At 38.1% G+C, this 1,133,654-nt stretch overlaps 9 protein-coding genes, 1 long non-coding RNA gene and 5 pseudogenes across 58 annotated transcripts; 6 read left to right on the top strand and 9 right to left on the bottom strand.

Moving 5' to 3' along the window:
• Nucleotides 1–59,278: 59,278 nt before the first annotated feature.
• On the bottom strand, nt 59,279–209,632 carry ERBIN (erbb2 interacting protein). 16 transcript variants are annotated; one of them, XM_021939393.2, is made up of 27 exons: nt 209,137–209,632; nt 150,296–150,343; nt 145,685–145,882; nt 143,675–143,792; nt 127,045–127,123; nt 125,541–125,630; nt 124,456–124,539; nt 117,598–117,661; nt 115,316–115,390; nt 114,544–114,688; nt 113,431–113,503; nt 113,003–113,132; nt 112,564–112,679; nt 110,678–110,747; nt 94,693–94,792; nt 89,973–90,094; nt 88,857–89,030; nt 86,703–86,888; nt 84,513–84,627; nt 82,692–82,875; nt 78,742–80,284; nt 70,816–70,959; nt 67,649–67,768; nt 64,722–64,928; nt 63,384–63,476; nt 62,837–62,911; nt 59,279–61,380 (listed from the first exon to the last, which is right to left on the bottom strand). In XM_021939393.2, the coding sequence occupies exons 3-27, from the start codon at nt 145,871–145,873 to the stop codon at nt 61,273–61,275; spliced, it is 4,404 nt and encodes a 1,467-aa protein (XP_021795085.1). In that variant the 5' UTR covers nt 145,874–145,882; nt 150,296–150,343; nt 209,137–209,632; the 3' UTR covers nt 59,279–61,272. The 16 variants fall into 16 exon arrangements, with proteins under 16 accessions (XP_021795085.1, XP_021795088.1, XP_021795089.1 ...); XM_021939396.2 differs by having other exon boundaries at nt 88,869–89,030; XM_021939397.2 differs by having other exon boundaries at nt 124,456–124,512.
• Nucleotides 153,709–158,511, bottom strand: LOC103885142 (annotated as a pseudogene).
• LOC100999436 lies at nt 176,794–182,591 on the bottom strand (annotated as a pseudogene). Its single transcript, XR_648048.4, has one exon. The product of XR_648048.4 is annotated as a U6 snRNA-associated Sm-like protein LSm8 pseudogene (transcript).
• A 105,062-nt stretch (nt 209,633–314,694) lies between the features above and the next one.
• Nucleotides 314,695–414,195, bottom strand: NLN (neurolysin). 7 transcript variants are annotated; one of them, XM_017959593.3, is made up of 14 exons: nt 413,982–414,178; nt 386,968–387,140; nt 380,870–381,129; nt 376,626–376,774; nt 363,422–363,529; nt 360,348–360,450; nt 359,197–359,357; nt 354,399–354,534; nt 351,498–351,864; nt 347,291–347,492; nt 329,940–330,126; nt 329,478–329,606; nt 327,257–327,393; nt 314,695–316,610 (listed from the first exon to the last, which is right to left on the bottom strand). In XM_017959593.3, exons 3-14 carry the CDS (start codon nt 381,099–381,101, stop codon nt 316,476–316,478), a joined length of 2,046 nt encoding a protein of 681 aa, XP_017815082.2. In that variant the 5' UTR covers nt 381,102–381,129; nt 386,968–387,140; nt 413,982–414,178; the 3' UTR covers nt 314,695–316,475. The 7 variants fall into 7 exon arrangements, 6 of the variants coding, with proteins under 6 accessions (XP_017815082.2, XP_017815084.2, XP_009206780.2 ...); XM_017959595.3 differs by lacking the exons at nt 386,968–387,140; nt 413,982–414,178 and adding exons at nt 387,175–387,184; nt 413,692–413,920; XM_009208516.3 differs by lacking the exon at nt 413,982–414,178 and adding an exon at nt 388,841–388,889.
• Nucleotides 414,196–414,246: 51 nt separating this feature from the next.
• On the top strand, nt 414,247–474,061 carry SGTB (small glutamine rich tetratricopeptide repeat containing beta). 3 transcript variants are annotated; one of them, XM_003899742.5, is made up of 11 exons: nt 414,247–414,455; nt 415,563–415,684; nt 424,903–425,006; nt 429,995–430,064; nt 434,536–434,635; nt 453,239–453,343; nt 459,220–459,358; nt 459,458–459,520; nt 467,747–467,784; nt 468,031–468,114; nt 469,653–474,061. In XM_003899742.5, exons 2-11 carry the CDS (start codon nt 415,585–415,587, stop codon nt 469,762–469,764), a joined length of 915 nt encoding a protein of 304 aa, XP_003899791.1. In that variant the 5' UTR covers nt 414,247–414,455; nt 415,563–415,584; the 3' UTR covers nt 469,765–474,061. The 3 variants fall into 3 exon arrangements, with proteins under 3 accessions (XP_003899791.1, XP_009206779.1, XP_009206777.1); XM_009208515.3 differs by having other exon boundaries at nt 459,220–459,346; nt 469,653–471,283; XM_009208513.4 differs by lacking the exon at nt 414,247–414,455 and adding an exon at nt 414,631–415,123 and having other exon boundaries at nt 469,653–471,283.
• TRAPPC13 (trafficking protein particle complex 13) lies at nt 473,869–515,261 on the bottom strand. Of its 7 annotated transcripts, none has more exons than XM_003899740.5 (13): nt 514,897–515,261; nt 504,584–504,652; nt 503,914–504,013; nt 502,180–502,264; nt 493,109–493,236; nt 489,150–489,222; nt 487,523–487,567; nt 484,430–484,447; nt 481,613–481,746; nt 479,246–479,444; nt 477,996–478,096; nt 475,771–475,921; nt 473,869–475,468 (listed from the first exon to the last, which is right to left on the bottom strand). In XM_003899740.5, the coding sequence occupies exons 1-13, from the start codon at nt 514,940–514,942 to the stop codon at nt 475,361–475,363; spliced, it is 1,257 nt and encodes a 418-aa protein (XP_003899789.1). In that variant the 5' UTR covers nt 514,943–515,261; the 3' UTR covers nt 473,869–475,360. The 7 variants fall into 7 exon arrangements, with proteins under 7 accessions (XP_003899789.1, XP_009206760.1, XP_003899788.1 ...); XM_009208496.3 differs by having other exon boundaries at nt 475,771–475,918; nt 514,897–515,017; XM_009208498.4 differs by lacking the exon at nt 514,897–515,261 and adding an exon at nt 513,779–514,882 and having other exon boundaries at nt 473,924–475,468.
• Nucleotides 508,872–515,069, bottom strand: SHLD3 (shieldin complex subunit 3). Its single transcript, XM_031666738.1, has 2 exons — nt 514,897–515,069; nt 508,872–510,511 (listed from the first exon to the last, which is right to left on the bottom strand). The coding sequence occupies exon 2, from the start codon at nt 510,388–510,390 to the stop codon at nt 509,638–509,640; it is 753 nt and encodes a 250-aa protein (XP_031522598.1). The 5' UTR covers nt 510,391–510,511; nt 514,897–515,069; the 3' UTR covers nt 508,872–509,637.
• A 25-nt stretch (nt 515,262–515,286) lies between the features above and the next one.
• Nucleotides 515,287–549,960, top strand: TRIM23 (tripartite motif containing 23). The gene is made up of 11 exons (XM_003899738.4): nt 515,287–515,796; nt 521,760–521,922; nt 525,781–525,902; nt 528,148–528,426; nt 528,979–529,161; nt 530,552–530,767; nt 534,978–535,112; nt 542,830–542,959; nt 543,482–543,592; nt 545,058–545,182; nt 547,670–549,960. Exons 1-11 carry the CDS (start codon nt 515,716–515,718, stop codon nt 547,847–547,849), a joined length of 1,725 nt encoding a protein of 574 aa, XP_003899787.1. The 5' UTR covers nt 515,287–515,715; the 3' UTR covers nt 547,850–549,960.
• LOC116275060 lies at nt 535,263–535,363 on the top strand (annotated as a pseudogene).
• A 122-nt stretch (nt 549,961–550,082) lies between the features above and the next one.
• Nucleotides 550,083–550,231, bottom strand: LOC116275189 (annotated as a pseudogene).
• Nucleotides 550,232–552,066: 1,835 nt separating this feature from the next.
• PPWD1 (peptidylprolyl isomerase domain and WD repeat containing 1) lies at nt 552,067–576,592 on the bottom strand. 6 transcript variants are annotated; one of them, XM_009208501.2, is made up of 12 exons: nt 576,330–576,538; nt 576,010–576,058; nt 571,965–572,067; nt 569,838–569,938; nt 569,573–569,693; nt 567,036–567,483; nt 562,693–562,883; nt 560,246–560,435; nt 556,697–556,878; nt 554,542–554,623; nt 553,465–553,647; nt 552,067–552,368 (listed from the first exon to the last, which is right to left on the bottom strand). In XM_009208501.2, the coding sequence occupies exons 1-12, from the start codon at nt 576,396–576,398 to the stop codon at nt 552,225–552,227; spliced, it is 1,863 nt and encodes a 620-aa protein (XP_009206765.1). In that variant the 5' UTR covers nt 576,399–576,538; the 3' UTR covers nt 552,067–552,224. The 6 variants fall into 6 exon arrangements, with proteins under 6 accessions (XP_009206765.1, XP_003899783.1, XP_021795847.1 ...); XM_003899734.3 differs by lacking the exon at nt 576,010–576,058 and having other exon boundaries at nt 576,330–576,592; XM_017959587.3 differs by lacking the exons at nt 576,010–576,058; nt 576,330–576,538 and adding an exon at nt 573,549–574,042 and having other exon boundaries at nt 552,070–552,368.
• A 51-nt stretch (nt 576,593–576,643) lies between these two features.
• On the top strand, nt 576,644–674,142 carry CENPK (centromere protein K). Of its 7 annotated transcripts, XR_002522926.2 has the most exons (12): nt 576,661–576,738; nt 578,253–578,354; nt 584,872–585,021; nt 587,273–587,329; nt 588,178–588,250; nt 602,832–602,878; nt 616,940–617,022; nt 617,122–617,220; nt 617,555–617,681; nt 621,805–621,858; nt 641,047–641,120; nt 673,932–674,142. XR_002522926.2 is itself a non-coding variant. In XM_017959589.3 (11 exons), exons 3-11 carry the CDS (start codon nt 584,911–584,913, stop codon nt 624,872–624,874), a joined length of 810 nt encoding a protein of 269 aa, XP_017815078.1. In that variant the 5' UTR covers nt 576,661–576,738; nt 578,253–578,320; nt 584,872–584,910; the 3' UTR covers nt 624,875–625,590. The 7 variants fall into 7 exon arrangements, 6 of the variants coding, with proteins under 6 accessions (XP_003899786.1, XP_017815078.1, XP_017815077.1 ...); XM_017959589.3 differs by lacking the exons at nt 641,047–641,120; nt 673,932–674,142 and adding an exon at nt 624,716–625,590 and having other exon boundaries at nt 578,253–578,320; XM_017959588.3 differs by lacking the exons at nt 641,047–641,120; nt 673,932–674,142 and adding an exon at nt 624,716–625,590.
• Nucleotides 665,097–998,446, top strand: ADAMTS6 (ADAM metallopeptidase with thrombospondin type 1 motif 6). Of its 7 annotated transcripts, none has more exons than XM_017959582.3 (25): nt 665,097–666,452; nt 673,932–674,306; nt 676,745–677,109; nt 687,520–687,688; nt 694,671–694,882; nt 695,376–695,459; nt 695,973–696,118; nt 820,121–820,164; nt 824,738–824,843; nt 852,056–852,202; nt 860,781–860,922; nt 878,693–878,800; nt 889,526–889,671; nt 892,130–892,193; nt 910,901–911,003; nt 926,256–926,389; nt 927,431–927,554; nt 928,078–928,158; nt 936,997–937,160; nt 937,557–937,695; nt 955,059–955,188; nt 963,761–963,965; nt 979,222–979,398; nt 982,797–982,953; nt 995,230–998,446. In XM_017959582.3, the coding sequence occupies exons 2-25, from the start codon at nt 674,210–674,212 to the stop codon at nt 995,337–995,339; spliced, it is 3,354 nt and encodes a 1,117-aa protein (XP_017815071.2). In that variant the 5' UTR covers nt 665,097–666,452; nt 673,932–674,209; the 3' UTR covers nt 995,340–998,446. The 7 variants fall into 7 exon arrangements, 5 of the variants coding, with proteins under 5 accessions (XP_017815071.2, XP_021795845.2, XP_031522594.1 ...); XR_004183963.1 differs by lacking the exon at nt 665,097–666,452 and adding an exon at nt 938,363–938,451 and having other exon boundaries at nt 674,171–674,306; XR_004183962.1 differs by lacking the exon at nt 665,097–666,452 and adding an exon at nt 991,282–991,376 and having other exon boundaries at nt 674,171–674,306; nt 995,230–995,332.
• A 68,721-nt stretch (nt 998,447–1,067,167) lies between these two features.
• On the top strand, nt 1,067,168–1,067,983 carry LOC101022560 (annotated as a pseudogene). The gene has a single exon (XR_648045.4). The product of XR_648045.4 is annotated as a peptidyl-prolyl cis-trans isomerase A pseudogene (transcript).
• A 51,160-nt stretch (nt 1,067,984–1,119,143) lies between these two features.
• Nucleotides 1,119,144–1,122,984, bottom strand: LOC116274904. Its single transcript, XR_004183720.1, has 3 exons — nt 1,122,653–1,122,984; nt 1,121,707–1,121,800; nt 1,119,144–1,119,246 (listed from the first exon to the last, which is right to left on the bottom strand). It is a non-coding gene; the product is annotated as an uncharacterized LOC116274904 (long non-coding RNA).
• Nucleotides 1,122,985–1,133,654: the final 10,670 nt, after the last annotated feature.

Below are 1,133,654 nucleotides of genomic sequence, written 5' to 3'. Positions count from 1 at the left end.
TTATGTACCCAGTAGTCATTCAGGAGCAGGTTGTTCAGTTTCCATGTAGTGGAGCAGTTTTGATTGAGTTTCTTAGTCCTGAGTTCTAGTTTGATTGCACTGTGGTCTGAGAGACAGTTTGTTATAATTTCTGTTCTTGTACATTTGCTGAGGAGTGCTTTACTTCCAATTATGTGGTCAATTTTGGAGTAAGTACGATGTGGTGCTGAGAAGAATGTATATTCTGTTGACTTGGGGTGGAGAGTTCTATAGATGTCTATTAGGTCTGCTTGCTGCAGAGATGAGTTCAATTCCTGGATATCCTTGTTAACTTTCTGTCTCGTTGATCTGTCTAATGTTGACAGTGGAGTGTTGAAGTCTCCCATTATTATTGTATGGGAGTCTAAATCTCTTTGTAAGTCTCTAAGGACTTGCTTTATGAATCTGGGTGCTCCTGTATTGGGTGCATATATATTTAGGATAGTTAGCTCTTCCTGTTGAATTGATCCTTTTACCATTATGTAATGGCCTTCTTTGTCTCTTTTGATCTTTGATGGTTTAAAGTCTGTTTTATCAGAGACTAGTATTGCAACCCCTGCTTTTTTTTTGTTCTCCATTTGCTTGGTAAATCTTCCTCCATCCCTTTATTTTGAGCCTATGTATGTCTCTGCATGTGAGATGGGTCTCCTGAATACAGCAGACTGATGGGTCTTGACTCTTTATCCAGTTTGCCAGTCTGTGTCTTTTAATTGGAGCATTTAGTCCATTTACATTTAAGGTTAATATTGTTATGTGTGAACTTGATCCTGCCATTATGATATTAACTGGTTATTTTGCTCGTTAGTTGATGCAGTTTCTTCCTAGCCTAAATGGTCTTTACATTCTGGCATGGTTTTGCAATGGCTGGTACCAGTTGTTCCTTTCCATGTTTAGTGCTTCCTTCAGGGTCTCTTGTAAGGCAGGCCTAGTGGTGACAAAATCTCTAAGCATTTGCTTATCTGTAAAGGACTTTATTTCTCCTTCACTTATGAAACTTAGTTTGGCTGGATATGAAATTCTGGGTTGAAAATTCTTTTCTTTAAGAATATTAAATATTGGCCCCCACTCTCTTCTGGCTTGTAGAGTTTCTGCCGAGAGATCTGCTGTTAGTCTGATGGGCTTCCCTTTGTGGGTGACCCGACCTTTCTCTCTGGCTGCCCTTAAGATTTTTTCCTTCATTTCAACTTTGGTGAATCTGGCAGTTATGTGTCTTGGAGTTGCTCTTCTCGAGGAGTATCTTTGTGGTATTCTCTGTATTTCCTGGATTTGAATGTTGGCCTGCCCTACTAGGTTGGGGAAGTTCTCCTGGATGATATCCTGAAGAGTGTTTTCCAACTTGGTTCCATTTTCCCCCTCACTTTCAGGCACCCCAATCAGACGTAGATTTGGTCTTTTCTTGCAGGCTTTGTTCATTTCTTTTTCTTCTTTTTTCTTTTGGTTTCTCTTCTTGCTTCATTTCGTTCATTTGATCCTCAATCGCTGGTACTCTTTCTTCCAGTTGATCGAGTCGGTTACTGAAGCTTGTGCATTTGTCACGTATTTCTCGTGTCATGGTTTTCATCTCTTTCATTTCGTTTATGACCTTCTCTGCATTAATTACTCTAGCCATCAATTCTTCCACTTTTTTTTCAAGATTTTTAGTTTCTTTGCGCTGGGTACGTAATTCCTCCTTTAGCTCTGAGAAGTTTGATGGACTGAAGCCTTCTTCTCTCATCTCGTCAAAGTCATTCTCCGTCAAGCTTTGATCCGTTGCTGGCGATGAGCTGCGCTCCTTTGCCGGGGGAGATGCGCTCTTATTTTTTGAATTTCCAGCTTTTCTGCCCTGCTTTTTCCCCATCTTTGTGGTTTTATCTGCCTCTGGTCTTTGATGATGATGGTGACATACTGATGGGGTTTTGGTGTAGGTGTCCTTCCTGTTTGATAGTTTTCCTTCTAACAGTCAGGATCCTCAGCTCCAGGTCTGTTGGAGATGGCTTGAGGTCCGCTCCAGACCCTGTTTGCCTGGGTGTCAGCAGCAGAGGCTGCAGAAGATAGAATATTGCTGAACAGCGAGTGTACCTGTCTGATTCTTGCTTTGGAGTCTTCCTCTCAGGGGAGTACTCCACCCTGTGAGGTGTGGGGTATCAGACTGCCCCTAGTGGGGGATGTCTCCCAGTTAGGCTACTCAGGGGTCAGGGACCCACTTGAGCAGGCAGTCTGTCCCTTCTCAGATCTCAACCTCCGTGTTGGGAGATCCACTGCTCTCTTCAAAACTGTCAGACAGAGTCGTTTGCGTCTGCAGAGGTTTCTGCTGCTTTTGTGGTTGTTTACTGTGCCCTGTCCCCAGAGGTGGACTCTACAGAGACAGGCAGGTTTCCTTGAGCTGCTGTTAGCTCCACCCAGTTCGAGCTTCCCAGCGGCTTTGTTTACCTACTTAAGCCTCAGCAATGGCAGGCACCCCTCCCCCAGCCTCGCTGCTGCCTTGCTGTTAGATTGCAGACTGCTGTGCTAGCAATGAGGGAGGCTCTGTGGGTGTGGGACCCTCCCAGTCAGGTGTGGGATATAATCTCCTGGTGTGCCTGTTTGCTTACAGCGCAGTATTTGGGTGGGAGTTACCCGATTTTCCAGGTGTTGTGTGTCTCAGTTCCCCTGGCTAGAAAAAGGGATTCCCTTTCCCCTTGTGCTTCCCAGGTGAGGTGATGCCTCGCCCTGCTTCAGCTCTCGCTGGTCGGGCTGCAGCAGCTGACCAGCACCAATTGTCCGGCACTCCCTAGTGAGATGAATGCAGTACCTCAGTTGAAAATGCAGAAATCACCGGTCTTCTGTGTCGCTCGTGCTGGGAGTTGGAGACTGCAGCTGTTCCTATTTGGCCATCTTGCTCCGCCCCCCCTTTTTTTTTTTTGAGACGGAGTCTCACTCTGTCGCCTAGGCTAGAGTGCAGTGGCAGCTCACTGCAAGCTCCGCCTCCCAGGTTTACGCCATTCTCCTGCCTCAGCCTCCGGAGTAACTGGGACTACAGGCGCCTGCCACCACGCCCGGCTAGTTTTTTTGTATTTTTTTTAGTAGAGACGGGGTTTCACCGTGTTAGCCAGGATGGTCTCGATCTCCTGACCTCGTGATCCACCCGTCTCAGCCTCCCAAAGTGCTATAGTGTTGCTAAGGATGAGTCTGTTATCAGCATTCACAGCATTATCAGCGACCAGATTTTTCTCTATACAGGATTTTAGAATTCACTAAAAGGCATCTGAAGTTTTTTTTGTTTTGTTTTGTTTTGTTTTGGTTGGGGTGGGTGAGGGAGAGAAGAGGAAAGGCTTTTAAGTACAAACTATTTAATAATTTAATAGTTATAGAAGTATTCAGATTTTATATTTTATATTTATATTTCTTCTTGGGCCAGTATTGCTAAGTTGTATATGTGTATGTGTTTTAGGAATTTGAACATTTATTAAGGTTTGAAAATTTGTTGGCATAGAGTTGTTCTTAATATCCCTTTATGATATATTTAACGTTTAAAAGATCTACAATGGTGTCCCCTTTTTTGTGTCCAATATTGTAACTCTTCTCTTTTTCCCATGATCAGTCTCACAAAGAATGTTATAATTTGATTAGTTTTTCAAAATTTTTTTGTATTTGATGCTTCTCTATCTTAAATTTCCTTTCTCCTCTTTCTTTGGGTTTAATTTGCCTTTCTTTTTCTACTTTCTTCAGATGGATGCTTAAATTGATTTTTAGTTCTTTTTCTCCTCAATTATGTGAATTTCTTTTTTTTTTTTGAGATGGAGTCTCACTCTGTTGCCCAGGCTGGAGTGCAGTGGTGTGATCTCAGCTCACCGCAACCTCCACCTCCCAGGTTCCAGGTTCCAGCCATTCTCCTGCTTTAGCCTCTCGAGTAGCTGGGATTACAGGCATGTGCCACCATGCCCGGCTTTTTTATATATATATCTATATATATCTATATATATATCTAGTAGAGATGTGGTTTCACCATGTTGGCCAGGCTGGTCTTGAACTCCTGACCTCAGGTGATCTGCTTGTCTTGACCTCCCAAAGTGCTGGGATTACAGGCGTGAGCCAAGTGCTGGGATACAGACAAGACCCATCATGCCCAGCCTCAATTATGTGAATTCTTTTTTTTTTTTTTTTTTGAGACAGAATTTCACTCTTGTAGCCCAGGCTAGAGTGCAGTGGCATGATCTCAGCTCACTGCAACCTCCGCCTCCCAGGTTCAAGTGATTCTCCTGCCTCAGCCTCCCAGGTGGCTGGTATTATGGGCGCTCACCACCACGCCCAGCTGATCTTTGTATTTTTAGTAGAGATGGGGTTTCACCATGTTGGTCAGGCTGGTCTCAAACTCCTGACCTCAGGTGATCCACCCACCTCGGCCTCCCAAAGTGCTGGGATTACAGGTATGAGCCACCACACCTGGCCATGAATTCTTATAACAACCTCTCAGAACAAGATATAAAATATATTCAGCATCCCAAAAAGCTACCTTATGTCTCTTCTACTTAATAATTCCCCAAAGGTAACCATAATTTTTACCTCTATCACCACAGATTAGTTTGGCCTCTTCTAGCTATTCATATAAAGGAAGTCATGCTGTTTTATGCTTAATATTGTGTTTTTGAGATCGATGCATTTTGTTGTGTTATAGGATAGATATATATCTAACTTTGAAAGAAACTACCGAAGAATTTTCCATTTGGTTGTACCATGTCATATCCAACAAACAATATTTGAGAACATTCACGGGCAAACAAGAAAGTCCTAGATGGAAAAGTTTTTATTTTTCTTGGGTAAATGCTTAGGAGCAGAATTTCTGGATCACATGGTTAATTCTTTAATTTTATGAGAGTCAAATTCGGAAGGTGGACATGTGAGTGTGGCAGTGTTTCTCTATCTCTCTGCTGCTTCTATTAACAAGCTGGTTATGGAGGCACAGAGTTGTTTGTTGTTTCCCTTTTCTTTTTTCTTTCTTTTCCTTCTCTTTCCCTTTCCCTTCTTTCCCTTTAACTTCCCTTTCTTTTCTTCCTTTCCTCCTTTCCTTTCCTTCTTTCTTTCTTTCCTTCCTTCCTTCCTTCCTTCCTTCCTTCCTTCCTTCCTTCCTCTCTCTCTCCCTCTCCCTTCCCTTCCCTTCCCTTCCCTTCCCTTCCCTTCCCTTCCCTTCCCTGCCCTGCCCTGCCCTGCCCTGCCCTGCCCTGCCCTGCCCTGCCCTTCCCTTCCCTTCCTCTGAGGTGGGGTCATGCTACGTTGCCCAGACCACTCTTGAACTCTTTGCCTCAAGCAATCCTCCTGCCTCAACCTCCCAAAGGGCTGGGATTACAGGTGTGAGCCACCGCTCCCTGCCCATTGTTTGTTTTTGTAGCTGCATAAAACACCCCAAGGAACATGCTCCAAAGGTGTTGAGAAGAGGGACACAGGGTATTCATTTTTTTAAATGTAGATGGAGCAGGTGTAGCATGGCTCCATAAACGTTCTAGCAGCAGATTCCTGGTCCCTGGATTGTAGTTATGGTATTATAGTTTGTTCCTGGAGGCGGTAGGTTTTGTGGCAGTTCCAATGCCTAGAATACAGATAAGGTGGTGAATTTCTAGAGCCAAGAGCTGCAGGGGCAGCTTTCAGATCCAACAGCTCATTACCAGTTGTGTTAGAGACAGCACTTCCCCAAGTAGGCTAGTTTTGTTAGATTGTTTTGAGAGTCATTCCAGGGAGGTGTACCTTACAGCCTGATCCTCCAGCCCTTACAGAGATTTATAAGTGCTAAGGTCCCTGTACTGAATTCCTTTCTGCTGAAAATAATTACAACAGTTTCTAGTATCTGATAGATATATTAACTATATACTGAACATAAATAAAGTGACATAGAATGTCTAAAATAATAACGTTGGCTAAAGAAAAGCAGAGGTCATGATCTTTGTATTGGTTAAGGCTGAATGCAGAGCAAGAAGCAATAACAATGAAATAGAATTATTATATACCTCAAATATATAAAATCAGACTTGTTCAAAATTATAATGGAAATTACAAACTACAAGTTTACTTGGCACCTAATGAGATTCTTTTAGTGGGGAAGTTGTTGACCCAAATACCTTTGAAAATCTGAAGCACTGGGTTTGCCCTCAATCTTTGAATAGAAAATAAACAATTAATGTTAAAATATATTAAATTGTGTTTACTATAATTTTTTTTTTGAGATGGAGTTTTGCTCTTGTTGCCCAGGCTGGAATGCAATGGCGTGATCTCAGCTCACAGCAACCTCCACCTTCCGGGTTCAAGTGATTCTCCTGCCTCAGCCTCCCAAGTAGCTGGGATTACAGGCATGTGCCACCATGTCCGGCTAATTTTGTATTTTTAGTAGAGATGGGGTTTTTCCATGTTGGTCAGATTGGTCTCAAACTCCCGGCCTCAGGTGTGTTTACCACAAATTTTAAGTTAAACCTATACTTGTTCTTTATTTGGCATCCAAAATTTAAGTTTCTAAATGATTTTACAAAAAAAAAAAAAAAAAAAAAAAAAAAGCACTGAGAGCTTTCCTGTAATATTCAGAGGTTTGTGCCAATAAGTATTTTCCAAGGACTACTGACCTGCCCTTGGAGTTACGTAGATCCGTTATAGGTAGCCACATTTGTTAGTATGCTTGTTTAGTGAATTGTTTTGTTCACATACAGTTCTAAGTTTGTTGGCTTGAAGTTTTTTATATCTTTATTATTGTTATTTTATTTGATGGAGTTTTGCTCTTGTTGCCCAGGCTGGAGTGCAATGGTGTGATCTCAGCTCACTGCAACCTCTGCCTCCTGGGTTCAAGCAGTTCTCCTGCCTCAGCCTCCCAAGCTGCTGGGATTATAGGTGCCTGCCACCACGCCCAGCTAATTTTTGGTTTTTTTAGTAGAGACGGGGGGTTTCGCTATGTTGGCCAGGCTGGTCTCAAACTCCTGACCTCAGGTGATCCACCTGCCTCAGCCTCTCACAGTGCTGGGATTACAGGCGCGAACCACAGCACCTGGCTCAAAGTTGTTTATATCTTTATAATGCTTTAGGTATTTCTAAGATCTGTAATGATGTTCCATCTTTCATTTCTAATATTTTGCCTTCTGTCTTTTTTCCATAATCAATCTCACCAAATCCAAGAACTTAAAAAAAAGGAAAAAAACAAGTAAAATGAAATGATAGCTACTCACATTGTAGTCAAATTACTGAAAAAGAATGATAGAAAAAGTAAAAGCAGAGACAAAAGACATCTTACACACAAAGGAACACTAACAAGAATAATGGCTGATTTCTCATCAAAATTAATGCAAATCAGAGAGAATGGGGGATATTATAGTATTGAAAGAAGAACAAATGACAACCCAGAATCTCATATCCTATAAAAATGATTATAAAATGAAGGTAAAATAAGACATTTTTATAGAAATGAAAGCTGAAGAAATTGTAGCCAGCAGACCTCATTCTTTAAAATACTTCCCTGAAGTATAGAATTCCATTCATACTGCTACTTTTTGGCTTCCATTTTGGCTGCTGAAAGTCAGCTGTCAGTCTGCTTATTACTTGCTTAATGATAACCTGTTGTGAGATTTTTTCTGGCTGCTTTTAATATCTTCCCTTTTATTTTTGTGTTCTAAAATTTTATTATTATTATTTTTCCTGCTTGCATTTCATTTGGTTTCTGAATCTGTAGATTTGTGTCCATACAGTTTACTTCCCTGAGTGCCCCTCCTCACTTTGGTTTTGGCCTGGGAGTTGAGTCCTTCTTTGCCAATTCATAGATGCATTTAGAATTTTTTTTAACTTTTATTTATTTATTTTTGAGACAGAGTCTCACTCCGTTGCCCAGGCTGCAGTTCAGTGGCACGATCTCAGCTTACTGCAACCTCCACCTCCTGGGTTCAAGCAATTCTCCTGCCTCAACCTCCCGAGTAGTTGGAACTACAGGTGCCCACCACCACACCCAGCTAATTTTTGTATTTGTAGTAGAGATGGGGTTTCACCATGTCGGCCAGGCTGATCTCAAACTCCTGACCTCAAGTGATACACCTGTCTTGGCCTCCCAAAGTGTTGGGATTACAGGCATGAACCACCATGCCTGGCCATAAATAATATTTTATCCAGAATTTTTTTTGGCGACAGGGTCTTGCTCTGTTGCCCAGGCTGGAGTATAGTGGTGCAGTCATGGTTCACTGTAGCCTCAGCCTCCTGGGCCCAAGCTATCCTCCCACCTCAGCCTCCTGAATAGCTGGGATTACAGGCACTTGCCATCATACCAAGCTATTTTTAATTTTTTTGTAAGACAGTGTTTCAATATGTTGCCCAAGTTGGTCTCTTAACTCCTGGACTCAAGTGATCCTCCCCACTCACCCTCCCTAAGTGTTGGGATTATAGGCATGAGCCACCATGCCTGGCTCAGAATTTTTTTCATTATGAAAGTTTGACCAGGGACCTAATCTATTGCATTAACCCAGGTAGAGGTCTTCTTTGGATATTTAATTTCAGCAACCATATTTTAGATATCTTAAGATGATTTTTTGTTTTCTGTTCTTTTTATTATAGCATATCATTCTTTCTTTTCTTTCTTTCTTTCTTTTTTTTTTTTTTTTTTTTTTTTTTTTTTTTTTTTTGAGACAGAGTCTCACTCTGTTGCCAGGCTGCAGTACAGTGGTACAATCTTGACTCACTGCAACCGCTGCCTCCCAGTTCAAGCGATTCTCCTGCCTTAGCCTCCTGAGTAGCTGGGACTACAGGCACACGCCACCACACCCAGCTAATTTTTGTATTTTTAGTAGAGATGGGGTTTCATCATGTTGGCCAGGCTGGTCTCAATCTCTTGACCTCGAGATCCACCTGCCTCGGCCTCCCAAAGTTCTGGGATTACAGGTGTGAGCCACCGTGCCCGGCCACATATCATTCTTTTATGGAAGCACATCTTCAAATAACTTAGAATTGTTAATTTATTTTCCTTTTATTGTCTCCTTTTTATCTTTTCTTTCAGGGCGCTGGCATATATCTTGTAATTCTTTGTTGTCAATTTGTGTATGTGAATGAAAGACTAATGACTATTGTGATTTTCCTCAGGTGCTATGTAAGTAGGCCTGTTTCTTCACGGCTGTTTGCCCAGCTTAGAAAGTCAGCCTGGAGTTGTTGACCTACAGACAGACAGCATCACCTACAGACCTACAGACAGCATCACCTACAGACCTACAGACAGCATCACCCTGTAAGTTTTACTACTGTGAAAAAGCCGTGAGGCTGAATGCTAGAATGAAAAAACCTTTATGCCTAGAATAAATATGGAGCTACTGGCACTTGTGGCCCAAGAAGGGAATGGGGGTGAGATCAATTATTCAAGTAGAGACCTTCAGTTAATTTGGACCATCATGAGATGGTCTGATAATGTGTTGTTGCCATGGTAATCCGGCTCAGTACTCCAGGCGCAAACATTTGGTGTGTGTGCATGGCTAAGGAACCAATGGAGTGAAGCTGCCATCTGTGAGATTATAACTGAGTGCCTCTAGGTCAAAATCCTGCCTAGGTGAAACAATAGTATTTTCACTGACAAGATGAGGCAGGGAGTTGTGTCCCGAAGGAATCTCATTCCTGATACTAAGTGCCTGGCTGCAGCAGCTGGACATGACCTGTTACATAGACAGTGCCAGACGGGAAGTTTGATTGGGACAGTACAACTATAAAACAGTAATGGAGGTGTCCTAAGGCAAGCTCAGGGAGGAGGGAAGACAGAAGCTTCCTTTGTTTGTATCATGAAAGAGCATTGGATTTTGTCAGATGCTTTTTTTCTGAATCAGTCGAGGTAATCATGTGGATCTTTCCCTTTATTCTGTTAATTCAGTGTATTCCATTGATTAATTTGTGTATGTTGGCATTTATTAACCTGTTTTCCATCTCTATAGCTTCGCCTTCTCCAGAATATCACATAAATGAAATCATCTAGTATATAGCATTTTGAGACTGGCATTTTAAGTCTGATATAATGCTTTTGAGATTCACCCTTGTGTTCCTGGGGTAAATGTCACTGGGTCATGGTGTCAGATCTTTTTATTATGATGCTGGACTCAATTTGCTAATATTTTGTTTAGGATTTTTGCATCTACATTTATAATGATATGGGTCTATAGTTTTCTTATCTAACTGTTCTGTTCTCTATTTTTGAAAGAGTTTGAGAAGAATTAGTGTTAACTCTTCTTTAATCATTTGATAGGATTCATCAGTGAAGCTATCTGGTCCTTGGCTATTTTTCTTGCACATTTTTTGATTACTGATTCAATGTTTATTTGTTATAAGTCAAGATTTTCTAGTGACTTTTTTGTGTTAACTTTGTATCCTGCAACATTGCTATTATATAATCACTTATTAGTATCAGGAGGTTTTCTGTTGATTCTTTGGGATTTTCCATGTAGACAGTCATGTAACCTATGAACAAAGACATATATTCTTGCTTTCTTCCTTTTCAATCTGTGTACCTATTCTTTTTCTTGTATTATTGCATTAGTATGACTTCTAGTGGTGAGAGGGAGGAACATCTTTGCCTTGTTCTTTTTTTTTTTTTTTTTTTTTTTTTTTGAGACAATGTCTCCCTCTGCCACCCAGGCTGGAGTGCCTTGGTGCAATCTTGACTCACTGCAATCTCCGCCTCCTGGGTTCAAGTGATTCTCCTATCTCAGCTTCCCGAGTAGCTGGGATTACAGGCGTGTACCACCATGCCTGGCTAGTTTTTGTATTTTTAGTAGAGAAAAGGTTTTGCCATGTTGGCCAGGCTGGTCTGGAACTCCTGACCTCAAGTGATCCTCCTGCTTTGGCCTCCCAATGTGCTGGGATTACAGGCATGAGCTGGTGCTCCTGGCCTTTTACCTTGTTCTTGATCTTAGCAGAAAGGCATCTAATTTCTCATGATTAAGTATGATATTAGGTGTAGGTCTTTTATAGATGTTCTTTTAAAAAAATTTGTAGTGGAAAATTTCACACCTATACAAAGTAAACAGAATAGTATAATTATCCTCCATGTACTTATTACCCAGCTTCAACTGTTATCTACATATTGCTATTCTTGTTTCAGCTATATCTCCATTCATTTTCCTATCCAGCACTCAACTTGTGACTTTTCTAAAATTGTAATTTATTTTTATTTTACATAAGATGAAAATCACTTTTTGGTGTACAGATCTATGAGTTTTGACAAATGGAGAAAATGGAGTCATGTAACCGCACCCCAACCAACACACAAACCAAACCAGTTCCATGACCCAAAAAATCCTCTCATACTGCTCCTTTGTAATCAAGACCCCCCCACTCCCCAGTTCTTGGCATGCATTAATCTGTTTTCCATCTCTATAGTTTCACCTTCTCCAGAAGATCATATCAATTAAATTATCCGGTAGGTAGCATTTGAGACTGGCTTTTTAAATCTGGTATAATGCTTTCGAGGTTCACCTATATTATTGTGGGTAACAAGAGTTTCTTTTGTGTCCGGGCGGGGTGGCTCATGCCTGTAATTCCAACATTTTGAGAGCCCGAGGCAGGCGATCACTTGAGGTCAGGAGTTCCAGACCAGCCTGGTCAACATGGTGAAACCCCTACTCTACTAAAAATATAAAAATTAGCCGGCTGTCGTGGCACACTCATGTAATTCCAGCTACTTGGGAGGCTGAAGCATGAGAACTGTTTGAACCCAGGAGGCAGCGGTTGCAGTGAGCTGAGAGTGTGCCACTGCACTCCAGCCTGGGTGATGGAGTGAGACTCTGTCTCAAAAAAGTAAAAAAAAAAAAAAAAAAAAAAAAGTTTTTTATTTCTGAGTATTCCTTTGTATGAATGTACTAGTTTGTTTATCCAACAGTTGAAGACTATTTGAGTTGTTTCCTATACTGTTATAAGTAAAGCCACTATAAACGTTTGCATACAGGGTTTTGTGTGAACGTAAGTTTTCATTTCTCTTACATTGATTTTCTTTTTTAATTTTAATTTTTAAGAGATGGGCTCTTGCACTGTCACCCATGTTGGAGTACAATGGTGCAATCATGGCTCACCGCAGCCTCAACTTCCTGGAATCCAGTGACCCTCCCATCTCAGCCTCCCAAGTAGCTAGGACTACAGACAAGTGCCGCCATGCCCAGATAATTTTTATTTTTTCTGTAGAGGGATCTCACTATATTGCCCAGGCTAGTCTTGAACTCCTGGCCTCAAGGAATCCTCCTGCTTTCACCTCCCAAAATGCTGGAATTACAAATGTGAGCCACTGCACCCAGCTTACATTGATCGATTTTCAAATGCTGAAATAGTCTTGCATTTCTGACATAACTTTCACTTGACTATCTTGTATAATCCTTTTTATATATTGTTGAATTTTTTCCTTAAGAATTGGGAATGTTTATCTGGTTCTTTGTATGTCAAATAATTTTAGATTACATCCTGGGTATTTTGAACATTATGTTGTGATTTGTGAAAGTGTTAAATCTGGAGTGTGTGTGTGTGAAGTTTGGACTGCAAGTTATCTCTCACTTTCTATGAGTTTTGAGTCCAATGAGTTCAGTTTTCAGAGCCTTTGCTCTGCTGCACTGAATTTGTCCCATGCTTGTCCCACTCAGGGGTTAGGCTGGGACTCAGGCGTTCTTTTGTTGTTGTTGCTGCTGTTGCTTTTAAATCACAGTTCAGGTTTTTGGGGGTTTTTTTGGGGGTTTTTTTTTTGAGACGGAGTCTCGCTCTGTCACCCAGGCTGGAGTGCAGTGGCCGGATCTCAGCTCACTGCAAGCTTCGCCTCCCGGGTTTACGCCATTCTCCTGCCTCAGCCTCCCGAGTAGCTGGGACTACAGGCGTCCGCCACCTCGCCCGGCTAGTTTTTTGCATTTTTTTTTTAGTAGAGATGCGGTTTCACCGTGTTAGCCAGGATGGTCTCGATCTCCTGACCCCGTGATCCGCCCGTCTCGGCCTCCCAAATTGCTGGGATTACAGGCGTGAACCACCACGCCCGGTCCACAGTTCAGGTTTTAAAGCCTTTGCTATCCCGCTTTGCATCAGTCTTGCTAGTGCATAACTCAGGAGTGGGGCCTGAGACTTGTGATTTCAGTCACAGAATTAAAGGGTCCCCTTCTCCAGCTCTTTCCTCTCCATGTTTTCCTCCACACTCTCCAGTCCCCAGAGCTCCACTTTTCTGGTCCTCTGGCTAGAAAGATGGGTTTCTCCTGGGGTTGTAGCTGTCTACACTGCCACGCAGACCTACATGACTAGAACCACCCTCAAAGTAATGAGAAAAAATGATTCCCTTCACACTTTTTGGACTCAGGATTCCCTTTCTCAGGTTTACCAGTTTCTCTGGTCATAAAGATGAGTTTTCCCTTGGAGTTTTAAGCCCCTGCACCTTCACCACCTCAGTGCAGCTCTGTGACTGGGGCCACCCTTGGCACAAAACTGAGAGAAGTAACAGGAAAAACAAAAACAAAAAAACAGCAATTGCCACACTCTCTCCAGCTTGCAGGGGTCCTGTTTTCCTTCCTCTGGACAGAATAACAGGGTTTCCCTCAGAGTTCTTGCTGCTTATGCTTGTTTCACATCAATCTGCCTTCAGGTTAAAGCTGGAAGATGGGAGTCAAGGAGGCAGGAATTGTGGGACTCATTTCTGTACAGGCCGTTCTTCAAATTTTGGCTACCCTCTTGTACTGCCTGGTGTTGCTAACTTTCCACAGAGCTTCTTTGTGTATTTCTCTCACTTTTCCTTCTTCTTCTTCCTCTCACTTTTTCTTCTTCTTCTTCTTCTTCCTCTCTTCTTCTTCTTCTTCTTCTCCTTCTCCTTCTTCTTCTCCTTCTCCTTCTTCTCCTTCTTCTCCTTCTTCTCCCCCTCCTTCCCCTCCTTCCCTTCTTCTCCTTCTTCTCCTCCTCCCTTCTCCTCCTCCTCCTCCTCCTCCCTTCTCCTCCCTTCTCCTCCCTTCTCCTTCTCTTTTTTTTTGAGGCGGATGTTATCTCCCTCTCTTACCTACCTACTGTCAGCACTCTTCATTTTACCTGTCCTTATCTGTCTTTAATTTTTATATTTATACTGAGATCTTCCGATGAGTATCTTCAGCCCAGACCCTGACCTTAGATGCTTTTTGTGTTTTGTTCAGTTTTTAGTTGTAATCTGCAATACAGACAGTCTGTAAACAGCTTACTCCATCTAAGCAATCATTCATTTGATTTTTTTTTTTTTTTTTTGAGACAGTCTTGCTCCATCACCCAGGCTGGAGTACAGTGTCATGATCTCGGCTCACTACAACCTCTGCCTCCTGGGTTCAAGCAATTCTCCTGCCTCAGGCTCCCAAGTAGCTGGTAATACAGGTGTGCACCACTAATTAGTGCCAGCCAATTTTTGTATTTTTGGTAGAGATGGGGTTTCACCATGTTGGTCAGGCTGGTCTCAAACTCCTGACCTCAGGTGATCCGCCTGCCTTGGCCTCTCAAAGTGCTAGGATTACAGGTGTGAGCTACCACACCTAGCCTCGTGTGATATTTTTATTCCACTTAATACTCAAGACAGAAATATTTCTTCTTAGTTTCTCTGGTCCTGTGGGCCAAGTTTTTCTAGTCCAGGAAGACAAGCATTTTGAAGCACTAGGCTCTCTACCAGGACATGGTTCTAGTTCCCTCGAATCCCATGGCTAGGGCCACATCTCCTGCCTGGTGAGGTTGTGGAATCCCCCACTTGTCATTCTCAGGATCCTACAATTATTCACCACCATGGAGAGCCATGGTATTTGGCTACCCATAGCAGATTCCTCTGTCTTCATTTCTGTAAGATTTGTGTTCCTCATTCCTTTCTTCGTCTTTGACTATTCATTTGGGATCACTTTCTGTTTGAAAAAATCATTTAATTTTTTTTTTTTTTTTGGGTCTCCTGATAGTGATTTTTTTTAAATTTTTGTTTGTTTGAAAATCTTTCTTCAAGTTATTTCTACTGACTATATGATCCTGTATTGACAATAATTTTCTTACAGCTCACTGAAACTATTATTCAACCGTCATAGCTTTCACTGTTTTGGTTGACACATCAGCTATATATTGAACTACAGCTTCTGTGAAGAGGTAACTTTTTCCTAGCTGATTTTAAGATTTTTATCTCCGTTTTCAGTTTTCTGCAGTTTCACTATAATGTGTTTAGCTGTGGATTTCTTTTTACCTATGCTCCCTGGAATTTGTTGGTTTCCTGAATCTGGATATTGGAGTCTTACTTTAGTTGTGAAAACTCCCAGCCATTATCTACTCAAATAGTGTACATACCTTATTTTCTTACTGGTTTTCTGTTCATCCTTTTGTTTCTGACACCTGTTGATTACTATTGCTTTCTTTGAGGTGGACTGTGTACTTATCATTTTAAAGTTTTTGTTGTTGTTTGTTTTTTAGGCAGAGTCTCACTCAGACGCCCAGGCTGGAGTGCAGTGGTACAATGTCGGCTCCCTGCAACCTCTGCCTCCAGGATTCAAGCAATTATCTGCCTCAGCCTCCCGAGTGGCTGAGATTACAGGTGCCCACCACCACGCCCGGCTAATTTTTGTATTTTTAGTAGAGATGGGGTTTCACCATCTTGGCCAGGCTGGTCTTGAACTCCTGACCTCGTGATCCACCCACCTCGGCCTCCCAAAGTGCTGGGATGACAGGCGTGAACCACTGCGCCTCGTTTAAAGTTTTTTATATAGAATTTCTAAGTGCTTGTAGCAGGAGGTTTTCAACTTTGACTTAGTTTGCAATCTTTCTAGAATTGGACCCCATTCACTTACCACTCACTACCATTGAACTTCAGCTCTCACTATATACAAAATGAGCTCTCAATTTCCCACTCTGATAGCTCTTTTTCAAATATGATCAGACATGGCCATACTGCAGGATTTAACACTGTGATTATTCTTTTTTTTTTTTTTTTTTTGAAATTTTCTCCTCTTGTTAAGTCAGAGAAACCACTCTTATATAATTCTTGTATCTCACTTTTCTTCTTCCTTTTCTTGCGGGTTGGGGGGGGAGGTTTGAGGGGGCATCTCCCTCTCTTGCCTACCTAATGTTGACACTCTTTTCATTTTACCTACCCTTATCTGTCTTTAATTTTGACATTTATACTGAGATCTTCCAATCAGTATCTTCAATCCAGACCCCTGCCCTAAGTATATCTAACTGCTTCCTGGTCATCTCCCCTTGGATGTCTCATAAGATGTTCAAACTCAAAATGTCCAAAGGTGATCCATAATTATTCATGATCCCTATATCAAACCTGCTGCTCTTTTGCCCTTGTCAGCCTCTTCAGTTATATGCATCCCTCAAACCCTCACCTGCCATGCTTGCTATGCTCTAGCCTTGTTGGCTGCATTTAGTTCCTCTGAGGTGCCATACTATTATTACATTTTTTGCAGAATGACTTTTAAACTACACAAATGAATAAATGTCATTCACAGTTCATTGTCCCTGACTCATTCCTATGAGTCAATCAACAGTTGGCACTTACTGCTACACACAAAAGGAAAAGATTGATGGCCCCTATTCTTTCACTCCTGAATCCTGGCTAGAAGGCTATGTGGGGTCTGACAATTCTTTTGCAAGGGATATGGCTTTCAGGAGTTACAATGTTATTGGTGCCTTCTGGACTCCAACTTGGCCCCTCAGCCTAATCTCTCCCATCTCGGCAATAACTGGAGGAATGAGGTTGGACCTTAGGGCACCAGCCTACCAAGATGAACACAGTTCCAGCTGCAGCCACCCAGTGTGTGACTCCTACCCCACTTTCTGCTCATCAACTCTCTCCCCCAAAGTTGATGTATAAGAAATAGAGTAGTACCTCTCATACATATGTTTCCTCATATAACATGTAGGGAAATGAGGGGTCTTATTACTCATTAATTTAACTACTTTATGTAGGGAGACAAGTTTAATAAACAAAAACTTTCTTCTAACTGGCTTATGATTACCAGGAGATATTTATATTTTGATTCATGATACATATTTGGCAGGAATGTAATTTTACCCCCAAACATTATTATAGCCTTAGCTTTTAAGAGTAGAAAAATATTTATAAAGAGATTTGCACCAGGTGTAGTGGCTCATGCCTGTAATCCCAGTACTTTGGGAGGCCGAGGCAGGTGGATCACCTGAGGTCAGGAGTTCGATACCAGCCTGATGACAACATGGTGAAACCCCATCCCTACTAAAAATACAAAAATTAGCTGGGTGTGGTGGCATGTGCCTGTAATCCCAGCTACTCAGGAGGCTGAGGCAGGAGAATCGCTTGAATCCTGGAGGCAGAAGTTGCAGTGAGCCGAGATCACGCCATTGCACTCCAGCCTGGGGTGACAGAACAAGACTCTGTCTCAAAAAAAAAAAAAGAAAAAGAAAAAGAAATTTTCGCATTCAGGCTAATGCTTGCTTTATTTTTTCCTTCTAAAATTCCTGGGTTAGATAATCACAAAACAGAACTTTAATAAATAACTTCCATAGCTTTTTTTGCCTTGTTTTTACAATACTGTTTCCTTAATCTGGATGCTATATTAGTTTGCTATGGCTGCTGTAATAAAGTACCACAAACTAAGCAGCTTAAACAACAGAAACTTACGATCTCACAGTTCTGGAGGCTAGAAGCCTGAGAGCAAGGTATTAGCAGGGCGGTACTCCCTCTGAAGGCACGAAGAAAAGATCTGTTCCAGGCCTCACTCCTACCTTCTGGTAGTTCCTTGGCTTGTGACAGGATCCACAAGATCTTCAAATCCTCAGATGGTGCTGTCTCTGTCTCTCTCTCTCTCTCTCTCTCTCTCTCTCTCTCTCTGTCTGTCTCTCTCTGTGTGTGTGTGTGTGTGTGTGTGTGTGTGTGTGTGTGTGTTTTGGGGGGGGGAGTGGCTGTGTGTGTGTCCAAAGTTTCCCTTTTTATAAGGACACCAGTCATATTGGATATGGGACCAACCTAACTCCAGTATGACCTCATCTTAACTAAGTATATCTACAATGACCCTATTTCCAAATATGGTACCCATCTTGGGTTACTAGAGGTTAGTACTTCAAATGTGAATGTAGGGGGGTGGGGCATAGTTCAGTCCACAACAAATGTCTTCCTTCATTTGTTCACCTAGTGATTCCCGCTCTCCCTAGTTGTCTAGTAGTTAGGAAAGGAAAAAAAAAGAAAATGCCTGTCCATTTTTCATGGTTCATGGCACCCTCTGAGATCTCCCAGAAATCACCAATGATTCCTTCCTTTGTGGCCACATTGGGCCCTGTCCTACCTCCATTGCATTTATTTACACACTCACCTTTCTTCCCTATTAGGGTATAAATTGCTTGTGGGAAAGGGCCTGTTTGCTTATTTTTGTATCCCTAGCATCCAGCAGACGGCACAGCACATAATTAATGATGAATAAATATTTGTAGATTTGGGTATAGGTCAATTTGAATATAGAAAAAAAAAATAAGCTAACTCCCAAGCACTTGTTTCAAAAAAGAAGAGTACAGGGAACTTGTTTAAATAGGCTCAGCATTTGAGATAATCCTGCTATTCTTCAACACAAATAAAATCTTGCAGGCCTAGATCTTTATCTTCCAATATAGTTGCCACATGGGGCTATTTAAATTCAAACTCATTAACATGAAATATAATTAAAAATTCAATTCCTCAGTTGCATCAGCCATATTTCAATGTTCAATAACCACATGCAGCTATTAGCTACTGCACTGCACAGCACAGAGAACGTACCCATCATTTCAGTAAGTCCTATTGGATTGTGCTAGTCTAGATAGTAAACATTTGAGGAGACAATCAAAGATATAATTCAAGTTAACAATATTAATTAATAATATTACTTAATCCTTTCGTATAAGTAGATACCACATTTGGTATTGGCAAGAAACAAAAAACAAAGTTAACTCTGATATTCAGGAACTCCCCATTTATTACTTCACTAAATTTGTTTAAAAATATTTTGCTACAGAAAGTTTGTTACAGTTGAGAAATCATCTACAAAAGTTAGAAAAGCTCAGAAAATGTCTTAGCAATGATACCTCAGGAAGTGGTTGTCACTGTCTCTCTCATTATTGGATTATCAAATAAACAACTTAAAAATGAAAATAGACTCCAGATACCCCAGACACTCGTGAAAGTTATGGCTATCATGCACACATGCTGATCACTGTGTTAGATATAGAGTAGGGCCATGTTCCCATCTAACCCACAGGTTCCTAATCTGAGTCTTCTTAGAATCAAACAGTTTTAGTATTGAGCTGTGGGAAGTACAATTAAATCAAACTAAATTACATTTCTTTTAGTTTAGAAACTGCCTTAGCAACGTTTTTCCTACAAACAATTGGGTCAGATAGGACCTAGAATCTAGTGGAAGTCAAGGGAAAAGCAACTTTCCAGTGACTTATGGCAAAACCCCCCTCAGGCTTACTGTTAGACCATAAGAAACCAAAGATCACCTTATGTGTCACAGAAGGTGTTTGTGCAAGCATTCAAGACGATCAAGTCGAATTTCAGAATGGACATATTCACTTACAGACTAAACATATTGGATAAATGAAATCATTTAGTATAAAAAATAACTGTCTTTCATGCACAGTACATTCGAAGACATATTTATAGAAATATTTCAATCCTTTTCAAAATAACTACTTCAGAAATCATATTTGGTTTTGAATTATACACAATTCCTGCTTTCAGACTTCTCCGCTAGTTGCTGGTGGCCAAATATTTTCTATTATATTTGTCTAGAAAGACAATGGTTACAAAAAGTTTTTATAACCTTCCATAACCTATTACTCCAGCCTTCACATAAATTTTCTGTGGTGGCAATCAGAGTATATATATTTTTATAAATTGTCTTTTCCATTTACCTTATGTTTATCATAAGCATTTTTTAATGTTGCCTTCCTACCTTCCTAGTTATCACTTTTACAATGTATACAATAAACAAAGTACTGTACTGGGTTCTTTTAATTAAGTATTCTCATATTATTGCATATTTGCATTGCTATCAGTTCTTTGTTTTTATATATAGTATCACCACAAACACTAAAAAACTTTCTAAGACTCAGTAACATCAAGAATCCTATTTTTGTCGTGATGACAATGAATTAAAAAATCAATATTCTAACGTGTGCCCTCTTTTATATTTAGCAGAATTTAAAACAAACTAGACAATATAGACTTTTTTAAACTGTTCAGAATGAAATATCTTAATTATCTTCTACTGTTACAGAAGGCTTCTATTTCTAGATTTTCAGGGTGATGGGAAATTTAGTAGATTTTTGTTGCTGACCAAAATAAAAGATGCCCAGAGACTATTAATTACAAATAAATGAACATTTGATTTTTCCTGTTATAGCAAACCTGTGGAATTCTTCCCTCTTTTTAAATGTTTCAACACAAATTGGCATTTGCCCATTTATTTTATATATTTTACCTATATATAATATATTTTAGCAATACATTTTATAATAAATGCTTGATAAATAAAAACCTTTAGCTTATTGGTAGGTTTCCTTTAAAATGAAAAGATTATGTACAACTGTATACCTTTTCTAGCACAGTAGCAAGAAGGTTTTCAAAAATATTTAGGTAAAAAAACTGCTGTTCTATACCCTAACACATGTATACAGTTACCTGGTGTATCCATAAATATTAATAATACTTGAAAAACTTAACCTGTTAAATCCAGTTCATTTAAAAACCATAAATAGGATACATTTAAAAACCATAAATAGGATAATTAAAGTAGACATGTTCTTGCCTTTGTTCCTAAAGATAATGAACATGCCATTGACTTGTGAAGAAACTGAGGATAGACAGCAGATGGGATTTTTGGCAAACATTAGGCAAGTGTGACTGCTGGCAGCAGGAACTGGCTAATGCTCTGGCAAACAGTGCTGATAATACCTCAGTCAATTAAAGAAGTGCTGTCCAGGATTTGCCAGTCAGAAGATATCTTAACTACTTTTTCCTAAAGCCAAGAGCAGCCCCTCTATAACCTCCTATGAGGCCAAGCAGCCAATTTAGGATTCACTTTTGACAGTCTGCTGATGTCAGTTTTCCAGTGAATGTACATTCATGCCTAGAAATATTGCTAACATAGAACGCTACTGTTTTGTTTGAGAGTATATTACAATCTGAACAGCATACATATAATTTATTCATTGACCCACAAATATCTATTGAACTCCGGTGTTGAGTACTTTAATGTTTTTATTTGTATTTTTTGAGACGGAGTCTTGCTCTGTCACCAGGCTGGAGTGCAGTGGCGTGATCTCGGCTCACTGCAACCTCCGCCTCCCGGGTTCCACTGATTCTCCTGTCTCAGCCTGCCAAGTAGCTGGGACTACAGGCACACACCACTATGCCCAGCTAATTTTTGTATTTTTAGTAGAGATGGGGTTTCACCGTGTTAGCCAGGATGGTCTCAATCTCTTGACCTCGTGATCCGCCCACCTCGGTCTCCCAAAGTGCTGGGATTACAGGCATGAGCTCCTGTGCCCAGCTATTTTAATATATACATACCACATCTTCTGTTTTCTAAGTTGATTATGCTGCAAGTCAGCATGAGGCTTCCTATGAATGCCATAGCTCTTCTTCCTGCACATCTCTTCAAGGCCTTTTTCACTTTTTATACTCTCTCTTGCAGAGTAAAAGCCAAAGTTGTCCTTACAAAGGCCTAAGAGACCCTTTGCAAACAAACTTCCCTTATATATCGACACCATGACTTCTTTTCTCTCTATGTGTGTGTATGGGGTAGGAAGGTGAGATGTAAAATTCCATTGCAAGCTAGGCGTGGTGGCTTATGCCTGAAGTCCCAGCACTTTGAGAGGCTGAGCAGACGGACGGATCACCTGAGGTCAGGAGTTCAAGACCAGCCTGCCCAACATGGTGAAACCACAGCTCTACTAAAAATACAAAAATTAGCCAGGCGTGGTGGTGTGTGCCTGTAGTCCCAGCTACTCAGGAGGCTGAGGCAGGAGAATTGCTTAAACCAGGTAGGTGGAGGTTGCAGTGAGCTGAGATTGCACCACTGCACTCCAGCCTGGGTGACAGAGCGAGATTCCATCTTTAAAAAAAAAAAAAAAAATCCATTGCAGAAAAGCAAACAGTCCTTTTCACAGTGCTGACTACCTATTATATACTTCATACACCAGAGTGGATATAAAAGCCTCTTCCTTCAAGAGTTTCCCATAGTTCTTGAAAGGAAACTAACATACATGACAGTATGAGAATAAATAAGTTATTAATTTTAAATAACAAGGAATGGGAAAGTTCAAAGTTCAGAAATGGCATCATGAGGACTATCTTTTCATATCCAGTTATCATCATGACAACAATAAACTGAAGGCCTCCAAATCTTTATCTCTATCCCACTCCTTTCTCCTGAGTGCCAGGTGGGCATTTCTAAGTGCTCCAAATCAAGCAAGAGCAACACATAAATCATTATTCTTGATTTCAATTAGTACCACCACCTCAACTCCAGACACAACCTTGGAAGTCACCCCTAAGTCATCTTCAACACTATCTGAATTTTATTTGCCTGACACTTTCTAGGTATGCCTTACCTAGGAAGAGATCCCCTTCTCTCAACTCTCATTACCAGTACCTTAGCTGGAGCCAATATCATTTCTATACTGGGTTGTTAACAACAGTATTCTAACTATGTCACTAACTCTAAGCTTTGTACTCCAGTCACTGCCACACCAATTGATTTACATAGGGCAGATCAATCTTTCTATAATTCGGATCATTTCTGCCACCCACTATTATCCTCAGAATAAAACTCTGCATGACAGCAATGGTCCTCCTTGTAACACACCCTTTCCAGATGGCATTCTGGATACTGTTAGGTCTGATGGAAGGGAAGGGGGTGCTCTTCTAGCTACCAAATCTGTCAAAGTCTATGTCAGTCAAGGGTGTCTAATCTGAGGGAGTAAAGTGGGGTCTGAGAGGGATTTTGGAAATGTGGTTCTGGGTACAAAGCCAAGGTCAGGGTTTCAGGCTTTCAGTTAGGCTCTGCACTATCCCTGTTGGGTAGTTTTGGAGGAGTCAAGGGGAATGGAAGTAGATACTAAATCATGGCTAGTTGTATTCATTTTCTATTACTATGACTATAAATTTAGCATCTTAACACACACATATTATCTCACAGTTTCTGTGGATCAGAAGTCTAGGCATGGCTAGACTGCTCAAGGTCCCACCTGCTGCAGTCAAGATATTGGCTGGGCCACATTCTCATCTGGAGTTTGAGGTCCTCTTCCAAGTTCATTCCAGTTGTTTGCAGAATTCAATTCCTTGCAGTTGTACAGCTAAGGCCCTCAGCTCCTAGAGACTGTCCCTCTCCACAAGTGGTTCACAAGATGGCTGTTTGCTTCTTCAAGGTCAACAGGAGAACATCTCTCTTATTTCAAGTCTTTCTTTCAGAGAAGGCCTGGACTCACTCATTCTTTCTGTCTTACGTGGTCTCTCTCTCTTTAGCTTCTTCAGCTTTTTCCATTTTATTATTCTTTCTTCTCTGGTACTAGCTGTAAAAATGTATCACAAAAGGGGAGTTTTTCTTCCTTTTTTTTTTTTTTTTGTAAGTTGTTGAATGATTACTGTCATCCAGTATCCTATCAACTAGGTACTATTACCATCCCTATTTCATATATGGGGAAATGAGGCACAGAAATATTCAAGAACTTGCCTAAGTTCACACAGCCAGTACTAGCTAAAGGGTGGATCTGGAATCCAAGACAGTTCGGGAGGAGACAATTAGGTAGTCTATGTCTGCTCACAAGGACCCTAAATGAAAAAGAATACAGAAGAAGGAGTAGCTGGAGACAGAAGTAGACTTTCTCTGCAGAGACAGGTATGTGGGTGTCAGGAGACAGGGCATTGAGAGTAATGTCAACCTGAAATGTAACTAAATCCCACTTGAGTCTGCCATCCAAACGGTGTCTACATCATAGAGATAATGAGATCAGATCTACTGTAAGGGTCTTGTTAAAATGAAGGGCCTATGAGTGTCTTTATCCCTTTGGAATGAAAGAGGGATAGAATGGAGGACAAAATTCACTGTACTTTCTAGTGACCCAGATGAAAAACAGAAGGCATATATATCATATTTGTGGATTGCAAAAAGTTAGAATAGCAGCTTCGTCAACTTGCAGAATAAGAATTTAGAAAGATATCATTAGGTAGGAATGATAAACTCCAGCTTACAAAGTGAAACTCAATAGTAACAAATGTTTAAGACTCTGCCTTTAGGTTTGACTTTCTTTAAAAAAAAAATTGTGGTAAAAAACACCTAACATTAAATTCACTGTCTTAACCATTTTTAAGTGTACAGTTTACTAGTGCTAAGTACATTCACATTGTTGTTGTGCCACAAATCTCTAGAACTTTTTCATCTTGCAACACTGAAACTAAATCCACTAAAAACTAATTCCCCTTCCACCCCAGCCCCCCAGGCCTTGGTAACACTTTTCAACTTTATGTTTCTATTATTTTGACTACTTTAGATACTTAAAATGACTGGAATCATACAGTATTTATCCTTTTGTGACTGTCTTATTTCACTTAGCATGATGTCTTCAAGGTTCATCCATTGTTGTAACATGTTCCAGGATTTCCTTATATTTTAAAGCTGAATAATATTCCATTGTACATACATACCACATTTCATTTATTTATTTATCTGTCCATGGACACATTTGGGTTGCTTCTACCTCTTAGCTATTGTGAATAATGCTGTGATGAATATTGATGTACAAATATTTCTAAGAGATCCCACTTTGAATTCCTTTGGATATATACCAAGAAGTGGGATTGCTGGATCATATGGTAATTTTTACATTCCTACCAACAGTACACGAGGGTCCCAACTTCTCTGCATCCTCTCCAACACTTGTTATTTTCTGTTCTTTTGATAGTGGCCATCCAGATGGGTGTGGGGTGGTACCTTATTATGGTTTAGATTTGCATTTCCCCAATGATTGATGTTGAGCGTATTTTCATGTGTTTATTTTCACTTGTATGTATTCTTTGGAGAAACATCTATTCAAGTTCTTTGCCCATTTTTAATTGGGTTATTTGATTTTTTTTCTAAGAGTCAAGGTCTCATTCTGTCACCCAGCTGGAGTGCAATGGTATTATAGCTCACTGTAGCCTTGAATGCCTGGACTCAAGCAATCCTCCCACCTCAGCCTCTGAAGGAGCTGGAAATGTAGGCATGCATGACCATGCACTACTTACTTATACTATGTTGGCCAGGCTGGTCTTGAACTCCTGGCCTCCAGCAATCCTCCTGCCTTGGCCTCACAGAATGCTGGGATTACAGGTGTGAGCCACTGCGCCTGGCCTAATTGGTTATTTGTCATAATGTTATTGGGTTATAGAAGTTCCTTATATATTCTGTATATTAACGCCTTATCAGGTATATGATTTGCAATTATTTTCTCCCATCCCATAAGTTGCCCATTTTATTGATTATTCCCTGTGACCACAGAAGTTTTTAAGTTGATGTAATTGGTTTTTTTTTTGTTAAGAGATGGGGGTCTTACCGTGTTGCCTAGGCTGGTAGGCTGGTCTCAAACTCCTGAGCTCAAATGATGCTCCCGCCTCCGCCTCCCAAACTGCTGGGATTACATAGTGGGTCACTATGCCCAGCCATATTTATCTATTGTTGATCTTGTTGCCTGGGCTTTTGGTGTCATATCCAAGAAATCATTGCCAAATCCAATGTCTTGAAGCTTTTCCCCTATGTTTTTTTCTAGGACTATTAGAGTTTAAACCTTTCATTCATTTTAACTTTTGTATATGGTGTAAGGAAATGGTGCAACTTCATTCTTTTGCATGTGGATATTCAGGTTTCCCAACACATTTGTTAAAGAGAATGTCCATTTTCCGTTGTGTAGTATTGGCACTCTTGTAAAAAATCATTTGGCCAAATATAGAATGGTTTATTTCTGGGCTCTCTATTCTGTTCTATTGGTCTATATATTTGTCTTCATTGATTTATTCTTATCTTCAGCAACCCCACATCTTATTTATCCTTGCTTTGTATTATGTTTTGAAATCAGGAAGTGTGAGTCCTGCAATTTTGTTCTTCTTTTTTAAGACTGTTTTGGTTATTTAAGGTCCCTTAAGATTGCATATAAAATTTAGGATGGTTTGTTCTATTTCTGCAAATAAATGTCATTGAGATTTTGATACGGATTGTATTGAAGCTGTAGATCCCTTGGACAGTGTGGACATTTAATATTAAGTCTTCCAAACCATGAGCACAGATGTCTTTCCTTTTGTATCTTTTTTTCCTTTTTTTTTCTAGGCAACGATTTGTGCTTTTCAGTGTACAAGTTTTCTCCACATTGGCCAAGTTTATTTCTAAGTATTTTATTGTTTATCATGCTATAATACATAGTATTGTTTTCTTAATTACCTTTACAGATTGTTCATTGGTAGTGGATAGAAATGCAACTGGTTTTTGTGTGTTGATTTTGTAAACTGCAACTCTGCTGAAATCGTTTATTAGTAGCAACAGTTTGTGTGTGTGTGTGCACACGCGCATGTGCACACATGCACACACACATATCTGTGTAATCATTAGGGTATTCTACACCTAAGATCATGTCATCTGCTAACAGAGTTAATTTTACTTCTTGTTTTCCAAGTTGGATGCTTTTTTTTTTTTTTTTTTTCTTTTTGTCTAATTGCTTTGGCTAGAACTTCCGGTAATATGTTGAATAGTAGTGGCAACAGTGGTTATTCTTGCCTTGTTCCTGATCTTAGAGGAAAAGCTTTCAGTCTTTTATTGTTGAGTATGATGTTAGCTATGGGATTTTCAAATATGGCTTTTATTATATTCAGGTAGTTTCCTTCAATTCTTAGTTATTGAGTGTTTTTATCATAAAAAGATGTCAAATGCTTTTTCTGCATTGATTACAATAATCATGTGGTTTTTGTTTTTAATATCATTAAGGTGGTATATTATTTTATTTTTTTCTTTTTTTTATTATACTTTAAGTTCTAGGGTACATGTGCACAACGTGCAGGTTTGTTACATATGTATACATGTGCTGTGTTGGTTAGCTGCACCCATTAGCTCATCATTTACATTAAGTATTTCTCCTAATGCTATCCCTCTCCCATCCCCCTACCCCATGACAGGCCCCCGTGTGTTATGTTCCCTACCCTGTGTCCAAGTGTTCTCATTGTTCAATTCCCACCTATGAGTGAGAACATGTGGTGTTTGGTTTTCTGTCCTTGCGATAGTTTGCTCAGAATGATGGGTTTCCAGCTTCAACCATGTCGCTACAAAAGACATGAACTCATCCTTTTTTGTGACTGCAGGGTATACCATGGTGTATATGGGCCACATTTTCTTAATCCAGTCTATCATTGATGGACATTTGCGTTGGTTCCAAGTCTTTGCTATTGTGAATAGTGCTGCAATAAATACACATGTGCATGTGTCTTTATAGCAGCATGCTTTATAATCCTTTGGGTATATACCCAGTAATGGGATCACTGGGTCAAATGGTATTTCTAGTTCTAGATCCTTGAGGAATTGCCATACTGTTTTCCACAATGGTTGAACTAGTTTACAGTCCTACCAACAGTGTAAAAGTGTTCCTATTTCTCCACATCCTCTCCAACACCTGTTATTTCCTGACTTTTTAATGATTGCCATTCTAACTGGTGTGAGATGATATCTCATTGAAGTTTTGATTTGCATTTCTCTGATGACCAGTAATGATGAGCATTTTTTCATGTGTCTGTTGGCTGCATAAATGTCTTCTTTTGAAAAGTGTCCGTTCATATCCTTTGCCCACTTTCTGATAGGGTTGTTTGATTTTTTCTTGTAAATTTCTTTAAGTTCTTTGTAGATTCTGGATATCAGTCATTTGTCAGATGGGTGGATTGTAAAATTTTTCTCCCAATCTGTAGGTTGCCTGTTCACTCTGATGGTAGTTTCTTTTGCTGTGCAGAGGTTCTTTAGTTTAATTAGATCCCATTTGTCTATTTTGGCTTTTGTTACCATTGCTTTTGGTGTTTTAGTCATGAAGACCTTGCCCATGCCTATGTCCTGAATGGTATTGCCTAGGTTTTCTTCTAGGGTTTTTATGGTTTTAAATCTAACATTTAAGTCTTTAATCCATGTTGAATTAACTTTTGTATAAGGTGTAAGGAAGGGATCCAGTTTCAGCTTTCTACATATGGCTAGCCAGTTTTCCCAGCACCATTTATTAAATAGGGAATCCTTTCCCCATTTCTTGTTTTTGTCAGGTTTGTCAAAGATCAGATGGTTGTAGATGTGTGGTGTTATTTCTGAGGCCTCTGTTCTGTTTCATTGGTCTATATCTCTGTTTTGGTACCAGTACCATGCTGTTTTGGTTACTGCCGCCTTGTAGTATAGTCTGTAATATAGTTTGAAGTCAGGTAGCATGATGCCTCCAGCTTTGTTCTTTTTGCTTAGGATTGTCTTGGAAATGTGGGCTCTTTTTTGTTTCCATATGAACTTCAAAGTAGTTTTTTCCAATTCTGTGAAGAAAGTCATTGATAGCTTGATGGGGATGGCATTGAATCTATAAATTACCTTGGGCAGTATGGCCATTTTCATGATATTGATTCTTCCTATCCATGAGCATGGAATGTTCTTCCATTTGTTTGTGTCCTCTTTTATTTCATTGAGCAGTGGTTTGTAGTTCTCCTTGTAAAGGTCCTTCACATCCCTTGTAAGTTGGATTCCTAGGTATGTTATTCTTTTTGTAGCAATTGTGAATGGGAGTTCACTCATGATTTGGCTCTCTGTTTGTTATTTGTGTATAAGAATGCTTGTGATTTTTGCACATTGATTTTGTATCCTGAGACTTTGCTGAAGTTGCTTATCAGCTTAAGGAGACTTTGGGCTGAGACAATGGGGTTTTCTAAATATACAATCATGTCATTTGCAAATAGGGACAATTTGACTTCCTCTTTTCCTAATTTAATACCCTTTATTTCTTTCTCTTACCTGATTTCCCTGGCCAGAACTTCCAACACTATGTTGAATAGGAGTGGTGAGAGAGGGCATCCCTGTCTTGTGCCAGTTTTCAAAGGGAATGCTTCCAGTTTTTCTCCATTCAGTATGATACTGGCTGTGGGTTTGTCATAAATAGCTCTTATTATTTTGAGATACGTTCCATCAATACCTAGTTTATTGGGAGTTTTTAGCATGAAGGGCTGTAGAATTTTGTCAAAGACCTTGTCTGTATCTATTGAGATAATCATGTGGTTTTTGTCATTGGTTCTGTTTATGTGGTGGATTACGTTTATTGATTTGCATTTGTTGAATCAGCCTTGCATCCCAGGGATGAAGCCAACTTGATCTTCGTGGATAAGCTTTTTGATGTGCTGCTGGATTTGGTTTGCCAGTATTTTATTGAGGACTTTTGCATCATTTTTCATCAGGGATATTGGTCTAAAATTCTCTTTTTTTATTGTGTCTCCACCAGGCTTTGGTATCAGGATGATGCTGGCCTCATATAATGAGTTAGGGAGGGTTACTTCTTTTTCTAGTGATTGGAATAGTTTCAGAAGGAATGATACCAGCTCCTCTTTGTACTTCTGGTAGAATTTGGCTGTGAATCCATCTGGTTCCAGACGTTTTTTGGTTGGTAGGCTATTAATTATTGCCTCAATTTCAGAGCCTGTTATTGGTCTATTCAGCAATTCAACTTCTTCCTCGTTTAGTCTTGGGAGGGTGTATGCGTACAGGAATTTATCCATTTCTTCTAGGTTTTCTCGTTTATTTGCATACAGGTGTTTATAGTATTCTCTGATGGTAGTTTGTATTTCTGTGGGACCGAGGGTGATATCCCCTTTATCATTTTTAATTGCGTCTATTTGATTCTTCTCTCTTTGCTTCTTTATTAGTCTTGTTAATGTTCTATCAATTTTGTTTATCTTTTCAAAAAACCAGCTCCTGGATTCACTGATTTTTTTGAAGGATTTTTTTTGTGTCTCTATCTCCTTCAGTTCTGCTCTGATCTTAGTCATTTCTTGTCTTCTGCTAGCTTTTCAATTTGTTTGCTCTTGCTTCTCTAGTTCTTTTAATTGTGATGTTAGGGTGTCGATTTTAGATCTTTCCTGCTTTCTCTTGTGGGCATTTAGTGCTATAAATTTCCCTCTACACACTGCTTTAAATGTGTCCCAGAGATTCTGGTACATTATATCTTTGTTCTCATTGGTTTCAAAGAACATCTTTATTTCTGCCTTCATTATTTACCCAGTAGTCATTCAGGAGCAGGTTGTTCAGTTTCCATGTAGTTGTGTGGTTTTGAGTGAGATTCTTAATCCTGAGTTCTAATTTGATTGCACCGTGGTCTGAGAGACAGTTTGTTATGATTTCTGTTCTTTTACATTTGCTGAGGAGTGCTTTACTTCCAACTATGTGGTCAATTTTGGAATAAGTGCAATGTGGTGCTGAGAAGAATGTGTATTCTGTTGATTTGGGGCGGACAGTTATGTAAATGTCTGTTAGGTCTGCTTGGTGCAGAGCTGAGTTCAAGTCCTGGATATCCTGTTAACCTTCTGTCTCTTTGATCTGTCTAATATTGACAGTGGAGTGTTAAAGTCTCCCATTATTATTGTGTAGGAGTCTAAGTCTCCTTTTAGGTCTCTAAGGACTTGCTTTATGAATCTGATTGCTCCTGTATTGATTGCATATATATTTAGGATAGTTAGTTCTTCCTGTTGAATTGATCCCTTTACCATTTAATAATGGCCTTCTTTGTCTCTTTTGATCTTTGCTGGTTTAAAGTTTGTTTTATCAGAGACTAGGATTGCAACCCCTGCTTTTTTTTTGCCTTCCATTTGCTTGGTAGATCTTCCTCCATCCCTTTATTTGGGACTATGTGTGTCTGCTTGTGAGATGGCTCTCCTGAATACAGCACACTGATGGGTCTTGACTATCCAATTCTCCAGTCTGTATCTTTTATTATTATTATTATACTTTAAGTTCTAGGGTACATGTGCACAATGTGCAGTTTTGTTACATATGTATACATGTGCCATGTTGGTGCACCCATCAACTCGTCAGTGCCCTTCAACTCATCATTTACATCCGGTATAACTCCCAATGCCATCCCTCCCCCCTCCCCACTCCCTACAATAGGCCCCAGTGGGTGATGTTCCCCTTCCTGTGTCCAAGTGATTTCAATGTTCAATTCCCACCTATGAGTGAGAACATGCAGTGTTTGGTTTTCTGTTCTTGCAATAGTTTGCTGAGAATGATGGTTTCCAGCTGCATCCATGTCCCTACAAAGGACACGAACTCATCCTTTTTTGTGGCTGCATAGTATTCCATGGTGTATATGTGCCACATTTTCTTAATCCAGTCTGTCACTGATGGACATTTGGGTTGATTCCAAGTCTTTGCTATTGTGATTAGTGCCACAATAAACATACGTGTGCACGTGTCTTTATAGCAGCATGATTTATAATCCTTTGGGTATATACCCAGTAATGGGATGGCTGGGTCATATGGTATTTCTAGTTGTAGATCTTTGAGGAATTGCCATACTGTTTTCCACAATGGTTGAACTAGTTTACAATCTCACCAACAGTGTAAAAGTGTTCCTATTTCTCCACATCCTCTCCAGCACCTGTTTCCTGACTTTTTAATGATTGCCATTCTAACTGGTGTGAGATGCTATCTCAGTGTGGTTTTGATTCGCATTTATCTGATGGCGAGGGATGATGAGCATTTTTTCATGTGTCTGTTGGCTGTATGAATGTCTTCTTTTGAGAAATGCCTGTTCATATCCTTTGCCCACTTTTTGATGGGGTTGTTTGCTTTTTTCTTGTAAATTTGTTTCAGTCTGTATCTTTTAATTGGGGCATTTAGCCCACTTATATTTAAGGTTAATATTGTTATGTGTGAATCTGATCCTGTCATTATGATGTTAGCTGGTTATTTTGCCCATTAGTTGAGGCAGTTTCTTCCTAGCATTGATGGTCTTTACAATTTGGCATGTTTTTGCAGTGGCTTGTACCAGTTGTTCCTTTCCATGTTTAGGGCTTCCTTCAAGAGCTCTTGTAAGGCAGGCCTGGTGGTAACAAAATCTCTCAGCATTTGCTTGTCTGCAAAGGATTTTATTTCTCCTTCACTTATGAAGCTTAGTTTGACTGGGTATGAAATTCTGGGTTGAACATTCTTTTCTTTAAGAAGTTGAATATTGGCCCCACTCTCTTCTGGCTTGTAGGGTTTCTTTTGAGAGATCTGCTGCTAGTCTGATGAGCTTCCCTTTGTGGTTAACCGAACCTTTCTTTCTGGTTGCCCTTAGCCTTTTTTCCTTCATTTCAACCTTGGTGCATCTGACGATTATGTGTCTTGGTGTTGTTCTTCTCAAGGAGTATCTTTGTGGTGTTCTCTGTATTTCCTGAATTTGAATGTTGGCCTGCCTTGCTAGGTTGGGGAAGTTCTCCTGGATAATATCCTGAAGAGTGTTTTCCAGCTTGGTTCCATTCTCCCCGTCACTTTCAGGTACACCAATCAAATGTAGATTTGGTCTTTTCACATAGTACCATATTTCTTGGAGGCTTTGTTTGTTTCTTTTTACTCTTTATTCTCTAAACTTCTCTTCTCACTTCATTTCATTAATTTGATCTTCAATCAATGATACCCTTTCTTCCATTTGATCAAATTGGCTACTGAAGCTTGTACATGCGTCACGTAGTTCTTGTGCCATGGTTTTCAGCTCTATCAGGTCATTTAAGGTCTTCTCTACACTGTTTATTCTAGTTAGCCATTCCCCTAATCTTTTTTCAAGGTTTTTAGCTTCCTTGCAATGGGTTCAAACATCCTCCTTTAGCTTGGAGAAGTTTGTTATTACTGACTCTCTGAAGCCTACTTCTGTCAACTCATCAAAATCATTCTCCATCCTGCTTTGTTCTGTTGCTAGCAAGGAGCTGCAATCCTCTGGAGGAGAAGGAGTGCTCTGGTTTTTAGAATTTTCAGCTTTTCTGCTCTCGTTGCTCCCCATCTTTGTGGTTTTATCTACCTTTGGTCTTTGATGCTGGTGACCTACAGATGGGGTTTTGGTGTGGATGTCCTTTCTGTTGATGTTGATGCTATTCCTTTCTGTTTGTTAATTTTCCCTCTAACAGTCAGGTCCCTCAGTTGCAGGTCTGTTGGAGTTTGCTGGAGGTCCACTTCAGACCCCGTTTGCCTGGGTATCACCAGCGAAGTCTGCAGAACAGCAAATATTGCAGCACAGCAAATATTGCTGCCTGATCCTTCCTCTGGAAGGTTCATCTCAGAGGGGCACCCGGCTGTATGAGGTGTCAGTTGGCCCCTACTGGGAGGTGTCTCCAAGTTAGGCTACATGGGGGTCAGGGACCCACTTGAAAGGGCAGTCTGTCTGTTCTCAGAGCTCAAACACCGTGCTGGGAGAACCACTGCTCTCTTCAGAGCTGTCAGACAGGGACGTTTAAATCTGCAGAAACTTCTGCTGCCTTTTGTTCCACTATGCCCTGCCCCCAGAGGTGGAATCTACAGAGGCAGGCAGGCCTCACTGAGCTGTGGTGGGCTCCACCCAGTTCCAGCTTCCCAGCTGCTTTGTTTACCTACTCAAGCCTCAGCAATGGTGGATGTCCCTCCCCCAGCCAGGCTTGCTGCCTCGCAGTTTGGTCTCGGATTAGCAGTGAGCAAGTCTCTGTGGGCATGGAGCTGCTGAGCAAGGCGCAGGATATAATCTCCTGGTGTGCCATTTGCTAAGAGACCTTTGGAAAAGCACAGCGTTTAGGTGGCAGTGCCCTGATTGAAAGTACAGTCTGTCATAGCTTCCCTCAACTAGGAAAGGGAAATCCCCTGACCCCTTGCTCTTCCCAGGTGAGGTGATGCCTCGCCCTGCTTCAGCTCGCTCTCCGTGGGCTGCACCCACTTCTTGACCAGTCCCAATGAGATGAACCAGATACCTCAGTTGGAAATGCAGAAATCACCCGTCTTCTGCATTGGTCATGCTGGGAGCTGCAGACCAGAGCTGTTCCTATTTGGCCATCTTGGAACGGAAGCCTTTTTTTCTTTTTTTTAGATGGAGTTTCACTCTTGTAACCCAAGCTGGAGTGTAGTGGCACAATCTCGGCTCACTGCAACCTCCACCTCCTGGGTTCAAGTGATTCTCCTGTCTCAGCCTCCCGACTATCTGGGACTACAGGCATGTGCCACCACGCCTGGCTAATTTTTGTATTTTTAGTAGAGACAGGGTTTTACTATGTTGGCCAGGCTGGTCTTGAACTCCTGACCCGTGATCCACCTGCCTTGGCCTCCCAAAGTGCTGGGATTACAGGCGTGAGCCACCATGCCCGGCCCTGATTTATTTTCATATGTTAAACCATCCTTGAATTCCAGATATAAATACCACTTGTTCATAGTTTATAATCCTTTTAATGTCCTGTTGAATTTGGCTTGTTAGTATTTGTTTAGTATTTTTGCACCAAGGATATTGGTGTGTGTTTTCTTTGTCTTGTCTGGTTTTGGTATTAGGGTAATGTTGATCTCATAGACTGTGTTTGGAAGTATTTCTTACTCTTCAATTCTTTGGAAGAGTTTGAGGGAAGAGTTTGGTATTAATTCTTCCTTAAATGCTTGGTGGAATTCTGCAGTGAAACCAAGTGATCCTTGGCTCTCCTCTATTGGGAAATTTTTGATTACTAATTTAATTTCCTTACTAGTTAGATCTGTTCATATTTTTATTTCTTCATGATTAGTCTTAGAAGGTTGTTTATTTCTAGGAACTTATCCATTTCTTCTAGAATATCCCATCTGCTGGCATACAATTCTTTCATGGTAGTCTCATAACCCTTTTTGTTTCTGTGATATCAGTTGTAATAACCCCTCTTTCATTACTAATTTCAACTATTTAAGTCTTCTTTTTTCCTTACTTAGTTTAGTTCAGAGTTGGTCAATTTTGTTGATTTAAAAATCAACTCTTAATTTGTTTTTTTCTGTTCTCTATTTTGTTTATCTCTGTTCTAATCTTCATTATTTCTTTCCTTCTGCTAACATTGGGTTTATTCTTCTTTTTCTAGTTCTTAAGGTGTAAGATGAAGTTGCTGATTTGAGGTCTGTTTTCTTTCTTTCTTTCTGGTCTTCTTTCTTTCTTTCTTTTTTTCTTTCTTTCTTTTTGGTCTGTTTTCTTTCTCTTTCTTTCTGGTTTTCTCTCTCTCTCTCTCTCTCTCTCTCTCTCTCTCTTTCTTTCTTTCTTGTTTTGGTATTAGGGTGATAACGGCTTCATAGAATGAATTAGGGAGGGTTCCTTCTTTCTCTATCTTGTGGAATAGTGTTAAAATGATTGGTACTAATTCTTTGAATGTCTGGTAGAATTCTGCTGTGAATCCGTCTGGTCCTGGACTTTTTTTTTTGTTGGTAATCTTTAAATTACTGCTTCAATCTCGCTGCTTGTTATTGGTCTGTTCAGGGTATCTAATTCTTTCTGATTTAATCTAGAAAGGTTGTATTTTTCCAGGAGGTTATCCATCTCTTCTAGGTTTTCTAGTTTATGTGCATAAAGGTGTTCATTGTAGCCTCGAATGATATTTTGTATTTCAGTGGTGTCAGTTGTAATATCTCCTGTTTTGTTTCTCAGTGAGATTACTTGAATTTTCTCTCTTCTTTTCTTGGTTAATGTTGCTAATGGTCTATCAATTTTTTTTTTTTTTTTTTTTAGACAGAGTCTCACTCTGTTGCCCAGGCTGGAGTGCACTGGCATAATCTTGGCTCACTGCAAGCTCCACCTCCTGGGTTCATGCCATTCTCCTGCCTCAGCCTACCGAGTAGCTGGGACTACAGGTGCCCGCCACCACCACGCCCAGCTAATTTTTTGTGTTTTTAGTAGAGATGGGATTTCACCATGTTAGCCAGGATGGTCTCGATCTCCTGACCTCGTGATCTGACAACCTCGGCCTCCCAAAGTGCTGGGATTACAGGTGTGAGCCACCGTGCCGGGCGTGGTCTATCAATTTCATCTATCTTTTCAAAGAACCAGCTTTTTGTTTTATTTATCTTTTGTATTTTTTTGTTTCTTTGTTTCAATTTCATTTAGTTCTGCTCTGATCTTGGTTATTTCCTTTCTTCTACTGGGTTTGGGTTTGGTTTGTTCTTGTTTCTCTAGTTCCTTGAGGTGTGACCTTAGGTTGTCTGTTTGTGCTCTTTCAGACTTTTTGATGTAGGCATTTAGGGCTATAAACTTTCCTCTTAGTACTGCCTTAGCTGTATCCCAGAGGTTTTGATAGGTTGTGTCGTTATTGTCATTGAGTTCAAAGAATTTTTATTCTTTGAAGATGGAAATTTTAAAATTCTTTGAACTCAATGACAATAGTGACACAACCTATCAAAATCTCTGGGATACAGCTAAGGCAGTGATAAGAGATTTCCATCTTGATTTTGTTTTTGAGCCAATGCTCATTCAAGAGCAGGTTATTTAATTTCCACGTATTTGCAAGGTTTTGAAGGTTCCTTTTGGAGTTGATTTCCAGTTTTATTCTACTGTGGTCAGTGCCTGATATAATTTCAATTTTCTTAAATTTATCAAGGCCCATTTTATGGCCTATCTTACGCTCTATCTTGGAGAAAGTTCCATGCACTGTTCAATAGAATGTATATTCTGTGGTTGTTGGATGAAATGTTCTGTATATATCTGTTAAGTCCACTTGTTTGAGGGTATTGTTTAAATCCACTGTTTGTTGACTTTCTGTCTTGATTGTGTGTCTAGTGCTATCAGTGGAGTATTGAAGTCCCCCACTATTATGGTGTTGCTGTCTATCTCATTTCTTAGGTCTATTAGTAATTGTTTTATAAATTTGGGAGTGTTAGGTGCATATATGTTTAGGATTATGATATTTTCCTGTTGGACAAGGCCTTTTCCCATTATATAATGTCCCTCTTTGTCTCTTTTACCTGCTGTTGCTTTTAAGTTTGTTTTGTCTGATATAGGAATAGCTAACCCTGCTTGTTTTTGGTGTCCATTTGCATGAAATGCCATTGCATTCATCATGCTGTTTAGTTTTGTTTTTTAACTTGTATTTTTGTTTTATAGGTCCTGTGTGATTTATGCTTTAAGGAGATTCTGTTTTGATGTATTTCCAGGATTTGTTTCAAGATTTAGAGCTGCTTTTAGCAGTTCTTGTAGTGGTGGCTTGGTAATGGCGAACTCGCTCAGCATTTGTCTGTAAATGAGTGTATCTTTCCTTCATATATGATGCTTAATTTTGCTGGATACAAAATTCTTGGCTGATAATTATTTTGTTAGAGGAGGTTGAAGATAGGGCCCCAATCCCTTCTAGCTTGTAGGGTTTCTGGTGATAAATCTGCTGTTAATCTGACAGGTTTTCCTTTGTAGGTTACCTGGTGCTTCTCTCTCACATCTCTTAAGATTTTTTCCTTTGTCTTAACTTTGGATAACCTGATGACAATGTGCTTAGGTGAAGATCTTTTTGCGATGAATTTCCCAGGTATTCTTTGTGCTTCTTGTATTTGCATGTCTAGGTCTGTAGCAAGGCCAGGGAAGTTTTCCTTGATTATTCCCCCAAATATGTTTTCCAGGTTTTTAGAATTGCCTTCTTCCTCAGGAACACCAATTATTCTTAATATAATCCCAGACTTCTTGGATTAACATAATCCCAGACTTCTTGGAGGCTTTGTTCATATTTTCTTATTGTCTTTTCTTTGTCTTTGTTCGATTGGGTTAATTCAAAGACCTTGTCTTCAAGTTCTGAATTTCTTTTTTCTACTTGTACTTGTTCAATTCTATTGCTGAGATTTTCCAGAGCATTTCACATTTCTAAAAGTCTGTCCACAGTTTCCTGAATTTTTGATTGTTTTTTCTTTAACCTATTTATTTTGCTGAATATTTTTCCTTTCACTTCTTTTTTTTTTTTTTTTTTTTTTTTTTTTTTTTTTTTAAGACGGAATCTCACTCTGTCACCAGGCTGGAGTGCAGTGGCATGACCTCAGATCACTGTGATCTCTACTTCCCGGGCTCAAGTGATTCCCCTGCCTCAGCCTCCCAAGTAGCTGGGACTAGAGGCATGCACCACCACACCCAGCTAATTTTTTTGTATTTTAGTAGAGATGGGGTTTCACCATGTTGGCCAGGATGGTCTCAATCTCCTACCTCATGATCTGCCCGCCTTGGCCTCCCAAAGTGCTGGGATTACGGACGTGAGCCACCGCACCCAGCCTCTCCCTTCACTTCTTGTATCATTTTTGGATTTCCTTGCATTGGCTTTGCCATTCTCTGGTCCCTCCCCGAATAGCTTAATAACTAACCTCCTGAATTCTTTTTTAGGTAAATCAGGGATTTCTTCCTGGTTTGGATCCATTGCTGCTAAATTAGTATAATTTTGGGGGGGTGTTGATGAGTCTTGTTTTGTCATATTACCAGGGTTGGTCTTCTGGTTCCTCCTCATTTGGGTAGGCTCTGTCAGAGGGAAGGTCTAGGGCTGAAGGCTGTTGGTCAGGTTACTTTGTCCCACAGGGTGTTCCCTTGATGTTGTACTCTCCCCCTTTTCCTGTGAAAGTGGCTTCCTGTAAGCCAAACTGCAGTGACTGTTGTCTCTCTCTGGGTCTAGCCACCCAGCAAGTCTACCTGGCTCCAGGCTGGTACTGGGGGTTGTCCGCACAGAGCCCTGTGATGTGAACCATCTATGGGTCTCTCAGTCACGGATACCAGTGCCTGTTCCAGTGGAGGTGGCAGAGGGTGCAATGGACTCCATGAGGATCCTTAGTTCTATGGCTTAATGCTCTGTTTTTGTGCTGGTTGGCCTCCTGCCAGGAGGTGGTGCTTTCCAGAAAGCATCAGCCATAGTAGTGTGGAGAGGGGCCAACAGTGGGTGGGGCCCTAGAACACCAAAGATTATATGTCCTTTGTCTTCCACTACCAGGGTGGGTAGGGAAGGACCATCAGGTGGGGGCGGGGCTAGGCATGTCTGAGCTCAGGCTCTCCTTGGGTGGGTCTTGCTGCAGCTGCTGTGGGGGATGTGGATGAGATTCCCAGGTCACTGGAGTTGTGTAACTAGGAGGATGATGGCTGCCTCTGCAGAGTCATGCAGGTTGTCAGGGAAGTGGAGGAAAGCTGGCAATCACAGGCCTCATCCAGCTCCCACACAAACTGAAGGGCGAATCTCACTCCCACTTTGCCCCCAGCAACAGCTCCGAGTCTGTTTCCACACGGAGGGGGAATCAGGCTTGAAAACTTGTCTGAGGCTTTCTGCCTCCCAGCTGCAAAAGAAAAGGGCTTTAATTCTTTCCCCTCCCAACCACCCCAGGTGAAGTCCGCAAGCTGGATTCAGGTCCTCCCCTGAGTTCTGGCCGGGAAGCTTCTCGCCCAGTTCAAACTGTAACAAAGTTCAGCTAGGGAAGTCCTTCTCCCCATGGAGTTTTACCCCCTGCTCTTCTGGCCTCCCTCCTGATGGATCCCTGCAGTGCCAGGCAGGAATTAGCTGCTTGGGGATACAGCAAGCTCTCAGGGCCTCCCTGCTGCCTCCTCCAACCCTGAATTTCGCTTGACTCAGCCCTCTAACTTGACTCCACTCCAGGTAAAATTGGGAACTTCTCCTGAAAGCTGACCTACAGTTTCTCCAGTTGGGGGGGGTGTTCGGGAGAGGAGGGTCTCCCTTTCCCACTTCTGTGGTTGGGGCACTCACAGCATTTGGGGTGTCTCCTATGTCCTGCAGGTGCAGTCTGCTTCCTTCAGAAGGTCTGTGGGTCCTCTTGGGATTGCTGGTTTGTTCTTGTAGTCAATCTGGAGCTAAAATTCACAGTGCAAGTCTCCGCATGCTGTTCTGTCCAGAGCTGCAGTCTAGTCCTGCCTCCCATCTGCCATGATCCTTCCCCTTCCTCTCCCCTAATTTCTGTCAACGTTTGCTACCTATATTTGGGAACTATAATCTTAGATGCATATGTTTATAATAATAAGTATAATTTATAATCAACAATATAATAAAGCTGTAATAAAATTATAAATGTAGTCATTTATACTTTTTTCTAGTGAATTCACACTTTTATCATTATATAATGTTCTTCTTTGTCTCTTTTGACAGTTTTTATCTTAAAGTCTATTTTAAGTCTTAAGGTTTAAGTATGGTTCTCATTTGGTTCTTATTTACATAGCATATCTTTTTTTACCCTTTCACTTTTAGCCTGTATGTGCCCATAGATTTAAAATGAGTCTCTTGTAGACAGAAAATAGTTGGATCTTGGTTTTTTAATATCCATTCAGCCAATTTATGTCTTTTAATTAATGTGTTTAATCCATTTACATTTAAAGTAATTGCTGATAGGGAAGAACTTACTATTGCCATTTTGTAAACTGTTTTCGGTGTGTCTTGTAGTTTTTTTGTCCCACCTTTCTTCCCTTGCTGCTTTCTTTTGTGTTTCATTGAGTGTTTTTGTAGGGACATGTTTTCATTCCCTTCTCATTTCCCTTTGTGCCTTATGCTATAAATGTTTTCTTTGTGGTTACCATTGCAATTACATAAAACATTTTAAAGTTATAACAATCTATTTTAAACTAAAAACAGCTTAACTTCAGCCATGTATTAAAACTCTACTCCTTTACATCTCTACCCTCCCCACTTAACATTGTTAATGATATAAATTACCTTTTTATATTGCATATTCATGAACATAATTTTATAATTACTTTTTATGCTTTTGGTTTTTAAATTCTTTACCACATTTGAAAGTGATTTACATGCCTACATTGTAATACTGTAGGATTCTATATTTATCTAAATATTTACCTTTACCAGTGAGTTCAATATTTTCATATGGTTTTGTGTTGCTGTTTATTACCCTTTTGCTTAACCTTGAAGAATTCCCTTCAGCATTTCTTATAGGATAGGTTAAGTGGTGATAAACTCCTTCAGGTTTTGTTTATCTAGGAAAAATCTTAATTTCTTCTTTATTTTTTGAAGAATAGTTTTGCCAGATATGGTATTTTTGGATGGCAGCTTTTTCCCCCCACTATTTTAAATATACTACCCCACTCCCTTCTAACCTGTAACTGCTGATACACTAATAGTTGCTACTTTCAAGATTTTCTCTTTGTCTGTGACTTTTGATTATGACACGTCTCAGCGTATGTCTCTTTAGATTTATCTTAGTTGGAGTTATCTGAGCTCCTGAATTTGCATATCTATTCTGCTCCTCAGAGGTGGGTAGGTTTTGGCCTTTATTTCTTCAAATAAGTTCTCTGCCCCCTTTTTCTCTTTCTTCTTCTGCATGATGGAGAATATGCTAACACCAATGAATTCCATTAGTCTGGGACCATTGTTGCAATTCATTTGCTGTGAATTTACTTCCTTGATTAAAAGCAATGCTGTATGGAGTATCGTGAAATTGGACAAGGCATTCTGCAAGTTCACACACAGTAGCTTTGGTAGAAGCATTGTGCATAGGGGAGATAAATCCATATCCACATGGTTTATTCCAGCAAGAATAAAGTACTGCCACTTCCATAATGGAAGTAGTCCATTACAATCAACCTGTCACCAGGTAGCTGGCTAAACACTTCACTACTGGTACCATAATCTTTATTAGTTTTCTATTGCTGCTAATAACAAATTGCCACAAATTTAATTGCTTAAAACAACATAAGTTTAGTGTCTTACCTTGGTCAAAAGTCTAGCACAGGTCTCACTGGGCTAAAATTATGGTACTGGCAGGGTTGCATTTCTTCTGGAGGCTTTATAGGCGAATCCATGTCCTTACCTTTTCCAGCTTCCAGAGGCCACACACATCCTTTGACTCATGGCCCATTCCTCTATCTTCAAGTTGACTCAGATCCTTCTCATGCCAACATCTCTTTGGTTCTCTCTTCTGCCTCCTTCTTCCACTTATTAATGACCCTTTTTATTACACTGGGCTTTTCCCAATAGTCCATGAAAATCTCCGTATCTTAAAGTCATCTGATTAGCAACCTTAATTCCATCTGCAACCTTAATTCCTCTTGGGTGTGTAACCTAACATATTCAAAATTTCAGGAGATTAGGACATGTACATCTTTAGGGGGTGGTCATTACTCTGCCTATGACACTATTGCATTCAATATGTCATCTTATTTAGGGTGTTTCATGTGTGTATACTACTGAGATTGAGTTATTTTCTTTTTTGTTATTATAGTTAAATTTGAGAACCAGTGTTATTTTAGCTTGGCAAAATGAGCCAATTAGACTTCCATTCTTTTATATGTTTTGGGATTTGGGATTATTTATATAACTTGGGAATAATCTGCTTCTTAGAATTATTGAATTTTTGAAATTTCAGTAAACTCACCCATTAAATCAACTGGACCTGGTGTCTTTTTTTAAAAGGCTAAATATCTGACTCTGTTTTCAATTTCTTTTATAGTCTCTTAGGATTTCTTCTTCTTTCTGAGGTAATTTTGGTAATTAGTTTTTTTTAAGAAATCATGCTGTTTGTTTCAAATTTAGTATATAAAGAGCGACATAGTACACAGTTCTGTGTTGTCATTTCAAACGTATTTTTTCTTCTCCTTCCTCCATCTACTTCACTTGGTCATGGTTGCTATAAGTTTGCTTAGTTTATAGTCTGTTAGAAACCAATTTTTATTCTTTATCATTGACTAATTTTACTGGATATTTTTCCTGGTTTAATAATTTCTGATTTTACCTTTAATAATCCCTTCATTGTGCTTATTTAACCTTTATAAAACTTCACAAGTTAAAATTATATTTTGTTTCTAACATATATTGCTTTCTTAGAAATTCATTTAAAGCTATTAATTTTCCTTTGGGTCTCTTTTTACATAGGTTTTGATCTGAAGCATTCTCAGTATAAGTCACTTACACATTTTTTTCTTTCTTTTTTTTTTTTTTTTGAGATGGAGTCTTGCTCTGTCCCGCAGGCTGGAGTGCAGCGGCTCAATCTCTGCTCGCTGCAGCCTCTGCCTCCCAGGTTCCAGTGATTCTCCTGCCTCAGCCTCCCAAGTAGTTGGGACTACAAGCATGCACCACTGGGTCCAGCTAATTGTTGTATTTTTAGTAGAGACGGGGTTTCACCATGCTAGCCAGGCTGGTCTCGAACTCCTGACCTCAGGCAATCTACCCACCTTGGCCTCCCAAAGTGTTGGGAGTACAGGCATGCGCCACCATGGCTGGCCTAAAATTTTTTTCTAATTAAATTTTTATTTCCACAACAACAACAACAGCAGGTGCTAATAGTTATTGAGTCAGAAATCAGGCCAAAACTTTAGGCATGCATTATTTAATTTAATCCTCAAAGCAATTTTGAGGCAGAGTCTATTACTATCCCTACATTAAAGATGAGGAAAGTATAAATCATGTAATCTCTGCATGACTTATTCTAGATCACAGAGCTAAAAAATAATTTTATTTGAATTCAGAAAGTATATGATTTCAGAACTTACAAACTTAACCACTTTATTATATTGTAGACAGCTATTTATAAAGGTGTTTGAGAATGTCTAGATAGATGGATTCTTTTATTTTTTTCTTGCTTATTTCTAATTTTACTGCATGTTGTGTATGCTTTCTAAATTGAAAGTTCTTTTGTGTTTTACTACAGGATCATTTTTTGTGGTAAATATTCCATATTTGAAATCAACTAATGTTCTTCAGTTTCATTGAGTATAATATCCACCTCCTCTTCTCTCTCGGTAGACAGATAATACATACATATGTTTTTAAGGTGTTTTTAAGGATCAAACTTGTAAACTGTGCTATTGAAATGCTTGCATTTTGTCTCTTTGACAGGTCTGTTTCTGAGAGAAGCATATTAAAGTCTCTTACTATGATAAATTTGTCAAATTATTCTTCTATTTTTGTTATTTCTTATAAAGGAACTACAGGATTTTTATAATTATATGATAACTAATTATAAAATTTTTATAACTACATGATAAGAAGTAACAGGAATTTTATAGTTACAGGATAAAAGAGAGGACCAAGAAAACTAAAAAAATAAAATTTTCTTTTCTTTTTTTTTTTTTTTTATAGAGACGAGTATGCACTATGTTGCCCATGCTGGTCTCCAACTCCTGGGCTCAAGTGATCATCCCACCTTGGCTTCCCAAAGTGTTAGAATTACAGGTGTGGACCACCATGCCCAGCCAAAAATGAACATTTTAATAATGCATTATCTTTTGTAATTCTCACTAAGACTCTGATTAAATATTACTAGCTCCATGATTGTGATATTTACTTTAAAATCTAAATAATACAGAGATATAAAGAGCAAATCTGATAGTGCGCCATCACACCTTTCCCCCTCAAATATTTCCTGAGAAATATTATCAACATATCCTTCCAAATCTCTTTATTTTCCTCTTTTCCCAAGTTTTTAAAATTTAAAATCATTGGCCAGGTGCAGTGGCTCATGCCTGTAATCTCAGCACTTTGGGAGGCCAAGGCGGGCAGATCACCTGAGGTCAGGAGTTCGAGACCAGCCTGATCAATATGATGAAACCTTGTCACTATTAGAAATACAAAAATTAGCTGGACATGGTGGCATGCACCTGTAATCCCAGCTACTCAGGAGGCTGAGACAGGAGAATCGCCTGAACCCGGGAGGCCCTCGGAGGTTTCAGTGAGCCAAGACTGTGTCATTGCACTCCAGCCTGGGCAACAGGAGCGAAACTCCATCTAAAAAAAAAAAAAAAATTAAAATCATTGTTATACTTTTCAATTATGAAAATGTGCATGTGTAATGTAAGTTCATACAATCAATTATTGATTGATTCAGCTTCACTATTATAAACAATGCTGCAAAACAATCTCTATTGTTTATAGACATCTACATGTTATAGCTTTGGCTATATTGGGCTGTTGGATAATAATTTCCACATATAGATTTATAGAAGTTGAACTATAGTCCTTTTTCACTATATATAAAGCCTATTAATTCTTTTCTTTGAATTACAAATCTCTACCCAATTGGCCTCTTCTTATGTCTCCAATCTCAATTTGCTTCCTTTCCCTCATTCTTACTTCTGGCCTTTGTACCAACTCTTCTCTCAGTTTAGAATGCTCTTTCCCTTGATTCTCACAAGATTGATTCTTCCTTGTAACTTAGATCCCAACTTAAATGTCACCTCCTCGGAGAAACATTTCCTGGCCACCAAATCTAAAGTGGTTCTCGGCCATGCACGGTGGCTCATACCTGTAATCCCAGCACTTTGGGAGGCCAAGGCAGTGGATCACCTGAGGTCAGGAGTTCGAGACTAGCCTCTCCAACATGGTGAAACCCCGTCTCTACTAAAAAATACAAAATTAGCCAGCTGTGGTGGCACACACCTGTAGTCCCAGCTACTCAGCAGGCTGAAACAGGAGAATCACTTGAACCTGGGAGGGGGAGGCTGCAGTGAGCCGATATCCCACCACTGTACTCCAGCCTGAGCAGGACAGAGTGAAACTTCATCTCAAAAAAAAAAAAAAAAAGTGGTTCTCTAGTTGTACTCTATTACTATACAATGCCTTTTATCAGTAAGTCAGTAAGAACTCTCTCTGTATTTTTTTAAAGCTTCATATTTGAGCTCTATTTGGTGTACTACTAACGTTAATATAAAACTTTTTTATTCAACATTTACCAGGTATATCTTTTGACATCTTTTAATTTTCAATCTTCTTGTGCCATTTTAAACATGTATCACTTATAAACAAGATATATAAAGATCCAAGCTAAGAGATTAATTAAACCTTTCTCAATTATTGTGATTACTGACACTTAGAAGTATTTGAACAATTTCAAGTATTGGAAGAAAAATGACAGAATTTTCTAAAATTAAAAATGAGAAATCAGGGCCAGGTGCAGTGGCTCACACCTGTAATTCTGGTACTTTGGGAGGCTGAGGCAGGAGGATTGCTTGAGCCCAGGAGTTAAAGAGCAGGCTCAGCTCTTGGTGAGACCCTCTCTCTTAAAAAAAAAAAAAAAAAAAAATTAGCTGGGCATGGTGGCGTGCACCTGTAGTCCCAGCTACTTGGGCAGCTGAAGCTGGAGGATCACTGGAGCCCAGGCAGTAGAGGCTGCAGTGAGCCATGTTCATGCCACTACACTCCCTCTGGGCAACAGAGGGAGGCCCAGTTTCAAAAAATAAAAGGAATTCAGATTGAAAATGCACAAATTTTTAAAAGCACAAGATAAAAAAGAAAAACCCCATTCCTAGTCATATTATAGAAAGACTGAATTCAATCAAATAAAAAATTTTAATAACATGAAATGTAAATAAGTAATTATAAAAGCTTACAGAAATATCTGTTACATATAAAGGAACGAAGAATCTGAATCAGATTCTTATCAGATATCTCAAAAGTAACACTTTGATAAAAAAGATAATGAAGACTCCAAACAATAGGATGACACCAATAATATAACAGTAAACTCAACCATGCCCCCTAAGGTCCTAGACCCAACCAGCTAAACAAATCCCATAAACTGCTAGGATTTACCTTTGAAAGCCAGGTGATTTTCTTCTTAAGATCCTGCTGACCTTTTCACTTGGTTTGAGATATTAATATGAGTAGAGCAAGTTGTATTAGCAATTGCCCGCACTGCTCTGGCCTGCAACGTGGAAGTCTAGGACAATTCTATCACCCATAATAACCCTGGCCATTGAGTTGAAGCTGACCTGAGTATTTCCAGGGTCAAGGTGATGTCATTGAAAATGTCAGCTAAATTCAAGAAGAAATATTATCTTTTCTAATTGAATAACTCTAATTGGGGATAACTGCCTGCATCAGCTGCACATATGTAATGAGTCAGTCATCCCATCAGGAAGTTCTCTTGAATATCCAATATTCGCAGTTTGAAGAGATAATTGCAATCACTTGAGGGATACATGATCTACTGGTGATGTTTCCGTAAACATTTGCAGGTCTCTCATTACCACCCCTAAAGTGCAAGTCACATTGTTTTCAGGAAGAAGGCAAGTTAATTGTCCAAGTGGCACTTACATATCAGTTGAGGGGCACAGATTGACAATGCCTCCAATGTGGCTTCCTGGCTGGCTTATGCAATGAAAGAGTCCCAGATCAGTTTAGATAAATAAGTCTACTCCTTATTTTGGAGGAGTTGCCTTAGGGTAGTGAATCCGATTTATCCTGTTTGTGTAAGCCACCAACTGGATGACATCTATTCACTCCACGGAATGACTGAATGACCATTGTGAGAATGGAGGTGGGAAGTAACATCTGAAATATACCGTTACTATTTGACAAATGAGCATGTTGGACCCTTCCCACGTTGCTAGGTCATTGAGTCCCTATATAGGAATAATCTGGTACAGGCAAAAGAGTCACAAGGTCTCCATAGGTCAGTCATTCCCCAGTAGCAAGCTAATAGCTGCTTTTCAAAAGAGGTGTTCCCCGCAACAGGAGATGACAAGTTCAAAACCTCGGGGGCAGCCTCCCATTGCAAGAAACTCCAACTGGCAAAATCTTCAGTCATTGAGACTTATTGTTCAAAAATGTCATTAGGATTTGGGGGTCTTTAGGTAGAGAGGTTGCCACAGATGGCTTCATAGCAATCACAGAACCACTTACTGGTTTGTGGGACAGTCTATATAAAGGACAAAGTGTAATGCTCAAGTAAGGCACATACGGTCTCTAATATTAGACTCCACAGAGACCAATAAGGTGCTAGGCCTGTGTTTCTGTGGTGGGATGCTAAGGAGACAACAGCTCTTCCTTCACTTCCAGGAAGACTGAGCATTATTAATGTGCCACATAGTCCCGAAACACTTAGTAGGCAGGCTCCTGAATTTTTTCAGTGTTTATCAGCCCATCCCTTCTGATGGAGGTGCTATAATTCTGCCTTCATGGCCATTAACACCAAGGCATCTGACTTTTCAACCAACATGATATCTTCTATACAGTGAAAGCCTACTGGAAGAAAGTGAGCAACCATTAAGTCACCATTCAGGTGACTTGTTTCAATCCTACCTTTGCTGCTCAGCCTCTAAACATTCACTAACAGGTAAGATGGTAGGGGATCCTTCTACCACCTTCTTCCAACCAGCTGGGTGAGATCACATGCTAGAAAATTTTCTCATTTCCTCTTACCTGCACCACTGGAACCCTTTCCTTTCTTTTCCAGAAAGTCAGGTCTCTGTCAGCATCCCATTTTTATCACCAAAAACTGTCAAGAACTGTGAAGAGTCTGGGAGTTTACCTTACTTGCAAGCCAATAGTTTAGACTGCCATAATATCATTAATACTGGTAAAAGACAACAGACCCTTCAGTCTGAGATAAAAGACTGTATTACTGACAGTATAGCAGGTATCATGTGTTTCATATATATGTTGGTTCCTCTCCCCCAACCCCAGGACCCATGGGAGTGACACAGAGCAGCCCAAGTTGATGGTGCATATGCAGTGGGTTTGCATCAAAGCTGAAGAACTCCAAGGTTAGGAAATCTGAAGCTTGTATAATGGGCTACAAGCAAACCAAGCTAACCTTTGCCCCAAAGGAAAACATTATCCTTATTATATTGAACAGTAAACAAACCTGCCCTCTGCTTCAGAGAGAGTCACTATCTCTATCTTACAAGATATCTTACAAAGATTTTGGAAAAGACAGTTCAGATCAAAGGTAACCAGTGCCTCACAAGATGTGCAGAAAAAAAGAAACTCAGGGACAGTCATCTTCCAACAATAAGTTCCATGAACACAAACACAAAATTATTTACCAAAATATTAACCAAATCTAGCAACATATAAGATGGGCAATATGTCATTACCTCATAGGAATTAACCCAATAATGCAAGATTATCCTTCAAAAATTAATCAATGGAATTTAACATATTAACACATGAACAAAGAAAACTCTATGATTGTCTCAATGAACACAGATAAAGCATTTAACAAATATCAACATCGATCTATGGTAAAAGTCTTAACAATCTAAGACTAGAAAGGAACTTCTACAATCTGATCAGAGGCATCTATCAAAAACAATAAAACAAAAAACCAGCAGCTAACATAATATTAAAAGACTGAATTCTTTCTTTTTAAAATCAGGAAAAGGCAAGTATGTTCTCATCACTTCTATTCAACATCGGACTAAATAGTTCAGCCAATGCAGTAAGGCAAGAAACATAAATGCATATATTTAGGATGAAAAATGGAAGAAATATGATAGTCTGTGTAAAAACTAGAACTGATACATTTAGTTAAGTTGCAAGATACAAGGTTAATATAAAGTCTCCAACTTGATGGTTCAACTTAATGATTTTCTGACTTTACAATGGTGTGAAAATAACAAATATTCAGTAAAAACTGTACTTTAGTACATTATTAAATAACCTACATGAAATATTCAACACTTTGTTATAAAATAGGCTTTGTGTTAGGTAATTTTACCCAATTGTAGGCTAATGTAAGTATTCTGAGCACATTTAAGGTAAGCTAGCCTAAGCTATGATGTTCAGAAGGTTAGGTATATTAAGGCATTTTCCACTTATGATGGGTCTATTGAGATATAACCCCTATTGTAAGTCAAGATGCATCTGTATATAAAATCAGTTGTATTTCTACAGTTAGCAGTGAACAATCAGAAATTAAATTTTAAGAAACCATACCATTTGTAATAGCATCAAAATATGAACTACTTAGGGACACATTTATTAAAACATATGAGATCTGTACACCAAAATCTACAAAATATTACTGAGAGAAATAAAAGAGACCTCAAGTAATATCATGCTTTTGGATTGGAAAACCAGTATCATTAAGAAGTTAATGCTCCCCAAATTGATCAACAGATTCAATGTAATCCCAAGTAAAATCCAATTAAGCTTTATGTGTTGTAATTAATAAACTCATTCTAAAATGTATTCAGAAATGTAAAGGTCTTGGAATCACCAAAACAATTTTGAAAAAATAGAAAAATTTGGGAAGAATTACTCTACGTAATTTCAAGACTTACTGTAAATCTCAGTAATCAGGACAGGGTGGCACTGGCATAAAGATAGGCATACAGATCTATGAAACAGCATAAAGAATTCAGCTATGTACCTGTACGTACAAGGCCAATTTATTTGACAAAGCATCATGGCAATTCAATAGGGAAAGAACAATGTTTTAAATAAACAGTACTGGAACCAAAAAAATGAACCTCAACTTACATCTCATTCTATATATCAAAGTCAAGTACACTAAAAGTGATGACAAGGGCTTGGGGCTAGGTTCAGTTAGCTTTCTTTCTTTTTTTCTTTCTTTCTTCCTTTTTTTAAAGACAGAGTCTTACTCTGTTGCCCAGGCTGGAGTTCAGTGGCACAATTTTGACTCACTGCCTCCCAGGTTCAAGCGATTCTCATGCCTCAGCCTCCCAAGTAGCTGAGATTACAGGTATGCACCACCACACCTAGCTAATTTTTATATTTTTAGTAGAGGTGGAGTTCCACCCTGTTGCCCAGGCTGGTCTCAAACTCTGAGCTTCAAGTGATTCACCTGCCTTGACCTCCCACAGAGCTGGGATTACAGACATGAGCCAGTGCACCTGGCCTCTTGCTAAAAGCCTATCTGAAGTCACTGCCTTTTAATTGAAATATTTAGACCATTTACATTTAATACAACTTTTGATATGGTTAAGCTTAAATCTACCATCTTACTCTTTGTTATCCCTTTGTCCCTATTGTCCCTGTCTTCACTTTTTCCTCTCTATATGCCTTCTTTTGGATTATTTTATGATTTCATTTATCTCCTTTGTTACATTATTAGCTACAACTCTTTGTATTTTGTTATTTTAGTGGGGTTTTTTTGTGGTTTACAGTATGTATGTTTAACTTATCACAGTTTACCTTTGAATGATATACTACTTCACATATAAGAACCTTATAATATACTTACATCTCTCCCCTCCTAACCTTTGTATTATTGTTGTTATTTTACATGTACATATATTATAGATCCCACCCTACAATGATTGTTACTTTAGTTCTAACAGGTAAGATTTGAAGATATTTAAATAATGAAAAATTTTAAAAATATTTACCCATGTAATTACCAATTCTGGTGCTCTTCATTCCTTTGTGTCAATCCAGATTTCAATTTAGTATCATTTTCTTTCTGCCTAAAGTACTTCCTTTAACATTTCTTATAATGTGAGCTTGATGGTGATAAATTCTTTAAGTTTTTATATGTTATAAAAACTTTTTTTTCTCTTAATTATTTCAAAGATAGTCTTTGGTACATACAGAATTCTAAGCTGACAGTTTTTTTCTTTCATTAGTTTAAAGGTGTTAGTCTATTGTCTTCTCACTTGCGTTCTTTCAGACAAGAAATCTGCTATTACCTTTGTAATATATTGAAGACATTTAAATAATAAAAATTTTTTTAAATGTTTACCCATGTAATTACCAATTCTGGTGCTCTTCATTACTTTATGTAAGTCCAGAGTTCAATCTAATATCATTTTCTTTCTGCGTGAAGTACTTCCTTTAATATTTCTCATAGTGTGAGCTTGATGGTGATAAATTCTTCAAGTTTTTATATGTCATAATTTTTTTTCTCTTTAGTTTTTCAAAGATAGTATTTGGTACATACAGAATTCTAGGTTGACAGTTTTCTTCTTTCATTAGTTTAAGGGTGTTAGTCTATTGTCTTCTCACTTGCATTCTTTTAGGCAAAAAGTGTGCCATTACCTTTGTCTTTATTCTTCTGTGCATGTCCTTTTTCCTCTGGCTACTTTTAAGGTTTTCAGCTTATCACTGGTTTTGAGTAATTTGATTATAATATTCTTTGGTATAGTTTCCTACATGTTTCTTGTGCTTAGAGTTTGTTGAGTTTGTTGGGCCTTTGGGTTTTTAATTTTTATCAAATTTGGAAAATAATCAGTTATTATTTTTCTTTCTGACCCCTCTTCTCTCCTTCAGAAAGTGTAATTACACATATATTAGTGAAATTCACCCATAATTTATAGTTATTGTTCATTTTTTAAATTCTCTAAAAATCTGAGCTTCATTTTGGAGTTCCTACTATTTTGTCTTCAAATTTAGTAATATTTTGTTCTCCAGTGTGTGATCTGCTGTTAATCTTATTCATTGTATTACATACCTCACACATTTCTAGTGTAGAATTCACTTCTACAAGTGTAGTTTTCATTTCTAAAAATTTAATTTGCATTTAAACATCTTTTATGTCTCTTAACTTTATGATTATCTGGAATATAGTTATAACCATATTGCCATTATATGAATTCTAACATATGTGTCAGCTTTGAGGTCAGTTTTGATTTATTTATCTCATTATGGGTCATATTTTTCTGCTTCTTTGCATATTTGGTAATTTTTTGTTGGATGACAGATACAGTGAATTTTATGTTGTGGGTGCTGGGTATTATTGTATGCCTATGAGTTTCTTGAGATTCATTCTGGTTTACAGTTATATTACAAGGAAACAGTATAATCCTTCCAGGTCTTGCTTTTAAGATGTATTAGGTGGGTTATTTATCTAGGGTTAATTTATTCCCCACCACTGATGCGGGATCATTTTGTATACCCTACCCTATCTTGTGAATCATGAGGTTTTCCAATCTTGCAGATAGGAATAGGTATTATTACCCATTGTGTGTGGGTACAGGGCACTGTTAACTGCAAGTGCAGGTTACTGTTAACTTCTAATCCTTTCAGGTAGTTCTTTCCCCAGCCTTGGGCACTTTTCTCACACACATGTGCTGCAGTACTTGGGTGAATTTACAAAGGCAACTCTATGCAGTTCTTTGGGGTTCTCTGTGTGCAGCCCTGTTTTCTCCATTATTCTGCCTTGTGAACTGTACCTTTGTTGGTTTCTCTGAACTCTTAGCTCCACTTCCTCAACATAAGGAGTGTGCCAAGCTCTGTGGGGTTTTGCCTTCCTGCTCCATGGCCTGGAAATTCTACCAAGGTAGTAATCTGGGGATAATCATAGTGCTCACCTTTTTTTTTCTCCATCCTTCAGGGGCCATGGTCCTTCATTTCTTGATGTCCAGTATTTTGAAAATCATTGCTTCAAATATTTTGTGTGCTTTTATTCATTTCGGGAGTTAGGGCAAATCCATCATGGCCAGGAAATAAATGCCAAAAAAACTTACTCTGAAATATATATGGAAAAAGCAGGAGCAAAGAAGGAAGACTCATCCTATAAGATGGTGATTCTCTGTTATCCTTAAACCATAAGCATCAGCATTACCTGAGAACTTGCTAGACATGTAAATTCTTGGGTTCCAACTCAGACTTAATTAAAAGCCATGTGGGTGGGGCCCCATACGCCCTCTAATTGACTCTGATATATACTGAAGATTGAGAATCACTGCTAATAAGATATTAAGATAGATACAAAGTTTTAGTTATAAAAATAACATGGTACATAAAAGCAAATATAGAAAAATGTTAATAGAAGAATGTGGATGATGACTGGTCATTATAAAACTTAAAACTTTGCTGAAACAGAAAATACAACACAGAGGCATGGACAGAAAAATAGACCAAAGAACATAATGGGGAGCTCAGAAACAGTCCTGCGGTATACATAGGTATGCAACTGTATTGATATACAGTAAAGTTTGCATCAGATTAATAGGAAAAAGTAGCCATCAGAAGAGAAAACTTGGAGCTGGATCACTACCTTCCATCATATTTAGTGGTAGACTCAAGATGAAAGATCGAAATGTTAAGTAAATCTAAGTAATTAATAGAAGTAAATGTGGGAGAAAACCTTTGTGACTCAGGAATGAAGAAAACTTTCTTAAGAACGATGAAGCGTAAATGATGGATCTGTCCTTATCCATGTTAATCTTTTTTTTTTTAAACAAACAAACAAGAGATACCATAAACAAAGAGAAAGAGAAACAGGCCATGGACTGGGAGAAGATATTTGGAATGTTTCAAATGACGAGTGTAATAACTGAAATAGACAATAAACTGGCCAGGCGCGGTGGCTCATGCCTGTACTCCCAGCACTTTGGAAGGCCAAGGCAGGTGGATCACCTGAGGTCAGGAGTTCAAGACCAGCCTGGCCAACATGGTGAAACCCCATCTCTACTAAAAATACAAAAATTAGTTGGGAGTGGTGGTGAGTGCCTGTAAGCCTAGCTAGTTGGGAGGTTGAGGCAGGAGAATTGCTTGAACCCGAGAGGTGGAGGTCGCAGTGATCTAAGATCGCACCACTGTACTCCAGCCTGGGTGACAGAGTGAGACTCCATCTCAAAACAAAAAAAGGAAGGAAAGAAAGAAAAGAAAATAGACAAAACAAAAACAAAACAAAACAAAAAAAAACTGCTACCAATTAGTCTTTACAGAAAATGGGGAAAAAAGGAGATGAATGGGCAAAAAGAATAGGAAATTTACAGAATGTTAAACCTTAATAGCTGGGTAGTTGTCAAACACCCCAGTAATCAGAAAAATTGAATTCAAACCAATACCAAAATAAAATGTTACATCCACCAAATATGCCAAAGTTAGAAAGTCACATAACATTGTTTACAAATATGTGAGGAAATGAGAATCTTCACATCTAGCTAGCGAGAATATAAACTAGTACAGATTTTTATGAATGTAATTTAGCAGAATTTACCGAAATTAAATAGCCCTGTGACTTAGCAACTATATTCCTAGGTGTATATGCTAGAGAAATTTTTGCACAGGTCCATAACATGACATGAATTAGGATACTCACCACTACATTTTCTATGGCAGCAGTGAAGTGGAGAAATTAGCAGTATCACAGGTGTCCATCACTAGAAAAATAGGTAAGATGCAATAGAGTCAAACTGTATGTATTTATATAAACAAAACAAACATAACACTAAATATTTATTGTTTCTGTAGTTATTATTCACCCAAGAATTCCAACTTAGATTTTTCTATACGCACTTAAAATTAACCAATCTGTAGTTTCTTTTAGAAAAAGTTATTTATGGCCGAGTGCAGCGGCTCACGCCTGTAATCCCAACACTTTGGGGGGCCAAGGCAGGCAGATCACCTGAGGTCAGGAGTTGAAGACCAGCCTGACCAATATGGAGAAATCCTGTCTCTACTAAAAATAACAAAATAATGCATGCCTGTAATCCCATCTACTCAGGAGGCTAAAGTAGGAGAATTGCTTGAACCCTGGAGGTGGAGGTTGCATTGAACCAAGAATCGCACCATTGCACTTCAGCCTGGGCAACGAGAACAAAACTCTGTATCAAAAAAAAAAAAAAAAAAAGAAATTCATTTGTTTGACTGGGCATAGTGGCTCACATCTGTAATCTCAGCACTTTGGGAGAAAAGTGAGAGGATTGTTTGAGGCTAGGAGTTCGAAACCAACCTGGGCAATACAGTGATACTATAAAAATAAATTTTTAAGTTGGATTCTTGTCTCACCTGTAGAAACCATCTAGTATTTTACTTCCATTCTTATTTTACTATCACTTCTAATTGCACTTATTTCTGTTCCACGACATGTGGTTTTGGTCAATATTATTTCTTAGATCCCAAATCTACTTTTAAGATTTATTTTTCATTTCATTGGAGTATTCCCTGGTACTTCTTATAGGGAGGTAAATTTTGAGCCCCTGAATTTCTGAAAATATCATTATTTTGCCCTCCAACTTGAATAACTTTTAAATTTTGGATGTATTGCTTTACTGTCTTCTTGTAACCAAATCGCTGGTGAAAATTCCAATGTCAATCTCATCCTGTTCACTTTGTAATCATTTCCTTTACATTTTGGAACCTTTTAAAGAGATGTTTTTTATTTTTTTAATTTTTTTGAGGCAGAGCCTCACTTTGTTGCCTAGGCTGGACTGTAGTGGCACAATTGTCGGCTCACTGCAACCTCCGACTCCTGGCCCAAGTGATCCTCCCATCTTACCCTCCCAAGTAGCTGGGACTACAGATGCGCATCACCACACCTAGCTGATTTTTGTATTTTTTCTAGAAACAGAGTTTCACCCTGTTGCCCAGGCTGGGCTTTTAACTCCTGGACTCAAGAGATCAGCCCACTTTGGCCTCCCAAAATGTGGGATTACAGGTGTGAGCCACCATGCCTTGCCAATGATGTTCTTTACACCTACTCTAAAATTTCATGAAGATGTATCTAGAAGTGTATGTTTATAGTTTTGCTTGGTACTAACTGGACTCATTCAGTCTGAGAACCTATGCTGTGCTTCATTCAGCTCTAGGAAAGCTTATTTTTTCCCCTTCATTGTTTCCTTTGAAGAAGGATTCATGTTGGAACATGAGGACTCCTCTTCCATGTCTCTTTTCACATTATTTCTTAGTTCATTTGCATTACTTTCTATGCAATCTAAACCTAAAGAGCTTTTTAATTTGCTCTATAGATGTCTCCTTTCTACTCTCCAGCCCAACTGTTGAATTTACTTTTGACGGTTCTATTTTACATTATAAACATCTAAATCCTTTCATTAACAGCTTGTTTTCTAAACTCAATATCCTTTATACCTCAGAAGATATCATTTTACATATTGATTTCTTTAGACGTTGGTACTTATGTTTGTTGACTCTCATGGTGTTACTATCTGCACTAATGGTGGGCAAAAGGAAGAACATGCCAATGGTCAGATCATGCTAGCTCAATAGGGCTATACTGGTTTTCCTTCTTAATCTAAGTACCCGCACTCTTTGCTCCTGCTTTGAACCAGATGTCCTTTCTGCACACAGCTTGGCATATAAAAGGTGGTTGAACTAAACCAATTACTTATGATGCACTATCACCACCATTCTTGGTCCTTTATATTGTCTTCTGAGGCATCTGAAGCAAAATCCACATCTCATGGTAGAATCCTCTGGCTCTAGCCCTTCAAAGAATTTCTCAAAAATTATGGATCCAGTGTACTCCCTTCTTTACAAAACTGGCAAGATTATTACATAACACTTTTGCCTATCATAGTATTAATCTTTGCTGTCCCTTGTAGGTATGTGGACAGGATGAGATTGAAGCATGCTCCATTTTGCTACTTTGAATAATTTATCTGCGAATAATTCCTCCTGTTCTTGGGAGAATGAATGTTCCTTTGAGGGATGCTGCAGTGAGGGATGATCCAAATATGAGATGTTTAGTATGCATTCTGGACAGGCATTAGTTCTCAGTGTATTAGGTTCTTCCTTTCATGAAGATGAGGAAACTTAAAATCATCCATCCTAAAATCCATGCTCTCTGCTCATGCTTTAATTATTTAAGAATTTGTATTAGTTTTTCTTTTCTGACAAGGAAAAGTTTGAAAGAGCAACTGAAAGATCCTTCTAAAGCTATACCTTGGAGGAACACAATTAATTTGATTAGGTTTAAGGAAAGTCAGTATTTATAGGTTTGTTTTCTGAAAAATAAGCTTTATTGAATCCCTTGAGGGGAAAAGCATAATTTTATAGCTTAGGTTTCTTCCTTCCCCAGTGATATGTTTCTCAAATTTTATCCTGAAATAAAATTGTGGGCCGATTGAGAAGCTAGATGGGCAGATGCATGGCAGATCACCATTGTCCCTGGTTGTTACATTAGAAAAGAAAGTTGTAACAGAAGATTCTTTTTGTCAGCCTCTTTCCTAAAGATTCTATAGAAAGGTTCAGGAGTATTTTGATTGTTCTCTACAATAAAACCTAGGTTGTTCTCTTAAAAAAAAATTTCAGGTGTTTTCTCTAAACATTCTCTAACATTTTAGGCTTTCTCAGCTTAGGATGAGCTTCTCAGGTGGTTGGACATTAGGACTGTGTATTATAGCTGACCACAAATTCTAATCTTGAAAAACTGCTTCATGAGACTGTAGAAGATAGCATTCTCTTAAGAACTTTCCAAAACTAAATGACTACTTACTATCCCCTGGGCTTATGAATTCTGTAAAGAATTAGCAGCTTTAGGTAGAATATGGCCAACTTTTTCTGAAGGTTCTTATTTAGAAACAAAGGAATACCTGAAGGTCTGAGTTGGCTGCCTGTCTAGATTACTTTTTGTTTTTTTTAAAAGAGGCATCTTGTTCACTTGTTCATCAATTAATGCTCTTGATGAATCATAATTTTTATTTCGATGTCTATTTCATAAGAAATCTATTCACTGAACATTAAAACAGAAGGCTGTATTAACAAAAAAGGCAACAGACTGAGTGAAAAAAATACCCTTCCAAACAGATTTCACGTGTCAATCTCCATCAGAGAAACATTTCCCATCTTAACGGCTCCCTTTAGAAGTAAATAATAATAATTTGAGATAAACTACACTTCTTCCACACCCAGATATACAGGTTTTTAATGCTCAAAAAAATTGTGTATTTTTCATGAGAATTTCTCTAACCCTGAATTTTGTAAATAAACCAGTTTAAACATCATTAGTTTATCGATCCTCTATGTGTTACCTCATCTAGATATATACAAAAATTTGGAATGGATAAATGTTGGTTGATAGAAATATTACATAGCTGCTAATGGGATTTTTTAAGTACAGCAAATTAATACTTAAAAGTGTAGTTCTGCTTATGGCAAGTTTTGTGTTTAAAATAATTAAGTATATATACATCTTCACATCCAGGCCAAAGAGGTCAGAAGAATATTTACAAAATAAATATGTAGGGAATTTTAGAATTTCATTGATTCAGATGAAGTGATGATTCCTTAATTAGCATAAAGCTTTAGATTGTGTCAACTATTGTATACTGTGTAAATTACTCTGATCAGCATAATTTTTTACTGGTTTGAGTAAGAAATTTTAACCACTAAAAGACAGTTGTGGTTTTGATGAATTGCTATATACTACTTATTAAAATAAAGTTAGTTATGGGTATAGGCCTTAACTACAATTTACTCAACAATATATAAACTAAAAATGTCTTCTCCATTTCCTCAAAAAATTTATTCTTTTATTCAAATTTTGAAACTTAAGTTATTACTACAGCAAACTTCTAATTAAAAGTCCTTGTCATTTAATTTTAGTTTTCCAATACTTTCAAAGAAAACTTGGTATAATACTCCTCTTGGTTAAGTTTCTTACTCAACTTTGTGTTGCAAGAATACTATAAAATTTTAATTAACTACAGTAGAATAAAATACCAGTGCATATAACATCTGTTGCATTTATAATACTTCAATGTAATGTGCAGACAATGAAGTTAAGGTTTGCTAAACATCCATTGTTCTGTGGGGCTTAATTCCTTTTCCAAAATTATAATCTATATATGTGGCTCAAGGTAAAGTAGTTGAAAACTTCACAATTATTAAATATTTCTGATTAAAAGTAGAATGTGACTGTGAAAATCTGAAATCAATAAAAGAAATGTTAACTATTTTAGAATGCCAAAATTAATATTTAAAAACAAACTAAGAATAAAGGGAACACCGAGACTTGTCTTAAAGAAGCTGTTTGTCATTCTTTTTTTTTTTTTTTTAGATTACAACACACATACAGTAAGTGAATTTTATCAAAATACAGCACATTTCTTATACTATATCCATAAAAATCAATTCCTATGTAAATAGTACTGAAAATCAACTAAAATGAGTTAAAATTTACAAAGAGTTGTTAAAGGGTTTCAATCAAAATTATTAAAACTATACAGTACAATAACCAATTGATAACATCTTGAAAGAAGTGCAATATTTGAGTTCACATATTTTTAAAAGTGCTGCCTACTTTGACTAGCAAGAATGGAAAGTGAGTCCAACTCACTTTTGCAAATATAATGTGGCTTGGTGTTTTAAGCTAGTCTTATAAAAGTCTTAATTAAAATCAAGGTTGATAAACAAAGCATAACAGATTAAAAATTCCCAAATTGCATTTCTTAGTAAATAAAAATGAAGTGCAATAACCAAATATTGCTCTAATGAAAAGTTCCAGACTAGCCTCAACTAAACCGTTATTGGTCTTCTATGGCACTTTTTTCTGGTCCAAATAACCATGCATTAATCCTTACCATTACTTGTTACTCAAATTTTATTTGATTACATACAACAAAAACAAATAAAATTAATAGTCTGGATAAACAAAATTAATAAATCTCTATCATCACATATTTGTTACAGTAACTAGGAACAAAGAAAGGCAGTTGGTGGTAAAACACTATTACATTGATACACGTAGAAACCCTTTAAAGACTCTGAAGTGTTGAGTTCACATTTAATGTTAACCTGTAGAAACAGCCCTTTATTTGAACACCTTTACACAATGGCAGGCCTCAAGGACCCATCCCTTTGCTCTACAACTCTCCACAGCAATTCTCTATCACTGTGCCAGTTTCACAAACTTGCTTTGGTTTCCTAGCTCCATGCGTACTGTTTCCTTTTACTTTACCAAGGCAATGCAAGGCCAAACAAAAATCAAGAGGCTTTCCTAAACCTTCTTACATTTTGTGTTACAGGCAACACAATCTTAAAACTGGCCATTTTTGTTTCATTTGCTGCTTAAAATAAAAATTATAAATTAGATTTAAATGGAGCGCTGATTATAAAACAGATTGCAAGTACCACCATTTGCAAAAAAAAATAAAAAAAAATAAAAAAAATTGGGATTTCCATAACACAGAGAATGCATGGACATGCAACCACAGTAGAGTTAAAAATTTCCTGTGACTAAAAAATTAAAAACTGAATCACCAGTAGCAAATGTGTAGTCAATGGCTATGACAAGAACAGATCCTGCCGAGCTCATAAAATGCAATTATTGTCTTTTTTGCTTTATAAAAAAGACATTACCTATTTTATTGCATTATTCTCTTAATAAAAACATACTACCACATAGTACCCCCCATCCCCATTCTTTGCTTCCAGATTTTTATAGAAAATAACTGTTTTAATCTGGCCTTGGAAAGTGAACCCACCAGCACCACCTTCACCTACTCACTCTTCAATTCAATATGCACATAGCAAAAGCCAACACTTCAAATCTCTTGCCCACAACAAAAAAAAAGTAGTTTCAGGAGAAAAACATTAATACCAGTTGAATAAAAATAAGGGCATAAAAGCTATGAGAGAGATAGCTCTGCCATCTGTCTCTGGGCTAAAATCAAGGCTAACTATTGCCTTGCACACAGTTCAGTCATGTATATGAAATCCAAAAATAAACCTACAATCTATACAAAAACAACACAGGTTTGTTTTTGTAGCCTTGATTGCTATGTTTAAAAACCTAACAAGTTTTATATGGTATGAATTCAACAGTCTCCTTTATATTCTGTACAGTGGTTCTTTCCCTCTAACCACAAGTTCCATTACTTCATTAATGTACAAATTTGAACATAATTTTTTGAGTTCTTCTTTATATATAAAAATAGTCAAAATATTAATTTCCCCTGCAAGTATCTTCCAATAAATCTTGCTGTCTTCCCCCCTTTTTTTGTCCACAGTGCTTATGAGGAAACTTCTCGTACAATGATGAGTTCAACTGTATTCTGGAAAGTTTTTAGCAAGGACACTGCTTGTCCATGTTCAATATTTATAAAACTGTAGCCATTAGCCTGGAAGAAAGAGGAAAAATGCTTTTAGGAAAAACATTTTATAGTAATTTATTCGCATTTCTGCCAAGTAGTTCACAAACCTGTAAGAAAATAAGAATCACTTTGGCAACTTAGAATAACATATAGATTCACAGGCCCTACCCAAACCAAGGAATAAAGTCTCTGAAGATGGGGTCTAGAAATGTGTGTTTTGTCCAACTTTTCAGACAATTCTCATGTAGCAGTTCAATGTTAGGAATCACTAAGAAATAATGTCAGACATGGTGCTGTATAATGCTAATGTGCGTCTGAGGTGACCAAACTGTAGCACAGCAAGGGGCAAGGGCTAGCCTTCCGATTGTCTTGAAGCCATCACATCAAGACCACCATATTTCTTACAATTAAGGTTAATATTTACTGAGGTTCTACTGTGTACCAAACATACAATTCTAAGTGTGTAATATGAATTAGATCCTTTGAGTCTCATAATGCTCAAAAAAGATTCTTTCACCATCTTATTTTAGAGAAGAGAAAGCCCAGGCATGGAGAGGTAAAGTAACTTGCTCGGTCACAAATTGAAACTACAGATTCCCAAATGGTTCAGGAAAATAAACGCGTATAACTGTATGAGGGTATGAGTGAGTGTGACTCTCTCTCTCTCTGTGTGTGTGTGTGTGTGTGTGTGTATAGACGGAGGGAGAAAAGCAGAAGAAAGAGGAGAATAAACGCTAAAGACAATGTAGCAAATTATGAACAACTGGTGACCAAATGATGTAATACTGGTGTTTATTGTACTATTTTTGTGGCTTTTCTCTAAGCTTGAAATTATTTAAATTTTTTTTAAAAATTAATTTTATTTTTAAAAAGTGTTGGAACCAGAATTTAAACTCAGGAAGTCTGGTTTTCAGAATCTGTACTTTCAGCTACTAGATATTAATGTCTCTCTCTTTTTTTTTTTCTTGGTTTGAGGGTTATTTTTTAGTTCTTTAGTTCTCAACTAAGAACAGTGATGGTAGGGGTAGAAAATGAGAGCTAGACTTGTGTCCTAGGCTTGTCTTCTTCTAAGACTGCAAGTGTTTACGTAAAATGAGTAGCTGAAAGAACAAAGAAAAGGAAGGGAAAAATGAGTTTCTCAGATTTAAAAATTTTCTTCTCCATTTCTGAAAGGCCAATAGCCCACATCCAAGAAGTAGTACTCTAATCCCCCTCAAATTAGTAAAAATTAACATTCCTGAGCTTAAACAAAATCCTATGATGTATCAAACTTTTTTTTTTTTTGAGACTGAGTCTCGCTCTGTCGCCCAGGTTGGAGTGCAGTGGCGTGATCTCAGGTCACCGCAAGCTCCGCCTCCCGGGTTCATGCCATTCTCCTGCCTCAGCCTCCCACGATTTTCAAAGTTGAAGTGAAAACATTTTAAACTATGAAAACATTAGAGTGTTATAAAATGAAAAACAAATAAAGATTTATTTTAATTACCTGAATAATTTTATCACCTGGCTGCAGTAATTTTGATGCTGGTCCTTCAGGCTGTACCCTTGTTACAAATATACCCTTTAATAACAAAAAAATAATTGTTTATTTAACTAAAAACAGTATGTATAAATAACAGAGTACCAAGGAGCAACTTCTCCTCCACACCATGCAAATATTTCAATCATGGTACAAGTTTTCTCCCTGACTTCTCTGAGTAATACTGTAACAAACTAGCTATTTTTACCTCTAGTAATTCTGACTTCAGTGATTTCTCTTGAGAGTAATAAAATTGCTTTTATAGATGTGTGAAAAAGCAGTAAGAAAATTAAAGATCACTTGATAATATCACAAACATTCATAGTTTTTGGTTAAATTGTTTTAACTTGAACTGATCAAATTACAAAACAAAAAGGTAAGCAATAGAGTGGGGAATCAAGGTGATGTCTACCTAGATTTACATAAACATCTACTAGATTTTCACTTACATATAAGTATTGAATCAGCAAATAAAACTTTATAGGTGTTTCAAGAATATACAAAGAAAACTTACATCATCATCAGGTCTGAATGGGTTTCCTCTACCCCCGACACCACCTGATATGCTAAATCCAAGTTCTGGATCCTTTTCAACCCTCACTCGAATCTGAGTTAATATGAAAATAAAGGAAACTTACTATTTCAGAAAAAGTTATAATGCCACAACATCTATATTTAAATACTGATGGGCTAAGTCCAAGCAAACATAAACATAAGAATTCATCAAAAATAAACATTTGGTCAGATGAAGTGAAATACAACATAGAATATTATGTTAATGAGTTAGTGAGTTAAAGGCAGAGCTGAGATTATATAAAGCATAGCTCCTAATTTTATTGCTTGTCTTATAAGGATAAGGAATCAATTAAAATTGACCCTGTTTTACTTTTTAGACATCATAGATTTTAATGCCATAGTATATAAACACAAAACATGTATATTATTATCAGTTTCCACTTGTGGGACATCTAAATTACACAGCATCTCTGTTTAGCGGCTTGTTTCATAAGATATCTAAATGATCCACTGGTGGTTTTGTGATACTAACTCTTCATTTACTGAATCTGTTTAAAGGCTTCAAAGGAGGTAGGATTTTAAAATATGACCAATTGATAGTTTTTATAACCAAGCTATAGAAAAAGATGCAAGAATTAAAACTTGTGTTATAAAACACTCCCTTTCACCACACAACCAAAATGAATAAAGCATTTGTTCTCTACCTTTCTAATATTGATCATTTTATTAATAACTATCAAGACATAAGAAATGTGTAGCTTGCTGACTTTTTAAGTAATTTTTAAGATTAAATACTCAAAGTAGTTTGAAGTCTGTAGTCAAATTTCAAAATCTAAGGAGTTAAGATTTTAAGTGTCACAGAACAATTTCAGCTTAATGGTCTCCTATTTATATTCTTTTTTTTTTTTTTTTTTTTTTGAGACGGAGTCTGGCTCTGTCGCCCAGGCTGGAGTGCAGTGGCCGGATCTCAGCTCACTGCAAGCTCCGCCTCCTGGGTTCACGCCATTCTCCCGCCTCAGCCTCCCGAGTAGCTGGGACCACAGGCGCCCGCCACCTCAAGGAATGTCTGACTACTGGAGTATCAACCAGTTGTGGAAAAGCAACTGTACCAGAATAAATAAATCATGCCCAAAATACTAAATCCTATGTTGTATGATCACAAAGTCAAATAAAAATCACCAAGTTTAATACCTTATAAACATAACATAAAAATAAAACTTTAAATAGTAACAACTATGTTAACATTCTATATGGATTTACTGCTAATAATTAAGTAACCTATAAAAATACATAAAAAGCTTAGTCCCATATTTCAAATAGTCTTGATTATTCTTACCTCTTGTTTTGCCAGTTCATGGCCTTGTCTAGGAGAACAATGGGGCTGTGTATATGGAGGCTGGTGGGCCACTTTCAGCATCAAGTAATCAATTAGTTGTTCTCTAGAGGGATGCCTTGCCACAGATGCCTGAGGGGGGTGATGTATTTGACTATAATTTGCCTGAGGCCTGAGAGGCTGGCCCATCTGTCCATTACTCAAAGGCATCTAAGAAAAACATGAAGTATCTTAAAATGACCAATAATAATGTCTTATTTCAAATATTTGGATTTCTTCTTGGAGCATTACAAAAGCACTAGAGTTTCACATTCCAATTAAGTCAAACAATACCATGCCACTTACTATTTTTCTATTAATTTTAAACCTTAAAAGAAATAAGCTATTAATGTCTTAATTCTAAAGTTTCCCGAGTGCTTGTTACATTCACTTTTTTAAGCTTTCAAATGGAAGTACATCATATCTATATTTTAAATTACTTGCTTTTTTGGGAGCTATATTTGTATTTTCTTAGATGTATCTGTATTATAGTAACCAAATGTTAAAATGGCACATAGTATACCAAAATTTTAAAATTTAAGCATCTATGAGATGCGTATCTTTTCCCATACTAAATCAAACACACATACACAAAAGGTACATTTGCTGATGTTTTTCTTCAGAAAAAAACTAATTTTGTGGTAAAATTCTTTCCAAATTTAAATATATTTTTCTACTTTTATTCCTTCTTTCCCAGAATTAACAAGTCAATTCAGCTATCTATGTAGAAAACTGATTTATTCCTTGTATGTTAGCAACTTTTACAATCTCTTAATATTAATTTCAGACTGTTAGCCACAAAAATTAAATGTTGACATTCTACCCTATTCATAAAGCAAAAAGCAAAAAAAAAACAAAAACAAAAACAAAAAAATAGAAATTATTAGTTTGTTGTTGTTAGAGAACTATCTTTGTTTTAATGTCTCTCATTTTTAGAGAATAAACCTGACTTAAAATCACCTTTGTAGAAATGTGGCTAATAGCTTATTCTGTTAGCATGAGTAATCTATCTTAAGGCGGGGTGCAGTAGCTCATGCCTATAATCCCAGCACTTTGGGAGGCCTACACAGGAGGACTGCTTCAGGCCAGGAGTTCAAGATCAGCCTGGGAAAACAGCAAGACCCTATCTCTTAAAAAAAAAAAAAAAAAAAAAATTGGCTGGGCATGGTGGTGCACACCTGTAGTCCCAGCTTCTTGGGAGGCTCAAGTAGGAGGATCATTTGAGCCCAGTAGTTTAAGGCTGCAGTGAGCTATGATTATGCCCCTGCACCCCAGCCTGGGTGACAGAGCAAGACTCCATCTCTATACACACACAAAAAAGGTTACAGTCATATTACAAATATTTGCATATAAAAAGATTTTTGTGTAGAAAAATATGGTTAAGCTATTAACTTATAATTTCCTTGTTGGTTAGTAACAGAAAGAAAATCTCATCGACAAGAAAATTACGGGAAAACTCTGAGGGAAATAGTTGAGGTCCAGTTCCCTAAATTAACCCAAAGTAGAAAAGTTTGGAGAAAGATATGGCAACAGTTTCAAAACTACATGCTTTTCTTGGTGAACCTTGCTGAAAGATATAAAGTAGTTTAGCTTTGGTAAAGATTTGTACTTTTTAAAAAAGGCATTCTATTTCACTGTTAAACTGCGTTGTACTTGAGAACTCAGTTAAATTCTGAAGTCTGGGAACACACATGGGTATTCTGTGACAGGACACAAGGATGTTACTGACAAATCTTATACTGGTTGGAGAGAAGGAAAATGAAGTGCTATATTAGCCCAACATTTTTAGGGGAAAAAAAACCTGTTTATTACTTGATCACTATAGATTTAATGCAACTGATTTGCCCATGAGTAATTAACTGGTTCTGCTGTTGCTTTATTACTCACATACGATTCTGCAGATAGCCCATGATTTTCTCTACGTTTATACCATTTATTCCTACATGTAAATTCAGTATCTTTCTCCTGGGTAAAATCCAGGTGATAATTACTACTGACCTTAAGACTCCCTGACACCAGATATTTGGTCTTGCCTACATCAGTGTTAAACATACACATGGAATGTATTAAGCTACAATTAGCAGATGGCTCAGGAAATTAAAAAGTATTAAAACAAACTCAGTAACCCTAAACCACAAAATATATGTAATGAGAAAAAACTGGGTGACAAAGCTCAGTTAAAAGAAAAGAGGGTTAGAAACTTATGAACTTATATATTAGATGAACTTAAGTATTAGATGACTGGGTAGCTACTACTCTGAAGGGCAACATAAAAGTTTTATGTCATAAATAACTATGCTTCATAATTATATCTGGTCATACTAGAGGGATGGAATCAGTTAAGAAAATAAGGAAAAATAGCTGAGGGAGGATAGTAAAAAATTATCCACCTGGCACTGGCCATACATAGATAATTGCAACAAAAGTACTAAAAACTCAACCATCATCTATTCTGTCATATACAAAAATCTTTCAAGATGATTTCTAATTACATTTGAGGTAATTACATTTGACTTTGGTAACAGTAAAAGATCCTAGAATGAAGAATTTAACACAAGTTCATCTTCAATTCTCCAAATAGTTTTACTATCAGGAATACCAAAAAGGCCCTGATTCAAATGATAAAACAAATAGGTGTTACTATATAAGAGAAATCTAAATGCAAAAATAAAACAATTTCTCCAGGGTGGAAAAATCATGGAATGAATTGAGAAATAGTAGATAGGGTCAAATCCTATTTTGTATTTCTGATATTTTTAAAATCCTTACTAATAAAGGGGGGAAAGCCCTCAAAAAAGTATTTTCATCTAAAGCAAATATAATATCTAGTCCAAAAGCTGCAAAATATAGAAAGCTCACAGATACTGCATTTTGTTTTCCCAAGCACCCACTTTCATCAAGCTGTCTGGAGGAACATCTTTGTGACTAAGTGTGGCTGATGAGTAGCTCTGCTGTCCTGAAATCAATATACCATCTTGACAAGAATCTCCTGAACTGGATGTTTGGGTATGCTTCAAATGAGAAGGAAATAAAAAGTAAACAAATAATGTTCTTTAAGATGTGAAACCAAGGGGATGACACTTGAAAGACGATTAGGAAAAAGTATTGCCAAATAGTGCAAAGATGAAGACCCAAATCAAACACTGCCATCATTATTGCCATCAATTAGTATCTTTCACGTCTTCCAAAGGTACAGAGCAAGATGTTTTTGTATGTATGAAAAGCTTATATGAAAATATAATCTATTTATGTACAATACACACATGTAGAAGATGAATTCTGCATGTTATTTTCCTTTTAGTTTTACTTACAGCAATACCTAGCTTTTAAGACCTTTGAACAAATATAATTATTAATCAAAGTTCAGAGTCTCAAATTTTAAGACCAACTAAAACATACTCACGTTGAGCACTATAAAAAGATTTTTGGTAAAAATAAATAAATAACTGCTGTTCTTCTAATAGAACAGTCCCCATGGGATTTTTCTTCCCCTAAATTTTAATAAGCAGAACCAATACACTTATAGTCTTATAAAACTTACTTTATTGGGATAAGACTGGGGTGTGAAATGAATATAAAATTTGCTGTAGCTTAATTCTGCCACACTGAGTTCAACAGTTTCAAAAGTACTGATTTGGAGAAATGCTATTAAACCCAATTAACTGGTTAATATTATTCCTGTATTATAGTTTACCAAGCCGATAGCTTTAGGGGAAAAATAGACTCAATCTCATTATCCCTGAATATATATATACACACACGTATCTCTCTCTACATATACATATATATATATACACACACACACCTCTCTATCTCTCTCTTTTTGGAGATAGAGTCTCACTTTGCCACCCAGGCTGTACTGTAGTAGTGTGATCATGGCTCACTACAGGGGGGTGGGGCAGGGCAGAGACAGGGTCTCCCTACATTGCCCTGGCTGGTGTCAAATTCCTGGGCTCAAGTGATCCTCTAGCCTCAGTATCCCAAAGTGCTGGGATTACAGGTGTGAGCCACTGCACAGAGCCCCTGAATATTTCTTATTATAAATATGCCAGGAAGCAAGACACATATGTTTTTCACTTCAATTTTAGTTCTAAGCACATCCCTATATATGTTTTAGAAAACAAAACAGATTGCGATAAATAGCACTATTGTTACGTTCAAAACAGCTTATGGCTAGCAACATAGAAATGCAGACTACATCATCATATTGAAAAATTAATCTAAAATCTACTTTGTTATGACATACTACAGCACACATGTAAAGTTAAGGATTTCGAATTTAATCTTAGAAATTATATCTGCAACAGATCTATCATGTGCAGTTAGTTCAAACCATGGCTTAGAATTTTTAGACATGATCTAATTTTGTGTATTTACGCAATGAATACTTTATTTTCCTTCTCCCTTTCTGATATGTGCTTTTAGAATACATAATAATGAATTTAGCTCTCAGCTTGAAATTTTAACTGAGGTGTGAATGTATAACTATGTTTACCTTTTAAAAGAACAAGGATACCATGAATGTAAAAGTCAATGGATTCAAAGGCTCCAAATTGAAAAAAAAACAAGCACAAAATGTTACTATAAAAGAATCTGGAAAATACAATTGCTCCAGGTGACTATAAATGGCAAAGATTACCCCTGAGTTAATAAAAGCCACCGATCTTTACCCCCATGGACTCTTGGAATGAGAGACTGATAGTTATCACCCTTCTCTCTTATCTTTTAAATTGAGAGGTTCCTGGCTGGGCACAGTGGATCACGCCTGTAATCCCAGCACTTTGTGAGGCTGAGGCAGGCAGCTCATCTGAGGTAAGGAGTTCAAGACCCCTGGCCAACATAGTGAAACCCCGTCTCTGATAAAAATGCAAAAATTAGCCAGGTGTGGTGGCGGGCACCTGTAATCCCAGCTACTTGGAAGGATGAGGCAGGAGACTCGCTTGAACTCGGGAGGCAGAGGTTGCAGTGAGCTGAGATCACGCCATTGCACTTCAGCCTGGGCGACAAGAACAAAACTCCGCCTCAAAATAAATAAATAAATATGTAGGTAAGTAAGTAAACAAACTTGGGAGGTTTCAACATGACTACTGCCACTCAACAGCATAGGAATCACATGGTGGCAGGTGACAGAGGACAGTGTTTAAGTCTAGGTCAGGTACAGCCAGAGCCAAGAGAATCCAGGAGATTGCTCCTAATCTGTAACACCAGAGGAGAGTCAGGGATATATTAAAATAGGGGATACCATCGCTCAGGTAGAAGTAAAGGACCCAGAAGTAAGCAAATACTTCACATGGAAACAATGGGGAGGGGATAAAATAGGGTTATTAGAGAGAAAACAGTCTTTTCGGGATTGAAGGAGAGGGGCAGAAGGAAATATTTTAGAGGCCAAGCTACTACTTCAAGTTGTTATGCGAAAAAAATCTTAAAACAGGGCCACCCAGAGTTCTTCTTTCTCTTTCTCTGTGTTTTTATCCCCCAGACTTAATTTTGGTTAAAATGATAAACCTTTCTTCTTCACTACTAAGGAAATGTTTAGTAAAATGTGAGTAAGAAAGGATTTGTATTTTGTCTTTTCACTGATACTTATCACAATTTCTCCAGTCTCACAGCTAATCATGCTCAGTGAATTATGATTAACTTTAGTTCAGGGTAGTGCTTTCTCTCAGTCAATTCTCAATCACTGGAGTTAAAATTATTCTTCCTTGTAACAGGTCTATGGATTACATATAGCATAGCCTTAAAATCTTTAGTTAGGAACAGAAAAGTTTAATATTAAGAGAAAAAATACTATAAAGAATAGTTTTTAAAAACTCTCAGTTATTCCTATTGTACACTGCTTTTTGCTTACTACATCATTAGTTTATGACCAAAGAAACTCAAGAGATAATGACTGTATCAGCTTTGAAGAAAGGTTTAGAACTAAGCCATGGAAGAACTCAGAGGAAATCAAGGCTTCTAGCCCAGAGTAAACATTTTTTTCCTGGAAACATTAAAACACTTAAAATTTGGGGTTTTCTCTTCTACAAACTAAAAGTATTGGTCTAGTGTAGGTACTCACTCGAAAAATGTGCCCACCAGAACCTCTTCCATCTGCAACACTCAAGGCAAGACTGCCTTGGCTGCTATGCAAATCCCTAGAGCTGCCATAGTGAAAACTGCTTACAGCAGTAAAATTGGAATTAAAGGACCTTGACAGCATGCTCTGAATAAAGAGGGGATAGATTTAACAGAGATTAGTGTAGCATGCAAAATCCACGAGACATGTTATATATGCAGACTTATTTTCAAGTAACCCCAAAACCAGAGAAGTATCATGCAACACTAATTTTCAGAGTCACTGAAAGAAATTGGAACCATTTACCATGTATTTACATGACAACATATACATATACACAAATTACATGTAAATACAACCATTCGCATGTTTAAGCAAAGGAAGTACAGACATATAACTGCTTTTAGAATGCTATTTCCTTTACTCCTAACACATCTTTTATGTCAGAAAATAGGAACTGACGCCATATGCAGATCTATGTGTATCTAAAGTCATACACAGAACAGAAATTAATTTATCTATATAAAGATAAATTTTACCAACACCCAATAATTCTAAGTCAAATGAATTTTTAGAGATCTACTTCATTTTATGCAAATTCTAATGTATTAAATAAACAGTGTTTAAATATACATAACACAAAATATATTTGCAAAAAATACCATTTCAATTTTTTTTTATTTTTTTAAGAGGTAGACTCCCAGTCTGGAGTACCATAGCATGCTCCTGGCTCACGGCAACCTCAAACTCCTGGGCTCAAATGATATTGCCTCCTGAGCAGACAGAACTACAGGTCCTCAACACCACACCTGACTAGTTGTTATTATTATTTTTTTTGCAGAGACAAGGTCTCACAACATTTGACCAGGGTGGTCTCAAACTCCTTCCTTCAAACAATCCTTTTGCCTCAGCCTCCTAAACTGCTGGGATTACAGGTGTGAGCCACTGTGCCCAACCACATTTCAATTTCTAAATGTTTAGATGTTTAGAAAAATATCTTGCATTACAGAACAGTTTTAACATACACAAACTTATGATATACCCTTTTTATTTTTTAAAGAGACAAGAGTCTTGCTATGTTACCCAGGCTGGCTTCAAATTCCTGGGCTCAAGCCATCCTCCTGCCTCAGGCTCCTGAGTAGCTGGGACCACAGGTGTGCACCACCGTGCCTGGCTAATTTTTTTTTATTTTTAATGGAGACAGGGTCTCACCATATTGCCCAGGCTGGCAAATATAACTTTTAAAATGCTCCTGCTGCTCTAAAATTACAACAAGAAGAAAACGAGAAAATGTGTGGCAAATTTTCCCCATTCAAATAAACTCGTATTAAAGATCACTGTATTTTAGGAGTTAGTGGTGGCCTTTGCTGCCTAAATTTAAAGAGCCATTGATGGAATCCTCTCACAAACTGAGTTCATATGAATACCTAATTGCTAATCCCAGAACTGCCTGAAGATGTACCTCAATAAACGCACTGCCTGATTCCCGCTGTTCCACTTGTTTATGAACTGCTGTTCTTTCATGTGAGTACCTTTAGTCATGTCCCTGATGAGGGCTTAACAGTCTAACTGGGGAAACCACATTTTGAGCATGGCTTATTATTAATACAGAAATATCATAACAAGCATTTCTGTATTACTCTTAGCAAATATATTCCTTCTCAAAATTTGAAGTTGACATCTGATGCCAAGAAACAATACAAGATTCCAGAAAGAAAAGGATCCATAAAATTACCATGTACACTTCCAGTTATTCTGTGAATTCTAACATAAAAGCTAAACTTATAGCCCAGACCTGCATCTTCCCAAACCATTTCACCAAGGATAAGATTTAGCAGAAGCAATTCGGAGGTTTCATAAACATTTGACTGGAATAAAAAAATAAATCATTCATACATACATAAATAACAGACACACACACATTTGCTGTGCAGAGAGCTTTAATGTGTTATTGACTCAAGTGGCCTGATTAACCCTTTACACAGATCTTGCAGCAAAGCCTTCTCTGTCATCTCTAAACACATGAGCTTACTGTAAATATTTTACTGACGAATAAAGCTGAAGCTCAAAACAGGTCTGGTTTTAAATTCAGGTTTGTGCAGACATCCACATAAAACCGCTTCCTGTCACAACACATTGTGCAGTGCTCAATTAAATGCTAGGCATAATGTCCCAGGCAATGTTGTTCATTACATGCTGATAGTTGTATAATAACAAGTGAACCTAACACTTACCATGCTGTGTTAATCATATTATGGTTTGGAATGCTTAATATCTGAGTTCTCATAAGGAATGTTAGTAAATGCTGATAGTAACCATTCACCTTTGAAATATAAAGTTCTTATTCCTTTTCAAATTTTGCTTATTAGTTTAATTAAGTAAATTTTGAAATTTTTAAGGTGACATCTACTACTTTACATCTTTGGATTCGAGGTAGGTTTTTTTGTTTGTTTTTTTGTTTTGTTTTGTTTTTGGCAGTGGGAGGTAAGAGGGGTGACTATTAAAAGGTTTAAAAACTAATTAAGTTTCAATAGATTATCTGTTATTACTAACTCTCGGCTGAGTAAAGTAGCAAATTTTAATTTGGGAACTGACCTCATGAGGTAGGCCAGACATTGTGAAAGCCACTAGGGAAACATTTTTACATGTCTACTTTGCCATTAGAATTAAGATGGTGGGTGTAGGGGAGTGAATGGAGATCCTCCATCATCTTCTACCACTTTGAATCAATGCTTTGAAGTCTGGAGTCTAAATCCTGCTGCTATTAAAGTAGTTAATTAGTAATATATTTATGTAGCACTTTCAATCTGCTTCTAATGCCCATACATTCTGATTACACCATCTAATGAATAAGAGCATGAATGTAGCATAAAGTAGTTTCTATAAATAAAACAGGGACAATTTTCAAAATTATAAGATTTTAGAATGTTTTGAACATATGAAAAGAAAGCATCCCCACAATGAGACTTGCAGAGTATTGAGTAATTTGCCAGTGAAAATTAACTCTTTATTTCTGCAAGTCTCACAACTACTTTGTGATTTCAGTACTTTAGGTTATATAATGTTAGATATGGTTCTTTCGAGTTGTCTGAGAGTGGTTTAACGTGATTCTACCACCATTCTCCTAAAAATAATTTTATTCAGTAAAATAATCCTAAAGTACTATATCTGCTCAGGAAGTAACAGTGGCTTCACCTTATTTATTGTGTCAACTTGAAATGTTTCTGACCAGCTTTTAAAGTTGTTCCCCCTCCTTCACATAACATATATATCATCCTGGGAAAATTAATTAATCTGCACCTAAATTTCCTTACTGAAAAATGGGATAACGAATAAATGGATGCCGGTTCACATACAAAGCAAAACACACACACACACACACACACACACACACACACACACACACACAGGTCAAAATTAATCTGAAAATCTCTGAAATCACTCAGAATGTACAGTTTTATTTATAGACCCTATATAGTAAAGTTGAAAACCACTTACCTAGGTTAAAGGAAGAACAAAGGTAAAATCTAGGTACAAATGTTTGGTTATTCAAATTCAGTATCTTCAAAACCAACTAAGTTATTTTTTTGCCAAACTTTTATATTATACCACAATGCTTTAAAGACTTCATTTCCCTAACTACCAGAACGTTAAAAAAAAAAAAAAAAACTGATTTGGCAGGGCATGGTGGCTCACATCTGTAATCCCAGCACTTCGAGAGGCTGAAGTGAGAGGACTGCTTATCTGAGAGGCTGAAGCAAGAGGATTGCTTGAGGTCTGGAGTTTGAGACCAGCCTGGGCAACACAGCGAGACCCTGTCTCTATTTTTTAAAATTAATTAATTAATTAAGGTTGATAACCAAATATCCCAAATCAGAAACCCTGGCTACCTCTTCAATCTTTTTTCTCAATTCCTAAAACTAAGTAATTTTGACCCGTGTTTTTCAGACTCATCACCACGAGAGCCAAAATCCCAGATCAACTCTCTCTCATTTGGCTGTTTAATTATTGAAACTGTTTCCTAAGCTACTTCTTATCAATTCATCCTGAACACTTTTGCCTAAGATGTCCTAAAGTACTCTATCTACTCAGGAAATAACAGTGGCTCTCTCTTGTTTATTGTGTCAACTTGAAATTCTTCTGATGGGCTTTTAAAGTTGTTTCTCTCCACTACGTAACACATACCATCCTGGGAAAATTACCTAACTATTCTGTGCCTAAATTTCCTTATGGTAAAATGAGATAATAAAAATATCACACAGGACTCATGTGAAAATTGAGAAACATTTGTACAGCAAGGTAACTGTACAGTGATAGTAGTTTCTGGCACTTTGTAAGTACTAAATAAACTTTATATATTATGACTTTCTAATATCCATACTTTATTATCAAATGTTCTCAAAATAAATCCTTAATTCAACCAGGTTGAACTCCTTGTCTCTCTCTGCTTTCAGAATTCCTTCTTCATATATAGTTTTTACCTTAATCTATTAAACTTAATCCTATTTATCAAAATTGTAAGTTTTTCAAAAAGCACTATTTCTTGAATAATCCCATCTTCTGCGATTACTCTTGCATTTATCATTACCATTTTATCTTTCAAAATGAAAACATTTTAGAAATGTATCAAAAAGTCCCCAAATCTCACTGACAGATAATTACTAGCAGTACATTAACACATTTCATCTTTTGAACCAGTTATTTCCTAAACAATGAAATAATCTTCTGAACTATATTTTCTGAAGAAGAGATGACTAATAATGAAATCATGAAGGAAATACCAAATTTCTATTGAAATTTCTATTTTTGTTAGTTTTACGTATGTATGTACGTATGTAAGTGTGTGAATGAATACAAATGTCTCTATTGACATTTTATTGGTATTGTTTCTGACAGGTAAGTATATATAACAGAAATATTATTCAAGATCATCATCCTTGATAAATAGGTATTTAAAACAAATTTTTGGAAGCTAAACATACAGAGACTATCTTCACTTTCTAAAAAGGCCTTAATCTTTGATATAATAAATCTGTTTATATTTTAAAATTACGAACTACATTTAAATTTTTAAGAAAAATAATTTTACCATCATAAAATAACCTATTGCACAGTATTTTGTTGTTTTAAAAAATAACTTTAATCAGCTGATAATTTCTTTATATTTAAAAGATGGTGATGATGAGGATGAAGATAATAGCAATAAACACTTATTTAGCACTTAAGTTATATATGCCAGGTACCATTCTAAGTGCTTTGCATGTATTCACCCATTTAATTTTTAAGCAATCCTGGTAGTTCCTTTTATTGCACCTAATATACACATCAACCAAGGTAAGGAAAGTCAAAGTTACTTGTCCAAGTAGCTAACTGAGCAGCAGAGCTAGGATTCTGAACTGTTAAGACTAAAATGTCTCTCTAAATGCTTTAAAAAAATTTTTTTTAAAGTAATTCTTTAAAAATTTAAATTCTTTTAAAAATGTGGTTTATAAAACATGAATCCATTTAAGATAAAACTTTCACATATGTTAGATAAAAACAGTCTCACGTGTGAATACTTTTTAAGAACTGAAACAGGCAAACACAGCATACATTTAAGAAAGACATGGAGTCAGGCATGGTGGCTCATGCCTGTAATCCCAGCACTTTGGGAGGCCAAGGCGAGCGGATCACCTGAGGTCAGGAGTTCGAGACCAGCCTGACCAACATGGAGAAACCCTGTCTCTACTAAAAATACAAAATTAGCTGGGCGTGGTGGCACATGCCTGTAATCCCAGCTACTAGGGAGGCTGAGGCAGGAGATTCGCTTGAACCTGGAAGGTGGAGGTTGCAGTGAGCCGAGATGGTGCCACTGCACTCCAGCCTGGGCAACAAGAGCAAAACTCCGTCAAGGAAAGGAAAGGGAAAGGGAAAGGGAGACATGGAGAATAAAATACCCTAAAAGAAATGCAGTAGAGCTATGGTAATGGCAGGATATGTACTTTGGTATTTGCTAGAAATGCTTCCCAACTGATGAGCTAGAAGATACTACAGTGTAGTCAACCAGTGGTCCAAAAGGCAGGAGTCTGGGCAAGCATATGATGAGAGAAGCACCCCATGTAACTTCAAAGTATGATATCCTTGAAAATGGGAGTCATCAGCTGCAGATTTGTGTTCACAGTTTGCCCTGTTTCTTTTCTTACAAGGCTTCTCTTTAGTTTCAATCAACTAATTCACACCTCTAAATAACTAGTGGAAACAACTAGGAAACTGGTGTCATATACTCTTCAAGAACCTGTACCGTGAATTTCAAAATATGTAAATATTTTAAGCAATTAAAAAAAAGCAGAGTGGCACACTGAACAATGAGATAGTTACTACTTGCTTCTTATGTACTAAAATCCAGGTATATCTCTGTCAGACAGGAGTAGGAGAACAGCCATATAAGATGTAAACTACACAGAACAGAAAAACCAAACTCATCTCATCTTCCAAATCTCCCAATCCTCCTCTGTGTCCAGTAATAGCTAAAGACATTGCCAACAACCAGTTATTCAAGGCACAATCTCAAGCTTTATCCCTTTTCCTTTCTGATTGATTACAGGAATATTCAATCAGAAGTAAACTCTTGTTAAAAGTCTATTTCAGAACTCTCTCTTGAACTCGTTTGTCTTGACTGCACTGATAACACTTCACATTTCATTTCTTATCTAGATTACTAAATGGCATCACAACTCAATCTCTTTGACTACAGCCTCTTCCCCTAAAATCTAGTTTCACAATGTCACCAGAAATTTATTTATAAAACACACCTATGTTACTCTTATGTTACTCTTCTGCTTAAGACATTTCCAAGTGCCTTAGAAAAAGCACAAAAGTTCAAATAGCCTCAACAGTGTGTACAGAGTTACTAGATGAAATAAAATGGATAGATGAGAATGAAGTAGCCTAATGCTTTACCTATTTAAAGTTTATATAAAGTTGAGGACTGCACTAAAAAGAACAATTATAGGCTGAGATTTCATGTAAACTGATAAGAGGTACTAATCATATATTTTAGGCATTTCTGAAAATTTTACTTAAGGAATTTTAAAAAATGGCTAATTGAAGTTGTATGTTCACCTGTTTTTAAGAACACATTTATATTTAATAAAGAAAGAAAGATAATGCTTGCGTAAAATCTAGTGAGTAAACATAAAGTCAAATCTTAAAGAAAGATCATGTCTTGTACACTTGGGCCACATGACTATGGTACTCATACTGGTTTTACAAGGATATATATTTACATTTTTAACTCCTTTCAAAAGACGAACATCTACACATAAAATTATAAATTGAACATGAGCATCAGTTATTTAAGCAACTACTGCTAAGCCACACTAGAGCCACAGAAACACTTAACTGAGTTTAAGTAGGTCAGAAATGCAGAAATTCAGAAAAGTTAAGAATAAACGCCATGCCAGAAGCCATCTGTGTCAGTGACAATGTTAGTTCATATACTGTGGACTGGGGAAAAAATATTAGATGAAATATTTACATATGCAATACATTTTTTGTTATTCTGTTAACTATATAGTAAACTTTTTTATATTTAATCAACAATTATTAATAGCAAAGTTCAGAAAATGCTAAACAGAGATACATGTATTATTTTTAGTATATGTGCACAATCTCAAAGAGACAGACACATAAACATATAAAATTAATATTTTTGTTAGAAACAGTGGGGAGTAAAGGAGAGGATAGAAACACACATTATCATCCCAATTGTCCTGGCTGAGTTTAAATTTGGAACTCTATTCCCAGTACCAGAGAAAAACACCTAGAATATAAAGAGATAATCAGTAATTCAGAGACTCTTGTTTCATCTTGTTTAGAAAACAAAGAGTGTCAATTAAGGAAAATAATTAAGTTCATAAAGAAAAGAATGAAAAACTCACGTTCAATTACCTTTTCTAACTTTTTGGCTTCAATATGTCGAAGTACTTGTTCTCTCCAGTCATGAGGAACTTTACTTTTTCCTGGAGGATCTAATAAAGAATGCTCAGAACCAACCCTTGCATTTGGTCTTTTTGAAGGACTAGTCCGTGAATAATTGAAATCACTAACTGACATAGTTCTCTCTGGTATTTCATTAACAGAGGGTCGAGCACTCTGAGGTCTTGATGCATTTGGACCATCTATGCTGTATGTTCGTGCAGAAAGAGGTCTCTGTGATCCTGGCATCATTTGAGGAGTTCTTCCCACTGAGTGGAACTCTCTGTATGATAAATAATCTCCTTCAGGAATCTGGGCCCGCCTGGTAGAACCTGGATCACCAAGATTTACAGAGGCTGTGGAGGACACACTACTTTGTCGCTGAATTGTACTTCGAGTTACTGCAGGAGTAAGTCGGTCGTTTGGTGAGATGGCCCACATTTCCCCATGTCTCGCTGGGCCAAGTCTCTGATGTAAATGGTATGCAGTATTAGCTCGAACATTGTTATGGTTAGAGAAATTCAGATTGGCAGAATGTTTAGCATAACTTTGATTTTCTGTGCTCTCTGATCTAGGAAGGCGCTGAGGAGGAAAACTGGCATGATCTATTTGGGGATTTTGTTTGGAGTGCCACAAGGTGTCTTTGACTGCAGCACTGCTACTGTATTGGATATTATACTGTGGAGGACCATATATTTGAGGTGTAGATTGTGGGCCACTTGTGGGACCTCTTATTATATTTGGTTCTTCGGGATTATGATTTGAATCGAACTTGAAAATTGCCTTTGTTCCTGATATTAAATCAGAAGATGAAGAAGAACCAGTAAATACCTGCAATGGTTGATCATACAACAGTGTGGCAGACTTGCTCCTGACTATATTTTTTCCATCGACAGTAGATGTGATTTTAACGGTTGTACTTGGTTGCTGAGGTCCATTATCACTAAGAATATCATAGATTTTTAGCCCTCCAATCTCCATATTAGTTATGCTATGAGATTTCACAACAGATCCAACTGGACCACTTTTCTGAGGGGAGAGATCTTCAGTGCTTTTGGAAATACCTAAGTCAACAGAACAATCACTGTCATGTGGTTCAGTCCTATTAGGAGACTGTGAAGTTTCCTCAGAATGTCCATTTACCTTATTTACAGATTCCAAATTAGGATACTTGTTTCCATTTTCCAAGTGCTCAGTTTCCTCTTTAGAATTAATGCTTAAAAAGCTTGTTCCAAGCATGATATCCTGTGGTTTTGATCTTTCCATCTCTGGTTGAAACGTATCATTAGTTATAAGCTTATTAAGATTCATATTGATGTGATCTAATTTGTGAGTGTCATCAGCTGTGGCTGTTGAGTCAACACTTTTCTCAATTAGAACTAATCGCTCTTCGATATTCAAATCATATTCAGGTAAGTTAAAATCTTTTTTATCATGAGCTTTGAACTTTTCCTCTGTTGAATTGTTTAAAATATCTCCATTTTGTAAAAGGCTGTTAAAATTTTCATCTTCTTGCCTAAAATAAAGATAATTTTATGAAAAACATAATAAAGCCAAACTTTCTTAGTAACAGGGAACATTAATAAATAAATTGCGTAGGTAGACAAGTTAAAAAACTTAATAAATTAAGTCAAAGACAAAAGGCATTTATTATCAAGTATGTAATTTAGAAATATTATCTTAATAGAGCTTTATATTCAGTTGCAGACAAGTAATACAATTAAGTTATAGATAAAACCAAGATTAATTTTCATCAATATGCTCAATCTAATTTGTCACAAAATTCAAAGGGCTGAACTATGAATAAAATTAGAATTTTTAATCTGCTGCATCTTTTCATGAATATGCTAAAAAAACAAAATGCTTGAAGGAGGGCAAATATATGGAAAGAAAACTAGTAACATGAATAGTGGAGTAAAGCGCACAGGACATTTTTACAGTTAATTTTGAAGCCTTACATTATTAACCAAATTAACCACAGTTAACGAAGTACACAGTTGTTATTACATTCAAATATACAGGTAAGAAAACTGTACAAAGCAAAGAACTGAATAATTGTCCAAAGTTTTATATCAAATATGTAAAAGGCATAAAAAGATACATGAAGTCTAATCACTCTTCTAAGTAGCTAGCTGTATTTGGCAAATACTTTTCAAAGTGTCACTCCAAAATTATAGAAAATATTTTATTTTTACCTGGTGGTATAAAGTATTTGTGTCCTCTTGAATACATATTCAAGTTATGTTTCCACAAAAATCCCCTAATACTGGGTCTTCCCATTACAAAAAAGAAAACTTTCATTACTAGAAACACAGCACAAAAAGGTGTTGCTGTATTCCTTGCTTAGGCTTTATTCATTATATTAAAAGCAGGATTTAGAAAATATACCACTTTCCCAACAATAAAAAAAATTTTATTATTCAACAAATTAATACGATAATATCTAGGAGGTTATAAAAATTAGTATTTTAAACAGTGGCTCATAGCTCAAATTCAAAGAATAGAAATAAATGATTGATTGTAATTACACAATACCTTAACTCATTTTCAGGCATAAAATTCACGTCCCTTTTCCAACAATACACATTAATATACAAATTTTACTTAAATACGCCTGAAATTTAAGAACAACTCTAAATGACTGTTAAAAATATCCATACATTAAGCTTTTGGTTTAGTAGTAACCCCAAGTAACCCTATTTTTTTTTTTTTTTTTTGAGACAGGGTCTCAATTCTGTCACCCATGCTGGAGTGCAGTAGCCTGATCATGACTTGCTGCAGCCTAAACCTCCCAGGCTACAGAACCTCCCACCTTGGCCTCCTGAGTAGCTGGGACTACAGGCATGTGCCAACATACCTGGCTAATTTTTTTGTAGAGACATGGTTTCACCATGTTGCCCAAGCTGGTCTTGAACTCCTGGACACAAGCAATCTATAGTCTTAGTCTCAAAAATTGCTGGGATTACAGGTATTCTACCACATCCAGCCAACCCCAATCTCTTTTTTTTTTTTTTTGAGACACGGTCTAGCTCTGTCACCCAAGCTGGAGTGTGGTGGTGTGATCACAGCTCACTGCAACTTCCGCCTCCTAGGCTCAAGTGATCCTTCTAACTCAGCCTCCCAGGTACCTGGGACTACAGGCACATGCCACCACACATGGCCAACTTTTGTACTTTTTTTGGTAGAGATGGGGTTTCACCATGTTGCCCAGGCTGGTCTTGAACTCCTGGACTCAAGCTATCCACCTGCTTCAGCCTCCCGAAGTGTACAGGTTTAAGCCACCACATCCAGCCCATCTTTCTAACAAACAGAGTTTAGCTGATAGAATAACACTATGGTAGAATGGCAGGGCCTTACTCTGATAACCAAATTTATTTTTTTCTTTTCAAACCCACTGCCAACATTATAAACAACCAATTTCTCAAGAGCCTAAATAATAAAATGTGTTTTAGACTTCAGCTAAATTCCAGGCTATACAAATTAACATTTATCTCTCTCAGTGAGTGTGTCCTCCAAAATTAAGCCTAAGCCAAATATACACCACCAGTCAAGAGTATTTGAATGAATCCTTTAATGGCAGCCCCCAAAATGATTCTGCATTTCTAACTATAAAAATACTCCTTTCAATTTATATTACCTCAAATATGTTTATGTTGCCATATCTAAAAATATATAAATATTCAACTTTTTAACCAGGATATTGAGAATCTAGTCTATTCTTCCCCATTTGAAAATCTAATTTAAGATGGAAATGTATAAAAACTAAATAGAAAATCAGCAATAGAAATGGGGAAAGAAAACATATTGCTGGAACCACTTCTATAGTATTTATTTATTAAACCCTATATGTTTATATATTCGTTATCTGCCTTACTACTTCTATTTATTGTATAAATGAAAAACTGTAAAAGATGTTCACACACCTGATTTTGGAATTAGTATCAATATGAGTTTGTTTCACTGGAGAGCAGAGTGAGGTGTCCTGACTACTATCAGTATTAAGAGAAACTGAATCAGACATCCGAGATGGAGAAGAACAATTGCTGTTATTCTGATTGCTATTGTGTGTAACTTCATCTGATAAAGAATCTGTTTCCTTTGTATCATCTGAAACAAAACAAATTTAGTATCAATGATAAATTCCCCAAGAATTGTGTGAAATGTTTTTCAGTGATGACATATGGCAATTATACCGTCCTGGTTCTTAAGAAAATCGGAAGCACCCCAGAAATTCAGTCCTAATACAAAGACTAAATTTTTAGATGGTGATATAATTTTTTAAAAAGTAACCAATGTTGGGGTTACTAAGAATTTGATTTAGTTACTGACAAGGTGATATTATTATGTACTGCTTTCTAGGGTCAGTTAATTTCAGTGAATATGCTTTTCACCCATTTACAATTGGAAAAACTGATGATGGAAATATAATTTACAACCTTTTTGAACTTATCTGGGCAAGAAATTATTTCATACATATATGGAATTTTTTCCCCGTCCACTCTAATAAAAATAAGCAATTCAGTCAATCTACAAACATATAATTACCAAACAAATCAAGGAATTTTCAAAGGTCAGCTCTTCCTTAATGTTTTTAAAACGTTTCATAGACTTGTTTATGAATGGTAAACTCTCAATATGTGAGGTGGTTGTGTGTGTAGCAATTATATGAACAGAAACAGACAAGTGTTCATATTCCATAATGGGTAGTATAAAAAGTAGTATTTTTTCAATGTAGTGCTAAAAAGGTTGTTTTTTTAACTAACTCAATTCTAGCCAAATCATGGAAATAGTGTATATAGACATATCCATAGAAGATTATATGAATTAAGGATATCTTTGATGTTCTGAGATCTTAGGAGCACAGCTCAAGTAGTCCGGATTGTATTTACAGTTAACAGTAGCAAATGGGACTCTAAGTTTGATCTCAGTGTGTTTAGGTTTTGAGCTCTTAACTTAACCGTTAAAATAGATGGTTGTTAGGTTCTTTCTTAGATACATTCCACTTCCTCCTCATCATGGGGGCTATTGTGACAATTAGATAATAACACGTAAAATATTTAGCACAGTAACTAAGCAATTAGTGCTCAACAAATTTTAGGTATCACTACTACAAGTATTATGAACCCAAGCTATCCAAGGGCCACCTTGATAATAAGTATCATTGATGCCATAAAGACAAACGGTTAAACATTTGAGGATGATGATGTAAAGATACTCAGGTGCTGGAGCGGAGGGGTGAGGGAAGGGATAGATACCCTTCAAGATCTCTAAGAGTCTAAGATTGTCTTATATGAAAGAATGGCTGGCAGAGGTTGGACAGCGTGTAAAAAATGTTTTGCAATAGAATGAATAAAATAAGGTACTGTGCTGAAAGATATATTATCTAGCCTATTTGATGCAAAATTGTTCATTAGCCTCATTGTATGTCAAATCAGATATGTACACATGGATAAAATTAACTCAAGGCTCACACAGCAGGTAAGTGGCAGATATGAAATTACAATCCAGGCTTATGTGTCGGTAAAGTCCATCCTTTATAAGTAAATTTGCATGAGGAGAAAGAAAAGACTATCAAGGCCTTTCACTAAAAATGAGAGGGAAAGAGAACCTTTCAGAAAGCCAACCTTAAAAATTTGTTTCTAAAATGTTTCAAATAACATAATATTGAATGAAATTTATTCCAAAAAAATTTATAAATTTATTGAGGCAATTTCTACTCTTAGTACTTTCCTTCAACATCTAACCTTTTTTGTTATTACTAAGTGCTACAACTTTTGGCTGGTTAATAGAGGTTTCAATTAACGGTGGTCGCATCTCCGCCATTTTCATCTCTTCATCAGAAGAAAGTTCTTCAGATTCCTAGTAAAAAGCGGGGAGGGGGATAAAAATTAAATTTTTGTTTCTTCAAATAAATATTAAGTCATAAGACTTTAAAGGGAAAACAAATATTATAAACATATATTAAACCTTTTCAAGATATTGCAATAAAACACAACTAGTCCTTCCAAGCCTGTTTGTACAATTTGCACCTCTATCCTTTTCATGGCATCATTATCCTAATCAAACATTAGGATACTGCTCCCTCTATTCCCTTTTTTATACTGAGATATTCACGTGCTGCATCTGCTATAATATTCTCACAACTATAATAACTTTCAACCACATATAGCTCTATGAATTAGAGTAACACTCTATTAAAAGCCTTTAGTGGCTCCTCAAGACAACAGAACATTAAGTCCAGACTTCTTAGCTTGGCTTTTCAGAGCCCTGTAATCAGGGCCCTATCTACTCTACCGATCTTATTTCATAATATTGCCTCTGACTCATTCAGTAACGTAAAATGTTATTTTCCATGTGTTCCAAATGCCATTCTTTTGCTCTCATAATTCCTTCCCCTTTTATTCCATTCTCCTGTATCTGTGAATTAAAATCTTCCAAAACACAGGTGAAATGCCCCCTTCTCAAGGCAGCCATAAATCTTCCTTCTAAATTTTTGCAACACTTAGTACTTTTTTAACACACTTAGCACAGTGTATCCTTAATTATATGCACTCGCATTCATTTAAATCCCTATATCCACTTATCCATTCTGCCACCTTACCTCCAAACACAGTGCCTTACACATAAAAATTACACTAAATGAGTCATAAGTTCACTGTAACAAACCTAATAATTTTTTCACAGCCTATGTTACATTAGCTTCAGTACATACCATAGTGTATTGAGTGATATTAACCATCCTTTTTTTAAAAAAAAAATTATTCCTGTTGTAAATGACAGCTCACGGATAACCAGGAAAAGAGATGGTGTGCTTGAATGCACTTTGAAATTTTAGGGATGAAGATGTCTTAAATAGCCACTTGTAGCTAGTATACACTGCAGTGAACAATGCAGCTATAAATCAGAAACACTTCAGATATTCATATTAAAAAGTTACAGCTTCACTATTTTACATTACCATTAGCAGCGTATGAAGGGAATATAAAATGGTGCAATCATTTTTTATTCATGAAAATATATATCCACACAAAAACCTGTACACAAAAATTCACTGCAGACTTACTCATTACAGCCAAGAAGTGGAAATAACTCAAATGTCCATTAATTGAAGAATGGATAAACAAAGGGTGGATATACACAATGTAATATTATTCAGTCATAAAAATGGATGCTGTGTTGATATATGCTATAACATAGATAAACAAACACATTATGCTAAGTGAAACAAACCAGGCACAAAAGACCACATATTGTGTGATTCCACTTAAATGAAATGTCAAGAATAGGCAAATTTATAGCGGCATATAAAGTAGATTTTTGGTTGCCTAGCGCTGAAGGGGATAAAGAGTGAGGAGTAACAGGTAAGGAGTAGGGGATTTCTTTCTGGGGTGAGAAACATGTTCTAAAAGTGATTGTAGTAATGGCTGCACAATTTGGTAAATATACTAAAAGCCACTGAATTGAATACTTTAAATGAGTGATTTGTATGGTATGTGAGTTGTATCTCACATAAAGCTGTTTAAAAAAAAAGGTTCCAGGTCTTATTGATCCACTAGAAGAAACTCCACATCTAAAACTGTCTCAGACATTCAACCAAAAAACCTTTCACATTCAAGGATAAATGCATAAATAAGTTAAATAACTGGGTATGCTTATAGTAGTCTTTTCATTTTTAAGCTACAGAAATAAAAGCAATTATGTATTTTACAGTAGCCTCGACTACCTATAATCTAATTCACATAAACATCTGAATACAAAGGGCATAATAATTTGTAAGTTTAAAGTGACAAATGAGTGATATTTTTGCAGATATGAAATTTCTCAATGATGAATGCATTAATATACTTTCTACAATCAATATCAGGTCTTTAGCAACAATAAAATATTAAATTGAAAGTTCTTATGATTGCTCCAAAATAATCATAAAATCATACCTCAAAAACATCATCATGGTTAACAATATGCTTCAAGTCCTCAGAGGCTTTCATATTTGCAGTCACTGGTAAACTCCCAGGACTAATGTCAGCTTCAGGTTCATTGATCTTCTGTATAGAGTTTCCTATCATATATTTTTCTCTTTCATCAACTTTGCTTTTTACTGTAGTAGTACTTTCTGAGGTCTAAGTAAAAGAAAATATAAAGAGTTCATATTCTTTTAAGTTTTATATGTATTTTAAAGGTTCAGATAAAAATTTGTAAGCAATTTGCCAACTTCCAATTCTGGGACTAATCTCAAACACGAAAACTTTAAACATAGAAACCTGTGACAGTCACAGATAAAATGCTCATTTTAGGATCACGTGGCCCCCAAAGATCCATGAGCCACATTAAAATTTAAAAGTGAGCCAAGGTTACTTTCCTCTTAGAAACTGCAAGGCTTGTAAGTGTGGACAACTGAGTCACTTAGCTCAGCATACTCAACTCCGGATGGTTAAAATTGTTTTCTGCTCATTGTGGACTGAATAGTAACTCTAATGACATGTAAAACTTTTGTTTCTGTGATACAATAATGTGTGTGTGGCAAAGTCCTAAAGGAATATACCATTTAGGAATTTGTGAAAGTTTCTGAAACATCCCAAGGAAATGAATGCCAACTGTCTGTCATTGCAATTACATTTAAAATGAGAATGGGGCAAAATGGATCAATATTACTGGGGGAAAAAAATTTCCATCGTAATAATTTTTCTGGCATTCATTATGTTCTTTGTTCAGACAATGATTTTTTTAAAAGTTACGCTGACGCTACACTGCCAATTGGACATTCTATAGCCAGAGACTGGTAATGACAGTAATTATGGACTTCACTGATTATTACAGTTTCCCAGTTCAGGTAGCTGAGAACAAAACCTTAAACTGGCAAGTGCAGTCATGTGGCACTTTACAACAGTGGTATGTTCGGAGAAATTTGTTAGGTGATTTTTTTTACTCTGTGAACATCATAGAGTGTACTTACACAAACCTAGATGGTACAGCTTACTACACAAATAGGTTATACGTTATATAGCCTATGGCCCCGAGGCTACAAACCTGTATAACATGTTACTGTACTGAACACTATAGGCAATTCTGACACAATAGAAAGTATGTGTGTATGCAAACATATCTGAATATAGAAAAGTTGTGTTATGATGTCATTAGGCAATAGGAGTGCTTCAGCTCCATTGTATGTTTTTTCTTTTTTTGAGACAGTGTCTCGCTCTGTCACCCATGCTGGAGTGCTGTGGCATGATCACAGCTCACTGCAGCCTTGAATTCCTAGGCTCAAGGGATCCTCTCACCTCAAGTCTCCCAAGTAGCTAGGACTACAGGAGCATGCCACCATGCCCAGTTAATTTTTAAATTTTTTGTAGAGACAGGTTGTCTTGCTATGTTGCCCACGCTGGTCTTGAACTCCTGGCCTCCAGTGATCCTCCTGCCTAAGCCTCCCAAATAGCTAGGACAACAGGCACACATCACCAAGCACAGCATTTTTTTTTTTAACTTTCTGTAGAAACAGTCTCACCATGTTCATCAGGCTGGTCTCAAACTCCTGGGTGTAAGCGACCATCCCACCTCAAGTCTCCCAAAGTGCTGGGATTACAGGGGTGAGCCCCCATGGCCAGCCATCTCCCTTATATTCTTATTTTTTGTTTTTGAGACAGAGTGTTGCTCTGTTACTCAGGCTGGAGCACAGTGGTGTGATCTCAGCTCACTGCAACCCCTGCCTCATGGTTCAAGCGATTCTCCTGCCTCAGCCTCCTAAGTAGCTGGGATTACAGGTGCCCACCACCACGTCCAGCTAATTTTTGTACTTTTAGTTGAGATGGGGTTTTACCATGTTGGCCCAGGCTGGTCTCAAACTCCTGACCTCAAGTGATCTGCCTGCCTTGGCGTCCCAAAGTGCTGGGATTACAGGCGTGAGCCACTGCGTCCAGCCCCTTATACTCTTACAGGACCACCATCGTACGTATGTGAGCATGTTGGCTGAAATACCATTCTGTGGTGCATAACTGAACATTTAGAGTACGTGAAAAGGGTCACTATATCAACTGCCATTTAAAAATAAGAACTTGAAATAGGCTTTGGTTAATCCTTTTGAATTTTCTAACCTTCACACCCACATCTTTATTTGTATCTTGTTGGTCTTCATGTGGTTTCAAATCTCTTCCAGAGTCTTCATTGGTCTCTTCATCTTTTAATCTATGTACAATGGTTTGAACGGTTTTGACCATATTCTTAAGCTCATCTGGATATGGTGTTGGATATCTTTTTAAATTTCCCTCCTAGAGAAATAAAATAAGTGAAATATGAAGTACAAATATTTCTAATGTCAATCTCAAACAAAATTTAACCTACAATCCATCTGAATTACATTAGATATTAAGCTCATAGAGATAACTGTGAAGACAGATGATAGACTTTGAAGGCATTTTAGGCTTAATAAAAATATGGTTTTATAACAAAATAGTAAGACTTCACAGTAAATTTCAATGTTTTAAAAGTTTTATCAGACTCAAATATTTCCATTTAGAGACATACAGTATGAATATTGCCAAAAATTGTGCCACTTAGCTTTGAAACAGATACACATTTTTCAGCTAGATACTCATCTACGTATATATAAAATTCAGATATTCATCTATTTATGTCTCACATACCAAGAGCCATATTTTTCCAAGGTCAGCCTGTCATTTTCTGAGATTCAGCTAAGCTTGTATAAGGGGCAAATAATTACATTCATAAGTAACTCAAAAATATGTATTTACTACTCCTATCACTGTGATATGTTTTCAATTCCATAAAGAAACAAAATGTTCATAACAAAGAGTTCTTTATCTCTAAGATGTATAAAAATGAATCATTAAAGAAAGGGAAAGTGGAGAAAATCATCATTACAAATATGGTGGGGGGAAGTCAGCTAAACTGAAGTTAAACATAAAGGGCACTAATTTGAAATAAAGTGTTAGTCCACTTCTCTAGCCTATAATAACGTTTTCCTCTTATAGTTATATATACTATGAAATTTAGTTTTAAATCACACAGTTTTATATTGTTCCCACATTCTTTCATGTCTGAATATTTGGAATCAATAACACTTCAAGTAACTTGAGGACAAGGAATAAATCTAATACTTTTTTATATCCCCAAACATCATAGTATATATAGTACCAACTTAAATATCAGCAGACTTGTTTCAAATTTTAAAGAATAAAGAACAGACTCACCCTGGGAGGTGCCTCCCTTTCATCTTTGTCTTCATCACATTCAAATGCAACTTGAGCCCGCTGTTTCCTCTGTTCCTCCCACAATGAAGGGTTAAAACTTTCATTATCTGATATAAACATAACTAGAGAAAAGTAAAAAACAAACAAAAACCTACTATATTTTACTGTAATTATGGAAAACTATCACTTGCTCATAATTTCTGTACGAGTTACGTTCATTACAATAAGTCTAAAATAGTTAAGAATGGTCAATGCAAGAAATTAGAAATCCTAATGCATAGGCTGATTCTTGATAATGTCAATGTAAGATTTCTTTATAATGTCAATCACATATCCTTTCTTCCCTGAAGCTGATTCGTCTTGTATTTTTACCAGAAGGGTTCCTGAAGAGAATCTACCAATGAAAACACCACAGATATATGGTTTTGGGCAGTGCTCTAAAAGGTGCTATGGTAGAAATGCAATTTCAACACTGTATTAAACATTATACATAACATGGATTATATACTAAGTAAAGTTCTTACAATATATTTTCTATAACAAAATGTAAAAAAATGGAAATTTTAAGGTAAACCCAACACTTGTATATTCTATCAGATATATAGGGTGAACATCCCTAATCCAAAAAATCCAAAATGCAAAAAACTCTAATGAGCATTTCCTTTGAGCATTGTGTCAGCACTCCAAAACGTTTGGATTTTGGCACAGTTTGAATTTTGGGTTAGAGAGGTTCAACTGATATGAATTCTGCAAATATTCCAAAGTCAAAAAAAAATCAAAACCTGAAACACTTCTGGTCTCAAGCATTTTGGATAAGAGATACTCAACCTGTAACATCAAAAGCAAAGATTTAACAACTCTCAGTTTTTTGTTATTATTAGGCATCTAAAAAATACATAAGGCTTAAAAATTAATTCATTCAGCTATTATATATCATTCCATAGAAGTTGTGCAATACAAAATAAAATCACAATTTTTTTGCCCATTAAAAGAAAATGATTATCCCCTACTCAAAACAGAGATTATGAGTATCCAAAATGAGCTTTAAAGAACCCCAGAAACTCCTGGAATACCCAAATATGGTCAATTAGAATATTTCCACAAAAATAACATAATACAAAAACTTCTAATTATCATTTTTATTAAGCCTTTATTTGGGGCTTGCTTAACCTTTTAAAATCTCATATCCAAACTAAGGATGTCATGAAACCAAGTCTTACCAATGGGAATGAAATTCTTTAATTTAGCCTCTTCTTTGTTTTCATTACTCCATTCAAGATTTTTTTTTCCTTATAATTGCTTTTTTTAATTGCTTAACACATACTCAATGAAGTAATGTATTTGTTTTCGTTCAAAACAAATGTGGAATGTGATTCAAATTCCTATTGACATACTTTTGTGGTATCATTGGAAAGGCAAGGACAGCCCAGCAGTTTCCAACAAAGTCTATTTTTTAACTCATATAATTCCCTCTCCCTTGTAATTTCAATCACCAGCTTGGCCCAGAGATTCCAATTAGTGTTAGATTATGTCTAAAGCAATTTTACACCAGAACTTATTCAGAAGCCCAAGGTAAGTTAACTTTTACCATGCTTCTCATTCTTGTCAAATTCTGGTCACTCACACTTTCTACTCTTTTTTATAAATCTCACATCTTTGAAGATTCAGGACATCAGATAGTATCACTTTCTATCCATTCTAGAGGCTACTCAAACTGATCACCCAGGTATAGACTTACTGAGGACTCTAGTATTTTGGCTACAGATTTTTCTCTCCACCTAAGACCTGCTAATATCCTGAATGATGTCAATATGGGATGATAAGCCCACCACCTCAACACTACAACTTTATATTCCTTGATGTCCTCAATCCCAATGTCCCTATGCATATCAGCTAAATGATTCACAACCACAGTCATACTCAGGACTTTTCCACCTCTTTGACCACGATGCCTGTTCTTCCAAATCACTCAATTCCTTATTACTGCTGGTAAACTTTCAGTTCCTTAACTACCTTTCTTTTGCTCCTTGTAAAATCACTCTAGGTTTTACTTCCTTCTCTATTAAGCTTAGATTTTATGATACATTAATTACTACGACTTCCCTGAAATGCCCTTACCCCAACTTCCAGAGGCAACTTCCACTTCATTGTAAAAAGAAATGCAATAAAAATCCTCAGACTCATATTTCCACTAATATCCTGCTTTCTTAGCTACAAATGTATTGTTACAAGAAGGCATACTTCCTTTTCTCTCTGATTTAAGACTGATTCCTCTACCTAGGCCCAAGATCTCACCCCTACTCTTGCACATTTATTCATCACTATCTACCTTTAGAATCTTTCTTTTTTCCTTCTTCTTTTTTTAAATCTTCCCACCTTCAGAATCTTGAAGGCAAGAATTTTTGCCTTTACTTAGCTCTAGCACAATACCTGTCACAAAGGTGGGATGAAAAACAGAATTAATTGTGAACAGTGTCTACTTCTCTCAAATTGGTATAAAACCCAAACACAAATACGTAATATTTTTTGACTCATCTATTTCTTGGAGGCACTAGGATAAAGACAAAAGCCTTTCTTATAGTTGAAAGGAAATTCATTCACCTTGTTTAGTACTCTGTGTATAATATCCATGAGACACTTTAGGTGACAAATGAACTCTAAGAGGACCCAGAATATCATAATTGATACTGTATTTCAAACTTTTCTATTAGAAACTCTTCAAACAAATCTCAAAATCAAAAATTAGTAGTGGCAAGATTTTGCTACTTCTATTCTTCCTATCAGAAATAAATGTTTTACCTGAATTGTGATCTCTTTTCAAATTAAACAGGAAGGGAATAAATTACAATAGAATAGAAAAAGAAGGCAAGGTAGATTTGAATCATTAAAGTAGAAATCAGTATGAGAAGAAATCAAGGCACGAATATACCTATGATTCTGACAGTTTAGAGGCAGAATGAGTAAACTTTTTCTATAAAGGGTCAGATAAATATTTTAAGCTTTGGGAGAGGCAACTAATGATAACAGCATCTATTTTGGAAGATTGTAAAGATGAGAAGTTATGGATATATAAAGTGCTTAGCATCGTGTCTGACTCAAATTGGCTATTATTTTTACATTGCTATAGCAGGTTTAGCTTTGAATTACTGAAATGGAATAAAAACTTATTTAACTTATATTCCAGAACTAGTGCTAAACTATTAGCAAACTCTTTACTTTCTATAGGATAATTATTTCTTGCTCTCTGCCAGAAGCAATAAAAGACTTGCTTTGATAAGTTATTATTTCATGGGTATAATCTGATGACTTGTATTTATATGTAGCAAAACCTGTTCAGCTTTCTAATCCAATTAGAAGATTTGTGAGATAACTAACATAAAGAGCTTCATTCACTGGAGGTTCTACAGTTAAAGCTTTGAGAATAGGTTTACAAAGAATCTCTCTTCTATGTATTTAAATTCACCCATAATCTCCAAATTTAGCAATACAATAAAATATGGAAGTATGTTTCCATAACAAAATATAGTATACTTAATATTAAGCTGTCAATAGTGATCACTGTTTTATGTGAACAATAATTTCATGAATTAGAAATTAAGTTAAAAATAGAAATTCAAACTCTGCTTATGCTGTAAGCAGTGCCATGTGGGGAATTACAATAAATACTCGAATGCATCAGTAGCTAAGTTTTTTTGTTTTATTCACTAAAACTTATGTCTCAATTTCTTACTTTTCTTTGTCTCTGAAGATGATTTCTGGAAAATAGGAAGTAAGGGTAAGCATCCCCTAAATAATGTTATAATCAGCTATGCAATATACTAGATAATTGTTCTTTTACATGAGAGGACAGAATACTAGCATAAGTATCCCTTATCTGAAATGCTTGGTTCCAGAGTGTTTTGTAGTGAACAAATGTGGATGTGCTCCAAAAGAACTATTATCATCATTTCAAGATAAGGAAACTGAAGTTCAATAATCTATTTAACTTGCCTGTGGTATAGTTTATAAATTAAGACTGATGATTGAAATGACTGATTTACATTTTTTCTTCAGTGTTTCTATGTATTAAGAATTAATTTATAAATAATTTCAAACGACAGGTATTTTCACTGGTGTCAGAAAGAAGATACATAAAAATTACAGTTACTTTAAGTGTAATATAATAAACATACACACACACACGCAGAGAGTAAAACATATACTAGAAACAATTTGCTCGTTAGTCTAAAAGGTTGTCGCACCATAATCTATAAAAAACATCTGTGCCCAGTAGTAAAAGGTATATTCCCCCTTGTCAGGCAAAATAAAAGAATTTAAGAGTAGCATTTATAGTCAGAGTTCAACAGATTATGCTGATCCAGTGTAGATCCAAGTGTAATATTAAGTTCACGAGTGAAGAAAATATTTCCTGGTTTAATAATTCTTATCACATAACACTTAACATTTATTCCTAGCATACAGCTAAATGTTTTTAAGTTACCAATTTTAACACTGTGGTTTAATTTAAAGGAATCATTTAAGGAAGCATATGCTACACTTATACCTCTAAATTCAACCCCTGAAATCGTGCCCTATTTTTCCATTATTTTGAAATGAACTTTTTTGGTCAATTCTCTAAAGTCCCATCAAACTAGTAAAAGTCTTCGAGACTTAAAGTTCACTTCACACCTTTTAAATTAGTATGTGTTTTTAACAAGAAAATAGATTATGAAATTCCTACCATCCTCAGTCCTTGGCTGTTGAGGGAACATGTAGTTGGTAAGCACCATTTTCTGGGTCTCTGAATCAGTTTCTTTTTGAAGAGGTATCAGGGGTTTGGACTAGAGAAGGAAAATAAATGCTTAATTTTCAATAACCCTAAAGCAAATACATATTCAGCAATTCCTCTGCATAAGTACATACCACTTTTTCTATAAAATATCAATGTGTAGGTTACAAACAAATCTAACTATATACAATAATACTTTAGGCATTGATTTGAAACCATATTAAAATCTAACAAATAAAATTTAGTTTTTAGTATAAAGTAAGTAAATCAAGTTAATGAAATATCAAGGTTTAAAAGATTTCATATACTAAGTTTACCCACAGTCCATTACTTATTTACACAGTGATATATTTAATAAAGTTATAAAATAAGACTTTCCATTGTATATTATTTTGCCCTCTCTAGTATTCCCCTTCACTAAAATGCTTTTGGAAAAAATTACTTGGAAGGGTTAGTCTGGTTATCTAAATGTTTATTCTAGTTAGCAGCTGAAAAGAGAAAGATGAAAACAATTCATCACTGAGGAAAAGAGAATGATGATTCTCTTTATGAAAATCATTGTTTTCATCATGAAAACAATGATGAAAAGAGAATGATGAAAAAAAGCTTCTCTTTCTTCCTCTTGTGCACTCGTGTATCCCATCTACAGTAATGACACCAGTAAGTCACTCAGTGGTGGAGCCCCCCAGGAAATTTGGACCTTCTTTTTTCTTATGATTTTTTCCTTAACTAGTTAACAAATGTTATCCATCTATTTTTTAATATAATTAATTCTTTTTGCTATTCACCTAAAATCCTACCAATAAAAGCCTTGGCTGACTCCAGATGGACAGAGAACTACGCAATTCTCCCCTCACATGCGACCCTATTACTTAATTCTTTGCACCTACTCCTGTGAAAACCTTCCAGCTAGTTAATTCCATCCTGTAATCTTACTCCCATTCAAACATTCCCCTCTGCTCCTCAGCAAACAAAAACTGCCCTACATTTCAAATTCCTGGACAATTTCCTTGACCCTCAGATAATGGAAATGGTAGCTCTACTCCCTTCTCAAAGACAGTGCTTCCCTCAGGCCTCAAATATAGGGGTTAATTTATTCTCTCCTACCTCATCCGCCCCAAGTCAGGAGGTGAGGGTAGCACTTACAATGCTGTGACATCATTCCTCCCCTATCCTCAGATTTAAATTCCTGTTCCTTTGAGGCATTTATAACCCGTACCTTCCATAGTCAATCTACTGGCCTCTTGGTGGTACTCATCTATTCTTGGCTCTTTTACACCAAATTTTTCCAAAGTCATGGGTAATTCAACATATACAAAACACAGATGACATTTCCATACTTTTGGTTTCTCAGCAGATGAACAATGTGTGAGAAGAAAAAATAAGTCCCCTTAGATGAGCATTTTAAAATTATCTGGAAGGCTTTTAAAAACTTATCGCCCTGAAAATCTTCTAAAACTGTTATAATTGTTGCGTAACTCTGTGACTATACTAAAGATCACTGAATTGTATCCTTTAAAAGGGGTTCATTGTATGGTACATGAATTACATGTCAACAAAGATGTAATAAGAAACCTAGTCCCCTGTTATTTATGAGGCACAGAGACAGAAAAAGGAATTGAGAACAGTGTATCTGGCCTCTCAGTTCCCTGAGCACCCAACTTCAGAGATCTTTAATCCGATTTCATTTCAGATATTCTATTCCTATGCCACAATTCCTAAAATATCACCTGTAAATATTCTTCTCTGAAATATAAAAATGACTCATTCAATGAATATTTACTAAGAGCCTTTTATATTGCAAAGCACTATGACAGGCTCTGTGTACAGAGTGGTGAGCAAAGCATGTTATCTTTACTGACTTTGTAGAGTTTATGAGAGGAAGAATACAGGTAACAAAATAGGCAACTGCAATTGTAATTTCAAGTGTAATTACAGAGTAGACAGGGTACAGTATGCAGGGAGAACATATAGGAGGAGAAATTCACTTCCCATTATCTTGAATAATTAGCAAAGCATTCCTGAAAGAAAGTCTAAGGTGAGGATAAGACGGTAAGAAGCCAGGTAAGAAAGAGAAGGAAGAATGTTCCAAGAAAGCAGGACTGATTTGGAGAAATGAGAATGAATGTGTACGAGATAGAGACAAAGCCACAAGACGAGCAGGCTCTTGAGGCATATAATATAAAGAAAAAAGAAACAATGAAAAGGTTTTTAAGTAGGTTAGTGCTGGGATCAGATTAAAGAATCACTCAAATTACAATGTGGTTCAGAATGGGTAATAAGGGATTGGAACTGGGAGCAACACTGGAGGCAGAGACCTATTAGGAAGTTAGCTCAACACTGTCAGCACTGTTCGAAAGAACTGTAAGATAAGACAAAAATGAGAACCACAGATTATTTATAATTTTCTTTTTCTTTTCCTTTTTTTTTTTTTTTAAAGAGAATCTTGCTCTGTCACCCAGGCTGGAGTGCAGTGGCATGATCATAGCTCACTGTAACCTAGAACTTCTGGGCTGAAGCAATCTTCCTGCCTCAGCCTCCCAAGCAGCTGGTACTACAGGTATGTGCCACCATGACTGGCTATATATACATATCTTTTAAGAGATGGGGTCTTGTTACATCACCCAGGCAGGTCTCAAACTCCTGGCCTCAAGTAAGCCTCCTGCCTTGACTTCTCAAAGTGCTAGGATTACAGATGTGAGCCACCACGCCCAGTCTGATCACTTTAGAATCCTTTAGTAGCCACATATTTTAAAATGGCAAAAAAAGATGAAATTTTGATAATGCATTTAACTTTACATATTCAAAATATCATTTTAACATATAATCAAAAAAATTATGAACATGATCATATATATTCTCTGTTAATACTAAGGCTACAGACACCAGTGTGTATCTTACACTCACACCAAATCTCAATTTGGACCAGTCCCTTGACACTAGTGGCTATGGTACTGGACAGTGCAAGTCTTAAGTGAAAGATGATGGTGAACAGTATTTAAGGGAGTGGCAGTAGGGATAAAGCAAAATACACAAACACTTGAAGATGTTTAAGATTCAATAGGGCTTGTCTATGAACTGGACTGAAGTACAGGGAAAAACAGTAGTTAAGGGTTGTATTTCCAGGCCTCTGCCTCCATCAAGTATTATTTACCAAGCTAAAGAAGCTGGGGGGTGTGGGGGAAATATATTTGGGGCAGAAGATGGGGCAGAAGATGGTATACTCAATTTTGGGCTTATTGAATTTGAGACATTTAGGTGGCAATGTTAAGCAGGAATTGAGCTATATGAATGTGAAGCTCTGGCACAAGAACTGGGCTGCAGATACTGTTAGGAATAATGAGGATACAGATAGCAATTTCAAGACAAAGTATGGAGAAATTAAAGCAGAGCCTAGGGTAACCATGAGGAGCACAAACATGTAAGACACAGGCAGAACAAATATGTCTGAAAAGGAGACTGAGGAGCAGTCAGGCAAAAGGACAACCAGCAGAGTATGGTAACACAGACATCATGCAGCCCTCCCACTCCGCTGCTCTCACAGTACTTGCTGATCACCCTCAGCAAGACTACTAATACCCTGACCTTTTAACATTCTTCCCACCCTTTACTCCGTCTTTGACTACCCTTTTGTACCACACTGTATCTTAAACCACTTTCTTGCCACAAACCAAGATCTCCTCACTGCATTATTCTTTTCTTGCACCTGTCTTGGCAAAACTACAGCCCAAAATCCTTCCAGTTGTGTGCTTTCTCTATATTACATTGCTGAGCAAATTAGTATCACCACAAACTTGTGGAGTGATTATTAATTTGTACTCATATTAGTGTACTGATACTAATAATACTTCAACCAGGCTCTACATGCTACCTGAAAATCCTTCTATGTTTCCTAAATTATACTCTGAAAATATCTTCCCTAAAAAACAAACAAACAAACAAAAAACAAGGATTCAAGAACAGCTACGAGGTTGTGCAGGGTGGCTCACGCCTGTAATCTCAGCACTTTGGGAGGCCGAGGTGGATGGATCACGTGAAATCAGGAGTTTGAGAACAGCCTGGCCAACATGGTGAAACCCCGTCTCTACTAAAAATACAAAAAGCTAGGTGTGGTGGCAGGCCTGTAGTCCCAACTACTCAAGAGGCTGAGGCAGGAGAATTGCCTGGACCCGGGAGGAGGAGGTTGCAGTGAGCCAAGATGGAGCCACTGCAACCCAGCCTGGGAGACAGAGTGAGATACTGTCTCAAAAAAAAAAAAAAAAAAAAAAAAGGACAGCTCTGAGTATGGAAAATTCTATATTCTAAGAGTATTATAACGTACACTATTTCCTCTCCTCCCTTTCACAAACATCACACCCAACTCCCTCCAACAGGCTGAGAATTCCTGTCATAGCTTTTCTATCGTTTTCTACCCATTATCCAACTGCTTCTCTTTTTTTTTTTTGAGACAGAGTCTTGCTCTGTCACCCAGGCTGGAGTGTGGAGTGCAGTGGAGTGATCTCGGCTCACTGCAACGTCCACCTCCCGGGTTCAATCAATTCTCCTGTCTCAGCCTCCTGAGTAGCTGAGACTACAGGCACATGCCACCATGCCCAGCTAATTTTTGTATTTTTAGTAGAGACGGGGTTTCACCATATTGATCAGGCTGGTCTTGAACTCCCGATCTCAGGTGATCCAACCGCCTAGGCCTCCCAAAGTATTGGGATTACAGGCATGAGCCACCGCACTTGGCCCTCATATTCTTAATCTTACTCGTCACATAGCTTCTTTCCAACAACCTGTAAACATGTTCTCCAATATTAAAGGATCCCTGCACTTTTCCTGCTGCTAGCTACCAATTTCTTTACGTTCCATTCCATTTTCTTCTCATCCAACCTTCTTAAAGAGTAATCGGAACTGGGTAGAGCTCACAGCAGCTCAAGGAGTCCTGCCTGTCTCTGTAGACTCCACCTCTGGGGACAGGGCACAGCTAAACAACAACAACAACAACAAAGCAGCTGAAACCTCTGCAGACGCAAACGACTCTGTCTGACAGCTTTGAAGAGAGCAGTGGATCTCCCAACACGGAGGCTGAGATCTGAGAACGAACAGACTGCCTGCTCAAGTGGGTCCCTGACCCCTGAGTAGCCTAACTGGGAGACATCCCCCACTAGGGGCAGACCGACACCCCACACCTCACACGGTGGAGTACACCCCTAAGAGGAAGCTTCCAAAGCAAGAATCAGACAGGTACACTCGCTGTTCAGCAATATTCTATCTTCTGCAGCCTCTGCTGCTGATACCCAGGCAAACAGGGTCTGGAGTGGACCTCAAGCAATCTCCAACAGACCTACAGCTGAGGGTCCTGACTGTTAGAAGGAAAACTAACAAACAGGAAGGACACCCACACCAAAACCCCATCAGTACGTCACCATCATCAAAGACCAGAGGCAGATAAAACCACAAAGATGGGGAAAAAGCAGGGCAGCAAAGCTGGAAATTCAAAAAATAAGAGCACATCGCCCCCTGCAAAGGAACGCAGCTCATCGCCAGCAATGGATCAAAGTTGGACGGAGAATGACTTTGACCAGATGAGAGAAGGCGGCTCCAGTCCATCAAACTTCTCAGAGCTAAAGGAGAAATTACGTACCCAGTGCAAAGAAACTAAAAATCTTGAAAAAAGAGTGGAAGAATTGATAACTAGAATAATTAATGCAGAGAAGGCCATAAACGAACTGACAGAGATGAAAACCATGACACAAGAAATACGTGATAAATGCACAAGCTTCAGTAACCGACTCGATCAACTGGAAGAAAGAGTATCAGCGATTGAGGATCAAATGAATGAAATGAAGCGAGAAGAGAAATCTAAAGAAAAAAGAAGAAAAAGAAATGAACACAGCCTGCAAGAAGTATGGGATTATGTAAAAAGACCAAATCTACATCTGATTAGGGTGCCTGAAAGTGAGGAAGAAAATGGAACCAACTTGGAAAACACTCTTCAGGATATCATCCAGGAGAACTTCCCCAACCTACTAGGGCAGGCCAACGTTCAAATTCAGGAAATACAGAGAACGCCACAAAGATACTCCTCGAGAAGAGCAACTCCAAGACACATAACTGCCAGATTCACCAAAGTTGAAATGAAGGAAAAAATCTTAAGGGCAGCCAGAGAGAATGGTCGGGTTACCCACAAAGGGAAGCCCATCAGACTAATAGCAGATCTCTCGGCAGAAACTCTACAAGCCAGAAGAGAGTGGGGGCCAATATTCAACATTCTTAAAGAAAAGAATTTTCAACCCAGAATTTCATATACAGCCAAACTAAGTTTCATAAGTGAAGGAGAAATAAAATCCTTTACAGATAAGTAAATGCTTAGAGATTTTGTCACCACCAGGCCTGACTTACAAGAGACCCTGAAGGAAGCACTAAACATGGAAAGGAACAACTGGTACCAGCCATTGCAAAAACATGCCAAAATGTAAAGATCATCGAGGCTAGGAAGAAACTGCATCAACTAAAGAGCAAAATAACCAGTTAATATCATAATGGCAGGATCAAGTTCTCACATAACAATATTAAATTTAAACGTAAATGGACTAAATGCTCCAATTAAAAGACACAGACTGGCAAACTGGATAAAGAGTCAAGACCCATCAGTTTCCTGTATTCAGGAGACCCATCTCACATGCAGAGACATACATAGGCTCAAAATAAAGGAATGGAGGAAGATCTACCAAGCAAATGGAGAACAAAAAAAAGCAGGGGTTGCACTACTAGTCTCTGATAAAACAGACTTTAAACCAGCAAAGATCAAAAGAGACAAAGAAGGCCATTACATAATGGTAAAGGGATCAATTCAACAGGAAGAGCTAACTATCCTAGATATATATGCACCCAATACAGGAGCACCCAGATTCATAAAGCAAGTCCTTAGAGACTTACAAAGAGACTTAGACTCCCATACAATAATAATGGGAGACTTCAACACCCCGCTGTCAACATTAGACAGACCAACGAGACAGAAAGTCAACAAGGATATCCAGGAATTGAACTCCTCTCTGCAGCAAGCAGACCTAATAGACATCTACAGAACTCTCCACCCCAAATCAACAGAATATACATTCTTCTCAGCACCACATCACACTTATTCCAAAATTGACCATAATTGGAAGTAAAACACTCCTCAGCAAATGTACAAGAACAGAAATTATAACAAACTGTCTCTCAGACCACAGTGCAATCAAACTAGAACTCAGGACTAAGAAACTCAATCAAAACCGCTCAACTACATGGAAACTGAATAACCTGCTCCTGAATGACTACTGGGTACATAATGAAATGAAGGCAGAAATAAAGATGCTCTTTGAAACCAATGAGAACAGAGATACAACATACCAAAATCTCTAGGACACATTTAAAGCAGTGTGTAGCGGGAAATTTATAGCACTAAATGCACACAAGAGAAAGCTGGAAAGATCTAAAATTGACACTCTAACATCACAATTAAAAGAACTAGAGAAGCAAGAACAAACACATTCAAAAGCTAGCAGAAGGCAAGAAATAACTAAGATCAGAGCAGAACTGAAGGAGATAGAGACACAAAAAACCCTCCAAAAATCAATGAATCCAGGAGTTGGTTTTTTGAAAAGATCAACAAAATTGATAGACCGCTAGCAAGACTAACAAAGAAGAGAAGAGAGAAGAATGAAATAGACGCAATAAAAAATGATAAAGGGGATATCACCACCGACCCCACAGAAATACAAACTACCATCAGAGAATACTATAAACACCTCTACGCAAATAAATTAGAAAATCTAGAAGAAATGGATAATTTCCTGGACACTTACACTCTCCCAAGACTAAACTAGGAAGAAGCTGAATTCCTGAATAGACCAATACCAGGCTCTGAAATTGAGGCAATAATAAATAGCCTACCAACCAAAAAAAGTCCAGGACCAGATGGATTCACAGCTGAATTCTACCAGAGGTACAAGGAGGAGCTGGTACCATTCCTTCTGAAACTATTCCAATCAATAGAAAAAGAGGGAATCCTCCCTAACTCATTTTATGAGGCCAACATCATCCTGATACCAAAGCCTGGTGGAGACACAACAAAAAAAGAGAATTTTAGACCAATATCCTTGATGAACATCGATGCAAAAATCCTCAATAAAATACTGGCAAACCGGATCCAGCAGCACATCAAAAAGCTTATCCACCATGATCAAGTGGGCTTCATCCCTGGGATGCAAAGCTGGTTCAACATACGCAAATCAATAAACATAATCCAGCATATAAACAGAACCAAAGACAAAAACCGCATGATTATCTCAATAGATGCAGAAAAGGCCTTTGACAAAATTCAACAGCCCTTCATGCTAAAAATGCTCAATAAATTCAGTATTGATGGAACGTATCTCAAAATAATAAGAGCTATTTATGACAAACCCACAGCCAATATCATACTGAATGGGTAAAAACTGGAAAAATTCCCTTTGAAAACTGGCACAAGACAGGGATGCCCTCTCTCACCACTCCTATTCAACATAGTGTTGGAAGTTCTGGCTAGGGCAGTCAGGCAAGAGAAAGAAATAAAGGGTATTCAGTTAGGAAAAGAAGAAGTCAAATTGTCCCTGTTTGCAGATGACATGATTGTATATTTAGAAAACCCCACTGTCTCAGCCCAAAATCTCCTTAAGCCGATAAGAAACTTCAGCAAAGTCTCAGGATACAAAATCATTGTGCAAAAATCACAAGCATTCTTATACACCAGTAACAGACAAACAGAGAGCCAAATCATGAATGAACTTCCATTCACAATTGCTTCAAAGAGAATAAAATACCTAGGAATCCAACTTACAAGGGATGTACAAAGGACCTCTTCAAGGAGAACTACAAACCACTGCTCAGTGAAATAAAAGAAGACACAAACAAATGGAAGAACATACCATGCTCATGGATAGGAAGAATCAATATTGTGAAAATGGCCATACTGCCCAAGGTAATTTATAGATTCAATGCCATCCCCATTAAGCTACCAATGAGTTTCTTCACAGAATTGGAAAAAACTGCTTTAAAGTTCATATGGAACCAAAAAAGAGCCCGCATCTCCAAGACAATCCTAAGTCAAAAGAACAAAGCTGGAGGCATCACGCTACCTGACTTCAAACTATACTACAAGGCTACAGTAACCAAAACAGCATGGTACTGGTACCAAAACAGAGATATAGACCAACGGCAGAGAACAGAGTCCTCAGAAATAATACCACACATCTACAGCCATCTGATCTTTGACAAACCTGAGAGAAACAAGAAATGGGGAAAGGATTCCCTATTTAATAAATGGTGCTGGGAAAATTGGCTAGCCATAAGTAGAAAGCTGAAACTGGATCCTTTCCTTACTCCTTATACGAAAATTAATTCAAGATGGATTAGAGACTTAAATGTTAGACTTAATACCATAAAAACCCTAGAAGAAAACCTAGGTAATACCATTCAGGACATAAGCATGGGCAAGGACTTCATGTCTAAAACACCAAAAGCAACGGCAACAAAAGCCAAAATTGACAACTGTGATCTCATTAAACTAAAGAGCTTCTGCACAGCAAAAGAAACTACCATCAGAGTGAACAGGCAACCTACAGAATGAGAGAAAATTTTTGCAATCTACTCATCTGACAAAGGGCTAATATCCAGAACCTACAAAGAACTCAAACAAATTTACAAGAAAAGAACAAACAACCCCATCAAAAAGTGGGCAAAAGATATGAACAGACATTTCTCAAAAGAAGAGATTCATACAGCCAACAGACACATGAAAAAATGCTCGTCATTACTGGCCATCAGAGAAATGCAAATTAAAACCACAATGAGATAGCATCTCACACCAGTTAGAATGGCAATCATTAAAAAGTCAGGAAACAACAGGTGCTGGAGAGGATGTGGAGAAATAGGAACACTTTTACACTGTTGGTGGGACTGTAAACTAGTTCAACCATTATGGAAAACAGTATGGCGATTCCTCAAGGATCTAGAACTAGAAGTACCATACGACCCAGCCATCCCATTACTGGGTATATACCCAAAGGATTATAAATCATGCTGCTATAAAGACACATGCACACATATGTTTACTGCGGCACTATTCACAATAGCAAAGACTTGGAATCAACCCAAATGTCCATCAGTGACAGACTGGATTAAGAAAATGTGGCACATATACACCATGGAATACTATGCAGCCATAAAAAAGGATGAGTTTGTGTCCTTTGTAGGGACATGGATGCAGCTGGAAACCATCATTCTCAGCAAACTATCGCAAGAACAGAAAACCAAACACCACATGTTCTCATTCATAGGTGGGAACTGAGCAATGAGATCACTTGGACTTGGGAAGCGGAACATCACACACTGGGGCCTATCATGGGGAGGAGGGAGGGGTGAGGGATTGCATTGGATACCTGATGTAAATGACGAGTTGATGGGTGCTGACGAGTTGATGGGTGCAGCACACCAACATGGCACAAGTATACATATGTAACAAACCTGCTCGTTATGCACATGTACCTTAGAACTGAAGGTATAATAATAATAATAATAAATTTTTTTTAAAAAAAGAGTAATCAACATTATGTGATTCCATTTCATCATCTATTTATTCCTTAAACTTCTTCAATCTGGGTTTTGACATATACCTCTATAATTACTTTAGCTAATTGCCACATATAATGGATATTTTTCAGATTTAATCTGAACTGACTTCTCAACAGCATTTATCTTATTAACAATAACTTATTAACTTCTTTCTTCAGGCCAGTTTCTTCACTCTTAATTGAGACCATCATCATTCAGTTCTCCTTCTACTTCTATGGCTACTCTCTTTAAGCCTCTTAGTCTACTGCCATTCAAATGTTGGTTTTCCTCAGGATTCATCCATCACTAACATTTTAAAAGTTTTTTTAATATAATTTTATATAATTCCTTTTGAGAAACAACAAAAGCTATGAAACCATTCCCTAGAAAAAGTTAATTAAGATCATAGGCTGAACACCAATGTGTATTTCTTCTTGTGCCACAAATCTTTTTAAATAAAGTGAATACATTTTTACAAATAAGCACAAAGAATAAACCTATAATAGTACTGAAAAAAGAAAATGAGGACTTCAGGAGCAATTTTGAGAAATTTCTGAAGGTTAGAAATTTTTAAATAGAGAAACCAAGAGCACAGAAACCATACAGAAGAAAATGAAGTCAGGTTCATGGTCACCAGCGTGTTCTATACATAGCTACTTGGATATACCAAAGGTACTTCTAAATCAACATGTTTAACTAGAACTTAACATCGTCCCATAAACATATTTCTTCATTTGTGGTTAGTTTTCCTGGGTGTGGCAGCATTATCCACCTAGTCACTGAAGTCAAATCTCTGGCCCTCATCTTTGCTTTTACTCTCTTTTCACATACATGCATTCTTCATGCTCTATTGATGCAACCTTTTAAATTATTCCTCAAAAATACCTGCTCTTCCCTCAGCTCTGTTTCATTACTTTAGTTCAAGGCAACATATTCTGTTGCCCAGAGTATGACAATGTCCTCCAACTCAGTCTCCCCTGCCTTCATGCTTGGCACTAACCCCTGATGAATCCATCTTCCACCATGCAGGCAAAAAGGCCTTTCTAAAACATCAATGAGATCAGACTATTTGCCTGTTCAACATTACACTGGTTCCCGTATTATCCTATATGTGTCATAAAAATCACTTCTTTTATACTGATGGCAGATATGAATAATTGATCATGACTAGAACGATCGAATGTCCATTTTGCCTGAGACAGACACAATTTACACATGTTGTTCTCATGTATTTATCAATGGAGCCCCTTTCACTCCCCCAAAAGTGTCCTATTAGGGACAATAAATTACACAGCCACCCAAATCACAGCAATTTTCCACTAGCTTGAATTTAAGTCAGAATCTGCAACACAATTTTTCAGGAAGCCACTCATAATTGATAAGAGAACAAGATTTTTAAAAATCTTATTTGCCATCCTTGAGATATAATACAAGTTTCTCTGCATGGCATACAAGATCCTCCACCAACTGATCTCTATCTGCCTTTGTAGCCTCGTTTTCTACCTTTTCCTTCTCACTGTTATACTCTTGTCACAATGACCTGCTTGTAGAGTTATGGAATACACTACGCTGCTTTGCACCTAAATGCTTATGCTCATGATATTCTTCCAAACCAGAACACTGTTCTCTTTTTTTTCTTTAAATCCCACACCTAGTTGGTCATGGTGGTGCAGGTCTATAATCCCAGATACTCAGAAGGCTGGGGTGGGAAGATCACTTGAGCCTGGAAGTTTGAGATCAGACTCGGCAACACATGAAAACCCAATCTTAAGGAGGAAAAAATAGACAAAAAATCCTATTCCTCTTTTTTATTTAAAAAAGCTTTATCTTACAGATAGAATCTTGCTCTGTTGCCCATGCTGGAGTACAGTGGCAGGCTCACAGCTCACTGTAACCTTGAACTCCTGGGCTCAAAGGATCCTCCAGCCTCAGCCTCCTGAGTAGCTTGGACTTGTACAGGCATGTGCTACCCCACCTGGCTAATGTTTTAATTTTTTTGCAGAGATGGGATGTTGCTATGTTGCCCAGGTTGGTCTCAAACTCCTGGCTTCAAAAGATTCTCCCACCTCAGCCTCCCAAAGCTCTGGGATTAGAGGTGTGAATCACCATACCCAGCCCCATTCCTCTTTTGAGAGATAATTCAGGCATTGCAGGCATTTCCTCCTCTTCAGAAATTCGCCTTTACATCCCTCGGTTATCTTCCCCATCTTTGATCCTAAAGCTTAGTCCTATTAAGTCTCTTAACCACATTGTATTAAAGTAACTTTCTAAATATTGTTCTTCCCACCTTAAACTGCCTGGCACAAAGCAGTTGTTCAATAAATGGTTCTTGAGAATCACAAAATGGATGAGGGAATTAATAAATAATTGTTCTGCTCACGCCTTCAGCAACTCATGAAAATTATATTACTGCATGTACTGTTCTACATACCAGAGCAATTTATTTTCATAAACATTAAATAGTAGAACAGTTTATTTTTATAATTCACAACCAAACCTCTGTATACCTTCTCCTCTACATGTCATTCTTTCACAGCAAAATTATTGCTTCATATGGTAAGGGTAAGGGAAATTTTCTAGCCATACCTGATTTGTTTTACTCAATATTCTGTCAAACTTTGAAGAACAAAGACTCCTACATATAATTTTTGTTTTAAATCAATTGGAGAAGTGTAAATAGAATGAAAGAACACTGTAAATATGAAGAAACTGTAGCAGATACTTGGTTAATTTCATTAAAATGAATCATCTGGTATAATTTGCTAGCATTAATTTATCCACAAAAGTGCTACTGCAGGCCAGGCACGGTGGTTAACACCTGTAGTCCCAGCACTGTGGGAGGCTGAGGCAGGGGGATGGCTTGAGTCCAGGAGTTCGAGACTAGTCTGGGCAATATCATGAGATCTTGTCACTACTAAAAACGTTTAAAAAAAAAAATTTAGCTGGGCGTGGTGATATGCACTTGTGGTCCCCCAGCTACTTGGGATGCTGAGGCAGGAGGACTGCTTGACCCCAGGAGTTGAAGATTCCACTGAATCTTAATTATACCAGTGTACTCTAGCCTAGATGACAGAGCAAGACCCCGCCTCAAAAAAAAAAAAAAAAAAGTGCTACTCTACTTAGAATTAGTCTAAGAGTTCCTCAAGATCAGGAGGTACATCTCATTCATTGTGAAGTTAGTAAATGGCATAAGATGGGGTCCAGCAAATGTTTTCTGAATCTAGTCGTAAAATTTCAAATCAAGTTTAAACATATACTATTCAATTACGAGAAATCAGTTCCACATATAATAGATACAGTAATTGCCTGTGTTAAAAAGCTCCAATAAGGCCGGGCATGGTGGCTCACACCTGTAATCCCAGCACTTTGGGAGGCTGAGGTGGGCGGATTACCTGAGGTCAAGAGTTTGAGACCAGCCTGGCCAACATGGTGAAACCCCGTCTCTACTAAAAAAATACAAAAATTAGCCAGGCATGGTGGCACACGCCTGTAATCCCAGCTACTCTGGAGGCTGAGGCAGGAGAATTGCTTGAGCCCGGGGGACAGAGGTTGTAGTGAGCCAACATCATGCCACTGCACTCCAGCCTGGGTGACAGAGCAAGACTCTGTCAAAAAACAAAAACAAACAAACAAACAAAAACCTCTAATAACGGCAATGTATCATCATTTTAATATTCTCTCTAAATTTGCAAAGCAGGTAAATAATACAGTCTTATTCATAACCATAGATTAACATAAATTTAAGGCTTTTGGGATAACAGTAAGGGCTAGGTAAGAAACGGGCCCCAAGGCAGGGTGTGGTGGCTCACGCCTGTAATCCCAGCACTTTTGGGAGGCTGAGGCGGGCGGATCATGAGGTCAAGAGATTGAGACCATCCTGGCCAACATGGTGAAACCCCATCTCTACTAAAAATACAAAAATTAGCTGGGAGTGGTGGCACATGCCTGTAGTCCCAGCTACTCAGGAGGCCGAGGCAGGAGAATTGCTTGAACCCGGGAGGTGGAGGGTGCAGTGAGCTGAGATCACGCCACTGCACTCCAGCCTGGCAGCAGAGAGAGACTCTGTCTCAAAAACAAAAAAAAAAAAAAAAAAGAAAAGTACAGCATGGAACAAGACAGAACAGAACAGAGAAGGATACCCAGTTAAAAAGTTATGAAGAATCCTTGTGGGTTTCTTTACTGTATTAACACCTCAGGGCGGTTAATATAATCCAGAATTAGAATACAATATAGTTTCCCAAGAAAATTTGGCTGCAGAGTTCATAAGTATCATATGAGACCAGTGTATCCAACACTGGGAAAATAGAGCTTTAAATAAATTATTATAAAGTATTGCTCAACATTAAATAACAAGCATTAATTTTTTAATTAAGAAGATCAGTAAATTGTATATTCTATTTTGTTATAACAACTTACAAGGAATCCTTACACACTGTTGGTGGGAATATATTATGGAGGTTCCTCAAAATATTAAAAATGGAACTATCATACAATCCAGCAATCTCATTACTGGATATATATTCAAAAGAAATAAAATCAGTATGTTGAAGAGATGTCTGCACTCCCATGTTCACTGCAGCAGAATTCACAATAGCAAATCAGCCTAAGTGCCCATGAACGGATGAATGAAAAAAGAAAATGTAGTGTGTGTACACAAATACACATACAATCACAATGGAATACTATTCAGGAAATCCTGTCACTTGCAACAACATGGATGAACATTATGAGGACATTATGTTAAGTGAAATAAGCAGGAACAAGAAGATAAATGTCACACATTTTCACTTATATGAGGAATCTAAAAAAGATAAACTCAAAGAAACTAAGAGTAAAATGGTGGGTTTCGGAGCTGGCAGGGGTGGGCTGGAGCATGGATTGGGATATACTGGTCAAACGGTACAAAAGTCAAGTTAGGAGGAATAAGTTCAAGAGCTCTACTGTACAACGTGGTGACTACAGTTAATAACACTGTTATAGTCTTGAAATTACCAAGTAGACTTTAAGTGTTCTCACTATAAAATATGACAAGTGTATGAGATAATGCTATTAAAGTCAGAGTTTGAGTCTGACTTCCTAATCTCTCAATATTTTCACAGATTTAGGAGAAATCAGGCAAGTCCAACAGAATTCATTACTTATAAATCGATACCTATTTTATAAAAAGTCATGTCCTTCTAAATAGAGATTTTTCTTATATAAAAGATACATTTACACGTGTACCACTGTATAGCTGCTCTTAAATGACCCTATGTATCACAGTGCAAAACTATATAACACAAATAGGAACTCCATTAACTTATAAAATCAGAATGCCCACCTGATTATCTGAGAGCCACATAGCTGTCAATTGCTGTAGCTTTGTAAAGCTAAAGGGCAAATTCTTTAATCTGTAGGAAAAAATACAAACAAAAATTAAACTTTAAAATTTGAGAAGATTTAAAATGAATGAGGGCTCAAAGGTTTTCTGAAAAATGCTATATAGTTGCACATGAAAATAGGAGAAAAAAATCTAGAAAAGTCCCATATAATTATTTGTACAGGACATAAGACAAAATATCTAGTCTTACAAGAATTCGTTTCAAAAATATTAATTCTTCAATTGAATCAATTCACCTGGCAAGAAAATGGACAACAGAATAACCTTTAAAAATAACAGTTAATTGTCCCTGCCTTAGAAAAAAGAACACATTAAGGAATGTCTCATAAAACTGCTTTGGTTTATTTGTACTCAGAACAAACTGTTATAGGAAGCACTCTTAGTGATAGTTTGATATAAAAACTGCACTGCTCTCTATTTGTGAGCCAGCAGTTATGTAATCTAGAAGAGTATCCTAAGATGATAATGAGTAAAAACAAAGTGCAGTCATTCATCAGTATCTGTGGAAGACTGGTTCCAGGATCTCCCTCAGACACCAAAATCTGCAGATGCTCAATCCCTTATATAAAATTGTATAGTATTTGCATATAACCTATGTACATCCCCCCCATATATTTTAAATCATTTCTAGAGTACTTATAATACCTATTAGAATACAAATGCTATGTAAACAGTTGGTATACCGTACTGTTTAGGGAATAACAATGGGAATGTTGGTACACGTTCAGTTCTGACACAATTTTCTTCCAAATATTTTCGATCTGAAGTTGTTTGAATCCACACTTGCAGAATCAACTATAAATACCCATTAGAATACTAAACGAAAATATCCTATTTAAGAGGGAATTATCCACTTCAGCCTTGCTATCTTATGCCTAACTAGTCTTCCATGGCTTTCTTTCAAGGTAATTTGCACAACCTACTGTGAGTTGTAGGAATTAAAGGGTGAAACACTGACTTAAGAAAGCAGTGGTTCTTTTAAATAAAACAGAAGTTAGAATAACATAATTAGTCAAAAAATTGAGTTTAAATTAAAGCTCTACCTTATAAGCTATGTGAGTCACCTTAAATCTGAGTCTTAAAACCCTCCTACATAAAATGGGAATACTATTATACTATTTCATAGAGCTGTTTTGAAGACTTCACAAGACACTATGAAAGCAAAAAGTGAAAACACTCTACAAATGCAGTTGAATCATCATTAGTATGTTTACCTCAGGAAAAAGTATGGACATTCTGTTTTTAACTTAAACATTGTTCCAATTTACAACCCTAGTGATCAATTTGCTCTGCATCTGTCCAGAAAAATATTAGCAACAGACTAGATACATTCCAAAGTTGTTTTGTTAAATAGCAATATTAAGGTGAAGATGTGACTTTAGAAATAAAAGGTAACTGTAAGGAGAGAATAAGGAATATATAGCTAAGTCAACCCACAATGAACAGTAACAACCACCGTATGATAAATTAACATCAGAAAAATTAGACCACTCCTTGTATTTAAAGAAAAAACAAAAATACACACTTAAGACCTCATTTAATGTTACTGATAAGTTCCTGGAAACCACAGCTTTTGCAAAACTGTGTATGGCAGGTCCTCAAATAATGTCATTTTCTTAAAACACTGATGAACGAAAGAAGTGATTTCATTATATGTTGTTTCACTGAAAGTCACACTTTCCAAGAGCCTATCAGTAACACTGAGGACTTACTATGTATATTTAAAGAGAAACAAGCACTAGTTATTCTATTATATATCATATGAAACTTAATTTCATCTAACCAACATCTCCTATAAACCAACTGATGAATATAGTATCACAAACCTATTGTCACTTAAATTAATGACTTTTAATTTTTGCATATCACCCATTTCCTCTGGAAGTGTCTCAAGTTTATTGGAATGGAGAAACAGCACAGTTACATTTTTCCAGCTTCCAATCTGAAAGAGAAATATAAACTGAGGATCAAAAAATTTGGCCTACAGGTTGATCAACACATAAAAACATCATTTTTGAAAGTTATGAAATATACTCCATATTTATAAAAAAAATAATGATTAGACTTTCTAATTATTAACTTTTATGTACATAAAGCATTTAGGAACCTCTTCTAAATCAACATAGCTAATTATTATTCAGAAAATAAATAACTTGATAAACTATTTTAGAAAGAAAATAAATGAAGCCACACTAAATAGCTATAATGAAGATAATCAGAAAAAAATGAAAAGACAAAAATCTAGATAAATCTAAAATACATTACCTCTGGGGGCAACTGTTGTAAGTAATTATGATCAGCAGCAAAAGTTCTTATGTTAGTAAGCTGCCCAATAGATGAAGGCAAAGCTTCAACTTCATTGAAACTACAATCCAGTTCTTCTACTGATATTAACCTTTAATTTAAAAAAGGAAATATATATTATTTTTTAAAGGTTTCCTATATATAATCCAAAATTTCAGAACATACAAACATTTGAACTCAACTTTGAAAACCTAGTGAAACCATTTCACAAAGCTAAACTTCACCAATAATAAGCAGGTCTGACTATCAAACACACACTCAACCTGTATACTAATTACTTAAATGTTTACAAAATCTTTAGGTCATTTATGCAAATATCTGAAAATATGTATGGCATGCTGAACTGAAAGTAAAATCTTTGAGGGTGTATACATTCACAAAAAACTTACCCTCCTATAGAGTCTGGCAGATACATTAACTGGTTTTCATCTATTTTTAGAGTTGTTATATTCTTCAACGAACCTGAGGGAAGAAACAACATACAATTTTTCAGCTTAAAAAAGAAGCAAGTCCACCAACAGTCATTGTGAGACATATTACATCTGACAAGAATTAGAAACAACTTTCCTAATAAACTTATCTAAAAGAGATACCACTCCCAATCCCAACATTCTATTCCCTTATCCTGTACTTTCAATCTTCATCCACATCACTATTTAACACAGTGTACATCTGTTTATTAACTCCCACTAAAATATAAGCTTTACTGATAGTAGCAACTTTTTCTCTTCCTTGTTCACTGTTGTAGATATGCTTCTAAAAACAATGTCATGGCACAGAAAAAACAGACAATACAAACTTGTTGAATTAACAGACTAAAGAAATGGCAGTATGAAGGTAGTTCATAACAGGTGTATAACAAACTATTCCATATATCCTAATACTAAAACAGTAAAACATTTTTTAAGTTTAAGAAGTGTTGACTAAATAACAGTAGAATAGTAACGAACTTACACAAATGTAGTTTAGCTAAAACCACCATGTGATTTAACTGAGAAAGATACAAAAATATTTTTGGTTTTTATATTAAAACATCAAAAAGATGTCAAGATTGAAGTTTTGGGTCCTTTCATCAAAATAATTCAATTCCATTGACATATCATTGAACAAGCAACAACACAGACTCAATTATAGATCTCTCATAATCTGTTCAACTGATCTGTTTTCTTGTCTGTCCATAATGAAACAGGAATGAAAAAAGTTACCAAAATAAAAGCTATGACAACAAAAGCTAACAGTTAAGCCAAATTTGGATAAATTAACTTATTTCAAAGAATTTAAATATATTAGAAATAAAAATGAGATTTCCTTAGAGTAAATAAAAAACAGTAATATCAACAAAGGAGCAAACTGTACGACTGATCATACCAGGAAAAATTCAAATAAAATCTGTTCCTGTGGTAATGCAGTATAATTACCTCATAACAAGTGAAATTTGAGATTATGTGGAAGGCTTGCATTTATTTTGATAAAAATTGCATGAATTTGAAAGCAATACAAACCTATAGTCTCAGGCAGCTGCTGAAGTGAATTGCTTGATAATAGGAGGTCTTGAAGGTTTTCACATGCTGAAATTCCTTCTTCAACCATTTCAATATTATTTTTAGAAACATCCAAATATGTAAGCTGTTTCAAACTACCAATAAACTGTAAGTAAAAAAAAAAATCTAATGACTCTATTAAGATTAGTAATTTGTAAAAAGTTTAAGCAATGAACTTGACACCAAGTTTTAATTCAAAATTAAATGTTAATACAAGAAAGAAGACTCTCAGGTAGTTTTTAAAATGCCATTAGAAATGTATTCAGTAATAAAGCTAAGACGTTCTACTAATCGTAGCATAGCAGAAGTGACAAAGAACATATTCTTTGGGAAGTCAGTTGTCGATTACCTCCTAAGGAGATAGCATATATGGGGATTCTTGTGGTTTTTTCATGGGAGTAAACAATTTGTCAGTTGTTAAAACAGAAAGCTCAGGAAAATATCCGAGTTTACCAATTCCTTGGGTAAAGCAAATAGGGACATAAGTTCAAGTGATACCACTGGAAAGGACACACTCAACAGTATTAAAAGGAGACTTACAAATGTTTATTATGAGAATTCTTAGATTATAATCAAGAACGTGCTCATGGAAAAAAATGTAATTTGCTTCTGTTTAATAAAGAATAATCCAATTTCTTTTTATTAATTAAAAGTAATTATAAAAGATATAATTCACAAAACTGCAAAGGAGAGCCAGAAATAAGTGATGCCATTTAAATTTTCATATACATACCCCTGGAATAAAAGTCAGTCTATTAGCATCCATCCAAAACTCTTTCAATCCACTTAGTTGCTCAAGTACTTCAGGCTGTTGGGATTAGGGTAGGGGATAGCAGTAATTCAATTAATTTATATGAATGTCTTTATCTGGCAAAAGAAGCCCTGGGAATTTCTAATAACCTTTAGTTTCAAATCATTAAATAAAAAGAGCCAGGAGAAGGAAAAAAAAAAAAAAAAAGAAGAGCCAGGATGTGAGCCTTTCCACTGCATTATACGGACTACAGTAAAATTATTAATGGAGAAATCGAAGAGACATTCCATAGAAGTAGATTACAAAAAACACATTTAAGCTTTGGATTACACAATAGGGTCAAGTTTTTATATAATTAGTAAAGAAATAAAAAATAGGACTCACTGCTTAGAAGTATAAAATAACAACATGCACTCATTCATTATCAGTAAGAAGATACAGCCTTTTAGAAAATAGAAAAATTACAAATGTTCCCTGGTGACATTCATTAAGAGGGAGATAAAAGACAACATGCAGGCCGGGCGCGGTGGCTCAAGCCTGTAATCCCAGCACTTTGGGAGGCCGAGACGGGCGGATCACGAGGTCAGGAGATCGAGACCATCCTGGCTAACACGGTGACACCCCGTCTCTACTAAAAATTACAAAAAACTAGCCGGGCGAGGTGGCGGGTGCCTGTAGTCCCAGCTACTCGGGAGGCTGAGGCAGGAGAATGGCGTAAACCCGGGAGGCGGAGCTTGCAGTGAGCCGAGATCCGGCCACTGCACTCCAGCCTGGGCGACAAGAGCAAGACTCCGTTTCAAAAAAAAAAAAAAAAAAGACAACATGCATCCTAAATGTCCATAGTCAGGGAAAGGTACATAGACAAAGTCATAACCACATGATACAAATATACTGTAATTTAAACCTCTAGTAAAAACTTCTAATTACATGGTGGAAAATTCTTTATAATATGGTGTTGAGGACATCAAAATTAATCCAAGTGTTGTGGCAGACCTTCATATCCATGCAAAATTTGCTCCTGGGCATTGTCCCTTCAAAGCTGCCCTCTTCAAAGTTATTTCTATCACCTCACAAAGCCACGTGCAATCAACGATCATGTGATGGCACAGAGTACCATCATATCTAATAACCATAGTTAACAGTCATACATAAAAGGCATGTCAACCAGATTTACTGTTAACCTATAAATATAGATAAGAATCCTAGATGTAACTTGGATTAAAAGAAATTTCCTTTTGTGCATTCTTGTAATAATTCTACTGTAAGTTTTAAAAAGTGTATAATGTTAGAAGACCAAAATGGTACAAAAACTAATGATGATTTTGAAACCCTGTTGGATTCTTAAACTGAACAAATGAGAATTTTGAAATAGTCAATATGCAAACAGATTAATTCATACAGAACAAATACTGAGAAAGGACATAATAGATAAATAATTTGGGAAGCACAGCATGTATTTTAGAGAATGAGGTACTCCAAACTACCATGTTCCTCCTCAAACCTCAGCTGAAATTTATAATATTAATACAATAGCCACAGGGCAATACTATAGCAAACAGTTTTAAGAAATTCCTATGCTTAAAACCATCATTTGTGAGCTACCACAATTTTAAACAACAAACTTGTAAACTAATTTAAAAGCAATAATGATACTCAGCTGGATATGTTCCTCTTCAAAAAAAAAAAAAATCTAGCTTATTTTCTGAGTTCTTTTGGAAAACTCACTAGAGACAAAAGCTACTTAAACACTACTCCTTTCCTTTTGGATTCAGCATCATAGTGCACTTGGCATACAAAGTACAAACAAAAAGGTTCTCATTACTACTTCAAAAATAACAGTTGTTTCACTCAATGATTTTCCCCTTAGCTATTAAGTAACATAGAGAAGTATCTTATTACTGAATAAATTCACAAGCCATACCCCATGGAGCTATCTCTGATTCAGAACTACTTTTACCTGCTGCATTCCAGACTGATGTTTCTCACTTATAATCACTCAAATTTTCTGCTTCCTATGCTAAAAATTGTTTAGGTATCTCTTCCATGGACTTCTCATTGCTTTTACATTTTATGCTCATCTGTCTGGTTAATTTTTCTATCTGTCTGGAAAGTTCTGGCTACGAACTTCCATATCTTATAACTAAAAAAAAAAAAAAAAAAAAGGCAAACCTTTATCCAATTTTTAAAAGAAATACATTAATTTTCACATTTTGTTCTTCATCAAATATAAGAACTTAGGGAAAGTGAGACTGATGAGAACTTACCACTTCCGTGAATTCGTTACTTCCCAAATCCAGTCTTTCCAGCTGGGTCAGTCTGTTCATGGTTCTGTTCATAATGGAGTAATGAAAAATTAACTACAAAAATATCAATTACATGGAAGCTTTCAAAACATAGTCTAAAACATTCTTATGGAATATGTAATTATTTATAGGCTTTCTATGTTGACAAAATAAAAATATTAATTTTCTAAAAAATTTTAAAAGTTAGATTTCTAGATAAAATAGATGATCAGTTATTATCTTACTTTGTCTTCTCATTGGTCTTTTCATTTCTATTTTTATTTTTTTTTTTTTTTTTTTGAGACGGAGTCTCGCTCTGCCGCCCAGGCTGGAGTGCAGTGGCCGGATCTCAGCTCACTGCAAGCTCCGCCTCCCGGGTTCACGCCATTCTCCTGCCTCAGCCTCCCGAGTAGCTGGGACTACAGGCGCCCGCCACCGCGCCCGGCTAGTTTTTTTGTATATTTTAGTAGAGACGGGGTTTCACCGTGTTAGCCAGGACGGTCTCGATCTCCTGACCTCGTGATCCGCCCGTCTCGGCCTCCCAAAGTGCTGGGATTACAGGCTTGAGCCACCGCGCCCGGCCTACATTTCTATTTTTAAGAAGCAACTGCAACAAATTTAAACCCACAAGCCAGAATACGAATAATGAGTTTCTATTTTTTCACATAATAAATTTTCATATAGTACAAGTCAGCTAATAAATTTTGGCAGATGCCTAGTAATTACTACCATAATTACAAAAATTCTTTTTCAAAACTGCTCATATATTTGTAAGACTTTAAGATAACTGTAACTCTGAAAATTAATATTCAAAATGCTAACAGTACATGTATTATTACTCCCCACATGTTCAAATTAAATCTAATACAATTCAAAATAAAGTTATATTATATGAATCACAAATTAGTAGTTGACATTTATTTTAAATAAAAGCAATAATACACCATTCTTAACTTCCAACTTAACATCAACACTTCACTGAAACTACAGGAACTTGAAAGATGTACAAACCAGTTTTGTAATGAAATAAACTATGTTGCACTTTTATCCTTTATCTCTCCTTTTACAAAGGTACCTTTTGAAACTAATTCAAACAAATATTTATGCTCTTAAGTTGCTATTTTTGTATAACCTCTATTATTTAATATAGAGATGCTACCAGTTACCCAGATAAGAAATTCTGTATTAAGGATTTTGTAGGATATGACAAAATGAGAGCAAAATATAGTTACAATCACAATATCAGTATATTACATTACTGTTAATACTTTGAAAATGAGTATCATTTAAAATCCACAGGCGCTTCAAATTATGGCACGAAAAACAAACTATTCCTATCTTTTCTGGAATTTTAACAAAAATAAGTGGTAAGTTAAAATAAAACTCAGTTGCAACATTTCTCCATCTTTTTAGTTAAAAAATATAAGAACAAACACCATCATTGTAATGAAACTGTCATTGGTCTACATTAGAAGCGAATTTTCCCTTTACATTTTAAATATGCCATTCTGTCATCAACCCTTCAATTCATCTCATAATGCCAATTTTTATAAAACTGCTTTCACTTAGATTTACTAAGTGCCTATTCTCAGGTACTATAATTCTACTTCCTTACTCATATCTTTCCCCAGAAAACCTGTAAGTTCTAGCTTCCTTCATAACAAGCGAAAGGTTGTTTCCAGGATCTTTCTCCAGATGTATAAAGTCACATGCTATGATAGTAATTTCCTATATTCAAATAACTATACCAGGTGGAGATTTGCAAAAAGTAAAGAGGATTGTGAGGAGAAAGAGAAGACTGAAAGAACAAAACATAATCTTACATTTCTTGCTTCAGTATTGTTATGACAAGATAACAGAAAATTCACATGCAACTATTGAGCACATAATGTCAATGGCGTAACAGTTTTAGAATAGGGTACAAAAATGAAAAGCAGTGCATTGGAAAAATTCAATTACAGATGATGGCCTGGAAAAGTTAAATTTTAAAACAATTTTAGGAAAATGTGAGTGATACAGATATGTAATAGAAAAGAAAATATATTGTCATGTCAAAAAGTGTCTCAATCTCAACTCTCTGTAGTTAATAATGACAACTGTGGCTATACTCAAACACTTTAGAAATCTCAGAAGTAAAACTGCATCCTAGATTAAGATCTAGCCGCCTATCTCAAGGAGAAAACATAAACAATATTCCTCAGATTTTCTCCCATCTGTTTCTAAAACTCATCTGTATTGAACTCATTTTACTTTCTCCTCTCCTCAAAGGAAAAGTAAAACATCTTTTGTGTTCTTGGTACTAGTTCTCTCCAATATTCTTTAGGTAGCATTAAATTTCACTTAACTATATATCTAAAACAACAGCTCTTTCCATTGCTCTAATCTTTGATATAGTCATATAACCTAAATGCACATTACTTTGTAATATTTACAACTATATCCTCTTGTTTGTGAGGTCCCAAAAGTTATAATCACGCAAAAACAATTAGGAAAGAGAAAGAAAGAGCATCCAAATTGGAAAATAAGAAGTCAAAATTAGCCTTGTTCACAGACAACATGATCTTATACCTAGAAAAATCTAATGACTCCATCAAAAAACTGTTAGAACTGATAAACAAATTAAGTAAAGTTGAAGGATACAAAATCAACATGTGAAAATCAGGAGGATTTACATATGCCAACAGCAAACAATCTGAAAAATCAAGAAAGCATTCCCATTTATAGTAGTTACAAAAAATATAAAATACCAGCCAGGTGCAGTGGCTCACGCCTGTAATCCCAGCACTTTGGGAGGCCTAGGCAGGCGCATCACGAGGTCAGGAGATAGAGACCATCCTGGCTAACATGGTGAAACCCTGTCTCTACTAAAAACACAAAAATTAGCCGGGTGTGGTGGTGGGCGCCTGTAGCCCCAACTACTCAGGAGACTGAGGCAGGAGAACGGCGTGAATTTGGGAGATAGAGTTTGCACTGAGCCAAGATTATGCCACTGCACTCCAGCCTGGGCGACAGAGCGAGATTCCATCTCAAAAATATATTTATATATATGTGTGTGTGTGTGTGTGTGTGTGTGTGTATATGTATGTGTATATAGTTATATATGTGTATGTGTATATATATATATATATATATACACACTTAAGAATCAGTCTAAAGACATGAAAGATCTATACAAGAAAAACTGTAAAACTCTGACGTAAGAAATTAAAGAGGACACAAAAAAATGGAAAGATACTCCATGCTCATGGATTAGGATAGTTAAAACGACAATACTACCCAAAGCAATGTACAGATTCAATGTCATCCCCATCAAAACACTGACATTCTTAACAGAAATATTTTTAAAATCCTAAAATGTATACAGAACCACAACAAAAGATTCCAAATAACCACAGTGATGCTGAGCAAAAAGAACAAAGTTGAAGGTATCACACTACTAGACTTCAAAATGTACTACAAAGCCATAGTAATCAAAACAGCATAGTACATAGGCACATAGACCAACGGAAAGGAATTGAGAACCGAGATATAAATCCATGCATTTACAGCCAACTCATCCTAGGAAAAGGTGCCAAGAAGATAAAATGGGGAAAAGACAGTTTCTTCAATAATTGATGCTGGGAAACTGGGTAACTATATGCAGAAAAATAAAACTAGACCTCTATCTCTCACCATACACACAAAGTAACTCACAATGGGTCAAAGACTTAAATCTGAGACCTGAAACTATGAAACTACCAGAAGAAAACACTGGAGAATGTTAATTCCCAATATCAGTATCAAGGATACTGGTTTGGGCAATGATTTTTTTGTGCAAGACCTCAAAAGCACAGGCAATCAAAGCAACAAAAATAGACAAATGGGATTACAGCAAGCGAAAAAACCGCACAGCAAAGGAAACTATCAACAAAATGAACAAACCACAGAATGGGAGAAATATTTGCAAAGTATCCATCTGACAGGAATTAATAATTAGAATACATAAGAAGCTTCAACAAATCAATAGCAAAAAAAAAAAAAATTATATTGTAAAATACACCAAAGATCTGAATAGACATTTCTCAAAAGAAGACATACAAATGACAAACAGGTATATGAAAAAATGATCATCACTAATCAGAGAAAACTACAATGAGATATCATCTTGCCCTACTTAAAATGGCTTACATTAAAAAGATAGGCAATAACAGACGCTAGCAGGGATGTGGACAAAGAGGAATCTCTGAACACTGTTGGTGGGAATATAAATTAACACAGCCACTATGGAGAACAGTACAGAAGTTCCTAAAAAAAAAATTAAAAATGGAACCATCCCACAATCCAGCAATTCCACTATTGGGTATATATACAAAAGAAACGAAATCAGTATACTGAAGGGTTATCTGAACTGCTATGTCTATGGCAGCACTATTCGCAATAGCCAAAATATGGAATCAATTTAAGTAACCATCAACAGATGAATGGATAAAGAAAATATGGTACATGTACAAGATGGAATATTATTCAGCCATAAAAGAGGCTGCCTACAGTAACATGGGTTGATCAGGAGGCCATTACATTAAGTGAAATAAGCCAAGCATGTACTCACTCATATGTGCGAGCTAAAAAAAGTAGATCCCAGGCCGGGTGTGGGGGCTCACGCCTGTAATCCCAGCACTGTGGGAAGCTGAAGAGGGCAGGTCATTTGAGGCCAGGAGTTCAAGACCAGTCTGACCAACATAGCAAAACCCCGTCTCTACTAAAAATACAAAAAATTAGCCAGATGTGGTAGTACATGCTTGTAGTCCCAGCCACTCTGGAGGCTGAGGAACAAGAATCACTTTAACTCGGGAGGCGGAGGGCGCAGTGAACTGAGATCATACCACTGCACTCAAGCCTGGTCGACAGAGACTGACTCCGTCTCAAAAAAAAAACAAAACAAAAAATGAAAAACAGATCTCATGAAGATAAGAGTAGAATGGTGATTACCAGAGGCTGAGGAGCGCAGTGGGGAGGAAGGAATGAAGGGGAAAGAATATAAATGTATTTATTACCACTGAACTGTACACATAAAAATGGTAAAGATAGTAAATTTTAAACATATTTTACCTCAGTAAAAATGTATTTATAAGGCTACAATCATATCTTAAAAGGAGAAAAGAATATCTGCAAATTCACTGAGAGTCTAATTTGAATCTCTAAAAGGTGTTAAAATCAGTTAATTACCTATGATATCACATAGTAATTGCAGGCTTAGCTATTACAGTAGACAATTTACATCTTGTTATTCAAATCTCTTAGAAACCAGTCACGTTTTTAGCTAAGGAATTATCAATGAGAGTGTCAAATCTGCAATATATATATATATTTTTGAATTTTAATATGGATTATAATTTGACTTTAACTTATACTCACAATCATCACTATAAACATTCATCCCTGCATAAAACAATTACTCAAAACATTGTCTTTTGGAATAAAAAATAAGACACAGTCTCTGTCCTCACAGATAATCATGGGAAACCAAGGGGAAAGATATACATGCACATACATGCATGTTATATGCTGGTCAGGGAAGAAGAGAGTGACATACAATAAAAATAGATCGAGCAAATACTGTTAACAGATATAAATATGTTAACATTATCCAGCAAATACTGTAACAGATATAAATATGTCATAGAAGCTGAGTAAACAGAACATCTCCTGGGGTAACTGGAGATGTTTTCCTTCTCAAGAGGTGAGAAGTTTGTTGTTTGTTTTGAGACAGGGTCTCACTCTGTTCTTATGCAGTGGTGCAATCATTGCACACTACAAGTGCAAATTCCTAGACTCAAGAGATCCTCACTCCTCAGCCTCCAGAGTAGCTGGGACTATAGTTACATGCTACCGTGCCCAGCTAATTTTTTAATTTTCTGTAGAGATGGGGGTCTTGCTTTGTGGCCCAGGCTGGGTGGGCAAATCTTGATGATCCAATTTCAACATGAGTTGACAGATTTTTTCCATAAAGGGCCAGAGAGTAAATATTTTAGGTCCTGTACACCTAAAAAAGTTTAGAGCCTACAGTGATAGAGCAGTGACAACCACTCTAACACCAACAACAGATGCATACAGTAGTGACAACTACTTTATCACTGTAAAGCAAAAGCAGTCACAGACAATACGTACATGAATGCATGTGGTTGTGTTCCAATGAAACTTTTGTTTACAAAACCTGACAGTGGACTAGATTTAATCACAGACTGCAGCTTGCCAACCCTTAAAATGTAACACTATAGCAACGCATTCATAGTGTTTTAAGATATTTGGTCAACGAATGGCCACAGACTACAGTGCATTTTGAGTTTGTAGACCTGTTTCTTTTATAATTAAATCTTTTTATTTGCTCCTGGATTGCCATTTCTTGTTGTTAGCTTACCATTAGGGAACCAATCATCCCATTTCTAATTTACAACACACTAGAAAGCCAGAAAATCAAGTTCTACTGTTACCAGGCTTCACGTGAAGATCCTATGGATCTTTCTAATGAGCAATATGTGTATGAACTTTAGTAGACAAATCTGGGATTTCTACTCAGTATTGAGGTGGGCTTTACATACTTATTATTTTGACTTTTACGTCACACACAAGACTGCATTTCAGAGAGCTATAAATCATTACCAACACAGTACCACGTTAAACACCAACAACAGACACATACATTTCAATATTTTAACACCACTAATTAAAATATGATGACCACACAGTCAAGATTTACAAATAATTTACACCACATTTTAGGTAATAAAAATTTACATTTTTAAAGACTTAATCATTAAAAATTATAAATTAAGTTTTTTAAAGAACAGCACCTTTACTTACTTAGGCAACATTTTTAACTGGTTTTCTCTAAGCTCTAATATTTGGAGTTTAGTTAATCTGCAATACAAAAAACAAATCACGTATCTAGGACAAAGACAATGAATTTAATAAATTAATGTTACATTCTAATGTTTTAAAGGAAGCAATATAATTGTGTAATTACTATATGCAAAGTAATATATTAGAAATTACAGAATACAACATAAAATACAAAGGAAGAAAAGACTATTTTTGCTCCTCAAAATTATGGTCAGAGGAAAAGGGTTAGCACTTCTACACATTTTCAAAGTGACAAAGTGATTATCCCCAAGAATCAATCCTCTGGAATTTCATACCTTTTAGCAAAAATGCTCACAAATATTGTTAACTCTTGGTAGATTCAAAAACAATAATGCAACTCTAAAGTGCTGCCCTGAGAAGAAATAAAGAAACAAAACGAGGAGGAGAAATCCTCTGGCACTTCATTGATGTACATTCCACTAAAACTAGAGAGAAAATGAACAGACTAAGTGATGCAAATGCCAGATACAGAAGAGGAATCTGACAAGAACATCAATGATTTTTACATAAAAGATGGCTACAAAATTAACATTTAGTTGACTAGCATTTTCTCTAGTAGTTAAACTCAGTAATAACTTCATATCTATTATTCATTCATCTGTTTAAAAAATTACTCAGAGATTTGAGGGTGGCAGGGAGATGATGAGGTCACCCCCAGAAACAGATTCCCTTTTCTCAAGAATTTTGATTACAGCAGGGAAGACAGATAAATCAATTATTAGATCATTTTAGAATGCTAAGAATACAGCTTTCAGTATCTCAAGCATACAGAAATTACCCCCATTGAAACGTTGTTTTGGCCACCTAAAAAAACATTTTCTTTTTCCTTCAAACTCTCACTGATTATTGTTTACTAGGAAAAATTAATTCAAAGCCACCAAAGAGACTATTAAAGTCACAATGCTTGGGAATAATTTAAAAAGAGCCTATGAAACTGTAATTAGTAGTACTACCAAAGCAGCTTATAGTTTTGTAAACTTTATAAGAGCTAATAATAAAAGGTTTTAGAAGAAGCCATAATTTACCTGCCAAAATTAGCTGGCAAGAACTCAAGAAAAGCATCATTCAGATACAACTGGGTTAGGTTTAACAGCTGAGAAAATCCATCCGGAAGCCTACATAAAATACCAGAATTTAAATTAAGTTCATGTAAGAAATTCAGTCTTTTACTAAAATCTAAGACTCTCATATTTTTCCAACAGACAGAAAACAGTCACTTCTTTACTTTTATAAGAGCCCCTTCAAAGATTTGCCTTTTATAATAACCTACTTGTTTCAATGTATCTTCATCACATTGTAAACAGAAAATGAGGCAATATTTGTTTTAATAATGTAAAATCTGAACAAAACACTCATCTATGAACGAGCCACAATACATAAAAATGTATTTAGGGTACAACTCTGAAATCAGCAGGCACTCTTGAAATCTGTCTTATCTACTCTCAATCAAAAGGACTATCAAAAGGACTAGATAAGAATTTCTAAACCTTGGCAGAGAAATTTTGGGCTGAATTTTGTTGTACCTAGGCTGTCCTGTGCACTGTAGAATGTTTAGCTACAACACTGATCCCTACAAACTAGATGCCAATAGCGTGCATGCACGCACACACATACCCCACTATGAAAACCAAAAATGTGTCCAGAAACTGCCAAAAGTCTCCTGGGGCACAACAGCCCCCAGCTGAGAACCACTGGTTGAGATTACTTTCAATTTCAATATTTGGCTCCTGAACAATTTTAAGACTATATGATTTTATAATAAGCAAACGAAAAGAAATAACATTTAAAGCTAAATGACGTTAGGGCCATGTAACAATCTACATGTGTTAGCTTTACTTCTATTTTTTGTTGATTATGAAACAAGTAAAGATCTAGAATTTGATGCTAGAGCAATATTTTCAAATGAAGAGACTATGCATAATCTTTACATGTTGGTTCTGGATTGCTATGCTTCTTTCATCTTTTGCTTCACCGTTCCATTTTTGCAAAATTTAACAGCCTTGGTGCCAGGAAAACTTTCTGTTTACAGTCATCACTGTCATAAGTGGACATTCACAATCTCTGATACACTGCAACCAATCATATATTGTTGTTGTTGTTGTAGTTATTGTTTTGTTTATGTTTCCTGTTGTTTTGCCTTCTATTAAAATTGTGAAGAAACTTTTGGTTTCCTTTACTGTTTTCAAAAGTTTGAAGGTACCACATACCTGATTTGAAGGCCAAGACACTCTTCTAGGGTGTAAATAACACAGAGTGAGGGAATGTGGATTCTACTCTCATTTCTGACATTATCTGTGAGACTTGGAGCAAAACACTCTCACTATCTTTTTGGAATCACAATTTTATGGTAGTAGTATATGGGGTTAGAGAGATTATTTAAAAGATTCCTTTTAAACTCTAAAATTGAAATTTTTTGTATAGACTTAAGACTGATAAAAAATTTTTGTTAAAATATGTACAATAATATCTACTACTGTTTCATAATTGTTTTATTCACAAAAGTAATTTATAATTCACCTAAGAACTTACTTGGAAATAGGGTTTACACTGGCCTCCACAACTGTCAAAACTTTACAATTTTTTATATTTTCTGGAAACTCCTGTATGCCTAGAAAACAAACAAAGATCAAATTAAAAGATTACAAAGGCCAAAAATAACACTAACAATAATACATACCTTCCAGATTCTAAAGTAATATACCAATTAACAAGTAGATGAACTGACAACATCAATGTGAACTAAACAATGACCTCCACAACAATTTCTTTATCTTTCCTCCTCGTTTTATTTGCCTCTTTATAACTGCTAATTACATACTGCTAAAAAACTGATTTTTACCTTTCTTTCTTTCTTCTGAAAATTAGTGCCTTCTCCATGTGATGTTAAGGACCTAAACTGTAGAACATTTAACATTCTTTCTGTTTCTCTCATTTTTTTTAAAAAAAGGACTCTTTTTTATCATTTTTATTTGTTTTTAAGAGGGAGTCTTTATCTGTTGCCCAGGCTGGAGTGCAGTGGGGCGAACTAGGCTCAGTGCAACTTCTGCCTCCTGGGTTCAAGCAATTCTCCTGCCTCAGTCTCCTGAATAGCTGAGATTACAGGCACCCACCACCATGCCCAGCTAATTTTTGTATTTTAGTAGAGACGGAGTTTCACCATGTTGGTCAGACCAGTCTCAAACTCCTGACCTCAGGTGACCCACAAACCTCGATCTCCCCAAGTGCTGGGATTACAGGCATGAGCCACCCCACAGGCCAAGAATTGTTTTTTAAATGCTGGGCTCTTGATTGAGCTGGTTCCTAACATACATAAGCAAAACTGAAAATAAAGCTGCAGATAGAAGAGGAAGACAATCTACATCAGATATGCCAGTGGATATATTGCCTGAAGGCAGCACTGTCCACCGTAAGATAATGACACACTTTCTCTTTCCTGCACCTATCCTATTTTTCCTAACTATATTTATATTCCCCTTTTCTCAACCTTTTCCCTTCACATAACCCAGTGTCATGCCAAAAATATTAACTGCTTTAAAATGCAGTGATTTCTTAATACTATGATAGATATATTCAATAGATCTATTAGACATTTCAGCTTTGGAGTATCCTAGACGAATGCTTTTCAAGCCAAAAGAGGTAAAGGATCATGGTTTTTAAATTTTCCAATCTGTTGTGGACCAATACATTTACAAAACACTGTACAACTGGAATAATATCAAACTGCAGTGAAAGATTCTGAGCATTTCCTCATTCCCTGACATTATCACAGCCAAAATAAAGTAATAAATAATTTGTGGACTACCATTGGTCCACAGATCAACTTTAAAAAGCACTGTTCTAATCTAAATTAAAGGAATGCTAATTAATAACATTTAAGACATTCCAAAAATGAATTTTACATAGTCTGTGTTTGTAAGATCCATTGCTCCATTAACATGATATGATTAACAGGAATGTCATTAGAGAACCATTTCAGACCCTTTCGACTTCATCACTACATGATTTTAAGTAAACAAGTTTACCACAATATCATATATAGAATGTCAGGTGATGAAAAATGAATGATGCAAAACCACCAAATAGGAAATGACACAGTAGTAACTGTTTCAGTCAAAACTCATCAATGGATGCTAAAAATTGTGGGTAAAAGTATGATGAAAAACAGGGTATTAATAGAGACTCAAAAGATTATTTCCACACGACACTTAGCAATTAAAAGGGAAAATTCACTTCACAGTAGAGAAATCTGACAAGCACCACCTTAACCTTCAAAATTGCTTGAAAGTTGGCATTATCAGTTATCATCATCATAATGTGGCAACTAATCTGAGATGTACTGAGAAACAATATCATATCACTTTGGACATACACTTGCCAAAAACACACAACCTGAATTTAATCATAAGCAAGCACCAAACTAATCCAAATTAAGTAAATTCTGTCAAATAAATGGCCAATAACTTTCAAAACTATCAAGGTCAAAAAAAGACAAAGGAAGACTAAGGACCCATGAGACCTAACAAATAAATGTAATATGTGAAAGTAGCAAGTGTTTGTGAGGATGTCAAGAAACTGGGAACTACACACATTGCTGGTAAGAATGCAAACTGATATACCCACTATGGAAAACAGTTTGGTAGTTGCTCGAAATGCTAAACACAGAATTTTTAACTGGCACTTTTTTTGACTACTAATTCAATTTAATGTTGCATTCCCTGGCCTTTTCAGTTTTCTACTTCTTACACTGATTTTGGTAATTTATTTTTCACTTAATCTAAGTTTTAAAATTTAGTAGCTTTGTATCATTCATTCTTCCCCTGTTGAGTGGAAAAAAAGTCATTTTTAATAAAAAGACGATAAAATAGGAATGTGGGAGATTTTTTTTTGGAGATAGGAGACAGGGAAATTTTCTTACTGGTAAAACAAACTTGGCAATCCTATTCCAAGCCTCCAAATTAATACTCATTTACAAGACATTCTTTTTACTTAGAATGCTCTTCCTCCCAGCAAAACCAGTAGGATCTTCTGAAAGCCTATCCTGATCTCTAAACTCAATGAAATTTAACTCTCTAAAAAGTTCAATTATGCATTTTATGGCATTTTTACAATTGTTTACTTTGTACTAGTTGTGTATTCTTTGTATTACTGCTAGGTTTTATTTCGATTGACTCAATTCTCCACTTTAAGTACATGTTACTATTTAGTACATTGTATCTTTGTACAACAAATGCTTGCTGAATTTCACTTACCTACCATCTTTTCTCTCATTCATTTACATACAAAATACTTAACATTATTGCGTTTTTCCTTAGGAGTGAAATCTTTATTAGTTCTTCGACGAACAATTGTCTTTAAGAGATCACTCCACTGAGGATGCATTAAAATGATGCTCCTAATATATTACAAGAGCATCCCTTTGCTGAACTGACTAAATATTTTTTAAATGAAAGGGCAGTGTCTGCTGCTGCAGAGCCTAAGGAGAGCATGTAGCGGTCCCTGGTGGCAGTGGGGCTAGAATTCTAGGGTACATGTGGTGCTCAGGGACCAATGTGGAGTTACAGAGGAAGCAGAGGCAGTTTTGAATTACTATGAAAAAGTTGCACTGAAAATTTCTGTATTTTTTTAAAGTCATTCTGTGGAAATGTTTGCATTTCTCTTGGGTAAATATCTAAGACTGGAACTGCTGAGTTAATTATGTGTCTACTGATGTGGCGGATTACACTGATTTTCAAGTAATGACCCAACCTTGAATACATGGAATGGATTTGGTTGTGGTGCACAATTCTTAATATTTTTTAAAAGTAAAACATTCCATGTTTGGGTGGAGCAAGAAAACATTCTATAAAGTTCTCACTGGCATTCAAACTCATTTTAAAATTTAGCTAAATAACTCAACTTTATTGGTTGTTATTAAAATCTATAAAGTATTTTGAAATAACCAAGTAAAAGATATTATTTCTAGGAGTTATAGTATTTTTAGTACATGACAAAGTCTATCTAAAGAGAAAAAGACCTAAGACTATATAATACGTTCTACTGATCTAAAATATCATATGGAGAATAATTTCAAGTTTTAAATTATAAATATTGTGTTTAATTCCTATAAAAATGTATTTATTAGTTTAATATTATTTAGTGGAAATTAATACTTGGATCATCTCCCACAAATACAAATGAATACTTCATATTTATTTATTCATTTATTTGAGATGGAGTCTCACACTGTTGCCCAGGCTGGAGTGCAGTGGCACAATCTCAGCTCACTGCAAGCTCCGCCTCCTGTGTTCACACCATCCTCCTGCCTTAGCCTCCCAAGAAGCTGGGACTACAGGCATCCGCCACCATGTCCAGCTAATTTTTTGTATTTTTTAGTAGAGACAGGGTTTTACCATGTTAGCCAGGATGGTCTCAATCTCCTGACCTCGTGATCCACCCGCCTTGGCCTCCCAAAGTGTTGGGATTACAGGCGTGAGCCACCATGACCAGCCCTGAATACTTCATACTTTTTATATTTTAAAGTACTTTATTTCATAGCATGTGGTTTATAAAAAGTACTCCACAAATGCCTGTGAAATTACAAAATCTAAATTATTATTGGCTTTCAGATACATAGTAGTAATTTTGCCCTAAGCAAATAGTTTTGAAACACTGGTTTTCTACTTTTGAAAATTGCTAGCAATGTGTTTAGTCTGACTTCAATTCCTACCATATACATTTGTAGGTTCTAAATCTGTATCTCTAGTTCCCAACTCCCTCCTTAACCGCTGCTAAGAATTTTCAAATGCCCATTAGATTTTGTTCACAAGCCTCAAACTCAACCTATCCCAAGCTGAAATTACCTATCTTCAAAGTTATTCAGCAAATATTAGTATCAGACACTATGCTATATACCACAGATATTTAAGGCATAGTCCTTTTTCATGAGAAGCTAAAATGCAGTAAGGAAAAGAAACATTTTCACTTGACTAGCTTCTCCCCCCTACATTAGTAGTGCTCCTTCTCAGTAGCTTTTGTATCTTCTCTTCCGCCAGATCTGTTAAACGTTGGGGTCCAACCAGGGCTCATTCTTTAGCCGCCTTTTTATTGACAGTCATGCCCTTGGCAAATGCATCTAATCTCAGGCTTTAAATATCCATATGGTGACAACTCCCAAATATTTATCTCTAGCACAGTTTTTCTCTTGACTAAACTCCAGACCCCTATGAACAACTAGAACTCAAAAAAACTGAGCTCCTGATTTGTTCTATTAAAAATTACAACTCTCACAGATTTCCACATCTCAGCTGATGGCAACTGTCCTTCCAAGGGCATGACCAAAATCACTGACGGCATCCTTGACTCTTCTCTCACATCTCACATCCCATCCATCATGAACTGCTGTCAATTCCACCTTCAAGCATATCCAGGGGCTGTCCTCATCTCACTATGTCTATCACTATCACCTCAGATGACTGAAACAGCATTTGAACTGGTTGTTTGTCACCCATATGCTCACAGTCCCTGTCTATATATATAGCCAGATTAAACTTACACACAAGTCATATCATGCTCTGAATTATCTATTCAAAACTTTCTAAGCGACTCTATTTTACTGACAGTAAATGTCAAAGTGCATACAAATGCCTCCGAGGCCCTTCATTAGCAGCTCCTTCAAATCGCCACCTCCCTGGTTTCTATTCCTATTGCACTCCCATCTTGCTCACACTGTTTTAGTTACCCAGGGAACAGTCCTCACACATGCTGTAGACACTCGCACCTTACAAAATAGCTTCTCAAACATCCTTACCTTAGTTATTCACATGGCTTCTTCAAGTTCTTGCTCAAGGCCTACCCTCAACAACTGTGTTACCTACTCTCCAAAGATGGCTCATTTTATCCTTTCAGATAAAGTATACAGGGACAGGGCACAGTGGCTCACGCATGTAATACCAGCACTTTGGAAGGCTGAGGTGGGCAGATCATTTGAGATCAGGATTTTGAGGCCAGCCTGGCCAACATGGAGAAAACCCGTGCAAATTAAAAATACCAAAACAAATTAAGCCGGATGTGGTGGCCTGCACCTGTAGTTTCAGCTACTCAGGAGGCTGAGGCACGAGAATCGCTTGAACCTCGGAAGTGGAGACTGCAGTGCGCTGAGATTGCACCACTGTACTCCAGCCTGGGCGTTGGAGATTCTGTCTCAACTCACACATACATACATACACACGCACGCACACACAACTGAATTTTATCACAATTTACTTCTTAATTCTCTAACAGCGCCAACTATCTGTTCTTTTCTAATTACTGTGACTTCAATAAATAATGCTGCTTCTTTGACGTATACTTTTTTAGTAAGAAAATTCTGCCGGCCAGGCATGGTGGCTCACACCTGCATTCCCACCACTTTGGGAGGCCAAGGTATTGGGAGTATTGTTTGAGGCTAAAGAGTTCAAGACCAGCCTGGGCAACATGGCAAAACCCCATCTCTACAACAACAACAACAACAACAACAAAAATTAAAAATAGCCAAGCATGGTGGTGCACACCTGCGGTCCCTGCTACTCAGGACGATGAGGGGGAAGGCTCCCTTGAGCCCAGGAATTCAGGATGCAGTGAGCTATGATCATGCCACTGTACTCCAGCCTGGGCAACAAACAGAGTGAGATGCTGCCTCTTAAAAAAAAAAAAAGACTGCTGCTCAAATGTAAAATGAAGCTCTAGATTAGATATCATAAAACACAATTGTCTTCTCCAAATCACTCTCACTTAGTTACAGAGGAACTCTCTCTCTTAACTTCCGAGAATGAGAAAATCCCTCCTGACGCCTAGGAGCTGGCCTGGTACTATCACTAGTTCTTGGTCTTAATACAAACAAGCCCTGGCATTCAGATGGAGGCCTCAGTGTTCTCCTGCTGAATAAAACTATTTCACAGAACATCAATATCACATCAAGTCATTCTGTAACCATGATATATCAAGACAAAAACAAATTTATAATCATGTCTGAAAAAAGACAAAACATGATATTGTCCAAGCCAAAATATACCATACAGCACCTTTTCCCAGACAGTGACTGATTACAGCTTTAGTTGTACTCTAATCAACTTCCCTATAGAAAACATTAAGACACCCAATTGAAGACTGCGAAGAAGGCATCAAGCCCAGACGGCGGTGGAAAGGCTGGAGGACACACCTAAACATGTGGAATCCCAATGCCGGGCAGCCAGGGCCAAATCCATATACCCCCAACATCGGGTGCCCTGGAGGTTCCAATCCTGCCCACCCACCAACTATTAACCCACTCTTTCCCCCAGGCCCTGTCCTCCTCCCCTAGGAGCACCCCAGAGCAATCCAGCTTTCCCCCCAGGCGACAAGCATTCCTCCTCCTCTTCCAGCAATGATTCTGACTGAATACAGGCCCTGGACCCTTCCCTTAAGTCTCACTAGTTCTGCTCTCCCATCAAGCTTCAGATGCCATGTTGTACTGGGGAAAAGTAGCCCTTGTGCTTCCCACCCCCTACCTCCACCTGAGCCTCACCCTGCTGTTAGAGGAAATGGGAAGAGGATTGCCATGGCCTGGCCATCTTGTTTCTGCTTGGATAGATCACATAGCTAATGAATTAGGCAAGGGAGCTATTTTTTGAAGATGATGAACTAAATGATGAAGACAAGTTTGAGATCTGTAAAATGTAATTTTTTACTTCCTGTGATTGGGGAGGTTTGTGGAAATTTAATTATGATGAAAAACCTCTATCTTTTTTGTAATGTTGGCATAGTTGAGGAATTTAGTGGCAAATACATTCCCCAGCAGGCCTTTTGTTGATTGCACTAACTGCAAGGTTGCTGGGAAGTAGAGTCTGCTTGGTCGATGAGCTTTGACTGCCGTTTTGGAACATTACCTCTCCTCCTTAGCCCAATATGCTGTCTCAGGTCCTATTCAAATAAAGTTACTTCTCCTAGTAAAAAAAAAAAAAAAAAAAAAAAAAATACCCAATCATAGAATTATTACCCCACTTCTTGGCAGCATCCCATCCAGGGCAAACCATTATTTTCTGAAACCTTCCCAATATCACCAAACAAAAGCCCAAATCCTGTATTTTTTTTTACACCTTCTGCAACCCTCATGAATCCCAATAATATGAGTTTTTGCTCACTATGAAGTAATAAACCCAAACTGTTCAACTGCAAGTGAGTCCCTGGTGGTCTGTGACACGCAGATGTCAACATCCCACTGTCCCAACTTTAAATTAAAGTTGTTTAATTTAAGTCAATAGGAGTCCCTTACTGTTCCTGCACTCTAAAGGCAATGATTACCATACTACAGAATAAAACACTCGAGTTCTGGTCAAAACTAACCGGAAATTGCAAACTCAAATGATAGTTTCCAGAGGATAACAGATGTATGATTTGGACCAGATATAACACAATGAATAATAATGCCTATGCTATGGTAGGCCACAAATGAGTGCACACTCTAGTTAACAGTCTCCATTTATCAAAAGTCTTGGCAGTGGCCAGAAATCACCAGTCTAAACATGGACAGTGTAAAACATGATTTTCTTTCTTTCATTATCTTAAATAAAGTGATTTATTAAAACAGCTGAGCTCAAGCATCAACTACAAGGCAGAATGGCAATTTTGGAAATTTAAAACACAAGAGCAAAATACCATAACTTCCCCATCAATCTGTAATATTCTCTTAATTTAACTTCTTTTAGCTTAATGTGAAAAGGCTTTTCCACTAATTTGTCCCCAATCATCGGATTTTCTCAAGTTAAAAGAAGCTTTCTGCTTTGACCACAAACTTTCAATTCACTCTTCCTGGGCTTTTTAATTCAACTAAAGAGAAATTCCTTGGTTAACCTTGCTAGTATTGCCATATTAGACAGAAAGATCTGAGCTACTCTTTCTGGTTTCTCTGCCTTGTAATCCCTGGCATTTTATTCAGTATGTTCATACAAGACAATTAATAGCTACACGTTTTTCTTTTATCTCCCCTCCCCACCAGCTTTCCCCATCCACCACTTTGACAGAATGTTTTAACCACATCATCCCAGTCTTCCCTACAAGAAAAGTCATTTGAATGCAACAGCAGATCATTTCTCTAATACTGGTTGCTATTTGCATCGGCTGGGATAGCACCTGAGAGAACTTTTTATAACTTTAAAAAGTGTACACGCACATGTATGTTTATTGCAGCACTATTTACAATAGCAAAAACTTAGAACCTACTCAAATGCCCATCAATGACAGACTGGATAAAGAAAATGTGGCACATAATACACCACAGAATACTATGCAGCCATAAAAAAGAAGGGGTTCATGTCCTTTGCCAGGACATGGATAAAGCTGGAAACCATCATCCTCACCAAACTAACACAGGAACAGAAAATCAAACACTGCATGTTCTTGCTCCTAAGTGGGAGGTGAACAATGAGAACACATGGACGCAGGGAGGTGAACATCACACACTGGGGCCTGATGCGGAGTGAAGGGAAAGCAGAGGGATAGCATTAGGACAAATATCTAATGCATGTGAAGCTTAAAACCTAGATGACAGGTTGATAGGCGCAGCAAACCACCATCACATGTGTATGTCTATGTAACCTGCACGTTCAGCACATGTATCCCAGAACTTAAAGTAAAATTAAATTAAATTAAAAGCATACAGTAAACACAACTCGAGAAAAGAAAAAGAGCAAATTAAGACTCAGAACAAATTAACATTCCAGTTTTATCACAGACTGTAAAAGAAAAAACTGAATTTGTTGATAAATACAAATATTAAATCCCTTAAAATTACGTATTTCCTAGACTGATCCATTTCATGTGTTTAACAAGCTTACAGATGAACTAACAAATTTAGATTAAGTCCCCAGTGTAACAACCAGATCAAGCAGAGAAGCAAAGAACAGGGGCCATTTCTTTTTATTCCTAAACCACGCTAACTTAACAAATGAAAAACACTGATAAGAACTACATAAAAAATCAGAAACTGGTCGGGCGTGGTGGCTTACGCCTGTAATCCCAGCACTTTGGGAGGCTGAGGTGGGCAGATCACGAGGTCAGGAGATCGAGACCATTCTAACACAGTGAAACCTTGTCTCTAATAAAAATACAAAAAATTAGCCGCGCATGGTGGTGGGCATCTGTAAGTCCCAGCTACTGGGGAGGCCGAAGCAGGAGAATGGCGTGAACCTGGGAGGCGGGGCTTGCAGTGAGCCAAGACTGCACCACTGCACTCCAGCCTGTGCGACAGAGCAAGATTCCGTCTCAAAAAAAAAAAAAAAAACCAGAAACTATGACAGCCTGAAAGTCAGAATCCTAAAAGCAAGTGCTTTTAAAGAAATACAGTTTGATGATAGGATGAATAACAAAGTATGCCACAAGTTTCCTGCCTCCTTCCAAACAGTGCACAACAGCTAATGAATCTGAAAACTGTACCTAGCATATTATGATAAACTTAAATATTAGACTGAAATGACATAAAAACCTTAAAGGGGAAAACACTAGAGCTTAAATATAAGTAAAACAGTAATAGCTTAAATTGTATTATTACATTTTAATAATTTCAAAATGTTACACTTGTTTAAATGTACTAACCTTTCTTTTAGGCAGTCTATTACCAAATCAAAAATGCAACAAAATTTGAATTTCTCACATCCAGCCACATCAACCTAATATGCATGCTAATATGCAACCTAATATGTGTGCTTTATTAATTTTCTTTTCAACACACTAGAGCTATACAAAAGCATACATATTAGGGTTGAATACTACAGGCTGATTAATATTAGCTCTCTAAAAGTAAAATGGGTTAAACATACCACTTACGACGAATATAAGATAAGGAATTAAAATAACTAGAATTTTTACTTGGCAAGGTAATTTCTGACACTATGATAGTCTCTTGTCTCCTTTCAGCTAGCCTTGTTATGAACAATGAAGTGAAGTTTCACTTAGACATCAAGACTAAAAGGAGAGAAAATACAAGTAACAAGTAAAATGTAAGGGCCGGGCACGGTGGCTCAAGCCTGTAATCCCAGCACTTTGGGAGGCTGAGACGGGCAGATCACGGGGTCAGGAGATCGAGACCATCCTGGCTAACATAGTGAAACACCATCTCTACTAAAAATACAAAAAAATTCACCAAGGGTGGTGGCACGTGCCTGTAATACCAGCTACTTGGGAGGCTGAGGCAGGAGAATGGCGTGAACCCGGTAGACAGAGCTTGCAGTGAGCTGAGATCCGGCCACTGCACTCCAGCCTAGGCAACAGAGCGAGACTCTGTCTCAAAAAAAAAAAAACAAGTAAAATGCAAAAAACTGATTCTGCAAGTTAAATAATAGATGTGGCCCTTTCTATGTGAGGAATCATATAAAAATAACAGACCAATTTAATTTTTAGTCAAATAAACTAAGTCTTATTGGCAACAATAAGTAATAAGTAATGTCATTCCTCCTCGAGGTAGAACACTTAAGTACTTATCCTAAATCTTTTGATCACATAAAGATTATCTCCAATGCCTCAAAAACACTCACAGGTTGAAATAATTGTTTAAAAGTTTTCAGTATAGTAGAAGCAACAACAAAATGCTAAACTAGAAAGGTAAAAGAGCTACTCTGCAGTCTAATAGGTTGCCATAAGTCTACGACATGTAATTCTTTAAATAGTTATACAAAAGCCTAGGATATTAATTTAATGATGCTGTAGGGTTAGAACATAGCCATAATTCCACTATTCTCATTTTAGAGTAATAAACATGAGGTTAATCCATTTTCATGAAGCACATATGCAAGTATTTTCATTACTGAGCCAAGCAATATTTCTATATCATAAAGAACGCTAGCAAAGTTTACCCAATACATACAATTCCAAATGCGTAAGATTTTAAATCAATACCCAAATCGAGTCCCTTTCCTTATACCTTAACAACTCCCATTTAAAAAGACCAGAAAGATACTCCTTTATGATGAAAAGGTAGATGTGATGACTTCTAAAGTGACAATAATTCTAGAATTCTGTAATACTCTGGATTAATTTATCTGTCAACATATGTAGAGATACTCCTTTAGGATGAAAAGGTAGACATGATGACAACTAAAGTGACAATAATCCTAGAATTCTATAATACTCTGGATTATCTGTCAACATCCGTAGAGATCTGATGGTAATCCAGTTCATTTACTTTGGAATGTATCAGGCACCACCAGGCACTATACTAAGTACTAGGGATGGAAACACAAATTTCACACTGCCCTCAAGGAAAAGTCTGAAATGGCAGACATTTAGCCTGAATAAAATAATGAGGGGAAAAGTCACACAAATCAAAAGCCAACTGATCTAAACTCTTCAAAAATGGAAACTTTCATGAAAATCATCAGCAAACTGTTCCTGATTTAAAAGCACCAGAGACACAACAACTATAGGCTTTACATGATCTTTAACTTGAGAGGAGGGATATGGAGAAGGGGCCTAAAGAGTTTAAAAGAGCATTATTAGGCAACAGGGGAAATATGATGTTAAATTTCTCGAGAGTGATGATGATGATGTGGTTATTCTGATTCCCCTGTTCTTAGGGGATGTATATTCAAACATTTAGGAGTGAAGACAAGATGCCTCCAACTTAAATTTAAATAAGCTTAGCAAAAAGACTTTTGCTGTTTTTATTTATTTATTTATTTATTTATTTATTTATTGAGACAGAGTCTCACTCTTGTCCCCCAGGCTGGAGTGCAATGGCAAGATCTCGGCTCACTGCCACCTCTGCCTCCCAAGCTCAAGCAATTCTCCTGCCTCAGACTCCCGAGTAGCTGGGATCATAGGTGTCTGCCATCACGCCTGGCTAATTTTTTGCATTTTTAGTAGAGACGGGGTTTCACCACATTCACCAGGCTGGTCACAAACTTCTGACCTCAGGTGATCTGCTCACCCTGGCCTCCCAAAATGCTGGGATTACAGGGGTGAGCCACTGCGCACAGCCAAAAAGATATTTTATATAAGCAATGATACGCATATATCTTTTTCCTGAACATATTTAAATTCATATACATGAAAAAGAGAAGTAAGACAAAAGTAACAAAATGCTAACAACTGGTGAAGCCATGCACGTTCTTTTAGCTTTTACATAGGTTTCTTATTTGAGCACAATTTTTTTTTTTTTTTTGAAACAGGGTCTTGCTCTATTTTCCAGGCTGGAGTGCCATGGCATGATTACAGCTTACCACAGTCTTGACTTCCCAGGCTCAAACAATCCTCCCACAACAGCCTGAAGTAGTCGGAACCACAGGCACATGCCACCATGCGCAGCTAAGTTGATGATTTTTGGTAGAAACAAGGTTTTGCTATGTTGCCCAGGCTGGTCTCAAACTCCTGAGCTCAAGAGATCCTTCCACCTTGACCTCCCAAAGTGCTGGGATTACAGATGTGAGCCACTGGGCCTGGCCAAAAATTTTTAAGATAGCTAGATAAAAAGCAGGACACCACTATGAATGAATCCAATCTAAATAAAAATTAAACAATAAATTTATTAAAAATACAAATAGCCCTAAAGTTAAACAGCTCAATAACAAAAGGTAAAATAAAATACAGTACTATCTTTAAAGGTAAAGTTTATTAGTTATTGTGAACTGAAGGTCAGTACAGCACTAACCACTATAACCTTCACTTTAACCTAGAATGAATATAATAAATAAATCCTTAAAACAGATTTTATTCCTTAAAACAGAAGTCCTGATTTTATCATAATCCTATAAAACATACATTTTGATGACCTGCAACTAAAATAAATAGAATTTAATAAGTGGAGACATATATATATATATATATATATATATTTTTTTTTTTTTGGAGAGTCTTGCTGTGTCGCCCAAGCTAGAGTACAGTAGCACAATCTTGGCTCACTGTAACCTCCGCCTCCTGGGGTTCAAGTGATTCTCATGCCTCAGTCTCCAACTAGCTAGGACTACAGGCACACGCCACCACAACTGGCTAATTTTTGCATTTTTGGTAGAGACAGGGTTTCACCATGTTGGCTAGGCTGGTCTTGAACTCCTGACCTCCAGTGATCTGCCCGCCTCAGCCTCCCAAAGCACTGAGATTACAAGTGTGAGCCAACATAACTTTGTGTGTGTGTGTGTGTGTGTGTAGACAGACCCCTGGTTAATTAGCTTGCCAAAGTTAACTGTTAATTATGAAAACAGGATGACTTCTAATAAGCCCTAAATGCTTCATAGTAAGTCCTAAAATTTAGGAAAACTTACAGGAGAAGGATTACTTCTGGATACTCATATCATTAGGACAAAGCTAAAAGCTGTGGAATATGATTACTACAAAACTGCTGGCACTGTTGCACTAACTTGGTGGGACTTGTTTATAAACTTTATTTCCCCAATTCGTATTAAGAAGTATTATATGACAGTATTTAGTGTTTGTGAAAGTCCTGTATTTGGTCAGACCATTTAAAATTTATCCTCGGGTGATTCTTTTTTGTAATTATAAAAGAAACACACGCTCATTCTAAAAATTTCAAGGGCTGATTTTTCTCTCCTTCTGAGGTAATAAGGACTTAACATTTTAGAATATATCTTCCATACTTAGTATCAAACTAAACATACTAAATAAGATACTTGGCCTTGTTAATAATTTCAACATATATATAAATGTGATATATCATATTAACAAAATGAAGGAAAAAAAGCTCTCAAAGGATGCAGAAAAAGCATTTGACAAAATTCAATGTCCTTTCATAATAAACTCTCAACAAATCAGGTATAGACGGAAAGCACCTCAACACAATAAAGGCCATATGTGACAAATCCACAGCTCACATCATACTTAACAACGAAAAGTTAAAAGCTTTTCCTCTAAGATCTGGGACAAGGTAAGGATGCCTATTCCTGCCACTTCTTTTCAACGTTGTACTTAAGTCCTACCCAGAGAAAGAAATAAAAGGATTCCAAATTAGAATAGGAGAAACTGAAATGTCCCTATCTGCAGACAACATAACCTGATATATAGAAAACCCTAAAGACTCCAACCAAAATACTGGTAGAATTCAGTAAACTTGCAGGATACAAAAATCAACATACAAAAATCAGTAGCATTTTTATATACTAACAAACTATATGAAAAGGTTATTAAGAAAACAATCCCATTTATAATAGCTACCAAAAAAATAAAATACTTAGGAATAAATTTAACAAAATAGGTAAATGACACACACACTGAAAACTACAGAACATTCGATGAAAAAAATTGAAGCAGCACAATAAATGGAAAGAAATCTTGTGTTCAATGGACTTGAAAATTAATATTGTTAAAATGTCCATACTACCCAAAGTGGTCTACAGATTCAACCCAATCCCTACCAAAATTCCAATGACATTTTTCATAGACAAAGAAAAAAACAATCCTACGATTCATATGGAGCCACAAAAGACTGAATACCCAAAGCAACGGTGAACAAAAAGAACTAAACTGCAGGCATCACACCTGACTTCAAAATATGCTACAAAGCAACCAAAATCAAAGCAGCATGGTAATGACATGAATACAGACAGACCAATGGAATGAAATAGACAGTCCAAAAATAAATCCATGTATTTTGTCAATTATTTTTTGACAAGGGTGCCAAGAACACATACATAATGGGTAAAGGACAGTCTCTTCAATAAATAAAGGACAATGTTGGGACAACTGGACATCCACATGTGGAATGAAATTATACTCTTATCTTACACAGTATAAAAAATCAACTCAAAATGGATTAAAGACTTAACTGTAACACCTGAAAGTATTAAAAAAAAAAACCACTAGAAAAAAATATAGGAGAAAAGCTCCATGACATTCCAGAGCCTGGCAATGGGTTAAACAATTTTAATATCACCCCAAAAGCACAGGCATAAAAAGCAAAAACAGACAAATGGGATCACACCACACAGAACAGCTCCTGTACAGCCAAAGAAACAACAGAGTGAAGAAACAGCCTATGGAGTGGGAGAAAATGTTTGCAAGCTATACATCTGAGAAGGGGTTAGTATTTAAAATATGTAAGAAACTGAAAAACCTCAATAACAAGAAAACAAGTAATCTGACTTAAAAATCAGCAAATGACCTGAATAGATGGTTTTCAACAAAAGACATACAAATGACCAACAGGTAAATGAAAAATGTTCAACATCATTAATCACCAGGGAAATGCAGATTAAATCTACAGTGAGATACGACCTCACACTTGTTAGAATGAGTAAAAAGACCAAAGATAAGTGCTGATGAGGAAGTTGAGAAAAGGGAATGCTAGCACACTGTTGGTGGGGATGTAAATTAGTATAGCCACTATGGAAAACAGTATGGAGGGTTCTCAAAAAATTAGAACTACCACAAGATCCAGCAATCCCACTACTGGATATGTATCAAAGTGAATGAAATCAGTATGCTGAAGAAATATTTAGACTCCTATGTTCATTACAGCCCTATTCACAATAGCCAAGACAGGGAATCAACCTAAGTGTCCATCAATGGATGAATGAATAAAGAAAATATGATATACACAATGGAATACTATTCAGCCTTTAAAAAGAAGAAAATCCTGTTAATTTGCAGTAACATGGATAAACCTGGAGGACATTATGTTAAGTAAAACAAGCCAGGAACAGAAAAAAAAAAAATACCACATAAGCTCACTTACATATGGCATCTTGCAGAGGCAGAGGCAGAGTAGCATGGTGGTTACCAGGGGCTGGGGATGGGGAAGCAGGGATGGAGGATTGGAATATGTTGTTCAAAGGATATAAAATTTCAGTTTGACAGGAGAAATAAGTACAAGAGATCTATCCTGCAACATGATGACCACAATTAAAAATGTAAAAACAAACCAAAAAAACCCCTTACATTTATTCTCCACGTGCTTTAAGCTATGACAGATTTTATGTATACATATTAAACAAATTCTAAGCCAAGGCTATAACATTTAATTTTACTGTATTTGATACAAAACAGGTGGCAAAACTTGTAAAGTGGGGCAACTATCTTTACATAAAATATTCTTAGATGAAGTTCATATTAATATATTAGATTTAACTTATTTTTATATTCTTATTTTTGAAAACTCAATAGAAATCTTAGTAATGAAACATGTTCCCAAGTGCAAAAAATTATGGGCAAAAAAACCCCTTACCATTCTTGCTGACATCCAGTTCCCTGAGATTAATAAGGTTTGCAATGGATGCTGGTAACGTTGTTAAATCATTGTCTGGCAAACTCAGTTTGTGTAAAGACTGACAGTTAAAAAGTTGCTATTGAAAAAAGGGAGGAAAGAATGTCACTTATATATATCTTTAACTATTTCATGAACTTTTATACATATAAATAATATCAGCCATATTAAAACTGAATGAGTTTTAACTTATACTAATACCAGGAAAGATGTCTCCTTGTTCTCGTTACGCTATTATAGATATGAATACAACTGAACCATTCACATTAATTTATATCTTCATACTTCTACCTTAAGCAAAATGCACTTAGTGAGAGTAAGTATATAGCTGTATTCTCTGTTGAGTTAGTACAAAAAATAAGTGGCTATTAAATGTGATCAACTCTGGAGCTTGTCTTTCAAGCAATCTTATTCCAAAATGAAAGTCCTATTTAAGAAGAATATTCTTCTAAAAATGTAAAAGTGTTAGGTATGATAAGATATAAATGATTCAGTTATTTGCACTGTTGTAGCAAGACTTTCCCTTTCCAACAAAATCCCTAAACCAAGACTCTACTGGTGGTGATCAGAGGAGGAGACAAATTTTGGTCTTCCATATTCTCTAGAACTAGCTACGGAAGATAAACTGCCTGCTGAAGAACAACATATAAAGAAGAACAGTGAATTACCCTACCACAACCTAGGTTTCTAGTTCATAAATATGTGACCAACAACCTTTAATTTTTATCCACAGCCATATAAAGATTTCTCTGTAAGATAACCCCTAGGATAGCAGTGGCTTTCAAAATGTTCTTACTGACCACCAGAAAAAAACCTGTTGCGTACCATCATCCAGTATGTATATACATACAAATCTAAAATATTTTCATGAAACAATGGCTATATACAACACACTCTATTCTCTATTTTTTATAATTAAGGCTGCAAGAGTAGATATAAGATGTTCATTAAATTTGAATTTCAGATAAATAATTTTTTAGCACAAGTATATCCCACAATTATATGGAACACACTTACACTAACAAATTATTCCTTGTTTATTTGAAAATTCTAATTTAATTGTCCTATATTTCCTAATTCTCACAGTCCAAATTTATGGTTCTTTTTTCAAAATGCTACCCATACATACTAAATTGATTTTATGAGCTACCAATGGGTCTCTACATAGTTTTAAAAACACTGCTGTTTAGGTGGCAAAATTATAGCAATTTAATTGGTATAGGATAATAAGAGAAGAAATTGATATAGGATAATAAGGGACTGGGATTTAAGAAGAAAAAGTACACTGAAAAAAGTTTGGTGAAAAAAAACAAGGTGATAACTTGAGAAGGTGTTTCATGGCAACAAACTTTCTCCTTTCAGTTGTTACTAGACTTCAGAAATTTAAGTCCTCCAAAACCTTTTCAAACAAATTATAAATGGAGGAAAACAGTAACTGTATGAACCCAAAAAAAGCTGTTTAACAATAAAATTATGATATGGTAAAAGGACAATTACCCTCAATTATAACAATGCACATTAACGTCTTACGAAAAGTCGAAAAAGACAGCATTAATTTCAATTATTGGTCTAGTCAAATCTACTGACTCCAGAAATTATTTAGTCTCATTATTTACCTTAATGGCTACAATGCAACTAAAATTAAATACAAAATTTTATGTTATCTGCACAAGTATAAAAGCAATTAACTTGAAGAAATACAAGTTTAAAAATCGACTTTTAAAAATGTGAATTGTGCGGCATACTCTAAGATACAATTAAACCAAAAAATTCAAACACCACACAAACATATTGGCAACTTTATACAATATTAGGAATATCATATTTCTAGGTATAAAATAAGATACAATTAAACCAAAAAATTCAAACACCACACAAACATATTGGCAACTTTACAGCAATATTAGGAATATCATATTTCTAGGTATAAAAATAACCAAAGGTAATTCTTGAAGGAAAGTATTAGCATACCTTTGGAAGCTCTTCAATCTGATTAGCATCTAAATAGAGCTCCTCCAAGGTTTTTTCAAAAGTAAAAATCTCTTTCGGAACTTGTTCTAAGCTGCAGTGAGAATAATCAAGAGTAGTGACAGTCTCCTCTTCCCCTCGTAGACAGCGACATGGTACCAACCGCACAAACAAACTTCGTTTTGTAGTCATTTTTAGACACTGCAATATTCGAATAAAAAGAAATTAAAAACATACATATTACAATGGTTTTTCAGAACAAATCATTCCCATTTATCACAATTCATATGTCACAGATAAACACTTCTCCCGCCACTATACAAGCACAATGGAACCCATTTAACATTGCTTTAATACCCACATTTATAGCTACTGGATTTCAAATTAAACTCAAGCTCTATAGTACTTCACAAAACAATCCATGAAGTAGCCATTTACATGCTTCTTCAAAAACTGTGCTTTGAGGCCGGGCGCAGTGGCTCACGCCTGTAATCCCAGCACTTGGGAAAGCTGAGGCAGGCAGAACACAGGTCAGAAGATCGAGACCATCCCGGCTAACACGGTGAAACCCCATCTCTACTAAAAATACAAAAAATTAGCTGGGCAAGGTGGTGGGCGCCTGTAGTCCCAGCTACTCGGGAGGTTGAGGCAGGAGAATGGCGTGAACCCAGGAGGTGGACCTTGTAGTAAGCTAAGATCATGCTACTGTACTCCAGCCTGGGCAACAGAGCGAGACTCCGTCTCAAAAAAACAAACAAACAAAACTGTGCTTTGAGTCTGCTTCTTACTTCTCAACAAAAAAAACTCTAATAAGACAAAGATTTTTTATTTAATTTTACTTAATTTCTGACTCTAAGAGTTCTACGTGTCTTCATTAAGGACTTGATTAAGTGCAGTTCTGAGTAGGAAGTGGGACAAAGATATTTTCAGGTCTTCTTAAACAGCCATCAGGGATCAATCACCCTATAACCTTCCCATGAAAAGTCAAAGTTTCCACATGAAAATTCCCACCTAGGCCGGGCGCGGTGGCTCAAGCCTGTAATCCCAGCACTTTGGGAGGCCGAGACGGGCGGATCACGGGGTCAGGAGATCGAGACCATCCTGGCTAACACAGTGAAACCCCGTCTCTACTAAAAAATACAAAAAACTAGCTGGGCGAGGTGGCGGGCGCCTGTAGTCCCAGATACTCGGGAGGCTGAGGCAGGAGAATGGCGTGAACCCAGGAGGCAGAGCTTGCAGTGAGCTGAGATCCGGCCACTGCACTCCAGCCTAGGCAAGAGAGCCAGACTCCGCCTCAAAAAAAAAAAAAAAAAGAAAAAGAAAAAAGAAAATTCCCACCTACTCCAAGTATATTTTGTTTAAATTAAATATGGGCCCTATAGTTTTTCTAAAGAACTTACATGTCTGAAATGTGTTTAAGGTTACACACTGGTGCAAAACTTGCTTAAATAAATAACAGATTTCAAATTAATTGAGGGAAAAGGCCAATTCTGAATTAGTGAACATTCTCAGGGCCAACTTTATTAAGTACACAATGTATATACATAGGTTAATTCTAACTATGCTAAGATTATATTAGCAAAGTAAGATTATATTTGCACAAGTAATAAAGCAATTAACTTGAAGAAATAAAAGTTTAAAAATCAACTTTAAAAAATTTGAATTGTGCGGCATACTCTAAGATAAAATTAAACCAAAAAATTCAAACACCACACAAATATACTGGCAACTTTATAGCAATATTAGGAGTAAATAAAATAAATAAAAATGATAATTAGTGTTATCAATTCTTTCTATGTAAAACAATCTATTCTTGCTGTAGTCAGAAGATTCCACTATTAGATTACCTCTAACCAGGACCAAGACTAGGTTAAGGCCAGTGAGGTCTCAGGCACAAAATATAAGGAGGTATCAAAAAATTCAGTAATCAAGATAAATACAGTATCTTAATATAATGTTTTAAAAATACAGATTACTGAAAAAGAATCCATGCATAAACAAAATGTCCAATGTTAAAACAAAAACGGGATCTGGTATTAGCGATTTTTCCTTTTGCCTCAAGCTGTAACAGGGATCTGCAAGGCACTGCTTCTAATTCGTCTGCTTCATATTATACGGTATTTTAAAAGTGACAAAGAGTAAGATATGTATTTCCCTTGCAATCTTTTTAAAAAATTGGCTATTCTAGGCCGGGCCACCGCAGTGGCTCACACGTGTAATCCTAACACTTTGGGAGACCAAGGCAGGCGGATCACTTGAGGTCAGGAGTTTGAAACCAGCCTGGCCAACATGGCGAAACCCCATCTTTACACAAAAAAATTAGCCGGGCGTGGTGGCACATGCCTGTAATCCCAGCTAGGGAGGCTTAGGCAGGATAACTGCTTGAACCCGGGAGGCGGAGGCTGCAGTGAGCCGAGATGGTGCCACTGCACTCCAGCGCAAGCAACCTGAACTCCGCCCATAAAAAATTTTTTTTTAAACTATACTTAATCACTCTATACCAGGCACTGTGCTAAGTTCTTTAGATAAACTATATGCAGACTCTCATTTCATTGTCACTACAACTTTCTTTTTTTTTTTTTTTTTTGAGGCCAGTCTGCTCTGTCGTAGGCTGGAGTGCAGTGGCGGATCTCAGCTCACTGGCTCCTCCCGGGTTCCGCGTCATTCTCCTGCCTCAGCCTCCTGAGTAGCTGGGATTACAGGAGCCTGCCACCACGTCCGGCTAATTTTTTTTGTATTTTTAGTAGACGGGGTTTCACCGCGTTAGCCAGGAGAGTCTCAATCTCCTGACCTCGTAATCCGCCTGTCTTGGCCTCCCAAAGTGCTGGGATTATAAGCGTGAGCCACCGCGCCCAGCCTACTTACTCAATCACTCCATACCAGGCACTGTGCTAAGTTCTTTAGATAAACTATATGCAGACTCTCATTTCATCGTCACTACAACTTTCTAAGATATGTACTGTTATCTGCATTTTTCCATGAAAAAATTGAGTCTGTGCTCTTCCATACCATAATAATACATACTTGAAAGAAGGTGCTTTTTTTTTTTTTTCTTTTTTTTTTTGAGACGGAGTCTCACTCTGTCGCCCAGGCTGGAGTGCAGTAGCTGGATCTCAGCTCACTGCAAGCTCCCAAGTATCAGTAAATCTTCGCTACATACTCCTCCTTCAGAATTTAAAAACAGAAACTAAGATGTCAAACATTAAATGTTTCCATCTAAAATCTTTGTCAACAAATAAATATCCATAAAAGTTTACTACTTAGTAACAATCTGTTTATATTAAGGCATATTTTATCAATAAGAATAAACAGTTCATCTAATAAGAAGATTTTAATTGCCAGAAGAGAATTTAGATTTTTACCTATGTACTTGAGATCATTTAAAAAATTCCAAAAATGAATACAAAATTTCTTGTTCTAAACATTTTAATACAACTGATACTGAGTTAGGAGGACACTTAAGAATGGGAAAGAATTCTATCTGCTAGGTCCAGTATGGTAGCCACTAGACACATGTGGCTATTTAAACTTACTATTAAAAGCTAAATCAAATAAAATTTAAAATTCAGTTTATTAGTCACACGTTTAAATGCTTAATGGCCACTGGACCATACTGGGTCCAAATATATAAAGATAACATATAAAGATGTAGGGCACTTGAGGTATAAGGCAACTTATAGGGTCAAGTAATTGTTAATGGAGATATAACAATTTCCAAGTTTTTTTCTGTAGAGCTAATCATGTTGCAGACAGACAAACAGAAATTGTAGAACTTCTCTGAAAGGAGAACTAACTCAGAAAAGGAAGATTAGATGTTGGGGTCTAGGAAGCTAAATAGAGCTTACGTCTCAAAGGAAAACTTTCTGTGAATAGAGACTACAAAGAGAGCAATTTAGACCTCAGATGAAATTCAGTGGGCCTGGTGCCAATATAAAAATGAGTGCCAAATCTAGATAGGCCTGCAAGTGCAAGTGGTATAGACTAAGAACTGCTGACTGATAAGAAAGGTTGAAAACCTTAATTCTTGAGGGCAGAGGAGGAAAGTAACCTATGAAAGAGAAGTAAATCAGTAACAGTACCCAGAGACTGATTCTCCTTTACAGAATAACACAAGGAAGTAATCCAAAAGGAAGAAAGCCTAGCCTGATTGGAACTGAATTGATCAACATGGGAACTGCTAATTAGAATTTCAGGTATGTCATAAGGAAGAGCCACTTTATAAATCAGAAGTAATACTGTATATATAAGAATCTTCTAATCACAATGGAGAAGAAAGTGTCGACCTAGAAAAATAAGCTTTTTTTTTTTTTTTGGCAACAGGGTCACACTCTGTCACCCAGACTGGAGTGCAGTGGTGTGATCTTGGCTCACTGCAGCCTCGATCTCCCAGGCTCAAGCGATCCTCCCACCTCAGCCTCCCAAGGGTACTACCATGCCACCAGCCACCACACCCAGCTAATTTTTGTAATTTCTACAGAGATGGGGGTTTCGCCATGTTGCCCAGGCTGGTCTCAAACTCCTGCACTGACCTCCCAAAAGTGCTGAGATTAGAGGCGTGTGCCACTGTAACTGGCTGCTGAAAACTTTCTACCAAAAGAAATTGAAGTTACTTACCACCGGGTTGAATTTATCTCCCTGATGTTTCTTAATTGAGCCAACATTCTATGGAAAGCAAAAAAAAAAAAAAAAAAAAATTAACAATAAAAATGGATCCTTATGACTTTAAGGAACATCTCTTTTAATACCTCATTTATATAAAAGTTAAATTAAACTTCTCAAAAATTAACCTCTGTAAACTGAAAATAGTTAAGACCAAATAGTCACACCAAAATATTAGCCTCTTAAAAACACACACACAAGTGTATGCACATACATACACATATTTACTAGCTTCAAATAAATGACTAGCTTTTTTTTTTTAAGAGACTGGGTCTCACTCTGTCACCTAGGCTGGAGCCCAGTGACACAAACATGGCTCACTGCAGCTTCAAACTCCTGGGCTCAATCCATCCTCCCACCTCAGCCTCCTGAGTAGCTAGGACTACAGGTATACACCACCATACCCAGCTAATTTTAAAATTATTTTTAGAGACAGAGTCTCACTATGTTGACCATGCTGGTCTTGAACTCCTGGCCTTAAGCAATTCTTCCACCTCAGTCTCCCAAAGTGCTGGGATTACAAACGTGAGACACTGCACCCAGCCAAATGGCTATCTTTACAGTGGATAGTCTTCATACATTTATAAACTATTGAGAGGCCTCATTATATAAATAAATACTCTTTCACCTACCACTAAAATGCCATTAATTTGAACTTACTGGGAAATAATTTTCCAAGCAAATAAACTCGGCCAATTATATCTTAGTAATTTTTCATAGTTCTATGTGGCAGGCACTGTTAACTGTTCATGGATTTATTTCCCCTTCTAATTTTTTTTTTTTTTTTTTTTTTGAGACGTATCACTCTGTTGCCCCGGATGGAATACAGTGGTGCAATCTCAGCTCACTGCAACATCTGCTTCCTGGGTTCAAGCAACTCTCCTGCCTCAGCCTGCCGAGTAGCTGGGATTACAGGTGTGCGCCACAGCTGGCTAACTCTTTTTTTAGTATAGACGGGGTTTTGCCACGTTGGCCAGGCTGGTCTCAAACTCCTGACCTCAAGTGATCCACCTGCCTTGGCCTCCCAAAGTGCTGGGGTTACAGGCGTGAGCCACCATGCCTGGACTTTCTTTTTTTTTTGAGACAGGATCTTGTTCTGTCACCCAGGCTAGAATGCAGTGGCACAATCATGGCTCACTTCAGTGTCGACCTCCTGGGCTCAAAGGATCCTCCTGCCTTAGACTCTTGAGTGGGTGGGACTACAAGCATCCACCACCACAGCCAGGTACCCTTTTTTTCTTTTCTTTTTTTCTTTTGTGTGTGTGTGTGTGTGTGTAGAGACAGAGTCTAACTATGTTGCCCAGGCTGGTCTCAAACTCCTGGCTCAAGCAATCCTTCCACCCACCTCAGCCTCCCAAAGTGCTGGGTTTACAGGTGTGATCTGGCCTTCCTTTCAAGACTCTAGATTATTCAGGGCAGTAAGGGGCCCAGCTCAATTACCACTTTTGAGCTTTCCATGCCTGGAGGGGTCACCAAGAAATGGGTAACACAGTGAAAATCAAAGGCTTATATTCTGAAGTCTGCTTTGGTGGTGAAATGCGGGTTCATTCTGGAAAAACATTTGCTTTCCTGATAAATCGGAGCAAATATGTCTGACACCACCACTCTCCCATTTTTCTAGCCTTGTATGTGTTCACAGTATCTAGTGCTGTAACAACCATCCTATTACCATAAGTCAACAAGCATGAGGATTAATAAATAACTAGCCAATAAATAAGACTGATAGAGGAAAAAAACAAAACAAGCTGGAGTTTCAAATAGCACTGCTGAGCAGCTGAATTAATGCTAACTATTCTCTATTTCTGGATTTCTTGGTATGTGGGAAAACTAATTCCCTTATTTGCTTAAATTATTGCTATGTTTTCTGTACTTGCAGCCAACACATTCCAAAGTGAGACAGCTTAATAAATAATAATCTTAATAAAAAGTGCATACATCATAAATCATCTTTTTCTTAAAAACTCAAGAGTGATATCCATTTATGTGTTTCAGAATTTCAGAATTGCCCTAAATACATCAAACTATTTGTCGCTATGCCAAATGGTATAGGACTAACGTGTTTAACGTGTGTGTTTAACGTTCTCTAAGAATTCTACATATACTGCATGCCACAAAAAATAACAACAGCAACGACGAAGCTGTACAGCAAGCAAAGTTTGCCACCAAGTCTTCTGTCACTCATACATACTCCCAGATATGACAGTCTGGTGGAATGGAGTTGCCAGTAAACTGAAATGGAATAAGACCATGGTAGGAGCAGGGCAGAGAGAAGAGAGATGCTTGTATTCAAAAACTTTAGTTTGAAATACTTGAAAGATATCTGAGTAGGACATTGAGTAAGCAGCTAGATACAGGCATTCAGAGATGTGGGAAGAGATCCAAGCTGTGGATATAAATTTGAAAGTCATCTGCTTATAGATGATATTTAAAGCAATGAAATTAGATGAGATCATCAAGGGCATGAGGGCAGACAGAAAAGAGAATAGGTTCAATGGTTGAGCCCCAAAACATTATAGACCAGCAAAGGACACTGAAGAGAAGCAGTCAAGTGAAGCAAAAGAGACACTCTACTCCGACAGAAAAAGTGTGATATTCTAAAAGCCAGGTGGAAAAAAAAAAATGTTTCAAGGAGGAAGATGTTATCACCTCTGTTAATAAGGACTTAGAATGGCCATTGTGTATTAATGTGAAAGTCATCGATTATCTTGACAAAATCACCTCTAGTTGGTGGGGCAAAACACTACTTGGAAGGGATTCAAGAAAGAGCAGAAGAACTAGAACAGACAACTCAGGTAGTTTTGCTATATAAAACATTAGAAAAATAAAGTAGTCGCCAGACCCGAATATGAATGAAGAGCTACAACAGTAGATTTGTAGGCAGATAGATAGAAATAATCTAGTAGAGAAAAAGAGGAGCTCATTGATAATTTTCATAAGCAGGATTTGGGCAACCATTCATAGACTGCCCTAGTAAACTCTGCCACCAATTTAAAAAGCTGCTCATGAGGAAGAAAAACAAATCTTGGCTGTAACTGCAACTAGCTACTTAATATTCACTCATTGTTTTTGAAAAATACAGATACTATACCCTCTCCCTAGAGATTCTGATTTACTAAATTAGGTACAGTATAAAACTCAAAATTCTTTGTCTTAAACAAAATGTTGGGCCGGGTGTGGTGGCTCATGCCTGTAATCCCAGCACTTCGGGAAGCTGAGGCAGGTGGATCACGAAGTCAGGAGATTGAAACCAGCCTGGCCAACATGGTGAAACCCCATCTCTACTAAAAATACAAAAATTAACTGGGTGTGGTGGTACACACCTGTAATCCCAGCTACTCAGGAAGCTGAGGCGAGAGAATTGCTTGAACCCGGGAGGCGGAGGCTGGAATGAGCCAAGGTCGCGCCACTGTACTACAGCCTGGGCAACAGAGACTCCATCTCAAAACAACAACAACAACAAAATGTCATGTGATTCCTTTTTCCAACACAGTTTCAACAATAATCAATGCATGGTCAATCTTATTTCATTTATACCATAGCCACTATCATTTAGCCTTCCCCATCCTCTGCTTGAGATTATTTTGACAAAAGTCTCAGTTTGAGAATTACTATAAAAATTGAAAAGTAAAATCACTATAAAGATTTTTTTTTTTTAATACAGCACATTTTCTGTTTACCTAAAGAGATCACAAGATATACCTGGCTATGTATTTTTTTTTTTCGGTGAGCAATAAAGTTTAATTAACCAGTACTGCGAGGTCACCTTCATGAATTAGCATCCTGCTCTGGGCTGAAGGATGGAACAAGCAGAAGCAGAGGCCAAACCCATCCCTCCATGCTCCCCATTGTGCAGATGGACTCGCTGAGGCTCCAGCACACACTGCTTGCTCAGCACTTCATCTATTTCAGGCCAAAGTGTCAGCAGAACTGATACCCACAGGGCATCCAAGTCCACATCCAGACCCAGTTCCCTCTGTGGCCATCTCTTAAACCAAGCCACTGACTGCTGATGGTGAGTTTCCAATCATGGGCTGCACTGAGGGTGCCAGAGGCCTGGCTGGGTATGCAGCCTAGTGGGTATGGAGTGAAGGAGATTTGGGAGTGGCATCTAGAATATCAGCATGAGGGGCAGAGAGGAGAAAGAGAACCCATGGCTTGCAGCCAGCAGGGGAAACGGGCCCAGTGCACAGACGGAGCCCCTAGTGAAGCCCATCCAGGCCAAGCGCCCTCAGTACAGATCTGAGTGGAACAGGACAAGACTGATAAGTAAAGAAAATGAGAGAAGCTGAGCAGGCAGGGGCCCCACTGCCTCCTGCCTGCAAGGAGGCCATGCTGGATGTGCAAACGGAATAGCAGGTACACAAAGATCCTCACTGAGGGGGCCCGAAGAGACATGAGGCCAGAGGAGTCAGGGCAAGCAGGGCCAGCCACTCCCAATGTCAGTCATTCCTTGCTGGCCAATATGTTAGGACCAGCTGCTCCATGGAAACGATCTGGTCCACTATTTCCCAGAAACTGGAATTTGCTGCTTGGTACCTCCTCCTGGGGTAGAGCTGCCACACGGGGAGCAGTTGGGAGAAGAGCAGCTGGCTGGGGGACAAGTGGCTCCGGGGTGTGCACTGGCATCAGCCGCATGTGCACCGTGATGCTGGGTTCATATGTGCTGCCCTGGGAGCTCAAGCCCCCGGGCCATTCTCTGTTCAGGGGACTGAGTCGTATAACCACGGTCACCCAGGTCCTCCCCTCGTCATCCTCATAGATGCCAGGCCTCCAGATCCAGAGAGTTAGGGGGGCGCCCTGAGATGCAGAGAAGCTTCGGAGGCCATGGCAAGGCTGCACTCCGGGGTCGCCTTGAGGCGCACGTGTATACTCAACTGGATTTAAGAGCAATCTTATGTGGTGCAATATTTCATTTAGTAAAAATGTAAAACAAAGCCTCCTCAGGCATTCCCACACCTATCAGATGATATTTAGTGGTTGTGTAAGATCATTTAATCATAGTTATCACAATGTTGCTAATCTGTATTTGGTATATTTGTGCTTAGTTCCAAGTCATTTTATGAACATTATTAACCCCTTACTGATAAGTACATAAACAATTAAAATAATAATATGAAAAAGAATAAAGATAGAAGGTAGAAGAGTAAAAAAAAGTTTTTAAACTACTTAAGTAATGAAAAAATTATAAACGCCGTGTAAGAGTAATTCTGAAGGACAACAGTCAAAAACTAAATATATATAAAATGTGATACGCCTATAACATATACAAGAAACAAAGAAAAGATGCTGATGGCTAGATCATACTTATAACTAGAAGATCAACATCAGTGTCTGGTCCCATTAGCCTAATTCTAATCAAGAAGAAAGCTGGGTGTTTTTTCAATATGAACAGTGTTAAAATTTAACAGTGTTAAAATCAAACTATGGTTAACCTAAACATGTCTGAAAATGTATTACTGTGCAATTAAATGGTAGACATACACACTGAATTACCAGGGAATCCGTACATTTGCAAAATTTTCCATTTTTATATTTTTAGATACAATTTACACAATGAACACATTCTAAGAGTATAGATGGTAGAGAGATACAATCATATAACCAGCAGGAATCAAGACATGTTAACATTTCCATCACCCTAAAAGGTTCACACTTGCCCCTTCCCAGTCAACACCTGACCAAGGCAGCCTGTCCTGAATAAAAGTACATTTGTGTACAAGTGTTAATAAGAACACAGGCTTCTGTTCTCATGGGTAAAGATATGCGAATGAAACTGCTGGGTCATAGTCTGTAAGCAATTTAATTCTATTCAAAACTATTGTCTTACAAAGTGGTTTTATTATTTAACACTCCCAGAAAAGAGAATTACAATTACATTCTCAGCAACACTTGGTATTTTCAGTCTTCCTTAATTTTGCATTTTTCTAATTACAAATGGCATTGAGAAGCCTTATCTGTATCTAGATCTCATTTTGATGAGACAGATCAACAAGTCTCATACTTTAATGGAATAATGCTTTCGGAGAAGAGAGATCAAATTTTGTATATGAGAGGAAGGCAAATTATTGTGATCAAGAGTACACTGTGTTGAAAGAAAATTCTCCATAAACATTTCACATTCCTGCATGTTCTCGGTCCTCTGAGTAATGTTATTTACATAAGGTGTTTGTATAGAGACATTCTAGGATAGTAACACTAAGCAAGATTCAGAGAGTCCACCTTCCCCTCTCCAGAAAAGACTTGCTTACACTCCAGAGGAGAGGATGGACAGGTTACCAGTGGTCCTAAATAAGATCAGGTTTTCTATTTTGGGGTTCTTCTCCTATAACGCACACTACTGCATGAGCAGGTACTATAGGACTCTCAGTATGTCACCCTGTGAAGAACTGACACAAGACATTGCTCTAGTTACTGCTTTTGTGGTAATAATCTCTCTGTCTCTAATCTGAAGGTATTCTGTTTTCTGGCAGGCTTAACTTTTTAGCTTATAAATAGGGTAAAATCTCAGACTTCACTATTTCTGACTTAACCACTGTAGACTGAAAAACACGGCCAGAATGTTTTACACCACCTAAAATAATGAGATAGAATCTATTTCCCCAACCCCATGAATTTGGGCAGGCCTTGTGACTTGTTTACATCAACTCAATGCAGCATAAGTTTTGTTAGGCAAGTGACAGTCCCTATGCCTCATGATTTGCAAAGTCCACCTTTACCTTCTTTGAATGTTGCCCTGAGAATACAATGCCACAAAGAAGCCTGAGATAAAAGACCACATGCTGATTCACATAATTCAGAGAAACAGTCAACTGCTGTTGTTTTAAGCCACCAAGTGGTGGAGAGATTCTTAACACAGAAACAGATACCTAAAACAATTGGTTTTGGTTGTTTAAAAATAACAAACAAAAGTTTTAAATAGTTATTTCCTTTTTATCCTTCTAACAGCTATAGAATCTGTACCATAAGCACCCCTCCATTTTCTATATCAGTAATCTGCGGATTTTTTTATTCCCCTCAGTCAATCTTGCTACAGGTTTATCTACTGGATTATCTTTTCAAAGAGGAAATGTTATATTTTGTTCATTTTCTTAGAGTATGCTTTCTATTTCATTGATTTCTGCTTTCTTCTCTATATTTTCTGCCTTTCACTTATTCTGAATTTCTTTTTCTGTCCTTAGAATAAAACTTTCTAATCCTTATTTCTTCATTAAACTTTAAAGATACAAATTATCCAAGTACTACTTTAATAATTTAAGCACACATTTAATAATTTTGATGTTGTCTTTTGCTGAATATATTTAATGTCCTTTCTAATTTTCCATCTGATTTATTATTTTACTGATGGGTTATTCAAAACTGACTTCCTTAATTTCAAAATATTTGGTAATCTACCAAACCTCACTTTGTTACTGATTTCTATGTAATTCCAATGCAGTCAACAGAACAGTACTATCATTTCAAGTCTTTGAAATATGTTGAGACTTTCGATGGTCCCACATAATTCTTAGTGAGAGGTTCCATGTGTACATGAATGTCACATACTACATCTCTTGGGTATAATGTTCTATAAATGTCAATTAGATAAAATTGGTTGACAGTTGTGTTCAAATCTTCTATAGCCTTACCAATTTATGGCTTTCTTTTTCTGTAAGTTATCGAAAAGTATAGGCATCTCTTAACTACAGTTGTAAATTTGTCTATTCTTTTATTTTTATTTCATGTATGTTGGAGGTCCACTATACCGTGAATAGATATTTAGGGCTCATACCTCCTTGGTGAATGGATCCTTCTAACATTATGAGGTTTTTTTCCCTGTTAGTAATCCTTGTCTTTTAATATTTTGCCTGATGTCACGATAGTCCTATAGGAGCTTTCTCTTGATTAGTGTTAATGTGGTATATATTTTCCATCCATTACTTTTAACTAAACGTCTTTACATTTCAAGTACCCATTTGTAGGAAGCATAATGTTGGGTCTTTTTAGAAATCAAATTTGACAATTTCTATGTTTTAATGGTGGGCTTAGATCTTTCATATTTTATGTAATTATTGCCACAACAGAACTTAAAACTATCACATTATGATTTCTTTTTTTTTTTGAGACGGAGTCTTGCTCTGTCACCCAGGCTGGAGTGCAGTGGCACGATCTCAGCTCACTGTAACCTCCACCTCCCAGGTTCACGCGATTCTTCTGCCTCAGCCTCCCGAGTAGCTTGGACTACAGGCGCCCGACACCGTGCCCAACACCAGGTAGTTTTTGTACTTTTAGTAGAGACAGGGTTTCCCCATGTTGGCCAGGCTGGTCTCAAACTCCTGACCTCAAGTGATCCCCACCGCCTTGGCCTCCCAAAGCACTGGGATTACAGGTGTGAGCCACCACACCCAGCCTCATATTTATTTTCTATTCGTTCTTTGTTCATCTTTTCTTACCTTCTAATAAAGTTTTCCTTTTATTACATTTTATCTCCTTTTATGGACTTTTAGCTATCCTACATTTTTGGTTGCTCTAGAAATTACAATATGCATTCTTCATTCAATATAGCCCATTTTCAAATGATATACCATTTCACATATAATCTAAGTACTATAAAAGAGTATGCGTATATTTACTTCCATCTTTTGTGCTGTCTTATATTTTACTGACACATACTATAAATTCTACAATACATTGTTATTTTTGGCTTTGTGCTATCCACTGTCATTTATATAAATTTAAAAACTAGAAAATAAACTTTCGTATTTATTCACATTTACCATTTCCTTCCGTCTTTATTTCTTATCATAGATCTGCTATTAAGGCTATTTGATCAATTTTTTAAATTTAAGATATTCTATTTTTCAGTTCCAGAATATGCATTTGGTTTTTTGGCATTTCCATTACTCACCTGAAATACTCAATCCCCCATATATTATCCTGCCAATTGCCTTAATGTTCTTTTCTCCTAATTCCAATAACTGGGTCATCTATAAGCCTATACAATCACCCTTTTCCATGTCTTTGTATATTTCATATATTTTATAATATTCTAGACACTATAAGGTAATAGTCAGAAATTCAGTATAATTTTATTCATTTGGTTTTGGGGCTTTTTTTCAGACAGGGTCTCAGTCACCCAGGCTGGAGTGCACTGGCACAATCTCAGCTCACTGTAGCCTCAACCTCCCAGGGTTCAAGTAATCCCCAATCTCAGTCTCCCAAATAGCTGGGACTATAGGCATGTACCACCACCACAGTCAGCAATTTTTTATTTTTTGTGGAGACAGGGTCCTACTATGTTGCCCAGGCTGGTATTGAACTCCTGGGCTAAAGCAATCCTCCTGCTTCCACCTCTCAAAGTGCTAGGGTTACAGGCATAAGCCACTACGCCCCACTATAATATTGTTTTAAGTGTTATTTCCCAGGGAGTGTAAGGTCCTTCTACTTCTCCCAGGATAAAGGTTGGAAATTCAGATTTCTAGTAGAGTCCATTTGAGCTGGGACTGGCAGCAGCTTTAATTAGACTGAATTCATCTGTAATAAGCCCAAATCCCAACCTCCCCATCACTGACCCAAAGTCACCTTTTCGATCTTGTCAAATCTGAGGTAGTAGAAGTTTGGGTTGCAGTTCCAAATATTTTTTCTTTCAGTTTACCTTTAGATTCAAGTCCAACAGGGCCCCAAATTCCAAGCACTCTTTGAATTTGCAGGACTACATGATTTCTCTATGCTTTCAATCCTCTCCTATCCTGCGACTTCTTGGCAAAATGTAACGGGAAGACAGAACCAAAGTATCATGCTTAATTATTTGATTTTTGTCTTTGAGGCTCTGTCAGAGTCCCACATCTCCCTTAAAGCCCCCACTGTCATTCAAGGATCCTAATTCTCGAATGCCTTTATCCTATAACTTCAATGTCTCTCCATATTATCCACCTATACTGATACCAGACACTTGCCCCCAGGCAGGCAAACCGCCACATTCACCTACACAGAACTCTTGTTAACTCTGAAATTCAGATCACTAAGGCTTCTTTGAGTCCACCAATTTTTGTTAGCCCTATTTTATAAGTGTAGGTCAAGGTAGAAGAATCTGTGGAATTCTCTTCCATCTCAGTGTAGCAGGACTGACATAACTTAGGAAACAAGAAAGCCTCAATTTTTTTTTCAACAGAAAAACTCGCTCATTCCACAATTAGACATATGACTACAAATGCAAACATCTCAGACAGAATTAACTATGAAAAGCTGACATAAGACCATTCTATAATCTGAAGGAAGAAGTGGGAGAGAACAAGGAAAGAAAACAGCTCAATATGGCTCATAACAATACTTGGAAAAGGTGAAACTGCATAAAATAAAGACTGGAAGTCTGCGGGTAAATTTCACCTGTTCCTAGCATAGAGTTGACTTGGCTATTTTCAACAATAGGTCAACAAAAGGTGTGCAAAAAGACATTTGTGACAATACGGATTACAAATATGTATATTCACAAAGCTGTTGCTTAATATGACAGGGAAATTAAATCATGGCATTGTTTCAAACCTAGAAATAGCTTTCTTGTCTAATCTTTCTTTTTTTGTGTGAGACAGTCTCATTCTGTCACCCAGGCTGGAGTACAGTGGCGCGATCTCAGCTCACTGCAACCTCTGCCTCCCGGGTTCAAGCAATTATCATGCTTCAGCCTCCACAGTAGCTGGGATTACAAGTGTACGCCACTACACATAGTTAATTTTTGTAATTTTAGTAGAGATGGGGTTTCACCATGTTGGCCAGGATGCTGGCCTCAAGTGATTCAAGCACCTCAGCTTCCCAAAGTGCTGGGATTATAGGTGTGAGCTACTGTGCCCAGCCTCTCATACAGTCTTGACTAGATTCTAAACTCTTCCCCATAAGATGCAATCCTGTAGCAGGATTAATTTCCCCACATGTATTTTATCACTTCTCTTCACTTCCTCATGTTTATGTCTACACCAGAGTAATTCCCAATCACCTTTGTTTCTCCTAGTAATTTGTAATAACTTCTTTTCCTCCATGAATTCATTATGCATGACTTAGGGAGCCCTAAATGGAAACAGAAAAAGGCAGTCAAATTCACTAGAAAGAACCCTAATTATGATGGGGAATATTAAGTCTATCCTTACAAAGAGAAACAGTCTAAAATACTCTAAACTGATTGTGACCACACACAGCAATATGCTATACCAAGCAGGTGTATTTTTTCTCTCATCTTAAAAAGAATCTCTCCTGAAACCACATCTCTCTCTACAGCTACCAACCCATTACTCTGCTGTCTTTTACAGAAAAATTCCTCAAACAAGTTGTCCACATGCAGTGACTTCAATTATTCTATCAAGTGTTCCTATATCCACTCCAATGACACTTTTGTCCCTATCGTTTCAAGAAAAACTGTTCTTAAAACATCTAAAGTCAATAGACAATCTGGCCAGGCACAGTGGCTCACACCTGTAATCCCAGCACTTTGGGAGGCGCCACGGCAGGCGGATCACTTGAAGCCAGGAGTTCGCGACCAGCCTGGCCAACATGGTGAAAGCCCATTTCTACTAAAAATGCAAAAATTAGCCAGGTATGGTGCAGGGCACCTGTAATTCCAGCTATTCAGGAGGCTGAGGCAAGAGAATCGCTTGAATCTGGGAGGCAGAGGTTGCAGTGAGCTGAGATTGTGCCACTGCACTACAGCCTGGGTGACAGAGTGAGACTCCATTGCGAAAAATAAAAAAATAAAAAAATACAGCTGGATGTGGTGGCTCACGCCTGTAATCCCAGCACTTTGGAAGGTCGAGGCAGGCAGATCACTTGAGGTCAGGAGTTCGAGACCAGCCTGGCCAACATAGTGAAATCCTGTCTCTACTAATAACACAAAAATCAGCTGGGCATCGTGGCACATGCCTGCAATCCCAGCTACTCGAGAGGCTGAGGCAGAAGAATCACTTGAACCCAGGAGGCAAAGGTTGCAGTGGGCCAAGATCCCGCCACTGCAATCCAGCCTGGGCGACAGAGCGAGACTCTGCCTCAAAAATAAACAAACAAATAAATAAATAAAATAAATTCAATAGACAATCTAAATTCATTTCTCCCCCTTGCTTTCTTAGCAGCATCGCTTCCCCTTACTTTCCAAGTTTTCTTCATTTAGCTTCCAACACACCACACATTCTCCTAGTTTTGTTTCTATACCACTGGTCAAACCTCAGTCTCCTTTGCTAGTTGCTCCTCTTTATGCCAACCTCTTAACTCATTCCTAACGATACAAAGAACACAGATCTTGGCCTTCTTTTCTATATATACTCACACATTTGGTGCTCATCCAGTCTCAATTCCTGAACTTTTATCTACCTTTTAAATACTAAGTACTCTAATGATTGCTATCTTAGTTTGGGTTCTCCCAAAGGCAATGACTGAGGTAAGAACCTGAGTAAAAGTAGTTTGTCTAGAGAATGACCTACGGGAACAGGAAGAGTAAGACAGGGATGGAAGAAAAGCCAATATAAGGAATAGTATACTATCAATGTCATCCCTAAAGATAACAGGGGATCAATCTACTTAAACCTCCCAAGAAGCATATAGATGGTCTCTCAAAATTCTCTCCAGATAGAATGAGACGTGACCTTTTATCCATCCAGTATGATACAGGAACAGCACTGCCTCTATAGGCATCACCTCTGCCTCACTACCAATCTATGCTTACTTTCTAATCTTTTTGGCCTCCCACAGAAAAGAAATCACTGGGGCCAAAAAATGAAGAGTGTGTTTGCAGCAGGAAGCTCAGCCTGAGGAGAGTCTAAGCTTTCATAGTATTATTTCCTGCAGGAGGGGTTAAAAATCAGAGGTGAGCCAAGAGAACTGTGATGCAGGACACCAGAAATGCCTGCTTTACTGAAGCCTGGACCACTCTCCTAAACCTCAGACTTGTATATCCAACTCCCCATCCAATGTCTCCATTCAGTGAAGGGATTTAAAGAAAAAAGCAGGAATTAATTATTTAGAAAAGAGAAACAGTAAAAATGACTAAATCCATCAGCTAGTTCTGTTTTTGGTAGAAGCAGACAAACATAAAGAACAGACAATTTCCCAGCAGATCTAAAGAAATAAAACATACGAGTAGGAATCAGAATGGTAATTTAACAATACAGATAAGTATTTTTAGGCAAGGTGCAGGTGGGAGGATCATTTGGGGCCCATAGTTAAGAGACCCGCCTGCACAACATAGTGAGCTCTTGTCTCTACAAAAAAATTACAAAATTAGCTGGGCATGGTGACACATGCCTATAGCCCCAGCTGCTCAGGAGGATAGCATGAGTCCAGGATTTTGAGGCTATCAGGCTACAGTAAGCTATGATTATGCCACTGCACTCCAGCCTGGGTGACAGGGCGAGGCCCTGCCTCAAAAACAAACAAACAAAAAAGTATTTTAAAAAATAAAAAATTACTAAGCTCAGTGACGTGCTTTACAATACATGACTTTATATAAAAATATAAATTATAAGAATTTTCTCAAGAAATAGAAAATCACAGATGAAATTAAGGGTGAAATTTGTCAAAATTACTACTGTAAAGGACAACATGAACCCAGTGCTTGCTTGCAAACTTTCAGGAGGTGAAATTTGCAAGGTTCAGGGTTCACAACAAAGAAGGAAGATTCAATATAACTGTGATACCAACACCTCTCAAAGTCAGTATAAAGCAACCATTTAGTTGCTTCTGTATAATTTAGGATTTTCTGAAGTATTCTTGAATCTAACATTTAGATCTAACATTAGAATTTAACATTTAGATTCAAGAACAAAAATGTTATATTTAGATTAAAGAATACTTCAAAAAATCCTAACTTATACGAAAGCAACTCAAATGCAACAGTAATAGTAAAACATGACTAAGGAGAATTGATTCTAGGAATGCCAAGACGATTTTTCTCTACGTGAGAACAATCTACTGACAATACCTCATCATACAATGAGACAAAAGGGGGAATACCAAAAGGTAATAAATCTAAATAAAAGTCAACATCTATTCTTGACAAAATTCTTAGTATATTAGAAACAGTGTATTTCCTCAATGGGAAACTAACCATCAGTGTCCAGAATAAAACACTAGAGATATTCCTATTAAAATAAAAAATATGAGTATTACCAATAAAGTACAAAGACAAACCACAGAATGGGAGAAAATATCTGTAAATCATATATCTGATAATGAACTTTTAGCTAGAATAGATAAAGAACTCTTAAAACTAAACAAAAAGACAAAAAACAAAACTTTAAAAAGGGCAAAGGATTTGAACAGGCATTTCTCCTAAAGATAAAACAAATGCCACAAAAAGCCCATAAAGATGCTAATATTACTAGTCATTTGGGTAATACAAATCAAAACCACAATGATATTACCATTTTATACTCACTAGGATGGCTGTAATCGAGACAGGCAATAACATACTGGGAGGATGTGGAGAAACTGGAATTTCAAAGACAGCTGATGGGAATACAAAATGGTGTGGTCACTTTGAAAAATAGGCTGGCAGTCCCTCCGAAAAGTTAAACACAATTATCATATGATACAACAATTTCACTCCTAGGTATCCAAAAGAACTGAAAACACATGTTCTTGGAAAAATTTGTAACTAATGTTCATAACAGCGTTATTCAGTGACCAAAAAGTAAAAACAACTCAAATGTCCATCAGCCAATGAATAAACAAAATGTCATCTATCCCTACAGTGGAGTATTATTCAGCTATAAAAAGGATGAAGTACTGATACATGATACAACATGTATGAACTTTGGAAACATTATGCTATGTTAAACCAGACACAAAAGGCCACATGTTGTATGATTTGATTTTTATCAAATATCAGGAATACTCAAGTCGACAGAGGCAAAGTAGATTAGTGGTTGCCATGATCTGGGGACAGACAAGAATGAGGAGTGAGTGCCAAGGAGTATGGGTTTTGTTTTGGTTTGGTTTGAAGCCCCGATGAAATGTTTTGGAATTAGATAGTGATAATGGGTACACAACTTGTAAAAATACTAAAAACTATTGAACTGTATACTTTAAAAGGGTAAATTGTATGTGAATTATACCTCAATTTAAAAATATATTTAAAAGAAAAATATTAGGACATCAGTTAATGTCACTTTTATGCATTTTCTTTTCTTTGAGACACTGCCTCTCTCCTCTGTCACCTAAGCTGAGGGGCAATGGCACAATCAACCTCTTAGGCTCAAAGCGATCCTCCCACCTTGGCCTCTCAAGTAGCTGGGACTACATGTGTGCACCACCACATCTGGGTAATTTTTTTAGTTTTTATTTGGTAGAGACGGAGTGTCGCTATGTTGCCCAGGCTGGTCTCAAACTCCTTGGCCTCAAGCAATCCCCCAGCCTTACCCTCCCAAAGTGCTGGAATTACAGGCATAAGTCACCATGCCTGGCCTCAGCCCACTTTTATGTATTAGCACCATAGATTCCAAACTGATTCCCTAATTCTATTTAGTCAGCACCTATTTTTTTTCCTTAAAATCATTTATTTTACTATCTCCCTTTCCACTTTAAAAACCTAAAATACATTACTTAATCCCCAAACCTCCTTAATCTACTCCCAATTTGCCTTTATACAACTTTACTACTGAATCAAATCCTTTGTTCAGGTGAGGCCTTTTGCCTTACTATGACTCCTCATTCCACCTACCCAATTCAATATACTAATTACTTCTTTGGTTCTTCAAGTGGTATTTTAAGAGAAACTCACTATAAATAAAATGTTTTTATGCAGTGTGTCTACTGCCCTAGAAACTAAACCAGACCTGTTGAAAAGCATGACCTGATTTGAGAATCTTAGATGTGAGTGCCACAGTGCATGAAATTCCACCATTAGTTATTTCTTCTGGTCCCTCCTCATACATCCTTTAGTAAAATGCAAACAAATCTGGAAGAGACAAGTTCCTAATTTCTTAAGGTGAATTTCTTTGTAAGTTTATTCTTTCCCCTAAACTGAACAGAAATAAAAGAACCAAAAAGAAACAGAAAAAAAGGTAGGAATTGGCAAAACAATGAGAGGTCAGGTTGAAGTTCTCATTTTCCTTGGGGTTAATTTAGGCTGGGAATGATTAGGAACATCAAAAACCTTCCAAAGAAAGCTAGATCACTCTCAACACCTTATTACAGCAGGATTTTCAAAGGTTAATTATTACCACTTATAAGCAAAGCTTTAAAATACCACCACTTGATGAAAATCTTATCTTTAAAAAGTTTCACTTTCAGTAGCATTCAGATTTATTTTAGGAATAAAATCCATAATCCTGTAAAACTATCCCAAACATCCCTTAGGGCTGAAGATTTATTTTGTAAGTGAAATAGTACAACAGATATGGAGAGGAAAAGAAGAAAAACAAAAATTTAAGCTTCTACTTAACCAAACATAATTTTAAGTAACAAATATTCTTTAAATTTTTCTGTAGAACTATGGGGTGCTTAGTGCCAAGTTCATTCACATACATGGCACTCCAAAACCCTCTAAAGTATTTTATGCATGTTGAAATATAATCAAAGGTCACAGGACAAATAAGAAGTCTTAGATGCAAAGTTTAATAGCATTTGCATAACATCAGTGGTTCTCAATGAGTGTGAGGACACCTCAGCAGGTCCACAAATGTCAAAGCCCCACATTATAGTAAGTCCACTATCAATATTCCTATTGAGAAAACACATATACATACAGATTTTTGTTTTTGCTGCAATAAAACTCCATGGCCCAAGGGTGAGAGCCAATCTAATAATTCAGTGCTAAGAGTTTGGCAATACTAAGATGGACAATAAATACCCACAAAAAATGACATAGCAGACCCCCTTGGAATAGCCCCCCAATTCACAATGACTCCTCCTTTCTCTGAGAAAAGGTTACCACAAATCCATAAAGCACCTTTGTACAAATTTTAAAACTGCAGCCCTTATAGGTATACAGCTTGGCAAGCAGCATGTGGAATAAGCAACCTGCACTATAATATAGAAGCCCTGTTGTGAGGGCTATTCTCCCATTTGAAAGGGGTGGCCCTCTAACATCTATTTTGGTACCAGGTAACACTGCCCTCCTAGATGGAGCAGACTGGAAAGGGGACGGGCACCTGACTCAAGCCAGTCAATCATTTCTCTCTCCCCAGGATATGTAAGTGGGACGGAAAGACAGCAAGTCTATCTCTGCATTTAACGGAACTGTAACATCTGAAGCCATAATCTATGGAGCTGCTGCCTTCTACCATATGGACACAGAAACAGAATGCTCATCTGAAAAGAGAAAAATATAAAAGAGTGATGGTTCTGGATTCCTGATGGCCTTCCAGTTACTTGTTCTAATTCCTTTCTGAGACTAACTGCATTCTAGCCCTTGAGTATCCATAAGAAACTATTACATCCTTATTATCTTATTTTTACTGGTTTCGGTTACTTTCATGCAATGGGTCTTATTAATATACTTTACTTATACCAAAGCTTTTGAGCTGAAATCTGAAAGTTCAAGTAAGTGAAAATTCAAATATAAATATGATTCTCAATTATTTTGCAAATCAGTCTGTCTCTGTCTTTCTACCCACACTCAAAGACTCAATACCCATTCTTCTAAAAACGGAACTTTGTGTTCCAAAGTTAGGAAATCTAAACCTGAAAACCTGATGTAACACAGGCTTTGAACACTGAAAAAAAAAAAAAAGCATGCACAAACAAGATAAATCTGCAACTGTCACAGTCACTTCTAGACAACTGACTGCCTTTTTCATTACACCTCAACCAATTTAGATTTATCATCAAAAAGACTAGACTTCATGGGCACAAAAAGGTCAAACCTAAACACTTTGGTAGCAATTCTGGACTAAAATAACAAATGGAATCAGTAAAATTAATGCTGAATGACCATATTTGGCTTTCTGATGCTAAATACAACAAATACAAATATGACAAATACGTCAGAAAGAAAACAAACATTTGCTGAGTTACTACTAGGTGCTGAACACTGAAGATACAAAGATAAATGGTCCCGGCCTCAAGGAGTTTCCAATTTTAGATAAAACATGATAGCCACCCAGCCCAGTGGCTCACACCTGTAATCCCAGCTGAGGCAGGAGTTGAGACCAGGAGTTCAAGACCAGCCTGGGCAACACAACACCACCCTGTCTCTAAAAATAAAAATAAAATTAGCCAGGCATGGTGGTGTATGTCTGTAGCCCCAGTTACTTAGGAAGCTGAGGCAGGAGAATTGCTTGACAAGCCCAGGAGTTTAAGGCCACGATGAGCTATGATTGCACGACTGTACTCAACTCTGAGCAAAAGAGCAAGAACACGTCTTAAAAAGAATATTAAAAAGTTACAAATGTGGGGGAAAGGAGACCAAATAGTCTGGTGGTAAGGGAAACAGACTAATAGGACAGAATAAAATAGAATATATAAACCAAAGTGTAGAATATCTGTACATACAGAAAAAAAGTAGTTAGTGTTGCCAGCGGACAAACTTAGGTAGGATAGACTTTGAAATATATAGGAATGACGTTAGTTAGCAGGGGGCCAGAACTTAAAAGCTTTAAATACCATACTAAGTAATATAAACTTTGACGGGTAAGCAGCAGTTTTTAAGACTTAAGGCAAAGGAGGGACATAGTCTAATTTAAGATTTAGATAGATCACTCGGTTAGCAATGCAGAACTAAAAACAATCCTGATACTATTTAGCCAATAATATAACTTACAAAATATGAGGTGAATGTCCCTATACCATCTCTTTCACTGTTTGGTTTAATAAATAAAAGTCATTAATACTTTAACAGTGTAGTCTTCATACTTCACCAGATTATGTAATTTGATGTAGACAATTAAAATGTCATGCATTCTTCTGTTGCTGATTCAATTACTTTGGGGCAAGGTAAGAAAAGTGAAACCACTCAATATATGAGAACCCGGTCTTTAAAAACAGGAACATCTGAAGTTTATCATGCTTAATATTTAAAAACAATTAATAGTAATTCCCTAAACAAAAATGGCAAAACAACTATATGTGATTATTGAAAAATAACAATATATGGCCACCTTGGAACAAATAGAACTGAAAAGCTAGGATATTTGAACAATTTAGGAGGCAGTATCTGAAACTACTGTTCCTAGAAAGCTATGTTTATATGTGGTTTTTGTTTTTGCTCCCTGGGGAAGCAGGGAATGGTTTAAAAGTGACACAAAATCAAGCTGTGTCAATGCAACTAGTTAAAACCTGCATATTTCAACACTTGACAATATAATTTTAATAGAAGGAATTCCCAGATAACAAAAAGCCTACCAATAAATCACTGAAAATTCAAGAAACAATATAGCTGAACATAAAAGTAGCTGGCTTTGGAAAAATACTGTTTTACATTTGAGTCCAGATTCCACCATTTACCATTCTGTAATCCTGAACACATTAACTCTTCAATCTCAGATTCTTTATGTCAAAAAACAAAGGGCATAAAAACTACATTTTCGTTAGCTGTTCTAAGAAATCCAAATGTCCAACACAAAGCCATATTGAGTGGCTTTTCTTGTGCTACGTTTCCCAAAAGTAACTGAATCAGCAACAGAAAACATAATTATACATAAGTTGAATAAATAATAGTTTTTCCTTTCTATTGAGGATACATAAGAGTAATTTGTTTCTTTGAAAATATTTTATTTATACTATTCATCCTCACAGGTACTTTTTGTGTTTGCCTCTTTACCTGTTTTATTGGGTGTGGGGTGACCATGGCTGGCTGGCATGCTTGTTCTCACATAAGCATTTTTTTTCTTTTTGCTTTATCCTCCGAAAGTTGCCACATTAGCATTTTTTAATTGACATATATCACAGTAGCTTAAGGTCGATACTAACTCTCATTCACTTATATGCCCTTAAACACTGTACTGCATTATTTTTACTATAAGAAGGGAAGAGACCACTCAATCATATTTCCCTTCTCATTTGAAACAAATATTTAGGAAAAGAAAGTAGTTGCATCATTCATATATTTATTTATGAATTGAGCTATATAATTTCTCCAAACTAAATTTTAAAATAAAAGTAATAGGCCGGGCGCAGTGGCTCATGCCTGTAATCCCAACACTTTGGGAGGTCGAGGCAGGTGGATCACCTGAGGTCAGGATTTTTGAGACCAGCCTTACCAACACAGGGAACCCTGTCTCTACTAAAAATACAAAAATTAGTAGGGCATGATGGCAGGCGCCTGTAGTCCCAGCTACTCAGGAGGCTGAGACAGGAGAACTGCTTGAACCCGGGAGGCAGAGGTTGCAGTGAGCTGAGATTGGGCCACTGCACTCCAGCCTGGGCAATGAAGCGAGACATCGTCTCAAATAAATAAATAAATAAAATTAAAATTAAATAAAAGTAATAATGCAAGTAATTCTGCCTATCTTCTTTACTCAATAAATGTAGGTCTTGTAATGAGTTTGACAGTGATGTCAATTTTCTTTTCCACAGAGCTTCTCAAAGTCTGATAACTGCACTTTGCTAAATGTTACTCTAGTACTTAATTATATTTTCCATACAAGAGAGGCACTGAACACAAGCCAAATATATCCTATTTGATATTCAGTGGAAGAAACAGTGACTTTTTCTTGAACCTATAGAAAATCCTCACCATGCCGGACAAAGATGTATAACGGTCTCCCCATCATGATACCTTCCATTTACACTGACTTTAGAACTTAATCCCTAACCAACAAGATGCCACTATTTTGCAGAATGAGGTCTGTGGTAGGCATAACATTTTCCACAAATTCTTTTACACTTCTCCCCTCAAGAGGTGAAATCTTCTTCCCCAACACTGGAATAAGAGCTGGTCTTAGTGACGTGCTTCTTAAAAACAAAATACAACAGAAGTGATGCTATATGACATCCAAGGCTAGGATAAAAAGGCTAATACAGTTGCCACTTAGGCTTTTGCCCTTTTCCTTTCATCCACTTGCCCTCTGAAACCAGCCACTTGCTGTAAGGAAACTCAAGTCTTACTGAGAAGCCACATGCAGGTGCTCTGGCTCATGGCCCCTGGCAACCATCTAACTGCAACCACATAAGAACTTGAGCAAGAACCAACTAGCTAAGCCAAGATAAGCCCTAGACCCATGATAGGTAATAATGATGACTCTTCTCGGTTTATAATATCACTAAGTTTCAGATGGTTTATTTCACAATAAATAATCGGTATAAGGTCTGATTAACCAAAAGCACCTTTGTTGGAAGAAACAATCATGCACTGCTTGACAGAATATGTTCTAAGAAATGCACTGTTTGGCAATTTCATCATTGTACAAACACCACAGAGTCTACTTACGGAAACCCAGATGGTATAACCTACTACACATCTAGGCTATATGGTGTAGCCTATTGCCACTAGACTAAGAACATGTACCACATGCTGATGTAGTGAATATAGCAGGCAACTATGATACAATGGTAAGTATTTGTGTATTTAAACGTACCTAAACATAGAAAAGGTACAGCAAAAATATGGTATAAAAGATTACAAAAAAAAAAAAACTAGTACACCTATCATAAATGGAGCTTGCAGGGCTGGAAACTGCTCTGGGTCAGTAGTGAGTGAATGTGAAGGTCTAGGACATTAATGTACACTACTGCAGACTTTATAAACACTTAAACTACGTAAATTTATTTAAAAATTTTTTTCTTTAATAATAAACCTTAGATTATAACTTTATAAACTTTTTCTTTTTAAAAAAATCTTAACTTTTGTAATAACACGGTGTAAAACACAAACACACTGTACAGCTAACCAGAATATTTTTTCTTTTTCTTAAGAGATGGAATCTCACTATGCTATCCAGGCTGGACTCAAACTCCTGGGCTCAAGCCTCCTAAGTAGTTGGGACTACCAGGCACACACTACCACACCCAGCTCCTATATCCTTATAAGTTTTTTTCTTTCTATTAAAAAAAATTTTTTTTTAACTTTTTAAACTTTCTTGTTAAAAACGAAAACACAAACACACACATTAGCCTAGGCCTACCCAGGGTCAGGATCATTACTATCCGTCTTCCACCTCCATATCTTGTCCCACTGGAAGGTCTTCAGGGACAACAACACAACTGGAACTGTCATCTCCTATGATAACAATGCCTTCTTCTGGAATACTTCCTGAAGGACCTGTCATGGGATGATTTATAGTTACCTTTTTTTTTTTTTTTTTTGACACAGAGTTTCACTCTTGCTGCCCAGGCTAGAGTGCAATGGTGCGATCTTGGCTCACCGCAGCCTCTGCTTCCCGGATTCAAGCGATTCTCCTGCCTTAGTCTCCCAAATAGCTCGGATTACAGGCATGCGCCACCATGTCCAGTTAATTTAGTATTTTTAGTAGAGATGGTGTTTCTCCATGTTGGTCAGGCTGGTCTCCATCTCCCGACCTCAGGTGATCCGCCCGCCTCGGCCTCCCAAAGTGCTAGGATTATAGGCGTGAGCTACCATGGCCGGCCTACCTTTTTATATGGAGGAGCACACTCTAAGATAATAAAAGGTATCATACAGTAAATACATAAACCAGTAACAACTGTTTACTGTCATTGTGAAGTACTGTGTACTGCACATAACTGTACTATACTTTTATACAACTGGCAGTGCAGAAAGTTTGTTTACACAAACATCAACACAAACCCATGAGTCATGTAATATACTATAAAATAAGTATATACCAGCTATACCACTAAGGAATATTTTTCAGCTCCACTATAATGTTATGAAACCAATATTGTTTATATAGTCTATTACTGACCAAAATGTCATTGTGTGGCACATGACTATATATTAAACAATTTTACAGAAAATGTTCAACTCGAACGTAATTTCAGATGAGAACATATACAGAAAAAGCCTAACATACCTTGTTATAGTAGAGGTTAACTGCATCGTCATTTTATTTGCATGTGATGATGCTTCAAGGGACACTATTTGATCCCATGGATTTATCAAGAGGATACAAGCATGAATATATACAAGATATATGGGCTTAATGAGCTTACATTCCAAGAAGGAAAAAACAATAGTAAATGATAAGAAAAATTCAGACTGTGTTAAGTGCCATGAACTAAAAACATATTAAGGGGAGAAGAATCAGAGGAAGAACAATTTCAGACAGAGTGAACAAGAGAAATCTCACTGAAGGTTAAATCTGATAAGAACTGGGCCAGGTGCAGTGGTTCACACCTGTAACCCCAGCACTTCAGGAGGCTGAGATGGGCAAATCACTTGAACTTAGAAGTTCAAGACTAGCCTGGCCAACATGGTGAAACCCACCTTCTACTAAAAGCACAAAACTTAGCCAGGCATGGTGGCACATGCCTGTAGTCCCAGCTACTTGAGAGGCTGAGGCAGGAGAATCACTTGAACGCAGGAGGCAAAGGGTGCAGTGAGCCAAGATTGCCCACTGTACTCCAGCTTGGGCAAAAGAGTGAGACTCCACCTCAAAAAAAAAAAAAAACAAACAAACAAATCTGGTAAGAACAGCCTGTCACAGATCGGGAGAAAAGCAATCCAACCAAAGGAGAAGGTATAAATGCCTGGACGTGGCAACAAACACCAGCGTGACCACAGCATAATGAACACAGAAAGAATCATGTAAGATGACATCACAGAACCCAACCAGACCAAGTACCCACCTTATAAATCATAATAAGCAGTTTACATTTTATTGTAATCACAATGAGAATTCATTAGAGGGTTTTAAACAAGAAGAGTAATATCTAATTTAAGTTTTTAAAAGATTGTTCTGGCCAGGCACAGGGGCTCACGCCTGTAATCCCAGCATTTTGGGAGGCCAAGGCGGAAGGATCACTCAAGGTCAAGAGTTCAAAACCAGACTGGCCAACATAGTGAAAACCCATCTCTACTTAAAAAAAAAAAAAAAAAAAAAAAAAAAAAACTATATATATATACACACACACACACACACACACATTAGCTGGGCGTGGTGGCCTGCGCCTGTAGTCCCAGCTACTTGGGAAGCTGAGGCAGAATTGCTTGAACCTGGAAGGCAGAGGTTGCAGTCAGCGGAGACTGTACCACTGCACTCTAGTCTGGGTGACAGGGTGAGACTCCATCTCAAAAAAAAAAAAAAGATTGCTCTGGCTGCTATATTGAGAAAGTGCTATAGAGAGGCAATATTAGTGCAAATGTCTACAGTACCTGAAAATCAATGCTTCTGCATAGGATAAGTGCCCTACAAACCTTGGCTATCATTATTATTGCTGTCATCATACACAACCCACGTTGTTGCACGTATATAGTTTTCCTTCCTCTGACAAAGTATATATTCCTGGAGGATAGAACTTCAGTAATCTTATATAAATGAGTATATCAGAATTAGAGATTTTACCAAACTACACTGTGTGTCCTCCAACCAGCAGGATTCTGCCCCAAAAGGCCTGGGACATAGTCAAGGCATGTACATGTTATGGGCTCCCCAGGGGATTCCAATATTGTGCCTTAAAACCACTAGTCAGCGCCATTCCTCTTCTACATCATCCTCTGATACAACGCAAAATCAATGTTTAACAGATTTCTAGAATTAATGACACACATGTTCAATTACGAAGTAGCTGCTTTGAAGCAAATGTAGTAAGAGGTTCACTACTGCTTAGTTAGTTATATTTCAGGCCTCAAACAACCAGAGGTATTAACCTTCACCGAAATCCATCTAATATTAGAGTTTCATGGAACCCGACTTTCAACTTGAAAGAAAATACTCACACTGGCCAGGCGCAGTGGCTCACACCTGTAATCCCAACACTATGGGAGGCCGAGGCAGGCGGATCACAAGGTCAGGAGACTGAGACCATCCTGGCTAACACGGTGAAACCAAGTCTCTACTAAAAATACAAAAAATTAGACAGGCGTGGTGGCGGGCACCTGTAGTCCCAGCTACTTAGGAGGCTGAGGCAGGAGAATGGCTTTTGTATTTAATACTCCGTGAGGCAGAGCTTGCAGTGAGCTGAGATCCCACCACTGCACTCCAGCCTGGGCCACAGAGCGAGACTCCATCTCAAAAAAAAAAAAAAGAAAGAAAAGAAAAGAAAAGAGAAAATAATCACACCAAAAATGCAAATCACTTATAAAAAAATAAAATTTGTCTATATTAAAATTTCACTACCAAAACAACTTAGCAGTGGTAAAGTAACATGGTAAAGTAGTAAAGTATACAACTTAGCATTGGTAAAGTAACAGCACATTCTCATTTATTTTCCCTAAGAATTTCATGTAAAGTAGTTTTTTTTGTTTCTTTTTGAGATCGAGTTTCCCTCTTGTCACCCAGGCTGGAGTGCAATGGCACCATCTCGGCTCACTGCAACCTCCACCTCCCGGGTTCAAGCGATTCTCCTGCCTCAGTCTCCCGAGTAGCTGGGATTACAGGTGCCTGCCACCATGTCCAGCTAATTTTTTCGTATTTTTAGTAGAGACGGGGTTTCACCGTGTTGGCCGGGCTGTCACGTAAAGTTTTTAAAGCTCAAAAGCAAACTCTAGATATAGCTGACAGAGTGATAACTTGAGAATTCCATTTGTTTGGTTGTATCCTACTCAAAGTTGCCAATTTAATATTATTCAGTTAATAGTTTCCAAATAATAACAACCAACGCATACAGGAAACTACTTTAGAAAGGAACAAAAGAATAAAAAACTAATTTATTCACCTTTATTTGGATGGATCTATGAGAATTATTGCTATGCAATAAAAAGCAATTCTAAAGTAGTTATTTTAACTAATTCCATCAAAAATTTATCTTTTAAAAAGTAATCAATCACATGATGAAACTTCTATGAATAATGGAATTATGACCTGATACTCAAATGAGACAAATGTATATTTTGTTGTTTTAAAAAATTAATCTCGGGACAGACAGATCATCTGGAAAACAAAAAAACCTTTAACTGGAAAAGATAATATCCTATGAACAACCACTGTAAGAATTACAAATCAGACGCATTAGACTAAATTAAACAATCCTAATTTTCAAAGTTTTAAATTTTAGAACCATTCTTAATTAGTATTACTAAACCAAACTGTTCATTGATTAACAATATCAGATTTAAAGGCTTTAATTAGAAGTGCATAGTTACACAGAGAATATTACAGTCATGGAAAAATAATTTTGCCAGTTCGAGTATTACTTGTTTACCTTTCTAACCTCACGATGAACCATATGTTTGAAGAAAATTGTGGGCCCTGATGAAAATTACTAAAAAAGGGGGAAAATAATTTAAGATACTTAACTCCTCAGTATTAAATATAAAAGCAGGAATATGAAACACCTTCATTTATGAAATGTCTAAATATAAATATACCATCACTTAACACAATATATTATAGTAAAAAGCTATGGAGGTTTAGGCAGAACCACTGTGTACAAATTCATTGTTTCTTCTCTCACACTGCATAAGTCCTATTATTTGGTTTTAGTTATTCCACACCCAAATTACACACACACACACACACACACACACACATATCTATAAACCTGTATTTTAAACTATGAAGCCTTACGGATGGATTCTGACATTTTTCTAGTAGCTCAATAGCCAATTTCTCCAATTTTCCAATAAAATTTCATAGTGGCAATTTAAGAAGAAAACAAGAAATGCTGAATCAAACACATTTTATATACATTTTGGGACACAAGTCAGGAAGGAAATCACTGACCTATAGAACTTTTGCATTCAAATGTAGAAACACTCACTCTTGATTCTCTTTATTCAGATATCATCTTTAATATACATTATACATTTACAAACAACAATTGCTCTTCCATCCACATAGCTTTAAAAAATGTGACATAGTCAAGCACTTTAGTAATTACTCTAACAGGCATTTCTTTCAGATATTAACTTAAAATATATACAACTTATAAGAAATCTTACTTGGTTTTACAACTCTCTGGTAAAACGTCAGACAACTAGCTTTCTGCAGCACCAAAAAGACACAGTACTATGTAAGGCACCTCATTAGTGACTCATCTGTATGCTCCCATGATACCAGCACAGGAATCATCTCAGTCAAATTGACCACTTACTCTCAAAACCAAAAAGTACCCTCCCCACCAAAGATACCTAAAATTCATCATCACACATTCTCTACCTCAAATGCAAAAGAACTAGACTACAGAATAAGAGAACTGACAAAAAAAAAGTTATCAATAGTCACACTTAATATTATAAAATAAAGCTGGAATTTCCTAATGGAAATAAGCCTGGATGCTCTTTATTAGACTCCCAAGCCCCTCAAAAACAGCATTTTCACTAACTTTAACTGCTAGCTAATGTTAACTTACAAGTCCATGGATCAACCCCAAATTAAAAACTCCTGCTCTTAATAATTACAACTAATACATTTACATTGGCAATAGAGATCTACAGTCCCTTATTCAAACTCTTCAGGCCAGTAGATGTGCTTCAGAACTGAGAATCTGGAAAATACTGCTGCAGAGAAGTATAATTTATAAATATTAACTCTCATGGGAAAATGATATAAACAAACACCAATATTAGCCTCACATCGCAGTTCAGTGTAAGTCATATTTTATCAACCAAATGAATTAGGGAAAAAAGTTCATGCCCAGGGGTGAGGCTACAGTATCAGAACACTTGCTTGTGCATAACTAAGGTGACCTGCCCTCTTCAAGCAGCCCTTTTAACTGGGAGCAAAGCGAAGACAGCAAAAAAAGAGAAAAGTTCAATTTTCAGGAATTTCTGAATTTCAGAATTGCACAGAAGGAATTGTGGACCTAAAATTGGGATGTTTTAAGAAGGTTTTTATCAAATGTTTAAAATGTTTCCCTATTAATGGAAATTAAACACATATGGATGGGAAGGTTTAGGTAATTGAGACTGTCAGTAGTTGTCAAAAGAGTCGTTTTGAAAATACATGAGAACACTTTCATTGTCACAATGAATGGACTTGCCAAAGGCCAGTGATGGTTAATATCCTGTACCAACTTTTAAATGTCCTCCAGCCTTGAAGCTGAAAAAAATTTTACAATTATCTAAGCCTAGAACCTAACTGTACACATATAAAGACAAAGGGATGGAGTTTTTTTACACAGTAGTTTAATAGACTGTAAATTAAGGGAAGATTAAACTTGTTTGAAATTTTCCCAAGTGTTGTCTCTCCACTTGAAAAAATCTTGTCAAGGATAAGCAGTATCTTTTTTTTTTTTTTCCACAAGGATGTAAATATTTTTCTGTTTTCTTCTCATCACAAAGATACACACTTTGGCCTATACATGAGTTGATCAGAAATTTTGTGGACTAGCCTGGATATCTAAACACTACTTACAACATTGTTTCTATCAATTATTTAAAAAACTAAGTTGATGTCTTCTGAAATCAGGTTTATGGATAATGAATCACGGAAAATTGCTGACAATAATAGCTAGCACTACTTCAATATAAACTTAATTTACTCACATTTATAAACACTAATATTACAATTCTTAAAAATTAAAAATTGAAGACTACATGGAATCAATTTTTTTCACATAATATACTGTCTGTAAAATTCAACATTAATGTGTTCGTATTACTTTCATACCTAATCAATTGGGCATCAAGAGACTTTACCAATTATCTCTGTCAATTCTACCACTGCTAGTAATTCTTAATACTCAAGTTGGAATTTTGGGCCAATCTATTAAAACCTTGTTAGCATTTTTGTTTTCTCAAGCAAACACGTTTTTACCTACCCACACCTCTCAGTGCTAGAGAGCAACTTTTAGAAGCACTAGCAAACCACCACCAGTGGAATCGGATAAACGCCGGTGATTCAGATAACTCCAGGAAAGATTTACCCTCCTGTGATTTTCCTAAATATCAGGCAAAGAAAACACATATATCCTATACTACTAATGTTATTTGAATGCTTGGTTTACATAGCACACTAATTTCTCTTTTCCACTAGTTTCCATAAATACTAAAGTATCAAAAAGTACTACTTTTGGCTAAAAGTTTTCAAAACAACCTTTATATTTTCACACTATTTAATTAAAAAAAGAAACCAAGCTACCAAACTTATATTCAGGCAAAAAAAAAAAAAAGAGTTTTTCTTTCCCCAATAAAATGTAGAAATATTTTAATTTACATATTACAATGAATCAATAACGAGTCAAAATCCAGTTACACATTCATAAAAATTCCATATATCATCCTCAGAATAATCAGTTTCTGTACAAAGATTTACAGGTGTCCAAGTATGTAGTTTTTCCTCAGTGTGCTAGAGAATTTAAAGGCTCTGTTCGAATATTCCCCAAATCAAGCACAGAATCTGTTTCTTCATCAATTTCTCCAATGACTGCAACGTTGTCACCTCTTACAATGTATAATCCCAGTACCACTTGCTTTACCCCTTGTGAAGAGCTGAATACTCGCTCATGGCTTTCATCCAAAATCAAATTAATGGTCTGGTCAAAACCTTTCAGTGTTCCCACAATCATTCTCCCATCAGATGTAATAACGGCAACAGTTCGGTCGACGTAGTTCTCCAAGGCGGAGGTCATGCTGCTCCGCCCGGCAGTTCGGGGTAACGCAGGGGTGCCGGCGACAAGCAGAACTGAAAGGGCGCGCCAGAACCCGGCAGCGGTTCGCGCCTGCGGGCCGCAGCAAATATCGTGAGAGTTACTGCTTACAGCAATGCCTCTCTTAATTATAATTTGGTTGCCAATCTGCATGAGTAGCAGTTGCATTCATGATGAGCCTACATCCAAGGACAAAAGCATCATTCTCAACTCTGGCTGCACATGAGAACTATCTATGCCCAGGCCAACACCCTTAACCAATTAAATTAGAATCTCTAGAAGGCAGGACATAGGCATCAGTATTTTTGCTCTGTTTCATTGTTTGTTTTTGAGGTAAAGTTTATGTATAGTGAAATGCAGAGGTCTTAAGTCTACAACTCTATTGGAGTAACAAACACCCCAATCAAGATACAGGACATTTCCCCTACTCAGAAAGTACCCTCCTGCCCTACATCCAGTCAGTGCCCCCACTTTCCATAAGCAATCATTCCTCATATTTCTAATGCTATAGCTTCATTTCTGAACTTCATATAAACATAATCCATCACATAGTGTGTACTCTTCTGTACCTGACTTCTTTCACTAAACACACTGTTTCAGAGATTCATTCATATTCATTTCATCAAGAAAAAAGTACTTCATTCTTTTTGACTGCAGAGTAGTATTCCAGTATATGAACACACTGCAATTTGTTTATCTGTTCCTTCTGTTGACCAACAGCGGAGTTGTTTTAATTTGTGGACTATTAAAGCTGTTATAAATCTCCCTATACATTTTGGGGACATGTTTTCACCTCTCTCGAGCAAATACCTAGGAGTGGAACTGGTGCAGCTGTATGTTTAATTTTAAAAGAAACAGGCATCAACTTTTTTTTACGGTTCCAGGTAACTCCAATGCAAAAAGCCTTTATGTTTTCTAATGTGGTCATGGCAAAGTATTCTAACATTTTTGTCTGTCCCATGTTTTCTTTTCCAGTCAAGAAAAAATTATGTTGCATTTTCTTTTTAAATCCTTTGTATGGGTTGGAAGATTATACTACCTATGAATTTCACTTGAAACAGAAAAAAGGGGCATTTAAATATATACGCTGTATAAAAGGGGGCACAGAGTCATAAGAGTCATATGATTTGAGAACCAGATGAATTTGACTGAATCTGTCACCAGAAAAATAAAAATTTATGTATAATTCCAATGTCGTATTCCATTTGTATTTGAGAACTATGAAGTCCATCCTCAGAATACTTACAAGTCCACAGACCAACCCCAAATTAAAATCTCCTGCTCTTACATTAAATTCTATGAGTCTTGACTTCACTGTGTGTAAGATGACCAAAGATAGAAATCATAAAATATATTAAACTACATAAAACATATGACAAAGGACACTATCAATTGTGTTATTAAAAGTTATGAAATTAAAGAATCTAAATATTAAGACTTCTTCTAAATCAATAAGAAAAAGATGGCCTCCACAGAAAAACGAAAAAAAGGGCAATAAACACATGACTCCTAAAATGAAATAAAACCAGCCAGAATATTTAAGATGCTCACCTCATTAGATGAATTTTTAAGTGATCAAATTACCATTATTTCCATCAGATTGACAATTAAAAAAAAAAAAAACTCGTAACACCACGTGTTAGCTAGCATTATATAGACACATCTATTATCACACTCTTAGTGGAGGCATACAATAGTATAAATGTCCTTGATGACAATTTGACAACATGTATACATAAAGTTAATGTCTATACGCAATGTCTACTTTTAAAAATTTCTCCTTAGAAAGTACAGATGCTCCTTGACTTATGATGGGAGTTACATACCGATAAAATAATTTCAACTTATAATAGGTTTAAGTAAAAAATGCATTTAATACACGTAACCTACCAAACATCATAGCTTACTCTAGCCTACTTTAAGCACGCTCAGAACACTTACATTAGCTGCAGTTGGGCAGAATCACTAAACACAAAGTCTATTTTATAAGAAAGTGTTGAACATATCATGTACTCTACTGAATACTGTATTGAAAATGAAAAACTGAATGGTTGTATTGGTACTCAAAGTAGGATTTCCATTGAACATGTATTGCTTCACACCACCATAAAGTCAAAAAATCCTAAACTGAACCATCCAAAATTGGGGACAATCTGTACTAAAAAATCAACTAGACATATGTACCAGAGTTTCACAAAAAGGGTTAAATTATAATAGCAAAAAATAATGGGAGAGGGTGCTAAATAAATATACCTTAGTAGTGGTTGGTTAAATATAGTCTGACTCATCCAAGCAACTACATTCTAAGCTGCTTGTAATATTATTACCATACACAAAGAGCAGCATGGTTATACTACCTTGAAGAAGGCCAGGCATGATGGCTCACACTTGTAATCCCAGCACTTTTCAAAATCCCCGTTTTAGGTGTATTCTGAAGATCACTGGTGATATGACAATGTCATTTCCAAGTGGAATTATTAAAGTCTTCACCAGAAATTCAACTCCAGCTATGTTGTGCTTCAGGGTGAAAAAATATCAGCAGACTAGAGCAGATTTTTCCAAATGCACAACTTGTGTTCAGGTTTATACACCTTTTGTTTTGAAGGTTGAAATTTCTTTTTAAGAAATTTTTTCCTGCCAGGGGCAGTGGCTCACCCCTGTAATCTCAACACTTTGGGAGTCTGAGGCAGGTGGATCACTGGAGCCTAGGAATTCGAAACCAGCTAGGCAACATGGCTAAACACCACCTGTACCAAAAAAAAAAAAAGTACAAAAATTAGCTGGGCGTGGTGGCACGTGTCTGTAGTCCCAGGCTGAGGTGGGAGAATCGCTTGAGCCTGGGAGGCAAAGGTTGCAGTGAGCTGAGATTGCGCCACCACTGCACTCCAGTTTGGTGACAGAGCGAGACTCCATCTCAAAAAAAAAAAAAAAAAATTATCTTAAATGCTGTATGATTATTAATCACCCCAGTTCAGTGAAAAGATAAGTAAATGAATGCATGCATGCATGCTATATGGGCATTTAAAAAACATCACCACTACCACCACACACACACACACACACACACACCCAAAGGGCCTTCATTTCTGATCCCCAACTACCACAGGATTCAATAATGTAGTAGACACTCTACCACAGAAGGCACTCCTAATATCTAACAACAGCCACATTCTAACATAACATTAGACAAATGTGAACTCTTCTTGCTATACAGTGGTCTCCCCTTGTTAGGGGGTGAATACATTCCAGATCCCTCAGAATACACCTGAAACCACAGATAGTGTTGAACTCTATATATACCATGTATTGTTGCTCTAATAACTGAAACAGCTACTACTAAGTGACTAATGGGCGGGTATCATATATGGATATGCTAAACAAAGGGATAATTCACATCTTGCCCTGGATGGTGCAAGATGGCACAAGATTTCATCACTCTACTCAGAACAGCATGCAATTTCAAACTTATGAATTATTTCTGGAATTTTCCATTTAATATTTTTGGACTGTAGTTGACTGCGGGTAACTGAAATTGCAGAAGGCAAAGCGTCATGTAAGGGAAAACCATTGTAGTTGTCACTGAATTCTAACAACTTACTGACCTGAAGTTACCTCTTGTCCGATAGCCAAAATCACCTGGGATATGAGAAAATTTTCTCAAAGAAACACATATATCAATCTATATTCTGATGTTTTTTTTTTTTTCTCGGTTTTGTTTTGTTTTTTTTGAGATGGAGTCTGTCGCCCAGGCTGGAGTGCAATGGCACAATCTTGGCTCACTACAACCTCTGCCTCCCAGATTCAAGTGATTCTCCTGCCTCGGCCTCCCAAGTGGCTGGGATTATAGGCATCCACCACTGTGCCCAGTTAATTTTTCTATTTTTAGTAAAAATGGGGTTTCACCATGTTGGCCAGGCTGATCTTGAACTCCTGACCTCAAGTGATCCACCCACCTCGGCCTCCCAAAGGGCTGGGATTACAGGTATGAGCCATCATCCCTGGTCCCCCAGAGTTGATTTTCTTTTCAAGAAGCAGATTACAACAATTGAGAAGCAATGCCAAAAGCTAAAAAATTCAATGTTGCTAATTCAGCACATACTTTGTAGACACAAAAATTCCTAAATATTCTCAGTGGCCCCCATATTTGCTACACAATTGGTTGGCATTTTTTTTAAATCCGAACCATTTTAAAACATTTTTTAACATAAAAGTCCTAAGAATATATGGTGCACTTTTTGTTTTGTTTTGTTTTTATAAGACGGAATCTCACTCTGTTACCCAAGCTATAGTGCAAGAGGGGCAATTTCAGCTCACTGCAACCTCTGCCTCCCGAGTTCAAGCGATTCTCCTGCCTCAGCCTCCTGAGTAGCTGGGATTACAGGCGCCCACCACCATGCCTGGCTAATTATTGTATTTTTAGTAGAGAAGGGGTTTCACCATGTTGCCCAGGCTGGTCTCAAACTCCTGACCTCAAGTGATCCCCCCACCTCAGCCTCCCAAAGTGCTGAGATTACAGGTGTTAGCCACTGCACCTGGCCCACAATGCGTATTTTTTTTTCAGTTCTGAAAACCCTCATTCTTTGAGCAAAGATATTCCTGCTAAAACTGTTTCACATTCAATTATTAAACTTTTGTGGGACATGCCAACCTCAATAAATAATCACATTTGTAGTATATTTATCAAGATAAGTGCTATATATTCATAAAAGCAAATTAACACAAAAAAGAAACAGTATGAAGTAGTATTTACAGGACTATGAAAAAAATCAAACTAAAATGTTACAATGTTTATCATTTTCATTAAATTGAATCCTCAAATGTGATGTACTCAGGTCCATATGTAACCAAAACTGGACTGGCAAGATTAAGTCTGACATGTAACAAAGGGCTCCCTCACTTTCTAATACAGTATAGTACTCTCATCTGTTACTCTCATCTCTTGTACAACATACTTTCCCAAGAGTCAATGCACAGACTAAAATGACTAATTTTCACCAATTCCTACATGTTTTTCAAGCACAGGACACAACCTCTGCAACAGGAGTTGCAGCTCAGCTTTTCCTCCTCCTCCTCTCCGCCACAGATTATTTTCAAAATTTATTGAAAATAATCGAGAACAATCTGAGGTGAGAGTAGAACAATCCGGGGGCGGGAGGGTAGATTACATGCACTTTTAATATATCATCTCAATCAAAGACAAGCTGATTCCCTCCACACATCATTATTACCCAACTGTCAGTCAGCAAACTAAACCCAACTTGCAGCTACTGTGTTCTTTGGTCACCACAGTTTTAAAAGGAGTAGCTGGTAGGGAAGTAAAGAGTGTAGGGAAACCAACATTCTGAAATCAGTAAGTTTTACATTTTAAAAAAGAATCCAGGTCTATAATGTCTGGAGGGGGGGGGGTCTAATTTCATGTACAGGCACAAAAGAATGTCGAATTAATGTTCTACAATCCCCCACAGACTAAACATTCCTAGCTTATATGCAATATGAGACGTGTTGGCTTTTGAATGTGCCACCTCTGCTTTATAGCAAAGGACTGACAACCAAAAACTATTCCCAGATAATCCATGTCTTAATATCAGTAAGCTTCTAGTTTCAAAACAACTGGAAAGAAAAAATTCACTTGGGTGGCTGAGTAAAGTAGAACTATCAAGAAAAGCTTAGGAAATAACTGAAATCAAATCTCCCCACAATGTTTGTATTATATTTTTTTTTAAAGCATAATAAATCCCAGTTGAATTTTCCCAAGGTAGAGTATTGTGACTTGGATGACCATTGTAGTTTTCAAGAAACAGAAACGTAGCAACATGAATCCCTTAGACCTAAACAACAGTGGCTCCAGCCCTGGATTCCTTGAGTTACGGGGTACCACTCCAGCTATACAACCCTCCCCATGAAGCAAGGAGTCTATTGCGCCAAGAGGACTTGTCTAACTGGAGCACATGTTTCATCCCCTAACGCTACATCATTCTATGGGTATGCAGGAACCTAGCCCAGACAGCCCTCAACAAGCTTCCAAAGCCTCTTTCACCAGATCAGCCCTCCAGAAAGAAAACTATACCAACTAGACTCTTGTATCCTTAGGCTTTAAGGCTACCAAGAGGCAACTGTATGCAGAGGGTGTGAACAGAGTTGAACATGTTGCTTGCGATGTCTATATAGGTCTGCCCAAATACTCAATTGTGGTAACAAGCAGTGAAGAAGGGAGAAGCAGAGAGGGCTGTGGACCAGAAGCCAGACAGTAACTTTCTACCACCACAGTTTGACACGAGGAACTCCAAAGAGTTTGAAAACACTAAATTCTAACCTGGCCTCCCAGGGTCTTATTATGGTATACTTATGAAGGAAGGAGGACGAAACTTTTTTTTTTTTTGGCAAGTTCTTTCTTAAGATTGATTTATAACTTTTAAATCAGACATACAGTATATGAGACTTCATTTGTACTCTTGTTCCTAGACCCACAAAAGCTAAGGGCAAGCATGTCTGAAAGGCTTATTTCTCTGAATCACCTCAATCTAAATAAAGCACTTAGATAAGATCCTTTAAGATAATAGTATTCACTAAACTGTAAACCACAAGTTCTATGAGTTTCAAATTAAGATAAATTAATACACAAGGTATCTGTAAAGTCAAGAAGCATAAAAAAATTTAAAGTATGCTAGCTACATATTCATATAACATGCTCATTATGTTTTTCTTCTATTTCCATATACCTTTTCAGGGAAAGTATCTCTAAGTTTAAAGCAGTAAGTCCAATTGTTAATCTAGGAAAAAAAAAAAAGCAAAACAAATACACAAGCCAGGAGCAGTGGCGCCAACCCATGGTCTCATTATAGTCCCAGCTACTTGGCAGGCTGAGGTGGTAAGATTACTTAGGGCCAGGAGTTTGAAGCTGCAATGCACCATGATCATGCCTATGAATAGCCACTGAACTTGTGCCTGGGAAACATAGTGAGAGCCCCTCTCTTTAAAAACTAAAAATAAAAATTACAATACAGTATTTAACCTGTTATTCCAGGCTTTGTGGACTCTCTGTAGTGTATCTATTGTGCTTCCCCCCGCCCAGATTAATAGAATATACTGCTTCAAATTCAGCACCAGTGAAGGGGTCTGGAAGGGAGGGGGGGGAAGCTAATGATTCTTTCTGTGAAAATATAACAGATATAAAAACAAAGAGTATCCTGTGTTTTCTGACTTTTCAGGTATATTGTACAACTACACTTAGGGCCATCTGTCTGGGAGTCATCCCACAGAACATGAGTCCTAATGTCTGAAATGTATTTACATCCTATTGGGAAAATCACACAAGTAGAAAATCTATAAATGCAGATTCAAGCTTGCAAAGGTAAATCCATGATGACATGTAGTCCAAAACTTGCGACAGTTCCAAGAGAAAGACAGGAAAATTAACACCATAAGGCACTTAACAGCATACATGTGTCAAACACAAATGAATCAGTCTTGATACAACCTCCAATTAAATTTCAGCAAAACATCACTTTTTATATGAATTTGGTATTAATGAAAATTTAAATGTTATAGTTTATATATAATTAACTTGTGCTGTTATAATTGTACACAGTCTAAAACAAGGATTTTATACATAGCTTTATGAATGGAGATATTTAAGTACCATTATTTTGAAAATTCAACATTGAGGTGGTATTCCTTGATTTTTTGTTTTTCATTTAATTGAGGTCAAAAGTTTACAGAAGTTATAAAAGTTTAGGGAAAATTAAAATAGTTATGGTGACTAAGCCTACTGAATTACCACTCATTGCAAGGGTCTCTGCAGAGGACCTAAAAATACACAGTATTTCTAACTTCAAAATTACAGAAGTTATTTAACTGAACGTATCAAGGCCTCACGCCAGATTTATCTCATTCAACTGAAATTCTTTATCTTAATATTATTTTTTCATTCACATAACAAATACTTATTGAGCACTTATTATGTGCCAGATACTGCTCAAGGTTGTGAGGTAGAGAACAAAGCTAAAATTCCTACCCTCATGAAACTTATTTCTAATGCAAGAGAGAGATACGCAATAGTCTAACTAGTCTAAATAACTAAATAAGGTAAACTGCCGGAGAGGGAAAAAGATGTGAAAAATACTTAAGAGGTCAGCAGTCTTTAGAATTAGCATATTCCTCATCATACCAATTTTATGTTCACTTGAAAAATTCACTAATGGGGTTAAACTGAGGGCTTCCACTGGCGTGTCACCAGCATTTAGTCTCTATATAAAATCCAGCTACAGTCAAGCACACACTTGATTGGTAATCAGTACCTTCACAAAATCTACCTTCTAATGTAACAGCACAGCAAGAATCGGGATCCAGAACCATCTTACAGATCAAATGAATTTCAAAAGTGTAAAGTGACTGTATTTCATTGCCCCTTTTTACTATTCTTTAATGGCTTAAGTTTTTACATGAACTAGATATAAGCCCTCTTACTATGCCATATTCTCTTTCATATGTCAATGACATACTCCTTAAAAGACAACTGATCTTACAGGAAAAAAAATTACATATGAATGCTAAAATTACTAGTCAAACCTTTAGGGAGAAATAGTATTAAAATATCTCCCCGAAAATATCTATGTGGTGGTTTAAACATGCCTGCAAATTATTTGGTACTTCTCTCTCAGGAAGGCAGAGTTTAGTTCCCCTCACCCTAAGGGTGAGCTGGGCTTCTAACAGATACATTACGGAAAGGTAAAAATAGTAACAGTGGAGAAACCTGGCAGACACCACCTTACCCAAGTGATCAAAGTTCAAATCACCAGTAATAAATAATGTTAATATCATATACTCTTCTTGATATGGTAAGAAGAGCACTTCCCTTGTGTGATATTCTTCCTAAAAATCCACAATCTAGCATAATCAAGAAAAAAGAAAAACCCAAACTTAGGAACATTCTACAAAATATCCAACCAGTACTCTTCAAAAATCAAAGTCATGAAAAACCAGGAAACACTAAGAAATTGTCAGATTGGAGGAAACTGAAGACCTGAGGCCGGGCGTGGTGGCTCACGCCTGTAATCCCAGCACTTTGGGAGGCCAAGGCGGGCGGATCACAAGGTCAGGAGATCAAGACCATCCTGGCTAACATGGTGAAACCCTGTCTCTACTAAACATACAAAAAATTAGCCAGGCGTGGTGGCAAACGCCTGTAGTCCCAGCTACTCGAGAGGTTGAGGCAGGAGAATAGCCTGAATCTGGAAGGTAGAGGGTGCAGTGAGCTGAGATCGCGCCACTGCACTCCAGCCTGGGTGACAGAACAAAACTCCATCTCAGGGGAGGGGGGGAAACACCTGAAAACTGGGCTGGGCAGACATTTTAAGTTCCTGCATATTTTAGTGGCTCATGCCTGTAATCCCAACACCTTGGGAGACCTAGGCAGGAGGATCATTTGAGGCCAGGAGTTTGAGACTAGCCTGAGCAAGATAGCAAAACCCTGTCTCCACAAAAACAAAAATTAAAAAAATAAAAAACATAAAACTAAATACAACATGGTCTCTTACACTGGATCCCAAAATAGCAAGAGGACATTTGTGGAAAACTTGATGAAATTCAATAAAACTCTGTAGTTTAATTAATAGTATTTTATCAAGGTTAATTTCTTAGTTTTGATAAATGTACCATGTCTATATAAGATGTTGATACATAAGAATCCTCCGGACTATTTAGCAGTTCTTCTAGAAACATATAATCACTTCAAAATAAACTTTTTCTAAAGGACAACTAATCCAGGTATTTAACTTATTGTGAAAAAGGAATGGCTGAACATTAGCTGGAGGAATTATGTCTGACAGCGGCACTCATATCCCAACATTCAACCATTTAGTGTCAAACAACACTTCACCTCCTTCAATGACCAGAAAGTGGGGTTTTCTGCTTGTTGTTTAGCTAGTACAGTCAAACAAAGTGAGACACTACTCTGCTCGACATTAAATATTTCCTGGAACTAGGACTGAGACTCAGTATTTTTTTTACAGCACAGATGTGACTGGTAACTATTAGAAAGCCTGAAAATCTCCTCATATTCTTTGGTGTTTCAGGGGTCTTCAAAGCACTTGCATTAAGTGCCAGGAATAGATCTATACCTGACTCCTGAATAAACTATAAACTTCATAATAATAGCAAGTAGCCCTTGTGGAGAAGAAAGGGACTTCTACATAAATATAAATTATTTCTCAACTTTCTTAATATGATACTAAACATACCATTTCCTCAACTGATTTTGCATCAAGAAGCAAAACATGGCCAGGCACGGTGGCTCACACCTGTAATCCTAGAGCTCTGGGAGGTCAAGGCAGATGGATCACCTGAGGTCAGGAGTTGGAGACCAGCCTCGCCAACATGGTGAAACCCCATCTCTACCAAAAATACAAAAATTAACCTGGCATGGTGGAAAATGCCTCTAATCACAGCTACTTGAGAGGCTGAGGCAGGAGAATTGCTTGAACCTGGGAGGTGGAGGTCGCAGTGAGCTGAAATGGGGCCAGTGAACTCCAGCCTAAGTGACAGAACAAGACTCCGTCTCAAAAAAAAAAAAAAGCAAAAACAGAATTCCAGTATGTCATCCTCTCAGTAGGAAGTAAAGTCCTGAAATTGTCTGTTACTCAGGTAGCAAAAATCAAAATTAGAATGATGATGTTTAGAGGGGTAAGCAATACTGTTTCCATAAATGGCTATGTCTATGTTATCTTTAGGTCAAGTTAGAAACAAAAAAATCTACCCTTGTAAACTTCATTAGCCTATCTTCACATATAATTTATCTTCTCTGAGTGTTTTGTATATTTTACCCTTCTCTTTTTATTTAAATAGAAAAAAAATCAGCTGGACGCAGTTGCTCACACCTTTAAAGTCCAGCACTTTGGGACGCTGAGGCAGGAGAATCATTTGAACTCAGGAGTTCGAGACCTGCCTGGGCAACATAGTGAGACCTTGTCTCCACTTAAAAAAAAAAAATTAGCCAGTCACTGTAGCCCGCACTTGTAGTCCCAGCTACTCGGGAGGCTGAGGCAGGAAGATTGCTTGAGCCTGGGATACCCAGGCTGCAGTGATCAACCCACTGCATTCCAGCCTCGGACACAGAGCAACATCCTGTCTTTAAAAAAAAAAAAAAAAAAAAAACTCACGAAAAAGACCTTGACAGCTATAGAATATGTGCTGTAAAATCGTTCTCAACAACACTGCCCATTCATTACTCAATAGCTCTTACATAAACAATGCGCACTTTAGAAATTATTTAAGTTTTTTTTTTTTTTGAGACAGAGTTTCACTCTTGTTGCCCAGGCTGGAGTGGAATGGCGTGATTATGGTTCACTGCAACCTTCACCTCCGAGGTTCAAGTGATTCTTCTGCCTCAGCCTCCTGAGTAGCTGGGATTATAGGCGCCTGCCACCATGCCTGGCTAATTTTTGTATTTTTAGTAGAGACGAGGTTTTGCCATGTTGGCCAGGTTGGTTTCAAACTCCTGACCTCACATGATCCACCCGCCTCGGCCTCCCAAAATGCTGGAATTACAGGCGTGAGCCACCACACCCAGTTTATTTAAGATTTAATGCAAGAAAAATATTTGTCTTTTCTGGAGAATTTGTGACATATTTCTTCATTTAGGGTAATGAAAACTCTGGCTCCCAGGAAGCTTAGCTAAATTTGATGTTTTATCACAGCAACTTAATTACTTAAAAGTGATACATTTCTTCACTTCTTTCCTTGGATCTGATTTTCTACTTCTATTAACTATGTGTTTACATCCTATTAAGTGTCACCTCAAATCTCATCTGTAAGGAGAAATGTTAAAAATAATAATGAAATTGAACATACAGGGATCCTATTTTAAATGATTCTACTGAAAATACAAAAATTATCCAGGCATGTGGTGGCATGTGCCTGTAGTCCCAGCTACTCAGGAGTCGGAGGCAGGAGAATCGCTTGAACCAGGAAGGTGGAGGTTGCAGTGAGCCAAGATGGCGCCACTGCACTCCAGCCTGGATAACAGAGACGCCATCTCAAAAAACATGGATCACAGACGGAAATGCAAAACTATAAAACTTTCAGAAAAATGCGTAAGGGAAACTTTTCAGGATACAAAAATAGCCAAAAAGTTCTGGACTTCACAACAGAAGCACAATCCATAAAAGAATAATAAATGGGATTTCATCAAAATTTAAAAACTTTTGTTCTGCAAAAGATGATGTCAGAATTAAAAGACAAGGTATGGAATGGGAGAAAATACCTGCAAACTATATATCCAACAAAGGATCCATATAAAGAACTCTCAAAATTCATTACAAACAAACAAAAAAAAATCCAGTTAGAAAATGGGCAAAACATACGAAGAGAATATACAGATGTTGAATAGCACAGGAAAAGATGTTCAACATATTAGCCATTAGGAAAAGGCTACCATGAAATACCATATATTCCTTCTCTATAAGAATAGTTTTTAAAACAGTCAAAACAAAACAAAAAAACAACCAATTGCTGGCTAGGATGTGGAAAAACTAGATCCCTCATACACTGCTGGCGGAAATGCAAAATAGTACAGCCACTGTGGAAAACACTCTGGCAGTTTGTATCCCATACAACGCAGCAATCATACTCATACTTTTATCCCAGTGAAAACTGGGATGTTCACAAAAACCTCTACATGAATATTCACAGCAGCTTTGTTTCTAATAGACAAAAATTGACAACAATCCAGATGACCTTCAACATGAAATTATTCAACAAATTGGTAGTACACGGATGCCATGGAGTACTACTCAATAAAAATGAACAAATTATAGCTATAAGCAACAACTCTGGAATCTTCCAAGTAAAAAGCCAGTCCCAAAAGTCACACACTATATGATTCCATTCACTCCTTCATTTATTCATTCATTTATGAAACTGAGTCTTGCTCTGTCACCCAGGCTGGAGTGCAGTGGTGTAATCTCAGCTCACTGCAGCCTCGACTTCCTGGGATCAAGCAATATCCCCATCTTAGCCTCCTGAGTAGCTGAGACTGTGGGCACACACCACCACACCCACCTGATTTTTGTATTTTTGTAGAGACAATGTTTCACCATGTTGCCCAGGCTGGTCTTGAACTCTTGAGCTCAAGTGATCTGCCCGTCTCAGCCTCCCAAAGTGCTGGGATTACAGGCATGAGCTACCATGCCCAGCCTGATTCAATTTATATAACATTTTTGAAAAGACAAAATGCAAGGGGTAAAGGGAATATAGGAGGGAGATGGGTGTAGTAGCAAAAACAAACAAACAAACAAACAAAAAGGTGATCCTTGGGATGATGGAACTATTCTGTATCTGACTACCAAAATTCCAATATCCTGGTTGTGAAATTATACTATAATTCTGTAAGATATTACCACTGGGGGTAACTGGATAAAAGAGACAAAAGACCTCACTGTAGTAGTTCTTAAAACTGTATGTGAATTTATAGTTATCTCAAAATAAAAACTTAATTTCAATGAGAAATCTGAAGTGAAACATATTTATAAACTGGTAGTAGAGAGATCTGAATTTTAACTTTATTTTTATTTTAAAACGAAAATTAGCTAAGGCAACTAAAATATCCAATAACAATTAGAAAACTACATAAAACAGTTTCTATATTTAAGTTTTAAACTGAATGGCTAAGCAGTTTTTAAATTATAAATCCAAAGACACTTTTTGAGAGAGGAGAAAAAGGGTGCAGTGTTTGAAATATGGCAGGCAACATGGACCCAAAACAAATTACCAGCACCATAAAGGAGCTCCTAGATCTCCATCAGGCTCATCCTGGATGAAGAAATTTATGTGAAAATGAGAAATGGCCAAGAACTTAAAAGCAGATTACAGGCATGTGATGAACATTTAAATGACGTTGGAAGAAACTGTGACTACTATAGAAACTGATGAAGAAACAGATAAAGAGATATATAAATCAATGAATATTCCAACATTCTTTGTCCATGGAGATGGTGTTATAGTAGTTGCCTTCCACTGACAGCCAGCTGAAACAAGGAATTTATCCTGTATAAAAAATACAAGACTTGGTACAATGGCCTATTTAAATGTGTAAGACATTCAAAAGAGAAACCTGCATACATTTTGAAATAAATGATTCCAGGATTCTTCCACTTCTGAACTGAGAAGATCTGCAGATAACTCACAACTTCCTAAGCTAAGAGGTATTTTTATTTTTCTCCAACTATTCCAATAAATGTGATCAAGATACCGAATTTTTTCAGTTCATTTGCTCCACCGATCTTACAATTTCTTTTTTTCTTTAAATTTGATGTTTGCTTTTTGATTTAAAAAAAAAAAAAACTATCAAGAGAGTAAAAATAAAACCCATAGAATGGGAGAAAATATTTGCAAATCATGTATCTAATAACAGACTAGTATTGAAAATTCAACAACTAAAAAACAACCCAATTCAAAAACAATGAAAGAATTTGAATAGTCATTTGCCCAAAGATATACAAATAGCCAACAAGGACATATGAAGATACTCAACATCTCTAATCATCAAGGAAATGCTAATCAAAACCATAATGAGGCCAGGTGCAGTGGATCACACCTGTAATCCCAAGACTCTGGGAGGCCAAGGTGGATCACATGAGCCCAAGAGTTCGAGACCAGCCTGGCAAACATTGTGAAACTCCATCTCTACTAAAAATACAAAAATTAGCACGGTGGTACATGCCTATAGTCCCAGCTACTTGGGAGGCTGAGGTGGGTGGATTGCTTGAGCGTGGGAGGAAGAGGAGATTGCAGTGAGCCGAGACTGCACCACTGCACTCCGGCCTGGGTGATAGAGCAAACTCTGCCTCAAAAAAAGAAAAGCAAAAACCAACAACCACCATGATGAGATACCACCTCACACCCATTAGGACTGTTATTATCCAGGAAACAAAATAGCAAATGTTGGTGAGGATGTAGAGAAACTGGAACTCTTGTATACTTTTGGTGGAAATATACAATAGTATAGCCACTGTGGAAAACAATATGGTGGTTCCTAAAAATATATATATATATATATACACACACACACACACACACACACAGATACACTAAACATAGAATTACCTTATGAGCCAGCAATTCCGCTTCTGTGTATATATCCAAAAGAAGTGAAAGCTAGGTCTCAAGGAGATATTTATCGACCCATGTTCATACAGCATTATTCACAATGGCTAAAATGTGGCATTCACCCAAGTGTCTACCCACAGATGAATGGATAAGCAAAATGTGGTATATACATACAATGGAGTATTATTTGACCTTAGGAAGGAAATTCTGACATATGCTAAAACACAGATGAACCTTGAGGACATTATGCTAAGTGATTTACGAGGTACTTAGAGTAGTCAAAATAATAGACACAGAAAGTTAAATGGTAGCTGCCAGGGGCTAGGAGGCTTTGGGAGTTATTATTTAATGTGTATAGAGTTAAAGTTTTGCAAAATGAAAAGAGTTCTGGAGATGAATAGTGGTGAAGGGTATACAATATGAATGTACTTAATACCAGTGAAAAATTCACTTAAAAATGGTTAAGATATCTTATTTATATTGTATCGCAATAAAAAAGCTCAGAAGAAAAATATATAAATCCAAAGAAGGGAAATTTTAAACATTGCGGGGAAGCTTTAGTGGAAATAATGGTACTTAAGTTGGACTTGCTGGATGAATAGGATGTATAGAAAGAGGCCAACTAAGAGCTGTAGAACAATGACTTTAAAAAAGTAATGATGGGAGACCTTCTACTTTCATTTAAATCATTTCTCAGAATAAAAACACACCTACATTCAAATTTCAGTTTTCCAGAAATTGTGAACATGGATTACCAAATGTTGATAAACATTTTTAAAGAAGTGATAACTTTAAAAATCTGCTTCCAAAAATTCAATATGGGTAATTTCAACAACAGTAATACATTATTCCCACATATGTTGTCAGTAAAAAAGTAATCTGATCTCAGGTAATGCAAGTGCCTGATTAGAGTATTCCCAATTCCTCTTTCTCATCCCTTCTAACATTCCTGTCATTCATTTCACTCATCCATAAGCTATAATCACTGAACAGATTGTTGCCATTATCAGCAACAATCATGTATACATTTATCAAAACCCACAGAATGTACAACACAAAGAGTGAAGCCTAATATAAACAATGGACTTTAGCTAATAATAATGTATCACTACTGGCTCATCAATTCTAACAAATATACTGCATGAATGCAAGATGTTAGTAATAGGGGAAATGGAGAAGGAGGAGGGTATGGGAATTTTTTACACTTCTTAATTTTTCTGTAAACCTGAAACTACTCAAAAAACGTAAAGTCTATTTTTTTTTTTTTTTTTTTTTTGAGACAGAGTCTCGCTCTGTCACCCAGGCTGGAGTGCAGTGGCGTGACCTCAGCTCGCTGAAGCCTCCGCCTCCTGAGTTCAAGCCTCCCGAGTAGGCAGGATTACAGGCATGCGCAATCACACCCGGCTAATTTTTGTATTTTTAGTAGACACAGGGTTTCACCACCTTGGCCAAGCTGGTCTCGAACTCCTGACCTCAAGTGATTCGCCTGCCTCAGCCTCCCAAAGTGCTGGCATTACACGCATGAGCCACCACACCCAGCCTTAAGTCTATTTTTTAAAAACTTGAGATCAGGAAGAATTACACACTACTCTAAGGATAAATCTTTCTCTGCAACTTCTTGGCTCAAATATTGATGTAAACTTTTTTTGTAAATTAAGCTGTATCCAGTTATTTCTAAACTAAAAAATAATTATCTGTAACAAACTGGTGTCCCCCAAAAAGAGGGTGGAAAAACAGGTCTATCAACCCAGAATTTCCTCACTTACATGAGCCCAAAATTCTTTTTTTCTCTAACACCTATTAAAAATCTTTGGGAAATAGTATTACTCTAAAGAAACTGTATTCTTCAGAACATACCTAGGAAAATGCTGGTATAACAAAAAAAGAAAAAAAGAAAAACCCCAACAGAGTCAGGAAATTTGGATTTGTTTTTCTAATCTGAGTTATGTCATTAATAAGCTAAATTACCTCCATATTTCACTTCTCCAACTGGTCTAACAGCTTCCTATTGTACTAATTAAAAAGAAAAAAAAAAGAGACGGTACTCCAGTCTAGTCATAATGCAGTGATACAGTGAGTATGAGGAAAACATCAGTATTCTGGGGAGCACACCTATCATTTACACAAAATTATCTGTTAAATATATTACAAGAAAGAGGGCCGGATGTGGTGGCTCACGCCTATAATCCCAGCACTTTGGGAGGCCCAGGTGGACGCACCACGAGGTCAGGAGATCAAGACCACCCTGGCTAACACAGTGAAACCCCATCTCTACTAAAAATACGAAAAATCAGCCGGACGTGGCAGCAGGCGCCTGTGCCCCAGCTACTCGGGAGGCTGAGGCAGGAGAATGGCTTGAACCCAGGAGGCGGAGCTTGCAGTGAGCAGAGATCGTGCCACTGCACTCCAGCCTGGGCAACAGAGAGACACTCTGTCTCAAAAAATATATCTTACAAGAAGGGGTAAGGTTAAGGTCAATGAAACACATGGGACAAAAATAAACCTTTGGGTATAAGTAGTGACAAAGATCCTTTTCCTTGTCACACATTTACATGTTTATCATACATGTAAATTATATAGAGGTTACTATAATAATCAAATAAAGGCCCAAAATAACTGTCATTTAATGATATACATAATTACAGTCATCCCTCAGTATCTATGGGGGATTAGTTTCAGAACCCTCACATATACCAAAATCTGAGGATGCTCCAAGTATCCCTCACATAAAATGGCGTTGTATTTGTATATAAACTATGCACATATATACCTTAAATCATTTCTCCCATATACCTTAAATCATCTCTAAATTACTTATAATGCCTGAAACAATATAAATGCTATATAAATAATTGCTATATTGTTGTTTATTTGTATTATTCTTTATTGGTTTTTGTTTGTTAGTTTTGGAGATGGAGTCTCACCTTGTTGCCCAGGCTGGAGTGCCGTGATGTAGTCTCAGTTCACTGCAACCTCTGCCCCCCAGGTTCAAGTGATTCTTCTGCCTCAGCCTCCCAAGTAGCTAGGGACTACTATTAGCCACCACACCCGGCTAATTTTTGTATTTTTAGTAGAGATGGGGATTCACCATATTGGCCAGGCTGGTCTCAAGCACCTGACCTCGTGATCTACCCGCCTCAGCCTCTCCAAACGCCAGGATTACAGGCGTGAGCCACCATGCCCAGCTATTGTATTTTTTTAATTGATTTTCTTCTCAAATTATTTTCAGTTCATGATTGGTTGAATTCATGAGTACAAAATCCGTACATATGTAACCTATGGATAAAGTGGGCCAGCTATGTTACTGTACATCACACTAAATACTAAGCAGTTCAAAGAAAATGTTTATAATTAGTATTAATTTCTTAGAGATAAATAAACTAGTTCAGGAACAACAAGGTTCAAAAGGCCGTTCTCATATGACTGATGACACCTTCAAGGGGCAGAAGAAGAGTAAAAGGGAGCAATTTCCACTTAAAGAATCAGTTCTGGGCGGGCGCGGAGGCTCACGCCTGTAATCCCAGCACTTTGGGAGGCCGAGGCGGGAAGATTACAAGGTCAGGAGTTCGACATCAGCCTGGCCAATATGGTGAAACTCCGTCTCTACTAAAAATACAAAAACTAGCCAGGCATGATGGTGTGCACCTATAGTACCAGCTACTTGGGAGGCTGAGGCAGAAGAATCGCTTGAACCCAGGAGGCGGAGGTTGCAATAAGCCCAGATCGTACCACTGCACTCTAGCCTGGGCAACAAAGCAAGACTCCATCTCAAAAAAAAAAAAAAACAGAATCAGTCCTAGCCAGCGCAACAGTGAGACCACATCCTGTGATCGCACCACTGACTCCAGCCTGAGTGACAGAGCAAGACCTGTCTCAAAAAAAAAAAAAAAAGATGTATTCCTGCTCATGAATCTATCAGTATACACCCAGAAAATACAAGCATATCAACTAAAATACTAAAAGCAATTTTTCAAAAGTCATCACTAGAGTACAGTAGATAATAAATATGAAACTCAACTGCTTCCTTTAAATAACCAGATAATACAATTGATGAAATAGCCTCATAAAAACAGAAGCTCTTTCCCTCCCTCCAAAATGTTTTTAGAAATAAATATAACAAAAATATAAGTTTCTTAAAAATAACAAATATGCGTATCAACAAGAAACACAGATATGACAAGATGAAAATCATAAATGCCACTAAAGGGCATCAAACATCAAATAAATGGGAAATCTATCTTCCTAGAAAGAGATATGCTATTGCAAAGTTATCAATTATCTTCTAAATTAGTCTACAAATGCAGACCCTCTCAATCAACATACCACCAAGAATTATTTTTAGAAGTTGACAAAAATGATTCATGTCCACTTGGAAAATTCCTTTAGAAGTAGAGTAACAAAGCAGCACTTCCAGGTATTAAATATACAATGAAGGGGAGGGAGGTCAAAATAGCATAGTATCATAAAAAACACAACAAATAAAAAAAGAAAATCCTGACATAGTATAAATATATTTGGGGATTTACTACTGATAAAGGCAGCTTTTTAGAGGTAAAATGATTATATATGAAAACCACAGCTGGGCGCAGCGGCTCACACCTGTAATCCTAGTACTTTGGGAGATTCGAGGTGGAAGGACCACTCAAGCCCAGGAGCTGGAGACCAATCCTGGCAACATAGTAAGAAGACCTCTATTTCTATAAAAAATAGAAAAATTAGCTGGGCGTGGTGGCATATGCCTGTACTCTTAGCTACTCAGGAGGCTGACGTGAAAGGATTGACTGAGGCCAGGAGCTCAAAGCTGCAGTGCAGTGATCATGCCACTGCACTGCATGGGCTGTGACAGAGCGAGACCCTTCTCCAAAAAAGAATAAAAAAGAAAAACACAACTGCGTCAAAATCACTGCACTCATACTGAAATTGAGCAATTATCTCCACAAATAACTTGTCCAATGTAAATAATAAAAATACTGGATTTCTTCCATCCCCCTTTCACAGTTGCCTCAAGAATTACTAAGGAATGAAACATTTCACCTAAATGTACTTTATCACGGAATTAAAACTTGCCCTTTTACAGTCTGGAATTTTATCCCTTTAGAAATACTTCAGAAATTAATTGAACTGCAGAGACTTCTGGCTCAAAATGTTTGAACAAATGTTTACCTTAACTTCCTCACATACATAACATATGGAAACAAAACTAGTTCTCACTGTTAGAGATAAGTTACAAGTATGGAAAGGAAGGGGAATAAAAAAACAAGAGTGAACCTTGTGGTTCATTAGAATTGCATAATAGAAATATGCAGATGCTCCTCGATTTACAATGGATTTACATTTGGACAAACCCATTATTTAAGTCAAAAGTATCATAGGCTGAAAATGCACTTAGTACCCCAATAAAACTCCTGGTAAAGTCAAAGTAGTATAAATCAGGGACCATTGTATATATTTATAGATATACAAATAAAAATAGATGTAAATATGTGTAAGTACATAAAAATATTTCCTAGCTTTACATATGAAGAGGGCCTGAGAGTAGCAATACCCGAAGAGCAACAATGAACACAAGCCCCCAGATCTTGGCTTCTAAGTACCATTTTCCACTAAAAACAATCAGGAAAAGTAGAAGATATGTTAGAACATCTAATTGTGCTAAAAGAAAAAAAAAAAAAAAAAGCAGTGCTCAAAAAAGGAAGAGATATCAAAAACAAAAAAGAAAATAAGCCAGGGGATTCTCATTGGCCAATCAAGAACAATTTGAGCACCAAAATAAATAATAATGGATTGTGTCCTTGTGAAGATAAACCTAGGTACATGCAAATAAGTGAATTCAAAATATGACAAAACAAAATATTTACATAGTTTCAAAGCACCTACCACAAAATATTAATTAATTACAAACAGGGAATGAATACCTTAAAAAGGGCAAGTCTGGCAGCCACAACTTTAATCACATAAAGTGAATACCATAACAGGACAAACTGAAATTGCCTGCCACCTGATAAGATGTAATAAGAAGAATGCAGCATCACTTTTATGATAGCCCTGCCGAAGATCTAATCATAAAAATCTAATCAAAGATCTAATCATGAAAAATATCGCACAAATGAAAATTGAGGGGTATTCTACAGAATAACTAGACCTGTTATCTTCAGATCTTCAAAAGTGCCAAGGCCTTGAAAGAAAAGAGAAAGAAATTATTCCAGATTGAAGGAGAATGAAGAGATGACAACAAAATGTAACACATGATTCTAAATTGGAATAGTTTGCTGTAAAAAACATTATTAGGATAATTAATGAGGTTCAGATGTTAGTAATATATTCATGTTAACTTTCTGATTTTGATAGTAATTATGTCATTATATGCAAGAGGATGTCCTTGTTTGTAAGAAATAAACATTAAAATATTTAGGGGTGACGGGCTGGGTGCGGTGGCTCACACCTGTGATCCCAGCACTTTGGGAGGCTGAGGCAGGGGGATCATGAGGTCAAGAGATCAAGACCATCCCAGCTAACACAGTGAAACCCCGTTTCTACTAAAAATACAAAAACTCAGCCAGGCATGGTGGCAGGCGCCTATAGTCCCAGCTACTCGGGAGGCTGAGGCAGAAGAATGGTGTGAACCTAGGAGGCGGAGCTTGCAGTGAGCCAAGATGGCACCACTGCACTCCAGTCTGGGTGACAGAGTAAGACTCTGTGTCAAAAAAAAAAAAAAAAAAATGTAGGGGTGATGACAGGGCATCGTGTTAGCAACTTAGTCAAATGGTTCAGGTGAAAAAAAAGTTCAAACTTTTCCATATGTTGGTCATTGTTTCAGAAATTAAAATTTAATTTAAAAATATCTACAGCAGTGCTGAAAACCTGGGAAGGGTATACCTACAGATAAGAACAGAAAAGAATTTATAAAGAATACAAAGTAGATTGGGGTCGGGGAAATAACAAAATGCAATATACTTGAGGAACCAGATACCCAAAACAAGAAAGTGGCATCTCCAAAAAAGATGAGTTTTCTTAGCAAGAAGGATTAAGACAAGTATATACTAAGCAGTCAGCCAGAGAGTAAAACCATAGTAGAACACTGTGTAGCTAAAGCCTCTAGTACAGCTCTATGTACGTAGGAGGTGTGACACTTGGACAGCCTGAGTATGAAAAAAGAAGACTGCCTCCTGAGGAACAGTACGCACCTGTACCAAAAAGTCAAGCTATCCACATACCTTCAAAGAGAAACTCATTAAATATTTCTCCCTTTCCTCTTCTAAGCAATCACCAAAGCCAGAAGAAGGATTCATTGGGCTGGGAACATACATTTAAATAACCAATACAGTGGAGCCTAGGTCATCAAATAAAACTTTGACTACCATGAAAATCTAGTATTGGAAGAAAACACAAAAAGCATGACAGATACACCAAAAGCACAGTAAGATCAAATTTTCTGTACTATTAGTAGAATAAACAAAAGACAATGTTAAAAGAACATCTCAGAGATTAAAGGTTACATGTAGACCAAAAATAAAGCTAAAAAAACAAAACTGGGCCAGGTGCAGTGGTTCATGCCTATAATCCCAGCACTTTGGGAGACCAAGGAGGGAGGACTGCTTGAGACCAGGAGTTCAAGACCAGCCTGAGCAACAAAGCAAGAACCCATCTCCACAATAAAATAAAAACATTAGCTGGACATAGCGGTGCATGCCTGTAGTCTCGGCTGAAGGTGAGGTGACAGGATAGCTTGAGCCCAGGAGTTCAAGGCTGCAGTGAGCCGTGAGTATGCCACTGCACTCCACCCTGGGCAACACAGTGAGATCCTGTCTCAAAAAAATAAAAATAAAAATCAACTTCTATGAATAACAAGAATTCTTAGAAACTCTATTCCAAAAACAAGTAACAAAATAACTGAAAACAAATGAAAATCAAGTAAGTGGGCTAAAAGATCAAGCTTCAACACTCTCCCAGAATCCAATACGAACAGACAAGAAAAAAATTAATTAATGAAAGTTCTATAAATCCCAACTTCCACCTAAGTTCTTGAAGTGCAGTTCGTAGGCCCTGGAAGTCCACAGTCTCTAGAAGTCCCTGAGACACTTTCAAGGAATCTTCCAGGTCAAAACTGTGTTTATAATAATATTGAGATGACATTTTTCCCTTTTCCATTGTATTTACATTTTACACTGATGTTGCAAAACCAATGGTGGATAAAACAGCTAACACCTTTACAAGAATAAAGGCAATGCCTTCAAGCTGCACTAGCACCACTACATATTCCCAGGTTTATTTTTTATTTATTTATTTTTTTTTTTTGAGACACAGTCTTGGCTCTGCCGCCAGGCTGGAGTGCAGAGGCGTGATCTCAGCTCACTGCAACCTCTGCCTCCCGAGCTGAAGCAGTTCTCCTGCCCCCGCCTCCTGAGTAGCTGAGATTACAGGCGCCCGCCACCATGCCCGGCTAATTTTTTGTATTTTAGTAGAGACAGGGTTTCACCATGTTGTCCATGGTCTCGATCTCTTAACCTCATAATCTGCCCACCTCCCCCTCCCAATGTGCTGGGATTACAGGCGTAAGCCACCGTGCCCGGCCATTCCCAGGTTTATTTCTAAATGCCACTTATATCTTTAATAAAGATATTTTGTTTCTGTATGCTACTGTATAATGAAATATGTCAACATTTCTTAAATATGTTTAACTCAATGAACCCATATTTTCCAAATGATCAAATGCACACTGTTACAAAATCATGAATGGGTAAAAGGTTTATCCAAAGTACAAGATAAACTAATGGATTTTAAGGTAACAACAAGAAATAAAAAATTCACCGACATGGTCTCAGATTCAACACTGCCACAAACCTTTAAAAAAGTTACTGGTTACCAAATTTTGACATAACTACTTGTCAAATTTTGGTCTCAAAGAGTATCTACAATTATCTAAAAAGAGTATGAAAATATTCCTCCCTTAGGCTGGGGAGGCCGAGGCGGGTAGATCACCTGAGGTCAGGAGTTCAAGACCAGTCTGACCAATATGGAGAAACCGCGTCTCTACCAAAAACACAAAATTAGCCGGGTGTGGAGGCCCATGCCTGTAATCCCAGCTACTCAGGAGGCGGAGGCAAGAGAATCGCTTGAACCCGGGAGGTGGAGGCTGCGGTGAGCAGAGATTGCATCACTGCACTCCAGCCTGGGTAACAACAGCAAACTCCCTCACAAAAAAAAAAAAAAAAGAGAAAATCTTCCTCCCTTTTCCAACCAAATACCTGTATAAGACTGGATTTTGTTCATACACTTCAACCAAAAGAACATATTGTAACAGATGGAGTGAAGAAGCAGATTTGAGAATCGAGCTGTTTTCTATTAAGCCAAACATAAGAGACTTGCAAAAATATAAAACATTGCCACTCTTTTTGCTAAATATTTTAGAGAACAATTATATTTTTATTAAAACAATGTTACATTAACGTGCAATAGCTTAGTATTTTCAAATAAATTATTTTTTTTTAATTTCTGTTTTGAGTCAAACCAAAAAGTTTGAGAACAGCTGCCTTAGGGCTATTACTATTTCTTGTAATTATGCCATATTACAACAGAGTGAACCCTCCTACAGACAAATGAAATGTACAAGGCACTTAGCCTCAAAGTAAGTTGTCCCAGATTACTTTCTAAGTTATTCAGTCGTCTTTCCATTTTTCTATTGCTTCACTGTAACATCACAGGTCATAACTTCACAATGCTGTAAATGTACCTTTCTCACCCCTTCTGGGACACCAAAGAACCAAAAACAGCTCATTATGTACATAAGTAAATGGGCTCTGAATAATAATGGCCCTAAAAGTGAAGTCCCCAGACTCTGTTATACCTGTTTTGATTAAGGAGGTAAGTTTTTACTTTCTAGTTTTTCTACTACATTCAATATGCTTTTAAAGCTATAATAACCTCCAGATAAGTAGAGTCTTATTAAGTGAATTTTTATATATTCTTCTTTTCTATTGTCTTCCACACTATCACTGAAAACCTGGGAAGGACTTCATTCGATGGTATCTGAAACAAAATTTGAAGTGACAAAAATAGAGTGATAGAGTACCACTGTGCTTATTTCATGAAATCAAAGAAAGATAATTTCACATTTTTAGGGATTCTGCGACAGAAAAGACATCTAACTTGAAAGGTAGGACAGAGAGGAAAGTACAGAGAAGAAGGAACAGAGAAATAAATCTGTATGTTTTAAGAGGCCAAAAGTATAATAAAACAAGAAGATAGAGAGGATTACAAAGTCTTAATACATAAGAAGAAATAACAACCTGGTATTATCTTAACAGTTAATTTTGAGAACACTAAAGAGAAAATGGAAAACTGAGAAAACAAAGTATAAAACAAAGCAATGGCCAGGCAAGGTGGCTCATGCCTGTAATTCCAGCACTTTGGGAGGCCGAGACGGGCGGATCACGAGGTCAGGAGCTCGAGACCATCCTGGCTAACACGGTGAAACTCCATCTCTACTAAAAATATAAAAAATTAGCTGGGCATGGTGGTGGGCGCCTGTAGTCACAGCTACTCGGGAGGCTGAGGCAGGAGAATGGCGTGAACACGGGGAAGGCGGAGCTTGCAGTGAGCCAAAAACTTACCACTGCACTCCAGCCTGGGCAAAAGAGCAAAAGTATGTCTCAAAAAAACAAAACAAAACAAACAAACGCACGCAATATACTGATGAATATAAAGTTAAAATACTGGCATGTACACTTAGTTGAAATGCAAGGGGGATATTCAGAATTAAATGGGCTGTTAAAATAAGATCCTATAAATTTTTTCTACTGTATGTTTTGAACAGTTTTTTGAGGTGATAAACATAGACTAACACAGTTTGAAAAAGGGGGAAATGGCAAAATATAATTAAGAACGACCAGTTGAACACAGAAAAAATAGGCTAGGTAAATGAAGCTAACTATAAATATAGGAAGCTAAGGAATCAGAAGAGAAAGCTGAATAGTAGCTAGGTTTCTTTTTTACAATTAGGAAACCTAAGAAGAGGCAGCTAAAAGGTGTATCTGAAAAATGGGAGTTATCCATAAACCGGGCTCAGTGGCTCACGCCTCTAATCCCAGCACTTCAGGAGGCCGAGGTGGGCGGATCACCTGAGGTCGGGAGTTTGAGACCAGCCTGGCCAACATGACAAAACATGTCTCTACTAAAAATACAAAAATTAGCTAGGCGCAATGGCGCGCACCTGTAATACCAGCTACTCGAGAGGCAGAGGCAGGAGAATCCCTGGAACCTGGGAGGTGGAGGTTGTGGAGAGTCAAGATTGTGCCACTGCACTCCAGCCTGGGCGGCAGAGCGAGACTCTCGAAGAAAAAAAAAAAAAGGAAAGGAAAAGACAACGACATCTTTAGAGGTTTACAATAGAGATGTATTCCCAGAAAAAGAAAACGCAAGCAAGCATGTAACAGATTCGAGAAATGAATGAGCAAGGCAAAGTGTCAAAATGCAGGCAGCCAAGTAGGGTTTATAAGGAGAATCTGGATAAGCAGCAATTACGAAAAAAAAAAAAAAAAAAGAAATTGCTACCCAGCATCACTAAAATTCTGCATAATCCCAAATACTCTGTAAGTAGTGCCATAATCTATTTCCAAAACAAAAGCAGCTTAAAGTCTAAATCATATTATCCATAAGCAATTATTTCAAATAAGTAATTTTGAAATACATACCTATTTTCTGAAACTTTTAAGCGTATTTCTTAGAGGGTACTATTTACTACTAATAGTTCAATACCAACAATGTCTAAAATAATCAATTTTAGAGATTTACCAACGATATATGTGAAATGTATCCATAGTTATCACTTCATTAAGAGCATACAACAAAAATTTGGTTTCCATGTTTGTACCTCTATAAGTTTTTTATACATAAAGTTTACAAGAGTTTGATCTCAAATGGCAAGGAGACTTCACAACAGTACTACTTGAATCAGTCGAAGTCCTGAAAATTCATGATTACCTTTAATAAACAGAGCCTTTAAGTGTGCATTTTGTGCAACATACACTTTGGAAGTACTATTTGCCAATTTAATCTTAGAAAATCCACACCATACTAAGAAGAATATCCAAATTTTGAAGCCATTTAAAAATATTTTAACTGATGACTGTTCTTTTAACCTCTTTTCAAACCTTTGTCACAGTTTAAACAAGGCTTCGAAAATACTTACAGTTTGACAGTAGTATAAAACCTAAAATTTAAGTTAATTCAGTGATAAACTAACAGAATTCCAAGAAAACTACAAGTACTTTATGCCTTGTTGAGGAGAAAAAAAGAAACACAAAGGTCAACACCTCACTTTATAAAATGTGTTGTCTGCATCGAAAAAAAAATCAAGGACTAAATCTAAAATTAGAGGTTTAAAGTCATTTTCAAGTGCTACAATACTGTTTTTATACAAAATTTACTAATAAATAACCATCTTCATAAAGCGATAATTCTCTATAAAGGACTTGCTCTATTAAGGTTTTGTTGCTTTTAAAGCCAAGTATAAGCCATATAAGGAAACTGAAGTTCAATGCCATTTATTTTGTTCAGTTCTTTCAGACGCCCAAGAATAAACTCTTTTGCAGCCTAATGATACGTTCCAAAATCATAAAGTATACGAGTTATGCACTTTAAATTCTTTGATAAAGCTAGTTTGACTTAACAGGAATTACTCGATGGTTCATAAATCTTAACAACAATGAAAAAAATAATCTCCTGAGACCATGCCCTGGGGAGGAAAAAAAAAAATCAAAACTACTGTAATTAATAAAAGACTGCCTTTGGAGATGTACTTAATGAAGCTGAAGTAGCAAAGAACAAATTGTGAAATAATTTGATCCTGATCTTTAAAACCTATTTTTTCTCTTTGAACTAAAGAAAATCAACTCTCTCTTCGGGTTTCCGGTCATTACGTGAGACAGTACAGGCGATCTAAACATCAATATATATTCAGGATATACCTACCAACAGGTTACCAAATTTATTCAATATATATTCAGAACTACAGTATTGTATTTCACCTCCCTGCACCAAAAAGCTAAACAGAAAAAGACTAAAACACCACTGAAAAAAGCTTTGGGTTTGCTGCTATCAAAACTAGTCCCCATTGGTTCAGAAGTGTTCATAGCTCTGACTGGTGGAATGTCTGCCATGCTTCATGAATCCTGCCCCCACAGATGTAGGCAGAACCTATCACTATTTATGCAGAACCGACCAAAAACATTTGGGCCAACACAAAAATGTAAATACCATACTACTCAAAAAGCACAGCTTTTTATCACAATCACTGTGATTCCCTTGAAAATCGTTTCAAGCGTTTTACTTCCCTTCCCATATAGTCTGTTCTGAACTGCACAGAAGTCCTATCAAACGTCTTACAGGTTGTTGTTATTGTTGTTTAATTATGTCTCTCTCTTTATTATTAGTCCTTACTCCTTTTTTCTTCGTAATGGATCAGTTACAAGAAAAGTCTAGTCGATACTTGCTTTCAATTAATTAAATAAGTTATACAGCGCTAAACGTCTGAAAAAAAACAATTACACACAACTAAAGAAATATATTACCCTGAAAAACAACTAAGAATGGCAAGACTTTTTGGTTTCTAAAATCTAACTAAATATACTGATCAGAGTTGGAAATAAAACAATAAAAACCTCTATATACGATTAACGCAAGCGCCAATATAATCGGTAGGAGTATAAACAAACGCGGCAGCCATCTCAATAACAGCAAATCACTCGCTGCAGCGACCAAACTTTCTTCTCAAACAGAAGGTGCCAGGCTGAGCAACTTAATATACACTCTATACGTTCCAGAAAGCCAAAACTTCTGGCCCCTGTGAACAAAGGCACTCCTTCTTCGGATTGCTGAAAACTTTTTGTCCCACCGCATTCTTACAACCTCTTCCAAAAAATCCAAAGTCCAGATGGTGGGGCGGGGAGGGGGGAGAGGGGAGACAGGGGGGTTGCAGTTCGATTATTTAGCCTCTCAATTATTATCCGCTTCGATATGAAAAGAGGAGGATTTAGGGTAACTTGGAGAAAAGTGAAAAACACTAAAAGATCATCTCTTTTCCAAGTCACAAAGTCCCATGAACTTTGTGACTCAGAGACACTTTTCGTGAAAATTACCTTTCGGCGGGACAGCGTCTCAGGGCAGCTTTTTCAAGGCTTCGCTTGACATAATTTCCTTGCCTTCATTAGTCACTTTGGATCCAGCTGAATTTCTCTCTCGGGTGAGAGCGGATGTGGACTGGCCTCCCGCAGAAGAGTAGGTGGCTTTGGTGGGGGTTGGGGTGCGGGCTGGCTTCCTGGTCTCTAGTTTTGCAGGAGTTTCCCAGCCCCAACTAGGATCTCCGCCGAAAAAAAAAAAAAAACTTTTCACTCGTGACACTGCCCGGAATTGCAGTGCGAAACTCACTTCCTGCCTTGGCGAGAAGCAGAATCCAGCTCCGTCCAGGGGAACCCGGAAAACCAGCTCAACGCGCACCGGGGAGGGGGAGGGGAAGGGACAGCCGCCGGGAGCCTCGGGCTCCGGGCAACCGGCGCGCCCCGCACACCGGACGGCAACGGCACCCGGCCGGCGGGGGCGAGGACGCTGCCCGGGCGCTCGGCGAGCCTCGGCTGCGCTAGGCCGCCACCGCTTCCTCTCTGCCGCCCCCAGAGCCGGGCGGCAGGGTTATTGTCTCGATAGAGCTTGCCGCGCCCTTCGTCCGCGACGCCGCTGCCGCCGCCACCCGGAGCCGGAGCGGAGGAGTCGGGCAGGCTCAATGGCAGCCCCCTGCCCGGGCCGTCCGTCGGGCCGTCCGTCCTTCCGTCCGTCCCTCCCCGCTTTCCCTACTCGCCCTCGAACCCTCTTCTCCCTCTCCCGTTTTCCCGCCGCCGTCCCTCCGCTGCCCTGCTCGTTCTCCTTCCCCAGCGGCGGTGGCTCTCCGAGACGCGCAGGGGGCGGGAGCAGGCGGCAGCTCTGTCTCCTCACGAGCTTGCGGGGCCGCGGCAGGGGCCGAGGCTGCGTCCCGCGCCGCCGCGCCACATTCACTCGGGCGAGAGACCGCGAGGGGAGGGAGGATGGAGGGAGCGGAGAGAAAGGAGGAGGAATGGGGCAGGGGCGGAGGGGAGTTACTGCCTCACAAGCCGCGGCGGCAACAGCGCCACCGCCCCGACCGCGACGGGTGAAGAGGCTGCGCGCCGCCGCTCCGCGGCGGGGGCGGGGGCGGGGCGGTCTCCCGCCGGCTTCGCCCCAACCGCCAACAGCCGGGCAGGAGGCCGGCGCGGGCCAGTCAGCGCGCGGGGGCGGTGCGGGCCGACGTCGGCGGCGGGGGGCGGTGGGCCGGGGGCTGTGGGAGGGGCAGCCGGCGGCCGTGGGTTCCCGTGAAAGGCGAGCCGTGAGGCCCACTCTGGCCCAGGCTACCCGAGGCCTGTCTCCTGCCCGCTCCCCGACCCCGCACTCCCCCACTTCTGAGCCCCCCAAGGTGGGGAACGCTGGCGACGCCGACCCTGCTGTCTGCTAGCGGCCCCGCGCCCAGCCAGGGAGATAGCCCACAGGCCTCCGCCGCCCTGGCCGATGGAGTTTCTTTGTACGACAGTAATCGGTGCACAGGGGTTGTTGGAGTCCAGCCCTGATTTGAAGGCAGCAGGTATCTCTTGCAGCTGCAGCACTCCACCTTCCTCTAATGGCACGCTCAGGTCGCAGGAAACCACAGCGGCAGCGCGGCGCAGCTTCCCACGCCCGCCCTTCGAGCTTGTTCCCCAACGGCGCAGCTCAGCCTCCTCCAAGTCCCAGCCTGACACCGGCGGGGAGACAAAGCTGGCGCTGGGAGGGGAAAAAGGGCCCGCGAAATGGCCTCAAGATCGTGCCTTTGTTAGAGGAAACATGGGTACGCTCCGATGCGACGCAGGCTTCCAACCCCAGCGGTTTGGTGGTGGTGCAGTCGTTGAATTGCGCTGGCCCTAATAATTCAGCCTGGCAGGGTTTGCGTTTATTGCGGAGAGAGACTCTTAAGCATTCTGTCAACACATATGGCAAATAGAAAGCCTCAACCATAACATTGTACAGTTTTTGCAGTTCTTGCTTTAAATATGTTCACAGAAAAGACGGCCTTGTTTTACCCAGAGAAGGAGCGTATTGCGGAGCAAACCATTCGCCACCCCCATTCTCTGCTGTACTTAACTGTGTACAGTGATGATAATTAGCCTGTGGGTCCCTGAAGTCCCTGGTTCAGTTCTTCCGTCTGTATTCCAGAGATAATTATTTATTACCAAGTTTGAATAAAGAGCCATATCCCCTACAGACCTTTTTTTTTTTTTTTTTTTTTTTTTGGCTTGCCAATGGAAAAAGTTCGTAAATTCCACCAAGTAATTATTTATCAAAATGAGTTGACATTAGTTACAAACACTTGAAATAACGCCGAAGATATTCAAGTTATTTTGTTCAGATTGGGAGCATTTTTAACTACTTGAAGAACTGCTGGAATTAACACAGGTATTAGGTTATTTAGCATAGAGCAGAAGTTGAAGATTTACAGGTAGTACTGAAGTGTTCAGATATATTCAGTGCTGAATTAGAGGTAAGAGTATTCGCTGGAAGCTAGGAAATGACAGCAGCTATGCCAGTGTTACCAAGCTGGATATCTATTTTATGTGAAAATGAATCTTAACCATTGCATAAAAAGCTAAAGTTAACATATTGTACAAGCTATTTGTAATCATCGCTAGGAAGATTTCTTGCTCCATTTTCAAAAACCGCTTTGTGTCTGATCAGAACTCAGTGGCATAGCTCTGAACTGAAAGGGTCACTCTCCTAAGGCATCCCAGGATGGAATATCTCCTATACTAGTGGAAAACCAGCTAGATTCTGGGATTCCAGTGTTGCCTCTAATTTCAGGTTGATTCAAGACCCCTTTAAATGTGATGCCATAGATTCGAGTAAACCTAACCCTCCTCTGAAAACTTAAACAACTGATCAGGCCACTGCTTTAGGCTAAGACTTGCCCTGGTCCTAACGTTTTTAAAATTTAAACTCATACTCAGGACCAAGCTGGCAGACTACCATCTACGCTAGAAAAGTACCTATAACTAAAAACCCTCCAACTCACCTGAAATTCTGCCATTAGAGTTTTATCCCTTTAAGCAGTTTTTTCCTCTAGCACAAAACCATAATCCTGGGAAAAGTAATATTTTAAGCCTTGTTAGTCATTTACACCTAATTCATCAGATTTTTTCCCTAAAACAGCTTTTGCTGGAAGGGAAAAATAGAGATAACATGTGCTGAGGCTGAGTTGGTAGGAGAGGGAAATGTAGTCTCATTCCTTGGAGCGATATATAGAGAATAGAGGATTACTGATGGCTAAATAAGTCCTGCTTACTCATACTGTGAGAATGAGCCCCCTAATACACTGGCCTTAAGAAGATGGAATCTGGCTGGTTGCAGTGGCTCACACCTGTAATCCCAGCACTTTGGAGGCTGAGGCGGGAGGATTGCTTGAGCCGGGAGGTTCAAGATCAGCCTGGACAACATGGCGAGACCTTGTCTCTACAAAAAAAAAAAAAAAAAGAGGATGGAATCCAGGATACACTTGTCGATATGGTTGACCTTTGAATAATATGGAATTTAGGGGCACCGGCCAACTATGTGAGCATATAACTTTTGACTCTTCCAAAACTGAACAACTGCTAATAAGCCCACTACTGACCAGAAGCCTAACTGATAACATAAAACAGTTGATAAACACATTTCTTGTATCTTATATGTATTATTTACTGTCTTCTTACTGTAAGTAGAGAAATAAATGTTATTAAGAAAATCATAAGGAAGAGAAACTACATTCACAGTAATGTCAATACCATAAGTTTACATTGTCTCTTTACAAGATGAATTGTCTGAAATAGCAGACCTCAGTCTATGGTACATATCAAGCAGTTCAACTTTTTCTTGTACTGTCATGACTTTGCTTCATGGGAACACTTCCAGCATCACCAGTGGCACTTCGTATGGAAGCCATAGTGTTATTAAAGTTTTGCAGTATTGCACTAAACATGATGGAAAATATGTGAGAACCATGAGAGATAACTTTTTACTGCAATATGCAATTTACTGGAGAGATGAACTGCTCACTCAGAGATGATTAGCATTACACAGCTTAAAGCAAATACTGGCAACACTTAAGTTTGCTACAATAGCACCAAGAGGTGGCTACGAAATTATTATAGCAGTACAGTTTGTATGACAGTTAATTTTATGCAGTTATGATTTAATACTGTATCTTTACATTTGTTTACATTTCTCCCCGCTACAAATAGCACCATGTTTGGTCTGTAAGTGTGTGCCTACATTTTGATAAATTTTAACTTTTTATGATAGGTTTGTTTATATTTTATGGTAGTAAATGATAAAAATAGACTAGTGTCTACATATATTTATGCATTCGTGACATACATAACTTTAAAAAAATTCAGTGTTTCTAGGCTACACAGTTTGCAAGTTTTTCAAATTGTTGCAAATCTTCAAAAAAAAGTCCAATGTATTTATTTTAAAAATTTGCGTTGAACCATGCAGTCAACCCTGTGAGGTCAAAGGTCAACTGTAGTAATTTATTTTGTCAAATATTTCTTTGATAATCTATACAGTATTTTCTCTGGAATTTTGCATCTGTGCGCATATGGAAGGGTGAAATGGCAGGTATATAATCAGAGTATTCAGCAATCACAAACAACAATTCATCTTTGTTATTAATCACTGAGTACTTTTGTTTCATATAAGCAGCACACACAGATAGAGTCAAATCTTCCATTTATTCTAGAAGGTACTCTCATTCCACGCTTTACAGATTAGTTTCCTTTGAAAATCCTCCCGCAGGACGTTACACTAAGATGGACTTAACTTTTCAGTTATGATTAAAGAAAAAATAAAACCCCACCTTAAACAAGGCTGCCTGTGATTCTGCAACAATTAACTGAATTCCAAGACCACCTTAGAGAGTAAGTTAACTAATGTTTATTGATAGTATAGCTTCAAGTTCCCTGTTGTGATTCTCTGAATGATTCTCTGTGAAAGGCAGAAAATCTTTTCTTTGGGATTCCCCTTCCCAATGGCTGGGCTCAGAAAAGGAATTACTGTCTGCTAGAGATAAGCCATTTCAACTGAAGGAAAGCCTTAAGGCCTTAAGCATTCCAGGGAATGTACATAGCATTCATAGGGGGAAAAAGCTGCTTTAAGAGAGAGCCCATCCACTGTTTTAAAAAGGATACCCCATCACTTCCCCATACCAGCCAAGCACCTGCATAAGAGCATTGAGGAGACAAAAATAGAGGACAAGGACAAATTTGGGATGATAATTCTTCTTTTCTCCTTTACCAGACCCCTAGTAAAGAACTGGTTACCTTAAACAGTTTTTAGTAGAGTAGTGTTTGAGAAAAATGAATCTTCAGGCTAGAATAGGGTTAGATTTTAATGAAGTCTAGAAGCATTGGATCAGTTACGTCAAAATGCACTATAACGTGTATTTTTAATAGGCATTTGACTTCTCCCTTTTTACTTCCACCTTAGTGTCTTGATAGAGAGGCCAGGAGGTTAGGGTGGCAAGTCTGCAGGAAAGAAGTTCTTTGGCTCAAAAGAGGCTGTACATGCAAGAACCAATATTATGGATTCTGTAATACTTTGAGAATGGAATCACCTCTCCCATAACGTGTTTCGACATTTCAAGCATATTTTTTAAAAATATTTTATGCATTGCATGGAAAGTCTGCCTTTATTTGTGAAAAGCTTTTGGAAAACTTTTGATGTTTTTTTCCCTCTTGTATATACTTAATAATCTTTTTTTCTATGCTATATATTTTGTAAATTATCAAAGTTGAATTTCTTTCAGATGTATTATGAAGTTTTTTAATGTGGGGAGAGAAATAAATAATGCATTGTGATGATTTGGGTGGCTTCTGAAACAAGACTGCTTGAATTAGAAACTTGGCTACTTGAGTGACCTTGGGCAAGTTCCTGAATATCTATAAACATAAACTTGAGCTTCCTCTTCTCTAGAAAGGGGATTATAATGCTACCTTACAGATTATTAGGAAAACTAAATGGGACAATGCTCATAAAGTATTTAACGCAGTATCACAGTGCTTGGCAGACTCAAAAGTATTAGCTATCACTAGTACTACACTGTAGTACTAGGTGGCACGCGCCTGTAGTCCCAGTTACTTGGGAGACTGAGGCAGGAGAATCTCTTGAACCCGGGAGGCGAGGGTTGCAGTGAGCCGAGATCACGCCACTGCACTCCAGCCTGGTGACAGAGTGAGACTTTGTCTGAAATAAATAAATAGTAAGAGTAAATTCTCTCTGTATTGTCGAAAACTACTGTATCATAAGCAGACTATTCGACAAATCTCACCTACATCTGATTTAATCAGTATTGGAAAATGGTATTTTTCCATTGAATTTTCTAAAATAATTCTGAATATACTTTGGCACACATACTTTATTCCCTTGGGATGAAATTTATTTTTCTTGGAAGTGACTATAAATGCTGTCAATTTCCTTCAAAAATGCTGATCTAAATTATAACATATTTTTAAGTATTTCCTCTCCCTTCTGTTTTTCTCTAGCTTCAGATCTATTATTTTAGTTTTCTTAGCATTTTTCCCAGGCTAGAGTGTAGTGTCATGATCATAGCTCACTGTAGTCTCACACTCCTGGGCTCAAGTGATTCTCCCACCTTAGCCTCCCAAAGTGCTGGGATTACAGGTGTGAGCCACCATGCCTGGCTCTCGTTTCCTTAGTTTTTAATTACTTTCAATCCTCTTGTTCTTTTAGGTTTACTCTAAGATGAATGGTTCTCTAAGATGGATGGTTTTTCAATTCTAATTTACTTTCAATTCTTTTGTTCTTCTAGTTTTTCTCTAAGATGGATGGTTCTTTCTACCTCTTGAAATTCCCTCTGAGGCTTTTTGTTTTCTTATACAAAACTGTATATAGTATATCTGTCGTATTTCCTGGTATGTAGCATACCAAGCTATTAATAGAAATACTTTTTATTCTTGATATTTTATTTCATTTACCTATATCTGACCACTCTACCTTGTAGATAACTGATATTTCTATTTTGTCTTCTGTAGTAATTAAACCTAACCAATACATTTTTTCTCATCAATATTATCATCTTTAAGAAAAGCATGGGTGGCTGGGCGCGATGGCTCATGCCTGTAATCCTAGCACTTTGGAAGGCCAAAGGCGGGTGAATCACCTCGAGGTTGGGAGTTCAAGACCAGCCTGACCAACATGGAGAAACCCTATCTCTACTAAAAATACAAAATTAGCTGGGAGTGGTGGCGGGCACCTGTAATCCCAGCTACTCAGGAGGCTGAGGCAGGAGAATTGCTTGAACCCGGGAGGCGGAGGTTGTGGTGAGCCGAGATTGCACCACTGTACTCCAGTCTGAGCAACAAGATTGAAATTCTGTCTCAAAAAAAGGAAGGAATGAAGGAAGGAAAGAAGGAAGGGAGGAGGGAGGGAGGGAGGGAGGGGAGAAGGAAAGAAAGAGAGAAAAGTATGGGCACTGACATTAGCATTTACTGGCTGGTGACTTTGGATAAATCATTTAATCTCTTTGTGTAATGCTTCATGATTTATAAAATAGAATAAGTCCTCTAATCTTTATCATAGGATTATTGTGGGCACCAAACGAGATGATGAACATGAAAGCACACTATCAACACTACACAAATAAAAGCTATCCTTTTTTTCTTGTATCAAGAGGACTACAATTCATTATCATCAATAAAATATAATAAGCCATATTAAATGTCCATTGGCTTAGTTGCTCCATAATATACATGTTTTAGATTACATATTAAATGCAGTATCTATTCTCTATAAAGCCTATGCTATAACCTGTAAGAGAAAACAAGCATAAACTCACCAAATTTTATACAAAAATTTATTATTAATCCAGATGCCAAAAATTCAGAAATTTTGATAATTCTGACACTAGCTAGATTTTACACTATGAAAATGTCAGTAGGCAAATGAGAAATGTTCGTTTCAGGGAGAATGATTAGCCTACTTAAAGAAAATAAGCTTTTAAAACTCTAGAATCTGAGAATGTTCAGTAGTGGATGAATAAGCAGGAAGAAACCTCAGAGGTCATCTTGTTTCTACTTCAAGTGCATTTTATAGCTGAGCGAACACAGGTTTGAAGACTTGCCCAAAGTCACTCTACTGGTTAGTGGCAAAACCATAATTAGAACTCCGTTCTCTCTCACCTCAGTATATGTTCAACCATGCCACATTGTTACCACATAGCAATCCAAACACGGAGCAACCCAGAAGCCACCAAAGAAAAAGTTTGACAGAACTATGTTTAAAACTTCTGTTGGCAAAAGACACCAAACAAAGTTAAAACATTAGAAACAATGTAAGAAACAATTTAATATCCATATATACAAAGAGCTCTTGTAAGTCTGGAAGAAAATAACAATCCAGTTGAACTATTTACAAAATCCAATTAAACTATTTACAAAAGACATTTTGAAAGTTTACAAAAAACATACATAAAGAGCCAATCAATATTTGAAAACGTATAGGGGCTTTAAAAACCTAGGTGAGGAATAACCCCATTTGAAATGAAATGATAATGAAACTCTAGCCAGCTTCAGCTGTTATTATTGTATTTGGGGTGGTGATTGTTTTTCAGTTCTCTCAAGCAAAAAGAACTCCACTGGACTATAATTAAAGGGTGCTCCCATGACCTGAACAGAAAGGGAAGTGAACTAATCTGATGATCGTGGGCTGGAATTAAACCGGTTTAAACACGGTCCCTGAAACTAGACAAGAGTCTTTCTGGTGCCACTCTCCATGAATGTCAGTAGGGAAGTTCATGGAACTTTTTGAGGAAGCACCATCTCAAAAGGGTCAGACCTGGGCATATCCTAGTGAACCCCTCCTTGAGCATATTCCTCTAGGCAGACCACCAGTCTTCTGGGTGTGTATCTGCCATAGTTTGCCCAAATTCCAATAATTATATACTTTCCCCAATTCCAATAATTGTGTACTTTGGAAACCATGAATTTTTAAATAAGGACTGAACAGTGTGAGATGGCAGCAAATTGTTCTGGCAAATCAAAAGTGCTGTTTGTGTAATGGATTTAAGGCCGTGAAGGGAATTAACTCTCAAATTCTCCCAGGTTAAGTGGATTAAGGTTCTATTTGGACTAAAGAATACTGTGGAAGGATCTAAGGAGGCTAGTGCAGGAATAGCTGCAGGAGTCAGGGAGAGAGAGAGGAAGAAAATCTTCTCTTTCTGCCTCCATTTATGATATTGACTTTATCCACTCTTCACACTTCCTTGAATTTCTTCCTGTCAGCTATTATAAAGACAAGTAATAGAGAAAAAATACGGGCTCAGGTAGAAGAAGGGAAAAAATTAGGCTCAACATAATCTTTTTTTTTTTTTTTTTCTAGGTGGAGACCCACTCTGTCGCCCAGGCTGGACTGTAGTGGCCCAGTCGCAGCTTACTGCAACCTCCAACTCCCAGGTTACAGTGATTCTCTTGACTCAGCCTCCCAAGCAGCTGGGATTACAGGCGCCCGCCCCACCATGCCCAGCTAATTTTTTTGTATTTTTATTACAGACAGGGTTTTGCAATGTTGGCCAGGCTGGTCTCGAACTCCTGACCTCAGGTTATGTGCTCACCTCAGCTTCCCAAAGTGCTGGGATTACAGGCATGAGCCACCACATCCAGCAACATAAATTTTTAAAAGACTAAAACAGGCTGGGCAAGGTGGCTCAGGCCTGTAATCCCAGCACTCTGGGAGGCCGAGATAGGTGGATCACTGAAGGTCAGGAGTTCAAGACCAGCATGATCAACATGGTGAAAGCCCGTCACTAGTTAAAATATAAAAATTAGCTGATGTGTTAGCCTAGCATGGTGGCAGGCACCTGTAATCTCAGCTACTTGGGAGGCTGAGGCAGGAGAATCACTTGAACCTGGGAGGCAGAGATTGCAGTGAGCAGAGATCATGCCACTGCACTCCAGCCTGGGCAACAGAACAAAACTCCATCTCAAAAAATAAATCAATAAAAATTTTTTTAAAAAAAGGATTAAAACAGACCTAAAACTAGGAATTGAAATAACATCTTTTTAAAAGATTGAAATGTTTGTAGAAAACAAGATGAGAGAGAGATGTGAGAGTTAAAATTGTGAAAAAGAGCAAGTAGAGGAAAAAAAGATTTAGGGTTAAATTTTCATGAAAGCCAGAACATAAAATGGATTTCAATATAATGTATACGTAAGAAAAATTTTAGATAAATATTTTTAAATGAATGGCATTAACATTAAAAGATGTATGGATTTAAAACTTTTAAATCTATAACATAAAAAATAATAAAACAGTAACAAGTTCTGAATTAATTAAAAAGAAAGAAAACTGCTAGAGGCCATTCAGTTCCTGAGTGAGTCTGATTTCCCCTGGAAAGAGGATCCTGCAGCACCAGGAGCCTCCTGGGTAGAGAATTAATGAAACAGAAGGCCATTCTGAAGCTGCCCTGGGACCCTGAAGCTCATGGTTCCCAAGTGTCCTTCTCAGTTACCTGTGCAAGCAAGCATCTGATGCCTGAGAGCCCAAGCCTCTACAGCTGATCCAACCAACACAGTTCAGCGTCTGTAAACTTCTCCCAAGCCTTCCATTCCCTCCTCCTCTTCAATACATTCCTATCAGAATAATAAATTAGGATGCTGGTTAATAGATAACCTGCCTGTACAAGACTATGTAGCTAGGAAGTTGCAGAGCTGGAATATGAACCCAGCAACCTGAAAGACCAGAGCATAAACACCAACCATAAACTATATGTAAACCTGTAACTATGTTTAATGCCTGAAACAGCAGATTTCTCACACCATGTATAAGCCAACATTTTCACTTTTAATCACTGGGGTTTGCTTTTTTTAAAAATCCACAATCTTCTGTCAAATAAAAACAAAAAGTTTTAATTTCAACTTGAAATACTTCCTGTTTTTTCATCTTCCTCTTCTTCTGCTCCTTTCAAACAAAAGCTGATACCTTTCTTCTATTATTTCCTCTCCATAGGGGCAATATGTATGTGCTATAGAAAAAAAAAGCATTTACAAAGTATACAAAGGAGGACAAATAATTCCACTGAATACCAACAGCTAAAAATAAGACCTTGATTATGCTGTTATTGAAGTGCCTGAGTATAACTATATAGACTGGGTGATTTCAAGGCCTTTGCTCCAGAACATAATACTCATTTTTGAGTAGCAGCAATACGTGATTATGCTAGATCCATAACTAGAGTCACGTCTTTTTTTGTGAGATTGAGTGGAAAATGAGCCACTCTAGTTTGGTTCTGCAGTATCTTACCTTGTGGTAAAAACATGTGTTTTTTGTTAACTTTATTTATAATCATACCATCTTATTTTACCAAAAAACAATTGTATTGGGATCTTGCTGGTAACCATTCTTTATATGTGTGTAATGGAATATAACAAAAACAGAGTGAACATAGCTCACTCAGCGCTGATTTTCAATACTGATATACTAAGTGGTCTCTAAGATCTTGGTATTCTTCCCTTTTCCTTTAATGTAAATAGGACTTATTGATGCTTCTCAGGCACGAGTGGAGAAGATAGTATAAAAATCATTCCCAACAGAAGTTTCCATTCACAGATTCTACCTTTTACTTTCTCACACCACCTCATTTCAAGTCTTTTGTGTTTAAAAGTATGTAATAGCTCTAAAAGAAAGTATTATGTGTTTCATCTGTTGCCCCAGAAGAAGTGAAAAACCAGACTATTAACCTGCTGTGTAATCCCAGCACGGACCACAACGCCTTTCAGTGGGAAGTCAGGCTCTGCCAAGAGCAGGGAGGATTGCAGTTTAAACATTGCAGGGTCAAGTTCAACATTTGTTCGATTCGCAGAACTCCCACTGACATCAATGTGAGTTTTGTGCAGAGTAGAACTTCTTCCTCAGTTAAGTGATTTCTGTAATGCCTTCTATTTTTCCAGAACATATTCCACAAAGAATGTAATAAAGTATATGTAGTACTTCTCTTTTTTTCAGGCCTATTATTAATTTTCATAAAATTCCATTTAAAAAAGCAATTTTCTTACAGAACATGATTTAGAAGGTCATTTTGCAGAGAATGTGAAGAGACTTTCATATAGTTCTAGAGTCATCTGTTTGCAATTTTTGAGATTTTTTTGGTATGTGTGATATAAAAAGCACAGTTGAATTCAGTCAACAGCCTTTGAACCTGTGAAATTTTGTGCCCTATGATACATGATAATTGACTGATTGGGTACACAGAGTTCTTGAGCTTCTTAGATCAAGATACGTGGAGCTAGATATCAATTCCACAAATATTCTGAGGTAAATAAAAGTCACTAAATAGGAAAAGTAAAAGCACTGAAATTTATGTAATTGTTGGCAACGTGTATTAGTGAAGAGTTAGAACACTATGTTGTAATTTTATTAGGTAATGTAGTAGCATCAATTACAATTGATGAGTATTTTAATAAATAAACACACATAATTTATAATTACCCATTGTTTATGTGACTTGTAATTTTAAGGGAACTTCTACTTTAGTATAATATTAGATTTTCTTTCTTTGAATAGCTATAGGTATTATCTAACATTTCTGTCAGTTTGGGAAATTACACACTAATTTATATTACAAAATGAATTACTGTGTCTAACACCATAACTTAAAGTCATTTTTGACATTTCAGACTTAACAGAAAATCTGAGGTTACTTATAAGCCAAAGGAATACCCTAGATTCAAAAATCTGGTGTACGTTTTGCTTAATCTTCAGAAATATTTTTAAACAGACTGGATTCTAACCATCATTAGTATTCTTTGAAAAGCTTTGGCATGACACATTGATGCTTCACATAAGGGAGATTCTCCTTTTTTTCTGTTGCTCAGGAGAGTTTTTCAAAAGGCAATCTGTGGCAAAAGAAAGCTGATAGAAAGTAAAAATAGAGGCTGAGGAAGGAGGATCGCTTGAGGACAGGAGTTCAACACCAGCATAGTCAACATAGCAAGATCCTATCTCTACAAAAAATTTTTTAAAAATTAGCCAGGTATGGCAGCATGCACCTGTAATCTCAGTTACTCTGGAGCCTGAGGTGGGAAGATTGCTTTAGCCCAGGAGTTCAAGGTTCAAGTAAGCCATGATCGCACCACTGCACTCCCATTTGAGTGACAGAGTAAGACCCTATCTCAGAAAAAAAAACAGAAAAATGGCACTTTTCTGGTCTACCCACTCTCTGTTATCACTAAACATCAGCCAACTGCAACATTTTATACTGAATTTTAGTTTTCTAGAGGTCCATTCTTCTTTCAAACTGTAACTCCGTCAAGTCTTTCAGAAAATCATGAGATCACACAAACTACTATTTATTAATAGTGTGCTCAATCAGTAAAAACTTCTGAGGAATTTAAACAAGTGTCAGCTATCATCAATATTTACAGAGTGTCTATTATGGACCAAGTACTAGGCTGGGCGTTTCACATGTGATAAGTCATAAAGTAACTTAAAAGATATCAAGTTATGATGTTTTAGATAAATCCATGTGGTATATGCAATTCTAAGAGGAATTGTTTGTTCCATGGGCCTGGGAATCAGGAAAGTCCCTACTTGTAAGTAACCATGATATGTAGACTGTCCATTCTTTTGTGGCCTTTTGAGTTGGGTACTGTTGTGAGGTTTTTAAGGATGCTATGGCTGGCAGTTTAAAAATCTGTCCACAAATTCTTTGACATTAGTCTCACCGAGAGGTGCAATCTGTGAACCCTCTCCTTGAAAATGGGCTGGTTTTTTATCCTGTTTCAACCAATAGAGTACAGAGGAAATAATATTGTGTGACTTCCCAGGTGAGGGCATAAAAGGCAATACAGCCTCCACCTTGTTCACTGGAATACTTGCTCTCAAAGACATCAGCTGCTAAGTGAGCATTCTGACTGCCCTGAGGGTGCCATGTATGGGGAAGGCCAAACTAGCCCACATGGAAAGACCACTTGGAGAGGCCCTGTAATTACATACAGGAAATGAGAGACAAAGAGAGAGAGCTGCCTGGCCAGCCTCCAGCTGCCCCACCCTCCCTTCCCCCCAATTGTTCAGCTCCAGCCATAAGATGTATATTATATAGTTTGGCCATATAAATCACATAAATGTTTTATATGTAAAATACAATTTTGTTTATTTACTGATTTAGAAACAGGATTTCCCTCTGTTGCCGAGGCTGGAGTGCAGTGATGTGATCATGGCGTACTGCAGTCTCCACCATCTTATAATATATCTCTGACTACATAGATATATATGTAATACGATATATGTATGTAATTACATATATATGTAATATGTATATAATATATACAACTATATAATAACATAAATAATAATTAGATAATAAAATCTCATTTCATTCCTTCTTCCACTATCCTGTTCCCTCTTTCTATTAGTTTTGTTTTGTGTTATATTTTTTAAAGATTTTCATTCGTTTATGTTCATTTTGAGACACCATGAAGGATGACAATTAGGCTTTAGGCCAAATTGCTACAGTAATTTTTAGGAACATGACAGTTGTAGATTGAGGAAGAATTAGTCTTCCGATGAAATGGTATTCATGAAAACAGGTCATTTGGGTTTTTATCCCCTCACTGCTTCCTCATCAAAGTCTTTTTAAAATGGAGAAGTAGTTCTCTGCCTCTCTTCCTCATGGTTATTTACCTACCACATCTACTAAAATGTGCTTATCTAGTTAAAAGATTTTTTAAATGGTTAGAAAGTAGAATTCATGATAGGATTTCATTTTACATATATAGATGTTTGCAAGAGGAAAACTAGTGACAGCTATATCACAAAAATTTTTTTCCAGGGCACTGGGATAGTTTATTCAAGTCAGTATTTCATATCAATTTAGGTTTGTGAGGTTGACAAGCTTTCCCTGAGTTGGTCAAGGCCTAATAAATTTGGTATGATATCTCTGGTTTCAGCTCCACACCTCCAATCTCATTCTTTTTTTTTTTTTTCCACAAGACTTTATTTATTTTTATTTCCATAGGTTTTGGGGGAACAGGTGGTGTTTGGTTGCATGAATAAGTTTTTTAATAGTGATTTCCGAGATTTTCATGCACCCATCACTGGAGCAGTATACACTGTCCCCTACTGTAGTCTCTTATCCCTCCCTCTCCTCTCACCCTTTCCCCCTAGTCCCCAATGTCCATTGTATCATTCTTATGCCTTTGCATCTCATAGCTTAGCTCCCACATATCACAAAATATTGAAGCTACTTATTTGTGGAGAGTGAAATTTAAAGTGATTTCACTTTCATTTGTTTTTATCTCTATTTTCTCATTTTCTATGTGATAATATACTCAAATAATGCTACAAAGGTAGTTTTCTTTCCTTTACATAAAAAGATAAAATATTATTTTAAAATGACCACTCAAATGTGGAATTGCTGTTTCATGGGTGTAGTTTCTGTTCGGGATGATGAAAAAGTTCTAGAAATGCATAGTGATTGTTTCACAACCTTGTCAATGTACTTAATGCCACTGAATTGTACAATTTATAATAGTTAAAATAATGTGTTTTATGCATATTATACCACAATTTAAAAACTACATAAAGGAGTTAAAAATATTACTACAGATGGGCTGGGTACGGTGGCTCACGCCTATAATCCCAGCACTTTGGGAGGCCAAGGCGGGTGGATCACTAGGTCGGGAGATCAAGACCATCCTAGCTAACACGGTGAAACCCCGTCTCTACTAAAAATACAAAAAACTAGCCGGGCAAGGTGGCGGGCGCCGGTAGTCCCAGCTACTCGGGAGGCTGAGGCAGAATGGCGTGAACCCGGGAGGCGGATCTTGCAGTGAGCCGAGATTGCGCCACTGAACTCCAGTCTGGGCGACAGAGCGAGACTCCGTCTCAAAATAAAATAAAATAAAATAAAATAAAATATTATATATATATATATATACACAGATGATCCCTAGAATTAAATGAAACTTCTTGTGGACCATGATCTTGCTATACTTTACTTATGTTCTTTAGACTAGTATCCAAAACATTATTACTTGCTTGGTGTATAACAGTAAAAAATATAAATTAATATTTATTGAAAGGCTAAGTTTTTCTTTTTTCTTTTTTCTCCCACAAGCCTACGAAGTTGATGCTTTTCTTTTCTTTTTTCTTTTTATTTCTTTTTGTTTGAGACAGGTTCTCACTTTGTCTCCCAGGCTGGAGTGCAGTGGTATGATCTCTGCCCACTGCAACCTCCGCCTCCTGAGTTCAAGCAATTCTCCCGCCTCAGCCTCCCAAGTAGCTAAGACTACAAGCAGCCCCACCAGGCCCGGCTAATTTTTGTATTTTTTCTAGAGATGGAGTTTCGCCATGTTGCCCAGGCTGTTCTCATACTCTTGGGCTCAAGTGACCCTCCTGCCTTGGCCTCCCAAAGTGCTGGGATTATAAGCGTGTGCTACCATCCCTGACCTCATTTTTTTAAATATATGTATTTTTTCACATAGAGGGGCTGAGTTTTTAAACATAAAATGTGTATACATTTTACACACAATAAGTCATTTAATAGTCCCCAAAGTCTATGAGATAAATACCATTATTATCTCCATTTTGAATATGAAGAAACTGAGGCTAAGAAAGTTTAAGGCCCCTCAGCTGTGAAGTGTCAAAACCAGGGTCTGATTTAAGGTCTATTTGACATCAAATCACTGCTCTTCACCTCCTTGTCACAGCAATTTGACTACACCAGCTCTATACAGTGTTGTCATATAGAAACTTGTTACACAGCATCCCCATGGTTATAAAAAATTCTTTCCTAACTTTCCAGCTATGAGTTTACTTAAGAAGTCTGCCATGTTTACTTTTAAACTTTTGTGTTTCCACTGTATTTTAAAAACTGATTAGGCCAGGCACAGTGGCTTACACCTGTAATCCCTGCACTTTGGGAGCCCAAGGCGGGCAGATCACGAGGTCAAGAGATTGAGACCATCCTGGCCAACATACTGAAACCTCGTCTCTACTAAAAATATGTAAATTAGCTAGGTGTGGTGGCGCACGCCTATAATCCCAGCTACTCAGGAGGCTGAGGCAGGAGAATCACTTGAACCCGGGAGGTGGAGGTTGCAGTGAGTTGAGATCGTGCCACTGCACTCCAACCTGGCAACAGAGTGAGACTCCATCAAAAACAAACAAACAAAAAAAACAAAAAAACCTGATTAACAGAGTTTTCACGGAAATCATTCACATGATTATTATTCTTATTAACTTTATCATCATGCTAAAAATGATCATTATGGTACATTTACTTTGGTTAGAGACAAAGTCAACAAGAAGATGCAACTTAACATGCATTTTGAACACATTTTTCTGAAGCAAGGTTAGCAGCTTTTTGGAAATGATGTAGAAAGGAATCACCCAATTACCTTTCTAAATCCATCGATTCAGAGTCTATAGGGTCCAAGGAGAGAACCAAAGTTTGGTCCTGAGTTTAGAAAACAGAGTTGGCTCACACATTCTTTTTCCAATTTGGAAGCTTAAATTTTATCCTTTGCTAGCATACTGGAAGGGCAGCACATTAATTAGTTCTACAACCCACCCCTTACTTCTTCCTCATACTCCAAAGTTCTTAGGAGTGAGTGCTGGTTAAGGGTTGGTAGAATTTATACCCACTAGGATCTTCTGGCATGGCTCAGAGTTCCTGCAAGGAACCTAGAATGAGTTCACTCCCTTAGATGCTATTATGAGTTTCAATTTTGAACCAGACCTGTGACTCACTCTTAGATGAGCAATTAATAGGAACACGTTTCTTTGAGACCCTTGGACTGATCCTTTGGATACTGAAGGCTCAAGTTTGGGATGCAGTAAGCTACGTAGAGTTTGAAGTTCAGATGAGCAATGAAATGAAACCGTGTACAGGAAGCCTGCTGATAACTTTGCACTGCATTGACTTAATTTCCCCAAATAAAATATAATAATGAATTCATTTAAAATAAGCAATTTTGAGAGCTGTCAACACAAATGGAAATTTGGGAGCTTTGCAAACTCACTACTGAAAGAAATGTGAAAAACAATTAAAATTATCAATATTAACCATGCTTTTAGTGTGAGGATGAAAAAGTAAACTTCATGCCAAGAATTTGTTCAGCCATGCAGAACTGAAGTCTGAGCATGCAAGTGACTCAATCAGAATCAAAGGAGGATAATGAAATAGGCCTTTGAAACATATAAAGAACATACAAAAATTGGATAAACATGCAGAATTTTAAAAAAAAAAAACCCACAGGCTTGACCCTCATAGAGTCCAAAATATTTGACACTGAGAATATCTTCCAGAATCCTTGTTAAGCCCCTATAAGAAGTTCTTTACATGAATTTCTACTGCCCATAAATGTGCCTCAGCCATTGAACAAATGATCAGCATTAAACTTTCTTATTTGGAGTCAGGCACGGTGGCTCATACCTATAATCTCATCACTTTGTGAGGCTGAGGCAGGAGGATTGCTGGAGTCCAAGGGTTCGAGTCTACAGTGAGCTATGATGGTGCCACTGCATTCCAGCCTGAATGAGACCCTGTCTCTTAAAAAAAAATAAATAAATAAAAAATAAAAAAGTCTTTTGAAAAGAAGACATTTTTACACCCTAATTCAAAGGCTACAAAGTTAAATAACCATTGAAAGGCATGCACAAGAAATAATAAATATGTATTAAATGTCCATTACCCTTGTTCATGAGGGAAGCTGTGAAATAGAGAATCCAAAACAAAGGTTAACCTCCAAATCACTCGTACTTCAATTTGAAGTGTATTTGTTAATTGTAAATTGTTTCTCTATTTTATCTTTACTTAGGTGAGGGCTTCTCAACTTCAACACTATTGACATTTTAGACTGGGTAAGTCTTTGCTGTAGGGGCTGTTTTGTGCATTGTAGGATGTTACTAGCATCCCTGGCTTCTACCAATAGATAACAAAAGCACCCCATATTTGTGGCAACCAAACATGTTTACAGACATTGCCAAGTGTCCCCTTTGGAGCCAAAATACCTCCCAGTTGGAAACCACTGATTTACACCGATATAAAGATTAGTTCACCTTTTCTGCTGGGCACACACCAGCTGGACAATAGGGAAAGTGATCTAGGAGAGAATAAGATGAAGCCGGCCCAAGACAAAGAAAATTTATTGAAGATAACCTGCAGTGTGGATAATCAACAAGTAATTCATGGGAATTAAATATATGGTTGGGAGCATCTTATTAGAGTCAATTGGTAGACAGTGAATGATTGAGGTTGATATAAATACCGGACATAGTTATAATCACCTTCCGGCTGCCCGACTCTGGCTGCTGAAGATCAAATCAAGTATTCCTTTTATAGAACTGCATGACTTGATACACATTGTGCAATTGAGAGCTTGCTTGTTTTTCAGTCATTGACAGCTGGTCTAGCAGAAAGGCTGCCAGACACTTGGGTCATGCAACCAATCTCAAAATGCATATTGGGCCTGAGAAGATATGGAAGTGATGACTAAGGATTTTAAGAAAGAAGAAGTAATCATTTCTAACTTAAATGTAAATTTGACGGTGTTTCTGCCATTTAGGGAAAATGTGTTTTAGCCCCCTTTATGTATTTGTGTATATTTTATGGACAAAAATTTTATTTTTATGAGAAAGTCTGAAGTTATGACAACAGGGTGGTTCATGAATTGGTACTCCGAAGACCACTACTGCAAAATAAAGGCTAAATCTCATGCCCCCTTCCAGTCACTACCTCCCCCTTCCCCGCTAGACCAACTTCTAACAGTATAAACTTTTGCCTGTTTTTGTACTTTATATAAGTGGAATACTATGTGTATTTTTATGTCTGTCTTCTTTCACTTGACATTGTTTTGTGAGATTCATCCAGATTGTTGTGATTTGCTGCTTTTCATTGCTAGCTGTTATTCCAATGAGTTCATATACCACAATTAATGTCTCTACTGTTGGGTTATTTTCAGTTTTAGATATTAAAAATTGTTATTTTCTGAAAAAAATAGGCTAAAAAGTTACATTCATCAGGAAAACATGTATGTCGACTGTGTTTTTTTGTGTGTGTGTTTTTCTATTAATCATACTGACTGGGTCCTGAGCTGTTTTGTTTTCCCAATGTGAGACATTTAATAAAAAAAGGTATACAGATGTGCCCATGGACTGGAAAATAGTTTACTTGGTTGTATTTATTTATTTATTTTTATTTTGAGACAGAGTCTCACTCCCTGCCCAGGCTGGAGTGAAGTGGAGTGATCTCGGCTCACCACAACCTCTGCCTCCCGGGTTCAAGCGATTCTCCTGCTTCAGCCTCCCTTATTCTCCTGAGTACCTGGGATTACAGGCATGTGCCACCATGCCTGACTAATTTTTGTACTTTTAAGTAGAGACAGGATTCCATCACATTGGCCAGGCTGGTCTCAAACTCCTGACCTCAAGTGATCCACCCGCCTCAGCCTCCCAGAGTGCTGGGGTTACAGGCATGAGCCACCATGCCCGGCCTACTCAGTTGTATTTATATCAGGTTCAACAATCATACTCTCTGCATTTCGTGTGTGTGTGTGTGTGTGTGTGTGTGGAGGTGGAGTTTCATTCTTGTTGCCCAGGCTAGAGTGCAGTGGCATGATCTTGGCTCACTGCAACCTCCATCTCCCAGGTTCAAGCGATTCTCATGGCTCAGCCTCCCAAGTAGCTGGGATTACAGGCACCTGCCACCACGCCCAGCTAATTTTTGTATTTTTAGTAGAGACAAGCTTTCACCATGTTGGCCAGACTGGTCTTGAACTTCTGACCTCAGGTGATCTGACTTCCTCAGCCTCCCAAAGTGCTGGGATTACAGGCATGAGCCACCATGCCCGGCCTCTGCATTTTCATTAATAGATTTCTATCTACTCACTCACTTAGAGAAAAAGCTACAGTTAAGAGATGTGTCCAGGGGCTGATCCTTGAATTCTGTTTGTAAAACAATTTTATTAGTGAACTTAAGACCCCAGAGAAGGCATTTACTGCATATCTAACACACTGCCTGGCACTTAGAAGGCATGTATTTGTTGAATGAATGAGTAAATAAGTTGATAGATGGAAAAATGACTATTGGGGCAAAATCAATACGATTAATTTTTTTTAATGTTATTTAAGCAAATAATGTTAAAAGGAGTTTCCCAAATGCAGACAGCCAAAAGATGAATGAGCTGAGTTATAATCTCAGACTAACTCCAAAGCATTTAACCTCTAAACTAGGTGGAATACTCAGAAAAGAAACGCTAATGGGTAAATGTAAATTCCTGCCCTAAAGAGGCAAAAATAAGTTTCACAAGTGCAGAATTGTGTATTGTTAATGGCCTCTGCTCATATAAAAGAGACCTCATGGCTTTGGTTGACCACAATGTCAGCTGAGCCCACAGTGTGATACACCATTAAAAAAGTGAATTCTGTCTGAAGCTACATTAATCAACATATTAAAGCAGTAAAAGTCTTTTTCAACCCAGCTCAGCACCTTTTACTTTTATCTCCTTGACCAATGTCTGGGACAGGATGTTGTAAAAATATTCAGTTCCTTGTCCTCGTGTTTTACTATCACTGGAAATATGCAGGTTTCACTTTGTACAGAAAAGTAACCAAGAACAGATGAAGACTTTTCCCTTTTTTTTTTTTTTTTTTTTTTTTTTGAGATAGACTCTCACTCTGCTGCCCAGGCTGGAGTGCAGTGGCGCAATCTCAGCTCACTGCGACCTCCACCTTCTGGGTTCAAGAGATTGTCATGCCTCACACCTGAATAACTGGGATTACAGATGGGCATCACCACACCTGGCTGATGTTTATATTTTTAGTGCAGACAGGGTCTTGCCATGTTGGCCAGGCTGGTCTTAAACTCCTGGCCTCATATGCTCTGCCTTGGCCTCCCAAATTTCTGGGATTACATGTGTGGGTCACTGCACCCGGCCAAGACTTTCCAATTGCAATCATTCTTGATTACCAATTCTTTGTTTCAGGTACGATTCCTGCCCTCTGTTCCCCTTATTTGGCATTTTGGATTGTCCCTTACTTCTGGCCTATCCTTACTTGGTGTGTTAGTCAGGGTTCTCCAGAGAGACTGAAGAAATAGGATAGATAGATAGATAGATAGAAAGAAAGATAGATAGATAATAGATAGACAGATAAATAGACAGACAGACAGATGATAGAGAATTTACTAGGGTAATGGTTCACACAATTATAGAGGCCAAGAAGTCCCACAAGCCATCTGCAAACTGGAGACCATGGGATGCTGCTAGAATGGCTCTGTCCTAGTCTGAAAGCCTCAGAACCAGGGAAGCCAAGCTCCAAGAACCTGGGGGGCTCAGGGGAAGTGGTGCTTGTGTAAGTTTTGAAGTCCAAAGGCTGGGAAGTCTGGAGTTCTGATGTCCAAGGGCAAGAGAGGAAGAGTGTATCCCAGCTCTCACAGATAGATCAATACAGTCGCCTTTTCACTGTTTCTGTGCTCTCAGGGGTCCCCGCTAATTCAGTGGTACCCACCCACATTGAGGGCAGATGTTCCTCACTTCCTCCACTCAGACTCACATGCTGATCTTCTCTGGAAACACCCTCACAGACACACCCAAAAATGATGCTTTACCAAGTTTCCAGGTATTCCTGAATTCAGTCAAATTGACACCTAAAATTAATTATCACACTTGGGAAATGGCTACCGTCATTGCTTTGTGCTCAAGAGACCCAAGCCAGCAATGTCCACTCAATCTTAGTTTACTCTCTGATAGAACATTTTGTTTGGTTATGGGAATCTTATTGAGACAGACATTGTTAAGCTAAGGGCAGCCAAGACGATGAAATACCTAGAAATTGTACCGTATGTACACATTTGATCTTAGCTAAAAGACTGAGAAAGACTATGTTACACAAGGAAAAGCTGGTGAAACTACAGGAGTTTAACCTGGACAAGAAAAGGCAATGATGTGTAGTTGGTACAACTGTATTATTCTGTACGTGAACAGCTGTTCTGCAGAAAAGGTAATAGTCTTAATCTCATTTTATAAGTAGGAAATATAAATGAGTGAAAGCTTTAGGGGGCCTTTTTGGGTCTGGTGGGAGGGAGAACCTAGCCATAAAAAAGTATCTGTATTAGTAATGTTGCAACTCAATTCAAACCAGTTTACAGATTGAAGAGAATGTATTGTCTTTTGAAACTGAAAGATTCAAAGGGATGACTGGCTTCAGATTTGGAGGAAAAATGGGGTAATATACAGCAAGGATAAGGAATTCATAACATTCTCGAGTTATCCCAAATTATCTCCAAAGGTTGGAGAGTTTTAGGGTTAATCTCTTAGGAGAGGTTGGTTTTTAAAATATTTTGAGGAATAGAATGGACATGATTTTCAGGGAAACAATAAAAAATTGTTCTAGGCCATACAGCTGGGATTGAGAAAAGAGAATAATGGGCATAGTAAGAGGTTCTCTGTTTAACTAGACTAGAACAAGAAATATGCAGAAGAATGAATCAGAAATTTGAGATAATGGCAGAACCATTGATGACTGAGTCTCATTCAGGCTCTTATGGTATTTACAAAACACATTAGGTCATGTACTCCTATAAGTTCTTAAATGTTTATTTAAATTTAAAATGAGATCTGCTTATCTGGAAAAGAATTATTACATTATTTATAAAAATGAATTGACATGGTATTAGAATATCGCATATCTTTGGATAATTTACTGTCTATGACAATAGTTATAAACTTGACATTTGTAAAGAAAATATCAAAGTAGGATATGAAGTATCAAGATACAATACTTTAACGTATGATTCTGTATTCACGATATATCTTTGGAAGAAGACACAAGAAATTGGTATTAATTGCCTCTAGGAAGGAGACCTAAATGGCAGGAGTTGGGATGTAACATGGTTTGGATCTATGTTCCCACCCAAATTTCATATTCAGTTGTAATTCTCAGTGTTGGAGGTGGGGCCTGGTGGGGGGTGATTTGATCATGGGGGCAGTTTTCTCATGAATAGTTTAGCACCATCCACTTGGTGCTGTTCCTGTGATAGTTCTCAAAAGATACTGGTTGTTTAAAAGCGTGTAGCACCTCCCCACTCTGTCTTCCTTCTGCTCCAGCCATGTGACGTGCTTTGCACCCCCTTTGCCTTCTGCCATGATTGGAAGCTTCCTGAGGCCTCCCCAGAAGCAGAAGCCACAATGCTTCCTGTACAGCCTGCAGAACTGTAAGCCAATTAAACCTCTTTTCTTTAAAAATCACCCAGGCTCAGGTATTTCTTTATAGCAGTGCAAGAACAGACTTATACTGGGTATGAGGGAGAATTTTCATTTCAAACCTTTTGGTACTGTTTGGGATTTTATATCATATGTATTTTGTATTCAGCATTAGCTAAATAATTAATAAAAATATTAAGCTTGTATTCCTGTTTGGGTCAATATCAAAGTTTGAAAGACTCTGTGCCTTTTTCCATTGATCTGACTGTTGCTTTAATTCCTCTCATTTTCTACATAATTTGGATCTTTTTTTAACATCATTGACCAAAATAGCTAATTGATCTACTGTGTTGTTTGAAGACAAGATCTTAAGCCAGATATGTCTTCTTTTCCTTGCTATTGGTGATTGTGGCACCTTGATAGGAAAATTCCTGAGGCAGAAATGGTGAGAAGTAATTTAAATGATAACCTCTCCAATATGTTCGATTTTCTCCATTCCTGCTGCTACTAATTTGACCTGGGACATTAATATGCTGTCTCCTGGCTACCTTCACAGCCTCCTTAATGACCTCTCTCTTTAGTCCTATTTCCCTTTAATTCTTTCTCCACATTGTGGCCGGCAATCTAATCATGTCTCTCCCACTTAAAACCTTTGGATAGTTCTTCACTGGACTCAGGGAAAAGCCTAGACTCCTTTATACACTTGCAAGTCCTTTCAGGATGTGGCTCCTGCCTCCTCATCTTCTCTTGCCACCCTCTCCTTCTGTGCTCCAGTTTTTCCATTCTTGGAACTCACCATGCCGTCTCTTGTTCCTGGAACAGTCTGCTACCCCGGTTTTGCCTGGCTAACTCCTAATCATCCTTGAATTCACTTAGATATCATATTCCCTGGAAATCCCTGCAGTCTTCAAAATCTGAGTTTTAAAAACCCTCTTCTGTGCTTCCAAAGCACCCTGTGCTTCCTTTCATTGTCTGCTACTTCTCTGCATTATACTTTACTTCCCTGATTCCTACACAAGACTCTCAGCTCCATGAAGACAGGGACCTTATCTATGTGCTCAGTTATATCACCAGAACTTAGCACCGGCTCTGGAATGGGTAACCACTTAAATCAATTAGAGATATACTCTGGAAAAAGAACTATGCTTTCTTTTGTGGTGAAAAATAGGATTGTCACATTGGGTAATGGCGGAACCATGGAAAACAAGAATCTTATCAGCTTAATTTATTAAATTGTGTTAATATAGTTTTGTTCGTGAATATTGTTCTTTGCTGAATTCCTGGAAGGAAGGCATTAGAATGTTTCCTTTGGGTTGAGAGTATATTTATGTCCAGGACACACATTAAAAGGGCTTGCTCTGATGTTAGAATATTTCATAGCATATAAGTATACCTGGACATCTAATGTCATCGGATGAGGCCTTTAAATTTTCTTGAAAGTCATCTTTTACTCGCCACCGCTCTTTCTCTTTCTTATAGTTCCTACCTCTGCAGAAAATACTTCTAAATAACCTCTTTCCAGCTTATAATATTTTATCCTAATATAAACACATTGCTTTACCTCTGAATAAAATGATAAGAACTTTAATTTTTAGAAAATTATACATTGTAGTTCCACAATTCTCAGATGCCATTTTTTTCCTTTTCAGGGAAAAAACAAATATGAAACTAAATGTGTCAGTGCAGTGGCTCACACCTGTCATCTCAGCACTTTGGGAGGCTGAGGCTGGTGGATCATATGAGGTCAGGAGTTCGAGACCAGCCTGGCCACCATGGCGAAACCCTGTCTCTACTAAAAATACAAAAATTAGCTGGGCGTGGTGGTGCATGCCTGTAATCCCAGCTACTCGGGAGACTGAGGCAGGAGAATCGGGGGGCAGAGGTTGCAGTGAGCTGAGATGGGACCACTGCACTCCAGCCTGGGCAACAGAGTGAAACTCTGTCTCAAAAAAAGAAAAAGAAATTAAATGTGTCAAGACCCCAAATTAGGTAACAACAGAAGAAGAAGAAGAGAAGGAAGAAGAAGGAGAAGAAGAAGAAGGAGGAGGAGAAGGAGGAGGAGGAGGAGGAGAAGGAGGAGGAGGAGGAGGAGGAAGAAGGAGGAGGAGAAGGAGGAAAAGAAAAGAAGCCAACAATTGTAAGGCTCAGTGCAATTTCCAATACATTATAATATGAAAGAATGTGTGTCTTAAATACACACATATGCACACACTTATATTTGGAGAACAAATGTCAGGAAATACAGCGAAATATTAAGGTTTGTGTGATGTGGGATTATGATTAATTTTTCCTTTATTCTTCATATTTTCTATAATGTTTCTTCAAGGAGAGGATCTGTATTTTGGCATCATCAAGAAAAATTAATAAACTCTAAAAATAGGCATGACATATTTAACATGTATTTTGCTTCTCTTCCATATTCTTGAGGTCCCTGAGTTCTCAGTTTATGAAATGAGTTAACACACTCTTGGCTTAACTTGGGGCTACATGCCCTATTCATTTGATCCAAGTATTAATGGCTTCACTTCTTTCCGCCCCCCCCCCCACAGAAATGCTGTTCTTCCTTCTGGATGCAATTCCATGAAAAGCTTTTGCAGTCCTCAGCTCATTATTCCTTGTGTGGCTGCGAATTTCGGTCTTCATTGACACTTGCATGCTTTAGGACGTTCAGAAAATGAGTTAGGGCCTCTGACATACCAATAAATACGGGACATTACAGAAATCAGTTTCCGAGAGTTGCAGGCAATATTAGATTTTGTGACTATTGGATTAAATTAGTTACTAATGGATAAAGTGCATACCAGGTGTTCCGTAAAGACTCCTTCTCGTCCTCATGATCCCTGAGAAAAGAACAAAGCAGTTCAAGAACTTTTTTAAAAAATTTTTTTCCTTTCTTCTGCTTGCAGCTTTTCTTTTTTCTTTTCTTTTCTTTTCTTCTCTTCTCTTTGCTTCTCTTTTCTTTTCTTCTCTTCTCTTCTTATTTCTTGACATGGAGTCTTGTTCTGTTGCCTAGGCCGGAACACAGTCGTGCAATCTCACTGCAACCTCCTCCTCCTAGGTTCAAGTGATCCTCCCACCTCAGCCTCCCATGTAGCTGGGACCACAAGTGCCCACCACCATGCCTGGCTAATTTTTGTATCTTTTTGTAGAAACAGGGTTTCACCACATTGCCCAGGCTGGTCTTGAACTCCTAGGCTCAAGCAATCCATACGACTTGGCCTCCCAAAGTGCTAGGATTACAGGCGTGAGCCACCACATCTGACTGCCTGTAGCATTTCTTTCTTTCTTTCTTTCTTTCTTTTTTTTTTTTTTTGAGACAAGAGTTTCATTCTGTTGCCCAGGCTGGAGTGCAGTGGTGCCATCTCAGCTCACCACAACTTCTGCCCACCTGATTCTCCTGCCTCAGCCTCCTGAGTAGCTGGGATTACAGGCATGTGCCGCCACGCCTGGCTGATTTTTGTATTTTTAGTAGAGACGGGGTTTTACATGTTGGCCAGGGTGGTCTCGACCTCCTGACCTCAGGTGATCCACCTACTTCAGCCTCCAAAAGTGCTGGGATTATAGGCGTGAACCACGGCACCCAGCCTGCCTATAGCATTTCCTATCCAAACAAAAAGTTTAGCTCTTTTGTGAATCCTCTTCCTTTGTAAAAATTTAAAGGAGTGTAGCTTGGAAAATGGCACTTCCCATGCTATAAAGCTAATTTCATGTCTTGACAGTTAGCCTGAAAGCTGCTACACTGGTTCACAGGGACAGGACAGAGGCATTACCTTGGAGAAATAACCAGTGCAATCAGCAATTATGCATCTCAAAGCACTCTTTAGAAAGCTCTTCAGGTAGAAGAATCATGGGAAAAAACATGAGCTCCCTCAAGTAGTGGTGTAGCCCCACACCACCCTGCCAAAAATGTTCTTAGCTACCCATACCTTGTTCATTCAAACTTTTGAGCCCTCTTGGGCACTCTGAATTCTGATAGCAATAATGATATATGGCTTCAGTGCTGTCCTTTGTCTTTTTGACAGCATATTTCTAGTCTACTTTTGCTATTCTTATTGAAGAAATCAATTCCTTTTTTAAAAAAAAAAAAAAATGAATTGATTGTCTTTTCCAACATGCCGCATGTCAGTTGTATCCACTCCCACAGCTCCAGTTATCATTTCTATGCCAGTGGCTCCCAGTTTTACATCTTTTGCCCAATCCCCTGTTCTGAACCTTAGATGAACAACTGTAAGCTAAATATCTCAATTTGGATGTACAGAAGCATCTCATGTGCTACATATTCAAAACTTACTTTCCCCCCATATTCTCCTCTCAATTTCCTAGCTAGAGGAAGGCCTCACTGTCTACCTACTTTCCCAAGCCAACAACCTGTCATCTTTGGACCTATCCCCGTTCATCATCCCCTCCATCCAAATGCCAAGTCTTATTGATTATACTTCCTAAACATATTTCAAATCCTCTCTCTCTATCACCACTGCTACTAACAGTCCAGGTCACTATCATTTCTTGCCTCAATTACTCCAAAAGGCTTCTTAATCACCTCCTTGACTTCAGTCTTTGTCCTTGGAGATCCAAGCTACAGATTGCAGTTGGAGTGATTATTCTAAATCACCAACTTAATCATGTCACTCTGCTACTACCAAATTTTCAGGATTAAGTCCAAATTTCTCAACATGGTTTTATAAGACTTTCATGATTTGGTCCCTACTTGTTTTAACTCCCTTTCTCTCCCCCTTCCCCAAACCTTGCTATAGCCACAGTGAGCTGCTTTCTGTGTGTTCTAGTGTTTCACAGTCTTTGCATATACTAGACACCACTTGGAACACTCTGGCTTCTCTGCATCACCTGATACTGCTTATCAACTACACTCAGTTTCAGATCTCAGTGTAGATGCCACATGCCCTGGAAAGCTTCTCAGCATGAGTCCTGCCCTTGGCTGAGTAAGGCACCCCCTCTACACTCCCATAGCACCCCCTACTTACTCTTGTCAGAGTATATTGCACACTGTTTTCTAATTTTTTATTTACCTGTATGTCCCCCCTTACTAGATTGTTAACTCCCTAAGGACATACAGTGTCTCATTTACTTTTAACTCTCATGTAAAATGACCCTGTAAAGGTCTTGTAATGATCCTAGTAAAGTCTTGGAATCAGTAAGCTCTCAATGACCATTGGTTGAACTAATGAATGAAGTTGTAGAAGTGATAGGTTCCCTGGCTGCCAGAACACTTACAAATGAAGCTCAAGTTACTCTAATTGTTTGGATTAGCAAGTAAATCTTCAGGTCTAGGCCAGATTGGTGGAAATCAGGACTCCTACTTTTGATGGAGGGCCTGGCCTGGACAGTAGACTCCACAGCCAGCTATTTCCTTACGAGTGTGAGTCATGTAAATTGTAAAAAGCCCTTAATTCCTATTTTTTTTTTTTTGGAGATGAAGTCTAGCTCTGTCACCCAGGCTGGAGTGCAGTGGCACAATCTTGGCTCACCGCAACCTCTGCCTCCTGGGTTCAGATGATTCTCATGCCTCAGGCTTCCCAAGTAGCTGGGACTACAGACATGTGCCACCGCACCTGGATAATTTTTGTACTTTTAGTAGAGATGAGATTTCACCATTTTGGCCAGGGTGGTCTCAAACTCCTGACCTTAGGTGATCCCCCTGCCTTGGCCTCCCAAAGTGCTAGGATTACAGGAGTGAGGCAGTGTGCCCAACCCCTAATCCCTAATTCTAATAGAAGTAACTTCATCTTCCAAGTTGAGTTATATATTAGGCAAAGTGAATTTTCTATCTTTTCTTCCTTTATGCATTCATCTAGGGATTAGATGATCTCAACCTTAGATCCCAGAAAAATAGATAGGCACAAGAAGATAGATTAGTGCTAGAGAGTAATGCAGGGACAGAGCTTTCGAAAGAATGGGTTGCATAGTTGGAATACTTTTATGGTAATATACAGAAACAAAGGTGAACATGAGACAATGCCTCTGCTGTGTAGAAGGGAAGCATCAGACAACAAGCAAGCAAATAAATCAACAAGATAAAATCAGAAGGTAATAAATACTATGATGTCAAAACAAGGTGATGTGATAGAGGGTGGGGGTGGGGAAGTAGCTGCTTATCATAGGGGGTCAGGGAAGGCCTCTTTGAAGATTTGAGCTGAGATCTGAATGAGGAAAAGGAGACAGGCATGTGAAGAAATGTTTAAAAAAAAAAAAAGCCAGGAATGGTAGCTCACACCTGTAATCCCAGCACTTTGGGAGGCCGAGGCAGGCGGATCACTTAAGACCAGCCTAGACAACGTGATGAAACCCCGTTTCTACAATCAATACAAAAAGATTAGCAAGGTATGGTGGGGTGTGCCTGTAGTCTCAGCCACCCGGGGGCCTGAGGCAGGAGAATCTCTTGAGCCCCAGAGGTCGAGGCTGTAGCCAGCCATGATCACACCACTGCATTCCAGCCTGGCGACAGAGCAAGACCCTGTCTCCAAAAATAATTAAATAAATAAGAAAGAGAGAAAGAATAATCCCACTGGAAGGGAAGAATAGCAAGCGCAAAGAAAAAATTTACAAGTTTGAAGAACAGCAAAAAGAGTGGTGCGAACAAGGGGAGCGTAGTTGCATGTTATGGAGAAAGGGAGGGGTGCCTACATGTTTACACTCTGGGGAGTTGGGGCTTAACAATCAGTGCACTGGGAAGCCTTTGGAGGGTTCTGAGCAAGTAATTGACTTTATCTAAATATCCTTGAATTTATAGACTGAGCAGGTAGAGGGTAAAGTGGGGAAAAGAGAATTTTTTTAACCTTTCCTACTTAAACTAAAACTGCATATTTGTGCTTTCCAGCGTTTTTGTACTCAGAATAAATTGCTGACCTGTTAAAACACATTGATTATACATTTTATTTCCTAATAAATTGTAGTTCTTCCTAAATTGAAGAACTTAGAAACATCACTGCCATTCGTGGTTCTAGGTAAAGAACGAACACTTCTTGCACATTGTAATTTTTTTAGTGTCCCTACCCAATAGGAGATTAGAAAGTAATTTTGTTTAAGATCTAAAATTAAAGCAGTCACTAATTTTAACCTATTCTGCTCCCATGTGGTTATCACAATTAAAATCAGAACTTCTAACAGTCACATCCAACCAGAAGTCAGTTTTAAACCTTTCATTCTAGACCTTTAAGTGAATAGCTGAAATCTTGCATATCTTCTCTGTTTAATTGCAATTCACACAGCCTTTCTAGTGAAACTGTGAGGTTTAAAGGTGAATTGAATCTGAGTGTAATTAAAAAATTATTTGGACAGTGTTCCTTGCTGGAAATATTATCTATGTAGATATTACACTATGTAGTGTTTGTTAATTATTATAAAGCTGGGTTTATTATCTATAATTTAGAAACTTTATGTGGTTCTCTGTCAAAATAAAAATGTAATATACTGTAGTACTGAAAAAATATTGCTTTTCCTGAGGAGGTCAAAGCATTTCACTGATGTTTTCTCTTTAGTCCTCACCATTTCCCCAAGGTAAGTAGATGGAAAGTGTTATGCACATTTAATAGTTGGGGAACAAGGCCAAGAGAAATGAATGAACATGCCCAAGGACATATAATACGTCAGTGGCAGGGAAGGGATGAATCTCAGGTCTTCTCATTCTCAGAGATCTGGCATTTTATAATGTTGGGCAGGTACCAAACCAGTTCTTGTTTGGCTTGGTACCTTTGAGTCTTCATGTAAACAGTTACAATGAACTAATAAGACATCTGTTCAAGGTCATATCTCTGTTTGCTGTTTACATTGGCAATGATTCTTAACTATTATTTTTAAATGAAGGTGTTTGAGGGGTTTAAACAGTGCAGTGAGATTAAAACATTCCATCTCATGTATTGCATGTGGTTGCCTGTCTAGGAACTTCTACGTCAATAGAAACTTTATTATTTTGCTAAAGATTAGACTTACTGCCTGCTGTTTAAGAAATTAGAACCATAGGCTTGGAACAGTGGCTTATGCCTGTAATCCCAGCACTTTGACATGCTGAAATGAGGAGGATCACTTGAGGCCAAGAGTTCAAGACCAGCGTGGGCAACATGGTGAGACTGTTTCTACAAAAAAAATTTTTTTAATTAGTCAGGTGTGGCAGCATGCACCTGTGGTCCAGCTACTTGTGAGGCTGAGGCAGGAGGATAGCTTGAGCCCAGGACGCCAACGCTGCAGCGAGCCATAGTCATCCCACTGTACTCCACCCTGGGTGACAGAGCAAGAGCCTGTCTCAAAAAAGAAAACCCAGGAATTAGAAACAGGCTGGGTACAGTGGCTCACACCTGTAATCCCAGCACTTTGGCAGGCCAGATTTTACCAAACACATTTCATATGCAGGCAGGAGGATCACTTGAGGCCAGGAGTTTGAGACCAACCTGGGCAACATAGCAAGACCCCATCTCTACAAAAAAATACAAAATTCAACCAGGCATGATGGCATTCACCTATAGACCCAGCTACTTGGGAGGCTGAGGTGAAAGGATCCCTTAAGCTAGGAGGTGGAGGTTGCAGTGAGCTGTGATTGCACCACTGTACTCCAGCCTGAGTGACAGGGTGAGACTCTGTCTCAAAAAAAAAAAAAAGGAAAAAAATACACACACACACACACACACACACTTCATTGTATCATTTTCCTATTGAATGCTTTTTCTTCATAATAGGATATTTGAAACCTGTAGGCTCCTGTAAAAAGTTATAGTTGTTTAAGCTTTGGTTCTTGGGTTGTAGAGTGCTTAATGTCCTACCATATTAGTATATGTTCTTGCTTTTTTGCCTTCTCTTCTCACTCTTATGCCTGAATTGTTATTATAAACAATTCCAAACACACGCAGGCATACCAAGAATGTTCCAATAAACCTCTATATACCTATCACCCTGATGGTAATTACATGCAATTATAATTACATAATTATGAAGATTTTACAAAACATGTTTCATTTGTCCCTCTTTTTGCATTTGCCAAACTTTAAAAAAAAAAAAATCCTGGACATCAGGTAATCTCATCTTGTATACTTGACCTATGTCTATAAAAATAAGAACTTTTAACTCATAGTCATAATGCCATTATCCCCCGCCCCAAAATTTAACAATGTCTTTATATCATCTAAAATTCACGCCTGGCTGGGTACAGTGGCTCACGCTTATAATCCCAGCACTTTGGGAGGCTGAGGCAGGAGAATTGCTTGAGGCCAGGATTTCAAGACCAACCTGGGCAACATGACAAGACCCCATTTCTACAAAAAAAAAAAAAAAAAAAAAAAAAAAAAAAAATTCGTTTTAATTTGCCAGGCATTGGCGTGCCTATAATCCTAGCCAGTGGGAGACTGAGGCAGGAGGGTTCCTTGAGCCCAGGTGTTGGAGATTATAGTGAACTATGATCCCATCACTGCAATCCAGCCTGGGTGGCAGAGTGAGACCCTTTCTCTAAAAAATAAAATGAAACAAAATCCATTCCTTAATAAAATTCCTCAGATCGTTTTTAGAAAAACAGTATTTTCATAGTTGGGGTATTCAAATAGGAAACCAAAGGTGGCATTTGGTTACCATGTCACTCTGGCACTCTGGCACAGTTCTCTCCGTTTTTCATCTCATACCCTGCTGTTGACTAGTTGTAGAAACCAGGTAAGTTGCCCTGAAGAATGTCCCAGATTTTGAAATTATCTGTTTGCTTCTTTACGGTATCACTTGTTTCTTTATTTCTCATATTTTCTATGAATGGAAGTTAGCTCTAGAGACTTGATTAGGTTCAAGTTAAACCATTTTTTAAATTGTTATTGCAAGAACACTTCATAGGAGGTGCTTGTGAGCTTCCTGTTACCTCATATGTAAAGGCCCAGAGTGTCTGGTTGTTCCACTCTTAGTGATGCTAACATTGATCAGAGGGTTAGTGTAGTGACAGCTTGATCCCTCCATTGTAATGTTTCCCACCAGACTTTCAACTAAGGGTATCGGTCATTCATTATCTTTTCTTGAATCACTTATTTCAGAGGTCTCAAATCATTATTTTCTAATCTTTTTATTCCTTCTGCATTTATTAGCTGGAATGCTTCTGTGAAGAGAAACTTTCCTTATCAACTAAGCCTAGTTGGTTTAAGAGAGAATAAATGCCTAATTATTTCTTTTTATTTGACAAGGAATTGATATCCTAGTTACACCCGTGGTATCAAATGAAGAAGGTTTCAATCAGTTGCATTCATGATTCTTCTTGAGACTCAAATTCCTGCTGACTTCTTACTTCTATCAACGATATGTAATGCAAGACTCTAACACAGGTTGAGTATTTGCTACACATTGATTTTTGAGGAAAGCACATGGTCTCTTCTCTCTTGTATCTCCTCATCTGAACTGAATCTTTTCTTCTGTTTCCTTTAGCTTTACTCCTTAGTGGGTATGAACAAGATATAGAACCAAAGAGGTGGAAAAAGAGAATAAAAGGCCATGTGGTTCATTGTCTGAAACCAAGCATTGTGGGAGAAAAAAAATTAAACACTTATTTCAAAGGAACCAAAAAATACTTCTACATTATCCCCAGCCTTGAAGACAAGGAACAAACCACAAAAAGTTCCTTATGTCTTTGTTCACGGCATGTAACACTGAGCTTTTTCAGACTTTTACCTTAATAATTCTATAATTAATTGGTGAGGGTAGCAAAAATGGGGATGAGTTAATGACCAGGACTTCTTGCCAAATCTTTCATGTTTCACATCAGAACAAGATCACTAAGGAGAAATATTCTTATAAACCCAAATGCCAAGGTGGCTTATGCTTTTGGAAACCCTATGAGCTCACAAGGTTTATAGGATCCTAACATTAACAGGGAGCATGGTCCTGCTAATGCAGCCACCACAGGCCTAATTGGTTGGATAACTTCTAATAACAACCCTTTATTTAACAACAATATATTTTTATTGTAGTTGTCAGAAATAATTTCATTCTTTACTCATGCACAAAATGAGTTTGGGATATCAGCTTTCAGCAATAAAATGTGTAGCAACATTTTAATATTTCTTAATGTTATAGAGAATACAAGCATCATTACTACAAAATGAGAGCGGTTTTCCAAAGTCTTGTTTCCTTTGTGGAAAGTAAAAAGGTAAAGTTAATCTACAATTTAAAAAAAAATTGGCATGTTGCCCAGGCTGGTCTCAAACTTCTGGGCTCAAGTGATCCTCCCACCTTGGCCTCCCAAAGTGCTGGGATTACAAGCATTAGCCACCATGCCTGACCTATAATATTTTTTGAATGGTCCAAAAATTCATGTGGAAAATAATAGCTCAGAATAAGAAGGTTTTGCCTCCCATTGACCTTCCTGTAATGGATACTGACCCCTCAAGGTGTAAATTTTTCTCTGCCCTGCCAAGTTACATATTCTAAAAATAAAGTTTTACAATACAGCCTGATATTCTTCAGAGACAAACAATAATAGGGATAGAGGTTTTAGAATATTTGAAGACAAAATGGAAGTAATAAATTACTAACATTTTATAGAGAACAGGTTTAAATGGTTTCTTTTTCTAAAAACAAATGAAAAGAATCTTAACACTCAATTCTGCTACCAAGTTAGTGGTGGTCTTTGTGGGGAAAAGTCACCCAAAAGTTACACTGGGAAACTCAGAATAATGAGTACCCAGAGACTAAGGTGGAATAATTGGTGTTGGGTGTCTTGACAGTATTTCTCATTGAGTAGCATATGTATTTGTGTATGGATGTATGAAAGTGGGCATGAAGTATGAAGATCTTTGTATCACACAGTAATACCCACCAGAGACAATCGACCATGAAAGAGGTACTAAAAAGCCAAATAAACAAAAATGACTTGGCTGGCTGATGTCAATCAGACTATGTTATTGGCCACCCAGTGCTGGCATGATGGTCACATGAACAGAGCCTTGTGGAAAGATGGAGGCTGTGCATTAGCCCGGTTACATGGGCTACCACTTACCAAATCTGCCCTATCTAGTGCCGTTGCCAGATGTCCAACATGGCAGTAACAGAAACCAATGTTGCGCCACCACTGCAACACCATCCCCAAGAGACCAAACAGCTACTTGATAAGAAGTTGAATAGAGTGGGCCTCTTCCACTCAATTTTTTCGGACAGTAATAGATAAATATTTTGGTTATATGTTAGCTTTTCCTGCTTACAGAGCCTCTGCCAGCACCACCAAGAGCCTATGGAGCATTTGATCCTCAACTGAATTACACATAATATCCATCTGACGAGAAGACCCTTTTTTTTTTTCTTGAGACGGAGTCTTGGTCTGTCGCCCATGCTGGAGTACAGTGGTGTGATCTCCGCTCACTGCAACCCCTACCTCCCAGATTCAAGCAATTTTCCTGCCTCAGCCTCCTGAGTAGCTGAGATTGCAGGTGCTGCCACCACACCCAGCTAATTTTTTTGGATTTTTAGTAGAGGCAGGGTTTCACCATGTTGGTCAGGCTGGTCTTGAGCTCCTGACCTCGTGATCCACCCACCTCGGCCTCCCAAAGTGCTGGGATTACAGGCGTGAGCCACCGTGCCCGGCCCAGAACACATCCCCTTTTTACAGCAAAGGAGATGTGACAGTGGGCCCAAGACCTTGGGATTTCCCTGGTCTTTATCACATACCGAACCAACCCGAAGCTACTAGCCAGATAGATAATTGGAATGGTTTGCTGAAAACATGCTTAAGCACCAGTTCAAAGCCAATACTTTGTAAGGATGGGGCATTATCCTCCAGGGTACAGTGTCCCAGTAGGAAGAATCATGAGACTGAGAACCAAGGGGCAGAAGCAGGAATGATCCTACTTACTATCACTCCCAATGAACCATCTGGGGACTTTATGCTGCTCATCTGCATTGCATTAGGCTCTGCAGGGTTAGAGATTCTGATCCCCACAGGAAGAACACTGCCTTCAGGAAACACAGTAAGAGTCCTGTTGAACCATAAGCAGGTTGTCCTTGAGCACTTCGAGCTCCTTGCATTGAGGGACCAGCAGACGAGAGGAGTCACTCTCTAGGCAAAGATAATTGACTGATTATCAGAAAGGGGCTGGGCTGCTAGTACACAATAGGACATGGAGGACTATGTTGTGCAACTCAGGTAATCTACTTGGGTATCCTTGTTACATCCTTGCCAAAAGGTGATGGAAATAGACAAAGGAAGTGCCCCTTGCCTGAGAAGGACATGGAGACCATGGGCCCATTCCCTCTAGGAATGAGAATCTGGGTCATGCCACCAGGTAAGCCACCAAAACCAGTAGAGATGTTAGCTGAGGGCCCAAGGATTTTAGAATGGTTAAGAGAAGAGATAAAGTGAGTACCAGTTGCAGCCCCAAGACCAGTCACAGCAGCAGGTGTAGTTTGTTCCACCAACCTTCCCCTTCTAGGGAAGAGGGCCCCTTTCATACATGAAGCAATGAATCCAAGTGCCACATGGGGTAGTCTATGCTGAACATGGAGATGATCTGCCCAGAACCCCCTGTGAGGAAAGATTTGCTGTCTCAGCTGCTGGGAATGCAACTGACGGACAGCCTTCAACTGTCAGTTCTTGTAGAAATTGTCTCAGCTGCAGAAATCCCCCCTACCAAGGTTACATCCCTCTGGAGGTAGTCCTTATCCAATGACTGGAGTGAGAGTACAAAGGTCTGGCTATTTTGGCTCACTGTGGGATAACCCTGAGGAGGCATTTCAGCTCCAGAGCTCCCCTTAGAACTGGTTGAAGCTGCCAGGCTGGCATTACAGCTTGACTTCTCCCTCCGCCTGATTCTTCCTTCTCTTCTTTCCTAATAAATATCCCAAACACTAAGCTGTGTTTTGGAGTCTGCCTCCCAGGGCACCCAAAACGCAACTAGAGAATCCTGTTTCCCAGAGTTTCCCTCATCTGCCAATTTCTTCGGTTAGTGACGCCCATGTGAGGTCTATAGGTTGCGTTGTGCAGAGCTGGCGCCTCACCTATCTGAGCCACCACAACTCTGCATTTATTCCTTTCATTACAGCACTCACCACATCACATTGAATTGTCATCTATGTTATTGTTAGTCTTTTCCTCTGAATGATTCGTCTCATTCAGGAAACCAGGGACCCTTTCCTCACCAACCTTTGTGTTCCCAGCACCTACTGCCTATTCAGTGCTTAAACGATATTGTTGAATAGTAATGAGTGATGGGAGAAGCTTTAGCCTTAAACGAGGCTTTTTATTTGACTTATGGAAGTTCTAAGCCTTTGTATAAAAAAGTGAAGATCTTTATTAGATTATTTGCTAAATTTGGCTCTGCATCAAAAACAGTCATACTGATCGCATCAGAATTTATTTTCCCTTTGTGTTTGGGTATGAATCAAGTGGTAAGTGGCTACCAGCAGCAAAGGATTTTCCAAGCAGGAGTGAAGGGTGAATATCCTGCAAGTCAGTCCTTCCTGGTGACATAGCGGTTGTCATTTACTAAGAAGTTGCTGTGCTCCAGGCATAATGCTCAGCCCATGAGTCAGAGAGAGAGAGAGAGAGAGAGAAGACCATCCTACCCTAGGAAGGCTAATCTAATGAGGAAGACAGGTAAGTAATAACTTGCATGTAGATGAACCATGTTCTTCCTCAAACATCTGTGACAGCATCAGTACCCGGATGAGAGTGAAATGTGAAGCAGCAAGGATTCTTTGAAATGAGATAATAAAAGCCAACAATAACCTGACTTTCACTGGACACACACACACACACACACACACACACATATTATGTAGGCCAAGTGCATTGGCCAGTTTACCCCTGAGTTCCCCTTCCTCAGGCAGTGTAGGAAGGAGCAATCTTGCGTTTCCCCTAGTGGTAAGGGTGCCACGAAAGTAGTGGCACAGAACATAGTCCCAGGCCAGAGTGCTGGGTACATGGGTGGAACTTTATTTCCTGAAATTTGGGAGTGGAGTGGGCAAGTCTGGAGCCCTAAAGGAAAGGAGGAATTACAGGGGTAAGATTAGGGACTGACAAGACTTGCCACGCCAAAGCGACACACCACATGGGAGGCCTGGGTTCCGTCCCTAACCTGTTTAAAAAAAAAAAAAAAAAAAAAAAAAAAGGCCCGCAATGGTAGCTCATGCCTGTAATTTTAGCATTTTGGGAAGCTGAGGCCAGTGGATCACTTGAGGTCAGGGTTCAAGACCAGCCTGGTCAACAGGGTAAAACCCTGTCTCTGCTAAAAATACAAAAATTTTTAGCCAGGCATGGTCATGCGCACCTGTAATCCCAGCTACTCAGGAGGCTGAGACATGAGAATAGCTTGAACCCAAGAAGGCGGAAGTTGCAGTGAGCTGAGATTGTGCCACTGCACTCCAGTCTGGGTGACAAAGCAAGACTCCATCTCAAAAAAAAAAAAAAAAAAAAAAGAGAAAGAAAGAAAGACTTGGCCACAAAAGCAAAGCCAGAGTCCTTTCCTGCCTGGAAGGACCAGAAGCAGCAATGATTTTGCTGAACACCATGGAGCGAATAGCCCTGGATCTGTGACTCTCCTGGTCTAAGAATGAGCTCTGTGCTGGGATTCAACTACAGGTAAGGATTGTTGTGTGACCCTGTTTTATAAAAGGAGCCAGAGCAATCCATTAGAACTACCACCTGAGGCCATAGAAACCAAGGGAAACCAGCTGTCATCAAGGAAGTAGCCCGAAGCCTTAAACTAGTTTTCATTTTTTTTTTTTTAATTTTTAAATTGAAACATAGTAATTTTACATATTTGTGGGGTATACGTGGTATTTTGATACATACATACGATGTGTAATGATCAAATCAAGGTAGGTAGTATATTTATCACTTCAAACATTTGTCATTTCTTTGTGTTGGGAACATTTCAAATCTTCTCTTCTAGCTATTTTGGAATATATGATATACTGTTGTTAACTATAGTCACTCCACTGTGCTATCAAATACTTACTCCTTTTATCTAACTATATTTTTGCACCCATTAACTAACTTTTCTTCATCTCCTACCACCTGCCCCACCCTTTCCAGTCTCTAGTAACCATCATTCTACTCTCTACCACCATGAGATCAGCTTCTTACTTCCACATATAAGTGAGTACATATTTGTCTTCCTGCGCTTGGCTTACTTCACTTAACATAATGATCTCCAGTTCCATTCAGGTACATTTGCATCATATTTTAATCTAATGTTCCACAAAGAGGTAAGAGGCACTAAAAACAAATCTAATACTGAATCTTCTCAGGATATAAGACCTTGTCTATTACCTGCATGACTTTCAACTTTGTGATAAATATAACATGTCACTGGCATAGTGACACATAATGGAATGGCAGGATGGAGTCTCTCATGGCAATCAGTAGATTCATGAATATAAGCATGGCTTGTCTAAGATCAGACATAGATGCTATTGTAATCAGAAAGACAGAGTGGCTCTCCATGCAGTCATTTAAGGATAACATTAACCATTTTATCATGCAAAGACAACAATGCAGTCATAAACAACAGCTGCATCTGAGAATACATTGTAGTCATCAGAGACCAGCATCAAACTGGGCAATCAAATGGAAGTCCAGTAATTAATTAAGTTTGGAGGATCTTTCCAAGCTAGCTACTGGTCCTATTCGCCAATGCCATTTATTAGAAGTATTTTGTTTTTCAGTCAGGACTAAAGCATATATTGATCAAGGTGAAAATGCTACTCCCAGGGACAGGAAGGACGCTGGATTCACCTTCCAGAAACACCTCTTCTAGTATGCTCCTCCTCTGCTTGAAACCATTCGTGGTTATTCTCTCTGATGTAGCAAATGTGCATCACTTTAATTGGCTTTCAAGGCAATCCATTATCTGGCCTCATTCTATGTAGTAAAAATTCTGTCTACTTGCATGGATCCTACTCTGGCCACTCTGGAAAGCTTTTACTGTGCTGTTCCACTTATCTATATCACCCTCTCAGATTCCTTCCCACCTCTTCAAACTCCAGAGCCCATTCTAGACTCCCCGTTCACAGATATGCAACTGTCCTTGATCCAATCAACCTTCGGTGAGCTCATGTGCAGTCCCTCAGTACTTAGCTTCCTCAGACAATTTTCTCATTTTATAGGAATGCTCTTCTCTTTTTTTTGTTGCTGTTTGAAGTTTTTAGTCTTTTCTAGTACCTTCGAAGCCCCAATATCTCTCCATCTTGATGACATCCTCATCCCTCCACCCAAGAAGAACTGCCACTATGAATTTGGTGTGAGAGTTTCTCTAGATTGTATACCCAAGAGTGGAAATTTACATTGTAAGCTATATGCATCTTCAACTTTTTTTTTTTAAGAGATGGGGTCTCGCTACATTGCCCAAGCTGGACTCAACTCCTGGGTTCAGGTAGTCCTCCCACTTCAGCTCCTTGGTGCATACCACCTTGCCTGGCTTATATTTTACACTTTACCAGGCAATTCCAAACTATTTTATAATGTGCTTATATCAATTTATATTCCTACCAGCAGGAGATGTGTTGCAAGGAGCACTCCCCCAGGGAAGTAGACTCTGAGACAGAGATTAGCATACAGAAGGTTTATTAGGGAGTGCTCTTGGGGTCAACAGTTGTGAAGGGACAGGGAATGAAGCAGGACTGGGCTGTGAGACAAGTTGGACTGTGATGCAATCTCAAGGAAAGCCTCAGCTCACCCCACAAAGAGCTCTGAAGCTGAGATAGCCCTCTATAGTTGTCCCTATTTAGGATGAAGAGGAGGCTAGGTCCCATGTGACCAGTCATTGGATGCAGGCTGCTCCCAGGGAGGGTGCATACCTTGGGCAAGACAATTCTCTTCAGCTGATTCCATAATGTTTCTAGGCTTTTCAGTCTGTTCCACTGGTCTATTTGTTTATCCTTCTACCAATAACACAGTATCATATACCTTTGTTGTAGCTACGGATCAATTTTTTGAGAATTGGTATTTATAAAATATTGAGTCTACCTATCTATGAAGATGGTTTATCTCTCTAGATATTGAAGTCTCCTTTAATGTCATTCAGTAAAGTTTATAATAATCTCCATACACGTCTTGCACATGTTTTATTAGATTTATTCCCAGGTACTTTACACTTCGTGTTGCTGTTATAACTGGTATTTTCCAACAGCTTGTTGCAAATTTTAGAAATACAATGAATCTTTATTTTTAATCCAACCATCTTACTAAATTCTTACATTAATTCTAATTTTTTTAATAAATTATTTTCAGTTTGCCAATGATCATAGTATCTATTTCATATTAACAAATGGACAACAACGTGCTTGTATAATGATTCACCACAATACAAAGATGTCTAAAAACAAAACTATTTTCTTCCTCCCCATCACATTCCAGATTCCATGTCTTCACATTTACTTCATGTTTGCTATTATTAATAGCCTTCCACACTTTTCTCCTTGTTCATTTAGTATATATATAAATATGCAAAGTGTTGGTTTGTTGCTTTACCAGAACAAGACTAGACTAAACACATGATTCTGCAACCTGCTTTTTTTACTTGCTTATTATCATGACGTTCCCTAACTCTATCTTTTCTCTAGTATCTTTATATGTTTTACATAAATGAACTCATATCATACATGCTGGTTAGTTTTTTTGGTTGGTCAGTTTGAGTGCCTCACTCTTAAAAAAGAGACAAACAAAACAAAAACCAAAAAGGCCAGGCATGGTGGCTCACACTTGTAATCCCAGCACTTTGGGAGGCTGAGGTGGGAGGATCACTTGAGGCTAAGAGTTCAAGACCAGCCTGATCAACATAGTGAGACCCTATCTCTACTTAAAAACAACAACAACTGGATAACCAGGAGACTAAAGATGAAGGCTTTGACCCTCCTTCAAAAGATTGCTGAGTTACTTACATTTATAAGTTTAAATAAAATAGGTAAGGTATCTATTATCTTTTCTTAATGATTCACACTTTGACATTTTTGACTAAAGAACAAGGTGTTGACCCTACTGAAGACAGAGTTAAAATTAGACACACAGTGCTGAGGAACCAAGTCTGTTAACCTATAAAGTAGTATATGGACACACAAACCAAAAAAGAAGCAGCTATGCTCAGCAAAATATTTGTTAGGCCTCCAAAGATAAAATAACAATCTGACTTTCTTTATCCTAGAGTAATGTACTGTATCAGGTAACTCCAGTTGTTTCAATGGCACTGTGCCAGCACACACAGATCATGCCTGTCCGGTGGGATTAAGTGAGAACAGAAACTGTTCCAATCAGCCTGCCAATAATGTTACTGAGATTTTAAAACTATAACTAGTGGTGATTTTAAACTAGAAAAACGTGAGGAACTAAACATATCGAGACTTGGTCATTCTTGCTATGATTGTTGCAGTAGAGCACTCTATTTCTATGGCTGCATATAAAGTCCCATATGTCAAAACTCTAGAACACATGGAGTCTTCTACTGAAGTATGGTGTGTTATCTGCCAAAAATATATTAAATAAACCAAACTCATCTGGTGTTTTCTGTAAATACTTCACTATACTTGTCCAGCATCTTGTAAGTGTCAACTGTGTTTATGAAAATAGAATTCTGAAAATGACTTATCCTATATTCTGTAATTTCACCAAAGAAAGAGCATATTGTTTTATTTGAATATTTTAGGGCAGCAATGTTTTAGTATTATAATTTCCTGTTGATACAGGCATACCTTGGAGATATTGCAGGTTCAGTTTCAGACCGCTGCAATAAAGCAAATATCACAAAAAAAGTAAGTCACATGAATTTTTTTGCTTCTCAGCCCATATAAAAGTTGTGTTTACACCATAATCTTTATTTATTTATTTATTTATTTGGGATGAAGTCTCATTCTGTTGCTCAGGCTGGAGTACAGTGGTGCAGTCTCAGCCCACTGCAAACTCCGCCTCCTGGGCTCAAGTGATTCTCCTGCCTCAGCCTCCCGAGTAGCTGGGATTACAGGTGCCTGCCACCATGCCTGGCTAATTTTTGTGTTTTTAGTAGAGATGGGGTTTCACCAAGTTGGCCAGGCCGGTCTCGAACTCTTGACCTCAAATAATCTGTTCACCTCAGCCTTCCAAAGTATTGGGATTACAGGCATGAGCCACCACACCTAGCCTAGACTGTAATCTATTAAGTGTTCAATAGCATTATGTCTAAAATAACTGTACATACCTTAACTAAATAATACCTTCTTGCTTAAAAATGACAGCAATCATCTGTGCCTTCAGTGAGTCATAATCTTTGTGCTGGTAGAGTGTCATGACTCACTGTTGATGGCTGCTAACTGATCAGAGTGATTGGTGGTTGCTAAATACTGGGATGGCTGTGAAAAATTCTTGAAATAAGACAACAATGAAGTCTGCTGCATTGATGGATTCTTTCTTTCACAAAAGATTTCTCTGTAGCATACAATATTGTTTGATAGCATTTTACCAATAGTAGACCTTTTTTTCAAAATTGGAGTCAATCTTTTCAAAGCCTACCACTGCTTTATAACTAAGTTTATATAATGTTCTAAATTTCTTTGTGGTCATTTCCACCATGTTCACAACATCTTCACCAGGAGTGGATTTTATCTCAAGAAGCAACTTTCAGGCTGGGCGCCATGGTTCACGCCTGTAATCCTAGCACTTTGGGAAGCCGAGGCAGGTGGGAAGCCAAGGCAGGTAGATCACGAGGTCAGGAGATCAAGACCATCCTGGCTAATACCGTGAAACCCCATCTCTACTAAAAATATAAAAAGAATAAAAAAATTAGCCGGGCGTGGTGGCACGCTCCTGTAGTCCCATCTACTTGGGAGGCTGAGGCAGGAGAATCGCTCGAACCTGGGAGGCGGAGGTTACAGTGAGCCGAGATTGCGCCACTGCATTCCAGCCTGGGTGACAGAGCGAGACTCTGTCTCAAAAAAAAAGCCACTTTCTTTGCTTATCCATAAGAAGCAACTCCTCATCTCTTCAAATGTTATTAAGATTGCTGCAATTCAGTCACATCTTCAGGGTCCACTTCTAATTCTAGTTCTCACCGTGAGAACTAGAATTACTGGACTTGGTGGCTCAATTCCATCACTTTGGGAGGCCAAGGTGGGTGGATCACCTGAGGTTAGGAGTTCGAGACTAGCCTAGCCAACATTTAGTAGAGACAGTTAGGGGAAACACTGTCTCTACTAAAAATACAAAAAATTAGCCAGATCTGGTGGCGTATGCCTGTAATCTCAGCTACTCGGGAGGCTGAGGCAAGAGAATTGCTTGAACCAGGGGGTAGAGGTTACAGTGAGCCAAGATCGTGCCACTGCACTCTGGCCTGGGTGACAGAGTGAGACTCTGTCTCAAAAAAATAAAAATAAAATAATAATAATAATTCCAGTTATCTTGCTGTTTCTACCATATCTGCAATTATTTCTTCCACTGAAATCTTGAACCCCTCAAAATCATCCATGAGGGTTGGAATCAACTTTTTCCAAACTCCTGTTAATGTCGATATTTTGATCCTCTCCCATGAATCATGCATGTTCTTAGTGGCATTTGGAATGGTGAATCTTTTCCAGAAGATTTTCAATGTACTTTGCCCAGATGCATCAGAGAAATTACTATCTTTGGCAACAATATCCTTATAAAATGTATTTCTTATATAATAAGACTTGAAAGTTGAAATTACTCCTTGATCCACAGGCTGCAGAATGACCGTTGTGTTAGCAGGCACGAAAACAACATTAATCCCCTTGAACATCTCCATCAGAGCTCTTGGGTGTCCAGTGCATTGTGAAGGAGCAGTAATATTTGAAAAAAGTCTTTTTATTTGTAGCAGTAGATCTCAACAATGGGCTTAAACAATTCAGTAAACCATGCTGAAAACAAGTGTGCTGTCATCCACAGCATTGTTCCATTTACACAGCATAGAGCAGATTTACCATAATTCTTAAGGGCCCTAGAATTTTCAGAATGGTAAATGAACATTGGTTTCAACTTCAAGTCACCAGCTGCATTAGGCCCTAACAGGGGAGTCAGCCTGTCATGTGAAACTTTGAATCCAGGCATTGACTTCTCTCTAGTTATGAAAGTTTTGAATGGTATCTTCTTCCAATGGAAGGTTGTTTCATCTACATGGAAAACCTGTCATTTAGTGTGGCCACCTTCATAGATGAGTTTAGTTAGGTCTTCTGGATAACTTATTGTAGCTTCTATATTAGCATTTGCTATTTCACCTTGCACTTTTATGTTATGGAGACAGTTTCTTTCCTTAAATCTCATGAACCAACCTCTGCTGGCTTCCAACTTTTCTTCTACAGCTTTCTCACCTCTCTCAGCCTTCATAGTAAGAGAGTTAGGGTCTTGCCCTGGATTAGGCTTTGGCTTAAGGGAATGTTGTGGCTGGTTTCATCTTCTTTCCAGGCCACTAAAACTTTCTCCGTATCAATAACAAGCCTACTTTGCTTTCTTATTATTTGTGTATTCACTGGAATAGTACTTTTAATATCCTTCAACAGCTTTTCCTTTGCATTCACAACTTGGCTAACTGCATGCTACAAGAGGCCTAGCTTTAGGCCTAATGCAGCTTTTGGCATGCCTTCCTCATGAAGCTTAATCATTTTTAGCTTTTGATATAAAGTGAGATACACACAACTTTTCCTTTCACCTGAACACTTAGAAGCCATGGTAGGTGGTTATTAGTGACCTTATTTCCATACTGTTGTGTCTCAGTGAATAGGAGGCCTAAGGAAAGCTGAGAGATGGAGGAAAGCCAGTTGGTAAAGCAGTAAGAACACACAAAACATTTAGTGATTAAGTTCACCATCTTATACGGGTGCAGTTCATGGCACACAAAAACAATTACAATAGTAGCATTAAAGATAACTGATCACATAATCCTAGTGCTTTAGGAGGCCAAGGTGCGATGATTACTTGAGGGCAGGAGTTCAACACCAGTGTGGCAACACAGCAAGGCCTCATCTCTACAAAAAAAGAAGAGGAAGAAGAAGAAAGAGAAGGAGAAGAAAAGGAAGAAGGCGGTGGTGGCTGGGTGTGATGGGTTGAACCTGTGGTCCATCCCAGCACTTTGCAAGGCTGAGGCAGGAAGATCATTTGAGCCCAGGAGTTCAAGACCAGCCTGACTCTATCTCTATAAAAAATTTAAAAATAGCCAGGCATGGTGGTGCACCTGTGGTCCTAGCTACCTGGGATGGTCAGGTGGGAGGATCACTTGATCCCAGAATATCGAGGCTGCGGTGAGCTGTGTTTGTGCCACTGCATTTCAACCTGGGTGACAGAGTGAGACCCTACCTCTATTTAAAAAAAAAAAAATCTTTTATCACAGATCATCATTACAGATACAGCAATAATGAAAATGTTTGAAATGTTGTGAGAATTACAAAACTAGGACAGAGACAGGAAGTGAGCACATGCCATTGGAAAAATGGTGCCAATAGTCTTGCTTGAAGTCGGGTTGCCACATTCAACTTGTAAAAAATGCAGTATCTGCACAAGTGTAATAAAGTGAAGCACAATAAAATGAGGTATGCCTGTATTTTATTCTTGGCACTGTGAAGTTATAATATTGTCCAAACTAAGTGATTTGTTATTTTTTAAAGTTAGTATTGGCTAGGTGCAGTAGCTCACGCCTGTAATCTCAGCACTTTGGGAGGCCAAGGTGGATCACTTGAGGTCAGGAGTTCGAGACCAGCCTGGTCAACATGGTGAAACCCCGTCTCTACTAAAAATACAAAATTTAGCGGGTCGTGGTGGTGCACGCCTGTAGTCCCAGTTACTTGGGAGGGTGAGGCAGGAGAATTGCTTGAACCCAGGAGGTAGAGGCTGCAGTGAGCCTGCAGAGAACCAAGATAGGACCAGTTGTACTCCAGTCTGGGCAACACAGGAAGACTCCATCTCAAAAAATTAAATTAAATTAAATTAAGTTACTAGTATATAGATTTAATAACCTTCGTTACCATCAGCAACAAATATTAGTGTGTATCACATAGAAGGTTCTACTGCACAGAGTTTGAAGAAGGATACTAGAGTACATGGCATGCAGTTTCTGGTATCCAGAGATTGAGTGTCTATGGAGATAAGATGTGAATGATTTAAAAAACATAATGGTAATACTAGTTTTTTTGAACCATGAATTACCATATTCTGGTATTGTCCTAAGTGCTTTTCATAGTTATCTCATTAAATCCTCACAATAACCTAATGTGATAGGTAGTATGTCTCCATTTCCTAAATGAGAAAACTAAACAGGACCTTGAACTTCACTGTGAGGATTCATTCCTCTGTTTGATAATATTCATTTCTTGAGTATCAGATATTATGTAATACAGTAATTCAAGGGAGGGAGAGCTCTACTTGATAGCACTCAATCTGAGCCTTCATAGCTTGGTTGGATTTTAGCGAATGGGGAGGAAGAGTGAGGGCATTTCAGGCAAAGGAAAGGATGCTCCCAAAGATCAAACATGAAGGCAAATTTGGTAGGAACAGTTGGGCTCAAGTGAGTATAAATAGGAGAGATGAAAGTGAAATTCAATTCTACCAACAAGCATGTCTAAATGACTGGCAAAAAGTAGTTAAGGGACAAATCATTGAGCACTTTAAATATAAAGCTAAGAAATTTAGACTTTATTCTATAGAAAGTGGTGGGATAAAAATAATTTAACATGTTTGCATTGTGTAAATTATAATAGTAACACATGTACATTTAAAAAATTCAAATAATACGTAAGTGTAGAAAGAATGAGGCAAAGCTTTCCCCTCCTATCATGGTATAATTTTACTCCTCAGATGCAATCAGTTAATAGTTTGGGTACAATTTTCCAACCTTTTTTTTTTTTTTTTGAGATGGGTGTCTCACTTTGTCACCCAAGCTGGAGTGCAAGTGGCTCATTGCAGGCTCACTGCAGCCTCTGCCTCCAGGCTCCAGCAATCCTCCTACCTCAGCCTCCTGAGTAGCTGGGACCACAGGTGTGCACCCACACCAGGCTAATTTTTTGTATTTTTGGTAGAAATGGGGTTTCACCATGTTGGCCAGGCTGGTCTCAAACTGCTGAGCTCAAGCGATCCTCCTGCCTTGGTCTCCCAAAGTGCTGGAATTATAGGCATGAGCCACCACACCTAGCCCCAGACTTTCAAAATTTGTAAAAATATAGATCTTCTTTTTTAAAAAACATAAGTGGAATTATACTAGGCATGCTTTTTGGTAACCTGTATTTTTCTTTAATTCAGTAATGGGTTGTGAACACTTTTGCATGTCAATACATACTATTAAGACTTTTGAACAAGCCTCAAGCATTTCAAAAACTTGGATGCACTGAAATGAAAAAAAAACCTAGAAAATATATATTACTAATAACATAACCAAAGTTGCTATCAATATCTTCGTATGAATACCTTTGCACACTTGCCAATTACTTCTTTAGACTAAATTCTTGAAGGTAGAATTGCTGGATATATATGTATTAAAATTTGAGATATGCTTTCAATTTGCTCTCTGGAAAATTGCATCAATTTTTGCTCTTAAAGAAGGTATTCAAATGCTTTCTGCTCTGTATTTTCACCAATATCAGATCTGACTAACAAAGAAGTTTTCTGAGCAAGGATGTAACAAGATCATAGCTTTGGTACATCAGGTAGCTGGCCTATTCTAGATCATTGTTTTTAATGCATGATTCATTGTCTATTTAAAGTCTTAAAGCCAACAACTGGGCAATCAGACACTAAGGAAATGAAGATTTCTAATATATTAGGAAGAGTGACTAAACACAGAATAAATCTCACCTGGCAGGAAACCAAGTTTCTTGCTTTAAGTCAGTGGCTCTCAAACCTTGGCACACATTGAAAATAAATAAATAGCAAAGATAAAAAACAAACAAAAAAAACCTTGGTGCACATTGAAATTGTCTAGGGAGCTTTAAAAACTATCAATGCCTGGGTCTCACCCACAAAATTCTCATTTAGTTGGTCTGTGGTGTGTCCTAAGTATTGAGATTTTTTTAAGCCCCTTAGATGATTCTAATATGAACCACAATTGAGAATTTCTGCTTTAGATGTTAATTTTTAAATGTCCTGAACTTCATGCTCACCTGTCTCATAAAGATGCCTGATGTAGTTTCTTTTTCCTAAGGTCTTAAAAGAAGAATGAGAGTTGAAAGTGTGTATGGATTCCACATTTGTTGGGGGAGATTTCACTAGATTCAAATCAGGCACTGTATAGTTATACTCTGAAGGAATAGATATTTCTTTTTTTGGCAAAGACCCTGGATTGTTTTCCAGGATTTTAGTTCATTTCTATACCATGAGCCCAAAGACTAAGGAACACAAATATTCACAGGCTTCAGTTAGATGTTATGTTAGGCCTTAGGTGAATTAAATAAAGTCCTGGTAAATCCGCAGAAAACAAACAAAATAAACAAACATGGTTCTTGGTACATTCGCTGAAAGATGAAATGTACAAGTTAGAACAATTCTGGCCTGGCTGACATACAGAGAAGGCAAGATTTACACAGGGCAACATTGGTAGAATAATGAATTACCTAGTCCAATGGAGAACTGTTCTTCACGTATTTTGACTGCATGAGGTCTAGTTTCTCCCATCTTGTTAGTGTACAATCCTCAAACATATTCATTGTGATTAATGACATTGGAAGGAAAATCCCATCATGTTTTGAGGGATGAATTTCCCCTACTCTGCTGATTGGGAAAATGACCTTAGACCTCATTTCCCACAGTCCTTAGAATATTTTGGTACTCCCTGTCAACCTATCATTGCCAAACAACAGCTGACACTTCAAAGTGAACTTCTGACCTTCAGAGATGAAAATTACTCTCTTGCCATTGGTATTTGGAGTTTCACCTTTGCCTGGGTTGGTAACCAAGGCTGTGAGGGCTGCCATTTTCTAAGTATGATGAGGAGCAGGTTGCTGATCATTGGCAACAGAGCATCAGGTCTGGGGTTCATTCTCTGATACTTCATTGGAAACAGGATGGCTCTACTCAGTTGTGTACTGGTGAATAGGCTCTCAGGGCAGATTGGGTGGTTGGATGGGTGGGGGATACATGTAGGAAGGAAGGGGAAATGGAGGGCCTGATTTGCAACATTTGCCATTTTCTAAGGTATAAATACCCCCATCATGCCTGATTTCAAGTTACCAAAGTTTAACATTAGCACATATAATATAATTATAACATATAATTCTCATAAAAATATTCTCTCGATAGATAGATAGATAGATAGATAGATAGATAGATAGATACATAGATACATAGATAGATACATAGATAGATAGATCACAGTGATCTATATATCACTATAACTTCAAATTCGTGGGCTCAAGGCATCCTCCCACCTCAGCCTCCAGAATAGCTAAGACTACAGACTACAGGCACATGCCATCAGACCAGACTAATTAAAAATTTATATATATACACACACACACACACACACACACATATATATATATATATATATATAGAGAGAAGAGAGAGAGAGAGAGGCGGGGTCTTACTATATTACCCAGGCTGGTATTGTCTTCCTGGCCTCAAGCAATCCTCCTGCCTCAGCCTTCAAAAATGTTGGGATTAAAAATTTTTAAATGTTTAGTAATCAATTCTCCACAGCATGTAGGAGCTGGCTCCATCAAACTACTGGGTTTGTCTCATTAAGAATCAACAATCTTGGTTTTCTGGTGGGCAATTATAAATTGACAGCCAAGATATTCTATAATGATATAAAAGTTGAGGTCATTTTGTGTCTCAAAATTAAGCCTAAACAAGCAGCAGCGCTCCTCTTACCCCTAGACCACAAGTTTCTTAGTACCTACTTTCAAAGACTCTAAGGGTCTAATAATGGAAAAACTCAGCTTTTAGTGCTTCAAAAAGGTTTATTTATAAAAATCTACAGTTTAAAATTAAGCAAAATAGTTATTTTGGACCAGGACTTACAAGGTTTGGATGTGTCCCCACCCAAATCTCATCTTGAATTGTAGCTCTCATAATTCCCACACGTTGTGAGAGGGGCCTGGTGGGAGATCATTGAATCATGGGGGCGATTTACCCCATACTGTTCTCATGGTAGTGAATAAGTCTCACAAGATCTGATGATTTTATAAGGGGATTTCCCCTTTTGCTTGGCTCTCATTCTCTCTTGTCCGCTGCCATGAAAGACGTGCCTTTCAGGCCAGGCGCGGTGGCTCACGCCTATAATCCCAGCACTTTGGGAGGCCGAGGTGGGTGGATCACGAGGTCAGGAGATTGAGACCATCCTGGCTAACACGGTGAAATCCTATCTCTTAAAAAAAAAAAAATACAAAAATTGGCCTGTGCGACCGAGCAAGACTCCGTCTAAAAAAAAAAAAAAAAATGTGCCTTTCGCCTTCTGCCATGATTGTGAGGCCTCCCCAGCCACGTGGAACGGTGAGTCCTTTAAACCTCTTTTTCTTTACAAATTGCCCAGTCTTGGGTATGTCTTTATCAGCAGCATGAAAATGGACTAATACAAGGACCATGGAATACATTGAAATTTAAAAGATGTTTACTTAATCTAATAGCCAAATCAACTTATCCCCAGGAATGGTTGCCTACTTGATGGTGCTCCTCTTTTCTCATAAAGTTCAAATATTCTTTTAGGAGTGAGCAGCTATTTCAGGTCTTATTTTATTTGAAGCAAATGTGAGTTGTAATCTTTTTGAAAGAAAGGGCTTCTGCTTTCTCTGCAAGATTTTATGTCCATCAAGTGTACGGCTCCTAGAAGAGAAGGGAACACTGGCTAGCCTGGCTCCTACTTCAAAAAGGAACAAGATCCACCTCTCCCTAGAAAATTAAACACATATTTCGAGGAGTAGTCATTTTTATTTAGCACTGTTCCCTTAAAAATGTCAGAAATGTGTGAGTAAAACACGTTAGTAAATTACTATTTGAGCTGGATGAGGTGGCTCCTGACTGTAATTCCAGCACTTTGGGAGGCAGAGGTGGGTGGATCACCTGAGGTCAGGAGTTCTAAACCAGCCTGATGGACATGGAAATCCTCATCTCTATTGAAAATATGAAAATTAGGCTGGGTGTAGTGGCTCATGCCTGTAATCCCAGCACTTTGGGAGGCTGAGGCGGGCAGATCATGAGGTCAGGAGATCAAGACCATCCTGGCCAACATGGTGAAAATCCTTCTCTATTAAGATACAAAAAAAAAAATTAGCCGGGTGTCGTGGCTCGTGCCCATAGTCCCAGCTACTCAGGAGGCTGAGGCAGCAGAATCGCTTGAACCCAGGAGGCGAAGGTTGCAGTAAGCCAGGATCGCACCACTGCACTCCAGTCTGGTGACAGAGTGAGACTCCCTCTCAAAACAAAAACAAAAACAAAAATTAGCTGGGCGTGGTGGTGCACACCTGCAGTCCCAGCTACTTGGGAGGCTGAAGCACAAGGATTGCTTGAACCCAGGAGGTGGAGGTTGCAGTGAGCCAAGATTGCACCACTGCGCTCCAGCCTGGGTGACAGTGAGACTCTGTCTCATAAAAAAACAAAAAAAAAATTACTATTTGAAATAATCACCTCTATGGGCTTCCCATACCAAAATGTCATTAAGAAAACTGCTTATTATAAAAAAAAATAATAACTTGCATTTTTATAGTAGAAAGGTTAAGAGTAATCTGAGTTTGAATAGATGTTTATTTGCACATTTAATGTGCAATGTGACTTTAAGCAAGTTATGTAACATCTCTAAGACTTAGGATCCTCATTTGTAAAATGGACATAAAAATAGCAACTGCTTAATGGAGCTGTTGTGAGAATTAAATGAGGCAATATAAATATAGCAGTTAGCATAGGCTTAGCATTTAGTTGGTACATGACAGGTAAATAAATTATTTTTAGATTGGTTTTTTTTTTTAATTTTTTGAGATGGAATTTCACTCTCGTTGCCCAGGCTGGAGTGCAATGGTGCAACTTCGGTTCACCACAACCTCCACCTTCCGGGTTCAAGCGATTCCCCTGCCTCAGCCTCCCGAGTAGCTGGGACTACAGGCATGCACCACCACACCCAGCTAATTTTGTATTTTTAGTAGAGATGGGGTTTCTCCATGTTGGTCAGGCTGGTCTCGAACTCCCAACCTCAGGTGATCGGCCCACCTTGGCATCCCAAAGTGCTGGGATCACAGGCGTGAGCCACTGTGCCCGGCCAGATTGTTATTCTTTTGACCCTTTACAAAGTTCTTTAATCAACTCAACCTCACATAATATTTTATTATTATGATGAGAAGTACACAAGATAAATATTATTATATATTATAGCCCTTTTAAAGATAAGGAAATTTTCAACCTCACATAATATTTTATTATTATGATTGGAAGTACACAAGATAAGTATTATAATAGCCCTTTTAAAGATAAGCCACCATGCCTGGCTAATTTTGTGTTTTTAGTAGAGATGGGGTTTCTCGATGTTGGTCAGGCTGGTCTTGAACTCCTGACCTCAGGTGATCCGCCCGCCTTGGCCTCCCAAAGTGCTAAGAGTACAGGCATGAGCCACTGTGCTGGCCTGTTAAACACTTTGTATCCCTTTCCATCCTCAGAATCACTCTCTGAGGTAGGCATTATATTCTGTTTATGGATAGTAATATAGTCATAGCTAATATTTATGGTCATTTTGTTTGCATCAAACATTGTGCCATGTATTTTACATGCATTATCTCATTTTAATCAGTTCAACAACCTTCTGAGATAGGGAGCCACTATTATTATCCCAGTTTGCTGATGGAGAGAATATATAGGCAAATTTGCCATTAGAATTGAAGAACAGGAAACTTTTTATTATACCTTGTTTTATTCTGCTTAATTATGTAATTTAAAGGTCCTGTGAGGATTATTTTGTCAGAGCCAGTCCTATTAAAAATAATCATTGAAGTCGAGATTGGGAAAAAAAGAGTTGTCAGGGCAAAACTATGCTTAAAGTATGTGTGCACATTCCTTTTTTTTTTTTTTTCCAGACAGCGTCTTACTCTGTCACCCAGGCTGGAGTGCAGTGGTGCAATCAAGGCTCACTGCAACCTCTGTCCTCCAGGCTCAAGCCATCCTCTCACCACAGGCATGTGCCACCATGCCTGGCTAATTTTTGTATTTTTTGTAAGGACCAGTGTGTTTGGTTAATACCATCAACTTCATTGGACTGAAGGATATGAAATTGATTCTGGATTTGTCTGTGAGGGTATTGCCAGAAGACATTAACGTTTGAGTCAGTGGGCTGGGGAAGGCAGACCCATCCTTAATCTGGGGGGCACAATCTAATCAGCTGCCAGCGAATATAAAGCAGGCAGAAAAACGTGAAAAAGAAAAATGGGCCTAGCCTCCGAGCCTATATCTTTCCCCTGTGCTGGATGCTTCCTGCCCTTGAACATCAGACTCCAAGTTCTTCAGTTTTAGGACTTGTACTGGCTTTCCGTGCTCCTCAGCTTGCAGACAGCCTATTGTGGGACCTTGTGATCATGTAAGTTAATACTTAATAAACTCATATATATAATATATTAATTATATATTATATATAATTATAATAAATATATAATAAACTCACATATATATATAAAAAATATTATATATATCCTATTAGTTCTGTCCCTCTAAGAGAACCCTGACTAATACAATCGGGTTTCTCCATGTTGCCCAGGCTGTTCTTGAACGCCTGAGCTCAACTGATCTGCTTGCCTTGGGCTTCCAAAGTGCTGGGATTACAGGCGTGAGCCATGGCACAGGCCTGTTTGCACATTCCTTTGATCTCACACACTCACCCAGCTTGTAGAATAAGAAGACATGCCGTGAAAAACGTGATTTTGGGGGAGTCATTGTATTAGCCAGGTACTGTCCAGTTTGAGTAAAAATAAATTCGGTTTGGCAACTGCACAGTAAAGAATAAACTATTCTTAACACTTAGTGACACATCATAGGTTTTCCAAAGATAAAAACGGTGATAGGGTCAAAGAAGTATGTTGTTTCAGGACATATGTTGCTATTAATAAAACATTCTCTCTGCAGGAAGTATACACAGACAGCTCACAAAAACAGGAAAGTCACTCAGGAACCTGGTTTAAAACTCCTGGTCTGAACTCATGAAATTGCCCTGAAGTCATAGGGAGTAAATACCACAAATTAGAAGTCAAAGGAAGAGCATAGTTTTTTTCATACGTTAACGGGTACAATTCTGTACTTTCAATCCTGTGAAGACAGATCTAGAGAGACTTATTAATAGAACTTTTTACACCAATCCCTTCATTTTGCGGATAAAGGAACCGAGAGCAAAGTTGGATACATCTAGTGTTTTTGCCTGCTCAAATGCATTTCCCCTTCTGGTAACAACCCATCCCATGGAATTTTGGGAGGTGTACTCTTTCCTGACTCATCGTCTTTTTAGTGTAGAGAGGGGTGATCTCACCTCCAGCTTCAGGGGTGGGCATGGATCAGGCATGGACAAAGAGGGTCACGCTAACACACTCACTGACAGGTATGCGGGAGATCTGAATTGATTGAGTACAGAAGGAAAAGTAAATCCAAGACCACACAGTTAATGTCAAAGCTAGGACTATAGCCTGAGTCTCCCACCTCTAAGCCCAGTGATTTTTTTCATGCTACCATGCCACAAAACATACATAAGTTAAAAAAAATGTTCTTAGTAATTTAAAAGGTAGCTGTATTTCAGTGCTACTAAACCATACTGTCTCAGGTCTGCAGGACTTCCTGTTTGTATGTTAGGTACCTGGAACATAAACCCACATTTCCTTCTATGTCCTTAAAGAGAGTAATGATTTCTAGCAGGGTAGAGAGCACAATGATCATTTACTTTATATTCAATGTTCCTCTAAGTCCGGTTACAAAAATTATCTTATGCCACCTGGATGCCACTATTCATTTTAGACAATTAATGATTACACTATGACTTGTAACCATTTCAAAAGGAGGCGGGGAAAAAGTGGGAAAGAGTATAGTATTCCATAATGCTCAGAGAGGTACTACTGGAGTGACTGGATTATAGGTAATTTCCTCTCATTCCTTTATTTTCCTGGTTTCAGGATAATATAATACTTCAAAAGTAAATAAGCTGATACTTTTGTAGCAATCTGATTATTCAAAGACCAATTAACTATGCTTCAAATTATTCAACCCCTTTACTACTCTCTCATAACTCCCTCCTGTTTCTGTTTTGGCTGTTCATTGTCCCCTTAATTCTGTCTAGGAGAAAAAGTTGTGAGACTCAAACCAGACGATATTCTGTCTATTACAGGGCTTAATTTTCATAAGAGTACCTGTGAGAAGGTGTGGCTGGATCAGGGCCACTGACCAGGGTGCCCAGGAAGACTGCAAACACCCAGGAAAGTAGTCAGCAATAAAGAGGGACAGTTTAAGAATTACCCATATCGATTTTTAATTAACCGTAGTAACATGCCCTTTTATGACTTCAGGAAGTGGGAGTTGGCAGTACTGTACTTAAAATTATATTTGGGTGTCACACCAGACCTCAAACACAAAATGTCTAAACTGAATCCTGTATCTTTCCCTTGCTGAAACAATTACACACTCCATCCCCATCTCTATGCATGACTTCCATCACCAACTCAGCCAGAAATGTGGAACTTATCCCCAACTCTTCCTCACTGGCTATACTTAAAAATCTTCAAGTCCCTCTTCTGTCTTCTTCCCCATTCTCATGGTTGCTACCTCATCAATTGCTGTCTGGACTAATGTAATTAGTAGTTTCTCAGTCACCAGCCCCCTCCTTCCTTCAGTCCTTCACAATGATCTTTCAGATAATTGGCAAATCCATTTTCAGAGTGAAGGAGAGAAAGGACTCAAGGATCACTCCAAGGTTTCTGAACAAAGCAGCTGAGTGACTAATGATGCCATTATCTGTGATATGGAACAATGGAAAAAGAGGTCCTAGAAGAAGACAACAAACTCAGTTTTGGACACGTTGAGTTTGAAGTGCATGTAGTGTACACATCTATCCTATAATAAAACTTACCAAATGATAAAGTAATGATCATTTGATTTGGGAGTCTCTTTCTGTTCTTAGATTGTAAGTGTTTTAAAGGTACAAATCAATCTCGATTATATATTCAGCACTTTTCGCAGTGCCTGGCACAATAAATGTTTGTTAAGTTGCAATCCTTTCTAAATTAATACATGTAGGAGCTTAAATTGGTATGTATTATATGATTTTCAGGCTGGGGGTGGTGGCTTATGCCTGCAATCCCAGCACTTTGGGAGGCTGAGCTGGGAGGATTGCTTGAGCCCAGAGGTTCAAGACCAGACTGGGCAACATAGCAAGACTCCATCTCTAAAAAAAGAAAAAATTAACCCTGTGTGGTGGTGTGCACCTGTAGTCCTAGCAACACAGGAGGCTGAGGTGGGAGGATCTCTTGAACTCGGGAGGTCCAGGCTGCAGTGAACCATGATTGTGCCACAGGACTCCAGCCTAGGCAACAGAGTGAGACCCTGTCTCAAAAATAAAATGAAATAATTTTCGTTAAAAAAAAATCGTAACTCATATCACAGACCAAGGGCTAATTCCCTTAATATATAAATAATTATTATAAAATAAGAAAAAATAATCAAAGAAAAATACACAAACAATATAAACAGTTTACAGGTCAGGAAATAAAAATAAATCTTTACATATGGAAAGACCTTCCTTATATTAAGGGAGATTTAAGATTTAAGGGTACAATGAGATACCATTTTCCACCTAAGACTAGCAAGAATTAAAATGTCTACAAACTCATTGTGTTGGTGAAAGTGGGGGAAAACAGGCATTCTTATATAATTAAGGCAAATTTTTAAATGCCCAAAGTTGTTTTCATCCTAGAGATATATTCTTAGATGTGCAAGTTATCATACTATGCAGTCATTTAATGCAGGGGTCCCCAACCTCTGGGCCATGAACTGGTACAGGTCCATGGCCTGTTAGGAACCAGGCTCCACAGCAGGAGGTGAGTAGCAGGTGAGCCAGCATTACCGCCTGAACTCCGAATTCTGTCAGATGAGAGGCAGCAATAAACTCTCATAGGAGCACAGACCCCTTTGTGAACTGCACATGTGAGGAATCAAGGTTGTGTATTCCTTATGAGAATCTAATGCCTGATGATCTGAGGTACAACAGTTTCATCCCAAAACCATCCCACCAGCCCCCAACCTCTGTGGAAAAACTGTCTTTCACAAAACCAGTGCCTTGTGCCAAAAAGTTTGGGGGCCACTGCTTTAATGGAATGAAGCAGTTCACTGTTACTAATATAGACTAATCTCAAAGATAAATTGTTGAGCAAGATGGCCGAATAGGAACAGCTCCAGCCTCCAGCTCCCAGCATGAGTGACACAGAAGACGGTTGATTTCTGCATTTTCAACTGAGGCACCGGGTTCATCTCACTGGGGAGTGCCAGACAATTGGTGATGGTCAGCTGGTGCAGCCCGACCAATGAGAGCTGAAGCAGGGCAAGGCATTGCCTCACCTGAGAAGCACAAGGGGGAAGGGAATCCCTTTTCCTAGCCAAGGGAAACTGAGACACACAACACCTGGAAAATTGGGTAACTCCTACCCTAATACTGCACTTTACCAAGGGTCTTAGCAAATGGCACACCAGGAGATTATATCCCACACCTGGCCCGGAGGGTCCCATGCCCACAGAGCCTCCCTCATTGCTAGCACAGCAGTCTGAGATCTAACTGCAAGGCAGCAGTGAGGCTGGGGGAGCGGCACCCACCATTGCTGAGGCTTAAGTAGGTAAACAAAGCCACCTGGAAACTCAAACTGGGTGGAGCCTACCTCAACTCAAAGAGGCCTGCCTGCCTCTGTAGACCCCACCTCTGGAGACAGGGTATAGCTCAACAAAAAACAGCAGAAACCTCTGCAGATGTAAATGACCCTGTCTGACAGCTTTGAAGAGACCAGTGGGTCTCCCAGCATGGAGGCTGAGATCTGAGAGTGGACAGACTGCATGCTCAAGTGGGTCCCTGACCCTTGAGTAACCTAACTGGGAGACATACCCCATAGGTGCAGACTGACACCTCACACCTCACATGGCTGGGCACACCTCTGAAACGAAGTTTCCAGAGCAAGAATCAGACAGCAACACTCGCTGTTCAGCAATATTCTATCTTCTGCAGCCTCTGCTGCTGATACCCAGGCAAACAGGGTCTGGAGTGGACCTCAAGCAAACTCCAACAGACCTGCAGCTGAGGGTCCTGACTGTTAGAAGGAAAACTAACAAACAGAAAGGACACCCACACCAAAACCCCATCAGTACATCACCATCATCAAAGACCAAAGGCAGATAAAACCACAAAGATGGGGAAAAAGCAGGGCAGAAAAGCTGGAAATTCAAAAAATCAGAGCGCATCTCCCCCTCCAAAGGAATGCAGCTCATTGCCAGCAACGAATCAGAGCTGGATGGAGAATGACTTTGATGAGTTGAAAGAAGAAGGCTTTGGTCGATCAAACTTCTCAGAGCTAAAGGAGGAACTATGTACCCAGTGCAAAGAAACTAAAAATCTTGAAAAAAAAAATGGAAGAATGGACAACTAGAATAATCAATGCAGAGAAGGCCATAAATGAACTGGCAGAGATAAAAACCATGACACGAGAATTACGGGACAATTGCACAAGCTTCATTAACCAACTCGATCAACTGGAAGAAAGAGTATCAATGACTGAAGAGCAATTTAATGAACTGAAACGAGAAAAGAAGTCTAGAGAAAAAAGAGGAAAAAGAAATAAACAAAGCCTCCAAGAAATATGGGATTATGTGAAAAGACCAAATCTACGTCTGATTGGTGTGTCTGAAAGTAAGGGGGAAATGGAACCAAGTTGGAAAACGCTCTTCAGGATATCATCCAGGAGAACTTCCCCAACCTACTAGGGCAGGCCAACATTCAAATTCAGGAAATACAGAGAACGCCACAAAGATACTCCTCGAGAAGAGCAACTCCAAGACACATAAGTTGTCAGATTCACCAAAGTTGAAATGAAGGAAAAAATGTTAAGGGCAGCCAGAGAGAAAGGTTGGGTTACCCACAAAGGGAAGCCCATCAGACTAACAGCAGATTCTCAGCAGAAACTCTACAAGCCAGAAGAGAGTGGGGCCCAATATTCAACATTCTTAAAGAAAAGAATTTTCAACCCAGAATTTCATATCCAGCCAAACTAAGTTTCATCAGTGAAGGAGAAATAAAATCCTTACAGACAAGCAAATGCTTAGAGATTTTATCACCATCAGGCCTGCCCTACAAGAGACCCTGAAGGAAGCACTAAACATGGAAAGGAACAATCGGTACCAGCCATTACAAAAACATGCCAAAATGTAAAGACCATCAATGCTAGGAAGAAACTGCATCAACTAACGAGCAAAATAACCAGCTAATATCACAATGACAGGATCAAGTTCACACATAACAATATTAACCTTAAATGTAAATGGACTAAATGCTCCAATTAAAAGACACAGACTGGCAAACTGGATAAAGAGTCAAGACCCATCAGTTTGCTGTATTCAGGAGACCCATCTCACATGCAGAGACACACATAGGCTCAAAATAAAGGAATGGAGGAAGATCTACCAAGCAAATGGAAAACAAAAAAAGCAGAGGTTGCAATCCTAGTCTCTGATTAAACAGACTTTAAACCATCAAAGATCAAAAGAGACAAAGAAGGCCATTACATAATGGTAAAGGGATCAATTCAACAGGAAGCGCTAACTATCCTAAATATATATGCACCCAATATAGGAGCACCCAGATTCATAAAGCAAGTCCTTAGAGAATTACAAAGAGACTTAGACTCCCACTCCCATACAATAATAATGGGAGACTTCAACATCCCACTGTCAACATTAGACAGATCAACGAGACAGGAAGTTAACAAGCCTATCCAGGAATTGAACTCAACTCTGCACCAAGTGGACCTAATAGACATCTACAGAACTCTCCACCCCAAATCAACAGAATATACATTCTTCTCAGCACCCACATCACACTTATTCCAAAATTGATACATGGTTGGAAGTAAAGCACTCCTCAGCAAATGTACAGAACAGAAATTATAACAAACTGTCTCTCAGACCACAGTGCAATCAAATAGAACTCAGGACTAAAGAAACTCCAATCAAAACAGCTCAGCTACATGGAAACTGAACAACCTGCTCTGAATGACTACTGGGTACATACTTGAAATGAAGGCAGAAATAAAGATATTCTTTAGAGGCCAATGAGAACAAAGATACAACATACTAGAATCTTTGGGACACATTTAAAGCAGTGTGTAGAGGGAAATTTATAGCACTAAATGCCACCAGAGAAAGCTGGAAAGATCTAAAATTGATACCCTAACATCACAATTAAAAGAACTAGAGAAGCAAGAGCAGAAACACATTCAAAAGCCAGCAAGAGGCAAGAAATAACTAAGATCAGAGCAAGAACTGAAGGACATAGAGAAACAAAAAACCCTATAAAAATCAATGAATGCAGGAGCTGGGTTTTGAAAAGATCAACAAAATTGATAGATCGCTAGCAAGACTAATAAAGAAGAAAGAGAAAGATCAAATAGATGCAATAAAAGTGATAAGGGGATATCGCATCAACCCCACAAATACAAACTACCATCAGAATACTATAAACACCTCTATGCAAATAAACTAGAAACCTAGAATAAATGGATAATTTCCTGGACATACACTCCCAAGACTAAACCAGGAAGAAGTTGAGATCCCTGAATAGACTAATAGCAGGAAGCTCTGAGAATTGAGGCAATAATTAATAGCCTACCAACCAAAAAGCCTAGAACCAGACGGATTCACAGCTGAATTCTACCAGAGGTACAAGAGGAGCTGGTACCATTCCTTTCCTGAAACTATTCAATCAATGAAGGGGAATGCTCACGAACAGGGGGCTAGCATCATCCTGATACCAAAGCCTGGCAGAACACCACAAAAATTTTTAGACCAGTATCCTGATGAACATCGATTAAAATCCTCAATAAAATACTGGCAAACCAAATCCAGCAGCACATCAAAAAGCTTATCCACCATGATCTAGTAGGCTTCATCCCTGGGATGCAAGGCTACAGTTCAACATATGCAAATCAATAGCGTAATCAGCATATAAACAGAACCAAAGACAAAAATGCATGATTATCAATATTAGATGCAGAAAGAGGCCTTTGACAAATTCAACAGCCCTTCATGCTAAAAACTCTCAATAAATTACAGAGTATTGATGGAATGTATCTCAAAATATGAGCTATTTATGACAAACCCAGCCAATATCATGTACTGAATGGGCAAAAACTGGAAACATTCCCTTTGAAAACTGGCACAAGACAGGGATACCCCTCTCTCCACCCTCCTAATATTCAGCATAGTGTTGGAAGTTCTGGCTAGGAGCAATCAGGCAAAGAGAAAAGAAATAAAGGAATTATTCAGTTAGGAAAAGAAGAAGTCAAATTGTCCCTGTTTGCAGATGACTTGATTGTATATTTAAACCCACTGTCTCAGCCCAAAATCTCTTTAAGCTGATAAGCAACTTCAGCAAGTCTCAGGATACAAAATCAATGTGCAAAAATCACAAACATTCTTATACACCAGTAACAGACAAACAGAGAGCAAATCATGAATGAACTCCCATTCACAATAGCTTCAAAGAATAAAATACCTAGGAATCCAACTTACAAGGGATGTAAAGGACCTCTTTAAGAGAACTACAAACCACTGCTCAGTGAGAAATAAAGGACACAAATAAATGGAAAGAACATACCATGCTCATGGATGGGAATCAATATTGTGAAAGCCATACTACTTAAGGTAATTTATAGATTCAATGCCATCCCATTAAGCTACCAATGACTTTCTTCACAGAATTGGAAAAACTGCTTTACAAAGTTCATATGGAACCAAAAAAAAGAGCCTGCATTGCCAAGACAATCCCTAAGTCAAAGAGAACAAAGCTGGAGCATCCATTACCCTGACTTTAAACTATACTACAAGGCTACAGTAACTCAAAACAGCATGGTACACAAGGTACCGCAAACAGAGATGTAGACCAATGGAACCGAACAGAGCCCTCAGAAATAATACCACACATCCTGGTGGACATCTGATCTTTGACAAACCACAACCAAAACAAGAAATGGAAAGAAAGGATTCCCTATTTAATAAATTGGTGCTAGGAAAATTATTTGTATAAGTAGAAAGCTGAAACTGGGATCCTTTCCCTTACTCCTTATATGAAAATTAATTCAAGATGGATTAAATTTAAATGTTAGACCCTAATACCACTTAAAACCCTAGAGAAAATCTAGGTAATGCCATTCAGGACATAGGCATGGGCAAGACTTCATGTCTAGCACCAAAGCAATGGCAACAAAAGCCAAAATTGACAAATGTGATCTAATTAAACTAAAAGAGCTTCTGCACAGCAAAGAAACTACCATCAGGTGAACAGGGAAACCTACAGAATGGGAGAAAATTTTTGTTAGCAAATGCGACCCAGGGGCTGTGTCCGGGAGACCTTGCAGGGGCTCAAGCAAATTTACAAGAAAAAAACAAACAACCCCATCAAAAAGTGGGCAAAGGATATGAACAGACATTTCTCAAAAGAAGACATGCATACAGCCAACAGACACATGAAAAAATGGTCATCATCACTCGCCATCAGATAAATGCAAATCAAAACCACAATGAGATACCATTTCACACCAGTTAGAATGGTAATCATTAAAAAGTCAGGAAACAACAGGTGCTGGAGAGGATGTGGAGAAATAGGAACACTTTTACACTGTTTGTGGGATTGTAAACAAGTTCAACCATTGTGGAAAACAGTATGGCAATTCCTCAAGGATCTACAACTAGAAATACCATATGACCCAGCCATCCCATTACTGGGTATATACCCAAAGGATTATAAATCATGCTGCTATAAAGACACATGCACACGTGTGTTTATTGTGGCACTATTCACAATAGGAAAGACTTGGAATCAACCCAAATGTCCATCAGTGACAGACTGGATTAAGAAAATGTGGCACATATACACCATGGAATACTATGCAGCCATCAAAAAGGATGAGTTCGTGTCCTTTGTAGGGACATGGATGCAGCTGGAAACCATCATTCTCAGCAAACTATTGCAAGAACAGAAAACCAAACACTGCATGTTCTCACTCATATGTGGGAATTGAACATTGAGATCACTTGGACACAGGAAGGTGAACATCACACACCGGGGCCTATTGTTGGGAAGGGGAGGGGGGAGGGATTGCATTGGGAGTTATACCTGATGTAAATGACAAGTTGATGGGTGCTGACGAGTTGATGGGTGCAGCACACCAACATGGCACATGTATACATATGTAACAAACCTGCACGTTGTGCACATGTACCCTAGAACTTAAAGTATAATAAAAATAAATAAATAAATAAAGTAAAATAAAATTTGAAAAAAAGATATATTGTTTAGTGAAAGAAGTAAGGTGCAGAGGAGTTTGGATTGTGTAGTAGCTTTGGTGTAAAACACAAGACTATACATCATATACTTCTATATACAAAGTAGGTTTCTGTAAGAAACTGGTAATATGGTTTCCTCTGGAGAAGAGAACTGTAGAACTAGAATGTAGATAAGAGAGAGACTTTTCACTGTACTCTCTTTTGTGCCTTCTGAATTTTGTGCCATGCAAATATGCTAAGAATTTTACCAAAAGTAAAAGTATGTCTATTCTATGACCCAGCAATTCCACCCCTTGGTATATACCCATGAGAAATGAGTGCATGTGTCCACCAACAGACATGTACGAGAATGGCTGTAACAACTTTTCTGATCATACTAAAAAAACTGAAAAGCCCCTAAATGTCCATCCACAGGAGAATAGATACATAAATTGAAGTATATTTATTTAATGGAATACCATACAGTAATAAAAAAGAAAAAAATGATGACACAACTGAACAGGAAAAGAATGTTGAGTTACAGAAGCCAAAACACAAGAGTAAATACTGGGTGGTTCTATTTATTTCAAGTTTAAAAACAGGCAAAACTTATAAATGGTGATAGAAGTCAGAATAGTGGTAACTATTCTGGCAAGAGTAGGCTAGAAGTGTGGGGCAGGAGGATATTGACTGGGAAGGGATAAGAGAAATTGTGGGATTGCTGGGAGTGTTCTGTGTCTTGAGCTGGTGGTGGTTGAATGGGAATATACCTATGTTAAAAAAAACTGAGCTGTACACTAAAGCTCACTAAATACAGTAAATGTATTTTGCTATATGTTATACTTCAATAAAGACATTTTTAAGGCATGAAAAGTACATCTTACCGATTTGAAAAAGTAGATAAAATACTATTAAAAAATTTACCTAAATATCAAGTGACTTCTCCCTTTACATTGATAAAAGTCAATGTGGCTGGGTGTGGTGACTCACACCTGTAATCCCAGCATTTTAGGAGGCTGAGGCAGGTGGATCACTTTAGGTTCAGAGTTTGAGACCAACGTGACCAACATGGTGAAATGCTGTCTCTACTAAAACTACAAAAAATTAGCCGGGCATGGTGGCAGGCACCTGTAATCCCAGCTACTTGGGAGGCTGAGGCAGGAGAATCGTTTGAACCCGGCAGGCCCAGGTTGCAGTGAGCCAAGATCACACCACTGCACTCAAGCAACAACAGCAAACCTCAAAAAAAAAAAAAAAAAAAAAAAAAAAAGGTCAAGGCAACTGTCATACTAAGAACCAATAAGAAAAAACAATAGGGAAACTACTAGGGATTTCTTTAAAATAAAGAGAGAGAAAAGTAAAGCAACTATTGATTGTAACAATAAAATTCTGATTAAACCAATTATAAAAAACAAAAGAAAAGAATTATCTATCATGACCTTAAGTTCTCAAAGACTGTAACATAATGCTTCAGCCCACCAGGGGCTAAAAGTGTTCTTTCATAAATTCGTTAAACAGCTTTTAGAAATGTAAGCGTATAAGAGAAAGCTTTGACTGACATTTTTTCAGGGGATGCCATAGTAACCAAGAGAGAGTTCAGTTTGTTGAAAAGTGGCAGTTAGACTTGGAAGGGACAAGGGCAATGTGGAGTAATAGGGTTTATCTGGTCCACAGAGAAGTAGAACAATCGTGATCTTTGTAGAGAAAAGGTCAGAAGAACCAGGTAGTCAGGAAGAAGAGAGAGACTCAAGAAAGAGACAAAGCTGTAGACACCCAGAATGTTTATAAGTGAACAAAAAAAGATATGTGAGACTATAAAATAAATTGCTTTAGGATACATCAGGAAAGCTCAAGAATGAGAGGAGGGAGGGGGATAGTTACCCAAAGTGAAAGCAACAGGTTCTGCTTTTTAGACTTTTCAGTTCAGGAAGATGCCAAAGGCAGGTATTGGGGTCAGCCATCTAAACTGAAGGATTTCAACTTCTAGTTTATTAGGAGTTTTTTTTCCCCCTTAGTAAGTTACTTTTTCTGATTAAAAAGTAATTGAAGCTTATTGTAGAACATTTGGAAAATGAAGAAGAATTTTAAGGAGAAATAAAATCACTCAGAGATGAACACTGTAACATTTTGGAACAGTACAATTTATTGTTTCCTTCCTTCCCTCCTTTTTTTTTTTTTTTTTTTTTTTTTTGGCAGAGTCTTGCTTTGTCACCCAGGCTGGAGTGCAGTGGCATGATCTCAGCTCACTGCAATCTCAACCTCCTGGGCTCAAGTGATCCTCCCACCTCAGCCTCCTGAGTAGCTGGGACCACAGGTATGCGCCACCACGCCTGGCTCATTTTTGTAGTTTTTGTAGAGTTGGGGTTTCGTCATGTTGCCCAGGCTGGTATAGGGCAATTTCCAATAAACAGAGAGCAGCAAAACGTCAAGTCAGTCAAAGGCTCCCTTGCCTTGGGAACCCAAATATTTATTCTTGGAGATTCGTCATTTTATTTTATCACTGCATTTTTCTACTAGAAGTTCCATGAAGGCAGAACATTTTGTCTGTGTTGTTCATTGCTATATCCCCAGTGACTAGCACATAAGTGGCATTCCAGGAATGTTTGTTAAATTACCTTTTTTTTTTTTTTTTCACATTTACTTAGGAAGATTAGCTGCTATTTTTTATTTTTTCCCTTCCATAATTAAAACATTTTAAATCATTTTCACCATCCATTTCATGACTTTTCTTACTTACCAGATCAATCTCATCATTAAGATAGATAGATAGTAGACCTATCTATTGAAGTTAGGAAAATGTCAAATGTAAACTAAAGCTTTGTGGTTTATATAAGTGTCCCCATTGTATTTCTTCTATGAGGCCTTTTCATGCACTATCCCTGAAAACTCACAAAAACAATTCCTTCCATTCTTTATGTTAATCTATTGCTCATATAATTTATCAAAAACAACTCAAGGCCTGATGTGGTGGCTCATGCCTGTAATCTCAGTGGTTTGGGAGGCTGAGGCAGGAGGATCATTTGAGACCAGGTGTTTCCAAACCAGCCTGGGCAACATAGTCAGATCCTTATCTCTGCCAGATAAAAAACAAAGCAAACAAACAAAAAGCTTAGCTGGGCATGGTGGCATGCACCTGTAGTCCTAGCTACTGAGGGAGGATCTCTTGAGCCCAAGAGTTCGAGGCTGCAGTGAGCTATGATTATACTTCTGCAATCAATCTAGCCTGAGGACAGCATGAGATCCCATCTCTATTAAAAATAATAATAACTTGAAAATCAATTTAACATCTAGGGCATTAAAACTCATTTTTTAAAGGAAAAATAGGATTTCTTTTTAAAATTTATGTTGGGATACTATATTTTTTCTCTCCAAATCAGGAGTGAGACCTCTGGGCTCACTGCAGCCTCCACCTCCTGGGATCAAGCAATCATCCCACCTCAGCCTCCTGAGTAGCTGGGACTACAGACACATGTCACCACACCCAGCTAATTTTTTTGTTTGTTTGTTTTTTAGATGGAATCTCACTCTGTCACCCAGGCTGGAGTGCAGTGGCGCAATCTCGGCTCATTGCAAGCTCTGCCTCCCAGGTTTACGCCATTCTCCTGCCTCAGCCCCCCGAGTAGCTGGGACTACAGGCGCGCACCACCACGCCCGACTAATTTTTTGTATTTTTAGTAGAGATGGGGTTTCACCGTGTTAGCCAGGATGGTCTCGATCTCCTGACCTCCTGATCCACCCATCTTGGTCTCCCAAAGTGCTGGGATTACAGGCATGAGTCACCGCGCCCGGCCAACACCCAGCTAATTTTTAAACTTTTTATAGAGACAGGCTCTCCCTGTGTTGCCTGGGCTGGTCTAAAAACTCCTGGGCTCAAGGGATTCACCTGCCTTGGCCTCCCAAAGTTTTGGGATTACAGGTGTGAGCTACTGCATCCAGCCAGGACTTGCCTTTGAATAGTGAAACATGATCAAGGAGATTCCATGATGTTTAGAAGTCTATGAAGGAAGTTAAGAATATTAAATATCTTGCAGTAAAAATTTTCAAGGAGAGCAGATGAAATTACTCAAGCTTGAAATAGAGCCAGAACTCTGCAGTCAACAGTTTCACTGCTGGAACTAAAATAGGACCCTTGAAATCCTTCAGAATCAGAGGTAGCCAGGATCCTTCAAACACCCCAAGCCAACAAGGCCTCAGGACACATAGTTATTTGTGGGGTGGGGGGTAACAAAAGAATCACACAACTAAGCAAAGAGGGGTTTTATTTGTTCACATAACTGGGAAGTCTGGAGGTAGACCTAAGCTAGGCATGGCTGGGTTCATATCAGGGTTCTCTCCCAACATCTACACGATCAAATCTCAGGAGAGACTGATTGGTACTGCTTGGAGCATCTACCTATTTGCTGGAGCAATAATACTAATCAGAGAATAAGTGATTTGAATTGGCAAGGCCTGGGCCACATGTCCATCCATATGAGTAGAAAGTGGGATCAGCCTCACTCAAAATAAGTGAGGTGGATTTTCCATGAGAAAGAGGGGTTCTGTCAGCCCCTGGAATGGGAAAGGGTATAGTGACAATGTCAAGCCCTGTGCCCCTGGAAAACAGCAAGGATCAGGACACCACCTCCCTCCAACTTTTTTGTTTTGTTTTGTTTTGTTTTGTTTTGTTTTGAGACAGAGTCTTGCTCTGTTGCCCAGGCTGGAGTGCAGTGATGTGATCTCAGCTCACTGCAACCACCATCTCCCAGGTTCAAGGGATTCTCCTCCCTCAGCCTCCCAAGTAGCTAGGACTACAGGTGCGCACCATCACACTGGCTAATTTCTGTATTTTTAGTAGAGATGGGATTTCACCATGTTGTCCAGGCTGGTTCAAACTTCTGACCTCAAGTGATCCTCCTGCCTCTGCCTCCCAGAGTGCTGGGATTACAGGCATGAGCCACCACGCCCAGCCTCCCTCCAACCTTTGTGTTTCAGGAAATGGCTTACAGCAAAGAATTGCCCTTCCCCGTATGACTTAGAGACTTGTGGTGACCCCCTTGTCTAACTGTGACAAATCCATATAGAGATCCTCTAATTTCCCATTCTTTGCCTCATAAATATTAGCGGACCTGTTTGTTTCCACAGGCCAATCTGGACAAAATGCCTGCTAACTGGGCTAAACTTTAGTCAGGCCTCTATCATTCTTCTAAGTCCCTGAACTTGGCCCACCCTTAAACATTAGAGCTAGGAACAAGCCCTCCTTAATGGCCCCTACTGAGACTAGCATACCCGGCAGGGGGAACTGTTCCCTGACGCACTGCAGGATAACCTGCTCATCCCGGTAGCCCTTACCTGCTTCCTTCCAGCCTGCTTTCCTCCTCCCTGTAAAAGAAAAGCCCTTTTCTGCCTGTCCTTGGAGATGCTTGCAGATTTTACAGTTGACCATCAGAGCATTCTCTCTATTATAATAGTCCTCTTCCTCTTACTTCAATAACCTTTTTGAGAAAAGTCTCACTTTACCTCTGTCCAGATTTGCTATTTGACCCTGGCCAGAGGAAACGATAGATGTCTACCACAACACACTATTATCCAGTTGGATGGGGCTTGAGGGGATGAAAATTAATGACACCCTCCCTCTCGCTCTCAGTTTTGAGTCAGTTGAGACATAGAAGCAGGGAATCTGGGAGTTCAAAATGTCAGCCTTAAAAAGGAAGGAAGTTCTGACACCATGCTACAACATGGATGAGCCTTGAAGACATCATGCTAAGTGAAATGAGCCAGTCACAAAAAGGGCAAACTCTGCATGGTTCCACTTCTAGGAGGTATCTAGAGTAGTGAAAATCATAGACACAGAAAATAGAATGGTGGTTGCCAAGGGCTGGAAGGAGGAGAAAATGATGAATTGTTGATTAATGGATATGGAGTTTCAGTTTTGCAAGAGGAAAAAGTTTTGGAGATTGGTAGAGATTGGTTAATGCGACTATAATTAACACTACTGAATTGTACACTTAAAATGGTAAGATGATAAATTTTATGTCATCTATTTTTTTTAAACCACAATAAAAAATTATTTTAAAAGAAATTAGTTCACAGCTAATAAAGCTGGTTGGAGAATGTGGCATAGTCTGTGGCCAACTGGGCTTACTAATACTCACTTCCCTGAATTAAAATAAACCTTTTCAAACTTCAGTCCTTTTTGCAGGGCAGGGCTTACTCTAGGAAGCTTATCGCCTGGTAAGTCCTTAAGGTCCGGCCACTCAGAGAGAAAGAGGGGCTGAGTCACACATTTAGCAGTTCTTTCCCTCAATCTTGCTAAAGAAGGTGCTTTTTCCTGAGGAGACAGTGAGACAAGGGAAGAAGCCCGAGCATCCCAAGCTGTCACTCGTGGGGAGCAGACAGAGAGCTGAAGGGATAAGCATTCACCTCTAACCAGTATGTAGAAAGAAAAGCAGGTGCCTGTAATCCCAGCACTTTGAGAGGTTCAGGCAGGTGGATCGCTCAAGCCTAGCAGTTTGAGACCAGCCTGGCCAACATGGGGAAACCCTGTCTCTACTGAAAATACAAAAATTAGCCAGGCATGGTGGTGCGTGCCTCTAATCCCAGCTACTCCGGAGGCTGAGGCACCAGAATTGCTTGAACCTGGGAAGTGGAAGTTGCAGTGAGCCAAGATTGCGCCACTGCAATGCAGCCTGGGCAACAGAGCAAGATTCTGTCTCAAAAGAAAGAAAAAGAAAAGAGGAAGGAAGGAAGGAAGGAAGGCACATTAGGGCTAGGTGCTCATGCCTGTGATCCCAGTGCTTTGGGAGGCCAAGGCAGGAGGACTTGAGGCCAGGAATCCCAGACCAGCCTGGACAACATAGTGAGAACTCATCTCTACCCAAACAACATAAAACAAAATTAGCCAGGTGTGGTGGTGAGAGCTTGTAGTACTAGCTACTAGGGAGGCTGAGGCAGGAGGATGGCTTGAGCCCAGGAGGTCAAGGCTACAGTGAGCTATGATAGTGCCACTGCACTCTGGCCAGATGGGTGAAAGAGCAAGACCCTGTCTCTAAATAAATAAATAAAAAGAAAGAAGATATTAAAATATAAATTTGAAAGGAATTTTATTCACAGTATCACTAGGATAATAGGATGTAAAGTGATCTTTTTTCTAAATTAAACAAATATTGTTTTATTTCGTTTTTAAGCAAATTAAACAATTAAACAATTAAAATTGTTTAATTATTGTTATGCCTTTTAAACATATAATTTTGCTAACATTGGAAGTACCACACTTATAATAATTTGATACATATAATTTATTAAGTGGCTAAAAGGGAAAAATAAAGAGAATTATTAATGTACAGTTAATATTTTATAATTATGCTAATTATTTTCTGGCTTTTTCTCATGTAAGGTTCATTAATATCATCAGTGAAGCTGAACAGTTTCAAAATGCTTTTAATTGATATTAATGCCAAAACAAAAGGATAATTTTCCATCATAAACATTTATCTGATCAACATGTTTTCATTTGAAAAAGAAATACATTCCCCTCAAGCACAAAAACTGTAAGATCAGATACAAGTAGATTAGATATATTTGACTGCATGCACATTTTTTAAAAAATATGTAATTTAACTCACTATAGTGCTAAGGACCTCCCTAGAGATGATGGATGTGCTTCCAACATCTCTATGGAGAAGGTAGTGTAGATTTCATTTTGCTAGTTTATCAGATGAGAATAAAAGAAATGTATTTGCTAAATTATGTGCTTCAGACCATACAACTAAGGAGTGAAATAGCTGAATATAAAGCTCCAGTCTCTTTTCTCTGTGCTTTTCAAAGAGCATGTGTTTAATTATATGCTTTTCTGCTGGGCACGAAAGCTCACACCTGTAATCCCAGCCCTTTGGGAGGCGGAGGCAGGCGCATCAGCTGAGGTCAGGGGTTTGAGATCAGCCTGGCCAACATGGTGAAACGCTGTCACTACTAAAAATACAAAAATTAGTTGAGCGTGGTGACATACCCCTGTAATCCCAGCTGCCTGGGAGGCTGAGACAGGAGGATGGCTTGAACCCAGGAGAGGGAGGTTGCAGTGAGCCAAGATCGCACCATTGCACTCCAGCCTGGGCAACAGAGTGAGACTCTGTCTCGAGAAAAAAAAAGAAAAGCTTTTCTCTCTCATTTAATGAAAATGAAAGGTTATCTTTGAAGGTTGCAGTTATTCACAAACAGATTTTAAAGAGGAAAATTTACTCATATTGTGTGTAGATTATACTTCAATTAAAATTTTTTTTTCAATATAAAACAAAGTTGGAGAAAATTTTCTCTGTGAGAACTTCAGGCAAATGAATGAGTACATTCAGAGCAGGCTGCAGTATGACACTTTGGACAGCACAGTTAGGTAAGAAGATACTTTGCATCTTTAAAAAAGGGGTCACATGGATACTGCTATGTCAAAATTGTATATCCTCTATCAGCCGAAAGCACATTTGGCTTGAATAATTTCTACATCCTCAGAGACATTCATTCTCTAAGGAATCAATCCATTTAGGAAATTATGTCCTAGAACTTGTACTAAAAAATGAAGAGGGCTTATCTATCACACTTGTTCTGAGAGGAAAATGGTGTGCTTTAGATAAAACATTACAGTGACCAAAATACCTCCCATCTGTCAACTTTATATTCCTCTCATTCAGTTTCACATCATGCACTTGGGTAGGACTCATAGGAGAAAAGCAGACAAGAACCTATTTTTACTGTTGTTGAAAGCATGCCAATTTGGCAAGGGTGTGGAGCAGTGGGCACTCTCATGCACAGTAGGGATATAAATTGGTTCAGTCTTTCTGGAAGGTAATTTGGCAATAGACAGGATGTCAAAATTTTAAATATGCATATCCTTTGGCCCAGAAATTAAATTTCTGGGAATTCATCCCAGTGAACAAATTGGACAAACATGCAAAGATATACATAAAAGGCCTTCATGAAGTATTGTTTCCAATAATGATAAATTGGAAATCACCTAAATCTCTATCACTAGGGGACTGATTAAATACATGATGGTAGATCTGTTCAGTGGAGTATTTTGCAGTGCATTACAACGATCATGTGGCCGGGCGTGGTGGCTCAGGCCTGTAATCCCAGCACTTTGAGACGCTGAGGCAGGCAGATCACCTGAGGTCAGGAGTTCGAGACCAGTCTGGCCAACATGGAGAAACCCCGTCTCTACTAAAAATACAAAATTAGCCGGGCATGGTGGTGCATGCCTGTAATCCCAGCTACTCAGGAGGCTGAGGCAGGAGAATTGCTTGAACCCGGGAGGTGGAGGTTGTGGTGAGTCGAGGTCACGCCATTGCACTCCAGCCTGGGCAACAAGAGCAAAACTCTGTCTCAAAAAAACCAAACAAACCAAAACAAAACCATCATGTACACTTGTGTTTATTGCTAAGAAAAGGTTACAAAATAGCATCTGGATTATGAAAAGTTTTCTACATGCATAGGAAGAAGCCTGGAAGGATACATAACACAACATGATCATCTCCGGGTTGCAGGGTTTCAAATGATTTTTACTTCCTTAATCCTTTTATGTTTGTTAAAACTGTCCCATCAGCATGTCTATGCTATCCCTAGTTTAATCATAAAATATATGTCATAGTAGTCGGCTTGGGCTGCCATAACAAAATACCACAGATTGGGTGGCTTAAGCAACAGAAATGTTTTTCTCCCATTCCTGGAGGCTGAAAAGTCCAAGCTCAAGTCCAATCAGCTGGTTTTGTTCTTGGTGAGGACCTTCTTCCTGGCTTGCAGATGGCCTCTTTTTCACTGTGTCCTTACATGTTAGAGACAGAGAGAGAGACAGAGAGAGAGAGAGAGAGAGAGAGAGCGCGCCTTGTATCTCTGCCTGTTCTGCTTTTTTTTTTTTTTTAGACAGGGTCTCACTCTGTTGCCCAGGCTGGAGTACAGTGGCGTGATCGTAGCTCACCGCAACCTCCATCTCCTGGGTTCAAGTGAGCCTCCAGTTTCAGCCTCCTGAGTAGCTGCCACTATAGGCACACACCACGACACCAGGCTAAATTTTATTTTTTATAGAGACAGGATCTCACTTTGTGGCCCAGGCTGGTCTTGAACTCCCGGCCTCAAGTGATCCTCTCACCTTGGCCTCTGAAAGTGTTGGGATTACATGTGTGAGCTGCTGTACCCAGGCTCTGCCTTTTCTTCTTCTTCTTTTTTTTTTTTTTTTTTTAAGATAGTCTTGCTCTGTTGCCCAGGCTGGAGTGCAGTGGTGTGATCTTGGCTCACTGCAACCTTCACCTCTTGGTTCAAGCAATTCTCCTGCCTCAGGCTCCCGAGTAGCTGGGACTGCAGATGCCCACCACCACACTTGGCTAGTTTTTGTATTTTTTAAATAGAGGCAGAGTTTCACCATGTTGGCCAGGCAGGTCTCAAACTCCTGACCTCAAGTGATCTGCCCACCTTGGCCTCCCAAAGTGCTGGGATTACAGGTGTGAGCCACTGTGCCCGGCCACTCTACCTCTTCTTATAAGGGCATCAGTTCTATAGGATTAGGGCCTAACCCTTATGATGTCATTTAACCTTTATCACCTTCTCATAGGCTCTATGTCCAAATATAGTCACACTGGGCATTAAGTCTTGAACATATGAATTTTGTCGATGACATGTCTTCTGGCTTGAAAAACAACTAAGACGTGTGTTAGGCCCTTCTTCCATTGCTATAGGGAAATAGAATATGGTGACTCTCTGCTGTAATCACAGGACTTTACAGGGCCAGGATTGCTTGAGGCCAGGCATTTGAGAACAACCTGGGCAACATAGCAAAAACCCATCTCTACAAAAAGTTTAAAAATTATCTGGGCATGGTGGCTCACAACTGGTAGCTCACACCTACCCAGATAGTCCCAGCTACTTGGGAGGCCAAAGCAAGAAGATTGCTTGAGCCCAGGAAATCAAGTCTGCAGTGAGCTATGATCAAGCCATTACACTCTAGCCTGGGTAGCAGAGTGAAGAACTTGTCTTGAAAGAAAGAAAAGGAAAGAAAAGAAAGAGAAAGAGAAAGAAGAAAGAAAAAGAGAAGGAAAGAAAGAGAGAGAGAAAGAAAGAAAGAGAGAGAAGGAAGGAAGGAAGGAAGGAAGGAAGGAAGGAAGGGAGGGAGGGAGGGAGGGAAAGAGAAAGACCTGAGGCTGTACAATTTATAGAGAAAAGATATTTAATTGGCTCATAATTCTGCAGGCTGTACAGGAAGCATAGCAGCATCTGCTTCTTGAGAGGTCTCGGGAAGCTTCCAATCATGGTAGAAGACAAAGAGCAAGCAGGCACATGACATGGCGGGAATAGGAGTAAGCACAAGAGTAGGGGCCATGCCACACACTTTTAACCAACCAGATCTCAGAGCAAGAGATCATTTATCACCAAAGAGGACGGCCCAAGTCATTCATGAGATATCTGCCCCCATGATCCAAATACCTCCCACCAGGCCCCACCTCCAACATTGGGGGTTATCATTCAGCATGAGATTTGGTGGGAATATACATTCAAGCTACATCAACATGCCAACTTGACCAATTGTTTTTAGGAGAAAATATTTGCAAGTCATATATCTGATAAGAGATTAGCATCTAGAATATAGAAAGAACTCCTATAACACAACCACCAAAGAAACCAAACAATCCAATTTAAAAATTGGTGATTTAGGGTGGCTTCCAAGGTGGCCGAATAGGAATAACTCTGGTCTACAGCTCCCAGCGAGATCAATACAGAAGACAGATGATTTCTGCATTTCCAACTGAGGTACCTGGTTCATTTCATTGGGACTGGTTGGATAGTGGGTGCAGCCCACGGAGGGTGAGCCGAAGCAGGGCGGGGCATCACCTCACCCAAGAAGTGCAAGGGGTCAGGGGATTTCCCTTTCCTAGCCAAGGGAAACTGTGAGTGACTGTGCCTGGAGGAATGGTATACTCCAGCCCAAATACTGTGCTTTTCCCATGGTCTTTGCAACTGGCAGTCCAGGAGATTCCCTCCTGTGCCTAGCTCGGTGGGTCCCATGCCCATGGAGCCTTGCTCACTGCTAGTGCAGCAGTCTGAGATCGACCTGGGACATTGGAGCTTGGTAGGGGGGTGGGGAGGTCTGCCATTGCTGAGGCTTGAGTAGGTGGTTCTATGCTCACAGTGTAAACAAAGTGGTGGGGAAGCTTGAACTGGGCGGAGCCGCCACAGCTCAGCAAGGCCTACTGCCTGTCTAGATTCCACCTCTGGGGACAGGGCATATCTGAACAAAAGGCAGCAGACAGCTTCTGCAGACTTAAACAGCCCTGCCTGACAGCTCTGAAGAGGGCAGCGGTTCTCCCAGCACAACGTTTGAGCTCTGATAACAGACAGCCTCCTCAAGTGGGTCCCTGACCCCCATATAGCCTGACTGGGAGACACCTCCTAGTAGGGGCTGACAGACACCTGATAGAGGCAGGGGCCCCTCTGGGATGAAGCTTCCAGAGGAAGGATCAGGCAGCAATATTTGCTGTTCTGCAGCCTCTGCTGGTGATACCCAGACAAACAGGGTCTGTAGTGGACCTCCAGCAAACTCCAACAGACCTGCAGCTGGGGGGCCTGTCTGTTAGAAGGAAAACTAAGAAACAGAAAGGAATAGCATCAACATCAACAAAAAAGATATCCACACCAAAACCCTTAGGTCAACATAGATAAAACTACAAAGACGGGGAGAAACCAGACTAGAAAGGCTGAAAATTCCAAAAACCAGAATCCTCTTCTCCTCCAAAGGAACACAACTCCTCGCCAGCAAGGGAACAAAACTCGACAGAGAATAACTTTGATTAGTCGACAGAAGTAGGCTTCTGAAGGTCAGTAATAACAAACTTCTCTGAGCTGAAGGAATGTGTTCTAACCCATCGCAAGGAAGCTAAAAACCTTGAAAAAAGGTTAGATGAATGTCTAACTAGAATAACCAGTGTAGAGAAGAGGTTAAATGACCTGATGGAGCTAAAAATCACAGTACAAGAACTTCATGAAGCATGCACAAGCTTCAGTAGCCGAACTGATCAAGCGGAAAAAAGGATATGAGTGACTGAAGAACAAATTAATGAAATAAAGCAGGAAGACAAGATCAGAGAAAAAAGAGTGAAAAGAAATGAACAAAGCCTCCAAAAATATGGGACTATGTGAAAAGACCAAATCTACATTTGATTGGTGTACCTGAAAGTGACGGGGAGAATGGAATCAAGCTAGAAAACACTCTTCAGCATATTATCCAGGAGAACTTCCCCAACCTACCAAGGCAGGCCAACATTCAAATTCAGGAAATACAGAGAACACCACAAAGATACTCCTTGAGAAGAGCAACCCCAAGACACATAAATTGTCAGATTCACCAAAGTTGAAATGAAGGAAAAAATGTTAAGGGCAGCCAGAGAGAAAGGTTGGGTTACCCACAAAGGGAAGCCCATCAGACTAACAGCAGATCTCTCGGCAGAAACTCTACAAGCCAGAAGAGAGTGGGGGCCAATATTCAACATTCTGAAAGAAAAGAATTTTCAACCCAGAATTTCATATCTAGCCAAAAGAAGCTTCACAAGTGGCGAAGAAATAAAATCCTTTACAGACAAGCAAATGCTGAGAGATTTTGTCACCACCAGGCCTGCCTTACAAGAGCTCCTGAAGGAAGCACTAAACATGGGAAAGAACAACCAGTACCAGCCACTGCAAAAACACGCCAAATTGTAAAGATTATTGATGTTATGAAGAAACTGCATCAATTAACAGGCGAAATAACCAGCTAGCATCATAATGACAGGATTAAATTCACACATAACAATATTAATCTTAAATGTAAATGGGCTAAATGCCCCAATTAAAAGATACAGACTGGCAAATTGGATAAAGAGTCAAGACCCATCAGTTTGCTGTATTCAGGAGACCCATCTCACATGCAGAGACACACATAGGCTCAAAATAAAGAAAAGAGAGAAGAATCAAATAGATGCAATAAAAAATGATAAAGGGGATATCACCACTGACCCCACAGAAATACAAACTACCATCAGAGAATACTATAAACACCTCTATGCAAATAAACTAGAAAATCTAGAAGAAATGGATAAATGTCGACTGGTGGATGGATAAAGAAAATATGGTGACCAGGAGCAGTGGTTCACGCCTGTAATCCTAACACTTTGGGAGGCTGAGGTGGGAGGATCACCTGAGGTCAGGAGTTCGAGACCAGCCTGACCAACATGGAGAAACCCTGTCTCTACTAAAAATACAAAATTAGCCGGGTGTGGAGGCACATGCCTGTAATCCCAGCTACTTGGGAGGCTGAGGCAGAAGAATTGCTCGAACCCAGGAGCGGGAGGTTGTGGTGAGCAAAGATTGCGCCATTGCACTCTAGCCTGGGCAACAAGAGTGAAACTCTGCCTCAAAAACAAAAGAAAGAAAATGTGATGTGTGTGTGTGTGTGTGTGTGTGTGTGTGTGTGTGGAATATTACTCAGCCTTAAAAAGGAAGGGAATTCTTAACACATACTATAACACAGATGAACCTTGAGGCTAAGTAAATTAAGCTAGACACAAAGCACACATGCTGTATGATTCCACGTACATAACATATCTAGGGTAGTCAAATTGATAGTTACAGAAAGTAGAATTGTGGTTGCCACAGGCTGGGTGGGAGGGCAAAATGAGTTGTTGTGTAATGGGTACAGAGTTTCAGTTTTGCAAGAAGAGTTCTGGAGATAGATAGTGGTGATGATTGCACAACAATGTGAATGTGTTTAATGTGTGGAACTGTGTTTAAAAGTGCTTAAAGTGACAAATTTTATGTTATGTTATTATCTTATCTCAATTTACAAAAACAACTGTTAGGCTGGGCATGGTGGCTGTAATCCCAGCACTTTGGGAGGCCAAGGAAGGAGGATTACTTGAGTCCAGGAGTTCAAGACCAGCCTGGGCAACATGGCAAAACCCTGTCTCTAAAAAATACAAAAATTAGCCAGTTAGCTGGGTGTGGTGGCATGTGCCTGTAGTCCCAGCTACTCAGGAGGCAGGGAGGATCACTTGAGCCCAGGAGGCCGAGATTGCAGTGAGCTGAGATTGTGCCATCGCATGCAAGCCTGGGCGACAGAGTGAGACCCTGTTTCCATAAAAATAAAAATAAAATAAAAAACAATTGTTTTCTGTATAGAGGTATTTATTCATTTTGTTTTGTTTTGTTTTTAAGAGACAATCTGTCTCCCAGGCTGAAGTGCAGTGGCAGAATCATAGCTCACCATGCCCGGCTAATTTTTTTTTTTTTTTTTTTTTTTTTTTGAGAGACAGAGTCTTGCTGTCTTGCCCAGACTGGTCTCAAACTCCTGGGCTCAAGCAATCCTCTCACTTTAGCCTCCCAAAACACTGGGATTGTCAGAGGTGTTTGAACCAGAGCAACTCCATCTTGAAAAGGGGCTGGGTAAAATGAGGCTGAGACCCATTGGGCTGCATTTGCAGACAGTTAAGGCACTCTAAGCCACAGGATGAGATAGGAGGTTGGCACAAAATACAGGTCATAAAGACCTTGCTGATAAAACAAGTTGCAGTAAAGAATCTAGCCAAAACCCACCGAAACCAAGATGGTGATGAGAGTGGCCTCTGGTTGTTCTCACTGCTACACTCCTGCCAGCACCATGACAGTTTACAAATGCCATGGCAACATCAGGAAGATACCTATGTGGTCTAAAAGGGGAGTCATGAATAATCCACCCCTTTTTTAGCATATCATCAAAAAATAACCATAAAAATGGGCAACCAGTAGCCCTCAGGGCTGCTCTGTCTATGGAGTAGCCATTCTTTATTCCTTTACCTTCTTAATAAACTTGCTTTCATTTTACTCTACGGACTGGCCCCAAATTCTTTCTTGTGTAAGATCCAAGAACCCTCTCTTGGGGTCTGGATCGGAACCCCTTTCGATAACAGGATTACAGGCATGAGCCACCATGCCTGGCCCTATTTCTATTATGACTAAGGAAGGTCTAACTTGTCAGAAAACTATCTAAAGCCTTTAAAAGACAGAAAACTTAGATTCATTTCAATTTGTATTCTCTTGCCCCTGGTCTGGCCTACATTGGGAGGTATTAGTGGCATCAATCCGAATTTATAGGAATTAATTTCTATCCTCTCAGTTCCCTTCAATCCAATTAGGTTTATTTACATATGACCCTTATTTCTCCAGATTGCACCAGATCCTTATAGACATGGAGAGATTTATCTTCATCAGGTACTGGGCTAGAGGAGGGTCACTATTCCTGTGACTCTAGTCTGCACCACTCTCTCAGGCATGCTCAATAACTTCAGCTCATGGTCACAAAAGGAACATGTCCCCTTCTCTTCAATCTGATGGTAAGTTTCTGTCCTTTTTGGGTACTCTCTCCTCAGAGTTGGAGCAGCTTTCATCTCTCCTAATGGGAGAACTTTATTCTCAGTCCCCAAATCCCTTTTGCTGTTTGCAGTGACAAGGCAAAACTAAGGTGGACAGATGGTGCTGGGGTGAGCATGAAGTGGTACTGACAAGAGTGCCAGGTCACAACAGACCTGGACAGGATGGGCTTCTGCCTGGGCTCCATTAGACCCAGGCATCTCAGCAGCTGCCTGATTCTCTGTCTGACTCTGACAGCATCCAGAACTTAGAAGTCTGCCCTATATCATCGTCCCTTCCACCACCATTAGAAAAATAAAACAACATGAAACGCTGTTCCAGTTCCTTTTCACTATTCAAAGCCTAATTCTGCTTAAACTTACTTTCAACTGGGCATGGTGGCTCACGCCTGTAATCCCAGCACTTCGAGAGGCCAAGATGGGAAGATTACTGCAGCTCAGGAGTTCAGGATCAGTCTGGGAAACATGAGATGCTGTCTGTACAAAACTTGGAAGATAAAAAAAACCAGGTGTCATGGTGTTGTGGTCCATGCCTGTGGTCCCAACTACTTGGGGGGCTGAGGTGGGAGGATCTCTTGGGACTGGGAGGTGGAGACTACAGTGAGCCAATTACACCACTGCACTCCAGCTTGTGCAACAGAGCAAGACCTGTTTCAAAAAAAAAAAAAAACATTTCTGGAAAGAGAAAATGAGTGAGCTCTTCCTGCCATTATATGCAGTGGGCCTTCATGTTGTACTGGCCATATTTTTACCGATTGGCCCACTGCCACTGCCTATGGAGCTTAGGAGAACCTCATGCAAACAGGACTTCTGATTGCCTGCCCTTATCTCCTCCTTCCTTGGGTGAATGGGCATCTCAACAGCACTTTGATTCTCAAGGCTCATGGGACTTCAGTGGCAAAAGGGACTTTGAAAAAACAGTCCAGTTCCTTCCAGTTTTGGATGAAGTTCAAGGATGTTAAGTGATCTGGCCAAGAATACAACCATTGCCTGTAGAAATCTCCACCATTAAGTCTAGGAGTAATGAGGATTTCTCCCTTTTTGTAGTTGACTTTCAATCAGTGCCTTAGGTATTTTCATCAGGGGAGAAGTGAGGAGATAAAAGGAATCCCCGACTGGTCATTCTTGGTAATTGTTCACAACTTGGATCTAAGTTTTTGTGGTGAAGGAAGTTGAATTCATGACTAAAATAAATAATTTTTTAAAAACTCTGTATCTGCTCAACAGTCTCCTATTCTCATGGATATGTAAGAGTACACAGGGCCGGTTGCAGTGGCTCACACTTGTAATCCCAGCACTTTGGGAGGCTGAGGCGGGCGGATCACGAGATCAGGAGATGGAGACCATCCTGGCTAACACGGTGAAACCCCGTCTCTACTAAAAATACAAAAAATTAGCCAGGCAAGGTGGCGGGCGTCTGTAGTCCCAGCTACTCAGGAGGCTGAGGCAGGAGAACGGCGTAAACTCGGGAGGCGGAGCTTGCAGTGAGCCGAGATGGCACCACTGCACTCCAGCCTGGGCGACAGAGCGAGACTCTGTCTAAAAAAAAAAAGAGTAGACAGAATTTAACATATACTGCAATTGCCTGCAGAGACAGAATCATTAAGAACTATAGATAACATAGCAACACAGCTAGTTGAAAGTGAATTTGATTTCTGAAACTTCAGTCACAAAGTTAGGAATGTACCACGAAAACACATGCGGAATATTTTCACGCTCAGCTTTGGAAAACTGAGTTCTACTCATTTTTGGAAAAGGCCATATGTTCCATGGCTGGGTCACTCATGGTTAGTTGGAATAGATCGTTCTAGCAATCCTCCATGGCTTATGCAATGATTAGGAAGCAGGATGCTCTGTTGGTAGGTGCATGGAATTGGTGAGATGGGAATGGCTTAAGAGCTGCCCATCAAGGTTGGACAGTAAGATGGACCTGGCTGCCAAGGACGACTCCAGAAGCCTCATCAACTGGGACAGGCAGAGCCACCCTTGAAGTGTCTAAATGACACACATTTCAATTCCAGAAATGGTAACCACTGGGTTTCCAATAAATTAGGCTGGGCACAGTAGTAGGAAAGTCAGATTGTACTTATCACTCAGGACTCAGGCTAAAGGGTGAAATATGAGGCGAGTGTTGGAGAGATAGGGCTGGGCTTAAGTCTGGCATAAGTTGGGTGTAGAGATCAATACAAAGCCCACTCCATCAGAGGCAGGGAGAGGGAAGAGAAGGTAACATATCCAGGGCTCCAGGGTTTGTCCCCGCAGACACTCTACCTAGTTAACAATGTGAATACTTGGGGACTAATTAGCCCCAGGGGTTATCATCAAGACACTAATAGTTGGAAGAAGTCATGTTTGTTCAGCACTCCTGGGTGCTTTTCATATCACACACAGAAACATACACACACACACACACACACACACACAGAGAGAGAGAGAGAGAGAGAGAGAAAGAGAGAGGAAAGAGCTTTATTGTGAGGAACTGGTTTCTGTGATTATGGCGGCAAGGTAGGCAAGTCTGATGTGTGCAGGGCAGGCCATCAGAACGGCAGGCTAGAAACTCTCAGGCAGAGGCAGACACTTCGGTCCACAGACATAATTTCTTTTTTCCTTAGGGAAACCTCAATTCTACTCTTACAGACTTTCAATGAACTGGATTTATCCTACCCAGATTATCCAGGATAATCCCCTTTCCTTAAAGTTAGCTGGCTGTAGATATTTATCACATGTGCAAAATACCTTCACAATAACATCTTTGGTTGTAACACAGTGTTTGGTTGAATGGCTAGGTACCATATAGCCTAGAAAAGTTGACAAATAGAACTCTCAATCACATTATCATCGAGTATCAGTTAAGCATATGATTTCAGATTTGGAATCCAAGCCTCAGAGAGGTAATGACTCTTGTCCTAGGAAACACACAGGGTTTATTTGCCTTGTACTTTGAAAATGGGAGAAAGACATAGCCAAAAATGTATTGCCTGTCCCAGAGATGTATAAATCTGAGAATAATCTGAAAATAGTGAGACTGAGTCCTCTGGTGAAAAACTCAGTGGGGACAGTTGTGGAAACGAGGAAGGGCAGAGGTTAGGGGAGGGAGCATAACCTCATACAAAGATGACAGGCTTAGGAATCAGACACACCAGGGTTTGAATTATAACTTTGCCACTTTGCAAATGCTGGGACCTTAGACAAATTGCTGAAGTGTTAAAAAAAATATCTTTATTGAGCAATGACTTACATGTAATATAATGCATTCATTTAAGTGTATATGTCAATGTATTTTAACAACTTCATATGCTTGTGTAATTATACACATAATAAAGATACAAACAAGTTCCTTGTAGCCCTTCCCACTCAATTCTCCCCCCTTATTAGCCCAAGGCAATCACTGGCTGGCTTTCCATCACTATATATTAATTTATTCATTTTAAATTAATATTCTTCAGGCCCTTACTATGTGTCAGGCACAGTTCTGGATACTGGGATACAGCAGTGAATAAAACAGACAAAAATACCTGCCATTATGTACCAGGAAACAGAAAAGAAATGTATATAAGTGAAATATGTGGTAGGTCAAATGGTGATAAGTTTGATAACAAAAATAGTGGGAAGTGATTGGGGAGAATCAGACAGGCGGTGGGGCACCTGTTGCTGTTTTGAATAGAATAGTTAGAGATCACCTCACTGGTGAGGTGCTATTTGAGCAAGGGCCTCATGGAAGTTGGGGGTGTGAGCAATGTAATATTAGTGAAACAATGTTCCAGATAGAGAAAACAGCAGGTACAATAAACCCATGATGGGTGCTGCTGGAATGCTGGAAACCCTGCAAATAATCCAGTGTGGCTGGAGTGAAGAAACAGAGATGGAAAGAAGAAAAAGGTAAGAAGAGGCAAAGGGTCCAGATAGGACTAAAGCCTTATAGTCCACTGGAAAACTCTGACTTTTAATCCAAGCATAATAGGGAGTCATTGCGGCAATTTGAGAAGAATAGCGATATCATTTGACATGTTTAAAAAGATCTCTCTGGCTGCTGTGTTGGGAATTGACTGTGGGGGCCAAGTGTAGAATTAACATAAAGTGCCTACTACATAATAAATTTTTAATAAATTTCAGTTATTTGGAGGCTGATAGAGTTTGAATATACGTCCCTACCAAATCTCCTGTTAATTCAACATGAGATTATAATTCATAATCTCCAATGTTGGAGGTAGTGCATGGTGGGAGGTGTTTGGGTCACGGGAGCAGATTCCTCATGGCTTGGTGCTGTCTTTGTAATATTAATTTCTCACAAGAATTGGTTAAGTCTGTGGCATCTCCCTGCACCCCACTCTCTCTGTTGCTCCTGCTCCTGCCATGTGAGACGCCCACTCCCTATTCTCCTTCTACTATGATTGTAAGCTTCTTGAGGCCTCCCCCAAAGCAGATGCTGGTGCTATGCTTCCCGTACATTCTGCAAAACTGTGAGCCAATTAAATCTCTTTTCTTTCTAAATTACCCGGCCTCAGATATATCTTTATAGCAATGCAAGAATGGCCTAATACAGAAAATTGGTACAGAGGGGTGGATCATTACTATAAAGATACCTGAAAAATGAGGAAGCAGCTTTGGAACTCAGTCATGGGCACAGGTTGGAAGAGCTCAGGTGGAGAGCTCAGAAGAAGACAGGAAGATGAGGAAAAGTTTGGAACTTCTTTAAGACTGGCTAAATGGTTGTGACCAAAATGCTGATAGAGATATGGATAGTGAAGGCCAGGCTAACAAGGTCTCAGATGGAAATGAGGATCTTATTGGGAACTGGAGGAAAGGTCACCCTTGTTATGCCTTAGTAATGAACTTGGCTGTATTGTTCCATGCCCTTAAGATCTGTGGAAGTGGCCGGGCACGGTGGCTCAAGCCTGTAATCCCAGCACTTTGGGAGGCCGAGACGGGCGGATCACGAGGTCAGGAGATCGAGACCATCCTGGCTAACACGGTGAAACCCCATCTCTACTAAAAAATACAAAAAAAACTAGCCGGGCGAGGTGGCGGGCGCCTGTAGTCCCAGCTACTCGGGAGGCTGAGGCAGGAGAATGGTAAAAACCTACAGGAGGCGGAGCTTGCAGTGAGCTGAGATCCAGGCACCACTCCGGCCTGGGTGACAGAGCGAGACTCCAGATCTCAAAAATCTGTGGAAGTTTGAACCCAGAGGTGATGACCTAGCCTATGTAGCCCAGAATAAATTTCTAAGCAACAAAGAAGCGATTCAAGATCTGACCTGGTTGTTTCAACAACCTATGCTCAGAATGCAGAACAAAAGAAAGCGACAAACTTAGATTTAAATAGGAAGCAGGTATAAAAGCGGAAAGAATTTGGCTAATACATGTGGCAAAGAAAGAAAAAGCTTTTTTAGGAGACAATTCAAGTAGGCTGTGCAGCAAGCACTTACTAGAGATAGTTGCATAACTGAAAAGGAGCCAAGTGCTGCTAAGCAAGAGAATGGGGAAAAGGCCTCAAAGGCATTTGAAAGATTTCTGAGGCAGCCCCTCCCATCACAGGCCCTGAAACCTAGAGGACTGAATGGTTTGTGAGTCAGGCCCAGGGCCCTGCTGCCCTGTGCAGCCTCAGAACATTACTCCCACATTGCAGCTGTTCTGGCTCCAGCCTTGGCTCAAAGGGCCTCCGATAAAGGGCCTCCGATACAGCTTGAGCCACTGCTTCAGAGGGTGCAAGTCATAAACTTTGGCGACTTCCACTTGGTGGTAAGACTGCAGGTGCACGGAGTGCAAGAGTGAAGGAGACTTGGCAGCCTCCACCTAGATTTCTGAGGATGTAGAAAAAGCCTGGGTGCCCAGGTAGAAGCCTGCTGCATGGGTGGAGACCTCACAGAGAACCTCTAGTAGAGCAGTGTGGGGGGGAAAATGTGGGGTTGGAGGCTCCACACAGAATTGCCACTGGGGCACTGCTAATGGAACTGTGGGCAGGGGGCCACCATCCTCCAGATCCCAGAATGGTAGATCCACAGGAAGCTTGTACCCTGAACCTGGAAAAGCTGCAGACACTCAACTCCAACCTGTGAGATCAGCCACAGCAGTTGAATTGGGCAAAGCCACAGGGGTGGATCTGCCCAAAGCCTTGGGAGACCACTCCTTGCACCAGTGTGTCCTGGAGAGACAGGTAGTCAAAGGAGATTATTTTGAAACTTTAAGATTTATTGACTGCCCTACTGGGTTTCAGATTTGCATGGGGCCTGTAGCCTCTTTCTTTTGGCCAATTTTTCCCTTTTGGAATGGAAACGTTTACCCAATACCTATACTCCCATTGTATCCTGGAAGTAAATAACTTGTTTTTGATTTTACAGCTTCATAGGTGGAAGGGACTTGCCTTGTCTCAGATGAGACTTTTTAGACTTTGGACTTTTTAGTTAACACTGGAATGATTTAAGACTTTTGGAGACTGTTGGGAAGGCATGATTGTATTTTGCAATGTGAGAAGTAAATGAGATTTGAGGGGATAAGGATAGAATGATATAGTTGGAATATGTGTCCCTCTTAAATCTCATGTTGAATTGTAATCCCCAATGTTGGAGGAAAGACCTGTTGGGAGGTTTAGATCATGGGAGTGGATTTCTCATGAATGGCTTAGCACCATCCCCATGGTGCAGTCTTTGTGATAGTGAGTAAGCTCTCCCAAGATCTGGTCATTTAAAAGTGTGTGGCACCTCCCCCTGACTCTATTTCTTGCTCCTGCTTTTACCATGTGATGTCCCTGCTCCCTCTTCAACTTCCACCATGAGTAAAAGCTTCCTGAGCTTCCCCAGAAGCTGAGCAGATGCTGGCACCACGCTTGTAAGCCTGCAGAACCATAAGCCAATTAAACTCCTTTTCTTTATAAATTACTCAGCCTCAGGTGTTTCTTTATAGCAATGGCAAGAATGGCCTAAGACAGTGGGTATTGATTCCTTAGTACAAATGAGGCTGTGTGACTTTCCTCTTGTTTCATTTGTTTGTGTATAGCTCAAATGCAGATTCATTCATCACTTAACAAGTATTTATGGAGCATGACTATACTAGGTGCTGGAGAATATAAGCTGACTTATAAAATATATGACTGCTGCAAATTCATAGAAACAGGAAGTAGAATGATGGTTACCAGGGCCTGGAGGGAGGAGGGAAAGGGGATTGTTTGGTCAGTATACAGTTTCAGTTTTGCAAGATGAAAAAGTTCTATTAATCTACTGAGTAACTATGTGAATATACTTAGCACTACTGAACTACACACTAAAAAATTATTAAGATGGTCAATTTTGTTATGAGTTTTTACCACGATCAGAAACTTTTAAAAAGAGGCTGGGTGTGTGGCTTATGTCTATAATCCCAGCACTCTCAGAGGCCAAGGCAGGAGGATCTTTTGAGCCCAGGAGTTCGAGACCAGCCTAGGCAGAGACTCTCTCTCTCTCAATCTCTCTCTCTCTTCTTTTTACCCTTTTTTTTTTTTTTTTTTGAGACGAAGTCTCACTCTGTCACCCAGACTGGAGTGCAATGGCATGATCTTGGCTTACTGCAACCTCCATCTCCCAGGTTCAAGGGATTCTCCAGCCTCAGCCTTCTGAGTAGCTGGGATTAAAGGGGCCCACCACCACGTCCAGCTAATTTTTGTATTTTTTTTTATTTTTAGTAGGGATGGGGTTTTACCATGTTGGCCAGGCTGGTCTCAAACTCCTGACCTCAGGTGATCCGCCAGCCTCAACCTCCCAAAGTGCTGGGATTACAGGCATGAGCCACCATGCCTGGCCCTTTTTTACTTTTATTTTAGGTTCAGGGGTATATGTGTAGGTTTGTTATATAGGTAAACTGAGTGTCATGGGGTTTGGTGTACAGACAATTTTGTCACCTGGGTAATAGGCATAGTACTGATAGGTATTTTTTCTGATCCTTTCCCTCCTCCCAGCCTCCATCCTCAAGTAGGCCCCAGTGTCTGTTGTTCCCCTCCTAGTAACCCTATGTTCTCATTGTTTAGCTCCCAGTTGTAAGTGAGAACATGCAGTATTTGGTTTTCTGTTCTTGTGTTGGTTTGCTTAGGATAATGTCCTCCAGCTCCATCTATGTTGCTGCAAAGGGCACAATTGTGTCCTTATATGGCTGCATAGTATTTCATGGTGTATATGTACCACATTTTCTTTATCCAGTTTACTGTTGATGGACATTTAGGTTGATTCCATGGGAGAACCTGTCTGTACAAAATAAGAAAAAATTAGCCAGGCATCGTGGTGCATGCATATAATCCCAGCTACTCAGGAGGCTGTGAGGATCACTTGAGCCCAGGAGTTTGAGATTGTAGTGAGCCATGATCACATCACTGTATTTTAGCCTGGGGATGGAGTGAGACCCTGTCTCAAAAAAAATTTTTTTTTTTTTTTTTTTTTTAAGAAAAAAGGCAGCTGTTAGGGAGAAAAATAAACAAGAGAAATTGGGTAGAGTAAGTAACTATGATATAAAAAATCATAGCAATGTGTTACGTGACTAAAGGGCTACTTTAAATTAAAAAAAATTAAGAGCATTTAAAAAGATACTATGATGTTATTTAAGTAAATATGTATTTAAGTATCTGCTGCCTAACTAGACCCTACCCACTTACAAGCAATATAACAAACAATAATGAAAAATCTGGCTTCTTTTATCCCCTAGGATGTGGCATCAACTATAATTTTAAAAATAATGCCAGTTTTTCCTTTAGTCCGACTAAAAATAGACATGTATATAGTACATATGGAAATAACTTATGTATGCATAAGTGTGTATATATATATACACACACATATACACCATAAGTGCACATATATACTTGTGTGTATATGTGTGTGTACATATGTGTACCTGCCTTATTAAACAGAAAGGCCTGGTTGCTTATCCAGCATACATGTAATAAGATGGAATTTGGGGTGACTTTCATTTCATCTTCATACTTTTCTGTGTTTGAACTTTTTAAATAATAAAAATGTGTTTATGGCCATAATACCTTGAGCATACCCAATCTTGTCTAAATAATAAAAATGTGACATTTTTCCTTAAGCAATAAAGCTATTTTAAAAATAAAAAATGCAATAGAACAAGAATACAGTTCTGCAGCACCAGTTGATAAGTGTGAAGTTCTTAGAACATCCCTGAAACATAGTCAGTGCTAGGTTGAACTGTTATTATTCTGCTGGTAACTATGTTGCAGGTCCTGCTGTGAGTACCTCACATGTACTGTCTCCCTTAATTTTTATGACAACCCTCTTTACAAATGTAGACACTGACACAGAGGATATTCTAAAGATCAGTTTTTAGGTAAGAAGACCCTATTTTGTGGACATTTTTTAACCCCTTTAACATAATGGCTATTCAAAAGGCCTTAGGGCCCTTATATAAAAAATAATTGCTGAAAATAGCCTCAACAGATACTATAAATATATAACTGCTTTATATGATTTAAAATAATGATCTATAAGTGCTCATAAGGTCACTGGAAGTATCAATTTAAAATAAATGAGTTAAATACATTCTAAGACATACAATTTATATAGTAAATTAAAATTTGTATCTGGCAGGCACAATGGCTCATGCCTGTAATCCCAGCACTTTGTAAGGCCAAGGCAGGATTGCTTGAGCTCAGGAGTTCAAGGCTGTGGTCAACTTTTACTTTGTCACTGTACTCCAGCCTGGGCAACAGAGCAAGACCCTGTCTCAGCCAGGAGTGGTGGCTGATGCCTGTAAGCCCAGCACTTTCAGAGGCCAAGGTGGGCGGATCACCTGAGGTCAGGAGTTCGAGACCAGCCTGGTCATGGTGAAACCCCATCTCCACTAAAAATACAAAAATTAGCTGTGCGTGGTGGCAGGCCCCTGTAATCCTAGCTACACAGAAAGCTGAGGCAGGAGAATCGCTTGAACCCAGGAGGTGGAGGTTGCAGTGAGCTAAGATCGTGCCATCGCACTCCAGCCTGCGAGACAAGAGCGAGACTTCGTCTCAAAACAAAACAAAGCAAAACAACAACAAAAAAACAAAACAAACAAAAAAGACCAGAGCAAGACCCTGTCTCTAAAAAAATAAAAATGAAAAAGAAAGACATAAAATTGGTACCTAAGACTTAGTAGCAAAATTATTAATAATAGTAACAGCTTGTCCTTGAATAGCAATTTATAGTTTACAAAGCACATTCAAATGCATTGAATCATTTTGCTTTCCAAAACCACTGAGGGAACTAGCAAGGCAGAAATTAATATCCCTGCCGACAACTGCAGAAGCTGAATCATGTATGCGTGTATCAGTTAGAATGTCTTTGGCCACAGGCAACAAAAATCTATCTTAACTGGTTTAAACAATACAGAAAGATATTGGCTCACTTGTGTGAACCTTCAGAGGTGAGGTGGTCTTCAGGGCTGACATACCTAGCTGCGCTGACTGTTTCTCTGCAATTCTCTTGGCTCTACCCTTCATCAAGGGTTGGCTTAGTCTTCAGCCTTGTAGTTAAATGGCTGTTGCAATTCTGGGTCTCAAATCTGTACACAATAATGCCAGAGGAAGAGACTGTTTCTTTCTGTAGCTTTTTTGTGAAAACTAGGAAACTTTCCTCAAAAGTCCTTAGCAAACTTCTCCTCACCTATCACTGGCCTCGATTAATTCACATACCTATTCCTGAATCAATTATTGGCAAGAGGCATGAAATTATCCTTAGATGACTCAGGATACTTAATGAAAATAAAGGCTCTTGACCAGGCGAGGTGGCTCACGTCTATAATCCCAGCATTTTGGGAGGCCAAGGCGAGTGGATCACTTGAGGTCAGTAGTCTGAGATCAGCCTGGCCAACATGGTGAAGCCCCATCTCTACCAAAAAATACAAAAATTAGCTGGGCATGGTGGTGCCCACTTGCAGTTCCAGCTGCTCAGGAGACTGAGGCAGGAGAATAGCTTGAACCTGGGAGGCGGAGGTTGTAGTGAGCGGAGATTGTGCCACTGCACTCCAGCCTGGGTAACAGAGCGAGATTTTCTTTTCAAAAAAAAAAAAAAAAAATTAAAAAAAAAAAGAAAGAAAATTAAGGCTCTGTTAGGAAGGAGGAAAAAGGGAATGATAATGAATGGTAATGAATGCTGATTGAACACTACAACGTGGGAAGGAGCAGTCAGAGTCTAACCCAACTCTTGAGACTAAGCCCAGGGATCTCCCTCTGCTCCAGGCACTGATGTCCAAAGCAAGGAAAGGTGGTTCAGAATAACCAAGATGGCAGGAGGCAGGCCACCTAACTTCTATGCTTCTTGTATAATGACTTCAATTATTTTAGGTTTTCAGCAGATCAGGATGCTCATTTTTGGGTTTTATGGGGGGCATCCAAGGGGTGATCTTTAGAAACAACTCTATGTGGGAATCTCATATGCCTGGATTTTGCATGATAGAAGTTAGATGGATTTCTGGCTAAAAAAAAAAATGTGCTTCGAAAGACACGTTCTGACAAATCACTCAGAAGCATTTTTAAAGAAATGATTAAAGAAATCAATAAAAAAAAGCTTAAAGAAATCTTTAACATAGTGACTTTTTTGTTGTGTTTTGTTTTGTTTTTGGATGAAGTATTGCTGTGTTGCCCAGGCTGGAGTGTGGTGGTGCAATGTAGACTCACTGCAACCTCTGCCTTCTAGGTTCCAGCTATTCTCGTGCTCAGCCTCGAATAGCTGGGATTACAGGCACCCACTACCACACGTGGCTAAGTTTTGGACTTTTAGTAGACATGGGGTTTCACCATGTTGGCCAGGCTGGTCTAGAACTCCTGACCTCAAGTGTTCTGCCTGCCTCGGCCTCCCAGAACTGCTGGGATTACAGGCCTGAGCCACTGCACCTGGCCTTGCATTGGGTTTTTAAATAAAAACATTTATTGTAGTTGTAGTTTCAGTTCCCTGTATATCTCTTCTGAATCCTATTCTCCTTTCTCCCTCATCAGAGGAAGCCTTGAATTTATTATCCATTTTCATGTGGATGTTTTTATACTAGCATGTATAGCTCCACCAAAGATACATCATTATTTTGAATATATATATATTACATATATATATTTTTAACTTATATAAAGGGTAATCTGAATGAACCCTTCTGCAATGGCATTGTAACACTGCTCTTGAGTTGTATCTACATTGACACATGGAGCTCTAGTTCCCTCATCCTAATTACAATGCAGCCCCCATTGTTCAAATAAACATTATCCACACTTCTGCTGATAGATGCTTTGGTGGTTTTCAATGCTTTGCCATTGTAAACAAAGCTACTGTGAACATTGTAGTAGATACCTCATGGTGTCCATGTAGAAGTTTGTTTGGCGGTCCATATCTTGGAGTGGAACTACTGGGTGTACTCATCTTCAGCCTTAGTAGCTAGATTGCTGCCAGTCACATGGGTGTGAAGCAGAATCACATTGCTGGTTTCAGAAATATTATAATTTCTTTTATCTCTTTTTATTTCCTTTTCCTATGCATTTGAAACTCTCTAGTCTGTTGAGCTTATCCCATTTTAGTGTATTGAAATTTTTTTTTTCTTTCTTTTATCATTGAAAATCATAGTGGCTATAATGAATCTCTTCATCTTGGTATGTTAGCCTGTTTTTTAAAAAGTTTATTATGTTTTGGACATGAAGAAAAGACAAGATAAAAGGAAATAAATACATATATACAGATACTAGTCATTTTCTCTCCAATTTGTTATTTGAGACAAGGTAATTTTTTTCTTGGTAATTTCTTGCTGATTTGAGAGTATATAATAGAATTTATGCATTTCATATGGGGAAGGGAAGGCATCCCCTTTTCTTCTCATTGTAGAAACCCCAGGATCATAATATTTAAGAACAGCATTGATAACCAATTAGTGTAATTAGTATTTGGCAACCCTGTTTAGTAGAATCCTTGGACTTGCACCTGGAGTGCAGAGATGGCACTACTGAATGATGCCACTTTTGCATCTTAAAGTGCTACTCTATTTTTATAGAATGTCTACCTGTGAGATTCAGCTGCACTTGGATATGCTTACAGCAAGCTCCCTGAAGAATTTCTCTGTGTTTGGGGATAGAAGCTACATCAGTAAATCAAAATTTGCCCCTATTGACCTAGGAAATACAAAGACAACACAGTAAACAAATGTGATCATATTTCCATTTCGGTTGAGGACTAGAGGAACATTTAATCCCAAGCAGAGAGAGAGAGAGCGGCAGGAGGAAGTAAAATGCATACTGACTGAGTTTGTACTGTTTTCTCTTGTGGTTTGCTTTGTAAAATCCAGATGGGAAAGGAATAAGCATTTCTTTCTTTTGTTTTCCCCGGTGTTATCTTTTAAGTGTCTTAGCATCAAAAGAAACGCTTAGTTTGAAAGTATATTTTCTTTGCTTAAGAATGTGGTGTGAGAATGTGTATAAAAGGATGGAGGAAGAGAGTGAGAATTGTGAAAACAAATATTCAAGATAAAAATGATAAAAATCATGATAAAAATGATTATTTCCAAGATTTAAGCCAGAACCAATTCACTGGGGAGAGTTACTTATATTGTATGGTTTCTAGAGGGTTGAGCCAAACAATTTGTCCTTCTGTGGTTTTTGTTTTGTCTTTTTGTTTTTGAGACAGGATCTCACTCACTCGCTAAGCCTGGAGAGCAGTGGTGCCATCATTGCTCACTGCAGCCTCTACCTCCCAGGCTCAAGTGGCTGGGACTACAGGCATGCACCACCATGCCCAGCTAATTTTTGTATATTATGCAGAGACAGGGGTTTCAGCATGTTGCCCGGGCTGGTCTCAAACTCCTGAGCTCAAGCGATTGGCCCACTTCAGCCTATGAAAATGCTGGGATTACAGGCGTGAGTCGCCAAGCCCTGCCTGTCCTTTTGATTATTGATTGGGCTGTTTAGAAATGTTAGAAACTGTTGTCAAGTCTGTCAAACAGCTCCTATTACTTCTTCCTTTAGGAACTCAAGATAACAGCCAGATTTTTCTGACAGGCACAATAAAGGTCAACTTCGGTAATGTTGCATTAAAATATGACTACGAAAGTTTTTATACATACGAGGTAATAAGGTAGTTTTAAGGAGTTTTCTTTGAACTGATGCCTTTTATTTTATTTTATTTTTTTGAGACAGGATCTCACTGTCATTGCTCAGGCTGGAGTGCAGTGGTACAATCTTGCCTTATTGTAGCCTTGACCTCCAAAGCCCAGGTGATCCTCCCAACTCAGCCTCCCAAGTAGCTGGGACTACAGGCACGTGCCACCACACTTGGCTAATTCTCATATTTTTAGTAGAGCTGAGGTTTCACCATATTGCCTAGGCTGGTCTTGAACTCCTGGGCAGAAGTGATCCACCTACCTCAGCCTCCCAAAGAGCTAGGATTACAGGTGTGAGCTGCCACACCTGGCCATGAACTCGTATCTTTTATTATTCATGGTTAACAAGTCCTGAAAATCCTTTGGAGGAGGTGAGACAGTCTCTTACAGTACTTTTGAAAAGTAAAACTCCTAGTCACCTTGAATTACAAAACAATTGTTTGCTAATCAAGCCCTGAAACTGGACACCTTCTTCTCTTGAATATTAGCACCCCTCTTAGATTCCAGCAATTGCCCTTGTTCAAGCCAGCACTTGCCAGCAATCAAGTTCTTGGCTCTCTGTCGTAACACTTCTTCCCTCTCAGTGTTCACCTTCTGATAGACACATCTGCACTTCAGCCACCACACCAACCTGTCATTGCCATCTCAAATATCATAAAACCTCAATGTTCCTTAAGTGGCTCTTCTGTCTCACCCTCTTCTGGCTACTAGAACTGCATCTGCCACCAGATCATTGACTTTAACCTGGGAAAGAGTCACTGGGTTCAGGATGAGAGAAAGTGTATCCTGGGCACATGATCCACTTTCTAATGTAATGACTTCATTTCTATTATCCCAAAGGAATGCAGCAGGCGTTCTGACATTTTGTCTACTGGCACCAGAGAAAACAGTGTGTTGCTGTACTAATGCTCCAGCTGAATTCTGATAGGGTATTAAGAAACTTACTAGGTAGAGAGAGGAATTAATCAGGTTTTTGTATGCCTTAACACAAATACGCACCACCCTTATAAAACAAGTTCACTTTAACTGGCTTTTCCCCCACCTCCCCAATAACTTGAACTTCAGAAGATAAAAGTCAACTGGATAGCAATTTGGCTTTCCTGGAACAAGTTCATAATTATACTTATAATTTGGTCAATGAGTTTTGAAAGATGCCAAATCTTCCGTAGAGCTCTTCTGGATTCTGCAGACATTCATTCATTCATTCATTCATTCATTCATTCATTCATTTTTTGAGACAAGGCTTCACTCTGTCACCCAGGCTGGAGCGCAGTGGTGCAATTACTCACAGCTCACTGCAGGCTTGACTTCCCAGGCTCAAAGTATCCTCCCACCTTAGCCTCCTGAGTAGCTGGAACCACAGGTGTATGCCACCACAGCAGGCTAATTTTAAAAATTTTTTTGCAGGGAAGGGGTCTCACTATGTTGCCCAGGCTGGTCTCAAACTCCTGGGCTCAAGCCATCCCCTCACCTCAGCCTCCCAATTTGCTGGGATTACAGACTTGAGCCACCATTCCTGGCCTCCACTTTTTTTTTTTTAAAGAGACAATGTCTCACTCTGTCACCCAGGCTGGAGTGCAGTGGTACAATCATAGCTCATTACAGCCTCTGATTCCTGGGATCAAGCTATCCCCCTGCCGCAGCCTTCTGAAGAGCTAGGACTATAGGAATGTACCACCATGTCTAGCTTGCACAGCCATTTTAAAAAGGCATTTACTCTTCCTGCAATATTTATCTTAGAAAAAAATTAAAAGGCATTTACTCGTAGAAGTGGTTGTATATAGTCTACTCTTACCCTAATCCTTCCAAACCTCTCATTTAGCCTGCAGGCATTAGGACACTGACTGTAATTTAAAACTAGGGTGCTTCACAGAAAAGCCTCCAATCTCTCATTCCCAAATTAAAAAGCACCTAGATTTGTTGTCCATGGCCTCACTAACTATGTTTTTTGCCTCAGACTTCTGTTGTGTTCCTGCTGGGATTTGGAGAGATTTGCCCAGAATCTTCAATGTATTTAATTGGACTTTGGGGAGAAAGGAAGGGTGGGCAGGAGAGGAAGAGATGCTTCACATGGCTGGGTAGACCATGGGATGTAGCTTATCTACTAAAAAATTAGTGACATGAAAATAACGAAACAGGAGGATGGAGCTCTGTGAATTTACAGTTTCTTAAGCTATTATTTCCTTGCCCTCTTCTAAGGTGGAATTAGGAAGGCAAATGCAATGTTAGGACACCTTCCCAAATGACTTCAGAAAAACTTCCCTATCAGGACCCCCCAATGGAGGAAATATACTGGGGTCTATAAGGGCTTGATAGATGAAGTGTGAGAAATTGTTCTCCTGCCACCTGATCTCAGTTGGAAATTCACTGGCTATCTCTCTGACTGAACAAAACAGAGGATAATAGCCTCTGGCTGAAGATTTTATAATTGAAGCTGAGACAGAGTGGGCCATGTGCATGTTTAGAACAGTGATTGCATTGTGAATTACAACAGAAGTCCCACTTGTCAGTCACACAAATGTTGAAGACCATAGAAAGGCATCTGATTTGGAACAGGGAGGACAAAATGGATCTTTCGGTTTTCCCCACTTTGCCCCAAATACAAAGGGACTGATGACTGCTTTGTTCCGGAATAAAGTCTTACATTCCTTTTAAGACCTATCCATCCAATCATTAAAAGAGAAAGAAAATTCCTGTCTGGAATCACTGCTATACTTTCTCTCATCAAATGTATTATCTCATCAAAAATTTAGATAATTACATGAATAAGTAAAATACAAGAAAATAAAATATGTAGGTCTGAGAGACAAAAACAGGGATTTCTGAGAAGCAGATGATTATTTAAAGAAACAGAAGGAAATGGAGTGTAAGTTTAAAGTCCAGCCCCAGTCTTTGTTTGAACCTTGGAGCCCCGGGGTTTCTTTAGTCTTTCATTGATATGTTTAATCAGTTTCTATCCCTACATAAAGAAGTCATAGATAATAGGCAGTAAGAGGTTGAAGTGCTAGGGTGCTTTTCTTTCGGCTCTTACTGGTGGTAATGGAAATTATTAACACTGATGGGGCCGTGCACAGTGGCTCACACCAGTAATCCCAGCACTTTGGGAGGCTGAGGCGGGAGAATCGCTTGAGCCCAGGAATTCCAGATCAGCCTGGGCAACATGGGAAGATCTCATCTCAAAAAAAGTTGCTGGGAACAGAAAGTAAGAAATCTTGACTAATTCTGGACCATCTCTAAACAACTCAGTGATTATTTTAACAATCTGTTTTCTAGATTTATAGGATGTACCAATGCCTCTTGGCTATCTAATAAGTATCAGCTCAAAAGGGGTCCCATATCATTCTTCTAATGGCTATCAATTTACAACCACTTGCACAAAAAATGGCAAAAGTGAACATTTTCATCTCTTGTTTATAAGCCCTTAAACCACCAGCTCTAAGAAACTCCTGGATATACCAGATACAGAACACCATTTAGTCCCACTCCTGAAATGCTGAAAAGAGAAAAGCAATCATTTTGTTAAAAATAGAAGCCTGTGGGCCGGGCGCGGTGGCTCACGCCTGTAATCCCAGCACTTTGAGAGGCCGAGGCGGGCGGATTACGAGGTCAGGAGAGCGAGACCATCCTGGCTAACACGATGAAACCCCGTCTCTACTAAAAATACAAAAAAATAGCTGGGCGGCTGTAGGCCCAGCTACTCGGGAGGCTGAGGCAGGAGGATGGCGTGAACCCAGGAGGCGGAGCTTGCAGTGAGCGGAGACCGCGCCACTGCATTCCAGCCTGGGTGACCGAGCGAGACTCTGTCTCAAAAAAAAAAAAAAAAAAAAAAAAAAAAAAAAAAGAAAAAAACCAAAGAACAAAGAACAAAAACCAAAAAAGATAGAAGCCTGTGGTGGCAGGTGGCGTGGTAACTATGTAAAATTTTGTGGCACAACAGTCAAATTGTATAGTGGAGTCAATCAATCAGGGTTGAGGGGAAGACACAGAAAAGCTTTGGATACATGCTTTTCTATTATAGTTTATCCCAATAAATTATGAACTTCTTTGCCTTCTCTACTCCACTGTGAGCAGCTCCGGTTCTGGGGTGGCTTTTTGTATCCTCATTGCCAAGCACAGTGCTTGACACATAACGGGCAGGTTAGAGTCTTTGAAATGAATTCAAAAACAAACATCTGAAAGCATATTTTTAAAGACAGTTCTTAATTTGTTCTGATTAAAGCTAAGGACTCTATCCGTAGAAAAAATGCATGTATCCATGCACACGAACATATCTCATATAATTTCAGGGCAATCATGGGACATCTGCTTGCTCTGCCCTTTTCATAGACCCCCCAAGAAAACCAGAGATTCCAGATTAACAAATTCCTAGGTTTCAATACATAATCATAGGGAGAAGCTGAGAAAGCTTTAGAAATGTTCTCCATTGCCAATTTTTTTTTTTTTTTCAAAAAACATGTTTCTTTCATCTACCTCATGCAGAAACTCTCAGCACACTAAGGAAAAGGACTCTCATGTAGAAATCTGCCCCCCCGCAGGTGTAGAAATAACTTATCCGTATAGTTTAGGTTTATTTACAAATTAGGCATTTTGCAGTTATCATAGAAAAAGGCATCTTTGTAACAAAAGATAATTTTAAAGAAGGTATATTTATTTAACACACATGTATGAACTATTCATTAGCAATCCAGGACTGTGGAGGACAGGGGACAGAAACAAGCCTCGAAGAGATCACAATATGCTGGAGTGCATGCATGACACCCTGGGTATCTGAATCAGATGTTTGCCTGTGTGTGTGTGATGAAGACAGTAGTGAGTGGAATGGACAGAAAGTAAATGTAAATTCTGTAAGGGAAGAAAATGAACTTTTACTCATTCTATAACAGTCTTTTGCTTTATTATGGTCATATACAACTGTTAGTCTCCCATCCTCAGTTCCCAGATACCCACCAGAAAACTGGTAATTAACCTCTGGATAAACTTTCAGTGATTACAGATGAGGAGCGAGGCAACCTTAAGCCATAAACAATATTCCTGCAGTATGGCGGAGCCACAATCATCTGAATGTCAGTTTTCAGAGCCAGTCGGTGAACGTTTCATCTGAGGGATGTTTTCCCGACGATCATCTTATCATTATCACATCTTAAAAGCTGGAGAAGCCCTCAAAGCCGATTTGGCACAAATGTCAACTCAAGGGAGGAATGCCCTCTGTAACACTCCTGGCAGCTACAGGCTTTTCACAGCAGCAGAATGTATTTTTAGCCAACAAAAATTATTAGAAACAGCTTCCTCATGCTGAACTAAATCCTCCTCATATTTTCCAACCATTTCTCTAATGGAATTTAATTGTTTCCATTTGATTTCTGAAGCAGTACAGAATTAGCCTATTCTCTCTCCCATTTCCTTCAAGAATTTGAAAACAATTATCATCTGTATTTCTGAATTATCTCCAGACTGAACTTCCCTAATTCTTTTTTATATTTCTTTTGAGAAGTATTTTCAAATTTATCATCATCTTGTTCCTGCCCTGCAAACACTGTAATACTTGGCCGAAGTCTGCTTAAAATGTGATACCTAGAAAGGAACACAATATTCTAACAGTGATTGATCTTACACTGGAGTTCAGGGGGATTATTCTTTTGATCTGGGCACATACTTCTATCAACACACTCTTAAAAAGCCTTAGTTCTGGCCGGGCGCGGTGGCTCAAGCCTGTAATCCCAGCACTTTGGGAGGCCGAGACGGGTGGATCACGAGGTCAGAAGATCGAGACCATCCTGGCGAACACGGTGAAACCCCGTCTCTACTAAAAAATACAAAAAAAAAAAAAACTAGCCGGGCGAGATGGCGGGCGCCTGTAGTCCCAGTTACTTGGGAGGCTGAGGCAGGAGAATGGCCTAAACCCGGGAGGCGGAGCTTGCAGTGAGCTGAGATCCGGCCACTGCACTCCAGCCCGGGCGACAGAGCGAGACTCCGTCTCAAAAAAAAAAAAAAAAAAAAAAAAAAAAGCCTTAGTTCTCACCTCCCGTCCCCCTCCCCAGGTGTGCTGTCCTATGAGCTGACATCGGAATTTGGCCAAATCAAACTGCCAACTCTTTTTTCCTGAATACTATCAAGTCAGTCTTCCCCTTCTTTTACCTAGGTAATGGAATGTGTCTAATTTCATTTTGAGCTTGTCTCCACATTGAAATAATTTTAAATTTTTTTTTTTTTTTTTACTTGCAGAGACAAGAGTTTCACTTTGTTGCCCAGGCTGCTGGAGTGAAGTGGCACAATGTCAGCTGCGGCCTCCAATGGCCTCCCCTGGGTTCAAAGCCCGTTCTTCTGCCTCAGCCTCCCGAGTAGCTGGGACTACAGACATGCACCACAACACCTGGCTAATTTTTGTATTTTTTAGTAGAGATGGGGTTTTGCCATGTTGGCCAAGCTGGTCTTGAACTCCTGACCTCAGGTGATCCACCCACCTTGGCCTCCCAAAGTGCTGGGATTACAGGCGTGAGCCACCTCGCCCGGCCAAAATAGTTTTAAATATTAATAACATCATCATACTTAATAATTCCAGCCCTATTATCTGTAAATTTGATACTTTTATGGTTTTTTTCATTTTTAGCCAAATGACTTGAAATTACCCCCAGTTTAACATTAATCATTATGCACTATCTCAGACTGTTTCAATAGCTAGGAATCCATCTGGATAACTATTATCCAGTCACATTCTCCATCTTAGCCACAAAGATATCAACAGCAATGTGTGTCTTGCTGGACTCAATGAACAAACTATTTCTAGCCAGTTTCTCTCATAACAAATGCTAGAGACATTTTATCATGGGAGTACAATTGAGGCGAGCCTCTGGGGTCTATGAAGTATGCAGCTAGTACAGGTTCCAGCTCATGTGAGCCGAACAAGGGAGCCTATTTCCTGTTCACCCCTTCCCCTTGTATGTACATCATGGACTAGATGTGTTGAACCTGTATTTTCCCGGGAAAGGGAACTACAAGGTGAATTCAACCAAATAAAAACTCAAGAATCACTCATGGTGTGGTGTGGGGGTGTGTGCATGGTTGTGCACATTACCTCAATTTTTCAAATTTTGTTTTGTTACAGACTTATAGCATTATTGTTTGTTGAAAAAGGCTATTTTGGTCTAATATTTACATCTTGTAACCTTTACCTTTTGCCTTGATACAGTTGATACTAGATAATCACTTAGGTGGATCTGTTTCCAGTAGGAAATTTCTCTATTAAAGGTGACTCAAAAATTAAACTTTTTGGACGTTGACTGTTTTTCAAAGAACTGAAGGTGTATCTGTCTTTTCTTTTCTTGTATTTTACTTTTTTTTAAGACAGGGTCTCTGTCACCCAGGCTGGAGTGCAGTGACATGATTATGGCTCATGGCTGCCTTGACCTTCTTGGGCTCAAGCAATCCTCCCACCTCAGCCTTCCAAGTAGCTGGGACTACAGGCATGTGCCACCATCCCTAGCTAATTTTTTTAGTTTTTGTAGAGACAGGGTCTATGTTGCTCAGCCTGGTCTCAAACTCTTGAGCGCAAAGGATCCTCCTGCCTCAACCTTCCAAAGTGTTAGGATTACAGGTGTGAGCCCCCACATTCGTTGCTGTCTTGCTTTTATTCTCACCACACATTTATAAGAGAAGGCATGTTCAATTTCAATGGGCTATCCAATTTCAGATGGGAGACATCTAACTGTAATGTGTTGATTTGAGGGAAGCAGCTTTGGTCACTGTATCTATTCAAATAAAATGGATTTTCTCTTTTAACATTCTTTGGGTGTTCAGTTAACTATGTTTAAACCCTATTTGAGGACTCGGTATTCGTTATGGACTGAATGTTTGTGCCCCATTCCCTACATTGAAGCCCTAACAGCCAATGTGATGGGGTTAGGGGATGGGGCCTTTGTGGGAGGTGACCGGATAAAGTCATGAGGATGGAACTCTCATGATGGGATTCCTGCTCTTGTAAAACAAAGACACTCTAGGGCTTGCTCCCTGCCACTGCTGCCTGCAGAAGTTTCTGAACCTTTATGTTCCACATCTGCCTCCTCTCTTCCCATGGCTCTCTACAGAGCCATTTGTAACATGTCGACCTGACACTTTTGGGGATGTGGTCAGTAAAAGAGGAAGAGGGGCCTCACCGTGAACCAAATTTACCAGCATGTGGATTGTGGGACTTCCCAGCTTCCAGAACTGTAAGAAATGTCTGCTTTTGAAGCCACCCAATCTATATTTTGTTATAGCAACCTGAAGTAAGATGGTATTTTAATGTAAATTTTAATGCAATTTCCTTGGCGCATGGAAAGTTCCACCTGTGTATGATAGAAAATGAATAAATGGTAAATGCAAACAAACTGGCCTAGTGGGGAGGCAGGATCTCCACAGACCTATAATTCATACATAAAGGCTAAAGGTAAAATGGTAAAGTAGAAAAGTGAGTCACTGCCTATTACTTAAGGCATTTACAAGTACAATGATCATATCAGTAATTTTTCTTTGAAGAGCTATTTCCTCAATTTTGGTGTCTTCCACAATGCAATTTTCATCCGAAGAGCTACAGATATCCACCTCTCACCTCATTAGCTTTAGAAAGGCAAGACCTTGGCATAAGTAGCTCAGGTGATAACTCTTCAAGGCAATTTTTAGTTGTTTAGGTAACATGCAACATTTATACTAGAGGGGGACAAAGTCTATATCACGTGGCATAATGTCAAGACATTTCTCTTCTCTGCAGCATCGTAAAACTAAACCTTTAGGATCATGCCTACTATCCATTAGCATAAGATGTTTCAGATTTTATCCTTCACAACACAACAGTGCCTGTAAAAAAAAAAAAACAGAAAAACCAAAAGAGGCCTAAATCCCCTGGATCAATTACCTGGAGAGACCTTATTATATGTGGCTCAGTCCATAAATCTAAAGTGTACATTTGTCTAATTACAATTTCCATAGTTATCCACCATTTCAAGTATGTCAGTGATATTCTCTGCTCTGAGCTGGAAAAAAAGAACAACTAGACGGAGGGCCACATTAAAAAAAACAAAGTAAGTCCTTTCTTTTGAATCACACTAGAGAATTTTTAAAAGTAAGTCCTTTCTTTTGAATTATGCTTGAGAATTTTTTGAGTATTAATTTTTCTGAGACTTAATCTGGCTCTGTTGTCCAGGCTGGAGTACAATGGCATGATCTCAGCTTGCTACAACCTCTGCCTCCCGGGTTCAAGCTATTTTCCTGCCTCAGCCTCCCGAGTAGCTGGGACTACAGGCACCAGACGTCATACCCAGCTTTTTGTATTTTTGTGGAGACGGGGTTTCACCATGTTGGCCAGGCTGGTCTTGAACTTCTGACCTCAGGTGATCCGCCTGCCTTGGCCTCCCAAGGTGCTGGGATTACAGGTGTGAGCCACCGCGCCCGGGCTGAGTTTTAATTTTGTGACTGTTCTTTGGTAGATTTTAAATATTAGAGGTAGGCCCTAAATAAAAAGAACACTATGGTGCTTTTGCTCTCATGTATTTCGGTTTTAATGTTAAAGTATGAAAGAAATATGAATTCATTCTCATGGATAATAATATAACTTTGTGTGCAGCCTTTCCACACCAATTTAGTTTTTCTGTGTGAAATAAGATTTCAAATGGTAAAGTTGCTGTTAAGGAGACACAATGGAAAAAGCTGAAGAGTTTTTTTTTGTCTGATACTGGAAAACAGAAAAGTCTTGGGGAGGGGGAAGATGTGAGAAAACTACTATAGGGTGCAAAGACCACAAAAACAGTTTTGGGGACTAGACGGGGGTGACACTGAGTGAGTGTGGGGAAGAGAAGGGCTGGGCAAATTATCTCAGAATAGAGGGTAGTAGGATTTCAGGTGGATGTTTAAGGTATTTGCTTGGCAGATATAATCTAGGAATCTCCTAGCTCTTGCATTTCCTGCTGTCTGTAATTTTGTTATGTAGTATAATAATTTTTTATTTAGCACAAAGTTCACTTGGACTAGAGAATCGAAAGGTGCTAATTTTGTCTCTGGCTAGCAAAGTCATACCTGAGGTATGCACTGGAAAACAACTGGAAGACCTAGGCAGGGTACATTCAAAGTTTTTTTTTTTTTTTTTTTTTTTTAAATTTTATTATCCTGTCTTGGTTTCCTTTATTGAATAGATTCCTACAGGAAAAATACTGTGAGTTTACTGTCTACTGCAGAATTGGAATTTAGACTCACGATAAAGAGAGTTAAAGATAGATCCAAAGGTTCACTTAAAATAAAAATCACCTGACGGAACAGGCTACTGAAGAGTCTCTTCCCTGTGGTTAAGTTTCATCATACACATAAGGCTTTGGAGCAGCTGTCCTAAAATGCTTCTGTCCAAAACCCATTCCTGTTCTGGAGGTTCTGAACCCTTTATGTTCCACATCCACCTCCTCTCTCTTCCCATGGCTCTCTACAGAGCCATTTGTGACATGTCTACCTGACACTTTTGGGGATGTAGTAAGCAAAAGAGGCAAAGTCCCTAACACTTATCAGAAACACGAAAAGAGAAAAATGTGCTTGGACTTGCTTTAGTATTCTAATTGGCACACATGCCAAAAGACTAATGATCTTGTATGCTGAAGTGGAAATGAGCCTCTCATACAAGCTACGAAATCCTCTAATACAAGATACAAAAACTTATACATTAGACCAGTCTAATTGAAACATAAGTTTTTGATACTCTTGACTGCACTTCAGACGGAAAAGACAAAACTCAAATGGAGGAACGTAATTTAAGTATGGCAGAAAGTTGGGAATCACGCGGCCTGATATACAAAAAATGCATCACTGAGGCATATTCCCCTGGCCTTGAGGTATGCAGGCAAAGGAGAGGTCACACCTTCTTGGGAGACAAAGGATCAAAGTTGACACAGAGCTCCAAGAAAATATTTACCAGAAGAATGTGATGATTCATTTATCAGTCCAGAAATCCCAAGTACAAAACTTCAAGATACAAGAAAGATCAAATTATATCATGTATATGATTCAATTTTAAAATTCTTAGCCCTCTTATATCATATTATCTAGATTATAATAGTAAAAAATCAAGTTACATTCATATGAAACTTTCATAAAAAGAAATCAAATCCAGTTTTATGAAATTTTATAGTACAATTACTTTCTAGTGGGTCTTTTCTTAGGTCACAGTATTTATAATTCCATTTACATCTTTATAATTTTTAAAATTAGAAAACAAAAGGATGTCAATAGAAATCTAAATTTTCACTTGTAAAACTCCCTTCAGTTTCCAGGCCAGTAACACACGGTGATGTTGACTTGTTCTCCAGACATGGACGGCTACCAAGGATCCCCAGTTCACGAAGCATGCAGGCCTCGACTCATTAGGAACGCTTTTTGGTTTGGCTCACGTTTCAAGAAATTGTGGAGCATGTCCATGCCGTCCAGAGATCCCCCAGGTTTCAGGATTAGGTTTCTGTATTTCATTCCGACCTAATAAAACAAAACATCATACCTAATAATTCATGGTTATAGCAATTTTCCAAATCTCTAGATGTAAAAGAGGAAAGGGTAGGGGTGAAGGAAAAAGGACTTTAGCCTTACTCTGTCTAGATGTTTTCTCTTGCTCACAAACAGCTCTGTAGTATTTATTTATTTTGGTAGCTAAGAGGTTTGGAGCTTAAAACTTCAGGTCTTCTACACTGTCCTTTATTATGGTCTTGTCTCCTTAGATTCTAGGCAGTGAGCTGACAACATGAACAAACAAACAAAATATAGCCAAATGGAATATACGGCAGGTTCCTATTTGCTGTGCTATCTCTTGTAAATTCAAAAGGGTTAGAAAGCAAGTGTTCAAGAAGGCTACAAACAACCTTCTGGGTACCCAGAAACAGGAGCATGGCTACTGTCACATGGTTTCTGCTGCTTTTATGATGGGCTCATTCAAAACAACAACAGAACCCTCCTCCTTATGGATGAGAGAAGGAGGGTCGCACATGTCCCGCAGGGGAGGGCCAGACATTTTGGTGGGTGCGATGCTGGGAATGAGGACCCTTTAGAAAGCTTTATTTGGGGATGGAGGTCTGGAATTTTAAAACATCACAGTTCCTCTACTTTTATTTACATAAACACAGGAGCAGAGAGAGTGAAAGAAAATAGTTGTTATTCAGTATCAGCATTGTTCAATATTTTCACTTCCCTTTCAGTGTCCTTTTAAGGAAGCAAGGCAAGACAATTCAATGAAGCATAATTCCAAATATACACATAACAAACAATTCACAGAGCAACACTTACATTTATATCCATTATATCACTTGATCAACAGGACTTAGTACAAGAAGAGCTAGAGAATTTCCAGCTCTGTCTTATAACAAGATTTTGATTGGTACAACCATCAGAGGTAAATTTAGTCAAACTGTTAAGGAAAATAAAACATGGATGAAATCTACCAAGTTAGACACAAAACGATTATGTCCTAGGGCCATAAGAATACAAACTTTTGGGGTTACATTTGGCTATAAATAGAAATCATTTGCAGCTTATTAATCATCTACAGGCTAACATGTAACTTCACAGTCTGGACTCTAATCAGGAGTAAATAACTAGTCAAAGTTACCTTCTCAGAAACTCTAGGGCTGCACTGTCCAACAGAAACATAATATGAAGCACATATGTAACTTTAAACTTTCTTTTTTTTTTTTTTTTTTTTTTTTGACAGAGACGGAGTCTCGCGCTGTCGCCCAGGCTGGAGTGCAGTGGCCGGATCTCAGCTCACTGCAAGCTCCGCCTCCCGGGTTCACGCCATTCTCCGGCCTCAGCCTCCCGAGTAGCTGGGACTACAGGCGCTGCCACCTCGCCCGGCTATTTTTTGTATTTCTTAGTAGAGACGGGGTTTCACCGTGTTAGCCAGGATGGTCTCGATCTCCTGACCTCGTGATCCGCCCATCTCGGCCTCCCAAAGTGCTGGGATTACAGGCTTGAGCCACCGCGCCCGGCCTAAACTTTCTACTAACCACATTTTTTTAAGTTAAAGAAACAAATAGGTAAAATTAATGTTACTATTTTACTTAAACCACTATATCCACAATAGTATCATTTCAACATGTGTCAATATCCATATTATGGAGACTTGTTGCTGTTGTTGTAAGGGCTCAAAATCCAGGGTGTTTTCTACACTTACGGTGCATCTCAATTCAGTTCTTCGGTTGTACTTAACCTCATTTCAAGTGCTCAACAGCCACACGTGGCTACCACACTGGACAGGTCTAGTGCCCAGACCATAAAATAGTCTTTAGGAGGGCTTGTTACACAGTGTTCTAGTTTGATATTAAAAAGGTACACAGCAGTCTTGTTGCCTTATTTCCAAGTTTTAAAGCCATTTTCTTAGGAGAAGGCGTTCAGTCACTGATATCGAACTTCCCAAAACTGATGACCAGGGCTTGAAGCTAGATTCAATTAGCTCCCTTCCCTTTCCGCCCCCGGGCCCTGGCCCCTGGCCCCTGCCCCTGCCTCTGCCTCTGCCTTTTCTTTTCTTTTTTTTTTTTTTTGAGACAGAGTCTCATTCTGTTGTCCAGGCTGGAGTGCAGTGGCACAGTTTCGGGTTACTGCAACATCTGCCTCCCAGGGTCAAGCGATTCTTATGCCTCAGCCTCCCGAGTAACTGAGATTACAGGAGTGCACCACCATACCCGGCTAATTTTTTTGTATTTTTAGTAAATATGGGGTTTTGCGATGTTGGCCAGGCTGGTCTCTAACTTCTGGCCTCAAGTGACCTGCCTGCCTCGGCCTCCCGAAGTGCTGGGATTATAGGTGTGAGCCACTGCGCCCAGCCTTCAATCAGCTTTCGGGAAAACAAACAGACAAACAAACAAAAACACGTCATGTCTTGCCTGTTCTGCAGCAATTCATTACTGCTACAGCAGCAATCTTGAATCTAAAATGTGAGTGATGGCTGTGCTTGTCATGGCCGTTAACTGAGCTAAGAAGGAGCATATCATGGCTTATGAGCCCAACCACGATTTACCTCCCTTCCCTTCCTTTCTTTGCTCACCACGCCTAAATCTGACTAGTGTTAACTGAGTGGCTGGAGCTAGAAAGACTGTGTGCCCTGGGTAGAGCAGCAAAGGAAGAACGCAGACAATGGGAGTTAAATTTTTCTGCAGAATTACAAAAATATTTTAAACATTTTATTATGAAAAACTTAAAATACATACTAATAGTAGAGACAACAGTATAAGGAGCTCTCATGAACCTATCACCCAATCTCAATCATCAGTATTTCATCTGCAGAAATTCTTCAAGCTCAAGATCTATGTAGCATGTGTCTTTCATTTCTTAAAAAGACATATGCATTTGACAAGTATAGAAACATTAAGGAAAATCGAAACGAAAGTTTTAAAAAATCACTCCAAATGTGAACATCTGACAAAGTATTTTCAATTTGTGCAGAGAACTGTAATTTTAGGTAGTAAAGGAGGCATTTGAGGAGTTCCATGGTGTTGTAAAGAGACAGCTCATGAATGGTAAAATCATTTCAGAGCAGGGCACTGTTTTGTCTCACAATATGTGGCTCAGTACAGCTCAAATCTTCCTCTGCCTATGGCTCCAAACAAGTTGATTCAATTTCCTGAATTACAGAGCAATGGTCTTTTAATAGTTTCATTTCCTTTGCAATGAAGTTTTGAGAAGAGTTTAAGAGTCATTTTGGTAACAGGATCTTCCTTTACTTAAGAAAAAAACCAGTTAAGTGAATGTGTGTGTTTTGGGGGGTACCAGGCTCTTTGTGTGAGAGAACATGGTCTGGGAGACATATGCCACAGGTGAAGGGAGTCTTTGCCCTGAGTTGTTCTGTTAATACTTTGTTTATAAAGAAACTGTAACTGTAAGGAAATCAAGAAGAGAAGCTCTAAGACAACTGCTAAAATTTTTCATGTTAGAAACATCCTTCAGGAAGATCTGCATACTGTAAAAACCAGAGCTTTCCTATGAAGGAAAACCAGTGTCATCCACCTCTGTGGCTTTTTTAATCCTAGAAGATTAGCATGTATCTTTTGGCAACTATGCAAGTCTTCTCTAACAGTGATGATTTCTGAAGCAAGATCAGGAACTCCAGAGTCAGGCCCAGGTTTGAATCTTGGCTCAATCTTTAGCTATGTGACCTGGGGCCTTGATTTCCTCATCTGTCAAATGGGAATATGCCTATCTTACTCAGTTTCTGGGCAGTTAGAGGAGGTGATTTCAGTATTCTGTTTGCTCCCTGCATAATATCTGGCATATAGCGGTAATCAATAAACCTCTCCTCCTCCCATCTCCTTTCCTCCTTCCCTCTCCTCTCTTTCCTTTCCCACTGACCCAGCTCAGTGATGTATATACAGTTCAGGGAAACAAATGCATTCCTGGTGTGGCGTTTCCTCAAAATTAGTTCTGTCACCTAATAAAGCTAAGAAAGGCATAAGGAACTTCATTTCCACTATTAATAAGAAATAGAATGCATAATTCAGTAGAAATACTAAGTGGGAGCGATAAGGCATTCAGGCACTCATTGTATCCAATAACATGCACCCTTTCAGGTAATATCTTAATAGCAATAATAATTACCTAAATGAAGGATGTCCATCATTTATCAGCAATGAGAATATATAAATGGGAAACAGATGGGGTCACCTGCTATCTTGGGCATCTCTGCAGCAGCACATGCAGGCTCTCACTAACTTTCCACCCCTCCTCCATCCTTCCCAGCATGGATGACTCTGGGGAGTGCAGTCAGAGCTGTCTCCTTCCTACACTGAGTGACAGTCATCAGGGCAGAGAGTGACCAGCCAAGGACGGGTGATGACGATCAGGCACCTGACAAGCTCACCAGCCTGCTTTAAAGCTGGACTTTGAACCTTCTCCTTCCATAGCCCGTAACTCCCTCCCAAGAGCACACCGTTTGTTTTCTGTGAGGGTGGGGAGATCTTGAATGGACAAAAATTAAAAAAGGAACTGCTTTGACAACAAAGGAGGGAGAGAACAAAACTGGTGCTGATAGAGAGAGAGACAAGAATAGTAGTAGGAATTGCTGTCTGATTAGAAGAGGCCTTCTGGAAACCTTACTGATTGGTGAGGATAGAAAGGTAAACCTTTACAGGGAGGGAGCAGATCCAAAGGAAAAACACCCTGGGTAGGAGTATGTATGGCGGGTAGAGAAGTGGAAGCGGATGGGGAAAACCATCAGTCAGGTCCAAAGAGGCACAAATATATAAAACAGTAATTAAATTAAAATAAATAGTTGTAAAGCAGAGAAGGGAACCCAATGCTGAATAAAATAGTTCCTTTTACAAGAGTATTCTGATCTATCAGAGAAGATAAAGAAATAGACAATTAACCAGGCAGATTATTGGGATGCTAAGAGCAAACAAAGAAGGGCTGTAAGAGCACAAAGGAAGAAAAACTGCTTCCAGCTGCTTGGGATTCAAGATTTAGAAGGCCTGGCCTTGTAAATATTCAAGAAGTAGGCTGGAAATCAATTCGAATTCCTTCCTTTGTCCCTCAAGTCAGGCAAAACCTGAGGCTACCAGAAAAGGTTCAGTTATAAGAAAAATCAACTGTTAGGTGGTACATCAGGAGAGCTGAGACAGAGAAAAGAATTAAAGCCATTTGTAAAAACCTTCTGGAGAGGACATTCTCTTTTCATATTCTCTTTTAGCAACACGTTACAGGAAGAATTGGGCCTAGGATTCTGTTTCAAGCACTGGGATCCTTAGCTTTGTATTATAGATTCTCTATCAAGTGATTCTTTGTCATGTTTAACCAAGACTCTTCATGTTTCTGTGGCTATTATTGTATGTAAGATGTAGCTCCTTCTTTATGGCATTACAAACTGAAATAGTTACACTTACTCTCTTGACTTTCTCAGTATTTCTTTCAGAAGTGATACTTGTTCGTATTTCTCCTCCTCTGATGGAAGAAACAAAGCTTAGCAATTTCTCCAAATGCAAAAGAGGAGGAAGATAATAGTAGCTTAACAATATAATTGCCTTTGAATTCACAATGTCTATTACCTCTTAGAAAATTTTCCCACAGTGAAGTTGCCTTATAAAAAGAAATGGCCTTAGTTAAAATGCCCCCATTCTTTCAACCTATGATTAGCTGCTGGATTCTGAATTCACATTTGGTGACCTTAAAGACCTTCGAGAGAGCTTCCTGGAAAAGCGTTAATCCCAAGCAGTTCCACTCCATAATTATTTAAGAGAACAGTCAGAAAAGTGAAAAGTATGTCTGACAATGAGACAACTTCATGTTCACTGAGAAAAAAGTACTTTAGGTAATATATAACAAAGCAATTAAACAGTTAAGATGTGATGTCTATTTACTATGAAGAATAACATTTTAAAAACTATAGATAAAACCAGAGGTAGCAAAGTTTTAGGCTATTATAGGTAAGCACTCAGTTAGAGCCCTCAAAACAGAATGAAAACTACACCCTAATATATTCTACTGCTACTTTCTATAGTTCTACTTGCCAAGATCTGAAATGGCCCCCAGAGCAGACCCTGGAGTTTGCAGGATGGCAGCAGGTTACAGAGAGAAGGCCTGGACACAGTCCTCTCTATTGCATAACCAATAACGTCAACAATATGTGGTTTCTCAGCTCCCAGCCTCTCTAGTGCGTGGGGACTAACAATAGCAGGCACTGATGCTTTGAAGGGCCATCCCGCTATCTTCTCAAAGTGACCCACACACACATTAGGCAGGGTGAGACAACAAAGTCTGCAGGATATATTTTGATTGCTCTGATTCCCATGACTTCAGATCAATGAAGTATTCCTTTATACCATTAAAAATTAATATTTTTATCCTGTCTATGTGTCTGAAGCAACCACTCACTGACATGTGAAACTAAAGCAAATGCACAGAGTCTCGAACGACTCCAGGTAATGCCATCTTTCTCAGTGTTGGCTAATAACACTCTGTGGTTATGGCACAAAATAAGTAATGTATGGTGTACTGGTCTGAAGAAGTATTTTTCTGTTTCTTTTTTTAACTTTTAAGTTCAGGGGTATGAGTGCAGGTTTGTTACACAGGTAAACTTGTGTCATGGGGGTTTGTTGTACAGGTTATTTCATTATCCAGGTATTAAAGCTAGTACCAATTAGTTATTTTTCCTGATCTTCTCCTCCCTCCCATCCTTCACCCTCCAAAAGGCCACAGTGTGTGCTGTTCTCCTCTATGTGTCTATGTGTTCACATCATTTAGCTCCCACTTGTAAGTGAGAACATGCGGTATGCGGTTTTTGATTCCTGTGTTAGTTTGCTAAGGGTAATGGCCTCCAGCTCCATCCATGTCCCTAGAGAGGACATGATCTTGTTCTTTTTTTTTTAGATGGAGTTTCGCTGTTGTTGTGCAGGCTGGAGTGCAATGGTGCAATCTTGGCTCACTGCAACCTCTACCTTCTGGCTTCAGATCTTGTTCTTTTTCATGGCTGCAAGGTATTCCGTGATGTATATTGCTTTTGTGGGGGGAGTTCTTCTTCCTCTTTTCTTTTTAAAACAAATAGTTGCTCTAAAATAACACTCGCCTCACAAAATACAAGTACTCAGTTACTAAAAATTAATGCTTTGGGATAACAAAAGAATTTCTTCTTGTCTTCATCACACATAGCTATAATAACGGTCTGTTTTTTGTAGACTAGGATTGTTGTCCCAAAGCATTAATTCTAACAACTGAGTAGCTTCGCCGTTTTTAAGGCAAAGATCAACCCCCAAAATATCTTACTAAAGAACACCCCTCCCACCAACAAAAAACCCCAAATAGTACATTGTATGAGGGAATAAAATGGCTGCTTAAGAACCATCTTCCAGTATCTGCAAAGGGTGTGAAGGTGAGGGCCAAGGGATTCTTCTTGGTTTTTGGAGCCAGGTCCATTCTTGCTGTGACAGCAGAGGAGCAGGAAGTGCCATGATACTCAGAGCATTTGAAAGGAAAGGAAAAAGTGTAAAGGAAGGAATTAACACCAGCCTTATGGCTTAAGACATCTAATAACACACAGCACTGCTGAATCCAGAATTTCAGTAACACTGAAAATTGTTTTTCACATCACAAGTTTTAACTCCAAGTTGTTGGGATGATGCTTTCTCTAAGTTCAACTCAGCACCTTTGGCTAAATAAGAGTAGTATGGCTGTCTGCCAAACTGTGAAGCTTGAGAATAAGAGGAAGTACAGAGAAGCATAATGGCAGGAACTGCTTCTATTACACTTGCAAGTTCCTTGGAACCACAGGGATCAGTAATCTGGCTGCTACCTTGACAACCGGAAGAGAAAAGGTAATGATAGAGGGTTCTGGGTATGTGGTCACATGAGGGCAAGCACAGAGGAGGTGATGGCGAAGGCCTAGCTGGGAGAGGCAGTGTACACTTAACACCAGGAATCCTCACCAATGACTGCCAGTAAGATATCATAACTGTACCTTTACCTAGTTAGAATTTTTCTCTTTGAAACATTGTTTCTGGCTTCTAAAACAATCTATGTATATGTAAAAATAGTGAAAAGCTCCAGGAAAGTACAGAAAAAATTAATAATTACTCATAAACTATCCCCAAAGATAATCATCAACATTTTGATGTGCTTTTTTTTTTTTTTTAAACACACTTTAAAATCAACATTGTATTCTATGGTATAAAATATTTTATAATATGATGTTTTTTCACTTGGTAATAGTTACATTAAATAATCCGGACATAATAAAAGCTTACTGAAGCCCTTCTTCCATGCCCAAGACCACTTTTTTTTTGTCTTTTGTTTTTCTTTAAAAACTAGCCTATTTTTCATTTTTTATTTTTATTTTTTGATTTTTAATTTTTATTTGTTTTAGGGGACAGTTCTCCAAAAGAGAAGAGAAAAGGTAATGGGAGAAGGGACTAGGTATGTGGTCACATAGTGGCAGCCCCGAGGAGGTGACGGGGAAGGCTTAGTCCACTCCTCCAAGTCCACTTGTATGTTCAAAGGATGGAAAGATCACTTCTGGTTTTTGATAATCTCAAAGACTTCTTGAACATGTGGTCACACGAGTGAGACCTTTAAGAGTGCTGGAATTTTTGAGATGTACACATGAAGGAGGCATATATTTTAGGTTAACAAAAAAGAACCAATACATTTGTGAAGGTGGAGAGACCTAAGGGAACACATAAACTTGTCAACACACAGGGAGTACTGGGAAGTAACAAAGGGTTTGATTGTCGTGCTGAGGGCTGTGAAGAGAGAGAGGAATAACAAGAAGCAGGAAGTAAAGAAGAAGGACGAGGGCCTTTGGAGTTGGTAACTGGGTCATCAGTGGTAACTATGGAGGAAGGGTAACTTTCCAATTCTGTTGGTGGGGGCAAAAGCAAGGAAAGAGAGGTTTGCAAAGACTTCTTATACCAAGAAATTAGGCTATGAAAAGAACAGAGCAGTAGTACTGACTGGGGTTATCAGAGTCAGTAGCAAGTTTTTTTTCCAAGACAGCAAACCAGGAACTCTTGGAGCTAGACACATCTCCTCTGAGACAGGAGAAAATAAGACAAGTATTGAAGTACAGAGAAAGATAGATGAAGGTACTCATTCTCAATGATTTTTTTCTTGAGACAGGGTCTCACTCTGTCATTCAGGCTGGAGTGCAGTGGCATGATCTCGGCTTACTGCAGCTTCCATCCCTCCTGGGCTCAAGCAATTCTCCCATCTTAGCCTCCAGAGTAACTGGGGCTATAGGCTTCTACCACCACACCTGGCTAATTTTGTTTATTTTTTTGTAGAGATGAGGTCTTGCTATATCGAATAAGTTGGTCTCAAATTCCTGGACTCAAGTGATCCTCCCACCTCAGCCTCCCAAAGTTCTGGGATTACAGGTGTGAGCCACTGCAGCCAGCTTCAATGATCTTAATTTTCTTAATAAAGAGGAGAGATCATCTGCTGACAGAGGAGAGAGGTGGTAGGGACTTGGAGGGAAATCAATAAGGGGAATGGACTTGGATCACAGAGAGCACTGGGGTCCAGTTCAGTCTAGAGAGCATGACTTTGCAGTTGGGCAGGTCAGTGGAGTCATACAATCTTCCCCAGAACACTTTGAGTCCTAAGGGCACCATCTCTATGGTGGAGGCATTAAGGGATGGGTCTTGGTTGAAGGTCATGCAGGAGTAGGTATGTCTGTGAGAACAATAGTCAGTAGTTGACCTTTGTAAATGGGTTGGCCAGGTAATGGGAAAAGAATTGCAAGGACTTAACAGATTGGGTGGGGTGGGATGGGAGATGAAATGCTTCAAAATAATGAAGTATGGGTACCTTAGAGGTGTTATTTCAGGAAGAAGATGGGGAGGGAATGGTGATCTAAATCACATCAATGTATTTCAATACATATGTGTAAGGTACTATGCAATCTAGAAAAAACATTTGGAGAACAAATCAATTGGTTGAAATAAGCACAGAGAGCCTGATTTTGATAATTTGTTCTTCTAATTTCTGAATCAAACAATTTAAAAACATACACTGGAAAATGCATCAGCCTTGGAAATAATCTGACGGATGAGACTTCAGTGAGAATGGAGATTGGGGGCTGTAAATCAGGAAGATTTGTCTGGCAGCTACCTGGCAGTCAATTCACTGCACACGGAAAGTAATGGCTCAGGTTAATGAAGCAACTTTGTGACAAAGGTCACAAACTATGTAGTGGGTGGGGCATGCCAGCCACAGAAAAAGGGCGTCTCCCACAGAGAGTGCACAAAGTGTGTAAAGAATATCAAAACACAGGGAAACCATTTACATCAGGAAGGAGTTTACCTTTCTGTCCCAACCTCCTATAAAACTAAAACATTGTACGGTACATGTCAAAACTAGCAGCTATAGATTCTCAAAACCATAAACAAAGCTTTGAATTTTTAATTATGTAACATATTGGAATGTTAACAAGCAAGAAAATATGCTACTTTTTCTTTTTAAGCTGTAGAATTAATCACTTACATACTGCAACTTAATGATGTACGATGATTTGAAAGATGCAAGGCCTCAGAGGTAAAAGCTGTTACCAAGCCTCTTACAGTAAAATCTAGGTATGATCAACATTTTACACTAGGAGTTAAAGGGGAAGGAGCAATTACAAAATTAATAAAAGGAGAAAAATAATACTATACCTCTGGATTCATTATCCCTTCTTTTTTAAAACAGCTGTAAAACATGTCCATGGAAAATACTTCACTCCAAAGATATCCATAATATTGGCCATCGTATCCCCCTGCCAAATGTCCAAAAGTAGCTGGCATATTTGTGCCTTTAAAAAAAGATACATTTCACTCAATGTGATTGCAAACGTTAATGATCAGGTTAACAGCTAGCTAAGGTTTCCCTTTGGGGAGCCCAGCTGTGGGAGGAGAGAATGAATGATATCATCTCACCTCTAGTACTCCTTGGGCTTATGTGTCCTCTTGGCCAAGATGTTTATAAACATCTCTCAATGGCTCAGCCTCAGAGCTGGTTTCGGCTCCAAGCTCTGGAATGCCTAACGATAGTTTCAGCGGCTTTGTCCACACCCATCAGATAGCTCAGTGTTTTAGAACTGAAATCAGTCCTTTCTTATCCCTTAAACACGTATGTCTTGAAAAATAATATTAACCCTACTCTTTGCCACACCTCTTTATATCTAAAATGTCTCAGAGTTGCACTTATTTTAGGTTGATAATTACTGAAAAAGAACTTTTTTTTTTTTGAGACAGTCTCACTCTGTCGCCCAAGCTGGAGTACAGTGGTGAGATCTTGGCTCAATGCAACCTCAGCAAACCAGGTTTAAGGGATTCTCCTGCCTCAGCCTCCCGAGTAGCTGGGGTTACAGGTACATGCCACCACGCTGGCTAATTTTTGTATTTTTAGTGGAGACAGGGTTTCACCACTTTGGTCAGGCTGGTCTCGAAATTCTGACCTCAAGTGATCTGCCCACCCTGGCCTCCCAAAGTGTTGGGATTACAGGCTTGAGCCACCGTGCCTAGCCTGAAAAAGAACTCTTCACCAATTCGATCTACCTGTAGGGCTACTTTATATAGGATTTTGTCAAAAATCCTGAACTCAAGTGATCTTCCCGCCTTGGCCTCCCGAAGTGCTGGGATTACAGGCGTGAGCCACCATGCCAGGCCTAAAAATGCCCCTTCTTGATAGCATAAGAGGATGACTAATAGTCAATAATAATTTAATTGTACATTTAAAAACATACTTGCTACACAAAGGCTTGTGACACAAAGGTGCGCTATGGCTTACTATGTGGGGAGCCTAGAATGACTCAACTGACCATTCTTATCTTTATTTTCTCTGTAAATGTGGCTGACTCATTTTAATAACAATTTCCTTAGTGAAAAAAAATCCACCTTACCAACTACACATAAAAGCACAACTATATATTGGCTTAAAACATATACATACAAATATAAACCCGCCCATGCATGAGTCCCATAAATCTCAGGTTACAAACTGCTAGTCAAATGCTTTAACTGACCTCAGTACCAGAAACAAGGTGAAGTTCATACTTCTCCTGCAAAATACCCTTTATTTTTTTTGAGACAGGGTCTCACTGTGTCACCCAGGCTGGAGTGCAGTGGTGCGATCATGGCTCGCTGCAGGCTTAACCTCCCCAAGCTCAGGTGATCCTCTCAACTCGGCCTCCCGGGTAGCTAGGACTATAGGCATACACCACCACACCTGGCTAATTTTTGTATTTTTTGTAGAGACGGGTTTTGCCTTTATTGCCTAGGCTGGTCTCGAACTCCTGAGCTCAAGTGATCTTCCCGCCTCAGCCTCCCCAAGTGCGGGATTACAGGCATGAGCCACCATGCCAGGCCTAAAAATGTCCCTTCTTGATAGCGTAACAGGATGACTACAGTCAATAATTTAATTGTACATTTAAAAATAACTAAAAGAGTTTAAGTGGATTGTATGTAACACAAAGGATAAATGCTTGAGGGGATGGAAAAAATAAACAAAATACTATATGCAAAGAAAAAAAAATTAAAAAACTTCCCCTTCTGCCAATTTCTTCCTGAAAATCACAGGGAAGTCATGATGCATACAGGGAGGGAGGAGCTGACAGTGTGCTGCCAACATGAACGGCTCTCCCAGCTCTGGGGCGGAGGCCAACTGCTCACGCCTGATTACACTAAAATGCTGCAGATCTGGAGCCACCTTTCCTTCAAGCGCATTTGGACGGGATAACTCATAAGGACATAGTATGCTTATCTGAAAGTCATGGCCTGATTACAGAAATCAGAAACAATTAGGTAATCTGTCTGACAAACTCCATCTCCCCTGCCATGTGAGGAGAATGCCCTGTGCTTCACAGGGAAATGAACTCAATTCGTAGTAGTTACATACCTGGAGTAGCTGCAACTCCTAATATTTCTGAGCAGTATTTGGCGTATTCACTTGCAGCATCCAGTGATGTGTTGGTATGAAGAGACTGATCAACTTTGCTCAAAACAATCTGGCGCAGGGTCAGAAGACCTAATAACATAAGAATGTTTGGGCATGTTTTGGAGAAGACAGAACTGTGTGTTCTATTATCACAAGACTGTAGATTCCAAAAACAGATTCCAGTAGTACTCACAAAATGGGAGCAGGACATCTCATTCTACTTAAGATTTAAAAGGAGATGTGGTTTTTTGCCTTAGACAAAATTCCAGGGTTTCCAACTCCAATATATTTAATGTTCGTCACTCCCTATACTAGCAGTTGGGATACCATTTAAAATGAAAATAAGTTCTACAGAAGGAGGTGACAGCAATTCTGCATTAAGAGATTCTAATTTATTTTCCTTTTTAAAATTATAAGTCATACCTGTGTTGACCAGTCTAGAAGCAACAAGTTTTTCAAGCAGATCATCTGAAATAGGGCTTCCGTCTTTATAATGTTTTGATAATCTTCGGAGGGAATCGATGTCCCACACCCAATTTTCAAGCATTTGCGATGGCACCTCTACAAAGTCAGTTTCTACATTTGTTCCGCTAAATCGTGCAAAATCAGTCTAGAAAGCAAACAGAGAATTTTTTTAAAGAACTGAATGAAAAGTACATATGCAATGAATAATTATTAAGAGTCATGAAAACTTAAGGCAGAATTAGACTCAACTGTCCCTTTTGAATGAGGGGTTAGAATAACCTCATAGTCAAGTCAAAATAAAATACAGCAGCTGAGCAGTGTGAAAAATAACCCCCAAATACTCTATATTACAGTAATAATTTCATTCCTTTGAACTGTAGACAAAGTTGGAACAATCATCAGAAAATCATAACTGAAAAATACTATCAGTCTAAGCTAAAAACAAGCCTTAAGCTTTGAAAGGAAAAATATTTTTAAAGAATTTTCCATTAAAAATGAAGAGATCCATTAAACAATTTCTCCCTAGCTCCTCCTTTCAATTGCTTACTTTTGTTTACTCAATCCATGCCTTTCTGGGCACTCATCACTCTGTTGCTTAACTACTTAGGTTTTAACCAAAATTAATTAAACAGTTCAATCACAGCACTATAGACTTTGAGTGTGCGATGCTTTGCATTTTAAACTTTAAATGAGTGGTTCTAAGATTACCATGTTATAGAAACTCAGATTTCTACCTCTCAGATGAGGTAGACAATGTTACCTTAAAATAAGAAGCTGCTTTAGTAGGAGTTAGGTTTGTAAATTAATTGGCAAGTGGAGTGAGTTATATGCTATAGGAAAAGAGAAACAATGGATGTATTCAAAAGTTAGAGCACTCCTGGTAAAAATAAAGGACTTATTCTGAAGGCCTGAGCTAAGAGTTAAAAAAACAAGAGGTTTACAAAGAGTTTAATGAAACCAAGTTTAGTAAATTCTTGAGTCAGACGTCAGAAAAGCTCTCAAGCAGAAGAACGGAGATTCACTAAAACAGGTTAGTGTTTTTAACCTTCACACAGTCCTTCAAACACTCGTAAAACTGCCATTGGCAGAGAAGACTTAGCATTTATCCTACTGGGTCGTCTGCAGAATGGGGCTCCTCATTCTGTTGTCTTTCCCTGAACCTCTGTCCTGTTTTTCTCCTCTGAAGCATTACATTCCAACCTTCTCTCCCTGACTTCATCATCCCTGGGGCTCCAAACAGAGGGGAAAGGGAAGAGGCATGTAACCACCAGAGAACGCAGCAGATGGGGTGCCGAATCAGCAGCAAATACCCACTCTGCTTTTTGGCCCAGGGCAGAGGCACAGATGTCAACGCCATCTCACATTCTGCCTTCCTCTCTTTATGCAAAAAAATGTTTTGCTTGATTTCTCATTATAATTGTGCCAATTCTAGATATGAAGAGATGCAAATATTAAAGGGGCAAGGATAAGTAAATTCACTGGTTGTGGAATTAGGCCACCTCTATTGAGGATATCCCAATAAAAAACTTCTTGCAGGGAAAGAGGTAAGGGTCCTCAGAAATTGAATATTTTGTCTCATTATGGTATATGATATTCTAAGATTACATCCTATATCATAAATAAAACAATCTTATGCAATAATAATAGCTAACATCTGTTGAGACTTTCCTATGTCAGGCATTACAGGCATACCTTAGAGATACTGTGGATTTAGTTCCAGACCACTGCAATGAAGTGAATATCACAATAAAGTGAGTCACACAAACTTTTTGATTTCCCATTGCAGACAAAAGTCTATAAATGTACATTATACTCTAGTCTATTAACTGTTCAAAAGAATTGTCTAAAAAACAGTGTACATGGCTGGGTGCAGTGACTCATGCCTGTAATCCCAGCACTCTGAGAGGCCAAGGTGGGTGGATCATCTGAGGTCAGGAGTTCAAGCCAGCCTGGCCAACATGATGAAACCCTGTCTCTACTAAAAATACAAAAATTAGCCAGCCATGGTGGCGGGCACCTGTAATCCCAGCTACTCAGGAGGCTGAGGCAGGAGAGTTGCTTGAACCTGGGAGGTGGAGGTTGCAGTGAGCCAAGATAGTACCACTGCATTCCAGCCTGGGTGACAGAGTGAGACTCTGTTTCAAAAAAAGAAAAACAAACAAAAACAAAAACAAAAACAAAAACAAAACCCAAAATCAAAACCAAAAACACCCACAAAAACCATGTATATACCTTATATGTTAAAAAATGCCAATGGTCATCTGAGCCTTCGGCAAGCTGTAATCTTTTTGCCGGTGGAGGGTCTTGCCTCCATCAATGTTGATGGCTGCTGACTGATCACGGTGGTAGTTACAATCAGGGTGTCAACTGATCAGGGTGGTAGTTATGGAACGTTGGCATGGCTGTGGCAATTTCTTTTTTCTTTTCTTTTTTTTTTTTTTGAGACAGGGTCTTGCTCTGTTGCCCAGGCTGGAGTGCAGTGGCACGATCTTGGCTCACTGTAACGTCCACCTCCTGGGTTCAAGCAATCCTCCTGCCTTAGCCTCCCTAGTAGCTGGGACTACAGGTGGGTGCCACCATGCCCAGCTACTTTTTGTACTTTTAGTAGAGATGGAGTTTCACCATGTTGGCCAGACTGGTCTTGAACTCCTGACCTGAGGTGATCCGCCCGCCTTGGCCTCCCAAAGTGCTGCGATTACAGGCATGAGGCACCGCACCCAGCCGCCATTTCTTAAAATAAGACAAAGATGCAGTTTGCCATATCAATGGACTCTTCCTTTCATGAAAGATTTCTTGGTAGCATGCAATGCTGTTAGATAGCATTTCACCCACAATAGAATGTCTTTCAAAACGAGTCAAGTATCTTAATACCTGACACTGCTTTACCAACTAAGTTTATGCAATATTCTAAATCCTTTGTGGTCATTTCATTGACATTCATAGCATCTTCACCAAGAGTAGACTGCATATCAAGAAGTCACTTTCGTTGCTCATCCTTAAGAAGCAACTCCTCATCTCTTTAAGTTTTATCATGAGATGGCAGCAATTCAGTCACATCTTCAGGTTCTACTTCTAATTTTAGTTGTCCTGCTGCTTCTACCATATCTGCAGTTCCTTCCTCCACTGAGGTCTTGAATCCCTTCCTCAAAGTCATCTATGAGGGTTGAAATCAATTTCTTCCAAATTTCTGTTAATGTTGAAATTTTGATCTCTTCCCATGAATCATGCACGTTCTTAACGGCATTTGGAATGGTGAATCCTTTCCAGAAGGTTGTCAATGTACTTTGCCCAGATCCCTCAGATAAATTACTATCTATGGCAGCTGTAGTCTTATGAAATGCATTTCTTGTATAATAAGACTTGAAAGTTGAAATTACTCCTTGATCCATGGGCAGCAGAATGGCTGTTCTGTTAGCAGGCATGAAAACAACATCATCTCCTTGAACATCTCCATCCAAGCTCTTGTGTGACCAGGTACTTACTTTGTCAAGGAGCAGTAATATTTTGAAAGGAATCTTTTGTTTTTGAGCAGTAGCTCTCAACAGTGGCTTAAAATAGTCAGTAAGCCATGCTGTAAACAGATGTGTTGTCATCCAGGCTTTGTGGTTTCATTTACAGGGCACAGGTAAAGTGGATTCAGCATAATTCTTAAGGACTCTAGAATTTTCAGAATGGTAAATAAGCAGTTGCTTCAACTTCAAGTCACCAGTTGCATTAGTCCCTAAGAGGAGAGTCAGCCTGTCCTTTGAAGCCTTCAAGCCAGGCATTGACATCTCCTCTCTAGCATTCCTGAAAGTCCTAGACGGCATCCTCTTCCAATAGAAGGCTATTTCATCTACATGGAAAATCTGTCATTTAGTATAGCCACCTTCATCAATGATCTTAACTAGATCTTCTGGTTAACTTGCCACAGCTTCTAAATCAACAATTGCTGCTTCACCTTGCACTTTAATGCTATGGAAACAGCTTCTTTCTTTGAACCTCAGGAACCAACCTCTGCTGCTACGTTCCAACTTCTCTTCTACAGTTTCGTCACTTCTCTCAGCCTTCATAGAATGGGAGTTAGGGTCTTGCTCTGGATTAGACTTTGGCTTAAGGGAATGTTGTAGCGGGTTGCATCTTCTATCCAGACCACTGAAACTTTCTCCAATCAGCAACAAGTCTATTTTGCTTTCTTATTATTTGTGTGTTCACTGGAGTAGCACTTTTTTTTTTTTTTTTTTATTTTTTTTGAGACGGAGTCTCGCTCTGTAGCCCAGGCTAGAGTGCAGTGGCCGGATCTCAGCTCACTGCAAGCTCCGCCTCCCGGGTTTACGCCATTCTCCGGCCTCAGCCTCCCAAGTAGCTGGGACTACAGGCGCCCGCCACCTCGCCCGGCTAGTTTTTTGTATTTCTTAGGAGAGACGGGGTTTCACCGTGTTAGCCAGGATGGTCTCGATCTCCTGACCTCGTGATCCACCCGTCTCGGCCTCCCAAAGTGCTGGGATTACAGGCTTGAGCCACCGCGCCCGGCCTGGAGTAGCACTTTTAATAACGTTCAAGAACTTTTCCTTTGTTTCATAACTTGACTGACTGGCACAAGAGGCCTATCTCATCTTTTGACATGCCTCCCTCATGAAGCTTGATCATTTCTAGCTTTTGATTTAAAGCAAAAGATTTATGACTCTTCCTTTCACTTGAACACTTATAGGTCATTGTAGGGTTATTGACTAATCTAATTTCAACATTGTTGAGTCTCAGAGAATAGGAGGCCAAAGGAGGGGGTGAGAAATGGCTCGGTGGAGCAGTCAGTACACATATAACATTCATCAATTGAGTTCACTGTCTTATAAGAGCATGATTTGTGGCACCTCAAAACAATTGCAATAGTAATATCAAAGATTGCTGGTCACAATAACAGATATAATAATAATGGAAAAGTCTGAAATACTGTGAGAATTACAAAAATGTGACATAGAGACACGAAGTGAGCACATTCTGTTGGAAAAATAGCACTGACAGACTTGCCTAGGCAACATGGCAAGACCCTGTCTCTATGTAATAAAAAAGGAAATCACTGATCACAGATCACCGTAACAGATATAATAACAATGAAAAAGTTGTCCAGGTGTGGTAGCTCACACCTGTAATCCCAGCACTTTGGGAGGCTGAGGTAGGCAGGCAGGCAGATCATTTGAGGACAGGAGTTCAAGATCAGCTTGGCCCGCATGTTGAAACCCATGTCTACTAAAAATACAAAAAAAAAAAAAAAAAAAAAAAAAAGTTGGGAGTGGTGGTATGCACCTGTAATCCCAGCTACTTAGGAGGCTGAAACAGCAGATCACTTGAACCCGGGAGGCGGAGGTTGCAGTGAGCTGAAACTGTACCACTGGACTCCAACCTGGGAAACAGGGTGTGACTCCATCAAAAACAAAGAAAAAAGTCTGAAATATTGTGAGAATCCCAAAATGTGAACAGAGACATGAAGTAAGCACATGCTGTTGGAAAAACAGCACTAACACACTTGCTTAAAGCATGGTTGACATAAATCTTCAGTTTGTAAAAAACATAGTATCTAAAGTACAATAAAGTGAAGGACAATAAAATGAGGTGTGCTTATATCATGGGCTCTTTACATGGATTATCTGATTTAAATCCCAAAATAATTGTATGAACTATTATCTCCCTTTTCGAGATAAGGAAACTAAGGCATACAGAGATTAATGATGTAACTTCAATTTGAAACCAGGCAGTCTGACTTCATAACCCACAATCTTAACCACAAATGCTAACTGTCTCCTTATCTTACAGTAAAATGACAAAAAAAAGGCTAAATGATATTACAAAATGACTAAATCCTTTTGGATGGGATCTAAAATACAAGTCTTATATCAAACCCTCTTTTATGTGAAGAGTTAAAGTGAGTTTTCAGTGTGCTTCCTTAGAAATTTGACTACTTCTTTATACTGGAAGATTTTTCAAAGATCAAACATGAAGCTGAAGTGTAAAGACCAGCCTTTGTAACATCTGTCCTGAACCTGGGATTCTCCAATACTACTGATGTCAGTGGTGGCCCATCTTGGCTGCAGTAGGGGAAGCGTGGCTAGGGCTGTGTGCTCCATGCGGCTGGCAGGAGCCAGGAACAGGCAGAAGTCCTTCCCCCTTCTGAGTTGGCAGGGCAAGAGCCTCCCCTCCTGGGCGTAGCTGCTGACCCAAGTATGCCTGTGCTCTTGGGGGCCAGGAGCAGGCAGGAGCCCTGACCTCCTGGGCACAGCTGAAGTTGCCTAAGCCATGGATGCAGACCTGAGCATCCCTGTATTCTTAGGGGCTTGGAGGAGGCAGGAGCCCCACCCTCCTGGGTGTAGCTGCAGCTACCCAGCCATGGCTGTGGACCCAAGCATCTCTGCACTCTCAGGGTCCCAGGAAGCTCCCCCCACCCATTAGCAGGACCTGATCTGATCTTGGAGCAAAGCTGAGGTCAAGCCCAGGCACTGTCACAACCTGGCCAAGTGTGTGTATGCTCAGGACAGCACTGACATGCTAGCCCCCTGCTGCTTCAGCCCCTACTGAACTTTGGGCACTGACAAGCATGGGAGGGAAGTTGAGGGGGGAACTGAGTGCAGCTTGGCACTGGCCTGCAGGCACCCCTCTGCATGAACAGCATGGGCACCATAAACAGTGGTAGCAGGCAGACAGGTTCCTGGGCAGAAAGGGGTGGGTCCCTGGTGAAGCCCCACCTTCAAACTGGGGAAGGACTGAAGGCTGGGGGCCAGGATGCCAGTCCTGCGGACCAGAGTGGGAACTTAAGGTGCTTTTTTTGGGCCCACCCATAGGCCAATCAGCCTGCACATTCTCCCCTCTGAAGCCCATAAAAACACTGGACTCAGCCAGACTTGAGCTGATGTCAGGACAACCAGCTGCAGAGAGGAGCTACCCATTCCAGGGTCTCCTCTCTGCTGACAGCTGAGCAGACATCAGGATGATCAGCTGTGGAAAGGAGCTACACATCCCAGGGTCTCCTCTGCTGACAGCTGAAAAGACAGTGGGACAGCCAGCTGTGGAGAGGAGCTAGCCACTCCAGGGTCTCCTCTCTGCTGAAAGCTGAACCCTCTACAGATGACCTGCCTGTGGAGAGGAGCTACCCACTACAGGGTCTACTCTGCTGATAGCTGAACACTCACATTGGGACACCCTGGTTGTGGACAGGAACTACCCATTGTGCATCTTCTCTGAGCTGTTATTTTGCTCAATAAAGCTCCTCTTTGCCTTGCTCACTCTCCACTTGTTTGTGTACCTCCTTCTTCCTGGGCACGGGACAGGAACTCAGGACCTGCCGAATGGTGGGGCCTAAAGGGCTGTAACACAAACAGGACTGAAACATGCCCCTTGCTTGCCATGCTGTGGGCAACAAGGAGAGAAGAGTTGTGGCCCTTCAGAGAACTCAGACCCAGGAGCTCCCTGAGCCAGGGCTATGATATCTTCTTTTGGGCTCTGTGGTTCCCAGCGTCTCTAAGCTTCTGGGTGCCACTGTGTTCCCCAGTGCCAGCTGTGAAAGCTGCTTGTGGTACGCCTGGTCCAGCTGCAGCCTTGTAGGCAGCCTTGCCTTCAGCACCTGTGCCAGCACCTGGAGCTGTTTGCACTGCCATAGTCAGCATGCCTGGCTGTGTACAGTGGTTGGACCCCAAGCTTGCTCACTCATGCACCCCTCGTCACTCCACTTGCCCTTGGCAGGCATGGGATCCAGGCCAGTAGTGCAAGCTGAGCGCAGCCTGCTACGCTGAGTTGGCCCAGTGGGCCCAAGCAAAACTTGGGCAAAGGCACCACTAGTCACAGAGGTTTCTGGCTGGTGATGTGACACCCCAAGGATCCTGTGACACTACTGCACAATTTTCTCAAGGTGATGGTTTTTAAATAGATACTTACAGCAAATAAAGGCCAAATCACACCATCAGCCACTACCATACGATGTACTGACAAAAATATAGACTTTGTATATCCTGCTTGTATGAAGATTTTTCAGTCATTAGTTGCATATGAGGGAGGAAGTCAACTCCAAATGACAACAAAAATGTGTGTGTGTGTGTTTGTGTGTGTAGGGGAGTATTCAGTATCCAGAAAAAAACATAAACAAATGAATAATTCATGAGTTAGAGAAAAATTGAATAAAATAAAAACAGTTATGTCATGCAGAGTACAGAAGAGAGGGCTTATTCTATTCAAAAGCCATTTTGTAGCTGGGGAGAGAGCACAGCAAATGAATGAAAGATCAACAATGTCTTCTAAAGAACAAAAGGAAATGTTTGTAAGGAGAAAAAGCTAAAAATAACCCTACTGCTTACTAATTTCCCGAAAGTTGGTCATGCTGTTTCTCTGTGAGCCCTTTGGACAACATCATTTAAACATTTTTCAAAAAAGGAGGACAAAGAACCTACGAAATTTGAAAACTCAATTTCCAGCAACAACTGAATTCTCAAGAGAAAGGAATGCACAGTCAGCCACTGTGTATGTCCACACAGAAACCATGGGTAAGACTTACAGTCTAGCAGCCTAATAGATCTTATACAAAACAGCATGGGTGCTGAACCATTACTCACTGTTGACCAGCCAACAAATACCATTCCCCAGTTTTTAAACTATAATCCAAAGAATCCTAAAAAAGTACTTCATATAGTTATCAATGCGAACAATTTGAAGGTGTTGATAATAGTTGCTTATGGGCCATGATAACTATTGATGCTAATGTATTTCCCAGATAAAGTGGTAAAAAACATATAAAATAATCTAATTAAGAAATATTTTTTGTAGCTGACACTTCAAAGAATTTTAGGGCATTTTTTGCTGCAGGAAATATTTAGATAATAAAAGCCTAGAAAACAATGTAAACTTAGACTCCTGTTTGGTCAGAAGTTCTTGAGAGGAAGATAGTCTTCTAAATACACGATTTTGGCCAGGCACGATGGCTCATGCCTGTAATTCCAGCACTTTGAGAGGCAGAGGCAGGAGAATTGCTTGAGCTCAGGGGTTCAAGATCAGCCTGGGCAACGTGGTGAATCCCCGTCTCTACAAAAACTACAAAAAAATTATCTGGGCATGGTGGCGCATTCCTGTAGTCTCAGCTACTCAGGAGTCTGAGATGGGAGGATCGCTTGAGCCTGGAAGGCAGAGGCTGAGGCTGTAGTGAGCCATGATCACGCCACTGCACTCCAGCCTGGGCAACAGAGTGAGACCTTGCCTCAAAATAAATAAATAAATAAATAAGTAAGAGAGCTTTCTTTATTATCTTTTTTTTTTTTTTTCCTGAGACAGAGTCTCGCTCTGCTGCCCAGGCTGGAGTGCAGTGGCAGAATCTTGGCTCACTGCAAGCTCCGCCTCCCGGGTTCATGCCATTCTCCTGCCTCAGCCTCCTGAGTAGCCGGGACTACAGGCACCCACCACCATGCCTGGCTAATTTTTTGTATTTTTAGTAGAGACGGGGTTTCGCCGTGTTAGCCAGGACGGTCTTGATCTCCTGACCTCATGATCCGCCTGCCTCTGCCTCCCAAAGTGCTGAGATTACCGGTGTGAGCCACCGTGCCCGGCCTTCTTTACTATCTTTTAAACGAACAATAGGATGTCTAAAATGTACTCTGTTTCAGATTTTTACAACAGATAACTTGATGCTATAGAGATTAACTTTGCAATTCCTACAGTGCAGTAACAGCAGGAGCAGAATCATATAAATTGAAGCTTCGGAAGTCCTATGAGCTTTTGCTGTATTTAAAGGCCAAAATCTTACATGTGCTTGTTCGAATTAAGAGACCAATTGCTTTTAATGGCTACAACTAAGTGTTATTTTCATGATAGCAAATCCCAACTCAAAGAAAAGGCAGTTGCTGAAATCAATAAGTGTATTGTGCTCATGAAAAAGGACAGGCCTCAGGAGACCTGACATTGGCTGTCTGAGGTGATCCAGTATTGATTTCTTAGCAGTCATTCCACATCCTGGCCTGTCTAATCTATCCCTAAATCCAGGGATGATGGAGAAGTTTATATAACAAGGCAAGGTATTTTGTTTTAAAAAAGTGAGCACTATCTACTAGACTGTGCCATAAATAGATGATTAAAAGGCCATAGTTTTAACTTCACACATACTGAGTCAACACCGGAAATGATAGTAGTAATAAAGAGAATGTGATGACATCCTTCTTTATCTTCACAACTTCCCTATAGTTCAACAGTTCAGTATCACCATCAACCTTTAAAGGACCCAGGAAATAACATAATTTGGAGAAGTTTTGAATACTCTGCATATTAAGTTCAGAGGCTGGCTCCCAAACTAGCTATACCTTCCTAATCAGGTACATCTTATGTAAACTGCTTCTTTTCAAGATGAAAACAAATAAAGGTACTATTCAAACTCAAATGCTAGAGAGTATGCTTTATTCACCACTGTATTTCCCAAATCCAGCACCGAAAGTAGAGGATGTCCAAAAAATACCTGTGAAATGGATGAAGCCCTGGGGAGAATGTTTCTGTAAGAAGATTCAAACTTAAACAACTCAAAGATATTTTCTCTTGTTATCATTCTTGACTTGACCTCAACTTCTCACTTCTCTACCTTTTTTCAATACTTAAAATTCTACTTTTATTATTTTACTTATTATGCTTTTAATTTTTTATTTTTTGCATTTCATGTCCTCAAGCTAAATTCTAAACATTCAATACACTCTACCTTTCTTTCTTTTGAACTCCATCCTACCATACATATGACATGTCAGACACAATAGATAATCAATAATTCTGTTTCTTAAAACAACTATATAAGCTGGGCATGGTGGGTCACGTCTGTAATTCCAGCATTTTGGGAGCCTGACATGGGCAGATTGCTTGAGCCCAGGAATTCAAGACCAGCCTGGGCAACATGGTGAAACCCTATCTCTACAAAAAATACAAAAATTACCCAGGTACAGTGGTACATGCCTGTGGTCCCACCTACTTAGTAAGCTGAGGTGGTAGGATCAACTGAGCCCGGAGAGGTGGAGGCTACATTGAGCCATGATTGTGCCACTGCACTCCAGCCTGAGTGACAGAGTGAGACCCTGTCTCCAAAAACAAACAAACAAACAAAAAACTAAACATCTCTCTCTTTAGAGATGTTTAAAAAAATATTTTAAAAATATTTTTGATTTTTAAAAAATAATACATGTAGAAAATGCACTAAGCAAATGAAAGAAATAAGCACATTCCCAAATGAACATTACGCGTTAATACATTCATATTTTGGTTTATGACTTCATTTATTTTATTTTCACATGTATGTACTGTTTGTATATGTAAAAGCAAACAAATAAAATAACAAAAAGAAGATCCTGAAAGAAATTACATCTAAAGTAAAAGTCATAAACTGTAACAGCGTGCAGGAGTTGGGGCTAGGGAGACAGGGTGACAGCAGAGGCCACAAGGTTGACGATAGGGAGTTCACTGCATTTTAGGACTGAAACCTCAACGGTCAACTCGCACAGAGGGAAACCTAGAAATAAATAGATGCATCCATTCCACATTTGCATTCATTCTACATTAGTAGAGTGTCATTTAATAAACTTAGGAGAAGGAAGTCCATCCAACGGGACCACACATTTGGAAGACCAAATTCAGACCATGAAATAGTGTTGTCTCTAGTGCATGGAATGGGAGCACAACTAGGTAATAAAGTAGAGTAGTTAGGTCATGACTATCAGACCCTGGGCAGGTCCTTCTATGTCTCAGATTTTTCACTTGGAAAATGGGCACAATAACAGTACCCATCTACTTCAGAGCGTAATGTGAAGATAAAAATGAATGAATGAATGTAAAGCCTATCTTCTTCTCAGCCTGTATATTCTGCCTGACTAGGTATGGTCTTGACGGGTCTAACCTGGTTTGTCTTTCACTTCCTGAGGGTTAATACTGAAGATAAATATACCCACACAGGTCTTTAGCTAATCCTCCATCACTCCCAACACTCCAAGCTGCTCTTTCTGTTATTGTTTCAGGAATCAAACTTCTAAGTAGGCAGCAATCATGAAAACAAAACAGAACCAAATACAAACGTGATGGTTTCCAATCACCTTCCACAGATCTTCACTCAAAACCCACTGAAGGTAAGCATTTGTGAATTCTTTTGAACCTTAAGTGGCAGTAAATTGTCTTACGGCAAATGGTCTTTTTCCCCCGCTTTCTAGTTTTGAGTTGTATATTGATCTCAAAAGAGCTGAATTACACAAGCATAGTTTTCAGAATACTTCACATACGCATGGCACCTTATGCTTTTCCAAGTGCCTTTTCACATACTGCTTGGTTTAATTCTCCCAACCATCCAGGGAAGTACATAGAATTGCTGTTGTCCCCATTTTCTGAATAAGAAGAATGAGATGGTTCAAAGAGTTTACATAACTTTCCCCAAGTCACACAGCCAGGCCCACAGATACACAGATGATGTTTGATCCAGTGCTCTTGTCATAAGACCAGGGTGCCTTTCTAACGAATACAGGGTACATTTATCTACAGCAGTATCTAATCTAAATATTTAGAGCAGACGAGCTGCTTTGTTTAGTAGTTTTCAAACAAATTAATGATTTCAAGTCACATAATTTGAAGTTCCTCTGCCCATCCCTTTCACATTTAATTAAGAAGGCTTTAGTGTAATTCTGATGTGTTTCCATAGAATAATGACATCTTTACAATTCAAAATTCATCACCGCTCTTAATGTACAACATAGCACAGACATCACAATGGAGGCTAAGAAGCATTACTACTTTACAGAAGTTCAAAGGCCAGTGATTACTGACAGCTCAAAGCACAATAAAGCCATGCAACAGAAACAGATACTAGAGATATCACCTCTTGATTTCTATCTTCAAAATTACCTACCTACCCTGTAAACGTAATACGAATGAAACTCATGTCCTGAATGATGAGATAGTAGACATATTGATCTAGCACATCTGCATGTTTGAAAACTAGATGTTCTTGCCAACATGTTTAAATATTACGATGACAAGCTCAAACAAGCTCTTCTAGTCATGAAACCTGCCAACTGCCACAGTGGAGAGCTCAAACACTGAGCTGCCATTTCTTAAAACCAATCTACTGAATATATGTGGCAAATTTTTAATTCACTATATATTTCTCAGGTAAACTAGAAGTATTACTGAACAGAGAAGTTGTCAATCTCCATATTCACTATCATCTATTTTAGGTCAGTACAAAAGGCTTTCAAATTATAAATTTGCAAATATATGGATTGGTGCCTACGAAAAACAAAAGTGGTGATCACTGGTGATGACCTTAAAAGTTCTTAAAATATTACAGGCTATCTGAAAGGATTAATAGACAAGAAGGTATTTTTCAAAGATAATCTCATGAAGATATGACCAAGCAAAGAATTGTACCAACACACTATTCATCAGTATGACACATTTTGTGCTCATGGATGAGGTTAGGCAAAACTTAAGAACTGAATATGTCTACTGTTTCAAGAGAGACACACTAAGCTGGTGAATGCAATATATATATTAATAGTTCAGTCACGAGTCAGACAGCTCTAAAATGTCAGAGTACCAAAAAAGATTTTCCAGTACTAAATTGACTATCTCAAAAGATCACGATTAATGTAAGAAATAATGGGAACAATGGAATGAGTTGTGGAGAACTGACCAAATACATGGCAAGCATATGATAATAAGTTTATAAGAGGACTGTGCCTGAAAAAAGAACATGCATCAACAGCATTGAAAAACCTATTTGAAGATCACTATTATCTTAATAAATGTGATTAAAAGACCAAAATGCTTCCTTATGAAATAACCAAGTAAGAAGGAAACTGCTATAACTCAGGAGTTCTTAACTTGAGATTCATTACGGTGAGGGCTTTGAGGGGTATGTGAGCCCTTTGGAATTTTACGCATATTTGTAGGTGTATTTTTCTACAAGAGGTACCCACAGCATAAATCAGATTTTCATAGGGTCCTCAGATCCAAAAATGTGACCATCTACTATTTTAAAAGTAGGTCATTATTAATCTATGTACAAATATATAACTGGATTTTGGATAAGTAATACACCATAAATTTAAAATTAAGAAAATATTTTTGACTTTTCTAAATTATAAAAATGTTTTTTTAAATGCAAACTGGAGTTATCCTAATTAAAGGAAATGTCAACCACAGCGTGGATATTGATAGAAGGTCCACATGATAAATATTTCAGGGATCCTAGTGCTATGACAAGAGACTTTATTTATTTATTTTGAGACAGAGTCTCACTCTGTCACCCTGGCTGGAGTGCAGTGGCACAATCTTGGTTCACTGCAGTTTCTGCCTCCTGGGTTGAAGCGATTCTCCTGCCTCAGCCTCCTGAGTAGCTGGGATTAAAGGTATGTGCCATCATGCCCGGCTAATTTTTGTATTCTTAGTTGAGACGGGGTTTTGCCATGTTGGCCAGGCTGGTCTTGAACTCCTGACCTCAGATGACCCACCTGCCTGGGCCTCCCAAAGTGCTTGGATGACAGGTATGAGCCACCACGCCTGGCCTATTTTATTTATTTTTTGAACAGGCTCTGGTTCTATCGCCCAGGCTGGAGTGCAATGGCACAACCTTGGCTCACTGCAACTTCCACCTCCCAGGCTCAAACCATCCTCCCACTTCAGCCTCCCAAGTAGCTGGGACTACTACAGCCTCCCAAAGTGCTGGGGTTGTGGGTATGAGCTGCCACGCCTAGCCTTGCGAAGCCTAGCCACACTACCACACCCAGCTAATTTTTTTGTATTTTTAGTAGAGATGAGTTTTTGCCATGTTGCCTAGCCTGGTCTTGAACTCCTGGGGTCAAGCAATCCTCCTGCCTTGGCCTCCCAAAGTGCTGGGATTACAGGCATGAACCACCATGTCCAGTCAGTGCTATGATAATAGATTTTAAAATCACCTAAGAAAGAAAGGTTAGATTATTCTGAAAGATTTATTTTCCTTGGATTAAAGAGAGATTAAAAATGGTTATATCAGGACATTTCTCTGGACATATTCATATATTATTCCCCTCTGTTTTTTAAAACAAAAGATGGAAGCACCAGGATAAAACATAAAATGTTGAAAGAACCAAACAGTTTTTAAACAAAGGTGACAGAAGCATTTTGGAAATGAATGGGTACATTTTGGGTTATTACAATGATTAGGGCTACTCTGGGATATAAGGATGCTGGATGCACAGGACTGATTCTGCGCATGTTGGGACAACAAAAAGACTGTTCCATGTCCTGCTTGTCATTCATACTCCCTGCTGGACTATTCACATAAATGAAAAAAAACTATCAGTAACTGAGCCGAGAAACTAACCACACTGTACATATTTTTGCAAAGCATTTTTTTTTTTTTTTTTGAGACAGGGTCTCACTTTTTCACCCAGGCTGGAGTGCAGTGAGCACAGCTCACCACAGCCTCGACCTCCTGGGCTCAGGCAATCCTCCTGCCTCAGCCTTCTGAGTAGCTGGGACTACATGTGTGTGCCATCATGCCTGGCTAATTTTTGTATTTTTTGTAGAGACTGGGTTTCACAATGTTGCTGGTCTTGAACTCCTGAGTTCAGGCGATCTGCCGGCCTCGACCTCCCAACATGCTAGGGTTGCGGGTGTGAGCTGCTATGCCTAACCTTGTGAAGCATTTTTTTACACAATTTTAATTTCTAAGACTACAAGTACTAGGATCTACTGTGTAAATCGAAGTGAGATTACTTGTTTTTGAAGTTTCCCAGGAAGTGTTCATCATTTTGGAAAATCATGCCACCATTGTCAGCACTGTTCTAGGACTTGAGCTGACAACATAAACCACTTCAATCAGTTTGCACTTGCTGATGCTCCATTCAGGATTACTTCCACACAGCGCAAACCTCCGGCATACTTCATTATGTCTTACTGCATAGTCATATCCAAGCATTATCACTTGAAAAACACAAAAATTTCTTCCATTTATATTCAGTGAGGACACTGTACTGATTTAAAAAGATTCTCTGTATAAAGACCATTAAGGAAAATCCAAATAAATTGTGGTGTTCAGTCAGGAGTACTGTATGAATGCTGGCTTCTTAGCTATGACAAATGTGCTACTGGAATGGAAGATCTTAGAAGTAGGGGTGACAGGGTGAGGGACAATACAGGCAATCCTTGTATTGTCTTTGCAAGTTTTCTACGAATCTAAAAGTATTCTAATAAAAAGGTTTTTGTTTTCGTCACTGTTGTTTTTTAAGTCTACCTTTAGAGACATATAAAGATTTCAAATTAGGAAAACTGTACCTTCATTTCTCTTACTGTCAGTTTTTTGGGTGGTTTTCTTTTTTTTTTTTTTTTTAAAGTCAAGGTCTTGCTCTGTCACCTAGGCTGGAGTGCAGTGGCACAATCATGGCTCACTGGAATCTCAACCTCCTGGACTCAAGTGATCCCCCCACATCAGCCTCACAAGTAGCTGGGACCAAAGGCATATACCACCATGCCTGGATAATTTTTGTATTTTTGTTTGTTTTCCCATGTTGCCCAGCTGTTCTCAAACTCCTAGACCCAGGCACTCCTTCCACCTTGGCCTCCCAAAGTGCTGGGATTACAGGCATGAGCCACCATGCCTGGCCAATAATAGTATATTTCAACTATTAGGTTGAATTGCTGAACTAGACATTTTCCTATGTTAATAATGGTTAAATGTTAGCAGGTTCATATGGTTCATGCCAGAATAGTCTGAGCCTAATTAAATGGATTGTATTACAAAGTTGAGAATAAATGTACTTTTTATTTTCAGAAATAAAAAATCAGTTTTAATCTACTGCACACATACACCTCCACTCTGCCAAATTCTTTGTATAGTTATATTATCTATGATTTTAATTTGAAGTTAGTAAAGGGAAATGTTACAAAATTATTATTTAAAAATGAGTAAAGAGTCTAAGAGGATTGAAAAATCACTAAAGTAAACAAAGTATTGATAAGCAGAAGAGAGAGATTACAGCACAGTTTTTCTGAGAAATTTATACCAAATTCCTGTGGAAAAGGATTAAAAGGAAAGAGCAAAGTATCTGTAACCTTTCCTTATAGTCTTATTCTTTTTCCATAGGCCGTTATTCAAGAAACCTCTTTCACTGGTAGATGAACCTCCAAGTAAAAATATGTTGTGAAAGAGGACAGGATAAGGAAAACTTTGGTTTTGCAGGAGGCCTATACAATTCTTGAACACATTCAGCTTCTGAAAAAACATGTTAGGAGCAGAAACCTGACAGCAGTCAAAAAGTTTTCTAAAAAAACCAACTGGCAGGTTTACTGGGGGAAAAAAAACTCACCTGTGCACAAATCTGATGCATCACGTGACCAAACTCATGGAAGTAAGTCCTCACCTCGTCGTGTCTCAGGAGAGAGGGACGACCTGCCACTGGCTGTGAGAAGTTCACCACGAGGGCAGCCACTGCCATCATCCGGCTTCCATCAGGCAGAAGGCAGCCAGGCTGGAGACCAAAGCAGGCCGCATGATTGTATTTTCCTTCCCTAGGAGCCAGAAACACGCGTTGACAAGATAGGAAAATTCTCCTCTAGCAACTACATTGGCATGGCCTCTTCCAGTCATTAAGCCCTATCTGTTACCAGAGATGCTTTTAAACATTAATTTACCTTTTAGAAAGTAGGTTATTTTGCCAAAATGGAAAAACTAACGCTAAACAAACAATAACTCCACTATCATTCTGTGTGAACTCCAAAGTTTCTTTTGTTGAAAAATCTCGAGGTAAGAATGAAGAATGCATGTGACACCGACAGCTGACTGTCCAATTTATTTTAATGACGTTCTACTTTTCTTTTTCAAAGATGGGATTATTAAACACTAAACAATGCTGAAACACAAATTTGAAATAAAAGATACAGTTTGACTCACTAGGCAGCCTTTTCATTAAAATCGGAATAAAAAACTGAATTTCAGACAATAAGGTTTTTCCTTTTATTTGAAGAGGAAAGAATCAGTAATCACAATTAAATAAGCTTCTTTTATAAACTAGACAGGCCTTTTTGAAACAGAATGCTTTTAGTTAGCCTGGGAAAATGCATAAATTATACTATCAATTAGTCTATTCTTACATAGTGTGGCATCCGTGATGGTCTTTCCAAAAGCTATTAGACTTCATTCTCCAAAAGCTATCAGACTTCATTCTCCAAAAGCTATCAGACTTCATTCTGGGAGTAGGTGTCCTTTCCCCCTTTTCTTTTGCTCAGAAGACTAATAGTACCTGTTTTTTTTTTTTTTTTTCTTTGAGACAGAGTCTTGCTCTGTCACCCAGGCTGGAGTGCAGTGGCATGATCTCAGCTCACTGCAACCTTCGCCTCCCAGGTTCAAGCAATTCTCCTGCCTTTGCCTCCTGAGTAGCTGGTATTACAGGTGTGCACCACCATGCTGGTTAATTTTATTCTTGTTTTGAGATGGAGTCTCGCTCTGTTGCATAGGCTGGGATGTGGTGGCAAGATCCTGGCTCACTATAACCTTCACCTTCTGGGTTCAAATGATTCTCCTGCCTCAGCCTCTAGAGTAGCTAGGACTACAAGTGCCTGCCACCACACCCAGCTAATTTTTGTTTTTTTAGTAGAGATGGGGTTTTGCCATGATGGCCAAGCTGGTCTCAAACTCCTGACCTCAGGTGATCCGCCCTCCTTGGCCTCCCAAAGTGCTGGGACTACAGGTGTGAGTCACTGTGCCCAGCCTGATTTTTGTATTTTTAGTAGAGACAGGGTTTCACCATGTTGGCCAAGCTGGTCTTGAATTCCTGGCCTCAGGTGATCCACCCGCCTTGGCCTCCCAAAGTGCTGGGATTACAGCCACTGCACCCAGCCAGTACCTGGTCTTTTAAAAACCTATTCTGAATACCCTTTTTAAAAGTCAGTTAGACAAATAAAACAAGTTAATCCCTTTTACCTTCATGAAGAGAACATCTAAGATGACAGGAAGTAAACATTAACTTTAGGTCACTGCTTTCACAAAGATTACTCTGCCACCCATACCAGGGTGCTGGTAGCAATGACCAGATCTCTGAGTACAAAAGAAATTAATGATATCCTGGCAGGGAGACAGCAGAATGAGGTAGCAGGAATTGTTCTTTGACCCTGGAAAGAAAATCTGAGAACAGTTATAGCAGACTCCAATGTTAAAGGATTACTCCTGAAAGAGTTCTTGGGTTAAAACTATATCCTGACACTTTTTAGTTAAAAGTAAGACTCATCTATATTTGGCAGGGTTTTACTTTTAGGTCAGAATAGAAGTGAAAGTAAGTCCATAAATCACCAGGTGCTACGGTTTGGCTGTGTCTCCACCCAAAGCTCATCTTGAGCTGTGGTTATCATAATCCTCACGAATCGTGGGAGGGACCCGGTGGGAAGTAATTGATTCACAGGGGCAGTTACTCCCATGCCAGTCTCATGATAGTGAGTGAGTTCTCACAAGATCTGATGGTTTTATAAGGGGCTTTCCTCCCTTTGCTTGGCACTTCCCCTTCCTGCTGCCACGTGAAGAAGGATGTGTTTGCTTCCCCTTCTGCCATGATTGTAAGTTTCCTGAGGCCTCCCCAGCCCTGCAGAACTGTAAGTCAATTAAACTTCTTTCCTTTATAAATTACCCAGTCTCAGTCAGTTCTTTACAGCATTGTGAGAACGGACTAACACACCGGGATAATCACTTGGGTGCTAAAAGACACTTCTGCCCACCAACTGGATGACACAGTTACTCAACCTACTTTTCAGCACTCAAAGTCAGTGGATTACAAACTTGTATGTATTACTGAATGAGGGGGATACTATCCTCTACTTTGATCTATTTAGTAAAATGATTAGTAATTATAAGAGGTTGACTTTGCTTTAGAAAGTAGCCTGGGGAGAAACAGATCCAAATCCTTTTGTGTCTGATGAAACACTATGGAATCTATAGTTATTACATGCTACAGACACAATTATAACATTTTTTTTGTAATTGTTACCACTGATATCTGGGCAAGATGATTTGCATATATAGTCTTTAATGAATAAAATAATCCTGTAAAAGGATTTTCAGTCCCATATTACAGAGGAAGAAACAGAATCTCAAAGAGGTTACGTCACTCAAGCATTCAAACTCAAATCTGACTGACTGCAAAGGTTTTGCTACTTCTACTAAACTGTGCTGCCTCTCAGCCAGACTGAAGGGAGTGGCCATAGATGATTAGCAGACAGATTACCTAATAAACATTCTGGTGCTCAATTTTATTTTATTTATGTTTTTTGAGTTAAGAGTCTTGCTCTGTTGCCCAGGCTGGAGTGTATTGGCGTGATCTTGGTTCCAGGGTTCAAGCTATTCTCATACCTTGGCCTCCCGAGTAGCTGAGACTACAGATGCCTGTTTAATTTTTGTATTTTTAGTAGAGATGGGGTTTCACCATATTGGCCAGGCTGATCTCGAACTCCTGACCTCAAGTGATCTGCCTACCTCAGCCTTCCAAAATGCTGGGATTACAGGTGTGGGCCACCATGCCTGGGTGGTGGTCAATATTAGATTAAGTAAATGTAGTGCACAAACTAGATGATGATGACAATGACAATAGTAGCAGCTAACTTTGATTAAGCCTTCGCTATGTGCTGAGCAGTCTTCTAAATGCTTTGCATGTATTTAACCAATTTAATCCTTACAATGACCATACAAAGCAGGTACTATTAATATTCCCATTTTATAGGACCTATAATATAGGTAAGAAAACTGGGGCATAGAAAAATTAAGTAACTTATCTAGTAAATGATGATGCCAGACATTCTGGTTTCAGACCCACATTTTAAATCTCTATACTAAGAAGCCCACGTGAGAAATATGAAAGAGTAGTGTCTGTTTTTTAATTAATTTTTTTAGAGATAGGGTCTAGCTCTCTCACCTAGGCTAGAATGCAGCAGTGTGATAATAGCTCACTGTAACCTTAAACTCCTGGACTCAAGTGACCCTCCTGCTTCAGCACAGCTAGGACTACAGGTGTGCACTACCACACCTGGCTAATTTTTAATTACTATTATTATTTTTTTGAGACAGGGTCTCACTCTGTCACCTAGGCTGGAGTGCAGTGTTGCAATCTTGGCTCACTGCAGCCTCCACCTCTGAGGCTCAAGTGATCCTCTCACCTCAGCCTCTCGAGTACCTGGGACTATAGGCATGTACCACCACACCTGCTAATTTTTGTATTTTTTGTAACAACAGAGTTTTGCCATGTTGCCTAGGCTAGTCTTGAAGTCCTAGACTCAAGCAATCCACCTGCCTTGGCCTCCCAAAGTGCTGGGACTACAGGCATGAGCCACCGCACTTGACCTCATTTTTAAATTTTTTGTAGAGACAGGGCCTCACTGTATTGCCCAGGCTGGTCTCAAACTCCCAGCCTTAAGCAATCCTCCCACAGTGTTGGGATTACAGGCATGAGCCACTGTGCCTGGCCAAGAGTAGAGTCTTAAAGTAGGTAGCAGCTGAATCCCTAAGGTCCCTTCCAACAACGTGATCCTCAGTACCTTGGATAGAGGTCCAAATAGAACTGTCCCAATACTTCTCCTGTAGCTTTATCCTTCACAGTATAAAGTGTAACACTCTTGTTCCAAACATGGGCATCTGTCACTTGCTCAAATGAGAGTCCCAACAACTCCTGGTAGGTGTTCAGCAAGCCTTCGGTGACCACCTCAATTGGGAAGTATTCCTTGAGGAACTCTTGGTCTATGGAGTACTTGAGTTCCTCTGTCTGAGTCATGTAGTAATATAGATCCCAGGCATTGATTTTCCCATCATATTCAAAACCCCTGTCTTCACATTCCTTTTTCTTCAAATTCAAAATAAACTCTCGTTCTGCTTCACCCAAGGGTTTTAATTTCTGGCTTAAATCATCTGTGAAGGAAAAGGGAAAAGTTAGTGATCTACTTGCTTTTGGGAGCAAACATACTCATAAATACCACCTGTGTTTTAGCACGGTGCTTCCTCCTTTGCAGTATTCAATACAGAAAAATCAGGGGGAAAGAGGAAAAGGAGGAAAAAAGTGAGGGAGGAAAGCAGGCTCTATTATGGAAGCACACTTTGCTCTTCGGGGTTATTGATTTTATGGTCCTAGCTCCTCTTTTATTTTATTTTTTATTTTTTATTTTTTTGAGACGGAGTCTTGCTCTGTCACCCACGCTGGAGTGCAGTGGCCCAATCTCAGCTCACTGCAAGCTCTACTCCCGGGTTCACACCATTCTCCTGCCTCGGCCTCTAGAGTAGCTGGGACTACAGGCGCTTGCCACCACACCTGGCTAGTTTTTTGTATTTTTTTTTTAGTAGAGATGGGGTTTCACTGTGTTAACCAGGATGGTCTCCATCTCCTGACCTCATGATCCACCCGCCTTGGCCTCCCAAAATGCTGGGATTACAGGCATGAGCCACCGTGCCCGGCCACCCCTTTTTCTTTTAACACCACCAGAACTGGGCCATGAGTTCCTCAACTCATCACCAAAGCTCAAGTTTATCTCAGAGAACACTGACTGAAGAATGTTATTCAGGAAGTAAAGCAACAGTGAAGCCAAAGTCATGTACATGATTATTCTTCAATGCAGTTAGTCGGACTCATAAGAAAGCTAGGAAAAACACATCAGACGTGACCTGTGGTCAATGTTATCTAGAAATTCCTATCAATGGGTTTAGTTTCTCATTACCCCATTTCTATGAAGGTCTATCTGGACACAGCAATTCCAGTTTTTAGCTGGAGAAAGTTCTGAGAACCACAAATTATATTGCTGTGGTCAATTTTTCACTTTACTGCATTTGGCTAAATGAGTATGGTCTTATGTATTTATTTTTTACATTTCTGTTACATATGTTAAGATACAAACGTGCCTGGCTCGGCAGAGGACATGGCAGTTCAGAAGGCAACCCCACAAAGTGAGAGATGGAGGAGCAGCCCGAGGAATACTGTGAAATGAGGAAACTCATGGAGGATACAAAGATACAGTTTTCCATATATGTATGTTTGTGTGTGTGTGCATGTATGTATACACACGCACACGTGTGCACGCGCACGCACACACACACACATATATACAGAGAGAGAGCGAGCAAGTGAGAGAGCGAGAGAGTTTTGCTATGTTGCCCAGGCTGGACTCCAACTCCCAGATTCAAGGGATCCTCAAACCTTAGCCTCCCAAGAGGACACTTTGCATAGGAATATGCCAATCTCAAATTAGAAGGAAAACTCCTTTAAATGAATTAAGTTAGTCAGGTGGTTGCTAAGGAACATTTTAGTGTATGCAATCACCACTGAAGGAAACATTCTCTACAAACCTGTTAACTCTCTTAGCCATTCTCTTTTATACCATGCATCAAACTGTAGAGTAATTACCTGTTCACACTTCTGTTGTTTCCAGGAAGTGACAAATCCATTGAGAAAAGGACCTTGTCTCTTTTTAAAAAATTATCTTTATTTTCAGAGACAGGGTCTTGCTCTGTCACCCAGGCTGGAGCACAGTGGCGTGATCATGGCTAACTGTAGCCTTGAACTACTGGGCTCAAGGGATCCTCCCACCTCAGCCTCCCAAGTAGCTAGAATTACACAGGCACGTCTCACCGTGCCTGGCTAATTTTTAAATTTTTCTGTAGACACAGGGTTGGGGTCTCTTTGTTTCCCACGCTGGTCTTGGACTCTATGCCTCAAGTAGTCCTTCCACCTTGGCCTCCCAAAGTGCTGGGATTACAGGCATGAGCTGCCATGCCCAGCAAAAAGGACCTTGTTTTATTCCTTTCTGTAATCCTACTATTTAGCATACTGCCTAAGACTGAATAGTTATTTCATAAATGTCTCATGAATGAATGAGTGAATTATACAATAACAAATACGTACCATTTATGGTGTTTAAATTTAATATAGTCATTAGATAATAGTTTTTATGTATATTATTTTATATTACAGTTATTAGATAAGTGTTTTTATGTATATTATTTTATATTAGTTCTGTATATTAACAAGTGGTTTCTGGAATATTAAATGTTTTTTGTTTATATATGTTCTATTTTTATGTACGTCATATTTGTCAGCTTATTTTATACAAATTCATAAGCAGCCATGCTATGACTACTAAATCCCTAGTGACAACAGTGAATAATACCAGTAACTTTAGTAACTCTCTGTTAGAACCTACATGTCATATTAGGAATTAGTATAAACAGCCTAAACAAGATATAAGATACAGTGAAGCCAGGCCTATACAGCAATATAAACAATGAGCAGTCCCTAAAACCAAGCATACTTCTAACACATAATAGGTGATCAATATACTTCTCTCGAATGAATGAAAAGTAGGATGTCCTCAAAGGCATATTATGTTCTGAGGCCTTCTGTCCCGTTGACATGGTACAGCAAAACAGTCATAGGAAAAAAAAAAAAAAAAACTAACCTAGAAAGGCTGTTACGCGGCTTGTGCTCTTTGCAGTGTTCATTTCAAGGACGAAGTCAGCATGTGTGCTATAACCGAGTAGTTTGGCTACCTTGGCCCGCAGTGGGAGTAGCTGCTGCAAAATTATGGTGTTTTCCTAGTAATAAACAACAGCAACAAAACAAAGGCTAATCAATAATTTGATCCAAAGCACTAAAAGGAAGAATTATTGTATGTATTTTTAGGTTTGTAAAATTGTCAAATATTTTTAGAGCATTTAAACTTCTGTCCCATTTGGTGTTATAGGCTTTTTTTCCTTCTTTTTGGATTCATGAAATAATTTATGACTTTTTAAACCTCAGGAGATAACTATGAGGTCTTAACAAAATTGTAGGCGCTATAAACTTAGAATGAAAATATATTTTTAATGAATATAGCGAATCCGTATTTATTTTTACTGACAGAACTGCACCTAATACTGGTACTTTAAGTTCTTTTGGACATTTTTATTGTGGTAAAAGACACAAAACATAACATTTTTAATTTCATACCCATTCGTATGGCTACTATTTTTAAAAACACAGAAAATGTGCTGGTGAGGAAATGGAGAAATTGGAACCCTTGCGCATTGCTGATGAGAATGTAAAGTAGTTCAGCTGCTGTAGAAAATGGTATGGTGATTCCTAAAAAAATCAAACCATATGATCCAGCAATTCCACATCTCGGTAAATAACACAGAGAATTGAAAGCAGAGACTCGAAGAGAGATCGACACACCCATATTCACAGCAGCATGATTTATAACAGCCAAAAGATGGAAGCAACCCAAGTGTCCATGGACAGATACACAGGTAAACAAAATGTGGCATACATATACAATGGAATAGAACTCTGCCTTCACAAGGAAGGAAATTCTGACACGCTACAACGTGGATGGTCCTTTAAGGTATGCTAAGTGAAATAAGCCAGATACAAAAAGACAAATATTTTATTATTCCACTTATATGAAGTTCCTAGAGTAGTGAAATTCACAGAGACACAGAATAGAACAGTAACTGCCAGGGTCTGGGGAAAGGGGGTAGTGGGGAGTTAATGCTTAATGGGTACAGTTTCAGTTAAGGAAGACGAAAAATCTCTGCGGGTGGATGGAGGTGATGGCTGCAGAAAAATATAAACATATTCTCAATGTGAATATACTTAATGCCACATGCTATGATCTGAATGTCCCCCAAAATTCACGTGTTGAAACATAATCCCTTTTGTGGTAGTGTTAAAAGGCAGGGCCTTTTGGGAAGTGACTAATGAATTAGTTCCTTATAAAAGGGCTACAGCTAAAGAACTTGGGCCTTTTCTGCCTTCCCCCTTCTGCCATGTGAGGACACAGAAAAAAGGCCCTTTCTAGACACTGAATGCTGGTGCCCCTCGATCTTGAATTTCACATCCTTCAGAACTGTGAAAAATGTGTATAGTGCATAAATTACTTCATCTGTGGTATTTTGTTATAGCAGCACAAATGAACTAAGGCACCATAAAATTCTGCTTTTAAAAATGTTTCAGGGATTTTTCCCAAGTTAACATTACAAATATGTTTTATATTTTATTTGTATTACAAATACAAAAATTGATATTATTTTATTATTTTCTTAACAATGAAATAAAAAATAATTCTCCTAGAGGAAGTAAATAAATGTTAAAGTAAAAGAAAAAACTAACCCCAATAATCAAATCAGCAAATTATTTACAGACTGATTTCTAAGGAAAATCACACACGGCGGTCACACTACCTGCATTCAAAATTTGGTTCCACCATTTACTAGTTACCTGATCTTGGGCAAATTCTGGAGCTTTCTGAGCCTCAGTTTTCTCATTTGTAAGATGTGGAAAATAAAAATACCTACACTGGAGAGTAATCATGAAGATTCAAATGAGAATATATGTAAAGTACTTAGACAAATGCCTGGCACATAACCAAACACTATATAATTATCTGTTATAATTATTATTATTTTAAAACTAAAATGGAAACACAGAATAGAGAAACACACATAACGCAATTCTCCAAGTTCTAAAATTAAATAGTTTAATTAGATTTTCTTTCATTTTTTGGAGTTTCTCCAGATCTTCTCTCTAGACTGCCAATTTTCTCTTAGTATCTGTTCTCCTATTTTTTCTTTTAGTAATAGAACTCTGAATTTTTTTTTTTTTTTTTTAAGTTTTCACAGAGGTGAGGTCTTGCCATATTGCTCAGGCTGGTCTTGAACTCCTGGCCTCAAGCAGTCCTCTTGCCTTGGCCTCCCAAAGTGTTGGGATTACAAGTGTGAGCCACTGTGCCTGACTGAACTCTGAATGTTTGCTGGACACATGGTTACCTAATTATGTTTCCCAGCCTTCCTCAAAGCCAGCTGTGGCCATGTGATACTCAATGGGACAATGGGATGTGAATGAAGTAATAAGTGAAATTTCTGGGTCATGTCTGATGGATCTTTGCCGCAGGCTGTGAACTGAAAATGACAACAATGACCCTGAAAGCCACATACTGAGGATGGTAGAGCTGTCTTCCACCTCTGGACCACTCACCTCTTGACTTACAGTTACAAGACAAATCTCTTTTTTTTCCAAAATAGTGGTGAAATCTGCCATTTTAGCCATGTAAAATTCAACGGCAATAATACTCATTCCGTTGTGCAACCACTACCATGATCTGTTTCTAAAACTCTTCCATTACCCAAACAGAAACTCTGTAACCATTAACTCCTCAGTCTTCCCTCTCCCCATTCCCTGGTAACCTCTAATCTACTTTCTGGAAAGATAAAACTTTTATCTTATTTGAGTTACTGTGCTTTTGACTTCTGTCAAGTCCCTTAGCCTGGACCCTGACATATGTAGAGATGAATACCAGAAATCAGTTGCTACTAACAATAAAAATGAAAAATGTACAGGAATGGAAGGTAAGGACCCAGACACTGCAGGTTGGGAAGCAGGTTCTCATTATACCATGGGCATTTGTGAAAACTGTTGCTTGCCATAACTCAGAAGGCAGGCCACGTACCTACGGAGTCTTAGTCTAGAGAAATTGTTTGGGAAAACTAATACTGTTGGGAGGTGTTTTTTGGCATTTGTTGCTTTTTGAAAGATTACATGGGAGAGATGAACTTGGGTGAGAATTGGCCAGTTTCTAAAGATGGAAGGAAAAGAATTCTGCTCAGGGAGGTTCTGCCTATGGCCTACAATCTTCAGATGGTTGGAAAAGCCAATTGCTCTGTATTCCTAGTGTCAGGAGAAAAGGCTGTCACTCAGAGTTACTGAACTGCAGACATGACTTTGAGAATGCTGCCTTCCTCTTGGCCGGGCGCGGTGGCTCAAGCCTGTAATCCCAGCACTTTGGGAGGCCGAGACGGGCGGATCACAAGGTCAGGAGATCGAGACCATCCTGGCTAACCCGGTGAAACCCCGCCTCTACTAAAAAATACAAAAAACTAGCCGGGCGAGGTGGCGGGCGCCTGTAGTCCCAGCTACTCTGGAGGCTGAGGCAGGAGAATGGCGTGAACCCGGGAGGTGGAGCTTGCAGTGAGCTGAGATCCGGCCACTGCACTCCAGCCTGGGCGACAGAGCGAGACTCCGTCTCAAAAAAAAAAAAAAAAAAAAAAAGAGAATGCTGCCTTCCTCCACAAGCTCACTATGTTCAGAGGGCCTGAAAACAGACTTCACTAAATGGATAATGATGGATAAATGGATAAATTCAGAAGCCAGTATATAAGATTTGGCAAGTTTAAGAACGATGACCAAAAGTGATATTTGGGTATAGTTATTTTGACATGCATCTGATTAGAGGCAAACAGACAAGAAACCTACGTTTTTGAGGAGGCTGTATTACCAAAGATATCGTAAGTCTGGCTTACAAAAGTTTGTGATTATTTGATCCCTAAAGCAACCCTTGGGATTCTACCTGACATTAGCAGGACCAGCAGTCCACTGCCAAGATATGGTCATCAAGGATAATGGACAAAAACAATTCCCTGTGGGCAAAACTGGGGGCCATAGAGTACAATTGATAAAGGAATTCTTGTGAGAAAGTAGATCCAAGTTTAGCCCAACAAGCTAACCAAGAAACTTCAACACAGTACAGAATCTTCACAATTCCTGAGGAGTTTGAAAGTTTTGGAAAATTGCTATGAGCTCGCTATGTTTCCCAGCCTTTCTTTTTCCAAATGGGACTTTTTAGTGTGGTTATTCTTTTCCTATGCCATCACTGGGGGTGTTGGGGAGGGTGTGGGGGTGAGGAGCTGATAACTTGTCTTTCCTTTTATAGTTTGCTGGATTACGAGAAGCTACAACCAGGGAGGACCGTATCCACCCAGAGATCCTGGTCTTTGAGCTTCAGGCAGTAACTGGGAATTAACAAATGGTGAATGGGTCCTATGTAAGGAAAAAAGGGTCCTCATGGTTACTTGGATAGCTAGAGAGGCAGATCATGGTAGAACTGGCTAGATGACTGAGAATCCCTGTCTACTTCTTCCTTTTTTCTTTTTCATATTAAACCAGGACTTATCAGTGCTGGATTGCTGATTTAGGAGAGAAGCAACTTCTAATTTGTTTAACCCATTCTATTTTTATTAGAACAGCTTATCCTGTGATCACACCAAGCAGGTTGTCAATGAGCAATGAAAAAGCTAAAAGTCTTGTAAGTCTGAGGAATTAGAGATACAGTGCACACACACAGGAATAGCAGTCTCTGAGCTGACTTTGACATTGGTGAACAAAGTAAACCCTTTTCTTAAAATATTCCATTAAAACAAAAGAAAGACAAACATTTATAATACCTCTTTGCACCTTGTATTAAAAGCCATTTCCATCCTTCTTCTGGTTTCAGGGATACAACATTTCTTCATGACAGGGAAATAGTGTGGATATTTTAAGGTAATTTTATACTTGTCATCATCTGTCTTTTCTAAACTATCAATGAAATCATCAGGAAGAGCACCTGCAAAAAATCATTTTCTCATATATCAAATTTTCCACTCATTGCTGGTTTATTTAGCATTGGCATGGTGCCTTTTAGTAGCTCTAGGAATTTTGTGGAGTAACTGAAATTCAAGTAAAATAATGACAATCCTTTAAATATCATTTTGATGTTGCTGGAATGGTGGTAGCTGTTAGAAGCCAGGTGCCTTGGGAGATGGTAATTCAAAATATGAATAGGTTTCAGTAAACTTGTGCAAATGATGTTTCAGTGGAGAAGAGGCAAAATTAAGTGAAGAAAGACCCAGGATGGCTGGGCATGGTGGCTCACGCCAGCACTTTTGGAGGCCGAGGTGGGTGGATCACCAGGTCAAGAGATTGAGACCATCCTGGCCAATGTGGTGAAACTCTGTCTCTACCAAAATTACAAAAATTAGTTGGGCGTGGTGGCACGTGCCTGTAGTCCCAGTTACTCGGGAGGCTCAGGCAAGAGAATCGCTTGAACCAGGGAGGCAGAGGTTGCAGTGAGCTGAGACTGCGCCACTGTACTCCAGCCTGGCGACAGACAGAGACCCCGTCTCAGGAAAAAAAAAAAAAGAAAAAAAAAAAAAAAAGACCCAGGACTGAATAAGAAGAGACTAGTTTAAGATACAATGCAGGAAACATTGCAAGTCAAAAAAAAAAAAAAAAAAAAAAAAATTTAAGGCACTGAAGGCTGTTAAACACAAGTATAAACTACCAAGAAAAATTATGAAAAAAAAAAAAAGATTATTAAGTCCCCTCTGGACTGTCTCTAGAAATTGTATATACTCTCATTAGCCTAAAATCTAATTTTGGTTAGTTTGATTGTCTCTTCTGTAGAAGGGGTGGTGGGCTTAGGTACTGGATCATGTTTAAAATAATTATTTGAACGATGATTTAGAAATTTTGTATCTGGAAAGTAAAACAAACTGTGAGGTAACATTATTTGCCTAAATTATATGATTTAATCTAGAAAAATAATAAAACTTACCAAGTTCAGCCTTGGAAAATACAAGGAAGGTATCATCCTCATTGAGGTTTTTGTTAAAATCAATACATAGCTCACTCATTCTTTTCTTCATTGATTTGATTTCCTGAAAGGAAGATAAAAATACAGGACATTAGCAATAAAAAGAAACTCATTTTGTGTAGGGCACGGTGGCCCATGCCTGTAATCCCAGCAATTTGGGAGGCCAAGGCGGGTGGATCATTTGAGGTCAGGAGTTCGAGACCAGCCTGGCCAACATGGTGAAAGCCCGTCTCTACTAAAAATACAAAAATTAGCTGGGTGTGGTGCTGTGTGACTATAATCCCAGCTACTTCGGAGGCTGAGGCAGGAGAATTGTTTGAAAAAAACAACTCGTTTTTATCACCATTAATCGAGTTTCACTTTTACATGAGTATTGACTTCTGCGCCCAAACTCCAGGAAGTACTTCTGTAGATATGTGCTTGATAAAATAGGTTTCTGCAGTCCACTATGTCATGTCCACGTGTATCTGTGTGTAGCATTTACAGAAAGGCAAGCCTGGTGATGTCTTGGAAATTAGTTGTGAATTTGAAGAATAAATTTAGGAGGTACAGTAAACGGCAATATACTGCACATAGTACATACACAATAAATAGTTTCTGAGTGAATGAATAAATCTAGCAGCACATTACCAATTAGCAAATTTCTAATCGTTTCCAATTCAAAATTTTAATTCAGCAATCAGCATCTGGTTATGAAGTAAACCAAGAGATAAGAGCTGAGTAATTCATTCTATTGTTGCTTCGGGGAAAAGGTGATGTTTTAGTTTTATAGAGCTTTTGTAAACAAAGATGATTTATAGACCCTAAGATTCGCATAAAAAGTACTAGGAGGGAGATCAAACGAAGCAATAAGAAGGAAACCACCAGAAAAAAAAACCAAAAAAATCATGATACAATTTTATTAATCTGTCCCATTCTTCTAACAATGTTACACAATGAAATTTACTGCTTCTCAAAGTGTGGCCCTGGCTAGGAGCATCACCATCACCTAAGTTGTTAGAAACGCAAATTCTTGAGACCCCAACACTAAACCTACTAAAGTGCCAACTCTTAAGAGTCGAGTCCTATAATCGGAGTTTTAATAAGCCCTCCGTGTAATTCTGATGCACACTAAATTTGACACTACTGACCTAACACATTGTTCAGTGGTGTTTTCCGATACTCTCCTCAACCCCCTTTCTACCTCTGCCCCACTTTGCAGCGCCCATGTAGTTCAGATAGGACCTGATCCTATCTGCAACTCTAGGGGTGTGACTTCTGCACCAGTTGGGCCGTCATTCTAACCCCATTGCCCTCGAGACTGTTCAGATAACCCAGGCCTGGCATTCCATTGACTAAAAGGGAATTCAGGATTAACCACAGGATCCACTCTGGGCCATTAAGACATGAGGAGAAGTTTACTAGTGGCTTCTCTATGTCCTTCTGGATGGTGGAGTTTTTAGATTTATAGCCACTTTAGTAATGAAAGGAAGCCAGTCTTTAGATAAAACTAACACCGAGGAAGACAGAGTAGAGAAATAGAAAAATCAGATGGCCAATGACTCCACTGTGCATCAGGATCAAACCAACCCATGCAGCTCACCCCTTGATCTTCCAGTTATGCAAGCAAATAAATCTCATTTAAATAGGGTTTTGTTAGCTGCAACCAAACATATCTTAACTAACACAGTGTTCATGCTCCAAACAGAATTAAGAATTGACCGGGAAAGCAAAGGGTCAGGTAAGTGAGATCAATCACATTTCTCCTCTAACTAGGTGAAGGAAGAGGATACAAGGTGATCAAAGGGCTTTAGGTGGGAGAAAGGTACCCATATCTCAGTGGTGCCTGTGGTCATAGCTAACATGCTGACAACACTTGATTTGGATTTCTTCCAAACTTATTCCCAGTCCTGCGGGCTAGAAGAATGACCTGGAAATAAATCATGGACTGTATTTCCTTTCCAAGAAGAAATTTCTGGAGCCAAATTTATTTTTGAACCTGGAAGACTTGACTGGCATCAGACAAAAGGAAAACTTTGAGAGGCATCTTTCAGCAGCTAATCTCTTTTTTTTTTTTTTTTTTTTTGAGACGGAGTCTCGCTCTGTCGCCCAGGCTGGAGTGCAGTGGCCGGATCTCAGCTCACTGCAAGCTCCGCCTCCCGGGTTCACGCCATTCTCCGGCCTCAGCCTCCCGAGTATCTGGGACTACAGGCGCCCGCCACCTCGCCCGGCTAGTTTTTTGTATTTCTTAGTAGAGACGGGGTTTCACCGTGTTAGCCAGGATGGTCTCGATCTCCTGACCTCGTGATCCACCCGTCTCGGCCTCCCAAAGTGCTGGGATTACAGGCTTGAGCCACCGCGCCCGGCCTCAGCAGCTAATCTCTTTTCTCTTAAGGGGCATGTATTAAACATAGGATACTCCATTCCAAAGTTTAAAAACTCTCCATCGGTAAGGATTTTATAATCAGTGCCCCATCTCTGTATGACCAAGGGAGTGAAAAGACAAACCAACTACTAGGACCTGAAATCAGCTCTTAAAGAATGTAAAACAGGGTAGGGAAAATAAGCTCACCCAACACACATGAAACAAATAAAACTTGTACAAGGTTAAAGAACAATTTTAAGTTATCAGTTGTTTGTCCGTCACCAAACAGACTCCTGAGGTTAACTCCTGAGGTTAACAGGAGTTGTAGAATGTAAAACCACTAAATACATTGTAGATGAATTTGTATTATGGGTTATTTTATTATAAGCCATCTGTTTCCCTATTTTCTGTTTTTTGTTGCACAAGTTGAATATCCCTTATCCGAAATGCTTGGGGCTTGAAACATTTCAGATTTTGGAGTTTTCTGGAGTTTGAAATATTCCCATTATTACCAGTAGAGCACACCTACCCATAAAACCTGAAATGCTCCAATGAGCATTTCCTCTGAGCATCATGTTGGCACCCAAAAGTTTCAGCCTGAGGAGCATTTTGGATTTCTGGATTAGGGACGTTCAACCAGTATTTTGTTTTATTTATTCATTTCTTTTTCTGGTAGGAAAAGGAAACTCACATTCTGTACTTGTTCAGGAAGATGGAGCCCATTTCTTTTCCCCATTTTAATGGACTTTTCCAAGTATCGTCTGGCCTCAGGTTTTATCTTCCCCAGATCACAGGTTTCCTGAAATTAAAGAGCATGAAAACCATTGCTGTTGAAACACTGCAGATGTAAATTATAAACTATGAGGCCACAGCAAATTTATTCATCATCTCTGTTGGGTTATGAAGCACATAGGTGATTACGAGGCAGGCCCTATTGAAGACCTAATTTCTTTTATGCTTTAGTGAGGTCCTGCTCATTTAAAACAGAAACATTAAATAAATAAAAAGCTAAATAGAATTTCCTTGCCTTGAATCAAAATCAGGAGTGCCTGTACCACTTGACAGTGTGATAACAGAAGCATTTGCATAATCTAATTCTGAGCATTCTTTATGACTGAGTGGTCTTTTTCACAAAACATATTTCTTATCACAAATCATCTGGATTTAATTTTCTATCATTTGCTAACCTGGTTCCAACTTGAAAGGCAGGAATAGAAATAATGGGTAAATTCTACATAAATGCACAGTGGGACCCTTTTGCCAATAAACCAAACAGGGAGAGCTGGATAAAGCCCCAGCAAAAGCCTTCTAACACTTCAAAAATGCCTTACTGTCATTTTCCAAGAGAGACCAAGGGACTACAGCAAGCTGCACAGAAACAAATATCTGGGGAAAATGAGTCAGCACTGCACAAAGAGGAGGAAAGCTGGACAGTAAATTTGAATCTATATGCAGTAGCACAAACAACACTCACTGAAAAGAACAGAAGGCCATGGAGGGGAATGGAAAATTCCCCCAGCCACAGCAAGGTAATAAAGACACCAGATGTTTCTCTAAAGCAGGTGGCAGAAAACACATGGCACATCTGGATGGCCGGGTAGTTAGTGGTTCCTAAGAAGAAATGGACTCTGGACAGATTCGGCAGGTGTAATGGATTCAGTTTGGTTGAAAGCCAATGAGGGACTTCTGTTTCTAAAGCCTTATAGGCCTTCTATTGGTTAAACATTCTCTCCATGACAGACCCAGGCTGTTCAACCCTGAGCATCCCTAATTTCCCAACTAATTAAATCTGTAAAAAGATTATGTTTAGCTTAGAGACTGCATTTCAGATTGTTGGTGCTAGATCTGCGCTGCAGTAATTTTGCAATTGTATATCTTTTGTTGCAGCAGGTAACAGAGTTGTATTTTAACTTAATACTACTTAATACAGCCAACTGTATCTCACTTTGCCTACTAAAAAATTATTTTAGTTTACTTTTTTGGGGACAGTCTTGTTCTGTCACCCAGGCTGGAGTGCAGTGGTGCGGTATCAGCTCACTGCAACCTCTGCCTCCCAAGTTCAAGCAGTTCTCATGCCTTGGCCTCCCAAGTAGCTAGGATTACAGGCATGTGCCACCACGTCCAGCTAATTTTTGCATTTGTAGTAGAGATGGGGTTTTGCCATGTTGGCCAGGATGGTCTCAAACTCCTGGCCTCAAGTGATCCACCTGCCTCGGCTTCCCAAAGTGCTGGGATTACAGGTTTGAGTGACCATGCCTGGCCAACAAATAATTTTATGTCACAGTACTAAAGCATTTGTTGTGCATATATTTACTCTGAGGATATCCTCAGTGGAGGCAGAAAATAGGCTCCTTTTTCCACAGAAACCACTCTTTGTGTCCCTGGAGAATTTGTGCATGCTGGCATGACTGGAGTTGGAACCCTCCCTAGCTAGTATTAGTGCACAAAGGGATGCTAGCAGCAGGTGCCTGCAAAGGGAAGAAACCCACAATGGCCAGGGAGCTAACTGGGCTATGGGCTGGTTCCCTCAGGGTGGCCAGCAGTTCCAATCACAGTGTTTGTACGGATGTGATTAACTTGGGTTGATCTAGGCTGGCTTTAGTAGTGCCAGGAAGTCTGTCCTGTAGTGTGAGGCACAGCAACAGGAATCTCTAGACAGTGTAATACTGCAAGCTGTAGAGCTAGGGAGAATCCAGGCTGTAGTTATGTGCAGGGGAGTTGGCAGGAATCCTTGGTGAGAAGGGCCTGGCAAGAGTTGGGTAAGTTGTTAAGGACCCAGGTGAGCAGGCTAAGGTCCAGAGCAGAAGGCCATCCCAGCAAGGAAAGGAGCCAGTGAGAAGCTAAGGATACAGGGGGACAGCTGTGTGTGTACTTGGGTTCCTGGGCCACATTTGGCCATGAGCTCAGGACACAGACTCATGACAAAGCCTCAACAGCTGAAGAATGCAGAATTCCTACCCTATAGCTATGCTTGATGAGGATGGGCTCTCATACTAGGTAGGCTGCAACCTGCCATATCAGCATGTAGCAGGGCTGCTATTTTAGAAAGCCTAAAATATATTCAGGATATGAACTCAAAACTCATAGTCTATGTTAAAGTTAAAACTACTTATTCCCAAAATAAATGATACAGGTGCAAACAGGTAGAAGGATAGTCTGAGAAAAATCAGCCCTGAATTAGGTCTAATTAAAATATGACTAATTAGGCTGGGAGTAGTGGCTCATGCCTGTAATCTCAGCACTTTGGGAGGCCGAATCGGGTGGATTACTTGAGGTGAGGGGTTTGAGACCAGCATGGCCAACACAGCAAAACCCCATCTCTACTAAAAATACAAAAATCAGCCCGGTGTGGTGGCGTGTGCATGTAATTCCAGCTACTTGGGAGGCTGAGGCAGGAGAATCACTTGAACCCAGGAGGTGGAGGTTGTAGTGGGCTGAGATCGCGCCACTGCATTCTGGCCCAGGTCTCAAAAAAAAAAAAAAAAAAAAAAAAAAATATATATATATATATATATATATATATATATATAAATTTATACATTGTATGACTGATTAACTGTAATGAAATCTTTAACTTACCACAAAAATGACACAACAGAAATCTGACTAATTATAACCAGACACTCCTTGCAACGCAGACACAGGTCTTGGGAAATCCCCGGAGTTCTCTGGTAGGAGTAAGGCACTTCTAAAATGTGCTTCTTAAGCACATTCCTCTCCCAGAGTTGATCATAGTAATATTCTCTTACAATCCCCAGGCAAGGTCAGAATTACTGCCCAAGGATTTTCTAAGAGGGAATCAGCCAACACTTCCAGACTGTCTTGCTGTAATTGCACCTTCCTTCCTAACAAAAATTTCTCCCCTTGAATCTCAGCCAGGCCATAGACCTCTTTAGGTGAAGTTTTTCTGCTTAAAGAGTAGAGGGCTAAAGTTTCAGAAGTGATTTTTAAATTTATATGATCTGACAGTATGGAACCTTATTTCAGTCTCTGTGGTGAAAAGATTTAATTTTCCCCTAACTTCCTCCTGTAACAAAGAGTTTTAATATGAATGTGTATTCTCTCTCTCTCTCTGCATCTCTCTCACAAGTATGATTACATATTCACATTACAGACAAGAAAACTGAGATTAAATGATTTTCCCAAGATCATATATCTATCTAATGGTTCAAAATAGCAAAACAAACAAACAAAAAAAACAACACTACAAATTCTAGTTTAATGTTTTTCCCAATGTACCATACTACTTACTATAATACCATCCTTAATCATTCTTTAAAATTTTATCACAAAAAATTGAGTTTATTATTATTTTTGAGACAGGGTCTCACTCTGTCACCTAGGCTGGAGTACAGTGGTGTGATCATGGCTCACTGCAGCCTTGAACTCCTAGGCTCAATAGATCTTCACACCTCAGCCTCCCAAGTAGCTGGGATTACAGGCACATGCCACCACATCTGGCTAATTTTGGTATATTTTGTAGAGAAGGGGTTTAATCACGTTGCCTAGGCTGTTCTAAAACTCCTGAGCTCAAGTGATCCACCTGCCTCGTCTTCCCAACCTGCTGGAATTACAGACATGAGCCACCATGCCTGGCCAAATACTGAGTTTCTTAATTTCCCCCAAACCCTCCCCACCTTGTGTCTCATGACTTTGTCTTTTTCTTCACAAGAACTTCGTATTTTCTGTTTCTAAAATATGAAATAAAAAATTATTTCAGTGGGATTTTCTGTACTATACAAAGGAGAAATTACAAGGCCGTTAAAAGAACTATGAAGATTAAGATAATATATTTCTCTGAATATCATTTTAAAAATGAATTCAGGGCTGGGCAAGGAGGCTCATGCCTATAATCCCAACACTGTGGGAAGCTGAGGTGGGAGGATCAATTGAGCTCAGTTCACCAGCCTGGGAAACATGGCGAAACCCTGTCTCTACAACAACAAAAAAATACAAAAATTAGCTGGGCATGGTGCTGTGTGCTTGTAGTCTTAGCTACTTGGGGGGCTGAGGTGGGAGGACTGCTTGGGCCAGGAGGCAGAGGTTGCAGTGAGCCAAGATTGAGCCAATGCCCTCCAGCCTGGGCAACAGAGTGAGAACCTGTCTCAAAAAAAAAAAACAAATAGAATTCAGGACTGGGCGTGGTGGCTTATGCCTGTAATCCTAGCAGTTTGGGAGGCCAAGGCGGGAGGATCACTTGAGCCCAGGTGGTTCAGGCTGCAGTGAGCCATGACTGAGCCACTGCACTCTGGCCTAGGTGACAGAGTGAGAACCCACCTCATTTAAAAAAAAAAAAAAAAAAAGAATTAGGAACTCTGAATTTGCTAAGAAATTCTAACAGGATAAGAGAGCCGGGTGTGGTGGCATGTGCCTGTAGTCCCAGCTACTTGGGAGGCTGAGGTGGGAGAATCACTTGAGCCTGGGAGGCGGAGGTTGAAGTCAGCTGAGATCGTGTTACTACGGTTCAGCCTGGGTGACAGAGCAAGACTTTGTTTGTAAAAAAAAAAAAAACCACACAAAACAAAAAAACAAAACAAAAAACCCAGAAACAAAAAACAAAAACCCAAACCAAAAAAATTAAACTAAAATAGAGAAATAACTAATTGTATTATATTTGTAATTTAGTTCTTCTGCTCCCCCTTACTCCCAGCCCCAGTCCATGACATTTACTGTAAGGTTGCTATCTTACTACACTGTGAAGAGGACATTCTTAGGTAGTTGTCTATACTCCTGGGCTAGGGGGATATAGCCAACACCCCTTGCTGACTACTAATTCAATATGCCATCGCAAGATTCACTGCTTCTGTGAGCCACAGTGTGAGGCTGCTTAAGTGAGGCATCACACTGCATGAAGATACATTTTCACTGAGGCTAGTTCAGTTCAACATACATTTACTGAGCTCCTATTTATTCCTAGCACTAACGAAACAAAAAAGAATATTCTTAAAGAGCCTGAAGTCACATGAAGGAAAAGAAAGACATATTACTAGATAACATCAATATCACACAGCAGGTTTAAAAAATAGGTAAGTACTTGGAAAAAAGGGGGGCACAAAAGAAGGGTGCCTGGCCAATGGGGAAACTAAGCCAAGGTAGTTGATGCTTTATATCTGGATCCCTAGGCTTTTAAGACCCAACAAAATTACAAGTTTAGTAGTATTGATTATGATCAATGACTAGACTTACATATTTCAAAAATCAGGAAGACATGGAAAATAAAAGGAATTAAATTGTAAACGAATTTGGAATATCATTCTTTTTTTTGGTTTTTGGTCACTGTTTTACGATACTGGTTCTTTTTTTTTTTTTTAACTTAATTTTAAAATTTTTGTTTGTTTATTTATTTATTTAGAGACCGGGTTATGAGACTGGCTAATTTCTGTATTTTTGGTAGAGACGAGGTTTCGCCATCTTGCCCAGGCTGGTTTGGAACTCCTGGGCTCAGGCCATCTGCTCACCTTGGCCTCCCAAAGTGCTGGGATTTCAGACATGAGCCACCATACCTGGCTGGTTTTGGTTCTTGTATTTTAATTTGGAGCTGGGTCTCCATGGCTGGTCAAGTAGGAGAGATTACATAAATGTTTAAAATCATATACTCAATCTCATGACCTATTCATCTGCACTGTAACATTAAAGTTTTCCTATTTAAATCACTAATTGGCTCAGATGAATTGGCAAGACCAAAGCTTGCCACTCTAAAAAAAAAAAAAAAAAAAAAAATTACAATAGATCACTGTACTCCTCAAATTTAGCTTGCATAATTCAGCCTCTATTTCATGAAAGAATTCCTCTTGTGCATTTATTCCTTAGCAGGCCACTGGAATAGAATATGCCTGATTGTTTTGACATGAAGACACTGTACATTTTTCTCACCAAAATGGCTGGAAAGAGCAGGTACGAAATCTTCTTTGATGTTTGTTGGCTTTTTAAAAGCCAACGATTGTGAAGCCCTTGTAAGAACTGGGAAATACTAATACCTGCAGTCATAACTGCAGGTTTGTGACCCTTGGCCTTTCTTTTAGCTTAAAAGGATGAGGAAGTCCTTGTTTTCACTGCTTTTTCTTTGTCTTTTTTTTTCTTGGTGGAATTAAGGATACATTTAATATATGTTAAATTTTTATGTGAAACCTGGTATCTGCAAATGAATATAACTATATATATGTAGTGAGGACAAATTAAATCCCCCCTGAACTTATAAAATAGGACATTAATAATACCATTGCATTTACTTATGCAACAGGTAAGCTGTGCAAAAAATAACTACTCTTTTGAATTTTGTGATAAACAATTTTTTCCAGTTTTACCACTTATATATTGTACAGTGTTGCTTCTTTTTGAGCTTTATAAAGTATCATATTGCATGCAGTATTCTGCAATTTCTTTCCTTTACTTTTACTAAGATTCAACTATAGTGTTCCATGTTGTTATACTTATTTATTTTAATGCTATAAAATATTCCATTGCATAAATGTACCACAATTTATAGATCCATTTTCTTGCTGATGGGAATCTGGGTTGTTCAATATTATCTTGCACAAATGCAAGGGTATCTCTAGGTAAATACTGAGGTGGGAGTGGGAGGATGTGCTAGGTTGTGGAGAATGTAAGCTCCAACTTTCTAATACTAAGTTTTTCTCCAACTTGGTGATGAATCAGTTACACTCTTAGAAGCAGTGCACAAACATTCTTGTTGATCCATATCCACAAAGATAACTTGGCATTGTTGGTTTTCTTAATCTTTGCCAATCTTGTGAGTGAAGAATGGTAACTTATTATGGTCTTCATTTGCATTTCTCTGATTACTAATAAAGTTCAACATCTTACATTTAATTGCTATGTGTGTTTCTGTTGAAATATTTCTTCATATCATTTGCCCATTTTTCTACTGGGATGTTTCTTTGTTATTGATTGTAGTAGTTCTTTATCCTGAATGCATCACTAGTTTAATGTTTTATAAATTTATTTTCTCAGTATTTGAACTCTTTTTACCTTTCCTTATGAATAGAAGTTATTTTAACATAGTCAAGTTTATTAGCCTTATATTTCGTAGTTAGCACTTTTTGCATCTTAATAAATATATCCCTGCCCAGATGTCATAAAGATATCTTCCTGTACGGGATCTAGAAGCTTTAAGCTCCAGCCTTTTATGACTTTAATCCGTTAGGAATTGCTTTTCAGTTGGTTGCGAGGAAGACATTCAATTTTATTTTATTTTTCCAAATGGGTAACTTATGTCCCAGCAATTACTGAAGGCCTATTTTCTGGATCTGCCACTAACTGCTTTCTCACTTTAGTTTGATGAACATTTACTGAACGATTGCTTTTTATCAGGCACTCTGCCAGAGGTGCAAAATAGAATCAAACATGATACCTCCCTCCCTTGAAGGGTTTAACAAACAGTCTACATGGTTTTTGGCAAGCACTTACCCACCAGTGATGTGGCTCTTGGAAAGTTATTGTTTCTGAGCTTCAGTTTCTCCACTTACATTATAAAAAAGCCTACCTCATTAGATTGGAATCAAGGTTATATGAGTCATATTGCTATACAAATGTAAGGCAGTCTTAGTAGTCATACACTGGGAGAGAGAAAAGAGGACCACAACACACTGGTTAGTCTTACCCTCTACTGTAATTTCTTCCATCCATTTAGTCAACAAATTATTTGTTTTGAAGGTTTTAAAAACTTTTTTGTGGGTATACGGTAGGTGTATACATTTATGGGGCACATGAAACGTTTTGAGACAGGCAATCAATATGTAATAATCACATCACAGAGAATGGGGTAACCCTTCCCTCAAGCATTTATGTTTTGTGTTACAAATAATCCAGTTGTACCTTGTTATTTCCAAATGTACAATTAAGTCATTATTGACCATAGTCACCCTGTTGTGCTATCAAGTAGCAGGTCTTATTCATTCTATTTTTTTTTCTTTCAGTTCTCATTAACCATCCCCACCTCCTCCCCTATTTTGAAGGTTTTGAAACATGACTGCTAATTAAATGATACTCCCCAGACTGAGATGTGGTGTCCCTTGAATCTGGGCAGAATGCAGTGACTTGTCAACCAATATGGTATGGCAGAAGTGATGTCATGTGACTTCCGTGACAGGTCATAAGTGCAAAGTAGCTTCTATGTGGCTTGCTGGAACGCTCGTGTCGGAGCAGAGTCTCATGAAAGAAGTCCTACCATCCTGATACCACCACACTGTAAGGAAACCCAAATTAACCCACACAAATGGACCACATGGAGACGCTCTGTGCTATGGACTGAACTGTGTCCTTTCAAGTTCTTTTGTAGAAGCCCTATCCCCAGTGTGGCTGTATTTGTAAATAGGCTTTTGGCAGGTAATTAAGGTTAAATGAGGTCAGAAGGGCAGTTCTTAATCTGACAGGATTGTGGCCTTTTAGGAAAAGAAGAAGAGTTCTCCCTGTCTCTCTCTCCCCTCGACCTTCCTGTCCCCCACCTCCCAACCTGTACCATGTGCACACACTGAGGAACGGCCAGCAGGGAAGGGAAGCAGCCATCCGCAAGCCAGGAAGAGGGCTATCACCAGAACCCAACCATGCTGGCACACTGATCTTGGACTTGTAGCCTCTACAACTGTGAAAAAGTTAATTTCTGTCATTTAAAGGATTCAGTCTATGGTATTTTGTTATGGTAGCCCAATCTAACTAAGACACTGATATCATTTGTCTGTGGCCCAACCAAATCTCATCTTGAATTGTAATCTGAATTTTAATCCCCATGTATTGAGGGAGGGACATGGTAGGAGGTGATTGGATCATGTGATCAGTTTCCCCCATGCTGTCATGATAGTGAGTGAGTTCTCACAAGACCTAGTTGTTTTATAAGTGTCTGATGCTTCCCCTGAGCTCACTCTCTCTCCTGCCACAGCTCCACTAGGGCACTGCCTAGTGGAGCTGTGAGAACAGGGCTACTGCCCCCCAGACTCCAGAGTGGTAGATCCATGACAGCTTGCACCCTGCACCTGGAAAAACTGCAGGCACTCAACACCAGCCTGTGAAAGCAGTCGCAGGGGTTGTAACCTGAGAACCAAGAGGCAGAGCCACCCAAGGCCATGGGAGCCCACCCCTTGGATCAGCGTGCCCTGTATGTGAGACATGGAGTCATAGGAGATTTTGGAGTTTTAAGATTTATGACTGCCTGGCCAGATTTTACACTTGCATAGGGCCTGTGGCCCCTTCGTTTTGGCCAATTTCTCCCATTTGGAATGTGAACATTTACCCAATGCCTGTACCCGCATTGCATCTTAGAAGTAACTAACTTGTCTTTGATTTTACAGACTCATAGGCAGAAGGGACTTGCCTTGTCTCAGAGGAGACTTTGGACTTAGACTTTTGAGTTGTGCGGAAAAGAAAGAAAGATCAGATTGTTACTGGGTCTATATAGAAAGAAGTAGACATAAGAGACTTCATTTTGTTCTGTATTTGAGATGCCATTAATCTGTGACCCTACCCCCAACCTTGTCCTTGTAAGAGACATGTGCTGTGGTGACTCAAGGTTTAAAGGATTTTGGGCTGTGCAGGGTGTGCTTTGTTAAACAAGTGCCTGAAGGCAGTATGCTGGATAAAGTCATCACCATTCTCTTAATCTCAAGTACCCAGGGACACATACACTGCCAAAGGTCGCAGGGACCTCTGCCTAGGAAAGCTAGGTATTGTCCAAGGTTTCTCCCCATGTGATAGTCTGAAATATGGCATCGTGGGAAGGGAAAGACCTGATCGTCCCCCAACCTGATACCCGTGAAGGGTCTGTGCTGAGGAGGACTAGTACAAGAGGAAAGAAGGCCTCTTGGCGGTTGTTGGCGTTTGAGATAGAGAAAAGCATCTGTCTCCTGCCGGTCCCTGGGCAATGGAACATCTCGGCGTAAAACCGATTGTATATTCTGTTTACCGAGAAAGGAGAAAACCGCCTTAGGGCGAAAGGTGGGACTTGCTAGCGCAATGCTGCTCTTTATGCACTAAAAAGGTTTATGAAGGTGTTTGCATATGCATATCAAGGCACAGCACTTTCCTTAAACTTATTCATGTCACAGAGATCTTTATTCATATGTCTTACTGCTGACCTTCTCCCTATGATGATCCTATTATCCTGCTACTTCCCTTTTTTCTAAGATGGTAAAGGTAATTATCGATAAATACTAAGGGAACTCAGAGACCGGTGACAGCGTGGGTCCTCTGTATGCTGAGCGCCGGTCCCCTGGGCCCACCTTTTCTTTCTCTATACTTTGTCTCTGTGTCTCATTTCTTTTCTCAAGTGTCTCATTCCACCTAACGAGAAACGCCCACAGGTGTGGAGGGGCAGGCCACCCCTTCATGAGTTCATGCTGGAATGAATTAAGACTATCGGGGACTGTTGGGGAGGCATGATTGGTTTTGAAATGTGAAAAGAACATGAGATTTGGGAGGGGACGGGGGCGCAATGATAGTTTGGCTGTGTCCCCACTCAAATCTCATCTCAAATTGTAATCCAAATTGTAATTCCCACATGTCAAGGGAGGGAGGTGGTGGGAAGTGAATGGATCATGGGGTGGTTTCCCCTATGCTGTTCTTGTGATGGTGAGTGAGTCCTTACGAAATCTGATTGCTTGATAAGTGTCTGGTGCTTCCCCTGAGCGCTCTCTCTTGATACCATGTAAGACATGCCTTGCTTCCCCTTCGCCTTCTGCCATTACTATAAGTTCCTAAGGCCTCCCAGCCATGTGGAACTGTGAGTCAATTAAGCCTCTTTCTTTATAAATTACCCAGTCTCAGGTACTCTTTATAGCCATGTGAAAATGGACAAATACAGATACCCCTGAGACTACATGAATAACGACAGATGCCTGATTAGTTCCTACCTGCTTCAACCCTAGTCACCACTGCCTGAAACCACACGTCAGACCCCAAGTCAGAACTGTCCAACTAATTCGTTTCTGAATTCTTGATCCACAGAAACTGTGAGAGAAAAGAAAATGATTGTTGCTATTTCAGGTCACTAAATTTTGAGGTAATATGTTATGCATCAATAGGTAACTGGAGCCCTTATTGCATGAAGAATTATGAAAAGTAATTTCACTTTGCTATGTATTAATTTTAAGTGGAAAATAGAACTAAAATAACATTTTATATCCAATTGGGATAATATATTTGATGATTATATACATTATTGGTATCTTGGGAATATTATTCAGAGCATCCTAATTTCAGTAGAGCAGGCCTGAAATTGCTGACATCACATAAATTTAAGATCCTATTTATCCAGCTTAATGAGGCCTTTATGTGTGGATTTTTTTTTTCTTTCTGAGACATGGTCTCACTCTGTGACTCAGGCTGGAGTACAGTGGCACAACCACTGCTCAGTGCAGTCTCAACCTCCTGGGCACAAGCAATCCTCCCACCTCAGCCTCCCGAGTAGCTGGGACTACAGGCACTCACCACCATTCCCAGCTAATTTTTCTATTTTTAATTAATTAATTAATTTGTATTTTTTTTAGATGAAGTTTTGCTCTTGTTGCCCAGGCTGGAGCCCAATGGCATGGTCTCGGCTCACTGCAACCTCTGCCTCCTGGGTTCAAGTAATTCTACTGCCTCAGCCTCCCGAGTAGCTGGGAATACAGGTGCTTGCCACCACGCCCGGCTGATTTTCGTGTTTTTAGTAGAGACAGAGTTTCACCATGTTGGCCAGGCTGGTCTCAAATATATGAAATTTAAAAGTATTCTATGACAAAGAATCTAAAGTGACAAACCTTTCATACCTTGGTATCATTCATAAGATCACAGAATGTGAAATAAAAAACATTATTTCAAATGAGAACTTAGAAATCATGATGAAAATAGGATGAATCAAAGGAAACTAGAAATTCTAGGAAAAAGTCCAAATTACATAAAAAAATACAGAACAAGAAAGAAAAGTAATTTGGGGATGAAACAAAATGGGGATACTAAAAAGGCCATGATTCAAATCACATAGAATAACTGCGGTCAAAAGGAGCAAGAAGAACAATTTAGCTAATTAAGAATAATCATAAAGTTATTTTCATAAGTTACTTTCATCAGTTATTATGAATTATATGATTATCAATTACAGGATGAAAAATGCACGTTTGATATGAGAAAATAAACAGGATATACACCTTACATGTCTAAATCTTGATTACACATTGTATAATGAGTTACAAATTAAAATGCCATTTAATTTAAAATATTTCAACTCTTGTCATGGTCTGCTAAAAAGGAAAAAAAGAATTGGGATTCTGCAGAAAGAAACATGCAAAATTAAACACACACACAAAAAATGCCTGGAATTTTAAAACTGTTTTTTTTTCCCAAACAAATTGCTGAAGTGTCATGAAAATAAAAATTGAAAGCAAGGCATGATGAAACTGCTAGGAGGCAAATCAACACTGGTAAAAAGATCAAATACACTTGGGCAGACCCACCTAGAACATTTATCCATAATTTCCGCAAGTCTTCAAAAATGTAAGGATGACAGACAGGAATGACTGGCATACAGCATCAACAGTATGTCATCAATATTATGGTTCCCAAACCACAAGAGATTTAAGATAAACAACTTGATTCCATTTGCTTCTAATTGATTTGGTCTAAGATAAGCCTTACAAGCAACCATTAAGTTCATAATGTCGTTAAAAAGCCTTGACTTTACAGATGTTCTCTCTTCTACATTTGGTCTTTAATTGAATGGAATTAGCAGCTCAACATAATCTCAACGATACAATTAACATTATGTAATACTATATAATGCCCATTATGGTATTATAATCATTGGAAACAAAATCTAAGAAAATCCAATCAGTATGTTTTATTGATGATTGAAGGTTCTTTTTTGTTGTAGTTTTCCCCTCTTTAAAGGGATTTATAATACCACTTACCTGCAAACGAACAATTCTCTCAAATATATCTCCTCTCATGCTCATCTCAATATCAAAACGAGAAAGTCTTTTGTCTGCTTCTGTACTTGCTGCTCGTACTTCTTTGTCAGAGGATACATGCTGGGGAAAGTCTAGCATGGTCCTTTCCACTGCGGATAGAGACCAAAATATTACCACACAACAGGACTTGCCAAATCAGTATTAAGCCAAATACCTCATACCCAGTGAATTCTCATGCCAATAAAAGTTTTATTTTATTTTATTTTATACTTTCTATAAAGGCTCCTAAGGCTACCAAGAAAAAGCATCTAATGCAGGACTTGGCTGTTCCAGTTGGCATTATGAACGGTAAGGATGTGAGCTGAGCACTTATCGAAGTACACTGGGGTATAATTTTTTTTTTTTTTTTTTTGAGACAGGGTCTTGCTTTGTCGCCCAGGCTTTGTCGTCCAGACTGGAGTGCAGTGGTGCAATCACGACTCACTACAGCCTTAACTTGCCAGGCTCAAGCAACCCTCCTGCCTCAGCACCCTCCTTCCCCAACACCACTGAGTGTCTGGGACCACAGACACTCAGTTAATTTTTGTATTTTTTGTAGAGATGGGGTTTTGCCATATTTCCCAGGCTGGTCTCTAACTCCTGGGCTAAAGTGATCCTCCCACCTCAGCCTCCTAAACTATTAGGATTATAGGCGTGAACCACTGCATCTGGCCTGAGGGTATAATTTATCAACTGGGAATGTAGGAAGAGAAAGACACAGTTCCTATACTGAGGCATCTTAGGATCTGGGATGGGGAAAGGGTACATAAAAAGATAAAGACTCCATAGAAAAATCTAATCAAAGCAATGGACCCTATCCCAAATGCACACATACATAAAAACATTCAAAATTCCAGATAATTTCAAAGGATTCCCAGAAATCTAAGTGGACACATCCAGTAAGTAGCTAGACATTGGAGACATTCCTGTTAAATAACAATGATAATTTCGTTTGGTTTGATCTTCACATATTAAAGTTGGTTCTTGGGTTTTTCATCAATTTCTATTTTGACTTTAATTGGGTAAAAATCTCTGATGTCAGTGAAATAACCAATACTATACAACAAAAATAAGTATGGGTTTATAGTGATGGTTGTGCTATGCTGTGAAAATAAGTGAATTTTTATTTGATTAACTTCAGTATTGTGAAGGTATTATAAACAGTAAAATTTCCATATGATCTCTAGGAGACTGTAGAGCTATCCTTTATACAGCAAGAAATTATACAGTTAAACAAACTGCCTCACTCATATCAGTCCTCTTAAAACACTGTTACAAATAAAGCTATTAGAAATACTTGCCACAAATACCAGAATAAATCCATAAGGTATATTTTTGAAATATCAAATTATGAAATTATACTTTTAGGATTTAATATATAATTTTATGTCTGTCGGTTAAGGAAAGAATGGAATAGAAAATTTTGAAATTTAATACAGCACTTATTTAAGTGATAATGGTTAACTACATGGTTGCAATATGTTTACTTTTAAAAATTAGTTATAAAACGGTGGCTCATGCCTATAATCCCAGCACTTTGGGAGGCTGAGGTAGGTGGATCACCTGGAGTCAGGAGTTTGAGACCAGCCTGCCCAACATGGTGAAACCCTGTCTCTACTAAAAGTACAAAATGAGCAGAGTGTGGTGGTGCATGCCTGTAATCCCAGCTACTAGGGAGGCTGAGGCAGGAGAATTGATTGAACCTGGGAGGCGGAGGTTGCAGTGAGCCAAGATTGTGCGACTGCACTCCAGCCTGGGCAACAGGAGTGAAACTCCGTCTCAAAAAATAAATAAATAAAATAAATAAAATAAAATAAATTAGCTATAAAATGTATTAAGAAGGAATAAAAATTGCTCAAAAACTTATATAAGCAACATCAAATGCAGGAGCCTACAATTAGAAACATATTCTTAAGCAAACAAAGATGCTGAAAGCCATTTCCTTCCTTACTTTGCCACAAAGACCTGGAACCAGATTTATGCTCTCACTGCCAAACTATAGACAATGCTGATGCCCAGTGCCTGACACTACTAGACAAACAAGGTTTCAACAGCTACTGTGAGAGGCATAAAGGACACGGAGAATATGCCCAGATAAGAGAAAGTTAGTTTTTAAAAAATCTATTCCCAAACTCACAATTTTCAATAATTAACCCATAAAAATAAATTTATAGAGGAGCAAGAACAAATATCACAAACTTGAAAGTATGCTGAAAAGATCTATTATTGAGAGAAAAACAATTTAAAGTAATTATTTTTAAAAGATTTTGTTTGAGCCACTCATAGTGGCTCACATCTGTAAGCCCAGTGCTTTGGGAGCCAAGGCAGAAGGATCACCGGAGACAAGGAGTGGGCAACATACATGAGACAAGCCTGGACAACATAGTGAAACTCCATCTCCACACAAAATGTAAAAATTAGCTGGGCATGGTGGAACAGGCCTGCAGTGTCAGCTACTCAGGAAGCTGAGGCAGGAGGATCTCTTGAGCCCAAGAGTTCGAGGCTGCAGTGAGCTAGGATTGTGCCATAGCACTCCAGCCTGGGTGACAGAGTGAGACTTTGTCTCAAATGCCTAAGTTATGGGTTGCTATACCATCTTGGCCACAAGTGACTGAAGAAGTGAGCACCTGAACCAAGGATAAACCACATCCATGATGGTACACGCACATGAAGTCGCCAGCTGGAAAAGCTCTGCTGAATAGGGACTAACTCTATCCCTTTGACTGTGACTAATGAAGACAATCAGAGCCTTTTATTCAGGAGTTTAAATTCAAGACGTGTAATAAGATTGAGAAGCCATTAATGAAGGTGAAGCAGTTGCTGGTAGGAGCAGAAACTGAAACAAATGCTGAGATAAGAGAAAACAGCCAAGTCTTTTTTACAGTGAAACATAGAGAATGAAGGGATAGTGGGGCAAGGAGATGACCACGTCACTAGGGCTATGCTGGATTCTGACAATCTTTCAAATTACAAAATGCACACGAATGTTTACGATCACCAGTTCTGCAGCTATCTTATATTCTCTTATGAAACTTGGATATACAGCCAAGATTGTCTGTCATAATCATTCTACAAAATATGTCCAACCCTTAGAGGTAACCAAAGGGAATCTTCATTCCTTATAACTTGAAGGGTCTAATATGTTATAAAAATAATGTATGTCAGGGCAGAAAATAGAGAAATACATAAAGAGGAAAGTAAAAATTAGCTATAAACCCATCACCTGATACATTAAACATTCTGATGATTAATCTTATGTGTTAACTTGGAGGGTGTTTTTGATGAGATTAACATTAGAGTGATGAGCCTGAGTAAAGTAGACTGCCCTCTATAATGTGGTGGCCAATATCCAATCAGTTTAGGGCCTAAAAGACTCCCTGAACAAGGGAGAATCCTCCTGCAGTCCCCAGACTTCGGCACTACCGGCTCTTCTGGGCCTCTAGGCTACTGGCCTTTGGACTGGAGCTGGAACATCAGCTCTCTTGGGTCTCAAGCCTACCAGCCCACACTGAGATTCTGGACTTTCCAGACGCCTTAATCATGTAAGCCAATTCCCTATAATCAATCTATCAATCGATCTCTCTCTTCCCACACATACACATATTTACATATATATACTTACACACACACGCGCACACACACACACCCTATAGGTTCAATTTCTCTGGAGAATCCTAACAAAACCGTTGATAAAATTTGTTTATTTTCTTCCAGTTCTTCTGTGTCCTTTTCCCCGTGTCATTAAACACTGCCTGTAAACCATGATTTTAATGATTATACAGCATTCCAGAGGATGGATGTTTTATAATTTGTTTATCTAATCTATTGGATGACACTTGGGAATTGTTTCTAAGCCTATGATATGACAAGAATACCTACTTATACATAAATTGATACATGAATTTTCCATATATATGATTATTTTCCTAGAATAAATGTCTAGGTATGGAATTAATGGGAAAGGGTATGAATATCTTAAAAGTTCTGACACATTGCCAAAATGCTCTCCAGAAAGCAGTGTAATCAGTGTACATTTTATAGCACCTTTGCCAACATAAACAATTTTAAAATCTTACATAATTAAATTTTAAGCAATTATGTAAAAATCAATGCTTGTAAAACTGAAAAACTGAAAGAGAGAAAGCATGAAATGATTTAAGATGTCCACAAAGTGGAACACTGATAAGCTTCTGCATCTGACCTACCTATATACTTTACTTCTATATCTGCCAGTGCCTGCAGACAGTTCTCATAAGTTACTTCCTCAATACCGAGCATTCCAACAGCATCATACACCTGTTTGGTTTGCACAATGAGCTCCTCAGTTCTTGTTTTAATTTGCTCTGGTGAAAGATCCCATCTTAAAACATTTCTGCCAGCCACAGTATAGGAAGACATTGCCTGAAGAGAAGACATCACTTCTCTTCCTAATGTCATTCTGAGTAAATTCCTGGAACCACCAACTCTAAAAAGAATCAGAAAAAGAATAAGAATTAGGGATTTCGGTTGGTTCAAAGTCAACATATGAATGTGCATTATAAAATTAAATTTTAAATTAAAAATAACTTTTTTAAAAAACAAGCAAATATTTTCAGGTGAACACATATGCACAAAACTAAGTAACTTGTATTTTCTATTTTTCTTGCATAATTACATAGTTTTAATGAAATTTGTATAATTCAAACACTGAATTGTTTGTGTAATTAAATCATATAGAAAAATAAAGTCAGGTGTTGAAGCTGTAATAATTTTCCTTCATAAATTAAATCAGTAATCTTCCCTCTCTCTTTTTTTTAAGACAGGGTCTCATTCTGTTGTCCACGATGGAGGGCAGTGATGTGATCATAGTTCACTGCAGCCTTGACTTCATCGGCTCAAGTGTTCCTCCAACCCCAACCTCCCAAATAGCTGAAACTACAGGGACATACCACCATACCCAGCTAATTTTTAAAAATTATTTGTAGAGATGAGGTCTCCCCATATTGCCCAGGCTGGTTTTGAACTCCTGAGCTCAAGCAATCCTCCTGCCCCGGCCTCACAAAGTACTGGGATTACAGGTGTGAGCCACTGCACCTGGCCAGTATCTTTTTTATTTTAATATTTTTCCAGTGCTAACTTCCACCTACTATGTACATAGACTCAAAAAAACCTTGCAAGTTTAGCAAGGAAACATTGAAAACTTCTCTTCCTATACTGAACATCAATTTTCTTAACCAAAATTTCATGTAAATTAAGAATGACAATTTGAATTTAAGACTTGGAAAATAAACTCTGGGATAACTATGGCATTATCCTAAAAGAAAAAAAGAAAAAAGAAATTGTTAAGAATAATGATACCAGTCTTTACTCCCTTAAAACATTCAAACTAGTAATACTGATGCCATGTTTCTCTCTCTATCTGTATACACATGCACATACATACATAAATGTAAGTATATATAATTTTAGGGCTTATAAATAAAAATGTTATATTTAGTAGCTAACATTTATTGTCTGTTCAGGCACGGTTCAAAATACTTCCCATGCAGTAACTCACTCAGTCATCCAACAACCCTCTAAGTTATATACTGTGGTTAGTCTTGTTTTACTGAAGAGAAAACTAACACACAAAGTTAAGTAACTTCCCTAAAGCCATGCAGCTAGTTGTAGGGTCACAGGTAGGATTAAAAGCCAGGCAGTATGGATCCAGAACCCATATTCTTAACCACTATGCTAAGCTTCATTTCTATTATCTTACAGGACCCCAAAACAACCTTATAAGGTAGGTATTCTCTTCTAATGAAGCAACTGAAGCCTCAGAGAGACTAAGTGACTTGTTTAAAGTCATTCATCCAGCTAATACTTATGAGCATGTACTGTATCCAGTTCATGACAGACGATGGGGATAAATGGCAAATTGTCTTAGACCCTGACATTCTAACATAGTAGAAAGGACAAATGGATAAACATGCAATTATACTACACTGAGATGAGTGTTATGACAAGGGTAAGCAGAGAAAACTCTAAAAGAAGGGAACTCCATTCTGGTCTTGGGGCAGGGCGAATGTGTCAAGAAAGATGTTCTAGAAAGAGCAACTAGCAAACCAACATTTGAACAATGTGTAGGAATTATCCAAAGGTAATGCCATAAGGGGAGAGAAGGCTGAAAAGGTAAGTAGAGACATTTAGCAAATGAAGAGCCTTGGGAATCATCAGAACCTCTAACCTTGGCCAGGCATCGTGGCTCATGCCTATAATTCCAACATTTTGAGAGGCTGAGGCAGGCAGATTGCTTAAGGTCCAGGGTTCAAGACCAGCCTGGGCAAAATAGTGAAACATTGTCTACATGAAACATTAAAACAACATTAAAACAACAACAACAACAACAAAAAACTCCCCCAAACATCTAATCTTATTCTGAAGGCAATTCGAGAGCCATAGAAGGGTTTTAATCAGGTGAGAGATACCAGATTTGTATTTTAGAGAAATCGCTCAAATTATAATGAGTTGAAAGGTTTGTAAAAGAGATCAAGAGAGAAGTTGTTCTTGGGGCTGTAATTGGGGCTCATGATTAAAGTATACAAAACTAGGAAATAGGGGGAATTGGAATGATTTAAAATATATTCAGGAGTTGGACTCAATAGGACTTGGTACTGAATGGATGGAGGTGGTGGAGGTGAGAGAGTCAAGAGAGTCAAGGGAAAGGAGGTTTTTGGGGGAAAAAAGAGAAACTCAATTTTGGACATGCCAAGTTTGAAGTGGCTACAGAACATGTAAGAGGAATTCATTAATATTAAGTGGTAATCGTATTTACAGGAGTACCCAAGGGAGTCTGCAGAGGAGAGAAAAGCATTGGGGCCCTAACTCTAATATGATCACTGAGGCAGAAGGAACATTAGGCCAAGATGGGTTCTAGGAAGTTGTAACAAGTAAGCAGTGAAAACAGTACCAAACATACAGATGTTGAGAAAAACTGAAAAGTCTTTGTTGAATACAGCAGCAGAATGCCATTCACGACTCTGGCTAAAGCAGCATCAGGGGAGCAGCAGGGGTATAGGTCTGACTACTATGATGGAGGAATAAGGAAGAGGTGAAGAACTGGAGACAGTGTGCACCTAGGCAATTCTCTGTGGATTTGGCCATGGAAAGAAGAAGAGCTAATGCAGTGTAGCTGAAAGAGGTTGAGACACAGAATAGATACATTTTTCACATAGGAGAGACCTAAATACTGACCTCCTCATCTTTACTCTCCACAAGAACTCATGTCCACATACTAGTTGATGCTTACAACTTGAGGCTGCCAGGCTATTTTCTAATACATTTTCACATTTCTTCTTCCACCAGTTGAGTTACATACTAACGGTTAAGCCTGTTGTTCCAAAACCTGTTTATGCCTGTTATGCTTATTTTCATGTAATTTAAATATTTGACTGATTAAACGTATACGAAATTTAAAAACTTATTTCTGGGATACGTAAAAGGTTTCAGAAATACTTTAAAAAAGAGAGTTACAAAAAAATTCAACTCCCACAAAAAACTTGTCCTTATGAAAGATTGGGAAAGGAATTGTGACAATTCAGAAGGCTTCTGAATTCATGCTACTTATATGTTTCTTATACTCATGTTCCACTTTCGAGAAGCTGAAACTGGAAATCAAAGATGATGCATTATAGGTGTAGTTTATACAAGGACAGTAAGAAATGCCAATCAAATCATTTATAGTTAACAAAAGGCCTTGGTTTTAGATCAAAAGATTTGGGAATAAATATGTTTTAAATTTGCACAAAATGTTTAAGAAATTTATCATAGTTATGATACTACTTGAAACCACCTTTTTTTTCAATTACATTATTAAGGTATTTAGAGAGACTGAGCTCCCTACAGAGATAGGAAGAAATGGAATATAAAACGTGATCAATGTTTTAGACAGAAAAACTATAGTCTCAGTAAAATCAATAAAACAGTAAAATGGGAGTAGTCAGGTTATAGTAAAAATGTGAGATATCTGAATTTAAGACCTCAAGGATTAAGCAGTTTCTCTGCAAGAGGGTAAAGAAACAAGAGTCTAGTTTGGATAAATTGCCTATGTGAACACTGGAGTCAGCAGATTGATGGTGGATCCTGGGAGGAGAAAGGAAGACTGAACCAGGAACCCGAGTACCTGAAGAAGGAACTCCCAGCTGACTGGGGGAGACAACATGAGCAGGATATAAAATGGGAAAACCAGATCATGAGCTTCAAAGGTGTTTTTACACAATGAAGAAGTGCTGGACATCACAGTGGTTGCAGGGGGGCCTCTGGGGGAAAAGATACTGATCTTTCCTCCTTACTTTGTGGTATGGGGTGTGGGAGGAAGAGGGATGCATGGGAAATATTTTTGTCAGGGTTCAGTGGATTTTAGAAAAGGTCAGGAAGAGAAGCGAAGATCCAGGGAAGAGTATGAAAAAGTGGAGGAGTTTATTTACCTTAGGACAAGGGTTCCAGAAATAACAATGGAGAAGTCAGTGCAGTAGATGGTTAGATACAAATTGGTTATCTAGCCATTAACCTCTTCCCCTACCTAATTATATGCACATCTTCCTCTCAACACTCATACACCCCCAACACAGTTCATGTTCTTTGAAGGTAGCTGTCCCTGCCCTCAGTACTCTTGCTTGGAATGCTGTGAGAGAAGGGGGTCTCATTCCCACTAAGTGTCAGTACACTTGTGTCCTTGATTGCAGCTGGCAGCCATCCTATGAGAATAAGCAGAATCTGATTTATGATAAAACAGACACTTTGAATGGCAGAATAAAGGAAGGAAACCAAATATTTAAAGACACCATAGAGCTCATAGATCAACTAATTGTAAAGCCTGACCGTTCCAGTTACGAGTCAGTAAGTCCCCTCTATGGTGAAATCAGTTAGAATGGGGTTTTATATTATTTGCCTCATATAGGATTCTACTGATAAAGGAATAAGTATAGGGAGAAACCAACAGTATGGAGGTCAGAGTACAAGAAATGGCAGATGAGTAGAGGGTCTTACATACTTGGTGTTGGTGCAAAATAATAAAGATGTGAAGTTCAGGATTTATACAGTTGGCTGAAAATTTCCAAAATAATTATTTCTGCCAACAGACGCCACTAAGAAAGAGTCAGTCATGGCCATGACAGGCTGTACTGTGAAGGAAGTCCCAGCATAGGTAAAAAGGCTGGCCCTGAGATGACTGAGTTACAGGAATATTAAAGAGAAGAACGACGACGAAAACATAGGACGTATCCATCTTAATACCCTGTTCTTTTCACCACTCCTCTTAGTATAAACCAGTGACTACAGATAAATTTCTATTAATACTCAGGTTTCTTTTTTTTGGAGACAGAGTCTCACTCTATCGCCCAGATTGGAGTACAATGGCGTAATCTCAGCTCATTGCAACCTCCACCTCCCAGGTTAAAGCGATTCTCGTGCCTCAGCCTTCTGAGTAGCTGGAATTACAAGCTTGTGTTACCATGCCTGGCTAGTTTTTTGTATTTTTATTAGAGACAGGGTTTCACCATGTTGGCCAGGCTGGTCCTGAACTCCTAACCTGAAGTGATCCGCCCTCCTTGGCCTTCCAATGTGTTGAGATTATAGGCATGAGCCACCGTGCCTAGCCTATTACACAGTTTTAAAAGAAAATTACTTCAAGCATTTCACTCATAAGATGACCTTCATTGGTTTTCATCTATTTCCTAACATTTACTGGAAGGTTGAGTGGTCATAGCATATCTGATTGTTAAGTTTTATTTTGTTTTTAATTGACACATAATAATTGTACATCTTTATGGGTACAGTGCGATGTTTCAATACATGTGTACATTGTGTAATGATCAAACCAGGTTAATTAGCATAACTATCACCTCAAACACTTGTCATTTATTTGTAGTGGGAAAGTTAAACTGATAAAGATGTCAATACCTCCACCTTGGATGGACACATATACGTTTTATAGTTTCCAAGGCAGCTAGTGAAAAGCTATTTGTCCCTTAATGTAATACTATTCCCTGAACCTGGAAGGGCTAAAAAGACAGAAACAAACGTTAGAAATCATGATGTCATGAGTCAACTAAATATATTAAAATTTTTATCTTAATACCTTTTTTCCTCACCTTCTGGGATTTTACCTTAATTCTTTTCAGGATTCATAATTCTTGTTACCAAAGAAAAGGAATGGTGACAGGGGAATGCCTTATACTTCTAACTAAAACATTTTGATCTACTGAGTACTTCATCTCTGCTTTTCCTCTCCCATCTTCATTTTGCGGAGCATCCCTCTTCCCCTTTGTTACATTTTCAAGCTCACCCAATGCTTTAGATGCTGGTACACTGATCTCGTCTTCCCCTTCCGTGCCTCTACAGTACTGGAAAGAACTGCACCCGGGTGGGAAAACCAGTGCACCTGTAGTCATCCAGCAGCTGCGCTTGTATTCTTGAGAATCTGGTGAAGATTTTTCTCTGACTTTTTGCAGCTGAGAGCTATATAAGTCAAAAGCAGACAACCGGCATGAGCCCGTCTTTTCCTACAGCAGTTATTATGTCTAGTAATTTGAAAATGAAAAAGTAGATCAAATCTGAGATTCCAGTTGTCTAATTAAACACTATATATTTTTTTCCTACTACAAAATTCCAGGCTCTTTATTATTTCTGTTTCAATCATCATACCTTCTTCATCATCTCCTCTGTTTTCAAAACACTTTTCAAAACATGACCTTTGTGAATTTTTTTTTTTTTTTTTTTTTGAAACAGGGTCTCACTCTCTCACCCAGGCAAGAGTCCAGGTGACGTGATCATGGCTCACTGTAGCCTCAACCTTCCAGGGTCAGGTGATCCTCTTACCTGAGCCTTCCAAGTAGCTGGGACTATAGGTGTGCATGACACCTAGCTAATTTTTTGTACTTTTTGTAGAGATGTGGTTTTGCCATGTTGCCCAGGCTGGTCTTGAACTCCTAAGCTCAAGCGATCCTTCCACCTCAGCTTCCCAAAGTGTTGGGATGACAAGCATGAGTCACTGCAACAGGCCAACCCTGTGAAATTTCTAACCAAGAAATAATACAGAATACCACAGTAGAATTGACAGGAAGGTGCATTTGCTAGCACTGTAATCTCCTGTATCCAAAATAATATAATAATAATAATAGTGTTTAGGCAAAGGAAGAAAGCTGGATAAATTTTGACAGAGATCATCAGGTTACAGAATTTCATTTGGACAAATGAGTATGCCATAGTTATTCTGAGTTAATTATTGCCTTGAGACTTTTGTAAAATATTTTATGGAATGTACTTTCAGAAATGTTGATTTATGGGGTTCATTTTCTTTTGAAGCATAGTTTGAAGTCCTCTACTTCCTCTCATCAAGGCTTTCACCATTCCAGTTCACCCAGATCTGAGCTTCTACCACCTTTCATCTGTGCCATTCATTTTAGACATTTAAATTACTGTCATCACCTATTCAATTAGTTTGTTTTATATTCTAAATGAAACTAGGACTTTCTCAAGCACAATGGCCATTGTACATTTCTTTCATCACAAACTCCCACCCCAATGCACTGCACACTGATGAGCAGACAGATGTTCATTATACACTTGAAACAAGATGGGACAAATATGGCAAAAACATTAAAGCAACACCATCTTCCCTCATCATCACAAGTAAACATTCATACAGGGAAACACGTTTTATTAGAGCCAGGGCTATGGTGAAACTATATTATGTAACATTTTACAACTTCTACCTCCTACCAATTTACATTTTTTCCATCCCTTTCCCTGTCACCATGTCACTGTGTTGTACTACATGGTTGGCAGGACATTTCCAGAAATTTGTGCCAATTCTTTGAAACACTTGGCAAATATTCCTAGTATTTGCTTTGCAACTAATGTTTCTCTACAAACTGCTCTTGAGGTCTGCATTAAATCAATCCCCCCTCAAGACTGGAATTCCTGTATAAGTTTAATTATTTCTCTTGTGTAGCTATTACATCAGAAACACTCTAACCCTGATTTCTACTATTCACAAAGTTGTCTTTCTAGCCACTGTTTTGACTAAATCACCCCTCTCCTCACAACTTCTCAGGCCATAGCTCAAGTCCAGGGTCCTTTCATCAGAGCATATAGGACTCCTTTATTTCTGATTTCTGCAATGCCAAAGCCCAGCTACATACCTCACTGAGGCTTACCTGTTTCTCTTTTTCTTTCTCCTTCCTTCTTTTCTTTCTTCTTTCCTTGTTTCTCTTTTTTTTCTGTATTTCTCTCTCTCTTTCTCTTTACTTTTTTAAAAGACAAGGTCTCATTCTGTTGCCCAGGCTGGAGAGTACTGGTGCAGTCATAGCTCACTGTAAACTAGACCTCCTGGACTCAAGCAATCCTTCTGCTTCAGCCTTCCAAGTAGCTGGTACTACAGGCGTGTGCCACCACACCCAGCTAATTTTTAAATTTTTAATAGAGATGGAGTCTTGCTATGTTGCCCATAGTGAGCAACTCCTGGGCTCAAGCAATCCACCCGCTTTGGCTCCCAAAGTGCTGAGATTACAGGCATGAGCCAATGCTACTGGCCAACTTATCTATTTCTTCAGGTATTTAGTCCATTTCTTTCTTGAAGCCTTCAGCCAAGCAGCACATTATCCACTAGACCTGTGCAGTCCAACACAGCAGGCACATGTAGTTATTTAAATGAATTGTGAGTAAATAAAATAAAAAATTCAGTTTCTCAGTTGTACCAGGCACATTTTAAATATCCAATAGCCACTTGTAGTAAGTGGGTACCACACTGGACAGCACAGATAATGTTTTCACCACTGCAGAAAGTTCGAATGGACAGCACCGACTGGATGATCTCATTCCTGAGATTCCACGTGACAGCACGTGATGCCAAGCAGCCCTGCCTGTGCCCTTCCTCAGGTACCCTTTCTCCTTTCCACTCGCAAACCAGGTTCTAGGTGTCTTCTCTGGAAGGAAGAAAGGACAGAGAAACAGAGGAAGGGAGAACTCATTTACTGAGTAGCTCATGTTTGCAGGGAGTGTTAAAACACTCATCTAATTCTCACAACGTGGAGAAATAAGGAATAAGCGCTACTTTCAAGAGCATAGTCTGGCAGAAAAGACTTTCAGTTCTTTGCATAGGGAGCAGGGCCAAGGGTATTGATAATATGATCAGAATATAAAAATGGTTTTTCCACAAGACTGTTTAAAGTTCATGTCCTTATTATTTTACAAGTGAGAATTAATCTTATTCACTGACTGAGTTTACTAAGATAGAAGTCATAAAAGTTTACCTAAAGGTTTCAGATACAAGACCTTCAACACAGCAAATATTTGTGAACTTACTGCTTTCTCTCTGCTCTGTGTCCTTTCACAGCATACATTCTGCCACTGTCCCAAAGGTTCGGCATCACCAGTTGGTGAAGCTCTCCCATCATGCCAGTCTCTTTCTCCGACACTCACCCCTCGCCCTACATCCTCAACCTTGTCACAGGGCACTGGCTTTTCCGCTTTGTCTTAACTGTAACCTGGATTCCTGGTGAATGCACTGCCTCTCCCATGAAGTGCACTCACATTCTCTCAAGTTCCTCACACTAGGAGGCCTTGACACAGGGTAAGCCTCTCCTTGATCCTCAAAAGGGTGTCCAAATCATTACTGCACTACAATTCTAATCCTCTGAGGCTACTGGCTTCCTGCTACATCCCTTATTAACTCTCTTTGTTGCTATCATCAACTAAACTCTTTGCCATTTTCTCACATTCACCAAAGAATTAGCTCTACAGTCCCTGTATTAGTCTATTTTTATACTGCTATGAAGAAATACCCAAGACTGGATAATGTATAAGGAAAAAGAGGTATAATGGACTCACAGTTTCACATGCCTGGGGAGGCCTCACAATCATAGCAGAAGGTGAAGGAGGAGCAAAGTCACATCTTACACGGTGGCAGGCAAGAGAGCGTGTGCAGGGAGCTGCCCTTTATGAAACCATCAGATCTCATGAGACTTATTCACTATCACGAGAACAGCACAGGAAAAATCCACCCCCAGATTCGATTACCTCCCATTGGGTTCCTCCCATGACACATGAGGATTATGGGAGCTATAATTCAAGATGAGATTTGGGTAGGGACACAGTCAAACCATTATCAGTCCCTGTCTAAAGTTCCATAATCATCCCAGGGAGACTCTAACGGTAGGTGGACAAGGCTTACCACTCCCTTAACTTCAGTTTCTTTTCTTTTTCTCTCTCTTTTCTTTTTGGGACAGGGTCTCATTCTGTTGCTGAGGCTGGAGTGCAGTGGTGTGATTATAACTCACTGCGGCCTCAACTTCCTGGGCTTAAGCACTTGATCCTCTCATTTCCCTAATAGCTGGGACTACACGCATGCACCATCATGCCTGGCTAATTTAATTTTTGTAGAGATGGGGTTTCGCTATGTTGCCCAGGCTGGTCTCAAATTCCTGGGCTCAACAATTCTCCCACCTTGGTCTCCCAAAGTGCTGCGATTACAGGCATGAGCCACTGTGCCCAGCCAACGTCACTTCCTTAATCTATTTCACTCCAAGAACCTTTGTGTTTATTCTTCTTACCACCATTTGAAGATGCTCCTTGGAAATCATAAAGTCAGCTATTCCACTGCAATCACAACCTTCTATCTTTTCAGCTTCCATTGATCTACTCCCATGGTTCTTAGTTTTCCATCTCCCTTAGAACTCCAGTCCTTTAATCCCTCTATTTTCTCACTCTAACAGACCTCTCCCACAGCTCCACCCTCAGACCTGGATGACTGCTGTACTTTGTTTTTGTTTTTGAGACAGAGTCTTGCTCTGTTGCCCAGGCTGGAGTGCAGTGGCGGGATCTTGGCTCACTGCAACCTCCACCTCCTAGGTTCAAACAATTCTCCTGCCTCAGCCTCCCAAGTAGCTAGGATTACAGGCGTGTGCCACCACCCTTCTTGGGCTTTTGTGATAATGATTCCTCTTTTCATTTGATGTCACTGGCTGTTCCCTCATGATTTTTATCATCAGCTGTCTTTTTTTAAGTTTTGTTTTTGTTTTTTAGCTCCTTCTCAGGATTCCTTAGAGCTCTTCAGGATTCAGTTCTATGGCCTCTTTTCTTTTCTTTACATCTTGCACACCATGCCTGTTCCATTTGTATGGCTACACATGTCACCTATAGCTAAAGAATTATAGATCTGTACCTCCAGCACAAATCTCCTGAATTCTAGACCCATATGACCAACTGCCTGCTGGGCAGCTCCACTTGGATGTCAATGGTCATCTTAAATACAGTATGTCTAAAATTAAATTGCTCATCTTCCTTGCCCCCAGAACCAAATCTGTCCTCCTCTTTTATTCCTTATCTCAGGGATGATCACCAGTATGTACTCAGTTGTCTGAATCAGAAACCCAGGAGGTTCTTCCTGGATGCCTTCTAATCTATTCTGCAGATTGCCTGCAGAGTAATCATCCTAAAATGTAAATCTGATCATGACACTCCCTTTCAATGGCATGGTTCCCCAGTGACTTCAGGATCAAGTTCAAGCTACCTACTTCTGAATCTGCCCTAACTACCATGTTGGCTTTGTCAGTGCCATCCTTTTGCTCTTGTATCTAAGCTCCAGACATAATGAACTACTTTCACATCTCCTTCTAACTGTTAAGCTCTCCTCAGGCCTTTACCAAGAGTTTACATGCATGTTCTTATTTAATCCTCCCAATAAGCCCAGAGGAAGATATTAGCAATCCAATTTACTGGGTACAGAGAAGTAAAGTAGCTTGTTCAAGGTCACATAGCATTTGTGCGGCTGGGATTCAAACCCAAGCCTGACTCCAGAGCCCATACTCCTTTGTAGTTTTATTTATAAACTGAAAAGTATCCGAGGGCCCTTATTCTTTATTATCCTATACTGATGTTGCAACTCCCATCCCAGAAAAGGTAATCATCAAATTTTTCACCAATTGCACTTCTCTGATTTTGTACTTTGCTTTTAATGGGGAGAGAATAAGTGCATTAAAGCATAAATATTTATATCACATGTCTGACTTGTTGTCTATACCACGCCCTGAGAGACTGCTGCAGGGGCTGTGGAGGAGTGCCCCACTTTAGCTTTTATCCAGCTCTGAAAAACAGGTCACACAGACTTGGGCAGCTTTTCAGTCACCTGTTCTCAAAGAGTAAAACCACTCAAACCTGGATGACCTCGATGGCTGCCCTCTGCACCCAGGTCTCATTTTTTTCCAGAGCCCTTTAATGAACTGTTCATAGGTAATCAATTAAACCATTTGGAAACAGTGTACTCCCAGGAAACGGCAAATTCTTCCTTAAAGTACTCAAACAATCTACATCTTTTATTGATAAGGTTCAACTGAGGCATTCTTTTCTTTTTTTTTTTTTTTGAGACGAAGTCTCACTCTCTCACCCAGACAGGAGTGCAATGGCATGATTTCAGCTCACTGTAACCTCTGCCTCCCAGGTTCAAGTGATTCTCCCGCCTTGGCCCCCTGAGTAGCAGGAATAAAAATTTTTGTATTTTTAGTAGAGACAAGGTTTCATCATGTTGGCCAGGCTGGTCTTGAACTCCTGACCTCAGGTGATCCACCTGCCTCGGCCTCCCAAAGAGCTGGGATTACAGGCATGAGCCAATGTGCCCAGCCTCAGCTGAGGTATCCTAAGAAAGCACTCCATGCAATAAATGCTAGTTCTTTATTCCCTATTGATAGGATTTACTGACTTGTTACTAGCATCTATCATCTGGAATTATGAATATAATTCAGACATCACCAAAAAAAAAGGCGGGGGGAGAGAGAGGCTTATTATAAAAGGAGTTCCCAAGAAATAGTTGATTCAGTGATTCCTTCAGCAAATATTTACTGAGGTTACAAAGATGAATAAGACAAAGTTATTACCTTTCAGTAGCTTACAGACTTGTGAGGAAGAAATACAGAAAGAGACATTAGAATATCAGGTAGCAGGCTGGGTGGGTGTGGTGGCTCATGCCTGTAATCCCAGCACTTTGGGAAGCCAAAGAGAAAGAATCACTTGAGCCCAGAAGTTCAAGACCAGCCCGGGAAACATGGTGAGATCTCATCTATAGTCCCAGCTACTTGGGAGGCTCACTTGATCCCAGGAAGTCAAGGCCACAGTGAGTCACAGTTGTGCCACTACACTCCAGCCTGGGTAACAGAGTAAGACCCTGTCTCTAAAAATAATAATGAAATAAAAGAATATCAGGTAACAAATTCTATATAAATAAAGCAATGGAGAATGAAGAGGACAGTGCGTGCGACTCTGCCTTGGGGAATCTAGGAAAGACTTCAATAAGGATGTAACTTCTAAACTGGCTGAGTCTTTCAGGATAGCTCTATGACGTAAGGTGGGTACATGGGTTTAATGGGGTGTGGAGGGATGGGAGGTAAGGCTAAAATAGGTTAGATCAGACTGTGTGTCTTTTTAGTGACTTTCATAAATAAACCAATGAAGGAAACAGAAATGCTTTAATTGGGTTGGAAATTTGTGATGCACAATGTATTAAGATGACGGACAGGTTGGGGCTTAAACACAGTTCTGAATATTGGTGGCTGTTAAGTCTTGCAAGAAATTCTGGGGCCATTCTTTTCTGTTTTCTATAACTATGAGTTTCTTCTCCATCTCTCATTCTGCACATACAGACATAACCTTAGAATTCAGTTCTCCTCTTTCATACTGTTTGTATAAAGTATTTTTTTTTATCATTATTGGCTATTAATAAACAGCTAATGGAATTGATCTAGAGTATCATACTTTTATTTTATTTCAACCAGGATTTGTGGAAAGTTTTCTAAGTATATTCCAGAAAATGTTACGCACAGTTACTTCTAACTGAAAGTTCCTTAAGTTCAATGCATCAGGATCTATATGTCGGTTAGTTATTTGTTCTATATAGTCTGTATTAAAAAGTTTAAAAATAAATGATACTTCTTTTGAAAATTGTTTTGGCCTTTTTTATCTGTAAGACAAAAAGCCTATGTTTATAAATTAATCCCCTATGTAGTCCCTGGTGCTTAGTAAATATTTGTTGATGGAATTAAAATCCATGTGAAAACGGAGCTTTGTCACTACCCAGTGCTAGCCATAGCTATACCAGCAAGGCTGACTGATCTGCTTCTCCAAGTCAGGAGAGGAATTGAAGACATTTTTCCTTGTAATTCTACTAGAATGTAAGCTCTTTGGAAATGTGGTCCATGTCTTAGTCATTTTTGTATTTCTTGGCAAATGTGGAAGAATATGTTCAGCACATAACATGTATGTTTTAACTGTTCAATCAATGAATGTAGAAATGTGACGAAAATCTAAATTAGTCTGTCCTAAAATGACCACTAAGTTCACTCCCAGACACCAAGTAAATAAAGCAAATGATAAAGCCATCAAAAGAAGATGCTCAAACAACAACAGAGTTGTTGAAGAAAAGTAATTATGTGAGAGACACGTCATAAAGAGGCTTTGAGTCATGGATAGATAATCGACAATACATGCCAGTACACTTGAAAAGCAAAGTGCTATGATTTGACTGCTCTTGCCTCCACCTGCTGGTATAGGAAGGCAATTTTTTAGATTGGGCAGAAATTGTTTAGCAGCAATAGAAAAATGCTAGGAAAACAGTGGGTTTTCAAAGTTATCTTGCCAAGATAATATATAAACTTCCTATAAACAACCATTCACGAAAAATGTACACCATGAACTCAGCTACAAGTGTTTTGAGTATAGAGAAGAATTACCCTAAATACGGAGATATTCTGACCTTTATTCTGAGTAGCCTCTAGCAGCTGGTAAAGTCAAAAGCATTATGAGTTTTCCTTCATTGTACAGTCTCTTTTTTGTATTGACAAAAACTGCATTTAAATTTGAGGACTAGAATGACCAATACAACTTCAGTGGTCTAATCTTGGTCTTACGTAGTATAAATAAACAATTTATTTTGGAAACAGTGCCACATACATCCTTAATGTGTACAACTTCCTCTAGCAGTAAGACTTAAAAGTAGAAATGGTTACACAAAGGCTCCCATAGGAATGAACAATGATTTATTTTCAACTCTTTTTACAAAATGTTCATGATCCATTTTTTTTAAAAAGGTAATTTTATTCTAGATTTTGTAATGTAGTAAGTTCTTGTTTCCAAATTTCATTGTAAATAAATGAAAAGGAACTCTTCAAAATTTTCTTTTTTAAGAGATATGTATAAAAATTTTAAAATGTTAGAAACTACTTAAGGGCATATGAAAAACTGTACGATGCTAGAAATATTTGTAATATTTCTGCCACTGACAAATAGAGCTTTTAGAAAAGGTTCATATTACAAAGTTGAACAAAAATCTAGGGTTCTAAAAAATAAGTAACAAAAGATAATTAATTTTCTTCTAATTTTGTATATGACACAGCTAGCTTAATGATTACAGGTTCTAAATAAATTGATTATACATGAACTTGAAGAGATTTCTTTTATTAAATCCTATCCCTGGCTTACAAAAAGCCACCTGAGACCACAGAGCATATAAAATCAAAAGCTGCTTCACAAATGAAATAAAGTGTTCCTTGATTCATTACTAAAGGGACTATCCACATACATGGAAAACCACAATTCAGATATTCCCCTTTTATTTTTCTCTAGAAACATGAATAAATTGCTTTTGGCACACTTAATTGGTGTTTAGGGCATACTTTTCACAACTGAAGTCCTCAGTAAATTACTCAGGAGAGAGACTCTCTTCTTTCAGTACATTATTTAATACTTACGCTTGCGTGTGTGTGTCATTTACACATACAAATTTTGTGGTGTGAATGATGATGCCTAGATCCTCATCCAAGGCCTGGCTAATAGTTGGTTTGCTTCTTTTTAAGACTGGTTCAGTCAAAAATAAGTGTTTATTATTTTTATGTGTGACAATGGTATTATGATTATGTTTTTGAAAAAAAATTTCACAAAGTGATCTACAGATTGAATGCAATCCCTATCAAAATACCAATGACATTCTTCACAGAAATAGAAAACCAATCTCAAAACTTGTATGAAACCACAAAAGGCTCCAAATAACCAAAGCAATTTTGAGCAAAAAGAATAAAGTTGGAGTTATCATACTACCTGACTTCAAAATATCTTACAAAGGTCTGACATGGTGGCTCACACCTGCAATCCCAGCATTTTGGAAGGCCAAGGTGGGCGGATCACTTGAGGTCAGGAGTTTGAGACCACCCTGGCCAACTGGTGAAACCCTGTACTAAAAATACAAAATAAGCTGGGTGTGCTGGTGCACATCTGTAATCTCAGTTACTTACTCAGGTGCCTGAAGCAGGAGAATCGCTTGAACCAGGGAGGCAGAGGTTGCAGTGAGCTGAGATTGCGTCACTGCACACCAGCCTAGGCAACAGAGCAAGACTCCTTTTCAGAAAAAAAAAAAAAAAAAAAAAAGAATTACATATATATATAACAAAGAAGCCATAGTAACCAAACAGCATGGTACTGGTATAAAAACAGGCACATAGCTGATGGAACAGCCTAGAAAGCCCAGAAATAAATCCACGCATTTATGGCCAACCGATTTTTGACGAAGATGCCAGGAACACACAATGAAGAAAAGACAGTCTCTTCACTGAATGGTGTTGGGAAAACTGGAGATCCACATGCAGTCGAATGAAATTAAACCCTCATGTCATCCCATATATAAAAATCAACTGAAAATGGATTAAAGACATAAATGTAAGATCCTCAACTGTGAAACTACTAGCAGAAAACTGTTGTTTGAATGCTTGTCCCCTTTGAAACTCATGTTGAAACTGAATCCTCAGGGTAACAGTATTAAGAGGTGGAGCTGTTAAGAGATGACTGGGTTGTGAGGGCTTTGCCTTCATGAGTGGATTAATGCATTTATGAATTAGCAGGTGAATTAACAGGGATTAACAGGAGTGGGTTAGTTATCAGAAGAGTGGATCTGTCATAGGAGCCAGTTTGGTTTTCAGTGTGCCCCACTCACCATGTGATGTCCTCCACCATGCTATGACACACTGAGAAGGCCCTCACCAGATGCAGCCCCTCCACCTTGCACTTCCCAGCTTCCAGAACTGTAAATAATAAATTTCTTTTCTTTATAAATTACCTAGCCTCAGGCATTTAATTACAGCAACAGAAAATGAACTAAGACAGAAGATATATGGGAAAAGCTCCATAACATCAGTGTGGGCAATGATTTTTTGGATATGACCCCAAAAGCACAGTCAACAAAAGCAAAAGTAGACAAATGGGATTACATCAAACTAATAAGCACAGCAAAGGAAACAATAAACAGAATGAAGAGACAACCTACAGAATGGGAGAAAATATTTGCAAACTATACATCTCATAAGGGGTTAAAATCCAAAATATAAGTAACTCAATAAACTCAATAGCAAGAAAACAACCCCATTAAAAAATGGGCAAAGGACTCAAATTGACATTTCTCAAAAGATAACATATAAATGGCAAACAGGTATATGAAAAAAAATGCTCAACATCAACATTAGGGAAATGTAAAAAAACCACAATGAGACATCATCTCACACCTGTTAAAATAGCTATTATGGAAAAGACCAAAGATAGCAAGTCTTTGGTGGAGAAAAGGGAACCCTCACACACTGTTGTTAGAAATATGAATTCACACAGCCATTATGGAAAACAGTATGGAGGTTTCTCAAAATACTAAACATAGAACTACTATATAATCCAACAATCCCACTACTGGGAATATACCTTTAAAAAATGAGATCAGTATGGAAGAGATATCTGCACTCTCGTGCTTGCTATATATTATTCACAATAGACAAGATATAGAATCAACTTAAGTGTCCATCAGCCGACAAACGGATATAGAAAATGTGGTATACGTACACAACGAAATATTATTCAGTCATAAAATAGGAAATTCTGTCATTTGTGACAACATGGATGGACCTGGTAGACAGTGTTAACTGAAATAAGCTGCAACAGAAAGACACATACTGCATGATCTCACTCATATGTGAAATGTAAAAAAGTTGATCTCATACAAGTACTATAGAAAATAGAATTGGTCAGGTGTGGTGGCTCATGTCTGTAATCCCAGCACTTTGGGAGGCAGAGGTGGGCAGATCATCTGAGGTCAGGAGTTCGACACCAACCTGGTCAGCAAGGTGAAACCCCATCTCTACTAAAAATACAAGAATTAGCTAGGCGTGTTGGCAGGCACCTGTGATCCCAGCTACTCGGGAGGCTGAGGCAGGAGAATCACTTGAACCCGGGAGGCAGAGGTTGCAGTGAGCTGAGATCACATCACTGCACTCCTGCCTGGGCAACAGAGCAAGTCTCTGTCTTAAAAATAAGAAGTATGGTGGTTACCAGCAGCTGGGGTGATTGCAGGTGAAAGGAGGGAGTTGGAGAGATGCTGGTCAAAGGATACAAAATTTCAATTAGGAATCAAGTTCAAAAGATCTATTGTACTACATGATGGTTATAGTTAACAATATATTGTATTCTTTTTTGTTTTATTTTATTTATTTATTTTTTTGAAACAGGATCCTGCTCTGTTGCCTAGGCTGAAGTGCAGTGGCGCAATCATGGCTCACTGGAACCTTTGCCTCCTGGGCTCAAGCGATCCTCTCACCTCAGCCTCCTGAGTAGTTTGGACCACTGAAGTGTGCCACTACATCTGGCTTTTTACATTTTTTGTAGAAACAGGGTCTCTGGTCTTGAACTCCTGGGCTCATGGAATCCTCCTGCATCAGCCTCCTAGAGTGCTGGGATTATGGCATGAGCCACTACGCCTGGCCTTTCCCTCTCCTTTTTATCCCGGAAATAATCTCTTTTCCCTGATCTTCCATAACAATCTCTCCATTCTGTGGTACTTATCACCTTCTGCCTTGTATTCTAATTATTTATTAATATGTGCCTTATCACTCTTACTACGTTGTATTGCCTTGTTTTTTTTTTTCTTTTGTGAGACAAGGTCTAGTTCTGTCGCCCAGGCTGGAGTGCCGTGGTGCGATCTTGGCTCACTGCAACCTCCGCCTCCCGAGGTTCAAGCGATTCTCCTACCTCAGTCTGTCGAGTAGCTGGGACTATAGGCACACACCACCACGCCCAGCTAATTTTTGCATTTTTGGTAGAGATGGGGATTCACAATGTTGCCCAGGCTGGTCTCGAACTCGTAAGTTCAAGCCATCTATCCACCTCGGCCTCCCAAAGTGCTGGGAGCCACCATGCTGGCCTTTTAACAAATAATCAAAATAAGAAATAGCTCTATGAAGTCTACTTCTGCATTTACTACATAAGTAGTGTTCTTGAGGCTATGATTCATTGCATTACTCAATTTCCCCTATGCAGTGGATCCACATGATAAATTCATCTCACAAACAGTACCAGGAAAATCTTTCTTCATGACAATTCTTAATGATGTTTTTCCTTTGCCCTTACTGCCAAAAATCTCATAGTGAAGTTCCAGATCCAATTAAAGCAACTAGACTGATCCTAAGGTTTCTTTGAATTTTTTGCCTGACATTCTTTGCTCTTTACATTATTTCATATCTATGTGTATACATATATATGTACACACACACACACACATATATATATTGTTTATGTAAGCAGTCACAAATTAATTTTGGTAAAAAAGGGAGTATAAATGTGAGCAAATAATACCAACCTAAGTGTCTTGCAAATAGAATCTAAGTTTTCTTTATATATCTATCCTCATAATATTTAGCACCGTTTCTTATATATAGTATTCAGTTATTATTTATGCCATGAGTGAATGATGATTTGAAGCTTATATATAAGCTGCTTACATGGTTTCAATCAGCTATATTCCACTACACACCATTTCTATAACTTTACAATTTTTCAGTTCACTAAAAACATTTTTGACGAGCAGTTATACACCTTACTGAGTATCTTTGGGCCCCTTCTGCCATTCTGAGAAAGTTTTTCATGTTTTTACTTCCCTTCAGTTACTTCTGTGCAGTTAGGAAAGCATAGAACTTATGGCACAGAGTGCTAGATTTACTATGGCAGGTATGAGATGCATTCCAGGATACGAATTTGCCGTCGTGGCTTCTTTGGGTTCTATGGGGTACTTTATCCAACAGGTAGGGCAAGCTGCATATCATTACTTTCTTGGTCTGACCAAGTATGTCTACTCCTCTAAGGATTATGTCCCTCCCAGTGACACTGTACTCCCCAGTCCCAAGTAACTCCCACGTCATCCATGTCCAGAGTCTTACTTTTGTGCCTGAGCTGATACCAGGCCCACCCATGGGAAGCTTGCCTTCTGTTCTTCCAGCTTGGCTGCTTCTGACCCAGTGTTTTGGAGATTAGCACCTCCTTCAATTTTTTCATATCCAGGCCAACATATTCAGAAGAGCTTTCCTCCCACAGTATTCATTAATAGGGGATTAATCTATAGACCTAACAAGTGATTGTCTGAATGCTCCCAGTCATGACAAGGAATCAAAGTCATGCCTTGTTTTTTTTTTTTTTTTTTCTTTTTCTTTTTTAAAGATACGGTCTCACTGTGTTGCCCAGGCTGACCACAGGTGCATGCCAGCATGCCTAGCTAATTTTTTTGTTTGTTTTTTGGTAGAGATGGGGGTCTCACTTTGTTGCCCAGGCTGGTCTTGAACCCCTGGGCTCAAGGAATCCTCCTGTCTCAGCCTCCCAAAGTGTTGGGATTACAGGTGTGAGCCACCATGCTTGGCTTTTAATATATGCCTTTTAATATATGGCTTCTCCTCTGTCTCATATCGTAATACATACTCAACATTCTTATGTATTCGCTGGTTAAGTATAGCCCCGACAGTTAGTTTGTATCGCATATTACACAACTCCGTAACTCTGTGTTTTTTTTTTTTTTTTTTCTGAGACAGGGTCTTGCTCTGACAAACAGGCTGGAGTGCAGTGGTATGAACATGGCTCAGTGCAGGCTTGACCTCCCGGGCTCAAGCAATTTTCCCACCTCAGCTTTACAACTAGCTAGGACTACAGGTGCATGCTATCACGCCCTGCTAATTTTTGTAGAGATGGGGCTTTGCCATGTTGCCCAAGCTGGACTTGGGCTCCTGAGCTAAAGTGATCCGCCCACCTTAGCCTCCCAAAGTGCTGGGATTACAGGAGTGAACCACTGTGCACAGCCAGCTCTGTAATTTTTTGATAATACAACTAGGTCTACTTTTTTCTGTAAATAACTTTGGTATAAAACATCTAAATCTAAACTGGCTTACCTAACACATAGACATAGGCATAGGGTTTTTGCATGAAGAAATCTGCAACCAGCTACTTCATATAGGGCTTGAAATATCTACTTTTGGCCAGGCACGGTGGCTCACACCTGTAATCCCAGCACTTTGGGAGGCTGAGGCGGGTGGATCACGAGGTCAAGAGATCGAGACCATCCTGGCCAACATGGTGAAACCCCGACTCTACTAAAAATACAAAAAACTAGCCGGGCATGGTGGCAGGCGCCCGTAGTCCCAGCTACTCGGGAGGCTGAGGCAGGACAATGGCGTGAATCTGGGAGGCAGAGCTTGCAGTGAGCCGAGATCACCCCACTGCACTCCAGCCTGGGCGACAGAGCGAGCCTCCGTCTCAAAAAAAAAAAAAAGAAATATCTACTTCCTACTGAAAGTTATATCTGTAATTGTATCAAAATGCCAAACCTAGGCCTATACTCCCTAGATATCAATAGTGAATACTGAATTTTCAGTTATTATCACTAATGACATATTTTCATTCATCCATTCAATGAATATATTTATTTAGCATCCCTTATGTAATGACCATGTTAAGTAGTGGAGGTACAGAAATGAAAAACAAAAAAATAGGCTGCTGATTTCAGAAACCTTGTCAACGAGTGGTGAAGACAAACACCATTAATAATAACGTTTATACTATGGAAGCATTAATACAGGATTCAGAGGGAAAGAATTTAGTAGGGGTCTGGTAACTTCACCCTCAGAAAGTACAAAGCTAAGATGATGTTACTATTTAGAGATTTATAAGTTTAGAGATTTATTAGTTTACTTTTTAACCCCCTTTGAGTGAGGGGATAAACCCATGAGAGTGGGAGTAGTTTCTGTCTTATCCATAGCTGTGTTTCCAGAGTTTAGCTCAGTGGCTTGTACAGATTAAACACAGATTAAATACACATTTTTTTTGGAGACAGTCTCCCTCTGTCGCATAGGCTGGACAGAGTCTCCCTCCGTCGCATAGGCTGCAGTGCAGCAGCATGATCATGGCTCGCTGAAGCGTCGACCTCCCAGCCTCAAGCAATCCTCCAACTTCAGCCTTCCGAGTAGCTGGGACCACAGGTGAATGCCACTACGTCCAGCTATTTTTTTTTTTTTTTAATGTTTTATAGATACAGGGTGTTCCTGTATTGCCCAGGTTAGTGTTAAACTTCTGGGCTCAAGTAATGCTCTTGCCTCAGCCTCCCAAAGTGTTAAGATTACAGGTGTGGGACTAGTCATATTTTTTGAATATTGGAAAACAAGTGAACAATATCTAGAATATATAAATATTGTAGAACGTAAATTCAGTATGAAAAGATAACTCAAAAGGAAAATGGGCAAAAGACATTAACAGGCATAAAATACAAATAGCAAAGAAACATGAAAACATGTTCAAACTCATTAGTAACACAGCAATATGTATAAAAGCCAAGTAATGCCATTTTACAATCATTGGGTTGGCAAAAGGCCTGACAACACCAAGAGTTGCTAAGGACAGTGGATCAATGGCTACTCATGAATACTATATGGAGAGAAGGAAGTAAACTAGTATAACCACTTTGGAAAAAGAATTGGGCATTATTTGGTAAAATTGAGAATGTACATCCTACAACCTAGTAATTTTTCTCTTAAATTCATACTCACACATATGTATCAGGGACATTATAAGAATATTCATAGCAATATTGTTTATAATATCAAGAAAATGGAAGCCCAAATATTCACTGACAAAATAAATAGTAAATTTTTGGAATAGTCATACAATGAAATATCTTACAAGAGTAAAAATGAACCACATCCATGTGAAACCGGTTTCGTTATGCAAAATTAAATCATATGTTGTTTAGGGAAATACACATTTGTGGTAACATCTATAAAGAAAAGCAAGAGGACAGTGATTACAAAATTCAAGACTGTGGTTATCTCTGGTATGAGGAAAGGGATATGGTGGAGGGGGCACTCGAGGAACTTCAAAGGTACTAGAAATGTCATTTTATATATAGATACATTTTTCATACTAGAAACATTTTATATATGGACACATTTTTCATCCTTTTAATCACATTTATATACGTATATGTATTACATTTTTGTGTATATTTCATAACTCTTAAGATAAATGAATAAGTATTAGGTTCTGGAAATGGGAGGGAAAGAAAAGAATGTGCCAGCTAAGGGATCAGCTTATGTCAATTTAAGGCCAGGAGATAAGGACTTAAACTCTCTGGCTGAAGCGTTGAGTTCACTAAGTGAGAGGGGAAGCTGGGAGAGCTACACAGGGGTCAGATTGTATAGGGATTTCTAAACCATATGAGAGTTTTGATTGTTTTATGAGTTAAAAAAATTGTAAACTGAAGTATGACATGTCACATTTGTAGTTCTTAAAGATCTCTATTTTCATCAGGAAAATATATTAGTGGGAAGCAAAAATTGATGCTGGGACTCATGATGAGGATTTGGATTATGGTGGTGATACTGGGAACAAAGAAAGGAGAAAGAATGTGAAGACTATCCAGGACTTGGTGTTGGTGGAAAAAGTAAAGGAAATAGAGAAAAAAGCAAGGAATGGCTCCCCGGCTTTGGACTTGGATAAATGGTGACATTGAGCCAAAGAACCAGGGCAAAAAAGCAAGACAGGAGAATGCTGTCAATTTAGGAAAAGGTGATATTGAGATTCGACAACATAATAGGTGTTCAATAAGTATTTATTATATTAGTCTGTTCTCACGCTGCTATGAAGAAATGCCCAAGATTAGGTAACTTAAAAGGAAAGATATTTAATAGATTCACAGTTCAGCATAGCTGGGGTGGCCTCATGAAATTTCGAATCATGGCAGAAGGGGAAGCAAACACCTCCTTATTCACATGGCAGCAGGAAGGAGAAGTGCTGAGCAAAGAGGAAAAAGCCTTATAAAACCATCAGATTTTGTGAGAACTCACTGTATCATCAGAATAGCATGGGGATAACTGCCCCATGATTCAATTACCTCCCACCAGGTCCCTCCCATGACACGCGGGGAATATGGGAACTACAATTCAAGGTAAGATTTTGGTGGGGACACAGCCAAACCCTATCACTTATAAGATAAAAAAGTGGCTGACTGTGAGACCTCAGGAGCTGTCCAACTGGTAGTTGGAATCTAATATCATTCACCTACTTCTTTTTTAAATATATAATTTGTGGTTCCCTATTTTGTATCTTGGCAGAGAAGCTATGACACCTTAAAAAGAATTTCTATGAGAATAAAAATAACGTACAGATATATAAATCTCAGTGTTAGAGTGGTCAGATCTATGTAGCCCTGAGAGTATGGACATTATACATTGTAGCAAGCAGGCTTCATCAAGCTGTGATTATTTCAGTCACTACAACTCCACCTGAGATGTGAGGCAGAAGTAGAATTTTCCTTTTGGTGTTGACCACAAATGGGATTAAATATTAAAGATACCAGCAAAGTATGGCTGGGAAATATGAGGACTTCCTCCTGAATGCCAAACAGGAAGCACAGACAATCTCAGAGTCGGTAGAATGGGGCAGAGTCTTTCTAATGTAAGCTATGGTGAATGGGAAATCCAAATTTCATAAGCTGGATTTCCTTTTATACTTCTTGCAGTTTTGGTGTTGATTTCCTTTTTGTTTCACTCAATAATTTGAAGAAGTCTTTTTTAAAAAGTCAGCCCTCATGATAGATAAAGGATTTAAGTGTGGAAAATGGAACATAAAAGTACTAGAAGAAAATGTAGATGCTGGGTGTGGTGGCTCATGCCTGTAATCCTAGCACTTTGGGAGGCTGAGGGGGAAGGATTGCTTGAGCCCAGGAGTTTGAGACCAGCCTGGGCAACATGGCAAAACCCTTTCTCTACAAAAAATACAAAAATTAGCCAGGTGTGACTCACACCCGTAGTCCCAGCTACTTGGAAGGCTGAGGTGGGAGGACTGCTTGAGACTGGGAGGCAGAGGTTACAGAGATGAGATTGTTCCACTGCACTCCAGCCTAGGTGACAGAGCTAGACTCTGTCTTAAAAAAAAAAAAAAAAAAAGAAAATGTAGGTGATTTTTAAAATGTATAATATTGGGGTAGAGAAGGACTTTCTAGGAATGAGACCAAAGGCAGAGGTCATAAAAGAAAAGACTGATATTTCTGATTATATAAAAATTTAAACTTTTGTAGAGAAAAAGCAAAAAAGCAAAAAGCAACAATAATCCACCCCAAAAGTTCAAAGAGCAAAAATAACTGAAACATCTATGAGGGGCTCTTACAAATTAATAATCCTAATTTTAAAACTCCCAAAATAAAACTAGGCAATTCAAAAAAGTAAAAACAGTAACTAATATTTCTCGAGATTTTACTACGTGCCAATACGGTAGACTGATGACTAAAATGGCCTCAATTTTCCACCTGCTATGTGTCTATGTCTCTTAACAATGTGAGTTTGCTTTTCTACCCATCAAGAGATACAGTCTGTTTCCCCACTTCTCGAATCTGGGCTAGCCTTGTGACTTGCTTTGACCAGTAAAATGTGGCAGAGCTGATGAGGTTCCAGTTCCAACTGCCTTCCACTCTTTCATGGAACCCTGCCACTGCCATGAGAACGAGCCAGAGGTAGCTTCCTGGAGGACGAGAGGTCACGGGAAAGAGGGCCAAATAGCCCCAGCAGTGGTCATCCTACATCACCAAACATGTGGCAGAGGACAGCAAAGAGCTGCCTACACAACCCATGGCTGACCGAAGGAGCATGAATGAGTTAAGACCAGAAAAACTGCCCAGCCAAAATCTAGATTTCCCAGCAAAAATAAACATTGATCACTGTACTCCACTGAAATTCAGTTTGTTATACAGCATTTTTGTGGTAATAGGAACAGATATAACCAGGCAATGTTCAAAGTGTTCTATATTTATGTTTCAATCTTAAAAGGTGAGTACAGGCCAGGCACGGTGGCTCACACCTGTAATCCCAGCACTTTGGGAGGCGGAGGCAGGTGGGTCACTTGAGGTCAGGAGTTCAAGTCCAGCCTGGCCAACATGGTGAACCCGTTTCTACAAAAATACAAAAATTAGCTGGGCATGATGGTGGGTGCCTGTAATCCCAGCTACTCGGGAGGCTGAGGTGAGAGAATCGCTTGAACCCAGGAGGAGGACGTTGCAGTGAGCTGAGATTGCTTCATTGCACTCTAGCCCAAGCAACAGAGCGAGACTCTATCTAAAAACAAAAACAAACAAAAACAAAAAAAAAAAAAGAAAGAAAAGAAAAAAAGGGTGAGTACAATTTTTCCCTGTCATCTCATCTCCTACTTACTTGCCTGACATTTATTCCATGCTAGTCACAATGGTCTCTTCACTTTCTCAAAAACACCAGGCAGAGCCCTGCTTTTAGAGCCTTGGTCTGTGCTGTTTCTCCTGCTTAGAACGACCTGCCTCAGGTATTCACATAGCACAACTACTCACTTCTCTTAGATCATTACTCAAATATTAATATCACTTTCTTAGCCTTTCCTGTTGACTCTATAATTGCCTTCCTATTGGTATTGAGCATTCCCCTTTTGCTCTGAAACACATTTTCCCATCTAACTTACTATATATTTTCCTTAGTTGTATCTCCCACTGGAATGTAAGTTCCATTAATGCAAAGATTTTTGTCTGCTTTGTTCATTGCTGTATCCCCAGACCTAGAATACTGTTTCGCATATAATAGACAATAAATATTTGGTGAATGAAGAAATCATCCAATCAATTCCCAATTTACTGAGAAGGAAACAGATACGGAGAACTTAAGTATTCTTGCCTAAGATCACAGTGCTAGTCAGTGGCAGAACCAGCATTCAAACTCAGGCAAGCTGTTTCTACATTTATATAGTTGACTCTATCATGCTACAAGCACTTTGTGATGCGCAGCTTGGCATTTACATATGCACTCAATACACATCAATTTCCTTGGTTCTTTATCTTTAATTTAGGTGGTTCTCCCCAAGGAAGTCCTGTGCTTTGTCTTAACCAAAGAGGTGATAATGTTTAACTTTGAGAAAGAACCAGGTTGTTTCTGACCAAAAAACCAGTTAAAGGACAACCAAAAATGAAAGAAGTCAATCCTCGGCCGAGCGTGGTGGCTCACCCCTTTAATCCCAGCACTTGGGGAGGCTGAGGCGGGCAAATCATGAGATCAGGAGTTCGAGACTAGCCTGGTCAACATGGTAAAACCCCGTCTCTACTAAAAATACAAAAAATTAGCTGGGCGTGGTGGCAGGCACCTGTAATCCCAGCTACTTGGGAGGCTGAGGCAGAAGAATTGCTTGAACCTGGGAGGCGGAGGTTGCAGTGACCCGAGATCATGCCACTGCACTCCAGCCAGGGCGACAGTGTGAGACTCCATCTCAAAAAAAAAAAAAAGAAAAGAAAAAAGAAATCCTCTTTTATAACCAAATCCATTTGTACAAATAATCTCAATCTATCTCTTGATACTTTAACTTAAAACCCTTTTTTTATCAGATTTTTTTTCTCAGTACTATTCTCTTAACATTTTGGAGATTATGCCTACTGGTTTTAGAGGAATAATCTCAATTTTATTTAATTACACTCAGACACGTAAATATTGTTAATTTTATTAATTTGTAATTTAGGCCGGGCCCAGTAGCTCATGCCTATAATCCCAGCACTCTGGAAGGTTGAGGCAGGCAGATCACTTGAGCCCAGGAATCAGAGACCAACTTGGGCAACATGGTGAAGCCCTGTCTCTACAAGAAATACAAAAATTAGCCGGGTGTGGTGGCACACACCTGTAGTCCCAGCTACTTGGGAGGCTGAAGTGGGAGGACTGCTTGAGCCCGGGAGGTTGAGGCTGCAGTGAGCCATGATCACGCGACTGCACTCCAGCCTGGGCAACCAAGTGAGACCCTGTGTCAAACAAACAAAAACACCAAGAAAACTGTAATTGAATTTGTCTGACTTTCTAAGATTTTCCACATAAATAAATTTTCACATCAGAAAACAAATAACGATTTGGTTTCCAGATCACAAGTCCTGAACTTTTGTTTAGGAATTATACTCACTGAATAAACCTTCCAAAAATGTATGAAAATACAAATTATAATAAGAGAAATTTCCACTTATGAAACTGGTAAGGATAAAAAAACATTAAAATGCTCAGTGTTGGTAACAGTATAGGAAACCAGCATTTACTTACTCACCTGGTAAGATTATAGTTTGGGAGAAAGTTTTTAAAACAGAATAAGATGATAAGTAGACCTGAAAGGTATGCATGCCCTTTGATCTACGAATTCAATTCGTAAGAATTTATACTAAGAAAATAATTAAGGATTTGGAAAAGGACAGTAGGAATGTTTATCCAAGCACTATTACTCATTGCAAGAAGTTGGGAATAGTTGACATGCCTAAAGGTATGTATTAATCAAATTGCATATATCCCCAAAGGGAATATATTATAGCTATTTATATTTTAGAGGATATTTGTATAATATTAAAAATTATAAAAGAATAACGACATCCTATTTGTAAAAAGAAAGTCTGTTCATAGAAGAAATGTTGAAGGCTGTTAAGAATTGGCTGTTCTAGATGGGTGGATTATGTACGTATTTAATGTTTTCTTTTGCTTGTCATTACTTGCTAAGTTTTCAATAATGAACATGCATTGCTGTCATCATTTATTTATTTATTTATTTTTGAGACAGAGTTTCACTGTTGTTGCCCAGGCTGGAGTGCAATGGCACGATCTCTGCTCACTGCAACCTCTGCCTCCTGGGTTCAAGCGATTCTCATGCCTCATCCCTCATATTCTATAATATACATTAGGTTTTGCTTGGGTAACATGCTGTGCAATCTGACTGAGGTAGGAGGAGGAATTCTCCTGGTTTGCTATGGCACTATAGAGTTTTTTTTTTGTTTGTTTGTTTGTTTTTTAAGCCTTAGATATTATTTAGTCAAGCCCTCTTCATTTTACAATATGAGGAACCTGGGTCAGGCATGATGGCACACACCTGTAATCCCAGCACTTTTAGAGGTTGAGATGGGAGGATCATTTGTGGCCAGGAATTCTAGACCAGCTTTGGCAACATAGTAAGATCCTATTTCTACAGTTTTTTTTAAATTAGCTGGGCATGGTGGTGAGCACCTGTAGTCCCAGCTACTCAGGAGGCTTGAGGCAGGGAGGATTGTTTGAAACTAGAGTTTGAGACTGCGGTGAGCCATGATCATGCCTCACTGCACTTCAGCCTGGATAGCAGTGAGACCTTGTCTCTAAAATACATACTATGTAACATACATACATACATACATCCATAATGTAACTTGAAAGAGGTCCAAGGGAGTGAGTGATTTCTTTAAGGCCGCAAAGTGAATTGAACAGCAACTATAATCCAAACTCCAGATTCTCAGCCCACTTATTCCCAAGAAATTGGCTGAACACCCCCATCAATGATCCTGGCTGCCCAGCTGGCCTTGGGAAGCGGGTATAGCAGCTCTGACAACAAGAAAACCCAAAGGAAACTATAAGTCAGGCAAAAGCCTAGTCACTCCATAACACTAAAATGAACTCCCAAGTGTCAGAGGAAACAGGAAAAACAGGAAAACACAGGGATCCTCCGTGTTGTCCAATATGAACTCTTTAGGAAGATACTGATTTTGAAACAGCCGATTCTGTGATAAAGCACAGAAGCCCTGGGTTAAGGACTACTGTATATAATGATTAACTGTGAGATATGCCCTTATATAACAAAATAGTTAATGTATTTATGGTAGCTTCTAACAAGGTAATAATTTTTTGGCTATCAGTTTATTTATTTTCTTCCATGCATAAACAAAGAATCTAATACGACATAGCAACAGCTCTCAAAATGTAGTCCACAAACCTTAAAGGTAGAGGTGTGGGGAGGGGTTCCTGACACCCTTTCAAGGAGTCTGTGAGGTTAAAAATCTTTTGTAACAATACTAAGACATTATTTCTCTTTTTTACTTTGTGAACATTTGCACTGATGGTGAAAAGCAGTGGTGGGTAACATTGTTGGTACTTCAGGACAAATTGAGTCCACAGCACTAAACTGTACTAGTAGCTGTATTTTTCATTGCTATGCACTCAGGCTAAAAATAATGTCAATTTCATTTTAGAATATCCTTAATGAAATGGTAAAAAGCATGAATTTTTATTAAATCTCTACCCTTGAGTTACATGTGACCAAGTACGCACAAAGCATTTCTGCTGTGTACCTGAGTATAACGGTTGTCCTGCGGATTTGGTTGCCCAAATCAAAAGCACTTTTGCAATTGGTTGAACTGTGAGCTGAAATAGCTTTTTTTCATGGAACACCATTTTTACCAGAAAAAAAACTACTGACAGACAAACCAGGGTTATTCAGACTTAAGCATGTGGCAGAAATTCTGTCAAAAATGTAACAAAGTGAGACTGTCACTTCAAGTAAAACAACTGACAGTTTGTGTTGCCAATGATACAATTCTAGCTTTCAAGTGAAAACTAGCATTTTGGAAAATCCTATCTGCCACTGTGAGCTTGACAGCTTCCCAATACTTGAAGACTTTTCTGATGAAATGGGAAGACATTAAGGAAAGTGATTGTTTGATACTGTATAATGAAATATGTCAACATTAGGAAGAACTGTATAACACAGTGAACCACTAAAATTTCCGAAGGACTTATGCTTAATGTTTAAAATATCAGGCATCGATCCAACATCCATTCAAAGTGTAAGGTACACCAATGGATATTAATGTAACAGTGTAAAAAAAGTACATTGATATAGTTTCAGATTCCACTTTGTAACTAACCTTTAAAAAGCTACCATTTGTCAAACTTTGATGTGATATCAAAGAATATCCATGATTATCTTTAAAAAGCTATGAAAATATTCTTCTTTCCAACTTCATATGACTGTGAGGTGGGATTTTCTTCATCTTAAACCAAAATGAAACAGTGCAGCAGCTTAAATGCAGAGGCAGACATAAGAATCCAGTTACCTTCTATTATGTCACACATTGGTTTTGCAAAAATGCAAAACAATGCCACTCCTAGGATAACTGTTATCAAAACCAGGAAATAAGTGCTGATGATGATGTGGAGAAATTGGAATCCTTGTGTACTGCCAATGGGAATGTAAAAATGACACAGCCACTGAAGAAAAACAGTATGGTTTCAAAAACTAAACATAGTACTATCCTATGACTCAGCAATTTTCACTTCTAGGTACATATGGTATCCCAAAGAATTAAAAGCAGGGATTCAAACAGACATGTGCACATTAACGATCATAGTAGTAGTATTCACACTAGCCAAAAGGTGGAAGCAACCCAAATGTCCAGACAAATGGATAAACAAAATGTGATATATACATACAATGAAATATTATTGTTTTAAAAAGGAAATCCTGACACATGCTTCAATATGAATAAACCTAAAAAACACTATACTAAATAAACCAGACTCAAAAGGACAAGTATTGTATAATTCCACTTATATAAGGGACCTGAAATAGTCAAATTCATAAAGAAAAAATAATGGTTAACCAGGGCTTTGGGGAGGAAGTAATGGGCAGTTATTATGTAATAGGTACAGGATTTCAGTTTGGGATGATGACAAAGTTCTGGAGATGGACAGTGGTGTTGGCTGTACCTCTCAATTGCACACTTTAAATTGTACCCTTAAAAATTATTAAAATGGTAAATTTTGTTATATCTTACCACAATTTTAAAAACAAAACCCCACAATGTTACTCTTCTCACTGATGGGGGGGGGGTGGTTTGGAAAATAGTTATTTTTCATTAAAATCATTATTTATGCACGTAGCCTATATATTACTGTTTTGTAAATTAACAAATACTTAAAATTTTTCCAGCTTTAATGTCTAATATGGTAAATATAAACATATATACCATACAAACAGAAGCTCTTAGGTCCACGGTAATTTTTGAAAGGCAAAGGGGCCCTGAGAATAAAAAGTTTGAGAATTGCTCTTATATGAAGATTTATTTCCTCTTCTCACACCTGCATTATGTGAAGATCTTCATTTCTTGGTATAACTTCATTTGACAGTTATATCGATTGCAGCCTGGAGACCAGCAAAAAACGACAGGCTGAAATATCACAGATCATCACATTAACTCTTTGTAATTACCACTGTCGCCTGCCTGCTCCCTAACTCTACGGACTGAGCAACAAAAAGCTCCATCCATTCAGAGGAGTGGCAATGTGCAAAAGGGAGAAAGCTTAAATGCTGACATGTTACAAAGTAGTTTTGTTGATAGCTAGCAAGAAGCACACATTTTCTTTTTTCTGTTGAATCTTCATTTGGATTTACAGTCCTGGGCAGATTTGGAAACGGGGATGGTGGCGGCATTGTTTCCGAAAACCAGCGCATTCGTGCAAAGAATTTAATTCCCTCACCATCTTGCTACTGGTCTGTTGCAGTGGGGTGTGGTTAGAGGGCTAGGAAGCAATCCAAAACAGCAGCTCAGGCTGCCCAAGGCCGTGTACAAGCGATCATTTTCTCCATTTTGGGCCAGGTCAATTTGCACCAGCAAGAGGCAGAATGTTTGTTTCATGGGGAGGAGGAGAATAAAAAAGGAAGTTAGAGAGCATGGACGGAAATAAGCAACACCACCAAAGAGGTTTCATCTCAGGTGGATGTTAAACGATTGGAACGCTAGTAATGGGCGCAAGGAGCAAACAAAATTGTTCTGAGTCCACAGCTGCGGCACTTTTAATGACAGGTGTGCAGTTCTGCATTGGGGTTGAAAGTGAAATGATTTTCTTACCCAAACTATTTGCATTCATTTTGGGCCGCCTCTGTGACCAGCCTCGCTGACTGCGGCTGAGGCAGTCCCAAACAAAGGGGAATGGACGTCCTCCCGAGGGAGCGGAGGCGGGAAAGGTGGCCCCAGGTGGCCGCGCCAGGTGTGCCCAGGGGTCCACCTTGCAAGCCGCGGGGAGGGTGCGTCCCAGGAGCGTCGGAGAGGCGCGGTTGGGAAGGGTTGGGTCCGGGCTCCAGGCACCACACGGCGAAAGACCCCGCCCTGCCCACGGCCAAGGTTAACCCGCGCGCTGGAGGTACCTGCGGAGGCTTCGCACAGCCAAAAGGCACCGGGCGATCATGGGAGCGCTGAGAGGCTGGCGGCGGTGGGCGCGTGGTCCTTCAGCGTGGCGCGACAAGGCGTGCGGCAGCGCCTGGGCGCCCGGGAGTCGCGAGCCGGCCTAGCCGCAGAGGCCACAGTGGCTGCCGGGCCAGCGCCCTCCCACGTGCGGCAGCTCCACGCCGGCGCCTACCAGCCCCGCCCCGCGCCGTGCCCCGCCCCAGCCCGCGCGTCCGGCCCCGCCCCAGGGGCGGTGCTGGCCAGACCCCGCCGCTGGAGCTAGAGCACAGCCGGGTGGGCTCTGGGGTTGGCGCCCTGGGGGCCGGGGAAGTTTGCGCCGCCGCGCCCAGTGCTGCGATCCCGAGCCAGACTTCAGCCCCGAGGACTAGGGGTCGGGCGGGCCGGCCTACGGAACCCCGCGGGCCAGCAGCCGTCGTCTCGCGTCCTCCTGCTTGGTAAGGGGGCTTCTGTCTGGCGAGGGTGCGCCTCCCTCCGCCCCGGACCGAGGCCCGCACTGGCACTCGCTGCACACCGGGCAGGGCCGAGGCGAGGCCGGGTGCCGGAGGGAGGACGGGAGGGAGGGGGAGCTCGATGCGCTTTGGGGAGAGGAAGGGGGAGAAGCCTGGACGAGGCTGGGCATCTCTTTCCCTCTTTGCACCCCCTTTTCCCCCCTTTCTGTTTTTACCTTCTGCCCTGGGGCCTTATTTATTGCTTGTGACCCCGTGGCCTAGAGGCTGACATCGCCTTTAAAATAACTACACAAATAATAAACATTATAGCGGCGGGTACCACACCCTGGCTTTGAATTAGGGAACCTGGGGAACAGATGGATGATGCGATTTAGTGGAAATCAGCCATGAATGCCGGCTGGCCCTGCGCCACTGTTTGGATGCGATAGTATTCCATGTGAATGAACATGACCGGGAGCTTCCAGCTTGTCCACGAGAGCACAGCCTCTGCAGGGAGCGCCGGTCGACTTGTAGTATCCATCGACTTGGGCAGCGATTTCCTGACATGTCTGCTGATTAAATAGAAATGCCATTTTTATTAAGAACGACACTCACCAGTTGAACAACCTTTCGCGAATGTGTTTCCTCATCAAATAACTCTCAACCTACAAAAAGTAGGTAGTGTACATTATTAATACTTTTTTTAGGTCCCATGAAATAGAGGAAGATGCTTGGTTATAGATCAGCTTTTAGTCAGCAGTATGAAAGCCTCTCAACTTAGTACTGAGGCCTTTAGGGGATTTCGGTATGGTGAGATACTCAGTGACAGTCTAAGCTTATGCTGTACTTGTTTTGAAGACATTTTTACTTGTTCCAAGATTTAACATACTCTTATACCACTGGGTATTAATGAAAATATGTAATAAATTACCTTCACAATACTTTGTGCTCTCCTGACTCTTTAAAAAAAAAAAAAGATGAAAGGTCATACAGTTTTGTGTTTTGTTTTTACCTTTAATACAGTTTATAACCCGTATCATCTTTGTAATTTATGACTTTTCTGACTGATTCTTCAGAATAACTTAGTTCAGTGTTTTCATTTTTCTTATCAAGGAAAAGTGTTTAAGCTTCTAAAATGTCATCTATCAAGCACCTGGTTTATGCGGTTATTCGTTTCTTACGGGAACAAAGTCAGATGGACACTTACACCTCCGACGAACAAGAAAGTTTGGAAGGTATGCATCTGCTCTTTGTGTTCATTTATATTATAATTATAAACGAGGACTAAAATAGCTGTAAGCCCAGCTTGATGATCTATTGTAACAAAAATCAGAATTTTCTTTGATCTTTCAAGGAGAGGCCTGATTATAAGGTTATCGTATTTCCATTTTCTGAAGCTTGTTTTGTTTAACAACAAATTAAGAGGACTATTGTTTATTTATTGAACAAATACTATATGTAGAAAGTATGCTGTTCATATTATAGGCAATGTTTTCTTCACAGCAACTGTTATGTTAGTATTATCCCCATTTAACAAGTGAGAAAATGAAACCAGGGCCAGACTTGGTAGCTCATGCCTGTAATCCCAGCACTTTGGGAGGCTGAGGCTGGTGGATCATTTGAGGTCAGGAGTTCGAGACCAGGCTGGGCAACATGGCAAAACCCTGTCTCTACTAAAAATACAAAAAGTAGCCAGGTGTGGTGGCACTTGCCTGTAGTCCCAGCTACTCGGGAGGCTGAGACAGGAGAATGGCTTGAACCCAGAAGGCGGAGGCTGCAGTAAGCTGAGATCCCATCACTGCACTCCAGCCTGGGCCATGAGGGAGATCCTGTCTCAAAAAAAAAAAAAAAAAAAAAAGAAAATGAAACCAAATAGCATAACCAGATAACACAGCTGATATGTGATAAAGCCTGGTTAATACTCTGAAGATCTTGTTGTCTGCATTTCCTAATAGGAAAGCATCCAGTTTAGAAATAATATATAAAAATACCTGAGTCATTTTAATAGCACTATGTAAAAGTCTAATAATTATACCACTAGTAAGATCTGACCAGTGCCTAATTTCGAACTCGAAATGAAAGCATTTCACCTGTGTTTTACATTAACTTTAATATTGGCTTCAGTAATCTGTAAAGTTGAACAGGACGTAGGTGATGGCATCGTGTGTTTCCTTGACACCATCTTTGTTCTTCATGTTTATGTGTTACAAAATTTAAATTCAGTACAACCATAACAAGGTAGAATTTGGAAGATGGGCTTGTGGAGGTTCAGTGAATCTGGTGTCCCTGTGGCCTAAAGTCTTTTATTTATTTATTTATTTTTTGAGACAGGGTCTGTCTGGCTCTGTCACCCAGGCTGGAGTGTAGTGGCACGATCTCAGCTCACTGCAACCTCCACCTCCTGGGCTCAAATGATCCTCCCACCTCAGTCTCCCAAGTAGCTGGGACTTCAGGAGTACACTATCATGCCTGGCTAAGTTTTTTATTTTTTTTTGTAGAGACAGGGTTTCGCCATGTTGCCCAGGCTGGTCTCAACCTCCTGGGCTCAAGTGATCCACTCGCCTTGGCCTCCCAAAGTACTTGGATTACAGGCATGAGCCAGCCCTCCCAGCCCTAAAGTCTTAATTATTGCAGTAAGAGTGCATTTGGAAGAACTTAATAAATAACAGTATAGTTTAAATTTCCCATCTTAAAACTGCTTCTGTACTTTCAACAAGCACTTCCCTGTGAATATGCTTTTAGGAGGTGGAGATGAAAATTGGGCATTTGCTCTAAATCTGCTTGCAGTCTGGTTAGATGATGTCTTTCCAGGTGGCAGTGAGAGGAGCAGGTGATGCACAGTTGGAGAACATTGCCATCAGTCCATTTAATATTAAGGTCTTTTTGTTCTTGATGATTAGACTATGTGAAGATAAAGTTGATTGGTTATCTAAGGAGAATGTTAGTTATGATTGCTCTGTAGCAAACAGATAAATGCAGTCATTTAAGAAAAGATGTTTCTTTTCTAATCAAAGGCAGCATAAAAGTTTTAAGGGCCAGAAAGAAAATTGAGGGTTTTTTTTTTTTTTTTTTTAAAACCAAGATGTTACGTCCTATTTTTAGGATGGTATTCAGCCAAAAATATGTGCCTTCAGCTGTTTGTTATATATGGCAGTCAGAAAGGGTGCCAATTGTTTTTGACTGACCCCTATTTTTGACTCTGTGAGTCTAATTTAATTGAACATGAAATCATGTGGAGGTGTCTGCCCACCTTCTAGACATTTTTAAAAGCCCTGGGAAAGAAGCCTCAGTTCTGATACCAGCTTTACCACTACTGTGAAGCTGATGTATCATCAGCTTTGTCTTGCCATCAGATTATGTCACCCACTCCTCAATTATTGTCATCTACTGACATTTGCTTCGTTCCTTGACTAATTGTGGTTCCTGTTCACTGTCACTCTCTCTAGCACTACTCCTATTTAGTTCTTGGCAATTGCAATATACTGATAGATGATTATTTTAGTTCCCTGGCTCTCAGTTCTTGACCTCGTCCAGTGATCTCAAATACTTGATCATATTCTAGATCAGTGGTTCTCAACTCGGGGGTGATTTTGCAGTATCCGGATACATTCTGATTGTCACAACTGGGTGAGGGGGGTGGCTGGTATTACTGGCATCTAGTGAGTAGGTAGAGGCCATGGATGCTGCTAATGCACAGGACAGCCCTTCACAAGAAGAAATTACGTGATCCAAAAGGTCAGTATGTAGAGATTGAGAAAGCCTTCCCTAGACTTAATCATTACCAGAATTGCATTCCTCCCCTAATCTCTGTCCCAAACATTTCACTTCCTGACCACTATTGCCTGTCCTTCCAAGCTCACTCCCTCTAGAATCCCTACTCCAGCTATTCTTTGACCCAACCAATACCTCCAGTCTGTTCATCCCTCACCTTTTCCCACACCTCTTGTTACTCATCTTAAATTCCATGGTTGATAATTACAATTATTCCCTCGTAACTCTTTCCCTTTCTTGCAAAGCCCAACTTTGTTTAAATCCAGCTCTCCACCTACTCTGTGCCCACCTACTCACACCCACTCATGTATATAGATGGAGCAAAACACACAACTTTGCTGACTAGTCCCACTTGAAATTCATGGCTCTGAACTTCAAGCAGCCTTTAATGCTTTAATGCTGTCAGGCAATCACGCCCTCTGTTCCAAGTTCATTCGTACATTTATTTTCCTAGATGACCATTTTAACACTTTCTCATATCTTCTGAAACCCTCAAACCTCTTTCACTGTCCTCACTTTTAGTTGGTTGCTTTGCTTTCTACTCCACCAAGAAAACTGAAATAATAAGAAAATAGCTGGGTACGACAGCACTCACATACTCGGCCTGCCTGCCTGTTTGCCTAGCTATTACCATAGGTGGACTATTCGCGCCTAAATGGAACCCCTCTACTGGTATACTAGATCCCATCCTCTCTCACCTACTCTAGGATATCACTCTAGTTATTTTTTTTTATCTTATAAAATTTTCATACTCTACTGGATCATTTCCATCATAATATAAACTTACCATTATTCTCCCCTCTTCAAAAAAGCAAAAATAAACAGCAAATAATTATTTTACCATACTACCCCTAACCCATTACTGCTTAATTGTATGTCTCCCTTTGCAGCAAAACCATTTGAAAGAATTGTCTATGCTTGCTTTCTCCAAACCCTCTCCTTCTATTCTTCTTAAACCCATTCTGATTAAGCCTTTGCCTCTCTCTCTCAATCTATACCACTCTCATCAAGGTCATTAGTGATTTCTGTGTTGTTTAATTTAATGGTCAGTTCTCAGCTTTCATCTGAGTTATTAGCTGTCATTGATAATGTTGATGGTCATTTCCTCACTGCCCCCACCCCCACCCCCAGTATATTTTATTTAGTTTCCAGGATACCTCATGCTTTCTTGGCTTTGTTATCTCATTGTTTGCTTCTTTTCTGTCCCCTTTGCTGGTTCCTCTTCTTTTCCCTGACCTGGCGTACCCAGAGTCCGCTGCTTGATCCTCTTGTCTTCATTATCTATACCCATTTCTTTGGTGATATCATTCAGCTTCTTAGCCTTAAATACCCCGTATCTATATGCTATTTCCCAAATTTATGCCCTCAGCTCAGACCTTTCTCCTGAAGGTCTTCTTATATATCCAAGTACCAACTAGATATCTCCACTTGCATGTCTAATAGGCATCCCAAATTTAAATTGCCAAAACCGAACTTCTGATTCCCCCACCCAAAATCTGTTCTATGTGCAATTTCCCTATCTCTGTTTATGGCAGCTTCATCTTTTCTGTTGCTCAGGCCAGAAACTTGGGTATCATTCTGGACTCTTCTCTTTCTCAAATACTCTGTAACTAATCATTCAATAAATCCTGTCAGCTACACTTTCAAAATATGTCTAGAGTTTGACATTTCTTATCATCTCCACTGATATCACCTCTGGATAGAACTAACTATTTCTTGGCTGTTTTAGAGTGGCAGCCTCTAACTGGTGTCTCTGCTTCTTTTCTTGCCCCTCCATTGGCTGTTGCAAACACAGGCATCAGGGATCTTTACGAACAGAGTATGTCAGTTTCTATGATTTATCTACTCAAAACGTGACTTAAGTAACATGACTTCTCATGTTACTTAGTCATTGTTTAAAGGATCTTTATAATTTGACTTCTGTGACATGTTTTTCACCTTCTCCTCCCCTTTCTCATTTGGCTTCAGCCATATTAGCTTTCTCTTTATAAATGTACCATATCCTCTTGCCTATGGGCTTTTGATCTGGCTGGTTCCTCTGCCTGGAATGGTCTTCACAGATAATGGTAACACTCCCATCTCCTTCAAGTCTTTTTCAAATCTCTTTTCTCAGTAAGGCCTACTCTGAACTCTCTGTTAAGCCTTCAGCTGTGGGCCAGGTGTGGTGGCTCACACCTGTAACCCCAGCACTTTGAGAGGCCAAGGTGGGCAGATCACCTGAAGTCGGGAGTTTGAGACCAGCCTGGCTAACATGGTGAAACTCCATCTCTACTGAAAATACAAAAATTAGCCAGGCGTGGTGGCACACGTCTGTAATCCCAGCTACTCAGGAGGCTGAGGCAGGAGAATAGCTTGAACCCGGGAGGCACAAGTTACAGTGAGGCAAGATTGCGCCACTGCACTCCAGCCTGGGCAACAGAGTGAGACTCTGTCTCAAAAAAACAAACAACAACAACAAAACCCTGCAGCTGCTTTTCTGCTCAACTGCCCACACTCTCCATCTTCCTTACCCTTTACTACCTGTTTATTGTTTATGGTCCACCTCTCCATCCCCTACTAGGAAGTAAACCCCAAGAGGTTAGAGGTCTTTTCTGTTTTATTCACTGATACGTTGAAAGTGTCTAGAAAAATGCTTGACACATGATAGGTGCTTAATAAATATTTGTTGAATTGAATCCAATGGTCTTGGGCATTTGCTTGGTTGGTTTGGATCTTAGTTTCTAAGTCTATTTGGTAGACATACTTGCCTCCTCGCAGCCAATATATTTGTGAAGAGAATCTGAATCAGTGAATGGCAGGTACATAGTATGTGAAAACTTTTGAATTAAGTGTTATACAGATGGGCTGTGGTATTACTGAATAGAATTCTTCACTCACCTTTCTCTATCAGTACCAGACTATTTTTGTTTGGTGTTACAGTGGAACAATAAGTATATATAGTATTTCTTTAGATTTTGTGACTTATTCCTGAATGTCTATTATTTTAAATAGGAATAAATAGGAATAGGTTCTTCTAAAAGGAAGATCAAATGTTATAATCTCTGTTTGATAAATGAGAATCTTGAGGTAAATGTAAGTTAAATTGTTGTACCCAGGTTATTTAATTTTTTTTGGCCTGGATCAGTAAGGATAATGAGACAGTCCTGGGTTCCAAGGCTGTGGTTAGCTTTGTTCACTAAATCATATGCCTTTCTAAATATGTGTTATTGTTGAACACTATACATTTTGGCAACTAGGTTTACTTATCAAAATAGAATTGCGTTTAGGAAAAAAAAAAAAAGGCCACCTCCTTTAGGGATACTTAATTGTATCTAGTATGTGCCAGATCTGTGATGTGAGGTTAGTGGCAGCAGAGATAAAGAAGGTGGACTGGACTGCCTTAAGAACATAGGGCATAAAATCCCTCAGAGTTATCACATGGATTTTTCACCTGTCAGTGTTTAGTTCTGAAGTTCCATAATTTAGTGTTTTGCTAAGGGCTTGGTTGGGTACTGTCCATCTTTTACAAGGCTATAAATTAATTTTTTTTGGTGGGGAGGCAGATAAACGCTCTCTTCCACAGATTTGATTGTTTATTTCCTCCAAATTCAAATGTCACTTTCACTGCAAAAAAGGCAGTAGATTAAGTTGATTGAGCGTCTACCTTTGTCAGACCCTGTTAAAGTTGAAGACGAATAAGATGTAGGCCCCGCTAGGGATAAAAGACTTTAAGGAAAACAAGATGTAGGCTGTTTAATATGGGAAGACAAACATTTAAGTGCATATAATACAGTGTGATAAGTACAATAATGGAAACGTGTACAAGCCACATGGCAAAGTATAGGAAATGACCAATCTGATCAAGAAGACAAGATGTTTATCAAGAATAAATATATACATATACATACTTTTTTTTTTTTTTTTTTGAGACGGAGTCTTGCTCTGTTGCCCAGGCTGGAGTGCAACGGCACGATCTCAGCTCACCACAACCTCCGCCGTCCAGGTTCAAGTGATTCTCCTGCCTCAGCCTCCAGAGTAGCTGGGATTACAGGCACCCGCCACCATGCCTGGCTAATTTTTTTTTGTATTTTTAGTAGAGACGGGGTTTCACCATGTTGGTCAGTCTGGTCTTGAGCTCCTGACCTCAGGTAATCCACCCTCCTTGGCCTCCCAAAGTGCTGGGATTAGAGACATGAGTCACTGTGCCTGGCCACATACATCATTATTATTATTACTACTGTTATTATTTTAAATAGCAGTCTTCGTGGCAAGGAGAGCCTATTTTCTTGTGGCCCAGTGTTTTACGTGCAAGTACAACTGCTTGATAGGAATAGAAAGGGAGAGAATAGGGATGGGTAAATAGTAGTAGGGCTTGGTAGGAATAGAAAGGGAGGAGAATAGGGATGGGTGAACAGTAGATTATTTTGTATCTAAAAGACCCTTTGACTTTTTATCATTGGTAATTTAGTTTCTTATTAAATCCCTCTTTAAGGAGAATTGTTCTGTGATTACTGAAAGTAATAGTGTTTCTTTTATGACAGAGGTAATTTCCCCAGGGCTGCAATTCATACATAATGTATCTTTTAAAAGTTACATACAAGTATAAGGGAATCTACTTCACACTGTCTGGAAATACACTGGGCGTTTTGGGTACATTCTCATCTCATTGAGCCAGGAGTGAATTCCTTTCCAAAGGTGAGCACTATCAGGATGAGAATCTGCTTCCCTTCCCCTCAAAGGGTAATTGTAGAGAGGACAGGATATATGCTATCCGCTATTAACTACCTGCTCCCATTTTCTCGAATCCCAAGTTTTCTCTCTAATTCATTCTCAATGTTCCTGCCAGACTTTTAGTTCTAAACATAATTTAGTTATGTTACTCTCCTTTACTAATTTATTTAATGGCTCTCCATTTGCTCATTTCTTGAAGTCTAAATCTTTTTAAAAATGCCATTTCAGGTGGCTTGTCATCTACACAGACTTCTTTTGTTTTTTGAAGACAGAGTCTCACTCTGTCGCCCAGGCTAGAGTGCAGTGGGGTGATCTCGGCTCACTGCAACCACTGCCTCCTGGGTTCAAGCAATTCCCATGCCTCAGCCTCCCGAGTAGCTGGGATTACAGGGGCATGCAACCACGTCCAACTAATTTTTATGTTTTTCGTGGAGATGGGGTTTCACCATGTTGGCCAGGCTGGTCATGAATTCCTGACCTCGGGTGATCTGCCTTCCTCAGCCTCCCAAAGTGCTGGGATTACAGACGTGAGCCACCGAACCTGGCCTCTAATGACAGACTTCAAACATAATCCCTCACCATGTCTTTCCATCCACTGTATACCCTAGCCATACCAACCATTTATTTTGCATACAATAAAAATAGACAAGGCCCCATCACCATTTAACATGCTTTATATTTTGCTTATATATGTTGTCTTCCTTTATTAAAATATAAGCTTTATCATGTAGACAGTGATTTTTTTCTGTTAGGTTTATTACTGTTTCTCTACCACCTTAGACTAGTGCCTTACACATAGTAGGCACTTGGCAAATTTGCATGGATGAATGAATTTTTAAAATCTATCTTCACATGAGTACACCAGGATTAATATTAAGTGCTTCTTCCTATGTGCTGGGGGCTATGTTCTGTTACTATTAGTGTTTTTAATTAATGGAGAATTCGGTTTCTCACATTTTTAAAAAAAAAGATAATATTTTAGGTTTGTAGCAAGAGTACTTTTTTTGATTTGTTTTTGTTTTTGTTTTTTTGAGATGGGGTCTCAACCCAGGCTGGAGTGTAGTAGTGAGATCTTGGCTCACTGTAACCTCCTCTTCCCAGGCTCAAGCAATCCTCCTACCTCAGCCTCTCGAGTAGCTGGGACCATAGGTGTGCGCCACCATGCCTGGCCAATGTTTTGTATTTTTGGTAAAGATTTCTCCATGTTGCCCAGGCTGGCCTTGAATTCCTGAGTTCAGGCAATCCACTCTCATTGGCCTCCCAAAGTGCTGGGATTACAGGCGTAACCCACCACACTTGGCTAAGTTGTTGGTATTAATGACTTGCTCTTTCTTTCTGGTAGCCTTCAACAAGAATATGATGTAATACATATATTGAGAAATTATATTCTAGACAACATTTTTCCTTAAGTGAGGAATAAGAAATCAAGTCGTTGCCAGGTGTGGTGGCTCATGCCTATAATCCCAGCACTTTGGGAGGCCGAGGTAGGATGATCACTTGAGCCCAGGAGTTTGAGACCAGCCTGGACAATGTGGCAAGACCCCGCCTCTGCAAAAATATTTAAACAGTTAGCATGTGGCTCATGCCTATAGTCTCAATTACTAAGGGAGCTGAGGCGGGGGGATCCCTTGAGCCCAGGAAGTCAAGGTAACAGTGAGCTATAATTGTGCCACTGCATTCCAGCCTGGCCACAAAGCGAAAACTTGTCTCTAAAAAAAATTAGGAAGAAAGAAAGAAAGGAAGGGAAGGTGAAGGGAGAGTGGGAGGGTGAGGAAGGAAGAAGGAAAATCAGTGTGTTTTCCTTCGATAGCTAGTCTATAAACAGAAATTTCTTTACAGCTGAACCAATGTTTTCCTTATGTTCTGTGATCAAAATACTGACTTTTCATACATTGCAGTTCTATCAGAAAAAAAAAACTTGTTTTTTTTTTTTAATTGCTGATTGTTTTTTACTATTAAAATTTATTTTAAGTTGCAATTCAGTGCTTGGAGACAGTTTTTAAGATCAGCCCAGAAGATACACACCTAGCAGTTTCACAGCCTTTGACGGAAATGTTTACCAATTCCTTCTGTAAGGTATGTTGTCATTATTTTTCTCATTATTAACTGATATAAATATGACTACAATTTTATGTTAATAGGTTGTTAATAGTTGAGGGGCCAGGTATATTAACTTCATCCTGTATATAAGGTAAATAGTCTGTCTATATGGATATAATTGGGTGTCTAAAATGTAACTCATTTAATGTGCTTTAGATTTTCATATTGATAACTATTTTCATCTTCTCACCTTTTATATTTAATGATATGTATTAGTGGACTTTTAAGTTCTTTACAGTATCTGAGTATTTTTTTTTCTTGAATGTCATTTCAATGAATCTGAGTATTTTTCGATTTCCAGCATCTGAATTGATGTTTCCCTAAAACGTGGAATACAGCTTTAAAAAGTTTTAGTGCCTAGGAAGCAGCCATGTGGAAATAGATTCATCTGGAATTGAATCATCATTTCTGAAGCAGAAGTCATCAAATTTGCCCATTGATGGGGCTCTTTAAAACAGGAAAAGGTTAAGGGTCACTGGGCAAAACTAAGACTGAAATCCAAGTTTGCTGATCCCTGTTCCTGGGGACTATTTATACATGGTCTTGGGTTTCTGGCCTTTTCAGAAAACAGACCATGAGACTGAAAAATGCTAAGGTTAGTGAGTTTAGGGCTCCCACATGTGGGTTGAACTCTCACTTGTTTCTTTGTTTTCTTTTTTTCTGAGGCAGGTCTCTCTCTGTCACCCAGCCTGGAGTCTAGTGGTGTGATCATGGCTCATTGCAGCCTCAACCACCTGGCCTCAAGCATTCCTCAATTCTCACACCTTAGACTTGCGAGCAGCTGGGACTACAAGCTCACACCACTACACCCAGTTAATTTTTGTTTGTTTGTTTTTGTTTTTTAGTAGCAATGGGGTCTTGCTTTGTTTGTTTTGTTGCCTAGGCTGGTCCTGAACTCCTGAGCTCAAGCCGTCATCCTGCCTTGGCCTCCAAAAAGTGCTCAGATTATAGCCGTGAGCCACCACACCTGGCCCCACATGTTTCTTTATGACATTTTGGTGCCTCATGGGCTCCTTTTGTTTTTCTAACTCCATACTTGAGCTTTAGTATATAATGAAGAATTCTGGAGTGAAGCTGAAACATATCTTGCACACTTCAGTCTGGAGTGGACATTGCCGACAATACCATACTTGACTGGATCCTCCAGGCTCTGTTTCTCGAACTTCTTGGAAAGAGGTTGTTAGAGTTGCAATGAAGATGGCAACTTGGCAGTAAATCATTCCCTTTTATTACACTTGGGAGAAAAATAATGCACTTATACATTAATTCATCAAACAGATGAATTCTTATCGTGTGACAAGATATAAGGAGATAGTAACGTTTATCTCTGTTCCTCATCAGGGAACTCCCTTTTTCTTCCCTTTGGTGATGGTGGGCTGTGGTTCTTGTATTGATTGGGCCTGTGGCCCCCTCAGGGAACCCTGTTTCAGTGGCTAGATATGGTTATGGATAAAGCAGACCTTCTTTGCTGTCAGATATGTGAGGCCTGTGCTTGAGACAGTTTTAGATTTGCTCACTCTTTAGCTACTGTCACCATTGACTTAATACTGAAGATGTTAGAACTTCTTTTTTTTTTTTTTTTCTTCTCAGGAAGCTCTAATTGACTTTTACCCTCTGTTTGAATAAAGCTTTTTCTTTATTTTGCTGTATCTCCCTGATTGCATTTAATTATAAGAAGTTTGTTGGTCACTATTGTTAAAATACAGTTTACTGAAACTGGCTGCCGAAAATATCTACAGTTGTGTTATATGTGGTATCATGTTTCTTTTTCTTTCTTTTTTTTTTTTTTTTTTTGAGAAGGAGACTTGCCCTGTTGCCCAGGCTAGAATGCAGTGGCACGATCTCAGCTGACTGCAACCTCCGCCTGCCGGGTTCAAGTGATTCTCCTGCCTCAGCCTCCTGAGTAGCTGGGATTACAGGCACCCGCCGCTGTGCCCGGCCCTGGCTAATTTTTGTATTTTTAATAGAGACGGAGTTTCACCATCTTGGCCAGGCTGGTGTCGAACTCCTGACCCAATGATCCGCCTGCCTCGACCTCCCAAAGTGCTGGGATTATAGGCATGAGCCACCGCGCCTGGTCTCATAATTCTTTAGTAGTCTTATTTTACAGCTATGGCTTCATTCCATATGTGTTTGTTGACAGAGTATGGCAGAGAAAGTGTAAAATTCACCTGAAATAGCATCAAGATTGTTGTAATTAAAGAAATTATTTGTCTCACCAAGTGTACTTGATTGTTATATTGGTCATTTTATCTTTAGGATACTGCTTTTCTATTTTTTTCCCCCAATTATGTTTATATACCAAGTGGATTCATTCCCTTCATTTGAAGTAGGTAGCTCTTGCTCCCCCATGGTGAACTGCTCAAATTTATGCAATGAATATGATAATTAGTTTTCAAACTATAAAACAGTGGCAATTTTGGCAAATAATTTAGAAGGATTGGGAAGACAGAAGAGATTATAATCTATTTTTTAATATGCTATTTTTCTGACCCCCAAATCGCTTTTTACCATGTATAAAGTGCCTAGGTTTATTGGAAAATTTAAAATACAAGGAACCCTAAAGCCAAGTACTGTAGGATGGTAATGTGTCTTTGAATTATGTTTAGATCCTGAGTAACTACAGTCAGTTTTAAGTAGTGACCTCTACTTAGGAAGGTTCTCATTTTGATTCTGTATTTTTATTCCAGTATTTTATGCTTAGGAAAACTGATTAGTAGATAATGATTTTTAAAAAAATAAGGACAAGACCCATATATTTGTCAGTGATTTTTTACTTGTGAATATTTATGTCTAATTTGCAAAATATATTTCTGATGTTAGAGCTATCAATTTTGTGGAAACTCTAATCAAGACAAAGGTAATGATGAATATAGACTACAGTACATAGGGCTGGGCATGGTGGCTCATGCCTATAATCCCAACACTTTGGGAGGCCAACATGGGAGAATTGCTTAAGCTAGGAGTTTGAGACCAGCCTGAGCAACATAGGGAGACCCTATCTCTATAAAAAATTTAAAAATTACTCAAGTGTAGTGGCACACACCTGTAGTCCTAGCTACTCTGGAGGCCGCGGTGGGAGGATCACTTGAGCTCTGGAGGTTGAGGTTGCAGTTAGCCATGGTCACACCACCATACTCCAGCCTGGGTGACAGAGTGAGACCCTGTCTCAAAAACAAACAAACAACAACAACAACTGTATGTATGTATGTATATTACATAGGTCAATGGCTACAAATTATGCTTCTTTAAAAAAATGATAGACTGATTTATGAACTTCAGAGTCAAGTTTAAAAGCAATACAATTTTAAAAAGATCTTTCAAAAATGAAAAAACATACTGTGTTCCCCATGCCACTCAAGATTTTTCTAAATCTTAACATTTGGTTTTCATAAGCACCTGTAGTTTGAACCTTATTAATGGAAAGTTGGTGTTGGAATGATAGTAGGTACTAAAGACAGGGATTTTATAGTGTTTTCTTTCTTTTTTTTTCTTTTTGAGAAGGAATCGTGCTCTGTTGCCCAGGCTGGAGTGCAGTGGTGCCATCTCAGCTCATTGCAAGCTCCGCCTCCCGGGTTCACGCCATTCTCCTGCCTCAGCCTCCCGAGTAGCTGGGACTACAAGTGCCCGCCACCTCGCCTGGCTAATTTTTGTGTGTGTGTGTGTTTTTAGTAAAGACAGGGTTTCATTGTGTTAGTCAGGATGGTCTCGATCTCCTGACCTCATGATCCGCCTGCCTTGGCCTCCCAAAGTGCTGGGATTACAGGCGTGAGCCACTGCGCCTGGCAGTGTTTTCTTATCTTGTAGTAAAATTAATATATGTTCATTGTTTTTAAAAAGTTGGGTCCAGGTGTGGTGGCTCATGCCTGTAATCCCAGCACTTTGGGAGGCTGGGGCAGGCAGATCACGAGGTCATGAGATCTAGACCATCCTGGCCGATGTGGTGAAACCCTGTCTTTACTAAAAATACAAAAATTAGCAGGGCGTGGTGACACGCACCTGTAGTCCCAGCTACTTGGGAGGCGGAGGCAGGAGAATTGCTTGGACCTGGGAGGTGGAGGTTGCAGTGAGCCGAGATCATGCCACTGTACTCCAGCCTGGCAACATAGCAAGACTCCATCTCAAAAAGAAAAGAAAAAAAAATTGGACAATATGGAAACATGGAAGTTAAAATTTTAATTCTGATACACATCTTTCCAGGCTGTTTTTAATGTTTGTGCTAACATATTTATATAACATATTATAAATGATTTTTTGTAGACTGATTTTGACTTTGTAAGGTATATCTTAGATAGGATATTAGACATTTTGTTCCAAAATTTTCACTAATATAAACAATCCCTTGATCATATTTCTATTCCTGTTCTTTACATACTAATTCCATTGTTTTGTTTATGAAGTAGGAGTGCCGGGTATGGGAAATGCACATTTTTTAAAAGTTTGATTCACACATTCTTCATATGCTTTTTCTTTTTTTTTTTGAGACAAGATCTGGCTCTGTTGCCCAGGCTGGAGTACAGTGCCATGATCTTAGCTCACTGCAACCTCTGCCTCCTGGGCTCAAGCCATTCTCCTATCTTAGCCTCCCAAGTAGCTGGGACTACAGGCACATGCCACCACACCTAGTTAATTTTTGTGTTTTCTGTAGAGATGGGGTTTCACCATATTGCCCAGGCTGGTCTCGAACTCCTGAGCTCAAGCTGTGCATCCACCTCGACCTCCCAAAGTGCTGGGATTAAGGCATGAGCCACCGGGTCCAGTCACACATATTCATATTTCTAATAAAAAATATATGAGAGTACTTTTCCCCTATTTTTTGTTAATGCTATTATTTAGGAATTTGATTTCATGATGTGGAGTTACAGATGATTTAAAATGTGGGTAATTTATTATTATTTTATAGTATGCTAGAATGATTCTTTATGTAGCTAAAGGGAAGTGCATTGATTTTTATTTAATTTCAGAATGATGTTCTGCCCCTTTCAAACTCAGTGCCTGAAGATGTGGGAAAAGCTGACCAATTAAAAGATGAAGGTGAATATTTCATACAAAAATGACTTACTTAGTAAAGCTTTCTGAACCTGTGGAGGAAATTACTGTCAATTGATATAGTTCTGATTTACACCACCAAGACTAGATTGTCATGAGTGCACATGGCATTTACAAAACAGAAGTGAATGTGATGGGTGAGAAGCCTGCAAGTACAGAATGGCTTGTGGGCAATACAGTTATAGCTTGCTTCAAGAGAAACAGATCTGTTGTGAGTAAAAGTTGCAGAACAAATAACTTAAGGGCGAATTGCTTCTGACTGTTTTTGCTACTTTTACTGTAGGATCTCAAATTCTTCTTTATACTTAAAAAGAGGAAAATAGTTTTCAGCATTATTTTAACTTTCGTATCTTTAGTGTTTTTGAGTTCTTTGAAATTTGTTAAGGTAGGCACGTGGTACTTGTTTATTAGCTAGCACTTTTGATTACTACATGATTAAATTTTATACTAGTTGGCTATTGAAGCATTTTTGGTTTTGATAAATAAGTCACTGTTGAGGATTTGTGTTCAATTTTTCCATTATGTCAACTATGTTAAGCTATAGACGAGAGTCGTGTCAGGCCTGCAAGGTTTGTATTACAAAGCTGTAGGGTACAGTCCTTATCTTTAACAGTGAGTGAGAGCCAATAAATTCTCTGTTCTGTATATAGACAGGGAGTTATTAGGGAATATGCTATGTTCAGAAACATTTTCTAGCCTTTTCTTTATTTCATAGCTTGAAGAAGGCAGTTGAGTTAAAAAAATATATATCGTGGCCGGACATAGTGGCTCACAGTAATCCCAGCACTTTGGGAGGCTGAGGCAGGTGGATCATGAGGTCAGGAGATCAAGACCATCTGGCCAACACGGTGAAACCCTGTCTCTACTAAAAATACAAAAATTAGCTGGGCGTGGTAGCGTGTGCCTGTAATCCCAGCTACTCGGGAGGATGAGGCGGGAGAATTGCTTGAACCCGGCAGGCGGAGGTTGTAGTGAGCTGAGATCATGCCACTGCACTCCAGCCTGGCAACAGAGAGACTCCATCTCAAAAAAAAAAAAGTGTATATATATTTATATATATTTATACACACACACACACACACACAATCACCTGGTATCTAAAAAGGTGGATATGAAACAATTATACTGTTCCTATTCCTTGGGCATGGTCATTTCTCTAGGTCTGTAAATATATACCTGTATCACTGTGGTTTTGTTTTTGTTTTTTTTTTTTGAGATGGAGTCTCTCTGCCACCTAGGCTGGAGTGCAGTGGCAGGATCTCGGCTCACTGCAACCTCTGCCTCCTGGGTTCATGCAATTCTCCTGCCTCAGCCTCCCAAGTAGCTGGTATTACAGGCATGTGCCACCACCCTTGGTGAATTTTTTTGTATTTTTAGTAGAGATGGTGTTTCACTATGTTGGCCAGGCTGGTCTTGAACTCCTGACCTGATGTGATCCACCCGCCTTGGCCTCCCAAAGTGCTGGGATTACAGGCTTGAGTCACCATGCCTGGCCTATATCACTGTTTTTAATGGCTGTGTAGTGTTACATGACACTGAGCATGTCTTACTTACCTAGACAGATAATTTTGTAATCCTAAATAACACTATCTTTGATATTTTTGTCAGTATTTCTTTTTGCTACTTAGTTTTTTTTTTTTTTTTTTTGAGATGGAGTTTTGCTCTGTTGCTCAGGCTGGAGTGCAGTGGCGCGATCTTGGCTCTCTGCAACCTCTGCCTCCCAGGTTCCAGTGATTCTCCTACCTCAGCCTCCCGAGTAGCTGGGACTACAGGCATGTGGCACCACGCCCAGCTAATTTTTGTATTTTTCGTAAATACAAAAATTTCACTATGTTAAAATTTGAGTTTCACTATGTTGGCCAGGCTGGTCTCAAACTCCTGACCTCAGGTGATCCACCCACCTTGGCCTTCCAAAGTGACGGGATTACAGATGTGAGCCACTGCGCCCAACCCTGAATTTTTATATGTTAAGTATTTTATATGTTAAATATTTATATGTTAAATATTTTATATGTTAAATGTGTTAGGCCTTTTATCATTAACTTATAGTATACATGTGCATAATATTTGTGGTATGTATATATACATTACGGTATCTACACCTTTGAGGTGACACAGGAAAAGACATACAATACAGCTTTAATAATGTAATCATAAAATGCCATCAAGACAAACAGCTCAACAGCAACATCAAAGTCTCAATAACCCAGAAAATTAAAACATTTGACATGGAAATCAAACTGTCTTTGCTAATGCAAACTTTTTGTTTCTTCATAAAAAACGATGTTTTCCTCTCAGTTTCCTTAGAGGCTTTCTATTGATTTCTGTTTTGGGGAAGATCCAAATTAATTTTTTTAACTCTAAAAGATATTTGTTGCGATATAATTCATATATCATACAGTTTATTTCTTTAAAGGGTACAATGCGTTAGTTTCTAGTATATTCTTGGAGTTGTACAGCCATTACCATAATCAATTATAGAAATTTTTTTTTTTCTTGAGACGGAGTCTCCCTCTTTCCACCAGGGTAGATGGAGTGCAGTGGTCTGACCACAGACCACTGCAGCCTCAACCTCCTGGGCTCAAGCAATCCTCCCACTTAAGCCTCCCGAGTAGCTGGGACTACAGGCACACACCACCACCCTGGCTAGTTTTTTTTTTTTTTTTTTTTGTAGAGATGGGGTTTCACCATGTTGCCCAGGCTAGTTTCTAATTCCTGGGCTCAAGCCATACGCCCGCCCTGCCCTTCCAAAGTGCTGCGATTACAAGGATGAGCCATCATACCCAGCCTACAGAACATTTTTATAACCCCCCAAACAAAAACTATGTGCTCATTAGTAGTCACTCTTTATATTCATTTTTGACTCCTAATTTACTGTAACTTGAATATTCTGTTTGTGTTCCTTGCAAATTTATGCCCCACTCTTCCTGTTAAGCAGCTAATGATCTATTAAGAACAAGGCTAATGTGAGAGTTTCTGGTTTAAGAAAACTGGAAAGAATCACAGATGCCTTTGAGATGTAAATCCTTCCTCCTAATCTCCATTGTTTCTAATATTTTCTTTTTCTTTCTTTCTTTCTTTTTTTTTTTTGAGACGGAGTTTCACTCTGTCGCCTAGGCTGGAATGCAGTGGCGCGATCTCGGCTCACTGCAAGCTCCGCCTCCCGGGTTCACGCCATTCTTCTGCCTCAGTCTCCCGAGTAGCTGGGACTACAGGCGCCCGCCACGTCGCCCGGCTAGCTTTTTGTATTTTTTTTAGTAGAGACGGGGTTTCACCGTGTTAGCCAGGATGGTCTCGATCTCCTGACCTCGTGATCCGCCCGTCTCAGCCTCCCAAAGTGCTGGGATTACAGGCTTGAGCCACCGCGCCCGGCCTCTTTTTCTTTTTTTTAAGGGTTTCACTCTGTCACCTAGACTGGAATGCAGTGGCACAATCACGGCTCACTGCAGCTTCAGCCTCCTAAGTTCATGTGATATTCCTGCCTCAGCCTCCAAGTAGCTAGGACTACAGGCATGCACCACTGCGCCTGGCTAATTTTTTTTAATTATTCTTTTTGTTAAGATGGGGGTCCCACTATATTGCCCAGGCTGGTCTCAAATTCCTGGCATCAAGTGATCCTCCCACCTTCACTTCCCAAAGTGTTGGGATTACAGGCATGAGCCACCACGCCCAGACGTATTTTGAACATTGATTCTTTTAAGTGCAGTGGACACTGCTTTTTCATTTAATGGTATACAAAAAATAGCCATGGGAAATCTCTTATTTTGCGGAACAGTTATTAACTTAGCTAAATTACTGCCAGATGTATCTGCAGATGCCCTTCCTGAAAATCAGTACTTTGCAGGCTAGCCATGGTATCTGAAATTCTCTTTCTAGAAATTAATCTCCTCAAATCCCCTTTTAAAAATAATCTAACTCTAGAGGGGATAGCACATAAAAATATTATCTGCCACTATCATGATAGCATGATTAGTTTTATCAGCTTATCCTCAGCAGGGTTCTGAGAACTTGATTATCAGCAGATGTGTGTTTTAACAGGGAAAGAGTGGAAGACCAGGTCCAGATTGAGATGGTGATTAGGGAGGGTGTTGCATCTGGAACGGGCTGGGGCAGCTCTAAAAGGGAGGAGAGAGATGAAGATAAGGAAGGTGAGAAGAGATTCACTTTTGCCATGAGATAGTCATAATTGTTGCATTTACTCTTTTAAGTCTGGATTTTTAAGGTATATAAACATTAATTTTTTAAAAGACTTTGCATTGTTAAAATGATTCAAACACACTGAAAGCTAAATAATATCAACTCTGTAGTACAATATAAAACTTACCTCCAGTGTGAATGAAAAATCATGAGGCGGACTTTCATATAATTATAGTTTCCATGATTAAAATGTATCTATCAGAGTTTATGTTTTTAATGTGTATTATACTTACTGTACATACTGGTTACTTTATTTTAGGCAATAACCACATGAAAGAAGAAAATTATGCTGCTGCAGTGGATTGTTACACACAGGCAATAGAATTGGATTCCAATAATGCGGTTTACTATTGCAACAGGTAAACTAGCACTATTGTGGCAGGTTTACAATTCTTAAACATTTACATTAATAGCTTTGAAGGACAATGCAAATCTTATTTATTTAGAAAATTTTGGAAGTTCAGCAAAATATAAAGAAGGAAGAAAAATTAAACTTATAAACTTACCATTCAGAGGCAACCACTGTTATTAATCTGTTAGCATATTTTGTCTTACATAAATTTATTCATTTTTATTTTTAATTTTTATCTTTTTTTGGGGACGTGGTCTCACTCAGTCACCCAGGCTGGAGTGCAATGGCATGATCTCGGCTCACTGCAACCTCTGCCTCCTGAGTTCAAGTGATTCTCCCACCTCAGTCTCTGCTGGGACACCAGGTGGACAGGTGCACACCACCATTTTTTTTTTTTTTTTGGTAGAGATGGGGTTTCACTGTTCATGTTGGCCAGGCTGGTCCTGAACTCCTGACTTCAAGTGATCCACCTGCCTTGGCCTCCGAAAGTGCTGGAATTACAGGCATGAGCCACCACACTCGGCCAGTTTATTCATTTTTAGATTCACCTTTGTTCACTGGGCTTATCAAAAATATGTCCTTATTTTATTGCAGTCTTTCATAAGCATTATTTAAATGGTTACAAATTAGTCTCTATTACTACTGCTTATTATTTTTTATATTTCCAGCACCTATTGTTGTGGCTAGCAAAGAAGTACTCAGCAAGGGTTATTTCTGAATAAGGAGATAGACATACCTTAGTTTACTTACCTATTGACCTACTGGTGGACATTGAAGTTGCTTCCATTTTTTTTCAATATTAACATATAAAGCTGCAATGAATATCTGTTGTTTCTAAAATATTTTTCATGCTTTAGATTTTCTGGACTTTGGATTTATCCCTGGAAATGCACTTAGTAGGTCTAGAAGTGCAAATTATTTTTAAAATTGTTGATGCAAATTACAAAATTGTCCCACCTTCTTTGAAAATATTTTGAAAAGTCTCCCTAGGAATGTATCTGTTTTGGCTACGCCCTTGATCAGCACTAAGTATGCAAATGATTAATTATTGCTAATTTAATCTTGTTTTCATATTAATTGTTCTAATTTATATTTAAGTACTGGTGAGGTTGGATCTTTTTCAAAGGTTGGCCATTTTTGTTTGTTTTTTCCTAAATTTTCTATTTATATCTTCTATAGACTGAATGTTTCTATCCCCTCAACATTCATATGCTAATGTGAATTTTAAGCCCAATCTCCAATGTCATGGTATTTGGAGGTGGGACCTTTGGAAGGTGATTTAGGTCATGAAAGGAGGATTAATACCTTTATGAAAGAGACTCTGGAGAGCTCCCCTGTCCCTCTCGCCATGTGAGGACACAGCAGGAGGAGTACCCATACCAGTTCTTAGCTTGTTTGACCCCAGACTTCTTTCTTCCTCTTTCTTGGCTCTGTCCTTTTTAACATGGGTCTGACCCCTATAGGCTGCATTTCCCAGGCTCCTTTACTATCTGGCTTTTGTATGGGTTCAGCCATAGAGGTACTGGGCAGGAGACTGGAGGGCAGAAAGAAGAGAGAAGTCTAGGTATTTCTTTCTGCTTTTTTGTTTTATTTTATTTTTTAACATCATGGTGTATATTCAGCAGGGGCTACTTCTCATCCTTGTCTTCCTACTTCTACCCGACACACATACTGCGCTCCTGGTCTTTGCCAGGTGACCTTTGGTATTGGACTTTGTACTTCGTCCTTCAGTCTTAGGGATGGTAATGGCTTCCTGTTGCGAATTTGTGGATTGCTGTACAACCCTGTTTGGCCTCTCAGCTCTTCTACCACCTTATGTAATAAGTTCCCTGAATTAAATTACTCTGTTTTAAATATTGAAGTTCCAGTAGAACTTTCTACAGTGATTGAAATGTTCTGTATCTGTACTGTCCAGGTCAGTTGCCACTAGCCACAGTGGCTGTTGAGCAATGTGGCTAGAGAGCAATTGAAGAACTAAATTTTTAAGTTTAAATCAATTTAAAATTAATTTAGGCCGGGCATGGTGGCCTATGCCTGTAGTTCCAGCACTTTGGGAGGCCGAGGCGGGCAGATCACAAGGTCAGGAGATCGAGACCATCCTGGCTAACACGGTGAAACCCCGTCTTTACTAAAAAAAAATACGAAAAAATTAGCCAGGTGTAGTGGCCGGCGCCTGTAGTCCCAGCTGCTTGGGAGGCTGAGGCAGGAGAATGGCGTGAACCCAGGAGGCGGAGCTTGCAGTAAGCCAAGATCACGTCACTGGACTCCAGCCTGGGTGACAGAGCAAGACTCCGTCTCAAAAAAAAAAAAAAACAAACAAAAATTATATAGCCACCTATGGCTTACGGCTACTATATCAGACAGCAGAGCCCTATATTAAAGATATAGAACAAAAATCCGTGTGTCTTATTTGCTTTTTAATGTTTTTCATATGTAAACGTTTTAACAATTTATATAGTCCAATTTTTCTTTTCCTTTGAATCTTATTCCAGTGCTTTTAGACTTAAAGCTCTCCCCATTTACAGACTTGACAAATAACTTCTATTTTCTTATTTTTCATTTCATTTAAATTTTATCATCTCAAGTCTGTTTTGGTTACTGGCATTACTATTTTAACCCATTTGAAACTTGTTATGACGGCCTTATCACCTTTTATTTTATAGTAGGTTCTTAGGTTTGAAAGAGATCTTTAAGTTAACTCAGTCCAATGTTTCATAAACTCATTATTATCATATTTAGGGTAGTCACACCCTTCTGAGACAGCACTCTCTTCCCCTGCCTTTTGTGGTTATATTTGTTAGAAAGGTCTTCCTTATATTGACACTGAATTTGTTTTCCTGTAGCTCCTGTAGCTTCTGTCAGTTGGTTTTACTTAAGGTTAGTTCCAGAATAATTACGATTTTTTTTTTTGAGACGGAGTCTTGCTCTAACGCCCAGGCTGGAGTGCAGTGGCAGGATCTTGGCTCACTGCAACCTCCGCCTCCCAGGTTCAAGTGATTCTCCGGTCTCAGCTTCCCGGGTAGCTGGGACTACAGACATGCGCCACCAGGCCCAGCTAATTTTTAATAGAGACGGGGTTTCACCATGTTGGGCAGGCTGGTGTTGAACTCCTGACCTCAAGTGATCTACCTGCCTCAGCCTCCCGAAGTGCTCGGATTACAAGTCTGAGCAACCATGCCTAGCCATAATTCTTCTTTTCCTTTTCTTTTTCTTTTTTTTTTTTTTTTTTGTGAGACGGAGTCTCACTCTGTCGCCCAGGCTGGAGTGCAGTGGCGCGATCTCGGCTCACTGCAAGCTCCGCCTCCCAGGTTCACGCCATTCTCCTGCCTCAGCCTCCCGAGTAACTGGGACTACAGGCGCCCGCCACCACGCCCGGCTAGTTTTTTGTATTTTTGTAGTAGAGACAGGGTTTCACCATGTTAGCCAGGATGGTCTCAATCTCCTGACCTCGTGATCCGCCCGCCTTGGCCTCCCAAAGTGCTGGGATTTCAGGCGTGAGCCACCGCCCCCCATCGCCGATTCTTCTTTTTCATGATAGTACCTTACATTTTAAAATTTACTACCGTGTTCACTTTTGTTTTCTCCACATTCAATGTTTGAAGTTTCTTCTGTTATATTTCAGGTAGTACAGCTTTTAAGTCCTGTACCTTCTCTTGAAACTTGTTCCAGTTTACCTGTGTGTGTTAGATACAGTTCCCAGAAGATAACACAGTATACCTGGCATTAGCCTAACTAGACCAACAGTCTTGTAAGGCTCTAATTTAACCCACTTTCTAGATAACATGGCTGTATATCAGCTTATTCTAGCATTGTTTGTTAAGTTCATATTTTGCTTTTGGTATATTACGGCCGTCTTTTTTCATAGATTCTATCGTATAACTCAATCGTATATATATTTGACAGGTTTTTACCAAATACCTGCTATGCACTAATACTGCCACTGGAGAAACAATTGCTTGCTTATACTTAAATGCAGGCTCTTACGTTTTGCCCCTATCAAATTCTATCTTGTTATAAGCTCCTATTCATTTGTCTTTTAAAGCTTTTTTGATAAGTAATCTGTAAAGTAATTAATGAATTTGCTCTTACTTCTGTTTTCATGTCATCCACAAACTTGAGAAGAGTACCATATCTTGAGAGTACCATATCAATAACAAGTTGACTGGGTGCAGTGGCTCATGCCTGTAATCCAAGCACTTTGGAAGGCTGAGGCGGACGGATCACTTGAGGTCTGGAGTTCCTGGCCATTGTGGTGAAATCCTGTCTCTACTAAAAAGTAAACAAAAACCAAACAAACAAGTCAACTAGTGGAACTATAATAGAGAAGTTGTTAAGAGCAGGGATTCTGAACCCAGACTCTTTAAAAAATATATATATATATTTTTCAGTAGCTTTGGGGGTATATGTGGTTTTTGGTTATATGGTTTAATTGTATAGTGGTGAAGTCTGAGATTTTAGTGAAACCATCACCTGAGTAGTGTACATTGTACCCAACATGTAGTTTTTTTATCTCATCTCCCTCCTATCCTTCCACTTCTGAGTCTTCAGAGTACATTATACCACTCTGTATGCCTTTGTGTACCAATAGCTTAGCTCCTACTTATAAGTGAGAACACACAGCATTTGGTTTTCCATTCCTGAGTTACTTCACTTACAGTTATGATCTCCAGCTCCATCCAAGTTGCTGCAAAAGATATCATCTTGTTCTTTTTCTGTGGCTGAGTAGTATTCCATAGTATATACATATATACCACATTTTCTTCTTCCACTCATTGGCCAATGAGCCCTTAGTTGGTTCTACATCTTTGCAATTATGAATTGCCCTGCAATAAACATATGCGTGCAGGTGTCTTTTGGATGTAATGACTTTTTTTCCTTTGAGTGGGTACCCAGTAATGGGATTCCTGGATCGAATGGTAGATCTACTTTTAATTCTTTAAGAAATCTCCACACTGTTTTCCATATAGGTTGTACTAATTTACATTTCCACTAGCAGTGTATAAGTATTCCCTCTTCACCACATCCATGCCAACATCTGTTGTTTTTTGACTTTCTAATAATGGCTATTCTTGCAAGAGTAAGGTGGTATCTCATTGTGGTTTCAATTTGCATTTCCCTGATAATTAGTGATTGAGCATTTTTTCATACGTTTGGCCATTTGTTTAACTTTGAGAAATGTCTATTCATGTTATTTGCCCACTTTTTGATGGGTTAATTTGTTTGTTTGTTTGTTTGTTTTTCTGATTTGTTTGAGTTATTGTAGATTCTACTTATTAGTTCTTTGTTGGATGCACAGTTTGCAAATATTTTCTCCCATTCTGTGGGCTGTCTGTTTACTCTGATGATTCTTTTGCTGTACAGAAGCCTTTCAGTTTAATTAGGTCTCACTTATTTATTTTTGATGGGTCCAGACTCTTTGGATTCTAATTTCTGGCTCTGTCACTTACTACCTGTGTGACCTTGAGCAAAGTTCCTAGTGCATCTATGCCTTGGTTTCCCTATCTGTAAAATGTGGGTAATAATAGTATTTACCTCATAAGGTTGTTATGGAGATCAAGCAGTATAGTACATTTGATGCATTTCAAGTCAACTTGCAGCCATCAATATATATCCTCCTTAAGTACTTAGCATGCATATCATTTTTTTGGGGTAAAGTTTACATACAAAAAATGCATAAATCTTAACTGTACTTTCACGGAGTTTTGACAAATACATACACCCGTGTAACCTAAAATTCTATCAAGATATTGAAAATTACCATCACTAGCAAGGCATGGTGGTGGGTGCCTGTAATCCCAGCTACCATCAGATGTCCAGGAAGTTCCTTAAACCCCTTCATAGTCTGTTGCCTACAATACTCACCAGAGGTAACCACTGTTTTGATAGATTAGATTCATTTCCTCTAGAGTTTCATATGAAAGAAGTCATACATATTTTTTGTGCAAAACTTTATTTGCTCAGCATAATGGTTTTGAGATTCAACCATGTCGTGGCATGTATTAGTTCATTCTTTTTTATTGATCAATAATATTCTATGGTTTGAATATATCAGTTTGCTTAGCTGTTTTCCTATCTATGGCCACCTGGGCTGCTTCTAGTTAAAACAATTTTTAAAAAATGTTGTCCAGATTTTATAGTTATTATTTGTGGGAGGTCGTATCCTTAAGAAGTTTAGTTGGCCTCACTAGAGAACTTCATTTTCTTCTTCACACACATAAAAATTCCTTTATTAATCATCAGTGTAGCTCTCCAAAATAGAAAATCCAAATAATTTGTAGAGAATGAATCCTCTTAGCTGTGGTTTGATGGTTAAGTTTTATTATGTATAATCAGATTAATTTATATAATAATGTTTTAATGTTTTAGCATATGCAGTCTTGAAATAAATACTTAAGAGTGTCATGAAATGTTGTAACCAGATACAAATATGATCACAAAATTTCTTATTTGTAGAGCACAATAAGCCATATACTTTTAGGTGTAAATATGGAAAATGTGAGCCTACAAAGTTTATTTTTGATGAGAATAGTCTTATATCCACCAGTGCTGTATTAGAAGAAATTCTTGGCAATACCTGTGCTTGCTTTTTATTTAATTTTTGTAAAACTGAAATCAATAATTATGCTTCTCCTTTGAACTTAAATCATATCTTTTTCCCTGAAAAGTACAGTAAAAGAGCATGCTATTTAATATTAAATAATCAGAAAAGTTTCTATATTTAATATAAGTACTAAACAAAGCTTTAGGATCACTTTGGTTTTATTGAGACTCTAGTAACTATAAATATCTCAATAGCCTGTAATCTTGCCAACTATCTCTGCCATTTTTCTTTGCCAACTGGCTGCAAATTGGAAGCTCAGAATAGCCAATCTAAATCTTCATTTTAAATTCATTTTCACAATTTTATTACCAATCAAAATATTTTTTACATACTCAACTCCCTAGGATGAACTAATGTTTACTTTTTATAGAACTGACTTTTTAATTTGTTAGAAAATGATCATCGGGCACATTTCTTAAGCATGACTCTTTCTTTTCTAGTACTTGTCTTCTATTTTGGCCTTTTAGGATCCTATGATGCTTTAGGCTCCACTGTGATAAAAGGAAAACCTGAATCCTTCCTTGTAAACATATCATGTAGTTTTGCTTTTTGAATATACTTCTAGCACTTGACACAATGTGTAACATTTATGTAGGTTTGTCATATGTTTTATCATATGCTTATCATATTTTCTGCCTTATATACATATTTGTTTTATTTCTTCAGGTGAAGGGCAGAGATTGGCACTTGTATCTATTTGTATCCCCTATAGCACCTTATACTGTGCTTTGTAGGAGTTCAGCCAATTTTTGTACTATGAAGTGTATAAAAGATACTGAAGCAAGCAGCCATTCACATTAACCCTTGTATACATAAAACAACAAATGATTGAGTATAGGTCTAAAACACCACCAAACTCTCCATAATATGAAATGAACAACAGTTTTGGATGTCTTCTGTCTCTACACAAACACGATGTTCTCATTTCTTTTGTACTTCAGTGCTGAGTACTTTACCCATAGTAAGCTCATGCTTCAGGGGTGGATAGATGGTTGAATGGCTTAAGGCAATAAAAGACAGGAGAGAGAGAGAGAGCATGATGGAGGGAATTTGGAAGGCGTCTCAGGTGATGGAGAACTGGAGTCAGATTTGAAGGACTGATAGAACTTGGATAGGCAGAGGAGAGGGGAAGGCATTTCAGATTGGAGAGCTTAGTATAAAAGGCACAATCAAGAAGCATCAGGCCATTGTAATAAGAAATGCTAGTGACAGCACGTAGCCATGTGAACCCTGAGAAAGATGGGAACAGAAGCCTCATTATTTCGCATTTTGTTTCCTCCTCCTCTGTGAGCAGCATGTGGTCAGTCAATTCACTGGGATTTGAGCTTGTCGTTGAATCTCAGTTCTGCACTTACTAGCTACATGACCTTGGGCAGTCACTGTATCTTTTTAAGCCTCAGTTTCCTCACTTGTGAAATAAGGATATTATCCACTTCAAAGGGTAGTTGTGAGGAGTGATAATATGTACAAAGTTCCCAGCATAGTCCTAGATTTGCAACATTTGTTTCTTTCAAAAACAAGATAAGGCTTCTTTAGTTGTAGGAATAGATTTTTTGCCATGATTTATTTATGCATGATGTGAGAAATGTGAAGTAGCTTGATTTTTTTCTGCCTTTCTATAAAAATAGAACATAAATCATATTCATGCTTTTGTTTCTAATAAGGCAAAGAAAGCAAGGGTGCCTGAAAACATGTGACTCTGACTGTACTGTTCCACTGAAATTTCATTAGTTATGCCCTGATAACCAGACAACAGAGGCAGAGAGCACAGACCACATTGTTATTCAGTTCAGACATTGGCATGTTTCACTTCATCTTCCAGAAGATTCAAATATAGCCTGTCTTCTCTTTCCTTTCCTGGCCTCTGAGGCTCAGACGCCTCTCCTGTTCCTTTTGTGAGCTGCACAAATCTGCTTTCACCCTAACTTGCAGTTTGTGATCCAAAGCTGTTAAGATTGAAACACAGTCCCCCTCCTTCCTCACACCCACTCTTCTCTCTGAGTCTGATCCTCCCTGCTTATTTCTTATCTTATTGTCAGAATCTGAAGCCAGATTTCAGGGTGTCTTTCTGTTTCCATTTTCCATACACCTCCCAAATGGCTAATTTATTTCCTGCTCCCTTAGTCCAGGTTCTTAACTTTGGTTGAACTAGTGCAATAGGGACATGAAAATAGCATTCCATTTTTACTTGCATTCCCCACTCCTGTCTTCTGCCAAAAGGTTTTTTTCTAAGATGTGAAATTGATCATCTAATGCTTGCTTTCTGTTCAGTAGTTCCAAAATACCTACAGCATCCAATTTAAGCTCCTCAACGTGACGCATAAGATCTTTTCTAATCTAGGTTCTTTCTTTTCTCTTAACTTTATTATCTTCACTTTTCCTCCTACCCTTTTCCTCTTCTCTCTACTACCTGTGCACATGTAATACGAAACTTACTGATTTCTTAAAAATACCATGTTGGGACATCTCTCCGTGCTTTGTATGTGCTTCCCCCTGTGCCTAGAATATTTCCTACCTTATCTAATTGGTCAACTGCTAGTCATCCTTCAAAACCCATTAGGCTTTGGGAGGCCGAGGTGGGTGAATCACCTGAGGTCAGGAGTTCGAGGCCAGCCTGGCCAGCATGGTGAAACCCCCGTCTCCACTAAAAATACAAAAAATTAGCTGGGTGTGGTGGTGCCTGTCTGTAATCCCAGCTACTCTAGAGGCTGAGGTAGGAGAATTGCTTGAATCTGGGAGGTGGAGGTTGCAGTGAGCCGGTGGCGCCACTGCACTCCTGCCTGAGCCACAAGAGCGAAACTCCATCTCAGAAAACAAAAGACAAAAAAACTCTGTTAGGTGTTGCTTCTTTTGGGAAGACTTTCTTAATATCTTTTCTTTTTTTTCCCTCTGTCACCCAGGCTGGAGTGCAGTGGCATGATCTCAACTCACTGCACCCTCTGCCTCCCAGGTTCAAGCAGTTTTCCTGCCTCAGCCTCCTGAGTAGCTGGGACTACAGGCGCCCACCACTACGCTCGACTAATTTTTTTGTATTTTTAGTAGAGACGAGGTTTCACTATGTTGGCCAGGCTGGTCTCAGACTCCTGACCTCAGGTGATCCACCCGCCTTGGTCTCCCAAAGTGCTGGGATTACAGGTGGGAGCCACTGCATCCAGGCTTCTTAGTATCTTTTCCTCCCAACCTCCTGACCATGCCCCTATGCCCTTCCACTCCACGTCCAGTGGAGTGGTGCTGTCCAATATGGTAGCTCCCAACCACATGTGGTGATTTCAATATAAATTAATTAAAATGTAATACAATTAAAAATTGTATTAGCAATTCCTCAGTTGCATTAGCATATTTCAAATGCTCATTACTCACATGTGGCTAGGTGCTACTGTATTGGATAGTACAGAAACAGAACTTTTCTATTGCAGAAAGTTCTGTTAGACAGCTTGGCATAGGGTTAGCCACACCTTTCTCTGTGTTGCCTCTTCCTTTTATACTTCCAGTTTTGCATTTATTATAGTATTTGTTTATTTGCATATCTGTTTCCCTATTAGACTAGGAAAGGTTGAAGGGCAGGGAGATATTCTCTTCATCTCTGTATAGTGGTTTTGAGTTCAGTGTCTAGCATATTACAGGTATTCCACAAACATCAGCTGAGTTGGTTCAGTGAATTTTAGAAGGGAAAGTTGTCTCTACCTGATGACTTCTAATGATGAAACAGTGATATGGCAGTGTGTATGTGTGTCTATTTTCTCAAAAAAACAAATTTAAACCTATTAGTTATTGAGAGAGAATAGTATGATGAACATATCTCTCTATATGTATGTTCATCATAGAATCAATGGTAGTTAACAATTTGCCATGTTTACTTCCTCACTCTTTCCCTCCCTCCCTCCCTTCTTTCCTTCCTTCCTTACCTTTCTCCTTCCTTCCTTTCCTTCCTTCCTTTCTTCCTTCCTTCCTTCCCTCCCTCTCTCCTTCCTTTCTTCCTTCCTTCCTTCCCTCCCTCTCTCCTTCCTTCCTTCCTTCCTTCCCTCCCTCCCTCTCTCCTTCCTTCCTTCCTTCCTTCCTTCCTTCCCTCCCTCCTTCCCTCCCTTTCTTTTTCTCCTTTCTTCCTTCCCTTCCTCCTTCCTTCCTTCCTTCCTTCCTTCCTTCCTTCCTTCCTTCCTTCCTCCCCCCTTCCCTTCCCTCCCCTCCCTTCCCTTCTCTTTCTCTCCTTCCTTCCTTCCTTCCTTCCTTCCTTCCTTCCTTCCTTCCTTCCTTCCTTCCTTCCTTTCTTCCTTCTCTCTCTCTCTTTCTCTCTCTCTCTTTTCCTTCCTTCCTTCCTTCCTTCCTTCATCCCTTCCTTCCTTCCTTCCTTCCTTCCTTCATCCCTCCCTCCTTCCCTTCCTGTCCCATCCCATCCTTCTCTCACTCTCTCACCCAGCCTGTAGTGCAATGGCATGATCTCAGCTCACTGCAACCTCTGCCTCCCAGGTTCATGCAAGTCTTGTGCGTCAGTCTCCTGAGTAGCGGGAACCACAGGACACCCAGCTAATTTTTGTATTTTTAGAGTTGACAGGATTTCACTATGTTGGCCAGGCTTTCTCAAACTCCTGGCCTCAAGTGATTCACCCACCTCGGCCTCCCAAAGTGTTGGGATTACAGGCATGAGCCACTGCACCTGGCCTCTCTTTGTCTTTCTTTTGGGGTATATGGAGGGGTGTGTATATGCCTATATACAAATATATAAAATTTTCTTTCTCATCCCAAATACTTCAACTATATCTCCCAAGAACAGGGATATACTTCATATAATTATCATACCATTTACATGTAAGAAAATTAGTATTAATACTGAAATCTTTTCATTTGTCCCCAAAATATCTTTTATAGCTATGTTTTTTATCCAGAATCCAACCCAGTTTCTTGCATTGTATTTTGTTATGCCACTTTAGTCTCTTTTAATCTAAAAAGTATCCCTGACTTTTTTGATTGATTGTTTTTCATGACATAAACAATTTTTGAAGAGTTCAGGCCAATTGTCTTATAGAATGAGCCATATTCTGGATTTATGTAGTGCTTCCTCATGATTTAAGTTTAAGTTAAATTTTGTTATAAAGCCTACAAAAATAATTATGTGTACCACTTATTGCATTATGTTAGGAGGCACATATTTTCAGACTGTCCCATTACTGGTGACTCTTAAGTTTGATATCTTAAGGTGATGACCATCAGATCTATTATTCCTTTTGTAATTTGTAAGTAATCTGTAGGGTTTGGTGATATGAATAAAAAATTATTTCCTAACAAACTTTTATTAAATGTTTTATCATCTATTCATGATCTTTCTCCTTATCATTAATACCATATCATTAATACGTTGATAGTTGCAAAATGATGATTTTTCTAATTTTATCATTTCCTTTACATATATTTCCTCACATATTTCTATAAAGAAGAGCTTTCCTCTCCTCCTTTTTCAGCTTTCTCCCTCTTCCTCACTGCAGCTTTTTTGAGTGTCATTTGAATATTCATTTGGACTCATTAATTTTTTAAAAAGTCACTATTCAATATGTTATAATGAGTTATTTTTGATTCTTAAATTATCCCACATTTGGCTAATGAGAGCACCTTGAAACTGGTCAGTGTATCCTTTTATGTAACTTCATTTTTAAAAAACACTTTCTTAGTCAGGCACAGTGGCTTATCGCCTGTAATCCCAGCACTTTGAGAGGCCGAGACCAGCGGATCACATGAGGTCAGGAGTTTGAGACCAGCCTGATCAACATGGTGAAACAACCGTCTCTACTAAAAATACAAAAAATAGCTGGGCGTGGCACTGCACTCCAGCCTGGGAGACAGAGCAAGACTATCTCAAAAACAAACAAACAAACAAAAACCAAAAACCAAAAAACCAACCACTTTCTTGCTTTCTGAGACAATAAGACATTCCAGATTTGCTTTGTACTTTCCCTGTTGTAGCCCTGAGCTCAACTATTTCTCCAAGGAAGCTCTGACCTTTTCAGTGGAGGATGGTATTTAGAAACCAAGATGGAGTTGCAGGACATGATCATTGCTACTAAGGTCTTATTGCTTCTAGGTCTTTTCAGTGGACGGAGCTAGGAAACTGATTTTTTGAAAAGTTATCAGTTTATACAGATGCCTTCCATTCACATTCTAGCATCACAGAATTTCTCCCTCATATTCCTCCATTTTATATTTTTATCTTCCTTCTCCCAGGGTGAAAACCCTTCTTCCACCACCACCAGTAGCTTTACTCATTTGCTGTATCTTTCAGTATCCTTCAGTTGGTCTTATAAGCTAATATTACACCACTAGCAGGCCTGGTATGTAAACTTCAGGATTTCTTTGCAGTTTTTCTTTTGTCTTTGAATGCATCTCAGTAATCATATATACTCAGAATACTGTGCTCAAAAATGATTTGAATTGTTTTTGATATGCAATTAGGATCAATTGTTTCTGTTTTATTTAGTTTGAAGGTTTGCTTTTTCATCTTTTTGAAGTCTTACTCCCATTTCTATCCCATCTACCCCATTCTCACCCATCCCCAATAGGATGAGAGGGAGACTTCTAATGTAGGTTTAACTTCTGAACCTTGTAAGTTTTTTACATAAAATTAAATTTGAAAGGGTGATTAGTAAAAATAATGCCTCTCTCTATCCTTAATGATCTGATTTGCCTTGTGTTTAATATTTAATATTAAATTAATATTGATATTTAATATTAATGTTCTACATCAGCTTTCTTTTTTGTTGTTTCAGTTCTCCTGTTTGTCTTTTTCTGTCCTTTTAACTTCAACCTGTGTATGATTATGTTTTAAGTGATATATTTTGTATCCAAGTTGAGAATCTGAGTTTTGTCTGATAAATTTGAATTGTTTTCTGCTACCTTTTTTTTGCGGGGTGGGGAGGACAGACTCTTGCTTTGTCACTCAGGCTAAAGTACAATGGCATAAACATGGCTCACTGCAGCCTCAACCTCCTGGGCTCAAGTGATCCTCCTGTCTCAGTCTCCCGAGTAGCTGAGACTACAGGTGTACACTACTACAACTGGGTAATTTTTAAATTTTTCGTAGACACAGGGTCTGACTGTGTTGTCCAAGGTGGTCTCAAACTCCTGGACTCAGGTGATCCTCTTGGCCTTGGCCTCCCACAGTGTTGGGATGACAGGCATGAGCCACTGCACCCGGCTCTTTTTAAGCATTCTCTTTCTTGGCTGCTTCTTTCCTCCCCTACTTCCCTCCCTTCTATTGTTTTGATTTTTTTTCTTTCTTTCTAATTATTTGAAAGTTACACATCCTATAGCTCTTCTTCTAATGGTTATTCTTGTCCTGCTGTTACTTTGTAGTGAGTATTAAGTCAGAGAAACCCATACACTTTTTCACATGAACTACTTTCACGTCTTAATTTTTTTAAACTGAAGCAAAGGACTATGTGTTTATTTTAAAATAAATATTAACATTTTTATAATTAGTCTGAGAAGTAAGGGCCTCAGTCATGCTGTATGAAGAAAGATTGACAGAAAACTAGACCTAGAAAACGAGCCCTAAAACCACATTTTCTCTGTAGTCTGCCAGACTTCTCCTCACCCTCCATGCCCCCGCTAGAATCTAAGTGCTATTGAGGACAGGAGTATTATTTTGCTTATTGCTGTATCCATTATTCTTAGAAAAGTGTGCATTCTCTGGCCCTCAATAGATATATTAGTTGAATGAATTAAGTGGAAATATTTAGAGAAGAACAAATGGAGTGGTGTAGCTTTACTCCTTCGCTGTATCTTTCAGTATCCTTCAGTTGGTATTATAAACCAATTATATTGGTTTATAATTATGAGGGCAGGAGACATTATGGAAACTTTGAGTTGAAAGATTTGCATATCAAACAATAATTATACTTGTGTCGCATTGTTCCCGGTCATTTTAGAAGAGTTTTTTTTGGTAGATGTGATATAGCAAGTGTTAACAGATCAGATAAATGGTCCTTGATTGCTCTGAGATTCTGTGCAAAGTAGATGGAATAGTTGTCATCCTTAATTTACAGCCAGATTTAGGTACGCAGATAAGTGTTTTTACTTTAGATTTGCTAGATAATCTTAATATATGGTAATATGTGTACCTGTAGGATGACTAGTATTTTGGGAAGGCATGAATATGCATTTATTAAAGATAAATTTTAACTAAACAAAGAAATACAATTAAAAGGCTGGGCATGGTGGCTCACGCCGGTAATCCCAGCACTTTGGGAGGCCGAGGCAGGCAGATCACAAGGTCAGGAGATCGAAACCATCCTGGCTAACATGTTGGAACCCCGCCTCTACTAAAAATACAAAAAACTAGCTGGGCATGGTGGCGGGTGCCTGTAATCCTAGCTACTCGGGAGGCTGAGGCAGGAGAATGGTGTGAACCTGGGAGGCGGAGCTTGCAGTGAGCCGAGATTTCACTACTGCACTCCAGCCTGGGTAACAGAGTGAGACTCTGCCTCAAAAAAAAAAAAAAAAAAAAGAAAAAAGAAAAGAAATACAATTAAAAATAGTTAACATTAAATCCTGAATGTAGCCATATATTAACCACTTAAAATACAATCCACATGGTATTATTGTTCTCTTTAAAAACTTTTGCTATGTAACATTACAGATGCTCAGACTATGCTAAGTCCTATGTATTATGTATAGAGGAGTCATTTTCTGATTATATTTTAAAAATCGCTAATCAGATATCTAAAGGCAAGTATTGCCTTTCACTTTCCTGATGGTGTTTAGCAAGTGTTTAGGAACAGATTTGTTGTTTTTTCAAAACCACGTAGTTCTTTCTCTGAATTCCCTTTTCAAAACTTTCTCTTTCCATCCTCCCATGAGCCCTTTTACCCTTCTTGCATGTTTCTGTGCATATGTGCAGACACATACACTGACTAGAAAGTGCGACTCTTTTTTTTTTTTTTTTTTTGAGACGGAGTCTCGCTCTGTCGCCCAGGCTGGAGTGCAGTGGCCGGATCTCAGCTCATGAAAGTGCGACTCTTGACAGAAGAGAGATGAGATTGAAGCATTTGCTGTTCTACAAAACCACTGTTCGCAGATATCTAGAATCAGATATCAGTGATAGATCAGACACTAGGCCTGTGAATTTGCAGATAGTATTGCCTTGCCTATGGAGTTAGATATAAGACCTGGACTTAGTATAGATCTCATGCTCCGTTTCTGGACAAATTTTTCTTTCTTCCGGTGGCTCTGCTTATTATATATAATAAAATTATTTTAAAAATCTGTCTCAAAGCTTAGTCCGTTAACTCCTTTTCTCTCAATAAATGTTAATTCTTAGATGAAATTTGGTTTAGCCATTTTTGTAATCCCAGATTCAACTTCCTGGCCTGGCATGGCGGCTCACGCCTGTAATCGCAGCACTTGGGGAGGCCGAGGTGGGCAGATCACTTGAGGTCAGGAGTTCAAGATCAGCCTGGCCAACAGGGCGAAACCCTGTCTCTACTAAAAATACAAAAATTAGTAGGGCGTGGTGGCACACACCTGTAATCTCAGCTACTTGGGGGTTTGAGGTAGGAGAATCGCTTGAACCTGAGAGATAGAGGTTGCAGTGAGCCGAGATTGCGCCACTGCCCTCCAGCCTGGGCGACAAAGCAAGACTCTGTCTCAAAAAAACAAACACAACAACAATAATAAAAAACCTCCTGAGTTGGTAGGATTCCATTGTCATTCAGTTAATTGCTTGCATTACTTCACTCTCTGAAATGTTCTCCTTCAAGCAACCGGGCAGAATAGACAAGAACATTTGAGGCCTCTGAGGGACCTTCCTGGCTTTATGGATTAAAATCACATGTGGACAAGAGCTTTCTATAGTGGTAGAGAAAGGAGCTTGCTCTGAGGCAATGTCTCATTCCTATTGTTACTGTGACACAAAGTTTTGTCTTGAAAGTAATGTGGCTTAGAAGGCCAAATTGGGCATAAATACGAGTTTTCTTGAAATCTCCTTTTTGGGAGTATGTATCTATGTGTCACCCATTGAAGTATATAAACTTTGCAAGGTTGGTCTCTTAACATTTTCTCTGAGTTAAGCTACTCTAAAAGAAAGATCTGTACTAGTCTGGAAGGTTGTGCTCCTTACACAGTGTAACTTTAATGAATGCTTATTGACCTGGAATCCTCACATTGGATGGGAAAAAGTCAGTGATCCAGACTCACATGTTGTTAATCTGCTTTTTGGAAGCTAGGCTATGATGGAAATTTCTCAGCATCTTCCTGTTAATCAGAACTAAACTCCTATTTCTTCTCCTTTTCTTCCCACTAAATGTGCTTAATTAGAACTAAACTCCTATTTCTTCTCCTTTTCTTTCCACTAAACGTGCTTAATTTTTAGTGAAATTTTAGTAGGTTTATATTCCCAGGTTCAACTTCCAGAATTGGCAGTATTTTTTTTTAGCTTCTTCTATCCAGGATTGGTTTTACGTAACACATTCTGTTCGTGGATACCTAGCAAATAATTGATTTATTACTATGTACAGCTAGTATTTATAGAGTATAATAATAAGCTGGATGTGATATAAAAGTAGTATTAGATAACCCTAATCTATAGTTTGATTGATAGGAGGAGATTAGAACATACTTAAGAATATTGAGGATCAGCAAGGATCCTCACTGATACTTGGAGATAGGTGGTGTTCTAATCAGCTTTATTGTTTTCACGTGTGCTTATTCGATTCCAGCTAGGTCCTTGAAAGTTGTGACCTTTGACTAATTTCAAGGAAGAGAGATGGTTTACTGGGTGGTTAAACAAAAAGATTGTTTTTAAGGACAATTAAAACAACTAACATGGGGCCGGGTGCAGTGACTAACGCCTGTAATCCCAGCTCTTAGGGAGGCAGAGGTGGGAGGATAGCTTGAGCCCAGGAGTTCAAGACCTGCCTGGGCAGGATAACAAGACTCTGTTCTCCACAAAAAGGAAAAAAACAAAACAAAACAAAAAAACAAATATGGGTAAAGAGAGAAGAATAGAGGTAGCAAAAACAAGAGTAGTGCTTCTGAGATTGCAATGGGAGAGGAACATGAGGTCAGAGACCTTGGGTTAGCATGAGACTTTTGTCTGTAGACTGAAGAACATGAAGGAGCCTAAGTTCATTTCTGGACTTGCAAGCAAAATTTTCAGAAAGTGCTTCTTTACCTTAATTAATAGAAAGGGTACCAGGTCTTGGAGTTACAGTGGTAGAGGCAGAGGTGCTGTGCAGCATAGCATTCTCCTTTGTAGTTGTGAGAAATCGAAGAAGTGGTCACCACACCTTGGCCCTCCTTGGTCCAAGAAACTTCTATTTCTTGGTTTCTGGCACCCCACTTTGACTTCTGAGCATCCATCTTAGTGCTTCTCTTCTCCTTTCCTGTTTCTCCTCTGAGCTGTTTCTTCCTATTTGGAAACGTTATTGAGGAGAGGTCACTATTGTAGGGATTTTGATCTAGGCAAGTGTTCTTTTTCCAAAGTTGGCTCTTCAACCTTTTGATGAGGGACAAGATCATGAGAACTTCTAGGAGACTGAAAGAAATAAAATCTAGTTGGCCTTAGAAATGAATGAATGAGAGAAAGTGCCAGGGGACTGGGATATCACTTTTACTTGTACTTTAACCCTACTGTTAAAGTCGTAATAGCACAACCCTCTGTGTAGCCATTCACAGCAATCACTCACTCTTTGTGCCTCCATAGTAGCCCAGATGTCCTAGCTTTTTCACTTTTCTGTTTGGACAAACTAGAAAGGGTATAAATAGGTAGACTAGTTGTATGACTTGCATATTTGTCCTTTCTATAGCAAAGCAAACAGTGAAAGGCAGCCTGCATACTTTTTTCTGCACAGAAGTTTCTGAGCTTTTTGTTTTGTTTTGTTTTCATTTTATTACATAATTATCTTAGACAGTTTGACTTAGAAATTTAGTGGGAATGATCTACAAATTGGAACAATTAGTACCTGAAAAATCTAAATTAGTGCCTTGAAAACTGCCTTTAATAAAATTATCTTTTCTTTCTCTTAGGGCTGCTGCTCAGAGCAAATTAGGTCACTATACAGATGCGATAAAGGATTGTGAAAAAGCAATAGCAATCGATTCAAAGTACAGTAAGGCCTATGGGAGAATGGGGTAAGTTCTGGGAGAATGTTCCAAGTAGTACCATGTAGCATCAGGTATGCTGTCCTTAATGGCTTGCTTTTGAATTTTCTGCTTAATATTGTACCCTCTGAACTAAGAAGAAGATAAATAAAACATAAGGGAGGAAATGACTACAATTTCTGTGACTTGGAAGTGAGATGATTGATGACTGATTTGATTGTTGGAGAAAATTATATAATCGTACTTAGTTGACTAATTTCATGTCCATGACCACAAATCTCAGATGAGCACTCAATATTGCAGACAATTCTATTCTATTTCCTTCCTCTAGTCACCTTTCCACTCTCTGATGTGACTCTTTCATCCCTCTTCCTCTCCCTTCAAATTTCCACTACTCCCTCTATGATGACTCTCAACTGACACAATTGCCTTACACTTAATTGAGAAGAAAATGATTTGAAGAAAAACAACTCATTTTCCTCCTTGCAAATCCATCAGTCTACCTACATTTGTATCTACACAGAATGCCTTTTTTTCTTGTTAAAATGGAAGCATTCTGGCTGAGCGTGGTGACTCACGCCTGTAATCCCAGCACTTTGGAAGGCCAAGGCGGGCAGATCACCTGAGGTCAGGAGTTCAAGACCAGCCTGGCCAACATGGCAAAACCCTGTCTCTACTAAAAATGCAAAAATTAGCCAGGCATGGTGGTGAGCACCTGCAGTCCCAGCTACTTGGGAGGCTGAGGCAGGAGAATCGCTTGAACCTGGGAGGCAGAGGTTGCAGTGAGCTGAGATAGAGCCACTGTATTCCAGTCTGGGTGACAGATTGAGACTCTGTCTCAAAAAAAAAAAAAAAAACAAAAAACAAAAAACAGGCGCATTCTTACTTAAGACCATTGCCTCCACTCTTGCTTTAAGATCTCATCCCCTTGTACCTTCTCCACAACTTTGCAACTATTACAACCCCCTTCATTTTCTACAACATTAGTTCTTCCATCTCTAATAGATGATAATGACTGGCATGTGATAAGTTCGTAAAAAATCATTCACTGAGGCAGGTGCAGTGGCTCACACCTGTAATCCCAGCACTTTGGGAGGCCAAGGTGGGAGAAATGCTTGAGCCCCATCTCTATAAAATACTAAAATTATCCAGGAGTGGTGGTGTACACCTGTAGTCCCAGCTACTTGGGAGGCTGAGGTGGGAGGATTGCTTGAGTCTGGGAAGTCGGGGCTGCAGTGAGCTGTGATCATGTCACTGCATTCCAGCCTGGGTGACAGAGTGAGACCCTGTCTCAAAAAAAAAAAAAAAAAAAAATCATTAGTTGGACCCATCCTTTTGCCCAGTGTTCCCCTCTAGCCACCATCCCACTTCTCAATTCCTTGTTCTATGACCCTGATGGTTATCTGTACTTGCTGTTTTATCTTTGTCATCTCTTATTCCCTCTTCAGCTCACTACAGTAGGGCTTCTGTTCTATGTCACTATGGTGGTTAATTTTATTTGTTAACTTGATTGGGCAAAGATGCCCAGATAGCTGGTAAAACATTATTTCTGGGTGTGTCTGTGAGTGTGTTTCCAGAAGAGATTAGCATTTTTTTTTTTTTTTTTTGAAATGGAGTCTCACTCTGTCACCCAGGCTGGAGTGCAGTGGTGCAGTCCTGGCTCACTGCAACCTCCACCTCCCAGGTGCAACCTCCACCTCCCGGGTTCAAGCGATTCTCCTGCCTTCCAAGTAGCTGGGACTACAGGTGTGAGCCACCATGCCCAGCTAATTTTTGTATGAGATTAGCATTTGAATCGGTAGACTGAGTAAAGAAGATCACCTACACCAGCGTGGGTAAGCATCAACCTTTCCTTTGAGGGCCCAAATAGAACAAAAAAATAGAGGAAGGGCAAATTTGCTGTCTCTGCTTGAGCTGGAGCATCCATCTTCTCCTGCTCTTGGACCTCAGCATTCCTCATTCTTAAGCCGTTGGACTTGGACCCGACTTACACCATCAATTGTCCTGGTTGTAGTCTTTGGGTTTGGACTGGAATTACATCACTAATTTTACTGGGTCTCCAGCTTGCAGACAGCAGATGGTAGGACTTCTCAACCTCCATAATTGTGTGAGCCAGTCCATCACAAGAAATCTCTTCATATTTCTATGTGTGTGTGTATATATATATACACAATTGGTTCCCTTTCTCTTGAGAACCCTGAGTAATACCATCAGTCTACTGAGATAACTCTATTCAAGGTTACCAGTTGTCTTTATTTTGCCTAGGCCAGTGTTCAGCTCTGTATCCTCACCATACACCGTCTTTTAGTATTTGGTGCAGTTAACTTATTCATTTATTTTTTCATAAGCCAACTTATTCATTTATTTATTGATTCATTTATTTAGAGATGGAGTTTCGCTCTTGTTGTCCAGGGTAGAGTGCAGTGGCGCAATCTTGGCTCACTGCAGCCTCCTCCTCTTGGGTTCAAGTGATTCTTCTGCCTGAGCCTCCTGAATATCTGGGATTATAGGCGCCCACCACCATACCTGGCTAGTTTTTGTATTTTTAGTAGAGATGGGGTTTCACCATGTTGGCCAGGATGGTCACGAACTCCTGACCTCAGGTGATCCACCCACCTCTGCCTCCCTAAGTGCTGGGATTACAGGCGTGAGCCACCATGCCCGGCCGCTATTAACTTATTGTCAAAATACATTACTCTCTAGGATCCTGATGCCACACTTGCCCTGTTTCCCCTTCCACATTACTGGGTGCTCTTTTCCAGTCTCCCTTGCTTGTTCTTCCTCTCTACCATCTCTAAACAATGCTGTATTTTAGGGTTGCATCCTCTGCTGCTGCTGTTTCTCTGTCTATTCTCTCTGTTCAGCTTATCCTGCTCCATGCTTTCAAAATTCATATACAGTTGATACTCATTATTTGCAGATTCTGTATTTATGAATTTGCCTACTTGCTAATTGATTTGTAATCTCCAAATCAATATTTACACTGCTTCTGTGGTCATTCATGGCATGCACAATTAGTGAAAATGTGTCTTCTGATGTTCCCGATCTCTGCTGAGGGTGAATAAGGTGCTGTTCTACCTTTTTGTTTCAGCTCTCATGCTGAAGTAGTCTATTTAGTGCTACGTTGTTTTTTTTTTTAATTTTTGTGCCTTTTATTTGTGATTTAGCTGTTTACAGTGGCCCCCAAGTATAGGCTGAAGTGTTATCTAGTGTTCCTAAGTGCAAGAGGATTGTAATGTGCCTTATGGAGAAAGTACATTTATGAGACAAGCTTCATTCAGACATGAGTTAGTGCCATTGGCTATGAGTTCAATGCTAATGAATAAAAAATATACATTAAATAGTTTCTTTAATCAGAAACACACATAAAAACAAGATTATATATTGATCAGTTGATGAAAATATGACTATTTACGTATTTGCAGGAACCTAACTCTGTATTTTCCCTAGGAACAATTGTTCAGTATTTGCTAATTCATTGTTCATGATGACTATAGAACATGACTACTGTGAATAAGAATCAACTATATATATTACTGAATCTAAGTTATATTGTTTGAACTCCATACTTATATATTCAACTACTTTTCAACTCTCTAATTTGATGCTTAATAGGTATTTTAAATTTAACATGTCCCAGACAGAACTCATGTTCCCTTCCAAAATCTTTCCAATCGCAATACATTGTACAATTATTTATCTCTCCCATGCACAGGTCAAAAGCCTGAGTCATCCTTCATTGTTATTACACCTGACATAAGTACTGATACTCTATCAGCAAGTCCTGTCAATTCTAGTTTCCATATATATCTTGAATCCAAGTGTTGATCGCTATCTTGCATATAGCCCTAGTCCAAACTACATCTCTTACCTAAGCTACTGCAATAGCTTCCTAACTGATCTCTCTGCCTCCTTTCTACCCTTCTGCCCATGTAGATCCTCTACATAGAAGCCAGAGTGAGCTTTCAAAAGCACAAATTATATCACGTGACTCCATTGCAACCAGAATAAAGTTCAGACTCCAAGCAATGGACCTGTATCATCTGGCACCCAACTGTTCTCTGACATCATCTCTCTGTGCTTTGTTTTCTGTGTTCCCTCCTCATCAGCTCTTGTCCTGTACCTTAAGAATACCAAGCTTGCATCTTTCTCAGGATCTTTCTGTTTACTGCTGTTTCCACTATAATGCTCCTCCCATATTTTCATGACTACTTTCTTTACATCCCTCAGATCTTTCCAATGTGGCTACTTTTTGAGCAGCTCTCCTATTCATTCTCTTCAATATTGCCCTTTTTATTTGCATGCTTGTTGCCTGGTTGCCTGTCTTCCCCAGGTAGAATGAAATTTTCTTAAAGTCAGGAAACTTTATCTTTTTTTTTTTTTTTTAAATAGAGTTTCGCTCTTGTTTTCCAGGCTGGAGTGCAATGGCGCAATCTTGGCTCAGTGCAACATCCACCTCCTGGGTTCAAGCAATTCTGCTGCCTCAGTCTCCCAAGAAGCTGGGATTACAGGCATGTGCCACCATGCCTGGCTAATTTTTTGTATTTAGTAGAGACAGGGTTTCACCATGTTTGTCAGGCCTGTCTCAAACTCCTGACCTCAAGTGATCCACCTGTCTCAGCTTCCCAAAGTGCTGGGATTATAGGCATGAGCCGCTATGCCTGGGCTAGGAACTTTATCTTTTTCATTGTGGAATCCTTGGTATCTTTAGACACTTTTTTTTTTTTTTTGAGACAGAATCTCAGTCTGTCACCCAGGTTGGAGTGCAATGGCTCTAAATTGGCCCACTGCAACCTCCACCTCCTGGGTTCAAGCAATTCTCTTGCCTCAGCCTCCCTAGTAGCTGGGATTACAGGCATCTGCCACCATGCCTGGCTAATTTTTGTAGTTTTAGTAGAGACAGGGTTTCACCATATTGGCCAGGCTGGTCTCAAACTCCTGACCTCAAGTGATCCACCCACCTTGGCTTCCCAAAGTGCTGCTGGGATTAGAGACATGGGCCACTGCGCATAGCCAGGATCCTCTGTATCTTTAGATATTATTTTAATAATATTCTTATATATCATAGAGTTTCAATAAATAGTTACTGACTTTTGATTAACTGGGGACTCTGATAAAGTATCATACATGGTTGACTGGTAGAAAATGAATTAGGTTCTGATAAAGAGAAAAAGAGAAAAGAAAATAGTAATTTGTTTAAAACAAACCTAAAACAAACAGAAACCCCTAATGCCATCTCACCATATATACAGTTATTGTTTAGTTCTGTAATAATTTTTCAGTAAGTGAATTATAACTAGGTAAATATGAACATTAAAATTTAATAACTCTTTGACTTGTGCCTGGTATAATTTGTCATTTGAGTTGTAAAGGATGCTAATTTTACCTACCTCTTTTGATCAGGAATAGTTATCTGATAACTACAGCCCGTTTTCCTAATGGCAAATTGATATGTATTGTTGCTCTGTTAGGAAGAAGAAAGCATGTGGGCTATTTTGAAGCACAAATACAGTTTAGAGTCCTTAAAAATGGTGTTAGCATCATGGATTTTTGTGACCACAGGATTGTCAGCTCACATCTTTTGGAACTTACTCTAGGCATTTATAAAGCAAATTATTTTACATATTAGGCTTAAAAAATGGTAGAATAAGTAAGATAATCTCTAGCATTAAATTCATGATCTATAGGACAACCAGGTTGTCAGCAAGCAAATGGCGAGAGTTCAAATGTATAGAATCTTAAGTTGGAGGGAATTTTACTCCTGTGAGCCATAGTACAGTGAATAAATTAAGTGTAATCTGGATTAGAACTGAATACCAAGACAGACAGACGTTTGACGATGTTTGTGATGTCCTGATGTTCTTTAATCATGTATCTCATATTCTTGTACTCTGTATTCCCTTCAGGCTGGCCCTCACTGCCATGAATAAATTTGAAGAAGCAGTTACAAGTTATCAAAAGGCATTAGATCTTGATCCTGAAAATGATTCCTATAAGTCAAATCTGAAAATAGCAGAACAGAAGTTAAGAGAGGTATCCAGTCCTGTAAGTTGTTAATGCCAAATGAGTGAAGTATTTTCTGTCACTCACAAGTTATTGTAATTGTAGTTGTTGGACTGATTCTCAGATATAATTGTTTTACAGACAGGAACTGGACTGAGCTTTGACATGGCTAGCTTGATAAATAATCCAGCCTTCATTAGTATGGTGAGTATACTTTCTTTTCTGCCTCTACTGGCTTTGTTTTCCTTAGAGCTATGTAGCTATGCAATTTTTTTTTTTAGAAACAAGTAAGTGAGATTTTGTGGTTGTAGTTGTAGTGGAGTGTTGATATAAGGCTATAGCAGGGTTTTTTTTTTTTAATTTCCAACTTTTATTTCAAAGTGCAGGGGTACTTGTGTGGGATGTGCAAGTTTGTTACATAGGTAAAATGTGTGCCGTGGTAGTTTGCTGCACAGATCCTTCCATTACCCAGGTATTAAGCCCAGCATCCATTAGCTATTCTTCCTGGTCCTTTCTCTCCTCCCATCCCCTGCCCTCCAACAGGCCCAGTGTGTGTTGTTCCCCTACATGTGTCATTGTGTTCTTATCATTTGGCTCCCACTTGTAAGTGAGAACATGTGTTATTTGGTTTTCTTTTCCTGTGTTACTTTGTTAAGTAAAATCGTAAAATGGCCTCCAGCTCCATCCATGTCCCTGCGAGAGACGTGATCTTGTTTCTTGTTATGGCTGCATAGTATTCCATGGTGTGTATGTACCGCATTGCCTTTATCCAGTCTATCATTGACGGGCATTTGGGTTGATTCCATGTCTTTGCTATTGTGAATAGTGCTGCAGTGAACATACATATGCATGTGTATTTACAGTAGAATGATTTCTGTTCCTTCGGGTGTATACCCAGTAATGGGATTGCTGGGTCGAATGGTATTTCTGCTTCTAGGTCTTTGAGGAATCACCACACTGTCTTCCACAATGGTTGAACTAATTTACATTTCCACCAACAGTATTAAAGCATTCCTTTTTCTCCACAACTTCACCAGCATCTGTTTTTGTTGTTGTTGTTGTTGTTTGTTTGTTTTTGAGACGGAGTTTCACTCTTGTCACCCAGTCTGGAGTACAATGGTGGGATCTTGGCTCACTGCAGCCTCCACCTCCTGGGTTCAAGCAAATCTCCTGCCTCAGCCTCCTGAGTAGCTGGGATGATAGGTACCCACAACCACACCTGGCTAATTCTTGTATTTTCAGTAGAGATGGAGTTTCACCATGTTGACCAGGCTGGTCAAACTCCTGACCTCCGGTGATCCGCCCACCTCAGCCTCCCGAAGTGCTGGGATTACAGGCAGGAGCCACCACACCTGGCCTATTTTTGAGTTTTTAATAATAGTTGTTCTGACTTGTGTGGGATGGTATCTCATTGTCGTTTTGATTTGCATTTCTCTGATGATCAATGATGTTGAGCTGTTTTTTCATGTTTATTGGCCACATATATGTCTTCTTTTGAGAAGTGTCTGTTCATTTCCTTTGCCCACTTTATAATGGGGTTGTTTGTTTTTTTGTGTAAATTTGTTTGTTTATAGATACAGTATATTAGACCTTTGTCAGATAGATAGATTGCAAAAGTGTTCTCCCATTCTGTAGATTGTCTGTTTACTCTGTTGATTGTTTCTTTGGTGTGGAAAAGAAACTCTTTAGTTTAATTAGATCCCATTTGTCAATTTTTTCTTTTGTTGCAATTGCTTTTGGCATCTTCATCATGAAATCTTTGCCTGTGCCTATGTCCTGAATGATATTGCCTAGGTTTATAGAGTTTTTATAATTTTTGGGTTGTACATTTAAGTCTTGAATCCATCTTGAGTTGATTTTTGTATATATATAGTATAGCAAAGGGGTCCAGTTTCAATTTTCTCCATTTGGCTAGCCAGTTCTCTCGGCACCACTTATTTAATAGGGAATCCTTTCCCCATTGCTTTTGCCAGGTTTGTCAAAGATCAGATGGTTGTGGATGTGCAGTCTTATTTTTGGGTTCTCTGTTCTGTTCCACTGGTCTATGTGTCTGTTCTTATACCAGTACCACACTGTTTTGGTTATTGTAGCCCTGTAATATAGTTTGAAATTGGGTAGCGTGATGCCTCAGCTTTGTTCTTTTCGCTTAGGATTGCCTTGGCTCTTTGGGCTCTTTTTGCTTCCATATGAATTTTAAAATAGTTTTTTCTAATTCTGTGAAGAATGTTAAGAGTAGTTTAATGGGAATAGCATTGAGTCTGTAAATTGCTTTGGGCAATATGGCCATTTTCATGATATTGATTCTTCTTATCCATGAGCATGGAATGTTTTTCCAGTTGTTTCTGTCCTCTCTTATTTCCTTGAGCAGCGGTTTGTAGTTCTCCTTGAAGAGTTCCTTCACTTCGCCTGTTAGCTGTATTCCTAGGTATTTTATTCTTTTTGTGGCAATTGTGAATGGGAGTTCATTTGTGATTTGACTTTTGACTTGCCTGTTGGTATGTAGGAATGCTAGCGATTTTTGCACATTAATTTTGTATCCTAAGACTGTGCTGAAGTTGCTTATCAGCTTAAGAAACTTCTCCACTGAGACAATAGGGTTTTCTAGATAAAGGATCATGTCATCTGCATATAGGGATAGTTTGCCTTCCTCTCTTCCTATTTGAATACCCTTTATTTCTTTATCATGCTTGATTTCCCTGCCCAAAACTTCCAATACTATTAATATGTTGAATAGAAATGGTGAGAGAGGATATTCTCGTCTTGTGCTGGTTTCCAAGGGGAATACTTTCAGCTTTTGCTCATTCAGTATGATATTGGCTGTAGGTTTGTCATATATGGCTTTTATTATTTTGAGGTGTGTTCCTTTGATATCTAGTTTATTGAGAATTTTTTACATGAAAGGATGTTGAATTTTATTGAAGGCCTTTTCTGCGTCTATTGAGATAATCATGGGGTTTTTGTCTTTAGTTCTGTTTATGAGATGAATCACATTTATTGATTTGCATATGTAGAAACAGCCTTGCATCTTGGGGATGAAGCCTCCTTGATTGTGGTGGATAAGCTTTTTGATATGCTGCTTGGATTTGTTTTGCCAGTATTTTGCTGAGGATTTTTGTATCGATGTTCATCAAGGATACTGGCCTGAAGTTTTCTTTTTTGTTGTTATATCTCTGCCAGGTTTTGGTATCAGGTTGATGTTGGCCTCATAGAATGAGTTAGGGAGGAGATCCTCCTTTTCAATTTTTTAGAATAGTTTCTGTGGGAATGGTATCAGCTCTTAAATTCTACCTCTGGTAGAATTTAGCTGTGAATTCATCTGGTCGTGGACTTTTTTTTTTTTTTTTGGTTGGTAGGCTATTTATTAGTGCCTTAATTTCAGAACTCATTATTGGTTTGTTCAGGGATTCAGTTTCTTCCTGGTTCAGTCTTGGGAGGGTGTATGTGTCCAGGAATTTATGAAGTTCTTCTAGAAATTGATTAGTAAAATTTCTAGTTTATGTGCATAGAACTGTTTATAGTATTCTTTGATGGTTGTTTGTGTTTCTGTGGGGTCAGTGGTAATATCCCCCTTACCATTTTTTATTGTGTTTGTTTGAATCTTCTCTCTTTTCTTTTCATTAGTATAGCTAGCTATAGTTTATTAATTTTTTTTCAAAAAACTAGCTTCTGGATTCATTGATTTTTTTTTTTGAAGGGTTTTTTGTGTTTCTCTCTCCTTCAGTTCAGCTCTGATCTTGGTTATTTCTTGTCTTCTGCTAGCTTTGGGGTTTGTTTGTTCTTGTTTCTCTAGTTCTTTTAGTTGTGATGTTAAGTTGTCAACTGGAGATCTTTCTAGCTTTTTGATTTGGGCATTTAGTGCTATAAATTTCTTTCTTAACACTGTTTTAGCTGTGTCTGAGATTCTGGTATGTTGTTTCTTTGTTCTCATTAGTTTCAAAGAACTTCTTGATTTCTGCCTTAATTTCGTTATTTACCCAAAAGTCATTCAGGAGCAGGTTGTTCAATTTCCATGTAGTTGTGTGGTTTTGAGTGAATTGAGTGCTGTGTTGTGATAAGAAGAATGTGTATTCTGTTGTTTTTGGGTGGGTGGAGAGTTCTGTAGATATCAGGTCCACTTGATCCAGAGCTGAGTTCAGGTTTGAATATCTTTGTTAGTTTTCTGTCTTGATGATCTGTCTAATATTGTCAGCAGAGTGTTAAAGTCTCCCACTATTATTGTGTGGGCGTCTAGTCTCTTTGAGGCTCTCGAAGTACTTGCTTTGTGAATCTGGGTGCTCCCGTATTGCAGCATATATATTTAAGATAGTTAGCTCTTCTTGTTGAATTGAACCCTTTACCATTATGTAATGCCCTTCTTTGTCTTTTTTTTTTTTCTTGAGACAGAGTTTTGCTCTGTCACCCAGGCTGGAGTACAGTGGCACGATCTCAGCTCACTACAACCTCTGCTTCCTTCTTTGTCTTTTTTGATCTTCTTTGATTTAAAGTCTGTTTTGTCAGAAACTAGGATTGTAACCACTGCTTTTTTCTGTTTTCCATTTGCTTGGTAAATTTTCCTTCATCCCTGTATTTTGAGCTTATGTATGTCTTTGTATGTATAGTGGGTCTCTTGAATACAGCTCACTGATGGATATTGTTTTTTTATCTGGCTTGCCATTCTATGTCTTTTGATTGGGGCATTTAGCCCATTTACATTTAAGGTTAGTATTGTTATGTGTAAATTTGATCCTATCATCATGACACTAGCTGGTTATTTTGCAAACTTACATGGTTGCTTCACAGTGTCCCTAGTCTGTGTACTTCAGTGTGCTTTTGTAGTGGCTGGTAACAGTTTTTGCTTTCCATATTTAGTGCTTCCTTTAGGAACTCTTGTAAGGCAGGTCTGTTAGTAACGAGTTCCCTCAGCATTTGCTTGTCTGAAAAGGATCTTATTTCTCCTTTGCTTATGAAGCTTAGTGTGACCAGATATGAAATTCTGGGTTGGAAATTCTTTTAAGAACGTTGAATATTGGCCCCCAATCTCTTCTGGCTTGTAGGGTTTCTGCTGAGAGACCCGCTGTTAGTCTGATGGGCTTCCTTTGTAGGTGGCCTGGCCTTTCTCTCTGGCTGAATGGCAGGGTTCTTAACTTGTCCATGTACCTCCTGTGGGAAAGCCATGGATGGACTTCAGGAAGCTCATCGATTTTCCCAAAATTGTACATAAAAATCTGTGTACATGTGTATATGTGCATTTTTCCAGGAGAGCATCTTATTTTTCGTGAGATTGGTACAGGAATCTGCCAATATATGAAAGGTTAAAAACTACTCTCTTACATAAAAGTGGTCCTAGGAAGATATCTAACATCTGCAGTTTGAGTGTTTGGCCATTGCGGTTCCCTAGGCTTGCCCCTCAGCATTGTCTGCCTTGTTTTTTATCTTTAGAGTTTGATATATATATATACACACACACACACACACACACACACACACACATATATATCTATCTCATATGTATGTCCTCTATTCTTACAAACCAACAAAATAATGTCTGGGCCTTTTTGAGAACATACATGCTCTGGTTCAGTATGTGGTAACTTTCATTTAGTGGGTTTAGGATGTTCCCAGGGCATATCAAGCTCCTGGGGTGACTGTATACTTTGGATGAGAATTATTCTCTCACATGATATGCCCTTGGAAGGCAGGAATCAGTTTTTAGTCATCTTCTGTTTCCTTCAAAAAATGTGTCTTGCATCCATTAAATCTTCTGTTGAACTGAAATGCACAGATGACTCATTCCCAGTGGGATAAGTCTTTTTAGCAATTGGTAGTTTTTATTTTTCCCTCATCAAATTTCAGCCTTCTTACCATACTAGCAAATACATGTTTTGTAGATCTTGTGACTTCATTTTTTTTTTTTTTTTTTGGGAAGCATAGTTACCCATTCCAGGACTCAGGTTATGGTATTGTAACAGGATGTGAAAAATGGAATTCTTTTAGTTTCAGGTTTGGCTTAGGCTCCAAGCTGCTATGTACCAAAATAAGGTGTGAGACCACCATGTAGGAGTTGCAAAAGATGGGGATAAAAAACATGTTTTGTGACTCGTAAAAAAGGCAAAGTTGATGGAAATTTAAACAAGATTTTTGGAGAGAGCTATTAGAGTTCTAGGGCTCCCTAGATGAAGGAATTAGGGAGGCTTGCTCTCATCTCAAGCCCTCGCTGAGAAAGGGTGTTTCTGGTATGGAGACTTTCTACCCGATGATGGTTCAGCCGGAAAGCCAGTGGCAGAATTAGCTGTGTGGTTTGGGCAGTTACTGTACTGATGAGAGTGGAGCAGAGGTGAGCACACACAGTTGTGAGAGAGGGTGTCTGAATATGTCCAAGAGGCTTTCCTGGAAGTGTGATAGGTTCCCAAGACAGAGAATCTCTGGAGGACTGCCAAGAACCTGAGACTGAAGGGAAAGTCATAGCATTCATCCAGAGGGTAAATTACCCTTTTCAAAGAATAGATAAAAAATCTCCAGGGGCCTAGGGAAAGCAGAAGTGTCTGAAGAACACCAGAAAGTACCCCATAAGAGAACCACATAGTTTTTGAATACCTTGCAAACTCAAAGAGCACCAATGCAAAACTAGTAAGATAATACCAGTCATCAAATAAGAACTTTGCTGCTCCTTTCACCTTTCCCTCCATTTAACCCTCACCCTGGAGGGCCACAACTCTTAATCAGCAAGCTGGGGGAAGAGGACTGGAAGCACTACAGGATAAAGAAGGACTATAGGCCTTGGTGTGGTGGCTCACACCTGTAATCCCAGCACTTTGGAAGGCTGAGATGGGCGGATCACTTGAGGTCAGGAGTTCCAGACCAGCCTGGCCAACCTGGCGAAACCCCGTCTCTACTGAAAATAGAAAAATTAGCTGGGCATGGTGGTGCACGCCTGTAATCCCAGCTACTTGGGAGGCTGAGGCAGGAGAATCACTTGACTCCGGGAAGGCAGAGGCTGCAGTGAGCTGAGGTCATGCCATTGCACTCCAGCCTGGGTGACAGAGTGAAACTCCATCTCCAAAAAAAAAGCACTGTAGGACAGCAGTCCCCAATCTTTTTGTAACAGGGACTGGTTTCATGGAAGACAATTTTTCCATGGACCATACCGGGGGTAGGGGGTAGAGGCAGGATGGGGAGAATTGTTAGATTCTCTTGAGGAGCACTCAACCTAGATCCCTCACATGCGCAGTTCACAATAGGGTTCTTGCTCCTATGAGAATCTGATGCTGCAGCTGATCTGACAGGAGGTGGAGCTCAGGCAGTAGTGCTTGCTCGCCCACCGCTAACTTGCTGCTGTGCAGCCTGGTTCCTAACAGTCCGTGGCCCAGGGGTTGGGGACCCCTACTATAGGGAACAGAGCAGTCAATGGTCCCTCTTTTCTACTACAACTGGTCAATCTGTAGCAGGCCCATGCTAGGAAGGGAGAAGTTTTACCTATAAATGAAGCTTTATGTATTTCGTTGTTACACTGAGACATTAATTGCTGAACTGGAGGTCATTTTATAGAACTTAAAGTGACAGGAGGACTGCTTATTGAAAAGTGACCGGAAAAGCCATAGATCTGTTCTAAATTTCTTCTAGGTCCTAGATTCTGGGAGAAGGAGAAGAACTGTTGTTGCAGAACTAGTTTAAAGGGATTGCAAAACCAGCGTTTCATGTTTATAGCTCATCCATCCCGCTTTTCCTGTGTAATGCCTTTAGCACTTATGGGTTGGCTTAGAGGCACCCATCCTGACTGGGACTTGAGGAAAGTTTTGAATTACTTACGAATCAGTCAGTGATCTTTCTGGTAATAGAAGCAAGTGGTGGCTTTTCCCAACACCTCATAGAGAGTCTGTGAATAAAATCTATTGTCTACAAAGATTTAGACTACATTCAAATTTTACATGATATTGTTGACATTACCAATTTGAGGGGAAAAAAACATTTGAAAGCATTACCATGCTTTCAAAATAGAATGTTTTAAAAGTGTGTGTGCACATAAATATAATCCCCTGTGCCACCGTAAGCATGGGAAGCATTGAAACTGCTGGGCCCCATGGAGCAAAGTCACATCTCTTAAGAGCTCGTTTGGAATGGACCTTCTCAAGTGTAGGAGACCCCTTAACTATAAGTTCCTATTTTTCCTTTTGGCTTAATTGGTCTGATCAGTAGTAGGAGGTAAACTGCTGTCAACATCCTCAGTTTATAGTGTTGTTTGTAATCTCTGTATCCTCACTGTGTCTTCTTAATGCCATTTTTTCTCGTACCTTCTCTCTTTTTACATTCCCATTTACTTTGCATAGCACACTGAAACTCTACAAAATGTTAGTGCATACATGGTTTACCTTTCGTTCTTCTAAAAAAAAATCTTTGTTAAAGATCCCTACATATTAACTGCCTTTAATGGGAGGTGCTATTTTTCAATTTCAGGCAGCAAGTTTAATGCAGAACCCTCAAGTTCAACAGCTGTAAGTATATAGAAAGAGCTTATTACACTTCCCCCACCTTCTACTTGCCAGGCTCCTAATTTGAGCACATTAGCTCAAAAATGATGAAACTGTTCTGAATGACAGTCAGTTGGAGCTTAAAGCCACATACATTTGGCCTAGCTACTGGTATAACATGGGTTTATTTTATTAAGTTTTCCTCGTCCAGTTGTCCTATTTGTTAAGAATATATACCAATCCCAGTGATGTATTTCTTGTGTACTCTAGAATGTCAGGAATGATGACAAATGCCATTGGGGGACCTGCTGCTGGAGTTGGGGGCCTAACTGACCTGTCAAGCCTCATCCAAGCGTAAGTATTATTTAAAACAGAAATAGTGAAGATGTATTTTATGTTTTACAGCTTATCTCTATGGTGAGGGGTCAGGGCTTTCTTTTTATCTTTTACCGTTAGTAACTTTGGCCTCCTTACTGTTACTAAATCTGAAAGAAGTTCATGAATTAGAACCACTTTTTAGACTGCAGGGCAGGAATCCATACCTAGATAGTTTGGCCAGTCCTGTCTGTTGAGAAAAAGAATCATGTTTATTATGCCTTTTTTTTTTCCCCCGTTCATTATGCTTTATTTTTTGGGACTTTCAAGTACCAGCAGAATCTCTTGCTTCTTTTTCTTTTTTGGTACCATCTCAATAAGGCAGGTGAGGGACAGATATTACAAAAGTAGATAATTTATATCCCTACCCAATGGCTAGAGAAACTGAGGTACAGGTTACTGACTTGCTAAGGAACCGATGGCACAGTCAATCTTTTTCATTTGCAGCCTAATTTTAATTTTACTTGATTGTGTTGTCAGTGTGAAATTAGGGTCATTGGTTTTTAAGTGGGGGTATCAATACTATATCTTTGCTTACAGAAGGTCCCAAGGATTGGTGCCCTGGTACTTTGAGGGTATGGAGACAAATGGTAAAAATCGTATATCCAAATAAATTGTGATCTCATATATATATAAAGCTACTAATCCCCCATTTTTTCCCAATGAAGATCCAAGTTTTTCAGCAGACTTCAAACTACTCAGGGACGCAGATGAAGGTCAAATATCCTGTTAAAATATATATCAATTTAGGTACACATGCATAGTTTAAAATCACATGTTACATACTTTAATGTTCAGGCAATTCAGGAAACTTGTATTCAAACTTTTTCAGTGCCTGTCAGCACTTAGAGGAACTACTTGCATCTTCTCGTTACTTGAGCATATTGCCTCCACTTGTATCAGATTGGTGAAGATAACTTTGCTTTTTGAATCTGTGTCTGATGCTCTCGCTGGACACTTTATATGAAGCCACAGTACCATTTGTTCTTTGTCAGCACAACCGTGTATCCACTTAGAATATTGCGTTTTTAGAATGACCTTTAAATGGCGTATAATAATATCTAACACTGGCAATAGAGGGTCACACACTACAATTTGTGTTAAACTTCTTAGTGTTTTTAAAATTACTTGTTAGGTGACCTCCAAAAGCATCCCAAACTGGGTGTTATATGAGACTATTGACTTGCGTATAAAAGCATTATATTTTAGCACATACAATAAAAACATACACTTCTTAGCCCTTTGCTTCTTTGTCATTAGCACTAGAGAAGCAGATTTCACCCAATTGAGGTACTTATTTTTTTTAGCATGGGTGTTTTGTTTCTTATAAAGAACACTGCATTGTAATAATGCGATATGGAGGCATTGGTAAACTTGTAGATACTAAAGACATGGCTCTAAAACTTTTGTAGAAAAAAGCCCCCTTTAGGTAGCTCCCACATTTTCTGCAGTTCTTTTTGCATGGGTAAATGTGACTGGCAATTCCCTATTCAAACCACATTGCCTCTTTACTACAGGGGACAGCAATTTGCTCAGCAGATACAGCAACAAAATCCTGAACTTATAGAGCAACTGAGAAATCACATCCGGAGCAGATCATTCAGCAGCAGCGCTGAAGAGCATTCCTGATTTGACCCGGGGCTCAAGCCCAAGATACAAATGGTTTATGGCTATGAATGAAGTATTTGTTGTAGATAGTCCCCTCCCTCGTTCAAAAAACCAAACAACATATCTGATGTGTGAAAATAATGGAGGAAAACCTCTTATGTATATTCTTAAAGAATACATCCGTTTAGACAATAGGTTTATCACAGACAAACTCAAAACATAACATGACTCCTTTGGAAGTGATCACTAGCCTTGTTGAGTGCCAATATAGCACTGGGATAAGGTTCCATTTTCAAACTTCTATCATATTTGTATATTAGACTTAATAGCCAAGTATATTTATTGAACTCTAGTAGGACTATTTGTTGGTAAGCTCTTTAGCTCCAATTTCCTTTAAGCAGTTTTTTGAGAGGGGAAGTGACCCAAAGGAAAGGTTTCCTATGCTGGTTGAGAAGTGTACTTGCCACTGAGCAGTATGTCAGGAAAGAAGGAATATTATCTACATTTAGCTTTGATAAGTGCTATCAGTAATGAATATATAACATGGGAACCAATATGATCTTTAATGTTGTTTGTTCTGGTGAACAGAGAATCTTAAGAGCTGTTAGAAAGTAGCACTTGATGCAAGGGATGTTTTGAAAAGAAAAAATTGGTAATGTGAATGTACAGAAAGTAAAGGTAGGATGCTCAGGTTTTCTGCATAGTTCTTAACTAATCTTGTCTGCAGTTTGGTATTGATAACATTAGCATGGCCACTTACGCTAAACACACAATAAGATACATTTAGACATCCTTAATGTACTGGTTAGGTCAGTGATATAACTGGATGACTTAATTATCACAATTTCCCCAGTGGTAACCTTACCTTGGAAACTATCAAATATAAACATATTTTAACTAAGCCAGTGACCTGGTCCTAAGTTAAGGATGTTCTAAATGGTATTTAATTGTGTGCCCATAAACAGTGATTTTTTTAAAAAAGAAAACTTAGTAATTATTTGATGGATAACAAAAAGCATCTATCACTAACATTGCTTGTTCATGTAAGCTTCTGTGATAATTTGGCTTGGCATGCCAGTCTTATAGTTAACATAATTTAAATTTGATGCAATTTAAATATAACAGGAGACTTAAAATATTTTATTATAAATGAGATGCCATATTAGTTAGTGGAGAAAAGGGGCATGAGGCATAAATAGCATGGGTCTAACTACATTGATGATGAGAGTTTAATTCCAACTAGAGTATATTTTTTATTAATCATGAAATTGGTGCTGACATGTAATGACTTCACAAGTTTTACAAGGGAAAACTGAAAAAGGAAGTAATATAAATTTTGTGGGGTTTTTTTGAGATGGAGTCTTACTCTTTTGCCAGGCTTGAGTGCAGTGTTGCGATCTCAGCTCACTGCAACTTCCATCTCCTGGATTCAAGTGATTCTCGAGCCTCAACTTCCCAAGTAGCTGGGATTATAGGTGCCCACTGCCATGCCCAGCTAATTTTTCTTTTTTTTTTGAGATGGAGTCTCACTCTGTCGCCAGGCTGGAGTGCAGTGGCACAATCTTGACTCACTGCAACCTCTGCCTCCCGGGTTCAAGTGATTCTCCTGCCTCAACCTCCCAAGTAGCTGGGATTACAGGGACACGCCACCATGCCCAGCTAATTTTTGTATTTTTAGTAGAGACGGGGTTTCACTATGTTGGCCAGGATGGTCTCTATCTCTAGACCTTGTGATCCGCCTGCCTTGGCTTCCCCAATGTTGGGATTACGGGCGTGAGCCACTGTGCCTGGCCGCTAATTTTTGTTTTTAATGGAGACAGGGTTTCACTATATTGGCCAGGCTGGTCTCAAACTCCTGACCTCAAGTCATCTGCCCATTTTGGCCCCTCAAAGTGCTGGGATTAGAGGTGTGAGCCATTGTGCCTGGCCAGGAAGCAATATAAAATTAAATTAGTAATAATGCAGATGATTAGGCCTTATAGAACCCTTATCAAAAGACTAATCGGCTGGGCGCAGTAGCTCATGCCTGTAATGGCAGCACTTTGGGAGGCTGAGGCGGGGGGGATCACCTGAGGTCAGGAGTTTGAGACCAGCCTGGCCAACACGGTGAAACCTCACCTCTACTGAAAATACAAAAGTTAGCCTGGCTTGGTGGCAGGTGCCTATAGTCCCAGCTACGTGGGAGGCGGAAACATGAGAATCACTTGAACCCGAGAGGTGGAGGTTGCAGTGAGCTGAGATTGCGCCACTGCACTCCAGCCTAGGTGACAGAGTAAGACTCCATCTCAAAAAAAAAAAAAAAAAAAAAAAGAGAGAGACTAATTATTTTGTATCTTGAGGTTTAAAAACCAACTTTTATCTTTCTACTTTGTGACGTCAGAATAGTAGTTCTATAACTTCATTGTAAGACTCACCTGGAGAATTCATTAAAGATGCAGATTCAGGGCCACGTGTTCAATTCTGTTATAGTAGGTCCTGTAATAAGGCCTAGGAATGGCCATTTTAAACAGTACACTAGGTGGTTTTGATACAGATCCAGGGACTCTAACTTAGAGGAACACTAGGTTAGAGGTTTCTCAATTAGACCTGCAAACACCTAAGCACCTGGCTAAAGCTACAGTGAAGATCTGTATGAAGATATATAGTTCTGCAGAATTTTAAAAAAGCAGAATTCAAGTCTTCGGCCCTCAGAAGTTAAATTCGTATTCCATCTAAGCCAACTTTGTTTTTCACTAAGTTAGAATAATCTCCTAGTATTCCAGTATTACACAGAACGAAGTAGTACTACTAACACATAGAAGTCATTACTGTGATATAAAAAGCAAAATAGATTCTTAATTAAAAATTAGTCACCCATATTCAGTGTTGAATAAGAAGTCAAAGTTTCTAGCGTAACTATCTTGAGTGCATTTAAAATGCTTTTAGAGCAATAAGATAAGCTGCTAGCTCACTGCCTAGAAAAACAGAAGATACAAATTCACAGTGTCAGAAATGAAAGAGGGGATACACTACAGACACTATAGGTATTAAAAGGCTAACTAGAAAACACCATGACCAACTCAACGATTGTATATTTAACAACTTAGATGAAACAGATTCCCTATAGGATACAAACTAGAAATCTCACTGAAGAAATAGAAAACCTAAACAGACCTGTATTTATTAAGGAAATTGAGTTTGTGGTTAAGTTAAAAACCTTCCAGGAAAGAAAACTACAGGCCCAGATAACTTCAATGATGAATTTTACCAAACACTTAAGGGAGAAATAATAGCAATTCTTAACAATCTCTTCCAGGAAACAGAAGAGGAGAAAATACTTCCCAACTCATTTTATTTGACTAGTATTACCCAAAGATACTATAAGAAAAAAAACTTTAGAACAATGTCTTCATGTGCTAACATCTGTAAATTAGCCATTCTTTTTATATGAAATAATGGGAAATTGGTATATTTCTTCCATTTCACTTTTCTATTTGTTTCTTTGCTAATATACCACCTGTAACAAATTCAATCCAGATGCTATCTGTCCACTTACCTACATTTCCATTCTATTCAAGCCATTTTTGCTCTTCAAGTACCTTGATCACTTTGGAATCACAGCATTGCAAGCTATTTCAAAAAAATTTTGCGTGGTTGGATTGTGCTAGCTACTTTTCAATTTATAAAAACTGCCCCATATATTTTCTTGCTTGTCTGGGAAATACAGTTGCTATCTAACTAGAAAAGTAAGAAGACATTATTAAACTAACTCTTTAAGCACCCTACTAAATGTTTGACTTCCATTTCTTGTAGTAGCTGTAGCTATTATGATACTATGTAAAACAGAATAGGTTCTATATATGCAAATGACATTTTCATTTAATGTACCAAATTGTGTATCTAACTTTTATAATATAGGTTAAACAGATCCTTTCTGAGATGGCATTATCTAATCTTTACTTAAAACTATGAAAAATATGTGTCCACGTTATTGTTTATAACAGAAGAGACTATAATTAAAGTACAGAGCAGATTCCAAGTGACCATGATATTACTTTTAAGATTTAAAACAGAATGAAACAGAAGATTCAGTCATAAGAAGATGCTTGAAAAACAATCCAAGTATCCAGTGCAGTGGCCATAAAATATTATTTCATCATTTAATCAATCTTAATCATTTTGAAACAAAGACAGACTTCAATTTTACACTGCTTGCACTTTATTTTGTACGGACATTTCATTAATTATTACTCAATTTTGAGGTGCAAACCTTCTGAATATAGCTTTCATTTTGGACCAATTTGTTATGGCAATAAATAATGATGCATTGAAAAACCAATTTTTGTATTTGATTTAATGCACTCTTACATTTAAGAAATTATATATACATTCTTGAATTTCAACTTACCAAAATAGAATAGCTTTTATTTAACAGCCTAAGCTTTTGTTTTCCTGACAAAATACTTAAAACTTTTTGTTACATTAATGCTGCAAAGTTGTTTATCACCTCAACTTTCTCACTGCTTTGCTCATAACTAAGTGTGATCACATGCAGAAAGTTTTATAACAGTAACACATGATGTAGAGTTTAAAATCATATCAGAAGATAGAAATTATTTAAATATACCATATAAAAATAAGTGGCTTAATCAATGAGGAAAAAACCCAGCAATTTTTGGCTTATAATAAGTATTATTCTTAGTTAATAGTTAATGAAAAAAATCAACAACCTAAAAAGTAAAACCAATTCTGATCTGTTCAGTAGCTGAAAGACATGTATGTTTGTAGGTATAATATACAAATACAGACACAAACCATTACAGTAATTTTGAAAACAATTAGAAAGCTTATACTGTGTTAACAAATACCAGGTTATAAGGGGACTACCCCCTTTGTTTTAAGCAAACTTTTTCTGCTGACTGAATAGCTAGGAAGAAAACTGGAGTTAACTGAAATATTTCTAAACAAAATGTTACAAAGTTCTAAGAAACAACTCTTTCTTCTAGATTGAGGTCAGCCAACTATACCCTGCAGGCCAAATCTGTCCAGCTGCCTCTTTTTTTTTTTTTTGAGACAGTCTTGCTCTGTCGCTTAGGCTAGAGTACAGTGGCATGATCTCAGCTTACTGCCACCTGCGCCTCCTGGGTTCAAGTGATTCTCCTGCCTCAGCTTCCTGAGTCCAGCTGCTGCTTTTTATGTACACCACTGTACTTTTTTTGCCTACTGGCTGCTCTTACAGTACAATGGCAGAGTTCAATATTTGTGACAGAAACCTTATGGCCTGCAAAGCCTAAAATATTTAGTGTCTTGTACCTTACATAAAAAGTTTGCTGACTCGTGTTCTAGATACTGGCTAGGGACAAATGGTCTCAGATACACAGCTTTTGGAGAACAAAGTCCAGTGGTCATCTAAAATGAAATGAAATTAAATAGGTGTAGAAAATCTACACATGTTCATTTCGAACATAACTTACAACATAAAATCAGATCTCTTCAAAACAAATATTTAATATTTTAACTATTTTACAGGAAAGAAATTTAAATAACATATTTACTTCGCTGTTGACGTCATCATTTTACAAAGGTGACAAAAAGCAGTTCTGTGAAACTAAATGAAAAGCATAACTGGAAATTTCCTTCAGCTTTCCACTTTAATGGCAGAAGATACCACACAGACTTGTGCGATGTCATCATATTCATATGTTCTCTTTAAGAATGTGTCTGTTAGTCTTAAGCCAGAGATGCTCTATTGAGAGAGAGAGAGAGAGAGAGAGAGAGAAAGATGAGTCTAAGTTTTCATCCATTCAGAGGAAATATGAATATCACAAATGACTTTTGAAACAAAGACTTCAATTTTACACTGCTTGCACTTTATTTTGTACAGACATTTCATTAATTATTACTCAATTTTGAGGTGCAAACCTTCTGAATATAGCTTTCATTTTGGACCAAACAATTTGTTATGGCAATAAATAATGATGCATTGAAAAACCAATTTTTGTAAGTTAACAGCCCCCAAATATTGGAATTTTTGAAAAGACAGCATACTTGCAGTCCCTGTACTGAAGAAAGCAGAGTAAGGGCAAGAGAGAGCGAAGAACTTGGATGCAGCTTTCCCAGCTGTCTTCCTGAAATTCCACACCAGTGGATGGAATTGGTATTGCACATTTCCAAAACCAGATCCATAGTCCTTTCACTGCTGGAGGAATCAGAATAATAGGAATAAATCTTGTTCATTTCACAAAGAGGTACTGCGATATTTCTACTATTGACAGTAAACTTGTTTTCTCTGTATCGAGGAGAATAAAAACCAGAAAGAGAAAAGCTCTTACAACATTTATATGTCACCTAAGATAGAATCAGGAAGATGAAGTCACATCTTCTAGCACTTAAAACGGCCTCAGACTAGTCTGCCTGTCTGATGTTGGCCTTCTGGTTCTATTACTCAACACTGGCCTCCAGGTGCTGATCTGGTGCTGCCATTTTTCTGGGAGACTTCCACACATTTGTGACTAATCTTGTTGCCATATATTCTATTTCTGTTAGGTACTCTACAGGAAAAGAAGAAAACAACTGATTCTGGTCTTGTCCTTTTGATATTTAATCTATGTTACTTTACCATAACTTGGGAAACAACGGGCAGGATTCATAAGACGTAAATACTATTCAGGTTTGCTAACTGGATTATTTACCAAGAAAAGACTACTTCTGCTTATAACAGATATCACCGGTTCAGCTTAAATAAGTTAAAACAACTTTTAATGAAAGTATGCATATTGTTCTTTTTCAAATAACCAAAAGACTCATAACGAAAAATAGTCTCCTACCACCATTCATGGCTACTTATGGCTCTTTCAGCTATTTATTCTTATACTTGGCTCCAAATTTTAAATTCCTTATTTAAATTTTATTTTTTTAGACATATTGACATTATAATATTAACTTGTATATGTCTGTATCTCCCTAACAAATATTTGAGATGGCTACTATGTGCCAGAGACCAGGGTAGATGTACTACGTGAATATTGTTAATTTCACAAAAATTCAGTAAGAGTTATATATGTTGTGTGCATGTGTCTGTGCATCTCTCTGGTGTGTAGGGGCAGGGAATGACATTTATATAGAGAGGAAATTAAAGATATAAGAGACATGTGCTTTTTAGAAAACTTATTTCAATCACCAAAAGTTAAAGTGAACACCAAAAGAAGTTAACTTTTGAAAAAAATAACACTTGTGAGCTGGTCAATAAACTGATTTGCTGAAAAAACTTAAAAAAAAAAAGAAAAATTCCCCAACACCCTGTAACACCCTACAAGCACAGGGTCTTTGCCCTGTATTGTTGTTTACTGAGCTCACGATGTGGCAGACACTAAGGGCCATGTCCTTTCTCTTGAATAATTCACAATCGAGTGAGAAAGAGACTAATACTTATAGCAAATATGAGTGTCACTAAATACACAATATATGAGTGTCACTAAAAAAACTAAGTAAATATTTTCTATGATAGAGAAGGCATGAATACCTGTGCTTTAGAAAGTCTAGGTAGCTTCATAGAGGAAGTGGGTATTTCTGTAATTTTGAAGGATAAATATTTCCTATCTTTCTAATACAAAAAAGTCAGAATAAATATGGAATTAAAAGGATTATACATGCACACTAAAAGGGCTGAGATTCATCACTGCAATAATATCAAAATACCCCAAATAATAATACAAACCAAGTGGTAATACAAGTAGGAGCAGAGGGCATAGGACTGGAACTTAATTCTATTTTTTTTCTGGTTTCAAAGCCCTGTGCTCTTTGCTTCCTGACAGTTCAGATTATGCTCTCTCTTCACTGTCAAAACCCTGTTTTCGAATCAATGATTTCCCCTTACATTAAATCCATAAGCAATGTTTGGTTTCTTAATACTCAAGATACAGCTCAAGGACAAGTATGCCTCAAAAAATCTTACTACTTCAATTCATAATATATTAATACATAAGAACCTATTAGTTCATGTTTTGGTGAAGGAAGTATAAACAATGAATACCTACCTCATAGCGTGTGACACATGAACGAAACAAAATACAGAAGATGCATAATAAAATAGGCCCTTAAAAATATGTAATTATACTGCTACCAGATGAAGAATTTTACAGTACTCAATATCAACATCAGAGAAGGCTATATGTTGAGGAAAACTTAAAAGGAGACAGTAACAAAAAGATTTTAAAATTCTCTTCTAGGTAGGTGAGGTAGAAAGGACATTCATCCACAAACAGTGGCATTACCTGCAGTTTGTTATTTTACAGGTAATATGAAAAGGTTCTTCAAGGTTTACGGTATCTGGTATTGCCTCCAAAGACAACCTAACGTCTCCATAACCTGGAGCCTAAGAAAACAAGCAACACAGTTAATGTATTATCTATCACAAAACCTTTCCATTTTAATGAAGGCACCACAGCAGCACATTTACTCAACAGCTGTTGGGTTTCCAAGCTGATGTTCTAAGAAAATACTTCTGATTCACTTTATTCATCCTTCATTTTAGGATCTTTGGCAGCTACTGCCTGTGGAATAGCACGGCAGACCTGGACTGTTTTTGTTATATAAATAATTATTCCATGTTCAGTAGAGTAAAGATGAATCTCACAGGTAAGCAGTCAGTAAAGAAATTTCAGGGACTTGAAGGGACACTTTCCAGATGCTGTAGCTTCTATGTCTGTAACTCTAAATAGGCAGTTATTGTCTAAAGAAAGAGCGGGATGATGTTGAAAGGAGCCAGGAAGAAAATCATGACTTTTTACAAGATGCACAGAGGAGGATAGACTATAACAACAGGAAGGCTTGGAACAGGCCGTAGTAGAAAAATAACTAATGGCTATATTTAAGTAGGCCCAGGGATCATCATCATCATCATCATCATCATCATTTTTTAAAATTACTGCCTCAGTGAAAAGAAAAGTAAAATTTGGAATATATCAAAACAGGTAATATTCAGCATAAAGGGAGGAGAATTCTGTTATATATTCTTATAAGCATAAGAAAAAGAAGCCTGATAGCTATCCCTACTCTCAGAGAAGAAATTAGGTAAAATATGCAACCAATGCTTCTAAGATAACTTTAGTAGAACTCACCTTTTTTAACATCTTAAAAATGGTATGAACTGAGTAGGTAAATGAAGTAAGTCCAAGAGTTTCAGGACATTGCAAAATAGAAAACCTTAATGTGTTTGGAAGTCAGAAGAAGAGTGGGCCTGTGTTACCAAAGGAGGGACACTTGATAAACAGTTATTTTAATTTCTGTTTGATAAAGAACACATGTATGAAGGATAAATTTAACATTTGACCATTTTTCATTCACGGCAACATCAGTTTTCTACCTATCTATCAGTGAAACTATTAATCTTTTCTTCTATAGTAGTATTAATGCCTTTTATAGTGCTCCAATTTTTTTACTGCTAGACGTAGAAAAAATTAAGTTGTTTTAACTGCCTGTCTCTCACACACCAAAACCCCAGTGAAGTTTTTTCCAAACTCACCATTCTTTGAAGTTGGCTGGTCTGTAACCTTCCCCTTTCACCTAGATTTGTTTTCCATACTATATCCAATTTTCCAATCACTGTTACTCCCTTAATGATGCCTGCTTTTTCTGCGAATTCCTTCTTTGGCTTTAGGCAGTATAAGTACTGGCGTGTATCCATTGGTTGCAAATATGCTCTTGACCCAAATGTAGACACACTGAGAGGGGTGGAGACAGAGATGGAGAAAATTCTCTAGCATCTTTTAAAAGAAAAACCATGGCTGTGATTGTTCCTTAGGATAGGAACTGGATGATGTACCCTCCAAAGATCAACAACAGAACATGTTAATGATTTCAACACAAATAAAAAGAATGTATACTGAAATGATTTATTTTTCCTTCATTTTTTTCAGTTGATATCGAAAATCTTGAGGTTCTTTATAGTAATTGGACCCTGAAAGGGGAGGTCCTTTTTTTTTTTTTTAAATAATTTTAAGAGACGGGGTCTTGCTCTGTCACCCAGGCTGGAGTACAGTGGTTACGATCATAGCTCACTGTAACTTCTAACTTCTGGGCTCAAGGAGGTTCTTTATAATAGAATGTAATATATTACTTATAAAATTGAACATGTATCAATTAACTGAAAAGTGCAACAGAAACCAGAACCTTAAGTATCCTGTCTCTTTTCTCTAAAATTATCAAAGATAATAGTTTAGAATAATAAGAGACATGCCATTCTAAAGTAATTTTCAAAATGAACTAAAAGATCTAGAAAAGAATGAAAAATTGGTTTCCTCAGTGAGGATAAAGGAGGCTATGAACTTTTCTGTGTGTAACCAACCTAATAATATAAAAGCAAACTTTTCATTCCTAATTAAGAAATTCAGATGCTTTCCGAAGCTATTACCTTCTTCTTCTTCTTCTTTTTTTTTTTTGGTTTAAAATACAGGGTCTCTCTCTGTCACCAGGCTGGAGTACAGTGGTGCAATCATGGCTCACTGCAGCCTTGAACTTGTGGACTCAAGCGATTTTCCTGCCTCACTCTCCTAAGGAGCTAGGAATGCAGGAGTGTACCACCATGCCCAGCTAAATAAAAAAAATGCTAAGTTGCCCAGGCTGGTCTAGAATTCCTGGCTTCAAGCAATTCTCTGGCCTCAGCCTCCCAAAGAGTTAGGATTACAGGCATGAGCCACCACACCCAGCCTATTACTTTCTTATCTGTATTATTGTCAACCCTACATTTATTCTTCCTCTTTTAAATTAGCTATGGAAAGGCATATGTATTTCCTTTTCACAAAATATTAAATCATCTATTCCTATGTTCTTTTGATGTTGAGAGAGTATTTCTTTTTTAAACCCACATTTACCCTTACTCTTTTTAACTTCTCCACCATTCCTTCACATTCCTTCGTTTTATCATTTGCAGGATAGCAATGATATCTATTACCTCACTGGATTTTTATGAGACTTAAAAGACCAAGTGCTTTGAATAGTAAAACATGAAATGCAAAGGGCTAGGATCTTTATTTTTATGTAATGGAGGGATGAAGATGGAGCACAGGAGATTTTTTGGAAAGTGAAACTATTTTGCATAATATAGTAATGGTGGATACATGTTATATATTTGTCAAAACCTACAGTGCTTGCCTATAGTCCCAGATACTTGGATCGTTTGAGTCCAGAAATTTGACTTCAGCCTGGGCAACATTAACGAGACCTGTCTCTTAAAACAAACCAAAAACCAAAAACAATAAAACATACAACAAAACGTGTGAACTCTAATGTAAATTATAGACATTAGTAATAACTGTCAGTATCGGTTCATCAATTGTAGTAAATGTACCACATTAAAACAAGATGTAGGCCCGGCACAGTGGCTCACGCCTGTAAGGCCAGCACTTTGGGAGGACAAGGCGGGCAGATCGCTTGAGGTCAGGAGCTCAAGACCAGTCTGGCCAATATGGCGAAACCCCACCTCTACTAAAAATACAAAAATTAACCAAGGGTGGTGGCATGCACCTGTAATCCCAGCTGCTTAGGAGGCTAAGGCACCAGAATTGCTTGAACCCGGGTGGTGGAGGTTACAGTGAGCCTAGGTCAAGCACTGCACTCCAGCCTGGGCCACAGAGCTGGACTCTGTCTCAAAATAAATAAATAAATAAATAAAAATAAAAATAAAATAAAAAACAAGATGTAAATAACAAGAGAAACTGTGAGGGGTGGAAGAGGGTATGTGGAAACTCTTCTTTCTGATGAATTTTTCTATGAACCTCAAATTCTTTTAAAAAAAAGTCAATTAAAAAAAAAACCCACTCAAGAGGAATGGATGTTTAGAAAAGCATGTATCTTTCAAAACAAGGATAAAGACTTCATAATTAATATTTACCATTCTCCAGCTTGGGTGACTGAATTTAATTCTGTTACATTGTACATAATAGATGGCTCCAATGAAACTTTCTCCATAAACATAGGTGAGGTTGTCATATTCTGAATCTGGGCTTCCAGAAATACTTCATCAGTCTGAGGATATGAAAAAAATATCCACCAAAGTGTGATGGCATTTAAAATATTTATCTCAACAAAAATATCTATCTATATGAAGAAAAAATATTAACCACAAATGTGATTAGTTCATGCCTGCAAATCAAAGTTACCACAATTAATGCAAGAAAAGAAATCTTCACCCTATCATAATTAACAGGGGCAAAGTCAAGTGTTAGTCAACTGATACCTTGTCAAACAATGGATGGAGGATAACTATGTTTTGTCTTAACATCCAAAAATACTTAACTAGAATTTCATTTACAAATACCCTACTTATTTTCATTAGGCATTAAAATATTACAATGTGCTTTAGTATGATGAATATACCTATGCTCCTATAATTTCAGTATTACGTTAAGATGATTAAGTCTTCATTATAATACAGCAATATAACTTTGTCATATTGATGTCAATTTAGATAGTGTAATGACCACTAGTACTATGAATAATCTATTTTGTAATCTTGAAGGATTTAATTTTTTAAATTAAAGCAATTTGCGAGTGGTCATTAGTGATTGCTTAGTTCATTTTAAGTGTATATTGAGGGCTAAAAAAAGGATATATGAATTATACTTCACCATCGTAGAGCTTTTAAATCAGGCAAGAGGTATTTTGTAGCCTCAGTGACAAATTTTAAAGCTGATGCTATTCAGCAACATTTGCCAGTAGGTAATTTAAATACTTAACTTTAGATAAATTAATTCCCCTAATTATGCTGAACATTATTTTATGCTATTTGGTTATTTTCCTTCATGTAATTGAAGGATAACAGACTAACTTGATTTATCTTTGAAACAAACCTACATAAAAAATGATACACTAAGGATATTCAAGAATTTTTTTCAAAATTTTCATAGTAATATGTGTACTACACATAAGTAACATAAAATCAACTATGACCAGAAAAATTTGCCACTTTAAGAGCTTTTTATTTTTTTGACATAGAGTCTCATTCTGTCACCCAGGCTGGAGCGTGGTGGCATGATCTTGGTACACTGCAACCTCCGCCTCCGGGGTTCAAGGGATTCTCCTGCCTCAGCCTCCCGGAGTAGCTGGGATTATAGGTGCGCAATATCATACTGAGCTAATTTTTGTATTTTTAGTAGAGACAGGGTTTCACCATGCTGGCCAGGCTGGTCTAGAACTCCTGACCTCAAGTGATCCACCCACCTCGGCCTCCCAAAGTGCTGGGATTACAGGCGTGAGCCACCATGCCTGGCCTATGAGCTTTTATTTTATTTTCGAGACAGAGTCTTGCTCTGTTGCCCAGAGTGGAGTGCAGTGGCAAGATCTCAGCTCACTGCAACCTCTGCCTCCCAGGTTCAAGCGATTCTCCTGCTTCAGCCTCCCCAGTAGCTGGGACTACAGGCAGTGCCACCATGCCCTGCTAATTTTGTATTTTTATTTATTTATTTTGAGACAAAGTCTCACTCTGTCACCTAGGCTGGAGTGCAGTGGTGTGATCTCAGCTCACTGCAGCCTCTGCCTCCCGAGTTGAAGTGATTCTTCTGCCTCAGCCTCTCAAGTAACTAGGATTACAGGCAAGTGCCACCACGCCTGGCTAATTTTTGTATTTTTTATAGAGATGGCGTTTCACCATGTTGGCCAGGCTGGTCGTGGACTCCTGACCTCGTGATCCGCCCGCCTCGGCCTCCCAAAGTGCTGAGATTACAGGCATGAACCTCCGTGCCTGGCTGAGCTTTTTAAACACTAACACCAAGAAAATGAAAATCATTTGCAAAAATATAATGATTAAGTTATAATACAATGTACTATTATCTAAAATAAAACAGATGCTTTAGTCTTTGGGACATGTGTTGAAATGAAAATAGAAATAAAATGTTTATCAGTTTAAAAAAGGTATCATTTAGTGGCATTTTTTGGTTACTTGTTCTAAAAAAGTACATATATCCCATCAATCCATTGCTTTTAAAAAAAATAACCACAGACCCATATTTCAATTTAAAAACTGCAATTTTCTGCGTAAATTTAGGAAGAGCTTAGATAAAATGAAAGAAAAACAAGCAGCATAATGGAAAATCAAGTTAGTTTGAATAGCGTTAAGCAATTTGATATTTTAAAAATTAAGAATTCAGTGCTAAGGCAGTTGATGTTATTACATATGTAATGTGATATAAGCAAATGCTGCTTATTGTAAATACAAGTTTGAAAATAAAATTTTAGCCAAGTTGGGAAAATTTGCTTTTCTTCTGTTTCATTTTGTCAAGAGGCCATCATTACCTGACCCACACTTAAAACTAAAACCACTGTGCATCTGAAAATGAATTTCGATTATACAGTCTACTCAAAGAACTGAAGGCTAGGATAATTGGATATTTTATAGTAAGATGATGAAAATCACAAGGCCATTTTACACAAGGTAACATACTTCTTTAAAAAAAAATCTAAAGAAGAAACACTGAAAATGAAAATTGTTTCAATATGACAATTTAACTTTTGAGCTAATTTTCCCCCACAGAGTAAGAAATTGATATAATAAAAAATACATAAAATTATATATAATCTTTCTGAAGTCACATAGGTGGTATTCACAACTAACTGTTTTTCCACTATGTTTTGTAAAGAGAGATTAATTAGGCAGAGTCAAAAAGTGGTGAGTAAGAAAAGTATAAAAATTTATAATAAAAAATCAAATTACCACAGAACTGAGGTCACTCTAATGGAAAAATAAAAAAGAATAATTAGAAAAATCAGAGTTAAATGTTAAAGAAAAAAGAATTACTTTAAAATAAAATGCATTTCTGCATTTTTTAAATTTACTAAACAAGACAGCATTAGTGAATAAGAAAGTAAACAGGAAGCAACATAAATATGACAAACCATTTTTCTAAAAAGGTGAAACTGCTAAGGTTAAATGACAATGGAATAGAGAAGAACACTATGGCTGAATACTCAAACAGTAGCAAACTGTTAAGGGCACATTTTGGAGCAAAGAGGTATATCCCATGACTTTCTAGTTCTATAATTCTTTACCAACATTTTAATTCTTCATAGATAATTTAGGATGAATATATACTATCCTCCACATTCAGAATAGATATACACCGTATACTTCCTCTTAAATTTATGTAATAATGGAATCCTTTTTTTAAGGAATATCTTGGGCAATTAGAGTTCCATTGATCACTTCAGGGAATGTGGGCTGAACCACTTCAAAAAATTAAGAATTTATTTTCTTCTTCTTAGCAGATTTCATAGTTAGCCTTTTTTTCCTTACATTATTTCTTCAACTGTTTATTAAGAGCAATCTCAAATGTCGCCTCCATCAAATGCATAGCTGGAAATCATTTTTCACCTCTCTAGGTACCCAGAATACATTACTTCACGATTTGGCTTATATGTGTGGGAGGGGCTTACATTATAGTTACGTCATATCAGTCTCCTCAAGGCAGGTCCCTTGAGGACTGGGAAGATGTTGTTTATAGTTCTCTTCAATACCTGGCAGGTGACCAAATGTTTGAATCCTGGCTTCTAGTCTCACCAATCTTCCTGCAAGGCTTTTCTATCTTAGAAAACTATGACAGTTTTTCATGAACTTGTTTTCCTTTAGGTGATTCACATATTACAGCATTATTAGAAACAGAATCAAAAATATATGTTTGAGACAGATGTGGGGCCAATAATATTAACTGTAAAAGGACTACAGCACAGAGCAATATGCATCACCTACTGATATTGCTGTGGTTTATTAACCCCTACAATCTACCTGAAATTCCTGGTTGGGGTCAACATAATCTGCCTCATGCTAGTGGCTGAACAGTATTTGTTTGTCTAATAGGTAATATTAAGTATCTTAGAGAGACCCAAAATGTTATTTGTTCACTCCTGATTTTTAAAGTGAGATCTATTTTCAAAAGTTCAGAATATTACTGAAATTATTTTGATTGAAGTTTGTTAGCAAGATTTAAAGATTATGTCAACATATAATGTTAACCGACAAAGGAAGTAAACAAAATTGTTGTGATTATAAAAATAGAATATTATATATAAGTGAATAAAGACTGCAAAAGAGTATGTATTAATGTAAAATCAATTGGTGTGGCGGAATTGTGAATTTTTATTTCTTTATGGACAGCGTGTCACTTCTATAATGTTTATAGAAAAACTAGCAATTTTAAAAATTATTCACAAATCACTCTAAATATTAGTGTTATAAAACTATTTGACAGGTATCTTAGTGTACTATCAAATTTTTAATGAAGAAAACCTAGAATAGCTGAATATGTGACTCCTAGGAGACAGTTACAGAAAAAAAACCCACCTATTGCCCTATTTTAAATTAATTTTCTAATAGAATAGTTAACATTTTCCCCTCATACTATAAATGAAATCTTTTCCAGCAAAATGGTAAATTAGACTATTTAAATCTCACCATGCTGACTACCTATACTGTAATTAATCAACAGTATGCCATTAATAACAAAAAAGAGGGAATAAATATGTATTACTCCAACTCACCTATCCCCCACAAAAGAAACATCAACTTTGTAAACATCTAGTAATCTTTTTGATGATGCTTTTCCCTCTCGTCAAATATGGATACTCTTTCCTATGTACTTGATATTCCATGTCTATTTGTAACCCTGCTTGAATGCCTTTACTGCTTTGACACTTGTCTGTTTCCAACATGCATTCCTTTCAGACTCCAATCCAGCCTTTCTTCTCTTTCATAAAGCTTCTTTAAACTATTCCAAGATCACATTCCCGAGAGCTCTTGTAACACATTTTTTCATATCATTCTCACTATATTCCATTCTAGGTAGTTTTGTTATTATATGCATTTTTTCTTTTCTCCTAATAGGTCTTTGCTGCAGGTTAGGTTCCTTACTTTGACATCTTAGAAATCCTAGAGTATAAATTTTACTGAGTAAAAATTCAGATTGTGGATGGTAAAAATAAATGTCAAATTTGCCATGTGATTGAAAATGTCTGATCATTATCTGGTTTTAGAGTAGCAGAGATATAATCTTCATTTCAAAATACTGTATTTGGATATATTTGAGTTTATCACTGGTATGAAACACATGATTTTGGGGGATAAGAGGGCTATCAAGAGATCTGATTTTTCTGCAGCTCTAGAAGCCAAGATAAAACAAAATCTTAAAAAAGAAATCCAAGCAATAAATCCTTTCTCCTATGGCAAGTTCTATTTTATATCTTTTTTTTAGGGTAAAAGATAAAGTATCTTCTATTATAAAAGTTACTTCTATTTTTGCCAAACTTGTTTTTCCCAAGGAGCTTTTAAAGCCATTACACCAAACCCAGCAACCTAATTCTGGCTGGCAAACTGACTACCCTGGAAATAATTTAATGTGCTAAGCTTCACTTGTCAATATTTTTCCATGTGAATATTAAATCTTATTTTGCAGGGTTAGATCTACTAATTCAATTTTTGTAATATCCAGAACCACATGTAAATATTCAACAGATTGCTAGTGTAACAACCACCATTAAATGAAATGAGGGGGCAATCATTTAACAAAAGGAGATGAAAGCCTTATAAAATTAACAGTGAGAATAAAAATCAAGACACATTGATTCCATGTAAGTTGAAAAAGATTATGAGACCTACAATAAAATTATTCAATTTTAACTGAAATTTATGATTTTTTCAAATAATTTACAGTCACGTTGGCAATTTGCTTCAGTATTAGAAATGTATATAAGAGATTTTTAGTCAAATAAGATCTTAATGTTTAATATGAAATCCCATTAAGCACTCAACACTCACCTCTGCATTGTAAAATTTGGTTTTCACATCCAATGGTTTGAGAACCTGGTTAAATAAAACATATCAATCAGGAAATTGTTATCATGTGACCATTTATTTTTATTTTTTTAAAATCACATAGCGTAAATTTGTCATTTTCCAATTTTAATTGTTAAAAGACTTATCTAATAGGTATGCAATATTCTTCCAAAAGAAAAAAAGGAAAAAAAAAAAAAAAGAATCCTAAATGCATGTTTTGAAAGGCTACCGTTATTTCTTTACTGGGTGATAGTTACATTACACGGGTTTTTGCTCCATAATATTTTGTTAAACAAAACACATATATTTTATGTATTTTTCTATAGGTATATTCATAAAAACTGTTTGCAAAAAAAGCAACTGAGCTGGGCGCAGTGGCTACTCTTGTAATCCCAGCACTTTCAGAGGCCAAGGCAGGCGGATCACCTGAAGTCAGGAGTTCGAAACAAGCCTGGCCAACATGGCAAAACCCCGTCTCTACTAAAAATCCAAAAGTTAACTGGGTATGGTGGCGGGTGCCTGTAATCCCAGCTACTCAGGAGGCTGTGGCAGGAGAACCACTTGCACCAGGGAGGCGGAGGTTGCAGTGAGCTGAGATCGCATCATTTGCACTCCAGCCTGGGCAACGAGAGCAAAATTCCGTCTCAAAAAAAAAAAAAGATTGAATCACTTTCTATTTTCTTTCAAAAAGCATGCAAAAGAATGGCAGATTTTTTTTTTTCCCTGTGAACAGTATTTTTTCTTCCACTTACAGAGGAATGAAAAAAAAAATCATATACAGCATCATATTAAGATCTATATTTATAATAGACATATGTGGTATTCACATTTCCTCACCCTCCTACATCAATGTGTTAAGCCAGTGGTTTTTAACTATTTTTGATGGACGCTGAAAACTGTGTATTAATACAAAACTCAAAGTTCCCGTGATTCCTGGAGTCCTTGAAGGAAGCTCAGTCTACTCACTCCAAGTCAATTGTCTCTCCTTTAAATTTCTTTAGAAATTTGATATTATTTACCCTCATTTTATCTGGACTTTACACTCATTTTATCCCTTGTCTACACTGTGTGTTTTGTCAGGCCATAAAAACAAGTTATTTACTTTTTAGAGACAGAGTCTTGCTCTGTTGACCAAGCTGGAGTGCAACGGCATGATCACAACTCACTGAAGACTTGAAACCTGGGTCAAGCGATCATTCCACCTCAGCCTCCCAAGTAGCTAGGATTACAGGCTTGTGTTACCTGTAGTCCTAGGTCATGCTGTCTGGGCTATCTTGAACTGGCCTCATGTGATCTTCCCCACTTTGCTTCCCAAAGCACTGGGATTATAGGTGTGAGCCACTGTGCCAGACTCAGCTATTTTTTTCTTTTATTTTGAATAAACATCTTCAAGTTTCATTACAAAAACATATTGGCAATGGTAATTCCTCTGCTTTTATTTACGTTAATTTAGTCTCAGTTTAGACTGCTAGTCATATGACAAATTCAAAAATATTGAGCTATTTGCTTTATTTGGATCTTGTTTTCCCTGCAGATAATCAGGAATAACTGTACACTACCAGGAAGAAAAAGGCATATAAAAACTATTTACCATTGTCATATTCAATACCTGAAATTTGAAGAATTTTCTAAAATACATTTTTTCTCCAGCCTGAGTTGTGTAACTCACAGCACACACCAAGCTGAAACAGAAAGATGTCTTAATGATTCTGAATCATTTTTAATTTTAATAGTAAATCAAACACACCTGAATTCTACTAAGAAATTAGGGAAACACATCTATGGTGTGGATGTGTGAGATTAGAGCAGGGGAAAATGTCAGAATAGATACAGACATAATTACACGAACAAGAAAGCTCTGATTAGTAAAATGAGATATAACATTTTTGGAGCACAAAATCAGAAACTTCTTGACTTTACCTGAAAGGTGAAATATATTCCAAAATAATTCTCAGAACAATCAAATATTTGAGTATATAAAACAAGTTCATATAAACTAGAAAAAAAATATGGATTAAAAAATTTCCAGCTGGGCATGGTGGTTCATGCCTGTAATCCTAGCAGTTTGGGAGGCCAAGGCAGGCGAGTCACTTGAGGTCAGGAGTTCGAGACCAGCCTGGCAAACATGGTGAAACCCCATCTCTACTAAAATTACAAAAATTAGCCGGGCATGGTGGCGGGCGCCTGTAATCCCAGCTACTCGGGAGACTGGCCATGGGAGAATCCACTTGAACCAAGGAGGTGGAGAGTTGTGAGCTGGATGCACCACTTTGCACCTCCAGCCACAGGCAACAAAGGCAAACTCCTCAAAAAAAAAAAAAAAAAAAAAAGGCAGGTGCAGTGGCTCAGGCAATTCCAGCACTTGGAGGCTGAGGGCATGTGGATCACGAGATCAGGAGACCAAGACCATCCTGGCTAACACGGTGAAACCCGTCTCTACTAAAATACAAACATTAGCTGGTGAGTGGTGGAGAGCCTGTAGTCCCAGCTACTCAGGCTGAGGCAGAGATGGCGTGAACCGGGGAGGCAGAGCTTGCAGTGGCTGAGATCACACCACTACACTCCAGCCTGGGTGACAGAGAGAGATTCCATCTCAAAAAAAAATTCCAGATAGATTTCTTAACATAAATGCAATGGGGAAATGCTATGTAAAAAATTTTTTTTTTTTTGACTCTGATCTGCAGCTCTGTCGCCCAGGCAGGAGTGCAGTGGTCAATCTCGGCTCACTGCAAGCTCCGCCTCTGGTTCATGGTCTCTCAGGCCTCGGTAGCTGGGACTACGGGCACCATGCACCTGCGCCCGGCTGGTTGCACTTATTTTTGGTAAGAAACAGTCGTCAACCAGGATAATCTCGATCTCTGAGCCTGTTGATCCGCCCGTCTCGGCCTCCCAAAATACTAGATAAACGAGCCACCTTGACTTAAGTGAAAAAAATTTTAAGTTGAATCAAAAACACTAAAACAATTACAAAGCAGAAACAAACTAGCATAAAATACTTGTAACAATACAAGAAAGTGGTTACATTTTAATACTTAATATGACAAAGGGTTCCCATAAGTTAATAAGCAAAACACCAATATATCACTGAAAACTTGAGAAAAGGAAAGCACAGTTAAATCACAGTACCATAACTGGCTAACAAAAATGTGAAAATGTTCAGCCTCGTAAGTATTCAGAGAAACACATTAAAATAATGAGGTAATATTTTTCTGTTTATCAAGATTTGGCAAAAATTCTTTATAAGTGATCTCAGAATTGGTGAGGGTTTAGAGAAACTGTCTTTCTACACTGCTAGTGGTTGGAAGAAATTTGGAAAACAATCTTTTAGTAAAAGAATCTTAAAAATGCTTATATGTTCTCATAGTAAAACCACTTCAAATATTCCACGAGGACACATTAAGGTGTTCATCTCTGTGTTACTTTTAACAGTGAAAAACTGAAAATAAATATCCAACATTACAGTAAACAGAAAACACTGTACAATTGTGTTAGATGGAGTCATGTAAAAAAAAAATTTTTTTTTTTTTTTTTTTTTTGAGGCAGGGTCCCACCATCACCCAGGCTGGAGAGCAGTGGCGTGATCATGGATCACTGCAGCCTTGATCTCCTGGGCTCAAGCGATCCTCCCACCTCAGTCTCCCAACTACCTGAGACTACAGGCATGCTCCACCACGTCCGGCTAATTTTTGTATTTTTTGTAAAGATGGGATTTCACCATGTTTTCCAGGCTGGTCTTGAGCTTCTGAGCTCAAGCGATCTGCCCACCTTAGCTTCCCAAATTATTGGAGATTATAGGCGTGAGCCACCACATCTGGCCCAAAAACTGTGTTTTCAAAAAATACTGTCTGATACGTGTGAAAATGTTAATAGTGTATTTTAAAAAATAAAACTATGAACAATATGGCCAAAATTTTATAAAATATTAAATTATTTATACATAGTTATTTTACATATGTATGCAAAAAGACTAGAAAGAAATATAATAATATTTTAATAGTGGTTGGTTATATGGGGTGGTAACATTAGCAGGTAATTTAATTTCTTCTTTATACGTGTGCTGCCTGGTGCTGACTAAGTAAGGCAGGGGCTAGGAAGAGGACTGATCGAAGCACAATACCTGCCTTCAAAGTGCTCACAGTAAGAATAGCATAGCAAGGTAGAGGATCTAAAACTAGGTTTGGATTTGAGTTTTATGTCTTCTAAACTAGCTGCTTAATTGTACAAGTCTCATTTTCTGTAAAATGGAGATTTTACACATTTATTATCATTTCAATAAATACTGACTTCTGTTCTCTGTTAGATCCTTGGACTATAGCAGGTATCATGGATCTCATACTTTAATGGGAAAGGCAGGCACTCAATAAGTAATTATAAGTATGAAACATTTTTTAAAATGATAAATGGTGGATGCTATAGAAGATACAAAAAGTGGTATTTAATCCAGTCTAGGAGGTTAGGAAAACTTCTTGAGGAAGTAGTGCTGAATCTGAGATATGAAAGAGAAGTAGAAATAAACTACATAAAATGCCATAGTATTCCTTTGTAAGGGAAGAATGCATTTCAATCTGGAGTCTGGAGATAAAAGAAGTCCAATATGACTGCAGGGTGGAGAGGGAGGGATGGGTGGTGATGGTAAGAACTACTGTGGCTGGTAAGAATTAGGTTGCAGAGAGCTTTGTAAAACATTTGCAAAGTCAGAATTTCCTAAGGACAATGGGAGATCATAGAAGAATTAAGTGACTTATACAAGATCACATAACAAATGATGAAGTTGAAATTTGAATTCTAGGAAGTCTGACTCCAAAGCCCAAAGAATATACACGAAAAAGTCCCTACAACAGAGCTTGTCACCAAAATTAACTGATTAAATAATAGCTAATATTATATACTTTCATGGGCACAAAGAGAAGAGCAAAAGTGGTAAAGCAGAGATGAAGAAGAGACAAATGAGAGATATTCAGGAGAATTAATAGGATTTTGTGAACTGATTGGATGTAGGGTTTCTAAAGGAGATGAAGAAGTCTAAAATTACTTCAGATGGCTAAAATTTTCATATTGCCCCTCAGACTGAAAGAAAAATAGAGCATTTACATTCAAATACATACACACGACAGGAATATGGAATTTGATTTTTTTTTCACAGTGTGCCTTATTTTGGTCCTATATTTCTGAGTTGTCAGGGTAGAGTGTATATACCTGGTTAAATACAAAACTGAAAAACTGAATTTAAAAATAAACACTATAACATCAGTTACTAGCATTTCAAAACACAATAAATATACTTTTAGAGTCCTATCTGGGTTTTAAACATTTTGCACAGCTTTTCATTTTTTAGAGATTGTAAATGTAAAAAAAATAAAACGAGATAAATGATGATAAATTGGATTTTTTCCCTACAAAACATACATTTGGTTTAAACTTTATTTCTGGTAAACATGTAAACATAGAACATAAAATTCCTTTTGAAGTAGGTTCCTACGCTTCATGGTGAATGAAAAGAAAGCAAAAATTTCAAATAAAGGCATATATAAGTAAAAACCTTTGAGACCTAATAAAACTAATCCTTACATGTGTGTTCCAATTTCCTTGACTTCATGATGTATGACATCATCAATACAACAATCCGGTTTAAGTTCAGCCACTGCAGCATTGGAGGCTGAAAGATTTAAACGCTGAGAACTTGTCTGAAGATCAGCCTTGAAAGAAAGTTAAAAAAAAAAAAAGAATCCAAATGAGACTGGTTACCTACAGGGTGTGCATGGCTATGAGTGGAAAGAATAGGGGAATAAGAATAAGGAAAGAAGGATGAAAAGGGGAGCAACACTTTTCTGTGTAAACCTTTCTGTATAGCTCTGATGCTTAGAACCATGGCAACAGCACACTCCCGCACCAATAAATAAATAAATAAATAAATAAATAAAATCAGGCAGGAATTAGGGAGAATCCAAAATGGAATACAAACAGTAACAAATGAACCTAACTGTATTACAAATAAAGACCACAATTGCGCTATGGCAGAGGGAAGGGGAAAAGTGGAACTAACCTAAGTAAGTTTGGAAAACAAAATCTTAACTGTAATCTATGGCTAAAGACCAAAAGAATGGTACATAAATGTACTATAGCTACGACACGTGTTTTTTCACTATTTTATATGTATACTAGGACAAAACAAAATACTACATTGTGGATTACAAGAGACAGGTTTCTCACCTTCAGAGAAAAAAAAACGGTACAAATAAGGAAAGCGGGGGAAGCTACAGTGAGTCTTTGGTGGTGGACTGGAATCTGAGGCACCAGTATGAACACATGGCTTTTAAATATATATTCAGATGGACTTCACTAAAACAAATACATATGCATGTATGTGCTAGTATATAACACTAAAAGATAAGTAATTGTCCAAAACAAAATTATATGTCAGAGACCAATTAGTTTATAAGATAACTAGAAAATGACATAAAAAGTCACCAACTAAGAAAGCACTACCTCATCTAAAGTAGCACCTTCCGTCCACCCGATGATGCTCCATTATATTTCTTTTTTCTCCTTTTGAACATTTATCACTCTGTCTTAAAACTACCCTCCCTCCCTTATCTCAATTACTTTCTATCACATTCAACTTTTGCTTCCTTTGTAACATTTATCACAATCTATAATTACCTTATTTATGACTTTGTTTACATGTTTCTTTCTGTCTCCCCTACCAGAAAAGTCTATGGAGGCAGGAACCTCGTCTTCTCTTGCTCACCACTAGAGCACGGTGCCTGGCACATAGTAGGCAATTAATCAATATTTGTTGAATAATGAATGGATGAATTTATGATAAAACTTCCAAGGCAAAAAAAATTGAGGGAAAGCAAAGATCACATTAGGTCATGGGAATTAGTGGAGGTTTTTACATGAGAGCTAGGATTCTTTTAAGTTTTTGTTTCTTTTAAAAAACAGTTTTGCAGTTAATTCTAACCCAACAATCTTATGTTAGTCACTTTGAAATGTGCTATTTATTAGTGCTGTGTATTTTGTTATACTCAGTTATAAAACAATAGTAGCTCACATTTATTTGGTACCTATTATGTGCAAGGCCCTGTTCTAAGCATATTACTCATTTAATCCCCATATCCTGAAGGAGGTATTAGTATTATCCCCATTTCATAGACAATGAAACCAAGGCACAGAAAAGTAACAACTTTCCCAAGGTTTTACAAATCATAAGTAACAAAGCTAAGATTCAAAATTCTTTTTTTTTTTTTTAAAAAAGAGTTTCACTCTTCTTGCCCAGGCTGGAGTGCAATGGCATGATCTCAGCTGACTGCAACCTCAGCCTCCCAGGTTCAAGCGATTCTCCTGCCTCAGCCTCCCAAGTAGCTGGGATTACAGGCACCCATCATCATGTCTAGCTAATTTTTTGTATTTTTAATAGAGACGGAGTTTCACCATGTTGGCCAGGCTGGTCTGGAACTCCTGGCCTTAGGTGATCTGCCTGCCTCAGCCTCCCAAAGTGCTGAGATTACAGGCATAAGCCACTGCTCCCAGACCTAAAAATTCTTAAACACTTTTTTTTTTTTTGAGACGGAGTCTCGCTCTGTCACCCAGGTTGGAGTGCAGTGGCACTATCTTGGTTCACTGCAACCTCTACCTCCCAGGTTCAAGTGATTCTCCTGCCTCAGCCTCCCCAGTAGCTGGGATTACAGGCAAGTGTCACTAAGGCTGGCTAAATTTTGTATTTTTAGCAGAGACGGGGTTTCACCATCTTGGCTAGGCTGGTCTCAAACTTCTGGTCTCAAGTGATCTGCTGCCTCGGGCTCCCAAAGTGCTGGGAATACAGGCGTGAGCCACTGCACCCAGATATAAATTCTTAAACATTTTTGAAATTAGAAAAAAAAAGAAATAATTGAATCCATTGGCTTTCTGTTAAATATGTTTTCCTATGTGTCTTATGTGTCATTTTAATCATAACTGCGGCTTTTGATAAGCAGGATTTGAAAAGGCAGAAGAAAGAGGTTAGGGGGAACTCTAAGTAAGTTGAACAGAGCTAGCAAAATACCACCAGTGTGAAAGCTCCAGATGTCTTCAGAGGACACCAAGAGTTTGGTATAATTGGCCAGACATGGTGGCATGTTCCTGTAATCCCAGCTACTTGCGAGGCTGAGGCAGGAGAATCACTTGAACACAGGAGGTGGAGGTTGCAGACCCACATTGGAAGGGTCTACTTGGAATCAGGGAAATCACACCCAAAGACCAATTTTGAAACATACAGAAAAAAGATCACCAGGACCTCCAGGAAAAATCATGAAATAACTTACAAGGGAAGAGAATTAGACTGGCTTCAATCCTCTTAAAAACAACATACACAGCTGAGCAATAAAGGAGTAGCATTTTCAAAAAACATAAGGAAATAAAAATGTAAAGAAAAGATTTTAAATCTAGCCAAACTGAACTTCAAATATTGAAAAACACCTTTGAACAAGGGCTCAGAGAATATTGTACCCACAAAATCTTCCTGAGCAATCTACTTGAATATTTTTAATATTAAAAGCCACAATTCACAATGACTAACAATAATTATAAATATGCACAAAACAGCATAGTCTTTTTTGTTTTGTTTTTTGAGATGGAATCTTGCTTTGTCACCCAGGCTGGAGTGCAGTAGGGTGATGTCAGCTCACTGCAAGCTCTGCCTCCCAGGTTCACATCTTTCTCCTGCCTCAGCCTCCCGAGTAGCTGGGACTACAGGTGCCCGCTACCATGCCCAGCTAATTTTTGTATTTTTAGTAGAGGTGGGGTTTCACCGTGTTAGCCAGGATGGTCTAGATCTCCTGACCTTGTGATCCACCCACCTCGGCCTCCAAAAGTGCTGGGATTACAGGCGTGAGCCACCGCGCCCGGCCGAAACAGCATAGCCTTTATAAAGCAAAATATATGAGATTTTAGAAGATGTAAATAGAAATACACTAGTAATAAGAGACAAACATGCACTCTTAGTATAAGACAGATGAAGTTGACAATAAATAAAGATATAGAATCTAGCCCTAAATAACACAAATGATAAAACAGCTCTTATGAATATCTAAAGCATACACATTCTTCTCAAGTACACATAGAAAATTCATAAAAAATCAATATGGGGTCATAAGACATCATCAGTTAAGTTCCATAAGCTGAAATATTACAAGAACAACACTGATTGGAATGTAATAAAACTATAAATTGCGAACAACAATTAAAATAGAAAAAAAAAATAAACCTTTCCCCCTAAAAACCTTTTGCATTAAACAACCCTTGGGTAGAAGGTGAAATACAAATGAAATTACAGAATTCTTTAAAAAGTAATGACAAAAATATAAAAAAGGTTTTTAATTTGGGCAATTCTGCAAAGTATTTTCACACTTATTATCTTGTCTTAATGTAAGAATGGTGTTTGGGATGTTCAACACTGTTACTACCTCTTTATCATTGTACAGTAGGCATCAGCTCTTCCTTCCACCATCAATTTTTAATTTTTAATTTATTTTTTAATTTGGTCTCACTACATTGGGCAACAGAGTGAGATGCTGTCTCTAAAAAATAAAAAATAATTAGCCAGGTGTGGTGGCATGCAACTGCAGTTACAGCAACTCAGGAGGCTAAGATGTGAGGATTGCTGGAGCCTTGGAGGTAGAGGCTACAGTGAACTATGATTGCACCAGCCTGGGCAACAGAGTGAAACCTCACCTCTTAAAATCAAAAGTATTGAGAATAAAAATGCTATGCATTTGAATCTTCAGGATATAAAAAGCAGTGAATCACAGGAAAATTAACTTTTATCAATATAAATCAAAGAATCAAAATAAAATAATAAAATTCCTAGCTCAAAAATGGTAGAAAAATAAAGTAAATAAACAGAAGCATAATAAAAGAAATAAAAGCACAAATTAATAGAGAATGGAAACATATTGGATACAATAATTTTTTAAGTCTTGGATTTTTGTTTTTGAAGTTAAAATACACAAACCAAGAGCTAGCTAACTTAATCAAGAAAAAATCAAACCTAAGAAATGACCAGGGCAAAATATTGCAACAGAAGAAATTTTTTTTTTGTTTTTTTTTAGATGGAGTCTCACTCTGTCGCCCAGGCTGGAGTACAGTGGTGTGATCTCGGCTCACCGCAGTCTCCACCTCCTGAGTTCAAGCGATTCTCCTGCCTCCCAAGAAGCTAGGATTACAGGCGCCTGTGACCACGTCCCGCTAATTTTTGTATTTTTAGTAGAGATGAGGTTTCACCATTTTGGCCAGGCTGGTCTCAAACTCCTGACCTCAGATGATCCACCTGCCTTGGCCTCCCAAAGTGCTGGGATTACAGGCATGAGCCACTGCACCCAGCCAACAGAAGACAATTTTAAGAGCCTACTTTACAGACCTCTATGCAGATAAATGTGAAAATCTATATGAAATGAAATGGATTATTTCCTAGAAAAAAACAGCTTAACAAAACTGACACCCTTAGAGGTGAACTGCTTAAACATACTAGTATCCATAGGGAAAAAAAAAGAAAAAATGTTATCAGGGAGTTTCCCCATTTTAAAAAAGAAAAGAACTAGCTCATATGATTTTGCAGGGAATTCTATAAATCCTTCAAAGAATAGGTAATCTAAATGATCCACAGTTCTCTGTATTTGTTTTGTTTTGTTTTCTCAGACAGGGTATTGCCCTGTCATCCAGGCTAGAATGCAGTGGCATAATCATAGCTTACTGCAGCCTCAAATTCATGAGTTCAAGTGATCCTCCTGCCTCAGCCTCCCAAGTAGCTAGGAATACAAGTATGTGCCACGATGGCCAGAGAATTTTTAAATTTTTTTTTTGTAGAGACTTTGATCATTATATTCCCCAGGTGAGTCCTGGGGAGCCTCCTGGATTCAAAGGCTCCTCCTGCCTTGGTCTCCCAAAGTGCTGGATTACAGCCATGAGCCACTAAGTTTAGCCTGATGCACATATTGTTCCAAAGCACCGAAAATATTGGAAAAATGTTCGAAATCTTTTATTAAGCAACCATAATACTGACACCTAAAACCTGATCAAAAGACAACACTCACACAAATACAGGTCAATATCATTCTGTGCTTCATGACCTATATCCTCTTAAGTGATTCTGATGTCACAATTAGCTTATCTGGCCAGGTGCGGTAACTCACATGTGTAATCCCAGCACTTTGGGAGGCTGAGGCGGGAGGATTGCTTGAGTTCAGGAGTTCAAGACCTGCTTGAGCAACATAGCGAGACCTTGTCTCTAAAAACTATTAAAAAATTAGACAGGGATAGTGTCACAACCCTGCAGTCCCAGTTACTCAGAAGGCTAAGACAGTAGGATCCCCTGAGCCCGTGAGTTTGAGGCTACAGTGAGCTATGATCATGCTACTGCACTCCAGCTTGGGTGACAGAACTAGATGAACTAGAGACTGTCTCAAAAAAAAGTAAAAAGAAAAATACCGTTTTATATATCATGAGTCTGAATGTCTAGTTGAGCCCAAGAAGACCCCTGGTGAGTACTGCACAGTACTACTAATTATTTTTATAAAAGTGAATAAAGGCATGAAATATAAAATCATGCTTTAGAACATGCATACTACTGTATTCTTTGATCTTTATAATAGTACTGACATCTTAAAGTATATGCCTTTGCTATTTTATTAATCTATCTTATAAAAATAAATTCAACATTCACTGAATTTACTGAATTGCCAGTATTTACTGAATTGCCAAGAAATTCAGTATTTACAACGTAGAAAGACAAAAGTTATGTTCTCAAACTTTTGAAAATCAGATCTTTTAACAATCGAATGCAGAGGTTGGCAAACTTTTTCTCTGAAGTCATTAGCAAATATTTTAGATTTCAGAGGCCATACAATCTATGTTTCAACTATACAACTGCTGTGGTAGCTGGAAATCAGCCACAGATAATACATAAACAAATGAGTATGGCTGTGTGTCAATAAAACTTTATTTATGAACACTAACATTTGAATTTCTTTTTTGTTTGTTTGTTTGCAGAGGCGGTACCTTGCAATGCTGTGTAGGTTGGGCTCAAACTCTTAGCCTGAAGCAATCTTCCTGCCTTGGATCCCAAAGCACTGGGATTATAGGCATGAGCCACCACACCTGGCCTGAAATTTGAATTTCATGTAATTTTCACATGTCACAAAATATTATTTTCAATAATTTGAAAATGTGAAAACCATTCTTAGTTCAAAAGCCTTATAAAAACAGACAATGGATGAAATTCGGTCTTTAGGCTATAGTTTGTCAACCCCTAATTTAATGAAAGGCAGAGACTCCATCTATATATGATAAACATATGTACGTGTATGCACAAATTTGCATCCAGTTTCTGGAAGTTGAGTCTGTTCTCTAACATCCTTGTTAACTTTAAAACTCTATGATCATTTTCGAACTCATTCTAATTAGAGGTCCTTTCTGGCAATACTCCAATTACCTGAACTCATCACTCTAAGACAGGTTTTACAACTTCTTCCCCACATACTGTGAATTTTCACCTTCTTTTCGCACTTATTCTTTTGAAGAAATTTCAAGTTGTTAGCTGAGTTAGCATATTCTATCTTTTAATCCCTACACTATTTCAAGGGTCTTCTAACTGTTCCATTTTCTACAAAGCATCCCGTACAATGTGCTCATATCAGTCTTTCCAACACAAAGAGTGCTCAAAAGCCAACTGCCTGCTGTTTTTTATTTAATTTTTTTCAGAGACAGGGTCTTGTTCTGTAGTGCATGCTGGAGTGCCCAGGCAAAACTCACTGCAGCCTCAAACTCCTGGGTTTAAACAATCCTCCCGCTTCAGCTTCATAAGTAGCTGGGACCAATGATGTGTGCCAGCATGCTCAACTACTTTTTAAATTGTTTGTAGAGATGGGGGGTCTTGTTATGTTTCCCAGGCTGGTCTTGAACTCCTGGCCTCAAGCAATCCTTCTGCCAGAGCCTCCCAAATTGTTGGGATTCCAGGTATAAGCCACTGTGCTGGGCCTGGTTTTTTTACTTTAATTAATTAATTTTTTTGTCTGTTTTAAAAAATAATTTTTCAAGAAAGGTTAAATAAAACCTTAGCCTGCTTTCAAGATGCTCTACTGTATGGCTACTGATATGGTTTGGCTCTGTGACCCCACCCAAATCTCATCTTGTAGCTCCTGTAATTCCCAAGTATTATGGGAGGGGCCTAGTGGGAGATAACTGAATAATGGGGGTGGGTCTTTCCTGTGCTATTCTCATGACAGTCAATAAGTCTCATGAGATCTGATGGTTTTATTTATTTTTATTTTTGGGGGGATGGAGTGTTGCTCTGTCACCCAGTCAGCCAGGAGTGCAGTGGCACAGTCTTGGCTGACTGCAACCTCAGTCTCCCAGGTTCAAGTGATCCTACTGCCTCAGCTTCCCAGGTAGCTGGGATTACAGGCACACGCCAACCCTCCTGGCTAATTTTTGTATTTTTAGTAGAAATGGTGTTTCACCACATTGGGCAGGATGGTCTTGAACTCCTGACCTCAAGTGATCTGCCCACCTCAGCCTCCCAAAGTGCTGGGATTACAGGCATGAGTCACTACGACAGGCTGAGATCTGATGGTTTGAAAAACGGGAGTTTCCCCGCACAAGCTCTCTCTCTTTGCCCGCTGCCATCCACGTGAGACATGACTTGCTCCTCCTTGCCTTCCGCCATGATTGTCCCCAGTCACATGGAACTGTAAGTCCATTAAACCTCTTTCTTTGGTAAATTGCCCAGTCTTGGGTATGACTTTATCAGCAGCATGAAAATAGACTAATACAGCTACTATTCCTCTGTACCACCTTACCTCCTCTTACCAAGTGAAATATGGTCCCTGTTAAAAGAACACATGTATATCGCTATGTCTCTGCCTCTGATTACCATGTCTCCCTTGCCTTGTTATCTGTATTCTTCCATTCTTTCAAGATCCTCTTCGCTTTCCTTCTCCCCTAAAAAACCTTCCTGATTGATATAATCTCCAGTGATCTTTCCTCCTCTATGTTTATGACATACATTAACAAATGCTAAACTGCTGTTTACCTTTGACTAGTACATTTTCTCACCCAAGCAATCACAAACCTTGTTGAATAGGAAAAATGGTTTCATGCCTAGCATAATACTTTATAACTTTAGGCATTCATTAGTGCTTGTTAATGACAATTAAAAATTATTGTATCAAACATGCATTTAATGAAGTGCCAACAACATAATAGATATAAAAAAACCTTTTTTCTTTCTCTTTCTTTTTTTTTTTATTTGAGATGGAGCCTAACTCTGTCACCCAGGCTGGAGTGCAGTGGCATGATCTTGGCTCACTGCAACCTTCACCTCCTGGGTTCAAGCCTTAGCCTCTCCTGCCTTAGCCTCTCCTGCCTTAGCCTGCCAAGTAGCTGGGACTGCAGGTGTGCACCACCACACCCAGCTCATTTTTGTATTTTTAGTAGAGATGGGGTTTCACCACGTTGGCCAGGCTGGTCTTGAACTTCTGACCTCAGGTGATCCACCTGCCTCAGCCTCCTAAACTGCTGGGATTACAGGTATGAGCCACCATGCCCGGCCTAAAAAAAACCTTTGTTAAAGAGTGAAATACATCCCAAGTAAGAATGTTACTTACTTTTACCAATATGTCTTTTACAACTTGATTGCTATCATTATGAACGCTGATATAACTGGAAAAGGTCTCTCCCAAAAATATATTCCTATAAAATAAAACAAGTATTTATTTAGGCAGAAATCCATTCACGTTTCTTTTTTTTTTTTTTTTTTTTGAGACTGAGTCTCACTCTGTTGTCCAGGCTGGAGTGCAGTGGCACGATCTTGGCTCACTGCAAGCTCCATCTCACAGGTTCACCCCATTCTCCTGCCTCAGCCTCCCGAGTAGCTGAGACTACAGGTGCCTGCCACCATGCCCAGCTAATTTTTTGTATGTTTGGTAGAGATGGGGTTTCACCGTGTTAGTCATGATGGTCTCGATCTCCTGACTTTATGATCCGCCCGCCTCGGCCTCTCAGAGTGCTGGGATTACAGGCATGAGCCACCGCATCTGGCCGCATTCAGGTTTTACATTAGATATTATGTGTGAGAATCACTCAGGACTTCAAATGGAGAAACATTTACTAAAGGATAGAAATCTGGTGAAACATTGTTTCAACATTCCTTTGTTCACACTAGGCCACTCATTCATTACCTAGTGCAAATCAAAATATGGATGTAATCTATAAAACATGAAATATTTGGCCTTTACTGTACAAAATGCCAGCCTCACTAGAGATAAGACTCACTGAAATTAGATCTATGCTAAAGTCAGGATTTGTATTTGAATAGGTTAGAGAAAGCCAAGTTTCTATTCTTGCAATAACTTATTCCCTGAATCTAGAAGAGCTCTAAGTTATTGATATTGGGGTATTTTTACCAATTTATTTTATTTCCTAAGTTATCTGAATAAAAATCACCAGTGGTTTTATCTTACATAGTTTTATATTTTTTACAGTTTTTCAAGACGCTAATCAATGACCACATTCTGTAAAACTATAAAAACAATCTGTAAAATTTCCTTCTGTCTCAAATTCTGTCTGTTACAAACAGAGTGGAACCAAAGGCTTCTACCTTATTATTAATCTAGAATAATAATACAGCTAAGAATAACAGAAGAAATAAATTTAGAGTTCCTAATTAGCTGACAAGTCTGATAACTCATTTTGGGAGAGGACTATGAGGCAAAAAACAGAGTGGCTTCTGAAAAAGACATTTACATTAGTAGTTAAAAGAGTATATGGCCATTAAAAATATAGTAAGATCTAAAGAAGAAAGTAAAAATTCTATTATCCTAGGAACCACTATCAACATTTTATTTTGGTATATATCTTTTTTTTAAAAAAACAGAAAGCCATAATCACATAGTATGATTTTTTAATAATCTTTTTGCCCCTCAAATGTATCATGTGCTAGGCGTGGTGGCTCACGCCTGTAATCCCAGCACTTTGGGAGGCTGAGGTGGGTGGATCACCTGAGATCAGGAGTTCAAGGTCAGCCTGGTTAACATAGCGAAACACGGTCTCTACTAAAAACACAAAAATTAGCCAGGGCAGTGTGTGCGCCTGTAGTCCTAGCTAGTGGGGAGGCTGAGGCAGGAGAATGGCTTGAACCCAGTGGGTGGAGGCTACACTAAGCAGAGATGGCACCACTGCACTCCAGCCTGGGCAACAGTGCGAGACTCCATCTCAGAAAAAAAAAAAAAAAAAAAAAAAAAAGGAAATGTATCATGAGCGTTTCCCCATCCCATAGTTCTTTTTTGAAAACATAATTTGTAGGCTTTACAAGGTTTCTTATGTGAATATGTCATTCTTACCCAAAATTTTGTGGTAAAGTCAGCATTTCTCCCAACATTAAAACTTCTGCACCATTAACAGTTGAAGGATCATCTCTCATCAGTTGGTTAAAGAGATCTCCTGAATGAAGAGAAAAACATAAAATTCTAACATCTACCTTTTAAATAACTTTTTCTTACATAAAGAACTAGGAGAGATATTTTAAAAAACAACCTCTTGACAAAAATGATATTTAAAAAGTCTAACTTCTAGATTTTAATACAACAAATCATGTCAAAAAAATTCTGATCTCACAGGGAATGGACACTTTAGAAACAAAGAAAAATGTACGTCATGAGATAGAAAATATACTAGAGAAAGCCCCAACAATTCTAAACAAAGGGAATGCTAATATATACATTGACGCAACACTTGAGGATGAAGGCAATTTTAATAGTATTATGAATATGAATGTATCTTAAACTGTAAGTCTCATATTGCCATATGATATCAACATAATTTGGACTTGCAGAGTATAAGTAAGACCTGTTACTCAGATGGCCACCTTTCACATGATACAAAAATAGGCAACAAAGAATCCAGCAAATGGTTAGCATAAAATTCACAGGGCTAGGCTTAGTCCAAGGTAATGTAGGCAATTCAGGTTTCAACTTTTCCCTAGGTGCAAATAGAGGAAAGCATGTGCCATACCAGGTAAGTCTTTCTCTTCACATGTTACTGGGATATTGGTGAATAAAGTAGGCTTAGTCAGCCGCATCACTGTGAAGTAAAAAAGTAAAAGAAAACAAAACATTAATACTGCTTAGGGTTAATATTCTCAAGTCTAGTGTATGATATTCATCCATTTTATACTAACATAAAATATAACCTAAATACTTCTTAAACATAATACTACATACTTCCTAAGGTTATCACATATCAGTGATTTATTAAGAATTTTAATGTTACAAAAGAATCTTATATAAGAACCATTTACAACTTATGAATTATAAAAAGTAAATATAAATACAATATACATTCATTATAGAAAACTGGAAAATAAAATTTTTAAAGCTTAAAGAATATTAGGAGCATAAGGCTTTAAAAAGTCTAAGTGACTTCGCTGTAAACAATATCAACAAAATATTAACATTGGAAGCTCAATAAGTGTTTTTTTTGTTTGTTTGTTTGTTTTGAGACAGAGCCTTACTCTGTCACCCAGGCTGGAGTGTAGTGGCGCAATCTTGGCTCACTGCAACCTCTGCCTCCCAGGTTCAAGCAATTCTCCTGCCTCAGCCTCCCAAGTAGTTGGGATTACAGGAATGCACCACCATGCCTGGTTATTACTATTATTTTTTGTAGTTTTAATAGAGACGGGGTATCCCCATGTTGGCCAGGCTGGTCTCGAACTCCTGACCTCAAGTGATCTGCCTACCTTGGCCTCCCAAAGTGCTGGGATTACAGGCATGAGCCACCACGCCCACCCAAGTGTTTCTTTAAGTAATATTAATTCTGTGTAGAAATTATAAAAATGTCAGTTAACATATAGGTTTATATAATTCTAACCAAAACTAAGATTTATTTTTGCAACATGATAGAATGTGTCTAAAGTTTATCTAAAGAAACAAATAGATGAAAATAAGCTAAGGAAATTAACGGAGGAAAAAAAGAGGAAGAACTGAATTTACTATATATTATAACATATTTAAATCCATAATCAACTAATCGGCTTATTAAGACCATACCGATATATTAGTTTTTCGAAAAAAAGATAGGATATACTTATATAAAGAAACAGCTGGGAGTGGCTGGGCACGGTGGCTCACACCTGTAATCCCAGCACTTTTGGAGGCCGAGGTGGGAGGATCACGAGGTCAGGGGATCGAGACCATCCTGGCTAACACGGTGAAACCCCGTCTCTACTAAAAATACAAAAAATTAGATGGGTGTGGTGGCGGGCACTTGTAGTCCCAGCTACTCAGGAGGCTGAGGCAGGAGAATGGCGTGAACCCGGGAGGCGGAGGCTGCAGTGAGCTGAGATCGCGGCACTGCACTCCAGCCCAGGCGACAGAGCAAGACTCCATCTCAAAAAAAAAGAAAAAGAAATAGTTGGGAGAGAGATTTTAGAAAAACAACGTCTTGACCAAAAAAAAAAAAAAAAAATCAATTAAGGGATTAAAAGTTAAAAAATCAATTAGTAAAAGGATTTTTCATTATAAGGCACAAAGACAAATGGTTATTAGCTATCTGGAAAAATAAAATTTAACTAAAAAATTCATTTTAAATATAAATTAAACAAACAAAAATTAAGCCACAGAAAAGTAAAAAAAATTGAAATAGAATATTAAATATAATGAGAGTAAACACTCTATAATTTTTTAAAAAATCTTTTTCAGTTTCTTCTAGAGTGTCATTTGACCACATCAAAATAAAAACAAAAACATAAAAAATCATAAAAACTTGTAAAAATTTTCAGAAAATGAATCACAGAGGGCTAGTTCATTATCAAGTCTGGCCGGGCGCGGTGGCTCATGCCTATAATCCTAGCACTTTGGGAGTGCCAAGGCGGGTGGATCACGAGGTCAGGAGATCGAGATCATCCTGGCTAACATGGTGAAACTCTGTCTCTACTAAACAAAAATTAGCCGGGCGTGGTGGCGGGCGCCAGTAGTCCCAGCTACTTGGGAGGCTGAGGCAGGAGAATGGGGTGAATCCAGGAGGTAGAGCTTGCAGTGAGCCAAGATGGCACCAACTGCACTCTAGCCTGGGCAACAGAGCAAGACTCCATCTCAAAAAAAAAATATATATATATATTCCTTCAAATCAAAGCCAAAATACTATAAAGACTATAGACCTACATGGTCAATTCAGAATATAAGTAGCGTTCTAGCATATGTAAAAATGCACCGCCCAACTACTAATTAACCAACTATGGTATTCATATCAAATTTAGTGGCTTTCTCATTCTGGTTTCAGCTTAAATGTCATCTTTTTCAGAAAAAAAGTTAACAGGTCATTCTGTTTCTCTCATGGTACCCTGACTCCTTTCCAAACTCCATGAGGTCTAGGCTCTTATGTACTACGTTCAGTTTTGTAGCATCTGTATTTGGTGTAGGTTCTGCTATTGAGATCTTCCCTAAATAAAATAATGAGCACTTCATGAAAGTCCCTAAATAACTGACATTATTTTGAAAGTGTAAGTTTCAGAAACTGAGGCCAATAATAACCTGCTATATTAAGCAGCTGGCTTTTGAAATACTCAACAAATGCTACCCTTAAAATTTCTGAAGTTACTTTGTATAGCTAGCATTTACTGAGCATTTACTAGCGCCAGGCATTATGCTAAATATTTTACAAGCTGAACACATTTAATTCTCATGAGTACTCTCTAAGTTGGTATTACATTAATCCCAATATACAGATAGGGCATTGACAATGCCTGTAGAGGGTAATTTGCATACAAAGGACTATATTAGTAGATAAGTGGTAGAATCTAGATTTGAACCCTGGTGATTTCACTCTGTTAAAAAATAATTCTCTATAATAATTATTAATTATAAGCCTACAGCCATAAACCTGGAATGTCATGCCTTACCAGAAATATCCCATGGGATTTCAAAGTAGGAATCTATTCCAAAAAGAGTATCAATCAGCTACAGATGAATATGGGGAGGTGTTTCCAACCTTCACTCTTATTTTTAACTAAGAAAACAGATTAAAAAGTGCCCTGAAAACAGATAAAAAGGTGCCCTTGAAAGTGATACAGAGGAGGCAGTTTCTCCCACAGCTAAAATCACTTATTTTTTTTGAGACAGGGTCTCACTTTGTTACCCAGGTTGGACTACAGTGGTATGATCATGGATGACTGCAGTCTTGACCTCCTGAGCTCAAGTGATCCTCCTGCCTCAGACGCACCCCTTCCCCCTGCCCACCAAGAGGCTGGGACTACTGTCACATGCTACCATGCCTGGTTAACTTCTGTATTTTTTGTGGAGACGGGGTTTTACTATGTTGCCCAGGCTGGTAAGTTCACTTTTAGTACTAGTTGGTGTTTTCTATTTCTTCCCCATTATTATTTTCATTTCATTAGAAAAGAAATCTGAATAAAGAGAAAATACAGTCTCAAGGGAATCCTAAAACGTATTTTTTTTTTTTTTTTTTTAGTGCCCGGAGTTCACCCAAACGTGTAGCTAACATATTTGCTTATTATAGGTTCAAATTTCTATTATAAACAAAAGTCCTATAAAGCTTAGTTTTTCATGATTCCTGTAGTTTGCAGGCGATGAGATGGTGGGTAAAAAATGATCCTCCATTAAAAATAAAGCGATTCCAAACTGGTATTAAAAGCAACTTTTTTCTTCATATTTTCAGATTATGGCCTTTGCAGCAACACAGATGCAACTGCAGGCCATTATCCTAAGCCAATTTACGCAGGAACAGAAAACCAAATACCACGTATTCTCATAAGTGAGAGATAAACAATGAATATACATGGACACAAAGAAGAGAACAATAGACACTGAGGCCTATTTGAGGGTGGAAGGTGACAGGGGGATGAGGACTAAAAAAATACCTATTGGGTATTATGCTGATTACCTGGGTGACAAAACTATTTGTACACCAAACCCCTGTGGCACACAATTTACCCATATCACAAATCTGCACATGTACCCCTTGAACCTAAAATAAAAGTTAGAAAGAAAAACAAAATCAGTGGACTTCCATTTTAAGCAACCTCAGCCATCTCAGGCTATGAAGAATCCCTCTGAAGGGAACATTTACCATGCATTACCAAGCTCCTACCATGATAGGCACTGTGCTTCAAGGTAAACACGTCTATATTCCTAGTAAGTGCACCCTTATTTTTCTTAGGGAGCTGGTGTGTTTAATAGTAGTAATGACATGTAAGCTGCATGAAGGCAAGGTCCATGTCTGTCTCCTTCCCTAATATATCCTAGCACCTAGTGCAAAGTAGGCATATAAATATGTTAAACAAATATACGTGCTTGTACAAAACTTTTATTGTTTTAATCCCTTTGAGCATTTTTATTAGGTGATGTGTAAAACCAATTACAAGATTATGCTTATGGGGAACCTACAATGACTCTAATCATCAGCCAAGTAATAATTAGCACTAACTATCATAAATACTGAATTATCTGTATTAGAAGAAATAGACAATAGTTTGATCCCTTATTCAACATTTGATACTTTCCTTCAAAACAGTTTATAGTCTTAAAGATACATTATAGTTTTAGGCGAAGTATACATTTTGTATCTTTGTTTGAAAACAGCCTATCAATTATTATTACATATATTTGGAAACATCATAATGAATCTAGACTGGTCTCCCACTTTGAACTACATTCATGCCACATAAATAGCATTCCAAAGAGAATTGTTTTGAGTTTTATTTTTTAAAAAATTACACTTGAGGTGAGTAAAGAAAAAACTACAGTAAAATTAGATTTTAGAGATTAACCAAAATCCAAACTATACAACTTAATTCATAAGACTAATTAAATCACAGTTTGTAACAAAACGAAAGGCACAGAACATTTTTACCTTCATATTCAGTGTAAACAATAATTTATCACATTTAAAAGAAGGCTGCTAATAAGTAGAACTCAGAAAGTTCTTGACTTAATTGACAAGCCTAGGAATTCTAAAAAGCCACTAAAAATTTAAAAATCTGTAAAAATTATTTCATCTATTTCAATCCATATTCATTTCATTCAGAATATTCTTTTTGACAATCAGTGGAATTACATACTAAAAATAACACCATATTTATGCACAAATAAATTAATTTTTCCAGAAAGAGCTAATCTTCCTTTAAGAAGACTTCCCACATATTCACAATACATAATATCACAGAACACCCATATTTCGCCTAAATGCCTCTGAATTGTAGCATTACAAGATGGAAGTTCATTGTGCCTAATAATTTGATTGAGTTTTGTCCAAATGTCTTCCAGAGTTTGGCTGTTACAAATAGTGTGTTCTATTGTCCATCTTGCTCTATAAAGTGAGTGTAAATTTAGTGCCTTTAAACTATCTTGCAATTTTTTAGACAAAGGAGAAACTTTTTCAGTACAATTATTGCTGGGAAGGGAAATACTCCAAGATCTCCTGTTGTGCTGTTTTCCCTTCTCTGATTGTTTACCCAGATTTCCAGAATTAGTCTGTTCCTTCAATGCGTGTGACGAGGTTAAATGCTGCTTTTTCAAACAAGGTTGAAACTCCAATAGATCTACTGTGCAATCATAATTGTGTGACTTAGCATCATGTTCTGAAATGGTTAAGTACTGTTTCACATCTTCAGCTGCCTCTCGAGAAATCACAGGTGGTGATCTTTTAGGTCTGAGTGGAAGCTTGGACCCATCATATGGAAACCAAGGTATAAATCTTGATAGCGGACGAGTAGGAAAGTCTTGAATTGCTTTTTCCACAATTTTTGGCAGTTGTGTGGGATCACTCTCATATGGTCGATAATGTAATATTACTTCTGTAGTCATTCTGCAGTAATCCAGTTACTCTTAGTGATGAGAAAAATTTCTTAGCTGAACTCCTCAGAGCTAGAATGTAAATTTATCATTGCAAGATTGTCTCTCTTGCCAAATCAGAGGGAAACAGGACCTAAAGTAGAAGTATTGCAAAGAATAAGATATGGTAGGGATATTCTGCCTACCAATATGCAGGGAGAAAAGGAAAAACAAAAACCAAAAACCAATCCCAATGTGGTATTTTACCAAAGTCCTTTTGGTAAATGTGAATGTAATCTACAAACCTGAAAATTCTTTCTCTTACCAAAATAAGGAATCTAAATTAGATGCCCTATAAAATCACTTCCAGCCTAAAAATGCTAGTAGTCAACATGTTTAACTCAACAGATATAAAGGACTTGGAAGTATCAATATTACTATATTAAGTAATAATAGTCTTAAAACTTTAGCAGAAACAAAGAGTAAATGAATCTTAAAATATTGTTTTCATATGAAGAAAATTAACAAAAAATGTAATATTTAAAAATTTGAGGCAACTAAATTGAGGACAATAAAATCACTGTAAATTCTAATCCAACATGGTAAAAACCTGTCTCTACTCAAAATACAAAAAAAAAATTAGTGGAGTGTGGTGGTGCATGCCTGTAGTCCCAGCTACTAGGGAAGCTGAGGCAGGAGAATACCCTGAACCTGAGAGCCAGAGGTTGCAGTGAGCTGAGATCGTGCCACTCAGCCTGGGCGACAGAGCAAGACTTCATCTCATTAAAAAGAAAAAAAAGAAAAAAAAATTCTAATCTGTCTGGAAGAAAAGTAATCATTTTATACTTAAAATTATATAGATCTGCCAGGTGTGGTGGCTCACCTGTAATCCCAGCACTTTATGGGGGCCAAGGTGGGCAGATCACGAGGTCAGGAGTTTGAGACCAGCCTGGCCAACATGGTGAAACCCCATCTCTACTAAAAATAACAAAAAACAGCCGGCCGCGGTGGCCTGTGCCTGTAATCCCAGCTACTCAGGAGGCTAAGGCAGGAGAATCACTTGAACCCGGGAGGTGGAGGTTTGCAGTGAACTGAGATCGCACCACTGCACTCCCATTGCACTCCAGCCTGGGTGACAGGGTAAGACTCTGTCTCAAAAAAAAAAAAATTATATGGATTCCACCAAACAAATATATAGATAGAATATTTGATGATTTCATGTCATTCTCTACAGTAAAAACTAAAACCATGCATATGGTTTAACTTTGCTAATATGGTTTAACCAGGCTAAGAACCAGTCTTGTGACACTGTCTTCTCCTCATAACCCAGGCAATTAAACAGCATGGGGACCCTAATACCATGGCTTTTGAATTCCAATTTGGAGGAGAACAAGAAGTCTAGACTCCTATTTTTTTCTCTTAGAGCACAGAAGTCCTCAAGTTGCCCCAAATCAAGTCACTGATAATAAATTCCAGCATATGGTACATAGGCTTAAGAATGGAGCCTTCCAATATCTGCAAGTTAGGCTTCCTAATCAGACCCAAAGCTGTAAGAGCCATAAAACAGGCTTTTTCACATCTTAACTGCAGAAAAAAATAAGTTGAATCACTTCTCCCCCAAAATCATTAGAGAATTACTTGATGAGGGTTCTCCCACTGCTAGGATAACCATGAGTATGGACTCTTGTCATGATGTCACAAGAGAATCACTGTCCGATTCTAGAGTCAGAAGAATAACTAATTTCATGATTCTTTTTACCTACTGATACTGCCCACTAACAGATCTGACAACTCTCAAATTAATAAATAATTGTGATCTTTAGCATCCATAATTTTAAATACGGATCTAAATGTTATCACATATTCTTTCAAGAATAATGCACTCATGTTTTTCTTCCCTGTTCCTTACACTTTCACATTGTAAAATATGGCATCGAGTAATTCTCCTGTCTAAAGTCAATCAGTGTTATACTCAAGAGAGAATTTTTTTTTTTTTTTGAGACAGATTCTCACTCTGTCACCCAGGCTGGAGTGCAGAGGTACGATCTTGGCTTACAGCAACCTTCACCTCCAGAGTTCAAGTGATTCTTGTGCCTCAGCCTCCTGAGTAGCTGGGACCACTGGTGCACACCATCACGCCTGGCATTTTTGTATTTTCAGCAGAGATGGGGTTTCATAATATTGGCTAGGCTGGTCTCGAACTCTTGAACTCAAGTGATCAGCCACCTCACCCAACCAAGAATAACAAAATATTATCTTTAACATTTTACATATTAAAAGATAAAGTGAACCTAAAGACCACTTAATTGATACATTTGGCATCCAGCATCAGTAAATTGAAATGCTGTGAAAACTGTTGATCAACTAGAACAATGGGTTAACTAGAAGATGGTACCAAAGAGGTTTAATAAAGTTGAAACTATCAATTTTAAAGCACTTACCAGTTTAGGCTGTTTATTTTTTTTTTTTTTTTTTTTTGAGACAGGGTCTCACTCTGTCACCCAGGCTGGAGTGCAATGGCACAATCTCAGCTTACTGCAGCTTCTGCCTCCTAGGTTAAAGCGATTCTCCTGCCTCAGTCTCCCGAGTAGCTGGGATTACAGATGTCCACCACCATACCTGGCTAATTTTCGTATTTTTAGTATAGACGAGTTTTCACCATGTTGGCCAGGCTGGTCTCAAATTCCTGACCTCAAGTGATCTGCCAGCCTCGGCCTCCCAAAGTGCTATTACAGGCGTGAGCCACCACGCCTGGCTTAGGTTGCTGAAATATTCTTTCTTAGGTATCCTTTATTTTGGAAAACAAAGAATAACAGAAAACTAAAAATTCTCAGTGGCAGTCTCTGTATCACTGGAATTTAACTTTTTGTTTGTTTGTTTTATGAGACGGAGTCTCTGGCTCTGTCACCTAGGCTAGGGTGCAGTGGCGCGATCTCGGGTCACTGTAAGCTCCACCTCCCGGGTTCACCCCATTCTCCTGCCTCAGCCTCCCTAGTAGCTGGGACTACAGGCGCCTGTCACCAAGCCAGGCTAATTTTTTGTGTTTTTAGTAGAGACGGGGTTTCACAGTGTTAGCCAGGATGGTCTCGATCTCCTGACCTCGTGATCACCCGCCTCGGCCTCCCAAAGTGCTGGGGTTACAGGCATGAGCCACCGCGCCCAGCTGGAATTTAACTGTTTTTAATAGCTTCTAATTTGTATAAATCACACGTAGCAGCTAATAGAACTGTTCCAAATTCCCATCAGAGTAGTTGGTAGAGGAATTATTTCTGAGAATGCCGTTTCATTCATTAGGAGGCAACATGAACTCTTGGAAAGAGAGAGGTAGGCCTTGCGTTGAAACACTGCCTCAATCACTTACTAGCTATGTCATCTTGGAAAAGTTGCTTAAACTCTGAGAATTAATATTTACTCCACATACTTGAAGTGAGATCGCGAGATAAAGAACATGACAATTAGTTGCTTTTCTTATTTTCCCTCTTCTCCACGAGTAACAATCCATTTTAGTCTCCATTTTAGCCTAGATCATTTGCTCAGGTTAAGCTTAGCGGTCCCATCACTGTATAACTTAACATTACAAAGTTCCACATAAGAGACAATCTCGCTAACACAGGCATCATTATATGAGACTGATGAGCTTCTAGAATGTCTGATGGCTACATCATAATGGGAAGGATGTGTTCCTCAAAATGGATGCCACAAGTAAAATAAGTGCAATTCAATTGAACCCAAATGTTTATTGAGCATTTCCTCAGCTCATTCAATAAGTCATTGTTAACCCCGTGTTAGAGCATCCAAGAAACAAAAAGTGCATTTGTTGTAGTAAAAAATAAAATAAAGCTGAAAAGATTTCAAATAAAAAGATTTCCAGAAAATAGGCATTAAAAATAAAAAAAATAAAAACTGTCCTAAAAAAAAAAAAGCCTGCTGTTTTTTCCTAAATAAAGATCTAATTAAATCACCAAACTTACTCAAAATGGCTGTGTACAAAAAATGAGAGTTGACATTAGATCTCGGACATATTTCCTACATACACAGTGCTTTGAAGTAAACTGCAGTTTGTTTTTAATAAATCTAAGTTATATGTTGTATTACTATGTATTGCTAAATTCTTTGCACTACTGTTATGCAATACTAATTTTACAGGGGAAACTGAAGCCTGATAACTTCGTCAGTGCCACAGGAAGAAACGAGAGACAGAAGGAAAAAGCACTTTACATGCCCGCTGTAATTCATCTTAGTTCACAGAGATCTCCACGGTAGGAGCGGGACGTCAGCTTCTGCGGCTAAAATCTCGTGACTGAAGCAGCACAGATCAGAAAGAGTGATTTACCAGGTATCTATTTCATTCTAGAAAGGAGCCCGTAAACCTAAAAAGCATCCAGGCGAAATCGCTTCCTCCCGCCTGGCGCCAAAGGACAGAGCAGGAGGGCGAGCACTGACAGTGTTTAAGAAGGCTGAGGCCTACATGGCAAAGGCTTCGATAAATAGGGAAGAGAAGAAAACAGAAAACGGGTACTCAGGTTCGCAAAAGTTTACCTTTCAGCGCCAGCAGGTGCTCCTGTTTAGGGGGATTTACTTCCATTTTGACCGCCACTTTTGACCCACGGCCTACGGGGGCTGGACAGGTTCAACTTGGCCCGGAAGGAAACGGAAAACCTCGCGTTTGGCAAGACCAGAAGTCAAACGCACTTTCAACTTCTCTCCGGTGGTGGTACCTTAAATTTTCTTACTGTGTTCTTTACAGACTGGCTTCTTCTCACCAAGTCCATTTCTTTTATCTTAGAAACGTATGCATAAAACACTTTGTTTTCCATCTGCTATCGCACATCGCGACTTCAGGAAAAGAAACCACCCCTCGGTTACAATACGCCGCCTCCCAAAGGCCAACTTTGCCGGAGTTTAAAAAAAATAAATAAATAAAAGAGAGAGTGGCATGCTGGGATTTGTAGTTTATACGAAAATCGCGTTGCATGCAGGGAGATGCTCGTATCCCTTCACCGCCCTCAGTTTACACCCTGGTTGGTTTGCTATTCGAGAGGAAAAATCATTAAAGGAGCTGAAGTTTCACCCCAAAACTTTAATTCTGTTTTATCCCTTCTTTTTTTTTTTGCTTGTCTTTCCTCCAGCAGTTGCAGACTACGTAATGAAAAATAACAAAAGTGCCCATGCGCGAGGCTGCGCAACGAAGTACCCCACGACTGCAGGGAGGAGGAGTAAGAGTCGGCTAAGCGGCGCCCTGTGTCCTACTGCGCCTGTGCGCCGGTGGCGTGCGCAGAGGCCTCTGGGTAGGTGGCTTAACCCCGCCTCTCAGTTGAGGACTCTGAAGGCTGCATCTGTGGCGCTACTCCTACGAGGATGGCTACTCTGGTTGTAAACAAGCTTGGAGCGGGAGTAGACAGTGGCCGGCAGGGCAGCCGGGGGACAGCTGTAGTGAAGGTGAGGGACCTTGCGTGCTCCTTTCTCCACCATTGGCCTCCCGTCGGTTCATCCTGGAGACCTGGCTGCATCGCCACGGCCCAGGCTTGGATGGGTGGGATGCGCGGCCTCTGGGCCCCTTTTGGCTTTACAAGTCTTGTCCTCTCCTCTGCATCCTTTCTCTCCTATGGCCTGAAATTGCCTGGTCTTCTGCTCATGACATGTCATAATCGGAACATTTATGAAAAGGAGCTTGCGGTCCAGTGACCTGGACCGGTCTTTTCTCCAGGTCCTCTGCTTTTAGTTAAACTCAACAGGCATTAGTTAGCTTAGTATTATAAATTGGCCCATCATCATCGTAACTACGTACTACGTTAGGTGTTTTAGCTCGTTAATATCTACTTATGAAGTAGATGTTAATTCCCATTTTACAGGGAGGAAACCCAGGTTTAGGTAAACACAGTGTGTGGCAGAGCCCCGGGTTGACCGGCTTTAAAGCCTATGCTTTTCCCTGTTGTACTGCGTCTGTAATGAGACATCTGTTACTGGCTGAGCTGCCCTCTCTCCTGTTAGTAGTACAGTCTATTAACACTTTTCAGAAGTCTGCAACATCGTCATAGCTGGGCGTTAACGATAGAGTTAATGAATTTCCTTATGCTTGAAGTTTGAGATTCTACTATGTATAAATGCTCCAGAATGAATTTGCTAAAAAATCATTTGAAATATGTGGCAGTCATTTTTCCCTTCCACAGTTGTGCACGGAGAGATCTGGAGGGGAGAACTGATCTCATTGGTTTTATGGAGTAACCTTCGGGAGCATCTCTAATCTAAGAGATTGAAAATTCTCATTCCTGGCTACATATTAGGATCACTGAAGATTTTTAGTACACTACTGATGCACTCCTCCTCCAGTTCTGATGAGGTTGACAACATCAGTAGATTTTAGGAATGCCCATAAGTTATTTTAATATGTAACCAGGGTTAAGAATTACCGAACAGGATAATATATGAAGTTCTTTTAACGTCTTGAAAAATAGACACCTATGATTATTCAGTTAATGTTGGTTTTGTATGACAGCAAGTGAGACATTTCTTCCCACAATTTAGTATCAGTCAGTATTGGTGGTCGTTGATTCAGATGACCTTTAGGTAGTAATGAAGTTATTCTACAGGTGCACAGCGTATCTGATACGCAAAAGAGCCCTTGTTATTAGGCATGTTGTGTGATTGAGATTTTATTTATTGAATTGTGCTTTTGCTAAGTAGAGAATACTTGCAGAGTACTTTGTGAATTAACTTGAAGTTTAAGTTTTATTTCATAATTGGAAGGGGTATCATTGCAGTATCTATTTTGTTGTTACGCTGTTTGCCTTATAGTCTCAAAAGTGTACCAAAGCCTGATGTAACTCCAGTTTGTTACAGCACAGAATTTGATACATCAGAGGCTCACCTTGTTCATTTTCATCTTAACATGTAAAATGTTCCTGAACTGTGCAATAAAATAGTCCTTTCTGACAAAATCTTCATGCCATAATTTGTAGTAGCTATAGGGATATAAACTGAAAAAAACCTTACTGTCATTTGTATAGATGAAAGCAATAAGTATTTATTGGAAGGTAAAAATTGAAGTATATAATGCTAATACTGTGTAAAATGGCCTTGTGCTTGTGAACAAGTTGATAATTACATGGTTTTTATCATTAGAGAAACCAGTAACATAAAAATCTGATATGGCTAGGCGCGGTGGCACATGTCTGTAAAGCACAAAGTGCCTGGGAAGCACTTTGGGAGGCCGAAGTGGGCTGATCACTTGAGGTCAGGAGTTCGAGACTAGCCTGGCCAGCATGGCCAAACCCTGTCTCTACTAATAATACAAAAAGTAGCCAGGCATTGTGGTGTGGGCCTGTTAATCCCAGTTACTCAGGAGGCTGATCAGGAGAATCACTTGAACCCAGGAGGGGGAGGTTGCAGTGAGCCGAGATTGTGCTACTACATTCCAGCCTGGGTGACAGAGTGAGACTCCATCTGAAAAATAAAAAATAAAAAATCTGATATTGTGAAATAACTGACATGTAAAAATGTATCACAGTTTCTTTTGCTTAGTGAGTCTTCTTAGGCCTTTTAAAATTTAGTCTGAGGCTGGGCACAGTGGCTCACACCTTTAATCTCAGCACTTTGGGAGGCTAAGGTGGGAGGATTGCTTGAGCCCTGGAGTTTGAGACCAGCCTCGGCAACATAGTGAGACCCAACCTCTACAAATAATAATTAAAAAAATTAGCCAGGCATGGTGGCACATGCCTGTGGTACCAGCTACTTGGGAGTCTGAGGCAGGAGGATTGCTTGAGCTCGGGAGGTCAAGGCTGCAGTGAACCATGCTCAGGCCACTACATTCCAGCCTGGCTGACCCTTTTTTTTGAGAAAGAGTGAGACCCTTTCTCAAAAAAAAAATAAAAATAAAAATAAAAATATATAATCTGATTGATTACGGTTTGACTTACATGTAATAAGTTTGAAGCTGTTTTGGCATTTTGTGAAATGTAAAATTAAGAGCTTTTTCCTATCTAGGGCTTTTTACTGTTAACCACAATTCCTATTCATAGATACTAAGGAAATATTTTCTTGCTGTATTATTTACCAAGTTGATGCAAAATAGTCTAGTAACTTTATTTTCGGACCTGTGTTTGGTTTGCTAATCAATGGAATTTTATTAGTGCTTTTTGAAAAATACGGTAACAGCATAAGGAAATTCTTTTAAATCTTGTACAGTGGTGGGATCAGAGATACAGGATTGAAATGAACTAAACAAAATTTTAATATGGTTCTTTGGAGTTTATAAACAAATTTAATTTATTAGAGTTTCAATACAGCATTTATAAAATGTTGCATTTATTTTATATCAAATTCTATTGTGATTTTTTTTTTTTTTGAGTTGGAGTCTTGCTCTGTCGCCTAGGCTGGAGTGCAGTGGCACAATCTCGGCTCATTGCAAGCTCCACCTCCCAGGTTCATGCCATTCTCCTGCCTCAGCCTCCCAAGTAGCTGGGACTATAGGCGCCCACCACCGTGCCCGGCTAATTTTTTGTATTTTTAGTAGAGATGGGGTTTCACTGTGTTAGCCAGGATGGTCTCGATATCCTGACCTCGTGATCCACCCACCTCGGCCTCCCAAAGTGCTGGGATTACAGGCATAAGCCACCGCGCCTGGCCTGTGACTATTTTTTCTATATTTAATTGAAATTTTTTTTTTTGAGGCAGGTTCTCACTCTGTCACCCAGGTGGGAGTGCAGTGGCACAATCATGGCTCATAGCAACCTCAACCTCCTGGGCTCAAGTGATCCTCCCACCTCAGTTTTTTATTTTTTTGTAGAGACAGGGTCTCACTGTGTTGCCCAGGCTGGTCTTGAACTCCTGACCTCAAGCAGTCCTCTTGCCTTGGTGTCCCAAAGTGCTGTGATTACAGGTGTGAGCCACGGTGCCTAACCTAAATGGATTTGATAACGTGAAACTTTCCCCTTTTTAAAAAATGTAGGGTGAATTGAAGTATGTGTATATATGAATAATAGATAGAATTATACATGGGTAGCTGTTCCCTAGCTGTTTCTCTTTCTCATGGGGAACCGATGTTCCAGTGTTACTGGTGTCCTATGTATCCTTCCAGGAAGACAGTTCGTTTATACAACAATATAAAAAAAATTTGCTCTTTCCCCACCTTTATGCAAAAATGAGTATATTCTATTTATCATTTTTGTTTTAATCATATGAAATCATTCTGTGTGTACATGAAAAACGTCATCTTTCTCACTATCCTATATAGTTTTATAGTATTATGAATGTGCCATAATTTATTTTCCAAGCTGATATTGATGTGTATTTACTTTGTTTCCAATTTTTTGCTAATGCAAATGATGCTTTAAGGACTAACATACAGATTTTGTCGCACATGTCTAATATGCTTGTAGGATAAATTCCTGCAACTAGAATTACTGAGTTACTTAAACTTGGTAAGTATTGACAGGTTGCCCTTCATAAAAGCTGTATTGCTCAATAAACATTTCATAGCAATTAGTAATGTATGACAGTGTCTGCTTTCCCACACCTTCACTAACAAAGTGTTACCAACATTTTTGATCTAATCTGAAAAAAAACGTATTTTGATGTAGCTTTGATTTGCATTTTTTTCTTTCTTTATTTTTTTGAGACCGAGTCTCACTCTGTGATCTTGGCTCAGTGCAGCCTCCGCCTCCCAGGCTCAAATCGATTATCCTGCCTCAGCCTCCTGAGTAAACTGGGATTACAGGCGCCCACCACCATGCCTCGCTAATTTTTTTGTATTTTTACTACAGAAGGAATTTCACCGTGTTGTCCAGGCTGGTCTCGAACTCCTGACCTCAGATGATCCACTTGCCTCGGCCTCCCAAAGTGTTGGAATTACAGGCATGAGCCACCGTGCCTAGCCTTAATTTGCATTTTTCTTGTTATGAGTTAGATTGAACATCTTTTCATGTAAATAATTTTCATCGTCTTTTCTGTGAACAATTTTTTTTGTTTCTTATTTTTATTTTTCTCTTCCCAAACCCTTATTTACATTGAAAGACTAAATTTAAATTTCTTTTGAACCATAATAATATACAAAGCAATTATGAATTATCACTTCATGGTGAAAGATATTTGTATCTCAAGCCCAAAGTCCAAGTTAATTACAGAGTTAGGTTTAAAATCGTAGTAGATTTAGTCTGATTTCTGCCTTGGGTTTTCTGTTTTTTACCTTGTGTTGTGTGTTTGATGATGTTGAGCTTAATTGTTTTTAAATTATTTTACTAGACTTTATGTAAGCACTAGGAACTTGGTATTTAAAATACCCTGTTCCTGAGGGTTTTTTGGTCCAACAGGGAAAGACAGACTAGAAAACCAAGGTATTACAGCATTTTGGGTGTTATGGTAGACGCTTATACAGAGTACTTGGGGGCCCAAAGGACAAGTATAGTCCTTTCCTCAGTGTTAGCATGAAGAAACATGAAACAGTTTCTCATGTTCTGAGAACTATAAGCTGTTGGATATAGTTGGAGCACAGGGTCAGAAGAGTGTGGCAGTGAAGCAGTAGAACAGGGACCAGATTGTAGTGGGTCTTGAATGACAGGAGTTTGAGGTATGATTGAATAGTACAGTGTGGGTATTTTAAAAAAATTAATGAAACACTACAAATATACTTAGAAATAAGTGCTGAAAATGCTTTATTGCTATAAATACAATTTGTTGACTATTTATAAAACATAAACATATGGACTTGAGAATCAGAATATGCTGATAAATAGCCTTTCTTTTGACTGACTGTGTAGCCTTGTGCAAGTCATGTGTCTGTAACTAGAATTAGATAGACAAACTAATTTCTGATTCAGAGCTATATTTATTGATAGAGCACAGGAATTGAAATTTAAGGTGATTGCTTTTTTGACTTTGTATTATTTAATGTACATTAGATACTAGAAACATGAAAGTTAGTTGTAGTCTTTTCTTAACAAGTTCTTTATCATTAACGGGGTAATTGTTAGCACATATTTTAGATTATTTTTGTTGAAATTAATGATAGTTTATTTGTGTTGAAATTAATGATGGGTTAGGTAGTTGCAGAGAAATTGCTTAAGAACCCGCCTTCAGTAGAATTACATATTGTTTGTACAGATTCAGATGTAATGAGTGAAATCATAATTTTCAAAAGGTAATGAAGATGTTAGTTTACAGCATCTTTGCCCCTAACACTACTATTAGTATTTCAAAGATATTTCGTTATGATATAATTTTGGCAGGGTCTGTCAGATGGAATGACTTAAAAGTGATTTAAGATTTTACAACTTACATAGTTCTTTTTCATGGAGGAATAAAGTAACAATGTTGATTCAATATATTAGGTGAATTTTCTTATATACCTAAAATATGTATGCTTTTAAAATGGTTTAAAGAGTACATCCTTCGTTTTCAAATATTAGGTGCTAGAGTGTGGAGTTTGTGAAGACGTCTTTTCTTTGCAAGGAGACAAAGTTCCTCGCCTTTTGCTTTGTGGCCATACAGTCTGTCATGACTGTCTCACTCGCCTGCCTCTTCATGGAAGAGCAATCCGTTGCCCATTTGATCGACAAGTAACAGACCTAGGTAGGAAAAGTATTTGTATGGATTTAAGATTGAAAATTGTTCATGTAATGCAAATGTCACAGAAAACAATTTCCTTCCACTTGATTTTTAGAATGATAAAATTCCCAGAAAGTTTCAGAAAGGCTGAGTTTCTATTAAGGTGAATAATCTTCAAGCTATAAACTATCTCACTCTTAGTTACTAATTTTATTTTGTCTTCTGAGATGTTTATATTCAATACTTACCTGTAAAGAGCTTTAAGACACCTGAGAAAAACATGTTACCCTGATTCAAATAAATAAGAATATGCATCACAGAATGAATCATTTGCCTGAAGCCATTAACCCAATAAAACAATGTTTTCTTTACAAATAAATAAGCCAATAATGAAAATACAGATAAGTCATTGAGTCTCAGCATGTTTTTATTTACTAATATCAAGGACAGAAGTGTTTGTAGCTTGTGATAATTACTCTGTATTTTCTGTTAAAATGAGTTTGAAGGGTTTGTGGATTTTTTTTGGTTTTCTGTATACTTTTAACACTTGCTTTATATATTTCAAACTAAGTTATTTTCAGGTACCAGATTTGGAAATAATAGCATTTACTAACATTTGAACAATGATTTTACAAACATAAGTTTTGTAAGTTTACTCTTTTTGATAAGGGAGTTTTCTCCAAAAGAGTTTAAGGTTGCCATTTTTTTTTTTCAGGTCAGTTGCACTGTGTAAGACAATTTTAATATATTCATACTATTTTTCAAATGGAACACATTCAAAATAATTTATCCACCAAAAAAGGAAGCAAGAGTACCTATAATTTTAGGCTGGAAGACTTTAAAATGCTAAGAAACATGGTTTTAAAATATTTTCTGGAGAAAGAAGGGTTTTTAAGGTTTTGGTGATCTTTGATGTATATAAATAGTCTATTTGCCTGACAACTAATATAGGACAATAATAACATTATAGATAGCGTTAACTTACTAGTAGCCAAGAACTGGTAGGGATTGGGAAAGTCTCTGTACTTTTATTTGGTCTTTTATTCTTTGAGATATGCATATATCATACTATTTCTTTATATAAAACTATACTTAGGCCAGGCAAGGTGGCTCACACCTGTAATCCAGAACTTTGCAAGGCCGGGGTGGGTGGATTACCTGAAATCAGGAGTTCAAGGCCAGCCTGGACAACATGATGAGACCCCTTCTCTTCTAAAAATGTAAAAATTAGCTGGGCGTGATGGTGGACGCCTGTAATCCCAGCTACTCGGGAGGCTGAGGCAGGAGAATCCCTTGAACCTGGGAGATGGAGGTTGCAGTGAGCCTAGATCGTGCCATTGCCCTCCAGCCTGGGCGACAAGAGCAAAACTCGTCTCAGACAAACAAACAAAAAAAACTAAAAGAAATAGTAATGTTTTTCAAATAGAGGATAGAACCTTTCTTCTACTTTTTTTTTTTTTTTTTTTTTTTAAAGCAGAGTGTTACTCCGTCACCCAGGCTGGAGTGCTGTGGTGCAATCTCAGCTCACTGCAGCCTCTACCTCCAGAGTTCAAGTGATTCTTCCACCTCGGCCTCCTGAATAGCTGAGACTACAGGCACCTGCCACCACGCCTGACTAATCTGTGTATTTTTAGTAGAGATGGGGTTTCACTATGTTGGCCTGGCTGGTCTTGAACTCCTGACCTCAAGTGATCCACCCACCTCAGCCTCCCAAATTGCTGGGGTTACAGGTGTGAGCCACCACGCCTGATTCTTCTACCTTTTTGAAGAGCACTTTACATTCTCTACATTAATACCACAGTGTGAAGAGTTACTACCTCAATGTTTAACAAAACTAGAAATTTACGACACGGAACTAGACTGAATACATCCATCCTCCTCTCTGACTTCTCTGAATTCTGAATCAGAATTCCTCTCTAGTACAAGAAGAATATGAGTAGTTATTGATACTGTTCAGCAATATTGCTGATTTTTCTGTTCATATGGTGAAATTACACTTCCTTGCCCTCTTACACATCACTGTGTGATGTCCATTGATCAGTGAATTGTTTGCAGAAGTGAAGTGTTAGCATCCAGGTAGAAGTTGATAGGAGAAGGTTTATGATTTTCAAAGTAAATTCTTCTCCCTGCTACAGTGAGGTGGTCCAAATGATTGGAGGCTGGGTAGCCTGTGTTCCTGTTTGTGGTCAGTGGGGAACAGTCTCTCTTGTCGTCCCTAACCCCTGAGATGTTGCATGAGCAAAAAGTAAATCTCTGTTGTGTTAAGCCATTGAGATTATGGAGTTGTTTTGACACTCAGAGAATTCAGTGATAAATATTAGGCACTACCTAGTAATGCTAGAAGTTTTTTTGTATGTATTCATTATATAATGATTGGATATTTAGAAAATTGTCACAACTGTATTTTTAAATGATCACTTAGTGTACTTCTTAACCTTTATGTAAATAGAGAGAACTCAACTTGTTGTAGAATATGTGTTAAAAATTAAGGAGAAAGCCTTCTTGGGGCAAGGCTGAGGATAAATATGTTCAGTCTAGTTTTTTTGGGAGAACCACAACATGGATTGGCTTTTTTTTTTTTTTTTTTTTAAGAGCCAAGAGGAAGGGAGCCCTGCAGGCAATGACTCCATCAACCTTTTATATATTTATTCATTTAATGAATATGTGTTAGGTGGCAGCTATATCAGATGGTATGTGGTATTTGTTGCATAGGAGTTTACCATAACAAATATTCCTTCTGCTAACAGATCTGAGTTTTATTCATAGGTTTAGGAAGAGTTTGTATGTTGTCCTGGGTTACAAAGTTATATGTATTTCTTAAGTTAGGTTGCTGCAAAAAGTATTTGAAAATGCTTGTTTTAGCATATATAGTAAAAGTCAGTGACAAAATAGGACTTGTAAAATTAACTGATAGAGAAATAGGCTGGGCACGGAGGCTAAGGCAGGCAGATCACTTTAGGCCAGGAGTTTGAGACCAGCGCGGCCAGCATGGCGAAACCCCGTCTCTACCAAAATATACAAAAAATCAGCTGAGTGTGGTGGCATGCACCTGTAGTCCCAGCCACTTGGGAGGCTGAGGCATGAGAATCGCTTGAACCCAGAAGGTGGAGATTGCAATGAGCCGAGATCGTGCTACTGCACACCAGCCTGGGTGACATAGCAAGACTCTGTCTCAAAAAAAAAAAAGTAAAAGAGATTTAAATAACTTTTTTAAGCTGTGGCAAAATATATATATAGCATAAAATTTGCCATTTTAACTGCTTCTAAGTTTAGTGGCATTAAGTTCATTCATATTGTTGTGCAGCCTTTACCACCTTAATTTTTTTAATGTGTATTTAGATTTTTTTTTTTTTATTTCTTTTTTGAGATAGAGTCTTGCTGTGTCACCCAGGTTGGAGTGTAGTGCTATGATCTTGGCTCACTGCAACCTCCACCTCCCGGGTTCAAGTGATTCTCGTCCCTCGGCCTCCTGAGTGGCTGGGTTTACAGGCGCCTGACGCCACACCTGGTTAATTTTCATATTTGTAGTAGAGACAGGATTTCACCATGTTGACCGGGCTGGTCTTGAACTCCTGGCCTTAAGTGATCTGTACGTCTCAGCCTCCCAAACCGCTGGGATTACAGTCGTGAGCCAATGCGCCTGGCCAAAAAATAATAAATTTTAAAGTATGTTTCTACTTGGAAGCCTGAGGGATTCTTCTGTTTTTTAAAAGAGAGTATTAACAAAGCAATTATTTTGGTATTAAATAATGGGGAAAATTTGAATTTTTCAAATTTAGACATTAACGACTGAACTATATGGATTAGAAATTACTTTTGAGGTATGGGTAAAATGATTAATAGTCCATTTTGTTAGATTTAGTTTTTGTTTTTATATTCTAGGAGATTCAGGTGTCTGGGGCTTGAAAAAAAATTTTGCTTTATTGGAGCTTTTGGAACGACTGCAGAATGGGCCTATTGGTCAATATGGAGCTGCAGAAGAATCCATTGGGATATCTGGAGAGGTATTGATCATACTTGGTGAAATATTTGTTATGAGCATGAATTTTTCTTTTAATATATGCCATTATTAGCACAATATGACCTCATTTAATTCAGCAGGTAAATTTCTAGAAACACAACTTTTCATTACATTACAGTCCTAAAGGCCAGCACTATTCCCAAGAGAAAAAAGTAGAACTAGAATTATTTGAAAATACTATGCCTAAACTATGCCTTATGTGTGAACTTTTTTTTCCTTATCATAATTCAGTTCTACCAAGGATAAAGTGAAAAGAGGAAGAAGATTATAGAATAGTAAGAAAGATAAGTAAGCAACAGTGGAGCAGAGGATGCAAAAGTAAATTAGTCAACAGAAAAACTCAATGAGAGAAAGTAAAACTCCATGTAAGAGGCCATTTAATATGCAGGGAAAATTGCCTTAAAGATAGCAGTAGCTTCTGAGGGAATTGTTACTATTCTATCTTCAAGAAAAGCTTAAACTTTGTATAGATGTACTGTCTTTATCCATACAGGTAGATATCTGGTAAATATTAGAATCCATGAACACTGGATTTTTTAATAATGTAAAAGTATATTTTTAGCACTTACGTATTATTTGCATAGCTGCACATATGTACTATAGGACATGGCTTTCATAGGCTATTATGGATAGAAATATATTTGGAGTAAATATCAGTTAATGATTTTGGTGATCAACTTGCAAACCACATATTTGTATCAAGAAAAAAAATGTTGGATTGCTTTCTGCTTCTCTTTTATTAGATGATGATTTCTTTATACTGAAGTGAATCAGTGAAATTAATTTCAAACTGCAACACTCTGTTTTCTAAAATTTCTGCAGTTCTTTCATGTGCTAAATCTTTAATCTTTACTTCAAAAGACATTACTGTTAGCTAATGTTGACTTTATAATTTATAATTTATTTATTTGTCAGGTCTGGAAAACAGAAGACCTGAATTTTTATAGTACATATATACACTTCTTATAATTGCAAACAAAACTCTTCCACTTTGGATTCATTTTTTATTTAATGTGATAATGAATGACACCACTGATGTATTTAAACATTTTTATTTTTGAAAAAATTTATACTAAATTTCTCCCCTTCCACTTATGGCCTTTTAACGTTTAGTAAAAGTGTTCAAAGCATTCTTGATTATCTGACATGTAATATTTTATCTACTTGAAATAAAAATAATTATTTAGTAATTAATTATTTTTTGTAATTCCTGAAAACTAGAAATAATATTTAGATGCTTACATATAGGTTTTATTTGTTTATTAATTGTTATTTTTTAAGACAGAGTCTCGCTCTGTCACCCTTGCTGGAGTGCAGTGGCGTGATTTCAGTTACCTGCAGTCTCTGCCTCCTGGCTTCAAGTGATTCTTGTGCCTCAGCTACCTGAGTAGCTGGAATTACAGGTGTGCACCACCACACCTGACTAATTTTTGGATGTTTAGTAGAGATAGAGTTTCTCCATGTTGGCCAGACTGGTCTCTTACTCCTGGCCTCAAGTGATCACCTGCCTCAGCCTTCTTAAAGTGCTGGGATTACAGGTGTGAGCCACTGAGCCTGGCCTATTTTTTTTTTTTAATTATTTGCTTAAATCAGTGGTTTTCTGCCATGATTGTGCAATAGACTCACCTGTGGAGCTATTAAAATACGTGGTGTATAATTAGAAAAATATGTACAAGTCTAGGGTTCATCCACAACCTGTTGAAATAAGAATTTCTCAGATTAGCGTCCAGACAACTATGTTTTTAAAAGCTTACAGCTAATTCTGATGCATACTCCTACATTTTCTAAATAGTATTTGTGCTTCTGTCCTTCCTGTACATCATCATGACAACTAATACTTAAAGCTATGCGGTTGTGTTTCGTATCAGATTTTTGTAGTTTTAAAAAAAGACTTTTGACTTCTCTATGGTTTAGTTTCTTTTGTGTAAAGTGAGGGGATTTGGTGGAAGAGATCTTTGCACCGAATATGAATCTACGAGAATAGTTTTATTTTTGGCTTCAAATTCATAACATATATTGGTCAGTTAATCTTGGAAATAGCTTCTTACCTGTAGAAATGAATGCTTCTCGGATGAGTATTGAATGACCTTTGTGCTTAATGACCAATATATTTTCATATGTAAATATTGGTCAGTAAAGCAAAAAAGATTATGGGATTCTATATTTAAAAATTTGTCATGTTATACTGATTGGGTTCAATTTTAAGGCATTAATTTTTTGTTTATCAGAGCATCATTCGTTGTGATGAAGATGAAGCTCACCTTGCATCTGTATATTGCACTGTGTGTGCAACTCATTTGTGCTCTGAGTGTTCTCAAGTTACTCATTCTACAAAGACATTAGCAAAGCACAGGCGAGTTCCTCTAGCTGATAAACCTCATGAGAAAACCATGTGCTCTCAGCACCAGGTGCATGCCATTGAGTTTGTTTGCTTAGAAGAAGGTTGTCAAACTAGCCCACTCATGTGCTGTGTCTGCAAAGAATATGGAAAACACCAAGGTCACAAGGTATGAATTTAATTATTAATCAATTGGATCACTGTAGCTACTTTACCAGCTCAGTATTCGTTTTCACTGACCTGGTTCTTTATTCTGAAAGTAGGCATTGAAGAAGAGTTAAGTGATGAATGATTGTGTTTGGTAGCATGAAAATAAAGGAGAGATTTAATTTCTAAATGTTATTAAAAAAAGAAAAACTTCAAAGAGCGTCATTCTTCACAAAAAAATAGCCTTTGAGCAGGAAACAAACATTCTCTTTGTTTGCATGTTTTCATAATGCACCAGATTGTTTGACAATATTTATGTCTGTTAGCTCTTACTTAGGATATAATTTTAGAGATAGTCTCTTGGTTTCTTGTTTAGCAATAAATGGACTTCCAAATTTTAAATTACTTCTTTGCAGTACAGTTTTCTTATAAAGGAGTGAAAGTAAATTATAGTATTTTTCTGTGTTATAAAAGTCACTTGTGGCTGATGCTTTTTTGTATTAACAGGGATTTAAATAGTTTTCTATATTATTAGTCAATACTATGAGTTCTTTTCTCATGTTACATTTTATAGCATTCAGTATTGGAACCAGAAGCTAATCAGATCCGAGCATCAATTTTAGATATGGCTCACTGCATACGGACCTTCACAGAGGAAATCTCAGATTATTCCAGAAAATTAGTTGGAATTGTACAGCACATTGAAGGAGGAGAACAAATCGTGGAAGATGGAATTGGAATGGCTCACACAGAACATGTATGGTTTTTTTTTCTTCTTCCCCTTTCTCCTTGTTTTTTATTTTTCATATTTTCACCTTCTACTAAGTATTTAATGAGCAATTACAATTTGCTAGTATTGCACCAGTCATTGGAAAGTTTTTTAAAAGTCCCTGTCTTTAAGGAAGTCATTCATCACGGAACAGAGAGAGTTTTAAATGTGGTGACTATTTTATGGAGGAGAAGTACAGGGTGCTTTGGCATCACAAAACAGGCAATGATTTATGGAGGTCAGAGAAATCCTTAGAGAAGAAACAATGTTTAAACTGAGATTTGAAGAAATTCAGTCAAGGAAAAGAGCAGAATGGGGAATGAATTGTCCCAAGAAGGGAGCAATATGTTAAAATGTTTGGAAGTGAGAATTGGACATATTGTAGAGACTTAAAGAAGCTCACTAGTTAGAGCTTTGAGTATTGAATGGGACATGACAAGAAAAGAGGATATGGAGAGTTCAAAGCCAAATCATGCAGGATCTCGTCAGCCATGTTAATAAAGAGTTCAGAACTTAGTTTAAGGACAGTGACGAGCCATTGAAGAATTGACATAGGAATGACATGATCAGATTTTCCTTAAGAAAGGCTGTTTTGAATGTAGAAAATGAATTGGAGGAGCAACAAAATTGGAAGTAGGTAGACCTATTAGGATGTTGTTAAAGTTTTCTAGTTAAAATTCTAGAGATGCTTATGGCCTATAATACACTAGGGTAGAGAGAGTGACACAAGTCGATGGATTTAAGATTTTAAAGAAGTAGAATAGATAGGTCTTAGTGATTAATTGTTAATATTGATTGGATAGGTAACTTGGAGGTGATGAGGCATGATCAGATTCTGGATGTATTTTGGAATTTGCTGAGGGACTAATGGGCTATGAAAGAGAGGTGATCATCATGACTCCAATTTTGTTTGCTTTCATCCTGATGGATGGAGTTGCCATTTACCAAGACAGAGACAATTAGGTTTGGGAATAGGGGAGACTGGAGATTAGGCATTCCATTTTGCTTGAGATGTCATTTATAAACAGTTGAATTTCCAATGTCTGTGCATTAGGGGAAAGATCTAGCATGGAGATTTATATTTTGGAATTTAATATAGATGGTATTTAAACAACGTCTTGCTCGGTCACCCAGGCTGGCATGCAGTGATGTGATTACGACTCACTGCAGCCTTGACTTTTGGGGCTCAATCAGTCCTCCCACCTCAGCCTCCGGAGTAGCCGGGACTATAGGCACATGCCACCACGCCTGGCTAATTTTTTCTATTTTTCGTAGAGACAGGGTTTTGCCATGTTGCCTAGGCTGAAATTTTAAATATTTCACAGGTAAAATCTTTATTAACATTACAGTTGCTTAAAATTTATTTTCATTTTCTTAGGTACCAGGGACTGCAGAGAATGCCCGGTCATGTATTCGAGCATATTTTTATGATCTACATGAAACTCTGTGTCGTCAAGAAGAAATGGCTCTAAGTGTTGTTGATGCTCATGTTCGTGAAAAATTGATTTGGCTTAGGCAGCAACAAGAAGATATGACTATTTTGTTGTCAGAGGTTTCAGCAGCCTGCCTCCATTGTGAAAAGACTTTGCAGCAGGTAGATAGTTTAAATGTGATTAGGGTCTTAGTTGTAAGTTTAAGTAGATAATTACCAGAGGTATACATTAGTGTATTTTATTATTATTTTGTGTCTGCTGTATGCAGTAACTTTGTGCTGAGGACATAGTCTGCAACCTTGAATTATTTCACTAGTGTGGAATTATCAGTGCCCTCTCGTTCATGTGCCCTCCCCACCTTGAGCCATGGGTTCTTGAAGCCTTCTAACTTCTTGCCATTCTTCAGTTAATGCCAAATCCTTTTACTCTTCTTTGCCAAGCATATATGTACTTTTTTTTTTCCTGCTTGGAGTGCATATATCTCTCTTTTCTTATAGTGGAAATCTTCCTTCTCCTTCAAGGTCCAGCTTAAATGTTTGCCTTTCTTTGAAGCTTTCTCTTTGTTGGTCTTTTTTTGAGTGCCTCTCTAGCATGTACTGCCTACCTCTGCTGTAATTCGATGGTTCTTCACTGTTAGAACAAACGTATGTTTTGTGCTGGTTGAGATACCATAAGCAATTTGTTACCCAGTTTGCAGATGACTTACTTTTTAAATAAGTGAGGCTCAAAGTTATTCTGACACAAATGTCAGCCTTACCCATTTGTGTTTTGGATCTGTTTTCCTAAGTGTGAGGTATAAGGATAACTATTGCCCTAGGAATTTCAGAAAAGCTGCAGTCTGTGTTATCTTCACTGATATATTGCTGATAATTGTGTTGATTTCAAATCATTGTAGGCTAAGCCTTTTACCATTGTAGAGCTTTTTCTCTTAAGTATCTGATTACACTTACATGAAAGTGGCCAGTCTATAGCCTCATCAGTCTTGGATTATCATTGAGTCCTTACTACACTGAATTGTAACAGTTGATATGTATGCTATTTATTAAGTTGATTTTCAGCTCCAAACCTACTCTTCTATCCTCTGCTTTGTGATACTAGGGCTAGAACTCTATAGACCTCGTAATTGTGTTGCCAGCTGGACCCATGTTAGGTACTGTCAAGAGGGGGCATAGTTACTCATGTTAGGAGACCACCCTTCCTGGAGGTTTGAGTTTCAGCTCCGTGAGCCCCTCCTGCAAGTTTCTAAGTTTTAATAATTCTAACCTCTTCCTTTTATTCCCTCAGCACTGGAAGTGGTAGCTATATTATTTCATACAATTGCTACCTCCATAATACCTCAGAGTTCCTTTTATCCTTTTAGCTACCTCGTTAATAACCACACCTAGTTAACAGTTTTTATTTTAAGTTCTTTCTATTCAATAGTGGTGTGATTTGTGTCTTCTGATTTGACCTCGAATGACAATATGCCTGTGTGTTTTAGATGCTGACCTTGTTCATCTTTGATGCATCTTGATGCATCTTGTTCATCTTTGTGTCACTGAATTCTTTGCATCTAGATAGAAGAACTTAATAAATACATGTTTAACTCATGGCGGATAATGAAGCTACACAGCAAAATCAGAGTGGAATCGTGTCCTAAATCATACTAACTTGAATACTTAAAAGTATATTCATATTTATTTTATGAAAAAGTATGTTCATAGTTACTGAAATATTTAAGTGTTTTAGAGTTTCTGAAGTGTTGTGCCAAAATGACTGGTATATTAGTCCATTTTCACACCGCTCTACAGATACTACCCGAGACTGGGTAATTTATAAAGGAAAGGGGCTTAATTTACTCACAGGTTTGCATGGCTGGGGAGGCTTCAGGAAAGTTACATTCATGGTGGAAGGCAAAGGGGAAGCAAGCACCTTCTTCATAAGACAGCAGGAGAGAGAGAGAGAGAGAGAGTGAGCAAAGGGGAGATGTCACACTTTAAAACCATCAGATGTCATGAGAACTCACTATCATGAGAACAGCATGGGGGAAACTGTCCCCGTGATCCAATCACGTCCCTCCCCAGACATGGGGATTACAATTCAAGATGAGATTTGGGTGAGGACACGGAGCCAAGCCATATGAACTGGTAATTTTTAATAATACAATATTATCTATGTTAATGCAAAAAAATCAAGGTCTTGGATTCATTTTTCCTATGGACGTATTAGTTTTGTTCTATTTTATGACTACAGAATACTAACCAATGTTCTTTAAAGTTCCCACTACAGAGAAAATTGAACAGAGGAATGGATGGAACATCACAAATAGATCTTCACTTCTGAGAACATAATTTAATCATCCATCCACTCTAAACAAATTATGTATCATCTAAAGTTCTTGGCATGATACTGGATGCTGAATATTCATTTAACAAATATGTATTGAGCACCTAACATATGCCGTGTATTTAAAATATATCAGTGGACAAAATAAGCGAAAAGCCATAATCTTGTAGAATTAGCATTCTGGCAAGAAGACAGGCAATAAACCATAACCATATCTAAGTAAGTTAGTTATACTATATGTTAGAAAGTGGTAAGAGCTAATCAAAAAAGAATTCTGCAACTGCATGTTTGTGTTTGTACAGCAGATTGCATTATTAAGTAGAGTAGTCAGAGTAAGCATTATTGAGGGAAGGTGAGATTTGAGCAAAGATTTAAGTAAAAAGTTGAAGGAATTCATTCAGGCCCTAACTGGGAGAAGAACATTCTAGTTGAGGAAATGTTTATAGCAAAAACCCTAGGGCAGCATGCCTGGTATGTTTGAGGAACAGGAAAATTGACCTCTTGATTGGAGTAGAAATAAGCGAAGGACAGAGTAATAGGAGCTGAAATCAGAGATTAATAGAGAATTATATGTAAGGAAAACCCTGTGAGGCATTATAAGGACTTCAAGTGTTTTCTTTTTTTGGCTGAGGGCTGGGGGAGTGGGGAAGTGGGACAGGGTCTTGCTCCAGGCTAGAGTGCAGTGATACAATCTGGTCTCACTATAGCTTCTGCCTCCTGGGCTCAAGTGATCCTCCTGCTTCAGCCTCCTGAGTAGCTGGGACTACAGGAGCAAGCCACCACATCCAGCTAATTTTTTTGTATTTTTCATAGAGACGGAGTTTCGCCATGTTGCCCAGACTTGTCTAAAACTCGTGGGCTCCCAAAGTGCTAGCGCTACAGGTGTGAGCCACCATGCCTGGGTGTACTTCAGCTTTTACTGATTGGGATAGGAGGACCATTGTAGAGTTTTGAGTAGAAATGTGACTTAATCTTATGTGTTAAAATGATTGTTCTGGCCTATGTGTCTAAAATAGATTGGAAGAAGGGAAAAATGGAAGGAAGGAATTCAACAGTTAAGCAACTGTTGTAGAATTCCAGGTGAGAGGTAATAGTAGCTTGGATAATGGGGATTAGAAGTGCCCAGATTCTGGATATTCAAAAGGATTTATTAACAGATTGTATGTAGGACATGTGGGAAAGAGAAAGCAATAATGGCTTCAGCGTTTGTCCTGAACAGCTGAAACAGTGGAATTGCTGTCAACTAACCTGAGTATCTAACAGTGAGCAAAAACAGATAATACTGTCATTCTCATGGAGCTTGCATATTATTGGGAGATCTCTTTCATATAAAGACTATATTGGTATATGTATAGATAGTCTGTAATAATATTCAAGAAACTGGAAAGTTCTTGACTTTGAGGAGTGGATCTGGGGATCTAGAGGGAGGTTGACCTGTATTCTTTATTTTTTTAATGAATACATGTATATCTGAAATTATTTTTTAAACTTTTTATAGAAGTAGAACATAGATATAGAAATGTATGCATAAGTATTCAGTTGGCTGAATTTTCAGACTGATCATTAATGTCTAACTAGCACCTAGATCAAGTAACAGAACATTGTCAGTTCCCCAGTAGTCCCCTCATACTCACTTCTGTCCACTACCTGCCTTTCCCACCATGATAAATCACTATCTTGACTTCTAATGTATATCTTAATTTTAGTTGTTTTGGTAATTAAATGAAATCATACAGTATGAATTCTCCATGCCATGTCTTCTTACACTCCACATTGTGTTTGTGAAATTTCTATCATCGTGTGTAGCTGTGATTTATTCTCACTGTGATGTAGTGTTCCATTTATCAATATTCTACCATTTATCCATTCTTTTGTTGCTAGGTCCTCAAATTATATATTAATGCCCAATTATTATTCTTGTCAAATTTACATTTAACTTTGACTACTATAATGTTAAAACTGCTTTTATTGTGAGTTGGTAATATAAGTATCTTTTCCTTATTTCTTATAAAAAGTTTATAAGAAATATTGTTTTGCCTCTTATAGGATGATTGTAGAGTTGTCTTGGCAAAACAGGAAATTACAAGGTTACTGGAAACATTGCAGAAACAGCAGCAGCAGTTTACAGAAGTTGCAGATCACATTCAGTTGGATGCCAGCATCCCTGTCACTTTTACAAAGGTAATGTACTGTACTTTATTTTTAGGTATTTTTTTCTGACAAATCATAATTGATTTACATTTCATGATAATCATCTTAGAGAGACAACCATGAAATTCATGAATTAGGGGCTTTTTAAGAAAACTTTTATCAGTGGAAAATAGAAATGGTGTGCTCACTTCGGCAGCACATATACTAAAATTGGAATAAGAAGATTAGCATGGCCCCTGTGCAAGAATGGCACACAAATTTGTGAAGTGCACCATATTTTTAAATTTAAAAAAGTAAAAATAAGAAAATATAAATAGTATATATATGGTATATATAATGAATCTTTCTATATCCATCACCCACTTGAGCAATTATAAACTTATTTCATCTCGCCTTTTACCTACTCCTTTTTCTACTTGCAATCTCCCAGTGTATTTTGAAGCAAATCCCAATATCATATAATTTCATCCCAACATCTTATTTCATCTATGAAATATTTTAGGGTGTATCTTCAAAAGATAAGGACTCTTTTTAAAAACATAATTGGGGCCAGGTGCAGTGGCTCACACCTGTAATCCCAGCACTTTGGGAGGTCGAGGTGGGTGGATCACCTGAGGTCAGGAGTTTGAGACCAGCCCGACCAACATGGAGAAACCCTGTCTCTACTAAAAATACAAAATTTTTTGCTTAGTGGTGCATGCCTGTAATCTCAGCTACTTGGGAGGCTGAGGCAGGAGAATCATTTGAAACCAGGGGGCAGAGGTTACAGTGAGGTGAGATCACGCCACTGCACTCCAGCCTGGGTAACAAGAGCAACGCTCCGCCTCAAAAACAAAAGAAAACAAACATAATTGGGCATGGTGGCATACCTTATAGTCCCAGTTACTCAGGAGGCTGAGGCAAGAGGATGGTTTGAGCCCAAGACTTCAAGACCAGCCTGGGCAACATAGTGAAATTCCCATCACTTAAAAAAAAAAGCCAAAATATCATTATTACACAAAAAAAGTTTAATAATGAATCTCTAATATTTTTACTAATATTATCAACTATGGTTAGTATTCCAATTTCCCAGATTGTTTTCAAAACAATTTTTTTAATGGTTGCTTTATTTTAGATACAATCCAAACAAGTTTCATACTTGGGATTTGGTTGATATATTTAAGCTTCTTTTAAAGTGGGTTCTCCCTGATTGAAAAATGTTCATGTGTACCATTTTGCTTTCTATTTTTAGGGGCTGTTTTTTAAAAAAATTAATTATGTTTTCACAATTATGTGAAATGTTTATGTGATCCAGAGTCAAATGTCCAAAGCAAGGTTTATTCAGAGAAATCTAGCTTTTATGCCTGTTCCTTCTACCCTTTTTACTTCGTTCCCCATAGAAAATCATTTAGAATTTTTTCTTAGTTTTAGTCATCATTTTAAAAAGTATAGAGAAATGTGTTTATATATTTGTATGTACACTACTTGGATTTAAAAGGTGGAATACCTTACACACTTTTTTGTCCCTGCTCTTTTCACTTAACTGTACATCCTAAACGTTACTCTGTAGCAGTATAAAGTGACATTTTTTGTTCCTTTCTCCAGCTGCAAGGTAATTCATTGTGAGGATATGCCACATTTATTTATTGTGGTAAAAAACACATAATAAAAAATTTGCTATCTATCTCAACCATTTAGAAGTGTACAGTTCAGTACTGTTAAGTATACATTGTTAAACATATCCAGAAATTTTTCATTTTGTAAAACTGAAACTATACCCTTTAAACAATTCCCCTCTGCGCCCTCTCATTGGTCCCTGGTAACCACTATTGTATTTTCCCTTATGAATTTGACTAGATACCTCATATAAGTGTAATCATACAGTATTTGCCTTTTTGTGGCTGGCTTATTCCACTTGGCCTATCATCAAAATTCATCCATATTGTAACATGTGAAAGGATTTTCTTCCATTTTAAGGCCGAGTAATATTCCATTGCATGTGGGATATGGTTTGGCTGTGTCCCCACCCAAATCTCAACTTGACTTGTATCTCCCAGGATTCCCACATGTTGTGGGAAGGATCGAGGGGGAGGTAATTGAATAATGGAGGCCGGTCTTTCCTGTGCTATTCTTGTGATATTGAATAAATCTCATGAGATCTGATGTGCTTATTAGGGGGTTTCCGCTTTTGCTTCTTCCTCATTTTTCTCTTGTCACCACCATGTAAGAAGTGCCTTTTGCCCCCCTCATGATTCTGAGGCCTCCCCAGCCATGTGGAACTGTAAGTCCAATTAAACCTCTTTTTGTTCCCAGTTTCGGGTATGTCTTTATCGGCAGCATGAAAAGGGACTAATACAGTAAATTGGTACCAGTAGAGTGGGGCATTGCTGAAAGGATACTCAAAAATGTGCAAATAACTTTGGGTAACAGGTAGAGGTTGGAACAGTTTGGAGGGCTAAGAAGAAGACAGGAAAATGTGGGAAAGTTTGGAACTTCCTAGAGACTCGTTGAATGACTTTGACAAAAGTACTGATAATGATGTGGACAATGAAATCCAGGCTGAGGTATTCTAAGAGGGAGACGAGGAACTTGTTGGGAACTGGAACAAAGGTGACTCTTGTTATGTTTTAGCAAAGAGACTGGTGGCATTTGCCTAGAGATTTGTGGAACTTTGAACTGAGAGAGATGATTTAGGGTATCTGGTGGAAGAAGTTTCTAGGCAGCAAAAGCATTCAAGAGGTGACTTGGGTTCTATTAAAGGTCTTCAGTTTTATAAGGGAAGTAGAGCATAAGAGTTTGGAAAATTTGCAGCCTGATTGTGTGATAGAAAAGAAAAACCCATTTTCTGGGGAAAAATTCAAGCTGGCTGCAGAAGTTTATGTAAGTAGCAAGGAACCTAATGTTAATACCTAAGACCAAAGGGAAAATGTCTCCAGGCCATGTCAGAGATCTTCATGGCAGCACCTCCCATCACAGGCCTGGAGGCCCAGGAGGAAAAAGTAGTTTCGTGGGCTGGGCCCGGGGTTCCCATGCTGTGTGCAGCCTAGGGACTTGGTGCCCTGTGTCCCAGCCACTCTAGCTGTGGCTGAAAGGGGCCAACATAGAGCTCAGGCTGTGGCTTCAGAGGGTGGAATCCCCCAACCTTGGCAGCTTCTGTGTGGTGTTGAGCCTGTGGGTGCACAGAAGTCAAGAATTGAGGTTTGGGAACCTCTGCTTAGATTTCAGAAGATGCGTTGAAACACCTAGATGCCTAGGCAGAAGTTTGCTGTAGGGGCAGGGTTTGGAGGGACCAGGGGCAGAATGATATGCTTCAGCTGTGCCCCCACCCAAATCTCAACTTGAGTTTTATCTCCCAGAATCCCCACGTTTTGTAGGAGGGACCCAGGGTGAGGTAATTGAATCATGGGAGCTGGTCTTTCCTCTGCTATTCTTGTGATAGTGATTAAGTCTCACGAGATCTCATGGGTTTATCAGGGGTTTCCGCTTTTGCTTCTTCTTCATTTTTCTCTTGCCCTTGCCATGTAAGAAGTGCTTTTTGCCTCCTGTCATGATTCTGAGGCCTCCCCAGCCATGTGGAACTATAAGTCTAATTAAACCTCTTTTTCTTCCCAGTCTCGGGTATGTCTTTATCAGCAGCATGAAAATGGACTAATACAATGTGTGTACCACATTTTGTTTGTTCATTCATCTGTTGATGGAAACTTGAGTTGCTTCTACTTCTTGGTTTACTGGGAATAGTGCTGCTGTGCACGTGAGTGTAAAAATATCTCCTCAAGACCCCGCTTTCATGGTCTTTTGGATATATATCAAGAAGTGAAGTTGGTAGATCATATAGTAGTTCTGTTTTTAATTTTTTGAGGAAACACCATACTGTTTTCCATAATGATTGCACCATATTACAATTCCACCAGTGGTGCACCGGATGCAATTTCTCCACATTTTCACCAACATTTGTTATTTTCTGTTTTTGGATAGTAGCCATCCTGATTGGTTTGAAATGATACTTTATTTGTTTTGATATCCATATCTCTGATGACTAATGCCGTTGACCATCTTTTCATATAATTGTTGGCCATCTGTATATTGCCTTGAATATGTCTGTTTTAATCCTTCACTCACTTTTTGATTGGGTTGACTGTTTTTGTTGTTTAATTGTAGGAGTTCTTTATATATTCAGGATATTAATTCCCTATCAGATCTGTGACTTTCAAATACTTTCTCCCATTTCATAGGTTGATTTTTCACTCTGTTAACTGCGTCATTTTATGCACAAAAATTTTAAATTCGATGTTGTCTCATTTGTTTTTGCTTTTTTTTTTTTTTAAACTGTGCTTTTGGTATATCCATGAAGTCATTCTCAAATGCAATGTCATGAGGCTTTTCCTTTGTTTTTTCTTCTAGGAGTTTTATGGTTTGGGGTCTTAAGTTTATGGCTTTAATCCATTTTGAGTTAATTTTTGTAGGTGGCGTAAGATACACAACATCCTTTTGCATGTAGCTATCCAGTTTCCCCGCATCATTTATTGAAGAGACTGTCTTTTCATTGAGTGGTCCTGGTACCCTTGTTGAAGACCATGTGACCCTATTCCTGAGGGTTTATTTCTGGGCTCTCTCTTCTATTCTGTTGGTTTGTATGTCTCATCTTTATGCCAGTACCACATAGTTTTCATTATTGTAGCTGATATGGCTTAGATCTATGTTCCTGTCCAAATCTTATGTCCAGTTGTAATCCCCAATGTTGAAGTGGGGCCTGGTTGGAGGTGATGGCAGTTTCTCATGAATGGTTTAGTATCATCCCCCTTGGTACTGTCTTTGCCATAATAGGTGAGTTCTCATGAGATCTGATCTTTTAAAACTGTGTGGCACCTCCCCCACCCTCTCTCTTGCTCCTGCTCCTGCCATGTGAAATGCGTCACTCCCTCTTTGCTTTCCACGATGATTGTGAGTTTCCTGAGGCTTCCCCTGAAGCCAGACTGATGCCAGCATCATGCTTCCTGTACAACCTATGGAACTGTGAGCCAATTAAACTTTTCTTTATAAATTACCCAGTCTTAGGTATTTCTTCAGAGCAGTGCAAAAACAGAACAAACTTTGTGATATATTTCGAAGTAAGGAAGTGTGAGTCCTCCAACTGTTTTCTTTTTCAAAATTGTTTTGGCTATTCAGGGTCACTTGAGCTTCCATATAAATTTTAGTTTAATTTTTTCTATCTCTGCAAAAAACATGATTGGGATTTTGATAGGGATTGCATTGAATCTATATAAATTACCTGGGGTAGTATTCACTTCTTAATATTATGTCTTTCAATCCATGGACATGGAATGTCTATTTATGTCTTAATTTATTTTAGTAATGTTTTGTAGTTTTTAGTGTACAAGTCTTTCACCCTCTTGGTTAGGTGTATGCCTACATATTACATTGGTGCAAAAGTAATTGTGGTTTTTGCCATTAAAAGTACTGGCAAAAGCCACAGTTACTTTTGCACCAACATAATATCCAAGTCTTTCACCATCTTGGTTGAGTTTATTCCTAAGTATCTTAAACTTTTTTTTCTCTACATGTTCAGAGAAACTTCTTTAGTCATGAACTATAAAAAGTATCCCCGAAAGTATAATTTTGATGCGATTGTAAGTAGAATTGTTTTATTAATTTCCTTTTGGGTTTTTTTATCATTAATGTATAGAAATGCAACTGATTTTCATGTTGATTTTATATCCTGAAACTTTGTTGACTTTATTCTTTCTAATAGGTCTTTTTGTGTGGACTGTTCAGGGTTTTCTACATAAAAGATCATACCATCTGTGAAGAGATATAATTTTACATCTTCCTTTACAATTTGGATGACTTTTGTTATTTTTCTTGCCTAATTGCTCTGTGGGCATCTTCTTCTTCTTTATCTTGGAGAAAAAGCTTTCAGTTTTTTGAGTATGATGTTAGCTGTGGGCATTTCATATATAATGTATGTTACATGGAGGCAGTTTCCTTCTATTCCTAGTTTGTCAAATGTTTTTATTGTGAAAGGGTATTGAATTTTGTCAAATGCTTTTTCTGCAACTATTGAGATGATTACGGGTTTTTTTTTACCTCTCATTCTGTATATTACGCTGATTGATAAGGAATAATTCTTGCCTTCCAGGTATAAAGCCCATTTAGTCATGGTGTACAATCCCTTTAATGTGTTTTTTTTGTTTTTTGGTTTTTTTTTGAGGCGGAGTTTTGCTCTTGTTGCCCAGGCTAGAGTGCAGTGGCGCAATCTTGGCTCATTGCAACCTCTGCCTTCTGGGTTCAAGTGATTCTCCTGCCTCAGCCTCCCAAGTTGCTGGGATTACAGGCACGCGCCACCATGCCTGGGTAATTTTGTATTTTTAGTAGAGACAGGGTTTCTCCATGTTGGTCAGGCTGGTCTCGAACTCTCGACCTCAGGTGATCCACCCCCCTTGGCCTCCCAAAGTGCTGGGATTACAGGCGTGAGCCACCGCACCTGGCCTAATGTGTTGTTGAATTCAGTTTGCTAGTATTTTGTAGTTTCCCCCTGGTTGCACCTCATCCTTATTATGTCAGATATGGGGAAGGGCAGGGATGAGTGCACAGAGTGCCCCAAATTTTATTACCCCCTTCACTGGAATGCCTTCTTGGTTTTATGGCTTGGGTGCTGTAGCTTCTTAACTATTCTCTAGAGTTCTCACGGAAGTAGTTCTGTTCCATATATTGTTTTATTTCTGAGGTGTATAACTGGACTTAAGTATAGATTTGGAGCCATCATATAGATGGTAATTAAAGCTCGTGAAGAGAGTGAAAATATGTAGAATGAGAAGGGGCCTCATACAGACCTTCAAGAATACCAACATTTAAGAGCTAGATAAAAGAAAAATTAGAAGGAGCATCCAAAAATGGGATAAAACCAAACCAGGAAAAGTTTGTATCATAAAAGCCAAGCAAAGAGTGCTCAAAGGAGTAGGCAAAAATAACACATATATTTTGGGAACTGTTGTAAGAACTTTTGTATGTATTTTAAAAAATTAATCCTTTTAATAATCCTATGTAAATTTTGTACTATTTTAGTCCTCCTTTTAAGAGATGAGAGAAGTGAAGCAGAGAAATCATGTAGCTAGTAATATATAAAAATGTTCAATATAGCATTATTTGTAATATCATAAAACCAGAAATTACCTAAAATCTATCAGTTGGGGGTTTAAATTATGGTTTATGAAATGTAAAGAAGCCATTAAAAGAAAAAGGTTGGTCCATATGTATTGAAAGGATTCCATAATATACTGTTGAGTGAAACACATTAGTTTCAATGTGCGGGTGATGCTTTTTAAAAAAAAAATTTTTTTGTTTGTGTATGTTGGCCAGTATGTGCGTGGGAAAGTGTCTGTAGGGATATACATCAGATTCATAGTAGAGATTTCTGGGAATTGAGCAGCACTTTTCATTTTAATTAATTTAGCCCTATTGTGAGTTTTTTAGTATAGCATAAAAACATGTTTAAATAAGATTTAAAGAGGATTCATTTGAGTTAGAAAATCTGAGAAAATTAAGTGGGTGTGTTATATTCTGTTATACAAAGACAAAGTGGTCAGTTTTACTAAGGAAAGATTTAGCCATGGGGAAGGAGTTCATCTTCTTGAGATCATGGGATTTTGAGGAATACAATTCAGATTGCAATGGTTGAGGAATGAATAGGAGATGTAGAAATAATAAAGGTGCTAAATGCTATTACTTCCTAACTGCATGTCAAACATATTTAAAAATATTTAAATCATAGGATAATCGAGTTCACATTGGGCCAAAAATGGAAATTCGGGTCGTTACATTAGGATTGGATGGTGCTGGAAAAACTACTATCTTGTTTAAGTTAAAACAGGATGAATTCATGCAGCCCATTCCAACAATTGGTAAGTATGAATATTGGTTTTTACCTTAAAGAACAGTTAATAGACAAACCCTAGCTTACAGCCGAGTTCTTGGGGTCTTATTTGATACTGATCTGTCATGGTGGTGGGCTCTTTTCTGGCTTTAAGATATCAGCATCTCAGAGAAAAAAATGTAAGATTGTATGGCTATGGGATTGAAATGTGGATGGGGATAAAAAGAATCAGAGTATTGGTGGGACAGTTGGAAGGAATAGAGGATTGGTGATCCTGGCTGAGGGTGTGGGGTGGGGGGTGGTAGTGGAACAGAGCTTGAAGGTACATGGATCCCAAGGTCCCAAGGACCTTGGTGGAGGTTTAGAGGGCTAGGAGCTGTTACAGGTATACATTCTCCATGTAGGAGTAGGAATGGGGTTGATTAGGCTTCAGTAGATATTGCTGCATATAGATAATTGATAAGTCACAGTTATAAACTGGGGGGTTGTCTGTGTTTGATGTGTCATTCATTGTAAATATAAATATAAAAGTAACTTTTTTTAAAAACAGGTTTTAATGTGGAAACTGTAGAATATAAAAATCTGAAATTCACTATTTGGGATGTAGGTGGAAAACACAAATTAAGACCATTGTGGAAACATTATTACCTCAATACTCAAGGTGAGAGTTAAAAATGACATTTAATTTTTCACATTTTTAGGATGACAGTTTTCAGTGTACTGATTTAACTAGCAAAGCTGATACGTATAAGTCCTTGACTGTATACTTAAGTACCAGTGGCCAGTTTCTTATCTTGTAAAAAATGAAAATAGAAAGATTACGATATGTACTTTTAGTTTATTCCTGATAAACCATTATTACAGAATAAAAGCCATACGTACCTTAGATACATAGTCAGAGTACTCTTGCTTCTCTTAACAGAGAATGTATATTATCAGTATTATATGGGTGTGATTGCTGGTAGTGTCGTGGTATAGAGTTGAATTTATATTGTATGATTCTGCTGAATTCAGTTAAACTCAACATTTATCCCATTATAATCTCACTATAGCCCCACTCCCACATTTCTTTCACAAATAGTTGTTACCTGCAGAAGAATTTACAGTGGCTTGCTTTTGACCAAACTGTATTATATCATATGTATACTCTACATAGGTTTTAGTCACATTTGGGTCTTATTCTACACTTTTGCCTCATAGACCACAACATAGAGCTTACGCTCATGCCACTTATTCTGTATGTTATCCTGCTTTCCACTAAGATGAGAGACTGAACAATTATTTTTACTTTGGGATTTTTGGTATTTAGTATGACCCATAATTAATAGAAAACATGTATTTTGTTTTTGAGACAGAATCTTGCTTTGTTGCCCAGGCAGGAGTACAGTGGCATGACTGCAGTTCACTGCCACCTCTGTCTCCTGGGCTCAAGCAGTCTTCCCACCTTAGCCTCCCAAGTAGCTAGGACTACAGGGGTATGCCACCACATTCAGCTAATTTTTAAATTGTTTTTTTTTGTAGAGACAAGGTCTCACTATATTGCCCAGGGGTCTCAAACTCCTGGGCTCAAGTGATCCTCTCACCTCAGCCTCCCAAAGTGCTGGGATTATAGTTGTGAGCCACTGTGCCCTACAAAAATGAAATTTTGAATATGAGGAATGGTTGAAAGTCTGGGGATAGTTAACTTAGACATAATACTTTAGAGAGATAAAAATGGTGATGGTTTTTGTCTTTTAGTCTTTTATTCAAAGACTAAATATTACAAAAGTAGTATTCGAAGAACAAGTAGCATCAGTAGGTAGAGGATCATGAGGCCTATTTTGCAATTTGTTATGTAAAAAATGTTATTTGATATACAGACCAATTTGCATTTGATAGAGCAAGTGTTGTAAATCCTTTCATAGATGGGGAAACTAAACCTGAGAAGTTATGTAAACTACTTGAAATCATATCGTTAATTTTTTGTAGGTGCCCCTGCCATACTAGGCAGACTCTGTGTGAAAATAATGATGGTAGACAAACTCTAGCCATAATAATGATGTCATTAAATATTTGGTTCATTTACTGAACTTTAGCAAGTGACTAATTAGTATTTTGGGTTTTTTATTTGTTTGTTTTTTGGGTAGCTGTTGTGTTTGTTGTAGATAGCAGTCATAGAGACAGAATTAGTGAAGCACACAGTGAACTTGCAAAGTTGTTAACAGAAAAAGAACTCCGAGATGCTCTGCTCCTGATTTTTGCTAACAAACAGGTAATGCATTTTTATATTGGAATATTTATTTTAGTAGTTTTGTGCATGTCATAAAGTAACTGGAAATATTTCAGAAGACAGTCAGTTCCATAGATATTTATAAAGTTTCTTCTGTGTATTTTGAGTACAATCTATGTGAAAATGCTGTGCTGGGTACCTGGGAGTATACAAAATAGAAATAAGGTAGTTAATGCTCACCAGAAACTCTTGTGTATGCATATGAACCCATAAATGAGATACGAATACAAAGAAAACTGATAAGTAACTTCAGTAACACAGTGTTATGGGAATTAGGAGAGTAGTTCTAAATGTGGCATGTTGTAAGATTGTAAAATGTAGGATTTGAGTTGAAATTATGGATGAGGCTGAGTCAGTATGTGAAAGGAAGAACATCATAGAGAAGATAATAGCATGAATGTTTTTAGTTTAGGGAACATCAAGCAGATCTTCATGTCAGGTCCAGATAGAGGATGAAGAGAATTTAGAATAACAGACAAGGCCATGCTGTAAAGGTCTGATAGGGCTAGACTGAGAAATTTAGGTTTTATTCTATGAGCAAAGAGGAGTCATCAAAATGTTGGATTAGTGGGTAATAAGATCATATCAGTGTTTTAATACTGTAATTCTGGGGGTAGAATGAATCAGGGCAAAGGACTGGAGACAGGGAGATGCAGTAAGTTGCTTAAATAATTCAAGTGAGCATTAACAAGAGTCTGAATTTGATGAATAGAAAGGCGGAGGCAGATGGAAAAGACTTTGAGGTAGAACTGGTGACCGAATGGGGAGGATGAAGGACTGGGAGTAGCTGAAGACTCCTAGGCCTTGAGCCTTTCTAGGAGGATGAGATGCTTTTAAGTAGAGGTAGGAGAGTAGAAGTGGAGCAGAGGAGATGTCATGGGAGGGGAAGAGTAGGATGAAGAATAAAGAATTTTCCCCTTAATAAAAAAAAGCAAACTATTAAGAACTGGTATATTTAAGACATGCAAATAAGTCAGTGAAATACCATTTTGTGCTCATCAGATAAAGATGAAAGTGTTTTGTAATTCTCAGGCTTATATACACTATTACTATTATTATTATTATTATTATTGAGACTGAGTCTTGCTCTGTGTCACCAGGCTGGAGTGCGGTGGCACAACCTCTGCTCACTGCAGCCTCCCCTTCCTTGGTTCAAGCGATTCTCCTGCCTCAGCCTCCCAAGTAGTTGGGATTACAGGTGCTTGCTACCACGCCCGGCTAATTTTTGTATTTTTAGTAGATTCGGGGTTTCATCGTGGTGGTCAGGCTGGTCTCAAACTCCTGACCTCAAGTGATCTGCCCGCCTCATCCTCCCACTGTTGGTAGGTTATTAAACTGAGACATTTTCTTGGAGGACAATTTGGCAATACTCATCAAAGTCCTTTACTTTGCAATTCTACCTTTATGTATCTGGTAGACAAATATCCGGAGGTTATCCTACAGATAACTTTGCAAATATACATAAATGTATGTCAACTTATTTTTGTGTATGTATGCTTATGTATGTACGTGTGTGTATATATATGGATTTATAATAGCACATAAGCACAAAACTTCAATCTGAACTTTCAGTATAGGACTGATTAAATTATGTTGCAGCCACACAATGGAAGGAAATTCTGAGCAGACCATCTGTGCTGATAATGGAAAGATACTCATCTTCAACATGTTTACGTAAAAAACAAAAAACCCTGCAAGTTATAGAAAGTCTAAACTATGTTCCTGTTTGTGTCTATTTGCATGAGTGTGCATGGAAATTTTCTGGAAAAATATGTTGTTACTGGTGGTTGCTCCTGGGAAGTCGGGGCAGTGGGTGTTCAGAGTGGGAATGTAGTGAACTCTTCAATATATAACCCTATATATAAACCATTTATTAAGGTTTCCATGTGTTAATTTTTTTTTTTTTTTTTTTAAAGTTGATGCCTTACATTTAGGCAGGCCGGGCGTGGTGGCTCATGCCTGTAATCCTTGCATTTTGGGAGGCTGAGGTTGGTGGATCACTTGAGGTCAGGAGTTCGAGACCAGCCTGGCTAACATGGTGAAACCCTGTCTCTACTAAAAATACAAAAAAATTAGCCAGGCATGGTGGCACGTGCCTGTAATCCCAGCTACTTGGGATGCCAAAGCAGGAGAATCGCTTGAACCAGGAGGCAGAGGTTGCAGTGAGCCAAGATCATGTCACTGCACTCCAGCCTGGGTGACAGAGTGAGACTCCGTCTCATAAGATAAAAAAATTACTTAGGCAGTATGTTTCCATTTAGGTTGCAAGGCCTTTATTGATTTCATTGTTAAGCTAGCCTTACAAAATATATACATACACACACATATAAATTAGTTAAACCAAACTATTTTTTTCTATTCTTATTAATCAGAATAATTACTGAAAGATGAGCCTAGGTTTTTTGTTTAGGCTTCTGTTAGAACAAATAATTTGGATGGACTGATAAAAAATATGTGTATATCTTTCAGGATGTTGCTGGAGCACTGTCAGTAGAAGAAATCACTGAACTACTCAGTCTCCATAAATTATGCTGTGGCCGTAGCTGGTATATCCAGGGCTGTGATGCTCGAAGTGGTATGGGACTGTATGAAGGGTTGGACTGGCTCTCACGGCAACTTGTGGCTGCTGGAGTACTGGATGTTGCTTGATTTTAAATGCAGCAGTTGTTTGAAGTTTTATGGTTAAGAGTAACTTTGCAACTAATATGTTTTAGGAAATTATACATCTCAAAAGATGGTAATTTAGGATATATATATATAAATATAAAGGAATCTTGGATTGGATTGGGAATTCAGCACACTGCTTTAAAAAAATTTTGTGGCAAAATTAAATTTCTAATTGAGCAGATTAGATTGAAGTAAATAGAAATTTATTGAATATACATTCTTTTAAAAAGTGTATTTGTTATTTAAGTTTTTCAGATAATGTGACCAATGTACTGGGAAAGAGGTAGTCACAGAGAAAGGGTAAGTGAAGGTTTATTCTTTCAGTGAAAAAAAAATAGCCAATTGAGTGCCTAATGAGACCTCTGTGTGAAGCAAGTGAAGTATAGCTGCTTCTTTTAACCTGCCTTTTCACTGAATGTTGGCAGTATTTAGTAGTAGAAATGACAGTTGCTTAATGAAATAGAATCCAGACTACATCTTTGGATAATAGGATTACTTTATGTTTAAGTTCAGAGTTAACAGAACACCTTTAATGCTAAGAACTAGAAGGTATAGAAAATTAATATTTTATATCGTGTTTTATTAACTTTCTCCTACAGCATTTTGTATAAAACACAGTGAGACAGAGTGAAGTGTTACCTAATTAGGCTTGTCAGATTAGTAATAAACTGAACAGTAATAAAACTGTGAAAGTAATTGGATCTTCATTTATGAAAGACCCATTTTCAGGACCGAACCTAGGTCAGAGTTCTAAATTGGTCCTTCTATTTTCAACATATTTAAAGTAATATTTCTTTCTAATATAATACTGCATCCTTTGTGGGAATGACTATAGGTAAAATGTAGTAAGTTACACAGAACCAGGGTTGGCTTTATGTAAAAGCTAGTGACCTAAATTGAAAACGAACTTTAAGAGAAGTTGTTAGTACAGTGGGGAATGCTTATTACTTACTTCAAACTGTTTCCCAAAATAAGTGCATTTATTTTGACAATAAAACTTAAGGCTCTTCATGAAAAGGCCTTGAAAAGTTACTCTAGAGGAAGAATGTCTAAAGGAAAAAAAAAAAATTCAAAAAGTTTACATTAATTATTCAGTGTTGTGAGTAAATAAAAATGTGTGCTCTTTACTGTTTTTCATTTTTAAAGGATACTCTCTTATTATGGAAGCACGATTTATTTAAATAGGTACATTGAGATTTTGTGTGTGTGTTTTTTTTTAAATGTTCTGATACATTAGGATGAAGTTAAATCTTAAATCTCATTAGTTGAATTGTTATAAGGACAGTGATGTCTGGTAACAAGATGTGACTTTTTGGTAGCACTGTTTTGGTTCAATCTTTTCAAATCTATTTTTGTTTGTTTAAAAACAATACAACTTTTAAAAAACAAAGCATTAAAAAAAAAGCCTATCAGTGTTATGGGCAATATGTAAATAAGTAAATATAATATTTCATCCTTTATTTTTCAGGTAAAAGGTCATGCTGTTACAAGTGTAGTTTGTGTGCATAAATAATACTTCTGAATTAAATTATTTAATATTTGATTTCAATAACTGTGAAAAATAAAAAAGGTGTTGTATTGCTTGTGAGAACTTGAACTGTACTAGTTAATTGAAGAAAAAAAAAGTGTAACACTAAGGTGAACTTGCTTCCCTTTTCACCAATTTTGCTAAACTTTGTAATGCATTGTTAGCATATAACTGAACACAATTTAAAAATTGTGCCTATACCTGATTATAATGTATGTATAACGGTAGGTGTTTGTGTGTGATTCCTTTTTAAAGAAATATTTTCCTCAAGCTCCTATTACTATTTGTGGTTGTGGTTGTATTATTTCACTAATCATTAGTTAAGACTGTGCTAGTCTCCCCTGGGAAACTAAGCTGTTTTAAATACAGTATATTAGAAATTTTCCTAATAGCTCTGAATTTCTGTATTAGGTCTAAATATTACTGTATGGTTATATAAAGCAGATATGTCAAGTGTATAGCCCTAGTCTATAATTCAGGAATGCTTTATAACCATCAGAAGCCATTATTTGCACTACATATATGATAAGTATAGACAGCAATAAAATGTTAAGATCATTTTTAAGAAGTCTTATCATTCTTGAAAGTCTCTTTCTTGAACCATCTATCTAGTATTAGTAGTAGTTAGTAACCAATTTAAGAAGTCATTATTTGTGCTGTGGTTGAGAGAAAATAAAACAAAATGGGTATGGGTTGACATGCCTGTCAAATTTGAGATACAGTTTATTTGATACAGCAAAATTTTAGAAATAATGTTTTGAATTTGCAACATAGGCCACATTTACTTATGAGAACAGATACTACACTTGATCTTAGCCAAAAGGCCGAGAAGTGATGTGCAGGCCATATTTAAATAAGTAATATAACCATAGTGTTTTGAAGGCGGAGCTAAAGTTTTACATTAACAGAGTGAAACTTTGTTACTGCCTTTTAAATTTTAAATGTAAACTTGTTTCATAAGAAAACACAGCATTTTAAATGATCATTTTAGAAAATGGCTTGCAAAACTTAGCCACAGCTCATGAACTAATATTGCTAAGAGAAAGGCTTTTTATGTAACATTAGGATACTTCTCAACTGGCAAAGTGGTAGCAGGGAAGAAGACAGCTGTATTCTTCCCTAAAAGAATAAAGGATGAAAAGGACTAATGAATAAGAATGAAATTATATCCTGATAACTTAAAACATGCTTTTAAAAAGACATGGACAATGTATGTTTTTAGGTCTGCCACTTAAGTTTTTAGCATTAATGGAAAAATTCATTAGTCAAATATGGTTTTCACTCAAAGCAAAATAATTGTATTTGTTGGGGAATGAGGCATCATCACCACTTGGTGGCAATATTACCAAAAATTTAGATTAAATTTTTAGGAATGAATAAAGCTAGGTAGGTAAGTCTAAACAACTAAAATTAGAAAGAAACAGTAAATGTCACATTGAAAAGTCACTTTCATGTCCAACTTTAAGTTCTACTTTTAAAAAGGAGCATACATTACAGGAGCACAATCTGGCATAATCTCCTATTTCACAAGTTTGTAGCACAAAATAAATAAAGGAAAGAATCCTGCTGATCAATAGAAGGAAAAGTTTAAGCAGATTTAAAACTTCAGAATATAAATTCCCTACATAGGTCTGTTGAGCATGTTCTTCCTGTAAGTTTCTGAAAGAGTCTTTCTGGAATCGAAGCAGTGGGTCTTAATAGTTACGAACTAAGTTATAAGCGTAAGTGAAGAAATCAGTATAAGAATTTGTGCTTATATTACTTTACTGCTCCAATTTCTACTAATCTCTCCATTGTTAGATAGCAAAATTTTTATGTATACTTCTTAATGGTATATTTTCTAAAGATATAACTTGAGGACAGAAAAAACTGTTTACCTATGTTAGAAAAATAATCTGAAAGAATAATCAACGTGCATACAATAAACCAAGGACTCGGGTATTCACTTATTCTGAATCTTTCATTTGAAAGAATATTTCATAATTATTAAGGAATATAACACTTTAACCAAAGTAACTTCTTGTTTATTGAGGCTTTACTTACCACTACTTACTAAACAATTATCAAAAGACTAAAATATTTGGCATTAAAACCTTGCAAAACAAAGGAAATGACATATAATATCAGATCCTAGTATTTTTTCTTGGAGGAGGGATCTGCACTCCTCTAAACATGCAGAGTATCTGGCATGTATTCAAAAAGTAAAGCACAGGTGTGTACCACTGTCGTCATTTAATAGGGTTGTCATTGCACAGGATACCTTCTAAGACCTCCAGTGGATGCCTGAAACTTCAGATGATACTAAACCCCATATATATTGTTTTTTCCTATATATATATCTATGATAAGGTTTAATTTATAAATTAGGCACAGTAAGAGATTAACAACAATAAAATAGAATAATTATAGCAGTATACTATAATAAAAGTTATGTGAATGTGGTCTTGATGTCTGAAAAGATCTCACTGTATTGTGCTCACCTATTTGTGGATTGTGGTTGACAGTGAAAAGAAAACCATGTGGAAAGGGGGTGGGGGAGAGTGTCGTAATTATTTAATATTTAATTTGAGGCTCATTAGCAATTACCTATAATGAGTGCTGTTTGCCTGAGTTTAGTCCATTTCAATTTATCACCTCCCAGGATTAGAAATATTGCAAGAAAAGTCAAAGGTAATTTTTAAAAAATAGCCTTTAATAAAAAATACAAAAATATAATATTGTATCTTTGAAACATGATCTGTATATTCAGCAAGTCCTAAGCTCCCTAATGTAAAATAATCTGTTTAATATTGCATTTTTATTTGCAAGTACATTAAAACAAATCTTATTTTACTTGACAGTAATATTTATGATGCTGACATCCTCATAGGGCTTATCTGTTTTGGGATTGACTTTGACGTTGGAGATCCTCTGTACAACTTCCATTCCTTTAGTCACTCGTCCAAATACTGTGTGCTTATTATCAAGCCAAGGCTGTGTTGGAGGACAAATGGAAAATCTTGGTAAACCCCAATTTCTTTAAATTATATCCTCCGGTTGAGCAAATTAAAGAGAATTTAAGTGTGGGCTCCCCTTTAGCATATATTTAAAAAGAAGTACAATAATTTCTTAGCAATAAAAATGTAGCAGCTTTTAAGTTACTTCCAGTGTATTTAAAAAAAAAATAGAAGCATAGTATAATATTTAATTAAATATCTGCATCTTTCAGACCAAAGGGAAATGGAAGATCTTCCCTAAAGGTAAGTTACTTCACATGGCTTACAGAATTGTGGCTAAGAATTTAAAAGGTCTCTGGAGCACTCTTACCTGAACAGTCTATTCAGAAGCAGTTTGAAATAGTTTAAGCAGCACATACTTTGGCATTAGACAGATGGGAGTTCAAATGCTAGCTTGGCTACTTGACCTTTTGGCAAGTTAATCATGTCTGTTTCTTCATCTATTATTGAAAACTGGGGATACCGATACTAGAAGTACTGTGAATACTACATGAAACTATGTGCCTGGCAGATGGTAGTTATAAATATTTTTCCTTTCTTCATCACTTAGTGCTTAATTCTAAAACAAAAAGTAGGTAATTTTTATAATTTTGTGTTACTGCATAGCAATAGAGCGAGGTTACCTTAAACTGTATTTCATCAAATCTAAAATGTAATTGATTATGAGTTGTATTCTGATTTCAGAGATACTAAAATGTGGGGGAAATCGTCTCAAAATTGTGAATTCATATACTCTAATCCTTGTATTCTGAAGATGAGGAAATAGGCCCACAGAGGTGAAATAATTTATTTTAGGTTACATCATCAAGTAGAGGCAAAGTTGACATTGAAACTCAAGTATCTTGAATTGTAGTCCATTGTATTTCTTACTACAGTGGAAGTTTTGTTTTACCAAGTCTAAACTGATTAGTCACATAATTTTATATTTTCTTCTCAATCATTTTCATATTTGTATTCTGTAGATGATATAAATAATGCAGAAAATACAGAATAATGCAGCTCTTCTACTGAGTTCACTCTCTTACATCATAACCTATCAATCTCTAGTTTATAAACAATGATATTGTACTTACTGTTGGTACTACTGTTATGAAAAACTGGGATCCATTAGTATTTGATCCCGCGTTAGCCATGCTGAGTGTGTATGGTCTGTCATGTCGTAATGTTGAATGAAATTCATCTTCAAATTCTCCTCCCCATATGCTTTCTCCTCCCATACCAGTACCTGTTGGATCTCCTGTCTGAATCATGAAGCCCTTAACAGAAAGTACACAAAAACATTACACTGTCCTTTTCTATATACGTATACTTTGAAGTTTTATTTCTGCCAAGAGTGCTATGTATTCAGTGTAATATTAACTGTCACTATAAAGTGATTTGATTAAACCCTTACACTTAAATTTGGATGATGTACTTTCATTGCTCAACTACCACCTTGATTGAAAGGTCCTCTTCTCATTTATAGACATGTTCTATCTTTCCCAATAACCTAAATAAAGCCAGTTAATACTATAAATTTTAGGATCTGTATGTTATTTTATGGTTTATATAATTGCCCTCCTCTTCTCCCTCTCCCTTTCCTGAAATACTCTGGATTTCCTGGAAAGCCTTTTCACTAATTCCTTTAGGACCCTGAGATCTGACTTTCCATCCTGCCATTTCTGACCTGCCAGAAACCAAGCACTGTATCACTGTCCCATCCACTTTATGGAAAGCTGCTCAACAAAATCCAGGGGCTGAGTTCTCTCTCCTCCTCTGGTATATTACAGGTTCTCACAGATCAGATGGCACTGTGGCTCCTCTATGATTGAAAAATCGTATCTTCTAGATCTAGACCCTATCTAGCCACTACAAACATGTTACCTAGGTTACTGATGTTATCTCAGCATGACCCTTTATTCATTATCTTACCCTTTAGCTGCTGACAAAATATTGCTTCAGTGTTTCTAAACAGGTAATCATGCCACTATTCCTGTTGATTCTAGATGTTGATATTTATGACCATCCACTCCTCCTTTGGCTTCCATAGTATATTTTTCCTGTTCCTTTCCACTAAACTGGTAAGCATGAGAGAAGATTCCTTGCACTTAAATCTCTTGCTATGTAATAATATAGTATTTCTTAAATCACATGAAATTTGTGTAACTTACCTTAATTATACGGTGAAATGTATGCCCATTATAATAACCATTTCTGCTGTGAACACAGAAGTTTTCCACTGTCTTAGGGCACCTATTAAGACATATATTACCAATATGAAACCTATTCAGAGCATCTTAAAACAGTTTTCTTTGCAGTTCTGCTTCCTAATGATGTTCTATGTCTTCTGAATGTTTCAGAAGGACAGTTTTTTTTTTTTTTTTTTATAACCTCTAATCTCAGGACAAGCATGGAGGGGTATGTAAGTAGTATATTCTTATTGTTTAACTTAGTTATCTTTAGAACATGACTGCTTAACTAATATTTGAGTTTGACAGTACTAAGATTTCAAGGTCATTTAGCAGTTAAGAAAAATACAGCTGGCCAGGTGCGGTGGCTCACGCCTGTAATCCCAGCACTTTGGGAGGCCGAGATGGGCGGATCATGAAGTCAGGAGATCCAGATCATCCTGACTAACACAGTGAAAACCCCATCTCTATTAAAAATACAAAAAATTAGCTGGGCGTGGTGGCGGGCGCCTGTAGTCCCAGCTACTTGGGAGGCTGAGGCAGGAGAATGGCGTGAACCCAGGAAGCGGAGCTTGCAGTGAGCCGAGATCGCGCCACTGTACTCCAGCCTGGGCGACAAAGCGAGACTCCATCTCAAAAAAAAAGAAAAGAAAAGAAAAAAAAAACAATACAGCCACAACACCTTAAAAATATGTTTTTTCTTAAGAGATAGGGTCTCACTATATTGCCTAGGCTGATCTTGACCTTCTGGGCTCAAGAGATCCTCCTGCCTCAGCCTCCTAAAGTGCTGGGATTACAGGCCTGAGTCACTGCACCTGGCCCAACATCTTAAGTTAGTTTACTCCATATAGTATTATAGGTCTGCATGTAGTAGTACAGGTTAAGTTCCTGGGAAAGGTCATTTTCTTACAATGACATATTCTTGGCCAAAACCTTAATCATAGAAATGACATCTAAATTCATTCAACTTTAAATGACAGTCTCACTCAGAGTATGAAGCTTTCTCAATAATATTAACTGATATTATGCAATTATTTCATATGGTCCATTACTATGTAATACTTCTAAGAGCTGGAAATGGATGAACCAAGAGAATCTTATACCCAAGTACATCAGCAAACAAGGTCGAAGAGCACATGGGTTTTGAGCACTTAAACTGAGTGTCCAAGATTTGAGAACTGCCTAGTTATTTGTTGAGTACCAAGATATGGTACAAAACATTCATATTCAAAATATTAATAACTTTTAAGTAAAAGTGTTGTAAAAGATGTCATTTTTTGGGTCAAGAATGGCCCGAAATACTCTACTGTATTTGACATTGTATGTTAATTTTAAAATCTTTTAAACTGTCCAGAAAACCGTTCACCTTTTTTTCAATTGAAGTCCTTACGGTTTTGTTGTAATTTGTTTTTGTAGAAACAGAGTCTCACTCTGTTGCCCAGGTTGGAGTGCAGTGGTGTGACCATAGCTAATTGCAGCCTCAAACTCCTGGGCTCAAGACATCTTTTGACCTCAGCCTCTAGCAGAGTCAGGAATATAGGTGCGTGCCACCATGCCCAGCTAATAAAAAAAAAAATTTTTTAGGAGACAGGATCTTGCCATATTGCTTGGGCTAGTCTCAAACTGCTGGCCTCCACTGATCTTCCTGTCTCAACCTCCTGAATAGCTGGGATTACAAGTGCGTGCCACTGCACCCAGCTTATAGTTCACTTTTAAAACACAGAGCTATTGAAACTATAAAGAGATAGGTATCTAGCAACTGTTCGTAAGGAAACATAATTATCCTTCTCTTAAGGATTTGCTTTGAGAGGAAAGCAAAGCAATCCATAAAACCTAGAGTTTGTGCTGTTAGAGATGTGCTGTTAACACATTTGTATATCACTTTACAGTTTACACTCAGCACTTTCATAGCCAATATATTTTGTCTTCATAATGAACCTATGAAGTATATATATATAAAAATTTTTCATTTTCTACCATAACACTTATCAGAAAGATCAGGAATAGATGTTTTTTATCAAACATTTCTTCAAAATTCCTTAAGTCAAAGTAACGGGAATTTTAAGTTGCATGGTTTCTTCAGATATACACATTTACATTCTTAATTACGTAAGCCAATACAAACAGTTATACATACTCAACAGGAAAAAGTTTGGTGTGAATGTCTCCCATGCTGGTGTGGATAATGGCACTATCCGAAACTCGTTTAGGTCCTTCAGCTTGAGTAGCTGCCATGACTTCTTCTTTAGAAGGCTTCTCATTAAAAACATCTCGATCAGAATCTGCACTTTTTGTATCTTCTGGTTCTCGTTTGGTAAACTCGAGGAGGAAAGTAAAAAGTGAGTGAGCAAATTAAAGTTTTCATCTGGTAAAAATTTTATGAACAATAGAATTTCTAATTAAGTACTTAAGAAATGTAAGAATTCACATCAGAATCCTTATTTCAGGAATCATTTCCCATCACAGGATGTGTCAGGCAATTAAATTATTTTTACATTGTCTAATATGAAAATGATCCACATAACATACTGAACACATTGATTTCAAATGGAATTTAATTTCTTTTGGGTAGAAATTTTCTTGGGCAAACATTTAACAAGAGTAATTGTTTCATTTGTGGTAGCTCTCAACTTATGCCTTCTAGTAAGGCCTAACGTGCCACCTGTTTATTGCTCACTTCATTATTTAGATTGTTTGGATTTGAATTCCAATTCTGCAACTTTGGGGATGTGAATTCATTTCTTCCGTCATTCATATATGATGATAACAGTACCTACCTTGCAATGAAGGTAGTTGTGAAGATTAAACAAATAGATATTAAGTCCTTGGAGAACAGTACCTAATACATAGAGGGTACTATATACATATTAACAGTTGTTATTACTACTATGAGCAGGACCTCATGCTAGGTAGAAAAAGGATTCACAAAAATGAATCAGTAATGGATCCTTAATTTTTTTTTCCCCGCAGTCCCACCTGACCTATCTAAACCCTGAAGCATAGGAGAAAGAATGAAAATTTTCAGTGAAGTTGTAGACATCTCAGATCCTCGGGGTCTAGGAAGAATTGAGAAAAACCTTTCAGTTGTTCAAACTCTGGACTTCTCAAGGCCTGTTTATTTTCCTTTAAGTAGAAATGCTCTCTCCTGAGCAACCTCTATCTGATGTCAACTTAATTATGGGAACGTAAAGCTAGTGCCTCCATCTTGCCTAATGTCATTCCTTGATCTGCTTGGATAGATTCCAAATAAACAACCAAGTTAGGATGCTATCACCTTAACATCCTATTCTCTAGTTTTCAAAGGAATGGCATGTCTGTTGTACTATTTGTTTATATGAATTTTTTTTAAGTTATGATTTAGCTCATATATGGATTTGTAAAATTATACTTTTATTTCATGATGTTGGATCTGAAAAATGGGACACAAAATTCATATATATGCATACCATTTCAGTTTTGCTTAAGAATATGTACTAGTAAGACTCAAAGAAAATTCATAACAATATTAGCTGTATAAAGCTACAGTGAATGACCATTTTGTTTCTCTATTTTTTCAAACTTTATAATGAATATATACATTTTAATCAACATACAAGTAAACTTGGAAAAGAAAAAATACAACAAAGTTTTTTGAATAAAGTGGATGGAAAATTAGTATATATGTTTTTCGTGTATATCAAGAAGTATCTTTTTTTGCCTCTTTTTGTTTAGCAATAGGGTCTTGCTCTGTCACCCAGGCTGAAGTGTAGTGGTGTGATCATAGCTCCCTGCAACCTTGAATTCCTCGGCTCAAGAGATCCTACCACCTCAGCTTCCAGCATAGCTGAGACCACATGTGCACACCACCGTGCCTGGTTAGCTTCTTAAATTTTTTGTAGAGATGAGATCTTGCTATGTAGCCCAGGCAGCTCTTGGTCCTGGGCTCAAGTGATTTGCCTGCTTTGGCCTCCCAAAGTGCTGGATTTACAGGGTAAGTCACCATTCCTGGCCAAGAATTATCTTTTATGGGTAATTTTTACTTCATAACAAAGTTAAATTACCGGTAAAAACGATTAATTTTTTTCTTTCATATACTAATAAATTTTTAGTAACGATTTTGAAAGTTGTAAATGAAATTCTCATCTTAAAAGAATTTACCCATTTAGTTGGAAGGTTTGTTGAGGTAGAGAAACCGCTACTTCATACATTTATCAAATGCTGTTAACCTTAATAGCATTACAACAGTTTACAATATTTTGGAGGAATGAATGAATATATTATAATGTGTTAGTCATTTTCTTAACTTTCTGGATTTAACAGTGAAAAAGACATAGTGCCTGTATTTATGGATTTTATCTTCAGAAGAAGAGCACAGCGTCAGAGACAAAAGAAATAATCGATGTTCACACAAAAAGTGTGACACATCATATGACGGGGAAGCAAAGGAGAAACATAAGCAGGCACACCTAACTCAGACTTAATGTTAAAAAGGGCTTCTAGGCTGGGTACGGTGGCTCACGCCCGTAATTCCAGCACTTACGGAGGCTGAGTCAGGTGGATCACCAGAGGTCAAGAGTTCAAGAACAGCCTGGCCAACATGGTGAAACCCTGTCACTACTGAAAATACAAAAATTAGCTGGGTGTAGTGGCATGTACCTGTAATCCCAGCTACCCAGGAGGCTGAGGCAGGCGAATCGCTGGAACCCAGGAGGCAGAGGCTGCAGTGAGCCAAAGTCACGTCACTGCACTCCAGCCTGGGCAACAGAACAAGATACCATCTCCAAAACAAAAAAAACAAAAAAAACGGGGGCTTCCAAACTGAGACTTGAAGAATGAGTTAGGAGTTGGAGAGAAGTGTATGGCTGGCAGAATGAATAGCCTGTGCAAAGGCCCAGAGTTTAAAAAGCACACTCAACTACTGTGAATAAGTTCAGTATGGTTGCTGTAGCAAATGAATGAAAAATGAAGAAAGATAAAGCTATAAAAGTGAGGAGGGCCAGCCAGCATAGATAGCTGGGGCACCATTGAAGGGCATTAGGCAGAAAATAAGAGTCACGTTTGGGTTTTAAAAAGTTCTCTGATTGCAATGTGAAGGATAGAATGCAAGGGCAGAGATCTCTATACTTCTGATTTTCCTGCTTGGATGAACAAATAAAATTGTGCTATATGGCGTAGTAGTTTGATTTTAACTATCTCAGTCTTAGTTAACATGCAAAGTATTTTTAGTTCTTCAGAGAAAAAAAAAAAATTCCACAGGAATATATAATTCCAAGGCAGCACCATTAAAATAAAAGTCAAAAGGTAAAAAAGGAAATACATTTGAAGGAAGCTGTGCTAATTTGGGGGAGATAAATTTCAAGAGTAAAGGCTAAAAAATAAAACTAAAAAGAAATTTTAAAATCCCACAGTGAAACTATTTTGGATGTAATTATGACTATAACCACTAACTTCCTACCATCTTAAACAACACAAACAGTTGTGGAAGCGAGGTTGAAAAATGTTCAAAACATGATGGAAAACAGTACAGAAATACTTAAAATCAACTCCTAGTTTAAAATTCTACAATATTAATATAAGATTGTATTCTAGTTGTTTAGGAAGTCTGCTGTTAGTGCCAACATTCTCTTCAGTTGAAGGTACAAACAAAGAAAAGTCAAACCAAACTAGAAGGAACATTATGGTCTAATCTCCTAGTACTTATACATACCATATAAAATCTATTCTTTTTGAATGATGTACAGACTATTGTTGGGTCAGCTTGAATATTCTGAAGAACAGGATTTTCAGAAGCTTTCATCTCTATAGTAGTTGCAGCACGATGCTTTTTGGCTATCCCCTGGAACAAAGCCAATTGCATCACTCTAATATTTTCTTGTTTGCCTAAAATCCGCACACACCTAAAAATATAACAATGTTTTTTATACAACAAAATAACCGAAGTTAATTCCAATTATGACAACTTTACAGATAAAAGCTGGGAATCAACTATCTTATCTAAGTACAACATAACTTGTGGAAGTTTTTAAAAAGTGTTTCTCTACCCCCCAAAAGCTATCAATTGAAACTGGTAGGCAGCTATAATTTTCAGGTTAAAAAATAGAAATGAGGCCAGGCATGATGGCTCACACCTGTAATCCCAGCACTTTGGGAGGCCGAGGCAAGCAGATCACTTGAGGTCAGGAGTTTGAGACTAGCCTGGCCAACGTGGTGAAACCCCGTCTCCATTAAAAATACAAGAAATTGGCCAGGCATGGTGTTAGGCACCTGTAATCCCAACTACTAGGGAGGCTGAGACACGAGAATTGCTTGAACTCAGGAGGCAGAGGTTGTAGTAAGCCGAGATCGTGCCACTGCACTCCAGCCTGGGTGACAGAACAAGACTCTGTCTCAATAAAAAATAACAACAACAAAACCAATCAAGGGAATGAAAAGTCACAGACTAGGAGAACAGCTCATAAAGGACTGTTATCCAAAATATATAAAGAACTCTAAAAAAAAAAATCTATACATACAAAGAACTCTTAAAACACATTAAGAACACAACCCAATTACAAAATGTCCCAAGGACCTTCACATATACTTCATCAAAGAGATATACAGATGGTAAATAAGCATATGAAAAGATATTCCACCTCATATGTTGCCAGGGAAATCCATACTAAAACAAGATACCACTACACATCTATTAAAATGGCCCAAATCTGGAACACTGACTACCAAATGGTGGCACAGATGTGGAGTGACAGGAACACTCATTCATTGCTGGTGGGAATGCAAAAGAGTACAGCCACTTCTAAAGGCAGTTTGGCTGTTTCTTACAAAACTAAACATTCCGTTATCATATGATCCAACAATTGTGCTCCTTGATATTTACCAAAAGGAGCTGAAATGACTACACAAACACTTGTATGCAGATGTTTATAGCAGCTTTTACACATATCTGCCAAAACTCGGAAGCAACCAAGATGTCTATAAGTAGGTGAATGGATAAACTGGGTACATCCAGACAATGGAGTATTATTCAGTGCTAAAAAGAAATGAGCTATCAAGCTGTGGAAAGGCATGGAAGAACCTTAAATGCATATTACTGAAAGAAGCCAATCTGGACAGACTATATACTATATGATTCTAGCTATGTCACATTCTGGAAGAGGCAAAACTATGGAGATGGTGAAAAGATCAGTGGTTGAACAGTCAGAGCAGAGGATTTTGAAGGCAGTAAAACTACTCTGTATGATAGTATAATGGTGGATACTTTTATATACATTTCTCCAAACCTACACAATATACAACACCAAGGGTGAACCCTAATGTAAACTATGGACTCTGGGTGATAATGATGTGTCAACGTAGGTTCATCAATGGTAACAAATGTACCACTCTGGTGGGGGATGTTGATAACGGGGAGGCTATGTATGTGTTCGGGCAGAGGGTACATGGGAAATCTCTGTATCTTCCTCTTAATTTTGCTGTGAACCTAAAACTGTTCAAAAAAGTAAGGTCTATTAAAAATAATCAGTCATTTGTTTATACAGTTTTAACCTATTCTTATTAAAATTCCATGTCTGTTAACTGTTCTGCAAAACTTCAAAGATTTTGTATTGCCAAGAACTACAATATAAATATGTTCATACATGGAAATGTACAGCACATTTTTTTCTCCTTAAAATATTAAGTTCTGTTCATTTACATTCAGTGAGAGTATCTGTAGCTATTCTGTACTAAGACCAAATGGACTGTTTTCACAAAAAAGGCTTACTGTGGTTTCATGCATTTTTAACTTTTGATTTTATGTCTAGCAGGATGTAATGCTGAATTCTGTGGTTAAAATCTTTGGCAACATTTAACATGAACCAGGCTAATTTAAATCAATAAGCAAAAGACAGACAAACTTGTTAAAAAAAACACACAACAACTTGAAACTATGCATATCTTCTTTCCATTTCTTTTACAAACATGAGTGGAAACTTCTACATAAGAATATAAACAACCAACAGACCACAGAAAAATCCAGTCAAAACATTTGGTTAAGTTTAGATATTTGGGGCCATTCCACTTGTCTTGGAACAAACAATACTCCCACTGTTCCCATGATGGAGGAAATGGTCCCCCACAAACACATTTTTATAAAAAATACCTCATATTAAAGCTTACCGGTTTGTCTCTACATTTATAACTTTAATGCCCAGCATTGTTCCATACAGCACGAAGTGTCCAGTTTCATCAAAAACTATATTAATTAATCTTACAGCATCAACCTTCTCCAACTCACGTTCTACAGCCATTCGTCGGCCAAATTCCATGTCTGGTAACTGCTGCCTCATCTGTTGCAGTTCAGTAAACATCTAAGAAATAAACCATTTAGTAACAAAATCTCTATATACCTATATCTGTATCAACCCATCTATCTATATATGCAATGAGAATTTAAATAGAAGCAGAATACATATTAAGAGCCACTAACCGTTTGTACTTCTTAAGAGGGATTCTAAACAGTATGAAATAGACATTAGTAAGTGCAATCACTAAAAAATAGTATTTCAGGCCGTGGTGGCTTATGCCTCTAATCCCAGCACTTTGGGAGGCCAAGGCAGGTGGATCACCTGAGGTCATTTCAAGAACAGCCTGGCCAACATGGTGAAACCCCATCTCTACTAAAAATGTAAAAACTTAGCTGGGCATGGTGATGTGTGCCTGTAATCCCAGCTACTCGGGAGGCTGGAGCAAGAGAATCGCTTGAACCTAGGAGACGGACGCTGCAGTGATCCGAAATCGCGCCACTGCACCCCGGCCTGGGTGACAGAGTGAAACTCTGTCTCAAAAAAAAAAAAAAAAAAAAATCGTATTTCAAAATGGTAACTGGTTCTTCTAATTTAAAACAAAACTCAGTTGGTTAATATAACTACTGGTTTCTCTACAGAATACATCTGCTGCCTTTTAAAAGTCACAGAGTAGCACTTTCCAATGAAATATAATGCAAGCCATATATGTAATTTTAAAGTGTCTAGTAGTTACATTAAATAAAAGAAACCGATGAATTTCATTTTAATGTTTGATTAAACTCAAAATATCCAGAATATCATCTCAACATTAACAATATAAAAAATTGGGATAGATTACATTCTTTTAAAAAAATATTAAGTCTTTGAAATCTTGTATTTACACTTTCAGCATATCTCAGTTTGGACTAGCCATCTCTCAAGAGCTCAGTAGACACATGGCTAGTAACTATTTATATTGGATAATGCAGCTATAGACTATGAGGTCCTTGTGCAAGGTTATGTGCCTGACATATAACAAGCTCTCGATTTTTGCTGAATGAATTCATCTCACTAATTTATAACAAATTCATGATATTTCAGAAAATGTTTCAAGTTATTTTGACACAGGGCAGTGAGATTACCATTAGGTACATGTGGTTTAGTAGACATGACTATTTCTATGAGTGTCCTTTAGAGTTTGGAAAATTGGTTTACTTTTGATATTACACAAATTTCAAGATAGGCATCACATCTCTAACTGTATGAACATATTATGAACCTTCCAAAAGAAGATAATGATCTTTATATTGTTTTCTACACAATCTGGGCATCAAACAGCAGCATTCAAAAATAGCTCTCCATTGTAGATGAAAATAAGCCAGACTTCTGTCCCATCTAATTCTATCCTTATTTCCTGATTACATCAACCAAAATCTTGTGTTTTCTAGATAAGGTTAGAACAATATACAAAACTCAAAGAATCAAAAAGAGGTACGTGTGTTAGGGTATAAGCACAAGGTCAAGGTCTTACAGAACAGTTAGAAAGCCTAGTTGTTAGGTTTTTTTGTCTCTAGTCTCAAAGACAGAGAGACTGATACATATTACGCTGCTTATTTATGTGCCAGGAATAGCCTAGGATGCTGGACTACACATTTTGTAGGGAAGGGCCAATGATCATTTCTGCTGGAGAGAAGACTCAGTTTTCAAGGCATAAGGTCTGTAAGTGGTCATCTGTCCATATGTAAGTATTCCATAAATGTTATCCAACCTGGTAAGTATCTGATCAGAATCTTTTTAGAGTGTTCTAGACTTCACAGCAGGGCTTATGTGATACGCCAACTGAACAGCCATATACAGTGACCCTGGTTAATAAATACTAAAAGATAACTCACACCATCCCATTCAATTGCTTTTCTGTTAAAGTAGGATTCTGATTGGTTAGAAACTACCCTCCTCCACTACCACCTCCTTGAGACTCCAGTCATTTACTAGTCACTAGCACTGTAAGTAATTTAACTGATGGTTGGCTTTTTTGGCAAGCTCTCATTCTGAATCTCCACTTCTGTCTTAAGTTCTACTACTGACTTCTTGTCACCTCAGGCCAATCATTTAAACAAATGTTGAAGACAACAATGAGCAAATAGAGTGAACTGAGCAGCTCAGAGTATGTGTGTTAAGAAACTTGTGTCCAGAGACTAGATTCTGAATATTCCTTTGCCTAAGGGATCTTGGACGAGCTGCAAGTTAATAGAGTTTTAAAATTTTATTTAAATTGCAAGTTATATTTAGTTATCTGCCACCATTAAAGAAAGTATTACCAATAAATGTTTCTCCTTAAAAGCAGAGTGGAAAGCTCTCTTCTTCCAACAAGAAAATGTGTCATGAGGATAATTTGGCTGGCAAACAGATCTTCACATTTGTCTGGAATTATATTACTTCAGACAGACAGACAGACAACCAACTCATTTATTACCACGTGCTACCAACTCAAAAGGGCCACTAGGAAGAGTTGACAATTTATGAAGAACTTACAGCAGGGAATCCAATGCAAATTGGTCACTGCCAAGGACAAAAGAATTGACAATGTCATATAGTAAACATTGCAACAAAGGTTCAATCCGGATAGCCTCGGATTCAGAGAACCACTTGATAGCAATAGTTGCAATCACAAAAACCATTGAATTGCATCGATTAAAAACTCTTATTCCACAACTACATGCTGTAACAAATTCTCGTTAGCAGTCTAACAAGTGATGGCTAGAGTCACTCTTTCAAGATATTTGAATAACTCTGTGTGAGGTAATGTTTTTACTGTTGGAGTTAGAATCATGAGCTAAAACATCACACAGGGCTTAGTCTACTGGAGGTGATACACATTAATCAAATAATATGACCATATCAAATGCTCTAAAAGAAAGAGTGAGCTATAGTCACATTAAAAAAAACCTCTGCTGGCTTGGCACAGTGGCTCACGTCTGTAATCCCAGCACTTTGGGAAGCCAAGGCAGGCAGATCACTTGAGGCCAGGAGTTCAAGACCAGCCTGGCTAACATGGTGAAACCCATCTCTACTGAAAAAAAAAAAAAAAATTAGCTGGGCGTGGTGGCACGCGCCTGTAGTCCCAGCTACTTGGGAAGCTAAGACAGAAGAATCGCTTGAACAGAGGGCGGAGGCTGCAATGAGCTGGATCATGCCACTGCACTTGAGTGCGACTCTTATCTCAGAAAATAATTAAGAAAAAGAAAACAAAACAAAAATAACCCAAACTATGCAAGACAGGATGAACAGTCAAAGCCTCCCAGGGGAAGTGAGTCTTCATTTGAAATTTGAAGTACCAGTTCAATAGGTAACGGAGGAATATGAGGAGGGAGGGAGGGCCTCACTCCAAGTGGAGGAAACAACTTATAAAAAGGTCCTGTGGTGGGACGCATGTTCAAGAAATAAAAAGAAGGCCCAAATGGCAGAATAAGAGGCAGGGAGAACAGTGACTTATGGTTTCACAACATGGTAAGCCATGACCTCTGGTCTTGATCCCAAGAACTGAAGGAATTAACTGAAAAGTTCTGGGCAAAGGAATGACATAACCAGATATATGCTTTTAAAAGATGGCCCTGGGTGCAGAGTGGATATTAGGAAGAAGCCAGAATAAATACAGGTAGTAGGCCATGCAATAGATCAGGCAAAAGAGCATGAACTATGGTGACAGCTGTGCTGAAAAGAAATTGGTGTATTTATATTTAGAAAGCAAAATTGGCATAGAAGGGTAAAAGAGTTAAGGATAACTCTTAGATTTCTGGTTTGAGCAACTAGATGGATACTGGCACCATTTACGAAGACAGGAAAAGAAAGAGATAGCACCAGGTTTGCTTGTAATAGAAGGCTAGAGAAGTAAATTTAGAAGTAGTCATATGGACAGGAGTGAATAGTGAGAAGGGGTCCTAGAATGAGTTTTGAGGATCTTAAGAGAATAGCTTGCAAACAAAACAAAATTGTAAAAAACAAAATAACCACAAAAATAAGACAATAACTGACTTGGAAAACGCACATCATAAACCCCTAGAGAAGAGAGTTTCAAAGAGCAACACTACAAGACAGAAACAGTTGAATATCTTTAATGTGCTAAGAAAAAAAATAACTGTCTACCTAAATGTCTATGTGTAGAAAAAAGATCTTTCAAGAAAAGGCATAAAATAAAGCATTTTTAGAAAAGTATGGTTAAATTTAAATTACACTTACGCTTAGTGATTCATCAAAGACTCTCATGAGTTTTCCAGTTAAAAACCTGAAAATTCTAACTTTTCTATCAGAACCAATAGTAGCTATTTTCTTCCCATCCGGTGAAAAACATATGCTGGTTGGATAAGCCTTACACTTGGCAAATTCATATAAATCAGTGTCAGTTTTATATTCCCAGTTCACATTTTTGGGGAATTTATATTCATGAGGAGGCCCAGTCCAGTATTCAATCATCCCAGATTTGTCAGAAGACACTACTGCTTTGAAAACTGGGTTTAGCCGTATCTGAGTAAGAGGTGATGTATGGAGTTTGTCAAAAATATGAAGTGGCTGGTTATCTCCTCGGCCATCATAAATGAAAATTTTTCCCGTACTCTTTTCAGAAGCAGCAACTGAAGAAATTGCATCCCCTGGGCAATAGATCCACTCACACTGTCCAGGAAAATAGCTAAAATCGTAAAGAATTGAAAGGGGGGGAAAAAAAAGGTCAGCACAACAAGCAAGAATCCCTCCCTATCCCACTACCAAAATGTCTCGGCCAGTGATTTAGACAGTTTTGGATTCCCTGCTCAAAAGTAGCAGAGACACAGAATGGGGAGGAACAGCTAAGAATAGTTACTTTTTTTGTCTTTCTGACCTCATCAATATAATGATAATTCTGAGAATCTGTCAAAACACAAGAAGAGAACAGCATATAGCAGCACATTTATTTCTCTTGGGCAGATAAGGAAACTTAATCACATCTGGACCCTAAGACCTTCTGGGACATTGCTTTTTGGATCTCTCTACAACAGTCTATGTATACTTACTTTAAAATAGGTTAGCATGTAATAGTATACTTTATAAATCCTTTCTTGAAATATTTAAAATCAAATAATTTATTATGGCAATACTTCAAATAAAAATACTGTCCTAAAACACTCTCATTACTAACTAAATCTTGATATTAAAACTCTAAGCTTTAAACATTCTACTTGATGAATAAGGCATAAAATAATTCAGACTGATTTAATCAATTGTACTAAAACACTCAAAAATGAATGTTGTTTCCTTCAAGGTAGTGATTCTGGGAAGCGAAACTATTATTCTTTTTTTTTTTTAAACCTTCCAGTATTTCTTTATTATACTTAAAAAATAAAATCTAATTTCTTTATCTTGGGTACAAAGTCCTACAAGATCTGACTCCTGTCAACCTCACATATTCTTCTCCTCTTGCTTACTCTGCTCGACCCATATTGGCCTTCTCTCTGGTTTTTTAAATTTTTTTTAAAATTTAAGTTGTAGGGTACATGCATACAACATGCAGGTTTGTTACATATGTATACATGGCAATGACACTATTATTCTAACCATGGTGCTGATGCTCAAAACCTTCTGGACCTCTTCTTTAAGAATTTCTATCAAAGTCTGAAATATACTCTTCCAAGTATTCTCAAAGGGCAAACGTTCAATATTTGTGAATGAAAAGCTTTGAGGAAACAAACCTGGGGAGTAAGACAGATGATCAAGACAGGTAACTATGTTTGTGCCATTCTAACCATAAATAATGAGACTGATTTCCTTCAGTGGCTCATAAAGTCATAAACTGATTTTGAAGGAAATTCTAAGATTTGAAATTATTTGAATTGTGGACATAATTCAGCCCACAGTTGGAATTCCATCAGTTGGAATTTCTAGAGACAGGGTCTTCAGGAGGTAATTAAGGTTAATGAGCTCATCTGATGGGCTTGTGGCCTTACAAGAAGAAAAAAAGATCTCCCTTTCCCTCTTTCCTCTTCCTTCCTTCTTCCTCCAGACATGTGAGAACATAGGGAGAAGCAAGAAAGACAGCCCTCATCAGAAATCAAACCCTGATGGAACCTTGATCTTGGACTTTCGAGCCTCCAGAACTGTGAGAAAACAGATTTCTGTATTTAAGTCACCTAGTCTATGGTTTTTTTTTTTTTGTTATGGCATCCAAGCAGACTAAGGCAAGTCCCAAAACTTTCTGACACTGTTATGACTTTCAAGCTGACATTTATTTAGATGTGTATAAATTCAATATGTTATCTTAAAAAAGACATGCTTAAAACAAAGTATCAGTCCTAATACTGTACAATCTAACCATAGTTTTAGTATCAATATATTCCAAAGTTTAACATCACCAATAAATAGCTTTAATTCCAAAAATGTAAATAAACCTTATAGGAACTCAATTCTATATTACTGAGATAAGTAAAGCAAGGAAGTTAACCGTAAGTACCAGTAATTAGATATGACGGAGCTCCAGTAATATTACTAAGTAATGTCAATTTGGATATAAGGAATCCTTGTTATGATGCTGTTTAGAAATTTCTGTGATTGATAACAAACCAGAGCAGATGCTTCCAAACATTATAAGGGTTCACTGTATCTAACTTTCCCAAGAAAAACCCAAAGGCACATTTTTTTTTAAAGATCTGGTAATATACTATTTAGAAATAACCTATTAAATGATAAAGTCTGATTTACAAATTACTTCAATAAGTTAAAATATATATACTTTTTAAAAGACTCACCCAAGTTTCAGCATGTTGATCATGTCAAAGTTCACTACATCAAACACCTTCATTGCTTTATCATCACCCACAGAACAGAACAATGCTCCCTCAGAGCTAACTGCAATACTCTCAATAACTCCTATTTCAATAAATGAAATTAAAACATTCTAGTAAATACCAATAAAATAAATGTGCATGATTCAAAGAAAAAATTTTAAAAAATTTAAACTTTAATTAGTACAGTTTAGAAAAGAGCTACAAGAAAATGAGGTGAAATTCTTACCCAGGTGACTACGAAAATGTTTAACAAATTCAATTCCCTCTTCTATTTTTTTCCAGAACTTGACATGTCCATCATGACTGGCAGTAATAATAAAATCTGTTCTGCATATATGAAATGTTAAAAGTTAATTTCTAAAACAGATCTATGAATCACTCAGTATTCCCAAAGCAATCATTCACTAAGAATCTGACTTTTGCATAATGGGTTTTTTAAAAAAAACCTTTCTTTAAGCAGACCACTATATTACAGAACACTGTAAATTTTGAAGCTCCTTTCTGGATATCAAAACAGTTACAGCTGCACTTAGTTTAATCTCAAGAGCTAGGATCAGAATTGAAATAAAATTTGAAATTAAAATAAAAATAGTGCTCACTAAGAATCACTATACTTTGGATTCCTTATTGCTAAAATTACCCTATAGACAGTCTTTTCACAAGAAAATAAACTATTTGTCAGTAGCTGATAAGTAAATCTAAACATACTACTTTCACATACAACAAAATTCAACAAAAGTTTGTTTTATATCCTATACAAAGTATTTTGGTTACTTAAGTATCAAAAAGATTTTGTACAGAAGGATCTCTCCTATTAGGTATGTAAAAATAGAAATCATTTATGGAAACCCAGTATATGTCAGGTACTTTGTACATATTACCTTAGTAATTTTACAGCAACTCTATGTATTTTTATCATCATTTTATAAGTAAGAAATAGTTTTAAAATGTTAAATGTACTTGCCTCAGGTCCATATAGCTAGAGTGGCTTTCAATCTACCTAACCAAAAAACGTATATTCTCTGTATTACCGTCCATTGCCGTGGGTTAAAAAAACAAAACAAAAATATTTGAGAAGAGAGCGACAGCAATGCTAGTATCTATATGTTGTTCAACACACTGAGAACTTGAGACTAGAAAAGGTGCTAATATTTGGTCAGAATTATCCTATTTTTCATGAAATATAAATATTTTATTTAGATTTATATATGAAATTAAATTTGTCTTCAAGCCATCAAGAATAGACTGATCTACAAAAGCATAAAGTAATCCACGTACTTCCCATAGTCACTGCTAGTATCATCCAAGCCACCATATCTCATCCAGATTTCTATATCAGCTTCCTAACTTCTCTCCCTGTATCCATTCTTGACCTGTTTGAATCCATTCATCTCACCACAGCCAGGGTGGTCCTTTAATAAAAATAAATCTGATGTTACTCTCCTGCTCACAGGTTCAAAACCCGTACAAGAAATAAAAAGTCTTCTAGGATTTAACCCTTGCCTTTTAAATAGCAGCCTAATATGCTATTTAACCTCTCTAAACTTCAGTTTCCTCATCTCTAAAATGAAGAGCATGTACTAACTCACAAGATTATTCTTATGATAAATAAAAAAATTTATGAAAAAGCCTTAACTTGACAGACCAAAAAAGAAAAAGCCTTAGCACAGTATCTGGGACATATTATGAGCTCAACAAATGGTATAATATTACTACAGTTTGAGTATCCCTTATCCAAAATGCATCAGACCAGAATTGTTTTGGAGTTTCAATTTTTCAGATTTTAGAATATTTACATTATACTTGCTGGTTGAACATCCCTAATCAGAAAATCTCAAACGCTCCAAAGAGCATTTCCTTTGAGCATCATGTCAGCACTCAAAAAGTATTGGATTTTGGAGCATTTTAGATTTTGGGTGCTCAACCTGTACTATTATTATCCTTTTCCAAGATCCTACTCATCTGTTTTGAAGGTCCTTTGCTATTCTTAGGGTATCTTAGCCCACATTTTCTCCACTAGTACCAAAGAGGCCAGGTACCAATTATTCGTATCTTAACTAATGTACCCTCTTCTTCAGGGAAGCTCAGACACTACCTGGTTCATTCCCCTCTTGGCATTTATCTCCAAAGACATACATATAAACTAAGGAGTTCTGTCTTAGAGAATTCATTATTTGTATGATATAGGAAAGAACATGTAGGACTTTATTTCAGAACTAATGAAATTAAACAAAAATCTATAAAATTTTAAAATTACCTCTATAAATCTACCTCAAAATTGAAGCTTTTTTTTTTTTTTTTTTTTTTTTAAATAAACTTCTCAGAACAAAGTAAAAAAATGTGATAGACTTACTTGGTGCATACCACATGGGTGATAACATCTCTATGCATGTAACTGCGCTCATACATGGATGCACTGGGGAGATTATCAAGATAGACTCTTTCAAACTCTAAGACTGAAGAAAAAAAAGTAAAGTATAAAATATAGTTTTAACAAATAAACCAAATACTATCTTGTATTTTATTTAAAATTGTCTACACTCTACTTAGTATTTTCTCCTAGATTTTAATTTTTCTCAATTCACAATTAAAAAATCCAGTATTTTATGTCAGTTTTAACGTCTATTATTTCAGAGCACTGAAGAGCACCATGATTTAGTGAGTTACAAGAGGTTCCCAGGTATTATATACATGCTAACTGTCCCCAGGACTTAAGAAATGAGTGGTTCTGGCTTAATGTGAATGTTCTATTAAAAAGAAAAGGATGGGCGCAGTGGCTCACGCCTGTAATCCCAGCACTTTGGGAGGCCGAGACGGGCGGATCATGAGGTCAGGAGATCGAGACCATCCTGGTCAACGCAGTGAAACCCCGTCGCTACTAAAAATACAAAAAAAAAAAAAAATTAGCCAGGCATGGTGGCGGGCGCCTATAGTCCCAGCTACATGGGAGGCTGAGGCAGGAGAATGGTGTCAACCCAGGGGGCGGAGCTTGCAGTGAGCTGAGATCCTGCCCCTGCACTCCAGCCTGGGCGACAGAGCGAGACTCCGTCTCAAAAAAAAAAAAGAAAAGAGAAAAAAAACTTAAAAAGTTTCATGAAAATATCACAACCATCTTCCTGACATTGCAGATATAATTTAGTGCTAACTTAAAAGAGTCCAGTGGCCATCTGTAATTTGTCTCAGTTAATATTTAAAGCACTGATTCTCTTTGAAGTTACTGACACTGTGTTTGAAACATTTAAACATGGTACAATTCTTAGATATTTACGCCTGAGAACATCCTAGGGGGTATCCAGTTGAATGTATCTCAAATTTTTTCCAAGGGCAAAACCTGGAAAAAATCCACCTGAAAGAGTAGTAATCTGAGGAATGTCAGGAAATACTGATTTACTATATGAGGTATGAACAATTTTACTAGCAAAAAAAAAAAAAAAAGAAAAGAAAGGAAGGGACGGAGGGAATGAGGGAGGGAAGGAAGGAAGGAAAGAAGAAGGGAGGGAAAGAAAGAGGAAAGGAGGGAGGGAGAGAGGGAGGAAGAAAAGGAAGGGAAGGAAGCAGAGAAGGAGGGTAGGGGAGGGGAGAATTATATGTATCCCAAATAAAATAACCCAACGATGGCCAAACGTGTCTAAAAGTTGCTAAATTAAACATGATGAGCTGTTTCAGGCTTGTGTCTGATAAACTACTTTTCCCTTCATTTTTGGGAACAGAACCCCCATTTATATATGGGCATACTGATGTCCAGCTATAACATGACCTTTCTCACTTTCCCCTGGAGTGAGGTTTAACCATATGCTAATGAGTAAAAGTGGAAATGTTTTGTCACAGGAAGTCTTGAAAAAATGTGCCCTTCTTGCTTTCCTCAATCCATACCTTGGAACTGCGATATGACTGCTGTAATCTTAATCATTCAGAGAAATAAAGATGAGGGCTGTACCTTCGTTATGTTAGGGCAGAAAGCTGGGGAGAGCCTAGGAACTTCTGGAGCCTCCACACCAATCCTGGACTGCCTGTCTTGGTACTTCCACACATAAAAGAAGTAAAGCACTATCTCTTCAACATCATTGTTATTTTGGGTTTTTCTGTAATATGTAGATAAAGTTAATCCTATCTGATTCAGATTCCTTTTTCTGTGTGATAGTTCATTTGTGGACAAATACTTATTAAGAACAAAATGTGTTCTAAGTCACATGGGCATAAAGAAGAGTAAAACACAGTTCCTGTCCTGAAGAGGCAGTTTAAAGTTCAGTGTCATATAATCATGTCTTTCTGAAAATATATACAACAGTCCAAAGTCCAAAGAACATGTTAAAGGGGGTGACTCCATTTCTAGAAAGCTGAAATTGTTAAACACTTGTCCATTTAGACAAAATTTTAAATATTTTTGTCACATTCCATGTATGTTTTTTAGTTTCAATTTTTTTCTTCAAACTGAATACACTATTGGCAGTCTTTTTTTTTTTGAGACGGAGTCTTGCTCTCTTGCCCATGCTGAAGTACAGTGGAGCAATCTCGGCTCACTGCAACCTCTGCCTCCCGGGTTCAAGCGATTCTCCTGCCTCAGCCTCCTGAATAGCTGGGATTATAGGCGTGCGCCACCACGCCCAGCTAATTTTTTTGTATTTTTAGAAGATACGGGGTTTCACCATGTTGGTCAGGCTGGTCTCGAACTCCTGACCTGATGATCTGCCCGCCTCAGCCTCCCAAAGTGCTAGGCCTACAGGCGTCAGCCACCGCACCCGGCCAACTATCGGCTGTCTTAAAACAATAAACAACTGATTAAAGATTTTCACATCTACTAATTTATATGTCTCAGTTATATTAAGTTTATAAGTCACTTGTCTGGTAACACTAATATCAGCATTTCGATATTTCTGGATTTTTACACTTCTCCTTACTCGTTTAATTAAAGGAGAACTTGCAAAAATATTCATATGCAACAAAATAGTTAAAGACCAGCATAAACGCTTTAATATTCATTCATTAAATAAATACTTAGGCAAAACACTGTACACCAAGCAATGAACAAAAAAGGCGGGATCCTGGTTACTTGCTTACAGTCCTAGTAGTGGAGAGAAACATTCATCAATCACATGAATAAATATGTAAGTAGAAAATGCGGCAAGTGCCATAAATGAAATGGTTAGCATGGAAACATTTAATAAGAGGACCAGGAAGTAAAAATGATAATGCACTGTAAGGGTGTTGATATACAAGGTTCAAAAAAACAGCTTCTTCAAAATTTGTATACATAAAATTTGAAGGCTACCTATAAATTCAGTGTTGATAGATAACTACCTCAGAATTATGATCAAAGTACTTTAGAAATCCAGTCCAGATTGGAGAAGTCACAGGCTTCCCAGAGAAGATGATAGCTAAGTGCTAAAGGTTGACCAAAAGTCAGTTCAGTGGAAGGGGTGAGGGAAATTATTCCCGGTACAGACACCATATCTGGGTAGGAATCCAGAGGAAAAAGAGTACATGACCCATTCTCCAGTGATTTTAGAATGGCTGGAGTACAAAGTAAGGGGTTGGAAGAGGAGGATAATGGAAGACGCACTAAGAAGGTAAGGAGAGATCACATCATAAAGGGCTTTATATACCATGTGAGGGAGTTTGGGCTTTAATGAAAATAATGAGCCGGGCGCCGGTGGCCCACGCCTGTAATCCCAGCACTTCGAGAGGCCGAGGAGGGCAGATCAAGAGGTCAAGAGATCAAGACCGTCCTGGCCAGCATGGTGAAAACCCGTCTCTACTAAAAATACAAAAATTAGCTGGGGCGTAGGGGCGTGCGACTGTCGTCCCAGCTACTCGGGAGGCAGGAGAATCGCTTGAACCCGGGAGGCGGAGGTTGCGGTGAGCCGAGATAGCGTCACTGCACTCCAGCCTGGGCGACACAAAGAGACTCCATCTCAAAAAACAAAAAACAAAAAAAAAAAAAAGGAGAAAATAATGAGAAATCATTGAAGAGTTTTAAGGGAAAGTGCTAAAGTATGATTTGAGCTTAGACCACATTTAAAATGTCCTAAATACTTAAGGAAAACATTTCACAGAAAAACAAGACAAGAAAACAACAAAGAAAACTTAATCTACTCCTTTTCCTACCCTTTTATTTGATAATAATTTGTGATTATTCCTCGTTAGTGACAAAATGCTTCAGCCCATCCTACCAAGAGTATGATTTCAAAACCACAGACTTCGGGTTTTGGATGAAAACAAATCTGTGATCTAGGAAGCTTACGTGACTTTCCCTAGATATGAAAATTTATTAGTGGAAGTGTCAGAGTTGAAATTATCTTTACCTACCATGATTCGAAACAAGCACCGCCTTCCTCTCGCGCCCCAACATTAACGCATTAACACCACGCCTGAACTAAAGCCTTAAAGAGAACTAGTACCCTTTTCCATATCTAAATAAGAGTTCAAAATTCCAACTTCATGTGGCTGCTGTGGGGAGTAAATGAGAGAAGCCAAACACGTAAATATAGGAAAATGTTAGTTTTAGCATCTATCATAACAAATCAACACGTTGTACTACGCTTAAATCACTATTTCGTTAAGACATGCAAGTATGGAGTGGCTAGAAGTGAGAGGACGGCCCTCTGTTCTGAGGGCACAAAACTCCACACACCATCCCTCTTCGGATCTGGCTTGAACTCAACCCTCCCACTCGGCGAATGCAGCACTCCAATTCGTCCGGTACTATGTCTGCAGCTACCTTTCCTCTTCTTGGCCAGTGTTGCCTCCACAGGTAAAGGCCCAACCCAGCGCTCTTCGTTCTCCTCATCGTTCTCCTGGGACACCGCCACTGCTACTGCCAGCTCTCTTTCGCTGAGTTCTGTTTTTTCCGATTCCTCCGGGTCCCGACGCCTTCTCCGTCTCTGCTGAAAATCGCTACCACTTTCCGCCGCCATGTTGTTCGCCTCGCCAGAAAAAGCGCGACACACAACACGGCAACCAATCCCAAAGCAGCGGCGCAGTCTTCTGTTAGCGTCCGAGCGAGCTTCGGGATTGGCTGGGGTGGGAAAGAACAGCTCCAATGGGCATGCAGCGCGCGCAGACGTCCGGGGCTGGCAAGCGCTGCCTACGCAGCGCGGAGGCGACCTGGAGTTTGTGGCGCTGTGATGGTAAGAGCTGAGCTGGGTAGGGCGATATAACGGTTGAAGCTTGTGGAGCTCCAGTCCGGAGGGTGCAACCCTTACCGCTGGCGAACTGCATACCTGACTTCCAAACCCGGCTTTGAGCCCCGTTTTTCTCGGCTTCCCGCCCGCCAGCGCCAGCTCCAGAACCTCGCCAGTATCTAGAGAAAGATGGAGGGGTGGGGACAGAAGGAAGTGGTTAACTCGCGGGTTTCCTTTCAAATGCACTAGACCTGTTTTGTCTCCTGACCTTTATTCTCTCACACACTCTCTGAAGAAGGTGGTGAGTGCTTGTTACCGTTTCTGGGGGTGGAGTGGAGAAGCAGCTACTTCAAGTAACCAAATGACCTAGGGCAGAACGGGTCACCCTTCTGTCTTCTCCCTGGTATAGGATTTCATCACCTGGCAGTCATCTGAACTCTTTCTCCTCCTTCTCATCTGTGTTCTTCATTTTTAAAAAATTAGGTAAAAAGCACATAACATAAAATTTATGATCTTAATCTCTTTTTAAAAAAATCAAATACAACTTGTCAAAAATGACCTCCGTAAAACACTTTTTTTCTCCGCAGTTACTTTTGCACCAATCCAATAAAATCCTCGTGGTAAATCTCTTCTCTACTTTTGCCTTGAGATAGGCACCACGTACAGGGAGGAACTGCCCCCCATAGTAGGCTCTTTATTTCAAAGGTTCCCATTGTTTGACCATTCTACCTAGCAAGTCTCATTTCTTCTCTGCCCTCTGCTCTCATCAGACTACTTTCTTTTGTGTCTCACAAATTTCCCTTGTTCGTTCATGCCTCCCAGTCTTATGTGTTTATGCTTGAAAGCATCTCCACAGCAATCTAGCCTTCATGTTTACAACTCATTTTTCAGAGACCATGGCAATAATGAGGATGAAGATGATAATGATAATAATAATAATGTAGCTAGTTAACATTTATTAAGCATTATTATGGACTAATTCCTTTATTCCGGGTTTGTTTCTCTAACCTTCACTATCTTGAATTCTGATAGTACTTGCAGGCAGTGGTGTATACTTTACCATTTCATAGCACTTCTGACTACCTGAAAGCATATCATGTGTTTAGTTATCCATTCATTTATATTGTCTGCATGAGAATGGAAGCTCTATGAGTACAAAGACTTTTTCACCTACACAGTTAGTGTCTGACCAATGGCATATATTAACATATTTGTTGAATAAATGAATATATTTTAGAATTATGTGGGGTTTTTTTGCTTATTTCATGTATATTAATCTTTTCCCAATTAATAGTGCAAGTTTCTTTAAGTATAGTATTATCCCTAAATAAAGAGATACTGTTTTTCTTTAATAAATGATTAAGTATTGTAGTCTTAACTGGGGACCTCAAAAGGTTGACTTGTTCGCTTTCCAGGAAGATAGGTTTAAGGATACGAAATATGGGAAGGGAAAAGTTAAACTCTTAAGTGTGTGTGTGTGTGTGTGTGTGTTTTAAACAACTGAAATTTATTTCTCACAGGTCTAGAGGCTGGAGATTCAAGATCTCGGCACCATCATTTTCTGGTTCTTTTGATGACCCTCTTCCAGGTTACATACAGCTCACATCTTGCATCCTCAAGTGGTAGAGAGCAAACTATTAAATGTTTCTATATGTTTTTATTCTAATGCCACATTAAATTGCCACGCCAGATAATTTGTTGACTATCTATCCCTCACCCTCCACCCCCACCACATGTGCAGAGTTTTGCATTACTTTTGCATATTGGTAATATATTTTAGTGGTCAGTAAAGAAATATTTATGTTTGACTTTTTCGCTTAAAAATATTCTAAAATTAATCATGACTGATTTTGGCTTTGTAGACTTTATGTCTTATGGGTATAGCAGGTGAGATATTCAGCCTTTTGCTAGTTGACATTCAAATTGTTTATAGCAAACACTGATAAAGCTCTTTATATGCTAGCTACATTGCTTTTATATACATATATATACACACACACACACACACACACACTTAATTCTCATAACCCTAGGGAATATTTAATGTTATCTTCATTTTATAGGAAAGGAAACTGATGCACAGGAAGTTTAAGTGACTTGCCCAAGTCTCATAGCTTTTAAGTTATCAAAACTGGGATTTAAACCTATATAGTCTGGTTGCAAAGTTCATACCTTTAAAGTTTTTTTTTTCTTTAAGTAATGCGCCATAATTGTTTAGATTTACGCAGACATATCTATCTTTAGGATTATTCCTAGGAATAGAACTTCTGGGTCAAAAGAAATGCATGTGAAATTTTGATGGATATTATCATACAAAGTGGTTGTTCCACCAACAGTGCAAGCTTCTTATTTCACATGCTTACCAGTGTTATCTCTTACCAATTTTACATTATTGCCATTCTGAATGAAAATTAATGCTTGTTTAATTTGCATTTTCATAAATTATATATGAGCTTATGAATGTACTTTTTCTGTATTTAAAAGGTATTTGTTTTTTCTTTGAGTTCCTCATTCGTGTCCTTTGCGGGTTTCTGTTGAACTGTTTTGTTGTTTACGTTTTTATTGTAAAAATGCAGACACAAATCCACACAAAATAAATGTAAAGTTTACTAATTATTATGAGGTGAACACCTTACCATCATGCTAGTCAAGAAATAAAACTTTGATAATTACCTCAGAAATCTCTCCATTTGGCCCATCCCAGCTACAACCCTTCTCTCCCTTCCACTCTTTCTCCAAAGTAATTGATATCCTGACTTTTTTGGTAATCTTTTTTTTAAATTTTTTTTAATGGTGAGTTGTTTGGTTTCTTCTTATGAATTTGTAGGCACTCGTTATACATTAAGGAAATTAGGTCTTGGGTTGCCATATATATTACAAGTATTTCTCCTAAGTTTGGGGGTTTTAGATTTTAACTTTGTTGATGAGATGTTTGTCCATGAAGAATTAAAAAAAAAAATTTATGTAAAGATTTTAGTTTTGCTTAGAAAGGTGTTTCCTAGTCTAAGATTTAAAAAGTTTCTGTGCTTTCTTCCTATTTTTTATGATTTCTATTTTGGGTTTTTTGAGGGAGTGAGGAGTGACGTAAAGATTGAGGTATGAATTTAGACTTATTTTTTTCTCCGCAAGTACTGATCAGTTTGTTAAAAAAAAAAATAAAAGGGAAAGATTTATATGGACTAAAGTATACAATTAAAAAACAGTATTATATATAAAATACATATCTATTTGGATTAGTTTTTTCTCCTTGATTTGCATTGTCATCTCTGTCATATGTCATGTGTCCATATGTATGTGAATCTAGAAAGTCAAGAAGGGCTTTGTATTGTGTTCGTTGCTCGATTTGCCTATTTTTGTGCCAATTCTACATTGCCATAATAGTGTAGGGTATGTCCTCCCATCTTATTTTTCATGAGGAGCTTAGGCTAGTTTTAACCCTTTGTACTTCCATGTAAGTTTTAGAATTTGCTTGTCAAGTCCCGTAAAGAGAAACAAAAACTTTCAGGATTTTGGTTAAGATTCAGTAGCTCAACTTGGGGGAGAATTAATGTCTTTACAATGTGGATCTTTCAGTCCATGAATATGATGTATCTTTCCATTTATTTAGGTTTGCCTTAGAACTTCTTGTTAATAAGTTATTGATTAAGCAGTATAAAATGCCGAAGTTCCATATGAATAAAGATATTGAGGAGGCATATTCTGGTTTGCATTCGATGTGGGGTAGACATCCTCATTCTTTATTGCACTGTCTACCTTCTTAAAATTGCCCGGTTTTGAATCTTATGCCACCAGATTTGGTAACCCCCTTCTATTCTTTGCAGGAATCATCTAGCAAGATTGTTTTACTCGCCCTCATTCCTTGAAGATTTTTAGCTCCTGGCTCACTGTTGCCCTTTGCAGTACTACTATCATCATTCTTAGTGATTTTAATATCCTTATAGATAATCCAATAATTTGGCCTCTCTTTTTCTTGACCTTCTCTTCCCTAGTGATTATGTTCTCTCTCTTGTATTAGCTGCTTATTCCTATGACCATTCTTTCACTTTGTACCTGTCTGTGCCTGTGGTGCTACACCATAGAAGAAAACATAACAACCATGCTCTGGTTTTACTTTAAACTCATGATACTAATCTCAGGTGAGCCTGTAATGCTACTGCTGAATAATCCGGTAACTTTATCCTCTCCCATCTTTTTATATATCTGTTTTATACATCTCTTTTTCCTGTGCCCTTAAACTTGCAATACTTTCTTCCCATCCTTTCATAGCTGATGACTGTAGTTACCATTTACTGAGAAAAGAGAAACAATCCACATGGAATTTCTACAAGTTCCTAGCAGCACGTCTACTTACCTACCTACATCTACACTCTTGATATTCTGATGACCCTCCCATTAAAATGCATGAACTGCATGTCCATTTATCTTAAGCCAACCCCTCTACTTATGTACTAGATCCCATTCTTTCTTTTCCCCTTTCTCTTTTATATTAGCAATATTTCTTTCTTGTATTGTACCATATAAAGATACTATATTTTCTCCCATCTTTAAAAAAGAAAAAGTCTGTTTTAACCCTATATCTCCCTCCAGTTAGTAACCGTATTTCTCTCTTTTGCTTTAAAGAAAAAAAATTTGTGTGTGTGGTTTTTTGTTTTGTTTTGTTTTTGTTTTTGGTATGGTCTTACGGTCTTGCTTTGTCACCCAGGGTGGAGTGCAGTGGTGTGATCATGGCTCACTGCAGCCTCAGTCTCCTGGGTTCACTGGGCTCAAGGGATCTTCCCACTTCACCTCCTGAGTAGCTGGGATTACAGGCATGTGCTGCCATGCCTGGCTAGAGAAAAAACTCTTGAAAACATTTCATATACTTAATATTTTTAATTCCTTGCCTTCCATTCTTTCTTGAATCCACTCCAATCAGACTTTTATTCTTGCCATTCTTCTAAAACTACTCCTATAAAGGTTATCTGTGGCCTTCATTTTTGTATGTTTACTCCAATAAAACTGTTGTAATAAATTACCCCAGAATGTAGAGGTATAAAACAACTATTTATTATGCTCATGGGTTTTGTGCATTAGAAATGCAGACAGGACACAGCAGGGGCAGCTTCTCTGCTCTACAGTATCTGGAGCCTTGGCTAGAAGATCAAAGCCTAGGGGCTTAATTGTCAGAAATGATCATGTGTATGTCTGGCAGTTGATACTAGCTTTTGTCTGGGAACCTCAGTTCCTTTCCACATGGACTTCATGTGATCTCTTCCTTTTGTGCTACTTTGGGCTTTCTCATAACGTGGTGCCTGGGTTGCAAGGGTGAATGTTCCAAGAAAGAGAAAGCGAGAAGTTAGCTATATTGCCTTTTGTGACTTAGTCTTGAAAGTCATGTGGTGTCATTTTCATTGTATTCTGTTTATAAAGACAGCCACAAAGTCACACTCAGTTTCAAGGGGAGGGGAAAAAGACTCTGCCTCTTGATGGGGGAATACAACCTGAAATATTGCTGTGACTATTTTTAGAAAAAACATTTTGTTCCTCTTTATTACTAAATACATTGTCAGTTCTCTGTAACTTGACCCGTCTCCAGTGTTTGACAGTTATCATTCCTTCCTTGAATACATTCTTGGATTTCAGGACATCATGTTCTTGATTTTCCTCTTAACTTACTGAGTGCTGCTTCTCAGACTATTCAGTTGGTTCTTACCTCAATAACTCCTGGCCTGAAGATCTCATTTCTAGCTGCACGCTCTTCCTTTTCTTATTTCACCCACCCTCACAACTTTAAGTACAGTCATGTATCACTTAACGGGGATATGTGCTGAGAAATGCATTGTTAGATGATTTCATCATGTGAGCACAAACCTAGATGGTATAACCTACTACATACCTAGGATGAATACTGTAGGTAATTGTAACAGAATGGTATTTTTGTATTTAAACCTTTCTAAACATATAAAAGGTACATTAAAAAATATGGTATGAAAGATAAAAAGTGGAACACCTGTCTAGGGCTTTTACCATGAGTGTAGCTTATAGGACTAGAAGTTGCTCTAGATGAGTCAGTGAGTAGTGAGAAGATGTGAAGGCCTAGGACATTACTGTACCCTACTGTAGACTGTAAATACTGTACACTTAGGCTATACTAAATTTATTTTTTAATTATTCAATAATAAATTAACCTTAGTTTGCTGTAAGTTTTTTGCTTTATCTTTTTAATTTTTTAACATTTCAACTCTTTCGTAATAACAGCTTAAAACAGAAACATGTTGCATAACTGTGCAACAATATTTCCTTTCTTTTTTTATTTTCTAATTTAGAGACAGAGTTTGTCTCTGTCACCCAGGCTGAAATGCAGTGGTGTGATCATAGCTTACTATAACCTTGAACTCCTTGGCTCAAGTGATCTTCCTGCCCTATCTCCTGAGCAGCTAGGACTACAGGACTGTGCCACCTCACCCAGCTAATTTTTAAATTTTCTTTTAGAGAAGGGGGTCTCACTTTGTTGCCAGGCTGTTCTGGAACTCCTGGACTCAAGTGATCCTACCACCTTGGCCTCCCAAAGTGGTGTGATTACAGGTGTAAGTCACTGCACCTGGCATATTTTCTTTATGTCTTTTTTTTCTAGCCAATTTATATATTTTTATTTTTTACTTTTTAAGTTTCTTTGTTAAGGACGAAGACACACATTAGCCTAGGCCTAAGGCAGGGTGAGGATCGTCAAGACCTCAGTAGGCAATAGGAATTTTTCAGCTCCGTTGGAACCACTGTTGTATGTGCGGTCTGTGATTGACCAAAATGTCATTATGTAATGTGTAACTCTTATCTATGTTATGATGGCTGTCAAATTCATATTTATAGCTCAAAACTTTCCTTTCCACTGCAGACATGTATCTCTAATTGCTTAATTAGCAGCTCCAATAATTGACACCTCAAATGTAGCATATCCTAAACTGAGTTTTTAATCAGCACTTCTCCCATGTTTGCCGAATCTGTCTTTTTTTTTTTTTTTTTTGAGACGGAGTCTCGCGCTGTGTCACCCAGGCTGGAGTGCAGTGGCGCGATCTCGGCTCACTCCAAGCTCCGCCTCCCAGGTTCACGCCATTCTCCTGCCTCAGCCTCCCAGTAGCTGGGACTACAGGCGCCCGCCACCACGCTCGGCTAGTTTTTTTTTTTGTATTTTTAGTAGAGACAGGGTTTCACCATATTAGCCAGGATGGTCTCGATCTCCTGACCTCGTGATCCGCCCGCCTCGGCCTCCCAAAGTGCTGGGATTACAGGCTTGAGCCACCGCGCCCGGCCAATGCCGAATCTGTCTTTTACCATCTTTCTCACCTCAGTAACTGGCAACGTAATAATTTACTTCTCTCTTTGACAATCCATATATGTGCTGTTAAGATATTCTGTTGGCTCTGTCTTGAAAATATATCCAGAATTGGACATTCAGTGCTGCTTCTATCAGTATTATCCTGGCGTACATCTTGCTTGGGTCATTGCAGTAACTTTCTAATTGGTTTTCTTGTTTCTGTCCTTACTGCCTATAGTTAACCAGAGTTGTACTGTTAAAATGTAATTCAAATGATTAATTCCTCTGTTTCAAACTAATTGCTTATCATCTCAAAGTCCTTAAAATAGCCTACCAAGCCCACATGATCTCATCCCTATTGTCTCTCTGACCTCATATTCAACTCTGTCTTACTTAATCTGCTGTAATCACACCAGCTCCTTCATTACTGTGGAAACATGACAGTCATATTCCTGCCTCAAGGCCTTTGCACTTGCAGTTCCCTCTGCCTGGACCCTCTGCCCCTGTTCATCCCTGTACTTCATTTCTTTATCTTCTTCGTGTCTTCTTACTCAGTTGTCAATTTCTCAGTAACCTTATATCACCACCTTATTTAAAATTATATTGTCCTTGCCCTAGCATTCCCTGTCTTTTCTCCATGGCACTTATAAATCATTTTATATACTACAGTATATATATGTTCTATTTTTTATTTTGTTGTCTGTTTTCCTTATTTAGAATAAGGTTCACGGTAGGAGGAATTTTTGTCTATTTTGTTCGTTGCTGTATTCTTATCCCCTAGATGAGTATCTGGCAGGTAATAAGTGTTCAACCAATACTGCTGAATGAATAAATATTTTTTGCTTTAGTTTTTCTTCTACAGCTAAAAAATCGCAAAGCACATATCAATGAATCATCAAGATCTAGATCCAGATAGTACTACAGATGTGGGAGATGTTACTAATACTGAAGAAGAACTTATTAGAGAATGTGAAGAAATGTGGAAAGATATGGAAGAAGTAAGTATCAAAAAATAGAAGTGATATTTAATATAAGATGTAAATCAACTTCAATATTAGACTCAGGAAAGAAATGATTGTTGTGCTAGTTTCCAAAAGCCATTATGTATGATAAATATTTATATAGCTTTTAGACCTATAAGCATTCATTCAAGAAACTTTACACTAGATGAGCTATAGAAAGAAAAATTTTGGCAATCCATGCTCCCAAGGAGATTACCATCTTATGGAAACAACAGCCATTATATTATGTTGTAGTACAATATTAGATGTATTATAGAAGTACAAAGACTATGCTTAGGAGAAGTCCTAAACCCAGATGAAGGGGTCAAGGATAGCTTTTTAAAAGAGGTAATTACTGGGATAGGTGCAGTGGCTCACACCCGTAATCCCAGCACTTTGGGAGGCCAAGGCTGGGGGATCATGAGGTAAAGAGATCGAGACCATCCTGGCCAACATGGTGAAACCCCGTCTCTGCTAAAAATACACAAATTAGCTGGGCGTGGTGGTGCATGCCTGTAGTCTCAGCTACTCGGGTGGCTGAGATAGGAGAATCGCTTGAACCCGGGAGGCGGACGTTGCAGTGAGCCAAGGTAATGCCACTGCACTCTAGCCTGGTGACAGTGGAGTGAGACTCTGTCCCAAAAAAAAAAAAGAAAAAGTAATTACTGATTTCGTTTCTAAAGAATAATTAGTAGTTAGCCTGTAAAAGTAGAAGTAGTATACAAAGCATGAAGAAGAAAATGTGTAAAAGCTGAGAGAGTTGACAGAACACTAAATAGAATATTATGTATAATGTACATTAGGAGAAGGACTTCTAGGGTAAGAATGGAGAAGTAATCAGGGGCAAGAACATAAAGGATTTTGTTGAGTGTGTACTAATGGGGAGCCACTAAAGGATTTTAAGTATGGAAGTGACATGATCAGATATGCAGTTTGGGAAAATTACTCTGGTGTTTTTGAAGAAAATCAAATGCAGAAGAGTAAGACTACAGATAGAAAGCATTTAGGAAGCTCAAGTAATAGTCCTGGTAAAAAGTAACGAGGCCCTGAGTATTGTCATTGCAAATAGAAGAGTGGATTCAAGAGATAAGTAAGTAGGATTAGAAGTTAATTGATGTGCAATGGAAGGGATATATGGTTAGTTTTAGGTTCCTGGTTTGGGTCATTGGGTGGTTGATGGGATTATTTCCCCAAATAGAGAATATAGAAGTGGGAAGAACACATAATTATGAGTGAAAACATAAATTAATTTAGAAAATGTTGTTTGAAATGTGTGTACCTTTTTGAAGTTGGTGAGATAGAACTTCCTTTGGTACACTAGAATATGTTGGTGAAAATTTGTTCTACTTAAAGCAAGCTTGTCCAATGCGCGGCCCAGGATGGCTGCGAATGCAGCCCGACACAAACTTTCTGAAAGCATTATGGATTCCTTTTTTTTTTTTTTGCTCATCAGTTACTGTAATGTATTTTGTGTGTGGCCCAAGACAATTCTTTTTCCAGTGTAGCCCAGGGAAGCCAAAAGATAGGGCACAGATATTTTCAGCATCTTATTCTTCCCAGTAAAGTTTCAGAATTGGGCAAATTAGTGAGGTTTTTCTCTTTTCTTACAATTATTTTTAATATAAATACTTGGTATTTTGTATTATTAATATATTTTCAGGATAATTTTTATAATCCTCCCACCTTTTATTTTTTGCTTCAGGTATTTTTTCAGTATAAAAATTTGGATTTTAAAATTACTTAAAATTTGTATAGAGAAATGCTGCACTACAAATGAGCAGAAATAGAATTTACTCATATTTTTATCTCATATAATTATCATGAACAGTTTTGTACTTTTTTAACGGCACAGAAACAATGTCTCCTGAAGGCTTTATTTTCTTAGGATTTCTTAGGATCTTTACTATTTTCTTACTTGTTATTTTTCTATAGTGCTATCCCTCATATTTTTTAATCTCCCACTTCCAGTTATCTGACTTATAATTCATTCTAGCTATTAGTTTTTGGGTTTTTTTTTTTTTTTCTCTTCATTCTAGTGTCTCTTTTTACTTGTGATGTATTCACCTTGGGACTTGTTTGGCTGCCTTAATCGTCCTACTTACAAAGTGAAGAATTTCAACAAACTCTTCTCCATCAGATGTTTGTGGTTTAGAAGAGTGTTATATTGGCCTGGTACAAAAGAGGAGGGGAAGGGAATTTTCTGTGAGTTATCGTGTGTGACTTGCTTTTTTTTACTTTTTAAATCAAGTGTCAGAATAAATTATCACTTACTGGAACCGAAACACTCACTGATTCAAATGCTCAGGTATGAATCTTCTATTTCTTCCTAAAAAATACAAGGTAAGTGGAATTCATTGTATTTTGGAAAAGAAATATATCTGTCTATATTTTTCTCAAGTTTAATAGCTTTGTTAATACCTGTATGCTTAATCATTTGGAAAACTTCTCACTCTTCTTGCTTTAAGAGTTGGGAGAATATTCTAAAAACTTACTAGAACAAGCTATTATAAATAAGAGGTTTTTTTTTATTATTTGTCTTTTAGCAGCTATACATATATTTAACAACTGAGTAAATTGCTTGTTGGTTGCTATTTTGCTACCTTATTAAAATTAGAAGAAAGACCAGTCCGGCCTACATGGCAAAACCCCGTCATTACCAAAATGCAAAAAAATTAGCTGGTCTTGGTGGTGTGGTCATATGATCCCAGCTACTCAGGAGGCTGAGGCACGAGAATCAGTTGAACCCAGGAGACTGAGGTTGCAGTGAGTTGAGATTGCGCCATTACACTCCAGCCTGGGTGAAAGAGCAAGACTGTCTCAAAAAAAAAAAAAATATTAGAACAAACTGCTAACTTTGTGTTAGGTATAATAGTCACAGATATATTACTATATGTGTGGAATCTGAATTGATTTTACTCTTGGCCTACAAAAAGGACTAAGATATTCATTATAATAATCAGAATTATGGAATTGCTTTAGGAATAGATCAGTGGATCAGTGAAACAGATTAAAAATTAAAATTGCCTCGAGCAGCATGAGAGTTAGGAATGCCAACCCCTTGCAGAGTATTAAAGTATTAAGAATGTTTATATTTTCATCTATGTATAGCTATGAATAGTCCACAGAATATGACTTTGTTTTCTTCTTTTGTAGCTATCATTATTAATTATGCAGGTAAAATGTTTAACCGCTGAACTCAGTCAATGGCAGAAAAAAACACCTGAAAGTAAGATTCTTATTTTAAATTTGAATTTTTTGTAAGCCTATTAATGACAAATTAATTTAATAATTGTAAGAAAAATTACAAGATCCATTTGGCCTTTCTGACATCGCCCAAATTTCAGTGATACTGAGAAGCCGCTTATTTTTTTTCTTTCTATAAATTATTTTGTGCTGCTTTTGTTGTTATTGATAAACATATCTTACATTAGATTATAATAAGCTTGATTATGGAGGCGTTATTATATCCATTATGTTATCCTCATAGACACTTAGACTGCCTTATGCTCACTAGAAATGGTAAATTGTTTTTTTTCTTCCCAGTAATCTGAGAGTGTTGTTCTTTTTTTTTTTTTTTTTTTATTATTATACTTTAAGTTCTAGAGTACATGTGCACAACGTGCAGGTTTGTAACATATGTATACATGTGCCATGTTGGTGTGCTGCACCCGTTAACTCATCATTTACATTAGGTATATCTCCTAATACTATCCCTCCCTCCTCCCCCATCCCCACAATAGGTCCTGGTGTGTGATGTTCCCCTTCCTGTGTCCAAGTGATCTCACTGTTCAATTCTCACCTATGAGAGAGAACATGTGATGTTTGGTTTTCTGTTCTTGTGATAGTTTGCTGAGAATGATGGTTTCCAGCTGCATCCATGTACTTACAAAGGACTCGAGCTCATCCTTTTTTATGGCTGCATAATATTCCATGATATATGTGTGCCACATTTTCTTAATCCAGTCTGTCACTGATGGACATTTGGGCTGATTCCAAGTCTTTGCTATTGTGAATAGTGCTGCAATAAACATACGTGTGCATGTGTCTTTATAGCAGCATGATTTATAATCCTTCGGGTATATCCCCAGTAATGGGATAACTGGGTCAAATGGTATTTCTAGTTCTAAATCCTTGAGGAATCGCCACACTGTTTTCCACTGTGGCTGAACTAGTTTACAGTCCCACCAACAGTGTAAAAGTGTTCCTGTTTCTCCACATCCTTTCCAGCACCTGTTGGTTCCTGATTTTTTAAATGATTACCATTCTAACTGCTGTGAGATGTTATCTCATTGTGATTTCGACTTGCATTTCTCTGATAGCGAGTGATGATGAGCATTTTTTCATGTGTCTGTTGGCTGTATGAATGTCTTCTTTTGAGAAGTGTCTGTTCATATCCTTTGCCCACTTTTTGATGGGGTTGTTTTTTTCTTTTAAATTTGTTGGAGTTCTTTGTAGGTTCTGTCTATTAGTCCTTTGTCAGATGAGTAGATTGCAAAAATTTTCTCCCATTCTGTAGGTTGCCTGTTCACTCTGATGGTAGTTTCTTTTGCTGTGCAGAAGCTCTTTAGTTTTAATTAGATCCCATTTGTCAATTTTGGCTTTTGTTGCCATTGCTTTTGGTGTTTTAGACATGAAGCCCTTGCCCATGCCTATGTCCTGAATGGTATTACCTAGGTTTTCTTCTAGGATTTTTATGGTTTTAGGTCTAACATTTAAGTCTGTAATTCATCTTGAATAAATTTTTGTATAAGGAGTAAGGAAAGGATCCAGTTTCAGCTTTCTACTTATGGCTAGCCAATTTTCCCAGCACCGTTTATTAAATAGGGAATCCTTTCCCCTGTTTCTTGTTTTTGTCAGGTTTGTCAAAGATCAGATGGCTGTAGATGTGTGGTATTATTTCTGAGGACTCTGTTCTGTTCCATTGGTCTATATCTCTGTTTTGGTACCAGTACCATGCTGTTTTGGTTACTGTAGCCTTGTGGTATAGTTTGAAGTCAGGTAGTGTGATGCCTCCAGCTTTGTTCTTTTGGCTTAGGATTGTCCTGGCCATGTGGGGTCTTTTTTGGTTCCATATGAACTTTAAAGCAGTTTTTTCCAATTCTGTGAAGAAAGTCATTGGTAGCTTAATGGGGATGGCATTGAATCTATAAATTACCTTGGGCAATATGGCCATTTTCACAATATTGATTCTTCCTATCCATGAGCATGGTATATTCTTCCATTTGTTTGTGTCCTCTTTTATTTCACTGAGCAGTGGTTTGCAGTTCTTGAAGAGGTCCTTTACATCCCTTGTCAGTTGGATTCCTAGGTATTTTCTTCTCTTTGAAGCTATTGTGGATGGGAGTTCATTCATGATTTGGCTCTCTGTTTGTCTGTTACTGGTGTTTAAGAATGCTTGTGATTTTTGCACATTGATTTTGTATCCTGAGACTTTGCTGAAGTTGCTTATCAGCTTAAGGAGATTTTGGGCTGAGACAGTGGGGTTTTCTAAATATACAATCATGTCATCTGCAAACAGGGACAATTTGACTTCTTCTTTTCCTAACTGAATACCCCTGATTTCTTTCTCTTGCCTGATTGCCCTAGCCAGAACGTCCAACACTATGTTGAATAGGAGTGGTGAGAGAGGGCATCCCTGTCTTGTGCCAGTTTTCAAAGGGAATGCTTCCAGTTTTTCTCCATTCAGTATGATATTGGCTGTGGGTTTTCATAAATAGCTCTTATTATTTTGAGATACGTTCCATCAATACCGAATTTATTGAGAGTTTTTAGCATGAAGGGCTGTTGAATTTTGTCAAAGGCCTTTTCTGCATCTGTTGAGATAATCATCTGGTTTTTGTCTTTGGTTCTGTTTATATGCTGGATTACGTTTATTGATTTGCGTATGTTGAACCAGCCTTGCATCCCAGGGATGAAGCCCACTTGATCATGGTGGATAAGCTTTTTGATGTGTTGTTGAATCCGGTTTGCCAGTATTTTATTGAGGATTTTTGCATCGATGTTCATCAGGGATATTGGTCTAAAATTCTCTTTTTTTGTTGTGTCTCTGCCAGGCTTTGGTATCAGGATGATGTTGGCCTCATAAAATGAGTTAGGGAGGATTCCCTCTTTTTCTATTGATTGGAATAGTTTCAGAAGGAATGGTACCAGCTCCTCCTTGTACCTCTGGTAGAATTTGACTGTGAATCGGTCTGGTCCTGGACTTTTTCTGGTTGGTAGGCTATTAACTATTGCCTCAATTTCAGAGCCTGTTATTGGTCTACTGAGAGAATCAATTTCTTCCTGGTTTAGTCTTGGGAGAATGTAAGCATTCAGGAAATTATCCATTTCTTCTAGGTTTTCTAGTTTATTTGCGTAGAGGTGTTTACAGTATTCTCTGACGGTAGTTTGTATTTCTGTGGGGTTGGTGGTGATATCCCCTTTATCATTTTTTATTGCCTCTATTTGATTCTTCTCTCTTTTCTTCTTTATTAGTCTTGCTAGTGGTCTATCAATTTCGTTGAACTTTTCCAAAAACCAGTTCCTGGATTCACTGATTTTTTGGAGGGTTTTTTGTGTCTCAATCTCCTTCAGTTTTGCTCTGATCTTAGTTATTTCTTGCCTTCTGCTAGCTTTTGAATGTGTTTGCTCTTGCTTCTCTAGTTCTTTTAATTGTGATGTTAGGGTGTCAATTTTAGATCTTTCCTGCTTTCTCTTGTGAGCATTCAGTGCTATAAATTTCCCTGTACACACTGCTTTAAATGTGTCCCAGAGATTCTGCTATATTGTGTCTTTGTTCTCATTGGTTTCAAAGAACATCTTTATTTCTGCCTTCATTTCGTTATGTACCCAGTAGTCATTCAGGAGCAGGCTGTTCAGTTTCCATGTAGTTGAGTGGTTTTGATTGAGTTTCTTAGTCCTGAGTTCTAGTTTGATTGCACTGTGGTCTGAGAGACAGTTTGTTTTAATTTCTGTTCTTTCACATTTGCTGAGGAGTGTTTTACTTCCAATTATGGTCAATTTTGGAGTAAGTGCGATGTGGTGCTGAGAAGAATGTATATTCTGTTGATTTGGGGTGGAGAGTTCTGTAGATGTCTATTAGGTCCTCTTGGTGGAGTTGAGTTCAATTCCTGGATATCCTTGTTAACTTTCTGTCTCGTTGATCCGTCTATGTTGACAGTGGGGTGTTGAAGTCTCCCATTATTATTGTATGGGAGTCTAAGTCTCTTTGTAAGTCTCTAAGGACTTGCTTTATGAATCTGGGTGCTCCTGTATTGGGTGCATATATATTTAGGATAGTTAGCTCTTTCTGATGAATTGATCCTTTTACCATTATGTAATGGCCTTCTTTGTCTCTTTTGATCTTTGCTGGTTTAAAGTCTGTTTTATCAGAGACTAGGATTGCAACCCCTACTTTTGTTTGTTTTCCATTTGCTTGGTAGATCTTCCTCCATCCCTTTATTTTGAGTCTGTGTGTCTCTGCATGTAGGATGGGTCTCCTGAATACAGCAAACTGATGGGTCTTGACTCTTTATCCAATTTGCCAGTCTGTGTCTTTTAATTGGACCATTTAGTCCCTTTACATTTAAGGTTAACATTGTTATGTGGGAACTTGATCCTGTCATTATGATGTTAGCTGGTTATTTTGCTCGTTAGTTGATGCAGTTCCTTCCTAGCATTGATGGTCTTTACATTTTGGCATGTTTTTGCAATGACTGGTACCTGTTGTTCCTTTCCATGTTTAGTGCTTCCTTCAGGATCTCTTGTAGGGCAGGCCTGATGGTGACAAAATCTCTAAGCATTTGTTTGTCTGTAAAGGATTTTATTTCTCCTTCACTTATGAAGCTTAGTTTGGCTGGATATGAAATTCTGGGTTTAAAATTCTTTTAAGAATGTTGAATATTTGCCCGCACTCTCTTCTGGCTTGGAGAGTTTCTGCTGAGAGATCTGCTGTTAGTTTGTTGGGCTTCCCTTTGTGGGTAACCCAACCTTTCTCTCTGGCTGCCCTTAACATTTTTTCCCTCATTTCAACTTTGGTGAATCTGACAATTATGTGTCTTGGAGTTGCTCTTCTCGAGGAGTATCTTTGTGGCGTTCTCTGTATTTCCTGAATTTGAATGTTGGCCTGCCCTAGTAGGTTGGGGAAGTTCTCCTGGATGATATCCTGCAGAGTGTTTTCCAACTTGGTTCCATTTTCCCCGTCACTTTCACACACACCAATCAGATGTAGATTCGGTCTTTTCACATTATCCCATATTTCTTGGAGGCTTTGTTCATTTCTTTTTACTCTTTTTTCTCTACACTTCTCTTCTCGCTTCATTTCATTCATTTGACCTTCAATCGCTGATACTCTTTCTTCCAGTTGATCGAGTCAGTTACTGAAGCTTGTGCATTTGTCACGTATTTCTCGTGTCATGGTTTTTATCTCTATCAGTTCTTTAAGGTGTTCTCTGCATTGATTATTCTAGTTATCCATTCATTCATTCTTTTTTCAAGGCGTTTAGTTTCTTTGCGCTGGTTACGTAGTTCCTCCTTTAGCTCTGAGAAGTTTGATCAACTGAAGCCTTCTTCTCTCAACTCGTCAAAGTCATTCTCCGTCCAGCTTTGTTCCGTGGCTGGCAATGAGCAGCGTTCCTTTGCAGGGGGAGATGCGCTCTGATTTTTTGAATTTCCAGCTTTTCTGCACTGCTTTTTCCCCATCTTTGTGGTTTTGTCTGCCTTTGGTCTTTGATGTTGGTGACGTACTGGTGGGATTTTGGTGTGGGTGTCCTTTCCGTTCGTTAGTTTTCCTTCTAACAGTCAGGACCCGCAGCTGCACATCTGTGGGAGTTTGCTTGAGGTCCACTCCAGACCCTGTTTGCCTGGGTATCAGCAGCGGAGGCTGCAGAAGATAAAATATTGCTAAACAGCAAGTGTTGCTGTCTGATTCTTGCTCTGGAAGCTTCGTCTCAGGGGTGTACTCAGCCATGTGAGGTGTGAGGTGTCGGTCTGCACCTAGTGGGTGGTGTCTCCCAGTTAGGCTACTCAGGGGTCAGGGACCCACTTGAGCAGGCAATCTGTCCGTTCTCAGATCTCAACCTCTGTGCTGGGAGAACCACTGTTCTCTTCAAAGCTGTCAGACAGGGTCGTTTACATCTGCAGAGGTTTCTGCTGCCTTTTGTTTAGCTATGCCCTGTCCCCAGAGGTTGAGTCTACAGAGACAGGCAGGCCTCCTTGAGCTGGGGTGGGCTCCACCCAATTCGAGCTTCCCGCAGGTTTGTTTACCTACTTAAGCCTCAGCAATGGCGGGCGCCCCTCCCCCGGCCTCGCTGCCGCCTTGCAGTTAGATCTCATACTGCTGTGCTGACAATGAGGGAGGCTCCGTGGGCGTGGGACCCTCCGGGCCAGGTGTGGGATCTAATCTCCTAGTGTGCTGTTTGCTAAGACCCTTGGTAAAGCACAGTATTAAGGTGGGAGTTACCCGATTTTCCAGGTGTCGTGTGTCTCAGTTTCCCTTGGCTAGGAAAAGGAATTCCCTTCCCCCTTGCACTTCCCAGGTGAGGGTATGGCTCACCCTGCTTCAGCTCTCTCTGGTCGGGCTGCACCCGCTGAGCAGCACCGACTGTCTGACATGCCCCACTGAGATGAACCTGGTACCTCAGTTGAAAATGCAGAAATCACCTGTCTTCTCTCTCGCTGACGGTGGGAGCTGGAGGCTGGAGCTGTTCCTATTCTGCCATCTTGTCTGACCCCCTAGAAGAGGTTTTTTTTTTTTTTTTTTTTAAGACAGGGTCTCATCGTGTTGCTCAGGCTGGAGTGCAGTGTCACAAGCATGGCTCACTGTAGCCCCGATCTCCTGGGTTCAAGTGATCCTCCCACCTCAGCCTCCTGAGTAGCTAGGACTGCAAGTGTGCACCACCATGCCTGGTTAGTGGTTAATTTTCTTATTTTTTTGTAAAGATGGGGCTTTACCCTGTTACCCAGGCTGGTCTTGCACTCCTGGACTCAAGGGATCCTCCTCCCTTGGCTTACAGGCTTGCCAGTAAATTGTTTCTGAATGAATGAGATTTACCTAGTGGAAGAGAGAAGCTATAAAGTTAATTTATTTTAGATACTTACACAAAAGGGCCACATGGTTTATATGGTTTCTTGTGTCTTGTCCAACTGGTGCCAACTATATTTTTGTCTTCAGTTAGGGAATAGAAGACAGCATAAAAATTTATAATTGTGATACTCAACTAGTACATCTTTTTTTTTTTATTATGAAAGCTTAAGTTTCTCTATGCAACATATTTCTATACAGGCACACCTCATTTTATTGCACCTCACTATTGCACTTTGCAGATACCGTATGTTTAACAAATTCAGTTTGTAGTGAACTTGTGTCACGTTTTGGTAATCTCTCAATATTTCAGACTTTTAAGTTATTATTACATCTGTTAGAGGGAATCTGTGATCATGGTTTTTGATCTTACTATTTTAATTGTTTTGAGGAACCACAAGCTGCACCTGTATAAGATAGTAAATTTAATTAGTAAATGTTGTGTGTATTCTGACTGCTCCACTGACCAGTTGTTCCCCCATCTCTCTCCCTCTCCTTGGCCCGCCCTTTTCCTTAAAACACCATAATATTGAAATTAGGCCAATTAATAACCCTCCAATTGTTTCTAAGTTTTTAAGTGAAAAGAAGAATTGCACATCGATAACTTTAAATTAAAAGCTAGAAATGATTAAGTTTCATGAGGAAGGCATGTCGGAAGCCAAGATAGGCCAGCCACTAGGCTCTGGCGCCAGTTAGCCAAGTTGTGAATGGAAAGGAAAATTTTTTTTTTTTTTTGAGATGGAGTCTTGCTCTGTTGCCAGGCCGGAGTGCAGTGGTGTGATCTCAGCTCAGTGCAGTCTCTGCCTCCTGGGTTCAAGCTATTCTCCTGCATCAGCGTCCCAAGTAGCTGGGATTATAGGCGCATGCTACCACACCCACCTAATTTTTGTATTTTTTTATTAGAGACAGGGTTTCACCATGTTGGCCAGGATGGTCTTAATCTCCTGTCCTCGTGGTCCACCTGCCTCGGCCTCCCGAAGTGCAGGAAAAAATTTTAAAGGAAATTGTAAGTGTTGCTCTAGTGAACACACAAATTATGAGAAAGCAGAACAGCCTTATTACTGTTACAGAGAAAGTTTTAGTGGTCTACTTAAATGATCAAACCAGCCATATCATTCCTTAAGCCAAAGCCTAATCCACAACAAAGCCCTCGCTCTTTTCAATTCTACAAAGGCTGAGAGAGATGAGGAAGCTGCACAAGAAAAGTGTGAAGCTAGCAGAGGTTGGTTCATGAGGTTTAAGGAAAGAAGCCATCTCCATAACATAAAAGTGCAAGGGGAAGCAGCAAGTACTGAGGCAGAAGCCCCAACAAGTTATCCAGAAGATCTGGCTAAGATACTTGAAGGCAGCTATGCCAAATAGCAAATTTTCAATGTAGTCAGAACAGTCTTCTATTGGAAGAAGATGCCTTCTAGGACTCTCATAGGTAGAGAGGAGAAGTCGATGCCTGACTCCAAAGCTTCAAAAGGATAGGTTGACTCTCTTGATAAGGACTAGTGCAGCTGGTGACCCTGAGTTAAAACCAACACTCATTTATCATTCCAGTAATCCTAGGGCCCTTGAGAATTATACCAAATCTACTCTGCCTGTGCATTGTAAATGGAACAGTAAAGCCTGGATGACACTACACCTGTTTATAGCATGGTTTACTGAACAGTTAAAGCCCACTGTTGAGACCTACTGCTCAGGAAAAAAAAAAAAAGATTCCTTTCAAAATATTACTGCTCACCATCTCTTCACTCAAGAGCTGTGATGGTGATGTACAAGGAATTTAATGTTTTCATGTCTGTTGATGCAACATCTGTTCTGCAGTCCCGGGACCAAGAAGCCATCTCAACTGAAGTCTTATTATTTAAGAAATACACTTTGTAAGGCTATAGCGGTCATAAGTCCTCTGATGGATCTGGGCCAAAATACATTGAAACCTTCTGGAAAGTATTCACCATTCTAGATGCCATTAAGAACATGCGTGATTTATGGAAGGAGGTCAAAATAACAACATTAACAGGAGTGTGCAAGAGGTTGGTTCTAACCCTTATGGATGACTCTGAGGGGTTCAAGTAACTACAAATGTGGTAGAAGTATCTAACTCGAATTAGAAGTGGAGTCTGAAGATGTGACTGAATCACTGCAATCTCATGATAAAACTTGAACAGATGAGGAGTTGCTTCCCATGGATGAGCAAAAAAAGTGGTTTCTTGAGACGGAATCTACTCCCATTGAAGATGCTTTGAACACGGTTGAAATAACAACAAAAGATTTATAATATTACATAAACTTTGTTGGTAAGGCAGTGTCAGGGTTTGAGAGGAGTGACTAATTTTGAAAGAAGTTCTGCTGTCCGTAAAATGCTATCAAACAGCATCTCATGCCACCGAGAAATCTTTTTGTGAAAGGAAGAGTCAATCAGTGTGGCAAACTTCATCGTTGTCCTATTTTAAGAAATGGCCACAGCCACCCCAACCTTCAGCAGCCACTAACCCGATCAGTCATCAGCCATGAACACTGAGATAAGACCTTCCACCAGCAAAAAATTACAACTCACCAAAGGCTCAGATTAGGCATCTCAGTTAGCATTTTTTAGCAATAAGATGTTTTTAAAATAAGGTATGTACATTTTTAGAAATAATGCTAATGCATAATTTAATAGGCTACAGTATAATGTAAACAAAACTTTTATATGTGCTGGGAAAACAAAAGATTTGTGTGACTCGTTTTGTTGTGATATTTGCTTTAGTGTTGGTGGTCTAGAACCAAACTTGGACTATCTCCAAAGTATCCCTGCATTTGGTATTCTATTCGGATTGTACCCTCTTTTTCTATACGTCTCCCTGCTTCTTTCTTCTCCCACTCTGTTTTCTTTCCTTTAACTGTCCTACACCCCATGCTTCCCTTCTTAGTCTTCTTTGTAGGCTTATCATTCTCTTTCCCAATTAATTGAAATTCCGCTAGGAGCAGTCTTCAGCTGTTTTCTCCTCATTCTCTTCCTATACAATTTTATCCATATTCTTGCTTTAATGACTGTCTTCATGCCAATGTCAACCATTTTTCCACATCGGTACTACTACCTGTTAGTCATTCATTTGAGCATTTCTGATAGGTGTGTAGTATTAAACAATTGTGATTTTAATTTGCCTTCAACCGTATGTCTTACTGCCTTTTCAGTAGTAAGCATCTCAAAAACTGCTCATACTGAAATTTTGTTTTTTGTTTTTTTGTTTTTTTTTTTTGAGACAGTCTTACTCTGTCACCCAGGCTGGAGTGCAGTGGTGCAACCTCAGCTCACTGCAACCTCTGCCTTCCAGGTTCAAGCAGTTCTTGTGCCTCAGCCTCCCAAGTAGCTGGGATTACAGGTGCCTGCCACCATGCCTGGCTAATTTTTACATTTGTAGTAGAGACGGGATTTTGCCATGTTGACCAGGCTGATCTCGAACTCCTGACCTCAGGTGATCCTCTTGCATCAGCCTCCCAAAGTGTTGGGATTACAGGTGTGTGAGCCACCATGCCCAGCCTCAAATATTAAAATGTTCAAGTTCTCCAGAGAACTCTATAAGCTATACCAGCATTATATCTTCTGCTCGTATTTTTATGTGTTATATCTATAATAATAACTGCTGAATGTTCATATTCTCCAGAGGACCCTATATGCTATGTCAGCATTATATCTTCATCTCCTGTTTTTATGTGTTATATCTATAATAATAACTTCCATATTAGTATACTAGAGCTATCATAACACTATGGATTAGGTGGCTTAAACAACAGAAATTAATTTTCTCACAATTCTCGAAAATACAAGTTAAAGATCAAGGTGTCAGTAGGTTGATTTCTTCTGAGGCCTCTCCCCTTGGCTTGCAGATGTCCATCTTCCTGTGTCTTCACATGGTCTTCCTTCTGTGTCTTAATCTCCTCGTTTTATAAGGACACCAGTCTTATTGGATTAGGGCCAACCCTAATAACCTAATTTTAACTTAATTACCTCTTGAAATACCCAATTTCAAATGCCATCATATTCAAAGCTATTGAGAATTAGGATGTCAACATAGGAATTTGGGGGTGGGAGCATATCAACCAATCACAACTTACAAATCTATATATTTAAACCAGACTTCTCTGCAATATCAGACTCAAGTATCTTTGTACTCCTAGGCGTCTTTTCCAAAATATTTCATAGACACCTCAGATTCATAAACTGACCTTTTCTGTTTCCTCATTCATTGAATGGAGCATATTTGATCAGTTACCAATTTAAGAATCCTCCTAGATTCTTCCTTTTTCATTTTGCACATATAGCACATTTGTTAAAATTAGAATAGTTGGGCGTGGTGGCTCACGTCTGCAATCCCAGCACTTTGGGAGGCCAGGGCTGGTGGATCACCCGAGGGGGAGAAAAAAAATTGAACAAAAACATTAGAACTAGAACATATAGCTAGTTACTAAGTATCGAGTCCTACTGTCACAGATTTTCTTTGGGTTTTCATCACCAGTCCATTAGATTATTATAACAGACTTTTTTTATCTCTTGACCACAATGGGTTTCCCCCACCCTGGCAATGATAGAAGTTTTCAAACTTAAAGAAAAGTTAAAAAATATATATATAGTTAGCTGCAGTAAACTCCGAGACCAGATTCTACAGTTACCAACATTTCTCAATCTTGTTTTAGGCTTTTTTGGAATGGCTTTATGTAACATACATTTATTATCTCATAATTTCTGTAGGTCAGGGGTCTGAGGACATTTACTGTTTCACGGTTTCTGCCGGTAGGAGTCTGGACATAGCTTAACTGGATCCTCTGCTTAGGAATTTCATGGCTGCAATGATAGATTGTCCTCAAAGGCTTAAGGAGGGATCCATTTCCAAGCTTACTGAAGTTGTTGGCAGAATTTATTTCCTTGTGACTGGGATTTATGGTAGCTTTAGTCTATGTTTTTGTTCTTTCTATCGTTTGTTCTTTCTTCCTAATCTTCTGACATTCCTTTTATTGTTTCTGTTTCAAGAACTTTCCTGAGCCGTTCTTTTAGAGTTAATCTGCTGACAACAAATATTCTTAGTTTTTCTTTATCGGAGAATTTCTTGATTTCTCCTTCATTCCTGAAGGATATTTTCACTGGATATGCAATTCAGGGTTGTTTTCTTTAGGAACTTAAAAATGTTGTGCCACTTACCTCTGCCTCCCTTGGTACTGATGAGAAATGTGCTGTCATTCTGATGGGCTTTGCTTTATAGAAAAGGCTTGTGTGTGTGTGTGTGTGTGTGTGTGTGTGTGTGTGTGTGTGTGTGTGTCTGCTTTGGGGACTTTTTCTTTGTCTTCAGCTTTTAGAAGAATAGTTATGTATCTTGGCCTGACTTTCTTTGGCTTTATCTTACTTAGGAGTCACTCAGATTCTTGAATATGTAGATTTATGTCTTTTGCAGAATTTGAGAACTTTTTAGCTCTCATTTGATGTATTTTTTTTAGCAACTCCCGCCACCTTCTTTCTCCTTTCCTGGAATTTCAGTAACATGAATGTTGGACCTTTTGTTACAGTTACCCAAGTCCCCAAGGTTTTCTTTAAAGAAAATTTTTTAGTTGTGGTAAAATATAAACTTTACAATTTTAACCATTTTTAAGTGTATAGTTCACAGTAGTGTTAAGTACATTCACATTTTTGTGCGGTGTTATCTTCAGAACTTTTTCATCTTGCAAATCTGAAACTCTAAACACATTAAGCAGCAACTCTCCTTTTCCATCTTCCCCCAGCCCTGGCAACCTCAATTCTACTTTCTATTAATTTAATTAGTTTAGATACCTTATATAATGGAATCATATAGTATTTGTGTTTTTGTGGGTGGCTTATTTTACTTAGTGTAATGTCCTCAAAGGTCTTCCATGTTGTAGCACGTTAGAATTTCCTTCCTTTTTAAAGGCTGAATAGTATTCCATTGCATGTATATAGCACAGTTTGTTTATCTATTCATCTGTCAGCGGAAACTTGGGTTGCTTTCATCATTTCATTACTGTGAATGTGAGTGCTGCTATGAACATGGATGTGCAGTTATCTCTTTGAGGCCCTGCTTTCAATTATTTTGGATGTCTACCAGAAATAAAATTAGTAGATCATATGATAGTTCTATTTTAAGTTTTTTGAGGAACCACCATACTATTTTCCATAATGGTTGCACCATATTACAATCTCACCAACAGTGCACATGGTTTCAATTTCTCAACATCCTTGTCAACACTTGTTACTTTCTGTTTTTTTGATAATAGCTGTCTGCTATGGCCTAAATATGTCCAGCGAAATTCATGTTAAAACTTAATCACCAGTATGATAGTGTTAAAAGGTGGGGTCTTTAGGATGTGATTAGTGAGCTTCTTATGGAGGTTGAAGGGGGTGTCTAGTCTTTTTTTCCCCCTTTTGCCTTCCACTATGTGAGGACTCAGCAAGAAGACACCATCTTGGAAGCAGAGAGCAAGCCCTTCCCAGACACTGTAAATATTCTAATACAAACCTGTCTATGAAGCACATGTAGAAAGTTCTTTCCTGTTAGAAGGCTTTCTAGAATAGCAGATATCTTTGAAAGTTTTCAGTAGCCTATCATTTGAGAAGTTTCAAATAGCACTTCATTAGGAAAGGAAAATTTCTAGTGTAAGGATTGAACACATTAAAATTTGCTATACAAAATTACACATTTGTTTCTACTCATCAGGCTGGCAAAAATTTTAGAAGAGTTTTTAATGTTTCTTGCTGTTTTTTCTTCATAGTTCATGGGAATGTCTTTAGAAAGGAAGCTGACATTCTCGACTCAGATTCAAAATGCATATTTCATTCTCCGAAATTTCATTTCTGAGACTCTGTTCTATAGAAATGAGAGCACCAGTACATAAAAACATATATAAAAGTCTGCTTACTGCATCCTTGTTTGTTATGGTTAGAGACTAGACACAAAGTTAGTCTAAAATCAAAGTGTTCAATCAATAGGGAAATCACTCAGTATATTATGGTATATTCATTTTGGAATATCATGCAGCCATTAAAAGTTATGAATTAGACCTATATAAGTCTAGGTTTTCCTGGGGGCTTTATTGAGTGAAAGTAAGATGAATATAATATGTATGATATGATCCCATTCTTATAAAACCAATGATGATAAAAATAACCCTTTTAAGTGTATGTATATGTATGTTACATATGTGTACATAGGATACATGACTGCAGGGAAGGTATTTGAGGAACACACTAAAGCTTTGCTTTTGAGGGTTTGAAGAACAAAAGAAGAAAAAAGCACTAAATGGTACATAAATAGGATCAAATTTATCTAAAATTGTATGTAGTTGGCTATATGTGCAAAGATGTTAAACATAAATAAAATGAAAACTACACACATTTCATAAAAAGTTGTGTATTATCAAGGCAGGTGGATCACTCGAGGTCAGGAGTTCAAGACTGGCTTGGCCAACATGGTGAAACCTCATCTCTGCTAAAAATGCAAAAATGAGCTGGGCATGTTGGTGGATGCCTATAATCCCAACTACTCAGGAGGCTGAGGCACGAGAATTGCTTGAACCAGGAAAGTGGAGGTTGCAGTGAGCCAAATCGCGCCATTGCACTGCAGCCTGGGTGACAAGAGGGAAACTCTGTCTTGGGGGGAAAAGAGTTGTATATTATGTAAATGGATATGGAAAGAATTATCTTAGAAAACTGCAAAATTAAATTCTTGATTTTTGAGAGTTAACGATGTGTGACTTTGTTTTGTTTTTGTAGTAATTCCTTTGACTGAAGATGTTCTCATAACATTAGGAAAAGAAGAGGTAAGCCACTCAATGAATTTGTAGTGACCCCAAATAATTTCTAACTAGATCTATTTTAGATAAGTTCATAACATAAGAAATAGGATGAAACTACTCTAAAACCATATTAAATTTTCCGCTTTTATTTATGTTTTATTGAACATAATATTTGAATTTTGTTTTGTTTTGTTATGTTATGTTATGTTATGTTATGTTATGTTATGTTATGTTATTTTTGGGACGGAGTCTTGCTCTGTTGCCCAGGCTGGAATGCACTAGCACAATCCTGGCTCACTATAACCTGTACCTCCCAGGGTGAAGCGATTCTCCTACCTCTGCCTCCCGAGTAGCTAGGATTACAGGCACGTGCCACCATGCCTGGCTAATTTTTGTATTTTTAGTAGAGACGGGGTTTCACCATGTTGGCCAAGCTGATCTTGAACTCCTGACTTTGTGATCCGCCCGCCTCGGCCTCCCAAATGCTGGGATTACAGGCGTGAGCCACCACACCTGGCCTAAGGATTTGAATTTTGAACTCGATTTTTGCATCAGAACTATTACTGAAGTTAATGGTTATGTGTAAACGTTAATCTCATACCTAGTTTTTAGTTGATTAAACTTCATAATAAAAGCAAAATATTAAACATAGCTTAATGACCCCATACATGCATCTCTCCTTCTGCTGTGGACTAAATATTTATGTCTCCCCAAATCCATACGTTGAAATCTATTCCCCAGTTGATGATATTAGGAGGTGAGACCTTTGGGAGGTGATTAGGTCCTGGGTGTAGGACCTTCGTAAATGAAATTAATGCCCTTATAAATGTCTGAAGAGACCAATGTCCTCCCCTTCCATCATGTGAGGACGCAACTAGAATGTACTGTCTATGAAGACGTGGGCCCTCAGTAGACATTGAATCTTGGACTTCCTAGCTGACAGAATTGTGAGAAATAAATTTCTAGTTTTTATAAGCTGCCCAGTCTGTGGTATTTTGTTATAGGAGACTAAATGGACTATGACAGAAAGTTGGTACTGAGAAGTAGAAGTGATACTATAACAAATACCAAAAAATATGGAAACATCTTTGGAACTGGGTAATCAGTAGTAGCTGGAAGAATTTCGGAATGTGTGCAAAGGCCTACATTGCTGTGAGCTGACCTTTAAAGGTGATTCTGGTGGGAACCGAGGTTATAAGAGAGTTGTAGAGAAAGCCTCAGTTTTCTTCGAGAATACTTGAATAGTCCTGAAAAGAATGTTGGTAGAAATATGCACAGTAATGGCCATTTTGATAGGTCTCACCTGGAAAGAAAGAACATGTTTCCAAGGATAGGAAAAAAATCAAAATATTTTTCCTAGTCTCCCTTACCACTCAGTATAACATAGCACTTCTGTTACCAAAATGAGTGGGGAATTCTCCTCACCAGCAACCAATTCTTTGGCAGATTCTTCAGAAGATGATTCTCTCCTAAACACCAGTTGGGTGTCCTCTTAATTCACTTCAGTTCTGACACAATCTACTTGGAGGTAGCATCAGATCCCACAGGTTGGGCACTCAGTCCCACATGCTTAACCCTAGTTTCAGATACCAGTTGCCAGTAATAGATTGTAGCCTGTATTCTGACTGACTGTAAATCAGGGGTTTCCATGATCCCCTCCTCCTTAGGTTTGATTAATTTGCCAGAGCAGCTCACAGAACTCAGAGATAAACTTACTTTCATTTACTCATGTGTTGTAAGAGGTATTACAGAGGATACATGGCTGGGCATGTTGGCTCACACCTGTAATCCCAGCACTTTGGGAATCTGAAGAGGATGGGTCACTTGAGCCTAGGTGTTCAAGACCAGCCTGGGCAATATGGCAAAAGCCTGTCCCTACAAAAAAAAAAAAAAAAAAAAAAAACAGAAATCTTTTGTGTGTGGTGGTGTGTGCCTGTAGTCCCAAACACTTGGGAGTCTGAGGTGGGAGGATTGCTTGAGCCTGGGAGGTTGAGGCTGCAGTGAGCCATGGTTGCATCACTGCCTTCCAGCCTGGGCAACAGAGTAAAACCCTGTCTCAAAAAAAAAAAAAAAAAATACAGATGAACAGCCAGATGGAAAAGATGTGTAGGGCAAGTCATGGTGGAAGGGACATGGAGCTTCCATGCCATCTCTGGACATGGTACTCTCCAGAAACTTGCCTGTGTTCAGCTATCTAGAAGCTCCCCATACCCAGTTCTTTTGGGGTTTTATGGAAGCTTCGTTATGTAGGTACGATTGATTAAATCATTTGCCGTTGATGACCAGCTTAACTCTCAGTTCTTCTCCCCTCACCAGAGTTTTGAGGGGCGGTGCTGGAAGTCCTAACTCTCTAGTCAGGTTTTGGTCTTTTTTTATGACCCGCCCCCATCCTGATGTTACTGAGGGGCTCCCAGCCATCACTGAACTCATGCATAAAAAGATACCACAATAGGGGTAAAGACCAAATATATGTTTTACAGTATCACAATGTTATTGCATAGTGGAGTAAATATCATTCTTGTTATAAAGAGGCAAAGAGCTTGGCTGAATGGCATTCCTGCCCTAGTGTTTTGTGAAAGATAGAACTTACAGGAATGAAGTTGAATCTTTGAGGAGATAGTTAAGAAAAGTGTTGAAGGTATGGCTTGACTTCTCTTACCTGTGTATAGTAAAATGTGGGAAGAGAAAAATGACTTAAATTGATAATAAAAAATGAAGCTGAATTTAAATGTTTGAAAAATTGTCAGCCTATCCATATTGTAAAGAATGAGAAAGGCTGTTTGGGAAAGAACTTAAAGGGTGTGGCCAAATGACCATCTGATAAGGAGATTAGTCAGCTATCTCAACTGAAGCCAGGAGCTGTTGTTCAAAACAATGGAAGAATGCAATGTAAGGGCTACTGGAGTCTGTGGGACCTTGAGCTGTACTGCCTAGCATGAACTCATGCTGTGGGCTCTGCTCCCTATACTTAAACTGTGTTCATCAGTTGCCCCAGGTGCAGCTTCCGTGTGTCTAGATGTGGCAGAGGCTGCAGTGGTCACCCTTCTGGAGGATCATATCTCCTCCAGGGTGCAGAATGCAGAAGCCAGGGGTAATGGCTGGTTCCACCTGGGTTTTAAAGGAAGGAGCCTCCTGGCAGAGCCTTCAGCTTATGACATCAGCCCAGGAGAGCCATGGTGCCCAGGCACAGCGATACTGTGAGTGAAGCACAGACAGAGCTGCTGGAGGGCCATTTTGCCAAGCTGTGGGAACAAGGATGCTCAGAGCTGTGGAGCCCCAAATCGCTGCTCAGCAAAGCTGCAGGGGCAGAACCACCTTCACTAGTGGGCCTGGAAAACAGCATCGAACCAAAGATTATTCTTGGGCCTTAAGATTTAATGTTGTTTACCCTGTTGTGCTGGGAGTTAATTGGGACATGTTACCCCTTCTTTCCTATTTTGGAATAGAAATGTCTGTCCTGTGTCCCTCCCACCATTGTATTTTTGAAGCACAAAACCTGTTTGATTTCACACGTTCACAGCTAGAGATCAGTTTGCTTCAAAATCTATTGTACTATGAATTTTACTCATTTAATTTAAATCATATTTAGATGAGATGTTAGACTTCAAACCTTTGAGTCGATGGTAGAATAAGTTAAGACTTTTGTGGCCATTGGGATGGAATGAATGTACTTTTGCATGTGAAGAAGACATGAATTTCTGAGTTTTAAATATGAATGTCCAGACAAGGATCATAGAACTTTCTCAAACCTTAAATGTCAATAATGTCATGTTTTTAAAGTGTCAGTTCATAAGGTTAAAATATAGAAGAGAAGGTAGAAGCAAACAAAAATTTTTACAAGTTATAGAGCATGGAAAGAGGTAAGTATGTGCCTAGAGACAGAAATCATGATGAAAAGAGTTTGTCTGCCCCCACAGAATTGAAGAAAGTCTTGGGATTTGAAGGAACCTGTTACTGCAAAACTCAGAGTTCAAGTGTGGAGCTAAAATCAAGGCTATTTCTTTAAAATAGGAATATAGATGGTTAAATTTTCTTAGCTTACTGTTGCTAACTTCTTACCCATGTATTTGAAAACTGGAAGTATATGATATGGAGACAGTAAACTAGTGAGGCTCTTGACTCAGGGATACCAGGTTGGGTGGTTAGTAGGGGTGGTGTGCAGGTCAAAAGTCAGAAAGATCAAGTTAACATTTTTATTTTGCATGGTGTACTGCTAGTTCCCTCCATTGCTCTCTCTGTCTGCAGAGGTCCCTAGTGTTTTATGAAAGATAAAACTTACGAGGAATGAAGCTGAATCTTTTGCTGAGGAAATACTTAAATGAAATGTTGAAGGTGTGGCTTGGCTTCTGTTGGACTGTATAGTAAAAGTGAGAAGAGAAAAATGACAAAGAAATTGCTAATCAAAAAAGAACATAGCCTTAGACGGGAGATAAAATATTTTCAAGAGAAAATATTTCTAAGTAATAATATATGGAGTCCCCAGTGAAAAAGCAGGGTGGGCACACATCATAAAGCCTTATTCGTAAACATAGCATTCTTAATAAGTTTTTGAATTTTAAATATGAATGTCCAGACAAGGATCATAGACATCTGTGAAATGTCTCCAAGTTGAAAGACAGAAGTTCAAAACAACTGAACAAAGATGAGCCTCGAGGAGAGAGAATTCAGGGAACCAACGAGAATTTAAAGAAATAATACCATCCACAGGATAAGAAAACATTTTGATTCCACAAAATAACAATGCCAGTTTTTAAAAAAGGACCACTTTACACCATCTGGGATGGCTATAATCAAAGAACAGACAATAATGTGGGTTGGTGAAGAAGTACAAAAATTGGAATAGCAATACATTGCTAGCGGCAGTATAAAATGGTACACTATTTTAGAAAACAGTGTGGAAATTTCTCAAAAGGTAAAAGAGTTAGTATATGACGCAGCAGTTTCATTCCTAGATATATACCCAGGAAGAATGAAAACGTGTGTATCCACACAAAAAGTTACACATGAATGTTCATAGCATCATTTTTCTTACAGGCAAAAAGGGAAAACAACCTCAAATATCCATCAATTGATGAATGAATAAAATGCAATATATCCTAACAGTGGCACATTATTGGACAATAAAAAGAAATGAAGTACAGGTACATGCTAAAATATGGATGTACCTTGAAAACATGCTAAGTGAAACAAGCCAGTCACAAAGAACTGCTGTCTTAGTCTGTTTCCTTCTGCTATTACAGAGCATCACAGACTGGGTAATTTATTTTTAAAAAGTTTATTCACCAGTTGGGCGTGGTGGCTCACACCTGTAATCCCAGCACTTTGGGAGGCCAAGGTGGGTGGCTCGCAAGGTCAGGAGATCGAGACCATCCTGGCTAGCATGATGAAACCCTGTCTCTACTAAAAATACAAAAAAATTAGCCGGGCGTGGTGGTGGGCGCCTGTAGTCCCAGCTACTTGGGAGGCTGAGGCAGGAGAATGGAATGAACCCAGAAGGCGGAGCTTACAGTGAGCTAAGATCGCGCCACTGGACTCTAGCCTGGGCAACAGAGCAAGACTCCATTTCAAAAAAAAAAAACCAAAAAGTTTATTCTCCTATAGCTGAAAAAGTTTATTAAAAAGTTTGTTCATACATAGTTGCAGGGAGAATTGAGCACATCTATGCAACTCTACTGGGAAAGAACTCCTGTAAGCTTATCCCGTGTGCCTTTTTCTTTGTCTATATTAATGTTTCCTCTCACTTTAACTCCAACAAAACAAAGTTCCACTTTTTTTAACTGCAGAACTTTAAAAAGGTTGAGAATCTAAGATCATGGTGTTGTTTCTGGTGAGGGAGGGCCATCTTACTGTATTATAGCACAGCAAAAGGATAGAAGGTGGAAATGAATACAAGAGACAGGAAAAGGGGGGTTGAACTGCTATGATAACTAACCTCCTCTGGCAATTATGGCATTAGTCATTTCATGAGGGTGGAGCCCCCAATTGCTTCCCAAAGACCCTACCTCTTAAAACCACCACAGTGGCAACCAAGTTTCTGTAGTCATGGAAATGTAAAGAATGGGTCAGGAATGGGAAAAAAGGACAATTGGAATAATAGAAGAAATAAAGCTAAACTCGAATTACGAAATTTTACTATTAGAGGTTGGAGAATATTAAAAAATAGAAGGCAAGAAATAAATAATACATGGACATTTTCTCAGAATAAAAGGTAATTATTCTCCTAACCCCCACCCCTATATACATATATTTTTTTCTTTGAAACAGGTTATTACTCTATTGCCCCGGTTGGAGTGTAGTAAGATTATAGCTGTCTCATCTCAAACTCCTGGGGTCAAATGATCTTCCTGCCTTAGCTTCCCAAGCAGCTAGGAGTACAGGTGTGTGCCACCATGCCTGGCTAATTTTTATATTTTTTATGTTTGTTTTTTCATAGAGGTGGGGTCTTACTGTGTTGTTCAGGCTGGTGTCAAATTCCTGGTCTCAAGCGGTCCTCCCACCTTGGCCTCCCAAAGTGCTGAGATTACACGCGTGAACCACTGTGCTTGGCTTAGATAATGATTCTTTACATTGAAAAAGATCCACCAAATTTCCAACACAATTTAGAATGACCCATGGTAGATGATCCAGCAAAATTTTTCCCTTTCGAGCAACTCTTAGCAACCCCAAACTAGCAACTGTAGCTTAGAGTGGCCAAAATCCAAACTTGATGCAGTGCCAGCATCCTTCCCAAAAACTTTCATTTTAGCTATTTTTCATTACAGTTAAAAATAAGAAGGGGATTGTATATTTAGCTTGCTTCTCATTTTACATTTTGTTGTATATTCAGTGAGCCAGCTCTACAGGAACTGGTTCTATGATTGTATATTTTACTAGTAACTTCTACCTACAGTAACTTACCGCAGTGCAGCTGTTGTTTTATACCATCGGTGACTTAGTAACCACCTGGCATCAGAGTTTACCCACCCTGTAATCCTTCCTTTTCTTAAACAGTGCTTTCCTCATGTTTCAGCTAGCAGGAGTTATTATAGCAAATCTCATTTGTAATGCTAGTTGGGTCAGAGTTTTCTCTAAGACTACCCTCAGGTGCAATGATTTGTGGGATAGACTCACTGGACTCGGAAGAACTGCTGTTCTCTTGGTTGCAGCTTATTAAAGTGAGAGAGAACATTACAGTGAACAAAGGAAAAGGCACATGGGATAAGCTTACAGGAATTCTTTCCCAGTAGAGTTGCATGGATGCACTTAATTCTCCCCGCAACTATGTGTGACATCTCATGTGGTGAGTTGGCAACCAGGGAATCTCACTTGAGCCTTGTTGTCTAGGGTTTTTATTGGGGGTCAGTCGGGTATGCATGCAGTGCTTGTGTGACTGACCTTAACTATGTATACTTCATCCACCTAGAATAAAAATGCATTCAACACAAATCACATAGTTATCATAAACTCTCTAATCAAACTGGTGCCATGTGACCCAAGGCTCTAGACATAGAAAAATGCTCATCAAGCAGAATATTCCAAGGGCTCAGAGCTTATTTTCAGGGAACTGACCAAGGGCAGTTCTGAAGACAGGCTTTAGTAATGTCAAGGTTTTTGCAATCTAGGCCTGCTGAGTTAACTCTTTACTGCACAATTGTCTTTTCACCTCCCTCCCTCTCTCTTTTCCTCTCTTCCTTCCGTCCTTGGCAGGGTTTTGCTCTGTCACTCAGGCTGCATTGCAGTGGCATCTCAGCTCATGTAGCCTTGACCTCAGGCTCAAGGGATTCTCCTACCTCAGCCTCCTGAGTACCTGGGACTATGGGTGTGCACCACCACATCTGGCTAAGTTTTGTATTTTTTTGTAGAGATGGGATTTGCCGTGTTTCCCAGGCTTGTGTGCACTCCTGGGCTCAAGTAATCTGCCTGCTTCAGCCTCCCAAAGCGCTGGAACTACAGGCATGAGCCACGGTGCCCGACTCCTTTTCACTTCCTCTGCGGTGTTTTGGAGAACTTAAGTTCCTAATTTGATTAACTCCAAACTCAAGTTTTCTATTAAGGTCTGAGCTCAAAATCTAAGAACTGTTTGCCCCATTCAGGGTCACAAAGATTTTCTCCTATGTTTTCTGTTTAAAAGTTTTTAAGTTTTAGGTTTCAGTATTTAGGTTCATGATCCATTTTGAGTTAATGTTTATGTGTATATAGTATGAGTTAGTGATATAGGGTCTTTTTTTTTTCATTTGGATACTGACTGTTTCAGCGGTATTTGTTGAAGAAACTGTCTTTTCTTTTTTGAATTTCCTTTACGCTTCTTTTGAAAATTAGTGACTATATATGTGTGTATCTATTTCTGAACTCTATTTTTCTCTATTCTGTGCTTTGGATATTTCTGTTTTTTTGTTCTGTGTTTCTGTCTTTAAGCCAATACCACATTATCTTTTTTACTGAAGCTTCAAAATAAGTCTTGAAATTAAGTATTATGAATTCTCTAACTTTGTTGTTCTTTTCAAAATTGTTTCATACTTCCATTAACTTTTAGAATTGGTTTGTCATTTTGCCCCATAAAAAGCTGGAACTTTCATTGAAATTTCCCTGAATCTATAGGTTAATTTGTGGAAGATTGCTATCTTTAACATATTTAGTCTGAATGCAGATCCATTAGCACTGTATCATCTTTGTATTTATTTAGGTCCCCATTTATTTGGTATTTAAAAATTTTGTCTCACTGGTATTTTGCAGTTTTCAGCATACAGGTCTAGCACATCTTTCGTCAAATTCATCATTTTAGTATTTCATAATTTTGACTATTAAAATGGTATTCTTTTAAATTTCAATTTTTGTTGTTGTTGAGACGGAGTCTCACTTTGTCACCCAGGCTGGAGTGCAGTGGTGCAATCTCGGCTCACTGCAAGCTCCACCTTCTGGGTTCACGCCATTCTCCTGCCTCAGCCTCCCGAGCAGCTGGGACTACAGGCGCCCGCCACCACGCCCAGCTAATTTTCTTTTTTATTTTTAGTAGAGACGGGGTTTCACCACGGTGGCCAGGATGGTCTCGATCTCCTGACCTTGTAATCTGCCCGCCTCGGCCTACCAAAGTGCTGGGATTACACATGTGCCTGGCCTTAAATTTCAATTTTTATTTATTACTAATAAATACAAATATAATTAATATTTATATATTGATTTTATATCCTTGAGAAACTTTTATTCTATATATTTATTATCTGAGATCAAACACAATTTTACATATTTTTTCCCTTCTGTATGATTTTTATATCTTTTTGGGGGGGTTATTTTGCTGTCCTAGAACTTGTACTTCAGTAAAATATTGAATAGAAATAGTAAGAATGGACATCTTTTCCTTATTCCTGAGGTTATCAGAAAACATTTGCCCTTTCACCATTAAGTGTGATGTTAGCAGTAGGTTTTTCATAGATACTTTTAATCAGATTGCAGAAATTTTCTTCTGTTACAGTTTATGAAGTTTTATTTTATCCTCCTACCCTCCCTCCCTTCCTCCCTCCCTTCTTCCCTTCCTTCCTCCCTTCCTCCCTTCCTCCCTTCCTCCCTTCCTTCCTTCCTTCCTCCCTTCCTGCTGTCCTTCTGTCCTTCTGTCCTTCCGTCCTTCTGTCTTTCCTTCCGTCATTCCCACTCTGTCGCCCAGGCTGGAGTGCAGTGGCACGATCTCAGTTCACTGCAATCTCTGCCTCCTGGGTTCAAGCAATTCTCCTGCCTCAGCCTCCCGAGTAGCTTGCATTACAGGCACCTGTCACCACTTTGGGCTAATTTATGTATTTTTAGTAGAGACGGGGTTTCATGTTGTTGGCCAGGCTGGTCTTGAACTCCTAACCTCGGTCCTTGGGCTCCCAAAGTGCTGGGATTATAGGCATGAGCCACCGCCCCTGGCCTAAGTCTTTTATTTTAAAATCACAAATTAATACTGAATTTGGTTACTTACTCTTCTTGAATTTATTGAGGTTATTAAATGTTTTTCTCCTTTTTAAAATCTGTTGATATGGTGAATTACATTGATTGATTTTTAAAATTGATTTTTTTTTTTTTTTTTTTTTTTGGAGATGGAGTTTCGCTCTTGTTGTCCAGGCTGGAGTGCAATGGCATGATCTTGGCTCACTGCAATCTCCACCTCCCAATTCAACCAATTCTCCTGCCTCAGCCTCCCAAGTAGCTGGGATTACAGGCATGCTCCACCACACCTGGCTAATTTTATATTTTTAGTAGAGACGGGGTTTCTCCATGGTGGTCAGGCTGATCTCAAACTCCCAACTTAGGTGATCGGCCTGCCTCAGCCTCCGAAAGTTGTGAGATTACAGGCATGACCCACCGCCCTCGGCCTTAAAATTGATTTTATCTGCTTGCTTAACTGCATATTCCTGTGATAAACCCCGCTTTGCCATAGTATATTAATCTTTCTTACTTATTGCTGAATGTAATTTGCTGAAATTTTATGAGATTTTTGCTTCTGTGTTCATGAGGTATATTGGTCTGTGGTTTTCTTTTTTGTGATGTCTTTGTTAGGCTTTAATACCAGCCTCATGGAACAAATTAGGAAGTATTCTCTTCTCTTCTAAAGAGTTTGTATAGAATAGAAATTTTTTATTCCTGACGTGTTTGTTTGAATTCTCAGATAAAACCATCTGGGCCTAAAATTTTCTCATAAACTGAATAAAAATTTAGAGATGAATAAAAATTTTCATCTGTGAAAATTTTTAATTAGAAATTTTGTAATTTTTAATTACAAATTCTGTTTCTCTGGAGCCAGATTTCTTATTTGTCTAAATGAGCTTTGGTAGCTTATGTCTCTCAAATAATTTATTTACCTGATTAGTGACAAGATTGTCCATAACGTTTCTCCATTATCATTTTAATGTTTGTAGTGATGTCACCTGTCTCATTTCTGATATTGGTGATTTATGTCCTCCTTCTCCCCACCCAGTAATTAATCTAATTTTATTGACCTCAAAAACCAATTTTCATTGCTTTTTCCTTATTTTTTATGTTGTACTGATTTAACTTCTTTGTTGTTATTATTTCCTCAACTTACTGTGGGTTTCATTTGCTCTTTTTTCATATTTCTTATGATAGAAGCTGAGGTTATTAATTTGTGAACTTTCTTTTCTTTTAAAATAGGCTTTTAGGCCAGGTGCAGTGGCTCACACCTGTAATCCCAGCACTTTGGGAGGCTGAGGTGGGCATATCACGAGGTCAGGAGATGGAGACCATCCTGGCCAATATAGGGAAACCATATCTCTACTAAAAATACAAAAATTAGCTGGGTGTGGTGGCACGCACCTGTAGTCCCAGCTACTTGGGAGGCTGAAGCCAGATAACCTCTTGAACCCGGGAGGCGGAGGTTGCAGTGAGCCAAGATAGTGCTGCTGCACTCCAGCCTGGCAACAGAGCGAGATTCTGTCTCAAAAAAAAATAGATTTTTAGTGGTCTGAATTATCATCTGAGTACTGCTTTTGCTTCATCCCAGAAATCTTGATGTTGCATGTCATTTGTTTGGGGGATGAAAAAATAAAAGACAAATTTTGATGTTAATGTTTTTATTTCTACTCAGTTACAATAATTAACTATTTTCCTATTGGTTGCTTCTTTGACCCATGGATTATTTAGAAGTATGTTTTTGGTATCCAAATGGTTGCAAAGTTTTCTAGATACCTTTCTATTATTTTTCAATTTAATGCCATTGTTAGACCATATTTAATATAATCAATATGGTTGCATTGAAAGATGTGTTATTGATTTATATTTTTGGGTGGGGAGGGAGGGTTGGGAGCAGAGGATCTTGCTCGATTGCCCAGGCTGGGTGCAGTGTTGATATCATAAATCACTGCAGCCTTGAACTCCTGGCCTCAAACAACCTTTTCACCTTAGCCTCCTAAAGTGATAGAATTACAGGAATGAGTTACCAGGCTTGGCCTTGATTTATCTTTCTTTTCATCCTACTGTTTTTCTGTTCCTGTTTTTTCCTTTTCCCACTTTCTTGGATTGTGTGTGATGTTGTTGTTGATTGTGTGTGGTGGTGGTGGTGGTGGTGTCGTCGTCGTCGTCGTCTTTGTTGAGGCAGGGTCTTGCTCTGTTAACCAGGCTGGCATGCAGTGGTATGATCTCAGCTCATTGCAGCCTGCACCTCCTGGCCTCATGTGATCCTCCTGCCTCAGCCTTCCAAGTAGCTGGGACTACAGGCTTGTGGCATCATGCCTGGCTAATTTTTGTATTTATTTATAGAGACAGGGTTTTGCCATGTTGCCCAGGCTGGTGTCTAATTATCAGTATTGGCTTATTAGTTATTTCTTTTCTTTTTTTTTTTCATAGTTACTTTAGGGTTTGTAATATACATGTTGAACTTACCTGATTTATGTTTAAAAAGAGCTAATGGAAACCCTTGTGATCAGGAGAATGGAACACTAGTGCTTATTGTAATTCTCTTTGGTCTTCTTTGTTGTTCCTGAAATCCCTCAAGCATACTTTTGCCTCCTGGCCTTAGTACTTAACTATTCCCTTTCCCTGGAACATTCTTTTGCTAGAGAATAACACGATGTTTTCCTTTGTCTTCTTTCTCTGTTTTTTTTTTTTTTTTTTTTTTGAGTCAGAGTCTCACTCTGTCACCCAGGCTGGAGTATAGTGGTTCAATCCCGGCTCACTACAACCTCCGCCTCCCGGGTTGAAGCGATTTTCCTGCCTCAGCCTCACGAGTAGCTGGGACTACAGGCGCCCACCACCACTCCCGGCTGATTTTTGTATTTTTAGTAGAGACAGGGTTTCACCATCTTGGCCAGGCCAGTCTCGATCTCCTGACCTTGTGATCCACCCGCCTCGGCCTCTCAAAGTGCTGGGATTACAGGCTTGAGCCACTGCACCTGGCCTTTCTCTATTACTTAAATGTTACCTGATCAGAGAAGTCTTCTCATATCATACTACCTAAAACGTCCATTTCTTGCTCTTCATGCCTTTACTTTTATTTTGATTTTTTTTTTCTTTATGACACTTGACCATTGCTGGAGTAAATGTCTGAATTCCTCTTTGTTCTGTTCACCTTTGCATCTCTCCCTCCTTCAGCAATGCCTAATAGTCAATGATTGATCACAAATTTGATTGAATGATTGATTGAATAAATATTGAATGAGTGAGTCATTTGTGTCTGTTTTGTACAGTCTCCTTAGAAAAGGTACCTGGGGCTGGGCAAGGTGGCTCACACCTGTAATCCCAGCACTTTGGGAGGCTAAGGCAGGTGGATCACAAGCTCAGGAGTTTGAGTCCAGCCTGGCCAATATGGTGAAACCTAGTCTGTACTAAAAATACAAAAATTAGCTGGGCGTGGTGTGGTGCGCCTGTAATCCCAGCTACTCGGGAGGTTGAGGCAGGAGAATCATTTGAACCCGGGAGGCAGAGGTTGGTTGCAGTGAGCCAAGTTCACACCACTGCACTCCAGCCTGGGCGACAAAGCAAGACTCCGTCTCAAAAAATAAAAATGAAAAAGAAAAGAAAAGGTACCTGGGCCAGGCGCGGTCGCTCACGCCTGTAATCCCAGCACTTTGGGAGGCTGAGGCGGGCGGATCATGAGGTCAGGAGATGGAGACTATCCTGGCTAACATGGTGAAACCCCATCTCTACTAAAAACACAAAAAATTAGCCTGGCATGGTGGCGGGCGCCTGTAGTCCCAGCTACTGGAGGAGGCTGAGGCAGGAGAATGGCGTGAACCTGGGAGGCGGAGCTTGCAGTGAGCTGAGATGGCACTACTGCACTCCAGCCTGGGTGACAGAGCGAGACTCCGTCTCAAAAACAACAAGAAAAGAGAAAGTACCTAATCTCTGATTACTGAAAACACACCATTATCTTGCCTTTCAATATGAAATTAAAATTTACTGCTCAAAACCCCTTCTGATATTTTTGAATTTAACCATAGAATATTACCACAAATTTAGCACCTATTGTATATTTACCTTTTCAAATGCTTTCTGCTAGGCTTTTTTACTACTGATGTCTGACTGGAAGTATCCTGGACCACTATGTAAATTTGACTGTTGTTCAGAAATAAAACTGTAAGATTAAAGACTAAGCAATTAATTTGAATTATTTTATTCTAGTTCCAAAAGCTGAGACAAGATCTTGAAATGGTACTGTCCACTATGGAGTCAAAGAATGAAAAGTTAAAGGAAGACTTAGAAAGGTATGTTTATGTTATAATTACTATTAATCATTCATATGCATTAAGTGGCCTTTAAAGTTTTATTTAGATATTGCTTGTTTTGTTTTTCCATGTCAAAAGAGAACAACGGTGGTTGGATGAGCAGCAACAGATAATGGAATCTCTTAATGTACTACACAGTGAATTGAAAAATAAGGTCGAAACATTTTCTGAATCAAGGTATTAATTTTATGTTCTAGGTTTTTAAAATAGGAAAAGTATTTTATTTTTTGCGTTACATGAAACATAGATGAAGTTAATTTTACCAGGAATCAGGAGTCTTGGCCTAACTTTTGTTAACTATTAGCTATTATATGATATTTTATGAGTGACTTGACTGTACCTTTGGTTTCTCTACTTGTTATATACACAATATTATTTTCAAAAAGGTAGTTATTTGGTTTGAGCAAATGAAGTTTTAACAAAGTTTTCGATCAACTTCATGAATAACTAGTTACATGTGCATATGTGTTTTATCAGTTAAATGTTTCTCTTAATTTTTTGAATCTATTAGAGTCTTTAATGAGCTGAAAACTAAAATGCTTAATGTAAAAGAATATAAGGAGAAACTCTTGAGTACCTTGGGCAAGTTTCTAGAAGACCATTTTCCTCTGCCTGATAGAAGTGTTAAAAAGAAAAAGGTAAGTTTTAGAGAAGACATTTATATAAATTACCATATTTGAAATTATTTTAGGTGGGTTTAGAAGCATATTTTCTTATTTAGTTCAAAGGTATGCACATGTATGGAAATATGCCATTATCACATTATATTTATTGAAACACTAGAAGCAACCTAATTATTCAATAAAATGGGATTAAGTATATGTATAGTTTTTTGGAGGGGGCGGGGGGACAGAGTCTCTGTCACTCAGGCTGGAGTTCAGTGGTGTGATCTCAGCTCACTGCAACCTCTGCCTCCTGGGTTCAAGTGATTCTCGTGTCTTAGCTTTCAGAGTAGCTGGAACTACAGGTGTGCGCCACCACGCCCAGCTAATTTTTTGTATTTGTAGTAGAGAGGGGATTTCACCAAGTTGCCCAGGCTGGTCTTGAACTCCTGAGCTCAGGCAGTCTGCCCACCTCGGCCTCCCAAGTGGGACGATTAGATGTTAGGATTACAGGTGTGAGCCACTGCACCCAGCCAGAGTATATTTTTCATATTATATCCATATGATGGGAGTAAGTCAACTTGTCATATAATGTATTGAACACCTTCAGAGAAGTTAATGAAATACAACTAATTGTTGAACAAATAAAACCCTGATGGTTAAATTGTTTGAATCTAATTTATGTTTAAAAAAATTGATAGTGCTTATGTCTGAGAGCTAGGATTGTAGGTGGTTTTTTTGCTTTTCACAATTTTTTCAATTTTCTGTGATGAGTATGTACAACTTTTTAAATCAAAAGAATGATGTTTAAAATTTGTTACAGATTATTGTAAGTTATTGACTATTTTAATAGTAGCTATAATGAAATAAACCTTTTCTGAAAAAGCGAATAAATATTTTATTGAGTGGCAGAAGATTGTGAACAGTTCTTATATATATATACATATGGTGTTAAGACTTTTTTGAAATTGGAGTAATCATTGAATAATAATATGTTTAGTTTAATCATTTTCGGCATAAAATCTTTCATGTCTTCTTAGGGAATGAAGTCTGTAAACTTCTTAGAAATCTCTTCATTAGGATTTATACTGTGGACTTCTGTCTCCTCAGCCTCATTTCCCAACATTCATCCATCTCTTACGTGAATCCATTCAGCTGTGTCACCAGTTGACCTCTCACTTTTTTGTGGCTTACACATTGTTTTTTCTGCCTAGGTTAAAACCCTTCCAATCTGTTGAGGGTGGCAGATTCCTACTTAAGACAGTTCAAACATCTTTTGAGTGAAACATATGAAATTTAGGTGTTCTTTTATTTATTTATTTTTAATTTTTATTTATTTTTATTTTTGGGGACTGAGTCTTGCTCTGTCACCCAGGCTGCAGTGCAATGGCATGATCTCTGCTCACTGCAACCTCTGTCTCCCAGGTTCAGGCGATCAATTCTCCTATCCTAGCCTCCCGAGTAGCTGGGACTACAATTACATGCCACCACACCCAGCTAATTTTTTTTGTATTTTTAGTAGAGACAGGGTTTCACCGTGTTGTCAAGGCTGGTCTCAAACTCCTGACCTCAGTTGATCCTCCCGCCTCAGCCTCCCAAAGTGCTAGGATTACAGGCATGAGCCACCACACCTGAGCTATTGATTGATTTTTTTAGAGACGAGGTCTTGCTATGTTGCCCAGGTTAGACTTGAACTCCTGGGTTGAAACTATCCTCCTGCCTCAGCCTCCACACAACAGGTACTACAGATGTGAGCTACTGAACCTGGCTCTAGGTGTCCTTTTATTAACACTTTTCAAATGATTTTGTTAGTGTTATTTATGTGTATCTCTCCCTTCACCCCCATGCCCTGTGAGCTACTTGATGTGTTCAGTTCATCTTTGTATCTCTTCTATCTTGCATATCTTTTATATAGAGCCTTCTCAGTTCATATTTATTGAATGGATGTGACTATAATAAGAAAAGGAGAAAAAGTTCTGTTTGTTTTTGTTTTTACTATCTGTGTTCTTTTTACTCTTCCCTTTCTTATAATTGTCTATAGGCTTTACATTTGTTATGGACTGTGTCTTCCATTCTATTATTGTTTTTTACCTCTTATTTATTTGTAAAAGTATGACAGCCTTCTTTTGACCATTTCATTAAAGTCATGATTCCTTGCCTCTTCATGACCTTAATCTTGCAATAACTCGCTGATGTATTTTCTGGTCCCAGTCTCCTCCATTTTTTTCAACTTTTTTTGGTTGCTTTTGCTCCACTAATAGAACCGGAGGTTTGAGGCATCCTTAAAAGGAAGCTTGATTACCATGAGCCATTTTGGGGTCATTACGTCAGATTTGATAACCTCACTTCTTTTTTCCAAGATAATACTAATCCTAATCAGAAAGTTATGAATTAGGATTAGTATTATCTTGGAACTTTCTAGCAGCTTCCTTTAGAGTCTGTCCTGTTGAACATTTTTAACAATAACTTAGGTAAAGAGATAGAATATATGGCTATCAAAGTTTACAAATGACGTGAAAGTAAGAGGGCTAGATAGTAAATATGTTGGATGACGGAATAAAGACTATTTCTTAGCTAGTTAGGAACTAAGGCAAATAAAATAGGATGATGTTTAAGTGGAAATACAGAGGATATCTATGTTTAAAACTTTATAGAATAAGGAAGACTTTTTTAGCTAGATATATGAAAAATACTTTGGCATTTTAGATGATAGTATTCTCAGAAGTCCACAAGGAAAAAAATAGACGTCTAAAAGCTAATACCATCTTAAATTTAATGTATAGAATTCTGGTCTCCGTAATTATGAAAGTGGGTGTTCTTTTTTTGTCTTCGGTAGTCAAATCACACCTAGATCATTGTGGGAGACTAGATGAAGGAAAACAAAAGACAAATTAGAGCACATTCAGAGAATAATCATGGTATTGAGAAGCCTCAAATTTGTGCCATATGAAAAATATTCAGGTGGGGTGTGGTGGCTCACACCTGTATTCCCAGCACTTTAGGAAACTAAGGTGGGAGGATTACTTGAAGCCAAAAATTTGAGACCAGTTTGGACAACGTAGCAAGACCCTGCCTCTACAAAACAAACAAATTTAAACGAAAACATTACTGTGTCATATGCTTGTAGTTCCAGCTACTCGGAAGGCTGAGGTGGGAAGATAGCTTGAGCCCAGGAAGTCAAGGCTGCAGTGAGCTATGATGGCACCACTGCACTCCAGCCTGGGTGACAGAGTGAGACCCCGTCTCCAAAAAAAAGAAAAAAATAATTGAAGAAACAAATGGTGATTAATGTGAAAAAGAGAAGACTTGGGCCTTATAATAGCAGTCTTCAAATATTTGAGGAACTCTTGGATAGAATTGGAGTGAGATTTGTTCTCTGTCATTCCAAGGAAGAAACAACTAATGATTTAACATGACAAACTGTCAAGAGCTATAGAAAGATGATTAAGTCTCTCATAAGAGCAAGTTTCCTGTACTGAAACTGCATAAATATACTCTAGAATGTCATTTGGGGAGTTTTTATTGGGGGATTTAAATACTAAATTTTTTATATGATTATATATAATGTGTATATCTATTATATGTTTATGGATAGTTTTAATTGTATCTTCCAGTTACTATAAAAGTTTTCACTGTCTTAGAAGATATTTCCACTGCATTTTTATGAATCTGACTTAAATACAATAACATTTACTTTCAGAATTTTTTGTCACTTAATTATGAATATTTGATTTTAGTTACTTTATACCATTACAACTAAAAAATACTAATTTTAAAACTCTTGGCCAAGCATGGTGGCTCATGCCTGTAATCACAGCATTTTGGGAGGCCAATGTGGGCAGATCACCTGAGGTCAGGAGCTCCAGACCAGCCTGGCCAAGATGGTGAAACCTTGTATCTACTAAAAATACAAAAATTAGCTAGGCGTGGTGGTGGGAGCGCCTGTAATCCTACCTACTCGGGAGGCTGAGGCAAGAGAATCACTGGAACCCGGGAGGCGGAGGTTGCAGTGGACTGAGATTGGCCATTGCACTGCAGCCTGGGCGCCAAGAGCGAAACTCTCTCAAAAATAAAATAAAAGTCTTGTAAAAACAGTCCAATATTTCACCATTGGCAGAACTGAAGTGGTAATTGTTTGTTATTCACATTTCTCTTGAAGAAAAACATTCAAGAATCAACTGTACAGCTGATAACACTGCATGAAATGTTAGAGGTAAGTGTTTTGTGTACTTTGTCTTGTCTTGAAGCTGTCTCTTAATTAGTTATTTGTGAACAATTATACTCAGACTTGAAAAACAAGAAATAATTCTTAAAGTATTCATCATTCTTTATTAAATATATTTGTAATAATATATCTTTGGTATAAAATTAGTTTCTGTTCCCTGTATAGTACTGAGAGGAATATTGTTATTTTTAAAATAATGTTAATTTAAGGTCTATCTCTTAATCATATTCCCAAGATTTATTACAGGTAAAGTTTTTATCTAGGTATGAGCTGACAGGGTGAAAAAAAATTTTTAATGATGTCATCTAATATTTACATAGTAAAATTCTATGCTGTTACATTGACTCTTTAATTGGTAGCTCTGTACTCTGTATAAAATACATAATGAACTTAAAGATTCCTTCCACAAAGTTGTAGGAATTGTACAATTTAAAAAAAAATAACATCAGTCTCTTTTCTTGTAATGTAAGTACTGAGTTTTCCAACTTTCTCTGACTTGACATATACCTTGTTTTATAAATATCTTCGACCTTTTCAAAAATGTTTTTGAACCTCAACCATATTATCAATTATTTTAAATACTTTGGAAGATCTTGATATGACAGTTCATGACAAATTGGGCAGAAAGGAAAATGAAATAGTGTATGAAGAACAGGGTATTTACCAATTAGTGTACCCCCTTTTAAAATTATTGGTAAATTTTGAAGAAAGAGTGATTTCAGAAAATGTGTTTCATTTAACTTAATGAACTAGGTGTTAAAGTCTCTTTTTGCCCAGCTGACAAGTTTTGGTTCCTCAGGATTTAATACAGAATATTATTGCTTTGAAAAGCAAAATACAAATATATATTAGATTTGTAATTAGAATATTTTAACATATTTCTAGCTACTCTAGTTTATGCTGAAACTAAATTGTCTATAGTTTCTCATGGATGACTTAACTTTTTTTTTTTAAATGAAAATTGTCAGTCATGGAAATACTGAAAGGTATTACATGTATAATTTTTTAGTAGTGTACATAGTATGTACCATATGTGTTAGGCCATTCTTGTATTGCTGTAAAGAAATACCTGAGACTGTATAATTTATAAAGAAAAGGAGTTTAATTGGCTCATGGTTTGCAGGCTGTACAAACATGACACTGGCATCTGCTCAGCTTCTAGGGAGGCCTAAGGGAGCTTTTACTCATAGCAGAAGGTGAATCAGGAGCAGACAGTTTACATGGCCAGAGTGGGAGCAAGAGGGAGGGGGAAAGGTACCACACACACTTTTAAGGAACCAGATCTTGCAAGAACTCACTGTCATGAGGACAGCACCAAGGGGATATGCTAAAGCATTCGCGAGAAATTCACCCTGATGATCCAATCACCTCCCACCAGGCCCCACCTCCAACACTGGGGATTACATTTCAATATGAGATTTGGCAGGGGATACACCTAAACTATGTCAGCATATAAAACTTAGCATTAGAATCCTAAGTTTGTCTCCAAGGCTCATATTGTCAGTGATAAAGGAACTAATATTAAAACTGCAGTTAGGTTAAAAATAATATGATTAAAATTAGAAATGCAAAATAGGAAAGATTTGTACTAAAATAAGCCATTTGTACTAAAATAAGCCATTGCTCTAAAATACAATTAATATTTAGTTCTGTATTATGGTACTCAAAAGAAATGAGGCCAAAGCTTTTTTCCTCCCATGGGATGTGGGACATGAAATAATTAATAATAGTTGAAAATTTTATTTCAAGAAATAAGGTATTACAAAATTTTATTGAGATTAGAGCTTGATGGATTAATTTGATTTATTTCTATGGCACTTTGTAATTGTATAAATTATGCCTTTTCTTTTCCATGTTCCTTAAAATAATAGCATCTTTCAGTTAAAAATTTGGCCTGACAAATTTTTGAGATGCGGAGGTAATTTTGAGATATGGAGTCTAATCCAAGATCCACCACTGATTATGTGCCCCTGAGGAATCCCTTAACTCTTCTGAGTTCTAGTTTTGTAATTTGTGAAGGCACTGGAAGATAGCTGAGGAGGCAAAATAATAATTGATCTACATTTAGCGTTTTTCACTGTATTTCATAACATTAGTATTCAAACAATTGTAAATACTTCTTTCTTCAGAAGACTTTTATAATAGCATTGGATTTGGGAAAGACAGCTGATTCTCACTTCACATTAGCAAGCTTTCCCAAGCTTGTTTGATCACAGAACTCTGTTTTTCAGGAACTAAGAACATCTTCAGGGAGACTAATTCTATGGAATGCAGTTTGGAAAATGCTAGCCTATATAATTTAATACAAATAATAAAAATTCAATTTGTGGTTGTAATTCCACAATATCCTTAATGAAGATCAGGGATACTCAGGATGAAGCTGAAGGAAGCGATGGTGATAAAATTGAATCTTATAAATATTTATCGGAAGAATAGGTGTTTTGTGGAGGACAGGACCAGTGATTTTTCCCTCAAATATTAAGACACACTTGCTCACTTTCTTTTTAACTTTTTTGTGTTTTTTGTGAAATATTAATTTTTTAAGATTTTTGTCTTCATCCTAAAGAAGATATTAATCCCAAGAGAAGTGGGAGAATTGTAAATTCTTTCTTACCAATTTTTAGGAAATGTTTTTCTAAATTAAAGATGCAAAACTTCACTTTAAAGTTTTTTTCATTAGCTAATACCCGTAGTCCTTTCAAAAAGGAAATTCAAATTTGTAGATTAAAAGTATTAAACAGTTGTTGAAAAAGAAAAGAGGTCAGTATTCTTTGACAAAAACTTTATTATAGCTGTATTGACTTTTTCCCAAGTAAAGTATATTTTGAATGATATTTTCTCCTAGATTCTTATAAATAGATTATTTGATGTTCCACATGATCCATATGTCAAAATTAGTGATTCCTTTTGGCCACCTTATGTTGAGCTGCTGCTGCGTAATGGAATTGCCTTGAGACATCCAGAAGATCCAACTCGAATAAGATTAGAAGCTTTCCATCAGTAAAAGGATGTTTTCTTTTTTCACACAGTAAAAAAATCTTATCATTCAAGGATATTGGAACCACAGGACTATTTGGATAAAAAACATTATTTGCAAATTAATGCACATAGTCCATCTTCCTTTTATTGCTGAATGGCATGTGCTGCCATCTATTATTCATTTTTAAATGATCCTTTCTTCAATCAGTGCTTTGGTGTTTTAAACTATATGGAGAAGAATGCAGGTAGATAATATTCTAGGCATAAAACATTTAATATACCTTACTTCATGCAATATTCTTTGGAAAATTCTTTGTTGATTTATTATATTCCTAATATAATGTTTTCTTAAAATGTATAACAATATCTTTCATGCATTTTGAGTTCCAATTGGTGCTTCTTTATATTTAGAAATTATAATGGGAAGGTCATTTAATTTGTGGATGGTTTTAAAATTGAGGTAATACCTGATGTAGAAGCTGGCATAATTTAAAAGTATTTAGCAAATTGTTTCATATGTACTGCCTTATTTCTAGCTTTGTTTAAAATTGGAATATGAAAAACTGATGGATAAAGCTAGCATAAAATTGATATTTTAGTTTGTATTATTCATATACCATGTAACCTTATATATTAATCTACTCTTGATTCTGCTAATTATTACCAACAAAATTGTATTCATGACATTTTATTAATCCTCTATGAATTTTCTTTAAATAAAATTATTTCTAAAAATCTCTAGCAATTGGTGATGTGGGATATTTTTATAAGTAGCAAATACTTTTTAAAGCTGGATAAATTAAGATATAGGACTCATTTAGTATTGCATACAAGCTAAACTAGAGAATCCTAAATCCATTAATATCATTAGTTTTCTAAGAGAAATTTGTTACTTTTTTACTTGAAAGTGCTTCCTACTGTATATTATCCAAGTTCCTTGCTTACCTTAATTGCTTCATATTTTCTAAAGTAAACAAATAATATTTGAAGTATACCAATCCCTCTGTAGAAAATACAAATACTATTATATTTTAGGGAATGTAACTCTTTTAGGGGAAGATGATACATAAAGTACCTCCTAGAATACTCGAGTTGGATATTGAAGGGGTGAGCAACTTTTTACTCTTTGAAGTAACTGGAGAGGGAAGAAATGGCAGTGTAGGTCTGACAAGAATTCTTCAGAGCAGGTGGTACTGTTGTCCATGAATTACTAGCAAAACACTTTTGGTGTTTGCTAATGAAAACATTAAAAATATGTAAATCGAGCCAGACATGATGGCTCACGCCTGTAATGCTAGCACTTTCGGAGGCTGAGGTGGGTGGATCACTTGAGGTCAGGAGTTCGAGACCAGCCAGGCCAACATGGTGAAACCCTGTCTTTACTAAAAATACCAAAAATTAGCTGGGTGTGGTGGTGCACACCTGTAATTCCAGCTACTTGAAGGCTGAGGCAGGAGAATCGCTTGAACCTGGGAGACAGAGGTTGCAGTGAGCCAAGATTGCGCCGCTGCACTCCAGCCTAGGTGACAAGATCAAAACTCCGTCTCAAAAGAAAAAAAAAAAAAAGCAATCCTTATGCTTGCAGTGTCTACCAATAGACCGCATTTTTCTAAAAGTTTATATGGGGTATGTCAGTAGGCTACCAACTGCTAAATGTAGTGGTATCAAATACTTTATTGCATTTTATGACATGCTGATTCAAAAATTAGTAAGTGAAAAGTTGCTAATGGCTTATTTTTAATATTCTTAATACTTTTCCTAGATTATTGTTTATCCTACAACTTTGTTTTGATGGAATCTTGCCTTTTTTTTTAGCTTGCAGAGATGTAAAATTTTTAATTTATTTTTTATTATACAAGAAATAAATGCAGATATTACAGATAAAAGTGAAATGTCCTTTGATATTTCCTATCTAGGTCGTCCTCTCTGCCTTGGGGTAACCACTATTTGATACATGCTGTTATTTTTCATGTTACATAATTATTCTCTTCTATCATTTGACTGTGTCCAGAAGTTTGTCCATTTTAATCTTGTTTTGCAACAATCAGAGAGCCAGTTCACATGATGGTAGATTGTTACATATCTGTTTAATCCTGATAAGAGAGCAGAGACAATGGAATTGTACAGGATGCTAGATTAAACTTAGAGAAGGCAGAAAAGTGGAAGACAAGAACAAAAGAAGAGCAATTAATAGAAAACATTAACAGATATAGTAATTTATATCAATCAGTTTAAATGTGAGTTGTCTAAATACACAAATACACAGATACTGTCACAGAAGATTAAAAAACAAGACTAAACAAGAAATCCACTTTAAATACAAAGATGGAGAAAGATACATCACGTGTTAATGGACTGAATGTTCATGTTCCCCCTGTTCCCCAAATTTGTATGTTGAAGCCCTAACCCCCAGTGTGATAGTATTTGGAGATAGGGATCTTGGAAGATAATTAAGGTTAGGTGGCACCATGACTAACATAAGGTTAGTGTCCTTATAAGAAGGGACACAGAGAGCTTGCTCTCTTTGCCATGTGAAGATACGACTAGAAGGTAGCTGTCTACAAATGAGAAAGCCTTCCCCAGAAATTGTGATGACACCCTGATCCCAGACTTCCAGTCTTCAGAAATTTGAGAAAAAGAAAATTTATGTTGTTTAAGTCACCTAGTGTATGGTATTTTGTTAGGGTAGCCTAGATAGACTAACATATCAAACTACACTCATGAAAAGAAAGCTGGCGTAGCTATATTAATTTCATACAAAGCTGACTTCAGAACAAGGAAAATGATCAAGCATGGTGATAAAGGGGTAATTAACTTTTAATAAAAGACACCATAGAATGTATGTCTTTAACTACAAAGGAATTAAATTAGAAAATACCTGGAAAATCCCAAAATACTTGTAGATTAAGGAGCGCACTTTTAAACACATAGGTCAAAGAAGTCTCAAGAGAAAATATATTTTGAAATAAATGAAAATACAAATTATCAAAATTTGTGAGATGCGACTGGGCGCGGTGGATCATGCCTGTAATCCCAGCACTTTGGGAGGCCGAGGCGGGTGGATCATGAGGTCAGGAGTTTGAGACCATCCTGGCTAACACGATGAAACTTCATGTCTACTAAAAATACAAAAAATTAGCTGGGCATGGTGGCGGGCACCTGTAGTCCCAGCTACTTGGGAGGCAGAGGCAGGAGAATGGCATGAACCTGGGATGTGGAGCATCCAGTGAGCGGAGATGGCACCACTGCACTCCAGCCTGGGGAACAGAGCGAGACTTTGTCTCAAAAAAAAAAAAAAAAAATTGTGAGATGCAGCAAAAGCAGTGGCTAGAGGGAAATTTATAGTATTGAATGCATATATTGGAAAACGTTAAAGATCTAAAATCAATTACTACTTTAGGAAATTAGAAAAAGAGCAAATTAAATGCAAAGTAAGCAGAAGAAATAGAGTAGAAATCAATAAAATTGAAACAAAAACAATAGAGAAATTCAGTGAAACAAATGAAATTCAATGAAAAGTTAAAATTTATAAAACTTCCTGCCATAACAAAAGAAAAAACAAAAATTACTAAAATCTGAAATGAAAAGAGGTGCCATTATTATTACTCTTCTTCTGAACATTAGGACATTAGAAGGATAATAAAGGAATGTTATGAGCAATTCTGAGTGCACAAATTTGATAACAGATGAAATGGACCAATTTTGTGAAAGACACAACCTACCAAAACTTACACAAGGAGAAATAACTGCCTTGCATAAACTTATAAAATAAATTGAATCAATTATGAGCTTCCAAAACAAAGCACTGGTCTCAGATGGCTTCACTCGTGAATTCTACCATTCAAGGAGAAAGTGATGCCAGTTTTATATAGTCTATTCTAGAAAATAGAAGCAGAGGAAATGTTTTAACACATTCTGTGAGGCCAGGTGTGGTGACTCATGCCTGTAGTCCCAGCATTTTGGGAGGCTGAGGCGGGTGGATCACGATGCCAGGAGTTTGAGACCAGCCTGACCAATACGGTGAAACCCCATCTCTACTAAAAATACAAAAAAAAAAAATTAGCCAGGCATTGTGGCACGTGCCTGTAATCCCAGCTACTCGAGAGACTTAGGCAAAAGAATCACTTGAACCTGGGAGGGGGAGGATGCAGTGAGCTGAGATTGCGCCACTGCACTTCAATTCAGCCTGCATGACAAAGTAAAACTTCGTCTCAAAACAACAACAACAACAACAAAAGCATGTGAGGCCAGAATTACCCTGATAACAAAATTAGGTAAAGTTGTTACAAAAAAGGACTACAGACCAGTATCTCTCATGAACATAGCTGTAAAAATTCTCAACAGAATATTAGCAGATCTGCTGGGCATGGTGGCTCATGCCTGTAATCCCAGCACTTTGGGAGGCCAAGGTGGGTAGATCACCTGAGGTCAGGAGTTTGAGACCAGCCTGACCAACGTGGAGAAACCTTGTCTCTACTAAAAACACAAAATCTGCCGGGCATGGTGGAACATGCTGAGGCTGGAGGCTGAGGCAGGAGAATCGCTTGAACCTGGGAGGAGGATGTTGCATTGAGCCGAGATCACACCATTGCACTCCAGCCTGGGCAACAAGAGCGAAACTGTCTCAAAAAACAAAGAATATTAGCAAATCTAACACAACAATATATAACAAAAAACTATACACCACAGTCAAGTGGCATTTATTTCAGGTATGCAAGGCTGATTCAACAAATCAGTTTATACAATCCATTACATTATCACACTAAAGGAGAAAAGTCATGATCATATCAACAGAGGCAGAAAAGCCATTTGACAAAAAAGCCAACACCTATCTGTGATAAAAACAAAGCTCTCAGCCAACTAGGAATATAAGAAAACCCTTAACTTCATAAAGAATATCTACAAAAAACCTACAGCTAACATACTTAATGGTGGGACATCAGATGCTTTCCCTTGAAGAAGGGAAACAAGGCAAGTAGATTACATCATTCCTATTTAATGTTGCTCTGGAAGTTCTTGCTAATGCAATAAGACAAAATTCCTATGTCTCAACGAAAAATAATTTGGAACTAAAACCTGAATATAGCAAGTTTACAGAGAATGTATGGTTCATACACATTCAGTTACTTTCTTGTATATACCAGGGATGAACATTTGGAATTAGAAATTTAAAACATTTACATTAGCACCAAAAGAGAGCAGAGAGAGAAGGAAGGAAGGAAGGAAACGAAATTAACTTTGTACAAGATCTATATGGAAAACTACAAAAGTCTCATGAAACAAATTGAAGATAGAAATAAATAGAAGAATATTCCATGTTCATGTGTAGGAAGACTAAATATTGTTAAGGTGTTATGTCTTCCTGACTTTACAGATTCAATGAAATCTCAATAAAAATCCTAGCAAGGTACTTGTGGATGTTGACAAAATTTTAAAGTTAATGAGGGAAAGACCCAGAGTAGCTGCCAAGATACTTAAGAAGAACAAAGTTGGAGGACTGACACTGACTTTGGCGATGACTTTTTAGCTACAACACCAAAAGCATGATTCATGAAAGAAAAAAATTAGTTGGACTTTATTAAAATTAAAAACTGCTCTGTGAAGGACACTGTTAAAATGAAAAGATATGCCACAACCTGGGATAAAAATTTTGCAAAATATATATGATAAAGGATTTGTATCCAAAATATACAATGAACTCTTTAAAAATCAACAATAAGGAAAACCAATTAAAAAGTAGGTAAAAGACCATTTGGCGAGGGGTGCCCAAGATGGCTGAATAGGAACAGGTCCAGCCTCCAGCTCCCAGTGTAAGTGACACAGAAGACGAGTGATTTCTGCATTTTCAACTGAGGTATTGGATTCATCTCACTATGGCGTGTCAGACAGTCCATGCTGGTCCGTGGGTGCAGCCCAGCCAGTGAGAGCTGAAGCAGGATGAGGCATTGCCTTACCTGGGAAGCGCAAGGGGGAAGGGAATTCCTTTTCCTAGCCAAGGGAAACTGAGACACTCAACACCTGGAAAATCAGGTAACTCCCACCTTAATACTGTGCTTTACCAAGGGTCTTAGCAAACAGCACACCAGGAGATTAGATCCCACACCTGGCCCAGAGGGTCCCACGCCCACAGAGCCTCCCTCATTGCCAGCACAGCAGTCTGAGATCTAACTGCAAGGCGGCAGCGAGGCCGGGGGAGGGGCGCCCGCCATTGCTGAGGCTTAAGTAGGTAAACAAAGCTGCCGGGAAGCTCGAATTGGGTGGGGCCTGCTCCAGCTCAAGGAGGCCTGCCTGCCTGTCTCTGTAGACTCCACCTCTGGGGACAGGGCATAGCTAAACAAAAAGCAGCAGAAACCTCTGCAGATGTAAAAGTCCCTGTCTGACAACTTTGAAGAGAGCAGTGGTTCTCCCAGCACGGAGGTTGAGATCTGAGAACGGACAGACTACCTGCTCAGGTGGGTGCCTGACCCCTGAGTAGCCTAACTGGGAGACACCACCCACTAGGTGCAGACCGACACCTCACACCTCACACAGCTGAGTACACCCCTGAGATGAAGCTTCCAGAGCAAGGATCAGACAGCAACACTCGCTGTTTAGCAATATTCTAGCTTCTGCAGCCTCCGCTGCTGATACCCAGACAAACAGGGTCTGGAGTGGACCTCAAGCAAACTCCAACAGACCTGCAGCTGAGGGTCCTGACTGTTAGAAGGAAAACTAACAAACAGAAAGGACACCCACACCAAAACCCCGTCAGTACGTCACCATTATCAAAGACCAAAGGCAGACAAAACCACAAAGATGGGGAAAAAGCAGTGCAGAAAAGCTGGAAATTCAAAAATCAGAGTGCATCTCCCCCTCCAAAGGAACGCTGCTCATTGCCAGCCATGGAATAAAGCTGGACAGAGAATGACTTTGACGAGAGAAGAAGGCTTCAGTCGATCAAACTTCTCAGAGCTAAAGGAGGAACTATGTAACCAGCGCAAAGAAACTAAACGCCTTGAAAAAAGAATGAATGAATGGATAACTAGAATAATCAATGCAGAGAAGACCTTAAAAGAACTGATAGAGATGAAAACCATGACACAAGAACTACATGACAAATACACAAACTTCGGTAACCGACTCGATCAATTGGAAGAAAGAGTATCAGCGATTGAAGGTCAAATGAATGAAATGAAGCGAGAAGAGAAGTGTAGAGAAAAAAGAGTAAAAAGAAATGAACAAAGCCTCCAAGAAATATGGGATAATGTGAAAAGACCGAATCTACATCTGATTGGTGTGTGTGAAAGTGATCAATTCAACAGGAAGAGCTAACTATCCTAAATATATATGCACCCAATACAGGAGCACCCAGATTCATAAAGCAAGTCCTTAGAGAATTACAAAGAGACTTAGACTCCCATACAATAATAATGGGAGACTTCAACACCCCACTGTCAACATTAGACAGATCAACGAGACAGAAAGTTAACAAGGATATCCAGGAATTGAACTCAACTCTGCACCAAGAGGACCTAATAGACATCTACAGAACTCTCCACCCCAAATCAACAGAATATACATTCTTCTCAGCACCACGTCGCACTTATTCTAAAATTGACCACATAGTTGGAAGTAAAGCACTCCTCAGCAAATGGGAAAGAAAAGAAATTATAACAAACTGTCTCTCAGACCACAGTGCAATCAAACTAGAACTCAGAACTAAGACACTCAATCAAAACCATTCAACTACATGGACACTGAACAACCTGCTCCTGAATGACTACTGGGTACATAACGAAATGAAGGCAGAAATAAAGATGTTCTTTGAAACCAATGAGAACAAAGACACAACATAGCAGAATCTCTGGGACACATTTAAAACAGTGTGTAGAGGGAAATTTATAGCACTAAATGCCCACAAGAGAAAGCAGGAAAGATCTAAAATTGACATCCTAACATCACAATTAAAAGAACTAGAGAAGCAAGAGCAAACACATTCAAAAGTTAGCAGAAGACAAGAAATAACTAAGATCAGAGCAGAACTGAAGGAGATAGAGACATAAAAAACCCTCCAAAAAAAGCAATGAATCCAGGAGCTGGTTTTTGGAAAAGATCAACAAAATTGATAGACCGCTAGCAAGACTAATAAAGAAGAAAAGAGAGAAGAATCAAATAGATGCAATAAAAAATGATAAAGGGGATATCACCACCGACCCCACAGAAATACAAACTACCGTCAGAGAATACTGTAAACACCTCTACGCAAATAAACTAGAAAACCTAGAAGAAATGGATAATTTCCTGGACACTCACACTCTCCCAAGACTAAACCAGGAAGAAGCTGAATCCCTGAATAGACCAATAGCAGGCTCTGAAATTGAGGCAATAATTAATAGACTACCAATCAAAAAAAGTCCAGGACCACACCGATTCACAGCCGAATTCTACCAGAGGGAAAAGGAGGAGGTGGTATCATTCCTTCTGAAACTATTCCAATCAACAGAAAAAGAGGGAATCCTCCCTAACTCATTTTATGAGGCCAACATCATCCTGATACCAAAGCCTGGCAGAGACACAACAAAAAAAGAGAATTTTAGACCAATATCCCTGATGAACATCGATGCAAAAATCCTCAATAAAATACTGGCAAACCGAATCCAGCAGCACATCAAAAAGCTTATCCACCATGATCAAGTGGGCTTCATCCCTGGGATGCAAGGCTGGTTCAACATACGCAAATCAATAAACGTAATCCAGCATATAAACAGAACCAAAGACAAAAACCAGATGATTATCTCAACAGATGCAGAAAAGGCCTTTGACAAAATTCAACAGCCCTTCATGCTAAAAACTCTCAATAAATTCGGTATTGATGGAACGTATCTCAAAATAATAAGAGCTATTTATGAAAACCCACAGCCAATATCATACTGAATGGAGAAAAACTGGAAGCATTCCCTTTGAAAACTGGCACAAGACAGGGATGCCCTCTCTCACCACTCCTATTCAACATAGTGTTGGACGTTCTGGCTAGGGCAATCAGGCAAGAGAAAGAAATCAAGGGTATTCAGGTAGGAAAAGAAGAAGTCAAATTGTCCCTGTTTGCAGATGACATGATTGTATATTTAGAAAACCCCACTGTCTCAGCCCAAAATCTCCTTAAGCTGATAAGCAACTTCAGCAGTCTCAGGATACAAAATCAATGTGCAAAAATCACAAGCATTCTTAAACACCAGTAACAGACAAACAGAGAGCCAAATCATGAATGAACTCCCATCCACAATAGCTTCAAAGAGAAGAAAATACCTAGGAATCCAACTGACAAGGGATGTAAAGGACCTCTTCAAGAACTGCAAACCACTGCTCAGTGAAATAAAAGAGGACACAAACAAATGGAAGTACATACCATGCTCATGGATAGGAAGAAGAAATATTGTGAAATGGCCATACTGCCCAAGGTAATTTATAGATTCAATGCCATCCCCATCGAGCTACCAATGACTTTCTTCACAGAATTGGAAAAAAAACTGCTTTAAAGTTCATATGGAACCAAAAAAGACCCCGCATTGCCAAGAGAATCCTAAGCCAAAAGAACAAAGCTGGAGGCATCACACTACCTGACTTCAAACTATACCGCAAGGCTACAGTAACCAAAACAGCATGGTACTGGTACCAAAACAGAGATATAGACCAATGGAACAGAACAGAGTCCTCAGAAATAATACCACACATCTACAGCCATCTGATCTTTGACAAACCTGACAAAAACAAGAAACGGGGAAAGCATTCCCTATTTAATAAACGGTGCTGGGAAAATTGGCTAGCCATAAGTAGAAAGCTGAAACTGGATCCTTTCCTTACTCCTTATACAAAAATTTATTCACGATGAATTACAGACTTAAATGTTAGACCTAAAACCATAAAAATCCTAGAAGAAAACCTAGGTAATACCATTCAGGACATAGGCATGGGCAAGGGCTTCATGTCTAAAACACCAAAAGCAATGGCAACAAAAGCCAAAATTGACAAATGGGATCTAATTAAACTAAGGAGCTTCTGCACAGTAAAAGAAACTACCATCAGAGTGATTGGCAACCTACAGAATGGGAGAAAATTTTTGCAATCTACTCATCTGACAAAGGGCTATTAGAACCTACAAAGAACTCAAACAAATTTAAAAGAAAAAAACAACCCCATCAAAAAGTGGGCAAAGGATATGAACAGACACTTCTCAAAAGAAGACATTCATACAGCCAACAGACCCATGAAAAAATGCTTATCATCATTGGCCATCAGAGAAATGCAAATTAAAACCACGATGAGATACCATCTCACAGCAGTTAGAATGGCAATCATTAAAAAATCAGGAAACAACAGGTGCTGGAGAGGATGTGGAGAAATAGGAACACTTTTACAGTGTTGGTGGGACTGTAAACTTGTTCAGCCATTGTGGAAAACTGTGTGGCGATTCCTCAAGGATCTAGAACTAGAAATACCATTTGACCCAGCCATCCCATTACTAGGGATATACCCAAAGGATTATAAATCATGCTGCTATAAAGACACATGCACACGTATGTTTACTGCAGCACTATTCACAATAGCAAAGACTTGGAATCAGCCCAAATGTCCATCAGTGACAGACTGGATTAAGAAAATGTAGCACACATACACCGTGGAATACTATGTAGCCATAAAAAAGGATGAGTTCGTGTCCTTTGTAGGGACATGGATGCAGCTGGAAATCATCATTCTCAGCAAACTATCACCAGAGCAGGAAACCAAACACCACTCTTCTCACTCATAGGTGGGAATTGAACAATGAGATCACTTGGACACAGTAAGGGGATCATCACACACCGGGTCCTATTGTGGGGAAGGGGGGTAGGGATAGCATTAGGAGATATACCTGATGTAAATGACGAGTTAATGGGTGCAGCACACCAACATGGCACATGTTTACACATGTCACAAACCTGCACATTGTGCACATGTACCCTAGAGCTTAAAGTATTATAATAATAATAAAGAAGTTAGGTACAAGATCTGAGCAGGCATCTCACAAAAGAAGATATATAGATAGCAAATAAACATGAAAAAGTTGTTCATTATCATTTGTCATTAGATTATTTCAGGTTTAAATAAAGAGATATCACTATGTGTCTACCACAATGGCTGAAATTAAAATATAATACCAAAAGCTGATGAGGACGTGGAGCAACAGGAACATATAGCCGCTTTGTGTTACAGTTTGACAGCTTTTTGCAAAGCTAAATATAGCCCTACTACAGGCATACCTTGAGGATACTGTGGGTTTGGTTCCAGACAACTGCAATAAAACAAATATCCCAAGTGAGTCACAGAAATTGTTTGATATCCCAGTACATGTAAAAGCTTTGTTTACACTATAGTCTAGTAACTATATAGCATTAATTCTAAAAATGTACATACCTTATTTAAAACAAACCTTATTACTAAAAAATGCTGAGATGCCTAATCTGAGCCATCAGCAATTTGTAATTTTTTGCTGGTGGAAGGTCTTGTCAGTGTTAATGACTGCTGACTGATCAGGGTAGTGATTGTTCGAGGTTCTTGCGGCTGTGGCCATTTCTTTTTTTTTTTTTTTTTTTTTTGAGACGGAGTCTCACTGTGTCTCCCAGGCTGGAGTGCAGTGGTGTGATCTCGGCTCACTGCAAGCTCCGCCTCCCGGGTTCACGCCATTCTCCCGCCTCAGCCTCCCAAGTAGCTGGGACTACAGGCGCCCGCCACCGTGCCCAGCTAATTTTTTGTATTTTTAGTAGAGACGGGGTTTCACCATGTTAGCCAGGATAGTCTCGATCTCCTGACCTCGTGATCCACCCGCCTCGGCCTCCCAAAGTGCTGGGATTACAGGCTTGAGCCACCGCGCCCGGCCGGCCATTTCTTAAAATAAGACAGTGAAGTTTGTCACATCGATTCACTCTTACTTTCACCAGTCGATTTCTCAGTAGCATGGTAAGATGCTGTTTGATAGCTTTCTACCCACAGTAGAACTTCTTTCAAAATAGGAGTTACTCCTCTCAAACCCTGCCACTGCTATGTCAAAAATGTTTATATAATATTCTCAATCTTTTCATTTCAACCATGTTCACTGCATCTTCACTGGAAGAAGATTCCATCTCAAGAAACCATTTTTTTCTCATCCATGGGAAGTAACTCCTCATCTGTTCAAGTTGTATCATGAGATTGTATCGATTCAGTCACATCTTCAGGCTTCACTCCTAGTTCTCTTGATATTTCTACCACCTGTGTGGTTACTTGAACCCCCCCCCTCAGAGTCATCCAAGAGGTTTAGAACCAAATTCTTGCACACTCCTGTTAATGTTGATATTTTGACCTCCTCCCATGAATCACACATGTTCTTAATGGCATCTAGAGTGGTGAATAATTTCCAGAAGGTTTTCAATGTACTTGAAATCCCAAATCCGTCAGAACAGCCATCTCTGATCTTTTTGTCACCAGGGACCGGTTTGGTGGAAGATAGTTTTTCCATCGACCCACGCCATGGCTAGGGGGATGGTTTTGGGATGAAACTGTCCTACCTCAGATCATCAGGCATTAGATTCTCATAAGGATTATGAAACCTAGATCTCTCCCATGTGCAGTTCACAAAAGTGTTTGTGCTCCTGTGAGAATCTAATGCTGCTGATCTGACAGGAGGCAGAGCTCAGGCCGTAATGCTCACTGGCCTGCTGTTCACCTCCTGTGGTGTGACCCACTTCCTAACAGGCCATGGACTGGTACCAGAGCACAGGCAGAGCAGATTTTAGTACGATAAGGACCCTAGGATTGCTGGAATGGTAAATGAGCACTGGTTTTAACTTAAGGTCACCAGCTGCATTAGCCCTTAACAAGACAGTCTTTCTGTCCTTCGAAGCTTTGAAGCCAGACATTGACTTCTCTAGCTATGAAAGTCCCTAGATGGCCTTTCTTCCAATAGAAGGCTGTTTTGTCTACATTGAAAATTTGCTGTTTAGCATTGTCACCTTTATCAATATCTTAGCTAGATCTGGATAACTTGTTGCAGCTTCTGCCTCAGCACTTATTGCTTCCCCTTGCACTTTTATGTTATGGAGATAACTTCTTTCCTTAAAGCTCATGAACCAACCTCTGCTAGCTTCACACTTTTCTTTTGCAGCTTCCTCACCTCTGTCAGTGTTCATAGAATTGAAAAGAGTTAAAGCCTTGGGGATTAGCCTTTGGCTTAGAGGAATGTTGTGGTTGTGTCTTAGTCCATTTTCCGTTCTTAGAATAACTAAAACTCTGTAATTTATAAAGAAGACGAATTTCTTTCTACATTTATTGAGCCAGGAATTCCAAGATTGAGAAGCTGCATCTTGTGAGGGCCCTCTTGCTGCTGGTGACTCTGAAGAATTCCAAAGTGGCACAGGCCATCACATGGTGAAGGGTCTGAGAGGAAGATCTCTCTTCCTCTTATAAATTCACCAGTCCCATTCCAATGATAACCCAATACTCCATTAATTAATGAATGGAGTAAGCCATTTTTCTTTCCTTTTTTTTTTTTTTTTTTTTTTAAGATGGAGTTTTGCTCTTGTTGTCCAAGCTGGAGTGCAGTGGCACAATCTTGACTCACTGCAACCTCCACCTCCTGGGTTCAAGCGATTCTCCCACCTCAGCCTCCTGAGTAGCTGGGATTACAGGTGTGTGCCACCATGCCCGCCTAATTGTTTGTATTTTTAGTAGACACGGGGTTTCACCATGTTAGCCCAGCTGGTCTTTAACTCCTGACCTCAGGTGATCTCCCCATCTCGGCCTCCCAAAGTGCTAGGATTACAGGCTTGAGCCACCGCGCCCAGACGCCATTTTTCATTCATTAGAGCACAGTCCTCGTGACCCAATCACCTCTTAAAATCCTTGCCTCTCAATACTGCCATGTTTTGTGGATTGAGTTTCAACATGGATTTTGGAGGACACTCATTCAAACCATAGCAGGCTGGTTTGATCTTCTCACGAGAAAACTAAAACTTTCTCCATTGATCAGCAATAAGGCTGTTTCCCTTTCTTACCATTTATATGTTTGCTAGAGCAGCATTTTTAATTTTTTTCAAGATTTTTCTTTGTATTCATTATTTGGGTAACTATTGGTGCCAGACTCCCAACTTTTGTCCTATTTTGACTTTTGACATGACTTTTTTCACGAAATTTAATTCTTTCTCAGCTTTTGATTTAAAGTGAGAAATATGTGATTATTCTTTCATCTGAACACTTAGAGGTCATCGTAGGGTTAGTAGTTGGCCTATTTCAATATTGTTGTGTCTCAGGGACTAGGGAGGCTTAAGAAGAGGGAGGCAAGGGAATAGCTGGTTGGTGGAGCAGTCAGAATACACAAAACATGTATTACTTAAGTTTGCTGTTTTATATGGATGTAGTTCTTGATTCCTCTAAACAATTAGACTGATCGCTGATTACACATCAACATAACAGACATAATAATGAAAAGTTTTGAAATGTGAAAATTATCAAAATGTGATATAGGGACACAAAGTGAGCATGAGCTGTTGGAGAAATTGTAGTGGTAGACTTGCTCAACACAAGATTACCAAAAACCTTCCATTTGTACAACAGACAATATCTATAAAACACGATAAAGGGAAACTCATTAAAATAAAGCATGCTTTTATATGATCTAGCATTACACTCCTAGGTATTGGCCCAAATGCGTTGAAAATATGTCTATACAAAATCCTGCATATGAATGCTTATAGCAGCATTATGTATAATTGCCCAAAATTGGAAGCAACACAGATATTCTTCAGTAAATAAATGGATAAACAAAATGAGGTACATTTGTACAATGGAATAATATTTTGCAAAAATATTTGGAGCGATGAAGCTATGAAAAGACATGGAAGAACCGTAATGCCAGTTACTCAGTTGGAGAAGCCAGTCTGAAAGTGCTATATGCTATATGATTCTAACTATATGAATTCTGGAAAAGGCAAAACTACAGAGGTGGTAAAAATATCAGTGGTTGCCAGAGGTTGAGACTGAGAAGGGAGAATGGAAGCAATGCATAGGTTGCCCAATGAGGACTGACTTTCTTAACATAGAGGTGAGACCAAGCATATTGTTTATAACTGAGAATCTGCCCAACTCACAAAGCAAAACCCAAATGCACTATACAGGAGATACACCAATACAAGATGATTCAGAAAGGGTAAACATAAAGGGATGGGAAAAAGTGTATTAAATGGAATTCTTTTGCCCATGTTTAGAGTGGGTGGTCTTATTAAGTTTTAAGAGTTTTTGTATATTCTGAATACAAGTCCTTTCTTAAACGTATGTTTACAAATAGTTTCAGTCTATGGCTTGTCTGTTTTTATTTTCTTAACGGCATCTTAAAGCACAAAAATTTGAAATTTTAATGGCATTCTATTTATTAACGATTTCTTTCATGGATTGTGTTTTTGATGCCATATCTAAAAACTCTTTGCCAAACCAAAGCACAAAAAATTTTCTTCTAGAAGTTTCACAGTTTTAACTTTTTGTTGTTGTTGTTGTTGTTTTGAGATGGAGCCTCGCTCTGTCACACCCAGGCTGGAGTGCAGTGGTGTGATCTCTGCTCACTGCAACCTCTGCCTGTTGGGTTCAAGCGATTCTCCCACCTCAGTCTCCCAAGTAGCTGGGATTACAGGCGCCTGCCACCATGCCTGGCTAATTTTTTTGTATTTTTAGTAGAGATGGGGTTTCGCTATATTGGCCAGGCTGGTCTCGAACTCCCGACCTCAGGTGATCCACCCGCCTTGTCCTCCCAAAGTGCTGGGATTACAGGCGTGGGCCACCACACCTAGCTCATAGTTTTAGCTTTTATGTTTATGTATGTAAACTATTTTGAGTTAAATTTTGTGTAGAATATGATATAAGGAGATAGTTTTGATTTTAATACGCAGAATAAAATAAATATCCAAATCCATAGTGATATAAAATTACAATCAACTAAATGTGAGAGAATGGATAATTCTTCCTTATAGAAGTATTACAACTAATAAATGTAGAAGAAAAGTTGTCTTTAAGCAAATACCCTAGTAATAATTTTGTAGACACACAGTAATAATTTAGCGTCTTCTGAAGGATGCTAAAATTAGTGGGTGAAAATTCAGAATGAAATAGGATCTTTGCATCATCTAAAATTATATTTTGTATTTATTACTTACACAGGAAATACAGTAACTTTATAGTGGAGAAACCCAGCAGACACCACCTTATTCATGTGGTCAAGGTTAATATCACAGGTAATCAGATAAAAGGTCTCAATAATGAAAATCTCTTTATATGATATAATTAGAAAGACACAACATTGTTTCTGTAGTATTTTTGCCAAAAATGCATAACCTCATTCTAATCATGAGAAAATGTCAGACAAATGTAAATGAAGTTTATCCGATGAAATAAGTTGTCAGTACTTTTCAAATGTGTCAAGGTTATGAAATACAAGGAAAGTCCGAGAAACTCAAATTGGAGGAAACTAAAAAGAAATAATAACTACTTGTAAGGTGGGATCCTACATAAGTTCCTTTAACTGAAAAAGAACAATACTGGAAAAATTGGTGAAATTTGAATAGGGTCTACAGTTTAGTTAATGCCATTATATCAATGTTAGTTTACTGGTTTCAATAATTTTAATATAATTATTATAAAATGTTACACATAATGGTATCATGATAACTGACTCGGAGCTTGTAGATGAGGCAGACTGAAACAATTTAAAACCTTTAGGTGGGGAGGGGCGAAAACAGAGTGGGAGTAAGAGAATAAAAATGACAAACCGTAAACATAACACTTTTCTAGTAATATGACCGTGCAAATCAAAATGAAGGAATCTAATGCAAAGATAGCCAAGGCAAGCAGATTTTGTTTTTTGGCTCTCCCGTTCTTGCTTTCTAACAGAATTGATTTTTGTTTTGGTAATCCACTCTTGGCTACACAGCCATGCATTTAGCTAAACCAAACATGCTTATCTGAATCCTCTTTAGTGATTTATTAAATAATATATTTGATGCCGTATTTACTTATTATGTATCTTCTGAGGAACTTTGGGGAAATGTTTTTTTCACTGATTAAAAAAATGCCAGGAAGAAGTGGCTTCTCTTGTTCTGGTGGATATTACTTGGTCTGCATGGGACATCTGGAACTGCTTAGCCATTTTGTAACCATAAGGAGAGCTTGCCATGGACAAATCTGGGATGTTTAATATGGCAGAAACACAAAAGAAAAAGAGCAAATTCTGATAATGTTATTGAGCAAGTGAATTAATTTATTCTAGAGCTTTCCTACTTGGGAACATAATATGTAAGATAGTAAATTTTCCTTCTGGTTTAAGCTGATTGAGACAGGTTTTATGTTGCTTGAAACTGAAAGCATCCTAGCTGGTTAGCAACACCTAACAAAATCATGAAGTGGAACATTTATTTAGTCTTGATCAAATTAGTTTTATAGAATAGTGTGACAGAGGCTTTTGTAGGGACATGGATGCAGCTGGAAACCATCATTCTCAGCAAACTATCACAAGAACAGAAAACCAAATACCACATGTTCTCACTCATAGGTGGGAATTGAACAATGAGATCACTTGGACACAATAAGGGGATCATCACACACCGGGTCCTATTGTGGGGAATGGGGGGAGGGATAGCATTAGGAGATATACTTAACGTAAATGACGAGTTAATGGGTGCAGCACACCAACATGGCACATGTATACATATGTAACAAACCTGCACGTTGTGCACATGTACCCTAGAACTTAAAGTATAATAAAAAAATAAAATAAAATAAAATGGATATTTTGAAGATGTTTGAAAAAACAAATTTCTTTTAAAAGACTTTTTATCTGTGTTTTGAAACCAAGTGTTGCTCTGTTGCCCAGGTTGGAGTACAGTGGCGTGATCTTGGCTCACTGCAATCTGCTCTTCCCGGATTCAAGAGATTCTCCTGCCTTAGCCTCCTGAGCAGCTGGGATTACAGACACCCACCAACACACCTGGCTAATTTTTTGTATTTTTAGTAGAGACGGGTTTTTGCCATGTTGGCCAGGCTGGTCTTGAACTCGTGACCTCAAGTGATCCACCTGCTTTGGCCTCCCAAAGTGCTGGGATTACAGGTGTGAGCCACCATGCCTTACCAATTTTTGTGTTTTTAGTAGAGACCATGTTTCACCATGTTGTCCAGCCTGGCCCTGAACTCCTGGGCTCAAGCAATCCACAAGCCTCAGCCTCCCAAAGTGGTGGGATTCCAGGAGACAACCAACTCACCCGGCCTTTTTTTTTTTTTTTTTTTTTTTTGAGATAAGGTCTCACTTTTGCAAAGGCTGGAGTTCAGTGGCTTTGAACTCCTGGGCTTAAGCCATCTTTCTCTCTCACGAATAGCTAGGACTACAGGTGCCTGCCACCATGCTGACTAACTTTTTTTTTTTTTTTTAGAAATGGAATTTTGCTATGTTGCCCAGGCTGGTCTTGAGGTCTTGGTCTCAAGACATTCTCCTGCCTGGGCCTCCCAAAGCACTGGGATTACAGGTGTGGGCCACCATGCCTGGTTAAAAAGAGCAAGGACCTTTAAAACAAAAATAGGAACAAATGAACCAACATTTGGTTATGAAATTGAATTAATTACAGATTCCATATAGGATTAAATATAATAATTTCAACACAATTTCTACAAGTAGGATAAGTTTTGACTGGCAACAGTCAGAGAGAATGAACTGAAAGACAGTTGAAAAATTTACCCAGAAAGATTAAGAGGTAAAAATTATGAAGCATGGATAAGAAATGTAGAGGAGAGATTGAAGGACCCTACCATATGTCACATAGAAGTTTGTGATAAAAAGAATGAAAGAATGTAAATAAGTAATATCTGAATAGATTATAGCTGAAAAATCTCCAGAATGGAGAAAAACAGAAGTCTTTGGAAAAGCATGTACACTAAATGCTGTGCAGGATAAAAAAGCTAAATGTGCTAAATCCACAACACGACATAAGTTTTTGATTTGTTTTGTTTTTGAGATGAGCTCTCACTCTGTCACCCAGGCTGGAGTGCAGTGGCAGAGTCATGGCTCACTGTAGCCTCAACTTCTTGAGCTCAAGTAATCCTTTCACCTCAGCCTCCCAAGTAGCTTGGACTACAGGTGTGCACCACCATGCCCAGCTAATGTATTTTTTATTTTTATTTTTGTAGAAACAAGGTATTACCATGTTGTCCAGGCTGCTCTCAGACTCCTGGCCTCAAGCAATCCTCTTGCCTTGGCCTCCAAAAATCCTAGGATTACAAGCATTAGCCACTATGCTCAGCATATATAGTTTAGTGAAACTACAACACATTAAAGAGAAAATATTCAAAGATACCAAGAGAAAGGATAGTAACCTAAGGACAGTAATTATATATATCATCAGAAACAGTAGACATTGGTGCTGAGGGGTAAAAGGGATCATCAATCTTGAATGACATAACCAGCTAAAGTATTACTCAAGAATGAGGACAAAATAAATGTTGTAGCCTGGGCAGCAAAGTGAGAACCCATCTCTACAAAAATAAAAATTAAAAAAAAAACTAGCTGAGTATGGTGGGACATGCCTGTAGTACCAGCGACTTGAGAGGCTAAGGCAGAGGATTGCTTATACCTGGAGTTCAAGGTTGCAGCTAACTATTCACTATATTCTATCAAGCCTGGGTGACAGTGAGTGACCATCTTTAAATAAATAAATAAACTTTCTGACATATAAAAACTAAAAATCTTTCCCACTTACACACTTTCCCTAAAATAAGAGTTAACAGATATAACTTCAACCAGAAGAAAAGTTAATCCAGGGGAGGATGGGGTTAAGGAATCAGCCATGAGCACATAAATTTATTTAAAATCAGTTGTGGAAAGAAGAATGTAAAGACATTTAGAAAGAAAAAGTGTTTCTTGAAGAGATGTCACAGGGATGTCATACTTCAGAACAACTGGCTATTCAATTTAAAAATGCAATATATGTTTAAAGGAAAATTACCTGCAAGGTTACAAAGTTTGTATTAGCCTATTGATAGTGGGGACAAAAAAGCAAATTTTTCACATTGATATCATGCACAAAAGTGCATATGTTCAGACAGTTGTATTACATAAGTAAGTAATAGACATTTTGTAGAAAGTTAACTTTTGAGAAATACTCTTTTTTTTGTTGTTGTTTGTTTTTTGAGACAGAAATTTGCTCTTCTTTCCCAGGCTTAAGTGCAATGGCACGATCTTGGCTCACTATAATCTCCGCATCCCAGTTTCAAGTGATTCTCCCACCTAGGCCTTCTGTGTATCTGGGATTACAGGCATGTGCCACCACATCCTGTCTCAGGTAGATTACCTCAGGTAATCTACCGACCTTGGCCTCCCAAAGTGCTGAGATTACAGGCATGATCCACTGCACTGGGCCAGGTTTTTTTTTTTTTTTTTTTTTTTTTTAATTTTTAAAATATAAGACAAGATTTCCCTTATTTTTAGCTTATATCTGGGTCAAAGTGTTTTCTGGTTGGTTTGTTCTTTGACTGTGGAACATGATATTCATACTTAGTATAATGATAGCAAAGGGTTGTATTTGCTTCAGGACAGTTGCATATTACAAAGAAGCCAATGTTTTTTGCTTTTCCAAAAAAAAAAAAAAATGTTTAGCAGGCCAGGCATGGTGGCTCACGCCTGTAATCCCAGCACTTTGGGAGGCCAAGGCAGTCAGATCACGAGGTCAGGAGTTCTAGACCAGCCTGGCCAATATGGTGAAACCCCATCTCTACTAAAAAATACAAAAATTAGCCGGGTGTGGTGGCACGTGCCTGTAGTCCCACCTACTCTGGAGGGTGAGGTAGAGAATTGCTTGCACCCAGGAGGCGAAGGTTGCAGTGAGCTGAGATCAAGCTACTGCACTCCAGCCTGGGCAACAGAGTGAGACTCCATCTCAAAAAAAAAAAAAAAAAAAAAGAGGTTTAGCAAGTAGACAAAAACAAAAAGTATCTTAAAGATAATAGAAAGAGTTCTAAATATTTTTTTAATTTTAAATGTGCCAATTTAAATTATAAATTTCTGTCTATAGAAAAAGAAGACATCTTTAGACAGAGTCTATTAGAAGGCAACCCACAGAGTGGGAGAAAGTATTTATGGTAACTATCCAACGAAGAATTCACATCTCAAATGCATAAAGAGCTCTCCTTAAATCAACAATTAGAAGACATTCATCCTAATTTAAAATTATAGGCCGGGCGCAGTGGCTCATGCCTGTAATACCAGCACTCTGGGAGGCTGAGGCAGGCAGATCACCTGAGGTCAGGATTTCGAGACTAGCCTGGCCAACATGGCGAAATCCCGCCTCTACTGAAAATACAAAAATTAGCTGGGCATGGCGGTGTGTGCCTCTAATCCCAGCTACTCGGGCAGCTGAGGCAGAATCGCTTAAACCCAGGAGGCAGATTTTGCAGTGAGCCAAGATCGAGCCATTGCATACACCCTGGGAGACAGAGTGAGACTCCATCTCAAAAAAAAAAAAAAAAAAAAAAAATTACATTGGTGGGCAGGCGCTGTGGCTCGCACCTGTAATCCCAGCACTTTGGGAGGCTGAGACGGGTGGATCAGTTGAGGTCAGGAGTTTAAGACCAACCTGGCCAATATGGTGAAACCCTGTCTGTCCTAAAAATACAAAAATTAGCCAGGCGTGGTGCCTGTAGCTCCAGCTACTTGGGAGGCTGAAGCAGGAGAATCACTTGAACCTGGGAGGTGAAGGTTGCTGTGAGCCAAGCTTGCACCACTGCACTCCAGCCTGGGTGACAGAGCAAGACTCTGTCTCAAAAAATAATAAATAAATAAATAAATAAATAAGTAAAATTTTAAAAATTATATTGGTTAGAAGACTTCAGAACCCAGGTGCAGTGGTGATGCCTGTAATCCCAGTGATGTGGGAGGATTGTTAGAGCCCAATAATTTGAGACTGCAGTGATCCCACCACTGCACTCTAGCCTGGGTGACAGAGTGAGACCCTATTTCTTAAAAAATCAAACCAAACAAACGAACAAAAAAAAGAAGGCTCTTCACGTTAGAGAATAAATATCTTGAAAATGTTTTAAATATCTCTTCATATTAGAGAATAAATATCTTGAAAATGTTTTAAAGGAAGGAGAGAACTTCTAGTTGCAGACTAAGAATAGACATACTTCTCTCTATTCTTTCTGTTAGTTGTAGCTTAAAACTTTGCACATTATATGTGATACACGTGTTAGGAAATGTCTGAAAAGTGGAGCGAAGGCAGCAGACTGCCTAGGGACTTTGGGACGCAAAGAGGGACACAGCAGTTTTCTTTTTGCCTTGTATATACCAGACTGGATGCTAGAGAAGCTTGTAACCTTAAAAACACCAGGCCGGGCGCGGTGGCTCAAGCCTGTAATCCCAGCACTTTGGGAGGCCGAGACGGGCGGATCACGAGGTCGGGAGATCGAGACCATCCTGGCTAACACGGTAAAACCCCGTCTCTACTAAAAAAATACAAAAAACTAGCCGGGCGAGGTGGCGGGCGCCTGTAGTCCCAGCTACTCGGGAGGCTGAGGCAGGAGAATGGCGTGAACCCAGGAGGCGGAGCTTGCAGTGAGCTGAGATCCGGCCACTGCACTCCAGCCTGGGTGACAGAGCGAGACTCCGTCTCAAAAAAAAAAAAAAAAAAAAGAAAACACCAATGGAAGGCAAGTCTCCCAAAACTTGGCTCTATCAAAAGGATGAGGAAAGAGGCAACACTGTAAGACAGAAAATTTTTCAACTATAACCACCCTACTACACCTTAACACAATGGAAAAAGTACCACCCTACCACTACTGCTGTCCAAAAAGGCCAAAAGTGGTAGACCTCAGGTTCTACCCTTGTTGAGCTATAACATGGTGTCCTGCCCCTGGGGTGATCAGAGAAGACTGAGTTGGGAGTCAGGACTTTCTTCCCTGCCAGCAGTAAGAAGCCATGTGGTGGCTCTGAACTTACATACCCACCCAGTGGTAAAGAGGCAACCCTGTTCATTAGAGGAAGCCACGTCAGAACTTTCACCACCATCCAGGGGTAAGGAGGCCTCCTACTCTTGACTGTAGAATCAGTGGAGGCCACCTGGCAATCAGTAACAAGGTGCTCCTTCCTTTCTTAGCCAGACTGATGTCAGTGGAGGCCTTTGAAGAGGCTGAAATTCCCCAGCTGCCCAGATGTCACAAAGCACTTCTGTTTCCCTACCCCTGGGTGTCAAAAAGGCTGAGCAGGAAATGTGGACTTTCACCACTACCTGTGGTAGTAATGAGACTGTGCCCCATTTTCCTTCCATCAGAATGGTGTCCAAGGTGGCCTGCTAAAACAGAAGATTTGAGTAAGATCTAGAGTGTTATAATAACCAAAATGTCCGGGGTACAATACATGCCCCACCAAGAACTAGAAAAATCTGAACTTTAATGAAAAAAGACAACACACAGCAGCAACATCAAGATAAAACAGGGCCAGGAGCAGTGGCTCATGCCTATAATCCCAGCATCTTGGGAGGCCAAAGCAGGTGGATCATATGAGGTCAAGAGTTCGAGACCAGCCTGGCTAACATGGTGAAACCCCATCTCTACTAAAAATACAAAAATTAGCTGGGGGTGGTGGCAGGTGCCTGTAATCCCAGCTACTAGGGAGGCAGAGGTAGGAGAATCGCTGGAACAAGAGCGCCAAATGTGGCAGTGAGCAAGATTGTGCCATTGCACTCCGCCTGGGTGACAGAGCAAGACAATGTTTAACTCAGCAATTGCAAACATGCCTGAAACAAATGAAAATAGAAAGTCTCAGCAAAGAAATAGAAAATATAAAGAAGAATCATATTGAAAAGTTTAAAATAAGAGGCACAATAACCAGATTCAAGATTCGGTGATGGGCTCAATAGCAAAATGAAGAGGGCAGAGGAAAGAATCAGCGAACTTGCAGATAGAACAATAGATACGGCTAGGCACAGTGGTTCACGCCTGTAATCCCAGCACTTTGGGAGGCTGAGGTGGATGGATCATGAGGTCAAGAGATTGAGAACATCCTGGCCAACATGGTGAAACCCTGTCTCTACTAAAAATACAAAAAATACAAAAATTAGCTGGGCGTGGTGGTGTGCACCTGTAGTCTCAGCTACTCGGGAAGCTGAGGCAGGAGAATCGCTTGAACACAGGAGGCGGAAGTTGCAGTGAGCCAAGATCGTGCCATTGCACTCTAGCCTGGAGACAGAGTGAGACTCAGTCTCAAAAAAAAAAAAACAAAACAAAACAAAACAAAACAAAAAACAGAAAAACAAAGAACAATAGATATTCCCTAATCTGATTAACAGAGACAAAATATGATGAAATCAAATGAACAGAGCCTCAAAGACCTATGGTTCTGTAATAAAAGATCTATATTTGTGTCATCAAAGTCCCAGAAAGAGAGGAGAAAGAGGGTGGGTTTTAAAATAGTGGCTGAACATTTCCCAAATTTGGTAAAAAGCATAAACCTACAGGTTCGAGAAGCTGAGAGAACCCCAGCTCGGGAAAGGATACACCTAAATAAGCCTACACCAAGACACATTGTAAGTAAACTGAAAACAGAAGGCAAAGAAAAAGTCTTAAAAGCATTGTGAGAGAAAGGATACCTTACCTACCGGAAAAAACAGTTGGGAGGACAGTAGATTTTCATGAAGTATCAAGGAGGCTGGAAGGAAGTGGCTCAACATTTTTCAGTTGCTCAGCGAACTGTCAGCCCTGTCAGATACCATTTATCTGGTAAAATTACCCCTTAGGAACGAGGGGGAAATAAATACATATTAGATGAAGGAAAACTAAGAGAGTTTGTTGCTAGCAGACCTACCCTAAAAGAAGGCTAAAGAAAGTTCCTGGCTGGGTGCAGTCTCACTCCTGTAATCCCAACACTTTGGGAGACTGAGGCCTGCCAAGCTGAGGCCAGGAGGACAGCTTGAAACCTGGAGTTCAAGATAAGCCTGGGCAATAAAGTGAGGCCACATTCTCTATTTAAAAAAAAGAAAGTCCTGAAACGTAAAGGGAATCATGAAAGAAGGAATCTTGGAACATTACGAAAGAAGGACAACAGGAAAGAGCAAAAATGTGACCAAATACAAGACTGGGTATGTTGACTCACACCCGTAATCCCAACACTTAAGGAGGTTGAGGTGAGAGGACTGCTTGAAGCCAGGAGTTTGAGACGAGTCTGGGCAACATGGCGAGACCCTGTCTCTACAAAAAATAAATTAGCCAGGTGTGGTGTCATGCGCCTGTAGTCCTAGTTACTAAGGAGCCTAAGGCAGGAAGATTGCTTGACCCAGGAATTTGAGATTATGGTGAGCCATGATCAATGCCACTGCACTCCACCCAGGGTGGAGTGAGACCCTGTCTCAAAAAAGAGACAGAATCAGACCCTGTCTTTAAAAAAAAAAAGAAAAGAAAAGAAAGAAAAGGAAGATATATGACCAAATACAATAGTTTCCTTCTTGAATTTTCTAAGTTATGTGTCCATGATTGAAGCAAAACGTATAACGATGTATGATTTGATTCTCAGTGATGTAGAGGAAATATTTAAGACAATTATAAATGGGGAAAGGTAAAGATATTTAAAGGAAGGTAGGGTTTTACTTCATTCAAACTGATAAAATGTTAATACCAGTAGACTGGTAAGTTATATAAGTGTTATGTAAATGTAATAAAGCAATCACATACAAAAAACGTATATAAAGAGATATGCCGTCAATCCCTAGATGTATTCCTTGAAGGTTGGGAATATATCTATATTTGTATATTGATAAACATTTATGTAACATTAGAGATATATAATATATAAAAATGTTTCAGAAAACATTAAAGATATTTTAAAAGTAAATTCTTTCTAGGCTAGGGTAGCAAATGATAATGTAAGGAAATTGTAGCCTAGTCTTATGAACATAGATGCAAAATCCAACAGAAAATACTAGAAAAACAATTCATACCACTTATACATATAGTATAAGAAATTTACAATACTGAAATTCAATTTCTTCCCTCTTGGCATTTGTGTTATTGTCAGGTCTTTTATTTTGACAAATGTTACAAACTCCACACTATATTGTTTTTATTCTAACTTAAATAGACTTTTCAATATATATATGTGTATATTTTATTTATTTGTTTGTTTGTTTGTTTGAAATAGGGTCTTGCTCTGTTGCCCAGGCTGCAGTGCAACGGCACAGTCATAGCTCATTGCAGCCTTGAACTCCTGGTCTCAAGTGATCCTCCCACCTCACCCTCAAAAAGTGCTGGAATTACAGGCATGAGCCACCGGCCTGCCTTTTTATTGGAACATTTAGTTCATTTGTGTTTACAGTAGACAGGCTTCTAAAACCCTGTTCAATAATTTTCACCTCCTGGTATCCCTGGCTTTGTGTTATCCCCTTCCCATTAGGTGTGGACCAGGGAACTTATGACTTGTTTGTAATGAATCAATAGAACAAAGGGACATGACTTCTGAGACTAGGTTGCAAAAGACTGTGACTCCTATCTTGCTGTCATTCTGTTGCTCTTTCTCCTTTGCTTACTTTGACGAGGTCAACTGCTATGTTGTGATTGTCCATATTGTAGTTTCTTATCACTAAGGGTGACTGCTTCTAACAGCCCGTGAGGAACTAAATTATTATTATTGTTTTTTGAGATGGAGTCCCAGTCTGTCACCCAGAGTGGAGTGCAGTGGGCCAGTCTTGGCTCACTGCAACCTCCACCTCCCGGGTTCAAGCGATTCTCCTGTCTTAGCCTCCCGAGTAGCTTGGATTACAAGCATGTGCCACCATGCCTGGCTAATTTTTGTATTTTTAGTAGACATGGGGTTTCACCACGTTTGCCAGGCTGGTCTTGAACTCCTGACCTCAGGTAGTCCGCCTGCCTTGGCCTCCCAAAGTGCTGGGATTACAGGCTTGAGCCACCGCACTTGACCACTTTTTAAATTTTATTTTTATTTTTTGGAGACGGAGTCTCGCTCTGGTTGCCCAGGCTGGAGTGCAGTGGCGCGATCTCAGCTCACTGCAACCTCCGCCTCCTGGGATCAGTCAGTTCTCTACCTCAGCCTTCCGAGTACCCGGGATTACAGGCGCCTGCCAGGCTATTTTTCTTTTTTTTTTTTTTTTTTTTGTAGAGATGGGGTTTCACCATCTTGGCCAGGCTGGTCTTGAACTCCTGACCTTGTGATCTACCTGCCTCGGCCTCCCAAAGTGCTGGGATTACAGGCGTGAGCCATCGCACCCGGCCTTTTTATTTTTATAGTGAAAATATAAGTACTTAGGAAAAAAAAAGGAAAGTATTAAAATGAAAATTTAAAACCCCACCACCCAGAGATAACCACTTGTGACCTTTTTTGTATTACTTAACCTTGATCCTAACTCTATGACATGTGCTAGAAAATATGAAATTATGATCCTAATTTTATGAAGTGTTTATATATACATTTTACATATATGCTTATAATGTTCTTTATGATTATACTATATAATGAGCTCTGCTTGTTTTACTCTTCGCTGTATTTTTCTCATAACTAGGTAATATTAGAAAAAACATTTTCAAGGCTACTGGACTATTAACAAAGTAGGAGTACCATCATTTATTTAACAATTTTTCTGTTATTGGCTATTGAGGTTGTTTCCAGTCTTTCACTCTTAAAAACAGCACCATGATCAATGTCTTTATATAAATTCCTAGAAATAGAGACACTAGGTCAAAGAGTGTAAGTGTTTTGTTTTGTTTTGTTTTGTTTGAGATTTTAGCCCAGGCTGAAATGCAGTGGTGAAATCATGGCTCACTGCAGCCTCAACCTCCCTGGCTCAAGTGATCCTCCCACCTTAACCTCCTAAGTAGCTGAGACTACAGGTGTGCCCCACCACGCCTGGTTAAGTTTTTGTATTTTTTTTAGAGACGGGGTTTTGTCCTGTTGCCCAGACTGGTCTAAAACTTCTGGACTCAAGCAAATCCACTCACCTTGACCTCCCAGAGTGCTGGAATTACAGGTATGAGCCACCTTGCCTGGCCACTAAGGCTCTTGATTCATATTGCCAAATGCCTTTCCAGAAAAGTTGAAGCAATTTCTACCCCCACCAGCAGTGTATGAGAGTGCCCATTTTATGGAACCCTTGCCAACAATGAGCATTTTTAAAAATTTTGTCTATTTGATAAAAAATTCTTGTTTTAATTTATATTTCTAGGATTATAAGTGAAATGGAACTTTTTTTTATAGATTACTGGCTGTTTGTGTTTCTTATTTTGTGAATTTTCTCTTTGTTTCCTTGATCATTATTCTAGAACAATACTGAATAGGCACCTAATGCGAACTATGTATGTAATTTTATAATAAATTTTCTTATGGCCTCGTTAAACAAGTAAAAAGAAACAGGTGAAATAAATTTTAATGATAAAATTATTTTAGTAATAGCAATCTTAATAATAAAATTTATTTAACTAAATACACCCCAACTATTATCATTTCAACACTGGCACTGGCTACATTTCAAGTGCTCTTGTGAGCAGTGGCTACCATATTAGACAGTGCAGATTCAGAACATTTCTGAATGTTCTGGAAAGTTCAACTGGACAGCACTAGCATGGAGCTACAGCTTTTGATTTTTTTTTTATAAGGAAACTTTATATGTTTAGTTTTTTGTCTATCCTATTTGTTGTAGTTTTTTCCAGTATGCCATTAACCTTTTAATTTTGTTTATTCTTTTTATTTACTTATATTCAAACAATATAGGTGGATCTGTCATTCCCTTTGTTGTCTCTTCCATTGTTTTAGGTTTACCTATTCCCAGATAGTTAATTCTTCACCTATATTTTCTCCCCTCGCCTCCCTTGTTTTTACAGACAGGGCCTCACTATGTTGCTCAGGCTGGAGTGCAGTAGCTATTCGCAGGCATGATCATAGCACACTACAGCCTCAAACTCCTGGCCACAAGTGATCCTTCTGCCTTGGCCTCCCAAGAAGCTAGGACTACAGGGACACCCTACTGAACCAGGCTACCCTAGATTTTTTAATGGCTTCATTTGTAATGCAATTATTTAATCCTGAAATTTATCACATTATTTTAAAAGTGTACCTGGTTTATCAAGAAGCTTACTATGGTTGCATGTCTATCAATTTCTCCGTGGAGTTTCTAAGAGTTTCTATCTCAAGTATTTTGATGCTGTGTTATTTAGTACATAACAGTTTGGGATTGTTGATCATTGTAAACGACTATGATTCTCCTGGTCCTTTGTAGCAGTTTTTGTTTTTACTCTACTTTATTTGAAATTCATATTGTCACCCCTGGTTTGGGTGGCAGCATTTTCCTAAGAAATCATTGCCCAAGCTTTAATTTTTAATCTTCCAATTTTATTTTGCATATACTTTTGGAATTATTATTATTATTATTATTATTTTGAGACAGAGTCTCACTCTGTCTCCCAGGCTGGAGTGCCAGTGGCGTTATCTTGGCTCATTGTAACCTCCACCTCCCAAGTTCAAGTGATTCTCCTGTCTCATCCTCCCGAGGTAGCTGGGATTACAGACATCTACTACCATGCCAAGCTAAGTTTTACAATTTTAGTAGAGATGGAGTTTTACCATGTTGGCCAGGCTGGTGTTGAATTCCTGGCCTCAAGTGATTCACCCACCTCAGCCTCCCAAAGTGCTGGGATTACAGGTGTAAGCCACTGCACCCATCCTTTTGTAATTATTTTTGTAACTGTGATTTAATCTTAACTCTGTTAAATTGATTTTTTCTTATTGCTGGTCCTTTTATATGTCAGTTTCTCCCATTTTTGAGTTGTTATTTTGTGTATCACTTAGACTACTGATATATGCCTTTGGTAATTATTTTCAAAAACATAACTTATAGTCAGTACTCAATAAATATTTCCTGAATAAAATAATACATGAAGGAAGGAAGGAAAGAAGGAAGGATGTTAAGCCTTTACATATCATAGAATGTCTTTCTGTTCTGTGGTAAAAAGCATATGTCTTTTTTATGATAAATCTACTTTTTACTCTTGAATGATGGTCTCATGTCTCTCTCTTTTTTTTCAACAAACTTAATTTTTTAGCTTTTATTTTCTTTTAAACATTTAAACATTTTGCCAGAATATGTCTAGGTTTTGGTTTCTTTACATTGATTTTACCTGGAAAAGAATGAGACTTTTAATCTTCCAATTTAAGTCATTCTTAAATTCAGGAAAGTTTTCTTCTGATATGTATTTGTCTGTTTTTGTACAGTTGTTCTGAATCCATTTTCAGGAATATGACTAATTTTGAGATTGGATCCCCAGGTTCTAGCCCTCATATCAATAATTAATTTTCATCTGTTTGCTCATTTTATGTATATTTAGAAGGATTTTTGGCAAATGACATAAGGTGAGGAATTAAGTCTTTTTTTTCTAACTAGCTTGCCTCCTCAAAACTGAAAAAAAAATGTTTATTTTCTATATCTTTCATTCTGTTTTTATTTTTTAATTAATTTTTTATTTTTTATTTTTATGGGCACATAGTAGGTGTATATATTTATAGGGCACATGAGACATTCTGATACCGGCATGCAATGTGTAATAATCACATCAGGGTAAATGTGATATCCATCACTTCCAGCATTTCTCTTTTGTTTCACAAACAATCTAATTATACTTTTTTAGTTATTTTAAAATGTACCATTAAATTGTATTTGACTGTAGTCACCCTGTTGAACTAGCAAATACTAGGTCTTATGCATTCTTTTTAAAAATTTTTATTTTAAATTATTTTTTGTAGACACAGGGTCCCCATATGTTGCCCAGGCTGGTCTTGAACTCCTGGGCTTAAGCAGTCCTCTACCTTGGGCTCCCCAAGTGCTGAGATTACAGCCACTATGCCCAGCCATGCATTTCTTTATTATTTTGTACCCATTAACCATCCCCACTTCTCTTCAACGCCCTGCCCCCCACTATCCTTCCCAGCCTCTGATAACCATATTTCTACTCTCTGTCTCCATGAGTTCAATTGTTTTAATTTTTACCTTCCACAAATAAGTGAGAATGTTTGAAGTTTGTCTTTCTGTGCCTGGCTTATTTCACTTGACATAATGACCTCCTGTTCCATTTATGTTGGTGCCAGTGATAGGATCTCATTCTTTTTTATGGCTGAAGAGTAACTTCATTGTAGAGTATTCCATTGCATACCACATAGTTATGATTGCTAGTGAGGTTGAACACTTCGTTATTTATTTATTGGTCTTAGCTTGTTTTCTCCCGTGACTTGCCTATTTAAGGCATTTTCCAGTTTTTTTGGTCTGTCTCTCATAGATTTGTGAGAGTTATTTAATGAGAGATATTTATTCTGTTTCAATTATATGTATTGCAAATCCTCCCAATCTCTGGTTTATATTTTTCACTTTTTAATGATCTTTTAATTTTCATTTAATAAAGTAAAGCTCATCAGTCTTTTCCTTTATGCTTTGAGTCTTTGCACTTAAGAAATTCTACGATAATTAGAAAATATTTATTTTTACTATATGAGATTCAAATCCCATCGTATTGAAGGAGTGAAATGTATCATATTGAAAGTATATGCAATTTGGCCAGGTGTGGTGGCTCACGCCTGTAATCCTAGCACTTTGGGAGGCAGAGGGAGGTGGATCACCTGAGGTCAGGAGTATGAGACCAAACTGGCCAACATGGTAAAACCCCATCTCTACTAGAAATACAAAAATTAGCCGGGCATGGTGGCATGAGCCTGTAATCCCAGTTACTTGGGAGGCTGACGCCCAAGAATTGCTTGAACCTGGGAGGCAGAGATTGCAGTGAGTTGAGATCACACCCTGGGCGACAGAGTGCGACTCTGTCTCAAAAAAAAAGAAAGTATATGGAATTTGGTTTTAAAATTTTTTTTTTTTTTAGAAACAAGTTCTTGCTGTCACCTAGGCTAGAGTATAGTGGCAGCATCATAACTATTGTAACCTCAAACTCCTGGGCTCAAGCAATCCTCTTATCTCAACCTCTCAAGTAGCTAGGACTACAGGTGTGCACCACTATACCCAGCTAATTTAAAAAAAATTTTTTTGTGGAGTCAGTGTCTTGCTATGTTGCCCACTCTCGTCTCAAATTCCTGGCCTCAAGCCAGGAATTCCCATTTCAGCTTCCCAAAGCAAGAGATTTCAGGTATGAGTCACCATGAGAGTTTGGTTTTAATGTGTTACATCTAGTTTTAATATCTCAGAAGTTGAATTAATAATTCATCATCTTTAGAGAGAGTCACCTGCTTCAATGCAGCAATTAATTCCCAGCAAGTATACAATCAGAATTCTTCATGTCATTTTTCTGAAAACACAAGCAATCTAATTTTAAGAAATGACTTGGTTTTCAACTTAAACATTTAAGTTTAATTTATAGGTTAATGTATTAAAATTTTTAAGGGTTTGTTCTTACCTCTATAAATTCCTCAATCCTTGTTCTTTGGCTGTCAAATTCTTCTGCCTTTGCTTCTAGTTTTCAGTTTCTGAAATATATACCTATATATAAACAAATTTCTTCCTCTCCCCAATTTCCATTTATTCCATCTTTGGTTTCCTGAACAGGGTTCACTTAAATTTATTAGTTTTCTAAAGACTCCTCTAACTTTTTTGAGAGGGTGTGACTAGGGAGTTTGCTGTCAACTCTGTTCTGCCCATAATCTTCATTTCTTAATTAAATGAAGAAAGAAAAGCTGGAGGGAATGAATGATGGGAAACCTGGGTCCCCTGAGGAAGGACCCCACTACACTACCGACAATTTATGCTGTTAATCTTTCTCCCATCTTTCCCCAAGGAGACCTCTGGCCTTTTACCAGAGTAACTGCACTGGGGAAAGGGGAATGATCAGACTTTTCAGGGACTTACTGGATACTGGCTCTGAGCTGACATTGATTCCAGGGGACCCAAAACATCATTGTGGTCCTCCAGTTAAAGTAGGGGCTTATGGAGGTCAGGTACTTAATGGAGTTTTAGCTCAAGTCCCCAGGAGTGCAGTGGGTCCCTGTACTCATCCTATGGTCATTTCCCCACTGTCAGAATGCATAATTGGCATAGACATACTTAGCAGCTGGCAGAATCCCCACATTGGCTCCCTGACCGGTAGGATGAAGGCTATTATGGTGGGAAAGGCCAAATGGAAGCCATTAGAGCTGCCTCTACCTAGAAAAATAGTACATCAAAAACAATATTGTAAAAACAAACAAAAACAGCAACAAAAACGAGTATCACATCCCTGAAGGGAGTGCAGAGATTAGTGCCACCATCAAGGACTAGAAAGATGCAGGGGTGGTGATTCCCACCACATCTCCATTCAGCTCTCCTATTTGACCTATACAGAAGAGAGATGAATCTTGGAGAATGACAGTGTATTATCATAAGCTTAACCAAGTCGTGACTACAATTGCAGCTGCTGTGCCAGAGGTGGTTTCATTGCTTCAACAAATTAATACATCTCCTGGTACCTAGTGTGCAGCCATTGATTTGGCAAGTGGCTTTTCCTCCATTCCTGTTTGTAAGACCCATCAGAAGCAATTTGCCTTCAGCTGGCAAGACCAGCAATATACCTTCACTGTCGTACCTCAGGGGTATATCAGCTCTCCGGCTTTGTGTCGTAATCTTGTTTGCAGAGATCTTGATCACTTTTCCCTTCTCAGGACATCACACCGGTTCATTACATTGATGACAGTATGTGACTGGATCTAGTGAGCAAGAAGTAGCCAACACACTGGACTTATTGGAGATACATTTGCATGCCAGGGGATGGGAAATAAATCTAACTAAAATTCAGGGATCTTCTGCCTCAGTAAAATTTCTAGTGGTCCAGTGGTGTGGGGCCTCTCGAGATATTCCTTCTAAGGTGAAGGATAAGTTGCTGCATTTGCCCCATCCTACAACCAAGAAAGAGGGACAACACCTAGTGGGTCTATTTGGATTTTGGAGGCAACACATTCCTCATTTTGGTGTATTACTCCAGCCCATTTATCGAGTGACTCAAAAGGCTGCCAGTTTTGAGTAGGGTCCAGAACAGGAGAAGGCTCTGCAACAGGTCTAGGCTGTTGTGAAAGCTGCTCTGCCACTTGGGCCATATGACCTAGCAGATCCAATGGTGCTTGAGATGTCAGTGGCAGATAGGGATGCTATTTGGAGCCTTTAGCAGGCCCCCATAGGTGAATCACAGCAGAGGCCTCTAGGATTTTGGAGCAAGGACCTGTCATCTTCTGCAGATAAGTACTCTCCTTTTGAGAGACAGTTCTTGGCTGGTAGAAACTAAATGTTTGACTGTGCGTCATCAAGTCACCACGCAACCTAAACTGTCATAAACTCGTGCTTTCTGATCCATCTAACCATAAAGTAGGGGCATGCACAGCAGCATTCCATCATCAAATGGAAGTGTATATATGTGATCAGGCTTGAGCAGGTCCTGAGGGCACAAGTAAGTTATGTGAGAAAGTGGCTCAAATGCCAATGGTCCCTGCTCTTGCCATCTAGCTCTCTTTCCCCCAGCCTGCACCAATGGCCTCATGGGGAGCTCTCTTTGAACAGTTGAAAGAGGAAGAGAAGACAACAGTCTGGTTTACAGATGGTTCTGCACGATATGCAAGCACCACCCAAAAGTGGACAGCTGCAGCACTACAGCTGCTTTCTAGAACATCACTGACAGACAGTGGTGAAGGGAAATTTTCCCAGTGGGCAGAACTTCGAGCAGTGCACCAGGTTGTGCAGTTTGCATGGAATGAGAAATGGCCAGATGTGTGATTATATACTGATTCATGGGCTGTAGCAAATGGTTTGGCTGGATGGTCAGGGACTTGGAAGAAGCATGATTGGAAAATTAGTGATGAAGAAATTTGGGGAAGACGTATGTGGATGGACCTCTCTGAGTGGTCAAAAACTATATTTGTATCTCTTGTGAGTGCTCATCAAAGGTGACCTCAGCAAAGGAGGATTTTAATAAGTGGATAGGATGACTTATTCTCTGGGCATCACTCAGCCCCTTTCCCCAGCCACCCCTGTCATCACCCAATGGGCCCATGAACAAAGTGCCCATGGTGGCAGGGATGGAGGTTACGCATGGGCTTGGGAACATGGACTTCCACTCACCAAGGCTGACCTGGCTATGTCCACTGCTGAGTGCCTGATTTGCCAGCAGCAGAGACCAACACTGAGCCCTTGATATGGCACCATTCCTTGGGGTGATCAGCCAGCTACTTGGTGGCAGGTTGATTATATTAGACCTCTTCCATCATGGAAAGGGCAGCAGTTTGTCCTTACCAGAATAGACACTTACTCCAGATATGGGTTTGCCTATCCTGCATGGAATGCCTTGTCCACCATCATGGTATTCTGTATAGCATTGCCTCTGACCAAGGCACATACTTTACAGCTAAAGTGCGGCAGTATGTTCATGCTCTTGGAATTCACTGGCCTTCTCCTTATCATTTTGAAGCAGCTGAATTGATAGAACAGTGGAATGGCCTTTTGAAGTCACAATTACAACACCAACTAGGTGACAGTACTTTGCAGGGCTGGTGCAGAGTTCTCCAGAAGGCTGTGTATGCTCTGAATCAGTGTCCAATATAAGGTACAGTTTCTCCCATAGCCAGGATTCACGGGTGCAGGAATCAAGGAAGTGGAAGTGGCACCACTCACCATCACCCCTAGGGGCCCATTAGAAAAATTTTTGCTTCCTATTCCCGCGACATTACATTTTGCTGGCCTAAAGGTCTTAGATCCAGAGTGGAGGGTGCTGCCACCAGAAGACACAACAATGATTCCATTAAACTGGAAGTTAATATTACCAACCAGACACTTTGGGCTCCTCCTACCTTTAAGTCAACAGGCTAAGAAGGGAGTTACAGTGTTGCCTGGGGTGATTGACCCAGACTATCAAGATGAAATCAGTCTACTACTCATCTTGAAATCAGTCTACTCTTCCTTACCTAATGGAGGTAAGGAAGAGTATGTGTGGAATACAGGAGATCCCTTAGGACCTCTCTTAGTATTACCATGCCCTGTGGTTAAGGTCAATGGGAAACTACAACAACCCAATCTAAGCAGGACTAAAAATGACCCAGACCCTTCCAGAATGAAGGTTTGGGTTACTCTACCAGGTAGAAAACCACGATCTGCTGAGGTGCTTGCTGAAGGCACACGGAATACAGAATGAGTAGTAGAAGAAGGTTGTCATCAGTACCAGCTATGACCACCGTTACCAGTTGTAGAAACAAGGACTATAATTCTCATGAGTATTTCCTCCTTATTTTATTAAGAACATGTTTATACATGTATACAGTTGTACTAAGAAAATATCTTCATTTTCCTTTTTCCTTTATCGTGTGGCATAAAATTTATTGACTTCATATCAGCATTTAAGTGGCAACTTTATGTAATAGCAGTTAAAGGATTAGTGTGCTTCCGGTTTTACGAAGGATAGAGATAGCTGTATTATGTTAGGCATAATTATGACCTTATTATTATTGTCTTTATTTGAAGATTATGTATGATTTCAGGAGATGTGTATGAGTTCAAGTTGGCAAAAGGTAGACTTCTGATGGTTAATGTTGAGTGTCAACTTGATTGAATTGAAGGAAGCAAAGTATTGTTCCTGGATGTGTCTGTGAGGGTGTTGCCAAAGGAGATTAACATTTGAGTCAGCAGACTGGGAGAGGAGGACCCACCCTCAAGCTGGGTGGGCACAATCTAATCAGCTGCCAGCATGGCTAGAATAAAAGCAGGCAAAAGAACGTGGAAGTACTAGACTGACTGAGTCTTCCAGCCTCATCTTTCTCCTGTGCTGGATGCTTCCCGCCCTCAAACATCGGACTCCAAGTTCTTCAGCTTTTGGACTCTTGGACCTATACCAGTAGTTTGCCAGGGGCCTTTGGGCCTTTGGTCATAGACTGAAGACTACACTGTCAGCTTCTCTATTTTTGAGGTTTTGGGACTTGGACTGGTGTCCTTGCTTCTCAGCTCGCAGATGGCCTATTGTGGAACTTCACCTTATGATCGTGTGAGTCAATACTTAATAAACTCCCCTTCATATATACATCTATCCTATTAGTTCTGTCCCTGTAGAGAAACCTGACTAATATAGCTTCTGTTTTTTGGTTTTTGAAATATATACATATAAACAAATTTCTTCCCTCCCCAGTTTCCATTTATTTCATCTCTGGTTTTCTGAATGGGGTTCACTTAAGTATATTAGTTTTCTAAAGACTGCTAGCTTTTTTTTTTTAAGATGTGACTAAGGAGTTTCCTGTCAACTCTATTCTGCCCATAATCTTCATTTCTTTCTTCTTTTTTTTTTTTTTTTTGAGAGGGAGTCTCGCTCTGTCGCCCAGGCTGGAGTGCAGTGGCGCAATCTTGGCTCACTGCAAGCTCCACCTCCCGGGTTCACGCCATTCTCCTGCCTCAGCCTCCCGAGTAGCTGGGACTTCAGGCGCCTGCCACCACGCCCGGCTAAGTTTTTGTATTTTTAGTAGAGATGGGGTTTCACCATGGTCTGGATCTCCTGACCTCATGATCCGCCCGCCTCGGCCTCCCAAAGTGCTGGGATTACAGGCGTGAGCCACCGCACCCGGCCCAATCTTCATTTCTTAATTAAACGAAGAAGGAAAAGAAAAGCTGGAGGGAAAAGTTTTGAAAGAGAAAAAAATTGGTCTCTATAATAATTTTCAAGAATTTTTATTGCAACTAAAATTCTTTCAGTGATTAGTTTATGAAGAAAAAAATGGATGGGTATAGTACATACATTTCCATGGTAACAGAAGTGTTAAATACAAGATATTTATATTTAAATATCTTGTATTTAAATATCTTATTAATTTAAATATCTTGTATTAAAATGGTAAGATATACCTGTAATCCCAGCACTTTGGGAGGCCCAGACAGACGGATCACGAGGTCAGGAGATTGAGACCATCCTGGCTAACATGGTGAAACCCTGTCTCTAGTAAAAATACAAAAAATTAGCCGGGCGTGGTGGCGGGCGCCTGTAGTCCCAGCTACTCTGGAGGCTGAGGCGGGAGAACGGGGTCAACCTGGGAGGCAGAGCTTGCAGTGAGCCGAGATCATGCCACTGCACTCCAGCCTGGGCGACAGAGCGAGACTCCGTCTCAAAACGACAACAACAACAACAACAACAAAAACTTAGCTGGGGATGGTGGTTCATGCCTGTAGTCTCAGCTAATATATATATATATTTATTAGTCAATTTAAGTAAGTAAATAAATAATAAAATAAAAATTTAAAAGAGACTTAAGAGAATGGCGGTTACACGGGACAGTTCACTTGTGAAAATTCATTAGACTGAACACTTGTCATCAAACTATATAATTATTTATGCATTTTTCTGCATGAATATTTTACTTCAATTAAAAGTTTATTTAAAAAGAGATCAAGCCATTGCAATGTATGGATCTTGATTCTAATAAAAGAGGCATTTTTTAAAGCCCTTTTTGCAATTGGGACAGCTGAGTACAATATTTGATGACATGAAAGAGTAACTGATGTTTTAAGAAAAGAGTTACTGATGTTTTAAGAATAATAGTGGTGTGTATTTATTTTTTAGTCCTTTTATTTTAGAAATACAGGGAAATACTTAATGGATGCAATGAAATGATATCCAAGGTTGACTTCATACAGTAGGGTTGATGGAACAACTAATGGGAATACATAATAGATGAAACAAAGTTGGTCACACTTGAACACTTGAAACTGGATGATGGCTGCCATGAGTGTCCATTATACTGTTTTTTTTTTTTTTTTTTTGATATATGTTTGAAATTTTCTGCAATGCAGTTAAAATATTTACACAAACACATATATATATACACATATATAAAGTTAAATTGACAATTCGCCATTTCCCACCCTAATCAATTTTCACCAGTTTTTCAGAGTATTCTTGACCCAATCACTTGGAGACAGAATCTGCTGGAAAAGTTTCATTACTCTGTTTAGACACAGGATGGCACTCTTTGAATAAGTAATTAGCCAAAGTCCACTCCCACTAAGTAAGCTCCTCTACAAGCTGCTACTTTGTAGGGCAGTTTATCTCAGTTGAGGGTAAAATCTTTTCAGAGAGCTTACATAGATGTTTATTGCTCATACCTTTATTTTTTGTGTGTGTACTGGCTGTCCCTATTTACTGCCAGTACTGGAAAAATTAAGGAAGGTTAAGGTTCAAAACTATTTAAATAGTCATTTGATGCCTACTTTTCTTATTTTTGGTGTTTACAATTCTTGCTATATTTTGCTACCTCATGTATTTCACATATATGTACACACATATGTACACATACAAATACACACACATACATACATACATATGAATCATCTTTATTTAAAACTCAAGGCCAACTATTGAACAGATTTCTACATTTTAAATGGCATTTAGCCAAATACTACTGATTAACGTCAGGATGAGGACTATTGACTGTGGACAGATGCTTTCCGGACACTTTCAACCCTTGAAGAAGAATTGAAATAACTGTATTCTTGGACGTTCTCGGTCTGATTCATGCCTCCTTTTAGCCAACTATTCATAGATTCACCAGAAGAATTACACCTACTACCTCCGGCGTAGGAAGAAAAAAAAAAAAATCAAATGGGCAATAATGTTAGCAGAAGCTTGAAATTTAAGAGCCGGTGTTCGGAAAGATCATCCTACTCCCTTCCCCCTGGTCCAGTTCTCCTTTCTGGTTCTGGCCATCGGAAATCGACTTGGCATTAACTAAGGACTGGAATTTCAAGGCGTCAATTTTCCCCTGCCCCCAACCTCGGAAACTCTTAAACAGCTCCCTATTCTACACTCAATGGTAGAGACAGATAAATGATGCAGCAGATTACACCGTTGAAAGACAACATTTGTCCTGAGCTATTTTCACATTTTTTCCTGTTTCCGATGTATGTGCCAGACTTTGTTTGCTTGCTTAGGACATGGAAAACATTGGGCATTTTCTCCCCAGTGGCAGGTTTCTCTCAGCAAATGAAAGTGAAAGTGCTACATTGTAGCGGTATTTTATCCTTAAAGTCTGGACTGGCAGCTGGTGTGTAGGGGGGAGGGAGGGTGGGCTTGGGAAGCTTGAAGAACCAGTTTTGAGGTTTTGTTTGTTTATCTTGAGATCGCAGCAGGGTTCCTGTTCCCCCCCCCCCTTTTTTTGGTGGGGGGTGGTGGGAGGGAGGTCCTATTTCGGATTTATTTTCATTTGGGCATCATTGAAGTTTCATTCAATGGACTGACTTTAAAAAAATACACTGCACTTGTGGTTTTTCCCGGTTGCACTTTAAAACACCATCCAGTCTCACCCTCATCTGGAAATAATGCAAGCTTCTCTCTTCCCCCGCTCCCTCCTCCCCTACTTTTTTTTTTTTTCTCTTTTAAAGCTCCACATAACCTGAAGTCGATAATCAGATGGAAAATGTGCTGGTATTAGTTTACTTTAGTTTACTTTTCCTTTTGGTGCTAACCATACTTGCTGAAGTATGTATAAAACACAGGCATTTTGTACACTTGTAGCTACTGAGGCTTGATGTCTGCCTGCTCCACGAATCTAAGCTTTAAGTTTCCTCACAGGCACTGTTTACGTGCAAGTTTTAACATTTTGATTGTGTGGAGTTCAAAAATAAAATTACACAGAGAATGACACCAGAGATCTTAACAGTGACATTAGTCCATCTAAAGTCATTCATCCTTCTCCCTCCCCCTTCATTTTTCCAAGAAACAACTAATAGCAAACCAGGCTAGAATTTCTAAGAGTTTAGAGGAGGAGGAGGAAAAGAGGCGGAGTGAGATAGGAGAGAGGTTAGAGAGGCCAGAATTTCTCTCATTCACAGTGTGGAAAAGTTGACATTGTTTAAGCCCTTCTGAATGGCTGGTAGTTGGTTACCCTGATTGTACCTCTACCTCCCCTCCCCCTCCACGTGACGACCCAGGACACATGCGCACCCGACGCAGCCCAGGCACATCTGCAGACTGACGTCAGTGTGCTCTGCCTCCGAGGAAAAGCTGCCAAAATTTTCTCCTGCTGCAATTCAAGTTGGCTGGGGGCCGGTAGTGAGATCTAGGGCTACTTCAACAAAACTTTGCTGCCCTTCCTGCTCCTCTTGTCTTCTTTTCTCCTGATACCTTTTGATGCTCTGCACATGTTATTTGCATAGCAAAGGCACTAAGCTTTCCAGGAAGACAGGGCACCACTTCCACCCCCAATAAGTCTTTTTTCCCGTCTTTTCTTTCTTTTCCTTTCCTTTTTTGGGGGGTGGGGAGGGAGAGAAAGGGGGTTTGCAAAGGCAGCATCTCAGAGTGATAGCCTAGATGTATTGAAGGCATCTCTTATTCTGCCAAATCGGAAAGTCAGTTCTCTAAAGCCCGGGTTAGCCAGACCATAGGGTTTTATTCTGGCTGCAGAATAACTGGCTGGTGTGGCTTTGCAAAGGGGGGCAAAAAATTAAAAAAAAAAAAATTAAAAAAAGTTAGAGAAGAGAGGGAGTACGTGAGTCGTCCAGTGCAATCTCTATTGTCTGAAACTTACTTTTTATCAGAATTTGAAGATGAAAACGGTAAGGAAGACTTAACAATATTCAATGAAGCTTTTTTTTTTTTTTTTTTTTTTTTTTTTTTTTTTTTTCCTTTTTAAACCAACAACTTGTGCTTTGCTTGTCTTCCAAATAACGCTTAGAAAACTTTTTTTCTGTGTGTGTGTTTTGGGTTTTTTTTTTCTTTTTCTTTTTTTTTTTAAATGGCAATGAGTGAGCTTGACTGAACTCATTTTACAAATAGATATCTTTTTAACTCCAGACTTGTCGGGGGTTGTAGAATTCTGGGACTTGCAATTATTTTATGATGCAAAAAATACGTTTATTTTATGAATATACAATACATGTTTTGTGAAGTGGACTTGATTATGATTATTGTAATCTTTTAACTGATCACCAAATAGTAATCCGGAAGGTAATAATGATGTGTGTTTTAAATTGATTTCCAGTTTTCTTAAAGAAAAGTCTTCTGCATTTTGTAGTTTCATGTCAGTGTCGTAAGTCTTCAGACAAGTGCATATTTTATGCTTGGACTCAGAGGGTAGCATTAATGTGCTAGCTGTAGCCCCGATGGTCTAGGACATGTTAAGCTCTTAATAGGCTAATCAAAGAGATGGAAGCGTGTGTTTTTGATTTACTTTTGGCCACTTGGGACGTGCTAGACTCATAACCCTCCGGAGCCTTGTTTATCGGGGTATGTCTGTATATATGGTGTATGGGACCAAAGTTCAGGGATTGAGGAGGGAGAGCTAGAGTGCGAGAATGGGGTATTGGAAAGCCTCTTTCTGATAATATGTGCTGCAATTCCTGTCTTTGATGCTTTCTTTCCTTGTACTAGAGGAAAAGTGAGCGAGAGATTGAGAAAGCGCACTGAGAGGGAACAAGAGAGTGAGTTTCTTACTCTTGTTTTTATTTGAGCTGCCGGTGCAACGCGTTTGGGCCAGATGCCAACTGTCTGGGTCACACGCGTTTTATCCAAATAGATTTAGCGCTGCTGTCTGGAAATGGGCTGCTGAATGTTAACTTTAGGATCAACTCAACCAGGGCAGCTCAGACTGTTACCCTCTGTCTGGGCGAAGTGGAATGGTGGGGACGGGGGGAGGTGAGGGTGTGCAGAGCAGAGAGAAAAAGGGAAACTGAACCATTGCTTGGAACTTTAAAAAAGACACTTGAGTGTGATTTTCAACATATTCTTTTTATGTTCAGATGTCGTGGACTAATTTTCTGTTCTTTTTTCTTTCTTTTTTAGTTTTTGTTAATCAGACTGAAATGTTTAGATGTGGGAATGACAGTTTTCAGAATTCATGACAGGAAAAGAAATGTAACAAAAACTTGGTGTAGTTGAAAGAAATTAAGAAAATTAATTTTGGAGATAATTGTTTTCTTGTGTTGCAGCAAAGTGGTAGCTGCAGTCTAGTTTATGTTAATTTTGTGCTTAAATGTGATCATTAGTGTTTTGAATTTTTGAAGAATAGCATTTAGAGGCAAATACGTTGATTTCAAACAAGTCAAATTCATTCATTTGCCACAACATTTGCCACAAATGGCTGCAAATGAAATCTGTGTAGTGGTCTTAATATTTTTGTGATTCCCAAGAAGAAAAACTTCCAGCCTCAAGACTTAAAATACTGTAATATTCCTCATGTCTGATTCCAATACCTGTAAGATTAATTCCTACTCTGGTCTACTCTTAGCACTTCCTCTTTCTTTCCTTAGTAACCACTAGTAGTTACTAGGATGGGTCTTTATGCCAAATCTTATCAAGTTTGTGACTTTAGTGAGTGAATGAAGGGAGTTACCATATTGAGAGTTAGTTAACAACATATTTGGAATATGTGTTGGGGGTAGTGGGGAGAAAAAGAGGGCAAGAGGTGGATAGCTCTCTTGCTTCTGCCAAAAAACATGGTTGATTATCAAGCTAACCTCAAGAGAAAAAACTTCTAATACAGATAATGTGTATTTACTTGCTATCTGGAAAAAAGTGTGAGACTACATGTAATTTAGGGCTTGAGTTTTATAAATCATGGATTGTGTTTTTGCTTTTAGCTCGTTTGCTTTTCTTGATAGATATGTTTTGGGTAATTTATGTGTTTAGTTTCACCTTTCCTTGGAAACCAACCTCACAAATTTTATAAATGACCTAGAAACCTTTATACTTAGAGCCTAATTGTGTCCTTAGCATACAGTAGGTGATAATAAATATTTGTTGAGAGAATAAATGGAAAATGACAGAAGTTAATTTTCATATATAAAATTTAAATACCTGAAACGAGCATGGTATTGTTGTTTCTTCCATGGAGATCAAATCAGCCTTAAATAAATAACCAGAGTTAAGATGGATGAAAGAAGTTGAGAAGAACGTTATACATGTTCTTTAGCTTCATAATAATAGTTCACAAGAGGAAATTATTACCTTGGCTACTCCCAGATCACTTGAGTGGGAAGTAAAGATGATAGAGGAAAAAAGACAAGTAATACCCTCCAACCAGAGCAGACTACTGAGGAAATCACTATAGTGCAAGTTGTGTGATCTTTTTTCTTCTTAGGTAGTGTAGCTTTGATCCATGGAAGCAGGTAAATGATCACTTTACTGCCTGGTGCATTTGTGTTAGGGAAAAAAGCATACGTGAAATCAAAGTGAAATGGATGTTTTGGTTCTGTTTTCAAATTTAAAGTAGTTATAAGTATCATTATCAAGACCGAAGTTCTTTATTCCTTGCTGTAAAAGACGATGTAACTAGTTGATTGACTCCATCATCATATCTAACTTATTTCACATTTATGAGGGAAAGAGGAACATGAAACTATTTTTGAAGGAAGGCCTTTGAAAAGTGATGTTAGATAATGAAGGAGGGCTAATATTATTTAGCTTAAAGTGAAGTACAGAGACACTTTACATCATATGTAATCTAATCTCTTAACAAGTCTTTGTGAGATAGACATCAGTATCATGGTTTTATAGATGAGAAAGCAGATACAGAGAGGTTAAGTAACTGGGGGTCAGGCCAGGACTCAAAGCCTTTGTGCTTTCCACAACATAATGATGTTTCTGCTATACAATTTAAAAGGTGAATGCATTGTAATTTTTGGACAACTCTTTAGTATTTTAATGTTAGTTTGAACTTTGTAAACTATATCTGGAAAAGTCACAGGCTCTACATATTTATGGTGTCCAGATTAACCTCCCCACCAGGTGTCAGAAAGTGGGTTAACTCATTCACTTTTATTTTGTAGGGGACTAAGAGTCATTAGATTTGTTAGTTGTGTTGATTTTAGTTAAATTCTTTTTTTTGTTGTTGTTTTTTGTTTTTGAGACCGAGCCTCACTCTGTCACCCAGGCTGGAGTGCAGTGGTGCAATCTTGGCTCACTGCAGCCTCCACCTCCCATGATCAGGTGATTCTCTTGCCTCAGCACCCTGAGTAGCTGGGATTACAGGTACGCACCACCACGCCTGGCTAATTTTGTATTTTTAGTATATTCAAGGTTTTGAAATGTGGACCAGGCTGGTCTCAAACTCCTGACCTTGGGTGATCTGCCTGTCTCAGCCTCCCAAAGTGCTGGGATTATAGATATGAGCCACCATGCCTGGCCAATTCTAGTTGAATTCTATCTAGACTAATTTACTTAATGTTAAGTTTCTTCACTGAGCACTGGAGGCCAAAAAAAAAAAAAAAAAAAGAGGGAGCAAGGGAGCGATAAAGGAAAAAGAAACTCACATGCCAGTTATTGTAACTAGTGTTGGAACCAAGACTATAACTGGTTTGTTTAACTTCAAAGCTCCTGCTTTTTCAACTATGCACCAATGCCTTTTTTACTGCAAATCTTTAAATCATACGGTAGTCTACTTCTGGCCAAATAGGTATTACTTTTTTTTCTCAATGCTACTGGCTTAGTTAACTTGGGCATTTACAGGAGAATAAGTAAGAGTGAAGGTTATGAAACTGTAACAATTTACAAAAAGAGCAGGACATTTCTCAAGAGGGAAAAATAGTTACTCCCTAAATCCAGTCAACTGTATTGTAAGTTTCTCAGTAGTTTCAAAACCCAGAAAAATAGGGAGGAATGATTTAATCAAATCTATCTCCATTGCTAGAAAATTAACTCAAATGTGTTAAGTATATGTTCTTTAAAGGAAGATTATAACCTAAACTATATGAGGGACTCATTTAATGTCAGATTTTATTACTCAGAACACTCCAGTGATTTAAAACAATTAAAACAATGAGAATGAATGTTGTTCATGAGGCAACAATTATAATTTTAAAATTACATGGGAAGGTTTAGAGTATGGAAACTGTATTTAAGTAGGTTGGAAACCAAGATAATGGAATTCTTTTTATTGCTGTTATTGAATAATGGTATAACTTAATCTCTCTAAAAATTTTTACCTGAGAAAGGATATATAGTACCTGGTATCTTGCCTAAATTAGTGTAGAAGTAATTTCGAGAAGAAACAATGACTGTATGTGAAGTTGTTAAAAACTATTCACATTAACTAAACAATACCATTTATAAATATCTTGGCCGGGCGCAGTGGCTCATGCCTGTAATCCCAGCACTTTGGGAGGCCAAGGCGGGCGGATCAGGAGGTCAGGAGATCAAGACCATCCTGGCTAACACGGTGAATCCCCGCCTCTACTAAAAAAAAAAAAAAAAAATACAAAAAATCAGCTGGGCATGGTGGCATGCACCTATAATCCCAGCTACTCAGGAGGCTGAGGCAGGAGAATCACTTGAACCTGGGAGGCGGAGGTTGCAGTGAGCCAAGATCGTGCCACTGCACTCTAGCCTGGGCAACAAGAGTGAGACTCCATCTCGAATAAAAAAAAAAAAAATCTTATTTGACATTGGTTGTTATTAACTGCTATTGACTGTTTAAATTTGAGTGCCTTAAACTGAAAGTGTGATGTAATACAAAGAATTTAGACTTTAGAATCAGACAGCCTTGTGTGAATCTGGGCTCTACTGTTTTATACCTATCTGACCAGTGAGCTTCAGTTTATTTGTGAATTGGTGGCTGTATTAGTAATCAATTGCTGTGTAACAAATTACCACAAACTTAGTGAGTTAAAACAATACACATTTATTATCACACAGTTTCTCTGGGTCAGGAATCTAGGGGTTGTGTCCTCAGCTTTAGTGTATCTCACGAGGCTACAAAGTGTTGCCAAGGACTAGGGTCTTTACAGAAGGCTTGACTGGGGAAGAACCTGTTTCTAAGCTCACTTATTACTGAATAGGATTTAGTTTCTTGCATACTGTTGGACTGAGGGCCTTAGTTCCTTGTTAGTGATATCAGAGGCTGCTCTCAGTTTCTTCAATGTGGGCCTCACCAAATGACAGCTTGCTTCATCTAAACCAATTAGGGAAAGATGTGGCTGGCAGGATGGAAGTCAGAATCTTTTGTATGTAATAATGAAGTGATATCCCCTCAAAGTTGAGATATTCTATTGGTTAGAATCAAATTAAGAGGAGGGGAACAAGGGAATGGATATGAGGAAGCCATTATTATTATTATGGGCTTATCAGAGTCTATTCTACCACAGGGGCAGAGTATATTTACTTCACAAGATTGTTTTGGAGATTAAAAGAAGCAATATATATTTAAAGTTTTTTATTTTTGGTCTGATCTTAAACTACCTTTCTGGTTATTACCTGTTATTTTTTTTTTTCCCACAGGAACAAAATTTGCTATTGCTATTATTACTAATATTGTTTACTATTTCCCTTTTTTTTTTTTTTTTCTGGTTATCTAGACTTTGTGGAATGCATTTCTTCTATTTGTAATGATTACCTTCAGCAATTTGATTGGTAAAATTATATTCGTCTTCCAGGATCTGTCTGAAATGCTGCTTTTTCCATAAGCATTCCTTGATCAATTCTTCTCTGACCCAGAAGTTATCTCCCTCATCTGATCTCCCACAACAACTTTGCACAACCTTGTCATGGCATTTGTCAGTCTGCCTTACACTTTTCCTTGTTGTTTAGATTATGAGCTCCCCAAGGGCAAGGATTGAATCTTAATCTTTTCTGTTTCCCTTAATCCTTTTCTGTATTCTGATGTTGTTATAACATCATCTTTTTAACATAGTAGGACAATACTTATTGATTAATGAATTAGCTTTTCCAAGGCTTAGCAGTTTAATAACTTGTAGAGACAGATGTAAGGAATTTTAAATGGCTGTTGTTGTTTTATATGTTGTATGTACCAATATTTCTAGCACCGCAGGGAATGAAGTGTTTCACATAAGTTAATTTTACAGGTAACTACAAATACTTTTTATATGCCTAAAGTGATTTTATTTTAACCACTATTCATTTATTCATTCTTTTACTCATCCATTTTTTTCAACCAACAAATACATATTAAGTATTTAGTATGTGAAAATTTTATATATTAGGGATTTGGAATGAAAATCTTTCTCATATCTTTTGTGTACTTTCCTAACTTATTAACAGTAACGTATCTTATTAAAAGCATTTATCTTCTTATTTTGGACTCAGGCATAGTATTATGAATGTCAGATATTGAACTATATAACACAGTTATACATACAATAGGAACTGTTAAACTATGTAAGACCCATTTGCCTCTACCCCAAACTATATTACTTTGGGGTTCTTAAACTACATTTTAGTTTTTTATCCTTTTTTTGGGTCACAGTTTTGCTGTTTATGGCTAGTTTTTAGTCTCTTAGTTATTTTCTTCTTCTGATCTGCTGTATCCTGGGAAATCAGGCAGCCAAATATGCTATTCTGTATCAAGTGTGAATGAAGACTCTGAGTGAGGTTGTTAGTTGAAAGTAAAGTACATGAGATAGGACTTGAAATCTGTTGTAATACTTGAAATGAAGTTTTTAAAATTTCTTTTAAGTTACATTCCAGAGAGTTGAAATTGACTCATGAGTTGCCTTGTAAGTCACATAAGACTTCCAAGTAAAGTCAAGGGTTATGGTACATATAGTTCAACTTTTTAGAAGTTTAGTTTCTGATACTGTCTTAGTGTTCACAGATGGCTGCTAAATGTCACTGTATTTGTAGATCTACTTTGTCAGAAAAAAAATGATAGGTGCCTTATAAAGCAACACAATATCTGGATATGAGTGTGTTTAAAAGGCATGTTATGGAATGGGATCACATATTGTTTGTCACTTACATATAATGAACTGAGGTAGTGAAGTCAGCTGACTTTATTTTATCAAAAGGAAGTTAACTCACTGCCCATCATTGTTATCTTCAAAGTTTTTAAAAAAGAATTATGATTTCTCTTTAGATTCCTTATTTGATTATTAAGTAGCTCTGGCATTATGCTGATAACCATTGAGGTCTCTAATTCTGTGTCTAATCTTGTGAATGTTTATTTAGACTACAAAGAGTAACAATGGTCTAATTTAACTATATTATTTTGTAGTTACGTCTTTTGGCAAGGATTCAGTACTATATAGGACTTGGATTTTTCCATTCTGGATATTTTTCAGTTAACTTAATTTTTTTTTTTCTAGGTTAAAAAATGGCCATACTTTAGTAACTAATCAGCCTAATGCTTTGCTTATGAAAACTTTTACCATCATTATTTTTTCATTTTGGATTGAGAAAATGAATCCAGATATAGAAGAAAGTGCAGGATGTTGGATAAAAGTGCCTCTTAAACAGTGGAACATCCAATAACTAATTTACAAGAAGTTTTAAAGAAATAAAATTGTTATGCTTCGATTTTGGTATGGTATTGACTCTTTAGCACATAGGTAGCCCTCAAAAAAATCATCCAGTTTTCTAAATTATGGAAATTTTGTGGAAGACGTTGACCTGGATTTTGAGCCTCATCATGGCTTCATCGGAATTTCATAGTGACCACAGGCTTTCATACAGTTCTCAAGGTAGGATTCTTGCTTTTGAAACTGACACAAAATATTGCTATTAATTGGACAAGAAAAGATTCTGCATATTTAGCTTGGGTGGATAGTTTTTTTGGGGATACGTAGTGATAGGAATAGAGTCCCACTGTGTCAATTCGGTGCTCGTTTCATAAATGTTAAGGGCTATGCGTCGTTTAACTTGTCCTACTAGTATTTAACATCTAGTGGATTTTAGAGTTGACTGGTCTTTCTTGGAAAATGATAGACCCCAGGCCTTGTTCTTCTGAGACTTAAACTTTAATAAGCTTGTTCATGACTAGAGTTTTTGGGCAAGGACATGTTCAAAAAAATCCAAACATCTATACTGTGGAAGAAGAAACCAGATAAATTATGATACAGGACCCTTTTAATATGGACCCTTTGTGAAAAAATACTTTTCCAAACCTAAGAATTCTGATCTAAAGACTAGAATCTGAGTATAAGAGTGAGAACTGTAAGAAGTGCAGCTTTTCATGTTCTAATCTTTATAATTTTAATCTATAGAATTGAGCCTTATATCATAGAAATGATCTTAATAAAGCAGGCCCAGGAGTAAATGTCATTTTGCTTTCCATGGACCAGTCCAGTCCATATAGAATTATTGAAAGGCATACCTTTTGGATTTCCCTCCCATGAATACATAGTAACAGATAATTTTTTGGTGCCAATGAACCAGATTTTCAAGACTATTACAGATTGATGTATGTGTCTAGAAGTCCGTGTTAAAAAGTGTGGCTTTCAGAGTAAATCAATGAAGCCGTGACATTTAGTATGAACTCTATTTATAAGAAGTGAAATAAACACTGTCTTTTAATTTATTTACCATTTGGTTATGGTTTTATGGGAGTTTATATTAGTGGGTAAACTCCATATGTAGATACTGAGGCAAATAAGCAGACATTTGGTTTCCCTTAGTGGTAAATCTAGCTGAAAGAAGGTATGGCTAAGAAGGTAGGTGGATAATATTTAGTACATCTAAATGAGGAAAATATGTCTAAAAGTTATCTGAAATTTTAGTCAAGCTGTTTTTAAAATAGCTTTATTGAGATATTACTACACGTACCATGTAATTCACCCATTTAAGGTATATAAATTCAGTGGTTTTTAGTATTTTCAGCATTGTGCAGCCATCACAATAACCTATTTTATTTTATTTTATTTTATCTTATTTTATTTTTTGGCACTAGTGTCATCGCCAACATAATCAATTTTAGAACATTTTCATCACTCCAAAAAGAAGCCTATACTTCTTAGTGGTCACTCCCAAATTCTCTCCAAACTAGCTTTCACCCCCAGCTGTAGGCTACCTCTAAGCCTTCTGTCTGTAGAGATTTTCCTATTCTGGATATTTCATATAAATGTAATGATATGTGGCATTTTGTGACTTGCTGTTTTACTTAGCATAATGTTTTAAATGTTAGATAATGAAGACATAAAATGTTTGATTATGAAGACAGTTGTTATGAAGGTTCATTCATGTCATAGCATGTACCAGTACTGCATTCCTTTTTATTGTAAAATAATATTCCATAGTGTGTATCTACTACATTTTGTTTATTCATCAGTTGATGGAAATTTGGTTTAATTCCCCTTTTTGAGTATGATGAATAATGCTGGTAAGAGCATTCACATCTAAATTTTTATATGAATATGAATTTTCATTTCTATTGTGTACATACCTGATAGGAGAATTGCTGGATCATATGATTACCTCCATGTTTAAAATTTTGAGGAATTGTCAGGCTGTTTTTCAAAGTGGCTACAGCATTTTACATTCCTATTGCCGATTTTTTTTTTTTTTTTTTGAGACGGAGTCTCGCTCTGTCGTCCAGGCTGGAGTGCAGTGGCGCAATCTCGGCTCACTGCAACCTCTGCCTCCCAGGTTCAGGCGATTCTCCTGCCTCAGCCTCCAGAGTAGCTGGGACTACAGGCGTGTGCCACAACGCCCAGATAATTTTTTGTATTTTTAGTAGAGACGGAGTTTCACCGTGTGATGATTTCTTAAAAAATAATAATTTCTACAAGGCTATAGAGATTCTTTTTTGGATAACTTTCAAAAACAGATTCTATCTGAGCTAAAGTCTTTTCTTTTACATATGTGTGCTTTTCATTATTTTTTATTTCAATGTAAAATTTTCATATTTCTTACAGAATTTAGCTCTTAGGATCCATGTTTTAAAAATTAAAAAAGTAAAATAGTCTTTCACAAGTAATATTAAAATAATTGCAACTTAACCTTCAGATTTTAAATTTTTCTTTCATTTTTGTTTAATATAACTTTTTTTGTACATACCTCACATATAACGATTCATAGTTTTAACTGACATGGTTGTTGTTTATATTGCTGCTTCTTTGTTCCGTTAAATTTTCTTTTCTTCCATGTGTTTTTTTTCTGGATTCTCTGCCTTGTGATTACAAAGAGGAATTCCTGACTTACCTTGAACACTACCAGCTAACTATTCCAATAAGGGTTGATCAAAATGGAGCATTTCTCAGCTTTACTGTGAAAAATGATAAACACTCAAGGAGAAGACGGAGTATGGACCCTATTGATCCACAGCAGGCAGTATCTAAGTTATTTTTTAAACTTTCAGCCTATGGCAAGCACTTTCATCTAAACTTGACTCTCAATACAGATTTTGTGTCCAAACATTTTACAGTAGAATATTGGGGGAAAGATGGACCCCAGTGGAAACATGATTTTTTAGACAACTGTCATTACACAGGATATTTGCAAGATCAACGTAGTACAACTAAAGTGGCTTTAAGCAACTGTGTTGGGTTGGTAAGTAGATGCTACAATTTTAAACTTCTGATGGGAAAATAAGTTCGCAATATAAATGTCTTTCCTAAGATTAAAAATATATATATTATATATATGTGTAGTTTAAGTAGGAAGGTAATAGTTTACATTTTTTTTGCTATTTCTGCTGCCTTTGATTTTGATTTTCTTTTTAATAATGTATTGACTTTTCAAATGGCAGCTTTTAAAACTCTATTATTAGAAGAGGAATGAACAAAACTTCAAGTTTCCCTTTGACTTAAGTTTTTCTGTTCAGATAAGATATCTTTTATGCATAAACAAAACTCAGTCATTTTTGAAGAATTTTAGGGTATGTTTGTATGTATGTGTGTATTATGGCAGGAAGCCATGACACTGACATTCTTTTTATAATCTCTTTCTTTGGTAGGTAACATATCTTAAAATTACTTATGACCTACTTATAGTTACGAGTTCTTGAAGTAGAATCTTTTATACCAGTGTCTATGAGATAATTTTTTATGTATTTATATGAAGATTGATGTAAATCTTACTTTACTTAGAAACTGGGTTCTAGGCTGCGTGAGGTGGCTCATGTCTGTAATCCCAGTGTTTTAGGAGGCCGTGATGGGCGGATTACTTGAGGTTGGGAGATCAAGACCAGCCTGGGCAACATGGCGAGACCCCCATTTCTAAAAATATAGTTTAAAGAAAGAATAGAAAAAAGAAAAGAAAATTGGTTCAAGACTACAGAGTTTATCCTGGGCATTTGAATCCATTCTAGTCTAATGGTAAATGCACAGTTCAAAGTTGCACATAGTAATAATTGCAAAACAAAGCAAATTTCCATACTTTCTCTTCTGTGTTTACGCTGTTCAGGCTAATGTAGATGTTCCATTAAAGCTGTGTCTGTGAAAAGGGTACAAACATTTTGATGCTCAAGGAATATTTTCAGAAACTGTTTTTCTTTTTTATTGTAACATACCCATATTCTCTGTTTCAATATAAAATAACTATAATTCGAGTTGGGTTTAAATAAGTTTTAAATTTGAAAGAACTATCAAGAACTACACAATGGAGAAAAACATTTCACTGTAGATGTATATAGGAATGTGCTCCAATTGTCTGCTTTCTATCACTGTTAAGTAAAATGAGCCAAAATGTTTACTTAGCTTATAAGATTTAGGTTTAATTTCTATAGACAAATTGAGTACACTCATTACTAGTTTCTCTATAAGCAGTGTTAGGACTTTATCTATAAAACAGACTTATCTTTTTGAATAAGATTATCCAAAATGTATTCTAAAACTTCTCATATGTTAAAATGACACACTATTAATTATCATAGAAAAATGCTATTCCTAGTCATTGACTAAGTTATTTACATTTGGCATTAACATTAATTATGCCATTGCTAGTTTTAACAGGGTGATGAAATGAGCAAATTCAAGATTTAGAAAAAAGCAAAACAAAACTAATTCCATTGTGGGATTTGAGAGAAGAGTGATTGTAGATATGAAGATAATTTAGAACATGTAGGAGACAATAAGGGCCTATTCAAAGACTATGGCGTTGAGAATAAAGAAGATAGAATGAATTTGAACCACATTTTAGGACAAAATTTAAAATATTTGCATCCTATTTTTTCTTTCCTGACATATAATAAGACAGAGAATAGTAGGTAGTTAATAATATTTTTTAAATTGAAATAGAATTGAACTTGTTGTGAGAAACAGGAGAGAAAGCAATTGAAGATGGCTGAGATATCTCTTTTGGATGAAAATATATATGAATGTTATGAGTTGAGAACGAATGTCAGAGGAGAGCTGGATTGGAGAGTAATTTGAAGAGAATGCCTTTGATATAGCAAATATGAGGAATCTGAATAAATAAAGGTTAAAGATGTCTAATGGTATTTGAGAAATATAGCTCTGAAGTTTAGAAAAGAATTCAATTCTGGAAACAAGTAACTTCAGAGCAAGTAACTTCATATAGGTGACTTTATGAAATTGTGAAACATGCTCTTTGATGACTCAAAAGTGAGAATAAAGTTGAAAATGGAACCTTTTCTACAATGAAGGAGATGACAAAATGTCACCTATTCATCCTTATTGAGACTTTGTCTCTTGTTCTTTCCCTCTGTTAACACCTTTCTATTTTACTTCATCCCTTATTGACACTGTATGGTCCATGTTAACTAAGTTTGCTTATTTGATTAAGGGGTGATCTGCCAGGTTTGTCCTCTGAAGTTACTATTTTTTCCCTTGATAGTTCCTAAGGAATTTGTGAGCAGATATGTCACACTTTTACACACAAGTTTTAGTAAACTTTACCTTCATTCTTATTCTGTATAATGTTACTTTTTTTTTTTTTTTTTTGAGACAGGGTCTTACTAACTCTTGCCCAGGCTGGAGTGCAGTAGCGTGATCTTGGCTCGCTGCAACCTCCACCTCCTATGGATGTTACATTTTTAATCAAATGGAATATGTAAACAAGTGTGTTTTTTTTTAAATTCTACTTTTCAAAGGCCACCACTTTTAATAAATTCTGTGTTTTTAATCATTCTATATAAAATAGTTGTTAATGCAGAGATCATCAGTGTTTTCTACTCCTATCTCCTCACCCATAGTTTTAGTGCTGGGACTCTTGCACCATTCAAAGGACAAAATTCCTAACATTATAGTCTGTCAGTTTCATATAATGTCATATTTTAATTTGCTTTGTATTTGGACCACGGTTTCTTACTCAGGTTTTATTTTTTTCTGGAGTTTCTATTTACTTTTACTTTTTCTTATTGAGAAAAAAGCATAGTTTCTTTATCAAGTGATATAATATTTTCCAGTTCCTTAGTCCTTGTATCTATTGCTTGAAATACATTCCATTCTTCTTTGGAGGCATTTTTCATGGAGCCATTTAATTAATTTCTTGGACTAATTTCTTGATGTTAGTTTCTGTAACATCTCTCATTTTGGGGCTTCTTCTTTCCTAAATTAGTTCCACATCTTTCTCTTTCTGAGTTTACATCCTGGTTTTGTTGGAGAATATCTTCAAATAATTACCTCAGAACAGGCAACTGGGAAGTAAAGTTTCTGAGTCTGTGTCTGTTTGAAAGGGACCTTGTGCAGCCCTCATGTTTGATTGATAATTTAGCTGAATGTGAAATTCTGGGTTCAAATAATCATCTTCCTTAATGATGATGGATGGTAGTACTGGGAAAGGGAATATATAGGGCATAAAATTTATTTATATGGTTTTATAGCTTTAAAAAAGGAAAAATATTAAAGGTCTTAAAAGTTAGCATTGATTCACAGGTAGATGTCTGCTGCTAGTCAGATTCTTGTCCTTTTTTTCTTTAAAAAATTTTTTTAGTTAAAAAAAAATTTCCCTCAGTGAAAGCATGTTCCTTTTATCCTTCCTGTTTCAGGAATTTATAACACGTCTAACTATGGGTTTTCTTTCCTAATTTCTGCTTAGTATTTGATGGGTGCTTTTAATAAAGACCCTCCTTCAGCTTAGAGAAATTAAAAAAATTATTTTCTTAATAATTTTATCTTCTTATTTTTTTCTTCCTCCATGTTCTCTCTTTCTGGAATTGGTTCTCTGCTTCTCTTATCGTTTTCTCTTTTTCCATTGTTTTCTTTTTTGTTCTAAGTTCTATGAGATTTCCCTGATTTCATCTTCTTTTCCTTCGGTTGATTAAAAAATTATAGCAGTCATATTTCTAATTTTCAAAAATTCTTTCTCTTTTTTCTTGGATTTTCTTACATTCTGTTATTTCATGAAAACTGATTATCTTCAGTCCCTCTGAAGATTATAAAGACTAAATAGCTAGTTAGAAAAGCTCAATGACCCCATTAGACTTTCTGGTCATTTAGTCATGTCCACAGTTGTCATTCTCCCCTTTTCATTATTCATTCATTTCACTAATACTTATAAGTACCTTCCATATAATGAGCACTGTTCTAGGTGCTAGGATTACAATAGTCAAAAATAAAAATCTCTATTATCATATAGCTTGCATTCTAGTAGGGCATACACACAATAAGATAAATAAATAAAAACTATAATATATTGGGTAGTGATAAATGCTCAGGAGGAAAAAGTATTGAGCAAAGACCCTAAGGGAAAGGAGGAAGGAAGTGCTGGCATCTGAGGGATAAGATTTTCAGGTAGAAATTTTCAAGTACAAAGATATGATCTGAGAGTGTTTGAGGAACAGCATGGAGGCCACATGGCTGTAGCCAAGAGAAAGTGAGGGAGAGTAATGGAAGTTGAGGTCAGAAAGGAAACTGGGAGCCAGACGTAAAGACTTTAGGGGTTGCAGAATAAAATCAATGATAACTACAAGTTCGAGGCCTGAGCAAGTAACATAATCTAACAGCCATCAATTAAAGTGAGAAAGACTCAGGAATCAACTGAGATGAAAAAGCTGTTTGAAGAGTAGGTAGGGGGATGTATATCATGAATTCAGTTGGAGGTATTAAACGTGAGATGTTGTATAGGATATTGGATATGTCAGTCTGGAGTTCAGAGGAGAGATATGAATTAGAAAGTTGTAAATTTAGGAGTCATCAATGTATAGATGCCATTTAAAGCCAAGAGATTATATGAAATTGCTTTGAAGGGAGCATAGGTTGAATAGAGAAGAGGTCTAAGGACTGAGCCCTTGGGCATTCCGAGAGGTCAGGGAGGTCAGAGAGACATAGAAGAAACAACAGAGAACAGAGTAATAAAGTTGAAGGAATATCAGGAAAATGTTCTGGCAGCCAGAAGGAAATATTTCAAGAGGAAAATGCTGCTGATGAGTCCAAATAAGAGTAGCACTGCAAATTGCATTGAATTTATCATTGAGGAAGTTATTGGTGACCTTGACAAAAGCAGTTTCAGTGAAGAAGAGTTTGGAGAAGAGGCAATGACATGATTAGAGTAGGTTTAAAATGGAGTGGGAGGAGAGAAAAAGAGTATATAGACTGTTATTTCAGGACTTCTGGAAAAGCAAAAAAAATTTTTAGTAGCAGGCAGAAGTATGGTCACAGGAGGTTTTGTTTTGTTTGAAGATGGGAATGATTAGGTAGAGTGAGAGGTGCTGGAATGAAGTTCTTGATAGGTGAGAAATGATCGAATTTTCCACACAAATAGAATAATTATCTTTAGCTAGGGGAATAGATAGTTCATCCATTATAATAGGGAAAAATAGATTTTATGGACATAAGATGCAGGTAGGTGAGTATTTGTGATTGTAGGAATTTGTAGGAGGTTTTGCGTTGTCTATTGGAGGGGAATATGAAGGTTTTAGAGGATTAAGTAGAGATGAGAAAACATGAAAGAGTTATCCAGGAGAATGGGTTACTGAATGAACTTGATAAATATACAATTTCTGTGAAGCATTACAGTTACAGTTAAAATTATTAATGAATTTAAAGTGAGACCAGTCAGCATTCTGGTATATTTTCCTCTGGCTAAATGCAGCTGCAAAGGTGCAAGCTCAGCAAAGTTGAATCTTATCAAGGTTGTGGTTTAGCCAGCTGGATTCCATGAGGTGAGAAAGAGGTAAGGGAATTGAAGGTGGAATTGAAGCTGGGTTATGAGGGAGGTGAGGACATGAGGTGGGTAAAGGACAGTGAAAATGTGGTAGGATCAATGGATTATGGGACCTCATGGGGATAAAAGGACTATCCCTTGGAGTTGGTATATTAGAGGGACAGTTTTAGAAAGATAGAAGAATGGGATACTTGAAATCAAGATTATAGAAGGCTCCAAATATTGATAATGCTCGAAGTCTAGGGTTTGACCATGGGCATAGTGTAAAAGGTAAGGTGAGGGACAAGATATTTGAGGGGGAGGAGGTCAAGAAATTGAGAGGACAGGGAATGAAGAGACCATCTATGTCATTAGTTTTTAAACTAGGTCCATGGATGGGATTATATGGTAACCATATGGGATGATAGCAGTACATGTGACTTTGCCTCCAATAGAAACCACAGATATTTTCATATCGTTACAGTTTTTGCATTCTTTTCAAAATATTTTTATTCATCACTGTTGTGAAATTGTGGAAGTTATTTGAGCCACTGAAGATCTTATTTAAAGTGTTATGCAAGTTATATGTATTCTTTTTAAAAAATATTTTGATAACTGTATTTTACTAAATTGGTTTTATTTAGTAAATATATATATTTCCTATATATTTTTTCTGCATTTAAAATATTCTGAGGAGGAGTCCTTAGGTTTCACCCTTAGACTTCCAAAGGGATTCAGAGTATATGCATATGCACATACATGTTTTTTAAGAATCTGTGATATAAGAAGATATTGAAATCAACTATTTCAGGAATGATGTTGCAGAGAATGACAGTAATCCAGAATCTGTTATTTTTAAGGAATGAGGGGACTGACTTGGGATCAATAGATAAATGCAACTGAGAAAGGAGGGAGAAGATCGTGGCACGAGGTTCAATGCTGGTGTTTGTTTGTTGAGGAGGGAGAAAGAATTGTTTGGAAATGGCAGTGAGTTGCAAGAACATCTGACGCTACCTTCAGGTCCAATAGGAGGCATGTAGAAGAGAAAGCAGCCACTGTTCCAGAGGACTACAGGAAAAGAGTATCATTTAGGGAGCTTCAGGTTTTTGTTAGAGCAAGATGAAGTGAATATTCACAGATGAAGCTGGGGATAGAGGAGATTTTATTGATGATTGACCTTGAGTTTGCGAGAACACAGTGGAAGTGTTTCAAATAATAGGGAGAGGTAGGAGATGGGATCAGAAAACATGATGTATGTAATCATGTGAGAATTAGAATCCAGGGGGTGAGGTTTGGGCTTCTCATAGGAATTTATACTGCCAGGAAAGAGGACGCATGGTGAGATTAACCCTGATGGTCCTGAGGCAGATAGTGTAAAGGTGAATGGGGATACTGAGGTAAGTGAGAGCAGGGCTCTTGCCAGGCATGCATGGATTTCTGGTGCTACCACTAACTTCAGGCCCTCCATCATCTGGTTTTCAGACCCTTTTTAATCTCATAATCACTGTTCCCTTCCCTCCCTTCAGTCACTGTAGCTCCTGATTGTTTCTGAAATACTGTAAGCATGCTCCTACCTCATTGCCTTTGCATTTGCTGTTGCCAGTATCTGGTCTGCCCTTTCCCAAGATAAATGTTTAGCTTGCTCCCTCATTTTATTCAGGTTTCTGCTTAAATACCACCTTATTAGGGAGGATGGTTGCAACTATCCAATATAGTTTCTATAATTCTCTCACCTCTAATTATTCTCTGTCCTTTTTGATTGCTTTTATCTCTCCTCTTAATGTTTATCACTACCTGCTTCATCATTTATTTGTTTAATCAATTAGCTTTTTAAAAAAATTTTATTTTATTTTTTTTTTTTTAGACAGAGTCTTGCTCTGTTGCCCAGGCTCTGGAGTGCAGTGGCGTGATCTCAGCTTACTGCAACCTCTGCCTCCTGGGTTCAAGCGATTCTCCTTCCTCAGCCTCCCAAGTAGCTGGGATTACAGGCATGCGCCACCACGCCCGGCTAATTTTTGTATTTTTAGTAGAGGCAGGGTTTCACCACGTTGGTCAGGCTAGTCTCAAACTCCTGACCTTGTGACTGACCTGCCTCAGCCTCCCAAAGTGCTGGGATTACAGGTATGAGCCACCGCACCAGCATAATTAGCTTTTTCTAGCTCCTCCCACCAAAATGTAAGTACCATGATAGAGCTGGAACTTTGGTTCACTGTTGTATCCCCACCACGTAGCATAGTATCTGCCTTGTGATAGGCACTTGTGAAAGCATATTTTGTGAAAAAATAAATAAATACAGAAACAGCCCTTAGAGGATAAGAGAATTATAGTATAGTGGTTAAGAGTTCTGGCTCCAAAGTCAGTCACAGGAGTTCATTGTTTAACTTTGCTCCATCTCAGTTTCTCATCTACAAAGTGGAACAGATAGTGGTACGTCAAAGAGTTATTAAGAAGAGATAATGTTATAAACATTTTACAAAGTACCTAACATATAAAATCTCTGGATTGTCCTTCCAGAGTCTTTTCATTCTTGAAATTAGAGATTGTGTTTACTTACCAGGCTTCTGACTTCATTTTTCCCCAGCAAATCAAATTTCTTGTCTGGTAACTTTCAATTTTCTTGTGCCCACAGACCAGCATGACTTTAGTCTCTAGCCTTTCTGGACTGTAGCCTAGACCCTGCTTCCTACATATCCCTCTTATCAAAACTTGTACTTGCCTGCTATTCTGCAGGAACTGTGTTCATTTTTTAGCACATTGTTGATCTACCTGGTAAAGTACTTCATACTGAGGTATTAGAATATGTTAATGGCATATTATGTTATTTTTGCTAGTATTTGCATTTAATATAGGGACTATTTTCCTTAAATTAAAGCAAACAATGGTGAAAATTATATGAAGTGACTCAGGGCTGCTTTTTTTGTTTGCATTTCTCAGCTCATTTCATGTAGGTGACTGCCAACTTAATCTATAAATTAGAGCAACTCTGATTATGTCTTATCATTCCTTCCAAGCATGAGGTACTTAACATGAATTTCCCTAAACAGAATCATAGAGGTTTAGAATTCAAAGGGACCTTAGAGATTATCTGGACTACAGGTTTTCAACTTTCTTTTTAAAGCAGCAAAACTCCTTTTTCAAATGAAATGTTATGTGGAAACTTAATATATAGATTAATAAAAGCACAACTGATTCCTAAACCCAGGAATCCAAGCCATGTAGGTCTCCCTTTGTTGTCTGGGGCAATCCCCTGAGGGCACTTCCATGGAACCCTTAGGGCTCCCCAGAGTGCTGTTTTAAAACCACTAATTTAGACCAACTCTTTCATTTTTCCAGCTGAGGAAATACACCCAGAGAGTTTTTATTTTATCTGGTGTTACAGGGTAAATTAGTTGGATTAAGAGCAGTCCTCACATGTGCCATACTTAGGAAAACATTATTAGACAAGAGTGGAAATTCTTATTTCAGATAACTTTTACCATCTCATTCTTTTTCATCAACAAAGTTTTATTTATACCTATTACATGTGGGACACTTTCTATGGTTGTAACTGATACAAAGAAATATGAGACATAACCCTTTGCCTTAAAAAGCAAATAATCTAATTGGGAAGCTAAAACATGAAGTTGAAAACTTATACCAACTTTAAATAAGACTTCAAGACTTGAGATGTAACAAAGCAGTGTGGAATTAATTGAAAATAAGTGATACTGAGAATTAGCTCTATTGAAGCTCAGTGGAGGGTGAAGCTACTCCATTTGGACTAGGGACTAGAGAAAGTTTTTTTTGAGACGGAGTTCCTGTCAGCCAGGCTGAAGTGTTGTGGCTCTGTGATCTCAGCTCACTGCAAGCCCCGGCCCCGGTTCACTTCTATTCTCCTGCCTCAGCCTCCCGAGTAGCTGGGACTACAGCAGCCCACCTCCACCGGCCTCCTCGCTACAGTTTTTTTGTATTTTTTGGTAGAGAGACGGGTTTCACCCTGTTAGCCAGGATGATCTCAATCTCCTGACCTCAGGATCCGCCCTGGCCTTGGCCTCCCAAAGTGCTAGGATTACAGGCTTGAGCCACCGCGACCGGCCGAGGTGAAGAGGAGAGATAACTAAACTGAGTAGCACTTGGCTAAGTAGATAGGGATAAGGTGATAAAATACTGTAAGTAAGGGCAGAACTTTGAATTCCAGTACCTTCACTTACCTCTGTATAATATTGGGCAAGTCTTCTGAGCCTGTTACTTCATCTGCAGAATGGGGATGTATGGGATGTGTGTTAATTAACAACTTATTAATTGATGCAACATAAACCTCAAAATGTCAGTGATTTATCACAATAGAAGTTTATTTCTTGTGTGTGTCTGTGTCTACATCAGACAGCTTTCTAAGAGGTCACGCAGGGACCCAGGTTCCTTCTTTTTTGGTTTCTACCTACCCTAGGTATTTGGAGTTGTCTTCATTCAGTGAGGAAAGAGAGTAGGAGATTCCACTGCAGAGGTATTCAGAGGTCGGGCTGAAAGTGTTATATAACCCTCTGCCCATATTTTTATTGTCCAAAACTCAATCACAAAGCTATATCTAAACACAGAGGATATAGTTACATGCATAATGTGGAACTGAAATAAGTTTTAGTGTTCACATAAAACCTCTGTTACCTCACAGAGTCATTGTGAAATTGGAGGAAATCATGTATGTGACATGCTGAGTACAGTGCATAGCATATGGAGGTATTTAAATATTCTTTTTAAAGAATAGGAACATTTATATAGTGTTTTACTGAGTACAGATAATTCGCTAATTTTTTTTTATTAACGTGTTTTAACCCTGTCTTTAGAGAAGTGTCTATTTATTTTTAGCTCTTGTTAATAATGATAACTAATATTTAAAATTATTCTCCTTGGTAAGTTCTTTGTTTATTTTTCTTTTAGCATGGTGTTATTGCTACAGAAGATGAAGAATATTTTATTGAACCTTTAAAGAATACCACAGAGGATTCCAAGCATTTTAGTTATGAAAATGGCCACCCTCATGTTATTTACAAAAAGTCTGCCCTTCAACAACGACATCTGTATGATCACTCTCATTGTGGGGTTTCGGGTGAGTGAGTGTGCAGCTTTTAGAAAGCATATTGTATTGGATTGCTGCTTTTTCTTTCTTATGGCAAGTGTAGTAAGGTTAGCAATAAAAGTAACTAGGAATTTGACTAGGATTATAATGTCCAGAGCCCTTTTAATGGATGTCACCTACCAGTAGTTTTTTTTTTTTAAACATTTTTCTCTCTGCTTCTTAGGTTGGGTTTCTTTTTTTTTTTTTTTTAATTTTTTTTATTATACTTTAAGTTCTAGGGTACATGTACACAACGTGAAGGTTTGTTACATATGTATACATGTGCCATGTTGGTGTGCTGCACCCATCAACTAGTCAGCACCCATCAACTTGTCATTTACATCAGGTGTAATTCCCAATGCCACCTACCAGTAGTATTAAATCAATCTGGGAGCTCTTTGAGAAGTCTTTAAACTAAATTTGTATAAAATTCATTTTCTTTTTTTGGTTGAAGGGAAAAAAATAACCATCTTATTTTAGGTAATAGCTATAGCTTTTTTGCACAGGTACTGTAGTACTCTATTTGTGCAAATAGAGTATTTGTTTAGCCTGATATTTTTATGCTAGTAGCAGGAATCTAGACACTTTAAGACTTGAAGAATCTTAAGGTAGTATTCAAAAGTAGTGTTAGCACTGAGTGAGGATACTATAAAAATATGCAGTACAGACAACAAACCTAGACTTCAGTGGTCAAGGAGAGCTTCATGGAAGAAGTGACTTCTAAGCTGAGGCCTGGGGGAAAAGTAAAAGTAGCTGTGTAGAAGTGGAGAAAGCATTGGCTATAGTGTTTCACATAGAGAAAACAGCGTTTATGAAGCTCCTAAACCAAAAGGGAGAATGTCATGTTATATAAATTGACAGACAGTTCATGTAACTGGATATTAGAATGTGGGCTGGAGGGATAAAGGTGAGGTTCATAGTGGTTGGGGGAAGTGGCTGTGAGAGATGAAACTGGAAAGATTAGCAGAGGCCACATCATGAAGAGCTTGTAAACCATGTTAAGGGGTTTGTTTATCCTAAGTACACTAGAAACCCACGGACAGGATTTAAACAGGAAGAATAACATAATCAGATTTGTGTTTTACAAAGACTACTCTGGCAGCAATATGGAGATGGAATTAGAGAAGAGCAAGACTAGAGCTAAGGAGTTAGGAGGATGTTAGTCTAAAGGTGAGAAAATGTAGAGAAACAGTGGATATAACATAGCATAGCAAAAAGAACATGTGCTTTGGTATAGCATAGGACCAATTAATTACCCAACCTCTCTGAGTGCTCATCTCAGCACATACTAGTTACCCAATCAAACTGTAGCTATCATTAAAATGACTGTTTCTAGTACACTAAAGTGTTATTATATTAAAATTTTTTTTAAAGATTTGTTCTATATAGCTCCAGTAGCTAGAAACAGGGGCAGAATGTTTCAGAGAGAGATTTCAGCTTAATGCAAAGGTAAAGTCACCAACGAATACATTTAGTAAAAAATAGAAAGGGTTAGCCAGACGTGGTGGCTCATGCCTGTAATCCCAGCACTTTGGGAGGCCGAGGCAGGCAGATCATAAGGTCAGGATTTCGAGACCAGCCTGGCCAATATGGTGAAACCCTGTCTCTATTAAATAAGCCAGGCGTGGTGGCGCTTGCCTGTAGTCCCAGCCACTTGGGAGGCTGAGGCAGAAGAATCGCTTAAACCCGGGAGGCGGAGGTTGCAGTGAGCCCAGAACATGCCACTGCACTCCAGCCAGGGTAACAGAGCGAGACTCCATCTCAAAAAAAATAAAAAATAAAAAGAAAGAAAGGATTGCCTTGTGAGTTAGTGTATGATATGCATCATCCTTTTGTTTCTTCTCCATATTCTTCATGGGCTTGTTTTCTTCTTAAGTATTAAGTCTTCTTTTCTTAACCTACTATTCTCATTCTGCACACTTTCTTCTTGAGTAATCTCTGAGGCTGTTAATTAGGTCCTTGTTGGTACCAGAAAAAGACAACTTACAGTGAATCTACTTAAAACTTGAAATAAAATTGCATAGTTAATAATGAAAACAGAAGATTTGTTGGGTCTTTGTATTGAGTAATGAAACGAAACATTATGGAAATAAGTTTATCTTATATTTAACAACATTTAGACTGTAAGTGTAACTATATGTAAATTCTTTAAAAACTAGAATTCAGTCTGGGCACAGTGGCTCACGCCTATAATCCCAGCACTTTGGGAAGCCAAGGCAGGCGGATCACGAGGTCAGGAGATCGAGACCATCCTGGCCAACATGGTGAAACCCCTTCTGTACTAAAGATACAAAAATTAGCTGGGCATTGTGGCACGCTTCTGTAGTCCCAGCTACTCAGGCTGAGGCAGGAGAATTGCTTGAACCTTGGAGGCAGCGGTTGCAGTGAGCCAAGATCACTCCGAGTGCGAAACTCCTTCTCAAAAAAAAAGAAAGAAAAAAAACTAGGATTTAAATATTCAGTTGTTTATTATAATGTAATTATTCTATCATTTTTCCATAATATGCCAACCTTCACTGTATGATGGTAAAGAAGATCACCTTTTGTAAAAATCTTTAAAGATTTTATCATATTCTGAAAAGCCTATCTCTTAATCCTTTCATATTTAAATTATCCTTTTTTGAAGTACGTATCACATTATTTTAAGTCAGGCAGATCCTTATTTTTTAATGGTTTACGCATTAGTGAAACACTTCTCCAAATCCATTCTTATGGCTGTCATAAAATTCTGTCCTTTTGGGGAAAGATTCTTCTACCATCTCTCATTTGGATTACTATGAGAATTTCCTAAACAGTGTTCCATTTCAATGTTTTCAATTCACTTGTCATTTCTACTACCCCGAACTCTAGTCTGTTTGTTTTAGACCGTCATTATCTCTTGACGAGACCACTATACTGACTTTCTAATTATGCTTTCTGCCTCCAGGTTTGTGTTCTTGTTTTCAGTAAAATCTGTCCCCTAAATCTGGCTGTATCACACACCTTGAAAAACTTCACTGGCTTCCTATTACTGGGAATATAAAATAGTATTTCCCTATGTTCTGGGCAAGTGTTACTAGACTTAATTGGAAAAAAAAATGTTTTGTGTTAGTAGTAAATTTGGGAAATGTCTGGCTAACATCTTAATTGTAATACTGTTTCAACAGCATAGGTCAAGTGAGAGATGTGAATTTATAGGCATACACTGCCAGTTAGCCTATTACCTGGAATTCAAGTTTATGTCAAAATATAAGATATGAAAACCCCTTTGACACTGGATATATTTATCTTACATTCAGATACTAATTTTTTCCATTCTAATTAGATTCAAACTCTGAATTTTTAAAAATTTTATAGAAGTAATAAATGTTCTTTTTAGAAAATACAGGACAAAAAGGAAAAAAAGAAACTGAAAATTACTTATTCCAACACCCAGAGATAACTAAGTATTCTTCTAGTCCATTGAAATAGATGTCATTACATCTCTATATCTTCATTATCTACTTATATATTCATTAAGTAAATATTCATTTAATTCCTGTATGCAAGGCTATTCTAGGTGCTGGGGATGCAGCAATAAATAAAGCAGAAAAAGTCCCTGCTCTCATGGAGTTTATATTCTAGTGAGGAAAGACAGTTAACTAAATAAGCAAACAAACAAACAAACAAATATATGGCCAACTGTCCAGAAGTAGTAAGTACTATGTAAGTACTAAAATAAAGCAGATTAATGAAATAATAGTGAATGGCTGTATATATTCAAACACTTTGATATTGATCAAAAAGTTAAAATCTTATTTCAAATGGCAATGAAATCCATATATTGATTTTGGGAAAAAGTTACCGTGTTGTATGTGTTTATGAGCAATATTTTCCTAACATGCTATAATCTAATCAAAATTAAATTAAGCAAAGCATCTGTAACAGGTATCATTTGAAGAACTACTATCTTTATTTTGAAACAAAGCGAGTTAATCTCGTTTTCTATTTTAGACTAAGAAAGATAGTACTTACAGATCACTAAGCTTAACATTAAGAAGTCAATTGGCAATTATAGAATGCATAGTTTTATAATGAGCTAATTATGCTGGATTAATTTAATTTTTAAAGTGAAACTGAAGATGTTCTCTCTTGATTTTATTCATTCAGTATATGTGTATATGTATAAAATATTGAATATATAATTATATATGCTATATATAAAATACCTTTGATGGACATTCATAAATAAAAATATATAGTTTTAATGTTCAAATAATTTGTAGTTTGTTAGAGTGATAGCCAAGCCAACTAAAAATTTTAAAAACTAAAATGTTGAAAATTAGGACAATAACAAAGATGATGATAACACCAATTACCTTACACTGAATACATTTTTAGTTTTATTATCATTATTTTTGAGATGGAGTTTTGCTCTTGTTGCCCAGACTGGAGTGCAGAGGTGCCATCTCAGCTCACTGCAACCTCCACCTCCCAGGTTCAAGCAATTGTCCTGCCTCAGCCTTCTGAGTAGCTGGGATTACAGGCGCCCTCCCCACATCTGGCTAATTTTTGTATTTTTAGTACAGATGGGGTTTCACCATGTTGGCCAGGCTGGCCTCAAGGTCTGACCTCAGGTGATCCACCCACCCCAGCCTCCCAAAGTGTTGGGATTATAGGCGTGAGCCATCACACCCGACCTGAATACATTTTAAATGAGAACTACCATTGCGTTGTGTTTATTGCACAATAATGTCTAATTGTTTTCACAATATTTTAAATAAAAATAAGAAGAAATTGAATGGGTCAGAGAAGGGGAAATGATCAAAAGAATGAAAATAAAATCCTATATTTGGACATTTAAGCTGTTTAGCCAGAGTAAGAGACTAGGCATGACTTGAATACATGAGTGGTTTTATGATCACAGAGGACTGAGCAGGAGAAATTGGAGTTATATTGATGTGGAAAAGCTTTCAGCTGTTTTGTAATAATATTAGCCAATAAAACCTAGTGGCTTACTCAGTATACTTTTAGTATTTCACAGTTTCTGTTGGTCAGGAGTCTGTGCATGGATGGGTCATCTGCTTAGCCTCAGCTAGGGCTGAATTCTCATCTGGAATCTTGACTGGGGAAGAATCCACTTCTCTACCCCCATAGTTGTTGGCAGCATTCAGTTCTTTGTGGTTACAGATAGCTTTAGTTTTTGGATGATTGTCTTCAGATGCCAGCGTCAGTTCACCAATGTGATTGCTTGCTTTCTCTAAGTCAGCAAGGGAGAGACTCTAGGTAAATGCTACAATATTATGTAACATAATCATGTACTAATATACTCAAAGTCACAGGCATCTCATCATCTTTGCTGTATTCTGTTAGTTAGAAGCAAGTCACAGGTCCTACCTATATTCAAAAGGAGGAAATCACAAAAGGATGTTAACATCAGGAGACAGAGGTCATGGAGGCCATCTGGAGAGTCTGTCTGCCACAAATGGATATAGAGAAACACTTACTATCTGGAGGATATACTATTGAAATAAGAAGTGGTGTTTATGTCTTTGCTTCTCTTGACTTTAGGAGTTTCAGGAGTATTTAACTGATGGGTCTTATGATCATTTCCACCTTATTTCCTAAAATTTATTCATCCTACTGTCTTAGCACGTTTCCTGCTGCTGTAACAGAATACCTGAGACTGGATAATTTAAGAACAGTAAAAGTTTACTAAGCATATGGTTCTGGATGCTGGGAAGTCCAAGAGCATGGCTCCAGCATCTGGTGAGGGTCATCTAATGGAGGAAGGCAAGAGGAGGAAGTGAGTGCACACAACAGAGAGAGGAAATTGGGCTGAACTCATTATTTTTTATCAGGAACCCACTCCCACAATAACCAACCCACTCCTACAATAATGCTTTGAATTCCTTCATGAGGGTGGAGCCCTCAAGTTCTAATCATCTCTTAGAGGCCCCAGCTGTTAATACTGTTTCAATGGCAATTAAGTTTCAACATGAGTTTTGGAGGAGATATTCAAACCATAGCACCTACCAATGCAATTTTTTAAAGAGAAAGGCTAAAGAAGTTGGAGAAATGAGAATAGTTACACTTTCTGTCAAGTGTATCATATATATTAATCTAATTATTCCTCACTAAATTTTTCAATAGTGGGGATGAGAAAGATTTCCTATTCAATATAAGGATGTGGAAGATATACAGAGGCCCTCTACATGCTCAAGTTTATTTAATGAAGATGATAATCAGTGAGGCAGGTGTTTACAAATGCCGTAGCACTAAAAGGCTGCCTCTATACTGAAGAACCAAATGTGTAGAAAACAAAGGATACATTGCAATCCGTACTAAATGTGGTTCAAAGCAAATTATGCTGGAATCGTGATCTTTCAACTCTAATTGAATGTCTCTTACTTCTAGGCTTTGGAAAAGAAGTATTTTGAGTACTCTGTCAGAATAAATAGTTGTAGACTGCCGACCTAAGTGAAAAAAGTAATTCATTGCCTTTTAGAATTGAGATTTCTAGAGCAGTAGAATTGATTCTAATTAAAATAGCTTAATAGAAGCATCTTGTTTTAAAATGAATGCTCAAAGTATCTTTGAAATAGATTTTTACAAAATCAGGGTTCTCTATCAGAGCTGTCTTAGACTGATTCAAAAGTTCATACTCTAGATGCTTTTTAAATAACTTTAAATGATTCTTTAAAGTATATATCCTAAATTTAAATGTATCAAGATATAATTACTGGAATAATATGAAATGATTATTTGAAAATTATTTTTTATTAATTCATTTATTAGATTTTTTTTGTTTTCATGAGCAGTTGAATTTTTTTTTCAGATAACATTATTTTCAAAAATTTACAGACTTATTTCTCACTACTGCATTTTCTCATTCTCTTCCCTTTGAAAAATCTTAATATATTAGATAATTTATGAGAAGCATGTCTACATGAAAGATTTATAAATAAATATGTTTAATTAGTGAACTTACCTGAATTGGTTGCTTTTATTGTAGATTTCACAAGAAGTGGCAAACCTTGGTGGCTGAATGATACATCCACTTTTTCTTATTCACTACCAATTAACAACACACATAACCACCACAGACAGAAGAGATCAGTGAGCATTGAACGGTTTGTGGAGACATTGGTAGTGGCAGATAAAATGATGGTGGGCTACCATGGCCGCAAAGACATTGAACATTACATTTTGAGTGTGATGAATATTGTAAGTTTGATCCCTCTATATAATATTTTATTTCATATTTGTTGTGTTTTTGACTAAGGTCACAAATTTTTGCTGTGAAGTTAATAATGATAAGAATTTACCTGTCTAAAATGGTAAAAGATTGGTCTAGTATTGTTTCAGTTCCATAGAAATACATTTAAAGATGACCTTATCATTCATTTTTAGATAATACGACAGTTTTAGTGGATCGTTAAATCTTGTTTGAGGGTTTTGTTTTTCTTTTTTAACTTGAAACATCAGCTCACCCTCTAATTTCCATGCTGTAGTTCATGTCTAGGAGAAAATATTTATTGAGGTAGACTGGTATAAAAACCTTTTACCAAGGCACCTTGAGGGTAGAGTTCTAAGTGATACAGAGTAATGTATACAGTGGTTAAATTTATAAAAACTTGTTTTAGCACTTAAAAAAATCAGACTATCACCCTATGATTTTTGTCTGACTTTGTGTCTTTTCTTATTTTCTGGAGGTCAGGTTGCCAAACTTTACCGTGATTCCAGCCTAGGAAACGTTGTGAATATTATAGTGGCCCGCTTAATTGTTCTCACAGAAGATCAGGTAAGAATGTGTTAGTTTATAAGTCTAAGATGCTTAACAGACAGGCTATAGAGCTATAGAATTACTTATTATTAAATAATATGTTTTATTATTGCTCCTATTAGGAAGTTCTAGTTGGATATGAGTTTTAGCTCTACACATTTAATATCTTAAGCAAATTTTAAATACATTACAAGAATATGCCTTTTATGTTAAAGCTATATAGATTAGCTATGTTTCAGTATAAGGGTGAGCATTTGCATGGCATATCTTATAATAATGGTTTTCTTTAGTTTTTATGTTGATAATCTCACATATGTTCACATTATCATTACAGCTGGAACTGGAAAAAATATCTGTTCAATAATATACCAAATGAGCTCTAGGTCAGATATTACAGAAATAAAAATTGGCAAGAGATTATTCCTAGAAACCACTGCTTCTAATTATACTCCCACTTTAGTCTTCAAAAGTTTTAACAACTGACCTTAGTAATTTGTTTGGAACATTTCTGGTATGCATGTTGTATTGCAGCCAAACTTGGAGATAAACCACCATGCAGACAAGTCCCTCGATAGCTTCTGTAAATGGCAGAAATCCATTCTCTCCCACCAAAGTGATGGAAACACCATTCCAGAAAATGGGATTGCCCACCACGATAATGCAGTTCTTATTACTAGGTATGGTTTGTTGCAAGTATTTTTCCATTGATTATTGTGTTTATTCACTATTGTAATAAATTTGGTTCTATCTAAAGCCTCATTCAGATAATGAGTATAGAGAAAGCAAAATGGTAATTTATTTTTCACTACTGGGAAAGAATGTATTACACTATTATTGTGTTTGCATCAAATGAACCAAATAAGAAAAAAGAAAATATTAAAATTTGACTTAGAAATTTAATAAATGACTTTCCTTCTACTGATAAGTTCTATTCATAATGTTTAATAGAAAGCATGTAGATGATTTGTTAACTGAACAAAATACACACTAAAACAAGATTAAAACATATGAGAAAATATATATCATAAAAATAAAGTGACCATTATTGGTTATAAAATATATTAACTATTTTTACCTTCCAGTTGTGTTAAAGTTTATTAAAAGAGAGGAGGACACTGGCAGTTATACAACTTACTTGAATGTCTATCTAATTTAAAATACTTTAATTAAGATATATAAACATAAAGAAGCAGATTGATTACACTATGTGTTGAACAGCTTGTCTCTCAAGCAAAATTATTTTTTGATGATAACCCATTGAATTTTTATATTGCTTTCCAATTTTACAAAACTGTTTTCAGATCCATTTTATTCTTTACTCTCCAGCAACAATTCTGTAGAGAGTGTTATTATGTTAGGAATGAGGGAACTGGTAGGTAAGTTTGTCAAGATTACTCAGCTAATAAGTGAAAGAATACGGCTCAGATCCTGGTGATTCTGTCTTTGATTATATGATGCTATCTGTTTTAGTTTTTAATACTCTTAATTATAATTGGTTAGAAATATTATACTTAAATTATTTTAAGATAAGTGTGCCTTTTGACTTCTTATCAATATTTTAAAATAAAAAGTAACAATAAACAATAAGCAAAATGGAAGCATTATAGTCTTTGGTATGATGATTATTTCAATTTGCAAGACAGTATTTAACATATGCTTCATCTGTGGTATGTTCATTGACCCTACATTAGGTTCTAGGGAGGGAATACAAAGTATATGAGTTAGAATCTTGAGATCCTGTAAGATAATGTAAACTTTAGAAAAATTTTTTGAGTAACTGAGTCGTACAGTGAAATTTCTGAATTTTTTTTATAGTTATAGTCACTTTAATTGACTTTATCTACCTGGCATCATAAGTGAGAAAATTTGGTTTATGACATGCCTGCTGAATAAAAACATCATATGGTTCTATATAAATACACGTTGACATTTTAGTCTGATAAAATTTGCAACCCCTTAGAGTCTTGTGGTCTGGAATATTCTTAAATATACTTAAGGAATTAAAAATATACTGGGAATTGTGCAAATGTAGAAACCTTTCTGTTGAAAAATATGGACGTTGATTAGTGTCAATGAAATTACTAGAAGAAAATGTTGTTGTATATAGCTTACAAAATGATCATAAATATTTACATGACTTTTGTATTTATATTTGTAAAGCTCTTTCTCTCTTCCCAAATGTGACACACAGTGGGCTCCCAATACTTCACATTTGCATTATTATATCTCCATTGGATTTTTACCTTTTGCCTCAAATGACAGAAGTTACACCAAGCACGTATATAGGTATTCAAGTAGTAGAGTACATCTGGGCAGTTAGCCCACCTTTCTTTGCGCTGGCTACAACATTCAGCTGTCCAACTTTTTACTCTGAATTCGCTTGGATATTTTCCTGATTCTCTGCAGGGCTCTTGTTTGCTTTTGTAAGCTACTTCAAGTACCTTTTTGAAGTTTGAGATTTAAACATAAAATTTTATTTTTTATTTTATTTTATTTATTTTATTTTATTTTATTTTTTTGAGATGAGTCCCGCTCTGTCGTCCAGGCTGGGGCGCAGTGGTGCGATCTCGGCACTGCAACCTCTACATCCCAGGTTCAAGTGATTCTCCTGCCTCAGCCTCCTGAGTAGCTGGGATTACAGGTGCGTGCCACCATGCACAGCTAATTTTTTGTGTTTTTAGTAGAGACGAGGTTTCACCGTGTTAGCCAGGATGGTCTCAATCTCCTGACCTCGTGATCCTCCCACCTTGGCCTCCCAAAGTACTGGGGATTACAGGCATGAGCCACCGTGCCTGGCCGAAAATTTTCTTTTTAAACTTGTCTCCTAATGATCAGACTAGTACTAGAAATGATCTCAGGATTTAATAGAGTAGTAGTTCAAAGAGTTCATATCATATTATTTTAGATTGGCTAATGTAACAGAGGTTAGAAAAATGCTTTTTGGAGCAGTGTATAATTCTTTTTTGAATTCTTATTAAAGTTTCAAAGTAACTTCTAGCCTATTTAAAAGTCTATAATTATTTTTGGATTGCTAGGGCCACAGAGTGACTTATCAAAATGAGAGGAGTATCATCGTTAATATTTAAAAACGGTTAGTTTTTGAGGATCAGAAGAGAGGTACCAGTGTTGGACTCTCTTGTATATTTTTTATTTTGAAATCCAACATGTGTTTAAATCATACTGCTAATTTTTGTAAAAATATTTTTTAAAATGGTTAGTTTTTGAGGATCAGAAGAGAGGTACCAGTGTTGGACTCTCTTATATATTTCTTATTTTGAAATCCAACATGTGTTTAAATCATACTACTAATTTTTGTAAAAATATTTTTGAGAATTCCACAGATGATTTTATATTACTGTTGAAAATTGGTTGATATAACTCACTTATTAACATGTTCAGGGGTTTGACCCGACTGTTTTTGAGTGAGATCATGTTGTATGTTTGCTTGAAATGTCAACTCACTAGGGAGAATGTATAATGTGTGTGTCAAGAATGCCAGGGCTGGGCACGGTGGCTAATGCCTGTAATCCCAGCACTTTGGGAGGCTGAGGAGGGCAGATCACAAGGTCAGGAGATCAAGAACATCTGGCTAACATGGTGAAACCCTGTCTCTACTAAAAATACAAAAAAATTAGCCAGACGTGATGGTGGGCACCTGTAGTCCCAGCTACTCGAGAGGCTGAGGCAGGAGAATGGCGTGAACCTGCGAGGTGGAGCTTGCAGTGAGCCAAGATTGCGCCACTGTACTCTAGCCTGGGTGACAGAGTGAGCAAAAAAAAAAAAAAAAAGAAAAGAAAAAAAAGAATGCCAGAGGAAAAATGATTGATATGTTTATTTCCACTGGGCCAAATTTTGTCCCAGGGACTCAAAGGTTCTATGCAAAAGCCATTTGAGATTGCAATCACTTAAGTAACAGTAGTTACTTTTAAAAACTCAAAATGTTATCCCTTTCTTTAAAAATGGTATCTTATTGTTTTATTTTGTTGATTTACATTTAAAATGTACTGTGCTCTGCAAAGCTATCAGATCACTCTGACTAGAGAGAAAGAAAATAAAGGAATTTTGCATGTTGTTTTTTCTGATATCAATAATATTGAATGAACACCAAATAACATATTAAAATTTATATATATTATATATGTGTATTTTATATGTACATATGTGTGCATATACTATGTTCTATATAATTTTTCATAATAAATAATATATAATATAATGAATACCTGTTATCACTACCTAGATTTATCAAATCTTAACTTTATGCTATACCAAAGAGCAGCTTTAAGCCACTTCCTAAAATGATGATTACCTCTCTATGTTGTATTAAGTACCTGACATCTTAGCTCTGAATACCAAAGTTAGGGCTAAAATGTATACATTTGTAGAAATATGGCAATATTTCTATAGTTTATTATATTTCATATATTATAAATATGCATTAATAGAATAATAAAACTGATCTTTCATTTTTGTGATCTATATTTTTAGTTAAAATATCAGTATTAGTAACTGGTATTGATTGATTTCATAGACTAAGATCTATTAGAATTATTTGATGATGATTAATATTCACCTAAATTAGTGAATGAAATTCACAATACATCAGTGGTGAAATATAACATTATATACCTAGGTCAAGAAATGATTAATATTCCTTACTTGAAACTCTAGAAGCAGAATTTTTGAAGGCAAAATAAGACTGTGCACACATAGTTAAAAAGCTAACTTGCTATAAAACTTGCAAATTATCTTTATTAAGCTTTGTATTTTGTTGTTTTAAAATTATTAAATTGACAAAAATTGTGTGTCTTTATGGTATTCAAATGATATTTAGATATATCTAAATATTGTAAAATGGCTAAATCTATCAGTGGCTTGATATGTGTTGCCTCCCATACTTTATTAAGGTTTTTATTGATAAACCAAATTAATAGCTACTTAGGAATAAAAACCTGCAAGTTGACAGGTTATTTAATTTAATTAAATTTTCAAATGAAGTCAGGAAATATCCACCACAAGTTTAAAGTCAAGCCAATATCTAAATCTATTTTGTGGTAAAATACTCAAGAAATCTATTTGTTGTCTGAAATTCAGTAGGAATTCAAAGACGTGGAGTATATTTGCATCAATGTTTAGCAATTAGCATGAACAGACTAATGCATACATTTCTTGGCTTTCTCTCGTATAAAGTATTGGAATCAGGTTTTTCCATTTTTAAGATAATAATACATAACAGTTTATATTTAGGGTAGGAATTATAGCCTAAGTTCTTTTTATGGTAACAGCTTTATTGAGATATAATTCACAGACCATACAATTTATCCATTTAAAGTATACAGTTCATTGGTTTTTAGTATATTCACAGGGTTGTGCAATCGTCATTATCATCAATTTTAGAACATTCCATCACTCCCAAAGGAAGTCATCCTCCATTTCCCACATTCCCCTCAGTCCCCACTCCTACCCTAGTCATAGGCAACTGCTAATGTACTTTTTGTCTGTATAGATTTACCTCTAGACCATACATATAAATGAAATAATACAATATGTGGTCTTTTGTAACTTGCCTCTTTTACTTAGCACAGTGTTTTCAAGGTTCATCTATAATGTGGCGTGTATCAATACTTCATTCCTCTTATTAGCCTAAATTCTTGAGAATTCAAGACAGCTTTTAAGACTGCCTCTGTAGGCTATTTGTCAATTATTATACTTTTACAGTTTTTCATTAATGAAAAGCACAGGATTTATAAATACGTCTCAAAATACAGATGCAAAAATTGCACACCAAGTCAAATAATTTAGTCTTTAATTAAAATGGGCATATTTATCCTCTTAAGGGGTCATGACTGTTTGCTTTGGTGCTGCTGGATTATAAAGGAATTAGAATTTCCAAAGTCACATAATGTTTTCAGTTGGGAGTACAAAAATAGCTATAAAAGTGGTTTATTGTTAAAATTTGGCCTGCAGTCTATGCATTTAAACAAGTTTTCTTATTTTTTAAATAATGTGTTTATCAGGATTATATATTGGTTTCATGGTAATGTATTAGAACAGATAGAGGAAAGGGAAGTTAAATGTGATACATTAACATTTATTTGGTATTCATTTATGGATTTTTAAAAATCTTTAAAGAAATGCCAGTTACCTGTTTTATGACCAGTTAAATATTTATTTCACTAAGCTTTTAAAGAATATATTAGGTTTATAGGAAGTGTGAATTCAGATTGTGGGTGAATTAATTTTGTTATGTGGGCATTTTGAAGCATTTATTTTTCTCTTACCATGCTGCTTTTTCTGAATTGTTTGAGACGATCATATAGTTCATCTTTCTAAAAGTGTATTAACACAGTGAATTGCGATGATTGGTTTAGAATATTAAACCAACCTTTTGTTCTTTTTTTTCTTGAGACAGGGTCTCACTCTATTGCCCACTATATCTACCCACCCCCATTGCCCATATTCCTCCTCTTCAGTTTCCCTTCCTTTTGTCCATGCCTTGTTGGTTTCTTACTCAAAAATCTTTATCTAGATTCAGTTTCCATTTCAGTCTAGGACTGTGACAAACTGGAGTGACTCTAATTTCTTGTGTACACTGGGACACTTTTAAGAGTGAAAGAGGGGGGCTGTATGCAATGGGTCATGCCTGTAATGCCAGCACTTTGGGAGGCTGAGGTGGGAGGAATACTTGAGGTCAGGAGTTCAAGACCAGCCTGGCCAACATGGTGAAACTTGTCTCTACTAAAAATACACAAAAACATTAGTCAGGCATGGTGACATGCACCTGTAATCCCAGATACTCAGGAGACTGAGGTAGGAGAATCTCTTGAACCCGAGAGGCAGAGATTGCAGTGAACTGAGATTGCACCACTGCACTCCAGCCTGGGCAATAGAGTGAGACTCCATCTTAAAAAACAAAAAACAAACCACAAAAAAAAACTGAAAGAACGTGCCATTGACAGTTATGTCTAGAAAATAGGCACAAATTAGGACCTGGTGAAACAGGATTATGGTTATCTCAGGCATTACCTGTGTGTGTTTGTTGAAGTTCAAATAAAAATGAAAACAAGAAGATACTTTTTCCTCAGTACCCAAATTTAATCAGTTATCTTTATGCACACCTTGAATAAATACTGTACCTTATTTGTAGTAGGCACCATTAAATAGTTAAAGAAGGATGTATTGTTCTAAGCTCTAAGGAATAGTAACTTAAGTATTTATATTGGTTTTATGGATGTATTGATGTATGTATATAACCAAGTACCAGATACTTAAGTGCTTTATAGACACTTAATCATTTAAACCTTAAATAACTGCATGAGATAGGTACTGCTGTTTTCTCCATATTGCAGAAGAGAGAGCTGAAGCACAGGAAAGTTAACTGATTGGCAAGGTCACACAGCATCTTAGAAGTCTGTGGTAGGCAGGCTTCTAAGATGGCCCTCAGTGATCTCTGTCTCCTGGTATTCATGACTTTATGTAATCTTCTCCTCTGGAGTGTGGTCTAGCAAATTGCCATCTTAACAATATGGAGTCTTCCAACTCATGAACAAAGTCTGTCTCTCCATTTATTTAGGTTTTCATTACTTTGTCTCAGCATTGTTTTGTGGTTTTCAGTGTTTTTATACATTTGGTCATATGTTTTGATATTATTGTCCATGATACTCTTTTTAAAATTTCATTTTCCATATTAATAGTTTTTCACTGGTATATAAAAGTGCAATAGATATGTATATGGATTTTGTATCCTGTAATCTTGCTAAGTTCATTTATTGGTTTTAATAGCTTTTCTTGTGTGTGTCAGAGTCTCTCTTATCTCCCAGTCTGGAGAGCGATGGCACGATCTCGGCTTTGTGATTCTCCTACCTCTGCCTCCCAAATAGCTGGGAATACAGGTGCCCGCCACCATGCCCAACTAATTTTTGTATTTTTAGTAGAGATGGGGTTTCGTCATGTTAGCCAGGCTGGTCTCAAACTCCTGACCTCAGGTGTTCTGCCTGCCTCGGCCTCCCAAAGTGCTGGGATTAGAGGCATGAGCCACTGAGCCTGGCCTGGTTTTAATAGCTTTTTAAAAGATTCCATATATAAAGATGATCACATTGTCTGAGATGAAAGACATTATGCTTCTTCCTTTTAATAATGAATGACTTTTATTTATTTATTTATTGCCTTATTGGAATGTCTAGAACTTCTAATACAGTGCATAATAAAGGTGGTAAGAGCAGAGATCCTTGTTTTGTTCCTGACCTCAGTGAGGAAAGAATTCCATCTTTCACCATTAAATATGATGTTAGCTATAGGTTTCTTTGTTGATTCCCTTTGTCTGGTTGAGAAAATTTCCTTCTGTTCATGGTTTGCTGAGAGTTTTTTTTTTTTTTTTAATCAGTAATGGGTGTTGGAATATTACCAAATGCCTTTTCTGAATTGTTTGAGATAATCATATAGTTTATCTTTTTAAAAGTGGATTAATACAGTGAATTGCAATGATTGATTTACAGTGTTAAACCAACCTTTTTTTTTTTTGAGACAGGGTCTCACTCTGTTGCCTAGGCTGGAGTGCAGTGTTGTGATCTTAGCTCACTGCAACCTCTGCCTCCCAGGCTCGAGCAGTCCTCCCACCTCAGCCTCCTGAGTAGCTGGTACTACAGGCGTGCATCACGATGCCCAGCTAATTTTTTGTATATTTTATAGAGATGGGGTTTCACTGTGTTGCTTAAGCTGGTCTTAAACTCTTGGGCTCAAGTGATCCTCCCACCTTGGTCTCCCAAAGTGCTGGGATTACAGGCATGAGCCACACTGTGCCCGGCCAAACCAACTTTTCATTCTTAAGATGAACTAAATTTGGTCATCAATGTATTATTCTTTTAATATAGTTAGATATCTAATTTACATTCCCACCAACAGTGTAAAAGTGTTTCTATTTCAACCATTGTGGAAGACGGTGTGGCCTAGTTATCCCAAAGGAATATAAACCATTCTATTCTAAAGATACGTGTACATGTATGTTCAATGCAGCACTATTCACAATAGCAAAGACATAGAATCAACCCAAATGTTCATCAATGATAGACTGGATAAAGAAAATGTGGTACTTATATACCATGGAATACTATGCAGCCATAAAAAGGAATGAGATCATGTCTTTTGCAGGGACATGGATGAAGCTGGAAGCCATCATCCTTAGCAGACTAACACAGGAACAGAAAACCAGACACTGCATGTTCTCACTCAAAAGTGGGAGTTGAAAAATGAGAACACATGGACACACAGAGGGGAACAACACACACTGGGGCCTGTTGAGGGTAGAGGAAGAGGAAGGAGAGCATTTGGGGAAAGAGCTGATGCATGCCGGGCTTATTACCTAGCTGACGGGTTGATAGGTGCAACAAACCACCAAGGCACATATCTACCTGTGGAACAAATCTGCACATCCTGCACATGTACCCTGGAACTTAATTAAAAAAAATATATATATATATATATATATATAGTTAGATATCATTTTCTATATAATTAGATATTATTTTCTAAAATTATGGGGTTTTTTTTAGATTTATATTTATGAGGGATATTATTCTGTAGTTTTTTCTTAGACTGTCTTTGCCTGATTTTGGTATTAGGGTAATGTTGCCCTCACAGAATGCATTACGAGATAGTTCCTCCTTTTCAATTTTCTGGAACAGTTTGTCTAGAATTGGTATTATTTCCTCCTCAGATGTTTTGTAGAATTCACAAGAAGCCATCTGCCCTGGGAGTTTTCTTTGTGGAGTGATTTTTTAAAAACTACCAGTTAAAATTGTTTAATAATATAGGGCTAATTAGGTTATCTTATTCAGTGAGCTTTGGTAGTTTGAGTATTGCAAGGAGTATGTTTATTTTTTCCAAGTGGTGAAATGTGTTGGCATAATTGTTCATAATATCTTGTTATCCTTTTAATATCTATAGAATATGTAGTAAAATCACCTCACTTTATGGCATTGGTAGTTTTTGTCTTTTGTCTTTTATGTCTTTTTCTTGTCTTTTGTCTTTTTCTAATCACTCTGGCCAGACATTTTAATCATCTTCTCAAATTTGGTTTCAGTTATTTTTTTTCATTTTTCTGTTTTCTGTTTCATTGATTTCTTTCCATTCGTCTGCTTGCTTCAGGTTTATTCTTCTGTTTGTGGTTCCTTATGACAGAAGTTGTGGTCATTAATTTGAGACCTTTCTGCTTTTCTAATATATGTGTTTAATGTTAGAAAATCCCCCCTCTGTATAGCTTTATTGCATCTCACAAATTTGGATATGCTGAGTTTCAGTTCCATTCAGTTCAAAATACTAATGTTCCTTTAGAGTATTTCTTTCTTTCTTTCTTTCTTTTTTTTTTTTTTTTTGACCCATGGCTTATTTAGAATTGTGTTATTTAGTTCCAAATCCCCCGCCACCACTGCAGAAATTCTTCTGTTATTAATTCGTAATTTATTTCCACTATGGTCAGATAATATAGTTTGCATGACTTGAATGCATTTCAATTTATTGAGACTTGCTTTATGGCCCAGAATATTGTCTTTCTTAGTAAATGTTCCAGGTGGTTGCGCTTGAAAAGAATAGGCATTCTGCTGTTGTTGGATGGAAATGTCTATATATTATCAATTAGGTTAATTTGGGTGGTCATGGTGTTGAATTATTCTTTACCCTTACTGAGTTGAACAATTTGATTACGAAATGTTTTGGAGTAGTTTTCATGTTTGGGGTCATTGAGCTTCTTAGATCTAATTTAATCAAATTTTGATGATTTTGGCCAATATTTTCTCAATATTTTTTTTGGTTTTGCCCTTCTTGCCTTGCTTTGGTGACTTTAATTCCAGATATATTTGGTTACTTGAAGACAACTCACATATGGTCTGTTTATTATTTTAAATTCTCTCTTCTCTGTGTATTCAATTTTGGGTAGTTTCCATTGCTGTGTCTTCAAGTTGACTTTTTTCTACAATGACTAATCCAACAGTCTGATCTACTATGTATTTTCATCTTATGTAGTATAATTTTTTTCATTTCTAGTGGTTTAATTTGTTTTTTTTTATTACTGTACTTTAAGTTCTAGGGTACATGTGCACATCATGCAGGTTTGTTACATATGTATACATGTGCCATGTTGTTGTGCTGCATCCATTAACTTGCCATTTACATTAGGTATATCACGTAATGCTATCCCTCCACCTTCTCCCCAACCCGACGACAGGCCCTGGTGTGTAATGTTCCCCTTCCTGTGTCCAAGTGTTCTCATTGTTCAGTTCCCATCTGTGAGTGAAAACATACAGTGTTTGGTATTTTTTCTTGCGATAGTTTGCTCAGAATGATGGTTTCCAGCTTCATCCATGTCCCTACAAAGGACATGAACTCATCCTTTTTTATGGCTGCATAGTATTCTATGGTGGATATATGCCATGTTTTCTTAAATCCAGTCTGTCATTGATGGACATTTGGGTTGGTTCCAAGTCTTTGCTATTGTGAATAGTGCTGCAATAAACATATATGTGCATGTGTCTTTATAGCAGCATGATTTATAATCCTTTGAGTATATACCCAGTAATGGGATCAGTGGGTCAAATGGAATTTCTAGTTCCACATCCTTGAGGAATCGCCACACTGTCTTCTATAATGGTTGAACTACTTTACAGCCCCACCAACAGTGTAAAAGTGTTCCTATTTCTCTACATCATCTCCAGCACCTGTTGTTTCCTGACTTTTTAATGATCGTCATTCTAACTGGTGTGAGATGGTATCTCATTGTGGTTTCGATTTGCATTTTCTGATGGCCAGTGATGTGCATTTTTCATTGTGTCTGTTGGCTGCATAAATATCTTCTTTTGAGAAGTGTCTGTTCATATCTTTTGCCCACTTTTTGATGGGGTTGTTTGATTTTTTCTTGTAAATTTGTTTGAGTTCTTTGTAAATTCTGGATATTAGCCCTTTGTCAGATGAGCAGATTGTAAAAATTTTCTCCCATTCTGTAGGTTGCCTGTTCACTCTGATGGTAGTTTCTTTTGCTGTGCATAAGCTCTTTAGTTTAATTAGATCCCATTTGTCAATTTTGGCTTTTGTTGCCATTGCTTTTGGTGTTTTAAGCATGAAGTCCTTGCCCATGCCTATGTCCTGAATGGTATTACCTAGGTTTTCTTCTAGGGTTTTTATGGTTTTAGGTCTAACATTTAAGTCTTTAATCCATCGTGAATTAATTTTTGTATAAGGTGTAAGGAAGGGATCCAGTTTCAGCTTTCTACATATGGCTAGCCAGTTTTCCCAGCAACATTTATTAAATAGGGAACCCTTTCCCAATTGCTTGTTTTTGTCAGGTTTGTCAAAGACCAGATGGTCGTAGATGTGTGGTATTATTTCTAAGGGCTCTGTTCTGTTCCATTGGTCTATATCTCTGTTTTGTTACCAGTACCATGCTGTTTTGGTTACTATAGCCTTGTAGAATAGTTTGAAGTCAGGTAGCGTGATGCCTCCAGCGTTGTTCTTTTGGCTTAGGATTGACTTGGCAATGTGGGCTCTTTTTTGGTTCCATATGAACTTTAAAGTAGTTTTTTTCCAATTCTGTGAAGAAAGTCATTGGTAGCTCGATGGGGATGGCATTGAATCTATAAATTATCCTGGGCAGTATGACCATTTTCACGATATTGATTCTTCCTATCCATGAGCATGGAATGTTCTTCCATTTGTTTGTGTCCTCTTTTATTTTGCTGAGGAGTGGTTTGTAGTTCTCCTTGAAGAGGTCCTTCACATCCCTTGTAAGTTGGATTCCTAGGTATTTTATTCTCTTTGAAGCAATTGTGAATGGGAGTTCACTCATGATTTGGCTCTCTGTTTGTCTGCTATTGGTGTATAAAAATGCCTGTGATTTTGGTGCATTGATTTTGTATCCTGAGACTTTGCTGAAGTTGCTTATCCGGTTAAGGAGATTTTGGGCTGAGATGATGGGGTTTTCTAAATATACAATCATGTCATCTGCAAACAGGTACGATTTGACTCCCTCTTTTTCTAATTGAATACCCTTTATTTCTTTCTCCCACCTGATTGCCCTGGCCAGAACTTCCAACGCTGTATTGAATAGGAGTGGTGAGAGAGGGCATCGCTGTCTTGTGCCAGTTTTCAAAGGGAATGCTTCCAGGTTTTACCCATTCAGTATGATATTGGCTGTGGGTTTGTCATAAATAGCTCTTATTATTTTGAGATACGATCCATTTAATACCTAGTTTATTGAGAGTTTTTAGTATGAACGGCTGTTGTATTTTGTCAAAGGCTTTTTCTGCATCTGTTGAGATAATCATATGGTTTTTGTCTTTTGTTCTTTTTATATGCTGGATTATGTTTATTGATTTGCATATGTTGAACCAGCCTTGCATCCCAGGGATGAAGCCCACTTGATCATGGTGGATAAGCTTTTTGATGTGCTGCTGGATTCGGGTTGGCAGTATTTTATTGAGGATTTTTGCATCGCTGTTCATCAGGGATATGGGTCTAACATTCTCTTTTTTTGTTGTGTCTCTGCCAGGCTTTGGTATCAGGATGATGTTGGCCTCATAAAATGAGTTAGGGAGGATTCCCTCTTTTTCTATTGATTGGAATAGTTTCAGAAGGAATGGTACCAGCTCCTCCTTGTGCCTCTGGTAGAATTCAGCTGTGAATCTGTCTGGTCGTGGACTTTTTTTGGTTTTTAGGCTATTAATTATTGCCTCAATTTCAGAGCCTGTTATTGGTCTACTCAGGGATTCAACTTCTTCCTGGTTTAGTCTTGGTAGGGTATATGTGTCCAGGAATTTGTCCATTTCTTCTAGATTTTGTAGTTTATTTGCATAGAAGTGTTTATAGTATTCTCTGATGGTAGTTTGTATTTCTGTGGGATCAATGGTGATATCCCCTTTATCATTTTTTTATTGCATCTATTTGATTCTTCTCTCTTTTCTTCTTTATTAGTCTTGTTAGCGATCTATCAATTTTGTTGATGTTTTCAAAAGAGCAGCTCCTGAATTCATTGATTTTTTGAAGGGTTTTATGTGTCTCTATCTCCTTCAGTTCTGCTCTGATCTTAGCTATTTCTTGCCTTCTGCTAGCTTTTGAATGTGTTTGCTCTTGCTTCTCTAGTTCTTTTAATTGTGATGTTAGGGTGTCAATTTTAGATCTTTCCTGCTTTCTCTTGTGGGCATTCAGTGCTATAAATTTCCCTGTACACACTGCTTTAAATGTGTCCCAGAGATTCTGGTATGTTGTGTCTTTGTTCTCATTGGTTTCAAAGAACATCTTTATTTCTGCCTTCATTTCGTTATGTACCCAGTAGTCATTCAGAAGCAGGTTGTTCAGTTTCCATGTAGTTGAGCGGTTTTGAGTGAGTCTCTTAATCCTGAGTTCTAGTTTGATTGCAGTGTGGTCCGAGAGACAGTTTGTTATAATCTGTGATCTTTTACGTTTGCTAAGAATTGCTTTACTTCGAACTGTGTGGTCAATTTTGGGATAAGTGTGATGTGGTGCTGAGAAGAATGTATGTTCTGTTGATTTGGGGTGGAGAGTTCTGTAGATATCTCTTACGTCCGCTTGATGCAGAGCTGAGTTCATATTCCTGGATATCCTTGTTAACTTTCTGACTTGTTGATCTGTCTAATGTTGACAGTGGGGTGTTGAAGTCTCCCATTATTATTGTGTGGGACTTTAAGTCTCTTTGTATGTCTCTAAGGACTTGCTTTATGAATCTGGGTGCCCCTGTATTGGGTGCATATATATTTAGGATAGTTAGATCTTCTTGTTGAATTGATCCCTTTAGCATTATGTGATGGCCTTCTTTGCCTCTTTTGATCTTCGTTGATTTAAAGTCTTTTTCATCAGAGATTAGGATTGCAACCCCTGCTTTTTTTTTGTTTTCCATTTGCTTGGTAGATCTTCCTTCATCCCTTTATTTTGAGCCTGTGTGTGTCTCTGCACGTGAATTGGGTCTCCTGAATATAGCACACTGATGGGTCTTGACTCTTTATCCAATTTGGCAGTGTGTGTCTTTTAATTGGAGCATTTAGCCCATTTACATTTAAGGTTAATATTATTATGTGTGAAATTTGATCCTGTCATTAGGATGTTAGCTGGTTATTTTGCTTGTTAGTTGATGCAGTTTCTTCCTAGCATCAATGATCTTTACTATTTGGCATGTTTTTGCAGTGACTGGCACTGGTTGCTCCTTTCCATGTTTAGTGCTTCCTTCAGGAGCTCTTGTAAGGCAGGCCTGGTGGTTAGAAAATCTCTCAGCATTTGCTTGTCTGTAAAGGATTTTATTTCTCCTTCACTTATGAAGCTTAGTTTGGCTGGATATGAAATTCTGGGTTGAAAATTTTTTTCTTTCATAATGTTGAATATTGGACCCCACTCTCTTCTTGCTTGTAGAGTTTCTGCTGAGAGATCTGCTGTTAGTCTCATGGGCTTCCTTTTGTGGGTAACCCGACCTTTCTCTCTGACTGCCCTTAGCATTTTTTCCTTCATTTCAACTTTAGTGAATCTGACAATTATGTGTCTTGGAGTTGCTCCTCTCAAGGAGTATCTTTGTGGTGTTCTTTGTATTTCCTGAATTTGAATGTTGGCCTGCCTTGCTAGGTTGGGGAGGTTCTCCTGGTTAATATCCTGAAGAGTGTTTTCCAGCTTGGTTCCATTCTCCCTGTCACTTTCAGGTACACCAATCAGATGTAGATTTGATCTTTTCATATAGTCCCATATTTCTTGGAGGGTTTGTTCATTTCTTTTTACTCTTTTTTCTCTAAACTTCTCTTCTCGCTTCATTTCATTCATTTGAACTTCAATCACTGACACCCTTTCTTCCAGTTGATTGAATTGGCTATTGAAGTTTATGCATTTGTCACTTAGTTCTCGTGCCATGGTTTTCAGCTCCATCAGGTCATTTTAAGGACTTCTCTACACTGGTTATTCTAGTTAGCCATTTGTGTAATGTTTTTTCAAGGTTTTTAGCTTCTTTGCGGTGGGTTCGAACTTCATCCTTTAGCTCGGAGATGTTTGTTATTAGCGATCGTCTGAAGCCTTCTTTTCTCAACTCATTAAAGTTATTCTCCATCCAGCTTTGTTCTGTTGCTGGCGAGGAGCTGTGTTCCTGTGGAGGGGGAGAGGCGCTCTGATTCTCAGAATCAGCTTTTCTGCTCTGTTTTTTCACCATCTTTGTGGTTTTATTTACCTTTGGTCTTTGATCATGATGATATATATAGATGATATATAGATGGGATTTTGGTGTGGATGTCCTTTCTGTTTGTTAGTTTTCCTTTTAACAGTCAGGACCCTCAGCTCCAGGTTTGCTGGAGTTTGCTGGAGTTCCACTCCAGACACTGTTTGCCTGGGTATCAGCTGCGGAGGCTGCAGAACAGCGAATATTGCTGAACAGCAAATGTTGCTGCCCAATCGTTCCTCTGGACGCTTCGTCTCAGAGGGGTACCTGGCAGTGTGAGGTATCAGTCTACTCCTACTGGGGGGTGCCTCCCAGTTAGGCTACTTGGGGATCAGGGACCCACTTGAGGAGGCAGTCTGTCCGTTCTCAGATCTCAAACTCTGTGCTGGGAGAACCATTACTCTCTTTAAAGCTGTCAGACAGGGACATTTAAGTGTGCAGAGGTTTCTGCTGCCTTTTGTTTGGCTATGCCCTGCCCCCAGAGGTGGAGTCAACAGAGGCAGGCAGGCCTCCTTGAACTGTGGTGGGCTCCACCCAGTTCGGGCTTCCTGGTCTCTTTGTTTACCCAATCAAGCCTCAGCAATGGCAGACACCCCTCCCCCAGCCTCACTGCCACCTTGCAGTTCGATCTCAGACTGCCGTCCTAGCAATGACTGAGGCTACATGTGCTTGGGACCCTCCGAGCCAGGTGTGGGATATAATCTCCTGGTGTGCTGTTTGCTAAGACCATTGGAAAAGTACAGTATTAGGGTGGGAGTGACCCAATTTTCCAGGTGCCATCTGTCACAGCTTCCCTTGGCTAGGAAAGGGAATTCCCTGACCCCTTGCTCTTCCCAGGAGGTGATACCTCGCCCTGCTTCGGCTCTCACTCGGTGGGCTGCACCCACTGTCCTGCACCCACTGTCCTGCACCCAGTGTCTGACAAGCCCCAGTGAGATGAGCCAGCTACCTCAATTGGAAAAGCAGAAATCACCCATCTTCTGCGTTGCCCACGCTGGGAGCTGTAGAATGGAGCTGTTCCTATTCAGCCATCTTGGAATCGCCCCCTAATTTGGGTTTTTAAAAAAAATTTTCAGATCTCTAGGCTTTAGAAAATACAAAAACTGTTTTAAAGATTTTCTCTACTAATTTTATTATATGTGTCAGTTTTGGATTGGTTTCAATTGACTATTTCTTTATTATGTACTGTATTTTATTGCTTTTTTGCATTTTTGGTGATCTTTGATTGTGCCTGACATTGTGTTATTTACCTTGTTGGGTGCCAGATATTTTTGTATTTCTGTAATTACTCTTGAACTTTTCCTTGGGGTGCAGTTAAGTTCCTTGGAAACTGATTCTTGCTTTTAAAATTTGTTTTGTTGAACCAATTCAGTGTTCAGTCTAGTGCTAATTATTCCCCAGTACTGAGGCAAGTCCCTTCTGGGTACTCTACCCAATTGCCCTGTGAATCTTGTGGTTTTCCAGTTTGTCTTGGTGGATAGATGTCCTATATTTAATGTTGTGGTAAGTGCTAGGCATTATTACCTCTAATCCTTTTGGGTGATTCTTTGCCTGGCCTTAAGTGCTTCTCTTATGTCATATGAGCGAGATTCACACTCAGTTGAATAGTTAAGGGGAATCCTTTGCAAATCTCCACAATTATCTCTTTGTGTAGCTGCCTCTGCTGCTGTACTTAGTCCTGTAAATTTTAGCTGTCTTCATCTCCTGTATTTTCTATTCTGTCTCTTCAACTCAGAGAGTCCATTGGGCTCTGCTTTGTTTTCCCTACTCTGTTTCATGGCATCCAATTTCTCAAGGTAGTAAGCTGGGGGCAATCTTAAGACTCACTTTGTTTACTTTCCCATTTCTCAGGGATCACTGTCCTTTTCTTCCTGATGTCTAGTGTATTGCAAATTGATATTTCATATAATTTGTTCATTTTAAAAATTGTATGAGAAATCAGGATAAATTTGATCTCTATTAATTCATTTTGTCTGGAAGCAGAAGTCCCAGGCAAACATTTTAATATTTCTGTATTACTTTCGAGAGTAATTGTAGACATCATTCTTCTTTACCCCTAAATACTTCAGTTTGTGCTTTCTAAGAACAAAAACATTCTCAGCGGGGCATGGTGGCTCACGCCTGTGATCCCAGCACTTTGGGATGCCGAGGCGGGTGGATCACTTGAGGTCAGGAGTTCAATACCACCCTGGGCAACATGGCAAAACCCTATCTCTACTACTAAAAATACAAAAATTAGCTGAGTATGGTGGCGCATGCCTGTAGTTCCAGCTACTTGTAGGCTGAGGCACAAGAATTGCTTGAACACGGGAGGTGGAGGTTGCAGTGAGCTGAGATCATGCCCACTACACTGCTGCCTGAGTGACAAAGCGAGACATTGTTTCAAAAAAATGAACGTAGACATTCTCTTATATAATCCCAGTATAGTTGTCAAAATCAAGATATTTAGTGTTGATACAGTACTATTATTTAATCTTCCGTTCATATTCAAATTTTATCAGTTATCTTAATAATATTCTTTATAGCTATTTCCCCCTCATGCCACTAGCTAACCTAGGATCACATGTTTTATTTACTTGTCTTGTTCAAGAGTCTCTTTTGATTTGGAACAGTTCCTCAGCCTTTTTTTAGCTTGACTTTGACATTTTAAAAGAGTACATAGCAATTTTTTATTTTAAGCATGTCTTCATTTGGGTTTTCTGATATTTCCTCAGGATTAAATTTGGATTATTCATTATGTCCTTTTAAATGCTTTGTATCGTAAGACATTTGATACTGGTTTTTCCAAATATTGGAAAAGTTGATTTTGATCACTTGGTTCATCTAATGTCCACCATGTTTCTCCTTTGTAATTTTTCCCATTTTAATTAATAAGTAATTTTTGGCAAGTTACCTCAAGACTGTAAATATCTACTTTTTATGAAAATTTTACCCTCCAATTTTGGCATCCAGTGATGATAGTCTAACTCTCGTTATTCCTTCGTTATTAGGTAGTTGGCATTCTCCATAAATCAAATATTTTTTTCTTTCTTTCTTTAAATATGGACTCACACTTTTTAAAAAATACAGATTTGGAGGTTTCTTTTCTAGGGCTCCCTAGTTTTTGGGATTTCCCCCCACTTTCCAGCAACCCTCCCATTTCTGTAGCTTTCTGTCCTTTGACTCCTCATATCAGAAGACTACCATCTTCTGCTTTATATTTTACCACCCTGCCAGTAAATAGCTTCAATAAACTGAGGATAGGGAAGAGAGGAGGGAGCTAAATGAAACAGATTGTCTTCTCTTAAACTTTCTTGTACAGAAATTCTAGAGTTCGCACCTTGTGTTTTTGTTTGTTTGATAGTTTATTTCTGCCAAATCTTTATGACCTTTGGTCTAATAAATAGTTATAAAATCTTTTCAAATATATTTTTATGTTCTGAATAAAAAATGTATTAAATGAAGGGAAGTAGTAACGTGAAGGCAAATTAAGTGAACCCTAAAGTACATACTATATCTGCAGCACTGTCCAAGGGAGAAGATGGCCAATAGCAAAGACAAGTATTCCAAGGTATAATGGCAAATATTTTCTTGTGTCAGAGATGGATTCAGCTATAGTTTTCTGACACTGCCCATTAAAATATATAGGTATGATGTAGGAATCTGTTTTTTATTTTATTGATTGATTGATTGATTTATTGATTTATTAGACAGAGTCTCACTCTGTTACCCAGGTGGAGTGTGGTGGTGTGATCTTGGCTCACTGCACACTCCGCCTCCTGGTTCAAGCAATTCTCATGCCTCAGCCTCCCAAGTAGCTGGGATTACAGGCACCTGACACCATGCCTGGCTAATTTTTTGTGTTTTTAGTAGAGATGGGTTTTGCCATGTTGGCCAGGCTGGTCTCAAACTCCTGACCTCAGATGATCCACCTGCCTTGGCCTCCCAAAGTGCTGGGATTATAGGCATGAGCCACTGTGCCCGGCTGGAATCCTTTTTTTTATACTGGGCATTGGTGAAGCCTCTAGTAAAATATTATATTCCATTTTGAAAGTCAGTTTGAGGTGAACAGCAAAATGAATAAAACTTTGGAAACAGGTTTTGTGTTGAGAGGCTAATCCATCTAGGCTTACTTACCTTTGGAGGTGACAAAATCAATTTAGTTCTGAATAGTCTTCAAATTGTCAAGGAACTATTTTTGAAAATTCAGTAAATATTCTTGCCCTTTAATAACATCACTCTCTCAAAGGGGTAACATTTAAATTATAGTAAGAAAGCACTCACTTGAATATTAAAAATACTTTCTTGACTGAGAGGTTTGAAATACAGTTGGCCCTTTAGATTTGCAGGTTCCATATTTGCAGATTCAACCAATCATGGATTGAAAATATTCCATGGAAAAACCCCCAATAAAAAATAACAATACAACAATAAAAATATAACCACTATTTTTGTAACATTTACACTATACTAGGTATTATAGGTAATTTAGAGATGATTTAGTGTATACAAGAAGATGTGCAAATACTATACTATTTGGTCATATGCAAATAATACTCTATTTTGTATCAGACTGGAACATCTTTGGATTTTAGTATGTGCAGGAGTCCTGGAACCAATCTTGAGAGGATACCAAAGGATGACTATACCTTGTGATATGGTTTGGCTGTGTCCCCACCCAAACGTCATCTTGAATTGTAACTCCAAAATTCCCACCTTTTGTGGGAGGGGGCTGGTGGGAGGTAATTGAATCATGGGGGTGGGTCTTTCCCTTGCAATTCTTGTGATAGTGAACACATCTCATGATATCTGATGGTTTTAAAATGGGAGTTTCCCTGCACAAGCTTTCTCTTCTCTTGTCTGCCGCCATGTGAGACGTGCCTCTCACCTTTTGCTATGATTGTGAGGCCTCCCCGGCCATGTGGAACTGTAAGTTGATTAAACTTCTTTCTTTTGTAAATTGCCCAGTCTCAAGCATGTCTATATCAGCAGCATGAAAATTGACTAATACACCTTGTTAATAAAGATAGTGGTATTTACATTTTGAAAGTTTTTTTTTTTTTTTTGAGACGGAGTCTTACTCTGTCGCCAAGGCTGGAGTGCAGTGTCACTGTGTTGGCTCGCTGCAATCTCCATCTCCTGGGTTCAAGCAATTCTCCTGCCTCAGCCTCCTGAGTAGCTGGGATTACAGGCGCCCACCACCAAACCCGGCTAGTTTTTTTCTTTTTTTTTTTAAGTAATATTTTTAGTAGAGACAGGTTTCACCATGTTGGCCAGGCTGGTCTCGAACTCCTGACCTCAGGTGATCCACCCATCTTGGCCTCCCAAAGTGTTGGGATTACAGGCACGAGCCACTGTGCCCGGCCAAGATTTTTTTTTTAAATAAAAGGATGCAGCTTGCAGCTGTTTTTCTTAAATTATTTGAATGAAGCCTGGCCTTGAGGTGAGCGCAATGACTAATTTTCAAGGTTCTTTTAATCTTATGATTCCATTCTAAGATAAAATAAAGTATGTCTTAAAATAATGCCACAATTTGTTGAAGAAGAAGCAAATTTGATAAGAAATAAATCGGTGGCCTTCAATCCATTAATTGGGCTTTTTGTTGTTTTGAGACAAGGTCTCACTCTGTCACCCAGGTGGGAGTGCAGTCATGCCACTATGTCTAGTATTCCTAAAAACCATTATAATTTAAAACACTTTTACAAACTTTTTCTAAAGCTTAATTAGGGGACCGGCTAGTATTCCTAAAGTGCAGTCATGCCACTATGTCTAGTATTCCTAAAAACCATTATAATTTAAAACACTTTTACAAACTTTTTCTAAAACTTAATCTGTCACCCAGGCAGGAGTGCAGTCATGCCACTATGGCTGGCTATGTGAGTGTGTGCATACGTGTGCGTGTGTAGAGAGATGGAGGTGTATGTTGTTTAGGTTATGTTGCTTAGGTTGGTCTCGAGCTCTTCAGCTCAAGCAATTCTTCGGCCTCTCCCCAAGTGCTGGGATTATAGGTGTGAGCTGCAGTGCCCGGTCCCCTAATTAAGCTTTAGAAAAAGTTTGTAAAAGATGTTTTTCGTATGGTTACAAAATACTGGGCTAATAGAGATTACCACCACCATTTATTTGACCTCTAAAGTGCATTTTATTTTTTAAAATATTTATTGTTTTTATTTAAAAAATTTTAAGGCTGGGTGCATTGGCTCACACCTGTAATCCCAGCACTTTGGGAGGCTGAGGTGGGTGGATCACTTGAGGTTAGGAGTTCAAGACCAGCTTGGCCAATACAGTGAAACCCAGTCTCTACTAAAAATACAAAAATTAGTGTATGGTGATGGCACGTGCCTGTAATCCCAGCTACTTGCGAGGCTGAGGCAGGAGAATCACCTGAACCCAGAAGGCGGAGGTTGCAGTGAGCTGGTATCACGCCAGTGTACTCCAGCCTGAGTAATGGAGCAAGACTCTGTCTCAAAAAAAAAAAAATTAAAATATAATTTTTAACTTATTTTAGAATTACAAAAAAAAGTGCAGAGTTCTCTTATGATCCTCACTTTGCCTCTCCTAATGTTAACATCTTGTGTAACAGTAATGCAGTTATCAGGAACAGGAAATTAACATTCATATAGTATTATTAACTAACTTAAAACGTTCCAAACTGAAAGAAAATACAGAGAAAATATAAGAAACCCATGTAGTTTAGCAGATGTAAACATTTTTCTATTTGCTTTGAATTATTTGAAAAAATAAAAAATTACTCATAAAAGTTGAAAGCTTTCCTGCACTCAACTTTTTTCCCCTAATTCCTTGCTCTGAGATAATCACTATCCTGAATTTGTATGTATCCTCCATATCCACGTTTGTATTCTTTTGCTCTATCAGCATATATACTCAAAGCTTAAGGAATAACAATACATAGAATATGTTTTTATTTTGTGTTTTATTTTTAGAATTAACTTTGTGTTTAATTTTGTCTTTTACACTATCTAAAAAACTGCAGTTATCCTTTCTAATTTGATTTTTTAAATTCATCTTTATTTTCAAGATTTATCTATCTGATGGACATAGGTCTATTTAACTAGTTGCTGTGTAATATGGATATATATTCAGACTTTTACTGATGAACATTTAGATTATCATTTTTCCATTATTATAAACAATTTTAAATGATGCTGCAATCTGCATCTTTGTATCTGTCTCCTTAGGAGTTTTCTAGGGCAAATACCTAGAAGTAGAGCTGATGGGTCATAAGGGATAATCATTTTATCTCTACTAAGCACTGACTAAATGCTCTACAATGTGATATTACCAATTCACATACCCCAAAGCAGTGTAGGAGAGTTCCAGTTTGTCCCAGCTTGTTTTGTAGTGCTTAATACCTTGTAAATAGTCAATAAGTAGTAATTAGTTGTTTTATTATTATGGGACCCAAGTTGATGTTATTTTACTATCTGAAAAATTTTACTAGTAAACAATAAGGGAAGACTTAGAGAAGTAATTTGTGTATTTATCTGTTATGAACTTAGTTTGTCATTGTCTTCTAGCTTTACTGTCTTACTGTAATGTACTTTTCCCTCCTCATGTCGTAGATGAATAAAATCAAGGGTAGTTCCAGTTATATTTATTTCTTTCTTCTATAACAGCTTTACACACCATACAATTTACACACCATACAATTCACCCATACAATTCATACCCTACAATTTACACACCATACAATTCACTCATGTAGCCTGAGTGAATTGTGTAACTCACAAATTTTCATTTATTCAATGGTTTTTAGTTGAATATAATTAAACTGTTTTTAGTTTATTCGCAGACTTGGGCAACCATCACCACAATTAATTTTAGAACATTTTCCTCACCCCAAAATGAAACTTTATACTCATTAGTTGTCATTCTCCATTTCCCCAGTTCTAGGAAACCACAAACCTATTTTCTGTCTGTATAGATTTGCCTATTCTGGACATTTCATATAAATGGAATCATACAATATGAGATCTTTTGTAACTGGCTTCTCTTTACTTGTTTTCAAAGTTCATCCATGTTATAGCATATATCAGTATTTCATTACTTTTTATGGTCAAATAATATTCTATTATGTGGATATACATTTTATTTGTTCTTTCATCAGTTGATGGACTGGGCTGTTTCTCCTTTTCAACTATTGTGAAAAATGCTATGGTGGACATTCATGTGTGAGTTTTTGTGTGGATGCGTGTTTTCATTTCTCTTGGATATATACCTAGGGGTAGAATTGCTGGCCCATATGGTAACCCTGTGTTAACCTTTGAGAAACTGCCAGGCTGTTTTCCAAAGTGGCTTCACTAGTTTACATTACCACCAGCAATTTCTCCACATCATGGCCACCAGCAATTTCTCTGTGTCATGGCCAACAATTTTTATTGTCTGTCTTGTTAGTTATAGTCTTTCTAGTGGGTGTAATGTGATATCTAACTGTGGTTTTGACTTGCAGCTCATTGATAGCTAGTTATATTGAGCATTTTAAAATTTACTCATTGTCTATTTGTGTATCATTTTTGGAGAAATATATAAGTTACTTTTACTTGATTAGATTGTATTTCTTGTATTACATTTATATAAAAAGTTATGTAAAATGAACACAACTTTATGAAAAATCAAATAGTCACTTGGACTATATTAATTATTCAAAGATTTATTCAATAGATATGCTGCATAATGGAAAAGAAGTGGATTTGGTAGTCACGCAAACCTTGAATCCTGCTCTTGCCATCTGTTTGTTGGTATTTGAAGCTGAACACCAAAACTCTTTGAGTTTGTTGAATGGTTATAATGTTACGACATCATGTGTGAGGTTTTTGGTACAGTGCTAAGCACCTAGTAAGGAGGCATATTAATAATTTGGAGCTATTATTAACTGTATGTTAGTCACATACTGGGTTTTGAGAAGAAAAAATATGGTGGAATCATAGAAGCAGCACCCAATTTTGCATGGAGAAGCATCCAAGCATAACTTCATTAGGGTGTGATGTTTTATCAAGGATCTGAAAGTTGAATAGGGATTTGGATAAATGACAGATGCCTACTCAAGAAGAAGGCAGTGCATGTATAATGATATGGAAAAGATGAGAAAAAAAATGGCCTCATTTGGGGAACTAAATGGTTAGTATGTTTTAGAGGGGAAAGAGTGGGTAAGGAATTATAGGATATATGATTGGACAGTAGAAATTGATTCATTCATTCAGCCCATATTTATTGAACTGATAATATGTCATGGTGCTGTTATCTTCTAGGTACCAGTATGAAGTAAGTTAAAGAATGAGCTTAGTGGGTTTGAGGAAAACAAGTGACATGTAGTGAACAAAGAGGAGGATGATATGCAATAATGTTAGAGAGGTTGCAGAGGCCAGTACATGACATAATATAAAGTAAAACAAGCAAACAAAGTTATAGAATAAATCATACAACATTTCTTTTATGTTAAAACAAACTCAACAAAGCTAATAAAAGAAATTTAGCTTCTAATTAGTTTACATAATGGATGGCATTGAATAAATTTAAGCAGAAAAGTGACATGATCAGATTTGAAAAATGTTCCTGGCGGGGGTGTGGAGAATAGATGTTGTGTGTGTGTGATTAAGTGCTAATGTATGCAAAGCAGTGAAAAATGGGTGGAAAAAATTGAATGGCTCTTTTCTTTCTAGTTCAGAAAGGCTTTTAAGAGCCATTTGAATTAACATTTCACTTTCTTTTTTCTTTTATCCCAAAGAATTGGATGCCAGGCAAAAATTGTTGAGTTCTGATGTTGGGAGATGGGGAGTTTTTGATGAGTGAAGTAGAACGGTAAAGGAGAGAGAGAGGAGATTTGGGGAATAAAGAGAGTGAAAACTCCATTTAGAAACTTATTTATTAGAAGTTCTTCCTCTTTTTTGGTTAAAATTTCATGCTGGATTATTTTGAGATGATATCTACTAAATCAGCTATCTTTCCTACCCTACCCCACTACAAATTTATCAAAAACTAGCATCTTTACAAATTTTATTCTTATTTCATAAGTTCTCTACACCTTAATAATAGACCAATGTTAAAGCAATGCTGACAGAAGTAATTCTAAAAAGTCTTTCTAGACTAAGAAAAAACAATGTTTGAGTATTTTACCTGCCTCTCTCAAAATCTCTTCTCAACTTTCATTCCGTTTTAGTGATCTCATTCATTTTCATGGTTTTAAGTACCATCTATAGTTAAGTATATGCAGCTTTAAGAATTATCTATATCCAAATATACATCTCTTGCCCTGACACCTCCCCTAAATTCTCTATTTGTATATCCATTTGCTTAATTGACATCTCCATGCATCTCAACCTTAATATGTCCAAAACGAAATTCCCAATTTTTCCCTTGAACCTGCTCTTTCTGCAGTTTTTCTCATTTCAGGTTTTCTCTATGTGGCAATTATGTTTGCCTGTTATAGAAAATGCAAAAATGGTTTCAGTTTAAAAACTAGTATCAGGAAGTTGACACTGGGAAATTAATGTATATAAGGTTGAGCTCTCACAGAATATTTAATCTTTTCCTCTGTTACCTTGTATTACATTGGTATTTTTTGTTTGCCTGTGTCTCGTGTCTTTGGTCCTGTCTTATGGTTAGTTTACACATATCATGGGCTAAATTAGCAAAACATACATACTTAAAAGTACAATTAAAATGGAAGAAGACGAATTATAGTTTTTGAAAAGGCATATGAAATGAAGTATTAGGGGATTCTGTCTACCAGCGTATTTCTCTGGAGTTATCAATTTAAGTCGCCATATAGGTTTGGAGAGCCTTAAAGACATACTTAAAATGACACAATATGGTGTCAAAAGTTCCCTTGAAAAACTAACATTTATTCCTTCATTTTACCAATTATAAAGGCTATTGAGAAACCAAAGGCTATGAGATGTACAATGTTTATATGGCTGCAGTGGAAAGACTGGAAAAAGTAATAGAGAAATTATTAAAAAATAATTTTGAGGCCGTAGAAATAGTTATCGCCTCCAAGAAATACCTTAAAACTTCATTTATTGATTCACTGAGACACTCAACGAACATTTACTGAGTGCTTTCTACTTGTAAGTTGTTGGGATTATACAACCGTGAATAAGACTGATAAAAAATCTCACCTCTTAACTTTCACTGAAGAGAAACTTGATTATGAATAAGTAAACAACAAATAAGTACACAATTTTAATGTGTGATATGTATCTAGGAGTAGAGAGAAACAGTAATTACATCAAGTAGTAGAAAAGTCTGTTGAGATAACTTTTTAAAACATTCTGAAGAATGAGGAGTCAACAAAGAATAACAATGGCATGTGTTCTAAGCAAAGAAAAAAGCATGTGTAAATGAGATGGGACAGAGCTTGGCTTATTTGAGAATATTTGCTACAAGAGTCTGAGAACATGCTCTTTTTTACCCCTGTTTATTTTGGCTGTCTTATTCTTTGAATCCCCTTGCCTGTCTGTTCATTTTGGAAAAACTGCTAACTGGGAGCTTTATTTACTTGGGTAAGATTGGTTATGGAGGACTTCCATTAGAGTGATTGGATATTGGTTTACTTTTTTCCTGAGGGAGCAAAAAAGTTTATAGGTCTTGTCTGTGAGACCATTCAGTTTCTCCAAAGAATAATCCAGTAGTGTCCTGCTTGGTTTTAAGTGTTCTGAAAGTAAGATGGGAAAGGAGTGTGCGAGTGTTCCAAGTAGGCACATTGTCATTGTTTTCAGCCTTGGGCTTCACCTTTGTCTTATACTGGGTTAGGTGTCCTTGAAACTCAGCCTCTCTAATTCTGTTTTTCCAGAGAATAAAACTGGGGTCAGGGCTGGGAGAGAGAACAGTTGTCTAGGTTTGTAGGAGTACCAAGTCTTTTGTATATAGTCCTTGAACCAATCTCTGTTTTCAGTCTTATATCTCAGTCCCTTCAAAGGTGGTTAGTTCTTGAATTTCTGTCTTTTTTTAAATAACAAAGATAATTTTATTAAGTTATTTAAATTAACTTTACCTTTATTCAGAAATAGAAAACTAATGTTGATAATAATAGTTGCAATTATCAGCTATTATAATGATAACTGAAGTTATCTGCTGAAATGATAAAGTTATTATTTTATAATTTTATTAAATTTTATTTTATTAGACAAAATTTTATTAAATTTAAGACAGATTAGTAAATATAATTTTAACAACTTCATGGAATATACCCTGGTAACACCTTAATTGTTAAGTGACAGTTGTTAGAATGCCTACTTTCTTTTTTTTTTTTTTTTTTTTTGAGACGGAGTCTAGCTCTGTCGCCCAGGCTGGAGTGCAGTGGCCAGATCTCAGCTCACTGCAAGCTCCGCCTCCCGGGTTTACACCATTCTCCTGGCTCAGCCTCCCGAGTAGCTGGGACTACAGGCGCCTGCCACCTCGCCCGGCTAGTTTTTTGTATTTTTTAGTAGAGACGGGGTTTCACCGTGTTAACCAGGATGGTCTCAATCTCCTGAGCAGTCTGGGTAATTTTTTCATATCTACAAGTTCTTAAGTATCTCTTTAGCTGTGATTAATCTGCCACCTAACTCCACTAAATTTTTGTTTTAAAATTATACATTTTTTGGAAAGTATTGTTTTTATCTTCCTATCCATTTTTAACAATCTTTTTTTTTGTTTTGTTTTTAAAATATTTCATGTATTTATAAATTTTTTATATTTTGCCTTTTTTCATTTTTTTCCCAAGTGTCCAGTTCCCCTATGTAAAATAAAAAGAAGATAAATCTAAACTTGATTTTAGCCAAAAGACTGAGAAGTGATTAAAGTAGGTTAATTTAGACGCACTACTTAGGCCAGACACAGTGGCTCACACCTGTAATCCCAGCACTTTGGGAGGCCAAGGTGGGTGGGTCACCTGAGGTCAGGAGTTTGAGACCAGCCTGGCCAACATGGTGAAACCCAGTCTCTACTAAAAATTAAAGAAAAAAAAAATTAACCAGGCATGTTGGCAGGTGCCTGTAATCCCAGCTACTTGGGAGGCTGAGGCCGGAGAATCCCTTGAACTTGGGAGGCGGAGGTTGCAGTGAGCCAAGATTGCGCAATTGCGCTCTAGCCTGGGAGACAGGAGCAAAACTCAGTCTCAAAAAAAAAAAAAAAACAAGCACTACTTGAACTCATGCAATACATTTGTCTTTCTTCTTTTAGGTTTAGTTTATTTGTTCTTAATAATAAGATAATAATGTCCTAGGAAGGTATAACTAATAATGGGTAAATTGCACTAAGGACAGAAAGATCAGTTAGGAAGTATCTATATGACATAAATACCATACTTCTGAGAGTGGGAAATTTACCTTAAGCAGGAACATCGCAAAGACAAGTCTGGACTATTCTACGTGAAAGCCAAGAGGGAGCAGTCAAAAATAACACTGAGTTTCAACTTGTAGGATGTGAATGATCTTTTGCATTTACAGGTATGGAAAAGATGAGGTTATTGGCTTCAGAATATGAGAGTGATGGTAGGATGTTAGGATAGAAAAATCCATTAGGTAGGAAAAAATGCAGGTCTATCATTCAAAAAGTAAAACTTTATATATTGGCTGGGCGTGGTGGCTCACGCCTGTAATCCGAGCAGTTTGGGAGGCTGAGATGGGCGGATTACCTGAAGTCAGGAGTTCAGGACCAGCCTTGCCAACATAGCAAAACCCCATCTCTAAATACACTAAAATACAAAATTTTTAAATACACTGAAAATACAAAAATTATCTGTGCGTTGTGCCGTGTGCCTGTATTCCCAGCTGCTTGGAAGGTTGAAGCAGGAGAATCACTTGAACCTGGGAGGTAGAGGTTGGAGCGAGCTGAGATTGCACCATTGCACTCCAGCCTGGGCGACAAGAGCGAAAATCCATCTCAGAAAAAAAAAAAAAATCTGTGTGTATCACTAGGAGAAGGAGAGTTGAAACCAAGGGAGTAAAAAATTATTTAGAGGAATTAAATTCAAAAAGGAAAAGACAATCCGAGGCTGTAAGACTGAGATATAATCAAAATTAGGTCCTAGAAATTGATGTAGAGTCCACTGATGAAGGCAAACAGTATAATTAAAAAGGCAGGATAAGTAAGATCAGTGAAACAATGGCTAAATTTATTGAAATGGTAAGTTTTATTATTTTTAAAATAGAATTAACTTGAGGTTTTTGTCTGTGTGTGCTTTTTTTTTCTAAGCAGACCATTTTTGCCTTATAGATGCAACTTTAATGCTTCTTTGATCCATTACTATGTTTCAGAATATACTGTCATAGGATCATTAGTGAGATGTTCTCAGAGCTTTAATCTGAAATGCAGCAGTAATGGAAATGACCCCCCTGCCGCCCCACAACTGTGCTCATTTAGCCTTTAAAGGTACAATCCATTTACTTCCAAGAGTCTTGATGTAGTAAGATCAAGAGACTTTGTTAACTTTTTGCACTTGTTTTCCAATGTCCATTGACAATACAATAAAACCGTTTTTTAAAGTCCCAATTTACCAACAGTACATTTGGTTCATAGGTGGATGAGGTTGAGCACACTTAATCTTTATGTATAAATTTGATTTTCTAACTAAAACTGCCCATTTAATTGCCTACTTCGTGAGTTCTATAGTAGAACTCTTTTGGGGAACAGAGGGTTTCAGAAAAGCTTTGATTTATTCTCTTTTCATGATCTGTACTTCAAAGTGGAATTTTCCTTGCTTGATTACACTTAGAGGAAGAGGGGTGGTGAGGAAGGGGTAAAATCAAAGTAAGCTATGCTTTAAGAAAAAAAGAAAAGAAAAAGTAGTCGCAGCCTGGAGAATAAATTTGACCTCTTTAGTTTTATATTGTTTCAGCTAAAACCTGTGATGAGGTCATTCCTAGTGAACTACTTATAACTACTTATTTCTTCTAAATGCTGCCAATATATTTTTTTTTTAATCGTGGTATTTAGGAAAGAAAAAAATAAAGATAAATAGTGAATACATGTTGATGAGTTATATGAATTTGTTTATTCTTGGTATTGCTTCTTAATTGTAAAATGTGAAATGGTTCCAAAGAATGGGCTTTTAGCTCTGTTTTTTGAAGTAGCAGCTATTTGTGCAAAATGTGCAAAATGCATAGTAGGCAAAATGGTGTTGATAGTTTACATTCTGTATTTTGTGATTAAAATTAGACAGCAATCCAAAAAGATACATAACTTCAAGTACATTCATGTCATACTTTTGCTTATTCTTTAATGTTTTTCATCCTAGTATGAATTTGAGATTAGTTTTACTGGCATTAAAAAAAAGAAGAAGAAAATATTTTATCTTACACAATAGCTTTTACACAGGCTTTTGCTTTTAATTGCTATTGATTATCAGCTGATGGTATTGAAGATTTAGATCTAAAATGCTAAATTATAGGTATTAAAGGGGAATAGAATAATTTTGTTAACATTAAGTAAGTTACCATCCACTACATTAGTTGGGTTTTATCCAAATTATGTTACATTATTACTATAAATGAAAATTGGGGAACTAAGCTGAACTTTATTCTTAGTCCAGTAAGTCACTCAATTTATTTTATACTTAAAGGAATTTTTAAAGTGTATATATACCTTTTATTTCAATAGCTTTTGAAGTACAAGTGGTTTTTGGTTACATGGATGAATTGTATAGTGATGATGTCTGAGATTTTAGTGCACCCACCACCTGAAGAGTATATATTCTACCTAATACGTCCTTCTTTATTCTTCACCCTCCTCCTATCCTTCCCCCTTCTGAATCTCCAGTGTCCGTTATACCTCTTTGTATGCCTTTGCATATCCATTGCTTAGCTCCCATTTATAAGTGAGAATATACAGTATTTGGTTTTCCATTCCTGAGTTACTTAACGTAGAACAGTGGCCTCCAGCTCCAACCAGGTTGATGCAAAAGACATTATTTTGTTCTTTGTTATGGCTGAATAGTATTCCAACGTGTATGTATATATACATATATATGTATCACATTTTCTTAATCCATTCATCAGTTGATGGAAACTTAGGCTTGTTCCATATCTTTGCAATTCTGAATTGTGCTGTAATAAGCATATGAATGCAGGTGTATTTTCGATATCATCACTTCTTTTCCTTTGGGTAGATACCCAGTAGTATGATTGCTGGATCAAATAATAGATCTATTTTTAGTTATTTGAGAAATCTCCATACTGCTTTCCATAGAGTTTGTAGTAATTTACATTCTGACCAGCAGTGTATAAGTGTTCCCTTTTCTTGTTCTTTTTTTTTTTTTTTTTCTGGAGACATAGTCTCACTCTGTTGCCAGGCTGGAGTGCAGTGGCACAATCTCAGCTCACTGCAGCCTCTGCCTCCTGGATTCCAGCAATTCTCCTGCCTTAGCCTCCTGAGTAGCTGGGATTACGGGCATGTGCCACAACACCCAACTAATTTTTGTATTTTTAGTAGCGACAGGCTTTCACCATGTTGGCCAGTATGGTCTCCATCTCCCAACCTCGTGATCCACCCACTTTGGCCTCCCAAAGTGCTGGGATTACAGGCGTGAGCCACCAAGCCTGGCGAAGTGTTCCCTTTTTATCATGCCCACACCAACATCTATTGTTTCTTGACTCTTTAATAATGACCATTCTGGCTGGGGTAAGGTGTTATCTCATTGTTATTTTAATTGGCTGATCTTTAATTTCCTGGTGATTAGTGATGTTGAGCACTTTTTCATATATTTATGTTGGCCATTTGTTTATCTTTTTTTGAGAACTACCTGTTCATGTCATTTGCCCACTTTTTATGGGATTACTTTTTTCTTGCTCATTTGTTTGAGTTCCTTGTAGATTCTGGATATTAGTTCTTTATGGAATGCGTAGTTTGCAAATACTTTCTCCCATTTTGTGGGTTGTCTGTTTGCTCTAATAATTGCTTCTTTTGCTGTGCAGAAGCTTTTTAACAAGGCCCCATTTATTTAGTTTTGTTTTTGTTGCATTAGCTTTTGTGGTCTTCTTCATAAATTATTTGCCTACACCAATTTTCAGAAGAGTTTTTCCTAAGATTTTTCTAGAAATTTTACAGTTTCAAGTCTTAGATTTAAGTCTTTTATCTCTTGATTTGATCTTTTTATGTAGTGAGCAATATGGATCCAGTTTCATTCTTCTACACGTGGCTATCCAGTTTTCCAAGCACCAGTTATTGAACAGGATGTTCTTTCCTCAATTTGTGTTATCATATGCTTTGTTGAAGAGCAGTTGGTTTTAAGTATTTGGCTTTATTTCTGGGTTCTCTATTCTGTTCTGTTGGTCTACATATCTACTTTTATATCAATACCATCCTGTTTTTGTTACAGTAGCCTTGTAGTATAATTTGAAGCTGGGTAATATGATGCTTCCAGATTTGTTTATTGAAGAGCCTTTATTCAGGCTATCTTAAGTAAATGTGAAGGAAAAAATTCTAAGAGCAGTGAGACCAAAGCATCAAGGTAAACTATAAAGGAAAACCTATCAGACTAACAGCAGACTTCTCAGCAGAAACCTTACAACCCAGAAGGGATTATGGTCCTATCTTTAGCCTCATTAAATATAAAAACTGTCAGCCACGCATTTTGTATCCAGCAAAACTAAGTTTCATAAATGAAGGAGAAATAAACTCTCAGACAAGCAAATGCTGAGGGAATTTGTCACTATCAGATCAGACCTATAAGAAATACTAAAAGGAGTTCTAAATCTTGAAGCAAAAGGTTGATATGCAAGAGAATGGAACCTCTTGAAAGCATAAAACTCACAGAGACTATAAAACAATAACACAATAAAAAAAACCAGAGTATCTTGATAACAGTCAACGTGATGACTAATACAGTACCTCATATCTCAATATTAACATTGAATGTAAATGGTCTAAAGGCGCCACTTAAAAGATACACAGATTGGCAGAATGAATTAAAAATCACCAAGCAAACATCTGCTTTTTTCACAGACTCATCTAAGACATAAGAATTCTTACAGACTCAAGGTAAAGGGGTAGAAAAAGTTTTTTTTTCTTTAAATGGCCTATTGATTGTTTTCTTCCTATAATTATCCATATTCCTTACTATTATTGTCAGTATGCTCTTTTGTCCTTTAAATAATGTTCAAACTTTAGACTAGAATTCAAAAAAACTTTACCATTTGACCCTAAGTCTACCTTTCTAGCTTTTTTTCCAGCTACATCTAATACTTTATATTGTCTTCAAAAGGCATTCCTTTTTCTTTATTTTCCATTTTAAGAAATTCAGAAGCTGGGTGTAGTGGCTCACACCTGCAATCCCTGCACTTTGGGAGGCCAAGGTGGGCGGATCACCTGAGGTTGGGAGTTTGAGACCAGCCTGACCAACATGGAGAAACCCTGTCTCTACTAAAAATACAAAATCAGCCTAGTGTGGTGATGCATGCCTGTAACCCAGGCTACTCAAGAGGCTGAGGCAGGAGAATCACTTGAACCCAGGAGATGGAGGTTGTGGTGATCTGAGATCATGCTATTGTACTCCAGCCTGGGCAACAAGAGCAAAACTCCACATTGAAAAAAAAAATTCAGATCTAATTTATATACCATAAAATTCACCTTTCAAAAGTGTACAGCTCAGTGGTTTTAGTATTGATATGGTTAGGCTCTGTGTCCCCACCCAAGTCTCATCTTAAATTGTAATCCCTATAATCCCCATGTGTCAAGGGAGAGACTAGGTGGAGGTAATTGAATCATGGGAATGGTTTCCCCCATACTGTTCTCATGATAGTGAGTTCTCACAAGATCTGCTGGTTTTATTACATATAAGGGACTTTTCACCCTATGCTTGTCACTTCTTCCTGCTGCCTTGAGAAAAAGGTCCCTTGCTTCCCCTTCACCTTCTGTCATAATTGTAAGTTTCCTGAGGCCTCCCCAACCATTCTGAACTCTGAGTCAATTAAACCTCTTTCTGTTATAAATTACCCAGTATTGGGTATTTCCTTATATCAATGTGAGACTGGACTAGTATAAGTATATTCACAAAGATGTACAACCATCACCACTATCTAAATTTCGGAATATTTCCATTACCCCAAAAAGAAACCTCGTGCCCATTTGTTGTCATTCCCCATTCTCTCCAGCCCTAGGTAACCACTAATTTACATTACTTCTCTATCGATTTGCATATTGTAGACATTTCCTTTAAATGGAACCACACAATATGTGGCCTTTTGTGTTTGACATCTTGTAGCATAATGTTTTCAAGGTTCATCCATATGGTAGTATAAATCAGTACTTCATCCCTTTTTATGGCTCAATAATATCCCATTGTATGGATATACCACATTTTATTTTATTTTATTCATTGATTTATTCATTCATTCAAAAATATTTTTCTTTTTAAAAATTTTTTCTACGTTTATTTTAGATTCAGGAGTTACGTGTGCAGATTTGTTGCCCAAGTATATTGTGTGATGCTGAGGTTTGGGGTACAAATGATTCTGTCACCCAAGTAGTGAGCATAGTATCCAATAGTTAAGTTTTTCTACCCTTTTCCCCCTCCTTCCTTCTGCCCTGTAGTGGTTCTCAGTTTCTATTGTTGCCATCTTTATGTCTATAAATACCCAATATTTAGCTCCCACCTATGAGTGAGAACATGTGGTATTTAGTTTTGTGTTCCTGCATTAATTTGCTTAGGATACTGACCTCTAGTTGCATTCATGTTGCTGCAAAGGACATGATTTTATTCTTTTGTTATGGTGGTGTAGTATCCTGTAGTGTATATTTATCACATTTTCTTTATCCAGTCCCCCATTGATGGGCACCTAGTTGATAACATGTCTTTGCTATTGTGAATAGCACGGTGATGAACAGGAGATTGCGTGTGTCTTTTTGGAAAAAAGGTTTGTTTTCTTTTGGATATATACCTATAAGTGGGATTGCTGGGTCAAATGGTAGTATGGTTTAAAGTTCTTTGAGAAATCTCCAAACTGCTTTCCACACTGGCTGAACAAATTCACATTCTCACCGTCAGAGTAGAAGTATTCTCATTTCTCCACAGTGTGCCAGCATTTGTTGTTTTGGGTTTTTAAAATAATAGCCATTCTGACTAGTGTGAGATGGTATTTCATTGTGGTTTTGATTTGCATTTTTCTGATGATTAGTGACATTTAGCATTTTTTCGTATTGTTTGTTGGCCACTTATATGCCCTCTTTTGAGAAGTGTCTGTTCGTGTTTTTGCCCATTTTTAAATGCTGTTACTTGTTTTTTTTCTTGTTGAATTGTTTAAGTTCTTTTTTTTTTTTTTTTTTTTTGAGACTGAGTCTGGCTCTGTCGCCCAGGCTGGAGGTCTCGATGGCGGGATCTCAGCTCACTGCAAGCTCCGCCTCCCGGGTTCCACGCCCATTCTCCTGCCTCAGCCTCGAGTAGCTGGGACCACAGGCATGCGCCACTTTGCCCGGCTAGTTTTGTATTTTTAGTAGAGCGGGGTTTCACCGTGTTAGCCAGGATGGTCTCGATCTCCTGACCTCGTGATCCGCCCGTCTACCTCCCAAAGAGGTCTTTGGGATTACAGGCTTGAAGACACAGCGCCGACCATGGGTATTTAAGTTCTTGATAGATTGTGGATGTTAGACCTGTCTTGGATGCGTAGTTTGCAAATATTTTCTCCCATTCTCTCATTTTTTGAAGTTATTAAATTGTTTATTGTACTGCATTTACAAAAAAACCTAGACAATTATTGAGCTCAGTAAATGTATATGGGGTACTTGGAAGATCAAGTTCTACAGCTGCCTATTTCCACATCTTTTAATTCGTGTGACTCTGTAAACAATAGGGAAAAAGCCCCTATTTGGCAGAGGAGTGTTTTAAATCTGTTGATAGTTTATTTTGCTGTGTGAAAGCTCTTTAGTTTAACTAGGTCCTAACTGACAATTTTTGTTTTTGTTGCAATTGCTTCTGAGGACTTAATCATAAATTATTTCCCAAGGCCAATGTCCAGAATGATGTTTCCCAGGTTTTCTACTAGGATTCTTATAATTTGAGGTCTTTCATTTAAAATTTTAATCCATCTTGAGTTAATTTTTATTTATGGTAAAAGCTAGGTGTCCAGTTTCATTTTTATATAGCTAGCCAGCTGTCCTAGCACCATTTATGGAATAGAGAGTCCTTTTCCCATTGCTTATTTTCATTGATTTTGTTGATGATCCGGTGGTTGTAGGTGTGCAGCTTTATTTCTAGGTTCTCTATTCTATTCCATTGGTCTAGGTGTTTCTGTACCAGTACCATACTGTTTGGTTACTGTAGCCTTATAGTATAGTTTGAAGCTAGGTAATGTGATGACTCTGGCTTTGTTCTTTTTGCTTAGGATTGCTTTGGCTATTTGGGCCCTTTTTTGGATCCATATGAATTTTAGAATAGTTTTTTCTGGTTCTGTGAAAAATGGCATTGGTAGTTTGATAGGAATAGCATTGAATCCGTAGATTGCTTTGGGCAGTATGGCCATTTTAACAATATTGATTCTTCCAATTTATGATTATAAAATATTTCCCATTTGTGTCATCTATGATTTATTTAATGGTGTTTTATAGTTGTCCTTGTAAAGGTCTTTTACCTCCTTGTTTAGATGTATTCCTAAGTATTTTATTTTTGTGCGTGTGGCTGTCGTAAGTGGGAACGCATTCTCGATTTGGCTCTCAGCTTGATTGTTATTGTTGTCTAAAAATGCTATGGGTTTTTGTATATTGACTTTGTATCCTGAAACTTTACTGAAGTTGTTTATTGGTTCCAGAAACCTTTTGGCAGTCTTCAGTTTTCTAGGTATAGGATTATATCATCCTATGCACAGAGATAGTTTGCCTGATTCTTTTGCTATTTGGATGCCTTTTATTTATTTTTCTTGCCTGATTGCTCTGGCTAGCTCTTCCAATACTATGTTGAATAGGAATGGTGAGAGTGGCCATCCTTGTCTTATTCCAGTTCTCAAGGGGAATGCTTCCAGTTTTTGCCCATTCAGTATGATATTGGCTGTGGGTTTGTCATAGATGGCTCTTACTATTTTGAGATTTGTTCCTTCAGTGCCTGGTTTTTTGAAGGTTTTTGTCATAAAGGGATGTTGGATTTTATAGAAAGCTTTTTCTGTGTCTATTGATATATGGTTTTTGTTTTTAATTCTGTTTATGTGGTGAATCATGTTTATTGATTTGTGTATGTTGAGCCAACCTTGCATCCTAAGAACAAAACCTCCTTTATCATGGTGGATTAACTTTTTGTTACACTGTTGAGTTCAGTTTTCTAGTATTTTGTTGAGGATTTTTGCTCCTGTGTTAATCAGGGATATTGATCTGTGGTTTTCTTTTTTGTTGTTGTATCTTTACCAGGTTTTGGTATTACAGTGATGCTGGCTTTGTAGAGTTAGGGAGGAGTTCCTCCTTCTTGAGTTTTTGGAATAATTTCAGTAGAAATGGGATATACCACATTTTATTTTATTTTATTTATTTGGTTTTGTTGTTGTTTTGTTTTGTTTTTTGAAATTGAGTCTTGCTCTGTTGCCCAGTGCAGTGGTGTGATCTCGGCTCACTGCAACCTCTTCCTGGGCTCAAGTGATTCTCCTGCCACAGCCTCCCAACAGGCTGAGATTACAGGTGCCCACCACCATGCCTGGCTAATTTTGGGGGATATACCACATGTTAGTTATTCCTTCATCTCTTGACAGATTTTTGGATCAATGCCTCCTTTGGGCCATTATGAATAATGCTGCTATTAATAGTCATACAAGTTTTTGTGTGAACGTATATTTTCAATTTTCATGAATATATACTTAGGAATGGAATTGCTGAGTCATATCATAATTCTATGTTTAATCTTTTTTTTTTTTTTTTTTTTTTTGAGACAGAGTTTCGCTGTCTTGCCCAGGCTGGAGTGCAGTGGTGCGATCTTGGCTCACTGTAAGCTCTGTCTCCTGGGTTCACGCCATTCTCCTGCCTCGGCCTCCCAAGTGGCTGGGACCACAGGCGCGTGCCACCACACCTGGCTAATTTTTTGTATTTTTAGTAGAGAGGGGGTTTCACCGTGTTAGTGAGGATGGTCTCAATCTCCTGACATTGTGATCTGCCCACCTCAGCCCCCAAAAGTGCTGGTATTATAGGCATGAGCCACAGCGCCTGGCCTATGTTTAATCTTTTGAAGAACTTAAAAGTTATTTTCCAAAGTGATTGCATTATTTTACATTTCCATCTTCAGTGTTTAAGTGTTCCAGTTTTTTCACATTATCACCAACATTTGTTATTGTGTCTTAAAAAAAAAAAGCAGGCTTGATTCTTTTTATTTTTCTTGTATAAAACCCTATCTTGTACCCACAGCTGGAGACTGGGTCTTCTGCATGGAGACTCTGGTGTGGGTCTTGATGGGGTGGTCAGTGAATTCCTGATAGGGAGACTTGGTGAATACAGTCTCCTTCCAGAGGTCAGGAGTCAGGTAGCTATAGGTCTTAGAGATGGCATTGAAGGTGGCCTTGGTGAAATTGCCCAGGGCGTCCATGCAGCCCCTGGCTGAAGTGTAGCAGTCATCGATACCAGCCGTCATCAGCAGCTTCTTGGGCATGGGGGCTGAGATGATCCCAGTGCCCCTGGGCACAGGGATGAGGTCACCAGCACAGAGCTGCAGTGGCCTGTCACCTTGCAAGGGACCATGTGGGGCTTGCCGATCTTGTTCCCCCAGTAGCCTGTGCACACGGGGACAAGGGAGAGCTTGGCCAGGATGATGGCCTCGTGGATGGCAGTGTCCACTTTCTTGGAGTGCTTATTACACAGACCTACCTGGCCATTGTAGTCCCTGATGGCAACAAATGCCTTAAACTTGGTGTGCTGGCCAGCATAGATCTGCTTCTACACTGACATAATCTTCAAAACCTCATCCTTGAGAGAGCCCCCAGAAAAAAGTCAATGATCTCAGACTCCTTGATGGGCAGGAAGAAGAGATGGATCTCCTCTAGGGACTTCATCTTCATGTCCTTGACCGGGTGGCCCAGCTTGGTGATGGGCATCCACTCCTAGTCCAAGGCCTTGCCTCTGTGAGCTTCGCGACTTGGGCTGTGGCCCCGACCATGGCCACAACCCTGGCACCAGATGCCACTGCCGAAGCCTCCATGGAAGCCACTGTGGTTTCCCATCCCTGGGCCCCTGGGATACACCCTTGCACCGGCATCATCCGCCATTTGGTGTTTTCTCAGAGAAGGTTATTGTATCTTTTTTATTGTAGGCATCTTAGTGGGTTTGAAGTGGTATTTTGCCTGTGGATTTTATTTGATTTTCCCAAATGACTAATGATGTTGACCATCTTTTTATGTGTTTATTGGCCATGTATATATCTTCTTTGGAGAAATGTCTATTAAGAGCCATTACTCATTTCTTGAGTGAGTTATTTGCCTTTTTATTGTTCATTTGTAATAGTTTTTTAAATAAATTTGAATATTAGACTTATCACATATATGATTTGCACATATTTTTCCTCATACTCTATATTGACTTTTTACTCTGTTGATAGTGTGTTTTGAAGCATGAAAGGTTTTATTTTCAACGAATTCCAATTTCCCTATTTTTTTCTTTCGTTACTTGTGCCTTTGGTGTCATATCTAAGAAATCATTGCTTAATACAAGGTCGTAAAGATTTACTCCTATGTTTTCTTCTAAGATTTTTGTAGTTTTAGCTCTTGCATTTAGGTCTTTGTGTTCATTTTGAATTAATGTTTGCATATGATGTGAGATAGAGACAAAGAGTACTTCTTGTCCTTTCTGTACACAAAACATGTTTTCACAATTTGTCCTGTTACTTAAAAGTGTTCCTGCACTTCAGCTAGTCTTCCCCTATTCTAAATCATCACCAAATTCTATTTTTTTATATTGTAGCTCAAATACCCAGAAATTCTTTTAAAACTTCTTTCCTTTACTGCCAAGAAACCAAGAATAATCTTACCTCTCATATGGCTTTATCTATATCCTTCTTACAACACTTTTGTCACTTTCCATCTAATATTATAGTTGTTTATGTCAATATATTAGCATTTTTTCCTAAGGTAAAGTTAATAGTTTTATTTGTTTTCATCATTTAGTGTAGGTGAGGAAAATCTTTCCCTTGACCTTCTTAGAGTCCCCAGCTGAGTCTGAAAATTAAATGGAATAATAAGACATGTTAACAAGTGAAAAGCACACAAATTTTATAAGGTTTTTTTTTTTTTTCCAAGACAGAGTCTCGCTCTGTCACCCAGACTGAAGTGCAGTGGCCCGATCTCGGCTCACTGCAAGCTCCACCTCCCAGATTCACGCCATTCTCCTGCCTCAACCTCCTGAGTAGCTGGGACTACAGGCGCCCGCCACCACGCCCGGCTAATGTTTTGTATTTTTAGTAGAGACAGGGTTTCACCGTGTTAGCCAGGATGGTCTCGATCTCCTGACCTTGTGATCCACCTGCCTCAGCCTCCCAAAGTGCTGTGATTACAGGTGTGAGCCACCGCGCCCAGCCAAATTTTATAAGTTTTATGTGACACAGGAGTCTTCATAAGGAAATGAAGACACAAAGAAATAACAAAAGTAAATAAAAAATAGACAAATGAAAAAATAAAAAATAATTTAAAAAGCCTGAGTGTTTTTATACTAGGTTTGATGAAGAATGGAAAGTTGTAGAAAAATGTGATAGACAAAGGGATATGAGCTAAGAGTAGTAAACTGGGGAAAACTTAGCAAGGCCTATTCATTCAGACTCCTCGTGGATTCCCTCCCTCTTTCTTCAGAGATAAGGAGGCTTTTTCCCTCTGGATATAGGTCTCGATCTGCTGACCTCGTGATCCACCCGCTTCGGCCTCCCAAAGTGCTGGGATTACAGGCATGAGCCACCGCGCCCGGCCTAAATATTGAATCTTTTTACAATTAGATGTTTATAATATTATTAAAAGAATTTTACTAAAAAAAATCCCTGCCATGTTTGTTATGAGAAATATTTTTGGAAAATGTGAGTATTACATTGTCCTACTGAAGAAAATTGCCTGGGAAAACTGTTATTGACAGCTTATGGTAAGGTTTGCAGTCTTGCATAGGTATCATGCCAAGTTTTCATTTATTCACTTTCTTGAAAGTGGAAAGAAATTTAGAAAAACATAGGCTTACCACAGAGTTCCTTTACAGAAACTATTTTCATGTGAGAAGATGCCCCGCTGAGCCTGTTTTAGTCTGTGATTCTTTAAGATATGGAGGCCTATTGCTAGGTCTTATAAGGCCATTCTGAGAGGCTAGACATTGATCAAAAAGACAGGTTCTTCCTTTGGTGTTACAGATAAGTAAATGCAGTTTCATGAACTTTGATTTTTAATATGTAGGTTAGAGCTGTTTGTTAGCAAACTATTAAGCAAGCTATAGAGGGTTACTAAATCTTGATATTCATAAGATTAAATAGTATCACAAAGAGTAATGAAGTGCATATAATTAGAGAATTGTAAACTAATATTAACATTTTCAACTACAAATAGGTGGATTAAAAAACTTTGTATCAGTATTATTTGAATTATGGTTTTCAATTATTTCAACTGCTAATTTTCAATTATATTATTACTTTTAATTTAGCTTCATCATTTATTTTGGTTTTAGTTGTTATTTGATCAAATATGTATTTTGCATAAGCATTTTTTTTGTTTTTGACCAAAATTTTCTAATAACCAGATTGTCATATATTATATTTCCTATATGGATCATTTTATTGCTAATGTAGATGTATGCAAAATGCCCTCTTCTCCAAATTTATTTATGTAATGACATATTATCGGTGATGTGTGCCTATGAATGTGAAAATAGCTTATAATACACTGTCAAGGTAAGAGTAATAAGATTACGGATTTAGAAATACTTAAGGGGCATTGTTTTGATATCAAATCATGTGTTTTTGGTTATCAGTATTGTGTGTGCATGTATGTGTGTGTGTATGCGCCTGTGTGCATGTGTGTATGTGTGTATGTGTTTTCACTAAAAAATTACTTCTATATAACTCTGTAATCCTAATCCTCTCTTCCGAGGACTAACTATCAACAGGTGAGACTTTGCATTAGTGTGTCATTCCACTATTACAATTTAATTTCTTGGTTTTTAAAGGCTTTTAGTATTTAGCATTCCCATTTTCATTTTAAAAATGTATATTCTTCCAGAATACATCACATATTAAGCATTTATAGCATTAAAGATCTTTTCTTGCATTTTGTGACTTTACTGTGTGATCTTGAGGCAAGTTACTTTACTTTGTGCTTAAATTTCTTTACCCATAAAATGAACAGTATAATAATAACCTACCTTATAGGATGGTTGTGAAGATGAAATGATTCATGTAAATGTCTTAGAATGGTGCCTGGTTTAAATTAGCACTCAATAAATGATAGCTATTATTAACATTAGTACCGTAGTGGGACTAATTGACTTGGTAGAAGACTTAATGGGGTACATAGTATGGCATTTCTAATTCCCTACTTCTTTATACTTAAGGATATAGTAAAGGGAACTAAAGAGCACTCTATAAGTTTAGTTTGTGCCAGCATAATTTTTCAAAGACTTATATTTAAATGTTACTACATAATATTATTTAATATAAATGTTTTCGGTGACTAAATTGTTTTTCTCTCTTCCTCCTTCCCTTTATACACTTATCTTTGAATAAAGTTTTATCAGCAAGAAGATGCAGCATGTTTTAACTTATGTTTTTCCCTACCTGTGACAACCTCTCAAACTCCCTAGGTCACTCATACTCCGGTTTGAGACATACAGGGACCAGATAGACTATGGGGAAGGATTGACACAAAAGATGGAAGACAGCTGGAGTAGGAAGAAAATGCTGATGAAGGAGATAATAGGATTCCATTAGATTACAGTCATTTATAGAAATTTGGCTCTTAAACTTTTCCATTTCTAAATAAAGACTTTTTATTCAAAAATTATTAAGAGAAACAAAGCTGTATAGGCACTATGGAAAACAGTGTGAAGGTTCCTCAAATAATAAAAAATAGAACTGTCATAGGCTTCAGCAATCCCACTGCTAAGTATATATTCAAAGGATATGAAATCAGTATGTTGAAGAGAGATCTGCACTCCCATCCCATGTTCTTTGCAGCATAGCGAATCAAACTCACTGTTCACTGATGGATAAATAGATTTTTAAAATATGATATATACACGTAATAGAACACTATTTACCCTTAAAAAAGAAGCAGGCCACGCTCAGTGGCTCACACCTGTAATTTCAGCACTTTGGGAAGCTGAGGTGGGAGGATCATTTGAGCCCATGAGTTCAAGACCAGCTTGGGATAGATGGAAAGACCCCCTTTCTACAAAAAATGCAAAAAATTAGCTGGGCATGGTGGTGTGTGGCTATGGTCCCAGCTACTCAGGAGCCTGAAGCAGGAGGATTGCTTGACTTCAAGAGCTCAAGACTGCAGTGCGCTATGATTGCACCACTGCCCTCTAGCCTGGGTGACAGAATGAGATCCTAAAAGAAAAGGAAATCCTGTCATTTGTGATGGCATGAATGAACCTGGAGGATATTATAGTAAGTCAGCCAGGCAGAGAAAGACAAATACTGTATGATCTCACTTCTATGTGGAGTATATAAAAAAAGTCAGAGTCATAGAAACAGAGTTAAATGGTGGTTGCCAGAAGTTGTGGGGGTTACGAGATGTTGATCATAGGACACAAAATTTCAATTAGGAGGAATAAGTTCATGAGATCTATTGTATATCAGGGTGACTATAGTTAATGATAATATTAATATGCTGCATTCTTGAAAACTGCAATGGTATAGGAAAGAGTAGATATTAAATGTTCTCTCCATAGGAAAATAAATATTTGAGGTAATGCATATATTATTTTGATTTAGCTGTTCCATAATGTATACATATATCAAAACATCAAACTATATGTTATAAATATATACAATTTTTACTTGCCAATTAAAGAAAGAATGTTAACTCTTGTTGGCTGTAACTTTTACCCATAATTTATTCAACTGATTGAGTTATGAGTAGCTCAATGTAAACTGTTAAGTATAACATGATTGAATTTATATCTAACAATAATTTATATATGAAGAAATGTTATTTTTCATAATATATTCACTTTTGTTGTATAGTTGGTTATCTGCAAGTTCTGGGACTTGAGCATTTATGACATGAGTTAAGTTTGTCATTGGAAGTCCCAACTTTTCCTTTTGATGCCTTTTCCCACTTTTTCTCTGCTCTCAGTATTGCCCGTCTTCTTTTCTCTCAAGTACAAGTGTTTTTAGGAAACAATATGATGAATTCAATCAAATGAAGTTGGAAATAATTTTATGAAGTTACAAATACTGTGTTTTTTCTTTCTAGAGTAGGTGATTTTAATAGCGGTCAAACCTTTTAAGTAACTTATATTGCATATGATAAAAAACTAAGTCTGCATCTATTGAGATAATCATGTGGTTTTTGTCTTTGGTTCTGTTTATATGATGGATTATGTTTATTGATTTGCATAGTTGAACCAGCCTTGCATGCCATGGATGAAGCCAACTTGATTATGGTGGATAAGTTTTTTGATGTGCTGCTGGATTCGGTTTCCCAGTATTTCATTGAGGATTTCTGCATCGATGTTCGTCAGGGATATTTGTTTAACATTCTCTTTTTTTGTTGTGTCTCTACCAGGCTTTGGTATCAGGATGATGCTGGCATCATAAAATGAGTTAGGGAGGATTCCCTCTTTTTCTACTGATTGGAATAGTTTTAGAAGGAATGGTACCAGCTCCTCTTTGTGCCTCTGGTAGAATTCAGCTGTGAATCTGTCTGGTGCTGGACTTGTTTTCCTTGGTAGGCTATTAATTATTGCCTCAATATCAGAGCCTGTTATTGGTCTACTCAGGGATTCAACTTCTTCCTGATTTAGTCTTGGGAGGGTGTATGTGTCCAGGAATTTATCAATTTCTTCTAGATTTTCTAGTTTATTTGCATAGAGGTGTTTATAGTATTCTCTGATGGCAGTTTGTATTTCTGTAGGATCGGTGCTGATATCCCCTTTATCATTTTTTATTGCGTCTATTTGATGCTTCTCTCTTTTCTGCTTTATTAGTCTTGCCAGCGGTCTATCAATTTTGTTGATGTTTTCAAAAAAGCAGCTCCTGAGTTCACTGATTTTTTTGAAAGGTTTTTTGTGTCTCCATATCCTTCAGTTCTGCTCTGATCTTAGTTATTTCTTGCCTTCTGCTAGCTTTTGAATGTTTTTGCTCTTGCTTCTCTAGTTCTTTTAATTGTGATGTTAGGGTGTTAATTTTAGATCTTTCCTGCTTTCTCTTCTGGGCATTTAGTGCTATAAATTTCCCTGTACACACTACTTTAAACGTGTCCCAGAGATTCTGGTATGTTGTGTCTTTGTTCTCATTGGTTTCAAAGAACATCTTTATTTCCACCTTCATTTCGTTATGTACCCAGTAGTCATTCAGGAGCAGGTTGTTCAGTTTCCATGTAGTTGAGTGGTTTTGAGTGAGTTTCTTAATCCTGAGTTCTAGTTTGATTGCACTGTGGTATGTGAGACAGTTTGTTATAATGTGTGTTCTTTTACATTTGCTGAGGAGTGCTTTACTTCCACCTATGTGGTCAGTTTTGGAGTAAATGTGATGTGGTGCTGAGAAGAATGTATATTCTGTTGGTTTGGGGTAGAGAGTTCTGTTAATGTCTGTTAGGTCTGCTTCGTCCAGAGCTGAGTTCAAATCCTTGATATCCTTGTTAAAACTTTCTGTCTCGTTGATCTGTCTAATGATGACAATGGGGTGTTAAAGTCTCCCATTATTATTGTGTGGGAGTTTAAGTCTCTTTGTAGGTCTCTAAGGACTTGCTTTATGCATCTGGGTGCCCCTGTATTAGGTGCATATATATTTAGGATAGTTAGCTCTTCTTGTTGAATTGATCCGTTTACCATTATGTAATGGCCTTCTTTGTCTCTTTTGATCTTTGCTGGTTTAAAGTCTGTTTATTCAGAGACTAAGATTTTGCAACCCCTGCCTTTTTTTGTTTTCCATTTGCTTGGTAGATCTTCCTCCATCCCTTCATTTTGAGCCTGTGTGTGTCTCTGCACGTGAGATGGGTCTCCTGAATACAGCACACTGATGGATTTTGACTCTTTATCCAATTTGGCAGTGTGTGTCTTTTAATTAGAACATTTAGCCCACTTACATTTAAGGTTAATATTGTTATGTGTGAATTTGATCCTGTCATTAGGATGTTAGCTGGTTATTTTGCTCGTTAGTTGATGCAGTTTCTTCCTAGCATCGATGGTCTTTACAATTTGGCATGTTTTTGCAGTGACTGGTACCGGTTGTTCCTTTCCATGTTTAGTGCTTCCTTCAGGAGCTCTTGTAAGGCAGGCCTGGTGGTGACAAAATCTCTCAGCATTTGCTTGTCTGTAAAGGATTTTATTTCTCCTTCACTTATGAAGCTTAGTTTGGTTGGATATGGAATTCTGGGTTGAAAATTATTTTCTTTTAGAATGTTGAATATTGGCCCCTACTCTCTTCTGGCTTCTGGAGTTTCTGCAGAGAAATCCACTGTTAGTCTGATGGGCTTCCCTTTGTGGGTAACCCGACCATTATCTCTGGCTGCCCTTAACATTTTTTCCTTCATTTCAACTTTGGTGAGTCTGACAATTATGTGTCTTGGAGTTCCTCTTCTTGAGAAGTATCTTTGTGGCATTCTCTGTATTTCCCGAATTTGAATATTGGCCTGCCTTGCTAGGTTGGGGAAGTTCTCCTGGATAATATCCTGAAGAGTGTATTCCAACTTGGTTCCACTCTCCCCGTCACTTTCAGGTCCATCAATCAGATGTAGATTTGGTCTTTTCACATAATCCCATATTTCTTGGAGGCTTTGTTTGTTTCTTTTTACTCTTTTTTCTCTAAACTTCTCACTTCATTTCATTCATTTGATCTTCAATAGATGCAGAAAAGGCCTTTGACAAAATTCAACAACACTTCATGCTAAAAACTCTCAATAAACTAGTTATTGATGGGATATATCTCAAAATAATAAGAGCTATTTATGACAGACCCACAGCCAATATCATACTGAATGGGCCAAAACTGGAAGCATTCCCTTTGAAAACTGGCACAAGACAGCGATGACCTCTCTCACCACTCCTATTCAACATAGTGTTGGAAGTTCTGGCCAAGGCAGTCAGGCAGGAGAAAGAAAGAAAAGGTATTCAATTAGGAAAAGAGGAAATCAAATTGTCCCTGTTTGCAGATGACATAATTGTATATTTAGAAAACCCCATCATCTCAGCCCAACATCTCCTTAAGCTGATAAGCATCTTCAGCAAAGTCTCAGGATACAAAATCAATGTGCAAAAATCACAAGCATTCCTATACAGCAATAACACAGAAACAGAGAGCCAAATCATGGGTGATCTCCCTTTCACCATTGCTTCAAAGAGAATAAAATACCTAGGAATTCAACTTACAAGGTATGTGAAAGACCTCTTCAAGGGGAACTACAAACCACTGCTCAACAAAATAAAAGAGGACACAAACAAATGGAAGAACATTCCATGCTCATGGATAGGAAGAATCAATATCGTGAAAATGGCAATACTACTCCAGGTAATTTATAGATTCAATGCCATCCCCATTAAGCTACCAATGACTTTCTTCACAGAATTGGAAAAAACTACTTTAAAGTTCGTATGGAACCAAAAAAGACCCCGCATTGTGAAGACAATCCTAAGCAAGATGAACAAAGCTGGAGGCATCACGCTACTTGACTTCAAACTATAATACAAGGCTACAATGACAAACAGCATAGTACTGATATCAAAATAGAGATATAGAGCAATGGAACAGAACAGAGCCCTCAGAAATAATACCACACATCTACAACCATCTGATCTTTGACAAACCTGACAAAAAAAAAACTGGGGAAAGGATTCCCTATTTGATAAATGGTGCTGGGAAAACTGGCTAGCCGTATGTAGAAAGCTGAAACTGGATCCCTTCCTTACACCTTATACAAAAATTAAATCAAGATGGATTAAAGACTTAAATGTTAGACCTAAAGCTATAAAGACCCTAGAAGAAAACCTAGGCAATACCATTCAGGCCATGGGCATGGGCAAGGACTTCATGACTTAAACACCAAAAACAATGGCAACAAACGCCGAAATTGACAAATGGGATCTAATTAAACTAAAGAGCTTCTGCATGGCAAAATAAACTACCATCAGAGTGAACAGGCAACCTACAGAATGGGAGAAAATTTTTACAATCTACCCATCTGACAATGGGCTAATATCCAGAATCTATGAAAAACTTAAACAAATTTACAAGAAAAAATCAAACAACCCCATCAAAAAGTGGGCAAAGGATATGAACAGACACTTCTCAAATGAAGATATTTATGCAGCCAACAGACACATGAAAAAATGCTCATCATCACTGGCCATCAGAGAAATGCAAATCAAAACCACAATGAGGTACCATCTTACACCAGTTAGAATGGGAATCATTAAAAAGTCAGGAAGCAGCAGGTGCTGGAGATGATGTAGAGAAATAGGAACGCTTTTACACTATTGGTGGGACTGTAAACTAGTTCAGCCATTGTGGCAGACAGTGTGGCGATTCCTCAAGGATCTAGAACTAGAAATACCATTTGACCCAGCCATCCCATTACTGGGGATATACCCAAAGGATCATAAATGATGCTGCTATAAAGACACATGCACACGTATGTTTATTGCGGCACTATTCACAATATCAAAGACTTGGAACCAACCCAAATGTCCATGAGTGACAGACTGGATTAAGAAAATGTGGCACATATCCACCATGGAATACTATGCAGCCATAAAAAAGTATGAGTTCATGTCCTTTGTAGGGACATGGATGCAGCTGGAAACCATCATTCTCAGCAAACTACTGCAAGGACAGAAAACCAAACATCACATGTTCTCACTCATATGTGGGAATTGAACAATGAGAATACTTGGACACATGATGGGGAACATCACACACTGGGGCCTGTCGTGGGGTGGGGAGAGTGAGGAGGGATAACATTAGCAGAAATATCTAATGTAAATGAGAAGTTAATGGGTGCAGCACACCAACATGGCACATGTGTACATATGTAACAAACCTACATGTTGTGCACATGTACGCTAGAACTTAAAGTACAAAAAAAAAGCAACAAAAAACTGTCAATTATGTGTTCTTAATTCATTAATGAATTAGTGATATACAATACTAAAATTTTATAAGGTTTATTGGAATTTTTTCAGGATTTGGTATATAATCTCTGGATTTAGTTGACAACTTGGGCAAAGATTCTTAAGCAGTGATTTTATATTGGGAGAAAGTATAATGTTCATGAAGTTACTCATTTTTATCAGGCACTTTTTTTTTTCTGTGCATTCTGTGCACTGAAATACAGGAGTGAACGTATAAGTTTCTTGTTCTCTTTTGAAGAGCTTACATTTTACTAGGGACACAGGTGAAGAGCTTACATATTACTAGGGGACGCTGGTGAAAAGAAATATAAAGAAATATGGAATAAGTAGTGATAAATCCATGAAGATAATGGAGTCTAGAGAGTTATATTATGTGTGTCGGAATTGCTATTTTACATGTAACTTTTTTACATGGTAACTTGTCTCATTCTAAATATACACTTGGAAGAGTTCCAACAGATTTTTGAAAATTTATTGAATAGGAGTATGAGAGAAAGAGGAATAAATGAAAATGTGAAAGTTTTAGACTCGCAAATTATTTGATTGGAATTGCTTCTTACAAGATAGCGGTAAACATGCTGGAGGAACAGGTTGATACAGAAAGATCAAGAATTCTTGATCATGATCTTGCTAATTTTAAGATGTTTGTTGGCCGGGCGTGGTGGCTCACGCCTGTAATTCCAGCACTTTGGGAGGCCGAGATGGGTGGATCACGAGGTCAGGAGATGGAGACCATCCTGGCTAACACGGTGAAACCCCGTCTCTACTAAAATACAAAAAAAAATTAGCCAGGCGTGCTGGCGGGCGCCTGTAGTTCCAGCTACTTGGGAGGCTGAGGCAGGAGAATGGCGTGAACCCGGGAGGCGGAGCTTGTAGTGAGCCGAGATCGCGCCGCTGCACTCCAGCTTGGGCGACAGAGCGAGACTCCGTCTCAAAAAAAAAAAAAAAAAAAAAAAAAGATGCTTGTTGATAAGCCTGGATTTCAGAAGGGAAGATGGAAACAGAGTTAAAATTTTGGGAGACATAAATATATAGATAGTATTAAAAGCCATTAGACTAGATGAAATCATACAGGAAGTGTATGTTCAGAAAAGAAGTGTTTCAAAGATGGATTACTTCTGTGTGTAAAGTCTGGATTACTTCAGTGTGTAAAGATTAGAGAGAAGAGGGAAAATCAAGAAAGGAGACAGAAAAAGCAGCTAGTTAGATAGAAAGAGAACCACGAGAAAGTGTTGTTCTGAAAGACAAGTGAAAAAAGTGTTTCAAGGAGGAAAGCATCATCATCTGTATCAGATGAGTGTGATAGTTTGAGTAAAATGAGGCCTTAAAATTCATTATTGTAAAAGGGTTGGAGCTATTGATGAGTTTGAAAAGTTATTTTAATGGAGGGGTAAGTGGAAAGATAGATTGGAATGGATTTATGGAAAAAAAAAAAGAAGAAGAAAAGGAAGTAGAGACACTGCATATACACAACTTATTCAATGAGTTTTGTCATAAAGCAGACCATAGAAGTCTGACTGAAGAGTCCTTGGAGTTCATGGAGGTTTTTCATTTCATCTTATTTTGCTTTTTAGGATCATATATTGTATGATAGTGAGAATAATTAAAGATAGGCCAAAAGTGATGATGTAGGGAAGATGGGGGGAAGATGGGGGAAAGCAGTAGTAACAGTGTGCTTGAGAAGACTTAAAGGGAAGAGATCCAGTGCCAAATATGGGAGGGGTGTCCTTAGATAGGAGCCTGGACATTTATTCATTGTGATACCATGGAGGGCAGAGTATGTACATCAAAATGTAATTGGTAAGATTTGGTGTGTGAGTATCTGGAAGTTTCCTTCTGGTTCTTTCTGTTTTCTCAGTGAAATAGAAAGCAGTCATTAGCTGAGAATAAATAATAAGAAGGTGATGTTAGAGATTTGAGGAGAGAGAAGTATGAAGTAATGATTGATGAAAGTAGGAGAAAGTCCCTAGTGAAAGGTAGTAGCATTGTTGGGTATTGCTAAGGTCTTACTTGAGGTCACTTGTTGAATTTAAAGTGAAATCAGTCAACATGGTTGTATTTTGTCTTCAGTCACATTCATCTTGTTGGGTAGAAGTGAAGGATAGGTAGAGATTTGGATTTCCCTAAGATATGTGTTTTTGCAAGTGAATTCATTGGAGAGAGAGAAGGGAAAGAGACATAAGAGTAGATGCAAGAAGGTAGTGAGAATGACTAACCATGGAGTGTAAGCCAGGTAAAGAGAGAAAAAAATTATGTGAAGACAGTGAGAAACAGTGAAAAGTGGTAAGCTGGGAAGATCAGCAATGGTAGAGAGTGCAAAGCTTGAAATTAGTAATGACAAAGTCTTGGATATGATGACGGAAGTAGATAGCTGAGGCAGAAGGAGGAAACAACCACTGGAAATAACAATGTTAAATAAATGAGAGGCCAGTGTATTAGGATGATTTAAGTTGGAATTGAAATCATTGAGAGTTATGACATGTGATAGTGGAGACAGAGAAAGGGAGGGAAAGAAAGGGAGAGACTGAAGAAGGAGAAAGTGAAAAAATCAAAGAATTTCAGTTTCTACCGGTAAGGAGCTTTGAAGCTGCCACTCTATCCTAACAGTACACGAAAATCTGAACAACTGAAAAATCAATAACTCTTCTTAGATCTGTAAGAGAAGTGAGGTCACAGGGCAAACAGTGTCTCCCAAAATTGGAGTGACAGACAAATACAGAGAATCACAGCATATCAGAGCAGAAACCTCCATGGAAATCAGTGCTGGGATAGGAAAACCTGACCTGTAATTGACAAATTGCTGGAGGCTCTATGTGGACAAGTCTAAGAGTTAAAAACTCCAGGAGGACCTAGTTTTAGATGGACCCCCACACTTGAGAATTGTACCTGTAGGAGCTCGACTAGGTTCTCACAGTAAATATTGGAGAAGAACTCCCTTGTGTTCCAGCAGCAGAAGGGGAAAGGAATCTATCTGGGAATTTGCTAGAGCACTCTGTTCTTTTTAATAAGATCTGATCTCAGGAGAAACTAGCTAACAAGAGCCTAATCTGTGGGGTTTGATCAGAGCTAACTGTTCTGGGGGAATGGAAATACTCAACTCTAGTCATCCTGTCCCACGTAAAAGGGGAGAAAAAAGACTACAAAATACTTTTTCAAGAGTTCAGAGGCATAGGCGTACTGAAAGGCTGAGACCTAATTGTAGGACTATAGAATGTTTCCCCTTTCCCCACACCTTATCACCACATTATTAAAGGCCTATTTACAGTAATTGCTTTTACCCAGTATATCATGTCTGGCTGTCAAGAAAAAATTACAAGGCATACTGAGAGGCAAAAAACACAGTTTGAAGACAGAGCAAGCATCAGAAGCAGACATGGCTGAGATGGTGGAATTATCAGATAGAATTTACTACTATGATTAATATGCTAAAAGCATTAATGGAGAATGTAAACAGCATGCAAGCACAGATGAGAACTGTAAGCAGAAAGATGGAAATTCTAAGACAGCCAAAAAGAAAGTGCTAGAGATCAAAAACACTGTAATGGAAATGAAGAATGCCTTGATGGGCTTCTTAGTAGACTGGACATGACTGAGGACAGAATTTCTGAACCAGAAGATATATTAATAGAAGACTCTAAATTTCAAAAACTAAAAGAACAAAGACTGAAAAAAAAAAAGAACATCCAAGAGCTGTGGGAAAACTATAAAAGATGTAATACATGTGCAATGAGAGTACCAGAAAGTAAAAAGAGAAAGGAATAGAAATATTTGAAACAATAATTACCGATAATTTATCTAAATTAATGTCAGACACCAAACCACAGAATGCCTATTCCTAGGCATATCACTTTTAAATTACAGAAAAGCACAGAATAAGAAAAAACCTAGCTGAGCTGCAGTAGATCATGCCTATAATTCCAACAGTTTTGAGAGGCCAGTGCAAGAGGCTTGCTTGAAACAAGGAGTTAGAGAACAGCCTGGGCAACAAAGCAACACCCTGGTTTCTACAACAACAACACAAAAAACGAAAAAGCCATATGCAGTGGTGTGTACCTATAATCCCAGCTACTCGGGAGGCAAAGGTGGGAGGATTGCTTGAGCTCATGAGCTCAGGAATTTGAGGCTACAGTGAGTTGTGATCACGACACTGCACTCCAGCCGGAACCACAGAGTGAGACCCTATCTCTAATAAAATAAAATGTACATTTAAAAATTAAAAAGAAGAAAAAATCCTGAAAGAGGGCAGAGAAAATAAACATCTTACCTATAGAGAAACAAGGGTAGGAATTACATCTGACTACTCATCAGAAACTATGCAAGCAAGAAGTGAGAGGAGTGAAATATTTAAAGCGTTGAGGAAAAGAACACCAACTTAGAATTCTGTACACTGTGAAATTATCCTTCAAAAGTGAAGGGGAAATGAAGACTTTCTCAGATGAACAAAAACTGAGGAATTTTATTGGCAATAGATCTGCCTTGCAAGAAATGTTAAAAGATAGAGAGAAGAAAAATAATATAGATGAGAAACTTGGATCTATGTAAACAATGGAAAGCATCATTGAAGGAATTAGTGATTGATCTATCAGATAACAGTTTGTTAAAAATGATATTAGCAACAATTTGATTATGTGTGCTTATGTATCTATCATATGTATATCTGTATCTGTATATGCTCATATAGAAATGAAATAAATGACAGTAATATCACAAGGGAAAGGAGGAAGGAATTAGGATTATTTCATTATTATAAGTTACACTACCTATGAAACAGTATGGTTTTATTTGAAAATGAACTTGCATGAGTTGTAACTGTATATTGCAAACTCTAGGGTAATCACTTAAAAAGGTAAAAAAAAAAAAGAAGCATAATTGATACACTAAAATAGGAGAGAAAGTGGAGTCATACACAATGCTCTATTAAAACCACAAAAGGCAGACAGAGTGGAAAACAAAAATAAGAACAAAGAACAAGGGCAACAAATACGGTAGATATTAATCCAGCTATATTAATAAACATTGTGAATATCAGTGCTCCAAATGCACCAGTTGGAAGACAGAGATTGTTAAAATGGATAAGAAAAATAAGACCCAATGAAACTATATGTTGTCTACAAGAAATCCACTGTTTTTTGAGACAGAGTCTCACTCTGTGGCTCAGACTGGAGTGCAGTGGTGCGATCTCGGCTCACTGCAACCTCTGCCTCCCAAGTTCAGGCGATTCTCCTGCCTCAGCCTCCCAAGTAGATGGGTTTACAGGGGCCCACCACCACGCCCAGCTAATTTTTGTATTTTTATTGGAGACGGGGTTTCACCATGTTGGCCAGGCTGGTCTTGAACTCCTGACCTCAGGCGATCCATCCGCCTCGGTCTCCCAAAGTGCTGGTATTACAGGCATGAGCCACTGCACCTGGCCAAGAAATCCACTTTAAGTATAAAGACATATATAGATTAAAAGTAATTGGATGGAGAAAGATTTACCATGCCAATCCTAAGCAAAAGAAAGCAGAATTAGCTTGCTTGCTTGCTTGCTTTCTCTCTCTCTCTCTCTCTCTCTTTCTTAGACAAGAGTCTCACTCTGTCATTCAGACTGGAGGGCAGTGGTGCAATCTCAGCTCACTGCAACCTCTGCCTCCCGGGTTCAAGAGATTCTCCTGCCTTAGCCTCCTGAGTAGCTGGGACTACAGGCACATGCTGCCATGCCTAACTAGTTTTTGTATTTTTAGTAGAGATGAGGTTTTGCAATGTTGGCCAGGCTGGTCTCGAACTCCTGACCTCAAGTGATCTGCCTGCTGTGGCCTCCCAAAGTATTGGGGTTACACGCGTGAGCCACCGCACCCAGCCAGCTATATTAATTTCTGTTAGAGCAGAATGTAGAGCAAGGAAAGTTGTTAGGGATAAAGAAGAGTATTACGTAATGATAAAGGAGTCAGTTCTGCAAGAGACATAACAATCCTTAATGTGTATTTGCCTAACAACAGATCAATAAAATACATGAGACAGAAACTGAAAGAACTGTTGGGAGAAATAAATTAATCTACTATTATAGTTGAAGACTTCAGCACCGTTCTATCAGAAATGGATAAATTCAGCAACTGGAAAGTCAGTAAGGACACAGTTGAACTCAACAACACCATCAATCAGCTGGATATGATTGATATCTATAGACTACTTTATCCAATAACAGCAGAATATATATTCTTCTCAAGCTCACATGGAACAGTCACCAAGACAGACCACATTCTGGGCCATTAAACCCATCTTAACAAATTTAAAAGAATAGATATCATACAATATCTATTCTCAGACCACATGGAATTAATCTAGAAATCAGTCACAGCAAGGTAACTGGAAAGCCCCAAACAATATATGGAGATTAAACAACATACTTTTTTTTTTTTTTTTTTTTTTAAGACAGGGTCTCACTCTGTCACCGAGGCTGGAGTGTAGTGGCAAAATCATAGCTCATTGCATCCTCTGCTTCCTGGGCTCAAGCATTCCTCCCACCTCAGCCTCCTAAGTAGCTGGGACTACAAGCATGTGCCACCACACTTGGCTGATTTTTCTATTTTTTGTAGAATCAGGGTTTCTCCATGTTGCACAGGCTGGCTTTGAACTCCTGAGCTCAAGCAATTTGGTCTCCTGGGCCTCCCAAAATCTTGGGATTACAGGTGTGAGCCACCACGCCTGGCCGTAAACAACATACTTCTAAATAACACATGGTTCAAAAGAGAAATTAAAAATGCTTTGAACTAAATGAAATGAAAACATAACTTACCAAATTTGTGAAAGGCAGCAAAAGCAGTGCATAGAGGGAAATTTATAGCATTGGGTGCATATATTAGAAAGGGAAATAGACTTATAAAACCTACGCGCCATTTTAGGTAACTAGATAAAGGAGGGCAAATTAAACTCAAAGTAAGCAGAAGAAATTGAATAATATAAACTGGAGCAAAAATCAATACATTCGAAAACAGGAAATCAGTAAAGAAAATCAACAAAACCAAAATTTGATAAGATAAATAAAATTGATAAGCCTTTACCCAACCTAAGAAAAAAAACAGAGGACACAGATTACTAATACTAGAAATGGAAGAGGGAACATCCACAGATCCTGTGGACATTAAAAATGTTAAAATGGAATGCTATGAACAACTCTGTGCTCTCACATTTGATAACAGAGAAGAAATGTACTAATTCCTTGAAAGACACAATCTGCTAAAACTTGCACAAGAAGAGATGGACAATCTGAATAGGCCTTTTAGCTATTAACGAAATGGAACCAACAGTTAATAATCTTCCCAAACAGAAAGCACTAGGCCCAGATAGAGTCACTGGTGAATTCTACAAAATATTTACAAAAGATATTATACTGATTCTCTACAGTCTCTCAGAAGATAGAAGCAGACAGAATGCTTTTGAACCCATCTTATGATGCCAGCATCTCCCTCATACCTGAACTGACAGAGACATTATAAGAAAACCACAGACCAGTGTCTCTTATGAGCATAGATGCAAAAATTCTTAACAAAATATTAGCAAATAGAATCCAGCAGCGTATAAAAAGAATGACATATCATGACCATGTGGGAAAAATCCTGAATACTCCACCGTTTTAGCCTTCTGTTCTAACTGTAACAGCGTCCTAGCCATTAGAAGACGTATTTAGTGTTTTCTAAAGGCAGAATCAGTGAAGACTGAATTTTCTGAGTACTTATCCGATGGCCAATAAGATGCTTTCTGCTTTTAAATCTCTAGTGGCTGGAGAGGTAGCCGGAGGGTTGGAGTGGGAAAGAGGTGACGGTTTGGCAGCACAGATGAGATGGGTTAGATTAAGAGTAACCAGGAGAGAAACTGGGTGGCCACTGACAGAAAATGTCTGTGTGTTTCAATCAGATAGTAGTGTTGTTTTCTTTCTTATCGCATAATCAAGACATTTTAAATCCTATAAACTTTATTTTTAAAGTTTCTTTCTGAATTTAGATGAAGACTGTTACAGCATTCTAATTCTTTGGCAAGAATTATTAAAAGGGTTGTATGCATGCATAAAAACAGGAGTAGAAACTAGAAATGATATCCTTTGGACTATTTATTCACTTTCTACCCAAAAGGAAGGTTGTACAAAATGTATGTAGTGTTCTAGTTTGCTTTTTTTTGAGATAATTAACTAGTTTATTTCATGTTTTAAATTTCTGTAAATTTCCTATGATGAAATAAATAATCAGGTTAAACTCTATTGGCATATTACCTTAATTTTATTTATTTATTTTTTAAGAACTGAAGTGCCATGTTAGTGATTAAGCAAGTGTATTGTGACTTATGCTGGGCTAATGTGACAAGTATGTGGCTTGAAGCCAGTTAAATGTTGGTATGTTCCCAACCTACTTAGTGTTCTCAGATATATAGCTGTCATAGTTACTGCGCCTGTTATACTGTTAGGATTGAGTCTATTGTTAATGATACAAGTTGTTGTTGAATGTCAGAATTTAAGTTATATGGTTTCTTTGTATCATTGGCCGGGAAGATTTTTTGGTATATCTTTTCAATGTTGCAAATGGGACTGGGGATTTACAGTAGAACTACAGAAGCTTTAAAATATTAACAGCCCATTAAGTACAGGATATGGTTCATGAGGTTTAATGGGAAGTTGTTAAAAGGAGATGGAACTATTCCAATGGTTGGGGAGGCATGGTTAGTGGCAAAGAACAGGGCAGAGAATTTTTAAAAGCTTGTTTTTTGTATAAATAATATTCAATGTTTGGGCACACTGAACAACAGCAACAACAAGAAACCTCCTCTGTCTGACAAGCAGTATCTTGGAACTCAATGAGAATTCCATTTGGTGCATATGTTAACTTTCCTTTTCAGAAGATACCCAACAGTGTTTTGTTAAAAAAAAAAAGTGTCCTGTGGATTTGAGATGCTTGGCGTTCATTAAATCAAACCTTAAAGGACTTTGAAATAGCACCTACTTTGTTTAACATTAAAAAAATTACAAGGCTCCTGAGACTAGTCCTTGGAACAGTCTTTAGTGATTATCCAGAGTATAATAAAAATGCAAGATTTTCAGAAGAGGGTATTTAAAAAGCAAAATAGTGTAACACTTAGGAACATAATGTTTAATATACACCTGAATCTTGGTTCCTTAGAGAATGGCACACACAGACTCTGGGTCACATGGTCAGTGATTAGAGTATAATGTATCATGTACATTCCATACACATACTTAGATCTTGGCTCCCAGATCAGGGTAGCAGGTCTAGTCTTCTACTTGCTTGAATTAAATACTTTTTCCCTTCATTCCTTAATCCTGAGCAATTTTTGTAACTTTTCTGAGACTCAGTTTTTTTCTCTATCAGGCTCTGCTATTTCATAGGATTATTTATAAGATCACATGAAATCAGGTACATGAAAGCACTTTGGAAATTATCAAGTGTTAAACTTACTATATATAATATTATTATTAGATTATAATAGATAAGACAGAAGCTAAGACTCTGTAACTTTGGAGGCCCAAATATTGGAAACATAGCTCTACTTAATGCTGCTGCTAACTCTTTTTAGTAGACCTAAGTTAACTTTACCACATATACATCATGAATTTGTTGCTTTGGATTTTATATTGGATCCATATCACTGAATAGAATTTGAAGAAAACTGAGAGTCCTGTGGAAACTTGAATGAAAATTAAGGGAACATTCAGCATGACTTCCATACCTTAATTCCCTACTTGAGCAATCCTCCTCAACCCAATCCATGTTATTATTCAGTATTCACTCTCTGGAATGCTGACATGTCCAGTTTTCTATTGCTGCATGATAAGTTGCCCCAAAACTTGGTGGCTTAAAACAACAGCAATCATTTTTATTATTGCTCTTGGTTTCTCTGGGTCAGGAGTTTGGGAGGTGCTCAGCTGGTCAGTTCTGGCTAGGTCTCTAATGCAGTTGCAGTTAGACTGTGGCTGGAGGTGAAACAGCAGGGGACTGAAGCAGCTGGGGGATGGCCGGGCATCTTTATCTTTTAATGTGGTTTTTCCATGTGGACTAGTTTGGGCTTTTGCCCAGCATGCTGGCTTCAGGGCAACCAACCTGCTTACTTGGAGGCTCCAAAGGCCAGTGTTGCAAGAGAAACAAGAGAACTGAACTGTGATGTAGGACTTAGCCTCTGACACTACAAGCCTGCCAAGAATCAAGGGAAAGAAACATAGATCCTGCCTCTTGAGGAGAATGTCAAAGTCACATTATATGTGGATGGGAGATGCTATTGTGACCATCTTTGAAAAAAACAATTTGCCACATGAATGATTAACTCTGTCACTTCATATATAGCTTTTGCTGCCTATTAACCTGACCTCTGTAGGGCCACTGTATGGAATAATTTATTCTTCCTTTTATTTTGCAGCTACACAGTTTTCCTGTCACAAATGAACAAGAAAGAAATAAAAGCTAACTAAAAGTAACAGAACTACTCTTTTTATGTCCTCTTTTTTTTTTTTTTTTTTTTTACTTTTTTTTTTTTAAATTATTATTATTATACTTTAAGTTGTAGGGTACATGTGCATAACATGCAGGTTTGTTACATATGTATACTTGTACCGTATTAGTCTGCATCGCTCGTCGTTTCCACATCAGGTATATGCTTTCCCAATGCAATCCCTCCCCTCCCCTCCCATAGTGGCTTTGATTATGATATTCCCTTCTGAGTCAAGTGATCTCGTTATTCAGTTTCCACCTATGAGTGAGAATTATCATTTGTTTCATTTCTTGTGATAGTTTATGCCAGGAGTAATTGGTTTCCAGCAATGTATTACTACGGGCTGACTCATCACTTTTTATGGCTGCATAGTATTCCACATGGTGTATATGTGCCACATTTTCTCAATCCAATCATCACTGATGGACATTTGGGTTGGATTCAGAATGCTGCATTAGCCTTGAATGGTGCTTGTCGGCATCGTGTGCATGTGTCTTGGCATGATTTATGATAACGGTCGCCCATCCCAAGTAATGGATAAGCTGCGATCATATAGTACATCAATTCTACCGTCCTTGAGGAATCCCGCCATACTGTTTTCATGTCGTTGAACGGATTTTAATCCCACCAACAGTGTAAAAGTGTTCCTATTTCTCCATCCTCTCCAGGCAGCACCTATTTATTTCTAGCTTTTAACCAATCATGCCATTCTAACTTTATGGTGTAGAGAGATGAGTATCTCATTGTAGTTTTGGTTATTTCTCACAGTGGCCAGTGATGATGAGCATTTTTTCATATGTCTATTGGCTGTATAGATATCCTCTTTTTGAAATGTCTGTTCATATCCTTTGCCCTTTTTGTTAGGGTTGTTTACGTTTTTTCTTGTAATAAGTTGTTGGGTTGCTGGCGGGTTCTGGATGTGGCCTTTGTCAGATGGGTAGTTGCCAAAGATTTTCTCCCGTTGAGTTTTTGTTCACTCTGATGGTAGTTTCTTTTGCTGGCGACTCTTTGGTTTAATGAGGATCCGTTTGGTCAATTTTAGCTTTTGCGTTGCTTTTAGTGTTTTTGGGCGTGAAGTCTTACCCATACCCTATATCCCTAAGGCCAGTACCCTCCGGTTCCTCTAAGATTGCCATTAATAAGTCTAACATTTTAATCCTCAATCGATGGCGGATTGATTTTCATTATAAGGAGTAAGAAGGATCAGTTTCGGCTTTCTATATGGCTGTGGTACCCGGCGCATTTATTAAATAGGAATCCTTTTCCCATTTCCTTGTTTTTTTCTCAGGTTTTATCAAAAGATCAGATGGCTGTAGATGTAGCAGTATTTCTAGAGACTCTATTCCTATTCATTAGTCTATATCTCTATTTTTTGGTACCAGTACCATGCCAATTTTTAGTTGCTGTAGCCTTGGTATGGTTTGGAAGTCAGGTAAGTGATGCCTCCAGCTTTTATTCTTTTGACGGATTGTCTTGGAATCACGGGCTCTTTTAGTTCCATGGCAGACTTGAGGCGGTTTTCCCGTTCTTGTGAGGCAGGTGGGATGGCGTTGGATCTATGGGTGCGGGCGGTGTAGTGTTTCAGATATTGGGTTCTTCCCTGTCATCGGGCCTGGGATATTCTTCCATTTGTTTGTGTCTCTTTGGTTCGCTGCAGGCGGTGGTTTGGAGAGGTCATCCCTTGTAAGTTGGATTATAGGTATTTGATTCCTCATGAGCAATTTAGAATGATTCCATTATGAATTTAGCTCTATGTTTATCTATTATTAGTGTATAGAATGTATGATTTTGCACATTAATTTGTATCCTGAGACTTTGCTGGAAGTTGCTTATCAATACAAGAGTTTAGGCTAGAACAATGAGTTTTCTAAATATAATCATATCATCACAACAAGGACAATTTGACTTCTTCTTTTCTGCTAGACCCTGATTTCTTTTCTCTTACTTTAACTACTTTAATGAACTTGTACTATGTTGAGAATGGTGGTGAAAACGCTTATCCTATCTTATTGCCAGTTTTCAAGGGAATTTTCAGTTTTGCCCATTCAGTATGATATTGGCTGTGGGACATCATAGTAAACATTATTTTTGAAGTGCGTTTCGCGTCTGATACCGCGAAGATTTATTGCGAGCGTTTTTTGGCATAGAAGGGCTGTTGGATTTTTGTGTGAAGCCTTTTCACCATCTATTAGAACAATCATGTGGTTCTTGTCTTTGGTTCTGTTTATATGCTGGATTATGTTTTATTGGTTGCGAGATGTTAGACCAATTGTGCCATCCCAGGGATGGAAGCCCACTTGATCATGGTCGGATAAACTTTGATGTATTGAATCAGTTTACCGAAATTATTTTATTGAGGATTTTTGTAGTATTCATCAGGGATATTAGTCTAAAATTCTCTTTATATCTCTACCTGGCTTTATTATGGTAATTGTTGGCCCTCATAAAATGAGTTAGGGAGGTTCCTCTTTCTAATAGGTTGGAATGGTTTCAGAAGGGAATGGTACAACAACTCACTCATATACCTCTGGTAGAGTCAGCTGCTGATCATCTGATTCCTGGGACTTTTTTGGTTGATAGGCTAATAATTATTGCCTTTGCACTCGAATTCCAAGGCCTCTATTGGTCTATTCAGGGATTCTTCCATAGTTTCCCAATCTTGGAAAATTAAGTATCCAGGAAATTATCCATTTCTAAGTTTTTCAGTTTGGCACCAGAGGTGTTTACCTGTATTCTCTGGATGGTAGTTTGTATTTCTGTAGGGTCGGTGGTCAATGCCATACACTTTATCATTTTAATTAAGTAGGAGTTTGATTCTTCTCTCTTTTCTTCTTTATTAGTCTTGTTTAGTGGTCTGTCAGTTTTGTTGCAGTCTTTTCAAAAGAATAGCTCCTGGGTTTGGTGATTTGGGTTTCAGTGTCTCTATCTCATTTGGTTCTTATCGGTCTTGGATTGTTTCTTGCCTTCTGGCTTTGGATGATGCAGCTCTGGTTCTTTTAATTCATGTTAGGTGTCAGTTTTAAATCTCCTCACTCTTGTAGGCATTTAGTGCTATAAATTTCCCTCACTGCTTTAAATGTGTCCCAGAATTCTAGTATGTATCTTTTCATTAAAGAACATCACTATTTCTACCCTTCATTTGTTATGTACCCAGTAGTCATTTCAGAACAGGTTGTTCCAGTTTCACATGTAGTTAGGCGGTTTGGTTAGTTTGCTTTAGTCCCTCGAGTTCAGTTTGATTGCGCATGAGTCACTGAGACAGTTTGTTATAATTTCTGTTCCATGCATTTGCTGAAAAGTACTTCCACTTAGTGTGTCAATTGCGGGTAGTACGATGTGGTGCCTGAGGAAGAGATGTATATTCTGTTGATTTGGGTGGAGGTTCTGGATGTCTGTGGGTCTTAGCCTTGCGAGATGAGTTTGAGATTCATGAGACATCCTTGTTAACTTTTCTGTCTAGTTGATCTATCTAATGTTGACAGTGGGTGTTGAAGTCTCCGTTATTGTGTATCAGGGTCTGGTCTTTCTTTTAGCCAGGTCTCTGGGACTTTGGCTGCAGCAGATCTGGGTTGTCGCCTTCCGTTTGGGTGCATGTATGACAGGACGGTGGCTGTTGGGTTTGATCCATGACCGTATGTAGTGGCTTCTTGTCGCCGCTTGCGGTCTTTGATGGTTTTGAGTCCTGTTTTTGTCAGGACTGGGATAACTTTTTTTGTTCTGCTCCATTTTGCTTGATACGTCTTATCCATCCCTTGTTTGGGCTATAATATCTCTGCGTGTAGGATGATCTCCTGAATACAACAGCAGACTGAGTACGATCTTGACTCCACCATCCGTTTGCTCGATCTGCCATCCTTTCAGTAGGCATTTCGTCCATTTACATTTCGTTGAACATTGTAATATGAACCAATCCTACCATTATAATGTCTGTGCGTTACACTCAGTAGATTGGTACATTTCGCCCTATATCAGTAGTCTTTATTTAGCATATTTTACAATAGCTAGTACAGTTATTCCTTTCATATTAAAGTCTTCAGCCAGGGGTCTCTTGTAAGGCGGGCCTGGTGGTGACGGAAATCTCTAAGCATTTGTATGCCTTAGGACAGAACGCCATTGCTTGTAGAGCTTGGTTTGTTGGATGTAGGTTCTGGTTTAAAAGATTCTTAATATTTGGGATGTTGATCTTAGCCCCACTCTCTTCTGGCTTGGAGAGTTTCTGCGAGAGATCTGCTGTAAGAGTCTGATGGAGCTTCCCATTTGGCCGAGTAGCCCGGCCTTTCTCTACAGCTGCCTTCAGGGTGCACCAGCTACATTTCAGCTTTGGTGAATCTAATTATGTGTCTTGGAGTTATCTTCTCAGAGTATCTTTGTAAGCGTTCTCTATGTTCCTGGATTTGGATGTGGCCCTGCCCTACTAGGTTGGGAAGTTCTCCTGGGTTGTCCTGAAGGTGTTTCCAACTTGGTTCACATTTCCCCCTCTACTTTCAAGGCACCCCAATCTGCATGGGTTTAGTCTTTTCCCATAATCCATACTTCTTGCAGGCTTTGTTCATTTCTTTTCTTCTTTTTTCTTTTAGTTTCCTCTTCTCATCGTTTCATTCATTTGATCCACTCCCGATAAAACATATTTATCCTGCTTCCAGTTGATCAGTGAGTTGCTGAAGCAATTTATCACATCCCATTTCTCGATATCCCATGGTTTTCATCTCTTTCATTTCGTTTTCATGACCTGCATTAATTAGTCTAGCATCTGGTGCCCTTTTTTCAAGTTTTTAGTTTCTTTCATGATCTACATTAATTCCTCCTTTAGCTCTAAAATTTGATGGACTAAAATTCTTCTCTCATCGTCAAAGTCATTCTCTCCGTCCGGCTTTGATCCGTTGCTGGTGATGGGCTGGCTCCTTTGCGGGAGTGTGCTCTTCATTTTAGATTTCGAAGCGCTTTGCCTGCTTTTCCATCTTTGTGGTTTATATCAGTTGGCTTTGATTGATTGGTGGGTGCTGATTAGGGGTTTTAGGTGAAATATCCTTCTCTTTGATAGTTTCTTTCCTTCTAACAGTCCAGGACCCTCTCAGCTGGAAGTCTGTTGGAATTGCTTGAGTCCCTCCCAGACCCTGTTTACCCTGCATTATCAGCAACAGAGGCTGCAAAGATAGAATATTTCAGACAGGTGTACTGCATGCAGTTCTTGCTTTGGAGAAACTCTCAGGGGTATACTCCACTGTAAGTGTGGGGTATCAGACTGCCCCTAGTGGGGATATGTCTCCCAGTTAGATACTCAGGGGATTGAGGTTGTTGCCTTCAGGCGGACAGTCTGTCAGTTCTCAGATCTCAGCCTCCGTGTTGGGAGATCACTGCTCTCTTCAAAGCTGTGGACAGAGTGGTTTGTCCTGCAAGTTTTGCAGCGGCATTTGTTTGTTGTTTGTTGTTTGTTTGTTGTATTTTTTTAATGCGGTTGGGTCTGGGGACGAGGCGGGTTTCGCCCGGGCTGCTGTGAGCTCCGCGGTTGGGGCCTGTAGCTTTGTTCCCACCACTTAAGCCTCAGCAGGCAGGCGCCCTCCCCAACCTGGCTGCCGCTGATAGATCACGCAGACTGCTGTGCTGGCAATGGGGAGGCTCTCCGTGGGCGTGGGACCCTCCCAGCCAGGTGTGGGATCGCAGTCTCCTGGTGCCTGTTTGCTTAAGCGCAATGTAGATTAGGGGTGCCCGATTTTTCCCGGAGTGTTGTGTGTCTGTTCACAACAAGAGAATTCCCTTCCCCTTGCGCTTCCCGGGTGAGGTGCAGCAGCTTCCAGCTCGCTGAGTCCGGGCTGCAACAGCTGGCCAACACCAATCGTCAGCGGCCTCCCAATTAAGATGAACAAGCCTCAGATTAAAGAAATGCAAAGAAATCCAATCTTCTGTAACCTTTCGGCTGGGGTTGGAGCCTGGAGGCTGTTAATTCCTATTGAAGTATCTTGCTCCTCTTTTTAGCCATCCTCTCCAGCCTAAAATCAACATTATTTTGAAGGTGTTTTAGGCATATTAGAAAAAGAAAGATGCAAATCTTTCTTGTCTTTCTTAGAAAGATATGCTCCTAAATATTGTTTTAGGAAACAAATAGCAAAAAAAAGAAAAATTTACTTTCTTATTTGGCATTAAAACTCCAGAAATTCATGCTCAGAGAATCATTTGTGCTCTGACAGGCATTGAGGATGTTTAATTTTATCTCCCAAGGCACTGATTTTTTATAGGCTGAGTCTTTGTGTAAGAAAAAATTCAAAAATTGTAGAGATCTGCTTACATATGAAATATCCTAATACACCTCAAGGAATTACAAGTTTTCAGATGATAATTCAGTCATTTGGAGAAATGATGAGAGCTAGGTCATAGTGTTATAATTATGGATATAAAAATTACCTTTTGCATAATAAGTATGGATACAAACCTGCATTAATATAATTAAATTGGTATATGTTCATGGAAGGATTATGTTAAAGTAATATGATTGGAATAAAACAGTTTTAGGGATACACATTTTTAAAAGGAGTTTGAAATGACATTTTTCCTACACACTTTTTTTAGCAATTGTTCAACTGGCCAACTTTCCATATGTTCAATACATGTAATATTTTAAGCCTAGAGAGTAATAAAGAAGACATTCTTTTTAGCTTCCTACCTTTGTGTTCTATGGAGAAAGGATAGTTTTGGTAAATAATGTTTTTGGCTTTAATATTTGAACTAATTGTCAAGGTTGGCTTGCAATGAATGACTATAAATGAGATCTACTGAGCATATTTTGAAAATCTGTTTTTAACGGAAAAATAAAAGCATTGCTAACTTCAAATGTTGAGAAAATTTGGTAGAGTTGACAAGGAGTACTTAGAGTATACTACTCATATCCTGAGATTCTAGGTAAGCTAGAAAGACATATAAAATATAATATTTTAATATTTTATGATTATCATGTCTTAGATGGCTGTAAGATTGCCAGATAATTAAGACATTTAAACTCTTAAACAATCGAAGAGATTTTTTATTTTAAACACCAGGCAGTTTTATAATGTTGGTTTTTCCAAAGTGTTAGAACCTTCTGAAAGTGACCTTTAAATTCTAATATTTAAAGATAATTTAACTTTGCAAAGAAAAGGAGGCTTCTCAGAGAAATGGCTGATTTCAGGAGTATAGGTTAGGGTCAGTGCTAAATAAAACAATGGGGTCACAAAACAAGGACACAGGGATCCTATTGGAGGCATTCTCACTGGCCAATTTGGGACCAATAGAGCACAAAAATATAAAGTATGGTAATAGTTTATAAATCACTGAAAAACTAGGAATTGATAGGTCTATAAATAGATGAGAAAGAGAGGTTCCTCTTTATAGTAAAATACTGAGGGCTGACTAGTATTAATATATATAGAGACCTGGAGTTGAAAAATCATCATGATAAAGATTATATTAGGCAAGGATCATGTATGGATGCTAAATCTAGGGGAGGATTTTGATGAGGACAGGGTATTTGATTAACTTCAAGTGTTAGACTGCTTATTAAATTGCTATAAAGAAAAAAAGTCTACTATTTATGTAGTGGAGAAATAGGTAACATCTTGACCAGATGATAAAAGTTTATGCAATGAATGAAGGACAGATAGATCTGGTATTTCTCCAGATGTGATTTTCTGCTCAAGAATGTATAACTTCAAATTAATCACATCAGACAAATACAAAATGAGGAATGTTTTTATTAAAAGAAAGGAAGGAAGATGGTGTCCTTTAAAAAATGTTAATGTCAGCTTGGGCGCCGTGGTTCATGCCTATAATCTCAGCACTTTGGGAGGCCGAGACGGGTGGATCACTTGAGGTCAGGAGTTTGAGACCAGCCTGGCCAACGTGGCAAAATCCTATCTCTGCTAAAAATACAAAAATTAGCTGGGTGTGGTGGTGGGCACCTGTAATCTCAGCTGCTTGGGAGGCTGAGGCACGAGAATTGCTTGAACCCGGGAGGCAGACATTGCAGTGAGCCAAGATCACGCCACTGCACTCCAGCTGGGTGACACAGTAAGACTCTGTCTCAAAAAAAAAAAAAAGTTAATGTCGCAAAGACAAAGAGGCTGTTGAAATATTCCATGTTAAAAGAGACTAAAGAAATATGACAACTAAATATAATTCCTGACCCTAAACTGGGTCCTGTACTAGAGGAGAAAACATAAATACTATAAAAGACTGATAAAATTGGAAAATGGATGGTAGAGTAGGTAAAAGTGTTGTAATGTAAATTTATGCATTAAGGTATGCATTAAGTGGATTTCTTAGGATTTACATACTGAAATATTTAGGGGTAAAGGGCCATGATTTCAAATGGTTGAGGAAAAAAGTGTGTGTGTGTGTGTGTGTGTAGAAAGACAGAGAACATGGCTGCAAATAATAAAGCAAATGTTAACAGTATCGATAGATAAGTCTGGGTAAAAGGAACATGGGTATTCCTTGTGCTATTTTCATTTTTGCAACTTTATTTTAATTTGAATTATTTTCAATAAGAAGTTTTTTTAAGGAACCTGAAAACACCTACCTCATTTTGAAATTAAACAAACAAGGCCAGGCTCCGTGACTCACGCCTGTAATCCTGGCACAAGTTGGGCAGATTGCTTGAGCCCAGGAGTTCGAGACGAGACTGGCCTACATGACGAGACCCTTTCTCTACAAAAAATGCAAAACTTAGCTGGCTGTGTGCCTATAGTCCCAACTAGTTGGGGGGCTGAGGTCGGCGAACAGAGATCATGCTACTGCACTCTAGTCTGGGTGGCAAAGCGAGAACTTTTAAAAAATAAAAAAAACCCTCAAAAACAAACAAAACCAACTTCCCAAGGCACAATTTCATAATTTAATAAACTGTAGAAGATCCATTACTTGGAGACATTTGAAAGTATATCATGTGAAGACATGTAGGAGATTCTTTATGAGCACCAAAGTGAACAATATGATGTAATTAGCTCTGGTGTCTATAATTATTTCTCTCTGTGACTGTTTCAACTGATGTAACCAAAGATGTGAGAAAAGAAAGGTAAAGATGAAACAAAATAGTAGTGAGTTTATTGATAATATCTTAATTTATTGTGTCTGTTATTTTGGACTATTCATGTGTACAGTAAGAAAAAAGGACCTAAATTATTGTCTTTCCTTTTAGAACATATGCAGAATTAGAGAAGAAATAACATACATTACTTTCAATGGCCTGAATGACTGAATTTATACTGTTACTCATGAAAATAGTTGCCTGACCTCTGCTGATATATTAACCATTCTGTTGTATCTTGCTTTGAAAGCTCTCTTCTGTTCTGAAGCTTTGTAATTAGATTCATTAATCCTCTAATCTACTCTAATTTTACCAGTTCACAGAAATTTCCGGCAGCCTACTCTATCAATGCCTTTTTTACTTATTTTTTTCTCTCATCTTTGATTGGATGATAAAGTTCCTCTTATGAACTGTTTAGTCAGGAGGAATCTTGACACATTCAGACAATTTAAAATGCTCGACTAAGCAAGTCACAACACCAGGTGAAATCTCTTACTATAGTGGACCTGGTCTATACTAAAATTTGTCATATTTTATGACTTTATTAATATTAATATGCTTGTATCAAATTGTGAAAAGCGACAGGCCATGTATAAATGAATAAAACTAAATAGTTTTTTTTCAATGACTTGTTTATACTTTCAGAATTGTTCCAGAGTGTTAGAATTACTGTATAATCTGTTAAGCCCTAATTACTTATGCTTCTAAGACACCATGATTTCGGGCTTTGAGAGCTCTCTTGAACACTCTACAACTTGTTCTCTTCATTAAATCAAAGAAAAACATTACTAATGGCAAAATTCCAAAAATGGCCATGAAAGGTTTCTCTTTATTGTCACTCAAATGACACTGCATAAGCAGTGATTGCTAAATTGGTCTATCTTTATGCCCATTGATTAATTTTGTCATATAAAGCCTGAAAACTGAAATCAAATTATGCCCATTAGACCTCCCAATTATTACCAGGAACTGGAAAAAAAAAAACAAATAAGCCCAGCCAAATGCCAGATAGCTATGTGATAATAAATGTATATGGGGAAAAAAGGATGGGTACTAAATTTTACTAAAAGCTGTCTTGGGCTAGGCACTATGTAACTAGTATCACGGTTTCAAAAGAGAAATGTACAGATTCCTTTGTAAAGAAAAAAATATACTCTCATATCCTCCAATATTAAATTATTTTTGTTTTGTTTATATATGTACAAATATAAAACAAAATGTTTTTATACTTACAGCTCTTACAGAATCATAAACTCATAATAAGTTATAATTTTAATAATGAGAAAAGTATAAAACCAAAAGGAGTTACACCTTACTAGGAGGTTCTTCCTTACTAGGAAGGCAGAAATCATTACTGAAACTAAATTGCTTTCTCAAAGTGAGTATGACACAGGTTTCTTGGAGGCTTAGTATGCCTGTAAACCACTGTGTGATAATTATTCTCCCATCATTTTTCTTTATTCCAACTATTGGAAACCTTCATTTCTATAGCATTGTGACTTTGTTGAGCCTTCACTTGACACAAAAACATTCTTTATGTAAGTATTTCCCTGTTTCTCATTTGGCTATGACAATTAAAGTAGTAATATTTGGGGACAGGGTCACCCAGAACACAAATGCCAAAGCAGACACTGACACTACGTAGCAGTATTTTGTTGTAACATGTTCACATTATATGTTTGTTTTTATCAGAATATATTCATGTTCATTTTTTGAAAGATTGTCATCAAGATTTAAATCTATATGAAATAAGAAATTATCAAAAGGAGTATTTGATAGACTTCTAGGATGAATGACACTGTATTATCAGATCTAATCTTGCAGATGAGGGGATTGAGGTCTAGAAAATTTAGTAACTTGCATCAGGTCACGCAGTGAGAAAGCACCTTTAATCCCATGCTTTTCTGGCTCCAAACATCATGCTCTTTCTGTTAAAACAACTTGCCTAAGCTAAAAGTTTAGGAGCTCAACTGAGTGTAGGCTGAGGGTTTCAGTGTTATAACTTCATCCCCTGCACCTCATCAGAACCTTCAGAGGCAGTGGACTACAGAAGGATGGTAGTTGTAGGAATGGTAACAGTCAGGTTGCATGATATATTTAGTGTGACAATCTGAAAACATTTATTGTACAAATTATTTATTTATTTATTTATTTATTTATTTATTTATTTATTCATTCATTTTGAGATGGAGTCTCACTCTGTAGCCCAGGCTGGAATGCAATGGCGCGATCTTGGCTCACCGCAACCTCCGCCTCCCGGGTTCAAGCGATTCTTCTGTCTCATTCTCCCAAGTAGCTGGGATTACAGGCGCCTGCCACAACGCCCGGCTAATTTTTGTGTTTGTAGTAGAGACAGGGTGTTGCCACGTTGGCCAGGCTGGTCTCGAACTCCTGACCTCAGGTGATCCGCCCGCCTTGGCCTCCCAAAGTGCTGGGATTACAGGTGTGAGCCACCGTCCTCGGCCTATTGTACAAATTATATTATTTGTTTATTTATTTACTTTAATCCCCATGTTATATAGGTATTCTAAGGCATAATAATGCTATGGTATTTAAGTTCACTGTTGTTTCAATTCACTGAATAGTCTTTCATTTGTGGTAGTATATAGTAATCTCCCCCCACTTGCTTTTTCTTTTTTTTGGCCAGAAGATTAACCAACACACGCCACTCTGAAAATTTTCAGAGTGACCCATGAAAATCCACATGAGGTGCACATCAAAGGAGTTATTGATGCTCTCCTTCTTTACCACCCTCTGAGACCAAAAATGTCACCGCTATAAAACTGCTGATTATTACATACTCGGAGAGTAAGAAACTCATTCATGCAATCCGGTGTCTTGTATCCTTTAGACATCAGGCTCATTTGACCCAACCATGAATCTGAAGTTAACAACGACCTTACTGTCAACCTGTCAGACATTTTAAACTTGTAATTTAAAAGGCACATTGTAAGTATATATAAGGTGTGAAGTCCTAGTCCTGTGCTAGATATGGAATTATAAAATTTTTAAAATGTGACATTAATCACTTAGCTACAATAGTTTGATGCTTGAAGAATAAAGGAATAATTAATCTATGAAGTACATTTTATTTCCTATTTTGAATATGTTTTAAATAAAGTGAATATTTGCACTCATGGGTAATTGTATATATAATGTTAGTTTTCTAGCTTTCAAATTAAACTTCAGACAAATAGTGTAGGTTTTGTTTCTTAGCACTTACGCTGATATCAGTAAATGTTGATTATTATAATTCTGCCTTATATTTTGAACCAAAGAATAACTCTCTACTCATGGAATTTCAGGTACCACAGAAGACCAACATGAGATAATTTTAAAATTGTGTAATTTCCAAATGACTAAAATATAAATTGGCTTGCATTATTGTTCTTCTTTCCATAGCAAATACGGTGAAGTCATCTTTGTTTTTCAATAATCATTTTGTGCTTATCTTTGGCAAAAAATAAACAGTCAATGCTTGTTAAGATGTTGATTAAAGAAGTTAATACTCGACTGGGTGCGGTGGCTCATGCCTGTATTCCCAGGATTTTGGGAGGCCGAGGCGAGTGGATCACTTGAGGTCAGGAGTTTGAGACCAACCTGGCCAATATGGTGAAACCCCATCTCTACTAAAAATACAAAAATTAGTTGGATGTGGGGCAGGCACCTATAATTCCAGCTACTCGGGAGGCTGAGGCAGGAGAATTGCTTGGACCTGGGAGGCAGAGGTTACAGTGAGTCAAGGTCAGGCCACTGCACTCTGGCCTGGGTGTCAGAGTGAGACTCCATCTCAAAAACAACCAACCAACCAAAAAAGAAGTTAATAGTTAAGGTATTGTATCATAGGTCCTCATATCTCCTGTGCTTGGTAGTATAAATTAGCATAATATTTCTACATTTGTTGTTAATGTAAATCAACAGTGTTAAACATTTTTCATACTTACCTTTGATCTGTCAGGTACACTTCTAGAAATTCCTTATAAGGGCACAAACAAATGTATCATCAAAGATTTGTGTACAAGGATATTGCCATACTATTTATTATAGATAAAAATCAGGTGCAACTTAAATACCTGATAATACCTGATAAAGGGGAATGTTTCAATATACATTTTGAAATATATGAAAAATAAGACAGATGTACTCATCACCCAACTTTAAAAGGAACATTTTTTAAAAAAAGAAAAATGTGAGATATTATCAATGTTAGACATGACATAATAATATATAGCCTGGAATTCAATTAGAAGAAAAACATATTTAAGATGTTGAGAAATCATTGTTATTCTTTGTGGAGGACTCCTAATTCTGGTAGAATTATAGCTTATTTAGTAAATTACATAGTCCATATTGTTAAAATGTTCAATAATAGGCTGGAGGGATTCTGATAAAATTTAGTTGCCATAAACAGCTTATCTTTTCTCTAACCATAGAAGACATCACTGCTTCTTAATTCTTAGTCCCTTCTCCAGTGCTCAGCCAAAATAAGCAGTGGTAAATTGTAATGACCACATTGAACCTTACATTTGGTCAGTGCTTTTACTTTATGAGATACTTCACATAATGTATTTCTCATGTTAATTTAAAATTCCTACAATTGCTTCATCTCATGTATTATAAAATTGGCTGTATTTGCCCCTTTCTTTGTAAAATACTCTATAATCTAAGATAAGATCATGCCACAGCAAAGGAATTACAAGCATCTTTCTATCCTCATGCTTTAAAAATTTATTGGGAATCAGAATTAATTGATCTTCATATAGAGAGACTCAAAATGTAAATAATTTAAAAAATTAAAATAGAAATAATAAATAAAATTAAAAATGATAATAATTTTTACTAAGTGGTACTATGAATCGGTCCTCTGCTAAGCCCTTTATACATAACAATTGATTTCATACTAATATAATCTCACTTCACAGTGGAGAGAACTGAAGTTCAAAGGAGATTACCCAAGATCACAATCACCCAGTTAAAATATTGCAAAGCTGAAGTCCAAACTTGGGTCTCTCTGAGTTTAGTTTGCAGTCATTGTTGTCCAAGTATTTGTTAGTGTTTATTTTATGCTACTGTGCAATGAAGTGATTCTACATTTGTGAATAAAAATTTCATACAGTCTGTACTACTGGAATTTCTATTCTAAAGGGGAAAGATAGGCAATAAACAAGTAAACAAATACATATTTGCTAATTGTGATAAATTCTGTACAGGAGAAATCAAGATACAATGTGCTATGATCTGAATGTATGTCCCTTCCTGCCTCTGAAATTCATATCTTGAAACCCAGTCTCCAAGGTGATGGTATTAAGAGGTGGGGACTTGAGGAAGTGAATAGTGAGGGCAGAGCCTTCATGAATGGGATGAGTGACCTTATAAAAGATGCCTGAGGGAGGTTGTTAGCCCCTTTTGCCCTTCTACCATGTGAAGATGCAGCAAGAAGGTATCATCTATGATGCAGAAAACCCTTATCAGACACCACATCTGGTGCTCCCTTGATCTTCTTCCCTGCCTCTAGAACGGTGAGCAATAAATTCCTGATGCTTATAAATTACCCAGGCTAAGGTATTTTGTTGTAGCAAGCTTAATGGACTGAAACAGACAATGGTATCAAGAAGTGGGGTGTTGCCATATAACAAATACTTAAAAACGTGGAAGCAACTTTGGAACTTAGTTATGGGTAGAGGTTGGAAGTTTTGTAGTACACAGCTGTGAAAGGAGGCTTAAGGACAATTCTGTCAAGTGCTCAGGAGAAGAGGAGAGATGTAGAAAAAGCCTAAGTCTTCTTAGAGATTACTTAAGTGGTTATGAGCAGAATATTGGTACAAATATGGATAAAGTAGGTCATCTTAATGAGGTCTCTTTGTTATAAATTGACAAAGAACTTGGCTGAATTGTGTTTGTGTTCTACTGCTTTGTGGAAGATGGAACTTCTGAGTGATGAAATAGGATATTGGGCAGAATGGAAGATGGAACTTCTGAGTGATGAAATAGGATATTGGGCAGAAGAAATATCCAAGAAAAGTGTTGAGGATGTGGCATGGTTTCTCTTGTGGCATGGTTTCTCTTGACTGCGTATAGTAAAATGTGTGAGAGAGAAATGAATTAAAGGTGGAATTTATAATTAAAAAGGAAGCAGAATTTGAAGACTTGGAAAATGCTCAGCCTGGCTATATGGTAAAGAATGAAAAATGTTTGGGGAGAACACTGAGGGTGTGGCCAATCAAACGTTTGATAAGGAGATTAGTATGGATAGAAGGAAGTCAGATGCTATTCATCAAGACAATGAAAGAATGACCCTAAAGGCATTTCAGTAATCTTTGGGGTTGCCCCACCCATCACAGGGTCAGAATGCCAGAGCCTTGGAGGTGGAACGTTTCAAGGCTCTACTCCCTGAGTTCTGATGCAGTGCTCCTTCACAGATTTAGTTGTGGCTCAGGCTGCCTCTCCAAAATGCATGGGTGGTAGATCATGCTGGTGTTCATGCAGTACCATCTTCATGACTGCAGAAGGCATGAACTGTGGTGGCATGGGTACCTCCAACTAGATTTCTAAGGATGCCCCAGAGAGTCTTGGATCTCAGGCAGAGAATTGTTATGAGGGGAGTCATCACAGAGGGCCCCACTACAACGATGCCTAGTGGAGCTTTGGAGAGAGTCTCCACTAGGGCAATGACCAGTGGAGCTGTGAGGGTGGGAATGCCCCCAACACCCCAGAGCAGTAGAGGAACCAAAGTGCAGTTCCAGCATGGGAGAGCCACAGGCACATGACTACAATTGGTGAGAGCTGCAATGTGGACTTCACCAAGCAAAACCATGAGCGTAGGATTGCCTGGAGCCTTGGGGGCCCAATCCCTATCACAGTATGTCTGGAAGGTGAGTCATGGAGTAAAAGATGGTTCTCCAGTCTTAAGATTCAATGTTGTTTGCCCTGTTGGGTTTTGAACTTGGGACCAGCTACCCCTTTCTTCCTTCTCATTTCTCTCTTTTGATTTGGGAACACCTATCCTGTGCCTGTCCCACCATTGTGTTTTGGAAGTTTATAACTTGTTTTATTTCACAACTGGAGAGCAGTTTGCCTCAGGATGAGTCAAACCTTGAGACTCACCAATATTTGATGACTTTAGACTTTCGAGTTGATATTGGGGTGAGTTAAGACTTTTGGGACTATTGGGATGGAATGTATGTATTTTGTATGTGAGAAGGATGTGAATTTTGTGGGGTCAGAGCCAAAAGTGTATGTTCTGGATATATGTGTCCTCCCAAAATTTATATGTTAAAACCTAACCCTCAAGGTGATGATATTAAGATGTTGAGCCTTTGGGAGGTGACTAGGTCCTGAGGGCTTAATCTTCATGAATGGAAGTAGTGTCCTTATAAAACAGATCCAAAAGAGCTTATTTTCTTCTTGCACCATATGAGAACACAGCAAACAAGTGCCATTTAGGAAGTGGACTCTCACCAGACATAGAATCTGCTAGTGCCTTGACCATGGACTTCCCAGCCTCCAGAACTGTGAGAAATAAATTTCTGTTATTTATAAATTACCCTGTCTAAGGTATTTTGTTATAGCTGACTGAATGGACTAAGATACATGAAAGAGAACATACTTAGATATGGTGGTCAGGAATAGAGGGAATACTTAGATATGGTGGTCAGGAAAGACCTCTTTTAGGAGTGACACTTAAGCAAATATCTGAAAGACGAGGCGTCACCTGTGAAGGGCAATGAGAAGACTACTCCAGGCCTGGAAATAGCATATGCCCTGTGGCAGGAGGAGGGAATCCCTTTTGGGGAGGCAAAAATGAAGTATGGAGTGGGGTTGAAGATCAAGAAAGTACCAGGTCCCCATTCTTAGAAACACTCTGTGTTTTGTGCAATGCTGTCTTGTCATCATCTTGAAATTCTTAATTTTTGTACAAAGGGACCCAGAATTTTCATTTTACCTAGTGGTCTTTGCAAATTGTATAGGGAGTCTCTTTGTGAGTCATGGGAAACTGGATTTTATTATAAGTATAATGGAATGTCTCCAAAGTGTTTTATGCAGGGATACAACCTGATGGCTCAACATCAATACGTAGAAATTAAAATTGAGTTTGACAATCATGACCCAAAATATAAGTATCCAATTTCAAATGAGTACATTCGGAGTTCAGCTGGTTCAATTACTTGTATTTCAGGACAGTCTGGGGCTCAAATCAGATATTTCACAGGAGTAATATTGAGACTTCTTATATGGCCAAGTCAGGTAATGACTAATACCTTATCTAAACATTTGTTAGAAATCTTTATCAGTGAATCCAAAGTTGATCTTTGAGGAAAATCTTAGCTTTGCCTGCAGATATGCCTTACTTTCTGTTGAGGTGACAATACCGTTTTGGCTTTTTATTATATTGGAAAATCCAAGAGTTATGGAGTTTCCTTCATTTAGAACTCCTGTGCTCCCGACTTTTTCTAAACACTTCAACCTCAAATTGTGTGTTCCAAAAAGCAAAAGTCTAGCTGAAATAATTTTTAAGAAAAACAGTCCGAGGGAGCTGCTGGCTATCTCCTCTTCTAGATATACAGAAGTCTGTTTTTAGCATTATGATATACTACCATGCTTGAATTATATTAATGTGATTCATTTTCCACATTCCATAAATGCTAATTTGAAAATAACATTAATTCCTCACAGAATGGCATTTATCAAGTGAGCTTTTACTCTGTATCTATAAAACTATTGTTAAAGATATCATGTGTTACCTGAATTTTCTATAACTTTTCTTTAGTTTCTTTTTTTTTAAACTTCATGAAGAATTTCTATACGAAAAGTCTGTGTCTTTCAAAGGATTGCTATGTTTTCTTTTATCAGCAACAAAAATGGTATAATCTGGAGGCTGGGCATAGTGGCTCACACTTGTAATCCCAGCACTTTGGGAGGCCACAGTGGGTGGATCACCTGAGGTCAGAGTTCAAGACCAGTCTGACCAACATGGTGAAACCCTGTCTCTACTAAAATTAAAAAAAAAAAAAAAAAAAAAAAATTAGTCAGGCACAGTGATGCATGCCTGTAATCCCAGCACTCGGGAGGCTGAGACAGGAGAATCGCTTCAACCTGGGAGGTGGAGGTTGCAGTGAGCCAAGATGGTGCCGTTGCACTCCAGCCTGGGCAACAGAGCGAAACTCCATCTCAAAAAAAAAAAAAAAAAGATATAATCCTTCATAGTTTCCATTTTGCTTTGGTTACCTAGAAGCTTATAGCCAAATTTAATGTTTAATACAATGTTTGCCTTTTTAACTCTCACAATAAAGCTAGCACATTTGCTTTTTTCTGTACTTGATCATTTAAAAATTTTCATTTTGCTGACCTTTTTGTGAGGAAGAGAAAACAAAAAAGAGAGAGAAACAGAGAGAATCATTTAGTATATGCCTCATTAGATTGTTTTTGAAAAGAAAGAAAATTAACATTTGTAAAGTACATGAGTTATCTCAAGTGCAATTACTGTATTTATAGTTACAATTATGTTTATCATTTAGATAATAATTTTCTAAGAATTCTGTATTTTTGCTTAGCTTATGTTAATTGAGCTTTCCTCAATCAGTAGCCAGAATTTCCACAATTTCAAATCAGAATACTTATAGAACTGTTACTGCATATAGAATTTTATATGTCATAAATCATTATTAGAAAAATTATAAGACAAATGGCCAAAATGTAAAAATGTTTATATCATATGTATTGGACAAGTGTTTAATATCTTTAATAGTAAAAAACTCTTACAAACCAAGAAAAAGCTATATATTCCAGAAGCAAAATGGAAGACATGAGTAGATAATTTAACACACACAAAAAATCTGTGGCCAATACAGTTATGAAAAAAATGTTATATCTCACCATCAAACAAAGAAATGCCTAAATAAATTTTAAAAATTTTATCCATCAATTTAGGGGCATTTCAGAAGTGATGAGTCATATTCCCAATATGTTTTTGTTTTTTGAGACAGAGTCTCACTTTTATACCCAGGTTGGAGTGCAGTGGCGTGATCTTGGCTCACTGCAACCTCTGCCTTTCAAGTTCAAGCAATTCTCCTGCCTCAGCCTCCCAAGTAGCTGGGATTATGGGTGCCTGCCACCACACCCTGCTAATTTTTGTATTTTTTTTTAGTAGAGATGGGATTTTGCCATGTTATCTAGGCTGGCCTCAAAATACTGACCTTGAGTCATCTGCCTGCCTTGGCCTCCCAAAGTGCTGGGATTACAGGCATGAGCCACTACTCCCGGCCTCCAGTATATTTTTAAAGGTAGTGTAGTATAAAGTGCTAGTTGTTAATTCCGTATGTACTGATATGCATAATCTGTAAGATATATAACTAAATTTAAAAAGCAAGGTGCAGAACCTATACAGCATTGTCAGTGGTATGCTGGTGAAATGGCTGTCTGGAGAAAAAAAAGTTCTGATTTATAGTATTTTCGTATTTTCTTGGTGTAACTAATTCTACCATGGCCTATTTTATTACTGACATGCTGTCACTGAAAGTGGAGATGGAAAGAGACATATAAGCAATCGTCATGAGTAAGAACTGACTCCAGCACACAGTTAAATAGTATAATGTATATATATTAGGAATTCAAGAAATAAATATAAAAGTTACTCTTGATTTAACCTTAAAAGGCAAATGTATGTATCAAATATTTTGTGTATATATATAATATTTATATAATTATATAAACACGCATGCATACGTGTGATCCCAATTTTGTTTCAAAGTTATGTACATGTGTGTGCATGTGTTTAGGAGGGGCGGGAGGAGAAAGCAGGAACACTGTTTGCCAGGTATTGAGGACATGAAAGTTATGTACGTGTGTGCGCATGTGTTTAGGAGGGGCGGGAGGAGAAAGCAGGAACACTGTTTGCCAGGTATTGAGGACATGAAAGTTATATACATGTGTGTGTGTGTGTTTAGCAGGGGCGGGAGGAGAAACCGGAGGCATTGTTTGCCAGGTATTGAGTACATGAAAGTTATGTACGTGTTTGTGCATGTGAGTAGGAGGTGTGGGAGGAGAAAGCAGGGGCATTGTTTGCCAGGTATTGACATGAAAGCTGTGTACATGTGCGTGTGTGTGTTTAGGAGGAGTGGGAGGAGAAAGCAGGGGCATTTTTTGCCAGGTGTTGAGGACATAAAAGTTATGTACATGTGTGTGCACGTGAGTAGGAGGGGCGGGAGGAGAAAGCGGGGGCATTGTTTGCCAGGTATTGAAGACATGAAAGTTATGTACATGTGTGTGCGTGTGTTTAGGAGGGGCAGGAGGAGAAAGCAGAGGCATTGTTTGCCAGGTGTTGAGGAAATGAAAGTGCTACCAACAGAGTCTTCTCTGTGACAATGTAGAAAAGAAGGAAAACCAGTTTATTGTTAAGTAAGTATAACAGAATATGCACACATGCAGCCTGCTAGAGACTACAAAGTTAGGATGAAATATCACACAATTTATATGGCAAAGCAGAGAAAAGAACAATAATTTTTATCACCTTGTGACAGTCTGTACATCTCATGAGAGCCCTGGGCTAATTCTGGAAGTATGTGTTTACATATGTAGAAGTTATTTGGTCTTACAAACTTTCATGTATCTCTTTACTATAAAAATGGAGCAAAGATGGAGTTCAATCCCTACAGACATTTATCAATATTCCAAAGGTTAAAGACTTGGATTCACTGTAAGGGAAAATAATTTGTCTTTACTCTTGCACAGCTGTAAATGAGGACTAAAACAAAGGATTAAATGAGGATTAAAACAATTTTTTAAAGTGGTTGTTTGATGGCTGGTTTTATTTTTAAATGATTACCTGTGTTTTCCAGATATTTCTAATGAACACATATATCTTATAATTAGGAAAAAATGTTATTAAAAACAGATTTTGAAGACTTGATTTTACAGTAAGATCATGACTTTTTTTTATTCTCTTGAGATTCCTTTTTAAAATCTCCAATTGTTTTATTGTTAATGTATGCAGAAGTTTGTTACTATGTTCTCTTTTCTGTTCTGGAGAATACAGAAAGAAGCACAGAGAATGACCTTGACTTCAAGAGTTTATAATATATTCAGCATTAGAAGCTTAATTTATATAGAATAGCAGTGAATGACACAAGCAAATGATATATATCCAGGGATTACAGTGTGTAGTATGGTGCTGTAGTAGTTAAACAGAGAAAGAAATCAGGGTATTCTTAAGTTCAAGAAAGGTTAGTTAGAAGAAGTAGTTTGGGGTTAGCTTTGGATGTTGCTTCTTTAAGTGGATGAAAATCCCTTTAGATGAGTGTAACATCATAAGACAAGACAGGGAGGCAAAAGTGAAACTGGAGGAGTTTTTAAGGGAATTATATAATTTCACGCATATTGAGAGGAGTGAAGAAAGCAGTGTATATAGAATGGATTCCTTTGATGGGGAGAGCCTGGAAGTAGAGAGGCCAATTCAGAGACTTTTGAGAACAAATGAAACTCAAAGGACTAAACTGAATTAGTACCATGAGAATAAAGAGAAATATTGATAGGCATTGATGGTTGAGTGGATATTGGGAGAAGATAGAGAAGGATAAGTTAAGATTATTCCAAGAGGTATGGGAGAAGAATGAAAGGAAAGAAAAATCTGTAGGATAAAATAATGCTTTTTATATTTGAAGCAACAGTTCTGCATCTGATTTGAAATGTCCATTTGTCAGATGCTGTATGGGTTGGATTGTATCCCCCCCCAAAAGATATGGTGAAGTCCTAACTCCCAGTCCCTCAGAATGTGAGCTTATGTGGAAATAGGGTCCTTGCAGATGTAAGTAGTTAAGATTACTGCAGTATGGTAGACCCTTACTCTGATGTGGCTGGTGTCCTTATAAGAAGAAAAGAGATACAGAGACAGAGACATACATGGAAAATATGGCCACATGATGGTAGAATCAGATATTGGAATGATGCATGTCAAGGAATACCAATGATTGCCCGCAAAAAACAGTAGCCAGAAAAGGCAAGGAAGGATTCTCCCCTTCAGGTTTCAGAGAGAATATGGCCTTGCTGATACCTTCATTTCAAACTTCTACCCTCCAGAAATTGTGACATGATAAATTTGTGTTATTTTAAGCTAGCCAATTTTTGGTGCTTTGTTAATGGCTGCCATGAGAAGCTACAGATGCTGGTACTATTCTTTCATTCTTCTTTCTTGCCATCCCTCCCACCCACTGAAACTTTCTCCCTGGAAAAAATTTATAAACACAAAATAAAGCAAAAAACTATACAAAACACAAATGGAGGTACACAGAATCAAAATTAGAGTGAACAATGTGTTAACATTTTTTAATATTTTGTATCTACTGGTATTTTATTCTCTTTATCATTCTTAAATGGGATTTTAAAAGGGGCTAAATCATCTTTCTGGATTGTGCAGGGATAGCTCATTGGAGTGTGTGTTCTGCATCTCCTTTTAGGGGGTATTTAAAGATAGTAATGTCTCTCCAGCTTGTTTGGCAATCTAGAATTCCATTGCTTAACTTTTTATTCAAGAATATCAGATGTCAGAATGAAGCGACAACTTAGCCATGTGGAAATGGGAAGAATATGGGGATCACAAAGTAAGCAAGGCAATATGGGTCATAGAGCATGTGGGCAAAGGCATATGCTCGAATGCCTTGAGGACCCACTGTAGTAACAGGAAATGTAAAAAAGGAGAGAGAAGGAAGTGCTTGTCTCTGTCACTCCCACCAAAAATTTCTCACCTGAGCATTTGTATTAATGTTGTCTTTACTGATTTTTTAAAATTTTTAATGATTGAAATGAGATCAGAGTCATATTCCATTCCAGACACTGTTCCCTTTTGTCTTAATCTGCTTTTCTTGTTGGGTATATTTATATATATATATGTCTTCCATGAAGTAGGGGGGATGCTCTCACCCTTTTTTCGACTGTTAAATCAACAACTTTTAGAGATTGGTCAATTAGGTTACCAAATATTTTACATGACTTGGAAACCAAATATTTTACATAATTTGGAAAGTAAAGCTGTTTTGTTAAATTTTTTTTAGCTTTTTAATTTTTTTGAGACAGGCTCCCACTCTGTATTCTGGGCTTGAGTGCAGTGCTGTGGTGGTTTATGGCTCACTGCAGCCTCTACCTCCCAGGCTCAAGTAATCCTCCCACATCAGCCTCCTGAGTAGCTGAGGCCACATGTACATGTCACCATGCCTGGCTAATTTTTGTATTTTTTGTGGATACAGGGTTTTCTCAACGTTGCTCAGAATGGTCTCGAATTCCTGAGACCAATTGATCCACCTGCCTTGGCCTCCCAAATTTTGGGGATTACAGGCGTGAGCCACCTCAGGCTTCTGCCTGAGAGTATTTCCATTAACTATTTTAGCTTTATGTCTCTTTAGTAGAGGAAGGCACAGAAAAAAGCATTGAAAAGCAAAGTGAGGAACACTTTGAAGCAACAAATGGTAAGCCATTCAAGACCAATAAATTGTCAGGCCAATTGAGTTGGTTTTGCATTTTAAAGGCAAGTATGCTTTGAATAGCATCAGGATCCAAAAGAAATGCTGTTGCTGGTGAAATAATTTAAATAAGCAAAAGGAGTTTCTGTTCTTAAATGTAGAGACACAGATTGATTTCTGATAACCATCTTGCTACAGGGAAATGTGAAATTAGAATAAGAGGGCAAAGGCCGGGCGCGGTGGCTCAAGCCTGTAATCCCAGCACTTTGGGAGGCCGAGACGGGTGGATCACGAGGTCAGGAGATCGAGACCATAACACGGTGAAACCTCGTCTCTACTAAGAAATACAAAAAACTAGCCGGGCGAGGTGGCGGGCGCCTGTAGTCCCAGCTACTCGGGAGGTTGAGGCCGGAGAATGGCGTGAACCCAGGAGGCGGAGCTTGCAGTGAGCTGAGATCCGGCCACTGCACTCTAGCCTGGGCTACAGAGCGAGACTCCGTCTCAAAAAAAAAAAAAAAAAATAGAATAAGAGGGCAAAACAGACATACTAGGACCAACTCATAAAAGTTAAGTAACCTTTAGTCTTATCTTTATTAAATCTCTCCTTTCAAAATATAGCCCTGTAAATCTTCTGAGTTTTGTGACCTCAGTGACAGTAGACTTTTAGCCTTAGATTACTTTGTGAAATAAAATAATGAATTAAAAAAGATAATTTTTTTGTAGTAAGATATGACGTGGTACAATCACAAATAGAATTTTATACGATTGGTCATATATATGTGTGTGTGTGTGTGTGTGTGTATGTAGTACTGTTTGGTTTATGTCCAACAGTTGCCGGTTTGTTCCCCAGGAAACAAGATTAATATGCAGTAACTTTGTAAGTGGGAACTCTTGGGATTTGCACCTGTAGAGGAAGGGATGGAAGCAAGATTGGACAAAAGGAGAAGTTGGATGCAGTCAGAAGAAAGGCCTCAACCAACTGCATGGGAAGGCTGTTTGGAGTTGTTCCAGGTTGGAGTAAGGAGGCTGAGCCTTTGTACCCCAGTATTGACCAGTCATTTGATGCAAATTGCCCCTAGGAGATAGTGTGATCCTGGGCAAGGTAATCTGTACAGTTGAGGGTAATTCCCAGAGAGGACTAGATAGCTGAGGGCTGACAGCAGTTGAGAAATAAATTCTCCAAACTTAATTGTATCTTGGGAAAATCAGATTTAACTTACAAATTTTAGTTTTGCATCTTACTTTTTAGGAATATTACCCATGGTAAGTGCAATATTGTACCCATATGTGTTCTCAAGGCTCTGGGGTTGGAGTATTAAAGATGATTTATTCAAGCTCAGGATAAAGAATGCTCTTTTAAGATTAATATGGAAGCTCCACTTGAGACTCCTCCCACATCCAAAATATTAAGTTAATTCTGTTTAAGTCACTTATTTGTAACGGCATCCTGTGTATGCCGAATACTAAAGAGGAATAATGTGTTGTTATTCTGTTTTTTAGTTTTTAATTCAATTTGATCATGGGAATATTCATTTCAATACAGCTCCATGATTATCTCTGTAATATTTTGAAGGATTCTGATGTAATGCATAATTCTTGATTCCCTTGTCCTGTCTCATAAAATAACTGGCTTTTATTTAAAAAGTCTCCCGGCTCCCCCAACCATTCTTTTTCTTGGAATGAGAGCTCAGAAAGCACAGAGTCTGTCTTGGTTGTTATCCATGCATCCTTGCCTCTTGGATAGACTGTTAAAATTTATTTTCTTTTGGCCTTTCCCTGAAAGTCATCCAGAAGCAACAGTATTTATAGAACAGGGCAGCTCTACTACTGAACATGGCAGGGGATGGGGGTGGGAGGATATCCTCTGGAGCATATATTTACTGCAAGAACAGCAGTCAGATGGATTGAATTTAGATTTTACTGATTTAATACTTAGAATAATCTGAACTTTAAATCTATGAACAGTAAGAATCTGAGGTCAGCAAGATCTATCATCTTTAGGAACATTGATTTCTATGAAACTAGATTATAATGAACACACTAATTATGTGATGGTCCCACACATCTTGTGTAGCAGAATTAGAATTTTTGGAGTGAAAATCTACAAGGCTGAGAAAATCAGTAATAGTTTAAGCACCATTTTACTCAGCTACCAGGGGCATTGTGACTAACTTCTTGGTTCAAGTGTTTCTGGTCTTGATTGGATTCAAATATCATTGGTAGATTTTGGTAGAATTCTGTATTAAATATTTTCTTCTCCTTCCCATTGTCCTTTTTCTTTGACTATTTTAAGACATAATCAGAATGAAAGTGTTATAGATAGTACTTTTATAAGACCTGCCAACATTTTTTTACCATCACCATTAGTAAATAACTTAAAATATTTGATATAGGATTCTCTGAGCGATAATTTTTACTTCTACCTTTATCTAAAACTAAAGTTATTGCATTCCTTTGTCCCTTAGGAGGTTGCATTTATCAGGTTAGGCGTGTTTTCTTCAGGTTAGTTTTAGAAACAAGTTTCTGTGAGATCTGATGCAATGATTGGTTTTAAACCCAGAACAAATGGATTTTTGTTTTCGGAGTTTTATTCAATGACTTTGTGCCTATGGTACCAAAAGAGATGTGTTTTGTTTTATTTAATGATTATAAAGTTCAAAAACAGAACCAGAAACTTATCTCTTAGCATTTGATTATATAGAATTGCTCATTTCCTGGAACTATAGATGTATTAAATCTGTAAAGTGCTAAAAAGCATGTACTCAAGTGAAACAATTAGCAGGCAAAGACACATTTTACTTTGTAAAATAAGAGCTTATATAGGATGTTTTATAGTTTGTATTCAAGCTAATTTTACATAAAAATATGACCATCTATAATAAAAGCTATCCTAAATAGGGTCCTTATAACAGAGTTCTTAGTCCCTTAAAAATTCTGTTCCAAATAATTTATTTAATATTGCTTTATTCAGTTAATTTTTTTTTTTTTTTTTGAGACTGTGTCTCGCTCTGTTGCCCAGGCTGGAGTGCAATGGTGTGATCTCGGCTCACTGCAACCTCTGCCTCCCAGGTTCAAGTGATTCTCTTGCCTCAGCCTCCCGAGTAGCTGAGATTACAGGCATGTGCCACCAGGCCTGGCTAATTTTTTGTATTTTTAGTAGAGATGGGGTTTCACCATGTTGGACAAGCTGATCTCAAACTCCTGACCTCAGGTGATCTGCCTGCCTTGGCCTCCCAAAGTGCTTGGATTACAGGTGTGAGCCATTGCGCCCAGTCTGTTCAGTTAATATTGAGAAGAATTTTCTAAGTTTGCCCACTTGCAAAATCATATGTGAATACTATGCTTCAGCTTATGAACACTTTGGTTTTTTTGTTACTTGATTAGCATAATTCTATGGAATTATTAAGACATATTATTGTCCCTAATCTTGGTATTGTCCCTATATTCCAGATAAGTGATCTGGAGTATATAATTAACAAATGGTAGATCTCCTGATTCCAGTGGTCTTTCTGCCACATCATACTATTTACTGTGGATGATCAGTTGTTTTGGTTTCAGTACAAGTTAAGTAGTTCCCCTCTGCCTCAGCCTTGAGCAAGCAAAACCTCTTTTAAAAGGATAGAAATAGGTGGTGTTAGGTTATAAATGATGCAGATCTTCATCAGGCTGGCAAGATCTATAACCTCGTAAGTTTATTTGATTTGAGCATCATATCTACGATAAGTAGCCTGTAAGAAATTAAATCAGGCAGGCCTGGCGTAGTGATTCACGCCTGTAATCCCAGCACTTTGAGGGGCCGAGGTCGGATCATGAGGTCAGGATATTGAGACCAGCCTGGCTAACACGGTGAAACCCCGTCTCTACTAAAAATACAAAAAAATTAGCCGGGCGCCATGGTGGGCGCCTGTAATCCCAGCTACTTGGGAGGCTGAGGCAGGAGAATGGTGTGAACCTGGGAGGCGGAGCTTGCAGTGAGCCGAGATCGCGCCACTGCACTCCAGCCTGGACGACAGAGCAAGACTCCGTCTCAAAAAAAAAAAAAAAAAAAAAAAAGAAATTCAATCAGGATTCCATAGTCAATAACTTAACAAAAGGCAGCAGGAAAGCTTTAGTGATGATGATGTTACCAGCGCTGTCTGAGTTTCAAAACTCCAGGGGGCATACTCATATTTTATTCTCTATGTTATCCTCTGGAGTTGTGCAACATGATGATACTCCATGATATTTTAAGAATATTGAAAGAGAGTAGTTGTTTAATGAAGAGCTCTGAAGATTGAGATATTTTATTCTGGCTAACTCTGATAATCAGTAAGTCATTTTCCCAGACAGAATCTTTTCGTCTTAGAAGGCTGAGGTCAACTGTCACAGCTGCAGTTTCTCCAGGGAAAAATAGTCCTTGTACTTAGCCAAAAGCCTTTCAATCAATATTGGAAGAGAGAGCCATATCCTGCAGTCAAATTGAGGGTAGTTATGCCCCCTTCAAACATAGAGTGATTGACTTTTTAGATGGATGAACTGTTTGGCCAAGTGACAGGAGTTCAGGACACTAGAGTCCTTATCAAATCTTCATGTGATTTTTGTGCTTCAGTTTTTCTAAATTCAAAATAGATTGTGAAGATCGTTCTCAGTTGGCTCTGAGAATTTTAAGTTATGGCTTAGATCAAGTTAAATATCCTGGGATTATCTTTAAATGATTTATAGTTAGGCACAAGCTTTTCACAACATTAACAACATTTCTATTTGATACAGAAAATCATTCTTTTTGAATAGTTGGTGATTTATTTTTATTTGAAATTCTAAATCCCAAAGATAATTTTCTTACCGTGAACATTGTGTTGTTTGGCTGGTAGTTTTCCCTAAAGATTATTTAAAAGTCTCTTATTCTTAATTGAATATGTTACACAGCATAGAAGTCCACTAAGTGATGCTTCCAAAAATTATTTGCATTTAGTGGATTATGCATAACCCCATTTTAGAGCTGATGAAAGGAGTAAGCTTAAATGCATTTTCAAGATGTTGAAATACTCATTGCCAAAGAGAAGATTAAATATTGGTCTGAAATGAATTAAAAGTAAACGTTTTATTTGATACCAGAAAGTACCATTTTGGGATGAAAAGGTAAAGATTTTTCAAATTTATGTTAATGATAAAATTTTCTTTTACTTTTCTAATGCTAATTTTAAAATTTGTCAAGATAGCATTATTTTCAGTCTATGCATAAGGGATGTGTAATTTTTGTAGCACAAAAGGAGTGTGAAGCTATTGTTACAACCTTGCTGGTCGTAGATTAAACCATTTTAGTATGTTGTCATATGAACCTAAAAATAGAAAAATAGAAATAACCATATTTGAAGCAGCTTACATTGAAATTGTATCGGTAACATACTATGGTATTTTCAGAGTATTCCCCCCAAAAGGTTGAGTATTAACTATTTTATTTACATGAGAATTATATCTTATCCATGGATTAGTATGATTTCACGGAACTATAGTACAATAATATTTAATACAAACACTACTTAGAATATAATTTAATATACAATGAATGTGAAACCCTGACAAGCTTCTGCTGTATCTTGGGGTACATCTTTATGAATTTTAGATATTATGTGGTACCTTGGAAAAATGCTGATTTTTCTCATTTTACCTTTTGGATTTTGGATAAACTGGGGTTTGTTATATATTCCTGCTATATTTTTTGATGTGGAAATTTAAGAAGCAAATTATTTTTATTCAGTAATATTCAAGTTTGCTTTTTAAAAAAATTTCTTGACAGAAATAGGATAGCTCCATTTGATTGCATTTATGAATGATTCCTCTACTGGAGTGAAAATTGTAGACTAAGCTCTATTTGTCTCTCACACCACTGAAGGCAGAAATCTCTTTTTTTTTTTTTTTTTTTTTTGAGACAGAGTCTCGCTCTGTCGCCCAGGCTGGAGTGCAGTGGCCGGATCTCAGCTCACTGCAAGCTCCGCTCACAGTTCACACCATTCTCCTGCCTCAGCCTCCCCGAGTAGCTGGGACTACAGGTGCCTGCCTGCGCCCGACTGGATTTTTGTATTTTTTTAGTAAGGCAGGGGTTTCCACCGTGTTAGCCAGGATGGTCTCGATCTCCTGACCTCGTGATCCACCCGTCTCGGCCTCCCAAAGTGCTGGGATTACAGGCTTGAGCCACCGCGCCTGGCCAGAAATCTCTTCTGAAGTCAATAAAAGGTTAACAAGGGAAAAGAAAAATATGTGATGGAAAGAATTGAGCCCAGAAATTCTTGCCATTATGGTACTACATCTGAAACATGTAGAGTACTCTTCAAGCTCTACTTCCCATTGTTAAATTAATATAGAAATATTTATAGAATATGATTATGAGCAGTGTTTACTTTTCTAGATTTATAATTTGATTTTTAAGGAAACAGTCTCAGAGAAGTACTTAACCTTGGATAATTTTTTGGAGGAAAAATGACAACAATGAAATGAAATGATGTTTGATTAGTTTGTTTAATAAGTTTAAGTACTTTTCTGTCATGTAGAAGATTTCACCTGCCTTCCTAGCAATGCTGTGAAGTTGAGAGAGCCGATATGGGAAAATTACAGCACAATGAGATGCTTGCCAGATGGTATATATAGCTAGTTACCACTGACTGGGTATCACCAGGACTAGTATTCACATCGCCTGACAGGCTAACTTCATGTTCTCTTCAGCCAACCACAGCCTCATTTTATAATCTGTTGATCACTATGAGGGAAAATTTTTAATGTTATAGAGATTAGCCCTTTCAAAAATCTACAAGAATGATTCCTTCAGGCACACTACCACTACTTAATACCAAGCAGTTTTCTTGAGTGATAAATTAAAAATTACCATGGTAGGCCGTGTGCAGTGGCTCACGCCTGTAATCCCAGCACTTTGGGAGGCCAAGGTGGGCAGATTGCTTGAGCCAAGGAGTTTGAGACCAGCCTGGGCAGCGTGGCTGGTTTTCTCTACAAAAAATACAAAAATTAGCCTGGCATGATGGCCCATGCCTGTTGTCCCAGCTACTAATGGAGGCTGAAGTGGAAGGATGGCCTGAGCCTGTGAGGTCAAGGCTGCAGTGAGCTGTGATCATGCAACTGCACTCCAGCCTGGGTGACAGAGTGAGACCCTGTTTCAAAAAAAAAGAAAAAAAAATTACCATGGTAAAAATAACTTTCACCCAAAAAGGTAGAGACTAAATAAGGTGATGCATTGAGTTACTATTTCCTAGCCCAGCTAAGGTACCATTTGTAACCCAACTGATTTAGATCTTTATCCTGGCTTGAATTTGGTGGCACCTCCTAGTCTCTCATGGACTTTTTTTCCACATCAGACGAAACCACTGAATGGTTTTGTGTAGTCTGGCAGGATTGTTAGTTGCAGTGGTGTAGAAGCGGAAACAATTTGGGAGTTGTAGGTTGAAACTGAGGTGCCTGCTTCTATGAAGTGGTATTGGTACTGAACTTTGAGTACCAGATTTATGTATATATTTAAAACATTTTTTTAAAGGTGGATAGTAGTGGTGGCTATTTGAGTGTCTTTGGAATACTGAGACATTCAGCATAATTGTACATCTTATAAAGTGGAATTTTGGAGCAGGATGGGTTGTAAATTCACTGTAAATTTAGAATCCAAACAAAACTCATTTCATGTTTGTCTAAACTATTTTAAACCATTTTGATCTTACTAAAATTTCTTTCTGTAGTCTGTATTTTTGTGTTTAAGGCTAGCTTTTTCTTTTTCACTATGGGATTCATATTCAGTTGGCCTGCTAAATCACTTCCATACTGGTCCTAAGAGAGGTTCATGCTACTCTGTTACATTAAATCCATTACAATCCTTATTTACAAATAATATTGAGGATCCACAGGATTCACTAAGTTCTTAGGAGACCTGACATGATAAAGAGAAGGTATGATCAATGCCTGCCAAAAGCCCATGTTATAGGGCATTAGACCAGCATGGTAAACTATTTTTAAAAATCAGTAAAAAGTTTTATAAGATACACAGCAGTAAGCAACTTACATGAGGTAGATAAGTTTGGAGTTGTTTTAAGAACATATTTGGCTTCTTTTGAACTCTTATAACATTCACTCTTTTTCTTAGGTGTCTGATTAAAGAATCAGATCACATTGCTTTGTAGTGGTCAGTTCCCAATGTGTGAATGAAGTAAGAAAAATGATCTTGAATTTTGGATTACAAATACAATTTGCCTTCAATCTACAATTTCATTAATTTTTTACACAGTTACATGCATTTTCTACCTTTTTTTTTAACAAGGAATTATAACACGTTGACTTGTTTCTTGTTTTTTACTCAGCTCTATTAAGGTATAATCAACAAATAAAAATAGTATATATGTACTGTGTACAATGCAATGTATTGCTATGTATGTACATTGTGACATGATCACATCAAGCTATTTAACATATGCTTTACCTCACATACTGATATGGTTTGGATCTGTATTCCCGCCCAAATCTCATGTTCAGTTGTTGGAGGTAGGGGCAGCTGGTGGGTGATTGGATCTTGGGGGTGATTTCTTATGGTTTAACACAATTCTCCTAGTGCTGTTCTCTTGATAGAGTTCTCAGGAGATCTAGTTGTTTAAAAGTGTGTAGCACCTCCTACTTCCCTCTCTTCCTCTTGCTCTGGCCATCTGAAGTGACTCACTCTCCCTTTGCCTTCTGCGATGATTGTACGTTGCCTGAGGCCTCCTCAGAAGCCGAACAGATGGCCAGCATCATGTTCCTGTACAGCCTGTGGAACATAAGCCAATTCAACCTCTTTTCTTTATAAATTACCCAGTCTCAGGTATTTCTTTATAGTAGTGCAAGAGCAGACTGATATACATGCATACAGTTATTTGTGGTAGAGAACACTGAAAATATACTCTCTTAGCAATTTTTAAGTATACATTATTATCAACTATAGTCACCATGCTGTAAAATAGATCTCGAAAATGTATTTATCCTAACTGAAACTTTACATCCTTTAATCAACAACTTCCCCCTTCACCTCTCCCTACCCTGTGATAACCAGTATTCAACTCTACTATGAGTTTCACTTTTTTTTTTTAGATTCTACATGAATCAGTATTTGTCTCTCTGTGCCTGGCTTATTTCACTCAATATAATGTCCTCCAGGTTCATCTGTGTTGTCTTAAATCACAGGATTTCCTTCTGTTTTGAGGCTGAATAGTATTTCATTATGTCTATGTAGAATGTTTTCATTATCCATTAATCATAGATAGACAATTAGGCTGATTTCATATTTTCACTACTGTGAATAATGCCACAGTGAATTGACTTTGGATATATACCTATAAGTGGGATTGCTGGATCCTATGGTAGTTACAATTTTAAAATTTGGAGGGCCCTCCACATTGTTTTCCATAATACTAATTTATATTCTCACTAACTGTGTAGCAGGGCTCCCTTTCTCTGCATCCTCTGTACCACTTATTATCTTTTGCCTATTTGATGATAGCCATTCTAACAGGTATGATATGATTTCTCATTGTGGTTTTAATTTGCGTGTCCCTGATGATTAGTGATGTTGAATATTCCTTCATATGTTTGTTGGCCATTGTGTGCTTTGTTTTGAGAAATGTCATTCATATCATTTGCCCACTTTTTGTTCTATGGATCAGGAGATTCTTTGTACATTTTTAATTGGCTGATTGGTTTTCTTGCTATTGAATTGTTGGAGTTGCTTACATATTTTGGCCATTAACCCCAATGAAATGTATGGTTTACAAATATTTTCTCCTATTCTGTAAGTTGTCTATTCATTCTGCTAATTGTTTCCTTTGCTATGCAGAAGCTTTTTCTTTTTTTCTTTATTTTTTTTTTTGAGATAGAGTTTTGCTTTTGTTGCCCAGGCTGGAGTGCAATGGCTTGATCTCGGCTCACCACAACCTCTGCCTCCTGGGTTCAAGCGATTCTCCTGCCTCTGAGTGATTCTCCTGCCTCAGCCTCCCGAGTAGCTAGGATTACAAGCATGGGCCACCATGCTCGGGTAATTCTTTTTGTATTTTTAGTAGGGACGGGGTTTCTCTATGTTGGTCAGGCTGGTCTCGAACTCCCGACCTCAGGTGATCTGCCCGCCTTGGCCTCCCAAGGTTCTGGGATTACAGGTGTGAGCCACTGTGCCCAGCTGCAGAAACTTTTTCATTTAATACTGTCCCATGGCCTGTTTTTGCTTTTTAAATCTGTGCTTTTGAAGTCATATCCAGAAAATCATTGCCCAGACCAATGTTGTGGAGTTTTTCTCCTAAGTATTTTTCTAGTAGTCTTACGGTTGCAGATCTTATGTTTAAGCCTTTAATCCATTTTGAGTTGATTTTTGTATATGGTGTGAGTTAAGGGTCCAATTTCATTCTTCTGCATGTGGCTGTCCACTTTTCCCAGTACCATTTATTGAAGAAACTGTGTTTTCTCCATTACTTGTCCTTGGCAACTTTGTCAAAGATGAATTGAGTGCAAAAGCATGAATTTATTTCTGAGCTGTCTGCTCTGTTCCATTGGGCTATGTATCTGCTTTTGTGTCAGTACCATGGTGTTTTGATTATTATAGCTTTATAGTATATTTTGAATGAGGTAGTGTGATGCCTTCAGCTTTTTTCTTTTTGTTCAAGGTTGCTGTGGCTATTTGAGGTCTTTTGTGGTTCCATATGAATTTTAGGAATTGTTTTTTATATATCTGTGAAAAATGTCATGGGAAGTTTGGTAAGGATTCTGTAGAATCTGTATATTGCTTTGAGGAGCACAGAAATTTTGACAATATGGATTGGACATTTTGGTCTTGTTCCTCATCTTAGAGGAAAAACCTTCACCTTTTCCCCACTCAATATGATGTTACCTGTGGGCTTGCCATATAGGATCTTTATTGTGTTTAGGTACATTTCTTCTGTACCTAATTTGTTGAGAATTTTTACCCAGAAAGGTTGTTGATTTTGTCAAATGCTTTTTATGCACTCATTCAGATGATCATTTGGTTTTAGTTCCTTATTCTGTTAATATGATGTATCACATTTATTGTTGAACCATCCTGCATCCCCAGGATGAATCCCATTTGCTGATGGTGAATGATCCTTTTAATATGCTGTTGAATTTGCTTTGGTAGTATTTTATTGAGAAATTTTACGTTAGCATTTATCAGTGATATTTGTCTACAATTTTCTTTTCTTGTGGTGCCCTTCCTTGGCTTTGGTGCCATAATACTGACCTTGTTAATTTAGTTTGGAAGTATTTCCTCTTTTTCAGTCTTTTGGAAACTTTGAGAAGGATTGATGTAAAGCCTTTAGATATTTAGTATAATTCACTAGTGAAGCCATTAGTCTGGAGTTTTTATTGCTGGTAGTTTTTTTGATTACTGATTTGATCTCCTTATACATTATGTGTCTGTTGGAGTTTATATTTCATTATGATTCAGTCATGATAGGTCGTGTATCTCTAAGAATTTATCTATTTTTTTACCTTATTCAATTTGCTGGCATATAATTTTTCATAGTAATCTTTTAGGATTTTTTATAGTTCTGCGATATCAATTGTAATGTCGTCTCTTTCATTTATGATTTTTTTTGAACCTTTCTTATTTTTTAGTCTAGCTAAGGATTTATTCATTTTGTTTTTCTTTTCAAAAGACCAACTCCTAATTTCATTCATCTTTTTTATTGTTTTTTTTAGTCTCTATTTCATGTATTTTGCTTTGATCTTCTTCCTTCTGCCGACTCTGGGCTTAATTTGTTCTTTTTTTCCTAGTTCCTTGGGGTGCAAAATTGGGTATTTTATTGACATTTTTCTTTATTCTTAATGAAAGTATTGCTATATACTTTCCTCTTACAAATGCGTTTTGTGCATCCCATAAATTTTGGTGTGTTGTGTTTTCATTTTCATTTGTCTCAGGATATTTTTTGATTTTGCTTTCTATTTCTTTTTTGACCCATTGGTTGTTCAGGGGTGTGTTGTTTAATTTCCACATATTTGTGAATTTTCCAATTTTTTTCTATTATTTATTTCTAGTTTCATACCATTGATACACATGAAGTAGTTTTATACAGTTTTTGAGTCCAGTAAATTCTATTATTTATGCTTTTATTATTTGTTTGACACTCCTCTCCTCCTTTGTCTTCACCCCATTATACCTCACAGCAAACTCTTTACCAAACCCAGTTAGTATTTCCCTGTCTGCACTAGAGGATATTTTGTTAATAATATTATTGCCCCTGAAACATACATATCTTCATTTACAATAGGAAGCTAAATAAAACAATTGAGGTATAGAAGGAAAGTAGAAGTAGAAAGCTAAACACCTTCAATGCTTATTCTTTGAAACACACAATTTTAAGATATCCTAAAACTTCAGAGAGCAGCTGCATCAATATTTAATTGGAACTTAAAATCCCCAGTAGAGTCCACCTTCCCAGCAAGATAGAGTTTGAACAAAGTGATAAATGTTAGTATGGTATTATTGGCTTGAATTAATTTGAAGAGACATACACAGAGGGGATCCTTGGCAGTAATGATAATGCATATAAACAAAAGATACTAAATGCTAAACAAGAAAAACTGCAAAATATTTTCCAAGAAAATAACTGAAAAGCATGGCTCTTTGGAGCTGGACAGCTGCTCTCTGGTCCTGTTGTTTGGCTGTTCCTGTTATATTACATGCCTTCCATTCTTATGAAATATGCTTTTGAAAAAACAAGAGGGAAAGAATAGCAGTTGTCATTTGACGTAATTGTGGAGAGGTTCAATGATACACCACAACCAGAACCAGAATGGAGTTCTCCTGTTTGCCAAGATTAGGGATCTTTCTATTGATGACAGGTAGTTTTCAAGAGACCTACAAAAATGTTTTATTTTTAAGATAATGAATTTGTACCTGAGATTATTTTAGTGGATTATTACATCTGTCTGTCTTCATCTAACATTTTTATGATTGTTTACATTTTTCTGGCTCTCAAGCTTGCAAACTAAATACCATATTGATGAATTAAATGTATGAAATACATTGAAAAAATTCGAAATGGAGAACTATTTTTAATCATTTAAATGTAGTCTAACAATATGTCTACTAAATGCAGGAGCCCTGATACTAAAAAAGGAAAAAAAAGTCTGAACATGAATTGTTTCTTAGCATTACTTTACTGTATAAATGTGTGTGCTTGTATTGGAACTAGGAGTGCAGGAATGAAACAATAAAATTAGGGGATAACAGGAAACAATTTTAAAAATAAAGAAACAATTAGAGTAGATAAACCAATCTTACGACAGTGATTATAATTCCAGAACATATTTTCTGAAATAATATTATGCCTGAAGAGTGTGTATTATTAGTTTTATAAAAATTCCTAGTCCAATTATAATATACAAACTCTAATAAATTAATTAAAATGAAGCTGTTAATATTAATATAATTAAAATAGTTTTGGCTCTAGATTAGACTTCTTGGTCATGCTTTAGATAAGATGCTTTAGTTCCCTTGTTTATTATTTCCCATAGATAGAGTAAATCCAATTCTATTTATCCAAATTGGCTTTGTGTTTTATCTCTCAAGCAGTCATTGTTTTGAAATCTAAGCGGCTAAGTGCCATGACAGGCTAAAGATGGATTTAGAGAAGGCATGTGATTTGAGTGAGAGAAAGGTTATCTTTACTTTGGTCAAATGTTTTTCTCTTGTTTCAGTAATGCCAGATGTGGGTGTCACAGTTCAATTTCCCTTTTGCCATAATGATTCTTTGGTGAGACAGTCATGTCCTATATAGCATAGGAATTGAGTAAGTTAATGATGGAAGTTGAAACCTCAGGTGAAGATAAATTTTTCAACTAATTTGTTTTTTGGAGGATCATTCTGAACTCTTGAATCTTGCCTTTCTTGTCTAAAAAAGTCACCACCTTGGAAAACTCCTTATGGTACAGTTTTAACATACCATTATCCACATCTTTTAACTATTTTATCAGAAAAATATTTAGGATTGGAAGCAGCATCAGTGTTAAGGAACTAGAGGAAGAAATTAGAAGATATACTAGATTTGGCCAACAAACAACAACAGTGCTTCAGGGATTTCAAATTTGATTTATAACTTCTTTAAAAATGAAAGTTAACTATTTTTACAGGACTCACGAGACTAAAAGAATACTAACTTTTTGAAAGAAAGGTTGAGGAATATTTGAATTGGCAAATGAAGAAAACTTACAAACCAACTATGCCTTCATAGTTGCCACAATACCTTTCCCGACACTTGATTTATCTTAACTATATTAGGGCTAATAAGTTTTTAGGTTGGCAACCTCCAAGGAAAACCTTGTTGAAGATTCAGAATAAAATGCAAGGCTTGATATTAGTTACATTATAATACCACAAATACCATCTTTCAGTGTCTATTTTTTTAATTCAATTAAGTGAGAATCTATAGAAATTAGAATATTGTTAGCTGCTTCGTAATATTTAGTAAAAGAGGTATTATTCCTAAGTTAAAAGCAGTTTACTGAGTGAAATTTGAAATTTGTAATTAGGTTTTAGTAAAGAAACAGAAGAATAAAGTTAGTAGTAGTATCAAATATCAAATCAAAATAACAATTTTATTAATGACTGAATTAGGCTAATCTAATAAATTAGCTTACAAACATTTACTCATATTAACAAAAGCAACAATAATTAAAATGTCAAAAATATTTGTTAAGCCTTATTACATGAATGCACAGTTTATATACATTATCTAAGGAAGACTTAGTTAATGTATATATACATTATTTGCAGAAATCATAAGGAGCCATAGTAACCATTATTTTCCCCATTTTATAGATAAGAAAACTGAAGTTACATAAGTAGGTGAGGGATGAGATAATTCTGAAACTAGAATCCATTTTAGAACCCTATTATGGAGGACACGGAAGCAGTAGAAATAATTGCCTCTGCTCTCGTTGTGGTTGCAAATTAGTTGGAGAGAGAAAATTAAATGAAAAATGCAAAGCAATAAAGAATTAATTGCATAATTTAAGAGCAGCTGGAGCTCAAAGGAGAGATCAACAGAAGAGTAGGCATAAAATGCTTCATGGATGAGGTGAATCTTGGATATCTCATATTTACATAGAAAGATGGTAGACGAGGTATGGGGAAAGAAAATAACACGTATGGAAGAAGCCATGAACATTACACTTGATACCAGTCCAAAAAGAACAATGAACTAATATGTCAGTCATTACTACTGCAACAATTTAATAATCTATTTGAAGAAAAGGCTTAAATAGTCTTCCAGAGAGAAGCTTTGGGTTTTTTTGCATATATTTTTGTTATAGTGTCAATATTCACTGAAGTTTCCATTGCCTAAACATGTTGGAAGAGACTAACTCCCTTTAGATGAGTCAAAGAAAGAAAGCTTGTGTGTCTTGTTAACTACTGTATTCACAAAATCTAGAACAGTGCCTCCCCACACATGTTATGTTCACATTAATTATCTGTTGAATAAATGAATTAATATATAAATATATACAATTTGTGAGTAACATCACAGTTTTTAAATCTGAGAACATTTAAGCTTTTTCCAAATGTTAGTCATTGATAAATATCACAGTAATTTTATTTAACTAGAAACTAAAGAATAGTGAGAGTTAATGTTTACCCAGCATTCCGTAATGATTCAATATTAGGGACAAGAATCTTCACATTTCCTCTCTTCCAAAAGTAAAAGTTTTCATTATGTTACCTTCAACAAATGATAAGAACACTAGACTGTTTTCAAACTTACTGAGTTTGAATCCCACCAAGTTTCACTATTTCCTAGCCCTATGCTGTTGGGTAAGTTACTTAACTTCTGTAAATCTCAGTTTGCTCATCATGGATTGAAATTGAAATTGAAATGAAGATAACCTTTTTGCTTCCTATACCACAGAGGTTATTGTGAGATCCAAATGAGATAGTTTCTATGGGAACCATTAATATACTGTAGAAATGTTACATGTTTTGAATCATTTCTTTAATATTAACAGTGTTTCTGGCCAAGACGCACCTCATAGATAACAGCATAATGTTAAGTCTGTTATTATTATAGCATTAATTATGGTATGTACATATATACCTAAAGGGTAAGATTCATTCATTCATATAAAGATCTAAGGAGGAATCCTCAGGTAGAAAGAAGTTATTCATATTTAGGGAAGAATGTAGGCCATTGTGGTCAATAGTGAATGAGAAGGAACATAGTGCTGGAGGGTCTTATATGTCGTTTAGGGTCTTAGATCATTTATATATCATTTAGGGTCTTATAGGCCATGATAAGTAGTGTGGATTTATTGGTAAATATATATATATCATATTTATTTGAAATATAGTACTTTTCAACTGAGGATGGCAGTGTTATCTTACTTTCTAATTGGAAGAGAAATCAAGATAAGAGAACTTATATGTATATACACAACTGGATTATGAGAGATGAGCAGTTATATATATGCTGTATGGTATCGTGCACATTTATAAGGCTAACTAAAAACAGTAATGGTTATGATATTACTCTGTCTTACCTTAAATGTATTTTAGAGTTATCTGATCTATTCTAAATTTCGTTTGACCATGAATTATATTTTGATTAGTCTTGTGTAGGACAGAATTTTTCTTCGTTAAAAATTTTTTTTTTACCAAAATATTATAGTATATAATTGTGATAAGCAACAGTTTCTTGCCCCATCCTTTCCCACTCATAGTTGAACAGCTTAGCCAAAAACCACTATTAATTTTTTAAACCATTACTTCTGGAAATTGGTGCCATACTTCTAAATAATACGATTTTTACCACAAGTTTTTGATTTGTCAATTTGAGATATTCTTTTTATTTGTTTCTCTATGGGTAAGAATTTCACTGATTTAAAGAAAGGACTCTATGCCTATCTTCCTGATATATTTAATCATTTTAAATTCCTCTTTTGGTTATCATTTTAACTTTAAGCAACAAATTCACCTTTTTTCTTATTTTATCACTTACAAAACATCTTTGCATCTAAGCTGTGTAGAGGGCAGTATCAGTACCTACTAGATATTTTGACAAGTTGGCTAGAACAGCTTTGTTCAGATGGAGCATAGAACATCAAGATTACTTTGCTTCACCATGGCAATTGAGTACTGATCTTTGTCTTCCATCTCTTAAGTACAATTACTTCTGAACTCTGTATGCTATATAATTCAGATCTGTGATAGTAGCGGGTGACTTGATAGATTTTGTCTGGCTATGTGTACTTCCATGTTAGCAAGCCATTTATATGTCAAAGTTTCTACCCAGTGGGAATTAGGTCAGTTTAATTTTGTTGTTGTTGATGTTTTTTCCTTCTTTCTTTTTTTTTTTTTTTTAAGAAGATGGGTTCTGTCTGTGTTGCCCGGGCTGGAGTGCAGTGGCTATTCAAAGGTGTGATTATAGCACACAGGAACTTCAAATTCCTGGCCTCAAGCCATCCTTCCACCTCAGCTTCCTGAGTTGCTAGGACTACAGGCTCACACCACTGTGCCTGGCTAATTTTCTTAGTATTTTATCTGGCATAGCTCCACATATAATAAGGTCATTATAAAAATTCTTTTTTGGATATTTATCCATAAACATTCAGATTTATTCAATTAATGACAGAATCAAATGCCTAGTAGACCAAGGTAACCCAAAGAGTTATAACATATTGTGATTCTCCAAGATTTTCATTGTTTTCTGCAAAAGAAATGTCAGTATTTTGGGAAATTTTAAACTTAATTCTTTGAGACTTTGTGAAGTTTTAAAAACATTTTGGTTTTTTGTACTTTATGCTCTATAGCCCTTGAGACAGTCAATGTCACTTGAGACAGTCACTTGAAAGAGATGGAGCAAATTTAATAAGTCTTTCATAATTATATATTTTCCAGAGGACTGTGAATTCTGGCACTCAGTCTTGTAGAACACTTAAACAGCTCTTACAGATATGTGATGGTTAGATTTCTAATATTAAATTACTGGCAACTGGAGTTGGAAAGAAATATGGTGCCATCAAAGCTTTATATCATAAAAGAGATTAGTGTTAGACTAAAATAATTTTGCAAATTGGAATATTGATTTGAAATTAGAATTATGAAATATAGTAGGAGAGGAACATAAAGCATTATGGTTAGAGAGGGAAAATAGCATAAAGTCCAGAGGATGAGTAACTATATATAAAGTTAGAGGCCGGGTGCAGTGGCTCATGCTTGTAATCCCAGCACTTTGGGAAGCCAAGGCGGGTGGATCATTTGAGGTCAGGAGTTTGAGACCAGCTTGGCCAACATGGTGAGACCCTGTCTCTCCTAAAAATACAAAAACTAGCTGGGCCTGGTGGCGTACACCTATAATCTCACCTACTCAGGAGGCTGAGGTAGGAGAATTGCTTGAACCCGGAAGGTGGAGGTTGCAGTAAGCTGAGATCGCACCACTGCACTCCAGCCTGGGTAACAGAGTGAGACACCCTCCCCAACCCCCAACCGCCCCTAAAAAGTTAGGAACTCCCTGAGTAGTAGAGTATTAGCATTAGCTCACAATATAATGTTGTGATTAAAGCAAACACAATACATTGTGACATAAATATGAATAAAAAATGTAGGAAACTTGGGATTATTTTCCCATTGTTCTTGTCACTTGGTCAGACGCCTGCATGAGCTTTGTTTCTAGTTCTCTGTGCTACCGCTAAGGAAGGACTTGGAAAAGTTGGAGAAAGTTCAGAGGAAGACCACAAAGATAATTAAAGGGTTGGAAAAGAAACCTAAAAGAAAAAAAGTTAAAGTAGCAGGGATTATTATTCCAGAGAAAAGAAGACTTAGAGGTATTTAACTTATGCCTAAAGGATGGAGGCCAGATGTTCTCAATCTTCACTGAAGGTCAGACAAAAAAGAAATCCACTTCACCTTCAGCATGAAGGATTTAAGTTAAATATGAGGAAAATTTTACACTGATAATGTTAGAATAGGCCACTATGGAACATGTGACATCCTTTACAACACTATAGATACTTACTGACAACATCAAAGAGCTCAGAGGGCATTCATTTGATGCACTTATCATTCTAGTAGCTCATTAGTAAACATGTATTTTAGCATTTTTGAGTTCTGAGTAAGGAAAAATAACAGCTGATCTGGAAATTCTGACTTATGATCAGTTCCATGGAAAATGTGGTTGATTTCATAGAAGTAATGTAATTAAAGTTACAATCAATTCTGTTTATAAGACACTGTAGTGTGCTGCTCCATTAAATCAGGATAGACAATCTGACCTCTGAAAGTCTTTTTTTTTTTTTTTTGGAGACAGAGCCTCACTCTGTTGCATAGCTGGAGTGCATTGGCACGATCTCGGCTCACTGCAACCTCCGCCTTCTGGGTTCAAGCGATACGCTTGCCTCAGCCTCCCAAGTAGCTGGGATTACAGATGCCCACCATCATTTCTAGCTAATTTTTGTATTTTTAGTGGAGATGCGATTTCACCATGTTGGCCAGGCTGGTCTCGAACTCCTGACCTCAGCTGATCCACCTGACTCAGCCTCCCAAAGTACTGGGATTACAGGTGTGAGCCACTGTGCCTGGCCTCAAAGTCCTTTTTAAGCCCATTTTAACTACACAATGCTTTAAAAGGCAAAGGACAGCTGTTACTTATCAGTTGGTTTGATGATAAATACCAGTAAAAATGAGAAATGATTATGTTGAAATTTAAATATATTTTAATTCTAGATTTTAATTTTTAGATACATATTTAAAAATTTTAAAGTGCTATGGTGATTTTTTTTAAAGGGTGCTCTATTTTTTTATGAAGTCCAGTTTTCAAAATCAGTGTTGTTGAATAATTTGCCAGACTGTAAATAAAAATTCTTTATCTTTGCAAAACAACTTCCAAGGTATGCCTAACAGAATTAGACTATTGGCTGCTTGAAACTAGATTTAAAAGACCCTACTAATAATAGAAAAATTTTTCTTTTTATTGAGCAATGTGTAACATGTATATTATGCTTTTTCTTCCTTGACTTAAATAGCTTCTTTGGTTTTGAGGTTTTTGAGGAAGAAGACAAAATAAGCTGTGTACTTTATTTTAAGGCAAAGAGCTGTTGTGGTCTACCATGTTCTGTAAAACTAAAATGATGCTGTAGTAAAAATTTGGAAAGAAAAAATTTTAGATGTAGTACAGTGTATAAACTGTCTTTATGTTACAAGTAACATTAAATGGACTGACCAATTTTTTTATTGTTCATAAAGCATTTTCTTTTTTTTTTTTTTTTTTTTTTGAGACGGAGTCTCGCTCTGTCGCCCAGGCTGGAGTGCAGTGGCCGGATCTCAGCTCACTGCAAGCTCCGCCTCCCGGGTTCACGCCATTCTCCGGCCTCAGCCTCCCGAGTAGCTGGGACTACAGGCGCCCGCCACCTCGCCCGGCTAGTTTTTTGTATTTCTTAATAGAGACGGGGTTTCACCGTGTTCGCCAGGATGGTCTCGATCTCCTGACCTCGTGATCCGCCCGTCTCGGCCTCCCAAAGTGCTGGGATTACAGGCTTGAGCCACCGCGCCCGGCCAAAGCATTTTCATTATATGTTGGTATCAAGTATAGTTTTTATTTCCTTTTTAATTTTTTTTTGTATTTTAAAAATTTATTGTTTTGTTGTATATTGACAAGTTACAAAATTTTTTTAATGGGCAATAATTGTGTATATTTATGGGGTACAATGTTATGTTCTGATATATGTATATATTCATTTGGAATGATTAAATTAAGCTAATTAATATAATTATCACCTCACATACTTTTTTTGTGGTACAAACATTTAAAAATCTACTTTCTTAGTAATTTTTACATATACATTACATTCTTAACTATAGTCTCTTTGCTGTGCAATAGATCTCAAAAACTTATTCCTCGTAAGTGAAACCTTGTATCCTGTAACCAATATCTCCCCATTCCCTTCTCTCCCATCCCTAGCCTGTGGTAACTACTGTTCAACTCTCTACTTCTATGAATAGAGATTTTTTGGATCCCCTATGTAAGTGAGATCATACAGTATTTGTCCCTCTGTGCCTGGCTTATTTCACTTAACATAATGTCCTCCAGGTTCATCTATGTTGTCTTAAATGACAGGATTTCCTTCTGCTTTAAGGCTGAATAGTATTTCATTGTATGTATGTAACACATTTTCATTGTCCGTTCATTTGTAGATAGACAGAGGTTGATTTCATGTCTTAGCTACTGTGAATTATACTACAATGAACATGGGAGTGCAGATAGCTCCTTGACATACTGACTTTGGGTATATACTCATAAATGGGATTGCTGGATCCTATGGTAGTTATAATTTTAAAACTTGGAGGGCCCTCCACACTGTTTTCCATAATACTAATTTATATTCTCACTAACGGTGTAGCAGGGCTCCCTTTCTCTACATCCTCTGTAACACTTGTTATCTTTTGTCTTTTTGATGATAGTCATTCTAACAAGTATGAGATGATTTCTCATTGTGGTTTTAATTTGCATTTCCCTGTTGATTAGTGATGTTGAACATTCTTTCATATGTTTCTTGGCCATTTGTATGCCTTCTTTTGAGAAATGTCTGTTCATGTCATTTGCCCACTTTTGGTTCTACAGATCAGAAGATTCTTTGTACGTTTTTAATAGGGTGATTGATTTTCTTGCCATTGAGTTGTTTACATATTTTGGACATTAACCCTGATGAGATGTATGGTTTAAAATATTTTCTTCTACTCTATAGGTTGTCTTATCACTGTGTTAATTGTTCCTTTGCTGTGCAGAAGCTTTTTCATTTGATATGATCCCATTTGTCTTTTTTTGCTTTTTCAATTTGTGCTTTTGAAGTCATATCCAGAAAATCATTGCCCAGACCAATGTTGTGGAGCTTTTCTCCTATGTTTTTTTCTAGTAGTCTTATGGTTGCAGGTCTTATGTTTAAGCTTTTAACCCGTTTTGAGTTGATTTTTGTATGTGGTGTGAGTTAAGGGTCCAATCTCATTATTCTGCACGTGGCTGTCCACTTTTCCCAGCACTGTTTCCTGAAGAAACTGTGTTTTCTCCATTACTTGTTCTTGGCACCTTTATCAAAGATCAATTGAGCATAAAGCATGGATTTATTTCTGGGCTCTCTGTTCTGTTCCATTGGGCTATGTATCTGTTTTTTGAAATGAGATAGTGTGATGCTTCCAGCTTTGTTTTTTTGTTGTTGTTGTTGTTGTTCAAGGTTGTTGTGCTTTTGTGAGGTCTTTTGTGGTTTCATATGACTTTTAGAAATTGTTTTTTCTATTTCTGTGAAAAATGTCATTGGAAATTTGATAGGGATTATATAGAATCTGTAGATTGCTTTGGAAAGAGCGGACACTCTGCCAATATTGATATTTCTGATCCATGAACATGGGCTATCTTTCCATGTTCATGGGCTGTCTTCTTTAATTTTTTTAATCAATGTCGTATAGTTTTCAGTGTACAGATCTTTCACCTTTTTGGCTAAATGTATTCCTAAGGTTTTTTTTTTTTTTTTTTTTTTTTTTTAAATGCTATTGTAAATGGGATTATTTTCTTGATTTCTCTTTTGGGTAGTTCATTGTTAGTGTATAGAAATGCTACTAGTCTTTTTTTTTATTTTTATTTTTTTTTGAGACAGTCTCGCTCTGTCACCCAGGCTGGAGTGCAGTGGCGTGATCTTGGCTCACTGCAAGCTCTTCCTTCCAGGTTCACGCCATTCTCCTGCCTCAGCCTCCTGAGTAGCTGGGACTACAGGTGCCCGCCACCATGCCCATCTAATTTTTTTGTATTTTTTAGTGGAGACGGGGTTTCACTGTGTTAACCAGAGTGGTCTCGATCTCCTGACCTCGTGATCTGCCCACTTCGGTCTCCCAAAGACCTCTCCCAAAAAAATCTTGCTGAGATTACAGGCATGAGCCACCGTGCCCGGCCGCTATTAGTCTTTTTACGTTGATTTGGTATTCTGTATTTACTGAATTTATGTTATTAGTTCTAACAGTTTTTTAGTACAGTCTATTTCTGTATTTACTGAATTTATGTATTAGTTCTAACAGTTTTTCAGAGTTTTCTATATGTTAGATCATATTATCAGAAAGCAGAGACAATTTTGTCTTTCTTTCAAATTTTTGTGTCTTTTATTTTTTTCTTCTTCTTTCTTTCTTTCCTTCCTTCCTTCCTTCCTTCCTTCCTTGCCTTTGCTCTGCCTAGGACTTCCAGTACTATGTTGACTAGAAGTGGTAAGAGTGGGCATCATTGTCTTGTTCTAAGAGACAAAAACTTTCACCTTTTTTGTATTCAGTATGTTGTTAGCTGTGGGTTTCTCATATAGGATCTTTACTATGTTGAGATACATTTTTTCTATATCTAATTTATTGAGAATTTTTACATGAAAGATTATTAAATTTTGTCAAATGCTTTATCTTTACCCATTGAGATGATCACAGGGTTTTTGTCCTTCATTTTGTTAATGTGATGTCTCACATTTATTGATACATATGTTGAACCATCCTACATCTCCAGAATGAATCCCATTTGATCATGAAGAATGATTCTTTTAATGTGCTGTTGAATTTGGTTTTCTGTTGAGGAATTTTACATCTATAGCAATGAGTGTTATTTGCCTGCAATTTTCTTTCCTTGTAATGTTCTTGTCTGGCTTTATTACCATGATAATGCTAGCTTCATAAAAAGAATTTGGAAGTAGTCCCTCTTCTTTAGTCTTTTGGAAAACTTTGAGAAGGATTGGTATAAATTCTTTTTTAGATAAGTCAAAATTTCGTGCAGCAGAAGATATGTTTAGGGAGAAATAAAAGACAATTTTGTAAAGGTAAATTTAAGCTAGATTATTAGGGGTTTTGAACTTCAGGCTAACGTGTTTAGATTTTGGGGACAATTGAGTTTTTGAGTGCCAGAATGGCATGAGCACAACTGTGCTTTCTTTAGGAATAATAAGCTATGTACTGTATAAGATAGATTTTAATAAAAGATGTTTGCATTAATCGTAACACAATTAAAGGTATAAATTAGGGATTTTTAAATAGGGTCAGAATTGAAAGGACAAATACAGCTACGTTGCGGGAAGATTTTTCATTCGTGTGAAAGAAGAAAGGAAAGGGAAGACTAAAAAGCGACTTCAAAGTGACTAAAGTTCAGGCTAATAAATTGTACTCCAGTGGTGTAAAAAAAATGAAAACCCTTTCTTTTTCTGGTAATGTATAATCAGACCTTTCCTGATTATAGAAAAGTTTCTAAATTTTCTAAGTTGAGAGATTATGTCAGTCTTGTGTGTTTTTTCCTTTCCCTGATACGTGGTAAGCTCTAGTATTTATTGAAAAAGTGGTTCAATTTTTTTTGATTCACTAATACGAAAGAATGTCTTATTAGGTGAATTTTTATGTGAATCAAATGTATTTCATTATCTATTTACCAAGGCAATACTATATTAAATATACCTTTTAAAATTGTTTGATTCCCTTACAAATGTACAGCAACTTCATGATCTGTATTTTGATACTTCAAAAATAATTTTTTTCTTATGAATTGGGAAATAGAAATAGAGACTGGAAATTGGAAGATTATTAAATTACTGGAAATTAAGGATATTGAGAATGGATTTGTGGAATCATAAGCTGATGTAACCTTTGTAGAGGGCTTTAACTCTGTAAATATTATAGACACTTACTATGCTCCAGGAATTTTTTTTAGATGCTGGGATACAATAGACAGCAACAGAGACCACTCCCTAATTTCAGAGAATTTGAGTCTAGTGTGAAAGACGCATACATAAAAATTACCAGTTTGATGAGAGATATGTAAGAAAAATTTAAGGAGCTACATTTTATTAGGGGAATCTCAGTTAGTTAGAAAACATTTCCTTCAGGAAATCCGTTGAAAAGAATCTGAAGGATTAGTAGGAATAAACTAGCAGAAGAAAGTGTAGTCAGTAGAAAAGTGAGCCAGATAGCATGAATAGCATAGTCAGAGGACACAAAATAGAAGAAAGCATTTTTGTTTAGGAAACGAAAATACGACAAATATGTCTTGAGACTGAAAAGAGAGGACAGAGTGGACATAAGGCAACAGAATTGGATAGGAGCCACATCATGACACTATAAATGATAATCCTTAAATATGTTTCACTCCTTGGAATTTATCATGGAAGAATCAGACAAATATATAAAAATATAGTGATGTTCATTGTGATTAATTTTGTATCAGTGAAAACTTGGAAACAAAAATTTTCAACAATAGGGAATTCTTCAATTACACTTTTCTACATCCAGAGGGTAAAATATGATAAAGTCATTAAAATGATATCCGTATGTCTTTCCTGACATAGAAAGATTTTCAAAATATGTTGGTAACTAAAAATCAGGATGCAAATGATGTAATATCCCATTTTTGTGGATGTATAGAAGTATAGTAATAATTTATTACTATATTAATATTTATTGCAAATAAATATATAACATAATTTAGTAACAAAACAATCAAAGAGAAAGTTATTTTGTTATCCAGGAGAAGGAAAAGGGTTGGAATAGTAGTGAAGAAAGGCCCAGAGGACAGATGTTATAATCTGTTGAATTGTGGTTACTGATGATGGCAAAGAAGTGAAAGCCCTCTATTTGTAGGCTTTTGTAACTGAGCTCTTGTTAAATAAATCAATATTTTAAAACACTGTGGGGACAGTTTTGCCAGGGAAAAAGACATTTCTGGCTGTCTCTATGCTTTCTAATAAAAAATACCCTGCGTTAGAATGAATGTAAAACTCAAATTATGATGTGACTGGCCAGGGAAATATTTTACAAATAGCAAATCTTTAATTGAGGCTATCAGCAAAAGCATGATGATTAGTGATGTTGAGCATTTTAAAAAAGTAAGTGTTGGCCATTCGAATGTTTTTTTTTTTTTTTTTGAGACGGAGTCTTGCTGTGTCGCCCAGGCTGGAGTGCAGTGGCGTGATCTCGGCTCACTGCAAGCTCCGCCTCCTGGGTTCATGCCATTCTCCTGCCTCAGCCTCCGAGTAGCTGGGACTACAGGCGCCCGCCACCACGCCTGGCTAGTTTTTTTTGTATTTTTAGTAGAGACGGGGTTTCACCATGTTAGCCAGGATGGTCTCGATCTCCTAACCTAGTGATCCACCCGCCTCGGCCTCCCAAAGTGCTGGGATTACAGGCTTGAGCCACCGCGCCCTGCCTCCAATGTCTTTTTTTGAGAAATGTCTGTTCAGATTATTTGCCCATTCCTTAATTGGATTGTTTGTACTTTTGCTGTTGAGATGTTTGAATTTCTTATATATTGTAGGTATGGTATTAATCTCCTGTCAGATGAGTAGTCTCCAAATATTTTCTCCCATTGTGTAGGTGGGTGTTTTATTCTATTGATTGCTTCTTTTGCTCTGCAGAAGCTTTTTAGTTTGGTATAATTTCATTTGTTTAGTTTTGCTTTTGTGGCCTGTGCTTTTCAGGTTTTATTTATAAAAATTCTTTTCTCAGACCAGTGTCCGGAAGCATTTCCCTTATGTTTTCTTCTAGAAGTTTTAATGTTTCAGATATTACATTTAGGTTTTTGATCAATTTTGAGTTGATTTTTATGTAGAGTGAAATCAACTCTATATAAAAGGGGGGTCTGGTTTCATTCTTTTGCATATGGTTATCTGGTTTTCCCAGCACCATTTATTTATTTATTTATTTATTTATTTTATTTTATTTTATTTATTTATTTTTTTAATTATACTTTAAGTTCTAGGGTACATGTGCACAACGTGCAGGTTTGTTACATATGTATACACGTGCCATATTGGTGTGCTGCACCCATTAACTTGTCATTTTCATTAGGTATATCTCCTAATGCTATCCATCCCCCCTCCCCCCTCCCCACAATAGGACCCAGTGTGTGATGTTCCCCTTCCTGTGTCCAAGTGATCTCATTGTTTGATTCCCACCTATGAGTGAGAACATGCAGTATTTGGTTTTCTGTTCTTGTGATAGTTTGCTGAGAATGATGGTTTCCAGCTGCACCCATGTCCCTACAAAGGACACGAACTCATCCTTTTTTATGGCTGCGTAGTATTCCATGGTGTATATGTGCCACATTTTCTTAATCCAGTCTGTCACTGATGGACATGTGGGTTGATTCCAAGTCTTTGCTATTGTGAGTAGTACCACAATAAACATACGCCCAGCACCATTTATTGAAGATACTGTCCTTTGCCCAATGAATGTTCTTGGCACCTTTGTCAAAAATCAATTGGCTGTATACATGTGGATTAATTTTTGTGTTCTCCATTCTGTTCCATTGGTCTATACGTCTGTTTTTAATGTCAGTACCATGTTGTTTTGGTTATTGCAACTTTGTAATGTATTTTGAGGTCTGGTAGTATGATGCCTCCATCTTTGTTCTTTTTGCTTATGATTGTTGTGTCTGTTCAGGGTCTTTTGTGGTTTCTTACACATTTTAGGGTTTTTGTTTTCTGTGAAGAATGTTGGTGTTTTTAAAGGAATTACATTGAATCTGTAGATTGATTTGGGTAGTATGGTCATTTTAGCAGTATTAATTCTTCTGATTCATGACCACAGAATATCTTTCCATTGGTTTGTATCCTCTTCAGTTTCTTTCATCAGTGTTTTGTAGTTGTCCTTGTAGAGGTTTTTTGCCTCCTTGGTTACATTTATTCCTAAGTATTTTACTTTATTTGTAGCTATTGTAAATGGAATTGTCTTCTGGATTTTTTTTTCAACTAGTTCATTTATGTATAGAAATGCTACTGATTTTTGTATATTAATTTTGTATTCTGTAACTTTACTGAATTTGTATATCAGATCTAAGAGGATTTTTGGTAGAGTCTTTAAGTTTTCTATATATAATATTATTTCGGAGGGTGGCACCAAGATGGCCAAATAGGAACAGCTCCAGTCTGCAGCTCCCAGCATGAACGACGCAGAAGAAGGGTGATTTCTGCATTTCCAACTGAGGTACTGGGTTCATCTCACTGGGGCTTGCCTAACAAGTGGGTGCAGCCCACAGAGCAGGGCAGGGCATTACCTCACCAGTGAAGCACAAGGGATCCGAGAATTCCCTTTCCTAGCAAAGGGAAGCCATGACAGACTGCACCTGGAAAATCAGGACACTCCCACCCTAATACTGCACTTTTCCAACAGCCTTAGCAAACGGCACACCAGGAGATTATCTCCTGCGCCTGGCTTGGAGGGTCCCAAGCCCACGGAGCCTTGCTCACTTGCTAGCACAGCAGTCTGAGATCCAACTGCAACGCAGCAGCCAGGCTAGGGGAGGGGAGTCTGCCATTGCTTGAGTAGGTAAACAAAACAGCCCAGAAGCTCAAACTGGGTGGAGCCCACTGCAGCTCAAGGAGCCCTGCCTGCCTCAGTAGACTCCACCTTTAGGGGCAGAGCGTAGCTGAAAAAAAGGCAGCAGAAACTTCTGCAGACTTAAATATCGCTGTCTGACAGCTTTGAAGAGAGTAGTGGTTCTCCCAGCATGGAGTTTGAGATCTGAGAACGGACACACTGCCTCCTCAAGTGGGTCTCTGACCCCCGATTAGCCTAACTGGGAGACACCTCCCAGTAGGGGGGGCAAATGACACCTCATAAGGCCAGGTGCCCCTCTGAGATGAAGCTTCCAGATTAAGGATTAGACAGCAACATTTGCTGTTCTGCAGCCTCTACCGGGGGTACCTAGGCAAACAGGGTCTGGAGTGGACCTCCAGCAAACTCCAACAGACCTGCAGCTGAAAGTCCTGACTGTTAGAAGGAAAACTAACAAACAGAAAGGACATCCACACCAAAACCCTATCTGTACGTCACCATCATCAAAGACCAAAGGTAGATAAAACCACAAGGATGGGGAGAAAACAGAGCAGAAAAGCTGAAAATTCTAAAAATCCCAGTCCCTCTTCTCCTCCAAAGGAATGCAGCTCCTCGCCAGCAATGGAACAAAGCTGGACAGAGAATGACTTTGACAAGTCGAGAGGAGAAGGCTTCAGACGATCGGTAATAACAAACTTCTCCGAGGTAAAGGAGGATGTTTGAAACCATTGCAAAGAAGCTAAAAACCTTGAAAAAAGATTGGATGAATGGCTAACTAGAATAAACAGTGTAGAGAAGTCCTTAAATAACCTGATGAAGCTGAAAACCAATGCACAGGAACTACATGATACATGCACAAGCTTCAGTAGCCGCTTTGATCAAATGGAAGAAAGGGTATCAGTGACGGAAGATCAAATGAATGAAATGAAACAAGAAAAGAAGTTTAGAGAAAAAAGAGTAAAAAGACATGAACAAAGCCTCTAAGAAATATGGGACTATGTGAAAAGACCAAATCTACATCTGATTGATATACCTGAAAGTGACGGGGTGAATGGAACCAAGTTGGAAAACACTCTTCAGGATATCATCCAGGAGAACTTCCCCAACCTAGTGAGGCAGGCCAACATTCAAATTCAAGAAATACAGAGAACGCCACAAAGATAATCCTTGAGAAGAGCAACTGCAAGATACATAATTGTCAGATTCATCAAAGTTGAAGTGAAGGCAATAATGTTAAGGGCAGCCAGAGAGAAAGGTCGGGTTACCCACAAAGGGAAGCCATCAGACTAACAGCGGATCTCTCGGTAGAAACTCTACAAGCCAGAAGAGTGGGGGGCCAATATTCAACATCCTTAAAGAAAAGAATTTTCAACCCAGAATTTCATATCCAGCAAAACTAAGCTTCATAAGTGATGGAGAAATAAAATCCTTTACAGACAGGTAAATGCTGAGAGATTTTGTCACCACCAGGCCTGTCTTACAAGAGCTCCATAAGGAGGCACTAAGCATGGAAAGGAACAACTGGTACCAGCCACTGCAAAATCATGCGAACTTGTAAAGACCATTGATACTAGAAAGAAACTGCATCAAATAATGAGCAAAATAAGCAGCTAACATCCTAATGACAGGATCAAATTCACACCTAACAATATTAACCTTAAATGTAAATGGGCTAAATGCTCCAATTAAAAGACACAGACTGCCAAATTGGATGAAGAGTCAAGACCCATCAGTGTGCTGTATTCAGGAGACCCATCTCACATGCAGAGATACACATAGGCTCAAAATAAAGGGACGGAGGAAGATCTACCAAGCAAATGGAAAACAAAAAAAGGCAGGGGTTGCAATCCTAGTCTCTGATAAAACAGACTTTAAACCATCAAAGATCAAAAGAGACAAAGAAGGCCATTACATAATCCTAAAGGGATCAATTCAACAGGAAGAGCTAACTATCCTAAATATATATGCATCCAATACAGGAACACCCAGATTCATAGAACAAGTCCTTAGAGACCTAAAAAGAGACTTACTCCCACACAATAATAACAGGAGACTTCAATACCCCACTATCAATATTAGACAGATGAATGAGATAGAAAATTAACAAGGATATCCGGGAACTGAACTCAGCCCTGCACCAAGTGGACTTAATAGACAGCTACAGAACTCTCCAACCCAAATCAACAGAACATACATTCTTCTCAGCACCACATTGCACTTATTCCAAAATTGACCACATAGTTGGAAGTAAGCACTCCTCAGCAAATGTAAAAGAAGAGAAGGATTTAAGAAACTCAGTCAAACACTAAACTTCGTGGAAACTGAACAACCTGCAAAAGAAACTACCATCAGAGTGAACAGGCAACCTACAGAATGGGAGAAAATTTTTACAATCTACCAATCTGACAAAGGGCTAATATCCAGAATCAAAAAGAACTTAAACAAATTTACAAGAAAAAATCAAACAACCCCATCAAAAAGTGGGTGAAGGATATGAACAGACACTTCTCAAAAGAAGACATTTATGCAGCCAACAGACACATGACAAAATGCTCATCATCACTAGCCATCAGATTACTGCAAATCAAAACCACAAGGAGATACCCTCTCACACCAGTTAGAATGGCAATCATTAAAAAGTCAGGAAACAACAGGTGCTGGAGAGGATGTGGAGAAATAGGAATGGTTTTACACTGTTGGTAGGACCGTAAACTAGTTCAACCGTTGTGGAAGACAGTGTGGCGATTCCTCAAGGATGTTTAACTAGAAATTCCATTTGACCCAGCCATCCCATTACTGGGCATATACCCAAAGGATTATAAATCATGCTGTTATAAAGACACATGCACACGTGTGTTTAGTGCAGCACTATTCACAATAGCAAAGACTTGGAACCAACTCAAATGTCCATCAATGATAGACTGGATTAAGAAAATGTGGCACATATCCACCATGGAATACTATGCAGCCATAAAAAAGGATGAGTTCATGTCCTTTGTAGGGACATGGATGCAGCTGGAAACCATCATTCTGAGCAAACTATCACAAGAAAAGAAAACCAAACACTGCATGATCTCATTTATAGGTGGGAATTGAACAATGAGGACACATGGACACTGGCTGGGGAACATCACACGCTGGGGCATCAGGGGCAGGGGGAGGGATAGTATTAGGAGATATACCTAATGTAAATGATGAGTTAACAGGTGTAGCACACCAACATGGCACATGTATACATATGTAACAAACCCGCACGTTGTGCACATGTACCCTAGAACTTAAAGTAAAATAATTTAAAGGGGAAAAAAGATTATGTCATCCACAAACAGGGGCAATTTGACATCCTCTTTCCAATTTGGATGCTCTTCATTTCCCTTTCTTCCTTTATTGTTCTGGCTAGGACTTCTAGTACTATGTTGAGCAAGAGTGGTGAGAATAGGCATGCTTGTCTTGTTTTAGATTTTAGAGGAAAAGCCTTCTTCTTTTCTCTGTTAAATATGATTTTGGCTGTGGGTTTGTCACATATGGCCTTTATTATGTTGAGGTACTTTCCTTCTCATATGATTTAGCTGTGTCCCCACCCAAATCTCATCTTGAATTTTAGCCCCCACAATTCCCACCTGTTATGGGAGGGACCTGGTGGGAGGTAAGTGAAACATGGGGGCGAGTCTTTCCCATGCTATTCTTGTGATAGTGAGTAAGTCTCATGAAATCTAATGGTTTCATAAAGGGGAGTTTCTGTACACAAGCCCTCTTCTCTTGTCTGCCACCATGTGAGACACGCCTTTCACCTTCCACCATGATTGTGAGGCCTTCCCAGCCATATGGAACTATGAGTCCATTATACTTCTTTCTTTGATAAATTGCCCAGTCTTGGGTATGTCTGTGTCAGTAGTGTGAAAATGAACTAATACACCTTCTATATCTAATTTATTATGAGGTTTTATCATTAGGCAATGTTGAATTTTATCAAATGCTTTTTCTGCATCTATTGAGATGATGATATGGGTTTTTTCCTTCATTCTATTCATGTTATATATGACATTTATTGATTTGCATATGTTGAACCATCCTTGCATTCCTGTGATATTTCTCACTCGATTGTGATGTATTATCTTTTTGATGTGCTGTTGTATTTGGTTTACCAGTATTTTATTGAGGATTTTTCTGTCTATATTTATCAGGGATATTGGCCTGGAGTTTCCTTTTCTTGTTGTCTCCTTGTCTGGTGGTATCAGAGTTATGGTGGCCTCTTAGAATGAGTTAGAAAAGATTTCCCTCTGCTTCAATTTTTTGGAGTAGTTTGAGAAGAATTATCCTTCTTAGAAGATTTGTTAGAAATCAGTGGTGAAGTCGTCTGGTTTAGGACTTTTCTTTCTTGGAAGACTTTTTATTATTGATTCAATCTCTTTGCTTATAATTGGTCTGTTCAGGTTTTCTGTTTCTTTTTGGTCAACCTTGGAAAGTTGCATGTGTCCAGGAGTTTATCCATTTCTTCTAGGTTTTCACACTTATTGGAATATAGTTGTTCACAGTAGTCTCTAATGACCCTTTATTTTTCTGTGGTATCTGTTGTGACATCACTTTTTTAAATTTCTGAGATATTATTTATTTGGGTCTTCTCTCTTTTCTTCTTAGTCTAGCAAATGGTTTGTCAGTTTTCGTTATCTTTTCAAAAAACCACCTTTTTGTTTTATCGATCTCATATTTTTTAGTTTCATTTTCATTTATTGTTGCTCTGATTACATTATTTCTTCTACTAATTTGGGGTTTGGGTTTTTCTTATTTTTCTAGTTTCTTGAGATTAATTGTTAAGTTGTTTATTTGAAATCATTCTAGTTTTTTGATTTATGCATTTATTGCTATAAGCTTTCCTCTTATATTGCTTTTGCTGTGTCCTATAGGTTTTGGTATGTTGTGTTTCTATTTTTATTTGTTTCAAGGAATTTTTAAATTTTATTCTTAATTTCTTCCTTCACCCATTGGTCATTCAGGAGCATGTTGTTTAATTTCGTATATTTGTATAGTTTTGGATGTTCTTCTTGAACATCTGATGTTTCCTTGTTGATTTTCTGTCTAGATGATCTGTCCAATGCTGAGAGTGACATATTATTGCAGCCTATCTCTCTCTTTAGATCTGATAATATTTGCTTTATATATCTGGGTGTTCCTGTGTAGGGTGCATATATATTTATGATTGTTATATTCCCTTGCTGAATTGATCCCTTTATTATTTATTAAATATTATTTTGTCTATTTTTACAGCTTTTAATTTCAAGTTTGTTTTATCTGATATAAATAAAGGTATACCTGCTCTCTTTTGGTTTCTGTTTGCATGGAATGCCTGTTTTTATCCCTTTACTTTCAGTCTCTATGCATCTTTACAGGTGAGATGCATTTCTTGCAGATAAATTATATTGGGTCCTTTCTTTTTAAAAAAAAAAATCTTATTTAGTCAATTTATATCTTTTCAATGGGGAATTTAATCCATTTACATTCTAGGTTACTATTAAGAGATAAGAATTTATTCCTGTCATTTTATTGATCTTTTTCCAGTTATTTTGTTTATCATTTCCTCCTTCCTTCCTCTCTTATTGTTTACTTTTGCCATTGGGTGGTTTTCTGTAGTGCTGAGGTTTGATTCCTTTCTCTTTATTCTTTGTGTATTTACTTGACCAGTGAGTTTTATAATTCTACATGTGTTCATGATGGTGGTTATTATTTTTTGATTTCCAGATGTAAGACTTCCCTGAGCATGTCTTGTAAGGCCAGGCTAGTGTTACAAAAGTTCCTTAGTTTTTGCTTGTCTGTGAAATAATTTTTTTTTTTTTAATTTCTGAAGAATAGCTTTGCTGGGTATAATATTCTTTGGTGGAATAGTTTTTTTTTTCTTTCAGTATTTTAAATACACCTTCTTATTCTCTCCTGGTCTATAAGGTTTCTGCAGAGAAATTAGCTGTTAGTCTAATGGTGATTTGTTTATATATGACTTGACACTTTTCTCTTGTTGCTTTTAAAATTCTTTGCTTTGACTTTTGACAATTTGACTATATGTGCCTTGGAAAGGATTTGTTTGGAGTAAATCCATTTAGAGTTATTCGAGCTTTCTGCACTCTCTCCTAAGACTTTGGAAGTCCATCTCTTTCCCAAGTCTTTGGTAGTTTTCTGTTATTCTTTCATAAAATATGGTTTCCTCACTTTTTTCCTTCTTTTCTCCTTCTGAAAGCTCATAATACAACTTTTGTTAACTTATTGGTGTTTCATAAATTCTATAGGCTTTCTTCATTCTTTTTTATTCTTTTTTCTTTCTTTACTTTTTCTGCCTGTGTTATTTCAAAATACCTGTCTTTTTGTTTGGAAGATCTTTCTTCTTCTTGATCTAGTCTGTTGCTGAACTCTTGATTGTATTTATTTCCTTCATTTAATTCTTCTGTTCTAGTGTTTCTCTTTTCTTCTATTTTTTATTTGATATTTATCTCTATTGAACTTCTCATTCAAATCATTAATTGTTCTGATTTCATTAAATTGTCTATATTATATCTCACTTTCCTTAAGATTATTTTTTTGAATTCTTTTTCTGGCATGTCATATATTTCCTTATGATTTGGTTTCTGTTACTGAAGAATTATTGTTTTTCTTTGTGGGTTACCTTTTTTTTCCCTTTTTTTATGATTGACATGTTCCCATATTTATTTCTGTGCAACTGGTAGAAAAGCTACCTCTTCTAATTTTATGGAGTAGGTTTCATAGGGAAAGATTAATCCATATAAGTAGATCTTGGGGTGTCAGTTTGGTAGGGTCTGTTGGCCTTGGTTCTAGATAGACACAGTAGTATTGTCTGTGTGTAGTTTCTTCAGCTGTAATTCACATTAGTGGTATTTGTGAATTTCTCAGTGACCTAGGCTGAGAGAATTTGCTTTGATGGTGGCATAGCTTTGCCAGGGGTGGGCTTGCTGGGCTATTTCTCAGGTCAGAAATGTGTTCACATGGTGGGTTGGCTAGCTTGCGGTCTGACTCACTAGGTTTAGGGCCATCGTGCTATTACTCTGATTGGAAACACAGGCATGCAGTTACTTAGACAGCCTGGGGGTGTGCCTGCCAAGAGTCGCTTGGAGGGCTATTTCTCAGGTCCAGGACATGAGTGCACAGCTGCTTGGCTGGCATGGGGATGTGTCTGCCAGGGTTGGCCCACAGGGCTATTTCTCAGGCCTGTGACGCAGGCATAAGGATGTTCAGCTGGCCTGGTGGCATGTCTGCTGGGGGCAGACTACAGGCTGTTTATCTTGCATAGGACACAGCTACATAGCTCCTTGGTTAGCTTAGGGGCATGTTTCCCAGGGGTGGCCCACATGGCTGTTTCTTAGGCCTGGGATGTGGTCACATGACTTCTTGGCTGGCCTGGGTGGGTGTCTGCTGCAGGTGGCCCATGGGGCTGTAGTCCTGGCTCTGGGCCCAGGCACACAGCTGCTTGGCTGGCTGGGAGGGCGTGTCTTTCAGGGGCAGTCCATGGGGCTGCTTTTTAGGCTTAGGATTCAGGCAAAGGGCTGCTTGGCTGCCCTGGAAGCATGTCTGCTGGTGGTGGAAGGTAATGCTATATTTTGGAGATCTTAAAATGCAACTTAATCATGTGTTTTGGTCAGTTTCTCTGATAGTCATGCCTAGGCAAAAGTTACCAGAAAATTAAAGAGTTGAAAATATCCATACCCGAAAAGTATCCTATGTTATAGTCTCAACCAAATTCTCTAGTTTTGATCTTGCTCAATTGTCCAACCTCATTATGAATTTAGGATAAAAGAATGGCAACATATGCATTCATCTGCTTACTCAAAAGTGGAACCCTAATTTCCCTAAAGTCCTGGGCTTTATGTAGATTCCCTATGACCATCTTTCTTAATTCTTTTTCGTCTGACCTGAAGCCTTTATTACACTTTCACGAAAAGAAAACCAAAAAAGTACCATAGGGATAAGGTGCTATTTTTCTATCCTAATTCAGAATAATGGACATTTTCCAATTTTATTTCAGCTTTTCTTTTACTTCTTAGCATTCCAGTGTACTTCTTAGCCTAGTCTGAAGACAGGATCACAGGCCCAAGTTTGGGGGCTCCTGCCACCTGTGGGTTGGTAAGGATTTAGTAGTGACTGATTTTTGTAAAGGGTGTTGAGAGTAAGCAATCAGAATTCCTTTTCCTCAATCTTCTCTTTTTCAATTTGTACTGCTGCAATAAAAGTCCTAAAAGTATACCAATTATATATTTGGGATAAAGCCAGACTCCTTGCATTATTTTTCTTTGTAATTTTTCTGAAGTGGTTCAGATCTGGAGGAAAATAAGGCAAACCTACAGTATGGCAGAGAGTTGATGGGATGTAGAGTGAATGTGATGCAAAGTAAAAATGAGAAAGGTAAAAGAAAGAAAGAGGGTGTGAAGTTAGTGAAGATTATTATTATGGCATAAAATTTAAAAATGCTATTTAAAGATAAGATGGGAGACAACTGAGAGTTATATCGAGGAACTGAAATAAGCTGGCTCATATTTGGCCTACTTTAAGAGACAATGACTTAAGTGTAGTACAGCTTGAATTAAGTGATTTCTCAAGATTTTTTACATTTGTAAGCAATATGGGGCTGACAGCACAGAAAATAGTTTCTGGGAAAGGAATCAGGAATTTATACATGAAGAAGGAAAATAGGAATAAGAGAATGAATAGAATAAGAAATATCCCACAAAAAAGAAATTGAAAAAGGTAAAATATGAGATAATAGTAAGTTTATAAAATATGTAAATAGTAGACTAAAAGTAATTTTGAGTTTTAAAAAATGTCTCAAATGATTACCTTGCACTTCTGCTGAACATTTTGTTACGTGTAGGTAACATGATATTGAGCAAGTATACACAAAGTGTGAAAAAATATTTGTATTCATCAATTCTATATTTGAATAGAAATTCAATATAGTTGAATAAGATTACCTTCAGTAGAAACTTTAATGTTTCAGATTTATTATTCCCAATTTATAATATAAATACAACTTGATTCTATGTAATTCATGGATAAGATGGTGTAATTTTAAAATCCATGACTGAAGTCTTTTTCTGCCCACAGTCTGTTTCTACTATTCCATGGTACACATTAAGGAAAGGCAATTATAGGAATGGCCTAAAGAAGATAAATCTATTAGAAGTAGGTATCATGGTAGATAAAGCCACATATAAGTTTTTTTTTTTATTACCTCGTCATGTCTTCCATTTATCAATCTGGAATTTTTATTGTTGCAAACTGTCCTAAGCTATGTTCAGGCAAAACCTTAGGATTTGGTGGATAAAGGTTATCAGTTATAATGAAGGGAAGTTTTAGATCAAATTCCATTATAAATATAAATATTCGTAAAATAAGCAAGAAGGCACAAATATTTCATATTCCTTTTTTTATAAGCTTGACGACATTCCAACTCTGTTATTTAGGTGCTCTGACAATACTTTGCATGAAGAGTGCACTCAATATGTATATGAATTTTTTATTACCCTTATATTTGTCATCAGGTACTCTAATACTCCAAACCATTGAGTGAACATACAGGACAAATCTCAGATGTGTTACCTAAGTGTACATCCTGCAATGCTTGCTGGGTTTTTGTATGGGTTCATGCAAAGTGGGGCAATGTTTCTGAAATATTTTGGCCAATCTACAGATCTGGAACACCATTAATTTTTTCCTTCAGTGCAATGAAAAACACATTTTTAACATTCATTAGACATTCATTGGCTAATTATCAAGTTTCTCTTTTGTTTATCATCAGAGACAGGCCTAGCTGAAAGACTTTCTGATTAAAGTTGGTTGTACAGAAATTTATATATGTATGTATATTCTCCATACTCTCTCACCTCTCCCTTAGATACCCACTGTTATCCTTCCAGATTTATATGTATATATAAGCAATCTGTATAATAGTCATACTTTGAAAAAATTCTTTTCTACTATACAAACTATTTTCTAAGTTGCTTTTGTCTATAAGAAAAACAAATCTGGTTTAACATTCAATATTTCAGCCTCTCTGAAATTCTCATAGTTCTTCAGTATGCAATACTCTTTCTAGACTTTGTTCCTTTGAATACTCTATTCTCTACTTGGAATGCTTTTACTTTTCTTTGTTTTAATCTGGCTTAAACTTTAAGACCTGTTTCAGATGCATGTCCTATATGAAGCTGTTTCCTAGTTTTCTATGTGTATTCACTGTTTTGTCTGTATTTCTATATTTTGTATTTAAGTAGGTTATGGCAGTAATCATCATGATAGTCGTTAACAAATACTGGTTGCATAGTGTAAATCTAACTATTTTTACATTTATTTTATTTAATCTTTTTTCCAGATTTCTCTGTAATTTATCACTTGTCTTTTGTTTTCCAAAATAGACCAAAAGTAACTTATTTATCTTTCTATTCCCAGTATATGGCACTATACCTGGGCATATGATAAGTGTTCAGCAAACTGGTAGACCAGTTTTAGGAAGGGCACTGTGGAACTTGGAGATTTAGAAATAGATTCTATTGAAACATCTGTATCTGCATTACCATGAAAAGTCTTCCTTTACGTTTTCTTGAAGACAGCTAGAAAGGGTTGTGGCTATTTAACAATAGGCATAACACACTATGATCGCAAGATAAATTGACTGTGACACCAAGAATATACTTTATAGTGCTTTGGTGAGTACATTAGTACCCTCTCTATATCTTACATTCAAGGGTGTTCCAAGCATTGCAGTCCCATGGCTTGCTAATTGCAAAAGAAGAAACAGAGAGGATGAATGTGTGAATGGTCAGAAGAGAAGTTTATGCAAGAGGAAAAGAAAATCCCTTTGCTCAAATGTAAAATGAGCAGGATGAAGAGTTTGAAATTCTAAAGATAGACACAGGGCATCTCCAGAAATTTTAATGAGTTCAACAACCCAGTGATATGGCTGGTTATAATATTTTTCCATGAAAATACATTTTGGTCTGGTGATTGATAAGTAAAAATGGGATTATTTACTAACCCTCTACCCTACTAATATTGACTAATCGTTATATACAATAAAAGAGAACTTTTACAACTTGGATTTCACTGTAGTTTATGAAACTTTACTTTTTAACTGTAAAGCTTTCCGCTTCCAGCATAAAACAGAAGCAAATAAAAATTTTTAGCCTTTTACATTTATTTTTTACTCTCACTTTAGAAACTTTAAATACTTTTGGTTTTAAAAATGTTTACAAGGATATACCAAAAATGCTTAAAATAAATGTTTATATCAATATTGACAGGATTCTAAATGTAATATTTTTAAATATGCAACATTATGGACTCAGTCTTTTGTATTGAGTTATAATGCAGCATGGTATAGAATAAATCTGACCAGCATTAGGAAAGCTTTCTATTGAGAGATTTATTTAGCCTTTTGTAAAATCATCTAAAAATATTTGTATTTTAGCCATGCTAATTTGCTGGTATACAATTTGGAGAAATATGTAATATCAATTTTATTCCCACTGTTGTATTACATGATCTTTTCTTCTTTAACAAGAACCTGTGTTAAAGCAACTCCAAATAGTGCCTATAGCTCAGAAGTATAAAATACAGTCTGTGTCTGTAACAAAACCCTATTCCCACAGGTTCAAAGGAGATTGGAAATAAGAAGCTACCTATTTGCACTTTGCAGAAGTAGCAGCAATCTGCAGACAACCCACTCTAGCTTCAAAACAATATGGTAGATGGTTTTATGGAACTTGCAATTACAAAAATCCGCTTTAACCTTTCTTTCTTACTGGCAGGTGTTCTATTGGCTTGCAGCCAGAGGCTGTGAGTGTAGTGCTGCCTGTGGTGTTCCTCAGCACTGTAGAGTGCTGAAAATGCCAACACTCCAGTTGATTGCTCATAATTGCATTAATTGTGATTTGACAACTTCAGGAGAGAAGTATGATGACTATAGAAAAATATTTTACAAATTTGATCAGAGTACAAATTGCATCTCTTTTTTCTCCATAGATATGATATCTGCACTTATAAAAATAAGCCTTGTGGAACACTGGGTAAGTTTTTTTTTTTTTTAATTTTAATAAAGATAGAATGGTTCAGATTGTCTTCCTGGACCAACGACTTTAATCTTTATTATTAATTTGCTCATTTTCCTTTCTGTACATCTGAAATCCCTAAAATCTGTTACACCCAGCCTTTGCAGATATGTCATTTACTAGGAAACAAATATTTATTACTATCATAAATATTATATAAATTTCATTGGCTTTTTTGACAACTGGAATGATTATTAAAATTAACTTAGAATATGATTCAAAATCATTAAAGAATTATAAATTGAGGTTATCACTCATGTTCATATAATCCATCTCTGTAATGTATTTTCTAAAAATACCAAGATTGTGAGAGCAAATGAAAGCAGTCAACATCTTGAAATTTCAGGCTAGAAAAGGAAAGGGGGAAAAAAAAAAGAACTAAGGATACTTAATGAGGAGGCACCAAGAACAATACTTCTTTTGGTACAATTTTGTGGAAAGAGTATAGCCCCATAAGATAGTATTGGAAATTTTATACTACCCAAAAAACAACAACAAAAAATAATCTTATAAAATATTATAGCCACAGGTGAAGAAGGGGGACAGGATTATCTTTCTTGTGCTCCCAAAGGGTCATTTGTCTTTTTAAAAGCATTTCTGTAGTATTCTAGAATTTTAAAAATTACACATTGTTACAGAGCATAATTTCATAGTTAACTGCAAATACAAATGGGCAAAAAAGGTAGCTCTCCAGTAGTCTAACATATTAAGCAACTAGAGTTATTTTAAAGGACAGAAGCTCTTTTTCTCTGATAAATTTTTTAAGGTCATAGAGACTTTTTACAGACTCAGAAGGTAAACAGCTGAAGATGAATTCTCTAGTTTCTCTATGACAAGTCTCAGTTTTCTTAATTGTAAAAGAATAGTTATGAAATTGATTCCTATGCACCTCATAAGCATTTTGGGAAGATCAAATTAAAGTAGATATAGGAGGAAAAGTGTAACCCAACTTCCTGGGAAGTTCAGTGAAATATCTCTTCAGAAACTAAAATTTTTCTTGATAATTTTACCCGACTTCCCAGGCTTCTCCTACCCATTTCCCTCAGGATTTATGGCTGAAGAAGAAATCCCAAATAGCCAGTGCTGAGTATTAACTATGGAGAAGCTTGCTAGTTAAAAAGCATAATGGAGACAGAGCTCTCTTTGCTGAGCGAGCTCACATCAAAAAGATTTACTTTGTAGTGTTTTAAGCTAACAAGACCAACATAATCCAACAGAGGGGACTCTGAACTGGGAACTAACAACTGGCTTTGACAGTTTCAGTACATTAACTTTTACAGTGTATTTAAGCTCTTTGTTCCCCAATTTTCTTATCTATGATGTAGGAGTAATATCTGCCCTTATGCTACATGGACATTGTTAAAGTCATTTAAGGAAAAAAATGTAGATATATTTAGTAAAGAGGTAGTATAAAAATGAACTGGTATTATTTAATGTAGAAATTGCCTATACTTTTAAACTTTAGATATAATAGACAGTAGACCTCAAATCAGGTGCACATATCCGCCAGAGCTAGTATTTTTCTAGTATATCTATATTTGAAGAAATGTGTATATATACACATAAACACATTTATACATATACACACATATTCTCTCTCTCTATATATATATACCCTCACTCTCCCTATGTATATATCTCTCTATATATAGATATATCTATATATATACCCTCACTGTATGTATATCTATATATACACCTCACTATATGTATATCTATATATATAACCTCACTCTCCCTATATATATACCCTCACTCTCCCTATATATATATATATATTCTGCTTTTTGAAGGTAGATTATTTACATCGAGATATGCTCTTCGTTGTATTAGATTGGTGCAATTTACTTCGCACCAACCTAATGACATTAGTAAGACACACACACAGTGATTTTTACTTTTATTTTGAGATATAAAGTATTTTGGTACTGCCTAGTACTTTGTTATTATTGGCAAAGATTTGAGGTGTTTTCCTATTCTACTTCTGATTTTATTTTTCTGAAAATAATGTGTTCTAACTTTGATAGTTTATTAATTCATAGAATCAGTATATTAATAGGTATGTATCAATGCACTTTTCAAGCTCAATATAAGTTATTTTTCAAATTATAAACTTGTATATTGTTTTTATACTACTTCTTGTGAAAATGGAATGAGCTGTATATATATTTATATATATTACACACGTTTTAACTTCATCTATGGAAAATGTATTATCAGTAGAGAATTGAGCAGATTACTTTTTGACTTGTATTCTAGTCACTTTCATATTGGCTTTTATACTGATTTTTCAATAGTATCTTGCTTAATAATTCTGATGACCAATTGTAACATGGCCAAGTAGGCTTAAGGGTACAAACTGTGGCCATCAAGCTGAGGAAACCTAAATGACCCAAATAGTAATCAAATCGCCATTAATACAATCACACATAAGAATTTTGACAGTCTCAATTTTATAGGTATACAGAACATTGTGGGGGGTTGTGAAAATACATCGCATTTAAAATACTTCCATTTTAGTTAAGATTTAGCTTTATATTTTAATGAGTAGGAATTTTCCAAGTATATTCTTTCTGAAGTTGTTGTTTTAGCGGAGATAACAATTTTATACAGTAAACCTGTGCTTGTAAATACACCTTGAGGAGTCACTGAAAATTCTCAATTGAAAATACAGCCACATGGCACGTACCAAAAAACGACGCAACAACAACAAAACCCAAAAGCTAACCCATGGAATAATAGATTTTGGGAAATGTAAGAAACTTTAATTTAACAATAATTATTCTTAATAATTCTGCTTTTCTTTTGAAAAAACATACATTTCATAAAGCTCAAAACAGAAACAGTATTCAGAGTGGCTTTGTTCTTTCCATATAATAGGCCATATTGAACCAAATAACTTAAACCCAGATAATATAATGCAATTTTTAAAAAGATTTCGGGTACTTTCCTATTCTACTTCTCATTTTATTTTTCTCAAAATAAAAGTAAAATTCACTATGTGTGTCTCTCTCTTTCTCTCAGTGGAGATTGGAAATGACATTCATTAAAATATTTTAAATATTTAAACAAATATTAAATATTAACCAAAAATTAAATGAAACAAAAAAAATAAGTTATCCTGCTCCACTTTTTACATTCTCTGTTTTAGGTCCCAATACCTCTAATGAATGGAAGGGCAGCCCAGGGGTATCACCAGTATTTATAACTCTGTGAGGCAGAAATCACCTCCCTCCCCAACTCCTGCCTCTCTCACATAAAACAGTAGGAAAGGCAAACAATCTATTAGCAAATCCAGCATTAATCTCATCTCTGTTCCAATGTAGCTGTTGATACATATATTAGAAAATACAGAGAAACACAACTTCTAGAGCTTTCTTGTCAGTAAAATTATGGATTATATATCATTTATTGTTTCTAATTAGTACAGCTGGGAAATTATACCTAGCACAGAACATTGCTTATTGCATTCAATAAATATTCATTGAATTGAATTGAAATCACTTTTGGTGGGAAAGTAATTATTAATGTTTGGGTGACGATAGTACACTACTGACCATAAAAAATGTTTTTCCTACTTCTCCTTCAACTTCTTTGAAATAACTTTTTGTTTCTTTGTGCATGAAGTATGATTTGGCATCTGTTTCCTTATAAGAGATGACATTTCTGCTTTTGCACAAAAATTCTTTTTTTGAGCACTCTGTTAAAGTTCTGTAGTATTTCACACAGCATGATATTCATTTGAAAGTAAATATTAAAACTTTTACATACTAAATCCCCAAGGGGAGAATACCTTGAGTAACATAACATTTCACTGGAATCAGCGAATTAACACCATAGTATTTGCTTTATTAGTAAAACTCTAATGCATTGAAGTAGGGAATAGGAGAGAGGAAAAGTGACACTGAATGTGTGAATGACTTTCCTCCCATTAATATACTAAAATAAATTGTTGCATCACTGTCAGGATTAATTTGAGATGATTAAAAAAATATGCAAAAACCTCCCATCTTTAATGGCTCTCCTTTCCATCTTTTGAATCATTCATTTTATTTTTAATAAAAATATCACTTAAAAAATCATTTGGGATTCCCCCTTTTTTTGGTAACTAGAAAGTTACTTGTATATTTTTATGAACCCACTAAACTTAAACAGATCTCTTTAGAAAAATAATGTGGATATATTTTGCTTTCTACAGCCTGAAGAATGTTAAAATAGAAATGCTTTCTTGAATTCCCTCTTCTGGCTCAAGTTACTAGGTGGTCCCAAGTTACCAGAAGTAAAATTTATAAATCTAACCCCTAGTCTAGACATTTTCCAGCACTGACTGCAGTTCAAAAAATATTAATGTCTAGCCGGCAAAGTGAAATTCCCCCCAGTGATTTTGCAAATGACTAGAAAGTTAACCTTTTGCCAACGGCTCCTTCTGTGCATGGAGGTTATTAAAAAGAATCCAGGCATTTATAAGTATGGGCTTTTAAAGACTGAAACACCTTGGCTTGACCCTTTGTGTCTCTTTCTGTTTATTCAGGCTTGGCCTCTGTGGCTGGAATGTGTGAGCCTGAAAGGAGCTGCAGCATTAATGAAGACATTGGCCTGGGTTCAGCTTTTACCATTGCACATGAGATTGGTCACAAGTGAGTGAGTTTAAGAAAATCAAAATAAATTTTAGAACTCCGCTCTTGAGCAACTTGTAACTACTGTGTGGAAAGGCTGTGCTGAACCTTATTTTACTGCCTTTTTGTCTGATTCCAATAGAGGATGTTATTATTTTGGGTATTGGGATAAATCATCTTAAGAACTGGAGACTTGTTAGATCATCTTTGTTATTCAATGAGTAGTGTCCTCAGTGGTGAATGCACCACGTTTAAGTTTTTGTTCAGTCTCCTCGATACCTGTTTCCTTACAAGTCCAGTTGTTTAAATGATCTTTCTTTTCCTCAAGTGACAATGCATATATATTTTAAAATCATTGACACCACTACCATAAAATGTAGTTTTAGTTTTCACTCTTCATAGAGCTGTCAGCATCCCTTTTCCAGGCATAAAGTTTGTGCAGACATTGCTATGTAACTTGTATTTTCAGGTGCGTTTGTATGTCATTGAAAAAAATAACTGCAAGAAGTACACAATACCATCCTCCTTTCTTCCTAGGAGAACCTGAAGGTTTTAATGTTTGTTTTAAGTGAACCTGTGCCAAAGGAAAAACTATCTTATGCACCCTGCCCCCGACCCATGGCAAAAAATACCATTTAAAATTGTAAACAACAGGCAGTAGTAATATGAAAGCCTGTTCATGTGGAAGGAGAGAAGCTTGATAATACTTTTTTAAAAAATTTCAACATTTGTGTTGAAATTTGACTGAAAGATGACTTGCCTCAATTAGTCAATTTCTAAGCGGATTCTGATGCTCTTATAAAGGTAAAAACTAAACAAAGGAGCTTCCAATTTACTAACAGGATTTTTTTTTTTAAGCAGGGAAGCTCTTCTAAAACAGAAACAGTTAACATTTAGCAAATGACTAATTATATCTGCTTAAAAAAATGAGAGAAAACTTTAAAATGTTAGTCCAGCATTTTTAGTTAAAACAAGCAGCTTACTTGCAAGAACTCCTGACATATTTATAATTTAAGTTTTATAATCTACTTTTTTGGTGGCGACGTAGCTAGGGGAAAAAGAACAAATAAAAATCAATGTTTTTAACCAACATTCAAGACCCATCTAAAATGCCAGTTCTTCCATTAAACTTTTAAAAATTCTTAAAAAAAAAAACAATGTTTATTATATAATTGCCTCACAGGTAATTCCTGAGGTAAATCTGTAGTTCAGCTTTTTTTGTTGTTGTTGGAGAGTAAAATTGGGTCAGTTGGCTGCATTATTTCAAAATTGCAATCAAATTTTATCAAATTGATATTGATTTAGGTGTAAATTTAAATAAACAGCAAGTTTCAAACCTGGCTTGATTCAGACACAGGAAAAGTCAATATTATACTCTAAATGAAGACTGAAAAATATTGATGTTCTACTTTCCATTGTAATAAACATCAGGTGAATAAAAGGAAAAAGCCCTCTTAACCAAGCAGTTTATCTTTAATTCACTTAAAAATCTGGCTAATTAATGACTGTCATACTCCTATGCAATCAAACTGAATTTAATAGGTTCTGTTAGATTCAGTTAAATTGGAAGGTTAGGAAAAGTAACATACAGTGGGTGAACACTTGTGTATGTGAAAACACTATTATCTTATGTAGTCACAAGTTAGTCAATGTCAACACACACATTTCACGTTCCTTTCTTGTATGTACATACTTAAATAGTTGAGGTGAGGGTTTATCTTTTTTTGTATCTTTTATAAAGATTCTGATTGGGCAACTTCCCAGGCTTCCTAGATTTTGTTGTTGTTGTTGTTGGCCTTATAGATAAATCTTTTCAATTCTTCCTACAATGAATGGCTTGTACCTTATGTAGAAAAACTGTGAAACAGAAATAGAATATACCTCTGAAGTTTTATGTATCTTGGAGTAACTTTGTTTCATAGTTAACTCTTGTTTGAAAGTGTGAGTGTTAAAAATGGCAAAAAAAATCCACAAAATCCTTGGATTGAGAGCCAGAAAAATGCTTCCATTTAAAAATGTTGTTTGACAGACAAAAAAAAAAAATAGCTTTTTCCCTATGTCCAGTTTATCACCATGTTACTGTCCCCCTTCCCCAGACAACTGGGCAGATGTGTTTAGCATATATTGTCTGTTTTGTGTTGCTCTAAAGGAATACCTAAGCCTGAATAACTCATTTAAAAAAGCAGTTTATTTGACTCACAGTTCTGCAGGCTGTATGAGAAGCATAATGCCAGCATCTACTTCTAGTGAGGGACTCAGGAAGCTTCCACTCATGGTGGAAGGCAAAGCAAGAGCCAGTGTACCACATGGCAAGAGAGGCAGCAAGGGAGATGCTGTGCTCTTTTAAACAACCAGCTGTCATGTGAACTCATAGAGCAAGAATTCATTCATTCCCCCCAGGAAGGCACCAAGCCAATTATGAGGGATCTGCCCCCATGACCCAAATACATCCCACCAGGCCCCAGCTCCAGTATTTGGGATCACATTTCAATATGAGATTTAGAGGGAACAAACATCCAAACTATATCAACATACTATTTTTTTCAATTAATATGTCAAATTATTATTTGGTCAGTTAGGGAAAATCTGTTTCATATGTGAAGATCCCTTTACTTGCTTTTAAGATCTTAGGGTTTAGCCTTCAGGAACTTAGCAGGTCAACTCTGGCACAATTCATGTTATCATTAAAATACAGTGATCTCTATTTTTCCTGAACCAAAGCAGTAGCCATAGTAAATATATCAAATATATTTTCAGATGAAGTATACTGATTTTTTGTGACTCATATCCTTTACGAGAATGGATGTTAAGTGATGTGATGATATCGGCAGATTCATTACAGTGAAGAATATTTGACCATAAATTACTGAGAAGAGCCCCCTCTGAGTAACTAGACTGTGTGAATATTTTCTCCCTTTCTTTAAATTGTGTAGAATATGGTTTTGCACACAGTGTATACTTGTGCAGGGATATAATATCTATTTAAAATAGCTGTGAGATAACATTTTCTTTGGCTAAGCCTTAGTGACCACTTTTATTTCTCTCCATCCTCTCCATCCTTTTGTGAAAACAAGAAATTAGTTTCGTTGTCAAATGAAAAATTGTGGGTTTTTTACTATATTTAAATGACATGTCTAGGTTTAATATAGGCTATAAGCCAAAGGCACTTAATGAAATCTTATAGGAAAGAATGTTCTTTGAAAGATTTAAAAAATTAATTATGTAGTTGACATGAATTTTATAAGTTGAAAAGATTATGATGTCAAAGAGGGGTGGCAAGAATGCAGCCAGACATCTGGTATATTGAGAAAGCTATCTAGTGTATCTAAACTGTACAAAAACAAATAATCTTAATAAGGGATCTTAAAAATACTCATTTTTTGGTTATGATTGCATACTGAAGTATGTGAGACTGAAGTGACATGATGTACAGGATTTTCTTTTAAAAGAAAGGAAAAAAAGAAAGAGAAAACAAGAATAGCAACATCTTGAATTTTATTATCTTGATGATGTGTTTATGGAAGTTCATTATGCCACAGTTTCTACTATTGTATATGTCTGATTTTTTCCACAAAATGAGTTCTAAGATCATACATTGTTCAGGTGTGGCTTAACTCATTTCTTAATCATGACTGAGTGAACTTTAATATTGAGAGAATTTTTAAAGTATTACAATTTGTAGTCAGACACCGTGGCTCATGCCTGTAATCCCAGCACTTTGAGAGGCCAAGGTGGAGGATTGCTTGAACCCAGGCATTGGAGACCAGCCTGGGCAACATGGCCAAACCCTGTCCCTACAAAAAACACAAAAATCAGCCAGGTGTGGTGGCATGCACCTGTAGTCCCAGCTACTCGAGAGGCTGAGGTGGGAGGATAGATAAGCCCAGAAGATCAAAGCTGAAGTGAACCATGATCATGATCATGCCACCACACTCCATTCTGGGTGACAGGCCAAGACCCTGTTAAAAAAAAAAAAAAAAGAAAGAATGAAAAAAGAAAAAGAAACCTGTATTGAAAGCTCTAGGGATATATTGGTCTTGCTTTAGGAAGTAAATATCAGTATTTTGTCTTAACCATAGGAATTCTCCCTGTGGATTAGTTAGGAGATGGGTTTTAATGTTAGTTTTATAAAATGAATTAGGAAATATTTTCTAGAATAGTTTGCTTTCCCATAAGTACATTTTATTTTATTTATTTATTTATTTTTTTTTGAGACGAAGTCTCGCTCTGTCGCCCAGGCTGGAGTGCAGTGGCCGGATCTCAGCTCACTGCAAGCTCCGCCTCCCGGGTTTACGCCATTCTCCTGCCTCAGCCTCCCAAGCAGCTAGGATTACAGGCGCCCGCCACCTCGCCCGGCTAGTTTTTTTTGTATTTTTTAGTAGAGACGGGGTTTCACCGTGTCAGCCAGGATGGTCTCGATCTCCTGACCTCGTGATCCGCCCACCTCGGCCTCCCAAAGTGCTGGGATTACAGGTCCCATAAGTACATTTTAAAACATTATTTAGGTATAATTTACATACATTAAAAATGCACCCATTCTGTTTATGATTCATTGAGCTTTGGCAAAGTTGTATAACCATGTCCCACCACCACAGTCAAGATATGAACATTTCTATTATCTGAAAAAGTCCCCTTTACAGTTAATTTCTACCCTCTTCCCCACTCCTTCATCCCCAGACAACCGTGGATCTCCTTTTTATCACTATAGATTAGGCTCACTTTTCTATAGTTTCATCTAAGTGGAATTACTCAATGGGTACTCTTTTGTGTCTAGGTTTTTCCCCTGAGCATAAGGTTTTAGGAGAGCCATCCATGTTGTTGTGTATATCAGTAGTTCACTTTTTTTCTGAATAGTAATCCATATCACATCACTTTTCTGGTTGTTTTTAGTTTTGTGCTATTATGGATAGAATTATAATGCAGATCTGTTCATAATTATTTGTACTGATGTAAGCTTTCATTTCTCTTGGGTGATACTGTTGGTAGCATGGTGTTAGTTTAATGATGTTAGTGATGGTGAGCAATTTTCATGTGCTTCATATACATCACTCATATATCTTTGAAGTGTCTGTTCAAATCCTTTTCCCACTTTGAAAAAATGGGTCGTTTTCTTCTTATTGAGCTGTATTATGGATAAAAGTCTTCATCCTATTTATATGTATATTATGTGTATACATATACACACATAAATAGGATGAAGACTTTTATCCAAAATATATAATATATATAACATATAACATATATTCATCCATAATATATAACATAAAACATGTATAGTTTATATTTGTGTGTATATCATCATTTTCTCCTCATCTGTTGCTTCCTGTTTACTTTTTAAATTGTGTCACCTTATGAAAAGCAGAAATTTAAAATTTTGATGAAGTCTAACTTAAAATTTTTCTTCTGCGGTTTGTGCTTTTTGTGTCCTAAGAAAGCTTTGTGTATTTCAAGATTGTGAGGATATTTTCCTGTAGAAGATTTATACTTCTAGCTTTTATATTTAGATCTATAATCCATTTTGAGTTAATTTTTATGTATAGTAGGAGGTATAGGTTGAGGTTCATCTTTTTTCCATATGAATATCCAGTAACTTCAGCACAATTTGCTTTAAAAAGTTGGTTGGTTTGTAGTTTTATTTTAATGCCTTTGTCAATAAAGGTTGTCTTATAAAATGGGTTAAGTCACAGCCAACGTTATACTGAATGGGCTAAAGCTAGAAGCATTCCCCGTGAAAACTGGCATAAGACATAGGTGCCCTCTTTCACCACTCGGGCTCAGCATAGTATTGGAAGTTCTGGCCAGGGCAATCAGGCAAGAGAAAGAAAGAAAGGGCATTCGAATAGGAAGAGAGGAAGTCAAACTACTCCCTGTTTGCAGATGACATGATGCTATATCTAGAAAACCCCATCATCTCAGCCCAAACGTTTCTTAAGCTGATAAACAACTTCAGCAAACTCAGGATACAAAATCAGTGTGTAAAAATCACTAGCATTCCTATAGACCAACAATAGTTAAGCCAAGAGCCAAATCAGGAATGAACTTTCATTCACAATTGCCCCAAAATGAATAAAATACCTAGGAATACAGCTAACTAGGGAGGTGAAAGATCTCTACAAAAAAAAAAAAAAAAAGCTAATGGGACTAATGGGATTTAATTAAACTAAAGAACTTCTGTACAGCAAAAGAAACTACCAACAGAGCAAACAGACTGTGTACAGAATGGAAGAAAGTTTTTTCAGACTATGCATCTGACAAAGCTCTAATATACAGCATATATAAGGAACTTAAACAAATTTACAAGAAAAAAACCATTAAAAAGTGGGCAAAGGACATGAACACACACTTCAAACAAGGCATACATACATACATACATATATGAAAAAAAAAGCTCAACATCACTGATAATTAGAGAAATCCAAATCAAAACCACAATGAGATACCATCTCAAACCAGTCAGAATGGCTGTTGTTAAAAAGTCAAAATTAACAGATGCTGGTGAAGTTGTGGAGAAAAAGGAATGCTTATGTACTGTTGGTGAGAGTGTAAATTAGTTCGACCATTGTGTAAGACAGTGTGGCGATTCCTCAAAGATCTAAAGACAGAAATACCATTCAACCCAGCGTTCCCATTACTAGGTATATACCCAAAGGAATATAAATCACTCCATTTCAAAGACAAATGCACATGTATGTTCATTGCAACCCTATGCACAATAGCAAAGACGTGAAGTCAACCTAAGTGGCCATCAATAACAGACTGGATAAAGAAAATGTGGTACATGTACACCATGGAATACTATGCAGCCATAAAAAAAGAATGAGATCATGTCCTTTGCAGGGACTTGGATGGACCTGGAGGCCGTTATTCTCAGCAAATTAACATAGGAACAGAAAACCAAATACTACATGTTCACATTTATAAGTGGGAGCTAAATTATGAGAACACATGGACACATAAAGGGGGACAACAGACACTGGGGCCTTTTGGAGGGTAGAGGGTGGGAAGACAACTAATGTGTACTAGGCTTAATACCTGGATGTATTAGTCAGGGAAATAACCTATACAATAGACCCCCATGACACAAATTTACCTATGTAACAAACCTGCACTTGCACCCCAGAACTTAAAATAAAAGTAAAAAAAGAGAGAGAGAGAATAAAATAAAATGGTTTAAGTTTTCTATTTTTTGGAATAGTTTGTATATTTAATGTTATTTTTTTCTTTAAATGCTTTTAGAATTCATCAATGATGTCATCAGAGCTTAGAATTTTTATTGTGGGAAGATTTTTAATTAAAAATTTCATTTCCTTGTTAGATATAGGATAACATTTTCTAGATCTTCTGAGTCCTTATTTTGTAATTATGTCTTTCCAGTATTACTCAATTTCAGCTGAATTGCCAAATTAACATTTGTGATATGCTTTTACTGTTTTTTAATGCCTGTAAGTATATTCCCTCATTTATTCCTGATATGTACAATTTGTGTTTTCTCCCCTTTTTCTTGATCAGTCTACCTATAGGTTTATTGATTTTATTGTTCTCTTTTTAAAAAACATCTTTTGGTGGCCAGGCTCAGTGGCTTACACCTGTAATCCCTGCACTTTTGGAGACTGAGGTGGGTGGATCACCTGAGGTCGGGAGTTCGAGACCAGCCTGACCAACATGGAGAAAGCCCGTCTCTACTGAAAGTACAAAATAAGCCAGGTGTGGTGGCACATGCCTGTAATCGCAGCTACTCGGGAGGCTGAGGCAGAAGAATCACTTGAACCGGGAGGCAGAGGTTGCAGTGAGCCGAGATTGTAGCATTGCACTCCATCCTGGGCAATGAGAGTGAAACTCCTTCTCAAAAAACAAATAAACAAAAAAACCTTTTGGTTTCATTGATATTCTCTATCGTTTCCTTCCTTCCTTCCTTCCTTCCTTCCTTCCTTCCTTCCTTCCTTCCTTCCTTGCTTCCTTCCTTCCTTCCTTTTTTTTTCATTTTTGAGACGGAGTCTTGCTCTGTCACCCAGACTGGAGTGCAGTGGCACAATCTTGGCTCACTGCAGCCTCATGCCACCAAACCCACCTAAGTTTTGTTTCCTTGTATTCTTGCATACATATATATATATATATATATATATATAATTATTATTATTATTATTATTAGGTAGATGTGAGGTTTCACCATGGTGCCCAGGCTGGTCTCCAACCCCTGAGCTTAAGCAGTCCTTCCATGTCAGTCTCCCAAAGTGCTGGGATTACAGGCCCGAGCCACCACACCTGGCCTGTTTGCTCATTTTCTGTTTCATTGTCTACTCCTTATTATTTTCTTCCTAGTTCTTACTTTGGGTTTAATTTGTCCTTTATTTAAAAACTTTTTTTTTTTTTTTTTTTTGAGACGGAGTCTCGCTCTGTCGCCCAGGCTGGAGTGCAGTGGCGGATCTCAGCTCACTGCAAGCTCCGCCTCCCGGGTTCACGCCATTCTCCGGCCTCAGCCTCCCAAGTAGCTGGGACTACAGGCGCCCGCCACCTCGCCTGGCTAGTTTTTTGTATTTCTTAATAGAGACGGGGTTTCACCGTGTTAGCCAGGATGGTCTGGATCTCCTGACCTCGTGATCCGCCCGTCTCGGCCTCCCAAAGTGCTGGGATTACAGGCTTGAGCCACCGCGCCCGGCCTATTTAAAAACATTTTTAAGATAAAAGTTTGAATAATTGATTTTGGACCTCTCTTCTTTCATAAAATTAGCACTTAACAGCTATAAATTTCTTTGTAGGCCCTCCTTTACCAGCATTTCACAAATTTTATTATACTGTATTTTTATTTTCATTCAGTTAAAAATTGTGTGTTATTTCTTCTTGGATTGTGATTAGATAATATACTGTTATTTTAATCTTTCTAGTATTGAAAGATTAAATGGTGTTAAAAGATTTACAAGCCTGGTGGCTTGTAGATTAAAAGCCTCATGGTCAGGCCGGGCGCGGTGGCTCAAGCCTGTAATCCTAGCACTTTGGGAGGCCGAGACGGGCGGATCACGAGGTCAGGAGATCGAGACCATCCTGGCTAACCCGGTGAAACCCCGTCTCTACTAAAAAATACAAAAAACTAGCCGGGCGAGGTGGCGGGCGCCTATAGTCCCAGCTACTCGGGAGGCTGAGGCAGGAGAATGGCGTAAACCCGGGAGGCGGAGCTTGCAGTGAGCTGAGATCCGGCCACTGCACTCCAGCCTGGGCGACAGAGCGAGACTCCGTCTCAAAAAAAAAAAAAAAAAAAAGCCTCATGGTCTATCATATGTTCTATCTTGGTGAGTGTGTCTCACATTCTTTTTTTTTTTTTTTTTGAGATGGAGTCTCTCTCTGTCACCCGGGCTGGAGTGCAGTGGCCGGATCTCAGCTCACTGCAAGCTCCGCCTCCCAGGTTTACGCCATTCTCCTGCCTCAGCCTCCCGAGTAGCTGGGACTACAGGCGCCCGCCACCTCGCCCGGCTAGTTTTTTGTATTTTTTTAGTAGAGACGGGGTTTCACCATGTTAGCCAGGATGGTCTCGATCTCCTGACCTCGTGATCCACCCGCCTCGGCCTTCCAAAGTGCTGGGATTACAGGCTTGAGCCACCGCGCCCGGCCTCACATTCTTATTTTTAATTTTTAATTTTTGTGTTTACATAGTTGATACATATATTTATGCGATATATGAGATGTTTTGATGCAGGTGTGCAATGCATAATAATCACATCATGGAGAATTTTGGCATCCAACTCCTCAAGCATTTATCGTTTGTGTTACAAATGATCCAATTATTTTAGTTATTTTTAAATGTACAATTAAATTATTATTCATTATAGCCACCCTGCCGTGCTATCAGGTAGTAGGTTTTGTTCATTCTATTTTTTTGGTACCCATTAACCAGCCTACCCCCATTCCCCAACCTCCCCAACTACCTTACCAGCCTCTGGCAGCCATCCTTCTACTCTCTATGTCCATAAGTTCAGTTATTTTGAGTTTTAGCTCCCGCAAATAATTGAAAACATGCAAAGTTTGTCTCTCTGTGCCTGACTTATTTCACTTAACATAATGATCTCGAGTTCCATCCACGTTGTTGCAAATGGCAGGATCTCATTCTTCTTATGACTGAATAGTACTCCATTATGTGTATGTACCAGATTTTCTTTATTTATTCTTCTGTTGATGGACACTTAGGTTGCTTCCAAACTGGCTACTGTGGATAGTACTGCAATAAACATGGGAGTGCAGCTATTTCTTCCATAACATGATTTCTTTTATTTTGGGTATATACCTAGCAGAGGGATTGCTGGATCATATGGTAGTTCTATTTTTAGGTTTTTGAGGAACCTCTAAACTGTTCTTCATAGTAGCTGTACTAATTTACATTCCCACCAACAGTGTATAAGGATTCCCTTTTCTACACATCCTTGCCAGCATTTGTTACTGTCGTAATAATAAACGCCATTTTAACTGGGGTGAGATGATATCTCATTGTAGTTTCGATTTGCATTTCTCTGATGATCAGGGATATTGAACACCTTTTTATATGCCTGTTTGCCATTTGTATATCTTCTTTTTTTTTTTTTTTTTTTTTTTTTTTTGAGACAGAGTCTTGCTCTGTCGCCCAAGCTGGAGTGCAGTGGCGCGATCTTGGCTCACTGCAAGCTCCGCCTCCCAGGTTCATGCCATTCTCCTGCCTCAGCCTCCTGAGTAGCTGGGACTACAGGCACTCTCCACCACACCTGGCTAATTTTTTGTATTTTTAGTGGAGACGGGGTTTCACCGTGTTAGCCAGGATGGTCTCGATTTCCTGACCTCGTGATCCGCCCGCCTCGGCCTCCAAAAGTGCTGGGATTACAAGCGTGAGCCATCGTGCCCAGCCTGCCATTTGTATATCTTCTTTTTCAGAAATGTCTATTCAAATCTTTTGCCTATTTTTTTAATCCAGGTATTAGACTTTTTTCCTATAGAGTTGTTTGAGCTCTTTATATATTCTGGTTTGAGCTCTTTATATATTCTGTTATTAATCTTTTGTCAGATGGATAGTTTGAAAATATTTTCTCCTGTTCTGTGGGTTGTCTCTTCACTTTGTTGATTGATTGTTGTGCTATGCAGAAGCTTTTTAACTTAATGTGGTCCCATTTGTCCATTTTTGCTTTGGTTGCCTGGCCTGTGGGATATTGCTCAATAAATTTTTGCCCAGACCATGAGATTTTCCTTAATGTTTTCTTGTAATAATTTCATAATTTGAGGTCTTAGGTTTAATTAAGTGTTTAATCCATTTTAATTTGATTTTTGTATATGGTGAGAGATAGGGTGTATCTTGCATCCTTGAAAAGTATATCTGCCCTTGTTGGGCCTGGTGTTCTAGCGTTGTCAATTAGTTCCCTTTTGTTGATAATGTTGTTCAAGTGTTTGGTGTTATACCTTTTCTTTATAGTTGATCAATCAATTACTAAGGGAGGAGTGTTGACAACTCCAAATGCGTATGTAGATTTGTCTACTTCTCCTTTTCACTCTGTCAATTTTTGCTTCATGTATTTTAAGTTTTTAAATTAAGTGCATTCACATTTAAGATTTTTATGTCAGCCAGGTGCAGTGGCTCACACCTGTAATATCAGGACTTTGGGAGGCCAAGCGGGTAGATCACTTGAGGTCAGGAGTTCGAGACCAGCCTGGCCAATGTGGTGAAACCCCATCTCTACTGAGAAATACAAAAAAATTAGTCAGTTGTGGCGGCGGGTGCCTGTAGTCCCAGTTACTCAGGAGGCTGAGACAGGAGAATTGCTTGAACCCGAGAGCTGGAGGTCGCAGTGTGAGCCGAGATCACGCTCCTGCACTCCAGCCTGGGCAACAAACAAGACTCCATCTCCAAAAAGAAAAAAAAAGTTTCTAACTATAATAGTGGATTTGTGTATTTCACTTTGCAGTTCTATAAGTTTTTGACTCACTTTTTTTTTACACTTGGTTGTTAGGTGCATACACACTAAGACTTTTTTTTCTTCTTAGAGAATTGATGCTTTTATTGTTATGTAATGTCATTCTTATCCATGAGAATTTTCCTTTATCTGAAGCATGCTGTGTCTCACATTAATATAGCTACCCCAGTTTTCTTTAGATTAGTGTTAGGATGGTATATCTTTTTCCATCCCTTACTTTTAACCTAGCTGAGTCTTTATATTTATAGCAGGTCTCTATGGTATTCAACATGTAGTTGGGTCTTACATTTTTCGCCTCTCTGACAATCTTGGGCTTTTAATTGGTATATTTAAAACTTTCATATTTAAAGTGATCATCAAGATAATTGAATTAATATCTGTCATGTGTGTAACTTTTCTATTTATTGTATTTTGTTTCTTTTTATCTTTTTTCTGCCTTGTTCTAACGGAGCACTTTATGATTCTATTTTATCTCTTCTCTTAGCATATCAATTATACTTCTTTTAAAACATTTTAGTTGCTGCTCTTGAGTTTGCAATATAACAATTTTATATATAAATTATATTTAATGTGTACGTATATATCAATTTGTAGCTAATCTAAGTCTGCCTTTAAATAACACTAAATTGCCTCGTGTGTAATGCAGGCTCATTTAAAGAATGTATGTCCAATTCTTCATTCCTGTTCCTTATGACATTGCTGTCCTTCATTTTATTTATCCATTTACTGTAATAACTAATAGATTGTTACTATTATTAATTTAAATAGTTATCTTTTATATCAATTAAGGATAAGAAAAATATATTTTATTTTAGCATTAGTCTTTTTTAATTTTTAGTTTTTATAGATACATAATAGTTGTATGCATTTATGGGGTATGTGTGATATTTTGATCCAAGGATACAAGGTGTATGATCAAATCTGGGTGATTGGGATATTCTTTTTTTGATGTCCTTCCTTTCTTTATATAGACCTAAGTTCCTGACCTATGTCATTTCCTTTTTCCTGAGGAGCTTTAAAAAATATATTTCTTGGAGTGCAGGTCTGCCAATAAACTGAATTCTCTTAGTGTAGGTTTGTCTTAGAAACTCTGTTTCTCTTTAATCTTTGAAAGATAATTTCATTGGATACAGAATTTACATGGTTTCTGATAGAAATAGCTGAAATTTCTATCCTTGTTTCTCCACGAGTAAGGTGTATTTTTTTCACTGTATTCTTTCAAGATTTTCTCTCTGTCTTTTATTTTCTGCCATTTGAATATGATATGCGTACATCCAGATTTTTTGGTATCTACCTATTTAGTATTTCTGAACTTCCTGGATCTGTAGTTGGGTATCTGTCATTGATGTTGAAAAGTTCTTAGCCATTATTACTTCAAATACTTTTCTGCTCCCTTCTCTTTTTCTTCTCCTTCTAGTATGTCAATTACATGGAAGTCACACTTTCAGATATTGTCTCAGAATTCTTAGATGGTCTATTCTGGGGTGTGCGTGTGCATGTGTGCATGTGTGCGTGTATGTGTGTATGTGTGTGATTCTTTTTTCTCTCTGTATTTCAGTTTGGGAAGTTTCTATTGACCCTATTATCAAGTTCACTGGTTCTTTCCTTAGCAAGTTCAATCCTTAGCATGTTCAGACATTCTTCATTTCGGATATGTAGCATTAAAAAGATTTTTTCTTAGAGTTTTCATCACTCTGCATACATTAATTATCTATCTCTTCTTGCATGTTGTCTACTTTTTCCTTTAAAGCTGTTAACATATTAATTATAGTTATTTTAAATTCTCTGTTTATTCCAAAATCTGTGTCATATTTAATCTAGTTCTGATGGTTGATTTATCTTCTTTGCCCATGTTTCAGTATGTCTTATATATATTTTTTTACTGAAAGCCAGACATGATGTATTGGGTAATGGGAACTGAGGTAAACAGTCTTTTAATGTGTAGTAGTAGGTATTCTGTCAATAATTGCTAATGAATGATGCATGTTTGCATTGTAAAGTGTAACTCTAAAATGAAACTTGTGGCTCCTTTAAGTCTTTATACTCTTTGGAAGAACCAAATGGACTCAGTTTTTTCTGGTATGGAAACATTTTCAGTTAATGGAGCATGACTGAAGCATTTTACTCTGTCAGTTGATTAAGTTTCAAAGCTATATAGTGTCATCGTTTTTTTATCCAAACTTGTAAAATCATGCTTAATAATATTATTTTCTTATGTCTCTGCATTTACATTATATGTTTTAATCACTATAAAATTTTTATGTTTTTCAAATTAGAATATACTGCTATTATTATTAAAGTAGCACTCCATATTGTCTTTTAATAAATATTAAATTTTGGTCAGGGCCAGTAAGATGCCAAAATTATGCTATCTATGTATCCACACACATAAATAAATGCACATACATATACACACGTATATATTATATATACAATATATATAAACTTTCATCTGTAGACACTCACATATGTAGACATATTCATGTAGTAGCTAAAACAATAATGTGAAGACATTCTTTAGAAAAGTTATTAAAATAAAGTCTAACAATTAAATTATTTCAATAATTAGGCTCTTGCCATAGTGTGGACTAATGCCAAAAAATAGGTAAGTCAGTCTGCTGATTACTGCATTAAGTATCTGGAATTTCAGAATAAACTCTGTGTGTGTGTGTGTGTGTGTGTGTGTGTGTGTGCTGCAAAAATAATAAAACTACTGAAATAGATTTTGTCACTATCAAATTTTGGAACTTTGATGGGAGATTTTCTTCATTTTGCTGGAAAAATAAAGTTAATTTGTAGGCAGACACCATTGTCCGAATTGACTGGTAAGAATTTTAGCTATCATTAACTAATTCAGCAACATTTTTCTCATAGTACTAAGGAAGACTACAATGGCCAAAGTTTCCTTGTTCCAGCTACCTTCCCTATCTTTGCAATGACTATTATATACCCACACATACACATACATATACCCCAACATGTTAGTATAGCTCTAATAGCTAGCTTCCTCTGGTAACTGGCATCTTTACAGTGACATGAAAAGAAAAATGTGTAAAGTAGTAGTAGAAAATATATAAATATGTTATGATACTTTCTTTGACTGTTGGAAACTTAACCTTCAACTCAGAAATGCTTATACCAAATGTGATCATTATTATGTATGATGTGGGGACAGTCTAGGTCCTGGATTCTGCTAGACACCACCCTTATTAAATATTTTCTTACCTAAGTTCAGTATCTTGAATTCACTTTTTAAAGTAGATTGTATATAAAGTTCAAAAGTAGAATTAACGTTCAAGCTCTGTTTTAGAAAACACATGAGCAAATTGTAATAATTATCCTATTGGGTAAATACTAAATCTAAAAATGTTTGCCAGATGTGGGTATAGAAGGTTCTGACCGAGTACATCACTTAAATTCTGTCTTTTCTTTACTGTAACAAGTGATTCGTAGCCAAGCTCAGTTATGTATTAGAACAGTTCTCTAATGGAAAATCATTCTAAATTTAGAATGTCATTTTATTCCCTTTTTTTTTTTTTGCAATGGGAAAGCTTAACTTTGAGATTTTTACAGTTGGCACAATTTAGACTATCATTATCTCATCATTTAAAAAGTTGCTTCTTAAAGAAAAAATCAATCATGTTAAAAAGCATTAGGAAACTGTTCTTTAATCTGGTAATTGTATGTGTGTTATCTCTTTGAAGAACTGACTGATCATCTATTTATTTTTTCCTTTGGAGGCAGACTTTAGAAGTACATGTTCTATATACTAGTGATTGTTTAACAAAATGCTTGACAGAGTTTAAAGTACCATGATTATCTAACAAAAACAATGATGTTGATATATTAGCAACATGATTATCTTCAGTTTAAAAATTAAGATTGCTTAGATAGAAAAATTTAACGAGGCATTTTAAGATTTTCCTTCGCTATATAGATCTTCTGTTTGGTTTGAAAACATCTGTTATGATTTTTAAAAGAATCTCCAGACTAAATGCAAATTAAATTTATACTCAGTACGCTATGTTTGCTCTCTCCATTCTTACAAATCTCCCAACAGAACCAATAAGAATTATGTACCTAAATCAAGAGTAAGCTATTATTTTTGTGGTACAAAATGCATTATATTATTTTCACACTGTTAAGGGGAGGTCATATAATGTAGGAGGAAATGACACAAAATATAATCACAAATGGGCTGCCTCATATATCTTAAAAAATGAAAAGACATGATAAATTCTGTCATTTATAATAGTATGCTTTTACCCTATATAAGGAAATTTTGTTTTGTTAAATGACATTTCAAAGAAAAATATCATTTGCATGGAAAATGATCTGCTTTAATATTTAAAATATTTCAGAAAAGCATGTATGTCAAAAGACTGATAGATGCTGAGTTACAGAAGCTTAATTTAATGAATAACCTTTATGGCACAATTTCTGTCAGTCTCTGTATAGTAACCACTTTGTCTCTGACTGAGATGCCACTTGTTGTGACCAAAAACTCACCCCTTTTACCCTTTTATTACTTATTATATAGTATTATATATTTTATTACATTATCCACCATTAAGGGAGGTATGTACACATATGATGCTTCCAACATTCTGCCTCTCATGGTTTACAGTTAGTCAGCAGATAGTTTCTAATCGATGCACAATTTATTTGGATTTAGAGAGTTACTGAGCACCTAATTCCAGAGATTTACTGAGATGGTTACAATGGATACTGTGCATTGTGGGTATAGTGATGATGAAAACAAAAGTCTTATCCTGGAAGGATATCTTTTTTTTTCACTTTTCTCTTTTTCTTTCTCCAACTCTTGATCAGTTACTTCGAGAGCATCTTCCTCTAACCCACTTGCATTCATGAGCCAAAATGTAAAATTACTAGGCTAGGGATGTGTAGTGTTATGAAGAAAAATAACAATACACAATTTTAAATTTGAACCTAAAATAGAATCAGAGTCATTTACCTGTAGAACTTTTTGGAATACTTTAAAGTCCCCTTTAGAACTTCTTCAGTTATTTTCATGTACCTTTTCCTTGTTAAATCTGCTTTTCTTTAAATGCCACTAGTTCTATAGAAAACTTTAAAATATATTTCATTCTGCTAAATTGCTAATGCCAACAGTATTGTATACTATTCCTCATTTCACAGACACTGATTTAGTCTGCAAAATATGTTAAATAGGCTTATTTGAGCCATTCTCAGACATATAATAACAATTTATACCATTATTTTAATTCAGTTTAATTTAATTTTTTTTGAGACAGGGTTCATTCTATCACTCAGGCTAGAGTGCAGTGGCATGAACCCAGCTCACTGCAGCCTCAACCTCCTTGGCTCAGGTGATCCTTCTGCCTCAACCTCCCATGTAGGTGGGACCATAGGCATGTGCTACCACACCTGGCTAACTTTTTAATTTTTTGTAGAGACAGGGTCTCACTTTGTTGCTGTGTTCATCCACTCTTGCATTGCTGTAAAGAAATACTTAAGACTGGGTAATTTCTAAATGAAAGAAACTTAATTGGCTCACGGTTCTTCAGGCTGTGCGGAAAGCATGATGCTGGCATCTGCTTGGCTTCTGGGGAGGCCTCTGGGAACTTACAATCATGGAGGAAGGCAAAGGGGGAGTGAGGTATCTCACATGGCTGAGCAGGAGCAAGAGAGAGAGGGAGGAGGTGCCACACACTTTTAAAAGACCAGACCTCACAAGAATTCACTCACTGTTGCAAAGACAGTACCAAGGGGGTTGGTGCCAAACCGCCTCCATGATCCAATCACCTCCCACCATGTCCCACCTCCAACACTGGGGATTACAGTTTGATATGAAATCTGGGCAGGGACACAGATCCAAACCATACCAGTTGCCCAGGCTGGTCTGGAATTCCTGGGCTCAAGTGATCCTCTCACTCAGCCTCCCAGAGTGCTGGGATTACAGGCATGAGTCACAGCGCCCAGCTATACCATTATATTTAGAGTAAATTTTTTCAGGGTTCCAAGAATGAGCTTCAAAACTTGAGAACAAAATCAATTTACAAAGCCGAGTCTGCTGTCTTGTGTAGTTAATCTGAGAGGAGAAATCAATTGCCAAATTGTAGAACAAAGTATTCTGTGTATATTCAGGTATGTATATTTAACTATATAGAAACTTTATTTTAAAATATTCTCTGTGTGTGTGTGTGTGTGTGTGTGTGTGTGTATTATAACAGGGGTCCCCAACTGTGGCCTGTTAGGAACCGGGCCACACAGCAGGAAGTCAGCTGTGGGTAAGCAAGGGAAGCTTCATTTGTATTTACAGCCGCCCCCCGCCCCCCCTGCCACCCCACATTGCCCACATTACTGCCTGAGCTCCACCTCCTGTCAGATCAACAAGGATTACATTCTTACAGGAGCGAGAACCCTTTTGTGAACTTCTTATGTGAGGGTTCTTGATTGCCAGCTCTTTTGGAGAATCTAATGCCTGATGATCTGTCACTGTCTCCCATCACCCCCAGATGGGACTGTCTAAATGCAGGAAGACAAGCTCAGAGCTCCTACTGATTCTACATTGTGGTGAGTTGTGTAATTATTTCGTTATATATTACAAAGTAATAACAATAGAAATAAAGTGCACAATAAATGCAATGTGCTTGAATCACCCTGAAACCACCACCACCCCCAACCCCACCCTGGTCTGTGGAAAAGTTGTCTTCCCATGAAACTGGTCCCTGGTGCCAAATAGGATGGGGACAACTGTTTTATCACACATTCATGTGTCCACCATTCACATTTAACAAATATTAATATTGTCTTATTGCTGTTTTAGGGCTTTTATTGCTGTTCCTTTAAAAGGTTGCCAATATCATATTGCTTTAATTACCATAGTTTTATAATAGGTATTGAAGCTCTCCCCTCCTTCTTCAAAATTAGTTTGGCCTTTTCTGATTCTTTACTTTCCTATATTAATTTTGGAATCTTAGTGTCAGTTTCTATTTTAAAAACTAATAGAATTTTAGTTAAGCTGCTTATTCATTCAGCCTTGATGATGGGTTTGCAGGAAATTTACATGATTCCTAAGTGTTTTCTCATGCACTGAATGAAGACCCGTTCTTATGTGAGGTAATGTAAGAACCTAGGTAGGGCCATCCAGGGAGAGTTATGCTCCAGAGAAGAGAGAAACCTTTGGATAGGACAGGTGATGAGATAAGGCCTAATGAACAGAATGTCTTTTTTTCCCCTATAGTGCAATAACTGCAATTCTTAAGATCCTATGTTATTTAAAATTATGTTTAAAAGTATTACTTGCATATGAAAAAAATTGATTACCACCCAGAGTTTCCAGTTCACAATTTTATAGTTAGTTTTCCTGCAGAAATTAAACAATTAAAGGCTTCGATCAAACCTAACAAAACACATAATTGCATCAGTTTTTCCTTTTAAGCCACGCTTCACTAACACTGTCTTCTCTATTCCTTTCGCCTTGACCTGGCGTTTTTACATGGAGCACAATGCATAGGCACCAGCAGTTCTTAACAGAAGCACACATAACTAAGTAACACTCCAATGAAGTACCTAGACTGAAGCAACCATGTGTTCCTATGCTACAGACACAGGCTTTTTATTTTTTTCTTCGAAGTTGGTCTAGTTCCCAATACCCCCTGCTGTATAACCAACATGGGTCTAGTTAAAGCAAATTATGTTAACTAATGAATTAAGCACATTATATCCAATTCACATTATGAGAACTTTACTAGTTTAGTCTGGCATCAGAGCTTAGATACAGATTCAGTCAGGAAATTGTCAACATCATGGAAGTCCTGTGGATTGCTGTAAGTGTATGTCCCAGAGGTTGGAGAACAAGGGAGACTGTGACTTTAATACCCCAAAGCCAGATGGGATCCTTGCTTAAAGAGAAATGAAGTACTGGCCAGGATCTCAGAGTCTCAGGAGCAGGGGAACTAGACAAGTGATTCAGTTTCTCAGACTGGGGTATAAAATAGTGTCTTGTTCACAAGAAACAGGACCAGAGCCTAACTACTAGAATTCACTGGAAAACTAGAATAGAACTGGACCAACAATATGCCATATTTTAATGCTGCTCTACAAAGCTAATGGCCTCCATCTCTTTAAATTCTCTCTAACAATGAATGCAGTTGGTCCCTGATCCCATGAGCAGAGTGGAGCCTTGCTGTATATGTGAATTGTATAACTCCAGTGTGGTAATTGCAGGAACAAACGGGCAGAAAAAAGGGCAAAGTTCATCATAGTGAAAATGGAACTCATGGCAGATCCTCTGGATCCCACGTTTTACAAGAGACTGTTTATTAGGTCTGCATTTTAACCTCATGAGTCTCCTCAGTTTATCCAAATGAAATATCGACCTCCACTGAAATTCAGTTCACTTCACTAAACCTCTAAGCCTTCATCACCAATTGTTAGACTGTTTATATGCTAGGTACAGTGAATAAAATGAAATATAAACCATACTTTTTGCTCAGTGGGATAACAAGTAAAAATGGAATTCAGTGTCAAGCTATACACATAGGCTTAAAAATTTATTATTAACAGCCACTTTGGAAGACACTTTGGCAGTTTCCTACAAAACTAAGCATACTTTTAACATAGGATCCAGCAATACTTAAATGTGGAAATCAAACTATTAAAGATTTCAGAAGATAATATGGAAGTAAATCCCTGTGACCTTAGGGTAAAGAAGGATTTTTTTTAAACAAGATTTAAGAACATGAAGCGTGTGATTAACCAGTTCAACCACATTAAAATTAAGAGTTTAATCAAAAGATACCATAAAACAAACAGTACAGTGGAGGAAAAAGTGTTTGCTACTGTGTTACAGTTAAACACATTTAACTGATATGGTCCAGTTTCAAGAATATATAAAGAACTACAAATTAATAAAATCAAATACCCCAATAGAAAATATGCAAAGTACCTGAACACTTTACAAAAGAAGGCATCCAAGGAGTCAATAAGCATATAAAAAGATGTTCAACCTAATTAATATTCAGAGAAAGGCAAATTATACCTACCATATTTGGCACAAATTAAGAAATCTGAAAATACTAAAGATTGGTGAAGATATGGTGCAACTAGGATTCTTACACACTGCAGGTGAGAATGTAAATTGGTGCAATCACTTTGAAAAGCTGTTTGGCATTGTCTAGTAAATTTGAAATTTTATGCAATTTATGACCCAACAGTTTATTTTGCACATCTATACTAGAGCAGTGATCCCTGGGATCTCTGAGGCATTTTCAGATCAAAACTAGTTTAACAATATTAAGACTTCATTTGCCTAAAAAAAAAAAACAACAAAAACTATATTGATATTTGCACTGATTGTGTAAAAGCAATTGTGGGAATAAATGCTGACACCTTAGCCTGAATCAAGACAGCCATACTAGTATTCAGTGTGTTTGTAACTCCTATGCACTCACAATAAAACCACGCCATTTTCACTTGAGTGTCCTTGATGAAGCAGCAAAAGTATTAGTTTTATTAAGTCACAATCCTTGAGTTCATGTCTTCTTAATATTCTATGTTACCCATTACTGCTACATGAATACTGGCTACATGATATTTCTGGGTCAGAGGCAAAAGATGTTATTACAGTACAGCAAGCATCATAAGCATCAACATATTTACATTGGTTCCCCTTGGCCCCAAATTCCACAAGGGTGACACCATATGGCCCATATAAATGCTGCACATGCAGTGAGTTTGCATTGCAACTGAGAAACATGGAGCTTAAGGAATCTACCACTTTTATAGCAAGTATTAAGTTAACCTGTTCTTTGTCCAAGAGGAGAGATGTTACCTCATCTCTCAAAATTACCCTGACAAATGGCTTGAGTAAAAGAACAAGTGATCAGGCACATGCAGCAAGATGTGGAGGATCACAAAAGGCCCAAGGATGACTGTCTCTCCCAATATGTATCTGTCTCTGTGTGTGCATATGTGTGCGTGTGTGTGTGTCCCTGTGACTCTTTTTCTCTATCTGTGTGTGTGTGTTCCTAAAACCCTCCACAAATGAGAATCATTAACTCAATGTAATCTGAAATGTTTACTAAACACATAAAACTGGCAATGGAGATATTCCCTTGTTACCACTATTCATCCATTGGGGTGGGCCCGAGGTTTGCCAAACACTCCTTTGTTCTTGTTTTTGTTCTTCTTTTTTTAAATTATTATTTTTGAAACTCAACAGCAGAGAGTTGAGTTAGTTTTTCTTCTCTCTATTATTTATCTATACTTAGTTCAAGGCACAGCATCATTATCTGTATCAGTACAAGCAGGGACCCTTCTTGTTTAATGCTTGTATTAGTTTTTATATTTCTATAGTCCCACTTATCTCCTCTTGTAGACAGTTACTCAGATAAATTTGATATGTATATTTGAATCCCTATGTATCCTCATAAAATATTGCAGATTGTTTTGTTGTGTGTTTACTTTTTACTTTTTAAGTCTGAAATGATTTCATATTTACAGAAATATTACTATAGTAGAAAGATTTACCATGTGTTTGTCACCCAGATTCAAAAATAGTAAAGATTTTACAACACTTGTTTTATCTTTTTCTATTTATATGTCCATAAATATTTTTCTGATCTCTTTGAGAGTAAGCTGTAGACATTATATCCTTTTTTCCTAAACATTTTAGCATGTATTTCCTAAGAACAAAGGATATTCTCTATATAGCTGTCATCCAATGGTCAAATTAGAAAGTTTGATATTGATACACTACTATTATCTAGTATACAGTTCATACTCCAATTTCATTTATTGTCGCCAGCAATGTTTGTTTTCTGTAGCATTTTTTTTCTCCCTAATCCAGTTTCCACTGCATTTACTTGTTATCTTTTGAGTATTTAATCTGGAATAATTCTTCAGACTTTTTTGTTATTCAAGATTTTATATGTAACTTTTGTTTACTTATATGGTGTAGCGCTACAGATCTTGCTCCCTTTCTTGTTTTTTTTTTTTTTTTTTGAGACAGAGTCTCGCTCTGTCGCCCAGGCTGGAGTGCAGTGGCGCGATCTCGGCTCACTGCAAGCTCCGCCTCCCGGGTTCACGCCATTCTCCTGCCTCAGCCTCCCGAGTAGCTGGGACTACAGGCGCCCACAACCGCGCCCGGCTAATTTTTTGTATTTTTAGTAGAGACGGGGTTTCACCGTGGTCTCGATCTCCTGACCTTGTGATCCGCCCGCCTCGGCCTCCCAAAGTGCTGGGATTACAGGCGTGAGCCACCGCGCCCGGCTCCCTTTCTTAACTATATATTTTTTACTCTTTTTAAGATCCACTCATATAGGCCAGATGTGAGGGCTCATGCCTACAATTCCAGCACTTTGGGAGGCCAAGATGGGAGGATCACTTGAGCCCAGAGTTTGAGATCAGCCTTGGTAACATAGTGAGACCCCATTTTTATGAAAAATTTAAAAATTTGCCAGGTTTGGTGTTGCACACCTGTGGTCCCAGCGACTTGAGAGAATGAAGTGGGAGGATTGCTTGAGCACAGGAGGTCGAGGCTGCAGTGAGCCGTGATTGTGCCACTGCACTCCAGCCCGGGTGACAGAGCCAGACCCGGCCCCGTTGCCCCAAAAAAGATCCACTCATATTAATGTGTAGACATCTATCTTGTTTGTTACTTCTAACTTCTGCTTAGTATTCCACAATATACATCTGCCAAAAAAGAAATATATTTTATACTACAGCCTGAATATCCTATTAAAGGGATCTTTTGAAGCTGATGTCATGAATGTCAGTTGTAAACCTAATTGTACTTTGTGTCACTGTAAGTGAACTATTTGACATTGCCAGATCATTTCTGGGATTTCTTATGTTTGAAATATAGGTTACAGAAGTATATATTCTCTTAAATGACTAAAACCTAAATCCTTGAGACAACTATCCACAGCTGACAGCTAAACTATAAATATTATTAATAGAAATAAAACTCAGGATTTTCTTCAGTACTTGAGTTCATTGGTTTTAAAATCTGTTGGCTTACATACATCTGAAAGGATTTTTTAAAATCATGTACCTTATTGTGTATTTTTCAGTTGATGTCTAAAATTTTTCCTTTTATGTCTAAGTAATTGCAAAGGATAGAATTTCCAGTGTTGCAAATATTGTTATTTAAAAATAGAATTGATATAGCCCTCTCTTAATTATATGCAGTTTAATCTAAATGCCATAGCAATTAGGTAACTATCATTATGCATTTAAAAAATACATCAACAGGTTCTGTAGTCAAAATTTACATCATTTTCCCCTTTTTTAATTCAATGTGCTCATTCCCATTTAGAACTTTATCTTAATGTATATTTTAATATATCCTAATATATTTTAAAATATATTTTATGCTTGAGTATTTTAAAATTATACACTGTATTATATCTCTCTACAGCAAAAACATGTATATTAACATTTATTAATTTGTTTCTATGATCAGAAAGAAAATAAAAATTTCTTCCAGATTTGATGTTCATTACATTACAATAATTATTAGTTTCAGTGATTGTTTGGAAGAACATATACATATTACAAATTTTGATAAATAATTAAATACATAAGTAAAGTTTTTATAAGAAGATGTTGTTAATTGGATGTATTTTTTCAATTATTGCATTTATGTATGTAGTGCTATAACGAGGCAGGATTTCAGCATCAGTTCAATTTCTATAGATGTGAATGCCGAGAAAATTTGCCCACATAAGAAGTAGACAGGGATAAAAGGAGTTTATTATAGAAATATCACTCAACTCTTTGAACTCCTTTTGAATTATTTGTCAAAATATAACCATGGGAATCTATCATCAAAGAATAGTTTTAACCATTGATCAGCTGGTTGTTTGATTATGTGCTCCTGCAAACCTGATAAAAGTGAGGAATTGGAAACTACCTTATATGGTTTAATTAAAATCAATCATCAAAAGTTATTCTCTTAACATTGACACAAATGTTCACTTGCCTCTTTTCTTGGCATCATGTTTTTATACTCCAAGGCAATGCACTATTATAAAATTATAGATAGGTGAAAGATATGCCTTTCTTTGTAAGACAGGAGATAGAATTTTGGAAGTAGGAGCTTGATTTGTTTTTAGAAAAGAGTGCATAAGGAGTCAAGAATCTCGAAATTGATGCTCTTAAAGCCATCTGAGCCTGTCTACATACCTATGTTAACATGAAACAGGGATACGTATAAAATTGCCGCTAAAAGGAAATAGTATTTTTAAAGCTATCATTACTTGAAAAGAATCATAGTGTTATTAACACAGTAACGTCAACGTTTCAGAGAAATAAGGAATATTACCCATTTACACTACTGAGGTCTTTATGTAAATCCATAGTTGATTATTTTGACAGAATGTACGTCTGATTCAACACACTTGAAACTTCACCTTCATATTCCTTGAAGACCATTCACAGAGACTTACTCCACTGTGTTGAGGTCGGCCTAGAATACTAAATATTGGTGTTCTTGGAAGGTTATTTGATGTTTTAATTTAGGGCTCTGGATACTGTCATACACTTCTCTTTCTTTGCTTATTTTTGTTCCTCCACCTGAATTACTAGCTCTTCCTAATATGTGTGTATGCACATATATGGGGCTGGGAGGAAAAAATATATATAATATTATATATATATATATATATTTTTTTTTTTTGAGACAGAGCCTTGCTCTATCACCCTGGCTATGGTATAGTGGTACGATCTCAGCTCACTGCAACCTCTGCCTTCTGGGTTCAAGTGATTCTCATGTCTCAGCCTCCTGGGTAGCTGGAACTACAGGTGTGCACCACCACCCCCGGCTAATTTTTTCTGTATCTTTAGTAGAGGGTTTCACCATGTTGGCTAGACTGGTCTCGAGCTCCTGACCTCAGATGATCCTCCCGCCTCAGCCCCACAAAGTGCTGGGATTACAGGTGTGAGCCACTGGGCCTGGCCTATGCGGACATATTATATGTCTTTATTATAACTCTTTTAATGTTGTACTTATGAAAGTCAATTAATTCTGCTTCCTAAGCATGTCTCAAACCTAATTCTACCTGTTTATCCAGCACCCTTGTTCAGATCAACATCAGTTCTCAGTTGGTAATGATCTTCTGACTACTCCCCTGGCTCCATTCTCTTCCTACTTCAGTATCTCCACCATGGAGTTACTATAATTACTTGTCTAATAGACAGATCAATTCCATATTCCCTGACTCAGAAATCTTCAGTTGCTCTTACTTACAAATCTTCCCTGTTTCTATGCTGCCAAGAGGACTGATATTAATATTTACTTTTATTAATTATCTTGTACTTAACTATTCCCAACTACCTTTCCAGATTTTTTTCTCCAGCAACTATCCTCATCTATTTTATACTCTAGTGACATTTTCTTGGACACATATCATGGTGCACTTACTAGAATATATGTCATAACAGACACATAAATTTATTTTCTTAGTAATATTCAACCTAAACTTCTGGTTACTTGTGAAGAAAGGTTAAAACGTATATGTAATCTGTATTACACATACATTGTATAAACACACACACACATATAGGGTATGTAGTGGGTATATCCTTTTCAGGAAAACATTTTTATTGTAAAAATGTGTTTTTAGATCACATTGTTAGCACTAAGCGTGGCTATATAACACAGGAAAAAAATGACAAAATATTTTTAAAATGAAGGAGGCCACAATAAAGAAAAACCATAATCCTTAACTATATCTATGGTTTTCAAAAAAGCGTTTTGAAACACACATACAAACGACTACAAATTACATGTGTGTTAAATTATCTTTTATTAATATTAATAAGAAAAAGGACTTCTGTATTTGGCCTATAACCTAAAACTCAACTGATCATAGCTATCTTCTTATAATTCTCTTTTGGATTCAGCATAGTGAGGTAGGATGAACACTAACATATTAAAAGGTAGGTTCTGCTAACAGTTCCAACACTGACAAACTGTGTGATCTTTAGCAGGTTGTTTATCTTTGCTAAATCTGTTTTATAATTTATAAAGTAAGAATTGATATGTAATATATTCGGCTCAAGGACAAATTGAAACGTGTGATAACAGGTGAGAGTATGTGACTACATTTAAAGAGATTTAGACATGTGTTGTATCACTGAAGTATTCTTTATTCCTTAGTCTCTTTAATTTTAATCCTAAATTTCTTTAGAGGATATGGCCTATCCTGATGGAAGGCATATGTTGATAAGGCTAATAAATGGCCAAACAAGGAAATAAGGGATGTGTTTTTTTTTTTTTTTTTAATTTATTTTTTCTATGTTTCTTCCTCATTAAAACAGTTTTGGTATGAACCATGATGGAATTGGAAATTCTTGTGGGACGAAAGGTCATGAAGCAGCAAAACTTATGGCAGCTCACATTACTGCGAATACCAATCCTTTTTCCTGGTCTGCGTGCAGTCGAGACTACATCACCAGCTTTCTAGAGTAAGTAATCTCTGGAGAGTGATGATAAATTGCTCCAGAAGTAAGCCACTGGTAGAAGCCTAATATGTAGTGCTTTCAACTTTGCATAATGAGTAACTTTTATAGGGCCTACTGATATTTCAACTGTTTCTTAAATACTTTAATATATCATTGTGGCAATTTTTTTTCTTCATATAGAATTTATAGAATAGAGGAAGTGGAGCAAGGATATAAGTGGGACTGATGGTGTGAGTGTTACAATTGTTTAATAAATGGGACACAATTTCAGAAAGCATTCAGATTTGCATGATTTAATAGTACATAGGCCAAACTTATGTTCGGTGATTACATATTTTATTTTGTCGGTGAAAAAACTGAGTTCTATAGGAGAGCCAAAGTATCTAATAGTAACAAACAACAACAAAAAATAACCAAACACCAAGGAAATGAACACTTTGAGAAAAATATTTGTTTTTGAAAATGTATTAAGCGATCCATTTTTCTGCAGTTTGAGAACTTTTTGGTCCTTTAATGTATATTCCAAGAGTCTGGTTATTTAAATGTGAAGAATACAAATTAGCTCAGGTATAAGCATGTTAAGGAAATCAGATGTTCTTCTACATCTCACTTGCATAGGGCTTGAGGATTGTACTTTGGAAACTGATAGACTTGGGTCTCACTTCTAAGTGCGTGTTCCTTAACTTTTCTAATCTTCAGTGTCCTAAGTTGTTAAATGAAGTTAAGTCATACTGTTTATGTCATCAGGTGTTATGTATGTAATTATGTGTCATACTATAATGTATATAAAATATATAACAGACATTCTTTAAATGGTAAATATTATTTTAAATAATATCAAGATTTCAGTGCTTTATTGCTTTACCATGATTTTTAACTGTTTTGTGCCATTTTTTTTTCCTTGGGGAAGAGAAATTAAATACTCTGTGAAAAAGTAAGGTATACATAAAGTACAGACCAGCAATGGAAATTCTTAAAAATTGGCTCTGTTCAAAGTTTATATTAAAACAATTATATTGTAAAATTTTAAAAATTCAAACAGGTTACATACGGTAACATTATTTATTAAAATTTCCTTCATATCTACTAATAGCCAGAGCATATATTTTGAAAACTATGATTAGATATTTTTAAAAGGTCACAAACAAGAGACTTTAAATTACCTAGCACAATGCTTTATTAAAAAACAAATCAAAAGATAAATGTTTAAAATGAGCTCTTTTAAATTAATGTAATAATAAAGTTGAAGGAATTTGAAATTTATTTGAGAAGGTGGTTCTTCTGATAACCATATTATAACCTAATAACTTTTAATTTTAGTAACAGAAGAGTATAAGATTATACTTGCCTACGGTGAAAACTGATTGAAGTGCTATAAAGGTACACCACAGAGCATTTGTAAGATATCTTTTGGTTGTTCTTAATACAAAGCACTAGCAATATCACGTTCTAAGATGTTTTTAATGAGATCGTTTACCTAAAACATTTTTGAAGATCTGCTCTCCCTGGACATCAAGTTAGATCTGGAATTTCTCCCTTGACTTGGCTTATGTTTTTATAATGGAATATTAATGTCCATCACCAGAAAGACAAACTGTGTAACATGCTCAGGATTCCTGTGCATTTCTGATGGTTGCTCTTATCTTGTTGTTTTCGTTGTTGTTGCTGCTGTTGTTATTGCTTTTGTACCGTTTTCTTTTCTCCTTTATCTTGTTTCTGTCCCATTGGCTATATTGCACAGCTCATTTGCTAGTACCATCTCTGTATACTAAATACAAGGACCAGTTGTGATCTCCTGTCAGATCTTGTCTACTTGAAACCATATTGAGGCTAAGACACTCCAAAAGGGAATCCTTAAATTGCTGGTAAAATACAGTTTAAAAATCACCACTGGTTTGGTGAGGGACATAAAAGTATTACTAGTTTCAATAAAGTGTTCCATTGAATTAATTAAAAGAATTGATCCAAAAAGCATTATTTAAGCCTTATTGCCTCTTTGCATTTTGTATGTGTAAGCATGATTAGTGTTGACAGGGTTCTAATGGGCTTATTTATCCTGTATTTTATAAAAATATTTCCATGTACATCCTCATGGGAATGCTCACAAAGTTAAAACTATTAATGAAAGATAGATGTGAAGCACAATGGGTAGAGACTTGGGGAAAACTTGGCTTTCCCTCCTCTTTAATAATAAAACTAAACAAATCTGATTATAATCTGACCAAGCAATAAAGGGTTTTTAAACACAAGGCTCTTTAAAAAGGTCAGTTCACCAGAGCACAAAGACATAACAGTAACTTTCTTGAATTTCTTTGTTCCTTTTTATTAATGCAGTGAACTTAATTGCTTTAACAGCTATACGTGATATTTTTTAAAATCCAGTGCTATTTTGATCAGGGATTGAGGTTACATTTATGTTTTATAGTTGGCTCAAAAAGGCTCATAACATTTTATTTTAGCTTCTCTTCTCAAGAAAAAGAATCTTGAAAGATGAATTGTTTAGGAACTGCAGCCCAGCCAACAAAACACATACCTTTCTCTACTTAGTAGCTGTATAGGCCAAAGATGATGGTGGATTTTAACAATGAGCTTTCTATGATTTATAGAGATTCACTATTCACTATGTTCAACTGAAAACGATTCCATGGCCAATAGAATACAAAGTCTCTTGTGTCATTCTAAAACACTAGGTGCTACTGATCAATCAGGAGTTTACCAACTCCCAATATTTTTTTTCAGATTTCTTAAACTCGGTGATTCAATAAGTGGTTCATGAATCGCCCAGAAGCCGTCCTGATTAAATAATAAAGAACCCATTTCCGTTAAAATGGACGTGTTATGCCAGCTTCTGATGTTTTCCGGCGACGGCTTTGCAGGTAGTGTCTTTCCTATCTGCCTGCGGGACTGATTTATTTATTTATTTAGAATATAGAGAAAGGTGAACCTGGTATTATGGCTCACACCCATTGATGACTATGGGCTAATTTACCAGGCAGTGGTAGACAGCCAGAAGTAATTTAAGCCAGTTTTTCGTACATTTTCCACCACTTAGCAATAGTACAGAATAATTTCATATAGTTTTCAAAAATTATGGGGGCTCTGTGAATCAACTCTTGCTCTATTAAAATTAAAGCCTATTAACTTGTTTGAACTGTCAAAGATCCATAGCAAAATTTCCTACAGTTCCAAATTAAATACAGAGTAGACATTTTCACAGAAAGGATGGAAGCTGAACGTATTAAAAGAAGCAATGTTACGGTCAGAGTTGACCTAGGAGGAAAGGTGACTGTGGAGCTACAAGAGAAGTGAATAAGATGAGCAAGATGACCAAAGCACTCACATTTCCTCTCTAGCAATGACCTTCGAAAGTCAACATCAGGCTGTTATATAAAAAACAATCTTTATAGATGAAACCTTTTTAAATAAATGTAGAATCTAAGAGCTTGGCAAAACAGGTTTCTCCTCCTTCTGTTTATCTGACACATTTGGGGAACCTTGCTCTAATCATAATAACTTTGATAAGTCGTAATTATATATAGGGGGAAAAGGGTAAACCACTCTCAATACAGTATTTGTGTCTTGAAAGCTTCAAGCTCAGTTATATTAAGGGTGAGAGAGAAAGATTTGCCTTAGAAGGCAGTACGTTGTTAGCTTTATTGAGAAGACTGACAAAGCAGTTTATGAGAATATAGTATGTAAGATGGTTGACTTACTATAGATGATATCAACCCAATTCTGTTTTGCTTAATTTATGAATCAGCACAACTTAGTGGAATAAAAATAGGAGGTGGCATTAAGTGTTAACTTTTTGTTGTTGTTGTTAAGAGACTGTTAAGATATGTACAGGGTTATAGAGAAAGATTTATTTTTTAGATTGACCCACTGTATTATGGACTAAAAGTTTCTATTTTATGGTATAACTGTTTTAGTGAAAATGCATCTAAAATCACAATTAGGAGTATATCCTAATGTGTTCTGGAAACAAAGCCATGAATGCATATTTTACATAGAATCTAAATTTTTGCTGAAGACCGAACTCTAACTCATATTCCTATATTCAAGGCTAATTTTTGGACTATGCAAATAAGACCTCTCTAAATTAGAAGTAGAATTCATAAAATATGACTTTCTCATCATGCTGCAAACATTTTGGGAAATGTAAATATACTTTGATTTACTATGAATTTCATAATCAAGGGAGAAGTATATTCTGAAACTAATGCATTTTTTTGCTTGGTCTTAGAAGCATAAACAAAAATAGAGGCTAGGAATTCAATAATTATCTGTGTTGCTGTAGATATTAACTAGGGTTTGGCTTTTTAGTTGTGATTATATGCTGCTAGGAAAATAATCACAGGTCTACTTTTTATATGTACAATTTTGCTCTGACAAGTACATGTTTAATAATGTTGTAACTACATATCATAGATGGAGACTATTCTACATTTGATAATGAGTGAGGTTCATGTTTTCTGACTGGAAAAATTTGCATATTACACCAACATACAAACCATCTATGTTTAAAATTATTATTTGATGAGAAGATTTGTATATAGTATCACTACAGTACTATTATAATTTTGATAGTAGCATAAATAACACTGGACGTTGTAAGAATTGTATAGTTATATCTCCATTAGCTAGAACCCTAGATTAAATAAAAATTTCCCATAAATTTCAATTTTTTTAAAAAACGAGATAATTACAAAATATAAGACAACAACTTATATCTAATATTTTATGAAAGGAGATGTTAGGTTGGCGCAAAAGTAATTGTAGTTTTTGCCATTAAAGTAATTGCAAAGCCACAATTACTTTTGCGCCAACCTAATAGATTTACACATTTATACCAGGAAACATACAAAAAGTGTTCATCTCAGCATAATTTGCAATTCTTAGAAATTGGAAATAATCCAGATATTTATTAGTAGAGGAATTATAAATAATTGTGACATACTTATAAATGGAATATTAAAGAACAATAAAAATGAACTGGCTACAATTACATTTACACACATCAACATAAAAGTATCTCATATTCACGATATTGAGCAAAAGAATAAAGTCACAAAAGACTACCCACAGTATGACTACTTTTATATAGAGTCTCAAAACAGGCAGATGAATAATAATTAGACAGTAAAATTATTAAGCAAAGCAAGGAAATTATTATTATAAAAAGTCAGAATAGTAGTTACCTTTGGGGGTGGGGGGAAATGAGGGCTATTACTGGAATAAAGCACTTGAGAATTTTCATAGGAAAAAAAAATAAGGAAAAGCACTCCCAGGGTTTAATATACATTGCTCGCATCTATGTCTTCCACCTCTGTACCTGTATCTGTAATATTTCATAATGGTAATTGATGACTCAGAGGCATGAAAATATCCAGAATTATTTTAAGAATTAATTAGTAACTAATAATTATTGTCTATAGACTTTAGTTACTTGAACATAGCAGGAAAGTAGCAGACAAATTTTGGTTAACATAGTGCAAAAAGCATTTTTCTTGCTTAACCCTTAGTTAAGAATTCAAATATAGGCCGGATGCAGTGGTTCATGCCTATAATCCCGGCACTTTGGGAGGCTAAGGCAGGAGGATCTCTTGAGACCAGGAGTTCTAGACCAGCCTGGGCAAGATGGTGAGACTCACTATCTACAAAAGATACAAAAATTAGCCAGGCATGGTGGTACGTGCCTCTGGTCCTAGCTCCTCGGGAGGCTGAGGTGGGAGGATCACTTGAGCCCAGTAGTTCAAGGCTGAAGTTAGGTGTGATCATGTCACTTCACTCCAGCCTGGGTGACACAGCGAGACCCCATCTTAAAACAAAATAAAAGAATTAAAACAGGAAAACGATCCCATCCCTCAAATATTTAAATCAAGGTTTTACTGTATATACCAGATATGGTTACTAGAAGGAAAATGTACTACACATGTAGTAAACATGCATTGAAATGTACAGACAATTTAAATCCACCTTGCAGATATATCCCCACATTTGCTTTACTGGCAGATACTTGACTTGTAAGCCTTGCTAATTTGTACAAATACAACCAAATCCATTTCAAAAGTCCTTTGTTTATTCCGTGTTTCTAAATACTGGTTCATTTTTAAAGATCCATATGGTTTTCCTTTATGTTTTATTTCATATGGTGTTTTATTCTTCTGTAAAAATATACTGGAAAAGGAGAACAAGACTTGTCTAGACTACATTAATACAAAGCAATAGGTGCTTCCAAAGAACTAAAACAAAAACACACGTTTGGGATAAACTTTCTTAGAAGAGTTTTGACCACAGGTGTGTGCAGTTCATGGCATTCTTGGTGGTGTGAAGGCCATTGCAGTTGTCCTCTGGTTTGGTAGTTTTTAAAGAACATGAACCATGATTAGAAGCCCACTAATATTAATATATTGAAACAATAATTTTAGATGAAGCAATTATTCTTGCTTCCTGCTGGGTTAAGTCAGTTTCCAATTTGCCATCAGAAAAGAATTTTTTCCTCAGGATATCTATTCTTAAACTCTTCTTTGGAGTCCACACAGTTCTTTCTCTGATTCTGGGTTAATTTTATGTATTACTAAAAGTAATTATTTTAAAATTTAAATAAAATAAGTTGATGTCACCAAAAGCTGGTGTCACTTAGGTGAATATATCCTACACTTTTTTGATTATGTCATTGTAAATATTTTTTGCCTATTGGATACCTACTCCAGTACACAATTTAAAATAAATATTTTCTATAAAAAATATTTATAGTAGTGCTTAACTTGTTATTTTATTTTTATTACATATTTAATTCCTTTCATAAAGATGTTTATAATTTTATTGTCAATAGAAATGAAACAGCTATTTTAGAAGAAAGTTGGGGAATTAAACCACTAATTCAGTTATCTCACCAATATCCATATTATCAAAATGGTTCTTTTCCCATTATACTATTCAAATATGACCTCTTTGTCATTAACCTTAATATATAATTTAAAATTTACTAGTAGCATTACATTTGCCTAAAGTTTGCATATCCATATAGATTAAAGATATATTACTTAATAAAACCAAAAAAGCATTCTATTTAAAAAATTCATCTAGAGATAATTTTTCTTGCTGAGGTACATGTTAATTTCTAAAAGTATAATAAAAAGGTAATAAAAAAGTGTTCTGTTATGAAAACTGGATAGCTGGGTGAAAAAAGATTGTTCTTTTTTAGTTAGATACCTTGAGCAGTGACAAACGAAATGATTGTAGTAGCCAATGGTAAAATCCATCTGTATTAGTACCATACTTAATATTCCATCTAAATATTTCTTATTGATTAAAAAATTAGGAGGGCATGAAAGAAAGGAGAAGGATATAAAGAAGACAGTAGTCTGTCTCTTTCATCTTTAACTCTATATCACCTTAGGAATAGTATGGTTCAGTTTTTAAAAGGTATTAATTTGCTGCTGTGTGGGAACATACCTTTTTATATAACAAATTGACTTTGACATGTTAAGAATATAAGAAACTTTTAAGTGAATAGGAAAGTGATTGTTATGCATAGTTCTTTCTTAGTTATCTATAAATGAAAAATTGTACTGTCCTAAATAACAGTTGAGGAACTTCTACTTGTGAAATTATTTTCCTTTGGCAAAGTGGATGGAAAAGATTTGGGAAAAAAAAAACAAAACACAAGTGCTGGCACAATGGACAGGAATGTTGGAAAAAATTTTTAAATGTTGGCATAGGAATTCTTTAAAAATTCTAACTTACTCACATGTGAAATGAAAGTAAAAAAGCATCTGTCCTATTTTATGCACACTGACTAAATAAAAATGAGCAATTATATTTAGCAAAGTTTAAAGCTTTTTAAACTAAGGTATTCTGTCTGGGTTTTGGCGACCTTTATGTTATTTGTTCCACTGAATTAAAATATTATGTTTGAGTGCAGGCATAGCTTGAAACGTAGAAATTATACAAAGAAGAGAACATTCTCTTTTCCAATTCTGATGATTCTAGATGAAATATGAAATTTTTGAGAGACTAAACACTTCTAATATATTTGAGAGGAAAACTTTGGTCCTTGGCCTCATCTGTCATTCAACCCATTTATTAGTGAAATATTTCAAGAACCTATGGACATGCCTTAACACAACATCTATTGTTCTGCCCAAGGTGGAACTATATAAATTAGGTCTTTAAGGATTATAACCATATTTATTTTTTAAAAATTTTCTGCATTTCATGTTTTTAATTCTACTACCAGATGTGGTTATATTTTGAATGAAAACAAACAAGAAGCTTAGAGCAATATGAAATTCTGTTTTGATTCCTTGAGAAATTAGTTTAAATCAAGGCCAACATGACATTTTCAGATTGTTGTCTGAAATGATTTTATTGTGTCTTGGTGCTGAAATGAATTATTTGGAGCTCTTATTCAGGTTTCAGTAAAGCTATTCTGTTCTGTCATGTGATTATTTATTGGGAGAATGTATTGTTTTTCATGCATCAAGTTATTAAAACAAAGCTCAACACATGGTTTCATAATTGTGCCTGAAATAGTCCATAGAGTACCTAATTTCCTTTGATCCTTTATGTTGAACAGTTCAGGCCGTGGTACTTGCCTTGATAATGAGCCTCCCAAGCGTGACTTTCTTTATCCAGCTGTGGCCCCAGGTCAGGTGTATGATGCTGATGAGCAATGTCGTTTCCAGTATGGAGCAACCTCCCGCCAATGTAAATATGGGGTAAGAAGTCTTCATCCTTATGTTTCGTCATTTATATGTGTTCTTCCATGACACAGATGTTAAGATAGAATTATGATGAATGTCATTTCCCTCTAGCAATATCTTTAATTTAAATATAGCTTTTGACACTGCAGTTTTTCTGATATAATATTTATAATATTTTTTCTAAATGTTTCAATAATCCTAAGTTAAGCACATTACAGATTTCTTGTGAGGGATGCAGGTAGAATTTTAGTAATTCTTAATGTGTTTTTTCTTTAAATCTTAAATTTATGATGCCGACTTTATTTCGTCTTTTGAAATATTATGGCTTTAAAATCCCTCTACATGCCACTTTTCTGATACTCTTATAATTGAGCTAAAGGAAATTTTTACATTAGCTAGACGGCTTTGCTTTTATTCATACTTGATAGTACTAAGTCACTTCATGTTGCTTCATCCACTGCCCACATTCCAACACCACAACCAAGCAGGAACAAGATGACATTAGCTTAAGTAGTGAAACAAGGAAAATTGCTATGGAAGAAAAAAATGTAGGCATCATAATTTACTCTGCATGTCTGCCTTAAAAAGAAGTCACAGTGTCTACATCAGAAAATGAATACAAATTCTTTTTAAGTTTCACAGAGCAAGATTTTAGTGGACATGTTCATATTAAGAACATAATATAAGCATAGTGAATGAAAAAATGGGTTGTTAATATGTCAAATTGCTTACCAAAAAAATTCAGATTTAAAAAATAAGTTGAAAGCTTGATTTCTTTTTCTTTTTCTTTTTCCTTTTTTTTTTTTTTTTTTTTGAGACAGAGTCTTGCTCTGTCACCCAGGCTGAAATTCAGGGGTGCAGTCTTGGCTCACTGCAACCTCTGTCTCCTGGGTTCAAGCGATTCTCCTGCCTCAGCCTCTTGAGTAGCTGGGAATACAGGTGTGCACCATCATGCCTAGCTAATTTTTGTATTTTTAGTGGAGACGGGATTTTGCCATTTTGGCCAGGCTGGTCTCAAACTCCTGGCCTCAAGTGATCCACCCACCTTGGCCTCCCAAAGAGCTAGGATTATAGGCGTGAGCCACCATGCCCCACCTGATTTCTATTTTTATGCAAATAGTCTTTTAAATCCTGTTTTAGAAATAATAATAATTAAGTATTAGGGTGGTATTGTACTGTATCATTGTACTGTATGTATCCTCTTTGGGTACAGAATAAAGGGAAGTGTTTTCTTAAATATCTCTTGGATGACAAGTGTATTATTATTATTCTTGTTAGGCTTTAGCAGCATATTTCTGCACTAGATTTAAAGATTGTGTGTGATTATATGGATATGTAGAACCTTGTGTAAAACTTTGGCTTATCCTTAATCTTATTTTGTATGGTTCTAGTTTCTTTTGTTCTTAGGTTGTTTGTTTCAATAAAAGTCAGTCAAACTTTAACCATAGTCTTTCTATATATACTTATGGATTAATACATTGAAATTCATGATCAAATGAACTTAGAAAATTTCTGTTAGATTATTCATATCCATGTCTCTCATTTCTTTGTTAGCAAGTGAAATAATCTATATTTTTGTTTTCTATTGGAAACTGGATTTTAACTCCACCTGCAAATTTCTACATTAGATAATTTATATTATCAGTTTTGTAGAATCTATGGCTACAGGATACAGTCTTTTTCTCTCTCAAATAAATTAATAAAAATTTGACTTAATTCTTCTTGCTATATCTATATATCTAATTCAGTTCAGACTAATTGATTTGAAATGAGATGAACAATACAAAATTACATATTTTTACTTTATGTTCCTGATATTCTGCTTTTACATTCTTTTTATTTGAGATGGAGTTTTACTCTGTCACCCAAGCTGGAGTGCAGTGGCACAATTTTGGCTCACTACAACCTCCACCTCTTGGGTTCAAGAGAGTCTCTCACCTCAGCCTCTGAGTAGCTGGGATTACAGGCATGTGCCACCACACCTGGCTGTTTTGTATTTTTAGTAGAGATGGGGTTTCACCATGTTGGCCAGGCTGATCTTGAACTCCTGACCTCAAGTGATCAGCCTGCCTCGGCCTCCCAAAGTGTTGGGATTACCGGCGTGAGCTACTGTGTCTTAATATGTTTTGTTTATAAATACTTCTGTAATGGTACAAAATAAAATTGGAAAACTGAGAAAGACATTAGCATCTTACAAACCTATACAGTTTTAAGTATTTTATCATGAATCCTTTTCACTTTGATTTGTAGCAAAATAATGGTTTCCCTAGATTCATATGAAAATGCTTGTGTTATTTTTTTAAGTGCTATATGTTACTAACAAAGTATATTGAGTCATAACTGATTCTTTACAATCACTCCCACCTCTGAACTTGTGTCAGTTTACACAAACCTACACTGGTTTATATCTGGTGAATCCCTAAAGTTTTAAACAATTCTAAGTACTACTTTGGAAAACAATAGTGGTTTCAAAGTTCAGAGTCCAGTGGGTAAGCAAATCATATTTCAGATGGTAGCTGAAGGGAAAAACAAACCAGCCCTGATTTAGGTAGCTGTCTGAGTATAGCATGCTGAAATGAACACTAAATACAGTTGCTGTAGACTTAGGAGAACACTTTAGAATTTTTGAGAGGGGATACATCTGGTATTGAAAAATCATGAAATGATTCCTCTTTCAACTAGCAGATCTCTCATGATGTCAGGAAAGATTTTAAAGAACTACAGAATGGGCTGGGCGTGGCGGCTCACCCTGTAATCCCAGCACTTTGGGAGGCCGAGGTGGGTGGATCACGAGGTCAGGAAATCGAGACTGTCCTGGCTAACATGGTGAAACCTCATCTCTACTAAAAGTACAAAAATTAGCCAGTGTGTTGACGCATGCCTTCCAGCTACTCAGGAGGCTGAGGCAGGGGAATCACTTGAACCTGGGAAGTGGAGGTTGCAGTGAGCCGAGATCGTGCCACTGCACTCCAATCCAGCCTGGGCTACAGCGGGACACTTGGTCTAAAAGAAAAAGAAAAAAAAAAAAAAGAACTACCGAAGGATCTATACTGCTTTCCATCTCTTCCACTTGGCCATGAAGTAGTCATTGCTGGGTTACCAGTGATTACATCTGTAGTTAAGAAAAATCTTGCCTGAATTTTTAGTGAGTAGGTTCATTAATATACATGTTAGTTATGTTTGGAAATTTACATGAAAATTTTTCTGTTTTATTTTACTCATGGCAACATTTTTCATATTATTCTTGCATATCATCTATTCTTATTTTTCAGGTGTTATTAAAATTCCAATAGAAGTTGTGAGGAGGTTGTAATGGCTATGAATACAAAGAGCAAAACTGTACAGTACAATATACAGAGTAATATAGTTGTATAATGCAGTAATCTATAAATGATGTATAGTTTCTGGTATTTATGTAGTGACTTTTTTCTGAACTACTTCAGACTGAGTTGATAAAAATCGTAATTATTGGCCAGGCACGTTGGCTCATACCTGTAATACCAGTACTTTGGGAGCCTGAAGCAGGTGGATCACCTGAGGTTGGGAGTTTGAGACCAGCCTGACCAATGTGGAGAACCCTGTCTCTACTAAAAATACAAAATTAGCCAGGCGTGGTGGCACATGCCTGTAATCCCAGCTACTCGGGAGGCTGAGGCTGGAGAATTGCTTGAACCCGAGAGGCGAGGGTTGCAATGAGCTGAGATCGTGCCACTGCACTCCAGCCTGGGCAACAAGAGTGAAACTCCATCTCAAAAAACAAACAAACAAATCATAATTATTATATAATATTTTATAGGTGAGGAAACTAAAAATACAGAATGTGATATACCTACTCCAAAGTAAAATAAATAAAGTCCTAATTGATGTCAGTTCTCTTTTCTATTAGGAGTAGTAATTATGTTAATGAAGCAAAGGTAGCAGATGTATTTTGTTTCACAAGACACTTGTTATTAAATTTTTATCAGGTAATGTCTGTTACTAAAAATCTTCTCGAAAGTCCCTATCTTGTCCTAGTCTTTTTTGGGAGAGAGGTGGTCAGGAGATCTTCTCTAAAGTCATTTTTTAGGGTCATAAGTTATCAGATGTCTGAAACTCTGAGTCCTGGATTTGAGTGAATTTCTTTTCTTTCACCTTATATAAAAAAATAGGATGTCTTCAAGGTAAAATACAAGTACAGACAAGTAGCCTGAAAAGCTAGATTCTTACTAGATCATATAAAAATATCTGCTAGCTCTGTTGTAGGTTTCTAAGGGGACTTGGATAATTCCTGGATGAAAATACATTGCAAATAAAACAGCAGTATCAGTATGTCCAAGAAATGTTTCTTTCCCTTTTTAGAGTAACAAGCTCTTTCCTGTAAAACTCTGGAGAATCTGTTGTCTCACTTTTCTTCCATTTTCCATTAATCTCCTCTTTTATTAGAAAAGAATACAAAAACTGAATTAACAAAAAGCATATTGCAGTAATAACAATAAGTTTAAACTTAGGAAGGAAGTCACTAATGAACCTATATAATGTAGGGGCCGTAGGTGATCTTTTGACTGCTTCCCAAAAGGCATAGATTAATTTAAGGCTCAGCCTCAGCTTTAGCTCTTTATTTCTTTATTCTGTCACTTAAATCATATCTCAAATATTGTTTTCCAGTACACTTAATGGTTCAGTATAGGTTAACAATATCCAGTACATAATTTACTATTGATTATTAAGAGCTGATTATTCATCTACAGGTAGATTTAAGGCCACAAAATCAAAGAAATTTTATAGACATCATAGATTGGTTTATTTATGGGAAATTTTTATTGTCTGTGAAGTTTGTCACTGTTTACATAGTTAAGAGTTAGCACATAAATGCATAATAGTGTGTTGTACATGTTACTGCTTATTTTAAATGTAGAACTGAAGAATCAGTAGATCACATATCCTGAATCATAAATGGGATGATCTAGTACATGGTGTCATGATGGATGGAACAGCATATTTTTATCAGAATATTTTAAATAAAAAAAATCTGTTCACCATAAACTATTACCTATGACCTAGAATTGACCATTAATAGATTTTACTCAGTCTTGGGCACTTTTTTTCAGTGAACAGCAGCCAGGTTCTTGTAAACTTCAGATAGCAAGAGGGTATGACAAGCATGCAAATTGTCTTTTATTTACCTGGCACATGACATTCAATAAATGTTTTCATTTCCTCTATGAACCTTTGTAATCTATGATAACATTTCTGTATAGATGATAATGCTGGTACTGCTTTAGGAGAATCTGAACCTTTTGTACTTTGGGGAGCATGTTAAGATACTCCAAGGCACACATACTGACTCAATTTCACTCTTCAGTCTCAGCTCAAATGCCAGTTTTTCTTCAGACAGGCCTTCTGTCTGATCATTCCCTATTAAAAAGGCTTTCCCCAGTTACTCTGTTTCACATTGTACTATTTATTTCTTTCATAGCACTTTTAAAATCCATAATCATGTTGCTTATTTGGTTACTTATTAAATGTGATCATGTAAATGAGGCCTTTTCTAACAACATTACTTAATATTGTACATCCACATGCACACACACACAGAGTTTCTATCATTTTCCTTGCCTTATATTTCTCCTTAATGTTTATAAATTTCTGACATACTATCTATTTTACATGTTTATCTTGCTTATTACTGTTTTCCCCACTGGAAAGTATTTTTCTTGGGGGTAGATATTTTGTCTGTTTCATTCACAGCTATATCCCCAGTGACTAGAACAGTGCCTGGCCCATGGTAGGTGCTCAGTTAATACTTGTTGAATGAATAAGCTGATAATTATCATGGGAGTGTAATTGCCATGAGGGGAAGGATTCCACCTGACTTGTTTATGGCTATTTGTATAGTGACTAGCTCAATGCCTGGCTCTTATGGCAACTCAATAAATATTTGATAAATAAATGAGTGAGAAGAGTTATCTTGGTGAAGAGAGTGGGGAGAGGACCGTTGTGAAGACCCTGAGCCTGTGTATTTGAAGAGCTGAGAGAAAGCCACTGTGCCCAGTGCTCTCAAATAAACACTACACAGAAGAAACAGGAGAAAAAGGTAGAAGCCAAGTGTAACTGCACCTTATAGGCTACGTTAAGTTTTTATCTTAAAAGCAGCAAGAAACTATTGAAGTATTTTTAATGGATGAGACCAAGAGATGCGCAGAAAATAACAGAATTTCTAAGGCACATTATGTCTTAGGAAACAAATTTAATTCTGTAATCTGGAAAACCCAAGTTAGAAAATTAAAGGCTTTTGTAAAGTGATCTATGATGTCCTCTCTTCCCTTTTCTCTTGCCCTCCAAACACACCCTACGCAGAGTACTAAAACAGCTCTGCCACTAATGATTCTCCAGTGTAGCAATGTCCTTACTTTTCTAGGTAAATATAAATTTATTCTTTTTATACTAGAGGGTGCTCATAACTCTGAAATTAGATGAATGGAGGTGTTTATGTGTAAAGGTGTGTGGGCTCCATAATTTTGATTTAAGATTGAAGAATCCCAGTGTGTTGTAGTGGAAACATAAAAGAACTTGTAAAAAGAGATTATGACATAACTTTAAGACTTCTCATTAATTTTGACTGTATTTGTGGCCATTGTTATATTTTACTTACAGATCACCAAACTTGAAAGTTTTCTCTTCTACTTACCTCAATTAGATGATTAATGATAGAATAATCTACAAGTGGTTGAGTACCGTATTTGTCCCAAATTTTAAGTGATAAGAGACTTTTAGGATTTATTATTAGAAATGAAGATCAAAAGAGTAAATATAGATATAAATTCGGATTAATTTATAGTAAGAAATCTAGCCACATAGTTTATATTCATTCAATTCTATTGAAATCTGCATACTTTCTCACCGAAACAAACCTACCTGGTAGGCCAATTTATTATTGAAAACTTATTCGGTAAGCATTGAATAAAAATATGGGGTACTACATAGATTATTTCCTTAACATGTTAATTAATAACTATAATAATAATGCCATCAAGCTATGCCTACCTGAATGTAGCTCTTTGACGTCAGGGTAACTGCTAGAGACAAGATAGTTGAGTTCTCTGATCAGGGTATCCTTCCCCTGGAGAGTATTTAATAAAAAACAACATACTTTGTCTCTCAGACTCATGCTTACTCCCTTTTGTTTATTATTTTATCACCACCAATTAAATAAGATTCAGTCATTGCATTATTATTGAGAATAATTCTTTCATATAATTGTATGTTAGTTGTACGAGTCTTGGGGGTATCATTGGCCACCTATGCAACTTTTTTAAGAGATACAGACAACTTGGGAGAGGATAGCAAGGAAATACTGAGAAGTACGTATAAGGGAACGAGAAAATGAGTTTGAGTAGCCTGTAAAAAAGAAAGCTAAATGTTGGCCTCGAAACCATTTTCTGGTTTTGGAAGGCTTATTACAGTTTGATTGCTAGTAACAAATTGTTCTGCTTCCCTACCAAGAGCATAAAATATCCCACAGTTGTCTTAATTTTTACAGCTGGATGGTTGTAGATTAGGTATTAGGAAGAATTTCAAGTTATTAAACATTGGAATGTTAAACTGAGAAAGATTATAAAATCACACTTTCTTTGAAGATTTTAAGGTGGTATAAATATTCTACAGTGTCGTTTGATACGGGCTTAGGGAATAAAAGGTATGTAATTATTTTAGCACCTCAATATTCTTTTGAAATCCAAACATATATTTATCAGGCATACACTTGACAAGAAGTTTATTTGATTTTTTTCTTAAATTCTAAGCTAAAATCATAAGTCCATGATCACTTGTATCTTTAAAGATTACTAGTTTTTACTAGTAATTTACTAGTTTTGCATTTGCTTCTTAGAGGTTTTTTCTTTCTTTTCTTTCTTTCTTTTTTTTTTTTTTTTTTTGACCATTTAGTCAGTTTTGAATACTTTTAAGTTGGTGATTAGTTATATAAATGGGATTTGTGAATTAAGGGGTTTTTTTTAGTTTAATTTTTGGTTTTTTGCCTTTCTAAGATCTGTTGCACTTAAATTTCTTATTACCTGTAACATAGCAGGATTAAACTATTTAAGGCAAAAATAAGGGTACATTATCCTCTTTCTTCAGTTCGCTACTAAACACCTGGAACTAGGCCATAAGGTCACCATATGTTGGTTTTCAATTTTCCTTTGTGTGATCAAATGATAAGTAACCTTTCTAAGCACTGATGCTCCTTCCTGACCTTTAGGGCTTTGCTTTCCCTCTTTACCTTCAGGATCGTTTATTGCAAGCAGCTGTTGAGAGGTGTTACTGATAGGCTAATGTGGACAAAGAGGATGTTTCATATTTAGAATCAAGGACCCAACATGCATAGAATTTAGAGTTTCCCAAGGGCCGAAAGTGTGCGCATGTCTCTTTTTTATTCTTTAAAGTTTATTTTTAAAAAAATTTTAAAGCCAGCCAGCAACTGTAAACCAACAATAAAATCCTAAGCTCCTCAACCAGCTGATATACCCCTGCCTTCCTTCTTGGCCAAGGTTATTCCAAAGTAAACCTGAAAATCTAGTTGAGGCCACGATGGGAAGGTGGGGTCAGACATACCTCATTATACCGTCCTCTCTTTGGAAGGCACAACTGACCAACATTATCATTAACACAGAGATCTTAAGATTGATGAAACAGACTCTCTGTAGCAATAAGATACCAAATTCCAACCTGACTCTCGTATAGCATCACATGACAGATAGCAGGCCCTGAAAAAAATGGAAGAATTTTACCCTAAAATCTATTTATTTGGCATATGTTGAAGTGGCCCTGTAGAGCTGTCTCGTGTGGGGAGAATCCACATTCTGCAGAGAATCCCCTTCCCTTTCCAGGTCTTTTCCCTGATCCAGCAGAGAATTAACCTTTTTAAGTCTAATAAGAAACATTTACAAACTATTCTTTCTTGGAAGCCTGCTTACCTGGAGGCTTCATCTGCATAATACGAACCTTGGTTTTCACAGTTCCTTATCCTAACCCAGACATTCTCTTCTATTGATTCCAGGTCTTTAGATAATAACTCTTTGAACCAATTGCCAATCAGAAAATCTTTTGCTCCACCTATGACCTGGAATTCCCCACCCCTTTAAACATATAAAACCAAGCTGTAGCCTGACCACCTTGGGCATATGTTCTTAGGATTTCCTGGGGCCCTGTCATGGGCCGTTGATGACTCATATTTGACCTAGAATAAATCTTGTCAAATATTTTACGGAGTTTGACTCTTTTTTGCAGACACAATAAAGACACCATTTTCTCTTCACATACTGCTTTCCTTAATGACATAATAATTATAAAATGATTTTGTACTTTTATGATGTCACCTCCTCCCCTTGTGTAAGCTGCTAATTTTAATTTTCCTCGGTAAATAGAAGAGCTTCTCTTCCCATTTTTTAGTCTGCTTTAACATATATAGTTTCTTAAAAATAATGAAAACATTAGAAAAGGTAATTCTAACATTTTTTAGAAATTATAAAGAGTCTTTGTGAAATAATCATTGTATTATCAAAAAAGCCCTGGTTTAGTTCTTTACAAGGTTATTTTCTGCATATCAGGTAAGTTATTTTACATTAGATGATTACTATAAAACTCTGTTTTCTAAATGTACTTTTATTATCCACTTATATTTGTTAATATTTTAAATTATTATTAATACTTGCAAATAGTGTTGTTCATTTCAAAACTCAAGTAAACCGAAAATCTGTGAATTGATACTAAAATATTAAATAAGTAGGAATATTTTTAAATGTCTTGTTTCTTGGAAGACCATGAAACACTTTTGTGAAATATGTTAACAGTATCTTTTTAAAATCCACACAGAAGTGTTGATATTACATTTAGAAGTCCCAGTAGTAATAATGCATAAGTTGACTCCTAAACTCATATACTGAGTGAATATGTTATAAATTAGTACATAATAGTTATAATTTGGAGATATTGGCTGTTAAAATCAAAGTAAAAAAATAGGAGGGTATTAAGTTTAGTGAGGTTTTATATTTTATTGGAATACAAAAGCAAACCATTACTAATCAGCCTTAATTGGCCAGTGCCATTATTCAGTTCTATTACATTTAAGAGAAATGGGAAAGTAGCTTAGGTGTGTGGTGATTATCTTGGACACTGATTATCGAGCAGAGCTGATTCAAATCTATATCTAGTTAGAATTGAAACAAATTGCTAAATTTTTCTGAACCTAAAGTTTCTCACATTTTCTAAAGAGATTACCATGATGAATAAATGAGACACAAATATGAATATGCCTGGCATACTAGTTGATAGTATACCCTGAAAAAAAAACATTAGTTCCTTTCTTTTATTCCTGCCTACAACATCCCTGCTAAGCGATCATGAAATATGTGCTGAAGTAGCTACAGTGATAGGGATTCAGTTTTGTAGTTCATCATGGTTCACTCTGACTTTTGGAAGATTATTCTATATATAGAACTGAAATCTGCTGCCTCTAGCTTTTACGCATTGATTGAACTGACTTCTTTTCTAGGTTGACCTGCACATTTTTTTCCCCAGTCATTTATAAAATTGACTTTCTAAACTGCAGGAAAATAGTTCCAGTTTCAACAACAGGACAAACAGTAAACACAATCATTCCTTCAGGTATGAAAACAAAAATGCTAGATAAAATAAAACTAATAAACTCAACTAAATTTAGTTCATTTAGCTACAACATGTGATAAGAAGGGACATAGGAACAACTGAGGAATGATGCCAGTATAATGCATGAGCCTTGTTTTTTTCATGTGTGATTGTTTCCTAGAATATTAATGATTTGAAGTTATCAGGCAAGCTTTCTCATATTTAAAGAAATAGTCGATAGCATTAAAGACTCTTAGGCCTACAGAAAGGTCTTTTTTTAATTGAACATGTTGGTTTACTTAGTGGCTTTATTTCCAAAACACTAAGCTTTCTATTGCAGCCATGAGGGCAGATGAAGAAACTGTGAAGATACACATCGTTTGTATCATTTGTGTTATAGTTTAAAAGATGATTGATAAAGCTAAAGTCTGGATCCAATTCTTAATTTTTATGAAAGTGGTCTCTATTGGAGGCAAATGTCCTCCAAAGCCAATGTCTCTAAGAAGGAAGCATTAAAAACCACAGAGGTTAAGGCTGCAAAGGATCAGCTGATTGGGATGCTGGGAACAAATGCCAGTAGAGATTTAACTGTGCAAATGCTTTAATGAGGCAAAAAATGGCACCCATAAGAAACTGAAGCCCCAGGCTTGTGCCTCACATAAGAAGAAAGTAAAACCGTATAAAGCCTACATGGTGCTGATCAAATAAATCAACATGACAAATGGATTCAGTGAAAACCTTGGGATGTGTGATAGAAATAAATGAAGATGCACTTCTGCAATTCAAGAGGCACAGAATACACAAAGAAAAAGTAATGTTCACTGAAGATAAGCTTGAATACAAAAATACAACACAAGGAAACAATCCACCATGAAGTTGACAGGTTAGGAAAATTAATGACCCAAGACAAAAAGATACGGAAATATCGAAGACAGGTTAAGAAATAGGTGATTGAAATGAGAAGGTCTAATGCAAGTTGAATAGCAGCTTTAGAAGAAAAAATAGGAAAGATACACATTAAAAGAGATAATAACTAATAGTTTTTTAGAATCAAAGAAAGACATAGAAATTAGAGCATGAATCTCAAGTAGATAAATAGAACACTTAGATACAGTAATGAAGCCCAGGCAGAGTGACTCACGCCTGTAATCCTAGTACTTTGGGAGGCCAAGGCAGGTGGATCACTTGAGGTCAGGAGCTCAAGACCAGCTTGGTCAACATGGTGAAACCCTGTCTCTACTAAAAATACAAAAATTAGCCAGGCGTGGTGGCAGGTGCCTATAATCCCAGCTACTCAGGAGGCTGAGGCAGGAGAATCACTTGAACCCAGGAGGCAGGGGTTGCAGTGAGACAAGATGGCACCACTGCACTCCAGCCTGTGCAACAGAATGAGACTTTGTCTCAAAAAAAAAAAAAAAAAAAAAAATACGGTGATGAAATTGTCCTAAAGCAGACAGAAAAAATATTGAAAGCAACAAGAGAGACTATAAAGATCCGGTGCGGTGGCTCATGCCTGTTATCCCAGTGTTTTGAGAGACTGAGGCAGGAGGATTCCTTGAGCACAAGAGTTCAAGACCAGCTTGAGCAACATGGCAAAGCTCTGTGTCTACCAAAAAATACAAAAATTAGCTGAGCGTGTTGGCATGTGCTTGTAGTCGCAGCTACTTTGGGGTAATGAGGTGGAAGAATCACTTGAGCCTGGGAAGTCAAGGCTGCAGTGAGCGGTGTTCACACTACTACATTTCAGCCTGGGCTACAGAGTGAGACCCTGCCTCAAAAAAAAAAAAAAAAAAGACTATAAAGAAGAAACAGCAGTTAGACCGACAAGTGACTTTTCATCAGCCTCCACAGAAGTCAAATGGCAATGAATTTTAACACCTTCAAATGCTAAGGTAAGATAAATGTCAGCCTACTATATTCAATTTAAATATCATTAAAAATGAGGATACAATTAAGATGTTCAGAAAAATAAGAAAAAGTGTCACTTACTAAATTAACTGCTAATGGATGTATGTCAAAAAGAAAGAAATTGGATTCAGAAGATAGTGGCAAGATATAAGAAGAAATTGGCATTAAAAGCATTGATAAACAAAACACACAGATACAACTAAACGAACATTGATTATCAAGTGTTGGGCAATGGAAAAAATGTTCAACATCACTAATCATCAGGGAAATGCAAATTAAAACCACAGTGAGATACCACCTTACTCCTGCAAGAATTGCCATTATTAAAAAGTCAAAAAACAACAGATGTTGGCATGGATGTGAGGCGAAGGGAACACTTACACATTGCTGATGGAAATGTAAATTAGTACCTCAATGGAAAACATAAAGGAGATTCCTTAAAGAGTTAAAAGTAGGTCTGCCATTCGATCTAGCAATCCCACTACTGGGTATCTACCCAGAGGAAAATACGTCATTATATGGAAAAGACTCTTGGACATGTATATTTATAGCAGCATAATTCACAATTGCAAAGATGTGGAACCAACCTAAGTGCCCATTGACTAATGAGTGGATAAAGAAACTGTGGTATATACATCTTGTGGAATACTACTTAGCCATTAAAAGATCAAAGTATATCTTTTGCGGCACCTTGGATGGAGCTGGAGGCCATTATTCTAAGTGAAGTAACACAGGAGTGGAAAACCAAACATTGTATGTTCTCACGTGTAAGTGGGAGCTAAGCTATGAATATACAGAGGCATACAGAGTGATATAATGGACTTTAGAGACTCAAGGGGGAGGGTGGGAGGGATCTAGAGATAAACTACACATTAGGTACAGTGTACACTGCTCAGGTGAGAGGTGCACTAAAATCTCAAAATTCACCACAATATAGTTCATCCATGTAACAAAAAACCACTTGTACCCCAAGCGTTACGGAAATAAAAAATTTTTTAAAAAGTCTTGGGCAGCGGGTCATTCAGAAACTTTTAGACTTTTGTAGGCAAGGAAAATTTCCCTCTAAAAACTAGCAGACAAGGATAGAGATGCCAATTCTTAATTTTGCCAGGAAGGAACATTTTGCAAAGCCTGCCATAAGCGTACAGACCCTGCCCTTGGGAATTTTACAGTCTACTGTAACACCAATAAAATAAAAAGATTACAACTTAACAAATAAGGACAGTCCATTAAAATAATAAAAAAAAAAGTTTTGTGGAAAAAAAAAAAACTGTCCAGGCTTGGTATGGTGGCTAACACCTGTAATCCCAACACTTTGGAAAGCCAAAGCAGGAGGATCTCTTGAGCCCAGGAGTTCGAGGTTGCAGTGAGACCTCAAAACTAAACAGGCACCTGTTCACATTGACATCATCCTTCTACTTTTGTCAAAGAATATTAAAAACTTTATCATAGAGCAATACCAATCTGTGCCATTTGGGCTACATGTCTGACTATAACCTACCTTTTCCTCTGAAGTGCCTGTTAATTCTAAGTGATTATTATTTTTTTATAAAACCAATATAATACCTGGTGCATAGCAGATTCTTGATAAATATTCTTGAATGCGTTGGGAAAATGCTATTACTTTTGTATTGCCAGGCATTCCTTCTAACTGATTAGAAGTTGACCCCATAACGTTAGAGATTCCAATTCAGATTTCCAGTGTCATATAACGGAAATGTCCTTTAGTGGTGACTGTGGGTAACTTCTCTCTCCTTCCTTAAACTCAAGAGCAAGCATAAAGACCCGAATTTCCCCTACAGAGTCTTCCCAAAACAAAATTTAGGATTATCAAGGGGATTCTAACACGCAGGTGCTGATTTGTTAATTCACAGAGGTTATGAAACTAATCTTAATAAATCTTAACTTCTATCAGGATTCATGAGTATGTGAAAAGAACTAGAGCTAAGCTGGTGGATAGTAAAAAAAAAAAAAAAGAAAAAGAAAATCATTCTTTCTCACTATACTTCAACACCTCCTATATTTTATTTAGGGAAATCTGCCTACTATGATGGTTGCCATGCAAATTCCCCAAGAGGCAAACAATTTCAGCATGCATTTAACTTCATTAGAGCCTGGAACCTATGTTAGGCTGCTTATTCAGCAACTAATGTGCATGTGCAAATGAAACTGACATACCTATGCAAATATATCATCCATGTTCTAGGATTTAGCAGTATAGAGAAAGAAGTATATTTCTGAAAGTGTGAAATTGATCTCAAGTTCATTCAGGAACTGTACTTCTTGTTTACTTTGTATGAAATGAAATTTTCTTTTTATCTTTCAAGAGAGTATCCTTTAAAAAAAAAAAAAAAAGTAAAAAATCTTGGGAAACATTCCTAAATTGGCCATCAGTATCTTTCTTATTCAAGTTGAGATTCCAATTTCTAGAGCTATCTGAAAACTCTTCAGAGCCTTCTCCATGACTAGTTCTACATTTTGGGAGTATTCCTCAACATAGAATTCCACTCCCATAATTTAAACAGTGATTTCTGAGAAGTTAATGCGTTAATAAAATTTGAATCCCCAGGAGTCCACCAAGGTAATAAAATGCATTAGAAGTGGGGATCTAGTTTTCAAAATGCATCATTCTCTAAAAGTTAAGAGGGCTCTATTGTGAATCTTGAGATTAAGGTTTTGAAAAAAGTATCTTAAGCACCTGCTACTTTGGGTAGAGATTTTCAAGGCACTTTTGGAAAATAAAGTTTCTGTAACCTAAATAGTGTGTTTTCCTGATAGATACGATAAGTATTGTCCTTTTCAATACTGGAACTTTCATTGCTAAGTTTTGTCTGAAGTAAACTTCAGGCTTCTTTTACCTTTGTCTAAAGTAAGAATGCAACCTAATAAAGATCACAAAAGATCAGGAGTATCATCCAGGACTATGGATGAAATTTTGTTGTTGTTGAGGCGGAGTCTCGCTCTGTCGTCCAGGCTGGAGTGCAGTGGCGATCTCGGCTCACTGCAAGTTCCGCCTCCCGGGTTTACGCCATTCTCCGGCCTCAGCCTCCCGAGTAGCTGGGGCTACAGGCGCCTGCCACTACGCCTGGCTAATTTTTTGCATTTTTAGTAGAGATGGGGTTTCACTGTTAGCCAGGATGGTCTCGATCTCCTGACCTCGTGATCCGCCCGCCTCCGCCTCCCAAAGTGCTGGGATTACAGGCTTGAGCCACGGCGCCCGGCCTGAAATTTTTTCATAACCTATATTAATCTCTATTAATGCTTCTCTATTTTTACGGACACATTTTTCCTTGAATTTGGATAGATTTTTGATACATGGAGCAATATTTCAAAGCCCTTAAATGTTACTCCTACTGTTTTATAAATATTAAACTACAAGAAAATATTAATAAATATAAACTAAAAAACCATATTCTTCTTGTTGTTTATTTTATTTTTATTCTTTTTCCTTTTCTTTTTCTTTTTCTTTTTTTTTTTTTTTTTTTTTTTTTGACACAGAGCCTCATTCTGTCATCCAGGCTGGAGTGCAATGGTGCAATCACAGTTCACTGCAACCTCTAACTCCTGGGCTCAAGCGATCTTCCCACCTCGACCTCCTAAATTCTGGGAATACAGACATGAGCCACTGCGCCTGGCCCATGATCTTCTTTTCTAATGTTTTCTCTCTCTCTAGGCCACTAGTTCTCCAAATGGAGTTTAAACATTTTTAGGTATTAAAAAGCCTAATAGGACCAGGCACGGTGGCTTACGCCTGTAATCCCAGCACTTTGGGAGGCCAAGGGGGGGCAGATCACGAGGTCAGGAGTTCAAGACCAGCCTGGCCAACATAGTGAAACCCCGTCTGTACTAAAAATACACAAATTAGCTGGGCATGGTGGCGGGCACCTGTAGTCCCAGCTACTTGGGAGGCCAAGGCAAGAGAATTGCTTGAACCCAGGAGGCAGAGGTTGCAGTGACACTGTACTCTAGCCTGGGTGACGCAGCGAGTCTGTCTCAAAAAACAAAAACAAAAACAAAAAAACCCTTAATAGATGCTATATGTCTCCCCTCTGCCTGGTAGGAGGCACCCTAAAGAGGAACCCAAAGAGATCCCCTCAATTCGTTATACTCTGTGGGGCACTTCCATTTGTAAGACCAGTTAACTAGTGACATTGATATTTCATTGCCTTAATTCTGATTGGGTTTGTAACGTGAGTTCTTGTTTTGAGAGTTAAAAGATCAGTTGAGGAATAAAAGCAAAAGGATTAAATGTCATGTTAGTTTACTTTTGCATTTCAGATAATCATATTTTTATTATAAATATATATTATACTAGGTTGTTTTAGCTTAAATTAAAAACTTGTAACATTGGTAATGATGCTAGTTGGTGATTACATATTTAAAATACTGAAAATTTGAGTACTTTCTTCAAAAGTAAGCTTTTTAGGGGCTGTTGAAATGCTTTATATAGGAATAATATTGGACAGCTTGTTTTAAAATCTGATACGTTAATACGGTATTAACAAAAAAGTATTTTATATTGTCAATATTAGAACAAGTGTTGTAATTTTCCTATGCTGAGGTAGCATAATGGAAAATCATAAGAAAGGAAACAAGACAGCTCCACACAGCATACCCAAAACATTCTATAAATAGCAGCGTTTGTTCAAAACCAAGTTTCTTTTTCATGGAGGTAGGCTATATTGATGTACTGAAAATAATGTTGCTAGATTGTACTTAGGCATATATGAATGTTAAAAATTACTCCAAAATATACTTCAAAATTTAAAAAATTCCTACATTAAATTCCTATCCATTCCATGGCCTATTTTCCTGTTTTAAAATTGTCTTCATTTGAATATTATGGTAGATCTAAAAAGTCATTTTCCTGGAATCTCTTTATTAGTAATTGGTAAGTTTGTATTATTATATATTTTTGAGTGTAATAAACACATATTTCCTTTCTACATAGTCATTGTTTTCTCCCTACTCATCTATATTAATGAAATTTCTATACACTATTGTAGAAAGATCCTAACTAATATTAAAAGCTAAGATATACTTTATCTGCTAAAATAAGAATTATAAAGACAAATATTTAAATGATACTGCAAGATGTTTCATAAAAACCTCCTCCAAAATCCATCTCTGATGCTTCAGCAGCAAAAGGTACCTAGGGTCTCTTTTGAAAGTAATGCAGAGTGAATTTAAGTGTATTTTATGGAAGAACTGGACATGACTCTATTTCTGATCAACTTGCTTTTGCCTTCTTTCCTAGGAAGTGTGTAGAGAGCTCTGGTGCCTCAGCAAAAGCAACCGCTGTGTCACCAACAGTATTCCAGCAGCTGAGGGGACACTGTGTCAAACTGGGAATATTGAAAAAGGGGTAAGCTCAATGATTTACTACCTGTTTGACATGTATACAAAAGTGATAAATTCCTGGTGCTGATATTCAACCACTAGGAAGTCTTATATATTCATTTAAAATCTACTTAAAAATAATTAATTCCTAGAACAATAGGTTAATTGTCATACCTTGGTAGCTGAAATATGCATTATTTAGGAAATTACAGTTGGTAACTATCTTTTATGTCAGTTTCACGTTTCTGTTGGTATATGTAGGTTACATTTGTACCAAAAGTAATGCAACAGCAATCTTTTTGTTATGTAATATAGTCTGTTTACTTATATGACATAGTCTAGTTTTTCTGGTAAATAATTCCCCGGAAAATTGTGCGACCCAGAAGTAGACTTTATAACTATAGTATTACTAAAGTCACTTTTTTTTTTTTTTTTTGAGACAGAGTCTCATTTGGTTGCTCAGGCTGTTGTGCAGTGGTGTGATCTCAGCTCATTGCAACTTCCGCCTCTGGGGCTCAAGTGATCCTCCCACCTCAGCCTCCTAAGTAGCTGGGACTACAGGTACACACCACCATGCCCAGCTAACTTTTGTATTTTTGGGTAGAGACGGAGTTTTGCCATGTTGCCCAGGCTGTTCTCAAACTCCTGGGCTCAAGCGATCTGCCCACCTCAGCCTCCCAAAGTGCTGGTACTATAGGCATGAGCCACCACACCCCTTTTAAAGTCACTTTTAGATTGCAGTATGAGAGAAGGGACTAGTAGAAAAATAATAATTAATTAATTAATTGGCCATAGAAATTAGAGCAAATAATTTGTTTCATCAATCTAGTTTTCAAAAATATAATTATTAAGACTTGTTTAAACATGCTTGGCACAGTGGCCCACCCCTGCAGTCCCCGCTAAGTGGGAAGCTCGGGTGGGAGGATCACCCAAGCCTAGAAGTTCGAGTCCATCCTATGCAACAAAGTGAGAGACCCTGTCTCTAAAAAAGAAACAATAACAACAATTGTTGAAACAGATAGTAGCAGTTTGTGTACTACTCTCAAAATTTTCTAGGAATTGCTCTTTATGTAAATTTAAATTCTAGAGTTTATTTCTATAGACTGAATTTGTAGTAACTATCACTGTCATCTGTTCTCAGTTCTGACTTCTTCCATGTTAGCTGGGTTAGTTTCAACAAGGATTACACTGAGTTTCAGCTTGCAATCTGATGTTTAAATAAAAAAGAATGAAAGCTTTTGGGCAGCTGTCACAGTTTATTAATCCTTGCGGACGGCTTCATTCAGGACCCATCACCTAGTGCCATGTTGATGGCTTTTCCATGCTAAGTTTGGAAATGTTGGTAAATTATGCTAAATATATAAATTGATAGGGTAATTTAAAAAGGATTTAGAATCTTTTTTTAGATATTGTAAGTAACCAATAAAAATACGAAGAAATTCATGCACTACCAAAAATTCCTTCTACTTTTTTTCACTGAAGTAATAGAAAATATTAGGAATTGCATTCTTGAAACAACAATCTATATTTATTTTGGAACCAATAATTCTTGTCAATTTACCTCAATCTCTGCTTAGAAGAAATACACAACCATAAAGAGGGAGAGTCACAGGGAGAATCTATTTCTTTATTTACCATTTTATTATTATTCTCGTGATCAAGTTCATGGTCCACAGTAAACCACTAGTAGTGGCTATCTGAGAACAAATAGCTCAGCTCCACCAATAAATCATACTGTAAATACATATTTAATACCGATCCTTTGTGCTTAATAGCAGGGCCCTCAAATGTCATATCTTATAGCATATATATGCATATATATGGTAGAGATGATATATTTCTTGGAAATTACAATTTGAAGGATAACTAGAAATACTCTCAGACAATTTTAAAGCTAACAGTATTGAATTTAAATTGAATTTAAATTTCAATAAGCAAATAGAGGGGAAATGTAATACTTCTTTTTTTAAAAAAACAGAGTCTAGCTCTGTCACCAGGCTGGAGAGCAATGGCACAATTTTGGCTCACTGCAACCTTCACCTCCCGGGTTTAAGCAATTCTCCTGTCTGAGTAGCTGGGATTACAGGCACACACCACCATGCCCAGCTAATTTTTGTATTTTTAGTAGAGATGAGGTTTCACCACGTTGGCCAGGCTGGTCTCGATCTCCTGACCTCATAATCTGCCCACCTCGGCCTCCCAAAGTGCAGGGATTACAGGTGTGAGCCACTGCGCCTGGCCAAATATAATTACTTCTAAGCATAAATAAGAATGATCACAAACAAGAGAAAGTGAATAAAATGGGGCAAAATATATTTGATTTCTAAAGATTCAAATTCTTAATCTAGGTTAGTCATCAACTTTTTGATCCATAAAGGAAGTCTGTAGAATTCTAATATATATACATTTGAAAAAATGGAAATGCTATGGTTTAAAAGCCCGTTGCCTGCCCTTTACCCTGTCTTTGGACCTTGTCAGCTTCTGACATACCTCCAAAGAACCCATGGCCTCCATGAAAAACTATTTAAAAACCTTATAAGTATGGCAAAATTTATATGTCAAGGGGTCATTTATATTCATAATGTAAGAGTGTACTATCACAAGGCCAATATAGTGGATATCACTATCTAAAACTAATCTACAAAACAAATCTTTGTTGTTTTTCCAGAGACCTGGAAGATAGGTAAAGTTTTAGGAATAACACTAATAAGTCTTAAAAAGAATGAATAAATGAATGAAAAAATACAAATGCAGACTCCTAGAAAGGAAAAGGATAGAGTAGTAGATGGCCCTCAGAATAACCTTATCATTAACTTTGAACTTATGAAGAAGCTTTCAGAAAACTAAATCAGCCTGCATTTTTAAGAAAAAACAAACAAAAAACAACTAGACATGTGATCCGAACACTTCTTTATTTTTTATCTTTTACTAACTGTATTGACCATGTTATCTCTCGTATGAATTTTTGTTGTTAATTTTTGTTATTTTTTTCTCCTTAAGAAGGAAGCATATTTACTGTTGCCAAATGGAGATTTTTCCCTTAGGGCTATAATATTTGGAAAGTAAACCAGACTTCAGAATTTTGACCCAAAGCAAAACAGCCCTGCAAAGAGCTAGTGACAAAATTAGAGTGGAATTTTCAATTAATCTGGTCAACTTTCTGTGGTTAGTTTGTATACGTGCCATCTAAAAATAATTGACATCCCAGTAACAATAATGACAAAGATGATGAATATTTAAGAAGTACTTACGGCCGGGCATGGTGGCTTACGCCTACAATCCCAGCACTTTGGGAGGCTTAGGCGGACGGATCACTTCAGTCAGGAGTTTGAGACTAGCCTGGCCAACATGGTGAAACCCTGTCTCTACTGAAAATACAAAAATTAGCTGGGCGTGGTGGCAGGCACCTGTAGTCTCAGCTACTCAGGACACTGAGACAGGAGAATCACTTGAACCCAGGAGGCAGAAGTTGCAGTGAGCCAAGATTGCACTCCATTGCACTCTAGCCTGGGCAACAGAGCAAGATTCCGTCTCAAAAAAAAAAAAAAAAAAAAATGTACTTACACTATGCCTGGCACATATTGCTAAGTGCTTTACAATCATTCTTCTGTTTAATATTAAGAAAAAACCTATGAGGTAGGTACAGTTTTAACTCCATTTTACAGAAGAGAAAAATAAGACTTACTAGCTCCAAATTTCACAGTAATTTAATGGCATAGCTGACGCTTCAGCCCAGCTCTTTCTAATTTCAGAGTTGAAATCTTTGCCTCTCTCTACTGACTCTAATTTTACTTTATCTTCACATGAGAAATTTTGCAAAGTGAAAAAGCAGTTTTTCATTGTCACAGGAATCAAGTGGGTCACTAAGCCTAATCTAGGTGGTGACAATGTATTTCACCCTTTAATACTAAATAGATTTTTCATTTTCTACCTGTAAATGGTATCTTGTTTTAGGAATCACAATAAGAAAACAATGTCAGTAGAACATTGAGCTAAGCATATATGATTGTGTGACAATTGGTAAAATAATGAATCTCTAAAATGAGAGACAACCAATTTCTATATATTTCATAGAGATATTATGAGGATAGAATTAGATAATATTTCAGTGAGCTTTTTGCGGGCCTCCTCAGAGGGAAGGTGCTAACATATTACTAATGAGTATCATCAATACTTTTCGTTATTATTTGCCAACCTTAGATGATGGTGAGCAGAAAATTCTTTGGCAGACTGCCTTAGCTGGCAGTAGAGAGTGTAAGCATGAGTTTGTGTGTCTCTGAGAAATGGATGAAATATTCACAACCTCTGATCTTAACTCTGAGTTTCAAAACTACTCTCACCGGAAGGAATAAGAAAGAACCTATACACAGTCTAGCCAGGAGAATAAAACCAAAGCTGCTCCTAGTTTTCTGTATAAATCTATTTTAAAAAGGGAAGGGGTAGAAATACTGCTCAAGTGATAGCATAGACATATCCAAAGGATTGAATCCATGATGATCTCGTCAAACTCTGGCTGCAAAAGATATGGGATCCCTGCCCAGGGGCGCAGTTCCACAAATGTTCCATGTAAGTATGGGAACTGTTCCGTGCACATTTAACAGATGGAGTAAGAAATATGGCCAAAAAATTAAAAACTGATCTTTGCGTGAGTCCTGGGGGGTCTGACATCGCTATTACAGCCATTGGATGTTCGCCTGAATAAGCCATTCAAGGATTGAATAAGAACCATATGGTCTGAATGGATGTGCTCAGGGACAGTAGCATTAACCAAAGGAGGAAATTTGATGAGCCCAGACGGTGTGCTGGTACTGCGTGTCCATGGGTCAGTCTCCTACAAATCAATTAATACAACTTTCAGCCAGAGAACTTTCCTTGGATACAGCATCAGCAATAGCCCTTTGGACAGGAATCAGACTGATGCCATAATTGGTGAAATAGTAAATAAGGATTTAGATTGTAAAAACTTTGATAGTAGTGTTGGCATTGTTACTGAACAGGATATTAAGGATAATCAAAACCCAATCCTTGTAATCCCTGTTGGTGACCACAAAGAAGGCTTCAAATACTGGCTTATGGCCAATAGATTGATTTAATGATTCTGCAAGCCCCAGTTAGAGATATAGCCCAGCATTTGGGTTTACATGTAAGTGACATTGATTCCTAGTATCTTTGCATAGGAAACATACGGCTGGATTAGAATAGGATTATTAAATGCCCTTCTCAAGCACTGGATATATAATAGGACATTTGCAGCCTTAGATCTTAATTTACTTAGGGTAGAATACAGTATGTTTTGACTGGGTCCCATACTATAAACACAGGAAGTGAAGAAAGAATAGTTCTTCCAATTGCTGTAGAAATTTAAATAGTATGGGATGACAAATTCTGATTTAGAATTTGGGCTGAAATGTAGCTTTAGCATTCCTGCACCTGCACAGTAGAAAGATAAGGCTTTTAATAATGCTGTGCTCAGCCGGGCGCGGTGGCTCAAGCCTGTAATCCCAGCACTTTGGGAGGCCGAGACGGGCGGATCATGAGGTCAGGAGATCGAGACCATCCTGGCTAATACGGTGAAACCCCGTCTCTACTAAAAAATACAAAAAACTAGCCGGGCGAAGTGGCGGGTGCCTGTAGTCCCAGCTACTCGGGAGGCTGAGGCAGGAGAATGGCGTGAACCCGAGAGGAGGAGCTTGCAGTGAGCTGAGATCCGGCCACTGCGCTCCAGCCTGGGTGACAGAGCAAGACTCCGTCTCAAAAAAAAAAAAATAATAATAATAATGCTGTGCTCCAACACTCAGCTCTTCTGACTTGGGAAGAATGTTCTATACTGAATCACTAATATTACTTCCTGCAAAATCTTAGAATTTCCTTAGAGGTCTCTTATTTCAGATGCTGCCTGGACCCAGTACTGGCTATTACAAGATATACCATAATCACATCTAAAAAAAAAAAAAATTTAAATACTGCATATACTTATCTTGAAGTTTTCCTTTGTGGAAATGTGACAAATTTTCAAAGTTAAATTGTTTGATTTAAAATGTATCTTTCTTAAATGAAGTCCCCTGATGTAGATCATAGTATTTAGTAGTATAATAGCAAGATACGTTGTTTAATAATAAGTAGTATTTCTAAAGAAGGCTCCTAAAGCCTTACTGGAATATGCCATCTTTCGAGATTGTGTTGAAAACATTTATTTAATTTAGAAGGAATGGGGAAAGCAATAATGAACAATATAAGATTTTATTCTTGGAAAAAAAATATGATGGCTTAACTTCTTTCACCTTTATGAATGTGGTTAAACATACCCCGATTAGCAAGAAGGCGGCCAAATTTATCCGATTTATGTGGATAATTTAAGCTAAAGTAACACGACTGTTATTTGGAATAATCCAAAATCATTAGATTGGATCACCTTTGAAAATAAAGATTAGAAACTTGTTTGCATCTACATATTTAACTTTTCTAGTTTAAAATGTAAAATACAATTCTGTGTCTCTGTAAATAGAGCTTTTACAGGTTTGGTAACTTCAGGTAAAAGAAAGAATAAAAACAGATGGCACAACACTCAGAATCTCATTATTATGTGCTTATAAGATTTATATACTCCAAGTTGCTTTATTTGGTATAATCTAATTATTTTACTCATGATTTACACACATTAAACTTTTAATTTATATTGATTAATGCAATCAGCTAGAAGAGTCATTCAAATCACTTGATCCACATGAAGTTTCCATGGGCTTCTTAAAGCCATTTTGTTAAGTTAAATAAATTTCTTCTCTTAAAATCATATACTGCATTGATGTTTACTACTACCAAAGGAGAAAAGTAGCCATAATTATAAAGAGATCCTTTTTTATAAATAACAAAGGAGGAAAACAAAACACGAACACTTCTGCAGAGATAAAAATCAAACAAGTTGTTTGGTAGGTCTTTAACTTTTTTGAAGGTATGTATGCATTGAACTAATTTTAAAAGTTTTCCTAATCTAAACCATAGTGGAATCTAAAGAACTAAAATTAGTTTCCATTTTATAGTTAAGGAAACAAAAGAGAAGAAAGAAAAGTGACTTGCTTTGGACCAAAGATATTGCTAGAGCTGAAGTTTGTAACATGAAGTCCTACACAGACCAAAGTTGTTAACTTGTTAGCTAGTTAACTAAGTTGTTAACTAGTTTTAAATTAGAGACTAAACTTGTCAACCGCTAGGTGACTGATACTTATATTATATATTATGATTTATTTACCCATTAATCTTTGTTACTTAACTTTCTGATAAAATTTCCTATTATGATATAACTCCATGGAATAGATATAACCAAAGCATGAATTTGTGCAATATAAGGCCTTTTAGCAAACCATTTATGAAATACTACTGCTGTGTAGACTGTAGTGATGAACACTGAGCAACATTTTACAAAGTGAATATTGTATTTATCTTTTACCTGAAGAATGACTTTAGTTCATGTGACTTTTCTTCCTGCCCTACATTTTGTGAGCATTCTAGAAATGTGTAATAATATTAATATACTTTGGAAACTACATCTTTAAGTATTCTTGTAGCTCTCACAATTCTACAATTCTTTTATCACCTGACAAATGAAAAAACCTGAATATTTTTTCTCTACAAATCATAGGTATATACAAAGAGGTCTGAAATAACATGCGTATCTACAGCTGTGTTTAAAAAAAAAATCTCTAGTATTATTTTGTATTTTATGTAGTTATAAAAATCCAGTAAAGCATATTATTCTTTAGTGTCTTCAAATACATAATCATACACCTCCAATGGATTTTTTTTTTTAACCACTAATTTTTTGTGTGTATTTTAGACAGATAATCCCTTTTCTACTAGTATGTGATCTTGGGCAATTCAACTCCTTTAGGTTCTGGTTTCCTCATCTGAAAAAATGAAGTGCTTAGGCCTTATGAATTCTAAAGTTCCTTTGAGCTTTAGATTCAACTCTGTGATTGTATAAAATAAATGTAAAATCGAGCTTTAATCTTATTTGAAATCAATAATGCTAAGTTTCCAATTTGAAAAAATAGGCATGTTTTAAGATTTGAAGTTTCTGAAAGTGTCAGTTCTCATTAATTGCAGACAGGGGGAAAAAGAGCAGTTAATTGCTGGCCAGGACTATACTGCTCAGTTATTTGCATAGGAAAACTGGGTGCAGACATAAATATTTTCACACACAGTTACTTGTAGTAACAGAACCACAAAACTGGAGATTATTTGGCCAGATGCTGTGACTTTTGTATAGGTACAGATCTGATACAATTAACATATCACTATAAAAATTATTGTTCTTCAAGACCAACTAGGTAAGTCATAAGTTTTCAAGTGGAACATTTTCTCCTTCTCAAGTATACATTATCAGTAACCCTGATCACAGGGTTGATACTATATTATTGGTTTAGCCAACTGCCTCTTCTTCATCATTTTGGACAGATGATCTTTTTTTCTTCATGATAATTTTTACTGCTCAAAACTCAATAATCTTTCTTAATATCCTGTTTTAATATTTATCAGACTTAGGGTCAGATATTCTTCCCTACAGCCAAGGAAATGTTAACTTCCTCTTGCCTAATTTTTTTATAGACACATAATTGCTCAGCACACCTCTAAAAAGTCCATTATGATTGTCAATTGAGTACCACCTACTAGGAAACAAATATGAATTTGGTTTCTTTACCTTCCATATCTCGAGTTCCTTCCTGACATGTGATAACCAAAATAGGACACAATTCCTTAATTTATTTACTAATTAATCTAATAAATTTTTGTTGCATATATACTATGTGCCAATTAATTAATTTAATAAATTTTTGTTGCATACACAATACATGCCAAGTACTATTCTAGGCATTCATTGTTTACAATAAAATATTTTGTGGTGATGCAGATATTCTGCATCTGCTCTGTCCAACACAGTAGCCACTAGCTACCTGTGGCTAGTGGGTATGAGGAACTGAATTCTTTAATTAATTTAAATTCAAATAGCCACAAGTGACTCTTGAGGCTTTTACATTCAAAGGAGGAGAGACAAACAAAGAAATAATCTAATAAGTAAACAGGGCAATTTAAAGTAGCGTTAAGTGGTAAGAGGGAACTAAAGCAGTAGGACAGAATCACTATTACATGGGGCGAGGGATGCCGGGACGCGATCTGGGAGCAGGAAAGGGTATTGAGGTATCATTTTAGAATAAGGATAGTCAAGGAAAGATCTCTCTGTTGAAATGACACTTGACCTGAGACTGAAAGATGAGAAGACAGCAGTAGAAGGAATTGGGAACAAAGCATTACTAGAAGGACCAGCAAATTTAGATGCTCTAAGGAGGAACAAGCTTAGTGTATGAAGGTGGAAATCCAATGTGTCTGGAGTAATCTGTGTAAGAGAGAGAATGGGGTTGAGGAAGGAGGCAGGGGCTAGATCACTAAATCTACTGTTTATCGGTGTTATGGAAATAGGAAACCACTGAGGTTTTTTAAGCAAAAAGGTGACATAATGTGATAACATGTTTTTAAAAGATCTTTCTAAATGCTCTCTGGAAAATAGATTCTAGGAGAAAAAAGTAGAAGCACAATCATCAGGTAAGAAGCCACTCCATTTGCCAGTTTGATCTAGAGTATAGCGATGAAGAAGGTGAAAAGTGAAAGAATTCCAGGGATATTCTGGAGATAAAACCAACAAAGCTTGGTGATAGAATTAGTATAATAAACTGATCACTTTCTAAGTACCATGTCATGATCCCTTTTCATTTTAATATAAGGTTGAATTTTTATTAAACAACCTAACATGGATGACATTTGTTCAACTTTGCTTATAACCATGTTCCTTACTGTTATTCATATAAACAAATGACTTTCATAGTATCATTATTTTGATTTGTCAAAGTTTGATAATTTGAAAAATGCATCAATAAAATTCTACAAATGCTTAGTTTAAAAAAGACTTTCATTTTGCCATATTCTGCAAATAAGATTTATCATGCTAGAGTTATGAGTTGATTTTGTGATGTCTGTGTCTCGATAAATTATTCCTGACTTTCTACTTAGGTGCAGTATGTGTGGTTTATTGCAGAGAGTAGAGCTGAGCAGAATTCCAATACATATGTTCATGTGGGGGCCATACACATTGCTAGTTGGTGTATAAAGGGTTTTTTTGTACCCAGTCCCTAATGTCTTGGCATTACTTTTATTATGTCTGCAGTGCTCATGTAGATGAAATGCCACAATACATTCTTTTACTATTGTAGCCTCAACCAATCTTTTTTTTTTTTTTTTTTTTTTTTTTAAGAAAGAGCAATTACCATCATAAAAATTCCTTACTGGGGAACTTTCCATATTGCGTTATCATTCCATGCGTCCAATAATAGTGGAATATAAAGAAAAATTTTAAAGAAAATACTAAAATATCTAAAAAAGACTTTGAGGTCTATAGCTAGCTCTATAATGAGAAACACTAAAAGTCTAGAGGAATAGAAACAAGGGAAAAGAAGCAATGTGACTTTTTTTTAAGAACTCCCAATATATGTTAGAGGCTTATAAATCATGGCCTAGCTAAGATCATTTGCAAGTCACATGAACCTTCACCAATGTCTGAACACAGTTAGAGAACAATCTGTCTGTTATCTATTGGGAGAATGCTAATGCCTATAATTGGTCAGTACCTGACCCTTATGTATTTCTGTCCTGATAGCTGTATCTGCCTAACAGCTAATTCTGTGTTTTCTGTGAAATCTTGCAGTGGTGTTATCAGGGAGATTGTGTTCCTTTTGGCACTTGGCCCCAGAGCATAGATGGGGGCTGGGGTCCCTGGTCACTATGGGGAGAGTGCAGCAGGACCTGCGGGGGAGGCGTCTCCTCATCCCTAAGACACTGTGACAGTCCAGCGTAAGTAGCTAAAGTAAGCCGGAGCCAACAAAAAGACACAGTTGGAAATGATTCAAAGCTGTGGTTTCACATGTTATCTGTAAAAACGTTTCACTAGTGAGCCAAGTACTTGTCTTCAGAACAAGCCATAGGCACAGGAAGGTGGAGGAGCTTTGTTAAACAGACTTTCTTTTTCTTCCTTTCCCCTTATTGTGTAACTAAAAATAAAATGTAAAAAATAGAAAGTATTGTATATCTGTCCCAGATAAGCCAGACTTTTAATCTAATAATAATCAGATAGATTTCCTCCTCCAAAAACTACTGAATTATGGATGAATCCAAATCTGGTCTTAGCTACATTACTATTATTCCCAGGAAACCTAAGGTCTTTTCACATGTCACATAAAATTATTACTGCTACATTAGTATTAAAAGGACCAATGAGAGCACTTCAAGGGTTGAAATGCCTTGATTCGCATCACAAATCACAATGAAAAGAATACTGCCCATGTGTTAAAATAGTTTCCATTCATATGCCCCCATTAATCATCTTCCGGAGCTGCCACCACTTTTCTCCCCATGACTGTTTTATGCAGGTCAGACTGCTCCTCTCCCACCACTCTTTTCTCCAGCCCGAGTCCCCCTGGCGCAAGGCCAGCACCATCAGTATTCTTTGCTAGCTCTGTTGCTTCTCCCTCCTACCAGTGCTTCATGCCCATTACAGGTGGACGGTTCCTCTGGTTGTATTTTCTTGTCCTCCCTAAGACTAAACCGTTCTTTGGCTGCCACATGTCAAGTGCCCATTTTTGTCTAGAACACTGGTTGAGGACCTTCTTTCCCAGCTAGTATTCGAAGGAGAATAATGTTATGATAATGCTTTTCCTTTTTTTTTCTCCTTCTGAGATAAAAGATGGTCTATTTTTATTTTTTGTTTTTCTCCATTTTTAACTCAGGATCCCTCTCTTTGGTTCCTATCTCCAACTGTCTTTTCTTTTACTCTTTTAACTTGTTTTGCTTTATATTAGTTCTGTGTTTCCATTCTGCCACTTCCTATCAGTTATTCCCCTCTTGCTAAACAGAGCTTCCTGTCACCCATTCATAAACAAGTCATGCTACCACCATCCCCACTATCTTGTTTTTATCTGACCAACCCATTTCTCCAAAGCTGGTTCAAGCTGAGCCATTTCCCTTCCTTACTTAAGAGTCAGCATTCACTGGCATTCAAAATATATTCAAAAGGTAGCTTTAATGATCCCATTGATACCAGTGAGCCAAAATTATGATTTAGACTTGATCATTTTTTTTTTTTTTTTTTTTTTTTTTGAGACGGAGTCTCGCTCTGTCGCCCAGGCTAGAGTGCAGTGGCTGGATCTCAGCTCACTGCAAGCTCCGCCTCCCGGGTTTACGCCATTCTCCTTTCTTAGCCTCCCGAGTAGCTGGGACTACAGGCGCCCACCACCTTGCCAGGCTAGTTTTTTGTATTTTTTAGTAGAGGCGGGGTTTCACCGGGTTAGCCAGGATGGTCTCGATCTCCTGACCTCGTGATCCGCCCGTCTCGGCCTCCCAAAGTGCTGGGATTACAGGCTTGAGCCACCGCGCCCGGCCTAGACTGGATCATTTTTTAAAAATTACAGAATAACTAACCTAAGTTCAACTGAAAGCTGCTATAAATTAATAAAAGTATAAAAAACCCTGTGATAAATAATATACGCAGATACTTAAGGAAAAAAACTGGACCTCTTTTAAAAGAAGAAATTGGTTGTTTTTATCACTCAATGGTAGTATGCCCAAATAATAGCAATGGCTTTCCCTAATGTTAAATCCTTTAAAGATAACTTATATGGTCAAATATGTGATGTCTTACTGTTTCATTAATTTTGGTGAAATATAAAATATTTAGTATTTATATAATGCAATGCCATCTGATTTTTAGATTTAAATTTTTAAACTTCATGGACTATTTTGAAATGAGATGGAAATTTGTTTTTGCATTATTCACTTTGAATGAAAGCTATTTCCAGGGAGTTATTTCATGTTTCCTTGCTTCCTCTTTGGAGTAAAAACAAACTTTCCATTTCCTAGTTGGTAAACATGTAGCATCAGATTATGGATTTTGTTGAATATGATTTAAATATCTTTTCATTATAAATAAGTTATTTTTACTATGATAATTAGAAAGTATATTGACTCAATTGATTTTCTTGAGAATATAAATCATGACAATTAAAAATCTTATAAATTACTAGTAAATTAATACAAAATTAATAGTACTATTAATACAAATTAATAATAAATTGCCTTAATTTTTATGTTCAACAACCATAATTATTGCTAACAATCACCAGCATGATTAATAATTAAAACATGTCAAATGATACAGTTTTTGAAAGTAAACTTTAGTATGTTTTCATCAAGTAATATATATACTCTGTATGGATAGATGTATTATATTCACATTTTAAACAAAATGTTTTTTCAGACCTTCAGGAGGTGGAAAATATTGCCTTGGGGAAAGGAAACGGTATCGCTCCTGTAACACAGATGTAAGTAAACCAAACTCTTCTATGAAAAATTAGCTTACTCTTTCCCTAGAGTAGGGAAATTTTTTAAATTTTAAACTATTTGATAAGAAATTCATGTGTGTGAAGGTCACATTAATTTTCTAAATTGTTAATAATGAATGGAGCTGGCCTCAGCTCCATCAATTCCATTAATAAGGGTCAAGGAGGAGCTCCAGCACTGGGAACAAGTATATTCTTCCCCCAACAGATATCAAGAGAGGCCCACACACTCTGAACTGCCCTGTCCCACACACTCACAACTTCAACACCACTATCTTTCTTGACTCCACAGAATTAATCTTATTATGCCCTTTATTCAATTTTATGTTTGCCACTGCAAGAAGTCCCAGACTCCTACATCATCCCTCATCCAATAGACAAGATGCTGTATATTTCCTCTTCTGTTCTGTTTTCTATCCCTGCCCAATTACTGAAACTTCTCCTGTACCTTCAGGAATTCAAAACCCCTAATAATCACTTCTCTGAATTTTCCTTCCTTTTACCTTCTTACTTTAATGGAAACTAGCTCTTCCTCTGAAGATAATGCTTCTCCTATAGTCTTCAAACTGGTAGGCTTTTGTTTTCTCTCTTAGCCATTGAATGACGGAGCCTGAAAGTGGATTGACAGTGTTTATATCTCATTACTCCTCCAGATCACTCTTCCTTCCCCTATCTAAAAACCATACCTGTTAATTAATGTCATTAGACTGTTAACATTTTCATGCTCTCCACCTCTACTTCTGTCTTAATTCTTGGTGATTTTATAAATATGCAGATGATTGTCCTAACATCTTCTCTTCTGAATTTTTTCATAAACACACAAACATGCTCCTATCTGTAAACAAACAAACCAAAAAACCATGCTAGTTATTTTCCTATTGCTTTGTTTCCCATTGAAACAAAATTTCTCAAAAGATTTGTCTATACTTACTGAATCCATTTCCTCTCTTCACATTTTTTTTTTCTAAAATGGCTCCTATCAGGTTTTTGCCTTGATCATTCTATGGAAATGCTCTTGTTAAGTCACAGATGATTTCCATGCTGTTAAATCTAATAGTCAATTCTGAGTCTTCAGCTTACTACTTCACTTTCAATAGGCTTCCAGGAAACTACATTGCAGTTGTTATTTTACATTAATGCTTACTCCTCTTCCTCCTTCACTGGTTCCTACTCTTTATTTTATTTTTATTTTTTTGAGACAAGAGTCTTACTCTGTCGGCCAGGCTGGAGTGTGGTGGCACCATCTTGGCTCACTGTAACCTCTGTCTCCTGGACTCAAGCAATTCTCCTGCCTCAGCCTCCCGAGTAGCTGGGATTACAGGCGTGTGCCACCACGCCTGGCATATAGTTGACAGCATATATATATATACTTTTTAGTAGAGACTGGGTTTTTCACCGTGTTGGCCAGGCTGGTCTCGAACTCCTGACCTCAGGTGATCCACCCGCTTCGGCCTCCCAAAGTGCTGAGATTACAGGCATGAGCCATCGCGCCGGACCGGTTCCTACTCTTTACTCTGACCTCAATGTTAGAGTACCCAGGAGTTAGTCGGTGGCCTGTGTCTCTGCTCTCACCAGTACTCCTTTCTTTGGTGATCTTATCTGGTTCCATTGCTTTTGTACCATTTATTTGCCATTTGACCCAAAAATTTATATCTTCAGCCTGTACTTCTTTCATGAATTTCAGGTTCATATCTTACTATTTGAGTAGACTTTTAATGGACATTTAATGTTTCACATGTCCAACTGTTATCCCCAAAACATTTTCTCCACTCGTTCTTCCAGCAGGTTTTCCCATCTCAGATGTCAACTCCATTTGGCTTACACCAAAAATCCTGGAGTCTTTCTTGACACCTTTTTCTGTCTCATAGCTTATATCCAATTCCTCAGGAAATCCCATTAGTTTTGCCTTCAAAGTATATGGTAGGTGCTTCTTAACTTCACTACTGCTGCTGTGGTCTAAGTTACTGTTATCTTTCACAGGATTACTCTAATAGCCTTTTATGAGGATTCCCCTTTACTATCCAGTCCTCAATATAGGAGGCAGAGTGAGTCAGATTATCTTTTACTCAGAACCTCACAATGGCTCCCCATTTTACTTAAATCCAAAGTCGTTACAACAACCTGCAAGGTCTACACAATCTGGCTTTCATTACTTCTCTGAACTCATCTCTTACTAGTTTCTTTATCATTGTCTCTACTCCAGCAACATAGGCCTCCTTCCTTGAATGTGCCTGACATGCTTCTACCTTCGGGCTTTTGCAGTAACTGTTCCCTTTGCCTTGTGTACTCTTCTCCCAAAATATCTATGTGGTTAACTCTCTCACCTCATCACCTTTACTCAACTGTCACATTTTCAATGAGACCATTCTGAATACTGAATTTCAAATTGCAGCCCTCTCCAGTCCATACAACTCCAGGACTCCTAATCTTCCTTACCCTACTCTATTTTCTGCCCTTCTATCACCTATATAATTGATTTGTCATATTTAATTCTATTAAAATTGTATTTTGGAGTATTTTGGAATAATTACATGTAACTTCAATTATGATGATCTTTTAGAGTTACCAGTGTTATTTATTCATTTGTTTAAAAAATAATTGAATGCCTGTTGTATTTTAGACCATGCTTGGGTGGAAAAGACAATCTCTGCCCTCAAAGAGCTTATAAATTTATTGGGAAATCACTTAGGTACAGAAAATTATAATACAGAGTGATAAGTGATATGATGGGATTAGTATGGGATGCTATAAAAGTGCATAGAATGGCACCTAACCTAATTAGGGACTTAAGGACTTTGTCCCACAGGAAGCTAGAGACATGAAGGGCAAGTCTAAGGTGACCAGAAAAAAGTGACAATGAGAGCATCTTAGACAGAAGGAAAATTAAGTGTAAGGCCTGAGGGTTAAGAAGTGTGATCTTTATCTTGGGACATTAAGAAACCATTGAAAGAGCCTCAGATTGATGCTTTAGATGAGAATGGATTTGTGAAAGACAAGATTACAACAGAACAATAAATCAAGAAAAATGTAGGGATATTGGTAAGAATGATTGAAGTGCTGAGCCATGGGCTCCATGCCAGGAGTAACAGTGGAGTCCAAAGAGGGCTAACAGGGAATAAATTAAGGACCTAACTTAAAAAGCCATAAAAATCAAAGAACCAGAGTAGTAGGAAATACAGGGTGAGAGAGATAGAAGGTAAGGAGATCAGAGAATGACATGTATTTCAATTAAAGATATGACAAGTGAGAATATTCTCAATGATGACAAACTGACAAATCTGGAGTGTGGCCATGGGAGTGTGTGCCTAACCTGACTAGAGGTAAAGGAGTTCAAAAACCTTAAGTCTTGAGGAGGAGGACCTTTAACATAGGGATGTGAAAGTCACTTAGGATGCTACTGAAACTTAGAATTTAGTTCATACTATGAATAGGCTATCAGACTCCTTAATAAATGAGAGAGAGAGGCACAGTGGCTCAGGCCTATAATTCCAGCACTTTGGGAGGCTGAGGCAGGCAGATTTCTTGAGTCCAGGAGTTCAAGACCAGCCTGGGCAACATGGTGAAAACTTGTCTTAAGCAAAAAGAGAGAGAGAGAGAGAGCGCGAAAGTGACCCTTATTTATTAAGCCAGATAGGAGTGAAGCCAGATAGTGATTTGGATGATATGAATCTCGGAAGAATGGAAGTTTTATATAAGGTTAGAAGAACTGAATACCTATCTACAGTATGTCACACTTTTAGGTAGGAGTGAGAAAATCAAACCCTCCTCTCAATTCCCAACTCATTCCATTATTGTATAATCGCAGGGTTGGGCATACATTTAGGCCCCAATAATGTATGTATTATATACTGTAATGTGAATAATGGTAACAGGAAAAAAGTGCCAAACATCTCAGCTTGTTGCATTTTATTCATGAGTTACGTGTTAGATGTTCAGATTGTAGAACTTACTATTGGTGGGTTGAGATTTCTATTACTATCTTTGTCTTCTGTTTCATCTTTCAGCAAATTATAAGGAGATACAGTAAACATAACTATATTATGGATACATAAATATTTATGTTTTCTTCATTAATATTGACTCTACTAGCTCAGAACTTGAGGCAATTCTGCTGTCATATTAAAATATATTTTCATGCTATCCAAGTTAATAAAGTTGTCTGAATGCAATTTTGTTTAAGCTGGGGCTTGCTTTAATGTAATCTAATATATAAAAATTTCCCAAATACCTCATCTACACTAGCACTGTCCAATAGAACTTTCTTCAATGATGAAAATATTCTATGTGTGCACTGTCCAGCCCAATAGCCACTAGCCAAATTAGCTATTAAGGACTTGAAATGTTGCTAGTGCAGCTGAAGAACAGAAATTCTGAGTTTAATTTATTTTAATTTGAACAGCCCCATGTGGCTGGTGGCAACCATATAGGACAGTACAGAGTTCGACAGTCTAGCTATGCAACAGAGAAATTCTTGTTACAAAGAAGATTGTAAATTTTATGTGTAAAATTCTCCAAACAAATCACTCTTAGCTCATAAAGAGTTCACACCTATAATACCAACTACTCAGGAGGTTGAGGTCGGAGTATCACTTGAGCCCAGGAGTTTGAGGCTGCAGTGAGCTATGATCATACCACCACACTACAGCCTGGGTGACAGTGAGACCCTGACTCAAAATAAATAAATTTTAAAAATTAAATTAAAAATAAATAAAAACATAAATAAATGTAGAGAGACTTCCATTTTTGGTCGTGACAGACTAGGTTATTCTGACAAATTTTTTTTTTTAATTACTCAGTAAGATTTTTTTATCATTTAAAAATTAGCAAGGAACTGACAAGATAGCAAAGGGGATGTCAGGAGGTCAAATTCTGTGAGAAAGGGGAACATAAAAAGATAAGTAGAGCATCCAAGCACCTAAAGTACTTCTGCCCTGACGATATTGAGAGGAAGAGAAAAGATAAACTGCTCCACTGTCGTTTTCTTAAGTATTACGAAAGTTGTTCCCAGATCTCCTTCCCTGCTCCTCAGCAAATTTTTTTCAGGTTTTCAAACATCATATGCTCTCAGTCATAAGTGGGAGCTAAGCTATGAGGATGCAAAGGCATAAGAATGATGCAATGGACTTTGGGGGCTCAGGGGAAAGGATAGGAGGGGAATGAGGGATAAAATACTACACATTGGGTGCAGCGTCCACTGTAGAATCTCAGAAATCATCACTAAAGAACTTACGCATGTAACCAAACACCACCTGTTCCCCAAACACTGATAGAAATAAAAAAATTAAAATTAAAAAAAAAATTTCCTCAGGTTTTATTTGCCAGGAGGTCATTGTGGCCACCCTTAAAGCAGCCATTGACAAAAGGAATGAGATTACCAGAATTGGTTTAGATTAATAGTGATTTGCCCCTAAAATGGGGTTAGGGTCACCTTTCCTGAGAGACAGATTCCTAGGCAAAATATTGAACTTCTATTAGCAAGAAAGCAGAGAGTAATGGATATTGGGTAAGCCACAGGTGTCTCTCTCAGAGCTATTTTAATTTCTATCTTTACTAGTAAAAGTAGTAGCCACAGAAGTAGTGATAGTAGTAGGAGCAACTGCTGCTGACATTTACTGAGCACTACTATGTACCAAACATATTATTGTAATCATATTCTCTTCCCATACTGAGAGAAGTTCTCCTTCTTGTCAGTAGTGAGTTGGTTTGGTGGAGTATTTTACATTTCCATTCTTTCAACATAAATCTAGAAAAACTATAATATAAAGTTTTGGTATAGTTTGCTCTGTTACAAGCTTGCTTCTGCAATACAAATTATCTTATATTTGATTGTTATTTTGTGATATTAAATAATATAGCAGCAAGAGTCAAACAACATCAGCATAGCTGAGGGACAAAGGAAAATTGTACTGCACATGATGACTATTCACCCCACATTCTTCTTTTTGCTCAAAACGTTTGGCCACATGCAGCATCATAGGAGCCTTATTGTGTGTTTCTGCCTGTTCTTCCTACGCTGGCCTCCTGTTTCTCTAACTCAGCAGTCTCAACTGATAAGCCTTCCTTATTTTTTCAAGTTTTTAAAAAGATAATATCTTACATTTACTCCAGTATTTCTTTGCTAGGAATTTGCCATGTGTTTAAAATATTGTGCTAGTATTTTATTAGAATTTTTTCTTTTTGTTTTAATGCCCTGTCTTTGAATCGTCTGCTTCTAACCCAATTTTTCCCATATGCCTGCTATTTTTAGTGTGCAATTTTACAGAAAGAGATTTTTCATGAAGGCGTGTGTCATATTAGAGCAGAAGTGTCTACATTTTAAAAATCTAAGAGCTTCTATTATATAACCTATAGAATTTAATAATAAAGTATAAAAGGTGAGGTGATCGGAGTTAAGACTGAATAATGTGGTTGGGTGTGGTGGCTGGCTCCTGTAATCCCAGCACTTTGGGAGGGAAGGTGAGCGGATCACTTGAGGTCAGGAGTTTGAGACCAGCCTGGGCAACATGGCGAAATCCCTTTTCTACAAAAAATACAAAAATTAGCTGGGCATGTGCCTGTAGTCCTAGCAACTTGGGAGACTGACATGGGAGGATCGCTTGAGCCCAGGAGGTGGAGGTTACAGTGAGCCGAGATTGCATCACTGCACCCCGGGCTGGAGATAGAGCGAGATCCTGTCTCAAAAAAAAAAAAAAAAGATTGAGTAATGTAAGCAAAAGTTTAGTGTTTTCCAGTTAACAAAGAATAGGTGTTACTCTTGAAACAGTATGGTATTATGTCTGTGTTCTTTAAGTTAACTTTGATGCTTTTTCTAAATGTATAATAGTTTAAATGTTCTTTTTTCCAGTGATGCCCAGGTGTCTGTTATGTGTGAGCCACCCCAATTTAAAGGATTTAAAAGAATATACCTTTCTTTTATCAAACCAGCTTCCTGCCTTAGTACCTATTTTACATAATTTAATACTACACATATCATGTTGAATGGTCTTATAAATAAGATTTGAAAGTAAACTTTCCAATTAGTTAAAATTAATTTGACAGTCAAGGACTAGATAACAATACATAAGCGTTTTTGGCTTGGTCATTTGCAATTCAAAAACTTTTCTTGAAACTTAATTAGAAGTAATACAAAGAGTAAGTTAAAATGATCCTGGAAGAATTTTCTAATCAGTGCTCAAAAAAATAAGATAACGTCAGATAGTCAAACAACTAGAGAACCAGAGTTTTTTATTTATTGCCATGAATCTTTGAGACTTGCTGTATGTTTTCTAAAGTATGCTCAAAGTGTAAGTTAAAATAGAAAATAGAAAATTGGCTGGGTGCCATGGCTCACGCCTGTAATCAATTCCAGCACTTTGGGAGGCAGGGGCAGGTGGATTGCTTGAGTCCAGGAATTTGAGACCAGCCTGGGCAACATGGCAAGAGCCCATCTCTACAAAAAATACAGAAATTAGCTGGGCATGATGGTGCATGCCTGTAGTCCCAGCTACTTGGGAGGCTGAAGTGGGAGGATCACCTGAGCCCGGGAGGTTGAAGCTACAGTAAGCTGAGATGCTCAGTACCCTCTAGCCTGGGTGACAGAGACCCTGTCTCAACAAATAAAAAATTAGAAAAAAAGAAACAGAAAAGAAAATAGAAAATCCAGACTATTAGGCTGGTTCAACTGTGTTTGATAGATTTTACCTGAATTCCTTTTAGGACCTTGCAACCCATTCTACATAGCCCATGTAATATAATAGTCTTGATCCTCTCATTTCTGTGGTTGAGTAGTTGGTACTATGGTTTACTGCATGGTTCTCATGGTTTTACATATAATAATAATAATTGTTATTAGTTGTAACTCTCTGATTAGAGTTGTTAGCTTATAGCACTGCATTAAAATCAAAACTAAAAAAATATAATACATTAGAAGATCAGAGGAAAAGGAAAATAATATAAATATGTATAATTTAAAATACGTATAAAATTGGCCAGGCACAATGGCTCATGCTTGTAATCCCAGCATTTGGGAGGCCAAGGCGGGTGGATCACGAGGTCAGGAGTTCAAGTCTAGCCTGGCCAAGATGGTGAGACCCCGTCTCTACTAAAAATACTAAAAATTAGCCGGGCGTGGTGGTGGGCGCCTGTAATCCGAGCTACTCGGGAGACTGAGGCAGGAGAATGGCGTGAACCCAAGAGGCGGAGGTTGCAGTGACCCGAGATCGCGCCACTGCACTCCAGCCTGGGCGACAACGAAACTCCATCTCAAAAAAAAAAAAAAAAAAAAAAGATGGGTCACAAATTTTGCTCCGAGCTTCCTAGTAACCCAAGTAAAGAGACAAACATGATCAGTTCTAAGATTCATAATGTCTTGTGGTCATGACAAAAGGACATACATCCACAACCAAAAAGGAATACTTTATTATTTTGAAGCTTTGATATTCCTCCTGTGTGGAGCCCTACACTGGTGAATCAGATTGAAACATACAAGGCTCATAGGACTCTCTTTGCTTAGGTTAGAGGAGAAATTAGAACCTAGAGTCAACGTAGGGCAAGTAGTCTAAAAAAGTAGCAAGCTCAAAAACAGTATATCTGCAGTTTCTTTTTTTTCTTTCTTTCTTTCTTTTTTTTTTTTTTTGACGGAGTCTCGCTCTGTCGCCCAGGCTGGAGTGCAGTGGCGCGATCTCGGCTCACTACAAGCTCCGCCTCCCGGGTTCACGCCATTCTCCTGCCTTAGTCTCCCGAGCAGCTGGGATTACAGGCGCCCGCCACCACGCCCGGCTAATTTTTTGTGTTTTTAGTAGAGACGGGGTTTCACCGTGTTAGCCAGGATGGTCTCGATCTCCTGACCTCGTGATCCACCCGCCTAGGCCTCCCAAAGTGCTGGGATTACAGGCGTGATCCACCGCGCCCGGCCTCTGCAGTTTCTTTCTAATGCTGATTTAATTTCTACCCCAAACATTTAAAAGGTATAGAAATGGTAAGAAGAGAAGAGAGCTCTTTGGTGGAAAGGGAACAGTGTTCCTATTAACTCCTATCCCTCTTAACCTGATTTCAAAGAAAAGATCCACAGAGATAGAAGAAGCAACTTACGAAGACAAAACTTTCATTCTAAGAATTTAAGAATAGAACAGAAAAGGATGTCAAGCTGTAAAATTGGCCTGCCCACTCTCAACAACGACATAACCAGCCTAGATGCCAAAGGTATTCAGTTACTAGACTCTGAGGCTGATTAGTTGCATCAGGATGTGTTGGATAGGCAGTTTGTTTCCTGTATCACCGTTTGTCGCCCTAGAAAGTCTTCAAAAGCAGCTACACAAGGACCCTTTCTTTGATATACAAATAATGATCTCCAGGCTGGAATAACAGGTAAAGACAATAGCTGCAGCAGGAACAAATTAATATACTTTTCATCTTGAAGCTGCTGAGAAACCAGGAACATTTATTAAAGACATATAGGAGAAATGGATAAAATTTGATCTTTCTGTTAAGCCAGGAACTACAATAGAGTTTTTGGCATCATGAGCTAATCTAATAGACATGGCCTTGTGGAACCTGGGTTTGGAGGGCAGAATTTTATAGAAGTCATAATGCTTGAGAGTTCATTGGTTGAGGACACAGTTCTCGTTTTTGCACATAGAGATAAATGGTTGATTAGGTCCTGACAGATTTTATAAATATGCAAAGGTAGAAACTAACATGATTTTCTGGCAGAGCCATTATGAAAAGTGAAGACCCAAGATCTGTGCTCAATCTTCTGAAAAATGTTTGCTTAGGAGCTGCTCAAAAGTAGACGTTTGATTATTATGTATATGGAATCTTGTTTTTACTGGCATAAAGAACACTGACTACCAATCAGGCATTTCTGTTTTTCTGAACAATTTTTCATTCAAATGACTTGAAACTATCATGCAGGATGTTCTAAGAGGATAAAAATTGATGTACATATTATAACTATTTTAAGTAGCAGAATTTAAAGGTTAGTGTTGTGAATACTAGAAAACTTAATTTTTGTAAAGAGCAAAAATATGACTATATAAAGGTTATAAACCAAATTTTATATCAAAGCCTAAAGAAGAAATATTAGCTACTATGAAAAGGATTTTCCCAAATTTCTGAAAAGAGTTTTCTGGTGCTTAGTTGTTTTCCAAAACCAAAATTATCTTTGTATTTTTCTTACTCCATATTATTTGTGATTTGGTGTTTACTTGATAATATGATTATGATAGAACTTCTTGTGAAGCATATAAGCTCCGCTTTGGCTGGGATGGAAAGGCACGTTATTCTTGCATCTTAAACATTTGATTTCCCTTCTTTATGTGTAAAAGCTGTAAAAAATGTATGGAGGAAAAGGGTTTTCCAGGTCATCTGTGGTCTGTTCTAAGATTTAAGTATAGGTTATGTAGTACTTGGGTGTGTTCTCAGTCAGCTCTGCTAGAGGAGTATATTATTCAGCAATTTTTTTTTCCTTTTCAGTGCATTGCTTAAGATCATTAAATAGTGTTTTTGCTTTGGTTGTGGCAGACAGGAAAATTATATATTTGGAAGTAGGATTGCGGTGAAAATAAAAGCATGCAGTTGGAAGTTAAATTGATTGACTTGAGTGTGAATGTCACACATGTTGCTATTTGACCTTGGCAAATCACCTAACCTCTCTAAATTTCAGTTGACTCCTATATAAATAGGCTCTATGAAACTTGCAGAGTTGTTTGACAATTAAAAGAAGTAACATACATAAAACATCTAGTGCTATTTCTAGTACCTAATTGGTATTCAGTACCTCATCAAATCTTCAAATCTTTAGTCTTAGGAAAGACCAGTATTTTTAAAAAAGAGGAAACTAAAGCTTAGCAACTGGCTAGTGCTGTGAAAGAGATCCAGTAAAGCGTGGAATTTCTAATCTAGTGCTCTTAAAAGAGATGAAGCCCTTGGGAGGTGGGTGTGGCAAGGTAAGCTTCTCTGAAAGAACTGGGTCACCTTAGACATTGTCTTCCAGTCTAACCTCACTAGATAGCTGAGAACCAGATAGCTGAGAACATTCTGAAACTACACATCTTGCCCTCAGGGAGAGTTGCAGGGTAAGTGAAGACAGGGTACAGAGTTGATCCATTGACAAACAGTGTTATAATCATGTCTTAAACTCTAATTAGAAAACAAGTATGTGTCAACCATTTTATTCTTATAAACATACTTTATATATTTTACTGGTAGAAGGTAGCCGAGTTACCAGTGGCAAATCACTACAGGTCTGCAGCAACCTCAGTTCTTGCCTGTTCAGAAGAAAGAATACAACTGAGGGCCGTAAGGCAGAAAAAGACACCGAGGCAAGTTTCAGAGCTGGAGCAGAAGTTTATTTAAAAGGTTTTAGAACAGGAAAGAAAGGAAAAGAAAGGATGCTTGGAAGAGACTCAAGTGGGCACCGAAGTCAAGTGCAGTGTTTAACTTTCATCCTAGAACTTAATAGCCTGGCCCCTTTCTCATGATTCTTCCCTTAGGGTGGGCTGCCCACATATGCGGTACCCTCCTGCCCTTGGGAGGTGAGCATTCCCAGTGTGTTTAGGAAGTTGTACGCATGCCCATCTGAAGCTTTTCTTCCCTTTTCTGGTGGAGTGACCCTGGAAGGTCATACTCCACCATTTTGTCTCTTAATGTGCATGCCCAGGAAGTTGCTTCTCCCTGGCACTTGCATTCAATTAACACTTTAGTGCAACAGGTGTGGACCATCAGGAAATGGCCTCTCCCTGGCGCCAGCTGCCAATTTATCACTTTTAGAGAGGCAATATGATAATTGCCAAACTGTCACCTGACATTCCTAGTGGATCGGGGAGAGCCCTTTCCTGCCCTGTTCATGCCTATCTAACTACCTGTAACATACACACACACACACACACACACACACACACAACACACACACACACAACACACACACGGCAAAAAATAACAGGAACAATATCTTGGTAATCTTAAGTTAATATGAATTTTATAGTGTGTATTATGTTTTGAGAAATAAGGACTAAGTTTTAAGCACAAAATAGAGCTTGTTTGTTTATTTTGTGCTTTAAAATACTTTTAAAAATTACAAAGTAAAAGTTTGTTTCTTAACCTTTTTTTGGAGACAGGGTCAGGCTCTGTTGCCCAGGCTGGAGTGCAACAGTATGATCTGGACTCACTGCAAGCTCTGCTACCCAGGCTCAAGCAATCCTCCCACCTCAGCCTCCCAAGTAGCTGGGACTACAGGCATGCACCACCACACCCGACTAATTTTTGTATTTTTTGTAGAGATGAGTTTTGCCATGTTGCCCAGTCTGTTCTCAAACTCCCGAACTTGAGTGATCCACCCTGCCTCGGCTTCTCAAAGTGCTGGGATTACAGGAATGAGCCATTATGCCTGACATGTTATTTAATGTGTTTATAAGCTCAGGGAAAGAGTTTTGCCATAGGTAGATGGCGTTTTAATTAAATTCAGACTATTGAAGGCATACACAAGTAACTTTAATTTTTAAAACCTGCATAAAAGATTATGGTATCAAGCATGACACGGGATTCAAGTTTGTCTGGACAATGTGAGTTATCTGCCTTTTGTTTTCTTTTGCTTTAAAAGTAAATGTATAGTGAAAAAAAATCAGAAACTATTTGGGAGAAAAAAGAGAAGAAAGTTGAATAAAAACTGAGGTTGAGATGCTTCACTACAGGCATTGACCACTAAATTCAACTTTATTTGAATGCCCTAGAATGAATTACTTTATCAGTGGTATATGATAACTAGGGAATCAGGAAATTTGTTTGCAACATTTAAAAGAGGGTATAGAAGCAAGGCTTTTGTTAGCGTGTATGGTACCTTTGTGTAATTTCCAAAAAGATGCCCATCTGGGTGAACACATAAAAATGTATCCCTTCACAGGCCCTTGTCAAGTACATGACTTGCTAAGTAGGGCAGGGGTTGGATTTTAAACTCCCTCAATAAACAGGGTGCAATCTGCTAAGAATATGTTGTTTTCCTGTAGAGGAAAAAGAAAATGAAATTTTGGAAGTGTTGAAGGTTGATGTAGTGTAATAGGGATGATGTAAGAGTGAATTTGATATGAAAGCAAAAAGGAAGAAGCAGAAGGTGGGAAAGGAGTAGAGAAAGGAAGCAGAAGAACAGAAGGTCAGTTTTGCTTAGTTTGCAATTTTCCCTGAGGCCATAGGAGTCATTGTATCTTTCCAACCTGCATATCTTCCTTTAGAAGAGGAGAGGAAAGGAAAGGGAAAGGGACAAAGGCATTTTCATTCTTGGCTCTTTTTTCATGTTACCAGTAAGAAATTATACATCGTTTTTAGAATTTTCCTCATTTGCAAGATATTTTGATGTGTATTTCTCTTGAAGGTAAGAGTTTTGGGAGTATATTTTGCAAATGAAAAAAAGGAGGCTCAAAAAGGATTGGGGACTTGCCAATGTCACCCTATTCTTTGGGACAAAACCAGGATTAGAACCCCAGTAATAGAAATGCCACTGAAAAGTTTGTAAGCAGAAGCTAGATTTCTTTCTGTAGCAACTTTTAGGCCTCAATGAATTATTCTTTTTTTAAGAATTATCTACCAATACAAAGTATTAAGTTTACTCAGAAGGAGAAACTTCTAAACAAAATAGTTGGAAGACTGTTGTTAACTTATACAGATCTCTGGAGAAGAGAATAGTGATAAAGATGCTAATATTAATTTATTTCTTTGAAAATACTAAGATCTAAAGATGCTGAGACCTGCGGCTTTGCTATCCAGATTTATGTAGGGCCCTACTAGTTTGTTTTTTAAAGGAGAAGATGCTTGATGAGTGTTAGCACTAGAAGGCTGAAAATCTGTCAGGCTTTTACTTTAATTATCTGTTGCTTATGCTTTTTTAATTACTGCTTTCTGTTACGGTTTCTGCATAGTGTCAGCATTTATTATCCTTAAGTAATTTCAATACCATTATTCTTTAAACTCTCTACTATTCCTAAACAAAACAAAAATGTATTTTACGTAATTTTTCCTTAAGGAAATCCTCTTTCGCTCTCATTTTTTCAAACCAGCATATATAATTGCAACTGAGCCTATTTTTAATCAACGCAAATTCCCTGATGGAATGAAATCAGGAAAGCAGAATGCTGGCTGATGTATTCTAGAAACAATGGCATGGAATCAAGTCCCCAAGTCTACTTCAATTCCCTGAAACCTTTCCATTCTCTATACTATTCTGTGAACACCCTGAATACACTCCTGCCTCAGGGCCTTTGGATTTACTGTGTTCTGGAAGATTCTTTTCACGGATATGTACATAAATCATTCCTTCAGTTTCTTTTCACTCTCGGCTTGAACGCCACCTTATCAGAGAGGATTTCTCTGATCATAGTATTTAAAACAACTTCCCTCCCACCTCACTGTCAATCTCCTTATCTTGCTTTATTTTTCTTCTTTCTCATCTCCAACTAGAGTAAACTCTATGAAACCAGAACTCTAATCTGTTTGGGTTTTGTTTTTCTGTAACCCTGCAGCCTAGATTGTATCTGCCACATATTAAGCATTTTATAAATACTTGCTAAAATGTAAAGAAAGATACTTAAGGCCCAGTCTTGCTGCCTTGTTTTAAGAGGACTAACAATCAGTTATGATGTGCCCCTAGGAAAGCCATCAAGGTCCAGATACCTTTCACTTTAGGGTAAGATTTGTTCAGTGTGGATCCAGAAGAAAGGAGAAAGATAATTGGGTTATAGGAAGGCAGGTTTTGACTGAAAGTAAGGAAGAACCTGCTAATAATTGCAGCTGTTTGAAAAGTGTTTGATCTTTTTTTCTGTAGATGTTTATATAGATTGTATGACCACTTTGGGGATAATTATAGAGGAAATCCAAGCATCTTATGCAAATTAGATTATATCACTTCTAACATGAGTTCTTACAAGGTATGATTCTATATTGACTGAGAAATTAATAGTTGAGTTGAGTTCTTCCGTGAAATGCTGCCAAACAGATATATCTATGTTATGTTAACACCCTACACCAGGAGTTGACAAATTGTACCTCTCAGGCCAAATTGTATTGGTTAACTCTTTTTTAAGTATTTTTATTGGAACACAGCCATGGCCATTTGTTTACATATTGTCTATGGCTTCTCTCACACTATAATGCACAGTTGAGTAGTTGCAACAGAGACACATGGCCTGCAAAGCCTAAAATATTCGCTGTGTGGACCTTTACAGTAAAAGTTTGACAACTTCTGCCCTAAAGTGAAAAAATATTGTGTGGAAACTTATCTTATTCAGTTTCCAAGTCGTTCATCATGATGATGATGATGATGATGATAACTGTTGTATCAATTAAGATTTAACTATAACATAATAGACTAGTCTGAATATTAAAATAGAGGGAATTTAATGCAGGAAATTGATTACATGGATGATGAGAGTCTGACTAGTTTCTTCCAGGAAGATACGTAGGAGGTAGGTTTGTCAGAGCCCAGAGGTTAGAATCACACAGCAGAAGCTGGAATCATAGGATAGAAGGGTAGGGAGGATGGAACTGTTACCTGAAGGTGGAGCTACAAAAAAGATTCTCCTTCTGCTGAGATGCTGCCCAAGGCACAGAGGAAAGGAGAAAAATACTCTAGCTTCTCCAACTAGTGCCTCCCATTACCTGAACCCAACCATAAGTCAGCTGACAAAAAAGCCTGGGAAATGGAGCTTTCAGGGTTTGTTCCCCTAAAATACAGAGCATAGCAGAAGGGTAAGGAATGAGTGTAAGGACCCCTGCATAGCTGCTAATGATTATTAAGTGCTACCTTAGGCCAGGTACAGAGCTAAACAGTTTGCATGAATATGTTGCCTAGGAGGTAAATACTAGTATTACCCCCAGTTTGTAGATGAGACTTAAACAAGTAAATTGCTCAAGGCCATGAATTAAATAAATGACCAAGTTAGAAATAATCCAGGTCTGCCTTACTCCAAAACTCTTGCTTCTATCCCTCTTATTTTACAAATGAGAAAAAAAAAGTAATATGGAAAGATAAGAAACTTGCATCTGGTTAATGACAGGGCCAAGTCTAGAACCCAAATTGTTCCTATTAGGTTTTTGTACATTTTAAGGAAACTACAACCTGTAATGCTATTATTGTAGCATTTGGAGAGTGTCCAGAGGAGACTCCCACACTTATGGTGAAAGTATCCTTATACGCTGAAACTATTACTGAGCAACCTTTCTGTGCCCCAGTTTACTTCGTTGTAAAATGGGATTATTAATTATAACTACCTCAAAAGAGTGTTGAGAAGGAGTATATAGATAATATATCTAAAGATCCCGGAACAGTGTGCCACATAATAAGTACTTAGTAAATACTAGCTCGCTATTGTTATTGTTAATGTTTTTATTATGCTCACCCTGAGAGTGGTTATCACAGGAAAAAAATAGATCAAAAATGTCATGAAACATTATCAAGTGCTTCATTAAATAGTAATATCCTCATATTGGACATTTTACTTTTCTTCTATTTAGGAGAATTGTTAGAAGATACTAAAATATTGCATTTTTGTTTTGTTTGCCTTTAAGCGAACGGCCCTCATGATGTCGTAGTTTCTTAATTCAGGGTCTTTTTAATGTACCAGTGCTTATACATGTGAAACATCATTTCCTCTTATGCTTCTATATAGTTCATCTCTTTCATCTAGGTTGGCCTTTTTCCAACCATTCCCAATATGTGACCTTTTCCTTCCTATTCCCATGGCTTTTCTTGGCTTCATTCTTAATAGTCTCCCGCTCCCTGACAAGTCCTTTTTCTTTCTTAACTAGAACAATTTCTGTCATACTTCGGTACATGCTCAAGATTTTTTTCTTAACTGATATATCCCTAGCTAATCATAGGACACATTTATATTTCACTTGTATCCAGCACATATAGACAGTCTGTAACATGCTGTCATATACTATATGTATTGCTCAAGATGGTTCTTTTTTCATGGTCGTTTTTCCATTTGTGTCTTGTTTCTCCAACAAAGTTGAAAGTCATGCTTGGATGAACTTTAGGTGATTGGTGCTTTACAAATACTTAAGTGCTGAATGAAAACTTATAGCTAGAGTTCAAACTGTTTGTTTTTGAAATCGTTATTTGCTTTTAAAAGTAGTCTTGCTGCATGACAAAACCCACTAACAACTTAAGTCCTTGTGTGGGATTCACTAAAAATCGCTTGAAAAGTAAAGGATTCCTTTAACCGTGAGCACTCTGAAGATGCAAAGATTAGCTGACCAGGAAACAAAAGACCCTGAAACCATATCCTTCCAGCCTGATACACCTTTTAGCCTATGGTAAATATTTTTCCTTTTTTTTTTTTTTTAAAGGCAAGCAAGAAGGTAATTTGACAATATTAATCAGTAGATTTGGCATTGGAATGTCATATTTTAATGTGCTGAAAACACTTTAAAATGCAGGGCTCATAACAGAGTGTGGACCTGCTGCCACTATTTTCAGAATCGGAGGCTTTGGACTTGATGTGGTGAAAATTGAACTGTAGTATATAGGAAGCAATGATGACCATGCAAATATTTGCACATTGTGGTCTGTTATTACTGCATATGCTTCAGAGCGACCATTTGCAATGTACTGTCCTCAGAAAACTATATAAAGCAAACACAGAGATCTAAGGGAGGATAGTAAAAAGTCCTCAAAACAATCTCTGAGTGTGACTGTAACACACTTGTCATTTATTCCCAATTCAGAATTTTCTCTAGTGACATATTCTTTTCTTCTGTATTTAAGGAGAATGTTTTCTCAGTCTTTCAAAATCAATATTTTTTAGTTTTTAAGTACTACAGCTGTTGAACTTTGAAAGATAAGTCAAATTAAGTCATATCACTCAAACACGATGAGCTTTATAATTCTTTGTGAACTTAAAGGTTGAGTTTAGGATGACCCTGTGGTATATAGAATCTAGAGCTAGCTGGATTGGCAAGATTTTTCTCTTTAAAAAACTTCAGAAGCGTTTCTGAATAGAAGGAACATTTCCAGCTTTTAAAACAGATAATCCTTTTTTCACCCTCTTAACATCCCTCTCCATACCTCATACAAATGTCCATGTTTTGGGCCATTTTGTATTTTATTTTCTGGAATGTTAATAAATTAAATGTAAATCTTAATAAGTCCAAATCCCTTGAATTTCAAGATGTTTATAGTTGAGGTCTAGTATTTTGCCTACTTTATTCCTCATTTAAAATATGGTTTTTGTCAAGGCTAAACAGTAAATTGCTATAGTAGTAGGAGTCCAAACCACAATTAATAGGGCTGAATGTCATGTTACAAGCCTGCTTCTTGATTTTTTAAAATAAAGATCAGGGAGTAGCTATGGCAACTGGACCTCAAATACTGTTACCCCAAAGGATTTTGTGTTTTAATTTCTTCATCTAGGTTTTCTGTGTCTTTATAAGGAGACACCTGATGGACTACAAAGAGGATTATGACATGTATCCAACCGTAAATTTATAGGGAAACAGCATACCACTTTGTTTAAATTACCTAAGTTAGATCTTCTATAGCTAAGATTACAGCTCACACATTTCACTCTGAATACTGATTGTAATACAGAAAAGCAAATGCCAGAGTTATAGCCACAGAATAAGGTAGTGAGTTAATTTGATGGAGTTCATTTTAGGGACATTGTCCCTTGCTTTTGGTATTTTCCAACAATGGTACCATTTATTATTTTATTTTATTTTAGCCATGCCCTTTGGGTTCCCGAGATTTTCGAGAGAAACAGTGTGCAGACTTTGACAATATGCCTTTCCGAGGAAAGTATTATAACTGGAAACCCTATACTGGAGGTAATGTATAACCTGACAGAGCATTCATGCTTGAGCACTTTGCAAATATCAAAGAATATACAAATACATAAAAACAAAAACACGCATACATTCATGTACATACTAGTTAAAATTAGTGTCTGCCAATAAAAGCAGGGAAATGCTTATAGTACTATAAAGGTCTCATGGCTTATTTGCCCTGTAATAAGGTTTATATATTAGTACAAATGATCAGAAATCATTTTTTAAAACCTAATTATGTTTAACAGGTATAAAATTCCTAGAAAGGATATCTGGATATCAAAACCATGTAGTATTTTTTGAGTTCTGCTTGAAGCTTCCTTGGGGTATATGTAAGTTACATTATAATCTTTAAATGTTTGCAATTATCACCCTAAAACAAGTTATAAGAATATAAATCAGGAAACTGTGTCCTTGCTTAGTCAAAGGCCAAGATTATTGTTATTCTTTTTCAGAGTTAGGAAACATTTTTGCTCTTTAATTTGGGCATGTATCAAGCACTGATTGTTCAATAAGCAGATGTATTTTACACTCCCAAAATATAAATTACATTTTATTGAAAATTTCTCTTGGAGGCCAGGCATAATGGCTCATGCCTGTAATCCCAGCACTTTGGGAGGCCGAGGCAGGTGGATCACCTGAGGTCAGGAGTTCAAGACTAGCCTGGGCAACATGGCAAAACACCATCTCTACTAAAAATACAAAAAGTAGCTAGGTGTGGTGGCGTGCACCTGTAGACCCAGCTATTTGGGAAGCTAAGGCAGGAGAATCACTTGAACCCAGGAGGCGGAGGTTGCAGAGAGCCAAGATCACGCCACTGCACTCCAACCTAGGTGACAGAGTGAGACTCCATCTCAAAATTTAAAAAAAAGGAAATATACTCTTAAGATAAGTTTACTGTTTGCTTGCTTTTCCAGTATCTTATGTTAAAAGAATTTTACAGTGACAACTTTGTATTTACCACCAAGATTCTACCATTAACATTTTACTATACTTTCTTCATACATGTCTATTCTTCTATCCATTTATTAATCCATCTTATTTTTTGATGTATTTCAATTTAAATAGCAGTCATTAATGTACTTTCCTCTAAGTACTTCAGCATGGTAACATTATTGACAGTTCAGTTATTTGTTTACTTTTTTCTCTTAAGGCAAGATTATACACAGTGACATGCAAAATTTTAACTATGCTTTCTCTGGTTTTTGACCAATACACACACTTTAAAAATCCTATTGCAATATGGAACATTGACTTTACCTCCAAAATTCTTCTAGTCTTTGCCTTAGTCAATTTGGACTGTGATTACAAGTTACCATACACTGGAGATCTTAAAATATAAAATTATTTATCAGTACTGGAGGCTGGAAATCTGAGATCGAGGTGTCAGCAAGGTTAGAGTCTGGTGAGGGCCCTCTTCTGGGTTGTGAACTGTTGTTTTCTCATTGTATCCTCACATGGCAGAAAAAGTGGGGAAAAGAGCTGTCTGGGATCCTTCTTATAAGGCTACTACTCCCATTCGGAGGGCTCCACTGTCATGACCTAGTTACCTTCCAAAGGCCTCATCTTCAAATTGGGGATTAGGATTTCAACATATGGGTTTTGGAGGGACACAAACATTCGGTCCGTAAAAGTCCTTATAGTCCTTTGCAGTCAATAGTTGCCTCTCCCTACTTCTCCTAAGAGACAAGCATCATTCTGATTTTTTTTCTCACCGTAGTTTAGTTTTGCCTGTTCCAGAACCTATTATATACAATACCGTGTTGTAAATCTTCTTTAAACCTAATGTTTCTGAGATCTATCTACATTGTTGTACATAGAAGTGGCTCACTCTAGCCAAGCGCAGTGGCAGATACCTGTAAGCCCAGCTACTTGCGAGGCTGAGGCAGGAGAATCACTTGGGTCTAGGAGTTCTCTTTAAAAAAAAAAAAAAAAAAGGAGTTTATTCTTTTTTACTGCTGAGCAGTATTCCATAATAATAACCAGTTTTTCCATTCTGCTGTGATGGACACCTGGGTTGTTTCTAGTTTTTAGCTATTATGAGTAAACTGCTATGAACATTTGTGTACTGTCATTTTGTGGGCATATGTTTTCATTTTACTTGGGTAAATACTTAGGAGTAGAATTGCTGGGCAATAGATTAGATGTGAATTTAGTTTAGTTTTTAAAGAAACTGCCAGATGTTTTTCCAAAGTGATTGTAGCATATTTAACTCCCACTGACAATGTCTGAGGGTTCTATTTGCTGCACATCTCTGTCAATATTTGGTCTTTTCAGTCTTCTTCTGGAGGGAGTAGAGTGGTATTTCAATGAAATTTCCATTTCCATTTTCTAATGATAATGTTAAGCATGTTTTGATATATTTATTGGCCATTATATATCTCCTTTTGTACTGTCTATTCAAATCTTTTGCCTATTTTTAATTGAGTTGTTTACCTTCTCAAGTGGTAGTCATTTATAAGTTTTACAAATGTTTTGTCACATTCTGTGGCTTTCCCATTGCTTTTTAAATGGTGGTTTTATGCATATAAGCTTTTAATTTTTCTGTTTTTAATTCCAATTTTTAAATAATTTTTCTTTCTGGTCATTGTGTTCTGTGTCCTAAGAACTCTTTGACTACCTCAACTTAAGAAAATATTTTTTTATGTTTTCTTCCAAAAGCCTTATTGTTTAGTCCTTACATTTACATCTATGATCTATCTCAAAATAATTTTTGGTATGATTTGTATCTGTAGTGTATTTATGGATTTTCTGTTTTGTTTTGTTGATCTGTCAATCCTGTGCCAGTACCATACTGACTTGATTACTGTAACTGTATAGTCATGAACACATTTGATGTTTTTTATAAGAGTTCTTCCAATATGCTAACTTACTTACTTTTTCATGTAAATTTTTGCCTCAATTGTTAATCTCCACAGAGAAACCTGCTGGACTTATGAATGGTGTTATGTTGAATCTATAGATCAATTGAGGGATAACTGAATATTAAACCATATTGAATTTTACAATTTTTGAACATGGTATATCCCTCAATTTATTTATGTCTTTAATTTCTCCCAGCTATGTCTTGTACTTTTAAGTGTAAGGTCCTGCATGTACTTTACTAAATTGATTCCTGAGTAATTTATGGTTTTGACACTATTGTTAATTAAACTTTTGAAAATTCCATTGATATTTGTATATTAACTTTGTATTCTGTGACCTTTCTAAATACCCATATTTTTTTCTTTCTTTTTTTTTTTTTTTTTTTTTTTTTTGAGACAGAGTCTGGTTCTGTCGTCCAGGCTGGAGAGCAGTGGCTCAATCTTGGCTCACTGAAACCTCCACCTCCTGGGCTCAAGCAATCCTTCCACCTCAGCACCCTGAGTAGCTGAGACTACAGGTGCACACTGTCATGTCTAGCTAGTTGTATTTTTTGTAGACACAGGGTTTTGCCATGTTGCCCAGGTTGGTCTCCAACTCCTGGGCTCAAGTGATCCACATGCCACAACCTCCCAAAGTGCTGGAATTACACACCCAGCCTAAATTCCCATATTCTAATTGTTTTACAGATGCTCAGGATTTTTTTTGATAAACAGTCATGTTGTCCTGAAATAGAGACAATCTATTCGAATCTTTATGCCTTTTATTTCATTTTCTTGCCTTAATGCACTGGATTGGGCCTAGAGTATAATTTTTACATGTACTGATTATATTTTTTATTCTTTATCCTATTAATATGCTGAGTGACCTGATAGATTTGACAATCTCAAACCAAGATTTTTTTTTTTTTTTTGAGACAGGGTCTTGCTCTGTTGCCAAGGCTGGAGTGCAGTGGTGTGATCACGGCACACTGCAGCCTCAACCTCCTGGGCTCAAGCATCCTCCCACCTCAGCCTCCTGAGTAGCTGGGACTGCAGGTGTGTGCCACCATGCCTGGATAATTTTTGTATTTTTTGTACAGATGGGGTTTTGTCATGTTGCCCAGGCTGGTCTCCAATGCCTGGGCTCAAGCAATCCACCCATCTCAGCCTCCCAAAGTGCTGGGATTACAGGCATGAGCCAATGGGCCCAGCCTCAAACCAAGCTTATATTCCTAGGATAAACCGCATGTAATCATGATGTATTATTTTTTATTTATTATTGTATTTAACTTAATTGATAATGTTTTATTATGGATATTTGTATCTGTGTTTAAATTTGTAAATATTTTTCATGTAATTTGTAAATATTTTTCTTGTGACGTCTTTGATAAGTTTTGGTATCAGATGCATTCTGGTTTCCTGAAATAGAATCTTTATTTATTTTCAAAAGAATTTTAGGATTGGTATTATTTATTCCTTAGAATAGATTTCACTAGTAAAACCAGCCAGGCTTGATATTTTCTTTGTGAAAACCTATTATTAAAAATTTAACTCCCTTAAGAGAAAAGGGCTATTTAGGTTTGTTGTGTGCTTTTTTTAAAAATTTCTCATGGGGTTTTTTTGCTTGCTTTTTTTTTTTTCTTTTTTGAAACAAGGTCTCCCTCTGTTGCCCAGGCTGCAGTGCAGTGGCCCAATCGTATCTCACTGCAGGCTCGATCTCCCGAGCTCAAGAGATCCTTCTTCCTCAGCCTCCTGAGTAGCTGGCCACCACACCGGACTAGTTAATACTTAATTTTTATTTTTAGTAGAGACTACATCTTGCTATATTGTCTAGGCTGGTCTCAAACTCCTAAGCTCAAGGGATTCTTCAATCTCAGCCTGCCAAAGTACTGGGATTATAGGTGTGAGCCACCATGCCTGGCCTTGTTTCAGTTTTTGATTTTGTGTCTTTAAGAAATGTATGTTATACCCATGTGGTCCAGTTTATTGATATAAAATTGATCATAACATTCTCTTGTTATGCCATTTAATATTAATATTTATAAAATCTGTAGTGATGTATGCTTTCATTTCTGATATTGATAATTTGTGTTTTCACTGTTTTTCTTGGTCAGTCTTGTTTGGGATTTAACAATTTTATTTATCTTTTCAAAGAACCAAATTTTTGCTTTGGTACTCTTTCCTGTAATTTGTCTTTTTTTCTAACTTATTTATTTTTGTTCTTATAGTTATTATTTTCTTATTTATTTTCAGTTTCTTTTGCTCTTTTACATTTCCAAAATTTGATGTTATATTTTTATAGCTTTTAGTTCAAACTATTTTATTTACATTGTGAGTTCTTTGACCTCTGGGTTACTTAGAACCATTTTGTTTTAATTTCCAAATATTTGAAATTTTCTAGAATTTTTTGTTGTTCATATATAATTTAATTTCATTAAGATTAGAGAATAGGCCAGGTGTGGTGGATCATGCCTGTAATCTCAGCACTTTGGGAGGCCAAGGTGAGAGGATTTCCTTAGCCCAGGAGTTGGAGACCATCCTGGGCAACATAGTGAGACCTTGTCCATACAAAAAATAAAAAATTAGTTGGGTGCAGTGGTACATGCCTGTAGTCTCAGCTACTCAGGAGGTTGAGGTGGGAGAATCACTTGAGCTCAAGAGGTGGAGGCTGCAGTGACCTATGATCACACCACTGCAGAGTGAGAACCTGTCTTAGAAAAAAGAAAGAAAAAAGATTAGAGAATACTCTTTTCTTGGTGAATGTTCTATGTATACTTGGAAAGTAATGTTTTCTTCTGTTATTGGCTATATAGTGTTCTATAGATATCTATGAGATCAACTTGGTTGAGAATGTTGTTCAATCTTTTATATTCTTTCTGATTTTTGTCTACCCTTATCGTATCAATTATTGAGAGTGGTGTGTTAAAATCTCCAACTATTATATGGCTTTGCTTTCATTTTTAAGAAGATTTTGCTTCATGTATTTGAATCTTTTTTATTAGGTGCATATACCTTTGAGATTGTTTTGCCATAGTATAGGAGAAGTGTCTGAAATAATTTACAGACTTAATAATTACCATCTACATAATTTCATGCATATTGAATTCTAAATTCATACTAAGCATTGGCTTAAGGTAATTGGTTAATATGACCTTTCATTTAGAAAATCATTTTAATTCCTTTCTGGAATTAACAACTGTATTAGTCAGGGTTATCTTTTTTTTTTTTTTTTTTTTTTTTTTTTTTTGTATTTTTTAGTAGAGATGGGGTTTCATTGGATTAGCCAGGATGATCTCGAGCTCCTGACCTCGTGATCCGCCCGTCTCGGCCTCCCAAAGTGCTGGGATTACAGGCTTGAGCCACCGCGCCCGGCCTTAGTCAGGGTTCTCTAGAGGGACAGAACTGATGGAATATATATAAAGGGGAGTTTATTAAGTATTAGCTCACACAATCACAGGGTCCCACAATAGGCCATCTATAGGCTGAGGAGCAAAGAGAGCCAGTCTGAGTTTCAAAATTGAAGAGCTTGGAGTCAAATGTTCGAGGGCAGGAAGCATCCAGCATGGGAGAAAGATGTAGTCTGGGACACTAGGCCAGTCTCTCTTTTCACATTTTTCTGCCTGCTTATATTCTAGCCTAGCTAGCAGCTGAGTAGATTGTGCCCACCCAGATTAAGGGTAGGTCTGCCTTTCCCAGCCCACTGACTCAGATGTTAATCTCCTCTGGCAATACCCTCACAGACACACCCAGGATCTGTACTTTGTATCCTTCAATCCAATCAAGTTGACACTCAGTATTAACCATCACAACAGCCTTACTTTTTTTCCCCAGTTTCCCTGACATATAATTGACAAATAAAAATTGTATACAGTTAAGGTGTATAATGTAATGTTTTGATATACATATATACTGTGAAATGATTACCATGATCAAGCTAATTAATGTATCCATCACCTCACATAGTTACCTTTTTTCTGTGTATGATGAGAATACCTAAGATCTACTCTCAACAAATTTAAAATATACTATACATTATTCTTAACTATACTATATTAGATCTCTAGAACTGATCCCTCTTATAACTGAAAGCTTGTACCCTGTGAGCAACATCTCCCTATTTCCACCTAATCCCTGATAAGCACCCTTCTCTCTATGAGTTTGACTTTTTTAGATTCCACATATAAGTGAGATCATACAGTATTTGTATCTGACTTATTTCTGTCAGCATGATGTGCCCCAGCATTTCTTTATTTCTTTCTCATTTAAGATGGAATGATATTTCATTCTATATATCTGTATAAAACAATTTTCTTATCCATTCATCTGTTGACAGACACTTGGGTTGTTTCCATATCTTGACTAATGTGAATAATGCTTCAGTGAACATGGGAGTGTAGGTATCTCTTCAAGATAGTGATTTCATTTCCTTTGGATATATACCCAGAAGTGGGATTGCTGGATCATATGGTTATTCTATTTTTAATTTTTGGAGAAGCCTGCATACTGTTTTCCATAATGGCACTGCTAGTTTACATTCCCACCAATAATGTATATAAGAGTTTTCTTTTCGCCACATCCTTACCTATACTTATTATCTTGTGACTTTTTTGTACTAGCCATCCTAACATGTGTGAGGTAATATCTCATGGTGGTTTTTATTTGCATTTCCCTTATGATTAGTGATTTTGTACACCTTTTCATATACCTGTTGGCCATTTGTATCCCTTCTTTGGGGAAAAAAAAATGTCTATTCACATTCTTTGCCTATTTTTTAATTAGTTTTTTTTTTTAAACTAGTGAGTTGTATGAGTTCCTTATATGTTTTGGGTATTTTCTCCTATTCTGTGGATTGCCTTTTCATTATATTGATCGTTTCCTTTGCTGTGCAGAAACTTTTTAGTTTGACATAGCCCTGCTTGTTTATTTTGGCATTTGTTGTCTGTGCTTTTGGTGTCATATCCAAGAAATCATTGCCAAGACCATCGTGCTGGAGCTTTGCCCTTACGTTTTCTTCTAGTAGTCTTATGTTTAATTCTTTAATCCCATTTCAGTTGATTTTTGTGTATGGTATAAACATCCAATTTCTTCTTCTTTCTTTCTTTTTTTTTTTTTTTCCTTTTTTGCATGTGAACATCTATTTTCCCCAACAGCACTTATTGAAGAGACTATCCTCTCCTCACTCTATTTTCTTGGCACGTTTGTCAAAGATTAGTTGACTATATATGCATGGGCTTATTTTCAGGCTTAATATTTGTTCCATTGCTCTACTTACCTGTTTTAATAAAATACTATACTGTTCTGATTGCTACAGGTTAGTAATATAGTTCAAAATCAGGAATTGTGATGCCTCTAGCTTTGTTGTTCTTGCTTAAGATTGCTGTGGCTATCTGGAGTCTTTTTTAGTTTCATATGAATTTTAGGATTTTTTTTTCTATTTTTATGAAAAATATCATTGGAATTTTGATAGAGATTGCATTGAATCCATAGATCACTTTGGGAAGTATGGACATTTTGACAATATTGATCTTTCCAATCCGTGAACACATGACATCTTTCTATTATTTGTGTGTTCTTCAATTTTTTTCATCAGTGTTATACCTATTTTTGATGCTATTATAAATAAGATTGTTTTCTTAATTTCTGTCTTATGTAATTCATTGTTGGCCTATAGAAATGGACTGATTTTTGTTTGTTGATTTTAGTGTCTGTATTTACTGAATTTTGGTATTAGTTCTAACAGCTTTTGGTGGAGCCTTTAGGGTTTTCTATGTATAAGAATATGTTGTCAGCAAACAGAGACAATTTTTCTTCTCCATTCCGTCTTGCATGCCTTTTGTTTCTTTTTCTTGCTTACTTGCTCAGACTAGGACTTCAGTACTATATTGAATGGAAGTAGTGAGAATGGGCATCGTTACCTTATTCCTGATCTTAGAGGAAAAAATGTCAGCCTTTCATCACTGAGTACGATGTTAGCTGTGGGCTTGTCATATAGGACATTTATTGTGTTGAGGTATATTCTTTCTATCCTTAATTTTTATAATGAAAAAATATTGAATTTTGTCAGATGCTATTTTTGCATCTATTGTAACGATCATTTGGATTTTCTCCTTCATTTTGTTAACATGGTGTATTACAGTGCCTGATTTGTGTATGTTGAATCATCCTTGCATCCTCAGGATAAACCCTACTTGATCATGTTGAATGATCCTTTTAATTTGCTATTTAATTTAATTTGCTAGTATTTTGTCGAAAACTTTTACATCCATGTTCATCAGGGATATTGGCCTGTAATTTTCTTTTCTGTTAGTATCATTGTCCGGCTTGTTATCAGGGTAATGCTGCCCTCATAAAATGCATTTGGAGTATTTCCTTCTCTGCAATGTTTTTGAAAGAGTGTAAGAAAAATTGGTCTTAATTCTTCTTTGAATGTTTGGTATAATTCACTGGTGAAGTATAATATTGCACTTTTATTTGATGAGAGGTTTTTTGTTTTGTTTTTTTTTTAGTGTTTCAGCCTCTCTTCTTATTATTGTTCTGTTCAGATTTTCTATTCAGACTTCATGATTCAGTCTTTGTTGTATGTCTCTAGAACTTTATTCATTTCTTCTAGTTTAAATTGTTGACATATAAGTGTCCATAGTAGTCTCATGGTCCTTTGCATTTCTGTGGTGTCCATTGTAATGTCTCCTCTTTCATTTCTGATTTTTATTTGAGGCTTTTCTCTTTCTCTCCTAGTGTAGCTAAAGATATGTCGATTTTGTTTATCTTCAAAAAAACCAACTCAGTTTTGTTTATCTTTTCAATTCATTTTCTTTTCTCATTTATTTCTGCCCTGAGCTTTGTTATTTTGTTCCTTCTTCTAACTTTGGGGTTAGTTTATTCTTCCTTTTCTAGTTCCTTGAGATGTAAAGTTAAGTTGTTTGTTTGAAATCTTTCTCCTTTTTTCATGTTAGACATTTATTGCTTTAAGCTTTTCTCCTTGTAGTGCTTTTGCAGCATCTCATAAGTTTTGGAATGTTGTGTTTCTGTTTTTACTTGTCATAAGGTTTTTTGTTTGTTTGTTTTGGTTTTGTTTTTTTGTTGTTTGTTTGTTTTTGAGACAGAATCTCATTTAGTCATCCAGGCTGGAGGGCAGTGGTGCAATCTTGGCTGACTGCAACCTCTGCTTCCCAGGGTCACGTGATTCTCCTGCCTCAGCCTCCCGAGTACCTGGGATTACAATGTGTAGCACCATAACTGGCTAACTTTTTGTAGTTTTAGTAGAGACTAGGTTTCAATGTGTTGACCTGGCTGATCTCAAACTCCTGACCTCAAGTGATCCACCTACCTTGGCCTCCCAAAGTGCTAGGATTACAGGTGTGAGCCACCACACCTAGCTGCTTGTCATAAGATACTTTTAAATTTACTTTTTTATTTCTTCTTTGGCCCATTGATTGTTCAGGAGCACGTTCTTTAATTTCCACATATTTGTGAATTTTCCCATTTTCTTTTTGTAACTGATTTCTAGTTTTATACCATTGTGGTCAGAAAAATGCTTGATATGATTTCAATCTTAAATTTGTTAAGACTTGTTTTGTGGCCTAACATATATGTATCCTGGAAAATTTTCTGTGTGGGCTTGAAAAGATAGTATATTTTGATGCTTCTGGATGGAATTTTTTGTATGTCTGTTCATTCTATTTGCTCTAAAGTATAATTCAAGTGCATCTTTTTCTTATTGGGATCCTGTCTGGATGATCTATCCATTGTTGAAAGTAGACTACTGAAGTATCTTCCTATTGAATTGTTGTCTATTTCTCTCATTGTATTTTAATATTGCATTATATATTTAGGTACTCCAATGTTGGGTGCATATTTACAATGGTAAATTGTACTGAATTCATGAATTGACTCCTTTATCATTATATAGTGACTTTGTCTCTTGTTACAGTTTTTGACTAATAGCCTATTTTGCCTGATAGAAGTATAGCTCTCCCAGCTCTGTTTTGGTTTCTGTTTCCATGGAATATATTTTCCCATCACTTCACTTTTAGTCTATGTGTGTTATTAATCTGAAGTGAGTCACTTGTAGGCAATATAGAGTTGTCTTGTTTTTTTAAAAAAAATTCATTTTGTTTTTCATTGTAGAATTTAATCCATTTACATTTATAGTAATTATGTTTCAATAATTACTACTTGTATCTTGTCAATTGTTTCTGGCAGTTTTATAGACTTTTTTGTTTCTTTATTTTTCTCTGGCTGTCTTCCTTTGTAATTTGATGATTTTCTGTAGTAGTAATGCTTTGATTTCATATATAGGTATTATATATATATGTAGGTATTTTCCTTTGTGATTACCATGAAGCTTATATAAAAATCTATAGTTATAATAGTCTGTTTTAAGCTGTTAACAACTTACCTTCAATCATATACAAAAATTTGACACTTTTACTCTTCTATTTTATATTTTGATGTTATAGTCTTATCTTTTTATATTGTAGTCCATTCACAAATTAGTGTAGCTATCAGCCTCTTCTGGCCTGCAGGGATTCTGCTGAGAAATCTGCTGATAGACCTATGGAGTTCCCTTGTATGTTATGAATCTTTTTTCTCTTGCCTTCAAAATTCTTTGTCCTTGATTTTTGACAGTTTAATTATAATGTGTGTGTGAAGTCTTCATTGGGTTGAGCCTTATTAGAGATCTTTGAGCTTCATGTATTTGAATGTCCATATTGCTCTCTAGATTTGGGAAGTTTTCAGCCATTATTTCTTTAAATAAGCCTATTCCACTTTCTTTTCCATGTAATATTCCTATAATGTGAAAATGTAGTTATCTTGGTGATGTCCCATAAATCCTTTTTATTCTTTTTCCTCTGACTGCAGATTTTTAAATGACCCCTCTTCAAGTTCATAGATTCTTTCCTCTGCTAGATCAAGTCTACTGTTGATGCTCTCTATTGCATTTTTTCATTTTATTCATTTTTTTTCACCTCCAGAATCTGTTTTGATTAATGATTTCTGTCTCTTTATTGAACTTCTCACTTTGTTCATGTATTGTTTTTCTGATTTCATTAAGTTGTCTGTGTTCTCTTATAGTTCCCTCCCCTTCCTTGAAATAATTATTTTGAATTGTTTTTCATGCCATTCATTGATCTCCATGTCTTTGGGGTTGGTTATTGGAATATTACTATGTTTCTTCAGTGGAATCATGTTTTCTTGATTTTTATTCTGGTTCCTTGAAGTATTGTGTTGCTGTCTTTGCATTTGGAGAATGCAGTCTTTACTGATTGGCTTCCAGAGAAAAATGTCTTCACCATACAGCCCAGTTAAAGATTCTGAGGCTCTCTCAGACCTTTTCTATGGATGTGCCTACTCCACACCTCTTATTCTGTCTTGGGGAGGAATTCTTAAGAATGTACCCCTCTCTGGATTCCACATAGCTGAACCAGGTGCTGAGAGCCTCCTGTTTGTTTTTTCTAGGGTGGTTTCCTAAATGCTCAAGTCGTGACTTCTCCCAATCCTACAAAGTTGTGGTGGCTGCATAAAATGCTTACACTTTCATCCATGGGAGCATGCTTGGGCAGCTGGCATATAGCAGTTGGGGGAGGATGGGGCATGCAGAGTTTTTGACGCAACTGTTGGCTAGTTGTGAGGTGGCCCATAGGCAAAACATCTTAAATGGCTCATGAGTTGGCTTCCCAACAGAGTCCGTGGAGTGGTTACTTGGGCCTATGGCCTCTCGCCTCTACTCCCAGGCTCTTCCAACCACTTAGCCATGCTGATCACCTCAGTATTCTGGATGAGGCAAGGAAACAGTAGGACTCTTAGGCAGTGTCCCACACAGCTAGGGGAGCTTGGTGCTTACTCTCTGTACTCTCACTTTCCCCTGTGGGAGAATCACAGGCTGGGGAGGGTGGCAGGGAGTCTCTCTTTTCACTGAGCTGTGCTGCCTTGAGGGAGGTGTGATACAGGTGAAGTGAAACTGGTCAATTAAATTGAAGTGAAACCTCTTCAATTTATCTGTTTGGGGATTTTTTTTTTCTCCAATGGCATGCTGGAACTTTTCTGCTGGAGTCCCATGAAAGTACACTTGTCTATAAGTAGCTGTCAGAATTGATCTTTCTGCAGGAAGATGACAATAGAAAGCTCCTCTTCCACCATCTTGCTGATGTCACTCTAGTACCTTTTCTGAAAGCTCATTATATCAGAAGAAGCTGAACACATCTTCAGCAGTAAACAAGAAACTTATTCCCATTTTCATCACATAATATAGTGGGCTAAGGATTATAACCGTAGTATTTATATGTCCTGCCTATCAAATATTACCTTACATAATTAATGTTAAAATGGAATAAACAGAAGACTCAGTTTCTCTTTTAAAAGCCTAATGCATAAAATGCTATATTAAATTCCAAAGCATTACGATAAAAAAATAAGAACTGTATCAGGTAATAATGAAGAAATTTCTGTTAAGATTCATGGACATCTAGGGTAATTTAGTTCATGAGAATCATATAAAAATAAATATAAGTAGTTTTGTTATCAGTTTGGGAAGAAATTATTTTATTTATTACTTGTTATTTCTATGCTTAGTATGGCAAAATTAATCATTAATCATTAACCTAAGGCTAAAAATCACATTATAAGTTAGATAGAAGCTCTATAGCCTAGAAACATTGAAAATGGAAGAAAATATAGACTCAGGCCAGAGGTTGTAAGCTGGCAGTTTAGCGACCAGTTTTTATCTGCATACATATTTTAGCCTCCCACAGTATTTTTTATTTTTTTTACAAAACTTTGGATCAGTTGTTACATTTAAAAACAAGAAGAGTTTAGATGGGAAAAAAAACTTGTTTTCATCTCTTCTTGAAAAAACAGACTGACAATATTGGACTATCTTCTTGCATAACAACATTCAACTGTAGCAGTGATCTCCTTTATTGGAATATGCTCTCTCTAATTTATCATTGACTCTACCACCCAGTCTATTTTTTTTTTCTTTACTTACCGTCAACCTGCAGAAACATGATTTCTAAAAACTTCACTGAGATGCAGGCACGTCATTTCATCTTTCTGCTTTATTTCCTTTATTAAAAGTAGTCTTTATTTCAAAGAGAAATTTTAGCAGCATAATTAGATATGGTCAAAGTGATGAAATAGAGGTACAAAAGAAAATATTTTAAGTCATGATTTAGTCAATAATTACATTTTTATAAATAGTAGCTTTATCATGTGCTGCTTTTAATACAGTAACTCCACATTTATTGCTATTTTTCCAATATACTGTAGTTATGATATATACTCTGTTTTTTTAAAATTTCTATTAGTTAAGCCTATTTTTAACTTCAGCCTTAACACAAATTTCAATGACAAAATGAAAATGTTCAAATTACTATATGTATTTATTCACAAAGAAAATTAGTGTTTTAATTATTCAAATGTAATACTATATTTTATATTTATCTTTGATTAATTTGATGAGAATTATTCAAATTTAAAGTTATAGTTAATTTTAGTTTTGATTTGCTAATCATAAAAATTTATATCCTTGCTAAATCCAGGTTCACAGACTATGATATGTTTAAGGCAGGTACAAATTTAGTTTTATTTTATTTTATAACTACCACATCCTTGCTTGATGTAGCAGAGTTTTTGTATCAGCTTCAGTAACATATGTAGCAGAAACTTCTATTTGTTAGGCAAGGTTCTTTTTGCAAGCATCCTTAAAGTTTATTTTCTTAGGTTTTTTTAAAAAATTGTTTTTCTTGGCTGGTGCAGTGGCTCACACCTGTATAATTCCAGCACTTTGGGAGGCTGAAGCAGGTGGATCACCTGAGGTTAGGAGTTCAAGGCCAGCCTGACTAACATGGTGAAACCCTGTCTCTACTAAAAATACAAAAATTAGATGGGCATAGTGGCAGGCGCCTGTAATCCCAGCTACTCAGGAAGCTGAGGCAGGAGAATCTCTTGAATTCAGGAGGCAGAGGTTGCAGTGAGCCGAGATGGCGCCACTGCACTCCAGGCTGGGCGACAGAGTGAGACTCCATCTCAAAAAAAATTGTTTTTCTTTCATTTTTTTTAAAAAAAACATTCAATTACCTTCACTATGATCCTTTTTTACCTAAATTATAAATATATAATGGAACAAGAAATATAAAATACATTATAAATATATAATTATATTACAAATACATAATGGAAATACCTGAAACTTTTAAACCTGAAAACTGCTGATTAAGTCCCCCTTTAAGTTGCACAACCAATTAAAATAAAGGTGAAATTTTAGAAAAGGAGGAAAGAAACCTACACAATCAGGCATGTAAGCAGGGAATTATGTCTACGTGAATTATAAATTTGCTATGGATAATACTGAATCACTCATCATTAGGACAACCACTCCACTTATTTATCTTCTACTGTATTTGTCCAGGTGGGGTAAAACCTTGTGCATTAAACTGCTTGGCTGAAGGTTATAATTTCTACACTGAACGTGCTCCTGCGGTGATCGATGGGACCCAGTGCAATGCGGATTCACTGGATATCTGCATCAATGGAGAATGCAAGGTTGCTCAGATTTTACTCCTTTCTGTTGGGGTTTTTGAGACTTTTGTCTTTTTCTCATTAACTCCTATTTAACACTATGTTTAATTTTGTTAAAAAAAGAGGGCCACATTTTAGAGAAATTCAATTCCCATTAAGAATAATAAAATATATAAAGGTAAAATGACCCATTCATATTCAAGCACCATACAAATGTGCTTTATTCTGGTATTCTAGTTATTTTTACAGTAATTGCCAGAAATATGAAAATATTTTGGATTTTAATTTCCGTTATTCTTCTGTTCTGTTTACAAACAAAATGATAGAAAAAGAGAGAGAATGAGGATTCAGCTCTTATTCATATGCCTACCATATGTTCTTTTGGAACATTATTTGATAAATTTCATAGCATAAATTTTCCTCAAAGTGTGAAACAGTAATGCTCCTCCTACTTTATCTCCTTTTGAAGCATTTACAATGGTTTTCATTGTGGAGTTAGTCTTTATCTTATTAAAGCATTTGCTTTAGGGAATTAGTCAGACTAGTTGGGAATTGTAGGAGCAAATCCATGCTATTTTCCTAGATCTGTGTATGATTGTGTCATAATAAGAAAAGCCACAAAAACCACTATTTTCATAAATTTTTTTACTTGTCTAGTTTTGTTTTACTTTAAAGAGAAGCACAAATTAAGTGCTTCAAACTGAGAAAGATGAGATAAAAAGCACCATTTTACTTAGTCTCATAATTTCTTGGAAAACTTTCTATCCTTCTGGCTACTTGTCTACAAATATATCTGATAATGATTCAGTTTGTGTATGATATTTGTGTGTGTTTATGTATCTGTGGGCAAGGGGTACTTTATTTTCTTGACGAAAAAGTCATTTTTATGGCAGTATCCAAGTTTTTCAAATAACAAAGACCCAAGTATGGTTTTTATTCATGGATTACCTTATTTTTATTTTCTTTACTGGAAAAACAAGCAAATAAATAAGTTATATGTATTTGATTGGTGATGATTCCAATAATTTCTCTCTTGACACACTGCATATTCCTCTGTGTTTTCAGCACGTAGGTTGTGATAATATTTTGGGATCTGACGCTAGGGAAGATAGATGTCGAGTCTGTGGAGGGGACGGAAGCACATGTGATGCCATTGAAGGGTTCTTCAATGATTCACTGCCCAGGGGAGGTGAGTATGTAGAGACAACTCTTCCTCACACCTCTGGTGTACTGGGAGGAGCCAAAACCCTTGGTTTCCTCTACCCCCTTTTTTCAGATTTCTTTATTTAGGGAGACAATATTTTCTTCCCCAAATTGCTTTCAGTCATTTTAGTGTCAAACGTGGCTTCATGTAAGATATTTTAAGGAAATATTCTCCCTGCTTAACTTCATTTAGCCATGTTTCTTTAAGGTGTACATTCTCACAGAGCATTGATATGAGGGGCATGTGCTGAGGAAGAAAAAGAACCATTATTATACGTGTTGAGGCTTTTAAAATATCTTGAGATGATTTTAGAGAAAAAGACTGTTAAATACTGTTTCTCTAAAATGTGTCCATGAACCCAAAGGGTAATTTGCCCATATTTCATAACTCATAAAATGCAAAGTCAAAGAAAGAATGGAATAATAAGGAAACTATTAGTATTGAATGGTTACCAAATTCTCATTTCCTGACCAAGGCTGCTTAATACTGGCTGTCTTCTGTGTTCCAGGCTACATGGAAGTGGTGCAGATACCAAGAGGCTCTGTTCACATTGAAGTCAGAGAAGTTGCCATGTCAAAGAACTATATTGGTATGTTAGACTGGTATGTTAGTTTGCTAGATTTTAGTTGATGAGGAAAAATAGCACCATATCTTGAAGGAAAATGCATGCTGCTTTGAGGTAGATCACTTTCATGCTAAAAATGAAGTAAGCTCCAAGTTTTATAGGACCACATGTACAATGCTGAAGAGAAAAATTATAATTTATAGCTTATTCTTCACTGGGTTATTTTATATGTAAAAAAAAAAAAATCGGGCCAGGCGTGGTGGCTCATGCCTGTAATCCCAGCACTTTGGGAGGCCAAGGTGGGCGGATCACGAGGTCAGGAGATCGAGACCATCCTGGCTAACACGGTGAAACCCCATCTCTACTAAAAATACAAAAAAATTAGCTGGGCGTGGTGGCGGGCATCTGCAGTCCCAGCTACTCGGGGGGCTGAGGTAGGAGAATGGCGTGAACCTGGGAGGCACAGCTTGCAGTGAGCCGAGATCGCACCACTGCACTCCAGCCTGGGTGACTGAGCGAGACTCCGTCTCAAAAAAATAAGTAAAATAAAATAAACCACTATCTCAAAGAGATATCCACACTCACATGATCATTACAGCATTATTCGCAATAGCTAAGATATGGAAGCAACATAAATATCTGTCAACAGATGAATGGATACAAAAACTTGTTTTATCCGTATGCAATAGAATATTATTCAGCCTTAAAAAAACAAGGAAACTTTTCATTTGCAACAATATGGATGAACCTGGGGGACATCATGCTAAGCTAAATAAGCCAGACACAGAAAGGCAAATACTGCATGATCTCACTTACATGTGGATTCTAAAAAAGTCAAACAGAGAGTGTAAGGGTATTTACGAGGGGGCAGGGAGAAGGTGGAATGGGAAGATATTGGTCAAAGAGTACAAACTTTCAGTTATAAGAGGAATAAGTTCTGCATATCTAATATACTTAATATACTTAAAAGTTAATAAAACGTATTGTATACTTGAAATTTGTTAAGAGAATAGAGCTTATTGTCACCACATACAAAAAAGGCAACTGTAGGAAGTTATGGATATGTAAATTAGCTTGATTGTGGTATTCATTTCACAATGTTTATGTATATCAAATCATCACATTGCACACCTTAAACTTACAATATTTTATTTGTGAGTTATACCTCAATAAAGCTGGAAAAAAGAAAGTATGAAAATGTTTCCCAAAATGGATGTATTATTTTATATTTCTTCAGTAATATAGAAGAGTTCCAGCTGCTCTACATCCTTGTCAGTACTTGGTATTGTCAGTCTTTTTAATTTTACCCATATGGATTTTTTTTTAGTGAAGTGTCTACACAAATATTTTACCCATTTAAACATTTTTTCCTTTTTTTGAGTTATGAGTTCTTTATATATTCTGGATAGAAGTCTTTGTCAGATATATTTTATGGATATTTTCTCCTAGTTTCTGCTTGCTTCTTCATTTTTTGAAGTGTCTTTTAATTTTGATGAAATTCAATTTATTAATTTTTTAATAGTTTGTGCTTTCATGTCCTATCTCCAAGATTGAAAAGATAGTTTTCAATATTTACGAAGCTATAGTTTTATTTTTATGTTTAAATATATGGTCTACAAAATATAAAATATATTCATTAAATGTAAAATAAAATTCAAAATACAGTCATTAAAGACGTGTATTGTGCATACTACGACTGATACCTATGAGGGGGAGAGACAACCAGGCAAATCTATTTGGGGAAGAACAATTATTTATTTACTTGAGTAACACCCTGTCCTTTGATTTAACACTTAGAGTAATGAACTTAAGACTTGAAACTATGATAAGAAATGTAAGATGCATGAAATTCAAAAATAAAATTGAAAAACAAACACATGTAGTCATTTTAAGTTAATTTTTATATAAGGTATAAAGTAAGGGTTGATGTTCCATTTTTTCATATGAATATTCAATTGCTGTAACACTGTTTGTTGAAAAGACTATCACTTCTTCCATTGAATTACCCTGACACATTTGTGAGAGATCAATTAAGCATACATGGATGAGTCTATTTCTCTTCTCACCCATTGATCTAGGTTTCTGTTCTTAAACCAACACCACACTGTATTGAGTAATCAAACTTCCCAGTGGGTCTCAAAATCCAGAAGCATTAGTCCTTGAATGTGCTCTTTCTCAAAATTATTTTTGCTTTTCTAGGTCTTTGTATTTCTATATACATATTAGCATGAACTTGTCAATTGAGACAAGTCTTTTTATACAAAAAGAGAGTATATGGAATCTATAGATTAAATTGTGGAGAATTGACATCTTAAAAATATTGAGTTTTCTAATACATGAAAAGATTTACCTCTACATTTATTTAGGTCTTTTTAAAATTTTTTCACCAATGTTTCATTTTTAGTATATAGGTCTTGCACACATGTTCTGTTAAATCTAATCATGCTTTTTGGTGCTATTGTAAATACTACTGTATTTTAATTTAACTTCCAGTTTTTTGTTGTTATGTAATAATATAGTTGATTTCTTTTTATATTGCCCTCATGTCCTGAAACCTGGTTCACTCACATATTACTTCTAACAGTTGTTTTGTAAATTCATTTGGATTTTCTATATATATTATCATGTCATCCTCGAACAAAGGCACTTTTACTTCTATCTTTCCTATCTTTATGCCCTTTGTTTTTTCTTACCTTATAGTAGTGTTCATGACCTTTAGTACAATGTTGAATAAATAAGGAGACTAGGTAGCCTTTTGTTTTCAACCAATCTTAAAGGCAAATCATTCCTTGTTGTTTTTAACCATTAAATATAACATTAGCCAGAAGATTTATGTAATGACTCTTTGTCAGTTTGAGGATGTTCCCTTTTATTTCTAGTTTTCTAAGAGTTTTAGTCATGAATAGGTATTGAAGATGTCTGAATCTATTGACATGATTAGGTTGGGTTTTACCCTCCCTTTTTCTGTTAATACAGTAAATGCATTGATTGATTTTCAAATGTAAAATCCATCTAATATTCTTGGGCTATAAACCACTTTTTCATGATCTATTATTACTCTTATATATTGCTGGAATTGATTTTGCTAATATTTTATTAAGAATATTTGGACCTATGTTCATGAGAGATATTTTTCTAGAGTCTTTTTCTTGTTATTTCTTTGCTGGTTTTTGTATTAGGTTAAGCCTGGCTTCATGAAATGGCTTGAGAAGTGTTCCTTTCTCCTCTATTTTCTGGAAGAGTCTGGAGAGAATTGTTATTATTTTTTAATGCTTGATAGAATTCAACTGTGAAGCCATCTAGAATGGAGTTGTCTTTGTGGGAAGTTTTTAATGTGGAAATTTTTATAGCAAAGTTTTCAAATTTATTGGCATAAAATTATGCATATTTTCTTATTATCCTTTTAATATCTGTAGGATCTGTAACAATGGCTCTTCTTTTCATTTTCCATATTGAAAATTTGTGTCTTCTTTCTTTACCTTGGTAATCCTAACAAGGGCTTTATTAATTGTATTGATCTTTTTAAAGAACAAGCTTATGGTTTAAATGATTTTCTCTATTGTTTGTCTATTTTGCATTACATTGATTCCCACTCTTCTGTTTGTTTCTTTTTTCTATTCACTTTGTTTAATTTGTTCTTATTTGTTCTAGCTTCTCAAGATACAAACTTAAATTACTGATTAAAAATCTTTTTTCTACTATAAAACAAGCATTTTTTTTACTATAAATTTCATCAGACATTTGATACATTGTATTTTCCTTATGAAGTTTTAAATATTTCCTTATTTATCTTGTGACCCATGGCTTAGAAAGTATTATTTAATTTCCAAATATTTTGGTGTCTCACAAATACTTTTCTGATACTGATTTCTAGTTTAATTCTATTATGGACAGAAAACACACCTTATATGATTTTAGTTTTTTGTTAAGGTTTTTTTATAGTCTAGCACATGTGCACTTGAGAAGAATGCATATTCTGCTATTTTTGGGTTAGTATACCATTACTTGCTGCCTTCTTGTTGAAGAATTACTGAAAGAATTATGTTGATATCTCCCATTAGAATTGTGGATTTGTTTACTGTTCTTATTAATGGCAGAAGCTGCGATTACTTTTGCACCAACCCAATAGTTTGTAAGATTTTTGCTTCATTTATTTTGAAACTATGTTTTAGGTGTGTAGACATTTTTGATTGTTACATCTTCTTGATATATTGAGCATTTTATCATTTTCAAATGTTTCTGTATATTCCTGATAATATTCTATGACCAGTCTGGCATGGTGGCACATGCCTGTAATTCCAACCACTCGGGAGGCAGAGGCAAGAGAATCATTGAGCTCATGAGTTTGAGATCAGCCTGGGCAACATAGTGAGATACCCATCTCTTAAAAGTATTCTTTGACCCAAAGTCTGTTTTATCTGATACCAATCTAGCTGCCCCAGTTGTCTTCTGATCAGTGTTTGCATGGTAAATCTTTTTCTGTCTATTCACTTTTCATATGTAGGTACGTCTGTCTTTAAAATCTGTTTCTTTTAGGACACATGTAGTTTGATCTTTGTTTTTTATTATGTCTAACAATCATTGCATTTTTAAATTATAGTCTTTAGTTTGGTGGGGGGTTGGGGTCGGCAACTATTTCTGTTAAGGGTCAGACAGTAAATCTTATAGTCTCTGTTACAACTATTCACTTCTACCATTGCCCTGTGCAGGCAGACATAGGTAATAAATAAATGGGTGTGACTGTGTTCCAATAGAACTTTATCGACAAAAACAGGAGGTGGGTCGTAAGTTTGGTGACTTCTTGTTTAGATAATTTATATTTAATGTAATTATCAATATCGTTGGGTTTAAGCCTACTATCTTGCTGTTTTTCTGTTTGTCCTGGGTGTTTTTTTCCCTTTTATTCTCCCTTCATGTCTTCTTTTAGATTAACCATGGGTTTTATTGTATTCCATTTAATCTCTACTAAATAGCTTATTAGCTATAGTTCTTTGCTCTGTTTAATTAGTGGTTGCTTTAGGATTTACAAAATGCATTTTTAATTTATCATAATACATTTCCAAATAATATTGCACCATTTTGTAAGGTCATAGAATATTATCAGGAATATAGAGAAACGTTTGAAAATGATAAAATGCTCAATATATCAAGAAGATGTAACAATCATAAATGTCTACACACCTAAAACATAGTTTCAAAATAAATCAAGCAAAAATCTTACAAACTATTGGGCTGGTGCAAAAGTAATCGCAGCTTTTGCCATTAATAAGAACAGTAAACAAATCCACAATTCTAATGGGAAGTATCAACATAATTCTTTCCGTAATTCTTCAACAAGAAAGCAGCAAGTAATGGTATACTAACCCAAAAATAGCAGAATATGCATTCTTCTCAAGTGCACATTTCCAAATAATATTGCACCATATAGTGTAAGGCCCTTGCAACAATTTACTTCCATTGTCCCGTTCCATTCTCTGTGCTGTTTTTTTTTTAATACTTTTTACTTCTTTATATGTTATAAATCCCACAATATATGGTTATTATTTTTGTTTCAAAGAGCCAATTATCTTTAAAAACAATTTTTAAACAAGCAAAATTATTTTGCATTTACCCACATATTTACCATTATTCCTTTCTTTGTATAGATCTCAGTTGCCATCTGTTACAAATATGTGTGTATATACATGTAATGTCATCATGTTTCTTCTCATTATATTTATGTTTTCATTTAAAGTTCTTGAATATAATAGCTACTTGAAAATTATTTTCTGCTAATTCCATATTTTTTGTTATTTCTGGGTCTGTTTCTTTGGCTTTGCCTTCTTTCTGTTTGAATCACATTCTCCTCCTTTTCCACATTGGTAGTAATTTCTCATTGGATGTTGTACATTGTGAATGTTTCTTTGTTAAGAGCCTGGATTTTGATTTATTTCTTTAAAGGGTGTTAAGTAACTTGTAGATAGGCTTGATCCTTTTGATGTTTGCTTTTGAGCTTTGTTTGGGTAAATCCAGAATATTCTTTATTCTAGACCTTGCTCAGCTCTCCTACAAAAGTATGATTCTTCTTGGGTGTCTATTGAATGGCCTGGTGATTGAAATGCAGTAGTTCTGCTTCCTGCTCCACAGTAGTTTTTTTGCCTGACTTTATGTAATTTTATCCTATGCATATGCAGATCAATATTCAGCCACAGATTTTCTCCCTCCACTCTTGTTCTCTGGTCCTGCATATTCCAGCTATGTCAGCCTTCCCAGTTTCTGACCTCTCTTCTTCACTTGGTGAGACCACCATGTTCTGCTTGGGTTCTTCACCTAAAGAAAGTGTCTCCAAGCAGAAAGTTGTGGAGATCATGGTCTCTGCACAGTCCTGTTCAATGCGTGAGAACAGCTGATTCACATATTTTGTGAGTTTTCTGATTATTTACAATGGGAGGGCAAGTCTAATACCAGTTATTTCAACATGAAAGTGAGTAGAAGTTCTATTTATTTGATGTTTAATCCTTTGAGAAGGTTTTAGTCTCTCCAGAAACCCTTAGTGAGACCTAAATGAGTTTTTGTTTTAGTTAAAATACCATTCCTTTTCTCTGAAAGCTTTTAAAAATAAGGGTACATCCAGAGTGTGTCTTGAGACAGAACACCAATATCATCAGCCTCTTCTCTTATTTAAGAAGACTCCTTTATTTTTACACCATAATTCTGAATTATTTTCTGCATCAATAATACTCAAAAGAAAAAGATTTCTAGCCTCAGCTTTTTCCCTCTCTGGTAATTCTCTTTTCATAATGCCACATCATCTTCCTTTAGTCATTCTTACTTAATGCCTCTTAAATGGTTGGCATTTTTCTGAGCTACATTATGGCACCATTAGTTATATATTCCTAACAGCCAAGAGGTGTTAGAATTCCTTCATTTAGTAGTTGTATTAAAAAAAACACACACACAAAAACAAAAAACAAAAAAAAAACAAGGAAGTGAGAGCTCAACCTGAAGGAGAATTCAAAGGTGCTTAGTTGTTTTTATCTTTATTTTTACTATTTCATATATGACAGTCTCAGATGTCATTATAAAACCAAATGTTTTAAACTAGACAGAAAACCACTGCAAGTGAGAGTTGAAAATAAAAATTTTTAAGTTCGGGAAAAGTTCAAGGCCAGGTAGTTCTTCTATTTGCTTGTTCCTGTCTCAAAAGGTTAATTAGATTTATTTTTTGGCAGTTAAATGAATCTTGAAAACATATCTGAAGTTAAGAAACTACAAATATTTTTGCCAGGCAAATGGGGGTTGGGAGATGACAATGGTCTGTAGTATGAAGGACAAGAGCTGGAGGTCTAGAGAGTCAGAGACTCTGTACCATGACCCTTTAGTCCTTTTGGCCTACTTGTTTATCTGGACTGATGAATCACAGTTTTTGCAATCAGCTAGCATACTAACAAAATATTAAACTGACATATTTATTTATTTCTTGTTTGTTTATGGGAGTTTTTGTATGTTAGTACTAAAAATACTTTTTCAGTCACATGTACTTTTAAACTGTGTGTGTGTGTGTGTGTAGTTCTTGTAAGAGATTTTTTTTAAAGTATGCATGTTTATCTATTAACATTTTTTCTGAGTTTTTTGTCATGCTTAGAAAAACTTTTTATACCCTAATATTATGAGAAAAAAAAGTTCTATATTTTCTCCTGACATTTTAAGATTTAAGTATTTTTATATTTAAATATTTACCCATCTGGCATTTATCCTTTCTCTCTTTTTTTAACTTTGTTTTTATTGAGGTGAAATTAACATTACATAAAATTAACCATTTGAAGTGAACAATTAAGTGGCGTTTAGAACATTCCAAAACATTTACATCACCCCAGAAAAAAAACCATATCCATTAAGCAGATTACTCCCCATCCTCCCCATTCTCCCCATTCCCCATCCCCTGGCAACTACCCATCTGCATTCTGTCTCTGTGGCTTTTTACCTACTCTGGATATTTTATATAAATAAAAGCATACTATATGTGATCTTTTCTGTCTGGTTTCTTCCACTTAATGTTTTTGAGGTTCATCACATTACAGCTTGTTATCAATACTTCATTACTTGTTATGGCTGAATAACATTCTGTTACATTATAATACCACTGTTTGTTTGTTTATTCATCCATTGATGAACATTTGGGTTGTTTTGATTTGGGGCTATTGGAAATAGTGCTACTACAAATATGTGTGTCCAAGTATTTGTTTGAGTACCTGTTTTCAATTCTTCTGGATGTGTGCCTAGGAGTTGAATTGTGGCATTTATTCTTATATAAAGAATGAAATATAAATTCAGCATTTTTTTTTTTTGCCAAAAGAATAGTCTTTTGCCTTACCGCCATTTCTTGTTATCTTTCCTTTACTAATTTAAGATACGTCCTTTATCATAAACAGAATTCCAAATGTACTTGGGTATATTTCTTAAATCTGTTTGATTTGTGTTCTGTTGATCAGTCTGTGTCCAGGTGCAACAGGTCATCCCCACCCCATATCCATTTAATTACTATTTCAATATTTGGAATGGAAAGCCTGCTCCCCACCCTCATGTTAACTCTCATCTCTAGTTATTCCTTTTCTCATAATTTTCCTTGCTAATTCCACATGTTTATTCCTCCAGGTTAACCTTTCATTGCTTTCTATTAATGACATTATAAATACTTAAGTAATATCTTCTTACCATTCACATGAAAAATCACCATTTTAATTTGTACTTAAGAATATGGTCAAGAATCATATCTCTAAGTGGAAATCGACATTCATTGTATACTTTATTGCAGTAATTAATCAGTGACACTTTGGTAAATGAAGTTTCACATTTTTAGGTGAATTGTGATTTGTTTTCTAGCTTTAAAATCTGAAGGAGATGATTACTATATTAATGGTGCCTGGACTATTGACTGGCCTAGGAAATTTGATGTCGCTGGAACAGCTTTTCACTACAAGAGACCAACTGATGAACCAGAATCCTTGGAAGCTCTAGGTCCTACCTCAGAAAATCTCATCATCATGGTAAATGCGTCTTTGCCATTGTATTTCTTCTGTTTGTAATTCCTCCTTGTGAGGTAGGAAGGGGCAGGTTTTACTATCTCTGTTTTACAGGTGATGAAATTAAGGTAAATAAAGGTAAAATGATTTACCAAAGGGTGTTAGAACTGTACAAAGTTAAGGCCATCGTGCTCTTGCTTGAATAGAATTTTTATAACCAAACAAGACAGATGAAAGCAATGGCTCCAAAATACCCATGAAAATGGGAAGCGAAAATTTGATATAAATGCATGTGTTTTATATTATCTTAAATTTCCTATAAGACTTGTTTTGAAATTTTCTTCTTCAAAAGGAATAATAAATATCTGAATGAAGGCTCATTGTATTTTAATTGTCTTCACCAGTTGTTTTCAATGGCAGGTTCTGCTTCAAGAACAGAATTTGGGAATTAGGTATAAGTTCAATGTTCCCATCACTCGAACTGGCAGTGGAGATAATGAAGTTGGCTTTACATGGAATCATCAGCCTTGGTCAGAATGCTCAGCTACTTGTGCTGGAGGTAAGATGCCCACTAGGCAGCCCACCCAGAGGGCAAGATGGAGAACAAAACACATTCGGAGCTATGCTTTGTGTTTGTTAAAAAAGCTAATTGGAAACATTTCTTGCAGGTTTGCTTCAAGCTGTAATTTAGCAAAAGAAACTTTGCTTTAATTATATTATATTCTATTTGTTTTCAACCTCATGTAATTTGTGCAGATTTGTTGGTAAAATACATCTTGGCACAATGAGTGTCTCTGCTGGTGCTTCTCCCAAGACTGTCTTGAAGGTGGGCTGTTTGCCTTTCGTGAACACATTCTTGGTAAAGAACATCAAAAGTTTTAAAAAAGAAAATGAGCAAGAATCAGACATCACAGATGCAACTTCTTGTAATGGGAGATGAGAATGTACGGCTATGTGCTTGTTGTGTGTGTTTGCGTGCCTGTGTGTTTGCCACAATCCTATTCAAACTCCCTTCTCCTGCCATCAAAGTTAAGGGACTGTATACTGGGATACTACAATAATTACTGGTATCTGGGTTCTGGGTTAATGGTGTATACTGACCCCATTACAGTCCCTCAGAGGTAGCTGCTAGGCGGTGGTTGGTGATGTGTTGGTTGTCCCATGTGCGTTTTTCATGGGTGCCTTTTCCCTACAATTTACTCTATTCCTAATCCTCCTCCCTCTAGTGGCCACCAATGCAATTCTTTACCTCTGGCTGGGAGAGCAGGACAGTTGGCTTCCTTCAAAGCCAACACCCTTGCTGCTGCATGGACTGGTGAGTAGAAGTGCTGTGCAAGCAGCATCTTCCTTCTCTCTGGAGACTAAATGCATCGCCTCCACCGTACACCTTGATCCTGATAGGCAAGGAAACAAACCTGTCCTTCAGGCCTAGGCTGGACTAGATCACCTCACCATTCCAGAAGCAAATATTAAATTTTAAATAGTGATATTTAGAATGGGCAAAATTAAAATAAAGTAAATCACCCAATATATTACCTATACTCCTTTTTTAAACTATGCAGAAATATATGCTTTTTATGTAGACTTCATCCTGTCTTATATTTGCATCTTCTGATTTTCAAGTCTTAAATTGGAGAGGTTATTTTTAGAGAAATAATTATCATACAATCTAGTCAGTATTTTTATTTTATTACTTATTACTATTTTTTTTTTGAGATAGATTTTTGCTCTGTTGCCCAAGCTGGAGTGCAGTGGCACAATCATGGTTCACTGCAACCTCAACCTCCGGGGCTCAAGTGATCCTCCCACCTCAGCCTTCTGAGTAGCTAGGACCACCGGAGCACGCCACCACGACCTGGCTAATTTTTAAAATTTTTGTAAAGATAGGATCTCACTGTGTTGCCTAGGCTTCTCTTGAACTTCTGGCCTCAAGCATTCCTCCTGCCTCAGTGTCCCAAAATGCTGGGATTACAGGCATGGGCCATCACTCCCAGCCTAATTCAGTATTTTTAATCTCATACAGAATTAAAGCAATGATTAACTACAACTCCAATTTCAATATAAAGTCTATACAACATGAAAAAAACAAAAAAGATGAATAATATATTGATGTTCTCTATAAAGTATCATGAAACATGGTTATGTATAATTTGTGACATATTTTAAAAGATCTCTAGTTCCCATCCATTTTATGTGTAAAATGGCTGGTGATTTGTAATGTAAAGTTTTTAAAGTCATAGGGCATTACCACTTTTAAATAAATAAATATGTGCAACTAATTGATCAAGTATATGCCATTGCATTATTTTTTAGTGGCATTTATACGTGTATCTTTCTTTTATCCAGTTCAATTCTTTTTATTCTATAAATTAACTTTTCCCTTTGCATATTCCAACAAAAAGTCTTCTAGAACAGTACGTACATAATTCAGGCCCTGAGGCAAGGTGGAATGAACTTATTAAAGAAGAATTAAAATAATTTAAAGTTTAGGAAATCTAATAAGGATAGTCTAAAGTTGAGGTGGATTAGCTTGTAGAAAAGAAAGCTAAGGGGATGCGTATTAGTATGCGACAGAAGGTTGAATGGAAATTCTTAGAGCCGGTTCATCTTTGTACTGAAATTGCTATATTTGGGGATGGTTTAGACACAGTCTTGTCTGAGACCAAGAAGGGATTAAATGAATTCTCAATGTTCCTTCAATCCTATGATTTTATTTGTTCAGAAAGGAGATAGTCCAACAAAAAAACAAAGAAGGAGAAGAGGAAAAAGGCCATGAGAACTGAATTTGGAAGAAAAAAATATAATTTTGTTGAAGTAGGAAAGTAAAAAGTCTAGATGAGTGTCATTTTTTCCGATAACACTTGTATTGAGAAATAGAAGTGATTTCTTGTGGTAGGGGGTTAAAAAAAAAAAAAAAGACAGGGAGAGAGAAAAGCCTCTGGAAGGGAGCGCTTTCTCTTCCTTGTTATTTATCCTTCTTTCCGTGATCTGGAACTACTGGTCTTAGATACTGGAGGTGGTTCTGGGAACTCACATTAGGCTTGGTTGTGGGTGATTATGAGCATTCTTGAGGCTCTTGCCTTCTTCAGATGAAGGGCATGGTGTGAAGAGCTGCCATTTGTTTTGGTAAGTGGTTCTTAAAGTCTGCCCCCCATCCCCAGCAGCATCAATATCATTTAGAAACTTGTTAGAAATGCTAATTTGAGTGCCCCATTTCAGACCTACTGAACAGAAACTCTTCAAGTGGAGCCCATTAATCTGTGTTTTAACAAGCCCTGCAGGTGATTTGGATGCTCGCTCAAATTTGTGTACCACTGGTCTTGGCTGACAGAGAAACCAAATCCAGTGTTCTAGACACATGGAATCCATGTCCTCATCACTGAAGTCTGTGCATCTTTGTAGACTCATTTTGCCCCTAGAACAATATCCAAAACATAGTAGGTACCCAATAAATGCACTTTATTGAGCACCTTACTGAGGCCAACGGTGGCCTCCCAAAGTGCTAGATGAGTGAATGAGTAAAAGGAATTAATTTTGGCAATTATATATTTGTGCTTGTCCTTTCTAATGTGGGAGATGAAAGTTTAGAGTTGCTACTTTTCTTATAGAGTGGGGCAAAGCTTTGCCAAGGAGAAAACAGTATAATTTTAATTAGCATAGGTAAGTAAAACCAAGCTCCTCTCTTTTTTACTTTGTTTTTTGTTTTGTTTTGAGTTTTTTTGTTTTTTGAGACAATCTCACTCTGTCGCCCAGGCTGGAGCGCAGTGGTGCGATCTTGGCTCACTGCAACCTCTGCCTTCCGGGTTTAAGCGACTATCCCACCTCAGCCTCCCAAGTAGCTCGGACTACAGGTGCACACCACCATGCCTGGCTACTTTTTGTATTTTTGGTAGAGATGGAGTTTCACCATGTTGGCCAGGTGGTCTTGAACTCCTGACCTCAAGTGATCCACCTGCGTCAGCCTCCCAAAGTGCTAGGATTACAGGCATGAGTCACCACACCTAGCCATCTTGCTTACTTTGAACAGGTGGAAAATATTTCCTAGGATATAGAGTGCAGGAATCAATTATTGAAGTTGCTCTTCTTACACATACCCTCACTTTTAACCCCAGGTTCTTTAAATATAGGAAGCTTATGATTGAGGGAAGTGAAGTCCCTTTAGGGTTTAGGAACTTTGACCCAAGAAAAAGCCAGAGTCATCTTCTCCTTAATGAAATTTAATTTTATAGTTAAGAAACCTTTCCAGAAGAAGTCATTTCTACCTAGCTTTCACTCAGAAACCAAGGATTAATTCTAAAGTCAGTTTTTTTGTTGTTTTTTATTTTTTGTTTGTTTGTTTGTTTGTTTGTTGCTGTCAATAAGTCTATTGTCTATATAAGGGACATTTTGGGATGGTTCCACCTCATCCTTTTAACTTCTTTCTTGGGCTTCTTCTCATAGACTGGATTCTCTCCTATGGCAGCATGAGCTTTCTTACACATCTTCCCCATCATTCTGGAGTTATGCTGTTCTTTATGTATTGAGAGAACTGTTTCTTGTAAGCATCTTCATCTTCCTCCATTAAGTAGCACATGTAATCTGAAATATTCTGGCCCATGATGTGCTTCTGGTGTATTTCTACATTAAATTATTTGCTTCCAGAAGCATAACCAGGGAATTGTTTGGTACTGTGAGGGATAGAGAAGCCTCCGTCCACATCTCCCTTCAGGGTACCAAAAACTTTATTGCCAGTGGTAGTTCTGGCAAGGCCTGCATCCAAATAGCAGATAAAGGCACCCTTTTGAACATCAGTGATTTCCACATTATACATTCATCTTCAGTTACCTCAGCTTGGCCTTCATAGATCTTATCCATGCCAAACCTATTGAAAAGCCTGGGCCCGCAGCAGGCCAATATAATACGCTGCAGCATCATTTGTCAGGCCAATCTTCACACCATATTTTGGCAGTTCATGTGCATATGCTGTGCAAACTATCACATCCCCTTCTATATGGGGATAAGCAATCTGACAAATGGTATCTCTGTTTGTTACATGAACTATCAACCTGTATTTGGGTGTGTGTGTGTTTTATTTATTTATTGTCCACCGTTTAACAGAGACCTGCAGGCGCAGCAGTGCTAGATGGGGAAAAGGGATAAAGTCAGTTCTTAACTGGGATACTCCATGTTCATCTCTCCAAGGAGGTGCTGGGTGTCTTGAGGCTGTCAAAATTCTTTTAAGTGGCAAAGAGAAAACAAGAAATATCTCAAGGAACTTTTGGTGGCAGTCTCACAAGATCTTTCAGTGTTCTCACTTGTTATTGTCCTGCATGTGTTTTATTAATATCCAGACCTTTGGGCTTTAATTGAGTTTGGGAGCAATAATGATAGCTTGATCTTACGAGATCTTTTAAGATAAGAAGCTTGAAACTTTTTCTGTTGCTTAGCAGATCTAGTGACAAATCTAATGCTACAGGAAACATTGGTGATTCAGTCCAAGTAATGGTCTTTTCTCTGAGTCAGTGATGAAACACTTCCTTTGCCTCAAAAGGAACATTGAGATGCTATGGGGTGTTGTCTTCAGGATACGTGTGATTTTTGAGATACAGCTGCAACTCTTCCTCAGAGAGAAATCCAAGCCCAAAATCATGACTATTTCCAGAACCATTGCTACTAGAATTTGTTTCTGTATTCCTTACCCAAACTTATTTTGTACTTTGTAATTTACTGACTCCCAAATTTATATGCTACCATTGGATTAGTGATTATAATCAGGTGCTAATTAATAAATCTTGGCTGTGTAAGGAAAGTTGTATTGTTTTGAAATACAAAGCTGTAGCAGATTTTTAAAAGTAGTAATTATGCCAGTATACTTATGCACTGTGACTTCTAAAGTTTCAAATAACAAATATTGTATATTCATCCTTTGATTTTATTCATACGTATTCTCTTTTTACTGATGTTTGGCTAGATGTGTGGTTCTCAAATTTAAGCACACATCAGAGTTACCTGAAGGACTTATTAGGACACAGATTGCTATGTTCTACCAACAATTTCTGATTCAGTAGTCTAGGGGAAGCTTTAAGAATTTACATTTCTAAGTTTCCAGGTGTTGCTGGTGCCACTGGCTCAGGAACTATACTTTGAGGCTCCAGGGTAGACACTTAGATTTCCTAAAGTAAATGCCCACTAAACAGACTGACAAGTCTTTTAGGTAATAATCCATATTATAGTTGTAACCACAGTATCACTAATCTTTTTTGGTGACAGGTGGTTCTACTGCTCAGCTATGTAATAATAAAATTGTAAAGTTTAAAACATTTTCTGGTACTGTATTTCATTTGATCATCCTCAGTAGCTACATAAGATAGGCATTGAAATTATTAGTCATAATTTATAGATAGAATTCAAGTAATTTGCTGAAATCAAGACCTAGCAATTTAGTCTCTAGTGACCTTTTTAATTTAGTAATGCAGTATTCTCTTGTAATAAAAAGAGCTTTTTCACCAGTTGGCCACCTCAGTAGGGAAACATGATATATCCCCACCCATAAAGATCTCCTTCACTAGCTTGAAATTTCATTTTTTCAAATGCTTTCCCTAGAGCAATGATTCTTAACTTTGGCTGCACAGTGGAATACCCAAGGAGAACTTTAAAGAATGATGATACTTTGTCCCCACCCCCAGAGAGTCTTCTTTAATTGGCTGGGGGTATGGCCTGGGCATCACATTTTGAAAAGTTCCATAGGTAATTCTAATGTACAGCCAAGGTTGAGAAGTACTGCTTTTGAAACTGATTAAAAGTTTTACTGCTTTTGAAGCTGATTAAAAGTTTTAGTCTTCAAAAAATTAACATTCAGATGCAAATACCTCTGGGAGCATTACTAACACATATCTCTGTTTTTAAGTGGCTACTAGTTGAATTCTAGGGTTATGAGACTTAGGAATGGGTTTCTGGGATGGGAAAGTAGAGAGGAGCATCAGAGAAGGGAATGAAAGAAGGGATAGCATGCTACTTAATTTCATAATTTTGTTTAATATGGCCATTGGCCTTGGGCATGCCTATATATTTACAGTCTTCCTTCACTTGATGGATCATATAAACATCCAATTAATGTAATAAATGCTTTTAAAACTGACTGAAATTGTGCTAAACAGATTTCTGTTTATTAGAATAAACAGAAATTTATTCTAATTTTAAGTTTATCTGATACTTAACAGAGCTAAAATGAGTAGATGGTTGGGTATTCAACCAACTTTAATTTAGATGCACAAGTCAGAATAGAAGAGGCATATGGCCCCTGTTTGAACTCAGTTATTATGAACACTGATACAATTTGTTTTCTTTTAAATTACAGTTCTAATCAGAGAAGGCCTTCTATTTTTTAGGAAATTACTTTCTTTAAGGGAATGAATCTTTGCAGAATGCAGCAATATTCATGATAATTTTCTACCCTACTTTTCTGGGTGTGTTCTCATTTCCCTCTGTTCATACCATTCTCATTTCACTCCCATCCCCACTTCTTACTTAATATTATACAATGCTTAGGCTTTAAAGTGAAACCTTCCAAAGCCCATTAACCGATAATTGATGCTGTAGTGTCGTATTTAACTTTGTACCTGTTCTGTTAGAAAATAAACCTTAAGAATACTTTATTTTCAGTACAAATAAATATCAGAAATACATATGATATTTTATATTTATTACAATTTTATATTTATGCTCTAAATATACAGTCTTTGTCCTGCATTGGCTCTATTGACACTCCTGATTACTTTCTCCAAATATTTTTCTAGATTTTTCTTTCTTCTTCTTTGTATAGAAGTATGAAAATTGCATACCAAAGAACTTAATTTGGTCAAGTTTCTGCTAATACACAAAAGCATCTCTCTGCTAAACATTGCTTTGCAGCTCTTTGGGGGAAGAGATAAAGCTATGCTTAGATTAATGAGGAGTTAGGAAGGAGACAGGTTTACTGTTAGAGATATTTTTTATTTTGTTTGAAGATCAAAGAGCACAGATTTTATTTTACGTATACTATATGGTTATACAGGAATGTTTCTGATCAGTCATCATTGACTATTTAAAATGCTATTATTACTTTTTCTTTTACATTTACATAGTCTAATTTTATTTGTGTGTTTGATGCATCTTTTATTATACTTTTTCTTCCCTGAATGTCATTTTGAGCCTAATTTATGAGTCTGTGTGTGTGTATATTTGTATGTGCGTGTGTGTGTGTGTGAGAGACAGAGAGAGAGAGAACAGCATATAAACATAGAAGATATTTACGTCTTTCTTTTTTTGAGCTAGGACAAATTCTTTTTATTTTACTTTTTGAATCTGTGCCTGATTCTGGTTTTTTTTTTTTTTTTTTTTTTTTTTTTTTTTTTTTTTTTGAGACGAATTCTGGCTCTGTTGCCCAGGCTGGAGTGCAGTGGCACGATCATGGCTCACTGCAACCTCCACCTTCCTGGTTCAAGCAATTCCCCTGCCTCAGCCTCCCGAGTAGCTGGAATTACAGGCACATGCCACCACGCCTGGCTGATTTTTTTGTATTTTTAGTAGAGACGGGGTTTCACATGTTGGCCAGACTGGTCTCAAACTCCTGACCTCAGGCAATCCACCCGCCTCAGCCTCCCCAAGTCATCTGGATTCTTATACATGTTGTGGCTGGTTTCGACTCTTTGAGATTTTTAAGATGATTTATATGATTTCCAACTACTATTTTGAATTTTCCTGATGTGGGACCGTGTTTTTCAAAGTGTACGAAGGTGCCCAAGGGCACTGCAGAACATTGTACATTTTCGGGGAAACATAGCTATATTGATCTTACAGCATACAAATCATTATAAATAAGTTATTTGGAACTAACTACTAAGTAAGACTCTTAGTCATTTTTTTTCTGTCTTGGGGATGTTATTTTAAAAATTGGAGATACTAAGGATACTGTGAACTGAAAAAGTTTGAGAACCCCTAATTTAGGGTAAAATGAGTATCATTAAATTTGGATTAAAAATGTCACCTAACTTCCTTTCATTAGATGTTGAATTTCATTTCAGAAGAGAAAATAAATGCATATAAGCTGCTCATTATTCAGGGCCCTGGTGATGTTTGGAATTTGAAACTGGAGACTCTTCTGTACTTCTAGCTAAGAGACTAGAGGTTTTGCATAATATGTAAATTTCTCTCTCATATCTATATTCCTTCTGATGTGTCCTCCTGAATATGTTTCCTTTCTCCATCTCTGTTAGTTTGGGGTAAGAATGGTGGGTGATGAAAGCAAAGGAAAAAAGGAAAGGAAGGAAAGAAGGAACTATATATTTAAAGGAGAAATTGTTAGCAACTTCTTTCCTGACAGCTAACAATTTTATGTGATAACCTATACTATTGCATTTATTAATAACACAATTTTGAGATTACTTTTAACAAATCTATCATGCCTTGGCCCCTTTAAAAAGTTGGATATTTCTACATTGTTTCTTGGAAACGTTTGTTCCTATTATATATTTTATTGTTTTCAGGAATGATACAACACAAGCATAATGTAGACTTAAAAGTATAGTAAGTCCATTCTAAAATGACAGTTTTTAAATTATTTTTAAAAATAATTATTAGAAAATATGTAGTACAGTCTTTAGGACAGTACTAATAGCTGACTAAAAGAGAACAGCTCTCAAAGTACCAGATAAAACAGAGACAAATGCTTTACATTTTCACAGATGTCCTTTTAATTTTTTGTCAATTCTAAGATGTCTAACACATTTAATATCACTAAGAGGTTAATTCACATTATTATTGAACTAACAGAATGTGCTTCAAACAAACAAGGGTTTTGAGACTTACGTTTTACAGACATAATAACAAAAATAATGACTAACACTTGTATTGCAGCTTATAAAGGACACATTCACTGTACCTTTCACAGAAACTCAAAGCAGAGGAGCCCCAAATGGAGCATAGGAAAACAAAGTCCAGTTGTTTTTTTTCAAGATTCAAAATAGACTTGGTTGAAATTAAGTGTGAAAGACATAAAAAGGTTGAATCCTATAACAAATGTGCTTATCTTTGACTTAGGAGTTACCAATCCAGAAGTTATTTTCAGAGTTAAATAAAAGATTACAGAGGGAAACTTTAGTTTGAATAGTTAAAAGCACTTTATTCAATGCCATTCATTTCCCTCTGAAGAAACATAGTTGTACAGTTAGTTTTAAAGAAAAATTCCCTGTGAAAGATAGTTTCTGTGTGGGGTTGTACAATGTACTATTATTTTTTGAAATCATGAAGGTCTTTTTACATTTGAGTCCTGTATGTATCAAACTGAGATATAAAACCTATCACTGAGATTTTTAAAATAATACAAATCCCCTATAAAAAAATGACTTGAGTTTAGAAAGAATAAAGGTTTGCATTCAGCTTTGTTCATCATTATTCCCTAGTTTTCACTTTGGTCTTTGAAAAATAATATATTTATCGGACTAGACAATGGTCTGTCACTGCATTAACTATGACATCCCCCTATTCAATCTCTCCCACAATTCCCTCCTCTCAGTTCACTTTCAATGTTGTGAAGGAAGAGTGTCCTTTAATCTGGGATTAACTATACCTGACATCATAAAAGGGCACCTTGAACATCACAGCCCCCAAGATCCTAGACTCTGTCATCATTAACCTTGTTGAGTTAGTTCTAGTATAACTTGGCTCTTGAGATTGCAGAGTAACTCTTCTCTACAAACTCATGTTTGTGGTTGGTTCACACTTCTGGAAGCTAATATGTGTATTCATTTATTTATCTATAATAATTTTCATTTATCTTTTTTCCTTAAGCATATGATTTCCCCTATATAACTACTTTTACAAAAGTTCTTTGAATTCTCCCGTATATTTTCAATATAACTTAAGCTTAAAGTCTTACATATGAAGGATTATTTTGATAGTCTTGACATGTTTTACTGTTTACCTCTGCATGTTGTTGGTTGCATTTTCTCTAATGTGAAGATTTGTAACTGAAGGCAAGAAATCTCTAAGCCAAAATATTCTCCAAGTGCTGTTTCATCATTTCATCAGTCCTCTTTCATCATTTCTATTGCTTTAGTAATTATATTCTTCCCTAACATGAGCAGGGTTTGGATACATATTCACTCACTGAAAAACTTGGGTGAGTGTGAAACCAAAGTTAGAGTGCATTCCTGTTGTATTAATGATGTATATATCACAGGTCATGTTTCACTTCGCAAAAATTCTTTCCAAAATAGTATTTTTAACAGTCATAACATTATTCATCTTTACAAGGTTGAATGCATAAAATACTTTTGGAAAAAATAAAGCCTTTTAAAAATAAAGCATTTTATTATGGTAAGCATGATCATCCTGATTTTGTGGGAACTTATGATATTACGATTTCCATTTTTACTTGAAGAAAATGATGATTTTAGTTTAAAAGCTATACAGTTAGTATATGATTATATCCTTATTTTAACTCAAATTTGAAATATTTCAAGATTTGGTTCCAAGAAAGGGATTTTATATATGTTTAAAAGAAAAGCCTGTCTATTGATGATAAATACATCACACTGTGTGGAAGAAGCTCAAGGCCTTTGTACTCTCAACAATATTCCTCTAAAATTTAAATAAAATACCAATAACAAGCTCTTACTTAAGGTCATGGAGATTACTTTCTAGTATAATATAACTAATCCTTTTTTTTCCCCTAGAGACAGGGTCTTGCTATGTTGCCCAGGCTGGAGTGCAGTTGCACAGTAATAGCTCACTGCAGCCTAGAGCTCCTGGCCTCAAGTGATCCTCCTGCTTCAGCCTCCCGAGTTGCTGAGATTACAGGCGTGAGCATGGACACCCATGCTGGGTATACCAGCATGATTTAATTCTTCATATTAGGAAACTTACCTTTCACAATTTCCTATTTCTAGTTACTATTCTGCCTCTTGACATGTGTAACCCCTTTGACATGTACCTTACACTGGTACAAACTTAGGCACTGAAACAAGACTACAAAACCAAATGAAAAGAAACATGCCTGTGTTCTAGACTTACTCTGTAGAATACAGAAGAAAAGCAGACACATAAGAGAGAGAATTGGTGGAAAAAAATGTTGAACAATTGAAATGTGGAGGGAGAAAAGAGAAGGCAACTTTTATAGAATTTTGGATCTGGAAGAAACATTCTAAATTATCTCTATGTATTTGATTATCTCATTTTACAAAGAAGAATGAAAACTTGCCTTAGGTCATTTATCTAAACCACTTAGAAGTCAAAAAGAGGTAACCAAACATGGCAGAATTTGGGATGAGGAAAAACAAAGGAACAAGATAAAGTGAAAAGTAATGATATAGTAATTTGGCTATGAAAAGAGTCCTTCAGATCAGTGAGGATCAGGAAAAGAGAAATCAGATAGTAATAAGACAAAATAGGGAATCTATAAACTAAAAATATTAGACCTGAAAATGCACTATTTTATTAGATATCTTTCATCATGTAATATAATTATAATGGTACTTGCCCTATTCCACCCCATCCCCATTTTAATGTAATCCCATTGAGGTCAAGACTGTCTTACTCAGTAACTTTCTCCCTTATAGTACTAAAAAAGTATACATTAGACATAGTAGAAACTAAATTAGTTAAAAAGTTAGATACTTTATATGGAAAAGATTACTCTTAATAGCTAAGGAGTAATAGGAATTCTCTCCAGGGATAAGCTCAGTATATGTATGTTCCACCCTACCTACCTTACCATTACTAAACACAGTTGTTCTAGAAAAATACAATATTTTAGAGCTACATTTTGCTTTTGATCATCCTGTTTCCTGAGGACATCCAGTTTTGCTTAGGACAGAAGGAAAGACACTGAAAAGGACAGAAGGTAAGGCACTGAAAAGAGAAAGGAAGCCTTTGAAAGATAAAAACTAGCAGGAGGCTCTTCGGAAGAAGGAACCATATGGGTGGAGTTGATTGGTACCCTGGGTTCCAGCTGTCAGATCCAAGGCAGATGGGCTTTGCTCTGCCCTGCAAATGCTTGTGTCTGGCCAACAATCACACAGCACAACAGCCAGATTCCAGCAGTGAAAGGCAGAGCAGAGAGAGATTTTTTTTCCTGGCACTTGTCACTCTTTGGATGCTATCTGCATTAAAGATTTAAATTAAATTAATATTGCTGGCCATATGCTCTGTATACTGTAGTTATATAGTGTTGTCTTGGTTGCTAGCTACTATGGATGCTGTGGTTAAGCAAATTGTTGCCTTAGCCAGCAGACACATTTTTAGTACAAACTCTGACTTTTTAATGTTCCCTCCTTCTCTTCAGAAAACTGTTTCTTGGGTAGATATGATGTGCTATGCCACTAAGTTAAATTGTTTAGATGTTGGTTAGCCCATCAGTTCCAAGAATACATTTATACTTCTTTCTTTTTATTATTGACTCACTCACAGTTGGTTATAGAATGCCCATTTATCCATTACATGGTCTATCACTGAAATGATGGGACTGATGAGTAGAGTTGAGAAGACTTAGAAGGTCTTTCTCCTGCCCTTCACCACCCCCGACCCATCCTTCTCGGTTTAACACATATCACCCTTGCAAGTTAAATTCAAGTTGTAATTTCTGTGCATTGAGTGCCTTCTTTCTACTTTTAAGATGGTAAATTGCCCTGAGAAAAGCAATATATTGCCAAATACTGCGTTACAAATGAGTTTACAAAATTATTTCATTCTCTGAAAGAAGAGAGAGATAGGAACACATTGGGCAGCTGATAAGAGGAGTAGAGGCATTGGAATGGAGGCAAGAAATGAAGAGGAGCGATGGTCTCTGAAATCTTTGCTCAGACTGGGACTCACTTGAACCATCACCACCCCCTAGAGTAAGAACAGCAGATGGTTTCCATCCAGGACTCACTTGCCCTTTGGTGGGCTTCTTGCACATTTTCCTTTGGTATATACTGTATAAAAATACTATTAAAGCCATTTCTTGATGTGTAGCTAGAGCAGTGATTCAAGTGGAGTATGCCTTCTTCCCATTGTATAAAAGAACCTTTGATGGGAAAATAGATCTTTAACTTTTAACTATTGGCAGAAAATTAAATATAGGATCTGACATTTAAACTTATGGACAAAAAGTGAGGGTTACATTTCCATGTTAAGGACCATCATATATGAATCTTTAGTATCAAAGAATGAAAAGATAAGCAAATTAAAAGTCTTTAAACAGAATATACCTTTTGTAGAGGGTTTTAAGTAAATATATATTGGCAATGTCATCTTTTATAATTAACTTTTGTAATATGAAGCCATTACTTTTTTTAAGCATGGAAGAAGGATTGCGTTAAAAAACATATACATACAGTTTGCATGCCAGTAACTTTAGGTGTTTAAGAATAAAATATAATTAGTGCATTTTTATTAAATTCTGCAGAACATCTGCTTATCTCCAGGAGATCTGGACACTAAGCCACTAGAATTTTGTTTTTGATTAGGTACACACTGACTGGTCATGTGGACATTTTATGTTTTTGTTATAAACTATAAGTCTTTAGATTTGAAAGCATCGTGGTTTCGTGTAACTGGATGTAATTGTTCCCAACCGGGTTTAAAATCAACATCTTAGCAATGTTTTACAGACTACTTTAAAAGAAGTTATGTACAAGACGCTTGATCATATAAAAAGAATCTAAACTCAATCATTTCTCTTGTGGACTTAGTTTAGATTATTTCCAGTTGATCTGTATTTTTTACTTTCTAAAGTTAAAAGCTGCATTTTCTGTAATTCAAAAGTATGTGTTTAAGAATCCATTCATTTAGATGCATTGGTTTATAGAGTTATCCTGTTGCTACTGACTTAAAAAGAAAAAAAAAGTCTATAAATCTGCCAAGTGTGGGAGTAATAGTTGGAAGGAGCTCTGTATGCTGTTGGAGGAAGATAGTACAGTGTTGTAGGAAGATTTGGAATAGATTACTGGTATAGTCAACCCTTGAGTGTGAAATACCACACTGTCTAATATAACATTCTAGAAGAAAATTAATAAAAGATGAACGCAAGGAAAAAAATGCATCTTCATAAAATATAGAGCTGTTTCAGCTGTCTATTCAAGGACTTTAATTTTTACTTCATAAAAAAATAGCATTCTGAAATTATGAAGCTAAAACGAACCCCCAAGTACTCTTGATTCCCAGTTTTTAAGAAGTATGGAAGGAAGGCCTAATCAAAATTAAGTCAATTCATAATTCTTAGCACTTAGCCCAGTATCTCATATGAGATACTGTGTTTATATCTCATAAACACAACGCTTTGGTTTAGTAACTATCTCTGTTGAATGAATGAATGAGTAAATGAATGAATGACCTGCCAACTGCATTTAGCTGACAGTTTTAGTTTGGGTATATATGTAATTTTTAAACTAATTATTGGATCCCACTAAAGAGCAAAATAGCCCTGAAAGTTAAGGGTCTGAAACAAAATATTGGACTACGGGTCAGTTTTATTTTCTTCCTTGTGGTTTTGTGTAATTTTCCAAATTTTTGATAACAAATATTATGTACCATTTTTTTTTCAAGATACATACATTGTTAGAATTTACCTTAAAATGAAATATAAATCTCAGCTCTACTAACTCATATCTCATCTATGATTCAAATTGTAGAGTCCCTGATTTTGCAATAAAGGCTACTTTTGAAAACAAATGTAATTATAGCCAAACAACATTTCTAGGGTTAAATTAAAGAAAGAAGAATTTTATCTTGACTTAATTCAGTTTCTACAAGTCAAGATAAATTTCTCCTTTCTTTAACTTAACCCTAGGAACCTGAATTAATGTTTCTGCCACTGAAACAAAACCAGATCAGTTGTATTTTGTAGTGTTGAGAATGTTTATTCTTTCCTGAGAAATAACCAAGATATATTATTGAGTGCCAATGTTCTTGCTTCAAGTACAGTCATGTTTGAATGACTTAAAAAAAAAAAAATCACACTAACTGATAAAAAAAAGTCCCCTGCTCACCCTGATAGAGGCAAAACATTGAATCAGGGTGGATGGATAATCTGAGCCACTGTTGCAGTTGGTAGTTGACTCCTATGACTAATGGTAGAGGTATCTGTCTAGGTGGACCACATGGACCTAGTTATCTGCCCACTGGAATGACACAATGGGGAGATATCCGATGAATATCATGGAACATCTGTGAATGGATCACAACTATGCCTGATGTGAATCATTCTTCCCTCAAAAAATCTAAAGTTTAATAGTTAAAAAATTCCAAACTGTTGTCGTCACATAAACTTAGTCGTTTGGCTTATTTTAGGGGTTGGGAGGGAAGGAATACAATACATACTCTAGGACATTTTGCCAGTCAGTTGTTTGACTATGTTTAAGACCCCTAAGTTTAGGAAAACATAAAAAATGACTGCAGAAGGTGATCAGCAAGAGCCCGGGGTCACTGCAAGCAATAAAAAAAGACTTTCTATAACTGCTCACCACTGTCATGGAGCTACAGGATTTAAGTTTCATGAGCTTGGTGGATTTAATAGTTTGCCCTGTGAGTCTTTAAATTAAAGGGCTTAGTTAAAGGTGTGCATAACATGATAACGGAGGCACTCCCACCTGCAGAATTGCCATGATTTAGGGGAACTTGGGGGAAGCATTTGGTGTCTAGCTCTTTAGGTGACAGTTTCTTTCACTAAATGATCCTGTTTCACATATATTTCCCTAATTTGTGATCACACTGTTTTTTTTAGGGCATTATTACTTAAAACAACCGGAGGGGGCGGGGGGAAGAAAAACAACTGAAGGATTGTGTGGGATTAGCTAGGTGTGAAGCTGTGGTTTCCTGGATACTGCTAATGCTGCTTTTACAACTCTTTCTGGGTAATTTAGCCTACCTGTTTATAGAGATGGGGTGGGTGAGTGGGGGAATAGTTTAGTTTGTGCTCTTATTTCTGTTGCCAGGAATAACCTGTTACCGCTATATGATCTGAAACAGTTAGCATTGTCTTGTAGTTTGACTTGTTTCTCTTTGATATCTTGATATACCTATCTGCTTCTTTTGATTCCTTGACTAAAGAGAAAATGAGTATACATAAAATCTGTTCACCAGGAACATTTACAAATACGAGTGTGTGTTTGTGTGTGTCTTTGTATTTTGTGAAATGTGAGCAAGTTATGGTGAATATCTTTGCCAATAATTGATTGACATATATTTAATATTTTATAAACTGTATGAGAATATTTTTAGCTGTGGTAAACAGATCACATAGACTAATTTTTAAAAATGAGATAAGTTAATATTTGAATGAACTATGTATTTATTTGACAGTGGTATAATCAACAGGGGGTCAACTCTGTTGGAATAAACAGACTAGTTGGCTATAGTCCAAAAGAGGCCCACTGCAATCTCTAATTTCTGAACAATGAATGGGCTTTTAGAGAGATAAATACATAAATGGAAGAAAAAATGAAATGTGTGGATGTGATGTATTCCTAACAAAAACTAAATAGATGGGATTTGTTCTACAAAATATCAAAAAGTAAATTTGTCCCTATTGTTCTATTTTTAAATAAATATACAATCATTGTTTTGCATTGAAATGTGTATTTGTACATTTTATCTGATAATATTATTTTGGGAAATTGTAATCTGTTGTTTTGTTTTTTAAGGGAAGCACGAAGAAGAATTTACAATTGTGAATAAAATTGTTTAAGATTACCAATAGTTTCTTTTCTGAAATAGTTATATTTCTAAATATGAGAACAATAACTTTGCCTAAAATTTCAGTATAATGACCAGGTCTTCTCTCCATTTTAGAGAAGCAGTCCAATGTGGAACAGATAAGACGGCAGCGATCCACTGAGGTCAATTCCCCACAGAGGAAAGCTATGCATACCTAACTTAATGGAAGGTAAACTTCTCTTCAATTAATGATGTCCTCCTTTTCTCAAGGTGTCCAAAGACAAGAGGTGGTCTGTAAAAGGTTGGATGACAACTCCATTGTCCAGAACAATTACTGTGACCCTGACAGTAAGCCACCTGAAAATCAAAGAGCCTGCAACACTGAGCCCTGCCCACCTGAGTAAGTAAGGGAAAGAAGTGAGAATTATTTTCTTCAGGTGCAAAGAGGAAAACATTATGTATTCATGTTTGGAAATATATTTATATGATGAGAATAAATTAGACTGAAAAAAGGTAGAAAACATCCTGAGAGGGAGGAATTTTGATGTCTCTTTTACTGAGCAAGGTTCCTATTTATCCACAGATTTCAGTTATTAACTTCTTTAAAGCAGGAACTTCAATGAATTTTGTTCTGATACAATGCTGGAAATGATCATATTTCATCAATTCTAAAGCACACATCTTTTCACATTTTAACATCTCTGAAATTAGGATTCAACGTGCAGCGAATGGTGTCTCATGATAATAATTGACATTTTCCCCCTTTCTTAATGGTACATAAAAGAACATGTCTTAGATGTGATAAAATATAGTGATTTATTTACACTCCTGTCTTTTCTAGATATTTGTCCTAAAGCCCTAAGGATTTTTAAAATGGTTTAGAAATACTCTGGAATAGAGTATCATGGCTTTAATTTGCTAACCCAGTTTTAAGTTCTGTTGTTGTAAGGCATCCTGTCTTCTGAGTGTTGGGTACAGGCATAGAGGTATACTTCAGTCTCTTTCTGTTGATTAATGCAGCAATTATAACTCACTGTAAAGGGATTAACAAGGAGAGAGCCCATTCATTTTAATGATGGTTTGAAATGAGACCTGCTCTCAATGAGCCACACATTATAATCTGTAAGAACAGAAGGGTTTCTTGATTGAGCAAAAGGCAATGATTATGTGAAAAAAGATAATGGATGTTGAGTTGATCATGATGAAAGTAATCTTTGTAGAGATTTTGCCTGACTGACAACTGCAGGAGAAAACGTGTGAATGGCATTTCATTCTTGTTTGAGAAATTGGATGAACTGTTGTTACCTGCCTGGTTAGTTAATTATCCCAACATGAAACTGATAAGGCAAAAGAGAATAAGCAAATTAATTTGTATGTACCAAACTCTCTACAACTGGAGAGAAAAACTTTATAATGAAGCTTTTATAAAAATGACTAGAGTGGAGCTACAAAAACATGGAACTTACAATACATGAATAATCCATGTACCAAATAACGTTTAAACCAAGGTGCATTTCTTGTTCCAAAGCAATCATGCCTTATGAACTTCCATTATCTAAAGTCAGTGTCTGCCTGGACATTTGAATCTTAAAGGTGATACTCACTACTAGTCCCTTGAAGAGGTGTGGGGTATTGGCAACCAAATAGGAAGCACAAGGAATCTAGAGTGATAGTTTTTGTTCTAAGACTTTTGTAATTTTACTTTGAGTTCTTTTCAAAATGTTATCACCATATAACTAATCTCTTAAAACCCAGACATGGGAAAGTATGGAAATGTGACCTGTCATATGTATTACAAAGACAAGTTATTAAATTTTTTTCACATTCCTTTTTTCTGCCAATTATTTTTATAAATTTATCTCAAGAGAAACTGAAAAACTGTAAAGCAACGGGATGCTCAAAATCCATGGGTCAGTTTTGTCCCTTTCCATGTTTCCAGTAACTTCAGCATATTTTCATGTCATTGTGAGTCTCAGCCTGTTACATTAATTCTCTGACACTCAAGATCTTAAGTAGTACATTTGGCATTTGATCAGCCTTTGAAGGCATCTGAGTGAGCCTGGTCACACCCTATTCCATTTTGGCCTAAGCTTTTTCATTTGTTTAAGCTTAAAAGCTTAAATGTCCAATGTCCTTAGAGATTTCAGTTGTTGGTCATTTCATCCCATATGTTGTGTGTTTGAGTATTACACTGGAGGTTTGTTTTTTATAACAGTTTAAGGATAATTGACATATTGATGTACAATATTAAAATTAAGCTTTCTGTCTCCTTTCCTTATGTAGTTCTGAAGTGAAGTTACTTATTTAAGTTTGGAGATGGATAATGGAATTCGAAAGAAAAGATGCCGAGAATATGGGGAGAATAGAAAGTTTAGTCTGCTGGGTTTTTTTTTTTTTTTTTTGAAAGACCTAAATGTAGATATTTAAAATATTACTCATTATTAGCTTACTTCTCTTAGTTGCTTTTTAATTTCTTCTTTAGTCTTTTGAATTCAGACTATGAAAAAGGAAATTTTAATTCTTCAAAATGGTTATCGTATATTCTTGACTTGCAGTGGGATTACATCCTGATAAACATTGTAAGTTGAAATGCATTTACTTCACCTAACCTGCTGAACGTGATAGCATAGCCCAGTGCACCGTAAATGTGCTCAGAACACTACCATTGGGCAAAATCATCTGGCAACACAGTACGCTGTAGAGTATTGGACGTTTACCCTCGTGATAGCGTAGCTGACTGGGAGCTGCAGATTGCTGCTGCTGCCCAACATCTAGAGAGACATTGTACTGCATATTGCTAGGGTAGGAAAAGGTTAAAATTCAAAAATTCAAGTAGTTTCTACTAAATGTGTATTGCTTTCATACTATTGTAAAGTTGAAAAATCATTGGGTCAAAGCATCAAATATCAGGGATCATCTGAGATTCCCAGATGACATTGGTATTATAGAGATAGAAATCATAAAAAGGCCACTGAATTCAATAAAACTTTACATGAGTGTGAAGAAAGCAGATAGATTTTTTTTTAGATGATCATGTGATAGGCAGATAAGCAAAAAGAAGAAAACAAAAAAACCTATAAACCACTGTTAATACTTTGATGTATATATTTCCAGTATTTTTTCTATGTATACAGAGGCATGTATATATAATAAAATTGTATTATACTATTTATGACACTTTATAGTCAGTTCTCAACATTTTGAACATTTGAAGTCTTTGACAACATTTAGGAGATATGTGATTGTTTATTTAAATTGGTATTCCACTGTTGAACAATTTTGGCTGTATTTTTTATTTTGATCCCCTGGCAATAATACAGCATTAACCATTTATGCTTCTGAAACTGTTCTTTATAATTATATATGCTAAATAAAGAAGAAAATAATTTATAGTTCAAATGGAAGCACATGTTAGTCTTTGAGATCACATTGTCCAGTGACTTTCCAGAAAGATTGTATGAATCTATTTTCCCATTAACAGTCTATGAGAATGCCATTTCGTGGAAGTGAACAACAATGGGTATTATTATTTTAAAAATAATCTTTCATTATTTTATAGGGGAAAAAGCCCTGATATCTAATTGCTGTTTTATTTTGCATATATTAGACTGCTGATGGGGCTGAACATTTAAAAATTATATTTAGTGGCCATTTGTACTACTTCTCTTTTGCCTTTTATCATCATGGCCTGTCCTATTGAACTACTTTATCAATACTTCTATTGAAGTATTTATTATTTTGTTACACATGGCCTGTCCTATTGAACTACTTTATCAATACTTCTATTGAAGTATTTATTATTTTGTTATTGATTTGCATGAACTCTTAATGTATTAAGGATATGAACTCTTTTATCTGTGTTCTGAATACTTTTTCCTAGTTTGTCATCTGTTTTCTGTGTCATTTGTAGTGTTTTGATGTATTTTTACTTATAAAATTTAGAAAATCTTATTTAAGAAAGCTGTCAGACCTTTATTTCTTCACTGGTATACTGTTTAGAAAGGTCTTCCCCACTCTTATACTTTCAAAGTTTCTTTCTTTTTTTTTTAATGTAGACATTGATCTATCTGAAATGTTTTGCCTGATTTGAGGAAGGGATCTATACTTATTTTCAATGACAATTGTTTTCCCTATACCATTAGTTTAAAGTTCTAAATGGTATTTTTTATCAGAAAGTATTTTTTCACATAATGAAATATTTCAAATGTCTTTAATTATATTGAGATAATTTATAAGTACAGTGTACAAAAAGGGAGAACAGTAAGATTTGTCCTTATAGAGAAAATGACGGAGGACTAGGAAGAATAGACAAAAGACGAATTGATAGAGAAATAATAATATGTTTATTTGGAAGACTTTGAAGACCCAGAGGAGGCCTTGCTGAGGAAAGTTAGCGTGGTCATAGCAGCAACTCTTTTATGAGGAAGAGTATAGTAGTCAAGGTAGTAAAGTGACTATGAATGAAAGTAGTGGGATCTATGATACAGCCTTAAATAACTGGAACGGGAAAGGAAAGGAATTAATATTAAAGGATATGATGGGTAAGAAGCTAGTCCCCAACCATAAGAAAAAAAAAATAAGTTGGAGTTCAAAGAGAAAGGCTGAGTTCAGTTTTTACCATGCCGTGTTTTAATAGCAAGAGTATTTCTGCATATGACTTCATGTGAAGAATCTTTGAGTGATAAATATTATTCCTCTATGATATCGTGTTTTTAAAATTGTGAAAACCAGAGAGGTGAAAACAAGAGAACTATTCATTTTAATAACATTGTGACCAAGAATTTAAAAACATTTATTAATCAACTGCAAGTTGGAAGACACTGTACTTTGGGGAGAAATGGTTCCCTTTCCTGAGGGTAATCTAATTGGGCAAATATATATAAAAATAACTATAGTACAAGACAAAATCTATTAAGTATGATAAGAGAGTTATAAGCAAAAGTGCTGAAGGAAACTTAGGGTGGGAAGAGATTAATTTTTATCCAGTGGCTAGGTTTTATTTAACTGGTATATTTTAAAGTATAATGTTTAATAACCATTATTTTGAGTCATTGGACCTCACCCATGGACAACTATCATCTCTTATTTTAAGTTTAGAAAAAGATTCATCAGAGTCATCTATAAAACTCCAAAATTTAAGACCTAGGAAGAATCATGGAAATTATTTAGGTCAACTCCCATCATTTCACAGACTGAGGTATACTAATATCCAGTGATGTTTTTCCCATTATATCAGACATCTCCAGCTTTGTAAGGTACAAATCAAATGTCTGGTGGCACTTTAATACATCTAATTTTGCTTGCTTCATTGACGCATTCTCAGTTGCTACAACTTCAGAGATGTTTATCATGTTGATTTTTAAAAATTTACAAAAACCTTGACTGTATAATGTTTAGGGCATAGAGCATTCTGCTTAATATTAGTTTCACCTTCCAATTAGCTGAGAAATGAAAAAAATTTCTTTTTATATTTTTACTAACTTTTTGTTGTGAATTTTTTTTTAAGTTCTTTTAAAACGTAGGAAAGTTATTTATCTTTGTAATGTAAGTAGACAGTAGGTTATATAACTGAATCTCTCTTTGAGTAAAGATATTATTGTCAGGTTCTGAAGATTTTTACAATTTTGCTATGTTGTGTTTATAAAAACGTTGATGATTAGACCCCTGACTCCGGGACAAAGCCTAGGAACTCTCTCTCTTAATCCAAATATTTAATATCACTTTATTTTCATATGCTCTGCCATTTTCCTTTAAATTAAAAAGCAAATATAATATTCTGGTTTATGATGATTATTTCTTCAAAAATATTCTGGTTTACCATGGTTGGGGCAATTTTTTTATACTATCTCTCTTATTCCCTTCTCCAAATTATACTATTGTTTGTAATAATAAGAGATTGGGACTGTAGGTCAGATTACACAGGCTGCAGCAAGCCACTCTTATTTCAGACACTCGAACATGAATCCCACTAATTGGTAAAGTCTAATGGCTATGACGGACTTGTGAAGATGAAGACAATTTGATCACTGAGTATTGGGAAAAGCTCAGAAAGAAATAGCCCCAGAACTGTTCCACCTATAATGATTCAGCAATTTATATTCCCAGAGATAATTTCTGTATTCATGTTTTTACCACCAAATCTAGAGGAGGGAAAGAAGACAGAGAAAGAAAATGCCATCAAAGGGTCATGCAGAAGGAAGACAAGGGAAGCAGTATGTCTTAAACTATGTGGCAGAGTGGAGAAACTGAGACAAGCAGATGCAGTGGTAGAATTGCAAAACTATTTAAATAACTCGAGTGTGATTTAATCCTTCAGAGAGACATGGGATGGGATGGTATGATGAGCAATAAAGATGCAACAGGGACTGAGTGTGAAGCCTGAAATCAGAGTTAAAGTCAGAAAGGAAATTGGGAGGGTGATTAATACTTTTAATTTCATATATTCCAAGTTAAAGCCTAGAGTGATACATCTAGGTTAAGTTTCTGAGGAGAGATGGAATGGAAGAGGGGACAAAGAATAAAAAGACAGAGGTGTCCCTGACCCTTTGCAACACTTCTGAATCATTGTGGTTACTCGGGGCACCTGTGTTTAATTTGAAGGCCTCCATCCCTCTTACATTATGAGAACTAATGAGATCATGGCTGGAGGTGGTGTGACTGAACTGTTTGTGACTGTAATACACATTTCTGTTTTATCCCCTAATCTTGGTGATGAAATCACTGTTGCAAAGTTGAATCAGAGTTTCACTACGGTTGGCATGCAAGTTATTATTTTCAGTACACATTTTATTCCTTACCAAAAATGGTGTTAACAACTGGGGATCATGTTCATCTGTGGAAAACAGAAAGGAAAGAATATGAAAATTACTTTAAATCTCCCTTGGAAAATGACTTAGAAAAAATGTTTGTGTCAGATTTTTAAAATTCAAAATTAAATCATCATTCTTTAAATGAATTTTAGGCTGAAAATTTGTAGATGTTGATAAAATACAATTTAAATTTGAAAAACTGGCTAACTATATTTCTAAATGCTGGTTTTCTTTATAAGTAAAGACAATATGAATAATAATGGACAAAGGCCAGTGTTGCTTCATTGGCTTAATGCAGGCTCAAATTTAGGATACTAGTACTCTGACTTCACTAAAGTATTATCTTCTATATACAAAACTGGCACAATGGTGCTATGCTCACAGAAATAGTGAGAAATTTGTTGTTAAGCTTTCCATATTCTTCTCTCTCAGGAGTCTGCCACCCAAAAGCATGAGCATGTCCATTGAGAATAACTGCATGATTTATAATTATGGATTGAAGAAAGTGCCTTGTGATCCCATGCTTGTAACCTATATTTTACTATTCAGTAATGTTAAAATGAATTTTCATTGAAATAGCAGTCGATGGGGAATCTAGTCCTGGTTCCATCATTGCTCTTTTCATGATTTTGGAGAACTGTTTTCCTAACACTGGATCTTACTTTCTTCTATAAAACAAAGCACTACTCTGCCTTGAACAGAGTAGACATTCAGCAAATATTTAATAAATGAAATAAATACAATATGTCAGTCAAGACCCTTGTTACAGGTAACAAAACTTCAACTTGAGCTGGCTTCAGCACATAAGATTTATGTAACAAAGCTGAGGGAAGTGTAAGGGGGACCTAGCTTGAGAAATGGCTGGAATCAAGGACTCACACACTATCCAGACATTCTAGCTCCTCTGCATTCTTTGAAATCAGCTAATTCCACTTGACAGGGAACCCAGCCACTGCAGCTCTGGACTCATCTTCTTATGCACCTTTGTGACCAGAAAGGAAAGGGTCCCTTTTGCTCTAGTTGAGATATAAAAATTCTAAACCAGAATTCTCATTGATCTGATTTAGATCATGAGTTACATCCCTTAGACTAATTAATGTGTCCAGAAGAGTGAGTCCTACAGAAGTGTTGCAAAAAAACAAAACAAACCACAAACCCCCTGAAATTATATATGTGAAAGTTTATGACTTTAGGGTAAAGGTGTAGTGTACCTACAAATGTGAGGCATGTTATTTTTTCTAAGACATTTGCATTTCTTTCCACATTAGCTGTGTAGAAGCTGTTTTTAGGAGTCAAAAGGTTGAAACAAGAGATCTGCATGTTTTCATAGAGCTAGCTCAGAGCTCTGATCTTGTTGAAGGTGTTTTAAGACTCCCATGTCCTCAGGATGGATACCAGCCTTCTCTGTCCCTGTAAGGACATTCAAGTCATATCTTCATAGAGGTTTATTTCTGGAAATTGAAAAACAAATCCCCAATTTCCTTACAGTGGTTTTAGCATAAAATTTTTAATTATGGGGGAATCTGCCTCAATATCATAATAATAAAAATAGCTACTATTTCTTGTTTGTTACATGACAGACACTATGTTAGAAGCATTCAGTGGTGTGCTGGAGGCAGCTAGTATTGATTCATAGGACCCTATTATTAGCATATCTTCTCCTGTTCACCTTTAGTATATCAAGCTGGTAGCTTGAAATTGGCCATAGTGAAGTTTTTACACTACAAAAATTGGCAAATGCCACAAATCAGAACTCCCCCACCCCGCTGCCATGGGGAGCCAGTGGTTAAACATTTACTAGCACACCACTGGGAGCTTTATATATATGACCTTATTTAACCCTCATGACAATTTTATGAGATTGATCATTGTTATCCTCATTTTAGAATGTAATTAAAAAGAAGAAAAATAAAAGAGGTTTAAAGACATAGTGCACTTGTTTGAATCTGGGTTCTGCCTGCTCCAAAGCCCACACACTACACTTTAGAAAGCAAATGACAGTAAAGGTTTTTCCTTAGCAGCTTTTTCATTTGCTATTTGTCTTATCAACCAACATTGAAATGTCAGCTCATAGTCCATCAGTGAACGTGCCTTCACTTAGCTAAAAATCTCTGGATGCACTGAAGAAATGCTTTTCTGTGTTTCTTCCACGTCTTGCTGCAGGTGGTTCATTGGAGATTGGTTGGAGTGCAGCAAGACTTGTGATGGTGGGATGCGCACAAGGGCAGTGCTCTGCATCAGGAAGATTGGACCTTCTGAGGAGGAGACACTGGACTACAGTGGTTGTTTAACACACCGGCCTGTTGAAAAAGAGCCCTGCAACAACCAGTCATGTCCACCACAGTGGGTGGCTTTGGACTGGTCTGAGGTAAGGAAATCTGAGGCCATATGTATATGTTTTGAAGTCTTAACTATCTATCCCAAATCAGTTAATATTAAGGACACCTGAGCATCTTAGAACTCAACAAGTAAGGGCTGCGTAATAGTGAATTTGACCATGTTATATTTTATTGCTGCTTGTCAGGAAGTAAAGGGTTTTTTTGGGTAGGTAAGGGAAATCAGCGAGAAACTTGTCATCAGTTTGGTTAAAAATAAGTCTAAAGTAAATTTGAAATAACATTATAGTGGGTACTCTTTATAAGTGGTTTTTCTCCTTCTTACTATTGAGCACATCACAAGTTTAGAATTTGTGATATGTGATTAAAAATTGAAGTTCGAAAGGAGAGTCAAGAACCTTTCTTACCCTAAAACTTATTGAAGATCTAGAATGACCTTTTCTAGGATCTCATTTGGAAAGCACAATTTTTAAAATATCTTTTTTCAAGTAATGTAGCAGCCTAATTACATAACTCTTAGGTATGAATTGTTATCAATTCATTATCACTTATGACATATCTATATCTATATATTTTATGTCTTCTATTTCAACTGTGGAAGAAATATGGAGCTGAAGGTTATAACATAGGAAAACGTCAAATTTGAAATTGATCATTCCCTTCACTTACATGAGGAAGACCTGACCAAGATAATGTTTTCTTGGCATAGATATATACAAAATAGCCTAATAAAATCCAGAGCAACTCAGAAAAATTACCTTATGAAAAATGAGGTAAGAGGTAGTTAATTTTTGACTCCTCAGTATCCATAAGATATATACATTTGCATACTATATCATTTTCCACATCTCCCGAAGAAGAGCTGAAACCTTCTATAGTGTGTGTTAAGTGTTAAGAATGAGTACCTTGCTATATAACCAGAGACATTTCTTTCAAGTTAGCAAAACAGGATGCATCTCAGACTCTATTCTAATATATCCTGCCAGAAACATTGTGGTACTTGCTTTGGGTATTTCCTGTAGACCTCATACATTTGTCAAAATACAAACAAAAAGATTAAACACTGTTCTTTAGGAACCTTTGGATGTAACTATTCCCCTGTGAATCTTACTGCTTGAGTGGCCTTATTTTGCTGGAGCAGACGACCAAAAGAAGCACTGTGTTTAAGATGGTACATGGAAGTGGAGATTCTGTCCAGTTGTGGTTATCCATGGAATCTTTGACAGGAATTGGGAGTGTTCTTCCAAGTTTCCTGGCCATAGTCCAGCTTCAATAATTACATTCTGCCTACCTAAGTTAGATTTTTTAGTTATATATTTCAGTCATATGTAGAGATATCCTTGGTATTATTCTGTCAGTGTTTATGGAAAACAGTATGGACTCTTCTATTCCCTAATGGGATGCATTAACTCCTAAACTGATTTGAAAGATAAAATCCATTGATAAAGAATAGACATTCTGGAGAGTTGTATACATGTTAGTGCCCAGGATCCTTATAGAAATCCATAAATATTCATTGGTATGAGAAATTTGTTATGGGAAAATCATAATAGGAGACCTGATGATTGGCTGCCACAGTTTGAGGGCTTCAGGTCAAGTCAGTAAGTTTGAGTGATTACTAAACATACTGGGATAGGCACCATGGGTAATATGAAAGAATCTTGTAAGCATGGGCAAATGAAAAATACCCATGAAACAACTAGAGAATACTACATATAAGGTAGTGTGTAATAAAACAGTGGATTGTGAGGTATAAATGTATAAATTCATATAGAAATTCAGAGCTGAGAAGGGTAGAATAGCCTGGAGTACGATCAGAAGGCTTTTTAGTTGATGGGAGTTAAGCTGAATATTCAGGGGTATAGAGTTGGGAGTAGGGAAGAGAACAGGGAAGTTAGAGAAAGGATGCCTGAAAAGAGAAATGACTGCACAGAAACACAGAGTGGGTGATGAAAGCAGTGTGAGAGAAAAGGGTTTGTTTTTAAGAGTAAATGAAAGACTGATAGTGATAGGTAACAGGAAGGTTGGAATACAGAACTTTATACTATATCATCCTTCATAAGCAGAAAGAATGCCTTCTGAGAAATTTCTAGAAGAAATTGCTGCCAACCACTAAAATATCAAAACTTCATGTAAGCCTCATTTTACCTGATCTTCTGACCTACACTCTTCTGTATCATTATATGTTTTTAAGTAAAACAACCAGATATAATCACCTTGAGGGATAGCTTGTATATATTAACTGATATGCTTCCATTCTAAATGCTATTTTAAAGTTTCCTTCAGAATTCAACTTCATATAGGTTGCTCTTACCCCTCTCTTAGAATTTTGATTCTTATCTATCCACTCTTTGAAGTGACTCACTCAAATGGCTCTAAGAGGCTCTTAGGCATTTTCGGAGGCTGCCTGAAGATGTACATCTAAGCTGAGGACACTTTTAATCACATTTCTGCAATACTCTTTAACATGGCTGAGTCAAAGCTTAGGGGCAAGAAATGGTGCTGAGGGACTGGAGTACACATGTGGGGACTACCACCTCAGATAAAGCATTGTCCAAGGAAGCTGCTGTTGTCTTTCCCCAGACAGGAAACAATTCTGGGGTAAGCACAGGTTGAAAACTGCTGCTGTCACTGTCTCAAAAATTCTAATTGTGCACCATCTTTGTCACTGTTGTCACTGTCATCATCCTTTATTCAAGAGGAAAGATGATTTTTGCCCCATACTGTTTCTCCTATTTATTTCCCCAAGCGGGGTGTGTGGAGTGTCTTTACTCTCACACTTGCATTCCCTTAGTTTACCAGACAACCCACCTCTTCCCTTCCTAGATGGGTTAACAATAAGTAAGAATAAATAACGTTAAATGAAATAGATGTCTGAGTAGCTATTGTGAACAAAATGAGAACAAGGAGCCTGTTCTTCCCAAAGGAATGGAACACCTCCCACTAATGAAAAGAGAACGTCCCAGCAGAAGAGCAGGCGGTATTCAGTCTCTTTCAGTTAACCTTTGGCAAATATTTCACACAATTTTTTTTGACACACCCATGAAAACCTCCCCTTTCTGCCCCCTCCCCACTTCCAGCGCTCAGCTGTCTGAACTCTGCTAATCACAAGGGTGAGGTTCAACTGGTGAAAACATATTGCAGCAAGAGGAATTTACCCTTTGACCCTTTCCTTTTCTAGTATAAAATTTCCATTGTTGTAAAGCCAGCGTCAGTGAAACCCACCCAGTACTTATGGCAAAAGGAAGAAAAAAAAAGTTAAATTACCTTGGTGGAAAATGGCTCATCAGCAGCCTTTTCCGGAACTAATGAAGCCACAGCTTTCACATGTCCTATAATCTATGCTTGGGATCACCTGGGCTATTTGGACTTCAAATAGTTTTCTGTTTTTGCCCTCACTTGGCAAGTAGCTCTTGAAAGCATTGCTGCATACCGTGGATGGGGTCCAGCAGCCCTAACCCATCCTTTTGATGTATCAAAATGGTTGATTTGACTCCTACAGAATAATGCCTATTGAAAAAGATACATTTCTTGTACTTACTCTTGGACAAGTGGGTAACTGGCATCTTACTCAACTGACTTTATAGTACTTATGTTTAGATAGCATTACTTAAGAAAGATGGGGAAAATCTACCTACAAGGGACTGTGTTTCGTTTGATGAGACAATTGTGTCAGTACCTTGTACACTCCTAGGTTCTACTCTAGTCCTTTGACTAAGTAAGTTAAACCCATCTCTCCAGGGAGAACTCAGTGTAACCCCGAAATGTTAATGTTTCTGTCCTTTACAGGTGAGGGCCAAGTTTTTTTCCCTGGTTGGTTTCAAATACTTTTTCTGCAAAATATATTTTTGCTTCTTAAGCTGAAGCAAATGCATCTCTCATAAAAGTCACCTCTTATAGTCCACTGAGATGAAAACAAAAAACAGAAGGTCTGGTCGGATTTTAAATGATCATGAGATTCTAATTATATGAATAAAGAGGAAAAAATAGGCATTTACCCACATAAGGAGAAATAATGAGAAACAATTTTACTAAAGAATAGACCACTAGTCTTCTAAATTTTATAATATCTTCTACCCTGCTACCTAAAGGTTTATTATGAGAAAGAATGAGATGAATTTTGATGTTTATAACTATTCTTTGATCTGAAAAATATAGTATTGAACTAAGTATCCCAATTTCTAATTATTACTAATAGATTTTACTGCACACTCAAAAGTTATGCAAAAACATACTCTTTGTGTGGGTATAGGCCAATGATTATCCCTGGAGAATGCTCTGAAGCATTCATAATTAAGTTAATGTCTATATATTACATAACACACATGTCTATACATGCATAACCATGGCTTATCTTGCTTTTCTAGAAATTTTTATTTTTTTATTTTATTTTTTAATTATTTTATTTTATTTTTATTTTTTACATAGCTAAATAAAACAGAGGACTTCAGATGGACAAACACATTGATAGTAGTCCCCCCTTATCCACAGGAGACGTGTTCCAAGACCCCCAGTGGATACCTGAAACTGCAGATAGTACTGAACCTTATATATACTTTTTTCCTATCTATACAAACCTGTAATAAAGTTTAATTTATAAATTTATAAATTAGGCACAGTAAGAGATTAACAATAATAATAAAATTACAATACTGTAACAGCATACTGTAATAAGAGTTCTGTGAATGTAACATCTCTTTCTAAACATCTTACTGTACTGTACTCATCTATTTTCAGACTTCAGTTGATCACTGGCAACTGAAACTGTGGAAAATGAAACTGCGGATTAGGAAGGGATACTGTATTTATCAGTAGGGTAAAGAGGGAAAAATGAGGCCTTTTAGGCCTCGAGAAAGCAGAAGGAATAAGTAAATATAAAAACAAACTGAGGACTTCTCTGCTTGAACATCTCTGACATAAGGTCAGAAGGACTTGCTAGGTTCTACTTAAATGAACCAGGTTTAAGTGGCATTCCTGTGCCTTTACTATTTTTACAAGCAATTTTTAAACATTTAATTTTATAATCACCTGTAAGAAGTACAATATTTGCAGAGACCAGAATTGAGACTCTGGCTGTAGACATGTAATATTTGTGGCTGGATCTGCAGGGTTCAGGCCTGGTGTATTCACTGAGTAACAAATTTGACAGCAATGTAGTTTTCAGTCATTCGCTGTCTTGAAAATCTGGTTAATTTTCAGTCATTCACTCTCTTGAAAATATTGTATAAAATCTCTGTACCTCTGTTACTGTAAGATAAAATATCCTTGGCTAAAATAGTGAATTTTGAGGTGTAATTTTTCTAAAATGATTTCTTGCCTAAGTAAATGTCATTATGTGTTTACCTTTACACATAACTGCACATTGTTCTACAGAAGGTTAGTCTTTTTGCATGTATCTTTCAGAGCTTCCTTTTTAGTAGGAAACTGCCATCAGGATTTGTGTGTACCTCTTAGCACTTAAGTTTCCTCACCTATAAAATGGATTTGTAACAGTACTCAATTCATGGAGTTTCTATGGGGATTAGGTAATTACATGCCAAGGATTTAGAACACTACTTGACACAATAAATATTAGTGCTGCTTTGTCTTCTTATCCTCCTTTTTTTCCCTTTTTTTTTGGAAACGGAGTCTCGCTCTGTCACCCAGGCTGGAGTGTAGTGGCACAGTCTCAGCTCACTGCAGCCTCTGCCTCCTGGGTTCAAGCAGTTCTCTTCCTCCCAAATAGCTAGGACTACACGCACGTGCCACCACACCTGGCTAATTTTTTTTTTTTTTTTTTTTTTTGGTATTTTTAGTACAGACAGGGTTTCACTATGTTGGCCAGGCTGGTCTCAAACTCCTGACCTCATGATCCGCCCACCTTGGCCTCCCAAAGTGCTGGGATTCACAGGCGTAAGGCACTGCGCCCAGCCTTATCCTTCTTATTATCAATCATATCTGGTTTGGTTTTGGTTTGAGTTTCCTTGGGACTTCTCAGACGGAGGTGAATGAATTGTGTGTCTTCGCATTCTTTGTCTCCCCTAATTGTAAGTACGACCTGGCATATGATTTTAGGAAAGGCAGCTAGATTTTACTATATTCTTAATAACAGAAGCTTCTTGCCACTGGAAAAAGTTATTAGAATAAACAAGAGATGTATGTCCCAGAATTTAATATACACACACATGATTTTAAAATGTGAAGGAGTCAGGGGAGTGGCACAAGTGCATTTTTCAATGAATGCTCCCGTTAGAAAACTAATCATAGCCTCGAAATACAAAAACTGAGTTCCCTATACATCCTGTATGTTTTTGCATAACATATGGATGACGTGGCCTTGTATCCTCTTATACTTCACCTCAACTTATTCTTATAATAATTTGTATTTACTATGTATTGTCATGAGTTTGTTTCTGCCAACACTAAGAGCAGCCTGTGAATACAATAATAACAGAGAAATGGATAACAAGTAGGCCCTAAAGTACGGGTCACAAGGCCTACGATTTCGTTCCAGCTTTACCATTTGCTGTTTACCCTTAAAGAAGTTCTTCATCTATAATAATTCCTAAACATTTGTTTAATAATGTTTAATATTATATCGAAAGCAGTATAGTAGTGTTACTGTTACCAGTGATAATATTAAGCTTTAAGAGAGTGGCAGAAATCCTCTAAGTCTTCAGTTTGAACAGTGGAGGAGACTTGGCATGAAGTGAAGAAGATTAAAACAAGTGGAACAAGTTCAAGAGATAGAAATGGACTCGACACAAGTGAGGCAAGCTCAAAGGCTTGGATTAGGGCTTTATTTATTCTACAGAAATTATTGCATGCCTTGGTTTCTTGAAATATAAGTGATTGTTGTATTAAATTAGACAATACATACAAAGTACATAGTACAGTGTCTGACATCCAGAAAACACTTAGTAAGAATTAGTATTAGAATGGCTCCACCATTTAATATATGTGTGACTTTTTACCAGTCACTCTAAGTTTGCTTTCTCATTTTAAAAACAAAATAATAGGGCCGGGCGCGGTGGCTCAAGCCTGTAATCCCAGCACTTTGGGAGGCCGAGGCGGGTGGATCACGAGGTCAGGAGATCGAGACCATCCTGGCTAACGTGGTGAAACCCGTCTCTACTAAAAAATACAAAAAACTAGCCGGGCGAGGTGGCGGGCGCCTGTAGTCCCAGCTACTCGGGAGGCTGAGGCAGGAGAATGGCGTGAACCCGGGAGGCAGAGCTTGCAGTGAGCTGAGATCCGGCCACTGCACTCCAGCCTGGGCGACAGAGCGAGACTCCACCTTAAAAAAAAAAAAAAAAAACCAGAATAATAATTGCCACCTCATAGGAGAGTTGTAAGCACTATATAAATTATAGCATTTAGCACACTTGGTATATACAGTATTTATTAAATGATAGATGCTATTAGCAGCAGTAGTAGTAGTAGTTACTGTAGCTGCAAAAGCAACACTATTCGCTTTGTGCCTGACACTGGGCTAGTACTGGAAAATATTGGAAATTATTTTATATGACTGACATATAGAGAGATGAACTTCAAGAGGTAAATAGAGCCTTACTACTGTGGTGTACTAAGCATATATAGAGTTTGAATTTTTATCTTGAAGGCAATAGTAAGCCATTAAGGGATTTTTTTTCAATCAAAATGCAGTATAACTGGATTTGTGTTTTAGAAAGATCCTTCTGACTAAAGTTTAGGGAGTGGATTTGAGTGAAGCAAGAGGAAGAAACAGGAGACCTACTAGAAAGCCATTACAAAATTTTATATGGGAAATGATGTTTGTCTGAAGTAAGATTAGTGGCAGTAGAGATGGAGAGAAATCAACAGGTGTGAGAGAGATTTCGGAATTGGATTAATAAGACCTAGTGATGGATTGTAAGGGTAGAGTGAGGCAGCACCAGGTTATGAGGATATTGATTAGGCTGTGAAGAGGAATAAAAGGGATCAGGAATTTCTCTCTTGATCTTCCCTCCCTAACTAAAGCCTCTTCTCGAGCTACACTGGAAAAAATTGTGTTATCCTCCTTCAAAATGCATCTTAATGAAACCTTTTCTAAGTTGGAGGAAATGCATTCTGTGATTATATTCATTGTAATAAAGTTTGCATTGAATCATTGATTTTCATCTGAAAAAATTATTAATATTTTTCTCTCTTTCTATGACATATTCTAGGCTCAAAGATTGCCCCTAACAAAATCCATGTGTGTACATGTGTACGGTGTTCACCTAGATCTCCCCATCCACAACTAGTACATCTTGATTTACCTAATGGTAAATCAGAACTGTCACCTTTCCAGATAAAGAAGAGCATATATTTATCAAGCGTTTACTCAGAGTCCTCAGCTGGCTCCTGGGGTGTGTGTGTATGTGTGTGTGCACACGCATGTGTGTGTTTTCATGCACACAAGCATGCAAAGATGAAACAAATGGAGTAATTTTAAGGAGCTTATAGTCTAGTAGAGATGAAAAGACATGTAAATACATAATTATAAAACAGGCTGATGGTGTTAGGGGCGCGATAATTTATGTGTTCTACATCCACTTATATGATGCTTTTAACATTAACCTGTGTTTCCATGTCTGTCTCCTAAATAAGACTCTGAGCTCCTTTAGGGTAGAGACTATTTAATTCTTTTTTTTTTCTGAAGATGGAGAGGATTCGTTTTCTTTTTTATGCAAGTAGCCTAAATGACACAAGACCAGTATCCACATTCATTTCCACACAGTCCTAATTCATGACAAATGTACTTGTTTTCTGCCGTATAGCCTCTTTCCTAATTAAGAGAACCACATCCTATTCCTAACTTATTATTATTAATGACAGCACAGGCATCAAACTTCAAGGTGACTTGTTTGGGCACCCCTTTTTCTTTTGTTTTGGCTGACATTTTACTCGTATCATTTATGAGCCCCCACTAGTCCTCAGTCCTTAATCTTATTTCAAAAACTGTGGTCATGGGAGGCTCAGATGGGTCATAACACACATCAGGTTGGTCATTTCCTGGGCTACATACCTTGTATAGAATAGCATTATACAAATAAGTTCTTTTTAGAATCCCAGTACACTTATAATAACCATAAAATAATAGGACTATAGCAACTTTTTGTCCTACCTCAGTGACTTGATGTATACACTGGGAACAGCCGTCAGTCTGAGAAAGGTCAGTTGTAGTCCTTACCCTATAAGTCCAAATTTTAAGGAACATGAGTTCCACGATGAGTTTCCTCATGCTTCGGCCGTGCGTGGACCAGTCAGCTTCCAGGTGTGACTGTAGCAGGGCTTGTCATCTTTTTCAGAGTCACTTTGCAGGGGTTGGCAAAGTGCTCCCGTCCACGTACAGCTCACAGTCTGTGATGTTCAAGGATGGTCTCAGAGGTTGGGCCTGCTAGAATAAACTGAATTCAACACCTCTACACAGTTATGTTCAACTGGGCTTTCTGATACTGGGAGCAAGGTGGTGGGGTTTAGGGTGTTGCAAACTTCAGTGGTTATGTGGAGATTTTCACATAGCAAGCTTTGGTACTTGGTTAATCTAGCATTTGTTAACCAATGATGTCCTTTGGTAGTCATTAAAGTTACCACAGTATGGGGGGCCTTTGTTTTCAGGTTTTGCTCAAAGGTTCGTTTATCTGCTTCTTACTTGTGCTAACAGGGACCTTGCTGCCAGGGCCCTTAGACATGGGGGCCAGCCTTAGGAAACCCCGTCTAGTTGTTCTGAGAGATAGGCCACTGGCCTTTGCCAGGGCCCCACAGTCTGGGTTAAAACTCCAACTGCCATTTTTTTCTCTTTCTGACACATAGGGTGTAAAGGGTTTTGTCAGGTCAGGTAGCCCCAGGGCTGGGGCCAACATGAGTTTTTCTTTTAACTCATGAAAAGCTTGTTGCTGTTGGTTGTAATAGATGTAGTTTATCCAATCTACATTTTTATTAACTGTCACCCACCAAAATATTGACTCAAATCCTGCCTCTATTTGATTTCAAGCTTTAAATTGATCTGGTGTTCCCCATGGGACTCCATAGACATGAGAGTTGAAAGACCCATAAGAGGCTTCTCTCGCTTTACAATGTCTAATTTTTCCTCCCTCTGGTTGATGAAATGCCAGGGTGAAAGGGATAGCCAACTGGACTAAAGTACAAGTGCCACTCCAGTTATTCAGCAGAGCACCCAGTAAAGGTCCACCACAATACCACCACACATCTGCTTGAGGATGAACAAGGGCTGACTGATTGATAAGCTCTTGAAAATACTTAAGCTCACTGCATTCCTTCAGGTCTCCAAGGAACACTAAGTTTCCTCCCTGTCGTGAGAGACATGAAGTGAACTTAGTGTTGGGAGATGGAGGCTGGATGACCCTCGAGGGCTGACCCGCAGGGTGCCGGACTTTGGGATATAGCCGAGAGAGCTTGGCACTACTTATTACTCCAGGCTGTAGAATCCTGGAAGAGAGCTACCATGCAGCCCACGCCTGGTCTACTGAAGGACCACCTTAGTGGAAAGGGGACAATCTGGGCCTCTGGCCTGCTATGTGCACAAGCATAACAATTGCTTTTGTTTAACATGCAGATGGAATATTTGATCCATTCCAACCAGGCATTTGCATCTTGGTATCCTGTTTTAATTGCCAAAGTTTGTTTTAAGTCTAACTTTTATGATCCTCTAGTAAAACGAATGTATGATTTTAGGAAATTACAAAAACTGGTTGGGGTAGTCCATCCTTGCTCTTTAGTGGTCCACAGAACGTTGGACCAACTATGGCATGAAAGCTCTACATTGGGGGGCAAGACTCCTGGTTGACACTGGAGTCTTTATCGAAATTTACCCAGATTAAATGGTCCTAATTTACTAATGCCCAGTCTGAGGAGAGGCAGGAGGGACAGAGGTACTTTTCTGAAGTCGAGCGCTGTCTTTGACTTGGCAAGTCCCCACAGGGTATAACAAGGCAAGCGTTAAATGCAATAGTTTGAGGCAAAATTGACTTGGTTATGTTAATAACTAAATGGTCAGCAATAGAGCGAGGGAAGAAGAAAGAGTAATAGAATAGATGAAAGCGTTAAATTTTTCTTAGCTTTAATTTGGTAGGATTTTCCCCTGGGACTGGGCCCATGACTCTGTAGGGGGTGGCACTTTGTCTCAGGTGTGATGAGTCCATCCCTTTTCTGCTCTATGAATGGCAGTCTCGGTGGTTAGCAGCACAAGGTAGCGTCCTTCCTAGGCTGGCTCGAGTTTTTCTTCTTTCCACCCTTTGATGAGAAGGTGATCTTCAGGCTGGTGCTGGTTTACTGGAAATTCTAGGGGTGGTACCTATTCTAAAAGACTTTTAGTTTTGAGGGAAAGGAAAGTGGAAGATAAACCAAGTATATAATTTTTAAGAAACTGACCTTTGTTTTAAATGTGGGGACATCAGCAGTGGACTTTATAGTCCTTGGTGCCTTTCTACTGAGAAATTTCCTTTAGCATCTATTTTTATTAGTTTTTAGACAAAAGAAGCCAAACACCATTTTATATTTGACAATGCTTCCTGTATGATTTTTATACCAGATAATCTAAATTTTACCTTTATATTAGTGTGCTATTAATGTTAAACTTAGTTTTAATAAAACTTTGTAGACATTTATTCAATTTTTAATGTTGGGCCATAAGGTAAGATTTTTATAGACTCTTTTTAACCTTTTATAATTTTTATTAAAGAGCAGGTTAGTGCTTTAAGAAAAACTCATGTTTTTACTTTAATGTCCAATTCACAGGAAAACTGGTTGATACCCGTTTAACTTTAGCCAGTATGTTTACACACAGATTTTTATTTACAATTAATGTTTTAAAACTTGATTAAACCTTCAAAACAATATATATTTTTAACCTTTTAATGTAGGTAAAAATTTACATTCTTATGCCTCCTTATAATCCTTTTGCCAAAGGTATATTTTACTTCCCTTATACACCTTGCACATAAACTGTTTTTTTTTTTTCCAATAGTTTTACATTCAGGAGGCCTAGTTACTTTTAAATTATATGACATTTCTTGCATAAATTCTATTTTTTAATAACTTTTTTTCTTTCACGACTTTCGCAGACAATTGTTCGATATGCCTCAACTTTCTGACTTATTACAAACATTTCTTTCTTTAAACAATCAGTTAATTTATTTCAGGACAAGAATTTACCATATAACACTCTTTTTACATAAATTCTGCCCCCCCTTTTTTTTCAAAGATGATAACCATTCTTTTCCAAAGTGAACTTCTTTTATGTCTGTGGACTAGACTGTCTAAGGCCACAAGATTAGAAGCTACTATAATACATGTTACACTGTTAACTTTTGGCAAACTTTACTTTTGTTGAAAACCTTATAAGTTTGGGATTTCGATTATCCTTTGCTATTAATAAGACCTTGTTTAATCCAAATTAACTTAGAATTGGGATAGACGGTTTTTTTTTTCTCCTTCAATTACCTGGGAGGAACCATCCATCCTCCTGTCCTGAAGGGAGTTCCTCCTAGGTCTGGTCGGACCTTTGTATGGTAATTAAGATTTAGATCCCCTCTTAGGAAACCTGCTGGGTTAAGGGAATTTTCAGTGGTTAATGTTAAATCATCCTTTTTTTTTTTCCTTAGGATACTTCTGAACTGGTGAGGTGTGCTCACAATGAGGTTTCCTCTAAAAGTTTTTTTTTTTTTTACTTTCTTCTGTTAGCAAAGCAGTTGCTGCCAGAGATTGAATGCATCTGGGCTATCCACAGGTTACTGGGTTAAGGATTTTTGATAGGAAGGCCTCAGTGCTTTCGGGATAAGCCCTTGTTTACACTGAAAACAAAGTGATATTAGAGTGTTACAGGGTTACAGAGAATACCTTTAATTATCAATTGTAGGTTTTAAATTTACCTTGGCTTTTAAAGGAATAGGGTATACAGGGTTTTTTTTCCTTAACTACTTGTATATTTCTCTCTTTCTCTCTTTGACTTTCTGTCTTTCTCTCTTTGACTTTGCATTTGCCTTTGTCTCTTCCTCTCTCTCTGCCTGTCTCTCTCTCTCTCTCTCTCCTTGACTCCCTGTTTGTCTCTCCATCTCTTCCTCTCTGTCTTTTCCTCTCTCTCTCTTTGCCCCTTTTTCTCTCTCTTTCCTCTCTATCTCTCTGCTGGTCTTTCCTTGCCTCTGCCAGCCGCTTATGCTGCTGTTCTCTCAACCACTGGTTGGGGGGCAGGGGGTGGGATCTAAAACCAGCTGTAACCAAGGGTTTATGTACAGGAACTGGTCTGGGTGCCCTGGCTTACAGGTTACCTTGTGCCATACCTTTGAAACAAGGGACCTGTCCAGGCTTCCTTCTGATGGCCAACCCACCTCTAATGCTGGCCAGTGTATTTCACACAAAGTTCTAAGTTTTCCTGGTGTCATAGTAACACCATAATCTCCCTTAAATCCTTTCTTGAAATTTTTCAACATAGTTCCTAGTGGGGTGGGCTTACTTTGTGTGTGACCCATGCTTCTTCGAGACAAAACACCACGCTAACACCACACGCACACCACGAAACAAAGAACAGATAAAAAGGGCACACACATACTTTTATAGTTCACACAAAACCAGAATCAAAACCAAAATCAGAGTATCCAGAAATGCAAGCCAGGTCAAAACCAAAGTATCAAGCAATCAAAGTCAAGTCAAAAACAAAAACCAAAGTGCCAGTACAGGCACACTGTGGGTGATCAGGCCACGCTTCCCCTCAAATGGAGTGCCAAGTTCCAAAGACTAGTCTTACCAAGTTTCAGATGTCCAGACTCCAAGTGCCAGTTCCTTCCTGGTGTTCAGCCACTGCGTTGATCCTCCATGGGGGCCTGCCACACACTGCTCTGGTGAGGTGTTCCACTCGGGCAATTGCCTACCCAGGAGCACGCTCAGGATCTGCATCACTCAAGCTGGCCAGAGTCCCCCATAGGGATGCTCCACAGGGCAGGCCTAAGCTGCCTAAGGGGCTGCCTCAACCGTCTGACCATCTGTTAATCACCTCACTTCCTGGTCAGGGAACCAAGACATGTAGCAGAACAAGCTGCAGACAAAACCCCTCAGACATGGAGTTAAAGAAGGAAGGACTTTAATCGGCTGGGACCTTTGGCAAGACTCACGTCTCCAACCAAGCGCCTGTTTCATTCATTTTTGTATCTCTCCAGTCTAGTGTAGTTCCTGTAGGAGATCTGGAAATGTTTTTTGCATGAAAGGTATATATACAGTGCTTCCAAATGTTGTGGGGAAGGTCCTCCCTTGATTGAGGGGAAGTATAGATTTTTTTTTTTTTTTTGAGACAGAGTCTTGCTCTGTTTGCAGGCTAGAGTGCAGTGACACAATCTTGGCTCACTGTAACCTCCACCTCCTGGTTCAAGTGCTTCTCCTGCCTCAGCCCCCCAAGTAGCTGGGGCTACAGACACGCACCACCACACCCAGCTAATTTTTGTATTTTTAGTAGAGACAGGGTTTCACCATGTTGGCCAGGATGGTCTTGATCTCTTGACCTCGTGATCTGCCCACCTCAGCCTCCCAAAGTGCTGGGATTACAGGCGTGAGCCACCGTGCCTGGCCTGAAGTACAGATTTTTAAGGAAGGGTCCAGATATACAGGGGAGAAAGCTGGAAGACTCAAGTCAGCTACTATGTTAAATAGGTGACTTCTAGAAACACCTGGAGATGAGGTACATAAGATTTGTGACATAGGGAAAAACATCCTTCCCTCAGTATGAAGAACAAACAGAACCAATTCTAAAGAACAACTTCCTTAGATTTGTAACTGATGTATGGGGAAAAGTTAAGAGATTTTCTGTGCAAGAAACCTTCACCTGTGACCAAGTATTCTTAGCGACTCGGCATAAGAATAGTTCATCTAAATCAACCCTGAACTTGCTTTACAGAGACAAGTTCTTGTGGTCTACTAATAACATACAAATTCCTTTTAGAAGACCACACCCACCAAGTAGGAAACCAAGGATTCCACATTCCAAAAATTAGCAGAATCTTATCACAGCTGATGAGGCCAAGGATAGAGAGGAATGGAGGAATCAACCTATCCCCAACAGAGCAAGAAAATGAGTTAGCCAAGAAAAGCAAATATTGGATTTAGCTCTTCAAACCCTTAAGACAAAAATAAAAGTACCTCTGCTTAAAAACCTTTAAGGAACTTTGTATCTGAGAGACTGCCTAGAACTTAGTATATGTGTATATTCTATACTAAAACACACATTTACTTGAAGAAAGACTTTCCTCAAATTTTCCTCTGTCTTTAAACTGTCGTGATTCAATACTATTTTATTTCCAGTGTACTCCGAAATGTGGTCCAGGATTCAAGCATCGGATTGTTCTGTGCAAGAGCAGTGACCTGTCTAAGACATTCCCAGCTGCACAATGTCCAGAGGAAAGCAAACCTCCTGTCCGCATCCGCTGCAGTTTGGGCCGCTGCCCTCCTCCTCGCTGGGTCACAGGAGACTGGGGCCAGGTAAGGCGTTTGTACTGTGGACTCCTGCTGAAATAGCACCTTGAGACACAAACCTGAGGTTCCTTGTGTGATCATTGTAAGGGCTTGAGAGATGAGTAAGAATTAACACGTAGAAGTCTAGGTATGAGGCATGAGTGTGAAACTGCACAAACCACAGCCGCCACATGTGGACACATACAGAGTGTGCCAGTGATTCTCCCACACCCACACACTTCCAACTTCAGATTCTATTCTTCAGATCCATTGTAGATTAAAATTAAAAGAGAAATAGAATAACCAGTAGAGATTTGAACAAGCTACCGAAACTTTGGATTCTAGTCCCGGCTGTCTCAGCTGTTAAAGGAATAAATCAGTTAACACCAGTGTCTTCATTTTCCCACTTGCAAAATAGAGAACTCTTAAACTCACAAAAAAGTTGTGGGGTTTTTAATTAGTTTGATACTGTGATTGACAATCCTTGAAATATTAGTAATACTTATTCATTAATTGATTTGTTTTTATCTGATGGATGCTATGAATTGGGAAAAAAAGTATATAGGAATTTTGGTATGTATTTTTATATTAGACTCATTTCCACCTTAAGTTCCAATTCTTATTTTTTTCTGTCTTATCTGCTTTTAAATTGTGTTATCTTTCTGTAGGCCACCTTAAATTCTATAAAAACAAGTCGGTTCTCAGCACAATATTAAAATTTTGTGAAGTAATATGTTAATTAGCTAGATTTAGTCACTCCACAGTGGTTATATACTTCAAAATATCATGTCATACATGATATTTTTTTGCCAAATAAAAAAATTCTTAATAAAAAAGACCAAGTTGGTATATTTAGATAGAAGGAAAATTAAGTATTGTTCTTCTAAATGTCAAAGAGGAAATCTATTGGGTTACATTTTAAAAAATGCCCCAGAAAGTACATATCTAACCAATTAATGCCCTTACCCTGTAGTTTCATAACTGACCTTGTAGCAAGTCATTTTCTTTTTTCTTTTTTTTTTTTTTTTTTTAGACGGAGTCTCGCGCTGTGTCACCCAGGCTGGAGTGCAGTGGCGCGATCTCGGCTCACTGCAAGCTCCGCCTCCCAGGTTCACGCCATTCTCCTGCCTCAGCCTCCGAGTAGCTGGGACTACAGGCGCCCGCCACCACGCCCGGCTAGGTTTTTTTGTATTTTTAGTAGAGACGGGGTTTCACCATGTTAGCCAGGATGGTCTCGATCTCCTGACCTCGTGATCCACCCGCCTCGGCCTCCCAAAGTGCTGGGATTACAGGCTTGAGCCACCGCGCCCGGCCTCATTTTCTAATATTTGAGACTCAAATAAATCATAATGACATATTGTGATTTATGCCAATATGATTTTGTTTGTGCTCTGGGTCTGCCTTTACTTATTAAAAATGGCATTTCATATAAGTAGCTGCCAAAACTCTGGCCAAAATTCAATATTGCCAGAGTACAGTAACATCTAGACACCTCTTTCGTTTCATTTGGGAGAGGGCAAAGATTTTCAGTACCCATGAAGGTAATTAAGTATACTTGCTCTGTGCTCAGCACTTTGAGGAGACAAAAGAAATATAATCATAAAATTAGTAGTGCTTGGCATCTCTATAGCAGTGTTTAGTTTAATTTACAAAATGCTCAAGTAGAATACACATGACAGTGTTAAGCACTGTATGCAGTTAAGTGTCAAATTATGTTTCACTATAGAAGTGTGACAGCTTCACAACACATGATTGATATGATGCTATTAAAGAATCAGAGCAGACCTGCTACATGATTTTTATTTTAAATCAGGCAGGCATTTCCTTCTCTATATATTCTTTGTTGCAATCTACTGTATAAAAGTCAGTTGGAAGTTTTTGTGTTTTAGTAATTTTGCCAAATTTACCATTGTCAATTTGAGATTATTCTTTTAAATGTTGTCAAGTCCTTTTCTTCCCATTTACAATTTCAATTCAGTTTCCTAAAATTCAAAATAACCAGTGAAAATACATTTTCAAAGATGCTTTAATATATTAGAGTACATTTATTTCTCATTCTGTATGAAAACTGTTTTTTTTTTTTTTTTTTTTTTTTGAGATGGAGTCTCACTCTGTCGCCTAGGCTGGAGTGCAGTGGCACGATCTCAGCTCACTGCAAGCTCCACCTCCCAGGTTCACGCCATTCTCCTGCCTCAGCCTCCCAAGAAGCTGGGACTGCAGGCGCCCACCACCTCGCCCGGCTAATTTTTTGTATTGTTAGTAGAGACGGGTTTTCACTGTGTTAGCCAGGATGGTCTCGATATCCTGACCTCGTGATCCGCCCGCCTCAGCCTCCCAAAGTGCTGGGATTACAGGTGTGAGCATCCACACCTGTCCGAAAACATTTTTTTTTTAAGGCTCTTCATGAATATCCTTACAAGTCCTGTGGGTACTTTCAGAGTTTTTGCAAACAAATCCAACAGGGCTTCAATTTTTTGACCCTGTAAACATCACCATCCCCTGTGTTGGCACCAGTTACTTCCTCATGCCTTTGATCCCACATTTCATAGGCTTTCTGGTATTCTCGATGGCAGGCCCGTAGACTAACCCAGCTTCATTCTTCAGCCTCAGCAGCTGATCAGTCCCAAATGAAACTAAGCCCCTCGGACAGTAACTTCAGTCCTGAAGAGACTGAATCCCAGAGTAGATGCAAAAGGAGAGGGAGACACGCTCATTTGAGAACACAAGACTGCTTCTCAGGTTTGTGTGGCTTGCAATCCCTTAGAAAACCTGAGGGACTTATTTAAGCTCTTTTTTTTTTTTTTAATGACCCCATCACCAGGCTCCACAGCTGTCACTGCTATTACATTGAACTAATAGTTTGATCACATACAGGACACTCCAATAAGCCACCAGGTTATTTACCTGCACACCTATAATAAATAGGGAGCAATAGTGATTTCCTAGCCCTACAATCTCTCATTATTCTACTTCATCACAAGGATTTTCTCATGACACTCCTGCTAGAGGTCACCAGCCTTGCTGGGAATTGTTGCAGTGATAGCAAGAAATCTCTATGTATTATCTTCTGGGAAGTATATTGAGTCTATTTGCTAGGGTAATAACATGATGTTTGACTTTCCAAACCAGTTTGATAGTAGAATGACCTAATCATACACCTCTCAAAAATGAACCACATGTGGGCTTTAAAAGTTAGTATTGTGGCTGGGTGTGGTGGCTCAAGCCTGTACTCCCAGCACTTTGGGAGGCTGAGGCAGGAGGATTGCTTGAGGCCAGGAGTTTGAGACCAGCCTGGCCAATATAGCAAGACCCTGTCTCAAAAAAAAAAGTTCATATTGTGTTGCATTTGAAATGACATAGTATATTTTTTACCTCCTGAAAATTGTTGAGATTAATATTTTGTTTCTTTGTGTCTTTGGATTTAGTGTTCTGCTCAGTGTGGCCTTGGACAGCAGATGAGAACTGTGCAGTGTCTCTCCTACACTGGACAGGCATCTAGTGACTGTCCAGAAACTGTTCGGCCTCCATCAATGCAGCAGTGTGAAAGCAAATGTGACAGTACCCCCATTTCTAATACTGAAGGTGAGTTTTTCCATGGAGGAGGGGCCTGTGGTTGCTAATGACCCACCTTTACTGTACTGTTCCCAGGGTTTGAAGAGCACAATAAACCCACTACTGTAGTGTAGTTTGAGTAGAGCATTTGTGAAAGCTGCTTATGCAGACAGCAATCAGGAAACCAAAGTGTTTTTTTCCTGACTTTTTAACTAACTTTATGACCTTGTTAAGTCACTTAACCTCTCTGGAGCTAAGTTTATCTATGAAATAAGAAATTGGAGTAGATAATCTCTAAGATCACATCCAGCCTCATATTCTATGTTTGATTTATATTAAGACTTTAGAGATGTTTCCTAATGAACTACTCTTGAAGTGCAAACTTCTGTTTCTTTTTGGATATGACAGTGGATCTCTATCATGCTGAAGATTTAAATTCATTATTGTTGTACATATAATGAAAGTATATGTTTGAAACTACTTGCATTTTAAATGCTAATTTTCTTATCGTAGAAAAGTAGAAAAATAATTATGTAGCTGTTTATAAAGGAGAACAAAGGTCTTTGTGCTCTGGAATTTCTCTTTCTGTTTTTTATACATTGGGAAATCCCTTTATTAACAGCAGATGCCCCACCCCCCCACCACAATTCTGACTTTTAAAAATCTGTTGTTTAAATGAAAGTAATTTCTTTATTCATTTAGGCATTCATTAGGAATTTCTCAAATGCTACTATGTGCGAGTCACTGTGACAGAAATTATTAGGAATGTGAAGACAAACATGGCATAGTCCAGAAGTTTAGACTGCCTTCTCACATGAAAATACAGGCAGGATCAAATATATGCACATGAACAACATCTGAAGCCACAAATTTAAATTATAAGGCCCTGAAAAAAACCTATCATGAATATATAGTCAAATAATTTGTTACTATTTTTCAAGTGAAAACTGTATGTTTATAAACATCTTCAAGAGAGATCGCTTTATTTTGATCAACTCTGTCTAATTCAAAGGATTCTTAAAAATTATATTCACAATTTAAAAGTGTTTTCTTGGGAATTTTGTTTTAAGAAAGTGATCTTGTATGACAAGATCCAGACACCTTGCATCTTTGCAGATGGTCTGTTTTGTATACTTAAGCCTCAACACAGTGCACTTATTATACACATAATTACTCTTTCAAAATGTATAACCCTATGCTACATCAATTCAAAATCACAACTTTTAATTTTGCAGAATCTCTGGCTTTACTACTGCTTCTTTTTTGTCCCTTTGGATTCTGGAAATCTACCTTTCCCTCTCTTGAGAAGGGCTCAAAATCTATAACAAATAAAGTATTTTTCTTGGAAAAAAATTATCTTTTAAATTATCTTCAAAAAAAGAAAATCTCTTAGCTGGGTGCGGTGGCTCACATCTGTAATCTCAGCACTTTGGGAGGGTTGAGGTGGGAGGATCACTTGAGCCCAGGAGTTCAAGACCATGCTGGGCAACATAGTGAGAACCTGTCTCTACAAAAAAATTAAAAAGTTAGCTAGGCATGGTGGTGGATGCCTGTAGTCGTAGTTCCTTGGGAGGCTGAGGCAGGAGGATCACTTGAGCCCAGGAAGTTGAGGCTGCAGTGAGCCCTGATCATGCCACTGCACTCCAGCCAGGGCAACAGACTGAGACTCTGTCTCAGAAAAACCTCCCCAAACCAAAACAGAACAAAATCTCTCTTCTGTAAGACTCCAGCAATAATTTCTTTTATCCATTGTAAGTTAGCAAAAGATCACATGAATTCGGGGTTCTCTTTTTCTTTCAGAATTGGAAGATACAAGGTTAAGGTAGGAGAGAGGATATAACTGTCATATTAAATTAATCTATGTTGGGTATTATGTTAGGCCCTTTATATAGTCTGTCTTATATATCTCACATACACAAATAGATCTCTCTCTGCAAGTCTGTGTGTGTGTGTGCGTGCGTGTGTGTGTGTATATAATCTTATATAATCCTGACAACAAGCTTCTAAGAGTTGTTATTACTAATGAGGAAAGTGAGGCACATGGGAAGATAGTGATTTGCCCAATTTAAAGACTAGGAAGTAGTAGAGTCAGGATCTGAACCCACATTTGGTAGGGTCCAAGTACCTGTCAATTTCAACTATATTTGCAGGCTATTCTTAATTTAGTCTTTAAAGTAAGGTTTTTTGACATAAAAGCAAGAGTTTCTGATTTTGAAGTAAAACATTTCTGGCATGACTGTCAGCCTAATTCAATAGATTAAGCCTAAGTCATTGCTGAAAGAACTGCCTTTTGACATGCCTAAAACAATGTATCTGTTGGAGTTATGCTCATAGCTTCATTTTAGACAATTTTAATAATTTCTCTAAAATCTTCTCTATAATGCATAATCATTATAGATAAACTTTGCAGTTTATATATAATAAGTTTCAAAACTATTTTCAGAGTAGGCAGAATATCATTTGTACCTGTGCTAATTTCTGCCTTAAGGGAATTGTCTTAAAATGAATAGGTGTTAATTTGAGGTTTCTTGGGTTATTTGGAGAAACACCTCATGGTTATTTCATCTATCTGGCTAATCACTTTTTATTAATATTATTCTAAAGTAAGCAGTAAAAACAATATATTTAGACTTCTCAGTAAAGGAGGAAATTTTTAGGAAATTATTAATCCTGCTAAGTATGATTCATGTTAGAATCATTATTATCTAAAGATGTCAGCTCATTTAAAAGAAAGAAGATAACTCTCTTTACAAAATTAGATTTAAAGTACAAATGATATGTCTGTCATAATGTGTTTTGTGTTCTCTTTAATTTCCCAATAGCATATATGGAATGCATTTAAATATCTGAAACTATTTGTTCATTTAATCAGCAGCTAATTATTGAATGCTTTCTATGGCCAGCCTCTGCTATTTATTAGGGAAAATTCAAATATATTTATAAGTTCATAGTCTTTCAGAGCAAATACTTAAATGAAAATTTTTTTAATTCAAAAAAATTTGAGAAAAGAAGGTGGAATGTGTTATGTGGAGCAGTTTACACAAGTGCTCAAATGAAGGACCAATGACTTCACATTTTCCATCAAGGCTGGCTTCATAGACTAAGGAATCAGTAAGCCATCTATATAACACATACTTGGAAAAACCCAGTGTGTACCTTGGGAAAAGTGAGTAAAACATTATGAACCAAATTATAAGTTTTCATCCATAGAGATATGGAATGAACAGATAACACAGATTTCAAAAGAGACAAGGAGGCCGGGCACAGTGGCTCACGCCTGCAATCTCAACATTTTGGGAGGCCAAGGGGAGAGGATTGCTTGAGCCCAGGAGTTTGATACCAGCCTGGACAACATAGGGAGACCCCTTCTCTACAAAAACATTTAAAAACTAGCTGGGTATGGTGGCACGCATCTGTAGTCCAGCTACTTGGGAGGCTTAGGTAGGAAGATCACTTGAGTTTGGGAGGTCAAGGTTGCAGTGAGCCATGATCACACCATTGCACTCCAGCCTGGATGACAGAGTAGAGACTCTGTCTCAAAAAAAAATTATAGAGAGAGAAGAGGTTCTAGTGTGAAAATAATGCAAAAGTGGTCTGTTATGGTTTGTAGGAGGCAAATCATGGAAGAAAAGAGGCTGGGCGTAGTGGCTCACTCCTGTAATCCCAGTAGTTTGGGAGGCTGAGGCAGGCAGATCACCTGAGATCAGGAGTTCGAGACCAGCCTGACCAACATGGAGAAACCCTGTCTCTACTAAAAATACAAAATTATCTGGGCCTGTATGTAATGCCTGTAATCCCAGCTACTTGGGAGGCTGAGGCAGGAGAATCGCTTGAACCTGGGAGGTGGAGGTTGTGGTGAGCCGAGATCACGCCATTGCACTCCAGCCTGGGCAACAAGAACAAAACTCTGTCTCAAATAAAAATGGAGAAAAGAAATGCCTTTTAGCAAGGAAAAGTTAAGAAGAAAGTTGGAGAAGGAGCAGTTTCTGGTTAATGCAGGAGAGTGGAAGAGGCGGAAGAGGATCCCCTTTCCTCCAGTACAGTCAAATTGCCATGACTCATAGTACGAGGCTACTGAAAAATCACTTCAGCTCTACCCCAAGACAGGGCAGGATTTGGGCAGATGTATTAGGATCTAAAATAGAGTTTTTCAGTTGAATCTCTATGAATGAAATGGGCCACAGATAGAATGTTGAGAATTGTTTTGACTATCAAGGTTTAGGTAATGGTCTCCCTCCTGTCAGTATTTCATTATGAAAAAAATTAGAAGTTTCAAACATACAGCAAAGTGGAAAGAATTTTACAATGAACATCCACCATCTAGATTATATTACTTTTAATGGCAAAAACTACAATTACTTTTGCACCAAACCATAGTGTTATCATTTACTGAACATGCTTTTTCATATATGTGCATATATCCATCCATCCATTATGACTTTTTAAATAACATCCTACATTCATCCAATCATTTATTTATTTACTTAGCAAACATACTTACCATGTACTAGGCACCAAGACTATGAATGCAATACAACAGGTTCCATGTTCTCAAAGGTTTAGTAGGGTTGGCAACATACAATTAATTTTGACAATATGAGCAGTACTGTTCCAGGGGTGGGAAGAAGTGACCATGAGTGCACAGAGGAGCAGGTAATCAGCAGAAGCATCACAGAGAAGGAAAGCTGAGCTGAACATGGAAGATAGGAAACAGTTTACCCAGAAGACATTGAGATGCGGGGCATTCCTGACAGAGGACAAGTGTGTACAGTCACAAGGGCATGGAGGCAGTTCACTATTGCTGCGGTGGGTTGGCAGATGAGCGGGCAGTGCACATGAGGCTACAGAGAGAGAAGCAGGGACTTGGTTTTGGAAACTCCACATGTAGTGGAAGGAAGCTAGGACTCTATCTTTGGGTTTTAGGGAACAAGTGAAAAAAAAAAAAAAACTGGGGCTTGACATGCTCAGGATGACAGAAGGGTAAAGGAGCAGAGGGAGGGCAGCCTTGTGTGGGAGTAGAATGAGAAAGATTTGTTCTAAGAGTCCAGGCAAGAGAGGATGGAGGCATGAACTAAGGCAGATATTGTAGGGATTAAAAGGAGAGTGATGAACTGGGGGAAAAATAATAAAATGAAAGGAGAATAAAAAGAGCCTGATGAACAGTTAGACAAGGAGATGAGAGATATGGAGGTATTCAGGATGACTCCTACATTTCAGATTTAGGTAACTGTGTACCATCATTAATCATGAAGGAATTCAGGCATCTGTAGGGAAATTAAACACATTAGTCCCCTGAAGCTTTAATAAGAAATGGAATTTGAATAAGATTTAAAAATAAAATAAATGGAGAGAGATTGAAGAAATGGAGGGAGGTCAAGCAACAAATGATAGTAAGGGAATCAGAAGCAGAGTTTCAAAAAATTAAAATAGCAAGAGGGAAATGGGAGGAAGAAGAAGGGAGATACAATTTGCTGTGTTCAACATCTGCTTTAGTTTTTTTGTTTCTGAAAGCCTTTGGCAAAGGGTTAAAGGATTAAAGGCATGATCTTGACAGACTGCCACTGATGAGGGTAACACCATGTTGCTGCTAAAAGTGAATTATAGACACCCTGGGTATCAGTAAATTTGAAATGCTACTCAAAGTAATTTTTTTAAAAGTACATATGTCAGTTGGGACTAACCTACTCAAGCTCACCTGAAATTCTATGCAAAATGCCATTTTATTCATCTTTCATGCAGTTTCAAGTTCCCTTGTAGTTTATATAGTGAGTCTTTTCAGCTTCTCAATAGCACAAGGCACTCTGTCACAGAGTATTTATTGCTGCCAGGTAATGATTCATGGTGTGCCAGGGGCTGGTAACCAATCCAGGAAAGGTGTGGTTAGTGTACAATGGTTTACCAGCCCAGGATGTCTAATGGTGGCTTTGGTGGCTCTCAGACTCCCTCATGTAAATAGCTCTGGGAAAGCTTAGGCAGCTCCAGAAATCTCGAACCAAGAATTTTGGTCAAACTAGCTACCGCATTTGGGTTTTAATGTGGCACCTGATGTATGAAAATCAGTAAAGGAACGATAAAGGTCATTTGAAGACTTTGGTTTCAAAGAGGTGAGGAAGGCCAGTTTTTTTCCTTACCACTTCAAAGAGTTCATAAGTCACTTAGCATGCGGGTTCACATTCCTGGCTGTCTGGTCTGGAGGGAACCCTGGATTTGGGTTGAGATTATACCACCTCCAGGTTGAATGTGGGTGGCATCTAGGGAATAAGACTAAATAAAAAGAAACAGAAAGCAAAGAGAGAAAGGAATGGTCTAGTCTGTGGGAAATTGAAATCAGTATGAAGTTCAATAGCTGATACCATCTTGCTTCAAGGATAAAAATAAGCTGGTGGACTGTTCTATTACAATGAATAATGTTAGGTTCCCAAGCAAAAGTTGCCATTTCATCCTTTTCTAGCCTGAATATCTAAACTGTCAAGGGCTCAAGTACACTTTATTAGGAGAAGTATACTGAGTTAACATTCCCCACCCCAACTTCTGTGCCACGCATGAGCAGCCTTTGCTATCTCACTTCTCACCAGGTCCTGCATTTCCATGGGCAGTTTGTCAGAAGTACAGCTGTTTGTACTTTTTAAATCCCAAAGATAGACCTTTAGGTGCCTAAGTCATAATTCTTCACTTACTGTGTTCTTCTGAACCACATAAGGAGTTTACAGGAACAGAGGGCATGCATTCTCCAAAGAGAGATGCTGATGGTCCAACCTGGTCATGAAGGATATCTCCCAACTCCAGTGAGACAAGTAGGCAAGCTTTGCAACATTCAATGAAATAAATGCAAAAGCCATGCTTTGAGGACTTGGTCTTGTATTTCTTGGACCAAATCAAGCCTTCAAAGTAACAATTAATTTGAACCTAATTGCATTCTAAATTCATAAACCTCTGTTCAGTGTATTTTGAAAGCATGTCTTTTAGGTCAGAGTTTTGAAAGATTAATGTAAAGCACCTGGGGAAAAACCCATTGGCACATCAATGATAAGTAGGTTCATGTGTTACCTATGAAACAGGGTGTCTAATTTTATCATTCAACTCTACCAAAACCCAGATTACCAATGAGAGCCACTCCAGCATGCCTGGCAAATTACTTCAGATTCTAATAATGGATCCAGTTCACATTGCAGGGCCTAGGGGCTGGCTTTCAGCCCTTGATTTATTCCCAAGTCTCCCTGAGAAGAATTTGGGAATTCTCCGTAAAGCCATTCTCACCAGAAGTCTCTAGTCCTGGGTAAAGTGTAACTTTTCTTTCAAGGGTGGTGTGGGGTGTAAAAAGAGGGGAGAATAATTGGGTTTACAAAATGTTAACTAGAAACCACATGATGAGGACCTCTTACCTTTCCAGTATCCTCACAGAAAAGGGTAGAAAGAGTGTCTTGTCATTCTTCTCCTAGGAGAGTACTTAACTGGTACATGATGATAGTCGAAGAGAAAATAAGGCTCCTTCATCTGAAAATCCTTGACCCACTGGCTCAGATTCCACTACTTAGAAAGCAGTAGATAGATATAAGTGTGTTTGCATGAAGAAAATACAACAGTAAAGCTCAAACCTTCAAAACAAATTAACTACAGAGTGATTATAATACCAAAAAACTCAAACTAAGTAATTCTTTTTAATGGATCTCTTGGTATTATTTATTTGCACACTGTGCACTAATTGGGTACAGAGGAATTTTTAATTTTTAAACATTTTAAGTGTCAGCTAGAAAGCAATGCCAACTGTAAATCATTCAGAAATTAAAACAGAACATTTATTATTGTTTTAATTTCAATGGGATATGTGATTTAATTTATGTACAACTTTTCCAGAATATTTTTGTTGTTGTTGTTGGGTTTTTTTGGTGTTTTTTGTTGTTGTTTTTTGTTTGTTTTGTTTTTGTTTTCCAAAAGTAAGTTGTACTGCTCAAGGGTAGAAGAGAAAAGGCTTTCATAATTTCACTGGGCTTTAAGGATGAGGCAGACTAATGAAATAAGTTTTATAATTAAGGCCTGTCAATGACATCAGCATAATTTCAGTAAGCACAACAAATCAGTCCTCTCTGGCTAAGTTAAAAGTGGTAGATGGGTTGAATGCCCCAATATAATTTAAAACTGGTTCTAATATTTTGAAGATTACATTCAGCTTTCTGTAATAATGGGGCTTTAAAACTTCTTGATGTGTCTAAAATCACCTTTTCACTTGTGTACTTTTACAAAATTTGAGGAGGAATATATAGTGACAAAAAGTATAAATGGATAATTCAGTCTATTCTAAATAATTCAGATGTTATTCTGGAAATCTCCTTTTAAAAAACATATTTCCCCTTCTCTAAGGTGGCACAGCAAACTCTTAAAGAAACAAAACCTGACCAAGACGCTCCAAGTTGATTTATCAGTGGTGTCAGCCAAGAATACAGAATCAGAGACAGGTAGAAACTTCTTGCATTTAGATGCTAAGAATATTGCTGAAATATGAGTGGCTCTGGAGTCAGATAAACCTGTTCTTAGACCAACTAGCCGTGTGACCCAGCATGAGTTTCATAATCTTTTTGAGCTTATGTTTTACTGTCTATATAAAGCTGACATTTTATATACAGTCACTGTATAATATACAAAAGTGGTCCCACAAGATTATAATATTATATTTTTACTGGATCTTTTCTATGTTCAGATATATTTAGATACACAAATACTTACCAGTATACACAAATACTTGTGTTCCAACTGCCTACAATATTCAGTACAGTAACATGCTGTACAGGTTTGTAGCCCGGAAGCAATAGGCTATACCATGTGGCCTAGGTGTACAATAGGCTATACCATCTAGGTTTGTGAAAGTACACTCTGTGATGTTTGCACATTGACAAAATCACCGAACAATGCATTTCTCAGAGAATATCCCCATCATTGAACAACACATGACCGAACTTACAAGGATTGAAAAATATATATATTTATAATATATATGTTTATGTTGTGCCTTACACAAATGATATGCTTGATAAATTATAATTTTTAATGCTGTCACTACTAAATTAAGCTCTTGTGGAGTTAAAAGACAGAGAATAAAAGATGAGTCGTGGTTGGTGAAGAGATTTTCATCAAATCTAAAGATGTAATGAACTGATTCTTCTAGTCAGGCCAGTTCCTAGAAGGCAAAACCAAGAAGTAGGAACTGGATCTTCCATACAGCCTAGGAATCTCCATATTAATGTCTGATTCCTGGAAGTCTCCAGATCTCCCACAGGTCTTTCCCCACTCCTGCCCTCATCATAATTTTCTTGCTTTCTGTTTAATAGCTTTCTTTTATTTTGCTTAAATGTGTAAATGTGTAACCCTTCCTGATACTATATTTATTTTGACAGGGATCCCAGAGAAATAATACATGATGGTTGTTCTCAGAGGCAGGTGTTTTGCTGTTAATAATGAGAACTAATTAACAGTGCTTACTCTGAGCTAGGTGCCATGGCACATGTATTATCTGCATTACCTCATGCAAACCTCACAACGTCCTATGAGTAGACTTTATCATAGTCTTTATTTTGGAGATGAAGTGAGATTTAGAGAGGTGAAGTAACTTGGCAGAGGACAATCAACTCCTAGAAGAGGCAGAACCAGAATTCACCCCCAGGCCCACCTGAATCCATATCTCCTGCCCCTAACTACTGGGTTATGTTGCCGCTGAAGGCAACTCAGGGGACACTCCTAATCCCTACATCCCTAAGCTCGATCCTGTTCCCAGGACCTACTGACTTCCTGCTTTCAATCAAGTTAGTTGGGAACTAACTTAACAAGGGTATTGGGAAGTTCAGAAAGGAACATCCTGATAGCCGGCCACCAGCCTGCCCACAGGCTAGATGCTGCCTCTGAACAAAAGGCTGTGTTCTGGGCCTCTGCATGTAGAGAAGAGTCTTATTTCTAGCACTCATCTAAGGAACAGAATCCCTGACTGTTCATATTTGGGTTTTTTGTTTGTTTGTTTTTTGAGACGGAGTCTAGCTCTTTGGCCCAGGCTGGAGTGAAGTGGCACAATCTCAGCTCACTGCAACCTCCCGGATTCAAGTGATTCTCGTACCTCAGCCTCCTGAGTAGCTGTGACTACAGGCGCATGCCACCACACCTGGCTAATTTTTGTATTTTTAGTAGAGATGGGGTTTCACCATGTTGGCCAGGCTGGTCTTGAACTCCTGACCTCACGTGATCCACCCACCTCAGCCTCCCAAAGTGCTGGGATTACAAGCATGAGCCACTGTGCCCAGCCAACTATTTATATTTGTAATAGCCTTAATTGGTGAGTGGATAGGCAGGTGAAGGGAGAAGCAATTATGAATATTCTATTTCATTTCTTATGTATTATAATTTAGTCAGATTATAAAGTTTAAATCTAAAAGGGAAATTGGTGAATTTGCTTATAATTTGCTCAACCCAGAGTTTTCTTGGTCCAGCTACTCTTCCAAAAATGGAGTAGTAAATCTAATGAAGTTGTGCCCCAGGAAATACTCTGGTTTGTTTTGTCTTCAAACTGACTCGTATCTTTAGGGCAGTATTTTCTCAGTAGTAATTCAAATATTGCATCCTCATTGAGATATTTGGAGTGTAGCTCCTTGCTTCCTTTCTGTCAGGCAATAAAGATACTAATAACTAATAATTGTAATAATAATAGCAATTCAGTATCCTACACTTATCCCATACTTCCTGTGTTCCAGGCACTGCTCTAGTTGACATTCATAAGGATACACATGTTACATGTTAAATGTTACATGTGAGTGTGGGTTCTCTAATCATTTCTATTTTACAGATGAGAAAACTTAAGCACAAAGAGGTTAAGTGATTTGTCCCTTCTACCTTCTTCCAGCTAAAACTTAAATTTACTGAGGATCCTAGCGTGAAAAGTTTTAATTCAGATTTCTAGCTATTAATCTCTTTGTAAGTCAAATGTTGAGTAAGGGAGTTAGATGGTGACAAAGGTTATGTTTTCAGAGGATTTGGGAGTTCCAGTTTCAAATTTTAAGACTTTCACCAAAGGAGCATTTAAAAAGTGAGGTCAATAAGATTGTTATCTTAATCGTCAATAATGAGAACTGGGAACTTTTCCATTTCTTTGCATTTAATTTTCCATGTTTATCATATGGCCCATATGATAAACTACAATGTATGTGATCTCTTAGAACTTCAGTGGGTTTTTGAAGCCAGGAAAAAACAAGCAAACAACAAAAACTGTTCTGTAACATGAACTTTACCCACTGCCCCGCCTGATTCCTAATTACCTTCAACAATTTACCCAGGATGCTTCAGTATAACTACCTGGAAAAATGAGGGTGGAACTTTGGTTCTAGCAGGCATGTGAACATTTCGTTGCTAGGTTTACAGAGTATCCTAAATCTCCAAATAAAAGTGACAAGTATACTGGAAAAGAATATTATTACTAGCAGTGGGGTTGTATGGGGCCAGGGGGAGTTCTGAGAATCAAAGGCCCGTGTCCCTTTCTCTACACTGGACCCTCATCCCACCTTCTGCAACCAGCCGCAAGGGGAGATGGAGAAAGAATCATTTATTCACCTTCCGGCTGCAAGAACTGCAGACTGCAACTGTGGCAGTTCTAGCACTGAGGAGAAAATACACATAGGAAAAAAGAAGACCATGTCTCACTTCCAAATTAAAAAAAGACATTTCTACATGTTTCCATAACCCACAGACTGCTGCCATTTGAGGCCAACCCCTCAAAGCTTTCTTCTTTGTCTAGTGTAGTTGCTGAATCTAGGCCACTCTCAGCAATCCTTTTCATTCACCCAGGCCCATCCCCACGCCTCACAGATGCAGAGATTCTCTGGAGACATGTGTACTTTGGTATCAAACAGTGCAACTCATGTTTGATTTTGGATAACCTTGCACTGTTGAATAAAATAACCCTTGAGAAAGAAGCAATAAAAGCGCTGTAAGAAAAATGACTCATGTTTCCAAGCTGTCTAAAGTGATCACTTATCCCAGCAAATGGTAATTCTTTCAAGACACAGTGGGCATACACCATACTTATAAAAATCTGGAAGGAAAGCCTTGCAAACATTTTTTTAAAATTGTGTTAAAATATATCAAAAGAATGTTTCTAGTAGACTGTACCAGGCAGGGTATGCTTAAAAACAAAAACAAAAACCACATGGAGGTCGAAGCCAAGGTGGATTGACCCAAAGGGGGTCCTTGCTGAACATGCAGGCCGCATCGGCTTGTTTATGTACTTGTTTATGTGCCTCTAATTGTTTTCCATTTTCTGCCCCCATTCGTTAGAGTGCAAAGATGTGAATAAAGTGGCTTATTGCCCACTGGTGCTGAAGTTCAAATTCTGCAGTCGAGCATACTTCAGACAGATGTGTTGTAAGACCTGCCAAGGACACTGACCCACAGAAAGCCAGAGAGAGTGCCTTGTCATTTCATCATGGAAATGCGTCCATCAAAGAGAGCCACCCAGAGGAAGAGGATTGATGTCCTTGCAAATGCATTACCCTGTGGAAAACGTAACCACTGGTCAGCCCTAGCTGACAAGATTTCAATATTATTTTAACTTCTGTGAAGTGGGATTTATTGATCCAAAGTGCTGGACACAGTATTAGGAGGGAATGCCAGATTGGAGAGATCCAAACAACACAGGGAGACTTGCTTACTGTGGAGCGTTTGTGTTCTTTCGAGTAAATCCAATAGCCTGTTTACCTCCTTGGACCATTAAGATAATTTTTATTATGGACTTAGCAATGACACTGAATCCATTTGTATTTAAAACTGTTTAAAATGTAGCTGTTACGACTTGGTCAACTATGGAAGTGAAGAAGGTTCAGAATTCTTAAGTCATAGCTTAAAAATATTTACTGTACTTTATCTCACTACAACAGCACCACGATTTAAATTATAAAACGGGCTTTGGACTATAATTTAAGGAGCAATTATAAATCAAAAGTAATGAAAGTTTGTATTATTTTTCTTCATTCCACTTAATTTCCTTAGGAATAATCCCCCGGTTCTGAACACTGCTGTGAGCCATATATAAAACTATATTAAACTGAACAATAATGAGGGGCATAGTTTAAAGCAGTGCATCAGTTACTGCAGCTGTGCAAGTCTATAAACTCAGTGCTGAAAGACTGTGGCCAACTTGCCATTGTGCAAGTAAAGCTGAGATTTCCATTAAAACTTTAAGAGAAAAACATTTCAATTTCATGCAGAAACCAGACCTGGGGTATGGTAGAGACTAAAGGACCAGGCCCTTTACTGCCACCACACAGGATGCCTTAGTTCTTATTTGAGTCCCCCCAACTCACTTGTGTTTACATCCACTCCAGCCACAGCATGGCTTCTGCCCTTTGGATTGCTGCACGCATGTTGAGCTTACTGAGATGATACCATGCAAAAGATAGACTGGCTCGGTAACAACCAGGCAGACCCTTTTGCAATTTGCTGACAATTACGATGGGTTCCAGATGTCCCTTCTTTGATATGGTAGAAGGGCATTTATTTATATGACAGCAAATGTGTGTGTGTGTGTGCGGGCGCTTTTAAGTGTGTGGATAGATGAGTGTGCTTGCACATAATGTGCTATTTCTGTGAGTTTTAAAGTAGGCAAGGGATAATAACCAAAGAAGAAAATTTCATGAAGACTAGACATCATAAAGCATAATATTAATAGTCACTCAACCAAGTATTTTGTATTTTTTATGGATTCTCTGAATGGCAATTAAATGTGAAACCCAGTTTCTTGGGCAAGTCAAATTCTAGAATCACATCCACCTAAATTAAAATGACTAGCTCGTATTTTCCCTATCTTCAAGTTTCACATCCTGCTCATCAAAAGACTTCACAGCAAGACTTAGAATGAAAAAGGGTACTTGTTTTATATTAATATTTTTTACTTGAACACGTGTAGCTTGCAGCAGGTTCTTGATGAATGTGCTTTGTGTCCAAAATGCCTCCCCATTGTACACAGGTGTACACCATGCATGCATCAACACCTAAAACTCAAAACTAAATGGCTATTTTGTAAGGTTAACACTTTCAGTTAAAGAGCATGTTTGACTTGATTCCATCATGGTGCTCTTAAATTACATATCAGTGTGTCACATATATCATGATCTAATGCAGATGACTAGGTTTTTTCCAAAAGAAAGACAGACCCTCAGACACCAAAAGCCAATCTAAACTCCCAGATTTGCTGTGGACAATCAGCATGGAATGTTTTCTGCACTCTCAGTCATGACCACCTGTATCTTGTTACCTGCTTTCTCTCTCAACACCACAGTTCTCAACCCTGAGCCTTCCAGGGAGAGCTATTGATGATACAAGAGGAATCACCAGGGCCCGGGTCTAAGATGCCATTAGAAGACCTGCCCAAGTGCCGTCTTAGCCATTCAGTGAAGGGCAAGCAGCCCACGGGCAGCATGACCCGAGCACTGAATTCCCTTGGGCCTTTTCAAAGACCAGTTAACTTGGTGCTAATGTGCCCTAGTGAAATAAAACAAAGAAATAAAAGGTAGGTGGTTTCTGTGGCATTTTAGGCATAGGTTTGCAATCCAGATCTGATTTTCTCCAACATAAATATCAGCTCATGTTTTTATTTCAAAAAGATTTCTTATTACCGAATAAAAGCTATTTTTTACCTCACCTGGAAACTACCATTGTGAGGGCCATCCCCCAGGCACTCCACAGCACCTTGGCTGATGCTGGAAGAGGAGGGCAGCCAGTGTCACTTCCTGGATGTGCTCCAGTTCTGAGAACAAAATGCAGGCACACCTTGGGGGCAGAATCAGAGTGCCTTTCTAGAGGGAGCCACGCACAGAATGTAACAGGATGAAACAGTTTCAGGTAGGCCTTGAATTTAAACCTGAGTAGGTTACAACAATTCTATTTCATAGCACATCACAATACTGCTGCTACTCTGTAGCCACCCCCATGGCTACATGATGCCCTATTCCTAAATAATAACAATACGATTGTCAGTGGAGGCTGGGCCACCATGGCAGACCTTCAAAAGTAGTGAGCTACGTAGACTACTTAGGGAACCCCAGGGAAACTGGTACCCTACACCTGGGAGCAGTATCTGCCACTGGGATAAAGGTCTACTAAAAAAGGAAAGGTAAATGTACCCTAATGATTAACCCCATGAGATTCATATGATTTCCAAACAGTCCATTTCATTAGGAACTTTTTTATTTGAATGAATGTCACATAGGTATCCTCAGTAACACAGAACAAAATTACCTTTGTATTATTGTGATTAGTTGTTGCTTATTATTTTATACTCAGTAATAATGTGGTACACTGTTAATTTTTTTGCTTTTGTAAATTATATTCTAATTTATTGCCATGTTTCCTAACACTTGTCCTACATTCATTCTCCTGCTTGTAATGAAAATGAAAAAATCATTGTAACACTTGATGGAGTGAAATTCCACGCCAGGCACAGAATTTTTTTGACATAGATAATTTAGTAAAATAAAAATTCAGCTTATAATAATGATACAGATTGAAGTTGTCTGTTCCCTGAAAAGCCTGTGTTAAACTTGCAGTACTGAGAATGAATTCCCTTGGGATACCACACTTACATTATCCAAATTATCCAAGTATAATCTAGGATTGGGATGATTTGCTGTATCCTTATTACCCTCCTCAGAGATTGCATCTATTTCCATGTGTTTTAGTCCTGTCTAAATGCAAGAGTGTCAGGTATTACTGGTGGGGCTACATCCCCAGCCACCATCAGCCACTGCTCTGAGGCCCCAAAGGAAGTCCAGACTGGTGGCTGCCACACCCCCTCAATTGCTAGTGCCCAACTCTTTTGCTCTCCTTTTCTTTTTTCTTTTCTTTCTTTCTTTTTTTTTTTTTTTTTTTTTTTTTTGAGACAAGAGTCTCGCTCTGTCGCCCAGGCTGGAGTGCCGTGGTGCGATCTTGGCTCACTGCAAGCTCCACCGCCCGGGTTCACGCCATTCTACTGCCTCAGCCTCCCAGGTAGCTGGGACTACGGGCACCTGTCATCACGCCCAGCTAATTTTTTGTGGTTTTAGTAGAGACGGGGTTTCACCGTGTTAGCCAGGATGGTCTCGATCTCCTGACCTCATGATCCACCTGCCTTGGCCTCCCAAAGTGCTGGGATTACAGGTGTGAGCCACTGCACCCGACCCTGCTCTCCTTTTCTTGCCTTCCATGTAAATTATTTAATATAGCAAGATAGTTCACTGTGCCAAGGGCACTAAACCAAATGAATTCATACTTGAGGGATTTTTCTAGTCAGGGCAAAGAAACATGATGAGCTCACTTTCTAGCTTTAGCATTTCCTTTTGGGCTGAAGATGAACTAATGACTCAGTCTTTGCTGAGTTAAGGAATACGATGATATGCAAAGGAACTCAGAAAAAATTTTGAATATGAAGGTGACCCTCTTGCATGCTTAGCTATTTGAGTACTTTTTTTCTTTTTCTTTTTTTGTTGTTGTTGAGATGGAGTCTCACTCTGTTGCCAGGCTGGAGTACAATGGTGCAATCTTGGCTCACTGCAACCTCTGCCTCCCAGGTTCAAGCGATTCTCCTGCCTCAGCCTCCTGAGTAGCTGGGATTACAGGCGCACGCTACCATGCCCAGCTAGTTTTTGTATTTTTAGTAGAGATGGGGTTTCACCATGTTGGCCAGGATGGTCTCGATCTCTTGGCCTCATGGTCTGCCCACCTCGGCATCACAATGTGCTGGGGTTACAGGCGTGAGCCACCACTCCCAGCCAGCTATTGGAGTACTTTCATAATGACAACTTCATCAATTACATAAGAAAAGTGGAACTGGCTGGGTGCAGTGTCTTATTCCTGTAATCTCAACACTGTAGGAGGCCAAGACAGGTGGATCACCTGCGGCCAGGAGTTGGAGACCAGCCTGGGCAACATTGTGAGACATCATCTCCACCAAAAATAAAAGATGTGAAATGTTCAGACTTGATGGTGCTTTATTCTACCCACTCCGATGTCTCATACACACCATACCCAGTTGTTTCTTCATTAGAAGAAATCCGGTTGCATCACGTGAGACAATTAGATAGTCTTAGAAGAGTATTTCTCCAAGGTTACCATAGCAACCAAAAGCTGCTGAACTATGAATACTCAGTTCATGAGAAGACTGTGGATGATACCAACCATTTTAACCTCCCACTGCAGTTGCAAAGGATAATTCTGCTGGGGTTGGGGAGGGAGGAATACCAAGAAACAAGATTTACTTTAGCTTAGATTCTTAAGTATCAAGTCTAGTATCTTTTCAGCTACAGTTGTTTTCAAGTTTCCAATTAAATGCCTTTTTTCCCTTTGGCATATCAAAAGGACACTATCCTGCTTAGGGTACTGACTCCAAGGACAGTCTGCCTTCCATGGAGACTCGGCCACTCCTCAGGGAGCATGGGGATCATCCTTAAGCCTTTATGCTCCAAAAGGCCCGATGTTTTTCCAAGCAAATTCAAGAAAAAGTTAGGTCTTGGAACAAAAACATGTGAATTTGCATGGCTAATATAAGACTCATTACTTTTTAAAGAAGGAAAAAGAAATCTTGTTCAGGTAGAAAAAGAAGTCACAGCCCAAGAGAACTGAAAAATTCTAATTAAGTGGTCACAGGAAAGTTGCTGCATTTAAAAGTGACAGATAAGTGGCCGGGCGCAGTGGCTCACACCTATAATCCCAGCACTGTGGGAGGCCAAGGTGGGCGGATCACAAGGTCAGGAGATAGAGACCATCCTGGCTAACATGGTGAAACCCTGTCTCTACTAAAAATACAAAAAAAAAAAAAATTAGCCAGGCATGGTGGTGGGCACTTGTAGTCCCAGCTACTCGGGAGGCTGAGGCAGGAGAATGGCGTGAACCTGGGAGACAGAGCTTGCAGTGAGCCAAGATCACCTCACTGCACTCCAGCCTGGGCAACAGAGCAAGACTCTATCTCAAAAAATAAAAAAGTCACAGATAATTTTTGTTTGGAATTCTCTCTCATTCATACCATCAGAATGTGTAGAATAAACTAACATACATTTTTTAAAAGAACAGCTGTTCACAATGGTTTTGTGCCTGAGTTCAAAACCTCAAACTTGAACTTAAAAAGAAAACGGTCTTTTCTCCCATCTTTTTCTCAGAGGGCTATTTCTAGCATTCATTGTCCCCCATTTCATCCACAGATGATATGAGGCCTGAAATGGAACTGTGGTTTAAAAGCTGGCTCCACTTTGTGGGGAAACCAAGGTTATGCCTGTGTTGTCTTTTGATCAATGACTCCCCTTGCCCATTGAAAGCCTTGAGCTGCATAGGTGATGAAGTGAATTTCCACAGCTATGTCCTGTCTACACCAGAATGACACTGTGTGGTTTGCACAAGGGCCCAATACTACATGATGTCCCTGACACCAGGGACTGGGAAGCCTGAATATTACCATTCACCTCAGGGCACACGACATCATGCCTAACCAATCGGATTTCATTGCCCAGACCTTAGAGCTTGTGAAAATCAGGAGGTTTCTTCTTGGCTTGGATACCCTACATTGCAGAAAGTTTGCATGTAAGAGAGACAAGTTATTCCACCAACTTCAGGCCTCCCAGAAGTCAGAGTGCCTTCCTCAGGTCGATGGTTCAACACTAGGTGGCTTCTACTAGCTCCAGGCTGATAGGATTCTGGGAGGAGTCTAGTCTGTGCCCCCCAGCAAGGGGAGTTAGGGGTGGCAAGTCCCCTTATGGGCCCACAGAACTATGCTCACTTTGAAATTCCTGCTGGCAGAGCAATAATTGTGAGATGAGGCCCCTGAAATTCCAAGCAAAGGTGGCAGCAGGAAGTCCCCGTCCAGGGCCACTCCAGGCCAGGTGTGAGCCTCTGTGTATGGAGAGGGGCATCAGTCATGGTCATTCATTCATACAGCTAATATTTGCTGAGCATCTGCTGCACCCAGGTCCTGTGCTAAGCACTTAACATATGCTGTCTCATTGAGTGTTTTACAACAAAACTAGGAGGACAGTACTATCAGTCCCCATTGACAAGTGCCAAAACTGAGGCACAGAGAGATTAAGTTGCCAGGGGTCACAGGACCAATGCGAGAAGTATCACCTCTTCAGCACACAGAGGGGCAGCTGCCAGATCTGCATCTGGGGCAGGGAAGTTGAGAAGGGTGCTCATTGGCTAGAGAGATACCCATTCACCAAACCACAGGAAATAACGTCCTATTTCCTGAGGAACAATGGTCTTGAGGCCTTGGGAGGGGCCTCAGGAGTCAGGGAACAGGGAACTTTGGGCTCCCGTCTCAGTAGGTGGTGGTATTGACTACAGGAATCTCAACGATAACAGAATTACAAGTGGGGACCTAAAGTGGTTTCTAGGAGTTAATGGCAAGAGGTAGAAAAGGAAGGTCAGAAACATTCTAGGATGGAAGATGTCTCAATGGCAGTTAGCAGCCAAACACAGCGTAGGGGGCTCTCATCTCCCCTGAAATACCTTGTCGTAACTCATGGAGCCTATACCTGCCTGACAGTCTACTGCACCATTTCCAGACGTGCCAGACGGATGGCCTAGCTGACCTATTTCAACATAACTGGAACGGATGATTTCCATGTTGGCTCTAGGATACATTATAAGGAATAAAGGTGGGTTTCTTTCTGTTTCAATCACAGCAAGACCATCAGGGCTTGAAAAGTTGGGCCATCAGGTTGCCGCGAGCAAGCACATTCTTTGACCTTCTGTGGTGGGTCCACAGAGTGGAACCAGGTGTTCTTTCAGCCCATGCCAGAATGTATTGGCCGCCCAACTGGCCGCCTGCCTCCACCCCACCAACAGGGCTTTGGCTGGCCCTCTACCAAACAGCTGTTTGGGGAGACACAGGTGGCCACCCACGCTCGTGCCCAGGCCAGCAGCTGTGTTGGCCTGATTCAGCCTGGCAAGATAGACCCTCCTGTGCTTCTGCCCCTGTGCCCCAACTTCTCCCTGAGCCAGGTCACTCAGGGATTAGGGAGTAGGAAAGCCAAAGGGTAGATACACTGTGTATTAAATGCATTCATAAACTTGTTTCGTGACCCAAAGGCAATAAACAAGAGAATACTTCTTCAATATCATCAATTTTGGTATTTTATTTTTAATAATTCAAATTAATGTTATGTAAATGAATAGAACTTTAGTTCCCGTCTCTTGTTTGTATTATTGTTAGAATAAAAATCTCCTGTTGCTATGTATCTATAATAAATATGAAGGTAAAAAAGGATTACATCCCAACTTCAGCAAAATGCTATCTGGGAGACCATGCTAGGTGCCCAGATAATAACTATCATAGGAGCACGATTGGATATACTGAAAAAGCACCCACAGGAGTGCCTAAAATATAATATGAGCTGAATGAAAGAGGGTAGCAACATCCATGTTATCACAGCCAAGCTAATTGCAATAAGAAATAGTTCTATTCATGAAGTTTAGAATAAGAAAAAAGCAAAATTGAGAAATTCAATATTTTATTTCGAGATTTAAAAAAGAGACTCTATGTTGAAACTACGAAATAAGATAATAAGCTGCAGGGACATCTAGCTTTGAGGAGTATCTCAACGTAGGTAGGGCCAGGACCCCACCTGATGTACTTAGGGTCCAGGTCCCCACCAATGTCGAAAGCTCCTGCTAGAGGGAAGTAGTAGGGGGACCCACTGTTTCATTTTATCTCACATTTAAACCCAATTACAGAAATAATTGTGCAAACCATCCCATACTAGCCTCTAAAATCAACACATTAGAACTTCACTATCCAAATGAATGTTGTCTCCTTCCATGTAGCAATTGGAGATCACTCCATACTTATTCTAAGAGTAAAATCATCATTCAAGAAAGTTTTAAAATTGCTTCTTTAGACTGTCTCTCAGGGAAAGATAAATTTGATTTTCATAGAAGCCCAAACTCATTCAAAATAAAATCTGGTAAGTAATTTGCATATAACCATTTTGGCCCCAAATATGTCTTACAAATTGACCCAAGGTAATACCATGAAAGGTATTCCAAATATGCTTTGAATAAGTGACCACTTTAAAGGATTTTGTTCATTTGGATTTTAAAAAAATGCTGGTGTTTTTTTCTAAAAATTATTGGGATGTCTTCATTATTCTACTTAAAATTCATGTAATACATTTCACTAAATGTACTGTTACTTCCAATTCTAAAATTAGCCGGAACCTGAACCACCTAAACGGCATTATCTGTCAGGGTAAAGAAAGATCTCTGACATCTTTGAGGACTGAGTAACCCTTAAAGCCAGGAAAACAAACCACTTCTCCAGAAACAGGAAATGGGCAAACAGCTGTCCTTACAGGATTCTCTTTCTCAGAGTCCCTGGAGTACAAAGTCTCCTTCCCAAGGGACTAATTAAGGGAAGTCTGTCAGCAACATTAATGAAGACCCTGTGGAGCATGCAAGCCCCAGAGTTCTGCTTCCTGACTACAGAGTCAGGGAGATGGGACCATACAGATGTGCCCTTTTCACACTACTATATGTTTGCTCAATTTCCGTAGCTCGAATCATTTCCCATTTACTTATATGAGTATTCCAAAATGAGCCTGTCTTTTGACTGATAACCTTAATTGACTGTGCGCACCAATTGACATTCCAGCATTGAGTGTCTTCTCCCTCAGCCTGCTTTCCTTCCAGAGTTTTCAAGGAAGTTGTTAATGATATGTAAACAAATACTTAAACCTATGGGGAGAACACTATTATTTTAAGAAATTCCAAGAGTGAATCTTTCGGAGAGGATAATTACTCCTATGTTTAACTTTGAAGTTTGAGTTCTCATCATGAGTTTTTTAAAAAATAAAATACATATATATATCCCAAGACACAAACATTTTTTCCTAACATTTCTGCAGAAACTTGCCTTAAAGTCCACAATCTTTACATCTTTTTCTCCCTGAAAGAACCTTTTTAATACACAGCCTCTCTAAACAGCTTTTAAAGGCTCCATGGGTGGCCAGGAGTTCCTATTTGCCAAATTTAGCAATGACAGCTATGGTTATGGACACTGTTGGAGTAGAATGTCCCTAATCAAGATGAAAACTTAACCTTAAAAGTAATGTTTAAATTTCTCACTCTCAGAGAAAGTATTTGCAAACTATGCATCTGACAAAGGTCTAATATCCAGAATCCATAAGGAACTTAAACAATTCAACAAGAAAAAAACAATAGCCCCATTAGAAAGTGGGCAAAGAACATGAACAGATACTTTTCAAAATAAGGCAGACAAATGGCAGATGAGCATATGAAAACAAGATCAACATCACTGATTATTACAGAAATGCAAATCAGAACCACAATGAGATACCATCTCATAGCAGTCAGAATGGCTGTTCTTAAAAAATAAACAAAAATAGCAGGTGTTTGTGAGGCCGCAGAGAAAAGGGAATTATTATACACTGCTGGTGGGAATGTAAATTAGTTCAGCCACTGTGGAAAGCAATTTGGAGATTGTCAAGGAACTAAAAATAGAACTACCGTTCAACTCAGCAATCCCATAACAGGGTATGTACCCAAAGGAAAATAAATCATTCTGCCAAAGACATACGCACTCATATGTTCATTGCAGTACTATTCACAATAGCAAAGACTTGTAATCAACCCAGGTGCCCATCAATGGTGGACTGGAAAAAGAAAATGTGGTATTAATACATAGCAACTGGGGAGGTGAAAAATCTCTAGAATGAGGACTACAAAATACTGCTCACAGAAATCAGAGATGACACAAACAAATGGAAAAACACTTCATGCTCATGTATACAAAGAATATCATTAAAATGGACATGCTGCCCAAAGCCATGTATAGATTCAATGCTATTCCTATCAAACTACCCATGATCTTCTTCACAGAACTAGAAAAAACTATTTTAAAATGTGCATGTTTAAAATAGTTTTAAAAAAAACTATTTTAAAATTCAAAAATGACCCCAATAGCCAAGGCAATCCCAAGCAAAAAGAACAAAACTGGAGGCATCACACTACCCAACTTCAAACAATGCTACAAGGCTACGGTAACCAAAACAGCATGGTACTGGTACAAAAACAGACACAAAGACCAATGGAACAGAATAAAAAGCCCAAAAATAAGGCCGCACACCTACACCCATCTGATCTTCAACAAAGCTGACAAAAACAAACAATGGAGAAATGATTTCCCATTCAACAAATGGTGCTGGGAGAACTGGCTAACCACATGCAGAAGATTGAAACTGGACCCCTTCCTTACACCATACACAAAAATCAACTCAAGATGGATTAAAGACTTAAATGTGAAACCCACAACTATAAAACCCTAGAACACAATCTAGGCAATGCCATTATGAACATAGCAATGGGCAGATGCCAAAAGCAATTGCAATTAAAGCAAAAATTGACAAATGGGATCTAATTAAACTAAAGAGCTTCTACACAGCAACAGAAACTATCAACAGAGTAAACAAACTATAGAATGGGAGAAAATATTTGCAAAATTTGCATCTGACAAAGGTCTAATATCCAGCATCTATAAGGAACTTAAACAAATTTACAAGAAAAAAACAAATAACGCAATTAAAAAGTAGGCAAAAGACATGATCAGACACTTTTCAAAAAAAGACATACATGCAGTCAACAAGCATATGAAAAAAAGCTAAATGTCACTGACTATTAGAGAAATGCAAATCCAAACCACAATGAGATACCATCTCACACCAGTCAGAAGAGCTATTATTTAAAAATCAAAACATAACAGATGCTGACAAGGTTGTGAAGAAAAAGGAATGCTTATACACTGTTGGTGACCGTGTAACTTAGTTCAATCATTGTGGAAAGCAGTGTGGCAATTCCTCAAGGACCTAAAAACAGAAATACCATTTGACCCAGCAGTCCCATTACCACATGTTCTCACTCGTAAGTGGGAGCTAAATGATGAGAACACATGGACACATAGAGTGAGGAACAACATACAGTGGGGCCTACTGAAGGGTGGAGGAAGGGAGGAAGGAGAGGATCAGGAAAAATAACTAATGGGTACTAGGCTTAATCTGGGTGATTAAATAATCTATACAACAAATCCCCATGACACAAGTTTACCTATGTAACAAACCTGCACATGTACCCGTGAACTTAAAAGTTAAAAAAAAAGAAAGAAAGAAAGAAAATGTGGTAGATACATTCCATGGAATACTACCCAGCCACAACAAAGAATGAAATCATGTCTTTTGTAGCAACATGATTGCAGCTAGAAGCCATTATCCTAAAAGAGTTAACACAGAAACAGAAAACCAAATACAAAAACAGAATACTAAATACATGTCCTGTCTCATAAGTGGGAGCCAATCACTGGGTATACATGGCCATAGAGATGGGACAATAGACACTGGGGACTACTGGAGAGGGGAGGGTAAGAATGGAAAAACTATATATTGGGTATTATGCTCACTACCTGGATGATGGGATCAATCATACTCCAAACCTCAGCATCATGCAATATACCCATGGAACACATGTGCACATGTGCCCCGGGAATCTAAATGAAAGTTGGGCCAGGCACAGTGCCTCATGCCTGTAATCCCAGCACTTTGAGAGGTCAAGGCAGGTAGGTCACTTGAGGTCAGGAGTTCAAGACCAGCCTGGTCAACAAGGTGAAATCCTGTCTCTTTTAGAAACGCAAAATTTAGCTGGGTGTGGTGGCAGGTGCCTATAATCCTAGCTTCTCAGGAGGCTGAGGCAGGAGAATCACTTGAACCTGGGAGGTAGAAGTTGCAGTGACCCGAGATTGCACCATTGCCCTCCAGCCTGGGTGAAAAGAGCAAAACTCTGGCTCAAATAAACAAATAAATAAATATAAAATAAAATAAAATGAAAGTTAAAATTTTTTTTTAAAAATTCCGCATCAAAATTTTCTAACCAGATCAATTTTTTTATTTTATTATACTTTATGTTCTAGGGTACATGTACACAACATGCAGGTTTGTTACATATGTATACATGTGCCATGTTGGTGTGCTGCACCCATTAACTCGTCATTTACATTAGGCATATCTCCTAATGCTATCCCTCCCCACTCCCCCCACCCCACGACAGGCCCCAGCGTGTGATGTTCCCCTTCCTGTGTCCAAGTGTTCTCATTGTTCAATTCCCACCTATGAGTGAGAATATGCAGTGTTTGGTTTTTTGTTCTTGCGATAGTTTGCTGAGAATGATGGTTTCCAGATTCATCTATGTCCCTACAAAGGACATGAACTCATCCTTTTTTATGACTGCATAGTATTCCATGGTGGATATGTGCCACATTTTCTTAATCCAATCTGTCATTGATGGCCATTTGGGTTGGTTCCAAGTCTTTGCTATTGTGAATAGTGCCACAATAAACATACATGTGCATGTGTCTTTATAGCAGCATGATTTATAATCCTTTGGGTTTATACCCAGTAATGGGATGGCTGGGTCATATGGTATTTCTAGTTCTAGATCCTTGAGGAATCACCACATTGTCTTCTACAATGGTTGAACTAGTTTACAGTCCCACCAACAGTGCAAAAGTGTTCCTGTTTCTCCACATCCTCTCCAGCACCTGTTCTTTCCTGACTTTTTAATGATCTCCATTCTAACTGGTGTGAGATGGTATCTCATTGTGGTTTTGATTTGTATTTCTCTGATGTCTAGTGATGATGACCATTTTTTCATGTGTTTGTTGGCTGCATAAATGTCTTCTTTTGAGAAGTGTCTGTTCATATCCTTTGCCCACTTTTTGATGGGGTTGTTTGTATTTTTCTTGTAAATGTGTTTGAGTTCTTTGTAGATTCTGGATATTAGCCCTTTGTCAGATGAGTAGATTGCAAAACTTTTCTCCCATTCTGTAGGTTGCCTGTTCACTCTGATGGTAGTTTCTTTTGCTGTGCAGAAGCTCTTTAGTTTAATTAGATCCCATTTGTCAATTTTGGCTTTTGTTGCCATTGCTTTTGGTGTTTTAGACATGAAGTCCTTGCCCATGCCTACGTCCTGAATGGTATTGCCTAGGCTTTCTTCTAGGGTTTTTATGGTTGTAGGTCTAACATTTAAGTCTCTAATCCATCATGAATTTTTTGTATAAGGTGTAAGGAAGGGATCCAGTTTCAGCTTTCTACTTATGGCTAGCCAGTTTTCCCAGCACCATTTATTAAATAGGGAATCCTTTCTCCATTGTCAGGTTTGTCAAAGATCAGATGGCTGTAGATGTGTGGTATTATTTCTGAGGACTCTGTTCTGTTCCATTGGTCTATATCTCTGTTTTGGTACCACTACCATGCTGTTTTGGTTACTGTAGCCTTGTAGTATAGTTTGAAGTCAGGTAGCATGATGCCTCCAGCTTTGTTCTTTTGGCTTAGGATTGTCTTGGCAATGCGGGGTCTTTTTCGGTTCCATGTGAACTTTAAAGTAGTTTTTTCCAATTCTGTGAAGAAAGTCATTGGTAGCTTAATGGGGATGACATTGAATCTATAAACTACCTTGGGCAGTATGGTCATTTTCATGATATTGATTCTTCCTATCCATGAGCATGGAATGTTCTTCCATTTGTTTGTGTCCTCTCTTATTTCACTGAGCAGTGGTTTGTAGTTCTCCTTGAAGAGGTCCTTCACATTCCTTGTAATTTGGATTCCTAGGTATTTTATTCTTTGAAGCAAATGTGAATGGGAGTTCACCATGATTTGGCTCTCTGTTTGTCTGTTGTTGGTGTATAAGAATGCTTGTGGCTGGGCACGGTGGCTCAAGCCTGTAATCCCAGCACTTTGGGAGGCCGAGACGGGCGGATCACGAGGTCAGGAGATTGAGACCATCCTGGCTAACACAGTGAAACCCCGTCTCTACTAAAAAAATAAAAAACTAGCCAGGCGCAGGTGGTGGGCCTGTAGTCCCAGCTACCGAGGCTGGGAGGGTAGAACATGGAACCCTCGAGAGGCAGAGCCAGGCAGCTGAGATCTGGCCACTGCACTCCAGCCTGGGCGACAGAGTGAGACTGCCTCAAAAAAAAAAAAAGAATGCTTGTGTTTTTTGCACATTGATTTTGTATCCTGAGACTTTGCTGAAGTTGCTTATCAGTTTAAGGAGATTTGGGGCTGAGACAATGGGGTTTTCTAAATATACAATCATGCCATCTGCAAACAGGAACAATTTGACTTCCTCTTTTCCTAATTGAATACCCTTTATTTCTTTCTCTTGCTTGATTGCCCTGGCCAGAACTTCCAACACTAGTTGAATAGGAGTGGTGAGAGAGGGCATCCCTGTCTTATGCCAGTCGTCAAGGGGAATGTTTCTAGTTTTTGCCCATTCAGTATGATATTGGCTGTGAGTTTGTCATAAACAGCTCTTATTATTTTGAGATATGTTCCATCAATACCGAATTTATTGAGAGTTTTTAGCATGAAGGGCTGTTGAATTTTGTCAAAGGCCTTTTCTGCATCTATTGAGATAATCATGTGGTTTTTGTCATTGGTTCCGTTTATGTGATGGATTATGTTTATTGATTTGCATATGTCGAACCAGCCTTGCATCCCAGGGATAAAGCCAACATGATCGTGGTGGATAAGCTTTTCGATGTGCTGCTGGATTCGGTTTGCCAGTATTTTATTGAGGATTTTTGCATTGATGTTCATCAGGGATATTGGTCTAAAATTCTCTTTTTTGTTGTGTCTCTGCCAGGCTTTGGTATCAGGATGATGCTGGCCTCATAAAATGAGTTAGGAGGGATTCCCTCTTTTCCTGTTGATTGGAATAAATTCAGATGGAACGGTACCAGCTCCTCCTTGTACCTCTGTGAATCTGTCTGGTCCTGGACTTTTTTTGGTTTGTAGGCTATTAATTATTGCATCAATTTCAGAGCCTACTATTGGTCTATTCAGGGATTCAACTTCTTCCTGGTTTAGCCTTGGGAGAGTGTATGTGTCCAGGAATTTATCCATTTCTTCTAGGTTTTCTAGTTTATTTGCGTAGAGGTGTTTATAGTATTCTCTGATGGTAGTTTGTATTTCTGTGGGGTCAGTGGTGATATCCCTCTATCATTTTTTATTGTGTCTATTTGATTCTTCTCTCTTTTCTTCTTTATTAGTCTTGCTAGCAGTCTATAAATTTTGTTGATCTTTTCAAAAAACCAGCTCCTGGATTCACTGATTTTTTGAAGGGTTTTTTGTGTCTCTCTCTCTTTCAATTCTGCTCTGATCTTAGTTATTTCTTGCCTTCTGCTAACTTTTGAATGTGTTTGCTCTTGCTTCTCTAGTTCTTTTAATTGTGATGTTAGGGTGTCAATTTTAGATCTTTCCTGCTTTCCCTTGTGGGCATTTAGTGCTATAAAATTCCCTGTACACACTGCTTTAAATGTGTCCCAGAGATTCTGGTATGTCGTATCTTTCTTCTCATTGGTTTCAAAGAATATCTTTATTTCTGCCTTCATTTCGTTATGCACCCAGTAGTCATTCAGGAGCCAGTTGTTCAGTTTCCATGTAGTTGAGTGGTTTTGAGTGAGTTTCTTAATCCTGAGTTCTAGTTTGATTGCACTGTGGTCTGAGAGACAGTTTGTTATAATTTCTGTTCTTTTACATTTGCTGAGGAGTGCTTTACTTCCAACTATGTGGTCAATTTTGAATAAGTACGATGTGGTGCTGAAAAGAATGTATATTCTGTTGATTTGGGGTGGAGAGTTCTGTAGATGTCTATTAGGTTTGCTTGGTGCAGAGTTGAGTTCAATTTCAGGATATCCTTGTTAAAACTTTCTGTCTCGTTGATCTGTCTGATGTTGACAGTGGGGTGTTAAAGTCTCCCATTATTATTGTGTGGGAATCTAAGTCTCTTTGTAAGTCTCTAAGGACTTGCTTTATGAATCTGGGTGCTCCTGTATTGGGTGCATACATATTTAGGATAGTTAGCTCTTCTTGTTGAATTGATCCCTTTACCATTATGTAATGGCCTTCTTTGTGTCTTTTGATCTTTGTTCGTTTATAGTCTGTTTTATCAGAGACTAGGACTGCAACCCCTGCCTTTTTTTGTTTTCCATTTGCTTGGTGGATCTTCCTCCATCCCTTTATTTTGAGCCTATGTGTGTCTCTGCACATGAGATGGGTCTCCTGAATACAGCAAACTGATGAGTCTTGACTCTATCCAATTTGGCAATCTCTTGGTGTCTTTTAATTGGAGCATTTAGCCCATATACTTTTAAGGTTAATATTGTTATGTGTGAACTTGATCCTGTCATTATGATGTTAGCTGGTTATTTTGCTCATTAGTTGATGCAATTTATTCCTAGCACCGATGGTCTTTACATTTTGGCATGTTTTTGCAGTGGCTGGTACCGGTTGTTCCTTTCCATGTTTAGTGCTTCCTTCAGGAGCTCTTGCAGGGCAGGCCTGGTGGTGACAAAATCTCTCAGTATTTGCTTGTCTGTAAAGGATTTTACTTCTCCTTCACTTACGAAGCTTAGTTTGGCTGGATATGAAATTCTGGGTTGAAAATTCTTTTCTTTAAGAATGTTGAATATTGGCCCCACTCTCCTCTGGCTTGGAGAGTTTCTGCCGAGAGATCCGCTGTTAATAGTCTGATGGGCTTCCCTTTGTGGGTAACCCGATGTTTCTCGCTGGCTGCCCTTAACATTTTTTCCTTCATTTCAACTTTGGTGAATCTAACAATTTTGTGTCTTGGAGTTGCTCTTCTCAAGGAATATCTTTGTGTATTTCCTGAATTTGAATGTTGGCCTGCCTTGCTAGGTTGGGGAAGTTCTCCTGGATAATATCCTGCAGAGTGTTTTCCAACTTGGGTCCATTCTCCCCGTCACTTTCAGGTACACCAATCAAATGTAGATTTGGTCTTTTCACATAGTCCCATATTTCTTGGAGGCTTTGTTCATTTCTTTTTATTCTTTTTTCTCTAAACTTCTCTTCTCAATTCATTTCATTCATTTGATCTTCAATCATTGATACCCTTTCTTCCAGTTGATCGAGTCAGTTACTGGCAAGGAGCTGCGTTCCTTTGGAGAGGGAGAGGCGCTCTGATTTTTAGAATTTTCAGCTTTTCTGCACTGCTTTTTCCCCACCTTTGTGGTTTTATCTATCTCTGGTCTTTGATGATGGTGACGTACAGATGGGGTTTTGGTGTGGATGTCCTTTCTGTTTGTTAGTTTTCCTTCTAACAGTCAGGACGCTCAGCTGCAGGTCTGTTGGAGTTTGCTCGAGGTCCATTCCAGATGCTGTATCCTGGGTATCGGCAGTGGAGGCTGCGGAAGAGTGAATATTGTTGAACAGCAAATGTTGCTGTCTGATCGTTCTTCTGGAAGCTTCGTCTCAGAGGCATACCCAGCTGTGTGAAGTGTGAGGTGTCAGTCTGCCCCTAATGAGGGATAACTCCCAGTTAGGCTACTCGGGGGTCAGGAACCCACTTGAACAGGCAGTCTGTCCGTTCTCAGATCTCAAACTCTGTGCTAGGAGAACCACTACTCTCTTCAAAGCTGTCAGACAGGGACATTTACATCCGCAGAGGTTTCTGCTGCCTTTTGTTTGGCTGTGCCCTGTCCCCAGAGGTGGAGTCCACAGAGGCAGGCAGGCCTCCTTGAGCTGCAGTGGGCTCCATTCAGTTTGAGCTCCCCAGCTGCTTTGTTTACCTATTTAAGCCTCAGCAATGGCGGGCGCCCCTCCCCCAGCCTCGCTGCCACCTTGCGGTTCGATCTCAGACTGCTTTGCTAGCAATGAGGGAGTCTCCGTGGGCGTGGGACCCTCCGAGCCAGATGCGGGATATAATCTCCTGGTGTGCCATTTGCTAAGACCCTTGGTAAAGCACAGTATTAGGGTGGGAGTGACCCGATTTTCCAGGTGTTGTGTGTCATGGTTTCCCTTGGCTAGGAAAGGAAATTCCCTTCCCGCTTTCGCTTCCCAGGTGCTTTGGCTCTCGCTCATTGGACTGCACCCACTGTCCTGCACCCACTGTCTGACATGCTCCAGTAAGATGAACCTGGTACCTCAGCTGGAAATGCAGAAATCACCCATCTTCTGTGTCACTCACACTGGGAGCTGGAGGCTGGAGCTGTTCCTATTTGGCCATCTTGGCACCACCTCCCAGATCAATCTTTTCCATCAATTTCATAATAATTCAATTGCCAATAACTGATTAAGAGAAGAGCCCTATGAGACAGACAGATGAGGTCCCTTCAAGGAGTTCTAGTGCAGGAAAGAGTGAGAAGGTATGTATTTAATTAAAGCAATATCCTTTATGAGGGAATGGGATGCTAACAAATGGTGTTTCCTACACCACCAAAAATATTTAATCTGATGTTCTTTGCTTTGGGCAAGAACTTATCAACTATTGCTTGTTTATTTTTGTTTTGTTTTATTTATTTTGGAAATTATCAAACATATGCAAAAATAGAGGGAATCATTTAATGACTACTTCTTCACCCAGTGTCTGCAATCAACACGTGACCAATCTTGTTTCCAACCATACTGCCTTACCCTGGACTATTTAGGCCATCATTATATCATTTCATCATGAAATACTTTGTAATGTGTTCCTGCAAGCTAAGGATTCTTTTTTTTGTTTTTGAGATGGAGTCTCGCTCTGTCGCCCAGGCTTGAGTGCAGTGGCCGGATCTCAGCTCACTGCAAGTTCTGCCTCCCAGGTTCACACCTTTCTCTTGCCTCAGCCTCCCGAGTAGCTGGGACTACAGGTGCCCACCACCATGCCTAGCTAGTTTTTTGTATTTTTTAGTGGAGACGAGGTTTCACCATGTTAGCCAGGATGGTCTTAATCTCCTGACCTCGTGATCCGCCCATCTTGGCCTCCCAAAGAAGCTAAGGATTCTTAAACTACACTACTGTTAATTCATATTTTTTTGTAGAATTGAGTTTGCTCTTTTTTAAACTACTGTCACCAAACTTAGGGAAAGTAATAGTAGTTGTATATACCACCTAATGAGCACGTGGTATATACTATATTCCAGGCAGAATAGTAGGTGCTTTTTGTCCATTATCTTATCATCATCATCATTATTTATTTTATAGAAGAGGAAACTGAGGCTAAGAGATTGAGGCACTCATCCACTGGCAAGCCCCAGCTCAGCAGGACTGCAGAGGATCAAGACTTACAAGAAAACCTTTCTACCACCAGTGTCTGTCTTGTTTTTCCAGCGCAAATCATACTCAGGAAGACAAACATCCAACATCATCCTCTGCTTCTTGGGCCCAGAAGAGTGTTATAAAAATAAGTAGCTCATGAAGAAAACAAATCTTCCTTCCTTGGCCTTTTGGGTCATGGCTGGATGGAGCCTTAGCTACATAAGACGGTGTTGCCTTGGTGCAACTGCTTTGTTGATGCAGATGCCCTCAGCTCTATTTTTCCTTACAGTCAGCAAGTTGAAAAGTGTGTGCATGTCTATGTGTCTGTGTGTATCGAGAGAGTGTGAGAGTGTGTGAGGGCACACAAGGGTTTATTGGTATCTCAGTCAAAAAAGTTAAAGCTCAGTGAATGACTCTTTCCTCTTTTTTTCCTTCTTTCTAAGCAGGAAACCGAATGAAGGGCAGGAGTCAGAATCACAAGCTTTTCATGTAAAAGAGTGGCCAGACAGGAGAGCTGCTGGGCTACAAACCAATCTGAGTCCTAGTCCAAGAATGAGTTTTTCTTGAGTTAGAGCAGTGGTTCCCAGACTTTCAGATTTCATGGATCAGTAAAATTTCAAAAATACTTTGGAGACTAACGTAGGGTTGCTAACGTTTTGCTCTGCCAAGTAAGGGCATTTAAGATAAAATCTTTCGTTTATTATTACCACAAAAGTTACATTTCTAAAAGAAAGTACCTTATAATAACATCACAAAGTATATACACTTTTGTTTTAGTAGAAGCTACTACAATGCCCTTATTTTTCTATTTAATGTCTTTTTCAAATAAGGATTTCAGCTGCAAAAGTAGAAGACTGAACAAGTGACCTAGACACTAAAACAGGTCCCTGTTCTGCAAGGTGCCAAGTGCTCCTCTTCCATCTCTCCCACTGACCCCCATGTGTGGTTTCCATCATCTGCACTGGCTCCCATCCTCTGCACAATGGCAGCAGCAATGCCAGGGACACATGCAGAAGAGGCTGTGGCTAGTAAAGAGGAGAGGCTATTTCTGCATGTGTGTCACTTTCTATCCAGGACAAATAGTGTTTCCAGAAACCCCAGTAAATTTACCCTCAGGACACAGTGTCCAGGGCCAAGCCACATGCCTATACCCTAGCATGAGGGAGGCTCAGAATATCTGCAGTATTTTTGCCTCTGTACTGGAAGCTGCCTCTGCAAAGAGAAGCCAGGAATGGCTGTTAGTAGAGACCAAGAGATCACATCAGGTCTGGAAAAGGCTCATCTGGGGCTAGCAAGCCCAATATTTAGGAGTGAATCAATTAGAACTTCCCATGCGGAGGCCTGCAGTGCCTGCCGAGCATCTATCCGCAACATAAGACGTGTTTTATTTAGCCTTATCCAAGTTTAGAGCAAAGATTTGTAAAAATAACTATCAGTCTTCCTGCATTTCAAGGGAGCCTGAAGAAGCCTAGCCAGATGATATCACAGCTCTGTTGAGAAAAGCTTGAAAATTTTCCTATCATTTCATCCCCAATTGCATATTAACAATTATTTTCTTTATTAAGTGTTTTATTGAATATTCATGAAAACAAAGATATTCAAACCCTCAGTATCAGCCTTCCTTTGCTACATAAAAGAAATTATAACAGTTCCTAGTTAGAATTATTGGTGTAATTAAAAGGAACTTTTTAGTATCTTGAAGAGCTGCGGAAAGTGCCATAACCCACAGTGACTTTATAACGGCATTTTAGCCTGCAGTAGCTGTCTCTTTCATGACATGCACCATCACTGAAATTGGATAGAAGATACATTATAATATTAAGCAAAAACTGAAGAAACAGATTTCCCGGATAAGATGACAGAATGAAACAATAATATAGAATTTATCTTCCCCACAACTTAAGAAAATATAACAAACAAACAAAAAGAATAAAAAGACATCCCCCCACCCCAAATCACCAGCAGTAAACAATCAAGAGACACAGAATAGCCTTCTGCTGTCAGTATTAAAAAATGGCACTTAGGAAAGATGAATCAACAGATTCCTGAACATTCTCATTAATGCACTCAAATGGGGGAAGAAGCAGACCGAGGGACTGCATAGGTGGCTCTGGCAAAAACAAGAAAAAATTATCACAAGCAGAAGTCCCTGCCTGCTGTGCTTCAGAGACAAGAAAAGCCACAATCTACGACAAACAGTAAGGGCCTTTCTCATGAAAAATTAAACACAGAATTACCATGTGATCCAGTAATCCCACTTCTGTGTATATACCCAAGAGAATTGAAAGCAGAGGCCTGAAAAGATATCTACATGTTCGTGTTCACAGCATTATTCACAAGGGCAAAAGGTGGGGCAGCCCGTGTCTATCAACAGATAAACGGATAAACATAATGTTGTATATATAATATATATAATATATATGTGATATATATAACAGAATTATATATATAATATGCATATATATATATAACATATATAATGGAATGTTATTCAGTCTTTAAAAGGAAAGAAATGCTAACACATACATGAGCTATCTAGAGCAGTCAAATTCATACAGCCAGAAAGTAGAATGGTGGCTGCCAGGGACTAGGGGTCAGGGGGAATGGGACATGAGTGCTTAATGGGTATACAGTTTGAGAGGATAAAAAAGTTCTGGTGTTGGATGGTGATGATGGTTGTACAACAGTGTGAATGTATTTAATGTTACTGAACTCCATGTTTAAAAATGGTTAAAATGACCAGTTATGGTGGCTCACACCTGTAATCCCAGCACTTTGGAAGGCTAAGGCGGGTGGGTCACTTGAGGTCAGGAGTTCAAGACCAGCCTGGCCAACATGGCATGAAACCCCATCTCTACTGAAAATACAAAAGTTAGCTGGGCATGTGGTGCACGCCTGTAATCTCAGCTTCTTGGGAGACTGAGGCAGGAGAATCGCTTGAAAAGGGGTGGAGGTTAGCCACTGCCCTCCAGACTGGGTGACAGAATGAGACTCTGTCTCAAATTTTTAAAAAATGGTTAAAAGGGTAAATTTTATGTTATGTATGTGGTACCACACACAAAAAAGACAGAAAGACAAGCCACAAGGACTTGCCATCTCCAAAGGCACTGTGCAGATTGGGAAAAAGCTTCCATGTCCACAGAAAAGGATCTCCCAGCTGCATATGTGCATGGAGTCGTGATACAGGCCTGCGGTGGGATGCATGGTTGCTCCCAGCTGCTCCCTGCCTTCCTCATCCTTGCCCATTGCCATGTGCTTTACAGCGGCTCCTGCTATGGAAGAGTCTATTTCCCTGCCCCACTGACTTTGGCCTGGCCATCCTACTTGTGTTCAGTCAGTGGAATGTGAGCAAATGTGATATACTCTGTATCCTGGCCATTGGTGGTTGACTCTTTCTTTTTTCCCTCTGCCATGAGATCAGCTTCTCCCAAATAGGCACCGCTTAGATGATTTCCATTTTGGATGCTCATTTTAGTGCATCCCCTGCCTTCTCTTCTGTCCATAACCCTCAGCCTCACTTTGCTCCATAGGAGGAATGGTTCCGGAAAGCATTTGCCCTAAATAGAGTGTTCTTTTCCATCACATGCCTGGCTTCCCTATCTTGTGAATAAGGTCCTAGCTGAGGGTGGCTATTCTGAGATTCTGTGGTGAAATCTTCTTCTTCCAAATTTGTGTAGAGAAATGAAAAATGTCCATCCCCATAATCTATGGGAAAATCCTGGAACTCTTGCCAGAGCATCAGAAGGGACAGGCCATTGCTCCGGATAGGGGAGGGTGCCCAGACTCAGAGTGGAGGGGAATACTCTTTGACCATAGGCTGGTCCCTGAACTTTTGTCTTTAGCTCGTGTGAATACATTCTCCTTATTCTTAGTTTTCTTTTCTATTCCAATCTTCAGAATTTTTCTCCTCGTCTCACTTGAGATGTGTAAGTTGCTAAATGTGGGGCAGATCCCTTCTTCCCCTGTGTAACTCTATAGGAATTCTTGCCTGTTCCCTCAGTGTCTGACCAAAATAGGTACACTCATGAGAGCCGCTGCAGCCCACAAAATGCAGGCTGCTGTCCCCTGGGCTATGGAACAGACAGAGGAATGAGAGTGGGTTTTTCCTAGGACAGCCTGTGGCAGAGACCAGGATGCACACACTTGCTAGACAGAAAACAGTCCAACATGATGATCTCAACTTATTTTTGATTGCTCATTTCTAGTTACTGTGCCGAACACAGAGTAAGAAACAATCTGTGCTGGGGGAGTTTTTAGTCTAAGCTGCCAATGGTGTGCCCCGTGCACCAGGCTGGTCAATAAATATCACTGGAGACCTGGCAGGCTGTTGGGAGGGAAGGACACACTGGATCTCAATAGTTCAGACACTTGGTCCAAGAGGAGAGAAATGGGATTCAGCCAGCAGTCCAAGTCTGGCCTGGTTGAGAAACCTGGTAACCAAATGATAAGTAATCATGCTTGTTTATGATCAGAGAGCTTTTTATCCCACAGGCCAAGGTACTCTTGAACACAGTTCCTGAATGTGTCCAGTGGCCTCAGAAAGTTCCCACTGACCACATCATCCCCATCTTTGAGGAGGAGAGATTGAGTTATGGAGGTGTAAGTCCGCTTTTCCATGGTTGTAGGGTGCAAATAGCCCCAGAACTAGGTTTCCTGCCTTGCAACCAAGGGACACATGTTTCAGGCCTATTGCCTCTTCCACGGGATTCTTCTGATACAAATGTCACCTGCCAAACATCCAAAAAATTCAAAGGCCCAACATGGCTTTGGCTTGGAACTTAAGTTGGCAAATGATTGGCAATGTGAAATGGAGACCTTTCCAAAAAGGGGCAGGGAAACAGCCAAGCAGGAGGCGAGTGTGGCTCCCCTTGCCCAGTGTCCTCTGCTGGAGGGAGCAGATAGACACTAGACACCTCTGCTGTCCCCAGTGGGCCCCACAGACAATGCCGAGTCTGCCAATGGGAGAGACTCACCCCTCAGTGCTCTGTTGGCCATTTGAGGCACTGGCTAACACAGATGTGAACAACAGGTTCCACACTTGGCTGGCTCGGCCCAGCCCAATCTCTGAAAATGAGCGCATGGCTCAGAATCCCTGGAAGTGCCCACAGGGGCTGCTGGTCTGGGACAGTTTGAAACGCCTAGTCCAACTTAACCAGAAAACTAAATGGCTTCTCTACAAGCATGGTTGCCAAGGAGATCATCAGTAAAAGGAAAAATCAATACATTGAATTATTTTTTTAAAAAATGAAATGGAAGCCAACTAGTTTAACCAAAGAGGCAAAATACTCAGTTTTTTAAAAACTCACTAGAAGCCAGCAAAGAGGATAAAATACAAAGCCAGGAGGAGTTGCCAGTCCTTAGAGACATGGCATGTTGAATGTGGCACACCAGCTGGCCAAAATGACAAGATTGTTGTTGATGGGGACAGTCCTCCAGGGAGATGGGTTTGGATGGCATTGCTCTGGGATGATCACAGTTGTTTACATCTGTTCCTTGGAATATTACACAAGAATATATTCCAAGCCCTGTGCCTCAGAAACCTGGCTGCAGTCCCCTCGGAAGCACAATGGCCCTGTCTTAAGAAGAATCTTCCAAGCACGGTTAACCAGAAGGCCAAAGTGAAACTGGCAGAAAGAGCACTGGATGAGGGATCGTAAGAGCTGAGTCCCACCCCTGCTTCTGCAACCTGTCTGTACATCACTGGCTTCAGTTCCCTCTAGGTAAAGTGGAGTTCATTCTTCCCTACCCTGTGTGTTGACTTGAGGCTCGAATGACATTCTATGTGTCAGATGTAAGGTTGTGGGTGCCCCAGGGCTATTCCACCATTACCCTGGCTTGTTGTAGATCTCAAGGTGGTCCTGTCCCACCATCCTAGTCAATGTAGGGGCTTGGCCTTCCACTCCACCCATAGCTGATCGCGTGGAACCTTGGTGTAGATGAGCCAGTGAAATTTCCCTGGAAATGTGGTATTGGGATTCAAGGATGCAGCTCATCTATGTGTATGGCTGCACCTGCAGGACACATACACTTGTGCTCTGTGGGGTGGACATCTGCCATGTGTGTGGAGGCACAGAGAATGCTGATCTAAATATAGAAGAGGCCAGATGCAGTGGCTCATGCCTGTAATCCCAGCACTTTGGAAGGCCAACAGGGGAGGATCACTTGAGTCCAGGAGCTCAAGACCAGCCTAGGCAACAAAGCAAGACCCTGTCTCTACAAAAAAAAAAAAAAAAAAAAAATTAGCAAGGTGTGATGGTGCGTGCCTGTGGTTCCAGCTACGTGGGAGGCTGAGGTGGGAGGATCATTTGAGCCTGGGAGGGCAAGGCTGCACTGAGGCATGATCACACCACTGCACTCCAGCCTCAGCAACACAGCGAGACCCTGTCTCAAAAAAAATTAATAAAAAAATAAACAGGAAGAAAGCAGCCACAGAGAGACAGCCAAAGAAGAGAGGCTGTCTGACCCCACAGAGAGAGTGGCTGCCTTTGTTGCAGACAGCATCAGAGTCTGAGTCCAGTCCCTTGTGAATCGTGGCTCTTTCACTGCTATTCCATGAGACTCTCCTAAATTCTTATACCACGTTCTCTTTTTTAAACTCACACTAGATTTGAGTTCACTTCTATTTGCAATTCTAATAACCTTAGCTAACCATCAAGAACCTTGCAGGTCAGATGAAAAATCTTAGCCCTCATCTCATAAGCAGTGGGGACGGTTCACAGCCAGTAAAGCAGAAGCTCCTCAAACTATCACTTAAAGACAACACTGAAATGTGTTTGACACAATATCTTGCACACAGTGGTCACTCAGTATATGGTCCTTGAATTAAAACATCAAGATAGGACCGGGTGCGGTGGCTCAAGCCTGTAATCCCAGCACTTTGGGAGGCCGAGACAGGCGGATCACGAGGTCAGGAGATCGAGACCATCCTGGCGAACACGGTGAAACCCCATCTCTGCTAAAAAAAAAAACACACAAAAAAACTAGCCGGGTGAGGTGGCGGGCGCCTGTAGTCCCAGCTACTCGAGAGGCTGAGGCAGGAGAATGGCGTGGAACCCGGGAGGCAGAGCTTGCAGTGAGCTGAGATCCGGCCACTGCACTCCAGCCTGGGGGACAGAGCGAGACTCCGTCTCAAAAAAAAAAAAAAAAAAAATCAAGATAGGTCATAAGTCATGTGTAGGACAAATACTGTAGTTTAGTAAAGGAGAGAAAAACAATGAAAACAAACTGCTGAGACCTCTCACTAATCTTACTGACAATTAAATAATCTATTTATTCAGGAAATGGTGGGGGCTCCATCTCTCCTAAGTAGTATATTTTTCAGAATATGTGTATATATTCTGTCATAAAATAGTGTTTATTGCACAAGAAAGGCAAAGTTAATGAGGTCTTCTTTTTCTGTATGGTAATTACAGACAGATGTATGTACATTTCAAAATACTTCCAGGAATAGGTATTTTCCAAATACATATAAATATTAGAAAAATGCTAAGAGAGGAAACCTAGACATTTCCTTTCCAGCAATGCGGTACTTCTCAACTCTTCACTCATGCTAGATTTGATTTTGCTTGTTTGTTTTGAAACAGGGTCTTGCTCTGTCAGCCAGGCTGGAGTGCAATGGCATGATCATAGCTCACGGTAGCCTTGATCTCCCAGGTTCAATCAATCCTGCAATCTCAGCCTCCTGAGGAGCTGGGAATACAGATGCGTACCACCATGCTTGGTTAATTTGTTTTTTAGTTTTTAATAGAGACGAGGTCTTGTAATTGTTGCCCAGGCTGGTTTCGAACTCCTGAGCTCAAGTAACCTGCCCACCTTGGCCTCCCAAAGTGCTGAGATTATAGGTGTGAGCCACCAGGCCCAGCCTTGTGCTATATTTGGAGACTGTGTTTGAAACTCCAGAGTGATGGACACAGATAAACTAGAGAATGAACACATAAAAATACCATGGTAAGGAGACAACATTCAAGAACATGGTCTTGGATCAGAGAATATTTGGCATGAAGATGTCTTTGCTGCAGTCTGAATGCTTATGGATCCACGGCTCCGGCCTCTGTGTTGAGACCTAATCCTCAATGTGATGGTATTAAGAGGTGGAGCCTTTGAGAGGCGATTAGGTCCACTCTCATGGATGGGATTCATGCTCTTTTAAAAAATGCCTGAAGCAGTTTATTTGCCCTCTTTCACCTTGCGAGGACACAGAAAGGATTGCCATCTAGCAAGAGGGCCCTCGCCAGAATCTGTTGGTGCCTTGATGATCTTGGACTTCCCAGCCTCCAGAACTGTGAGAAATACATTTATGTTGCTTTAAAGACACCAAGTTTATGGTATTTGTTACAGCAGTCCTAAGACAACTTCTTAATCTTTATACCTGTCTTTAAGTATCTTAAAGATTTTCAAGTTAGAGAGAAATTAAGCTTGTCATATATTATTCCAGAGGGATAAACCACAGGGACACATTTTTCATCTGAAACAAACTACATTGTTGTTGTCCCAACATTACATAGTTCCTATGGGTTTTCTACCTCTTCTAGTAGCAGTGCCACACGGTGGGCCTATGACCCAAGAGGCCAGGCCTCTCAGGGAATGTATACCTTATCCCTTTCTATTGTTTGCTGCATGACCTGTGAATTTCATTTTTCTGGCAAAGCCAACTTGGATCCATGTTGCAAGCAACTGAAAGAGTCCTGCCCAGGATTTATAAGAGTGCTGTGACAAGAAGCAGGCAGTTTCTAAGCAGTGAGTTCCCACCATGGGGCATGATCACAGAGGGCCAAGAAGTAGCTTCATGAGGTCGCTTCAGAGATTGAAAAACTGGCTGGGGCAGTGGCTCATGCCTGTAATTCCCAAACCTTGGGAGGCCAAGGAGGCAGATCATTTGAGGTCAGGAGTTTGAGACCAGCCTGGCCAACGTAGTGAAACCCCATCTCTACAAAAAAAAAAAAAAAAATAGCCAGGTATGGTGGTGCACGGCTGTTGTCCCAGCTAATTGGGAGGCTGAGGCAGGAGAATCGCTTGAACCCGGGAGGTGGAGCTTGCAGTGAGCTGAGTGAAGTGCCACTGCACTCCAGCCTGGGCAAGAGAGCAAGACTCCATCTCAAAAAAAAAAAAAAAAAAAAAAAGAAGAGAGTGAAAAACCAAGAAGATGTCATCTGCACTAACTGTGCCCCCCCACCCCGCCATCACCTCCTGATTACTGCATAATAGTGACATTCTCCCTGCAGTTTATTCACTGGGGAACTGAAAACAAAGCATTGGACCTGTCATATGAAAAATAAAAAGCCAGTAAATCATGTAAATAAATTAATGCTATACTCAATTACAATGGGAATTTATTACTCAGCTTATCTTTATTTAATAGCTATCTCCTCTGTATCAACACCTGGCACAAACATTTCTTAATAAATTAGAATATAGGTGGACTGTTTTCATTTTAATAATTTGCAGCATTTAAAGGAAATTACTTACCTGAATTCAGAGATTTATCTAAAATCCAAGTATACTCATTAGGACAAGAAACTCTCCCTAGACTCACCCTAGGTGCACTCCTCCCTGGAGGAGACAGCCCTGTGTCCCGGATTTAATTCTAATTTCCCATTCGCTTAGGGCAGTGGAGGGAGGCCTGCCCTCTGTGGGTGTCTGCAGCAGGTTCTTTCATGTCCCAGGATGAGACTGGCCCTTCTGGCAGGTTGGCCCCTAGCGGTGGGATTATATTAGTGTCAGATTTCTTACCTTACCCTTCAACCCCAATAGACACAGAAGCCGCCCTCCAAAAGTCAGCAGGGGAAAATCAGCCCGAACAGACAGAAAGCCCGGTGACTCTGCAAGCTGAACTTCTGCAGGCTGGCCTAGAGGGGCAGAAGCTGCTGGAATGTTTAAGCAAAATTCCTTGTGGCTCTGGCCCCTTGGCAGCCATTATTGCTGCTCTCTGGCCCCGGCTGCTTATCCTCAAGGCCTCTCAGATCGCCACAGGCAGTGGCCGCAGATCTCCCTTCCATAAACACTTGTCACAGTCACCCAATAGCACTCATCGGATGCTGGAATTACTGAACATATGAAAGCAGTGGGGAAATTCAAGGGTTTGCCATCTTTTTTCCAATAGAGTAAGGGCCTTTATAGGGTGAGGGTGATCAGACAAAACTGAGATCTCTATTTCCGGAGAGAAAGAAAACTTAAAAATCATTTAATTATGACATTTGGGCTTAATATTAACAAGCTCAACATTTTCCAACACCCTTCAACAAAGCCTCACAGCCTCCAAATGACTTCAGTTTGCTTCGAGACAATCCACTCTGTGTCTGGGGCATCAGTTTGATTTACAGAGCATTTCAAAATATTTATATATTTTTTAGGGTTTCCATCACAGCTTCAGCCAGTAACCTGCTGTGTTTGAAAATGTCTAGGCAGTAATTGTCATTGTTTGCAACAGCTATTTTGGACTGTAGTGAGAGCTGTGGCATTTTGTAGAATGTAGGAATGCAATTACCAAGGTTGTATACATAATCCAAGTGACCTCCTGGCTTCAGAAGCTCAACCCCTAGGAAAAAAAAGGATAACAACAGCAAAACTTTTGTTTAATTTTTCTTCTGTAGTTGGTCAGTGGTAGGTGGATTATATTATGGCCAATTTGGCAAAAAAATGATTAGTATAACAATTCCTTATAAGTACAAAACAATGTTGGTTTAAACATTCAAGAAGGAATATGCCTGGGATGATGGGCACTTCTGACCCACTTTCGTACCTAAGTGTTTCTGGAGGAAACTGGACACTGAGTGGATGTCTGGGTCCTGGAGTGTGACTCATCCTCATGATGGTTGCTTTTTACCAATTAGAAAAGGGCACTCTAATGTCATTTAAAAATACATTTTTTAACAGCTAAGGGGGTTAGGTTTTAAAAGAAACAGTACAAAAACCAATTCAGTAAGAATGAGACCATTTTGGAGTCAGTAAATGAATGTACAAGTTGCTCTGCATGTCATTTGGGACTGAGGTTTCTTGGATCTTATCTGTTTCCGAGAGGCTCAGATTACTCCCAAATTATTTTCTCTCCCCCTGCTCCCTTTTTTTTTTTTTAATTTCAGATACTATCTGGAAACTGCACTGCTAAAGCCCGCCCATAGTGTGAAACAGAGTTGTTAGACCTAAGTACAGATCCATAAACAGAATCTCTTGATTTCCAAGCAAATCAGTGGTTCAGATCACTCTGTTGCTAGAAATAAGAAATTGTCCCGAATGATTTCAAATCTTTTAAAAAGAAAAACACAACAAAGTGTCAAATAGAAACATCCGTTATCATTTCCTTGGTACCTTCCAGGCATAATACATCAGCTCCCACCTTATCTCTGTCTGCCCCTGTGTAAAAGTGCCTGTAGCTCTGAGACCCGGTAGCTGGAGCTTCTGGCTGTAGCTTTCCTTCAGGCTGACCTCTGGATGGATGGTGGGGCTCTGTTTGCTGCTCAGGGCCTTTTCTTGATGGTGGTCTTTGCTTTCCAGCTGGCTTGTAGACTGTCAAAGGGCCACTGGGAAACTGCAGTGAAGCTGACCCTAGCGGGTCCTCTGAAGGCCTGTGAGGGTGTGAACAGTGAGAGCAGTGAGAGAGCCCCAGACACTCTTACTGCTTGGGATTCATCTTTATCCCACTTCTTTCCCAACCTCCTCACTCCACCTACTGTTTTCTCACCCCTGCATGGAATTATACTAAGTATAGACAACCCCCAACCCCCTCCCATCCCCCCAGCTCCCAAAAAACCACACATCTGTTCTGAAGTGCTGCTGTAAACTGCTGGCCTGGATGGTTCTGGCCAAGCTCCCCAGACATCTACGAGAACAGCAAATGCCACGCCAGGAGCATACGCGGGCTGTCTCCAAAGGAAAGCACTGCCAGCGTGTCTCAGTGGGGGAAGAGCTTCGTCAGGATGGGCTAATCATTCCCAGTCAAGCTGGATGCTGCAAGACTGCATGGAGACAGCTGTCAGACCCATTGTTCAGGAGGTGGCAGCAAGCCCGAGGGGCTAGGGAGGGGGTCCTGAACCCAGACTCCAGTGGCGCTCCGATAGTGGTCATGATGATTACATCTAAAGTGTCCACCACCTAAAGAGGTGGCCACATGTGCAGTCTCATGAGAAATCCTCCAGAAAGCTCCAGCAGGAAGTTCTTCTCAAGGAGAATCTCAAGTTTTTTCTTTTCAGATTGGGCACATGACCAAGATAAAATGTGTTAGTGGCTACTGTTTACATAAATTGTATGGCTCTGAAATGGCAATTTCGTATCCAGACAGGCATATCTGTCAGCCAAAGGAGCTTTTATAATGTAAGCTTTACTAGGTACTTCCTTTCTCTTTCATGTATACTCAGTTACCCTGGTTTGTCTTTTATTACTGTAAGCATGGCTTTTGATCAAAAGAAATGAAAGCATTGACATTTTGGTCCATTCATTCATTCATTTTAAAAGGAGGCTGATGCTTTTGTGATGCAAAGATGTTCCATGGGAAGCAATGACAGCCTTTGCCGGAAGAGCGGATTTAACAACAAATACATTATTCTTGCAGAATTTTTCCTTGTGCCAGGAAAGCAAAGGGCTCTGCGCTTCATGGGGGAAAGAAAGCCACTGTGCCCATGTGAACACAAGGCAGGGGAAAGGGCTGTGGACCTTCCCAGGCTCACTCCAACCATAGGCTAAAATGCCTTACACCACAAGCTAGCAAATTATATCTTCAGTATGTCTTTAACTCTTTAAAATTTAGCTACCAGGGGACTGGGGAGGCTACAAATTTATCATCTGTTATTTATGCCTGAGTCTGAATAAAAGATTTGAGAGCAGATTTTGATAGAAGAAAATCATAGAATGTTAGAGTGGAAACAGTTTACAGAAAGAATATCAAATCTAGGCCAGGTGCAGTGGCTCATGTCTAGCACTTTGGGAGGCTGAGGGAGGCAGATGGCTTGAGCCCAGGAGCTCAAGACCAGCCTGAGAAACATGGCGAAATTCCGTCTCTACAAAAAATAAATAAATAAATAAATAAGAGAAATTAGCCGGATGTGGTAGTGTGCACCTACAGTTCCAGCTACACAGGAGGATGAGGTGGGAGGACTGCTGGAGCCCAGGAAGTCAAGGCTGCAGTGAGCCAAGATTGCATGACTGCACTCCAGCCTGGGCAACACAGCAAGACTCTGTGGAAGGAAGGAAGGAAGGAAGGAAGGAAGAAAGGAAGGAAGGAAGGAAGGAAGGAAGGAAGGAAGGAAGGAAGCAAATCCAATGTCCTACTCCTACCTTATACCTTTCTAAGTGGCCTGTGAACAATACCAGTCTATGGGACAGTTCTGTGGCAGAGTTGTTCTTTGGAATTTGTAGGGGAGGAAAAGCAATATATTTTCCTGCCCATCACAAGGTTCATGGCTGATACCCCTTTAACAAAAGACAGATTAAAAAATGAAAAACATGAGAGCCTTTGGAAACGAAGACCCAAAGACCTTAAGAAAATAATGAATTTTTATGTTTAGGTTTGGCAAGGAAGGGACAGTCATGTGGAGGTATGACTGGAAAAAAAGGGGGTCTGACCTAATGGTAATAAACTGGGGGGATCTTAGCCAGCTCTGTTTGTTCAGATGCTTCTCAGCCTCACTGTATAACATGCCTTCCCTTTGTGCATAGGGCAGGACACTGGTCATATGAGGGTCTTTGAAAGAGAGGGAGTGGGATAAATTCAGAGAGACCTTTCTGCTTCTGAGCTTTTTACAGTTTCCTCCAGCTTTAAATAGTATGCAAAGGGGCCATATTTTGGGGTTATGTGACTGTACTCCATCACACTTTATCACCAAGCAATATTGTTCCTAATTCTATCATTTGGAGCAAAATACAAGTTACTCTCTTTTCTACCTAAAGGCCTCCAAATATTCAAGGATAACCACCCTGTTTCCCTTGGTTCTGTATTCTCTAGGTTCTGGTCCCTGTTCCTTCCACCTCTCTTTAAATGGTGTGATTTCCAGGTTCCCTCATGTCCTACCTGCCATCTACCAAACCTACTCCAGTGGATCAGTGTTCTTAAAATGGAGTGTCAAAACTCAGCACAATATTCCAGGTGTTCTGTGGCACACAGAGGGACCTCTGGAGGGGGGTCCCCAGTGGCATGCCATGAATATTAGGCATTGCTCGTATCTTATTCAATATTAGCCATGATTTTTGATAAATATGTATGGAAGACCTGTTTGTCACATTCGAGAATAACACAAAACTAAGTAGAATAGCAAACGCAAAAGATGTCACAAACAAGAGACTGAAGCATCAAGGAGGAATTTCCTATGGATAAATATACATTTTTTTATTAAAAATAAGTACAGGATGGGGTTACATGTCTTGATACCAGTTCATAGAAAGAAAATTGGCCTCAAGCTCAACATGAGAGCAGACTCTGTGAAGATAACTGTATTGTTTGGAGTACAGAACATGGGGTCCCTTGTGCTCCACACAAGAGCTAGAATATTGTGCACAGTTCTAGGCACCAAAATTTATTTTATTTCATTATTATTATTTTTTGAGATGGAGTATTGCTCTGTTGCCCAGGTTGGAGTGCAGTGGTGCGATCTTGGCTCACTGCAAGCTCTGCCTCCCGGGTTCACGCCATTCTCCTGCCTCAGCCTCCTGAGTAGCTGGGACTACAGGTGCCTGCCACCATGCCCGGCTAATTTTATTTTATTTTATTTTTTGGTATTTTTGTATTTTTAGTAGAGAAGGTGTTTTACCGTGTTAGCCAGGATGGTCTCAATCTCCTGACCTTGTGATCCACCCGCCTCGGCCTCCCAAAGTGCTGGGATTACAGGCGTGAGCCACCACACCCAGCCTATTTTATTTTTTAAATCTGGTCAAATGCAGTAGTGAGACGGGGGAAAGGATAGAACAAGGAGTTCAATCTGTAACTGTGCAATTCATTGAGATCACTCGCTACCTTCAGATCAACCTCTAGGCACATTTTAAAAACACTGAGCCACTGGGCAACTCCTGCTTTCGTCCTTTGATTCCCAGACCCGTGTATTCTTTCTCTCGGGGAATACATACATATAAAAGACTTTGATCAAAGTAAACATCGCATCACAGAGGATGGGCCTCATCTTCTTAAAGTGCCTGAGCTGGGACTCCAATTCAGTATTAAATAGGTAGTTTCTATGTTCTGTCAGGCTGGGAGCTTCTGTAGTAGGTGATATGACCAGTGGATCCCATGATTAAGAAACCCATTCTCTCATCTCCTTTGCTATAAAGTGGGCTCCTGCTCTAATGTGATGTTATGTGGATTTTATGCCAGCAGATCAAATGCCCCAGAAGCTCTCAGGTCATGGGGCTGAGTAAGGGTCTTAGGATATGGGATGCAAATCTATATGCAGACTATGTGTCTATCTATTCCTTTCAGAATGAATCACTAGCCCTTCCTAAGTGGAAGGGACTCAATGTAGTCAATTTGTCACCAAGTAGATGGTTGGTCTCCTTGATGGATAGGACCATATCAATGACTGAATATTGATCCCTGGTGCAGTCAGATTAGACATTCAGTAGCAGCAGGCACAGTTAAATCAGTCTTGGTAAGTGGTTGCCCACAGTGTTGCATCCATTTACAGTGTCCATCTCTGCCACTAAGACCACTTTGTTCATTTACTCATTGGCATGTATCTGACTGTTTTTAATGCTTCTACTGTAGAAGATGCTCTCTGGTGAGAATAAACATGCTATATTAAAGATCTTCACTCTTTGCACCCACTTCGATATATTTATCCATATGCTTCTATCCCAGAATACCTGTCCCTACATTCTAATATTTCTTCTGATAAGCTTCCGACAAGCTGGCCAGGCCATTCACCACTGCCTGTGAGTCAGATTATATTCTAACTTGAGGCCACTTCTCTATCTACACAAAGTAGATGATCAGGTACATCACTAAAATCCCTGCCTATTGGAAGCATTTTCTTTCACCATTCTCTTTCTAGACCACTTGTGAGTCAGGTTGTAGTACAGTTGCATCTGTGTTCAGCTTTCACTCACATACCAAACAGATCTACCTGTGAACGAAGCCTGGGTTTTCTCCTCCTCTGAGAGCTGGTTTTAAGGACTATCACATGCAGCAATAGGTATGTGGGAGGGGAGCTGATGCAACAGCAGTGGATGACACATGGGTGTGCACGTGCATTCTGGTCCTAATTGTGCTCAACCCTGGGTAGATTGCTGCTGGGTCCTCTCGACCATATGACTGGGTGAGTCACATAACCAAGCTGATGATGAGCAATTCTGGACACATGATCAGGCACTTGATCAGGGCCCAGCAGCATGCCAGGAATTTCTCCCATCATCTTGGGATTCAATATTGACTTCGATTCACTATTTGGGGGGAAGTTTCGGACATTTGTACTTCACTGTCCCCATTATGATATTCCTTATCCCACAGGCTAATCTGGGGTCACACTAATCACCAGCATATCTTTCCTAATTATGCATTCAGGAACAGGGGAAATGTCCATGGCCTCAGTGGACCCACTGTGAGTGGGACCATGGCCCATTACATTCTATTTGCTATTTCACTTATTGCTATGGTTGGAAAGTTTGTGTCCCCCCAGAATTCAAGTTTTGAAACTATATCCCCAAAATGATGGTATTCAGAGGTGGGGCCTTTGGGAGGTGATGAGATCATGAGGGCAGACCCCTCATGAATGAAATTAGTGCCCTTACCAAAGAAGCCCACAGAAGCTTGCTTGCTCCTTCTGCCAAGTGAGGACCCAGCAAGAAGACACCATCAATGAATCAGAATGTGGGCCTTCAACAGACACCAAAATCTGCCTCCAACTTGATCTTGGACTTCTCAGCCTCCAGAACTCTAAGAAATAAATTTCTGTTGTTTATAAGCCACCCAGTTACAGCAGCATGAATGGTCTAAGACACCTAAATACACCTACACTAATAGGGGGTCATGATGATGTTTTTGGTCTCTGGCTTGATGTCATCGATGAGGTAAATCAATGTCAGCTCAGACCTTCTGTCCAACAATCTCAAAATATTGGGCATTCCCCTTTCCCCAGTGTTCAGTCAACCAATTAAGTGTCTGTAGATCCCTTTGAGGGAGTATTTGCGGAATCATTACCATGTACATCTGTTAGGGTGTTTTAGGATCCTTCTATTTTTCCTTTTAGTGGTTTCAGGCCTAAAAACTGGCTCAGGTCTGGAAATTGGATAAGGTAATGGCTTCTTACTGGGGCACCTTCCTCCAGCTTCCTGATCATTCATCCATCCTTGGTTCTTCTGATAGTACAAGGAGAACACTACTCTTGTGGGCTGCTCATCTATTCTGCCCCACTATGATGGTTAATTTTATGTTTTAATGTGGCTGGACCAAAGTGCTCAAATATTTGGTCAAATATTATTCCGGATTTTTCTATGAAGGTGTCTTTTTGGATGAGATTAACATTTGAATCAGTGGACTTTGAGTAAAGCAGATTAACCTTCGTAATGTGGTTAGGCTTCATTTAATACCTTGGCAAGGACCCCAGAAGGTGATGTTGGCAAGGACCCCAGGGGTGATGATGATGTACGTTCACCTCCTGGGGTCCTTGCCAAGGTATTACATTCTGGATTTAATTGATAAACTCTCTTTTCTCAGTCAATAAACTCCCCCTTATCTAACTGTATATTCTAGTCTCCTTAATCAAGTACCTTCAGAATTCAGGGGAGGTGTACTACCCTGGCTCCTGCTGGGGAAGGCCTTAACAGAACAAAGCTAACCTCCTCAGAGCAGGAAGAAATTCTTCCTGCAGAGTTCTTTGAACTCAAACTGCAACTCTTCCCTGGGTCTCCAGCCTGCTAGTCTACCCTGCAGATTTCTGACCAAGCCTCCACAATGATGTAAACCAACTCCCTAAAATAAACAGATTTTTCTTTATATGTACTCATGCTGTTGGTTCTGTTTCTCTGGGGAACCCTGACTAATATACCCATGTTTTATTATCTATCTCCATAACTCTGAAAGTCAGGCCTGCTTGGCTGCCACTCCCATCTTATCACATTAAAATAATTGAATCTATATTTACTGTTTGGCTTCTGACTCAACCCTACTCTATTGTCTCAACTGTCTCAACTCTATTGTTTCCAGGTTGTAGCATCCTCATTGCTATCAGGGAATCTGGTTCTGTAATGGCCACTATCAAATGTCTATTAATGATGTTGCTACGTCCTCACTAGTGCACCCCTGCTGGTCTCGCCAATAATGATTATTGTGTTAGTCCGTTTTGCATTATTATAAAGGAAAAGCCAAGGCTGGGTAATTTATAGAGAAAGGAGATTGATTTGGCTGTGGGTTCTGCAGGCTGTACAAAAAGCGCAGTGCCACCATCTGCTTCTGGTGAGGCCTCAGGAAGTTTTTGTCATGGCAGAAGGGAAGGGGAGCCAGCGTGTCACATGGCAAGTGAGGGGGCAATCAAGAGGGAAGGAAGGAGGTGGCAGGCTCTTCAAACAATGAGCTCTTGCCTGAACTAAGAGAGAAGTCACTCATTACCATGGGGAGGACACCAAGCCATTAATGAAGGATCTGCCCCCATGACCCAAATACCTCCCACCAGGCTCCACCTTCAACATGGGTATCATATTTCAACACGAGATTTGGAGAGGACAAACATCCAAATGATAGCAATTGTCTGAATCCATTTGGGCTGCCATAACAAAATACCATAAACTGGGTTGCTTATGAACAACCCAAATTTGTTTCTCACAGTTCTGGAAGCTGGAAATTCCAAGATTAAGGCTCTGACAGATTCTGTGCCAGGCATTTCTAGACAACAGTCTTTTTGCTGTGTTCTCACATGATGGAAGAGGGGAACAAGCTCCCTCAAACCTTTTTTACAAGGATATTAATTCCATTCATGAGGGCAAAGCACCCATAACCTAGTCACCTCCCAAAGGCCCCAGCCCCTAATACTATGATCTTGGGGATAAGGATTTCAACTAATGAATTTCAGGGGGGATGCAAACATTCCAACCATAACAATGATGAATTCTCTGGACCTTCCCATGAAACATAATCATTGGTAAGTTTTTCAGCCTCATATAGTATATCTACTTCAGCATGCCCACCTCTCCAAGTCTTTTAATCCCTCCTCCACCAACTGCTACAGCAATTCTGGCATCTCAACCTCACTTAGCATAACCATCACTTTTTTCATGCTACTAGGAGCTATCCTAGCAGTGAACTTATCAATTAAGTTCAGGACCCCTCAAATGAAGTCTGTCCACTGACAGCACTCCAAGAAGCTGGACAATTTCTTTCTTGTCACCATAGGAGTTAATATCAAGATTTTGCAATTATGTAAAAGTCTTTTTTAAAATTTTACTTTAAAATATTTCTTTTTTAGAGATGGGGTCTTGCTATGTTGCCCAGACTGTTCTTGAACGCCAGCCTCAAGTGATCCTCCCATCTTGGCCTCCCAAAGTGCTGGAATTATAGGCATGAGCCACTGTGCCTGGCCTTTTTGATTGTGTATTTAATTTTCAATAACCTCTCATACTTTTTAAGTTATACACAGGCTTCTTTGGACTTAACTGTGAAATCTTGCCTGTATTTCCTCTGACATTTTTGAAATCTTCTTTCCTTAACTTTAGGCAATATGGCAGATTGAGTTGACATCAATTAGACCCCTTCCACTGTAAAAAGAAATATGAATTATAAGATGATAACCAAAAATTGATGTAGTATCATAGCAGTAATTAAAAGTTGCTGTGTTGGCAGCCAACAGAGTGTAGCACTGAGGGCCCTTTGGGGTAAGAGTCTAGGGTTTTAATGAGGTTCTAATGACCCTAGACACTCACCCCAAAGGCCCTCAGTGCTACACTCTATTGGCTTTGGAAGGAAATATGGCCTTGGTCATGTCAGAATTGATCCTCTTCCATAAAGATCAAAGCTTAAGAGACATTTCAGTTGATCAAGAAACAGGAGAATTTAATGATACACTTCTTAATTCATTTTATAATACTAGATCATACAAAGATATTACTAGAAAAGCAAACTAAAGACCAATATTTCTCAGGAACATAGAAAGAGAAATAATGAAGAAAAAAATGTAGCAAATCCAATCTAACTATATATATAAAGGATAAAACATTATTATGATGAAGTGAAGTTTATCCCAGGATTGCAAGATTGGTTTAATATTTGAAAGCCAATCAGCGTAATTCACTATATTAGTAAACTTAAAAAAGAAAACCCAGATGATCACATGATCATTTCAGTAGATGCAGAAAAAGCATCTGACAAAATTCTATACCCATCCACGATTGAAGAAAACAAAACAAAACACAACAACCAAAGAAAACCCCTCAGCAAACAAGGAATAAAAAGGAACTTCCTCAATCTGATAAAGTCAATAGAGAAAAAACTTTACACTTAACATCATATTTAATGGTGAAAGATTGAATGCTTTTCCCTTAATATCAACAACAAGACAAGAGTGTCCATTTTTCCTAATCTTATTCAACATAGAAATAGAGGTCCTAACCTGTACAATAAGGCAAGAAAAAGAAATAAAAGTTATATAGGTTGAAAAGGAGTAAACTGTTTATTTGTAGATGACATGACTGCCTACAAAGAAAATACTAAGAAATAAGCAAAAGAGCTAATGGAATAAAAAAATACATTTAGCAAGGTTTCCAGATATAAGGTCTATGAACACAAATTATTTGTATTTTTACATTTAACAAAAACAATAGAAAATTGAAACAACATTTTAAAAAACCCAATAGCATTTACAATGGCATCAAAAATAAAACACCTAGGGATACATTTTTAAAAATAAAACACCTAGGGATATATTTTTTAAAATATGTGTGCAATTTATTTAATTAAAACTATAAAAGATTGCTGAGATAAACTAAAACTCTAAATACATGGAGAGATATATCACATGTATAAATCTACACACTCAATATGTTGAGCTGTCAATTCTCCCAAAATTGATCCAGAGATTCAACATAATCCCAATCAAAATTCCAGTAGACTCTTTTGTAGAAGTTGACAAGTCTCAATAATGTCCATTTAAAATTTGAAGGTAAGCACTAAGAAAGTAGTAAAGGCATCATCACTTTGAAACCAGTAAAAGGAATAAATAAAAAATTAAAACCAAACAAATCTGGATCAATCTAAAAGAAAGGAAAAGAGAAGTCACAAAGGAAAGAAACAGCATTTTGAAAATATGAAACAAAATCATATGGTAAAAATAAGTTCAAATATATTGGTAATCTAAGACTAAGTAGCTTAAATTTAATTGTTGAAAGATAGCAATTCTCAGATTGTATTATTATAACAAAATCCAGCTATTTGATGTTTTCAAGAGACTGATTAAAACATAAGTACACAGAAAGTTTCAAAATAAAAGAATGGAAAAACTATGTACCAGGCAAATTTTAAATTTAAGAAAGATAGTATGGCAAGAATTCTATCTGAAAAAAAATAGATTTTAAGGAAAAAAGTATTATATGAACAAAATAATATAAACTTTCAAATAATATAATTTACTTCTATATAATATGGAAAAGCTACTTAATTAGAATATAAATAATTTACTTGCTTTAAGAAAATATAAAAATTTTACTCAATAATACTATGAGTAATATAGTGCTATGGGCAATATAACAATCCTGAACCTATATACATACCTAACAGCACTGCATACAAGCAAAACATGACAAACATTCAAGGAGAAATTGGGAAGATATTAATCTTATCACTTAGAAACTGATAAGATCAAACAGACTAAAAATAGTAGGATAGAGAAGATTTGAACCACACACTTAACCACACAATATATGTCAATGGACATAGATCAAATCCTGCATGCAAAAGATAGAGATACACTCTTCTTAGACAAAAAGGGAATACTTAAAACTGAGCCCCAATATAAACATCAACAAATGCCAAATAATTGACATAACATTGATCCCATCCTCTCACCACACTCCAATAGAATTAGAAATCAATAATAAATTTAAGTTTGATTTCCTAAAGTCTAAAAGAAACATTTAACTATACTCAGTATTACCACCTCACAGATGACTTTATGACTTTCTTTTAAGGTTTTTATACTTTATTTCCCCACCGTCAACAAAATTCTTCTTGACCAAAATGAAGTCCAGACTAGCAGCTTCCCTGTTGTTTATTCATTCTTTCAAGAGATGAAATTGTAGGTAGGAAAGGCCAAAATGTTATCAAATATTCTGCTTTTGGTTGAATAATACTTCTAACACACGTCTACATGGTTAAAACATTTTATTGCTATTACATCAGTTTAATAACCTGTATTAAGAAAATATTATTTAAAACTAAAGTATTTCTCACATGCTCAGTCTGGCCAGGCTGTCTGCAATATGCTCCTGTGACATTATCATATCCATTTCTGAATACTTTTATTTTTCATCCAGATGTTCTTTGCCTTGCTTCTGCCCTCAGGTTTATGGATTCCCATACAAGTACATAGTTTCATTACTCAAATCCTATTTCCCTAACCCTTATTCTATCTGAAGCTTCTCTTTCAAATCTTCTTAGTTCAGTATAGTATTCCATTTATTCATATAAAGCCACTGTACTTTCAGTAAATCTGTATAAGCTTACATTTCTAAAATTTTTAGTTAGTATTTTACTGGTTTGTCTCTACCTGCAGTCCATTAGTACACTAATAACAAAGTCAAAAGTTGTTTCTCAGCCTCCTTTCATTTTTCTCTTCAACAGGGAATCTTTTGGTACTTTCTTCACTGTTTCTTCTTCCTCGGGCACCTTGGTATTCCTCACATACTTTCACAATTTTTTATTTAGATACTTGTTTTTTTGAGACAGAGTCTCACTCTGCTACCCAGGCTGGAGTGCAGTGGTGCGATCTTGGCTCACTGCAACCTCCACCTCCCGGGTTCAAGTGATTCTCCTGCCTCAGCCTCCCGAGTAGCTGGGATTACAGATGTGCGCCACCACGCCAGCTAATTTTTGTAGAAAAGGGGTTTCACCACGTTGGCCAGGCTGGTCTCGAACTTCCAACCTCAGGTGATCTACCTGCCTCAGCCTCCCAAAGTCCTAGGATTACAGGCGTGAGGCACCATGCCTGGCCTAGATCCTTTTAAAGTCCATTTTCACCCTGATTCTACTTCTTAAGAGCTTTGCTTTCTTGAGCAAGTACTTTACCTTTCTGTGCTTCAGTTTCCTCATCTATAAAATAAGGATAATAGTACCTATATGATAAAGTTGTAAAAATTAAATGAGTGAATACATCTAAAATGTTGATGTCAGTGTACATAGAGCTTAATACAAATTAGCTTTTATTAAAATGATTTGCCCTTGAAATTCAATTTATAACCCTTTTGATTTCTTTGGTGAGTCTTCTGTCAAATACATTCTTGCAAGACTTCTTGTGGCATATTCTGTCCCGTGATTTCTGGCTCACAGCCAGGAAACTCAACAACTTCTTGACATCACTGACAAAGCTGTTTGTTTACTTTTCAAAGTCAGAATCATAAAATAGCAGAAAAGTTTTTTTAAAAAAAATCTATTCCTGGCCGGGCGTGGTGGCTCACGCCTGTAATCCCAGCACTTTGGGAGGCCGAGGCAGGCGGATCACGAGGTCAGGAGATCGAGACCATCCTGGCTAACACGGTGAAACCCCGTCTCTACTAAAAATACAAAAAAATTAGCAGGGCGTGGTGGTGGGCGTCTGTAGTCCCAGCTACTCGGGAGGCTGAGGCAGGAGAATGGAGTGAACCCGGGAGGCGGAGCTTGCAGTGAGCCGAGATCTCGCCACCACACTCCAGCCTGGGTGAGGAGCAAGACCCCGTCTCAAAAAACAAACAAACAAACAAACAAAAATCTATTCCTGGCCGGGCACGATGGCTCATGCCTGTAATCCCAGCACTTTGAGAGGCCAAGGTGGGTGGATCATGAAGTCAGGAGTTCAAGACCAGCCTGGCCAAGATGGTGAAACCCAGTCTCTACTAAAAATACAAAAATTAGCCAGGCGTGGTAGCAGGTGCCTGTAATCCCAACTACTTGGGAGGCTGAGGCAGGAGAATTGCTTGAACTCGGGGGGTGGAGGTTGCAGTGAGCCAAGATCATGTCACTGCACTCTAGCCTGGGTGACAGAGTGAGACTGTCTCAAAAAAAAAAAAAAAAAAAAAATCGATTCCTAAATCATTCCATCTTCTACCCACCGTCTCTGTCATTAGAAATACATTCCACACTTTTTCTGACTCTATCTAGTTCTATACATGTGAATCAGTAGACATGAACAGGCTCAAGTACAAGTTCCAGAGCTTACAGCTAAGGTTGATTCCACAATCTTTAGAGTGGGAGTCATCAGCCAGTATTACCCCTGTGCTCTTCCCAAACAAATGCCAGGAGCTTTCTGATGTGATGATATGTGGGAAGCCTTAGTATTCCAGGCTTCAAAATCAAACTGAAGCAAAGGTTATTTTTAGTTGACTAGCCACCAGTAACTATGAAAGCACAGTTTCTTTTCCTTATGGTTTTCTACAAGATCATATTATTTAATTCATTCCTTTACATTGTTTCTTATATGTCTTTTTCATCTTTTTTTTTAATTTTTATTTTTATTTATTTATTTATTTATTTATTTGACTTTCTAGATTTCTTCCATTCTGCAAGAAAATCATCATCCTCTCTAGTATGCTGGAGAACAGGCCCGTGCCTCTTGAGCCTTTTGGCTTCCCTCAGCAGAGAGACCAGCCTGCATCTGTAGTGAACACACGTAGGGACTATGCTAAGTAGGAATCAGAGTCCTTAAATGTAAGATCCCTAGGGCAGTTTCCTCAATATAAGCAAGCAATCCTTAGCTCACCCTTCTTCACACAGTTCCTGGTAACTTCCACAGAACTTTTCCTTGTAAACCTTCTAGGGTCACCCATTATGTAGCCATTACCTTACTGCCCTACAGTAGATTGTTAACAATTAAGCCATTATTATTATTATTATTTTATTTTTATTTTTTAGACGGAGTGTTCCTCTGTCGCCAGGCTGCAGTGCAGTGGTGCATCTCAGCTCAGTGCAACCTCCGCCTCTCGGGTTCAAGCGATTCTCTTGCCTCAGCCTCCCGAGTAGCTGGACTACAGGCACGCGCTACCATGCCCAGCTAATTTTTTGGTATTTTAGTAGAGACCCGGTTTCACCATGTTGGCCAGGATGGTCTCAATCTCCTGACTTTGTGATCTGCCCGCCTCGGCCTCCCAAAGTGCTGGGATTACAGGCTTGAACAACTGTGCCCAGCCCAATTAAGCTGTTATTAACCACTCCTTAGGCACTCTCAAAGAGAACTTGGTAAACTCTTTCCTTTTCCCCTTTGAAATGCACTTAATTTGTTGCAGTCACATCATTCTGAATGTAATTCCCATGAATTCAGCTATCAAAAGACTAGATAAGAGAGTGACATCAATGAAAATGGTGGAGTAGAGAAAGTAAAAGTTTTGTTCCTTCCTAAAAGCAGCAAATAAACTAGCAAAAACTGTCAGAATCAACTTTACTGGAACTCTGGAAATGAATCAAAATTTTACAGCAAGCAGTTGAATGCTAAGAAAAAAAATCCCAGCTGAATTTTTTTTTTTTTTTTTTTTTTGAGACGGAGTTTCGCTCTGTTGCCCGGGCTGGAGTGCAGTGGCATGATCTTGGCTCACTGCAACCTCCGCCTCCCGGGTTCAAGCGATTCTCCTGTCTCCGCCTCCTGAGTAGCCGGGACTACAGGAGCACCCCTCCACGCCAGGCTAATTTTTGTATTTTTAGTAGAGACGGGATTTCGACATGTTGACCAGACTGTTCACGAACTCCTGACCTCTTGATCCGCCTGCCTCCGCCTTCCAAAGTGCTGGGGTTACAGGCGTGAGCCACTGTGCCCCGCCCTGAATCTCGATAAGAGAGCTTTGTGACATTTTATCTTAACCTTGACACCACACCTCAGCTTGTTGGCAAAATTGAAGACAACAGCCCACATTTCTGGTATAGGTTTCTAATACTGAAGGAAGCAGAACAGATCTTATTCTCAAAGATTTGTGGTTGTTTTGACCTCTCTCAGGTTTCTCTGAAGGACCAGTTCAAAGGATTTATCTTTATGTAACCTAATCTGGAACTCTCCCAGGACTAGGAACTCTCCCAGGACTGAGGTGGCTACCCAGGGGGCATTTGCTGAAAATACTGAAAGGCAAATGTATTAACCATTGCCAGCTGGAGCAAGTCTTTGTCTAGTAAGTCCAATGCTTGGGCTTCCTTGGGAACAGTTTCCATTAATTTTTTCCCTGTGTATGGACCATAATTTCTTGTTTCTTTTCCTGACTCATAATTTTTTTTGTTGAAGATGGGACAAATAACTGGAGCCAAAAACAAAAACCAAACTCCCAGTCTTTGTAAATAGGCTGTGCGTGTATATTGGGGCATGCCTTCAACACTCAGCCAGGCAGTTTACAACACTGTCTTAGCCTTCACTTCCTGTTTGTAACAAAGCCTGAAGGTTAATCAGAGGTGAGAGCTTAGGAGTTTCTCAGGTCTTTTCTGCACGATCGCCAAGCCCTGGCAATATACATGGCATTCTGGATATCTAGGAATATGTGGGAGCTTTGCAAAGCTCTTATTCCTCAAAGCATCTCACTCCCAGCCTTTCCTCTTAGGTGTTTTGGTTTGCCTATTGTTTGCCATCAACTCCTTGCTCTATTGATTCTTCAAATATTTGTTCTGTTGAATAGGAGTCCCAGAAAGAGACAGAGAAAAAGGAAGAGATAGTGTCCACAAGTCTCAGGCTCTGATAATTTTTTTCTTTCATTCTTTCTTTTCTACTGCTTCTTGAGTTGGGTCATCTCAAATGACCTGTCTTCAAGTTCAATGTCTTTCTCTTGCCTGCTCAATTCTGCTGTTAAACCTCTCTAATCAATTTTTTTAAATTTTGGTTATTATAAATTTCAACACTACAATTTCTGTTTTCTATAATTTATAAGTCTATCTATTGATATTCTTTATTTGGTGAGACATCATTCTCATACTTTCCTTTAGTTCTGTGTACACGGCTTTCTTTAGCACATTGACTATACTGAAAATGTTGATTTGAAGACATAATGGCTGAAAACTTCCCAAACTTGATAGGAGAATCCTGAAAGCAGTGTGAGAGAAGTGACTTATCATGGACAAGGGATTCTCAACAAGATAAACAGCTTTCTAGTCAGAAATCAGTGAAGCTAAAGGGTCTTAGGACAACATACCCAAAGTACCAAAAGAAAAAAGAAAACAAACTGTCAATAAGAATTCTATAGTTGGCAAAACTATGCTTCACAAACAAGGGAAAAATCAAGACTTTCCCAAATTAACAAAAACTGTGATAGTTTATCACTGGTAGACCTGCCCTACAAGAAATCCTTCAGGCTGAAATGAAAGGACACCAGAAAGAAACTCTATTCCACACAAAGAAATCAAAGATACCAGTGAAGGTAACTACATAGGTGAAGACTCAGTTTTAAATTACTTTTGGCTCATAACTTTCTTTTTCTCTATATAATTTAAAAGACAGCACCCATTCTACCAATTTCTGCATCTTAATTGGAGAGTTTAATCCATCTACATCTAATGTAGTTATTTATAAGGAGTTACTTCTGCTGTTTTTCTATTTGTTTTCTGTGTCTTATAACTTTGTTTTGTTTCTCAGTTCCTCTACTGCTGTCTTCTTTGTGTTAGATTTTTTCTAGTGTACCATTTTGATTTCTTTCTCATTTCTTTTACTATATATTTCTTAAATATTTTCTTAGTAGTTGCCCTGAAGATTACAATTAACATCTTAATTTATAAAAATCTACTTTGAATGAATATCAACAGCACATAAAAACTTTGCTCCTATAGAGTTCCACTCCTCTCTCACCTTGCTTATGCTGTTATTATCACAAATTACATCTCCTTATATTTTATGCCCATCAACATTGATTTCTAATTATCCCAGGATGCAGAAGTATTTCAACATATGAAAATCAATGTACTATGCCATATTAAGGGGGAAAACCCACATGATTACCTTAATTGATGTAGAAAAAGCATTTCACAAAATGTAACACACTTTTATAATAAAAACAGTTTAAAAACTAGGAATAAAGGAAAACTTCCTTAACAAGATAAAAGCCACATATGGGAAAAACCCACAGCTAACATCATACTTAATGGCAAAAGAAGACATTTATGCAGCCAACAGACACATGAAAAAATGCTCATTATCACTGGCCATCAGAGAAATGCAAATCAAAACCACAATGAGATACCATCTCACACCAGTTAGAATGGCGATCATTAAAAAGTCAGGAAACAACAGGTGCTGGAGAGGATGTGGAGAAATAGGAACACTTTTACACTGTTGGTGGGACTGTAAACTAGTTCAACCATTGTGGAAGACAGTGTGGTGATTCCTCAAGGATCTAGAACTAGAAATACCATATGACCCAGCCATCCCATTACTGATATGCAATTACATATCTGATAAGAGTCTAGTATTTAGAATATATAAACACTTACAACTCAACAACAAAAAGATAAGTGATCCAATTAAAGAACTGGCAAAGATTTAATAGATATTTCTCCAAAGAAAATATAGAAATGATCAATAAGCACATGAAAAGATGCTCAACATTCTTAGTCATTAGGGAAATGAAACACACACACACAAAATGAGACACCACTTCACACTTACTAAGATGGCAATAATAACAAAATGGAAATTGAGTGTTGATGAAGATGTGGAAAAATTGGAATCCTCATACATCACTGGTGGGAATGTAAAATGATACAGCTGCTATGGAAAATAGTTTGGCAGTTCCTCAAAAAATTAAACATGGAATTATATGACCCAGCAATTCCACTCCTAGGTACATACCTAAGATAATTAAAAACAGGTGTTGAAACAAAAACTTGTGCATGCTTGTTTATAACAGCATTACTCGTGATAGCCACAAAGTGGAAACTACCTTAGTGTTCATCAACAAATGAATGAATACCCAAAATGTAGTATATCCATACAATGGAATATTGTTCAGCCATACAAAAGAATAAAATATGGATGAAACTTGAAAATATTATACTAAGTGAAAGAAGCCAGACACAAGGGCCACATATTGTATGATTCCATTTATATGAAATGTTCAGAATAGGCAAAGCAATAGAGACAGAAAGCAGATTAGTGGTTGCCAGGCTGGAAGGAGGGTAGAATGGGGAGTGACTGATTAATAGGTACAGAGTTTCGTTTGTGGGTGATGAAAATTCCGGAATTAGATCATGATGATAGTTACAAAATCTTGTGAATGTACTAAAAGTCACTGAATTGCACTCTTTTAAATGGTTAAAATGGTGATTTTTTTTGGGGGGGGGAGGGGAAGCTAAAATCCAGATTCAGAAAGGAAATTAAAAGATAAGAATGATATTTGTAACCTCAATGCCTATTGTTATATATTATAAAATTGACCTTGCAAACTTAAAGGAAGATTTTACTTTAAATCAAATTAGGGTGACTTACACAGGTATAGAAACTGTGTATTCCAAAATTATTGAAACAATCTGATTTTACTTAATTGTATTATTTTCAATAAAGGTGATTCATTATATGGTAAACAAAAAAAGGCTAGACAAATAGTATACTTAAAATTACAACAGTTGGTTATTCCACCTGACTTTCTATTCATTAAAAGTGTGTCCCAGAATGAAGGTAAATTGGGAAAAAGACATAGATGATTAGGCTGGGTGTGGTGGCTCACGCCTGTAATCCCAGCACTTTGGGAGGCCGAGGCGGGCAGATCACCTGAGGTCGGGAGTTCGAGACCAGCCTGACCAATATGGAGAAACCCTGTTTCTACTAAAAATACAAAATTAGCTGGGCGTGGCAGTGCATGCCTGAAATCCCAGCTACTCAGGAGGCTGAGGCAGGAGAATCGCTTGAACCCAGGAGGCAGAGGTTGCGGTGAGCCAAGATCGCACCATTGGGCGATGAGACCTAGGTTTGATTCCTGACACTGGAAAGGGATTAACCATGAAGACTTCAGGAAGTCACTTAACCTCTCTTCAGCTCAATTCCTAATTTCTTTATTGAGATGCCAATCTACCTAGACTAATAATTAGCCTCAGAGGGACTAGCATGTAGTATACATGTAATACATTATTATAATTTCTATAGATTAGCCAGTATGGGAAAATAAGAGAAAGCTACCTTAAACCTCCTAAAGGAAGTTATGGCAAATTTCCCAGATCTCAATTGTCTTAAGCTGGCTAGGCTGACAAGGGAAAAAGAACGTTCTGTGCAAAAGGAATTACATATGCAAAGAGACAAAAATATGGAAGATAATGACACAATATTTTATCAGGAACACAACACTGAGGTAACTTGGGCAGCACAGGTCCAGAAGGGGCAGAAGGTGAGCTGGAAAATGTCAGTTGGGGCCAGGTCATTACAGAGTACTCCATCTTCAGTATATCACTTAAGAACTTTAAGAAGAGGAATGCAGTCAGCTTTGCATTTCTAGAAAGATAACTGGCTGAATGGGCAGAATGGAATGCAGTGAGAGGCAGTTCATCAAGGTAAACAGTTGGGAGGCCAGTTCTTCTATACCAGCAGGATTGGCATAGATGAAGACTAGAAGTGATAATCGACAAATGTTGACTGAATGGGTATTGGAGGACAGGAGGCATCAAAAAGTAACTCTAGGGCTGGGCGTGGTGGCTCACACCTCTAATCCTAGCACTTTGGGAGGCTAAGGCAGGAGGGTCATTTGAGGTCAGAAGTTTGAGACCAGCCTGTCCAACATGGGGAAGCCCCGTCTCTAATAAAAATACAAAAATTAGCTGGGTGTGGTGGCACACACCTGTAATCCCAGCTACTCAGGAGGCTGAGGCAGGAGAATTGCTTGAACCCAGAAGGCGGAGATTGCAGTGAGCTGAGATGGCACCACTGCACTTCAGCCTGGGCAACAGAACAAGACTGTCTAAAAAAAGTGACTCTAGGCTTCTAGACTGTCCTTCTTGGAGGATAAGGACCACAGGAAGAGGAGCAGTTTGGGATACAGTCAGAAATATAATCAGCTCTCTGTATCCATAGGTTCCACATCCCTGGATTCACCAACCATAGGTTGAAAATATTAGAAAAAAATTGCATCTGTACTGAACATGTATAGACTTTTTTCCTTGTCATTATTCCCTAAACAATATAGTATAACGACTACTTACGTAGCATTTAGATTGTATTAGGTATTATAAGTAATCTAGAGATGATTCAAAGCATATGGGAGTATGTACGTGGGTTATATTCAAATGGTATACCATTTTACATTAGAAACTTGAGCATTTACAGATTTTGATATCCACAGGAGGTCCTGGAACCAATTCCCCACAGATACAGAAGGACACCTGTATATATTTGGAACCCAATGGGGAGATACACATTTGAGAATAGGTGGTAGCTGGTATCATTAATTCATTATGTCCAGCAAGGTATTAAGTTCTGTGATGCTATGACATGGACTTGCTCTTAGGAGTTTATAGACTAGTGGGGATAGGTAAGATATTTCACAAGTAGATACATTAAGAGGTGTGAAAAGCAGTATTGTAATCAATGAAATACAGAATAGCTCACCCAGATTAGGAGTCAGAGGAAGCCTCTCTGACAATGTAACATTTCCACTTGGACTTTAAGGGCAAGTTGCAATTAGCTGGAGAAGAGAAACTAGGCAGAATGAACACTATGTACAAAGGCCTAAAGAAAAGAGAGCACTGCCCACTGAGGACATGAAGGACATTCAGGAATACTAGAGCAGGGAATGCAAGAGATGGGGAAAAGCAACAAGCAGGAGTGAGGGTGTGAGGGGCCTCATAAGCCTTGGAAATAAATCTGGGTGTTTGGGTTGGGAGTATCTTGATAAGACTGAGTTCTAGAAAGGTCATGGTGCCACACCAGAGAATGACAGAGAAGGGTGTGAGGTTGTTTGCAGAAATCAGTTAGAAGGCTTTCAGTGGCCTAGATGAGACTGATGGCAGCCCATACAGAAGGAATGAAGAAAATAGCAGATTTGATTAATTAATCAGAATTGTTTCAAGGAGACAGAAACCACCTCAAAAAGTTCAATTAAAAGTGAGGAACTTCGTGGCTTCAGTAACCGAATCACAGAAAGGCAAGGGAGCTGCTGGCCAGCAAGGGATGGATGGGGGAATGGAGTGCTGCCAGGACACCTTTTCTACTTTTGCACTCATCTCTGCTCATCTTGGAAAGTTTGCTGTTCATCTTTCAGGCCTGGTAGGGTACATGGCCTGTTGGTGGTTCTCAGATCACATCTCTACAGCTTCTAACTAAAGGAGACCTTTTCTCCCAATTCAGAATAGATTCAGAATATAAGGTCCCAGGAAAAGCTGGGATTGGCTGGGCTCAGATCATGTGCTAATGTCTGGACTCAATTCTGTGGCCAAAGTACCTCTCCCCTTGGAGAGGTAAGAGCATTATCTAAGGGACATGGTCACCCCAATGGTCAAGGAAGTAAGGTCTGATACCAGGAAGGCTGTGAAGATGCCGGCAATCTCAGGCAGACACAAAAGCAATCCGGATATTCAGGTGATAGAATTGACACAAAAGCACTTCAGATATTCTAGTGGTAGAATCAACCGAATTTGGTGACTGATTGTTGGGGAAGGGCAGCAATGAGCCAAGGATGACACTTAGATTTCTAGCCTCGGGCAAATGGGAGGATGTAGGAGCCATTCTCTGAAACAGGAAACACAAGAATAGAAAGCAATAGTTTGAAAGAGAAAATGAGTTCAGACTTGTACCCTGGGAATGCTGAAGAGCAGATGGGACGGCCAATTTGAGATGCCCAATAAAGGCCTGATGCACAGAAGAAACAGCCAAGCTGAACAGAGATTTGGGGATCATCAGCACTGGAAGGGTCACTGCAGCCCCGAGATTGGATGTGATCTTCCAGGAAGAATGGAGAAAAGAGGAGGAACTCTGGGGGCACCAACATCTAAAGGAGGAACAGAGAAAACTACGAAACAGCAAGACAGAGGAAGAAAACAGGAAAGAATCCCATTATTGTGTGAATGATGGTTCATAATGGTTATGAGAGCTGGCACGGAGAATTAAAAAGTGGTGGGAAGTGGGACACCACATGCCCTCTAGTTTCTAAGAAGCTCACAATCTGTAAAACCAGATCAGATCAGAATATATCAGCTAACAATGCAAGTAATGTATGACAGGTACCAACATGAGTTCTAGGAGGAGGAAGAGAGCAGGAGCATTATGGATTGGGGTAGCCAGGGGAAGTAGGATACAAGTAGACCCTTAAAAGTGGGTAAGACTTGAATAGCTGGACACTGGGATTGGAGAGAGGAATTTCAGGTTAGAGGAATTTCAAGTTGGAGCAATTTCATGCACAAAGGAGGAACTACACCAGTTCCTCCACCAGGAACACTCAGGAGATGTGCTGATGTTGGGGATTGATGACAGATTATTTTAGGAGGGTAAGCTGGGCCAGATGGAGAGGGCCTTGAATGCCAAGCAGAAACACCTGGTAATAAACTTTAGTTAGTAGGAAGCCTTCAAAGGTTTCAGATACTCCCTAAAAGAAACTTCAAAGCATCCCTGTCAGACCAGTCCCTGTTATCTAAACTTATTTCTCTCCTATCATGTCGTGTCTTCCTTTGTTGACTTTATTTTAAAAAATATTAGGTGTGACTCTGACACTTTGGGTATCTGGGACTATTCAGAAGCTTTCTCTAACAGGTAGTTAAGTTTTCTTTTCTTCTATCCTATTACTTCCAGTTCCATCCCTCAGGGAGCATGAGAAACAATTCCACTTCTCCTTATGTTTATATTCGGAGGATGCTTATAGAGTTTCCACATTCCCTGTGCTTTGAGCTCAGCCAAGGTATACATACTTAATTCTTTTAATCTCTCCCCCTAAGTCACTCCCTCTGGCCCCTTAAGCATCCTAATTGCTCTTCTCTGAACGGCAGCCAGCTCATTATGTGCATCTTCCTTGGGAGGCAATGAGGAACATAGTATTCCCAGTGTGGTCTCACTAGACTCATATATTACCTCCCAGTTGCATCCCACGACTGGACATGTGGAGCCGCACCCCTTCTGCTCCCCGCTCCCCACAGTGCGCCCTGGCCTCGGTAAATCCCTTATCTCAACAGGTTATCTCCCATTTCCAGTTGGCCTGTTCCAAAACTTGGAACCTGTGTTCACCACGTGTTCAACCCCCAGCTCCCGTCTCGGGAGGTCTCTTACTGGGGAAGGTGGCCCGGAACCAGGACGAGTATCTGTGGAAAATTGCAGCTAAGATTGCGTAAGTAAACCTTGGAAGAGGAGAGGCTGCGGAATGCCCAGAATTAAGAGATGCCGCTGCCTGCCATGAGCTCCCCGGCCTGCCCGGCTGTGACAGCATTCAAGAAGGTGCAACTTGGAGGCTTAGCCTCTGTTTCCAATTATCCCTTTTATCTCTGCTGTAGCCCCTCTCCTTACCTAAGTGTTTTCATAGCTCTCAGCCATTACTGTTTAGCTTTGTGAGGATAAACGTGAAACCAAATTATACATATCCTGTCTCAAGATGTGTTATCACCTTCTGACTAGAAACCCCCAGAAGCCTGCGGCTTTTGAAAGCTCTACGTTTGTTTTTTTTTAAGCTTTGAAAAAAAAAATGGTGGCAGAGGTTAAACTGCCTTTGAGAACGCCAAATGTTTGGATTTCAGTGAAGGTTGACATGGAAACCCACCTGAGGCTTCCTCGGGTGTCTCGGGAGGAAATAAAACCCGAGCTGGATGCTGCTGCTACTGGGGGAGGAACAGCTCCCAGGGCGGCAGGTGGGGCCCGCGCGGCCTGAGGAAGCTGCCCGGGGCCGCACAAAAGGGAAGTCGAGGAGCGGAAGCCAAAAGTCAGAAAGGGCACGACGGCGGCGTGGGTGAGGGTGTCCGAGGAGACCTCGGCCGTCCCAGAACTTTCCAGGGCCCGGGGACGTGCGCCGCCCCGACTGGAAAGTTGGTATTTTTACTCGAAGCCCTGTCTGTGGGCAGTTTAATAACAAACAGCGGCCGCGGCAATGGCGTCCGCGCCGGCAGCGTCCGGGCACCCGGAGGCGGGGCGCGGCGGGGCGGGACTCTCCTCTGGCTCAGGCCCGGGGCAACCCACGAACCCGACAGCCGCTCCCGCCGGGCGCCGAGGCAAGGGGCGGCAGAGCAGGGTCGGGAGCGCTGAGGCTCCGGGGTTGCCGGAGGCGCGGGCACCCGAGTTTATGCAGCTTGGGGTTGACGCTCGACTGCTGAGCTGCAAATGCACCGGAAGCTTTGCCCACCGCTTGTCCCGTAGGTTCATCGCTTTATTCCCATCGACACCCAGGCACAGGAGAACTAGTGAAGAGAGTTATCTTATGTTGGTTTCTTGGGGAGGAGGCGTGTGGAGAGGAGCGCGCGAGCCCTCCGAGAGAGACGAGGGAGAAAGGCAGAGGGAACCCATAGGGAGAGGAAGCAGGACGCCAGTGCTGCTTCCTTCCACCTTCTCTTTGTCTCCGTTCAACACGGATTCCTCCCCATGGTGGGCCAGCCTTAGAGGTTCGTCTTTGCCCCCCAAGCCACCACAGACTCTGTGTTTCTACTCTGAGTACTAGAGGATGCCCAAGAAAAGAAATCTTGAGGACCTCTCTCTTCGAGACTTTGAGGGCCTCCACCTTCCAGCCACTGTTTCGTCCAAGTCTGGGTTATCCATTCACTAAAGGCTTGCCAGATAAAATACAGCACACTTGGTTCCATATGAATATCAGATAGACAACGACAAATTTTGAGCATAAGTATGACCCACACAAAAATTCGCGTGCGTTCGTTTGTTTTATTAACTCTAGCAATCCTAATTCAGTATGTATTTCTGGTTCTTCTTCAATTCCCGTCCAGACAGCAACCCTCTGAGACAGGAAGGGAGTGTGCTCTCACCAGGCACCATTTCCTGCCTCTCCCTCGGTCCCCTCTAAAGCTGGTACACATTCAGCTGCAGGCTAAACCTTCAGGTGTGTTCTGGGGAAGTCCCAACAGAAGTGGAGAGAATAAAGATGGGAGTAGAGATCAGGGGTGAAGTAGTTTAAGGTCACTTAACCAAAAATTGGAAATTTCAAATGCAAGAGCTGAATTCTCCTTTATTGGAGGAATTAACAAGACGTGCTGTGAACATAAGAGTTAAATAGTAGTCGCCTTTTGTAAGCAACTCAAACTGAGGTTTACTTTGGGGATTAATAGTAAACTCCCCAGGCCTTACTGACAGAAGAATGTAGTTGCCCAAATAAACAATCTTTTGATCGGGACTCGGGACCAACCCTCCGAGCACTCAACCTCTTCCTAGCAGGAGCATTTCTCAACTCTGAAGTAATTTGTAATGTGCTGGGAAAACATTTTCAAAAAATGGATATCTAAGATACCGTAAAAGGGAAAACAGTTCTCTCTTTTGAAGTAAGAAATACCATTTGCAGTAAAATTTCTTCTGTTTGCATTTCTGAATTATGTTTCGATAAAGCTAGGCTTATAGTGCCTGAGTGCTGCCTATGACCAAGTGAGGAAGAGTCTAGTGGAACACTGTGGGTCTGGGGTTTACTGTCCTCTAAATATTACACTGTCTTCTTGGTACACAAAACTAAGAATACCTCCCACTGATGGGATTACTGTAACTGGCCTTTACTTTCCACTGTAGGCTTCCTGGAACTGGCCTTTCAGACTGAGTGGAAGACCCCTCAGACAGCACAATTCTGTCACACTGTCTCTCAGCGGCCACTGTTCCTTCAGGGGTAGAAAAAGTTAACATTTCCCAATAGCACTTTGACTAGAAACATGAATGTGCTGAGAAGCACAGAAAACATATTGTTTTACTGGGAGGTCTCAAATGGCTCCGGGAGGACTCCCTTGAAAAGGCCCTGGCTCCAGGTCAAACTCCAAAAGTGCTGCTCACTCTGCCCCCTGGTGCAAGTCGGTGTGCGGCTCATCCAGAAAGGAATTCCTCCCGCTTTCCAGGTGGTGTTGTGGACAGCTTTGGAGGACCCTGCTTCCCAGGGGACCAGTGACTGTTTCTCTGTGTGTCATGAGCTGAAGGCCTGAGGAATCTGAAGATTTGTATTCTCCTCCAATTCAGTCCTTCAACAAGTATTTGTTGATTACCTGCTATGTCCATACCACTCTTCACCAGGCTATCAAGGGAGGCAGGCTTGTGGGTGAAGGGGGAATTCCGAGTCATCGTGGGGAGTGATGAGGATGGGGAAGGGCAAGGAGAGAGGACGGACACACAGGAGCAGTAAAGCTGCCGTATGCCCATGTCTAGTGCTGTGGCTGGCACAAGGCAGATGCTCAGGAAATGAAGCATTCTACTGCAAATGGTGTTTCTTCCTTCAAAAGGAGATAGAGGTGGGTGTCCTCAGGAAATACTTGTTAAATCTCTTTAAGGATGAAATATTCTGGGTGACTTTATGTTATCCCTAAGCCAACTTTTTTTCCCCAACTTATTATCTTTTATCGATACTGTTAGGTAAACAGGTGCATAGGAGAGCCAGGGTGACACCATTTTAAAATCAACTCCATCTGAAATCTAACAAGGCACAGTCATGACCATGGTCCTAAGATGTTTACAGCTAAGGAAGCAGCTTAATAATACCTGCAAGAACAAAATCCTATGACGACAAAATGCCCAGATGCACCAATATCACAGGATAATATATACTTTTAAGATGATTATAGCCATGCTTTGATGTGCCCACACACTAAAATGCCAAGGATAACTTTCATTATATCAACAAAGTGATACATTTTGTCACATTGTCAGCCCACACACACATAGATATAACTTAGCTTACCCTTTACATAGATAAGACCCCTCTAGAAGAATTTACAACAAAGATGATGTATTCCTCCTCTTGCTTTCTGAGGATGCCCTACTTTGTATCTGAGTAGCTTTCAATAAACTATCTCTTCTCACTGTACTCTGCAACTTGCCTTGAATTCTTTCCTGTGTGAGATTCAAGAACCCTCTCTTGGGGCCTGGATCAGGATACATTTTTCTGGCAACAATACTACTTTAGTAATGTTGTGTACTAAACAAAGCTGTTTTTTTGTTTGTTTGGTTTGGTTTGGTTTTTGTTTTTTTGAGATGGAGTCTTGCTCTGTCACCTAGGCTGGAGTGCAGTTTCATAATCTTGGCTCACTGCAAGCTCCGCCTCCCAGGTTCATGCCATTCTCCTGCCTCAGCCTCCCGAGTAGCTGGGACTACAGGCAGCACTTGTGCCCACGCCCGGCTAATTTTTTGTATTTTTAGTAGAGATGGTGTTTCACTGTGTTAGCCAGGATGGTCTCCATCTCCTGACCTCGTGATCCGCCCACCTCGGCCTCCCAGAGATTACAGGCTTGAGCCACCATGCCCGGTCACAAAGCTGTTTTTTGGTTTATCTTATTTTTCTTCTTGGATGGTTATAAATGTCACAGCATGTCAGACTCAACATTCCGATCTTGGATTGCAACTGACGGGTAGTGAGTCCTGCAGCCAGAGGTTGTAGGAGATGAGAGTGATGAGAGTGAGTGTGCATTGACCCAAAGGCAGGCTTGGCATTTCTCGTGAAATCTCTTATAAAAGTTTCCTTGTGGAGATCCTTATTCCTTATGGAATCCTTAAGGAATCCATAAGGAATAAGGGAAATCCTTAAGGATTTTGTCAGACATGCCTTATCTAAGGTTCCTTACAGAGATGCTCTATCTCACTGAAATCTAGCAAGTGATGTTTGGGCTTAGGATGGGAAGGCAAGGAAAGCAGTTAGCTAGAAAATTGGTATTCATCGGGAGCCTACTAAGGAATGCAGTGTGGATATACAGCTCAGGACAACACACATGTTGTTTAAGTTTGCTTGAATAAAGTAGACCGGCCTCTCCTCTGTCTTTGGCTGGCAAATAAGAACATATCTGGGAGACCCCCATCAAATCCACATGGTTGGCTGCTCACTCTGTAAGATAATTTATGGAAAAGTTTGTCCAGGAGTTGGCATAAGAAATAATGCTACTGATTATTCAAACAATTAGATATTTATTGATTCCAGACAGAACATTCCATAGCACTCGATGTGGTGGTAGATGGAGAAGGAGGAGAAGGCACTGTCTCTTCCTGTTGGAAATTTGTTGAATAGTTGAGGATTTGAAGCTGATACACGCAAAACAACCAAGTGCCAAGTACAAGGAAGGTCTGGGTCTGAGTGCAAGGAGGGACCTGAGGTAGTAGTGATAATATGGCAGGCCAGGCACTGTGTGTGCCAAATGGACTGAGTAGATCATTTCTGTTCATCTTCACACCAGCTCTATGATATTTGTACCATTGTTCCCCCCATTTACACATAAGGAACCTGAGCCTTAAAAAGTTAAGGAGCTTGCCCGAGGTCACCCTGCAAGAAAATGGCAGAACTGAGCCAAAAACATTTGTATAGGAGAAAGTAAGAGAAAGGGTGGGTGGAAAATTGTTTAGTGGAACAAACACTGTTTCCTTGCCTTCCTCTGTCTTTGAAGTGTGGATAATAATCTCCACCTTTCAGGATTGTTAGTCAGGATAAATGAGAGTGTCTGTGAACATTTCCATTGAGCCACTGCCTGGTGCTCAGTGGGAAGTTAGACGGCACCACATTCGGGAAAGGAGGTGAGGACAGATATCCCATAGAGGGAACTGGGACATGACTGATGTGGAGCAGTGGGAGGTAAGTTTGGAAGGGAAAAGGGACCCAGTTTATAGAGGACCTGAAACCCAAGAGAGAAGGTGAGCATTGATGTGGCATTAAATACTTTAACAAAATTATTAATACTTTTCTGATTTTTATACTAAAAATATACTCATAAGAACTTTGGGGGAAAAAAGCCCAGAAAAGTATAAAGGTGAAAATTAAAAATCCCACCCCCCAGAGACAACCACTCATAACCTTTTTTGTATTACTTAACCTTGATCCTAACTCTATGACATGTGCTAGAAAATATGAAATTACAATCCTAATTTTATAAAATAAAGTGTTTATATATGCATTATATATGCTTACAATATTCTGTATGATTATACTGTATAATAAGCTCTGCTTTTTTCACTCTTTGTTGTGAACATTTTCCTCATACCTAGGTAATATTAGAAAAAAACTTTTTAAGGCTACGGACTATTAACAAAGTAGAAGTACCGTAATTTAACAATTTCTCTATTACTGGCTTTTGAGGTTGTTTCCAATCTTTCACTATTAGAAATAGCACTGTGATGAATGTCTTTATATATATATAAAACTTTAACCGCATTAAAAAATTATTTCTTTAGGCTGAATTCCTAGAAATAGAGACACTAGGTCAAAGAATATAAGAGTTTTTAAGGCTCTTGATTCATATTGCCAAATGCCTTTCCAGAAAGGTTGAAGCAATTTCTACCCCCACCAGCAGTGTATGAGAATGCCCATTTTGTGGAAACCTTGCCAACAATGAGTATTTTTTTTTAACTTTGTCTATTTGATAGAGAAAATATAGTATCTTGTTTTAATTTGTATTTCTTGGATTATAAGCGAGGTGGAACTTTTTTTCATAGTTTATTGGCTGTTTGTATTTCTTCTTTTGTGAATTTTCTCTTTGTTTCATTGATCATTATTCTAGAACAGTACTGCATAGATACCTAATGCAAACCATGTATGTAATTTCAAATTTTCTTGTGGCCACGTTAAACAAGTAAAAAAAACAGGTAAAATAAAATTTAATAATAAAACTATTTTAGTAATAACAATCTTAATAATAAAATATATTTAACTAAATACACCCCAAATATTATCATTTCAACATTGGCACTAGCTACATTTCAAGTGCTCTTGTGAGCAGTGGCTACCATATTAGTGCAGACTCAGAACATTTCCATCATAGTGGAAAGTTCAACTGGACAGCATGAGCATGGAGCTAGAGCTTTTGATTTTTTTTATAAGGAAACTTTATATATTTAGCTTTTTGTCTATCCTATTTGTTGTAGTTTTTCCAGTATGCCATTAACCTTTTAATTTTGTTTATTCTTTTTATTTACTTATATTCAAACAATGTAGGTGAATCTGTCATTCTTTCCCTTTCTTGTCTATTCCATTGTTTTAGGTCTACCTATTCCCAGATAGTTAATTCTTCACCTATATTTTCTCCCCTCGCCTCCCTTGTTTTTACAGACAGGGCCTCACTATGTTGCTCAGGCTGGAGTGCAGTGGCTATTCACAGGCATGATCATAGCACACTTCAGCCTCAAACTCCTGGCCACAAGTGATCCTCTTGCCTCAGCCTCCCAAGAAGCTGGGACAGCAGGCATATACTACTGAACCTGACTCTCCTAGATTTTTTTTAATGATTTAATTTGTAATGCAGTTATTTAATCCTGAAATTTATCACATTATTTTAAAAGTGTACCTGATTTATCAAAAAGCTTACCATTGTTGTATGTCTATTAATTTCTCCTCAGAGTTTTAAAGAGTTTCTATCTTAAGTATTTCAATGCTGTGTTATGTAGCGCGTAACAGTTGAGGATTGTTGATACTTGTAAAAGAGTATGATTCTCCTGGTTCATTGTAGTGTTTTTTGTTTTGACTCTACTGGGTTTGAAATTAATATTGTCACCCCTGGTTTTGGTGGCTGAATTTACTGAAGATCATTGTCCCAGCTTTAATTTTTTTTAACCATTTCAATTTTATTTTACATATAGTTTTGTATTCATTTTTGTAACTGTGATTTAATCTTAACTCTGCTAAATTGATCTTTGTTCTCATCACTGATCCTTTCATATGTCACTTTCTCCTGTTTTTGAGTTCTTTATTTTTTATATCACTCAGATAACTGATATATGCCCTCAAGTAATTATTTTCAAAAAAGTATCTTATAGTCAGTACTCAATAAGTGTTTTCTGAATAAATGCATGAATGAAGAATTTAAGCCTTTGCACATCATAGAATGTCCTTCTGTTCTGTGATAAAAGCACGACTTTTTTTTTCTGTGATAAATGTACTTTTTACTCCTGAATAATGGTCTTGGGTCTCTCTCTTTTTCCAACAAACTTAATTATTTAGTCTTTTTTTTACATTTAAACATTTTGCCAGGATACGTCTATGTTTTGGTTTCTTTATATTGGTTTTACCTGGAAAAAAAAAATGAGACATTCTTAATCTTCAAATTTAAGTCACTCTTAAATTCAGGAAAGTTTTTTTCTGATATATATTTGTCTGTTTTGTACAGTTGTTCTGGATCCATTTTCAGAAACATGACTAGTTTTGAGATTGGATCCCAGGTTCTTCCTTTATATCAATCATTAATTTTTATCGGTTTGCCCCTTTAATTTTTTTTTTTTTTTTTGAGACAGAGTTTCACTCTTCTTGCCCAGGCTGGAGTGCAATGGCGCGATCTTGGCTCACCGCAACCTCTGCTTCCCAGGTTCAAGCAATTCTGCCTCAGCCTCCCGAGTAGCTGGGATTACAGGCATGCGCCACCATGCCTGGCTAATTTTGTAATTTTAGTAGAGACAGGGTTTCTCCATGTTGGTCAGGCTGATCTCGAACTCCCGACTTCAGGTGATTCACCCACCTCGACCTCCCAAAGTGCTGGGATTACAGGCATGAGCCACCAGGCCTGACCTAATGTATATTTAGAAGGAGTTTTAGCAAATGGCATAAGGTGAGGAATTAACAAATTTTTTCTAGTTAGTTTGCCTTCTCAAAACTGAAAAAAATTACAACTTTATCTTCTATATCTCTCATTCTGTTTTCTTGTTTTTATTTTTTTAATTAATTTTTTATTTTTAATTTTTGTGGAAACATACTGGGTGCATATATTTATGGGTTACATGTGATATTTTGATACAGGCATGCAATGTGTAATAATCACATTAGGGTAAGTGGGGTATCCATCACCTCCAACATTTCTCCTTTATGTTACACACAATCCAATTATACTCTTTTAGTTATTTTTAAGTGTACAATTAAATTATTTTTGACTGTAGTCACCCTATTGTGCTAGCAAATACTTATTTATTTTTTCTACTTTTTGTACCCATTAACCATCCTCAGTTCCCTCCAATCCCCGACTATCCTTCCCAGCCTCTGGTAAACATCCTTCTAGTCTCTTATCTCCGTGAGTTCAAGTATTTTAATTTTTAGCTCCCACAAATAACTGAGAACATGTGAAGATTTCCTTTCTGTGCCTGGCTTATTTCACTTAACATAATGACCTCCAATTCCATCCAGGCTGTTGCAAATGATGGGATCTCATTCTTTTTTATAGCTGAATAGTACTCCACTGTGTATATATACCTCATTTTATCTATTCATCTGTTGATAGACACTTAGGTTGCTTCCAAACTAGCTATTGTGCAGTAAACATGGGAGTGCAGCTATCTCTTCAATAACATGATTTCTTTTCTTTTGGGTATAAACCTAGCAGAAAGATTGCTGGATAATATGGTAGCTCTTTTTTTAGTTTTCAGTTCTCCATAGTGGTTGTACTAATTTACATTCCCACCAACAGTGTATAAAGATTTCCTTTTCTCTGAAAGGTCACATATTTCTGTTTCTCCAAGATTGGCCCCTGGTTCCTTATTTAGTTCATTTGGTAAGGTCATGTTTTCCTGGATGGTGTTGATGCTTGTTGATGTTCACTGGTGCCTGAGCATTGAAGAGTTAGGTATTTATTGTAGTCTTCGCAGTCTGGGCTTGTTTGTACCTGTCCTCCTTGGAAAGGCTTTCCAGGTATTTGAAAGGAATTGGGCATTGTGGTCTAAGCCATAACTACATTAGGAGGCACCCCATGACCAGTAATGCTGTGGTTCTTGCAGACTCAGAGGTACTGTCTTGGTGGTCTTGGATAAGATCTGGAAGAGTTCTCTGGATTACCAGGCAGAGTCTTGTTCTTTTCCCTTACTTTCTTCCAAGCAAATGGAGTCTTTTTCTTTGTGCTGAGCTGCTTCGGACAGGGGTTGGGGTGACACAAGCACCCTGTGGCCTCCACTGGGACTGTGTTGGATCAGACATGAAGCCAGCGCAGCACTGAGTCTTGCCCAAGGTCTGCTGTAACCAATACCTGGCTATTGCCTATGTCTGTTCAAGGCCCTGGGGCTCTACAATCAGCAGATATTGAAGCCAGCCAGACTTGTGTCCTTCCCTTCAGGGTGTCAAGTTCCCCCAGGTCCCAGGCAGGTCCAGTGATGCTATCCAGGAGCTAGAAACTGGAGTTAAAAACCTTAGTGACTGAGCTGGCCCTCAAACCACTAGACACAGTCCTTCTCACTCTTCCCTCCCCGTTGCACAGGCAGAGGAGCCTCACCCCGTGGCCACTACCACCACAGGCCCACTGAGAGTAATGCCAGGTAACCACTGATGCTCCCTTAAGGCCCAAGGACTCTTCAGGCAGCTTGTGGTAAATGCTGCCAGGCCCGGGACTCACCCTTCAGTGCAGTGGGCTGCCTTTTGGCTCAGGGAAGGTCTAGAAATGCCATCCAGTAGCCAAGTCTTGGGATCAGGGGCCCCAAAAGCCTGCCTGGTTCTCTACCCCACTGTGGCTGAGCTGGTGCCTGAAGATAGCACATCTCAGAGCCTCACCTAAGGCCTATGTCATACTACTTAGTATTGCTGCTTGTTATTCAGGCCCAAGGGCTTTTTAGTCAGTAGGTGATGGATCCTGCTAAAACTTGGTCCTTCCCTTCAAGGCAACAGTTTCCCTTCTGGTTTAGGGTGTATCTAGACATGCTGTCCAGGAGCTAGGGCCTGGAATAGGGGCCTCAGGATTCTGACTGTTGCCCTATCCTAGTGTAGCTGAGCTGGTATCCAAGACGAAAGTCAAAAGTCCTCTTTACTCTTCCCTCTCCTCTCCTCAGGTGGAAGCAATGCGTCTCTTTTGGAGCTGCTAGCTGTGTTGCCCGGGGTTGGATGAGGAGTGGTGCAAGTACTCCCTTAGCTTCTCTAGCTGGTGTCTCAGTAAGTCTCATGCCTCCCAACTCCACTGGCTCTCAACCCAGCTCAGCACCAGGACTTATAGTCCTTGTGACCTAGAGTGCCTTTCAAATTTACTTAGGGCCCCTGGGTACTGCAGCCTACAGTGGCAGGGCTTGCCAGAACTGAAGTTCTGACCACTGGAATGGGCAATTCTCCTCTGACTTAGGCTGGTCTGAGTACTTCCTCCATGAGCAGGTATTAGCTGAATTAAGCCCAGTTTTGCTTTCTACCGTAATAGGGCAGCACTGAGTTCAGGGCAAAGCCTCACAATCCACTGCACTTCCCTCTCCCAAGTGCAGAGCCTCTCTCCATGCAACGCTGCCACTGTTGGGGTAGGGGGTGGGGAGGGGTGATGCTGGTGATTGAAGACTCTCTTTCCTACCCTCTTCAGTGCCTCTTACAGTGATATGAAGTTAAAATCAAGTACTGTGAGTGCTCACCTGATTTTTGGTTCTAATGAAGGTGCTTTTTTTGTGTGTAAACAGTTGTTGAATTTGATGTTCCTGCAGGGGGGATGATCACCGGGGGTCTCCTATTCTGCCATCTTGCTCTGCCACCACTCTGTTATCAAGAATGTCAATTGTACACTTTTGGGGCTGTGATGCATATGTCACGTCTACTATTATGTTTTTTATTTTAAAATGTTTTAAAATCTCAAGCAACTTTCTTTTCATCCCAGCCTGATTGCTACTCATAGTTTTCTGGTCTTGTTTCATAAAGTACATATCCTCTTATGCCTTATTGATGATGCCAAATAGCTTTATCAAATATTCATTGTTTTCAGGTGTCTGTTTCAACGAAAAGTTTTCTCTCATTCTTTCTCTTATTTTATATTTATTTTTATAAATGTTGTGTTGCTTAATAACTTAAATATATAAAACTATATAACATATAAATGGACTGCTCCATGAATTTTCTGAAAATATAACTACCACTCAAATCATGAAAGAGCACAGTATGAGCATGAGAGAAACACAGCTCACACACCCTCCCAGTTACCACTCCTAAAGTAATCACTATATCCTGACTGCTGTCACCATCTATTAGTTTTGCCTGGTTTAAAACTTCATATAAATAGTTATTTCATTTTATTTATTTTACCTTTTCAGTTATTCTGAAATAGGAAGAGTCAGATCCAGATCCAGTATTGGCCAACAGACTGGGTGGTGATTGCCTTGTCCCTTTCACTATCTTCTTCAGCAGATGGATTCCAGTATGAGAATAGTCTGTTCTCATACTGCTATAAAGAAATACCTCAGACTGGAAAATTTATAAAGGAAAGAGGTTTAATGGACTCACAGGTCTCTATGGCTGGGAGGCCTCAGGAAACTCATAATTATGGCACATCTTACATGGCAGCAGGCAAGAGAGAGCATGTGAAGGAGGAACTGTCAGACACTTATAAAACCATCAGTTCTGGTGAGAACTCACTCATTATCAAGAGAACAACATGGGGGAAAACCACCCCCATGATCCAATCACCTCCCACTAGGTCCCTTCCTCAACACATGGGGATTATGGGGATTACAATTAGAGATGAGGTTTGGGTGGGGACACAGAGCTGAATCATATCAGTATACTTTGTAGTCCAGTTTTCTAGAATGTTGAAATGTTACACTCTTATCTCCTCTCTGATTCCTTGATTCTGAGAACATATGATACATGAAAAATATAATTCCCAGCACATACTATGAATTAATTAGGATTTGGTTCAATGCATGAAATAAAGAAAAACATCACAGCAACTTACAAAAGAGACATTTCTTTCTTTCTCAAAAAAGAGTCCAAAGACATCCAAGGTTAGGATGACAGCTCTGTTCCACAAAGTCCTTGGAACCCAGGCTCTCCCCAGCCTTCTGCTCCACATCCCTAGGGTGTGGCACTCATTATCAGAATCCAAAGTAACCATTAGAATGCTAGGCAGTAGAATGGAAAAGGGGGTGAAGAAAAGGGAGCAAAAGGAAAGTGCTAGTTGTTTCAAAAAGAGATTTGTGCATTTTCCATGTATATGCCACAGATCACAGCTATTACTCTAGTGTATCTTTATCTGTGACCTCTGCCTCTTTCCTGGGGTTCCAATTCACATTTCCTATCTCTTACTAGGGATTCATCTTCTCTGTCCCTCAGGAACCCTAAATGAATATATCTCAAATCAAATTTATTATCTTCTCCAACAATCCTACTTCCTATATATTCTATTTCCATTCCCATTTCACAGTCTAAACTTGAAACTTGGGGTTGGTCCTCACTCCCCCTTTCTTCTCTCTCTTTCATGTTAAATTGGTTGAAACTCTTTTTGTTTTTACTTTCTACATACCTCCTGTGTTGTCTCCTCTCTCACTCCCCTTCACTGTCAGAGGTCCTAATTATTGTTCATGTTGATCAGCTTTCTAACCAATATCCTTGCTTTTCCTTTCATTCCCCTCAGATCCATCGCCAACATCTTTTTAGAGTGATCATCGTAAAATAACAATCTGATCATTCTACATCTCTGTTTTAAAATGTGTAACCATTTGCTGTTACCCAAAACAACGGTTCATTGTTTTTTTTTCACGTCAAGAAACATTGTGGATGCCCACATATCTATTAATTGATAAATTATGTAAACCAAAAGCTACTCTGAATCCAGCAACAATTTAAAATTTTTTTGTGATTAATAAGCATGGAATTTACATACATTGAATCAATAGTGACATATATTTGGAAAGATAACATGTATTCAATCTGGAGACAATGATTGGTGGATTGGTGAATGCCTTGCAATGACTACTCACCACCAATTGAGACCCATGGCTTTAGAGATGACATCAAATTAATTAGTGGGCTATGAAAGATGCTTTAAACTCTTGAAACCAATGTTTCACTTTTCTCTCCTCACCTTCTGGTCACTTTGCTCTCCTCACCTTCTCACTCAACGGCAGCCACAGAAGCTGCCCCTCTTTCTGCTGTTCCTCACTCATCACTTTTCCCAGGAAGGCCCTTTCTTCCTTTTCTCTGCCTGGAACACCCTGACCTTATTCCTTAAGACCTGACAAAAATGTCAGGAGAAACCTTTTCAGATCCCTCTTAGAGTTAGTTGCACTCTCATGCAACTCATAGCCTCTCACACATCATCTCAAGCAGAGCTCTTACTGGGATGGGTTTTACATGTGTCTCCCTTGCCAGATTCTGGGATCCTAGGTGGCAGAGACTGGGTCTTATTCATCTTTATATCCTGGACTCCTGAAATAGTGCCTGGTACATAGTAGGTGCTCCTGTAAATAGAGGTTGATGGATTCACAGTGACTGCTAGGATATTTTTGGCAATCTTAGAAAGAGCAGTTTCCTGGCAGAGGAAAACTGTAAGATAGTCCTGCCCTTGATGTCCAGGTTCTTTTCTCATAATTACCACTCCATAACAGAACAAATAATAATCAATCATATATTTAGCCATTAAAAGTATAGAAAGTCACAACTGGAGGGAACTGTGGCTGTCATCCAATACGACTCCTTCATATTGCAGATCAAGAAACAACATTGAGCCTTTTCTTTTCTAGATGCAGTAACACAGTTTTCAACTTCCTCCACATTCTGGTTCTTGATTAATTGTCTTTGAATCCTGACTGCAACATTCCTCCTAGGTTGTAGGAATAAGTTGCTCATTTACAAAAAGTGTAACTTTTTGTAGTCACTAACACAAATGCCTGCAATCCATAGATGACATATTTTTTAATGATTGAGACATTTCAGCATTCTTCATGGTCAACTCCTTTACCAGGCATTATCTAAGAAGAACCAAGATTGGCAGATCTGAATTTTAACTTCACTTAGTTCCCTTGCACAGGCTCTGGTGAAGGTGTGAATGGGTAATGAAGGGCCAGGAGGCAAGTGGCCAAAGGAAGAGTGGCAACCTGGACATTTGACTCCTAGAAAATGGAAAACTCACTGGAGTCTACTGTCATCTATGAGAGGAGCACCTGCCTGGTTTTGTAACTTCTGAGTGTTGAGTGTGCATTGCTAGGTGTCCAATGTGAGATGAGTATTTTTGTGGCAACATGGATGAATTTGTGTGGGGGGATGATGTGTATGGAGCTGGTTGTAAGTAACTTGAGGGGAATATGAAGAATATTTGGTTTTGGCAAGATACAATGATGCTAAATATATTTAGGGCACCATGTATTACATGGAAAAAAATTAAACTTTCTTATGTTGCATCCAACTAACTACCTTGTCACTTCGAGGACAACAAAGTGGTAGCTATTGTTGAAGATGTGTAGAAGAAAATTTGACAAAAGTTAGTTACAACCTAGGAGTTCTGAAAAGCCTGCCCAAGAACTAAACTTTATTATTGCCTTTCCATGGAGGGAAAGCCGGGGTATCTCTCCAAATTTAAATGAAAATATTACTGCTAGTGATTAAATGTGAAAACTGGGCTGGGTGCAGTGGCTCATGTCTGTAATCCCAGCACTTTAGGAGGTCAAAGAGGTAGGACCACTTGAGCCCAGGAGTTCAAGACCAGCCTGAGCAGCATAGATAGACCCTATCTCTATGAAAAAAAAAAAAAAAAAAATTAGCTGTATGTGATGGTACAGGCCTCTAGCCCCAGCTACTCAGGAGGCTGAGGTGGGAGGATCATCTGAGCCCAGGAATTTGAGGCTGCAGTGAGCCATGATGCACCACTGCACTCCAGCCTAGGTGACAGAGCGGGACCCTGTCCCCCCCCAAAAAAAAAAAAAAAAAAAAAAGGAAAGAAAGTGAAAATCCTTTTACATTCAGTACCCTATAGATGTGCAAGCATCTTTACCAATCTGTGTTCCATCTTTGGACAAGTAAATGTGACCTGAACTCATCTGTCTATACTTTATTCAAAATTTCTAGCTCCATAAAGGGATACAAATGGCCAGGCTCTCAAATTCAAGTCTAGAGAAGTTAAAATCCTGATTGTTTACAAAACTTGTCCATCAAATAGAGCTGGTGTAATTAACTCTGGCACCCCTAAATTCATTTTGCATATTCAGTGGTTGCTATGAAAAGCTAGATCCGAAATAACAAATGCACAGACAGCACCATTAGCAGGGTGCAGGCATCACACGTTTTTCCTTGGGTTGCTTCTGTTACCAAACTTGCAGACATGAGACTAGAGCATTTCTGACAGTTAAGTCCCACAAAAAGATGCTGTTCATTTATTTTGGCAGTGGGTTGTACTATTCTAAGAAGGCAGCTGTGCATGGCAGAACCCAACATTATAACTCAAAATCTGTCACGTCTTAGCATTTGCAGGACATTGGGTTGTGGCATTTTAGAAGGAGATGAAACAGATAGGATGATATCTTAAGAAACAGCAGTTAAAATGCTATGACTTGTAAAATCCCTTATATGCACTACAATGTTTTGAGTTATTAAAGTACATATAATTTAAAGGGCAATTTACTTTACATCATTTGTACTGCTGTATATTCCTACCATATTGGTCAATTATATTTGTTTGTAGACAGTTTTAAACTTGTGCAGTTTAATAGTAGCTCATGTGTATGTTTAAATCTTAAGCCAACATGAGATTTACATTGATATTGTAGAAATTCTAGTGAGAATTTTTCAAGTTATATAAAATTTTCTACAAGTGCTCTACTTAAATAGAATATTCTGCACATAAAATAAGCCAGCAATACAATAGCTGAGAAGTGGGCTTTTATTTTCACCTTACACCTTTCTGGAAAACACAGTTGCAAACTCACTCTGTGTGGATTTCAAGGCACACAGGGAAACATCCATGTATATAGCCAGGGAACAACTTTATCTGCTAGGAAGACAATGACTTTCTTCTGGACTCACGTGACAAAAAACTCACACTTGAATGATAGACACATCTTTTTCTTTCTGTTTGTTGGCAGGTTGTCCACTATAACCCCATAGTAGTTTGCATGCTAAGTAGAATTGGAGGGTAAGAAGGAAACGAGAAGATAACAAAGTGCCTAAACAATTTTTCTTCTTTCCCCCAGCATGAGGAGTACACATCAGAAGTTTATTTCCCCTATAGTCAATACCTAACTATCTTTATGTAGATGTTAATCAACTTCTTTAATGATGCTGCTGGAATAAAATACTACCACTGTTCGGGGTCACAGACACACATCATATATTTTTGTTTTTGCATATATGTTAGAGCTAATTCATTCCATTGTGTCTATGTATATCATTGTACATGGTATTTATCTATATCATTGTACATAGTTGTCTGCATTTTATGATGTTGGAATAGAGATTTGATTTTGCAATTGAGATACACCTATATTGAGTTGTTTGTTTGTTTGTTTTTAAAAAATTCTTTCTCGCCGGGCGCGGTGGCTCAAGCCTGTAATCCCAGCACTTTGGGAGGCCGAAACGGCGGATCACGAGGTCAGGAGATCGAGACCATCCTGGCTAACACTGTGAAACCCCGTCTCTACTAAGAAATACAAAAAACTAGCCGGGGGAGGTGGCAGGCGCCTGTAGTCCCAGCTACTCGGGTGGCTGAGGCAGGAGAATGGCGTAAACCCGGGAGGCGGAGCTTGCAGTGAGCTGAGATCCGGCCACTGCACTCCAGCCTGGGCGACAGAGCGAGACTCCACCTCAAAAAAAAAAAAAAATTCTTTCTCAGATTATTTCCTTTTTTCTAGTCTGCTTTAGGGCAGACACCCCGAAAGGGTCTGTATGTGGAACAGACTGGGCATTGTTGGTGGTATGTACTTCAGTTCCATGGAAACCATGTCTATGAGTCAGAAAGCAAACACCAGGTCTGTTGTATTGATACCAGGAGGTGTGTTACTAATATAACACCTGACATGTGTGAACTGGCCAGACATCTCCCCAAGAGATGCTGTACAGGATGCCATGAGGGTTGGAGCTAATTGGAAGTATAATCCATGACTGGGGAAGGCAAAATCATACCATCCTAGAAGCAGGCCCATTCCTTTGGCTTCTCAGTGGGGAGCTTGTTTTCTTATTAGTGCTGATGGTTTTATTGCAGTCAGTGGAAGACAAGAGGCCATTTGCTTCTTGCACATCAATCAATCACTTCTGGTCCTGAGGCCCCAGGATATGTTCAGCAGAAAGCAGGCCACACAGCCTCACTCCTGAATTCTTGGAGAGCATTCAAACAAGACAGCTAACTACAAGACTCCAGTGAATCAGACTTTATGGTCGGAAGAGGTGTGAAGAAAAACCCAAATGTCGGCTTTGCAGATGCTGCCGCCGAGGAAAGTCCTGTACTACTAGCCATGGTCAACCCTACCGTGTTCTTCGACATTGCCGTCGACGGCGAGCCCTTGGGCCGTGTCTCCTTCGAGCTGTTTGCAGACAAGGTTCCAAAGACAGCAGAAAATTTTCGTGCTCTGAGCACTGGAGAGAAAGGATTTGGTTATAAGGGTTCCTGCTTTCACAGAATTATTCCAGGGTTTATGTGTCAGGGTGGTGACTTCACACGCCATAATGGCACTGGTGGCAAGTCCATCTATGGGGAGAAAGTTGAAGATGAGAACTTCATCCTAAAGCATACAGGTCCTGGCATCTTGTCCATGGCAAATGCTGGACGCAACACAAATGGTTCCCAGTTTTTCATCTGCACTGCCAAGACTGAGTGGTTGGATGGCAAGCATGTGGTCTTTGGCAAAGTGAAAGAAGGCATGAATATTGTGGAGGCCATGGAGCGCTTTGGGTCCAGGAATGGCAAGACCAGCAAGAAGATCACCATTGCTGACTGTGGACAACTCGAATAAGTTTGACTTGTGTTTTATCTTAACCACCAGACCATTCCTTCTGTAGCTCAGGAGAGCACCCCTCCACCCCATTTGCTCGCAGTATCCTAGAATCTTTGTGCTCTCGCTGCAGTTCCCTTTGGGTTCCATGTTTTCCTTGTTCTCTCCCATGCCTAGCTGGATTGCAGAGTTAAGTTTATGATTATGAAATAAAAACTAAGTAACAATTGTCAAAAAAAAAAAGAAAGAAAAACCCAAATGTCTCCAAATGATTAAGTAAAACAGGTCGCTTATCTATTGTTTTCTAGGCATCATGAGCCTGCTCTAAGCCAAGGTTTGCTAATGAAGGCCTTTAGCCTGTTTTTGTATGGCCCACAAACTAAAAATGTTTTTAAAGCATTGTTTTTTTAAAAAAAAAAATCCCCAAAGCAGAGAATATGGGACAGAGACTGTATGTGGACCACGAACCCTGAAGTATTTACTATCTGATCTTTCATGTAAAAATGTCTAAGCAATAGGGTGCAATAATGAAGATATGTTTCTGATTTCTAGCTGCCATACCACTTCTCTGTCTTCCTCAGAGTCCACCTGAATTGTCAGTGGACCCAGGAGAGGACTTTGACTTTGACTTAAGGGACTCCATGAGAACCATGTGTAGTTTTGGGGTTTCCTGCACCACTTTCAGGTAGGCCTTAATATAACGTAACACTGCTTTATGTTTGTGTTCAGCAGGTAATTAGATGGAGAACCAAGGGCTTACAGAAATTACACTGAACATGAATTAGAAAGATCCCCTCTAATTCCCCAGACCATAACAGGGCTTCCAGTACAGCCAGCCTTTCAGCGAGTACATATGTTCATCAGATCTTTGGAGTCATTTAATACTTTGGTGTTTTTCCTCTAATACTCTTCTTTAAGAGCTGGCTCCCCTCCAAAGTTTTGGAAAGATAAGATTCTAAATTAATTCCTAAATTCTCTAGTTAGATAGAGACTGCCTTTCAGTCCAGGTTCTTCTTTGTTCTTTGATCTGGATCCCAGGAGAGTCATGAATGTTTCTGCTGCTGCAGCTTTGTCTAAATATTGCTGGTATCTTGAAGGAAAATCAAAAGTCTGCTGATGTACCCCTAGGCTGACTACAGAGGGCTGAGAGTCGGGGAGATGGAGCAGGGAGCATTCTTTGTCTTGCTTTCTTTTTGGGCCAACACAAATTCCAGGGCTTATGTGGGTAGGGTAATCCCTGCCCCCTGAGGCTAAGCACCCCCCACACCTGCGGACTGGGTGACAACCTGGGATTTAAACAAACTCCAGGGCTGACATACAGTACCATTTCTTTCAATCATTTCCTCTACTCTTCTTTGATGTTACCCCAACTCAGGCCCTCATCATCAATCACTGAGACCAGAGGGGTGACCTCTTCAGAGATGACTCTAATCCCCAAAGTAAACTCAGTCTACCCTACACCCTATTTACAGGAAACTGAAAACCTAGCCATATCACCAAAAGTTAGAACCTTTCTTTTGGTTCCCCATTGCCTACAAAATAAAAGTTCAACCCTGCCGCAGTATTTTAAGATCTGCCTACTTCCCTAATAGATCTGCCTCCTTCCTTACCCCACCTCTTGTCCTTCAGCCATGGTTACTGAGAGGCAGGCAGTTTCTTAAGCAGACTGCTTCACTCCTGCCTTTACTCATCATGCTGGTCCCACCACCTCCTAAAATGCCATCCTTTGCTTTTTCCCCAGTTTGCTTTACTAATCATCTTTCTTTTTTTTTTTTTTTTTTTTGAGAGAGAAATCTCACTCTTATCCCCCAGGTTTGAGTGCAATGGCTTCATCTTGGCTCATTGCAACCTCTGCCTTCCGGGTTCAAATGATTCTCCTGCCTCTGCCTCCCAAGTAGCTGGGATTTAATCACCTGCCACCACGCCCAGCTAATTTTTGTATATTTTAGTAGAGACAGGGTTTCACCATATTGTCCAGGCTGGTCTCGAACTCCTGACCTCAGGTGATCAGCCTGCCTCGGCCTCCCAACATGCTGGGATTATAGGCATGAGCCACGGCACCCAGCCTACTAATCATCTTTCAAGTTGAGATCATGGGTCATGTTAAGGGTTGAAATATATCTCCCTGAAATATGTTCAAGTTCTAAACCCCAGTACCTGTGAATGTAACGTTATTTGGAAATAGGGTGTTTGCAGATGATCAAGTCAAGAATGGGGTCGTTAAAATAGGCCCTAATCCAAAATGACTGTTGTCCTTACGTAAAGGGGAAATTTGGACACAGAGACAGACATGCATAGAAGGAAGAAAATAAGACATAGGGAGAAGATGGCCATCCATAAGCCAAGAAATGACTCAGACCACCAGAAGCTGGGAAAGAATCATCGAACTGATTCTCTCTCCTAGCCTTCAAAGGGAACCAACACTGCCAACACCTGGATTTGAGACTTCCTGCCTCCAGAACTGTGAGACAATAACGTTCTATTGTTTGAGCCAGCAAGTTGGTAATATTTTCTTACAGCAGCTCTAGCAAACTAATACATGTAACTTTTGGTGTACAACCTTTCTTGAGCCACATAACATCAAAATGAATAGCCTACTGTTGAACCCTAGCTTGTCCCAAGAATATCTCCCAATCCCAACAGGTGTAATATGATAAAGCTGTGGTTTTCAAATTATAATATGCACATGAATTACCTGGTAATCTTGTTACAATGCAGATTCTGATTCATTAGGCCTGAGTTGGGACACGAGGTTCTGAATTTCTAGCAAGCTACCAGGTGATGCTGATACTGCTGGTCCAAAGGTCACACTTTGAGTGCCAAGACTTTAGAGCACTTGTCTGCCTACAAGGCTATAATATGCCTGGGGTCAAAGACTATGCCTTTGAATACCCAGTGCTTGCAGCAGTGCTGGGAACATGACAGGCACATAACAAATGTTGGTTGAATGGTTGATGAATGAGGAATGAATGAATCTATGCTCTTAGGATTATGGCTTTGGTATTGAACGGTTCATAATCATTCCCAAGATATATCGGGCATACAGTAATTGCACTGTGAAGGGCCTCTTAGCTTTCCCATGCTTCATCATTTTTATGCATTTAAAATTATTCTTGGAAAGGAAAAGAAACTCCACATCATGCATTTGAAGAAAGACATTCTGGAACATCACAGTGATGGTAGGAAGCTGAATGGGCTAATCTTTCTGTGTTAACTGTATTTGAACCAATTCTTTAACACTGGCTTGCAAAAGCCACCTCTTTCCTCTGACTCTTCTCCACTTCTACTCTCTGTGTAAGTGCCCAGAAGCTGGTCACTGAGAGCAAAACAACAGGAAAGATATGTACAAGATTAAGCTCAGAATTGGACTCTGGCACTGTACACGTAAAACAGCTCCATGAGTAGGTAACATAATCCCTAGTTACAGATAGAAATTTGAGGTTTAAAGTAGTTTGTCCAATGTTATCAAACTATTGAGTGGCAGAACCAGCAGTCAAACAGATTGAACGTCAATGCCTGTGCCCTTTCCATCACACAGAGAATGTTGAAAAAGAGAGACTAATGGTCTAACTGGCCACACAGTTGAGATACCTGTGCTGCTTTCCTCTTTCCTCCCAGTAGAAAATTCGAAAGCAGTAGAGATGATAGCTCAGAGGCAATTACCCAGCTGCTCTCTAAAATATTCCAAATCTGACAGTCACAGAGATGCCTCATTTTTCTGGCATTTTCAAGAAACATAATCTTTAATATAAACATTTTCCAGATAACTATGATTCTTGCCTTTAAATTTTAAAAATTATTATAATAATTCTGGATAGAATAATTCTAAAATACAGTGTACTTACTTTGCTACCTTAAATTAGTTCTATCTTTTCTCGATGATTCAGGGCCACTGTCATGGATTGTCAATTCCAGAATGATGGTGAAATTCATTCATATTGTCAGGTATTATTGAAATATTGAACTGTGTGTTCCTACATTAAATGGTCTCAGATTTTTTGAGAAAATATTTCTGCTCTTACAGTTCTTTTTCAATTCCTCCTTTAATCTAAAGACTATCAGTTCTTCCTTTTTGCTGCTGTCAATGAATTTGCTTCTAACATTGTGTTACGTCTAATGTGTTAATTTCATTCTCAAGGGGGGGAAACTGATAGGGAAGCTTGTTAGAAATATATGCAAAGTAAAAATGAGTAGGATATGAGTTGAGCATCTAAGAGATCTTTTTCAGAGTTAAGGTATGAGATTTTGTGCTTTTTAATAGTTGTTTTTGACTGCTCAGAGACTTATGCTCATGTCCTGGCTCTGAACATTATATTCTGAAGTTGAGATCATCTGGAAAATGACCCCTATAAAAGTGTAATGTTGCTATACAGTATATTACCTTTTTTCCTGGAGGTCAGTACAAGGCACATAGTTACCTCCTCTAAAGGGTTCCTGTTGCCTACAGAACAGCTAATTACAGCAAAACCTCACTAACATGGAACAACTCAATAAAGAAGATATTCTGAATTGATTTTTTAAAATCTCATTTACAGTAATTTTTGCCTGGCGTGGTGGCTCATGCCTATAATCCTAGCACTTAGGGAGGCCAAGGCGGGAGGATTGCTTGAGGCCAGGAATTTGAGACCAACTGGGCCTTGGGATTCTTACTTTCAAAATAAAAAAGTGACTCCAATTATCTGCTAAGAAAATGTACTAAGACTTCTTGTTGGATGTATTCTGTCTAATAGATAACAATATCTTTTGGCTCTAAACATATATTCAAATACTTTGTCTTAAGTAATTTAAACTTAGTTCTATAATCATATGTATAGTATTGCTTCCCTGTTAAGTCATTTCTAAATAGTAAAAAACTTATCTTTAGTCTTCACCAGGTTGAATTATCCCTAATTAGTAAAGTCTAATTTTCATACATATATTTCAAATATATATAATTTTCATATAAAATATTTAACTGCTAAAGAGTCATCTCCATGACCCTTTGACATTTCACAATTTAAACAATTTCAGAAAAATTTAAGATTTTTCTCTACCTTTGGAAGTAGTTTAAACCCGAAGAGTAATTTTATCCATACTTTTAAAATTATATACTACAGTTTCTCATTTTGGAAAAATGAGAAAGGGAAAAAGGAAGAACAAGCAAAGATGAAAAGGAAAAAAGTAAATCAAAATTCAAAGTGATGCCATAAGGCAGGCTGGAGGCCAGAGAACAGGTCCTGCAGGGAAGGCCTGGTAATGAATGGAATGCATAGCCTGGAGGCAGCCTCTTCCTTATTATTACTCACAAATGACTCTTTTGTTCATCTAAAAAAAAACCCCAGAATTTGAAAGAGATCAATATCCACAAATTAGTTATTTCAAACATGCAAACAAACCATAAAGATTATTTTCTAGACCCTGGCTTTCATTCCCAGTAGCTTAGAATAGAGAGATTCACTACAAACTATTGTACTTTCACTACATTGAAAGTAATGGCAGGTGTTGTGGCTCACACCTCTAATCCCATCACTTTGGGAGGCTAAGGTGAGAGAATCACCTGAGGTCAGGAGTTCAAGACCAGCCTGGCCAACATGGTGAAACCCCGTCTCTAATAAAAATACAAAATTAGCCATGGTGGCGCATATCTGTAATCCCTGCTACTCGGAAGGCTGAGGCAGGAGAATCACCTGAGCCTGGGAGGCCGAGGTTGCGGTAAGCCGAGACTGCACTACTGCAGTCCAGCCTGCGTGACACAGTGAGACTCCGTCTCAAAACAAACAAACAAACAAACAACAACAACAAAAAACGTAATTAATGGCAAAAACTGTGAATACTTTTGCACCGACCTAATAAAAGTACATTGACCTCAGATAATCCAACAAATTTCTCAGTTCTAGTAGGCTTTCCTGGTTTAACAGAAGCTTCTCATTACAAAATAATCATCATTAGTAAAAACAAGAAAACTGTGCTTCAAACATATCTTTCCTTTAATATTTCTTTTCCTACCTTTTATCTTTTCTTACCTTTTATCCTCTTGCAATAGTGCAATTTTTTTCTTGTTTCAAAAAGTTTTTATAAGTAATGAAATAGGCTTATATGTTGCAGTTAGAGCTAAACACACAAAGCAGAATATGTAGTTTAAAGGTATCTACAGCTTACCAGCCAGAACCACATGTATTAGGCAAAAGCCTTCATAAAATAATTATGAATGTAAAATAGTTAGCTTTGGTTTATCATGTAGAAAAATTATAGGCCATTCCTTTGGCAACAATAGTACTAACAGAAAGAAAAGAGAAGGAAGGAAGGAAGAACGGAAGGGAGGGAGGGTAGGAGGAAGAGAAAGAAAGAAAAAAGAAAGGAAGAAGGAAAGAAAGGAAGGAAGTATGTTTTTGTAAGATGTATGCTCACACAATCTAAACAAATTCTTAAAGAAACATGACTACCTAGGTGCAAATTAAGTGCTTTCTTAAACTTCAGTCATTTTTAACCACTGTTTTACCAACCTTATTTTTTCTATTTTGATTTAAAGAAAATGCTGTTTCCACACGGTGCTTCAAAGAGCAGGAAATTCTCTCACAATAATCTCCTTTAAACTTGCTGCTCATACACATCAAAAGGGTTTAACTATCTATTTGTGCCCCAAAAGGATCTAGATTGCTTCCAAGCTGTGGGAGAGAAACCTACATTCTCCTAGAGAAAATGTAACTTATATTTGCCTATACTGTATGTTTCCTTTCCAAATTGGAAGTTTCTAAATAAGAAAACAAGGGGGAAAAGCGGGATGATCAAGATGTCAATGAGACTTTCCATAGCCTGTAAAAACTCCATGATGGTTTCTTTCTAACTAGAAAAGATTTCGCAGGAGAAAGCACTCTTTTTGTAAACTCCCTTCTCTTTCTACAGCATTGAAGCCCAATTTTGTATAAAAATTAATTTGTATTGAATTTCTAAGCTCCTAGTTGTTTTTAAAACTGCTTCTCAAAGAAGCTTAGATCTTTTCCTGAGTGTTTAAAAATAGATTTGAACAGAAGTTTTAATAAAAAGCCAGTGTGGAGAAAAGCCAGTATTATCACAGAGCCCACTTTTGCAGGTGAACGTGAGAGTATGTCAGAGTCAAGAATTACCAGTGGTTCTAAAATCCAACTACAAGCATGCTCTTATCTAATTACACGTGCCACTCATGTCACTGGTTTTGACCTACCGCCATCTCCGATCCCAGACAATTGATATACAAGTTCACTGATGTTTCACGCTTTGGTTACCTATTTTTCCAAGCATTTTCAAAAACAAACATTCCATATATGTGCTGAACTCTTCCTCAGTCTTGTGTTTTATCAGAAAAATAAACTTTAAATGCTTTTTGGCCAAGATAAAATATGTTTGGTTCGATTTTGTGCCAGACATTTTTTTCTAAGTTTGTAAGATCTTAGTGGACTTCTACTTCTGGAATGTAGTGTCTTGGAGGGTGTGTGTGTGTGTGTGTGTGCACATGTGTGCGTGTGTGTGTTGTTTAAGTAAACATTGAAACATGTAAGTGTTATTTTAAGTAGATGTTTAAGAAAATTTCCCTCTCACAAATGTAGGTATGGGTGAGAATTTCATGGTCTTAGTGCTTCAATGATCCAAGTTTCCAAGTGCTCAAGGATTGCACCCCCGGGAAGCCCCAAAATCTTCCCTTAAGAGAGGCTGCTCCAGAGACTTCTAAATGTCCTCACTGATCTTCCTTTAACAGTGAATCAACAAGTGTTTCATGTGGTATCAAAGGGGACCATCTCTTTCTCCTCCATACTCAAGTACCTCACCCATGTCAACAACAGAAAAGAATGTTGTCTCTCTGTGAGAATACTGTTCATTTGAATTGGGTGTTCTGTTAGCTTTTTGTGGTAAGAGAAAAGCATTTCAACAATTCCCTATGCTTATGCTGGAAAATGCATCTCATCCCTGGTCTGTTATCTTCTTTTTGCATAGAGTGAGGTAAAGAAATGATTTATCTTCTCAACTGTATGCTCTGCATTGTCTCGGTAACTTCCCTTCCAGGCTCTCCATGGGATTTGAAAATTTATATTTCCTTGCTTTTGTTTGCTGATTGTATAAAGGATTCTTATCTTCCTGTTTCAAGTTAAGTCTCACAAGCTAGGATTTCCTTTCTTTAGTAACACTTTGTCTCCTAAACGTTTTTTCGCTTTTCCTTGCATTTGTTGACACTCCATTTTACTTATTTTGTTTCTTCCTTTTTTCACATGTATTTTAAGAAGGCATGGCTTTTCAGCTCTATCCACTGCCTTTTTTTCTTTTTCTATTTCCTTGGAATAGCAAACTATTGTTTCTCTCCCTTTCTCTTTCTGTCTCTCCCCTGTCTTTCTTTCACTGCTATTTAAAATGACCCAAAAGGTGAAGTCCAATACTCATCCCAAGGGCCCCGAATTTTTTGTTTCTAAAAGCACTACCAATCAGAATTTACATTCGTACTGAATAGCTATTCTCAAATTAGAATCTTCTCTTGTCACCCACCTAGCTCAATTGTCCTTTGGGGTGTAAGCTTAGCTCTGTCCAGATGAAATAGAATATATGCCAGGAAGAACAAAAGAACAAAGATTCCCTCATTCTCTGGGTTCCCACCTATGTAATCGTTAGCAAACAAGGACTCAGCACAACACCCCAGGTCTAGGACTCAAGTGTTTCACACCAAGATGCGTGTGTGCGTGTGTGTGTGTGTATAGATAATTTCTGTAAGAACAAAGAAAAATTGATGAATGTCATGGACAAAAGAAATAACTTTGCAAGTTAAATTCAATTTTAATAAAACACAGCAGAAGTTATATTTGCAAGAGATTTTCCAAGTTGCAGTTTATGGCTCATATTTTTAAAACAGTATTTAATATAATAAAATTCCAAGTCAATAGAGGAATTGGAATAGTGCTTTGGAATTTATAAAATTAACTAAGTACAAATTTGGTTTGTAGTTAGTTAATTCAGTTGATGTTTTAAAGTTTTTCCCTTAAATAATACCTTAAAAAAATTCAACTGATTCAAACATTACCCTACTAGAGAATCAGCAGCAGTAGAAGAAAAATGTGTTGCCCTGAAACGTCTGGGACATTGTCTTACAAGATTATTTGTAGTATACAATAATGAGAAAAGGTCAAAAAAGGGCTACCTAAAAAAGGGAGTTTTTAAAGTATAGCAAAGGTTTACCTGATTTCCCCTCGTTTCAGAATTTCTAGCTTTCATGATTTTGTTGGATGTTTTCTATGCATACACTGCTAAGGCCTCATACCACAATCCAAACGTACCTTCAAAAGACAACGGGCACACCAGATGACCTCTCTCCACCCCGGAACCCTCCCTGTAGGCACTTCAGTTCAGCTTCTCAAATGCTTCAAAGTGACAGAGAAAGTACCCAAGTGGCCTCCAGACATGTCCTATCTAACATGGCCATGGAATTCATCAAAGAATTCAGGCTAGTCTTTAGGATCATGTTAACATCTATCTCAGTATAATTCCAAGGAGATGTCTTTACCATTTATTTAGTCATGTCTTACCAGTGTTTGATTTTTTTATTTTTTATTTTTATTTTTGCAGCATATAAAGTAAACCATTCTTTCTCAAAGTACAGCCTGCAGACCACTAGCATGGGTATTACCTGGGAGTATGCTAGAAATGCAGAGTTGTAAGCCCCACCCCAGACCTACTGAACCTGCCTTTAAGATCTGCAAGTGATGCACATCAAAGTTGGAGAAGCAATGAGAGTCTCCTTACAACTTACACTGCTGTGAACATCTTCATGCACATGTATTTCCCCTGCTTGGGGATGGTTTCGTTGTATTCCATTCCCAGAAGTGAGATTATGAGTTCTGAGAATTTGCAGATTTGTATGCTTGCCAGAATTTCAGGAGGGTACTTCAAGAGCCAGAGGGGTGGGTGTGGCCAAAGGCTATATAACCTGAGGATTGGTCCAGTTAGTGCCCCCTATAGAGAGGGAATTATAATTGATCTATTGGGGCCCTCTGCCTTTAAACGTCTTGTAATTTGAAGAGCAAGCCTCATCTGGAGGCACGGACAGAGAGGAAAATAACTTTCTGTTCCGTCTCCCTGCCCTGTAGACTCACAGAGCTTCTCGCAGTGCCCATCAGATTGCAAAGCTGACAACTCCTAAATATTCCAGATACAGGCCAGAAACCTCCTTAAATTACATGTCTAGGGAATTCATTCCTGACTTTCTCTGAGTCATGAAGAAAAAGAAATGCTTCTTTCGGGGGCCTTTAGATTCACCTTCCAAGCCACAGTAATTCTAGCTTTGTTCTGGCAATTATAACCCAAAGGATCACTGTGCTGCTTCCTTGATGGTTCCCTAAGTCTCCTTTCCTCCCTAGGAGCTGCAGATATTTTCTTTCACAGATAATCTCCGCCCTGTAGGGGTCTGTGATTCCAGTGCTTATGCCGTTCTCCTTGGGTTCCAACATGTCCAGACTTTTCTCTGCTCCCCGCTGCTTTCACAGCTGACCTGCTCTTCTCCTCCAGCATCTCCAGTTTTTCAGCTGGCTTCTCAGTTGCTGTTTTTTTTTTGGTGGGGGACAATGCCACATTCTGAAGTTTATGATATGCTTTCTTGATAGTGATGTTGTCCAGATCCTCAGTTTGTTTCTTAGTGTTTCTTAAGCCTGCCTGTCAAAGCTGCCGCACGTCAGGCCTGCTTATCTGTGTGGATGTCTGGAAGAGAGTCTGGCAACTTCATCCCTTTGGTTTTACCTTCATTCAGGGATGATTGCAAATGGCATCTGGTTGTCTTAAAATTGGTGGAATATCAGTATCCATCCTGACAGACTTGACCAGATTACCTACATGCCTTTACAATTTTTTCTGAACAGATATTCTCCAATTAAGTTGCCCTCTCCTTTCCATCAGTGACAGAGTTTAATGTTATCTCATGTAGAAATGGAAGTGTGCTTTCTCTCCCCCATTATTCCATATGGGATTCAACCTGTAAGTTGCCCTTTATGTTTAGGTAGACAACTTTTGTATTTGAGCATGGTACTATAATAAGCACCATTTGGAACAGTTTGTGTAAGAGTGTGTGTGTGTGTGTGTGTGAGAGAGACAGGGAAAGAGAGCGAGACAGAGCGACACAGAGACAGAGAGAGAGAGAGAGAGAGAGAGACACTAGCTGACCTTTACCTATAGTTCATTTTGCTCTGAGATAGGTAAAGTAGAGTAGCTTGTCTCCAAAATGGCAGCCATCAAGTCCTTCTCTTATTGTATTCCTTCTCCCATCGAGGGTAGAATTTATGCCTCCACTTCTTTGAGTCTGGGCTGGTCTGTGAATACCATGATAAATAGAATATAGAAGCTTGTAGCTTCTTCATGGCTCTCTTGGAATTCTGACTCCAGGAAAATCCAGCCACAATAAAAGAAATCAGACTTCCCTGAGACTACCATGCTGTGAAGAAGCCCAACATGGTCACATGGATAAGCCACATGAACAGAAATATGACCAACAAGCCCTCGGCCATCCCAGCCCACATGCCAGACATACAAAGGAAGAAACCTTTAAAGACTCCAGCCTCTGCTTCCATCCAACTGCAATTACATGAGGGAGTTCAGAAAAGAACCACCCAGCTGAGCCCCTAAGCCCCCAGAACCATGAAATATAATTTTTTTTTTTTTTTGAGACAGAGTCGCTGTGTCGCCCAGGCTGAAGTGCAGTGGCGCAATCTCGGCTCACTACAACCTCCACCTCCCAGATTCAAGCAATTCTCCTGACTCAGCCACCCGTGTAGCTGGGACTACAGGTGCCGGCCACCATGCATGACTAATTTTTGTATTTTTAGTAGAGACAGGGTTTCACCATGTTGGTCAGGCTGGTCTCAAACTCCTGACCTTAGGTGATCTGCCCGCCTCAGCCTCCCAAAGTGCTGGGATTACAGGCATGAGTCACCTCACCCAGCTGAAATATAATAGTAAATTATTGCTGTAAATCATTTACTTTTGGGTATGGTTTGGTGTACAGCAATAGATAACTGGAATACCAAATACCTATTTTTTGTAAGAAAACCTTTCAGATCCAAGGTAGTAAAGCAATGGCATCTGTGGCTCTGCCACAGGGTTTGAAGTTCTGTTTCTACTTGACTTTAATAGATATGGCATGCTAAATTACTCTGGAAAGGGTAAAGTAGCTACTTTAATTTGCTATCCAGATGTGGCTTGGAGGTGCTATTCTCCAGAGGTGGGTGATGGTGGATACCAATTCATTGCTGATAGATTAGCTATGTTCTAGTAATTTATTCTTGGAGAGTCTGACATTATTAACACTAACTGGGTATGAAAATAGGCAACAGTCATAGCAAGTTAGAGAAGGAAGGGATCTCGTAGAGGAAATCACCGAGTCCAGCTACCTATACATATTTTTTAGATAGGCAGAAGTGCCCAGAGGTAAGTGTCTTGCCCAGATCATTGCGCTGTTTGGTGGTAATGCCAGGAAAGAAATGCAGGTCTCCTGGACTAGGTGCAGCTCCTTCCCGTGCCACTCTGCCTCTTGGACACTAAGGAAACCCTGAGGAAATTCGTATGCAATCTGGTTTTATTCTCCCTTTCATTTATTGTGTGTGTCCTATATACTATTGATCTGTACAATGGGACAAATACCTACCTCTTATGGTTACTAGGAGCATTAAAGGAGATAGTTTATGGAAATATTTGGCACTTGCTATGTACTCAATAAATGGTAAGTACCTTCTTTAAGAGCCTAGTAAAAAAAATTCTTTGGATAACCATCTCAAGGGCCTTTAAATTGAAAGAATTTCCCTACAAACAATACCCTAGGTATGAGAAATTCATCACTGGGGAGGACTACAGAGGGGAATTCAACATCCATCCAAGTTCTAACCCAGACAAATAGACATTTAAACGACCTGTGAGAAAAGAAAGGAGCGGGTTGTGGATAATTAGCACGAGCGCATGGAATAACTCACCATCCTGCAAAGGGAAACAGACAGGGCTGAGTCAGCTCTGGACATGAGAATTAGAAGACAGCAGGCCTGGATGTCTGGAGTTCCTTCTGTCAACTTTTTATAAAAATAAGTACCTCTAGCTGTCTGTCTGTCTGCTGAGGAGACGATCCATCACCCAGTCTGTGAAAGTAGCTTTCCTTGAGCCCATCTCTCCAGACTTCTGTTGTGGTTACACGTCTCACTGTGGTTATCCCCATGTCTGCTTCTCTGTCTCCCTTGTATCATATGTGCTGTGTGTGTAAAACTCTTTATGTGGAGTCTGGGAATGGTTTTTAATGCATTCAGAGTAATAAGCCATAACCTCCACCTTTAATACCTGCTTCTGCCGTTTCTCATCACTGGGGCTGCAAGCACATATGGGAAGCATCCGCCCGTGACGGCTCGGGGCCCCGCCGTGCATGCAGAAGCAGATGGGGAGAAAAGGGAGCTATTGTACTGAACACCTGTGCAGCCACCAGGACCGAAAAACTGAAGTTTCTAGAGGCCACGTGGTACAATGGACAGAGTCCTGGTTGTGGACATGCTAAACAAGAGACACCGCAGGTGTAACTGTCATGATGATTTTAGGTGATGGGCAGAAAAATCATTTTCACTAGTCTTCTGCTCACCAAATGGTAAGGTGAAGTTGTTTCAGGGCTGTTGGGAGACGCCCTTGGAGTTAGATTGATAGGTTCAAACTCCAGGTCTGCTGCTGGTTGACTTCATGATTTGTGGTAAACTGTTTAACTCTGAGCTACACTTTCCTCATGTGGAAAATGAGGGTGATAATAATGCCTGCTTTACAGGCAAGTTATAGAGAAGATGACAGGGGAATGGTGCAAGTAAAGTGCCTATCACCACCCGTGAATATTGCAGATGCTCCCTTAATTATAGCCATTATTATGTTGACAATGACTTTCAAACTAAAAAAGAAAATGCTGTGGAATAAATAAAAGTAGTTTACTCATTTGGATTAATTCTTCAGTCTCCCCACACCTATTAAATGAGGATTGCTTTGTCTGACCCACTCTCAGATCTTGTGAATCTTAACATTCGCTGTAGCTGAGCTCCCTTTTCCCTGTGACATCAAGATGTCTCACTCCAGAAGATGTGAGGGACTTCAGGATTTTAGTCTGACGGTCAGGATTGGTCTGAATCTGTTTATAAGACAAATGCAGGGCTTTTTGTACTTGGTGGAAAATTGTTTGAGCTCTTCCTCAAAGGGGTACATTATAAACAGCTGCTACTATTGTTTGTCCTTTAAAAATGTTATTGTTCTGTATAAAGAATAAAAACGAACTTCTAGTCCTGTGTGCTTTGCTAACAGTTTTGTAATCAGTATAATAGTGAATTGTGTTTATAGACTTGACTAATAATAAAAAAAAAGAGAAACAACTGTTTAAGTGCCTGCTATGTGCCAGACCCTTCACAATCCTCCTCTTGAGGTAGGTGTGGCCATTTCCATGGTGCAGAGGAGAAATCTGAGGCAGGAGGTTAGGAATCTCAGAGAAATCCCAGCTGGTGATTGGTGGAGTTGGGGTTTGAATGCACATCTGTCTGAGGCCAAAGTGCTTGCTCTGCCCAGTCTACTTGACTTCCACCAGGCTCAGCTCCATTTGTTTGACTTTAATGAGGACCCAGTAGAAACTCAGCCTCACAGTTTTCTCAGGCTGCTTAGGTCCTAGAAACTGTCCGTGCTCTCTCTCATCTTCTGAGTGACCCTGCTGCTTCCACCCTGGGTCCAGATGATAGAAGCTCTGTGTGCATATGTCAGTTATTACAAGATGCTGTGTGTGAAACTTTTAATCAAGTATTTCAATGCCACATCTGGAAGCAATAATCCAGATGTTATAAACCACTCTGGCCAGCAGTTGCCAGACTGCTGTCCAGGTGATGAGTACAGAACACGCCCCCCTCCACATGTGGAAGATGATCTGGAGGGACTGAGAGCTGGGAAATTTTTAACTACTGTGCTGCATCCCTCCCTGAAAAAGACATTAGGGATCTGAATCACACAGCTCCCAGACCAAGGGTATCCTGATCACTCAGAAGATTGTCCAAGCTGAAGAATAATTGGCCTATTTTCTTCACAATCCCTAGAGTTGCACCAGAAACAGTGGTCGGGGGTGGACTGTGCACCTGCAACGCTATGGGCACTGCCCCCGACAGCCTGAATTCGGAGTTTGTTTATAGGTTGCTTTCTTCCCCCCTCCCAAGCCTCTTTGGAGAAAGCTGAATCCCAGAGCAGCTGGAATCGAACAAAGGGATGCCATGCCAAATAAAGGGATGGGGCAGGGCTTCTGCCATGAGGTCCAGATTTTGTGAGAATTATGACACCATCCAGAAGTGGTAGGGCTCCTGTGAGCCACACAACTCCATTATAAGACAAAAATGACACAGGTAACTGATTTCTAATCAAATTTATGGTTTGCTCCATATCACCCGGCCTTTTGGGTTTGAGCCCAGTGTTCACTGTCACTATCAATTGCCAGTGGAGGCCAGCCTACTAATAGAGAAGCAACATGGCATCATGTAAAAAGGCTTAAAAGGTATGGATGTGCAAGTTAAGCTATCTGCATTCAAATCCATTTCCTTCAACCTGTGTGACCTGGGAGAAGTTAACCTTAGTGGAGACTAAGCTTTCCCCCTTAAAAAAAAAAATAGAAGTAATGAAAATATCGGCCAGGCATGGTGGCTCAGGCCTGCAATCCCAGCATTTTCGGAAGCTGAGGCAGGTGGATCACTTGAAGTCCGGAGTTCGAGACCAGCCTGGCCAACACAGTGAAACCCTGTCTCTACTAAAAATACAAAAATTAGCTGGGCGTGGTGGCAGGTGACTCTAATCCCAGTTGCTTGGGAGGCTGAGGCATGAGAATCGCGTGAACCCAGGATGCGGAGGTTGTGGTGAGCTGAGATTGTGCCACTGCACTCCAGCCTGGGCAACAGAGCGAGACTCCGTCTCTAAATAAATAAATAAAATATCAAACTTCACAGGCGGATTGTGAGGCTCTAAAGAGATGACAGATGTAATACACTCAGCACAGTGTAAATGCTCAATGAACATCATTGTGGTGGTGGTAGCTGCTGATAAAAATTGTTTTAAGAAAGCCTGATGTGTTCCTGTTAGCTAGAAGACCACTTCTCCACTTGGGAAGAGAAGGTGCTAGGGATCACTGAACTATTGGGGATTTGCACCAGAGAAGGGAAAGACCAACTGGGAAGGGCTGAAAGCTGTCTGATGCTATTCACATGCACTCTAGCAGACTCCACTTGTAATCTGGCCCAACCAGCTTGACTCAAAAAGCCAGCCTCTCCACAGGAATTTCACACATGCAAATGAGAATTTTGATGGTCCTTGTAAAATAACCTCTCGTTTAGTCTGAACAGTCCCTGCCATTTGAGAGCCAAAGTCCCCAAGATGGGCCAAATTCACTGCACAATTGCTCTAGTCTGAACCCAGCCTCAGAGACCACAGAGGTAACAGTTTTCAATCTTCTAGTCCCAAGGATGCTCCCAGCATTGCTGCTGAATAAGCCAGCCCTTTGGTTACTTCAGTGCAGAGTGAGCCAGAAAACCCTTAGTCCTAGGAAACAAAAGTCAATCCACATTAGCACCCACCTTTTAATACTGTATTTTGAAGCAAAAATATCAATGTAACCTTTAAGAATGAGAATTTTTTGGTTTATAAAGCAAGTAGGACCCTTCTAAGGTATACTCATTTGTAAATTTTTCTTGATACTTTCAAGATTTTGGCTCTCTTTTACATGCCTGTAATTATTTACTTACCTCCTTGAAAAGGATTTTTTTAAGGTTTTCAGGAGAGTGAAATAGTTGAGCTCTTGGAAATATTTAAGTATAGTTCTGCTTTGTTTTATCCAGTACATCTGGATTATTTTAGCCCTAGGCAAAGATCCATTAGCATCACACAAAACTATGTTGTCTTCAAACTATATTTTTGACTAAAATTTTCACCTTAAAGCAAATGATGTTTATACTGTTTGATACAGAAAAGACTCATTCATACTCTGACTTCTTGGAATCTCTTTGTATTTTCTTTCTTTCTTCCTCTCCCTCAAATGTGGGCCTGTCCCAAAGGTCTATGCTTGGTCTTCTTCCCCAGTCTCTCCTCACTGCAAAGATTTTAGTCATCCATATTGTTTGACCTGTCACTTCTATTTAGGTGCTGTCTAAAGAGTAATGCTCAGAAAAAGAAGTGAATGATCCCTACTTCAAAAGCATTGAGCTTGGGGAGCCCACAGGATGTCCAAATAGAAAAGTCCAACAGAAACATTTCCCCCAGTGCACACAAAGACACTGTTAAGTAAAAGCTTTATTCAGGTTTCTCTTGCCTGTAATCATGCCTTGAAAAAGCTCCTATTTTAATAAATCATGGGCCATATCTGTTTGACAGAGAAGCTGATGAAGCAGGTCTATTTTTCTTACGTTGTTTCTTTCTTTCTTTCTTTTTTTGCCCGTGGGGTCTCTCATTTCTTGCTTCTGTTTATCCAAGTTTTATTTACAGTATCCTAATAAATCTCTATGTTGCAGGATCGTACGGACATGTAGACAGTTTCAGGGGTTAACCAGGAGTATTGTAATATTAGGAAGCATATGGCAATGCCTTACTGTTGAGGACTCAGGGACCTCACTGCATGATACTGAAGTCAAGTTTCTCTCACTTGACTTAAGGAGATTCAAATGGAGGACAAGATGGAGTCTTATACAGACCCTGTCCAAACCACCCCTGGGCTAGGAGCAGCAAAAAATGTTAATGCTATCCCTTCCTCAGCTGGGTGATAACACATAGAAAGCTACTTACTTCCATAATAAAAGTGCATGTAAAAATTATAATATTCAAATGCCCCTAAGTATCACCTGCCTACAGCTGTCAATGAGGTCACATCAGTATCAGTTCCTTAGCCCCTTCTCAAAGCCTACCTATATTATTTCCAGGTGTCCCCAAGACTGTCCAGCCTGGGTTAATATTTTGATGTCATTCCATATGAACATACATTTGATGCATATCGCTTTGTCATCTTCTTTTTCACTTGTAGTTTACTATGAACTTTCTCCAATGAGTTAGGTATTTTTTCCATAACATGATTGTTTATGTTTATATCACATGGATAATTTGTTTAAACAGTCCTCTATTGTTGTACATTTATTTCCAGTAAAAAATAACCTTGTGGTAAAAGTCTTTGCTTATACATCTTTGCATATATCTCAAATTATTGGCCTGAAATAAATCCTTGGGCATGAAATTGCTTGGCCATAGGTTATGCTAATTACAAGAAGTAAATGCTATTATTATAAATAAATAATGATAAGGATATCAAGTACTACTAAATATGGGTTAATAGGTGGCAGTTCCTCTGGAGAGAGCTTTTAAAAACAAAAAGATACTTACAGCTTTTTAAAAAAATGCATCTTAAGGAACAAAAACCATACCAAATTTATCAATACAATGGAGCAATTTTGAATCTCGAAACCGCTCTATAATCTGATATTTTTGCTTCCTAAAATTTAAAGTAGGTATAGTATTCACATGTAGGAATTGTAAGCACCTATTTAAAGGACATTAATATATAAATTATTAGTGATATTCATCATCATTAAATCATGCAAGTATGAACAGGCATTCTGCACTTTATTTGAAAGCTCAGTACTTGAAGTTTCTTCATTCTCTACTAGAGAGATTTTTAAGTTCCAGTGGTCTATAAAGAATTAAGTGAAATGTATGACTTGTATCTTTCTCTAGATTTTAAGAGAAAGGAGTTGTCACCAATATATTTTGACCAAATGCCTTATTAAAGACACCACCAAGAATGGAGCTTGGAAGCAAGGGTAGCCCAGACGCCTCTGGCAGCTCCATCACTCTGTACTTTAATAACTCGTTGGCAACATTATGAAGTAGTTTATGTTCCAGACTTTGCCTCCTGGTATCTAGATTTTTATAGGTGTTTTGACTGAGGTGTAGAGGAGGCATTTTTTTGGCCGCTGATTTCTATTCCAGATTGTGGGATGTGAATAATTTGGTAAATTAATATCAATGGGTTAGACTGTTCTTTGTTACCAAAGGCCCCTGGGCTGCCTGTTCCACTGGATGGTCACATTAATTTGCAACCACAGGAGGATGGCTGCTGGGCACATATGCCCAAGTTAAATTTCCTTTTGCAGGTTTTCTCCCTATTTTGGATATTCAGGTAGCCACTAAAGTCTGAGGCAGCTCTCTCTTGTGCATTCATAATTCTGGCTAAACCTAGGGCTTCCAAAACTAATATCAGGGAGGAAAGATCCAAACCTTAGTGCTTTTGTGGCTTTTTTTTTTTTCCTGGGGCCAGTTTTCGGCTATGTTTCCAATGATCAGTCTGTACTCCTAGTTATATACTAAATACATAAACTGTGTGTGCTACAAATGATGTTTTTCTAGCCTGTCCATATAGCCTATTAAACCAGAGTTGGCAGTTTTCCATCCCTTAGGAGAAGCATTTGGCATAAATAATATTGTCATTTGGGAAGGCTAGACATGGTTTGAAGAAGTGACCTTGTATAAATATTGTCTGAGGTATGACTGAGGCTAAATTATATGACAGGGAGCTAGTATAGTCTGGGCTCTGGGCCCTCCTGGTAATGAAGTTGCTTCTTGTAGTAATGGAACCATCTGAATTGAAAATGTAATCAAATACATCAGAGGCTGTTAAAAGCACAAGAACCAGCTTATTTATGAGCCCCCAAGGTCCAGAGGATGAGAAAACAGTGCTGGAATTTCTTTGTTGTTCAAATGGCTTTGTCTTTTTAAAAGACAAGATGTCCTAGAAAGTGCCTTTTGTCCTTGCCACAGAACTTCCCTCAGTGTTGAGACTGCTGGTCAGGCCAAGAGTTTGTTGATTTCCCTGCCCACATGTGGGGTAAGCAACTGGCACAGAGCAGAGTCGGGTATTGCTGGGCTATTTGTGGTTGACCTGGTAATATCAGTAGCACAATACAGTCTCCCCAAAGACAGTTACTTTCCATTCCCTCTCTTAACACCCTAGTTTAGGATTTCATGTCCTCTTTTTTGGCCTGTGTTGTTCTACTGGCCTCCTAATTATTCAGAATTCCTTCCCTTCACTTTCTCTTCCTTCTATTGATTTGCTAGATTTGTCTTTCAAAAGCATGATTTTCATCAATCCATCTATGTATCCATTTGTTCAACAAATATTTGTTGAATGCCAACTGTGTATCAAGCACTTTGCTCTCTGCTGTAATAAATAAAATTTAGTCTAGTGAGGAAACAGATGTTTGACAAATAATCATACTACTGGACATACAATTATAAGAAATTATAATCTTGCTTCTTGCCTACAGAAGACTCTTTTTTAATAACTCACCTCCTTCCTCAACACCTTTTTCAACCCCTTCTTCAGCAACCTCCTTCTCAGCCAACTCTGCTGAGGGGGAAGGGGAAAGTATTAAAGGTTCTATCACATCAGAGTTCCAGAGGGTGTTACAGACCAGTTGAAGCTAGTAACTGGGAAGTGCTAATTATAAAATTATATATTTGGTATTAGCATTGGGGAAATTGTAAAGGAATTTACAAAGAAGACAGAGGAGTTCCCTGAAGCTGGGGAGTCTATGCCCTTGCCCAGAGAAGGGGCGAATTATTGCAAAAGAGTGTACTGTAGGAAAGAAGCAAGATTCTTTGGTAGTGTGAAACAAAGGAATCTCATCTAGACTGAGGAGTCAGGAGAGGTTCCACCAAGGCAATGATAACTAAGTTGCAGTGTGAAGATGCACAGGTCTCAACTTGGCAAAAAAGGGGCTGGGGAGGAGAGACAGGCTTTGGGGGGGTAGAGTGCTTTCCAATCAGGGGAAAGGCCACAGCTGGGAGAAGTATGACGCCATTCGAGGAATGAAGAGACTGTTGTCGTGGCTGGAAGTACAGACAGCGAGGGCCACACTGGGAAGGTTATGTAGCTCATGTTAAGAATTGAGAACTATATTCTCAATTCACCATTAAAATGAGCCATTAAAGAGTGCTTAAGTAGGGCTGTGATTTGATCAGATTTGCATTTTGAAAAGACAACTTGTGCTGCAGTGGAGAGGACCAATTAGCAGGGGCCAAAGAGATCAGATAGGAGGATAATGGCGAAGCTGGGTGTCAGCAGTGGAAATGAGAAGTAGACAAGTTTGAGCATTGTTTATGTCGGGAAAAAAACCACAAGGTTTGATGATGGATTGAACAAGAGGAATAGGGCAGAGGGAATCATCAAGGAGAATTGCAAGACTCCAATTTGTGCAACTGGATTGTTTGCACATTTAGTGAGCAAGGGAATACTTTCAGGAACTAAATTTTGGGAGAAAATAATGAGCAAAGCCTTGAAGCAGAAGCATGCTTGATGTTTTCAAGGAAGAGCAAGGGGAGCATAGTAGGTGTTAAAGTCACAAAGGCATGATTGGAGAGGGAGGCAGAGTCTGTCCTGTAGGACCTTGCAGGTCACTATAAAAGGGTTTTAGTTTTTAACTTAGTGACATGGGGAGCTATTGGAAGATTTTCAGTAGAAGAATTACATGATCTGATTTACATTTTTTGAAGATTACTGTGGTTGTTCTATGAAGAAAAGACTCTAGGAGGACAAGTCCAAAATCAAGGAGACCAGTTGGGTTACAATTACCATAATCCAGGTAGAAGATGGTGGTGGCGGCTTAGATCAAGGTGGTGGCTGAGAAGGTGGTGAGAAGTGGCTAGGTCCTGGATAGATTCTGAATATAGAACTGGCAGCATGTTCTGATGAATTTGTTGTAGTGGGAATGAAAGAGAAGAATAGGATGACACCAAGACTTTTGGTTTGAGCTACTGGAAAGATGGGTTGCCATTTACTATACTGTAGAAGACTCCTGGAAATTCAGTGGTTTTATTTTTTTATTTTAATTTTATTTATTTATTTATTTATTTGAGACAGAATCTCTCTCTGCTGCCCAGGATGGAGTGCAGTGGTGCGATTTCAGCTCACAGCAACCTCTGCCTCCTGGGTTCAAGCTACTCTCATGCCTCAGCCTCCCAAGTAGCTAGGATTACAGGCATGCGCCACCACACCCAGCTAAGTTTTGTATTTTTAGTAGAGACAGTGTTTTTCCATGTTGGTCAGGCTGGTCTTGAACTCCTGACCTCAGGTGATCCACCACCTCGGCCTCCCAAAGTGCTGGGATTACAGGAGTGAGCCACCGTACCCAGCCATGGGTTTGATTTTGAATTAGGCTTGAGGCCCCTATTTGATAAACAAGTGGAAAGATTGAGTAGGCTGTTGGATATATGGACTAAAGTTCAGAGGAGAGATCCAGAAAAAACATACAAATTTGGGTATCTGTGGAGATTAGATAGAAGATACTACAACCCATGAGAAAGGATGAGTTCACCAAGGGAGTAAGGATAATTAGAGAAGAGGAACAAATGTTTAGGAGCTGAGCAGAAAGAATATGATTCTAATCAATAATGTTCAAGGTTATCATCACTAGTAATAAGACCTATCAACAGCATTCACCCCGATATGATGCATTGAGAAGGACACACCGTTATGTCTGTGGTAATTTTGCTAAAAAATACCATATAATCTCCATTTAACCATGAGAAAATATCAGACAAGCCCAAATGTAGGCATGTTATACAAAATAACTGACGAGTACTCTTTAAAAGAGTCAAGGTCTGCTGGGCCTGGTGGCTCATGCCAGTAATCCCAGCACTTTGGGAGGCCGAGGGGGGCAGATCACTTGAGGTCAGGAGTTTGTGACCAGCCTGACCAACATGGTGAAACCCTATCTCTACTAAAAATACAAAAATTAGGCGGGTGTGGTGGCACGTGCCTGTAATCCCAGATACTCAGGAGGCTAAGGCAGGAGAATCGCTTGAACCCAGGAGGTGGAGGTTGCAGTGAGCAGGGATCACGCCACTGCACACTAGCCTGGGTGACAGAGAGAGACTCCGTCTCAAAAAAAAAAAATGTTAAGGTCATGAACAATAATTAATGACTAAGAAATGATTACAGATTGAAGGAAATTAAAAAGCTATGATAATTAAATGCAACATGGGAACCCAGATTGGATACTATTAAAACAGAAAAAAGATATTAGTGAAAAAACTGCTGAAATTTGAATAAAGACTGTAGTGTAGTTAATAGTATTGTACCAATGTTATTTTCCTGGTTTTGATCACTGTACTATGGTTACATAAGATGTTAACAAGGGAAGATAGTTTAAGGAAATAGAGGAATGGTCTGTTTTATTTTTCCAACTTGTCTGTAAGTCTTAAACTATTCCAACAGAAAAAGTTAAAGAAAATTAAGTTTATGGCTTTTCAGCCTGCGCCCCAAGGATGTGGCTGCCCTCACGTCTGGTCTTTCTAGGTAAGCACAGAAATGCTGGAGAAGGAGATAGGGCCACCCTATAGGGTCTAACTGTGCGAAAGGCTTTGAACTTTCCTCTAAGATCCAGTGAAGGGGTAGGCAGGGTATGTGGGGGAAGATGAGAAACCAGACATGTTTGTTTTCGGCAAAAAGAGACAAAAAAACAGAATAAATACTGGGTTAGGCCTGGATTCAGGCAAACACCCAGTTACTTTCAATTATTCATCCTGTTCTCCAAACAGAATTGACCATGAGTGACTTCATGACTCACAAGGGTGTTAGCATATTGTAACGTCTGGCTAGGAAGATTGCTCAAATCCCAAAGGATTTGCCTTGAGGAGCCTTGCAGCATTCTGCTTTTTTCTGCCACGCCTACAGCTCAGGCACAGTTGTAGAGGGGATTTCAAGTTTATATGCCTGAAACGTAGGTTGTATGTGCATTATATCTGACCTTCCCTGTCTGGAATGATTCCAGAACAAAGAATGCATCTGGATTGAGATACCAACCTGCAGTGAGTGAGGATATGCCTGGAATAGACCTAATAGGAATGAGAAGAGAGACTCCCGCAGCCAACAATGCAGAGGGAGGACAGGGGAGCATTACAGGTTCCATCACATTGAAGTTCCAGAGGGTGTTGTAGACCAGTTGGAGATGGTGACCAGGAAGTGCTAATTATAAAATTATGTATTAAGTATTAGCACTGGGGAAATTGTAAAAGAGTTTTCTAAAGAAGACAGAGGAGCCCCTGAAGCTCGGGAATCTATTGCCCTTGCCCAGAGAAGAGGTGAATTACTGAAAAAGACACACCCTTTAACCTCCCTACTGCCTCATGGGGAACAGGTCAATAGTCAGGGACAGGCTCTTAATCCCTGGAGGCCAGGGTATGATCACCTCCCTGCCACTAACCTACTTCATTGTCTGACCTAGCAGGAAACTGTGCATGTCCACCCTCTGCTCTCAGAAACTGAAATCTTGCAGTCCAATACCCTAAGGTTCTAATGCTACAAAATGCTACTATTAATGGTAGCTGTCAGTTTCTAAATGCTTACCTCATACTAGGCTCTTTATATAACTGTTTCTAATTCATTCAACAACTCTTCAAAGTAGTCATTATTATCCTCATGTTTTACAGAAGATTTTATTGATAAGGAAATAAACGTTTAGCTTTTCTGAGATCACACAACTAGTGAGTAGCTAAGCCAGGATTTGAACCCAGATCTGACTTCCTACAGAGTCACAGAACTTTCCAATGAACCTGCTGCCTCTCCTATCTCCAATGAACCCCAGGGGCCAGGAGAAAGTATGCCTTGGGGAAACATTAGCCACTCTGGGAAGGCTGTGACCGGTACTGACCATCACTCCTGGAAGGCTGCTCGGCATGCACGGCGAATGTGAAGGGTTTCAAGAAATTTCACTGGGGATGGAAAATCAGCAGCCTGTGTCTCCTCAGGCCGGATTCGGTGGCCTGGTGCTGCTGCAGGCAGTCAACAGTAACTGAGGTCTGTGGAGTGTGAGGGGGAAGGGCATGAAGTCACGAGCGGAACACCTGGGCTCCTGATGGTGGAAAATCACAAGGATGTTTTGTCGCGTTTGCCTGCAGCTACATTTCTGGCTGAAATTTTGGGTGGCTTTACCAAGCCTCAAAGGCAGAAAGAAAAAATCATGTTGAGAGAGACAGGCGCTTTGACAGGAAACAAGGTCTGGGTGCTAGCAGGCTCTTTGCCATGAACTTAACACATGAAGAGGAGCAGAGAAGCTTCCTTGTTACCATCAGACTGTCATCAAATTGCCTTGGGCGTCCTGCAGAGAGAAAGGTAGCCAGGCCTCCACCCTGAACAAACCCTTAGATGCAGCATTACAGAGGAGTCCAGGACCACAAAAGACTGTGTAACGACCTACCACATTGATAAAAATAGATCCACTATGAACTATTTTCCTAATGAGGCAAGAGCATTTTGTGTGTTGGAGACATTTTTAAAAGCCAGCATTTCCTAGAAAAAGTGAGTGAGAAAAAAAAGAAAAGTCAACTTCACACTGTGTTGAGAAGAGGGAGTAAAGTCTGAACTCCAAAGCACCATTTATAAGATCAGCCCCTGCCTTTTCCTTGTTCTATCTCCCACGGTTCTCCTCTGCAGCCTTTGTTCCAACCACACTGTTCTCCTGCTGCTCTGCTCTTGTGTATCTGTCCCCTCTCCCAGCACAGCCCCTGCTTCATTCCTCTCCCTGCTCCCATCAGCTGAGGAGCTCCTCCTTGTCTTTCACAACTGAGGTCAGTACCTCTCCCCTGGAAGGTCTTCCCTGCCAACCTGAGCTTAGGCAGAAGCCATCCCATGTGCACCTGGTGCACCCTTACCATTCTGCTTATTTCGCGCCTCAAAAGTAGGGACTGAATTTTTTTATCATCATTCTCTAGCTCTTAATGTCCTAAGCTTCAGGGATACTCGGTGAACAAGAAAGTGAGGACATATGGCTGTGAATTAGACATCTCTACATGGATGTTTCACTGGCTCCTCATACTAAATTAACTGTGCCTTTACCTGGCATCTTTATCATTCAACCCTATCAACCATCTTTGACTCTTTTCTCTCTCCCCTGCCTCCTTTATTTAATCATCCACTGAATCCTGTGTATTTAAATAACAATAAGGCTCAGAACTTAATATGCTTTAGGCATTATGAAAAGTACTATATGGTACATGTTAACTCATTTCAGCCTCACAAAAACCGAAAAGGTGGAGTCTCTCATAGTATACAGATGAGGAAATTGAAGCAAAAGAGGGTGAGTAATTTGCCTGAAATCACACAGCTAAAAAGTGATGGAGCTGGGATTGGAACCCAGGCAGCCTGGATTCAAAGCTCTATCTCCTAAATATTTTTCAGTCCCCACAGGCCACCATTACCTCATTTCCTCCTGCAATCCATTCCCCATAATGTAGCCAGAGCAATTTTTCCAAATAAACTCTCCTTAAAAACTTCCACTGCTCCCTAATATACTCTAAACAGAATTGCAATATCTTTAGACACTGATAAGCGCTTTTCCTGTCTGCTCTTGCCCACCTTCCAGCCTTGTCTCTTGTGACCCTTCCCCTCAAAACCTGGGCTATTCTGCAGGTGGTTTATGTGTGTGAAACATTGTAGACTCATTCTCCCTGCTAGCCTTTGGCCTCATCTTAGACATGACTTACATCAGGAAACCCTCTGTATGAGTCTGTTCTCACACTGCTATAAAGAACTACCTGAGACTGGGTAATTTATGAAGAGAGAGGTTTAATTGACTCACAGTTCCACAGGCTGTACAGGAAGCATCGTGAAAGGCCTCAGGAAACATACAATCATGGCAGAGCTCAAGTGTCTAGAATGCAGTAAGGCTATGCAGGGCAACATGGCCATGGGCCTGGCCCATGAAACCATTCAGTCCTACTAGGCCTCTGGGTCTATGATGGGAGGGGCTGCCACACAAAGATCTCTGAAATGCCTTGGAGGCCTCTTCTCTATTGTCTTGGCTATCAGCACTTGGCTCCTTTTCATTTATGCAAATTTCTGCAGCCTGCTTGAATTCCTTTCCTGAAAATAGGCTTTTCTTTTCTACCACATGGCCAGCTGCAAATTTCCCGAACTTTTATGCTTTACTTTCCCTTTGAATATAAGTTCTGGGCTGAGCGTGGTGGTTCATGCCTGTTATCCCAGCACTTTGGGAGGCCGAGGCGAGTATACCACTTGAGATCAGGAGTTTGAGTTGGTCAGCCTGACCAACATGGTGAAACCCCATCTCTACTAAAAATACAAAAATTAGCCAGGTGTGATGGCAGGCACCTGTAATCCCAGCTACTCAGGAGGCTGAGACAGGAGAATCACTTGAACCTAGGAGGTGGAGGTTGCAATGAGCAGAGATTGTTCCAATGCACTGCAGTCTGGGCAAGAGTGAGACTCTTTCTCAAAAAAAAAAAAAAAAAAAAATATATATATATATATATATATATATATATATAAATATAAATATAAGCTTCAACTTTAGGTCATTTTTTTGCTCATGTATATGACTATGTTGAAAAGTATGTTATTAGTAGCAGCCAGGCTACATCTTGAATGCTTTACTGCTTAGAAATTTCTTCTACCAGATATCCTAAATCATCATGTTTAAGTTCAAAGTTCCACAGATCCCTAAGGCAAGGGCACAATGCAGCCAAGTTCTTTGCTAGGACATAACAGAAGTGACTTTTGCTCCAGTTCCCAATAAATTTCTCATTTCCACCTGAGACCTTCTCAGCCTGGACTTCACTGTTTACGTTTCTATCAGCATTTTGGTCACAAACATTTAGCAAGTTTCTAGGCTGTTCCAAACTTTTTCATCCTCCTGTCTTCTTCTAAGCATTTTACAGTCTTCCAACCTCTGTTACCTAATCTCAAAGCTGCTTCCACATTTTCAGGTATCTTTATAGCTCTACCCCAGTTGTGAGACAAAATCTCTGTTTTAGTCAGTTCTTGCACTGCTATAAAGAAATACCTGAGACTGGATAATTTATAAAGAGAAGAGGTTTAATTGACTCACAGTTCCACAGGCTATAGAGGAAGCATGACTCTGACATTTGCTTGGCTTCTGAGGAGGCCTCAGGAAACTTACAATCATGGTGGAATGCAAAGGGAAGTGAGGCATCTCACATGGTGGGACTGGGAGCAAGAGAGAAGGGGGAGGTGCTACACACACTTTCAAACAACCAGATCTCATGAGAATTCACTCACTATCATGAGAACAGCAGCAAGGAAATGGTGCTAAACCATTCATGTAAAACCACCACGTGATCCAGTCATCCCCCAAGTAGGTCCCACCTCCAACACTGGGGATTACAATTGAACATGAGATTTTGGGGGGACACAGATCCAAACTGTATCAGCCATTCTTCAGACCCCATTGGTGGCAACAGTGGATGGAGTATGCTTATCTTTGTGTTCTAGGGTGGTATATGCTGGTGTATGTTGGTAGGTCAATTTTTGGGCCTCCAGGTAGCTTTCATGGATGCTGGTAGTGACCACAGTGGGCTGGGAAGGTGAAAAGGTTCTTGGGTCCCTCCACCATCATGAAAACACATGAAAATACAAAACTTACTGGTAAAGCAATCACACAAAACAGGAAGGGAAATGGCTCAAATGGTATCAGTACCAAAATTCACCAAACCACAAAAACAATCAATAAAATAAATGGAAAGGAACAAAGAATATATAAAACAACCAGAAAACAATGAACAATATTACAGAAACATGAATTAAAATTTCTACTGAAAACATGTCAAATGAATGAGATCATGTCCCTTATAGGAACATGGATGGAGCTAGAGGCCATTATCCTTAGGAAACTAGCACAGGAACAGAAAACCAAATACTGTATGTTTTCACTTGTAAGTGGGAGCTAAATGATGAGAACACATGGACACATAGAGGGGAACAATAAACACTGCAGCCTACTGGAAGAGGTAGGGTGGAAGGAGGGAGAGGATCAGGAAAAATAACTAATGGGAACTAGACTTAATACCTGGGTGATGAAATAATCTGTACAACAAACACCTGTGACATGAGTTTACCTATATAACAAACATGCACACGTAGTCCTTAAATTGAAAGTTATAAAACACAACAAAACAAAAACATGTAGAATAGCTAAATGAAATTTAAAAAAAAAAAAAACCCACATGATCTAATTATATGCTGCTTACAAGTAACTCACCTTACTAGCAAACACACAATTAGAGTAAAAGTAAAGAAATGAAAAAAAAAAAAAAAAAATTCCATGTAAACAGAAACCAAAAGGGAGCAGGAATAGCTACACTTATATCAGATAAACAGACTTTATATCAATAACAGTAAAAAAAAAAAAAAAAAAAAGAAAGAAAGACAAAGAAGATCATTATATCATGATAAAGGTATCAATCCAGCAATTCTAAATGTATATGCACCCAACACCAGAGCACCCAGATTCATAAAGCAAATATTGCTAGATCTAAATAGGGAGACTGACTGCAATGCAATAATAGTGGGGAACTTTTATAGTATATTGCACTCTCAGCATTAGATTGATCATAGACAGAAAATCAACAAAGAAACATTGGATTTAAACTGCATTTTAGACCAAAATGAACCTAACAGACATTTACAGAAATTTCTATCCAACAACTGCAGAATATACATTCTTTTCATCAGCCCATAGATCATTCTCCAAGATACACCATATGTTAGGCCACGAAACAAGTCTCAACAATTTTTTAAATGTCAAAATCATATCAAATATCTCCTCAGATCATAATGGAGTAGAACTAGAAATCAATACCAAGAGGAGCTTTGGAAACTATGCAAATACACAGAAATTAAACAACGTACTACCGAATGACCACTGAGTCAACAAATAAATTAAGATGAAAATCAAAAAAGGTCTTAAAATGACTGAAAATGGAAACAGAACACGCAAAAACCTGTGGGTTACAAAAACAGTGCTAAGAGGGAAGTTTATAGCAATAAATGTTTATATCAGAAAAGGAGAAAGATTACAAATAAACAGTCTAACAATGCACCTCAAGCAGCCAGAAAAGCAAGAACAAACCCAACCCCAAATTAGCAGAAGAAAAGAAATAACAAAGATCAGAGCAGAGCTAAATGAAATAGGGACTAATAAAACAAAACAAAAGATCAATGAAACAAAAATTGGTTCTTTGAAAATATAAGCAAAATTGATACACCATAGCTAGATAACCAAGAAAGCAAAAGACATAAACAAAATCAGAAATGAAAAAGGAAACATTACAACTGATATCACAGAAACACGAAAGATCATCAGAAACTGTTAGGCACAACTACAAGCTGACAAACTAGAAAACCTAGCAGAAATGCATAAATACAACCTACCAAGGTTGAGTCAGGAAGGAATAGAAAACTGGAGCAAACCAGTAACTAGTAGCAAGTTTGAAGTGATAATAAAAAGTCTCCCAGAAAGAAAAGTCCAGGACTGGATGGATTCACAGATTAATTCTATCAAATATACAAAGAAGTACTAATACTTATCCTCCTGGAACCATTCCAGAGGAGGGAATGTTCCCTAACTCATTCTATGCAGCCAACACCAGCCTAATACCAAAACCAGACAAGGACAAAACAAAAAAGAAAACCACAGGCCAACATCCACAATGAACACAAAGACAACAATCCTTAACGAAATACTAACAAACCAAATGCAGCAGAACATCAAAAAGGTAATACAGTACAATCGAGTGAGATTTGTAATAGGGATGCAAGGGATGGTTCAACATATGCAAATCAACAAACATGATACATCACATCAACAGAATGAAGAAAAAACACTGTGTGATCATAGAAGTAGATAAATCCTTTGATAAAATTCAATAGAAGCAGAAAAGTTATTTGATAGAGTTCAACATTTCTCCATAATGAAAACTCTGAACAAACTAGAAATAGAAGAAACATACTCAAAATAATAAAGGACATGTAGACAAACACATAGCTAATGTCTTTATGAATGGGGAAGAGGTGAAAACCTTTCCTTTAAGAACTGCGGCTGGGCACGGTGGCTCGTGCCTGTAATCCCAGCACTTTGGGAGGCTAAGGAGGGTGGATCACAAGGTCAGGAGTTCGAGACCAGCATGACCAACATGATGAAATCCCATCTCTACTAAAAATACAAAATTATCTGGGTGTGGTGGTGCATGCCTGTAATCCCAGCTACTTAGGAGGGTAAGGCAGGAGAATTGCTTGAACCCGGGAGGTAGGGGTTGCAGTGAGCCAAGATTGCGCCATTGCACTCCAGCTTGGGCAACAAGAGCAAAAACTCCGTCTCAAAAAAAAAAAAAAAGAAGAACTGAACTGAAACAAGACAAAGATGCCCACTTTCACCATTCCTATTTAACAGTGTACTGGAAGTTCTGCCAGAACAATAAGGCAAGAGAAAGAAATAACAGGCATTCAAATTGGAAAAGAGGAAGTCAAATTGTTCTTCTTTGTGATATGATCTTCTACCTAAAAGACAAACAAACAAAAAAAACTACTAGGTAGATCTTCTACCTAAAAAAAAACCAAGAAACAAAAAACAAAACAAAACCTCTATCAAAAAACTATTAGCTTTCATTAATGAATTCAGTAAAGTTACAGGGTACAAAATCAATGTACAAAACCCAGTAGTGTTTCTATACACCAGTAATTATCTAGCTGACAAAAAAGTCAAGAAGGCAATACCATTTACAATAGGCACAAAAAGTAAAATACTTAGTAACAAATTTAACCAAGAAGGTGAAAGATCTCTATAAGGAAAACCGTAAGATGCTGATGAAAGAAATTAAAGAAGACACCAACAAATGGAAAACATTCCATGCTCATGGATTGAAAGAATAAATAGCATTAAAATGATCATATTACCAAAAGCAATCTACAGAGTCAGTGCAATCCCTATCAAAATATCAATGTCATTCTTCACAAAATCAGAAAAAAATCCTAAAATTCATATGAAACCAACAAAGGACCAAAATAGCCAAAGCAATCCTAAGCAAAAAGAACAAAGTTGGATACATTACATTACCTGACTTCAAAATATATTACAAGGCACCAGGTGTGATGGCTCACACCTATAATCTCAGCACTTTGTGAGGCCAAGGCAGGAGGATTGCTTGAGCTCAGGAGTTTAAGACCAGCCTGGGCAACATAGTGATACCTTGTCTCTACTAGAAAAAAAAAAAAAAAAAAGGCAGCTGGGTGTGATGGCACATGTCTGTAGTCCCAACTACTTGGGAGGCTGAGGTGGGAGGAACACTTGAGCCCAAAAGATTGAGACTACACTCCAGCCTGGATGACAGAGTGAGACCTTGTCTCAAAAAAAAAAAAAAAAAGAAAACCAAAAAAACAAATACAAGACTATAGTATTATAGTGTTGGTATAAAAATATATACACCAATGGAACAGAATTGAGAATCCAGAAATAAAGCCACAGGCAACAGAACAAAAATAGACAAATGGAACTTAATTAAACAAAAAACCTTCTGCACAGTAAATAAATAATCAACAGAGAAAAGATAACCCGTTGAATGGGAGAAAATATTTACAAATTATTCATTTATCAGGGGACTAATATCCAGAATTTACAAGAACTCTAGCAATTCAACAGGAAAAACAACAACAACAACAAATAATCCCCTTAAAAATAGGCAAAGGATATAAGTAGACATTTCTTGAAAGAAAACATACAGACGGCCAACAGGTGTATGAAAAAATGCTCACCATCACTAATAATCAGAGAAATGAAAATTAATACCACAATGAGATATTACCTTACCTTAATGGCTATGATTAAATAAAAAATAACAGATGTTTGGTGAGGATACAGAGAAAAGGGAATTCTTACACACTGTTGGTGGGAATATAAGCTAGTACAGCCACTATAGAAAAGAGTATAGAATTTCTCAGAAAACCAAAATAGAATTACCATTTGACCCAGCAATCCCACTCTTGGAATCTACCCAAAGGAAAAGAAGTCACTATATCTAAGGGATACCTGCACTTGCATGTTAATTGCAGCACTCTTCACAATAGTAAAACTGTAGAATTAGTTTAAGAGTCCATCAAAAGATGAATTAGTAAAGAAAGTATGGTGTGTGTGTGTGTGTGTATATATATGTTTATGTGTGTGTATATATATATGTTTATGTATATACAATGGAATATTGTTTAGCCATAATAAAGAATGAAATCATGTCATGTGCAGCAGGATAGATGGAACTGGAGGTTATTATGTTAAGTGAAATAAGCCAGGCACAGAAAGACAGACAAGACATTTTTTCACTCCTATGTAGGAGTTAAAAAATTTGATCACATGGAGGTAGGGAGTGAAAAGATAGATAACAGAGACCAGGAAGAGTGATTTGGCAGGGGGATGAAGAGAAATGGGTTAAAAGGTACAAACATATAGTAAAGTAGAAGGAATAAATTCAGTGGTTGATAGCACAGCAGGATGACTACAGCTAACAAAAATATATTGCACTTGGGTGATGGACACCCTTAATATTCTGACTTGATCAGTATGCATTATAGACATGTAATATGTATCTCATAAGTTTGTGTCAAGAAAAACAGTGGATTGCCACTGTATTAATAGACCAGCATAGAAAGAAAGAAATAGTGTTGGGACAATTGGTTACCCACGTAGAGAAACCTAAAATTAGGTCTCTCATTACACCATACACAAACACATGTCTAAGTGGAGTTAAGACTTAAATATGAAAGGCAAAGATATAATACTTTTAGAAGATAAATTAGGACAATATATTTATGATATTCTAATGTAAAGAAGGAATTCTTTAAGCAAGATATAAAAACCTAAACCATAAAATAAAAATGGGAAAATCTAATTCTGTTAGATGTCTGCTATTGAAAGACATTATCTAGAGAATAAAAAGAGAAATCACAAAGATGAAGACAATATTTCAACAGATATACAAACAACTAGTATCCAGAGTATATTAAAAATTCCTACAATTCTGTAAGAAAAAAACACAGATTCTAATAGAAAAATGATCAAAAACAGACATTTAATGAAAGAGCATTCAACTTCATTAGTGCTCATCTTTTTTAGTAATCAGGGAAATATATAATAAAATTACAATTTCATGCCCACTGAATAGGCAAAAATTTAATTATGATAAATCCAAATGTTAGCAAGGATGTGGAGTAATGAGATCTCTAACTCATTGTTAGCAGGAATATAATCTGGTGTAAGCATTTTCAAAAACACTTTGGCATGACCTAATAAAGTTAATACATGCATATCTGAAATCCATCCCTTATCCCTCTAAGTATGTAGCTTAAAGAAATTGCATATGTGTGTTAAAAATCATGTATAAGAATGCTCTAGCAGTATTACGCATAACAGCTATGATTGGTAACTCTTCAAATGTCCATAAAAAGTAGAATAGACAAATTTGGTATATTTATATAATGGAATATTACACAGCAGAAAAAAATGTACAAATGACTATAACATGTATCAACATGGATGAATCTCAAAAACATGGATGAATGATGATCAACAGAAATAAACTACTAAAACTCAGGCAGTATGGTTTCATTTATATTAAGAACAAAAACTAGCCAAACTGAGTATTAAATTCTAAGAGATACAGGCATACTTGGTAAACTATAAAGAAAAGCAGGGGTATGATTAATACAAAATTCAGATGCTGTTTTTCTTGCAGGGAGGAGAGGGCACTATAATCTGAGAGAGGTACACAGAAGTCTTTAAGATACTGGTAATGTTCTGTTTCTTATCCTGGGTAATGGCTGCACATTTCATTATTTGAAAACTCTCCAGATAATATTTATTCATTTTTATATATGATATATTCTCCAATATAATGAAAAGTCAGCTTTGTAATATTGTGGCCAAGACTGAATGACACAAGACACATAAAGTGTCAAGCATCTAAGAAGTGCTCAATATGATGTGTCTAAATTTAAAAAATAGAATAAAATAACGCTTCCCTCAGGCCAGTACTAGGGTTGGGACAGGAGGGCACAGAGGGGTAGGCTGGAGACAGCAGGGCATATTCTTATGGGGCCCCACGTGGGATGCAGAGACTCAGACATTGGCTGGAGTTCATCCAATCCTTGAGGAATCTGCCAAGCAAAGCAAGCAGACGCATTCCAGAGGATGGCATGTTTACAACCTCTTGGCCGGACACCACTGCCATAAAGGCAGCCAACCCAAATCCTTTTCTTCTTATGTACTAATGAGCCCCAGGACATTATATTCTTCATGGAAGAAAATACTGTTTTTTTAAAAGAAGATGAACTGTTTCACTGTGTCCCCTCCCTACCCACCAGCCCTGCAGAAACTTAGCAGGAAGTGATGAGGCCACTAGATAATGCTTATCCACCTCGCCCCTGCCCATGGGTCTCAAACACACTGGCTGAAAGCCATGCCTCACTGGTGGCTCTCAAGGTCTCTCAACAAACCTTAACTGAGCACCTGATAAGTGCAGGACATTTTGCTAGACACACGATGTTATGGGTTGAATTGTGTCCCCCCAAAACTTATTGAAGTCCTAACCCCCAGTACCTGTGAATGTGACTGTATTTGGAAAGATCTTTGCAGATGATCACAGTAAGATGAGGTCATTAGGGTGAGCCCTAATATAAATGGTGTCCCTATAAAAATGGGAAGTTTGGACACAGAGACAAGCACACAGGGAGAACGCTATAGGAAGATGAGAGGTACGGTGCCACAAGTCAAAGAACTTCCAGAAGGTAAGAGACAGCCTGCTACAGACTGAATGTTTGTATCCCCACAAAAGACATATGCTGAAATCCTAACTCCCAATGTCCTGGTATTAGGAGGTGGGGCCTTTGGGAGGTATTAGATCATGAGGGCAAAGCCATCACAAATGGAATCTGAGCCCTTATAAAAGGGATCCCAGAGAGCTGCCTCACCCCTTTTGCCATGTAAGGACACAGCAAGAAAATGGCCATCTGTGAACCAGAAAGTGAGCCCTCACTGGACACCAAATCTATGAACACCTTGGGCTCAGACTTCCCTGCCTCCAGAACTGTGAGAAACACATTTCTGCTGCTCATTAGCCACCCAACCTACAGCATTTTGTTATAGCAGCCTGAGCAGACTAAGACAGAGACCTGAGACAGATCCTCCCCTCATACCTTCAAAGGGAGTGTGGCCCTGCTAACACCTTGGTCTGTGACTTCCTGAACTGAGAGACAATAAATTTCTGTTGCTTAAGACACTCAGTTTGTGGCACTTTATTTTGGCAACCCTCAGAAACTAATATAAATGGGCAAAGACATAGAAAAAATATGACTTTCTACCCTCAAGGAGCTTACTGTTTCCTAAGGCCTGGAAAGAAACAGTTGTATTTTAAGCAGAATGAAATAAGTAAAATAACAAAAAGTAAAGGAAGCACTCTGGCTGTGCAGGCTAGAGAATTCATAATTCTCACTACAGAGTACAATATGACACTTTATAATTATTGATTTTTCTTTCAAATATTTATTCACAGGGGACTATAGAATGTATTGGTTAACTGGTTAAGAATACATTGGCTTTGAAGTCAAATAAACCCAAGTTCAAATTTTAGCTCAGTTGGTTTCTAGTCATGTGATACCAGGAATGTTAAATATTTTCATCAGGGCTCTTTTTCTCCATTTATAAGATGAGGATAATCATTCCTATCTTGCAGAAGCATTATATGGATTAAGTAACACAATGTGTTGGAATACATAGTCATATATATACATATATAGCTTAATACAGTTCCTAACACATAGTAAGTATTCCATAAATGGAGCTGCTGCTGCCAGGAGCAGCAGCATCACTATTCATCCAACACAAGTTTATTGTGTCTGCCTTTGAGCCAGATGCCATGCTCAGGATACAAAAACAAGGCAATGGGCCAGGTGCAATGGCTCATGTCGGTAATCCCAGCACTTTGGGAGGCCAAGGTGGGCAGATCACTTGAGGTCAGGAGCTGGAGACCAGCTTGGGCAACATGGCAAAACCTGTCTCTACTAAGAGTGCAAAATATTAGCTGGGCGTGGTGGCGTACGCCTGTAATCCCAGCTACTCGGGAGGCTGCGGGAGGAGAATCTCTTGAACCCAGGAGGTGGAGGTTGTAGTGAGCTGAAATCATGCCACTGCACTCCAGGCTGGGTGACAGAGTGAGACTCCATCTCAAAACAAAAACAAAAGCAAACAAACAATCAAAAAAACAAGGCAATGGTTTTTGCCTCCACGGAGCTTACGGTCTAGTTCCTTCCTGTACTGAAGACAGATGTGGAAGTTAATAACTATTTTAAAAATAGAATAAATACTGAGAGAAGTGTCAACCTAGTTGGGGGTTTCACGTCTTGAATGAAGGATTAGGGTAGATGCAGAGAGGAGGTAATGCTTGAGATGAGTTTTGAAGGCTAAGAGTTTGTTGAGGAAAGGGTCATTCCAAGGAGCAGGAAGGAGTATGAACAAGGGAACAGAAGCCAGAGACTATGAGCAACACTTGGAGAGGGCAAATAATTTAGTGCAGTGGAAGCACAGAGAGATCCTGAGAGGGGAGAGGATCCTGGAAAGATGGGCAAGGGCCACATTGTAAGAAGCTTTATGTGCCAATTTGAGTAAGTTTGACATCATCTATTGGCAATGAAGAGCTTTTAAGGGACTTTTGTTTTACAATAATGTGTGGTAAGGAAAGGAGTGACATGGTAAGATTTGCTTTTAGACATACTGCTCTAGCGGGTATGGAGGGGAGAAAAGAGGCAGAGGAACCAGATACGAGGTGGTCACCACATTAGTCAAGACTACAAACTATAAAGACTAGAACTGAGTCAGTGGTGGGGGCATGGGTGGACTTGGTAAAAAGAAGATAGTGTTAGTTGACATCTGTGATGCTTCGTAACTGCCAGGCATTTCCTGAACACCCTTCCTATGATTAGGGAATTTCCCAATTACAGTCCGTCCTCCTCAAGGAAGAAGTGAGAAACTCCTTTTCTCACCTCTGGCAGGAGGATTCAAGCGTGTGACCTGAGCTCTGCCCATCAGATGCCATCAGGACTTTGATCTGGAAGAGAAGGATGTGAAGAAGATATTGCATGGAATTCATTCTGAACAAGGATGGTAGTGAGACACTACCATGCTTGTGAGTGTGAGTTTTGAGGCACAATAGTCTTAGCAGTCACTTTTCACCCCAGAGTTCGCATGCAGTCTGTGGCAGCAGCAGGATTTCTACTGGATAGCCAGGCAGGGTGACTGCGGCATTGTTTCTCTCTGCAAAGTATCCAAGTCAGGCCCTTGGACTTTCCTGAAGATTCTACATGCTACCTAATAAATTAATACATTTCTTTTTTTTTTCTTAAGCTAGCTAGAATGACTTTTGTTTTCTGCAACTTAGAACATGATCTGATACAAGTAGAAATGATGGCATTTGGTGATAAACTGGGAGTGAGGAAGAGGCTGAAATTTAGAACATCCATATCTCTCTCAGGTACCTAGGTGCATGATAGTGCTGCTAAATAAGCTTGGGAATGAGTGGGAAAGAGCAGCTTAGGGGAGAGTGTGTGAGCAGCTTAGGGGAGAGAGTGGGAAAACTCAGTTTTCAAAATACTGAGTTTGAATTTCATTAGGAACATATGGGTCAAAGGTGGTGAAAAATGCGAACCTTGATATCAGCAAGGAGGGCTAAAATCAGATTTTGGACTTGTCAGAATATATTTACCTATTAATTAACATTAATTGAGTACTTACAGTGGTCCAGACACTGAGGAAACAACAGTAAGACAAGATCCTTGCTTACATAAAACTTATGAATAAGTAAACAAGTCAATTAAAAAAAATGATCTTGAGAGTGATAAGTACCAAATAAACAAGCAGAGCAGAATAAAGAGATTAAGGGTGATGGTTAAAACAGCTGTTTTAGAAAGAGTGTCCATGGGAATCCCTGTCTGAGGAGGTGACATTTAAACAGAATTAGGGAGTGAGCCCTGCCAAGTTTTGAGGACATGGGAAAACATTCTAAGCAAAGGGAACAGCAAATGCAAAGAGAAAAATAAGCTGAGGGTGTTTAAGGAAGAGCAAGAAGGCTAATGTGGCCAGAGTGAAGTGAGTAAGAGGATAGTGGTGGAAGATAATCTTGGAGAAGTGGGCAGGGACCGGATGACATAGAGTCTATATAGTTGATCAGGATGAGAAATTTTCATTTCATTCTAAGTTTGTAAGAAGTCATGAGGGGGCTCTGAGCAGGAACAGAAATGAGGTGACTTATTCTTTTAACTCTGACAGTTGCCTTGTGGTGTCTTTGGAGGGTGGCAAGAGTGGAAGAAGGTAGATCAGTTGGGAAGCTAGTACCTTAACATAGGCAGAAGATAATGGTGGCTTCGACTAAGAAGGTGATGAAAATAGTGGTGTGGTGAGAAATCGTTGAATGCCAAATATCTTTAGAAGGTGCAACCAACAGGACTGCCAATGGAATTACTGTGAGTATCAGAGAGAGAGAAATCTAGGATGACTCCCATGTTTTTGGCCTAAGGACTAGGTGACCAGTGGCGTGATTTAATGAGGTGGGTGAGGGCAGGATTGGGGCTTGGTAGTGGAAATCAAATATTTTGGTTTGAATACTAATTGGAAATGACTATTAGACACCAAAATTGAAAAGCTAGGGCTAGAGTTATCAATTTGGAAATCATTAACTCAGAAACAGTATTCAGACACAGAACCAGGGGAGGTCACTGGAGAACAGGATGGGAACACCCATCCACAGGACTAGATGAAGTCTCCAGACAGTAAATGTGGATAGAGAAGAAGACTTAGGACTGAGCCTTTTGGTTACGCCTAGCATTTGAACAGATGAGAAGGAACTAATTTCCATTAATGAATAAAAAGAACACCAAGTCTCCTGGTATTGTTTTACTCATTGATAAAAACTAGCTCCTTCTATGGAGACTTTGGTGTTTCACGAGTCAAACAAAAAGAGTAGTTTAAAACGGAAGGAGTAACCAACCTTTTTTTTTTTTTTTTTTTTTTTTTGGAGACAGAGTCTCACTCTGTCAGCCAGGCTGGAGTGCAATGGCGAAATCTTGGCTCACTGCAACCTCCGCCCTCCAAGTTCAAGCGATTCTCCTGCCTCAGTCTCCCAAGTAGCTGGGATTACAGGTGTCTGCCACCACGCCCAGCTAATTTTTTGTGTTTTTAGTAGAGGTGGGGTTTCACCATCTTGGACAGGCTGGTCTTGAACTCCCGACCTCGTGATCCACCCACCTCAGCCTCCCAAAGTGCTGGGATTATAGGTATGAGCCACCGCATCCAGCCAGGAGTAACCAATCATTTCTTATTTTGCTAAGAGATTGAGTAAAGAAAGATCCTAAGAACTGACCACGGGAACGTGGAGGTTGCTGCTGGGACCTTGGCAAGTGCAGTTTAAATGGCCTGGTAGGGATGACAGACTAATTAGAGTGGGATCAGGAGTGAGTAGAACCGGGCACGGTGGCTCGCGCCTGTAACCCCAGCACTTTGGGAGGCTGAGGCGGGTGGGTCATGAGGTCAGGAGTCCAAGACCAGCCTGGCCAACGTGGTGAAACCCCATCTCTACTCAAAATACAAAAATTAGCTGGTCATGGTGGTGGGCACCTGTAATGCCAGTTACTTGGGAGGCTGAGCCAGGAGAATGGCTTGAACCCGGGAAGTGGAGGTTGCAGTGAGCTGAGATCACGCAACTGCACTCCAGTCTGGGGAACAGAGCAAGACTCCATCTCAAAAAAAAAAATAGTGAGTGGAAAGTGTAAAAGTGGGGTCGGTGAGAACAGAGCTCTAACAAGAGGCAGTTCAATGGGTGGAGACAAATGGTTAAGGCAGTAGCTGAAATGGGATGCACAGCTGAGATTGCCCAGAGAAAATGTGTAGATTGCAATGAGAAGACAGTTGGAGATAGAACCTTAGGAAACATCAAGAAATGGAGACAATTTCCTCAGAAGATAGATTGAGATAGGAGAAGCAGGAAAGTACCGTGGCCCAGAAACCAAGAGAGGAGAGGTTGTAAGGAGGAGGTGGTCAGCAAAGTCATATGTTGCAGGTAGACCAGATAAAGAGGACTTCTGGAGTTGGCTGTGAAGAAGTTCGTGGTGATCTTAACAGGGGTAATTTCAATGGTGGTGAAGGTAGAGGCCAGGGTGTGTCCTACTGGGAAGGAACAGAGGTGAGGAATGGGAAGAATAAATCAGGCCACTCTTTGAGAAGGAAGGAGAGAAAACTGCTATAAGGAGCCACAGTTGAGGGAAATTTTTATTTTTCAGGAAGAGAGATTTCAGCATAAACATATGCAGAGAGGAAGGAGCAGATGGAAGTGCAGGAATAAAGGTGATGGTGGATGGAGGAGGGAGGAGATGGGGTTTAGAGCACAGGGTGGAGGACTCACCCTGAAGGAGGGACAACTCTTTCAAGGTAAGAGGAAGGAGGCAAAGATGGAAAGAGGTGCACATAATGGTCCAAGAGGCACGAAGTTCTTACTTGATGGCCTCTATGTTCTCCCTGAAGTAGGAGGCAAGATTCAGTGATGGTGGTGGGGGCGGGGGGCGGTGCTGGGGTGGGGATAATAAGAAGAATGTGGAAAAGAGAGCCTCAAGGGTGCTACCTCAGAGTATTCGCAAATACCATTATCTACCTAACGTTTTGGTGTCTGTCTCTCTGTCCCAGCAAACCTCCCAACTCGGTCTCCCTCCCTTTTCCATCCCCCGTAAATCCCTTCTCAAATCCCACCTGCAGCTGTGGGGAAGCTTCCCGTCATGGGTGAGTTATGGAAGAAACCTTTATCTTTCCTCTCTGGCGCAAGTTTTTCCCCAGGAGGCCTGTACTGAGCCCACCACAAGCAAAACTTAGAAAATAGAAGAAACAGAAAACCAAGGCAAGAAATTTTAAAGACAAGTACCTTGCAATGAATTATAAATTTAAAAATTACAAGTTGAATGGTTGCTGGGCATTGTGGCACACGCCTGTAATCCCAGCTATTCAGGAGGCTGAGGCACGAGAATCGCTCGAACCGGGGAGGTGAGGGTTGCAGTGAGCTGAGATCGTGCCACTGCACTCCAGCCTGGGCTGGAGTGTAGACTCCTGGGCTGGAGTGTAGACTCCAACAGAGCGAGACTCTGTCTCAAAAATAAAATAAAATAAAATAAGAATCATAAGTTGAATGAGTACTTAATAGATAGGTGCTACCTATTTTGGGATTGAAACCTCTGTAAGGCAGCAGTTGTTTTCGTTTTGCGTCTCCTTAGAAGGTAGTTTAGAGAAATGACCCTGGAACTCCACTTCTTGGGCCCAGATTAGAAATAAGTAATCTTGGGCTAGCTACTAAATCTCTCAGTGCCTTAGTATCCTCATCTGTAAAATGGGAATTGTAACAGCACTGCCCTCTTAGGTCTATTGTGGAGATTAAGTGACTGAATGTGTGTAAAGCCCTTAGAATGGTGCTTGTGTTGAAAGCAGTCAATAACCGATAGCTGTTAGTGTTATAAGTTCTGTAAGAGTGCAGGCACATTTTGGACCCCGCGAAGGAAATGCTCAAGAAGAGACTAAAGTACTCCTTTAAAATGTTGTAGGGACAGTAGAATATTGCATTATGGTGAAAGTGGGGAGATGGATCTAGCACCTAATCTTGGATTCTTTTTTTATTCTATGAAAAAATCCCTCTGCTGCGTGGGAGTGCAACGTGTTGACCTAAGCACAAAGTGTGAGGCTGGTAAACAGGGAACTTCTCAGTCCCCATTCAGTGCCATCTCCTTTCTTGAGAGGTTTATTCTTGTTGCAGATGCCCAGTGATCTGCTGTGCTTCCTGCTATCTGCCCCTCCACTCCTATGTGGAAAAGTCCTTATGCCACATAACACACCCCTCCCCATCAACTTGAAAAATAGCCTATCCTGATTCCCAACTCTTCAGGTGAGAGTCTCATCAGCTAGCTGGTCTAATCTAGCATACTTCCTTCCAGGCAACACAGGCGACATTTGCTTTTAACAGAGGCCACTATGAAGAGGTAGCAGGTCTCAGTGGTTATGGGCACACTGAGCGAGAGGGGATTGCCGCCCACACTGTAGAGAGCAGTGGGATTTGGATGGTTACAGGTCCCCATGGCCCATCCTGCTTGGAGTCCTTTGGAGGGTTCTTCTAGAAGGGCTTATGTCTATCTAGACTCTAAACCCTAGAAAATAGGAAATGACATTTGTCCACCTCATGGGAGTGCATCATGCTTATTGATAGCATTGGACTCTAATTTCTCTAGAGAGACGGGATCAACTCTTCAAGTCTGGGAATAAGAATAGCAAAACATCTTTGAAGCTATTTTTGAATGTTGTGCTGTTATTCTGAGGTAGGTCTCATATCCCTGGTGGTCAATGTGCATGATTTGCACAAAAAAACATATCACAGAGCCCAGCCATCATAGAGCCTTTCAGCACTTCACAGTGTCATCTCCAGGTGCTTCCTTCCACTCTCTCTCTGCCCCTCATTTACTGAGACTGTGAGGAGGGTAGTCCTTTTCTAAGTATAACTAGGAGGAGGGGGGTCTCACAAGGTGAAATCTCCACACTTTTCCTGGGTCTTTGTATAAGTAAGAGAGCAGCCAATAAAAAGTTCACATCCTCTGCCTAAAGAGATGTGATAGCCAAATACAACACACCATTCCCGCCTGGATCTTGAATAGGGAGGGAAGAAAATAATTGTAGAAGATATTTTGAGACAACTGAAGAAAGTTGAATATGAATTGTAGATTAGATCAGTGCTACTTGGAGTATGGGTTGTGGCCCAGCAGTAGTGGCAGTGTCACCTGGGAGCTTGTTGGAAGTGAATAATTCCAACCCCATCCAAGTGATTTATGTGCACATCGAAGGTTGAGAAGTATTATATCAGACAGCATTACTGTGCTGATGTTACATATCTGGTAAGTGAGAATGGTATGGCAGGAGAATGTCCTTGTGTGATGAATGGGGTGTGTGTGTGTGTGTGTGTGTGTGTGTGTGTGTGTGTGTGTATACACATACGCCTTCCAAGTGGGAGAATTCAGTCTGCAATCCACACCACCCTGAAGGTGAGGCCTTTAAGGGAACTGGATCTAAGACTCTTGGGTGGCAGCATGGATTGTCCTGTGAAAACCATTAGAATCTTCTAGGCTGGATATACCAGGATGGAGATATGTACTACGTTAGGAAGAAGAAGAATGCTGGAGGTAGACAAACCCCCAAGGGATGAGGCCCTTGAGTCCTGAAGGTACCTAAGGATTCATTCCCACTATGTGACAGCAAGTCAACAGGTTAGAAGTTCGGGTGTGTTCCCTAAATTCAGTGGGGATGTTTTTCCCCCTCGTTGGATGACACAGTTTAAAATTCCTTTCTTCATATGCTGTAATTCCCTTTGGTTCTCTCCAGCCCTTTATCAAGGTCAGACACACCCCTACAACTTTGTGTGTTGTTGACAAGAGAAAAGTGAGACCTACCCTGTGTTCACAGCCCTCTGTGGAGCCCTTTGCAGGGGTAGCAGCATCACTCCAAGGGGTGGAGGTCACTGGGCTACAGGCTGCATTTGCCAGGAATTGAGTTATTGCCAGCTCCTGGTCTCCTTTAAGGTCTCTGTCTCCTGGGCAGATATGAGCACTGTATTCAGAATTACTAATGTTTTCTGGGACCTTTTCTCTAAATTCCAAATCACATAAGGGGAAGTGGTGAGGATGAACCTTCCCCAAATCCCACATTTCTGTAGCTCTGGAGGATACTGACTCATGGTGGAGCATTTATTTCAAATAAAAAACAGCACAAACCAAAAAGACTTGAGGAAGTACCTCCTCCCACTCTTGTTTCCAAATTCCATTCAGGTTTGGAACTTTTTGAACAATTTTTATTTTGAAACATGAAAAGGTGGAAGAATCCAGCCTCCTTCTGCTAAGAGTAGACATAAAGATAAGCATCTCTCCACAAAGGTACAGGATTATGTTACCCTTCTGGAATCCTGGTAGCCAATTCAAGTTGTTTTTGAAGCACAATGCTACCCATGAGGCCCAAACCAAAAGAACCAGACATTCCAGATTGACTCAAATAATTCCATTTTTTAAATGTAATGTTCTGGCACCTCTGTGATATCCATATTTGTTCCAGTTTTCATCACACCCTGTGATATTGAATGGCAAGAACAAGAACAAAATGCTTCTTTGAATAACTCGGCTGCCTTCCTACCTTGAGGCTGTCAGGTATGGGATGTAGTTTGTTGGGAATTAAAGGAAAACAAAATTTCCACTCAAGAATTGAATTCTTTCAACAAATATGAAGAGAGGAAAAACTGTTTTGTGGTTTATTGTGGGGAACAGAACTCTTAGAAAAAACAAAAGAAGGAAATTCTCAATGGAAACTATGGATCTTTGATGAACTTTTCATTTCCTCATGAGTAGAGAATTATTAAAAGCCAAAATAAAACCTATTTTCTTCTTGCTGTGTCTTATCCAAGTATTTAGCAGGGAGAAAAATGACATTAGTGACTATTGAGCCATTTGACTCTCAAACACATAGTAACTTGGCTTTGAAGGCAAGTCACAACGCTTCTAGGAAACTCCAAGATGGGAAGATTAAATTCTTTTCATTCTCTTTGAACTATTTGGAAACATTCACAGCTTGGAGCTGGGATGTCCATTCTATTGTCCATGGAGTTAGCTGTGTTGTCTCTGACTCCACAAAACACGAGTTTCTAACTGAGAGCTCTCCTGTACTGTGTCTAGTCTGTGTAGGCCAGACTTTATCAGTTTTTGGTACTCTGTGATAATTCCCCTTGCCAAACACACTTGTCAGAATTATTCCCTAAAACACACTTGATAAATGGGCTTATCAATACCATTATATCTTGAATAACTCATATTTGTCCCAGATGACTATCTTTTCAGTTAAAAAATGAATTTAAACAAAATGTAAATGTAAACATATTTCCAACTCAGAGTTCCATTTCAACTACTGAAGCACATCCTAGCACTAAGTCCTTTATTATTTTTGACGTTTATGATTTTTGTGTTTGTTGGAAACAAATAAGTTCTCAGGTGGCTGTATCTGTTTTTTATATTTATGACTCTTTTTACTTATTGGAAATAAACAAGTTCTCAATCTTCTATCTGTAAAATAAAACAAGAACTGCTTCACAAGAATCTTGGGATAATTAAATAAGATAACAGACATAAAGTAGTGGTCATATAGTAAGTGTTCTATAAATATTATGACTTAATTCCTTTAGCTCTATGGTAGACATACAGAGATTTGGGGAAATAATTTAAGTACATTAATTTTTATCTTTTTTTTTTTTTCAGATAGAGGTTTCACTCTTGTTGCCCAGGTTGGAGGGCAGTGGTGCGATCTCGGCTCACTGCAACCTCTGCCTCCCAGATTCAAGCGATTCTCTTGCCTCAGTCTCCCTAGTAGCTGGGATTACAGGCATGCGCCACCACACCCAACTAGTTTTTTTGTATTTTTAGTAGAGACAGGGTTTCACCATGTTGGCCAGGCTGGTCTTAAACTCCTGATCTCTGGTGATCCACCTGCCTCAGCCTCCCAAAGTGCTGGGATTACAGGCGTGAGCCACCATGCCCGGCCTCTGTTTTGTAATTAATATATTTACTTTTCATTGTAAAACAATGGATTTCTACAGCAATTCGGAGCTTAATTTTTGTCTGTTAGCTAACTTACAAAATTTAAGCCTTTCGCGATTTACTTTCAGGGCCCTCTGCTCTTCGGGTCCTATTGCACACAACCCTTTTCATGCTCCCAATTCATCAGTCCCTGTCCTGTCCTTTCACACATTCCACAGTTTCTTGTATCATGTTTCCCCTGTCTAAAAAACTTATTTTCCATTTCCGTTTATTATAATCTCATTCTTCCTTTAAGGTCCAGTTCAATCATTCTTTTCTTCTACAAAGTCACTTCTGATTTCCTTGGTCCAAAAATAATGTCTCCCTCATAGTCATTCTCATGAAATTGAGTATTTTTTAAACAATTTCAAATTTAGAAGAGGGCTACATTTACAGAAAACTTGCAAAGATTGCACAGAGATTTCCCACATACTCCTTAGCAAGTTTCCCCCAATGTTCACATCTTATATTACTGTGGTCCATTTGTCCCAACTAAGAATCTAATACTGGTATACACACTGAACACTTGTAACTTACATTGTAGCTGACTATTAACTGTGAAATCCTTGAAATCAGGCTGTGTGGCCCTTAGTTCACTCATTTCTATAATACATACGAAGTCTTTGCTTACCATTGAGCACCAAGCAGGAACTAAAACAATGTTTGTTGAATGAAAGAACAATTGCTCTCATTGCCTTAATTGTCTACCTCAACAAAATCTCTGTTTAAGTGTTTTGTGTAAGTGGAACATAAATACAGAAAAATGTGATTATAAATGTAGAGTTCAGTGATTTTTCACAATCTGAACATACTCATGTAATTGTCACCTGGATTTCAAATAGAACATTTCCTGCATCACAGAAGCCCCTCCATGTGCTCCTTTCAGTAACAATTGCCCTTCATCTTGACTTCTTATGTTGCCTTTAGTTTTATTTCAGTAATGGGACACAGTGTCATGGTTCACGCTTATAATGTGACCCAGTTTTATACTGTTATCATGCCCGTGCAAAGTGGCTTGAATCTATCTATTAAAAAATTCACTGCTTGATTAAAGGAAGTACAGCGCAGTAGATTTTCCAATAGCCAAACAATGTCCATTGTCTTTGTAGTTTATATAGTTTCTGCATTAAAGCCTAGCTAACGGTTGGGTGTACCCACTTTGGACCGAAGGACAATTCCATTTCTGACAACATCATTGAGCCCGGTGTAGGAAGTAGGACATAAACCATTTTCATTTCTGTTCCCTTAGAAACACATGGAACAAAATAAAGTTTGCCAAATGGAAATATACAAAACCACTGGGGAAATAAATGTTATTTTTAACCTTCTAAGAGACTATCACAAATAACTGGGAGGAGAGTGGAAAGAATTCAAAAAGCAGATGACCTTTTAACAGGCAGAACATAGCAGGGTCAGCAAGTGTCTAGAGAATGTTGTGACTCGGAGAAGCGATGATGGGAGCCCAAGCCTTGAGGAACTGATCTCACCGGCTATGATGAGAACGGAGCTAGCTTCCTCTCAATCCTATGTGACCTGGATAGCTAGAAGGGAACCTTCCTCCAGTAATGGAAACAGTGAGAATCCCTGGGTACTAAACAAAGGAGTAGATTTGGAGATCTAGGAGCTAGTGGGTTTGTGGCTGGCAGCCAGGTCTGGAGTGTTGCCCTCACGAAGCCGGGTTTTCTCTACTCTTTGAGAAAATCTCACCCTATGGAGACACAGTCACCTGCATTCTAGGTGGAGACCACAGAGGTGAGGAAGTGGGTTAGAGGGAGGATGACAGCCGTACTGTCAGTAGAGGGAGCTGTTCTGGGAAGGAGACAGGGAGACAGCCACCTCTTCAGCGTTCAGAGGGAAAAGAAAGCCACCACAGCAAGTCTCTCCCTTTTGAAGTTAAATCACTGCTTCACTGCCAGTTCTCAGGTGGCTCAAGAATGGACAGCTACTTTGCAAAGTACGTGCCAATTACACAAAATTGCCTACTCTGTCATGCGAATTTAAACCAAGGCAGATAATGCCTCTCGATCAATCTGGCTTTTCTTACAGATACTCAGCATAGAGAAAACCGGCTTGGTTGGAGACAGAGTTTGTGTCACACTTTTTCTCATAAAGGAAAAGTTGCTCCAGACCAAGCAACAAGGGAGATGTTAAAAGCTGGTTGTTCCAGCTTCTCCCTTGAGTTACAGATAGTCATACAACTCTGAGCACAGGAAGGACCTACAGTGTTCTTAGAAGTAGTAGAGTTCCATGCCTTTACTAACCAGGCTAACCAACGGAAGAGTGTGTAAGACCTTCTAGGCAAAAGGCCCTGGGAGGCTGAGTTTATTCTCAAACCACCAACCTTTCTCCCACCATCACCTTCTGTTACCAAAATATACTTACTTTTTTTTTTTTCCCTGTAACCTCATTTTAGAAGTGAACAGCTTTCAGTTAAGGTGATTTGCAGGAGATAAATAGACATAGGTTCATGCCAGATCTCACAGAGAAGTTCTAGATGTGCCAAGCATGGTGGCTCATGCCTGTAATCCCAGCACTTTTGGAGGCTGAGGCAGGCAGATTGCCTGGGGTCAGCAGGAGTTCAAGACCAGCCTGGGCAACATGGTGAAACCCCATCTCTACAAGAAGTATAAAAATTAGCCAGGCGTGGTGGTGTGTGCTTGTAATCCAAGCTACTTGGGAGCTGAGGCGGGAGGGTTTCTTGAGCATAGGAGGTCAAGGCTGCAGTGAGCCCAGATTGCCACTGCATTCCAGCCTGGGCGACAGAGCAAGACCCCATCTTAAAAAAGAGAGAATGAGAAGATCTGGGTGGTTTATGTCCTCTGCTTATCCTAGATATCTAGAATCTTACAGAAACCTTATATTACTCTTTCATGAAGTGGGAAAAGGACTTTAGAGAAGGGGGACAGATCAGAAGGCAGAAAATGCACTCAATAGTGTGACTCTCTCTTCACTTAGGCCTAGTTCTTTCTCCTGTGCTTCTCTAGTCTTTTACTAAAAGAAACAAGGAGACTGGAGCTTGGACTAACAGAATTAAAATGGCATGTTCAACATCAGTGTTCCAAAAATCATCAGCCATTTATCTTCATGGGGAGTTTTTCCTTTATGCACCAGCTGACTCTCTTTTCTTTGGCCCATCTTTCTCATTCTGCCTTCTGCCACCAGCCTCCATCCCACTGCAAAACTCTCCACCTCCCATTCAGGTCAGGGCCTTCCTTCCCACGCATAAAAGCTCATCCTGCAAATAATCAGTTTCTGCCCAGGTTCTCTACCATTAGCAATATGGAAAAAAGCAAAAGCTTTCAAGTTTTGCTCACAATTTGACATATATTTGATCAAATTTTTAGTTTGGGCTAGTATGTTCCACCAACCATCAAACCCTGGTAAACGTAATAAGGGTGAAGGGATGGCCTACCTCATATACTAGTAAAAACTGGGAACATCTTAGATGCTTATAAACAGGAATAATATTTAAGTACTTGATGATACCTCCACTAAAGAACTCTTTATGACCTTTAAAGAAGTATTTGAAAAAAGCACAAAAAAGTTTCTGCCACAATATTAAGTGAAAAAGGTAGGCTACAAAATGATATAACATGGCTAAATGATGTTAAAAACCTGAAGAGCTGCTGCAAAGAAAAGGGGTTGGGGGGGGAGACAGGAAGGAAATGCATCAACATTAACAGAGGTTGAGTCTAGAGGGTGGGGCTTTGGGTGATTACTTTTTTCTTTGTAATTTTCCACCCTTTAAAAGAGCATGTCCTACTTTTGTAATTACGGAAAAAAGAAAGAAAACCTTGAGCTTTTGCATTTAATCAGTCCACAAAAGCAATAAACAAGACGCGCTGTGGCCAGGGAACCCAGCGTTCGAGGGGCCGGCAGAGCGATCTGGCTGTCGCCGGTGGGAGGGGCGGGGTCCCCGGGACAGCCTCCCGGACCCAGGCCCCCAGGCGGCCCGCAGCCCTCAAAGAAGAGCCTGTTTTATCTCTGAGCAGAGATGACGTCACCCTAAGGAAACCAGAAAGTGCTGATTAATCATGAAGTCAGAACTAATCCCTGAAAAGAAGTCGTGTCGGGGCGAGGCGCGAGAGTGCCCCAGACGAGATTGCAATCTCAGACGCCGCCCAGGCTGGGGTCTGGCCCGTCACGCCCAGCCAGGTCGCCGGTGCGCCCCGCCCCCAATGTCTGGCCCGCCCCGCCCCGCCCCGCCCCCACCTTAGGTCTCCCCGCTTCCCGCTTCCCCCGCGCACACCCGCCTCCCGCCTACCCGAGGTTTCTCCGGCTGGCGGCCTGGGTGGCGCATGCGCAGCGGCGGGCTGGCCGGGCCCGCTCCAGACCCTGGCAGCCCACCAGCTCCGGGTCGCCTGCCGTGGTCCCTCCCCCGGCAGGTTCTTATTGTACCGCGCAATGGTCGCGCACCGACTAGGTGTGCTTTTAAAGATGATTATCACCATGGCGATGAGACAGTAATTTGGCCGAGACCTGTTCCAGTACCCGAGCCAAAAAGGGTGAATTAGATCCAAAAAGGGTGAATTAGATCCTGGACCGTCACTGGAAGCCGCTTTGAGAGGGAGGCCATGCTTCTTAAAGTATGGGTTTCACAGCCGCCAGTTTTATGGAGATCTATACTATAATCACATGTTATTCACAATCTTATTTTTATTACAGTCGGTTAAAGGATTTCATCCATTGCTAGAATACTACAATCCGCAGCTTTGGGGGTAACAGGGAGGCTCTCTGCGACCGCTGCTGGGGGGTGGCGGGACCCCGGGTCCGGAGCCAGGCTGGAGGCGAGCGCGCCCCACCGCCGCTGTGATGAGAGACAGCAGGGAAAACTGTGGGCGTCTGGCAGCCCTGTGGAAGAACAGGTTGCTCATCCCTGGGAAGCCCTCTCAGGGGTAAAGGACCTTGGATGCGATCAGTCTTTCTTTGCGGAGAGCCCTCACACCTGTCCTGAGAGATAACTTGCATAAAAGCTGTTTGTGCCCTGGAGGAGAAAAGAAAGTGATTAAAAGAAGGTGGGGAGAGGGGTGGTCTGAGATGTCAGTAAGGATATTGGGCTGTGAAATACGTTGGTCTTATAAGTGGCTCTGCAGTATCTTCTAAGAAGAATCCTCTGTGAGGCCAGCCTCTTGTTTTCAGGCTGGTCAAGCAGAAAAGAAGAATGGAGAAGCCCATTCACTGAGAAGCCACTCGGCCCCGAGGGACACCTCCATCTTGCCTTCACAGCATTTGCTCTTGCAACAGGTTCTTAGATTAATTTGGCCTGGTGGTCGGTCTTGAAGCACCTCCCACATGTGCCCTGGCAGCTCAGCGCCCAGCTGTCCCGTCCTGTGTTTGTCTAGTTGATTAGGCAAGTGTTAACCAGTGAACCACAGAGGCCCATGGTCCAGTGGGCAGGGTGTAAGAAAGTACCTGGAACAGAGAGATGGACGGAGATAGAGCGGGAGTTTGGGCCAGGTGGGCAGCACGGGCACCTCTCAACAATACCTACAAACATATTGCTCTGCTCATTTGTTTTAATCACATCAAGGCTTGTCACAATCTTTCTGTTTTCTTTTCCCTTACAAAACAAAGATCTCACTAGGGTTGCTTCATGAAGTTCACCAGTACAGTAAGTGCTACAGCATGTTGGATTGCCTTGGCAGGGAGAAGGCCCTTTTATCTGCTTTTGATCACTGTTGGAGTCTCAGGCCTTTAAATCTTTTGAACTCACATCCATTGTTCCACACTAGCTGCTACTGATTCTACAACCCCTGTTCTCGATTGATTATATTTCTTTGGATGAAATATGATATCTTTAATGTTTTTTGGGCTCAACGGTCTGAGTGTGGGGAGAAGAGGCTCCTAAGCCATAGTCAGCAGCTTGATTCCCTATCACCTGTTTGGAGCTCATGGTAACCAGAGTCAACAACTAACCAGATTGAGGAGAAACAGCAGCAGGTTTATGTAGCTCAGAAAGATAGTGCAGTTCCAAGACATGGGAGGAATAGATAGGGATGTTTGGTAGCTGCTCAAATCAGAGCTTCTCAAACTGGCGTTTATCATCAGAATTACCCAGGAAACTAAAAAATATCGAGTCCCAGAGTTGGGAGTGGGACAGACATCTGTGTTTTTTGAAGTTTTGGAGTGATTCTAACATCAGCCAGAGCAGGGCCTCTGGCTTATGGCTTGGGCCACCTCAAATCAGCAGCAGCACCCAGCTTGGGTGACACAGCGTACATGGGGTTGGGGCTGCTTTTAGAACTGTAGAAGACTGATCCCTGGGGAGCCCTCTGAGGTGTCAAGCTAAGAGCTTACCAGGTTTCAGAGATACGTTTGGCCCAGTCTTCTAAAATTCTAGCCCTGTTATTGGAGATGGCCTTAAGACCTAGGACTCAGAGCAGAAGGGATCTGGAAAGAGGACAGAAGCATCTAACGTCCTGGGTAACCAGTAGGAAAAAGCTTAGCAGGTACCTAAAACACAGAGAGAGGGTTTTGGCTCTGGTCCAAGAACCACCAGTGGTGAGATTAACAGGAGGATCCAAGATGACTGCACAGCTCTTCTGAGCATCTATCCATTTGGTTCCCTGCTCAGCCAGCAAAGAAGAGATGTAAGGTAAAGCTTATAGGAGTCTGGAACCCAATATTAGACAAGGATTCTATACTACTCAAGCTTTGACTGAAGGAGGAAATAATATCAGTAATAGACATTACTAAACTAATGCTGTCGTGGTTAGCATTTATTGATCATTGTGCTAACCACTTTATACTTCAAACTCAGAATGTTTAAGTACATCCTCTAAGGACTCCCAGCTAGTTGGTGGCAGGGACAGAACTTAAACAAAAGGTTAGAGTATGAGCTCTTTTGATGTCTGATTTCCATTTCACAGGCCTGTTTACTTCCAGAAGGGAGTTGAACACAAGTTGAAGAGTTGGAGTGGTGGCAGTGAGAGCAGCTCAGGGAGTAAATTATAGTAACGCTAAAAAATGCAAAGTGCAATTAATTTTACAACTCACATCTTACATATTTACATTGTTGTTTCAATTTAGTTGCTCATAGTCTGAGATCTTAGTAGGTCCATGCCATCTTAATGTCAACCTGAGGATTGGGTAGGAACACAGTAAACAAGGCAGTGGACCTAGCGGATGATTAGGTTCTAAATCATATTTTAATAAACAGCTATTCATACTTTCCCACAATCATTTAAAGGGAAACCAGAGTAATTTTGTTGGTACAACCCTCACATTTTAAGAGTGTCCTTAAAGTGCTCACCAACTCAGTTTGAGGAGATTGGCAATGACTTGGAAATCATGTCATGTTTGTAATACAGACTTGAGAGTCCAGTGAGGAAAGAGTGAAGGAAATGACAAAGCACCCTTTGGAGGACGATGACAGAAATGTACGCATGAAAATAATCACACCTCAGGGATCTCGGAGGTCCTGCACGCACTACCGATTACTCACCCGTTGTAAGGTCTCCCAGCATTAATCCATCTTGGCAGTAGGAAGAACATTACCAAATGACTACATTGCCTGCTGGCTTCTTCCAATCTCCTGGCTGGAAAAGCAAATGAGTGAATATTCACTCTGGAAGATGCAATTGTTTCCTGTATAGATACTACTTCATGGAGGTTCTTCACGCAAGTAAACCAGGATGTGAAATATTTTTTGTGCACCACATTCCAACAACTTCTGGAGCATCTAAATCCTGTCTTGGAAGCAGTTTCCTTAGGGTTTAACCAGGCATTAAACCAAGGTCAATGACAACCAAGACCATTTTCTAGTTCTACAGTAATTCTAGGGAAAAAACTACTTGGTTTTTGAAGGTGCTTTAATGTTTTTAGTTCAATATTTACTTCGCTTCCTGCATATAAGGTGGTTGGAGAAAAAGTGTATTCATAAAAAAACAAAATAAAACCAAACCCCCCTCCCCTCCCCATTGGTGGGATAAGTTTTACTTACCAACAGTAAGAAAAATAGAGGATTAAAGACAAAGAGAGCTGGCATTCATATGTTGGAAGGCTTTTTTGAGTGTCACAGATTTTTAAATAGCTGTCTTTTTTTCAAGTGGTTCTTGATGGAATTGTCAGGAGGGGGAAAAAGGTCCTATTATTAAATAAGCCTCAGGAGACATCAAGTGTTTTGGATAGTTAAAGGGAGTAGGGGGAGAGCTACCATGCGCAAGAGAGGTGAGTGTACCATTCCAGCACACTACTAATCCTTGTTACCATAGAGATTTTCTTTGGGGAGAGACACTAAATACATTATCCACATTATGCATATGGAGAGGGTTTACCCAGGAGCTTGAGGCAGGTCATGGACCATATTAGAATGTTATCCAGGAACCCAATGATGCCACAACCTAGTAGGTCATGAAGACCTCATTCTACAACCTGGAACCATCACCAACCTGCAGAAGAGACACTAGCTACTTGTCTAGCTCACAGGGCTGGGAAGAATGTCAGTTCTTCATTTTACTGGGTGGCCGTTGGATTGCAGGATTGGTGAAGAACCATCTTCCCCAGAGTGTTTCAGAAAGTTGGGAGCCAGAAGCAAAGGGCTGTAGTTCAGTGATTGTGTTACCAGGGGGTTCTTCCTCCCAGAGCTCCCAAGATGGTGGCAGGCCGCTTCCAAAATGGCCACCGGCTGTTTCCAAGATGGTGGCAAGCCTTGTGTTCTCTGACCTGGGGTTCTTGGCCTCACAGATTCCAAGGAATGGAATCTTGGGCCATGTGGTAAGTGTTATAGCTCTATTAGAAGCCGTGGGTCACGGAAGAGAACTGTGGAACCCAGTGACGAGTGTTCAGCTCGATTAGGACGAACCCAGGCACTTAGCTGTGCAGGAACAGTTACAAGCCTTTAGCCCAATCAGGAGCAGCAGTGGGCGCCTACTGGATCAGGAGCACAGCGGACACCCTGTGGGATCTGGAGGGATGGAAGTCAGTGGCGGGTCTGCCAGAGCTGCAGACAGCAGTGGTGGACGATGAGCGAAAGCTCAGCTCGAGCCGTAACAAACACAGACCAGAAGAGAGTGCAGTTGCAAGATTTAATAGTGAAAACAGAGCTCCCATACAAAGGGAGGGCGACCCAAAGAGGGTAACTGTTGCTGGCTGGAATGCCTGGGTTTATATCTTGATCATTGTCCCTCCCGCTGTGCTCTCAGGCGATAGATGATTGGCTATTTCTTTACCTCCTGTTTTTGCCTAATTAACTTTTTAGTGAGCTCTCTTTACTACCTGATTGGTGAGGTGTGAGCTAAGTTACAAGCCCCGTGTTTAAAGGTGGATGTGGTCACCTTCCCAGCTAGGCTTAGGAATTCTTAGTCGGCCTAGAAAATCCAGCTAGCCCTGTCTCTCAGTTGTACTAAAGACTCTTTAGTTCCTATGAAGTCTGACTTCTAGGTCTTTTTTATGAACAAGCCATGGGCCTCTGCAGACGACATGGAACAACATATGGCTCAAGTCACAGATTATGTCACTAAGTCTGGAAGGTTGTGCCCTAAGTTTTTACACGAAGACAAGTATTTGACTGGCATCTTCACTGTGGGAAACATTGAAGTGGTACAGGTTAAGTCATGTGGAAAAGACAGCATCTGAAGCTTCCACTATGCTAAACCCGTCAGCTCTGAGGATCATTTTATCTCAGGGAGGACTGACCAGATTCCTCAGAACTGAAGTCTAAGAATGGAGTCCACAGAAAACAGGTGCAGGACAAGAATTGCTGATAGGACAGGGAGGAAGAGAATCAGGATTAAGAGAAGGCAAAGAATTCCAAGAAGGTAGACTTGGATTTGGCAGGAAGAACAGCATGAGTGAGTTTTGTGAGAGCTGTTTAACAGAATTTCAGTAGGAGTCTAAGGAGCATTTGGGCTGGCTAGCAAATGCAGAAGACTGACAGTGAAGAGGGAGGGAGGAAGAGCTGTACAGGTAAGCACTGCGTAAGGGTGCCACGTCTAAAAGAACATAAATCACATCACAAACAACATAGCTTTGATATTTAGTATGACAATTTTTTTCTTGCAGATTTCGTAGTGTTTCTTTTTAATAAAGTAAGTATATTATCACAGTTTTCTGACATATGGAAGTAAAATGCCTTGGGGACCGGGTACCTTTTTCCAATTCATACAAAGACAGCCTATGGGCTAGCAATACTCCTGAGGCAAAAGAGCTCAAAAGCCTCAAAAGCCATTCCATGATTCTACTAAAGTAGTAGAATCAATGAAATTTGCAAAAGAGGAATCTTCTGTTTATTTCTTACCCTATTAATATTATGGTTCAGATGGAGATATTGAAGGTTAATATTTTTATGTGGGGGATAAGAGTGAGATTAGTGGAAGTGAATCTTTCTCTCTGTTTTAACCTGTATCAGAACACAGGTACTGATGTTTTTGTGTTCTGAAAATTCCTAAGGGTTTTCTTTTGCAATCCTTTCTGGTCCTAACTCCCTCCCGCTAGGCATGAGACCATTTCCTGTGGTTGCTAGATGTGACTTGAAGGCAGCAGGAGAATGGATAAGTGGAAAAGAGTTACTACTCAAGTCAAAACCACTTGGCTTACATATAAAATCCTTGATGTGTTTCAAAAGCATCATTCAAAGTAGTTAATAAATTAGACTTTTAATTGTGATGTCGTAGGTAATGAAGAATCTCTAGTAAAATTTTCCAAATTTCTTATTTTCTTTCCTATATCTTTGGGAAAAAGAAGTTTAGGAAAATGAGTCAAGTTTAAGGCAAATGGAACCATAGTACCGGAAAAAAATCCATTAATCTTTCTTGTAGGTATAGTTTGTGCTGCCAAAAAAGAGGCAGTTAGATGATTATAGGTAGAGAACAAATACTCTAATCTTGATGCTTTGATAGGGGACATTTCACTGATTAGCTTTTCAAGTAACTAGTTGCTGCCTACTAAGTTTGAGGTCTTTCTTATAAAATAATTGCTATTGCAAGGCTATATTTAAATACCTGGATAAATCACTCATTATTTCAGATAACCCAGCTGTTTTTTTTTTTTTTTTTCTGTCTTATAAATAAGTGACTGACTTAACCTTGGAGCGCTAGAAAGACTTACCAAGATCATTAATTGCATTTTCCCGTCATGTAAACATTGTGTTCAGGAAGGGGTGTAGTAGGCAGTTCTGGGAATTGGGAATAGGCAAGTTGTCCTACTTGTCTTCTTGGCTTCTCTGATTGTATAGGCGTATTTAATGTTATGAAGTTTCTGTGAAAAATTTTGCATATCAAAGAATATGGTAAATTTACTAGGAACTCATTATATAAAGAAATACCTAAGGGAATGTGAGTCTTTGATTTAAAAAAAAAAAAACAACCTATTTTGCCATTTAAGATTCTCATGTCCATTCGATGTTTTTCATTCTTTTAGCTTTCTGCTCTAGGGTAGTGTCTAATTTCTGATTTTCAGAAAATAGGCATCAGAATTAGTTGAGTAAGCTTATTCAAAAAGACACAAATGCAACAGATTCCTGGACCCCTACCCAGATCAACGGACTTGTCATTTCTGAGGCCTGGGAAACTGATTTTGACAAGATTCCTTTCCCTTCACTTCCTGCAGGGTGATTCTGAAGCACATTAATACATTTACGATTTCACATTCTGTGTTGCCGGGAGCAGGATGGAGATAGATTCTCAATGCAATACCAATCCATGAACAAAGAGAGATTAGTCTCTATTGAAGATTCTTTCTCTGTTGAAATAAACAAAGGAGTAGTTTGAGAAAACCTGGGTGTATTTATAAAGGGCACAAAACTGGCTGTGTAGGCTGATAGGCCTGGGGCTAAAAATATTTGAAACTGCAAATTTGCAAAACCATCAAGTGTATGGATATTGAGAATTCTAAAAAATAAGATGGAGTATACTTTATTATATAACTATCACAGTTTAAATCCTAATAAAGTGGAATTTGTGACTACAGATAAACTTGATTCTTATCAAATAAGATATTTGGAATTTTAAAAAGTTCTGTGAAATATCTGAACCAAGACTTGTACCTTCTAAAGTTTCACAAATTAGAGATTTAAAAAGGATCATAAATTCTTGAATTCAACCTTTTATTCCTGCCTGTTAATAGGCTTCTCTAATGCTAATCTGTCAGGTAACATAGGTGGTGTGCAATTTCTCATAATCTCATTTATCTAATTTACTTGTCTATATAGCTTAGTTTTTTAAGACTTTTCACTGAAATTGTTTCTACCTGATAATCCTAATCTAGCATTCTTGATCCCTTCATGAAACTGGGCTTAAAGGGAAATCAATTTAGGTAGCATTAAAATAATTAAGGAACCTGAATATGAGGATTGTGTTGTGTGTTGTAGTCTCTGAGTTCCCTCTGCCTGTAGGCCTGGCTGTAGCCCTTGGATGGGAGGCTGTGGGGAGGGGTCCCTTGGTTCATTACTGTGGTGAGGCTGACAGAGGCTGCTTTCCCAGGCCTCAGAGTTTCCAGCCTTGGGGTGATGTGCAGTTTCACTCCCTTGTCTAGCCCATCATGACTTCCTGTTCTTTTTCGGTAATGTTTTTCAGATCTGCTTCTTCCTGTTGCCTTCCCAGGCCTGGGTCTGGTCCAGGCTCTAATTACCTCACACACACCTACACTTTTCTAATATCCTTTTTCCTGTCTACAACTTTTCCTTTCAGCATTTTTTCCCCTCTTCACACAGAATTCTCTTCCTTAAGCATCATTTCCATCACCCTCCTCTTCCAGCAGCTACCAATTTCATCAAATCCAATCTCCAGGTCCTCTCCTCCAAATCCCACCTCTCTGCTTGGGCCTTCTATCTCCTCTACAGCTGGACTCTGCTTCAGCCAAGCAAATGGCCTGACACTATGTCTATACAATGCTATAACATCTGGTTAATCCAGTCAACTCTGTCAAATCTTCAGTTAATCATCTGGATGTTTTGTCTACAAGATGCCAAACATCTGGATTGACTGAAGAAATTCACTGCATTGATGGAGGTTTTGTGTTTTGTTTTTTTTTTTTTAAACTGAGTTGACCAGATGTTTTGGCATCATGTAGACACATTGCTGTCTCTGACATTTGTCTTAATAGCTTGTCTGCACAACCTTCTCCCCACCTGGAACATGACCTGTCTCCTCAATGCCATGTTTTCCCTTTCTTTCAAATTATGGTCAGAATTCCGTCTGCCACAAAACAGTTCTAGATTAATCCCGCTAAACCCATCTCTTGCTTCATTCTGGCATTCACTTAGTTTCTACATGTATAATTCTTTTCAACTGAAATCACTGTGTTTTGTCTTTTTATTTTTGGGCATTGTCCTCCTCCTCAACCCCATTAGATCCTAAACTCCAGAGGTGAATCCAAGGTAGATAATGAAAACACCTGGGCTTGTGTAGTGAGAGGCTCAGCAGTCTAGTGACAAAGGGCAGAAACTCTGGAAGTCAGTCTTGTTTTGTACTCCAGCTCCTCTGCTTACCAGGTGACTTGGACAGGTTATTTAACTTCTGTAAGCCTCAAGTCTCTTCCTCATTTGTGATATGGAAACAGTAACAGAGCCTACTTCATAGAGTTGTTTATAGGGATTAAATGAGTTAATACAGATAAAGTGCTTAGACAAGAGTCTGGCATCAAGTAAATATCCATTAAACATTAGCACTTACCACTACAGGGGCTTTACCTTTGTAAAAACTTGGTTTTCTTGTCTATTCTTTCTTTTGACTGTTACAACACCTTGACAGGTAAGTAAGGCAGCTGTGACTATTCCCATCTGAGACAGGAGGAAACAGATATCAAGAGGTTGTATCATTTGCCTATTAAATCAGTTGCAGGTCTGAAGCCTTACAGCCTTGCTTTCTATATATCACATGCTGGCCCTCAATTCTTCATAGTCTCAGGACTTACAGCCCATCTGTGACAAAGTGTCTTATGTTAAATGAGGAAAAGACTGTGGTGATAGTTCCCTAAAGTTACGTTTGTTCAATTATTAGAGCAGTCCCTGAAGTGAGGTTGTATCCTTCTTTCATTTTTAGTGTAAACGTGTCCTATCTTTATGAAATGATGGTGACATTAAACTACAATATATGTAATAACCCTACACTGGATCCCGAGGGGTTGTCATTAATCCAACAAATATTTATTAAGTGTCTACTATTTGCTAGGCAGCGTTCTAGGCACTGAAACAACAGTGAACAAAACTGACAGAAATCCTTTCCTTCGTGGAGGGCATTCTAGGGTGGGAGAGGGATGATAAAGAATAAATTAACCTTTTTAGGGCTCAGTTTCCTTATCTGTACAATTGATAGCAAGAGTCTCTATTTCATAGGGTTGTTTGTAAGAATTAAATAAGCGAATAAGGCAAAGTACATGGGAGTTAAAAGTGCTATTGAATACAACTGAACAAGGAGATTAAGAGACTGAGCATGTGGGAGGCGTGGCTGGAATTTTAAAGTAGAGTGATTATTGTAGGCCTCATTGAGAAGGTGCCATGTGAGTAAAGACTTGAAGGAACTGAGGGATTTGGCCATGTGGACATCCTGGGGGCAGTATTCCTGGCGGAGGGAGCAGCCGTTGCAGAGGCCCTGAGATGGAACACACCTAGCTTATTTGATGAACAGCAGGAAGGATAGTGTGGCTAGTGCAGAGTAAGTGATGGAGAAGGTAGTAAGAGAGAAAGTCAGAGAGACTGAGAGGAAGAGGTGGTAACTACATAGAGCCTTAGGCCTTTGTAAGGACTTGGGCTTTTACTCTGAATTAAATGGGGAAGCATTGAAAGGTTTTGAACAGAGGAGTATAACAACATGACTTGTTTTAAAAAGTTTAACTGGCTTCTATGTTAATAATAAATTATAGGAAAAAAAGGGTGAAAGTTTATTATAGTAGTCCACATGATAGTTGATGGTCTCTTTGACTAGGGTGGTAGCAGTGGGAAGTAGCAAATAATGGTAAAATTCTGGAAATATTTGAAGGTGGAGTCAACAGAATATCATAACAGACTGAATGTGTGAGATAAAGACAGGAATCCAAGCTATTTGGCCTGAGCAACTGGAAATTGCATTATGGGCGATGCAGTTATGGCAGTGCCCATAATGGAGATGGGAAAATTACAGAGGAAGCAGTTTTGGTGGAGGCGGGGCTGGGAAGTATAGATGACAATTCCATTTTGGACATGTTAGGTTTGGTGGACATTATGGAATTTCAGTCTGAAATGAATCTAGTCCTCACATAGTATTATGTATAACTTTTCCAAATTAATTTAAAAATCACTTGTTGAATTCTTTTGTTCCTTGGGAAATAGTATCCCATTCTTAAGCAGTCTATTCACTTACGCCAACAATGTAGTATTATTACAAAGTTTTGTAATAGAAATAAAATGGTTATATTCCTCTTACTCTAAATAAGGTGTTTCCTTAAAATTGCAAATTAAAAAATAATACACACCACACAAAAAGAAGGAAACCTTCAAATTGTAAGTTTACTTATAGCTGTTGAGAATGAACCATACGACATATAATTTAGTCATTTATTTTCTATACATGGTATGCTTCATTTCAAATATATTCTTTTTTTCTTTTTTTTTTTAAACAGATTCTCGCTCTGTTGCCCAGGCTGGCGTGCAGTGGCGCGATCTCGGCTCACTGTAACCTCCACTTCCCTGTTCAAGCGATTCTCCTGCCTCAGCCTCCTGAGTACCTGGGACTATAGGTGCGTGCCATCAGGCCCAGCTCCTTTTTTTTTTTTTTTTTTTTTTTAAGCCGGAGTTTTGCTCTTGTTGCCCAGGCTGGAGTACAATGGCATGATCTTGGTTCACCGCAACCTCTGCCTCCCAGGTTCAAACCATTCTCCTGCCTCAGCCTCCTGAATAGCTGAGATTACAGGCATGTGCCCCCACGCTCGGCTAATTTTGTATTTTTAGTAAAGATGGGGTTTCTCCATGTTGTTCAGGCTGTTCTCAAACTCCTGACCTCAGGCGATCCACCCGCCTCGGCCTCCCAAAGTGCTGGGATTACAGGTGTGAGCCACTATGCCCGGCTCATTTTTGTATTTTTAGTAGAGAGGGGGTTTCATCATGTTGGCCAGGCTGGTCTTGAACTCCTGACCTCAGGTGATCCGCCTGCCTCAGTCTCCCAAAGTGTTGGGATTACAGGCATGAGCCACCGCTTCTGGTCTCAAATGTATTATTATTCAGGTGTTTGAATATCATAATAAATCTCTAACTAGAGTAAATTCAGAAAATAAGTAGGAAAGTCACTTAAGAGTGTCCTGCTTTTAAAATTATCCTGATTACTTTTAAAAAGTGCCATAACTTTAGCAATGACTATCATTTTTGGCATCATGAGAATGAGAAAATAATAATTTCCTAAAAGACCAAGAACACCTTCTTTTTGACTGGTGCTGTGAAGAAAGCCTCCAGAAGATGTTTAACATGAATTAGCACCATGATCTAATCTTAAGGAAATAATTCTCAGCAGATGTGGAAAAGAGAGAGACCAGACTCCTGTCTGCATTTCATTTAGAAGCCAGTCATCTTTTCTTTTCAGGTAGGATTACTCACCCCCAAACCAGAATACAGTTTAAAATAAATTAAATAATGAATTTATACATTATCACTTACCTGGAATAATTCAAAGAACTATAGTTATATTTCTTTCCTTTCCCCACCCAATGCTGTTTTTTTTTCTTTCCCCCTGTAAGATTTGGTTGCTTCTTGAATTGGACATAGACTAATTGGGGCAAAAAACACAAGAAGCAGGGAGAGAATAAATGTGGGGCAAGTGGTTTTGGAACACTCCATCGAGAGAATCTAAAGATATAAACTGCCATAAAAATGTAGGGTACAGATATTGCTAGAACTTAGGACGGTGTGAAGTAATTACATAAAACAGAAATATGCATGAAGACTGTGATCCTAGCAAAGGGTTCAAACCTTTGTGTAAGTTCTTTAGGGCCAATGCAAGAGTTACTATAGAAGCTTTGAGCTAGAATGAAACAAAATGGGAAAAATAACCAGTTTACTGGAGCTACTTTTGGTGGCTTGAAATCAGCCATGGTGAGAGGACTTATGTTGTGGAAATCAGTAAATGCTGCAAATGAGGGCTCTTCTTTCCTTTATTAAGGAGAGCTGATTTACCAGCCTACCGATGAAAACAACTTTCACAGGGATTTCCACAGGGATTAATGAAACTCTTAGCACCTGTGACAAAGATCTCTCCCTATGGCTTTGGTGGTGGTGGTAGTGATTTTAGGGAATGACTAAACGATTACTTCTACAAATATAGGACTTTTAATGCCCATCCTAGTAAGATTTGGTGTTTCATTATTTCTCTCAGAATTCCAATTTCATCAAATCTTTATTAGAAAGGATTTCTCTACAATACGGTTCCTGTTTCACTTGTCTTCAGTAAAAGCTAAAAGAAAGGAGATAAAATATACTTGGGACAGTTAAACTTCCTGCTTTCTAGTAAGCAGAAATGATACCACCTGATAAACTGTTGAGAGTTATTGGAACAGAGACAAAGCCACAGAGAAACTAGACCTGCTTTTGTGTGTGTGTGTGTGTGTGAATGACAGTGTTAAAGAATGAACCTCTCTTAACTTCTCTACACCCCTTACAGACAAATTGCTTATACTGATACAACCCTCAATGGTAACTCACTTCACACCTCCATTTTCTTTCTTGTTATCACCAAGATTAAACAGCATGTTTGGGCATTATTTTGCATTTATCTAACCTTTTCCATACAGGCCACAGGGCTACAACAGAACAGGTTTATGTACCTCACACGTCAGATCTTATCAAGGAACTTGGTAGTGACAGCTTGATAAGGACATCATAGCTTATTGAACTTGTTCTAAAAACAGCAGCAAACCACTCATCTCCTCACACTTTTTAATGCCCTTGTTCTATGGTAGCCCCATTTTTAGATGCAGCAGATGCATTACTGTGTGGCCTCAGAGGATACAGAGTGCTGAAGGCATGTGTATTATGACACCATTTCGTATTCACCTATGGCTTTGATGGTGGTGGTAGTGATTTTGGGGAATAGATGAATAAATGTTTCTTTCTACAAATCCAGGACTTCTAATACCCATCCTAGTAAGATTTGGTGTTTCATTATTTCTCTTGGAATTCAAATTTCATCAAGCTTTGCATTTTGTATTATATCATTAAAAATTCTAGAGAGATCTGCATTTGCCTCAATTACCTATTGAGAATGGAAAGGTCTAGGGTTAGTTTTAACTTTCACCTTGCCAGTGACTTCAACCAAGAGAAAAACTGGTTTGTCATAAAATGAGAAAAAAAATTGCTGGGAGTTGCTTTTCTCTTTGCTTTCCAGAATGTGCAGCATTGTCACAGACAATGAATAAGAATGTTAACTCATACAGCAAGGAAGAAATGTAAAAAACAAAACAAACAAACAAAACACCGAGGCTAACATACTTCCTTAGGATAACATCCATAGGGTAAGACACATAACATAAAAATCCCAAATATGAAATTAAAATTAAAAGACTAATTTTCTAACAGGTTTTGGTTTTTTTTGAATTGTTTTTTTTTTGGCAATTCATTTGGCTCCCACACATTCCTGTAACATTTCCAAAAGCTTTACTATGAGCACATTTCATACAATATTGAACAGATAATTCAACTACATTTTAAAGCTTTTTAAAAATTATTACTGCTTTTATTCAGTTAAGTTTATGGTGAATTTTATTATCATGGTGAAGTTCTTCTGATAAAATTCTAATCTCTGTGGAATTTCAGATCTTTCTGCTACTTGCGGTTAAAACAGGATGAGAAGCATTCAACCAAACCGAAGTTTTAATTTTGTCATTCAGTTATCTTTTTAAACCTGCAAATATTATTCTCTAGTGTGTGCCCTGAAGGTCTGTGGTTTCCTCTGTTCCAGGATAACACTGCACTGGTTAAGGTAGACACAATCCAGGAGGAATGGTAGAGAAACCATAGGGTACTTCAACAGAGACAGATTCAGTGGTAATACCTTTCAGAATAACTAAGAGAGACTTTGTGAGTTTGGAAGATGAAATTCTGTTTTATCTGAAATAAAACCAATATTATAACCTTTATGGTGAGGGGAAGATGGGGTACACTTCCAAACACTGGCTTATTTTGGGGTGGCTTTGAGTCTGACCACTCTGCATTTGAGTGGGTTGACATTTTCCCAGAACACCTCAATCATAGCCCTCTCCTCCTCTTTGAAGCTCTCTCCTTCCTGAAGCAAAATAGAAAGGGTTCTTGTTAGTACTGGGGGTCCTTCTGTCTTCTCACCTCAGGTTCCAGATATAATCATAAAAAAATTGTGAAATATTTCAGGTATTTCAAAATGTACAGAAAATGAGAACTGAGTACTTACCATCTAGCACTTAAAAAATAAAACATTACAAACACAAGTGAGCTCCCTGTGAATTCCTTCTCAGAGGTAA

This window comes from Papio anubis, chromosome 5 (genome assembly GCF_008728515.1).
Source record: "Papio anubis isolate 15944 chromosome 5, Panubis1.0, whole genome shotgun sequence".
In the NCBI taxonomy this organism is placed as follows: Eukaryota; Metazoa; Chordata; class Mammalia; order Primates; family Cercopithecidae; genus Papio; species Papio anubis.
This window is presented reverse-complemented; position numbering and strand designations above follow the sequence as displayed.

What these genes read in the sequence shown, in the direction of transcription:
- ERBIN (XM_021939393.2), bottom strand. Translation starts at nt 145,873, where the DNA reads ATGACTACAAAACGAAGTTTGTTTGTGCGGTTGGTACCATGTCGCTGT. An exon ending in AGTGTAAACCCTATTTCCAA is followed by an intron (nt 125,631 to 127,044) that starts GTAAGTTCTTAG and finishes TATTTTATGTAG; the next exon opens with GCTTCCGGATGGATTTTCTC. An exon ending in CATTCAGACCTGATGATGAT is followed by an intron (nt 62,912 to 63,383) that starts GTAAGTTTTCTT and finishes TTGTTATTAAAG; the next exon opens with GGTATATTTGTAACAAGGGT.
- NLN (XM_017959591.2), bottom strand. Translation starts at nt 414,022, where the DNA reads ATGATCGCCCGGTGCCTTTTGGCTGTGCGAAGCCTCCGCAG. An exon ending in TTCCTGAACAAGTACAGAAT is followed by an intron (nt 360,451 to 363,421) that starts GTGAGTTTCCTT and finishes TCTTCCTTTCAG; the next exon opens with GAAATCAAATCAATGAAGAA. An exon ending in CCGCGTAACAGCCTTTCTAG is followed by an intron (nt 351,865 to 354,398) that starts GTTAGTTTTTTT and finishes TTTCCTTCACAG; the next exon opens with ATGATTTAAGCCAGAAATTA.
- SGTB (XM_003899742.5), top strand. Translation starts at nt 415,585, where the DNA reads ATGTCATCTATCAAGCACCTGGTTTATGCGGTTATTCGTTTCTTACGG. An exon ending in TGACCAATTAAAAGATGAAG is followed by an intron (nt 430,065 to 434,535) that starts GTGAATATTTCA and finishes ACTTTATTTTAG; the next exon opens with GCAATAACCACATGAAAGAA. An exon ending in TAAGAGAGGTATCCAGTCCT is followed by an intron (nt 459,359 to 459,457) that starts GTAAGTTGTTAA and finishes ATTGTTTTACAG; the next exon opens with ACAGGAACTGGACTGAGCTT.
- CENPK (XM_017959589.3), top strand. Translation starts at nt 584,911, where the DNA reads ATGAATCATCAAGATCTAGATCCAGATAGTACTACAGATGTGGGAGAT. An exon ending in GCAGAAAAAAACACCTGAAA is followed by an intron (nt 588,251 to 602,831) that starts GTAAGATTCTTA and finishes TTGTTTTTGTAG; the next exon opens with TAATTCCTTTGACTGAAGAT. An exon ending in GAAACATTTTCTGAATCAAG is followed by an intron (nt 617,221 to 617,554) that starts GTATTAATTTTA and finishes TGAATCTATTAG; the next exon opens with AGTCTTTAATGAGCTGAAAA.
- TRIM23 (XM_003899738.4), top strand. Translation starts at nt 515,716, where the DNA reads ATGGCTACTCTGGTTGTAAACAAGCTTGGAGCGGGAGTAGACAGTGGC. An exon ending in GCAGCCCATTCCAACAATTG is followed by an intron (nt 542,960 to 543,481) that starts GTAAGTATGAAT and finishes TTTTAAAAACAG; the next exon opens with GTTTTAATGTGGAAACTGTA. An exon ending in TGATTTTTGCTAACAAACAG is followed by an intron (nt 545,183 to 547,669) that starts GTAATGCATTTT and finishes TATATCTTTCAG; the next exon opens with GATGTTGCTGGAGCACTGTC.
- SHLD3 (XM_031666738.1), bottom strand. Translation starts at nt 510,390, where the DNA reads ATGACTACAGAAGTAATATTACATTATCGACCATATGAGAGTGATCCC.
- ADAMTS6 (XM_017959582.3), top strand. Translation starts at nt 674,210, where the DNA reads ATGGAAATTTTGTGGAAGACGTTGACCTGGATTTTGAGCCTCATCATG. An exon ending in GCACATGAGATTGGTCACAA is followed by an intron (nt 824,844 to 852,055) that starts GTGAGTGAGTTT and finishes TCATTAAAACAG; the next exon opens with TTTTGGTATGAACCATGATG. An exon ending in CTCAGCTACTTGTGCTGGAG is followed by an intron (nt 937,696 to 955,058) that starts GTAAGATGCCCA and finishes CCTTTTCTCAAG; the next exon opens with GTGTCCAAAGACAAGAGGTG.
- PPWD1 (XM_003899734.3), bottom strand. Translation starts at nt 576,525, where the DNA reads ATGGCGGCGGAAAGTGGTAGCGATTTTCAGCAGAGACGGAGAAGGCGT. An exon ending in TCTTTGATGAATCACTAAGC is followed by an intron (nt 562,884 to 567,035) that starts GTAAGTGTAATT and finishes TTTATTTCTTAG; the next exon opens with ATGTTTACTGAACTGCAACA. An exon ending in ATAAATGTAGAGACAAACCG is followed by an intron (nt 560,436 to 562,692) that starts GTAAGCTTTAAT and finishes TTATATTTTTAG; the next exon opens with GTGTGTGCGGATTTTAGGCA.
- TRAPPC13 (XM_003899740.5), bottom strand. Translation starts at nt 514,942, where the DNA reads ATGGAAGTAAATCCCCCTAAACAGGAGCACCTGCTGGCGCTGAAAG. An exon ending in AAGGAAATTGGAACACACAT is followed by an intron (nt 489,223 to 493,108) that starts GTAAGGATTAGT and finishes TTTCTGTTTCAG; the next exon opens with CTTGGTGTGTGCTGTGAGTT. An exon ending in GAAAATTCTTCAAATTTCAG is followed by an intron (nt 487,568 to 489,149) that starts GTATTGAATATG and finishes TTATTTAACCAG; the next exon opens with GTTCTCAAACCATTGGATGT.